General features: G+C 36.7%; 2 protein-coding genes, 1 long non-coding RNA gene and 2 pseudogenes across 10 annotated transcripts; 1 reads left to right on the top strand and 4 right to left on the bottom strand.

The window, feature by feature from the left end:
- Positions 1–153,831: 153,831 nt before the first annotated feature.
- Positions 153,832–160,420, bottom strand: LOC144455647 (uncharacterized). Its single transcript, XR_013484367.1, has 3 exons — positions 160,391–160,420; positions 157,044–157,099; positions 153,832–155,940 (listed from the first exon to the last, which is right to left on the bottom strand). It is a non-coding gene; the product is annotated as an uncharacterized LOC144455647 (long non-coding RNA).
- Positions 160,421–279,233: 118,813 nt separating this feature from the next.
- Positions 279,234–806,846, bottom strand: CCDC91 (coiled-coil domain containing 91). Of its 8 annotated transcripts, none has more exons than XM_078156715.1 (13): positions 806,666–806,844; positions 711,264–711,307; positions 696,647–696,725; positions 601,478–601,620; positions 599,470–599,673; positions 593,714–593,818; positions 502,884–502,961; positions 464,905–465,012; positions 431,008–431,100; positions 430,847–430,915; positions 426,949–427,125; positions 380,181–380,294; positions 279,234–279,325 (listed from the first exon to the last, which is right to left on the bottom strand). In XM_078156715.1, the coding sequence occupies exons 2-13, from the start codon at positions 711,291–711,293 to the stop codon at positions 279,311–279,313; spliced, it is 1,215 nt and encodes a 404-aa protein (XP_078012841.1). In that variant the 5' UTR covers positions 711,294–711,307; positions 806,666–806,844; the 3' UTR covers positions 279,234–279,310. The 8 variants fall into 8 exon arrangements, 7 of the variants coding, with proteins under 7 accessions (XP_078012841.1, XP_020835308.1, XP_020835309.1 ...); XM_020979649.2 differs by lacking the exon at positions 279,234–279,325 and adding an exon at positions 295,933–297,090 and having other exon boundaries at positions 806,666–806,841; XM_020979650.2 differs by lacking the exons at positions 279,234–279,325; positions 806,666–806,844 and adding exons at positions 295,933–297,090; positions 805,987–806,117.
- Positions 499,194–502,480, bottom strand: LOC144455649 (glucosamine 6-phosphate N-acetyltransferase pseudogene; annotated as a pseudogene).
- Positions 806,847–818,874: 12,028 nt separating the features above from the next.
- Positions 818,875–846,768, bottom strand: LOC110203170 (uncharacterized; annotated as a pseudogene).
- A 74,683-nt stretch (positions 846,769–921,451) lies between these two features.
- On the top strand, positions 921,452–963,519 carry LOC110203169 (bone morphogenetic protein receptor type-1B-like). The gene is made up of 9 exons (XM_020979648.1): positions 921,452–921,547; positions 922,674–922,758; positions 931,985–932,081; positions 933,682–933,820; positions 943,433–943,625; positions 946,207–946,504; positions 951,550–951,725; positions 961,414–961,544; positions 963,343–963,519. The coding sequence occupies exons 1-9, from the start codon at positions 921,452–921,454 to the stop codon at positions 963,472–963,474; spliced, it is 1,347 nt and encodes a 448-aa protein (XP_020835307.1). The 3' UTR covers positions 963,475–963,519.
- The last annotated feature ends 5,706 nt before the right edge of the window (positions 963,520–969,225 follow it).

The following is a 969,225-nucleotide window of genomic DNA, read 5'->3' on the forward strand; positions in this document are numbered from 1 at the left end:
ATGCTTATTGTTTCAAAAGTTTTCTTTTGTTTTCAAGTCCAGGAGTTGAGATGTGTGTGTGGGGGGGGGGGGTAGGGCTAGAGTGGAAGATGAAAAGAAAAAGCTTGATAATTTAAAAAATGACAAAGATGCAGGGTATCCTTGTGCTTCCTTCTCATAGGAAAGTTTTCCATTTTTCTCTGTTAAAAATAATTTTAGCTCAATTTTTAGAAATATACTATCAACTGTATTAAAAAGTATTCTTATATAAGCATGCTTCTTAGAGTTTGTTACATAAGTACTGCATTTTATTAAAGATTTTTCTGTTTCTGTTGCTATAATCATATTTGGTTTTTGTTTCTATCATTAATTGGGATAATTATTTCCCTCAATTTGAATTATCCTTACATTTTTGCTATAAATTCAACTTGATCATAGTGTACATTTTTTGATACTTTGCTAAGATTTCATTTTAAATATATAATATCATATTGATCAGTTGTATAGTTTTTTTTTATAACCATCTGGACTGGATATCAGGACCACATATTTTTTTTATGTAAGAAATTTGATAGTATGCCTTTTTTCACTATTTTGAAAGAAATTTCTGTGCAGTAAGTATCAGTGGCTTTAAATGATTGATATACTTGATTATAACTCTATCTGGATAGGCCTCTCCCTTTCCCAACCCCTAACCTTAAGTAAATCTTTCATGGTTTGCTTAATTTTTCTCTCAGATAAGTTTGTTTAAGATATCTATTTCTTGTTTTGTTAATTTGGATATATTATGCTTTTCTAGATGACCAGCCATTTCCTTTAAATTTTGGCATTTATAGTAGTTTCTCATAACTTTCTTTACTTCCTCTCTAATTTATGTATTTCATTTCCATTGATGATTATGAGTTGCTTTCCTTCACTCATGATATTTATTCACTGCATTGTTCTTTTCTAGGTTATTTGCTCATTTCCCCCATTTTTTTTGTTACCAGTCACACACCAAGTGATGACTTCCTTGACACCACACTCTGGCTCAGATAATCCTCCTTCCCTTCTCTGTTTTACTTCTCCTCTCTTTTCAAATTATTTCATTCTTATTATAGTTTTTTTTAATCTCTGACCTAGATAAAGTTGTGGTTAATAATCTTTTTTTTATCTTTTTTATTTTTAGGCAGTTGGGGTTAAGTGACTTGCCCAGGGTCACAAAGCTAGTAAGTGTCAAGTGTTTGGTCTGAGTCTGGATTTGAACTCAGGTCCTTCTGATTGCAGGGCCAGTACTCTATGCACTGTGCCACCTAACTGCCCCTGGTTAATAATCTTCTATCCCCTTTCCATCATGATTTATATTTTTGGTTGCTTGTCATCTGCTATAGCCCAATTTTAAGGACCACTACATCTCTTCCTCCCTTCCTCTCTCCATTTCAATTTTTAGATCACTCAGTGCATACCTCTTTTATTCCTGAGAGATTCTTTGAAAATATGGAAATCCCAAAGGTCAATCTTTAATCTTTTTTAAAATTTCTTTTATTTTCACTTTATAGAACAAAACAAACATTTCCATTACACAGTACAATTGCACATGAAACTGCAAATCTACCATGTAGAACTTGCTATTCTCTCCAAAATATACAACTTATTGTGTAAGTTTATTTTTTCCTCCTTTTTTCTTCCCTCCCCCTCTCCCTAGAGATGGCTACCATTAGACACAAATACATACACACACACACACACACACACATATAATTATTCTACACATACTTTTATTTATCAGTTCTTTCTCTGGATGCAGATAGTGGCTTTCTTCATATGTCCTTTATTTTTACCTTGTGTATTTGTAATAGTCAAAATGACTTAGTCACTCAAAGTTTTTTTTTCTTTATTTACAATTCTCTTCCTTTAAATACAATATTACAAGAATGAAATACTAGAGGGAAGTTTTTCTTAAAACAAGAGTGCAATTACTGTATACAATGTTCTCTTGGTTCTGCTCACTTCACTCTTCATCATTTTGTTCAAGTCTTTCCATGCCTTTCTAATATTGTTGAACTCACCATTTCTCACAGCACAGTTGCATTCCATCACAACCATATACCAAAACTTGTTCAGCCATTTCCCAATTGATGGGCATCTCTGCAATTTCCAGTTCTTTGCCACCACAAAGAGAGCTGCTATAAACATCCCTTTCATATTCAAAATTATAATCACTATTTGTGAATTTCCCTCCATCTTATTTTTAATCACTGTTTTCTTTCTCAGTCTCCCTTTTTACCCTATCCCTGTTACCTTATCTTCTCCCTCCACTCTTCCACCCCTCCCTTCACCTACCCTTGCAAGAATACCTTCATCCCCTCTCCCTACCCCCATCTCAATCTACATACTCCTCCAAAAGTCCCCCTTCTTCTCTCCCACTCTCCCCAAATCCAATACACACACCCCTCTAAAAGTTCTTTCCCCACCATGTCCTCCAGTTTTCTGACCTCTCTACCTGTTCAGAAGACACCTACACCCTCCAGATGCACCTTTCCTCTTCAATCCTTTTTAAAATGAAAATACTGGATCATTATCTAGAATTTTCTAGATATTCAAACTTCTTCACTCAAATTTATTTTGTCCTCTATTTTTATATTTTAAAGATTGCCCAGATTTGTTTTCTTAAAAGTAATGCTTGGATATAAAATATGCTTTGGTAGATTGGCATTCAAATAATTTATTCATTTTGTTGTTACTTTGAGTAGTATTTTCCTTTTTTCATTTGCTCTTGGATTTTGTCATCATATGTATCATAAATGTTGTTGATTCTAATGGGTCTATTTTGTAGTCTATAACTTTGCTGAATCCATTAGTTATTTCATTTAATCTCTTTGCTGATTCCCTAAGTAAACCATGATGTCATCGGTATATAGGAATAGTTCCTTCTCCTTTTTGCCTATGCCTTTAATTTGTTTTTCATGACTGTGGGGTCCTGATTGGTGAAAGCCATAACAAGGCCACAGTGACCAGTATAAGACCTTGTGTGTCTGGACATTTACCCAACAGCATTGGCCTTGATGCCCGGGTTTCTGGGAATGAAGCCCAGTATTAAGCAGTAAATCAAAACATTAGCTAAACCGCAATGACACATGTAATGACGCTCTACAACTCCTCTTCCCTTTGTTTGATTTCTGTAATTACCACAGGGCTTTTTTGGGGTCTTTGTGGGGATCCACTGAATCATCTGGCCACAGCCCCAAACTGAGAATTATTAAGCTCTTGGCAAGGATCCATCACTCATCTGGCTGCCACCCCAGACTGCCCCCATTATGATTAGTAAACTTCTCTTATAGTCATACTGGAGCTCGAAGCCTCTTTCTTCAGTATTGAATTTGCCCCCTGTTTGGGGGTGGTAATGATGAATATTTCCGTGCAGGGGAATTCTGGACCCTACAATGTCTTATTGTTATTGTTGGCATTTTAAAAACAATATAATATTTACTTTATTCATATTTATTCAGAAAGCTTCTAGTTGACCTCCATAGCAAAGGATGCTTATTTTTAGTTTTTTATATAAATTTTTTATGTGATCAAGAAAAGATACCATGATACTTATTCTCTGTAGTGTTTTTAGTGTAAGTGGGTACTGTACTTTGTCAGAGTTTCTCATTTATCTTTTGAAAATTTTTGAAATATCCTGCAATGGTTCCATGATCTCTTGGGAATTCATGAGATTTTGTGTTTTATCAGGTGTCGTTTCAATTTCCCTTTTCTTCTAAGACTTATTTAGAGGCATTTGTGATCTTTTGGATATTTTGTAATTAATTTCCTTTCTAATTTTAGTATCTTCTCTGCTGTTTTACCTGCTTGGACTTAAGTTTTTAATTGAATTTTCTTCCACTTGAAATCTTTGAAATCTTGAAATCCACTCCCTCCGCCCTTCCCCTCTTGCTCACTTGCTGAATTTTTCCTTTCAATGGGTTTGTTTCTAATGGCTGGGCCACAAGACTATGTCAGCCTACTACCATGTCCAGCTTTAGTCTCTGTTCCAACTAGTTTTTTGAACACTGGTCTTATCTGGATTTCTTTTAGGCTCCTCATCCCAGTTCCTTTAGTCTTATTTCTTTGGCTTGGTTGAATTAGTGTTTGCTGCCTTTTTCAGGGTTGAAGGAGTGCAAGGTAAATGCTGAGCAGACTTTCTGCTGCCTTGTTTTCCCCCAACCTAAGGGTTTCCATAGACAATGGGAAACTCAATCCCCCTGCCAGATACCTTCCTCTTTACCTCACATCCCTATATGAGATATTCACTGCTTGTTAAAATAGAATGCTAGAGGATGGCATGTGTGGAGCACATTGGTAGTCTCTACAGCAGGAAGGAAATCCCTCATTGTGTTCCAAAACATATCTCTCTCTCTCTCTTTCTCTCTCTCTCTCTCTCTCTCTCTCTCTCTGTATAGATAGATAGATAGATAGACAGATAGATAGATAGATAGATATAGATAGATAGATAGATAGATACATATGTGTGTGTGTGCATGTGTGTGTGTGTGTGGGTGTGTGACTATTTTACTTAGTATCCTTTGTATTCAGTTGCAAGCATAATGCTTCCAGAGCACAATTCCATTTGGGCTTTTGTCTTTGTTTTAGTTTGTGAGGTTAAGGAGAAAATGTCTAATCTTCCATTTTGTTGATCATGTGATACAAAAATTAAAATGACAAGATTTAACAACAACTTAGATAATTGAGTATTTGAAGTGGGTACAAGTAAAGCATGACACTAAGATTGAAGACCTGAGTGACTAGGAGACTGGTGGTACCCCTGGCAATAATAGGAAAATCTGGAAGTAGAAAGTGTCTTGGGGGAAAGATAATCAGTTCTATTTTGGACATAATGAGTTTGAGATGCCTGAATGGCACCTAGTTACGTAACTATGAAATGCAATTGGTGATTCTAGATTGGAGCTCAGAAGAAAGACTACAAATCTAAAAATCATCTGCATAGACATGATAAGTGAAATCATGATAGTTGGTCAGATCACCAAGAAAAATAATATAGAGGGAAAAAAGGCCCATGACAGAGACATGGTGAGAGTGCATGACATATAAGGTAAGGTATTTAGAGGACAGGTGGAGAGTGCATGTGATGGGAGGCTGGAGAAAGGGATAAACATTTTAAAATAGTTGCTGTGATGATTGTGATAGTTAAAGAGGCATAGAAATATTACCTTATAATGAGAGTCCAGTTAAGATTATTTATCATAAACATGTCGTGGATTCAATCAGTACAGCTTTGTGCTTTTCTCTAATGCTATTCAGTGGTACATGAATAGGAACAAATGAGGCAGGTGGTGAGAGGATTAGGGGGTGGCAAAATGTGGTCAACATGTGGCAAGGGGGCAAGAGGTGGAGGAAATGGAGGTCAATAGTAAGGATGAAGAACAAGGTTAATGGTCATAAGGAATTTGTATGTGTGCATATGAACATATATATATATATATATACATATACACATACATACATATACACATAAATATGTGAATGCACACCTATATGTATGCATCTCTGTATATATTTATTGTATTATATGTGAGATGAATGAAAACTCTGAAGAGACAAAGTTTCTGGGTAATTAATAATCAATTTATTAATTAGGCTAGGCAGCAATCAATAAATGAATGATGAGTGCTTTCTCTTGGTAACCAAAGATGGCAAGGGAGACTTTGAAATGCCTTCTGAAAGATGACTCCCCTGACAAGTGGACATTTAATAAAGAGGTGGACTAAAAGTTTTCAGCTCCTCCTGCTGAGAACATGGCTTGATCATGATACTCAACAACTTTATGGCATCTGGGCAGGGACCTCTCTAGCTAGTTTTCTCCTTCATGAGTTGGATTGCCTTGAATTCTAATGAGAGGGATCAAAAGCAGAGGATTCCTTCTCCAGGCAAAGCCTCACCCAGATTGGGTTCTGTTTATTCTCTAAATAGAAATTTAGTCTCCCAGTTGGGTGGGGTCCTGCCCAAAGTTAATGAGCATGTGCCTTGAGGGCTAGTAATAATCTCATCACCTAACCACTTCCTTCAGAGACCAACTGACCTTTTCAGGAGTTGGGCCTTCACAGAAAATAGAAGGGGAAAGATGAATCATGTATTAATAATTAGTAATTAATATAATAATATAAGGTGAACTTCTCTCATATGTATGTAGATATGCGTATTGTGTAATATGTATATACACAGAGATGTGTATACATACACACATGTGTACACATATCCATACATGTGTATGTGCCTGGGATGAGAAATAAAAGACTAAAGAGGGCATAGATTGTCTTTTTCTCACTGTTTCCCTTTGAAGGCAAGGGACACAAAGATAAAAATATTTTGGGAAAATAGCAGATAGCTTAGAAAATGATCTCTGCAAATGGCCTTTAGACTTTTGAGTAATGTCTTAAAATACTGAGATGTCAAATTCCTGGCCCGAGATGGAGTATAATTAACAAAGAGTGGTAAGCAATATGACTAGTACCATGAAAAAAATTGAATTTTATACTTTTTTGAGACATTCTACTGATGACTTAATAGGATGCTTTCTTGGAAAATATGGAATTTCCAGAAAAATTCTTTAGTAAAAGATTGAATTTAAGTCATGCTGTTTTGTACACACCTAAAAAGAAGCAAATAAAATAAAATTAGAGCAACTAAAAAGAGTAAAGAAGAAATCTTCTCAAGGAAGTTACCACAAAAGATCTGGCAAAAATACTGAAACATCATAGGAAAAATGTACATAGGACTTGAATTATATTTTATAGATTGGCTTCAGCAAAAGATTCATGCTTATTTTCTCCTCCTTACTCTTCTATGATCATCTAAGAATGAATTCTAAGATTCATATCTCTCAGATTCCTGAAAAATTTTCAGATCTTCCTTACTATTGACCTATTTTTTACTATTGTCCTAGATTTAGGTCAATCAATGATTGGTTTGAGGAAAGCCATAGCTCATAAAACTTCCCCATTCATTCATCTCTTACCTCTTTATAATCACTCTTTCTATTGTTCTTACACGACTGAATTTAGACTACTATAAATAGAAGACTTGAGTTTGAATTCCAGCTCTACTATTTACTTTCTGTGTGACTTCATAAAAGTCATTTGGGCCTCACTTTCCTCATATGTAAAATGAAGGATAGTTTCTGAAGTCAATTATAGTTTCAAATCTTAGGGCCTGTGATATTTAACAAAAAATTACAGCATTTGATTTATTCAGAAAATCAATATGCAATTCCCCCCCCCCATTTTACTCCTTATTACTAACATTACTCTTTGTTACTAATATCTTGGAAGGTATGTTTCATCTTAAGAACAATCATATAATAAAAAAGTAGAAAGACATTTTTGATATTATCTATGTCAACATTTTCACTTAAAAGATAAAAACATTAAATAATAAATGAGCAATTATTAAGCACTTAACACATGATTGGCAGTATGATAGGAACTGAGATATAATTAAAAAGAACGTAATGACCTGTTGTTCACAATGAACTGACACAGACTCAGAAGGATAAAGGAGAAGTTAGGTCTTTTTAATTACAGTATAGGTGAGTTAAAATTATAAAATACTTGTTATGATTCCAAGTTATTAAAAATTTTAAAACTTCTCCAGCATATGATGACAAGAATATATTTATTTGAAATTTAAAAATTGAACACTTGAAAGTCATTTCTTTACTTGCCAACTCCATTGGTCACACCCTGGGGCGATGACCAAAACTGAGTTACATAATCTTGGCTGGCTGAAAGAGAAACCATTTTTGCCTTCCCCTCCCAGCTTCCTACTTACCCAGTCAGTGGGCAATGGGAGGGGAGGGAAAGGGAAAGATTCTCACTAAAAAAGGAATAAGTTAAAGCTGCAGCATGGGATTTAAAACCAGAAGAATGAACATTTTGCATTCCCCTCAACCCCAAAGGACCCCAATCAGTTCAAAGATTATTTCAACTATCCCATCTTACTAGGATGATAACCCACTTCTCCCCTCACCTTGCTTGCCAGATAGCTATGACAATGAATATAGAAGAGTAAATGTCAACTACTCTTAAAACTATGAAATATAGAAGGTTAGGTTTTATATTATTTATTCTTTTCTTATTTCTAATCGCTTTTAAAATTCCAGAATACATTTCCTCTTTTTTGGTTTTCTGTATATGAGACCTATTCAAAAACTGTTTCCAGAATGACTTAGGTTTAAACACCTTGATCATGGGGCAAGAACCTCCATAGTCCTCAGAAGTGCCTCTGCATGAGCTCAGCATACTTAAAAAGAACAGATGTCTGATAAAGCAGACAAAACATGGGCTTCCAAAAGATGGAGAAAGAGGCCAGTGCAATGAATCAGGGATGGAGAAAAATGGAATATAATGACAGCCACACAAGGGTAGGTATGAAAGAATGGACTGACAGAGGGGAAAGGTAACTAGAGACTGAGAGAGCAGTGGTGAGAAGCTGTGATTAGTGGATAATAATTACATGGAGTGAAGTTTTGCTAGTCCATTATGACACCTATATTGAGGTGAGATTCTGGAGAAAGAAATGCTGAGATTCCAACAAAATTTTCCCAAGGGATTTCCATAAGACCCTTGGATTATGGAGGTCTCCTTGTCTCAACTTTTTTTAAAAAAATTATTTATTTTTGGTTTTCAACATTTACTTCCACAAGATTTTGAGTTCTAAATTTCCACCCCAACTCCCCCCTCCCCCCACCCCAAGATGGCATGCATTCTGAATATCCTTTCCCCTAGTCTGCCCTCCCTTCTTTTTCTCCCCCTCTTCTCTTATCCCCTTCTCCTTCTATTTTCCTGTAGGGCAGGATATATTTCTGTACCCCATTTCCTGTATTTCTTATTTCCCAGTTGCATGTGAAAAAAATATTTTTTAAACATTTGTTTTTAAAACTTTGGATTCCAAATTTTCTCCCTTCCTCCCTCCCCACCCAGCCTCATTGAAAAGTCAAGCAACTCACTATAGGTTATACATGTGCAGTTATGCAAAACACTTCCATAGTAGTCATGTTGTGAAAAACTAACTCTATTTCCCTTAATCCTATCCTGTCCCTCCCATTTATTCTATTCCTTCTTTTGACCCTGTCCCTCCTCGTAAGTGTTTGCTTTCTTAATCTGCCCTCCTGTCTGTCATTCCCCTGCTCTCTTATTCCCTTCTCCCCCTATTTTCCTGTGGGGTAAGTTAAATTTCCATATCCAGTTGAGTGTGTATGTTATTCCCTCCTTAAGCTTATTCTCCTATGAGAATAAGATTCACTCATTTCCCTTCCACTGTAAGAGCCTTTTCTTTTCTGTTCTTTTTTTATGAGATAAATTTACCCCATTTTACCTCTCCCTTTCTCCTTCTCCCAGTATAATCCTCTCTCACCCCTTAATTTTATTCTCCAGATATGACCAACTCATCCTGTGCCCTCTATCTATCTATCTATCTATCTATCTATCTATCTATCTATCTATCTATCTATATCTATACATACATATAATTTTTTCTCTCTAACTACCCTAATACTGACAAAGGTCTTATGAGTTATAAATGCCATTTTTCTACGCAGGAATGTAAACAGTTCAACCTTAATAAGTCTCTACGATTTCTCATTCCTGTTTACCTCTTTATGTTGCACTTGAGTCTTGTATTTGAAAGTCAAATTTTCTGTTCAGATCTGGTCTTTTCATCAAGAATGCTTGAAAGTTCTCTATTTCACTGAATGACCATTTTTTTTTTCCCCTGAAGGATTATACTGTTTTCCTGGACAGGTGATTCTTGGTTGTAACCCTATCTCCTTTGCCCTCCAGAACATTATATTCCATGTCCTGCAGTCCCTTAATGTAGAAGTTGCTAAATCTTGTGTTATCCTGATCGTGTTTCAACAATGCTTGAATTGTTTTTTTTCTGGCTGCTTGTAATATTTTCTCCTTGACCTGGGAACTCTGGAATTTGGCTACAATATTCCTAGGAGTTTTCCTTTGGGGATCTCTTTCAGGAGGTGATCAGTGGATTCTTTCAATTTCTATTCTGCCCTCTGGTTCTAAAATATCAGGCAGTTTTCCTCGATAATTTCTTGAAAGATGATATCTAGACTTTTTTTTTTTTTGACCATGGCTTTCAGATAGTCAAATAATTTTTAAATTTTCTCTCCTGGACCTATTTTCCAGGTCTGCTGTTTTTCCAATGAGATATTTCACATTGTTTTCTAATTTTTCATTTTTTTGGATTTGTTTTACACTGTCTTGATTTCTCATAAAATCACTTCCAATTGCTCTATTCTAATTTTTAAGGAAGTATTTTCTTTAGTAATCTTTTGGACTTCCTTTTCCATTTGGCCAGTTTTTCTTTTTAGGGCATTCTCCTCATTGGCTTGTTGGACCTCTTTTGCCATTTGGGTTAGGCTATTAAAAAAATTTTTTTAAGGCAATTGGGGTTAAGTGACTTGCCCAGGGTCACACAGCTAATAAGTATCAAGTGTTTGGTGTGAAGCCGGATTTGAACTTTGGTACTCCCGACTTCAGGGCCGGTGCTCTATCCACTGCACCACCTAGCTGCCCCTAGGCTATTTTTAAGGTGTTATTTTCTTCAGCATTTTTGGGGGTCCTTTGGCAAGCTGTTGACTCATTTTTCATGATTTTCTTGCATCACTCTCATTTCTCTTCCCAGTTTTTCCTCTACTTCTCTTACTTGCTTTTCAAAATCCCTTTTGAGCTCCTTCAAGGCCTGGAACTGGTTCATATTTTTTTGGCGGCTTTGGATGTAGGAGCTTTGACTTTGTTGTCTTCTTCTGGTTGTATATTTTGATCTTCTTTGTTACCAAAAAAGACTCTATGGTCTGACATGTCTTGCAACGTTTGCTCATGATCCCAGACAATTATTTGAGTTATAAACTCTTTATTAAGGTAGAGGTCTGCTTCCAATATGGATAATGTACTGTTCCAAGCTTTGGGGGTTTGTACAGCTGTAAATTTTCAGTTCTTCCAAGGTACTATGATAAGGAGCAAGGTGTTTACTCCTTTCCTGGACTATGCTCTGGTCTCTAAGTGACCACAAGCACTCCTTTCTGTCCTGGAATCATGAGGAGGATTTTGTCTTCACAGCCACTACAAGCTCCACCATGCCAGTGCTCCTTCTTGCCCAAGACCACCACCCAGAACTGTGACCCAGATCCAAGCACGGGCAAAGCAACATATTCCTGCCTCAGCACTGGCAAAGAGATCTGTGCAATCCCCCTCTGATCAGCCACTTTATTCCCCCTCAGTCTGTGGGCCGGAAGCTCAGGATGCAGCCACCGCCCTGGGGCTGTATTTGCTTGGGAACTAAGGCTGAGACATAGCTCCTCTCTCACCACAGAAACAGACTTTTCCCACTGACCTTCTAAGTTGTCTTTGGCATTTGTGGGTTGAGAAGTCTGGAAACCACCACAGCTGCCCATGATTCCGTCTGAGGCCTGCTCCAGGTTTGCTGAGGCCTGCCTCGCCTGGGAGCCCATGCAGAACTGTGCTCCTCTACCTACCCAGTGAAATATACCTTTCTGATCAACCATCCAGGTTGTCTTGGGCTGGAAATTTGCTTCACTCTGTCTTTTTGTGGGTTCTGCTGCTTCAGAATTTGTTTCGAGCTATTTTTTTATAAGTATTTGGAGGGGTTTGCTCTCACTCCACCATCTTGGTTCTGCCCCCTCTCTCAACTTTTTAAGATGAGGACTTAGAAAAATTATTTGGGAATTAAGATTAGTGATCTGTTGAGACAGTTGAGGAGGGCTGGGATCCGATGACAGTAGCTAGAAGTGCTTGATACGTGATGCAATTACTTGCTATTTTTCTAACTCAAATACCTGTTCAACAATTAGAATCAGGGTTGGGCCCGGAGGGATTATGACTTTCACCTTCTGTCTCACCAGTAAGGAGTCCTTTTTAGCTCTGGATCCATGTATACAAGCTATTTTCAGTCTAAGGGAAGCCTAGCCGCTTAAAAGAGGAGTCAGAAACCTACATTCTTGAACTCTCTGTCTATCGCCTAGAGCCCTGGAAAAAATCACTTATAGTTACTCTCCCAAAAAGGGAGATGTACATACTCAATATACATATAATATAAAACAGATATAGGATAGCTATTTATTTTCTACACATATGCACACACACACACACACACACACATACACAGACACAGACACACATACCAAACAGGTCTTAAGCAGACAGTAACTTATGACTAATTATACTTTCTCAAGAGAATGAGAAATGTTCAGACATAAAGCATTTTGTGGGACTACTGAATCAGCATTTTACCGTCACTTTAATTTTGTACCATCTAAACAATTTTTCTCAGGTCCATATCTTTTGTCAAGTCAAAACAGGGGTTGGAATCATCTTATTGATGGCAGTCATCCTCTTGATGCAAAAATTCTTCGTACTAGTCAGCTCTGACTGAGGGACTCAAGAGCTGTAACTTCTGGAACCCATGAGACTTCCCCCAAGGCTACTGACTCTATCTGAGAAATATAAAGCAGAAAAGATAGATAGAGGTCCAAAGCCAGACTCAGCTGGCTTAGTGGACATCCTACTTTAGCTACCATTCGCTCAGAGCTGCCACGCTGCCAGGGTGGGGAGAAGTATTGCCCCCAGTGGAAAGTCTACTGGGGAGGATCTAACATTCCTAGCAATCATGCAGGTGGAAAGAGAGAGAAAGAACCGGAATTCAGTGATCCACTGAACCACCACTCCTCCTGGCTTAGTGGCCAACATTATTTGATGTAGCTTGATACAGCCTCTTCCTTTTTTGCCATCGTGGAGAACTACCTCCAGTTTATCATGTCACCCCAAATGGATAAGTCCTTTGGCACTGAATTACATTATTCACAGAACTGTCTGATGAGCAGACTTATGAAGTGTTCTCTAATCAGTAGGAAAGGTGAATACCTATATATATATGCAAATGAATTTTTGATCTCATCAATTTGGAAGTTCCCTCTAATGATGCCTGTCATAATTAATTCATGTTTGCCTGTCTTGTGTGCCTCTTTTCCATATTTTTCCATAAAGTCCTCTACAAAGGAACCCAACATGTTGGAGGTTTTCCTTGCTTTCTCTTGAAAAGGACAGTAGTAGATCACTCTTCTTGTCCATCTGTTATCTGCAACCAATGTGATCTATAACCAACTTTTCTTGCTGTTATTCTTGCTGTCATTTCCTCAATAATATCTTGAGAGGCAGAATGATATAGTGAAAGAATGCTGTGTTTAGAGTCAGGCACCCTGAGTTCAAATTCTGGCTTTGCCACTTAATCCACGTGTGAACTGGAGCAAGTTACTTAAATTTTCTATGTCTCAAATCCTCATGTGTAAAATGAGTAGATAGGAATGAAGGTTTTTGAGGTACCTTCTAGTTTTAGATCTTCTACAATCCTATGATTTTGTTTTTACTCTTTTTCTTCTAAGTTTCTCATTGGTTATATGTTGTAAGTTATAGTATTGATTATATGATCCAACCATACACACACACACACACGCACACACACACACACACACAGGGTTATAGCTTTCTCATAACTAGCATTCTCCTTTCTGTTGCACTCTGTATGATATTCATTTTTAATTCTTTGGAAACTGTTGTATTCTGTCTCTTGCTACTATCCAACAATACTGGTAGAATGTCAGTATTTTTGAAAATGTGTTTTTTATTTTTCCCATTAGAAGCTTCATTTCATTATGGCCACTTTTCTATTTCCTAAAGACAATTTAACCTGCTATCCTTCCATTCAATTCAGGCTCAACTCATTGTTCATTAGCATTGTCTGTTCCAGATATAGATAATGATGAGAAAAATCTACAAAAATCTTGTCTATTTTACTGTATGTTATAATCTGCGAATGAGACATATTTCATCCATTTGGTCTTTACTGTGCAAATGGTTGAATCAAAGTCTTTTTGGTTACAGTAAGTGGTTGCAGATCTCTTAAAGGAAGTTCTGAAATGTTCTAAGGCTTGATGCCATTCTCCAACAGAAGCATCTGGTGAACAAGTAATACCTCATCGGTATGGACTATTGGTTCTCCTCCGTGACTGATGACAGTGGTGAACACTTTTAATTAGCATATATCACCATGTTTTATGCCTCACTAATGTTTAAAAAGGGTTGTTTTTGTTTTTATGTCTTTCAGGGGATTTTGAATGCATCCAAGAAATAATCCAACTTCTTAAATTTCCAAAAGAAATTAAGAGAAGATGAAAATTAGGGCAGGTAATGCAGGATAAATATAAGTGCATGATAGAGTTCTGGAACTATAGAGTCACTAGAAGTAAAGTTCAGGATGAGCTGAGACTGGTGAAGGAAGCTAAAAAAAAACACAAAGGGGTTGGAGGAGCTATACTGAGAGGAAAAAAAGAGGATCAATCATTGTTTGGGGTAGTTAAGATGATGATAACTGAAAACAGAAAGAAGGCAAAGATACTCTTTTCCTTGTTTTGCTTCCATGTTTTCTGCCAAGAATAATACCATTTTCACTGGAAATGACTGGGCAAAAATTAATGAGATATGCAAGATACACAAGAGATACACAAGTAATATGAGTCACCTGACCCATGTGAAGCATTTCTTCTGCTACTGAAAGAATTAGAAAATGTTATTGCTAAGCTCTTGTTAATACTTGAAACACCATGGCAAATAGGAAGGGTATCACAAGAGGAGGGAAAGGTACATGTTGTTCCAATTTTGAAAAAGGGAATGAAAACAGAAGACAGAAAGTATAGGCCAGTGATCTTGATATCAATTCCTAAGAAACTTCTTCTTCCTCTCTTTTTTTTTTTTGTGAGGCAATTGGGGTTAAGTGACTTGCCCAGGGTCACACAGCTAGTAAGTGTTAAGTGTCTGAGATCAGATTTGAACTCAGGTCCTTCATACTCCAAAGCTGGAGCTCTATCCACTGTGCCACCTAGCTGCCTCCTAAGAAACTTCCAAGACATCTAGATAGTTGGTGCACATCTAGAAATGGAACTAGTGATTACTATGAACCAGGATAGTATCATCAAGGAAAGATCATATAAAACTAATCTCATTTCCTTCCTTCTTCTCTGCTCCCCCTCCCCACCCAGGGTTATTAATATGACAGATAAGGACAACAATGTTAATATAGTTTGCCAAGACTTCATCAAAACTTTTAATAAAGTATCTGATGTTTTTGTGAACAGAATGGAGAAATATGGACTAAATGATAATGTAATTAGATGGATTCAGCAGTGCTCGAAGAATGGTTTTTCATGTTTCAAAGTTAATATGGAAGGAGTGGATGAATGCTATAGATAGGTTTAGTGGAGTACCCATAAGATCTGTGGTTGGCCTTGTGTTATTTACCATATTTATCAGTGACTTGAATAAAGGTATTGATGGCATGTTCAATAAAGTTGCAGGTGACAGAAAGCTGGGAGGGTTAGCTAAGCTACTGGATGAGAGACTCAAGATTGTAGCTAAATGTGAAATGAATCTAATAAGATGAAATTCATTAGGGAGAAGACGTAAGTCTTATAACTGGGAAGAAATCTAAATCTTACAATTAGGGACAAAAAAAAATAACCTAACAAGCACAAAATGTAGGAAACCTGATTAAACTGCAGTTTATTTGAAAAGGATCTGGAAGTTTTAGTGAACCACAAGTTCAATATGTTAGTGATATGATATGGCAGTCAAAACAGCAAATGTGATCCTAGGTGGCATGGAGGCATGCCTTTTAGGATTAGGACATACCTCTGACCTCGCCAGACCTTGTCCCAAATACTAGGTTAAAAGTCTTTCCAGAGGAGGGTGATCAAATTGATGAAGCACATTAAGTCTTAGAAGTGTCAGTAGAAGAAGGAGTAGGAGATGTTTAGCATAACACAAAGAAGACTCAAGGTATACATGATAACTGCTTTTAGGTGTTAGAAGTGCTGTTGTGTGAGAGAAGGATTAGACTTGTTGAGTTTCATGTTAGACATCAGAACCAGGAGCAGTGGATGGAAATTGTAAAGAAGCAAACTGAGCTTTGGTTTCAGGGGCAACATTTCCCTGAAAATAACTGTCTGAAAACTGAATGGACTACTAACTTTTCAAGTATATTAAAGCCATGATTGGCATAAATGGCCACAGAGGTGTCTTTCAAATTCTGTAATTCTAAAATTGTGTGATCCTTTACCTAAAGGAGAAAGTTAAGAAGGTGAAGTACCTCAAGACTGTACCATATGAGTATCACCCCCCAAAACTGTGATATTTAACTTAAAGAAGAGAAATGTGGTGGGCATGGTGGAGGAAGGAATAATAGCTATTTTTTTGGGGGGGGGGCAATGAGGTTAAGTGACTTGCCCAGGGTCACACAGCTAGTAAGGGTTATATGCCTGAAGCTGCATTTGAACTCAGGTCCTCCTGAAACCAGGGCCAATGCTCTATCTACTGTGCTACCTAACTGCCCCATAATAGCTATTTTCAAATACTTGAAGGGATGGGAGGAGGAATAAGGCCAGACTTGTTCTCCCTTGTCTCAGAAGGTAGAACTGTTCCCAATAAATGAGAGTTGTAAATATACAAGTTTAAGGTTGATGTAAGGAAAAACTTTATAATTATAAAACCTAGCCAAAAATGAAATGGACTGCCTTGGGAGGTGGTTGGTTTCCGCTCACTTGGTTTCCTCAAGCAAAGGCTGGATAACCACTTCTGTATATTACAGAGGAGATTCTTATTCAAATATGGATTGAAAGAGAGGTCTGAGATACCTTACAACTCTAAAATTTTGTGATTCTATAATTCTAACTGTCACATGAAAGAGAAAAACAGGAAGATTTAGCTAAGAACCAATTATTGTGAACAATAAATACACTAAAGTGGTCACATATATAGAAATTCATACTATGTTAAGTTATACTTAGGTAAAATATGTGATAGGTTCCAGTACAATGGAAATATGCTGCATGAATTCAAATAAGGCAACCATCTCACAGGATTCTTTTTTTTGTACTAATTGGGACCCAGTTATATAGAAGGATGCAATTGTGACAATTAGTGCTATCTGAAAGGAGAATAAGCTGCCTCAGTAGGAATTAAACTCTACACAACTAGAGCTGCTCAATTAAAATCTATATAACCACTTCAGGAGAATAATATAATGGAGATTCCTATTTTAGGTATCAGTTTAAATAACTTCATTAGTCATATGTTAAAATTTGTATGTTCTTTCCAGGAACAACCTGGGAGAATGTATTACTCGTAAAAATGCCACTATGGAAATTATCTTTTGGAGACTTTTTCCCCCAAAAAAACAAAAAAAGAAATATGCCCCCTATCAATACAGAGACAAAAGGTATGATTTTCTTCCATGTCCTACTGTAGATATTAAATATGATGACACACTGACTATATTATATCTGCTATGACTCACAGTAGTACAGTATGTTTGGTATATCTTTTTCTCTCCTGCAGAGAAAGACAAACATATCCCTCATAATTGAATGCATCTGAAATTCAGTGTGTAGCTCATTATTTAAGGTGCAATGGAATCACCCTATAAAGTAGTGCACTGTGCCATAATAAAGTCTACTACTCTTGTAATTCCCAGGACTAGCTGGCAACCATTCCTCTAGACCTGGGCCAGACTTAAGTGAGTAGCATGACTTCAAGCAAAAAGATTTCCCCCTGGATAATGGCATTCAGTGTTCTTAATTAACACAGGAAAGATTGATTAATTCTCCTTTTGGTGGTCTTGCTCTGTGTTGAAGGGAAGAAAAAAAAAGCAGTTCTCACTTCATTTGTTATTTCCACTCAGCTGTGTCTACCAACTGGCAGCCAGACCCTAGTGTGGGTTTGAACAATTAGTGGAGTTCCCTCATCCAGTAGCTGCACTCACCATGGGTGTGGCCCACATGTTACCACAGCTGACACACTAGGAACCCAAATGGTCCACAGACAGAATCTCTCCCACAGGGAGATTCAAATAGGAAGCATATCAGCTGGAAGTAATTATTGGGAATTTCCCCCCTTCTCTGGTATTTAAAGTTGGTAATTGTCCTTGAAAACTTGGAAAATCAATTTGATCTCTTTCTTACTCTACAAGGAGAATCTTTTTCACTCTGTTGATATCCTAAAGTCTATTTGTCAGCTAATCATAACCTATTAAGGAAAGCAACCCCAAATTAGGATGGCTTTGGTGCTATCTACTGAAATTGTCAAATCAGACAAGAGCAAGCAAAATGTAAATTTCAGAAATTTCAAATTGAAACTGGTGAGCTTTGCAAGATAGATGATGAGTGTTGTAGATAAGTTGGGAGAGTTATGACCTTCTGGAACTTTCTGTTATATGGAACAGCATAGTCATACAGTCACATTGTGCCTTTGCCTCACTGTGGCCTGAAGCTGGATATGTCCTGAAATTCTCTGAGGATGTTATTCATAAATGCTCAGTTAATCAAACTCAGACCTCTCTCTAGAATCAGTATGTACAGGCCAAATTTATTGCCAGGAGAAGGAAGGTGCCAGACCATAGAAGGTAAGCTAAAACTTGTGCTCACAGGATCATGAATTTTCAACCTTTTTAGATTTTTAAAATATTTATTAAATGGCTGACTTTATGTCCTGACAAGTAGAACTTTGTACTTCTCAAGAATCTGCAATCTCCACGAGTATAGAAATTCTTTTTACAAAATAGAAAAAAATACCAAAGTTATTTTTCCCCCTCTTTCTTCCTCACTCCTTAAGTAAAAGTCTGAGCCAAAATCACTTTTGGCCAGTGCATGTGATTACCAGACTGACTCAGAAGACACTTTTCTGGGTGAAATGGTCCTATCCCAAATGCCAGATGCCCACTGAAGATGTGCCAGACTCTGTGAACATTTTTGTGCCTTTCTTATATCAAACAAGAATGGTATACCTCTCAACTGAGGATTTGGCTCTTTCTTCACTGATTTTGATCTCCATTTCCAAGCTGAATGCTTTTCTTTTCTTCTTGTACACTGGAAAACCCTACCAAGTTGATATGTGCTATTTACTCATTAACTGCATAGGAAATGGTATCCTATGTTGACTGATGAAAGCCACTAAAGAGTCAATTTTCTTCTCTTAATTTTAAAGAAGAGAACAAATAAGAATTATATTCAAAAGCAGGGAAACAGGAGATATAATGTTGAATTAGAGAAAAGGCTAGCAGGCCAATTTGCCTGCTATGTAGACTGTGTCAAGAGAAACAATAAAAAGTATGGGTAGACAGATGGGAGCCAGATTACAGAATCCTTTAAATACTAAACCAGTAATTTGTATTTTATCCTACAGGCACTGGAGAACCACTAAAGGTGATTAAGCTAAAGAGTATTATGGTCAGAGAGACATCATTGTACAGTAGAAAGAACACTGAATTTACAATCAGAAGACCCAGGTTTGAATGGTAGCAGAACCATTTACTACTTGCATGATCTTGGACAAGTCTTTTATTTGTCATTTAAAGCTCTTTGCAACATTATCACTTTCAACTTTTCCAGTCTTCTTACATGTTACATACTTCCTTGCAATCTATGATCTAGTAACATCAACCTACTTGCTGTTCTTCACATATAACACTTCAGCTACTATCTCTATGCCTTTGTGCTAGTGAAAAGGCATAGCCACCTGACAGGAGATAGAACCAAAAACTGTCTAGTAGAGCTCCAACAGAAGGCAAGTCTGCAGTTGTGTTGCTCAGATCCAAATTGTGCATGAGAGGCTGCAAAGCTCAGACTAAGAAGGCAGCTATCAGATTGTGCTTTAGGGCAAACTTAAAGTTCAAAGCTCTCTGTTCTGAGCCACCCCAGAAATTGTCCAATTGTCCAATTGTCAGAGCAAGAGCAGGACACCAGGGAATCAGGATTAAACAAGGTCCTGATGTTTTCTACAAAAAGTCTGTCCCTAACACCAAGTACAATTAGGAATTTAGACTAAAAGAATGAGTGAACAAAAAAGATACCAATGATAAAAAGTTATTATAAAGACACAAAATCATAAGAGAATAACTCCACAGCATCTATAAACAAAACCTCAAAGAAAAATACAGCTGGACCACAAGGTCAAGAAAAATTAAGAAATGAAGCAAGAGTTTTAAAATAATATAATAAATGACTGTTTTTGAGGAAAGAATTGGAAAGAAATGAGACCTCTAGAGGAAAGAATAAAAATGAAAAACAACAAATTGGTTAAAGAGGTACAAAATCTTACCCAAGTCACATGCTTCCTGAAAATTAAAGTGGACCAAACAGAACATAATGATTCCATGAGACAACAAGGAATATTAAGAAAAAGCCAAAAGACTGAAAAAAAAAGAAAATGTGCGTTATCTCTAATCAAAACCAACTGACCTGGAATAAAGGTCAAGGAGGAACAAAATTTAAGAATCATTGCAGCATGTGAATAAAAGAAAAGAGCCTGGAAAACATATTCAAAGAACTCATGAATAAAACATCCCTAAACTTGTAGAATTAATGAGCAATCAGGACCCCACAAAATATGAAAGCTACAACTAAAAAGGAGGTGAAGGCTAGGGAATACTTTGAAAAGGTGAAAGGTAGCGACTTACAACTAATAACTTACCTAGAAAAATTGAGTATAATGCTACAAGGGAACCAAGCATTCTTGATGAAAAGATCAGAGATGAGTGGAAACTGTGAAATGTAAATAAAGAAGTCAAGAGAAATGTAAAGTTAACTGTGTTTGAGTAATTAGAAGTGGCTATACAAAGATGAAATTTTTACATTCTAATAGAGAAAGCAAGTGTCCCCACAACCCTAATATCAGCAAAGATGATAAAAAGGGGTAAATAAAACATTGGAAGTGATTTTTGTTATGTTTTGCTGATCTTAAAATATACAATATAAGGTGGGAGGGGAAATAAATAGGAGAGTCAGGGAATCCACTACTTCATATAATGAGTTCACAAGTAGAATACTACATAAAGCTATGAGGAGGGAGCAGCTAGGTGGTGCAGTGGATACAGCACCAGCCCTGAAGTCAGGAGGACCTGAGTTCAAATCTGGCCTCAGACCAAACACTTGACACTTACTAGCTGTGTGACCCTGGGCAAGTCACTTAACCCCAATTGCCAAAAAACAAACAAACAAACAAAAACCCAAAACTAGGAGGAAAGGGTTGGGGGAATAGGTATCATTTGAACTTCAGTTGCATGAATCAGTCAAAGTAGAGTAGAACATACAATCGAGTTTGTCATAAAAATACATTAAACTCAACAGGAAAATGGAAGGGTACTGAGAGGGAGAGGGGAGAAGTAAGAAGGAGTGAGGAGGGATTAATCATATGAAAAACAAATTCCAAGCTTGAAGAGTGAAATATGAAATGGAGTTTAAAAATAAAGAAGGAAAGGATATGAGAGTGTAATTAAAGTCAGGGGAAGGTGAGGAGAAGAGAGGAGAGGGAGCAAAAGTACATATATCAAGTATGGATTACAAGGGATAAATACACTTCTTTCTTACCACATTCTTAGTAAAGAGAGCTGGGTAGAAATGAAGGAAAAGTATAATAGAATAATAATAGTATGGGCTTCTGGGTCATATGACCAGCAAGATGAAGAATTAGAAATTTTCTGTAGTCCTCATGACTTCTCAAAACTTTCCAAAATAGGAATTACAACAAAGAGAAAAAGCAATTTCAGTTATCTTCACAGCCTCAGACATCAGAAACTCTAATGAAGTAAAGACTCAATAAACTAACAGAGAGAAGTATAATCTCTATTTCTTTTTTTAGCTTTTATTTAGTATTTTGTTTTTCCCTAGTTACATGTAAAAACAGCTAATATTCATTTTTAGAACTTTGAGTTCAAAATTCTCCCTTTGAGAAGGCGAACAATTTGATAGAGATTATATATGTGTAGTCATGCAAAACATAGCCATAATAGTCATGTTATGAAAGAAAACATAGACAAAAATACCTCAAGAAAAAAAAGAAAGTAAAAAAAAGTGTGCTTCAATTTGTATTCAGACACAATCAATTGTGTCTCTGGGGATGGATAGCATTTTTCATCATAAGGCCTTCAGAATGGTCTTAGATTATTGTATTGCTAAGAATAGCTAAGTTATTCACAGCTGATCATCTTAAAATATTGCTGTTACTTTGTACAGAGTATATTTCACTTTGTATCAACCCTTGCAAGTATTTCCCAGTTTTTCTGAGAGCATCTTGCTCATTATTTCTTATAGTACAATAGTATTCCATCATAATCACATATCACAACTTGTTTAGCCATTCTCTAATTGATAGGCATCCCCTCAATTTCTAATTCTTTATCTCCAGAAAAGAGCTGCTATAAATATTTTTTGTATGTATAGTTTCTTTTCCTTTTTCAAAAATCTCTTTTGGACTACAGGTCTAGTAATGGTATTGCTAGGTCAAAGGTATGCATGGTTTTATAGTCCTTTGTGCATAGTTCTAAAATGCTCTATAGGATGGTTGAATCAGTTCACAATTTCCCCAACAGGGCATTAAAGTCTCATTTTTCTCACCTTCCCTCCAACATTTCTCATTTACCTTTTCTGTCTTATTAACCAGTCTACTAGGTATGAGGTAGTACCTCAGAATTGTTTTAATTTGCATTTTTCCAGTCAATAGTGAGTTAGAGTATTTTTTCTTATGATTATAGATAGCTTTGATTACCTCATCTGAAAACTGATCATATCTTTTGGTCATTTATCAATTGGAGACTATTTTTATAAATTTGACTTAGTTCTCTATATGTTTGAGCAATGAGGCCTGTATGAGAGAAACTTGCTTCAAAATTTTTTTCTCAATTACTATTGCTAACTGTATTTCCCTCCATCCTATCTCCTTCCATTTATTCTACTCTCTCTCTCATTTTACTCTGTCCATTCTCAAAAGTGTTTTGCTACTGACTAACCCCTCCCCTAATCTGTCCTCCTTTCTATCACCACCCTTCTTTTATTCCCATCTTTTCCTACTTTCCTGTAGGGTAAGACAGATTTAATGCTGTGTGTATGTTATTCTCTTTGAACCAATTCTGATTAAAGTAAGGTTCACTAACTTCCCTTCACCTCCCAAAGCAAAAGTTTTTTCATCCCTCTTTTATGTGAGATAATTTACTCCATTCTACCTTTCTCTTTCTCCTAAAACATTCTTCTCTCACCCTTTAATTTTATATTTTAGATATCATGTATTTAAATATCATCACTTCTCACACCTGTGCCCTCTGTTTATATATAGTCCTTCTAATTACGCTAGTAATGAGAAAGGTCTTATGAGTTAGAAATACCATCTTTCCATATAGGATTGTAAAAAGTTTAACTTATTAAGTCCCTTATGATTTCCCTTTCCTTCTTATGATACTCTTGAGTCTTGTATTTGAAAGAAACATTTTCTATTCAGCTCTGGTCTTTTCATCAAGAATGCTTGAAAGACCTCCATTTCATTGAATATCCATCTTTTCCCCTGAAGGATTATACTCAATTTTGCTGGGTAGAGGATTCTTGGATGTAATGCTAGATTTTTTGCCCTCCAGAATACCTAATTCCAAGCCCTCTGAACCTTTAATGTAGAGGCAGTTGATCTTGTGTTATCCTAAGTGTGGCTCCATGACAGTTCAATTGTTTCTTTCCGGCTGCTTGCAATATTCTCTCCTTAACCTGGGAGCTCTGGAATTTGAGTATAATATTCCTGGGAGTTTTAATTTTGGGATCTCTTTCAGGAGGTGATTGTTAGATTCTTTGCATTTTTACTTTACTCTCTGGTTCTAGAACATCAGGGTAGTTACTTTGAATTTCTTAAAAGATGATATCTAGGCTCTTTTTTTTTTAATCTTGGTTTTCAGGTTGTCCAATAATTTTAAAATGATCTCTCCTGGATCTATTTTTCAAGTCAGTTGTTTTTCCAGTGATATATTTCACATTGTCTTCTATTTTTTAATTCTTTTGGTTTTGTTTTATTGTTTCTTGATTTCTCACAGTCATTAGTTTCCATTTGCTCCATTCTAATTTTTAAGGGATTGTTTTCTTTAGTGAGCATTTGGACCTCTTTCTCCCTTTGGCCAATTCTGCTTTTCAAAGCATTCTTCTCCTCATTGGCTTTTTGGACCTTTTTCTTTTTCTTACCATTTGGCTTGGTCTATTTTTTAAGGTATTATTTTCTTCAGCAGTGTGTGTGTGTGTGTGTGTGTGTGTGTGTGTCTTTTTTTTTGAACCAAGCTGTTGACTGGTTTTTAATGATTTTCTTGCATCACTCTCATTTCTCTTCCCAATTTTTTTCTCTACATCTTTTACTTGATTTTCAAAATCCTTTTTGCTCTCTTCCATGACCTGGGACCAATTTTTTTTTGAGGCTTCGAATGTAGGATTTTGACTTTGTGTTGTCTTCTTCTGAGTGTGTGTTTTGATCTTCCTTGTCACCATAGCAACTTTCTATAGTCAGAGGTTTTTTTCTACTGTTTGTTCATTTTCCCAGCTTATTACTTGACTTTTAAGTCTTTGTTAAAGTAGGGCTCTCCTTCCAGGGTGGAGGTCACACTGCCCCAAGCTTCAGTTGTTTCGTACAGCTGTTTTCAAAGATACTTTGAAAAGTAAGTTTTTAGTTCTTCCAAGATGGTATGGTCTAAGGAGAGTGTGAGTGGCTACAAGCACCCTTCTCTGCCCTGAAAGCATGAGGAGGGCCTCTCTGTACTGTGGCAGCATGCTCTGCTATGCTAGTGCTCCTCCTCACCCTGGGACTGCTACCCAGGAGTGTGACTCAAATCTGAGAATGGGCAAAGCAACAGAGTCCTGCCTCAGTGCCAGCAAAAAGACCGCTGTAATCTTCTTCTGACCAGTTGTTCAACTCCTTTACTGTATGTGGACTGAGAGCTCCAGAAGCAGCCACTACCACTGCCAATTCAGTCATCTGCTGGATTGTACTCCATTCTCACACAGGTGTCATAGACCTTTCCTCTTGATCTTCCAAATTGCCTTGCGCTGAAAATTTATTTCACTATGTCTTTTTGTGGGTTTTGCTGCTCTAGAATTTGGTTAGAGTCATTTTTAAAGGTATTTAAAGGGATTTGAGGAGAGCTCAAGCAAGTCCCTGTCTTTATTCTGCTATCTTGGCTCCACCTCCTCATTATCCCTATTTCTTGACACAGTCACTTGTCAGCCTTTCCTCTGCTAGCAACCATGCTCTGATACAGCTGCAGAAGTGAACCCATGGACTTACATCAGAACTCAACTCTGCCACAACTTCTACTGTTTGCCACAGAAAAGAAAGGAATCATGGGACTACCTAGGATTGCAGTGTGGTAATGAATTGTGTTACAATAGAGCTCCACCAGACAAATGAGGAACAGAGAAAACTGAGGGAAGATGGCAACATGTGTGTGGGACTCCTCTAGGCCTGAAGATAAGGGGGTTGGCATATAGCTGAAGCCAGTTCAGTCCTCTCCCCACTAACACCATTCCTCACCAAAAGCCACTTGAAGCAGAGACTGAGGCCAATGAAAATAGAATTACCAAACATGGGAGGAAGCTGAGAGTTTTGAAGTCCAGTTCTGAGGGATCTGCCATCAAAGAAGAAGTCAGAAAGTGAATGATAGGAGAATATAAGAAAATTTTAAAAAGACTGATATTACCTACAAAAGGCCTCAGGAAGAAAAACTCAGTTAAAGACCTTCATCACAGGCAGATAAACAGAGGAGATATTAATAACAAGAGGAAATATAAACCTCTAGATCAGCTAAAGAAGTGCATATCACTGTGAATAAATATTTCAAGAAAAAAGAAAACAAATCAACATCTGATGATTCAGAGGAGCAAATCCAAGGGATTCAGGAGAAAAATCATATATATATATATATATGTCTTTGATGAATCAGAAAGAACTGCACAAGGAAAAAAAGTTACATTCTAATGGGGGAGAAGAAACAAATGTCCCCACAACCCTAATATCAAAGACAACAAAGAGAGCAAAATAAAACAGACATTGGAAGTGATCTTCCTGCTATTAAAATAAGAAAGAAAATGGAGGGGGGAAATCATACACTAGGGAACAAATTCAAAGATGTACACTAGAAATACCTGTGAATTCCTAAAAATACAGGTAACCACAGCAGCAGGTTTCTGAATGGTACAAAAGAGAAAGAAGAATTATGAAAGTATAATTTATGTAGAAATAATCAGTAAAATAGAAAAACTCAAATCCACAGTGGCAAATCTCACCAAAGAAACAAAAGAGAAAACAATTGATTAACAATACAAATAAATAGAAGTGAGGAACAATCTGGAAGAAGAATAGCAAAGACCCATAGCATTAAAAGAAAATATGATCTCTATATAAGAAAAACATACTGAACTTGAAGACAGAATGTATATAGACAACTTAAGGATTTACAAGTCTCCAAGAAAAACATTATAGGTGAAAATATCTCAACACCATAATTCAAGAAATAATACAATAAAATTTAACATTCTGAACACAGAAAAAACCTGCCAATGAAAATGATACACAGATTACCTCTAGAATAAAAAACCAAATTTATATGGAAAACTCTGAGGTACATTAATGCAATTCAAATCAAAATAGCATTGCAGGAAATACATAATTGCAGGAAAGATAAAATTAAAACAAAAATAGACTTGGCTAATGGAGAACATTAACATGAACTCTGTAAACACTATACTATATGTTAGAACTTCCCTTCTTAACAGTGGAATAGGACAATGGAGTTACACAACAAGTAGCCAATCAGAAAAGCCTCTGAAGCCCAAAACTGATGGACATACCAGTTATCCCTAGTGAGTGTACTCTAGCTGAATTTAGAGATGCCTGTAGCTGCCAGAAACCACAGGACCAACTTTGATCAGCTCAAGGACAACCTTGAGCAGAAGCTACAAACTCAGCACCTTGCTCAGGACTTTCTAAACATCCTACTGACTGGCTCATTATGTCTACATATCTCTTTTCTCTTAACCCTTTCTTCCTCCCCAAAAGCCTCTAGAAATTATATCTCACTCTTTTTCCATTCCCCTTTGAAGAGCTGAGAACTCTCTCTCTCTCTCTCTTCTCTCTCTCTCTCTCTCTCTCTCTCTCTCTCTCTCTCTCTTTCTGCTCCTTTGTAGGATCTTCTCTCCCCTGTAAGCCTTTTCTCAGACAATAAATGCTTTAATTGATGTATCAGACTGTTTCATTTCAGGTCTTCTTATGGACCTGGGGGTTATCTGTTAACATGAGAAACAGGGCAGTTATACTCTTCTGGAATGTACCATAGACAATAAATGACTACAAATACTTCACATATATGTACTGAATGGCAGAGGACCTAAATAGACCTAAAAAAAGACCTAAAAAGAGGACCTAAAAAGAAAAGTTAAATGAACTACAGGATGAAATAGATAATAAAAGTATAATAGTTTGAAATTTCAATGTGCCCCCATCAGAACCAGACAAATCTAATTTAAAAATCAATACAAAAGAATTTAAGTACCTGAATAAAATTTTAGAAAACTTAGATGTGATAATTCTGTTGACTACTGAATGGAAAGATAAAGGAGTATACATATTGCTCATCTCTCCATGGTATCTTTACAGAAATTAACCATATTTTAAGACTTAAAAACATCACAAACAAATGTAGCAAACCAGAAATCTATCTATCTTTTATCAACAACACTGTGATAAAATTATATTCAATAAGTTGCCATTGAAGGAGAGATGAAAAATAATTATATGTTAAATAGCTTAATCATAAAGAATAGGTGGATTAAAAAATCATAGAAAGAATAAATTCTTCCAGGATGACAACAATTAGATAATGTATCATATAGTTGAAGTTATAGACAACAAAATCCTCAAGGAGAACATATCTCCAAAAAGTTTATGAACAAAAATTAGAAAGAAAAAATAGATCAATTAATTTGGTATATTACCAAAAAAGGTATAGAAAACACATTTTTTTTAGGCAATTGAGGTTAAGTGACTTGCCCAGGATCACACAGTTAATAGGTATCAAGTATTTGGTCTGAGGTCGGGTTTGAACTTAGGTCCTCCTGACTTCAGGGCCAGTGTTCTCTCCACTGAACCACCGAGCTGCCCCAGAAGACACAATTTAAAAAAAAATAAATGTCAAAATAGAATTTCTGAAAATCAAATACATTGCAAGAATTATAAACTTTAAATAATCTAATATAAAAAAGAAATAGAGTAAGCCAAAAATGAACTTCCCATAGAGGAATCAGGATGAGATGGATTCATAAGCAAATTCTATTGACCATTCAAAGAATGATTAATTCCAGGATAAGTAAGGCATTCATGAATTATAGGGTGGGTGAATTTTGATAAAGAAGAGTGGAAGGATAACCAGTAGCTAGCTATATTTTCATCAAAAATATTGCAGACTGCCTAGACAGAAAAGGAAATAGACAAGTTGGACAGAAAGTATAATATAGTAGTGATGAAAACTGAGCTGCCCAATCTTTGCTATAATTCTCTCCATGCAAGGCAGAGAATCTGATAATTTCTTGATTTGTGTTAATAATAATTGAATCTTTTCAAAGGTGGTAACTATTTTCAAAGGAATAACTATTTTCAATCAAAGTTTTACCAACAAGTAGGACCTGATTCCAGGGGTGGAAATAATTGGAAACTTATGTTGAAGTGGCCCTTCTATCTTAGAATTTGTGACACAATATAAGAAGAAAACTAGGAATCTGGCATGCACTTTAGATTCTGGGAGAGCCTATTTTAAATGATTCAGAGAAAGGTTAGGTGTAATAGAATCCCATGCTTTTAAACTATGTATGGAGAAGGAAACCCAGGAGTAATGTGAACCTCACAAGATGGGAAATAATGAATATACAAATAGAAACAATTCTAATGGGAATAAAAAGGAAATGTTATCAGAAGAAAAATTATATGGATGCACAGAGATCTCACCATTCAGTCTAAGAATTTAAAATACATGTAGAATAAATGTAAGGTAGGACAGGCAACAGGATAATAATAATAATTAAACAAAAAACATGACACCATCCTAAGGTTGACAAGAAAAATTAAGTTCAATAAAAATTATTTTTGTTTTAGTTTTAGCTATATTAGGAAAAGTAGAACTATTTAAGAAGGGATAAGATTTCTGAGGAGTTCTTATAATAAGAGAGCTGAGAGCTGTGGGGGAAAAAAGTACAAGAGGACAAGATGGAGACAAATAACAATAATTACAACTGTGAATGTGAATAGGGTGAATTCATCCATAAAATGGAAAAGAATGGAAGAAGCTTGGGACAGTGCTCCTTCCAGGAGCAGAACTCAAATTTTAAGGAAAAGGTAGGAAAAGATGAAAAAAAAAAGAACATGATCATAAGGAGTTCTCATGGTGTCAGGGAAGATCAAGACACAAACTCAGAAGACAATAATGTCAAACACCTATGGGCAAAGCCCCAAAGAAATATGGGAATTGATTTCAACTCCAGAAAGAACTCATGGAAGGCTCAAAAAGGAGTTTAAAAATCAAATTAGAGAGTTAGAAGAAAAAGTGGGGAAAGAAATGAAAGTGGTGAAAGAGAATTATGAAAAAAGAGTCAACAACTTAGAAGAAGAAAACAACTTAAAAAGTAGAATTGGCCAAGTGAAAAAAGGAGGTACAAAAATCCACTGAAGAAAACAATTTCTTAAAAAGTAAAATTGGCCAAATAGGGAGGAGGTACAGAAGGTAATCAAGGAAAATAACTTCTTAAAAATTAGCATTGGGAAAGTGGAAGCTAATGACTCTATGAGACACCAAGAATCAACCAACAAAAGAAAAAGAGTGAAAAAAAATAGAAGAAAAATACCTCATTGGAAAAATGACTAACCTGCAAAATAGATCCATTAGAGAAAATGTAAGAATCATCAGACTACCTACAAGCCATAAACCAAAGGGGGACCTGGACATCATACTCCATACTTTAAGGGAAAAATATAGTCATTCAATGAAATAGGATTTCAAGCTTTCACAAGAAGAGCAGAGCTGAACAAAAAATTTGATCTCCAACATCGAGACTCAAGAGCAGTATAAAAGGGCAAAAAGGAAAAAGAACATGTAAGGGATTCAATAGGACTGTTTTGATCCTTACATGGGAAGATGGTATTTGCAATTTTTTTTTTTTGCTTAGGTGATCAGAGTTAAGTGACTTGCCCAGGGTCACACAGTTGGTAAGTGTTAAGTGTCTGAGGCTGGATTTGAACTCAGGTCCTTCTGATTTCAAGGCCAGAACTCTACTCACTGTACCACCTAGCTGCCCCTATAGTTGCAATTCTTAAGATCCATACCACTAATAGTGCAGCTGGTAGCAATATATGTAGACAAAGGGTAAATATATAAGGGGTGAGAAAGAGGATTATGTTGGTTTCAGAAGGAAAGGAGAGCTAGAACCAGGTAAATCATTCACATGAAGAGGTGCAAAAGACTTATGACAGTGGAGGGGGAGATGGAAGGGTGGGTGATGGGCATTGCTTGAACATTACTGTCATCAGAATTGGTTCAAAGAAGGAGTAATATACCCAATCAGTTGAATATAAAAATCTATGTTATCTAACAGGGAAAAGGGAGGGGAGGAGATTAGGTAAAGGGAGGTGGTGGGGATTGACAGAAGGGAGGGCAGATCAGGAGAGGTGGCAGACAGAAGCAAAACACTGATGAGGAAGGAAAAGGTAAAAGGAGAGAGAGGACAAGCAAGAAAAAGAATAGGATAGAGGGAACTACACAAGTAGTAATCATAATGGTGAATGTGAATGGGATGAACTCTCCTATAAAACAGAAATATAGGATAGCAGAGTGGATCAAAAACCAGAATCCTACAATATGTGGTTTATAAAAAACAGTGAAACAGAAAGACACATACAGAGTAAAGGTAAGGGGCTGGAATAGAACCTAGTATACTTTAGCCAAAGTTTAAAAAGCAGGGGTAGCAATCCTGATTGCAGAAAAAGCAAAAGCAAAAATAGACCTAATTAAAAGAGATAAGGAGGGAAACTACATCTTGCTAAAAAGTACCATAGACAATGAAGTAATATCAATACTAAACATATGTACCCCAAGTGCTATAGCATCCAAATCCTTAAAGGAGAACTTAAGTGAGTTAGAGGAAGAAATAAGACAGGAAATCTATACTACTGGGGGACCTCAACCGCCTCCTCTCAGAACTTGATAAATCCAACCACAAAATGAACAAGAAAGAAATGAAGAAGGTGAAGAATCTTAGGAACGTTAGATATGACAGACCTGTGGAGAAAACTGAAGGAGAACAGAGAAAAGGATACACTTTTTTATCTCAGGAGTACATGGCACTGACACAAAAATTGTCCATGTATTAGGGCAACCTCAAAATCAAATGCAGAAAGGCAGAAATATTAAATGTATTCTCTTTGCATCATAATGCAACAAAGTTACATTCAACAAAGGACACTTGAAAGATAGATTAAAAATTAATTGAAAACTAAATAATCTGATCTTAAAGAATAAGAGGCTCAAAAATCAAATCACAGAAACAATCAATAATTTCATTAAAGAAAATGACAACAAGACAACATCCCAGAATTTACGGGATGCAGTTGAAGCAGTACTTTGGAGAAATTTTATTTCTCTAAATTCTTACATCAACAAAATAGATAAAGATCCAATCAATGAACTGGGAATACAACTTGAATAAAAAAACTAGAAAAAGAACAAATTAAAAATCCCCAATGGAGCATCAAGCTGGAAACCCTGAAAACCAAAGATGAGAGTAACAAAATTGAAAGTAAGAAAACTAGGTTTTATGAAAAACCCCAAAAGATAGATAAGCCACTGATTAATTTGATTTAAAAAAGAACCCATTATCACCACTGATATTCAATATTATATTAGAAATGTTAGATTTAGCAATAAGAGAAGAAAAAGAAACTGAAGGAATTGGATTAGGCAGTAAAGAAACAAAGCTTTTTGCTTTGAAGAAACAAAACTCTTTGCAGATGACTCATGTCATACTTCATGGCATACTTTGAGAATCCTAAAGAATCAACTAAAAAACTAATTGAAATAATTAACAACTTTAGCAAAGCTGCAAGATATAAAATAAGCCCACATAGTCATCTGTATTTTTGTATATTACTATCAAAGCCCAGAAGTAGGAGATAGAAAGAGAAATTCCATTTAAAGTAACTGTAGAAAATATAAAATATTTGGGAGTCTACCTGCCAAGACAAGACCAGGAACTATATGAACACAATTACAAAACACTTATCACACAAATAAAGTCAAATCTAAATAATTGGAAAAATATCAGTTGCTCATGGGTAGGCTGAGCTAATATAACAAAAATGACAATTCTACCTAAGCTAATTTACTTATTTGGTGCTATACCAAACTACCAAAAATTATTTCATAGAGCTAGAAATGATAATAACAAAATTCATATGGAAGAAAAAAAGGTCCAGAATAAATGAAAAGAAATGCAGGGGAAGGTAGCCTAGCCATACCAGGTCTTAAATTGTATTATAAAGCAGCAATTATCAAAATTACTTGGTACTGGCTAAGAAATAGACTGGAGGATCAGTAGAATAGATTATCTACACAAGATACAGTATTCAATGACCATTGTAACAGTGCTTGATAAACCCAAAGACCACGGCCTCTTGGATAATAACTCACTATTTGACAGAAACTGCTGGGAAAACTGGAAAACAATATGGCACAAACAAGGTATTTACAGACATCTTACATTGCATACCAAGATAAGGTAAAAATGGGCATATGATTCAGACATAAAGGGCGATAGGATGAGCAAATTAGAAGAGCAAGGAAATAGTCTACTTGTCAGATCTATTGAGGAGGGAAGGATTTATGACGAAATGAGAAACAGAGAGCATTACAAAATGTAAAATATGTAATTGTTATTATGTTAACTTTGAAACTTTTTGTGCAAACAAAACCAATGCAACCAAGATTAGAAGGATAACAGAAATCTGGGAAACAATCTTTGCAGCAAGTGTCTCTGATATAGGCTTTATTTCATATATATATATATGTCAAATTTATAAGAATACAAGCCATTCCTGAATTGACAAATAGTCAAAGGTTATGAACAGGCAGTTTTCAGATGAAGAAATCAAAACTAGCTATGAAGTGCTCTAAATCACTTTTGATTAGAGAAATCAAAATTAAAACAATTCTGATGTACCACCTCACATCTGTCAGATTGACTAATATGACAAAAAAAGAAAATTATAAATTTTGGAGGGGATGTAGGAAAATTGGGGCACTAACGCACTTTTGTTGGAGTTGTTAACTGGTCCAACCATTCTGGAGAGCAATTTGGAAATATGCCCACAGGGCAACCAAACTTTCCATATCCTTTGATCAAGCAATAACACTAATAGGTCTGTATCCCAAAGATCTCATAAAAAGTGAAAAGGACCTACATGTGCAAAACAGCTTATAGCAGCCCTTTTGTGGTGGCAAAACATTAAAAACTGAGGGGATGCCCATCAGCTGGGGAATGGCTGAACAAGTTGTGGTATATGAATATAATAGAATACTATTGTATAATAAGAAATGATGAGCAGATTTCAGAAAAACCTGGAGAGACTTGTATGGGCTGATGCAAAGTGAAATGAGCAGAACCAGGCAAACATTGTACACACTAACAGCAACATTGTGTGATGATCAACTATAAATGACTTAGCTCTTCTCAGCAATACAAGATCTAAGACAATTACAAAGGATTCATGATGGAAAATGTTATCCACATCCAGATAAAGAACTGATGGACTGAATTCAGATCAAAGTGTACTATTTTCACTTCATTTTTTTTCATGTTTTTTTTTCTTTTTTTCTGTTACTTTTTTTATTCCTGTGACTATTATGGAAATATGATTTCCATGATTGCACATATATAACCTATATCAAATTGTTTACCAATTTAGGAAGAGAAGAGGGGAGGGAGGGAGAAAAATTTGGAAGTCAAAATCTTATAAAAATGAATGCTGAAAATTGGTTTTACATATAAATGGAAAAATACTATTGAATATACATATGTAATATTGATAAGAATATGTTGTCTGTAAAGTAGAAATAATTGTTTTCTAAAATACTTTGATATTCTTCACAGTATTATACACAGACATGTCCTCTTGAATGTTTGTTTCTGTTAAAAAAAAAAAGGACGGTTTTCTGGGCATGATGATGGGGGAAAATGTGGTGTTTTTTTTCTTTTAACAGAAACATGTTCAAGAGGTCATCGTTTTGTATAATACCAGAAATTACTATGAAATCTATGGTTTGCTTTGTTTGGGTAAGTGTAAGAAAGGCTTTAAGATTCCCTACAGGAAAATAATTTCAACAAATCAAATAATAAGAATTCACAGGTATATGATGCTTTATATTTTACAGAGGACTTTCTCTATATAAGGTGTTTCTGTAGGATTCCACCAGAATCTGACAAGGCTTTGCATTTAGGAAGGGACTGCCTGTCCCGGGAAGCCAGAGGTTGAATGGAAGGGTGAGGACTGGGTTACACTAGCATTTTCTATCTCTAAAAATTTGGTCGAGGAGGTTTGGTGTTTTACTTTGGGTGACAGACACTGAGAATGTTTGCTGTTAATATATTTTCCTGATTTGCCTTGCATTTTAACTTTAAATTGTCCAAGTTAGATAACATACATAAAATGCTTTGCAAAACTTTCAGTGCTATAAAAATTTTAGCCTTTATCATCTTCATTATTGTTTTATCCATTTTCACTACTGCTATGTTATATTGTGTAAGTGACAGTAAAATGGCTTGGCCTTTTGAGAAAGCTTGTCAGGGGGACTTGAGTGTTGTGGACATTAGTTTGAGTAGATTGAACAAATACAAACCAGTATTTAAAATCTTGGCAGTACCTGGGGGCGTTACACCAACAACAACCGCATGAGATCAGTATGTTAAGTATAAAATATGTGAGCAAACACAGTGGACAAGAAAGGGTACTTTTTAATATTTTTTTTCCTATCTTAGATATACAATTGTAGCCTCAGTATCCACAGGCTCAATTTGCTTCACCTGAATAACTACCATAACTTTTCTGAAAAATAAAATAAATGTTATTATAGTGTGTAAAATAGAAGTGCCGCTTACATAGCGCTGGTAGCTATGCTTCTATGAGAGGCCTTCAGACTCAGTATGCACATACAATATAATCAGATCATTATACCCTTGGTGACCCAATTTGTATGGCAAATGAGGCAGAGTTTTATTTTGTTTGCTTTGTTCAGCCTTAATAACATGAGGTACCAAGTACAGTCTGAGTCTTTGTAGTGTTTTGTTTGTAATTCCCTCTCCTCCCTAAAAATAGACTCTGAGGTTCATAAAGCTTATGTTGTACTCTTTGACACATATTGCAAAATGACTTCATACTATAACAGGCCAAGTCAAGGTACCTTTGCTGTCTAGAAATTTTTCTCAATGACCCCTCCATCCCTTTACCCCCAATATAAAAGGTCTAAATCTTATTCAAAGGCCTGTTTTAGTATCAGTTGTAAATCTGGAACAGAAAATCTGGATCTAAATTTACATTTAAAAATTTTAATGGGTAGTAGATAACTGAAGACTTTGGGATGTCTAATACTTTCCTCCATACTTTTTAACAAATTCCTTATATAGCTCTAACAAGCATTTAGAAGATGAGGTAACCACCAGGAATAGCTGCTTTATTTTAAAAGCTCACTGTTAAGGTGCTCTTGCTAATCTGACATCAGGGAAAACTAAAGTTTAAATTTCATGCTTTGGCAAGCAGTACAAAATGCCTCCTAGAAATTCAGAACCATCTAGCAAACTGATATTCAAAGTAGGTGTGGATATAGAGTGAAAAAATGGAATATAACCTTCAGTCCCAAGCAATAACTTCCACAATTAGGTCTTCAATATGTTATCCTGATCACATGTGTTAAGGATGCCCAGTATATTGGAAAAGAAAGGTACAATAGTTGTGTCATGAGTAGAGCCACACAAGCACATTCCAATACACTAAAACAACTGATCAAAGGCATCAAGCAAAACTTAAGGGCTAGGGTATCAACCCACCACTTGTTTCTAAATTCTGAGAATAGCTTGGGTGACATTTCTATAAGTCTTTTTTCATTTTTGTTATCCCTTTCACTTCCTGGTCCTGGGCAGGATCATTAGCAGCAATGCTACAGCACTGCCAGGAAAGCTCTTTGTGGACTTTCCAGCTTTGCTTCAGTAAACTGTAGTGGTTCAGATCTTTTGGGAAACATTTCTGAACTTAATATCAGTTAATATGTGCCCAGCAACACTACTAATAATAGCACTACTGATATTTACATAGCAGTTTAAGGTTCGCAAAGCACTTAGACATTCTTCATTGCATTTCATCTTCACAACTCTGTTAGGAAGGTACTGCAGCCCTATCCTACAGATAATAAAATGGATTTTCTAACAGGTTGTTACTTGGCTATGGCCACACAGCAAATGTTAGAGAAAAGATTTGAACTCAGGTTTCTCAAAACTCCAGTTTTCAGACTTTTGAACTACAAAATGATATCTCCAACACTAATACATTTTCTAATGTACCAGTGTTCCTCTTATGATCTTATCAATGTGACTTTCTCTTCAAAAGATGCAGATTACAACACATCTATGTCTATCTAACAAGAAGCCGAAAAGGACCTTCAAGGCTATCAAATCCAGCTTCTTATTTTGCATATGAGGAAACTAAGGTTCAAAGAGGTAACATAGATAATAAGTGTCAGATCTTTAAATTGGACACTGGTAAGCTGACTTCGAATGTAGAACTGTTTCTTAGTGTAGCAAATAAGAAAAAAATATGGCAGAGAAAATGGACTTTGGAGTCAGGGAAAATTGCATTCAAGTCCTTCCTCTTGCCTATATTGGCCATGTGATCATGAACAAGTCATTTAACCTCTCACTGTCCTAGGCAATTCTCTAAGATTCCAAGTTACATACAAGTTCACAATCTGCATCAATGGAGAGAATTTACATGCCAGAAGTTCCCCACAGCAATGAAGTCACAGGTCTGGATGAATCCAAAATGCAATGGATGTTGTATCAATGAATACAAAATATATATGTGTATTGGTATGGAAATTGTCAGGAAAAGCAGTAAGTTAGATGTGATTTCACTTTATGATAGCAATATTCTGCATATGTGCTTTTATAGACATGAGGCTCACTAAGAATATCTGACACTGACCAGATGAAACCAGTTTTGCCATTTTTTTGGGGGGGTAGTGTTATCTCTCTGTCAATCAAGTGCTAGATTTTATGTCTTACAGATATAGTTTTGCTCTCTCGTTTATGTTTTTAATTCTGTGTTTTTAAAGAATGAATATTATTCTTAGGGAATGTGAAGTTATATTTTTAAAAAGCGCATGTCAATGACTGTTAGAAATATAGCAACATTTATTGTGTGAGGAAGAAAAGTGTTTCAAGGATCATTGAAACCCACAATCAATCAGGATAAGTTTGGCCAAAGTACAAAGGAAAGTATGACTGAAAATGGAATAAAAATTCCGAAAACTGAGACACTAATGTTGCAATAGAGTCTAACAAATTATCAGAAAGCAAGAAAAAGACCTCCACAGGGAGCTCCCAGTAGGAGGAGTTGCTATTGATAACTTTAAAGTGACATTTAGGCTTCTTGATATTAGAAGAACAACTGACATAATGACAGTTGCTGTAATTATGAAAAAACAATTGCCTCAGGCAAGACAATACAAAGACAAGAGGATGAATATTGGAAAGAGGACATTTTTACTAATAGATTTCATATTTTCATTCAAAGCTATACCAAACCATTCTAAGAAGCCAGGTCTGCCTTTATACAATTTCTGGTCATCTTTATTAACCTGTAAAACATCCACTCAAAAATGTTTTGGGAATTTCTTACCTCTAGAATGTGTGGAAGTCTTCTTCCCACTGAGGATATTATCAACTCTCATAAATCTATTGATTTATTGAGAAGTAGAATTGTTCTAGAATTACAGAAATTCACAAATGGAGATAGAATGATCTTACACCATTGCATAAAAGGTCAAGAAATTTATCAAAGCTATGAAGATAAGAATACTTCAATAGACTGGGTATTAAATCTCATTGAAAACGTATAAACTCAAAGTCAGTTTAGATGGAGGAGTAAGCAGTAAGCCACTGCAATTCTTCCATACTCACCACCAAACAACCATAAAATAGAACCCCAAAACAAATCCTGGAACAGCAGAATGAGCAAAAACAGGGAGTGAAACAATCTTTTACCTTTTATCCTAAGAAACTGTAGGATCAGCAAGTAAGGTGCATCTCAGTCAGGTGAAAGAGGAGCCCTACCACCCTGGGGGCAGTTCTGCTTTTGGAGGCCACATGTGGATAAAATATCTCATGGGAAAAACAACAGATATGGAAAATAGATCCAGGAAAGGCAATGTCACAATCATTGGACTACCTGAAAGCCAACATCAAAAGGATGACCTGGACAGCATTGTTCAAGAAATTATCAAGGAAAACTGCCTTGATGTCCAGAAGGCACAACAGGCATTGAAAGAATCCACCAATCACCTCAAGAAAGAGATTCCAAAATAAAAACCCCAAAGAACATTGTAGCCAAATTTCAGAACTGTCAGGTCAAGGGAAAAAATACTACAAGTAGCCAGAAAGAAACAATTCAGATATTAGGAAATCACAATCACACAAGAGCTGGTAGCTGCAACATTAAAATATCAGAGGTCATGGAACATGATATTCCAGAGGGCAAAGGAGCTAGGACTACAATCAAAAATCACTTACCTGGCAAAAAAGCATAATGTATCAAGGGAAAAATGGTCATTTAATGAAAAAGAAGGATTTTCCCCTTTTTCTTCTTTTTTTTAATATATTTTTATTTGTTTTTAGTTTTCAATATTCACTTCCACAAGTTTTTGAGTTCCAAATTTCTCACCCCTTCCCCCACCCCAAGATGGAATGCATTCTGAATACCCCTTCCCCTGGTCTGGCTTCTCTTCTATCTCTCCCCCCTCCCTTCTCTTATCCCCTTCCCCTTCTATTTTCCTGTAGAGCAGGATAGACTTCTGTACCCCATTTCCTGTATTTCTTATTTCCCAGCTGCATGTGAAAACATTTTTTTTAAAACATGTGTTTTTAAAACTTTGAGTTCCAAATTTTCTCCCTTCCTCCCTCTCCACCCACCCTCATTGAAAAGGCAAGCAACTCAATATAGGTTGTACATGTGCAGTTGTGCAAAACACTTCCTTAGTAGACATATTGTGAAAAACTAACTCTATTTCCCTTAATCCTATCCTGCCCTCCCATTTATTCTATTCTTTCTTTTGACCCTGTCCCTCCTCAGAAGTATTTGCTTCTGATTACCCTCTTTCCCAATCTGCCCTCCTCTCTATCACCCCCACTGCTCCCTTGTCCCCTTCTCCCCCTATTTTCCTGTAGGGTAAGACAGACTTCCATACCCAATTGAATGTGTATGTTATTCTCTCCTTAAGCCAAATCCTATGAGAATAAGATTCCCTCATTCCCTCTCACCTTCCCCGTTTCCCCTCCACTGTGAGAGACTTTTCTTTTCTGTTTTTTTTGTGAGATAATTTACCCCATTCTACCTCTCCCTTTCTTCTCCGAGTATCATCCTCTCTCATCCCTTAATTTTATTCTCCACCCTTAATCTTCAACTCACCCTGTGCCCTCTATCTATCTATTCTACATACATACACAATTTTTTTCCTTCAACTACCCTAATACTGACAAAGTCTCATGAGTTACAAATATCATCTTTCCATGCAGGAATGTAAACAGTTCAATCTTAATAAGTCTCTTATGATTTCTCTTTCCTGTTTACCTCTTCATGTTCCACTGGAGTCCTGTATTTGAAAGTCAAATTTTCTGTTTAGCTCTGGTCTTTTCATCAGGAATGCTTGAAAGTCCTCTATTTCACTGAATGACCATTTTTTCCCTGAAGGATTATACTCAGTTTTGCTGGGTAGGTGATTCTTGGTTGTAATCCTATCTCCTTTGCCCCTGGAATATTATATTCCATGCCCTGCGTCCTTTAATGTAGAAGCTGCTAAATCTTGTGTTATCCTGATTGTGTTTCCACAGTACTTGAATTGTTTCCTTCTGGCAGCTTGTAATATTTTCTCCTTGACCTGGGAACTCTGGAATTTGGCTACAATATTCCTAGGAGTTTTCCTTTGGGGATCTCTTTCAGGAGGAGATCTGTGGATTCTTTCAATTTCTATTTTGCCCTCTGGTTCTAATATATCAGGGCAGTTTTCCTTGATAATTTCTTGAAAGATGATGTCTAGGCTCTTTTTTTGATCATGGCTTTCAGATAGTCCAATAATTTTTAAATTCTCTCTCCTGGATCTATTTTCCAGGTCAGTTGTTTTTCCAATGAGATATTTCACATTGTTTTCTAATTTTTCATTCTTTTGGATTTGTTTTACAGTGTCTTGATTTCTCATAAAGTCACTGTCTTCCAATTGCTCTATTCTAATTTTTAAGGAAGTATTTTCTTCAGTAATCTTTTGGACTTCCTTTTCCATTTGGCCAATTTTTCTTTTTAGGGCATTTTTCTCCTCATTGGCTTTTTGGACCTCTTTTGCCATTTGGGTTAGGCTGTTTTTTAAGGTGTTATTTTCTTCAGTATATTTTTGGGTCTCCTTTAGCAAGCTGTTGACTTGTTTTTCATGATTTTCTTGCATCACTCTCATTTCTCTTCCCAGTTTTTCCTCTACTTCCCTTACTTGCTTCTCAAAATCCCTTTTGAGCTCTTCCAAGGCCTGGGACTGATTCATATTTTTCTTGGAGGCTTTGGATGTAGGAGCTTTGATTTTGTTGTCTTCTTCTGGTTGTATATTTTGATCTTCTTTTTCACCAAAGTAAGATAATATAGTCTGACTCTTTTTGCACTGCTTGCTCATGATCCCAGCCAATTACTTGAGTTTTAAACTCTTTTTTAAGGTAAGAGTCTGCTTCCAATGTGGAGAGTGTACTGTCCCAAGCTTCAGGGGTTTGTGTAGCTGTTTTCAGAGATACTTGTAAATTTTCAGTTCTTCCAAGGTGGTATGATAGGGGCGAGGTGTTTACTCCTTTCCTGCCCTGTGACCACAAGTATTCCTTTCTGTCCCATAACTGTGAGGAGGGGTTCCTCTCCCCAGCCACTACAAGCTCCACCATGCCAGTGCTCCTCCTCACCCCAGCACCATTGCCCAGAACTTTGACCCAGATCCACACACGGGCAAAGCAAGAGATTCCTGCCTCAGCACTGGCAAAGAGATCCCTGCAGTCCCTCTCTGATCAGCCACTGGATTGCCCCTCAGTCTGTGGGCCGGCAGCTCAGGAAGCAGCTGCACCCCCCCCAACACCCCACTCCCGGCCAGGCTCTTGAGGAATGGAGCTGAGACCCCGCCTTCCTCTCTGACCACCGACAGAAACAGACTTTTCCCACTGACCTTCTAAGTTGTCTTTGGCTTTGGTGGATTGAGGAGTCTGGAAACCTCCACAGCTGCCCGCAATTCAGTCCTCTGAGGCCTGCTCCAGGTTTGCTGCGGCCAGCACGCCCACGCTGCGCTGCGCAGACCGGCGCGATATACCTTTCTGATCAATCATCCAGGTTTTCTTCGGCTGGAAATCTGTTTCAGTCTGTCTTTTTGTGGGTTCTGCTGCTTCAGAATTTGTTTAGAGCCATTTTTTTATGAGTATTTGGAGGGGTTTGGAGGAGAGCTCAAGCAAGTCACTGCTGTCACTTCCACCATCTTGGCTCCGCCCCCGAAAAAGAAGGATTTTGCACCTTCATTAGGACAAGATCAGAACTAAATAAAAAATTTGATGTCCAATATCAAAACCCAAGAAAAGCATAAATAGGTAAAAAGGGAAAAGAAAATAGCTGTGAAGATAATAGTTGTAGCTTAAAAATTATATCACCAACAGCACAAATAGAAGGAATAGACAGAGGATACAAGTATGTGGTGAATTTGAGGGAATGACAAAAAAAATTAAGGGATGATAAAAAGGAGTACAAGGGTGCAGAAGGAAGGGAGAGGTATAATGGGGTAAATTATCTCACATCAAGAGGTGAAGAAGACCTATTACAGTAGAGAGGAAGATGAGAGGGTGAGAGATGGGCATAGCTTGTATCTTACTCTGATCAACATTGACTCAAACAGGGAATAATATACAAAATAGTTGAATATAGAAATCTCTCTTACCCAACAGGGAAGTTGGAGGGGAGGAGACAAAGTAAAAAGGGTGAGGGGACACTGACATAAAGGAGTGCAGATCAAGGGAAGTGGTAGACAGAAGCAAACACTGGTGAGGTGAGAAAGGGTGAAAGGAGAAGACAAACAGGAAGAAGAATAGAATGGATGGAAATACACAGGTAGTAATCATAACTGTGAATGTGAATGGAATGAACTCTACCATAAAATATAAGCAGATACCAGAGTAGATTAAAAAAAAAAAAGCAAACCAGAATCCTATAACCTTTGTAACTTTTTGATGAGAAGAAACATAAAGCAGAGAGGCACACATAGATTAAAGGCAAGAAGCTGGAGCAGAATCTATTATTCTTCAGCTGAAATAAAAAGAGCAAGGCTAAAAATATTGATCTTGGATAAAGTAAAAGCAGCAATAAAGATAATTAAAAGGGACAAGGAAGGAAACTACATCTTGCTAAAAGGGACTATAGACAATGAAGTAATCAGATAGCAGGGAATAGTCTATTTGTCGATCTATGGGGAGGGGAAGAATTCATGACCAAACAAGAGAGAGCATTATAAAATGTACAATACATAATTTTGACCATATTAAATTGAAAAGCTTTTGTACAAATAAAATCAATGCTAGAAGGATTAGAAGGAAAGCATAAAGCTTGGAAGCATTGTCTCTGGTAAAGGCCTCATTTCTGAAATATATAGAGAACTGAGTCAAATTTATGAGAATATAAGCCATTCCCCAATTAACAAATGGTCAAAGGATATGAACAGGTAGCTTTCAGGTGAAGAAATCAAAGCTATCTATAAGTATATGAAGAAGTGTTCTAAATCACTTTTGTTTAGAGAAATGCAAATTAAAACAACTCTGAGGTGCCACCAGACACCTACCAGATTAGCTCATATGACAAAAAGGGAAAATGATAAATGTTGGAGAGGATGTGGGAAAATTGGAACACTAATGCACTGTTGGTGGAAATGTGAACTGATTCAACCACTCTGGAGAGCAATTTGGAACTATGCCCAAAGGGCTATAAAACTGTGCATACCCTTTAATCCAGGAATACCACTACTAGGTCTGTATCCCAAAGAAATCATTAAAAAAGGGAAAAGGACCTACATGTGCAAAAATATTTAGAGCTGCCCTTTTCATCTTGGCAAAATATTGGAAAGTGAGGGGATGCCCATCAATTGGGGAATGACTGAAAGCAGTACACAGTATCAGCAACATTGTGTGAAGATCAACTGTGAATGACTCAGGTTTTCTCAGCAACACAATGAAAAATGCCATCCATATCTAGGTAAAGAACTTATGGACTCAGAATGCAAATCAAAGCATATCTTTCTTCACTTACCTTATTCTTTCCCATGGTTTTATTTCCTTTTCTTCTGCTTCTTCTTCCCCAACTGTAACAAATATGGAAAAATGTTTAACATGATAGCACATGTGTAAACTATAGCAAACTACCTACCATTTTCAGAAGAGGGGTGGGAGGGAGAAATAATTTGAGACTTAAAAACTTATAAAAATGAATGCTAACAATTTTTCTTAATATATAATTGGGGGAGAATAAAATAGTATTTAAGTAAAAATGTTATAAAAGAAAGAAAAAAGAAAACCTATAGGTTCAAGACTAGCAAAAATAGCAGTGTAGGAGAGAGCACTACAACCCAACTCTCTACCACAGCTGCTACAACAGAGATTGAGTAAGAAAATCAGAACAATTGTGATTGGGAATTTCAAGGAGAAATGATGGTGGGATAGCCTATTATGTTGCTCTGACCTTGGAGCAGAATCTTGGACTTGCCTCAAGGTAGAGACCAGGAAGATGCTTCCCACCAGGGGTAGGCTTACAGTTCTGTCATTCTGACTTCAGAGTGGAATTGCAAGTTGATTCCACTAGCTAGTGTTATAGACCAGGGAAGGAACTATGGGCTGAGAATAGACCTACAGCTATGTTCTGCTAAGCCTTCAGAGCCTTTCAGGTATCTGAAAAAGCCTAAGTAATCCAGTTGTTGTCCCTTGTACCCAAAGAGGACCAAAATGACAGCACTATGTCAGAGTCAATGTACAACATGTCCAACTGCGGCTGATCAGATCAACATGAACTAGCAAGGCTCTACCACAGGTTGGGCACAAATAGTTCATATAAACATTTGGAATGGAGATATCTCTAAACTTACATATCTTATGTTTCTTTTGAGCTACTGCAGTTCTGCTTTGCTCATGGAGCATAGTGAGTTCTTTAATGCAGGCATACCATGCTGGATGGTCAGGTGTCAGTGTCTCCCATGTCTCACAATCAATAGCAAAATTCTTCACAGAGACTTTGAAAGGGTCCTTTTTTTCTTTTCTTTTCTTTTCTTTTCTTTCTTTCTTTCTTTTTTTTTTTTTGCTTCTTCTGATCTCCATGTGAGCATTTGCCTTGCATGAATTGTCTAGAGAAATCCCATCAGTATTGTATGCCAGTTTCACAATGGCATGCTTATATGCATTCTGGATAACTGATGATGATCTTGTGCTTTCCCAGTCACCAATGGAGTGAAGGAGGGCTATGTGCTTGTTCCCATGCTTTTTAGCATGGTATTTTCAGTGATGTTGTCAGATGTCTTCAAGGAAGATGAAAATGGCATGAAGGTCAGCTACCACACTGATGGTAAATTATTTAAATTGAAAAGGTTATAAGCCAAGACTTAAGTGGAGGGAAAATTGGTGCCTGACTTTTTGTTCACAGATGATTGTGCATTTAGTGCAGCCTCTGAGGCTGAGGTGCAACAGAGTATGGATCAATTGTCTACCTCATTATGCTAATTTTGACCTAACAGTTAACACCAAGAAAACAGGGGTTCTCCATCCCCCAGCATTTCACTATCCATATGCAGAACCCTTTACAGCAAATTGAGAGAAAGAAATTACAGCAAATTGAGAAATTTGAATTCTGTGGATAAGTTCACTTACCAGTATAGTTTCCAGGGATGTACATAGATGATGAGGTTGATGCACGTATTGCCAAATCTAGTTCAATTTTTTGGGAAGCCCCAAGGGAAAGTATGGGAGAGAAGGGGTTTTAGGCTGCCTACTAAACTATGTTAACCTAAATTAATCTGTAGCACTGGAGATCCAAACAACTATAGATTGTGGTCCACATCCAGACTGGTGTTTAGAGTGTGCAAAGCTAAAGCTGGGAGGTAATCACACTACTGGATCAGACTACTTAGAGTGTACTGAAAGTTTTCAGCTGCCTAGCCTGAGACACCTCTGAAATTGCTGAAGAAACCAATACCCAGTACTAGGAGAACTCAGTGGCTGGACTACAGATGATACAGATCAGGACCATACAAGGCCCCTGTATTCCCTGCAGCAATAGAATAGGCCCTAACACAAAGTGCCAATTCAGGAAATAAGTTAGGGACAGAGAATAAAAAAGACAACAAAGATAAAGACCCATTATGGTGTCAAAGATGCCCAAGACACAAACCCAGAAGAAAATAATAACTCCATAGTATTTACAAACAAGGCTTCAAAGAAAAACACAGCTTGGCCAGGAGGTCAGTCAGAATTTCTGGAAGAAGTAAAATAGTAGATGGAAAAAGTTTAAAATGATATTATAAATAAAATTTAAATGATAGGAAAATACTGGAAAAGAAATGAAAGTTCTAAAAGAAAGATTAAAGAGAACTGACACAAAACCTTACGCAAACAATAAACTCCCTGAGAATTGGAATGGACCAAAAACAAATACATGAGACAATAAGAAATATATTTTAAAATTAAGAACCAAAAGACTAGAAAAAGTAGAAGAAAACCTAAGGTATTTTTCTAATTTCAAGAACAACTGACATGGAAAACAGGTCAAGAAAATATAATCTAAGAATCATTAGGCAACCATCATATTTCAAAATACTATGGAGCACAATTGGACATATCTATTAGAATAGTGGGAAAAATGGAAATAAACAAAAATTCTCCACATCATATCCTAAAAGAAACTCCAAAATGAAAATTCCTAATAACTTCATAGAAAAAGTCCAGAGCTTCCAGGTTAAAGAAAAAAACACTGCAAGCAGGCAGAAAAAAAAGTTCAAGTACTGAAGAAACATAGTCACTTTCACACAAGATTTGGCAGCTACTACATGAAACAGATGACACCTTGAAATATGATTCAAAAATACTAAAAAAAAATACATACAACTGGGTAAGAATAACTTATTCAGAAAACTAAGTATAATGCTACAGGTGAAATAAAGAACTTCCACATATTCCTGATGAAAAGATAAAAGCTAAATAGTACCATTTAAAAATGAAGATAAAGCCAAAAGAAACATTAAAAATCACATATGAATTGAACCACCAGAAGGAAAATACAAAGATGAAATGTTTACATTCTTACAGTGGGAGATCTTACAAATGTTCTTTCAGAGCTTTGTCATCAGGGGTTATAGAGAAGATAAAGATTGAGAAGGTTATTTTATTATGTTTTGATTATCTTAATGAAATAAAATAAATGAGTAGGAAAAAAGACATAACTTACTATAATTGGGGTGCATAAATACAAAACTATACAAATATGAAATAAGAGGTTGGGGAGAGCTGGTGTCATTTAAATGTTTAATCAGAACTGGTCAAAGGTGAGCAAAAATTAGCTAAACAGGGAAAGAGGAGAAAATGGGGAGAAAAGAGAGAAGAAAATAAGGGGTAGCTTCTTAAATTAAGAATCAAAAGACCAGAAAAAATAGCAAATCTAAGGTATTATAGAGGAATTAGTCATAAGAAAAACAAACTCAAAGTTGAGAAAATAAATCATGAAGAGAAGGTTTAAAAGAAAAGAAGTGGTCAGAAACCATATAAATGAAATTCATGAGAAAAAGGGGCTTTCCCCAAATGATATGTCAAAGGATATTAAAAAAATTCCACTAGCCGTATGAAAAAATGCTGCAAATCACCTTTAATCAGAGCCATTCTAATTAATGTAACTTTGAGATTCCACTTCACACCATAAGATAGGCAGAGATGGCAAAAATGAAAAATAACAAATATTGGAGTGACTGTGAGAAAATAGAAACATTAATGCACAGTTGTTGGAACTGTGTCCCCAAAGTCATTAAATAATGCATAATCTTTAATTCAGCAACACAGTGATTCCACCACAAGGTATATAACATGAAGAAATCAAAGAGGAAAAGGACTAGTATGGACTGGTTATCAAAAGCATGCTTAATATCTAAAGTATTGTGTCCTTTTTTGCTGAAGAAGTAAAGAATATATTTCAAAAACTTGTAAACTCAGTGCCAAATACTGTAATATGAGTGGTGGCAGAAAAAAGAGAACATACTGCTTAGTAAAAGCATTTTTATCATGAATTTATTTATTTTTAGTTTTCAACATTCACTTCCACAAGATTTTGAGTTGCACATTTTCCCCCATCTCTCCCCTCTCCCCACCCCAAGATGGTATGGATTCTGAATACTTCTTCCATCAATCTGTCCTCCCTTCTGTCATCCACCCACTTCTCTTATCCCCTTACCCTTCTATTTTCCAGTAAGGCAGGACAGATTTCTGTACCCCATTGCCTGTATATCTTATTTCCCAGTTGTATGTAAAAACAATTTTAACATTCATTTTTAAACTTTGTGTTCCAAATTCTCTCCCTTCCTCCCTCCCCACACACCCTCATTGAAAGGAGAGCAATTTGATATAGGTTATGCATGTGTAGTCATGCAAAATACTTCCATAATAGTAATGTTGTGAAATACTAACTATAATTCCCTCCATCCTATATTGCTCTCCTGTTTATTCTGTTCTCTCTTTTGACCCTCCTTAAGTGTTTGCTTCTGATTATGCCCTCCCCCAATCTGTCCTCACTTCTATCATGCCCCTCTCTCTTATCCCCTTCCCCCATATTATCCTGTAGGGTAAGATAGATTTCAATACCCAATTGAGTGTGTATGTTATTCCCTCCTTAAGCCAAATCTGATGAGAGTAAGATTCATTCATTCCCTCTCACCAACCTTCTCTTCCCCTCCACTGTAAAAGCTTTTATGTGAGATAACTTACCCCATTCTATCTCTTACTTTCTCCTCCTCCCATTACAATTCTATCTCACATTTTAAATATATATATATATATATATATATATATACATATATATATAATTTGTATGTATATTATATATATGTATATATATATATATAATATGTATGTATATTTCCTTCAACTAGCCTAATACCGACAAATGTCTCATGAATTACAAATATCTTTCCATGTAAGAATGTAAACAGTTCAGCTTTAATAAGTCTCATGATTTCTCTTTTCTGTTTATCTTTTCATGCTTCTCTTGAGTCTTGTATTTGAAAGTCAAATTTTCTATTCAGCTCTGGTCTTTTCATCAAGAATGTGTGAAAGTCCTTTATTTCACTGAATGACCATTTTTTCCCCCTGAAGGATTATACTCAGTTTTGCTGTGTAGGTGATTCTTGGTTTTAATTCTAGCTTCTTTGACCTCTGGTACATCATATTCCAAGCCCTCTGATCCCTCAATGTAGAAGCTACTAAATCTTGTGTTATCCTGATCGTGATTCCACAATAATTGAGTAGTTTCTTTCTGGCTGCTTGCAATATTTTCTCCTTGACCTGGGAACTCTGGAATTTGGCTACAATATTCCTAGGAGTTTTCCTTTGGGGATCTCTTTCAGGAGAAGATCTGTGGATTCTTTCAATTTCTATTTTGCCCTCTGGTTCTAAAATATCAGGGCAGTTTTCCTTGATAATTTCTTGAAAGATGATGTCTAGGCTCTTTTTTTGATCATGGCTTTCAGATAATCCAATAATTTTTAAATTCTCTTTCCTGGATCTATTTTCCAGGTCAGTTGTTTTTCCAATGAGATATTTCACATTGTTTTCTAATTTTTCATTCTTTTGGATTTGTTTTATAATTTCTTGATTTCTCAAAGAGTCATTAGCTTCCATTTGCTCCATTCTAAATTTTAAGGAATTATTTTCTTCAGTGAGCTTTTGGATCTCCTTTTCCATTTGGCCAATTCTGATTTTTAGGCATTCTTCTCCTCATTGGCTTTTTGGACCTCTTTTGCCATTTAAAAATTATTTATTTTAGTTTTCAACATTTACTTCCACAAGACTTTGAGTTCCAAATTTTCTCCCTATCTCATCCCTCCCCCCATTCCAAGATGGCATGCATTCTGTATACACCTTCCCCTAATCTGACCTCCCTTCTATCTCTCCCTCCCTTCTCTTATTCCCTTCATCTTTTATTTTCCTGTAGAGCAGGATAGATTTCTATACTCCATTGCCTGTATATCTTATTTCCCAGTTGCATGTGAAAATAATTTTTTTAACATGTGTTTTAAAAACTTTGAGTTCCAAATTTTCTCCCTTCCTCCTTCCCCACCCACCCTCATTGAAAAGGCAAAGAACTCAATACAGGTTGTATATGTGTAGTCATGCAAAACACTTCCGTAGTAGTCATGTTGTGAAAAACCAAGTATATTTCCCTTAATCCTATCCTGCCCCCATTTATTCTATTCTCTTTTTTGACTCTGCCCCTCCTCAGAAGTGTTTGCTTCTGATTAGCCCCTCCCCCATCTGCCTTCCCCTCTATCATCCTCCTCCTCTCTTGTTCCCTTCCCCCACCATTTTCCTGTAGGGTAAGATGAATTTCTATACCCAATTGAGTGTGTTTGCTATTCCCTCCTTAAGCCAAATGTGATGAAAATAAGATTCACTCATTCCCTCTCACCTTCTTCCCATTTTCCCTCCATTGTAAAAGCATTTTCTTGTCTGTTTCATGTGAGACAATTTATCCCATTCTACCTCTCCCTTTCACCTTCTCCCAGTATAATCCTCTCTCACCCCTTAATTTTATTCTCCAGATATCACCCCTTCATCTTCAAGTCACCCTGTGCCATCTATCTATCTATCTATCTATCTATCTATCTATCTATCTACATGCATACATACATACAATTTTTTCCCTCCAACTACCCTAATACTGACAAAGGTCTCACGAGTTACAAATATCATCTTCCCATGCAGGAATATAAACAGTTCAATCTTAATAAGTCTCTTATGATGTCTCTTTCCTGTTTACTTCTTCATGTTCCACTGGAGTCCTGTATTTGAAAGTCAAATTTCCTATTCAGTTCTGGTCTTTTCATCAAGAATGCTTGAAAGTCCTCTATTTCACTGAATGACCATTTTTTCTCCTGAAGGATTATACTCAGTTTTGCTGGGTAGGTGATTCTTGGTTGTAATCCTATCTCCTTTGCCCTCCGGAATATTATATTCCATGCCCTGCTGTCCTTTAATGTAGAAGCTGCTAAATCTTGTGTTATCCTGATTGTGTTTCCATGGCACTTGAACTGTTTCCTTCTGGCAGCTTGTAATATTTTCTCCTTGACCTGGGAACTCTGGAATTTGGCTATAATATTCCTAGGAGTTTTCCTTTGGGGATCTCTTTCAGGAGGAGATCTGTGGATTCTTTCAATTTCTATTTTGCCCTCTGGTTCTAAAATATCAGGGCAGTTTTCCTTGATAATTTCTTGAAAGATTTTGTCTGGCTCTTTTTTTGATCATGGCTTTCAGATAGTCCAATAATTTTTAAATTCTCTCTCCTGGATCTATTTTCCAGGTCAGTTGTTTTTCCAATGAGATATTTCACATTGTTTTCTAATTTTTCATTCTTTTGGATTTGTTTTACAGTGTCTTGATTTCTCATAAAGTTGCTGTCTTCCAATTGCTCTATTCTAATTTTTAAGGAAGTATTTTCTTCAGTAATCTTTTGGACTTCCTTTTCCATTTGGCCAATTTTTCTTTTTAGGGCATTCTTCTCCTCATTGGCTTTTTGGACCTCTTTTGCCATTTGGGTTAGGCTATTTTTTAAAGTGTTATTTTCTTCAGTATTTTTTTGGGTCTCCTTTAGCAAGCTGTTGACTTGTTTTTCATGATTTTCTTGTGTCACTCTCAGTTTTTCCTCTGCTTCCTTTACTTGCTTCTCAAGATCCCTTTTGAGCTCTTCCAAGGCCTGGGACTTATTCATATTTTTCTTGGAGGCTTTGGATGTAGGAGCTTTAACTTTTTGTCTTCTTCTGGTTGTATATTTTGATCTTCTTTTTCACCAAAGTAAGACATTACAGTCTGACTCTTTTTGCGCTGCTTGCTCATGATCCTGGACAGTTACTTGAGTTTTAAACTCTTTGTTAATGTAAGAGTCTGCTTCCAATGTGGAGAATGTACTGTTCCAAGTTTTGGGGGTTTGTACAGCTGTTTTCAGAGATACTTGTAGGAACCTGTAAATTTTCAGTTCTTCCAAGGTGGTATGACAAGGGGCAAGGTGTTTACTCCTTTCCTGGCCTGTGACTACAAGTACTCCTTTCTGTCCTGTAACTGTGAGGAGTGGTTCCTCTCTAAAGCCACTACAAGCTCCACCATGCCAGTGCTCCTCCTCACCCCAGCACCATTGCCCAGGACTGTGACCCAGATCCAAACACAGGCAAAGCAAGAGATTCCTTCTTCAGCACTGGCAAAGAGATCCCTGCAATCCCTCTCTGATCAGCCACTGGATTCCCCCTCAGTCTGTGGGCTGGAAGCTTGGGAACCAGCTGCCTCCCCCCCCCACATGTCTTGGGAAATGGAACTGAAATCCTGCCTTCCTCTCTTAGCACCGACAGAAACAGACTTTTCCCACTGACCTTCTAAGTTGTCTTTGGCATGTGTGGATTGAGGAGTCTGGAAACTTCCACAGCTGCCTGAGATTCAGTCCTCTGAGACCTGCTCCAGTTTCACTGCAGCCTGCACACCCATGCCACACTGTGCTGCGATCCCAGCCCTGTGCGATACACCTTTCTGATCAATCATCCAGGTTGTCTTGGGCTGGAAATTTGTTTCACTCTGTTTTTTTGTGGGTTCTGCTGCTTCAGAATTTGTTTAGAGCCATTTTTTATGAGTATTTGGAGGGGTTTGGAGGAGAGCTCAAGCAAGTCACTGCTGTCACTCCGCCATCTTGGTTCCACAGGAAGTATTTTCTTCAGTAAGCTTTTGGACTTCCTTTTCCATTTGGCCAATTTTCCTTTTTAGAGCATTCTTCTCCTCATTAGCTTTTTGGACTTCTTTTGCCATTTGGGTTAAGCTATTTTTAAGGTGTTATTTTCTTTACTATTTTTTCGCGTAGGTCTCCTTCAGCATGCTGTTGACTTGTTTTTCATGATTTTCTTGTATCACTCTCATTTCTCTTCCCAGTTTTTCCTCTACTTTTCTTACTTGTTTATCAAACTCCTTTTTGAGCTCTTTCATGGTCTGGGACTGATTCATACTTTTCTTGGAGGCTTTGGATGTAGGAGCTTTGACTTTGTTGTCTTCTGGTTGTATGTTTTGATTTTCTTTGTTAACAAAGAAAGATTCTATGGTCTGACCTTTTTTGGACCTATGTTTACTCATGATCCCAGCCAATTACTTGAGTTTTAAACTCTTTGTTAAGGTAGTTGTCTGCTTCCAGTGTGGAGAATGTAGTGTTCCAAGATTCAGGGGTTTTGTGCAGCTGTTTTCAGAGATACTTCTAGTTGGTATGATCAAGGGCGAGGTGTTTGCTCCTCTCCTGGCCTGTGCTCTGGTCTATGGGTGACCACAAGCACTCTTTTTCTGCCTTGGAATTGTGAGGAGGATTTTCTCTTCACTACTACCATAAGCTCCATCATGCCAGTGCTCCTCCTTGCCCCAGAACAACCACCTACAACTGTGACCCAGATCCAAGCATGGCAAAGCAAGAGAATCCTTCCTCAGCACCAGCCAGGAGATCCCTGCAATCCTCCTCTGATCAGCTGTTTGATCCTCCCACCATCTGTGGGCTAAGAACTCCAGAAGCAACTGCTGTTGCTGTGGCTGTTGCCCCTGGGCTATGCTAGGGCTTGGGCTGGACCATACTCCTCTCACCCAGGTCTGACAGACCTTTCCCACTGACCTTGTGAACTGTCACTGGCTTTTGAGGGTTGAGAAGTCTGGAAAGCACCACAGCTCCCTGAGGATTGCTCCAGACTTGTTGGACCTGGTCTTTGATGGCATGGTCCATGCTGAACTGTGCCCCTCTCCCAGCCCAGGGCAACAGACCTTTCCTGTCGACTTTCTAGGTTGTTTTGGATTGGAAGTTTGTTTCATTCTGTCTTTTTGTGAGTTCTGTTGCTCTAGAATTTGTTTAGAGTCATTTTTTATAGGTATTTGGAGAAGTTTGGGGGAGAGCTGCTTTTGCTACACCATCTTGGTGTAGTATTTTAAAGTATTTTAAAGATATGAAGTCATAAGTTTTATTGTATATCAATAAATTTAATTATTATGTATAACACTAGCTCTGTGGCCCCCACTGCCTGAAGAAAAAGGTAACCTTCCTCTAGCTATTTTCTATACCTTCCCTGGCTGGCTAGTTGCAATGTCCTGTAAGGAATACAAGATCCAAGATCACAGTGGCTTAAACTCTTAGATCTGGTGAAAATTACTACCAGCATCTAAAACTAAGAAAGGGAAACAACACAGAAGAGAAACTAACAGATCTAGGACCATTTCTCAGAGCTGGGATAGAAGAGGAAGACCAGCAGAAGGATGCCCTTTCCTTCTTACTGATTCAGGTTATGGTGCTGGTGCTCTGGGTAAACTATGATATTCACCCTCTGGCTAGAGCAGAAAACAGCTTGCAGGAAAAATCATGATCAGCAAAGAGTATCAAAAATATTGTCAACTTTGATATCAACTCTGAGAGTGAGCCAGAAAGAGTGACCATCTCAGTCTGGCCAGTTATAAAGATGCAGCCTTTCTGGTTATACAGGCAGTCAAAAGAGATGACTACTACCCATGCGGTAGGGGATGCAGAGTGGCATCATGGTAGGAAATCTGAACGTACTCAATACAAGTCAGCTTACATATATATTGTCCAAATTAGTTTTCTCACCATTGTAGAAAACATGTATATACATATATATGGGTATATGAATACACTCATATGCTGAGAATATTATCAAATTAGACATAGTACTTTCCACTTTTGAACTCAAAACAATTTTTTTCAAAAAACAGAGTATAATAAAATAGAGATAATTTGTGATTTCTTCCCTCTCCTTAAGCTTTGTTGATGTAGTAACAGAATGTAGCAATATTTGATAAGGTTTTAATGAATAAATAAGATATATCTATGCTTCAACCCAGTTGATGTAATCAGAGAAAGCCCAACATGTAACTATGAAGTATTAATGAGGTATTAAACTGACTGAAGAGAAGCTTTCATTTATCTTTATGATGTGTCAAGACTTTCTCTGTCAAAATTAAAAGAAGCAATGTAATTGCCTCTGGGGGCTTTAAATAGCTAAATCCTGAGGATCCCAAGGCAGATATAGCTCAAAGAGTAAGAGACAGTTGAGGAGATATCCCTTCATCTATACCAGTTGGGCAGGAAAGGAGGGAGACTTTTCTATCCTCCTATTCACTATGTCATTGAAGATACTTAACCAATAAGAGACTTTGCATCCAAGAAGGAAGTAGAGACACATATCCTCCTATCAGAAATAGATACTGAAAAATAGTCACCTGAGGGAGGAAGAAGCTTCAAGGTGTATGATGCATAGAACTTGAGTCAGGCTGTAAAGAACAGAGCCCAGTGTTAGTACTCTTTGAAGTGAGAATAGATTTCCACATACTTCCATTCCAGAGTGAGTCATCTTTATCTCATGTATTTTATACATGTATCTCATTACCATGGTACTCTAACTTTCAGCCTGCTCTTCCCAGAGATGATATGTATATTTGTGGGAGAGTGGACACCACGGGAGAGGAAATATTTTTATAACTATTATTCTTAATATGTTTTCTTTAACAAAATACTTTTATCAAAAGATAAGGAGAAGTATTGATGGGGTGTCAGGAGTTCAGACACATATGTCCAAGAGAGAAAAACTCAAATCTGCCCTCCAAATGCATTGTCTCTTTTTAGGTGATTGGTAGTATACTTCAACTTCGGTTCTCAAAAGTCAAGTTAGATTAAGTTAAGAAAGATTGATTAAGCACCTACTATGTGCCAGCATTGGGAGACAAAGATATGCAAAAAATGGTCCCTGCTCTCAAGAAGATCACAGTATAATTGGGGAAGACAACATGCAGAAAACTATGTACCAACGAGAAATATACAGTAAACAATGAAGATAATCTTAGAGAGGACACACTAAAGGGGTAGGGGTAGACAAGACCTTGCAGAAGGTGAGATTTTAGTTGGAACTTGAAGGAAGCCAGGGAAACCAGGAGATGGAGAGGAGAGAATTGTAGCCATAGCAGGAAATCAGTGAAAAATGTAGAATCCAGAGATGGAGTGTCAGATATAAGTAACAGCAAAGTGCTAAAAAGGATAGAATAGTCTTTTCACTGATCAGTGTATTGAAGTGTTTTGAGTTGGTATTTTTTTCAACAATGTGTTGTTCAGTCATTTTTGGTCATGTCCAACTATGTGTGACCCCATTTTGGATTATCCTGGAAAAGATACTGGAGTGGCTTGCCATTTCCTTCTTTAGCTCATTTTACAGATGAGAACACTAAGGCAAACAGAATTAAGTGAATTGCCCAAGGTCACACTGCTAGTAAGTGTCTGAAGCCAGATTGGAACTCAGGTCTTCTAGCTGCTCTCCTTACAATGTTGTAGTTAATGTTCACATTGTTTTTTTGGGTTTACTGTTACCTTCATATACTATTACTTATTCAATCATTTTCCAACTGATGGGCACCCATTTTGTTTCTAGTTCTATATTGCAATGAAAAGTATGCTATACATATTTTTGTTAATATGGATGCTTTCTCTCTTATTTTTTAATTTTTTAAATTTTTTAAAATTTATTTCGATTTATCAACAATCACTTCCATATGCTTTTGAGTTTAAAATTTTTCTCCCCCTTCCTTCCCACCTCCCTCCCAAGACGGTGCACAATCTGATATAGGCTATACATTTACATTCCTATTAAATGTATTTTCACATTATTGAAGTTGTAAGTAAAAATTATTCACTAGTGTTTTTCTTTTGACCACCGCCTCCCTCAGTCCCTCCCTCCCTTTCCCTTTTCTCACCCTTTAGCCTTACCACTTCCCTCCCTCCCTTCTATCCCCCCTCCCTTTTCTTTCCCCTTTTCCCTCCTACTGCCTACAGGGCAAGTTAGATTTCTATACCTGATTATGTTATTCCCTTCTTGAACCAAATGTGATGAGATTAAGGTTCAAACAATGCCCACCTGCCTCCCTTCTTTCCCTCTGCTGTAATAGGATTTTGTGTCTTCTCCTATAATATAATTTATTCTTGTCTACCTCCTCCTTTCTCAGTACATTTTCTAAAATTAGACTAATCCACTTACTTGGATCCATTTAACCCACTTGATTAGATTTTTTTTATCATTACATCAAAGTCAACTATTATCCACCCCCTTTATGTATACTCCTTTAACATGGTGTAATAATGATACAGGTTTCAAGAGTTGCAAGTGTCATCTTCCCTTGTAGGGATGTAAGCAGACCACCCTTATTAACAACAAATTATATCTTTCTGTCCCATTTACCTTTTTATGTCTTTTTTGAATCTTGTACTTGAAGATCAAATTTTTTGTTGAGCTCTGGTCTTTTTATCAGGAAGGTTTGGAAGTCCCCTATTTTGTTGAATATCCATCTCCTCCCTTAAAAAATCATGCTCATTTTTGCAGGGTAGTTGATCCTTGGTTGCAATCCAAGCTCCTTTGCCTTACAGAATATCATGTTCCATGCCCTGTGGTCTTTTAATGTAGAAGCTGCGAGGTCCTGCATAATCCTGACTGTGGTTCCATGATATTTAAATTGTTTCTTTCTGGCTGCTTGCAGCACCTTCTCTTTCATCTGGTAATTTTGGAATTTTGCTATTATATTCCTTGATGTTTTCAATTGGGGATCTCTTTGAGGTAGTGAATGGTGTATTCTTTCTATGGTTATTTTACCTTCTGGTTCTAGGACTTCTGGGCAGTTTTCCTTTATAATTCCCTGAAAGATAATGTCTAGAATCTTTTTTTCATCATGATTTTCAGATAGTCCAATAATTTTTAAATTGTCTCTCCTGGATTGATTTTCCAGGTCGGTTGTTTTACTGATGAGATATTTTAAGTTTTCAACTATTTTTTCATTTTTTTTTGTTTCTGTTTGACTGATTCTTGCTCTCTTGTAGAGTCATTAATTTCCATTTGTCCAATTCTAGTTTTTAACAGATTGTTTTCTTCTGTTAGTTTTTGTACTTCCTTCTCCAATGGCTAATTGTATTTTTAAGGGATTTGTTTTCTTCAGTGTACTTTTTTTCCAGTTTGCCAATTGTGTTTTTTAGGGGCTTCTTTTCTTCAGTGTACTTTTTTTCCAATTGGCCAATTTTATTTTTTAAGGACTCTTCTACTCTCTCATTAGACTTCTAAAATCCTTCTTGAGCTCTTCTAAGAAGGCTTTTTGGGCTTCAGACCAGTTCATATTCCCTTTTGATGTTGCAGATGTGGGTTTGTTGACAATGTTTTTCCTCTTCAGAATTTCTGTCTTGATCTTCACTCTTCTCATAATATGAATCTATGGTACATTTATTTTTACTCATGATGTTTCTTTATTCCCTGGCCTTTAAAGAGATTGAGCTCTCCTGCTGGGGAACAGGGGGGGCACTGACCCAAGCTTCTTGTGTTGGGAGCCTAGGTCTTGGACACTAATTTTGTGTGCTGGGGCCTCTTATGTTGGCAATTGGAAGCTGTAGAGTTCTGGTAGCTTACCTTGTGTTGGGATGGAATCAGCAAGGCTGGAACTTTCAGGCAATTCTAGGTTACCTGCTTTTCCTTTCCTTTGGCTTTCTTCAGCTCCTTTTAGATGGGTGCTGCAGGGTCTTTATGTGCCTGGGGCCCCTTGTAATGCTGCCTCCCTCATTTCTGCTAATGCACTGGAAGATTCCTTTGCGGTACAGTGCTGAGGCACCTGGTGATTTTCTGAGCTGGTTTCCACTGGTTCCCCCACCCTCACTGAGGCACTTGTAGGTCCAGGTGTTGGTGTTTGCCTGCTTTGCCACCTGGGCTTCAGGGTCTCTTCCTGGGGTTCTGTCAGCTTACCTGGTGTTGGGTTGGAATCAGCAAGGCTGGGGCTTTATCAAGACATTAGGTTGCTTTCTTCAGCTCCTTTTAGATGAATGATTCAGGGTGGCCATTTCCCTGGGGCCCTTTGTAGTGCCACTTCCCTTATTTTTGCTGAGGCGTTGGGAGACCTGTTTGCTGGGCTGCTGCACTGCTATTCCATGTCTTTCTTCTAGTTCAGCTGTTCCAGGTTTTTTTTTAAATTTCTGGGGTGATATTTTCTGGGTTATCAGAGGTTGATAGGGGAGGGTGAGAGCGACTACCTTTTTACTCCACCATCTTGGCTCCCATCTCTTATTTTTTTAAAACAAATTTTAATTGATAGTCTGTTTTTATTATCACTCAGTTTCTCCCTTTATCTCTTCCCTATGCCTCTCAGAAAGCAAAAACAACAAAAAATTTAAATGGAAACAAAGAAGAAAAAAAAAGTTCAGCAAAATTGATCAATAAGTCCAAAAAACTGACATCGTTTGAAATTTTTCACACGTGTGGACCACCACACCCTGCCACTTTCCTCATAGCTGCTGAGGAGTATGGGAAGAAGAACTTTCTTATATCTCTTATTTGAAGCCAAAGTCATTCTTTATTATTTTACAACATTCAGTTTTCATTGTTTATGTTTTTTTCTTCCCATTTGCACTGTTATAGTCATTATGAAAAGGCTTTGCTTACTTCAGTTTTCATCAGTTAGTGTCTTTCCATACTTCTCTGTATCATTTTTATCATTTCTTAAAGACATTAAATATATAATTAAATGATATTGCATTACATTCACTTACCACAATTTATTGAACCATTCCCCTGTATGAAGCCTTTCTTTTCATAAATAATATGTTTGACATACATACCTACCAGTGGGATTTCTGAGAAATTTTATCTCTGCAATTTGCTGGGTGTGAGGTGAAATCTAAAGGTTGTTTTGATTTGTGATTCCCTTTTTGGTAGGTGAGAATTCATTCATATGGTTGTCAATAGTTTGTAATTCTTCTTATGAAAACTTTCTATTCTTTCACCACTTATCTATTAGGGGATGGAATTTGGTCTTAAATATTTCCATTAATTGTCTACATGTCTTGTATACCATACCCCAATTCCTCTATTTGTCTTCAAACAGTCAATTGTCACATTTTGGGGGGGGATCATCTTTGACAATCTGAGAGAAATTCAGAGCTGCTTTAATTTTAATGGTTTTCTTGGCAAAGATACTGGAGTGGTTTGCCATTTACTTCTCCAACTCATTTTACAGATGAGAAACTGAGTCAAACAGACATAAGTGACTTGGCCAGGGTCATACATCTAGTAGGTATCTGAGGCCAGATTTGGACTCAGGAAGATGAATCTTCTTGACCTGGCATTCTATCCATTGAACCACTAGCTGTCCCTTGCATTTCTCTAATTATTAGCAATTTGAAGTATTTTTTCATATGGCTTTTGACAAGTTGGGATTTTTCCTTCAAGAGTTGCCTGTTTATATTGTTTGATCATTTTTCATTTTCACAGCTGGGACACATAGACACACATACATACATATTCAGTGCTTATTGTGAAATGTGGTGTGAATTGTTGGTTCAAACTTATGTTCTGCCAGCCTGATTTCCTTAAACTTTTGTTGAATGGAGAGTCTTTTCCCAATAGGGTCTTTAAGTTAAAAAGTAAACCTTGTTCCTAATTTATCACAATGATCAATTTATCTATTTTTTAAAAAATGCCAAATAGTTTCAATAATTAGTTCTCTGTAGTATACTACTAATGCCATCTCTTTCCTAATTTTTCAATATTATCCTTTGAATATAATATTACTATATTTATCTTCATTTTTTTTCAGAAAAGCATCATTTAAAAATTGTATGAATTTTTCAATCAGCAAAAATCTACTTTCTCTTCCTTTCACCCCCACCCCCAGTTGAGAATGAAAGAAAAACAAAAGCCCTCTTACAAACGTGTACAGTTAAGCAAAACAAATTTTCACATTGGCCATTTCCAAGATGTGGTTGGTTATTACTGATGAAAATTCCCAATTATTTCAACATTGTTTGTTTTTACCAAATTGTTTTTATTATATGAATTATTCTCCTTGTCCCCTTCACTCATGTTGCATCACTTCACACAGGTGTTCTCAGGTTCCTCCAAAATCATTTCCATCATTTTTTACAGTACAATAATATTCCATTCCATACATATACCATAACTTGTTCAACCAATCATCTATTCATGAGTACCTCAAAAAGACCTATAAATATTTTTATGTATCTTTAGAGTTTGTTTTCCTTAAAACTAATTTATCCCTTAATCTACCTTCCTTTTCATTCTACCTTTCCCCCATCCCTCATATATCTGTGTTGAGCAAAATTTATTTCTATATCCCTCTCTGTGTGTATATATGTTCTTTTCTCCCTTGACCAATAGAGATTCTCATCTCTACTGAGTTTAAGTGTCAGCTCCTTCTCCTTGTTTGTATAGATATTTCCTTGTGCATTCTGATTATATGAGATATGTCCCAAGCCTTTTCCTTTTTCCCAAACCTAGTATATTTCTTTTCCCTTCTTTTCATTCTTTTCTCAGGACCATCAACCCATAAAGCACCACTTGCTGGTCTTGTCTAATTAGGCTCCCTGTATGATCCCTGATGATGATAGGATGCAGAGGAGGCATGTGAATAATTTTCCCATAATTGAATGTAAACAGTTTGTCCCTGTTTACAATTATTTGTTTTTACTTTTAAATATTTCATTTAACTCCTGTGTTTGAACTTTAAAGTTTCTACATAGCTCTGATCTTTTCATCAAAAATTGCTTGGAAGTCCTCTATTTCACTAAAGATCCATTTCCCCCCTGATTATACTGATAACTTATTCTTACCTCTGAGCTTCTCTCTTTTGCCTTCTGTAATATTTTATTCTAAGTTTTCCAATTCTGTATAATGGTGAATGCTAAATCATGTGTGATCCTGACCATGGCTCCTTGGTACTTGAATTCTTTCTTTCTGGTTAGTTGAAGTATTTTTTCCCCTTTTAACTGGAAGCTCTGGAATTTGGGTATAATGTTTCTGGGAATTTCCATTTTGGGTTTGCTTTCAGGAGGAGACCAGTAGGTTCTTTTTATTTCCACGTTGTCTTCTGATTCTAAGGGATCTGGGAATTGTTCTTTTAAGATTTCTTGAACTATGATATCTAGTGTCTTTTTTTTTTCTGGTAATGGCATTCAGATAGCCCAATAATTCTATTTTTTTTTTTGCTCCTCAATCAGGTTAGTTGCTTTGCTATGAGTTGCCTACATTTTCTTCTATTTTTTAAGCTTCTCATTTTATTTAAATATTTCTTGTTGTCCTCTGGAGTCATTATTTTCTCTTTGGTCCATTCTAATTATCAGGGAATTTGTTGCTTGGGCAAAGTTTAGTACTTGTGCCAAATTATTAATTTCTTTTCCAATTCTTTATTCCATAGCTCTCATTTCTTTGCCAATTTTTTCTTTTAGCCCTCCCATTGTATTAATATAAAAGATCTTTAACCCTTTTTAATCTTTGATTCATGTCTTCCAGGAATTTTAGTTGCATTTGTGCCCTAGCTGTGCTTTTCTTTGAGACTTTATTTATAGATGTTTTGGAGTCATTCTCTTCTAACATAGGGTTGGAGTCTGCTTCTGGAGGAAAATTTTGGACTAGTTCTACTACTGCTTTCTTGAGGTATTAAGTGTTGTGTTATCCTAGGATCTCAGGGACAGCTTAATATGAGAGGATCCATAAGTTTTCAGTGCTTCCTAAGCAGTTTGAAGTAGCACAAAGTCTGCTGGCTAACCCTCTGTTCAAATCTGTACCAGTTCCTAACATAGGTTTGGGTTTAAGCAACAATTGACTGCTATTCTTAGACCCTTTTAGCCAACTGGGAAGCTCTGCTGGGTCAAAGTGATAGAACTGCAAGTTTTCCTTAGGTCTTTGATTCCTGCCCTGGTTATTTCTCTATAGGTATCAATTTGGGATAGATGCTAGAATTGAGACTCAGCTCTGTTCATCTGGTGTGAGCCACATAGCATCTTGGTTCTGAACTTGCTTCTCTCAATACAATGCACAGGTCCTTCCACCTCTTGCTACTCCATGTAATCTTATGATTATTAAAATAATCTGTTCCATTAAAGATTCATTCCTCTCTCTCCACCCAACTCTTCAGCAGGATTATACTTGGCTTTGTAGGTTTTGCACTGAAAGGCTTTATCTTTTACCTTTTCTTTTTTTAATTTTTAATTTTTAATTTATTTTTTTAATATAAATTTATTTATTTTTAGTTTTCAGCATTCACTTCCACAAGTTTTTGAATTCCAAATTTTCACCCCATCTCCCCCTCCCCCCACCATTCAGAATGGCATGCATTCTGAATATCCCTTCCCCTAGACTGTCCTCTCTTCTATCTCTCTCCCCTTCTCTTATCCCTTTCCCCTTCTATTTTCCTGTAGGGCAGGATATACTTCTGTACCCCATTTCCTGTATTTCTTATTTCCCAGTTTTATGTGAAAACAATTTTTTTAACATGAGTTTTTAAAACTTTGGGTTCCAAATTTTCTCCCTTCCTCCCTCCTCACCCACCCTCATTGAAAATGCAAGCAACGTGATACAAGTTATACATGTGTAGTCAGGCAAAACACTTCCATAATGGTCATGTTGTGAAAAACTAAGTATATTTCCCTTCATCCTATCCCACTCCCATTTATTCTATTCTCTTTTTTGGCCCTGTCCCTCCTCAGAAGTCTTTGCTTCTGATTACCCCCTCATCCAATCTGCCCTCCCTTCTATTGTCCCTCTGTTTTCTTGTCCCTTTCCCCCCACCCCCCATTTTCCTGTAGAGTAAGATAGATTTCCATACCCAGTTAAGTGTGTATGTTATTCCCTCCTTAAGCCAAATCCTATGAAGATAAGATTCACTCATTCCTTCTCACCTTCCCTCATTTCCTCTCCAATCTAAAAGAATTTTCTTGTCTGTTTCATGTGAGATAATTTACCCCATTCTACCTCTTCTTTTCTCCTTACCCCTTAATTTTATTCTCCAGATATCACTTATTCATCTTCAACCCTGTGCCCTATATCTATCTATCTATCTATCTATCTATCTATCTATCTATCTATCTATCTATCTATCTGTCTGTCTGTCTGTCTGTCTGTCTGTCTGTCTGTCTGTCTGTCTGTCTATCTATCTATCTATCTATCTATCTATCTATCTATCTATCTACATATAATTTTTTCTTTCATCCAACTACCCTAATGCTGACAAAGGACAAATATCATCTTTCCATACAAGAATGTAGACAATTCAAACTTAATAAGTCTCTTATGATTTCTCTTTCATGTTTCACTTGAGTCTTGCATCTGAAAGTCACATTTTCTATTCAGCTCTGGTCTTTTCATCAAGTATGCTTGAAAGTCACCTATTTCATTGAATAGCAATTTTTTCTTCCTGAAGGATTATACTCAGTTTTGCTGGGTAGGCGATTCTTGGTTCTAATCCTATCTCCTTTGCGCTCCAGAGTATTACATTCCATACCCTCTGGTCCCTTAATGTAGAAGATGCTAAATCTTGTGTTATCCTGATTGTGTTTCCACAATACTTGAATTGTTTGTTCTTGGCTGCTTGCAATATTTTCTCCTTGACCTGAGAACTCTGGAATTTGGCTACAATATTCCCAGAAGTTTTCCTTTGGGGATCACTTTCAGGAGGTGATTGGTGGATTCTTTTTATTTCTATTTTGACTTCTGGTTCTAAAATATGAGAACAGTTTTCCTTGATGATTTCTTGAAAGATGATGTCTAGGCTCCTTTTTTGGTAACGGCTTTCAATAGTCCAATAATTTGTAAATTGTCTCTCTTGGATCTATTTTCCAGGTCTGTTGTTGTTCCAATGAGATATTTCACATTGTTTTCTATTTTTTCATTCTTTTGGATTTGTTTTACAGTGTTTTACAGCTTCCATTTCCTCCACTCTAATTTTTAAAGGATTATTTTCTTCAATGAGCTTTTGAATCTCCTTTTCCATTTGACCAATTCTGTTTTTTAGGCATTCTTCTCCTCCTTGGCTTTTTGGACCTCTTTTGCCATTTGGGTCAGACTATTTTTTAAGGTGTTATTTTCTTCAGTATTTTTTTGGGTCTCCTTTAGCAAGCTGTTGACTTGTTTTTCATGATTTTCTTGCATCACTCTCATTTCTCTTCCCAGTTTTTCCTCTACTTCTCTTACTTGCTTTCTCAAAATCCTTTTTGGACTCTTCCATGGCCTGGGACCAATTCACATTTTCTTGGAGACTTTGGATGTAAGAGCTTTCACTTTGTTGTCTTCTTCTGGTTGTATGTTTTGATTTTCTTTGTCACCAAAGAAAGATTCTATGGTGTGACTTTTTTGCTCAGTTTGCTCATGATCCCAGACTTGAGTTATAACCTCTTTATTAAGGTAGGGGTCTGCTCCCAGTGTGGAGAATGTAGTGTCCCAAGCTTTGAGGTTTTATGCTGCTGTTTTCAGAGATACTTCTAGGGACCTGTAAGTTTTCAGTTCTTTCAAGGTAGTGCAATCAAGGGTGAAGTGTTTACTCCTTTTCTGGCCAGGGCTCTTGTCTATCAGTGACCATAAGCACTTTTTTCTGCCTTGGAACTGTGAGGATGATTCCTTCTCCACTGCCACTACAAGCTCCATCATGCCAGCACTTCTCCTTGCCTCAGGACCACCACCCAGAACTGTGACCCAGATCCAAGCAAGGGCAAAGCAAGAGAATCCTGCCTCAGCACCAGCCAAGGATCCCTGAAAATTTTCCCTGAGCAGCCACTTGATTCCTGCCTCTGTCTGTGGGCCAAGAGCTCTGGAAGCAGCCACTGCCCTGGGGGTTTTCTGGAACTGGGGCTGGGGCCAAGCTTCTTTCTCACTATGGTCACAGATTTTTTCCTACTCACCTTCTAAGTTGTCTTTGGCATTTGTGGGTTGAGAAGTCTGGAAACCACCACAGCTGCCCATGATTCAGTCATCTGAGGACTGCTGCAGGTTTGCTGAGGCTCCATCTTTGTGCAGCCACACTAAACTGCACTCCTCTCCCACCCTGGCACAATAGACCTTTCTAATCAACCATCCATGTTACCTTGGGCTGAAAATGTGTTTCCCTCTGTTTTTCTGTGGGTTCTGCTGCTCTTGAATTTATTTAGAGCCATTAAAAAATTAATTTATTTTGATTTATCAAGAATCATTTGCATAAGCTTTTGAATTTTAAATTTTTCTTCCCCTCCCTCCCCACCTGCCTTCCCAAGATGGCACGCAATCTAATATAGGCTATACATATACATTCCTATTAAACATATTTTCACATTAGTGATTTTGTAAGTAAGAATTGGAACCAGTAAGAGGAACCACCAGAAAGTGGAAACAAAACGCAACAGAAATAAAAATAGCAAGTAATATGCTTCAATCTGCATTCAAACTCCATAGTTCTTTCTTTTGACATGGATAGCATTTTCCATCATGAGTCTTTTGGAGATGTCTTAGATCCTTGTATTGCTGAGCAGGGTTAAGTCTATCAATATTAGTCACCACACAACACGGCTATTACTATGTACAATGTTCTGGTTCTGCTCACTTCACTCAGCATTAGTCCATACAAGTCTTTCCAGGTTTTTCTAAAATCTGCAGTGTGATCCTGGGCAAGTCAATCAACTCTTCTTTGCCTGAAAAAGCACCTCCTGGATCACTGCCTTGTCATGGAAGAGGGCTTTGCCATAGCTCAATGAAACTGAACTATGCTATTCAAGGTTACTCAAGATGGACAGGTCAAAGTGGAGAGATCTAACAATCATAAAAAAAGTGATCCACTGAAAAAGGAAATGTCAAATTACTTCAGTATCTCTTTTTCAGTATTTTTCCAATAGAAAAAATAGTCCATGAGGCCACAAAGAGTTGGATACTATCGAACAATTGAACAACAACAATTTCCAGGAAGTCTATTTCTCAGAGGAGGCTTACTTTTTGTCCTAATCTATTTATTCTCTTTCCAATCCTTTCCTCCACAATTCTCATTTAGAATTGTGTTTTCCATTTCTTGCTTCATTTCTTTCAGTTACTCTATCATCTTTGTGGCCAAGCCATTTTGCTTTTCATTTAAAGCTCTGATTGCAGTTGAGGAATTCTTCTGCATTGGACTCTGGGCCTGCTTTAGAACTATACTGTTTCTTGATAGTGGTTGGCATTTCCTTCTGTTTCCCAATATCTCCAGTCTCATTTCCTTACTTGAAACTTTATTCCAAGTCCAGTCTCTGTACCTTGCAATATTCTTGGATGGGATTATTTGGCAATGTTGGATCTAATCTCAATTACCAATGTTCCTGCTGCTAGCTTCTACTTCTCAGATATATCTGCCCCTAAGAGTGCTGGCCAGTGGCAGTATCATAGGGTATTAAAGTGCTGGATCTTTAGAATACTCTGAATATTCTTATGGTGGGGTACCATAGACTTTTGGATTCCCTTCAGCATTTCTTTGGGAATTCCAGCTCCCTATCTATGCTTGAGACCTTATTGACACAGCACAACTCACAACTACTGGTTCCTAAGCTGCATCTGAGACCACACCAACAGGCAATGTCTCCTAATTCTAGTATCTCATGCCTTCATTGCAAGTCAGGTCTCTGATCACCTTGGATCTATCTTATTTGAGACTCCTTAGATCTGTGCTTTCAAAGGGAGTGTTGTAGGCTCAGCATGTCCCTAGAAAATTTTTGGTTCCCACTAACAAACTGTTAAAGTCAGACATTAGAAATGGAACAACTCTAATGGGATTTTTGGTCATCACTACATCAGGATTTAATGATCTCAAATGTGTAAAATTGAGGTGTTGCATTCCAGAACGTCAGTGTGTATCTTACGCTTTTTTTCTTTTAATAAACCACCACAAGTCCAGTTTTAAAATTTTTATATCAGAAGAGTGTAAAAATAACTTTTTAAAAAAAAACCAAAATATACTTTGAGCACTTAATGTAATCAAATCATCTTGGAAAATATATATTTTAATAGCAACTCTTTTTTAAAATTCTATATATGTTAAGAATTTAATACTCTCAGAACTACTTAAAATTTATTTTTTGTTCTTGTGACCATTATGGCTTTTTTAAAATGAAGTTTATATTGCCATACTCTTTAAGTGCTATAATAACTTCTAAAAGAAAACATTCCAGATTTTTTTTCAGTAAAATTATAATTGTCTTGTTTGCTGTCCTTCACAATGGCTTTTCTGGTGTGACCTCTATCCAACATCTTTTTGTCTTTTTGTATAGACTTGGCTGGAGAAATGCACTTGTTATAATTTCTTTTTGGATTACTTGATAATAATGTTCTTTTTAAGTCTTTGCTGGAGTACATTAGTGAGACTTTGTGACCATTCACTCTGTCACCAATTTTACTGGAACAGTATGAGCAATTGCTAATGGGAAGAACACTTGTTGGAGTTCATGAGCCATTTAGTTGTGGAAATCCTCAGAGTACCCCAGAATTTTAAGTAGTAGCTACTCTCTTGGATCCAAACTGTGAATGTAAATGTAGTTAGGAGAATAACTCAGAGCAAGTGCTCCAAAGGGATCATTGCTATAGATCAGGAAAAATTCTTTGAGGTCATCTAGTTCAATTACCTCACATTGCTTTATTTTAGAGACATTAATGATTTTTATTTGTATGTCACAGTCAATTCTATACATGTCATCTCTCTCTGAAATAAACCTTCCCTTGTGACAAAAGAGGAAAAAAAAGCAGTTAGGCCAAGCCAATTGATGCACCAATCACATATGGGAGCATATGCAACATTCCATACTCAGAGTCCCCCACTTTTCCAATGAGGAAAGTACATTTTCTCATCTCTTCTCTATATCCAAGTCATTATCATAGTCATATTTATACAGTGTCCAGCTTCATTTTTGTTGTGGTTTTTTTTTCATTTACATTGTCATAGTTGCACATATTTATTTTCTTGGAGCCACTCATTTCACTCAACCTCCATTCATAAAACTTCCTATATTTCTCTGAATTATGCATAATCATCTCTTTCTGGTGACACTACCTCTTTTCACAGAAGAGGAAACTGAAACCCAAAGAGTTTAAAATCACACTGTATTGATTGTCAGAGCATGGATTTGAACCTAGAGCTTCAGGCTTCATATCGAGTACAACTTACACTTTAATACATTGCTATTATAGACACAAAATCCATGCCAATTTCTGTGGTTCTTTTTTTGCTTCACTTCTGCGCCACTCAAATTGTGACCCTATATGACTTCACAACTGTTCTGCTAGTCCACCCACTCCACAATGCTTATGGTGCCTTGTGTTTAAGATAGACAAAGTGAATGTCTTTAGAGACAAGTTCATGAGCCTTTATGGAGATATGTCTTATTCCTATACTCATCTGGAAGAAATATGTTCACACATATGCAGTATTTTAGGGCCTGATTCTTGTGACTGACATTTGTCACGTGCTTGCACAAAGACAGATAGCACTTGAAGCACCGCAATTGATCACAAGTCTCTCTACTTTTCTCCCTTGACAAGAAAAACTTTTTTAAAAAAATGAATGATGTAAAACAGATAAAGTAAATTTCTTTATCTGACCTGGGAGCTGGCAAAGCAACGTTTTCAGCCCATATACTCATTACAACTCTCTCGAGGGGCAGAGGGTTGATTTTCAGTTGTATGTTTTTAAGTATTAACACACTAAGGGAGTTTTGCAAAGTTACTTATTCAGTTGGTTACTTCTTGGGAGGGCCATTTAGGCCCCCCTTCCTCCCTCCTCTTTCTCCCCAGTCCCATAAGTTGCCATAAACCATCATGGATTTTTTGACAGGTGTTGGCAGGGTCCAACCACCAGGAAACCTGCCCCACTGGAACTCCCACAGCCTCATGAAAAATGTAAAGAAGAGTAGGCATAATGGAAAGTTAAATGATTTTTTTGAGTGTTTATACCCATAGACACATCCACACATCTGCAGACATAAAAATCCAAATAACTTGTTTAGGGGGAGGGCAGCATGAGAAATTCCACCTCTGTTCCCTACCTCCTCCCACTATCATCAATTCCCCTCCTTTTGCTCCCTAAAGAAAACAAACAGAAGGAATTACTTTTTTGTAGCTAGAAGTGAACTCTGTCAAGATAGTTCCATTTTCCTAACATGAGTTGTTACAAGTTTAAGAGGCCACTGGAGGCGTTTAAGTTGGGAACAAGTCTCAAATCATTCTGATGCTACACCTATTTGCTTTTTATGACAGAAATAAATCAAAATCAGACACATGGCACAAAAACTCCCTGCTGCAGCTCCAAGTGCCAGTTTCTTGATGATGCCAATGCCTTTAGCTTCACTGTATGTTTTGGCTGCTGGAGGCTCAATTTTTCAATTAAGGATCAAAAAAAGAAAACAGCCCCAGGTAAATTTGCCAAGCTAGACAATGAGACTCTTGTTCTATGTGAAGAATTTTTGTTTATTTTAATCTTTACGTTTGTGTTCATATTGACTTTTGAAAAGAGTGTTGGAAATGGAGGCCAGCCAGGTTATGTTTACACAAAGATTAAGACGACCTGATTGTAAGTGGAACACAGGTCTTGGGATAATGCTGTGAAGGGCTGTTGACCCAGCAAGACACCATCAAACCCCTCTGTGGCCTTTATTTGATTACTCTGGTGTTGTAAATGTATGCTGCTTTAAAGAAAAATATTCATTGTGCAATTCTAGCAGTTAAAATAACTTATCAAGAGAGAGGTGACATGAGATATATTTTTTAAAATTAGTTTTTCATGATGGGCCAAGTTCCTTTCTATTGGGCTTCTTAATTGAAATGCCATTGGCTTTTCCTGTTGTCCTGGGTGATGAGTGTGAGTATTTTTAGCTCTACACTTCCTCCATGAGGTGAATTTGGTATGAAAGACAAAATTAACAAATTATAATCATAAATCATAGAGGCAGTCTGGCATAGTGCATAGAGCTGGGCTCAAAGTCAGGAAAACCTTGGTTCAAGTTCCTTAAAACATACTAGCCTAAGACTAGCTATGTGACACCACAAAAGTCACATATCCTTTTGGCAGTACCACCCTTAGATCTGGGAAGGCAGAGACCTTCCTTGGGCCCATGAACCTCAAGGGCACTCCAGAAATTTGGAGGACAACAGCAACAGTTTACTAGAACCCAAAAAACTTTAACCTTTTTATAGGTTAAACTATTTTGTAAAGTAAAAAAAATAGTATATCATACACCTTTTCATACCAGCACCATTCTTCAGATTGTCCAGACTCCAAACCCTAATTATCTCTGATTCTTCTGCCTTCTTTATCCCTCTAATCTAGTCAGTCTTTAACTCAGGCAGTCAGAAAATTCTTACTTTATAAAATCTCTTGGATTGATCTTCTTTCTTATTTATATTGCCACTGAATATAGGGAGGTTTGGAAGAGAGATAGGAGCAGGGAATGAGATACACACACACATATGTATGTATGTATATATATATATATATATATATACACACACACATATCTTTTGAAGATCATAAATTATCTTAGATTTAGACATACATGTGACTAGCTAGAATCACCCAGTTATTAGATTTGTAACATCATAAACCCCACAAATAAGCCATATTTAATAACAAGCATTAGCTTTATTTTCAGTGAACAGCAATTGGGTGTAAGAATGGAGTGCGTATGCTTGATTTGGAGTTAGGGGAATTGAGTTTGAGTCCTAACTCAAACACTTACCAGCTATATGGTCTTGGGCTAGTCACTTTACCACTGAGCCTCATGTTCCTCATTTATAAAATGGAGGTATAATAACATATAACTCAGTTACTGTGAGACTTGAATAAGATAAAATACACAAAATATTTCACAAACTGTAGAGTGGTACATGGATATTATTTCTTCTTATTTTCTGACATTACCTCTAAATTTTGGAATTAATTTTCTTTGATCCTGTAGCTATCTATCTATCTATCTATCTATCTATCTGTCTGTCTGTCTGTCTGTCTGTCTGTCTGTCTATATGTATGTATCTAAAGTGTATCTCTGCTTTACCCTTAACTGTATCTCCCATTGTACAACTAATATCAAACCTCTCAGTCTCTTGACTTTCTTCCATATGCTCAATGCTTATTTATACTATTTTGATTTTGAACTCTTTTCCCTCCTTTTCTAGTCACCCAAATCATATCAATGCTTCAAGGTCTAGGTGAATCAAATTCTCTTTGCCATCTGCTAAAATACATCTAACCTATGGCAGCCAATATTGAGCCTATCTTAAGTTCTAAAGCACTTATGTAGCATACATATTTAGCACCAAGCTTATGGTGTAATTTGTGCATTTTGTCTTGTCTCTTACAGCTAGATTTTAAGATGATATAACTCAGAGAGCATATGTTTTTTGTTTCTGTTTTTTCCTTATCACTCCAAGGACTTCTCAAAGTGCTAAAGCACTACACTTTAGGTGATTTAAAAGTGATAACTTATCATGATAATATCACCATTCTGAGAAAGATAGCCTTGGGAACATGGGGAATATGAATACTGTAATAGTAGTGTGTATTTTTTTTAAAGTATAAAATCTGGAAATGCATTTGATAATGGAAAAAAATCTGAGTTCAAGAGAAAGAAAACCTTGTTATTCAAATTCCATTTATAAGCAATGACCAAAATTATGTCTTCTAAATGGAGACGTATTCTATCTAAAAAGAGCAATATGTACCCATATATATGTTCAATAGTAGTAAATAAAGAGTATTTAATGTCATATGCGGAATAGTACTTGGCAAAGGAGATAGGAATACATTTTTTTTCCCTTTCATAGTTTCATCTTAATGAACAATATTACTGTTTAAGGTTTTTTTAATTTTCTGAATTAAATCTGAGAACTCTATGTGTAAGAAAACATACTGAAACTTTTCCCTACTTAATTGAAGTTCAAAGAAAGTTAATTTCTATCTGACTAGATTGCAGTATGAAAAAAATAGTTGTCATCTAAATGAATAGTCTTACTCATTTTCTTGGTTTTTTGCATGCTTTTATTAATAAAGTTGTATCTGGTTTCCAAGGAGTAATCATTTCCAAAGCAATGTTTTATAAGGAGCATTGGATAGTGATAATAACTGACTTTTTTTCTTCCTGAAATAAGCAATGAAGGAGGGTTTCTGGTTTTATATTTTTCAGAAGTGATTTGTGTATTCCTTCTGTTAACACTTTTTTTTTTGGAGTTCAGCATTCAAGGAAATTTTCTTGTATTATTTCTTAAATTATGGTGTTCAGGTTTTTAAATTTTCATGTTCTTCTGGGAGACCAATAATACTTAAAATGTCTATATATATCATATCTTTAAGATTAATGTTTGGTTCATATATTGATCATTTTTAAAAATGTTATTGCTTCTTGCTTCTCTTCTGCATTGTCTTTAACTTCTTGAAATTTCCATTCCTAATCCATTTTTCTCTATTTTGTTTCATTTTTCTTAGTTTCATTTTATTTTTTTTGATTACTCATAATTTTTTAATTTATGTGGTATTTCATTTTCCCCCAGTTACATGCAAAAACAATTTTAACACTCATTCTTACAACTTTGAGCTCCAAATTCTCTCTGTAGCACCCCTCGTTGAGAAGGCAAGCAATTCAATATTGGTTATACACGTGTAGTCATGCAAAACATATTCATAAGTCATATTATGAAAGAAAACATAGACAAAAAACCCAAGAGAAGTAAAGAAAGTAAAAAAGTATGCTTCAATCTGTATTCAGACACCATCAGATCTCTCTGGGTATGGATGGCGTTTTTCATCATAAGTCCTTCAGTGTTGTCTTGAATCATTGTATTGCTGAGAATAGCTAAGTCATTCACAACTGATCGTCTTATGACATTGCTGTTACTTTGTATACAGTAAGTATATTTCACTTTGCATCAGCTCCTCTAATTCTTTTCAGCTTTTTCTGAGAGCATCCTGCTCATCATTTCTCAGAGCACAACAGTATTCCATCACAATCACATACCACAATTTGTTCATCCATTCCCCAGTTGATAGGTATTCCCTCAATTTCCAATTCTTTGTCATCAGAAAAGAGGTGCTATAAATATTTTTGTACATATAAGTCATTTTCCTTTTTGATTTTTATCTCTTATGGGATACATACCTAGTAGTGGTATTGCTAGGTCAAAGGGTACACATGGTATTACAGCCCTTTGGCCATAGTTCCAAATTGCTCTACAGAATGGTTAAATCAGCTCACAACTCCAACAATGCATTAATTTCTCATTTTTCCCACATCTCCTTCAACATTTGTCATTTTCTTTCTCTGTCTTATTAGCCAATCTGATAAGTATAAGTAGTACCTCAGAATTGTTTTAATTTGTATTTCTCTAGTAAATAGTGAATTGGAGCATTTTTTTCATATGACTATAGATAACATTGAATACTTCATCTGAAAACTGATCATATCTTTTAATCATTTGTCAATTGAGCATTGGCTTTTGTCTTTACAAATCTGACTCAGTTCTCTATATGTTTAAGAAATGAGGCCTTTATCAGAGAAATTTGCTTTAAAGTTTCTTTCACAGTTACTGCTGCTAACTGTATTTCCTTCTGTCCTATCCCCCCATTTATTCTATTCTCTCTCTCCTTTCACCCTATCCCTCCTCAAAAGTGTTTTGCTTCTGACTACTCCCTCCCCCAATCTGCCCTCCTGCCTATCACCCCTCTTCTCATTCCCTTCCATTCCTCCTTTCCTGTAGGGTAAGGTAGATTTCTATATCCAATTCAGTGTGTGTTGTTCCCTCTTTCAGCCAATTCTGATGAGAGTAAGGTTCACTAATTTTTCTTCACCTCTCCGCTTTTCCTCTCTAATGTAAAAGCTCTTTGTTGCCTCTTCTTTGTGAAATAGTTTACCCCATTCCACCTCTCCCTTTCTCTTTCTCCAAGTACATTCCTCTCTCCCCCCCTTAATTTTATTTTTTAGATATGATCCTTTTATATTCAACTAACCCCTATGCCCTCTGTTTATATATTCTACTTCTATCTTAATAATGAAAAAGGTTTTATGAGTTACAAATATCTTCCCATGCAGGAATGTAAAGAATTTAACCTTACTAAGTCTGTTATGTTTTCCCTTTCCTGTTTACCTTTTTTATGCTTCTCTTACTATTCAGTTCTAGTTTTTTCATTAAGAATGCTTGAAAGTCCTCTTTCTCATTGAATGTCCATTTCGCCCCTGAAGGATTAGACTCAGTTTTGCTGAGTAGGTGATTCTTGGTTGTAGTCCTAGTTCCTTTGCCCTTCATATTTCAAGCCCTCCAATCTTTTAATGTAGAAGCTACTAAATGTTGTGTTATCCTGACTTTGGCTCCTTGAGACTTGAATTATTTCTTTCTGGCTTGCAATATTCTTTCCTTGACCTGGGAGCTTGGGAATTTGGCTATAATATTCCTGGGAGTTTTCATTTTGGGATCTTTCAGGAGGTGATCACTGCATGCTTTCCATTTCTATTTTACTGTCTGGTTCAGAATATCAGGGTAGTTTTTTTAAAAAATATAATTTCTTGAAAGATGATGTTTAGGCTCTTTTTTTATTTTAGCCTTCAGGTAATCCAATAATTTAAAAATTATCTCTCTTCGATCTATTTTCCAGATCAGTTGTTTTTCCATTGAAATACTTCACATTGTCTTCTATTTTTCATTCTTTTTTTGTTTTATTGTTTCTTGATTTCTCATAAAGTCATTAGCTTCCATTTGTTCCATTCTAATTTTTAAGGGATTATTTTCTTCAGTGAGCTTTTGTACTTTCTTTTCCATTTGGCCAATTCTACTTTCTCAAAAAATTTTTTGTTACTTTATTTTGCTTTATCAGCAATCACTTCCATGAACTTTTGAGCTTTAAATTTTTCTCCCCCTCCCTCCCTTCCTCCCTCCTCAAGATGGTGTGCAATCTGATATGTTCTATACATACACATTCCTATTAAATGTATTTTCACATTAGTGATGTTGTAAGAAAGAGTTAAAACCAATAGGAGGAACCACCAGAAAGAGGAAACAAAACAAAACAGAAAAAAAAAGAGCAAATAGTATGTCTCAATCTGCATTCAAACTCCATAGTTCTTTCTTTAGATGTGGATAGCATTCTCTATTGTGAGACCTTTGGAGATGTCTTAGATCCTTGCATTGCTGAGAAGGGCTAAATATATCAGCGTTGGTCATCGCACAATATGACTGTTACTATGTACAACATTGTCCTGGTTCTTTCTGCTCACTTCACTCAACACCAGTTCATATAAGTCTTTCCAGGTTTTTCTGAAGTTAGCCTTCTCATCATTTCTTATAGCACAATGGTATTCCATTATATTCATATACCACAACTTGTTCAGCCATTTGCAAATGGATGGACATCCCCTCAATTTCCAATTCCTTACCACCACAAAAAGAGCTGCAATAAATATTTTTGTACATATGGGTCCTTTTCCCACTTTTAATTCTACTTCTTAAGTAGTTTTTTTCTTCAGTGAATTTTGTGCCTCCTTTTCCATTTGGCCAGTTCATCTTTTTAAGGAATTCTTCTCCCTTTTGGCTTTTTGTACATCTTTTACCATTTGGCCTCGTCCTTTTCTTTTAAGATATTATTTTCTTCAGTATTTTTTTAGGTCTCCTTTATCAAGTTGTTGAGTCATTTTTCATGATTTTTTTTTTTTGCATCACTCTCATTTCTCTTCTCAATTTTTCCTCTACCTCCTTGGTTTTCAAAATCATTTTTGAACTCTTCCATGGCCTAGAGATCAATTCATATTTTTCTTGGAGGCTTTGGATGTAGGAGCTTTGACTTTGTTCTCTTCTTCTGAGTATGGTTTTGATCTTCCTTATCACCATAGTAACTTTCTGTGGTCAGAATTTTTTTTTTCTGTTCTTCGCTCATATTCCCAGCCTTTTACTTGACTTTTACATCTTTGTTAAAGTAGGGCTCTGCTTTGAAGGTGGAGGGCACACTGTTCCAAGCTTCAGTTATTTTGTGCAGCTGTTTTCAGAAATACTTCTAGGGATTTGTAAGTTTTCAGTTCTTTCAAGGTAGTATGATCTAAGGAGAGGTGTTATTACTCTCCTGGCCTGTGCTCTATTCTGCGAGTGACCACAAACACACTTTCCTGCCCTGGAATTGTAAGGAGAGTCCCTGGTCCTCTGCAGCTACAATCTCTAGTGTGTTAGTGCTCCTTCTTGCCCTGGGAGTTTTTCCCAGGACTACAAACCAGATGCAAGTATGGGCAAAGCAACAGAGTCCTACACCCAGTGCTAGCAAAGATGCCACTGTAATCTCCTTCTGACCAGTTGTTTGACCCCTGGAGGGAGGTCTCACACTGGTAAGATCACAGACCCACAGGAGTACTGTGTCCTGCAATAGTAGGGCAAGAAGTCTGAAGTTCAGAGTGATGCAGGGATTCCTATTCCTATATGCTAAGAACAACAAAAGGGGGGGGGCAGCTTTTTAAAGATGAGAAAGATGAAAGAAGATAGAGTTCTTACTGCTTAGAAAAGGACTTCTCAGTTTTAGGTTAGAGTGATAATAACGTTAAGTGGAGAGAAGGAAGAACTCTAGTTTTGTTTCTTTTCTTCTTGTCAAGACCATATTTTTTTCTTTAGAAGAAATAGGGGGACAGCTAGGTGGCTCAGTGGATAGAGCTCTGGCCTTGGAGTTAGGAGGACCTGAGTTCAAATCTGGCCTCAGACACTTGACACTTACTAGCTGTGTGACCCTGAGCAAGTCACTTAACTCTGCCTCACCACGAAAAAGAAAAAAAAAGAAAAAAGAAAAAATTGGAAAGAATCAAAATGTTCCATAGGGAATTGAAACCTACAATAAGTAAACATATGGTAACACAGTACTATGGGGAGGATGCAAGATTTGGAGTTAGAAGATCAGGGTTCAGTCCTCATTTTAATCCCTTTCTGTGTGACCTTAGGCAAGTTGCTGTATTTCTATGTAAAAGGAGGGGTTTATTAGAGAAGCTTTAAAGTCCTTTAAATCTCTACACGTACAGTCTAATGGCAGGAGAACACTTATTTGCTCCAAATGAATTCAAGCCAGAGCTATGTAGACATTTTTCCTTCTCTCTTTTCTTCTACAACTTATCTACTTTTTTTAAAAAGCATATATCTTCTTGGAATATTTTTTAAGGTTTAATAATATTGTAATGGACACCACACATTCCCCCAAAGGCCTTGGGCCCTAATGGAATGGCCAGGAGACCACACACTACAGTCAGAAAATTCAAGTAAATGCACAGCTCCTAGACATGGTTACATGAGATAGAGACCCTGGTCAAAGAAATACGGAGCACACTAATAGGGAATTATACTGTAAAGATGCTCAACTCACTCAGATTTCAAATTAAATGCTAGAACACTACATGCTTCATTAAATAAGCCAGCTCCAAGAAGAAGATATACCTCTTGAAAGCTGATGGATTTCTCACTACTATTCTGACTGATATTGCTTCTGATCTGGGAGCTTCCCTGTGGGAAACTAGGACCCCTAGAGATCTCTGCTCATCAATGCCTTATGGATATTTATTAAATATTTTCATGTATATTTCCATTGTTATGTTTTCTGGTTCTTTTTTGTCACTTGGCTTTTTGGTTCTATCTCACCACGTCCTAACCTCATACTTGGGACCAATGTACTCCTGGTCTGGATTATTTGGAAAAGTCTGTAGGATTTGATGACAATGGGTTCCTGATTTACTAGAAAATATTACCACAAAGGCAATCTGATTACCAGGCTGTCCCAAACAGGCCTTTGTTATTCAGTAGCCCAGGAACTTTGGGACATTTTGGACAAGTCCCACCAATGGGATAAGTATGAAGCCCCCACAGATCCAAAGCAGCTAGCCCCCCTGGATCCAATGCGAAGAGGAATAGGAGGGCAAAAATTCTATCCCTGTCACTGTTCCCAACCTATTGCTGTCATTGATTATTAGCTGGTCATCAAATTAATTAAGCTATTTATCAATGAGATCACATTAAGGAGCTCATTCAAGAGGAGATGGACCAGTTTGGCTCTTGAGACAACACAGTTGAAGGGAATAGTGGGAATAGCATTGTTGGCTATTTCACTCCTGACACTAATCTAGCCTTGTCACTTCAGGAAATAGGAGCTCTTAGAGATGAAGTCTAGAACAAGTTAGTGACTGGAGTGATGATGATTCTTCATGTACCAGTTAACTCCTACTGTTCATCTCTGCCTCTTAGTATTGAGAGCCAGAGAACATATACCATTACCATGCCAATGCTCTTCACTGTTCACTGTGCCTTGGAATTCCATAATGCCAGTGCCTTCTTGAAGCTTCCCCTTCTTGTAACTGTAGAATCTTGTCTTCCCTGCCACTGACATCAGAGGAGGACTAAGAAAACTCTCATGGTTTCCCATCACATGCAAAAATGCCAAGTCTTTCTAACATGGGGTCACCACATGGTCAGAAGCAGGACTCAAATGTCCAAGTAGTCATCAGAACTAGAAAGGGCAACTCTGACTGAGGTAATTCAGCTTCCACTAACTAAGTAGGGTAAGGCACACTCATGGTATGCTTATATACTATAGAGCCATATACTATATGTGCGAGTGATTATCTGACATAAATTATACCCATTTAGGCTATCATAGGGCAGAGTTAATAAAAAGTACAACTAGAAGATGTCACTCCCTTTGGTACTGACTATCAACATTGAAAAATAAGAGTTAATGCATTCTCTGTTCAGATCTGTCTCTACTGAACATTTGGAGAAATTTGTATTTCCCCTTTAGTTCCACTATCTACCTCTAATCCAAATTATAATTTCCCTCTAAATTATTCTCCTCATTGAGCATACACATATTCATAAGTTTTTTGACCTGGTTAAAGAAGAAATGACTCTCTAAAATGTTGGTACACCATTTCATGAGGGCCACAGCATGGTGTGGTAGGAAGAGACCTAGGCCTTGCTATTGGCAATTACTAGTTGTATGACATTTGTCGTGCCTCTTAAACTCTCTCAGCTTTTGTGTCCTCATCTGTAAGGGAATATTAATAACTCACAAGGCTATTATGAGGATAGTGCTTTATAATACTTAAGGCATCATATAAACATGATATATTAATAATAATTATTTTAAATACTTCCTCACTGCTAATGAGGTACTCTAATACAGAATGAGTTAAATTTTGCAATAATAACAATAACATACATACATTACTTTAAAGTTTATAAACCTAGTTTTCTTAAACACATACAAACACATTCACCACATTTAAATAAACCTCAGTCTGGGAATGCATATTCAAGGAGAAGGGAGTTTTTCCCTGTTAGACACTTGCTTTGGGCTGCATAAGCCAATCAATCCATTTTTTTTAAGAACTAGGTGTCTGTATTGTGCTCAAGTTAGGACAGTGGCCACTCACAGGTCAAATTCAAATAGTGATTGGCACAGAAATTTTAACTGACCAAATTTCCAAATCTGGGCTAGTCCAACCCTCCTTTAGCAGCCTAGTCTCCCCCCTTTCCCAGAGGCTCACTCTATTGTTGCCAGACTTAATTTGGACATCTGATCTGCTCATCAAATAGTCATCAAATATTTGGAGGATTAAGTTGAGCCAAGCCCAGACTCTGCATTTTTCTATTTGACTACCCTACTCTAATTTGACAAGCTATTCTTCAGAGATCTTAACTATACTAAATTCAATTTCAATTGAATATATACATATATATATACATATATACATATATATACAAAATATAATACAATACAATACAATACACATTATATTATAAATATAAGCTGTCCAATAACAACAAAGTAAATTTAAAAAAAATACACTCTCTGTCTATGGGTAAAAAGGCAGGGACTGGAGACATTAAATAAAGAACATGCCCCAGCACAGGAGACTCCAAGAATCTTGATTTCTAGTTCATTCTGTAGTCTAGTCATTTATCAGCAATCTTCTTTCTGAATAGTAGCTTCTATTTTTTAATAAAGGATTTCTTTCTACAGTAAATTTTTGTAGAAAAAAATATATTTTTACTTCCTTTGCCTAATGTCTTCTTTCAATGACCTTTCCTGTTTAATTATCTTGAAAAACAGAATTGTCAGACATTGCTTACATCTTTGCCTAGCAACTAACACAATTAATTTGGCAGCAAGAAATATGCAAATGAAAATCTGATGAAGACAAGTATTGACTTCAAAAATGTTAGTCATATTGCGATCTGTTTTCTATCTGCATATTTGTTTTCTCACCCATAATGCAGATATGGTGTTTCTTTGTTGTTTTCCCCTAATAAAATTAAGAATTTCAGATGACAAGAGTCTTCTAGTATATAGGCCTTCATTTTGGAATAATTCACAAACATGGTACACAGAGCACAGTTTGAAGGTTGGGTTGTGATATAACATAGTCCTCATTTTTTGTAATTAAAAAAACAAATTAAAATTCATGCTATCATTCCTTAGGGTACTAGTCTCTCATGAGGAATGTGCATAAAATGGAGTTTGTTCAAGATAATCCATCAGAATGCAGGAAAAAAATACTAGAATGTTTACGTATGTTCATATTTTATGTGAATGAAAAAGGAAAAAATAAGCTTTATCAATATATAATATGCAGATTAACAGAACTCTCAACAAATCTATATGTCAAATGATCACATGTAACAAAGTATGTTGAGGTATTTTGAGGGAAGAATGGGAATTCTTCAATATTCAGAAGTCAATTGTGTACCCTGACTCATTTGTTCATTTTTATATAATGTAATGCACTGTAGCATAAGTGTGCCTGGTTAAGTAGATTTATAGATTATATTGTCTAGTTTTAACCGAATGAATCCTCACAAAATGGACAAGTGATAAAAGAAAGAAAAAAAAGAAACCCTGGATTAAAAATAATCATATAAGCACAAGTGAACAACAATAGAATGGCAGAGCTGGCTTTTCTCCTGCAGCTAAAAGCTCTTCCTAAGCCATGTTATGAGGTAAAAACAATAATAAACTAATCAGAAGACAATAAATTGACAAAAATTACTGAAATTATTTGAAATATGGATTTATATCTACTATTGTCAATTATGAACCTTGTCCTAAGTGTCCGAATTATTGTGTCTTGAAAAATTAATTAATGATAAAATCACCATTATTCTAATGATATTAAAAACTAAACTTTTGTTGTGGAAAATAATGTTAACTGAGCCACACCTAAAACCTTTTATATCTGCACATGTAAAAAACTTGGAAGCAGGAATTTCTAAACCACTTAAAAATCTCATTTATCCTCTACCTCTTCTCTCTCCATTTGTGTGCCTTCCCTCTTTTCAATTTTGTTCCACAGAATACTTTAATTTATCTATAGGGGAATTGTAGAATTTCATCCATGGTACTTCATTACTGCTCCTCTACTTTCACTTCTATATTTTGGAATTTCACATATCTTTATCTCTTTGTCTACTTCTCTAGCTCTCAATGATCCCTCTTTGCATTTTGTAACTGTGTACATAAAAGTTTATTTGCTCTTTGCATTAAAAGATTTAAATATGAAGTAATTTATTTCATTGCTTACTATTTTCTTTGTAATTCTATTTATTTTACTTTCTTATATTCCTTTTATTTACAAATCAAATATTCTGCTTATATCTGTTAAATCCCTCTTTTGTTTCATGTCTACATTTATTCATTAGTGATCAGGTTCAGGCTTTCAGTGTATGCCACTTTGATTTGCAGATTGAGCTCCTTTGTTCTTAGGAATATACTATTCCATTTCCTTCTGCAGGTTCTTGTAGGTACAGAATAATCTTATGACATTCTTTCATATTTGAAAGTACTTCAGGTCTTTTGCAGGATTTGTTAGTTGCCACTGGACTGCTAAATATAATGTCTTGAATTTTGAAGCATAGTGTTTGTTTATTTTTCCTGTGGAAGTGCTATGAAATTTTTCAACTGGTACTTTTCTTTCTGTATTCAGGAGTTCTGGACAATAATCTTGTATTATTCCCTTCATCATGGTGTCCAAAATTTTTATTTGTAAGGTTCTTCTGGGAGATCCATAATTCTTAAACCACTGCTGGCATGTGAAACAAGCACAATTTTTTTGTAATCTGAACATTAAAAATCAGTATCTTCTCTACCCCCATGAATACCCTTCTTGCCTTTCCCCAACTATGCAAAAAGTGGTAGATATGGATTTAGTCAAGTCACAGAAAGGGAGCATGAGACTCAAGGAAGGAATATGGGTAAGGATCCAATAGGAGTGGATTTATAGGGCCTGAAGTAAAGGGGACTGAAACACAAATGGAAGACAGTCTTATCTCCCCAGAAGTTACTTAGGGAAGATAATCTAATTCTCCCAATGTAAGAAAAGTTTCAGTCAGTCTTTCAGTTGTGCTTTGGGGTTATATCAATAAGCAAAATGGGGAGGAGTCAGAACATGACTGAAAAGGAAATGCAAGGGAAAATGTTAAAACACCAAGGACCTCAAGAAGAAGAAGAAGACTAAAAATATGAAGAGCAAAAGCAGAAAAGACAAAAGAAAGCATCCTAAAATGTGAAGGAAAAATAAGTACTAAAACCTCAAAGACATTACAAAGATCTCTTAACTATTAACAGATTAAAAAAAACAACAACAAAAAACAAAGCTTCTTGGTAAAACACAGAATACTATGGAATCCCAGGAGAACGTAGAACAGTACATTCCAGAATGATTCAAAAAGGAAATAAAATCCATGGGAAAGGAAATTAGGAATGTAAAAATGTCAGACTTTATAGCTCCCAGGGCACATTTAAAAAAATAATTCAATTGTCAGGTTAGAAAAAAAAATTGAATCTGTAGCAGAAAGTTTCTCAAAAGAAATAAATGAGAGAGCAAGATATTTAGAATACAAAAATACTGAAAAATAGGGAAAATTAGCAGCATAAAAGCAAAAGGCAAGAATTTTAAAAGAAAACAAGGTTGCTAATGAAAAAGAAGACACTGACCTTGAAGACACAATGTGCTGAGACAATTTAAGAATTATGGATCTCCCAGAAGAACCTTACCAAAAAAAAAAAACTTACAAAAAATCTACTAAACATCATTTTTCAACAAATTATCAAAGAAGACTGCCCTGATGCTCTAGAATCAGAGGGTAAAATAGAAATGGAAAAAATCCATTGATCACCTCCTAAGAAAGATCCTGAAATGAAAGCTCCCAGGAATGTTATATCCAAATTTCAGAACTCCTAGGTCAAAGAGAAAATATTGCAAACAGTCAGCAGGAAGCAATTCAAGTATCATGAAGCCAGTCAGGATAACACAAGATTTAGCAGCTCTTATAATAAAGGATCGGAGGGCTTGGATATGATATTCTGTAGGAAAAAGGAGCTTGGACTACAATGAAGAATCACCTACCCAGCAAACGTGAATATAATCCTTCAGGAAGAAATTGACATTCAAGGAAACAGTGGACTTTCAAGCATTCCTAATGAAAAGACCAGAGTTCAATAGAAAATTTGACTTTCAAATACAAAACTCAAGAAAAGCACAAAAAGGTAAACAGGAAATGGAAATCCTAAGGGGCTTAATAAGGTTAAACTGTTTACATTCCTATATAGGAAGATGATACTTGTAACTCATAATACCTTTCTCATAATTAGGGCTCAAAGAGGGAATAACATACACATTGAATTGGATGTAGAAATCTATCTTACCTTACAGGAAAGTAGGAAGGGAAGGGAATAAGAGAAGGGGGTGTGTGATAGAAGGGGCAACAGATTAGGGGAGGCATAGTCAGAAGCAAAACACTTTTGAGGAAGGATAGGGTGAATGAAGAGAATAGAACAAATGGAAGAGGTAGGATGGAGGGAAATATAGTTAGCAAAAGTAACTGTAAAAAAAATTTTGAAACAAGTTTCTCTGATAAAGGCCTCATTTCTCAAATATATAGAAAACTGAATCAAATCTGTAAAAAATAAGAGCCATTCCTCAACTGATAAGTGATAAAAAGATATGAACAGTTTTCAGATAAAGTAGTCGAAGCTAACTATAGCCATATGAAAAATGCTCTAAATCACTAACAATTAGAGAAATGAGAAAACAATATCTGAGGTAATTCATACCTACTAGATTGGCTAATAGGACAGAAGAGGAAAATGACAAATGTTGGAGGGGATGTGGGAAAAGTGAGACATTAATGCAATGTTAGGGGAGTTGTGAACTGATCTAACCATTCAGCAGAGCAATTTGGAACTATGCCCAAAGGGTTATAAAACCATGCATACCTTTGACCTAGCAATACCACTACTAGGTCCTTATCCAAAAATATTAAAAAACCAAAACAAAAAGGAAAATGACCTATATGTTCAAACATATGTATAGCACCTCTTTTCTGGTGGCAAAGAATTGGAAAATGAGGGGATTCTCATCAATTGGGGAATGGTTGAACAAATTGTGGAATGTAAATGTGACAGAATACTATTGTTCTCTAAGAAATGATGAGCAAGATGCTCTCAGAAAAATCTGGACTTACAGAAACTGATGCAGAGTGACGTGTATTGTGTACAGAGGGACAGCAATATTGTAAGTTGAGATCAACTGTGAATGACTTAACTATTCTCAGCAATACAGTGGTCCAAGAGAACTCTGAGGGATTTATGATGAAAAGTTCTATCTATCCCTGGCCAAAGAACTGATGGTGTTTGAATATACATTGCAACTTTTTTTTTTACTTTCTTTATTTTTCTTCAATTTTTGGTCTCTGTTTTCTTTCACAACATGACTAATATGGAAATATGTTTTGCATGACTACACATGTATAACCTATATTGAATTGTTTGCCTTCTGAATGAAGGGGGTGGGAAGGGAGGAAAGGAAACAATTTGGAACTCAAAGTTTTAAAAACAAATCTCAATAATTGTATCTACATGCAATTGGAAAAAAAGTAAAATACTAAATAAAAAAAAGAAAAAGAAATTCTGCAAGCTATGGATGCTATAATCAATGGGGTCACAAAGAATATATCATGCAAAATGCCAGGCTGGACTAATTGAACCCAGCATTAAGGTTAATGGGATTTCTCCCATTAGCAACAATCTCAGATATGTGGATGATATGGCAGAAAGTGAAGAAAGAATCAAATGTGACTGAATGACTGAACAACAGCAACAAAAGATGGCACTGCAGACAGGGTTCTTGACTCAATTTGTGCTAATTTTTAGTCCCTTCTGTGAGTACAAAGGCAGTTAGGTGGCACAGTGAATAGAGTACTGGGCCTACACTCAGAAAGGCTCATCTTCCTGAGTTCAAATCCAGCCACAGACATTGACTAACTGTGTGATCCTGGGCAAGTCACTCAGTCTTGTTTGTCTCAATCTCCTCATTTGTAAAGTGACCTGGAGAAAGAAATGGCTAACTACTCCAGTGTCTTTGGCAATAAAACTCCAAAAGCAGTCATGGAGAGTCAGACACAACTGAAAAATGATTAAACAACAACTGGAAGTGTGAAGGCTGGTGGAAGACAGATTAATCCTGTTCGACTAGACTAGCATTCTTCAGTTTTAATTCAAAAGGCTTTACCTATTAAGAATTCTCTATTATTTGTTTCATGAATTCTACCATAATTATGCTATTTCTGATGCATAATTCCTTTAGGTAGATTTTTGAGAAATAGAAGTCACTGAGGAAATCATTTAGTCCACCATCTTATTGGTGTTTCCTTGGGACCTACCAATGATTTCTTTATTGCCAAATTTGATTTTTCTAGTCTTCTGAGTTTGTGTCTTGAACATCTTTAGCTCCATATAATTTCTTTATCATCAATATTTTCTTATGTTCACTCATTTATCTAAACTTATTTGATGAACTGAGACTTTGTATTATGGCTAGTATCTATCCCCTCCTAAAGAAATGGTGAGGCCTTCTGTAGTATGGATCTGTATTATAGGGAATATAATATACAGGAATATAATAATGAAGCACTGTGTTTTAAGAACCTCAGAAGAGGTTCCAGATAATGGAATACTGGAACAAGCCACCTAGGGTGGTTAAGTACCAAGGTGGGTGAAAAGATACAGGGCCAGTTTGGTTTAGTTCACCTATAAAAGGTGGTAAGCCTAGGGTGGCCTCTTGCCAGTATGTGAAGGGGACAGTCTGATAATTCAGATAGCTTCTGATAATTAAAACTTGGCTAGCTTGTTTGGAGTCAGAATGATCCAGCCACAGATGCCAAACAAGTATTTCCATTTCTGTTCTCCTTTCTTGCATCACACAATTGCAGGTTGCAGGTTTCCCTGGTTTAATCTCTGGCTTTAGGGATGAAATATTTCCACACCCTTTGCTTTCAGGTGGAATTTTCTGCCTAGACAATTTTCCCAGTGCTGGCAGGTTTCTGGTTGTCTTATTGTGCAAATTTGGACTGGTAAAATACACTTACTCTACTTTCTCCTTTAATTCTTTAATCATCTATCCTTTTTAAAAAATCCTTGATGGAAAAACAAGTAAGCAAAGAAAACACTAACAATAAAGGAATATAATGCTGCCAAGAATGCTTAAGACACACGTTCAAAAAAAGAGAATGACTGCACATCATACACATGCAATGTCTTTAAAAAAAATCACATATTTGATGCCACACCTGGTGAAATTTCTGGGGGGAAAATGAAACAATAATTTTATAATGATCATAGAAATGAAATAAGAACTATAGAAGAAAGACTAGAAAAAGAAAATAGAACTCTAGCAGAGAAAAGTGGAAGAGTTAACAGCTTAATAGAGGTTTTACAAAACTAAGTTACTCAAGACATAGACTCCTTGAAAAATAAACTAGTTCTGACAGAGATCAGTAACTCCATGAAATGATAACTAATGCTAAAACAAAATCAGAAGCCTGAAAAATATCTGAAAATGTAAGATATCTGTTATTTTTCTGGTTTTTAAGTATTTTTTATTTCACTAAATATTTCCCAGTTACATGTAAAAATTTTAACAGCCATTTTAAAAAATTTTGAGTTCCCAATTCTCTCTCTGCCTCCCACTCCTCCCCTTTTCATTGAAAAGGCAAGCAATATGATATCAATTATATGTGTGAAGTCATGCAAAACATATCTCCATATGTTAACCATATTAAAAAAGAAAACACATCATTAAAACCAAGAAAATTTTTTTAAAAGATTTCTAAATTATGTTTCAATCTGCACTCAGAATTCATCAGTTCTCTCTCTGGCTATGGATAACATTTTACATCATGGGTTCTTTGGAACTGTCTTAGTTCATTGTCTTGATCAGAGTAGCTAAGTCTTTCATAGTAGATCATGATTGGCTTAATAATTACAGTATTGTTGATACTATGCACAATGTTTTCCTGGTTCTTCTCACTTCATTTTGCATCAGTTCATATAAGTCTTCCTATGTTTTACTGAAACTATCTTGCTCATTATTTCTCCTAACACAAAAGTATTCCATCACAATCATATACCACAACTTGTTCATCCAGTGCCCAATTGATGGGCATTCCCTCAATTTCTAATTCTTTGCCATAATTTCAATTATTTGCTATAAATATTTTTGTATGAATAGATCATTTCCCCTAGGAATCTCTTATTTAAAAAATGACCTGGAAAATATATCAAGGAGCCATTATCTAAGAATCATCTATTATAACTGAAAAATCTTAATAATAAGAAGGCTAGGTGTTATATTTCAAGAAATCATGAATTAAAACTTCTCAAACCTAGTAGAATTAGAAGGCAAAGTAAAAAAGCAATAACTCAACAGTTATATTCTGAAATACACCCCAGAATGAAAATTCTAAGAAACATCTTGGGCAAAATGCAAAGCTTCCAGGTGAAAAAAAATTACTACAAACAGCCCAAAATAGAGAGCTTGTTCACCAAGGATGCATGATCAAGATCAGACAAGGATCTAGCACCTACCACCATACATGAGAAGAGAGCATAGTACCCAATATTTCAAAAAGCAAGATAAAGACTTACAGCAAAGGATAACCTACCTAGAAAACATCAGTATAATCTTATGGAGATGGAGGTGATGGTGGGTAAGGAAAGAACCTTTAATAGAATAAAGTGCTTCTGAGTGTTGCTAATAAAAAAAAAGGGCCAGGATAGAGTAATTGCTTTGAAATACAAACATGAGTGTTTGTGATTCAAATAAAAACATAAAAGAATAAATGCATTTGAGTAGCTAGAAGGGAATATATACTAATAAATAATAAAGTATCTATATTCTAACAGAAGGAGAAGAAACAAGGTTCCTCCCCTCAGAACACTATCTCAAGGGTCATAGAGGGATAAAAACATCTCTGTGCCAGATATCTCTGACAAGGGTCTGATAGGCAAGTTCTGTTAGTTAGACAACTAATAGAAATATATGTTCAAAAGTCATTCCTCCAACTGATTAGTGGTCAAAAATTAAGATCATAATGTTCTCTAAATAAAAATTGTGAATTATTAACATCAATATTAAAGAATGCTCCAGATGTCTAATATAATAATAATAATAATAATAATAGAATAGGAATAACACTAGGACTATCAGGGCCACATCACCAATGATAACACTTCTGACATATTCAATAATTTTTCATCACATTTTAACATCATCTATAGTAGAGTGGCAGTTCCATGAAACCTAAACAGAATTTTAGAAAAAAATAGATATGATAGATCTCTGCAGATTATTGAATGGAAATAGCAAGGACTACATATATTTCCAATCTTTGGGACACCTTTACAAAAATGGTCATATCTGAGGACGTAAAATTCTCAAAGCATATTCAGAAAAGCATAAATATTTTATATCCTCTTTATGAATCACAATGCAATAAAATTATGTGAAATAAATGGCTGCTAAAAATTTAAAAATCAACTGGAGACATTTAAGCTTAAAGAATTGGTGGATCAATGTACAAATCACAGATATAATAGATAATTTTATTAAGGAAAATGACAAAAATGAGACAACATTGCAAAATTTTGATAATGTAGCCTAAGCAAACCATAAAGGAAAATTTATGTCTCTAAATCTATGTATTAACCAAAAAAAAAAAAAAGAAACTGCCAATGTGTTGGACATGGAAATAAAATATTAGAAAACCAACAATTAAAAAAAACTTAGACACAAAATTATAAGTACTAAAAATAGAAGTGATTATCAAAATTAAAAACAAGACACTAAATTGATAAAGCTAGGTGTTATATTTTAAAATCAACTAATTTGATTAAAAGAAAAGGAAAACCAAATTGCCAGTATCAAACATAAAAAGAACAATTAACAATAAATGAAAAAGAAGAAAGATTAATAGAAAAAATTTTGCTCAACTGTATGCCAATAAAACCAAAAAACTTAACTGAAATAATTGAATATTTACAAAAATATAAAATACTCAAATCAACAGAACAAGATATAGAGAATTTATAAAATTCAATTCCAGAGAAGAATTTGAATAAGTCACAAACTCTCAAAGAAAAAGATTCTAGGACTAGATGCATTCACAAGTGAAATCTATCAAACATTCAAAGCATAATCAATTCCAATATTACATAAAATATTTGCAAATGTAGCAAAAAAAAAAAAGAAATTCTATCAAATTTCTCCTACAACACAGATACGGTCTTGACATATAAACCTTAGGAAATAAAAAAATAAATAGAAAGAAAACTATGGAACAATATACCTAATGAAAATTGATGCAAAAATTGTAAATAAAACATTAGCAAAGAGGCTGAAACAATATATTATAAAGAATATATACACTACGACCAGATTGGACTTACAACAGGATTCCATGGTTGGTTTAATATTAGGAAAATTATAAACTTCATTAACCACATTAACAACATAGTGAACAAAAATATTTGATTTTGTCAATAGAAGCAGAAAAATTTTTTTTAATATAAACTGCAGCATTTCTGTTTTTAAAAATTAAAAATATAGTGACTAAAATAGCTACACACTTTAACCCAGAGATTTTATTGTTAGACGTACACCATGAAGAGGCCAACATAAAAAAGAAAGACTTCCTATAAGCCAAAATATTCATAACAGTACTTTGTATAATGGGAAAAAAGTGGAAAACAAGTAAATACAGAAATAGTTAAAGTGTGGTGCATGAATACAATGGAATACGATTGTGCTGTAAGGATCAATGAATACATAGAATACAGAAACTTATGAGAAGAATAATATGCACTGACATAAAACAAAGATAAAGAATCAGTAACACAATATACACAATGAATAGACAAATGTAATTGGAAACAACAACAAGAAAACAATCAAATCCTAATGCTATGAAATTATAATAAACAAGAACACACATGAGGGGTCACATTTCCCCCTATCTTTTAAAAAATAGAGTATTATTGATGTAAAACACAACATATAATGCCAAACCCTTTCAGATATTGTTCAGTTGGCTGAATTAGTTTTCTTCTCTCTCTCTCTCTTAGGGATTTCTTGATAGAGAGGATATACTGGGAAATGTAGATCATGTAAAAACAAAAGATATTAAAATATATTAGATTACTCTACCATGTGGATTTTTGTTGAGATTTTTTAGTTCAAGCACCAAGGAAGTCACAAAAAGAAAATGCACGAACCTTAACAAGTCTTCTCCAAATTATCCATATTCAAGAATATGGACAAATGTGTCAAAAGTATCCCAGTGTGACTTGCTGGGATAGCACATATTTAGCTAAAAGAAGAATGTAACAAAAGCGATCAGAAGATCCCCTCCAAGGGAGCTCAATATGTTTTTACTGAGGTGAGTACATTTTAGTAGGATATCATGGCAAATTTTGATTGTTCCTTATGACTCACCATGACTGCTGTATGTGTCAAAGCTAATTTGTTGATAAATACAGAGTAGACTCTTCCAGGAACCTCCCCTGTTACTCCTCATCCCTGGTAGTCTATAATAGTGAGGACTCAGCCTTCTTAGACCTTCTAATTTGGCAATTGTTTCCAGTATTCTCTCTTGTATTTCCAGAAGGATGGGTAGTAGGAGATTTCTCTGTCCTTCTCCTGGCAGTGATAGCCAAGCACAATGAATCTGATATCTCTCTTCTCTGAGTACATTCCAGTTACTAATGACTATCAGAATGGACATTATAGATTAATGGCTATCTTCAGGATCACTAAGTTCCAGTGTTGGAAGCCAGTAGCCCAGTAGGGAATTATTTCCTAAATTGCACAAAGCTTCTCAGAGGAGGAAATTACCAAATCATTTTATAGCTGAAGGATTAAAGAAAGCCAAAGTCATATCTTGGCTGGACAAGAGATCTGGGCCTTGTGTTGTACTCAGACAAGGTAAGATTGAGGTAAAAGTGAAACTAATTTTCTGAAGTCTTGAAAAGTAATCTTCACCTTTCAGGGTGGATAATAATGAGTGAAATGTGCTAATTGTTTGTTTAGACATTTCCTTTCTGTTTTTTGAGATACTGTTTAGTGCTTGACATCAAATTTTCTTCTGGGAAGGTGCAAAATGTTTGTGTGGTCTATGAAATTGTACCATTTTATGTTTCTTGATCTTGAGCCATGTTTTTCACTGACCTCCTTTTTATGCTTACCTTTACCTTAAAGTCACTGAGTTTTAGAGTATATGCTGTTCCATTTTGGAAGATATTCCTGGGTTTTTCACAGACTTTCTCCACCTCTTCATAATCTGCAAGAGATGTTAGCATGTAAGTGACATGGCAATTTTTTTGCTTATGTTCATTATCACCATAATTTGAAATGACAGTATTATTCGTTATCATTGGATGAACAATAAAACCATATCTGCAAAGTCCTTTATTTCTCTTTGCAAGGATAATGTGTGAGTTATTACCCCATAGCTGAAATTTACTTGTATCTTCTATTTTCATTTGTAGTAAAAATGTAATTACTATCATCTATTTCCTCTATTAATATGTTAATTAAGCCTCAAACTTGTAGTATCAACATTAATGTTTGTAGATATAGTCTTTAAAATGGTGTGATTTTTCTCAGCTTCTCTCTCCTTTTTCTGCTACCAACATTGCAGAGGCAAGAGGGTCACGCAGTGTAGAAGATCATTTCATATTTTTGTTTATTTCTTAGGTCACTGTGGACAAATAATTCATTTTCTAGTGGTTAGCCTAAACAAAATTAGCTTCTCTACAGTTAGTTAGGCTTTTTCTTGGGCTATATTAAGAGATGGGCACTGAGCCCATACTCTCAAACTTTTCCGTCACAGAAAAATAAATATCAGGGCTTGTATTCTGTAGGCATAGACTTTAATACTTCAGAATGAGCCCTTCATCTCAAGACAAACCATTGCAGAAAGACTTTTGTGTCTTATTATTAAATATAAGGGGGTTATCAATATACAAGATGTAATATTTTTCAAATTCTTTTAAAATAATATTTAGGAAAAAATGTATTTTTTAAGCTCAGCCAAGAGTAAGATGACAATTGAGTAATCCCACAAAATGTTTCTTGCTTTACTGTTGTCTCAGCCTCGTAATGCAGTATAAAAGCAGTTATAAGTCATGAAATCTTAAGTATTTTATCAATGGTTTTAACATTGTCTTTTGTGTGGAGAAAATAAATAGCTCTTTTATACCTGATTTGCACAGTACATTAAGAATCCTTCCACTCTTCCCCCTCCTGCCTTTTTTGGGGAAATCCCTTAGAATTAAGTCCAATCAGCTTTACTTAAATAAAATTCTAGGAAGTTCCAAGATTTTGACAAAGCTCTTCCAAAGCCCAAGTAACTAATTTCATTCCCAACAGTACCTCTTTAGACATAGCTTTGCTTTAGATAGCTACAAATTCCTCCAAAATTGGGGATGGTGCTGGGCACCATCCCTGTAGTAGGTCTTTGTGGAAGGAAACAGCTGTGACATAGATAGAAAGTCCACTTTTAACCAGAATACCTGATGTAGTCATTCTGGCCTTGAGAACCCAGGAAGAAGGTGGTTTCTCAGACCTCATGGAATCCCAGCTCTCACAAGTACCTCTACTTGCAGATTTCAAGTGCATCTTCACTAAGAACATGAAACATTGTGGGAAGCTGCACTCAACATGTATCATTGATGGTAACCTACCGTATCTTTTAAAACAGGTTTCAAACATGCATGCAGCCCACAACACTCCAGAATGCTGGCCAAACAAGATTAAATTGTAATTGGGAAATATCTAACAAACTACATAAAAATACAATAAATCATAGATAATGTTAATATGTGGTTTTCTAAGTCAATATGTAGTTCACAAGAATTTTAATATAAAGTTTAGTGGCCCCATTTTTATTGAAGTTGGACACCACTGCTTTAAGTAAATTGCATATTAGTCTTCATGTCTGAATGATCATTATGCCATATCTTATAGCCTGCAATGGCTCACAGAGAGTGCTTGACAGATTCTTAGGCAGCAGGTGACTATTCTAAACTTTTCTTCTGGTCTTGAATGCTTTGACATCATTACTTTCATTCAGTTAGCCCTAATAAGTTCTTCATTATATGCAACTTTCAGAACTCTATTTATCTACATATATCTGATAATATATTTTATTCATTTTTTTCCAGTAGATGATACTTTTTTCAATTACATGTAGTCAATATTTAACATTCATTTTTAATATAAAATGTTGTTACAAATTTTCTCCCTCAATTCTTCCCCTCTCCCCTCCCTAAGAAAGTAAGCAATTTGATATGTTTTATACATAATCATATAAGGCATATATCCATATTAGTCATGTTGTGAAAAAAGAAACAGACAAAAGGAAAATATTATGAAAAAAATAAAGAAAATGAAAATAGTATGCTTTAATCTGCATTCAGACTCCATCAATTCTTTCTCTGGATGTGAATAGCATTTTGCATTATAAGTCTTTTGGATTTGTCTTAGATTATGGTACTGCTGAGATTATCACACAATGTTGCTGATACTGTGTACAATGTTCTCTTGATTCTGCTTACTTCACTTTGTATCAGTGCATGTAAGTCTTCCCAGATTTTCTGAAATCTGTCTGCTTGTCATTTCTTATAGCACAATAGTATGCGATTACATTCATTTACCACAACTTGTTTAGCCATCCCCCAAGTGATGGGCATCCCTTCAATTTCCAGTTCTTTGCCACCACAAAAAGAGCTGCTATAAATATTTTTATATATGGAAGTCCTTTTCCCTTTTTATGATTCTTTGGGGTATAGACCTATTAGTAGTATTGCTAGATCAAAGGGTATGGACAGTTTGATTCTCTCTGGGCATATGATGATATGTTATAAATAATTATATTTGGAATAAAATGTATAACTCTAAGGATACTTTGGGATTCTTATATGTATAAATGAATATTTTTTCTGGGAATAAAAAGAGCACAACTGCCTTTGGAATAACAGTTAGCTTATGATTCTATAAGTATACATCAAACAAAGGCAGTGTATGATTTTAAGTAACAAAAAGGGGGTCTAGGCAATAAATGCTAGAGGAATCAGAGAAAGGAAGACCCACATAGTTGGAGACAGCTGCTTAAATAATGATCGCATGAAAGCCAGAGATGATCTGGACATTCAAATATGAATAGGATCTGGAGAGAAGGGAAAAGTCAGGTGTTTGTAGCAGGAGGCAGGATGGATGGGTGAGTGGGACTAATAACAGCATTAACCAAGGCTTACAGTTTTGAGAAATTGTTTATTTGGGGAACAATGTGGAGACTGACATGACTAAAGTGGAGGGATTGTTAGGGACATGATGAAACAGAATTATATTTACTGGGGAGTGGGTGAATGGTGGTGGAAAGCACTGGATTTGGATGAAAAGATTTGGATCAAATACTAACAGTTGTGTGACCTTGGGGAAGTCACTTCAGCACTGTGGGAGTTCGTTTCTCCTCTTTAAAATGAGGAGGTTGGACAAGATGATCTTTCTTTCTCAACTTTCTCAACTCTAAATCTATGATTCTATGACATGGGTTCTCCAGGATCTGTACACTTGTCCATAATAAACAATATGAGAGCACAAATTAATTAGTGCACCAACCATCTTGAGGTCCTCAGAATAAGAGAGTTTGGTCATGCCACAAACCTGGATTCACTTCATATGCCACCCAGAGATGAAGGGCTATGTATCTCATTAGCATCCTTCATTATCCCCCCTTTCCCCTCCACAATTGGTGTTTTTAATATTTGGTGACAGAATGTACAACATATTCCTGTCTTTAAATCAGAAATCAGAAAATTGTTTTTTAAACACCACCAAAAATTCCTTCACAGTGCAAGACACACGTGCCAGCAGTGGATAAGACATGTGCCAAAGTCTACAGGCTCCTGGCACCAAAATGCTGTTTCTTCCAGCTGAGGAGTAATAATTTGACACCTCTGAAGCAGCAGGACCTCATACCCTGACAACTGCAGCCTTGTTCTACAACTCCAAACCATTCAAACACATTACAAAAATCACAGTCAGCAACATCCATACTGGATTTTTCCCCCCATCTTAGCAGTTCTTTCTTGTCTCTGATGTGGGCTTGAAGATATACTCTGTGGTATTACTGTTAAGCTTTTCATTTATTTTTCCATGCTTACCTACACAGAAGAAAACACTCCCTTTTAGATGCCAGTCCAAATGATTTGAGAATACTTTTGACAGTTGCCAAATAATTTAAAATGATACCTTCTTAACACCTCCTCAAAACACATATCTGACAACTCAGAGGAGAAAAGCATCACTTTCATAGAATCATTCCACGAATGCAGATTTTTGACCAAGAATATTCATTTCATTGCAATAACTTTTTTTAACCTAGATTTAAGGAATATCTCATTGCTTTGAGTTATAAGGAACACCTATATTTACAAAGATCTTCAGTCCTTAGATTTCCTCTTATATTACCTTGGCTTATGAATTTCTAATAAAATATTTAATCATGCTGTGTTTTCATGTATGTATCCAGGTGAGTTGGTATTTTCAAGGATATGATTTAGAGGTTTCCCATTGAAAAGAAATTGCAGAAATGGTACAATGGCAAATGGGTTTTGCATAACACACCAAAAACAGTAAAGTAGAGACATTCATCAAAATGAGTCTTAGAAAGAACTGAAAATTTTTAAAAAACTAAGTAATAACTGATAGGTATTTAAACTTATAATTGGGTAAACTGTGGTAATTGGTTTTAACTCAGTAGAAATATTCAGTGCAAGTTTGAATAATGAGGTATTCAGTATTCACACTTATCAGCACCTAGCTATGTGCAGAGTATGCCAAGTAGTTGTGAGGAAAAGGAAGAAAGCCGAAAGCAAAAAAGTATCTTGGGTATATGACTTACAGTTCATAAAATGCCAGTATATAGAATTTAGTTGAAAGAACATTTAGAGCTCTAAATCAGAGTATCTTCCAATACTTCAATGTTTTAAATTATGTAGGATGTCTTTGATGCAAGTACTTTCTGCTATGATATAGATTACAACCCATCTTTGCCATCTCATTCTGTCCAGTTCACATACAGATCTTCTACTAGTTCATTAATATTTTGTGAATGCTGGGGTAAAATTCAGCCTACCCTTTGGTTACCCTTTATTCTGACTCTGTGCCTAATCTACCCCATTTTTGGACAACCTTGTCCTTGCTTATGCTTTTCAAGTCAGTTCTCACTCAGAAATCACTATTGGTAAGTACACTGCCACCTGTTACACTTTCTATGTGGCTTTCTGTCTCTGTTTTAATCATGTAATAATAATAATCATGGGCAGTGAGGGTGCTGGACCTGAAGTCGAAAAGACTCATTTTCCTGAATTAAAATCTGACCTCAGACACTTATTAGACATATGACCCTGGGCAAGTCACTTAACCCTGTTTGCATCAGTTTCCTCTTCTGAAAAATGAGCTGGAGAAGGAAATGGCAAGCCAGTCCAGCATCTTGGCCAAGAAAACCCCAAAAGGGGTCATGAAAACCCCATGAAGGGGTCATGGACACAACTGAAAAATGACCAAACAACAACAAATGATAATAATAACTGATATTAAAATCATACTTTAAGGAATAAAAATAACTTTAGGTACATTATCTCATTTGAATTTGCAATAAGAATCCCTAGTCAGGATCAAGCATCTTTTTCATGTAGATAAGATTTCAAATTCTGTTATAACAGACATAAGTGTAATTTTATTTCCGTTTTCTAAAATAAAGTTGTAAGCAATTAACTGTTAAGGCAAATAAAAAAAGATTAAATACATCAATAGAATTTGGTGTTGTTATTAAATTTTACTTGTAACAAAATTAATCAGAAACATTAATTACACATACTACCTATGTGGCCTTAGATAAATTACTTGCTCTAAGTGCCTCAATTCTCTCAACTGAAAAAAAAATTAGGGATTTGGACTAGTTGTCTATAAGAAACCTTCAAATTTTCAATCTATGCTCCTATATACATACTTTTTAATAAATGCTTTTGATTGATTGATATATTGCAGAGGAAGCTCAGTCAGATCTGAGTTGGACTAAATGGACTAAAAAAAAGCTAAGATTATGTCACAGTTACAATGCCAGTTACAATTGACTGCTCTAGTCTTAGGACAGTATACGTGAGAACATTTCAATGCAATTTTATAGGACAAATTTAGAATATATTAATGTTTATTTTAAACAGATATTATTGATATATTTTGTTTCCTTTTATCATTTACACGTCCTAATGTATCCTTTCTCTTTTCTAGTGAGTCATTCCTTATAACAAAAAAATTAATAGGAAAAAGGAGTAGTTTAACAAACTTAACAAATACATTAACAGAGTCTAATGTTATATGTCATGTTCCACACTTGTATAAGTTTTATTATCTCAGGTGAATACCTCACCTCTGCAAAAAAAAGGGGGACAGATGGAGGTACAGAGCAGTGAAGTGACTTACCCACGGTTATGAAGTTTAGAGTTATGCTAAAAAACTGGCTAAAATGTCCATATATTTTGACCCAGAGATTTCACTGTTATGGATATCTCCCAAGGAGGTAATTAATAGAAGGAAAGGTCCCACATAAAAATATTTTTAGAGTACTTTTTTTTAAGTAGCAAAAAAAAGGCAACAGAAGTCTCCAAGTATAGTGCTTCTTCAATAATACCATGTTAACTTTTTCATCTTCAATGACATCCTATTTACCTAGCTCTTCCTGATGGCAGCAAGGCAGCAAGGATGCCACAAAGCTCAAAGAAATCCTTAAGAAGCACGAAGAATAAAATCTCCAAGAAGCACACTTTAAAAGATGATTTTAATTGTTATTTTTAACTTCACCTACATTTCCTATTGTATCCTTTCCCTCTTCCAGAGAGCTGCTTCTCATACCAAAGAATAAAAAAAGAAGGGGAAAAGCCAGTTATGCAATATTAATAGAGTCCAATATCATGTGCAGTGTCCCACATCTCTAGGCTCCTACTTCTATAAAAGGGTTGCCTTCTTGTAGCTCTTCTTTGGAGCCAAGTTTGTATAATATTCAGTTTTTGTTGCTTTGTTGTTGTTGTTATCCCCATTCCCATTCCTGTAGTCATATTCTATACTATTTTCTTCAGCTTACTTCACTTTACAATGGTTGATATAATTTTTTTCGGGCTTCTTATATTATATTCCTCACGTCATGTCTTAAAGCACAGTGGTGTTCCATGTACTACAATTTGTTTAGCTATTCCCCTATTGGTGGGCATCTATTTTGTCACCAGCTCTTTGCTATTGCAGTAGCAAAAAGTACTACTATATAAATATATTGTATTATGGATGTCCTTGCTAATTTTTTAGTATAATTCCTAAATTGCCTTCCTGAATGATTGGACAAATTTACAACTCAACCAAAAGGGCATAGTGTGCCCATTTTTCCAGAAATCTTCGAAAGTTGACTATTTCTGTATTTTTGTATTTTCTCCAATTTGCTGGAAATCTGACTTGTTTGATTTGCATTTCTCTTATTATTAGTCATTTAGAGGCGTCTTTCTTTTAAAAACATACTTTACCTGGTAATTTCTTTGGTTTTCTTTGGGAAAGGGTAGTCATTTTTTTTTGTTTTTATGTGGTTGAGCTTCAACAGAAGTGTTTAATGGAGGCTTTAAGTGCTCAGTAAGTAGAACCTAAGATTGTCTTCTTTGGAAGATCTTATATGAAAACCAGTTGCCTTTAATACTTACAAAGATATGGTACAGAGCCCACTGTGTAAGTCCTTTCAATTGGGCATATTTTTTTTAGCAAATAGTAAATTATTCAATTTATTTCTTCTCATGTAAGGAAATCAGAAAAAAATTCTTGCTAAAAATACTTATGCAGAGAAAACAAAGGATATTATCTCTATTTATGAAGTCATTGAATACATAGGCCTTTTATTAAAAAGACTATTTCTCAGTACAACTTTCATAGTGAAAAAAAAACTTCTATTAGACAAAGTGCTCCTACATTTTCATAAAAGAAACTATAAAAAATGCTCTGCTGGTAAATTAATAATAGCTTTTCTCTTATCCAACTGAGCCAAAAAAGAATCGAAGGCAAAAGCGGCATGAATGGCTAGATTTAAGTTTTAGATCTGCCCTGGTGCCCAAAATACGAGTTCTCTGCATTTATGTTGAGATCTTTTCTTATTTCTTTTTCTTTTTCTTATTGGCAGTTTTGCTGACTGTTGAATTGTTTAGCTTGCGTAATCTGAATGCCTGAATCAGTTTATGGAATATCATTAAAAATATATATTTCCCTTCAAAGGTTAAAGTATGCATCTGAGTAGGTAAGAAATACAATGGCTTACAAATCTTTTGTTTTAGTAAAAAGTGGAGAAATATTGTCTTGTCGTTTTTCACTTTGTTAGTAGAATAACAAAATGTAAGGGGATCTTCTCATTAAGTGGCTTGATTGTTCTAAAATTACCATCTTTTAAGAAGTGGTTAATGGCAGCTATATACAACAATTCACAGAACATGATATTCTGAAGGGCAAAGTAGATAGGACTACAACCAAGAATAATTTACCTGGCAAAATTAAGCATAACACATCAAAGGAAAAAATGGTCATTCTACAAAATAGAAGGATTTCAAGCCTTCATAAGGAGAAAGCTAGAACTAAACCAAAAATCTGACCTCCAATACTAAGACCAAAGAGAAACATAAACAGGCAAAAAGGAGTGGGGGGAAACAAGAGGAATTCAATAGAGCTAAACTGTTTATATCCTTACATGAGCTAATGATACTTGTAACTCTTAAAAACTGTAGCACTAACAGTAAACATAGACAGAAGGTATGGGTATAAGATGTATTTAAGGGATGAAAAAGGAATGAGAAAGAGTAGTAAAATGACTGCAGAATGAAGAGACAAGTGGAATCGGGTGAATTATCTCCCATGAAGAGGCAAGGAAAACCTATTACAGTGGGAAGGAAGATGGGAGGGTGGGAGGTGGGCATTGCTTGAACCTTACTTTCATTAGTATTGGTTCAAAGACAGAATAATATACACAATCAGTTGAATTTAGAAATCTATCTTAACAAAAGGGGAAGTAAGAGGAGAAGAAATTAAGTAAAGGGCAGGGTAGGGACTGACAGAAATGAGGGAACATTAGGGGAGGTGGTAGACAGAAGCAAAACACTGGTAAGGAGGGAAAGGGTGAAAGGAGAGAGAGGAAAAACAGGATGGAAAGAATACACAGGAAACAATTCTAATTGTGAAGATGAATGGGATGAACTCTTCCATAAAATTGAAATGGATAGCAGAGTAGATCAAAAACTAGAATTCTACAATATGTTGTATATAGGAAACACCTTGAAGCAGAGAGACACAGAATAATGGTAAGGGGCTGGAGAATATATTATGCTTCAGCTGAAGTAAAAAGGCAGAGATAGCAACCCTGACCTCAGACAAAGTAAAAACAAAAATAGACTCAATTAAAAGAGATAAAAAAGGAAACTACATCTTTGCTAAAAGTTACCATAGACAATGAAGCTGTGTTAATACTAAACATATATGCACCAAGTGGTATAGTATCCAAATTCTTTTTTTCTTACTGTTCTTTAGTATTTTATTTTTCCCATTACATGTAAATTTTTAGCAATACTTTTTAACACAATGAATTCAAATTCTCTTGCTTCCTCCCTTTTCACCCCCTCTCATTGAGAAGGCAAGCAATTATATATATGCGTCATGCAAAGCATTTTGATAATAGTCATATTGTGAAAGAAAGCATAGACACAAATACTAAAGAAAAACAAAGAAAGCATGCTTCAATCTGTATTCAGACAGCAGCAGTTCTTTGGCATTTTTCATCACGAGTCCTTAAGAGTTGTCTTGGGACCATTGTATTCCTAATATTAAATAAGTTATTCACAGCTTATCATCTTACAATGTTACTGTTATTTTGTACGTAGTATATTTCACTTTGAATCAGCCCATGCACGTCTTTCCTTGTTTTTCTGAGAGTTTTCTGCTCATCATTTCTTATAGGACAATAGTATTCCATCATATCATACACCACAACTTGTTCAACCAATCCATGATTGATGGGAATCCACTCAATTTTCAATTCTTTACCCCCAGAAAAGAGCTGCTATAAACATTTTTGTACAAATAGGTCCTTTTCCTTTTGTTTTGTTAAGTTTTTATATATATATATATATATCTCTTTTGGGATACAGACCTAGTGGTGATATTGCTAGGTCAAAGGCTATACATGGTTTTATAGCCCTCTGGACAGAGTTCCAAATTGCTCTGTAGAATGGTTGAATCAGGTCACAACTCCACCAACAGGGCATTAATATCTCATTTTTCCCACATTTCCTCCAACATTTGTCATTGTCCTTTTCTGTCTTATTAGCCAATCTAATAGGTATGAGTTAGTACCTCAGAACTGTTTTAACTTGCATTTCTCCAATCAATAGTGAGTTACAGTATTTTTTCATATGGCTGTAGATGGCTTTAATTAATTCATCTAAAAACTTATCATGTCTTTTGATTATTCATCAATTGGGGAATGGCTCTTATTTTTATAAATTTGATTCAGTTTTCTATATATTTGACAAATGAGGCCTTTATTAGAGAAACTAGCTTTAAAAATTTTTTCACAGTTGCTATTGCTAACTGTATTTCCCTCTATCCTATCATCTTCCTCTCTCCATTTATTCTACTCTCTTTTCACCCTGTCCATTCTCAAAAAGGTTTTGCTCTTACTACTCCCTCTCCCAATCTGTCTTCCCTTCTATCAGCTTCCCATCATCACATTCCCCTCCTACTTTCCTGTAGGATAAGATAGAATTCTATACCCAATTCAGTGTATGGTTATTCCCTCTTTGAGCCAATTCCAATGAGATTAAGGAGCCAATTCCAATGAGATTAAGATTCACTCACTCCTGCTCACCTCTCTTTCTTCCCTTCCACTACGAAAACTTTTTCTTGCCTCTTTTATGTGAGATAATTTCCACCATTCTCTCTCCTTTTCTCTTTCTCCCAGTACATTCCTCTCTCATTCCTTAATTTTTTTTAGATATCACCTCTTCATATTCAACTCACACCTGTGCCCTCTGTCTATATATATACCTAATGACCCTAATAATGAGAAAGATCTTGTAAGTTACAATTATCATCTTACCATGTAGGAATGTAAACAGTTCAACCTTAATAAGTCCCTTATGATTTCTCTTTCCTATTTACCTCTTCATGTTTCACTTGAGTCTTGTATTTGAAAATCAAATTTTCTATTCAGTTCTGGTCTTTTCATCAAGAATGCTTGAATGTCCTCTGTCTCATTGAATATCTGTTTTTCTCTGAAGGATTATATTCAGCTTTGCTGAGTAAGTGATTCTTGGTTGTAATCCTAGCCCCTTTGATCTCCATAATATCATTTCCCAAGCCCTCTGATCCTTTTATGCAGAAGCTGCTAAATCTTGTGTTATCCTGACTGTAGCTCCATGATAGTTAAATTGTTTCTTTCTGGCTACTTGAAATATTTCCTCCATGACCTGGGAGCTCTTGAAATTGACTACCATACTTCTGGCAATTTTCATTTTTGGATCTCTTTCAGGAGGTGATTGGTGGATTCTTTCAATTTCTATCTTACCCTCTGGTTCTAGAATATCAGGGCAGTTTTCCTTGATAATTTCTTGAAAGATAATGCCTAAGGTCTACTTTTGATCATGGCTTTCAGGCAATCTAATCTCGTATTTGATAGTTGAATTTTCTATTCAGCTCTGGTCTTATTATCAAGAATGCTTGAAACTCCTCTATTTCACTGAATGTCCACTTTTTCCTTATAGTATTATACTCAGTTTTGTTGGGTAGATGATTCTTGGCTGTAATCCTCTCCACTTTGAGCTCTGGAATATTATATTCCAAGCTCTCTGGTCCCTTAATGTAGAAGCTACTAAATCTCGTGTTGTTCTGATTGTATTTCCACAATATTTGAATTGTTTTTTTCCTGGCTGCTTGTAATCTTTTTCCCCTTTACCTGTGAACTCTGGAATTTGGCTACAATATTCCTAGGAGTATTTCTTTGAAGATCTCTTTCAGGAAGTCATCAGTGGATTCTTTCCATTTCTATTTTTTTCTCTGGTTCTAGAATATTGGCGCAGTTTTCCTGGATAATTTCTTGAAAGATGACGTCTAGGCTCTTTTTTTGATCATGGTTTTCAGATAGTCCAATAATTTAAAACTTATCTCTCCTGAATCTATTTTCCAGGTCAGTTATTTTTCCAATGAGATGTTTCATGTTGTCTTCTATTTTTTCATTCTTTTGGTTTTGTTTTATGATGTCTTGATTTCTCATAAAGTCACTAGCTTCCATTTACTCCATTTTAATTTTTAAGGCAGTATTTTTTTCAGTGAGCTTTTGGACTTCCTTTTCCATTTGACCAATTCTGCTTTTTAAGGCATTCCTCTCCTCACTGGCTTTTTGGACCTCTTTTTCCATTCAGGTTAGACTAATTTTTAGGGTGTTCTTTTCTTCAGTATTTTTTGGGTCTTCTTTAGCAAGCTGTTGACTAGTTTTTCATGATATTCTTGCATCAATCTCATTTCTTTTTACAGTTTTTCCTCTACTTCACTTAGTTGCTTCTCAAAATTCTTTTTGAGATCTTCCATGGGCTGGGACTGATTCATATTTTTCTTGCAGGCTTTGGATATAGGAACTTTGACTTTGTTGTCTTCCTCTGTCTATACGTTTTGATCTTCTTTGTCACCAAAGAAAGAATCTATTGTCTGAATTTTTTGTGTGTAGTTTGCTCATGTTCCCAGCCAATTGCTTAAATTTAAATTCTTTGTTAAGGTAGGGATCTGCTTCCAGTGTGGATAATGTACTATCTCAAGCTTCAGGCATTTTGTGTAGTTGTTTTCAGAGATACTTCTAGGGACCTGTAAATTTTCAGTTACTCCAAGGTGGTATGATCAAGGGTGAGATATTTACTCCTTGCCTGGCCTGGGCTCTTATCTATGAGTGACCATAAACACTCTTTTCTGCCTTGGAATTTTGAGGAGGATTCTCTCTTCACTGCCACTATCATCTCCACCACACCAGCACTCCTCCTTGCCCCAGGACCACCACCCAGAACTGTGACCCAGATCCAAGCAAGGACAAAGCAAGAAAATACTGCCTCAGCACCAGCAAAAAGATCCCTGCAATCCCCCTCTGATCAGCCACTCAATTTCCTGTCAGTCTGTGGGCCCAAAGCTCTGAAAGCAGCCCCTGCCCTGGGGCTGTGCTGGGCCCAAAGTTCTCTCTCACCGTGGTCATAGACTTTTCCTACTGAACTTCTGAGTTGTCTTTGGCATTTGTGGGTTGAGAAGTCTGGAAACCACCACAGCTGCCTGTGATTCAGTCCCCTGAGGCCTGCTCCAGGTTTCCTGTGACCTGATCTTTATCTGTGTGACCATGCTGTACTGTACTCCTCTACCAGCCTGGTGCAGTAGACCCTTCCAATCAACCATCCATATTGTAGTTGGCTGGAAATTTGTTTCACTCTGTCTTTTTGTTGGTTCTGCTGCTCTAGAATTCATTTAGGACCATTTTTACAGGTATTTGGAAGGGTTTGGGGGAGAGCTCAAGCAAGTAGTTGTTTTTACTCCACCATCTTGACTCTATCTCCCCTCCAATACATATTTTTTCTTGGAAGTTTTGGATGTAGGAGTTTTGACTTTGTTGTCTTCTTCTGAGTGTGTTGTTTTGATCTTCCTTGTTACCATAGTAACTTTCTATAGTCAGAGTTTTTTTCCCATTGTTTACTCATTTTCTCAGCTTATTACTTGATTTTAACTGCTTCCAGGGTAGGGACCACACTGCCCCAAGCTTCAGGGATTTTGTGCAGCTGTTTTCAGAGATACTTCTGTATGTTTTCAGTTCTTTCAGGGTGGTATGATCTAAGAAGTGGTGTTTATTACTCTCCTGGCCTGTTCTCTGGTCTGTGAGTGACTGCAAACACATTCTTTTCTGCCTTGAAACTGTGAGGAGAGTCTCCTTTCCACTGTGGCTACAAGCTCTGCTATGCTAGTACTCCTTCTCACCCTGGGACTGCCACCCAGGACTGTGACTCATATCTGAGTATGGGCAAAGCGATGGTGTCCCACCTCAGTAAAAGACCCCTGTAATGTCCTTTTGACCAGTTGTTCAACTCCCTTACTATCTGTGGGCTGAGAGTTCCAGATGTAGCCACTGCCACTTCCACTGCCACTGCCACTTGGTGATTCAGTCACTTCCAAGGCCTGCTCCTTGTTTGTTGTGGTTGTGGCTGTGCTGGTGCAGCCTGTTCCTGATTGTGCTCCACTCTGTCTCAGGTGTAACAGACCTTTACTGATGACTTTCTTTGTTGTCTTTGGTATCTGTGGGCTGAGAGGTCTGTAAACTGCCACTGCTGACACTGATTCAGTCACCCTGAGGCCTATGCCAGGTTTGCTGGGGCATGATCTGCACTGGCACAGTCTGTGCTGGACTGTGCTCCTCTCTCATTTTGGTGCAACAGACCTTTCCTGCTGACCTTCCAAATTGCCTTGGCAGGAAATTTGTTTTACTCCATCTTTTGGGGGATTCTGCTGCTCTAAAATTTGTTTAGATTCATTTTTTAAAGGTATTTGGAGGAGTTTGGGGGAGAGCTCAGGTGAATTCCTGCCTTTACTCCATCATCTTGGCTCCACCTCTAGCATCCAAATTCTTAAAAAAGAAGTTAAGTGAGTTCTAGGAAGAAATAGACAGCAAAACTATGCTAGTGGGGACCTCAACTGTCACCTCTTGGAACTCAATAAACACAGCCAAAAAAGAAACAAGAAAGAAACTAAGGAAATAAGTAGAATGTTAAAAAAGCTAAATATTATAGACCTTTGGAAAAAACTAAATGGAAACAGAAAGGATTATATCTTTTTCTCAGCAGCACATGGAACCTACACAAAACTGACCATATAATAGGGCATTAAACCCTCAAAATCAAATGAAAAGGGAGAAATATTAAATGTGTTCTTTTTGGATCATGTGGCAGTGGAAATCTAGATTAAAATTTCATAGCAAACTAAATAATCTAATCCTAAAGAATGAGTAGGTCAAAGAAGAAATCATAGAAACAATCAATAATTTCATTACAGAGAATGACAATAATGAGGCAGCATACCAAAATTTATGGGATGCCGCCAAAGAGAAGTATTTAAGGGAAACTTTATTTTTCTACATTCTTATGTCAACAAAATGGAAAAAGAACAGATCAATGAATTAGGCATGCAACTAGGAAAACTAGGGGGAAAAAACAAATTAAAAATCCCCAATTGAGCATTGAATTGAAAATCCTGAAAATCAAAGGTGGTATTCATGAGATTTATTATTTTTTTAAAAAACTATTGAATTAATAGATAAATCTAGGAGTTAGTTTGTTAAAAAATAAGATAGATAAGCCATTGATTAATTTTATTAAAAGGAAGAAAGAAAAAAAGCAAATATCCAGTATCAAAAATGAAAAGGGTGAAATCACCACCAATGTGGATGAGATTAGAGCAATCATTAGGAAATATTTTGCCCAATTACATGCCATTGAATCTAACAATCTGAGTGAAATGGATGAATGTTTACAAAAATATAAGTTGTCTAGATGAACAGATCAGGAAATAGAATGCCTAGATAATTCCATCATAGAAAAAAAAATAAGCCATTAATTAATTCCTGAGGAAAAAATCCCTAGGGTCAGATGGGTCCATGAATGAATTCTATCAAACATTTAAAGAACAGTTAATCCCAATACTATATAAACTATTTGGAAATACAGACAAAGAGGAAGTCTTAACTAAACTCCTTTTATGACACAACTATGATGCTGGAAAGAAGAAAAAAATGAAAATAAAACCAAATATGGTGATGATACTTAAACCAGGAAGAGCTAAAACAGAGAAAAAAATTATACACCAATTTCCCTAATGAATATCAATGCAAAATTTTTGAGCAACATACTAGCATGGCAACTACAGCAATATATCACAAGGATTATACACTATAACCAGGTGAGGTTTATAGCAGGAATGCAGGGTTGGTTTTACATGTTTTGAAGTTTGATACTACTGGATCTGCTTCCTTAAATCTTTTTCCCCCTAGTTTCTTTGAAGTTCCTGACCTTTTGTTCTTCTAAATGAACTTTATTATTTTTTTCTAACTCAGTAAGATTTTTTTTTAGTAATTTAATTGGGATGGCATTACATAAATAGACTGGTTACGTAAAATTGCCAAGTTTTTTTTATTACATTGGTTTTACCTACCCATGAACAATAAATACTACTTCAATTATTTGATCTAACTTTATTTCTATAGAAAGTGTTTTATTTTTATATTTGTGTAGTTCTGTGTCTGTTTTGGCAGGTATTTTGCACTGTCTAGTTATTTTAAATAGTCTAAACAACATCAAATAATATGACTGACACATACTATTGTTTCCCTATTTTTATCTTCTGATTAAATCTATTTTAGCTTTAACTTTGTCTGAAATCATGATTACGACTCCTGCTTTTTTATATAATAAATTCTACTCTTGACCTTTATTTTATATTTGGGTGTATCTTTTATTTTATAGCATTTCCTGAAAGCAACATATTGTTGAATTCAAAGTTTTAATCTGCTATCAGTTTCCATTTTATGGGTAAATTCATCCAATTCATATTCTAAGTTATAACTACTTGTTTTATATGTTCCTCCTTCCTATTTTTCTTCACTATTCTTTTAATTTTATTCCTATCCTTCCTCACTTCTCTGCTTTACTTCTACATGTTATCTTACCCACCTATTCCTCAACCTACTCACCCCTCCAAGAATTCCTCCCTTATCCTCTCCCTATCCCCTATCTCCTTGCCCTCTCATTTCTTTATGAATATAGAAGACTTTTATACCCTTTTAGATATATATGTTGCTCCCTCTTTAACCCATTACCTATTAGAGTAAGGTTTCAGCACTACCTGGCCTCCCCTCACTAACTTCTTCTGTATCAATTTTTCCTTTTTTTTTTGCCTCATTTGTATTAATTGCTCCTTTTTCTTCCTCCCTACAGTTTTTTTTAAGAATCACCCCCATCACACTCAGCTCAACCCAAGCCTTTCTTTCAAACTACCCAAATAAAAATGACAGTCATGATAGAACTGATAATATTTTCATATGTAAGAAGTAAACAATTTGACCTTATTGAGTCCCTTATAAATGGTCCTTAATGTTTACCTTGTATTTCTCCTGGATTTCATTCATCAATTTTTCATTTAAGTTCTGCTGTTTTTGTCACAAAATACCTGAAAATCTTTGAGTTCATTAAATATCCACTTTTTTTTTTCCATTCAGGAGTATAATTAACTTTGCTGGTTAAGTTACTCTTGGTCATAGCTCTTTTGCTCTATGAAAGGTTATAGTATTTCAAGACCTATAGTCCTTCAACATAGTAGCTTCTAGGTATAACCCTTATTGTAGCTCCATATTTAAACTTTTTTTTTCTTATTAATTCCAATATTTTCTCTTTAATCTGGGAGCTTTGAAACTTGGTTATGATATTCCTGCACATTTTTCTCCTGGAATTTCTTTTGGGGTCCTAACTTCATGATTATTCTTAGGGCTGGTGTCTTTTACATTAATCAAGAGGCTTTTTTATTCTTCTTCACTTTCTGCCATCACAGTAGTATCATCTGCATATCTGAGATTGTTGGTATTTCTCCCAGAAACCTTAATTCTGGCTTTTTATTTGTCCACCTTGGCATTTCACATAATATGCTCATTGAAAACCATAAATAAATAAACAAATAAAAGAAAAATACCACGGATTATATGTTTACCCTCTCAGATATGTAGATTGAGCGGATTTGATTGATAATATTATAGTTTGTTTAAGTGGGGAAAATCAGGAACATTACTTTTCTTAGTTGAAATAATAGATGAGATAATAAAAAGCTACTTGTCTGAGGGGGAAAAAATGAAGACAAAAATAAAATTCTCATTTCAAGATACAGAAAACACTAAATAAGGACCATTCTGCCAAGATGGCAGAGTAAAAAGTAAGTCACTCTCACTCTCCTGTATCAACCTTTGAAAGCCCAGAAAATGTCACCCCAGGAAAAATCCTGGAAGAGCTAAACCAGAAGAAAGATGGGGTGCAGCAATCCAGTAGCCCAGGTGGCTTGAGGGATTAATGGGGAAGGCCCCTTTTGCCCTGGGGGAAAGGGAGCAGTATGAAAAGGTAAATGTCTCAGCAAGCTAGCGGAAAGCCCCATCTCGGCATAGCAGGAGGAGATCCTGAAACCCAGGTGCTGGAGCAGGCAAACACCAATACCTGGACCCCCAAGTGCCACAGTGAGGGCAGGGGAACTGGTAGAAACCAGATCAGAAAACCACCAGGTGCCTTGCATTCTACAGCAATCTCCCAGTGCTTCAGGAAAAATCTGTGAAGTGCTCCAAGGGGCCCCAGGCAGATAAACATCCTACAACATCCATCCAAAAGAAGCTGAAGAAAGCAAAAGGAAAGGAAAAGCAGGCAACCTGCAGAAGCCACACTACCCCACCCTACCCCTAGAGTTTCAGTGTTGCTGACACCAGCCCAACACTAGGTAAGCTTCTAGAGCCCTACAGCCCCCAACTGCCAGCATCAGAGGCCCCAGCATACAAAGCCAGTGACCAAACCCAAGGCTCCCAAAACAAGAAACTTGGATCAGTGCCCTCTGCTCCCCAGTAGGAGAACTCAATCTATTTAAAGGCCAGGAAATAAGCAAACACCATAAGTAAAAAAAGAAACATGCCATAGATTCATATTATGAGAACAGTGAAGATCAAGGCAGAAATTCTGAAGATGACAACATTGTCAACAAACCCACATCTGGAATCTCAAAAGGGAATATGAACTGGTCTGAAGCCCAAAAAACCTTCTTGGAAGAGCTCAAGAAGGATTTTAAAAGTCAAGTAAGAGAAGTAGAAGAGTCTCTAAAAAATACAATTGGCCACCTGAAAAAAAGTACACTGAAGAAAACAAGTCCCTAAAAAATATAATTGGCCAAATGGGGAAGGAGGTGCAAAATCTAATAGAAGAAAACAATTTGTTAAAAATTGGAAGTGGGCAAATGGAAGCTAATGATTCTTTGAGAGAGCAAGAATCAGCCAAACAGAAACAAAAATATTTAAAAAATATATAAAAATTTAAAATACCTCATTAGTAAAACAACTGACCTGGAAAATCGATCCAGGAGAGACAATTTAAAAATTATTGGTCTACCTGAAAATCATGGTGAAAAAAAGAGCCTGGACAGTGTCTTTCAGGAAATCATAAAGGAAAACTACCCTGAGGTCCTAGAATCAGAGGGTAAAATAGACACTGAAAGAATCTACCGCTCACCTTCTAAAAGAGAACCCAAATTGAAAGCATCAAGAAATATAGTAGCCAAATTCCAAAATTACCAGTCAAAGAGAAAATACTGCAAGCAGCCAGAAAGAAACAATTTAAATATCATGGAACCACAATCAGCATTGCACAGGATCTTGCAGCTTCTCCATTAAAAGACTGTAGGGTGTAGAACATGATATTCCATAAGGCAAAGGAGCTTAGATTACAACCAAGAATCAACTACCCAGCAAAAATGAGCTTGATCTTTCAGAGGAGGAGATGAAATAGGGGACTTCTAAATCTTCCTGATAAAAAGATCTGAACTCAACAGAAAATTTTATCTTTAAATACAAGACTCAAGAGAGTCATAAAAAAGTAAACAGGATGGAAAAATACAACATGTTCTTAATAAGGGCAAAATGTTTATATCCCTACAAGGGAAGATGACACTTGTAACTCTTGAGAACTGTCTTGTTATTACACCATGTTAAAGGGGTATACACAAAGAGGGTGGATATAAGTTGACTTTGATGTAATGACAAAAAAAAATCTAATCAAGTGGGTTGAATGGATCCAAGTGAGTGAATTAATCTGATCTAGAAAAGTACTGAGAAAGGAGGAGGCAGACAAGGGTAAATTACATTACAGGAAAAGACACAAAAACCAATTATAGCAGAGGGAAAGAAGGGAGGGAGATGAGCATTGTTTGAACTTTACTGTCATCAGATTTGGCCATAATCAGTTAGGTATAGAAATCTAACTTGCCCTATAGGCAGTAAGAGGAAAAGGGGAAAGAAAAGAGAGGGGAGATAGAAGGGATGGAAGAAGTAGTAAGGGTAAAGGGGAAGAAAAGAGAGGGAAAGGGAAAGGGTAAGGGAGGAGGGACTGAGGGAGGCGGTAGTCGAAAGCAAAACACTAGTGAGGAGGGAAAAGGAGAAAGGAGAAAGAAAATAATAAACACGGGACAAAAAGGATGAAGAGAAAGACAAAGATAGTAATCATAACTGTGAATGTGATTGGGATGAACTCTCCCATAAAACGGAAGCGGATAACAGAATGGATTAAAAACCATAATCCTACAACACGTTTGAAAAAGTGTGACACACACAGGGTAAAGGTAAAAGGCTGGGGCAGAATATATTATGCTTCAGCTGAAGTAAAAAAAAAGCAGGGGTAGCAATCCTGATCTCAGACAAAGCAAAAGCAAAAAAGATCTAATCAAAAGAGATAAGGAAGGAAACTACATCCTGCTAAAAGGCACCATAGACAATGAAGTAATATCATTACTAAACATATATGCACCAAATGGTATAGCATCCAAATTCTTAGAGGAGAAGTTCAGGGAGTTACAGGAAGAAATAGACAGCAAAACTATACTAGTGGGGGACCTCAACCTCCCCCTCTCTGAACTAGATAAATCTAACCACAAAATAAACAAGAAAGAAGTTAAGGAGGTGAATAGAACATTAGAAAAGTTAGATGATAGACTCTGGAGAAAATGAATGGGGATAGAAAGGAATATACTTTTTCTCAGCATACATGGCACATACACAAAAATTGACCATGTACTAGGGCATAAAAACCTCACAATCCAATGCAGAAAGGCAGAAATATTAAATGCATCCTTTTCAGATCATGATGCAATAAAAATTATATGTAATAAAGGGCCATGGAAAGATAGACTAAAAATAATTGGAAACTAAATAATCTAATCCTAAAAAATGATTGGGTCAAACAACAAATCATAGAAACAATCAATAATTTCATTCAAGAGAATGACAATAATGAGACAACATACCAAAACTTATGGGATGCAGCAAAGCAGTTCTTAGGGGAAGTTTTATATCTCTAAATGCTTATATGAATAAAATAGAAAAAGAGGAGATCAATGAATTGAGCATATAAAAAACCTAGAAAAAGAACAAATTAAAAATCCTCAATAAAGCACCAAATTAGAAACATTGAAAACCAAAGGAAAAATTAATAAAATTGAAATTAAGGAAACTATTGAGCTAATAAATAAAACTAAGAGCTGGTTTTATGGGGAAAAAAACTAATAAAATAGATAAACCTTTGGTTAATTTGATTAAAAAAAGAAAGAAGAACACCAAATTACCTCAAGAATGAAAAGGGTGAATCCATCACCAAGGAAGAGGAAATTAAGACAATATTTAGGAACTATTTTGCTCAACTGTATGACAATAAATTTGACAATTTCAGTGAAATGGATATTTACAAAAATACAAATCACTCAGGTTAACAAAAGAGGAAGTAAAATAACTCTGTCTCAGAAGAAGAAATTGAACAAGCCACTAATCAGTTCCCTAGGAAAAAATCTCCAGGGCCAGATGGATTTACAAGTGAATTCTATCAAACATTTAAAGAACAATTAATTCCAATACTATGTAGACTATTTGGGGAAATAAGTGAAGAAGGAGTCTTACCAAATTCTTTCTATGATACAAATTTGGAGCTGACACCTAAACTGGGAAGAGTCAAAAGAGAGAAAAAAATTATAGACCAATTTACCTAATGAATATAGATGCAAAAATTTTAAATAAAATATTAGCAAATAGATTACAGCAACTTATCACAAGAATAATACACTATGACCAGGTAGGATTTATGTGCCAGGAATGCAGGGCTGGTTCAATATTAGGAAAACTATCAGCATAATTGATCATATCAACACCAAAACTAACAGAAACCACATGATTATCTCAATAGAAGCAGAAAAAGCTTTTGAGAAAATACAACACCCATTTTCTATTAAAAACACTAGAGAGTGGGGCAGCTAGGTGGTGCAGTGGATAGAGCACCGGCCCTGAAGTCAGGAAGTCCTGAGTTCAAATCCGGCCTCAGACCAAACACTTGACACTTACTAGCTGTGTGACCCTGGGCAAGTCACTTAACCCCAATTGCCTAAAAAGCAAAAAACCAAAAACACTAGAGAGCATAGGAATAAATGGAGTCTTCCTTAAAATAAACTTTCAGGAACCATCATATGTAATGGGGATAAGCTACTAGCATTTCCAATAAGATCGGCGGTGAAACAAGGATGCCCATTATCACCACTGTTATTCAATATCGTACTGGAAATGTTAGCTTTAGCAATAAGAGAAGAAAAAGAAATTGAAGGTATTAGAATAGGCAAAGAAGAAACAAAGCTATCATGCTTTGCAGATGATATGATGATATACTTGGAGAATCCCAAAAATCAAGTAAAAAACTACTTGAAATAATAAACAACTTTAGCAAAGTTGCAGGCTATAAAATAAACCCACATACATCATTGGCATTTCTATATATTACCAACAAAGCCCAATAGCAAGAGATAGAAAGAGAAATTCCATTTAAAGTTACTGTAGACAGTATAAAATATTTAGGAGTCTACTTGCCATAACAAACCCAGGAACTGTATGAACAGAATTACAAAACACTTTTCACACAAATAAAGTCAGATCTAAAGAATTGGGAAAACATTAGTTGCTCATAGGTGGGCCTAGCTAATATAATAAAAATTACAATTCTAACTAAGCTAATTTACTTATTCAGTGCCATACCAACCAAACTAACAAAAAATTATTTTATAAAGTTAGGAAAAACAGTAACAACATTCATTTTGAAGATCAAAACATTGAGAATATCAAGGGAGATAATGAAAAGAAATGCAGGGGAAGGTGGCCTAGCAATTCCAGATCTTAAATTGTATTATAAAGCAGCAATCATCAAAACTGCTTGGTACTGCCTAAGAAATAGAGTGGTGAATCAGTGGAATAGGTTAAGTATGCAAGACACAGTTGTCAATGACTATAGTAATCTATTATTTGATAAACCCAAAGACCCCAGCTTCTGGGATAAGAACCCACTCTTTGATAAAAACTGCTGGGAAAACTAGAAAAGAGTATGGCAGAAGCTATATATAGATCAAAATCTCACACTATACACCAAAATAAAGTCAAAATGGGTTCATGATTTAAGCTGATACTGTAAGCAAACTGGAAAAGCAAGGAATAGTTTACCTACCAGATTTATGGAGGAAAGAAGAATTCATGACCAAACAGGAGATAGAGAACATCATGAAATACATGATGGATAATTTTGATTACATTAAATTGAGAAGTTTTTGCACAAACAGTCAATGCAACCAAGATTAGAAGGAAAGTAGAAAATTGGGAAAGAATTTTTACAACCATTGTCTCTGATAGGGGCCTCATTTCTAAAATGTATAGAGAATTAAGTATAATTTCTCATTATTAAAGTCATTCCTCGATTCATAAATTTTCAAAGGATATGAACAGGCAGTTCTCAGATGAAGAAATTAAAACAATCTATAGTCATATGGGAGAATGCTCTAAATCACTATTGATTAGAGAAATGCAAATCAAAACCACTCTGAGGTACCTCATCACAGCTATCAGATTGACCAAGATAACAAAACAAAAAAATGATAAATGTTGAAGAAGAGGTGGGAAAATTGTAACATCAATGCATTGTTGTTGGAGTTGTGAAGTGATCCAACCATTTTGGATAGCCCAAGGGCTATCAAGATGTACATACCCTTTGACTCAGCAACAGCATTTCTAGGGCTATATTCCAGAGAGATCACACAAATGGGAAAAAGACCCACATGTACAAAAATATTTATAGCAAGTCTTTTTGTGGTGGCAAAGAATTGGAAATTGAGAGGATGCCCATTAATTGGGAAATGGCTGAACAAGTTGTGGTATATGAATGTAATGGAATACTATTTTGCTATAAGAAATGGAAAACAGGCTGAGTTCAGAAAAACCTGGAAAGACTTGTATGGGCTGATGCTGAATGAAGTGAGCAGAACTGGGAGAATGTTGTATACAAGAACAGCCACATTGTGCGATGACTAATATTGATAAACTTAGCCCTTCTCAGCAATACAAGGATCTAAGACATCTCCAAAGGCCTCATGATGGAAAATGCTATCCATAAAGATGAAGAAACTATGGCGTTTGAATGCAGATTGAAGCATACTATTTTCTATCATTTTTCTTCTTTTGTGTTTTGTTTCCTCTTTCTGATGGTTCCTCCTATTGGTTCTAATTCTTACTTACAACATCACTAATGTGAAAATATGTTGTAATAGAAATGTATATGTATAGCCTATATCAGATTGTGCACCATCTTGGGGAGGAAGGTGGGGAGGGAGGGGGAGAAAAATTTTAAACTCAAAATTAATTAATTTTTAAAAAAGAAATTATTATGCTTAAAAGTGAAGTGAAGTTATATGTAATATTTATGGATTCATGCATAATCCTCATTTTCTGTTCTCTGTATGCCAGAATGCTCATTATATTTGTTAAATTCCAAATAATAAATAAAAATTATAAATATACATATACATATACACATATAAAAATCTAAGATATGTAGGAAGTTATCAGAAATGTAGAAAACCATGAGATATTCCCCAATAATTAGGTTCTTTAAAAAAACTGCAAACTATTTAAACCATATGAAATACTACTCTAAATCACTAATAATAAAAGAAATGCAAATCAAAACAAAAAACTGAGGTTTCACCTCATATCCTGTGAATTGGCAAAGATCACAAAAGATTTGAATAGTTCAGGATAATTATAACCTCAAATATTATGAATTAAAGCTTATGTCCCCATCCTTTTTGTGCCAAGGATGTACTTTGCTCCTGACCTGAAGCATAGAAATGACTAGATAATAAGAACAGATGATTTGGCAAGTAATGTGGTGATGGGCAAAACTTGCTGATGAATATAGTATGAAGGAATTATTCCAATAGCATACATTTTAAAATGCACAGAGTCTGACCATGAGCTTAATGATTTGCAAACATTTCAAGTAAACATGTTAACTATCTGTAGGTCACAGGGAAGAAGGTATGGCCATACGCTCTGGTGTTTTGATCAATGTCCCGAACAAAAAACTGAAATTGATTAATCCATCAAGATTAAAGTTAGTGACTGCTATGAAGAAAATTCTGTTAACTTAAAAAGAATTCTGTTAACTTAAACAGAGCACCTCTTCTAGACTCTTTAGTGCTTTAAACCTCTATTAAACAATAATGAGATTATACTTGTATTTTACCTTAACAATAGAATTTTTTTTTACCTGGAATTGACTCACACGGTCTTAAAGGTAAATTGTTTTTGTATTTTAGTCTATATGGAGAGTATCTGGTGTACTACAAAAAGCCATGGATTTGGAGTCATAGAACCTGGGTTCACATCCCATCTTTATGTCATGTGCATTTGCTATGTGAATATTGTCAATTCATTAAACCTCTTTGTGCCTCAGTTTCCTTATCATAAAATGAAAGTTTTAGGCTAAGTGGTCTCTAATATCACGTCCAGCTCTAAATCCATGACCAATAGTTTACTGGGTGATAGGAATAAATAGCAATGGAGAATAATAGAAAGTGAGTGAAGTCTAGAACATAGGGACATCATCTTTGACCAAAAAAAACCAAACCCTTCCCTTTTTGCTTTTGGGTGTTATCCAAACCTAGAGGAATAGGATAGTGATGTACCCTGACTATGAATTCAACACTATCATCTGAAGGATACAAAGACAAGTTCCTTGCCCCTGTGTTGCTTTGGCTTTATAATGTTGTTGACATGATGATGGGCTTCAGAGACTGGAACTGCCTTTACTTCTATTTATTACCTTATAGCAGAAAATGTCCTTTGTTGGACATTTTAAAAACTATTTCTACAACTAAAAGATACTATATAACTCAGAAAACTCCTCAAGAGTAGTTGGCTGTTATTTAGAAAGAAATGATCTCTGGAGGTAGCTAGGTGGTACAGTGGGAACATGGCTTAAAGTCAGAAAGATGAGTACAAATCTAGTCTCCAGATACTAGCTGTGTTACCCTGGGCAAGTCACTTAACCTCTATCTGCCCGAGTTTTCTCAATGGCAAAATGGAATTAATAATAGCACCTACTTTCCAGGGTTGTAAGGATCAAATGAAAAAATATTTGTAAAAGACTTAGAACAGGACCCAATTGCACATACAAGGTACTTAATAAATGCTTGTTTCCTTCCATTCTAAGTCTAAAATTAGATAATTGTATCTCATTTAGCTCAGCTTGCTCTGAAGTTCACTTAAATACATTTAAGATAGGAGAAGGAAGATAGTCTATTTTAAACCTCTGCAATGATAACTGTATTCAAGAAAACAGTAGAAAAGTATGAAAATGCAAGACTGAGAAACATTATAATACCACAAAAGGTTATTTCCCATGCACCTCTAATGTTGTTTTTATTCTTTTCTTTTCTTTTTTTTTTTTGGTTAGGCAATGGGGTTAAGTGACTTGCCCAGGGTCACACAGCTAGTAAGTATTATGTGTCTGAGGCCGGATTTGAACTCAGGTCCTCCTGAATCCAGGGCCGGTGCTCTATCCACTGTGCCACTTAGCTGCCCCTCTAATGCCGTTTTTAAAAAAGTTGTTTTAAAGTGGCTTTGAAATCATAATTTAAAATAGTTTAAAGGTAATAATAATATCACCCTAGAGAATAGTTTGTAAAACATCAAAATTCATTTGCAATAAATTTGTCATCTGAGATTCAAATGTTTCTTTGCAATGTTAGGAAACTTTTCAGTTTTTTAATGTCAGTCAAGCAAAAGTATTGGAACAGTTAACATGGATTCTTTAGGTGAACTTGCAGAAATACAACATTTGATGTCATCTTCTTTCCTATTCACTTCATTCGAGCATTTTCAAGGTTTTTCTACAATAACTCTCTTGATTATTCAGTTAGCAGTCGAGGCAAATTTATCCAACATTTATTCAAATATAAGAAACTCAGACTAGAAATTAGAAGGGGATTTTTTTTTTCATGAAATTGGCTGCAACTCTTTGGCTTTGAAGGGCTGGAAATATAAGAATTGCTTTTCTTGTGGTATTTTGGTTTCTGCTCTCAACCAAAGCAGGAAGGGCAGAGATGCTCAAAAATAAGGAGGGAAAAGTTAACTCAACTTTTTGAACCTCAAATAAGATTCAGGTTCAGTTTCAATGTGAGGCAAAGGCTCAACTACATTCTTATTTCAACCAAAACACTTGGCTCATCTATTTGAGTGACTGGTTTATTAGTGCACAGAATTTTATTCTGTCTTAAGAAGGAAGTGAATGGTTGGTATGTAAGGAATCAAATATCAAATTCCAGTGTTGTGCTTTAATCAATTTTACAGAAATAGAAAGGATTTTTAAAAATTATGATTGGTATGAAAATAGAGATGACCAGGGAAGTGGAACAGTGAAGGAAACTGGCTCCTGTAAATGCACTGCTTGTAGGTGTGTTTCAGAGAAAACAGATGCTTGTTAGACTAGATGACCTCTGGGGGCCCTTTAAACTCAGAAATTCCACAATTCCATGAAATTTGTTTTGCTATTTGGAAATAATGCTTCCCACCCACTATACACATACGTATGTAAATATTTATATATACATATACATATGTAATTTAAACAAATTGTATTTCTATATAACTTCATAAATGTATGTGTTCTCTATAACACACACAAATTATATACTATATACATAAATTACATCTGTATTACATATATTTTTATCAATTAGTACACGTTTATTAAGTGTTCACTATGTGTCAGACAAAGTAGCTAGGTGGTATGGAGGATAGAGTGTCAGCTCTGGCGCCAAGAAGATTCATCTTCCTGAGTTCAAATCCAGCTTCAGACATTAACTAGCTATGCAAGCCTGGGCAAGTCACCTAATTCTGTTTGCTTCAGTTTCCACATCTGTAGAATGAGCTGGAGAAGGAAATAGCAAACCACTCCACTATCTTTGCCAAGAAAACCCCAAATGGGGTCATGAAGAGTTGAACACAGCTGAAACAACTGAACAATAACAACAAATATGCCAGGTACTGTGATGAAGTGTTGGAGATACAAAAGAAGAACAAGATAGTACCAACCTTCAGAGACCTATTATCTAATGGGAGAGACAACTTGCAAACAAATATATACAAAGCAAACTAGATATAGGATCAATAGGAAAAAGTGAACAGAAAGGAAGCACTGTAATTAGGAGGGGCTAGGGAAGTCTTTCTGTAGAAGGTGGGGTTTTCTTTGGAACTTAAAGGAAGCCAGGAAGATCAGTAAGTGAAGCAAGGGAGGGAGAATATTCCAGGGACCAAAGAGAATGCCTATAGCTGATAGGAAGGGATATTAAATTCTCCTACAATAATTATGTTACCATTGATGTTGTTTCACAACTCACATACTACTTTTAAAAGTAGCAGGCTAAGCTATTTCATGCATATATGTTTAATGATGTTATGATTTTTTTGTTTACTGTGTCTTTAAGCATAATGTTGTTTCCTTGGTTGTCTCTTTTGATAATATCAATTATTAAAATTGCTAAAATCATGATTGTAAGTCCTACTTTTCAAAAGTTGCTTGAACTACTTGGGTCTATATCTTCATTGTCAGTATGTACGTGTCTCAGATGGGTTTGAGGAGTTAGGCCAGGCCGGGTTTTTCTTGTTGCCTGTCCTTTATCTAAGAGCCACCTAGGTCAGAACATAGGCTCTCCAATCTCTCCCAGGCGCTGTCTTTTCCTTGAGAACAGAAGGACTTTCAACAAACCTTGAAAGATAACCAGGAAGTGAGGAGATGACTCAGGGGGGACTCACCCCAGTTACTGTTACCATAAGAAAAATTATTGTTGATACTTGGCTTTTTCCACTCTGGGTTCTGTTCCTACGAATGGGGTATAATAATCCTAACCCTCAGATCAATAAAGGGAGCTTGTTCTTAACTTGCTACCCCCTGATCCATGTGATCTCTTTTTCTCTCTCATACTTCACAGGCAATTAAACACAGTCACAGATGCAGGCATCCGTGACATCTTTTAAATATATTTTTATATATAGCAAAAATGTTTTTTTTATTTGTTCCATTTCCTTTGGGTTTTTTTTTTGAAGAATTGAATTTATTTACATTTAAATTTGTAACAATTGAGTTTGTGATCTATTCCATTGAATATATAGAACGAATGTACATAGACCCAATTCTCTACTCTTATTAAACTTGTTGATTCCTTACTTTGAGTTCTAATTTTAAAATTGAAGGAAAAAGAAAAGTAAATCAATGAAATTTTAAAATAATGCACTAAAGAGAGGATTAAAAAGTTCAGAGGGGATACAGAGAAACAGGGCAATTTTGTTACTATCATGTTGAATTTAATATACACTTAAAAAGCAAGCTGGACATTTAAAAAAGCATAAAAAGCTGCACACTATTCTATGATTGTTTTGATGCCTTCTGAAAACTCTTACAGTTGCTTCATAGTTGTTTGAGGAGGCCACAATTTCTTGTGGGATTTTGATTAAGTTACCTTTGTGAGGAAGTATTTGCTCATGATGACTCTTTTCACTGAATGTTAGTTCATTTTTCGTTAGTCACTTTTATCTGTCTTCATCAGTCATTTTGTTTTGGAGCACTTGATGTAAAAATATGTTTTTCCATCAATCCTTTCATTTCTATGGGTCCAGAAGTTTTGTATCCCAACCCTTTCCCTTTATTTTTGTTGTTTGTAGTTGCAGACTGCTAGTTTTGAACAGTATCTTTGACCCTGGGCAAGTAAGGGCAACCCATTGGGAAACCACTGATGATAGACTCTGGCAGATCTGTTCTCTACTTTTTTGAGTCTCACTCTGAGTTTCACCTTTATTTCTTTTGTAAAAAGTTATTGTTTATGTATTTTAACATTTTTTTAAAATTCTGAATTTCAAATTCTCTGTCTTCCTCCTGCCCTATCCCCACCCACTGAGAAGGCAAGCAATATATCAACCACACATGTGAAATTGTATAAACCATATTTCTATATTAGTTATGTTGCAAAAAAAAACTAAGAAAAATAAATAAAGTATATAAAATATACTTAAATTTACACTCAGAGTTCATCAATTCTCTCTCTGGAGGTGGATAGCATTTGTTTTAATCATGAGTCCTTTGGAATTATCTTGGATCATTGTATTTATCAGAGTAGCAAAATCTTTCACAATTGATCATCATTGCAATATTCCTGTTACTGTCTATAATGATCTTCTGGTTCTACTTACTTCCCTGTGCATTAATTCACATAAGTCTTTCTAGGCTTTTCTGAAATCATCCTGATCATCATTTCTCATAGCACAACAGCATTTCATCACAATGATATATCACAGTGTATTCAGTCATTCAACAATTAACAAACATCCCCTCAATTTCCAATTCTTTGCCATCACAAAAAGATGCTATAAATATTTTTGTATATATGCATCCTTTTACTTTTTCTTTGATCTCTTTGGGATATGGACCTAGTACTGCTATTGCTGGATCAAAGGGTATGCACAGTTTTATATTCTTTTAGGCACAGTTTCAAATTGTTCTCTAGAATGGAGCTCATAACCATACCAACAGTGCATGAGTTTTCAACTTTCCACATCCCATCCAGCATTTGTCATTTTCCTTTTCTGTTATGTTAGCTAATCTGACACATGAGGTGCCTCAGAGTTGTGTTTTATATTATACATACACACACACATATGTATATATATAAAATCAATAGTGATTTAGAGTATTTTTTCATACAAGTATAGAGAGCTTTGATTACTTCTGAAAACTGCTTCTTCATATCCTTTGACCATTTATCAATTGGGAAATACCTTTCATTTTTTTTTATAAATTTGACTGAATTCCTTATATATTTGAGAAATGATACCTTTATCAAGGAAATTTGTAGAAAATCAATTATCAGTTTCCTGCTTTTCTTCTAATTTTGGCTGCATTGGTTTTGTTTCTGCCAAAACACTTTAATTTATGTAATTGAAATCATCTGTTTTCCTTCTTGTGATCCTCTCTATCTCTTGTTCAGTCATAAACTCTTCCCTTATCCATACATCTGACAGGTAAATTTTTCCATGCTCCTCTGATTTGTTTATGATATTGCCTTTTATATCTAAATCACATACCCATTTTGATCTTATTATGCCCTGAAACGTGGCTAATTTTTGGGAAGGTGCTATATATAGCTGAGAAAAAGTATACTCTTTTCTTTTCCCATTAAATTTCCCCAGAGGTCTATCATATCTAACTTCTCTAAGATTCTCTTCATCTCTTTAACTTCTTTCTCATTTATCTTATGGTTAGATTTATCTAGTTCCTAAAGGGGGCAGTTGAGAACCTTAACTAGAATAGTTTTACTGTCTATTTCCTCCTGTAATTCTTTTAACTTGTCTTTTAAGAATTTGTTACTCTTCCAATTGGTCCATATATGTTTAGTATTGATATTATTTTATTGTCTAAAGTAATTTTTTAAAGAAAAAATGTAGTTTCCCTGACTGGCTCTTTTAATTAGGTCTATTTCTGCTTTTGCTTTGTCTGAGACCATGATTGCTAGCCCTGCAATTTTACTTCAGCTAAAGGATAATAGATCCTGCTATGTCTCCTTATTTTAACTGTGTGTGTGTGTGTCTTTCAGTTTTGAGTTTGTCTCATGTAAATTACATATTTTAGGATTCTGGTTTCTAATCCATTTTGCTATCTACTTCCATTTTATGAATAACTTTTTCACATTCATAATCACAGTTATGATTATTAACTGTGTATTTCCTTCTATCCTATTTCTTCTGTTTATACTCCTCTCTCTCTCTCTCTCTCTCTCTCTCTCTCTCTCTCTCTCTCTCTCTCTCTCTCTCTCTCTCTCTCTCCCTGTCCTTCCTTGAAAATCTATTTTGTTTCTGACCACTGCCTCCCTTAATCCACTCTCCCTTTTGTCACTCCCCTCCTTTCTCTTATCCCCTTGTCCTCCTTTTCCTCTATTGGGTAAGATTGATTTCTTCACTCATATGACTTTGTGTGTGTGTGTGTGTGTGTGTGTGTGTGTGTTTAGTCTTCCCTCTTTGAACCAATTCCTATGAGGATGAGGTTCAAGTATTGTTTGCCAGCCCCAGCTCCAATTTTCCCCTCCATCATAAAAGCTCTTCCTTACTTGCCTCTTTTAGATAATTTTCTCCTGTTTACCTGTCCCTTCCCCCTTTTCCCAGTGCATCCCTCTTTTATACCCTTTCATTTTGTTTGGAGAGAATTCCAATGTAGTCAACTCACGCCCATACCCTCTATCTCTATAAAGCCCTTTTAACTGCCCTAACAATGATAGAATTCTTAAGACTTACAATTATTAGTTTAACCTTATTGATTCCCTTATGATTTCTCTTTCATGGTCACCTTTTCATACTTATCTTGAGTCTTGTGTTTGAATATCAACTTTTCTATTCAACTCTGGTCTTTTCATCAAGAATGCTTGAAAGTCCTTTATTTAATTAAATATGCATTTTTTTCTGAAGAATTATACTCAGTCTTGCTGAGTAGGTTATTCTTGGTTGTAATCCTAGTTTCTTTGCTTTCCAGAATATTGTATTCCAAGCCCTCCTTTAACATGAAAGCTGCTAAATCTTGCTTGATCCTGGTTGTAGCTTGACAATATTTGAATGATTTCTTTCTGGCCAACTGCAATATTTTTTCTTGAACTGGGAGATCTGAAATTTGATTATGATATCCCTGGGAGTTTTTATTTTAGTATCTTTCGGGAGGTTGTAGGTGATTTTTTTATTGCTATTTTACCTTCTGTTTCTAAGATATTAGGTTATTTTTTCTTTATACTTTCTTGAAATATTGTGCCCAGGCTCTCTCTTTGATCATGGCTTTTAGGGAGTCCAATAATTCTTCAGTTATCTCTCCTTGATCTATTTTTCCAGGTCAGTTGTTTTCCCAATGAGATATTTCTCATTTTCTTATTTTTTCTATTCATTCTTTTTACTTTGTTTTATTTTTTTCTTGATGTCTTATGGAATCATTAGGTTCTACTTGTCCAATTCTAATTTTTAAGGAATTATTTTCTTCAATGGCCTTGGTCCCTCTTTTTCCATTTGTCCAATTCTGTTTTTTTAAGGAGTTATTTTCTTCATGAATTTTTTTGCCTCTTTAGTACTGTGACATAGCAGGGAGTGGGGAGTGAGGGGAGAGCTGGACTGGAGCACACACTTCCCATCAGTGGTGGGTCTTGGAGGTGGCAGTAGCAACAGCAGTAGGGTCCAGAGCTCTTAACGCAGAGGTGGTAAGGTAATTTGACTACTGATCAGAAAGAGATTAAAAGGAAACTTTAGCTGGCACTAGGTACAGGACTTGGCACTGTTTGTCACCTTCATTGCCTGCATGCATTTCTGGGTCATTGTTCCAGGGTAGAGAGGAGAGCATGTGGTCACTCCCAGGAGCAGGAGCCCTGGTCACAGTTTCAATGCCAAGAGGAGTGCTAGCACTTGCAGCTACAGGGGAGCGAGGGCCTTTCCTGAGCAAAGGCCAAAGCACAGACAAGGAGAACAGTGATCATACTCCTCTCAGGATCATACAACTTTGGGAGCACTGAAAACTTACAGAACCTCAGAACTAGCTCTGAAAATGGCAGCACAAAAAAAGCCTGAAGCTTGGGAAAATTCCCCATCACCACCACTCAGGTAACCAGAGCTCAACTTAAGCATAAAGTTCAAAGTCAAGAATTAGGCTAGAACATGAACAAAAAACAAAACAAAGCAAACAAACAAAAAACCCTGACTATGAAAAGCTGCTATGGTTACAGGGAAGATCAAAACTAGACTCAGAGAAGATAACAACATGGAAACAGTTATAAGGAAACCCTGAAAAATTCAAGTTGGACACAAGCCCATCAAAAATTCTAAAGAAAGTGATTAGAGTGGTAAAGGAAAATTGGAAAAATAAATGAGTGATGCAAGAAAATTATGAAAAGAGAATTAACAGCTTAGTGAAAGAGGCAAAAAAATAAACCTTTAATACAACAGAGTTCTTTCCAATATTTCTAATGAAAAGACTAGAGTTGAATAGGAACCGAGAAATCCAAACATGGGTGCAGAGAATGTCAGAAAGATATATACATTTGAGCAATTCAATAGAACTGTGCAGCGATGTAATGCTAAAATTCTAATAGAAGGAGAAGAAACAAATGCCTCTTCAGAAACTTAATGTCTTTGAAGGGTACTGGGTCACAAACAGTTATAACATTACTGAAACAACTGAATAACAAAAAAAAAAGTTTGAGGAGGAAGGGTGCAGCACTTGTTATTTCACTTAACTGTGGTTTGTAAGAAAAATACTATACAAATATGAAGTAAGGGATGGGAGAAGCAAACATCAGATGGGTGCCTGTTTTCTTGGAGCTACTCTGAGGCATGTGGTGGTTCTCAAACCTGAAGTCTGTTGGTTCCCCTGGCTATCATTATCCTCAATTTACAGATAAGGAATTTAAGTTACAGAGAGGTTAAATGACTTGCCTAGGATCACAGAGCTAGTAAGTGTCTGAGGACAGAAGTGAACTCATCTTCCTGATTGAAGTCCAGCCTCCTATATACCATACCACACATCTGCCCCATTTGTCCAAAATGTCAGTGTCCATAGTGATAGATCTTAGAACCTATAAAATGTGTTTTTTAGGTTTCCAACATTTCAGACTAAGCTGAAAATAACATTGGTGTTAACTACTGGCATCTAAATATTTAATTTTATTTTTATGTATGTATGCATATACAACTGAGGAGGAGGGAGTGGTCTGGATGTGTGATTTTACTGATGTAGGAAACTCCTGATGAGAAAACTCATCCCTCTGATGCATATCAGCAACTAGTCTTGAAGAATTGCTTGAGCCACTGAGAGTTTAATATCCTCAAAATCACACAGAAAGTATGTGTCAGAGATAGGACTTTCATTCAAATCTTTCTGACTATATGAACAGATATTTTTCCATTTTGAAAAACTGTTTCTCATGTATACACATGTAATGTACACATATACATACAATGCATGCATATGGTACATATATACATATGTACATATTTTGTGTGCAACATAACATATTGCATTATGCTATAATGTTATATACTGTACTATACTATATCTCATATTATATCATAGTATACATATATCATATTTTGTGTGCATAATTATGGACATATAAAAAGTAATCTAAGTGAACAGTCTAGTCCTCCCTTTAATTAATACTGGATTATTTCTTTATTAATTATCTACCAAAGCTTTAAGACAATCAATGGAAGTTTTCTGATATTTCTTCATATGTTAATAAAATTTATAATTACCTTAATTAATTAATTAGCTTTGATATATTTCTTCAATTTATCATTTAACTCGAGAAATGTCTTTTCCAATAAGTTCATCTTATCTTTATCTCATCTCTCTTAAACTCAAACCTCTTAGTCATATACACTTAAATCAATAACAGTGTAACAAAAAATACTAAGGAATATATTTTGATAATTCATCAGCTGTGAAAAAAGCTATAGCCAGAATCACCTCTAATGATGTCTTATTAAATGTTTAACAACTGATTTTCTGAAAAAAAAAAGTACATTTGATAGATTTTTAAGTTTAATCTGCATAATTAACTTTTTGCTGGCATACTCTTACATCTGGACAATCAACAAATAACAAATCAGCTCTCATTTGCAGCATTTTTTGATTTCCAAGGTTTAAATACTTACACTGAAAATTTAACAATTATCTCTACAGAGCTGGTTCAAGTTTATTCCAGCAAACCTCTGCTCCTAACCATCAATTGTATCTGCTGACTCTTCCATAGACACTGCAAATACAGTTCTCTTTAGAATATCTTCACTATTGATATTTTTCACAGGATAAGAATTAAATTCAATTTTTTCTTTTCTTTTCTTTTTTTGGCTAGGCAATGGGGTTAAGTGACTTGCCCAGGGTCACACAGCTAGTAAGTGTTATGTGTCTGAGGCTGGATTTGAACTCAGGTCCTTCTGAATTCAGGGCCTGTGCTCTATCCACTGCACCACTTAGCTGCCCCTAAATTCAATTTTTTCAAAACATGTCTTCAGTCTTTTTAAAATTTGGTCTTAGTTTCTTGGGGAAGAAATTATGTTTTTAGTTAACCTTCCAAATACAGTCTTTCCAGGATTTGGTTCTCTCTCTCTCTGTCTCTCTCTGTCTCTCTCTCTCTGTCTCTCTCTCTCTCTCTCTCTCTCTCTCTCTCTCTCTCTCTCTCCCCTCAAAGATACAGTAACAATATCCAATGTCTGTGTATGAGAAGTTATCTAAACGGTTACAATTACAGAATTTGATCATTACTTCTGAATTGTAGTTCACGCACACACACACACACACACACACACACAAACATTTTAAGTTTGATGGAGTTCAATAATCACTAAAAGTTAATGTCAGTTCTTAAAAAAATTTTCAGAGTAGTTGAAATAAAGTATGTCAAAGCACTTTGGAAACAGTGAAGACCCAAGCTAAGTTGTGTTGTAAATTCTCTTATCTAATTACATGGAATAAATCCCAAAACAGTCTAGGATCAGGAAAGCCTCATACTACTCTCAAGCTAAATAATGTGAAGTTTTCAAAAATGAATGAAGTGAACTTTTTCCCCTTTGTAAATGCTAAGATCGATTTTCTGGCTTAATGTTGACTAGCAGAAACTTTCCAGCTTGTTTGGCTTGGTAGGCAAGTTGCTCAGTATATCATATCAAGATACACATTATTCTTACATTGAATCAACTAATAGTTTATCTTAACCTTTAATATCTCTAACTTAGAATACAAGTTCTAAACTATTAGGAACTTTTAGCCTTTAGTTTAAAAAAATAAATGAAGTAATGAACCTGACCAGATTTGGAGGGAGTACATGACAATATCAATACATTGACAATATACAACAATGGCACATACTTTTGTTCTGATGAACCCAGCTCCCTTCTTACACATAGGACAACTCACTTCACTCCCTTTCAAGCTATTCTGACTCAGTGTGGAAATGGAAAATAGACCTTTTGTAGAACTCTGTTAATGCCAAGTTAAGAAGGTGCCAAAATTTTCAAGGAAAGTGGATTTCCCATGTGCATTTTGGCTTATGAAGCCTGTCTCTTTCATTTTAGGAACAAAATTGTTGCACCTTCAAAACAGCAGATTAAGCCAACTCCAACACTCAATGCCTTGTTTGTCTGGGAATGATCTTGACCAGTCCCCAGAGAAAGAAAAAAATAATTAATTACATATATATGTAAGAAACAAAAAAAACCCCATCCTTTTGCTGCACCATGCATTGCAATTTTCTATCATCTCACCCTATTATAAGGAGATTTGACTCTTTAGAAACTGTTGGCACAATGGTAACTCTTCAAATTTTATTTATTCCCAAAACAGTCTGGACAGGAAACAACAGTGGAAACTTCCCACCCACATAAATCAATTCTATCCAAAAAGAAATCCTCTCAAGGTAAAAAGTATTTTGTTCTCTACAACAATGAGCCTTCTTTTATGGTACTGGCAGCTGAGCATGCACTGGTGGTATGGCTTTAAAATATTAACACTAATCATAGAAGAAACTGTATATCAACTTTATCTACAAAATCCAACAACAAATGAATAAAGCATGGACTTTCAACTCTCATTAAGATATATGAAGGATTTAAAAAGCTCTTCCTACGTGTTAGGTGCTGTGCAAAGTGTTGGCTGGTAATGCAAGTACAAGAGCATGGTCAAGAAAACTAGAGAATAATATTTCACCACACCTGGCTCATGTGCAGAATGACCACTGAGGCAGCTGCCACAGAATCACAGAACATCAGATTTGGAAGGGACCTCAGATGCCATGTAGTTCAATTCATATCACAATCAATCAACAAGTAGTTACCAAGCATTTGTGTCAAGAAATGACACATGGGGCACCTATGTGGGGCACAGGATAGAGCACCGGGCCTGGAGTCAACAGGACTCCTCTTTCTGAGTTCAAATGTGCCCCCAGACATTTACTAGCTGTGACCATGACCAAGTTACTTAATCTCTGTTTGCCTTAGTTTCCTCATCTGTAAAATTCACTGGAGAAGAAAATGATAAACTACTCCAGTATCTTTGCCAGGAAAACCACAAATGAGGTTATGAAAATACAATGAATGAAATAATCCCTACTTGGAATGAGCTTACATTCAAATGGGGGAAGACAACAAATACAAATTATATATATATATATATATATATATATATATATATATATATATATTTATGTGTGTGTGTGTGTGTGTGTATACATATATATACACACACACATATATACATATATATGTATATACACATATATACACACACACTTATATATGTGTGTATGTATATATGTAAATATACACATATACATATATACACACATACACACATATATACATATATATACATATATACACATACACACACACATATAGCATTAATATAAACTTAATGAATACAAATAGAAGATAGTATACAAGGTAGTTGTGAATACATGATAGTTGCAAGGGAGAGTACTAGCAGCTGAAGAGTTGAGGAAAAGCTTCATGCAGAAGATGGGGCCTATACTGCATTTTTAAAGATATGCTTCTGTAGGGGCAGAGCCAAGATGGTGGAGTAAAAGCATTAACTTGCTTGAGCTTTCCCCCAAACTCCTCCAAATACCTGTAAAAATGGCTCTAAACAAATCCTAGAGCAGCAGAACCCATAAAAAAACAGAGCGAAACAAATTTCCAAGACAACCTGGATGGTTGATTAGAAAGATCTATCCTGACAGGTTGGGAGAAAACTGCAGCTCAGTGTGGGTGTGCAGGCAAAATCCAGGCCTCAGTGAACCTGGAACAGCCCTCAGGGGACTGAATCACAGGCAGCTGTGGCACTGTCCAGACTTCTCAACCCACAAGCACCAAAGACAACTTAGAAGGTCAATAGGAAAAGTCTGTGACCACAGTAACAGAGAAGTTTGGTCCCAGCCCCAGTCCAGCCCAGCAGGGGCTGCTTCCAGAGCTTTGGGCTCACAGATAGAGGTAGGAATCTAGTTGCTGATCAGAGGGCGATTGCAGGGATCTCTTTGCTGGTGCTAAGGCAAGATTCTCTTGTTTTGCCTGTGCTTAGATCTGGCTCACAGCATTAGGTGGCGATCCTAGGGCATGGAGCTTGTAGTGGTGGTAGGGAGCGAATCCTCCTCACAGTTCCAAGGAAGAAAAGAGTGCTTGAGGTCACTCATAGACCAGAGCCCAGACCAGGAAAGGAGTAAATATCTCACCCTTGATCATACCACCTTAGAATAACTGAAAACTTACACTTCCCTAGAAGTATCTCTGAAAACAGCTGCACAAAACCCCCAAAGCTTAGGACAGGACATTACAAAGCAGGGCAAAAAGAGTCAGACCATAGAATCTTTCTTTGGTGACAAAGAAGATGAAAACATACAACCAGAGGAAGACAACAAAGTCAAAGCTTCTACATTCAAAGCCTCCAAGAAAAATATGAAAACTCCCAGGCCCTCAAAGAGCTCAAAAAAGATTTTGAGAAGCAAGTAAGAGAAGTAGAGGAAAAACTAGGAAGAGAAATGAGACTAATGCAAGAAAATCATGAAAAATTAGTCAACAGTTTGCTAAAGGAGACCCAAAAAAATTGAAGAAAATAATGCCTTTTAAGGTGTTTTTTTAAAAATAGCCTAGCCCAAATGGCAAAAGAGGTCCAAAAAGCCAATGAGGAGAAGAATGCCCTAAAAAGAAAAATTGGCCAAATGGAAAAGGAAATTCAAAAGCTCACTGAAGAAAATATTTCCTCAAAAATTAGAATGGAGTAATTGGAAGCTAGTGACTTTATGAGAATTCAAGATATTGTAAAACAAAGCCAAAAGAATGAAGAAATAGAAGACATGTGAAATATCTCATTGGAAAAACAACTGACATGGAAAATAGATCCAGGAGATATAATTTTAAAATTATTGGTCTATCTGAAAGCCATGATCAAAAAAAAAAAGAGCCTAGACATCATCTTTCAAGAAATTATCAAGGAAAACTGCACCAACATTCTAGAACTAGAGGGCAAAACAGAAATTGAAAGAATCCACCAATCACCTCCTGAAAGAGATCCCTAAAGGAAAACTCCCAGGAATATTGTAGCCAAATTCCAGAGTTCCTAGGTCAAGGAGAAAATATTGCAAGCTGCCAGAAGGAAACAATTCAAGTACTGTGGAAACACAATCAGGATAACACAAGATTTAGCAGCTTCTACATTAAAGGACAGCAGGGTATGGAATATAATATTCTGGAGGGCAAAGGAGATAGGATTACAGTCGAGAATCACCTACCTAGCAAAACTGAGTATAATCCTTCAGGGGGAAAATGGATATTCAGTGAAATAGAGGACTTTCAAGCATTCTTGATGAAAAGACCAGAGCTAAATAGAAAATTTTACTTTCAAATACAAGACTCAAGTGGGACATAAAAAGATAAACAGGAAAGAGCAATCATAAGGGACTTATTAAGGTTGAATTGTTTACATTCCTACATGAAAAGATGATATTTGTAACTCATAAGACCTTTGTCAGTATTAGGGTTATTCAAGGGAAAAAATTACGTGGATAGATAGATAGATAGATAGATAGATAGATAGATAGATAGATGGCTGGCACTGAGTGAGCTGAAGTTGAAGGGGTGATATCTGGAGAATAAAATTAATGGGTGAGAGAAGATTTTACTGGGAGAAGGAGAAAGGGAGAGGTAGAATGGAGTAAATTATCTCACATAAAACAGACAAGAAAAAGTTTTTGCCACGGAGGGGAAGAGTGGTAAGGTGAGAGGGAATGAGTGAATCTTACTGTCATCAGATTTGGTTTAAGGAGGGAATAACACACACACACTCAGTTGGGTATGGAAAGCTATCTTACCCTACAGGAAAATAGACACAAAGTGGATAAGAAAGCAGGATGATGACAGAGGGGAGGGCTGTTTGGGGGAGGTAGTAATCAGAAGCAAACACTTCTGAGTAGGGACAGGGTCAAAAGAGAGAACAGAATAAATGGGGGGGCAGGATCGGATGAAGGGAAATATACTTAGTTTTTCACAGCATGACTACTATGGAAATGTTTTGCATGATTATACAAGTATAACCTGTATCAAGGTGCTTGCCTTCTCAATGAGGGTGTGGGGGGGAGGAAGGAAGGGAGAAAATTTGGAACCCAAAGTTTAAAAACAAATGTTAAAAAATTGTTTTCACATGCAACTGGGAAATAAGATATTCGGGCAATGGGGTATAGAAATCTATCCTACCCTACAGGAAAATTGAAGGGGAAGGGGATAAGAGAAGGAGGGGGAAAATAGAAGGGAGGGAAGATTAGGGGAAGGGTTATTCAGAATGTATGCTGTCTTAGGGTTGGGGGAGGGAGAAGATGGGGAGAAAATTTGGAACTCAAAATCTTGTGGAAGTGAATATTGAAAACCAAAAATAAATAAATTAATGGACAAAAAAAGAATTAAAAATAAAAGAAAAATAAAAAATGTTAAAATTTTAAAAAAAGATAGGCATCCTATTTTATAAAAGCGGAAGCAAGGTGGTGCGGTGCATAGAGTGTCAGTCCTGAAGTCAGGAAGACTTATCTTCCTGAGTCCAAATCAGGCCTCAGACACTTACTAGCTGTGTGACCCTAGGCAAGTCACTTAATCCTATTTGCCTGTTACCACATCTGTAAAATAAGCTGGAGAAGGAAATGGCAAACTAGTCCAATGTCTTTGCCAAGAAAATCCTAAATGGGGTCACAAAGAGTCAAACACAACTGAACAACTGGAAAAGATTACCACCAACAAACTATACCCCAGTTTGCCAGAAGACTGAACTTTGAGGGAGTTGTTTGGATAATGTACAGCAAAGGTAGTAGTAAAATGACAACTCTGCAATCCCTCTAAATGTCTCATATTTTAGTGTTTTGAGTATTAGCCTCCAAGGAGAATGTAGTAGGACTTATCAGTTATTGATAGATGTTTATGTCTTTGTAAACATGTGGTCATGAGTCTTTTCTGTTGTAAGGATTTCTTTTGTGTGGAATAAATAAATAGCTGTCCTTTGGGCCAAAAAAAAAAGATATATTTCTATGAAGTGGAACAAGAATCCTTCTACAACATATCTGATAGCTGACCATCCAGTCTTTGAAAATTTCAAGTGAAGTGAAAACCAAAGCCTCTTGAGAAAAACCATTTCATTTTTGTATAACTAATACCTACAAAGTTTTTCCATATGTTGAGCCTAAATGTCTTTCTTTTCAACTTCTATGCATTAAATTCTACCTTTTGGGGTCATGTAGAATACCAGTCCTTCTCTATGTGACCATCCTTTAAATACTTAAAGACAACTTTCATGATCCCAAACTAGTCTTTTCTCCAATCTAAATATTCCTAGGTGCTTTAAGTAATCCATATAAAGTGCAAATCTCGTTATCTTCACTAACCACCCTGGTTGCCCACCTTTGGATGCTCTTAAGTTTTGTCAATGCCATTACTAAATATATGATGCTCAGAACCAAACACGTTATACCAGATGGCCAGACCAGAGGACAAAGAGGGGTCACTTGTCCAGGCCTGGACTTTATCCATTTCTTAATACAACTGAAAATGGCATTAGCTTTCTTGGCTGTCATATTTTTTTTTCAGATGAACTGCTGTCCATTCCCCATCTTGTATGTGTGAAGTTGTTTTTAACCAAGAGTTTCTTTCATAATTTTCATCTTATTATATTTGGCCCCATATTATAGTCTGCCAAATTCTTTTTTGAATCCTAACTATCATCCATTGTGTTAGCCATTCCTCCCATCTTTGTGTCATGTGAAAATTTGGTAAGAGCTCCATGTGTTTATATAAGTAACTAATAAAAATGTAAAATAGAAAAGTGACCAAGAGATCCCTGGAGGCACCACTGGATACTTCCTTCCATGTTGACATTGAATCGTTAAGTTACTTTTTGGATCCAACCGTTCAACCTGCCCTGAACTCACCTAATTGTAAGGCTTGTCAAGACTTGATATATAGCATTGTGTAGGAGGTAGTGCCTTAGGCTTGAAGTCAAAAGGACCTGGGATCAAATTGCACTATAGACACTTATTAGCTGTGTGATCATAGGCAAGGTACTTAATCTTTCTGTGCTTATTTGCTTCTCTGCAAAATGAGTGGGTTGGACTCAATGGTTCCTTCTGGCTGTAAATCTGTGATCCTATGACCCTGCTTAGCAATTCTTAACTCACAGACAGATTCTCAAATCTCAGACAAAGCTGAGTCCCCAGAGCATAAATATACTTTTAGTATAAAAAGTACTTTTAGTATAAGTTGAGTGCTCCACATTTGCTACATCTTCCTCTGTGGTGATGAACATATGTAGAATTTTTTTATTTGCAAATTTCAATTCTTATAATATCCCTTGAAGCTAACTCCTGAGCCATGTAAATTGTCTTGAAGATGTAAAAAAATCAAGAATATACTTAACAAATTGAAGGGATACCCTTATCATCAAGGTAAAAGTCTCTATCACAGGAAATGAATTTAAATGTTTATTAGGAGAAGCTAGATGGCATAATATATTGAGCATTTGATTTAAAGTTAGGAAGACCTGAGTCCAAATCCAGCCTCAAACACTTACCAGCTATGTGAATCTGGGCAGTCACTTAATTCCTGTTTGCCTCAGTTTCCTCACCTGTAAAATGGGGATAATAATAGTACCTACCTCACAGGGTTGTTGTAAGGATCAAATGAGATAATAATTGCAAAGTGCTTAGAAAAGTGTTAGCACTTAGTAAGTGCTATTGAAATGTTACCTATTTATTACTATTATTATTATTATTATTAATACATATCAACAAGTGGTACTAACCATTGTAGTTCTACTTAGGCAGAGCACATCAGAGCATTATTCCAATGTTTTATGGTAACAGTGACTTGGGAGGAGGTCCAGAACTTGTGTTTATGTTACTTTCCATGGTTGTAAGGAAGGCAGCATGTAATTATTTGAAAGCTAGCTTCAGGGCCAGGAAATTCAAGTATCACCTCTGATACATATTAGGTATGTGACAAGTCACTTAATATCTTCAGTGCCCTAGGCAACTCTTGAATATAAATTTGAGAGACATCTACTTAGAGGGAGTTTCTTGAAGGGTTCCTGAATGAAACAGGTCTAGTCCATATCCTTATCCCATGGAGATACACTTCCATTCCTTTGGAACCCTTTGTATGAATTGTATGATTCTCTATGTATTCTTTCTAGTGGAAGGGAACCACAAATCAAGAGTTTGTGCATACACTGAGAGTATGACTCTAAGGAATCTCCACCACTGTTGAGAAAACTGAGCTGTTTATGATCAATTAGGGAACCACCTGCCATGAAAGATTAACCACAGTTCAAGATAAATCACATGTTTCTGACTAAGTCCTGAGAGCATTTGAGAAGGATGTGTAAACCTTTTTGTTGTTGTTCAGTCATGTCTGACTCTTCATGATGCCATTTGGGCTTTTCTTGGCAAAGATACTAGAGTGGTTTGCCATATCCTTCTCCATTTTATTTTACAGATGAGGAACTGAGGTAAACAGGCTGACGTGACAGCTGGTAAGTGTCTGAGTCCATATTTGAACTCAGGAAGAGGAGTCTTCCTGACTCCAGGCCTGGCACTCTATCCATTTCAGCACCTAGCTACCCACATAATACTTCTTAGACACATTTTATTAAAAAGAAGAAAATAAGAATTTATTAAGTACCTACTATATGCTAGGCATTATGCTAAGAACTTTATAAATATCATCTCATTGGATCCTCCCAAGAATCCTGTGGAGTAAGTGCTATCGTTATCTCTTTTTCAGATGAGGAAACTAAGGCAGACAACAGTTAAGTAATGTGCCCCTAGTCACACACATGTGAGGCAAAATTTGAACCCATGTCTTCCTGACTCCAGGTCCCAAGTCCTATTGACCTTTCTTGGAATAAGAGATCAATTTTTTTTCCAAGAATTTTGATAAAAAGAAATGTAAATTTACATAAAAACTGAAGGATTCTGAAGTAGTTATCAAAATATTGATTTGATATCTGATTCAAAAAAGTTTTTTTGGATTTATTTTCTCTTCCATTTATTATTAAGTACATTTTGCAAATAATATTCTCCTAGTTATTTTTTTTTAATTCAATTGGGGGAATTTATTGATTTCATTCTTCATCCATTTCCTGAGCAAGTCAATATGGGTGTCCTAGAAGATTTTCTCCAGAATGCTCAGAAAATCTGTTCTCTATAAAGTTTGAATGGGTTCTTACTTTAGCATTGCTAAACCTTTTTCAAATGAGTATTACCAAGAACTTGAAAATTTCAGGCACCAGGATCCTAACACTAACTGAAAATTCGTAGAAAGGGAAAGAATTCACAAAGCACTAGGTCCCAATTCACCTAACACTAAAGATACTGTTTTTCCTTTCTTCATATGAACTGGCCACATTCATTGTTACACCTACAATTTCGGGAGTATTTGAAGATTTATTGTAACTGAGTAGTGGGAAAAAATTGGTTCCACTTATAGAAACAAAATATATGTCACTGTATTCAATCAATGGTTTTATAAAACTAACAGACCTAGAAACAAATAAGTTCATATTGCCTGAATGTCAAACTGTTCCAATGGCCACAACACCATTTGGTAACACTATTTCCTGCAGTATGAATAGCATGAATCCTGTTTAGAAGCTTTATTGAAATAGCCCATATTCTTTTAAGAACTCTAAGTCTTCTTACCATGAAATCTGGAAGAAATATATATAAATACATGGTTATTTAGTGCTGATATGGAAATTACCAGTTCATTATGAAATGAACTCACATGAAGTGAGTGTTTATATACACATATACTGAAGTGAATGTGCTGACTAAAATATATGTTGGTAATGGTTTTTCTACCCTATCAGTTCCTCCATTTTTTTTTACAGTGTGCCTCATGGCTTTTATTTTTCCTGCATCTTTTATACTGTAATATATATCCCCCCCTCAGCACAGGCAGGTTTAGTAGTTTCTTGAAAGACAGTCCTATAATTCTGTGTATCATCTTGATTGTGGGAGAGACCTCTGAGCTCTTGATGTTGCATACCTATGGAAACACCCTAGAATGAGAAATAAAGATCAAGATGTCAGGAATGGGAGAAAAGAGTCAAATGAAGACAGGAATACCTAGGGCAGGTAGGTGATAGAACACTGGACTTGGAATTAGGAAATCCTAAGCAAAAATCTGGCCTCAGACACTTACTGGCTGTGTGACCCTGGGAAAGTCACTTAACTCTGTTTGCCTCAGTTTCCTCATCTATAAAATGAGCTAGAGAAGGAAATTGCAAAGTACTCCAGGGACTTTGCCAAGAAAATCCCAAATGGGTTCATGAAGAGTTGAACAGAACTGAACAACAAAACAGGAGTACCTAAAGCTGCCAGCATGTGGAAAAAGCTGGGCTCCAAACATGTCTTTTAACTTCCTGGACCCATACTCCCAGAGATCATAAAAAGCAAATATCACAGTGATGGGTACTTTTCTTGCATTTTAGTCATCAGAGAGAATGCTGTAATTGAAGAGATGACAGATCCATTGACGTATTAGAGTACACACACACACTGAGCCATTTTACTCCTGATAATGCAATAATAAGAATTGACTTTGACTATGGATCTAGATCCTGAAAAATGCTCTAAAATAGCAAGAAGATATAAGCAGTGGCCTCCTGCTATGTTGTTAGCACTAAGTAAATGTGTGGCAAATCAGTGTTTTTTAGAAACACATTTTAGCAAGATGCCTTAGCCATTTTTGCAATCCTGGCATCAAAATTAGGGTTTTTCCCATTTAATTTTAACAGGGGGGAGGGGAGAGGAACTGGAAAAGCTATGTCTCTCCATAAATAGTGCATGACAAAGTCTGTTGCAATTCTGTGCAATTTTCTATAATCATGCGTACTTAAGTGAAATTTACATTATCATTATAAGCTGCGCAATGAAAATGATTCTTTTAGCCTTCAGCTATTAGAACTGAAGTTGTTGCCAGGACAAGATTGTCAGTACCAAGAGAAGTAATTTCATCAGTTTTCTTTTTACATGACACATGGCTCATGGGCTGTGGCATTTTTGTTTTCTGCTGTTGTTTCTCCTGTGACCCATACAATTGCCTCTTTGGGTAGAAATTAAAATAATTTTTAGAATGAAAACTTTCTTCCTGTTGCTAAAAATAGGTCCAATCAGTAGCCATATGCAACTAAGATAATCTCTGTGTCAGTCTGGCCTGCAGCAGGATGTTTCTGCTCAAGGTATTCTTTTACACTTACTCAAAAATAAGCCAATTATTCTAACTAGACTCCCTTCCTAAATGGAAACAGAGAGCATTCTGTATAAAGAATAAGAGTTCTAATGAAATTAATTGATTAATCTGGATGTGTTCATCATTGATGCTTTTCAAAAAGGTATGCAAATTGTACAGTTTGGGTTGATTCCAACTCAGGTATTTCAGCAGGTCTAGGCTATGTGAAATGGTGGTGATGGGTTTGGAAGGGAGGGCAGAAGTAATGAAGGAAAAATAGCATTTCCATTTATCTAGGAACAATTTCAGAAGCAAGCAGCAGCTGTGTGTCTTGGATCCCAGCTTCTGGGGTCTCCATTCCACATTCCATCCCAATCTGAAACTTACAGCAGAATAAGCAGGGCAAGAATCCCAGACCAAAGGCCAGGAATGTAGGTGTCAAATCATCCTTTGTTCTAGTTCAATCAGCCACTGGGAATTTACTTAGCCTCATTTTACATAAGTTTCTGAGAAATGGAAAGTAATATTCACTTCTTACCTAATGTACTGGTTGAATGTACTAAGAAAGAAATCTTTATTAAGAGACATTGAAAAAGAGAGATTACTACCTGAAATGAACTCTCACTTTTTGATCCTTTGCACTCTACTCTTCTTCCATTATGAAATTAGCATGATGTATGGGATCATTGTGGCCTTCTGGTGGCTCTCAACAAACTCCAGCTTCACAGAAAACCAAATATAGCATATGTTCAATATTTTCAGTGCGGATACTCCATTTAACAATGCAGATTGCAATCCCTTAATTTCATAATGAGCTTGATGGCTGCAAAAATGCATTTACTGTTTGATAAAACCAAAGACTCCAGGGATAAGAACTCAGTATTTGGCAAAAACTGCTAGGAAAATTGAAAAGTAGTGTGGCATAAACTAGGCACAGACCAACATCTTATACGATACACCAAAATAAAGTCAAAATGGGTACACAATTTAGATATAAAGGCTGATAGTGTAAGCAAACTGGGAGAGCAAGGAATAGTTTACCTATCAGATTTATGAAGAATGGAAGAATTTATGACCAAACAAAAGATAGAGAACATTGTGAAATGCAAAATGGATAATTTTCATTACATTAAATTGGAATAAAAATTGCATAAAGCCAATGCAACTAAGATTAGGAAGGAAGCAGAGAACTGGGAAAGAATTTTTGCAATGTAATGGAATACTATTGTGCTATAAGAAATGATGAACAGGCTGACTTCAGAAAAACCTGGAAAGACTTATATGGTTTAATGCTGAGTGAAGTGAGCAGAACCAAGAGGACTTTGTATACAATAACAGCCACGTTATGCAATGACTAAGATTGTTAAACTCAACCCTTCTCAGCATTACAAGGATCTAAGACATCTCCAGAGGCCTCAGGATGGAAAATGCTGTCCACATCCAAAGAAAGAACTATGGAAGTCGAATTGCTATCACTTACTTTTTACCTTCTGTTGAGTTTTGTTTCATCTTTCTGATGGTTCCTCCTATTGGTTTTAATTTTTACTTACAACTTCACTAATGTGAAAATATGTTTAATGGGTATGTAAATGTAAAGCCTATATCAGATTGTGCACCATCTTGGGAGGGTGGTGGGGAGGAAGGGGGAGAAAAATTTTCAACTCAAAAGCATATGGAAGTGATTGTTGATAAATCCAAGTAAATTAATAAAAAAAAATCTACAGGAAAGAAAAAAAAAGAAAAGACCAGAGCTGAATAGAAAATTTAACTTTCATATACAAGACTCAAGTGGAACATGAAGAGGTAAGAAGGAAAGAGAAATCATAAGAGACTTATTAAGGTTGAACTGTTTATATTCCTTCATGGAAAGATGATATTTATAACTCATGAGACCTTTATCAGTATTAGGATAGTTGGAGGGAAAAAAAATATGTAGATACATAGATAGATAGATAGATAGATAGATAGATAGATAGATAGATGGCACAGGGTGAGTTGAAGATTAAGGGGTCATATCTGTAGAATAAAAGTAAGGGATGGGAGAGGATTATACTAGGAGAAGAAGAAAGGGAGAGGTAGAAAGGGGTAAATTATTTCACAAAAAAGAAACAAAAGAAAAGCCTGTTATAGTGGAAAGGGAAACGGGGGAAGGTGAGAAGGAAGGAGTGAATCTTATTCTCATAGGATTTGGCTTAAGGAGGGAATAACATACACATTCAATTGGGTATGGAAATCTGTCTTACCCCACAGGAAAATAGGGTACAAGAGAGCAGGGGGATAGAGAGGAGGGCAGATTGGGAAAGGGGGTAATTAGAAGCAAATACTTCTGAGGAGGGACAGGGTGAAAAGAAAGAATAGAATAAATGGGGGCAGGATAGGATTAAGGGAAATAGAGTTAGTTTTTCACAACATGTCTGCTATGGAAGTGTTTTGCATAACTGCACATGTATAACCTATATAAAGTTGCTTGGCTTTTCAATGAGGGTAGGTGGGGAGGGAGGAAGAGAGAAAATTTGGAACCCAAAGTTTTAAAACACGTTTTAAAGAAAATGTTTTCACATGCAACTGGGAAATAAGAAATACAGGAAATGGGGTACAGAAGTCTATCCTGCCCTACAGGAAAATAGAAGGGGAAGGGAATAAGAGAAGTGGGGGAGAGATAGAAGAAAGGGCAGACTAGGGGAAGGGGTATTCAGAATGCATGCTGTCTTGGGGTAGGGGAGGGGCAAGAAGGGGTGAAAATTTGGAGCTCAAAATCTTGTGGAAGTAAATGTTGAAAACTAAAAATAAATAAATTTATATTAAAAAATAAAAAGGAGTGCTCATTCTCAAAAAAACAAAACAAAACAAAACAAAAACCACTAGGCACTGGACATGATGAGCACTAATAGCCCCCCAAATTAAATTGTGTACATTTTAATACATAGGAATGAATTCACTACTGATTTGATTGACATTCTTGAATGAGATGTCAGATCATCTTTAGAACAAAGAGCAAATTAGAACAAAGCTAGAAGAAAGAATAAAGATGACATGCAAAATAAATTTAAAAAAAAATCTCTGAGATTTGACCTCACATTCAGAAAATTTGCAAAGAATGGAAAAGATGGGAATAGTCAAAGTTGGAGGGGCTGTAGAAATACAAGGATACTAATGCATTTTTGGTGGAGTTGTGAAGTACTCCAAATATTCTGGAATGAAATATGCATATGCTTTTGAACCAGATTTCCTACTGTGAGGCATATGCTCAAAGGAGGTCAATGACAAAGACCTCATATACACCAAAATATTTTATTTATTTTTTGAAGGAATGTGAGCTTTATTTGACATTTTTACTTAAATTATTTTTTTATTTTTAAATGCATTTAATTTTTCCCAATTATATATCAAGCTATTTTTAGCATTCATTTCTGCAAGATTTTGAGTTCCACATTTTTCTTCCTCCTTACCTTCCCATCTTCCAAAAATATTGGGCAATTTGGTATAGGTTATATATGTGCAACTACATAAAACATATTTCCTTATTAGTCACTGTTGTGAAAGAAGAAACAGATCAAAAAGAAAAAAATCACAAAAAATGAACTGAAAAAATTATGCTCTGATCTGCATTCAGAGTCCATCAATTTTTTATCTGTATGAGGATAGCATTTTTCATCACAAGTCTTTTATTCTTGTCTTGAATCATGGTGTTGCTAAGAAGAGCTAAGTCATTTATAGCTGAGCATCACAAACTGTCACTGATATTGTGTACAATGTTTTCATGGTTCTGCTCATTTCACTTTGCATCAGTTCGTACAAATCTTTCCAGATTTTTCTGAAATTTGCCTCTTCATCATTCCTTGTTGCACTATAGTATTCCATTATATTCATATACCAAAACTTGTTCAGCCATTCCCCAGTTTATGGGCATCCTGTCAATTTCCAATATTTTACCACCATGAAAAGGGCTGCTATAAATATTTTTTGCATATGTAGATTCTTTTTTCTTTTGTATGATCTCTCCGGGACACAGACCTGGTAGTGGTATTGCTGGATCAAAGGGTACACACAGTTTGGTTGCTCTTTTGACATATTTCCAAGTTGCTCTCCAGAATATTTGGATCAGTTCACAACTCCATCAAACATTCATTAGTGTCTCAATTTTCCAACATCCTTTCCAACGTGTATCATTTTCTTTGTTGTGTTAGCCAATCTGATAGATGTGAGGTGGCACCTCAAAGTTGTTTTAATTTGTATTTTTCTGATCAAAAGTGACTTAGAACACTTCTCCATATGCCTATAGATAGTTTTGATTTCTTCATCTGAAAATTGCTTGTCCATATCCTTTGACCATTTATCAATTGGGGAATAGCTTGTATTCTCATAAAATTGACTCAGTTCTCTATACATTTGAGAAATGCAAACTTTATCAGAGACACTTGCTATAAAGATCATTTCTCAGATTTTTACCTTCCTTCTTTTTTTGATGCACCTGAGTGGTACCTTGACAGGAGAATGGATTTTATTTATTTTCAATATTTTTCTTTTTAAAATTTAAACAGTATTTTATTTTTTCCCATTGGCATATCAAGAAAATTCTTAGCATTCATTTTTACTAGATTTTGATTTCCTAATTTTTCTCCCTTGCTCCCTCCCCTCTTTTAAAAATAGTAGGCACTTTGACAACAGTTTATACATGTGCTGTCCTGTAACATACATTTCCATATTCATCATAGTTGGAGAAGAAGAAACAGATCAAAAGGAAATAAAAGCATTAGAAATAATAAAATAAGTGAAAAAAATGCTTCATTTTACATTCTGAATCCATCAGTTCTTTATCTGGATAGGGACAACATTCTCCTTTGTGAACCTTTGTACTTGTCTTGGATCATTGTGTTACTGAGAAGAGCTGAATTTTTCATAGTTGATCATCACCTGATGCTGCTGATACTCTGTACAATGTTCTTCTGGTTCTGCGCATTTCATTTACATCAGTTTGTACAAGTATTCCAGGTTTTTCTGAAATCTTCCAGTTCATCATTTCTTATTTTCACAATATTGTTCCATTACAGTCATATGCCAGAGCTTGTCCAGCCATCCCCCAATTGATGGGAATCCCTTCAATTTTCAATATCTTGTCACCATGAAAAGGGCTGCTATAATTTTTTTTTTGCAAATGTAGGTCCTTTTCACTTCCTTATGATGGGATACAGACCTAGTCTCAGAATTTCTGGATCAAAGGTATGCACGGTTTAGTTGCTCTTTGGGTAATAGTTCCAAATTCCTCTCCAGAATTGTTGCATCAGTTCACACCTCCACCGACCATGCATTAGTGTCTCAATTTTCTAACATTTTCTCCAACATTTACCATTTTCTTTTTTTTTGTCATATTACCAATCTGATAAGTTGTGAAGTGTTGTCTTAGAGCTGTTTTAAATTTTTTTCTCTAAAAAGAGTCATTTGGAGCGCTTCTTCATATGCCTATGGACAGTTTTGATTTCTTCATTTGAAAACTGCCTTCTCACATCCTTCTTCCATTTATCAGTTGAAGAATGACTTGTATTCTCACAAATTTGATTCAGTTCTCTATATGTTTTAGAAATGAGGCTTTTACAGAGATACTTGCAGTAAAGATTATTTCCCAGCTTTCTGCTTTCTTTCTAATCTCGGTTGCATTGGTTTTGTTTGTACAAAAGTTTTTCAGTTTAATATCATCAAAATTATTTATTCTACATTTTGTAATGCTCTCTATCTCTTATTTGATCGTGTATTCTTTCCCTTTATCCTATTTTTTAATTCTTGTCCTTTACTCTGCATGTCTCTCTGCTTCAAGTGTGTTTCCTGTAAACAATATATTGTAGGATTCTGGTTTTTTATCCACTCTGCTATCCACTTCTGTTTAGTTCTTGATTTTGGAGGTCAAATTTTTTTATTTAGTTCTGGTCTTCTCCTTATGAAAGTTTCAAATTCTTCCATTTCATTGAATGACTGTTTTTTTCCCCTTGATATATGATGCTTAATTTTTCTAGGTAAGTGATTCTTGGTTGTAGTGCTAGTTCCATTACCTTCCTAAATATTAGGGAACTAAGGCTCAGGCTATTTATGTTTCTTCCTGGTTTCCTGAGCAAAAAATGTCTCAAGGGCATGAGAAGCTCCAACTGCTTGGCTGGTAGGATATTGATAAACTGGAGAAGGTCCAGAGGAGAGCATCCAGAATGGTAAAAAGCCTTATTTTGGCCTAGGCTTCACTCAAACCAATCCAAGTGATATAGTCAATGAAATGGAAATAAATAGGAAGACTGGACCAGTGATCAGGGCTGTCAACAACAAAACAGCAATCACTTTTTCATAACTTCTTGAGCAGGCACCCAACCACGTCAGGTTGCTATGTGGAAAGTATGGTCTAAAACTCTAGCACTCCAGGCAGTATCAACTGGATAGAGAGACCAATGCTGACCTTCCAATTCCAGAAATACATTTGCAGGAAATGGACTCTAAATCATTGCCAAGTCTTTCCAACTTTCATGTGTGGTTCAGTTATTGTGTTAACAATTCTTCCATATGTGACTTGAAGAATATGCTGAAATCTAGCCTCATGGCCTTCACAACATTACTCACATAAAGCATACTTGTGATTCTGAGTATAATCTTCTAGATGGTCAGAGGAACTCACTTCACTGTCGCTGCTAATCAGCAATATAGATGAGAAAAGGGATGTGGCGAAGGAGTTCTAACAAAAAATGAAACTTCTCTGATAGGTGATGACAAGACCATTCAAATTTATTTTTAAAGTATGGCTTTTCAGTGAAATGTAAATGCTCTGATTACGTGTCAATAGAGCACCATGAAATAATGACTTATTTGTAACTTTCATTCCCATCTATATATACACTGAGACAACTTGCTTTGGATCAGGAGAGCAAAGCTTTAGTCTTGATTTTGCCATTTATTGTGCAAACAGGTAAGTAACTTATCCTCTTTGAACCTGTTTTCTCCTCTGCAAAATGGAGATGATAATACTTGCACTACCTATCTTGTCAGGTTGCTACAAGGAAAGTGCTTTGTAAGTTGCAATATGATATATAAATGTGATTAATTCCTGTTATTAAGTCCTCCATTAAAGTTCTAGGGGGCATGAAAGTGATTCTGGGCTGGTGGATGGATAAGCTCTGGTGGAGCTTATTTCCAAGATAGAAAGAATTTCAATGTTAGTCTGACTATATCAACTGAAGATAGCTTAGTTGAATACAAAGAAGTTACTCCATCAGCAGAAGGCTGGTCAGAGTAACTCATTAAGACCAACTATTAAGGCAGATAAAGGCTATGATCTACATTTGTGGAAGAAATATTCATGAAAATGAAATTTTTATAATGTCTTTTAAAGTACTGAGATAGTAGAATTGGGTTTTATGTTTAAAAAGGAGGTGGTTATATAAAAGCTATTTTTGTTGCATTAAACCTGCTTTATTTAATTTTATTTTTAGAGACTGATACATAGAAAGCAGCAACTATCCTACTTTTGTATTACCAGAGCTCAGCATTGTGCTTTGTCCATATTAAGCACTTTCTAAATGCTTTCTTCATTCATGTATTCATCCATTCATTCATTCATAGCAGGCAGATGAAAGAGAAAGAGGTTTCTAGTTGGGTCACAGGGTGGAGCATTTCCTATCTGAAGCTGTGGGGCTTAACCTGACTTCAGAGTTGTACTACTTGGATTCATCTAGGGACAGCAAGAGCAAGAGGGAAGCTACAGTGATACTTCAGATAAGGGAAAAATCTAAGAGTCATTAGCAGGGAATAGGGGTCCAAGAAACAAGAAGATAAATAATAGGTGAACAGAATTGGGGGGGGGGGGAAGCAAGGAACTTTGCAACCACCAGTGTATGATAACTGTTAAGCTACTATCTGCAGATCAGCAGAAGTCCCTCACAATTGTGCAGGGCACAACTTAGCTTGTAACAAAGAATACCTGGTATTCTGCCTAAATCTCTAGGTGGAACAGCCACACTAATAAGACTATGTTAGGAGAGCTGGTCCTGGTAGGGAACAGAGTAAAAAGTCACTTAAAAGCCATTCTAGTGGTCCCTAAGAGCATTTATGAACCTGGGGGTTATCTGTTAACAGGAGAAATAGGGCAGTTATACTCTTCTGTAATGTACCATAGACAATAAATGACTACAAATACTTCACATATATGTACTGAATGGCAAAGGACCAAAATACTTTAAAGAAAAGTTAAATGAATTACAGGGAGAAATAGATAATAAAAGTATAATAGTTTGAAATTTCAGTGTGCTGCATCAGAACCAGACAAATCTAATTTAAAAATCAATACAAAAAAGTTAAATGCCTGAATAAAATTTTAGAAAACTTAGATGTGATAAAGCTATTGACTACTGAGTGGGAATATAAAGGAATATTCATCTTGCTCATCACCCCTTGATACCTTTACAAAAATTAACCATATTTTTAAGACTTAAAAACCTCACAAACAAATGTAGCAAACCAGAAATCAATCTATCCTTTATTGACAACACTAAGATAAAATCACATTCAATAAGCTGCCATTGAAGGTGACATGAAAAATAATTATATGTGAAATAGCTTAATCACAAAGAATAGGTGGATTAAAAAAACATAGAAAGAATAAATTAATCTAAGATGACAACAATTAGATTACATATCACATATTTGTGGTTTTAGACAATAAAATCCTCAAGAAGAAACATATCTCTAAATAATTTATCTACAAATGTGAGAGAAAAGAATAGATCAATTGATTTGGCATTTAACTAAAAAGTTATAGAAGACATAAGCTTTTTTAAAGAAAAATTAAACACCAAAACAGAATTTCTGAAAATCAAAGATATCACAAGAAATATAAACTTTAAATGATCTAATGCAAAAAGAGAAATTGAATAAGCCAAAATTAACTTTCCATAGAGGGATTAGGCTGACATGGATTTATAAGCAAATTCTATTGATCATTCAAAGAATGATTAATTCCAGGACAAGTAAGGCAGTCTGTATTAAGATATTTGATGGAATTCATGAATCAGAGGGTGGGTGAATTTTGATGAAGAAGAGTTGAAGGAGAACCAGTAACTGTATTTTCAACAAATTTTGGATACTACCTAGACAAAAAAGGAAGTAGACAAGTTGGACACAAAGCATGGTATAGTAGTGATGGAGAACTTGAGCTACTCAATATTTGCTATAACTCTCTCTCTGCAAGGCAGAGAACCTGATAATTTCTTGACTTGTCTTAATAATAATTAAATCTTAAATTTAAAATACATGTAGAATAAATGGAAGGTAGGACAAGCAACAGGATAATAATAATAATAACAACAACAAAACATTACACATCCTGTTTATACAACCCAAGAGTACTAAAACTCATTGAGATAAGATTGACAGGAAGAATTAAGTACAGCAAAAAGTTATTTTTTAGCTATATTAGGAAAATTAGGGCTATTTAAGAAGGCATAAAGACTTCTGAGGAGTCTTCCCTATTGCCCCCCTCCTTGTTTATTTTATTTTCTCTCTCCTTTCACCTTCTCCCTCCTCAAAAGTGTTTTGCTCCTCACTACACCCTCCCCCAATCTGCCCTCCCTTCTATCATCCCCTTCTATTTCCTTCTCTTCCTACTTTCCTGTAGAGTAAGACAGATTTCTATATCCAATTCAGTGTGCATGTTATTCCCTCTTTGAGCCAGTTTTGATGAGAGTAAAGTTCACTAACTCCCCCTCAGTTTTCTCCTCTTCTCCTCCACAGCAAAAGCTTTTTCTTGCCTTTTTAATGTGAGATAATTTACCTCGTTCTACCTCTCCCTTTCTGCTTCTCACAGTCCATTCCTCTCTCACTCATTAATTTTTTGATACCATCTCTTCATATTCAAATCACACCTGTGCCCTATATATATACATATATACACATATATATATATACACACACACACACACACATATATACACACATATATATACACATATATGAATGTGTGTGTATACATATACAAATACACACACACACACACACACATATATATGTATATGTATACACATACTCCTTCTAACAGCCCTAATAATGAGAAAGGTCTTATGAGTTACAAATATCATCTTTCGATGCAGGAATTTAAACTTAAGTACCCTATGGTTTCCCTTCCCTATTTATCTTTTCATGCTTCTCTTGAGTCTTATATTTGAAAGTCAGATTTTCTATTCAGCTCTGGTCTTTTCATCTAGAATGCTTGAAAATCCCCTACTTACTCGAATATCCACTTCTTCCCCTGAAGGATTATACTCAGTTTTTCTGGGTAGGTAATTCTTGGTTGTAACTCTAGCTCCTTTGCCCTCCAGAATACCATATTCCAAACACTCTGATCCTTTAATGTAGAAGCTGCTAAATCTTGTGTCATCCTGGCTCCACAATAATTGAATTGTTTCTTTCTGGCTGCTTGCAATATTTTCTCCTTGACCCAGGAGCTCTGGAATTTGGTTATAATATTCCTAAGAATTTTCCTTTTAGGATCTCTTTCAGGAGGTGATTGGTGGAGTCTTTTAATTACTATTTTACCTTCTGGTTCTAGAATATCAGGGCAGTTTTCCTTGATAATTTCTTGAAAGACGATGCATAGGCTCTTTTTTTTTTTATCATGGCTTTCAGGTAATCCAATAATTTTTAAATTATCTCTCCTGGATCTATTTTCAAGGTCAGTTGTTTTTCCAATGAGATATTTCACATTGGTTTTTTGCAATGACCAACTTTGATAGACTTAGCTTTTCTCAGTAATGCTATGATCTAAGACAGTTCTGAAGGACTCATGATTGAAAATGTTATCCACATCTAGAGAAAGAACTGTGGAGTCTGAATGAAGATTGAAGCATACTGTTCTCTCTCTCTCTCTCTCTCTCTCTCTCTCTCTCTCTCTCTCTCTCTCTCGTATATGTATAGCCTATATCATACTGCAAGCTGTCTTTGGGAGGGGAGGAGAGAAGAAGGGGTAGAAAATTTAAAACTCAAAATCTTATAAAAGCTAATATTTTAAACCAAAAATAAATAAATGAATAATTTTTAAAAGAATGGTGGCAGCATCAGAAGAGAAAAAGTGGCATATAGGAGGGATGTTATAAATGTAGAACTAGCTAGATTTGTGAGGAATGATAGTGAAGAGTTGAAAATAACACATAAGTTGTCAGCCTGGAAGAACAGGAGGACGGTGTTGGATTTGGTGGATATCGTGAGTTTAAGATATCTATTGAGCACCCTGTTTGCAGTTTCTCAGACAGTTGGAGACAAAAGATTAAATATTGGCAGAGAGATTAGGGCAGGATAGGTAGAATTGAAAATACCTCACTATCATTGGGAAGTGGGCAGTGATAGAGTGATATTCCTGTGTTCCCTGTGACAAGAATGGAGATGGTAGAGTGAGTGTCTGGCCAGGAGAGAAAAAGGGGGAAGGAGAACATTGATAGGAAGGTTCATAGACAGCCTCTAGTAAGGGAGAAATTCTATTTAGTGCGAGATCTGGGTGGAACCCTAATGGTATTCCAATGTAGTCTTGGGTAGAATGGGGTTTGGACCAGTGGAAGAGCAATTGGTACTGTCAGGGGCCTGGAAATGATGGCATATGAGAATAAGCATAAAGAACTGGAAATTATTGGGTACTTTGCTTTGTTTCAGTGATTTGTTTTTTGTTTTTTGTACCACAATCATTTAGTGACATATTATGTACATTTCTCCATAAACCCCTTTTCTAACAAAGAAAAACAACTAAACAAAATCTAGCATAGCAATTTATGCAACATTCCCCACTAGTCCTTTCCAGAGAAAGGAAGAAAGTATGTCCCTGTATCATCAGTACAGACTGCCAAGAAAGGTAATTTTCCTCAACTGAAAGGGGAAAAGATCTTGAGATGTGAGAGATATGGAGATAGGAGGGGCCTGGGTAGCAGTGTATTAACAATGAGCTCTCTAAAAACTAATGGTACATGAGATAAACTTTTAAGTTTAATCTACACTCATAGGTTCCCAAAGTTGGTGATACTGCCCCTTGGGGGGCACTAAAATGATCCAAGGGGGCAATAGTAGCCTTGGGTACAATTAGTAGGCATTGAATAAAAATAAACGGCATTGGGTAATTTTTTTAAAAGGGGGTGGTACGCTAAGTAAGTTTGAGAACCTCTGAATTGTTAATATTTTCTTCACTTTCTGAAGTATAGACAATTAACAAAATAATCAATACTTGATTTGTAGCATTTGTTGGTTTCTGATATGTAAATGCCCACACTGAAAATTTAATAATCAGCTCTTATGAACTGTATGAATTAACTCCAGCATGCCCTTAAATTCACCCCACCCCAGAAGTGTTTTTTTTTAATTTAGCTCTTTCAATAGATTTTTCAATTCATCAAGTTTAGAGTGTTAGCAAGCTACCATAATACACGCATCCTTCCAATTGCTTACATCAATTTATACTTTTAGGTTTCAGTGGACTTTTACATTTATTTTCCAGAGTTCCTATTCAACTGTGATCTTTTCATCAGAAATACATAAAAGTACTCTAATTAAAGGTCCATTCCTCATCCCAGCCCTATGGAATTATATTTAGCTTTGAAGAATAATTCATTCTTGATTTTAAAGATATTATTTGCCTTTTGGAATATTGTATTCTAAGATCTTTTCTTCAGGGAGCTTTTATACTTCTTTTCCCATTCAACCAATTCTATTTTTAGGGATTTATTTTCCTTGGTAAATTTTTTTGTATATCTTTTCCCATTCTATTGCCTCTTTTTTCATGATTCTCTTCATATTCTCATTTCTTTTCTCAATTTTTCTTCTACTTCTCTAATTTGCATTTTAAAATAGTTTTTAAGCTCTTCCAGGAATTCTTTTTGGGCCTGAGACCAAATTACATGAGGCTTCACATGCAACTATTTTTGACTCTATTGTTCTCATCTAAGCTTATGTCTTGATCCTCCCTATCACCATAGTAACTTTCTATAGTCAAGCTCTTATTTTGTTTTTTGCTCATTTTTTCTGCCTTTTTTTTTTTTAAACTTGATGTTTTCATGTGAGAGTTAGGCTCTGGTCCTACACTGTCCCAAGCTTTTTGTGCTGGGGCTCTGGGTCTTACTGCTTAGTTTTCATTGGGCTTCCGGGCTTAGCTGCTTGCTTTCTCTGGAGGATAGGCTTTCCTTCTGGCTTGTACTAGGGGATGGGCCCTCCCTGTTGCCCTCCCCTGTGTGTGTGGTTTAGCTGCTGGCCTGCTCCAGGGGTGAGGCCTTGCTACTGAGTTACTATGGTAACAGCATCTTTCTGCTGTTAGGCCCCAGGAGCGGGATCTCACTGTTGGCCAGTCCTGGGGCAGGGTTTCACTACCGGTCAGCAATGGGGTCAAGACCTCGCTGGTGGCTTGTGCTGGGGTTGGGATTGCTGGGATGGGGCCTTTCTACATTGCATAGACTGTTCACTTGCCTAGGGGGGTGCTGGCTTGCAGGAGGATGGGGCTTCCCTGGTGGATTGCCCCAGGCTAGCACCCCTGCTGCAGGCCCCCTGCTGTGAATCTGGCTACTTCTGCTGCTGCTCTTAGACCTGGCTCCTTTATCACCACAGTGAAACAGACCTTTCCTGCTGGGCTGGTAAGGTGCTTCCCTGCTCCTAGATCAATTCTGAGGTGGTTTTCTAGTTGTTTGGAGGGGAATTTGGGAGAGTTTCTGAGGGTTCTTTCCTCACTCTGCCATTTTGGCACCAGAAGTCTCTATTTTAATTTAATTTTGTTTATGATTGTGTTTTCCACAATGCCTGCAACAGCAAATAGCATTATAAATGATTATAGAAGAGGACCACAGACATGGGGTGAATGTCTACGGTCAAAATATTTACCAGTCTGTAGCCAGACTGATGCTAAGCCTCTCTAAATTTAGCTTAACTGGTTCTTAACCACATAAAGTGAATCACCAGGCTGAACAGGTATGCTCTTCTGCTGTAGTGTCACATTATGGTTGATATAGAGAGACTATTATAATGCCATCTTCCTTATGTATTCTTTTTTAAATATAATAAGTTCATATTCTGAAATTTTTCTCATTTTATTCATATGATAAGTTAGCATACAGTTGAAAAATGTTCTTAAGTCATTAAGTATTTTTTCATAAGACCTTGAAATATATTTTGGATATTCAAGAAGCTATTTTTTACTAGATCCATAATTCACTTGAATGCTCTATCTAGGCAAAAGGGACAATAAGTTCATTGTCTTGCGTATTCTGCTGAAAGAAAGTAACTGGAATGTAAACACAGAAATGAGACAAAATTGTGGAAAGGAAAAATAAGATGAAAATGCAATGCTGAACCTAGACTGTGTATGTAAATATAAATAGTAGGGTTTTTTTTAATGACATCTCTCTTTTCATCTAATAATTCCATTGTAAGATATAAACATGTCAGAGTAGCTTCAGATTCCATAATTCTGAAAATTAGATTATTTCTTATACAAAGTCTGTGTGTGTTCTGATCTGGAAGTTAGTAATGATAGAATTTCATTGCATATTTTAGCCATATTTTGAATATTTATTCAAACCATTGCACACATTGCATAAAAGACAGGATCAACTGTTGATAAAAGACAGGAATTTAAGCCTTGTGATATTTTCTTTTTTTAAGGAAGAAAATATCTGCAGAATTGAATGCCATTTTGAAATATAAATGATATTCCACCTCTTTATTTTTAGTTCAAATTCAGTTTCAGTTTTGAAAGAGTAAGCATTAAAATATATTTTATGCCATTTAAAATAAATTATTTTACTACATTTCCCAAAGGACACTTTGACTACTTCACATATATTCATAGTATATTTTAGATTTACAAAAAAGAAAAAACTTTCAGTAACTTTTATCAACTAATAATGAACTCAATGGATTGGTATTATTTTATCCATTTTATAAATGAAGTTATAATTACCTAACCATAGTCCCAACAACTCAACCAGTTGAAATCATACATAAAACCCTACAAACCATCATCTCAAATAAATGTCTTTATAAGTCAAAGAAGTTCGATTTATAATGAAGAATAAAAGTGAATTAGTCCAAGCTCTCCATTTTACAGATGAGGAAATAGAGGTACAGATCTGTTATAGTACCTGTCATAGGTTGTGTTACAGAATCATAGAATTTCCAAGATAGAAATGACCTCATAAGTCATACATGATCCTGTCCAACCATTGCCTGAAAAGAATCCCCTTTACACCACAGTACTTTGTTCAAAGATGTCTTACAATCCCCTCTTCCATAATATTGAAAGCTACTCAAGGTCAGGCACTCTTTCTTACTCACATTTGTATTCCTTCAAATCTAGCCTCAGACATCTCTGTTTCTTCAACTATAAAATGGGGATAATAAAAGCACTTACTTATCTGGGTTGCTGTGAGGATCAAATGAGATTATTTGAAAAGTCTTTAGCACATTACCTGTCGCATGCTTATTGAGTGCTTCTTTCCTTCCTTTCTTCCTTCCCCTCAATGCCTCATACAAAGGAAATATTTAATAAATGTTCACTTATTAATTAAATTGCAGTAAACCCTTGGAAAAATAAGTGATTTGTCCAAATTGATAATACCTTGCATTTGAATAATGTTTTGCTATTTTCAAGACACTTTTGTGTATAGCCTTAAAAATATTTCTGGAGGCCAAATTATATTTTCATGTACAATACTGTAATAATATATAATAACATATAACAATATATTATATATACCTATGGATGGGATAGCTTAAAAAAAAATTCCCAAGCCAGCCTTACTTCAGAGATACATCGAGAGTTTCAGTCTGATTTGCTCATGATATATTAAAGCTGGAAGCAGTCTCAAGAGACTATGATTCAATCACCTACCTCCAGGTAGGGAAGTGTTATTCCTCCCTTATAACTGAGGCAACCTGGGTCTAGAGAGGTTAAATAATTTAACCAAAGAGGTTCATTAAGCAGGTAAATAGTAGAGGGAGTGACTTTGGGTGGAAGTAGGGGATGAAGAGAAGTCAGGCCCCAGCAGTGGTAACAAAATAACACTGGGCCCCCCCAACACTGTTCTAACAAAGGACACAAAACTCAGGCCCCAGTAGTGGCAGTTGTTTCTCCTCAGAACACCAATCTTAGCCACCAAGACCGGGAAGGGACTACTTCTCAAAATAGCTTCTGTATCTTCTCAAAATCCTTGTCTTTTAGCAAGAGGCCAGTCATTGCATATGTATACATACTTCATGATGGAGGAAATGGAAGTATTCCTCACCTTAGAACCATGTAATTTGAGATCTTGAAGATTAAAGATAGTGCAATAGGATTTCCAAACCCCATCATCCTCCCCATTTGAGTTCAAGGACGTCCAGGCACAAGGGACAAAGATGAGATTTTCAGTGTGGGTTAGAGAGTTATGATCCTGTTGCCTCAGTTGTGTGAAGAAAGATGCCTTTTCTACTCTGTCTTCTTTTCTTCTAAGTAAGATGTTCCACTCCAAATTCTATTTCATTCCTTCCAAGCAGCTGGAGTGTGGGTGGGGAGGAAAGCCTGTTGGCATTCCTGAACAGCTGCCTCAGGAAGCAGCAAGGAGGAGCTGACACAGGTCCAAAGCAATGATCTAGTGCCTCATGGAGACTTGGAGCAGTACAGACCTAGAGCAGATAGAAAGAGGCAGAACAGAGTAAGAACTAGTGCAGATCTGAATGTGGCTGACAGGTCTGGTCAAGATGTGAATAGCCCTGGACAAGGGAAGACCCACCTTCAGCATTGCCCATCACTCTAAATTTTCTCAGAGACAGCCTTAACAAGCCCCGAACTCTGCAGACTTTTCCTTTCATTCTCCATTTCCCCTTAACACTCTTTCCCTCCCTCCCTACTAGAAAGGCACCTTGGTATAGTGCTGGACTTGCAATCAGGTTTGAATCCTGACTCAGACATTTAACTAGCTGTATCACCTTGGAAGTCACTTAACCTTCCTTAGCCTCAGTTTACTCATCTAATAATACCAGTGATGGGGTTCTTGTGCTTGGGCCCCGGCCCTAAGATCGTGTCTCTAGAGCCTCCACTCTCTCAGTAGGCTCCTGCCCTGTAAGAAATTTTTCCTGTGTTGCAGAATACATGCCCTTATCAGAACAGGCAGAGGGATACTGACCCAAGGATTTTTGTCTTTGGTACCCAATCCCCAAGGTCCATGCCTCTGGCAACTAAACAAAAACTGTCTTTTCTCCCTTAATGTCTGGTATCAACAAAGTCCTCTCTGCAGACTCCCTGTATTTTCCCATTCAGAGGTTATAGGCACCTGCTCCCAAAGACACCTGGACCCCTTGCATTACCTAATTAACATCCTTAACATTCCTTTCCTGCCCCTTTTTTATATAAGCTTTAGATTCACCCCTACTGAGTTGAGTTCCCCAAAGGAACTTCACCCACTATTATAATAAACTTTTGCCACTTGACTAAGAGAAGGCTTGAGTGTGTGAATTTATTCCAGGCAATTCTGCCTTGGCATTCTCAGGGTCCCAGCACTCCAAACCTCTTTAACAACACCTGTCTCACAGAGTTGATGTGAGAATCAAATGAGATTTTATATATACACATATACATACATATCTGCATGTGTATTTGTGTCTGTATGTGTATATGTAGATAGAGATATATAGATATAGATATATGGATAGGCACAGTGGATAGAGTACCAGGCCTGCAGTCAGAAAGATTCATCTTCATGAGTTCAAACCTGGTCTCAGACACTTACTAGCTTTGTGACCCTGGGCAAATCATATAACCTGTTTCCTCATCTGTAAAAATAACCTGGAGAAGGAAATGGAAAACTATTTTAGTATCCTTGCCAAGAAAACCCCAAAATGGGGTCATTAAGAGTTGGACACAACTGAAATGACTGAACATACCAGTATATATACACACACATACATACATTATATATACATACATACATTATATATAATACATTATATATTATACACTATACATGTATATTAATATATATAATAGATATATAGTTCTTTGAAAACCTTTAGTGTTATACAAATGATAGCTATCACTATTATCTACTGATTGAAAAGAAATATGAAGGAGGGGAGTCAATTCTTCATAAACATTTTATATACACTGTCCACAATCCACAATAATGCTTCTCCCAAACACCCCCACTACCAGCTCTAACAAGAAGAATTTCAGATAACCTTTTAAAATAAGGATATTAAGACATTGTCTTAATTTTTGAAGGTCTAATTTAAACTATTAAGATAGGTCAGTGGCAACCAAATGCCTCTAGAATCAAATAAAAAACTCTTACATTCACAATCTGGCTCCTGCTGATATTTCTAGACTGACTTCATACACTGCCTCCTGCTACAATCTGCATTGCAGCCAAATGAGCCAAAGTGACCTATTTTTTATTCTCCATTAAAAGTTTTTGTCCTCTTACTCCCATTCCTTTGCACAAACTGTTCTTGCCTTCATGTCTTGGAATCCCTAGCTCTTTTCAAGATTTAGCTCAAATGTCATCTTTTATACTAAGGCTTCCTGTTCATTCCCAGTTGGTAGGGGATTATTTTCTATTGACTTTGTATATGTAACAAGAATGACTGATGCTAAGGGTAATAGCTGCTGGACTCCTCCATTCCTTGAGGCACTAAGGTGCCTCTGACTACATGCTAGAGGATTAAGGTGAGAGATGAAGGCCCCAACCTCTAGAGAGAGGGTTGAGGCCTTTCCTTTTCAGTATCCTTTGTCTCTTTGTTCTTCTACCCTGGAGTTCTGGGTGTGGGGGGAACATTCACATCTTCAGTCTGACTAATGTCTAGGGTCTCCACAGAATGAAGTAGAAAGCCATACAATGTACCATATGAATCAAGAAAAGAACATCTATTTATTTCCTCCATACAGAAGAACTGTTTACCATAAGAAACTCACAAATACAGATATATAAGCAAAGACTTAAAGAAATAACAATATTAACTTATAACTACCAGTATACTATCCAGAAAGGTGGATGGTTAAAGCATTAAATTGAAAAATATTTTGTGGGCTGAATTGGCACAAATCACTGGAACTCATGAGGCTGCTTTTAAGTCTGGACACATCTGTCTTGGTATCAGTGCTTGGTTTACTATGCTCAGAGAAGGTAGCCAGTATCCCAAGGCCCCCACTCAGATTCTGAATTAGGTGTTGTGAAAGAGCAGTTCCCCATGGGAAAATGCCACTAGTCCTTCCCCTTCCAGGGAGAGGCTTTCTCTTCCAAACTCTCCTATTACTGTTGAGGGTACCACTACCTTCCCAGTGCCTGATTACAACCTAGCTGTTAGCTTGAGCTCCTTACTCTCACCCACATATCCAATCTATTGCTAATGCCTGTTGATTTTACCTTAATAACATCTCTTGAAGGTGCCCCCTTCTCTGCTCTGACACTGCCACCACCCTGGTAAAGGGCCTCAATCTCCTGGCCTCACACCTGAACTATGCCAATAGCTTGTTGATTCATTTCCTTGAATCAAGTCTCTCCTCATTCCAGTTCATCCTATACTCAACTGTCAAAATAATCTTCTTAAAGTATAGATCCGAGCAGGTTACCTCCCCCTCCTTTCCCCACCTCCTCCATTCAATAAATTCCAGCAGCTCTCTAGGAATCAATATAATGTGATATAATATAGTTGATATGATATGATATGATATAATATAATATAATATAATTGATATGATATGATATGATATAATACAACACAATATAATACAATATAATACAGTATAATATAATTAATATAATATAATATAACATAACATAACATAACATAACGTAATATATTATAATCAATATAAAACCATCTCTTTGGTGTTTCATAATCTGCCTCCTTCTCACTTTTCCACACTCCCCCAAAATGTGATCACAAATTGCAGACCAGTGACACTAGCTTCTTTGCTGTTCCTTGAACAAGACAGTCTATTTTCCAACTCTAGGCATTTTCACTCTCTGTCCTATATGCTTCTAGTCTCTCCTTGATTCCTTGGCTTCTTTCAAATCCCAGCTAAAGTATCACTTCTTATAAGGATGCTTTCTTGGTACCTCTTAATTCTATTGCTTTCTCTCTGTTGATTATTTCCAACTTATCCTATAGACAACTTATTTAAATATACTTATTTGAAAGTTGTTGTAAGGAAGAATTTCCCAATTATCATTTCTGTTCAACAGCAAAATTGCCTGTACAACTCCCTGTTAGATTGTGAGGCAGGGACTGTTTGTGTTTTGTTTTGTTTTTTACCTTTCTTTGTATTCCATGCACTTAGCACAGTACGTGGCAAAGGGTAGATGCTTAATAAAAGTCTGATGTGTCTAATCAGCAAATGGGAAGAGATGGGTCACAGGTCAGTGTTATTACATTTAAGGCCCTCTGAATAAGTTTAGTGTCCAATGAATGTTGACACAGCTTTAAAGAAGTCCCTTCCCTTCAGCCATAGCAGATTACTTTAGGTTTATTGTGTTATCCCAAAGCAACAAGCACTTTTAAATTTCACTAGCATTGTCCAGGGTACACACTTAGCATTTCATGGGTTGTGAATTACCCAGAGCAGAGCCTACTGTTTCTCTCTCTCTCTCTCTCTCTCTCTCTCTCTCTCTCTCTCTCTCTCTCTCTCTCTCTCTCTCCCTCTATCTCTCTGTCTCACACATGAACACACACACACACACTCCACTTTACATATACATACATATATATGTGTTTGTATATATACATTATGTGTGTACATTATAATATGTATATACACACACATACATATATTTGCATTTACTTATCTTTGCACATGTTGTTTTCGCCCATTAGAATGTAAGATCCCTAGAATATGACAAACGATAAATATTTGCTGTTATTATTTGTTGTTCCTTAATAATGTGAGAAATACTATTTTAAATTATTTCAAAAACCTAGGAACATGATTTTTGTAAAGATTCCTCACCTTTGTCTTAAAATCTTAGAGTTGGTCAACCAACATCTTATACCATATACCAAGATAAAGTCAAAATAGATACACAATTTAGGCATGAAGGGTGATAACATAAGCAAATTAGGAGAGTAAGACATTGTTTACCTGCCAGATCTATGGAAAGCAGAAGAATCTGTGACCAAACAAAAGACAGAAAACATTATGAAATGCAAAATGAATAATTTTGATTACATTAAATTAAAAAGGTTTTGCACAAGCAAAAGCAATGCAACCATGATTAGAAGGAAAGCAGAAAGCTGGGAAACAATTTTTTACAGCCAGTTTCTCTGATAAAGGCTTAATTTCTAAAATATATAGAGAACTGAATCAAATTTGTAAGAATAAAAGTCATTCTCCAGTTGATAAATGGTTAAAGGATATGAACAGGAAGTTTTCAGATGGAGAAACTAAGGCTATCTTTAGTCATAAGAAAAGAATGGTCTAAATCACTATTGATTAGAGAAATGCAAATTAAAACAACTCTAAGCTACCACCTAATACCTATTAGATTGACTAACATGACAAAACAGGAAAATGATAAATGTTGGAGAAGATGTGGGAAAATTGGAACACTAATGCATTGCTGGTAGAGTCGTGAACTGATCCAATCATTCTGGAAAGCAATTTGGAACTATGCTCAGAGGGCTATACAACTGTCCATACCCTTTGCCCCAGAAATACCACTTCTAGGTCTGTATTCCCAAAGACATCATAAAAAAGGGAAAGGACCCACATGTACAAAAATGTTTATAGCAGCTTTTTTTTTTTGTGGTGGCAAAATATTGGATATTGAGGGGATGCCCATCAATTGGGGAATGGCTGAACAAGTTGTGGTATATGTATGTAATGGAACACCATTGTTCTATAAGAAATGATGAATAGGCAGATTTCAGAAAATTCTGAAAAGATTTACATGATCTGATGCTGAGTAAAGTAAGCAAAATCAGGAGAACATTGTGCATGGTAACAGCAACATTGTATGATGACCAACTTTGATGTACTTATCTCTTCTCAGCAATACAATGATCTAAGACAATTCTTTTAGAATTAGAAGACTGTTTTAGAATTTAGAAGACTCATGATGGAAATTGCTTTCCACATCCAGAGAAAGAACTGTGGATTCTGAATACAGATCAAGGCATAATATTGTCTTTTTTTCCCTTTCTTATGGTGTTTCCCTTTTGTTTGATTCTTTTTTCACGACATAACTAATGTGGCAATATATTTAAAATGATTGCATATGTATAGCCTATATCAGTTTATTTGCCATTTGGGGGAGAGGGAGAAGGAGGGAGAAAAATGTTTGGAACTCAAAATCTTATAAGAGTGAATGTTGAAAACTATCTGTACATATATTTGGAAAAAATAAATTACTATTAAGTGGGGGGGGGATTTTAGAGTTGGAATAAACCTCAGAGGCCTTCTAGTTTTACTCATACATGACTAAGAATACCCTCTGCCATATCATTTAACAAATTGATATACAGGTTTTGAACAAAGGATTGCAAGTCAGGGAGAACATCTTACCTTGTCTCACCTCCAGACAGGCCTGCTGGAAAATACAGGCCATGTCCCTATGGCTTTCCTGTTCAAAATTCAGTCTGTGCCTTCTTTCCCACTCTTTCCTTCCCCCTGTTTTGCCCCTATGTCTCACTCTATCATTTTCTCTCTATCTTTTCCCATCTTTCTCTATCTCAGCTTATTTCTCTACCTCTCTTTCTCTTTCTTTCAGTTTTGTGTCTCTCTGTATCTCTGTCTCTGCTACTGTGTCCCTCTGTCTCCATCTATATCTCTCCCTGTCTCTTACTCTCTTTTTAGGTGTTTTTCTTTGTCTCTTTGTGTCTTTCTGACTGTCACATATATATGAAAGTATTATGTATGTCCATATGTATGTAGCATTAGTCCTTCAGGGTACTGCCCAAACACACCCAGGCAGAGTGCTACATTTATATATGTATGTATTGTTTTCCTAGACAGAAGATAAACTCCCTGAAGACAGGAGGATCTGAGTTCAAATCCGGCCTCAGAGCAAACACTTGACACTTACTAGCTGTGTGACCCTGGGCAAGTCACTTAACCCCAATTGCCTAAAAGCAAAAAAAAAAAAAAAAGCTAATCAAACTACAGGGACAATGAAAAGTAAAATAGTAATTGTTGGGGGCTTTGTTATACCCTTTTAAGATCCAAAAAATCTGGCAGAAAGATTAGAAAGTTAAAGTTTTGAAAAGAATTTTAGAAAAATTACATATAATAGAATTGGCACTAGAGATAACAAAGATGGGGAAAGCAACTAGGTTAGAGAGAGTATGTATTCAAGATATGCATTCTGGAAGTTATACAATTCTGAGGACATAGAAGGACTGATATAAAAAGTATCTAAAGGAAGAGAAAATAACGAAAGCATGGGAAGAATCTTGGACCCTATTGGTACTGAAAAAGAGTGACAAAGAAAGCATCCATAACTACCAGCCGACTCTCATATCTATACAAAATCTTTTTGAGAGTCACCTCAAGTTTTTGAGAGTCATAAATTGATTAAATCATGGTATTACTAGGGAATAAGAAGACTTTCACACTCAATCTCCAACAAGATTAATCTTTATAATTTTACAAATAGCTGAAAGATATAGAGAATATAAGATTGAGTTGTTATCATTATTTAGTTATTTTGAAAAAGCAGTTGATTAATAATGTTCCTTTATGAGCCCTTTCATAAGAAACCATCTCTCATCCATACTGTAAGATCATTCAAAATTCCTTGGAAAGAAAACAAAAAGGTTAAGTGACCCTTTTGTTTAGGGTCACACAGCTAGTAGGTGTCAGACAGGATTTGAAACTAGGTCTTCTGACTCCAGAGCCAGAGCATATTATTTAATTATTAATAATTAAATATTATAATTAATACAATAATTAATAACATTTGCACAAGTGTGTGCACATACCCACACACACCCACATGATATATATATATATATATATATAATATATGCAAACACACACATAAAGATGCATATATATGTATCTATGTAGTTCTATACACACAAATATACATATAATGTACGTACAGGATGTATGTACTCCCTTCTTATACAACTGAAAAGACATCATAATGCAAAAAAACCCTCAGAAGATAATTTTTTAGTTTTAAAGAAAACTTACATGAATTCTGCCCAAGAAGCCTCTGTAGTATAAGAACACCCAGAAAGAAAAGAAGCCTCCCCCTCCTCCCCTGCCTTTTAGCCAGTGATCTGCATAGAAATTAACTAGGGATAATGGAGCTCTTTCTGACATTTTGGCTTAGGAGACCCTGAATTCAAATGCACATTACTGTTTCAAATGAATGATTTTATTCATATCTGAGTATTCACTTTGGAATTCTCTCCTTAAGCTGTTAATACGTTTTTAATAAACTGAGAGTATATTAGGTTGGGCATTTAAATCATATACTTTCTGGTTAAAATAATTATTACAAATCACTCTTCCTAAAATTCCATCTTAAAACTAGTTGTGCTACCACATACTCAATCCTTAAATATTCAAATTGTGTGTATGTGTGTTGGAGAGAGGTCCTACTTTGCCACTGCCACCCACTCTGTCTTTCAGCAGAAGGCACAGGCATTCTGAGGTAGCCCCAGGTTACCTGGAAGTAAATTTACCTTACTTCAGTACCAGTATGTCTCTCTTCAAAATGTGGTTCAGGAATCCCTAAAGGAAAACCACATGCTGTTAAGACTAAACATTCTTGAGTAAGCTTCAGTTATGGGAAGTTCAACAGCAAAGGCTTTTGGGAATGCAGTTACTGAAATTTTCCAAATAAATAGAGCAAACAAGTTACATCAGAAAAAAGCTCACATCTATATGATTTATAATATTTGGAGTTGGTCCACTGAGGCAGGATGAACCCAGTGAACCAGTAGGAAACAGAAGCCACCCATGAACTTTAGCTCTACATCTGAGACTATACTCATTATTAGTCATCTATAGCACCACCATTACAGTTGGCTCCCATGAAAAAGTTTGAGCTTCCTACAATGTCTATCAAGACATAAAGTTTATCACTCAGCTTTAAAATGTCTTAAATTAGTAGGGGTGTAGTGCCAGAATATAGGGATTCTATTTATAGGTTCCTGGCTACAAGCAGGAACAAAGAAAAAAATCCCACTCCAAAATCAATGTTTGCTTTACTGAGGGTCTCCTTAGGTGTACATTGGAAACAATTCCATCTGTCTGCCACAGTTGAGTCACTCTGCAGCCATATATGCCAGCCAGTAGTACTTAACAGTCCAGGATCAACAGGTTGCTGCTGTTGAGTAGTACCAGACCACAAGGCCAGAAAAAAAAAGATGGAAAATGTTATATTTGATCCAGAAAGACCTGATGAATGACGATGATAAAGGACAAAGAGAACCATAAAGGGAAAGGCATCTCTTAACACCTCCCCCAAACCACGACATAGTGACATGACCTCCAAATTGGCCCCAGAATCATCATTTTAGCCAACCGGTATCCAATATTTCTTGTCATTTTTATCCCTTCCCAATTTAAAAATACTTTCTGTGTTGACTGAGAAATAGAAGGATACTCAGGATTTTTGCAATTACACCCATTTTTCTATGTGCCTGGATACATTTATGTAAACACTTGCATGCGTGTAGAATTAAGCAAAAAGGCATGAAAAGGGAGTGAATTCATTTGGATTAAATTACCTCTCATGTATGATTAGGCATAAGGCTGAAGGCTGATCTCTTTCAAAGCATCTGGGAATAAATGATACAACATAATTATTTACTATTAAGTGTCTTATTCAGATTATGAAATATTATGGAATGCTCATTTTCTGGAGAAAATATTTATACATTTTATTCTAAATTCCAAGTCCAGGGAACTGTATACTCTGATAAGCATTAGTACTTGGCATTTATGATCAGTAAACCATATTATTCAACTTCAGGTTTGTTTTCAGTCAACTAATGAGACTCAAAATTTTCCAAGTTCACAGATAATGGTGTTCTGTTACTAGTGAGCTATATTGCTATTATGTTTATACCATAAAAATACCACAGATAGAAACATTTGACAAATAGTAAGTTCTTAAGAATGCACAGGCACCAGAATGTACAATATCTAATTGCAGAAATATCCATTAACATTTCAGATATTGTTCTAAATATTTGTTCCAGTAAAACATTCTTTGAACGAGTCCAAGATTTTATTTTTGCATTGTCACAGAAGGTATGCAAGATGTACTTCCTTATTTGACAATCAAGGCTTAAGAAAGGATTTAAAAGAGAAAAGAAAAAATTAATAACCCTTAAAAATTAGAAGGATTTAGCACTATCAAGATCAAAAGAGACAAGTGATGAAATTGTAATGATTCAAATAATCTTCTTTGGAAAAGAATCTAAGTTGTGAAGAAGTCTAGGAAGGCAAAGTGAAAAGAGTGCAATATTTGTAGTCAGAGGACCAGGCTTCAAACCCTGGCTCTATTTGGGTTATGTTGGGCAAGATACTTCACCTCTTAGTCTTTACCTTTGTTTCCTCATATTCAAAATGAAGAATTTGGAGTAGATGACCTCTAAAGTGCTTTCCAGTTCTAAAAATAGATCTATGATATGATCTTATGATATTAACAAGAGTTCAATATTTAGCAATGAAGAAATATAGCACAGCAATAAACAATAAGCTTCTTATGTGAAGGGAGGGGAGATGAGGTGAACCCCTCATTCTAAAAAAAATTAGAAGATAATTGGCTGTCAATATACAAATCATGATATTGCCATGTGTGGCTAAGCAGGCATTTTTCTCTTTAAAGCCTACCTTCTTCCAAACACACACACACACATACACACACACACACACACACACACACACACACACACACACACGACTAATAGACATTCTCCAATAATAAATGGTCAAAGAATGTGAATAACAAGTTCTCAAAAGAATTGCAAAGTATTTATAATTACAATGGAATGACCTAAATCATTCATTTTTTTCCTGAATGCAGTTTACTTTATTGTGAAAATAAGTGCTTCTTGTTCATGTACTGCTGGATTGGCGTTGGAGATATAAAGACAAAAATGAAACAATTCTTGTCCTCTAGGAGCTTACATTTTCTTGGGGAGACACAACAAGTGCACATTTAAGAATATACAAATTACTCTTCTTGCCAACTCAACTTCACAGATGGACTCACACTTTACTGGACACTTCTATATGATTCTCTTATGAGATATCACTGTTGATAATGGCTGTTATTCATTTTTTGTATTAACATTTCAAAGTCAATTTATTACTCATTCTCTACAAATTTGTATAAAGACAATTGAAGCCATAAGAATTCTTTTAAGTGAAATAATGGAGCCATCGTGATTGGAAAAACAAGATTCCATGCTGTAAATAAATTGGTGTAAAGGGCACTAAATTTGCAGATGTGAGATAATGAAATATGTAAGTGGAGATTACTTAGCTTCAGTATTTAGTTTTTCCTGAAGTGGAGAAGTGCTAGTGGTTAAGAGTTCAATAATGAATTCAAATGGGCAAAGATCAGGAATCATACTAAGAATTTGATTAATGAAGTTGAAACCAGGTACATCTGTAAAGAATAAATTACGTATAATACTTGTTGTTCCACTCCCCAGTTCATCTAATAAGGTCATTTTGGACTAAATACTTTATACCCGTCTGTTGCCATATTCCAACACAGTTTCTTCCCTTGAAGTCTCAGTAAAACCTATGGGGCCATATTACCTTCTGTATTAAGAGCCCAAGTTTACTTTACTTATCCCAATATTAAATCAGAGACAATTCCAAAGAACAAAATGTTTTCCATTTTTATAAGCATTTATTGAGTGGCTAAGCACTTTTTATTATCTCATTTTGTTGTTTCATTTCATTCTTATAACAACCTTGGGAGGAAGGTGCTATTATGAACCCTGTTTTACAGATGAGGAAACCGAGACAGACAGAGGTTAAAGAACTTGAGCAACTTGTCCAAGGTCACACAGCTGAGAAACATCTGAGGCCTGATTTGAAGTCAAGTTTTCCTGATTCCAAGCCCAATACTCTATGTATTGCACCACCTAGCTGCCCTTAGGATGTATGTTGGCAGCCTAATATAAAATAGTGGGGAATGACAGAGTAAAGGAAGGTGTCAGTTTGAATGACATGTCTGATTTTTACTAGCTGTGTGAGCTTGGATAAATTATTTTGTCTTGATAAGCAGCACTTTCCTCATCCAGAAAATGGAAATAATGATACTCATAGCATTTACCTCATAACATTGTTGTCATAATCAAATGAGATTATATTAAAAAAACACTTTTTCAAAATTTTAAATGCATATGTAACTGTCAGTCAATATAATTATAAAACAGCAGATTTCAGTTTATAAAAAAAAACTTGATAACAATCATAGGTAAACAAAGGCAGAACAGAGGAGTGAGCTTTCAGCCAGTGGAGATTATCAAACAGAGGCTGGATGACCATTTGTCAGATGTGAGGTCGAAGGGATTTGTGTACCAGGGAGTAGTTGGCCAGAAGTTCTTCTGAGATCCCTTCTATCCAACATTCTGATTTTCAATAGAAATGACTTTTGGTCCATTTGGCAATGAATGATATAGCTCCTTTATTAATAACTTGAATGCAGAAGTAGCTTTCTCACTACATTTACTGATTTTAATAGGTAAGATGGAATGGTGCTTGCCCTAAAGAACAAGGTTAGGCATCTGAGGCGAGTAGACAAGTTGGAGATGTGAACAGATACACTCAGAAGGAGGAAAGAAGTGAGTAACCCACTTAGACAGGAACTAGCATGGACAAGTGTACCAGAACCAGTTCTGTGGGTCACTGGATTGTAATGAGAAAACAAAATTGATAATGTGATGTCACCTGTATATATCACTCTTCTAGGACACACCTTCATAGACAGGTATCAATCACCACCAAAGACAATCATCTCACTTTTCAGCCCCCCAATCTAGATTCCATCCCTACCACTGCTTCCCTCTTTCTCATGCTTTTGAAATTGCTCTCTCTGTGATCATTGACCACTCAATTACCAAATCCAATGTCTTTTTCTCAGTCCTTTCCCTTGATCCAGATTAAGTATTTGATGCTTTTAGATTCTCTTTTCCCTCTTGATTTATGTGATCCTATGACTCAGATTCTTTTCCTTACTATCTATGTGACTACTCCTTTTACATTTTTTTATTGTTTCATCTTATTCCTTCTTACTCCTCAATTTAGGTAGCTCAAAAGATCTGTTCTCTCTTCTCTCTGCATGCTCTTTCTTGGTGATCCCAATCATTCTCATTTATTCAATTACCTCCTTTATGCAGATGATTCTGGAATATATAATCATATATCATCATTGCCCTGAACTCATCCTACATTTTCAACTTTCCTTATGTACCTTCAACATCATGGTTCTGCCAGCACCTCAACCTCAGCTGCTAGCTTGTCTAAAATTGAAATTGTCTTCTTTCCACAAAAACTTGTTCCCTATTCTGATTTGCTCCTTTTCAAGGCATCAGAATCTTAGACTCTTCTCTCTCTCTTAACCCCTGAATCAATTTGATTCCCAAACCCTATTGTTTCTAATTTTGCAACATCTCTCACATCTATGCCTTCCTATCCATTTACACTACTTCCATCCTAGTTCAAGCCTTCATTATTAAGACCAAAACAATTTGAATTCCTCATCTCCATTCTCTTCCCATTCCAAGTCATCCTCCTCAGGCTTCCAAACTTATCTGCCTAATGCATGGTGACTTTCCATTCTCCAGAGCAGTGGTATGGAAAGTAGGGATCTCAGCTAATTAAGAGGCCTCCGTAGTAAATCATGAGACTTGTCTATAACACAACCATTTTACCCTTCATTCATTACAAACCAAGACTACTACATTCTATCACCTTCCTCTCATTGTGCAACCTCCTAACCTTTCACCTTTTGTTTCTGGCATCATCCTCTCAAAGCAATTATCTAACCTAACCCAGACACAAGCACCTACAGTGGTAGCTGCACAGTTAAAGTTTCTCCCCATCCTTCAGATTACTCATGATTTTGGAAGGTACCCCTAAAAATTCAGGCCCTGAACTCTTCAGAAGAATCCTATCCACATCTTTTAATTTTAGATGGAGTGATGAGGTATAGATAGATTGTGATTCACATCATAGACTTCATAACATTATCTATTTTGAACTTTCCTATTTCAATCAAAGCTACTACTGTCTTCCCTGTCACTGCAGTTTGTAAACTCAGAATTATCCTCAACTCCTCACTTCTACTCACTCCACATATCCAAGCATTTACCAAAGGATGTCATTTCTATCTTTACAACTTCTTCCAAATACAACTCCATTTACCACCCATATGACCACTACTGTAGCTCAGACCCTCATCACCTCATAGACAGGTTATTGCAATGACCTAATTGGACTTTCTACCTCAAATCTCTCCTGATTCTGATACATCTGAAATGCAGTTGGCAAAGTGACTTTCCTAATGTGCAAGTCATACTATGTCACCACTTACTCAATAAACTCCAGGGCCTTCCCATTATCACTAAAATAAAATATAAAGTCCTGTTAGACATTCAAACTTCATAACCTGTCCTCAGGCCTTTCCAGCCTTATCCTACATTATTCCCTTTTCTGTGCTCTATGATTCAGTCAAACTAGACTTCTTGCTTTTTTTTTATGTTTGTATGAAAAACTATTTAGTAGCAACATATAAAGAATGAAAAATTGATTGTTGTTGAAAACTTTGTGCATACTTGAAATTTGAAATAGTTTACTTGGCTTGTTATTTTCATATTGTGTATGGTGTAGAGTAGATACAACATGGCATCTATTTAAAACTTAAGTTCAATGACTATTATGACCTCTCATTTGATTGCTGTGTTGTGTATCATTCAATTAAGTGTATCTCAAAAAAAAGTTCACCTGCCTTGATGGCTACATGAATAGCTAGCTGAATAGCTAAATTATTAACAAATAGTTATCATTTACAAATTTATAACGTACTCCGGGACATAAGCAGAGATTGTTGAAAATAATCACAGATTCACAGAATTTAAGAGTTGGAAGGGACCTCAGTCTAGCCATAGTAACATAACCTTATCTTGTATTTATAAAGTTGATTTTTTCTACCCATTTTAAGACTTCATAATAAATTTCATCTTATTTGAGTTAGCCTAGTGCTATTGCCTGTCAAGGTCACTTTGGATCTTGACTCTGTTAAACAATATGCTTCCTATCCCTTCCAGTTTCACTGTCTGCAAATTTGATAGGCATACTATCTATGCCTTCATCTAAAAAGTATTAGATAGTATGAGACTAAAGCATAAATCCCTGAGTCCAGTCATTGAATCAGTTCTCAATTCATGTAATAGAACTATTGCTTACTCTGTATCTCTACATCTTCTCCATTAGAATCATGAGACCCTTTATTAAAAGCTTGGTTAAAGCTATATTCACAGCATTCCTCTCATTTCTTAATTTAGTAGTGATGTCAAGAAAAGAAATTGAGTTAATCCAGCATGACCTTATCTGGAGGAAACCATGCTTGTTCTTTGCAGTCAGTATTTTCCTTTCTAAAGTTTGCCAAGCATCTTTTTAATAAGCCATCCTAGAATTTTCCCAGGAAACAAAGTGAAGTTGATTGACCTGCCTGTATGTAACATATTCTTTTCTCTTCCCTTTTTGGAAATTTGGAATGCTTGCCCTTCTATAGCCTTTCTCATTTTCCTCCACTTGTGGCACCTTTCTTATTTTCCATGATCTTTCAAATATCTCTGATAGTAACTCTTAATATCTGTCAATTCTTTCAGTATCTGAAGATGTAGCACATCTTGACTTGGATGTAACAAAGGCAACTAGGTTGTGAGGTGCACGCTTACTATCTCTTTGTCTGTCTGGGGTGTTAGCTCCCCATTAGTGATTTTTGTTGTGTCCTGCCAGTGTGGAGCCCCAAAATCAGTTCATTTTGTAGGCAGAGAAAACAGAAGCAAAATAATAATTGAATAGCTCTTCCTTCTCTTTGTTATCTATTATCATCATCATATCCCTTGACGAAAATAGACCTAGACCTTTTTTAATTCTTCTTTTACTCTCAACACAAATCTTTAAAAATTCTTTTTTTTTTGTTACCCTTAACTTCCCTTAAGAGACTCAGCTCATTTACAGCTTTTAAGTAGTTTTGACAGCATTTTTGTAGAAAAATGTCCCACTCATATTCATCCTGCTCTTATTTCCATCTTCTGTACATTAAAAAAAAAATTTATGTTGGTTGAGGAGTTCCCTGTGCATCCACATCAGTCTCTTCAAGCAAATTCCATTTTTCTTCCTCATTGGAATTGTTTCTCTTAAAGAAGCATACTTAATCATTTTCTCTCAAGGTCAAAAAGGTTTTTTGTAACATTAATAAATAAAATTAAAGTACCATTCTAAAATAATTAATCTTAATTTTACCTTTTGAAAATTTCTATTTTGTGCATGTTTTATAATGGACACAATATGTTAGTCCAGTAGTACATGTAAATGATTTATTTACAAATATGCATACAATGTGAGTACATCTTCCATTTTAAAAAACAGATAGGTATGCCCAATCAAAACAGTTTGAAGACTACTGCCCTAGAGAGTATGATGCAAACTTAACTTGGCATTTAAAACCCTCTACAAAATGGTGCCATTCTATTTTCCTAACCTTACTGAAATATCTTGCCCTTCATGGGAAGTAAATCGGGCTACTACTGACTACTCTTCATTCTTTATGTCCTTTCTTCTACCACTGTTGGTCCATGCATTCTGCTCACTCTCAGTCCTGAAACCCATTTTCCCCACATCTCTGGGTACTCAACTCTCTCAAATCTCAATGATTAGGTTCCCCTTCATGAAACCTTCCTTATTTTCCCCAGGTAAAATGTATTTTTCTTTTCTCGCACTTCTTATAACACTTTTCTGGACTTTTTCTTTGCCTGATAAAAGTCTATTTGGTATCATACCTATTTGTATAATTCTCTTATTCCTCCCTCTTAGACTTATACTGTAAGCTCCTTGACAGAAAGAATTGTGCTGGTTTTCAAATGTTTATGTTCCCAGTGCCTAGAATAGTATCTGGCACATTTGGTACTTAAATGTTTGTTGAATTGCATTGAAGGTCTTTTGCAGTGGCATAAGAGGAGTCCTACTTTACAAAAGAACTTGATGGTCTTTTGAACCCCAGGATTATTAGATGGAACAGTTTTAGGAGACAGAAAGACAATAATGCAATGATCTCAAAGAAGTAAACAACTCCAAGTGCTTAGGATAGAGGGAAAAGAAGTACAAATATAGGAATAGATAGGGGACAACAGAAAAATGATTTTTTGAGAAAGGTCCTAAGAGATTAGATCCATCTGGAAAGTGGTGTTGCTTTAAAAAAAAAAATAAGGTATGCATAGCTTTGGTGGTAAAGGTATGCATAGCTTTGAAATTGAGAAGCCCTAAGTCTAAGGCATAATCAGGGAGCCTTGGCACAGATTGTAAAGGGAGCTGAACCAGCAAGGGGGAGAAAGTGTTCAGCAGTTTCAACCTGAAGAGAGGGAGGAAGGGTGGTTTATATAAGTGTCAGTCAATTGTGCAGAATTTCTGCCAGTTACACATTGAGACTTGAGTGAGGATCCATTGATTTATTTTGATTAGCCAACTGGATCTCTATATTTTCAGCTTCCAGTTTATGAGTATTTGACATTCATTCTGCAGGATGTTTCTGAGGGAAGAGTGTGGAGAGTGGAGGAGGATCATACTGTGCTTTCAAAATAAATACAGAGTAAGCTTCAGCAGCATTTACAAGTTGATTTGCTCGATGATTAGTCTCAGATTTCAAGCTTAGAGTGCCTCATGGCTGTGACAAAATGGAATTTTTACCTAAAAATAACCTCTAGATAAATAAGTTTATTAAGTCTCATAAACATGAGAAAGGTACCTACTGTGGCCCCAATGGTTTCACACAAAAACAACTTAACAACCAAATAAAATTTTCTGGTAGCCTCATAGTGGAGGAGGGGGAGAATCAGAATGTGCTGTACCTAGTTTTCAAAGACATGTTAATCCCAACCAGGATGGGTATTTTGAATTTAAAATTCTATTGGCTTTATGATCTCTGTCTCTTTAAGAGCATTATATGAATGTATCCCAAATACATCACTAAAGCAGGCATGAGAGCTGAACCAAACAGTTGTTTTCTTGATGCTCCTCTTTTAAATCATTCTGAAAAAAATTGTCTTCTCTGTTGCAAAGACAGTGCACCTCTACCTCCCTGCCTCTCACCCCCGGTGGCCAGACCTGCCCTTCGACAAACACCATGCACTTAGGGGCTTGATGTCCTCTGGGGCTTGCCAGTTCTTCCAGGACTGACTTACCGCACTTGGCTCTCACTTCAAGGAGCTACACTGGGGCAGGCAAATGAAAAGTGCTTTTGCTCTTAGAAAAATATTAGAGCACTTTGTCGCAAATGGCTAACTGTGGGCCCCCAATCTTGAAAGACACTAACCAACCAAAATGAATTGGTCATTTCTTCTTTTTCTTAATATATTCTTTTCAACAAACAGATCCTTTAGTATTTCCTTTTCTTAAGACAATTTTATTTACAGCTTATTTTTTCATCACCTACTTTTTTCAATGTATCCATCTCTCTATTCCTTCCAGGGAGCCATTCCTTATAACAAAGAGTAAAATGGGTGGGGAGGGAACAGTTCAATTAAATAACCAACACATTTAATAAGTCTGGCATTATCTATGATTGAACTGGTCATTTCTTAGGGAGGTATTAAATTCCTCTAAAGTGCAATGTGGCAATTAAAACTCCCAAATTATATTCTGGCACATAATGTGCCATTTCCCTGTGCTCCTTCAAACCTCCCTGGGCCATGAATAGTTGGTCACCTCTTGTTTATACACCGCCATGGTGTATAACTTTTAATGGACCCAAACAGGGCACAAAGCTAACATTTACTCATTACACCCACATGCAGTGTACAAAGAAAAAAATTCCCTCTTCATCCCTGTGAAAGAAAAAAAAACATACATTTTGACAGGAAGAAAAAATAGTACATGCAAAGTCCAAGTGTTTCTTTAACTCTATCATAATGGCTACATTATTGCTTGCTTCTCGTTCCGCTGCCCAAATATAAACCCTGCCACTTTCATTTATATTTCTTTCCCCCTTTGAGTGCATCTCAAAAGTATGATTAACCAAAAACAAAAGAAGTTCGTTATGAGTGGCCCAGTTGATATAGGGATAGGTATGACAGTTTCTCTCTTTCCCTCTCTTTCTCTCTTTCTCTCTCTCTCAATGTGACCTAAGGAAACAAGTCAGGGAAAATAATTCTAAATAGGAATTATTGGAATAATAAAATCATTGAAGAAGCATCAACACTATTATTATCAATCCAATCCAATAAACATATATTGAATTCACTATGTGCAATACACTAAGCTAGATACTGGGGAAGCTCAATTAATGTAAATGTAAGTAGATTCATGATTTTGTCACTCTTAGGATTTAGGTAGCCTTGAGAAAATGACTTGACCTTCCTGGGTCTCTGCTTCCTTCTCTGTAAAATGAATGTGTTGTACTAGATGGGCTCTGAGTTCCATTTCAGCTCTAGATTGATAATCCAATGATCCTATGCTATCATGTCCCCTCACATCTCAGTTATACCTGCCCTTCTTGTGTGACTTTTGTCCATTCCCTCCCATAAGTTCACCAAAGGAGTCCATCCAACATTCAGGAGCCTTACTCACTTTTTCTTTATTTTTCTAGCCTACCAGAAGACCACACAGAGTATCCACTTGACAGCCCTTATTTTACCTATATCATCAGCTTACCTTCTTTTGTGGATCATACATTTCTTTGATGGCATCCTTTATTCTTGTTCCTTATAATTCCTAGTTTGTAATGTGATGTAGCTTGCTTCAACCCACCATATTCATTTCTCTTTGAATGATACTCAACTTAAAACCTCAGAGACTATAGTTTTCTATGACATATAGCTGTACAACACCACTGTTAGAATGTTAGTATTAAAAAGATAGGCTTGGTTTCAAAGAAGAATTTGAAGTCATTAAAATAATCTTGCAATTTCACAAAAGCAATTCAGCCATATTAAGTCAAAGCCCAAATCATTGTCCATTTGCAATGTCTGACCAATATATATGGGCAAGGTTGTCCATCTATGTATGTCATAATCTGGATAGCAGGCATTAGTAGAGTCATAGGGATATAGATTTAGTAATGGAAGGGAACCAAGGGTTTATCTAGAGAAATGTCTTCATTTTATAGATTGGGAGACTGAGACCCAAAGAAATTATGTGATTTTTCCAAGGTCACTCAAGTAGTAAGTGACAGAAATGGGATTTAAATCCAGTTCCTCATACAAAATTATTCTTTCCCGTATACCATCATCTTGTTTTATCCTGTGTGGATGGTAATACCTGACTTTTTAAAGTGAATATGGATCTTGTCAAAGAGGTAAGGCAATGTGCTGGGGCTTCAGGTAACCAGCAGAGTCTCATACAAAAAACATATACCATCCACATACAAGACATTAATTGTTTTACTTGGATGCTGAGCTTGGTCTTTTCCAACATAGTAATAAATACTTTTGGAAAGCCTGTGTTTCCTTCTTCTTTTATACTTTGGTGTTAATGAGAAGAGGATCATTGATCAAGCCTCCCTGTGTTATATCTTTCAAGGAAGTTTACATAATTTTGATATTTGTATAGTGTTCATTAGTGTTCCCAAGAAGATCAGGATACTGTTAGATGCTCATTTGTCAGGGAAGAAATCATCCAGTATTATCATTCGTAATCCCTGGGGAGCTGCCTTATCTCAGTGGCTGATGAAGACTGGACTTTGATTGATAAGATGGCCCCTATCATTTTAAGAGATCATGGGAAAAGATGTCACTCCGAAGCAGTAGCTTTAGGCTGAGAAGGAAGCACACAGAAGAGAGACTTCCTCAGAAGCCACTTTGACTAAGCGTAGGTAGCAAGAGACAGAGAGCACAATGGCAGCCATGACATCTTTGTTGTTGTTGCTTGTCCTTCATTTTCAAAGAAGACCAGTGACACCATGGAGTGATGTCTTGACTTGTTTGTGAATTGGATTTAAGTCATCAGCCTTACTCTCTCTTTCTGAATCATCAGAGTCCAGTTGCAAGACAAAAGTCAAGATGAGTGTTAATGGTTCAGGATGCAGTGGATGACCTTGGTGTCTTCAATGTCTAACTAAGCTCTAAGCATTCCATAGTGCCTGCCACTGTGCATACCCATGGGAACAAATTGTTCACATCTGCTCCTTCTGCTAGGTGATGTCTTCACATGCTTGGGGTAGACACCCCCCTAACTCACCAAGGGGTTTGCCTTGGGTTAGCCTCTCTGCTGAAATGGTTTACTGGGGTGTGACTACTGGGCACGCTACTGCTTCTTGGAACTAGGTGAGAGTTGGTAGCAGGTGGACACCAATGGTGGAAAGCAGCCCTGAAAAGGGTTCAGCAAACCCTGACACCAGAGGTGCTACTCCTCCCTGAATACCCCATATGCTCCATGACATCCTGACTGACAGACTACAAGAAGAGCAGATCAAAGATTAGGGATGTTAGAATGGACTATGCTATTGAACCATCAGCCACCCCTATCCTCTTTAGACTATATTCTCACAAAAAGTTATATCTCTCCCTCCCTTTATTTCCTCTTTTTTCTGAGAGAGGATGTCTCTATTTCCTGAAAGTTATCTCTATTTTTAAGAGTTTATTTACTTTTTCTATTTACTTGTATTTAAGCCAGTTAGTGTGAGAAGCATGGTTAACCATTTCATAGTTAACTACATATGTCATTGTGCAAATGCAGCAGAAACAATAAGGGAGTGCATGAGAGGAGATAAGAATGGATTGAACAGCTGTGGTATATTTTGCCAATGTATTTTTTCTGTCTGGGGGACTCACTATAAAAAAAAATAAATATTGATTCATTTTGCAACTTCTCAGAACAGACAGTAGATGTATAGTGTCATCTTTCTTCCTAGGCAATGAGTCAGCAGTTTAGTTGGGGGAATCTGTGACTAGCTGACTGATACTGAGATATGGGAGCTGTCCCATACCCTGATTTGAGATGAAAATCACCCTTTTACAGGAAAGGAAGCAAGGGAATCGTTGGAAAATTACACGCTGGGGAGGAAGAAAGGAAATGTCTTAGGAGAAGTAGCCCCAGCCATCAAAAGGTTAGGGCCAGCAAAAGTGACAGCCCTGACAATCTTACTTACCAGAACAGCTAAGCAGTAAAACACCACCATCATCCCTCTGTAGTTCCAGTCTTGCTAAGACCAATTCTGCTACTTGTACCTGTGATCATAACCACATAAAAGCTAATTGATGTTAACTGGTTAATGTATATTGGTGTGTTGGAGAAACCACGGAAGGAGTTCAAGCAATAAAATTAGAACTCACAGTTCCTTAGGGATGGGACTGATCGATTTCTGAGTGAAAAAAAAATTGAGCTCTGGGGATCCAATATGCTAGGGCAAATGACAATTGGGAAAGTAGCACCAAATGCTACATTACAAATTTTAAATGTTGCTCTTGAAATTTTGTGGATCAGTATTACATCTTGGTGATTATATTTAACAATTTAGTCTGTGATAATCATACAAATAAAGTATATTTGTTGAGATCTCTGGGATATTTTAAGATATGTATTTGTATATGTGTTATTTCATCAGGTCATGAATTATAGTGAGCTTGTAGCAATAAGGTCATGTCTTGCTAAGTATTTGGTAGGTTCTAAGTTTTTACAGTTTGCTGTGTTTTACAGTTTCTACTATTTCACTGCATAATCAACACTGATCACTAAGTCCAGACCCCTTAAGAATAATCCTGTAATTTCTGGTGGCAGTGACTTGCCATCTAAATTCCATTTCCACAAACAAATATGAATGACTTAGTCATTTGCTTCTCCATTGACATATAATTGGCAGAATTCATGGGTCACCTGTGAAGGGGCTTTTGATAATCTTGGATCTTAGCTATTTCATAGGTTCCATCCAGAGATAAACTACATTTGTTTTCATTCAATAAACCAAATGATGTGTAGTTGTTATTAATCTTTACTATTTCTCAATGAAGTTATATGTGTTTATTCCAAAATTATTTGTTAAATTTAGTATATGTTTAGTATATGCACTCTAAGAGTAATTATTGATTCTCTTCCTCTTTTTTGACATGTTAATGTAAAGCTTTCTATAGCAGCCTGAGGATGATAGGCCTAGTCTTTTCTTGCATTTTAGAAGTTTTTATTAAAAATACTCGTGAAATCCCTTGTGGTCCATAGTAAACTTCCAAAAACATAGATAATAATTTCTCTGGCAGAATTTCTCAATCATACTATAAGCAAGATGGAGGACTAGACATATTCTCAAAACTTTTTGAAATAAGAATTATGTGAGGTGAATCACTTGCAGTTGTCCCTACAGATTAGGACACCAAGAATCCTGATGAGGTAACAACCCTATGTTTTGACTCTATATATTCCTACATAGGACCTCTGTAGATAGCATGGAACCAGGGCAGGATATTCATAAATGATTCAAGAGAGTAATAAGAACTGTGATAGCAGAATTTTTGACCTTCACAACAGAAATAATTGAATCTATTATGATGAATCTTTCCAAAGACTAAGAGCAGAGAAAGCTAATCCCTAACAAACTCTCTCCGCAACCTCTGCTCCACCACTCCACCTCCCCTCCCCACACTTCACTGGCCCCCACATTCTGGTAGGGCACTGCAGCTGGAAGCACTGATCAAGGATGAAACTAAACCCAATGTTACTGCTGTAGTCTCTCCTGGCACACTTTGCTCCTTCCCCCTGTCTACCATTCTGTGCCAACAAGCAGCAAAACTCAACTCCCCTACTCCTTTGGCCCCCCCATGCAGAGAAGATGGACGTATAGGACAACAGAAACATGCTCTGCTTGAGGTAGCCATCTACGCAATGCAGAACAGCAGTGCTCAGTCAGAGAACTAAAAAAAAAATCAGAGGGAAATGAGGCAGGATATCAATATGTTTTGCTTTCTCCCATTTTATAATAAGCTTCTAGAGTAAAGTAAGTTGGTAGAAACCTATAGCATATGGGATTAAATTGTCTCCCTGAAAAATATCATGTTTTTATCCCAGTTGCTCTTGACATTATTGTTTTGGTGATGTGTTTCAAACAGAAAAATTTCCATGTTAATATAGGCCACCATAGTTTCTCCTTCATTCTCTACATTGAGGTGGACCCTTCATCTATCTTTCCTGCACCAGGATAGGAGCTTTCTATAAAATGAGACACAGCTGTTCTTGGGAACTGATTGTTCTTCACTTCTCTTATGTAACTTCATAGCAATCTAAAGGCATAAAAAGTCCCAGCCACATGGAATACAGGCATCTCAGACTTGGTGACTACTGTGACCACCATATCCCCACAACCTGCTGATGAGATGTATTTTTGTGGGCAGAAAGAGAGGGCAAGTGTACCTGAAGATAAAGTGTCACTGAGTTCCTGCTGCATGTCCTTGCTGTTTTTGTAAAGGAAACATCTTTTTTGTCAACTGTTCATTGAAGCAGCTAAGTGGTACTGTATATAGAGAACTGGGTCTGGAGTCAGGAAGACCTGAGTTCAAATCCAGCCTCAAACCTTAGTAGCTATGTGAATTAGGCAAAATCATTTAGCTTCTATTTGTCTCAGTTTCCTCAACTGTAAAACGGAAACAATAATAATAATTACACATACCTTAGCACTCAGTTGTCCTGAGGATCAACTGACATACTTGTAAGGCACAGGTGCTTTACTTATAGGCACTATACAAGTACCCCAAATCAACCTGAACTAAGAAAATGTTGGAGTTAAGCCCATTCCTTACACATGTGAACATCAAGAACTTTAGCCTTCTTACTATATTTGGGTCTATTTTATTATATTTTTTTCTAGTACTTTCATAAGTCATGGCTACAGAAATGCATCAAAAAACATAATCATAACCAACAAAGACTGTTGCGAACTGTGTGTCCTGTAGGCATCTCAAAGTCAACAAGTCAAAAACAGAACCTATTATCTTTTCCTCCAAACTCACTTCTCTTCCCAACTTTCGTATTACTGTTGAGGGCAATACCATATTTTCAGTTATGAATTTTGGTATGGTCTTTGACTCCTCTCTTGCATTCATTCCACAAAGCAAAACTCATGATTTCTTTCTGTGTAATAACTCTCACATATTTCTCTATCTCTCTACTCACAAAACTACCACCCTAGTTTGGGCCCTTATCATCTCTTGTATGTTATAGAGCTTCAAGGTAAGTTGATTAATAACGATTAGTTGGATTGATAATAAATTACTCTTTGGAGTTTCTGATGCCCACTTCCCATCAAATGCTGGAGGGGAATGTTAACTAATGGTGATTATAACAAATGCAAGCCTTTTTTGAATTACTCTATTTTTGTATAATGGTTTGCTAGTTGGATTAATGCCATCAATTCAGAAAAGAGCTTTTCAGAATTCTAGTCTAAGTCATATTCATCTCCTTTTAAAAATAATTTGAGATATTAGAGTTGTGTTTGCCATCCACTTTGTTATTGTGCATAATTTCTAGAGCTTGCATTAAATGAAAGTTTTTCAATGACCTCACAGTCTCCAACTTTTCCTTTTTCAGATTTGAATAACTTCCCAATTTCTTCTCTTAATCCATCTAATCTAGATTTAGGGATGAAGATATTTTACATCCTTCCCCTGCAGCATTGGCAATACATTATTGCATCTCTTGGGGCTGAGAGTGTCATTAAAAGACAAGCATGAAGCCTTCCTTGCTTGTAACTGGTGAGATCTGTTCCTAATTTTGTTACGATATAGTAGTGGTACATAATGGAAGGATTCATGTCTTCATGCTATTCCATGAGTCTTGTGGTTTGCTCACTTTAGTAGTCAGTATCATCTGCACTGAAGCATTTCAACAAATGAAATATTGGTTTTTCTGATTTGTTCTGTTATGTCTTGCCTTCATGTGGTACCAGAATATAAAGGAGCTCCCTTTGTTCCTCTAACCCCTGTGTCAAATTGACCATCATAATGGTATCAAGTGAGGACAATCTATAACCCCATGCCACTGCATCTATTTCTTAGATTCATAGGAATAGTATCATCACAATGGCCAGGGTGCTAAACCAATCAGGTTTATTACCAGAGCCCAACTGGCCGGTGTTTTAGGTTTCCTTCCAGGCCTTCACAAGAGCCATCAACTTGTCTGCCATTCTCTTACTTTGCTATTGCTGCTTCCCCTATTTGACCTTCCATAAGATGAATTATGTAGGGATATGCTGGAGTCAGCATGAACTAGCTCTGAATGTTAAATTCTCAGTGTAAATGTGTATACTTCAGAAATCATCAAATCCAGGGCTTAACTTATTGTTTTGTTGATTGTCTAGTCTTAAGAAAATGATGGATGAAATATCAATAATGCAGAATAAACTTAAAAGTACGTTTGTGTGTGTGTGTGTGTGTGTGTGTGTGTGTGTGTGTGTGTGTGTTTTGGAGGGCTAGTTGTGAAATGTTTATCAGCATACTCCTAATTATGGCTTAATCTTTGATGGGATTGGCTGGTTGCTGTTGTTGTTACTATCATATAGCCTATTTGTCTCAGGACCAACCTGCAAAGATGTTTGTTTCTATCCTCAGAATAAGCAACACTTCCAAAATTAAAGTAGTCTTCTGTTTTCCTGATATGATTTTTATCTAACTTAGGAATAGGTGCCTTCTTTTTAGGTCCCATTCCCTCTGTTTATGCTCTCTCTTACTTGAGTTTCTGAAGTTTCCTTTAGAAAAGCTTTTTGGCAAAGCTTTTTGGATACCTACTCTTGAGGGGACAGCGTATGTCTGTTCTACCATAAGCACACTGTGAAAAGAACATTGTTCCCCAATCTGAACACCTTTGACTCACAACTGAATCTGCTCTTCCACTAATAATAATGAAGAGGAAAACTTGACATTCATATTTGCTCACTATCATGTGTAGTGAACAGTGATTATGGAACAAATTTCCAGAATGATCAACATCTATTGCTTTGAAATGTTCATTTTCCTTCTTAAATATAAGTAAATAGAATTTTCCACTGCTATTATTCATATTCTAACAATGGCACTATCTCCATGGACAGGTGTGACTGAAAAGGCCTAGGAATAACCAATACGTTGTGACCACATCAACTATGTTAAACTCCATGACTTTGCTCAGAAAGATGCAACCACAAACTTCATCAATAATTTTCTGTCTTGTATCTTCAGTCCTTCATTCTCCATTGTTTCTTTCCCCTCTGTAAAATAAACATCTTTAAGGTATTGTTGATTCCATTCTTTGCTCTGGGAACCTCTCATTACCCTATCTCTTATCTCTTCTTCCTTTCACTACCAAATGTTGAGAAAGTCATATCATTTGCCTGCTTCCAATATGTCAGCTCCCAATATTTAGCTCTAAGCAATATGGATTCCAGTTCCTAACATGAAACTGAAATGGTTTTTGTACATGTTACCAGTAACCTCCTTAATGCCACATATCTTGTCTTTTTTTCCCTTTTAGTCCTCATTAACCTATATGCAACATTGACACTGTTGACCACTTTGTCATTCATAACATTCTCCCTTTACTTGTCTTTTTGTAATCATACTTCTTGAGCTACTTCTCTTTCTTCTTCACTTTCCTCTGCCCCAAAGTATTGGCAATCCTCCAAGTTGTTTTTTCTCCTCTCCCCATTAATGATTTCATCTACTCCCCTGGATTTAAGTAGAGCTTCTATGTGTTTGACTTTCAAATCTATATCTCCAAGCCTGACCTCTCCTACAGAACTTCAAAATCACATGTCAGTTGCCTGCTAGAGCACCATTTGCATATGTTTTGACAGCAACTCAAATTCATGATTGTTTCTTTAAAACCTACTTCTTGTGACTTTCTATTTCTGTTGATGACACTGCCACTTTCAGCCACCTAAGCTGGAAAAATTGAGGCTGTTCTCACTCTTGAGCTCTCACTCTTCCTTGACCATAATGATTAAAGAGCTTCCAATTCTTATAAATTCTATTGCTATGATACCTCTCATATCTATTCCGTCCTTTCAATTACCACTGTCATGACCATAATTCAAGGACTTCTTACAATTCCCCTGCACTGTTTTCACAAAATCCTAGCTCGTCTTCCCACATCTAATATCTCTCTTCTCTTATCTCTTGTCCATACCACTGCAAGATCAATTTTCCTAATGTGTTACATTAATTAAATCAAACACTTCTCTGCTAAAAAACAACACAAAACAAACAAACAACTTTGAATGGTCTCCCATTTTCCTTTTTCTTTGCCTTAATTATTTTTCTGGTTTTGCAATCTTTTCAAAATTTATTATTCATTCATTCATTCATTCATTTATTTTTAACATTAAAATTTTTTTTGAGTTCCAAATTATTTCCCTCTCTTTTGGTCCTTCTCTACCCATTGAGAAGGCAAGCAATATGATATCAGTTACACATATGGAGTCATGCAAAAAAATTTTCCACATTAGCCATTCACCAAAAAAGCAAGAAAAATAGTGAGAAAATTATATTTCACTAAACACTCAGAGTTCATCAGTTCTTTCTCTAGAGGTGAATAGAATTTTTCACCAGGAGTCCTTTGGAATTGTCTTGGATCATTGCATTAATCAGAGTAGCTAAGTCTTTCACAGTTGATCATCATTAAAATATTGCTATTACCATGTACAGGTTCTGCTCAATTCACTTTGTATCAGTTCATATGTTTTCATCATTTCTTATGGCACTATAGTACTCCATGACAGTCGTAAGCTACAACTTGTTTGGCCATTCTCCAATTGAAGGGCATCCCCTCAATTTCCAATTCTTCACCAGCACAAAAAGAGCTGCTATAAATAAATATATATGTACATATACAAATAAGTCCTTTACCTTTTTCTTTGATCTCTTTGGGGCATGGAGTTACTAGTAGTATTGCTGGATAAAAGGGTTTGCACAGTTTTATGGCCCTTTGCCCATAATTCTAAATTATTCTCCAGAATGTTTGGACTAGTTTACTACTTCACAAGTTCCTAGTGTACCTATTTGCTGTCATACCTTCCAGCATTTGTCATTTTTGATAGGTGAGAGGTGGTACCTCCAGGTTGTTCAATTTGCATTTATCTAATTAATAATTATTTAGAGCATTTTTTCATATGACTATAATAGTTTTGGTTTCTTCTTTGAAAAGTTCCTATTCATATCCCTTAACAATTTCTTAATTACGGAATGGCAGTTTTTATAAATTTGACTCAGTTTGTTATATATTTGAAAAAAAGAGACCTTTATCAGAGAAACTCACTGTATTTTTTTATATTACTTCATTGTCTGTGGCACCTTTTAGCAAAATGTAGTTTCCCTTATTATCTCTTTTAATTAGGCCTATTTTTGCTTTTGCTTTGTCTGACATTGCTATCTCTGCTTTTTTTTTTTTACTTTAGTTGGTGGATAATAGATTCTGCTACATCTCCTTATTTTAACTCTGTGTGTCTTTCTGTTTTGAGTATATTTCTTGTAAACAAATTATTGTAAGATTCTAGTTTCTAATCCATTCTGCTATCTACTTCCATTTTATGGGTGAGCCCATAAATATTGGATCACATTTATAATTATGACTATTGTGCATTTCCCTACCTCCAATTTTCTTTTGTTCATCTTTTTCTCCCTCTTTTTCTCTGTCCTTTCTCAAAAGTCTGTTTTGATTCTGACCACTGTCTGCCTTAGTGTGCTTCCCCTTAACATCCCTCTGTCCTTTCTCTTAATCTCTGTACTTCCTACTTTCCTGTTGAGTAAATTAGATTTCTATACCTAACTAAGTGGATATATACATTCTTACCTCTTTGAATCAATTCTAATAAGAGTGAAGTTCAAGCATTGTTCATTCTTCCCTTCCACGTAAAAGCTCTTTGTTATGCACCTCTTTTGTGTGAGATATTTTCCCCCATTCTACCTTTCCCTTTCCCCTTCTCCCAGTGCATTCTTCTTTCTCACTGCTTCATTTTTTTGGAGTTCATCCCAACATAATCACTTTATACCAGTGTCCTCTGTCAATACAAACTCTTTCTAGCTGCTGTAATAATGGTAAAGTTTATAGGAGTTACATGTATCATCTTCCCATATAGGAAAATAAACACTTTAACACCATTGAGTCCCTTACAATTACTCTGTCAGGTTTACTTTTTTATGTTTCTCTTGAATCTTCTGTTTGAATGGCAAATTTTCTATTTAGCTCTGGTCTTTTCATCAGGAATGTTTGAAAGTCCTCTATTTCATGAAATTTCAATTTTTCCCCAGGAAGGATTATATTCAGTTTTTCTGGTTGTAATCCTAACTCCTTTGGAATATGCTAGGAATATCATATCCCTAGCCCTCTGCTTCTTTAACATGGAAGCTGCTAAATCTTATGTGATCTTGACTGTGGCTCCATGGTATTTGAATTGTTTCTTTCTGGCTGCTTGCAATATTTTCTCATTGACATGGGAGCTCTGACATGGACTTTTCATTTTGAAATTTCTTTCAGGAGATGATTGGTGGATTCTTTCAATTTCTATTTAACCCTCTGGATCTAAGATATTGGGGCAATTTTCCCTGAGAATTTCTTGAAACAAGGTGTCTAGGCTGTTTTTTTGACCAAGGATTTCAGGTAACTTAATAATTCTTAAATTCTCTCTCCTCAATCTATTTTCTAAGTCAGTTGTTTTTCCAATGACATGTTTCACATTTTCTTTTTTTCATTCTTTTGACTGTTTTATTGTTTCTTGATGTCTCATGGAGTCATTAGACTCCACTTGCCCCATTCTAAGTTTTAAGAGATTATTTTTCTTCAGTAAGCTTTTGTCTCTCTTTTTCTATTAGGTCAATTCTGCTTTTTAAAGAAGTCTTTTCAGTGAATTTTTGTGCCTCTTTTATCATTAGGCCAATTTTGTTTTTGTAAGGTGTTATTTTCTACATTTTTTCTGCCTCTTTTACTAATTTTTATTTTTATTTTATTTTATTTTCATAACTTTCTTATATCAATCTCATTTGTTCCCAATTTTTCCTTTACCCCTCTTGTCTCTTTCTTTAACTCTTCAAAGACTTTTTGCTGGCATTGGGTCCAATTAACATTTTTTGTTGAGGCTTTGCTTTGAGCCCTTTTCACATTGTTGTCTTTTTCTGAGTTTATGTCTTCATCTTCCCTGCCACTGTAGTAGTTTTTATGGTCAAATTATTTTGCTGCTGTTGTTTGCTCATTTTTTCAGCTTATTTCATGACTTTGAACTTTATGTTGAAGTTGGGTGCTATTCACCACAGGATGGGGAGGCATTGTCTCAAGCTTCAGGTTTTATTGTGTAGCTGTTTTCAGAGGTAGTTTGGTGGGGGGGAGGGCAGTTTGCAAGTTTTCAGCACTTATACAATTGATAGGTGGGGGAGGTATTGGCGCTGCTTGCCTGGCCTTTTACCCCAGAAGGGCCCCCATTCCCCTGCAACCACCAGCACTGGTGCTCCTCTTTGCCTTGAAAGTAGATCAGGGGCTCTACTCATTTGTGACTTTGTGAGGGGGGAGGGATAAAGAAGGGAGAGAAAGAGAGAGAGAGAGGGAGAGAAGCAGAGAAGCAGTTAATAGGAAAATGTTAGATTGACAGAGGAAAAGCACTGTGAGATGGACCTTGAAGAATGTGTAGGATTTCAACAGGCAGAGAAAGGGTAATAGGAGAAGATGATGTTAAAAAGCTCAGGACAGTTTTTATTTAATGATTAGTATTCCAATTGCTACAAATGCAATGGTCATAGTTTGGATCCATATTGTTGTCGACCTTGAATAGGTCATGTGGTTTGGTTTATATTTGTTAGGCAGTGAAGAACCACTGAAGTGCATTTGGAAGATAGGTATATAGGAAGGAGGTATATAAGGTAGATTAGAATGGAAAGAGAATGTAGCCAAGAAGACAGTTAGAAGGTTATTGCAACCATCCAGGCAAGAGATATCACAGGCTTGTGTTCTCTGGAGAAGTCTTGACTGCGACCTCCAACTTTTGGTTGTAGTTGTCAATCTCTCCCCACCTGATGACTTCCTTTTCCTTTTTTGTTATCTAATCTTGGTTTCTGTCTCCAAGTTTCCCAACACCGATCAGCCCACCAAATTTAGGGAGGAATTATGGGCTGCATCTCATTCTGTCTTTACCCCTGACTTCCTGACCTCTACTGACCTTGCCTCCAGCTTACTTGATCAGGTGCCTATCTAGACCCAAACCCAGTATCTCTTCACCTGATCCTTCCTTACCCTTCCGCCATGCTTCTGCATAAAATTTACAACTCCCTATCATCCAGATTAGGTTTATTCCCTCCACCCCACCCTACCAGATAAATCCCAAGAAACCTTGGTTGAAGCCTGAATGGATATGACCTATCTGGGCAAATGGCTTGCATCAACTCATCACTATGGTATACATAACCCCACAATTATCATTCAGTTGCTAAGGGCAGCTTTCCATAGACAGGCCTTCAAAATGGCTAAAAGAATCAGAGCCAGGCACCAAAGCTCTAGGGAACTCTCCTAGCTATAGAAAATCCCTGTCTGACTTGTAGGTAAGTGCTGCCTCCAAAACAAATTTGATGGACTGGTAAATTTTCTGACCTAGAAGGAATATTAATATATGAGACTTCAACACACAGGTTTCCTAATGGAAATAAAAGTAGATCACATATGGGGGTGCCTGTCCAAGAATAGAACCACCATGAGACCTGGTCATAAAAGACTGCCAATTTTTACAATGGACAGTATTACAATTATAATGATCCCCATCACCTCCATCTCTACAACCACTTCCAGCTACTATCCAGTAACTTCTCTCTTACCTCCCTTCCTTCTAAATAAACTTCCACACTCATGACCATAACCCTAACTGTCTTCTATTCTACTATCACTGCCACAAGATGGTTTATAGTCAGTGGAAAGATCTTAGAAACATAATAAAAATAGTAACTAACATTTGAAAAAATATTTTAAATATTTTAAAGTTTACAAAATATATTATATATGCCTTATTTGGGATTTTCTTGGTAAAGATATCAAAATGGTTTGCCATTTCCTTTCTCAGGTCATTTTACAAATGAGGAACTGAGGTTAAGTGACTTGCCTAGGATCATATAGCTAGTAAGTATCTGAGGCCAGATTTGAAATCAGGAAGATGAGCCTTCCTGATTTCAGGATTCCAGGCTCAACACTTTATCCACTGTGCCACCTAGCTATATATGAATATGTGTGAGCATGTATGTGTGCATATATGTATATGTGTATATATACATGTGGTTGGATACCTATACATACATATAGATCATGCCACTTGATACTCAGAGCAATTTTGTGAGGTCGGTGCTATTACTATCCTCATTTTATAGATGAGAAAATTGAGGCTAAGAGAGATTAAATGACTTTACTGAGGTTCACATAGCTAGTATCAGGATTTATATAGCTACTAAATAGGAGAATTCAAACTCAGATCTTCCTTACTTAAAGTCCAACAGCCTTACACCGTATTGACTATACCACTATTCTGAATACGTCCCTCACTCTTTCCAGTTTTTAGTAAATTAGCCTCTTGCTGTCTCTTCTGGGACACTTACTCTTGGAGAATAGTTTAAATTAGAAAATGTTTGCTTGGCCACTTGAGTACCAGGCACACTGAAAATAAAATTTTTGAGTCTTGCCAAGAGCCTCAGCTAAAGATAATGGCTCTCACTTTGTCATGATATGTTCCTCCTTATGGACCCCTGAGGGAGTTAACTAGGAGGTCCGATGTGATTTCATTGTCTTCTCTGTGCACCTGGCAGCATTTGAGTCACCTTTTCCTGGCAAACCCATTCCCTTACCCACCTGTTTTTCATAACTTGGATGAGCTATCGGAGCCCTTACATTCACTGATACAGGGCTCTCCATCTCTTGCTCTGCTATAAACCAACATTTTAATTTATATCTGAGTCATGGGATAAATCTATTTTTTCAATGAGGTAGTTAATCAACTTTCATCAATAAAGCAATGAACAACTTACACAGTACTTTATCTCTTTTGATCCTCAGAGCAACTGTGAGGCAAACTTATTTTCCCAGTTTTACAAATGGGGAAACTGAAGTTCAGAGAATTTATATGACTTACCTAAGGCCATCCAGCTAATAAGTGGTGAAAGTGAGGAGGCAGAACATTCCAGGCATGGAGGCTAGCCAGTGAGAAGGCCCAAGGTCAAGAAATAGAGTGTCTCATCCAAGGAACAACAAGGAAGCCAGTGTTTTTGGATCCTACATTGAAGATAGAAAATAGCCTGTAAATCTTGCAAAGAAGGCTGAATGAATATATGTATGTGTGTATGTGTGTGTGTGTGTGTGTGTATACATATATATGTATATGTGTGTGTGTATGCACACATTTCTTTCTGTGTGCTAAGCACTGTGCTAAACTCTAGGTTTACAAATAGAAAAAGCAGAAATAATCCTAGCTTACAAGGAGTTCAAATTCTAATGCAGGGCAAGGGGGACAAGACATAAAAGAAAGTTCACATGCTGAATAGATGTAAAGATCCAGAACTCCCCAAGTTCCTATCAGAGGGTACTCTGAAACCCCTCCTATTTTTGACTGGGGTGGCCAAGTCCAGATCTTGCCCCAGGTGCAGTCTGAATGCCCCTGATGCTGCCATAATTCTGGAGAGGTGGTGGATTTCTCATCACCCTCCCTGCCCTCTTTCATAACCTTTACCCAGAGCTCTGGGATAAGACCTCACATTCTCCCTCTAACCCTGGTTTCTGCCTCCATCAAATGAGTTGACACATGCAAATCATTTCATAAGCCTTGAAACACTATATAAATGATAGGTATTATTTTTATTGTCTTCCAGGGGCCAATGATGCATGCTTGCCTCTTCCCCATGTTTATTCCCCTGTGCAATCAACTTAGAGTTAGCTGTGTCCTCTGGTGCAGCCCTGAGAGGTTCCAACCAGATACTAAAGAGTGCTCTGGCTTTAGGCCTCCTGGAGGGCCTGCAGTGACAGGTCTTCTAGATACCTCTGCCCCCATCTCTCTCTCCTAGGGCAGTCACTTATTGGGTGTTAAGGCTCTAACAGTTTAGGACTGAGATCCCATTGGCTTCAAGCTCTACATTCCAGAGGTTGGACTGCCTTTAGGCTTCCCTGATGGGCCTCCAGTCAGACAGCCCACAGGATCCAGCCTTTTTTAGTGCATCCCTGGACTTCATGGAGAAGTATTCTAGGGGTTTCTCTTTCAGTTTTACTGGTTCTTTGCTTCATCTAGTTCTCTTTTTCATCTTTGCTGTCATGTTTCTCAGAGGAAGTGGCCTTGACTGGAAACATCTCCATCTTTGCCAGAACTTATTCACAATTCTTTCCTGGGACTTAATAAAGTTCCCTGGGGGAAGCTAGGTGGTGCAGTGGATAGAGCACCAGCCCTGGAGTCAGGAGGACCTGAGTTCAAATCCAGCCTCAGACACATAATACTTCCTAGCTGTGTGACTATGGGCAAGTCACTTAACCCTAATTGCCTCATTAAAAAACAAACAAACACATAAATAAATAAATAGATAAATAAAAATTAAATTCCATGGATTTATTCACTCTCTGAGAATTCTCAAAGACCAGTTCCAAGTGTTATTCCCAAGTAGATACATTCAAGCATTCTTTGTAAATAATCTATCAAACATCATTTCAGCCATATCGATAACAGCAGATGGAACAAACATTTCATCTATCAAATAAGGTTCTTTGCACTTAGCAATTCTGTAAACAATCTTCTATAAAGCAATTAATTCTTTCGGTATCACAAACATGCCTTTTGAAAACATCATTTTGTTAATTAAAAAGCATCTAATTTTCTTTGAGTAAATTTTCTTATCTTGCCAACGTGTACCTTTTCAAGATAAAATTTCAATTTATTAGGTTTCATTTTGAATAGGTGACTATACAAACCTGTGCATTACAATAAAAAGCTGCTTGCTTATGTGGCTTCAAGGCTCGGGTTAGAGCAAAGATCCAGGTTTGAGGATTTACACAAAATTGGTACTTCGCAAACAAATACAAGCATGATTACTATGCAATGGCAGCAAACAAGCAAAAACAAAGCGTGCACACACACACACACACACACACACACACACACACAGAGTATGGTAATATAGAGATTCTGACAGGCATGAGGCTAGGGTCAGTCATGTGAGGGAAACTGTACAGTGGCCAAGTTCTCAGTGGGAGTACATGCTCAGAGTGGGGTCTGAAGAGGGGAGTTTTATGCCTTAAAAATGGGTTTGGTTGAGAACAGGTAATTAATGCCAGGTAGGGGAGAGGGCATTCCTAATCAGACCCAGATGTGAAGGAGGAAATTCCCTGGATAACTTATCAATACCAGACTCAGGTCAAGGAGTTTCCTAATTGGGACCAGAAATTGGATGAAGGTTTGAATTGTTAATAGCAACCCCAGAAACAGGTGTTGGTGCACAGCCACTGCAGTTATCTGGGAGCCTTGTCCAATCAGGTGCTACAATGGTTTACATATTTGACATGGGGTCAGAATGAGTCTGGACAGTGGAAAAAAAACAGACTGTGTCTGTCATTGCTTATGTATTTATGGTCATTAGAACCACTTAGCCTAAATAACTCCATTTTGAATTCCTATCATTTATAATGAAAACATCAAATAATACATTTCAAAACTCAAAATTACCACAAAATCAAACGTAGCAGTCTCCATTAAGCTTCCATTAATGGTAAATATTAATAATGGATTGTATTTTCTGGAATTGGACTTAATTACTTTGTGTTTCTGTATTTCTACTTAAACTGTTTCTGTTGCCTTTGCTTTTACTAGTTTCAGCTGCTCCACTGAATTTTCTCGCTAAATTGGTTATGTAGTTATTACTCTCATGAACTGATATTATCTAACTTAAAAAAATCCTAGAGACAAATAATTAAATTTAAATGTAATTTTGATCATTTCAAAACTTATTTATAACAGCTGCAAAGCAACTTCCCCTTGAGTCAGAGGACTTCTTGTTCCTGCTATGCCCAGCTGAGAAAAGGAGCAGGACCTTTATTTGACAGAGCCTCCTATCTTCTACTTTGCATGTCCCTTGAGGGAAGGTTGCTAGAGGCCTGTGGAACCACTTAGATCTGCACCAGCGTGAGGCACCTTCCACCCCTTACTGCCATCCCTGATCTCCCAACGGAGATATGGAGAACCTCTCCCATCTCCTACTGTGCCTCTCCCTTAAGAGAAGAGAGAGAAAAATCAGTGGAAAGTGGGACTTTCACCTTCCACCATTTAGCCTCTTGCCTATTCTCCTGCCTTTGGAGGGAAGAGGAGTAGTGAAACAGGATCTCCTGTCTGACCTTACCATTGCTTACAAGGGTGCCACGCCCATATTAAAAGATTCCCCAAATCCCTTTTTCTGACTATAATCTATTGCCTTTCCACCTCTCCTTCTGCCCTCCCTTACCAGACTCATTGTCCATACTGTGATCTTCAACCCCTCAACTTCTCAGTCCATTCCCAAGCCAATCATTCCTGCACTAGCCACTCTGTCTTCTTTTCTCCATCTTGAACCCTTGGTCATCTCTACACTGTTTTCTTCTCTTGAGTCCATAGCCTTTTTATTTATTATATTGCCAGTGTTATCCTACCAAACCTCAAATGGGGATCATTCCCATCATTCACTGACTTCATTCCTATACACTTTGCGATCAAATAAAGGTGGAAAAAATAATGCAGCCCTTCTAAATTGAGTTCACTACAAATAGATATTTTACAACCTCAACTGGGTCTTCATTGCTGCTAGGCAATCCAACCATACATTCTTTATCATTTCACTATCCCACTCTTCACAGCAGCTCTTTCAAATCTTTTCATCTCTCCCAACCTTCTATGGCTTCCCCTCTCCCAACCCTCTCAGCTGGGAACCTTGCCTCATATTTTACAGAAGAAATTGAGACTATTCCCTACTAGCTCGCTCTTATTTCCTCTTCCTCATAACATATCACTCATGTGGCTTCTGCTACTATCTCTTCCTTCATCCCTGTCTCACATGAAGAGGTGGCCTTACCTTTACCAAGGTTAACTCAAGTGATCCTATTCTATCCCATTTTCTCCAGTAGATTGCTCCCTTTATCCTCATTCTATTACTTATATTAATCTCTCCCTGTCCATTACTAGCTCCTTCCCTTTCTGCCTACAAACATGTCCATATCTCTCCCATTCTCAAAAAACCTTCACTTGATCCTTCTATCTCTACTAAATATTGTCTTATACCTCTTCTGTTCTTTGTGGTTACTCTCCTTGAGAAGGCCATCTACAATGGCTGTCTTCACATTCTCTCATCTCACTCTCTTCTTAACCCCTTATAATCTGACTTCCAACCCTATCATTCCACCAATGCTACTCTCTTCAAATGCTCATTTTTGTTTCTGACTATTTTGTGACTTTATACTTTTATATTAAAAATTGGGCTTTGTCCTGAGCTTCTGATGCCAGGGGTGAGGGCCTTGCTGCTGGCTTGCACCAGGTGTTGGGGTCTAGCTACTGGTTTGCACTTGAGGGGGGCGTGCTGGCCTGCTCCAGGACTGGAGCCTTGCTGCTGGCCAGCAATTGGGGCAGGGCCTTATTGGCCTTTCTTTTGGTTCACAGTATTGGTGGAGTCTTGCTGGTGATTTTCCCCAGGCCTTGGAGCCTCGCTGCTGGCCCCCTATGGTGTTGCCTGTTGCTTGCTTGTTTACGATCACACTCTCCTTCCTTTTGGTGAGACAGACCTTTCCTGCTGGTCCTTGAAGCTATCCTGGGCTGGTAAGCTGCTTTACCACTGTAACAGTGGTTCTGAGGTGTCATTGTGAGGTATTTATGGAGGGGAATTTGGGAGGGTCAAACAAGTTCCTACCTCACTCTGTCACCTTGTCACTAGAAGTCTATCTCATAGTTTTGATAGCTCAAAATTCCTTTCTTCCTTATTCAATTCACCCTAATTTTTTTTATACTAGAAAATGAAATGGAAAGAATAATGGGTTCATGCAGTACAGTGTTTATCTGGGGGACCTAAAGTCCGGTATCAAAAGTTATCACACTGAAATACAAGTACCTAAGAGTTATTTATTCTCCTAGAATAGGATTTTCTTAGTCCTGGCTTTTATCTAATGTACTAGGCTTCTCATTAACATAATAAGACAGAAAGGATATAGATATGGAAACACATACATATATGAGTATGTGTGTATAGGGTTTATATGTGTATGTATATGTGGAGAGTGTGTATATGTGTGTGTATATATATATATGTAAGCATGTATCTATATACACATACCTATGTGTATAAGAGTATAAGATAATAGATAGAGGGCTGGTTATAGAGTCCATAAGACTTGGATTCAAGTCCTGCCTTTGACACATACTAGCTATGTGATCACAGAAAAATCACTTAACCTCTCAGTGCCTGAGTCAACTCTATCAATGGTGGGAATTTTCATCCTAGACAGTCCCAATAATGGAAAAAAAAACTGACCTAGTCATTATACAGGGTGGTCCAGAAGTCTTAGTGTAAATTTAACTATTAAATCCTTAAAGGCATGTTAGGGCAGTTTTGAGCTATTTGAGCTATAAAAGCTTAAAAGTGCCCTAAGACTTTTGGGCTGCCATGTACCCACACATATACATACATATGCATATACTAGATACACATATGACAATGAATATGCATACATACATATATATTTATTATCTTAGTATAAATACATAAATATATGGAGCTATAAGAAAATAATTAACAATTCTCTTTTCTTTCCTTTTAAATAAACCTGATTCAGAAAACAATGCCAGCAGCCCAGCATTCATGAGCAGCCCTAAAATAACAAACCACTGTGGGCAGATGATGAATAAAAAAGTATTTGCAAGGAAACTAATTCATTCCCAGAGTTTCCAAGAGGTTAGTATAAATAACAGTGACTACATGTTTTGTTAAATCAAGAAAAAATAGCCTTACAGTGTTTGTAAATATTTTCAAAGGGAAACTGCATGGCCTAGTGAGAGCTACATTTTGGATATGGAGTAAGGGAGTTCATATTCTAGTCTGGCTTGGTCACTGTCTTACTGTGTGGCCTCGGGAAAATTACTTACCTTCTCTGTGTTCTCCCCCTTTTTTTAACCTGGTTAATAATGGCATGCAACACAGAATGGATCAATGAATGCAGGACTACAAATAACTACCAATAAAAAATGCTGAGAAGTCCTACTCATTACCTCAAACTTAGTGATTTTTAAGCTCTCTGGGCCTCAATTTCCTCAACTATAAAAGGAAAAGGTTGGACCATATGATTTCTAAATTCCCTTTCTACTCTAATCCTGTGATCTTTAGGATTCTTCAATGCTGACAGTCTATTAATCTATTTATTTATTGTAATCAAATTGATCAAATCAAATGTAATGTTTTGTAAAATACAATACATTCTAAATGTTGGGAATTCAAAGACAAAAATAAGACAATATTTGAATTAAGGATCTTTCATTCAAAGAAATTCCAAAGACCATTTGTTAATAGTGTGAATATATTACTGTGTCCATATTTTGGGGCAGTTCTTAACTGAAATCTATTCTCTTGCAAAAATGTTTCACAGATGAAAATGTGTTGTTTACTCACATAATCCCTCCTGTCTTGCCTATACTTTTCCCTGATAGTCTCAGTGTATCAGGGGCTGATGAGGTAGGGAATTATTTGAGCATCTGTGTCATGGTCCTTTGCCACCATTCACAACTTTCATTCAACTATGATGTTATTATCTTCATTGATTGAAGACCAGTAACACATATAATTGGAATGGAGACCTTCTTGACTATTGTCCTTCCTTAATTTCTACAATTGATGAGAAGTGTTGTTTAGAGGCAAGACTGTGTTGAGTATCATATTTAGGGTTTTCTTTTCTTCCAAATTTCTAGTTTAGGAACCTTTGATCTTAGGGGGGAAATGACCTGGCAGCAGTTACAACCTCTTCTAGAAATGTTCATATATACTTAGAGAGGTTTTTTTAAACAAGGAATTTACAACAAAAATTAAAAAGTTGAAAAAAAAGAAAAAAACCTTGCAAAACCAAGCCAGGAAAGGGAGAGGGAGTGAGGGGATAAGAGTAATCTTGGCAGAGGAAAGGATTGCTAACTAGTTCTCCCCTTTCCCACTTTTTCCAGGTCCAGCAATCAGCTGCTAGGAAAACCATGATCAACATCATCATTTTAAAGTTTATGAAGCTCTTTGTAAACATTTTCTCATGTGAACTTTACCACAACTCTGTGAGGTAGATACTACAGGCATTGTTACCTTCATTTTTACAAATGAGAAAATAAGGCTCAGAGACAGACAGATTACCCAAGATCATACAGACAGTACTTGTAAGAAGAAGGATCTGAATCTGAGCCTTTCCTGTTCCCAAGTCTAACCCGATAATGATTATGCAATAATGCCATTTAATTAAAGCTTCCTTTAATTTAACCCTCCAGCTAGGAGAAAATATGTTTTTCTTAAAGAGGCCTTTATAAACAATGAAGCCACAGTTTCAAATAAGAAAAAGATTTAAGGTTGACTATTAGGGAAAGCATCTTTTCTTGGTTATTTTTCTTGCCTTTTCAGAAGAAGAAGAGAATGTGAATGAGAAAAAACATGAGTAAATACTGTAGAATAGACTTGAGTTCACACACACACACACACACACACACACTCTCTCTCTCTCTCTCTCTCTCTCTCACACACACACACACACACATATGTTAGTTATAGGAAAGCCATCAATGCTCCTTATCTCTTCTGTTTCTCTTTCCACTCACTTTTCACAAAGTTGTTGGGGGAGTCAGCTAGAATACATTGCCATGTAAACTACCTTTAAATTAACCGTATATAGCTGGTGCAGAAAGTGGATGGTACCTGGTGACTTACAATAGATTATCAGGAGCTGAACAAAATTGTTATTCTTATTGATGTATCCTTCTGGAACTGGTCAACATGGTAGGTCAGGTAGCCCAATCCCAGGTGAGTTGTATAAGCTTATTGATTTCATCAAGTTTTGTTTTCTTCACTTTTATCTTGGTGGATGAGACTAGTCAGGAAGTTTGTATTCACTTAGAAGGATTTCAGTATACATTTATGACTCTTCTTCAGGTTTACATGAATTGAATGGGCAGAGACCAGAAAGATGTCCTATTTCCTGAGGGCAATGACATCCATTACTGTAATGATGAAGTAATGTTGACTGGGTAGGATAAGACCACAGTAGCAGAGGCTCATATGAAAGATAAGGTATGAGAGATCAACCCTAAGAAAATTTATGGTATACCCCAATCAATGTAGTTTTGGTGAGAACACTGTATTGGAAGAACTTAAATGATTCAACAAATAGTCTGTGATAAATTACTGAAATTCATTCTCCTAAAGTCTTGTTTATCTTTTGATTATAGTTGTCTAAATCTATGATTTAGCAGAGTCCTTAATAATTATTGTTTTATATAATATTTCTCCCTATAATTCTATTAGCTTTTCCTTTGGTCATTTGGATTTTATTCAGTACTTAGTACTGATATTATTTCATTACAGTGATTTTAACATAACATAAATTACCTGTTAATTTCTTTTTACTATGTCCATTTTCACTATTGCTGTATCTGAGGTCATTAACTTCATAACTATTTTAAAAAAATCAACTAAGCCACAAGAAATTCCACCCCACCCCTTTATCTAAACTCTATGTGAACCTTTGTTTTCAGTATATGTGTGTGGTATTTTTTAAATAAACATTATTGCAATCTGCTTTCATTCTATCCTGCCCTTCCTTTTTTAAGGGTGAACTCACCCCTTAGTTGTTATTATTATGGGGATTTTTCTTCATCATACCCTATTATAATGTTTCTTATCTTTCCTTAAACACCCTCTTTCTTCCCCCCATACAAGGGGGGAAAAAAGGTAGTAAAAGAACACCACTGATATATGATTAAATTATTTTCGTCCTACTCCTTTGACCTTATCTCTTTACTTAGTCAAAATTAATGAGCCTTATCCTTATTTTCTCCTCTGAATCCACCTGTCACAATCTGTCCTCTACAGTTGGTTTGCTTTGCTTGTGACTCTGACACTTTCAACTTTGCCCTCTTTTACATACCTCTCATCACTCTTCCTATCCCTACCAATTTTTTGGATGATTTTAATATTTTCTGTACACACACACACACACACACACACACACACACAGAAGTCTCTGTGTGTGTGTGTGTGTGTGTGTGTGTGTGTGTGTGTGTCTGGGTGTGTTTATGTCTGTGTTTAGTTTTCTTTCTCTTACTTCTGATGAGGGTCAGATTCATTATATGTTTGCTCCTCCCTTTCTAGGTTTATCTTATCTCCTTTGTCTCCATTTCAAAGACTCCACCTTGCTCCAGTTTTCACCATAGGAGTCATTCAAAGTTCTCTATTCAAAGTCCATTTGTATCTATCTTGAGAATTTTCTGCATAGTCCAATACTTGTGCATATATGAGACACTTGACCAAGTCTTTGTGCATGTTCACATCTGTCTATCAGGATACAAGGGCTTGGTGGATTTTAATACAAATTAGCCTGTCTTGCCTTCTTCTTCTGATTATCTTCCAACTGTGGTTTAACATTCAGTGGTTTAACAATAGAAAAATTGTTCTTAAATTTGTGAAAATATCTACTAACTCCTAGATCTAGAGACAAGACTGTGAAGTAGCAGGAAACAGTGCAAGACAGCTCCCACCCACAATTCTTCCAAACATATAAAAAAGTCACCAGGCTGAAACCTGATGGCAAAATTCAGAAAGAAAAAAAAAAGTCACAGTGATACTTTGTCTAGCCCTGGCCAGCATAGGGAGAAATACAGAAATATCTACTGACACTGGGGACTTTGTTGGGGCAGTAGTATATCACAGGTGGAACATTGCAGCAAGCAGGAAAGGGCCATACACCAGGGCAAGAGAGGGTCCTAAACCCCATAAGGATCATGCTCAAACCCATAATAGAGTACTATGATAGGGACAGGTGTCAAGTGGCAGCTTGGTTTCCAACTACCTAACCTGTATTAGAGATCCGGGGAGGATCTAGAAGGGGATCTATTCAGAGATGGGGGAGAGGTGGCATTTTTAGGTAAGGAGGACCTAGTTTGTATAGAAAGAAAGGAAAAAAGTTCAGGAATAAGCAGTAGAATTTTGGTGAGATCTCATAAAAGAATGACCAAGTCAGGAATCAAAGACCAGAGTGGAGCCTGCTATCACTCTGAACTGGCAGAATGTCCTAGCTTGCTGATAGGGGCTGAGTCCAGCAGAATTCCACTGTTGCTTTGACTGAAACTCAAGCTAGACACTTGCAGAGTTCAGAGCAAGGAGGCAGCAATCAGACTTTGCCTTGGACTAAACCACTCAGGGAGCACTAAAAGCTTGCAAGTTTTCAATCTGTCCCTGAGATCCTAGAATAGCACAACATTCAATACCCCCATAAAAAGCAACAGAACCAACCTAGACCTTTCCTCCAAAAGTGTGGCAGAGCTCAATGCTAATATCAATTCTAAAATCAGGAAGTAGGCTAGAAAAAAAAGAATCCTGCCATAATGAGTTGTTATGGTGGCAGTGATGCCAAAGACACAGAAATGAAATGCCCCAGGAAAAAAAAAAAACTCAGTTTGGACACAAACTCGTCTAGAATCCTTAGAAGAGATGAAGCAAGATTTTAAGTGTTTTTGTAAATGAAATAATAATGATTGGGAAAAATGGAAAAGAAATGAGAGCTAAGGAAGAAAGAATTGAAAAGACAATTAACAACTTGATACAAGAGATATAAAAACTTGCTGAAGCAACACACTCCCTGAAAATTAAAATGAAACAAATAGAAGCTAATGTATCCATGAAACAACAAAAAATATAATTAAATCAAGACTGAAAACAGGAAGAAAAATAGGGTATCTCACAGCAAAAACTACTAATTCAGAAAACATATTACAAAAATTTAAGAATATTGGATTATTTGAACACTACAAACAACAACAATAACAATAGCAAAAACAAAATTTAAAGCCTTGTTGTTGTTCAATCATGTTTGACTCTCTATGACCCCATGGACCACGCTGTCCATTAGATTTTCTTGGCAAAGATGCTGCAGTGGTTTGCCATTTCCTTCTCCACTGGATTAAGGCAAACAGAGGTTAAGTGGCTCACCCAGGGTCACACAGCTAGTAGGTGTCTGAGGCTGGATTTTAATTCAGGTCTTCCTGCTCTATCCACTGAACCAAATAGCTGCTTTTAAAAAAAAAAAAGCCTAAACATTATATTTCAAGAAATCTTAAAAGAAAACTCTTCAGATCTCTTAGAACAAGAAGGCAAAGTGAAAAAACAAAGAATTTTCTGGTCACCTCCTGAAGGATAACACCAAAATAAAAAACTCCTAGAAATGTCAAAGCCAAAATCCAGAGCTCTCAGGTCAAAGACAATATAGCACAAGCAGCCAGAAAGAAATAATTAAATACTATGGAACCACAGTGATGATCACACATGATTTAGCAGCCACCACAATAAAAGAGAAGAGAACTTGGAATATGGTATTACAGAAGGCAAGGAAATAGGCTTATAGCCAAGAATAACTTACTTAGCAAAGCTGAGCATAATACTATGGGGGTGGGGGTGGGGGGGGAATGGTCTATAATGACATAAAGGATTTCCACACATTAACAATGAAAGCTGGAGCTGTAAAAAAGCCTCAAAGTTTAAACACAGGAGTTTAGAGAAACATAAAACTACAAATGTAGATGAGCAATGACAGTTGACTAAACAAGGATGCCTTCTTATACTCTAATACAAACTAGAAGCATTTCTATCTTGTCCAGGTCAGCACTCACATCTTGTTGAGATACCATATGCCGCTCACGCTTAACAGAGGCTCTGTAAAGTGTAAATTTAACAACTGAAAGCTTCAGAACATTTTTGTCTAGTTGATATAACCCTTTATAATTTTTTATTCATGTTCTTCCAGGGGTTTTCTGAAAGCAGTGATATCATTAAGGTACACCAACATTTTCAGATAGTACATGTCTCTAACTATTTGCTTGATGAATCTTTGGAAAGTGGGAGATACTGTCAAAATGCCTTGGGGAATACAACCAAATTGATTAAATTCATCTGGGCAGATGAAAGTGAACTTCTCCTTATCTTCCTCTAACATAAGAATCTGGTAGTAGCCAGAGTGTAAGTCCAACATTGAGACTCATTGGCATATGGACAGTCCAGCCAGGTCAGTCAATAAACATTTATTAAGCAACTACTGTGAGCCAGGCACTGTGCTAAATGTTGAGGATGCAAAGAAAAGCAAAAGATAGTCCCTGCCCTCAAGGAACTCAGAGACTAATGAGGGAAATGATATTCAAATAACTGCGTACAAATAAGCTATATGTAGGATCATTTGGAGATAATCACAGTGGGAATACACTAGAATTAAAAGAGATCTAGAAAGGTTTCTTGTTGAAGGTGGGATTTTAACTTGGACTTAAAGGAAGCTGAGGAAGTCAGGAAGTAATTATAAGAAGGGAGATTATTCCAGACATGGAGGACAGCCAGTGAAAATGCCCAGACTTGGGACTTTCTTGTTTGAGGAACAGCAAGGAGGTGAGTGTCACTGGGTCAAAGATTATGCATCAGATTACTTTTCCCTTTCTGACACAAATCTTCTCTGAGCTCCTTGCTATCAGGCCTCTTTGCTCTTCAAGACTTCTATTTACTAGAACAATTCTTCCCCCTTAGAAGATGGGGAGATCAGTTACCAGACGTTCCCTCATTCTGCTGATATATCTGGTATTTTTGAATGATTCAATATATTGGGCAGGTCACAAAGTACAGACTGAGTGATCTCCCCAATACTAACCTTGCTATGAATTCCCTTGCATTTTACTAATTATTTGGTATTTCTTTTCAATGTCCTTAAAATGTCTTTATTTTTAGTCTATATGTCTACTCCTAAAGTCAAGAGACCCATGTGATTTTCCAGGTTAAAAAAATAACAAAAAAATTAAACCAACATATATCCCATCTAAGCAATAAATTGATCAATGATGGCTATGTTCAGTAAAACCACGATAAAAAAAAGTAAACAAGACTTGCAAAATTGTATAATGATGTAATAAAGGATACTTAGCAAATAACAGCAAAGAAATTATGTGAAGTAGTACCAATAACAGTAACAATATCTTATTTGCACAATGACAGTCAACTAAATAATATTTAATAATACAATGAACAGTCCCTGTTCTCTGTTCATCAGCTCCTGTTTTGGAGTTACCCTTTCTTGGGCCTTTTTTCTAACCTTAGTCTTTCTCTTGGGCTTCACTTTTTTGTTCCCTCCCCCCCACATCCACCTTCTATAGCAGACCTGTACAATTCGGTAGTAGGTAGGGGCCAAAATTAAAATAGACTAAATTTCTTTGAGCACAGATAGGTTCGACTAGAGACAGACTGATGATGGTTGGTTTTTGCAAGTCATGTGACAAACAGGAGCTTCATCCTACATTTTTCACTGGCCACCTGAATTCCTTTGGCAGCCCCCAAGCAGCCTATGCTCCTGTATGCTGTGCATGCCTGTTGTTCTATACTACGGGGGCTGAGAGTTTATGCCTTTTGACCATTTATCAGTTGTGAAATGGATTGTTCTTACAAATTTGAGTCAGAGAGAGAGAGAGAGAGAGAGAGAGAGAGAGAGAGAGAGAGAGAGAGAGAGAAAGAGGGAGAGAAAATGTGAACGTGCTCTGTGTAGCCTTGCTAAAACAACTGAGCCCTCTAGAAGCTGGGCTAAATCTCTAATAAGAGTACATTCTGACTTCAGGGAAAAGTGAGTTCAAGATTAAAGGAGAGAGAGGCAACATATCTCCTAGTTGTTGGAAATCATTTTCTTTCATTTATGGAAGCAGTTTGCCTTAGGTATAGTGCAGCTGCTTTGCAGGATCCCTTGTAGAACTATGAGTCTAGCCTGTCCTCATCTCCTAATGCAGACAGTATTTCCAGCTGCTGCTGTCCTGGAGGGATGATGCTAGGACATAAAGGGAAGATGGCAAACCCCAAGTCCCTAGGACTTTTTGAAGCTTGCAAGGGCCTCCTCAGGGTAAAGGAGCAAGGCGTGAAGATGATCTAAATGAGCCCTTTTCTTCCCCCACCTCCTGCTGTTGACACAAAGAGGAGTACTTGAAAGCCATACTTGCTCCAGTTTATAAAAAAAAAATCCATCCCTTCTCAACCTACTTGATAATTTTTAGATGATCCTTAAGGAATGACCAAGTTTCTTCTGTCTATCCAAAAATAGTTCATGCCATTTCAAAGGCAATAACTTTTAGCTCTTAGTTTATGGCCTATGAGTGATTGATTGGGAAATGTCACCTAGCTAAGGTATCAGTCTCTCATCCCTGGGGACAACATTGTGTTCCCAGGGAGATAAAAGATATATCTTCTCTAGTCATGGGAATGAAGGAAGCTGGATTTAACTACAGGTCTTATAAACAGAGTTAACTAGGGCTATGACCATGGTTCAGTCGTGTCAGACTCTTCGTGACCCCGTATGAGGTTTTCTTGGCAAAGATACTGAAGTGGTTTGCAATTTTTCCTTCTTCAGTGGATTAAGGCAAACAGAAGTGACTTTCCCACACATCTAATAAGTGTTGAGGCTAGGTTTATACACAGATCTTTTAGACTCTAGGCACAGCACTCTATCCATTGAGCCACCCAGCTGCCTCTATAATGTACTTAAGGGATATTATCTCTTAAGGAGACACTTTATTCCCAGCCATAAATAACAATAATAATAATAATAGCCAAAATTTTTTGTATATTGACTTGTCCAGGGTTCTGAGGCTGGATTTGAACTTAGGTCTTCCTGACTCCATACCCAAGGCTCTATCCACTATTTACATTGAATGTTTTTCACCCTAATAATCATTTTAGAGGCCCTGTTGATTAAAAATTTTTAAAAATCCTTCATTGCAGCTGTGGCGATGACCCTTTGCAGAATTTGGATGTAGACAAATCTGGTCTTGGTGGTATTCTTCCATTTTGGTACCCTTTGACTCCTCCTTTTCCCTGTCCCTATTGGCTTGCCTTTCCTGAATATAGACCATCCCTTTTTGGGATCCTACTACCCTTACTAATACTTGTCCTACATTTCAAATTCCCATGACCCAAATATTACATTATAACCTGAGAAATAACTCAATCCATTACTATTGTTTTAATTAGAGGAAGTATACTATGCCCAGGTAACATACACATTTCTGCTTTGACTTTTAGAATGTAACGTTGTCTAACTTAGATGATGCAAGAAATTTCAGATGAGTGAGAGAAATATTTGATGGGCCTTTCAGCATCAGTGCAAATCCAACTCCATCAAAGTTGGTTGAAAAGGTTTCCAACATAAGGAACTTCCTTTTCCACTTACATTCAAGGCTAGTCATTAAGGAAACAAATTAGGAATTAGAACCTGTGGTTTAAAGGGGAGCACGTAACAAATTCTAGTGTGCTGGGAGAATTTCAGAAAGTATCCCTGGGGTTCATGATGGGTGATGGTCAGTCCATGGATGTGCTTGTAAAACTATGGACCCTTATGGCCCTTCAGCTCTACCAGAGCCTGAGGTATCCTCCAAAGTCCTGCCTCATTTGGATCATTCAAGAGGTCTATACAGGGCAATCCATGGAGAAAAGAGGTGTTATGAACTCAGCATTTGTGTGTACCTTTTCAGTAATCTCTAGGGATGTTACTCTGGGTAGGGCCAAATGAAAACCCTTAAAGTTACCTGAACAACCCTATGTAGTTAATATCATACAATACTGGGTCTCTAGGGAGGTTAAAGATATATCTTCTCCAGTCATGAAGATGAAGGAAGCTGGAGTACTTCCTTATACCACATCTCCTTACAATCCTGTGTTATCTGTGAGGAAAAGCAAATGGCTCCTGGAAGCTTACAGTGGATTTTAGGGAGCTGAACAATGTCATCAGACCTATTTCTACAGCTGTTTCTTGCCTCATCAATATTATAGACCATGTAGCCAAGGCCTAGAATGAGTAGTATAGGATTATCAGCCTTGCCAATGCTTTTCCTCCTCTATTTCTGTACCTGACACTAGTTAGGAAAGTTTTCTTTCACTTGGGAAAGAGTCCACTATACTTTGACCATCCTTTGACCTACCTTTCACACTTCCACATTATGGTGGGCAGAGAACTGAAAGAGGTTTCTTAAAGGCATTGGTGCATAACATTATGTTGATGATATAATATTGACTGGGACTAGATGAGGCTACAGGGACAGGAGCCCTAGAAGAGATAGTGTTCCATATGAGAGAAAAGATGTGAGAAATCAATCTTAAGAAATTTCAGGGTCCAGCCCACTCAGTAACATATTGAGGAACAGAGTAGGTAAAAAAAAGCCCAGAGGAAGCTACTGACACTAGCTTCCCCACAGTCTAAGAAGGAAGAAGAAATACTTATTGGAATCTTTAGAGTTTGGAAAACCCACATTCCATGCCTGGATAGCCTGATGACCCCATTTACTGAGACACCCACAAGACATTATATTTCAATTGGAACCCAGAATGGGATATGGCCCTAGAGGCCTAGACAATGTGAAATAGGCTGTCCAGCAATCTTTAACCTTGGGTCTTTAAGACCCTGCAAGATCCATGTTTCTGGAGGTCTCTGTTAATAATGACCAAATGAGGTGAAATCTTTGGTAGGCACCAAGGTGTGGCCAGAATAAACCAGTTAGTCATCTGGAGATCCAAGTTCCCGAGAGCAGCCACTCATTACACTGCTTTTGAAAAGCATTTGTTTGCCTCTTATGGGGCCCTAGTTGATACTGAACAAATGACACAGAGTCGTACAATCATACAATCACCTTTTCCCCAGAGTTACCAATTATGGATTGTATGATGCAAAATGGTCCCTCTAACAAGAAGGATAGAGTACAGAAGGCTTCTACTGTTAAATGAAAATTGTACATTGGAGGTCATGCTTGCTTTGGCCCCTTCTGGTGTTAGTACTCCTCACAAACTGGTGGTGACTATGCCAGAGACTGAGGTCTCTAGTCCAGACCCTGGAACCCTGCCTCCACTGAAGGCCTGATGGGCTCCAACCTATAAGGACCTAGTTTCTGATGAACAAGCACCATTTTGCCTAATTATTCAATGGTTCCATATGCTTCAAGAAAGGCATACACAAATGGACTTCAAAAGTGACTAATCTGATAATAGGGTATACACAAAGCTGGACAATCACTTTGGGATCAGAGTGAATAGAGGAATTTTGCTGATACCTCCCATTCTAGGAAGACATATACTAAAAAGGAGACATATCAGAGACATGCTAAAATATCAGATTGGAGCTGTTACAAGAGTAGCAGAGAGGAGTATGTCAAATGTCAATTTGAACATTTGAATGGTAATAACATGCTGTGCTTGGTATAGAACTATATGATTTCCCTCACTAAGGACCAAACAACTATTTATAAGACTTTCAGTCTATCCCCAACTGGCAAAATGGAACTCCCCCACCTGAAGATCCCCTACAGATGACCACTTGCATAATTATGCATCTGACTGCCCAAGTCAAGTGTCTGGCCTCCAAGATGCCATGTCTGTGACAAATTGATGCTTCTACCAAAAGGAGAAAGTTTCCCTTGTCTTGAATCCAGTTTCCATGAAAATTTACCTGATAAGAATGAATTTCTTTTGAACATACTCCTGGCTGATCCTCTCTGGCCCTTCTTTAGCCTCAAGGTCCTTGTCCTCTCAGAGGGCTCCATACATCCTGGAGAAGTAGCTCAGGTCCCCCTCAATTGTCACACTTTCTTTCCTTTTAGATAGTTCAAGGAACTCTTTCCCAAAAAAAGTCTTGGAGGACCGAGGGGTGATATTGTTGGGAGGCATCTTGCTTTCAAAAAGCATGAAAGAGATGAAATTGCTACTATGAAACTGCGGTGGGTATCTAACCTGGAAGAAAGGAGAATCCTTATTTGATTTAGTGGCAAATTTGAGTCACTGGATGAGGGTGAGGGAGACTCTTTATTTAGCCACTGAGGAAGAAGGGGGCAATCCTTCCTTGGAGAGGCCTCTAAGAGGCCAAAGATTTTGTAACATTCCCCTGATATTATATTCCCTTTTCAAGGAGGAATTTGGGCAGGTGGGCTAGGGAATACTGAGTAGGTGGTAATATAGGAAGAACCTCAGTATCAATTTAGACCCTGTAGTTTATGAGCAAGAGGTTTATGACCTCATAGTCACTTTACTGCAGATGATTCTGATGCAAGATGAAGAATTGTTGATTGTGTCTCAAGTACCCCTACAGAGGCTCTGATGTTCCTGGAGCTATTCTTGCTCATCAGCAACACCTCACATCAGAAGAAATCCATAACCACACTGGAGGTGTCATCACTTGTGCTCAGACTCTGGTGTACTTGGTGCTGCTCTGGTTCATCATCATCACTTTCATTTAGAAGACGGGTTATTTACTTCAAAGATGTGGTAAGCATCCTTCCCATGCAACAAACTGTGAGATTTAGTCTTTCTGAAGGAAGAAGGAAAGGCTTAGGATTTTTGCCTTTTGCATTTCTCTCTCTTTCTGTGTGTGTGTGTGTATACATATATGTATGTATGTATATATGTGTATGTCTATATGTCTATATGTATGTATATTTACCCATTTCACCCTTTTCCTCTTTTAGTACTACTAGAGGACTGTCAAGTTATTTAAATGGTAGAAGGCCTTCTAGAAGATCACTGGGTTCTTGACATCAAAGGAGGGTATGTAGTAGGACAGCACTCCTTTTTTCTTGATGCAATTTTCTTTACTCTGAAAGAGCTTTCTTCCCACACACAACCTAATGGTATTCAAAACCTCTTCTTCATTTGGAAGTTCAGCTAGAGAGGGATTGACTTGAATCTGAGATATATGGACAGTGGCTTCAGCATTGATTGATGACAGTTTGTTGAGAACTCTACAAAAGTGTTTAGCCCATCTCTCCAGGATCATGTCCTTAATATTGATCAGTGTGGCTCCATCAGCACTAAATATTTGAGTTTCACCATAGGTCTTTGGCCCACAAATAGCCTTCAGGGCATCATAAAAGCATTTTGGAATACTACTATCAGTGTAAAACTGAATCTCATCTGCCTCCTTATTGAGCCAAGAATCGTGTATCTCTTTAAGCTTCCCTTGAACTTTACTTTTGATAGAGTTAAGTGCTACCTTCTTAGAGACAGATGAACTATCCTGCTGGTAAACCCTGCGGAGTTCTCATTTTTTCATTAGTAGCTCTTGAATTTCCCCATCATTTTTGTCAAACCAATCTTGATGTTTGCTTGTGTTCTGGCCCAGATGAGTAAATGCAGTGTTGTACACCAAATCTCTGAAAGCTTCCCCCTCCTTTTCTGCTCCACTGTTGCCAATCATGTGTTGACTCAGCTTTCTTTCAATCTCTCTTTTTTTGTTTCTTTTTTGGTGAGGTAATCAGGGTTAAGTGACTTGCCCAGGGTCACACAGCTAGTAAGTGTCAAGTTTTTGAGTCCAGATTTGAACTCAGGTCCTCCTGACTCCAAGGCCAGAGCTTTATCCACTGCACCATGTAGCTGCCCTGATAGCTTTCTTTCCAAATTATCAATGAACTGCTCCTCTTCAGAGAAGTTATCTAATCTGTTGACATTAAGTCTGCTGGTACTCTTACCTTGAGGTCGCTGCTTTGGTTGAATGTGAATATTTAGCTTGGGGAGGATAAATCTGTGATAGGGTCTAACACTCTGTGCCACAGATCACCTTTGTCACTCTCACATCCTGTCTGTCTCTTCTCCTTACAAGGACATAGTCTATTAAATGCCAATGTTTGCTGTTAGGGAACATTCACAAAGTTTTATTGCATTTAGGTAAATGAAAGACAGTGTTGATGAGATGGTCATGAGACACACAAGTCTTCAGCAGTAAATAACCATTGCTGTTGTTGTTTCCAATTCCATTCCTCCCAAAGACTCCCTGCCATGTCTGACATTCTGTGCCTTTGACTGTGTGAATCATAACAAAATGTAGCAAGTCCTCAAAGAGACAAGAGTATCAGATCATCTTACTTATCTCCTGAGGAAACTGTATGTGGGTAAAGAAGCAACTGTTAGAACTGAACATTGAACTGATTGGTTTAAGATAGAAAAAGTATGACAAGACTGTATTTTGTCACCTTATTTATTTAATTTATATGCAGAGTACATCAAGTGAAATGCAAGGCTAGATGAATCAAGAGCCAGGATTAAAGTTGCTGGGAGAAATATCAACAATCTCTGATGGCAGAAAGTGAAGAGGAATTAAGAAGCCTCTTAATGAGGGTGGAAGAGGAGAGTGTGAAAACTGGATTGAAGCTTAACATAAAAAAAAAAACTAAGATCTTGGCAACTGATCCCATCACTTCCCGGAAAAGAGAGGGAGAAGAAATGGAAATATTATAATCGTGGGCTCAAAGATCACTGCAGGTGGTGACAGCAGCCATGAAATTTAAAAAGGCTTGTTCCTTGGAAGGAAAAATATAGCAAATCTGGACAGCGTACTGAAAAGCAGAGGCATCGCCTTGTCGACAAAGGTCCCTATAATCCAAGCTATGATCTTTCCGACAATGTATGGCTGTGAGGGTTGGACCATAGGAAAATTGAGTGCCACAGAATCAACACTTTCAAATTGTGGTGCTAGAGAAAACTTTTGGGAGTCCCTTGGACAGCAAGGATATAAAATCAGTCAACACTTAAAGAAATTAATTCAGACTATCCACTGGAATAGTAAAACACTGGAGCTAGAGTTTAAGTATTTTGGCCACATAATGAGGAAGACTCATTGAAAAAGACCCTGAAGCTGGAAAAGATTGAAGGCAAAAGGAAAAGGGGATGGTAGAGGCTGAGATGGATAGATAGAGTCATGGAAACAACAACATAAACTTGGAATGGCTTTTAGAGATAGTGGAGGTTAAAAAGGCCTAGTGTTCTATGGTCCTTGGGGTCATGAAAAGTTGGATCCTACTGGATGACTGAACAGCAACAACAACACCAGTATCTATCTGAAACCATTAACAAGTGTTATCTGTAATAAGGATAAGCTAGATATTTTCCCAGTACAACCAGGGGTGAAGCAAGGATGCCCATCATCACCTCTATTAATTAATATTGTAATAGAAATGTTAGCTATGGCAATAAGAGAAGAAAAGGAAATTAAAGGAATTAGAATAGGCAATGAGGAAACAAAACTATCACTCTTTGTAGATAATGTTATACTTAGAGAATCCTAGAGAATCAACTAAAATACTACTTGAAATTGTTAAGAACTTTAGCAAAGTTGCAGGATACAAAATACTCCCACATAAATTACTAGCATTTCTACATACTGCCAACAAAGTCTAGCAATAAGAGGTAGAAAGAGAAATTACATTTAAAATAACTATAGACAATATAAAATATATGGGAGTCTACCTGCCAAGACAAATCCAAGAACTATAAACACAATTACAAAACACACAAATAAAGTTAGAATAATTGAAAAAATATTAATTGCTCATGGGTAGCAAACCAATGAGAATTCTATCTAAATTTATTTATTCAGTGTCATACCAATCAAACTACCAAAAATTATCTTAAAGAGCTAGAAAATATAATACCAAATTCATCTTGAAAAATAAAAGGTCAAGAATATTAAGGGAATTAATGAAAAAAATGGGAAGGAAGGCGGCCTAACTTTACCAGATCTCAAACTGTATTATAAAGTGGTAAAGACCAAAACAGTCTGGTACTGGCTAAGAAACAGAGTGGAGGATCAATTGAATAGATTAGGTATATAATAATACGTAGTAGTAAATGACCATAGTAATCTAGCATTTTGGGACAAGAACTCACTACTTGACAAAAACTGCTGGTAAAACTGGAAAATGGTTTGGCAAAAACTAGGTATAGACCAATATCTCACATCATATATCAAGTTAAAGTCAAAATGAGTACATAATTTAGACATAAAGGGTGATACCATAAGCAAATTAGGAAAGCATGGAATAGTTTATCTATGGATAAGTGAATCATTTATGACCAAACAAGAGATAGAGAGTATTACAAGATGTAAAATGGATAATTTTAATTATATTAAATTAAAAAGCTTTTGTATAAACAAAAGCAATACAATCAAGATTTGAAGGAAAGCAGGAAGCTAGGGAAATAATTTGCAGCAAATGTCCCTGATAAAGGCTTCATTTCTCAAATACATAAAGAACTGACTGTAATTTATAAGAATATAAGTTGTTCCCTAATTGATAAATAGTGAAAGGATATGAACAAGTAGTTGTCAGATGAAGAAATCAAAAATGCTCTAAATCACTTTCGATTAGAGAAATGCAAATTAACACAACTCTGAGGTACCAACTCACACCTATAACATTGGCTAATAAGACAGAAAAGGAAAATGATAGATGTTGGAGGAGATGTGGGAAAATTAGGTCACTAATTAACCATTGATGGAATTGTGAACTGATCCAACTATTCTGGAAAGCAATTTGGAACTTTGCATAAAGGGCTATGAATCTGTGCATACTCTTTAACCCAGCAATACTAGTACTAGGTCCAAAGATAACAAAGAAAAGGAAATAGGACCCATTTCTACAAAAATGTCCATAGCAGTTCTTTTTTTGGTGGCAAAAACATTGGAAATTGAGGTGGTGCTCATCAATTGGGGAATGGCTAAACAAGTGGTATATGAGTTTAATAAAATACTATTGTGCTATATGAAATGATGAGCAAGCAGATTTCACAAAAACCTGGAAAGACTTACATAAACTGATGCAGAGTGAAGTGAGCAGAACCAGGAGAACATTATATGCAGTAACAGCAATATTGTACAATGATCAACTTTGAATGACATAGTTGTGCTTAGCAATACAATGATTCAAGACTACTCCAAAGAACTGAGGATGAAAAAATGCTATCCACTTTCAGAGAAAGAACTGATGGAATGTGAGCTGAAGCATACCATTTTTTCACTTTTATTTTTTCATTTTTGGGTCTGTTTTCTTTCAGAACATGACTAATATGCATTACAGCTGTTGCAGGAAGGGAGGGAGATAATTTTTGAAATTCAACTTTTTAAAAAATGAAATTTAATATTGTTTTTACATGTAATTGGAAATGTTATTTTTAAAATATTTTAAGGATAATTCTCCTGGAATAGTATATCAGAAGTTATCAATGAGTCTATCATGGTTTATTCTTTTCCCATACTTATCAGTCTTTTAAGTATTGATTGTTTTAGGCTTTTGTTTTCGTTTTGGTATAGGGGAAAATAGCTAGTTGTCCTAGACTTGATCTGTGTATACATGCTTGATCTAGATCTACATATACTTCTTACATAATACCTTTCTTCTCCCTTCTGGAGAGACTCTAGCTAGGAGTCATACTGGAACCTCAGGGAAAATCACTTACAACTTTATGATAGCTCATGTTTAGAATCTTAAAAACCATCTAGTTCAATCAAAATCCTGATTTTACAGGATAACTGAGGTTATTACCTGAAAAAACTAAGGTTATCACATCTAGAAGGGGCTTCTTACTGATCTTTGAGCAGTTCTTGTCCTCTCAGATTCCTGGATAATCAGCTTCCTTTATTAAAAGCTTCACTGCCAGTGGTATGCTTTAGGTTCAAGAGCCTATTGTTATATTTTCAAGGAAAGCATTTGTACCTTGGAAATAACCAAATGCTACAAATCAAGCCTTGTTTTATTGTTTTGTTGATTGTCTAAATTTAAGAAAGTGTTAATTATGAAGATTAAACTTAAAAGCGTGTTCATTTTTTTGAGTACCCAATTGTTAAAGTTACCAACATACCCCTCTTTTACTCTATAAACATTGCTTAAGCTCAGGAGCGCAGTAAAAGACTCAAGAAATGAAGTTATCACCTGACTGGAAGCCTGGTGAATAAAGGTTAATAATGATAATAACCACCATTTATGTAATACCTTAAATCTTACATGCTTAATATCCATTTTCTCATTTGAGCCTCACAACACCCCTGCTCACTGCTACCTTCTCCAGCCCATTTCCTACATGATATAGTTCTTATGATGGAGCAAAAAGACATTTGCAATATTAGCTAGTTCAACCCAAACAGAGGGAACACATACCTCACGCAGCTACTGTTTATACTATAATAACTTTGTAGTTCCATAGAAAACACTGATATTATGTGGTTAAGGGGAAACAGTGCAGTCCTGGAAAATCTACCTACACACGTGTATCTCAGTCTCAGTTTCCTTATCTGATAAGAATATCTTTACTCAGAAATGTGTTGGTAAATGTTTAATACCTGGCTTTCTAAAAATGAAAATATATGCATGACATAATTTTAAGTTTAATCTGCATTATTAACATTTTGTCCATCATCTTCTTAAGTCTGCACAATCAAGCCCTGATTTCAAAATTTTGCCAATTTCCAAGGTGTGAGTGTTCACACTGAAAATTTGATAATCTGCTCTCAGGAGAAGTATTAGCTGCTTCCAGCTTATCCCTTCCTGTACTATTTATTTTACGAAATTGCCCTGAAAGTCTAATGAGACATTGTACAAGAAGAGCTTTGCAAACCTTAGATAACTATAAATGTTAGTAGTTAGTATTATTGGACATATATAGAATTGAAGGTTTTTTTCTGTTCCTAATTCTGTCAAATTATTTCTAAATTAATTATCAGTCCTAGGTCTTCATTTTTTATCTGTTAAATATGAAATATTCCATCTGTTAAATATTCCTCAAATCTCTCCCCATTTAAATCTATCCTCCATTCAGCCACTAAAGTGATTTTCCTAAAGTACAGGCCCAATCACATCAACCCCTCTATACTCCCAACTCAATAAACTCCAGTGGTTTCCTATTGTCTTCAGAATCAAATACAAAATCCTCTGTTAGGCATTTAAAGCCCTTCATAACTTAAGTCTTTCCTACTTTTCCAGTCTTATTACATCTCTTTGATAGAGTGATAGGCCTCTTGGCGCTTCCACAAACAAGATACTTTAACTCCAACAGGGCATTTTCTTTAGCTGTCCCCCATGCCCTTCTCTCTTCTCCACTCTATTCCCTGGCTTCTTTAAAGAACAAACTAAAATCCCATCCTCTGCAAGAAGCCTATCTTAAGCCCTCTTAATTCTGGTGCCTTCCTTCTATTAATTATTTCCTATTTAGCCTAAATATAGCTTGCTTTGTGTATATTTATTTTCATGTTGTCTTTCCCAAGAGTATAAGCTCCTTGAGGGCACAGACTCTTTTTCCTCTTTTTGTACCCCCAGTTCTTAGCACAGTGTGTGGCACATAGTAAAAGCTTAATAAAATGTTGATTGCTTGATCATTTGATGAATAGTAACATCTACCAGTCTTCTGTCTGATAGACATCTTATAAAGAAAGTGATCTGAAGAGCTTTGATAGAACTAACCTTTTGCTTAGTGTCTTTGATAAAGACACCAGATTTTAAGAGAAACAGCAGCTGAATCTATCAGATTGAGAGCTGGGCTATGTTGGAACGATCTAAATTCAAGTAGCTCTTTGGACATATTACAGACTGTGTGAACCTTGGGAAGTTTCACAGTTTCTCAGGACCACAGGCAACTTAGAGACTATACATTTCATAAGTTCACAATTGTCATTGCTAAAGGTAATTTCCTCATCTAGGATCACTCTATTTTTTATTTTTAAATTGTTTTAAAACTTGCATTTTAAAATGTTTATTGTTGTATTTTGTTATTTATATCACCATATTTTCTCCCAGTATCCTTTCTACTTCCTCTCCCCAAGAGCTATCCCATCTAAAACTAATATTTTTAAAGACAATGAAAGAAAAAAAAGAAAAGGAAAAATTAATATGTGCAACCCTTGTGGGTCTCCTACCTTTGCAAAGAGGTAGGGTATGGTAATGTCAGATCAAATCATCTTTTAAAATATATGTGATTTCTCTGGCATACAGAAATCCTAATGTGGACAATTCTTCTGACAATGCAATTAGCTTCTATCCTGCATCTTACAGTCTAAGAGTTGTGTAGGACAGGACACTAAAAGATTAAGGGACTTGCTAAGTTAATATAGCCTGTGTATGCTTGCAGGACTAAGGGACCTTGAACCCAGGTCATCCTGTTGAGAGGCTAACTTTCTATTCACTACATTAATGGTGTCAAACTCAAATAGAAAGAGGGCTCACTAAATTGTATGTTAGAATATCTGCAGCCACATAATAACTTAGAAAACGACATACTAACAGTATATGTGGTTTTTTTTTTAATTTAAAAAAATTTTTTTAGGCAATTGGGGTTAAGTGACTTGCCCAGGGTCACACAGCTAATAAATGTCAACTGTTTGATCTGAGGTCACATTTGAACTCAGGTCCTCCTGACTTCAAGGCTGGTGCTCTATCAACTGTGCCACCTAGCTGCTCCCAGTATCTATGTTTTATTGTGTTGTTATTGATTTTAAGCATTTCCTAATTACATTTTAATCTGGTCTGGGCAGCGTTGTGGGCCATGTATTTGACACGTGGGCACTACACAATGTCAACTCATATTTTTGTCACTATTAATAAACATATACATTCAGAGGGGTCAAAACACAAGATGGGGCCCTCAACATTCCCAAGTGCTGCCCAAACCATATCAAAATGTAATTATTAAATACTTAACAAAATCAATAACAACACAATAAAATATAGATAATGGCAATGTGCAGTTTTCTAAGTCACAGATTAATGGCCCCTGTTTCCACTTGAGCTTTACACCACTGATCTACACGTAGTGTAATTTACCTCCTCTGTTTCTCACAACAATATGGTTTTGAAAACCTTACAAAATCATAGAATTTAGAGCATGGAAGTAAATAACAATCATTTAATCCCACACCCTCATTTAACAGATAAGGAAACTAAGGCTCATGGATACAGTAATTTCCAGAGGAGCAGACATTTAACTCCAACTCCCTATACACTAGATAGAATGTTTTTTTCTGCCTTGTGATGCTACATCCTCACTTTGTTTCCTTTACCTGGACACTATTGAAAAGTATAGCCAAAAAAATATTTTGCAAGATGGTTTTACTTCAGTATAAATTAATATCTTACCACCACCACCCTGCTCCAGGAGGCATTCTGTGCTCAACTAAATAAAGGGTTAAAACTGTGTCATAGATGAATTGAGCTCAAGACCAGGCATGCTTAGAGGAAAGTACCTATTTAAAATGCATTTTTCACCCCAACCCTGGAAAAACAAAGACATTCCAATAACTTTTTTGTTCCTAATTGCTTGGGAATGCCTGATGAGAGAGCCTTCTCTAATACAACAAACTGTCTTGTTCCAATCCTCTGCCCCCAGAGAAAATAAAACAACATCAGAGATTTGGGTTTCAACAGTTCTTAGCAGCCATTGACAGTAAGCTACATTTCAAGAGGCTCTCTCCACCAAAAATAATGACCTAGTGACTAAATGCTTCAGTGTCCTTCTGGGGACATATTTCCAAAAGAAAATCACCTGAAACTTTTTGACTTGCTAGATTATATATTGGATGCTAGGTTTGGTAGATAATATTTTAGCAGAGATAGCTGATGTGTACACACACATGCATAGACATATATACACACATATATGCGTGTGTGTGTATGTGTGTGCATGTGTGTGTTTGAAAAGAGAAAACAAATGATTCTGTAAAATTCCATAAAACATAAAATTCTGTAAAACATAAAGGAATAGTGAGTCAATCAGTCAATTAACCCACCCTACTTAAAAGATGTTCTGCCTTATCTTATTTGTCAGATAAGAACAATCATTCAATCAATCAGAGCGATGAACTAGGTATGGACAAGTCATGGATTTAGGAGAAGTTTGGTTCTTAATCAGTTTGTCAGTTCTTGAAAATCATTATATGAAAAGCAATTTTACTGGATAAGAAGTGTACAGGTGAAGAAACTTGGTCATGCCCTCTATGTCATCTATAAAATAGGAAGAACTCTAGTTAGAATGGTGCTTTTGCTTCCTAAGTCACTTCATTCTACTTTTGAATAGTTCTATTTATTAGGAAGCCTTCCCTTACATTGAGCCAAAATCTTCCTCTTTGCAAATGTTACCCTTTCATCCTAGTTCTGCCTTCTGTGACCAGGCAGAACTAAAATTCTTTTCATGCAGAATTGTCTTTCAAAGACTTGAAAAGGGCTATTGCAGCCTCCCTAGGTATCTTTTTTCTTCTCTTTTTCAATTGGAGTGGGGAGAATAAGAGGGGGGAAAAAAGGGTTAGTAATAGTGATGCCAAAAAAGAGGGCCATTGAAATATTTTTTAAAACTGCATGAAAGGAAATAAAAGGAAATTTGGAAGGAGTCACAGGACGGTTTTGAAAGCAATGTGTAGAATTTATTACATAATTTTTTTTAAAAAATCAAGTGGTATGAAATGGAAACTCACGGTTTCATACATAGTCTTCTTTTTGAATGTTGCTATATATTTGGAAATGTGTGCTTATTATTTTGGTGTTTAAGTTTAAAAAAATAAACAAAATTTAAAATTCATGCAACTCTGGTGTCTCAAATAGGAAGAAGAAAGCCCTGAATCGAGCCTGGATATTTTTGGTTTGGGTTTTGGGGATGCTCTTGCTGCTTCCCTCCTGTGGTCTAAAAATGGGACTCTTAAGGTGGCAGATGGTTACCTGGTTCTTTTTTCTGTGCCTGCTTCAGGGTCACCCTGAAGCCTTAACACAGCTTGAAAAATTAAAAAAAAACAACAACAAGAACAAACAAAAAGCTTGTAGTTAATTTACTTCCCACCCAGCACACAGGGCAGTAGGGACTGGGACCTTCTTCTCTTTTCCTATTTTGTTATGAGTCAAATTTGAATCAGCCTAGTCCAGTAGTTCCGGCTCGGAACAAAAACAACAAACAAAGTTATTTGCTGGCACAAAAATCCTAACAACCCTAGAAAAAAGATGCTTATTTAGGGAGATAGTCTTTAATTTGGTGATGTGGGAAAATAAAGGGAAAAAAGATATTAGAGATCTTTCAACCAGATCCAGCTTAGCTATAATCCTACCTGGAGGCAGGGGGATGGAACAGTTGACTTGAAGTCATTCTTTCAAGTCCCAAAGTATATGAAGTGTTAAGCATTGTTTAACTACTTAATATCAAAATAGCAAGTGCTATTACTAATGGTAATGGTAATTACTCATGGTAAAACTGGACCAAATGCCCCAAATATCTCTCTTGCCAAGGATTATGTTCCTTTCTCCCCTTCTCCCCAAGATGCAAAATCTTTGACACAGACAATACTTGTAGGTATATAAAGAAGCCAGAAAACAACTTTCTGATTTGGACATCTAACTATATGAGGCACTCAATCACATCTGACAGGATTTGGTTATTCACAATTGTACTGCTAGCTTGAAGGCCAAGCAATCAGTGCATATTAAGCTTGTCAGTAGTTTCCTCTCATAGTGTTTAACTAAGGTTCTCCATAATCATTTCTGCACTGTTCATGGATTGTAGTAAGCCTCTGAATTGCTTTCTCCTGGCTGCTGCTTATGCAACACTATGCTGAAGAGATTGAGACTGACAACACAAAACCTCAGGGATTGTGTTTTTTTGTTCTGCTTGAAAATATTGCAATTGCTTGTTCTCCTGCAGTGCTTTTGAGCTTGAGAGATTTATGTGCCTAATGCCTGGTATTGGCTGATGAGCCTAAATTACTTGAAAGGATGACTTTCATCATACTCTTCAATTTAGGGATTTTTTTTTGTTTCAAAGGCAAGGTTAATTACCTTTAGAAAATGTTAAGCAATTATCCCCTAATAATAGCAGAGAAGAAGCTCCAGAAGCACCACTTCAAGGCTGGGTGGGGGGCATTTAGCCTAGAAGCAAAGCTTCTGAATGAAAACTGCTTTAAGCTTTTAAAGGTTTAATGAGGAAGGACAGGGCTATGGCTCAGATCTCTGGTCTTATCAGTCATTTAACATTTCTGAGCACTCAGAAATACATAAATCTAAAAAGGTGCTGATATTGGAAATAAATGTAAATGTGAAATTCATATGCCCTCTTTCCCTGCTCAAGATCATAATTTGGTGTAGAGGTCCAATTTACCAACTCTCTGAAGCCATGATGATGTGAATATAGTTGCTATGACCAGTTTGTAACATTTATCAATTGGTTTTAAGGATTTTCAAAGAGCTTCCAGTTGTTCACCCTATCTTTCCAGCCTTCTGTGTGTACTCTATACCCTAATCAAAGTGAACTATTTGAGACTATATCTCCTACTGGATGGCTTTCTCTTCTATTGGCTTCAGTAACATCACAGACTTCTGGTTCTCCTACTCTGTTTCAGTCACTCCTTTGACTCTCCCACTGACTTTCTTCATCCTGTCCTGATCTTTTAATGTGGTTATTCCCCAAGGATATGTCCTTGATGCTAAATTTTTTTTCTACACCCTAACCTTTGGCAATTTCATTCACTCTGATGATTTCAAACATTACTTCTATTCAGATAATTCCTAAATCTATGTCTCCAACCCTGACCATCATCTAAATCCCAGACTTGTATAACTAGTTCCCTGTGGCAGCATGGATGTTCCCCTGTAACCACTAACTAGACATGTCCAAAATCATGTTTATAATTTTTTTCTGTATTGTTATTTTTATTTTCCTTCTGGCCTCCTTGTTTGGAAATGTAGCAACATCATTCACCCAATTTCTATGTTTAAAACCTTGAAAATATTAATTTTTTTCTGTCCCTTAAATCCTATAACCAATCAGTTATAAAGATCCTGCTTCTTCAACATCTCTGTCATCCAACTCTTCTTCTCTTTTCTTATTTTGTTATGGGACAAGTTTGAATCACACTTGGGACTAAAATAAGGCACTGACAGACTATATAGCCTTTAATAAAAGGAAGTTTGACTCTCCTGGACTTGTTCTACAAAGCCTCAGAAACATCTTCATTTTGGAAGTTGATTCCTCCTTTCCCCTAATCCCCTTCAGCTTCTTTATATGTGTTGTCTTCCCTCATTAGAATATAGGCTCCTTGAGGACAGAGAATGTGTTTCTTTCTGTTTGTATCTGCATTTTCATTTGAATTTTCACTGTGTACAGCATGTGCTTAATAAATGCTTATTGACTTGACGTTTATGCTTAAGGTGATAGAGCACCTATATCAAGGCTATCAACCTTAGTCCCCTCAATCAATTAAGTCCCCAAGATAGTTTCACTGCCTTTGGAGGGTGGAGAGACTAGCATATGTGATGGGGACTTTCCTGTTTTAGTAGAAATTCCTCCTACTGGGGTGGAGCCAAGATGGTGGAGAAGAGGCCAGGACTCAGCTGAATTTTCCCATTACCCTCCAAACAACTTTAAAATAGCACTTCAAATCAAATTTTGGAGGAACAGAGACAACAAAAGGTCAGAGAGGATATTTTTCCAGCCTAATACAAGCAAGGCATTACATAGGAGAGGAACACTGGGGTGGACACAGGTCCAGAACAGGGCAAGAACACCAGTGGTGGACAGAGAGAAGAACACTTGTGATTGATCACAAGGGAGCAGGGGCTCTGATCACAGTTCCAAGGCCAACAGGAGCACTAGCATTTGTGGATGCAGGAGAACAGGATCCCTTCACGGGTAAAGACTAGGGTACAGACCAGGAAAGCAATGACCACATCTCTCCCGGGATAACACCACCTTGGAAACACCAATAACTTGCAGACCCTCCAGAACTAGCTCTGAAAAAAACAGCATGAAAAAACCTGAAGCTTGGGACAGTCTCTCTGCCCACCATCCCCACCAGAGGAGCAGAGCCCAACTTTAATATAAAGCTCAAAGTCAGGAAATAGGCTGGGGAAATAGCAAACAACAACAAAAAAGGAACCTGACCATAAAAACTTCTGTGGTGGCAAGGAAGGCCAAGACATAAATTCAAAAGAAGACAACTATGTGAAAACAACTACAAAAAAAAAGCCTCAAAGAAAAATACTAATATCACCCACACACAATAAGAATTTCTGGAAGAATTAAAGAAAGAGATAAGGGTGGTAGAGGAAAAACTGGGAAAACAAATGAGTGTCATGCAAGAAAATTATGAAAAGACAGTTAATAGCTTGGCAAAAGAGGCATAAAAATACTGGAAAATATCACCCTAAAAGATAAAATTGATCAAATGGAAAAAGAGGTACAAAAACTCACTCAAGAAAATAATTCTTTAAAAATTAGAATTGGGCAAGTGGAAGCTAATAACTCTATGAGACTTGAAGAAACAACAAATCAAAGTCAAAAGGAGAAAATGTGAAATATCTCATTAGAAAAACAACTGAACTGGAAAATAGATCAAGGAGAGATAATTTAAGAATTATTAGACTGCCTGAAAATGATGATAAAAAAAAAGAGCCTGCGTATCATATTTCAAGAAATTATAAAGGAAAACTATCTTGATCTTAGATTCAGAGGGTAAAATTGAAATTGAAAGAGTCTACTAATCACCTGAAAGAGATGCCAAGATGAAAACTCCCAGGAATATTATAGCCAAATTCCAGAACTCCCACGTCAAGAAGAAAATACTTCAAGCAACCAGAAAGAAACAATTCAAATATCATGGAGCCACAGTAAGCATCACTCAAGATTTAGCAGCTTCCATGTTAAAGGAGCAGAGGGCTTGGAATATGATATTCTGGAGGGTGAAGGAGCTAAAATTAAAACAAAGAAAAGACCAGTACTGAATAGAAAATTTGAAATTCAGTGAGAAGACTCAAGGGAAGCATAAAAAGGTAAACATGAAAGACTAATCCTAAAGGACTCAATGGAGTTAAACTGTTTATATTCCTATATGGGAAGATGATACATGTAATTCCTAAGAATTTTATCATTATTAGATCAGTTAGAAAGAGTTGGCATAGACAGAGGGCATGGGTGTGAGTCAATTAGGTTGGGATGATCTCTAAAAAAGAACATAGGGGTGAGAAAGAGAGATGCACTGTGATAATATGGAAAGGGAGAGGTAAATTGGGTCAAATTTTCTCACATAAAGGAGGTATGTTAGAAAAAGCTTTTATAGTAAGGGGAAAATTGGGGGGGGGGATGTAGCAGGCAATGCTTGAACTTTACTCTCATCAGACCATAGAGGTAAGACTATATAGATACACTCAGTTGGGTATAGAAATCCTCCAATAGGGAGATAGGAGAGGAAGGGGATAAGAGATATGGGAGGAGATGATAAAAGGAAGGATAGGTTGGAGGAGGCAGTAGCTGGAAGAAAGACATACTGTTGAAGAGGAATAAGATAAAAAGAGAGAGAAAGAAAGCTAAACAGAGGGAAATGAGATGAAAGGAAATGCACAATTAGTGATCATAATTGTGAATATGAATGGGATGAGCTAACCTATAGAATGCAAGCATGTTCTATTTCTTTTTCTTTTTAAATTTTTAGTTTCAGATTCTCTCCCTCCTTTCTCAATCCTCCCACATACACTGAGAAGGCAATCACATGTGAAATCATGCAAAACACATTCCCATATAAGACATATATAAAAAAAAGAAAGTTGTATATGTTGTATATATGCTTAGGACAAAAAGACATACATAAAATTGAAATGAAGAGTTGGAACAGAATCTGTTATGCTTCAGCTGAAATGAAGAGGTCAGTGGTAGTAATCATGATCACTGACAAAGCAAAACCAAAATTAGACCTAATTAAAAGAGATAAACAGGGAAATTACATTTTGCTGAAAGGTACCTTAGACAATGAAGTAATATTAAAAAAATTACAACAAATTTCTCTGATAAAGTCCTTATTTCTCATATCTATCTATCTATCTATCTATCTATCTATCTATCTATCTATCTATCTATCTATCTATATGTCTGTCTGTCTGTCTATCTATCTATCTATCTCTATATCTGTATATAGGGAACTGAGTCAAATTTAGAAAAATAAGAGCCTTTTCTCAATCAATACATGGTCAAAAGATATGAACAGGCAGTTCTGAGAAGAAGAAATGAAAGCTATTGACAATCATATAAAAATGCTCTAAATCACTATTGATTAGAAAAAAAACAAATTAAAACAACTCTGAGGTACCACCTCACATTTATCGGAAGTGACAAATGCTGGAGGGGATCAGAGAAAATAGGTACATTAATGAACTGTCGGTAGAGTAGTGAACTGGTCCAACCACTCTGGAAAGCAATTTGGAACTATACTATAAAACTGCGTATCCTTTTACACAGTAATATCACTACTAGGTCTCTACCCCAACAGATCAAAAGCAAAATTGAAAGGATTTATATGTACAAAAATATTTATAGCAGCTCTTTGTTGTGGTGGTGAAGAAATGGAAGGTTGGGGGAAGCTTATTAATTGGGGAATGGCTGAACAAGTTGTGGCACATGACTATGACAGAGTACTATTGTGTTATAAGAAACAGTTGGGGGGAGTTCAGAAAAAAAAATGGTGAGACCTATATAAACTGATGTAAAGTGAAGTAAGTAGAACCAGGAGATCATTGTGCATAGTAACAGCATTGTCATAAAGATGATCAATTGTGAAATACTTGGCTACTCGGATTAATACAGTGATCCAAGACAATTCCAAAGGACTCATGATGAAAAAAATGCTGCCCACATCCAGACAGAGAACTTATGAACTATGTGTACAAATTGAAGTATAATTTTCTCTTTTCTTTTTGTTTTTATACGTCTTAGATGGGAATATGTTTTGCATGATTTCAGTTGTGTAATTGACAAATTATTTGCCTTCTCAGTGTGTGTGGGAGGACTGGAGAAGGAGGGAGAGAATCTGGAACTCAAAATTTAAAAAGAAAAAATATTAAAAATAAATAATAAATTAAAACATAAAAAAGAATTGCTTTTACCACACTCTCATTTTAATTTGCTTGTATAATCTGCTAATAAGTCTTCCAGTCTCTCCACTCTCTCCCTGCTCTAATCCATCTTCTGACAATTTCCTGAATAGCTTTTCTTATGCATAGATCTGTTTATATCATTTCTCTGAATAAAACTCATCACTGACTTTATATTATCGGTCAAATACATTGAATCACCTTTCTGTAGGCCTCCAAAATCTGAGGCTATCCTACCTTTTCAGCTTTATTTCATATTAACATACTTAACATACTGTACATTCTAGCTAAACTAGTCTACTATCTTCTTCCTGAAAATGTCTAGTGCTTTCATCAGCCATTTCTTTTTGTTTCTTCTCATCATTCTCAAGCTTAGAATGTCTTGAGAGGCGAAGTGGCATTGTGAATAGGACCTTGGACTTGTAGTCAGGGAGACAAACCTTCAAATTTTACTTCAAATCTTTACCAGCTGTGTGATCCTGGGCAAATCCCATAACCTCTTCATGCCCTCAGTTTCCTTATCAGTAAAATTAGGAGGGTAGATTTGAGGATTTCTAAGGTCTCTTCTAGCTCTATCTATGCTCCTATGATCCTTCCTGTTCCACTTTATCCGTTAAACTTCTACTCATCTTTTAAAACCCAACAGAAGTGCTACCTCCTCCATGAAGTCTCTCCATAAGGATATTTCCCTTTGGACTAAATGGAGCACTTCTTTTATAGTTCTCTAATGTACTAATCATGTAAGTATGTACTACAGTTATTTGTGTTTGTGCTTTATATACTTATTAGATTATAATTTAATTTAAAAGGATAACGTTTTATCTAATTTTATGCCCCCCTCAAAACCTGTGTCAGCTAGTGTTTCACATAAGGTAGATAGTTAATAAATACTTGTCAGATGAATGGATTTTGAACTATTTGCTTTGTTTAACCTGGTCCTAGCTACATATTGCTTCAGACTTCACATAGGTTTGTTTTTTTTTTCCCAACTTATTCTCAGCAGCAAAATAAATTGTCTATGAATTAAATACCACATTTGCTCTTCCTTTATATTTAATTTGGAATAATAATTTCTCACCCAATTCTTTTAAGTTCTCAATTTTTTTTAAACTTCTCTTTCCTGTTTTGTGTCATTTGTTTTCCAGAGAAAACAGCTTTTCTTTGTTTTGGTTGCACTTTCTCCACTTTCCCCCTCTTTTCCAAATTCTTTGCCCTCAATGTTCTTTTATATTTCTTTTTCCTCTCCCCATCCCCCCATTTCCACTAAATCAGGTCTGAGATTCCCTCTCTAGCTGAATAGCACATTTGACAACTTGAAACCTTAAAAGAACTAGACAATTTTACAATAAAATAAAAAAATAAATGGTTAAGCCATTTATTATACCACAAATATGTTGGACAAATAGATTACATTATAATGAGAACATCCTAAGGTTCATACTGGGCATTTAAGCTTAAATAGCTTAAAACTGCACTAAGATTTTTGGGATATACTGTCTGACTAAATTTCAAAGTTTAATTAACATCATACCAGCATAGAGGAATTAAGCAGGGGAGCCATATTAACTTGATGGGAATAAAGAATAGAGCCCATTTGAGAGGACTTTGATTTTCTCTCCTTAAAGAGAATGTGGAACTGAACAATAGCAACTCATTGAAAAAGAATAAGGACAGCTCCTGGGCCTAGGTATTTATAAACTCATTCACACTTTATTGAGCATAAATGGTGGAACTCAAATATCTAAGGATGATTTGACTGGTTTAAGATATATTGGATTAGAGACTCCCCTATAAATTGGGTGATTATAAAAGGGAACAGGAAGTCTTCATTGAAGAAGTGGATGCTTAGAGAAAGAAATAGAACATCACAGAAGAACTAAGAGTGGTCTTGGGATGGAGGAATAAAGCCTGTGCATTTGCATAGCTTCTCTGACAAAAGTCAATAATGACAGCCTGGAAGAGGAAAAGGCAACTTGTAGTTGTGTGTACTTGCATGCACATGGGTCAAAAAGTAGCAATTAAGAGTCAGTGGTGAGGTTGCTCACCCATGTGGCCTCCAAAAAGGGTGGACACTTTTAACAGCATCCTGGACATGACAAATTCCTGGGGAATTCAGGGATCCAGACTTCTAATGAGAGCACAGAGTGTTCATGGAAAGCATCCATCTAATAATCGAAAGAGAATACTAGGACAGAGTTGCCTAGAGAAAGAAGGGGAAGTTTCTGGTTAGTCCTAGCATCTTGGAGGGAAAAAAAAAGATCAAACACATGACTCCAGAGCTAAAAGAGCAGTAAGTTACTGAGAAAAAAAAATCTGGACTTTGTCCTCTGCTAATACTTTGAGTTATTCAGGTAGGGCAGATCTCAGGGAAAAATGGTTACCAGCATAGCAACCCCAAATTTCTTCTCCCTTCTGTGTGAAGTCCAAATTCTTAGGATAGTATTATAAAGCTGAAGGAATGTATATGTCCCATTGGATAAAGATAGAATTCACCAGAGTATTCAAGGGCCTCTCTAGCAACCCCATCTTTTATTTCCTTCCAGAAGTCCAAACCTTTAAGGTAATACTATAAGATTATGTGGTTATACTCAAATTCCCTCAAGGTTCTAAGGTACCCCTGTATTGGGGAAATAAATTCCCCTTACTTAATATTATAGCTCTTGAGTCCTCACCAAATGCTCCTATTTGCTTCCATAAAACTAGTCACTTACCATAACACCATTATAGCTTAAACAAAAATATTTACTTAAGAAAAAGAAAGCAACAGTAATCAATATAACACAAATATTCAATAGTAGGAATAATCAAGAATTTCACAGCTGATGTATAAGCCTGGGTTATACTCTCTCACCAATGTACCCATTATCAATAAAGTGGTTAGGCATACACAGAAACCTAGCATGGAAACATAGTTGAAGAAAACCTATGTGAACAGGATAACATACCAAAAAAAAAAAGCCTTCATGTTATTGATCCATTCAGGAATATCTTCACCACTTGAAGCTGCTTCTTTGCTAATTATTCTTATTCTGGTCCTTCACCACACTCTCATTGGGCAAATCTCTCCTACTGTCAAATTGTTAATGTTCTTATAAATTATAAACAAGTTGTTATAAATTTCAACCACCTTTAAAAGGGGTTTGAAAAAGTGTGATACTAGCATATTGGCTAGCAGTTCCCTTTAAGCCAAAAAAACTAGAAAACTCATCAGACTGGCTCTCTCTGAGCAGTACAGACAAACCCAGCCAGCTCTTCATTCACTCTTTCAATTAGCTATCAAATACCTAACTCAATAGCACATCAGTTGCAAAGACTACAATTCCCCTTTTTACTTTTCTCTCACAAGCAGAAAGGACAGCAGAGAGCAACAGGCACCTTTGAGAGACTTCACCTGTCTCATGCAGTAGTTGGCACTAAAGTCTTTCAATGAGAATAAGCTTTTCTGTAGCTAATCAGGGACTAGCAGCTGAAGCCTTCTTGCCAGCTATTTCCCCTCTAGATGGTTTCTTCACAGAGCTTCATATATCCCACCCCTCCTGCTGAATTTTCTTCAAAGATTCTTGATGTCTTCTGCCAGGTGCTTTATTTCTGTATTTCAGTGGCTCAAATTGATGCCTCAAATCAGCAGTAACTCACCTTTCCCCATTAGATAAAAACCTAAAGAACTTTCTTTTTCTTTTATTTTAATAAAAATTGAAGTTTTTATTTAATTCATCTTTTTTTGTAACATTAGCCTCTTAAAATTAAAAAATCAGGTATGTGCAAATGCCCAATGAACACTTAAAAGTCCTCAAATTGGTTCTTTTAACAAACTGTGCTTCTTTGCATTTGAACTTTAAAAAAATTTAGTTCGCAAAAGTTCTCCTGCTCTTTTTCAACCACTGAGGTTCTCACAAACAAAAAGGCTACCACCTTACATCCTTTACAAAGTAGTTAAAGCCTTTATATTCAGGCAAAAGTTCATAATCTTCCCCCTTTGCCAACCAAATTGCTTGCATTCCACCTGAAAACTACGTGTCTTTATATATATATATATATATATATATATATATATATAATATATATATATATATATATATATATATATATATATAATATATATATATATATATATATATATATATTAGCAATTTTTATTAAACAAAAGCTATTTTTTTGCTCTATTTCAGTCAACAAATTTCTCCTCTAAAAGGGGTATTACTTTACAGTCTTCACAAGTTTATTTCTTATTCTTGATACAAAATTATTTTTTCTCCTTCCTTCAGCAGTCAAACTACCCAAATATTTGGAACAATACTCTATGTAAAGAAGAGAAAAATAGACGAATAGTCAAGGGTGGATACTAACTATGTCAATATTTGTCTTTTCGGTAACTGCCTGTGTGAAAACAATTTTACCTAAGACACTAGAAATATAAAGGACCAACTAAAAGGAGCATAGCTTCTTAGAACAATAAGAACAGAGAATAGAAGACCTTGTTATAATACTCCCTTTAGTGTGGTGGCTTCCTTTCTAACATATGCTTAATTGTATTAAACATTGTATTGTTCTAAGGAATGTTTTTTGCATCAAGAACTGAAAACGAAGAATTCTGATCACTAAAAAAAGACAGCACACCTAATTATCATGTGTTGTAGAGACATTAGTGAACATCTTTGTTTCAAAGAGCAGGGATTAAAAAATTGTGGCATATGATTGTGATGGAGTACTGTTGTACTGTAAGAAATAATGAGCACACTGGTTTCAGAAAAACCTGGGAAGACATATGAATGGATGCAAAGTGAAGTTAGCAGAACCAGGAGAACATTGTACACAGTAACAGCAATGTTGTAATGATGATCACCTCTGAAAGATTTAGTGGGGGGCAGAGCCAAGACAGTGGATAAAAGGTAGAGACTTACCTGAGCTAACCCCCAAACCCCTCTGTATACCTTTAAATAATTCCTTAAAACAAATTCCAAGTAGCAGTAACCACAAAATGATGGGGTGAAACAGTTTTTCAGCCCAAGACAACTTAGAAGGTCTATAATATGAGGGTGAGATTTGTGTATAGTCCAGGCCATGCCAGCATAGACTGGGCCCCAGTAAACCATGAGCAGGCCTTGGCAGTGACTGAATCAGCAGTGGCAGTGGCTGCTTCCAGAGCTTTCAGCCCACAAATGGTAAGGGGGTCGAACTTCTGGTCAGAAGGAGATTACAGGGATCTCTTTGCTAGCATTGAGCCAGGACTCTGTTGCTTTGCCCATACTTAGATCCATGTCACAGTCTTGGGTGGCAGTCCCAGGGTGAGGAGGAGCACTAGCACACCAGAACTTGAAGCCACAGTGGAGCAGGAACCCTCATCACAGTTACAGGACAGAAACGAGTGCTTGTGGTCACTCATAGACCAGAGCACAGACCAAGGAAATGGTAAACACATCTCTCCTTAGATCATTCTACCTTGGAAGAACTGAAAACTTGTAGTATCTCTGAAAATAGCCACACATAATCCCTGAAGCTTGGGACAGAGTTCCCTCCACCCTGGAAACAGAGCCCTACTGTAACAAAGAGTTAAAAGTCAAGTAATAGGCTGGAGAAATGTGCAAACACCAGAAAAAATTCTGACCATAGAAACTTACTATGGTAACAAAAAAGATCAAAACACACACTCGGAAGAAGATAACAAAATTAAAACTCCTACATCCAAAGCCTCCAAGAAAAAAATATGAACTGATCTCAAGGACGGAAGAGCTCAAAAAGGATTTTGAAAAGTAAGAGAAGTAGAAGAAAAATTGGGAAGAGAAATGAGAGTGATGCAAGAAAATCATGAAAAAAGAGTCAATAGCTTGGTAAAGGAGACACAAAAAAGTACTGAAGAAAATAACATATTAAAAAACACAGACTAGGCCAAATGGTAAAAGAGGTCCAAAAAGCCAATGAGGAGAAGAATGCTTTGAAAAGAAAAATTGGCCAAGTAGAAAAAGAGGCACAAACATTCACTGAAGAATGCATTAAAAAAATAGAATTAGTTAAATGGAAAAAGATATACGAAAATTCACTGAAGAAAAGAACTCCTTAAAAAGTAGAATTGGCCAAATGGTAAAGGATGTACAACAGCTCACTGAAGAAAATAAATCCTTAAAAATTAGACTTCAGCAAATGGAAGCTAATGACTTCATGAGAAAGCAAGAAATAAGGGGCAGCTAGGTGGCGTAGAGGACAGAGCACCGGCCCTGAAGTCAGGAGTACCTGAGTTCAAATTCGTCCTCAGACCAAACACTTGACACTTACTCACTGTGTGACCCTAGGCAAGTCACTTAACCCCAACTGCCCAAAAAAAAAGAGAGAGAAAGAAAGCAAGAAATAATAAAACAAAACCAAAAGAATGAAAAAAATAGGAGACAGTGAAGTATCTCATTGGAAAAACAATTGACCTGGAAAATAGATCCTGGAAAGATAATTTTAAAATCATTAGACTACCGGAAGGCCACAATTAAAAAAAAGAGCCTAGACATCTTTCAAGAAATTATCAATGAAAACTGCCTTGATATTCTAGAATCAGAGGGTAAAATAAAAATGGAAAGAATCCACTGATTACCTTTTGAAAGAGATCCAAAAATGAAAACTCCTAAGAATATTATACCCAGATTTCCAGAGCTCCCAGGTCAAGGAGAAAGTGTTGCAAGCAGTCAGAATGAAACAATTCAAGTATCATGAAGCCACAGTCAGAAAAACACAAGATTTAGCAGCTTCTACATTGAAGGGCTTGAAATTTTATAATCGGGAGGGCAAAGGATCTAGGTTAACAACTAAGAATCACTTACCTAGCAAAACTGAGTATAATCCTTCAGGGGGGAAAATGGAAATTCTATGAAATAGAGGACTTTCAAGCACACTTGGTGATAAGACCAGAGCTGAATAGAAAATATGATTTTCAAATACAAAACTCAAGAGAAGCATAAAAAGGTAAACAGGAAAGGGAAATCATAAGGTACTTAATAAGTTAAACTGTTTGCATTCCTACATGGGAAGATGAAGTTTATAACTCATAAGACCTTTTTCATTATTAAGGCAGATAGAGGGAATATCTATAGACAGAGGGCAAAGGTGTGAGTTGAATATGAAGAAATGATATCTAAAAAAATAAAATTAAGGGATGAGAGTGAAATATACTGGCAAAAAGGGAAAGGGAGAGACAGAATGGGGTAAATTATCTCACATAAAAGAGGCAAGAAAAAGCCTTTACAATGGAGGGGAAGATGGAGGAGTTGAGGGTGATTGAGTGAACCTTATTCTCATCAGAAATGGCTCAAAAAGGGAATATTACACACATTCAATTGGGTAGAGGAATCTATCTTACTGGGGGGCAGAGCCAAGATGGTGGAGTGAAAGCAGTGACTTGCTTGACCTCTCCCCCAAACCCCTCCAAATACCTGTAAAAATGTCTCTAAACAAATTCTAAAGCAGCAGAATACACAAAAAGACAGAGTGAAACAAATTCCCAGCCCAAGACAGCCTGGATGGTTGATTGGAAAGGTCTATTGCACTGGGTGAGGACAGAAGCATAGTTTGGCATGGATGCACAGGCAAAACAGGTCTCAGTGAACCTGGAGCAGGCCTCAGGGGACAGAATTACGGGCAGCTGTGGTGGTTTCCAGACCTCTCAACCCACAAATGCCAGAGACAACTTAGAAGGTCAGTGGGGAAAGTCTATGACTGAGGTGAAAGAGAGAAGCCCAGTCCCAGCTCCAGTTTCCAAGTGTGGCCACGGGGTGGCAGCTGCTTCTGGAGCTTCTGGCCCATGGACCAAGGGGACATTGAGTGGCTTATCAGAGTAAGATTGCAAGGATCTCTTTGCTGGGGCAGGATCCTCTTGCTTTGCCCATGCTTGGAGCTGGGTCATCATTCTGAGTGGCAGTCCTGGGGCAAGGAGGAGCCCTGGTGTGGTGGAGCTTATAGTGGCGGTATAGAGAAAATCCTCCTCAGTGTCTCAAGACAGAAAAAAGTGCTTGTAGTGACTCATGGAACAGAGTACAGGCTAGAAAAGGAGTAAACACCTCAACATCTCACCCTTGATCATACCACCTTGGAAGAACTGAAAATTTACAGGCCCCTAGAAGTATCTCTGAAAACAGCTGCACAAAATCCCCAAAGCTTGGGACAGTACATTCTCTATGCTGGAAGCAGACCCCTACTTTAAGAAAGAGTTTAAAATTCAAGTAATTTACTGGGATCATGACCAAGCCTTGCAAAAAAAGTCAGACCATAGTATCTTTCTTTGGTAACAAAGAAGATCAAAACATACAACCAGAAGAAGACAACAAAGTCAAAGCTCCTACATCCAAAGCCACCAAGAAAAATATGAATCAGTTTCAGGACACGGAAGAGCTCAAAAAAGAGTTTGAGAAGCAAGTAAGAGAAGTAGAGGAAAAACTGGGAAGAGAAATGAGAGTGATGCAAGAAAATCATGAAAAACAAGTCAAGAGCTTGCTAAAGGAGACCCACCAAAAACTGAAGAAAATAACACCTTAAAAAAATAGCCTAACCCAAATGGCAAAAGAGGTCCAAAAAGCTAATGTGGAGGAGAATGCCTTAAAAAGCAGAATTGACCAGGATGGAAAAGGAAGTCCAAAAGCTCACTGAAGATAATACTTCCTTAAAAATTAGAATGGAGCAATTGGAAACTAGTGACTTTATGAGAAATCAAGACACTGTAAAACAAAACCAAAAGGATGAATAAATATAAAACAATGTGAAATATCTCACTGGAAAAACAACTGACCTGGAAAATAGATCCAAGAGAGAGAATTTAAAAAATTACTGGACAATATGAAAGCCATGATCAGAAAAAGATCCTGAACAGCATCTTTCAAGAAATTATCAAGGAAAACTGCCCTGATATTTTAGAACCAGAGGGCAAAATACAAATGGAAAGAATCCACTGATCACCTCCTGAAAGAGATCCCCAAAGGAAAACTCCTAGGAATATTGCAGCCAAATTCCAGAGCTCCCAGGTCAAGTAAAAAATATTGCAAGCAGCCAGAAAGAAACAATTCAAGTACTGTGGAAACCCAATCAGGATAGCACAAGATTTAGCAGCTTCTACATCAAGGGACCAGAGGGCATGGAATATAATATTCTGGAGGGCAAAGGAGATAGGATTACAACCAAGAATCACCTACCCAGCAAAACTGAGTATAATCTTTCAGCAGAAAAAAAAATGAATATTCAGTGAAATAGAAGACTTTCAAGCATTCCTGATGAAAAGACCAGAGATGAATAGAAAATTTGACTTTCAGATACAAGACTCAAGAGAAACATGAAGAGGTAAACAAGAAAGAGAAATCATAAGAGACTTATTAAGGTTGAACTGTTTACATTCCTGCATGGAAAGATTATATTTGCAACTCATGAGACTTTTGTCAGTATTAGGGTAGTTGGAGGGAAAAAAATTATATGTATTTATATAACTAGATAGATAGATAGATAGATAAATGGCACAAGGTGACTTGAAGATGAAGGGGTGATATCTGAAGAATAAAATTCAGGGGTGAGAGAGGATTATATTGGGAGAAGGAGAAAGGGAGAGGTAGAATGAGGTAAATTATCTCACATAAAACACAAGAAAAGGCTTTTACAGTGGAGGGAGTGGGAGAAAAGTGAGAGGGAATGAGTAAATCTTATTCTCATCAGATTTGGCTTAAGGAGGGAATAACATACACACTCAATTGGGTATGGAAATCTATCTTACCCTACAGGAAAATAGGGGGGTAAGAAGACAAGAGAGCAGGGAGATGATAGAGGGGAGGGCAGATTGGGGGAGGGGGTAATCAGAAGCAAACACTTTTAATGAGGGACAGGGTCAAAAGAGAAAATAGAATAAATGGGGGTGGGATAGGATTAAGGGAAATATAGTTAGTTTTTCACAACATGACTCTTATGGAAGTGTTTCGCATAACTACACATGTATAACCTGAAAGAAAAAAAAAAAGAAATCTATCTTACCCTACAGGAAAGTAGGAGGGGAAGGGGATAAGAGTAGGTAGGTACTCATAGAAGAGAGGACAGATTGGGGGAGGGGTAGTCAGAAGCAAAACACTTTTTAGGAGGGACAGGGTAATAGGAGAGAGAGAATAGAATATACAAGGGGGGTGGAAATAGGATGAAGGGAAATGCAGTTAGCAAAAGTTACTGTGGGTGAAACTGCTGGGATCCAAGATGGCAAAGTAAGTAGTAAGTCACTCTTAGTCTCCCTTATTGATCTCTAAAAACCCAGAAAATATCACCTCAGGAAAAATCCTGGAACAGCAGAGCCAGCAGAAAGATAGATTGCAGCAGTCTTTTGGCCCAGGAGGCTTGGGGGATTAATAGGAAAGGTCCCTCTTGTTCTGGTAGAAGGGGAGCAGTACAGTACAGATGCGAAACTTCCTGGTATGCCCCACCTCAGCAAAGCAGCAGGAGATCCTGAGCCCCAGGGTGGTGGAGCAGACAAGCACCAACAGCAGGACCACCATGTGCCTTGGCATAGCCAAGGGAACCAGCAGACTCCCTTTCAGAGAACCACCATGTGCACTGGTGGGCAAGTGTCATCCAGCAGCCAAACCTCCTCATGCTTCAGCTCAACTACTGGTGAGCAGATATCATCCAGCAGCTGAACCACCTTGTGCTTCAGCACAACTCCAGGTGTCCTCCAGCAACTGAACCTCTAAGTACTTCAGCACAGCCCCAGTGAGCAGACATCCTTCAGCAGTCAACCCCTCTTTCCTCCCACCACTCTGAGAGCTTCAGCGCAACCCAGGGAAACATAGAAAAACCTCACTTGGCCTCAACACATATCAGCCATTACTACTAGGACCCCAGCTCGGCACCAGGTAAGCCACCAGATCCCTACAGCTTCCAGCTGCCAGCACCTAACACCCTAGCACACAAAGCCAGTGACCAGGCCCCTGGCCCCCAGCACAAGAAGCTTGGGACACTGCCCCCTGTGCCCCAGCAGAGCAATGCTCTTGTGCTTTCTCAGTCACCAATGGAGTGAAGCAGAGCTGTGTGCTTGTTTCCATGCTTTTTAGCATGATGTTTTCAGCAAAATTATCAGATGCCTTCAATATGGACAAAAAGGGCATCAAGGTCAGCTGCTATACTGACAGTGAATTATTTAACTTGAAAAGGCTACAAGACTAAAGTAGAGGGAGAATTGATGCACAACTTTTTGTTCATGGATGATTGTGCACTCAATGCAGCCTCTGAGGCTGGGATACACATCTGCAGCTTGTGCTAATTTTGACCTTACAATCAACACCAACAAACAGAGGTTCTCTACCAGCCAGCACCACACTATCCCTATGTAGAAATATCACTTACAGCAAATGGAGAAATTTTGAAAGCTGTGGATAAGTTCACTCGCCTTGGCAATACACTTTCCAGGGATAAATACATAGATGATGAAGTTGATACATGCATTGCCAGAGCTAAGTCAGCATTTGAGAGGTTCTGAAAGAACATGTGGGAAAAACAAAGGGCAATCAAACTGTGCATACCCTTTGATCCAGAAATACCACTTCTAGGTCTGTATTGCAAAGGGATCATAAAAATGGGAAATGGACACACATGGACAAAAATATTTATAGCAACTCTTTTTGTGGTGGCAAAGAATCAGAAATTGAGGGAATGCCCATCAATTGGGGAATGGCTGAACAACTTGTGTTGTATTAATGCAATGGAATACTATTGTGCTATAAGAAATGATGAGCAGGCAGATTTCAAAAAAACCTGGAAAGACTTACATGAACTGATGCTAAGTGAAGTGAACAGAACCGAGGGAACATTGTACACAGTAACAGCAACATTGTGAGATGATCAACTGTGATTGACTTGGCTCTTTTAGACAATTCCAAAAGATTCATGACAAAAAATGCTATCCACATCCAGAGAAAGAACTATGGAGTCTGAATGGACATCAAAGCCTGCTATTTTTATTTGTTTTTTTTTGGAGGGGGTTGATGGTTTTTTCCTTCTGTTTCTTTTTTCACAAGATGACTAATGTGTAAATATGTTTAACGTTATTGTGCATGTATAACCTATATCAGATTGCTTGCCATCTTGGGGAAAGGGGACTGGGAGGAGAGAGGGAGAAAAATTTGGAACTCAATATTTTATAAAAAATGAACGTTGAAAACTGTCTTTACATGTAATTGGGGGGGGGGAAATGACCATTTCTATCTTGGGGGGAAAAAGCATGTGAAAGAAGATGTTTTAGGCTGCTTACCAAAATAAAGATCTACAGAACCATTGTCCTGATTTCATTGTTGTATGCCTATGAAACCAGGATAGTCGATCTACTACTGCCTTTGCCTGAATTTTGAATTGTTTTCTTTTTAATTGTGTTAGGAAAATTCTGAGGCTCATCTGCAAAGACAAGATACCAGACACTGAGGTACTTTCTTGAGCTGATCTGCTAAGCATTCAGACTTTACTGGAGAGAGAGTATCTCTGATGGGCTGGCCACATTGTTGGAATGTCAAAAGTATATTTGCTTAATAGATTATTTTACATGTCTTTTTTAGGGTTAGTATTAAGGTTAAAGAGCAGAACTCAAACAAAGGTATATGACAATTGTTTATTTCCTCCACTACAAAATAAATGCTTAAAGCACAAGTCTCATAAGTAAGCATTAACTAATATTGAAAGCATGAAACAATACTCCACAACCTGATATACTATTCTGAAAGACAAAGGGACTTTGTGGGACTACTAAATAGATATTTCATTTTCATCTCTGACCTATACTATCTGTGTAACTCACAAGTCTGGCTGCCCTGTCAAACCTGAACAAGGTTTAGGCTTTCTTAATTCTTTCAGTTGAAGCTTCTTCCTGATGTTGATATGTCTTTTCCTGCAAAAAAAGACATAGTTGCAGAAATTATTTCCCTTTGGACAATGAAAACCAACTTGGAAGCTCCTTGGCTTTCAGATTTGTGAGGTTATAACCAGATCTAGAAACTTCTGTTTCTCAGGATCACAGCTCAATACCTGAATGCAGGGAAGTAAATTCTAAACAGAAAAGGCATCTTAGGACTTGAAGTGCTTTGTGAAGGCTAGTCAAGCTCATGGTTTTTTTTTTTTCCCTGCTATGTGCTCATAGCCACCATATTTTAATCCCCTCTCTCAGCTGGAATTTCAAAATCCATAGAATATGCATTCAAAAGAGAGAGGGAAGTGGGGTCTTTCCCCTCTCCTTGTATACCCTTATGAACAGGTACCTCTTCCTGACAAACTGCCAATCAATTTTGATGCTTTTCCCAGTCATGGGGACTGATAGGGAATTATTTCATTATCCCAAAGCACAAGTCCTTCAATTCTGAGCCACAGCTGGTGTCCACCATCTATGGAGTCAGAATGTGCTTACCTAGCTCTATGGAAGAAATCCCAATACAGTAAATCATGAGGGCTCCTTTAATCTTCCCTATTACATATAGAATACCATGCAATTCTATTGAATATAGAATACTATATGATTACATAGAATACCGTAGTATTCTGTAGAATACTAAGGATTACCCAAAGGACAATGGACAGGTATGTGGCAGATGTGAATAGACTGCAAATGAAAAAATTATGCAGAAGTAATATAAAAGATGTCACTGGAAAATGCATCATTGGAAAAATGCTCCATCGGTATTCATGTGACATCCAGAGAATGCAGCTCAGTTGTAATGGTGAAGTATGGACAACAGTCACACGAGGCAAACATAGATAGGATGTAATGTGAAAAGTTGTGCAGAATAGCCATCTTCATGAGACTCATTAGTATATTAGATCATTTTGTATCTTTTCAAGGCTAGAGTCATAACCATACCTCTGAGGCCCCAGCCAGGGGTGGGGAACTTGCACCCAGACATATTAGTAAAAATGAGGCCAGTAGGTATGAGTAAAATTAAAAGGCAATAGGATAGTAATCACTTTTCCCCTGGCTTTAGCTCAATTCCATAAACATTTATTAAGTAGCTATGATGTACAAAGCATTATGGTTAAGTGCCAGTATTAAAAAAAAAAACCCAAAACACAAGTACAGCTTACTTCATGTATTTTACATTCTATTAGCGTTATAATAGTGAAGAGGAGGCAAAGTGCAGGTGAGAAATGTAGTTCACAGATAAATTAGAAAAAAAGATAATGTGGGAAGAAAACATTAATAACTCTGAGAGCTATGTTCTCCACAGAATGCAAGCGCTTTGAGAGCAGGGACTATTACAATCTTTGTTTTCATCTTTGTATTCCCAGGGCCTGGCACATAGTAAGCTAGTTGATTTGACTGACTGATTGGATTGGGGACTTCACAAAGGACATGGGAATTTAATAAGCCTTGAAGGAAAATAAGGATTTTGAGGAAGGAAGATATGAAAGGAGTACATTCTAGGGACCTCTTGGGAGAATGCATGAGGGAGTAAGATGGCATGTGAACTTAAGGGAACAGCTTAATAAATTTTGAAATACAAAATTATGTTAGAGAACTAAATTGAAAAAAAAATTGTGAAAGGCCTTAAATAAGTGGCTGAGGACTTTTTATTTTATTCTAGATACAAATTTTTGATCAAAGGAGTGACCTGTGCTTTAGAAATACTATCTACTACCTATCTTCTGAGTCATGGCAATTCCACTAAGTTTCATGGGTTTAGTATACTCAACACTTTGGGGCCTGAATTTTCTTTTCCTTTTTCTTTTTTTCAATCTAGATATAAAATTTCATTACTCTGAGGAACTTCCAGTGTAAAAACTCCATCTGCTAAGGCCGATCAGCAATTTTGCTGTAACTTATAGTGTTAGAAAATTACTTGAAGACACTGAGAAATTAAATAATTTGTCCATGGTCATTCCCTGAGTATGTGTAAGAGGCACAACATGAACCCAGGTCTTCCTGACTCCTCTAAACAGTATACCTCATTGGCTCTTAAAACACTACTGTATATTTGAAAGGACAGTAAAAAGGTATATTCCTTTCAGATAAATGTTCATGATACTTCCATTCCTAGTAGGAATTGTTCTGCTCTAAGTTTGTTCATTTGAGGTGGTGGCTTAAAAACAGAATTTGACATAATTCTCTCATTGGGATTCATGAACAAGAATCAGATTCCCATTTACAGAGATGGGATGGAATCTCCAAAGTTTATTGTTGGGTGATATCAGTCATAAATAATAGAAATGAACTCTGATGGAGAATGGTACTGGAAAGTGGTATACATATTTTAATTCATCTTGAATATATAAACCTTTCCCCTCCTTTGTTAACATAAGGCTGCCCTTGTTTCAGGATAGGGAATAATGCACATTTATTTGTCTTTATCTGAGGCAGGGAGCTACTGAAGCTTTGCACATTAATATTTGGATTTAAAGAAAAAAGATTATTACAGAGACTTGTGTAAGTTGGCAGATATATATATAGATGTATGTATATATATATATATATACATATATATATATATATACACACATACATATACATAGATGTATGTATATGTATATATAAGTTCCAATAATGGAAAGGAATAGAAAGATAATCATTGAGCTAAAATTTTAAATAAATCCAAATCTACTCTAAGAATCAGAAACCCTGTTCCTGTATGACTACAAGCAGCATATAACATTGCCTGAATGTTTTTTTTTTGCTAAGAAGCATTCATTTTATGCCACTTTTTAACAAGAACTAACTGTCAAATTGTTTAAAATTCCATTGGAAAAATTTAGGTTATCACAAAAGTGTTTACTCTTTTACTTTTCCTATGTATATTGCATTGCTCATGTAGGATAATGGAAAGAATCTGAGAAATGCTGGTTTTAGCAGCAAGTGAGACAGCATTTCATCAGTGTAATAGACTGTGTAAATGCATTCAACTTCTTGATGCATATTAGCATATTTATGATGTTACTGTCGCTATGTAAGCCATAAAAGATTGAATAAATTCCAGAGCTATCAGTGGAGAGGATCCCTCCTGAAAAGGGATAGTATGAGCTTAAAATTCTTCCTGCATAATGCAGAAGAGCAAAGATTAAAAAGATCCATCTTTATCTTGTTTTGTTCAACAAGACCATTCACTTCAGAACCCATGACGCATTTCCAGTACTGTAACAGATGTCCTTTTAAAGCAATTGTAGACACTTTTTGCATTTGCAAAGAATTGAAAACAAAATAGGTATTCATCAACTGAGGAATGGTTAAACAAATTCTGGTACCTGGATCTAATAGAATATTATTGAATTGAACAGTTAGAAAGAAAAAAATGAAAAAAAATCAGCAAACCATGAGAAAGTTAATATAAACTGATTAAGTCAATAAGAATTTATTAATTACTTACTATGTGCCAAAAACACCATACTAAAGGCTGGGGAAGGGCGGGTTAATAAAGAAAAAGATGCAAAGTAAATTAAACAGAACCAGGAAAATGGCACACACAGTGGCTACAACTATGTAAATGGGAGAATTAGAAAACAAACATGAAAACTGCAATTACAATGACTAAGTTTGGCTTTGAAAAAGATTTGGGAAGATGCAACCAAGCTGATGGAGAAAAAGGATGGATTCACCTGAGATGTTCCCAATTCCCTTCCTAACAACTTTAAATAATGCTTCAAAACAAATTCTGGAGAGATAGAACCCACAAAAGGATGGGGTAAAAAAATTTTCCAGACCAAGTCAATTCAGAAGGTCAGCAGGAAAAGTTTATGGCACTTGGGTGATAGTGGAGCATATTGATAGCACAGGCTGTACCAGTACAGGCTACATCATAGGAAACCAGCAGCAGGCCTTGGGGACATCTGAATTAGCTATGGATAGCAGCTGCTTCCAAAGCTCTCAGCCCGCAAATGGCAAGGGAGTCAGACAATTGGTCAGAAGGACATTACAGAGTCCCTTTGCTGGCACTGGGTGCAGGACTCTGTTACACTGCCCATACTTAGATCTGGGCTGCAGTTCCAATCATAGTCCCAGGGATAAGAGCACTAGCAGTGCTTCAGGAATGGGGACTCTGGTCATAGTTCCAGATGGATAAGAGTGCTTGTGACCACTCACAGACCAGAGCCTAGGTCAGGAGAGTAGTAAATGCATCTTTCCTTAGGTCATCCCACCTTGGAAGAACTGAAAGCTTACATACCCACAGAGCCAGCTCTGAAAACAACTGTACAAAAAACCTAAAGCTTGGGAAAGTACTTTTTTCACATCAGAAGTAGAGCCCCACTTTAATACAAAGCTAAAAGTGAAGAAATAGACTGGAGAAAATGAGCAAACAACAAAAAAGTTCCTGAGCATAGAAAGTTACTATGGTGACAGGAAAGATCAAAACACAAATTCAGAAGACAACAAAATCAAAACTGCTACATCCAAAGCCTGAAAGATTTGAATTGATCTTAGATCCTGCAAGAGCTCGAAAAGTACTTTAAAATCAAATAAGAAATGTAGAGGAAAATTTGGGAAAAGAAATGACACTGATGCAAAATTTCATGAAAAAAGTCAACAGCTTGGTAAAAAAGGCACAAAAACAAATACTGAAGAAAATAACACCTGAAAAAAATAGAATAGGCCAAATGTTAAAAGAGGCAAAAAAAATCTAATGAAGAGAAGAACACCTTAAAAAGCACAACTGGCTAAATAGAAAAAAAGATATACAAAAATTCACTGAAGAACTCCTTAAAAAGTAGAATTGGCCAAATGGTAAAGTAGGTACAAAAGATCACTGAAGAAAATAATTCTTTAAAAATTAGAATTGGTCAAGTGGATGCTAATTAGACATCCATGAGACCTCAAGAAACAATGAAACAAAATCAAATGAATACAAAAAATAGAAAACAAAGTAAAATATCTCATTGGAAAAACAACTCACCTGGAAAATAGATCCAGGAGAGATAATTTAAGAATTATTGGATTACCTGAAAGCCATGACCAAAAAAGAGCAAACAGCCTCTGGTAACCATCACTCTGCTGGTATATGAATATTACTGTAGTAGCAAGCTTGTGAGACTGCCTGCTTCAAGTCTCTCCCTATTCCAATTCATCCTCCATTCAATCACTAAAGTGATTTTCCTAAAGCTTAAGTCTGATCATATCACCCTGCTACTCAAAAAATCCAGTGGTTTCTTATTACCTTCAAAATCAAATAAAAAAATTAGAGAAAGTAACTGTGGTTGTAAGTACATATATGAATATACATGTGTATATATTTAGATATACATGTATAGACATACATGCGTATAGATAGGCATATCTACATATATGCATATATACACACGCATACATACTTTCTTTGATCCAAGTCAATAGCAAAAACAGAAATCAAAGACAGTATATATGATAGATTTTTGTTGTTATTAAGTTATTTTCAGTCATGTCCAACTCTTTGTGATGCCTTTTGGGCAAAGACACTGTAGTGGTTTACTATTCCTTCTCTAGCTCATTTTACAGATGAGGAAACTGTGGCAAAAAGGGATTAAATGACTTTCCCAGGGTCACACAGCTAGTTCCTGAGGACAGATTTGAACTCAGGAAGATAAGTCTTTCTGGCTTCAGGCCCAGCTTTCTATCTACTATGCCACCTAGCTGCCCTTCAAAGGATAGAGATACATGTACATATATACATACACACATGCATATATATATATATACATACACACATGCATATATATATATATACATGCATATATGTATAAGAGAATATATGTGTATATATATGCAGGTTCATAGATGATAGATAGATAGATAGATAGATAGATAGATAGATAGAGAGTCAGACACATTTTCTCTGATTTTTGTTTTGCCATCAACTTAGATAAATGGGAAGGGAATCAAGCTTTGGATAAATATATATAATATTGGATATATAAGCTTGAGCCCCACCCACTTTTCAGACCATGCTATGATTTAAAGGGATCCAACTCTGGAAGTCAGACAAGTTATTACCAAAATAATACATGTTAGAATATATGCCACAAGAGAAAAGGAGCTCTTCATCTGGGAGTGTTGTAAAGCAGGAGTAGCATCTCAATACATAAACAGAATCATGAGAGGCAAGTTCAAACCTGGATACCCTGAACTGAAGACATATGAGGTAACCAACTCCTTAAGCTCCTTTCACTTCTAGCATTTGCAATCCTGTATACTAAACTTCCCTTGGTGAAGTTGTTTCCTCTCTCCTTGATTAGGCCTATTCCCAACACCTGGGGAATACAAACTGAGACAGAATGAAGTGAGGAGAAGTAGGAGAATATTTTATACAGGGAAAAATAAAAATAAAAACAAAAACAAAAGACAAAAATCTTGGATTGCAATTAGATCAGCAACAAGTAGTCCTGCCTGATTGACCAAAAATGCTTTAGATTTGATTTAAGAGTGGATCTAAGACATAAATAATACAAGCAGTTGGCTATTTTCCATCAATAATACTGATATTACCACAATCAGTATAATCAACTTTGACTTTCACTTCAACCAAGGGATACTGACACTGTGAGGGCACTGCCTGGTAAGTAAAGGTTAATATATTCCCACAACACAGAAGATCACCAATTGGCTGGGGTGAGCAAAACAAGACCTGCCACTCCTTGAATGACATCTAGATAGCCTAAGTGACTTGTCCAAGGTCATAATGATGATGATGATAAGTAATGGCTGACAATGATGATGATGATGATATAGAAGATAACCAATCAGCTGATGTGACTAAAGCAAGAATGCCACCCCTAGAGTGACTTCTAGACAGCCTATGTGACATGTACAAGGTCACAGATAACAATATCAACTACCATCTACATATAATTAAGGTTTCCAAAGCATTTTTTTCACTGCTCTGTATAGGTCCAATATTATTACCTCCATGTTACAGATAAGGAAGATGAGGGTCAGAAAGAAAAGTGCCTTGCCTATTGTCACATAGAGAACATCAGAGCTACAGATCCAACTCAAGCTTTCTGGTTCCTTGGGAGATTGGAGTTTTTATTAGGAGTTAAACTTTTATATCAATACTAGAAAATGTTAATTCTGAAATTACCTAGTATAGTGGGCCCATGATGAGGTTAGTGTGCTGGGTTAGTGTGTAAAACAGATGCTTCTGACTAGTCACCTGATACCTGAGGTTCAGAATAGGATTCATTAATACACTTGCAATCTATCTTGACACAAATAATCTTACTCAATGAAGTATTTTCTGACTATTCCAACCTTAATTGATCTTCATGTTTTCTGAACTCCTATTGCATTTACAATCTTTTACACTAAGGCATCTTAATATTTTTTGTGCCATTGACCCGTTGGACAGATTGGTGAAGCCTATGGAACCATTTTTAGAATAATGTTTAAAAAAAATAAAGACACCAAATTTCAGTTATAGTTTAGTAAAAATAGAGATAATAAACTTTTCCCATCCAAAATGAACTCCTTATCTATATCAATAATTGGTATTGGATCATATTTTGCTTCATGTACACCAATAGATTGTAAGCAAGGACCATGGCTTCTTCTCTTGGGCCTGCTTCACCACCATTAATGGCTAGTGCAATTCTAGTGGTCCCTTATTCAATATGTGACAGTGGTAAAGGCTGGTTGTATATGGATGGATGCTATCATTCCCTTGTTTCTACAACTTATGGAAAAGCACTGCCATTCAATTGATTAATTAACCAATTGTAGCCAGGCTGTTTGCCTCCAGATGGCACTAATCTTAAGCCATTAGCTAAGTAGTTTCATTGGAATGCAAGTTTCCTATTAGCTGTAGCATCACCATGCCTATCCAATGTACTTGCCTTTAAACTCTTAAAAGATATCTTTCCCATTTCTTATCTCACAGACAAGATTCAAAATTTAGCCTAAGGAAAACCATTTTTAACAGAATAATAATATTTATATAGTGCTTTATGCTTTGCAGGACACTTTACAGATATCATCTCATTTTATCCTCACAACAACCCTAGGAGATAGGCACTATTATTATTTCCATTTCACTGATGAGGAAACTGAGGTAAGCCAAAGTGAAGGGACTTGCCCAGGATCACACAACTAGTAAGTATCTGAGGTCTGATTTAAATTTAGATCTTCCTAACTCAAGGTGGCTGTCTATCCACTGTGCTACAAAGTTAAATACAAGGTAGTTTAGGAGGGAGGTTACTAGCAGTTAGTGGAATCCGAGAAGGTTCAAGTAGAAGCTTATGTTTATGGCAATCAAGTGTGAGGAAGAGAGAAGCCCTGAACGCAGAGAGAGTAAGAGAGGGAGCAATATACAATGAAATTGGAAAGATAGGTTAGGACCTATTGGTAAAGGGCTTTAAAAGCTAAGCAGATAAGTTTATTTTTTTTTCTGGAGGTATTAGGAAGCCAATGGAGTTGAATGAGCAGGGGAATCACATGTCAGAGTGTCACTAATTGAAAATAAATGCAAGATCTTTATCCCATCTAGAATTATGCAGAAACCTAGTCAGGGTTGGGGTTGAACCATAGACTTCTAACCCAAACACTCACTTCAAAGTGACTCAGATGATGACTCCTACTCTTGGAATTTCTGATAGTGGAGTACAATGGGATCACACAGCCCTTTTTAAATACGAAGGCAACAAACTGAATGTTCCCTAACATCTGTTTAGGTTGCTTTTCCTAGGGGCAGGGTGGGGAGGAAGAAGGGTGGGGAGACTGGGAGCTCTGTTCACTTGGCAGACATCTTTGGAAGTTATACCACATCAGAGACTGAGCTGGTTTAGAGATAAAGATGACTCTAAGGTAGGGCTTCAGTAAATCATAACAAGAATTATTTTTTTATTGTAATGACTGACTTTTCTCATTGGGGTGGCATATTTTCCTCCTTCATCTCATAAAATACCAAAGTTGCTTAGATCCAAAGACCAGTATGGATGAAAGTTTATGTTTATTTCAGACCTTGTATATTGCTGGGATTTGAGTATTGAGAAAGTCTTTGGAATCTCAGATCTGTTCCTTTATTTCAGAGAGCACATAGAGAGTGAATCATGGTTATGGTTTTTATAAACATATTTTTTAATGGATTTGCTAAAACAACTCTAAAAGATCAGTATTGTTAGTCCCTGCTAGAGCAGGAGAATGTGGTAGGAATGATTTCTCTAGATTCCAGCCTGTCACATTCTTTCATGCTATCCATGTAAACAAGATCAAAAGATGTGGGCCAGATGATAGCATAGTTCTATACAATTCTAAGGCTTCTTTCTTTATACTTTAGAAATTTGTTGGATGGCTAGACCCAAAGGGATTAATGGCTCAGTGTCAACTTGGAGCAAAGCTTTTCATGGAATGCCTTAGAGATTTGTCTGTGCTTTGTGCTTTTTAACATTTTTTATTAATGGCATGGTCTCAAGGCCCCTCACCTTCTTGCTTATTCTGCTTTGTTCCTTTACCAGTATATTGATATATTTCTTAAAATGTGACACCCTGAATTGATACTATTTCATCTTTCTTTCTATTGCATACCCTCCCATCCCCTTTTTCTCTCTGTTGAAATCCCTCCTTTCCGTTGAGATCAATGTTAACTTCTTTAAGACTAGATCTCAAGTCCCTGGCTACCTCATGTGCTCTGAGTTTCTTTCTTGGAACTCAGATCGCCAAACAAAGATCCTGAGAAATGGATGTTTCCAACCTTGCCACTAACCTCTTTAGCTTTAGATGCTGGCTTGAGGATTGTGGCTGCCCAGCCAAACTTGAGCATGAGATGCTAGCTAGCAAGAGGTGATTCCTGCAACAGCACCAGTTCTTGTAGGAGCATCCAAAAGGATGCTGCAGGTGAATAGACTAAGAAAGGCACATTAAAATTCTTAAAATCCATCACTGATTTTTCTCTCCTGGGAGATAAAGACAATTTTGTAGGACTGTAGATCAAATATTTCACTTTCATCTCAGAAGTGTCCACTTGAGAAACCCACAAGGTCTGTATGTCCTAGCCAGCCAAAGCCTGACTTGGCCTTGATGTATGAAATAGCTATTAGGTTAGGACAGAAGTTGTCGATTCTTTCTCCCTCTTCCCCCTCCTCCACAACAAAGGAAATGTTTAACTCCCTTTCCAGAAGGGTTCTAGTGAATCTCTTTTAGGGGAGGTCTTAGATACAAGCCATACCTCAACTTTGTTTAAGATATTTTCCTCAGATCTCCATTGTGGAAGGCAAAATGGGCCAACAAATACAAGAAAAGCCTGACTTTCCTCATTGGAGTAAATCTCCCACAGATGCTACCTCTTCCATGAAGTCCTCTCTTGTCTGTATCAGCTAAGAATTATCTCCCCTCCCTCAAGCATACAGTGTCTAGAACTCTTGTGCCTTATCTTCATATCATAGTTATATGTATACATTTTTTTATGTTACTTTGTAAGTACCTTGGAAGCAGAGGCTATTATAAAGTCTATAGAAAGTGACTTGAAACATTAATATTAATAACTAATATTTACGTAGTGCTTAAGATGTGCCAGGCACTATGCTAAGCCCTTTATAATTATTATCTCATTTGACCCTCAGAACTCTGAGAGGTAGGTGTTATTATTATTCCCATTTTACAGATAAGGAAACTTAATCCAAAGGAATAGTACTTGACTGAGACAAGATAACAGAAATCCTGAAGATGGGACACATGGATTACCCTTCCATTTGTGTGCCCTGGTCACACAAGATCCATATTTGTGTGACCCTAATGTACCATCTTTATGCATAACCACCCCCACATGTTATAAGTGAAATATAATATGAAAAACTTGATAATATTATCTATCTTAGTGAGAAGATTGGTTGATACATAGCTAATGTAACAGTGGTATGTAAGATGGATTGGAAAGAGGAAATATTGGAGTCCAGGAGTTCAGGTGTGCCTTCCTATAACAAAAGTAGAAAAGGATGAGCAGGATTGCTGACAGCCTCAGAAGGCTGATAACACTGTATCAGAGGGGCAGGAGCCTAGGTTCTAGTTTCTCCTCACTGGTTCTTGGACATTTTTTTTTGTAAAATAAGGATACAAATGGGAATAATGACATTACCATCCTAATACTAGGAAACTGGAGCAGATAATTTCCTAAAGTCCTTTCTAATTCTAAAATCATGGGATTGTAGAGCTGGGTCCTTAAGAGATCATTGATTTCAACCTCCTTATTTTACAAATGAGGAAACTGAGTGTCACAAAAAGTAAATGATTTGCCTAGAATCATTCAGAAAGTCACTGGAAGAGCCATGATTTAAACGCAGGCCTACCCCTGGCTCCCAATCTCTCTTTGTCTCCCAATGTATCTCTGACTCCCAAACCAGCCCTCTTTTCACCATACTCTAACCAGAATGGAGGCAATTCCAATTCTTATTCTGGCTTTGCTATTAGCTTTGTCTCAGCTCTTGTCTTGGCTTTGCTGTACTAATTTGGTCAAATTACTTAATCTCCCTGGACCTGTTGCTTCATTTGTAAAATATGTTATTTGGCCAAATGCATCAATATAAATCTATTGCTACTCCTAGGAAACCTATTCCTAGTACAATGGCAAGTCAGTAACATCATCTTTGTATGTGAAAGATCACATTGTTATTACTCTGTCAAGGCAGAAAATTACTAGTCAACAAATGCTAAATCAGTGAACCCTCTTAACCCTAATATCTTCTCTCTTTTCTGTTACAGCTGTGATGAAGAGTGCCAAGAAGAGTGTGGTGTGTACATGTTAGGAGCCCTGTATTCAAGCCAAACTGGTCTCTGCTCATTCTTTTCTGAAATCTCTATGTCATTTTGGCTTCTGCCTTTGTTCACATAATTTCCCCTCCCTGGAATGTTCTCCCCTCTTCCTTCCAGATGTCTAAGTCCTACCCTTCCTTCAGTTTCAGTGATGACTTACTCATCCACTCCAGCCTTTAATAAGACTCCTCCTATGGATTTGCACAGCATTTGTTTAATTACATTAACATTCATTTGGCATCTAGCACATGCTTCCTTGTATCATATCTTTTTAAGAACACATCTAGGCTCTATTACAAGCCTCTTTAGGGCAAAAGATGTCTTTCAAACTTACGGTGATACCAAATCAAGGTATGTGATCTATTAAAAGACTCTCCTTTTGCAAAGCTTTGTGGAAAGCATGCTTTCTTGAAAAACAGCAAAAAACAACAATAACAAGCCCAACACCAAACACAGCATGATTAACATGACAATGGTTGGCCTTGAAGAAGAAATGAGCAAATATGTCTCCCTCTCTTATTTGCAGAGGTGGGAAACTATGGGTATGGGACATTGCTTATGCTATCAGACTTGGTTGATGCGTTGATTAGTTTTGCTGAATTGTTTTTGTAAATTTAAAAAATATTCTTTGTTACTAGAAAATGGCTTGCTATATAGGGTAAAGGAGAGGAATATACTAGAAAGGAGGTGATATAAAACAAAAGATAATAAAATGCCAAATTTTTAAAATTTCACTTTCTTCTTGAGGACTACGAGAATAGAATGTAGTGTACATGGAGAGACAGATACGATCATTTTGTTAGTTTGCTGGTTTTGCTTAATTTTCTTTTTTGCGAGGGAGAATAAAATGAGGGATAGATCCAGAAATCACAGTAGTATAAAAATAAAAAATCAGCATAAAGTCTTGCTCTAAACCCCAAAATAAACAGCAGGAAATAAATTTTCTTTTAAATAGAAAGTAAAACTAGGATGTATAATTGTCATGCTCTTATCTGTGTGTATCCCCAGAAGGTAGCACAGTATCCAGTAGATCAGTGGTATCAAATAGAAACAGATCCCTGCTGGCTGCATGCAGACTTAGAAAACCACAATTTAACATTATATTAAAACAATACATTATTATTAATATATTAAAAACTTGGCTACAGTCAAGTTTAGAAGGAAAGCAAAAAATTGGGGGAAAATTTTTATAGATACTTTCTTGGATAAAGTTTTCATATCTCAAATATATAGAAAACTTTGTCAAATTTATAAGATTATGAGTCATCACCCAATTGATAAATGGTGAAAGGTTATGAACAGGCAGTTTTTGGAAGAAGAAATCAAAGGTATATATAGTCATATAAAAAATGCTCTTCTTATCAACTTGTTGTTGTTCAAGCATTTCAATCACATCTGACTCTGAGACCCCATTTGGAGTTTTCTTGGCAAAGATACAAGAGTGGTTTGCTATTTTCTTTTCAGTAGATTAAGGCAAACAGCGGTTAAGCGATTTTTCTAGGGTCACACTGCTAATAAGTATCTGAGGCCAGATTTGAGCTCAGGTTTTCTTGACTCCAGGCCCAGCACTCTATCCACTGGGCCACCTAGCAGCCATTACTGATTAGAGAAATTCAAATTAAAACAACTTTGAATACCATCTCACACCAATCAGATTGGCTAATACGACAGTAAAGGAAAATAACACATGTTGGAAGGGATGTGAGAAAAGTAGGATACTAATACACCATTGGTGGAACTGTGAACTGATCCAATCATTTTGGAGAGCAAGCTAGATTATACCCAAAGATTTATAAAATTGTGTATGCCCTTTGACTCAGCAATTAGATCTGTTACACAAGGTGATTAAGGAAAAAGGAAGAGAACCTAAAATATTTATATTTTATGTGTTCTAAATATTCTAAATTATATGTTCTAAATATTTATAGCAGCTCTCTTTGTGATGGCAAAGAACTAGAAATTGAGGGGATGCCCATCAGTTGGGAAATAGCTAAATAAATTGTGTTATATGATTGTGATGGAATACTACTCTGCTGTAAGAAATGATAAGCAGGTTAATTTTAGGAAAACATGGAAAGGCATGAAATAATGATGAGTGAAATGAGCAGAAACAAGAGAATGTCATACAAAGTAACAGCCAAGATTGAAATGTGATTGACAGATGTTCTCAGTTATGAATATTCAAATCAATTACAAAGGACATATGAAGGAAGATGCTATCCACTTCCAGAGAAAGAACTGATATATGGAACTATATATTGTATAGTTTCACATATGTATCTACGTTAAATGTTGGCTTTCTCTAGTGTAGGGTCCAAGTGAGGGAGGGAAACAGATCGGAATGCAAATGTAACAAAGAAAAATATTTTTTAAAATTATGTTGTAGTTTTCTTTATTTTTTAAAACATTTCCCAATTACATTTTAATGATTCCTGCATTAGGAGTTTGCAGACAGAATTTGGCCTATAGACCGCAACTTTGACAACTCTGGCTGTACACAGTACTCATTACCCCAGTATTATTAGTAGTAGTATTATTAATGGTAATATTGAGAAAGGGTTATTCTGCCTTCCAGCTCCTCTGTAGAATTCTATATATGTCTCCTTTATGACTTGCCTAGACTTGTATTATTATCTGAAAATATTGCCATTCCTGAAACACTGGCATACATTGAAGTAGCATAAGTAGGGACATTCAGATTTACTGAAGTTTTTTATAAGCCTATAGCTTCAGCTTTCCCCATGCTTGGCTTCAATTGAATTTATCAGTATTTTGATCTGGTAAAGGCATCCCTGACAAAAAATGACCATGTGTTTTCTCTGTATGTAACAGAATAAAGATTCCACACCACCTATACCTTTTTCATAGCTAGGCATTGATGAAATAATTTGGTCAAATACCAGGATGCTTTGTTACTATGTAATCAAAGCATGCAGCAAAGCTGCTTCCCTCTCCTCATCTGTTTGTCTGGAACATTTATAAAGTTGTGTAACATGCAGATGGTACATGGTAATCAAAATTATGACTTTTACTCAGACCACATTGTTCTGTTTCTGGAAATTAATTCCAAATGTTTTGGATGCTGCTATGCAGTATTTTCATCTAAGACATAGCTGGCAGCATTTTCAGCTAATCCTTAGTTGTACCTATGTCTATGATCATTTATCACGGCATTTTGGTTGGAGCACTTTATTAGCAAGCAGCTATATTTGTAGTAAATGCTAACCTAATACAAGATTAGAGTTTGAGTGCTGAAGGCACAAAGAAAGAAAATACTAAAATTCCTGCCTAGAGCTTCCTAAAAGTCACTGTAATTAAAGTACAGCAGGTTGCAATTATTCCAGGAAAAAAAAAATAACATGCCCCAAAATACTCATGTGGTTGCCCAAAGTATTGTTCATATTAATCCAAATTAACTTGGACAGATATGAAATCTTTCTGAAGACCCAAAACTGGTTTGAAGTCTATAAACACAGAGAAAAAGGAGTAGAATTAACTGGAAAAAGGACAGGATTTGGAGGCACTGGTGCATTCCTGATTCTGCCATTTACTAACTGGGTGACCTTTGGCAATTGGCTTAACTTCTCTATGACTCAAATTTCCAAACTACAAAACAAGATAATGATACTTAACTTCAGTGGTCCAAAAAATTGTATACAAAAAGTTAGTTACTGATGCCAAAATTGGCCCTGTTGCCTAACCTACTTCCCACTCCTGTGGACCCCCCTTCACTTTTTTCCATTTCAGGTCTTTCTATATAGGCATAGATAAGTGCCCATACACAGGTGCCTGTGAGAAGTTGCACTGGGAATTGGAAAGGGTATTTGACTTAGGGTCAAAATATTTTAGTTCAAGTGTGTGGCCTTGGGCAAGTAATTCAACCTCTCTAAGATTTAGCTTCTTCATTTATAAAATGAAAATTTCCCTACCTACTTTATATCATTGCTTAGAAGGGCAGTATCTTGTGAAAAGCTATTTAAACATAATAAGAAGCAATGTAGCATTGTGGTTAGAGATTTGGTCTTAGAGTCAGGAAAACTTAGGTTCACAACTTGCCTCTAACACAATACAGGCTGTATGACCCTGGGCAAGTAACCTCACCACAGGCAAGTATTTAATATTATAAATTATAGAGCACATCTAACTCTGCACTGGCAGAGAGAATTTCATCATAGGCATTTCCCTATGTGAATGTAATCAAAAGTCTAGTCCAAAGTGTGTGTGTGTGTGTGTGTGCGTGCGTGCACGCACATGTTCATGTGGGTGTGGGTGTGGGTGTGTCTGTGTGTGTGTGCATGTGTATAAAATTATTATGCCTTTTCACACTTGGCAAAATTTAATTTTTAAAACTGTGTTTTGACATTCACAGTCTTCCCACAGAACTCTCCATTCTCAAAGTTTATTTTTATGATGTCTTTTCCAAAGTTTGCTTTTGCTCTCATCTTCCAAAAAGTGTCTTAAAAAATAAAATAAAAAGTACCTGGTTATTCAAATATTTGTTTGGAGAACATTTTTTAGTATGGCTTTAAAGAAAGGCAAAAAAGAAAGGAGTTGCTATCATTTCCTTTAAATGGCACTTCAGAGTGCTATATACAGGAAGTATAGAATAACCTGTGTACGTATCAGGCCACTTAGTAGGTTAAACAAACTTCCCAGATCAGAGTGTGAAGGCAGTAGAAGGGTTTGAAATTAAGAATGTGACTGGGCAAAGGTCATCAAGCATAATTCATATTTCTTCAGTCATTTTTCAGTCATGTCTGACTCTGTGATACCATTTGGGGTTATTTTGGGGCAAAGATACTGGGGTTGAGATGAGTCTTTATGACTCCAGGACTGGCACTGTATCCACTGCACCACCTATCTGCCCTAGTGTTTTTGTTCAGTCATGTCCGATTCTTTGTGTTTTCTTAACAAAGATACTGGAATGGTTTGTTATTTCCTTCTCCAGCTCCTTTTACAGATGAGGAAATGGAGGCAAACAGGATTAAGTGACTCACTTAGGGTCATAATGCCAGCATGTTTATTAACAAAAAGAGGTCAGTGGCACTCTGGAAAACCAAAGGCCCCCCATGATGGTGGGCTCACAGTTTTATATGCTCTTGGAAGAGTAGATGTTGTTGAAGGTGGCAATCAACTCTTATTGGTTAACAATTAATGAGAAAAATGAATATTACAATGAAAGGTGGGTTATATTCCAATGAGGGTCTTGGAGTATGTGACTTGGATCACCTAAGTCTTGGTCAAAGAGACTTATAAATTTCTGTATCACTTGTCTGACAAAAGGGAGAACCAACATTTTCCCAGACCTGACTAAGTAAACACAATGAGCAGGAATCTATCCATTAGCCTAAACTTAGAATTTCTTTTACTGTCTGATTAGATCTTAGCCTGGGTAAGTCTTTGCTCAAGATTTCTGGATAAGGAAGTAGAAAAGGGGGAAAACTTTGGTCTTCATTCAATAAGTAGTTATTAATATAAGATATAAATAGTGACTTCTCTTGTTAAGACATTCATACGCTCATTTGACAAATATTTATAAAGGCCTTCTGTGTGCATGGTAGTGCTACATGCATACATGAAGAGTTATTGAAACACAATGTTGTCCTTAAGGAGTTTACAGTCGAAGAGTCAAATTAATAAGCATTTATTAAAATGCTTGCTATGTAGGAAGCACTGTCCCAAGTGCTGAGAATTAAAATGCAAGCACAAAGAAAGATAGCCCCTGCCCTCAAAGAGCTCACATTCTAATGAAGGAAGGCAACACATAAAAGGAAGATGAAAATGGGAGGGGGAGAGATGAAAGTACTCAGTGTTGGGCAATGGTAGAGAAATTTCAGAGTCAAGGTTAATCTAGAGAGAAATGGTATGGTTGGTCTGGCTGTCTTTTTTAAAATAAAGGTTATCAGAGGAACGAGCCAAACAGAGGGAAAGGCAACAGGAGTAGAAAGTGTTTCTCAGGGTGAACGAGTTTCTGGAGCTTTATAGACAAAGTCCAAGAAGAGTCAGGAGTCTAGGAAAGGAATAAAAGTATGAGGATAAGATACAAACATAACTATAATACTCAGTGTTACATGATAAGCACATTAAAGAGTTTAAAGTAATCCAATGGGGAAGATATAATGAAGTCAAAGAGGAGGTCATTACTGAAAAAGGGCATCAAAGAAAACTTTATGAAGCATTTGAGTTGGGCTTTAGGATAGACAGGAATTCAACAGGGAGAAAAGGAGTGGGGAAAGGCATACATATAAATATATCTTATTGGGGGAACATTTCAGGAAATTGCAAAATATTTTTATTGACCCCAAGTTTTTCATGAAACCAAAACCCCATTTTTTCAATAGTAACATTTACTAGTGTTTTTATATAACAATGAAACACAGAACATCACTGTCTCTGAAGAACTAATATGCCATGGAGAGGCACATGGGTATTGGTAGCTGCAAGATATAACCACCAAAATGAAAAAAAAAAAAACCAAGCTCCAAAGAAGAATAGAAGTAAATGACATAATCAAGAAATTATGTAGTAATAAGAAAAAAAAATGAGCTAGTTATATGACAAGAACAAGGCATTATATGTGGACAGTCTGAGTACTTTGAGGAGAAAGAGAGTAAGCCTCCATAATATTGGTTGGACGCATTGTGGCAAACACTGAGAAGAACACAGATAAGAGTCACACGAGACAGAAATGCACAGATATGTTGTGACTGGCATTGGTGGTGAGAAGCCGCAAAATGAAGAGATTAGAGATCTCTGAACTCATTATCTTTCCCCAAAACTCTTTCTTCTTCCTAACTTCCCTAATATTGTCAAAGGTATTACCATCCTCTCAGTTACCCAGGCTTGTAATCTATGTATCACCTTAATTTTTCATTCTCTTTGACCCCCAATATCTAATCAGTTATCAAATTCTGTCAATTTTACTTCTGTAGGGGCAGCTAGGTGGCACAGTGGATAGAGCTTCAGCCTTGGAGTCAGGAGGGCATGAGTTCAAATCCAGCCTCAGACACTTGACACTTACTAGCTGCGTGACCCTGGGCAAGTCACTTAACCCTGATTGCCTCACCAAAAAGCAAAAAAAAAAATTATCTCTATAACATTTTTCATATACGCCCCTGTCTCTCCCAAGACTGTTACAACCTTGGTCCAGGCCCTCATCACCTCATAGCTGTACAACGCAAGAGGCTGCTGGTTGGTGTATCAGCCTCAAGTTTCTCCCCTTTGCAGTCCATCCTCCACTCAGCTATCAAAATGACCTTCCTAAAATTTAGGTTTGTGCATATCACCCTCCTATACAATAAACTCTAATGGTTTCCTATTATCTCCAGGATCAAATATAAAATCCTCTGTTTAGTTTTTAAAGCTCTTCATAACCTTACTTGTTCCTACCTTTCCAGTCTTCTTACTTCCCTCTACATACACTGCAGTCCAGTAACACTGGCCTCCTTGATGCTCCTTAAGCTAGAAACAAACTATGTCCTGACTCCAGGCACTTTCACTGCCTGCCTGGAATTCTCTCCTTTCTCATTCCTGACTTCTGACTTCTCTGGCTTCCTACAACTGAAGTCCCACCTTCTATAAGAAACTTTTCCCAATCCTCCTTAATCTTAGTGGCTCCCCTGAAACTACTCCCAATATCCTCTGTATATCTGTTGCATATTGTCCTCCCCATTAGACTGTGCACGCTTTGAAAGCAGGGACTATGTTTGCCTTTATTTACATTTCTAGTGCTTAGCAGAGTTTCTGGCACATAATAGGTGCTTAATAAATGATTGTTGAATTGTTACAAATTCATAAGGGAACAGTAATATACAGACAAGCAATAAGAGGAAAACATTTGGAAAAATAATTTCAAAAGACAACTAGAGATTAGAAAGTAAAAATTAGATACAAACTGTCAACATGATCTGGAAGTAATTTCTTATCATGTATGGGATTGTGCCACATGTATTGATACTAATTACCAAATTATTCTGTTTAAATTTAGGAATTTTAGAATATGAAGAATGAATGAAAGGCCATATGAAAAATTTAATAACTTGCATACACACACACACACATGAAGATAGAAATGGGGCAAGAGTAATGAATTCTCTTTTGGATATGTTGAGTTCAAGATGTATCAGAGAAGCAGCCTGTAGCAGTAGCTAGAGAACTGGCTGTGGAGTTTGGAAGACTTATGAAAAAATATTAACTGTGTGTGTGTGACCGTGAACAAGTCATTTAAGCTCTTACTGCCTGAGGCAGCTCTCTAATACTATAAATTGCAAAAAGTTGTAGATATAAATTGGTGGGGGGAATTTCCTCACTGGAAGTTCTCTACACTAATTAAATCACAGGTCTGAACATATACATGCATGCAAACATATATATACATATATATATGTTATATGCCACATACAAGTTATATATAGTATTATTAATGTATTATTTTTATACATTTCTATTTTATATAAATATTATGTTATATAGAATGTTATAAATAACATGTTATATAGAATATATTAGACATATTAGATACCTGGCAAAGGGAACTCTCATGCTCAAATAGTGATAAATACCTGTCTTATCATAAATGGAGTACTGGACTTTGAGTCTATAGATTTGGATTCTATCTAACAGTTTTTCAGAGTTTTAGCTTCCTCTTCTGAAAAATGGTATAATAATACTTGCATTGCGCACCTCACAAGACTGTTGTGAAAACATAACTTTGCTAACTGTACAGTGTTATGTAAATGCAAGTTTATTAGATTGTCGAATTCATGTTATATCCTGTAAAGATATCATATTCTCACTTTTTCTTTATATATACATTGAGAACCATTGGTGCTCATTTATGTGATATCTTCATATTAGGACTGGGGGTTAGCAAAACTGGGTATAAGATTATACATATATATTGTGCTCCTAACTCCACAGAAGAACCTTGAGGAAATTCTCTGAAAGCTTTAATTTGGCTCACATTCTGCTCCAAAGGGGAGAGAAACAAATGTTTCTCTAGAATATTAAATTGTTCTATTTAATGTACAAGGAGAAGAGGAAGGGAATAAACATTTCTTAAGCATCTATTATGTGACAGACACTGTATTAAATCCTCTAAAATATTAACTCATTTGTATAAATGAGATCTCAGGTATGGAAAAACCATATGTTTCACCACACAAAAAAAATTTAAAGCACATATTGACATATTAATGGATATTTAAAACACAAAACAGTAATTTAACTCACATTGTACTCATCCAGGATTTGCCAAAAATGGAACTCAGGAATGCAAAGGGCTTGCAGAATCCCCACAAACAAAATTTAAAAACACACTAGACACTCAAAGGTCTCATAGAAGCCCACCAATATGTACAAAAACATATGTTGCCCATCCTCTCTATTATACTCTCTTGGGAGGTAAAGAGACAAATGGGATTGATGAACAGATTTTTCTTTCATCTCAGGCTGAGTTTTCTCACCAGCCAGGTCTTAGCTTGGGCTTTCAGGTTTCAGGCTAATCTAGTCAGAGCCTTTTCCAAAAAGTGATACAGTAGCAGGAAGCACCTCCTACCACTGTTAGCTGGCACCCAAACGCTGAAGGTCTGAACACTCAAGTTCACTAAATAGACGACAATGCTACAAACATCAATTTCAGGATTGTTATTCAGTTGCTGTTGTGTGTGTGGATGTCATAGCTGCTGTTGGGGAGGAAAAGAGAAATTCCATCCCTCTCTGGAAGTTCAAGGAATACCAAGCCACACATTTCAAAAGGGACTGGGAGGAAGGAGAGAAAAAAGGAGAAAGAGAGAGAGACAGACAGACAGAGACAGAGAGAGAAACTAGCTTTGACCTCTTCCTTTCAGCCTAAGTAGGAGACCTCTCAGTCTCTTTGGCAGAGCTCTCCTTGGTTACATGGAGGAACACAGGTCACCGAAAATGGCTCAAGCACATGCCCAGCCCCATCACTTTATTACATAGATAGTTGAAAAGGAGAAGAAAAAGTTCAAGGGCAACATAATGGTTGTTTTCAAGTATTTGAAAAAGGTCAAACATTCTGTTTGAACCCAGATGGCAGAAATGGGCAGAAGTTGCAAAGAAGCAAATTTAGGCTTGATAACAGGAAAAAAACAAAAACAAAAAACCCCCAAACCTAACAATTGGCATTCTTTAAAAAAAATGTACTACTTCAAGAAGGGGTGGATTCCTGTCACTGGAGATTATCAAGATTCCGGCCGAGTACTTGTCAGGTATGTTATGTATAACATGGATTCTTTTTAGGTATGGATTGGGCCTCATGGCTGTTGAGGTCCCTGCCAATTTTTAACTTCTATGATCTTCTGATTCTGTGAAAAGGACCTCTCTCTCTCTGTGTCTCTCTCTCATTCTTGCTCCCATTCGCCCTCCCTCTTTTTGCTTACTCTCTTCCTTCCTGCTTTTCTCCAACCACACAAAAAAGATTTAAGTATGGGATGTAATTTTGAGGTTTAAAAATTTTCAGATGTATAAACACAAGAAGTTACTCTCAGTAAAATTCCAGTAAAAAGCTCCTGTTGTCATGACTGACATGAAAACAAGGGCTGAAGTTCTCAAACTTGAGATATGAGCATGCCTAAATATTAATGATGTGCAGTGGGAAATTAACAAGGAATTATCAAAGAAAAAAGACAAGAATGTGGTTTTGAAAAATACCTAGTTTATTTCTTTTTCAAGCATAGAATCTTAGCAAATTTAATTTTATTCACTTTACAGGTGATTCATTGCAAGACAAAAGAACCAGGAGAAAAGAGAAAAAGTAAATTGTGACAAATCCTGATCAAAGAAGTAATTAGATAAACTTAGCATTTTGAAAATAAATAGGGCCTTGCCTTAAAACACTGTGAAAACTCATTGTTTCTCATAATTCAGTGCCTAATTGCCTTTTCTGAGCCTTCCTGATTCCAATAGCAATTCCAGATAGCAATATGTCAGTTTCAATTGAGAACAGATTGAGCATTAATCCTAGCTAGGGAATTCTACAAGAGTGATGGACATACTTTTTTTTTTTAGGTTATACATGTACAATCATGTTAAACATATTTCCACATTAATCATGCTGTGAAAGAAGAATCAGAACAAAAGGGAAAAACCACAAGAAAGAAAAAAAACAAAAAAAGTGAAAATAGTATGTTTCGATTTCCATTCAGTCTCCATGATTCTTTCTTTGGATATGGATAGCATTTTCAAAAGACGCATGGCTTTTGGAATCGTCTTGGATCATTGTATTGCTGAGAAGAGTCAAGTCTATCATAATTGATCATCACATAAACCTGTTGTTACTGTATACAATGTTTTCCTGGTTCTGCTCATTTCACTCAGCATTGGTTCATGTAAGTCTTTCCAGGATTTCCTGAAATGCACCTGCATTTCTTATAGCACAATAATATTCCATTACATTCATATACCACAACTTGTTCAGCCATTCCTCAATTGATGGGTATCCCCTCAATTTCCAATTCTTTGTCACCACAAAAAGAGCTGCTATAAATAGTTTTGTACATGTGGGTTCTTTCCTCTTTTTTATAATCTCTTTTGGATTCAGACCTAGTAGTGGTATTGCTGGATAAAAGAGTATGACCAGTTTGGTTGCCCTTTGGGCATAGTTCCATATTGTTCTCCAGAATGGTTGTATCAGTTCACAACTCTACCAACAATGCATTAATGTTCCAATTTTCTCACATCCTCTGCAACATTTAGCATTTTCCTTTTTTGTTATGTTAGCCAATCTGATAGGTGTGAGGTGGTACATCAGAACTGTTTTAATTTGAATTGCTCTAATCAAGAGTGATTTAGAGCATTTTCTCATATGACTATAAATAGCTTTAATTTCTTCATCTGAAAGCCACCTGTTACATCCTTTGACTATTTATCAATTGGGGAACAACTTGTATCCTTATAAATGTGACTCAGTTCTCTATATATTTTAGAAATGAGGCCTTTATCAGAAACACTGGCTGTAAAAAAATGTTTCCCAGCTTTCTGCTTTCCTTTTAATCTTAATTGTGCTTTGTTTGTGCAAAAACTTTCAAATGTAATGTAATCAAAATGACCCATTTTGCATTTCATAATTTTATCCGTCTCTTGTTTGATCATAAATTCTTACCTTCTCCATAGAAATAACAGGTAAACTATTCCTTGATCTCCTAATTTGCTTATGGTATCACCTTTTATGTCTAAACCACGTACGCATTTTGACCTTATCTTGGTTTGTGGTATGAGATGTTGGTCTATGCCAAATTTTGGCTATATTGTTTTCCAGTTTTCCCAGCAGTTTTTGTCAAATTGTGAGTTCTTATCCCAGAAGCTGTAGTCTTTGGGTTTATCAAACAGTAGACTTCTATAGTCATTGACCGCTGTGTCTTGTGTACTTAACCTATTCCACTGATCCACAACTCTATTAGCCAGGACCAAATAGTTTTGATTATTGCCACTTTATAATATAGCTTTAGATCTGGTACATCTAGACCACCTTCCTTTGCAGTTTTTCCATTAATTTCCTTGATATTCTTAACCTTTTTTTCCTCCAGATGAATTTTCATGTATTTTCTAGCTCCATAAAATAATTTTTGGTAGTTTGATTGGTATGTTACTGAATAAGTACATTAATTTAGGTAGAATTGTCATTTTTATTATATTATCTCAGCCTACTCATGAGCAATAGAAATTTTTCCAATTGTTTAGATCTGTCTTTATTTGTGTGAAAAAGTGTTTTGTAATTGTGTTCAAATAGCGCCTGGGTTTGTCTTGGCATTTTCAAGTATTTTATATTGTCTACAATTATTTTAAATGGAATTTCTCTTTCTATCTCTTGCTGCTAGCCTTGCAGGTAATATATAGAAATGCTGATGATTTATATGGGTTAATTTTACAGCCTGCAACTTTGCTAAAGTTGTTAGTTATTTCGGAAAGTTTTTAAGTTGATTCTCTAAAATTCCTTAAGCATACCATCATATCATCTGCAAAAAGTGATAGTTTTGTTTTGCTTCATTGTCTATTCTAATTACCTCGATTTCTTTTTTCTTCCCACTAAAGGTAACATTTCTAGTACAATATTGAATAATAATGGTGATAATGGGCATCCTTTTTTCACCCCTGATCTTATTGGGAAAGCTTCTAGCCTAGCTTATCCTCATTTCAGATAATGCTTGCTAATGGTTTTAGATAGATACTACTTATCATTTTAAGGAAAACTGTATTTATTCCTTTGCTTTCTAGTCTTTTTTAATAGGAATTGGGGCTGTATTTTGTCAAAAGCCTTTTCTGCATCTATTGAGATAATCATATGATTTCTGTCCATTTTGTTATTGATTTGATCAATTATGCTAATAGTTTTCCTAATATTGTACCAGCCCTGCATTCCTGTTATAAATCCAACCTGGTCATAGTGTATTGTCCTCATTATTGCTGTAATCTCTTTGCTAATATTTTATTTAAAATTTTTGCATCAATATTCATTAGTCAAATGGGTCTATATTTTTGTTTTTATGTTTTTGCTCTTTTTGGTTTAGGTATCAACACCACATATATGTCATAAAAGGAATTTGGTAGAACTCTTTCTTTACCTATTTTCCCAAATAGTTTACATAGAATTGGAATCAATTGTTCTTTAAATGTTTAGTAGAATTCCTTTATAAATCCATCTGGCCCTGGAGATTTTTTGTTAGGGAGTTCATTCATGGCTTGTTCAATTTCTTTCTTTTTTTTTTTTTAATGAGGTTATTTAAGTATTTTATTCCTTTTCTCTTAGTCTGGGCAATTTACATTTTTGTAAATATTTACCCATTTCACTTAGATTGTCAGGGTTATCAGGGTACAGTTGGACAAAATAGCTCCTAATTATTCCTTTAATTTCCTCTTCATTGATGATGAATTCATCTTTTTATTTTTGATATTGAGAACTTTTTTTATAATCAAAACAACTGATGGTTTATTTTATTGTTTATTTTTTATAAAATCAGCTTAGTTTTGTTTATTAGCTCAATAGCTTTCTTACTTTCAATTTTATTAATCTCTCTTTTGATTTGCAGAATTTCTAATTTGGTATTTAATTGGGGATTTTTAATTTGTTCTTTTTCTACTTTTTTAATTGCATGGCCAATTCATTAATCTGCTCTTTCTCTATTTTACTCATGTAAGCATTTAGAGTTATAAAATTTCCTCTATGTAAAGCTTTGGCTGCATATCATAAATTTTAGTATGTTGTCTCATTATTGTCATTCTCTTGGATGAAATTATTGTTCCTCTGATTTGTTGTTTGACCCACTCATTCTTTAGATTTAGATTATCTAGTTTCCAATAATTTTTTAATCCATGTTTCCATCATCATTTATTAATTTTTATTGCATCATGATCTGAAAAGGAGGCATCAATATCCCTACCTTTCTGCATTTGATTGTGAGGTTTTTATGCTCTAATACATAGTCAATTTTTTTGTTTGTGCCATGTATCACTGAGAAAAAGCTGTATTCCTTTCTATCCCCCTTCACTTTTCTCCAGAGGTCTACCATATTTAACTTTTCTAAAATTATATTCACCTCCTTAACTTCTTTCTTGATAATTTTGTGGTTAGATTTATCTGGTTCTTTTAATCACATGTATTTTTGCTTTGTCTGAGATGAGGATTGCTATGCCTGCTTTTTTTTTTTTTTAACTTCAGCTGAAACATAATATATTCCGCTCCAGCCTTTTACCTTTACTCTATGTGTATCTCTCTGCTTCAAATGTGTTTTTTGTAAACAACATATTGTAGGATTCTAGTTTTTAATCCACTCTGCTAGCCACTTCCATTTCATGGAAGAGTTCATCATATTCACATTCACAGTTATGATTACTGTGTATTTCCCTCCATCCTATTTTCCTCCTGTGTGTGTATATATATGTATATATGTTTTTTCTCCTTTCACCCTGTTACTCTTCACCAGTGTTTTGTTTTGTTTTTGCCCACCACCTCCCTCATTCTTCCCTCCCTTCTATCAGCCCCTTCACTTTTTCTTTCCCCCTTCTCCTACTTATGCCCTCCCTTCTATCTACCTCCCCATCTTTACTTTTCCCTTTCCTCTCCTACTTCCCTACAGGGTAAGATAAATTTCTATATCCACCTGAGTATGTATGTTACTCCCTCTTTGAGTCAAACGCAATGAGAGTAAGGTTCAAGCAATGCTCAGCCTCCTTCCTTCTTTCCCTCTACTGTAATAGGTCTTTTGTACCTCTTCATGTGATGTAATTTACCCTCTTCTGCCTCCCTTTTTCCTCTTCTCTCAGTACAATTCTTTTTTTCACCCCTTATTTTTTATATCATCACATCAAAGTAAACTTATATTCACACCCTCTGTCTATGTATACCCATTCCAAATGCTCTAATAAAGACATAGTTCTCAAGAGTTACAACTACCATCTTCCCATGTAGGGATGTAAACTGTTTAACCTTACTGAATAACATGTTTGTTTTTCCTGTTTACCTTTTTGTATGTCCCTTGAGTCTTATATTTGGAGATCAAATTTTCTATTCAGTTTTGATCTTTTCATTAGGAAAATTTGAAAATCCCCTATTTCATTGAATGTACATCTTTTCCCCTCAAATATTATGCTCATTTTTGCTGGGTGGTTGATTCTTGGTTGTAATCCAAGCTCCTTTGCCTTCTGGAATATGATATTCCAAGTCCTCTGATACTTTAACATAGAAGCTGCTAAGTCCTGTGTAATCCTGACTGTAGCTCCTTGATATTTTAATTGTTTATGGCTGCTTGTGTTATTTTTTTCTTGACTTGATAATTCTGGAATTCAGCTACAATATTCCTAGGAGTTTTCATTTTGGGATCTCTTTCAGTAGGTGATTGGTGGATTCTTTCAATGACTATTTTGCCCTGTGATTCGAGGATATCAAGGCAATTTTCCTTGATAATTTCTAGAAAGATGCTGTCAAGGCTCTTTTTTTGATCATGGCTTTCAGGTAGTCCAATACTTCTTAAATTATTTCTTTTGGATCTATTTTCCAGGTCAGTTGTTTTTTCAGTGAGGTATTTTACATATTCTCTTATTTTTTTCATTGCTTTGATTTTCTTTAAACTAATTTTTGATGTCTTATAAAGTCATTAGCTTCCACTTGCTCAATCCTAATTTTTAAGGAATTATTTTCTTCAGTTAGTTTTTGTACCTCCTTTTCCATTTGGCTGATTCTACTTTTTAAGGAGTTATTTTCTGTAGAGGACTTTCCCCTCATTTGGCCAATTGTATTTTTTAAGGAATTATTGTTTTCAGAAGCTTTTCATTCTCTCTTGCATACTTCTCATTTCTGTTGCCCGTGACCAGATAGTACACTGAATGGAAAGGCGTGAAATAAGACATGAAGAAGTGTACCAGGCGGAGCAGAAAAACTGACTCAGTTTATTTTTTCTGAGGGTACAGGATATATAGAGAAAATCCATCCTAACTTCAAAGAATCCTCCCCGTGAGACACTCCCCAAAACATCAGCTAAGGATGTGATAACATACATTTCCTCCTTATCAGAGTTGCTAGATAGAGTTGTAAATTCCAAGGCTTTTTCCTGGTGCCTGTATAGAGGATTGAATATGTAAATCTAAGGTTCAAAGAGTGAGAAGGAATGTCTCAGGAACCTCCTAACAGGGAGAGATTGGAGAGCCTGTGCTTCTTAATTATTGAGCCCTTTGGGTAAAACTCTGGGCAAAGGTCAAACTCTGTTCTGGATCTTAAACCCATATCAGACTCTTAAGATCAGCCCTCAACAATTTCTTTTCCCAATTTATCTTCTACCTCTCTCATATGACTTGTAATATCCTTTTTGAGTTCTTCCAAGAAAGCTTTTTGGGCTTGAGACCAATTCATTTTTCTCTTTGAGGTTTCACATGTAGGCATTCTGATATAGTTGTCCTCTTCTGAGTTTGTGTTTTGATCTTCCCTGTTCCCATAGTAGCTTTTTATGATCAGGGTTCTTTTGTTTGTTTGTTTCTTGCTCATTTTAAACCTATTTCCTGGCTTTTAAAGTTGAGCTCTGCTCTTGGGGCACAGGGGGCACTGTCTCACGCTTCTTGTGCTGGGGGCCAGGGGCTTTATGGGATGGGGTCTCAGGTGCTGCAAGCTTCCCCCCTGTGCTGGGATGGCCCAGCCTAGTTGCTCCAGTTGTTGCTTGGGTACTGGCGCTGGCAGTTTGCCTGCTGGACTGGGCCTGGAAGCTTCACAGCTGGCCTGCTAAGCCACTGGCCTGCTAAGCCAGGACTGAGAGACCTCAGTTGCTGGTCTGTGCTATGGCTAAGAGCCTCCTGATGGCTTACTAGGACATTGCTGTGCTGGCCCCTTTTACCCAAGTGAGACAGACCTTTCCTGAAGTCCTTCAAAGTTATCTTAAGCTGCAAAATTTTTCACTCTCATTTTGTAGGCTCTATGACTCCAGGACCCATTTAGAGGCTTGATTTAACATTGTTTCTGAGGGAAACGGGAAAGCTCAGGCAATTTCCTGGCTTTTCTCCACCATCTTGGCTCTGCCTCCATAATGGACATACTTTCAATCCCCCTGCCTAAAAAAAAAATAAAAATTTCTCCTACCCTCCTCCAGGGTCAGTCCTCCCTGCTTCTGGAGGAGGCAGAGGAAGAGGGCTGAGTTCTCTGACCTCCAGATTCAGGAGAGGGGGCCATGGCAGCTCGAGGTCCACCTGCTCCTTTCCCCCTCCCCCTGCTTATCACTTTCCTCCACCCCATCCTCTCCTTTACCTCCTGCCCTTGCCTGACTAATGTCTGAGGATTCTGTGTGTGTGCACAGGTCAGTGGGAGTGTGAGGGAAGGAGGAAAAGTCAGCCTAACTGATCAATACATTTAGTAAATGTGTGCAATTTGTCTCACCTGGGGATAGCTCACCTCTAATAAGTAGGAGGGGAAAAAATGTCTATATAACTATATAACACTCAGAAGACAAGACATTTGTGGCAGGAGACACTCTAAGAATATTTTAGTAATTATAGTCTTGTTTTCTGTAGAAATACATCTAGTCTCAGAACACTCAGAAGACAAAATACTTGTGGTAGGAGACACTGTCTGAGAACATTCTTGTTCTCAGAGCCTTTGTCTTGGAAATGTATCTGGTCTCCGAACATTGAGAAGACAAGACAACTTGAGTTTTTTTCTCTTTCTCAGTAAATTTTTTTTGTATTTATTATTTTATTTTTCTCCAATTACATGTAAAAACAAATTTTAACATTTGGTTATAAAAATTTGAATTACAAATTCCCTCCCTCATACCCCCCTCATTGAGAAGGCAAGCAATTTGATATAGGTTATATATGTGTAGTCATGTAAAACATGTTTCCATATCAGTGACAAGGTAAAACAAACAAACAAACAAAAAACAGACCCCCCCAAAAAAAAACACCCAAGAAAAATAAAGTAAAAAAGTATGCTTCAATTTGTATTCATACTCTATAAGTTCTTTCTTTGGGAATGGATAGAATTTTTCATCATAAGTGCTTCAGAGTTGTCTTGGATAGCTGTATTGCTGAGAACAGCTAAATCCTTCATGGTTGATCATCTGACATCATTGCTGTTACTTATCTTTGCCTCATTTCATGTAAATCTTTTAAGGTTTTTCTGAGAGCAATTGGCTCATCACTTTTTTTTTCAGCCAAAGACATGGTTTATTAGAACATCTGTCATATTGGGCAGACTCTTAAGGAATCTGAACATTAGTGACCTATTGGCTACATTATAAGAATCTGAGCACCATAATGGAGACAAGATGGAACTTATATAAAGAAAGACTATGAGAGGGATCTAGGAGTGGCCAAGTAGTCTATGAGGTACAGAACTCCAGGGGACCTGGACTACTTGGCCAAGAGATAATGGAGCCTAGATAGGATTAAGGGTGGGAAGTAGCCTGAGGTCATATGGAGGTAAGACAATGGAGGGCTAGGCTAGGTTAAGAGTAACAGAATTGAGACATGGGTGTTGGCTCATCATTTCTTAAAGCATAATAGTATTCCATCACCATCATATACTACAACTTGTTCAGCCATTCCCCAACTGATCGACATCCCCCCAATTTCCAATTCTTTGCCACCAGAAAAGACCTTTCATAAATATTTTTGTACATATAGGTCCTTTTCCTTTTTGGTTTTTACCTCTTTGGGGATACAGATCTAGCAGTGGTATTGCTAGGTCAAAGGGTATGTGTGGTTTTAGAGTCTTTTGGGCATAGTTCCAAATTGCTCTACACAATGGTTGGATCAGTTCACAAGTCCACCAACAGTGCATTAGTGTCTCAATTTTTCCACATTCCCTCCAACATTAAGACAAGATACTTGTAGCATGTTCCACAGTATTTGATAACATTTCAGTTGCCTCAAGCTTTGTCTTTGTAAAAGCTAATTTGTTTGGGAAAACTTATAACTCTAATCTTGGTCCTGTTCCATGAGAAATAAAAGGTAAACTGAGGCAAAAAATAAGAAATAATTTTTATTTTTTAATGGTAAATATTTGTTTAGTTGGATACTAAAATGGATCAGTGATTTCACCAGTGTGGGTGCTTCTTCCATCTGTTCATGTCTTTTCATCCAAAGGAGTCCTTGTCTGTAGATTTCCACAAATTTCCACAGAGGAGTCACCTGTACATAGGTGATCTGATCTGACAATGTTCACAATGAATGGTAGTAAACAGATATTTGCAATTTACTTAAATTCACTGCAGAAGATGAAGAAATGGGAAAGTTTTATAAGTAACTTTACAGTTATATCTGTTTCCAGATTCCTCAGTTATTTTCTCTTTCTGTTTAGGTGGACTGTAGTACACTTAACTTCTATGCCAAAAGCATGTGTTTTTCCTTCCCCAGCCCCTTTCTAGTTATTCTTCTTCTTTGTAGTTAGCCTCAATAGTATCTAGCTTGAGGTATATACATAGACAATCTCTCTCTCCCACCCTTTTTAGTTAAAAGCCTTTTAGTTAAATTTGCAAGACTTTCTGCAAATACACTTATTAGTCTTTTTTTTAGGTTTTATCTCTGGTCAGGAATCTGTCAGACCTATTTTGTTCAGAAATTTCATTACTTTTAATATTAGTGATTTGGAGCATATTCTCAAATAGTCATTCACCATTGTACCTTTTACAAAACTTATACATCCTCCTTTAATCTCTCATGGCTTCCCTCACCCCATCATCTTAGCTGAGAGTCTTACTCATATTTTACTGTAAAATTTGAGGTTATTTGCTGAGAGCTCCCTCTTTTTTCCTTCTTGTCTTACATCACCTAGATGCCTTCCTGCTCTCTCTTTTTTTGTACTTTTAAGAAAAATGAAGAGGCAGTCCCATTTGCCAAGACAAATACTTCTACATGCACAAATGATCCTATTCTATCCTTTCTTCTCCAACAGGCTGCCTACTCATTTCCCCCACCATTTCATTTACCTTTAGTCTCTTACTTTCTACTACAGGAAACAAATCTATGTTTTCCCCATCTTAAAAAACAAACAAACAAACCAAAAAACCCTCGGTGATCCATCCATCCCTTCTGGATATTGTCTTATATCTCTTTTATAATTAAACTGCTTTAGAAGGCCATTTACAATTGGTGCTTCCACTTTCTCCCTCTCTCTCTTTTTAACTTCTTAACAGACTAGATCTTGCCCTCATTCAATTGAAACTGCTCTCTCCAAAGTAACCATTGATCTCTTAACCACCGAATATGATGGCTATTCCTCAATCCTTCTTGGCTTCTCTCCAGTTTCTGGCATTGTCAACCACCCTCTTCTCTTTGATACTCTCTTCTCTCTAGCTTTGAGTGACACTACTGTCTCTTGCTTCTCTTTATATCTGTTTGAACATTTTTCAGTCTCCTTTACTTGATCTTCATCCAGTATGTTTGAGTGACACTACTGTCTCTTGCTTCTCTTTATATCTGTTTGAACATTTTTCAGTCTCCTTTACTTGATCTTCATCCAGTATGTTATGCCCACTGATGAGTGTGCCCTGGGTTTTCTTCTCTTCTTCTATATTATTTCACTTGGTGATTTTAATAGCTCTCATGTATTCAATTATCATCTCTGATATAAATCCAACTTGAACAAAGTGAATTGTTTTCTGGATATATTTCTGTACTTCCCTTAAAACTAGTTCAAGTTTTCTTATCAATATTCATATAGGAAATTGCTATATATTTCTCTTTCTCTGCTTTGTCTCTCCCTAGGCTCCTAGGTGGCACAATGGTTAGAATTCTGAGCCTGGAGTAAGGAAGACCAGAGTTCAAATCTCTCCTCAGATACTTACTAGCTGTATGACCCTGGACAAGTCGTTTAACATTTGCCTGTGTCCTTATCTGTAAAATGAGAACAATAACAGCGCCTACCTTGGGAGGGTTGTTGTGAGTATTAAATAAGATAATACTTGCAAAGTATTTAGCACAGTGTCTGACACATAGTAGGTACTTAATAAATGACAAATGCTTATTCCCTTCCCTCATTTTGGTTAATAAGGCCATATTAGTTAAATAAAAAGAGTTACATGTAGTGCCTCTGTTTCTACTTTTTAGAATAATTTTTGTATTTTAGGTTCTTAAACAGAGATATCTAATTTATTTGTATTAAATTAACAAAAATCAGATGGGCTGCATTTTACTTCTTTTCCTGAATGGACATCTAGGCAACTGCCTTCTGTGCTGCAGCTGCAGCATCAGAGTAGGTTGGTGGATACTACCCAATGATATACTCAATTAGTTCTTTTACTCTCATTCTACAGTGGCTGCATCTAGAAACTAGCACCTCTGCTTCTGGAGACTTTTCACCATCCTACTCTTGACCAAATAGATCTGTTTTTATCTGAGCTCACAAAAGGTGTCTCTATTGCCTTAATCCTTGATTATTTCATCCTTGTGAAGGCCCTCATGAGCCCTGCCTTGACCAAGAACCACAGAAGGTTTTTTCCTGGGCTGTGAGTCTCTGAAGGCCAGGCTGATTATAGTCTTGAACAAACTGGCTTCTCATGATGTTGACTGAACACAGACATAACGCTTACACAATCTGATCTCATAGATAACCCTGGGAGGATGTTATGATACTGGAACGTGGCTATGGTTGGGTATACTTTATTCAAAAGGATCAGATGAAATAAAAAGATGAGTGGATAGAATAGTACAGCATACCGAGATGATATATCTATGTAAGGAAATTCAGAACCCAGAGTGGGGAAGAACAGTAGAGAATATCTGGGTGAATAGCAATAGAAGCAAAAATAAAAGCAATGTTATCATCAAAATATACAAAGTACCAACTGGACAGAAAAAAGAAATAGATGAGAACGTCAAGCAATAGATTACAAATGTGACATAGAGGCATATTATAATAGTGATGAAGGACTTCAATTATTTGGATGTCTCTTGTACCTTTCACTCTTTGCCCAAAGAACAGCAGCTAATAATTTATTGACTTTCCCTTATATACCAGGTATTGCACCAACCCACTCCTGATGCCATTTTTACCTGTACTGTCTGATATGGCAATCACACCCTTATCCATCCTGCCTGGATCACTCAATCCAACCTATCCTGAACTGGAATAGCTGTGTTTTTTTCCCATGATGTGGACCAGCCATGTCCACAACCACAAGGTTACAATTCAACATCTCTCTCAGAGTCCGAGGGGGTAACTCTGCAGGAAGTAGTTGGGAGAATGCATTCTTACTACTGGCTCCTGAACCCCTAACCATGAACTTCCCAGTTTTGCAAAATCAGTCAGTTACATCATTGACTCAAACATGAAACATGTATTAAACAGTAAGAGAAAAGTGAAAGTAATGATAACATTTGCACAAAAAATGATCAAATTATAACAGTCTATCCATAAAGTTAAGTTGCATTGTGCCACTAACAAATCCAATGTCCTCGGGAAAGAGTATGCACACACAGAAACATAGCAGAGACACACATACATAAGGAAAATCATGTGAATGGGGCAACTCACAATTTTGCATGGCAAGCTTTGATGTTCTTGTATCTTTAGAAAACAGTCTACATCATGTATCACCTGCTGAGAAAAAAAAATGCTTCCCTGCCATCTGTTCTCCTGACAAGTAGGATCACTCTTCTGCTGCTATCAGGATGCTGAAGCAGGGACAAGCTCTTTTAGAACATATCCACCTTTGGCCTCATGCTGAGAAAGTCTTTTTAGTGGCAAGCAGTTCCCTTAAACCTTAATTGCTGAACCCTTTACATGAGCACTTGATCCTATCTCCTCCTATCTTCTCCAGGAGATTGTATCATCAATTATTCCCTGTCTCTCTTGAAACTCCAACTTCTCCCAATCTACAAGTTCTTTCTCTACTCCCTTTAAATCTCCATTATACTCAAAAATCCTTCACTAGACTCTACCACCACCTTAAGCTATTGTTCTATACCTCTCCTCTGTTCTAAAGTCAAACTCCTAGAAAATGTTAATGCCTCCCCTTCCTATCTTTTCATTCATTCCTCAACCCTTTGAAATCTGGCTTCCATCTTACTCAACTGAAACTGCTTTTCATAAAGTTACCAGTGGCTTCTGCATTGCCCAGGGTCACACAGAAAAAAAAAAGACCACTTTGTTGAAGGGGACTAGCTAGCAGTAGTAATCCTGTTTTTCATTTGCTACCTTGCTGCATGCCTCTGGACTCCTCCATCATTCCCTGGAGCTGGGTACCTTCTTCCACTCCTCCTTTTCAGCTTGCTTTGGCATGCTGTCTTCACCCATTAGATTGTAAGCTCCAAGGACAGGGTGTAGAAATTGCAATCCAAGGAAACATCTTTTACTTTTCTCTGTATCTGCAGTGTTGAGCATGTCACCTGGCACATAATGAACACTTACTGACAGACTAAACTCACATTTTGGAAGCACAACTGCCTCTTGGATGTATCAAACCAGATGTAAGCATCTCAAATTCTGTATATCCAAAAGAGAAGTCATTATCATCCTCCACCCCTAGTTTTCCTGTCTTTCTAACTTTTTATTATTAGCAAGAACACTCAAAGTCACTTAGGTTTACAATCTGGGTGTCTTCTTTAACTTCTCATTCTCATTCACCCTGTATATACAACCTATTGCTGAGTCTTGTCATTCCTACCTATCTATATACCTATCTATATTTCCTATCTATCACCTCCCTACTCACACAGCTACATCCTATGTTTAGGTCCTCATTGCTTCTCATCCAGACTATTGCATTAGCCTACCACTCCAAACCACCCTCCACTTAATTACCAAGGTAATTTTCCTGTAAGGTAATTCTGATCATGCCATCCCTATGGTCATTGAGCTCCAGTGGCTTTTTATTATATTTTTCAATCAAATGTAAAGTTTTCTATTAGGCATTTAAAAGTTTTTTGGCCTATATCCTTGAACATAACCCTCTATCTTCCATTTCCCTGCTTTTGCACCAGCTCTCCCCCATGCCCAGAATCTGCTGCCTTTCAGTCACTCTGCCTTCTTTCAAGATTCAGTTTAAATCCTACCTCAACAGAAGCCTTTTTAGTGCCATATCAGTAAATAACTATTTCAGAATATTTTCATCAAATACATGCATACACACATACCTGCATATATGTGTGTATGCATACACAAGCATATGCATGCTTATATTACATATATGTGTGTATATATATAGCAGCTAATAAATTTACATGTCCCTCATTAGAATATATGCTCCTTCAGTGCAGGTACTATATTTTACCTTTCTTTGTACAGCTAGACCTTAATATAATGCCTGGTAAACATCAAGGTCTTAATGAATATTTGTTGATGGACTGATTGGCTGACATCTTTAATAATGAGTTGGTCACAGAACAAATCACAGAAACAATAAATAATTTTTTATGAATATAATAACAGTGAGGATGACCTACTTCAAATAATGGAATACAGCTAAAGCAGTACTCAGAGGAAGGGGGAGTCTTCTCCCACATCCAGATATTACTATGGTTTCAAGGGAAATAACATAAATCAAATGAATTAAAGGAAAAAAAGAGGGGAGGAGGAGGTTTCTAGCATGATGATGCTCCCTCTCTTCCAGGGCAGGATGTAAACAAAAAGTGCCCAGGATAACAAGACATAGGTTAATTTCTGCACTCACATCAATGATATGTGATATATCAAAGGATGAAAGCATTCAATTCCCTGAAATTGAAGTTATCCTAACTCACAGAAGGATAACTGATCATATTAGTATAGCCTTTAGATGGGTTTTAAGATCCTCGAAGAAGGAATTTTGTAGAACTATGGGAAATACAAGCTAGACTGAGTCTTAATCTTTCTATGGAATAGATAAAGTTCCATAGTGGTGCAGAATATCCTTGCCTGGACATGTTTTAGAAATTCAAATACAAACATCTGGCTGGAGGTGCTAGTTTCAATAATCTTTGGAGGGGCCTTCCAGCACTAGCAATCTGTGTATAGATAGAGTTTGCCATTTTGCCATCTGTCGAGCCTAAAGTGGATTTGACATTACATGCAGAGCTGTGCTCAAATTGTCCTCAGAAGTTCACAAAAACAACATTGCCAGTGGAACTCGGCTAAATTAGCTGGCAAAGATAATATGAAAAATCAGGCTCTGTGGTGCAGGGGACTAGAGTGCTGTTTACATGTTTGTAGAGCTTTCATACTGGGTGGCTCTTATTTATAAGAAACTAGTTTCCACTCTTTCTCTCTGCTTTTGGTTTAAATTCAGGCCAAGTCCTTAATCTGATCTCATATGACTGTGGTCTACTTCAGATCTGAATTTGTCACCATTCCTTATAGCAGACAATAAATCAGCAGTTTTTCTCTGAAATTGGAGGGAAAGGAGTAGGATTAAGAGATTGAGGGGCCAAATCTTTTGCAGGTAAAAATACCAGTGAGCAGATGTCTGTGATAATCATAATGAAGTTAGTCATAGGGCAAATGTTTAAGATGTGATGTGATATGGCATTTCTGATAATCGTCTTGAGGTATATTTTGTACTGTTAGTGTTAATGGTTATTGTTTAAAAAAAATAAGCTTAGTCATTCCAGGTCACATGACCAAGAAGATGCAGGAATAAACATTTTCCCCAATCCTCACAAACTCTCAGAATTTCCCAAATTAAAAACTATGCTTAAGTGCTAAAGTAACTGCAGCTGTCTCTGGCAGCCAAGGCACCAAGAAGTCTAATGAAGTGACAACGTGGTAAATTAACAGTGGAGAAGACTAATCCTTAATACTGAATGGACTCACTCAGCACCCCGTTCCCACCAACCCACAGGCTCTGGCAAGGCAGCAGAACCCAACAAGAGATGGAGGCAATAACAAAAAGTATAATAAACAATTTTGATTACATGAAATTGAAAAGTTTCTGCACAAACAAAATTGACGATGGTTGAATGAGAAAAAAAAATCTATGTACCAAATTTCTCACATAAGACAACTATTATCTATCTATCTATCTATCTATCTATCTATCTATCTATATCTATCTATCTATCTACCTATCTATCTATACACACACATACTTTTGTTGTTTAGTCATTTTCATTCATGTCCAACTCTTTGTCATCTCATTTTAGGGGCCTTTCTTGGCAAAGATACTGGAGTGGTTTGCCATTTCCATCTCTAGCTTGTTTTACAGAAGTAACTTAGGCAAATAGGGTTAACTAACTTATCGAGGGTCACATAGCTATTAAATGTCCAAGGCCAAATTTGAATTCAAGTCTTCCTGACTCCAGGCCTGGTGCTCTATACACTGCACCACCTAGCTGCCCTGTACACTGTCACAAACACACACACATACACACCCTAGAAATATACATATGCGTGTGATTATGTATATAATATACATATATATGTAAATGTGTGTAAATGCAAGCATATATATGTGTGTCTATATATATATATGTGTATATGTATATATGTGTGTGTGTGTCTATATATATATATATATATAGACACACATACACATTCCTCAATAAAAACAATTACTCAATAAACAGTTCTCAAAAGGATTTCAAATGACTTATAACACTATGAAAGAATGCTTAAAATAACTAATAATAAGATAAGCTCAATATGGTAAAAACTGACACCTCATACCTGGTTTGTCATAAATACCCTGCTGGTTGGTCTCCTTGCCTCAAGTGTCTTTCCTCTCTAGTACACCCTCCACTCAGATGTCAAGGTGATCTTCCTTAAGTGTAGGACTAAACATGCCACTGATAAACTGTACTGGCTCCCTAATGCCTCCAGCATGAGATATAAAATATTCTCTTTGATTTATAAAGCCTTAGTCCAGGCTGGGAGCTGAATGGAAGACCTCACTTCAGACACAGAGCCATAGAGCTGTTATTCACTTTAGTTTCTGCTCCTTGCCTAGTTAACATACTCAGGCCCACAACCACCTTTCACACAGCCACAGTTCATCTTTCTCTAGGAACATTTCCTCATTTCACACTAGAGCTGCCTCTGAGCTTCAGATTATGAGGAGCAGAGATACCAGTTGGGTCTTGTTCCTGTTCCTTGCATAGAACTGGGAAACCTCTTGCTTTAGTGTACAGCCAAAAGCTAGAGGGTTTTACAAGGTACCTTTTTGATTAGATCCCTTCCTCAGTGCTTATAGATCTTTGTCTGTGTTCTTTTGCTGACTTGAGCTAGAAAAATGACTCACTGGGTTTTCTACTTAGATTTCCCAATAACTACTCTGCCTAGTGCTTTGTCAAGGTCTTTTTTGGAGTAGTTGTTGGGGAGAGTTAAGTTGTATTGCTTCTTCCTATGCCAACTTATTTGCTGGTATCTGGTGAGTGATATTTGGAAGATCGTGGAAAATAGAAGAGGTAGCACAGCTCTGGAGAATGGTAAATACTGCCTTCATTTACAAAATTAAAAAAAAAAGATAGGAGAACCAAATCTGCAAAGTATAGGCCTGTGGCTGTGAAATTTCTAGAATGGATAGTTAAAAATATGGCTGGTGAGAATTGGTGATTACAGAGTCTGCATAGCTTCATCAAAAAACATCATGTAGTCAATCTCATTCCCTTTTTGTATAGGATTATGGGATTGTTGAATTAGTAGTGAAGGAAATTTATTAGATTGCCTAGATTGTGACAAAGATTTGAATAGAGTACCTTACATATTTTCTGGAGAAGACAGGGGGGCTATAGATTAAATGATAATACAACTAGATAATTTCAGTATTGGCTGAATGACTAGATTCAAATTGTTGCTAATGGGTCTCTGTCATTATGACAGGAAGTCTGCAGTGGAGTGGCCCAAAGATCCATGCTTGGTCATGTGCTGTTTAACACTTTGATGATTTCAGTAAGGCAAGATGGCATGCTCATCAAATTTGGAGTACCACAAAGCTGGGAAGAATGGCTAACACCTTAGAAGACAGAATCTCAAAAGACCTTGACAAGCAAAAGCATTAGCCTAAAGCTAATAAGACATAATTCCGTTGGGAGAAATACAAAATTCTAGATGAGCACAAAAATTAACTTTATACATATAAAATGGGGGAAGCCTGGTTAAACAGCAGCTCTTTTATAAAAGATCTGGAGATTTTAATGGACAACAAGCTTTTACTGTATGATGTGGCAGTTGAAAAAGCTAACATGATCTTGGGCTGCATTGAGAAGTCAGGCTTCCAGGAATAGGAAGATGTACCTTTCATTCTTCAGACCTCATCTGGAGGCTTGTACTCAGTTCCAAGCTTTGTTATTTAAGTAAGATATTGCTAAGCTAGAAAGTTTCTAGAAAGGCAACCAGAATGGTGAAAGGTCTCTTCACAACATGAGGATGAGTTAAACAAAGCAGGCATATTTAACCTGAATAAAGGTAGACAGGGTGGGATCATCATAGTGTTCTTCAATATATAATAATAATAATAATAATAATAATAATAATAATAATAATAATAATAATAATAATAATAAAAATAAATAGTTAGCATTTTTATACTGCCTACTCTGTGCCAGGCATTGTGCTAAGTGCTTTACAAATATCTCATTTTATTCTCATAACAATTTTGGGACATAGTTGCCATTTTTAATCCACATTTTACAGTTGAGGAAACTGAGGCAAACAGAGGTCAAGTGACTTGTCTAAGGTCACAGCTAGTAAGAGTCTTAGGTTAGATTTGAATTAAATTCTTGCTGATTCCAGTTCCAGCATGCCATCCATTGGCAGGAAGGGCTTGAAGGAAGGGCTTTCACATGGATAAGAGATTAGAATTATACCATTTAGCCCGAGGGGGCAAAACTAGGTGGAAGCTGCAAAGATACTTTGACAGATCTGTGATCTCATCCATCATTGTGGGCATTACTGCTACATTTGTGTACATCACAACACATCTTGTTTGACTCTATTTTACTTCCTCCTATACATTTTTCACAATCCTTATTATCAAAATACAGACCTGCCTCTAGATCTCTTGATATTGTTTGAATACCAGAAGAGAACAAGGTCAGTTTAGTTGTTGTTCTGTCATCTTTTGCTCTTACTAGATGACTGACTCATCTTCTTTTTCTGGTCATGCATTTCCCTGATGACATTCACTGGGTAACTTCTCTGGAATTCCTCTTTTGCAATGTGATGCAGCCCACCATGAGTCTCTATACTGCCATTTGAATAACCCAATAAATAGCTGTTGGTCCATATTTGGAACTTTGTTCCATACGCATAGTCTTTTAACTTCTCAGTGACAGTCCATTTCAAAGACAAGAATTCTATTTATATGTGGAGCTAGGAGTCTCATTGTCATTCAGCCCTTTCCTGGCAAAGAAACTAGTTTCTTTTGACTATCACTCTCTTCAAACAGGATTGCTCCCAAGTCCTCCAAACTAGGTCTATGTGCATGACAAAAAGTTTATTTGAATCTTTACTGGACAACATTGGTATATATATGAGCCACAGCATACTGGTTCACTTCAATTCCTTTTTTGTTTTTTCTTTCAAAATCTGGTAGTCTACACCCATTCCTATCTTTCCCTTCTTCTGTATCACCACAATGTATGATTCATATAGACTACTAGACTCTAATAACACCATTGACCAGAAGATTTTGACATGGATTTTGAAGTCTCCAATCACACAAGATAATCTTCCTACATCATTCCTAGAACACAGGCTGCAATCATCTGTGAACAAAAAGTCATGCACTTACTTTCCCTCCATGTTAAGTGTTGACTTGTAGTCTTTTCAACTTAGCTTACCGTCAGTATGGTAGCTGACCTTGACACCATTTTCATTCTTGTTGGAAGCATCTCAAAACATCACTGAAAACATCATGCTAAAAAAGCATGGAAGCAGGCACACAGCTCTGCTTCACTCCATTGGTGACTGGGAAAACACAAGAGCATCATCCATTATCTAGAATCTGGGCAAGCATTTTTCACTTAGCAGTTTCTGATTTTTCTCATAATTTTCATCAAACCAATCTTGATGTTTACTAGCATTCAGACTCAAATGAGTTAAAACAATTCTGTACACCAACCATTCCTTTTCTGCTCCACTGTTGTCAACCATATGTTGGCTAAGTTTTCCCTCCAAGTCAGCAATGAACTGTTCATGCTTGAAGAAATGTTCTAGTCCATTGACATTTTCTTCTGGTAGCTGTGGCAAGAAGGCCAGGGTTGGGTGAAGCAGACAATTTTTAGGGCACCTTTTCTAGCCTTTTCCTCATGCCAGGAGGTAAGCAGTGTGGTCTTTACAAAAGGCTGTTCAGAACCCAGAGGGTTGCTGAATATCACTGCCGCAAAGACCACCGATACTATGGCTTGGGGTGCCTGTATGCAGGGTTGTGACTCTGGCTCCTAGTGTATCCACACCTATTGCTTCATTATTTGCCTCTCACTGCAGGATTTTGAGACAGGGAAAAATGTTAAAATGGTATGGGCAATACCTTTTATTTTGAGCATAAATTGGATTTGAGTGAGATAAAGTTGTGCAAAGTCATTGGCCTCTCTCTTCCAGAGTCATCAGAGTCCATTGGCAAAACAAAGTCAAGACCACTGGAGATAGCTCAGGATGCAGTGGATGACCTTGGTGTCTTTGATGTCTAACCAGGCTGTAAGAGCTCTGCAGTGCCTGCTTCAGCTGCCTTCATGGATGTTAGAACAAATTGTTTTAGTCCACTCATTCCACTTTAGGAAACCTTTACATGCTTGGGGTAGACAGCGCCCCTCCCCAACTCACTGACATGTTTGAGACCCCTAAGTTTCCCTCAACCCTGTTTAGCGGGTCTGCCCACATGGTTTACTGGGGTATGGCCACTGTTCAAACCATAGCTTCTTAGAGCCAAACGTGAGACCTGGGTGCATCAGATGTGTCCAAAGGAGGAAAGCATCCCTAAAAAGAGCTCAGCAGCCCTCACACCAGAGTTATTAGTCTTCCCTGAACACCCTACACCCCTCATATTGCTATAGATAGCATTTCTAGCATGATGTAAAATAATAGTGTTGATAAAGAACATTTAAGAACCCTGTTCTTTTTTGGAATGGTATCTACCATTACATAAGATGCTGGCTCTGGGTTTTAGATAAATATTATTTACCATGTTAAGAAAAGCTCATTTTATGCTTACATTTTTAAATGATAATAGTTTTAAAAACCAGAAATGAGTATTGAAGTTTATCCAAAGCTTTGTCTTTGTTGATTGACATAATAATGTGAATTTTAGTTTTTGGTATTAATAAAATCTATATGTTTAGAGTTTTCTTTATATTGAGCTATTATGTTGCTAGCCTCTTTGCTAGTATTTTATTCAATATTTTACATTAATATTTGCTAGAGATATCATCCCGCAGTCTTCTTTTCCTGCTTTGTCTTTCCTTAGTTTAGTTATCAAGACTAAATTTCTATCATACAATGAATTTGTTAGCATTAATTCTTTTCCTGTTTTTGCAAATAGTTTGCACAATGCTGAAATTAGTTGTTCTTTGATTGTTTGATAGAGTTCATATGCAATTCCATGTGATCCTGGGTACTTTTTGTCTTTGGAAATTAATTTATGGCTTATTCAATTTCTTTTTATGAGATTGAGCTATTTAAGTCCTCCATTTCTTATTCTGTTAAAGGGAGAATTTTAGATTTTTGTAAATATTTACCCATTTCATGTATCAGTTCTGTTAGCATATATTTGGGCCCAATATCTAATTATTTCCTTTTCCTTTGTTGTGAATTCTCCTTTTATTTTTATTTTGGAAATTTTGCTTTCCTCTTTTAAAAATCTGGTTAGTCAATGATTTATTTTATTAGTTTTCCTCCTCTCTGCCCACACTTCTAACTTCATTTATTGATTCTGTGATGTTTTTGTTAATTTTTTTTTCTTTGGCATTTAGGATTCCTATGTTTGTATTTAATTAGGGTTCTTTGATTTGGTTTTTTTTACCACTTTTTTTTCTTTTGTTGATGAAGGTGTTGAGAAATAAATATTTTGTCCTGAGTTCTGGTTTTGCTGCATCATAAATATTATGGCATGTTGTCTCATTTTTTTTTTTTTACTTTTTGATGATTTTTTCTACTTTTCCTTTGGCCTATCAATTCTTTAGGATGAAATGATTGAGTTTTCACTTAAGCTTGGACCCCTTTTCCAAAGGCCCTTTGTTGATTGTTATTTTTTTATATATTTAATGTCTTTTTCTGTATTTGCTCATATTTTTATGCCCTGACATAAGGACAATTTTTTAAGCTAAGAAATATGTATATGCCTTACTATTCCTACTCAGAAATCTCCAGGGATCTATCATATCTAACTTTTCTCAAATTCTATTGTTTCTTTCCTTCTTTCTTGTTTCTTTTTCATCACATTTGTTGAAGTCTGAAAAAGGTACAATTATATTCTAAATTATTATAGCTTTCTATTTTTCCCTTCGATTTGATTAACTTTTCCTTTAGGTCGTTAGATGGTATTGTATTTGGTGCATATTTAATAAATATTGCTATTCATTATCTCTGGTGTCTTATTCTATTTTTATTGTGCCTTTTCTGAGATCATGATTGCTATCCTTTTTTAAAAAAATCATCTGAAATTTAATAAATTCTGAGGTAGGCCCTCATTTTAACTTTATGTGAATTTTTAATGTTTCATGTATGTTTCTTATTTAAGTGTTATTCTGTTTCCTAATCCATTCTATGCTCTTCTATTTTATGGATGAATTAACTCTATTTGTGTTCATAATTATGATTTTTAGCTTGGCTTTTACCTGCATCATATCTTCTTATTTTTGTCCCTTTTTTGTATCCTTTTTTAGCAAAGAGATGGTGAAAGAGAAGGAATGTGATAAATGTTAGTGATCTATAATTGAAAGAATCTGCTTTACTCCACTCTATGGCTTCTTTCACTCTCTTCTTTTTTCTGTTGCCAATACCCCCAATCATTCATTGGCTCTGTGTCTTTCTTTTATTTATACTCCCCTTATGATCCACCCTTCAAAGGTGAAGTTTGTTTTGCTTGTGATTATTTTCTCTCCCTGTTAACTCTCTCTCTCTCTCTCTCTCTCTCTCTCTCTCTCTCTCTCTCTCTCTCTCTCTCTCTTTCTCTCTCTCTCTCTCTCTCTCCCTCTGTTCTTACCTGTTTTCCATTGAGTCTTAGATACTTGTACACCAAATACTTTGTGTTTATGTGTATTTATAAATGTGTCCAATCCTTCTTTGTATGATTCAGGTAAGAGTTAGGTTCACATGATGCCTGCTTCAGCCATCCCTGCATCCATTTTTCTATACTACTCACACAACCCATTATGAGAAATAGGTTCCACCCCCTTCCTAATTTCTTTCCATTCGGTTCCTTTTCACCTTCTTTTCCTTTCTTCTATTAAGAACATCAAAATAGAATACAGCCATTCCCAGATCCACTGTATTTCTTATTCAATTCTCTTTTTAACCACTGAAAATATTAGAATTCTCTCAAAACAATAAAAGGAATCTTTGCCTTTTGGAATATAAGTACCCCATCATGATTTAGTCCTTTTAAATTGATCACATTTACTTACCCTTCCAGTTTTCACTTGATTCCCATATTTGTATTTCAAAAGCTTCTCCTCAGTTCTGGTCTTTCAATTGTGAATGTTCAAAAGTTCACTATTTCTGGAGAAGATGTGGGAAAACTGGAACACTAACTAACTAAAAACAATGGTTGGTGGAACTGTGAACTGATCCAACCATTCTGGAGAGCAATTTTTAAACTATGCCCAAAGGGCTATAAAATTGTGCATATCCTTTGAATCAGCAATACCACTTCTAGGTCTGTATTTCAAAGACATCATAAAAATGGGAAAAATTCCCATATGTACAAAAATATTTATAGCAGCTCTATATGTGGTGGCAAAGAATTAGAAATTGAGGGGATGCCCATCAATTGGGGAATAGCTGAACAAGTTGTGGTATATGAACATAATGGAATACTTTTGTGATGTAAGAAATGATGAGCAGGCACATGCCAGAAAAACCTGGAAAGACTTGTACGCACTGATGCTGAGTGAAGTGAGAAGAACCAAGAGAACGCTGTACACAGTAACGGCCATGTTGTGTGATGACTGACTTTGATAGATGTGGCTCTTCTTGGCAATGCAAGGATCTACAACAACTGTAAAAGACTCACAATGGAAAATACTATCCACATCCAGAGAAACAACCATGGAGTCTGAATGTAGACGGAAGCATACTGTTTGCTCTTCTTCTCCTTTGTTGTTTTGTTTTATTGCTTCATTCTTATGGTTCCTTCCATTAGTTTTAAATGTTCTTTACATTATGACTAATGGGAAAATATGCTTAACTTGAATGTATAAGTAGAGCCTATATCAGATTGCACGCTGTCTTGAGTGGGGGGAGGAGAGAGAAGGGGAGAAAATTTAAAACTCAAAATCTCATGGAAGTGAAAGTTGAAAGCTAAAAATAAATAAATTATTCAAAAAAGTTCACTATTTCACTATATGTCTATTCTCTCAGCTGATATTGAACTTATTTATTGAAAGATTATTCTTGGTTATTAAGCCTTTTTTTTATTTTTGTGTTTTTGGGTATACAATTCCAGGATTATCTCTCTATGATAGTACTGGATGCTTATGTGATTCTATGTTCCTTAATACATATATTTTTTTCTTCATAGATGCTTTGACTTGGAAGCTCTGGATTTTGGATGTAACATTACTGGATTTTTCCTTTTGTGGTTTCTTTCTGGAGACAATTGGTAGATTCTTTTTTATGATAATTTTCTGTTGAAATCTTTTTGTTTTTATACCATCTACATTCCCTCCCTTAAGCTCTCTCTGAAAGCAAGCCTATAAAAATAATTTTGATGGTTCTATTTTTTTTACCTTGATATCTGATTCTAATAGTATTGCTAAGTTAAAATATGGTATCCTGGGGTTTGTTTTGGTCATAGTTTTAGGGAGTTTGATCACTTGTAAATTATCTTTCCTTGACCTGTTTTCTATGTCAATTATTCTAACATTCTATTTTTTAAAATAATTCTGTTCTCAATATTTTATTATTGTCTCATGGGGTTACTGAATTGTTAGCTCTATTCTAATTTTAGGGGAATCTGTTGTTTGTGTAAGAATTTCCAACTTTTGTTCTAAGCTATTTGCTTTTCATTTCCTTCTTTGAGAGCTATTTAATTTATAATTCCAATTTTTATTTACTGCTTTATTTCTTCATGGTATTCTTCCATTGCTTTTAGCGAAGCTCACCCCCCCAACCCGCCATAGAATTACACCCTTTTTATGGATTTACTTCTTGGGTATCTCTTGACCCACAATATTTATCATAGTGCTTTGTATCTTACTTAATCATATCTCTAGCTTCAGCTCCTAAGTTGGGACATTGTTTCAAGGCCAGCCTCTGCCCCCATCTTGTGCTTCAATGGAGTATTTGGGCACTCTTTGGATCTCACCTCAATTTCCTAGGCTCCTGCCACTGGCTTCCAGTTGCCCTGGTGTGTCTTTGCTCAGAGCATTGGCAAATTTCACATATCTATGGAGTGTCCTTTGTCAGAACATTGAGGTTATCTTGCCCCGTGCAATGTCTTTTGTAAGACTGCTTTGGACTCCTGTGTTCCCTGCGGCTATCAGGCCTAAGTATTGCCCCTGTTTGTGCATAAGTTTTCAGAGTGCTGCTGGTTTTTGACCCCCTCTCCATCTTTAACTTTCCCATACTGACATTCCAGATTTGTGACTTTGGAAAAAGAGTGCTGCAGACATCTGGTGCCCATTAAATATCTGAGTAAAGTGCTAGTGTGCTTCTTGCTTGTTTATCTATATTTCCATGTTCACTGGTTTCTGCCTTTGTTTTTATGCAGTCCTGGAATAGATGATATAGGTTACTATTTTCTCTTTTTTGTATTGACTAATTATTACTCAGTCTTATACCCTTTTAAAATCATTGCTGGAATATAGAGAGAGCTGAGAGCCTCTACAATCGATCACACTCCTTATCACACAAGAACCTTGATTTCCCAATTATAATGTAAATTTTTGAAAATGGAACACCTATTAATTCTAACCATACTTTTGTCAGAAGCTTATATATTGTTGCCACACACTTACTATAATCCTGATAATGATGACTAACTAGAAGTGGCATGATATTCTTTGGAATCAGAGGCCTCTGAGTTTAAATCTGTTTTGTCCCTTACTACCTGTGTAACCTTGAGCAAGACACAACTTTTCTGAACTTGCTTTCTAGGCTGTAGAATGAGAGGGTTAACTAGAACTCTAAAATCTAAAATCCACTATGTGGATTTAGAAAAGATTAGCTTTCTTCTTCTTGGTAACAGAATCTCTTAGAGATGTAGTGGTAGGGTCCTTCATTTGTAGGCAAACAGAAAAATAGAAGATATATGACTTGTTCCTGGCATTTTCTCTTAGACTTTTATAAATGTTTTATAAGTATTTACATAAGTATTCTTTTTAATTACCTTTTAAAATAAAAATAACAGAGTCTAGGTAATGCAGACTCATTTTTATTTTCAATGAACAGGATGCTCCTTGCTTTTGCCAGCTCTGGAAATGTGTAATGATTTCTGTTTTCATTTTATGAAATTCATAGGATTGAAAAGATAAAAAGGGGATGGGAAGGAATGTTCTAGATCAGGCCTAACTCAATCCAGTGCAGTAGTTGATAAAGCTGGGGAATAGAACAAAATAAGACTCTCACAAAACATATGACATTTAACCAAAAAAAGTAGCTTAACAAAAGAACAGAAAGGAAATTCAGCAAAGATACAACCCGTGGTTCTCCTTGCCTCCACATCTGCCATGGAAGCATTTTTGATTAGAAGGGTAGGTTGACTTTCATGACCTGTGAAATCTGATGAACCCTGCTACTCATGGTCTGGGCTTTTATAACTTTAGTGACTAGGAAGCAGTATCCATGGTTCCAGTCTTAATCTCCTGGACCAATTAAATCTTGAGGAAAATTTCATTGTCTTTTAGGGAAAACTAGCCTATGTAAAACAGAGCTTCTGTTTTTGGTATATGCTGCTCTAACCATAAGAAGTAAAGTACAAATTCACAGGAACCTGAGAGTGTAGTAAATAATTTAGCTGAAGAGACTACTGAATTCTGGTTATTATTTCAAAAATAAACCTTGTAGAAGACCCCTCGGCTTTAAAACAGATCAGTGCTAAGTGAGGCTATATTAAACTTCACTGTCTAGATTCTGAATGATTTATAATATTCCAAAACAGCACAATTTCCTCATATTTCTAGGTATATATGGTTTTACTGTGTTAGACAACTGCAGCTTCTTTTTAGTTTATCAATTAATCAACAAGCTTTTTTTTTTTTGCTTTTTGGTGAGGCAATCAGGGTTAAGGGACTTGCCCAAGGTCACACAGCTAGTAAGTCTGAAGCTGGATTTGAACTCAGGTCCTTCAGACTCCAAGTCTGGAGCTCTATCCACTGAGCCACCTAGCTGCCCCTCAACAAGCATTTTATAAAGTACTTGTGATGTACAAGGCACTGAACTAAGGGCTGGGAATGAATACAAAGCAAAACAGGAAAATAGTCCCTGTCCTTAAAAAGTTTACATTCTAATGGTGAGGGAACATGTACGTATGTACATGAGATTTGACTAACCTAGGGAACTAGCTATTGACAGCATATTCTGTTCCCAAGGGCATCACAGGGGCAGCCTTCCCACCCCCCAGGAGTCAGTGCTCCTTAAGATTTGATGGATGTCTTATAGGCACACCCTAGTGTGCTGATCAAATATTCTTCTGTATAAAGATGAGGGAGGCTAAGTCTATGTGAACCAGTGTAGTATCCATACTATAGTCCGGGGGTCAGCCCACCACCTGATTTTATATGACCCACAAGCTATGAATAGTTTTTAATCCCTGATGTCATGGTCCTCTTTGAAAACGAAGGACAAACCATAACAATAACAACAACTTGTTAGCCATACGAAAAACAGCAGGCTTGATTTGTACCATAGGCTGTTGTTAGCTGACCTCTATGTAGTACATTTAAACTTCTTATTAGTTATTATTATTTTATTATTTATTAATATTTTATTAATTATTAATATTAAATAGACTACAAGAAGCAGCATGTCACAGTGGGATGTAGAGTGTGCTTGAAGTCAGAAACACAGGGATTCAAGGCCTACCTCTCACACATCTTGGCTATATGGTACTAGACAAGTCATTTAACTCCTAATCACTTCTGCAGGCCTATATGTTGCAGAAAAATTTCCAGCTTACACTGGGAGAGGAAGTTTCCTCCCTCAGGAGTTCCTTGTACCAATGAAATCACAGAACCATTAACTACCCCTTTTTCTTAAAATTGAATGTAAGTGTCTCATTTCATTTTAATCTTGAGCCTGAACTGGCTTGAGTCAGGCTTGGGCTACAACAGTACATATTAAGTAGGAACAAGGTGACCTCAGAAGGGAAGTCATTGGCAATTGAGATGGTAGACTGGCACTGTGAAAGGTCTTTTACAGAAAATGGTTTTTGAGCTGACTCATTTGAGAGATTGTAGGCACGGGAGATAATGCAAAGGGATGGAAAAGAGAGATGGTAAGTCATGTGTGAAGACCAGCAAGCAGAAGACTATGGCAGAACTGTAGAGTAGAAGAGGAGTAATGTGTAAGAACACTAGAAAGGTAGGAAGTGGACAGGTTGTAAAGAGCTTGGAATGCCACAAGAAGACTTAATATTTGATCTTAGTGATCATAAGGAACCAAAGGAACTTACTGAGTAGTGGAGTGATATGATCAGGTTGGAACTTTAGGAAAATCACATTGGAAATTGTATAAAGGAAGGATTGGAAAAGAGAGAGAATTGAGATAAGGGGACCAATTAGAATGCAATAGTCCAGGCAAGAGGTGATGAAGGCCAGGTTATGTGAACAGTGATAAGGGAACACATATGAAAATGATATAAAGACAGAAACAAGATTTGGTAACTAATAGGATATATAAGGTGAATTGATATATGATGAGTTGAGGGTGACACTAGACTGCAAAACTGAGTTGCTAGAAGGAACGTGGTATCCTCAACAATAAAAGGGAAGTTTAGAGGAGGGGTAGGTGGATGAGTTTTTTTTTTTTTTTGAGGAGGGGAGGAACAGATAATGAGTTCAGTTTTGAACACATTGAATTTGAGACGTCTATAGGATACCCAGTTTGCAGGGTCCAAATAAGCAGCTGGTGAGGTAATCTGAAGATCAGGAAAGACACTAAGGCATATTATATAGATGTTGGAGTCATCTGCCTAGAGAGTTTAATTGAATCCATAGAAACTGATGATATCACCAAGAGGGAGAATATATATATATATATATAGAGAGAGAGAAGGATGTCTAGAACAGAGACCTGGAGTCATGCACAACTTTTGAGCATGACATGGATGAAGATCCAGGAAAGATAATGAAAAGGAGCGGTGAAAAACAGTGAAAAGGAGAACTAAGAGAGAAAAATATCTCAAAAAGAAAAACCCAACACAAAAGAGAATATTCAGAGGGTGGTCAACAGTATCAAATGGTGCAGAAAAATTGAGGATGACTGAGAAAAGGCATATTAGATTTGGTAATTAAAATATTAAATTTGGTCATTAAAATATCATTGGTAATGTTGAATAAAAGGGCAGCTAGGCGGCACAGTATAGAGAGTACTGGGCCTGAAGTCTGGAAGACTCCTCTTTCTTTGTTCAAATCTGGCCTCAGACATTTACTAGTTATGTGGCCCTGGGCAGGTTGCTTAACTCTGTTTGTCTCAGTTCCTCATCTATACAAAAGAGTTGGAGAAGGAAATAGCACACCACTCTGGTTTTGGGTTATGGAGAGTCCAATGTGACTGAAACAACTGAACAATTACAAATGCTGAATGATGAGATTGAAAGCTATTAGGCAGAACTGAGAAGAGACCAAGAGAAAAGGAATTATAGGAATTGAGCATTGATAGCTTTTCAAGGAATTTAGCTGAGATGGGAAGGAGAAGAGTGTTTGTAGGCCTCATAGGAGGAACCAATACATTGGGAAAGAAAGATTACAGAGTATGGGGATGACAGTAGGAGTCACCTGTTTGAGGAGAGTGGAGGGGAGAGGATCAAGCAGTTGTGTAGAAAGATTGGTTTTAGCAAGATACAAGCATTCTTATTCTTCAGAGATTATAGTAAAGATAGAAAATGAGCAGGGATGTCAAGGGGATGTGGTGATGAAGAAGGGAAGAAAAGAGTTTTCAGTGAAGTATAAGGTGAGGGACTTTTCTTAGAGAGTCCAAAGAAGCGATCCTGTGGTAAGTCTGAGGAAAGAAGAGGTTTAGAAAAGCCATGGAGAGTGGAATAGAGACTTAGTTACAGAGGAAGAAGATTACCTTGCTGCATGAGGGCCCAGATAAGAATAGATAACATAATAATGTTATATCATGGACCAGTTAATATGATTTTGTGACTTTTTTCAACTTTGTTTGTAAGAGGTAAGGATAGTACATCGTGTTGATGTTTGATAATATGTGAATGGCAGTAGAAAATGAGAACAAAAAATTTTAGAGTAGAAGATGGTATAAAGTTTAAGTGTTTCAGCCAGGGGTTGAGATTGGGGAGGGAGGAAAATATAGTCAGATCGTGTATGATTAAAGGAGGATGGAAAGAATTAAGGTTACAGGGAGAATGATAGGTTTAGACATAGTAAACCTTAGGGAAAGGTAGGAGAAATAGTCTGATCAGATAAAGGAGTTTCAGGGCTCTTGAAGAATCAAGAACATGTGTAGGTGATGGTAAGATGAAGTGTAAAACCATCCCTGCATGTATCTGAGATGGAGTAGAGCAGTAGGTTATGGGAACTGAGTAGATTAAGAAACTAAGGAAAATGAACATGTATGTTGAAGTTGGGATAACAACTGGGTAGAGATTAGAAAAATGCCAGGTACTAATCTTATTAACAAAGAAGGGAGAATAGCCTTGGGGTCAGTAGATAATGGACACTATGATTTGGACTGGTTGATAAATTTGGATAGTGTAAACCTCACAGGATGTGAAGTTGCTGAATGACAGTAGTAGGTGGAGAATTAGAGAAGTTTCAATGGGAAGAAGGGAATATTTCTTCTCTCCAACTGGGACCAGTGAGGGAGGGCAGTGGGGACAAGGATATAAGAAGGAGAAGGTGTAATCAGTACTGGAAAGTATAGCCAGGGCTGCATTCTCATTTAGTAGGCGTGGAGTGCAGTACAGTGGAGTGGAATGGTGGAGAACAGGTTTTAATGAATTCCAGAAAATGGAAAAAGCAAGAGAGGAATCAGTCTAAAATGAAAGGAAGTTTATTATAGACAATTTTGAATAGATCAAAATCATAATTTGTAATGGCCTCAGAGAATGGATTTTCTACAGAAGACAAGGAAGTGGGCTTTTCTTCATCTGATGAAGCTACAGCACTATCCTCAGCTCTATCATATAGATACTATTATCTATAGAACTACTTAGCTTTACTACTACTACTTCTCAGTGGTTCTACCAATTCAATTCAACAAACATTAATTAACCATTGATTTTGTGTGTGGCAGTGGAAACAAAAAGTCAAAAACGAATCTCTGTCTTCAAGGAGCTTATATTCTATTTGAGGGAAACAATATATGTAGTGATAATTAAAAACATATACAGAAAATAAACACAAAATCATGGGGTGGGGTTAGGAAAACACTAATAACTGTGAAGAGGGATCAGGAAATATTTCTGTAGGAGCTGGCACCTTGAGCCAAGCATTGAGCAACATTAACATTAGAGGTAGAGGGAGAAGATTTCAGGCACAGAGGAACAGCATGTATCAGACAAAAAGAATAGAGCTTTTTTCAGCTTTGGTCTCCCATAACAATTTCCTATTAGGCCTGGCTTAAGGATGAAGTTGAAATGAGTTATGAAAGAATTCATAGTATAAAGCAAATAATAATAGCAAAATAACGTTTATATTCTATATAAGTATACAGTAGTTACTATGTACCAGACACTGTGCTAACCACTTTATAATTACTATCTCATTGGATCCTCACAACAAGACTGGGAGGTAGATGCTATTATAATTCCTATTTTACAGATGTGGAGACTGAGGCTAACTGAGGTGAAGTGACTTACCGAGAATCATTTAGTTAGTTAAGTGTCTGAGGCCAGATTTGAACTCAGGTTTTTCTGACTCCAGACCTGGCACTCTATCCACTACACAAAAGTCTGGCATAACCAGTTCAAGATTTACAAAGTACTTTTTCACAATAACTCTTTAAGTTGGTACTGGAAGTATAATTATCTCCACTTTAGAGATGAAAAACATGGGGCTAAAAGAAAGTGGAGTAACTTGCTTGTGGTCCCACATGGTTTCAGAACTGAGCTGTGAAGTCAGATCTTCCGATGATTTGACTGATTCTAGCTAATAATTTTTTTTCCAACAAGAAAATTTATACACATGTTTTATTCTTGAAGAGTTAACAATACAAACTGTGCCCCATCCCTGTGTGTACTAATCCTGTTGAATTGAGGCCTCTTTTCTCCTGCATTAGAGATGTCTCAAAATGCAAAGAGGATTCATTGAAAATTAATTCAGGATAAAGCTTCATATAGACTAGAATAGTTCTCTCTCTCTCTCTCTCTCTCTCTCTCTCTCTCTCTCTCTCTCTCTCTCTTTCTTTTTCTACTCTACTTCTTCCTCTCTCTTCCCCTCTACCTCCCTTTTTCCAAAGCCTCCCAGCACCCTCTGCAAAGATGTCTGGTGAGAATGCTGGGAAAATAAAAGGAAAACTAACTATATTTACCTTCATCCTGTCCCACCCCATTTATTCTACTTTCTCTTTTCACTCTGTCCCTTCTCAGGGTGTTTGCTTCTGATTGCCCCTCCCCTAAACTCCCCTCCACTTTATGATTTCCCCCCACCCATTCCTCCCTGCTCTCTTATCCCTGTCCTGCCTATTTTCCTATAGCGTAAGAAAGATTTCCATACCCAATTGAATGTGTATGGTATTCCCTCCTTTTAAAGCCAAATCCGATGAGAATGAGATTCACTCATTCTCACCTTCCCCCACTTCCTATCCACTATAAAAGTCTTTTCTTGTCTGTTGTGCGAGATAATTTACTCCATTCTACCTCTCCCTTTCTCCTTCTTCCAGTGTAATCCTCTCACCTCTTAATTTTATTGTTCAGATATCCTCCCTTCATCTTCAACTCACCCTGTGCCATCTATCTGTCTGTCTGTCTATCTATCTATCTATCTATCTATCTATCTATCTATCTATCTATCTATCCATCCATATAATTTTTTCCCTCCAACTACCGTAAGACTGACAAAAGTCTCATGACTTACAGATATCTTTCCATGTAGGAATGTAAATAGTTCAACTTTAATAAGTCCCTTATTATTTCTCTTTCCTATTTACCTCTTCATGCTTGAGTCTTGTACTCGAAAGTCAACTTTTCTATTCAGCTCTGGTCTTTTCATCAAGAATGCTTGAAAGTCCTCTATTTTACTGAATATCCATTTTTCCCCTGAAGGATTACACTCAGTTTTGCTGGGTAGGTGATTCTTGGCTGTAATCCTATCTCCTTTAATCTTTGGAATATTATATTCCAAGACCTACAGTCCCTTAATATAAAAGCTGCTAAATCTTGTGCTATCCTGATTGAGTTTCCACCATACTTGAATTGTTTCTTTTGGGCTGCTTACAATATTTTCTCCTTGACCTGGAATTTGGCTACAATATTCCTAGGAGTTTTCTTTGGGGATCTCTTTCAGGAGGTGATTGGTGGATTCTTTCCATTTCTATTTTACCCTCTGGTTCTAGAATATCAAGGCTATTTTCTTTGATACTTTCTTGAAAGATGATGTCTAGGCTCTTTTTTTGATCATGGCTTTCAGATAGTCCAATAAGTTTTAAATTCTCTCTCCTGGATTTATTTTCCAGGTCAGTTGTTTTTCCAGTGTGATATTTCACATTGTCTTCTACTTTTTGATTCTTTTGCTTTTGTTTTACAATGTCTTGATTTCTCATAAAGTCACTAGCTTCCAATTGCTCCATTCTAATTTTTAAGGAAATCTTCAGTGAGCTTTTGGACTTCCTTTTCCATCTGGTCAATTCTGCTTTTTAAGGCATTCTTCTCCTCATTGGCTTTTTGGACCTCTTTTGCCATTTGGGTTAGGCTATTTTTTTTGGGGGGGGGCTAGGCAACGGCATTAAGTGACTTGCCCAGCGTTATACAGCTAGTAAGTATTATGTGTCTGAGGCCAGATTTGAACTCAGGTCCTCCTGCCTCCAGAGTCAGTGCTCTATCCACTGCATCACCTAGCCGCCCCTTGGCTATTTTCTTCAGTATTTTTGGGGTATCCTTTAGCAAGTTGTTGACTTGTTTTTCATGATTTTCATGATTTTCTTGCATCAATCTCACTTCTCTTCCCAGTTTTTACTCTACTTCTCTTACTTGCTTCTCAAAATCCTTTTTGAGCTCTTCCATGGCCTGGGACTGATTCATATTTTTCTTGGAGGCTTTGGATGTAGGGCTTTCATTTTATTGTCTTCTTCTGGTTGTGTGTTTTGATCTTGTCACCACAGAAAGATTCCATGGTCTGACTTTTTGTGCAGTTTGCTCATGATCCCAGTCAATTACTTGAGTTTTAAACTATTTGTTAAGGTAGGGGTCTGCTTCCAGTGTGAAGAATGCACTGTCCCAAACTTTGGGGGTTTTGTGCAGCTGTTTTCAGAGATACTTCTAGGGACCTGTAAATCTTGAGTGATCTTCCAAGGTGGTATGATCACGGGTGAGGTGTTTACTCCTTTCCTGGCCTGTACTCTGGTCTGTGAGTGACCATAAGCACTCTTTTCTGCCTTGGAACTGTGAGGAGGATTCTCTCTTCACTGAAACTATAAGCTCCACCATGCCAGTGCTCCTCCTTACCCCAGGACAGCCACCCAGAACTGTGACCCAGATCCAAGCACGGCAAAGCAAGAGAATCCTGCCTCAGCACCAGCAAAGAGATCCCTACACTCCCCCTCTGATCAGCCACTTGATTCCCCCTCTTTCTGTGGGCTGAGCTCCAGAAGTAGTCACTGCCCCAGGGCTGTGCCAGCATTGGGGCTGGGACCAAGCGTCTCTCTCTCACCACAGTCACAGACTTTTTCTACTGACCTTCTAAGTTGTCTTTGGCATTTGTGGGTTGAGAAGTCTGGAAACCACCACAGCTGCCTGTTAACCAGTTCTCTAAGGGCTGCTCCAGGTTCACTGAGGTCTGGTCTTTGCCTGCATGCCCACTCTGAACTGCTTTCCTCTTCCAGCCCAGAACAATGGACCTTTCCAATCAAGCATTCCAGATGATCTTGGACTGGAAATGTGTTTCATTCTGCCTTGTTGTGGGTTCTGCCACTCTAGAATTTGTTTGGAGCCATTTTTACAGGTGTTTGGGGGGGGGTTGGGGGAGAGATCAAGAAAGTCACTGCTTTTACTCTGCCATCTTGGCTCTGCCCTCTAGCTAATAATTTTTACATGCTGAATTTTCAGGATGAAATTGCTGCCTTTTATCTACTGCAGTGCATTAACCATTCCCTTGAGAAGTAAGCAATGGAATTGTTTGCAACTCTCTTAACCCAAACTAACCTACTCAGAATTTAGCCAGTAACTTGAATCTCTCTGAATGTTAGATATGTTGCTGATTCAGATTCAACAGTATTGATGTAAATCAATCCTGAGTAACTCACCTAAGTCCCATTCTACGCCCATCTGATGCTTCTGAACAATATTCAAGGATTGATTTGTGGAAAGCATATTGCCATAATCCAATTTTGATTGCAATTGTATAAGAGACTGAAAAAGTCCACATTTCAGAGAAGTGGCTGGGAGTAAGCCTCTGGGACCTGGGTGTGTGCCCAATAAAAACTCAGTCTGGCAAGCAGCACTTCTCCTAGGGCAGATGGAAAATGCTCCTTAGATCACTCTGGACATTGACTACCATTTTATTAGAATGGAGTCCTCAGTACAATGAACAAGTTCATTTGATCCTCGGAAAGCATCCTCTGCCCCTCCCTTACCAGTTTCCACTATGTGCCAACACACTACTGCTGCCTTGTCCTCAGTAAACTTTTTCCAGTTTACTTCTTTCTAAACTGGTGTAGGGGTAATTTAAAAAAAATACTATAATAGATTAAAAAGAGATGAAGAACTAAGTGATTGCAGGCCCAAATACTTCTCTATTTTACATGAGCACAAAGAATATAGCAGCCCAGAAACCAGGAGACTTTAATGGAGAGTCCCCTATCTTCAAGATCCTTTTTTCTTTTTCCTGGGATATGACAGATGGATGGATGTGAATATGAATCTGTTTGGCCTTCAGGCTCATCAGTTACATTCAGGTCTTTACTTGAACTTGCAAAAGGGAACCTGAGTAGTTTTTTAATCATTTAAAATAAACACTACACAAACATACCCTGAAGGCTCTGGCTAGAAGTATATAAATACATGGAGAAATTAATCATATAACTTCACTTTGGGTAGATATTTTTATTGCTCTAAGAAAGACCAGGAGATAGGAAAGTTGAAGCATTACAGATATAGTAAGATAAAACATTTATGTAAGTTTCAATGGCAGAAAAAAAATCACTCTTTCATGTAAAAATTGAAAAATATGAAAAACACCCATTAACAGAGGCACAAATCTATCATGTTTGAGGTACTTATCATAAATTAAGTACATTCAGAATCATGGGGAAACTATTCCTACTCCCTCTATTAGAACTTGAAATCGTAGAATGTGGATCTCAAGGACTAAAATGAACCTCCTTTCATTAGATCAAGCACAAAGTTCGATTTTCATAAGGAAGTAATTTCAATGCTCATTTTGAAGAACATATATATGCATATATATGTATACACACCACATACACACATACACACACACACACATATGTACACTATGTTCCTTCTTTTTCAGCATGTGTTTCAACAGGACAGTAAAATTAAATATAAAATACTTTAAATTTCTCTTTTCTCCTCTTGTTATTCACTCTCTGTTCACTGGCAAAAAGTATTATAAACAGCTGAAAAAATGGCCAGGAAAACTCAGATCTTTATATCCAAATTCCAAAGAGGTAACTAAATAATATTGAAACTTGGGCCTCCTCCTATGCTAAAAGAAGAAATAAATTATATGATCACATGCTGGCATCTTGTAAAAAGCCATATTGAGGCAGTAAGTTACGATATGCATTACCTTTGCCAAATTTGCCAATAACAGGCCACTGGAGGCTATAAAATTTGCAACATAAGTGTAGGTTTTGATTATGTGGTAATTTTCAATTACTTTCTTAGGTCATATTATGCTTGAAAGGAAAGCAAATGAGAAAACAAAACAAAACAAATTAGATCACTGACATTCTTCTAAATATTGTTTTGTATTATCCTTAAACCAGTACTATAATCCACAATATTTTATAAAGAAAAGCAAAGCATCTTTGTATTTCACAGAATGTAAATCAGGGGCCCAAATGATCTAGCCACTCTCAGTGATGGTCAGCTTGTCATGTTCTCCTCCTTCTGTTGAAGCTGGTTCTTCAGAGATTAAAGAACTCAATTGTTTCTGGGCACAAGACAGAAACAGTTCCAAAGTTGATAGGCTTCTCTGGCGGATCACTTGATCAAGCTATGGATTTTGTTTAGAAAGAGAAAATAATGCCATTTAGAACATTTGAAATAAATATCTTGAGAAGAAATGTATTATGCACATTATTTTGAGGAGAAAAACTAGGAATTTATTTTCTAGTGCTTTAGATAATGCATTAACATTGAATTATAATTATGCTACTATATCTTATTGGCTATTTTAAATGATATAAAAACAAGTAAAGTAAAAGTTTATGACATAAACTTTTAATAAATGATCACTTATTGGACAAATAGAATGTTATCTCCTTCCTCTTATTGGAGAGGCACAGAAGCAGGATGGGGCATGTGTTGTTAAACATACCAATAGATTGCTCTATTTTGCACAGAACCTATCCCTTGATTGCTCGAGAACCTACAAAGATATTTAATAAAGTAATAAATGACTCAAGTAGCAGAAAGAGGGGTGAGTGTTTGGTGTAGTTATCAACTAGGGAACTCCAGGATGAGGAAATTCCCTCTACCAGAAGAGGTTGGTACCTTTTCTGCAACAGTCTTAATGTATTGCCTAGAGCACTAAGAGATGACTTACTCAGGCTAACAAATCAGCAATTTGTCAGAAGTGGAACTTGAACCCACATCTTCATGGGTGTAAGGCTATCCTTCTATGCCTTTCCATGATATTGAAGGGATCTTAAAAGAATCTCTTGCCCAGCCCCCAACAGAATACCTTATTACCATGCTATGTAACAGAGTTCACAATATACACAACATAGGTGTATAAGAATGGGTAGGTTTCTGAATTGCTTAGAGTACTGTTAAGAAAAAAAAAAGTAAGGTTGTAATAACTAGAGAAAGAAAGCATTTATAATATCTGCCACATAAAAGTGTGTGTGTGTGTGTGTGTGTGTGTGCATAATTTTTCTGTTCTTCAGAAGTATGGAGAATTAGAAGGCATTACTAAGGTTACAATGGGAAAGTTTACAGGCATCAGTGTGGTAAGTTCATATGGACATTATAATAGGCTAGGAAAACCACCAAAATGTTTGAAAATTCACTTATGTTGAAATGTTCCTTCCAAATCCAGCATTCTATGAGTTTTTATATTTTTAACTTGGTGCAGACTGTTTTTAAACAACTGTTCCTATAGGTCATAATTAAATTTAAAAAAAAATTGAGCATCTATCGTAAGCAGGGAATTAACTATACTAGGTCCTATAAGGGATACAAAGATGAACAAGTCATGGTGCCTGCCTTTAAAGATCTTAAAATTGAGTAGGAGAAATAAGGTACGAACATAACATGATAATACTGAATGAGAGGTATGAGCAAAAGTACAAGAAGAGTTCAGAGTAGGGAGAGAACATTTTTTTTTTTACATTTTAGATGGACTTTGGGGAATAGGGAGGATTTTTTGGCAAGAAGACACACAGAGGGAATGGTGTGAACATCAGAATAGAGGCCTAAAAGCTTGGACCATGGCCAGGGAAGAATAAATAACATGGCTGAACTTCTGTCTAGGGCATATAAATGTGGTAGTGGGAGTGCAGGAGCCCTTGAATGCCAAGCCAAAAAATGCAAATTAGGTTTTTTTAATGTATTGAAAAGCATAACATTTTCTCAGCACTCTGCCCAGGATAGCTGTGTGCTAATATTTGAAGATTTTGAGCAAGGGAGTTACATGACCAGGATTCTGATTAGGAAGATTAATCTAGTTACAGCACACACTGGCAGACTGGAGAGATAAAGAATAAAAACAGGGAGTCTGTTAAATCAATCAATCAATAATCATTTGTTAAGTGCTTAAGATGTGTCAGGAACTATGCTAAGCACTAGGGATGCAAATTAAAGTAAAAACATGAAAAAAAACCAGTCCCTGACCTCAATGAACTTACATATTAATTGGGGAGACAAAACATAAGTAAAAATACCTACAAGATACATACAGAGTCAAATAGAAGGCTCAAAGGGTCAGGAGGAGATGAAGAAGGCCTCCTGCAGAAGGTGATATTTAAGCTGAGTCTTAACAGAAACCAGAGATGGTAAGAGTGAGGAAGGAGAACATTTCATTGCCACTTAGGAGGCTATGGCTGTAGTTCAAGTGAGAAGTAATGAGGACATAAACTAGAGTGGTAGCAAGAGAAATGTAAAGGGAAGATTGAATGTGAGATACAATAGAGTTAAAACTGGCAGGATGGTGACTGCCTCTATGGATGCACAGGACAAGGGAAAGAAAGGAGTTAAAGATGATGCCAAGGTTTTGAATCTGAGAAAATGTTAGTACCATCAGCAAAAATAAAAAAAATTAGGAGGAGTTGGTTTGGGTGGTAAGATGACAAGATCAGTTGAGAAATAATAGTAACATAGTAGTCTATTTAGATTTGCTCATTATATACTTTAGTGTCAGAGCTAAAAAATGAGACAAGGAGCTAAATTTTCTTGCTTTTAAAAAATTTTTTCAAATGGTATAGCAAGGCATTTAATTAGTTGAAATATAAGTGATTTTAAAAGCTTAAATAATGCCTTAAAGGAATCTCGAGATCACACTTTCATTTGGTTTTGAATGAACCAGTTAGAAATGAAAACTACTGGAATTATCCAATGTCAAATCCTACTTTGCAGAATACTATGTATTTCTGTATCCAGTCATACATGGTAAGCCTGGTAGACAAGGTGACCTCCAAAAGTATACAAAACATCTATGTAGACACCTCTATTGATAGTTGGGAAGCTGACAGTAACCAGTTGGTGGCTTTAATTTCCTAGACTATTTCCTCGAACATTATTGAAATTCAGAAGAATCATTGCGACATTTGCTTTTTTTAAAAAAATGGGTTTTAAGAGAACTTCTGGAATGCTGGTTTTTAGATGCTAGGTAATGAAGTTTGGAAATTTTAGAATAATTTCAACAGTTTGTAAAGAGGCTCCAAGCGTTTGACCAATAATTGCTGCCAGGATATTTATTCAACCTAACAAACCTATGTTGAAGTCTTGAGTCTATAATTCATATGTTGCAGTTTTTGAAATTAAAGGCTAAAAGGACAGGAAAATTTTGATGAATCTTTTTAATAAAACACATCAATTACCTTCCTTGCATATGTTAGGAATCACTCTGGAATTTGAATCCATAAAGATGATGGCCCTAATGGCACTGGGTTTAGGCAGCTGCTAAGGCTCACTTTGTATCTTTCTTCATTTCTCCATAGAATTGTGTGAAAAAAAAATTCTATTAAATAAATGCAAGGTCAAAGCTCTGAGCGTGTCCAACATGGAATGTAAATCTTCCAAGGAGTAAGATATGTATCTGGACATAAAAGAATTGAGTATCTAATTTGGTGGTTCCTTCTATGTACGGCATATAAGATCATGTCTGTGAGGTACATTATTTGGGACCTTTATCTTAAAAAAAGATGTTGGATTTTTCTTCTCATAGCCAGCCCATCAGAATGATGTTCTTGGCATGTACCTGAATTTCAACAGTTTCTATTTTATTATACATGACCTTATTATCCTTTATTGAGGCAATACAGGCTTTGGCAAATTGTTCCACTATTTTTCCCTTGTAATGTGGGGTTTAATTCTGTATTTGTGGCTTTCATTTCAAAGTGCGTCAAAGATGAGTACTTTATGACACAACACTGTCAAATTTTTTACTAAGAGCACTGGTGTCATATTTTCAGATTTGATGTTTATTTTTCTTTAGTAATGGGGTAGCTATAAAATACTGTGTTTTCATCTTCATTTTGTGTTGTTTCAGCTGTCACATAGTTGTTAAAGATTCCTGAAAAAAGTTGAAATTTGGGGGCCTGAGCCTTATAAATTGTTTTGCTTTCATTTTTCTTTGATTTTAATCATCCTTTTATGGTTTCAGTTTGTTGGCTCCAACAGAGGCCTTGCAGAAGTCCACTGATTCTTGCAGACTTTAAATTTCATAACCATTTAGTGAAAAGAAGTGCTTGGCTGGTTTTTATCCACCTGTTACATTAGATTTGTATTTATATTTTAACCAGTAAGTAAAGTAAAAAAGCAAATGCAAAGTATGATCCCTTTCATGTGGATATTTTGTTGCTGAAAAAGGCAGAGAAGGAACATTTATGTAAGAAACATGAATAAAATCAAGAAGAAACAGCTTAGATAAAATGTTGAGGAGAGATGCAGACTTCCCTGACAGAAATTGCCCCTCAGATAAATGTAGTGAAAGGACCTGTTAGAAGGTAGAACAATGAATATGGTAAAGATGGCTGCTGTACATTGTGAGCCAACAATTCGTTTGCATGTGATTGTTCTCAAAGTACTAAAGGTTTTGAGAAACTTTAAATAAGGTAACTGAGGCCTACGAAAAATTATACATTATAGATCTCTGTCACAGATGATGGAAAGGAGGAATTTTTGAATTTCAAATCATAAATTAGAGTTGTAAAGACAGGTCCCTATTTATGAGAAAGCCCTGGTTTAGAGTATTAGAAGCTAAAGATAAGAAGGGGATGGGACAGGAGACAACTTGCTGAAGACAGAAGCAAGAAAGGAAGCTGAGCTCTAGAGGAGTGAGAGACAGGGGAAACAAGGGAATTATCCTTATGTAAGCAGAGTTGCTGCGCTTACATAAGATGCAGTAGAGGGGTTGACAGGAACTGATGAAAGTTGACAGGCAGGCTTTGCAGCTGCTCTGGTGGGAACTGTGCTGACTGGAAGAGAGGCACTGCTTTGCTAGCAGCTACTTGGTTGGAGAAAGGCAGAATTCTAATCTAACTCTAATCTAATTTATAGCCTGAGAAAGGAGAAAATTCTCAGAGGTTTTCTCATGTTGCTATGTTCTCTTATTTGAGCTTCAAGAGAGAGAAACACAAGTGAAAAAACAGGCTTTGCAAATACCTTGCTATAAGAAAAGGCATAGCTTTGCTAAGAACTGACTGGATAAAGCAGACTTCCCACATCAAAAGAGCATAACATTTTCTTAGCATCCTGCCTAGTGAAGCTGTGTGCTAAAATAACTTGTCATTGCTTCAATGGCCTAAGAGTAGCAAAGACATGACTCTGCCCTGCAGGAGAGCTGTATGGACCAGATAGCAGAGAAGTGGTTTTGCCCAGAAGATGACTCATGGTGCACATTATATTCTAAAGAGACCAAGGACATCAAAGCTTGCCACCCAGAGCTGTGATCTGTGTTTCCCTACTTATGTACTCCCCTGCTAGTTTTCTGAAAGCATATGCCAACTCTCCCTATGGATGCTGTGTCCATTGGTGGGAGAATATGACCCAAGTTTATTCATAGACTTTTATATTTTTATTATTTTTGCTCTTGATGTCTATTGAGTAAAGCTTAGGATTATTTCTACTTTTTTCCTTCTACTGAATAAAAGTTATGACTATTCTTGCATTTGCCTTATTTAGTAAATGTTTCATGTTTAAGAGTAAATGGTATCATTGTGACTAATTTTGTGCAAATGGGAAGGAAAAAGGTAGAGGCAGATGAGGCAATAATAGAGAATATTCCCCCTCCCACATACCAGGGTTATCCCTGGGACTCTGAGAGAGTGACTTGTAGCTTCATAGCTATGGTTGTGGTCAGCTGCTCTTCTGGGGATACCAGTTTGACCCGTCAAAGTGAATAAGGTGAAATCAATGAACCAGTTTATAGAGAAAGAGAAAGGGGTGGGGTACAGTTGCCATACTAGGTGCTACAAAAAAGCAACAGAAAAAAAAAGTAAAATGAAGCAGTCTCTCTGTGCTTTAGCATTTCACTTGCTACACCAAAATGAGAAGGCTAATAAAGCAATGTCCACCAAATGAAGAATTTCAAAGTCAATCAAAGAAATTTTTTAAGAATAAAATTATTTCCTTTAATGAAGACCTTGGTTAAGAATCCTTTCTCCATGTCTCCCCCCAAATTCTGCTATGCAAAATATCACATATGTAGAAGAAACTTTCAATGTATGACACTATATATATTAATTGTGCTTTCAATATTTTTGTGCTTTAGCATAATAGTCACAGGTCCAACAATGTCATCCCCCATTCCATGAACTCTAGTGGTTTCCTATTACTTCCAGGATTAACTATCAAATCCATTAGCATTTAAATCCTGTCATAACCTAACTCCCCACTCCCCCACCTTTCCAATGTTCTTATACCTTACTCCCTACCACAATGATTCGACAACAACTGATCTCTTTGCTGTTCCTCAAACAAGACACCCTGTCTCTCACCTTAAGACATTCTGGTTGTCTTCCATGCCTGGAATGTTCTCTCTCTTCATCTCTCCCTATTGGTTTCTCCAGTGTCTTTTAAGTCTCAACTAAAATCCCATCTTCTACAAGAAGAAATTCCCAACCCCCCAATCCCTCTTAATTTTAGTGCTTTCCTTCTTTTAATTATTTCCTATTTTTCTTACATACAGCTTATTTTTACATATTTGCTTACTGATTACAAGCTCCCTGAGGCCAGGGACTATATTATGTCTTTTTTATACCCTCAGCATTTAGCACAGTGCTTGGCACTTGGCACATAGCAAGCACTTAAGAAAAGCTTACTGGTTGACTGATATGCTAGCATAATATACAATAAAACATGAAAGAAATAAGCCTATGACTACTGATGTCATGTTTATAACTTATCTTTGTGCAGATTTTTAACACGTCTTGAAAAATCCTAAGCATAAATGGATATCTGGCAAATACTTACTTTAATCATAAATGTGTGTGGATATATACATATATATATTATATATACACATATATATATATACATACATACACACATATATATGTATGTGTGTATAAATTATGATATGTATATAAATTATAAATAAATAAAATACATATATAAATGCATTATAATTGTATTATATATGACTATATTATACACATTATATAATTATATGTTATGTAAGAATACATTACATATATACATATTTGTTTATATATATACACACACACACACATACACTTGTAAACAGATAGATAATAGGGCTTCAGTATTCAGCAAGATGGCTGGGACTAGAGTCAGCAAGACTCGTCTTCCTGAATTGAAATCTGGCCTCAGACATTAGCTGTGCGATCCTGGATAAGTCACTTAACCCTGTTTGCCTCAATTTTGTCATTTGTAAAATGACTGGAGAAGGAAATGGTGAACCACTCCAGTATCTTTGCCAAGAAAACCCCAAAGGGGTCATGGAGAGTCGGACATGACTGAAAAATGATTAAATAACAACACCCCAAATAGGATTTAAGGATAAAAGAAAGCCCAAATTTGATGATGCAGAGAAACAACTGTACAGGGAAGTTTTCCATATAACAACATTCATAAGAGAAAATATTTGTTTTCAAACTACAAATAAACTTTGCTGTAAGACTATTGTTACTTCTTTACTATACCGCCGCCTATTTCAAGTTAAATGATGAGGGTCATCCCAACTTCTTGACTGAATGAATCAGAAGCATAAGCTAGATGTGAACAAAGCATAGACAATTCCACTGAACCAACTAATTAAAGGCATTTTAAGTAGGTATTACAGGAAGTGTATTGGGATTAGGAGAACCTCAGTTGCACACTGTAGGTTTTATATAAATAACAATCCAGTTTGGAATCTAGAATTTAAACATTTGGCAGCTTAGAGAAGACAGCAGTTCCATTCAAACTCTTGAAAGGAAATCATTTGCTGGGGGAAGAGGAAAGTTTTTGTCTACTCTCTAACTTCTTCCTGCTCCTGTGATCTGGACTTTTCATCGATGTCCTGGAATAGCAGTAGCTGGTAAAAATATCTGCAATAGGAAATCACTAGACATACTGAAGAAAAGTGGGAAGAAGAGTGACACCAGACTTCAAGGACACTTCACGGGTACTTTTATGAAGAGGAGAAAAGTACACAGTGAGCTTTGATTTATGTACTTTTCCATATGTACTTTCTAAGCTTGTGCCCAATTTCTCCCGATGGGACAGTATGTGTCACATACTTTTAAGGGAGAATGTGTTGTACTACCTGTTGTTACTATAATACCTTAATAAATACTTATTTAAAAAAGGCTAATTAAATCTTTCTGGCTAACTGATAACAAATGACCATGTTCTTAAGGAAGCACATTGGTGGTGGTTCATAAATTATAGCATTAGAAAGATGCCCTTTGGACCTTTAAAATTCTTATTCCTAGAAAAATATTCTACAAAAAAATTCCTAGAAAAAGAAAAGAAGTATAAGACATTTCCTCTAGACTCCAGGGATAATTTAGTTTGGAAGATAAATATGAAACATTCAGTCAATCAACAATAATTTAATATCTACACTGAAGTAGACACTATAATATGGATTGGAAGTACAAGGACAAAAATGAAATAATTTGATTTTTACTGCCTTATGATTTTATTAAAGGAAAACACACAAATTTTTATACAAGGTAAAAAGTTATTTCTGGATAATGGGGTATGAAAAGGCTAGGGAATCTGGGAAGTATTGAACTTTGAAAGAAGTGGGTATTTTAAGAGAATTTTAAGAGGTGGTAGTGAGGAGGGAGTACATTTTAGACATGGAATACAGCCTTGCAAAGGCATGGAAATAGTAGGCAAAATGTTGGGTATGAAGAGAAGCAACTGGACTGGAAAACTGAGTGGATAATGAATGAAAAATGCATGTTAATTAAACCCAGAAATTAGGGCTTGAATCAAGTAGTGAAGGGCTTTAAATGCCAGAGGAGCTCATATTTTATCATTCAGATGATAAGGAAACACTGCAGTTTTTTAAGCATGGCAATGAAATGGTCAGACATATACTTTAGAGATTTTACTTTGACAGCTGTATGGAAGATGGACTGGAAAGGGGGAGAGCATTGAAGCAAGAAGACTGGTTGGGAGGCTAATAAGCATTAGCTGAGGCTATGCATAGGGTCTCACCTATGATGGTGGCAATGCAAGTAGGAAACAGGGGATGGAGAAGACAAATTGTATCAAACCTATCATACTGACTATAAGTGCAACTAGAATTCACAGAAGGAATAGAGAGGAAAGACTCCATGTAGAAGATGAGACTTCAGTTGAGTCTTGAAAAGTGGGTGGAATTTAGATAGGTAAAAGGGAAAGAAGGAAAAAATCTAGACAAGAGAATAAGTATGAATAAACAAAAGCTTATAGGTAGGAGAGCATACGGTACAAGGGACAGTGAGGAGATGGGTCTGAGTGTAATGAAGGGTCAGCACTAGAGGAGAGTAGGAGTAAAGGTTAAACTGGATGGGGAGAGGAAAATCTCATCCTTAGGCAGCACCAATATCTAGGGGCTTGAGAATACATACACACAGTACAGAAACACACACATACACTATGTACATGTGAATCTTAGAGCTTAGAGCTTAGAAATAATATAGGCCAACCTTCTCATTTTTCAGGTGAGAAAACTGAGGCTTCAGAGAAGTTAAGCAATTTGCCCAGCATCACAAAGATAACATGGTCTCTCCCACACTTCCAAAAACATATCTAACTCATGATAATAGGCTGATGTCTGCCCAGTTGGTGTGAATGTCTACATTTAAGAATACTATTACAGGTTCATGATTGTATCACAAATTCATTGTTATTGTGATAACTGATAGGTTACAAACTCTTCTCTGGAGTATCATAAACATAACTCTACTTTTCCTTCTTGAGATACTCTGAAAGGTCTCCAAGGCCAAATGACAACTATGAGGCAGAAAAATCTGAGAAAAAAACGCTTCAAATGAATAAGCACTTAGCACATAGTAGGTACTATGTAAATGCTTGTCCTCTCCCCTACATTCACTCACATGTAGATTGAAGGAGTTGGTCCATTTTCTGTTTTTGTCCTAATATACGAACATATTTATAATGGCATGGTTCTGTGGGGCAGCATAGTGGAAAGAGTGACTTGGAGTCAAAGGAGACATTTGACTTGGAGTCAAAAGAGATTAGGGTTCACATCCTGCTTCTAAACTGTACTAACTGTGTGAGTATTGGCAAATTAGCTAACTTCTGAGTGTTTGTTTCCTCACCTGTAAAGTTTATATAAGAATGTCTGAAAGTTATCTCACAGGGTTGCTGTGAGGGTCAAATGAGATAAAGTATGTAAAGCCCTCTTCAAATTCTGAAGTGTTATATGTTAGCTATTAGTTATTCCTTTAGGTTAGCCACCAGAATATCATGGGCAAAGAGGTAAGAATCAATCATAGATTAATGATATTTGTTGGGACACTTAATATCTTAATGTTTAAAAATAAGTGTTTATATCATACAATGTTTTTCTGCTCTATTTACAAATTCTACCTGGCATTGTATGATAATCACATAGTTACATTATAAACATGCATGACACATAGTCTCTTCTACACCAATGGAGGCTTTCATATTTCATCTTTCATGACTTGGTTCTCTACCACTAACAGTTTTTATGGTAGGATATTCTTTTCATATTGTTTTCATATAAGTACATTGGTATTATAAGAGTTTTCCTCTATTGCAGGGGTTCTTAACCTAGGGTCTATTAGGCCCTCGAGGAGTCTGTGGAGAGATTTCAGGTGGCTCATGAATTTACATGGGGAAAAATTGCATCTTTATTTTCACTAACCTTGGTTTCCTATGTAATCTGATGTATTTTATTTTGTGCATTTAATAACATTATTCTGAGAAGGATCCAAAGATTTAACTGAACTGCCAAAGGGTCCATGACATGAAAAAGTTAAAGAACCTTTGCTCAAAAGAGCTAAAATTTAGACATCAAAATCCTCCCTCTCAGAGAATATAACAAAATCAATATTGTAAATCAACCTCAAGGAGCAACTTTGAACCACTTTTTAGGCAGCTATGTTCCATAAAATACATGTCTAGAATAACACTACTCTCAAGGATCCAATATAGTCTCAACAGTGGTTTGAACTAGGGTTGTGCCAGTCACCTCAATCCTGAACTTCAGAGAACTCAGACCTAACCTCTTCACCAGAACATTCACAGGCCATCATTCATTTGCTATGAAGCTTTTCTGTTCAAAGTCCACATTTCCGATTCACCCTATGAATGTACTTTTCAACTTTAAAGTACTTTTCAAGTCTATCTTATTATTTAGATAGTTCTAAAATGTCAACATATAAAGACGCTGTGTAACTTCCCAGTATGCACAAGATGAATTACAGATGCTCTTGGAGAATAAATGAATAATTGGCATAAAGATCTTAGTGGCAGGAACTAAAGAATAGAAGATTGTTTTTTTAAGCAGTCTTAGGGTGAGAAGATTCTCTTCCTGAATCATGTGTGTTTTTTCCTGAATCATTTCCATTGTAAAATAAAAGGCTTACACTAGTTTTAAGGCTCTACAGTAAATCATCTGGGAAGGATGAACCAATATAAATTATAGACTTTCATATGAAGCCATCTTTCAATGAATCTGTGATGTCACTGATGGGGATATTTCTTCCTTTGGTGCAGAGCTACAGTCCAGCCAAGATTTCTAGTAAGAAATGCTATGACATACTTCTTGTAAGAAGATATGCATACAGCTATGCTATCTTAAATCCAATCTGATTTGCTTGCACAAGCAAAAAACTAGCAAATAAACCACAGGGACGTACAATGAAGTGGTAAGTAAAACTGTTTTTGCATTGGCTGTATATTTGAAATTTAGTCAACTAAAAATACCAGGTCATTGGGATTCAAATCCTTTGTATTCATTTATAATTCACTGACAAATTATGTTGGGGTTAAAACTTTCAAAGGTGATTTTTAAAAATTAAAGCAACAAGTTTTTGGTAGAAAGAGGCAGGTGGGATGAGGTGAAGCTTTTAGGTGGGAATTTATATTCATATTCCACTGAGAAGTACAATAATTCTCTCTATAGTAAATTTATGGGCTTATAGTGACAGGGGGAGCTATTCTATTCAATCATGTACCTTTAACAATTGATAATGTATAAGGGAAATACAGAGAAATTATTTGGTTTTCCACAAAAAGAAAAGTGTACTATAGGGCTCTCTTAGACATATAAAGAAAGGAATCCATAATGGAAAGAATGACAGATTTAGATCTGAATGACCTTGGTTTAAATCTTGGCCCTACCATTTACTATATCTGTGGTCTTGGACAAATCACTTAATCTCATTGGATCTTAATTTAACCTCATCTGTAAAATGGAGTCTTTTCAAACTCTAAATATGTGATACTATGCTTCCATTAGTTCTTATAATATTCTCATTAAACACAGTAGTTGCTATGACCACCTGCATTCAAATGTGAAACAACTAAAATATTTAATTATATTACAGGACTTAGATTCTTTTTTCACTGAACTATTGAGGAGTTTAAAAAATCATTAATAAATGAAGGTCTAAAGCCTGGAATGATTCTATGGTTCTTCAGATCATTTTTTGCATGTTCTCTCTTTGACTTTTTTTTTCTAAATTGATTTTTCAAGATTTGAATAGATTTCTTAAGAGTGGATGGACCTGGAGTCAGGAAGACCTGAATTCAAATCTTGCCTCAGATACATAAACACCTCTACTCTGACTCTACTGAGTTTAGCAAAGTTTTTGATGAAGTAGCTCTTATTCTTGTGGAGAAGATTGAAAGATGTGGACTAGATGATAACACAATTATATGGATTTAGGACTGATTGCATGACCAGACTCAAATAGTAGTTGTCAACGTTCCAATGTCAATATGGCAGGAAATTTCCAGAGGAGTGTCTTAGGGGATCTGTGCTTAGCACTATGTTATTAAACATTTTTATCTGCGACTTAGAGGCATAGAAGGCATGCTTATTAAATCTGTGGATGAAATAAAGCTGGGAGGACAGTGTCAGGATCCAAAAGGAATTTGACAGAGAACAGCATGAATCTAAAATGATGAAACTATATAGAGACAGATGTAAAATTAGTTGGGTTTGAAAAATCCATTGCACCAGTATAACATGGTGAAAGCACGGTTAGAGAGAAGTTGTTCTGAAAAAAAAAATCTAGAGATTTTAGTGAAATGCAAGCTCAACATGAGTAAGTATTATGATGTAGTAGCCAAAGAAACTAATGTGAACTTGGGCTGCATTACAAGATTCACAGTTTCTAAGACTAGGGAGGTGATGATCTCATGGTCCTGTCTTCATCAGACCTCATCTGGATACTGTGTTCAGTTCTGAGTGTCATGGTTTAAGAAGAATGCTGAAAAACTGTTGTGTCCAGAAGAAAGTCACTAGGATGAAGGGCTTTGAGTCCACGTCATTTGAGGATTTGTTGAAGGAATTAGATATGTTTAGCCTAAAGAAGACAATATTCATGGAAAGTGTGGCAGCTTTTTTCAAGTGTTTGAAGGTCTCTCATGTGGAGGACAAATTAAACGGGTTCTGTTTGGCATCAGAGGAAAGAACCAGGAGCAACGGATCAGATGATATTAGGAAAAGTGTCCTAATTATCAGAACAATTCTACAATGGAGTTACAGTGCTGACAAGCACTGTAGTTGAAAAGGTCTACCTTACAATTATCTTCTCCTTTATGACAGTGACTTCTAGATATTTTCTAGAAATATTAGCAATCTGACTAATTTAAGAAAATTCAACAGGAGGATTTTAAGATCAATTGACTACTTTAAATATTATTTATTTTATATAAGTCATTCTTCATATAATTATAACAAATTATCACCTGAAAGAACCTTTAAATCTCAGAAGATAAGAAAACAATAGACTAATTCCTTCTTTGTTGATTATGAATTAAGAGAAATTAATGATGTACATGAATATATACATATGGTATATGTGTGCAAATTTGATTTTGTGGTCCCCATAAAGTCTGGACATTTATTTCTGTCCATTCAAACATTTCAATTACTGGTAACACTGAGTGCATAACAGTAAGTTACTTCTTAGCTCAGATGCATACCTAATTCATATTAGGAAACTACTAGTGTACAAAATTGGGACAAAGCAGTACTTAATCAAATGGAACTTGGTGTGAATAGACTTCTACCAAAAATAAATAATACTATCCTTCTTCATCTTTCTGAATTTTATGGCCTGCACTTGACCACTGGAGCCTTAAAATAATAATAACACCATCTGTCTGGCACATCTCTAAAACAGATTCGTTCCACTTAGAGAAGTAAGCAAGAAAACACTATGTCAATCCTTTCAAAATCCTTGTTGCCTCCCAGCTGGACCCAGAAATGTAAGAAAACACTATCTTTCTTCTTATAAACAAGGGAGGGAGGTTTGCTTTCAATTATGGATGCTAAAATTGGGTATGTTATGCAACTAAAAATGGCAACAACACCTGTTGAAATGGTTATGAGTGGGCAGAATGAAATGCTTCCCTCAAAAAGTGGAATATCTAAACACCTGGAACCAACATATTTTCACTGAATACCTAGTGTCTCAAGAGAGACTAACATTTCACTTTTCCAGATAGAAGCATAAAACATCAGAGTTGGAAGGGCTTTTAGACCACTAACTGTAGGTGTCACTCAGAGTTCTGTCCTGGACCTTCTCTCTCTTGCCAGTATTTCACTTGGTGATTTCATCAATTCTCATGAATTTAACTACCACATCTACACTGATGACTCTCAAATCTACCTATTCTGCCCCAAACTCTCTGCTGACCTCCAATTTCACATCTCTAAGTGCCTTTCAGACATCTTAAACTAGATGTCCAGTAGGCATCTAAAACTCAAAATATCTAAAACAGAACTCATTATCTTTCCTCCTGAACCCTCCCCAAATCCTATAGTGCTTGGCACATAATAGTAGCTTAATAAATATTTGTTAATGGAGACAAATTTATTTAATGACTATTGATGCAATTTTTTTTAATTTATAAGAAATTTACAATTTTATTTTCACTTATGGAATAAAACAAGCATTTTTATAACACAGTATAATAAAAAAGATTGAACATGAAACTGCAAATCTATTATATACAACTTGCTATTCCTTTTAGATATATAACAAAGTTATCATGTAAATTTCCTTTTTTTCCCTTTTCTTTCTCCGCCACCCCCCACAGAGATGGCTATCATTAGACACAAATATATATCTATATATGTACAAAATTATGCTATATATACATATTTATCAGCTTATCTCTAGATGCAAATAGCATCTTTATTCACAGGTCCTTCGTAGGGGTATTTATAATAGTCAAAATAACTTATTTGATCAAAGTCATTCTTAAAACAATACTGCTGTCACTGTATATAATGTTCTTTTGGCTCTGCTCATTTCACTCTTCATTATTTCATGCAAGGCTTTCTATGTCCTTCTAAGATCATGAAGCTCATTATTTCTTAAAGCACAGTAGGATTCCATCAAAACATATATAACAACTTTGACAGCCATTCCCCAATTGATGGGTATCACTATAATTTCCAGTTCTTTGAGATCACAAAGAGAGCCACTATAAACATTTTAGAACATATAGTTTTTTTTCCCTTTTCCCTTAATCATCTTTGGAAACAGACCAGTGGTGGTATTACTGGATCAAAGGGCATAGGCAGTTTAATAACTATTTGGGCATAATTCCAGATTGCTTTTTCCTATTTTTATGATCTCCTTGGGATATAGATCAAAGTATTGCTGGGTCAAAGGGTATGTACAGTTTTTATAGCCCTTTGGGCACAGTTCCAAATTGCTCTCCAGATTGATTGGATTAGTTCACAACTCCACCAACAATGCATTAGTGTTCTAATTTTCCCACATCTTCTCCAACATTTATCATTTCCTGTTTTGTCATATTAGCCAATCTGAGAGGTGTGAGGTGGTGCCTCAGAGCTGTTTTGATTTGCATTTCTCTGATCAATCATGATTTAGAGCATTTTTTTATATGACTATAGATGGCTTTAATTTCTTCATCTGAAAACTGTTCATATCCTTTGACCATTTATCAATTGGGGAATGATTTGCAGTCTTGTAAATGTGACTCAGTTCTCTATGTATTTTAGAAATGAGGCCTTTATCAGAGACATTGGCTGAAAAGATTGTTTCCCAGCTTTCTACTTCCCTTCCAATCTTGATTGTATTGGATTTGTTTGTGCAAAAACTTTTCAATTTAATGTAATCAAAATTATCCATCTTGTATTTTATAATGTTCTGTTTGGTCATAAATTCCCCCATTCTCCATGAATCTGACAGGTAATCTATTCCTTGATTTCCTAATTTGCTTATAGTATCAGCCTTTATATCTAAATCATTTGTGAAAAGTGGTTTGTAATTGTGTTAATATAGTTCCTGAGTTTATCTGGGCAGGCAGACTCCCAAATATTTTACGTTGTCTACAATTATTTTAAATGGGATTTCTTTTTCTATCTCTTGCTGGGCCTTGTTAATAATGTACAGAAATGCTGATGATTTATGTGGGTTAATTTTATATTCTGCAACTTTGCCAAAGTTGTTGATTATTTCAAGTAGTTTTTTAGTTGGCTCTCTAGGATTCTCTAAGTAAACCATCATATCATTTGCAAAGAGTGATAGCTTTGTTTCTTCTTTGCCTATTCTAATTCCTTCAATTTCTTTTTCTTCTCTTGTTGCTCAAGCTAACATTGCTAGGTCAATATTGAATAAAAGTGGTGATAGTGGGCATCCTTGTTTCACCTCTGCTCTTATTGGAAATGCTTCTATTATATCCCCATTATATATAATGCTTACTGATGCTACTTATCATTTTAAGAAGAAAACTCCATTTATTTCAAAGTTCTCTAATGTTTTTAGTAGGAATGCATGTTGTAATTTGTCAAAAGATTTTTCTGCATCTATTGAGATAATCATATATTTCTGTTAGTTTTATCATTTATATGGTCAATTATGCTCATAGTTTTCCTAGTATTGAACCTGTATTCCTGGTATAAATCCTACCTTGTCATAGTGTATTATCCTCAAGATAAATTGCTATAATCTCTTTGAAAATATTTTATTTGAAATTTTTACATCTATATTTGTTAGGGAAATTGGTCTATAATTTTCTTTCTCTGTTTTGGCTCTTTCTGGTGTAGGTATCAGCACCATATTTGTATCATAAAAAGAATTTTGGTAGGACTCCTTCTTTACCTATTTTCCCAAATAGTTTATATAGAACTGTAATTCATTGTTCTTTAAATGTTTGGTAGAATTCACTTGCAAATCCATCTGGCCCTGGAGATTTTTTCTTAGGGAGTTCATTGATGGCTTGTTCAATTTCTTTTTCTGAAATGGGATTGTTTAAGTATTTTATTTCCTCTTCTGTTGTTCTGGGAAATTTATATTTTTGTAAATATTTATCTACTTCACTTAGATTGTCAGATTTATTGGCATACATTTGGGCAAAATAGCTCCTAATTATTGCTTTAATTTTCCTGTTTGTTGGTGGTTTATTCACCCTTTTCATTTTTGATAGTGGCAATTTGGCTTTCTTCTTTCTTTTTTTTTTTTTATTGAATTGACCAGAGATTTATATATTGTATTAGTTTTTTCATAAAAGCAGCTCTTACTTTTATTTATTAGTTCAATAGTTTTCTTACTTTCAATTCTACTAATCTCTACTTTGGCTTTCAGAAATTCTAATTTGGTATTTAATTGGGGATTTTTAATTTGTTCTTTTTTCTAGCTTTTTTACTTGCATGCCTAATTCACTGATTTCCTCTTTCTGTATTTTATTAATGTTAGCATTGAGAGATATAATATTTCCCCTAAGAACAGCTTTGGCTGCATCCCATAACTTTTGTTATATTGTCCCATAGTTGTCATTCTCTTAGATGAAGTTATTGATTATTTGTATGATTGACCCACTCATTCCTTAGGATTATATTATTTAGTTTCCAATTAATTTTTAGTCTCTCTTTCCATACCCCCTTATTACATGTAATTTTTATTGCTTCATTGTCTGAAAAGGATGCATTTAATATTTCTGCCTTTCTGCATTGGATTGTGAGATTTTTATATCCTAGTACATGGTCAATTTTTGTGTAGGTGCCATGAAAATAAAGTATATTCATTTTTATCAATTTTCTCCAGAGGTCTACCATATCTAACTTTTCTAAAATTCTATCCACTTACTTAACTTCTTTCCTGTTTATTTTATGTTTAGATTTATCTAGTTCTGAGAGCGGTTGTTGAGGTCCCCCACAAGTATAATCTTGCTGTCTACTTCTTCCTATAACTCACTTAACTTCTCCTATAAGAATTTGGATGCTATACCACTTGGTATACATATGTTTAGTATTGATATTATTTCATTGTCTATGGTATGTATTTGCAGAATGTAGTTTCCTTCCTTATCACTTTTAATTAGATCTATTTTTGCTTTTGCTTTGTCTGAGATTAGGATTGCTACCCCTGCTTCCTTTTTTTCATTTCAGCTGAAGCATAATATAGTCTACTTCAACCTTTACTGTGTGTGTATCTCTCTGCCTCAAACATGTTTCTTGTAAACAATATATTGTAGAATTATGGTTTTTAATCCACTCTGCTATCCACTTTTTTGCGGGAGAGTTCATCCCATTCACATTCATAGTTATGATTAATAACTGTGGCTTTCTGTCCATCCTATTTTTTTCCTTGTTTATATTTTCCCTCTCCTTTCTCGTTTTTCCTCTTGAGTCTTGTATTTGAAGATTAAATTTTCTGTTCAGTTCTGGATTTTCCATCTGGAAAATGTGGAAGTCCCCTATTGCATTGAATATCCAAGTCCTCCCCTAAAAGATTATGCTCAATTTTGTTGGGTAGTTGATCCTCAGTTGTAATCCAAGCTCCTTTGTCTTCTGGAATATCATATTCCAATTACTCTGATACTTTAATGTAGATGCTGCAAGGTCCTGGGTAATCCTGACTGTGGTTCTATGATATTTTAATTGTTTCTTTCTGGCTGCTTGCAATATTTTCTTCTGGTCCTGATAATTCTGGAATTGTGCTATGATATTCCGTGGCATTTTCAATTTGAGATCTCTTTCAGGAGATGATCGGTGGACTCTTACAGTGACTATTTTACCCTCTGGTTCTAGAACCTCAAGGTCCTTGATAATTTCTAGAAAGATGCTGTCAAAGTTCTTTTTTTGATTACTGCTTTCAGGTAGACCAATAATTTTAAATTATCTGTCCTGGATCATTTTTTCAGATCAGTTGTTTTTCCAGTGAGATATTTTAGATTTTCTATTTTTGATTTTGTTTGACTGATTCTTGATTTCTCCTAATGCCCAATTCTAATTTTTAATGACTTGTTTTCTTCAGTGAGTTTTTGTGGCTTCTTTTCCATTTGGCCAATTCTACTTTTTAAGGAGTTGTTTTCTTAAGTGGACTTTTTTTTTTCCATTTGGCAAATTGTATTTTTAAGGAGTTGTTTTCTACAATTTCAGGCTGTTGACTCTCTCTTTCATACCTCTCATTTCTTTCCCCAATTTTTCGTTTACCTCTCTTATTTGACTTCTGAAATCTTTCTTGAGCTCTTCCAAGAAGACTTTTTGGGCTTGACTACTACTTCATATTCCCATTTGAGGTTTTGTATGTAGGTATGTTGACAAGGTTGTCCTCTTCTGATTGTGTGTTTTGATCTTCCATATCCCCACAGAAAAGAATCTATGGTCAGTGTCTGTTTCTGCTTTTTGTTCTTGATTTTTGCCAATTTCCTGGCTTTTAAACTTGAGCTCTCCTGTTAGAGCACAGGGGGAACTTTCCATAGCTTCTTGTGCTGGGATGGGGGTCTGGTTACTTGGCTTTGTGTGCTGGGGCCTTGGATGCAGGCAGCTGGAGTCTGTAAGGATCTGGCAACTTACCTAGTGATGAGATAGTGTCCTTGTTATGGTGGCTGGTGTGTGCTGAAGCCAGGTGGGGTTTTTCTGTGTTTTCTTGGGGCTACATGGAAGCTCATGGGGTGGGGGGTGGGGTTGGGATCTGACCCCTAGAGGACACCTGCTCACCCAGGGCTGGGCTGAAGCACATGGAGGTCTAGCTGATGAGGGACACCTTTTTCTCCCAGAGATGCACTGCCAGCATATGTGGTGGTTCTCCAAGATGGAGTCTGCTGGTTCCCTTGGTTTTGCCAAGGCATGCATAGGGTCCTGGTGCTGGTGATTCTCTGCTCCACCACCCTGGGCCTCAGGATCTCCCACTGGTTTGCTGAGGTGGGGCTTGCCACTAAATTGCCAGGACACCTCCCATCCTGGACTGCACTCCCCTTCCATCAGAGCAAGAGGGAATTTTCCCATTAATCCTCCAAGCCTTCTGGGCTAAAAGACTGCTGCACTTTATTTTTTGGCTGGCTCTGCTATTCCAGGATTTTCCTTGGGTAATATTTTCTGGGTTTTTAGAGGTCAGTAAGGGAGAGTGAGAGTGACTTACTGCTTAACTCAGCCATCTTGGCTCCCAGAATGGGAGTTATTTTAGATTCTTCTTGTCTCTGCATGGTCCATTCATTAATTCAGAATAAATGTTTAAATTAGTACCCAATCATAAAGAAAAAAAAAGACAAGAGAAGAGCACTGGGTCCAATTACAACAGTCCTAGCTTAACTTATTTAAACAAGCTGTTTCCTTTTTTAAAAAAAATGAAAAATTGGTAAAAGCATAGATATTGATTCTATTCCCTAGATATGTTAAACCATTAATAACAACCAAGAAGTCTAAAGAGCCTAGAAAGTGTTTAGTCTTCAAATACATGATCCTCAGTTTTATTTTAATTTGTTCAGTGTTTGTTCTTTGACAAGTTACTTAGCCTCTTTAATCCCTAGTCCTTTCCAATAAAATGGTGGACTGGAAGATTCCTTAAGTTCCTTTCAGTTCTTAGCACAGTGCCTGACATATAATAGGTGTTTAATAAATTATTGTTAGTTCATTAATTCATTCAGTACTTTGTTCCCAAGAGTTCTCGTCTAACAAGATTCTTTCCATGTTATTTTATGTTCTTGGATTTATTAAATATTGAGCTACTCTTTTCATTTGCTTTCTGTTTCTTGCTTATCCAGTCTTTTATTGATTTACTTTCTGTTTTTTTTTTTAATCAGTCCTCCTTATCATCATCCCTGCAACTGCTCTTTCTGTACCACCAGACCTCCTGGGACCATGCCTTGGGTGATTTATTGACCTCTGCTTTGGAATCAATCAATCAACAAGCATTGATTAAGCCAGGCCCTAAGTTTAATGCTACAAAAACAAAAATGAAATATTCTCTGCCTTCAAGAAGCTTATATTCTATAAACACAAACAACACGCACATATTTCAGTATTTACAAAATATATACAAAATAAATAAAAGATAATTTTGAAGGAAAAAGCTTTAATGGTTGGGAGGATCAAGAAAAGTTTCAAGGGGGGAGGCAAGATGGCAGAGTAAAAGCAGGGACTCACTTGAGCTCTCCCCCCAACCCCTCCAAATACCTATTAAAATGACTCTAAACAAATTCTAGAACAGCAAAACCCAAAAAAAGACAGAGTGAAACAAATTTCCAGCCCAAGACAACCTGGATGGTTGATGGGAAAGGTCTCTTGCACTGGGCTGAGAGAGAAGCACAGTCCAGTGTGGACTGCACCAGCACAGATCAGCTCCAGCAGGCCTAGAGCAAACCTTAGGGGACTGAATCACTGGCAGTTGTAGTGGTTTCCAGACTTCTCAAGGCACAAATGCCAAAGACAACTTAGAAGGTCAGGGGGAAAGTTCTGTCAGACCAGGATGAGAGAGAGGTGTAGGGCCACAGTCTGGCCCCATCCCCAGCACAGTCCCGGGGTGGTGGTGATAGCTGCTTCTGGAGCTCTCTGACCACAGACAGTAAGGAGATCAAACAGATGATCAGGAGATTACAGGGATCACTTTGCTGGCACAGAGGCAGAACTCTGTTGCTTTGCCCATACTTAGATCTCAGTCATAGTCCTAAGTAGAGGAAGAGCACTGGCATAGTAGAGCTTGTGGCAGCAGTGAAGAAGGAACCCTCATCATAGTTACAGGGCAGAAAAGAGTGCTTGTGGTAACTCACTGACCAGAGCACAGGCCAGGAGAGGAGTAAACACCTCTCCTTAGATCATACCACCTTGGAAGAACTGAAAACTTACAGATCCCTAGAAGTATATCTGAAAACAGCTGCACAAAACCAACAAAGCTTGGGACAGTACATCCTCCACACTGGAAGCAGAGCACTACCTTAACAGAGTTAAAAAGTCAAGTAATTGGCTGGGAACATGAGCAAACAGTGGGAAAAACTCAGACTATAGAATCTTACTTTGGTGACAACGAAGATCAAAACATGCAATCAGAAGAAGGCAATAAAGTCAAAGTTCCTACATCCATAGACTCCAAGAAAAATATAACTTGGTCTCCGGCCATGGAAGAGCTCAAAAAGGATTTTGAAAATCAAGTAAGAGAGGTAAAGGAAAAATTGGGAATAGAAATGAGAGTAGTGCAAGAAAATCATAAAAATGAGTCAACAGCTTGCTAAAGGAGACACAAAAAAACACAAGAAAATAACACCCTAAAAATAGACTAGATCAAATGAAAAAAGAAGGCCAAAAAGCCAATGAGGAGAATGCCTTAAAAAGCAGAATTGGTCAAATGGAAAAAGAGGGACAAAAGGTCATTGAAGGAAATAATTCCTTAAAAATTAGAATGGAGCAAATGAAAGCTAATGACTCAATGAGAAATCAGGAAAGTATAAAACAAAACCAAAGAATAAAAAATAGAAGACAATGTGAAATACCTCAGTGGAAAAACAACTGACATGGAAAATAGATCCAGGAGAGAGAATTTTAAAATTATTGAACTTCCTGAAAGCCATGATTTAAAAAAGAGCCTAGACCTCATCTTTCAAGAATTGTCAAGGAATACTGCCCTAATATTCTAGAAGCAGAAGGTAAAATAGAAATGGAAAGAATCCTCCAATCACCTCCTGAAATAGATTCCAAAATGAAAACTGCCAAAAATATTATAGGTGAATTCCAGAGTTCCCAGGTCAAGGAGAAAATATTGCAAGCAGCCAGAAAGAAATAATTCAAGTATTGTGGAAACACAGTCAGGATAACACATGATTTAGCACCTTCCACATTAAGAGATTGGAGGGCTTGGATGATATTCCACATGTCAAAGAAGCTAGGATTAGAATCAAGAATCACCTACCCAGCAAAACTGAATGTAATCAATGAGGGAGAAAAATTGGCATTCAATTATGTAGAGGAATTTAGTGCACTCTTGAGAAGCCAGAGCTAAATAGAAAAGTTCACTATCAAATACCAGATTCAAGAGAAACATGAAAAAGTAAAAAGGAAGAGAAATCATTAGGGACTTATTGAAGTTGAACTGTTTGCATTCCTACATGGAAAGATGATATTTGTAACTCATGAGACCTTTCTCAGTATTAGGGTAGTATATACTGGGAGAAGGAAAAAGATGGGGTATATTATCACAAATAAAAGAGGCAAGAAAAAGATTTTACAGTGGAGCAGAAGAGGGGGGAGGTGAGAGGGAATGAGTGAACCTTACTCTTACTGTATTTGGCTTACTGTATTTGTAACATACAGACTCAATTGTGTATGGAAATCTATCTTACCCTGCATGGAAGTAGGGGGAAAGCAGACAAGAGAAGAAGTCATGGAAGGGAGGGCACATTCGGGGTGGGGTAATCAAAAGCAAACACTTTTGAGGATAGCAGGCTGCGATAGAGTGGAGGGAAATATAGTTAGTCTTTCACAACAAAAAAGAAAAAAAATGAAAGTTTCACACAGAATCTGGAATCTGAACTGAGTTTTAAAGGAAAGGTGAAATTTCAGGAGATAGAGATCAATATGGCATGCATATTAGTCTGTACAAAAGCACAAAGATAATATGGTGTTGTATGTTAGGAGCAACAATAGGTATACTATTTACTTATGTAATATAATACAATATAATATAAAACAGTAAGCCTGATTGAACTGCAGAGTACAAGAAGGAGGCTTGTTTATAACAAGGTAGGAAAGCTAAGTTTGTACTGGGATGTGAAAAAAATTTAAAGACAGAGAGTTTATATTTGATCCTAAAGTCAGTAAGAAGCCATTTAAGTTTTACTGAGTAGGGAAGTAACATGATCTGACCTGCAGTTTAAGAAAATTACTTATGACTAGTACCGAAATATGTTTTGCCACATATGTAACATATGCAATTCTTGGTTCTCAACAGTGAGGGAAAGGGAAAGAGAGAATTTGAAACTTAAAAATGAGATTGAATTTTTAAAAATGCAAAATCACTATGGAGGAAGGGTTGGAGTGGTATGAAACATGGAGCAGCTCTGTCAGGAGGCCTTGACTAGGCCTCAAGAAATTTCACCTCAGCTTTCACCTTATTTACTGCCTCAAGAAATTTCACAATTTAGGAATAAACAAGAGATAAATAGAAAAGTTAAGTTTAAAATGAATTATTTTGATTACATTAAATTAGAAAGGTTTTGTACATATAAAACAAATGTAGCCATGATCTGAAGGAAAGCAGAAAATTGAGGAAAAAAAATTTATAGACTATTTCTCAGATAAAGGTCTCATATCTCATAAAGAACTTTGTCAAATATATAAGAACATGAGTCATTCCCCAACTAATAAAAGATCAAAGGATATGAACAGGCCATTTTCCAATTAAGAAATCAAAAATATTTATAGTTATATGAAAAAATGCTCTAAATCATTATTGATTGGACAAATGCAAATTAAGACAACCTTGAGGTATCATTTTACACTTACTATATTGACTAAAATGATTGAAGGGGAAAGTGATAATTGTCAGGATTGTGACAAAAATTGGGATATTAATTCATTGTTGGTGAAATTGTGAACTGATTCAAAGGGCCCACATGTATAAAAATATTTATAGAAACTTTTTTTGTGGTGGCCAAGAAGTTGAAATTGAAGGGATGTCCATCAATTGAGGAATGGCTGAACAAGTTGTGGTATATGAATGTAATGGAATACTATTGTTCCATAAGAAATGATGAGCAAGTGGACTTCAGAAAAACTCGGAAAGAGTTACAGGAATTGATGCTGAGTGAAGTGAGCAGACGGAGTCGAACATTGTACACAGCAACAGTGACATTGTACAAAGAGTAATTTTGATAGACTTAGCTCTTCTCAGCAATGCAAGGATCTAAGACAACTCCAAAAGACTCATGATGGAAAATGCTGTCCACATCCAGAAAAAGAACCTTAGAGTCTGAATGCAGACTGAAGCATACTGTTTGCCCTTTGTCTCTTTTTTGTTTTTTGTTTCTTCTTTCTTGTGGTCTCGCATTAGTCCTAATTCTTCTTTACAACATGAGTAATGTGAAAATATACTTAATATGAATGTATATGTATAGCCTATATCAGATTGTACCCTCTCTTGGTGTAGTTAGGGAGGGGGAGAAAATTTAGAACTCAAAATCTTATAGAAGAGAATGTTGAAAACTAAAAATAAGCAAATTAATTAAAAAATAACTCTCACATTGGCAACTAGCCATTTCCTGGTACAGTAATTTTTTTAAAGTGAAAGTGTTTAGTATTTGCCATGCATATTTGGTGCTTTCATATGTTTTTCTTTAAGAATATGTAGACGAAATACATACGTGAGGCTTCTGAATAATCCTCTAGTATTTAAGCTTTTTAGAATCTTGAACATGAATACCATTTTCTAACAAATTTAACAATGTCTTCTCCAGTGTACATCTTTTCATCTTTCTACCTCCCCTCCTAAAATTCTACCCCTCCTCCACAAAATCTGGACTATTTGGTCCTAATCTACTAGATTACATATTCCTTCAACAATTCAATCTACTTTTACACATTTATTAATTAAATGTCTATTGTGTTTGGAACACTGTGCCTAGGAAATATACAAGGTTTGGCTAAATATAGTTTCTATTTTTATAGAGTTTACAATAATGAGCCTCTTCAGTGGCTTCCTAGTCCCTAAAAGCTTCATTTTCTAAAATAAAAGCTTATTCTAACATTCAAAAGCCCTTTATGGTCTGGGTTCAACTCATCTGTCCTACTTCATATCACTCTTCTTCATGCTCTCTATATTCCTAATAAACTCTACTATTAATTGCTCTGTGACTTCATCTGGCTCTCTCCTGCCACTGTGTTCCATGCATAGAATAGAGTCCTGCCACATATCTGCATACTGAAATTCCCCTTCCTTCAAAGCCCAGCTCAGTTTTTTCCTCTCCTATGGTCTTCCCCTATTCTCCTTCCATATCAACCAAGATAATACTGTTTTCTGTCCTCTGTGACTGTCATTCTCTCATAGCAGAAACCTTAGCCTCATATTTCACAGGAAAAAAATTGAGGCTATTCACTATGAATTCGATCTCCCATCTTCCTTGTTTCCTATTATGTAGAGATGCCTTATACCACTCTCTTCCTCTATCCCTATTTCACATGGTAAAGTGGTCTTACTCCTTACCAAGGCCAACCTATTCAAGTGATCCCCTTCCATTGCATCCCCTCTAACATATTGCCACTGCCATTCCCACTTTTTCATTTATTATGAATCTCTCCCTCTTTATTGGCTCATTTCCTGCTGCCTACAAACATGCTCAAGTCTCCACTATCCTGAAAAGACAAACAAACAAACAAAACAAACCCCACTGGATCCTTCTATCCCTGCTTACTATTGATCTATTTTTCTTCTGTCCTTTTAGTGAAATTCCTTGAAAAAGCAGTATACAATAAGTGCCTCCACTCTCTCCTCTCTCTCTTTTTAACCCCTTACAATCTGATTTCTGAAGTTATCATTTCACCAAAAATGCTCTTTCCAAAGTTACTAATAATCTCTCAACTGCCAAATCCCATGGCCTTTTCTCAATCTTCATTGTCCTTGACCCCTTTGTAGCCTTTAACACCATTGATCACTCTCTCCTCCTTGATGCTCTTTTCTCTTTAGGTTTTCAGGACACCACTCTCTCTTGGTTTACTTCCTACCTATCTGACCACTCCTTTATCTCCTTTGCTAAATCCACTTCCACTTCATGCCTTCTAACCATAGATGTCCCTCAGGGTTCTGTTCTGTGTCCCCTTTTCCTTCTATACTATTTCACTTGATGATCTCATCAGCTCCCATGGATTTAAGTATCATCATTCTGCTACCTATACTGTTACAATTTATCTTCTGACCTCCAATCTAGCATCTCCAATTGCCTTCCAGACATCTCGAAGTGGATGTCCACTAGACATCTTAAACTCAATATGTCTAAAACTGAACTTATTTTCTTTCTCCATAACCCTTCCCCCCTCCTACCTTCTGTGTTACTGTAGAAGGTAATAGTCCCACCCAGTCCATTCCCTCAGGTTCACAGTTCTAGATTCCCCTCTATCTCTCCTCCTTTTCCCAACTTCCAAGCTGTTGCCAAGACCTTTCTATTTCACCTCTGCAGCCTTTCTCAAATATACCCTCTCTTCTCTGACGCTGCCACCGTTCTAATGCAGACTCTAATTACCTCATGCCTGGACTCCTACAATAGCCTGCCAGTGGGTCTGTATGCCTCAAGTTTCTCCCCACTCCAAACCATTCTCCATTCAGCCACTAAAGCGATTTTCCTAAAATGTAGTTCTGATCATAGCACTCCCCTACTCAATTAAACTCAATGACTTCCTATTTCCTCCAGAAGCAAATACACAAGATGTTCTGCTTGGCATTCAAAGCCCTTCATAACTTAGCCCTTTCTTACATCTTTAGTCTTCTTATATATCACTCTTTGACACTTACTCTTCAGTCCAGTGACACTGGCCTCCTGGCTATTCCAAAGACAAGACACCCCCTCACTTGGCTCTGGGTATTCTTTCTGGCTGCCCCCCCATGCCTGGAATGTTCTCCCTCCTTCACTCTGACTACAGACCTCCCTGGCTTCCTTTAAATTCTAATTAAAATCCCACCTTCAACAGGAAGCTTGCCCTAACTCCTCTTAATTCCAGTAGAAAAGCTCTTGTTTTAATTATTTCCTATTTATCCTTGCTTTGCATATATTTGCCTATTTTCTCCCCCATTAGATTGTGAGCTCTTTGATGGCAGGGATTATCTTTTGCTTTTCTTAGCATCCCCAGTGCTTAGCACACTATTTGGCACACTTAATAAATGTTTATTGAATTGAACTGGATTTTTATCATTTGAACTTCTACTATAATTATCTGTAAAACATTCCCCCTCACCATACCACAAATTCCTTGAGTACAAGAATTATATGATTTTTCATAGTTAGGTCTTCAGTATCTGTATCTAACATATACCAGGTCCTAAAGGACATTTAGTCTCAGGAACTGAAGTGAATTAGAGGCAGAGATGGAATTTTAGTTACCTTTTTATCTCCTTCAGGACTTAGCATAGTGTCTCACACATTGTAGACATTGAAGCATTTGTTCAATTTGATTTGTTAAAAGGTTAAAAATAATAGATTTTATACTAGATTGTTATTTGTATCTAAAACTATAGCAACACACTGTGCATGTCATTTATCTTTTATAGTAACTACCACACTTAAATAAACCTGCTTATATTTGTCCTTGATAAATGTAATCCTCTAGAATCAAATGTCATTATAAATTGTAACATCTCATGTTTACAGAAAATTTAGATATTTACCTGCCAGAGGGAAGAATATCGGATAAAATTATTCAGCTCAGTTATTTTCTGATTCTTAGAATCATAAGTACCCAAGCTGACTATATACAACTGAAGTTATCAGAAAATCATTTGAGATAATGTCAAAGGACATTTTCCTGATGGAAAAGAAAGGTGTTCTATAGTGACTGATATTTAAGGCACTTACTGTTTTTTACTGGTATATAACTGTGCTTTAAAATTAGACCTTGATACATGACTCTGAGAAAGTCATTTAACCACTCTCAGCCTCAAATCCTCATCTGTAAAATGGAGGTAGGCATACCTGCAGTACTATCTCACAGTTTTGTTGGGAGGATCAAATAAGATAATAGATATAAAGTACTTTGGAAACTATAAAGTATTTTTATGCATTTCAGCTATTAAATTTTAATTGCTATTGTTGTACTTATTCATAAAAGGTTGGATTGCTGGACTAAGTATTGGGGAGACTAGTTTTCTCATGAGTAAGGTTTTTTTCATTCTGTTCAAGAGGCTTTTATAACATGTTTTAAGAGACACAAGTATGAAATTGGAAAGTAGGCACTGATAAATTAGAATAATTATCCTCTGTATTATAGATGAGGAAAATAAAACGTTGACAAGTTCCCATGCTACCAATCAGTAGAGAAGCTTGATTTAGAATTCTATAGTTTTTGGCTCTCAATTCTAAACCTAGACTGTCATACTCAGTTACTACATACTACTTTGTAACAGAATATGATGATTTAATGAAAATAATACTTGTAGGGAGGTTGTTGTTTAAAAAAATGCAGTCAATTAAATTAAGTAGAAAAATAAATAACCAAGGCTAAATTAGGAGTTTAGATCTTAAACAAGGAGAAAAATAAAAGCATGGGAGAAAAATATAAAAGCCAAGAAAAACTAATACTCATTTCCTAATACACTACGACAGTTGATTAGAAAATGATTACACAATATTTATATGTGATAATAAAGAGACCAAATGCCTCAACTACACAAATAAATTAATTCAATCTTTGGAAAAGCCAATCAGGACACATCTTTCAAAACCAAATCAAAACAAACCAAACCAAACCAAACCTTGAAGGGAAAAAAAGAAATAAAAAGAGAACATTAAAAAATCTGTTTCCCATTATACCTACAATATTTTTAAAAGATATTTCTTATTCAAATACCTGTGAAGTTATGTGATGATAACATATACATCTTTAGCAGTAGAGGCAGGGGTAGAAAGAGACAGTATATTTAATGTTAAACCCAGCACTCCGAAAATCACTCTTGGCAAGAGAAAACAAAAGCACTTGTATCTCTCAATCTGAGGGGTTAACAGATAGCAGAAATACCTTTATACCAGTAATAATAATAATAATAATAATAATAATAATAATAATAATAAAATAATTATTCAATGTGGATCTTTCTGGTAAATCAAATAATCAATGGGAACAAATAAAATTATTTTGGAGGTGACTTTTTGATGTATGGACTCTTGTTTCTGACTTGCAGATAAACCACAGAAGGACAAAGGAATGAACAATTTTAAATTATAATTGAGATCTTTAAAAAACAAGAAAAATCTCATCTTTCATTTATCATCAGATTTCTGAGTGCAAAGAAGATAGGCATAATTCTACTACATGAAAAAAACTGGTTTTACATATGAAACAACCTAAGTTGAGACAATAAAAATATTTTAAAATAATATCATAATTAGAAACAGAAACCATAATAAAATATCATAAAGGAATGTATAGTTTTCATTATTTAAGTGTAAGAATATTACAGAAATATATTGGTGCAAACTACTTTGTCATAGTAGTTTGTAGTACATAACTCTGTCATGTACTACATGCTCATGTGAATCTAATAAACAGTTAAAAACTGCTAAAGTTAATAGTTACAGAAAAAGAATCATGATGGTGGTATTTCTCCGATGGAGAAAATAATTGGAGACATGAATTTCTTGGAAATGTGGATGTACTTTAATGACATAAATTTCTTTGGAAAGATCCTGGAAGGGCATGAGGAGAGATTGAAGATGGTCTTTTGGTTGAAGGAAATCAATCTGAAATTGTTAACTGAAATTTTCAATCTGTAGAGCTTCTTTTAAGTATGTGGTCCAGTCACAACAAAGTGTAAACACTGCTCCAGAGAAGAAAGCATTTCTGAAGTTGTCATATGCACAGAAAAATAGTGGGCACAGATTTTTTAAAAAAATTTTTGTTTATTTTTTTCTCCTCAGAGCTTTGTTTGCAAGGTATGTCCTCATTGCTTTTTTTCCAAAGATGGAGCTATTTTATTTAAGTAGTTGAGGCATGTGGCCTTTTTATTATCACATATAAATATTTTGTAATCTTTTAGGCTAAAGAACCTTTCTGGGATTTAGTGGTTAATATTTACAAAATTGCTATGTTTTATTAATAAATTACTGAATGACTTTAATTACAGACATATGATAGAAGGGACTCAGAATTAGAAAGCACAGAAAGGTAAAATTTAATTAACCAACAAAGCCTTTTGGAGATCAACAGACAGCCATATGTAAAAAAAGAAAGAAAGAAATAGAAAAAGGGGGAAAATGTCTTTAAAGACTCAATCGACTGCCTTATCCAGTCAACAGTATTAGCTTATATAGAGCCAAACAAACCCTTTGTTTTCTACACATATGTCAACTTGGAAGGTTTGGGAAGAGAGCTATGGTCACCAGAGAAAAATTGCATGCACACTAGCAGAGGTTTGACTGACAGTGAGAACCTATCGACAAGCTTGATGATCTTGGCAATGAAGTAGGCTATCACTGAGCAGTTAAAAAATTATGTAGATGAAGCAAAACTCCAAGGATGGACTAATAATAATCAATTAACTTATATTTTGACAAGTGCAGAGTTGACAGCAAGGGGTAATAGCACTGGTCAGCTCTAATTTCAGCTTTACTCATGGATTCTGGGAAGACTAATGTAGATGCAGTTGCCTTATTCAGACATTATAACTATAATGATATCAAGAAGATGAAGTGAGAGCTATCTGTGATGGCCAAGGAACTGGTAAATAACCAAATGGAAGCATAGCTGAGAGTTTCAGACTTCCAGCAGGCAGAATGCCAAATGCATGCGTAAACCTTTTTTCTTTGGACAAGTCTTTATAGCAGTAGTCTGGGGATGACTGGCAGCTTGAACAGATAGTTGAAATAACATAAACCAAAAATAAAGGAGGTGATCCTATATGTTTTAAGTTCTAATCAGCAGAATACTCCTTATGTTCAGACAATGGAAGAAGTTAAAGCTGTGCAGTGGAGTACTATATTAGATAGTTAACTGATTTATGCATGAAACCAGAAGGCAGAGTAGTACACATTGCCATAAAAACTTAAATGATGGCTTTGGACATATGGGTTAATGAAGGGCACTAGAGAAGGCAAACCCCAAATGGCTAGAGATATCACTAAGAAGTGTGTCAAATGTATATAAAGAAAAGCATTACCAACTTGTGATGTAGGGCACCACCAGATCTACAGCAGGGTACTGCTACAGGGACAGGTGCCAACTATCAGCTTTGTCACTAGATACCCAAGCTCTGATTGAAGATACAGGACATAGTGAGAAGGAGACCTTTTGCCTGTGAATAGCAGTGGTATTCCTGGGTGGTGTGGCCTGACATGGTATATGGAGAAAAGAGGAAGTTCAGAAGCCAGCAGCAACAGTGGTGTCACCCAGATCTCAGGTGTAAAGTAGGATCTTAGTCCCCATGTCTGACCCAGCCATCAGAGGAATAACTAGAGTGGGTATCCCAGATCAAGAGAGAGCTTACAATTCTGCCACCCTGAGCCACAAAAGTTTTCTGGTTGGCTGACAGAGATAAAAGTTCAACAGTAATCTCGTCTTGTTCAAACCAAAAATCAAAACCCAAGTCAGGAGGTTGCAGAGCTCAGGCCAGGAAGGTGGGAAGCAGGGTGTAGTAATCAGACTTTGCTCTGCATTTGGGAGCACTGAAAGCTTACAGTTCTCTAGATTGTCCCTGAGATCTTAGAACAGCATAACACTTAATACTCTAAGAAAGTAGCAAAAGGAACAGCCAAAACCTCCCCTCCAGAAGTGTATCAAGGGCTCAGTCCTAATATTGAGTCTGAAGTCAGGAAGTAGGCTTAAAGAATGGGCAAATAAAAAAGAACTCCACCATGATGAGCTATCATGATGATAGGGATGCTTAAAGCACAAATGCAGAAGAGACTGACTCCAAACATCCACAAACACAACTTCAGAGAAAAATGCTGAAAGAGATGAACTAAGAATTTAAAATAGGCAAAATTTTTTTTTATAAATGGAATGAGTGAACTTGAGGAAAAATTTGGAAAAGAAATGAGAGCTATGACTAAAAGAATTGAAAGGAGAATGAACAGATTCACACAGGGAAAAAAAAAAAGCATTATCCAAGCAACAAATTCCCTGAAAACTAAAATGGACCAAATAGAACTCAGTGATGCCATGAGGCAGAAAGAAATACTAAAACAAGGCCAAAAGATAAAAAAAGTAGAAGAAAATGTAAGGTATCTCACAGCAAAAACAACTGACCCAGAAAAGATAATGAAGAGAAAAAAAAATTAAGAGTCATTGGACTATCTGAATATCATGACCCAAAAAGAACCTTAAGAATCTTAAAACCAAAAAAAAAAAGAACTTAGATATCCTATTTCAAGAAATCTTAAAACTTAAAAAAAAATCTTAGAATCAGAGGGCAATAGTAGAAATAGAAACAATCTACTGGTCACCTCTTGAAGGAAACCCCAAAATGAAAAATCCTAGGAACATCATAACCAAAATCCAGAGCTTCCCAGTTAAAGAAAAAAAAAATAATGCAAGCAGCCAGAAAAAAAAGAGTTCAAAGCACTGAGGAACCACAGTTAGGATCACACATGATTTAGCAGCCTCCACTATCCTGGAATACAGAACTTGGAATAAGATATTCCAGAAGGCAAAAGGTAAGGGCTTACAGTCAAGAATAGTTTACCCACAGGGAAAAAATAGAGCTTTAATGAAACATGACTTGCAAGCATTCCTAATTGGGAAAAAACCCAACAACAAACCACACACACACACACACACAGTGCTATGGAGAAACTCTGAAGCACAAACACAAGAGTGAAGAGAAACAAGAAAAGGTTTTTTTAAAGACTAAAAAAGGATAAATTGCTTACAATCAAATATGGGGAGATGACATACTTGTCTTCTCTGAACTTTATCATCACCAGAGTTTACAGAAGCAGCTGGGTAGCACAGTGGATAGAGTGTCATGTGTGGAGTCAGGAAGACCTGAGTTCAAATCCTGTCCTCAGACATTTATTAGTTGTGTGAGTCCTGCCCAAAATGCCAGCAAAGGGATCCCTGTAAACTCTTTCTTACTAGTTGTCTGCCCTCCTTAACATTTGTGGGCTTAGAGGTCTGGAAACTGCAACTGCTGCCACTCACTCAGTTGCCCCCAAAGCCTGCTGCTGGTTTGCTGGGGCAGATCCTATGCTTGACTCCATTCCTATAATCACCCTGATGCAACAGACATTTCCTGCCAACATTCTAAGTTTTCTTGGCCTTGAAAATTGTTTCATATTGTCCTTTTGTGGGTTCTGCCATTCCAGAATTTGTTTTGAGGCACTGTTTAAAGTTATTTGGAGGGATTAGGGGGACAGCTTACATGAGTCCATGCCTTTTCTCTGCCATCTTGGCTCTGCCCCAGTTTTCTTTCCCAGTGGCAGCAAGAGAAAAGGTGAATTTTCATTAATTGAAAGACATTTAATTTAATTTAAAAAAAACTGTCACAGTGGCATGATATGGTAGTAATATAGGACTTCAAATATTTGGACATTGCCAAGCTGTTGATAAATTATTACTTTGCTTTAATGACAATTTCTTTAGAAGCTGAAAGAAGAGATTGAATTAATTGATATTCTAGACCTGATTTTGACCAAAAAGGAAAAATAAGTTTTAATATAAATGATGGAAACTTTGTGGGGTAGAAGGAAGTGATCATGCCATCTTAGAGTCTGTCATATATAAAGCACGAAATACTGGACATAGACTGATCTTGGTATTGGGAGAGTGATTTGAAAGAACTCAAAGCAAAGTTAAGTAGGATCATATGACCTAAAACTCTTTAGGAAAAGTTGATTTAAAAGGGATGGAAAGTTCTCAAAAATTAAATTTTGATGATATGATTACAAACTAATCCCAAGAAGAAGTAAAGTTTAAAATTGATGTGGATATGAATGCATAGGTGACTTATCAACCAACTTTGCTCTCTAAAAAGTCATGTATCTAAGACAGAAATAAAGGCAAGTAATTAAGGATGCATACAAAAAGGTAGCATGTCTCTGTATCAGGAGCTTCAAAGCTCAGATTCAGCTAGAATTGATGATGAATGCTAAGAACAACAAAAAAAAAGCTATAGGTGGCAAGAGGAAGATCAAAGAAGACAAGGACTTTTGGTTGAGGTAGTGATGAGGTGAAGATAAGAGACACAAAAGATAAAGCAGAAATCTTCAGCTCTTATTTTGTTTCTATTTCCCTACCAAAGACAATGATTTGCATTGGGAACACTATAACCAAAAAAAAAAAATCTTCAGCATGGAACTGAAATGTCAGCTAATCAGGAATGGTAAGAGAAGAACTAGTATCCTCAATAATTTCAATTCAACACATTTCTGGGTACTGCAAAACCAAGTATATGTAATTGATGTAGCATCATGATTTTCAAAAATGTTTTGGAGAAACTGAGAGGTGTAATAGGCCTGGATATAGACATTCTAATCCCTCTTCCTACATAACCCCTCCAAAGGGAAAGGATGGCACTTTCAAATAATATAGGTCAATGACTAAAACTATAACTTTTATAAAAACTTTAGAACATGTTCTCAAAAGGATAGTTTGAAGTAGTGCTCCCTGAGAGTCAAAACTGATTATTCAAGAACAGGTCTTGTCAGATTAACAATATAGTTACCACCTCCTAACCCCTATGAGGAGATTAAAAAAAAGTCAACAGCAAAACTATTAATGCATTTAAGAAATTGAAGGGTAGATTGAATAAGAATAGAAAATAAAGTAAATGACTAATGACATAACATCCCTGGATTTGATGACAAGATGGAAAGAAACTGACCAATTAATGATAATAATAATTTAGATGTATGGATCCATAACTATCCCAATGATCATATCTAAAGATGTATGTTAACCCAGAAAGGTCTAATGGAGGAAGTATGGTACAATGAAAAGAGCAATATGATTAGATCGAAAAACCACTTTTGCCATTTACTATCCTGAGACCTTTTGCAAGTCACTTGACCTTTCTTAGCCTCGGTCTCCTTATCTGAAAAATGAGAAGGTTGCACTACATGAACTGTAAGGTCCCTTCCAATCCTATGAACTAACAACACTACAGTTGCTAGAATTGTACCACAGATCTATTATTATTCTTGTGCTATTTAATATTTTCATCATTTAACTAAAGTCTTAATGTTGACTTTATTTAAATGACTTAAGTAAAGATGATATATTTATCATATCTGCAGATGACAGAAAGCTTGAAGGGATAGTTAATATGTTGGACAATCAAGTCTGGATCCAAGAATCTCTCAATATAGTAAATAAACTGATGGGTCAAAGTAAATGTAAATTCCTCTGCTGGCATTTTTAAAAGCAGAGAAACTAAAAATAGGGAAAGTGTGACTAGACCAGTGTTGGTTTGATAGCATTAAAACAAGGGTTTTCTTCATAGATAATCTCTCAGATAGAGTGAGATTGGGTTGCAATATTGCTGTGGTGTAGGAAATGATGAGTCGGTTGATTTAGAAAAACATGGAAAGACTTGGACTTATGAAAGAAGATGCTATCCACCTTCAGAGAAACAGATGATGAGTAGAAATAAGCGTAGTATGGTCTTACATATATGTATGTATGTTTATAGATAAATAGGTATATGTATAATATATCTTATGTATATATATGTATATGTGTATATGTGTGTATATACAATATGTATATATATATACACACACATATGTATGCTTAATTATAGTCTTTTTGGGGGGAGGAAGGGGAAAAATAAAGTAAAAAGTACATAGCAGAGAACAAAAGAAAACCTACAAGGAAGCAAAGAATAGCTGAATAGCTTTGAAAACAATGTGTAAAATTAATTATATAGGTTTTCTTGAAATGGACATTATTACTTTCTATTGAATCCTCTCATGTTCTACTGTGTACATGGCAATGTTTTTTTTTCTTTTCTTATTTTGTACTTAAGTTTAAAATAAGTTTAAAAATCCTAAAGGGAAAAACACACACACACATACACAAAGGTTTTGGAGGCCTTTGAGCTCAATAGCGGTGAAACAGTGTAAAATGCACCCAACGGGTAAACTTTAGATAAGTTAATATTAACAGAGGCATAGTGTTCTGAATATGAAGGGTTAGAAGCTCAGTCTGCTTTATCAAGATCAGGCAATATCTGAAATATTGTCTTCTGTTTTGGGCCCTATATTTTAGGAAGGCCACTGGTGAACTGGAGTACACACAAAAAAGGTGACCAAGATGTTGGAAGGACTAAAGATGCAAAGACTGGTTGAAGACCTGGATATATTTAGTCTGGAAGAGCAAAGACTTGGTAAAACTTTATAGTTATCTTCAAATATGTGAAAGATTATCTTGTGAAAGAGGGACTGGATTTGTTCTGCTTGGCTCTAGAGGAGGCCTACACAATCTGCTGCCCTCAGGCCGCTTGCAGCATGCCAAAGGATTTCAGATGGCCAGCAAAAAATGTAGAGGTAAATATCCTTCGTATGTAGAGGAAATCCTTTGGCATGCCCCAAGTGGCTTGAGGGCCATAAGAAGCCTGTGGACTGCAGGTTGTGCAGAACTGCTATAAAGGGAAGGATTAGAAGTAACAGGTGAATACAAGCTGATTTCGGCTTGATTTAAGAAGAAATAGCTTAAGATAAATATTTTCCAAAGATCAATAGGCTTCCCTAAATAAAGCAGGTGCCATATTTTTGGGGCATTCAGGAAGGGATAACTTTCCACTGGGCATATTGTAGAATGCTATTCAGGTGTAGGTTGGAAAATATGACCACCGAAGTTCCTCTTAAGTTCTGAGTTTGTATGATTCTATGATACTTTAATTTCTTGTAAATTTAATGCTTGTGAATATTCTAATATTAAATTGTTTCTATACCTCTACATTCTATATCTCTACAGTCCTGCCTTAGGTTAAATTATCAGAATGGATAACATCTCTCAGTCAAACACCCTCAAAAACTTGGCTAAAGCTCATTTTTGCTCAAAGGGAACTTTTCTAAAAGATCCTGAAAGTAACAACTCTGTCTGCATAAACAAACGTTTGTTTCCTTAATCCAGTGTTTTCTTCTCTGACTTAATGTGTTCAGCAAAGGTATTGGCTTCATGTGGATAAGAAACATGTCCTTTCTCCTTATCAAAATTCTCTGCACACATGCTAACCTTATACTAACTGCAACATGTACAACAAGGCTGTTAGTAACCAAAAATGATAATTGGACTACTTAATAGAAGTCTTCTGTTTATTATCTATTTAGAATTATATGTATATTCATCAATCTTACCAAGTTATCCAACAAACTATCATTTGCTATTTGTTAATGCTTCATGATTACACACTTATATTAGCTTTGGCCAGTCATTTTTCTAGTTGTTAGCTTTTCAACATATCATTTAGAAAAATGGTCTTGTTTTTCCTCTCAAAAAATAACTAAGAGGTAGGATGATTTCTGTTTATTCAAGGAAGCATCATATCATATCACACTGCAAAATCTATCTTTACCTTTGTGTGTCTTTCTCTATATGTGGTTATGGATATTTTGCTCAGCAGGGAGAAAACAGAGAAAGGTGTATCCACTCATTTTACACTACAACTCTACATAAATCCCATGCTTAATCCTTTGGGTTTATGCTGGTCTTTGAGTGGAGCAAAAGAGCAGTGTGAAAATGTTCCTAAAGCCTCAATATAAATGTTTCTCTAATCATATTAAAGCCACAAAACAGACCCAGCTGAATGAGCAGGAAACTGAGCTAAAGAACTCTCTCTGACCTTGACACTCTTGGGGTCCTGGCACTGGCTTGAGTGCTTATAATTTCATCCTTATCATGACTTCGGTCAAGTGGCCAAACTGATCTCTAGGTTTCTAGTGCCTGGTCAAGCTGAGTCAGAACTGTATGAAGCTCTTCTTGATGTTCTGAAGAGGATGAGTTTTCAATGATAAAACTTAAAGCAAACTAGTTTAAATACTTGACAGAGAAACAGCATTTCCAGCAAGCCAATTTTACACTCAAAAAATACTCTGCGCAAAAATATTTCATGGGGCTTTGTAAAAAAAAAAGTTTTCTTCCTCACACACACACACAAAAAGTTTCCCTCCCTTCAAACATACAGAATAATCCAAGCAAAGTTCATAATGGGACATTATTGTTTAAAAATTTTCCCCAAGTCTGAAGGATGGGGGTGGGGTGGGGTGGAGGGAGTACCTTAAAGAAAAACACATGAGGTGATACTGTGCTTTAAAAACAGAGAAAATCAAATTGTCAAAAAGTGTTGGTGGTAACATTTAGGGCTGGGACTCTCATTAATGTGGCCCCTGGGAAAATATAAACACTCTTTCTGAAATTAAATCTCAAGTTTGCCCACATTCTTTTTTTCGGCCTTAGCCGCTGGCACTTTAATTTGCAATTGAGACCTTGCATCAGATGCCAAGCTAAACACTTGGGAACAAGAATTGTAATGGCACCCTTTTGGGTTCTAAGTCACTTTAAAACACAGAATGTGAAGTAAAACAAGGCAAAACTAGAATGGGAAAAACTGTAAGAAATGTATATTTTATGACCTTTCAAAACTAGTTATTTTGATTTTTAGATCTCATACACAGAAGTAGCCGAAGAGAAAAAGTATGATTTATCTCAGAAATAAACAAGAGAAAAAAAACTTAAAAAAAACCCCACTCCACCCCACCTTGTGCGAAGAATCAGGAGGAAGAGATGAGGAGAGAGAAAATTGCAGGCATGCAGGACAGCTGGTGAAAGTGCTCAGTCTGGAGATGGAGTGTTTTGTTTGAGGAACAGTAAGGGGGACAGTTATCAATCAATCATAGAGCGCAATGGTAGGGTGTAGTGTGAGAAAACTGGAAAAGTGTGTAGAGGAACTGGGAGAGGTTATGAAGGGCTCTGAATGTCAAATAGAATTTTGTATTTGAGCCAGAAGGTAAGGAAGTAATAGGGACCCATTAGAGTATATTGAATAGGTGTGTGGGGTGGTGACATGGCCAGACCCATGCTTTAGGAAAATCTGGAAGATAGGCTGAAGTGGGAAGAGACTAAGGCAGGGACACCAACCAGAAGGCTATTGGAATAATCCAAGTGTGGGGTTCTGAGGATCTGCACCAGGGTGGTAGGGTCAGAGGAGAGAAAGGAGCATATACAAGGATGGTAGAATCAGTAGTACTTGAAAATAGATTTGACATGTGGAGAGTTGAGAATGATACCTAGTATGACAGCCTGTATGTCTGGGAGGATGGTGAAGTCCTCAACAATAATAGGTACATTAGGAAAGGAATTTGGGGGGAAATAATGAGTTCAGTTTGAGATATGCTGAATTTAAGCTATATATGGGATATCTAGTTTGAGAGGTCCAATAGGTAGTTGGAGATATGACTGGAGGTCAAGAAAGAAATATGGGCTGGATAAATAGATCTGAGAATCAACCATCTGGATAGAGATGAAAATTGAATCCATGAGAACTAATGAGATCACCAAGCAAAACAGTATAGAACAAGAAGAGATAAGAGCTCAGGACAGGGCCTTGGAGGAAGCTCTTTCTTGGCCTGCCTTTGCTTTTAATCTAGGATGATGAAGTAATAGAGAATAGTGTGTCCTTTGATCTTTTTTGTGGGTAGCAGCAGGTAGAAGTGCTAGTCTCCTACATTGTTGTTTGTCCTTCATTCTTGAAGAGGACGAATGACATCAGGAGTGTGATATCCTGAGTTGCTCATGAATTGGATTTGAATAAAGCAGAGCCGGGCAAAGTCATCAACCTCACTCTCTCCTCCAGAGTCAACGAGTCCAGTGGCAAGACAAAGATCAAGATGACTGGCAATGGCCCAGGATGCAATGGGTGACTTTTGCCTTTCTAAATTAAAGTCTTTCCCAGGTCTCAGTTTGTTGGAGGCCACACCCATTCAATGACTAAGGGACAAGTAAGAATTGAAATAAAAGGTGGCCCAATTTACCAACCCAGAGATTTCAATGTAGGAAGGACAAACCCGCAGAGTTTCTGGCCAGAACAACAACAATACAGCCTATGCCTCTATACCTCGTTAATTAGGTATTAGGCTTAGTATGAGTATATTCTCTGACATGGCAGGCAAAGGAATGACCAACAATCAATCTCTCTCTTCTCTCTCTCTCTCTCTCTCTCTCTCTCTCTCTCTCTCTCTCTCTCTCTCTCTCTCTCTCTCTCTCTCTCTCTCTCTCTCTCTCTCTCTCTCTCTCTCCCTCTCTCTCTCTCTCTCTCCATTTCTCTGTTAGGAGTTGAGAAGCCCCACAGTCTAATGTCAAGGTGGGCCCACAGTGTGCAGTAATCTACTGCCATATTCCTTTCAGGATTGTTTTTTATCTTTAGTTGGGTTACTTTATGAAAAAAAAAACAAAACTTTCATAAATGCCTTTTATTTTGAGTCTACTCATTTCTGGAAATTAAGCCCTCATTTATAACAAAGAAAAATTAAGATTTATTTTTAAGGATCACACTGTCACTTGACAGATGTCATTTTAGTGGTTTTATATATTTGTGCTGACAGAGAGAGGCATTTCCCTGATTATCTATGTGCTAGATAGCTTTCATCAAATAACTCTCAGGAAAAAAAGCAGAATCATGTATTTATTTAAGGGAGGTTCAATCTGACACATATCAGATTGTCCATTGTTGGAAAGATCCTTAAGATGACTAGAGCACTGAGCAGATCAACACTGGAGACATGGTAAAATATCACTATGTCACTAAGGGAAAATTTCAAGGCACAGTACTGACTATATCACTCCCTTGCTAAAGAAGCACTGCTGGCTCTGTACTGTCTCTAGGATATAATTAGCTTTTCTGTTGGACATGTAAAGACTATCACTATCTGGTCTAAACCACCTTTCCTGGCTTATGCCATATTATTTTCCTTTGTGTATTTTTTTTTACTGCCCTTCTTGTGCTCTTATATAAAACATTCCACTCTCCATGATTTTGTAGAGATTGTCCCTGATGTTGGGAATGTACTTCTTCACATCCATCTCTTAGCATCACAAATTTCCTTCAAAGATCAGTTGAACTATCACCTCAGACATGAGGCCTTTCTTAATCTTTCCCCCCTACCTCAGATTACCTCATATTTATTTTGTATACATTCACAAACTGGTGGTAATTATCTTCTTGCCCCTAGGACAGTCTCCTTGTTTTCTTTGACTTTAGGACCTGTATCAGATTTGCTCTTCACCTCAACTCCTACCCCTATACTAAAATATTTTGGCACATATTCATGTTAATGTTACTTCAAACTCTAAACACCCAGTTCCTCAACCTCCTCAACTTGCATGACCCCTCCACCCCTCTATCTCAGCTCCATCCAGAGTGGTCACACCTTGATGTTACCATCACCTACAAATATTTGATTTTCTTAGCCAAGAACTCTAAAATTGTTTTATCTAATCACAACTTCTTACAATTTCACTCCTTCCTATGCTTTACTCTTCCTTGATAAATTTTTTTCTTCCTCCTCCTGATTTCCAATGTCTCTAAATCTCAATACCTTCCAAGTCCATTACCACTACTCTGGTCTCCACCCTCCCCAATCTAGACTCCTTAGTTAATCAGTTCTATTCTACAATCCCTTGATCCACAAACCCCAATTTCAAGTGGCTTCCATCATCTCCCTCTTCTCCTCCTCTGTTGCAGAATGAAGTGGGAGGAAGGTACATAATCATGCTGAAAGGGTCCACTAAAATTTGTGTCTTCTAATCTCAACTGGGCTCTATTTAGTTTTTATTCCACACACTATATCATTTGCTCTGAATCTTCTTAAATTTCACATAGTACCCCCCCACCCATCATCCACTCTGTAAACTGAATACATATACTAAAAAAAATATACTTCCTATTTGCTGAAAAAAACCAAACAAACCAAAAACAGAGGTCATTTGCCATAAACTCCATTTCTTCCCTCCATATTTCACAACCCCTTGACAACATCCATCATTTTCTCTTCCTTTACTCCAATCTCTGAAGAGGTTACCCATCTCCTTACCAAGGTCAACTCCTCTACTTGTACCCTTGATTGCATCTCCTCCCATCTTCTCCAAAAGACTGCCCCATTTTCATCACCACTCATTCTAATCTTTAATCCCTTCCTGTATGTTAGGTCCTTCCTTGATTCCTTGTTTCCCTCATCTAGAAACACTCTCACTAGATCCTATAAGCCCTGATAGCATTATCTCTCCTCCTATAGCTTTCTTCTCTTTCTTAGCCACACTAATTGAAAAAGCCATCTACATTTGGTGTCTATTTCCTCTAATTCTGGTAAAACCATTTTCTTCAAAGTTACCAATGAACTTTATTGTCAAATTTGTTGATATTTTCTCAATGTCCTCTGAAAGTTACAATGTGTATCACCTTTTCTTCCTGGATATTTTTTCCTCCCTAGGTTTTCAGGACATTGCTCTTTCTTGTTTTCCTCCTACCATTTGGAAAAAATAAAACACTCCTTCTTGGCCTCCTTTTCTGTATCATCAACCATGTGATGCTTTCTGTGAGTGTACCCTAAGACTATGTATGGGCCTTCTTTTTCATTCCCCCCCACTTAACAGTATTTTATTTTTTCCAATTACAAATAAACATAGTTTCCAACATTCACTTTTATAGATTTTGAGTTCCAAATTTTTTCTCCCTCCCTTTTCTCCCCTCTCCCCAAAATGGCATGCAATTTGATATAGGCTATACATGTACAATTTTATTAGACACATTTCCACATTAGTCATGTTGTGAAGGAAGAATCAAAACAAAAGGGAAAGACCATGAGAAAGAAAATAAAATAGTATACTTTGATCTGTATTCAGACTCCATAGTTCTGTCTCTGGATGTGGAGAGCATTTTCTATTGTGAGTCTTTTGGAACTGTTTTAGATAATTGTATTGCTGCAAAGAGATAAGTCTATCAAAGTTGGTTTATTGCACAGTGTTGCTGTTACTTTGTAGTGTTCTCTTAGTTCTGCTCACTTCACTCAGCATCAGTTCCTATGAGTCTTTCCAGGTTTTTCTGAAATCTGCTTGCTCATCATTTCTTATAGCACAATAGTATTCCATTACATTCACATACCACAACTTGTTCAGCCATTCCTCAATTGATGGGCATCCCCTCAATTTCTAATTCTTTGCCACCACATTATTATTAGATTACTAGATTATCACATAGTTCTCAGATGCTCTGTGCCATTATTGACATCTCAAAAAGAGGTGTAAATATTTTTGCACATTCTTGGAGTTTGTTTTGCTTACTACTAATCCCTCCCTTAACTATCCTCCCTCTAATTCCTCCTTCTCTCTTCTCCTATTTCCCAGTTAAGTGATATATTTTTGTATCTAATACTGTGTATTTTCCCTTTCTTTGACCATTTCAGAGAAGAGTAAGGTTCCTCTCCTTCCAATTCTTCTTGTTGAATAGATGTCTATTTGGCACACTGTGGTTATATGGGATACTTTTGCCCAACCTTTCCCTTTTTCCCCTAGTGTTTCTCTCCTTTCCTCTCTTTCTCATTTTTATGATCATCATGATATAAAAGAGACATTCCCAGGCCTTCTTCTATGATCCCCAATGATAGAGTTTAGTGGAGACATATGCATCATTTCCCTATGATATCTTTATTTAGTCCTTTATCATTGCTTGTATTTATCTGCTTATGTTTTTCCTAAATCCCGTGTCTGAACTTCAAAGTTTCTATACAGCTCTGGCCTTTTCATCAAGAATGCTTGGAAGTCCTTTAGTTAAAGACCTATTTTTCCACCTGTAGGATTATACTCAGATATACTGGGTAAATTATTTTTGACCATAAGTCTATATCCTTTGCCTTGAGTATGCAGTATTCCAAGCTTTCTGTTCCTCGATTGTGGTGCCTACAAAATTGTGTGTGATCCTGACTATGGCTCCTCAGCATTTGACTTCTTTCTTTTTGGTTGCTTTAAGTATTTTTTCTTTGCCCTGGAAAACCTGGATTTTGGTTATAATGCCCCTGGAATTTTTCATTTGGAGGCTTAACTGGTAGATTCTATTTCCACTTTTTCCTCTAATTCAAGGACCTCCAGGCAATTTTAAGATTTCTTAAAACATGTTATATTTTTCTATTTTCCAAGTCAGTTTTTTTTTTTTTTGCTATGAGATACCTTACATTTCCTTTTCTTTCTCTTTTATTTAGTTGTGACTTTGCTTTGATATTCCTAATTGTTTCATGGAGTCCTTGCCTTCTATTTGGTCTATTCTTATTTTCAGGGAGTTCGTTGCTTGGGCAAGATTTTGTACATCTTGCGTCAAACTGCTAATTCCCTCTTCAATTCTTTCTTCTACAGTTCTCATTTAATTTCTAATTGTTTACTTCAACTCATCTAATTTCATTGGGGAAAAAAAAATTTTTCAACTCAATTATAATGTTTTGCTTGATCTCTTCTGGGAATTCTAGTTGAATTTGTGCCCATTCTGTTTGTAGATGTTTTGGAGTCATTCTCTTCTTCTGGGTTTGTCTTGAGCACCCCTCTTACCATAACAGCCTTTTATGATAAGATCCCTTTTTGTTTTCCTAATTCAGCCTACTTTCTGCCTTCAAACTTGATTTTAAGAGGGCTAGATTATTTGCATTTCTGGAGGAAAGGTATGGGCTGGCCCTATTACCTTTTCCTGGGGATATTGAGTGTTGTGTTCTTCCAGGATCTCAGGAAAAGCTCAATCTGGGGACCTTTAAGTTTTCCATGTTCCCAAAGTGATCTGATTCAGATAAAATCTGATTGCTACACCAACCCCCTCATATGAATTCTGCACATTCCTGATCTGTCTTAGCAACAGTATATTGATGCTAGACTCAGTTACTGTTAGCCAGCTGGGAGGCTCTGCTGGTTCAGACAAACTTCTTTGGTCTGGAATTTTCCCTGATTATTCCTAGTCAGGCTTCAGAGTCAAATGGTTGGTGTTTGCTTCTGAACTTGTTCCTTTCTCAGTACATAAGCACTTCCCTGCCTGGGAACATCACACCTGAGCATGGGTGCTCTCCTCAGTCTGTTCTTGTTCTGTCACTCTGAAATGGTTAGTGGGAAACAAAGCTGCCAGTTTGTATCAGTCCTCATCAAGGTGTCTCCTTTGGGCTCAGGGATGTCCTGATAAGGATCTGAGAATTGTTTGTCCTGGTGAAGAGCTTCTCCTAGAGCTGGAATGATCTTCTGGTCTTGACTGGAGGAGAGCTTTTGGGAGAGGGAGGGGTCAAGCTATCCCCATACAGGCCACCAAGTGATATTGTTTGGGGTTGTCAGGAACTCCAAAATGTCAGGGAATTAGGTGGAGTTGCTTGAAACGAATTCATGCACTCAAACCATCTTTCAGGCAAGTGTCAATGTTTATCATAATGCCAATAGAAGTGAGCAGGGTTCCCAGTAAACCTTCCCGAATGTATTTCTTATAAACAACATATTGTAGGATTGTTATTTTTAATCCACTCTACCATCCCCTTCCATGTTATGGGAGAGTTCATCCTATTCACATTCACAGTTATGATTACTAACTGTACCTTTATCTCCACCCTATTCTCCCCTCTATTTATACTCTTCTCTCACCTTTCACCCTGTTCCTCCTCTCCAGTGTTTTGTTTCTGACCACCACATCCCTTAATTTCCCCTCCTTTCCATCAGTCCTCTTCCCTTTCTTTCTCTTTTCCCCTACCACTTCTTCCCTCCCTTCTTCCTGCATTCTACCCACTCCTCCCTTTTCCTTCCCCTTTCTCCTCTTACCTTCTATAGAGTAAGATAAGTTTCTATAACCAACTGAATGTGAATATTATTCCTTCTTTGAGCCAAATCCAATGTGAGTAGGGTTCAAACAATGCTCACCCCCCATTTCCCTCTACTGTAATAGGTCTTTGTGCCACTTCATGTGATGTGATTTACTATATTTTGCCTCCCCCTTTCCTCTTCTCCCAGTACAATCCTTTTTTTCATTCTTTAATTATTTTTTATCATTACGGAAAAGTCAACTTATACCCACACTTTCTGTCTATGTATTACTCCTTTCAAATGCTGTAATAAAGATACATTTCTCAAGAGTTACAACTATCATCTTCCCATGTAGGGATGTAAGCAGTTTGACTTTATTGAATAATGTTTTTTTTCCTATTTACCTTTTTATGCTTTTCTTGAGGCTTACATAGATAGAATTTTCTGTTCAGCTCTGTTTTTTTTTCATCAGGAATGACTGAAAGTCCTCTATTTCATTGACTATCCATATTTTTCCCTGAAAGATTATACTCAGTTTTGCTGGGTAGTTGATTCTTGGTTGTAATCCAAGTTCCTTTGCCTTCCAGAATATCATATTCCAAACCTTCTGATCCTTTAACGTAGAAGCTGCTAAGTCGTGTGTAATCTGACTGTGTGGCTCCATGACATTTAAATTGTTTCTTTCTGCCTGCTTGCAATATTTTCTCTTTGGCCTGATAATTCTGGAATTTGGCCACGATTTTCCTCGGAGTTTTCATTTTGGGATCTCTTTCAGGGGGTGATGGGTGGATTCTTTCAATGACAATTTACCCTCTGGTTCTAGCACCTCAGGGCAGTTTTCCTTGATGATTTCTTGAAAGATACTGTCCAGGCTCTTTTTTCAATCATGCTTTTCAGGTAGTCCAATAATTCTTAAATTATCTCTTCTCAATCTATTTTCCAGGTCAGTTATTTTTCCAATGAAGTAGTTTATATTTTCTTCTATTTTTTTCATTCCTTTGATTTTGTTTGACTGATTCTTGATGTCTTATATGGTCATTAGCTTCACTTGCCCAATTCTAATTTTTAAAGAATTATTTTCTTCAGTTAGCTTTTGTACCTCCTTTACCATTTGGCCAATTCTACTTTTTGAGGACTTGTTTTCTACAGTTGATTTTTGTCCTTCCTTTTCCAAGCTGTTGATGTTCTCTTGCATACCTCTCATTTCTTTTCACATTTTTTCTTCTTCCTCTCTTATTTGACATTTAAAATCCTTTTGAGGTCTTCCAAGAAGGCTTTTTGGGCTTGAGACAAATTCATATTCCTCCTTGAGGTTTCAGATGTAGGTATATTGACAACGTTATCCTCTTCTAAGTTTGCATTTTGATCTTCCCTGTCAACATAGAAGCTCTCTATGGTCAAGGTTCATTTTTGCTTTGTGCTTATATTTTTTGCCTATTTCCTGGCTTTTAAAGTTCAGCTCTGCTAGTGGACCACAGGGGGCACTGTCCCAGGCTTCTTGTTCTGTGGAATAGAGGCCAGGGGCCTGGTCATGGCTTTGTGAATGGGGCCTCAGGTCCTGGCAGCTGGAGGCTATAGGGGTCTGGCAGCCTACCTGCTGCTGAGCTAGTGGTGGTGCCTGGCATGTGCTAAGGCTAGGTGAGGCTTTTCTGTATTTCTCTGGGGCTACACTGAAGCACATGGAGGTCTAGCCCCTGGAGAATGCCTGTTTGCCCTGGGCTGCACTGAAGTACCTGGAGGTCCAGCAGTGGGAAGATGCCTAACTGCCTTGGGCTGTACTGAGACAAGTGTAGGTCTGGCTTCTGGAGGATGCTTGCCCACCTGGGGCTACACCAAAACACAGGAGGTCCACCTGCCAGAGGATACCTGCCCACCTGGGGCTGTGCTTGAAGCACATGGTGATTTATAGCAGCTCTTTTTGTGGTGGCAAAGAATTGGAAAAGAGTGGACACCCATTAATTGGGGAATGGCTAACAAACTGTGGTATATAAATGTAATTGAATACTATTGTGCTATAAGAAATGATGAGCAGGTGAATTTCAGAAAAACCTAGAAAGACTTACATAAACTAATGCTGACTGAAGTGAATAGAACAAGGAGAACACTGTACAGTAAAAGCAGCACTTTGTGATGACCAACTATGATGGACTTAGTTCTTCTCAGCAAAACAATGATGCAAGAGAATTCCAAAAGACTCATGATGGAAAATGCTATCCACATCCAGAGAAGGAACTACAGAGTCTGAATGCAGACTGATGCATAATATTTTCCCTTTTTCATTCTTGATTTTTTTCTTTCTCATAGTTTTTCCCTTTTGTTCGGATTCTTCTTTCACAACATGACTGATATGTAAATATGATTAATATGATTGCATATGTATAATCTGTATCAGATTGCTTGCTGTCTTGTGGAGGGGGAAGGGAAGGAGGGGGAGAAGAATTTGGAACTCAAAATCTTATAAAAGAGAGTGTTGAAAATTAAAAAGAAAAAAGAAAAACACCACATAGTAACACTGAAACTCTTCACAAACTGGCCTCATTTATATTTCGTTTCTTATTATACATCACTTTTTTCCACACAATCTAGGTTCCATAAATAATAGTCTTATTGCTAGTCTTTACATAAGACTGGCATCACTCAAGCTATGTCCACTGGCTGTCCCCCATGTCTAGAGTATTCAATCTTACCTCTGATGCTTCATAACATTTTCCACAAAATAAAAGACCAGAGGTTAATTTTATTTAATTATAAACATTCTGAAGAGTCCTAGAGTACCCTAGAACTAAAATCCCTTCATTGCTTTTTTCATCTTTATAAATCATTTCTGTCTGTTCAGGACAAGTTACACCACTGGTTGTGATGGAGGAAGCATTATCCTGGCAATATAGGATGACAATGCCTGATAAAAGGCTGCACTAGGGTATTTCTTTTAAACACCAAATCTGACATATGAGATGTAGAAAAAAATAGTAGCTCCTCTAGAAATCATAATACTCAAAGAAATACTGTGATTTCTCAGAGAGAAGGGGTCAAGAAAAATAGTGCTACATACCAAGCACTAGGGAAGTATTTCCTTCAGGAGAGTCACAGTGAACCACTCTCTAACAGTGCCTCATATTTTAAGACATATGTTCAAGGGAAGAAATTAGATTATAAGCTTGGAATATTCAAGAAGAGTCTGCTAGAGGGCATAATGAATAGAATGCTAAGTCTAAAGTCCTGAGTGCAAATTTAGTCTTAGACACCTGTGTGACCTTGGGCAAGTCACTTAACCTCTGTCTTAAGTTGTTCACCTCTAAAATGGGGATAATAATAACATCTATCTTCCATGTTTGTTGAGATAATAAAACAAGACAATACTTGTAAATTACAATTTGCAAACCTTAATGTGCTATATAAATGCTAGCTATTATTAGAGCCAACATCTGGATCATCATGGCACAGTTGTTAGAGAAAATGAATCTCTCTTTCTCCTCAGTCCCTTTTTCCCAGAATAAGACTTTTTTGTAACCTAAGAGCAAAAGAATGAAGAGAAGACTTATCTCTTATTTGTGGGACACTGTCAAAGAAGGAACTAACTGATGGGGAAAACTTAATTCTCATAGTATTTCCTTCAAGGATCAACTTTTCCATATTTTCATCTCAAGACTACACAAAAGTCAGAATAGACACTGACCAAATTGTACTTTCTGCAGTTGATTTTAAGGGATTTTGCCAATAATCATTCAAAAGAATCTGTCCAAAATATGAATATTTGGACAAGATACTTGAAATTGCAATGACTGAACTGGGAATCTTTCCTCTCATTATTAATAACTTCCAATGTCACTCAATTCCTTGGCTGGCACTGAAGGTCATTTTCTTTTTTTTTTTTTCATTTCACACTGCTCTTTGAAAGGTTTTGTTCTTTCTTTAATAAAAATTAAGGGTTAGATGAAATCTATTTTATCAAAATCTAGGGTTTAAATCAGACTGTTCCTAGCTCTTCTCTCCTCATATATCAAAAGCTCTGAAAAAGAATGGTCATGTCCACCAAGATACCTATGCTCTTATTTGTGGCTGTAAAAGTAGGCAAGAGAGGAAATAAAGATTAAGAGGATAATTTTTTTCTCCTTTAAAAGAATTCAAATAATTAGAACATTGCAAAAGGGGTCAAGCTGGCACAATTTTCCTTCTACTCTCAATTCTTACCTCTTATTCCCACCTCATCTGTAATACCCTGTTTATTAGAAACATGTTTTTGCTTTTTTTTTTATTGAATTGATTACAAGTGACTCCCTCTTTCCACATAGAATCTTCTCTTGTAATAATGTACAGTTATGCAAAAAAAAAAAAGCAAAAAGACCCTAGCCCATTGACCATGCATTCCAAATACGCCACAATTTGCATCTATAGCCCATCATCTCTTTGACGAAAAAAGAGAGGCATGCTTCATTATTAGTCCTCTGAATTCAAGATTGGTCAATGTATTCCTTGACCATGGTTCTCATTTCATTATTTTTTTTTAATTTAATTTTTTATCACTCTATATTTGGCAAACATGAATCATGAATATTTCCATATACACAGAACTATAGAAGAAAGAGAATTATAAATGTAATGGTAGGGGTGAAACAATCTGATTTTGGCTTCATTGCCTTGACTAGGTGAGAATGAATTTTTCAACTGAATTGAATTGAATTGAGTGTGACTAAGGCCTGTACATCTCCTTGAATCAATCAAAAACACTGTGTAAGAGACTGAGTCATGTCCTAAGCAATCTGTATAAAAAGGAGAAACTAATTCAGGAAGGAGGCAGAGTAGAGACTCAGGATATGTATTTGAGTGATTGCAGCAAGCATATCCAGCCCACCTTCAAGGAGCCAAGGGAAGACTAAGCTATAGTAGAGAAGGGAGATAACAAGAGGAACCATTGACTCTGCAGGTACCTTGGAGAGAAGGACTCAGGCTGAAGGAAGTCATAAGAAAAGGTCAACTCTTTCCTCAACTTTCCTGATGCCTATCTATTCACAGATACTATAACACAATCTGCTGTTTTGTAAACTAAATGTTTCTAGTAAATAGAATTTTCTCACAAAAAGCCAACTAAAGATAAATATAAATGTAAGGTTAAAAAGAGAGCCTAACTTCTACTAGGTGTTAGGAATTTCCCTAACTGGGAGCTCAGAGTGATTGTGACTGAATTCAGAACTTGTCCTCTAAAACAAACTTCATAAAGCCAAGGAGGAGGGAAACAAGTGTCATCATATTGCCTTTTCCCACATCTTGGTTTAAAATGATCTAATTACTGTAACAGAATGTTACATACACAAAACTACAAATCTACTAAATACAGTCAGCATTTTTATAAAGAATATTTTAAAAATTTCTTAATGATGACCCTGAGTAATGATAATTTCAATATATGTTAATGATAATGGCACATATGTGTGTGTGTGTGTGTGTGTGTGTGTATAATTTAAAGGTATTTAAGGTACTTTTCTTATAATATCCCAGTGAATCAGGGATTATAAGTATTTTTTGCTCTATTTTATAAAGCCGAAGTTCAAAGAGGTAAGTTCCTTATTCCAGGTCATATAATTACTATGTTTCAGAATTAGAATTTGAATCTAGGTCTCCTGACATCAAGACCAGTGATCTTTACACTATACTAGGTTGCTTTACATTAAAAAAAAAAAAAGGGAGATGGGGGGTAGAATACATTCACTAAGTCAGGGAAGTATTGAATATATTTACCTCAAAAATGTTTTAAATAAATTTAAAAATAGAGTGCTGGACCTGGAGTCAAGATGACCTGAGTTTTAAACTGGTTTTGATGAGGTCTAGAGGTTTGGGGTGCTGGAACCCCAAGATCGAGACATGGGCCCTGCCTGAATGAATTCAAATCTTCTTTAAGCCAGAGGAAAAGTTTATTAGAGATAAACCATACAGGCCAGACTCTTAAGGAATCTGAACATTAGTAACGCATGTGAGGACAAGCGGGCATGAGAAAGTCTCAGCCTTTTGGGTATGAGAGAGTCTCAGCCTTTGAATGGGGGCCAGGGTGGATCTTATATACACTGAAGTAACTTTGGGTGGCCAGAGGAGAGGGCTGAGAAGAGGGTCTAGGTGAGAATTCCAACTGGAAGGTCTGAGAGATTGAATAGACAATGGGAATAGATAATGAAGGGAACTGGAAGGAAGAAGTTTGAAAGGCATCTGCATAAGATCAAAAGGTGGGGCTAGAGCTTTCAAAGGGAGATCAGGGGAGTCAATAAGGAACCTAAAAGTTTAAGGGTTTTCGGGGGCCTGTAGACAAATGGGAACCAGATTCTTTTTAGGTCAAGGAGCGAAGGTGCATCAGAATAAAATCAAAAGGTAGAGCTAGGGCTTTCAAAAGGAGATGAGTAGCTGGGGCCCCCAGAACCAGATTCCCTTTGGGGCAAGGGGCAAAGATCTCAGCTTGGGCCCATACCCCATCAGCCTTAGACACTTACTGTGTGACCCTGGACAACTTAACCCCAGTTTGCTGAGTTTCCTCATCTGTAAGATGGGGATAATAATACCATCTACCTCCCAAGGCTGTTGTGAGGATCAAATGAGATAATAATTGTAACGTACTTAGCACAGTGCCTGGCACAAAGTAAGCACTATATAAATGTTAGCTATTGGCTATTCTCCTATCCTGCACAAGATAAACCAATCTAAAGTTGGCTAGCACTCCAGTGCTCTCCCTCTTTGAATGCTTACTCTATGACCTGACTCTGAAGGATAAGTTTGAAGAATTACAGGACTTGTACCCTAGAAACACATTTCATCAATTTTTCTAGATCCTTATGATGGGGTGTGGGCCTAAGCCAAGATCTTTGTCCCTTGCCCCAAAGGGAATCTGGCTCCCATTTGTCTATAGGCCCCAGCTCCTTATCTCCCTTTGAAAGCCTTAGCCCTACCTTTTGATCTTATTCAGATGCGCCTTCGCCCCTTGTCCTAAAAAGAATCTGGCTCCCATTTGTGTACAGGCCCCAGAAAACCCTTAAACTTTTAGGTTCCTTATTGACTCCCCTGATCTCCCTTTGAAAGCCGTAGCCCCACCTTTTGATCTTATGCAGATGCCTTTCAAACTTCTTCCTTCTAGTTCCCTTCATTGTCTATTCCCATTGTCTATTCAATCTCTCAGACCTTCCAATTGGAATTCTCACCCAGACCCTTTTCTCAGCCCCCTCCTCTGGCCACCCAAAGTTACTTTAGTGTATATAAATAAGATACACCTTGGCCCCCATTCAAAGGCTGAGACTCTCTCATGCCCAAAAGGCTGAGACTTTCTCATGCCTGCTTGTCCCCACAGGCATTACTAATGTTCAGATTCCTTAAAGAGTCTGGCCTGTATGGTTTATCTTTAATAAACTTTTCTCTGGCTGAAAGAAGATTTGAATTCATTCAGGCAGGGCCTGTATCACAGTCCTGGGGTTCCAGCATCCCTAAACCTCTAGACCTCATGACTTAGGGATAACAATGCCAATGAGAACAATAACCATGGCCAAGGGATGTCCATATAACTCATGAATGGAAAAGATACTATCTAATTCTTCTAAGAAAGTGTCTTTGATCAATTCCAATTAATGCTTCTCTATGTAGAGATTTTAATAAATAATATTAACTAGCTCTTGCTAAAACAATTAACTGGTAGTAATCATCTTTTAGGGAAAGTTAAGAAAAAAATGTAAGGAAAAACTGCAAGGTAAAGGGAAAAGTACAGGTAGGGGCATAGCATGGTAGGATGATCAAGAAAGTATGAGGTGTCAATGGAAGCCATAAGTGATGGGGAAAAGAAGTAAAATCAGGGAAAGGATGCAGAATAGGACAGTCATAAGAAATAGCTGAGAAGAGTTTTAGGACTACATGCATGGGGGGGGGATTATGAGGCTTAATTTCAAGGTCAGAAGAACTTGTCCATCCAATCCAATAAACATTTAGTAAGTACCTATTATGTGCTAGACACTGAGCTAAATGCTGGGGACACAATAGATAAAAAGACAGTCCCAGCCTTCAAGGAGTTTACAATTTAAAGGAGGAGATTACAAAAACAAAAGCAGGCAGGAAGGGAGGAGTAATGGGACTTCAGGAGGTACTGGAGAGAAGAAGGCATCTTGTCCAGGAAGCTGAAACCAGGCAGAGCAGCAGGTGCAAAATGGAGTGATGTGAGAGTCCAGTTTCTGCCTCTACAAAACAGAGTTTGGTACTCTGCCCTCCAGCCCTCCAATTAGAGGGGAGAGGAGGCTGAGGGAGGTGGTGTTAATTAAGGTTTGAGCCAGCAGCACGGTGATGAGATTAGAAGTTGTGAGTTCATCCTGAGAAGGAAATTTTGTTTTGTGGAGTTGAAACCAGGCAGAGTAGCAGATGTAAAGTAGGGAATGGAGAAATAATTATTAAGTATCAAATATTCAGATGGATCTGTCAGCTCACTGATGTAGATATTCACTTTTTATCAATTCACAAGTCATCTATTCCCATAGATTGTATCTATATGCTGTTGATTTATATACCTAGTCCCAGTCTCTCTACTGAGTCCCAGTCACATATCAGAAACTGGTCAACATTTTGAATGAGATGTCCCATAGTATCTCAAATCCAACATGTCTGAAATAGAATGCATTATATTTTCATTCAAACTTACTCCTCTTACAATCTTCCTTATTTCTGTTACTTCTGTTCTTCTCTTTAATCAGGTTTACTACTTCAGCATCACTTTTGATTCCTCACTTACCCCAATCGCCTACCAAATCCTGTTTTTATCCCGACAACATTTCTTTCATCTGTTCCCTCCTCTCCCCTCACATGGTCATTACCTCATTACATCATCATTGCTCACCAGGACTATTGCTTATGTATATGTGTGTATATGTGTGTGTGTGTGTGTGTGTGTATAATATATACATATATGTGTGTATGTATATATACATACATGTACACATAATATATACATTATATTACATTATAGTTTATACAATACATATTACATATAGAGATATAGAGATATATACATAATATATAGAGATATTATCTATCTCTATCTCTACCTATCCATCTATGACTATACACTTCTAATTGGTCTCCTTGTCTCAGTTCCTTCCCTTCCCCAAAACCTCCGCCAAATGATTTTTCCAAACTAAACACAGCTACCAAAATGATTTTTTTTAAATGCATGTCTGACCATATCACTCTCCTCAAAAAACTGTTCCCTATTATCTGTGGCAAAAATACAAACTCTTCTGTCATTTAAAGACTTTCACAACTTGGCCACGTTCTATGTTTCTATCCTTGTAAGCATAATGTCCTTTATAGATTTGTTGTTGTTGGCAAAGATACTAGAGTGGTTTGCCATTTCCTTCTCCAGTCATTTTAAAGATGAGGAAACTGAGGCAAACACGGTTAAGTGACTCACCCAGGATCACACAGCTAGTTAAGTGTCTGAGGCTAGATTTGAACTCATGAAGATGAGTTTTCCTGACTCCAGGCCAGGCACTCTATTCACTGCATCACCTAGCTACCTTTTACATATACTCAGGTCCAAACAAATTGTCCTTCTTTGTGACTTTTTACTGGTTGGTTCCTTCTTACTTCTGCTTCTTTTAATTTCTAGTTTCCTTCAAGGCTCTGTTCAAATACCACCTTCTCTACTGTTTCCTTCAGTAGCTAGTGCCTTTTCCCCAAAATTATCTTTAAAATATATATAAAGAGAGATATATACATACACACACACACACACACAAACACATACATACATACATACATATATAAGGTTTATATACATATATGTGCATAAGTATATGCATATATTTAAGTATATATATACATGTTGTCTCTTATCCTGAGACTGTAAATTGGTCACTGGTAAAAACATTTGTCTTTATATCCCCATTACCTACAGTAATATGATGTCTGGCCCATAGCAGGTACTTAATAAAATGCTTGTTGATTGATTCATAGCTACTTCTTCTGTATGATTCCTGTCAATGTCCTCCCATGAGTTCATCATAAGGGATCCACTCAATATGTTGGGTACTCTCTTTGCTCTCTCCTAACATTAAGACCACAAGACTAAGCACTCATGCTGCCCACTTGCTTTCTCAATCTTACCACATGGCCAACTCATCTTTTCAATCATATATTTCCCTGATGATATCCTTTATTCTTTCTTCAAAGTTCATTCTTTGTAATATGTGGCAGCCCAATCACACTGACCATATATCTTGCCTTTGCCCACTGGGTGATACTCATTTTTAATTCTTTGAAGACTGTAATATTTCATGACTTATAGTCAAATAATACTACTTAGTAGTTATAAAAATGATTCGCCTTTGTTTTTTGAATATCAAGGCTCTGAAAATTCATTCACAGGCTAAACCAGATGTTTGATATACCACAAAACAATGGAATATATTAAAAAGTCATATGATGATATATGAAAAATCATCCATCTTCCTAGCTGAAGACAGACTAGCAGCTTGTTTTTCCTTCAAGGAGTAAGCACCCAGCATACTGAGAAGTACAGCAACATAGGTCACTCCAGTGCAAATGATTCAGCAACTAACAGAATGTTGAGAAGTTTTTTTTCCTGTTTTCATATGAAAAGGAAAATATCCTTTCACCAAAAAAAGTTAAGTTGCTGTTTTTAAGAAATAAAACAAAAGAGAAAATTGATGTCTTCAGACTTTAAAAGTGGATATATTACAAAGTAAACTATTCAGTAAATCAAAAACTACATACAAATACAATAAAAGAATGACCAAAAAGGTGTTTTTAAGAGGTCATGGCCTCTACCGTCTACTGAAAACTGGCTATCTTCACACTGAGGGCTATAGTCTAGTAGAGCTTGTATTCTAAGTGGATAAGACCCCCACTTGCAGCAAGGTTAACAGTGTCTGAGGTCTGACAAGCATCACTTGTAAGTCATCTGAACTTAGCCTGCCCCTTGACTCACTGCTATATATTCAACTTTTATTTTCCTGAACTCTATTGCTATCCAGGGTATATGTTGTGATCATTTGTTTCTCATGAACAAAATGGTCATCTCTGCCTCATTACTTAATTAGTCAAAATCTTCATTCCAGCTCATTAAATATTAAGTATTTGATATAACATGGAAAATTCCTTTCCCAAATACTTTTATTTATTTATAATTAAACATAAAAATTACTGAATATATATATATATATATATATATATATATATAATTTATTGATAAATGGAATCAATAACAAACATAAAGAAACACATACTTTGTAATGTTTTAACTATGTCCAATGTCACAATCCAAGTCACTTTACAGTCTTATTGTAAGGTCAATTGTAAGGCTTCTCAAACTCTTTCCCTATTATTATAGAGGACAATACCATCCTCCCAAGGCTCATAGCCTAGGTGTTATTCTTAACTCTTCACTATCACTCATTCCCTAATCTGTTGCCTAGGCCTGTGAATTTTATCTTTGTGACATTTCTCAAATATGCCCCCTTCTCTCCTCTGATACTGACACCATCCTGGTGCAGGCTTTCATCTCTTCACACCTGGACAGTTGCAAAGGCCTACTTCCCCCTCTCAGTTTTACAGTATTTTTTATAACTTATACTTCACTTCACCTCCATATACTTTTTGCTCCACTCTTTGAGTGGTCTCCTTGCTGTTCCTTGAATAAGACTATATGTCTTTTAGCTCTAGGCATTTTCATTGGTTAAAATAAAACCCATAAAACCAAAGAGGAGGATCACAAGTGCCATTGTATTGCTCCCCACAGGTTTAAAATGATGCAATTAATTTAACAGGTTGTTACATAACATAAAACCATAAATCTATTATGTACAGTTAGTATTCTTATAAAGAATAAAAAAAGTCTTCCTAATAATGATTAAGTTAGCAACAATAATGATACTATATGTAAATTACCCCTCCTCAAACTATTTTCCAGGTCAATTGTTTTCCCTATGAAATACTTGACATTTTTTTCTATTTCTTTTTCAGTCATTTGATTTTATTATTTCTTGCTATCTCATGGAATGATTAGCTTCTATTTGACCAGATCTAGAAATATTAAACATTAGGAGTTATTTTCTTAAGTATTTTTTTCATAGGTGTCTTGCATAGCTCTTATTTCTTTCCTCAGTTTTTCCACTACCATTCTGATTTGGTTTTTGAAATTTTTTTCTTGCTCTTTTTAATCTCATTCTTTAGCTATTCTAGGAAATCATGTAGGAATTATGTTGAATTTGCATTTTTCTTTGAGGCTTTGTTTGTAGATGTTTCCAAGTCATTCATTGTCTTCTGTTTGTGTCTTAAGCTTCTCTGCCACCATAGTAGCTTTATATGGTCAGATTTTTTTTTTATTTGCTCATTCTTCCAGTCTACTTCTTGACTTTGGCCTTTACGTTAATATTTGGCTCTACTCACTTCTGGTGTGTGTGTGTGGGGGGGGTGATGTCTGTCTTGAGCCTCTGTTATGTCCTTCTGCTGCTTGTTCAAGACATAGGTTTGGATCTGCTGGCTTGTGTGTGGTTGATTTTCAGTAGACTGCTGCTAGACTCAATCACTGTTAGCCTGCTAGGAGGTTCTGCAAATTCAGAGTGACTGATCTGCTGGCTCCCCTTTGATCTTGGCCTGCTGGCCTGATTATTCCACTGAAGGCTGAAAGGTTAAAACCAAATCCCCATTCTGTTCTTGATTTCAAAGCCACAAAGCTAAGTTTTTGGAACTTGTTCCTTGTTCCATCCACTACTTGGGCCACTCTCACAGCCACTCCTCTCCATCCTGAAACTTTCACGTGCATCTAGATAATAAGGAACAGAGCTTCTGGCTGGTACCTATTTCTGTTCCCAGCACTAGTTCAGGAGTCCCCTGGGATCTCTTTCTAACCTGGTATTTCATGACCTGATGTTCAGTCTCAGACCTCTTATCAACCCTGGATTCTAGAAAACTGCCCACTACTGCCTCCTCTGTGCTGTGCTACTGGACAACCCTTTCCCTCAGGTCTACAGAGCTCCCTATCTACCTTCCTAAGCTGACCAGACCTAGAAAAATGACTCCTGGTGACTTTTTCTTGGCTTTCTTGATCAGAATTCAGCCTGGTGGGTTTTCTAAGTTGAGGTGGAAGAGGTATATTAGGAGACCTGAGCAAAAATGTTGACTCTCACTCCACCATCTTGATGTTGCTCCCTCAATACACTTATATTAAGCACCTACTATACACCACACTGGGTATACCAAAAGAGACCAAAAAAACAAACAACAAACAAACCAGTCCCTACCTTTAGAAGCTTTCATGTAATCAAAGTTATCAGTGTTTGAGGTCTGACAAGCATCACTTTTAGGTCATCCGAACTTAGCCTGCTTCTATCCCTTGCTTGGTTAAGAATATAGCAAACAATCAATCAATAGTCATTTATAAAGCAGATATTATGTGCCAGGCACAGTGCTAAGTGTAGAGGATACAAAAAGAGGCAAAAGACAATCCAATCCCTTTTCTTAAGGAGCTCACAATGTAATGGGGGACAACTTGCAAATGAACACACACACACACACACACACACACACACACACACATATATATACACATTATATATATATATATATATATATGTATATACATAAACAAGCTATATATAGGATAATTAGCAAATGATTAACAGAGGGAAAGCACTAGAATTGAGAGAGATTGGGAAGGACTTCCAGAAAAAGATGACATTTTAGTTGGGATTTAAGAAAATCCAGGGAAGTCAAGAGGCATAGTTTAGGAGGGAGAACATTCCAGGCATGGGAGACAGCCAGAGAAAATGTCCCCAAGGAACAGCAAGGAAGTCAGTTGTCACTGTGTCAAAGAGGGCACGGTGGGAAGTAAGTTATAAGATTGGAAAGGTAGGTGTGTGGGTAAATATGAAGGGCTCTGAATGCCAAACAATATTTTAAATTTGATCTTGGAGGCAAAAGAGAGCCACTGGAGTTCACTGAATGATGGGAGGGAGCATGAGGGGATGACATGATTGGACTTGCACTTTATTTATTTGATGGCTGGAGGATGGATTAGAGTGGGGAAAGACTTGAGGCAAGCAGATCAACCAGTAGGCTACTGAAATAGTCCAAGCATGAAGGGATGAGGGCCTGTACTAGGGTGGTAGCTGTATCAGGAGCAAAGGAGGAATATTTGAGAGATGTTGCAAAGATGAAAATCAATAGGTCTTGGCAATCCTTGAATATGGGGGGGTAGGGGGAAGCAGTGAAAGACAGTAAGCAGTCAAAGATGGCAACTAAACTGCAAATCTGAGGAACTGGGAGGATGGTATTGCCCTCTTTGGTAATCGGAAAGTTAGGAAGGTTTAGGGAGAAAGATAACGAATTCAATTTTAGACATGTTGAATTGAAGATGTCTACTAGACATCAGTTCAAGATGTCTGAAAGACAGTTGGAGGTGTGAGGATGGAAGTCAGCAGAGAGGTTAGGTCAGGATAAGCGTAATTGAGAATTATCAGCATAGATGGTAATTAAATCCACGGGAGCTGATGAGCAAGAAGAAGAGAAGAGGGCTCTGGTCCAAGTGGATGAGACCTGGATGACAATCCAATAAAGGAGACTGGAAAAGAGCAGTCTTGTAGGGAGGAGGAGAACCAAGAAAGAGTGAGACAAAAACCTAGAGAGAAGAGAGTATTGAGAAGAAGAGGGTGATCTACATTGTCAAAGGTTGCAGAGAGGCTTGAGAAATGCCACAGCATTTCATCTTTTTTCTTTGTTGGATTTTGTTTAAATGTTAAGAGAAACAATATAGCACAAGGGATAGTCATAAAGAGTTATACTGAATAAAACACAAGATTAGTAATAGCAATGATGATAAGTAGAACAATAACAAACATCTAGTAGTAAAGAAATATTATAAAGAGTTCAACAATAAATTACATGTAGCTGAAGAAGTGACATTTTTGCATGATCATAATCTAACCTACTTATAGGTTGAATAGGACTAATTCTCATTTGATCTACTGATCTTTCTACATCTCTTTTTAAGTAGGTCGAACTTATAATGTCATTACCAGACTTTTAAAATTCTATAGCTTGGGGGCAGCTAGGTGGTACAGTGGATAGAGCATCAGCCCCGAAGTCAGGAGTATCTGAGTTCAAATCTGGCCTGAGACACTAACACTCACTAGCTGTGTGACTCTGGGCAAGTCACTCAACCCCAATCACTTTACTAAAAAAAAAAAAACAAACTATAGCTTGTTTCTTTACTCCCGAGGACAATGAAGAATTTGGCCAAAAAGCAATTATCTCTGAACGGAGGATTGAGAGTTCCTCCCAGAACATCTATTAAGGTGGGAACCCAGGCAAGTCATCTTTTCATTTCCCACTTGGCTGCACTCCTTTGGACTTCTCCATCATGGCACTACACTGGGTACCTTTCTATTCCCAATCCCTCTGCTTCTAGCTTCCTTTTGTTGTTTTCCTTGGTTAGATTGTAAGCTTCCTGAGAGAAGAGACTGCCTCTCCTTTCATGTTTTATTCACAGTGCTTAACACAGGGTGGCACACAGTTTATTGACTGACTGACTACTTTTGGGTTAAGCCTTCACCCACTATCTAAACTAGGACAATTCACAGTCTTAACAAAGCTATTGGGTCCCTAGATATAAACCCCAAATGGAATGACAGAGAGTCATACATGACTGAAAACTGACCTAACAACAAGAAAGCACCTTTTTCACATTTATTCTTAAGATGTATACTTTATCTTTTCTTCAGATATAAGACAGTCTTATTCAAATACACTAGTCTTATTAGTTCTTCACGTATTCAAGCAATTTATCTCATGAAATTTCTTAATACAGTAAGGTAATTCCAATAGGGAGGAAGTTTCTCCTCACCTCTTTCCTATCTTCTCCACTGATTCTTTATACATCCTTGTGGATCACAGATAAAACATATTTTTTTCCCCTGATTCCAAGGAAGAACCCTTACCATTAGGCCATTTTCTCAATTACTTTTTCAATTATTGTTACAAAGTGCTTAGAAATTCCATCTGCTTTATGTGGCTCTCAAAGTTCAGTAATAATATCTGTGCTTCCTATAAACCATAGAATACTGTGCACTTGACCTGAAAGGCAAAGCATGCCTTTATATTTCTTATTTAAAGACACACTCAACATTGTAGCACAATGGAAAGAGCTATAGATTTGGAGACAGGGCTTAGATTCAGATGTGGATTCTATCACTGACTAGTAACACTGGGCAACTCACTTAAACTCTCTGGGTCTCTGCTCATTTATAAAATGAGGACATTGGACCAGATGACCTTTAAAGTCTCTGACAGCTCTAAATCTATGTTTGTCTTTTGATATCCACAATTTTACCCATCAATTCTCATAGTTGAATTAAGCCGAAGTTTGGGAGCAAAAGATTCATGTACAAGATGGATGATTTGGAGTCTTTATCTGTTATATAAGGAGTCTACAATTTAAGAGGTAGATTAACTGTACTCTCAAATCATATTTATTTGGTACTTTTAAGGTTTAAAGTGTGCATTTCTCAGAACAAACTACTAAGCAATTTCCCCCCTCCAACTCAGGTAATCAAATACCTCTTTAAGAATACATGGAAAGACCAAGCTGCAGCCAATGATGCAGTGCATTTGCATACATTAGAGACAGAAGAAAATTTTTATTTCAAAATAAAATGATAATATCTGCTTGCAATTTATTTTTATTTGAAGTATATTTGTGCAGAGTAGAAATAGCAAAAAAAATTAAATTTGTGTCAATTGAGGCAACTGATGTGTTAATCTAATGTTATGCATTGTTGGTGGAGTTGTGAACTGATCCAAGCATCCTGGGGAGCAATGTGGAATTATGAATAAAGTGCTATATAAATGTGCATACCGTTTGATCCAGCAATACTACTAGGTCTGTATCCCAAAGAGATCACAAAAAAGGGAAAAGGACCCAAGTGTACAAAAATAAATACAGAAGGTCTTTTTGTGGTGGACAAGAATTGGAAGTTGAGGGGATGCTCATCAATTGAGGAATGGCTGAACAAGTTGTGGTATATGAAAGTAATGGAATACTATTGTTCCATAAGAAACAATGAGCAGGCAGATTTCAGAAAAACCTGGAAGACTTATATGAAATGATGCTGAGTGAAATGAGCAAAACCAGGAAAACATTGTATATGGTAATACCTACATTTTGTGATAATCAACTTGGCTCTTCTCAACAATACAATGATCCAAGGCAATTCAAAAGACTAGTGATGGAAATCATATCGACATCCAGAGAAACAGCTATGGATTCTGAATGCAGATCGATGCATACTATTTTCACTTTTTCTTTTGTTTTCTCTTTCTCATGTTTTTTCCTTATGTTCAGATTCTTCTTTCACAACATGACTAATGTGGAAATATGTTTAACATAATTGTAAGTGTATAACCTGTATCAGCTTGCTTGCTGTCTTGGTGAAGGGGAGGTGAAAGGGGAGGGGTGGGGGAGAGGGATAAAAATTTGGAACTCAAAATCTTAAAAAATGAATGTTAAAAACTATCTTTACACATAATGAGAAAAACAAAATATTATTAAGTATAAAAAAAGAAAAAATCTTCTAGAGTTAATTTTTATCACATTCAATTAGATACGGAGCTGAAGTTCTAAGAGGTGAAGTGAGTAGGCATTTCTGACTATTTCTAGTGATTTGGAGGAAATTGAGTTAAACATTTGATCACTCATTAATTCAACAAACACTTGTTGAGTGCCTACTATGTGAAAGATGTAGCCTTACCTTTTAGTCCACAAAATTTCATGCTGCACTGAGAACTTCATATAAATCTCATTGTGTAGTACATTCTACTTTTCTCACAAATAGGATTTTTTTTCTTTTTCTGCAGTACACTTTGATTCTTTAGGCTTTAAGAGCTGTTGAAGACAACTACAAAACTTTAATTTAGTAGACTGCAGCTCCCTTGAGCTTCATTGCCTGACTCCACATCATTAAAGAAGAATTAAAGGTTGGCTAAATTTTTACTTTCTTCAGACAAATATAATTTTATAATTTAATTGAAAGAATGGTTTCCAAACTAAAAATATTAAGATCAGGAGTCAGTTTTGTAAATTTGTCATATAAAAGCTTGTTTTTAATAATGACTTGACCACTTGCAAAAAGGATTTCAAATAATTCTCATGTATAGGTATTTTTTAAATTACCAGTGGAAGTACAATTTGAAGGCAGTTTGGCATTAATCTCTATGCTAGTATCCCTTAATTCCAGGACTGAAGAACCCAAAGAGAACTGAAGAGGACTAAGAGTTTTTATTTATAAACATTGGTTTTAACTGGTTAGATTGCATAAAGATACACATATTCTTACTTCAGAACTGTAGGGTTAGAGGAAAAAAAAACATAACTTGTTCATTGAGTTTTGGTTCTGTAGGTGTAGGTGATATGTAGCTTCTTAAAGTCTGCAATCCAATGCATGTATCAAGTCTATGAAGACCTTAGTTCAAGAATTCATCAACCCCTTACTGTCCCTAATATGGGGCATAACAGTGAAAGAAAAATAGTGTTCCAAAGTAGTCAAGTTAAACTGCTGCAGTAATGCAAGGACATTTCAATTTTTACATACAAATAGCCTTCAGTAGTATATTTCTGAAAGTCAATATCTAACCATATTAAATAGGAGAACCATATGGGTGCTCATATATGACTTGTATAGCCTACATATAGCACATTTCGTTGGGATGTGCACCTAGGGAACTTTTTTAAAAAAATAAGATGAATATTTACTGAATGCTCAATCGTAAGGGATATTATTTTTATCCATGCATGGATACATGAAAAAGTATTTAAGAGTTTACTATGTACCAAACAATGTCCTATTCTTTATACTACAGCAATCAAAACTTACCTAAGCTTATGTTTTTAAATTAATCAAATTTAATTATAAATATAAACTTAATACTTGAGACACAAAATTTCCCATTTTTTTCTCCATTCAAGTATGCCTGGCACATATGTATGCCTATGTCTATAGATAAATATCTTACTGGAATAAGACCTTTAAGAAAATGTTTTGCTCTATTTGATCAAATGCTTTAAAGATCTTATAATCTCTACATCTCTTTAGTCAATAGTAAAATTGTAAGCCTATGGTCCATTGTTAAATAGTACTTGCTAAAGGCAACTTATTCCCTACTAATACTCTTAACAAGGATCCATTTGGCTGATGTAGATGACTTAGGAGAGTAAGTGTATAGGGTAACAGCTGATGTTTTCTCAGTTACCTTTTTAGGATACTAAGAAATTCTAAGACAAACAGACTTTTGACACACTTCTCTTATTTGGACATGGATGTCCTCACTGTTTGCTTCAGTATGGATCTCTTCTACATACACTTGGTCTAATCTAGCTATTTTTGGTTTCGCTATCCTTGATAGTGAGAACAATTTGTTATAGTAATCTTTATTATAAAGTCTCCTTCCCAATAAGGTATCTTCCATTCATTTATCAAAATTGTAACACTATTCAATGAGGCTCTTATAATTCTCAGACAAGGCATAAAAGGGACATGTATGCTTGTGAAAGGTATTTGCCATTGCAATGGAGGACATCCACTGCAGAATACAAGTTGAAGAGGGTTTCTGTATGGAAACAATTGAACAAATATCCTTAATAAAAGGATTTTTAAATACTCTAAATACTCAAAAAGTACTTGTTTGTGAAGTTTGGTTTCAGTCAAAGGGCCACACTTGAGGACCTAAAGGGCCACATGTGACCTTGAGGTCGCAGGTTTTCCACCCCTGCTCTAGTTTATAGGTGACACTGCATTGCCCAAAGCCCTGGACTATTGAAAGACTACCTATGAGACCAAACCACTGAAAAGATTTTGGCAGAATCATCCACAGAAAGAACAAGTGGATAACAATTCTATTCTCCAGATTATTATATGCATTCTTACAGAAAACCAATATGTCTTTTTAATCAGTATATATATCTGAGAAAGACAGTAAAGATGGACAAGTTGGTCCTGGGAATGAACAGAAGGAGAGTAAGCTGGATTGTCTTCTAAAAGTTTCAAAGTTCTTTTAATTACTCCAAACTTTTCATGGAAACAAAGCTAAGTCTTTTAAATTCCAACACTCTATCAATGTTAATGTATGGTGGCTAAATATGTAATACAACAGTCTCTGAAGAATTAATCATGAATAATACACATAGAGCAATGGAGAGGTAAAATGGGTGTGAGTAGGGTGCAACATATAACCAATGAAGAGCTTTAAAGAATAATAGGAATAAATATGTTATCAAGGACATGTTATGATAGGAAGAGATGAATAGTTGGGTCATATGATGAGGACAAAGGATGTCAGGTGGAAAATTACAGTTCTCCACTGTAATACTCCCAGTGTCAAAGAAGACCTCCTAAATTGATGAGATCAAAGATAAATTTAAAAATAGATTAATCCAAAAGCAATCTGGCAGAAATTAGATTTAGAACAGCATCCCATACCACATAATGCAATAAGCAACAAGTCAACATTACATACACACACGTGTGTGTGTTTTTATACATACATATACATATGCACATACACATATATGTTCTGTACATACCCATACACAATTCATACATATTCTAGACATATATACATTTGCATATATATGTATCTGTAGTCATACTATGAACAAATTTAAAAAGGGAGGTCAATGTCTTTTATTTATTTTTTAATATTTTTTAAAAATGAAGATCAGCCATTTTTCCCTCTCTTCTCTTGTTCCCTCCCCCCTGCAGTGAGAAAGCAAGAAAATAAAACAAGATTCCTCATTACAAACATTTATAGTCAATCAAGTTACCAGACTGGCCAAAAATAATATGTCTTGATCTATACTCTGTTTCCATTATCTATCAGAAGCTAGCTAGTCTATATTATTATGACTTTTCTGGAATCATAGGTGGTCATTGTGTTAATCAGAGTCCCTCAGACTTTCAAAGTTGATTGTCTCTGTAATTTTTTTGTCATTGTATAAATTGTTCTCCTGGTTCTGCTCATTACACTCTGCATCAGTTCACACGTTTTCCCAGTTTTCTTTGAAACCAGGAAGGTGATACCCTTTACCAATGTAAGATACGGGAAATTTTTAATGAAATAAGAACTATAAAAGATCACAGGAGAGAAAATAGACACTTTTGATGACTTAAAATTAAATGCTACTGCATAGAAGCACTGTAGTTAGAATTAGAATAAAAATGGTTAATTTGGGAAACGTATTTTTACAGCAAATATAAAAGTAATACAAGTAGCAGAGTCAAAATTCAAATCTAATTTCCATACTCTAGATCAAGCTCTCTCTCTAGTACATAAAAAAAGCAACAGCAAACCTTGAAAATGTGCTGTAACCATGGACAACTGATACAAATATGTAAGATCATGTCATCATATCATTAATTTAGTGTATTACATGAATTACTGAAAAGGTACATGAGTGAATAAATGAACAAACATTTATCAAATACTTAGTATTTGTCAAGTAATGTGTTAGGCATTAAGGCAACTAATAACAATAACACTCAAATTAGCTAGCATTACCTAACACTTCAACATATGCAAAGTGCTTTATAAATGTTATCTCATTTTATCTTATATAAAATATAAAACATATAAAATTATATATAAAATATAATTATCTTACATGTATGAGGCATGAGAAGAAGAACTGACACAAAAGAATTCAATGGGGAAGGAGGGCTGGTAGTTCTGGAACTGTACTTTCATTGGGAATGGTTTTAAGAGGGAACAGTATATTATATATATTTATATCAGATAATTATTCTTTTCCTAAACAGTTTTACTTTTTAGAATCATATCATACTCAAGCCTATATCAATCTTTCTTTCGAAGTACTTAATTACTAATAACAATCTTAGACATACATTTTACATTTCTTCATATAAAAAGTAAACTGTCCTTATGGAGCCCCTTTTAATTAGTCTTTGATATGTACCTTATATTTCTCTTGGATCTTACATGTCAAATCTACTAAGTCCAGGTTTTTCTGTTTGTTTGTTTGTTTTGTTTGTTTTCACAAAATCCTGAAAGTCTGGCAATTCATGAAATATTCATTTTCTTTTCATTCAGGATTATGCTTAACTTTGCTGGGTATGATATTTTTGGCTACAACCCCAATTCTTTTGTTCCAAGACCTGCAGCCTTTCAGTGTCACAGCTGCTAGGTCTTGTGTGATTCTAATTGTGGCACCACTATATTAAAATTTTTTTTCTTGTTGCTTGTACTATTTTCTCCTTAAGCTGAGCATTTTGGAATTTGACTATGATAACCCTATAGATTTTCCTTGTAGGATCTCTTTCAGGTGGTGATCGATGGGTTTAGGGTAATTTTTTTTTCATAGAGAAAGTTGGGGTTATTTTCAATTCAATTCAATAAATTTTTATTAAGTGCCTACTATGTGTCAGGCATTATGCTAAGCACTGAGGATAAGAAAAGAAAAATAAGCAAGACAGTTTTTAGGGGCAGCTAGGTAGTGCAGTGGATAAAGCTCTGGCATTGGAGTCAGGAGGACCTGAGCTCAAATCTGGCTTTAGACACTTGACACTTACTAGCTATGTGACCTTGGGCAATTAACTTAACACCAGTTGCCTCACCAAAAAAAGAAAAAGAGAGAGAGAGAAAGAAAAAAAAGAAAGACAGTTTTTGCCTTCAAAGAGTTTACAATCCAATGAATGAAGACAACATACAAAAAGAAGCTGAAAAACTGGGGTCGACAGGACGAGGGTACCTAGTGTGGGGCCATGATGTTCCATGGAGTCAAAACCAAGCTGAGCTGCTGAGGGAAAATGGAGAGTTACCTGGAAAGTTCTGAAAGTTCAGAGCCCTCTACAAAGTATTATTGGGTCAACTATTGGTTACTGAACAAACTATAAATCTTCCCAAATATAATCTATCCTCCCACCTTCTGTCTATTCAATTCTGGGCTTATTTTACTGACCATTTGTTCAAGATACATGTAATGACGGATTATCCCTACAGGTCATTCATTTAACCATATATCATTGTCTAAACAACAGGAATTTTTCATATACTTGATTTTTACAACAAGGTACTGTGTTTAGATTCCATGATTATTGAAAAAGATAAGAACAGAAAAATTTGTTCAATGACACTCTAGTTGTTAATAAGTGAGGGATGAAACAGGGAGACTAGGCCTATCAAACATTTTTACTGCTGTCATAGAGGACATCCCACATAGAGTCCAAATGTGAGAATTCCCTACAAGTGGTAAATCTTCCCAATCCTTCTATTTTGGATTATATGCTGACCGTGTCAAATTATTTAATACTGTAGTCTTTTAAATTACATACATTTTCACTCAAAATATTAATGACCAAGTAGGAAAAACTAAATCTTTTTAAAAATCAGCCAACAATAAACATAGTGGGATCTTGTATATCCTACACCTTTTTTTTTCAGTTCTGTGACTTTAAAGATGTGGTTTTCTATAGAATATTACTTGCAAAAGCCTGTCTCTTACCTTCTAATTTTTTTTAATGAATGCCTTGATGCATATGGAAAAATTCTAGTGAAGATTTTATAGAGATGAGAAAACCACAATTATTGATATCTTCTAATTTGCTCTTTTTCCAACCAGTAATTATGTCTGTATTTTTTCCAGTCATTAAGTGTCTTTCTGTCTTTCAGATATTTTGAAAATTGTGGAATACAGATACACATACATATTTGTATGTATATATATACATACATGTTTGCATACATACATACACACTTTTATGAGTTTATGAATAAATGAGTGACTTGATGAAGTCCCCACAAGTACTGCGAAAAAATCAAGGATGCCCTTCAAAACTAGTTAATATATCTGTTTAGTTACAGACTCCTGGCATAACAGGTAAGCACTCCTTCAAATCATCCAGCTTGATTATCTTTTAATGAATCCAGTTCCCAGATTTTGTCCAATTTTTTTCAGCAATGCAGAAAATGGTAAAGTTGTAGGGGTCTTTCAACTAGAGATAAATATGAACCCACAAGCTATTTTGAGATTAAGTTTACAGAATTCAGATTTTATCATACCCACCAGTGTTGAGTGTCAGCTTGTAGGAAATGGTCCAGTTTTCTACTATTTATTATAAAAATATATACACATTTAGCCTTGATTAAAACCAAAACTTCCTTGAATAAACAGAAACATAATTAGTATGCATTCAAAGGCAAAAAATTTTAAGTCTTTGAAATCAAATGATCATATTCTATTATAAAATATATTGCTTGATATGGTACATCAGTTTACTGGTTTTCCTATTATATCTTTGGCAGTTATTTCAATCTCTCTGTTCTGTCTTCTGTCTGACAACTAGGAGGTCACTCTAACCTTTACAAATTTTAAGAACATTCACCCTTAATTATTTGAGTTTTAATTGCTTTTTTAACATCAAGAAATTATGTCTTTCACATCACATTTTTAAAGTTTCCTTATCCTCTCACTTTGCATTTTTCAAGTTCTGTGTTTTTACATGCACAAATATTGTCTAATACCATTCATATGGCAAAGACTTTGGACAATTTTGTGACTGAGCTAAGGTATTATTTTGCAAAGTAATCTTATTTTTTATAACTGAAACATCTTATAATCATGTTACTTTGACTTGTGTAGTAAACTTCATAACTAAAATATGAAAAAATGTTACAACTTCTTTATGCCAAGAAAGAATAAGTTATTAAAAGATTCTTGAAGAAAACCATGCTTATTTGAAATGCTTTATTCCAAGTTTTAAAGTTATGAATTAGTCACCTGACCATACAAGCCAGATTAGTACTACAAAAGAAGTGTCAATAAGGAAACCAGATAACTGATTCATAATATAAAGGATTGGGTTCTTTAAAAATTAACAGCATATGATAATTTGATTCCAAAATCTTCAAAATATTTTTCTTTGAAAACAGTATTTTTATATTCTTCTGGAGATGGAAATCTGAATAACCCTATATTATTAAGGATAGAGAAGGACTGTGTTACTTTGCTGTAAGTGAATTGGAAAAATACTAGCCAAAGTTCTCATTCTTAAGAGGAAAAAAACACATCTTTTATTATATTTGGATAAGCTTTTATTTTTTAGCAATTACTACTTAGCTGTGAGTAGTTGTCACTTGCTAGATGTTATTCACACTTCCTCCCTCATAGCTAGCTTAAGTATATTAACTTCAATTTGTGGGATGGGCTGGAATACTTTGTTCTAATCCAAACCATAGGTCATTAAGGACTTCTTTATCTAAAATCAATTAAAGCTCAGAGTAACACCCAACTTATTATTACTGATAACAAATCTGGTGACAAATATGAATATTTATTCAGTATAGCTATTCAGGGATTTTAACTGTTACATTGCAATGATGGTAAACTCCTAGAGAAAAAGTGGTCTTTTATCTATTTACCAGTAGAGTTTCAACTAGTTCTAAATTGATGATCCTAATGTGCCTCAGACATAGTAGGAAATTAATAAATATTTGTTGAATGAAGAATTAGGAAAAACAATTTCAAAAGGTTGAAAGAAAGAAAGTTGAAAATAGAATTGGGCACATAGTGACTCTCAACAAAAACTTGCTGCTACTGAGCAGCTGAGGCATGAGGGGGAGGAATTTCATCTCTGAAAATGTTTTATCTGATGATCTGAAAAAGAGAAAATGACCAAGAATTTGGAGCTTGGGAGGGAAAGAGTTGTCTTTGATGAATGAAAGAATTTAATAGGATTTGAAATTAACAAGGTCTGGCAAAGGTCTGTCTCTTCACTCCCAACTCTCCAGCCCTCTCCTCTTCCTCTTCACCAGTCACTTTCCACTCTGGAGAAACTTTCACCTGGGAACCTTCACTTTCCTGTTGGTTCCTGCTGTTCTTGCAACACTGTCTCAGGAAATTTCAGAGTAGATTCATTTCATCCCTTACTCTTAGGGCTCTTCCTTCTCTCCAACTGCCTTACCCCATTCCTCCTCTTTTTTCTCCTTCCTTCCCACCTGCCCTCACTATTTCCAGAATCAAGAATGTCAAATCAGCTGGGCCACTGTTGCTGAATGGTGTATGCCTATCTACTCTACCAACCCAATCACCAGCTTTGTAACTTTCTGGTCCAAAGCATCCTTTTCTGGACACCACTCCCCTTTATGTATTGTCTCCCTCATGAGAATTTAAGCTCTTTGAGGGCAATGATTGCTTTTTCTTTTTCTTTTGTATGTGCATCCTCAGAAGTTAACAAGTGCTTGGCACAGAGTAAGCACTTAATAAATGCTTTTTCATTCATTCATTCATTCATTCATTCATTCAATATAAAAGTAAAGTTTTTATTTTATTTTTGAGAGTGGGACTCACTATACTGCCCAGGACAAAAGTACGAGGGCCACTCAAGGGCCTGATCTCGCTACTGATTAGCAGAAGCTTTGACCTGCTCCATTTCTGACCTGGGCTGGTTCAGCCCTCCTTAGGAAAATTGGTTCTTCTCCTTCTCCATCCCCATTACCACATGATTCCAGATCTTACAGACACCCAATCAGCTCTTAGTCTAGTGCAAGTCAGAACTCCTGAGCTCAAGAGGTCTGCCTGCTTTAACTTCCCCAATAGTAGGGATTACAAAAGTGTGCCACTATGCCCAGTAAAAGTAACACTTTTATTAAAAAAAAGTTTTATTGTTATTAATTCCTCCTCTGTCTCTGATATGACAAATATTATAGTGGAATAGATTTCCCAAAGAGCAGCTAGGTGGCATAGTGGATAGAGTGTTGGGCCTGGAGTCAGGAAGACTCTCCTTCCTGAGCTTAAACCTGGCCTCAGACACTTACTAGCTGTATGACTCTGGGCTAATCACATAACTCTTTGCCTCAGTTTCTCATTTGTAAAATGAGCTAGAGAAGGAAATGGCAAACCATTCCAGAATCTGCCAAGAAAATCTCAAATGGCTGGACACAATTAAAAAAAAATAACTGAACAACAAAAAGATTTCCCAAACTTTATAAAAGCTAAAGAAATGCTATAAAATTGTATTTTAAAATTACATATACTTCTTGTCTTCCCAATTAGAATATAAGCTCTTTGCTAGACTAATTAAGTAGAGACTATTAAGTAGAGACTTAACAGGCTTTCATCACCTGTCTCTTCGATTATTACAATTACTTTATAATAGGTCTTCCTGCTTCAAATGTCTTAGCACTACAGTCTGTCCTATAACACTGCTACCAAAACTATTTTTCTGAAGTGGAAATCTGATCCCATGTTACTCTCCTATTCTATATGTTACTCCTGTAGCCTACAATTCCCTCTAGGATGCCCTTCACAACCTAGCCCTAACCTATTTAGCCTCATTTTATATTACTCCTCCTCCCCACTCTATAATACAGCAAAAATGGCCTTCTCATAATGATAGGGGAGTCAGAATACTCTTTGATTTCTATTGCTATTTCCAGACCTTACACTATACAAATTTAACACCCAACCCAGAATTTGGTGGCTGTTATCTACAAATCCTTAAGATACTCTCTTTCTTTCTCAAGGAGTTCAGTCACCTTTTCTCTTATCCTTCTCTCATATTTTCAACATTGATATTGATACTCCCACTCATACTCTAACACCCCAGATCCTCAATCTACTCCATCTTAACCCACAACAATTCCACTTCCCTGTTCATGACTTACAAAATTCATTTATCTGATCATAGCATAATATGGTTATATGCTTTTTCATTCCTAACCCTTTTCTTTGTCCTCAACCTGACCTATATACTCTTCAAACCTCAGTTATTTCCCAGACTATCATCCTTACACTGTATACACTCTCTTTCCTTCTCTACCTTACCTCTTCAGTAAACCAATTCAACTCTACACTATCCTTCACCCTTGATACACTTGTTCCTTTGTCTTACTACTGATCAAGATTTGCCAAACCTCAATCTTTGATTACTCCCACCATCTACCTCCATTCTTCCTATTGACTTCCCTGAATTGTGCTGAAGGAAATTACAAAATTTGGACCCACTACAAATTTATGTCACCTATTTTTAACTTGGTCCTAACTAATAACAGGTAAACATTCTAATTATCCCTAATTGATTCACTATCCCACTCTCCACAGTGGCTGTTCCAAAGCCTCTAATCTCCAAAGTCTCTCATGGCATTCTTGCTCCTACTGTACTTCAGCTAACACTTCACCAAAAAAAGCAATGCCATTTTCTGAAAGTTCCCCTTCTCTCATCCTCCTTATCTCACATCATTCAGGCATCTCCCTCCATTCCATTAGCTCATCCTTCACTCCAGTCTCAGATGAAGAGGTAGATTTTCTTTCTGTCAAAGCAAACCTCTCCATGTGAACTGTTAATCCCATCCCTTCCTCCCATTACTTGACCTCTTCAGCAAATTGGACACCATTCTCTTATCTTCAGTCTTTTCCTATAAACTGGCTCCTTTCTCCCTGTGTACAAACATGCTCATGTCTCCCCTCTCCTATCATCACAATCTCAGAAAAACTGTCACTTCACCTATCTCCACTACTATCATCTCATAACTCTCCTACCCTTCTTGGCTGAGAAAGCAGTCTATAATCTTACTTCAAATGAAACTTCTATCTACAATGATTTTTTTTTGGGGGGGCAAGGCAATTGGGGTTAAGTGACTTTCCCAGAGTCAAAAACCTAGGAAGTGTCAAGTGTCTGAGACCAGATTTGAACTCAGGTCCTCCTGACTACAGGGCTGGTGCTTATCCATTGCTCCAACCAATGATTTTTTTGATTGCCAAATTTTCTCAATCCCAATCCTTGACCTCTCTGCAGTTTTTGACACTTCGCAGTGTTTATTTACCTCCTCCTTCTGGATACTCTCCTCTTTAGACTTTCATGACAATGTTCTCTCCTATGTATCCTCCCCATTTGATTGCTTCTTTTCAGTCTCCTTTGCTAGTTCTTCATTTATATCATGATGTCTTTTTAAAAAAAAAATCTATACTAAATCATGTATGTCTACATATCCAGACCTAATTCCTTTGCTGAGTTATAGTTGGCATCTCAAATACTACATGTTAAAAACAGAACTCAAATTCTGTTCTCTTCCAAATTTCCCTATTACCATCAAGTGCACAACTAAAACATCCCAGGCACATAGGTCGGCAACCGAGGTGTCATTTTTAACTTTTCACTCTTTTGACTCAAATAGCCACAAATTGGTTCAGGCCCTCACAACTTGTACGCACCTGGATTATTGCAATAGTATTTTGGTAATAATAATAATATTTTAAAAAATTCAGCAAAAATCAGCCTTTTCACCCCCTCCCCTATACCCAAAACTGATAATAAAAAAACAGATTCTCTGTTAATAATATATGGGAAAACAAAACAAATTTTTGTATTAGCCATGTGTATGCACACACACACATACATATATATATATATGTAAATTTAGATATATATGTAATATATGTGTGTACACACACATATTATATATATCAGTATGTACATAAATGTTAAAACATAACTCATTATTGCTCTCCCTAAATTCACCTCCCTTTCAAAATTTCCTATTACTATAAAGGGCACCACTAACATCTCAGTCACCTAGGCTTGTAACCTAAGTATCATTCTCAACTTTTCATCAAATTTTCAAATGAATTACTGCATTATACAAAGTGTTTCCATTTTGGGGTTTCTTTTGGAGTTTGGAGTTTCTTTTAGGAGGTATTCAGTTAATTCTTTCGATTTCCACTTTGTTTTCTGTTTCTGGGTAGTTTTCTTTTAAGATCTATTGAAATGTTATTTCTGTGGGGTTTTTTTCTCTCTCATTTGTTTTCATGCAATTCAATGATCTTAAATTTTTTTATTCAATCTGTTTTCCAAGCTAGTTGTTTTTGCTATGTGAGATACCTTATATTTTCCTCTATTTTGTCACTCTTTTGACTTTGTTTTAATATTTCTTGTCTCATTGAATCACTGGCTTCATTTTGGTCCAATAGAATTTTCAGGGAGTTTCTTGTTTAGGCAAGACTTGTACCTCTTATGCCAAACTGTTAATTCCCTTTCCAATTCTTTGTTCCAGAGCTCTCAGTCTTTTCCAATTTTTCCTGAAGTTCTCTTAATTTGATTAAAAAATTTTTTAAACTTACTCTTGCTTCATCTCTTCTAGGAATTCTAGTTGAATTTGTGCCTCAGGTGTGTTTTTCTTTGAGTATTTTCTTGTAGACATTTTGGAATCATTCTGTTCGTCTAGGTTTATGTCCTAAGTATCCCTGTCACCACAACAGTTTATTATTATAGGATTTATTTCCTGTTTGGGCATTCTCCCCTCTATTTTTTTCCTTCAGATTTAATGATAGAGCCAGGCTCTACACACTTCTTTTTTAAATAGTATTTTATTTTTTCCCCAGCTACATGTTAAGAAAATTTTTAGGGTTCATTTTTATAAGATTCTGAGTTCTAAATTTTTCTCCTTTGTCCTCACTTCTGAAAATGGTAGGCAGTCTGACAAAGATTGTACATGGGCTATCATATTAAAAAAAATTTCAAATTAGTCATAGTTGTGAAAGAAGAAATAGATTAAACAAAACAAGAAAGAGTAAAGTAAGTGAAAACAAATATGTTTCAATCTGCATTCAGAGTCCAACAGTTCTTTATCTGGATATGGATAGCACTTTCTTTCATGAACCCTTTGTACTTGTCTTAGATCACTGTGTTCCTGAAAAAGCTGAGTCATTCATAGTTGATCATCATACTATGCTGCTGATACTCTGTACAATGTTTTTCTGGTTCTGCTTATTTTACTTTGCATCAGTTCACACAAGTTCTTCCAGGATTTTCTGAAATCTGCCTGTTTATTTCTTATTGCACAATAGTATTCCATTATATTCATAAACCACAGCTTGTTCAGCCATTCCCCAACTGATGCACTCCCTGCACTCTTTAACGCAATTATACTGGCGTACTTGCAGTTGCTTCAAAATGTCCCTGCTTCTCTTCACCTTTTTACTGGATGTATCACCATCCTTGGAGTGCTCTCCTTCCTCACTTTCAAGTCTTAGTTTCTTTTTTTATTAATTTATTTTGATTTATCAACAATCACTTCCATAAGCTTTTGAGTTTTAAATTTTTCTCCCCCTCTATCCCCACCTCACTTGCCAAGATGGCACATAATCTGATATAGACTATACTTACATATTCCTATTAAACATATTTTCACATTAGTGATGCTGCAAGGAAGAATTAGAACTAATAGGAGGAACCACAAGAAAGAGAAAACAAAACAAAACAGAAGAAAAACAATAGCAAATAGTATGTTTCGATCTGCATTCAAACTTCATAGTTTTTTCTTTGGATGTGGCATTTTCCATCATGAGACCTCTGGAGATGTCTTAGATCCTTACACTCCTGAGAAGGGCTACATCAATCAATGTTAGTCATTGCACAGTGTGACTGTTACTGTATACATTGTTCCCCTGGTTCTGCTCACTTCACTCAGCATCAGTCCATACAAGTCTTTCCAGGCTTTTCTGAAGTCAGCCTGCTCATCATTTCTTATAGCAAAATAGCATTCCATTACATTCATATACCACAACTTGTTCAGATATTCGCAATTGATGGGCACCCCCTCAATTTCCACTTCTTTGCCACCATGAAAAGAGTTGCTTTAAATATTTTTGTACATGTGGGTCCTTTCTCCATTTGTATGATCTCTTTGGGATATAGCACTAGAAGTGCTATTGCTGGGTCAAATGGTATGCACATTTTATAGTCATTTGGGCATAGTTCCAAATTGCTCTCCAGAATGGTTGGATCATTTCACAACTCCACCAACAATGCATTACTGTTCCAATTTTTCAACATCTTCAACATTTATCATTTTCCTGTTTTATCATGTTGGCCAATCTGATAGGTGTGATGTGGTACCATAGATTTGTGTTGATTTGCATTTCTCTAGTCAATAGTGATTTAGAGCATTTTTTCATATGACTATAGATGGCTTTAATTTTTTCATCTGAAAAATGCCTACTCATATCCTTTGATCATTTATCAATTGGGCAATGACTTGTATTCTTATAAATTTGACTTAATTCTCTATATATTTTAGAAATGAGGCCTTTATCAGAGACACTGGCTGTAAGAATTCTTTCTCAATTTTCTACTTTCCTTCTAAAATTGGTTGCACTGGCTTTGTTTGTGCAAAATCTTTTCAATTTAATGTAATCAAAATTATCCATTTTGTATTTCATAATGTTCTCTATCTCCTGATTGGTCATGAGGTTCTTCTGTTCTCCATAAATCTGACAGGTAAACTATTCCTTGCTCTCTCAGTTTGCTGATAGTATCAGCCTTTATATTTAAATCATGAACCCATTTTTATTTTATTTTGGTATATGGTGTGAGATTTTAGTTTATGCCCAGTTTCTGCCATAATCTTTTCCATTTTTCCCAGCAGTTTTTGTCAAATAGTGAGTTCTTATCCCAGAAGCTGAGGTCTTTGGGTTTATCAAATAGTAGATTACTATAGTCATTGACTACTGTGTCTTGCATATTTAACCTATTCCACTGATCCACCATTGTATTTCTTAGCCAGTACCAAGCAGTTTTGATGATTGCTGCTTTATAATACAATTTAAGCTCTAGAATGGCTAGGCCACCTTCCCCTGCATTTTTCATTGGTTCCTTTGACATTCTGGACCTTTTGTTCTTCCAAATGAATCTTGTTATTATTTTTTCTAACTCTATAAAATAATTTTGGTAGTTTGATTGGTATGGCACTGAATAAGTAAATTAGCTTGGGCAGAATTGTCATTTTTATTATATTAGCTCAGCTACCCATGACCAAATGATGTTTTTTCCAATTATTTAGATCTGACTTTATTTGTGTGAAAAGTGTTTTATAATTGTGTTCATATAGTTCCTGGGTTTCAAGTCCTAATTTCCCTGGATTCCTTTAAGACTTAGCTGAGATCCTTCTGATATCAATTCTCATCCTTCTTTCTGCATGAAGACCTTCTCAGTCCCCATACCCTCCCTCTTCTCTTTTCAGATTACCTTCATTTACTCTGTTTACACTTTGTATATACCTAGTTATTTATTTATCAACACCCCCTTAGAATGGACACTTCTTGAGGGAAGAGATTTTCTTTTCTTTTTTTCTTTTTCTTTTTTTCCCTTTCTTTGCATCCCCAGAACAACATAGTGTTTGGCAGGTAAAAAGCATTTAAGAAATTCTTGCTGACTGACTGATTATTCTTAACACAACACCTCACTTTCTTTATAGTAGCCATTCCCTATTCTTAGGAATAGGGAATTCTTGTTCCTCACAGAATTGCTTTCTTCTTTTAAGATGACAATCAAGTACTACATTCTAGATGAACCCTTTTACATCTTGTCCCTGACTATTTAATATTTATTTGTTGGTTACTCTTTTATTTTTGTTCTCTGTATATTCATGTACAAGTTGGATTGAAACTATATCATTTATCTCTGGTGCCTTGATGAATTACACTTTTTTTTCCTATTGACTCAATCAGAAATGAATGAGAACAAGGCCTATACACCTCTCTGAATCAAACAAAGCCAATGTATAAGAGACTGGGCCACACGCCAAATGCTTTATGTAACGAAAACTATCTTAGTGTCAGAGAATACAGAACAATTGGATTCATGAGGCTGCAGCAAGCATGGAGCAAAAGAAGTATTGAGCTGTGGTAGGAAACAGAGCTATCTGGGAGAATCCTTGGCTCTATAAGTATTACAGAGAGGTGGATCCAGGCAGAGGGAAGTCCCAAGAAAATACTGATTCTTCCCTGAACTTCCCCTCCTGATGCCTGTCTAACTGCATATACTATAATATATTCTGCTGTGTTATTAGCCAAATGATCCCAGTTAACTGAATTTTGCCTGACACTAAGAGGCCAGGGCTAACTAGAGATGGATATCAATGTAAAGTTAGTCAGAGAACCTAACCCTCATGTAAGTGTTAGGAATTTTTTCTACCTGGTGTTCCAGAGCAAATATGACTGAAATCAGAACTTTTCATCTAATAAACACCCTAAAATAGAAGATACAGAAACAAAGAAGGTATAAAGGGGTATTTTATTACATAATGCAAGAAGTTATGAATTGATTAAAAGCCTTTGTTTCTTCTCTATATTATTTTATGAATGTTAAGATGTTCTATTTATTCTGAATACCTTGCAAGCCCAAGTTTATTCACAAAAAGTAACATGACACTGAAAAAAATTTTGGAAAGAAAAATTATAAAGTATCTAAAATGCAAAAATATTTAAAATAATGGATTCATAATTATTCAGTGTTTTAATTACTTCATCTTTTAAACCAAATAATAGCTTAGTAGGATATTTGGATAGTACTGAAATTCAAACATCAAAATTGCTCTATAATATATTCTAATATAGCAACATTTAAACTCCAAACTGGAAATTTTATATTTCCTCTTGTGATACTGTCTTCTGAATTCTTTTGCAAAGAATAAAATGACTTGATGGTGGTTTCAAAGTTTGTGAATTTTGAGAAATAGTAATTTAGTAAACTCAGAATTTACACTGTCAACTTCAGAGGAAAAATATTTTAAATATACATTTGGAAAACATCTTACCTCTTGTCAAAAAATAATGCTAAAATAATTTTCTAATGTATTTATAAAAGAAAGTCTAAGAATCTTTTCTGGGACTTATGATGCCATTTAAATTATCTAATATATTTAATCTTTATACGACAAAGATCCTCTGTGGGAAAGTCAGGTTCACTTGCCTGAAAGAGTGACTTTTGCAGGTATCAGAATACTATTAGTGCACACTGGTGAACTTAGTTGCAAGTTACCTGTTACATGGAAGATCATATTAACCTGCTTTAAGTGAGCAGCTACCCTCTAAACAAAGGCATTTATCATCCTCTTTGTGGAGGCCATGTTTTTCCTTTGATAAGTAATACAAATGTTATTGCTTTTTATTAATCTGATACATCGATTTAAAATATCCATATTGTCTGCTATTCAGAGTTTGCTACAAAACACACAAATTGTTTTAAAAATATGCATATTTTAAAGATATTCCCCAAAAAAGAATGATTCAATTTATCTCAAGTTTAAATTCTTTCTTTGTAGAGTTTATGTATGCCATTATAAAAAGTATACATAATGTAATTATTGCAGTACTGAGTTTAAACCAGATTACTTAAAATAATCTTTTATCGTTGGAGATATAAATAAGAATTTCTTGAGATCACACAATTTCCTGAGTATACATTTCACTATTTTTGGCCCAGATTTTCCACTTGAGGGGTTAAGTTTTCTATCAAGAAATCAATTTGAGTAGAATTACTTTGAGGTAATGCTCAAATGCTTTGAGGTAAGATGTAAGATGGTTTACTCCCCACAGAATGCTTTGTGGGTGGCTAATTTAGCTAGAGAGGTTACTTAATAATTTTTTCCTTTGTAAACATGTCCTCTGTTGTAGAAACTGAAGTATAGGTATGAATGAACGACATTTCCATTTGCAGCATATCTAATTCTACTCCTAGGTGAACTAAGAAATATTGATGTGGTTACACAAGTTTTCACTAGTTCTCCACTGTACCTGCAGTTCTATCAGTCACTAGTGAGACAAAGGATGATGCCACACATTTTCCACTTATTAATTCTATTTAGCCACCAATTAGATTTGGATGCTGTTTGCCAAATTTTCATATAGGGGCAGTTTCTGACTCAAAGGGCTTGTTTTCCATAGATGGGAATCTAGATTTCAACATGACTTGATAATTAAATTCTTCTGGCATCTACCACTATTATATTTTATTTGGAGAAGAGTATATTTCTTTTAAAAATAAAATGAACTATTGGTTGGTACACAGAAGAGAAAGCTAAGTTTGAGCATTTATTTGCCAATACTAATATAGCCCACTCCATATAAAACTAAGTACCAAATGCTTCATTTTGAAGGCTTTAGAAGTTACATGGATATTCTGCAGGCATGTTTTGAACCATGGGATAGAGGAATATAGCAAGTGAACACCTGAAGAAAGCTGACACGAACAACACAAAAACCAGAGTTATGAAAACAAAGTTAAAAAGAGAAATTATAATAATCTGTTTTAGAAATGCTATATGTTAGAGAATAAGAGACTATAGAAAAAGCTTAACAAACTATCATGTCTGTGGGACTTTAATACTTTGGCCAATAATAAAAATTAATTTTAGGAGTAGGGTATCTAAATCATTCAAGAATTAGTCCTTAGCACAAATGTCTGATATACCATAGGCTCTTAATTTATATTTATTGACTTTGACTGATAGTTATCCTTTTATTAGATTTTAAAAGAATTTATATTTGGTACATAGACTATGTAAGAAAAATAATCCTAGTAGACATTTTCTAGGTTAGAGTAACAAGGAGTTTAAATGTTCTCATTCTCATTTTCTAATCTGTGAGCAAATGTTTGAATTCATTATGAAAGCCTATTTTAAAACTGATTATATTGTGAAAATACAAATCTAAACTTCTAGGAACGATTATTTATCACAGCATATTGCTCACTTACCCTCTTCTGTTCCTTTACATACTCCATCAGTTCTTCTCTTGTTTTTCTCACAGCTTCTTCCACAGCCTTTTCACTTCGCTTCTGCTCCTCTGCCATCACTGCCTTGAGGGTTTCCTGTAGGGAATTCACCCATCCATCCATCAATCAACAAGCATTTATCAAGTTCCTAGTTTACTCAGGTGCTAGGATACAAATTTAAGAGTCCTTGCCCTCAAAACTACTTCCATTCAAATGAGGTAGACATGTGCATAAATAAGTGTGACTAAAATATGCACAAAAATAAGTTAGAGATAATTTTTGGAGGTAGGTACTAGGAGCTGGAGGTAGGGTGGATAACAAAGACTTTATGTAGAAGATTATTTTGAACTGAGTCTTGAGGGGAAATAACTTTTTAAAAGGTGTTGATTAGGAGAGAGTACATCTCAGGCATGACAGATAGTCATGTGTGAGGAATATTAGGAGGGCCAGTTTGAATGGACCATTGAGTGCAGGGAGGGGAGTAATGTATACCAAGGCTGAAAAAGTACATTGGGGCCAGATTTTGAAGGGCTTTATATGTCAAACAGGATGGGAAAAAAAAAAGTGAAGTAGCATGTACTAATGTTTTTATACATAGTGTTCACATAACTTTAAAATCCACTTATGGGTTATGGAACTATTTCCATTTTAATGGCATCTTAGTGACCCTTAAGAAGTGTGCTAGAATTCAGTTTTCTAAATGTAATACAAGAAAGTTTTTGGTAAGGGAAGTCCCTCAAAGATTCAGTTTTTTTTTAACTAGTCTTTCATTTGCTATTAGTAATTGATTGTCTTCTTGTGCTTTGTACTGTCACCATAAGATTCTCAACCTGTATGCATTCTTCAAAGGACAGTTATTATTAAATTTTTATCTGATAATAATCAGGTATAGTTTGGTTGGTAATATTTTAATCATTCTTATTCTGTTGAGTACCGAGGTATACTTTAATGTTATGCTATGTGATTTCAGATGACAAACCAACTTGCAGTTCATTCTGCAAGGGGCTGAAAAATTCCAAATCCTGGAGAGGAATATAGCAGGGCACTAAAGATAAAATCTCTGTTGGCAGAGGATGTTCTCCAGGGACTAGTTGCCCAGGCCCCTGGAATTTATAATTGTGTCTCAAAAAAGCAGTATGCTTAGCCCAGGACGAGATGGACTCTATCATGTCATTTGGACTACATTGGTTAGGGGTTATGCCAATTTTGGAAAATGGATGAGTCTGGACCAAGGACAAAAAGTGAGCCTTTTCAGCAGCAGCAACAAAGGATGCCATGCATGAGGACTGGCCAAAAGTACTGAAAGTCCAGAGTTTATTTGTTTAGTATTTCATTTTTTGCCCAATTACAGGTAAAAATAATTTTAACATTCTTTTTTTTTTCAAAATTTAAGTTCCAAATTCTCTTCCTCCCTCTTCTCCTCTCCCTCATTTAGAAGGCAAGCAATTTGACATAGGTTACAACATGTGTAGTCATGCAAAACACATTTCCATGTAAGTCGTTCTATGAAAGATAACACAGACCAAAAAAACAAAGAAAAATAAAGAAAAGGTATCTTTGATCTGCACTCAGGCTCTACCAGTTCTTCCTCTGGAGATGGACAGCACCTTTCATCTTAAGTCCTAGAGAATTGTCTTAGATCATTGCATTGCTGAGAATAGCTAACTTACAGTAGATCATCATACAATATTGCTGTTACAGTGTACAATGTTCTTCTTGTTCTCCTCATTTCACTTTGCATCAGATCATGTAAATCCAAGTTTTTCTGAAAGCATTTTGCACATCATTTCTTAAAGTACCATAGTGTTCCATCACAATCAGATAAAACAACTTGTTCAGTCTTTGCCCAATTGATGGAAATCTCTCCAATTTCCAATTACTTGCCACCACTAAAAGATTTTTGTACACATAGGTCCTTTTATCTTTTGTTTTTATCTCTTTGGAATACAGTCCCAGTAGTAGTATTGCTTTGTCAAAGGGTATGCATGGTTTTATAGCCCTTTGGTCATAGTTCCAAATTGCTCACCAGAATGGTTAAATCATTGTATAACTTCACCAATAGTACATTAGTGTTTTAATTTTCCCACATCCCTTCCAACATTTGTCATTTTCCTTTTGTCATATTAGCCAATCTGACAGATATGAAGTAGTAGCTCAGAGCTGTTGTAGTTTGCATTTCACTACAGATAGATTTGATTACTTTGTCTGAAAAACTGCCTGATCATATCCTTATCGCTTATCAAGTGAGGAATGGCTCTTATTTCTATAAATTTGACTCACTTGTCTATTGTTTGAGAAATGAAGTCTTCAGAGAAACTCACTGTAAATTTTTTTTACAATAATGATTACACATTATGTATTTCTCTCAATCCTATTTTGCTGTTTATCCTATTCTCTCTCTCCTTTTACCCTGTCCATTTTCAAAAGTATTTTGCTTCTGACTTTTAACTTCCCCAAACTGCTCTCCCTTCTATCAGCTCCCCCCATAACCCAATTGAGTGTGTTCATTATTCTTTCCTTAAGCCAAATCTGATAAGATTCATTCATTCCTTCTCACCTTCCCCCACTTCTCCTCCACTACAAAAGCTTTTTCTTGTCTTTTATGTGAAATAATTTGCCCCATTCTACCTCTCCCTTCCTCCTCCCAGTATAATCCTTTCTCACCCCTTAATTTTATTCTCCAGATATCACCCCTTCATCTTCAACTCACCCTGTGCCATCTATCTATCTATCTATCTATCTATCTATCTATCTATCTATCTATCTATCTATCTATCTATATCTATAAATACATATAATTTTTCCCCTCCAACTACCCTAATATTAACAAAGGTCTCATGAGTTACAAATATCATCTTTCCATGTGGGAAAAAAAATCCCTCTCAAGGATTATACTAAGTTTTGCTGGGTAGATGATTCTTGGCTGTAATCCTATTTCCTTTGCCCTCTGGAATATCATATTCCAAGTCCTCTGCTCCCTTAATGCAGAAGCTGCTAAATCTTGTGTTATCCTGATTGTGTTTCCACAATACTTGAATTGTTTCTTTCTGGCTGCTTGGAATATTTTTTCCTTGACCTGGGAACTCTGAAATATGGCTACAATATTTCTTCCTTGCCCCAGGACCGCCACCCAGAACTGTGACCCAGATCTAAGCAAGGGCAAAACAAGAGAATCCTGCCTCAGCACCAGCAAAGAGATCCCTGCAATCCCCCTTTGACCAGCCACTCAATTTCCTCTTAGTCTGTGGGTTGAGCTCAGGAAACAGTCGCAGCCCCTGGGCTGTGCTGGGACTGGGGCTGGAACCAAACTTCTCTATCACTGTGGTCACAGACTTTTCCTACTGCCCTTCTAAGTTGTCTTTGAATTTGTGGGTTGAGAAGTCTGGAAACCAACACAGTTGCTTGTGATCCAGTCCTATGAGGGCTGCTCCAGGTAAGCTGAGGCCTGGTTCTTTTACTATGTGCCCACTCTGAACTGCACTCCTCTCCTAGCCTGGCCCAACAGACCTTTCCAATCCACCATCCAGGTTGTCTTAGGCTGGAAATGTATTTTAACTCTGTCTTTTTGTGGGTTCTGCTCTAGAATTTTTTTGGAGTCATTTTTTACAGGTATTTGGAGGGCTTTGAGGGAGAGCTCAAGCAAGGTACTTCTTTCACTTTGTCATCTTGGCTCTGTCCCCTAAGGAATTATTTTCTTCAGTTAGCTTTTGTACTTCCTTTTCCATTTGGCCAATTCTGCTTTTGAAGGCATTCTTTGCTTCACTGGATTTTTGTATATCTTTTACCATGTGGCCTATTCTGTTTTTCAAGATGTTATTTTCTTCAGTATTTTTTTTGTGTGTCTCCTTTACCAAACTGTTGACTCTTTTTTCAAGATTTCTTTGCATTACTCTAATTTCTCTTCCCAATTTTTCCCCAACCATGCTCACTTGATTTTTAAAATCCTTTTTGGGCTGTTCCATGGCCTGAGACCAATTCGTATTTTTCTTTGAGGCTTTGGATGTAGGAATTTTGACTTTGTTGTCTTCTTCTGAGTGTGTATTTTGATCTTCCTTGTCACCATAGTAACTATGGTCAGAAATTTTTTTCTGTTGTTCGCTCATTTTCCAGCCTATTTCTTAACTTTTAACTCTATGCTAAAGTAGGTCTCTGCTTCCCAATTGGAGGGGGCACTGTCCCAAACTTGTTTTTTTGTGCAGCTATTTTCAGAGGCAATTCTGGGGACATGTAAATTTCGGGATCTTCCAAAGTGGTATGTTCTAGGAAGAGATGTGGTTACTACTCTCCTGTACTGTGTACTGGTCTGTGATGACCACAAGCACTGTTTTCAACCCTGGAACTGTGGTCAGGGTCCCTGTTCCCCTGTGGTCACAAGCTCTTCTGTATTAGTGCTCCTCCTTGCACTGGAACTATGACCCAGGACTGTGTCCCAGATCCAGGTATAGGCAATGCAACAGAGTCCTGCACTTAGGGCAGCAAAGGGATCCCTGTAAATCTCCCTCTGACTCACTGGCTCATGCCCTTACCATCTATGGACTGAGAGGTCTGGAAACCAACACTATTGTCACTGATTCAGTCGTCTGAAGGTGTGCTCCTGGTTTATTGGGGCCCAGTCTGTGCTTGAAAATTATTTCACTCTGTCTTTTTGTGGGTTCTGTCACTCTAGAATTTGTTTAGAGTCATTATTTAAAGATATTTGGAGGGGTTTTTGGGGGAGAGCTCAGTTAAGTCCCTGCCTTTACTCCATCATCTTGGCTCTGCCTCCTCCTGGAGTTTAATATTCCAGTTACAGAAAGAAATGGTTGGGGAATGACTGAGCTGTTTCATTCATAAGAGATTACTAGAATAGTGGTGTCTTATTACTATTTGACAGATGGCCAGCAATGCTACTCCTAAGTATTTTCTTGTTCCTTTAAATTCGCTTATTTGCTATTAGCATAATACTTTTACATGGTTTTCTTTAGCTAAATATAAAGTGATCTTAGATGTGTACAAATGGGTGAAACAGCAAAGGTCATTTGTATACACAGAATTTACAAGTCAGGGCCTGTTGTCTCTGGCAAAATTGTCAAGGACATCTCTGGGGGCTCGGGAATTAAGTATGTGATTTTGAAAATAATTTTTTTAAAGCTCTCTAACATCAGAGAGAAAATAATCTGTATGAAACTACTAACAGCCAGATGGAATACTTTTCCAAATCACTAATAAGAGAAATACAAATCAAAGCAATTCTGAAGTTTCAAGTCATACCCAGCAAATTAGCAAAGATTAAAAGATGGGAATAGTAAGTACTGGAGAGGTTGTGGGAAAAGAGGCACATTAGTATATTGTTGGTGGAGCTATGAATCAGCAAATCCTTTTGAAAAGTAATTTGAAAATTTGCAAATAAGGTGATGAAAATATAGGCACATATCCCAAGGAGAGAATTAATAAGAAAAAAACCAACAATAACATATATCCCAAAATATTGGAAATAAAGTAGATGGCCTTTCATTGAAAAATGACTACAGAAACTGTGATACATGAATGTGATGAGAGATTAATGTGTTGTAAGAAATGATGAATATAAGACGAAGATGGTATAGTACAGGTCGGAATCCCGCTGAACTCTTCTAATATTCCTCTCCAAACCTAAAAATAGTGCCTCATAATCAAAATTTGGAGTGGCAGAGTCAACCAAAAGTCAGGGGGAGATATTTTTCCAGCCCTACAACAACTTAGGAAGTATGCAGGAGAGGTCTGTAACATTGAGATGTGTGCAGGTTCAGAGCATGGCAGGAGCACTAGTTGTAGGCCTTGAAGGCAGCTGCAATAGTAGCAGCAGTAGCAGCTTTGGGAGCTCTCAGCCCATCAAGGGGGTCAGAGAGCTGATAAGAAAGAGATTACTGGAGACCCTTGCTTTCATAGGGTGCAGCTGGTGGTGACTGGCCACTCTATTGCCCACAAGCAGTTCTGGGTCACACTTCTAGGAATAAGAGGGTTGTAATCCATCAAAAGGGAGGAGGGGCCTTGGTTACAGTTCCAGGCCCTAGAGGAGTACTTGCTACTGCTTACAGATGCAGGAAAGCAGGGACTTAGTTACAGTATCATGACCAAGAGGAGAGCTAGCACTTGTGGCTGCAACAGAGGACCTGGTCACAGCTCAGGACCAAGATGAGCACTAGTACTGGTACTTGTTACTGAAGGGAGCAGGGGCCCTTCCCATAGCACAGACGAGGAGAGTAGTGACCATAACTTTCCCAGGATCACACCACCTTGGGAGGACCAAAAACCTGTAGACCCCAGAACTAGCTCTGAAAACAGCTGCAAGAGAAAGCCTAAAGTTTGGGACAGTGACTGCCTACCCTCAAGTGAACAAGCCCAACTTTAACATAAAGTTCAAAGTAAATAAACAGGCTAGAAAAATAAGCAAATAACAAAAGAAGAACTTGACTATCAAAAGCTATTATAGTGGCAGGGAAGACTAAGACATAAACTCAGAAGAAGACAACAATGTGAAAACAACTATTAGCAATGCCTCAAAGAAAAAAACTGCTAATTGGAACCAAGCCCAATGAGTAATCTTGAAAAGATTAAAGAAAGATAAGCCTGGTAGAAGAAAATTAGGAAAAGAAATGAGTGTGATACAAAAACAAAGTAAGAAAAGAGAATTAATAGTTTGGTAAAAGAGGCACAAAAATACTGAAGAAAACACCTTAAAAAATAGAATTGGGGGCGGAGCCAAGGTGGCGGTGTGAATGCAGTCACTTGCTTGAGCTCTCCCCCAAACCCCTTCAAATACCCTTAAAAAAATGGCTGTAAACAAATTCTAAAGCAGCAGAACCCACAAAAAGACAGAATAAAACAAATTTCCAGCCCAAGACAGCCTGGATGGTTGATCGGAAAGGCATATCACGCCAGGGTGGTAGAGCAGCATAGTTTGGCATGGGCATGCAGGCTGCAGAGAACCTGGAGCAGGCCTCAGAGGAATGAATCACAGGAGCTGTGGCAGTTTCCAGACTCCTCAATCCACGAACGCCGAAGATAACTTAGAAGTATGACCAAGACGTGGCCTGAAGACCATTTGTTCTACCCTTTTCTGGAGAGAAGAAAACCACTTTCACAATTTTCTGAACATGCAGACTATTCTCTACATACCCAACTATTGCTGTGCCCTGAGAGGATGAAAAACACATTTTCATTGCCTTTTGAATTTCTAACTTAATCTCCAGAGTAGTGTGTTTCTACGGGGACAGTCAGAACTTCCCATCTTCAGAAGTGGCTCTAGAAAGATCCTGTGGTGACATCTATTTCCACAGTGGATCACAGTTTATTTGTAAAAACAATGGCTTATTTTCCTATGCCATTCTGAGGGCTCTAAGGACAACGAATCATTAAGGGTTTAGAAGTTTATGAACTCTCTGAACTGTTGTAGAGTGAAGTAAGCAGAACTGGGAGAACAATTTATACAATGAAAATAATTTAATAGAGAAAAATTACATCACAACACTTTAGAGCTCTGAGTAGGGCACAAAGAAACCACAAGTCCCAGAGGACAGATGGATCACAGCACTCACCTCCAGCCAGGGAGGTGACAAACTTAAAATCTAGAATGAGACATATTGTTAGACATGGCCAATGTGGGAAATTATTTTGTTAGACTGTACATGTTTGTTATAAGGGTTTAACTTGTCTTTTTCTTTATTGCACAATGGGAGGGGCAGGGGAAGGGAGAAATAATAAATACATTTTACTTAATCATAAAATTGAATTAATTAAAACATTATAAAAAGAAAAAAAATAGAATTGGCCTAATTGGGGTTGGGGGGGGCTAAGCACAGAAGCTCACTGAAGAAAATAATTCCTTAAAAATTAGAATTGAGCAAATGGAAGCTAATAACTTAGTAAGACTCAAACAATAAAATGAGTCAAAAGAATGAAGAAGTATAAGAAAATGTAAAATATCTCACTGGAAAAACAACTGACCTGCTAGAGGGAATGAAGGAAAATAGGTAGATTAATGAACTGCTGGTGGATATGTGAACTGATCCAATCATTCTGGAGGACAATCTGGAACTATGCCCAAAGGGGTAACAAAACTGCATACCCATTGATCCACCAGCACCACTACCAGGTGTATAGCCAAAAGAGATAAAAGAAAAAGGAAAAAGGACCTACATGCATAAAAATATTTATGGTAGCTGTTTTTGTGGTGGCAAAGAATTGGAAACTGAGGGGATGTTCATCAATTGGGTAACAGTTGAACAAGTAGTGGCATATGCTTGTGACGGAGTACTATAGTGTTTTAAGAAATGAAGAAGGGAGGGAGGTCTTAGAAAAAATTTGTCAAGACCTATATGAACTGATGCAAAATTAAGTGAGAAGAATCTCTGTTCTTCATTATGCACAAAATAGCAATGCTTTAATAATACTACAACAATATGGAATGGTTTTCTGGGAGAGGAAGGGAAAGGATAATGGGTGAAATTTTGGTGATGTGAACAAAATATATCAATAAAAAATGTATTTTAAAAAAGCAAAAAACCCTCAAAAGAACCCCATGCAGTTTGGTTAATGGCTCTTGGGCCAAAAGTGAGAACTAATCTTTTTATTTCCAGGAGGCTAGGTTGCTTTAACCATTTAAACTTTAACTGCAGACTAGGAAATTTCTATCACCAGACTGTCAATAAGCATTTAATGGAGCACTTTCTTACTATATAATAAGTACTGTACTAAGTGCTAGGGATACAAAGAAAGGCACCTGAGGAGTTCACAACCTAATGGGGAGGGAGGGGAACAAAGTACAAAAAACTATGCATAAACAAACTACTCATAAGAATAAACAAGAAACAATCAACAGAAAGAAAACACTGGAATTAAGAGGGATTGTGATAGACTTCCTCTAGAAGCTAGGACTTTAGCCGAGACTAAAACAAAGCCTGGGAAACCTGGAGATGAAGATAAAGTAGAGCATTTCAGGCATGAAGGACAACCAGTAAAAGTCCCTAGAGTGAGAAATGGAGACATAAGGGAAAACTGAGGAAGAAGTCAATGGCCAAAAGGAAGTTTTTTCCCCTTTCCAGAAGGAAAAGGGGAACTCCTCCTCAGTCAAACTATACCTTCCACAGCAACACCTGCTGGTTATATTTCAATAGGCAAAGTAACATAGGATTAAACTTACCAGATTGTCAAGAGCTTAAAGGCCACTGCACTAAGTTTATACTTTACTAGATAGGCGACAGGACACCACTGAAAATTTCTGAGGATGGACTGATATAGTTTGGAATTAGGGAGAGCCTGGACTCTAGACCAATAAGAAACCTAATATTATAGTCAATCCAAAGGTAATGAAAGTTTGAAGAAGTATTTTGGTAGTAAGAATGGAAATGGATGGGGATATGAATGGAAGAGATAAATAGAATTAAATAGTTCATTGGATGTGGCAATGTAGGGAGAGAGGAGAGTCAAAGATAACAGAAAATATATCACTGGTGACTGAGAAAAAGATAGTCACATTAACAGTAAAAGGGGGGAAAGGATGGGTTCAGTTTTGGATACAGAATTTACAAGTTCAGAAATTCATTGCAGGAAGGTTATTTCTTATAATTTGTTATTTAATATATCTATTGATATAAATACAGACAGAAATGACATTTAAGGGTAAGAAGATAGAAATGTACATAGCATTTACTATGTGCCAGGCACTGTGCTAAACACTTTTTAGAACTATCCCATTTGATCCTCAGAACAACCCTGCCAAGTAGCTGCTATTATTACCTCCTTTTTAAAGCTGAGGAATCTTAGGCAAAGAGACAAACCATTGTGGAGAATAATCTGGAACTATGCCCAAAGGGCTATAAAACTGTGCATACCCTTTGACTTAGCAATACCACCAATAAGTCTATCCCAAAGAGATCAAAGAATGTATACAAAAATATTATAGCAGCTCTTTTTGCAGGGGCAAATAATTGGAATTTGAGAGGACTGGGGAATAATTGAACAAATTGTGGTATATGATTGTGATCGAATACTACTGTGCTATCAATATGATAATCCAGGAAAATTTCAAGGGACACGATGAAAACAGCTCTCCATCTCCAGAGAGAATACTGATGAATTCTGAGTATAAATGGAAGCATACTTCTTTCACTTTTTAATATTTTACTTCCTTTTTTATTTTTTGCAACATGGCTAATGTGGAAACATTTTGTAGAACTTCACATGTATAATAGCTATCATTACTTGCCTCCTTAATGAATGGGGGAGGGGTTGAAGGGAGGAAGAAAATTTCATTTCAAAACAAAAAAAAATGTTCAAAATAAATAATTTTTTTAAAGAAAAAAAGCCATTAGATTCAGCAGTTAAGAGATCATTGGTAACTTTGGAGAGAGTAGTTTCAGTTCAATGATAATGTCAGAAACCAGACTGAAGAGGGGTAAGAAGAGAGTGAGAGGAAAGGAAGTGGAGGCAATGACTGTAGCCGACTTTCTCAAGAGGTTTAGCCATGGAAGGGAGAAGAGATATTAAACATTAGCTAATTGGGAGATAGAGATGTATTTGTAGACCTTAGGAGAGTGGTAATGAGTGGGTGGGGAGTATAGAAGGTGAACTCTGCTGTAGAAGATGGGATGGAATGAGATGTATGTAGAGAAGTTTGTCTTAAAAGAAGATGGACCACTCCTTCATGTGAGATAGCATTAAAGAAGGAGATGATGGGGGAAGACATCTGAGTGATATGAGATGAGGAGGGGATAAGAGGGCAAATGGTTTCAATACTTTCAGTGAACTATAAGAAAAGTTTCTTTGGAGGTAGGGAGGAGAAAAAGCCACAGGAAATTTGAAAATGATCAAAAGGTTTGGAAAATCTATTGTGATAAGTGAGATATTAAATCAATTAAGGAAATGTAAAAGGATTGCTTTGCTACAGTGAGGACACAGTTGTGATTATGTAATATAAATTTCTAGTTTTGTAATTTTTCTCCAGAATCATTTAGCAGCAATGAATAGGAGTAAAGACATTGGACTGTGAGAGTAATCCAAGACTGAGGCTTGACAGGGTAAAATTGGCAATAGGGTAAGGGGAAAAGGTCTTGAATTTGAGAGAAAAAGATGGTATCAAGTTGAACTGGCTTACCATGGGATCAATGTGGGTCCAGGAGGAGAGAGTAGCTAGCTAGTGCTAGGTTGCTGCCCTAAGAAACAACTGCATGGTGGAGGAATTAGAGGCTATGAGTGAAGAAGAACAGGGTTTATTGTAAAGGAGTGAGAGATGAAATGACAACAGAATAGACTGGAGAAGGAAATTTAAGAATTCATGAAGATAGAAGTAGAATACTTGTGGATGATAGTAAGATTAAGGGTATAACCATTTCTATAGGTAGCTGAGATAGAGTGGAGAAATAGGTCATGGGAAATGAGTAATGTTCTGGGTTCTAGTCCCAGGGTGAAGATGAGCACTAGTACACCAAAGCTTGTGGCCACAGGGAAGTAAGGACCCAGGTCACAGTTCCAGGGTAGAAAAGAGTGCTTGTGGCTAGCTCTGTAAAGAGCTATACAAAAAACTGAAGCTTGGGACAGTGCCCTCTCCACTCTAGGAGCAGAGTCCAACTTTAATATAAAGTTAGAAGCAAAGAAATAGAAAAAAATGAGCAAACAAAAAAAGATCCTGACCATACAAAGGTATTATGACCTAAATTAATTTACTTATTCAGTATCATACCAAACTACCAAAAATTATTTTATACAGCTAGAAAAAATAATAACAAAATGCATCTGAAAGAACTAAAGGTCAAGAGTTATCAAGGGAATGAAAAAAAAATGCAAAGGAAGGTGGCCTAGCTGTACCAGGTCTAAAACTATGTTATAAAGTGGCAATCATCAAAGCTATTTGGTACTGGTTAAGAAATAGAGTGGTAGGTCAGTGGAACAAGTTAGGTACACAATACACAGTAGTAAATAACTATAGTAATCTATTGTTTGATAAGTCCAAAGATTCCAGCTTCTGGGATAAGATTATTTGACAAAAACTGCCAGGAAAACTGGAAAATACTGTGGCAGAAACTATACACAGAACAATATCTCACACCCTATAGTAAGATAAGATTGAAATGGGTACATGATTTAGACATAAAGGGTGATACTGTAAGCAAATTAGGAGAGCAAGGAAGAGTTCACCTTTCAGATCTTTGGAGAAGGGGAAAATTTATGACCAAACAAGAGATAGATAACATTATGAAATGAAAAATGGATAATTTTGATTACATTAAATTGAAAAATTTTTACACAAAGCCAATGCAACGAAGATTAGAAGGAATGCAGGAAGCTGAGAAAAAAATATACAGTCATTTCTGATAAAGGCTTCATTTCTAAAATACATAGAGAACTGAGTCAAATTTATGAGAATACAAGTCATTCTCCAATGGACAAATGGTCAATAGGCAGTTTTCAGATGAAGAAATTAAAAGAAGAAATTAAAGCTATCAATAGCAATATGAAAAAAATGCTCTAGATCACTACTGATTAGATATATGCAAACTAAAGCAACTCTGAGTTACCACCTCACATCTATCAGAGTGGCTAATATGACAGAAAATGAAAATGATAAATGTTAGAGAAAATGTGGGACAATTGGAACACTAATGCACTATTGATGGAGTTGTGAATTGATCCAACTATCCTGGAGCAATTTGGAACTATGCACAAAAGGCTATACAAACATGCATACCCTTTGATCTGGCAATCCCACTACTAGGTCTGTATCCCTAAGAGATCACAAAAAAGAGAAAAGGACATAGGTCTACAAAAATATTTATAGGAGCTCTTTTTTGTGATGGCAAAAAAAATTGGAAATTGAGGGGATGAGCAAGTTGTGGTATATGAATATAATGGAATACTATTGTGCAATAAGAAATGATGAGCAGGTGGACTTAAGAAAAACCTGGGAAGACTTATATGAACTGATGCTGAGAGAAATGAGCAGAACCAGGTGAACACTGTCCATAGTAACCACAACATAGTGAGATGATTAACTATGACAGATTTAGCTCTTCTCAGCAATGCAATGATATAAGGCATTTCCAAAAGACTCATGATGGCAAATGCTATCCACATCCAGAGAAAGAACTTTGGAGTTTGAATACAGATAGAAACATACTATTTTCACTTTTTGTTTGGTTTTTTTTTCTCAAATTTTTCCTTTTGTTTTGATTCTTCTTTTACAACATGGCTAATGAGGAAATACATTTAACATGATTGTGTATATAGATAGATGGATATAGATATAGATATAGATATAGATATATCTGATTGTTTGCTATCTTGGGGAGTGAGGAGGGAAGGGATGGAAGGAGGGAGAAAAATTTGGAAGCCAAAATCTTACAGAAATGCATGTTGAAAACTATCTTTTCATGTAATCTGAAAAAAATTAAAAATGAAATATTATTAAAAAGAAGAAAAATATAAAAAATGAAATCTTAACAAAAAAATGTTACTATGGTAACAGGGAAGATCAAAACACATACTCAGAGGAAGACAACAAAGTCAAAACTGCTACATCCAAAGGCCCAAAGAAAAATGTGAATTGGTCTCAGTGCCTAAAATGAATTCCTGGAAGAGCTTAAAAAGGATTTTAACAATCAAATAAGAGAATTAGAGGAAAAATTGGGGAAAGAAATTGGAATGATGTCAGAAAATTAAAAAAAAGAATCAGTAGCTTGGTAAAGGAGGCATAAAAAATTCTGAAGAAAATAATACTTTGAAATACCTTAATACTTTATAGTAATACTTTAAAAACAGAATATGGAAAATAGTAAATGAAGCACAAAAATCCAATGACAAGAATAATGCCTTAAAAAGCAGCATGGCCAAACAGAAAAAAGATGTATAAAAAACTCACTGAAGAAAATAACTCCTTAAAAAGCAGAATCTGCATATGGAAAGAGATATACAAAAATTTGGTGAGAAAAGGAACTCCTTAAAGTGTAGAATTGGCTAAATGGAAAAGGAAATACAAAAGTTCAAAAAAGAAAGCAATTCTTTAAAAATTAAAATTGGGCAAGTGGAAGCTAATGATTCTGTGAGACATCAAAAAACAATAAAACAAAATCAAAAGAATGAAAAAAAATAGATGAAAATGTGAAATAGCTCACTGGAAAAACAAGAGACCTGGTAAACATATCCAGGAGAGATAAGTTAAGAATTATTGGACCACCTGAAAGCCATGATCAACAAAAGCGCCTAGACATCCTCTTTCAAGTAACTATCAAGGAAAACTGCCCTAATATTCTAGAACCAGATGATAAAATAGAAATTGAAAGAATCCACTGATGACCTCCTGAAAGAGATTCGAATCTCTTTGGTTTATGCTTTCTTTTACAACATTATTAATATGGAAATATGTTTTCCATGACTGCACATGTGTAATCTATATAAAATTGCTTGCCTTCTCAAAGAGGGGGGAGGGCAGGAAAGGAGGAATAGAATTTGGAACTCAAAATTTAAAAAAAATCTAAAAATGTTTTAGGGAGAAATAAAATATTAAATAATTAAAAAAGAAAAAATATATGCTTTTTAATAAACGAGTTTTTTACTGAATGACTGTAGGTAGTGCCCTAAGACCAGAATAGCCTGGGAAGGAGGGGAGTTTCCTGGTAGGTACTTAATAAATGCTTGTTGACATGTAGGAGGGTGCAGCTTTTATTGGTAAAGGGAGTTTCCTCATCTGTAAAAGGTGTTACCTAAACTAATAAAATCATAGGCCTAGTTTCTATTCTTCTTTCAGTATTACTAACACAATGGGAACAGATGAAGAAAAGAGACCCAGTTTAAGAATACCAAATACCATCTAAATTGAAACACAAACACCTATTGTTAAACAAACAAACAAACAAACAAACCATCCAGGCTCATGGAATGCTCAATGCATAAATTCCTCTCTCTACTTGTCTCTTTAAAGAAATTTATATTCTAGCAACACTTAAGTACTATTTCCACATAGGCACTGGATTTTTTTTCCCGTTTTTCCTGATACCATTTTCTTCACCTTGAAGAGGTGGACAATGCAAAGACAAGGTGAAAAATTCTTAATTAGCAGTCCTATGAAATCTTTCATGTTTAGATGGTTTTAAGTATCAACACCCTGCCCTGACTTAGATAGCTTGTTTTTCTAGCCAAAGATGCTAGAAGAAACTGGGTTTCATAAACTGGCTAACATTTCTTTTCTTAAGTGCCAGAGGGGGGGCAGGTCAGTCACTTTTTTTTTTTTGGTGAGGCAATTAGGGTTAAGTGACTTGCCCAGAGTCACACAGCTAGTAAGTGTCATGTGTCTGAGACCAGTTTTGAACTCAGGTCCTCCTGATTCCAAGGCTGGAGCTTTATCCACTGTGCCACCTAGCTGCCCCATCAGTCACTTTTGAAAGCCATTTTCCCTAACTGTAATGAAGCTATAGGGATCTGCCCACCTAAAAAGTAGTTCTCCCCTCTTCCCCCCAGCAATGGAGGAGGAGCTGTACACTTTTTATTTACCTCCTCATTAAACTGTTCACCAATCAAGATTGCTAGGGGAATTCTCAATGATATACTGTCAGGCCAATCGGAAGAACAACATACCCTAAGGACAAGAACCCTGGCCAGCTCTCATTCCTGGTCTCTTGGCACAAAACGGAGGCAAGTTAAATCTATTACCAGATTGGTTTCTAATTCCTCTGCCTCTTCAAAAACCAGCCAGCTCTTCAGGTAATTCTTGGTTCACATATTACTGAAGCCTAGCTTGCAGAATCTTAACTATAACCCTGCTGGTGTGTGAAATGAGTACAATTGTTCAATAATTTGAACATTTCTTGGCATTGTTCTTCTTTGGGACAGTTTGGAAATGGATCTTTTACAAATTACAAATTTTATCAGCCTGTCCCTGCTGATAAAAGACATCCTGCTTGGATAATTGCCTCTGCTTGCCCTTTGTTAAATTCCAGGCCTCACAAGATTCAATTATTCTACTAATACATCTTCCTGATCAAGGATCTCCCATTCAGAATAACAATAGTTAAGGTCATGTTTATAGGTGGTTTAAAAGCCATCTTTATATCTTCTGTTCTCCTTTTGACCTCTTGTTTACCACTGTCATTGTAGAAGTGGAAAGGAAGAACACAAGACTGAATATCCTTTGGTAATTTTCTTTGTCCCATGGATTGTCAAAGAATTTATTACCAAGTGGCTAGTCAACTGTATCTCTCTATAGTTAGCTAGGCTAATCTTTGGAAAGCAAAGAATGTTTATTATTGGGACTGTACTTGAAGCACTTCCATTGTGGTAGAATCTTCCAGAACTTAAACTACTTTGTCATAGCCTTTGAGAACCTAGTCTGACTTTAACACCACAATGAGGCATCAGAATAGGATTTTGTAGATATATGGCATATAATAAGCATGGAGAAAAACAAGAATATATGATTCCTTTTCCAAATCTATATTCCTTTCATGAATAGGAGGTATTTAATTCATTTGCAATGGAATAAGAAGAAATTCTAAGCAATTTGCTTAGAATTCTATAGTTTAATTTCTAGCTTTTTAAAAGACATTTTTATTTTTTCAAAGTTATGATAAATATAAGAAATCTAGCTGATATGACAGCTAGTTATCCAGCTAGTTATGACAAATATAAGAAATCCCACTCCTAAAAATGTCTAGCTATGTAATGGTCTTATCTGGAAGGCCAAAAAAAGTAAGTAATAGTTGGTTTTAATATCCAGTGGAATGATATAAAAAAAAATTTATAAATCATGAATACACCTTTTGCAATGCATGACACATAAATATTTGTAGCTAAGATACTGTTGTCTAGTTTTTGGTAAAAATAAGATCTAAATTGGTTATTCACACAAATTTAGACCTTAGTCTAAATCTTAATAAGTCAATATAAATTACAAATGTAATCCTTTCACCTAATCTGCATTCATAGTCATAAAGAAGGTGGTACATCCTCATTTATAAAAGTTGGTTCCTACATTTGATTTCTTTTTAAGTGAAAAGGAAAAATGGAAATGACATTTTTCTTTATAAAATACTCATGGCAAGAAAATACAAAGAAGGGATAGAAAGTTACACATAGACAAACGCTGTTCACATAACTAAAAGTGCATGCCAACTAAGTTTGCCAAAAAAGGCCCCCAAAATTGTGCTTAACATTACAATGGAAGAAGCCTGTCCAAGAACCCATAACAGTTTCCTCAAAATGAAATACAGATGTAATAAAGCAGGGTATCTGACAGATGCAGAAAGCAAAACATATATCCCACTGCTTGGGAATGTCAAGGGTGTATGCAATACATTTCTATTCTTAACAAGCTTATTTGCTTAGATTCACGTCCAAGATATTTAAAAACAACAACAGACACGACCATATTATGTGGCAAATGAAGAGGCAAAAACATAAGTGGCAACTAAAGAAAAAGACCAATGAAATTCAGCAGGGTACCAAATGGGAACTCTTTGAGGACAAATGAAGTTAGGTAACAAATTTGAATGTAGGAACATACATAAAACAAAGTTCATAAACTGAGAACTGGATTTTGGAAAAGTAGATTTCAGATAGTCAATACTCAGATACAATAAAATACAAAATACTTTTAAGAATCAGTTTTAAAAACAAACAAGCGAAAATATGTTAAAATAGCTTTATTTTCTCTTACTAATTAATACTGAGTAAACACCTCATGCTTGTCAAGTCAGTTAAGTGCTCTATTCGCCCACAGAATTAATGTGGGGGGGCGGGAAGGGAATATTTTTTAAAAACAAATGACAGTATAGGTTGTTAAAGATTCAGACTGGCATCAGTGAAAATTGAATGACCTTCAACTGCCTTTTATCCTAAGGAAGAAGAGTATAAGATATCTTAACTCTGATAATTATGAAAAATCAAAGTATTATAAATCTCAATATACATGTATTCATTAACCAGTGTTACAAAAAGAAATGTGGAAGAATAGTCTTTAATATCAAAACCTGTGATCATATATGCCAAGAAGTAATTGTCCAGCTTCTACTAGAACACTTCTACCTATTACTGCTCAAAATAACCTATTTCATAGTTGAACAGTTCTAGACTAATCTACAGCCTCAGCTTTGACCCATTGCTCCTCTGGAGCCAAACAAAACAGTCTAAGCACTCTTCTATGAAATAGCTCTAGACAAACTTAAAAATAGCTATTATATTCCCCTTTCCCTCAGCTTTCAACAGACCCTTAGATAGTGTGGTCTCTTGTTCTCTTACCAACATGGCTATCCTCTTCTGGAAACAATTACAATTGTTTAAGCTTTTCCCAGAACCCAGTTATTGTGTCTATAGAATAAATCTAAATGTGGTCTGAGAGGAGCAAAGGAGAGTGGGACAATCTCCTCTTTCATATTGGGCAGTATTTGTCTCTTAATGTAGCCTAAGAATATACTAGGTTTTTTAATCACTATGTCAGACTGTTGACTAATACTGAACTTGCAGTCTACTAAAACGTTATTTTTTACAAAAATTGTTAGCTAGGCACATCTCCACAAGCCTGTGTTTGTACAGTTGATTCCTTAAACCTAGATTTAGGACTTTACATTTGTCGCAGTGAAATTTCATCTCATTAGATTTGGCACAGCATTCTACCTTGTTGATATATTTTTGGATCTTGGCTACTCTTCCAGCTTTTTGTCATCTGAGGATTTAACAAGTTTGACATCTTTATTTTTATGCTGATTTTCATTTGATAATATATAATTGAGAGGCCAACCAATACATATTTTATCTCTGGCTCTTACAGAATAGGATCTGATTTCTAGAAATATATTCATTATAATAAAAACTATTGTATTGAAATGTGAAATAAATTATTATTTTGGGGTTAATGACGGTGAGTTGCCTGCCAAAAGAAACAATTTTACAGTATTTCCTGAAGCTAGTGAAATATTAAATAACTATAAATAAACACCAGAATAATCAAGTTTTTGAATATTAGAACTGGAATGATCCTCACAGATTATGAAGTCTAACTCAATGATTTTAAAAACAGAAAACTCACTCATTAGTATAATAGTTTAAAACAGTATTGAAAAAGTAATAATTAAAAATTAGGCATCCACTTTTAAAAAACATATGTGTGTGTATGTATGTGTATATGCATTATTTATGCACATATATTTTGATAAAAAAAATCAGCCTCTTCATTGTCCTTCAATCTCTCTCCTTCTCTCAACTCAGAACAAAAGAAAAATAAAACCCCTATTAGAAATATGTATAGTCAAGCAGAACAAATTTCTCTATTAGCCGTGTCCAAAAAATATGCATCTCATTTTGCATTCTGAGTTCTTCATTTCTCTGTCAGGAGGTAGAAGTATATTTCATCACTAAACTAATGGAATCATAGTTGGTCATTGCACTGATCAGTTTCTCCTCCTTTAAAAGTTATTGTCTTTAGCATATTGTTATCAGTGTGTTAATTGTTCTCCTGATTCTGTTCACTTCACTCACCATGAGTTTACACAAGTCTTCCCAGGTTTCTGTGAAGCCATCTGCTTCATCATTTTTTATAGCCCAATAGCATCTTATTATACTTATATACAACAACATGTTCAGCCATTCCTCAATTTATGTGCATACTCTCAGATTCCCATTTTTCACTGTCTCAAAAAGTACCATAAATATTTTTGTATATCCTAAATGTTTGTTTTTATTTAGGACTAACCTTCCCTTTATCATTTTCCTATTGAATTATATGTATTTCTGTACCCAACTGTGTGTATACTCTTCCCTCCGTCGACCAGTTTAGATGAAAGTGAAGTTCAAGTCCTTACCCAAACCTTCCCCCTTATTTGTACAGATGTCTACTTGCATATTCTTATTATGTGAAATAACTTTCCCTAATTTTTTTTTCATTTCCTCCTTAACCTGTGGATTCTACTTCCTTTTTCTTTATAATCTTCTCTTACGATCATCAAGACATAACAAAACCACTTTTAGGCTTTCTGTCTTATTAGATTCCCTCTCTCACCCCTGATGATGATAGGGATCAGAAGAGACACATGTATCATCTCCCCATTTTTGAATGTAAGCTTTTTATCCTTAGTCCTTTAGTTCCTATTTATCTTCACTGCTTCTACTAAGTCATGTATTTGAACATCAAAGTCTCTATACAGCTCTGGCCTTTTCATAATTTTTTTTTTAAATTCTCTATTTCCTTAAAGACAGTTTTTTTCTCTTTGTAGCATTATACTCAGTTTTTTTACAGGATGAGTCATTCTTTGCTGCAAGCCTATATCCTTTACTTTCTAGAATACTGTATTCCAAATTCTCTGCTCTTGCATGATGGTGGCTGGTAAATCATGTGTGATCTCAAGTGTGGTTCATTCCTTAGTACTTTAATTCTTTCTTCCTGGCGGCTTTTGAGCATTTTTCTTTGACTTGGAGCTCTGGATTTTGGCTATGATGTCCCTGGGAATTTTCATTTGGGGCTTCTTTCAGGAGGTCATTGGTAGAGTCTTCTTATTTCCACTTTGCTCTCTGGCTCTATAAGATCTTGGCTGATTTTTTAAAATAAGATGTCTAGGGCTCTTTTCAGTCATGGCATACAGATAGTTCAATGATTCTTATCCCCCTCCCCAATATATTTTCCAGGCCAGTTGATTTTGCTTTATAATTTCTTCTAATTTTTTCAGTCTTTTGACTTTGTTTTAATGTTTCTTGTTATCTCTTGAAGTCACTGGCTTCTAAATTTGGTCCATTGTAATTTTCAGGAAGCTTTTGCTTGGACAAGGTATCTCTTGGGTCAATCAGTTAATTCCATTTCCAATTCTTTCCTCCACAAGTCTCATTCTTTTCCATTTTTCCTCTATCACTCTCATTTCATTTGTAAATAAATTTAAATTTCTTAAAAGTTCTTGCTTCATCTCTTTCAGGAATTCTTACTGAATTTGTGCTCAATCTGTGTTTTTCTCTGAAGCTTTACTTATAGATGCTCTGGAGTCATTGTCTTCTTCTGCATTTGTGTCTTGAACATCCCTATCCTCATAATAGGTGCTTTTGGTGGGAATCTTTCGGTTGTTTTTCATTCTTTCAGCCTACTTCCTGACTCTGGACTTGATATTAAGGGTAAGCTCTGTTACATCTCTGGAGGCAAGGTCTAAGCTGGTGCTGATTTTTGGAGTATTGATTGTTGTATTATTCCAGGACCTCAAGGACAGCTCAAACAGAGGACCTGCAAGCTTTCAATGCTCCTAAATGGTCTGATCCAAACTAAAGCACGATCATTGCCCCCTTAGTCTGAGCTTTGCAAATTCCTGTCATGGTTTGGGTCTGAACAACAGTAGGCTGCTGCTCCACTCAATTACTGTCAGCCAGCTGAGAAGCTCTTCTGGTTCCGAGTTACATAACTGCAGAGGCCCCTTTTATCTGAGATTCCTGCCCTGATTATTATTATTATTTCCTTCAGGCTTCAGATTGGGCTAAAAGGTGGAATTGACATCTGTGTTCCTAGGGATTGAGTCACATCTCTGCTGCTTACTTTTGAACTTGTGACTTTCTTCACTTATTGTCTATGGCCTCTCTACCTAGGAATACAACTCACAAGGACAGATCTTCTCAGTCTGTCATACACATGCAACTCAGTCTGAGTAGTGGGTGCCAGGTACCAGTTGGCACCTGTTCCTGCAACCTGTACATGGTACTCAAGTATGGGTCTGACTTCCTCCTGTCTCAATGCAGAGCCTCTCCTTGGGTAGTGGAGTGTTGATGCATGGTATGTTCCTGTTCAGAGCCTATCCCCAGACCTCTCAGTCTATCTCTCTAAGCAAACTTAAGCAGGACAAATGACTCAACTATGACTTTTTCTGTATTTCCCCATCTGAGAAGAAATAAGAATAACCAATGATCTTTTCACATGGTTGAACCAAGGCATAGCTAAATTCACTGTACTCAGGAACAACCTACTTAATAAATTAATGAGGGAGTGGATAGAAGTTATTAGATAAACTCTTATTGATTCAAGAAGGAAATTGGTGCTTATTTCTCCCAGGAGAGGACTATAAGAGTTGTGAATTTATGTGTCTATATATGTATATACCTCCTAGAAGATGTGAAATAAGTTTTTCATTGTTCTCTTTCCCCTTTGTTTATTTATGTTGACTGCTATCTCCAAAATAATTAGAGCCTCCCTTCAGGGAAGTGGTTTCCTAAACTTTCTGGTTGTCTTTGTGTATGTCAAAAGTGATTATTTTTGAAAAATCTGATTTCAAGGAGAATTAGTTCATATGTTCTTTGATTCTAGAAAAGAAATATTTTATCATCACTATAGGGCATGTACTTATTTGTAAACAAGTTAGGAATTAGATTAGGAGATTTGGGATCTAAGTTGTTTTTTTAAAAACATGTTATTAATTGAAATTATTTTCTGACAATTCAGTTTTTATTAACATAGCAAAAAAGCATCTTTAAAATCAGTTTATTCTGCAAAGGAAGGGAAAGATGCAAACAGATTAATAATATTTTATTTATGAATATTAGAAATGTTAATAATATGTCATAGTTAGAAAGTGATTCTCTGAGAGCAATGTTTATGGAAACTTGCACCTGCAGAAATGTCAGAAAAAGTAATTGATTATGAAGTTTTTAAGGAGATCAGAATTTTCCAAAGAAAATGATATTATGTTTTGTTATCAACAAACAAGTAGTCGGCACTGAAATTTATTTTTTGTGTTGGAGGATTCCTGTCCTTGGCATTTCTATAGAATCAACACCATGTTCAGTTATCTCAACTCAGGCTCTGTGGATAACTTTAACAAAGTTATCTTTAGTGTCTGATAGTCCGAAGAAAGCACTTGTATTTTCATGGAAGTTATTTTTTATCCTAAAATACTTTTAATATCATATTTATGTACAGCTTATACGTATTCAAAACAGGCATTTTCTTTCTTTTGACATAGATAACCAATTCAATTTAATAATTAACAACTGATTTTAACAAAAATGAATGAAGGGAAGGTACTGCCAGAAGAAGAAAGGATTTGTGCTCCACAAGTTAAAGAGTAAGGAACCAAAGGCAAGGACAAAGAAAGAGTGGAGCCCTTGTAGAAACAAACAAGGGCTCATTATTAATCAATAAACAAATTTTTATTACTTGGTTACTATGTGTCAGGCACTGTAATAGGTGCTGGTGGTACAAAGAGAAAATTAAATAGACTGGGCCTTCAAGGTTCTTATTCTTATTTTTTTACCAATCAATCAATCAATCAATCAATCAAAAAGCATTTATTATCTAATATATGACAGACATTGTTCTAAGTGCAGGACAGAAAAGCCAAAAAGGGGGGGTTGGTTCTGCATCCAGGAGCTAAGATGGCAGAGTAAGAAGTTGCCTAGCCTAGAAAATATTGTCCCAGGAAAGACTCTAGGACAGCTGAACCATAAGAAAGATGAGGTGCAGCAGTCCAGTAGCCCAGGTAGCTTGAGAGATTAATGGGAAATGCCTCTCTTGCCCTGGGGGAAGGGGAGCAGTATAGAACAGGAGACCTCCTAGCAAGCTAGCCGAAAGCCCTACTTCAGCATACCAGGGGGAGATCCTGAACCCCAGGTGGTGGAGCAGGGAAATATTAACACCAGGATCCCCGAGTGCCTCAGTAAGGGCAGGGGAACCAGTGGAAAACAACTCATAAAATCAGCACGTGCCAGGGCATTCTACAACAGCCAAGTCTCCCAGTGTGCCTCAGCAATACTCTGGGAAGTGCTGCAAGGGGGAAAGCCCTAGTCGGAGAAACATCCTGCAGCAGTGAAACAACCATCTGAAAGGAGCTGAAGACAGTGAAAGTAAGGAAAGGCCCAACTTAGCAGGAAACTTCCAGGGGCCAGACTACCCAATCCTACCCCTAGAGTTCCAGTGCTGGTGATTCCAGCCCAATACCAGGTAAGCTACTAGAACCCTATGGCTTCCAACTGTCAGCAGTTGATGCCCCAGCACATGAAACCAGTGACCAGGCCCCAAACTCCCAACACCAGAAAACTGGGTCAGTGCCCTCTGCTCCCCAGCAAGAGAGCTCAATCTTTTTAAAGGCAAGGAAATAAGCAAACACCATGAGCAAAAAGAAATGTACCATAGATTCTTATTATGGGAACAGTGAACATCGAGGCAGAAATTCTGAAGAGGGCAACATTGTCAACAAATGCACACCTGGAACCTCTAATGGGAATACGAACTGGTCAGAAGCCCAAAAAGCCTTCTTGGAAGAGCTCAAGGACTTTAAAAGTCAAATAAGAGAGGTAGAAGAAAAATTGGGAAAAGAAATGAGAGGTATGAAAGAGAGAGCCAATAGCTTGGAAAAGGAAGGACAAAAATTAACTGAAGAAAACAACTCCTTAAAAAGCAGAATTGTGGTCAAAGGATATGAACAGGCAGTTCTCAGATGAAGAAATTAAAGCCATCTATAGTCTTATGAAAAAATGCTCTAAATCACTATTTATTAGAGAAATGCAAATCAAAACAACTCTGAAGTACCACATCACACCTATCAGATTGGCCAACATGACAAAATAGGAAAGTGATAAATGTTGGAGAAGATGTGGGAAAATTGGAACACTAATGCATTGTTGGTGGAGCTGTGAAATAATCCAACCATTCTGGAGAGCAATTTGGAACTATGCCCAAAGGGCTATAAAATGTGCATACCCTTTGACCCAGCAATAGCACATCTAGGGCTATATCCCAAAGAGTTGATACAAATGGGAAAAGTACAAAAATATTTAAAGCAGCTCTTTTTGTGGTGGCAAAGAATTGGAAATTGAGATGATGTCCATAAATTGAGGAATGGCTGAATAAGATGTGGCATGTGAATATAATGGAAGACTATTGTGCTACTTTTTTTCTTCTGCTTTGTTTTGTTTCTTTGTGGTGGTTCCTCCTATTGGTTCTAATTCTTCTTTACAACATCACTAATGTGAAAATATGTTTGCTAGGAATGTATATGTATAGCCTATATCAGATTGCAAGCTGTCTTGAGGAGAGAGCAAGGAAGGGGGAGAAAAAGTTAAAACTCAAAAGCTTACGGAAGTGATTGTTGATAAATCAAAATAAATTAAAAAACAAATTAAAAAAGAGATAATTAGAATAAAATTAAAAAGAATAAAAGAAGACGGTGAATAAACATTTTAAATTGCCTACTATGTGTGAGACATTGTACACTTTGCAAATATTTCATTTGAACATTTGATTTGAAAAATTTGGAGCAAGGAGGTCAACCAGCACATTAATAGTCCAGGCATGAGGTGATGATCAGTCCAAATGTGATATTGAAAGTATGAAGATTGTTGAAACTTGTCTCATGAGAGAGTTTGCTGGATACCCATATATGAACTTGCTTGAGATAATGTGAAGAGAAATATTGGGAGCATTAATCACATATTGTGATACTGTTTTCTCCTGTTCTATAAAGTTCTATAAGGTTAAAATATTATTGGGGGAAAAAAAAGCAGAATTGGCCAAACAGAAAAGGAGACACAAAAACTCACTGAGGAGAATTCCTTAAAAAACTAAATGGGCCAAATGGAAAAGGAGATACAAAATCTAATAGAAGAAAACAATTTGTTAAAAATTAGAATTGGGCAAATGGAAGCTAATGACTCTATGAGGGAGCAAGAATCAGTCAAACAGAAAGAAAAGAATGAAAAAATAGATGAAAATATAAAATACCTCATTGGTGAAACAATTGACCTGGAAAACAGATCCACAGGAGACAATTTAAAAAGTATTGATCTGAAAATCATGAAGAAAAAAAAAGCCTGGACAGTATCTTTCAGGAAATCATTAAGGAAAACTGTCCTGAGGTCCTAGAACCAGAAGGTGAAATAGCCATAAAAAGAATTCACCAATCAACTCCTGAAAGAGATCCCAAATTGAAAACATCAAGGAATATAGTAGCCAAATTCCAAAATTACCAGGTCAAAGAGAAAATACTATCAGCAGCCAGAAAGAAACAATTTAATTATCATGGAACCACAGTCAGGATTACACTAGTGAGGAGGGAAAGGGAGAAATGAGAAATAAAAGCATAAACAGGGGGGAATAGGATGGAAGAAAGACATAAATAGTAATCATAACTGTGAATGTGAATAGGATGAATTCTCCCATAAGAGAAAAGGATAGCAGAATGAATTAAAAACTGTAATCCTACAATATGCTGTTTACAGGAAACACACCTGAAACACAGGGACACACACAAGGTAAAAGTAAAAGTCTGGAGTAGAATATATTATGCTTCACCTGAAGTTAAAAAAAAAAAAACAAAAATGAGGGGTAGCAATCCTGATCTCAGACAAAGCAAAAACAAAAATAGATCTTATCAAAAGAGATAAGGAAGGAAGCTACATCCCACTAAAAGGCACCATAGACAATGAAGTAATATCATCACTAAACATATATGCACCAAATGGTATAGCATCCAAATTCTTAAAGAAGTTCAAGGAGATACAAGAAGAAATAGACAGCAAAAGTATACTAGCGGGGGACCTCAAGCTTCCTCTCTCTGAAGTAGATAAATGTAACCACAAAATAAACAAGGAAGAAGTTAAGGAAATGAATAGACTATTAGAAAAGTTAGATATGATAAACCTCGGGAGAAAATTGAATGGGGAAAGAAAGGAATATACTTTTTTCTCTGCAGTACATGACATACACAAAAACTGATCATGTACTAGGGCATAGAAACCTCACAATCCAATGCAGACAGGCAGAAATATTAAATACATCTTTTTCAGATCATGATGCAATAAAAATTATATGTAATAAAGGCCCATAGAAAGACTAAAAAATAATTGGAAACTAAATAATCTAATCCTTAAAAATGAATGGTTCAAACAATAAATCATAGAAACAATAACTTCATTCAACAGAACGGCAATAATAAGACAATATACCAAAACTTATGGGATGCAGTGAAAGTGCTTTTTAGGGGAAGTTTTATATCTCTAAACATTTTCAAGAATAAAATAGAGCAAGAGGAGATCAATGAATTGGGTATACAACTAAAAAAAACTAGAAAAAGAACAAATTAAAAAACCTTAACGAAATAGCACTATGAGCTGGTTTTATTAAAAAAAAATAGATAAACCCTTGGTTAATTTAATTTAAAAAAAGAAAAAACCAAAGTAGCAGTAACAAAAAATTTAAAGTGTGAATCTACCACCAAGGAAAAGGAAATTAAAACAATAATTAGAAAGTATTTTGCCCAGCTGTATGTCAATAAATTTGATAATCTTAGTGCAATGAATAAATATTTACAAAAATATAAATTGCCCAGCTTAACAAAAAAAAGAAATAAAATACTTAAATGACCCCATCTCACAAAAAGAAATTGAACAAGCCATCAATAACCTCCTTAGGAAAATATCTCCAGGGCCAGATGGATTTACAAGTGAATTCTATCAAATAGTTAAAGAACAATCAATTCCAACACTATTATAGATTATTTGGGAAAACAGGTGAAGAAGGAGTCTTACCAAATTCTTTTTATGATACAAATATGGTGCTGATACCTAAACAAGGAACAGTAAAAATAGAGAAAGAAAATTATAGACTAATTTCCCTAATGAATATACATGCAAAAATTTTAAATAAAACATTGGCAAATAGATTACAGCAACTTATCACAAGAATAATACACTATGACTAGGTAGGATTTGTACCAGGAATGAAGAGCTGGTTCAATATTAGAAAAAATATCAGCATAACTGATCCAGATCACAGTCCCTGGGTGAGGAAAAATTGGAAGAGAAATAAGAGTGATGCAAGAAAATCATGAGAAAAGAATCAACAGCTTGGTAACGAAGAACAAAATAAATTCTGAAGAAAATAAAAGCTTAATAGATTAGGCCAAATGGTAAAAGAGGTTCAAAAAGCTAATGAGGGAAAAATTCCTTTAAAAGTAGAATTTGCCAAATGGAAAAGGAGGACCAAAAGCTCACTGAAGAAAATACTTCCTCAAAAATTAGATTGGAGGAAATAGAAGTTAATGACTTTATCAGAAATCAAGAAGCAGTAAATCAAAACCAAAAGAATGCAAAGCTTCTGGGATAAGAACCTACTCTTTGAAAAAGCTGCTTAGAAAACTAGAAAAGAGTATGGCAGAAACTAGGCACAGACCAAAATCTCACACCATATGCCAAAATAAAGTCAAAATGGGCTCATGATTTAGATATAAAGGCTGACACTGTAAGCAAACTGGGAGAGCAAGGAATAATTTACCTATCAGATCTATGGAGATCAGAAGAATTCATGACCAAACAAGAGATAGAGAACATTACAAAAAGCAAAATGGATAATTTTGATTGCATTAAATTGATAAGTTTTTCCACAAACAAAACCAATGCAACTAAAAATAGGTAGAAAATTGGGAAAGAATTTTTACAACCAGTCTCTCTGATAAAGGCCTCATTTCTACAATACATAGAGGATTAAGTCAAATTTATAAAAATACAAGCCATTCCCCAATTGAAAAATGGTCAAAGGATATGAACAGACAGTTCTCAGATGAAGAAATTAAAGCCATCTATAGTCATATGAAAAAACGCTCTAAATCATTATTGATTAGAGAAATGCAAGTCAAAACAACTCTGAGGTACCACATCACTCCTATCAGATTGGCCAACATGACAAAACAGGAAAATGATACATGTTGGAGAAGATGTGGGAAAATTGGAACACTAATGCATTGTTGGTGGAGTTGTGAAATGATCCAACCATTTTGGAGAAAAATTTGGAACTATGCCCTAAGGGCTACAAAAACGTGCTTACCCTTTGATCCAGCAACGCAGTTCTAGGGCTATATCCCAAAGAGATCAAACAAATGGGAAAAGGACCCACATGTAAAAAAACATTCACAGCAGCTCTTTTTGTGGTGGCAAAGAATTGGAAATTGAGAGGATGCCCATCAATTGGGGAATGGTTGAGCAAGTTGTGGTATATGAATGTAATGGAATACTATTTTGCTATAAGAAATGATGAAGAGGCTGACTTCAGAAAAACCTGGAAAAGACTTGTATGGTCTGATGCTGAGTGAAATGAGCAGAACCAAGAGAATGTTTTGTACACAATAATAGCCACGTTGTGCAATGACTAATATTGATAAACTTAACCCTTCCCAGCAATACAAGGATCTAAGACATCTCCAGAGGCTTCATGATGGAAAATGCTATCCACATCCAAACAAAGAACTATGGAAGCTGAATTGCTATTTTTATTCTCTTCTGTTGAGTTTTGTTTCCTCTTTCTGATGATTCCTTCTATTGGTTTTAATTTTTACTTACAACACCACTAATGTGAAAATATGTTTAATAGGAATGTAAATGTATAGCATATACCAGATTGTGTGCCGACTTGGAAAGTGTGGTAGGAAGGAAGGGGGAGAAAAATTTTAAATTCAAAAGCATATGGAAGTGATTGTTGATAAATCAAAATAATTAATAAAATTTTTTAAAAACCCAAAAGAATAAAAAAAAAAGACAATGTGAAATATCTCATTGGAAAAACAATTGACCTGGAAAATAGATCCAGGAGAGAGAATTTGAAAATTATTGTACTACCTAAAAGCCATGATCAAAGAAAGAGCCTATAAATAATCTTTCAAGAAATTATCAAGAAAAACTTCCTTGATGTTCTAGAACCAGAGGGTAAAACAGAAATTGAAAGAATCCACCAGTCACCTCCTGAAAAAGATACCAAAAGGAAAACTTCTAGGAATATTATAGCCAAATTCCAGAGTTCCCAGTTCAAAGAGAAAATATTGCAAGCAGTCAGAAAGAAACAATTCAAGTGTTGTGGAGACACAATCAGGACAACACATGAGATTTAACAGCTTCTACATTAAAGAACCAAAGGGCTTGGAATATGACATTGCAGAGGGCAAAGGAACTAATATTACAATCAAGAATCACCTATCTAGCAAAACTGCCTCATTTTTTCCCTCTACTATGCTTCATTCTCTCTGCCCTAGCACTCCTCTGATTGGAAAGCAGATCAAAGAGATCAAGGAGTTTGTCCTTGCTTTTTGAAGACGACCATGACATTGGGAAGGGGATATCATGACTTTCAAGTGAATTGAAGTGAGGCGAGGCTGTGCAAAGTCACCAGCCTCAATCTCTCCTCCAGAGTCATGTGGGTCCAGTGGCAAGATACAGATCAGGAAGACTGGAGACAGCCTGCATGCAATGGGAGACCTTGGCCTTTTTAAGCTAAGGTCTTTCCCAGGTCTCAGTTTGTCTAGCAACTTCCAATTAGTGATTAATGCTAGGTAAGAAATGTAGCAGGGAATGGCCTCTTTTAACTAGTCAAAAAAATCAATCTGGGAGAGGAGAGGACCCTCAGGGTTTCTGGCCAAAACAGAAATAATTTCTATTTATATTTATTCTGAGTCATCAGAGCCCGAACAATGACCAAGGTAAGCTTGGGTTAGGACATATTGGCCAATCAGTGAGAATCAGAGTGATTCAAGTTTAAGGCATGGTCCATAAAAAGCAATCTGGCCCGTAAACCCCAAGACTTTTTTCGAGGTTTCAGCAACAAAATTTATATTCCTTTGGGCAGAGTACCTGCAGGTGAGGGTATAATTCTATATGTACGCTGAGTGAGAGGAAGAAAGGAAGTGGGTGTGATCTTAGAGGTGATAAGGAACTACTGGAATTTATTGAATGGGGTAAAACATGGTCAGATCTGTGCTTTAGTAAAATCATTCTGGTGGCTGAATGGAGGATTGGAGTGGGGACAGATTTGAGGCTGGTAACTGCACCAGCAGGCTATTGCAACAGTACAAATATGAAGTGAGGAGGGCCTCTGCCAGGATAGTGGCAATGTCAGAGGAGAGTAGGGGAGTACATTACAGAAGTCTGAAAAAGTGTTTGTGTGTTGAACTTTTATTGAGGTTTCTTCTTTCGATATCTGCTTTTTGTTTCTTTTGCTATATTCGTAGTCAATCACTAGCTGGCACCTTGATTTTTCTGGGTTATATAGCCCACACAAGGCTGGGATATAGGGTTGCTTATGCCTCCTTGTCTTTGTAATTCCTGGGGTATGGGTCTAATCCCAGCCTTCTTTTTCTGATGCCTGACATAGTTACCCATGGTACATTTTCATCCTGCCTGATTCTTCCCTCTACTCTTTCTTCTAGGCAGAATCATTGTCTACTGTTCCTTGAGGGATAGCATGGGAGGGGGAAGGGCAGTATTATTCACATAGTTACTCAACTCTAGAGTCATAAGGCAGTGCTTTTCAATCTGTAGAAATGCTCATCTGCTTTCTTTCTTTCATTCACAGGGTTTAGCAGAACTTCCTGTGGGGTGGGGCATAGTTAGCGGAATTTCGGTCACAAGACAGTGCCCTGCCCTCAAAGTTCCAGTTATTTTTCCAGTTGCCTTTCCCTCATGCTTATGTCATCCTCCTTTACCCAGACATTTTTTAGCTTGCTCAATTTCTCTGTCCATTATCTTTCTTTTACACAGATGAATCGAGTCAGTATTTGCTGTTTCTTGTGGGGCTGGGAGAACTTTTTAGTGTTGTTTAGGCAGAGTCCCTACCACTGCTCAGGATCTCCTCTACCCTAGGGCTAAGCCCTTGAACAAGCTCACTACTTTGTGTTCACTGCTGTCAGCAAATATAGAGAAGTGGGAGAGGAGGTATTGAGTAATCATTCTACGGATTAAAGATTTCTGATGTTAATTCATAAGATTTCTATCATATTTGGCTCTTCTGTGTTCTTATCTTCTGGATTTAGTTCTAATTGTTCTGTATCTGTTGTGAAATTCTTTTGTTTGGAGGTTGAAGGGTTGAAGAAATTCACTAATCCACCATCTTACTGGTCACATGGGTGTTATGTGCTTTTGGAATAAATGCAAACACCATCATTCTTGGCTGGTCACTGCAAAATTTTCCTATCCTCAATACCTTCTTGAATTAAAATGCTCTGCTTTCTTTCTTGGCTAACCCTGATGGTTCAACTTCTGACTGTTTACCAAATCTATTTGATGTGTTGGAGGTCAATGGGGACTCCTGACAGAAGCTTAATTTACTTATGCCTGAATTCATCTGTGCTGATGTTAAGCAAACTACTTCCATGGCCTAATTCAAATAAGACACAAATATCAAGCAGAAATCCAATTACTTAATTAGCCCTGATTACTTACCTTGTTTCTCCTTGCTCACTGATTTCCAGCTATTTCCCTATAATTTCATTATCACTTGCTCTCTTCATCTTCTTCCTATCAGACCAGATTCTAAATATATATGCATTAAATATTTTTTTCCATAATTAGTATTTTGGTAAGTGTTCTGTGATTTAAAATTTTGCCAAAGGAGTGACAATGAATTGATAAATTTCAATTTCTCTTAAAAAAAAAAGTAACCCTGTTCTACAATGATTGCTCAATGACAATGTTGACATTACTAAAGCATGGTTTCTTATAACATAGGAAGCAGGTATTGAGTCTAACATTTTCAAATTTTCTCCTAGACACATATCACTTAATTTCTTGAGGGCTTAATTTATGCATTGGTAAAATGAGGAAATATTATTAAATGATCTCAAAAGCCATTTTTGGCTTTAAATTACTTATAGGCTATTTAAAAATTTTTGTTGAATTAGTAAATAAGGATAAATACAGAAACACATACACACACTCAAGACCAAATAAAGAACATAACAATTGTTCCCATTTAGGCACTTATTAAGTAGATCAATAGTGTTTTCTGCTTTAGTGTTCTTCCCTTACATCATGCTGCTTTTAAAATTAATGTTTTCAGCAAAGACATAGCATTAGAGATTTGAAACCATTTGGCTTCTTTGGTTAAAATGAAATGTGCATGCTGTTACTTTGCTGGTATACAGGCAGATCTTTCTTTTTTACATGAAGGGTCAAGTGGCAATGCCAAATTTCATATAGAAAATGTAAGCATTGACTGTCATGCCTGTGGGTTTATTTTTAAAAAGTATAAGCCTCAAATTATAGTGTCTGTGGTTATGAACTATTATGAAAAGTTTCCAACATTAGACATGGTTTCAGCATCTGTATAGCTTGGAATCCTTTTACAGGACTTCGACAGCACAGCAAAAATAATGATTGGCATTTCTCTTTCTAGGTTGGTGTCAATAACATGTACAATTTCCTAAATAAGGATGACCAAGGAATACTAGATTAATGGAATATAAAAACCCCAAATCAAAACACCCAAAAGACTCTCTTCTTAATTATAATGGGGGAAATGTTTGCAGATCCACAATTAGCATTATGATTAATCTTAACACATGAACTAAATGCAGACAAAAAAGTCACTTAAGTAAGTTCTGAGAAACATCTCTCACAATCTCCGGACATTTCTTTTTCTTTAACAGTTCAACATTTACCCCATCAAGTGATGACAATATTAATGTAACCAATATCCTAGGATCTCCATAACTATAATAGCTAGGTTGACTTCTTCTCTAGAGTAAAATATCCTTTCCTTTAGTTTACAATGACTATCCATCTATTGACTTCAAACTGAAGAGTATCTTAATTTCTCTTTCTTCCTTTCTTTCTCTTTCTTTCTTTCTTTCTTTCTTTCTTTCTTTCTTTCTTTCTTTCTTTCTTTCTTTCTTTCTTTCTTCTTTCTTTCTTTCTTTCTTTCTTCCTTCCTTTCTTTCCTAAGCAATGGCTTTAGCAGTGAGGAAATAAACAAGATTCTTGGCAAATGAGAGTTCTAGGGTTACTCCCAGATGTATAGTGTTAAGAAGTCCAGTAACTATCCTTCAATTTCTTTCTCAAATTTTTCTTTTCATGTCACACATCAGTTTTCCTTAACTATTTAAAAGTACTAGTAAGTTATTACTTTGAGACATTCCATCTAAAAGATAAATAATGTCAAACCTACCTATGAGTCATTTGAAAGCTCCCCTTTGGCTAGACTTTGCTTAATATTACTTGGAAGATTTTCACTGAATGCAGTTCCAACCAGTAAAGACTGATGTGTAATGCTCATAGTTTTATTTTTTATTGTTATTTTTGAGAATTTATAATTTACTATCAATTTTCCCAATCCTTAATATTCTAGTAATGTTCCTAAAGAGATTTTTCAGAGGTCACTAATTATCAATTATAGTCCTATTAAGATCCAAAGTTCACAAAGCCCTGAAAGGTGAGAACATTAAATATTAAATAAAAGATTTTAGATTCTTATTGACGCATTCCTGGGGGCAAGATCTACTTCTGGCTCTGCCATTTATATAATTTGATATAAATAATACAATCTCATTGAGCCTTACTTGATTGATCAGAAAATTTAAGATAATGTACTGTTTTTTCTAATTTGTTTTCCCACAAAAGTGATAACACATCTATTAAAAGATATAAAATAAATTACTCTAAGATTGTTAGATGAAAATAATTAATTATAGTCTATCAGGCAACATCTTCTGGGAAGTTCTTAATTCTTTCTAAGGGATATTAAGTATATGTGTTCAGTCATTTCAGTCATGTCTGACTCTTTGTGACCACATTTGGGTTTTCTTGGCAGAGATACTGGAGTGGTTTGCCACTTCCTTCTCCAGCTCATTTTATAGATAAGGAAACTAAGGCAAACAGGGTCACACAATTAGTAAGTGTCTGAGGTCATATTTGGACTCAGGTCTTCCTGATTCTAGGCCTCTTACTCTCTCCACTGAGCCACCTGGCTGCTCTATTTAGTATATATTGTCTTCCAAACATATATAGATATGTGACATAAACACACATACAGAGAAAGGTATATAGACACTTTCTGCACGGCATTTTATACCTAACAGTTTTCATTATTATTTCTTCATATAAAGTATGTTTCCTAATTAGAGCCTCTTTCAGTTTGCTTTCATTTTCCTTAGAAATTAAGAAAAACATTAAAATTTTTGTAGATGAGAGCAAGAAAACAGTAGACTAGACATTTTCTCTGATCTACATAATCTTTCAAACATCTCCAAAACAGAAATTATGTCCTAAAGATAAAGCAACTTAACTGCTTCCATATCCTAGGATAGCTGGAATCCAAAAGAAGGTTAAAAACATCCCAGGAAGTGATAATCACTGACCCTGAGCTCACTGAGCATTCCTCCTATCCCCCCCCCGCTCTCCCCCCCACACACACTATTGGGAGTGAGGCTTCACTAGCAGACCCAACACCATGAAATAGGCTTATATCAAAACTCAACACCTACAACTCTGTCTCCCCTTCCCTTTCTCCAGTACTGTAGAGTCCTGACTCCAGGCTATGGAAATTTCCTTGGACTTAGTCAGCCTGGCCACAGTCCTTTAGGAACAAAAGTGTGCTGGGGGCTCAACACTTGAAGCACCAACACCAGTGCTGGGGAAAGCAATTTCTGCTACTGCCAGGAAAAGTGGGTTCTAAAATGTTGGTGCCAACAGTCTATGAACTGCTGGTGCTCAGCAAGAGAACTGAGGAATAGATGTAGTGAGACAGGTCATCAACACAGGACACTACATGTGGGGAGCGGTTGAGCATTCTACCAAGTCTGAAGAAAGAGCACAGCATCCAGTGGGGGCCAATTCTAACCACATGAAAGTCACTTGGAGCAGAGACCTAGGCTAGTGAACAGTATAGGAGGAGGCTGAAATGCTTTTAGATCCCTGCCCCCAAGGAAGCTACAATGAAAGGGGAGAGAGTCAGAAGTTAACAACAAGGAAAAGGGGAGGGGTGGAACTGAAAGTTAAAGATTCCAGGAGGAAAAAAATATCAAAAGACCTTGAACATACAGATAAATCAATAGGAAAAAAAAACAGTAATAACATAAGGAAAGATCTAGTAAATGAGTTCAGGCAACTATGAATAAAACTGCAAAATGAAGGGAAATGATCCAACACTCTGTGAGACAGAAGATCCTATAGGATTTGAGAAAAAACCAAAAACAAAAACATGGATGCACAACACACTGTTCCTGAGTGGCTTAAAAGTGAAATGAGAATTATGACAGCAGAATTTATGTCCAGCAAAACATAAATAATAAACAGAATAGAAAAACGTGAATCAGCAATGGAAAGCCTCACCAAAGAAATGAAAGGGAGAACAATAGATTAAGAATGCAAATACACAGAAGTGAAAGACAATTTATAAAAAGAGAAACAAAAAAAAAGAACATCAAAAGATAATATGCTCACCATGTAAACAAAACATGACGATTTTGAAGACAAGATGGGTAGAAACAACGTAAGGTATCCCAGAAGAACATGACAAGATGAAAATCTTAACTCCATAATGAAGGAAATAGTAAAAGATAACTACCAGGAACTTCTGCACATAGAGAATGAAATTACAATTGAAAGAATTCACACATCCCCTCCAGAAAAAAACTCAAGGCTGCAACCTCCAATACGTAGTGGTTAAATTTAATAATTCAATTCATAAACAACAAGTTCTGCAAGCCATCAAGAGAAAGACTTAAATATAAAGAAAAAGAAATTTGAATAGTACAAAACTATTCCACACCCATTAGAAAAAGGAGGAGTTAATGGAATAATGTTTCCTGAAGAGTACTCAAATTCAGGATGCACATATGCTAACAAAACTGAGAACACAAAAGAAATTGAGGAATACTTTCAAAACTATAAAATACCCAAACTATCAGAAGACCAGATAGAGATATTAAATAACTCAATCTCAGAAAAGGAAATAGAACTAGCTGTTGTTGTTTGTCTTTCATTTTCAAAGAGGACCAATGACATCATGGGGTAAACTGTATTTAAGTAAGACTGAGTTACACAAAGTATCACCCTCACTCTCTCTTCCAGAGTTATTATAATCCAATGGTGAGACGAAAGTCAGAATGAGTGGTGATAACCTGGAATCCAGTGGAACACCTTGGCTTATTTGATGTCTGACCAAGCTCAAAGCATTCCACTGTATCTGCTTTAGCTGCCTTCATGCATTGGAACAGTGTTTTCATCTACTCATTCCACTGGGTGGAAGTCTATCTTAACATGCTTGGATAGACATCCCCCTAACTCATGGATGGGTATGAGGACTGTTGGTTACCTTCAGCTTGATTTAACCTATCTGCTGGGACAGTTTTACTGAGGTATGGCCACTACACATGCTACAGTTTCTTGTAGCTACAGGTTAGAGTTGGGTGAAAGGTGAACACTAAAGGTGGATGAATCGTAGCCCTGAAAAGAGCTCAGCAAGCCCTAACATCAGAGGTGCTAGGGTTATCTGTAAAGGAATTACCAAATGAAAAAAACTCCTGGACCTGACGGATTCACAAGAGAATTCTATCAAACTTTGAAAGAACGATTAGTACCCATCATTCACAAATTATTCTCAAAAATTGAGAAAGAACCCTACCATAACCCTTTGATGAGACAAATTTAATCTTGATAACTAAATCAGGGAAAGATAAAATACAGAAAGAAAACTATAGGCCAATGTCATTAATAAGCATTAACTCAAATATTTTAAACAAAATCCTATCAAATAGATTACATTGATTTATCCAAGAAATCACTCATTAATGATCAAGTGGAATTTACAGTAGGGAGACAAGGATGGTTCAACATTAGGAAAACAATAAAATTAATCATATCAAAACCTAAAACATCCAAAACCACATGAGCATGTAGAAAAAGCACCTCACAAAATACAATACTCTTTTACATTACAAGCCCTACAGAGAAGCCTAGAGCGACCTTTTTGGTTTTTTGTTTTGTTTTGTTTTAATTTTTAGACAATTGGGGTTAAGTGACTTGCCCAGGGTCACACAGCTAGTAAGTGTCAAGTGTTTGGTCTGAGACAAGATTTGAACTCAGGTTCTCATGACTTCAGGGCTGGTGCTCTATGCACTGCACCACCTAGCTGCCTCTTTTTTGGGACTTTTGGGGGGAGAAGGAAAAAAGGAAAAAAATTACATGATAGCTTTATTACATATTTAAAAGGAATAGCAAGTTGTACATATTAGATTTGCAGTTTTACGTGCAATCATTTTTATAATAAATTGTTACAGAAATAATTATTTTATTCGCTGAATTAAAAACTAAATAAAAATTTTTAAAATATCAATAGTATTTCTACATAATAATAACAAAACACAAGAAGCAATAATAGATGGGGCAATCCCATTTCAAATAACTACAAAATACATGAAATATTTGGGATCAGCTTCCCAAAGCATACAAAACACTTTTACAGGTTCATTTACAAAGCGCTTCTTAAAGAATTAGAGAACAACCTAAACAGATGGACTAAACTAAATATTCAGTTCTCATGGCTAGGACATGCCAATATAATAAAAATGACACCACCACCAAAATTATTTTATACTTTTAATGCTATACCAATCAAGTTATTAAGACAATACTTTATATACCTTGATAAAATAATAACATTCTTTAAAAAAATGATCTAGAATATCAAGGGAAATAATGAAAAGAAGTAAAGGCAAAGAAGGAATAGTACCTCCAGACCTGAAACTATATTATAAAGGAGCAGTCATCAAAACCAGCTCATATTGGTTAAAGAACAAAATATAGATAAATGGAACAGACTAGACAAGGGAGATTTAGAAACAACAAAAACTCAATAACCCAGTATTTGACAAAAATAGAAAACAAGTTAGCTAGGGAAAAAACTCCTTATTTGACAAAGACTGCTGAGAAAACTAGAAAGCAGTCTAACAGAAATTATGCTTAGATCAACATTTCATACCACACTACACAATAAAATTCTCAATGGATACATGATCTAAAATTTAAATATGATACAAAAAAATTGGAAGAGAAACATGACATGTACCTCTCACAACTATGGGTAAGATATGGAGTCTTATTCAAATAAGAGATAGAGGCAATTGATAAAACTGATAATTTTGATTACTTAAAACTGAAAAACTTCTGCACAGACAACATTAATGCATAACATAAGAAGGGAAAATGGTTGAATGAGAAAAAAATCTTTATATCAAAATATGACTAATACCCATTCCCCAATGGTAAAAATGGTAAAAAAAAAAAATGGTAAAAGGATATGAACAAATAGTTTTCAAATGAAATCCAAAGTATTCACAAATCTCATATCCTTGAATTTGTAAAAATCACAAAAAATGGCAATAGTCAATATTGGAGAGGGTGTGGGAACATAGGCACATTGTTGGTGGACCTATAAAATAGTACGAACATTTTAGAAAGCAATTTAGATTTATGCAAATAAAGTGACTAAAATATTTATATCCATTACTGGGATTATACCACAAAGAAGCCATTGATAAGAAAAAAATGTCTTCATCTACTCCAAAATGTTTATAGCAGCAATTTTTGGGGTAGCTAAGAACTGGAAACAAAGTAGACACCCATTAATTGGGGAAAGGCTAAACAAATTGTGATAAATGAATATAATGGCATACTACTGTGGTATAAGAAATGATGTATAATGAACAGAGAGAGCATGAAAAGATCTACATGAATTGATGCAAGAGCCAGCAGGATCAAAAAAATAATGCACATGTAAGCCACAACAATTTAGATGAAAAGAACAATGACACACCAAAAAAATTAAAAACAAATATAAGAAAATTATAAAGATCAAGTGTAACTCAAATGAAGAGACATGAAGACACCCTCAACCTAGCCTTCACAGGGGTGGGATGTCCACAAGTGTCACACATTGCACGTGTCTTTGGACTTTCTCAACATATCAATCAGCTGAGCTGGCTTTCTCTTTCACTCTCTAAAAAAGTGCTATTTATCATATGGGATGATTCTCAAGGAGGGGAAGGGGGAAGGATACATAGAGTATTACAATGACATAAGAAATAAAAAACATTAATAAATTTTTTTTTAAAAAAGTCATCATTTCTTAAGTTTAACGAATGAATGACTGTAAAGACTTTCATTAAGTACTTATTATGTACAAAACACTGTGGTTTGCCAGACAGACACTCTTCCTGGGGTTGAACTAGCAAATAGTCCTTTTGTTTCCACCTTCTTTATGACACATCTACTTAACCCAAATTAATTATATATCAATAAAAAAGAGAAAAAATTTTACAGCATTTCAGATTTGGCTGGCTTCTTTTAGTTTCTTCTACTGAAATCAGGCTGGAAGTCAATCAAATTTACAAACATCTATTAAAAACTTACTATGTACTAGGCATTATGCTAACTTCTGGGGATGCAAAGACAAAAGCAGAGGGTCCCTTATTCACAAGGTGCTTATATTCTAATTGTAGGGCCAACTGGTTCATATATATTTATACATACCAGATTGATATAAAGTAGATTTTGTTGTTTTTTAGTTATTTTCAATCGTGTTTGACTCTTCCTGACCTCATCTAGGGTTTTCTTGGCAAAGATACTCAAATGTTTTGTCTTCCTTCTCTAGCTCATTTTACAGATGAGGAAACTGAAGCAAACAGGGTTAAAAGACTTGCCCAGGGTCACACAGCTAGTGTCTGAGGCCAGATTTGAATTCAGGGGAATGAGTCTTCCTGATTCCAGGCCTGGCAGCTATCCACTGTGCCACCCTGCAGCCCAAAAGTATAACAAAGTAGATACAAGATAATTACATAGGGAAAAACACTAGTAGCTAAGGGACTAGAAAAAGTTTCTTATAGAAGGTGATACTTTACCTAAGTCTTGAAGGAAACCAAATTTACATAAGATGGAGATGGGACAGGTAGAACATTCCAGGTATGGAAGACAGTCAGCATAGAAAAGGCATGAAGACTGGAGACCAAGTATCACGTAAGGGACAAGAAAGTATGTCAGTACAGCTGTACTGTTTAATGCTCCGAGGAGAATAGTACCTACACATAAGACTGAAAAGGTAGGGAAATGCTAGGTTGTGAGGAACTTTTAATGTCAAACAGTTTATATTTCACCCTAGAGACAATAGTAAGCACAGAAGTTTATTGTGGTGGGGGACACAGTTAGACCTGAGGTTTTGGGAAAATTATTTTGGCACTATGTGGAAGATGGATTTGAACGAGCAGACTTGAGGCAGGGAGACCAATTAAGAGGCTATTACACAAATAAAAAAAGTTACAGGAGCATGAATTAATAAATTCTTGATTGAGTAGAGAATAGGCACTATGTAGAAATATATTGTGGAGAAAGAAACAACAGGGTCTAAATACTGATTAGATATGTGGAGTGAGGAGGAGTGAGGTTAAACCTTGTGGAACAGAAGGATGATAATGATAATATAACATAATAATGTAATAGGGAATATTATTATATTCATATTATGATATGTAATAAGGAAGTTCAGAAGAAGGATAAGTTTGGAGCAAAAGACAATGAGTTCTGTTTTGGACATTAGTCTTAAAAGCACAACAACAAAGAAAAAAGGAGAAAACAAATATGAGTAAAAGGTAGATAAGCTTTCTGGAGCAGCATATATATTCTTTATTTATCTACCCATTCATCTAAAGGCAATGATTTCTTTGCTTTGTTTCACCAAATGTGAATTAAATTAGGCAGAATATCACAGACTCTAGGATTCTGAGTATGAGGAAAAGAAAATGTATAGATGCCTGGCAAAAAAAACAATTATAGGATTAGAGGTGGAACTTAGTAATTGCCATTTGTTCTTACCCCTTTTCAATATAATTAATACCGAGAGGCACTGTGGAGCAGCAGAAAGAGGGCAAGTTTGGAGGCAAGAAGATTTAGGTTCAAGTCCCACCTCTTACACATACAAATTGTACAATACTAGTAAATCCCTTAACCTCTTAGTATTCTCCCACCATGCCTCCAAAACTTTCTATGACTATAAATTACAAAGAAGTTATTTCTCTGCATTAGTAGAAGAAATTCTTCACTGGAAGTTCTCTAGACAAAAGAAATCACAGGTCAGATTGAAAAATGGACAATGAAAACAGTGAAAACAATGAAATACCTTCCACAGGACTAGACCAGACTTCAAACCTAAGTTTTTATCATCTTGATTCCTGTCTGGTATTCTTTGAGGTCTTTTGGTTGTCTTCAAACAAAAATTTTAAATTTGTGTCTAATTTATATTTTTTAAAAATTACTTTGATTTATCAACAATCACTTCCATATGCTTTTGAGTTTTAAATGTTTCTCCCCATTCTTCCCACCTCCCTCCTCAAGATAGTGCATAATCTGATGTAGTCTATACATATACATACCTTTTAAACATATTTTCACATTAGTCATGTCGTAAGGAAGAATTAGAATCAATAGAAGAAACCACAAGAAAGAGGAAACAAAAAAGAAGAAAATAATAGCAAATAGTATGTTTCAATATGCATTCAAACTGCATAGTTCTTTCTTTGGATGTGCATAGCATTTTCCATCATGAAGCCTTTGGAGATGTCTTAGATCCTTGTATTGCTGAGAAGGGCTAAGTCTATCAATATTAGTCATTGCACAATGTGGCTGTTACTGTGTACAACATTCTCCTGATTCTGATCACTTCACTCAGCATCAGTCCATTTAAGTCTTCCCAGGTTTTTTCTGAAGTCTGCCTGCTCATCATTTCTTACAGCACAATAGTATTCCATTACATTCATATACTACAACTTGTTCAGCCATTCCCCAATTGATGGGCATCCCCTCAATTTCCAAATCTCTGCCACCACAAAAAGAACTGCAAGGTCCTGTGTAATCCTGACTGTAGTTCCATGATATTTAAATGTTTTTTTTTTTTTCTGGCTGCTTGCAGTATTTTCTCTTTGACCTGGTAATTTTGGAATTTGGCTATTATATTCTTTGGCGTTTTCAATTCGGGATCTCTTTCAGAAGGTGAGCAGTGGATTCTTTCCATGGCTATTTTACCTTCTGATTCTAGGACTTCAAGGCAGTTTTCCTTTATGATTTCCTGAAAGATACTATCCAGGCTCTTGTTTTCATTGTGATTTTCAGGTAGACCAATAATTTTTGTTTGTTCGTTTGTTTGTTTTATCAGGCAATTGGGGTTAAGTGACTTGCCCAGGGTCACACAGCTAGTAAGTGTGTCAACTGTTTGGTCTGAGGCTGGATTTGAACTCAGGTCCTCCTGACTTCAGGGCCAGTGCTCTATCCACTGCACCACCTAGCTACCCCTAAACCAATAATTTTTAAATTGTCTCTCCTGGATTGATTTTCCAGGTCAGTTTTACCAATGAGGTATTTTACATTTTCATCTATTTTTTCATTTTTTTGTTTCTGTTTGACTGATTCTCGCTCTCTCACAGAGTCATTAGTTTCCATTTGTCCGATTCTAAGTTTTAACAGATTGTTTTCTTCTATTAGATTTTGTACTTCCTTCCCCAATTGTCCAATTGTATTTTAAGGGATTTGTTTTCTTCAGTATACTTTTTTTCCAGTTGGCCAATTGTGTTTTTTAGGGACTTGTTTTCTTCAGTGTACTTTTTTTCCAATTGGCCAATTGTATTTTTAAGGACTCTTCTATCTCTCTCATTCGACTTTTAAAATCCTTCTTGAGCTCTTCTAAGAAGACCTTTTGGGCTTCAGACCAGTTCATATTCCCTTTTGAGGCTGCAGATGTGAGTTTGTTGACAATGTTGTCCTCTTCAGAAATTTCTGTCTTGATCTTCACTCTTCTCATAATATGAATCTATGGTACGTTTCTTTTTAGTCATGGTATTTCTTTATTCCCTGGCCTTTAAAGAGATTGAGCTCTCCTGTTGGGGAGCAGAGGGTACTGACCTAAGCTTCTTGTGTTGGGAGCCTAGGTGTTGGTCACTGGCTTTGTGTGCTGGGGCCTCTTATGTTGGCAGTTGGAGGCTGTAGGTTTCTGGCAGCTTACCTGGTGTTGGTCTGGAATCAGCAAGGCTGGAACATTCCGGCAACTCTGGGTTGCTTTCTTCAGCTCCTTTCAGATGACTGTTGCAGGGTGTTTATCCACCTGGGGCCCTTGGACTGAACTTTAAAATGAATATGTTAGAAGTAGCATCATCTCAGAAATCCTAAAATTCTGAAAGCATGCTTTAAGTCTGCATAGCAACTTTCAGTTGGAACACAGGTTCCAACCCCATTTTTCAAATTCGAGAAAATCTTTGAAATCACTTAAATCAGTATTCCATTTAAATGTTGCAAAATGGATTGGTTCTGACCTCAAACAGCATTACTACACATATGCAGACAGATAGACAGACAGACACAAACACACACAGACACACACACAATGATTATAAAGGTCTTTTGAATATAAAGCTTTCTTGTATAAATCCCAGTGTCAACCTGGATAGCACATGTCAGAAAATGGAAAACTCTGACATACTCTTCTGAAAAGAAACAAATAGTCATTTGGACCTACTAATAATCTTATATCCTCCTGAGCTTTGCAAAATGCCTTACATTTTCTTGGTGAAGGAATTTACCTGATTCATCTTTGTCAAAGTTAGGAGGCCTCAACCATAATATCTACAATTTATATCAATGTTTATATGAGATGGCCAAGGGCAATAGGAGATTCTTTTACACCATCAAAACAACCACATCTGATACAAAAAACTGATATTTATTGCAACATAACTTCTAGAAAAACCCAAGTAACTATATAAACTGGGAAAAATTATGCCATAAAGGAATTGATTAAGGTCAAGCTTGATAAGATGCTGTCATGAAAGATTAAATTGAGTGAACAAGATTAATGCTACTAAATTTGTATTTACATAACTTCCATATTAAAGTATTCTTAAAACTATATATATACTTTACAACCTTCATGTGGAAATATAAGAAAGTCAATTATAGTAAATATTGAGGGATTTCACTACTCTTTTAAGACTGCCAGACCCATCAACAACCATAATCAGTATTTACTACATATAGTACACTATACTAGGTATTATAGATGATAAAACCTTCTAGGAAGCATTAAACTTGTTTTGTTGGCCATATAAAGCATAACTAGGAATGAGGTCGGGAGGAAGGGAAGATTTAATAGAAGCAAATTTCATTTCAACATTAATAAAAAGTTCCAAATGATTAAAGCTGTCTAAAAGTGGAAAGAATGGGATGCCTTAGGAAATTCTTTATCACTCATGATACAGCCTTCAAAGAGAGACTGGATAACCACTTGTCAGGGATATTCAATTAGTTAAGAAATGGAATAGGACTTTAAGATCATTCATTCCAACCTTCATTATTTAGACTCAGAAATTGACATCTCCTTACCCACATACTCTGCAATCCAGGGACATTGGCCTCCTTGTTATTCCCAGAACTTGACACTCCACCTCCCTATTCTGCATTTTCACTGGCCATTCTTTATGTTTGGAATTGTTTCCCTCCTCATCTCTGTCTCCTGGTTTTCTGGGCTTCCTTGAAGTCCCATCTTCTTAAAAAATCCTCTCCTGATTTCCCTAAATGCTAGTGTCTTCCCTCTGTTGATTATCTCCAATTCATTCTATATTTATGTTGTTTGTATGTAGCTATTTGCATGGTGCCTTCCCCATTAGATTGTGAGCTCCTTGAGAGCAGGAACTGCTTTTTGCCTTTTCTTCTTATCCTTAGGTTTTAAATGCAGTGACTTGTTTGACTTCACTAATGATAATAATGGAAAAAAAAATAAGGAAAGAAAAGATTACCAATGAAATATTTAAAAACAAAAAGAAGAAAGAAAACCTAAGAAGAAAGTTCAGAAGGGGACAAAGGCAAATAGGGAAGTTTTGCTAGTACTATGTTAAATTTCCAACCATACTTAAAGTATAATAGGCCCAACCTGAGAAGCCTGCAGAACATGCCTCCTTTAGCTCCTAACCTAGCTGACTGGTTGCTATGGTTATGTTGGAGGCAGAGAGGAGTAGCATTTCATAGCCTTTTAATTTTGAGTGTGTATTTTTAAATTGTATTAAAGTTATTTTTATTATCTTTTATGGCCTATAAGTAGTTCTGTGCAAATTAGCCATTGAGTCTGAATCACAGGCCTGGTCTAGGTCAGGTCTGCCCTAAAATAGACAGAAGTAATGACCTCCTTAGCAATATATTCTAACAATACAGAAAATGGACCTAATTATTTGTCTTATAGTAAGAGATCAACATATATTTGTTGATGTTCATCACAGTTAAAGTTAGAAACTGATTAGAAACTACAGAGATGCGCAAAAAAGGGCGAAAATGTATTGCCTTAGCTACCATTCTTACAGCATGAAAATTATGTTATCCTTTTACCTTTAAATAATAGAAGTTCAAAAATTGGAAATAAGGGGCATCATGACACAGGGTGCACTCTCATAATTCCATTATCTTTTCTCACCAAAAATCCCAGTCAGGTTTCAGGTTATCTTCCTCTTTCCTTACATGGCAAAGGTCCCAAACTGAAGGTCCCCTGTGGTTAGAAACTACAGGGTTTTCTTCACCTTTTTGCTTCTCTTTTGAAGCAAACTCTTCTGAGTATGTTGTTCTTCAGTCGTTTTTAGTTGTATTTCAGTTATGTGACTCCATTTTGGGGTTTTCTTGGATAAATACTAGATTAGTTTGCCCTTTTCTTCTCAAAGTCATTTTATAGATGAGGAAACTGAGGCAAACAGGGTTAAGTGACTTGCCCAGGGTCACACAGCTAGTAAGTATCTGAGGATGGATTAATTCAGGAAGAGGAGTCTGGCACTCTATCCAGGCCTGGTGCTCTATACAGTCCATGGGGTCACAAAAAGTCAGATATGACTGAATGAATGAATAATAAAATTAACTTTTCAACTGATGTGATTTCAAAATATAGTAAAATAATCCTAATTGAAATAAATAAGAAAAAAAAAGAAGAGAAAGCTGTATTTCCATAAAGTTATCTACTTACCTGACTTATTTTTCTTTGTTCTTGTAAAGCTTCTTGGATTGCCTGAGATACTTTTTCTTGACCTTTATCATGCTCAGCCTTCCACATTTCCTTCTCTTCAGTGTGAACTTTTTCCAAGTTTTTTCTTTCTTCTTCTACTGCTTTTAAAATAGCATCCTTCATTGTCTCTTTCTCAATCTTTGCAACAATGAAAGAAATAGTATTAAAAACAATTATTATTTGAAGAAGACAGTTACTACATGAGAACATTATCACAGATAGACGCTACTCTTTATTCTTATTAGGTTTATATATAGTGTTGTTTTGTGTACATGCTTTGTAAAACTAAAATTATATTTATAATCATCATTGTAATATCATATCTATATTCACTCCAAAAGTATATTCAATAGAATTCCTGAGGTTTCTAAGATATATCTCCATTAATAAAGACCTCTATCAATGGATTAGGACTCACAAATGATTAGTAGCAGCAGAAAGCAAAAAAAAATCAGTTTGCATGTGTGAGGAGGACAAGGAAAGTGACAACATAAGAATTCTACTCACCACATGCTATAGGATCACATCTAAATTAAACATAAGGTTCTGCACATCTTAATTTCTGAACACCTTAGATTAAATTATTTTTAATCTCAGATGAGAGACCAATAGCCCAGCACAAAATAGGTCACAACGGAAAACTTTTATCAATGATAGCAATTTTTTAAAAAAATATAATTTTACTGATATTACATTGTTTTTATATAATAAAAATATATTTTAGTATTCCTCCTCCTCCAACTCCCAGAGAGCCATGTCATATAATAAATATTTTCTAAGAAAAAAAAATGAGAAAAAAATCAGCAAAACCAATCAATACATACAAAAGCCCTGAAAATAAATGCAACGTACCACATCCACAGACCCTCACCTCTTTAAAGGAGTTAAGGTGTCTCCTATACTCTCTTCTTTGGAGTCATGCTCATTCTTTGTAATTTTGCAACATTTGTTTTTTATTGTTTTGTGTTTGTTGTTCTTTTCATTTACATCATTATAGTCACTGTGAATATTGTTTTCATGACCTCTTTTATGTCAGATAATTTGTCCCATTCTACCATTCCCTTTCCCCTTCTCCCAGTGCGTTCTTTCTCACCCCTTAATTTTATTTTTTTTAATCATCCCATCACATTCAACTCATACCTGTGCCCTCTGTCTATGTATACTCCTTCTAGCTACCCTAATAATAAGAAAGTTTTTTCAGAGTTACAAATACTTTTTCTTATGCAGGAATATAAACAGTTTAACCTTACTGAATTCCCAATGATTTCTTTTTCCTGCTTAACTTTTTATGCTTCTTTTGAGCCTTGTGTTTGAAAGTCAATTTTTTGATTCAGCTCTGATTCTTTCATCAGGAATGCTTGAAAGTCTTCTATCTCATCGAATATTTGTTTCTCCCCTAAAGGATTATACCGTTTTGCTGGGTAGGTGATTCTTGGTTGCAATCTTAGTTCTTTTGCCCTCCAGAATATCTTATTCCAAACCCAAGAGCCTTTAATGTACAAACTGCTAAATTTTGTGTTATCCTAAGTGTGGCTCCACAATATTTGATTTTTTTTCTTTTGGCCACTTAACAATATTTTCTCTTTGACGTGGGAGCTCTGTATTCAGCTATAATATTTCTGGGAGTTTTCATTCTGTGATCTCTTTCAGGAGGTGATTGGTGGATACTTTCAATTTCTATTTTACCCCATGGTTCTAGAATATCAGGGCAGCTTTCCTTGATAATTTCTTGAAAGACAATGTCTAGGCTCTTTTTTTTCGATCATGGCTTTCAGGTAGTCCAATAATTCTTAAATTATCTCTCCTATTCTAGGTCAGTTGTTTTTTCCAATGAGATATTTCACATTGCTTTCTATTTTTTCATTCTTCTGATTTTGTTTTGTTGTTTCTTGATGTCTCATATAGTCATTAGCTTCAACTTGCCCAATTCTTTTTTTTTTTTTTTAGCGAGGTAATCAGGGTTAAGTGACTTGCCTAGGGTCACACAGCTAGTCAGTATCATGTGTCTGAGGTCGGATTTGAACTCAGGTCCTCCTGACTCCAGGGAGAGTGCTCTATCCATTACGCCACCTACCTGTCCTCCAATTCTAATTCTTAAAGAGTTATTTTCTTCACTGAGCTTTTGTACCTCCTTTTCCATTTGTCCAGTTCTACTTTTTGAAGAGTACTTTTCTTCAGTGGATTTTTGTGCCTCTTTTACCATGTGGCCTATTTACAATGTGGTTTTTTGGGGTACTGTTTTCTTCAGCATTTTTGTGTGCCTCCTTTACCAAGCTATTGACTCATTTTTCATGATTTTCTTGCATCATTCTCATTTCTCTTCCCAATTTTTCCTCCACCTCTCTTACTTGATTTTTAAAAAAAATTGGGGGGCAGCTAGGTGGTGCAGTGGGGGGGCAGCTAGATGGTGCAGTGCACAGAGCACTGGCCCTGGATTCAGGAGGAACTGAGTTCAAATCTGGCCTCAGACACATAACACTTACTAGCTGTGTGACTCTGGGCAAGTCACATAACCCCATTGCCTAGCCAAAACAAACAAACAAACAAAAATTTAGAGCTCCTCCATGGCCTGAGACCAATTCATATTTTTCTTTGAGGCTTTGGATGTAGGAGTCTTGACTCTGTTATTTTCTTAATTTGTGTTTTGATATTCTCTGTCACCACAGTAATTTTCTATAGTCAAGATCTTTTTCTGCTGTTTGCTCCTTTTCCAGACTATTTCTTGACTTTTAACTCTGTGCTAAAGTGGGGGTCTGCTTCTAGAGTGGAGGTGGCATTGTCCCAAGCTTCAGGGTTTTTTTTGTAGCTGTTTTCAGAGGTAATTCTGGGCACCTGTAAGTTTTCAGTTCTTCCAAGGTAGTATGATGTGGAGCGGTGTGTTTCCTATTCTCTTGTACTGTGCACTGATCTGTGAGTGACCACAAGCACTCTTTCTATCCTGGAACTATGACCAGGGTCCCCTCTCTCTTGCTGTGGCAATCTCTTGTATACTACTGCTCCTCCTTATCCTGGGACTAAGACTCAGGACTATGACCCAGATCCAAGTATGGACAATGCTTGTTTGCAAATGAAAGTCCTGCCTGGAGCCAGCAAAGGGACCCCTGTAATCTTCTTACCAATTATCTGACCCCTTTGCCATCTGTGGTCCAGAAATCACCACTGCTGCCACTGATTCAGTCACTGATTCAGTCACTCATTCTGGTTGGCTGGGGTCTGGTCTACTAGACTGGGTTCCACTCTCATCCAGGTACAATAGACCTTCCCCACAGACCCTCTAAACTGTCTTGAGCTAGAAAATTGTCTCACTCTCTCCTTCTGTGGGCTCCACTACTCCAGAATTTGTTATAAGGCATTATCTAAAGGCATTTGGAGAGGTCTTGGGGAGAGCCTACATGAGTCCCTGCCCCTTCTCTGTCATCTTGGCTCCCAGATCCACAATGAACTATTAATGACTGTCCTTTTCACTTTGGCTATTCAACTGAATCCATCTAATTCTTAGAATTCTTAAGTTTCCCTTCCAGGTTTATTTTAGGTGCCATATTGCATCCAAAGTCTTTCTTTATAGACTAGTTGTTAGGGTGCTCTTCCTCCTCAACTTATCTCATATTTCCTTCTATGTTTACATGTTATATACCCTAGTAGAAAGTCCTTGATGTAAAGGACATTAAAAAAAATGCCTCTAATTTGTAAGGCACAGGGCCTTGCACAAAGATATGAATTAAAATAAACATAAGAAAGAAATAAGGGGGAAATTCTCTAACATAAAGCTATTAAAACAATAGACAGACAAAATTAATCAATTCACCTTTCTTAAATGTCACTCACTTATAAAGAAAACAATTATTATATATAGCAATACCTTTGCTGCAGTTGCTAATGCATCTTTACTTCTTTGCATTTCTTCCGCCAAATACTTTCCCAATATTTCCTGCAAATCATAAAATGGTCAATAGATATTAGATTTATTATCTGAGGAAATGAGGCCTATTTTTTCAAAACACATAGTACTTGGAATCTTACCTTCTGATCTTGAGACTGTTGAGTCAAAGCTTCTTCTAGTTTTTCTGTTAGCTGTTCCTTCTCTGCATCAAGCATATCCAGAAGCCTCTGATGCTTTAAGGAAAGATAATTAAATTATTGTTATGAATATGATGCAAGTAAGAGAGCTGCTAAACTCCAACAGCCAAGAAACAGCACAATTTCTAGCACACAGTAGGTATTTAATGAATGCTTCTAACTTGACATGTAATGAGGTTGCTGGGTGGGTACTGGGTCTGATGTCAGGAAGATACATGAGTTCAAATCTGGCCTCAGATACTTATTAGCTGTGTAACTCTAGTTTTGTTTGCCTCAGTTTCCTCATCTGTAAAATGGTGATAAAAATAGTTCCCACCTCCCAGGGTGTTTGAAGGAGAAAATGAAATAATAAGTAAAGTGCTTAGCACACAGTAAGTACCATATAAATGTTAGGTAGTATTATTAGTGTTGTTATTATTGATTTAAAATATAGGTATTATAAATTTATATGTTGAAGTTTATCTAAATAGAATTTTAACAGCCAACCTCTTCCACAAAAAACACCACAACTACCACATTAAATGCCTTTCTCAAGTACTTTAATGTGTTTTTCTAAGTTCTTCATCAAACTAAAGTATATGATATGAGACCCCCTGAAAGGGAACAACTCAAAATTGAAATGAGATGAATAAAATGGGGACAGAATAGGAATTTGCTTTTCAAATCAAACTGAGAAAGACAGTAACTGGAATAAATAGAGATTTTTAGCTTACAGCAAAAGAAATGATCAAATGCTGTTGACAAATAAAATACATGAAGGGCAAATATCGTCCTTAAATCACGTATTTTTCATAGTAGAAAATATTGTTGAAGTAAACACTCTTTTAATTATAGTTTCTGCAGCACGATTTTTTTTTTTACCATAGACACATTAAGTTAACCCATAAGAGGCCAAGAGAATACTATGTAGTACCCAGTGCCACTCAGTATTAGAGTACACAGAGCTGGATTATTAGCTTTCATTCCAATGTGCTAGGGAACACAAGGCCACATTACTTCTAGGGAACCTCAGCATTATACCCCAGTCATTGCTTGGCACTTGCTTATTTCAAGAGACTAGGGATAAGATGGGGGTGATATGTCAGATGTGCCATGGGACCCAGGGCTGGACCTGCTGAAGGACAGACAACCTTTCTCCCAACATTATTGTCCCTGAATCAGAGCAAATGTTTGCTGCACTCTCTCTAACTGGATTTTCCCCAGGTACCATAACTGTTATTTAAAGCACTATTTATCTCTATTATTCGCTTGATTCTCTTCTCACTAGTACATCATATGGTTACAGATTTAGAGCTAGAAAGGATCTTGGAAGCCAAACTCCTCATTTTAAGGCTATACAGGTAGTGGGCAACCAAACCAGGTTGCTAAATCATGTTCTTTGAGTTCAGACCCAGTCTTTTCCCCTCTGTACCATGCTCAAATTGTTATGCCATACTCATTCCCTCATTCCCTCCTTCATAGCATGACTTTCTAAGTTCTACTCTAAGAATACTCTTTTACTCATGATTTTCTGCATAGCTAAATTCTATCAGTCAAGGTTCAACTCAGTTCCTACATCCCCAAAGCCTTTCCAAACTAGCCAGCAGTGGTTATTTACATTTCCTTAATTCTTTTCATATTTTTTGTCCAAAACACCCAATTTATCATTTGGTTACATTATGTGCTGCATTCTTCTCTTGCTTCCCCAACTAAATTGTGGTGAACTCTTAAGAGTATGGGATGTTTCTTAAGACTTCTTTGATATACCTCAATGTCCAGCACTGTGCTAGGTATACAATAGAAGTGCAACAAAGGTTTCTTGAATAAGCATTAGATTTAAAGCACATATAACTAGTTCCTACTATTTGAGGGAAATAATTACTGAGTGTAGTTAAGAGAATGGATTTTCCTTGTGTATAATAGGGTAAGCACAATTAATTCAGGCTAAACTACCTTTTTGCATATTCTCTCTCCCATATGAACTTTCTGCTCAGGTCAAACCCATTTATTTATTCACTGTGTTGCCCCTGCTCTGATGTCCTTTGTACTTTTCTACTTTTACAATTCTGTTCAGGTAACTGGAGGAGTGTCATTCTCTCTTGCCTTCGTCTTCCAGGAGTTTGCTGAAATTGAATTTCTTTTATCAAGTCTCTTCTGGCTCTAACATGGATCTGATTTCTCTTTTCTCTGAACTTCTGTATTATTTAATGTCTATATCACTCATTGAGCAATAAATATGTACTGTCATGTGACATATTAAAATATTATTTGCATTTTTATTGTTGATATTTCTTTGCCTTGGGGAAAACAGGGCCTGAGAAGAGTACAATACCTCCAGGGGTGGCATAGTACATAAGGAGCTTGGATAGTCACCAGAGGAAAAAAGCATGTCATTCAGATGTTGGTGCTCTGAAACAAAGTCCTTTGGGTAGAAGCAACATCTTATCCATTCAGATTAGGCTAGTTTTTCTATTAAAAAAGGCAATGAAAGTGCCTTAAAAACTTGGTTAGTTCAACATTTGGAGCCCCAGTGTGGTGGAGAAGGAAAATGCCAACACTAGGACACTCCATATGCAGGCAACCTCCTGGGGTCAGACCTCTATATGCTTCAGCATAGCCCAGGGCAAAAAAAAGTAAATGACAACCCTGTGGGTGCCTAATCAAACAGGCAGCTGCCAGGGCTTTGGGACCCTACCAGCATAGCCCTGGGTAAACAGCTGGGAGCCAGACCCCACATGCTTCAGTGTAGCCTGGAGTTAAAAAAGAAACATCCCACCGGCCTCAGCACACACCAGACACCACAAGTAGGACCTTGTCTCAGAACCAGGTTCACTGTCAGACCCTTACAACCTGCAGCAGCAGCAGTCATCTCCAACCCCCAACCCCTCAGCACAGCACAAGACACAAGGGTCTCTCATGGGCCGCAGGACAACATCAGTGCAGCACTAGGTAAACATCCAGGACCTGTAGCCACTTGCACAAGAAGGCTGAGACAGTGCCCCTTCCACCCGAGGAGCAGAGATCAAATTTAAAAGAAAGGAAAAAGAGCCTCCCCAAAAAAGATGAGCAAAAAACAACCAAAAAAAATCTGACCATAGAGTGTTATTATGGTGACAGGGAAGACCAAGACACAAACTCTGAAGAAGACAACAATGGCAAAACACCTATGGGAAAAGCCCCAGAAAAAAAATGGGAAGTAGCCTCAGACCCAGAAAGAACTTATGGAAGAGCTCAAAAAGGAGCTTAAAAATCATATACAAGAAATAGAAGAAAAACTGGGAAAAGAAATAAGAATGACTCAAGAGAATTATGAACAAGAGAGTAAACATCTTGGAAAAAGAAAATAACTGCTTAAAAAGTAGAATTGGCCAAATGAAAAGGAGATACAAAAATCCAATGAAGAAAACAACTCCTGAAAAAGTACAATTTGCCAAATAGAAAAGAAAGTACAAAAGCTAATTAAGGAAAATATCTCCTTAAAAGTTAGAATTGAGCAAGTAGAAGCTAATGACCCTATAATACAATAAGAATCAATCAAAAAAATTCAAAAGACTGAAAAAAATAGAAGAAAATATAAAATACCTCATGGGGAAAAAAAATGACCTGAAAATAGATCCAGAAGGGATAATATCAGAATCATTGGATTACCTGAAAGCCATAATCAATAGGAGGACCTGGACAGCATGTTTCAGGAAATTATCAAAGAAAACTGCCCTGATATCCTGGAAACAGATGGCAAAACAGGCATTCTAAGAATCCATTGATCACCTCCGGAAAAAGATCCCAAATAAAACTCCAACGAATATTAGAGTCAGATTTCAGAATATCAGGTCAAGGAAAAAAATAGAGCAAGTCGCCAGAAAGAAACAATTCAATACTGGGGAGCCACAATCAGGATTACACAGGACTTAGGAGCAGCAACATTAAAAGACTGGAGGTCATGGAACATGATATTCCAGAAGCTAAGTAGCTAGGGCTACAACCAAGAATCACTTCCCCAGTAAAATTAAGCATAATGCTTCAAAGGAAAAAATGATCATTCAATGAAATAATTATTTCAAGCTTTCATAAGGAGAAGTCCAGAATTAAACAAAATATTTGATCTCCAAAATCAAGACCCAAGAAAAGGGAAAAGAAAACATAAGGGACTCAAAAGAATGTTTACATCCCTACATGAGAAGATGATACTGCAATTCTTAAAAATTGTATCACTAACAGTACAGTTAGAAGAATACATAGACAGAGGGTATGGGCATAAGATGAATCTGAGGGAATGACCTAAAAAACATATGAGGTGAGAAAGAGGAACACACTGGGTACAGAAAGAAGGGAGAGGTAGAATGGGGTAAATTATTTCACATGAAGCAGCATTAAAGACCTATTACAGCGGAGGGGAAAATGGGAGGGGTGGGCGATGAGCGTCACTTGAGTCTTACTCTCATCTAGGTTTGGATATACAGATATCTAGATAAATATGTCTAGGTATCTAGATATAGCAATACACACACACACACACACACACACACACACATATATATACACACACATATATGTACATATTCTTTTTTAAAAATTTATTTACCTATTTTTAGTTTTCAATATTCACTTCAGTAATATTTCAAGTTCCAAATTTTCTCCCCCTCTCTCCTCTCCTCCCACCCCAAGACAGAGTGCAATCTGATATAGAATCTACATACACATTCCGATTAAACATATTTTCACATTAGTCATGTTATAAAGAAGAATTAGAACCAATAGTAGGAACCATAAGAAAGAAGAAACAAAAGAGAAGAAAAAAAAGAGTGAATAGTATGCTTTGAACTGCATTCAGACTCCACAGTTCTTTCTCTGGATCGGATAGCATTTTCCATCATGAGACTTTTGGAGATGTCACAGATCCTTGCACTGCTGAGAAGAGCTAAGTCTATCACAGTTAGTCATTGCACAATGTGGCTGTTACTGTGTACAATGTTCTCCTGGTTCTGCTCACTTCACTCAGCATCAGTTCATACAAGTCTCACCAGGTTTTGCTGAAGTCCACCTGCTTTTCATTTCTATTAACACAACAGTATTCCATTACATTCATATACCACAACTTGTTCAGCCATTCCCCAATTGATGGGCATCCCCTCAATTTCCAAGTTTTTGCCACCGCAGAAAGAGCTACTATAAATATTTTTGTACAATGGGGCTTTTTCCATTTTTATGATCTCTTTGGGATACAGATCTAGAAGTGGTATTGCTGGGTCAAAGGGTATGCACAGGTTCATAGCTCTTTAGGTATAGTTCCAAATTGCTGTCATTAGTGTTCCATATTTCCTGTATCTTCTCTAACATTTATCATTTTCCTGTGTTTTCATGTTAGCCAAACTGACAGATGTGATGTGGTACCTAAGAGTAATTTTGATTTGCATTTCTCTAATCAATAGGGATTTAGAGCATTTTTTTCATATGACTATAGATAGCTTTAATTACTTCATTTGAAAACTGCCTCCTGATACCCTTTGACCATTTATCAATTGGGGAATGACTTGTATTCTTATAAATTTGACTCAGCTCTCCATATATTTTAGAAATGATGCCTTTATCAGAGACACTGGTTGTACAAATTCTTTCTAGTTTTCTACTTCCCTCCTAATCTTGGTTGCTTTGGCTTTGTGCAAAAACTTTTCAATTTAATGTAATCAAAATTATCCATTTTGCATTTCATAATGTTTTCTATCTCTTGTTTGGTCAAAACTTCTTCCCTTCTCCATAGATCTGACAAGCAAACTATTCCTCTCTTAGTTTGCTCATAGTATCAGTCTTTATATCTCAATCATGTACCCATTTCAACTTTATCTTGGTATAGTGTGTAATATGTTGGTCTAGCCCAGTTTCTGCCATACTATTCTCCAGTTTTCCCAGCAGTTTTTGTCAAATGGTGTGCTCTTATCCCAGAAGCTTGAGTCTTTGGATTTATCAAATAATAGATTTACTATAGTCATTGACTACTGTGCCTTGCATATTGAACCTATTCCACTGATCCACCACTCTTTCTTAGCCAGTACCAAGCAGTTTTGATGATTGCCGCTTTATAATACAATTTATGATCTGTTTTGGCTAGGCCACCTTCCCTTGCACTTCTTTTCACTAGTTCCCTTGATATTCTGAATCTTTTGTTCCTCCAAATGAATCTTGCTATTATTTTTTCTAACTCTATAAAATAATTTTTTGGTAGTTTGATTGGTATGGCACTGAATAAGTAAATTGGCTTATGTAGAATTGTCATTTTTATTATATTAGCTCAGCCTACCCATGAGCAACTGATATTTTTCCAATTATTTAAAATCTGACTTTATTTGTGTGAAAAGTGTTTGGTAAGTGTGTTCATAGAGTTCCTGGGTTTGTTTCAGGAGGTAGACTCCTAAATATTTTATAATGTCTACAGTAACTTTAAATGGAATTTCTCTTTTTATCTCTTGCTGCTGGGCTTTGTTGGTAATATATAGAAATGCCCGATCATTTATGTGGGTTTATTTTATAGTCTGCAACTTTGCTAAAGTTGTTTATTATTTCAAGTAGCTTTTTACTTGATTCTCTAGGATTCTCTAAGTATATCATCATGTCATCTGCTAAGAGTGATAGCTTTGTTTCTTCTTTACCTATTCTAATACTTTCAATTTCTTTTTCTTCTGTTATTACGAAAGCTAATGCTTCCAGTACAATATTGAACAACAGTGGTGATAATGGACATCCTTGTTTCACCCCTGATCTTATTGGAAATGCTTCTAGCTTGTCCCATTACATATAATGCTTGCTGAAGGTTTTAGTAGATGCTATTTATTATTTTAAGGAAGACTCCATTTATTCCTATGCTTCTAGTGTTTTTAATAGGAATGGGTGTGTTTTGTCAAAAGCTTTTTCTGCATCTATTGAGATGATCATGTGGTTTCTGTTGGTTTTGTTTTGATACTCAATATGCTGATAGTTTTCCTAATATTGAACCAAGCCTGCATTCCTGGTATAAATCCTACCTGGTCATAGTGTATTATTCTTGTGATAAGTTGCTGCAATCTATTTGCTAGTATTTTTTTAAAATTTTTGCATCTATATTCATTAGAGAAATTGGTCTATAATTTTCTTTCTCTGTTTTGACTCTTCCTGGTTTAGGTATCAGCACCATATTTGTATCAAAAAAGAATTTGGTAAGACTCCTTCTTCACCTATTTTCCCAAATAGTCTATATAGTATTGGAATTAATTGTTCTTTAAATGTTTGATAGAATTCGCATGTAAATCCATCTGGCCCTGGAGATTTTTTCCTAGGGAGTTCATCAATGGCTTGTTCAATTTCTTTTTCTGAATGGGGTTATTTAAGTATTTTACTTCCTCTTCCATTAATCTGGGCAATTTATATTTTTGTAAATATGTATTAATTTCACTAAGATTGTCAAATTTGTTGCATAAGTTGGGCAAAATAATTCCTAATTATTGTTTTTAATTTCCTCTTTGGTGGTAGATTGACCCTTTTCATTCTTGATACTGTACTCTGGTTTTCTTCTTTCTTTTTTTTATTAATTAAATTAGCCAAAGGTTTGTCTATTTTATTGTTGGGTTTTCTTTTTCATAAAACCAGCTCTTAGTTTTATTCATTAGGTCAATATTTTTCTTAATTTCAATTTTCTTAATTTTTCCTTTGGTTTTCAATATTTCTAATTTGGTATTTAATTGAGGATTTTTAATTTATTCTTCTTCTAGTTTTTTTAGTTGTATGTCCAAGTCACTGACCTCCTCTTTAGAGATATAAAACTTCCACTAAGAACTGCTTTGGCCGTATCCCATAAATTTTGGTATGTTGTCTCATTATTGTCGTTCTCTTGAATGAAGTTATTGATTGTTTCTATGATTTGTTGTTTGACCCAATCATTTTTTAGGATTAGATTATTAGTTTCCAATTAATTTTTTAGTCTATCTTTCCGTGACCTTTTATTACATACAATTTTTACTGCATCATGCTCTGAAAAAGATGCATTTAATATTTCTGCCTTTCTACACTGCATTGGGAGGTTTTTACGCCCTAGTACATGGACAATTTTTGTGTGTGTGCCATGTACCACTAGGAAAAAAATATATTCCTTTCTATTCCCATTCAGAGGTCTATCATACCTAACTTTTCTAATATTCTATTCACCTTCTTTACGTCTTTCTTATTTATTGTGGTTAGATTTATCTAGTGCAGAGAGGGGGAGGTTGAGGTCCCCCACTAGTACAGTTTTGCTGTCTATTTCTTCCTATAACTCCCTGAACTTCTCCTGTAAGAATCTGGATGCTATACCATTTGGTGTATATATGTTTAGTGATGATATTACTTCATTGTCTATGGTGCCTTTTAGTGGAATGTAGTTTCCTTCCTTATCTCTTTTGATAAGATCTATTTTTGCTTCATTTTGTCTGAGATCAGGATTGCTACCCCTACTTTTTTTACTTCAGCTGACGCATAATATATTCTACTCCAGCCTTTTACCTTTACCTTCTGTGTGTGTCATTCTTTTTCAAATGTGTTTCCTGTAAACAACATATTGTAGGATTATGGTTTTTAATTCATTCTGCTATCTGCTTCTGAATGGTGTTTAGATAAGATGAATTCCTAAGGTAGCTAAGTGACTCAGTGGATAAAGCACAGGGCCTGGAGTCAGAAAGACGTGTTCAAATCTAAACTCAGATATTTAGTAAATGTGTGACCCTGGAAAAGCCACTTACCCTCTGTTTGCCTCTGGTATCTCAACTGTAAAATGGCAATCATTATAGCACCTACCTCATAGAGTTGGTGTGTGGATTAAATCAGAGAGTAATTGTAAAGTGCTTAGCACAATACCTAGATCATATAAGGTACTTAATATATGCTTATTCCATTTCATTTCATTTCAATCCATGCCCTACTGAGCTGCCAAAGTGATCTTCCTAAAGCAAAAGTACGACTATGTCATTATCCTACTCAATAAATTCCAGTGACAATTACTTCCACAACCAAATATGAAATCCTTTGCTTGGCTTTTAAAGCCCTCCTCACCCTGGCTCCTTCCCACTTTTCCAGTATTCTTATACTTTACTCTCCTTCATGTATGCCATCATCCAGCTGAACTGGCCTGGCAGTTCCTTGTACAAGACTTCAAATCAGTGCATCTCCTAATTTAGCGCATTTTTCACCTACTGTTTCCTGTGCCTGGAATGTTCTACTTCCTCATCTCTACCTCCTGGCTGCCTTTAAGTCTTAGCCAGTCTCCCTCAATCTTAACGCTTTCCATTAGACATTATCTCCAATTTACCCTCTATATGTCTTCTATGTATAATCATTTGCCTGCTCTTTCCTTTATTAAAATGAGCTCCTTTGCCTTTTTTTTTTTTATCCCCAGGAGTTAGGGGCAGTTCCTGGCATAGAATAAGTGTTTAATAAATTATTTCTGATTTAACTAATCAAAATTCATCCCTGAATTTCCAGGAGTATTATTGTTACTTTCAAAGGTGTGAAGGAGGCTCAGAAATCCTTACTAACCACAATGGGCTAGGGCTTTCCTTCTACTTAATCTTTTCTGTGAATTTCTTGTTTTGTTTTGTTTTGTTTTCCCTATAAGTCCATGCTACTGAGCCCACACAGGCTACCTTTCCACATGTGCATATGCCTAGAGAGAGGATCAGGGGCATAAAGAACTAAAAGGTTATCTAGTCCAGGACTTCTTAAACTTTTTCCACTCATGACTCCTTCAGCACTTCTAAAACCAACATTTTAAGAAGTACTGATTCATTTTAGAAATTAATAAACTAAAGCCCAAGAAATTATCTGCCCAGGTTCACACAGATAAATATCAAAAAGAACCAGAATTAGAATCTAGGTCCTCTTATCATAAAGTCAGCCTTCTTTCCACTACTATATACTGTCTGTCAGTTGGCCTATGGTCATTTGTGAAGAGAGACAATCTGGGCAACAATCACAGATAAATCACAACATGCACATACAGCAATTCTGAAACTGTACATAGACCTCATTAGTAAGAAAGAATATGCTATACAGCAAGTTTCTGAGGCCCTCCTCATTCCAGGTCAAGATCCATAACCTGAAAAATGAGCAGTCCTTTAAAATGCCCTTTTGATTTTTTCAGTTATTTTTCAGTAGTGCCCAACTCTTCATGACCCCATTTGGGGTTTTCTTGGCAGTTATTTGCATTTCCTTCTCCAGCTCATTTTACAGATGAGGAATTGAGGCATCTAGGTGACTTGTCCACAGTCACAAAGTTAGTAAGTGCCTGAGGCAAGATTTGAACTCAAGAAGAGGAGTCTTCCTGATTCCCAGCCTGGTGTTCTATCCACTACACTGTCTAGATGCTTATACATCATCATTACTCAGTTGTTCCCCTATGCCTCTGCAACCTGGCTGCCATGTCTACCAAAGCATAGAAATTTCTCTCTCCATGGTTACCGTGATTGCTACTTAATGATGAAAACAGCTACATTTTATATCAACATATCAATTATTTCCCAATAAATAATATCCCTTATCAACTTTTAATTAAACAAAAGTTAGCATGAACCACCTATTATAGTGATAGTGATGGACAGTACAAGTAATTTTCTACTTTTATAGTTGTTCTTTCATAACATAAAAGCTGTGTGTGTGCATGTGTATGCGCGTGTGTTTACATACATATCTATCTATCTATCTATCTATCTATAAAGAACATTGGCCATCACAACTGACCTATATTTTTCCTCATTGTTTTCTTTGAAATTCTTCACTGTGGTCCCATATATGAATTTTTAAAAATTATTTTCCTCATTTTATTAAGCATTCCCCTGTTAATGATTTGTATAACTTTAAATACACATCTTCATAGGTATCATTGGCATTTTTATTATATAGATATAGCCTACCCAAGGGCATTGCTATTAGAAAACTGATGAGAAACTGTGAAGTGGGGGAAAAATCTCTGCATCAAGTATTCTTTTAAATATTTGAAGCCAATCCTGGGAAGATAGCCTAAAGAAAGCCTAGAATCAATAAAAAATCATTTATCAAGTATTAAATAAGCACCTGTTATGTGATAGTTACTGGAGATGTAAGTACAAAGAATGAAATGATCCTCAATCTTTGCTCTCTCCCCCTTCAAATATTACCAGCTCTCAAATATACAAATCACAATAATGAAGGGAGAAGAAAATAGAAAGAGCCTGACACCAGGTAATTTTTAGAGAAAAGAAAATAACTGAATACCAACACACATCAATCTATTGGTCCTTTCAATTTTGCTCCAGCCTCATCTACTATCCTATAGCCTAGCTACTCAAGACAAAATGACAGACAATTTTCAGTTTACCATCTCCCTACACATATCGTCAGAAGACCTATGATATTTTACTCAGGGAGGCTGAGATCCTATGACTCCCTGCATACTCACCCTCTCCCTAATACTGCTCCAGCCTGGGTCACCCCTATGTCCCAAGTGGTAACAAAGAGTAAACCAACTACCAAAGTACTAAGGACCTAATTTGGTGAATTCCATTTAACTAGACCAGCAGTAGCACATAAGAAGCAAAGTGGGTCATTGTGCAGGAGGAAAGGCCACAGACAGAAGAAAATGTAAAATGGAAGAACCCAGAAGTAAAGTTTGATTACAGCTATATAGCCTACACGGAAGGAAATACACAGTCAACAAATAAATTGACAAAACATGGAGAGAGAGACTGGTGCGCAAATCTCCCAGTAGTACAAATCTTATAAATGTGCTGGGGACTCTCATTCCATCATGTCTGAACCAGAACCTTGGGCTTGCTTCAAGAAAGAAGAAAGTTTCAAAGAACAAGACTGGTAAAGGTAGAAAGAAGGCCAAGTATTGTGGCCTTTCTGTGTCTCAATCAACTAACCTTACATCTTGAGGACAACTGTGTACTTCAATCAATCTAGCACTTAGCATGGTGGCTGGCACAAAGCAGGCACTTAATAAAAAATTACTGACTGATTGGTGATTGGAAAAAATAGACAATAGACAAGTGCTGGGAAGTGGGCACTGTAATATCGGAACTTCAGAAGGAAAAGAATTTTCCATTAGAAGTATAATTCCACCAAGGAGACTATACAAACATCAGCAGAGTGATGACTAGGGATAGGGGTTGTAAAAGAAAAACAAAAGCTGACTCAAGAAGAAATTAACAAAAAATTTGAAGACATGAACCAACTAAAAGGCCAAATATTTTGTAGTAACAGAAGCAACAAACAACAAAAGTGAATCAAAATTCATCAAGGGAGACGATGTTATTGCAACAAATCCTGCAACGATGTCTGAAAAAACAATGAGATACTAATAAGCCATCAAGGAAAGTTCAAAAAAGTAATCAAAATGAAAGTGAGCCTTCCACAAAATAAGATACTGGACTTGCAAGTAGAATAGAAGGAAAGAAAGATAAAAGAGCTTCCAGAAGAATATCATGAAAAAGAAACCTGAATACCACACTACAAAAAATCATACAGAAAAACTGTTCAGAAAATTGGAGACAGATGCACAGTGGAGATCACAAAAATTCAGAGAACTATAATAGAAAGTTCAACTTTAGCTTTACCAAGACTAATCTTAATTAAAATTTTAGAATGACATCAAAGTACAAACTTTGCAGACATCAAAGAAAATAAAACCTTCAAATTACAAGACCTAATCAGAATCATATAAAATTATTCTGTTTATATGAAAAGAAAAATCAGAATATAATATTCAGAAAATCAAAGGAGATTGGTTGGCAATGAAAAAATAAAAGAGATGCAAAACTAAGCCTAAATATTACAGAAAATAATTGGGCACTCAGTAAAAGTAAAAATTTTTAATCATTCCTCCAAAAGAACCCATCAGCAAGTGGCTAATCAATATGCAAGTTGATCAAAGAGCATAAAGTTAAATACTTTCACATAATAATGAAAGACCAAGAACAAAAAATGTTTGTTTTCATGTGTTGGAAAAACTACAGTAAATGATGTGGGATGAGGTAGGGTTTTTTTTTGTTTGTTGGTTATCAACTTATAATGGAAGTCTGGCCTAAAATGTCACCTCTTCAGATATAGAGGTTGGGAGCTTGTTTCTGGGAGAGTCATAATGATAAACAGGGAAAGTATCTTGGTGAGACTGCATAGATGTTCTGAAATGGGTTCCAGTCAATTAGACATGTATAGAAAAGTCTCCTTTATTGGCTACAGAGACATTAATGATGAAGTCATCTTGACATCAGCCACTTCCTCTCTTTACTTACTTTGGAAACATCTTTGTTCAGAGTGTCCAATAAGAGATAATGCTATAAGCAGAAAGGTCATGGAGTTTTCACCCTCTCTGAGGCCACATGGCTCCATAAAACAACTTCAAGTCCTTGCTCTCTGTATTTGTTTTCTTTTTAGGTAGAGATTGGAACATCCAACCTTGTAAGTCTGATAGATCTGAAGCACAAGTTGGAGTGACCTTCTGGATAAGACTTTACTCCAGGGGCAGCCAGGTGGCATAGTGGATAGAGCACTGGCCATGGAATCAGGAGGACCTGAGTTCAAATCCAGCTTCAGACACATAACACTTACTAGCTGTGTGACCCTGGGCAAGTCACTTAACCCCACTGCCTAGCCAAAAAAAAAAAAAAAGACTTCACTCCAGTTGCATCTGGGATGATGGTATGTAGGCCCTGAGCTAAGTTTTGAGCCTCATCTCTGCCCCCAAAACCTAGGTAGCATGGGGAATTTTTTTCCTATTTATCTTTTGTGATTATAACACACACACACACACACACACACACACACATATATATATATATATATATATATATATATATATATATATATATATATATATATTTTTTTTTTTTAATGCAGGAATAATATTACCATAAAAAACTGCCTTCTTATCTAAACATCCAAGAGTTCATATAGCATTACAAGTATTGCAACAGTTCTCCATACAATCCAAGAAAGCATATTCTATTGTATTTAAGTTAAAGAAATACCTCACAGAATAGTTAATTTCATTTTAATGTTAACCTTAGGCCAAATAGTTTTCTCTTTCAGTGCAAGGTAACTTCCCAGGAATTAGGGGAAAAAACAAACAAATGATTTGAAAAGAAATGTGATTTAAAAAGAGTCAAGGAGAATAAAAGCACACATACACCCACACTAAGTGATGATTTCCATTAGAAAAGGTCCATCTGTAACAAATTCAAGGTATTTGGAAGTCACTGTTGCCCATATTTGTTTGTTTATGTATTTATGTTTTTATTTATTATCAGTAGAAGAAAATTTCAACCATGGGTAAAGAAATATTTATAAGAATAAGAAGAGTTTTATTTATTTGCTTCAGCAGTATGTGAAATGGGTCTTTATTTTTTTTTCCTTTTAAAGTTTTATTATTACCTTTTATTTATTTATTTTTGTAATTAATTTTTTTATTTTTAGTTTTCAACATTCACTTCCATAAGATTTTGAGTTTAAAATTTTCTCCCCACTCTCTTCTCTCCCCTCCCCAAGACAGCATGCAATCTGATATAGGCTCTACTTATACATTCATGTTAAATATATTTTTCACATTAGTCATGATGTAAAGAAGAATTAGAATTAATGGGAGGAACCATGAGAAAGAAGAAACAAAACAAAACAAGTGAAAAGGATCTTTAAAATACACATTTCTTGTCTCTAGGTTTGCTTCCCTTATTATTCCTATTAAATTTCCAATCAGGATTTTATATCCGATCTGGGATACTGAAACTGACATTCCTTGTTATTCCTCCTACTGTCTCCTCCACTCCCATCTACTTCCCAGACCTTTACAGAGTGATCTCTATTTTCTTAGACAGAAAAAACAAACAAAAAACCCAACTCCATCACTTGGGGGTTAGATTTTGGGTGATAAACTTCCTTGAGTTGGTTTTAGCTTTTGGCATACAAATGGTCAAAGCCTTTTCATAGATTTTATCTTAGCTTTCACTTCCCCACAAGTATATATACACATACACATACACGCACATATACATACACACGCACATACATATGTGCATATATAAAAAACTATACATATGCATACATATATACCTGCATATAGACATAGAGAGAGTCTCATTATACTTTGAGCAACTCCATGCCCAAATAAGGGAGCAGAAAATTACTCTAGTAGAATTGAGGTATCAGTAAGCAATAACCATTCTAATGAGATAAATGATAATATTAGACCTAATATTTAAAGTTATGCTCAGGCAACTGGTAGCCTGCCAACAAATTTAGATTATTATGAATTCTTGAAATTGAGCATTTGTGATATTAATTTAATTTACTTTGAAAAATCAGTCACTACTTGTGTTCTAACTCACAAATAGAAAGATGTCAAATGAATCTTGCCCTCTAACTTTGTGTGTGTATATATATAATGTATGTATGTATATATGTGTATGTATATATACCCATATAAATTTATGAAAAGTGTCTTATTTCCTTCTTTGTAAAAATATCCATATACTAACATAGAATATTTTATTAAATTATGGGATATAGGTTTGTTAAGGAAATTCATTTTACCCACTTAAGTAGGCACTTTCTCTGAAATTTATAGTCTTTGAGAATTTGCCTAGAACACTGAGAGTACATTGTCTAGGTTCATATAGCCAACGTGTGTCAGAGATGGGATTGGAATCCAGATCTTCCTGGCTCTAAGACCAGCTTTATATCCATTACATTACACTGCCTTGATAAATTACTTGAAGGATAAAAGTGCAGTTTTTTGAGTTTAGAGCCATTCTTGTAGAATGGCTTAGGAGGAGAGAGAGCTTTTGAAATGTGACTTAAAACAAACAAAAAAAATATGTTATTATATTTTTTTCTCTGCAAGTAATTCTTCCAAATAAAAAACACTTGATGTGGACTCAAATATAAATACAGAGATCCTGTGGTTTTACTTGATTCCTGTAAAATAAAAACAAAAATAAAAAATAAATCTACTTTCCTGGAATGTGAGTCACAAGAGATATTGTAAACAGATCTAATCACAATCGTAACTGGATAGAATTTTTGCATATTATGTTTTTGTCCAAAAATCATGACAGTTTGAATTCAGGTATGTGATCATGAATTTATCTCAATTTCATAAAGTTCAAATTGTTGAAAGTAGCTAAAAAGTAAGCTCAATGTGAACTTTTCCTTTTGGCTACCAGAAAGCTCAACTACTAAACAATTATTGTAGTTGATTATTTGGACATTTTTAAGTACTATATATTTTCAGTGGCAGCATGGTTTAGGGGCTAAAGTGCTGGGCTTGGAGTAAATCAAGCAATAAAAAAAATTTCATAAATACCTATTTATGTGCCATATGTGAAATGGTATGAATACAAAGACCCTGTTCTATCAAGTAGCTTACATGTTATCAATGGAGACAACATTTATATGTGCAAGGATACTCAGAAAAAATACAAAATAAATACAAGGTAGTTAGGAAGGAAGGACATTTGTAGTTAAGAGGATTAAGGAAGGCTTTGTTTAGAAGGTGATAACTTGAGTTGCTTCTTGAAAGAAATGAAAAATTCTTCAAGGTGGAAATGAAGAGGATGTTTATTATAGGTATAGGCAGTGGAAAAAGATGGAGAAATCCCCCAATAGTTTAGGTGATGGGAAAAGGGGAGAAAATCCTCCTGAGCTCACTGCTTAAACATAGGCTTTGGAACCTATGTCCCTGCCCTTTGTATGATGATCCAGTTCTAAGGAGAAGAGTATAAGACATGAGTACTAGGCAGATTCAATTTTGAATCATAATGTGATTTCTTATTGATGAGTTTCCTGAGGGAACCAAAGAAGTTCAAAAGCAGTGAAACTGGTGGGAAATGGAGAGGAATATTTTCTTTTTCTTTCTTTCTTTCTTTAATGCTCAGAAGGCAACAAAAGGAAGGCCAAAAAATCAAATGAGCAGGACAACTTTTAAAGTTGCATGTTCTATTTATTCATTATTTAAAAGAAGCAAGCGGCATACAATAGAGATCTATAATTTCCTATAAAATTCTCTTATTTTTCTCTGTTCTACTATATATATATATAGCTCCTTTACATTCTGTATTATCATATTCCAAGTCATCTGCTAAATCCTGTATTATCCTGACTGTGGCTCCATGATTTCTAAACTGTTTCTTTCCAGCTGCTTGCAATATTTCTTCCTTGAACTGGGAACTCTGAGATCTCTTTTAGGAGGTGATTAATGGATTCTTTCAATGTCTATCTTATCCTCTGATTCTAGGATATCAGGGCAGTTTAATACTTCCTTGAAATATGATATCTAGGCTCTTTTTTTGATCATGGCTTTCAGGTAGTCCAATAATTCTTAAATTATCTCTCCTGGATCTATTTTCCATGTCAATTGTTTTTCCAATGAAATATTTCATATTTTCTTCTATTTTTTTTCATTCTTTTGACTTGTTTCATTGTTGTTTTTTTTAATATCTTATGCAATTATTTAGCTTTCACTTGCCCACAGATGATAAAGGGTTCAACAACTGGTCTGAAGAAGATTACAGTAGCCTCCTTGATGGCAGTGGGTACAGGACTCTATTCTGCTGTGCATACGTGGATCTGGCCCACAATACTTGTTTATGGTCCCAAAGCAAGACAGAATACTAACTAGCACATCAAAGCTTACAGTTCTTCACAGATAAGAGCACAAGCCAGGAGAGTAGTAAGCATACCTTTCCTTAGATTGTACCACCCAGGAAGAACTGAAGACTTTCAGACCCCCAGAACTACCTCTGAAAACAGCCGCACAAAAAAACCTGAAGGTTAGAACTGTGCTCCCTTAATCCCAGAAGTGGAGCCCAATTTTCACATAAAGTTAAACGTCAAAAAATAGGCTGAAAAAAATGAGCAAACAACAAAAAAAGAACCTGACAATAAAAAGTTACTGTAGTGACAGGGAAGATTAAAACAGAAATTCAGGAGAAGAAAAAAGAAATGAAAGCAGCTATATGCAAAGCCTCAAAGCGAAAAATGTGAATTGGTCTCTATCCCTGGAAGAGCTCAAAAATGATTTAAAAATCAGAGAAGAGGAAAAGCAGGGAGAAGAAATCAAAATGATACAAGAAAGAGTCAAGAGCTTGGCAAAAGAAATATAAAAAAAAATAAAGAAAATAATAACTTGAAAAACAGAATAGGCCAAATGTTAAAAGAGGCACAAATCCACTGAAGAGAAGAATTCTTTTAAAAGAAGAATTGGCTAAATGGGGAAAAAAGTTACAAAAATTCACTAAGAAAAGAATTTGTTAAAAAGTAGAATTGGTCAAATGGAAAAGAAGGTACAAAACTCACTAAAAAAAATAATTCCTTAAAAATTAGAATTGGTCAAGTAGAAGCTAATAACTCCATGAGACCTCAAGAAATAGTAAAACAAGTAAAAAAAAATAGAAAAAATGTGAAATGTCTCATTGGAAAAAAAATTGACATGGAAAATAGATCCAGGATAGATAATTTAAGAATTATTGAGCCACCTGAAAGCCATGATTTAAAAAGAGCCTAGATATCATATTACAAGAAATTTTTAAGGAAAACTGTCCTACTATCCTAGAACTAGGGAGTAAAATAGAAATTGAAAAAATCCACTGATCACTTCCTGAGAGTTCCCAAAATGAAAACTCCCAGGATTATTATAGCCAAATTCCAGAGTTCCTGGGATGCAGAGCCACAGTCAGAATCATACACAATTTAGCAGCTTCTACATTAGAGGATCAAAGGGTGCAGAATATGCTATTCCAGAGGGCAAAGGAGCTAGGATTACAACCAATAAGCACCTATCCAGTAAAATTTAGCATAAGTCTTTGGGGGATGGGGGGGGATGGATATTTAATGAAATAGAGCACTTCCAAGCATTTCTGATGCAAAAAACCAGAGCTGAAAAGCTAATTTGACCTTCAGATACAAGTCTCAAGAGAAGCATAAAAAAGTAAACAGGAAAGAGCAATCATAATAAATTCAGTAAGGTTTAACTGTTTACCTTCCAACATGAGAAGATGATACTTAAAACTCCTAAGAACTTTCTCATTACTAGGGCAGTTGGAAGGAGTGTAAATAGACAAAGGGCATGGGTATGAGGTGACTATTTTGACATGATGACTAAAAAAGTGAACATAAGAAGTGAGAAAAAAGAAAATGCTGGGAGAAGGGGAAATGAAGGTTAGAATAGGGTAAATTATCTTACATAAAAGAGGTGCTAAAAAGCTTTCACAGTGGAGGGGAAGATGGGGGAAGTGGGAGGGAGCACTTGAACCTCACTCTTTTTGGAACTGGCTCAAAAAGGAAATGACTCACCATCAATAAGTCATAGAAATCTATTTTACCCTACAGGAAAGTAGGAGGGGAAGGGGATAATCAAAGAGGGGGTCTGATAGAAGGGAGGGTGGATTGCAGGAAGCAGTAGCCAGAAGCAAAACACTTTTGAGGAAGGGCAAGTTAAAAGGAGAAAGAGAGACAGAGACATAGAGAGAGACAGAGAGAGAGAAGAATAAATGGGGGAAATATGGAGCAAAATACATGGTGATCATAAGCGTGAAAAAATTTATAGCAATTTTCTCTGAAAAAGGCCTCATTTCTTAAAAAGTACAGAGAACTAAGTCAAATTTATAAGAATATAAATCATTTCCCAATTGATAAATGGTCAAAGGATATGAATAGGCACTTTTCAGATGAATAAATCAAAGCTATTTATAGTCACATGAAAAACGCTTTAAATCACTATTGATCAGAGAAACATAAATTAAAATGACTTTGAGATACCTCCTCACACATATCAGATTGGCTAATATGACAGAAAAAGAAAATGAGCAATGTTGGAGGTGATGTTGAAAAATTGAGACACTAATGCATTGTTGATGGAGTTGTAAACTGATTCAATCATTCTGGAGAGCAATTTATAACTATGCTCAAAGGGATATAAAACATGCATATGCTTTGACCCAGCAGTACCACTACTAGGTCTGCACCACAAAAAGAAAAAAACAAAATGGAAAAAGGACCTATACGTACAAAAATATTCACAGGAGCTCTTTTTGTAGTGGCAAAGAATTGGAAATTGAGGGGATGCCCCTCAACTGGGGAATAGTTGAACATGAATATAATGGAATATTATTATGCCATAAGAAATAATGAGCAGAATTATTTCAGACAAACCTGGGAGAGATTTGTATGAACTAATGCAGAGTGATGTGAGCAGAACCAGGAGAACATTCTACATAGTAATAGCAATATTGTATGATGAATCACTGCAAGTGACTTAGCTATTTTCAGCCTTACAATGATCCAAGATCATACCAAAGAAGGAGTGATGATGAAAAATACTATCTGCCTCCAGAGAAAGAACTGATGGCATCTGAATACAAATTGAGCCATACTATTTTCCTCTCTTTCTCTCTCTCTGTGAGTTTCCTTTCACAAAATGATTAATATGAAAAAAAAAATTATGTCAAGTTGCTTATCATCTCAGAGAGGGGTGAGGGGAAAAAGGGAGACCTAGAATTTGGAACTCAAAAGTTTAAAAAAATGTTAAATTTTTTTACATGTAATTGGGGAAAATAATATTTCAAAAACAAAACAGTCTTTTTATTCTTCAGTGTGTAATTTATTCTTTGTTTTTGCAATATCCAAATATAATTTTTTAAAATGTGATTTTAAAAGTTACTAAACCCCTAGACCTAGTGATAATGGTACAGGCCTATACCCTAAAGAAATAAAAAAAAGAGATAAAAGTCACTTATGTATATATGTGTATATGTGTGTATATATATGTACATATATATACACACACATATACATATATATGTACATACACATATACACACATATGTATGTGTATATATTATATATATATATATAGGATATACACACACACATATATATATACATATATAGATAGATATATAGATATATTTATCAGCTCCTCTTTAGTGGCAAAGAGCTGGAAATTAAGAGGGTCACCATCATTTGAGGAACAGCTGATCAAGTTTTGGCATAACATGTAACGGAATATTACTATGCTGTTAAAAATTATGAAAGAGACAATTTTAGAGAAGACTTGGAAGACTTAAAAGAACTGAAGTCAACTGATATGAGATGAATCAATTTATATTCTAATAACACTGTAAAACAACATTGTAAAAATAAATCACTTTTTAAGACAAACTGTGAGCCACACAATGGCCATACAATGACCAAAGATGATTCCAAAGGGCAGATAATAATCATGGTACCTATCTCCTGACAGAGGTATAAATACGCAGAATAAGATAAACATTTTTGGACATGGACTTTGCTTTGCTTGAAGGGAGTTTCTATTTGAAGAGATATGAATTTGGGCAGGGGTTGGGGTGAAGGAAGAAGGTATCGATAGTGATGAAGAAAAGAAAAAAAAGAAAGAAAATAGCAATAATGAAGCATTTAAAAATACATAGAAAAGAAGGAAGCTTAGGCACACTGCCTGACACATAGTAGGTACTTATTATATTGAATTAAAAGAAACAGGTAAAAACTGGTCAAGAAACTGAATAATTTGTCTATATTGAGTGAAAAATCAAATCTATTAATTTTCAACTGAGATAATAAATTTTTTTTTTGTCATCTGCATCACAGGAACATAATCATATACTGGGAAACAAAGTCCCTTAAAAAAAACTTCAGCTAATTGTGTGGATACAATTTTAAGAAATTATCTCTATTGAAGAGAGTAACTGCTAGGTCTCAGCCTTCCTTTAGTATACTAGGACCTCACCACATAATGCTCTCTTCCAGTTCCATATCACATTATGGAAGAAAAAGTATTAGTAACCATAAGGTGGCATTGCTATTTCTGGTATTTACAGAACATGGAAGATACCAAGTTTCCTTAATCCTATGGTATGTAGAAAGTATGACAATTTATAAAATATAAGGTCCCATTTGGAAATTTTATCACAGCATACTACTACAAAACTACTGCTACAACTGCTACTCCTCCTCCTACTATTATCTCATATTTAAATAGTGCCTTACTGCTTACAAAGTACTTTTCCTCACAACAGCTTTGGGTAGATAGTAGAAGTATTACTAATTCCATCTTACTTATGAGGAAATTTCTCCATCTCTGAAAAAAAGTGGAGCTTTACAAATATTTAAAGTGATACTTCTAGTAGGTCACAGTATTAATTTCACTTCTCTATTTTATTTGGCTTTAAAGCTATGGGCCATTTGGAAGTTTGCAAACAGGGACAGGAAGACTGAAATCTCTTGCTAATTGTATAATCTCATCACTTATTCTGCAAATCACACATACAGATATTAAGAATGACTGATTAAATAGAATGGTGAATGTTTGCATTATTCGGGTATTGCTATCTTTAGACGAATAAGCTAAATGGCTTCTTCCTTCAATTGTTCTTTCTCTGTGCCTCTGCCCTTTACATCCTCAGTCTACTTTTATTTAGGTTCCCAAGATTTTATAAAAATCAACAAAATGTGTCTGTTCATTTTAGATAAAAGTTTCTTACCATATTAATTCCATTAAATATGGGAACAGTTATTGTAACACTTGATGAAAATGATAAAAGCATTCATACTTGGGACTGTTAGTTATATGTAAATGAATTAACTTAACAAAAGTAAACAGGCACCCTATAAGTAACCTGGGAGATAAAAATATCTGCTGAAATAGACCAGGATAAAATAAAACTATTTCTCTAAGCAAAAATTCTAGTAATATAATCCTTGAGTTTACAAAACATTTACAAAGTATTGATGCTAGTGTTCAACAGAAAACTCTTGCATGAAATTCTATAACCAATAAATTGAATAGCAGATGATACTTATCAACCGAGCTACGAATGAATATTTAACTAATTTTGGGCATTCAGACAAATGGCAAGGAGTTTGTAAATTTTTGAAGTGTGATAAAAAAAATGGCAGTGGTCACCTAAAAACTGTACATGAACACTATTGGGTAACTCATTAGATAACTCTTAAGTGCAACTTGACCACTGATTTAACAAGGTTACAGTTTAAACCACACCAATCATTTGGTTTGTAGGAACTGGACATCAATATCAACCACTCTCTAGAACTAAAACCACATTGGGAAATAGTTGTGGGTAAGACTTATACAAGCTAGCAAGGGACTACCTTACTAGGAGAGCTACTTAACAGGCTAGAAGAGTATTGAATTATGACAGAAATTAGAAGGTGAGTCAAAATAATTACATATTACATTCAGAAAGCCACTCACCAATTTAGTGTGGACTCTGAATTTGCTGAAAGTCCTCAAAAAAAAAACCCATCTCATTTATCTAACAAATTTTGTGATTACAAATGAATCAATGAATTTGAGGATCAACATCTTAAGAAAGACTGGTAAATCTTAAATATTATTTTTTAAATTTAATTTTTTTCACTTAACAAAAAAATTATTTTCTCTCACCTCTACTTCCTGTCTTCTTGAAAAAGAAAAAGAATTGGGGTGGGGCAGAGCCAAGATGGTGGAGTAATAGCAATGACTTGCTTAAGCTCTCCCACAAACCCCTCCAAATACCTCTAAAAAATGGCTCTAAACAAACTGTAGAGCAGCAGAACCCACAAAAAGACAGAGTGAAACACATTTCCAGCCCAAGACAACCTAGATGGTTGATTGGAAAGGTCTATTGAGCCAGGCTAGGAGAGTAATGCAGTTTAGTGAGGGCACCCAGGCAAAGGCCAGCCCTCAGGGGACTGAATCACAGGCAACTATGGTGGTTTCAACCCACAAATGCCAAAGACAACTTAGAAGGTCAGTAGGAAAAGTCTGTGATCATGGTGAGAGAGAAGGTTGGTCTCAGCCCCAGCCCCAGAGCAGCCCCAGGGCAGTGGCTGCTTCTGGAGCTCAGCCCACAGACTGAGGGAAAATTGAGTGGCTGATCAGAGGGGGATTGCAGGGATCTCTTTGCTGGTTGCTGAGGCAGGATTCTCTTGCTTTGCCCTTGCTTGGATCTAAGTCACAGCTCTGGGTGGCTGTCCTGGGGCAAGGAGGAGTGCTGGTGTGGTGGAGTTTGTAATGGCAGTGGAGATAGAATCCTCCTCACAGTTCCAAGGCAGAAAAAATCGCTTGTGGTCACTCATAGACCACAGCATAGGTCAGGAAAGGTTTTAAACACCTTGCCCTTAATTGTGCCACCTTGGAAGAATGGAAAATTTACAAGCCCCTAGAAGTGTCTCTGAAAACAGGTGGACAAAATCCTCCTAAGCTTGGGACAGTACATTCTCCACACTGGAAGCAGACCCCAAACTTAGCAAAGAGTTTATAACTCAAGTGATTGGCTGGGATCATGAGCAAACCTCACAAAAAAGTCAGACTACAGAATCTTTCTTTCGTGACAAAGATTAAAACATACAACCAGAAGAAGACAACAAAGTCAAAGTTCCTACATTCAAAGCCTTCAAGAAAAAGAGGAATTAGTCCCAGGTCATGGAAGAGCTCAAAAATGATTTTGAGAAGCAAGTAAGAGAAGTAGAGGAAAAACTGGGAAGAGAAATGAGAGTGATGCAAGGAAATCATGAAAAACAAGTCAACAGCTTGCTAAAGAAGACCCAAAAAATACTGAAGAAAAGAACACCCTAAAAATTAGCCTAACCCAAATGGCAAAAGACGTCCAAAAAGCCAAAGAGGAGAAGAATAACTTCAAAAGCAGAATTGGCCAAATGGAAAAGGAAGTCCAAAAGCTCACTGAAGAAGATACTTCTTTATAAATTAGAATGGAACAAATGGAAGCTAGTGATTTCATGAGAAATCAAGACGTAAAACAAAACCAAAAGAATGAAAAAATAGAAAACAATGTGAAACATCTCACTGGAAAAACAACTGACCTAGAGAATACATACAGAGAGATAATTTAATAATTATTGGATTATCTGAAAGCCATGATCAAAAAAAGAGCTTCGACATCATCTTTCAAGAAATTTTCAAGGAAAACTGCCCTGATATTCTAGAACCAGAGGGTAAAACAGGAATTGAAAGAATCCACCAATCACCTCCTGAAAGAGATCCCCAACGGAAAACTCCTAGGAATATTGTAGCCAAATTCCAGAGTTCCCAGGTCAAGGCTAAAATATTGCAAGTAGACAGAAAGAAACAATTCAAGTATCATGGAAACATAATCAGGATAACAGCTTCTAGAGTAAGGGACAAGAGGGCTTGGAATATAATATTCCAGAGGGCAAAGGAAATGGGATTACAACCAAGAATCACCTACCCAGAAAAACAATATAATCCTTTAGGGGAGAAAATGTATATTCAATGAAATAAAGGACTTTCAAGCATTCTTGATGAAAAGACCAGAGCTGAATAGAAAATATGACTTTCAAATACAAGACTCAAGAAAATCATGAAGAGGTAAACAGGAAAGAGAAATCATAAGGGACTTATTAAGGTTGAACTGCTTACATTCCTGCATGGAAAGATGATATTTGTAACTCATGAGACCTTTATAAATATTAGATTAGTTGGAGGGAAAAATTATGTGGATGGATAGATAGATAGATAGATAGATAGATAGATAGATAGATAGATAGATGGCACAGGGTGAGTTGAAGATGAAGAGCTGACCTTCTAAGTTGTTTCTGATGTTTGTGGGCTGAGAAATCTGGAAACCACTTCTGCTGCCAGTGAGTCAGTCCCCCAGGCCTGCTCCAGCTCTGCTGGGGCTGGGTCTGTGCTGGTATGGCCTGAGCTAGACTGTGCTCCTCTCTCAGCCCTTTGCAACAGACCCTTCCTGTCCACCTTCCATGTTGTCTTGGGCTGGTAATCTGCCTCATTCTTTCTTTTTGTGGGTTCTGCTGCTCTTGAATTTGTTCAGAGTCACTTTTTTAAAGTATTTGAAAGGGTTTGGGGGAAAGCCCAGGCAAGTCCGTGCTTTCACCATGACATCTTGGCTTTGCCCTATCTGCTTCAGTTTTATGGGAGAGTTCAGCCCACCTCATATTCAGTCATGACTACTAACTGCATATTTGCCTCCTTCCCCCCCCGCCTTGTTTGTCATCTTTCTTTCACCTTTTCCCTCCTCACCTGTGTTTTGGTTCTGTCCCCCATTCTGGCCTCCCTTCTGTCAGGCATCTCCCTACTTAATCTCTTCCCCTCCTACCTCCCTGTTGGGTAAGAGAGATTTCTACATTCAACTGATTATGTATATTATTCCCTCTTTGAGTCAATTCTGATGAAAGTAAGGTTGAAGCAATGGCTAGCCTTCACTTTCCTCCTTTCCACTACACTGTAACAGGTTTCTCTCACCTCTTCATATGAAATAATTTGCCCCGTTCTACCTCTCTCTTCCTTCTGCATTCAGTGTACACTTCTTTCTCTCTCCTTAATTAATTTTATGTCATTCCCTCAAATCCTACTTATACTCTCTGCCTATGAATACTCCTTACAGCTTTATTATTAGTGGTGTAATTCTTTAGAATTACAAGTATCATCTTCCCATATATGGATGTAAATTGCTTAGCACTACTGAATCCTTTATGGTTTTTTTAAATGGAACTTTTTTTGGGGGGGGGGTGAGGCAATGGGTGGGTTAGGTGACTGGCCCAAGGTCACACAGCCGGTAAATGTGAAGTGTCTGAGTGCCTGAGGTCAAATTTGAAATCATGTCCTCCTGACTCCAGAGCCAGTACTCTATCCATTGTGCCATCTAGCTGCCCCTTTATGTTTCTTTTGAGGCTTGATACTGGAAATCAAAATTTTTGTCCAGCTCCATTCTTCTTCTTATGAGAGTTTGAAATCTTTTTATTTCACTGAATGACCTTTTTCCCTTGAAGTATTATGCTTAATTTTTCCAGGGAGGTGATTCTTGGTCATAGTCCTATCTCCTTTGGCTTCTGGAATATCATGTTCTATGACTTCAGATTCTTTGATGTTGCAGATGCCAAGTAATAATCTTTCATTAATTTCAGGATCAGAAACTTTAATCTATAGCTTTGCTAATTTATAGTTCAAAAGGAAAAATTTGCGATTTGCTTTTTGTTAAAAAAAAATCTGATATGTAGGTTTGTAGATAATGTTGTCCTCTTTAGAATTTCTGCCTCGATCTTCCCTGTCCCCCATAATAAGAATCTATAGTCATTGTACGTTTCTTTTTGCTCATGGTGTTTGCTTATTTCCTGACCTTTAAAAAAACTGAACTCTCCTGCTTGGGAGCAGGGAACACTGACCCGAGCTTCTTGTGCTGGGAGCCCCAGGCCTAGTCACTGGCTTTGTGTGCTAGGGGCTTAGGTGCTGGCACCTTAGGTGCTGGCAGTCGAAGGCTGTAGGGTTTTGGCAGCTTACCTGCTATTAGGCTAGAATCAGCAACACCAGAACACTAGGGGTAGGGGTAGGTAGTCTGGCCTCTAGAGGTTGCCTGCTCATCTGGGCCTTTCGTTCTTTTCTTTGGTTCCTTGCAGATGGATGTTTTGCTGCTGCAGGATGTTTCTCCACATGGGACTTTCCCTCTTGGAATTGTGCTTCCTAGAGTTTTGCTGAGGCACCAGGAGACTTGGCTGCCAGAGAATGTCATGGCACGTGGCTATTTTATGAGCCAGCATTCAGGGGTCTTGGTGCTGCTGATTGCCTGCTCCACCATCTGGGGTTCAGCATCTCCCCCTGGTATGCTGAGGTGGGGCTTTTGCTAGCTTGCTGGGACATCTCCCCTTCTGTACTGATTCCCCCTCCCCCACAGCAAGAGAGGCCTTGCCCATTAATCCCCTAAGCTTCCTGGGCTACAGGACTGCTGCACTCCATCTTTCTGCTGGTTCAGCTATTCCATGGTTTTTGCCTGGGGTAATATTTTCTGGGCTTTCAGAGGTTAATAGGGGAGAGTGAGAGATATTTACTTCTTACTCCTCCATCTTTTTTTGCACTTGTTTTCCAGTCTTCTGTCTTACTTCGGCTGCTCCTGGGGTCAAAGGGGGCATTGTCTCAAGCTTTTTGTGCCAGGGACTACAGTCCCTGGTTGTTTACCTCATGTTGCACGGATGTTGCCCTGAGACCCACAGAGGTATCTGGTGCTGCTCTGAAGGCATGGGCTTGCAGGGGCCAGCACTGCAGGAGGTCATAGGGGGTCTGGCAGCTTACCTGGTGCTGAGCCGAGGTCCCAGTGCTGGTGTCTGTCCATGTATTGAGGCCTCTTGTGGGTTCTGGCACTGGTATCTGCCTGTTTGCCCAGGTCTAGGCTGAAGCAAGTGGTGGATCATGGTGCTGGCATCTGCTTATTCACCTGGTTATGCTGAGGCGCTTGGGGAGTTCCAGCATTAGCATTTTCCCATTGCCTGGCTAGTGTAGCATTTGCCTTCTACACCACACTTAGGCTCTACACCTCCTGCTGGCAAGCTGAGGTGGGTCTTGCTGCTTGGCTTGCTGGGATGCTTCCTGTTTTAGACTGTGTTCCCCTTTTACCTGAGTGAGACAGACTTTTCCTGACTGCCTTCCTTGGGCTAAAAGGTTGTTTCACCCTGTCTTTTTCCTGGTTTTGCTGTTCCAGGATTTGCTTTGGGGCACTATTTTATGGTTGTTAGGGAGGTAAATATGAGAGAATTAAGTCCTCCTCAATCTAACATTCTCTCTTTCCCCAATAATTTTGCACATACATTATTGCTCTCTGACAAAAAACATACCTTATAACCCAGAAGTTGAATGTAAGGTTATTGAGAAACAAGGACACTTTATTTTTGTCTCTGAGTTTGCAGTATCTAGCATAGTTACTTGCATATAGTTAGCATTGAATAAATTTTGTTGACTTAAATTGAATAGATATAAGCTTAAGCAAAAGAGTCATGGGGATTTTATTGGATGGAAATTCTAAGTGTTCATTCCCCAGTGAAATTACATATATTATTTTTATTCAGCTATTTGTGTCCATATTACTTCCTCCAATAGAATTTCAGTTCCTTGAGGCCAGAGACTGTTTCTTTTTTATCTTTGTATCATGAGGACCAGAATCAGTGCCTGGCACATAGTAGGCTCTGAACAAATGCTTGTTGAATGAATGCATGAATGAAAGATATCTTTTTGTTTCTTACATCATTTAACCCATTAAAGATATGGGTTCGGTTATAAATTTCTGACTTCTGGAAGAAAACCTTTGCATTACTTAACTGGGCAGTGCACCCAATTGAGATGAAAAATCTGTTTTTGGTTAAAGAAGGTTTTGCAGATTGATTCTTACTCTTCCCTAAAATTAGTTATTTTTTCCTTTTAAATAATTATTTTATAATTTTTCAAATTAACAATAATTTCTTTTCCCTGACACCTACTCCCTGCTCCAACTGACACAAAAATAAAAATAAAGTACTTGTAACAAATATACTGTATATTGGACATCTCAAAATTGGATGTATTACAGACATCTCATACTCAGCATGTATAAAAGTGAGCTTAATTATCTCTTCTTTGGCACTGATAAAACCCTGACAAAACACAGCCCTGATCACCTCACACCCGGACTGCTGCCATAGTTTTCCAGCTGGTTTCAAGTCTCCCTCCACTCAGCTGTCAAACTGATTTTCATAAAGAATGGGTCTGACATGTCACTCCTCCTTCTCCCCTAATTTAGTAAACTCCAGTGGCTTCCTAACATTTCCAGGATCAGATGTAAACTCTTCTGATGACCAGAGCCCTTTGTAACCTGGCCCTGTCCTACCTTTCTAGTCTTCTTATACAGCTGTCCCTTAAAGCCCATGTATTCTGAGATCTAGTCACACTGGCTTGCTTGCTGTTCTTCCCACATGACAATATATATCCTAATTGTACATTTTCACTGGCTGCTTCCCATGCCTGGAATTCTCTTCCTCCTTAATTCTACTTCCTGGCTTTTCTGAGTTTCTTTAGGTCCATGTTAAAATTTCACTTTTCTTCAAGAAGCCTTCCGTGATCCTTCTTAAGGCTGTCAGCCTTTCCTCTGCGATTAAGTGGCACAGTGGATAGAATGCCAGACTTGTAAGAGGAGTCAGGAAGACTGCACTTCCTGAGTTCAAATGTGGCCTCAGACACTGTTTGTCTCAGTTTCCTCATCTGTAAAACGAGCTGGATAAGAAAATGGCAAACCATTCTAATATCTCTGCCAAGAAAATCCCAAATGAGATCCCAAAAAAATCCCCAAAAGTTGGACATGACTAAAAAATGACTGAATCCTATCTTATTTGTACATAGTTGTTTGGATGTGGTCTCCCCAATTAGACTAAGAATTCTTTGAGAGAAGGGACTATTTTTGCCTTTCTTTGTATCCCTAATGCTTTGCAGAGTGCCTGACACAATAAATTACTATTGGTTTGAGTTGATTTGACACAGTTAAGTGAAGCAAATTGGCCATGTCTAAACATAAAGGTCTTATTCTGCATTTTGAGTCTATTTTCTCTTTGGCAGTAGGTGGGTAACAAGGTTTATATTTGGTTCTCTGGAATCACGGTTTGTCATTGAGAACATCAGGGTTCTCAAGCCTTTCAAAGTTGTTCTTTTTAAATGTTTTCATCATACAAATTATCCTCCTGGTTCTGCTCACTTCATTCTGTATCACTTCACAGAGGTCTCCATCTGTCTCATCATTTCTCAATCTCTCATTGCCCAATAATATTCCATTACATTCATGGAAGATACTTTGTTTAGTCATTTTCCAAATGTTGGACACCTCACAAGTTTCTAGGTTTTTGTTGCTATGAAAAGAGCTGCTATAAATATTTTTGTAGACATCAATATTTTTCCTATTTCTTTGATCTCTGGGGATAAATGTATAGTAGTTGTGTCCCTGGGTAAAGGAATAGGAGAAGTTTAGTGCCTTTTTAGGCATACTTCCAAATTGCTTTTAAGAATGGTTGGATCAATTCATAATTACAACAGTGTCTATTTTGGGTTTCTTGCAGCCCCTTCAACATTTGTCTTTTTCCTCTTTTGTCATATTTGCCAACCAGATGAGTGTGAGGTAGAACCTCAGTATTGCTTTAATGTGCCTTTCTCTAAATATTTGTGATTTGAAGTATATTTTTTCATATGATTGTTGATAGCTTATATCCTTCCTTTGAAAACTTCTTATTTATAGCCTTTGTTTAACTATCAGGAAATAGTTTTTGTTCTTAGGAATTTGGATCAGTTTCTTATATATTTTGGAAAGGAGACCTTTATCAGTGAAAAAACAAAAACAAAAACAAAAAAACCTTTTTACAAATATTTTCCGCCAGTTACTTGTTTTCCTTTCTAATTGCAATTTCATTAGTTTTGCTTGTACAAAAACCTCAACATTTTGTACAATAAAAATTATCTATTTTACCTTCTGTGTTTATCTCTATCACTTAGTTGGTCATAAACTATTTGAAAAGTAATTCTTCCTTTTTGTTTTAATTTGCTTATGATTTCACCTTTCATATCTAAGTCAAGGATCCACTTGGAGTTTATCTCAGTTATTATATGGTAGGCAGCTAGGTGGATAGAATGCTGAGGCTGGAGTCAGGTAGACCTGAGTTCAAATACGACCACAGATTCTTAGTAGCTCTGTGACACTTGACAAGTCATAAAACTTTTGTTTGCCTCAGTTTCCTTACCCATAAAATTGGGGTAATCACAGCACCAACCTCTCAGAGTTACTGTGAGTATCAAATGGGATAATATTTGTGAAGCCATATAAATGTTAACTACTACTATTATTATTATTAGTATTACCCAAGAATTTGCTGGTAATTTTTAACTGGCTCTCTAGAGAAAAATATGTATACATAATACACTTCTAAGTTAAATCTGCATTATTAACATGTTCTCTACTTTCTTAAGTCTAGGTAATCAACAAAACAAGAAATTAGGCCCTAGTTTGTAACATTTGCTAATTTTCTAGATGTAAATGCTCACATTGAAAATTTAACAATCAGTGGGAATGAGCTATAGTGCAACCCTGTTTTTACTAATTTTTGCCAGATTTCTAGTTTCCCCAGTATGGTGATTAAAACTGGAAGGTTTTAGCAGTCATTCATTTAAATGCCTACTAGGTACCAGGCACTATGCTAAGCAATAGGAATACAAAAGTCAGTTTTTCATCTCAAGAAGCTTACAGTCTAACTGGTAAACAGAATTAAACAGAATTTATAGAATTCTATTTCAAATAAATGATTAACTTCTCTTACAATTCTATTCTAATTCCAGTAAACAGAAGGCTGCAACAGTTGACAGAACTTCCTCTACAACATTCTTAGTCAGTGGTTATCCAGCTTCTACTTCAAGTGAAAGATAATTCACTAACTCCTGAGGCAAGCAATTTGCAAACAATTTTGAATATTAGTATGTTCTTTCTGTTAGTGAATATTACTACTACTATTACTACTACTACTACTACTACTACTTACTACTACTACTACTACTACTACTACTGCTGCTGCTGCTGCTGCTGCTGCTGCTGCTGGACTGCTATTACTGCTGCTATTACTACCAATAATAACTACTATTCCATTGGTCCTAGTTATATCCTCATCAACTACGCAAAATGCTTGATCTCTTTTTCATATTACCTTACTGCAAATATCAGAAGAGAGAAATATTTCCTCCCTCAGATTTTTCTTTTCAGGCTAAATATTCTTGGTATTTCAGTTGATCCTCATTTGATATTGGCCAGTTGAAATGGATTAACTTATTAGGTATGGGTGAGAAGACATGATTTCTAAGGTTTCTTCTAAACTCAGAATCCAGTAATTCTATTATTCTAATTCTAAGCCATTTATAGGCCATTCCACACTTGTTCCAAACAACCTGTGGAGATGGCCACCCCCAAATTTTTTGCATTATTGGCCCTTAGGGAAATGTACACTCAAAACACGCATTATAATTGTATAATAACTTACATATAGCACAAATTATAATAATAATGTCATATAATCTCTATTTACATTAATAGATATATTAATTACAGTATTACCATATTCTTGTCTAGATGGTAGCTCATCTGTTATTTTTTCTGTCTATTCATATGGCTTGCTAAATATTTGCAGAGTTTATCCCTGTAAGCTTGGCATTTTACCATCTAAGAAGTGAATGTCATCTTCAAAGGAGGAGATTTTGTTGTGTGTTCCCTTTTTCAGATTACTCATGGAAACATTATGACAATATTAATTATGATCAGGTCCAACCAATCCTTGAGAAACTCCATTGTTCTTTAAGATTATACACTAAAAAGAAGTCACTCTATTTCACAGTGATAATTTTCATGTATCAAGTCACTTTTCTCCAAACTGTTGTGAAGGTTCATATTATATTATACACAATGATTATTATATATTCACAAAAGCTGTTTAGCTTATGTAATAAATGTATAGTCAGTTGGAACTTTAAACTTTATAAAATATGAAACCAAGGAAATAGTCTTTCAGATGAAAACTATGCAACTAAATAAACAACAATAATAACAAATAATTCTGATAATTAGAAGCCAAAAAATAAGTTTCTGCCCTTAAAAATTCTAAATAAATTTTAAATATGAGTCTATCTAAAAACAAAAATGCTAAAAATTACTTTAGTTGTCTTAACTTTTTTTCCATGTTCTCTTTATGCAATTTAGCAAATAACAAAGTTAGTAATCAGGATGATCATATATTATTTTGACTCACATATATTATATACAATGCTAATATTACTGTAAGCATATCATGAAAAGTATCCAATTTAACTTAGAACTTATTTTTCCAAAAGAGAAAAATGAAAAACAACCTAAGAAAGTGTCATGAAGACAGATGCCTATAAATTTATACAGGCTAAAGTATGTATGTGTTGGGGTAGAACTAGAAGTGCCAAGGAGAGGACAAGAAGAGAGATCAAGGAGAATAACAATGTGTGCATATGGGGCTGTGAATTTTTGTTACCTGAGCATTAAGCAACTCCTCACACTTGCGAGCTTGTTTTTCAATGGCAGAGATATACTGTTTTTCAATAGATTCTTCTTGCTGCTTAACTGTAGTCTGCAGTAATGCCTGAAAACAAGCAAAAAAGGGAATTTGTACAGAGAAGGCACTTGAAGTCCCCAGCTAGTACAAGAAAATTCTGACACCCTGAAAATTAACTTCAACATTCATGCATATCAGAAATCTTAGATTCAGGGCACCCAAAAGACAGACATTTTAATGTCCTGAAGCACATCACACATAACACTTTTTAAACTTTCTTGGCTATAAATGCTCTTGGAGCCAAGATTATAATTTTTTGGCTCACATGCCCTCTTCACACACCTTCTCTTTAGAAAAGACTAAGTCATAGAGGAAGATAAAGAGGGTAAGCAGTTCAGTAAAATATAAATTCAGGTTTGTGGGGACCACACAGGACGAGAAGCATATGAAAGCTGCTAAAAAAAAAATCCAGACATATTTCACTGGCTGACAAAACTCCACATCCTCTCGGCACACTGCAATATCCCATGGGCCAAGCATGATCTTCAAGACCACAAATCAAGTAAAAGCAGATGGAAACTCTGAGCAATTTTAAACATAAAAAGTACCCCCCAGGAAGTTCACACCCCTGATCTTTAGACATAGAAATCAAACAGCACAAGTCAGAACCTCAAGACACTATTCACAAAATAAATAATAAAATCAGGGACATCAGACAGATGTGAGTGACCAGTGTAAAGGTTAAAGTATCCATCTGCTACATTAAAAATAACAACACTCAACCAAAGGAATCAAATTAGCATTTCAAGATGCTGCATCCACCTACTTCCTCAGTTCAGATAAAATCTTGTCTTCTTGTTCCCCTCTCCCCAATATGTATTATTCAATTGTATTCCCAGTGTTACACTGCATTGCATATATGTGTGTATGTATATGTATATATGCATGTATGTGTATAAATGTATATGAATATATATGTACATGTATACACATACATATATATATTGCCATTCCAAAATATGTGCTGAACATATACAATACAAAATATTCTATTTTAAGACCATATCTGCGTAATAAACTACACATAATCACAAAAATAAGCTGAAACAGATATATGTCTTATAGAAAACAGATCTTTGGCACATTTGAGCAGACATGGAAAATGGGCCAAATCTTAAATAATCTCTGTTTTGAAAATAGATTTGCTCAGTGGGAATCAACACACATTAAGATGCACTTTAAAATGGGGAGAGGGAAGACAATTATCTTCATAATTTTGAAACCAATCTCTCATTTTGCAGGGAATTAACTTTCTTTTGAAAACTTGACTCTTTCTGACATTGCTGACCTGGTAATTTTGTAATAGTCAATCTAAAGTTGCAGGGGGGAAAAGTATAAGAAAAATGAAACTTTGAGTAAAGCATAGGAAGCATTTTAGGGCCATTAGGAAGCATAGTGGATACTGTGTGGAGTCAAGAAGCCCCATCTTCCCAAGTTCAAATCTGTCCTCACACACTTACTAGCAATGTGACCCTGGACAAGTCACTTAACCCTGTTTGTCTCAGGTTACTCATCTATAAAAGAGCTGGAGAAGGAAATGGCAAAGCACTCCAGTATTTTTCCCAAAAATGAAACAAAACAAACAACAACAACAACAACAACAAAATCCCAAGTACAGTCATGAAGATTTGGACATGACTGAAAAATAAAGTATTTTAAATTTTAATCTAAAGGTTGTCTTACTATTCATCATTATCAAGGCCACTGGTCTGAGGGATGTTTAAGTTTTAATTCTAGTTCAGATCCTTAATTAGTTATGTGATTCTGGGCACATTATCTAAGTATCCATTGCCTAATTTCATCATGGGTAAAAAAGAGGTTAGACTCCATAACCTCTAAGGTCCCTTCCAAGTCTAAATTTATGATTCTATACTTTTATAAAGGGATAGGTTGCACGATGAAAAGATGACTGACTGTGGAGTCCTGCCTCTGATTCTTACTACCTATATGACATTGGGAAAGTAACTTAACCTCCTTAGGACTCACTTTCCTCATCTATAAAGGGAGAGGGTTCAGTGAGATAGCCTCTAAGGTCATTTTCCAGCTCTAGATCTAAGACCTTAAGAGTCGCTAAAATCAAACACTCTAACCTTCGAATAACTTTTGTTATGCTATAGCTAGTTCTCATTTAAAAAAAGAAAAAAAATCTACAGGGTTTGTCTTAGAATAGTTTGTCTTTATATTTAATACTCTAATGCTTTAATGTTTACACTGCTCATTCAAGTTTGTCTATTTCCCTGACTTTCATCCAGAGTGTTTGTGTGCATGTGTTTGTGTAAATACAATATTTGGAAATAGATACTCCTTTAGGAATGACATTTATTTGCCAGTCACATAAATATAGCCTCTTGTAAAGAACTAAATATTAAGGAAATATACTCATTTTCCTAAGAACTTTACATGGAATCACTATATTTTGGCTGATAGAAAGAGTTGAATTCAATTACACTACTATGTCACTGAAACTTAGATGCCTCCCTATACTCACATAATTTATTGATATTTATTGAGTGATTATTACGTACAAAACTTTTGTGATATATGCTGAGCAAAACACATGATAAATAAAACATGATGTCTGAACTCAAGGAAAATGTAATATTATATAATATACTGTACAGTATAGTACAATAACATAATATAATATGACACGACATGACATGACATGACATGACATAACACAATATAATATAATATAATATAATGTAATATAATGTGTTTAACCGATTCATAGTCTTTCATCTTGCCTTTATCAAAGTCAATAGACCAAAACTGCAAGATGGTTCACCAGGGTTGGGATTCAATAGCTTTAGAACATTATTTCACTGTGTAAAGAAAAATGGGTTTTAATAAGGCCCAATTTATGAATCTAAGACTTACTAGCATTCCTTCCTGACCAACTGAACTAGTTTCCAAGATTACTATCTAAGGCTAATAATTCATATTAACTGGAATGAATTTACTAATTATAGAAATGCTCAACCACGTGAGAATGTGTTACTTTAATGCCCTGTTCTGTAATAGCCATCTCTTTATTTACTTGTTTGTTTGGGTAAGCATATATTATTCCTTATTTGACTTAATTTTTTAAAATTATAAATTCAAACATTAAAAAGAATACTCTCATAAACACATTTAGAACACAACTGAGAATTTTTCATTTAACAAAGAATGTATTTCACATAACTACCTTTTAAAACTATGTGTGTGTAGATTAAAGGTGGAGCCAAAATGCTAGGGCAGACAGAGAGGTAGCGGTCAAAAGCAAAACTCTAGTGAGGATGAAAAGGGAGAAAGGAGAGAGAAAAGCATAAAAAGGAGGGAAATAGGATGGAAAGAAAGACACAGACACTAATCACAACTGTGAATGTGAATGGGATGAACTCTCCCTTAAAATGGAAGCAGATGGCAGAATGGATTAAAAACCATAATCCTATAATATATTATTTACAGGACACACATTTGAAACAGAGGGATACACACATGGTAAAGGCAAAAGGTTGGAGTAGAATACATTATGCTTCAGCTGAAGTAAAAAAAAAAGCAGGGGTAGCAATCCTGATTTCAAACAAAGCAAAGGCAAAAATAGAGCTAATTAAAATAGATAAAACAGAACTGTTTCGTTTTGTTTTCTCTTTCTTGTGGTTCCTCCTATTGGTTCTAATTCTTCCTTACAACATCACTAATGTGAAAATATGTTTAATAGGAATGTATGTGTAGAGCCTATATCAGATTGTGTGCCATCTGGGGGAGGGAAGCAGGAGGCAGAGGGAGAAAAATTTGAAACTCAAAACCTTATAGAAGTGATTGTTGATAACTCAAAATGAATTAATATTAAAAATAAATAAAAAAGAGATAAGGAAGGAACCTACATCCTACTACAAGGTACCATAGTCACAGAAGTAATATTATTACTAAACACATATAAACTAGCGGCATAGCATACAAATTCTTAGAGGAGAAGTTCAGGGAGTTACAGGAAGAAATACACAACAAAACTATACTAGTGGAGGACCGCAATCTCCCACTCTCTGAAGTAGAAAGTCTAACTACAAATTAAACAAGAAATTAAGGAGGTGAATATAATTTTATAAAAGTTGGATATGAAAGAATCCTGGAGGAAAATGAATGGGGACAGAAAGGAATATATATTTTCCTCAGCAGTACATGGCACCTACACAAAAACTGACAACGTGTTAGGGCATAAAACCTCACAATCCAATTCAGGAAGGGAGAAATATTAAATGCATCCTTTTCAGATAATGGTGCAATAAAAAATTACATGTAATAAAGGAACATGGAAACATACACTAAAAAATAATTGTAAACTAAATAATCTAATCCTAAAGAATGAGTAGGTCAAACAACAAATCACAGAAACAATAACTTTATCCCAGAGAATGACAATAATGAGACAACATACCAAAACTTATGGGATTCAGTGAAAGCAGTTCTTAAGGGAAGCTTTATATCTCTGAATGCTTACAAGAATAAAAGAGAGAAAGATGAGATCAATGAATTGGGTATAAAATTAAACACTAGAAAAAGAACAAATTAAAAATCCTCAATTAAACACCAAATTAGAAATAGAGAAAACCAAAGGAGAAATTAATAAAATTGAAATTAATAAAACTATTGAACTAATGAATAAAACTAAGAGCTGGTTTTATGAATAAAAAAAACAAAAAAGATAAACTTTTGGTAAACTTGATTTAAAAAAATAAAGAAGAAAACCACAATAACAATATCAAAAATTGAAAAGGTGAATTCACCACCAATGAAGAAGAAATTAAAACAATAATTAGGAGTTGTTTACCCAACTGTACGCCAATAATATTGATAATTTTAGTGAAATGGATGAATATTTACAAAAATATAAATTGCCCAGATTAAGAGAAGACGAAATAAAATACTTAAAAATAACATCATGTCAGAACAATAAATTGAACAAGGACTCAATGAACTAAGAAAAAATTTCCAGGGACAGATGGATTTACAAGTGAATTCTATCAAACATTTAAAGCAAAATTAATTCCAATACTATATAATCTCTTTGGGAAAATAGGTGAAGAAGAGTCTTACAAAATTCTCTTTATGATACAAATACAGTGCTGACTCCAAAAGCAGGAAGAGTCAAAACAGAGATAGAAAGTTATAGACTAATTTTCCAAATGAATATAGATGAAAAATTTTAAAATAAAATATCAGCAAAGAGACTATAGCAACTCGTTTCGATGATAATACACTATGACCAGGTAGGATTTATCTGAGGAATGCAGGGCTGGTTCAATATTAGGAAAACTATCAGCATAATTGACCACATAAAAACAAAACTAACAGAAATTATGATAATCTCAATAGATGCAGAAAAAGCATTTGACAAAATACAACACTCATTTCTATTAAAAACATGAGAGAGCTTAGGAATAAATGGAGTCTTCTTTAAAATTGTAGGTAACATTATCAGCAGGTATTATTTGTTTTTTTTTAATTTTTAAAAATTTTTATTAATTTATTTTGATTTATCAACAATCACTTCCATATGCTTTGGAGTTGAAAATTTTTCTCCCCATTCCTCCCCACCACCCTCCCCAAGACGGCGCAAAATCTGATATAGGCTTTACATTTACATATCCATGAAACATATTTTCACATTAGTGAAGTTGTAAGTAAAAATTAAAACCAATATGAGGAACCATCAGAAAGATAAAACTGATAGTGATTCGACTTCCATAGTTCTTTCTTTGGATGTGGACAGCATTTTCCATCCCGAGGCCTCTGGAGATGTCTTAGATCCTCGTAATGCTGAGAAGGGTTGAGTTTAACAATCTTAGTCATTGCATAACGTGGCTGTTATTGTGTACAAAGTCCTCTTGGTTCTGCTCACTACACTCAGCATCAGACCACATAAGTCTTTCCAGGTTTTTCTGAAGTCAGCCTGTTCATCATTTCTTATAGCACAATAGTATTCCATTACATTCATATACCACAACTTGCTCAGCCATTCCCAATTGATGGGCATCCTCTCAATTTCCAATTCTTTGCCACCACAAAAAGAGCTGCTATGAATATTTTTGTACATGTGGGTCCTTTTCCCATTTGTTTGATCTCTTTGGGATATAGCCCTAGAAGTGCTATTGCTGGATCAAAGGGTATGCACATTTTTGTAGCCCTTTGGGCATAGTTCCAAATTGTTCTCCAAAATGGTTGGATCATTTCACAACTCCACCAACAATGTATTAGTGTTCCAATTTTCCCACATCTTCTCCAACATTTATCATTTTCCTGTTTTGTCATGTTGGCCAATCTGATAGGTGTGATGTGGTACCTCAGAGTTGTTTTGATTTGCATTTCTCTAATCAATAACGATTTAGAGCATTTTTTCATATGACTATAGATGGCTTTAATTTCTTCATCTGAGAACTGTCTGTTCATATCCTTTGACCATTTATCAATTGGGGAATGGCTTGTGTTCTTATAAATTTGTCTTAATTCTCTATATATTTTAGAAATGAGGCCTTTATCAGAGAGACTGGTTGTAAAAATTCTTTCCCAATTTTCTACCTTCCTTCTAATCTTAGTTGCATTGGCTTTGTTTGTGCAAAAACTTTTCAATTTAATGTAATCAAAATTATCCATTTTGCTTTTCATAATGTTCTCTATCTCCTGTTTGGTCATGAATTCTTCTGTTCTCCATAGATCTGATAGGTAAACTATTCCTTGTTCTCCCAGTTTACTTATGGTATCAGCCTTTATATCTAAGTCCTGAACCCATTTTGACTTTATTTTGGTATATGGTGTGAGATTTGGGTCTATGCCTAGTTTCTGCCATACTCTTTTCCAGTTTTCCCAGCAGTTTTTTTCAAAGAGTGGGTTCTTATCCCAGAAGCTGGGGTCTTTGGGTTTATCAAATAATAGATTACTATAGTCATTGACTACTGTGTCTTGCATATTTAACCTATTCCACTGATCCACCTCCCTATTTCTTAGCCAGTACCAAGCAGTTTTGATGATTGCTGCTTTATAATACAATTTAAGATCTGGAATTGCTAGGCCACCTTCCCCTGCATTTCTTTTCATTAGTTCCTTTGATATTCTGGACCTTTTGTTTTTCCAAATGAATCTTGTTATTATTTTTTCTAACTCTATAAAATAATTTTGGTAGTTTGATTGGTATGGCACTGAATAAGTAAATTAGCTTAGGTAGGATTGTCATTTTTTATATTAGCTCGGCCTACCCATGAGCAACTGATGTTTTTCCAATTATTTAGATCTGATTTTATTTGTGTGAAAAGTGTTTTGTAATTGTGTTCATAGAGTTCCTGGGTTTGTTTCGGAGGTAGACTCCCAAATATATTATACTATCTACAGTAAGTTTAAATGGAATTTCTCTTATCTCTTGCTGTTGGGCTTTGTTGGTAATATATAGAAATGCTGATGATTTATGTGGGTTTATTTTATAGCCTGCAACTTTGCTAAAGTTGTTTATTATTTCAAGTAGTTTTTTACTTGATTCTCTAGGATTCTCTAAGTATATCATCATGTCATCTGCAAAGAGTGATAGCTTTGTTTCTTCTTTGCCTATTCTAATGCCTTCAATTTCTTTTTCTTCTCTTATTGCTAAAGCTAAGGTTTCCAGTACAATATTGAATAACAGTGGTGATAATGGACATCCTTGTTTCACCCCGATCTTATTGGAAATGCTTCTAGCCTGTCCCCATTACATATAATGCTTGCTGAAGGTTTTAGATAATGCTATTTATTATTTTAAGGAAGACTCCATTTATACCTATGCTTTCTAGTGTTTTTAATAGGAATGGGTGTTGTATTTTATCAAAAGCTTTTTCTGCATCTATTGAGATGATCATGTGGTTTCTGTTGGTTTTGTTGTTGATATGCTCAATGATGCTGATAGTTTTCCTAATATTGAACCAACCCTGCATTCCTGGTATAAATCCTACCTGGTCATAGTGTATTATTCTTGTGATAAGTTGCTGCAATCTACTTGCTAGTATTTTGTTTAAAATTTTTGCATCTATATTCATTAGAGAAATTGGTCTATAATTTTCTTTCTCTATTTTGACTCTTCCTGGTTTAGGTATCAACACCATATTTGTATCATAAAAAGAATTTGGTAAGACTCCTTCTTCACCTATTTTCCCAAATAGTCTATATAGTATTGGAATTAATTGTTCTTTAAATGTTTGATAGAATTCGCATGTAAATCCATCTGGCCCTGGAGATTTTTTCCTAGGGAGTTCATCAATGGCTTGTTCAATTTCTTTTTCTGAGATGGGGTTATTTAAGTATTTTACTTCCTCTTCGTTAATCTGGGCAATTTATATTTTTGTAAATATGTATCCATTTCACTAAGATTGTCAAATTTGTTGGCATATAGTTGGGCAAAATAATTCCTAATTATTGTTTTAATTTCCTCTTCCTTGGTGGTAGCTTCCCCTTTTCATTCTTGATACTAGTAATTTGGTTTTCTTCTTTCTTTTTTTAATTAAATTAACCAAAGGCTTATCTATTTTATTGTTTTTTCATAAAACCAGCTCTTAGTTTTATTTATTAGTTCAATAGTTTTCTTAATTTCAATTTTATTAATTTTTCCTTTGGTTTTCAATATTTCTAATTTGGTGTTTAGTTGAGGATTTTTAATTGTTCTTTTTCTAGTTTTTTTAGTTGTATGCCCAATTCATTAATCTCCTCTTTTTCTATTTTATTTATGTAAGCATTTAGAGATATAAAACTTCCCCTAAGAACTGCTTTCACTGCATCCCATAGGTTTTGGTATGTTGTCTCATTATTGTCATTCTCTTGAATGAAATTATTGTTTCTATGATTTGTTGTTTGACCCAATCATTTTTTAGGATTAGATTATTTAGTTTCCAATTATTTTTTAGTCTATCTTTCCATGGCCCTTTATTACATATAATTTTTATTGCATCATGATCTGAAAAGGATGCATTTAATATTTCTGCCTTTCTGCATTGGATTGTGAGGTTTTTATGCCCTAGTACATGGTCAATTTTTGTGTATGTGCCATGTACTGCGAGAAAAATATATTCCTTTCTATCCCCATTCAGTTTTCTCCAGAGGTCTATCATACCTAACTTTTCTAATGTTCTATTCACCTCCTTAACTTCTTTCTTGTTTATTTTGTGGTTAGACTTATCTAGTGCTGAGAGGGGGAGGTTCAGGTCCCCCACTAGTATAGTTTTGCTGTCTATTTCTTCCTGTAACTCCCTGAACTTCTCCTGTAAGAATTTGGATGCTATACCATTTGGTGCATATATGTTTAGTAATGATATTACTTCATTGTCTATGGTGCCTTTTAGCAGGATGTAGTTTCCTTCCTTATCTCTTTTGATTAGATCTATTTTTGCTTTTGCTTTGTCTGAGATCAGGATTGCTACCCCTGCTTTTTTTACTTCAGCTGACATATTATATATTCTGCTCCAGCCTTTTACCTTTCCCCTGTATGTGTCACTCTTTTTCAAATGTGTTTCCTGTAAACAACATATTTGTAGGATTATGGTTTTTAATCCATTCTGCAATCCATTTTCCATTTTATGGGAGAGTTCATCCCATTCACATTCACAGTTATGATTACTATCTCTGTCTTTTTCTCCATCCCTTCCCCCCATTTATGCTTTTCTTTCTCCTTTTTCCTTTCCCCCTTCACTAGTGTTTTGCTTTTGACCACCGCCTCCTTCAGTCCCTTCCCCCTTTTATTATCCCTTTCCCTTTTCTTCCCCTTTAGTCTTACTGCTTCTTCCCTCCCTTCTTTCCCCCCTCCCTTTTCTTTCCCCTCCTTTTCTTTCCCTTTTCCCTCCTACTGCCTATAGGGCAAGTTAGATTTCTATACCTAACTGATTATTATGCCCTTCTTGAGCCAAATCTGATGAGAGTAAGGTTCAAACAATGCTCCCCCCTCTTCTTTCCCTCTGCTGTAATAGGATTTTGTGTCTTTTCCTGTAATGTAATTTACCCTTGTCTGCCTCCTCCTTTCTCAGTACATTTTCTAAGATCAGATTGATCCACTTATTTGGATCCATTTAACCCACTTGATTAGATTTTTTTTATCATTACATCAAAGTCAACTAATATCCACCCTCTTTATGTATACTCCTTTAACAAGGTGTAATAACAATACAGTTCTCAAGGGTTGCAAGTCTCATATTCCCTTGTAGGGGTTTAAACAGCCCCCCCCATTAACAACATATTGTATCCTTCTGTCCCATTTACCTTTTTAAGTCCTTCTTGAGTCCTGTACTTGAAGATCAAATTTTTTGTTGAGCTCTGGTCTTTTTATCAGGAAAGTTTGGAAGTCTCCTATTTCATTGAATATCCACCTCCTCCCTTGAAAAATGATGCTCATTTTTGCTGGGTAATTGATCCTTGGCTGCATTCCAAGCTCCTTTGCCTTAAATATCATGTTCCATGCCCTGCGGTCTTTTAATGTAGAAGCTGCAAGGTCCTGTGTAATCCTGACTGTGGTTCCATGATATTTAAATTGTTTCTTTCTGGCTGCTTGCAGCACCTTCTCTTTCATCTGGTAATTTTGGAATTTTGCTATTATATTTCTTGGCGTTGTCAATTTGGGATCTCTTTCAGGTGGTCAGTGGATTCTTTCTATGGTTATTTTCCCTTCTGGTTCTAGGACTTCTGGGCAGTTTTCCTTTATGATTTCCTGAAAGATACTGTCCAGGCTCTTTTTTCATCATGATTTTCAGGTAGTCCAATAATTTTTAAATTGTCTCTCCTGAGTCGATTTTCAAGGTCAGTTGTTTTACTGATGAGGTATTTTATGTTTTCATGTATTTTTTCATTCTTTTGTTTCTGTTTGACTGATTCTCGCTCTCTCATACAGACATTAGTTTCCATTTGTCCAATTCTAGTTTTTAACAGATTGTTTTCTTCTGTTAGTTTTTGTACTTCCTTTTTCAACTGGCCATTTGTGTTTTTCAGGGACTTGTTTCCTTCAGTATACTCTTCTGTTAGTTTTTGCACTTCCTTCTTCAATTGGCCAATTGTGTTTTTTAGGGACTTGTTTTCTTCAGTGTATTCTTCTGTTAGTTTTTGTCCCTCCTTCTTCATTTGGCCAATTGTGTTTTTTAGGGACTTGTTTTCTTCGGTGTAATTTTTTTTTTATACTTGAAGTAGCTCAGTAAGAGACACAAATAGGAATTACATTTAAAATAACTGTAGACTATATAAAATATTTGGGAGTCTACCTGCCAAGATAAACCCAAACAAAAAGACCATATCAAAGGAATTAATAAAAAGAAAAGCAAGGGAAGGTGGCCTAGTCATACCACATCTTAAATTGTACTATAAAGCAGTAATCATCAAAACTACTTGGTACTGGCTAAGAAATAGAGTGATGGATCAGTTAGGTACACAAGGCACAGCAGTCAATGACTATAGCAATCTACTGTTTGATAAATCCAAAGACTTGAGTTTCTGAGATAAGAACTCAGTATTTAATAAAAACTTCTGGGAAAACTGCAAACTAGTATGGCAAAAGCTAGACATAGGCCCACACGTCATAACCTATACTAAGAAAAAGTGAAAATGGGTATATGGTTTAGATATAAAGGCTAATGCTACAAGCAAACTAGGATAGCGAGAAATAGTTTACCTGTCAGATGTATGGAAAGGGAAGAATTTATGGCCAAACAAGAGACAGAGAATACTATGAAATACAAAATGGATGATTTTGATTACATTAAATTGAAAAGTTTTTGCACCCAATAAAGCCAAAGCAACCAAGATTAGAAAGGAAGCAGAAAGCTGGGAAACAATTGTTACAACCAATGTCTCTGATAAGGGCCTCATTTCTAAAATATACAGAGGACTAAGTCAAATTTATAAGAATACAAGTTATTCCCCAATTGATAAATGCTCAAAGGATATGAAAAAGCAGTTTTCAGATGAAGAAATTAAAGCTATCTATACTCATATGAAAAAATGCTCTAAATCACTATTGATTAGAGAAATGCAAATCAAAATGACTCTGTGTTACCACATCACACCTATCAGATTGGCCAACAAGAGAAAAGAGGAAAATGATAAATGCTAGAGAAGATGTGCGAAAATTGGAACACTAATACATTGTTGGTGAAGTTGTGAACTGATCCAACCATACTGGAGAGCAATTAGGAACTATACTCAAAGGGCTCTCAAAACATATGTACCATTTGACCTAGAAATACTACTTCTAGGTCTGTATACCAAAGAAATCATACAAATGGGAAAAGGCCTATATGTACAAAAATATTTATAGCAGTTCTTTTTGTGGTGGCAAAGAATTAGAAATTGAGGGGCTGCCAATCAATTGGGGAATATCTGAACAAGCTGTGGTATATGAATGTAATGGAATACTACTGTGCTATAAGAAATGATGAGCAGGAGGACTTCAGAAAAACCTAGAAAGATTTATGTGAACTAATACTGAATGAAGTGAGCAAAACTAAGAGAACACTGTACGTAGCAACAACATTGTTGTGATGACTAACTTTCATAGAGTTGACTCCCCTCAGCAGTGCAAGGATCTAAGACAATTCTAAGAGACACATGATGGAAAATGTTGTTTACATCAAGAGAAAGAACTATGTAGTATGAATGCAGATTGAAGCATACTATTTGATCTCTTTTTTTTCTTTTGTTGTTTTGTTCCTTCTTTTTCGTAGTTCCTTCCATTGGTTCTAATACTTCTTTAAAATATGACTAATGTGAAAAGAAGTATAATGAATATATATGTAGAGCCTATATTTGATTGCATGCTATCTTGGGCAAGGGGAAGACGATGGAGGGGGAGATGATTTAAAACTCAAAAGCTTAAGGAAATGAATGTTGAGAACTAAAAATTAATAAACTTATTAATTTTTTAAAAGAAGAATGAGCAAAAACAAAAAAATGACTTTATCCTAAAAATTATTATGGTGACAGGGAAGATCAAAACACAAACTCAGAAGAGGACAACAGTGTCAAAACTCCTATATGCATAGCCTCAAAGATAAATGTGAATTATTTTCAGGCCCCAAAAGAACTCCTGGAAAAGCTCAAGAAAGATTTTAAAAAATCAAATAAGTGAGGTGGATGAAATTTGGGAAAGAAACTATTCATGAAAGAAAATCGTTTAAAAAAGAGTCAACAGCTTCATAAAGGAAGCACCAAAAACAGAAAAAGAGGTACAAAAAATTCCTGAAGAAAACAATTTCTTAAAAAGTATTGGCCAACATCACACCTATCAGATTTGCCAACATGACAAAACAGGAAAATGATAAATGTTGGAGAAGACATGGGAAAATCGGAACACTAATGCATTGTTGGTGGAGTTGTGAAATGATCCAACCATTTGGGAGAACAATTTGGAACTATGCCTAAAGAGCTTAAAAATATGCACACACAAGATGGCGGAGTGAAAGCAGTGACTTGCTTCAGCTCTCCCCCAAACCCCTCAAAATGCCTATAAAAATGGCTCTAAACAAATTCTAAAGCAGCAGGACTCACAAAAAAGACAGAGTGAAGCAAATTTCCAGCCCAAGACAACCTGGATGATTGATCACAAAGGTATATATATATATATATATATCAAGCCAGGCTGGGAGTGGAGTGCAGTGCAGCGTGGGCACACAGGCCACAGCAAACCTAGAACAGGACTCAGAGGACTGAATCGTGGGCCTCTGTGGTGGTGTCCAGACTTTTCAACCCACGAAAGCCAAAGACAACTTAGAAGATCAGTGGGAAAAGTGTGTTTCTGCAGTGCTGACAGTGGAGCTAGGTCTCAGAGCCAGTTCCAGAGCACAGAGCATAGAGCCCTGGCCCTGGGTGGTGGCTGACTCCTGAGCTTCCTGCCCACAGACTGAGAGGGAATCGAGTGGCTGATCAGAGGGAGATTGCAGGGATCTCTTTGTCAGTGCTGAGGCAGCAATCTCTTGCTTTGCCCATGCTTGGATCTGGGTCACAGTTCTGGATTTTGGTCCTGGGGCAAGGAGGAGCACTGGCATGGTAGAGCTTGTAGTGGCTGTGGAGAAGAAACCTTCCTCACAGTTCCAGGACAGAAAGGAGTACTTGTGGTCACTAACAGACCACAGCACAGGCCAGGAAAGGAATAAACACCTCGCCCCTTATCATACCACCTTGCAAAAATTGAAAATTTACAGGTCCCTACAAGTATCTCTGAAAAAAGCTGTACAAACCCCCAAAGCTTGGGACAGCACATTCTCCACATTGGAAGCAGACTCTTACCTTAACAAAGAGTTTAAAACTCAAGTAATTGGCCAGGATCATGAGCAAGCAGCGCAAAAACAGTCAGACTATATTATCTTACTTTGGTGACAAAGAAGATCAAACCATATAACCAGAAGAAGACAAGAAAGTCAAAGCTCCCACATCCAAAGCCTCCAAGAAAAGTATGTATCAGTCCCAGGCCTTGGAAGAGCTCAAAAGGGATTTTAAGAAGCAAGTAAGAGAAGTAGAGGAAAAACTTGGAACAGAAATGAGAGTGATGCAAGAAAATCATGAAAAACAAGTCAACAGCTTGCTAAAGGAGACCCAAAAAATACTGAAGAAAATAACACCTTAAAAAATAGCCTAACCCACATGGCAAAAGAGGTCCAAAAAGCCAATGAGGAGAAGAATGCCCTAAAAAGAAAAATTGGCCAAATGGAAAAGGAAGTCCAAAAGATTACTGAAGAAAATACTTCCTTAAAAATTAGAATAGAGCAATTGGAAGCTAGTGACTTTATGAGAAATCAAGACACTGTAAAACAAATCCAAAAGAATGAAAAATAGAACAATGTGAAATATCTCATTGGAAAAACAACTGACCTGGAAAATAGATCCAGGAGAGAGAATTTAAAAATTATTGGACTATCTGAAAGCCATGATCAAAAAAAGAGCCTAGACATCATCTTTCAAGAAATTATCAAGGAAAACTGCCCTGATATTTTAGAACCAGAGGGCAAAATAGAAATTGAAAGAATCCACAATCTCCTCCTGAAAGAGATCCCCAAAGGAAAACTCCTAGGAATATTGTAGCCAAATTCCAGAGTTCCCAGGTCAAGGAGAAATATTACAAGCGCCAGAAAGAAACAATTCAAGTACTGTGGAAACACAATCAGGATAACACAAGATCTAGCAGCTTCTACATTAAAGGTCTGCATGGCATGGAATATAATATTCATGAGGGCAAAGGAGATAGGATTACAACCAAGAATCACTTACCCAACAAAACTGAGTATAATCCTTCAGGGGAAAAATGGTCATTCAGTGAAATAGAGGACTTTCAAGCATTCTTGATGAAAAGACCAGAGCTGAATAGAAAATTTGACTTTCAAATACAAGACTCAAGTGGAACATGAAGAGGTAAACAGGAAAGAGAAATCATAAGAGACTTATTAAGGTTGAACTGTTTACATTCCTGCATGGAAAGATGATATTTATAACTCATGAGACCTTTGTCAGTATTAGGGTAGTTGGAGGGAAAAATTATATGTATGAGAGATAGAGAGAGAGAGAGAGAGAGAGAGAGAGAGAGAGAGAGAGAGACAGACAGACAGACAGACAGACAGATAGATAGATAGATAGATAGATAGATAGATAGATAGATAGATAGATGGCACAGGGTGGGTTGAAGATTAAGGGGTCATATCTGGAAAATAAAATTAAGGGATGAGAGAGGATTATACTAGGAGAAGAAGAAAGGGAGAGGTAGAATGGGGCAAATTATCTCACAAAAAAAAACAGAAAAGAAAAAGCTCTTACAGTGAAGGGGAAACAGGGGAAGGTGAGAGGGAATGAGTGAATCTTATTCTCATAGGATTTGGCTTAAGGAGGGAATAACATACACATTCAGTTGGGTATGGAAATCTGTCTTACCCTACAGGAAAATAGGGGGGAAATGGACAAGAGAGCAGGGGGTTGATAGAGAGGAGGGCAGACTGGGAAAGGGGGTAATCAGAAGCAAATAGTTCTGAGAAGGGACAGGGTTAAAAGAAAGAATAGAATAAGTGGGGGGGCAGGACAGTATTAAGGGAAATAGAGGTAGTTTTTCACAACATGTCTACTATGGAAGTGTTTTGCATAACTGCACATGTATAACCTATATTGAGTTCCTTGCCTTTTCAATGAGGGTGGGTGGGAAGGGTGGAAGGGAGAAAATCTGGAACCCAAAGTTTTAAAAACACATGTTTAAAAAACATATTTTCACATGCAACTGGGAAATAAGAAATATAGGAAATGGGGTACAGAAGTCTATGCTGACCTACAGGAAAATAGAAGGGGAAGGTGATAAGAGAAGGGGGGGCAGAGATAGAAGAGAGGGCAGACTAGGGGAAGGGTATTCAGAATGCATGCCGTACTGGGGTGGGGGGAGGGGTGAGATGGGGTGAAAATTTGAAACTCAAAATCGTGTGGAAGTAAATGTTGAAAACTAAAAATAAATAAATGTATATTAAAAAAATAAAATGAAATGTGCACACCCTTTGACCCAGCAATAACACTTCTAGGGCTGTATCCCAAAAAGATCATACAAATGGGAAAAGGACCCACATGTACAAAAATATTATAGCAGCTCTTTTTGTGGTAGCAAAGCATTGGAAATTGAGAGAATGCCCATCAATTGGGGAATGGCTGAGCAAGTTGTGGTATATGAATGTAATGGAATACTATTGTGCTATAAGAAATGATGAACAGGCTGACTTTAGAAAAACCTGGAAAGACTTGTATGGTCTGATGCTAAGTGAAGTGAGCAGAATCAAGAGAACGTTGTACACAATAACAGCCACGTTGTGTGATGACTAATATTGATAAACTTAACCCTTTCCAGCAATACAAGGATCTAAGATATCTCCAAAGGCCTTGTGATGGAAAATGCTACCCACATCCACAGAAAGAACTATGGAAGCAGAATTGCTATTTTTTTTCTCTTCTGTTGAGTTTTGTTTCCTTTTTCTGAAGGTTCCTCCTATTGGTTTTAATTTTTACTTTACAACATCACTAATGTGAAAATAAGTTTAATAGGAATGTAAATGTATAGCCTATATCAGATTGTGTGCCATCTTGGGGGGGGTGGCGGGGAGGAAGGGGGAGAAAAATTTTAAACTCAAAAGCATACGGAAGTGATTACTGATAAATCAAAATAAATAAAAAAAATTTTTTTAAAAATATTGGCCAAATATAAAAGGAGGTAAAAAAGCTAACTGAAGACAATAACATTTTAAAAATTAGAATTAGACTAGAATAAGCTAACAACTCTATGATATATCTAGAATCAATCAAACAAAAGTGAAAGAATAACAAAAATAGAAGAAAATGTGAAATATTTCATTGGAAAAACAATTGACCTGGAAAAGAGATCTAGGAGTGATAACTTAGGAATTATTGGATAACCTAAAAGCCATGATCAAAAGGATCAGCTTACTTCAAGAAATTATCCCAAAAAACTGTTCCAAAATCCTAGAACCAGAGGGTAACATAGATATTCAAAGAATCCATAAATTATCTACTGAAAGAGATCCCAAAATGAAAACTCCCAGGAACATTATAGCCAAATTCCGGAACTCCCAAGTCAAGGAAAAACTACTACATGCAGCCAGAAAGAAACAATCCAAATATCATGGAGTCATGGTTAGGATTATATAGGAATTAGCAGCTTTACATTAAAGCACTGGAGGGAATAAAATATGATATTCCAGAAGGCAAAAGAGCAAGAATTTTGACCAAGAATCACCTACCTAGTGAAACTGAGGAAAAAAGTCATCACTCAATAAAACAAAGGACTTCCAAGCTTTCCTGATGAAAAGGTCCAAACTAATGAAAAATATCTGGTTTCCAAATACAAGTCTCAAAAGAAGCATAAAAAGGTAAAAAGGAAAGAGAAAACATAATGGATTTACTAAAGTTAAACTGTTTGCATCCCTAAATGGGGAAAGGATATTCATCACTCTTAAGAATTCTATCACTATTAGTGCAATTATAAGGAGTACATACAGACAGTGGATTTGGGTACAGAGTGAATTTAAGGGGATGATATAAAAAATTAAGAGGTAAGAAAGAGAATTACACTAGGAACAGAAGGAAGGAAGAGGTAGAACAGGGTAAATTATTTTACATGAAGAGGTGCAAAAGGCCTGTTACACTGGAGGTAAAGATGGGTGGCAGCAGTGGATATCACTTGACCTTAATTACTTTAGAACTGGCTCAATCAGTTGAGTGGAAAAATCTTCCTTATCCTATATGGAAGTAAAAGGGGAAGGGGATACAAAAAGGGGTAGGAGACTGACAGAAGGGTGGATATATTAGGGGAGGCAGTGGTCAGAAGCAAAATATGAGTGAAGAAGAAAAGGAGAGAGAAAAGGATAAAAGGAAGGAAAAGTGGGATGGAAAGAAATACACAGTAATCATAACTGTAAACGTCAGTATGATGATCTCACCCATAAAATGGAAATAAATAGCATAGTGGATTAAAAAAAAATTGAATCCTACAATATGCTGTTTACAAGAAACACATTTGAAGCAGAGAGACACACACAGAATAAAATTAAGGGACTGAAGCAGAATATATTATGCTTCAGCTGAAGTTAAAAAAAAAAGCAGGGATAGCAATCCTTATCTCAAGTTCCACTTCCTGAAGCCAAAATGGCGACTATGAAGTAAATCACTCTCACTGTCCCTTATTAACCTCTGAAAGGCCAGAAAATATTGCCCCAGGAAAAACCCTGGAATAGCTGAACCAGTAGAAAGACAGGGTGCAACAGTCCTATAGCCCTGGAAGTTGAGGGATTAATGGGAAAGACACTTCTTGCCCTGGGGGAAAGAGAGGAATAAAGAACAGGAGGTGTCCCAGCAAGATAGCAGAAAGCCCCATCTCGGCACACCAGGGAGAGATCCTGAAATCCAGGTGGTGGAGCAGGCAAGCACCCACAGCAGGACCCCCGAGTGTCTCAGTACGTGCAGGGGAACAAGTGGAAATCGACTTGGAAAACCACCACATGGCAGTTTCCCGTTGCCTCAGAAAAAGTGTGGAACGCATAGTTCCAAGAAGGAAAGCCTCAGGAGGAGAAAGAGGCAACAGCAGCCAAACATCCTGAAAGGAACCTAAGAAAGTGAAAGGAAAGGCTAATAATCTAATCCTAAAGAATCAGTGGGTCAAACAACAAATCATAGAAACAATAACTTCATCCAAGAGAATGACAATAATGAGACAACATACCAAAACTTATGGGATGCAGTGAAAACAGCTCTTAGGGGAAGTTTTATATCTCTAAATGGTTACATGAATAAAATAGAGAAAGAGGAGATCAATGAACTGGGTATACAATTAAAAAACAGAAAAAGAACAAATTAAAAATCCTCAATTAAACACCAAATTAGAAATACAGAAAACCAAAGGAGAAGTTAATAAAATTGAAATTAAGAAAACTATTGAACTAATAAGATTTGTCAATAAAGAGTTGGGCTTATGAAAAAGCCAATAAAACAGATAAATCTTTGGTTAATTTAACAGAAAAAAAAGAAAAAAGCAATCCTGATCTCAGACAAAGCAAAGCCAAAATAGATCTAATTAAAATAGATAAGATGGGAAAATACATGATGCTAAAAGTTACCATAGACAATGAAGCAATATTAATGCTAAACATATATGAATAAAGTGGTATAAAATGAAATTCTTAAAGATAAGTGAGTTACTAGAGGAAAAAGATAATAAAATTATACTAGTGGAGGACTTCAACTTTCTGCTCTCAGAGCTAGATACATCTAACTACAAAATACACAAGAAAGAAGTTAAGGAGGTGAATAGAATTTTAGAAAAGTTAGAAGATATGACAGACTCTAGAGAAAACTGAATGAGGAAAGAAAAGAATATACCCTTTTCTCAGTAGTACATGACATGTATGCAAAAATTGACTGTGTATTAGGGCACAAAAACTTCACTATCAAATGTAGAAAGACAGAAATATTAAATGTATCCTCTTCATATCATAATAAAATAAAATTATATTCAATGAAGGGCAGTAGAAAAATAGATTAAAAATTAATTGGAAACTTAATAATCTAATCCTAAAGAATGAGTGGATCAAAGAACAAATCATTGAAACAGTCAATAATTTTATTAAAGAGTATGACAACAATGAGACAGCCCACCAAAATTTATGAGATGAAATCAAAGTAGTACTTAGGGGAAAATCTACATCTCTAAATATTTACATCAATAAAACAGAAAGAACAGATCAATGGATTTGGCATGTAACTAAAAAAGACAGAAAAAGAATCAATTAAAAATCTCCAATTAAACAAGATATTGAAAAACTGAAAACCGAAGGTGAGATTAATAAAATTTAAAGTTTAAAAAAACTAGCTAGCTAATAATTAAAAAAGAGGAGCTGGTTTTATGAAAAAACCAATTAGATAAATCATTGGCAAATTTGATTTAAAAAAAGAAAGAAAACCAAATTACCAGTATCAAAAATGAAAAGAGTGAACTCACAACCAATGAAGAGAAATTAAAGCAACTATTAGGAACTATTTTGACTAATTATATCCCAATAAATGTGACAATCTGAGCAAAATTGATTAATATTTACAAAAACATAAATTGCCCAGGTTAACAGAAGAGGAAATAGAATACTTAAATAACCCTATCTTAGAAAAAGAAATTAAACAAGCCATCAGTCAACTCCTTAAGAAAAAATCCCTAGGGCCAGATAGGTTCATAAATACATTCTACCAAATATTTAAAAGGACAATTTATCCCAATACTATATAAATTGTTGGCAAAAATAAGCAAAGAAGGCACCCTAAGAAATTCCTCTAACAACATGAATATTGTACTGATACCTAATCCAGGAAGAGTTAAGAAAAAGAAAGAAAACTATAGATCAATGTCCCTACTGATGCAAAATTTAAATAAAATAATGGCAAAGAAATTATAGCAATATATCACAAAGATTATACACTATGACTAGGTGGAAGTTATACCAGCAATGCAGGGTTGGTTCAACATTAGGAAAATTATCAGTATAACTAACCAATTAAAACCAGTATAACTAATCAATTAGAAAAAAAGAACAAACAAAATCATATGGTTATCTCAACTGATGGAGAAAAAGCTTTTTATAAAACACAGCACCCATTCCTAATTAAAAAAAAACACAACACTAGGGAGCACAGGAATAAACGTAACTTTCCTTAAAATGATAAATATCTATCTACAACTATCAGCAGGCACTATTTGAAATGGAGATAAGATAGAAGCCTTCCCAATAACATCAGGAGTGAAACAAGGATGCCCATCATCAACACTATTATTCAATATTGTACCAGAAATGTTAACTATAGAAATAAGAGAAGAAAAAGAAAATGAAGGAATTATAATAAGTAATGAGGAAAGAAAGCTATCACTGTTTGCAAATGATATGATGGTGTACTTAGAGAATCCTAGAGAATCATGTAAAAACAAAAAGAATTTGAAATAATTAACAACTTTAGCAATGTTACAGGACATAAAATAAAGCCACATAAATCTCATGAAAAATTTTGTAACTATGACCATTTATTTCCTAAGTTTGCTTTAGCAGGTAGATTCCCAAGTACTTCATATTGTCTACAGTTTGTTGGGGTTTTTTTGTTTGTTTTAGTGGAATTTCTCTTTCTCTCTCTTGCTGCTGGACCTGGTCAGTAATATGTAGAAATACTGATGATTTCTGTGTTCATTTTTTGTCTTGCAACTTTGCTAAAGCAGTTAATTATTTGTTCTTCCAGATGAATTTTGTTATCATTTTTTCTTGTTCTATAACAAAATTCATCTGGAAGAACAAAAGTTCAAGAACATCAAGAGAATTAGGGAAAAAATACAAATAGAGGTGGCCTAGCTGTATCAGACTATACTATAAAAGCAGTAATCATAAAAACTGTCTGCTACTTGCTAAGAAATAGGGTGGTATATCAATGGAATAGATAAGGTACATAAGACACAGTAGTATATGCACATTGTAATCTAGTGTTTGATAAACCCAAAGACCTCAGCTCCTGGGACAAGAAGTCACTATTTGAAAAAAAAACTGTTGGGAAAACTGAAAAATGGTATGGCAGAAACTAGGTATAAACCAACATTTTATACTGTATATTAAGATAAGTCAAAATGGGTATCTGATTTAACTATAAAAGATGATACCATCAGCAAATTAGGGGAGCAAGGATTGGTTTACCTGTCAGATCAATAAGGAAGAAAAGAATTTATGGCCAAACAAGAGATAGAGGGCACTACAAGATATAAAATGGATAATTTTAATTATAATAAATTAAAAAGGTTTTGTACTAATAAAACCAATGTAACCAAGATTAAAAGGAAAGCAAAAAAAGGGCAAAAATTTTGTAGCAAATGTCTCTAATAAAGACATCATTTCTCAAATATATAAAGAACTGAGTCAAATTTATAAGAACACAATCCATTCCTGAATTGACAAATAGTCAGAGGAGATGAAGAGGTAGTTTTCATATGAAGAAACAAAGCTACTATAGTCACATGAGAAAATTGTTATAGATAACTACTGATTTGAGAAATGCACATTCCGAGGTACCACCACACATCTGTAAGATCGGCCAATATTAAAGAAAAGGAAAATGATAAATGGTGGAGGAGATGTGGGAAAATTGGGGCATTAGTGCACTGTTGGTAGAGTTGCTAACTGATCCAATCATTCTGGAGAGCAATTTGGAACTCTGTTCAAAGGGCAATCAAACTATACATACCTTTGTTCCAACCATACCACCACTAGGTCTGTATCCCAAAAAAGATCAAAAACAGGGGGAAAGCACCTACTTGTACAGAAATTTTATGGCAGCTCTTTTTGTGGTGGCAAGGAATTAGAAATTTAGGGGATACCCATCAATTAGGGAAATGACTGAAGAAACTGTGGTATATCAATGTAAGGGAATGTTATTGTGCTACAAAGAAATGATGAGCAGGTAGCTTTTGGGAAAACCTTGAAAAACTTAACTTGAGCTGACACAAACTGAAGTGAGCAGAGGCAGTAGAACTTTGTACACAACAACAGCAACATCGTGCAATGATCAACTATGAATGAGTTAGCTATTCTCAGCAATACAATGATCCAAGACAATTCCCAAGGACTCATGATGAAAAATGCTATTCATATCTAGAAAAAGAACTGATGGAGTCTGAATACAGATCAAAGCATGCTATTTTTATTTTATTTTTTTCATGTTTTTTGTTTTGGCCTGTTTCTTCTTTCATAATATGACTTATATGGAAATATGTTTTACATGATTACACATATATAACCTATATCAAGTTGCTTTCTGTCTTAGGAAGGGGTACATGGAAAAGGGAGAAAATTTGGAACTCAAACTCTTAAAAAAATGAATGTAAAACTTGCTTTTTATGTGATTGGAAAAATAAATACTATAAAAAAGAACAACAAAAAAAGAAAAGGGCAGAAAATCAAATCAGCAAAATGAAAAATGAACAAAGTAAAATCACAAACAAAAGTAAAGAAATAAGAAAAATTATCAGATTACTATACCCAGTTATACCACAATATAGCATAGAATCCTAAATAAATGGAGCATTACTTGCAAAAATGTAAAATATCCATACTAATACCAAATAAATGTATTACATTTCAGCTCCTTTTATAAAGCAATTACGCTACCTAAACCAAGTAAAGATACAGCAAACAAAGAGAACTATAAACTAATATCATTAATGAAAATTGGTTTAAAATTAAAAATAAAAATGTTCTCAAGCAGTCAACAATTTGTCTGCTAGAGTCAGGAAGACCTGAGTTGAAATATGGTATCATACACTTAACAATTGTGTGTCTGGAAAAGTCACTTAATCTCTGTTTGCCTCATATTCCTCAACTGTTAAATGGGCATAATAACAACACCTTCCTCCCAGGGTGGTTATGAGGATAAAATGAGATAATATTTGTAAATACCTTGGCACAGAGTAGGCACTTTATAAATGTTTATTCCTATTCCTTCCTGCCTCCTCTTAAAAAAAAAATATTACTTTTATATAACCTGTTTCTCTGGGAGTGGGAAAGGTAGGGATACTGAAGAATATAATTATGATGATGCAAAAAATAGAAGATATCAATAAAAAAAAAACATGTTAAAGAAAGGTAGTAAATCATCCAAAAGCACATTCATTATGATCAAGGTGGGTTTTATATGTGTGTGTGTGTGTGTGTGTGTGTGTGTGTATTATGCGTGTGTACATATATATATATATATATATATATATATATATATATATATACATATATATATATATATATATATACATATATATATATATATATATATATATAGACAGGAATGTTTAGCATTAGGAAACAATAATCAATATAATTCTATTGAAAATAAAACATTCAAAACTACATGATTATTTCAACAGAAGTAGAAAAGGCTTCTGACCAACTACAATATTCCTTTACGCTTAAAAAAATGTACAGTGTATAGGCATAAACAAATTTTTTTTTATCATAAAAAGACATGTAGATCATTTAATGTTCTAGGAGTCTAGAAAACCTGAGTTCAGATACAGCCTCAGCCATGGAGAGAAATGATTATTTTTCTATTATATTAATAACCAATTAATTAAATTAAGATTAAGGTTTTTTTCCCCTTTATTTCCTCAGTCAAGGACCAGCCCCTGTAGGCCACTCAGCCAATCTCTGAAAGATAAGGCTGATAGACGAGATTGCCCAAATATTCCAGGAATATGCTCCTTCATCTTGGAGAATCCTGCCTCAGCACCAACAAAGAGATCTTTGCACTGCCCCTCTGATTAGCTGCTTGATCCTCTACATCTGTGGGCTGAGAGCTCTAGAAGTAATCACTGCAATGTGGCCTCATGCCAAGGCTGCACCAGGGCTGGGACAGGACCATGCTCCTCTCCCACCCAGGTCCAACAGACCTTTCCCACTGCCCTTCTAAGTTGTCTTTGGTGTTTGCTGGTTGAGAAGTCTGGAAACCATCATAGCTGTCCTGTGATTCAGTCCCCTGAGGCCTGCTCCAGTTTTGCTGGGGCCTCAACTTTGCCTGTGCGGCCCACACTGACCTAAGCTCCTCTCCCAACCCAGCACAACAGACCTTTCCTGTCAACTTTCCAGGTTGTCTTGGGTTGGAAATTTGTTTCACTCTGTCTTTTCGTGGGTTCTGCTGCTCCAGAATTTGTTTGGAGTCATTTTTATAGGTATTTGGAAGTTTGGGGGAGAGTTCAAGCAATTCACTGCTTTTATTCCACTGTCTTGGCTCTGTCCCCCCCTCCCCGCCCCCATGGCATTCTTTTATAGGAACAAAAAAAATCTAGGAGTCAATAACAGATATGGAAGAATTCAAAATAATTATAAAATGCACAAGAATTTGGAAGTTGGTCTACCACAGTACATACAAAATTTGTTTAGATTCAATTACAAAATGTTCCTTAAAGAAATAGATCCACTTAAACAGCTAGAGGAATATTCAATGTCAGGGATACACCATGCCAATATAATAATAGAAAACAATGACAATGTTAGCAAAGTTAATTTCCAGATTTAATTCTACAACCAAACTTCTAAAGGCATACATTTTAGAGATAGCTAAAATAATGATAAAATTCATTTGGAAGAACAAAAGATTTTCAAAAGAAATAATAGGGGAAACAAAGGTAAGAACTGGTAGAGAATGGCATTACCAGACATCAAACTACATATTAATATAGAAGTAATAACCAAAACATTTTTGTACCTGTTAAAAAGTATAAAAACAGATAAATGGATCAGAATTCTTGAAGAAGGATCAGAAATAAGTGAACTCAGTAACTCAGTGTTCAATAATCCTTGAAAACATAAATTACTGAAGAATGAATTCCCTATTTGATTAAGGACTACCGGGAAAAACTGGAATGGAATCTAAAGGAAATTATACTCAGGCCATCTTTCACCATATTTCACAATAAATTCAAATGGACACATGACCTGAATTTTACAGATCATACCATAAAAATCAGAAAAGAAGATCATATACATTTCACATCTATGGATTAGAAAAGGATACACAACCGAACAAAGGAAAGAGGCAATTACAGAAGATAAAAACAGATAATTTTGCTTACGTGAAAGTCAAAAACTTTTACAGAAACAAAATCAACACACCTAGGATAAATAAGGAAGAGGATGACTAGCAAAATCTTTTCATCAAATATCTCTGATAAGGATTTGATAATCTAGATTTTTAGAGAACTGACAGAAATACATAAGACCAAAAGCAATTCCCAAGAAGCTAAGTGGCAAAGGATATATAAAGCTCTCAAAGGAAGAACTGCACAATATTAACAATCATATGGCAAGAATGCTCCACATTATTCATAATAAGAGAAATATAAATCAAAACAGTTCTAAGAAGCACCCACAAATTGTCAAAGATGACAAAAGATGAGAACACTCAATGTTAGAGGAATTGTGGAAAGTCGGGCACATATTCCAAGGTGTGAACTAATAAAAACAATTCTTGAAAGCAATTTAGAATGTTGCAAATAAATTTACTAAAATGTCTTTATCCTTTGATCTAGTTTCTACTATTAATAATATGTCCCAAGGAGATCATTGACAAAAAGAAAGGTTTCATGTACACTTAATTTTTTTTTTTTGCGTAAACTTTTTGTGGTAGCAAGAACTGAGGAAAAAATAGATCACCTATCCACTGATTGGGCAATGATTAAACAAATTGTGATATATAAATATAATTCAGTATTACCATTCTATAATAAATGATAAATTTTATGAATACAGAAAATCATGGAAAGACAAAGTGAAGCCAGTAGAGCCAGATATATCTGGCAGGGATTAGAGGGAAGGATACAGGAAAAAAAAAATCTAGATAATACAAAAACAAAACATATGAACAAAAATCTATTTAAAAATAATAAATCATAGATTAACAGCTTTAGAGCTCAAAAGATCCATAGATGTCAGTCTAATTCTTTCCTTTTACAGATGAGGAAATGGAGTCTCAAAGAGGCTATGTGATTTGTCCAAGATCATGAAGTTAGTAACTGACAGAGACAGGATTTGAATCTAGGTTTTCTGATTCTAATTCTTACCCTCACACTCCTGACCCCACCCTTTTCCACTGCACTGTCCTCAGTGTTAGTCAGCATGGTAAACCTGTCATATACAAAATGCTTTTCAAACAAGAAGCACATGAGTCTTATGAATAGAGAAACTTAGTCACCATTATTAACCAATTTGCCCATGATTTTATACAAATGCAGCACTGAAGTCAGAAATATAAGTTAGATTCAACCATATCCTCCTTTCATATCTACCAACTGCTCTAGCCAGGAGCCCATATACTCTTCAATAAGCTAAATTTATTTTATCAATTTAGTACATAACCACTATTAAACAGTTTTCAAGTATTACTTCAGATTATCACATGTAATTAAAATATGATGGAACATTTACCTAGATGAATAGGTTGCTTTGTGTCATATGTAAATAAGTTAGAGAATTATAACATATATACTATGTTTTGGCAATTGGGCCCTACAAACTATAAGAGAGATGATTCATTGAGTGTCTAGCAAAAAGTATTCAGAGGCAGAAGAGTTAATATTAATAAAAACTAGCCACATCCTGAGAAAACATAGCATTACAGTTGCAATCAGCACTCAAATATACCTTTTCCTTTAACATTAAGCTCTTCCACAATATTCACATTCTCTCTTTTATCATGACTGGCAAAACTCAAAGACTGAGAAAATGAAGAATTAGTATTCAAAATCATAGCAGATGACTAAATTTGGCTCTGGAACTTTGTCTTGGCTACCAAGTTGGCTTAATCTTCAATAACATTTTTGGCCATCAAAGATAATCTTTCACTAATTTCAGGATCAGAAACTTTAAGTTATAGCTTCATTAACTAGTTCAAAAGGAAAAATTTGTGATTTTTTTTGTTAAAAAAAGTGTCAGATGTGGGTTTGTTGACAATGTTGTCCTCTTCAGAATCTCTGCCTTGACCTTCACTGTTCCCATAACAAGAATCTATGGTCATTGCATGTTTCTTTTTGCTCATGGTGTTTGCTTATTTCCTGGCTGGGGAGGAGGGGTCACTGACCCAAGCTTCTTGTGCTGGCAGCCCCAGGCCTGGTCACTGGCTTTGTGTGCTAGGGCTTCAACTGCTGGCAGTGGGAGGCTATAGAGTTCTGGCAGATTACCAGGTGTTGGGCCAGAATAAGCAACACTGGAACTCTAGGAGTAGGATTCGGTAGTCTGGCCCCTGTAGGTTGCCTGCTCACTGGGGCCTTTTCTTTCCCTCCTTTCACTTTCTTCAGTTCCTTTCAGATGGATGTTTCTCTGCCTGGGGCTTTCCCCCTTGGAGTACTTCCCAGAGTTTTGCTGAGGCACTGGAAGACTTGTCTGCCTTAGAACACTGAGGCATGTGGTGATTTTCCTAAGCTGATTTCCACTGGTTCCCCTGTCTGTACTGAGGCACTCGGGGGTCCTGGTGTTGGTGTTTGCCTGTTCTACCACCTGGGGTTCAGGGTCTCCCCCTGATATGCTGAGGTGGGGATTTTTGCTAACTTGCTGGGATGCCTCCTGTACTGTACTGCTCCCCTTCCCCAAGAGGAAGAGGGGCCTTTCCCGCTAACCCTTCAAGCTACCTGGGCTACAGGATTGCTGCACCCTGTCTTTCTGCTGGTTCAGCTGTTCCTGAGGCAATATTTTCTGGGCTTTCAGAGGTTAATAAGGGACAGTAAGAGGAATTTACATCAATTGGGGAATGGCTGAACAAGCTGTGGTATATGAATGTAATGGAATACTATTGTGCTATAAGAAATGATGAACAGGTAGACTTCAGAAAAACCCAGAAAGATTTGTATGGACTGATGCTGAGTGAAGTGAGCAGAACCAGAAGACTGCTGTACACAGTAACAGCCACGTTGTGAGATGATTAACTTTGATAGACTTAGCCCTTCTCAGCAATGCAAGGATCTAAGACATCTCCAAAAGTCTCACGATGGAAAATGCTATCCACATCCAAAGAAAGAACTATGGAGTTTGAGTGCAGGTCGAAGCATAGTATTTGCTATTTTTTTTCTTCTGTTGCATTTTGTTTCCTCTTTCTGGTGGTTCCTCCTATTGGTTCTAATTCTTATTTACAACACGACTAATGTGAAAATACATTTAATAGGAATGTATATGTATAGCCTATATCAGATTGCATGCTGACTTGGGGAGGGAGGTGGGGAGTGAGGGGGAGAAAAATTTAAAACTCAAAAGTTAATGGAAGTGATTGTTGATAAGTCAAAATAAATTAATAAAAAAAAAGGTCTCTGAACAATATGCCAATAAGACCACTGAGATACAAATGTGTTTTTTGTGTCTAACTTGGACAACATACACAAAAAAGAGATGATAAAGAACATGGGGAAGGAGATGACTTTCATTGGGCTATCTTAGAAAAGAGATTTCAGAAATTATACAATATTTCCATCAGTATGCAAAAGAGGTAATGTGATTAAAGTCACTGACTGAGGAGTGAATTTTTCTTTTTTTGGCTAGGCAATGGGGTGAAGTGACTTGCCCAGCAGCACACAGCTAGTAAGTATTATGTATCTGAGGCTGGATTTGAACTCAGGTCTTCCTGAATCCAGGGCCAGTGCTCTATCCACTGAGCCACCTAGCTGCCCCTTTGAGGAGTGAATTTTTAAAGCAGTATGGAAAAGGTCATGGAGTACAGACGGTTTTTTCAGACAACGCGCTCTGTCTTTTGTGCTTTTATTAACTCCAGAAGAGGTCTGGGTTTGAGTCCTAGTTCACAGTCTACTGCTGCATAAGTAGGCAGAAGTTAGGAGATCTGCAGATACTATGAGCTCAACTCTTGAGAAGAAAGTTCATAATTCTTAACAGCTAAACTCTCAGATATTTGGGGAGTGGTGCTGATGGATTTGGTCCCAATGCTCTTTAGGCAACAGGAGAGCAATGGTCATATAAAATCTCAGGGACGTTGAATTTAAGATTCAGATATTTGCCCTTTTTTTTCTCAATTAGAAACAAGAAAGGTCATGAATAGGCTAGGGAAAATTTATACTGTTAAAAATCTCAGTAACCTGAGGCTTCATGGACCCTCAGATTTTTCTACGTGTTTGAATTATAACACAAGGACATTTTATAATTGAAAAGGAAAAAAGTCAAATTATGGGTGTATACCTAAACATGGAAAATCAGTGTAGTCTAACCATGATATAAAGTGCATTTGAGTCTGAGAGAGCCAAAAATAATCTTCAGAACAGAAGAAAGAGTTCCTTTTGGCCTTGTTGTTAAGGGATTCTAGTAACATAAGAGTTGCTGCCTCAAACACCACAAACTTTACCCAATGATAATTCCTTTTGTGCCACGGGCAACAAATTAAAATTAAGCCACTTCTAAAATTAAGTGCAGCAATAGGCTCTTCATGCCTCATATCCAATTGCTTCAATGTTCTGAAAAATGCCATATGAATAGGCCATTCCCCTTGGATGCCACAACACTGCTTGTTATGATTGGAAAAAAAAACCCCAAAAACTACATCTTTCTTTTCCCCCTTTAAGGGAAGAAACAGAATGTGAATTAGGAGCATTTGCTCATAATATCCCAAGAAAGTTAAGGTTCCAAATCAATCAATCAATCAATCAATCAGATATACTATCATTTTTTTAATGTTGAAATCAGAGAACATGAAAGAAACTGGTTGAAACAGAAGACTGTATGCTCTTCCAAATGGGTCAATGTACTTTATTGAATAGATTCCTGACGTAGAACTCCAGAGAGCTGAGCTGACTTTTATTCTCAACTCTTCCTTTAGCTGAATGCGTGTGTTTGGGGATGACATGACATTTCTCTATGCCTCACTTTCTTTATCCACTGTATGGGGAGATTATTCCTTATCTTCTACTATAATGGGATAATAAGATCACAGAATCATAGATCGAGAGTTGAAAGGGACCTACAAGGACAGGTAGTCCAACCCCTTCGTTTTATTTATTTATTTTTTGCTTTTTTTTTTTAGGCAATTGGGGTTGCGTGACTTGCCCAGGGTCACACAGCTAGTAAGTGTCAAATGTTTGGTCTGAGGCCGGATTTGAACTCAGGTCCTCCTGACTTCAGGGCCAGTGCTCTATCCACTGTGCCACCTAGCTGCCCCCCCTTTATTTTATTAATAGGGGAACTGAGACCCAGAGAAGTTAAGGAACTTGCCCACAGCCACACAGACAGCATCAGAGGTAGAATTTTAATCCAGAGCCTTTAATCATTAATTCAAGTCTTTTAAATATTTCTAAGTTGCTACTAAATACTACAGCAGCATGGCATAGTGGACAGAAAGCTAATTTCAATTCCAGGAAGACCTTGGCTCAAGTCTTGCCTCTGACACATACTGGCTATATGATATTGGGCAAGATACTTAAGATCTCAGTGCTCTAGGCAACTCTCTAAATTTCAGATAAAGTGTCAAACTTCAGTGGTTAAGAACTTCAAAGAGTTCCCTACTCCAATGAAATTACAGGTTCAGTGTCAGTCTCTATCTCTATTGGTATAGTGGATGTAGTTGTTAAAATCTGAGAGATCTTTTATTTTTATATATTATAGGATAATAGACATAGAACTAGAGAAGATCACGGAGGCCAACAAGAAGTTATGCTATGTATGTTAATTTCATTAAATGCCTAACTTTAATAACATAAAGTCTCCAACATAAAGTCTTTCTTAATCTCTCCAAATTGCTAGCATTTATGCTCCAAATTACCTTTTAAGTACTTTGTATATATTTTTATATTACCAATATCAATTTTTAAGACTTCTGCTTCTTTGCTTATTCTGGGCTTATTTTTTTTATTTTTATTTTTAAAATCACATATTCATATAAATACTTTCCCCCATTTTATTTATGCATATTTTTAGGAATATATTTTTTCCTTGAGAATTGCTTATACTCCAGAAATTTGGTATGCTATCTCATCATTATCATTGCCTTTACCTTACTTGTGAAGCATTTTACAATTTGTTTTTTTTTCTTTTTCGTGAGGCAATTGAAGTTAAGTGACCAGGGTCACACATCTATTAAGTGTCAAGAGCCTGAGGCTAGATTTGAACTCAGGTCCTCTTGACTCCAAGGCCAGAGCTCTATCCACTGTACCACCTAGCTGCCCCTAGAATTTGTTCTTTAATCCACTTGTTATTTAGTAATTTCAATAGCAACTTTACATTTAGTTTTGTGCATTTGTTTTTGCTCTCTGTTACTGATTTGTATTTAATAGCACCATAATCTGTGTTGTAGGAGTAATATTCTAACACCTCCCCCATGTAGATTAGGCTAATTTTACCTTAAAGAGTGTTAAGATATCCCAAGAGACTTGGTTGATGCTACCTACTCATTCTCAGAGTATAGAGCAGTCACAAGGAGCTAAATAGGCACTATGATGCTCAGTTGGTTGAAGGAAACAAACATTTATTAAGGGCCTACTATGTGCCAGGCACTATGCTAACCACTTTAAAAATATCTCTTTTGATGGATAGCTCAGTGTTTAACTCAGACAAAGGAACTTTGCTCAACAGAATCAACTTGAGGTATCCTCAATGTTCTTCCCATTGAATATCTTTCTCTTGCTTGTTGTTAATCAGTTGTTTTAGTTGTATCTGCCTCTTCATGAAAATGTTGAGGTTCAGGGGTGCTAGGATCCTAAAATAGCAAGAGCAAGAGATACAGGTCCTGCAGGAAAGAATTCAACCCAAGTCTTCTTTCAGCCAGAGACAAGGTTTATTTGAACTGGGGGAGGGATCTAGGAGTGGCCAAGTACTTTGAGGTAACTGTGAGGTAACAGAGAAGGACCCTGAAGGGCTGGGTGCCCAAGGCTAATGCTGAAGGGGTCTAGATGTAATTAAGCATGAGAAGTGGCCTCAAGTAATTTGGAGGTAACAGAACAGAATTGGGAGACTGGGAATAGCCACAACGGAAGGCCAGTTGACAGGATTACTGGGACAATACCTCAGGTCACTCCAGAGGCTTGACTACATGGAAAAAGGAAAAAACTCAAGGAAAGTTGGGGGGGGCAGTTCCCAGGGCCTGTACTCCATCAACCCCACTTGGGGTTTTCTTGGCAAACAAACTAGAATGGTTCCCTCTCTAGCTCATTTTACACATGAGGCAAACAGGGTTAACTGACTTGTCCAGGGTCACACAGCTAGTAAATGTCTGGGGCCAGATGTGAACTCAAGAAGATGAGTCTTCCTGACTTCAGGCCCAGTACTCTATCCACTATACCACTTAGCTGTCCCCTTTTCTTGCCACAGCTAATTAAATCTCTATTTGTTAACTACTGAATGACCTGTGACTGTATCATTTTCTTCCAATATTGAGTTTTTAAACTCAAATCACTCTGGCTTTCATTGAATGACCAATAATAGCGCTAAGGCTCTTTAGGTTTTCATAGCTTAGAATAAGTATAAATAGTAATTTTTTTGTTTTGGACAGAAACTCCCAGATTTATGTCATTGTAATGGTAAGTTGGGCCATTTTTTTTTTCTCAGCTCCTACCTAGTCTTCAGTGATTGAAAGGGTCTGGCCTCAGAAAAACTGAGACCTGGGAAAGACCTTTATGTAGAAAGGCCAAGATCACCCACTGCATCCTGGGCCATCACAAGTCATCTTGACCTCTGATTCTGATAATTCTGGAGGACAGAGTGAGGCTGAAGATTCTGCTCAGCTCTGCATCACTTAATTCACGCACAAGTCAAGACATCACCCTCATGATATCATTGGTCCTCTTTGAAAACGAAGGCTGAACAACACTGAGACTAATCTACCATGGAACTAGCCTGAATTAGGCCCAGCCTAGATTAGCCTATAAAGGAAACAATTAGTATTTCTGCTTTTTACACATATTTGCTCTTTTTCTTGGCCCTAATACATTAGTTGTTTTTGGACAAGTGCTGTATGATACTGAGTATATGTTTTTATGGTCCATTTGGAAGGCCCCATGAATCTTTTATCTCTCAATTCAGCAACAGTTAAATTTTCCCTTTTTATCTTGATCTTTCTTTCTTTCTTTTTCTTTCTTTCTTTCTTTCTTTCTTTCTTTCTTTCTTTCTTTCTTTCTTTTCTTTCTTTCTCTTTCTTTCTTTTTTTTTTTTTGGCAATTGGGGTTAAGTGACTTGCCCAGGGACACACAGCTAGTAAGTGTCAAGTGTTTGGTCTGAGGCCAGAAATGAACTCAGGTCCTCCTGACTTCAGAGCCGGTGCTCTATCCATCACTACCTAGCTGCCTCTCTTGATTTTTCTTTAGTCCAGTTCTGAGAATGGAACATTAAAGTCTATTACTTATTTATTTTTACTAACATGTCTTTCCACAATCCAGTTAATTTTTCTTTATAAATTTAAATGCTACATTATTTGACAGACATATTTAATACTGATATTGGTTCATTTTCTGTTTTTATGCATAATATAATTTTATTTTTTATTGTTTGATAGTATGATTGCAATTTCTGCTTTTTTAGGTTCACCTGATACACACTTCTAGTCTCTAATTTTGATTATTTGCTTTTTAGATATTTTCTATAAGCAACAGATTGTAGGTTTTTGTTTTTTAATCTTTCCTGTCATTCTTTCATTTTATTGAATTACTTAATTCACTGAATTTAAAGTTATGAAAGATGGGTTTATGCCTTCCATTTATCTCTAATATTGCTTTTTTTAAAGACACATTTTTGTTTGTCTTTCTCCTTTAAATGATTACCTTGTGTCTACAATTAGTTTTGTTTAAGTTATTTTGATGTAACTCTAATCTTGTCATCTGTTTCCTCCTTACTATCCCTCTCTTATTCATCTTATTTTTATTAGTTATCTATTCCTGCTTCACCTTTCTTTTTCTGCTTATATTTAGGTGGTTAGTTCAAACTTCTGCCTCTTCTCCTCTATTATAACATTTTTTCCCTTAGTTTTTTGCCCAAAGAACTTTTAAGAATATTATCTTTGATTTATTCTCATCATTAATTCAATTTTCTTCCTGAGCATTCTGAATTTTATTCTCTGTTATGTGGCCTATTTATTTCTTATTTAATCTCTTTATGCTTCTCAGAGGGTTAAATCTTCTGAAGTACTACATTTGAGCTCCCTTATGGACAATTTCTATTTTATTGCCTTTTTTTTTTAGTATTTTTTCCAATTATATGTAGAAACAATTTTTAACATTTGTTTCTTTAAAATTTTGAATTGCGCATCCTCTCCCTCCTTTCTTCCCACCTTTTCACCCTCCCTGAGATGACAATAAATTTGATACAGGTTATACATGTATAATCAGGCAAAACATTTTCATATTAGTCGTGCTATAAAAGAAATCACAGGCAAAAAAAATGGAAAAAATAAAGTAAATCAGTTCTTTTTCTGGAGATGGATAGCACTTTTCATCACAAGACCTTTAGGAGTGTCTTGGATCATTGCATTGCTGAGAACAGCTAAGTCATTTACAATTGATCATTGTACAATACTGTTGTTGCTGTGTATAATGTTCTCTTAATTCTGCTCACTTCACACTGCATCAAATCATGTAAATCTTTCTAGGTTTTTGTGAAGGCATCATGCTGGTCATTTCTTATAGTACAATAGTATTCCATCTCAATCACATACCACAGCTTGTTCAACTATTCCCCAAATGATAGGCATCCCCTCAACTACTAATTTTTTACTTCTACAAAAAAGCTGCTATAAATAATTTTGTAGGTCTTTTTTCCTTTTTTTAAGTCTTTTTGGGATATAAACCAGTAGTTGTTCTACTAGGTCAAAGATTTATGGCCCTTTGAACACAGTTCCAAATTGATCTCCAGAATGATTAGATCAGCTTGCAATTCTACCAAAAGCACATTAGTGTCCCAATTTTCCCACACTGTTTCCAAATTTCTTTGTTTTCAATCTAAAAATGATTTTTGTTATCATTGCTTTAGAAACTTGTGATACATGTATTTTTCTTCGGATACAGTATATTCAAACTTTTTATAGAAACCAACATTATGTGGAAGACATACAATGGTAATTTTGTTAACATTTCAGTCTTTTATTTAGCAGAGTAAGAGTTGACAATAACAGTTTTCCCAGTTGTTTTCCTCTGCGTTCATCACTCACAACATATTCTACTCTTCCTCTCTTTGCACATGGATAGATGAATTTATGTTCTCAGTTATGTTGTTATCATATGAAGTTATGTTATCAGAGTAGCCATAGCAACAATCTGCCCTACAGTGACATCTTCTACAACTGTAACGTAATAATCTCCTGATTTCCTCATATGATCAAATGATCTCATAAATTGCTCAGGGCTGACCATTCAAGTTTCTGTCAGCTGACCAAGTACCTTAAAAAATCCTCTGTTTAGATCTGTAGTACAAAGAGGCCTCAAAACCAAACCATCTCCTGGGTATATTGGGAAAATGGTTGGAGAAAATGTTGCAGTATTCTGGCTCCAGTACACCTCTTTCAATAGACTTGGGTTAAACATAGGTGTTTCATCAGGTTTCATGACTGCAATGAGGATCTTCTCACATTTCCTTTTAAAGCCTCTGTATCTCTTGGTTCTCCTTCCTGTCTGAATGCCCCTCAGTCTTTTTTGTTACAGCTTCATCTGTGTCTCATTAATTAAGGAAGTGTAAGAGAGTTGCCTGGTTGGGAGGTGCCAAATCTGCATCCAGCTTCCGCTTCAGCTCTGGCTTCCCCTCCTCACACTTCTCAAGCATATTATGTTTTATAGTATATCTATTAAAACCTCAAATTCATGCATAGCTAAAATATGAGAGCTCAGGCTCAAGAGTACAGATTTTTGGATTCCTCCTTGGTAACTTCTTGAAAGATGCCATCCAGGATCCTTTTCAATAATGGCTTTCAGTTAATTCAATAATTCTTAAATTATCTCTTAGTCTTAATACAATCTCAAAGAATTGCTTGGTATGTTAAGAGACCATGTGATCACTTCCCCAACAGACACACAAACACACATAAACACATTTATATGTATGTGTGTGTGTGGGGTGTGTGTGTGTGTGTATACTTGCAAATGCATTATTCATAAATGCCCTGAGTTAGACATCAATCAATACATTAAAGAGCATTTTACTTGCCCACTCTATGACAGGTATCATACTAGGTTCTAAAGAAAAAAGTACAAAGAATGAAACAATGTATTCCAAAGGAGCATGTAATCTATGGTAGAGACAAGTCCATATATAAGTACACAAAGAATAAATTTAAAGTTAATAAATACAAATAAATACAAGTTAGTGAAGGAATGAGGGCAGTTAGGTGGCACAATGGATAGAGTGTCAGGACTGAGGTCAGGAAAGCCTGAGTTCAAATCCAGCCTTAGACACTAGTTATGTGACCATATACAAGTCATCTAACCTTGTTTGCCTCAGTTTCATCATCTGTAAAACAAGCTGGAGCAGAAAATAGCAAACCACTACAATACCTTTGCCAACAAAACCTCAAACGGGGTTATAAACAATTGGACACAACTAAAATGACTGAACAACATGTATGTGTATATACATACATGATGGTAATGTGTTCAGATTAAAGCAGAACCAAAAGAATATGACTCTTTTTATAAAAAAGAAAAAGTATATACAAATACAGAATAACAAGTTTTATGGCTAAAGTAACAGTAAAATTATTTTCAAATCAAATTAACAAGCATTCATAAAGCACCTACTATGTGCCAGGCATTGTGCTAAGTGCCGTTGTAAATGTAGGATGAATTAATTTTGTTATTTTTAAGTTATGTATATATACATTTTTTTTTCAAATAATCCCTGTCAATTATAAGTCAACAAGCTTATAACTTTTACCTTATATTCCTCTGTAATAATGCTCAGGGTTTCATGCCCAGCTTTCCTCATATCTTCCAATTGTTGCTTATGCTTTTCCTGAAAGAAAAGGATAAGAGTTTAAGTTTTGGCTTCTTTTTCTTTTCTTTTTGGTTTCTTTTGAGATTACTACTATTAAATTAAATTATTAGAATGCCAGGCCTGGAGTCAGGAATACTCGTCTTCCAGAGTTCAAATCCAGCCTCATACCCTTACTAGATATGTGACCCTAGGATATCACTTAAGCCTGTTTGCCTCAGTTTCCTTTTCTGTAAAATGAGCTAGAGAAGGAAAAGGTAAACCACACCAGTGTCTTTGCCAAGAATACTCCTAAAAGGGTCACAAAGAGTTGAATACAACTGAAAACAACTGAACTGCTGTGTATAAACAAATCAGATACATCTGACACTATAGTCTTTAACAAATCATTGAACTGGCTAAATGCATGTTTTTACTTCTAGAACTTAAAAGCCAGAAAATTTTGAAGAAAGGTTATTTAAGAAAATACGAAACAATAGAACATTAAAAGTTCAAATGGGGCCTTCCAACCCATGGTGGTATCTAACTTCCTCTACAGTTAAATGATGTGATTTTTAACCAGTATGTGACTGAAAACAAACAAAAACAAAAACAAAAACAAACAGAAGAACCTCATATCAAGTTTCCTAAGCAATTTAATCAGAATCTATCATGAGGGCTACACTTTGGGAAAGCAGGATCATCAATAACAAGATCCTAGAACACAACAAAGTAGAAGCAATAGTACCTGTCCTATAATTCTCAGGAGAGGCACATGATAAACAGTAAAAAAAAATTGCAAGAAACTATCATTTAGCAGCAGGACCTTGCAACATTTCTCAACCTACAGGAGATTGCTACCCTACCTTCCAGTTACCATGCAGATTTGCTTCCTCTAAAATTATAGCTCCAAATAATCCATCAATATGTTTACCTTTACAGCAAAGACATTTAACAAAAATTTATATATAGCAAAAAATGAAGTATATAGAATGATTTTACATATATTCACATATTTATGTCTAATGGTAGCAATCTCTAGGGTGGGGTTGGGGGAAAAAGGAAAGAAAAAATGAAAAAAGTTACATGATAACTACTATATATCTAATAGCAAGTTGTACATAAGATTTGCAGTTTCATGTGCAATCTTTTTTTTAATCTACTTTTTCATGGTAAAGCTTCTTTTATTTCACAAATTAAAAAAAAATGTAGCAACATTTCCCCCACAAACCTAAGGCACACTCTCTCACAAATATACCAATAGTGCAAAGTATAGGCACACATATGAAACACATGAGAACATGGCAAATATGTAGAAAATATCTATGGTCAATGTAGACATGTGGAAATGATGGGGTATGGGCCTAAGCTGAGCCCTTTGCCCCTCACCAAAAAAAAGAATTTGGGTCCCATTTGTCTACGGCCCCAGAAAATCCTTAAACTTTCTTTGATCTCACTCTGGATCAAACTATTACCTGAGGCTATACTCCACTCAATGGCCTTTCCTTGTTGACTCTCCCTATCTCTCTCTGGAAACCTATGGAAGCCCTAGCATATTTCCCACCTTTGATCTTATCCAGACCCCATTCAAACCTCTTTTTTCTAGTTCCCTTCATTATCTATTCCCATTGTCTATTCAACCTCTCAGACATTCCCATCAGAATTTTCCCTAAACTCACCCCAGCTTCAAGATCTTTCTCCCAGCCCCTCCTCCAAACACCCAAAATTATTTGAGTGTATATAAGATCCACCCTGATCACCATTTAAATGCTGAGATTTCCTCATGCCCGCTTGTTCATCACTAATGTTCAAATTCTTAAGAGTCTGGCCTATATGGCCCATCCCTAATAAAACTCTGTCTCTGGCTAAAAGAAGATTTGGGTTGAATTCTTTTGGACAGGACCCACGTGTTGTGATTTTTGGGGTTCTGTCACCTCTAAACCTCTAGACCTCATCAGAAAGTCTCAAACATAGAGGACACGTGGCCAGCGTACATGTAGGACATTTGCAAGATGACTGATGTACTCTAAATCATGTCATTGAACACATTAGATTACTTAGCCATAGCCTCTTTTGAAACAGCTTCTGAATGTTCAGCTGAAATCTTTCACTATCTCTTGTACAAAGAAAGAGAGAGTCTACCCATACTCTTTCAGCTTAAAACAAGGTCATTTAATTTTTTTTGTCCCATTGGTACCCTTTGGCAGTCTGGTGAATGTAATTTTTCTTAGAATAATGTTTTAAATTGCATAAAGTAAAAAAATAATATCACAAAGAAAATCAAAAATTAGTGAAAATTGAGATGTTATTCTTTTTTTTTCTTATCCAAATTCACAGACCCCTTGAAATCTATCTTCAGACTCCTTAGAGTTCCATGAAGCCCAGCTTAAGAACTCCTGGATTTAGGTGCCTTTATGCTTTTATTCAGCTCTTTTAGAAAAGTTAGAGAATCTTTAGCCAGAAAAAAAAACCAAAAAACTGCCCTAATCTTGTTACTTTGAAGAAGTAGTTTTGGCTCTCATCTTCCTAGTAAGAGATTCTAAGTCCCAGATGCCAAGATCTTTAGAACAAAACTCAGATTCCTACCAGCAAACTAATGACCTTTTCCTTAATCTTTTCGTTGAATTTCCTGAGTCTCTATCAGATGTCTCACTCTAGTTTAAGAACAGCATTCAATATACTTCCGAAATTTCCATCGCTGAAAGCTAAATTATAAGGGCTGTTTGACCCATAACTACCAAGTACTTCTGATGTTCAGGGCTTTCCAATTTTCAAACTCTAAATGTCTTTTAAGTTCTCCCACACAGATAAGTGAACAGTGACAAACATAAAAACACAACCCAGGCAGCTAGGTCATTGCCTCAGCAGACTATACTTCCCTGTACCCTTCATACGCAAATGAGGTTAATCAACATCTAAAAAGGGCCTTTAAACTTCTCTCCAAGGTCATCTGAAGTAGGGGTAACTCTAATTGAGATGAAGGAATTAAAAAAAATTGATCATTAAAGCACAAATTGAAAAAATGTGCTATACCTGTAAAAAGTAGGGGCTGGCCATTTTTTATTGTGATCAGAAATAATATGGGGTATTAAGAAATTATCTTGTAACATCAGGAGTCTCAGAGGTAGATTCAAAAACTGAGATAGGCTCCCAGGCTACACAACAAAGAGCATTTATGCAACAATATGCATTCAACAGAAATTTATTAAGGATCTATTATGCTAAGTACAAGGGAGAGATACAAAGTTTAGCTTAGACATCTGAATCCTTCTGAAGTTTATACACTAATGGGAGGAAATAATACCTATATGTAGCTGTAAAAATATATTACATGAATACACAATGTTATATGTTATACATGGTATTTACGAAAGACTATTTATTAAGTTTTGATCTTTTCAATTTCAAATCCCACCAGATGTAGTATTATCCTCAAAAATGAAAGGAACAAAAACAAAGGGCCTGAGACATATTAGAACAAAAATGTACAGCAAGGAGGGACATCAAACATCATGTAGTCAAAATGCCTTATATATCAAAGGTAGTTTTGGTAATCTAAATAATTCAACCATGAAATCAGGGTTAGATTTATCACCAAGAATTGTGCCACCAATACAAACAGATAATGTAATACACGACTATTACTATAATACATTATGACTACTATAATACGCATATACTAACGTATGGTATATTATGTCACAGCATCACAGAGGGGTGAGGGACCTCAAAGGCCACTTAATGAAACCTATACCTAAACAAGAACCCCTTCTGCAAACCACTCTCAGTGTTTACAGACCTTCCCTTGGTGAAGGAAAATCTTCCAAGGCAGCCCCATCCTTTATCATATCAGCAAGCATTAACAGGTCAAGTGCAGCAATTGGAGTCAGGAAAATTTGGATTTAAATTCTGCCTCAGCCACTTACCACCTGTGTCACTTGGAAAAGTCATTTAACATCTTAAGTCTTCTAAATTGTAAAATGAGTAGGTTAGATCTGATTATCTCTAAAATTCCCTTCTAGTCTTAGATGTATGATTATATGATTGCGTATGTGTGTATGTGTGTGACAGAGAGAGAGAGGCAGAGACAGAGACAGAGAGAATATGAGACAATCCATGTGCTAGCTACTGCTAATATAACAGAAAGAAAGAAAAAAGAAACAGACCTTGCCCTCAAGAAGCAAGTATTTTCTTTCAGTGGAGGAAGATAATATAACACAGATAGGTAAATACAAAAAATGTACAAGATAACATAGTAAGTTGGGGAGAGACACTAACAACTAGAAGGATCAAAAGTACACCTCATGTAGAAGAGGCACGTGAATTGAGGCTTGCATAAAACTAGGGAAGCACTGAAGAGAAGGGAGTACATGCAGGCATATAGAAAGGTTCGGAAAGAATGTCACATGCAGCAAATAGCAAGTGAGATAATCGAGTAGGGATGTTATTTCTATCTATTTCAGGGTTTTTCATTTTTTTTGTCTTTATTATATCTCTTTTCTCAAAGGGGAATCATTGCTTCAACCAGACCTTGGATAATCCTAGAGAAAGTAATGACCCAATTTGGTATTTCCCTTCCCCACTATCTTCTCTAAACTGCAGATGCTCATATTAATACCTAAGACTTGTATTAATATTTGTGGTGTAATATATTCCAAGAGGACAGGAGAATGTGTAAATACTAAAATATTTAATGCAACACTTATGCTCCAATGTTTCAACCACTTCTAGCAATTGATACTAAAGACTTGTAACTGCTTTGCTTTCCTAATGGCATGTCTTGGGTTTTTGGCACACAGATGGTTTTTAAAACTCCATGACAAAGTAGGTCCACATAACTTAATGCACCAATCAGAAAACAAAAATATAGCAAATTTATTTCCTTTTTCCTTTTTTTTTTAAATTTTATTAAATTATTTTGATTTATCAACAATCACTTCCATATGCTTTTGAGTTGAAAATTTTTCTCCACCTTCCTCCCCCCACCCCCCAAGATGGCGCACAATCTGATATAGGCTTTACATTTACATACCTTAAACATATTTTCACATTAGTGAAGTTGTAAGTAAAAATTAAAACCAATAGGAGGAACCATCAGAAAGAGGAAACTAAACTCAACAGAAGGTAAAAATACATGATAGCGATTCAACTTCCATAGTTCTTTTTTTGGATGTGGACAGCATTTTCCATCCCGAGGCCTCTGGAGATGTCTTAGATCCTCATAATGCTGAGAAGGGTTCAGTTTAACAATTAGTCATTGCATAACATGGCTGTTATTGTGTACAAAGTCCTCTTGGTTCTGCTCACTTCACTCAGCATCAGACCATATAAGTCTTTCCAGGTTTTTCTGAAGTCAGCCTGTTCATCATTTCTTATAGCACAATAGTATTCCATTACATTCATATACCACAACTTGCTCAGCCATTCCCCAATTGATGGGCATCCTCTCAATTTCCAATTCTTTGCCACCACAAAAAGAGCTGCTATGAATATTTTTGTACATGTGGGTCCTTTTCCCATTTGTTTGATCTCTTTGGGATATAGCCCTAGAAGTGCTATTGCTGGATCAAAGGGTATGCACATTTTTGTAGCCCTTTGGGCATAGTTCCAAATTGTTCTCCAAAATGGTTGGATCATTTCACAACTCCACCAACAATGTATTAGTGTTCCAATTTTCCCACATCTTCCCAACATTTATCATTTTCCTGTTTTGTCATGTTGGCCAATCTGATAGGTGTGATGTGGTACCTCAGAGTTGTTTTGATTTGCATTTCTCTAATCAATAATGATTTAGAGCATTTTTTCATATGACTATAGATGGCTTTAATTTCTTCATCTGAGAACTGTCTGTTCATATCCTTTGACCATTTATCAATTGGGGAATGGCTTGTGTTCTTATAAATTTGTCTTAATTCTCTATATATTTTAGAAATGAGGCCTTTATCAGAGAGACTGGTTGTAAAAATTCTTTCCCAATTTTCTACCTTCCTTCTAATCTTAGTTGCATTGGCTTTGTTTGTGCAAAAACTTTTCAATTTAATGTAATCAAAATTATCCATTTTGCTTTTTAATGTTCTCTATCTCCTGTTTGGTCATGAATTCTTCTGTTCTCCATAGATCTGATAGGTAAACTATTCCTTGTTCTCCCAGTTTACTTATGGTATCAGCCTTTATATCTAAGTCATGAACCCATTTTGACTTTATTTTGGTATATGGTGTGAGATTTGGGTCTATGCCTAGTTTCTGCCATACTCTTTTCCAGTTTTCCCAGCAGTTTTTTTCAAAGAGTGGGTTCTTATCCCAGAAGCTGGGGTCTTTGGGTTTATCAAATAATAGATTACTATAGTCATTGACTACTGTGTCTTGCATATTTAACCTATTCCACTGATCCACCTCCCTATTTCTTAGCCAGTACCAAGCAGTTTTGATGATTGCTGCTTTATAATACAATTTAAGATCTGGAATTGCTAGGCCACCTTCCCCTGCATTTCTTTTCATTAGTTCCTTTGATATTCTGGACCTTTTGTTTTTCCAAATGAATCTTGTTATTATTTTTTCTAACTCTATAAAATAATTTTTGGTAGTTTGATTGGTATGGCACTGAATAAGTAAATTAGCTTAGGTAGGATTGTCATTTTTTATATTAGCTCGGCCTACCCATGAGCAACTGATGTTTTTCCAATTATTTAGATCTGATTTTATTTGTGTGAAAAGTGTTTTGTAATTGTGTTCATAGAGTTCCTGGGTTTGTTTCGGAGGTAGACTCCTAAATATTTTATAATGTCTACAGTAAGTTTAAATGGGATTTCTCTTTCTATCTCTTGCTGTTGGGCTTTGTTGGTAATGTACAGAAATGCTGATGATTTATGTGGGTTTATTTTATAGCCTGCAACTTTGCTAAAGTTGTTTATTATTTCAAGTAGTTTTTTACTTGATTCTCTAGGATTCTCTAAGTATATCATCATGTCATCTGCAAAGAGTGATAGCTTTGTTTCCTCTTTGGCTATTCTAATGCCTTCAATTTCTTTTTCTTCTCTTATTGCTAAAGCTAAGATTTCAAGTACAATATTGAATAACAGTGGTGATAATGGACATCCTTGTTTCACCCCGATCTTATTGGAAATGCTTCTAGTCCCCATTACATATAATGCTTGCTGAAGGTTTTAGATTATGCTATTTATTATTTTAAGGAAGACTCCATTTATACCTATGCTTTCTAGTGTTTCTAATAAGAATGGATGTTGTATTTTATCAAAAGCTTTTTTCTGCATCTACTGAGATGATCATGTGGTTTCTGTTGGTTTTGTTGTTGATATGCTCAATGATGCTGATAGTTTTCCTAATATTGAACCAACCCTGCATTCCTGGTATAAATCCTATCTTGTGATAAGTTGCTGCAATCTATTTGCTAGTATTTTGTTTAAAATTTTTGTATCTATATTCATTAGAGAAATTGGTCTATAATTTTCTTTCTCTATTTTCACTCTTCCTGGTTTAGGTATCAACACCATATTTGTATCATAAAAAGAATTTGGTAAGATTCCATCTTCACCTGTTTTCCCAAATAGTCTATATAATATTGGAATTAACTGTTCTTTAAATGTTTGATAGAATTTGCAGGTAAATGGATCTGGCCCTGGAGAGTTTTTCCTAGGGAGTTCATCAATGGCTTGTTCAATTTCCATTTCTGAGTTGGGGTTATTTAAGTATTCTACTTCCTCTTTGGTTGATCTGGGTAATTTGTATTTTTGTAAATAGGTATCAATTTCACTAAGATTGTCAAATTTGTTGGCATATAGTTGGGCAAAATAATTCCTAATTACTGTTTTAATTTCCTCTTCCTTCGTGGTAGCTTTGCCCTTTTCATCCTTGATACTAGTAATTTAGTTTTCTTCTTTCTTTTTTTTTAATTAAATTAACCAAAGGTTTATCTATTTTATTGGGTTTTTCATAAAACCAGCTCTTAGTTTTATTTATTAGTTCAATAGCATTCTTAATTTCAATTTTATTAATTTTTCCTTTGGTTTTCAATATTTCTAATTTGGTGTTTAGTTGAGGATTTTTAAGTTTTTTTTCTAGTTTTTTTAGTTGTATGCCCAATTCATTAATCTCTTCTTTTTCTATTGTATTTATGTAAGCATTTAGCGATATAAAACTTCCCCTAAGAACTGCTTTCGCTGCTTCCCACAGGTTTTGGTATGCTGTCTCATTATTGTCATTCTCTTGAATGAAATTATTGTTTCTGTGATTTCTTGTTTGACCCAATCATTTTTTAGGATTAGATTATTTAGTTTCCAATTATTTTTTAGTCTGTTTCCATGGACCTTTATTACATATAATTTTATTGCATCATGATCTGAAAAAGATGCATTTAATATTTCTGCCTTTCTGCATAGGATTGTGAGGTTTTTATGCCCTAGTACATGGTCAATTGTTGTGTATGTACCATGTACTGCAGAGAAAAGTGTATATTCCTTTCTATCCCCATTCATTTTTCTCCACAGGTCTATCATACCTCACTTTTCTAATGTTCTATTCACCTCCTTAACTTCTTTCTTTTTTTTTTTTGTTGTTGGTTAGTTTTGTTTTGTTTTTGGGCAATTGGGGTTAAGTGACTTGCCCAGGGTCACACAGGTAGTAAGTGGCAAGTGTTTGGTCTGAGGCCAGATTTGAACTCAGATACTCCTGATTTCAGGGCCAGTGCTCTATCCACTGCGCCACCTAGCTGCCCCTTAACTTCTTTCTTGTTTATTTTGTGGTTAGACCTATCTAGTGCCGAGAGGGGGAGGTTCAGGTCCCCCACTAGTATAGTTTTGCTGTCTATTTCTTCCTGTAACTCCCTGAACTTCTCCTCTAAGAATTGGATGCTCTACCATTTGGTTCATATATGTTTAGTAATGATATTTCTTCATTGTCTATGGTGCCTTTTAGCAGGATGTAGTTTGCTTCCTTATCTCTTATGATTAGATCTATTTTTGCTTTTGCTTTGTCTGAGTTCAGGATTGCTGCCCCTGCTTTTTTTACTTCAGCTGATGCATAATATATTCTGCTCCAGCCTTTTACCTTTACCCTGTATGTGTCACTGTTTTTCAAATGTGTTTCCTGTAAACAACATATTGTAGGATTATGGTTTTTAATCCATTCTGCAATCCATTTCCATTTTATGGGAGAGTTCATCCCATTCACATTCACAGTTATGATTACTATCTGTGTCTTTTTCTCCATCCTTTTCCCCCATTTATTTTTTCTTTCTTTCTTTTCCTTTCCCCCTTCACTAGTGTTTTGCTTTTGACCACACCTCCTTCAGTCCCTCCCCCTTTTATTATCCCTTTCCCTTTTCTTCCCCTTTACTCTTACTGCTTCTTCCCTCCCTTCTTTCCCCCCTCCCTTTTCTTTCCCCTTTTCCCTCCTACTGCCTATAGGGCAAGTTAGATTTCTATACCTAACTGATTATGTTATGCCCTTCTTGAGCCAAATCTGATGAGAGTAAGGTTCAAACAATGCTCCCCCCCCTTCTTTCCCTCTGCTGTAATAGGATTTTGTGTCTTTTCCTGTAATGTAATTTACCCTTGTCTGCCTCCTCCTTTCTCAGTACATTTTCTAAGATCAGATTGATCCACTTATTTGGATCCATTTAACCCACTTGATTAGATTTTTTTTTATCATTACATCAAAGTCAACTAATATCCACCCTCTTTATGTATACTCCTTTAACATGGTGTAATAACAATACAGTTCTCAAGGGTTGCAAGTCATATTCCCTTGTAGGGTTTAACACACCCCCCCCTTATTAACAACATATTGTATCTTTCTGTCCCATTTACCTTTTTATAGTCCTTCTTGACTGTACTTGAAGATCAAATTTTTTGTTGAGCTCTGGTCTTTTTATCAGGAAAGTTTGGAAGTCTCTTATTTCGTTGAATATCCATCTCCTCCCTTGAAAAATGATGCTCATTTTTGCTGGGTAATTGATCCTTGGCTGCATTCCAAGCTCCTTTGCCTTACGTATATCATGTTCTATGCCCTGCAGTCTTTTAATGTAGAAGCTGCAAGGTCCTGTGTAATCCTGACTGTGGTTCCATGATATTTAAATTGTTTCTTTCTGGCTGCTTGCAGCACCTTCTCTTTCATCTGGTAATTTTGGAATTTTGCTATTATATTCTTGGCGTTGTCAATTTGGGATCTCTTTCAGGTGGTGATGGTGGATTCTTTCTATGGTTATTTTCCCTTCTGGTTCTAGGACTTCAGGCAGTTTTCCTTTATGATTTCCTGAAAGATACTGTCCAGGCTCTTTTTTTCATCATGATTTTCAGGTAGTCCAATAATTTTTAAATTGTCTCTCCTGATCGATTTTCCAGGTCGGTTTTTTACTGATGAGGTATTTTATTTTCATCTATTTTTTCATTTTTTTGTTTCTGTTTGACTGATTCTTGCTCTCTCATAGAGACATTAGTTTCCATTTGTCCAATTCTAGTTTTTAACAGATTGTTTTCTTCTGTTAGTTTTTGTACTTCCTTCTTCAATTGGCCAATTGTGTTTTTAGGGACTTGTTTTCTTCAGTGTATTTTTTTCCAATTGGCCAATTGTTTTTTGAAGGACTCTTCTACCTCTCTCATTTGACTATTAAAATCCTTCTTGAGCTCTTCTAAGAAGGCTTTTTGGGCTTCAGACCAGTTCATATTCCCTTTTGTTGTTGCAGATGTGGGTTTGTTGACAATGTTGTCCTCTTCAGAATTTCTGTCTTGATCTTCACTCTTCTCATAATATGAATCTATGGTACATTCTTTTTACTCATGGTGTTTCTTTATTCCCTGGCCTTTAAAGAGATTGAGCTCTCCTGCTGGGGAAGAGGGCACTGACCCAAGCTTCTTGTGTTGGGAGCCTAGGTCTTGGTCACTGGCTTTGTGTGCTGGGGCCTCTTATGCTGGCAATTGGAGGCTGTAGGTTTCTGGCAGCTTACCTGTGTTGGGCTGGAATCAGCAAGGCTGGAACTTTCAGGCAATTCTAGGTTGCCTGCTTTTCCTTTCCTTTAGCTTTCTTCAGCTCCTTTTAGATGGGTGCTGCAGGGTCTTTATCTGCCTGGGGCCCCCTGCAGTGTTGTCTCCCTCCTTTATGCTAATGTACTGGGAGATTCCTTTGGTAGAGTGCGAGGCACCTGGTGGTTTTCTGAGCTGGTTTCCACCCATTCCCTGCCCTCACTGAGGCACTCAGAGGTCCAGGTGTTGGTGTTTGCCTGTTCTACCACCTGGGCTTCAGGATTTCTTCACAATTGGAGGCTGCAGGGCTCTACAGCTCACCTGGTGTTGGGTTGGAATCAGCAAGGGGCTTTAGGAAGCCTTTAGGTTGTTTTCTTCACCTCCTTTCAGATGAATGCGCAGGTACTTATCCTCCTGGGGCCCCTTGTAGTTCTGCCTCCCTTATTTTTGCTGAGGCACTGGGAAACCCATTTGCTGGACTGCTGCACTGCTGCTCCCCGTCTTTCTTCTAGTTTAACTGTTCCAGGGTTTTTTTTTTTTCTGGGGTGATATTTTCTGGGCTTTCAGAGGTTGATAGGGGAGAGTGAGAGCGACTACCTTTTCACTCCACCATCTTGGCTCCTGGAAGGGGAAGAACTAGCAAATTTATTTTAATTATGCACATGACAATTGAGGGCCCAAAGAAATGAATAACCCTTTGCTGATAGGGAAATGGGATCTAGACCCCTAAAAGGAAAAGACCATGTCTTTGAAAGTAGCCAGCCCCTGGAATTTCCCACTCAGCCCAGTCCCTGGCATTCTGCCTGAGGCATCTGGTCTATCCCAGCCCATGTAGATACTCAATAATCCTTTTAACTGCCCTTTCACTGTGGCTCTCAGAGCACTCAACTCCTTTAATTTTTTTCCCCTGGCCCACCAAGGCTACTTACCACTCCTTAATCCCATCAGGATCTTTTCACTGAACCTTTTCCCCTTTTTTTGTATAAAACTATCAATCCTACTCCCATTTAATTTCAAAGATTCACTTAGAATCTCCACCACTTCTGCAGGTGTTACAATAAACTCGCTATTTTGACTGGAAAGCATTTGGGCGGTTAAATTCTTTCAAGGCAGTACTCTCTGTCTTACATTTTGGGTCTCCCAGTACCACAAACCTCGACACTGCCACATTCTGAAGTAATCATATATAAGAGCTGCCACTTAAGTTTGACATTATAGATTTTGAGGAGGTTCTTTCAAATTACTAAAATAACTTTATTAGAAAAAAAAATTTTTGCATGAAAACAGGAAAAGTAAAAAAAGAAAAGTATGGCTATTCTGGAAAGCAATTTGGAACTATATCCAAAAAGTAACTAAGCTGTATATACCCTTTAACATAGCAACCACACTAATAGGTACACAGCTCAAAGAAATAAAAGAAGGAAAGACCTTATAAGAAACAAAAATATTCAAAAGAGTAATTTTTGAAGTAAAAAAATGGAAATTAAAAATATGTCCACAAATGGGGGAATGGCTGAAAAAATTAAGATATAAGAAAGTAATGTTATTTTAATATTATTATATCATAAGCATTCAGTAAATAAGGATTTATAAAGTACCTACAATGTAACAGGTACTGTGCTATGTTCTGGGGATACAAAGAAAGGCAGAAGATAGTACCTGCCCTCAAAGAGCTCACAATATAATGGGAGAGACAATATGCAAACAAATATTTATAAATAAGATATACATCAGATAAAACAAATAAGCACAAAGGGAAGGCACTAGAATTAAGAGGCATTGGGAAAAGCTTCCTGTAGAAGTACAATTTTAGCTGGGACAATGAAGGAAGCCAAGAAATCTAGGAGGCAGAGACAGAGGTATGTCCCAGAGAAACGGGGAGGAAATATACAGGGAAAATGCCCAGAGCTGAGCAATGGAACACAGAGACAAACAAGGAGGTCAGTGTCACTGAATCAAAGGATGTGGGAGGTGGGGTGGGGAGAGGAGGTAAGGTTAAAGAAATCTGGGAAGGATGGAAGGCTAGGTTATGAAGTGCCTTGAATGTCAAGCAGATAATTTTCCATTTGATCCTCCAGGTGATAGGGAGCCACTGAAGTTTACTGAGTAGAGGGTGACAGTCGAGAATGGTTTATTTAAATCTCTTTGGTGGCTAACTTAAGGATGAACCTGAGGTAAGAGAGACTTGTAAAAGAAAGACCAACCAGTAGATTGTTGCAATAGTCTAGGTGTGAGGTGATGAGGTGGCCATAATATCAGAAGAAGGACTATTCCAGAGATGCTGCAATAATGAAATTGACAAGTTTTGGGAACAGATTGGATATGAAAGGTGAGAGATAGTAAGGAGTCAAGTGTGACATATAGCTTTAGAGTCTGTGGTACTAGGAGGATTGGTGGTGCCCCTGACACTAAAAGGGGACTTTAAAGGGTAGGGTTAAAGGGTGAAAGTTAAAGAGCTCTGTTTTGATCATGCTGAGTTTAAGATGTCTATAGGACATATAGTTCAAGAAGTCTGATAGGCAGGTGGAAATGCAATACTGGAGGTTGATAGAGAGGTTAGGGCTAGATAAATATATTTAAGAATTATCAGCATAGAGATCACAGTTAAATCCATGGGAGCTCATGAGATTACTAAGTGAAGTAGTACAGAGAAGTGGTATCAAACTCAAATAGAAACAGGGCAACTAAACTGCATAAAGATCCTTGAGGGCTGCATATTGACTTACTTTTTTCTATGTTTTATTGAATTTTTATTTATTTTGCTACACATTTTCTAATTAGATTTTAATATGGTTCAGGCCATACTTAAGGGTATTCCCCTCAAGTTGCTTGTTTGACAACTCTGTGATTAAGGGAGAAGAGAAGATAGCCCAAGACTGAGGAAGCTCCCTTGACCTTCTAGAACCTCAGAGTATCATTTACAAAATGGGAAAAATACTTTCCTATTGCCATAGAGGTAGTGTAAGGATAATATGAAATAATAAGGGCAAAAACTGCTATTTTAAAGAATAATTTCACCATACTACACTTGAAGCTTCCTGAAGTGGTAGCTAGGGCAGCTAGGAGGCACAGTAGATAGAGTGCTGGGCCTGGAGTCAGGAAGACTCATCTTCCTGAGTTGACATGTGGCCTCAGACACTTACTAGCTGTGTGACCCTAGACAAATCACTTAACCCTGTTTACCTCAGTTAACAGTTAATAAAATAAGTTAGAGAAGGAAATGGCAAGCCATTCCAGTATCTTTACAAAGAAAACCCCAAAGGGGGTCAAAAAAGTCAGGTACCACTAAAATGATAGAAAAGTCCATTACCAGTTGTAAAATTATGATCTTATCAGTCATGTGTCCTTTGTAATTGCCTTGGATCATTGTGTTGCTTAGAAGATCTAAATCTTTTCATGATTGATCATCACAAAATGTTGCTCTTACTGTGTACAATGTTTTCCTCATTCTGCTCATTTCACTATACATCAGTCCATACAAGTCTTTCCAGGTTTTTCTGAAATCGACTTGCATATCATTGCTTAACGCACAACAGTACTCCATTACATTCATATACCACGACTTGTTCAGCCATTCCCCAACTGAGGGGCATTCCCTCAATTTCTAATTTTTTTCCACCACAAAAATATATTTGTACTATAAATATACTTGTACATGTAGGTCCTTTCTCCTTTTCCACAATTTCTTTGGACCTAATGCTGGTATTGTTGGATCAAAGGGTATGTATAATTTGGTTGCCCTTTGGGCATAGTGCTGAATTGCTCAACAAAATGGTTGGATCAGTTTACAACTTTTTCCCACGATCTCTCCAACATTTACAATTTTCCTTTACTGTCATATTAGTCAATCTAATGGGTGGTATCTTGGAGTTATTTTAATTTGTAATTCTCTAATCAATAATGATTTAGAGCATTTTTTTCATATGACTACAGACAGCTTTAATTTCTTCATCTGAAAACTGCCTATTCATATTCTTTGACCATTTATCAGTTGGGGAATGGCTTGTACTCTTATAAATTTGATTCAGTTCTCTATAATGCTTGAGAAATGAGGCCTTTATCAGAGACACTTGCCATAAAAAAATGTTTCTCAACTTTCTACTTTTCTTCTAATATTGGCTGCAATGGTTTTGTTTGTGATCACATTAGGGGGATTCATTACTGCACTAATTGGTACCTGGCCTTTACTATATATGAGAACCTTAACTTAAACACCATGAGCAAGGTGCTTCTAAAGAAAAACAAACTGGGGCAACTAGGTGGTGCAGTGGATAGAACATCCGCCCTGAAGTCAGAAGGACCTGAGTTCAAATCCAGCCCCAGACCAAACACTTGACACTTACTAGCTGTGTGATCCTGGGCAAGTCACTTAACTCCAATTGCCTAAAACAAACAAAAAAAATTATGTGCTATAATAAATAAGTGGGCAGATTTCAGAAAAACCCGAAAAGACTTATATGAACTGATGCCGACTGAAGTGAGTAGAAACAGGAAAACACTGTACACAGTAACAGCCACACTGTGTGATGACTAACTTTGATAGACTTATCTCTTCTTAGCAATGCAAGGATCTAAGACAACTCCAAAAGATGCATGATGGAAAATGCTGTCCACATTCAGAAAAAAAGAACTATGTAGTCTGAATACAGATTGAAGCATATTATTTACTCTCTCTTTTTTGTTTTTTATTTCTGCTTTCTCATGGTTTTTCCCATTGGTTGTAATTCTTCTTTACAACATGACTAATGTGAAAATATGTTTAATATGAATGTACATGTTGAGCCTACATCAATTTACATGCTGTCTTAGGATGGGAGGAGGGAAGAGATGGGGAGAAAATCTGGAACTTAAAATCTTATGGAAGTGAATGCTGAAAACTAAAAATAAATAAATAAATTTATTATTAAAAGAAAGAAAAAAAATGAAAAATTATACTGGCACTTGGAAGCTAATTTTATGCAGAATGTGTCTTCAGGAAATATCTGCATGGGTCCCTGGGAAATGTCATCCAGTGTCTCAAAGTTTTTGTAGCCTAGGAGTGTTTTTAACTAGCTTGGGATAGAACAGGAGAGGAATACAAGTTCTTGGTACATTGTCTCTTTTTTCTTTTTCCTCCCTTTTCCATGAGAAAGGGGCAAACATTAAATCCCAAAGTTCTTGGTTTCCTTTTAAACATTTCTTTACTATTTTGTATGTATATGAATGATGATCTTAACTGCTTTTTATGTATGTGGGCTTCACTGCCACAGAGAAAAAGCACGTGAGGGAAGAGGGAATATTTAAATGAATAGAATTTAAACAAGCGAGGAATCCTCAACTCTGGCAAAATAAACATCTATTCCCTCAAACTGAATAATTGAGCTTTTTAGAATATTTATTAATAATCTCTCTAAAAATTTAAAATAAAAACCTCTAACTTTGTAAAGAAAAGAAACCACATGGATTTGATACAATTTGCCTCTGAGCTAAAACCATGAGCTAATCTCTTCATTTGTAGATTGCTTGTAGCTACTTTAAATTTAAACATGTCAATCTCTACCTTTAGATGAGAAGAAGTAAGCTGCTAAAATGAGAAAAAAAAGGAATGACCTGAGGGAAGGTAATACCCAAAGTCAAGCCCTGTGCGTAGAAAAAGGCACAGTCTAGAAGAAATCAACTCTCCTCCTTTCCATTAGGGACAAGGGAAAATACTCCTCACCCAAACTCTGCCACGTACAATAATATCTTCTGAGAGCAGAGGTACTACCTTAGCAATTTCCCTCGACCCACCGTCTGAAGGTAAAATTCTAGCAGGACATATAGCAAGTGCCACTCTCTCCAAGAAACTTTCTCTGATCCCTACCACATCAAAATCTTTCATTTCTTGACATTCTAATAGCATTCTATTTATACCTTTTTATGCACTTAACTTATTCTATTTTGTATGAGTGTATATGTGCTCCATTTGAATGTAAGTTCCTTGACGGCAGAAGCTGTATTTTCCTTTTGTATTTATGTCCCCAGGTGTAAGTAGAAGGCCTGTATCATAGTAAAGCACACTGTAAATATTTCTTCATTCATTCTTTCCTGCATTGTAATTTCTCTGTCTACATATTGATCCATTTATGAGGTATAAAAACCTCTCAGATTGAGTCAAGAAGGAATTCATAATATACTGGATGAGTAAATAATTTGTTCATGTCTCTGAGGATTTTAAATACTCAAGTCAAAATGAATATGTAGACCTGGAAATTTTACTGCAAGAAGCAGATTCTTAAAGATACCGGCTGTGAATAGGATAGGGGATGGGTTGTGAGAGGGAATTTCTCTCTCCTATACTCACCATCATCAGATAGATGTACATATATATGTATATAAGTGCATGTGTATATGTGTGTATATATGTGTATACATACACATAAGTGTATGTGTGTGTATATATATACATATATATATATGCATATGTGAGTATAGACGTGTGTGTGTGTGTGTGCGTGTGTGTGTGTATGAACTACAGGGTCCACAGGAAAAACTATATTCAGTAGGGAGCAGAGGCACATTCTTTAGACACTGATAACATATGGATATAGAAAGATAATCAACTAAGGGAAAATAGAGTTTTAAAGAGCATAGCCCTTGAAGAAAATAAGAATCAGACTATAGAGAAGAATATACTTAACTAGCAGAGATGCTGCACCTAAGGAGAATATCTAAGATTCTACAAAGAAGATGCCAATTTGCAGGTATTATATCATCAGGAGTTCTGAGTAGTCTTTGCTACATATGTATCCTACATGTGTACCTCACTACCAATGTACTCTATGTTTGAGCCCACTCTTCTCATGAACTATATGTGTTTGTACAAGAGTAAAACCAAGGTTTATAGAAGGAATCTTTTGTAGCTAGTATTCTTGGTATGCAATTTAAGTAAATCTATTTCCTAAAAGCTAATTTTATCTAGTACTTTTTGCTAAAGAGAAGTATACCATTAGCTCACGAGCCAACATTAGGAGTACAGAACTCTATGTTTGCCCTAAAACCAAAGATAATTGTCCCCTTGGAAACTAAAACTGAAAACCTGAGTGTGGGAGTTGGGGAGTAGTCCACAGGAGGAGCACCACTATAATCAGCTTATTACAAAACAATCATCTAATATGGACACAATTTAACAAGAACAAAAATATGGTCACAAAGGAGATGAGTATTATAATACAAGTTTGATTATGATTTTCTTTGAATCCCCAAGTTTATATCCATCTGACAGCAGCAACTAAAATATATTGGATAAGACAGGATTAAACACCTCCAGATTCCTAAAAAAAAAAAAAATCAAGCTACAGACAAAGGGACAAAGTCCAGCTAACACAATGAATGATTTTGAATCAAATTATCTAAAATTCTCCCTTCCTGCTTCCAACACTGCCACAAAGCTAAGGAATCTGAAATAGGAAACTGGCAATTATAACTGTCAGGACAACAGAGAGGAGATTGTATTGTCCAATAAGTACATAATTTCATCCTTAAAATGCCAACTTAACACCTCTCAAACGACACCATTCCCAAAAACTGTAGTGAGGATGAAAAGGGCTATCAGCAAGTTTGACGTGTAACTGGGTCATTTCCTAAAGAAATCATAAGCTTTGCAGACAACTTATTTCCCTGCCCTGACAGCTTAAAGAGCAATAAACAGAATTCTGTAATGGGGAATTTCTCTTCTGAAGAATGCTTGATTCATACTGCCTCATTGTTCTTCTGCCTTATTAAACTCAGTTCTAGGTCAAAGATCCAAGGACCAGTTGTGAGTGAGCAGAGCCATAGATGAGTACTAAGCACAGAACTAGTTCTGAAAACGTATCAGTGTGACTCTGATCCAAGGATCAGAGCAACAGGAACTCAGTTCTAGCATTTAGCCCAGAACATAAGCCTGTAGTAGAATAACCAGGGCAAGACCATCTATGTCTAAAAGGGAAACATAATTCTGTTCCTGTAGAGTGCCCAGCAGGCTAACAATGTATGAGTCCAACTGCATTTCACTGAAACTCAACCACACACAAACTAACAGACCCAAACCTTGGTCAAGAATTTAGAAATCTCAGACCAACAGGGCAGTGAACAGACTTTCCCTGGATTCCTCACCTGAACTATGAGAGCAGCAGAAGGATGTAAAAAGAAAGAAGCTCAGGCCAGATATCCCACTCAGAAGTGAGAAGAGCCCAACAATAATATAAAACACTAAGTCAGGAAGGAGGCTAGAAGAAGCAAAGAAATAAACAAAAATAAACCAACCATAAAGAACTGTCATGGTGATAAGGAAGTTCAAGACACAAGCACAGAAGAAAAAAATAAGAAACTGAAAAAACCTACAAGCAAATTCTCAAGAGAAAATGCAGTGAATAAAAATCTAAAAAGAATTCTTAGGAGAGGGGCAGCTAGGTGGCACAGTGTATAGAGCTCTGGCCTTGGAGTCAGGAGGACCTGAGTTCAAATCTGGCCTCAGACACTTGACACTTACTAGTTGTGTGACTAGTTGTGTCACTTAACCCCAATCGCCTCACTCAAATAAATAAATAAATAAGTGCTTAAAAAGCAAGCAAACAAATAAATAAATAAAAAGAATTCTTAGGAGAGTTAGAGATGAAAAAGAACAAAAATTATTTTTAAAATTAAACAAGAATATGGTTGCTAAAAATAAAACTGAATAGTGGCAAACAAAATAATAAAAAATGAGAGTGACAGAATGGCGAAAATGGGAAAAAGAAATGACAGCTACACAAGATAAATGTAAAAAGAGAATAAACAACTTGGTAAAAGAGGTACAAAAGTTTACTGATAAAAATCATGTCTCAAATATTAGAAGAGGCCAAATGGAAGCTAATGATTCTATAAGACATCAAGACATAATAAAACAAATTTAAAAGTCTGAAAAATTGAAAATGTGAAATATCTCACTGGAAAAAAACAATTGAGCTAGAATACAGATCAAGGAGAGATAATCAAAGAATTACTGGTCTACCTGAAAGTCATGATTTAAAAAAAAAAGCTTAGACATCATATTTCAAGAAATTATGAAGGCCAATTGCCCCAGTACCTTAGACCCATAGGGTCTAAGAAGAAATGGAGAGATTCTACCGGTCATCTTCTGAAAGAGATCTGAACACAAAAACTCCAAGGAATATTATAGCCAAATTCCAGAGCTCTCAAATTAAAAGGAAAATAAATACTGCGAGTAGCCTGAAAGAAAAAATTCAAGTATCCTTGGATGATATAAGGTTTAGTGTCTTCTTCCACGTAAAAGGAGAGGAGGGCTTGTAATATAATATTCTGGAAGGTAAATGTGCTAGTATTACAACCAAGAATAACCTAATCAAAAATCTGAGGATAATCCTTCAGGAAAGGAGGAAAAAAAGGGATATTCAATGAAAAAGAGGGCTTTTAAGCACTCCTGATTGAAAAAAACAAAACAAAACAAAAAAACCCAAACAGATGAATATAAAATCTGACTTTCAAATAAAAGACTCAAGGACTTCTAGGAGCCAAGATGGTGGAGTAACCAGGAAATTGTCTGAACTCTCACATATTCACCTCCAAACAAAATCAAATAGTGTCCCAAAACAAATTCTAGAATAGAAGAACCCCCCAAAACATGGGATGAAACAAACTTCTAGCCCAAGAAACTTGGAAGGTTGGCAGGAAAGGTCTGTTTCACTCTGATACAGGGAGAGGGCAATACAGGACAGGAAGTGTCTTGGCAAGCCAGCAGCAGGCCCTTCCTCTGCAAGCCAACGAGTGGCCCTGAGCTCCAGTATTGTGCCAGGTGAGTAGATAAATGTCAACACCAGGAACCCTACGTGCCACAGTACAGCACGAGACAAATAAACAAACACAAGTGCAAGAACCCCTCACGTGCCTTAGTATAGTGCTGAGAGAACAAGCAGATGCCAGCACCAGGACCCCCTCTCCCCAATGTGCATCAGTGCAGTGCCAGGTGAATGGGCAGATGCTAGCACCAGAGCCCCTGTATGACTCAGCACAGCCAGGTGAGCTGCCAGACACCTGCAGTACTATGCAGCAAAAATAAACTCACACCACAAACCCATGTCAACATCTGCACAGCAGCAAGATCCCCCTTGGCCCTTGGCCCTCATTGTAGGGCCAGGTGAATGTGTAGATGCCAGCACCAGCCGTGTCACAACACCAGGCCAAGCCCCAGCCAGAGGCTGAAGCCCTCTGCACAAGAAGTTTGAGACAGTGCTCCTTCTACCTTAGAAGGAGAGCTCAAATTTAAAAGCAATGAAAAAGAATGAAAAAGATAAAGCAAAAAATGACAAAAAAGAAGCTGACCACAGAAAACTTATGGTGACAGGGAAGATAAAGACACAAAATCAGAAGAGGACAATGATGTCAAAACACCAACGTGCAAAGCCCCAAAGAAAAATGGGAACTGGACTCAAGCCCCAAAAGAACTTATGGAAGAGCTCAAAAAAGAGTTTAAAAATCGAATAAGAGAAATAGAAGAAAAACTAGAGAAAGAAATAAGAGGGATGCCAGAGAATCATGAAAAAAAGAAAAAAAGGCTATAGCTTGATAAAGGAAGCACAAAAAAATGGAAAAAGAGCTACAAAAATTTCCTGAAGAAAATGACTACCTAAAAAGTAGAATTGGCAAAGAGGGGAAAAAAGGTAACTGAAGAAAATTAGAACTGGAGACGTAGAAGCAAATAATTCTAAGAAATATCAAGAATCAATCAAACAAAAATCAATCAAACAAAATCAAAGAATGAAAAGCTAGAAGAAAATGTAAAATAAATCACTGGAAAAAACAACTGACCTGGAAAATAATTCCATGAGAGACAATATAAGAGTCATTGGACTACCTGAAAGCCATAATCAAAAAGAGGAACAAGACATCATACTCCAGGAAATTATCCAAGAAAACTGCCCTGAAATCCTAGAACCAGAGAGTAAAATAGACATTGAAAGAATCTACTGATTAACCTCTGGAAAGACATCCCAAAATAAAAACTCCAAGGAACATTACAGCCAAATTCCAGAACTCCCAGGTCAAGTTAAATATACTGCAAGTAGTCAGAAAGAAATAATTAAAATATAATCCATCAAGATTACACAGAATTTAGCAGCTCCAACATTAAAGGATCAGAGGTAGATGGTGGAGTAAGCAGTAAATCTTCCATATTCACCTCCAAACAACCATAAAATAGCACCCCAGAACAAATCTGAAACATTGGAGGCAGCATAAAGATGGGGTAGAGTGTCTTTTAGCCCAGGAGACTTGGAGGATCAGCAAGAAAGGTCCATCTCATTTGGGATAAAGGGCAGCACAGTCCAGGACAGGAAGCATCCCAGCAAGACGGCAGCAAGTCCCACCTCAGCAAACCAGCAGGAGATTCTGAGCCCCAAGGTGTTGAAGCAGGCAAAGGCTATCATCAGGATCCCACACATGCTTCAGCAAAGCCAGGGAGAATTAGCAGACTCCAGTTCCAAGAACCACCTTGTGCTTGAGTGTAGCCTCGGGCAAACAAGCATCCTCCAGCTGGCAGGCCTCCCAGTCCTTCAACACAGCTCCAGGCAAACAGGAATCCTACAGTGTGACAAGAAAATAGGCCAGACCTTCACGTGCTTCAGTATAGTCTCTGGCAAACAGGCATCTTCCAGTGTCTAGAGAAAGTAGGCTAGACCTCCATGTGCTTCAGCAAAGCCTGGAGCAAACAGGCATGTTCAGCTGGCCAGAACTCCACAGGATTCAGTGCAGCCTTGGGGAAATGCAGAAGAACCCCACCAGGCTTCAGCACATGTCAGAAACCACCAATGGGACCCCAGCTTAGCACCAGGTAAGCTGGCCTCCAGTAGCATCAACCACCTCCTCAACATGGCCCCAGACAAGAGGGTCCCCAGGGGGCCTCAGGGCAACCTCAGTACAGCATGAGGTAAACAGGCAGGGCCTGCAGCCACTGGCACAAGAAGGCTGAGACAGAGTCCCTTCCACTCTGGAAGTAGAGATCAAATTTATACCTACACAAAACCCCAAAGAAAAATGGGAACTGGTCTCAGGTCCAGAAAGAACTTATGGAAGAACTCAAAAGGAGTTTAAAAATCATATAAGAGGTAGAAGAAAAATTGGGGGGGAAAAAGAGAGTGATGCAAGAGAATTACGGAAAAAAGAGTCAACAGCTTGAAAACTGCTTAAAAACTAGTATTGGCCAAATGGAAAAGGAGACACAAATATCCACTGAAGAAAAAAACTCCTTTTTTTCCCCTTTATTTATCTGGGAGCTCTAGAATTTGGCTATAATGTTCATTGTAGCTTTCATTTTGGGATCTCTTTCAGGAGGGGATAGGTGAATTCTTTCAATTTCTCTTCTAGAACATCAAAGCAGTTTTCCTTGATAATTTTTTGAAAGGTGATGTCTATGCTCTTTTTTTGATCATGGCTTTCAGGAAGTCCAAGAATTTAAAAATGATCCCTCCATCTACTTTCCAGGCCAGTGTTTATCTTATTATTTTCTTTAAAAATACTATTTTTTATATGGAAAGGTCTTCTGTGAAAAGTGAGGAAAGGGACCTAAGAGGAGTGCTAGTGGACTGTCTGGGGAAGATTAATATAAGGACATGAACAGAAATTTAATCAGGATGGGAAGGTTACAGAGCTTCTCAATCTGCACAGGAAGTGGGAATTTCTATACCAATGAGATTCCTGGTCCATCAGATCCTTGCCAGTAGGGTCTGTATCATTCTTCATCTTTGCATCCCTAAGGCATCAGTGATCTGAAAACTCTATAATAAGCCACTGCTGCTACTGATTGAGTCACCTCAGGGCCTGCTTCTAGTTTGATGGGGCCTGGTCTATGCTGGCACAGCTTGTACAGGACTGAGCTCCACTCTCAACAAGGTGCAGCAGAACTTTCCTGCCGACCTTCCAAGTTATCTTTGGCACCTGTGGGCTTAGAGGTCTGGAAACAGCCCCTGCTGGCACTGATTTAGTCACCCCAAGGCCTGCTCTGGCTTTGCTGGGGCCTGGTCTGTGCTGATGGGGCCTGCACTGGACTGTGCTCTTCTCTCACCCTAGTGCAAAAGATCTTTCCTGCTGACCTTCCAAGTTGTCTTGGGGTGAAAAATTCTTTTGCTCCATCTTTCTGCAGGTTCTGCAGCTCTAGATTTTGTATAGAGTAGTTATTTAAAGGTATTTAGAGGAGTTTGGGGGGGAACTCAAGTGAGTCCATGCCTTTATTCCACCACCTTGGCTCCACCTTTCCATGAAAACAAGTCCTTAAAAAGTATAAGAGGCCAAATGGAAAAAGAAAGTACAAAAGCCAATTGAAGAAAACACCTTAAAAGTTAGAATTAGGCAAGTGGAAGCTAATGACTCTATGAAACATCAAGAATCAAACAAATTTAAAAGAATGAAAAAATGGAAGAAAATGTTTTCCTCATGGTAAAAACAAGTGACCTGGAAAAAGTATCCAGGAGAGATAATATCAGAATCATTGGACTATCTGAAAGACATAATCAAAAGGAGTACCTAGACAGCATCTTTCAAGAAATTATCAAAGAAAACTGCCCTAGTACCCTGGTACCAGAAGGCAAAATAGGTATTGAAAGAATCCACTGATCATCTCCGGAAAGAGATTCCCAAATAAACACTCCAAGGAACATTAGAGTGAAATTTTTGAATTATAAGGTCAAGGAAAAAATACAAATGGCCAGAAAGAAACAATTCAAATATTGGGGAGTCACAATTAGAATTTTGCCAGACTTGGAAGCTAAAATATTAAAGGACCAGAGGTCATGGAACATGATATACCAGAAGGCAAAAGAGCTAGGACTACAACTAAGAATCACTTACCTGGCAAAATTAAGCATAATTCTTCAGGGAGAAAAAAAAAAGGTCATTCAATAAAATAGAGGAATTTCAAACTTTCATAAGGAGAAGAAAGAACTAAACCAAAAATTTGACCTCCATTATCAAGACACAAGAAAAGCAAAAACAAAGACAGCATAAAAAATGGAAAAGGTCCAACATGTACAAAAATATTTACAGCAGTTCTTTTTGTGGTGGCAAAGAATTGGTAATTGAGGGGATTCCCCTCAACTGGAGAATGGCTGAACAAATTGTGGTATATGAATATAATGGAATAATATTGTGGCACAAGAAATGATGAGCAGAATCTGGAAGGACTTAAATTAACTGAATCTGAGTTGAAATGAGCAGAACCAGGAGAACATTGTACACAATAAGAACAACATTTTCTGATGATCAACTTTGATAGACTTGGCTCTTCTCAGCAATATTATGATCTAAGACACAGGTTACTTGTAGTAATTAGAAAAACAATTTGGAGGAATAAGTATAAGCAAAGAGGAAACAAAATTTTCACTTTTTGAAGATAATATGATAGTTCATTTGGAAACCTTAGAGAGATATTTTAAAAATAATGAATAAAATTCACCACTAAGTGTAGGAGGACCAAGAGTTATCCCTCTCCCTCCTCCCTTTGAGTGTTCCTTTATAGACTGTTCTATTTCCTTTCTGAGATTGAATTATAAATTATCACTATTTGTTCTTCTGTTTGTTTGACCATGTTAGGGACAGTCCTGATGACAGCCACCTATTAGTTCAGGTTCAATTTTGCGACAAAAATGAGGCACTCATAGGTCATTGAACAGTTAACAAAATGAGGTTTATTCAGACCTAATATAGTAAGGACATACAACAAAAATACAATGACAAGTGTAACACTCACCCTCCCTTTCCTCATAAATAAACATGTCTGATCTGTTGGACAGAGAGAGTATGGTGCCTCCATTAGATAGTCACCAAATTGTAGATGCCCTGACTCTCTATGGGTGGGTCTTTTTATGCCTTTGAATGACTATGAAACTGGGTCAAGATAGACAGGGACCAATCAGGTATCAGGTTCAGCATTGTTGCACTTTAGGGACAATTAACAGCCATTTCTGAGAAATGGCAGAACACAGAGTATTATATACATACATGCATACACACACACACACACACACACACATATATATACATATATATATATATATGTATGTATACACATAGAATTAATTTTACTGTTGTATTTTTATATTGCCTAAGTTCCTTGAGGACAACAACTATCTTGCTTGTTTATATTTATTTCCCTAGCACTTAGCATCCTGTCTCACACATAGTAAACACTTTTTCACTCATTCTTCAGGAGCTTTACAAATAATAAAGCTGGGAACATATTTTGAATGGCATATATGGATGAAAGATACAGAAACGTGTAAATGAGAAGTTTTGCGCAGAAGTTATTGATTTTAGGAAATTTACTATTTTCACAAAAGGATTAAAATAAAATAAGCTCATTTTTATCCATTATAACAGTAACTTGTTAAAACTATATGAAATTCCCCTGTGAGGCAACTCCTTCTACCAACGTTCTACCTTCTACCAAGCAACTGTTCTGAAACTTACAGACACAGTTTAGGGCACTAACAGGTTAAATAACTAGCCTACAGTAACAGAAGGTAAACTTACAATTTGAACCCAGGTCTTCTTGACTCCCTGGCTCCTTCTCCATCTCCGAAGTCATGCTGCCTTTCTTGTAAACATACTGGATTAAAATAATCCTCAAACTTTGGATCAGAAAGAAAGAAATTTTCCCACACAGCATTTTGGCAAAGACAGATAATTTTTTTTCCCCTTCTTTACAGCCTTGAGTGGGGATAATTCATTAGGATCAGGTGGGTGTATCTGGCAATGAATTTCCTGTAGTTGAAGAAGGGCAAGCAATCAGAGATCTCAACCCTTCCCATTCTTTGGCTCATAATCAATTTCCAAAATTTTACTCAAATTTTCCAAAGTACAAAGTGCTTTCTTTTTTTTTTTTTAACAACCTCTTAATAGTCAAAATTTTTCAAGCTCTGTAAAACAGTCACTGCTAGACTGATACCAAGTATGCCAAATGTTAGCCTGCAGCAAAATTTTAAGGCTGAGTTACAAGACCCTTAAACAATTTTCTAATCAAAACACAGACAGACACTTAGCTATGTCAAAACTGGTAAAGCATAGCATTCCATAAGGTTGATTGAGACAAATTTTAGGCCCTAAAGAAACTGGAGATAGAAAAATACCTGCATTGTAACCACTGCTAATCAACTCAATCTGTACAGTGATAATATAGAGTATAAGTCTTTTGTGTCACAATAAGGTCTGAAGGGAAATTTTTGAAGTTTCATGTTTAGCAGATTAGTAATGGATTAGATCCAGCTTTCCAATAACTGATATTCTGATTACTATAACTGTTATCTATTAATCCAATTCTCAGTGCAGGTCTATCTTCCCTGTTTTGCCCTCCCCTCAGTCGCTAGTATCTGTCAAATACTGAGCAGGCAAGACAAAAATAATATATTCCAATCAATCCCACTCTGGGAGGAACCCAGTTAAGTTCAGGCTCTAGTGACTGGGAGTTGACTGTTTATTTTTCTCCTTTTATTACTAGGAAATTAGATAACATTAACTATTGTGTTTTGTTAGGCAGGGCAAGGGGGACAACAGATGGAAAATTAAAGAGCAATATTTTTTTCCAATCATCTCCTTAAGATGTCTCAGATATTTTTGCCTGTTTTATTTGTTTGTTTGTTTGTTCTATATCTCTGATTTCATTAGAGTAGGCAACTCCAAGTAAGAAAAATTCCTCAGCAAAATTCTAATAGGATGGGAAAATAGCATGCAATTTATAGCTTTTGATCATTGCTTGGGCCACAGGTGAAGTGACTTGCCCACTATCACATAGCCATTATATGCCAGAGGTGTGAACTGACCCCATAGCTTCCTTACTTGGAGGTCTCTCTCCCATCACCTCTCTCTTCTCAAAGGAAAATTAGAAAATCTTCATCCAAAATCCAGCCTATTTTCCAAACATACCCCTCAAAAAAATGCTGCAAAGTGTACAAATCATTGTTATAAAAATGTCATTTTTAAACAAGAGCTCACACTGAGACCTTTTTTACTCTTCTTTCATATATAATTTTAATTGAATCAGTTCTCTGATTTCTGAGTCCATGGCATATCAGAGGCTACCAGTTTGAGGAGGGGAGAAAAGAGCACTTGACAGTGACAGCTGCCTACCCCAGAGAAACTACCAAAATATACCAGAGCTCAAAAATCCACTTCTTATAGCCAAAGGCCTAACCCTCCTCCATAGTATAGGACAGCACTGCTGAATTACAACAAAACAATACCAAACAGTGGTACAACTGAGCCATGAAGTAAGGGGAAATCATGTTCAGTGCGGTCTACTTTACACTAAATAATTTTGGAAGAATAGTTCGGTAGGAATTTTTTAAGAAAAATCTTAGTGTAAAATCCCAACAACTCTGGAGTTATATTTTGGTATTTTCAATCAGTTAAAATAAATCCCCTTTCCTCCCTTCTCCCCTCCCCTTTCCTTATTTCACTCTTGAGGGAAATGTTTTTCTATAATCAACTATGCGCATGTGTGTGCATGCAGGTGTGTTTGTGTATTCATCCTTAATTTAATCCATTCAGATGAAACCGAGGTTCACTGTCAGTTGCTCTTCTCACTACCTCCCTGTTTTATAGATTGCATAGAACTGTGTACCCTAATTATAAGATAATTTCCCCTGACCTTCCTTTCACTTTCTTCCCACCCATCCCCTAGTGTATTCCTCTTCCCTTTTCTTTCCAATCTTTTCCAAAACTCATTAAGACGTAATAGAACTATTCCCAGGCCTTGTCTAATTAGACTTTTTCTATGATCCATGATGACGATAGGGTTCAAAGGGGACACAGGCATCATCTCCCCGTATTAGAATATAAGCAGTTAATACTTGTTTAGTCAATTATCATTGATTATTAATTTTTACCTCTTTTAAAAATTTTTTTAAACATAAACACATAAGACAAGAAAAAAAGAAACATAAACCTAAATATTAAAATTTAAATACAAAATAAGGAAAGAAAAAAAAAGCATTGCCATGTGTACAGCAGAACATGAGACGATGCAAAATAAACAGCAATAAATTTCCATTTCAGAAAGCCTATATAATAAATACTATACCTTGTGTTGAGAGCTGTCCATCTTTTCTTTGCTTACTTGTTAGTTTTCATTTGTTCTCTGCTACACATTTTTTAATTTGTTCTTTTTCCCCCCTTCCTCCCTCCCCAGGAAGGCTGCAATTAAGCTAGGATATATTTTTATACATACATACATACACACACACACACACATATATACATACACACATATAAACATACATATATATCTACATACATACCTATATACATATATACATAGATATATGCTTTCCTTAACAAATTCTACTTCTGATACTTGTTTTTGTTTGTGCATATCTCTTATTTCCTATCCCTCCTAACTCCTCTACTTTACTTCTACCTACTATCTTGCTATTACTTAATCTACCCTATGGATTCCAATGATCACTCCCTTATCTTCCCATTCCCATTAATCTAAACACCCTTCTCTACCCACCCTTTAACCTATGCCTTCATCCTCCCCTCTCGAGATCCCTCCCTCATCCTCTCCTTCCTCCCTATCCCCTTAACATTTTAATTCTTGAGTTTAGAAGACTTTTATATCCTTCTAAATATATACGTATTGTTCTCTCTTGAACCCATTCCAAATGAAAGTAGGTTTTCAGAACTAACAGCCCTCCTCCCCCACCTAATTCTTCCATGTCAGTTCTTCCTCTTGAACCCCATTTATATGAAATAATTACTTTTTAGCTGTTCCTAAGAAGTTTTACTTTTAAAAGTCATACCATACTCAGTTCTACCCCAATATTTCTTATGAATTACTCAATTACTAATAACAATCTTAGACACATATTTTACATACATAAAAAGTAAACATTCTATCCCTATTGAGTTCCTTGTAATTAATCTTTGGTATGTACTTTACATTTCTCTTGGCTCTTGTATGTCATATATTTTATTATGTTCAGGGTTTTGTTTTGTTTTTTAATTTTTTTTTCAAGGAGGAACCCTTTATTTGCATGTTCCATTTTCATACAGGATTCACAGTAGATAAGGAGTTGGTGCTATGAAAGCAGCCAAAGGAAAGGAGGCAAGTTTTTTGTACTTGTCGTTAAAGGTCAAGGGTCACATTTTCTTCTTGGACACTGGGGCCCAAACACTGGGGCCACAGTGTTTGAAGGGACAGAGAAGGAGAGTCTGGTCACCATCTCCCAGGTAGCTTATATTAGGGGCCAAGTGAGTAAAGGGACCCAAGTTACAGTTGAATATTGAGAGGTAGGGGGGAACCTTGCCTCTCATCTTTAGGTCAGTCCCAGAGTCTTCTCAAGTGGACCTAATCATTCCCATGCTTAGCCCTCTTAAGGAGAGGAGAAATTCCACAGGTCAGGGTCATCCATTCTGACCAGGCGCTGACAATGCTGGAGGAGTGATAGAGGAACAACACATAATACCAAACAGTACCCAAGGTGAAGCAGGAATCAAAGGCAAGGCAGGGATACAGAATGAGGGCTGCCAAGGGAGAGCCCAAGTCCTCCTCTCTGTGCTGTCCTTATAAAGGGGAAGGATTCAGAAAGTCATTGTCTTTGCAACCTTTTCTGGTTGGGATGGCACGAATCTGAGAGTGACAAACAAGGCTGCAGGTGAGTCCAAGTCTCTTTTTTTTTTTGGGTCTCTGTCCTGTATCAACCATGGGGTAGGGTCCAGGAGGCTGAATTTTCTCTGTACTCACCTGCAAAGATAGGGGTGCTCTGACATTTGGATCAGGTATCTGGCAAGGGTTAATTAGGTAAGAAGGCCCTGGTCAAAGTCTCTAGTCCCAGGTTTCCTTCAGCATTAGCCACGGAAGTCACCCTCGGCTGGGCTACGTACAGATCTCCCAGATGCCTCCAGTTACTTCCATTTTTTTAAATTTTTCCACAAAGACCTGAAAGGCTGACAGTTCATTAAATGTTCATTTTTTTTTCATTCAGGATTATGTTTAGCTTTGTAGGGTATGATATCTTTGGTCAGAACTCCAGTTCTTTTACAGTGTTCCAAGACATATGGTCTTTTAGTGTCACCACTGCTAGGTCTTCTGTGATTCTAATTGTGGCACTGCCATATTTAATTTTTTCTCTCATTGCTCGTAATAGTTTATCCTTGAGCTGGGGGGTTGACTATAATATCCCTATGGGTTTTCCTCATAGGATCTCCATCAGGTAGTGATTGGTGCATTTTTTTCTATTTCTACTTTCGCCTCTTATGCTAATGCTTCAGGATAATTTTCTTTAATTATTTCTTGTATTACTGCATCAAGATTCTTTTTTTGATCATAGCTTTCAGGTAGTCTGATTATTCTTATGTGTTTTCTTCTTGATCTGTTCTCCAGATCAGTCGTTTTTCTTACAAGATCTTTCCAATTCTCTTCTATTTTTCATTCTTTATAGTTTGTTTTATTATTTCTTGGCCTCATAACTTTCCTGGCTTCCCCTTGTCCGATTCTGATTTTCAAGGAGTTACTTTCTTCGTTAAGATTCTGGATCTCTTTTTCTAATTGGTTGACTTTCTCTTCATAATCTTCTTGTTTTTCTTGGATTGTTCTTATATTTTTTTACCTCAATTTATCTCATTTGATTTTTAAAGGCTTTTTCAAATTCTTCTATGAATTCTTTTTGAGCAGGTTGCCATTTCATGTTACTCTTTGGGGTAGAAGAGGGTTTCTTTGCTTCAGTATCTTCCTCTGAAGATGAACCCCAGTCTTCTCTATTCTCTTAGTAACTCTCTATGGTTAGATTCTTTCTCATTTGCATGTGCATTTTTTTTAAAATATGTAGTAACTTAGTTTTTATAATCACCTCTAGTCCTGGGGCATGGGGGATGGCACCTCTGTCCCTCAGATCCTCCTTCAGTTCTCTCCTTTGGCCTAGAACTGGAACCAAGCCAGCTTCCTGTAAGTGTCCCACCCTACTTCTTCTACACAAACAGGGTACATACTAGTTCCTTATCACCCCTGCCACAGCTGGGTCTGGAGTTCCTTGTCAGCAGAGGTTCCTTCAATCTTCCCTGGCTCAGATGCCCAATACCCGTCACTGTCCTGGGGGTGAAAGTTCCTGTAGCAGGGGTCGAGGTAGCTTCCCAATGGAGCTAATTCCAAGGCTTGCTGTTTATTGTTTAAGCAAACTAGGACCTAGTCTGGAGGTGTTTACTCTTCATAGGGACCAAACCTTATTCTGTGACTTTTCTTCAGATCTTCTATGATTGTCCCAAGAGGAATACTTTTCTGCCTCTCCTCATTTATTTTTATTGCTCTATGTTTACCCTGAGGTGCTATTTCTTCTCTTTTATAGGGGAAAATCTTGAGAGCTTACAATTTTCTGACCTACTCTACCATTTTCCCAAAATCTCTCCTGTGTTTGTCTTGAGCCACCATAATAGCTCATTATGGTGTTCTGTTTTTGTTTGTCCATTCCTCTAGGTTACTTCTGGACTTAGGATTTGATGCTGGGCTGAATTCTGCCACAATTCTGGATGGAAAGTTTTAGCTAGTTCTTTTGCTGCTTTCTTGGAGTACTGAATGTGGCATAACCCCCCCGGATCTCAGGGACAGGTATAGGAACTGAAAATTTTCAGTGCTTCCAGAGTGGTCTGAACCAGGGCAAGGTCTGATTATGGCTCTCATGATCTGTACTCTACAAGCTCCCAACCTAGGTTTGAGCATTAGTAAGAGTAGATTGCTGCTGGACTCAGCCTGCTGGAGAACTCTATTGGTTCAGAGTGGCACAACTGTAGGATCTTATTTGCTTTGATAGTCCTCCCCTGTTTATTTCTCTGCAGGCTGGGTTAAGGCTCTGAAGTTCTAAAGAAACACACAGCAGGGCCCACATCTTCTTGTGAGGAAGTGAGAGCACCTCAGCTAAGGACTCCAGTTGAATTACAGAAGTTGTTAGCAGAGATAATTTCCACAACCATGTGGGAGTACTACCTGACGGGGACTAAACATCACGTGTAATTAGAAAGGCACAAATGGTAGCAAATGGTAGCAAAACAAGGACATCACAAGAAGATGTTGACAGCCTTACTGTGTCTTTTTTAACATAATTTTTATTATATTTTTCCAAATTAACAAATATTTTCTCTCCCTATAAAGGAAATCCTTCAAAAATGTTCTGTCCAAATGTGTTACTTATGTGCAAATCTACCTATTTAACTTGGCAATGTGTGTCACCTATATGTGATCCCCTCCAAGAATGTTCCCTTATCAATCATATTCCCTTTAAGTTTGCCCATTCACATCTATTTTCTAGATATGTCCATTCTTTCCATTGACAGTGAATGTATGTGTGTGAATGCAATGCCCCAGGTTTATGGGGGAAAGTTCTTTCAGTACAGTAATACACTTATTCATTAAATGCCTTGGCTTTAAAATAATTGTCTCCCCAAGGTGACAAGTAAAAGTAAAAACATCTATGAAAGCTCATAAGCAATGGGTTTTTTGAGTGGATATGAACTAAAGAGTATCTTAAGGTTAGGGTAACTTGTCTGGGCATTTCACATGTGAGAGAGAAGTTCTGCAGATCTTATACAAACAATACTTTTTGGAGAGTTCCATCCAGAGTAGGTAATTTTTTTAAAGTTCTTACACTTAAAGAGGTAAATAGTCATATAGAAATTATGACTATTCAAAATGACCTGTTACCTAATGACTATGTGTAGAAAAGGCTATCAATTAAAGAATGTCATATGAACAAGGACTATAAAAATGTCCACGACAGCAAAACTTCATTGCCCATATAATATCCATTTAAGCAGATACAAATAGTTGAAAGATCTGAGTTTTCTGTCAGTATTTAAAACTTCTGATTTAGGAACTCTCTCCACATGAGCAGACTGCACACACACAAGTCAGTAAGTGTCAAAGGTGTGATTAGAACTAAGGTCTGACTCCAAGTCCAGCACCCTATCTTGTTTGCTAAACTGTTTCTCTCCAATTAAGCTTAATATTGACAAATATTTTAACTTAAATAAGCTTTCATTAAGTTTGCCAACAATTCTTTGATAGTGTATCAATAAATAAGGACAATCTTATAATCAATTAAATGCCATCACACTCTTAAGCTAAAAGAGTCATAGTAGTCTGTCTAAAGTAGATGTGGGTTTTTGCTTCTAAGCATCAAGGAGAAAAGGAAGAAAGAGAAATAAGAGTGGAAGGACAAACAGCATCAGCGGAATCTTTCCTGATACTCTCAGCAGCTAGTGCATTCCCCTCAAAATTCTGTGTTGTACATTGTGAGAGGTAACATGGCATAGTTCCTAAGCTAAGAAGAACCAGCCAGAACATACTGGCTGTGTGAACATGGGCAAGTCATTTAACCTCTCACGGCTCTGGGAAATTCTCTAGGATCAAAAGTTTGAAAGAAGGTACCACCTTGAATAGGTAGAGGAAGTTTCCTTATCCAGGAGTTCCACTGTTAGAGGATGATGACACCACTCTGTTGGCACACACGCTCCCCACACCAATGAAATCACAAGTCATTATTCCTAATCAGCAGGTGTATAAAGCAAAGTTAAGGTGAAAAGTGAAACTGAAAGTTAGAGGAAAAATTCATTCAAAAAGGAGTGACTACTCTTCTAGACCACACATTTGGGCAACAGGTATTTTGGGTAGCCACTGGATATGATTTTTCCTTAATCCATACTCCTCCTCTCACTGGAACAAAGAGCTTACTTTTTAATCTAAAGCACATTGACCCTGTTTCACTTGGTTATATTTCTGATATTTTTGGAGCTTGTATAATACATAACATAAGGTTTTCTCACAGTAGTAGGTCAGACACCCCAATTTTGGTTTTGTGGTTTAGTCATTCAGTCCTGACATTTTGTGTACCCCACAGACAATAGCACACCATGCTCTTCTATGCTCCATTATCTACCAAAGTCTGTCCAAGGCTATGTTTGTTGCTTCCATGACACTACTTATCCATGCTTTCAACCTTTCCTAACATCAGGGTCTTTTCCAATGATTCCTGTCTTCTCATTATATGGCCAATGCATTTAAGTTTCAGTTTCAGTATTTGAGCTTCCAGTGAAAAGTCTGAATTAATTTATTTAAGTATTGACTGATTTGATCTTGCAGTTCAGGGGACTCTCAAAAGTCTTCTTCAGTACTACAATTTGAAGGTATTAATTCTCTGGCCTCAGCTTTCCTTATAGTCCAACTCTGACAATCACACATTACTATACTAGAAAAATCATAGCTTTGACTATATGGACCTTTGTTGACAAGGTGATGTTTCTGCTTTTTAGTATGCTATCCAGATCTGCCATTACTTTCCTTCCAAGAATCAAATGTCTTTTAATTTCATGGCTATATTTGTTATCTGCAGTGATCTTTCAGTCCAAGAATATAAAATCTGACACTGCTTCCATTTCTTCTCCCTCTATTTGCCAGAAAATGATAGGACCAGTTGCCAAGTTCTTAGTTGTTTTTTTTTTTTGATGTTAAGCTTCAAAGCCAGCTTTAACACTTTTTTTTCCACCTTTATCAAGAAGCTTCTTCACTTTGTGCCCACAGAGTGGCATCAACATATTTGAGATTGTTGATATTTCTCCAAGCAACCTTAATTCCAGTTTTTGATTCATCCAGCCTGGCATTTTGCATGAAGGTTATAAGATACAGCTTTATCATACTTGTTTCCCAATCTTAACCAATAAGTTGTTCCATGTTTGGTTCTAAATGTTACTTCTGGACCCTCTTCCTGAGAAGACAAGATGATCTGATACTCCCATCTCTTTGAGGACTTGCCACATTTTGTTGTGATTCACAGAGTTAAAGGCATTGGTATGGTCAATGAAGCAGAAGTAGTTTTTTTTTTCTTCCTGAAACTTTCTTGCTTTCTCCACAATCCAGGAAATGTTGGCAATTTGGTCTCTAGTTTCTCTGCCTCTTCGAAAATCAGCCTCTTCTTCTGGTAATTCTCAGTAACATATTGCTAACACCTAGCTTACAGAATCTTAAGCATAACCTTACTGGCATGTGAAATGAGAACAATTTGAACCTTCCTTGGCATTGCCCTTCTTTAGGACTGCGATGTAAACTGATCTTTTTCAATCTAGTAGCTACTGTTGAGTTTTGCAAATTTGCTGGCATATGAAGTACAGCACTTTAACAGCATCACTTTTTAGGATTTTAAATAAATCAGCTGGAATTCTGTCACCTCCACTAGCATTATTGATAGCAATGTTTCCTAAGGCCAACTTGACTTCATTCTCCAGGATGTCTGGCACTAGATCAGTAACCATGTGGTTATTTGTGATTTTAAGATTTTCTTGCCATCTCTTCTTTATCTCTTCTACTTCTGTTAAGTCCCTATAAGTTTTATCTTTTATTATGTCCATTTTTGTATGAAACGTTTCCTTGATGTCTCTAATTTTCTTTAAAAGATCTCTTCTTTTTCTAATTTTATTGCTTTCCTCTATTTCTTTACACTGCTCATTTATGAAAACCTTCTTATTGCTTTCCTCTATTTCTTTGCACTGTTCATTTAAGAAAACTTTCTTATCTCTCCTTGCTATTCTCTGAAATTCTGCATTCAGTTGGGCATATCTTTTCCTTTCTTCTGTTCTTCTTTCTTCAGCTATTTGTAAAGACTCATCAGATAGCCATTCTGCTTTCTTACTCTTCATATTTGAGATATTTTTGCTGTTGTTATGGCCTACTACACAATATTGCCAACCTCCATCCATAGTTCTTCAGGCACTTTATCTATCAGATCTCATCCCTTAAATCTATTCATAACTTCTACTTCATGTTTATAAAGGATGTTATTTAGTTCATAACTATATGGTCTGTTGATTTCCTCTTCTATTTTTATTTTAGTCTGAATTTTAGAAGAAGCAGCTCATGATCTGAGCTATAGTCAGCTCCAGGTCATGTTTTAACCGACTGTGTAGAGCATTTCTATCTTTGACTACAAAGTATGTAATCAAGCCGATTTGGATATTGACCATCTAGTGGTATCTATATGTAGAGGCACCTTTTGTGCTGCTGAATAAGAGTGTTTGCTATGACCAGTGAGTTATCTTGACAAAACTCTATTAGTCTCTGCCTTGCTTTATTTTCTATCCCAAGACCAAACTTGTTTGTTATTCCAATTATCTTCTGATTTCCTATTTCAGCATTCTAATCCCTTACGATGTGTTGTATATTCCCTAACTATACTGAAAGCTACATTAGATCACTTTATCCTAGTTAATGTCTGCATATTCCAAGCTAATCACTAGTAATTTCTATTCTTCTGCCTGACTGCAATTAGAACACAGATGAAGCAGTTATGATTAAAGGCATTTTCACATAAAATTAAAAAGGAATCAAATGAAATACGGAAATGCATCATATAGAACTGTTATTGTTCAGTCATTCAGTTGTGTCTGACTGGTCATGACCCCACAGACCACAGCATATTGATAATGCCCATGGAATTTTCTTAGCAAAGATACTGTAGTAGTTTGCCATTTCCTACTCCAGTGGATTATGTCAGAGGTTCAGTGAGACCCAGGGTCTCACAGCTAGTTAGTGTCTGAGGCTGGATTTGAACTCAGGTCTTCCTGACTGCAGGCCCACTACTCTAACCACTCAGCAACCTAGCTACCTCCCACATGGAACTACCTCTTGGCAAACAGGCATGAAGACAGAAAGTTTAGAGGGATTTAAAACTTTTTGCTACTTTAAGCAACTGGCACTGTGTCAATTCTTTGTTCCACAAAGCAGAAGCTTGGCTCTGAAGACTACCTGCTGCATTTAGACCCCAGTCCTAAAAATATCTCACATAAGATCTCTGAGGAATTTGATTGCCAACACTTGCTACTCCACTGCAAGATGTTCCCACTTTGACTCTATCCATTATGGACTGTCTTACACAAACTCCCAGATATGGCCAAAATCCACCTCTAGCTTAGATATCATATTAGTTCTAGTCTCTTTAAGAATGAAAAAGGGAGTGTTCTATTTCTGAAACTGGTAAATCACAGAACTCCACTCAGATTGCAGACCCTTACACCTCCAAAATCTTCCTAAATATGTTGGGCTATTTGTCCCAGGTTTTGAAACTTGAAATTCCTTGCAAAATCAATTTGTGATATAATTGGCAACTGAAATTATACAGGATACCATCAAACTATACTTCAATACTTAATAATATACAGTTGATTAAAACTCAGCATTCCAGGTAATCATCTTAAGATGCCACTCACAGTGAACATACAACAATAATAGACAAAAAAGACATAACACAAAACAAAGCCCCACATTATAGGCTGCTGCAGTGATTACAAGACAAAATATATTCAAGCTATAATATATATATATATATATATATATATATATATATGTAAAGTGGAATATATCCACACTTAAATAATTCAAATAATGTATAACAGCAGGCAACATTAAAACAATAATAAAGCCATTAGGCTTATAAACTAACAAAATATACGAGATATGTAAAACCATATATACACAAATATGTAAAACATACATATATGCAATAACAAAATCACAGAAGGGAGGAAGAAAGGAAGGAAAGGAAAATCTGAGAACACTTAACCCCAATTACCTCAAAAAAGAAGACAGAAAGGAAGGAAGAAAGGAAGGAAAGAAGGAAGGGAATGAAGGGAAAGAAAGAAGGGGAGGAAAGAAGGGAAAGAAGGGAAGATAAGGAAGAAGGGAAGGAGGAGAAGGTAGGAAGGAAGGAAGAAGGAAAGAAATGCCAGCACTAGGAAAAGAGAATTTTGATTTTGAATGGAACCCTAGAATCTATCAATGAGAAGATTTTTTTCCATTACTCTCATCATTGATACTTGCCCTTTAAAGGGACAGAGTTGAAGGTATTCAATATAAGGCTATCTCTAAAATTACCCAAGGACAGTAATTGCTTCATTGCTTAATTTCTACTCCATTATTATCACACCTTGGGAGTTCTTCATCACAAAAATTTCATCAGCTTTGGTACTCACACCTCATTAGGACTCTCAGTTCCCTCTTCTACCCCTTTGCTTAGAGGGCAGAGCAAAAAACTGTTCCCAAAGCTCCATTTAAAGAGGGCTCAGAAGCCCAGCCAATTCTTCATTTCCCAATAGCTGCACTGTTTCACTTCAACTCCACTATTATCATGCCCCTGCACTAGTGCCCTCCTTCCACAAACCCACAATCTCCTGCTTTACAGCTTCCTGGTGTTTTCTATTTTCCCCTTGAGATTGGAAGCTCCTTGAGGGCAAACATTCTTTTTTTTTTCTTATTTGTATCACCAGCATTTAGCACAGTGCCCGGCACATAGTGGGTGCCGAGTAAATGTTTATTATATTGTCTGAGAGAACGTTGCGCCTTCATGAGCAAAAACCTGTTCAGGAGAAGGAGCATCAGATTTCCTGAGAGCAACCAGCAAAGAGAAGATTAAAAGGGCACTGAATGAGAAACTTAATGGTAACTGGAAAAGAAAATTATCAGGCTGTAAAACTAAAGCAAACAATTTGGAAGACAAGGAGATAATGTTTCTATCTTTATTTCTCCCTTGAATTAATAATTCTAAGAGTGAAAAGAAAAAGAAAAGAAAAAATGAGTGAAGGGGAAAGATCTACAAGAAAATAACACAGAAATTGTTTGGAAAAGGGGATTCAGATCTTGTACTTTAAAAATTTTAATTCTATGAGGAACAAAGAGACCAAAGATGGGGGGGATAGGCATAAGGCAATATCCTTACAATACTCATATTTAACGCAACAAAATACCACACTAATTATTAAAATCTGCCAAATCTGACAAGCTATCTTGTCAGAAATAAATATACACAATAGCAACATCATTTATAGGTAAACAAATATGTACAAGTCTATCAAGTAATAATGGTTTTAATAATAAATAGGTGTAGTAATGAGCCATTTCAAAAAAAGTAAAACATTTGCCACAAGCCTCATGAACCTCAAAAGAGTTGAAAAGATTAATCTTTCCAAAGAACAAGTTGATTGCAAAAAGAATTGTGTAGTAGCAACTAAACTGATAGTTGCAAACACTTCCAAGTTACAAACAGCTAACCTGTACTTATCCCCTATATTACAAAGAATTTGGGGGGGGGCCCTTGGAAAGTGAGATGTCTTGCTTCAGATGCCATGTTGCCTTTTCACTAGACAGCCACTGTCTACTGTGGCTGATGCAGGGGAGAGATGTGTTCCCCATGTTTGAAGTTCAAATTTCTGCCTAGAGACAACGTGATAAACGGTTGTTAGGTTTCTTGGCTAGGAAACAAAAGCCTATATATACAGGTTAATTTGAAATTTAAATAAAATGTTATATATTTGCAACAATATTATTTTCTGTTTTTTTTTCACTGATTATATGGAAGCATAAAAGACAGAGATACATATTTCTCAAAAGTATATGTTCCTGTCATGGAGGATGCACGGTACAGAATCAAAACTGAGGAGCAGTTTCTGATAGATAGTGAGGTATTAGAAATTTCTGCTTCTCTACTGACAGCATCAAGTCCTGAAACTCTTCAGGGTTTCCAAAATGAGTGTTCATTCTCTGTAGCCATTCTAGAAAAGGCATATAGATGAAAAATTCCTATTGTCCATAATGTAAACATTCTATTTTCAATAACACTTTTTGCTTCTATTTACAAAAGTTTAGAGATTTAATTATATTTAAATAAATGTTCCAATGGGAGACATTTTCTATGTGAATGATAAATTCCAAAATGATAACTAACAAATTAATAGCTTGCATTTATATAGAACTACATGTAAAATTTACAAAACACTTTACAAATATTATCTTATTTTATCTTCACAACGGCCCTGGAAGGTAGATGTTATCACTATCTTCATTTTACAGATAAGGAAACAGACTTTCCCAGGGTCATACAGTTAATAAGTGGTAAGTTCTTCTTGATTCAAGGTCCAGCACTATCAATTAAGCAACTTAGCTATTTCCATAATGATAAAAAGAACTTATTACTGATTGATTTAATAGAATCTATTGAATGAAGGCTAAATTTCTTAAATTATATTCAAGGTCCTCTATAATCAGGCCACAATCTATTTGTCCCATTCAAAGACCCATCACCAGAGTAGGAGCCCTACCACACTTTCCGTCACCCAAACCTCATCACTGTTCCTAGTGGGAATACTTGACAACAGGGCCCCTTCTCCCTCAACCTTCCTGCCAGTGACCTCTTAACTTCTTTACAGAATCTTTTCTCCATTTGGACCTTCAGGACCACCCTCCACTTCCCAATGATGGTGGGCTAGTCCCCTCTAGGACTTCTTCCCCACAGAATGGTCATGGATACTTATGTTGTTTGAGTGAGTTTGGAGGCATCAACTACAATCCTTCTAAGAAAATGTCCTTATCATCTTCACTGCATCTTAAGGTATTCTAAGGCCTCTGACCTGCTACTATATCTTCCAGATTCTTCAAGTATTGCTGTCTCACCTACAGATGCACCTAAAGGACTCCATGCCTTGACACCTGTCCCACTATGTAAACCTTAGGACTTTCACAACTTTCCATCTGCTCTGCAGCTCTATATGCACAGCTCCTTGAGAGCAGAGACCTTCTAACTTTTTGTTTTAATCTTTACCACTTAGTACAATGCTTGGCAAATAAATTCTTAATAAATGCCTGTTCATTCATTCATTATCCATGGCTAGGGTATTAGAGTGAAGCAGACCTAGATTTAAGTTCTGATTCACAATGGCTGGGTGAACTTGACCAAGTCATTTTTAACCTCTCTACACCAGCTTCCTCATTTGAAATATGGAATAATGCCTTAAATGCCTTTATAGACGGTTGTTATGAGGCTCAAAAGACATGATATATGTAAGACAATATAGTGAATAATGGGGGAAAATTTAATAGGGTCAGATAAATGATGATTCCATCATGAATATTCCTAATTATATTTTTATGTGGTAAAACTGCAAAGACCAGGGGGAAGGGTGTTTCAGAGCCAAAATGGTGAAAACAGGAAGTTGGCTGAGCTCTCCCCAGTTCCCCTTGGAAAAAAAAGAATGTTAAATCAAGCCTCCAAATGGATTCTAGAGAACCAACAAAAAGATGGAGTGAAACAATTTTCCAGCTTCAGATAACTTAGAAGGACTTCAGGAAAGGTAAGAAGCGAACATAGCCCAGCATAGATGGTATCCAAGAAAGCCAGTGGGAGGCTTTTAGCCACAGCAAAGATCAACCACCAAGGCCCTTCGCTATTGAATCAGCTTGCCATCAGTAAAGCCTCCAGCCTCAGTGTAGAAGGCAAGTTGTGAGCCCTAGAACCCTGGAACAACAGATGAGATTAGGCCAGGCCATCCCTAGCACTGGGCAAGCTGCAAACACCTGAGGCCCCAATGTTGAAAACCAGAGACCAGGCCACTAACCCTGAGCATAAGAAGCTTCAGATAGTGCCCTCTGAATCCCAGGAGCAGTGCTCAACTTTAAAAGTCATGAAATAAGCTGAAAAATGAGTTAGAAATAGAAGAGAACTCTGCTCACAGAAAGCTACTATGATGACAGGAAAGATCAAAATGCAAACTCAGAAGAGCAAAAATAGGTCATAATGCCTACAAGAGAAGCCTCAAAAGGCAATATGAATTGGTATCAAACCCAAAAAGTCCTCGGAAGAGCTCAAAAATGATCTCAAAAATCAAATAAGAGAGGTAGAAGAAACACTGGTAAGAGAAATTAAGTGTTATGAAGGAAAATTATGAAAAAAGGGTCAATAGGTTGGTAAAGGAAGCACAAAAATTGACTAAAGAAAATAACTGCTTTAAAAGTAGAATTGGCCACATGGAACAAGAGGTAAAAAACCTGACTGAAGAATATAATTCCTTAAAAAATAGAACTGAGGAGGTGAATGGTAATGATTCTATGAGACATCAAGAATCAGTTAAGCAAAATTAAAAGAATAAAAGAAATAGAAGAAAATGCAGAATACCTCACTGGAAAAACAACTGAACTGGAAAACAGATCTAGGAGAGATAATTTATGAGTTATCGGACTACCTGAAGGCCATGGTTAAAAAAAAAGAGAGAGCCTGGATAGCATCTTTCAAGAAATTATCAAGGAAAACCACCCTGACATTCTAGAACCAGGGGGTAAAATAGTCATTGAAAGAATCCATTGATCACTTCATGAAAGAGATCCCAAAATGGAAAATCCAAGGAATACTGTAGCCAAAATCCAGAATTATCAGGGCAAGGAGAATACACTGCAAGCAGCCAGAAAGAAGCTATTCAAATATTGAGGAGCCACAGTCAGGATTGCACAGGACTTAGCAGCTTCTGCATTAAATGATCAGAGGGCGTAAAATATGATATTCCAGAAGACAAAGGAGCTTGGATTAAAACAAAGAATCAGCTACCCAGTAAAACTGAGCATAAACTTTCAGGGGAAAAGATGGAGATTCAATGAAATAGGGGACTCTCAAACTTTTCTGATGAAAAGACCACAGTTGAACAGAAATTTCAATCTTGAAATAAAAAATTCAAGAGAAGCATAAAAAGGTAAACAGGAAAGAAAAAATAACAATATGTTATTCAATAAAATTTAAACCGATTTCTTTACATGTGAAGACGATACTTTTTAACTCTTGAGAACTTTATCTCTATTAGGGCAGTTAAGGAGTATATGTAGAAAGAGGGTATGAATATAAGTTGACTTTGAAGTGATGATATAAAAATCAGGGGTGAAAATATTGTACAGGGAGAAGAGGAAAGGAGGAGGTAGAATAGGGTAAATTACAGCACATGAAGAAGCACAAAAGACCTATTACAATAGAGGAAGAATAGAAGAAGGGAGAGTATGAGCATTATTTGAACCTTACTCTCATCAGACTTGCCTCAAAGAAGGAATAACAAATGCTTAGCTGGGTATAGAAGTTTATCTTACACTATAGGGAAGTAAGAAGGGAAAAGGGAAAAAAAGAGAAAAGAGGGGCTGACAGAAGGGAGGGCAGAGGCAGGAGAGGAATAAAAGGTAGACAGACAGGAGGGAGGGCAGATTGAGGGAGAAGGTGGTCAGAAGAAAAACTCTAGCGAGGAAGGAAAGGATGAAGTAAAAGAGAAAAGTATAAACAGGGAAAACTAGGAAGGAGGAAAATATACAGTTAGTAATCATAACTGTGAAGATGAATAGGATGAACTCTCCCATAAAACAGAAGAGGATACCAGAGTGAATTAAAATAACAATCCTACAATATGTTGTTCACAAGAAACACATTTTAAGCAGAGGAGGTAAGGGGCTGGAGCAAAATATATTATGCTTCAGCTGGAGTAAAAATAAAAAAAAAAACAAAAACAAAAAAGCAGAGGGGCAGAGCCAAGATGATAGAGTAAAAGCAGTGACCTGCTTGAGCTCTCCCCCAATCCCCTCCAAATACGTGTAAAAAAATGACTCTAAACAATTTCTAGAGCAGCAGAACCCACAAAAAGACACAGTGAAATGAATTTTCAGCCCAAGACAACCTGGATGGTTGATGGGAAACATCTGTTGCTCCAGGCTGGGAGAAAAGCACAGTTCAGCATGACCCATGTAGGAAAAGATGGGATCCCAGCAAACACAGAGCAGGTCTCAGGGGACTGAATCACTGGCAGCTGTGGCAGTTTCCAGACTTCTCAACCCACAAACACTAAGGACAACTTAGAAGGTGAGTAGGAAAGGTCTGTTGGACCTGGGTAAGAGAAAAATGCAGTCTAGTCCCAGCCCTGGTGCAGCCCTGGGCAGTGATGATGATGGCTGCTCCAAGAGCTATCAGCCCACAGAAAGCAGAGGAATTGAACAGCTGATCAGATGGGGATTGCAGGGATCTCTGCTGGCGCTGAAGCAGGATTCACTTGCTTTGCCCATGTTTGGATCCAAGTGGCAGTCCAGGGGCAAGAAAGGGCGCTGGAATGGCAGAGCTTATAGCAACAGTGGAGAGAGAATCCTCCTCACAATTCCAAGGCAGAAAATAATGCTTGTCATCACTCATAGACCAGAGCACAGGTGCTCCTTTGATCATACCACCTTGGAAGAACTGAAAATTTATATGTCCCTATAAGTATCTCTAAAAACGGATGTCCCCTAAAGCTTGGGATAGTACACCTTCCACACTGGAAGCAGAGCCCTACCTTAACAAACACTTAAAAAGTCAAGTGATTGGCTGGGAACATGAGAAAAGAGAGGAAAAATCTCAGACTACAGACTTTTACTTTGGTGACAAAAAAATCAAAATATACAACCAGAAGAAGACAATAAAGTCAAAGCTCCTATATCCAAAGCCTCCAAGAAAAACATGAATTGGTCTCAGGCCATGGAAGAGCTCCAAAAGGATTTCGAGAAGCAAGTAAGAGAAGAAGAGGAAAAACTAGGAAGAGAAATGAGAGTGATGCAAGGAAATCATGAAAAACGAGTCAATAGCTTGCTAAATGAGACCTCAAAAAATACTGAAGAAAATAACACCTTAAAAAATAGCCTAACCCAAATGGCAAAAGAGGTCCAAAAAGCCAATGAGGAGAAGAAAGCCTTAAAAAGCAGGATTGGCCAAATGGAGAAGGAGGTCCAAAAGTTCACTGAAGAAAATAATTCCTTAAAAATTAGAATAGAGCAAATGAAAGCTAATCACTCTATGAGGAATCAAGAAATTATAAAACAAAACCAAAAGAATGAAAAAATAGAAGACAATATGAAATAACTCATTGGAAAAGACAAATGACCTGTATAATAAATCCAGGAGAGATAATTTAAAAATTATTGGACTACCTAAAAGCCATGATCAAAAAAGGAGCCTAGACATCATATAGAAATGTTAGCGTTAGCAATAAGAGAAGAAAAAGAAATTCAGGGAATTAGAATAGGCAATGAGGAAATAAAACTATCGCTCTTTCCAAATGGTACACTTAGACAATCCTAGAGAATCAAATGAAAAACTACTTGAAACAATTAACAACTTTAGCAAAGTTGTGGGATATAAAATTTTGATACAAATAAACCATCAACATTTCTATGAATTACCAACAAAGCCCAACAACAAGAGAGAGAAAGAGAAATTCCATTTAAATTTACCATAGACATTAGAAAATATTTGGGCATCTACCTGCCAAGACAAACCTAGGAACTATATGAACACAATTACAAAATACTTTTCACATAAATAAAGATGTAAACAACCAGAAAAATATCACTTGCTCATGGGTAGACCAAGCTAATACAATAAAAACCAAAATTCTGCCTAAACTAATTTATTTATTCATTACCAGACAAATGAGAATGCCAAAAAAAAATTATTTTATAGAGCTGGAAAAAATAACAAAAAAATTCTTCTGGAAGAACAAAAGGTCAAGAATATCAAGGGAATTAATGGAAAAAGAAAAAAGCAAAGGAAGGTTGCCCAGAGGTACATTATCAAGCAACAATCATCAAAACTATTTGTTACTGGCTAAGAAATAGAGTGGTGGATCAGTGGAATAGACACAATAGTCAATGACTATAGTAACCTACTGTTTGCAAAGACTTCAGCTTCTAGGATAAGAACTCACTATTTGACAAAACCCTCTGGGAAAACTGGCAGAAACTAGGCTTAGACCAGTATCTCACACCCTATACTAAGATAAAGTCGAAATGGGTACATGATTTAGACATGAGGGATGATACCATAAGCAAATTAGGAGAGCAAGGAATAGTTTACCTGTCAGATCAATGGAGAAGGGAAGAATTTATGACCAAGCAAGAGACCGCATTATGAAATGCAATTAGATAATTTTTATAACATTGATTTACAAATATTTTGCACAAACAAAACTAATGAAACCAAGATTCGAAGGAAAGCAGAATGCTGGGAAACAATTTTTAGAACTAGTGTTTCTGATAAAGTCCTCCTTTCTATAATACATAGAGAACTGAATCAAATTTATGAGAATACAAGTCATTCCCTAACTGATAAATGGTCAAAGGATACAAATGCAGTTTTCAGATGAATAAATTAAAGCTTTCTGTACTTATATGCACAAATGCTCTAAATAACTATTGATTAGAGAAATGCGAATTAAAACAACTCTGAGGTACCACATCACACCTAACAGATTGGCTAACATGACAGAAAAGGAAAATGATAAATGTTGGAGAAGATGTGGGAAAATTGGAACACTAATCCATTGTGGATTTGTATACTGATCTGGCCATTCTGAAGAGCAATCTGGAATTATGCCCAAAGGGTTATAAAACTGTACATAACCCTTGATCCAGCAATACCACTTCTAGGTCTGTATCCCAAAGAAATCATAAAAAAGGGAAAAAGACCCACATGTACAAAAATAATTATAGCAGCTCTTTTATGCTGGCAAAGCATTGGAAACTGAGGGGATGTGCATCAATTGAGGAATGGCTAAACATGTTGTGGTATATGAATGTAATGGAATACCGTTGTGCCATAAGAAATGATGAGCAGGCAGACTTCAGAAAAACCTAGAAAGACTTACAGGAACTGATGCTGAGTAAAATGAACAGAACCAGAACAATGTACATAGCAACATCAATATTGTGTGATTATTAACTATGACAGACTTAGCTCTTCTCAGGAATAAAATGATCTAAGAAAATTCCAAAAGACTCATGACAGAAAATGCTAACCACATCCAGAGAAAGAACTGTGGAGTTTGAATACAGATTGAAGCATACTTATTTTTACTTTTTTATTTCATTTTTTCTTTCTTGTGTTTTCTCCTATTTGTTCTGATTCTTCTTTCACAAATGACTAATGTCAAAATATGTTTAACACGATTACATATGTATAACTTAAATCAGATGACTTGCTATCTTGGGGCGTGGGCAGGGAAAGGATGGAGGGGAAAAAAACTTGGATCTCGAAATTTTTCAAAAATGAATGTTGAAAACTATCTATATGTAATTGAAAAAAATACTATTCAAAAAAAATATACTGTAACTACAAGAGATAAAAGAATACCCTGAGGACTTAGGTACCGCTTACAAGGTCTTGAATGAAGAATAAAAGCTATTTATAGTATCCTCAGGTAAGGGACATATCCTTCTCTGGTACTGAAGAGAGTACTCCATGCCAATTATCAACACTGTATCATAAGACAAATAGGTTGTGGAGTAACAGTATGGCAATGAGAAGCTTCTAGAGCTTTCCTTACACAGAGAAAATGTACAGCAACTGACAACTAATGTCATTTCTTCAGTTTTACTCATTTAAGATTTATATCTCAGGGTGCAGAGACAGAGAATGGTTATTGAATCCAACATTGACTTTATTTTACATAAGACTTTTGCCTGATGTTTAATAAGACTCTAATATCTCTATGTGCCCAGAACTAAGGTGCCAATCTCTTCACTCAGATAACCGTTATCTATATAATTATGACTTTCCAGGAGAGAACCTGGGACGAGGCTTCATCACTTGAGAATGTAAAGACAGCAAAAATAAAGAAGGTGTTACTAAATATTCTGTAAACAGTAAATGTACATGATAACCACATGCATACGCAGTATGTGTATATACATATATGTATGTGCATTTATGTGCTAACTGTTGCAGCACCTCTATCATGCTTGAACTTTCTTATAAAGTTAACTTCCTCAAAATAAATGCTGCCATATTAAAATTTAGTAATAAATGCAAAGCATTTTGTTTTCAAAATTAAGTACAGCTCTGTAGAATTTCTTTACCTCTTTTCATTCATAGAAATCTACAACTCCTGGTTTAGTAAGCAAACACAAATAATTAATGCAAACACGGATGATTTATGCATAAAATTCTTCTTCTTTTAGCATTTCCAAGGTTTGGTTCTAGAATTAGTTTTTTAATCTTTTTTTTTCTTTTTTTTCAGTTTTATTTTTTTTAATATAAATTTATTTATTTTTAGTTTTCAACATTCACTTCCACAAGTTTTTGAGTTCCCAATTTCCACCCCTTTTCCCCCCTCCCCCCACCCCAAGATGGCATGCATTCTGAATATCCCTTCCCGTAGTCTGTCCTCTCTTCTATCTCTCTCCCCTTCTCTTATCCCCTTCCCCTTCTATTTTCCTGTAGGGCAGGATAGACTTCTGTACCCCATTTCCCATATTTCTTATTTCCCAGTAGCATGTGAAACATTTTCTTTAAACATATGTTTTTAAAACTGTAGGTTTCAAATTTTCTTTCTTCCTCCCTCCCCACCCACCCTCATGGAAAAGGCAAGCAACTCAATATAGGTTGTACATGTGCAGTTATGCAAAACACGTCCATAGTAGACATGTTGTGAAAAACTAACTCTATTTCCCTTAATCCTATCCTGCCCTCCCATTTATTCTATTCTTTCTTTTGACCCTGTCCCTCCTCAGAAGTATTTACTTCTGATTACCCCCTTTCCCAATCTGCCCTCCTCTCTATCACCCCCTGCTCTCTTGTCCCCTTCTCCCCCTATTTTCCTGTAGGGTAAGACAGATTTCCATACCCAATTGAATGTGTATGTTATTCCCTCCTTAAGCCAAATCCTATGAGAATAAGATTCACTCATTCCCTCTCACCTTCCCCCATTTCCCCTCCACTGTAAGAGACTTTTCTTTTGTTTTTTTTTTGTGAGATAATTTACCCCATTCTACCTCTCCCTTTCTTCTTCTCCGAGTATAATCCTCTCTCATCCCTTAATTTTATTCTCCAGATATGACCCCTTAATCTTCAACTCACCCTGTGCCCTCTCTATCTATCTACATATACATACATATAATTTTTTTCCTCCAACTACCCTAATACTGACAAAGGTCTCATGAGTTATAAATATCATCTTTCCATGCAGGAATGTAAACAGTTCAATCTTAATAAGTCTCTTATGATTTCTCTTTCCTGTTTACCTCTTCATGTTCCACTTGAGTCCTGTATTTGAAAGTCAAATTTTCTATTCAGCTCTGGTCTTTTCATCAGGAATGCTTGAAAGTCCTCTATTTCACTGAATGACCATTTTTTCCCCTGAAGGATTATACTCAGTTTTGCTGGGTAGGTGATTCTTGGTTGTAATCCTATCTCCTTTGCCCTCCGGAATATTATATTCCATGCCCTGCAGTCCTTTAATGTAGAAGCTGCTAAATCTTGTGTTATCCTGATTGTGTTTCCACAGTACTTGAATTGTTTCCTTCTGGCAGCTTGTAATATTTTCTCCTTGACCTGGGAACTCTGGAATTTGGCTAATATTCCTAGGAGTTTTCCTTTGGGGATCTCTTTCAGGAGGAGATCTGTGGATTCTTTCAATTTCTATTTTGCCCTCTGGTTCTAATATATCAGGGCAGTTTTCCTTGATAATTTCTTGAAAGATGATGTCTAGGCTCTTTTTTTGATCATGGCTTTCAGATAGTCCAATAATTTTTAAATTCTCTCTCCTGGATCTATTTTCCAGGTCAGTTTTTTTCCAATGAGATATTTCACATTGTTTTCTAATTTTTCATTCTTTTGGATTTGTTTACAGTGTTGATTTCTCATAAAGTCACTCTTCCAATTGCTCTATTCTAATTTTTAAGGAAGTATTTTCTTCAGTAAGCTTTTGGACTTCCTTTTCCATTTGGCCAATTTTTCTTTTTAGGGCATTTTCTCCTCATTGGCTTTTTGGACCTCTTTTGCCATTTGGGTTAGGCTATTTTTTAAGGTGTTATTTTCTTCAGGATTTTTTTGGGTCTCCTTTAACAAGCTGTTGACTTGTTTTTCATGATTTTCTTGCATCACTTTTCAGTTTTTCCTTTACTTCCCTTACTTGCTTCTCAAGATCCCTTTTGAGCTCTTCCAAGGCCTGGGACTGATTCATATTTTTCTTGGAGGCTTTGGATGTAGGAGCTTTGAGTTTGTTGTCTTCTTCTGGTTATATATTTTGATCTTCTTTTTCACCAAAGTAAGATAACATAGTCTGACTCTTTTTGCGCTGCTTGCTCATGATCCCAGCCAATTAGTTGAGTTTTAAACTCTTTGTTAAGGTACGAAATCTGCTTCCAATGTGGAGAATGTACTGTCCCAAGCTTCAGGGGGTTTGTACGGCTGTTTTCAGAGACACTTGTAGAGACCTGTAAATTTTCAGTTCTTCCAAGGTGGTATGATAAGGGGCAAGACTACAAGTACTCCTTTCTGTTCTGTAACTGTGAGGAGGGGTTCCTCTCTAAAGCCACTACAAGCTCCACCACCCCAGCACTCCTCCTCACCCCAGCACCGCAGCCCAGAACTGTGGCCCAGAACTAAACACGGGAAAAGCAAGAGATTCCTGCCTCAGTACTGGCAAAGAGATCCCTGCAATCCCTGTCTGATCAGCCACTGGATTCCCCCTCAGTCTGTGGGCTGGAAGCTCAGGAAGCAGCTGCCCCCACAGGGCCACACTCTTGGGGAATGGAGCTGAGACCCTGCCTTCCTTTCTTAGCACCGACAGAAACAGACTTTTCCCACTGATCTTCTAAGTTGTCTTTGACATTGGTGGATTGAGGAGTCTGGAAACCTCCACAGCTGCCCAAGATTCAGTTCTCTGAGGCATGCTTCAGGTTCGCTGCAGTCTGTGCACCCACACTGCGGCCTGCACCCTCAGCCCGGTGCGATACACCTTTCTGATCGATCATCCAGGTTGTCTTGGGCTGGAAATTTGTTTCACTCTGTCTTTTTGTGGGTTCTGCTGCTTCAGAATTTGTTTAGAGCCATTTTTTATGAGTATTTGGAGGGGTATGGAGGAGAGCTCAAGCAAGTCACTGCTTTCACTCCACCATCTTGGCTCCACCCCCTAGTTTTTTAATCTTAAAAAAAGAGTATGGGTATATTTTGTAATTATATGATCAGAGCTTACCAATTACTTAAATCATTTGGCTATTGTTTGCTACAAGTCATGCGGAAGAAGACAAAGGGAAATATATGATTCACCCTAATAAATTCAATGGTAAACAATGAAGGGAAAACTACTGTAATCTCTTAAGAAGAGAGACTATAAGAAAATGAAGTGGAAATAAAAGGATTGAAATGAGAGGGTAAAAAAGCAAAATCTTAATTAATTGTTGGAGGGAGTACCACTAAAAAACACTCACAGAAGAGATATCCTGCAATGAGATATTGCAGCTTACAGTGCATGTAAGCTGGAGTGATCTGGTACTCAGGGAGACTTATTTCTGAGAGTACTATGCTTCCACAGACAGTATCTGACCTCAGAAGAAAACAGATCCTGTGGGCAACCATGATCTAAAAGAATGGGAGTCTTGAACCAAAAGAAGAGACTGCATTGCAAAAGGGAAAGAAAATTATCATGAAGGAGGAAGAGGGTAGAAATGGAACTTATAAATGAGGGGAGAAAAAGCAGAAAAGGTAACTAAGCTAAGAAAGAAAAGTGGAAAGGTAGTCTAAGGTATCATAGGTTGACTTGAGTTTAAAGAAAGCACGATGTCTGGAAATGAGTACTTCCTCAAATAGAAGTTTGGAAGGGAACTTACAAATCTAAGGAAGAGAGAATAGACATGGAGTCTGCCAGGATAAGAAGAAAACTACCAGGGCAAAGGTGGAAAGATGGTCTAGTGTGTCATGGGATAGTAAAGATTTGAAACTTTTAAAGAACAATTACTACGAACACTACACAAAAGAAAAATATTGAAGAAGAAAATACTCCACCAGATTCCTTTTTATGAGGTACATCTATTTCTAATGCCTAAAATAGGCACAGATAAAGTAATGAAGAAATTTAGACCAATATCATTAATGAACATCAACCCAAACATTTTAAATAAAATCTTATCAAACAAATTCCAGCAATTCATCTAAGACATCATTCATTATAACCAAGGTGGATTTATACTAGGATGATTAAACATTAGGAAAACAATTAATGATAATATAATCATCCTGAAAATAAAAACATCTGAAACTACATAATCTCTCTATAGATGCAAAAAAAACCCTTTCATACAGAAAATCTTTCACACACATTTATGCTAATACCCTACAAAGTATACATACAGAAAAAAAATTATTAATATTATAAAAATATTTACCTAAAATCAAAAGCAAGCACCATATGAAAATGTAGATACGCTAGAAGCTTCCCCTATAAATATATAAGCAAAGCAACCCTACCATTATTAGATGCAATTCTAGAAATTTCTAGCAATAGCAACAAAACAAGAGAAAAAAAATTAAATTTAACAACAGATAAAGAGGAGATAAAACTATCCTTGTATGCTGATAACATGATACTTTACTTGGAAAATTCTAAGAAATCAAAAAAGACAGTAATTGGGAGAATTAATAACTTCAGGAAATTCATAGGCTACAAAATAAACTCACAAACATGAAAAGCATTTCTATATGATAACAACAACAAAAAATTCCATTGAGGATATCTATATAATATATAAAAGATTTGGAAATCAACCTAATAAACCATACACAATACTCATATAAATTCAATTACAAGGTGTTCCTTAAGGAAATAAAATTCAGTGCTCATAACTGGGCTATGTCAATATAATAAAAGTGACAATACAATAACTAAAATTACAGTTTTAATACTATACATAAAAAACTACCAAAAGGGTACACACAGAACTTGATAAAATAATAACAAAGTTCATAATAAAAGATTCATAACATCAAGGAAAATAATGACAAGAATAGAAACAAGGGGAAAACAGAACTTTCAGACCTCAACCAGTTTTATAATGCAGCTAGAATATATAATGCAGTTAGAAGTAAGTCAAGATAGCAGAGTGAGAGCAAGCATTTTTGCTCAGTTTAGCCAGCACATGTCCTCTACAATAACCCAGAAAATGTGTCAGATCAAATTGTGGTCAGAAAAACTAGTAAACGTCACAGTGAGTCATTTTCCCCAGTCTAGGGTAATTAAAGAAAACAGACAGAGACCTCTGCAGACACTGGGATAAAAGCTTGCCAAGAACACAGTGTAGTACCTGCAGCGGCTGCAGGAGACAGGAAAGGCAGTTGAGAAAGAGCACAAGGGCTCTGGTGAACCAATAAGTAAAACTAAAAATTTTAAAGAAAATAATAAAACCAACAAAATAAATGAACCATTGGCTAACATGATTTTTAAAAAGAAAGAAAAACAGTATCACAAAAAAAAGATGAATTCACCACAAATGAAGATATAAGCTATTTTTCCAATCTATATGCCAATCAAACTGATAGTATAAATTGAATGGATGAACATTTACAAAATAAAAATTGCTCAGATTAACAGAACTGGAAATAGTATATTTAAATAACCCTCTGTTGGAAAAGAAAAACTGAACAAGCCATAAATGAACTCCATAACTAAAAAATCCCAGGATGAGATGGATTTATAAATTAATTCTATCAAATGTTTAAAGAACAGTTAATTCCAAAACTACATAAGCTCTCTGAAAAAATAAAGAAGGAATACTGTTATATCCCTTCCACAACACAAATATGGTCTCAATACCTAAAACAGTGAGAAAGAACAGAGAAAGATGAATTTAATTTAGATGAATTTAATGAATTGTAAACAAAACAAATCAACAAAAAAAACCAGGAAGGAAACTGCAGCAATATATCAGAAAGATGTCAGGCTACAGTCATAAGCAGGAATGAAGGACTGGTTCAATATTAACAAAATTATAAACACTGATTTCCAAATTAACTAAGGAAAAATAACAAAAATCATATGATTATTTCGATACAGGAAAAAAAACCTTAACAAAATACAATACCCATTCCTTTAAAAAAAATCTGTAAAACAAAGGAATAAACAGAAATTTCCATAAAATGTAAAATACTACCTAGAACAAGCACCACCAGCAATGAAGATAAGCTGGAAGTCTTTATGTTGCAATTGACAGGTATTGTTTGATGTACTGTAGTGATAGAACTACAACATGAACAATGAACATTTCTCCAATTATTTTAATCTGATTTTGTGTAAAACTTTTTTTTTTAAGATTTTGTTTATATACTTCCTGGTTTTGTTTCAGCAGGTGTGCTCCCAGGTATTTTATACTACTTAGACTGGAGTTATTTTACATGGGGTATCTTTTACTATATCTTCTTCTTTTTTTTGCTTTTTTTTTTTCAGTTTTCAACATTCACTTCCACAAGATTTTGAGTTCCAAATTTTCTCCCCATCTCACCCCTCCCACACCCCAAGACAGAGTGCATTATGAATAGCCTTTCCCCTAATTTGCCCTGCCTTCTATCACCCCTCCCTTCTCTTATCCTCTTCTCCTTCTATTTTACTGTAGGACAGTATAGATTTCTATACCCCATTGCTTATATATCTTATTTCCAAGTTGCATGTAAAAACAATTTTAACATTTGTTTTTAAAGCTTTAGGTTCCAAATTCTCTTCCTTCCTCCTTCCCCACACACCTTCATTGAGAAAGCAAGCTTACAGGTTATGCAAACACTTCCACAGTACTCATGTTGTGAAAAACTAACTATATTTTCCTTCCTCCTGTCCTGCCCTGTTTATTCTATTCTCCCTTTTGACCCTGTCCCTCCTCAGAAAGGTTTGCTTCTGATTACCCCCTCCCCTAATCTGTCCTCCTTTGTATCATCCACCCCCTCTTATCTCCTTCTTCCCCCATTTTCTTATAGGGTAAGAATAGATTTCCATACCCAATTGAGTGTGTATGCTATTCACTTCTTAAGCCAAATACAATGAGAATAAGATTCACTCATTCCCTCTCACCTCCTCCCACTTCCTGTCCACTTTAAATGCTTTTTCTTGTGTTTTTCACCTGAGATAATTTACCCCATTCTACCTTTCCATTTCTCCTTCTTCTAGTATAATCCTCCCTCATCTCTTAATTTTATTTTTTAGATATTGTCCCTTCATCTTCAACTCACCCTGTGCCCTCTATATATACATTTTTTTTCCTATCCAACTACCCTAATACGACAAACACTGTTTCAAATGTCATCTTTCCATGTAGGAATGTAAACAGTCCAACTTTAATAAGTCCCTTATAATTTCTCTTTCCTGTTTACCTTTTTACGCTTCTCCTGAATATTGTATTTGAAAGTGAAATTTTCTATTCAGCTTTGGTCTTTTTTTTTTTTGCATGATAACATTATTATATGTTTAAAAGGCATAGCAAGTTGTACATAATAGATATGCAGTTTCATGTGCAATTATCTTTATTATACTGTTATAGAAATTTTGTTTTATTCCAAAAATTAAAATAAAATTAAAAAAACATTTTAAAATACATACAAATAAATACAATGTCATTAAATATAGGGTGGCTTAAGAGGGAAAGTACTGGCACTTGGCAGGATTAGGAAAGGCTTCATGTAAAAGATAATACTTGAGCATTTTGAAGGAAGAGGTATTGTGAAGTAAATGTGAAGAAGGAGTGCATTTTATTTTTTATTAACTTCTTTTGATGTATCAACAATCACCTCCATAAGCTTTAGAGTTTTAAAATTTTCTCCTCTTCGCTCCTGTCCCTCCCCAAGATGGGGTGAGATCTGGTATAGGTTATACATATACATTCCTATTAAACATTTTCATATTAGTGATGTTTTAAGGAAAAATTAGAACCAATAGAAGGAACCAAAAGAAAGAGAAAACAAAACAGAAGAAAAAAATAGCAAATAGTATGCTTCAATCTTCATTCAAACTCCATAGTTCTTTCTTTGGATGTGGATAGCATTTTCCATTATGTGACCTTTGGAGATGTCTTAGATCCTTACATTGCTGAGAAGGGCTAAGTCTCTCAAAGTTAGTCATTGCTTTCAGGTAGTCCAATAATTTTTAAATTATCTCTCCTGGATTTATTTTCCAGGTCATTTATTTTTGGGGTTTTGTTTGTTTTTTCCAATGAGATATTTCATATTGTCTTTTATTTTTTCATTCTTTTGGTTTTGTTTTACACTTTCTTGATTTCTCATAAAGTCATTAGCTTCCATCTGCTCCATTCTAATGTTTAAGGAAGTATTTTCTTTGTGAGCTTTTGGACTTCTTCTTCCATTTGGTCAATTCTGCTTTTGAAGGTGTTCTCCTCGTTGGCTTTTTGGACCTCTTTGTCATTTGGGTTAGTCTATTTTTTAAGGTGTTATCTTCTTTAGTTTTTTGGGTCTCCTTTAGCAAGCTGTTGACTTGTTTTTTATGATTTTCTTGCATCACTCTCATTTCTCTTCCTAGTTTTTCCTCTGCTTATCTTGCTTGCTTCTCAAAATCCTTTTGGAGCTCTTCCATGGCCTGGGACTGATTCATATTTTTCTTGGAGGCTTTGAATGTAAGAGCTTTGACTTTGTTGTCTTTGCAAAGGCTGGGGTCTGCTTCTAGTATGGAGAATGTATTGGCCTAAGCTTTGGGGTGTTTGTGCAGCTATTTTCAGACACTTCTAGGGACCTGTAAATTTTCAGTTCTTCCAAGATGGTACCATCAGGGGTGAGGTGTTTACTCCTTTCCTGACCTGTTCTCTGGTCTATGAGTGACCACAAGCACTCTTTTATACCTTGGAACTGTGAGGAGGATTCGCTCCACACCACTGCCACAAGTTCCACCATGCCAGCACTCCTCCTTGCCCCAGAACCGTCATCCAGAACTGTGACCCAGATTCAAGCATGGGCAAAACAAAATAATTCTGCTTCAGTGCCAGCAAAGAGACCCCTGCAATCCTCCTCTGATCAGCCACTATTGCCTCTCTGTCTCTGGGCCAAGAGCTCCTGAAACAGCCACTGCCTCGAGACTGCACCGGGACTAGGACCAGAATGAGCTCTTCTCTCACCATGGCCCAACAGACCTTTCCTTTGTGGGTTCTACTGCTCTAGAATTTGTTAGAGCCATTTTTATAGGTATTTGGAGGGTTTGGGGAGAGCTCAGCAGGTCACTGCTTTTACTCTGCCATCTTGGCTCCACTTTTTACTATATCTTCTTGCTGAGTTTTGTTTGTGATGTATAGGAACGCTGGTGATTCATGCAGGTTTACTTTATATCCTGCTACTCTGCTAAAACTATTATTTATTTCAACTAACATTTTAGTTGAGTCTTTGGGAATTTCCAAGTATATCACCACATTGTCTGCAAAAAGACATAGTTTTATTACCTCATTCTCTATTCTGATTCTTTCTATTTCTTTTTCTTCTCTTATTGCTATTGCTAGGATTTGCAATACAATACTGAATGATATTGGTGACAATGGACATCTTGTTTTACATCTAACTGGGAAAGCTTCTAGCTTAGCCACATTAAAAATAATATTTGCTAATGGTTTTAGATAAATGCTTCTTATCAATTTATAGAAAAATCCATGTATACCAATGATTTTAAGCGTTTTTAATAAAAATGAGTATTGTACTTTTTCTGCATCTATTGATATAATTATGTGATTTTTATTTTTATAATCAATTATTTTAATAGTTTTCCATAGGTTACAACCACCCCTGTATTCCTGATATAAATTCCACTTTATCATAATGTATAATCTTTATAATATGTTGTTCTAATCTTTTAGCTATGATTTTATTTAGGATTTTTGCATCTATATTCATTAATGAAATTGGTATATAATTTTCTTTCTCTGTTTTTACTCTTCTTGGTTTAGGTATCAGTATCATATTTGTTTCATGAAAAGAGTTTGGTAGGATCCCTACTTTGCCTATCATTCCAAATAATTTATGTCATATTAGAATTAGTTGGTCTTTAAATGTTTGATAGAATTCACTTGTAAATCTGTCTGGTCCAGTGCTTTTTTCTTAGGAAGCTCATTTATAGCTTGTTTAATTTCTTTTTCTTTTTTTTATTTATTTAAAAATGTTTATTTTAATTAATAGAATAAAACATTTCTATAACATAATATGATAAAAAGATGATAGCACATGAAAGTATAAATCTATTATGTACAACTTGGTATTCCTTTTAAATATATAATAAAAGTTATCATGTAAATTTCTTTTTTTTCCTTTGTTCCCCTCCCTCTTGCCCTAAAGAAGGCTACTATTAGACACAAATATGTGTTTATATATATATACATATATATACACACACACATATACACACATACATATATACACACATACACACACATATATATGTAAAATTATTCTATACATAATTTTATTTATCAGTTCTTCCTCTAGATGCAGGTAGTGTCTTCCTTCATATGTCCTTTAAAGTTAATTTGGGTATTTATAATAGTCAAAATGACCGACTCATTCAAAGTTGTTCTCAAAACAATATTGCTGCTACTTTATAGAACTTTATCTTGGCTCTGCTCATTTTGTTCTTCATTATTTCACACAAGTCAATATCCATGTTTTTCTAAGATCACTGAGCTCATCATTTCTTATAGCACAGTAGTACTCCATCACAGTCATATACCAAAACCTGTTCAGTCATTCTCCAGTTGATGGGCATCCCAACAATTTCCAGTTCTATTCCACAAAGAGAGCAGCTATAAATATTTTAGAACATATAGGTTCTTTTCCTTTTTCCCTAAGCATCTTTGGATATAGACTCAGTAGTGGCATTGCTGGGTCAAATTATGCTGGGACATAATCCCAGATTGCTCTCAAAAATCAGTTCACAATTCCGCCAACAGTGAATTAGTGTCTCAATTTTTCCACATTGCTTCTAACATTTACTAACGTGAGAAAAACTTATTAAGAGCCTACAGCAAACTATGCACTGACCTAGGCTCAGAGAGAAACTAGGGGAAATAAAGGCTTTTCTGGTTCCCCTAGCTGCTAATGCCTTCCCCTCATAAATTACGTTCATATCCTCTATGCATATCTTGAATATATCTAGATATTTCCTCTCACCATTCCCATTAGACTATACGCACCTTGAGAGGAGAAGCTGTCTTTATTTTTCACCTTTGCTTGTTTCTCCAGCTCTTAGCATAGTACTTGGTGTCCTCTTAAGTACTTAATACATGCTAGCTGATTCACTGACTTTTAAGGCAGGTTTTCCTGAGGACAGGAAACCTATTAGCCAAAAACATTTAAAGCCCAACAACTTATCCATCAACATTTAAAGGAACCTGGCCCTTTTTGCAACATCTGGGCCAAATGTTCTTCTCCTAAGCTATTTTTTTTCCTTTTGAGAAATGGAATTTTATACCATAGGTCAGGCAAACACACTCCATGCTGTGGGAGGAATCTTTTTTTTAATTGGTTTTTACATATCCCTTACCTCCAAGAAAAGCCCTCCTCATCTACTTTAATCCACAGTTAACCACAGGCTTTTAACTTAGTGTTAGTGAGTTGCGGTTTCTTCTAATCATATGTAACCTGATTTCCAAGCAGTCTTGCAGGTTAATGTATCTCTTTCATAGCCTTTCTTGAGGTCAAAGCATTAGAAGACCACTCCTCCAATTCCCAGACTCCTCCCCCATGTCTCAAGAGTACCCTTGCTGAAAAACATGATAGTGGTGGTCCTTTTCTCCCAAGGAACACCAACACCCCCTCCCCAAAGGCAAGGGGCCCTCTGCTATGCATACCGAATGTACATACTCTGGATATTCTTACTATTCACGTCACTCCAGGAAATCTCACACATAGGGGGGTGAGAAATGGAGATACAAATCCCCCTGAAATAAAGAGGGCAGCTGTTGCAAAAAAAGCTGTCACCATTCAGGCTCCTCCAGCAGAACTACTATTGGGGAATGATTTCACTCGAACAGAGGAAGTGCAGGATGACATTTGGGGAGAAACCACCACAGCCACCACTGGCATCTCCAAACATAGCATCTCCCAGAGGATATTACTAGGATCAGCAAGGACATGGAGGATAGCTTTGGACTGGATTGCAAATACTATCAGGGCCTGACGTGGGTACAGCCTTGGATCTTACTTTCCTTGCCTCCATTGCCTTCATTCTCTTACCCTCAGTTCTATGGCAGGATGAGCAGGAACCATGTGGTACAATGTACAAGGGACTCTTCATCTCAGTGGTATTTAAACTCCTCATCCTTCTCATTGGGACCTTTTTCCATCATCAGACAGTGGAAATGCTTTGGATCTTTTTATTCTGGCCCCTCTTACGGATCTTCATTTTTCTGTTTGTGTTTTCCTTATTGGCTTCTCTATGGTGTCCACATCCTATCTCTCCATCATCTCCTTCATATTTCCCCTGTCTTCACCCTGGTCCAGGTCTATTTGGCATTGGTGCTGGGAGAGCCACTCCCTAGGGAAGTCCAGATTCTGGGGCTCCAGAAAACACACAGTAGAGAACATTCAGCATCAGGGCAGAGGCAGCAACTCCTGGTTCACCTGGCACCTTTTTATGTCTTTCTTGAATCTTGTACTTGAAGATCAAATTTTTTGTTGAGCTCTGGTCTATTCATCAGAAAGGTTTGGAAGTCTCCTATTTTGTTGAATATCCACCTCCTCTCTTGAAAAATCATGCTCATTTTTGCTGGGTAGTTGATCCTTGGCTGCAATCCAAGCTCCTTTGCCTTACAGAATATCATGTTCCATGCCCTGCGGTCTTTTAATGTAGAAGCTGCAAGGTCCTGTGTAATCCTGGCTGTGGTTCCATGACATTTAAATTGTTTCCTTCTGGCTGCTTGCAGCACCTTCTCTTTAATCTGATAATTCTTGGAATTTTGCCTTTATATTCCTTGGTGTTTTCAATTTGGGATCTATTTCAAGTGTTGAGCGGTGTATTCTTTCTGTGGTTATTTTGCCTTATGGTTCTAGGACTTCTGGGCAGTTTTCCTTTATGATTTCCTGAAAGATACTGTCCAGGCTCTTTTTTTCATCATGATTATCAGGCAGTCCAATAATTTTTAAATTGTCTCTCCTGAATCGATTTTTCAGGTTGGTTCTTTTACCAATGAGGTATTTTATGTTTTCATCTGTTTTTTCATTTTTTTGTTTCTGTTTGACTGATTCTTGCTCTCCCATAGAGTCATTAGTTTCTATTTGTCCAATTCTAGTTTTTACAGATTGTTTTCTTCTGTTAGTTTTTGTACTTCCTTCCCCAGTTGACCAATTGAATTTTTAAGGGATTTGTTTTCTTCAGTGTACTTTTTTTCCAGTTTGCCAATTGTGTTTTTTAGGGACTTGTTTTCTTCAGTGTACTTTATTTCCAATTGGCCAATTGTATTTTTTAAGGACTCTTCTACCTCTCTCACTTGACTTTTAAAATCCTTCTTGAGCTCTTCTAAGAAGGCTTTTTGGGCTTCAGACCAGTTCATATTCCCTTTTGATGTTGCAGATGTGGGTTTGTTGACAATGTTGTCCTCTTCAGAATTTCTGTCTTGATCTTCACTCTTCTCATAATATGAATCAATGGTATGTTTCTTTTTACTCATGGTGTTTCTTTATTCTCTGGCCTTTAAAGAGATTGAGCTCTCTTGCTGGGGAACAGAGGGCACTGACCCAAGCTTCTTGTGTTGGGAGCCTAGGTCTTGGTCACTGGCTTTGTGTGCTGGGGCCTCTTATGCTGGCAATTGGAGGCTGTAGGTTTCTGGCAGCTTACCTGGTGTTAGGCTGGAATCAGCAAGGCTGGAACTTTCTGGCAATTGTAGGTTGCCTGCTTTTCCTTTCCTTTAGCTTTCTTCAGCTCCTTTTAGATGGGTGCTGCAGGGTGTTTATGTGCCTGGGGCCCCTTGCAGTGCTGCCTCCCTCATTTTTGCTAATGCACTGGGAGATTCCTTTGTGGTAGAGTGCAGAGGCACCTGGTGGTTTTCCGAGCTGGCCTCCACCTGTTCCCCCGCCCCTACTGAGGCACTCAGAGGTCCAGGTGTTGGTGTTTGCCTGCTCTACCACCTGGCTTCAGGATTTCTTCCTGGTTGCCAATTGGAGGCTGCAGGGCTCAGACAGCTCACCTGGAGTTGGGCTGGAACCAGCAAGGCTGGGGCTTTAGGAAGACTTTAAGTTGTGTCCTTCATCTCCTTTCAGATGAATGCTGCAGGAAGCTTATCTGCCTAGGGCCCTTTGTAGTGCTGCTTCCCTTATTTTTGCTGAGGCACTGGGTGACCATTTGCTGGGCTGTTGCACTGCTGTTCCTCATCTTCTAGTTCAGCTGTTCCAGGGTTTTCTTCTGGGGTTATATTTTCTGGGTTTTCAGAGGTTGATAGGGGAGAGTGAGAGCGACTACCTTTTCACTCTACCATCTTGGCTCCCAGAAGCAGAAATCTCAATTTCTTTTTCTAAAATAAGTGTATTTAGATATTCTATTTCTTCATCTGCTAATCTAAACAATTTATATTTTTGTAAATATTCTTCCACTTCACTTACGTTGTTAAATTTACTGGCATATATGGGCAAAATAACTCCTTATAACTGCTTTAATTTTGTCTTTCTGAACGATATATTCACCCCTTTCATTTCTGATACTAGTGATTTGGCTTTCTTCTTTTTTTAAATTAAATTAACCAATTATTTATTTATTTTGTTTTTTTTTATAAAAGAAATGCCTAATTTTATTTATTAATTCAATTTTTTTGACATTTAGTTTTATTAATCTCACCTTTAATTTTTAGGATTTCCAATTTAGTGTGTAATTGAGGAATTCAGTTCATTTTTTCTCTCATCTTTTTTTAATTGCATAACCAACCCATTATTCTGCTCTTTTTCTATTTTGCTAAGGGAAGCATTTAGAGATATAAAATTTCCTCTGATCCTTGCTTTTGTTTTGATAAGTTGTCTCATTATTTTAATTCTTTTTAAAGAAATCATTGATCCTATGATTTGTTCTTTAACTGACTCATTCTTTAAGATTAGGCTGTTTAATCTCCAATTAGTTTTAATCTATGTTTCTGTGGTCTCTTATTATATATAATATTTATTGTATTGTGGTATGAAAAGGATACTTTTAATATGTCTGCATTTCAGCTTTTAACTACAAAATCTTTATGTACTAAATATGGTCAATGAATCTTTGTAAAGGAACCATGAACTGCTGAGAAAAAGGTATATTCTCTATTTCCATTTAATTCTTTCCAGATATCTATCATTTCAAGCTTATCTAAAATTCTATTCACTACCTTGACTTCTTTCTTATTTATTTTTTGGTTAGATTTATCTAGCTTCTGAGAGGGGAAAATTAAAGTCCTCCAGCATTACTGGACAATTATCGATCTCCATCAATAATTCATTTAACTTTTCTTTTAAAAATTTAGATGCTATGTCATGTGGTGCATATAGTTCTGTATTGATATAGTTACCCTGTTAATCTCCTTTAATTAAATCTATTCCAGCTATAACTTTGTCTGAGATCATAATTGCTACCCCTGCCTTTTTTGCATCAGCTAAAGCATAATAAATTTTACTCCAACCTTACATTTTAACTTGGTGTGTGTTCTTAAATATTTATCTCTCTTAAATATTTCTTATAAACAACATATTGTTGGATTCTGATTTTTAATCCATTCTGATACCTGTTTTTGTTACATGAACAAGTTTATTCCATTCATATTCAAAATTACAATTGCAATTAGTGAATTTCCCTTCATCTTTTTACTTATCTTTTCCTTCTTAGCCTCTCTTTTTACCCTATCCCTGTTATCTTATAGTCTCTCTTTACCCTCCTATTCATTATTTTAACTACCTTTCTCCCCCCATTCTCTTAATCTTAATGTATATACCCTTCTAAAAGTTACTCCCCTACACTTACCCCAATTTTCTCATCTTTCCATAAATTCAGAAAACTTCTACGCTACTCCAGATGTATATTTTGTTTCCTCTTCAACCCAGATGAAAGTAAGGTTCCGACATTAAGAGCCCTCTACCCACACCTGCTTCCTCTATACTAGGGTCTTCTTTTAATACTGCATTTTTATAAGATAATTGTTCCTTTTTACCTTTTCCTGCCAAATTTTGTTTTTAGAATCACCTCATCATACACAACTCAACCCACCTTTCTTTCAAACTATCTTATTAATGATGACAATTCTAAGATACTGATAAAATTTTCATATATAATACATAAACAATTTGACCTTAAAAAGTGCCTTATTGTCTTTAATATTTTCCTTATATTTCTTCTGGAAATTTTATATCAAATTTTCCATTGAGTTCTGTACGCTTTGTTACAAATACCTGAAAATCCTTCAGTCTGTCAAATGCCTATTATTTTTTCATTCAGGATTACACTCAACTTTGTTATGTAAATTATTCTTGGATGCAACTGCAGATCTTTTGATGTTCAAAATATAATGTTCCAAAACCTATAGTTTTTTAGTGTGGTAGCTGTTAGATTTTCTGAAATCTTGACTGTATTTCCAAAGTATTAAATATTTTTTTCTTATTGCTTGCAATATTTTCTCCTTAACCTGGGAGTTTTGAAACTTGGCTACACATTCCTGTAAGTTTTCTGAATGGGACCTCTTTCAGCTGATGAATGGTAGATATTTTTCTATTTCTACTGGATCCTCTTGTTCTACATCTTAAAGTTAATTTCCCTTAATAATTGCTTATAATATTGTACCCAGATTTTTTTTTTAATTAAGAATTTCAGGTAGTTCAACAATTTTTATATTGTGTTTCCTCATTCTCTTCTCCAAATCAGTTGCTTTTCTAGTGAGAGGTTTCAAATTCTCTTCTATTTTTCCTAGTTTTATAATTTCTTGGTGTCTTATAAGAACATTTAATTCCATTTGCCCAATTCTAGTTATCAAGGAGTTATTTCCTTCCTTAAGATTTTCCATCTTTCATTCACATTGGTTGACTTTCTTTTCATAATTTTCTTGGATTGCTTTTATTTTTTTTCCTAATTTTCCCTCGATCTCTCTTATTTGATTTTTAAAATTCTTTTTAAATTCTTCCAAAGGCTCTTTGTGGGCTTTTGGTCATTTGAGATTACTCATTTTTATTCGCATTTTGTTTTATTATATTTTTGGCATCTTAATATTATAATAAAGTTTTAATCCTGAATTGTGGATGATGTTGTTCTAAGCCTTAGGTCTTCCTTACTATTACATTCTGAATTGCTCACGGGGAGGTACAGCCAAAATAATAATAAAAAAAAAGTGACAATTTTACCTGAACTAATTTATATGTTCAATGCTATCCCAATTAAACTACCAAAAATTATTTTATTGAATTGGAAATAAATAACAAAATTCATCTGGAAGAATAAGAAGTCAAGAATATAAAAGGAACTAATAAACAAAACGAAAAGGAAGGAGGCTTAGCAGTACCTGGTCCTAAACTATACTATAAGGCACTAATTCTCAAAACTACCTGGAACTAAGAAACACAAAGGCAGATCAGTGGAACTGATTAGACATACAATTTACAGCAGCAAATAAATATAATAACCTTGTATTCGACAAGTGTAAACACTTAAAAGTTTGAGATAAGAATTAATTATTTGACAAAAATTCTTGGCAAAAGTGGATAGCAATATGGCAGAAACTATATCTTACCAGTATCTTACATTATTTACCAAGATAAGGTCAAAATGGACACATGACCTAAATATAAAGAGAGATATAACTGGAAAATTAGAAAAACGTAGGACATATTATTTATTAGACTTATGCATATGTGAATACTCATGAATAAACAAGAGACAGAGAACACAGATGTAAAATAGGTAATGTATATTGTATTTAATTAAAAAGGATTTGCACAAATAAAGCAAATGAAGTGAAGATCAAAAGAAAAGCAGAAAATCCGGAAAAGTTTTATACACAGTTTCTCAGATAGAGATGTCATATCTCAAATATAAAAAGAACTATGTCAAATGTGTAAGAAAACAAATCAACCCCCAACTGATAAAGTTCAAAGGATATGGATAGTTTCCAATGAAGAAATCAAAACAATTTATAGTCATATGAAAAAAAGTTCTAAATACTTATTAAATAGTGAAATGCAAATTAAAACAATCTTGAGATATCAATTTATACCTATCAAATTGACTAAAATGATTGAAAGAGAAAGTGACAAATGCTGGATGCGATATGGAAAAATTGGGACACATTCACTGTTGGTGGAATTGTGTACTGATCCAAACATTTTAGAGAACAATCTGGAATTATGCCCAATGTTATTAAACTTCCTATGCTCTTAACGAAGCAATACCACTACAAGATTTATTTTTCATGACAATTAGGGGAAAAAGTTAAAGACTGTAATGTTCTAAAATGTTTATAGCACCTATCTTTCTAGGCAAACAATTGATAACGAAAAGTTAGGACTAGGTGACTAGGATTTCTACTCTTCTATTACTCCATAAGGGTGAAGTATCAGAGACAGGTAAATTAGAGAACAGAGCCATTCCTGAACACACACCAGAAGAATAATGACCAGACCTCTGCTAGGATCACACAACCTTGAAAACATCAAAAACTTGTAGGAGTCCAAAACTAGAACTGAAAACAGAAGCATGAACAAGCCTAAAGCTTAGAACAATGCTTCCTGAACTCCAGGAGAGCAGAACTCAACTTTAACATAAAGTATAAAACTAAAGTTTTGTACACTAAGTTGAAAACTAAAAAAAAATAATTATCAAAAAAAAAATACAAAGTCAAGAAGAAATAGGCTAGAAAAATGAGCAAATCAGCCAAGAAGGCAGAATAAAAAGGTAGTCACTCTCATTCTCCCCTATCAACCTCTGAAAACCCAGAAAATATAACCCCAGAAGAAAACCCTGGAACAGCTGAACTAGAAGATGAGGAACAGCAGTGCAACAGCCCAGCAAATGGTCACCCAGTGCCTCAGCAAAAATAAGGGAAGCAGCACTACAAAGGGCCCTAGGCAGATAAGCTCCCTGCAGCATTCATCTGAAAGGAGAAGAAAACAAACTAAAGGCTTCCTAAAGCCCCAGCCTTGCTGATTCCAACCCAACACCAGGTGAGCTGTCGAGCCCTGCAGCCTCCAATTGTGAAGAAATCCTGAAGCCCAGGTGGTAGAGCAGGCAAACACCAACACCTGGACCTCTGAGTGCCTCAGTGGGGCGGGGAACAGGTGGAAACCAGCTCAGAAAACCACCAGGTGCCTCGCACTCTACCACAAAGGAATCTCCCAGTGCATTAGCAGAAATGAGGGAGCAGCACTGCAGGGGCCCCAGGCAGATAAACACCTGCAGCACCCATCTAAAAGGAGCTGAAGAAAGCTAAAGGAAAGGAAAAGCAGGCAACCTAGAATTGCCTGAAAGTTCCAGCCTTGCTGATTCCAGCCCAACACAGGTAAGCTGCCAGAAACCTACAGCCTCCAATTGCCAGCATAAGAGGCCCCAGCACACAAAGCCAGTGACCAAGACCTAGGCTCCCAACACAAGAAGCTTGGGTCAGTGCCCTCTGTTCCCCAGCAGGAGAGCTCAATCTCTTTAAAGGCCAGGGAATAAAGAAACACCATGAGTAAAAAGAAACATACCATAGATTCATATTATGAGAAGAGTGAAGATCAAGACAGAAATTCTGAAGAGGACAACATTGTCAACAAACCCACATCTGCAACAACAAAAGGGAATATGAACTGGTCTGAAGCCCAAAAAGCCTTCTTAGAAGAGCTCAAGAAGGATTTTAAAGTCAAATGAGAGAGGTAGAAGAGTCCTTCAAAAAACAATTGGCCAATTGGAAAAAAATACACTGAAGAAAACAAGTCCCTAAAAAACACAATTGGCAAAAGGAAAAAAAAGTACACTGAAGAAAACAAGTCCCTAAAAAACACAATTGGCCAATTGAAGAAGGAAGTACAAAAACTAACAGAAGAAAACAATCTGTTAAAAACTAGAATTGGACAAATGGAAACTAATGTCTCTATGAGAGAGCAAGAATCAGTCAAACAGAAACAAAAAAATGAAAAAAAGATGAAAATAAAATACCTCATGTAAAACAACCACCTGGAAAATCGATCAGGAGAGACAATTTAAAAATTATTGGACTACCTGAAAATCATGATGAAAAAAAGAGCCTGGACAGTATCTTTCAGGAAATCATAAAGGAAAACTGCCCGAAGTCCTAGAACCAGAAGGGAAAATAACCATAGAAAGAATCCACCTCACCACCTGAAAGAGATCCCAAATTGACAACGCCAAGGAATATAATAGCAAAATTCCAAAATTACCAGATGAAAGAGAAGGTGCTGCAAGCAGCCAGAAAGAAACAATTTAAATATCATGGAACCACAGTCAGGATTACACAGGACCTTGCAGCTTCTACATTAAAAGACCACAGGGCATGGAACATGATATTCTGTAAGGCAAAGGAGCTTGGAATGCAGCCAAGGATCAACTACCCAGCAAAAATGAGCATCATTTTTCAAGGGAGGAGATGGATATTAACAAAATAAGACTTCCAAACTTTCCTGATAAAAAGACCAGAGCTCAACAAAAAATTTGATCTTCAAGTACAGACTCAAGAAGACTAAAAAGGTAAATGGGACAGAAAGATACAATATGTTGTTAATAAGGGGGGCTGTTTAATCCCTACAAGGGAATATGACTTGCAACCTTGAGAACTGTATTGTTATTACACCTGTTTAAAGGAGTATACATAAAGAGGGTGGATATTAGTTGACTTTGATGTAATGATAAAAAAAATCTAATCAAGTGGGTTAAATGGATCCAAATAAGTGGATCAATCTGATCTTAGAAAATGTACTGAGAAAGGAGGAGGCAGACAAGGGTAAATTACATTACAGGAAAAGACACAAAATCCTATTACAGCAGAGGGAAAGAAGGGAGGGGGTGAGCATTGTTTGAACCTTACTCTCATCAGATTTGGCTCAAGAAGGGCAATAACATAATCAGTTAGGTATAGAAATCTAACTTGCCCTATAGGCAGTAGGAGGGAAAAGGGGAAAGAAAAGGGAGGGGGGAAGAAGGGAGGGAAGAAGCAGTAAGAAAGGGGAAGAAAAGGGAAAGGGATAATAAAGGGAGGAGGGACTGAAGGAGGTGGTGTCAAAAGCAAAACACTAGTGAAGGGGGAAAGGAGAAAAAAAACATAAATGGGGGAAAATGGAGAAAAAGACACAGATAGTAATCATAACTGTGAATGTGAATGGGATGAACTCTCCCATAAAAGGAAATGGATTGCAGAATGGATTAAAAACCATAATCCTACAATATGTTGTTTACAGGAAACACATTTGAAAAAGAGTGACACATACAGGGTAAAGGTAAAAGGCTGGAGTAGAATATATTATGCTTCAGCTGAAGTAAAAAAAGCAGGGGTAGCAATCCTGATCTCAGACAAAGCAAAAGCAAAAATAGATCTAATCAAAAGAGATAAGGAAGGAAACTACATCCTGCTAAAAGGCACCATAGACAATGAAGTAATATCATTACTAAACATATATGCACCAAATGGTATACCATCCAGATTCTTAGAGGAGAAGTTCAGGGAGTTACAGAAAGAAATAGACAGCAAAACTATACTAGTGGGGACCTGAACCCCCTCTCTGACTAGATAAATCTAACCACAAAATAAACAAGAAAGAAGTTAAGGAGGTGAATAGAACATTAGAAAAGTTAGGTATGATAGACCTCTGGAGAAAACTGAATGGGGATAGAAAGGAATATACTTTTTTCTCAGTGGTACATGGCACATACACAAAAACTGACCATGTAAAAGGGCATAAAAACCTCACAATCCTATGCAGAAAGGCAGAAATATTAAATGCATCCTTTTCAGATCATGATGCAATAAAAATTATGTGTAATAAAGGGCCATGGAAAGATAGACTAAAAAAAATTGGAAACTAAATAATCTAATCCTAAAAAATGATTGGGTCAAACAAGAAATCATAGAAAACAATCAATAATTTCAACCAAGAGAATGACAATAATGAGAGAACATACCAAAACTTATGTGATTCAGCGAAAGCAGTTCTTAGGGGAAGTTTTATATCTCCAAATGCTTATATAAATAAAATAGAAAAAGAGGAGATCAATGAATTGGGAATACAACTAAAAAAACTAGAAAAAGAACGAATTAAAAATCCTCAACTTAACACTAAATTAGAAATATTTGAAAATCAAAATAAAATTAATAAAATTGAAATTAAGAAAACTATTGAACTAATAAATAAAACTAAGAGGTGGTTTTATGAAAAAACCAATAAAACATATAAAACTTTGGTTACTTTAATTAAAAAAACAAAAAAGAAAACCAAATTACTAGTATCAAGAATGAAAAGGGTGAAGGTTCCACTAAGGAAGAGGAAATTAAAACAATAATTAGGAATTATTTTGCCCAACTATATGCCAACAAATTTGACAATCTTAGTTGAAATGGATACATATTTAAAAAAAATATAAATTGCCCAGATTAACAGAAAAGGAAGTAAAATACTTAACCCCATCTCAGAAAAAGAAATTCAACAAGCCATTGAGGAACTCCCAAGGAAAAACTCTCCAGGGCCAGATGGATTTACATGTGAATTCTATCAAACATTTAAAGAACAATTAATTCCAATACTACATAGACTATTTGGGAAAATAGGTGAAGAAGTAGTCTTACAAAATTATTTTTATGATACAAATATGGTGCTGATACCTAAACCAGGAAGAGTCAAAATAGAGAAAGAAAATTATAGACCAACTTCTCTAATGAACATAGATGCAAAATTTTTAAATAAAATATTGGCAAATAGATTACAGCAACATACCACAAGAATGACACACTATGACCAGGTAGGATTTATATCAGGAATGCAGGGTTGGTTCAATATGAGGAAAATTATCAGCATAATTGAGCATATGAACACCAAAACCAACAGAAACTGCATGACAAAATACAACACCCATTCCTATTAAAAACACTAGAAAGCATAGGCATAAATGGAGTCTTCTTTCAAATAATAAATAGCATCTCTCTAAAACCTTCAGCAAGCATTATATGTAATGGGGACAGGCTAGAAGCATTTCCAATAAGATTGGGAGTGAAACAAGGATGTCCATTATCACCACTGTTATTCAATATCTTACTAGAAACATTAGCTTTAGCAATAAGTGAAGAAAAAGAAATTGAAAGTATTAGAATAGGCAAAGAAGAATCAAGTCTATCACTCTTTGCAGATGACATGGTGATATACTTAGAGAATCCTAGAGAATCAAGTAAAAAACTACTTGAAATAATAAACAACTTTAGCAAAGTTGCAGGCTATAAAATAAACCCACATAAATCATCAGCATTTCTACATATTACCAACAAAGCCCAACAGTAAGAGATAGAAAGAAAAATCCCATTTAAACTTATTGTAGACATTATAAAATATTTACGAGTCTACCTCCTGAAACAAACCCAGGAACTCTATGAACAATTACAAAACACTTTTCACACAAATAAAATCAGATCTAAATAACTGGAAAAACATCAGCTGCTCATGGGTAAGCCAAACTAATATAATAAAAATGACGATCCTACCTAAGCTAATTTACTTATTCAGTGCCATACCAAGCAAACTACCAAGAAATTATTTTATAGAGTTAGAAAAAAATAACAAGATTCATTTAGAAGAACAAAAGGTCCAAAATATCAAAGGAACTAATGAAAAGAAATGCAGGGGAAGGTGGCCTAACAATTCCAGATCTTAAATTGTATTATAAAGCAGCAATCATCAAAACTGCTTGGTACTGGCTAAGAAATAGATTGGTAGATCATTGGAATAGGTTAAATATGCAAGACACAGTAGTCAATGACTACAGTAATCTATTATTTGATAAACCCAAAGACCCTAGCTTCCAGGTTAAAAACCCACTGTTTGAAAAAATGCTGGGAAAACTGGAAAAGAGTATGGCAGAAACTAGGCATAGACCCAAATCTCACACCATATACCAAAATAAAGTCAAAATGGTTCATGACTTAGATATAAAGGCTGATACTATAAACTGGGAGAACAAGGAAGTTTACCTATCAGATCTATGGAGAACAGAAGAATTCATGACCAAACAGATAGAGAACATTACAAAAAGCAAAATGCACAAGTTTGATTACATTAAATTGAAAAGTTTTTGCACAAACAAGGCCAATGCAACTAAGATTAGAAGGAAGGTAGAAAATTGGGAAAGAATTTTTACAACCAGTCTCTCTGATAAAGGCCTCTTTTCTAAAATATATAGAGAATTAAGATGAATCTATAAAAATACAAGCCATTCCCCAATTGATAAATAGTTAAAGGACATGAACAGACAGTTCTCAGATGAAGAAATTAAAGCCATCTATAGTCATATGAAAAAAATGTTCTAAATCGTTATTGATCATAGAAATGCAAATCAAAACAACTCTGAGGTACCACATCACACCTCTTAAGTTGGCCAACATGACAAAACAAGAAAATGATAAATGTTGGTGAAGATGTGGGAAAATTGGAACACTAATGCATTGTTGGTGGAGTGGTGAAATGATCCAACCATTTTGGAGAACAATTTGGAACTATGCCCAAAGGGCTATAAAAATGTGCATACCCAGCAATAGCACTTCTATGGCTATATCCCAAAGAGATAATACAAATGAGAAAAGGCCCCACATATACAAAAATATTCATAGCAGCTCTTTTTGTGGTGGTAAAGAATTAAAAATTGAGAGGATGTCCATCAATTGGGAAACGGCTGAGCAAGTTGTGGTATATGAATGTAATGTAATACTACTGTTCTATAAGAAATGAGGAACAGACTGACTTCAGAAAAACCTGGAAAGACTTGTATGGTCTGATGCTGAGTGAAGTGAGCAGAACCAAGAGAACACTGTACACAATAACAGCCATGTTGTACGATGACTAATATTGATAAACAACCCTTCTCAGCAATAAAAGGATCTAAGACATCTCCAGAGGCCTCATGATGGAAAATGCTATCCACATCCAAAGAAAGAACTATGGAAGGTGCATCGCTATCATTTTTTTTTCTTTTCTGTTCAGTTTTGTTTCCTTTTTCTTATGGTTCCTCCTATTGGTTTTAATTTTTTACTTACTACTTCACTAATGTGAAAATACGTTTAATAGGAATGTAAATGTATAGCCTATATCAGATTGTACGCTGTCTTGGGGAGGGTGGTGGGGAGGAAGGGGGAGAAAAATTTTCAACTCAAAAGCATATGGAAGTCATTGTTGATAAATCAAAATAAAGTAATAAAATTAAAAAAAAAAAGAAAAAGAAAAATGAGTAGCAAACAACAAAAAATAAGCTAAGTATAAGAAGCTATTATATTGGCAGGGAAGCCCAAAACACAATGACTCAGAAGAAAACAACAATGTGAAAACAGCTACAAAGATTCAAAGAAAAATGTAAGTTGGACATGAACCAAACCAGAATTCCTGGAAGAGACAGAGAGATGAGTGGTAGAGGAAAATTTCAGGAAACAAGTGGGTGTGATAAAAGAAAATTATAAAAAGAGATTTATTAACTTAGTAAAAGAGGCACAAAAAAACTGAAGAAAACCTTTTATTTTTATTTTAGATGAATACAAAAACTTAAATATAAAACAAAACAAAAAGTGACATATCATAAATTTAAATACTGAAACTTAAATACATAATAAGAAAAGAAAAAAAGCACTGTTATGCACAGCAGAAGGTAAGAGAGGCTTCAAAACACTGCAATAAATTTCCATATCAAGAAAACCTATGTAATAAATGCTATACATTGGACAGAGAGTGGTCCATCTTCGTTTTCTTGAAAGCTTTCTTTTGTTCTCTGCTGTGTACTTTTTACTTTTCTTTTTTCCCCTCCCTCCACCCCACCAAAAGCTACAATTAAATGTAAATATACATATTATATATACACATATACATATATATGAATACATATACATACATACACATACATACATATACACATGTGTATATACACATACATTTACTTAAACATATAGATACTAAGATACCCATAATCATACTCACATATAGACATAAATATCCATGTTGTAGAATGAGAGGGTAAAATGGAAATTGAAAGAATCCACTGATCACCTCTTGAAAGAGATCCCAAAACGAAAACTCTCAGGAATATTATACTCAAATTCAAGAGCTTCCAGGTCAAGGAGAAAAAATTGCAAGCAGCAAGAAAAAACAATTCAAGCATCATAGAACCAGTCAGGTTTAAACACAAGATTTAGCAGCTTCTACATTAAAGGATCAGAGGACTTGGAATATGATATTCCAGCGGGCAAAGGAGCCAGGATTACAATCAAGAATCACCTACCCAGAAATACTGTGTATAATCCTTCAGGGAAAAAAATGGTCATTCGATGAAACAGAGGACTGTCAAATATTCTTGAGGAAAACACCAGTGCTGAATAGAAAATATGACTTTCAAACACAAGACTCAACATTCCCAAATTGATAAATGGTCAAAGGATATGAACAGGCAGTCCTCAGATGAAGAAATTAAAGCCATCTATAGTCATATGAAAAAATGCTGTAAATCACTATTGATTAGAGAAATGCAAATCAAAACAACTCTGAGGTACCACATCACACCTATCACATCAGCCAAGATGACAAAACAAGAAAATGATACGTGTTGGAGAAGATGTGGGAAAATTGGAACACTAAATGCCTTGTTGGTGGAGTTGTGAAATGATCTAACCATTTTGGAGAGCAATTTGGAACTGTGCCCAAAGGGCTATAAAAATGTGCATAGCCTTTGACCCAGCAATAGCACTTCTAGGACTATATCCCAAAGAGATCAAACAAATGGGAAAAGGCCCCACATGTACAAAAATATTCATAGCAGCTCTTTTTGTGGTGGCAAAGAATTGGAAATTGAGAGGATGCCCATCAATTGGGGAATGGCTGAACAAGTTGTGTTATATGAATGTAATGGATTACTATTGTGCTATAAGAAATGATGAACAGGCTGACCTGGAAAGATTTGAATGGTCTGATGCTGAGTTAAGTGAGCAGAACCAAGAGAACATTGTACACAATAACAGCCACACTGTGCAATGATTAATATTGATAAACTTAACCCTCCCCAGTAATACAAGGATCTAAGACATCTCCAAAGGCCTCGTGATGGAAAATGTGATCCACATCCAAAGAAAGAACTATGGAATTTGAATGCAGATTGGAGCATACTGTTCGCTATTTTTTTTCCTCTTCTGTTGAGTTTTGTTTCCTCTTTCTGGTGGTTCCTCCTATTCGTTCTAATTCTTACAACATGACTAATATGAAAATATGTTTAATAGGAATATATATGTATAGCCTATATCAGATTGTGCACTGTCTTGGGGAGGGTGGTGGAGAGGAAGGGGGAGAAAATTTTCAAACTCAAAAGCATATGGAAGTGATTGCTGAAAAATCAAAATAAATTAATAAAAATTAAAAAATAAAGTAAAAAAAAAGAAATGCCAATGATTTGCGTGGGTTTATTTTATATCCTGCAACTTTGCTAAAGTTGTTTATTACTTCAATTAGTTTTTTACTTGATTCTCTAGGATACTCTAACAGTTTTGTTGTTGACATGGTCAATTATACTGATACTTTTCCTAATATTGAACTATCCCTGCATTCCTGGTATAAATCCTACCTGGTCACAGTGTATTATCATTGGGAGAAGTTGTTGTAATCTCTTTGCCAATATTTTATTTAAAATTTGTACATCTATATTCATTAGCAAGATTGGTCTATAATTTTCTTTCTCTGTTTTGGCTCTTCTCAGTTTTGGTATCAGTACCATATTTGTATAATAAAAAGAATTTGTTAGGACTCCTTCTTCACCTATTTTCCCAAATAGTTTATATAGTATTAGAGTCAGGTTTTTTTTAAATGTTTGATAGAATTCACTTGTAAATCCACCTAGCCCTGGTGGGTTTTTGTTAGGGAGTTCATAGATGGCTTGTTCAATTTATTTTTCTGAAATGGCATTAAGTATTTTATTTGCTCTTCTGTTAATCTGTGCAGCTTATATTTCTGTAAATATTCATCCATTTCATTAAGAATGTCAAATTTAGAGGCAGCTAGGTCGTGCATTGGATAAAGCACCAGACCTGGAGTCAGGAGGCCCTGAGTTCAAATGCGACCTCAGATACATAACACTTACTTGTTGTGTGACTCTTGGGCAAGTCACTTAATCCCAATTGAAAGAAAGAAAGAAAGAAAGAAAGAAAGAAAGAAAGAAAGAAAGAAAGAAAGAAAGAAAGAGAGAGAGAGAGAGGGGAAGGAAGGAAGGAAGGAAGGAAGGAAGGAAGGAAGGAAGGAAGGAAGGAAGGAAGGAAGGAAGGAAGGAAGGAAGGAAGAAGGAAAGAAAGAAAGAAGGAAAGAAAGAAAGAAAGAAAGAAAGAAAGAAAGAAAGAAAGAAAGAAAGAAAGAAAGAAAGAAAGAAAGAAGGAAGAAAGAAAGAAAGGAAGGAAGAAAGAAAGAGAGAGAGAGGGGAAGGAAGGAAGGAAGGAAGGAAGGAAGGAAGGAAGGAAGGAAGGAAGGAAGGAAGGAAGGAAGGAAAGGAGGAGGGGAGAGAGAGAGAGAGAGAGAGAAAGGAAGGAAGGAAGAAAGAGAGAAAGAGAGAAAGAGAGAAAGAAATAGAGAAAGAGCAAGAGAAAGAGAGAAAGAGAAAAAAGAAAATAATTAAAGGGGCAGCTAGGTGGTACAGCAGATAGAGGACCAGCCCTAAAGTCAGGAGGACCTGAGTACAAATCTGGCCTCAGATCAAACACTTACTAGCTGTGTAACCCTAGGCAAGTCACTTAACCCTAATTGCCTAAGGGGAAAAAAAAAAAAGAATGTGAAATTTATTGACATACAGTTAGGCAAAATAGCTTGAAGTGTACTTTTTTACTTTATTTTTCTTGAGGGTTTTTTTTCTTTCTTTTCCTTAACAACATGACTATTACAGAAATGGTTTGCATCACTACACATATATAACCTATACTGAATTGCTTGCTTTCTTAATGAGATGGATGGGTATGAGGAGGGAGAGAATTTGGAACTCTTTTTTAAAAGTTTACCACCAAGACTGTGCTGCCTTCCCACCTTGTAATGATCCCCTTCTCCCACTGATGAGTTATGTCCTTCATTCTGGAGACAGGCTTAGTCAGACTAACCATGACTTACTACTCTCCCACCTATACTTCTGACTCCCATGATTTCACCACCTCCCTGCATGGGTGTCTTCTGCCTTCTTCTTTTAAAGCTCTCTTTTATTTTTTTCTTTTCTTCAATTTTTGTTCAGTCATTTCAATCATGTTCGCTTTCATGACACCATTTTGGGGGTTTCTTGGCAAATATACTGGAGTGCTTTGCCATTTCCTTCTCAGTTCATTTTACAAATAAGAAACTGAGACAAACACGGTCAAGTAACTTAACCAGGGTCACACAGCTAGTATACGTCTGAGGCCTGATTTCAACTTATTAAGAAGAGTGTTCCTCACACCAGGCCAGCACTCTATCCACTGTGTCACCTAGCTGCCTCTCTTCCCCAATTAGTTAGTGTTATCATTCAAGTGTGAGCTGCTTGAGGGCAGGCACTCTCTGTTTTTGTTTATATTTGTACCCTCAGTGCTTAACACAATGCCTAGCCCATGGCAAATGATTAATAAATGCTTGCTGCCAGCCTCTTACCTCTAGAGAAAATTTCACTCTTTTTTTCAATTACCAGGCCAAATCTATCTCTTTAGCTAATTATTCATTGATTCTACTCCACCTAACATCCTCCAGCTATAATTAATATGTTTTAAATCTGAATAGCCAAGTTCTACATACTTGTCTTATTTAGGACATACTTAGTCTCTTGTTTTTAGAATTATCTGTGCACTTATAATGAGATCCCTATACTGATATCAATAGAAAATAATTAAAATAATGTGCTTGACTTTGTTATGAAAAAATTCCGCTCAACCCTGCAAATTTTTTTTTTTTTGCTTTTAGGCAATTGGGGTTAAGTGACTTGCCCAGGGTCACACAGCTAGTAAGTGTCAAGTGTTTGGTCTGAGGCCGGATTTGAACTCAGGTCCTCCTGACTTCAGGGCCAGTACTCTATCCACTGCGCCACCTAGCTGCCCCTCAACACTGCAATTTAAGAGTAAAACTAAATTTCTTCACAGCCAATTTGATTTGTTATCATGATCAAAATTAAAGTATTTTATTTATTCCAAAACTGATATGAAAATTTAAAACTGAAAATGAAAACAAAGGTCTTTATATTAAATATCACTAAAAGTGAAACATTTCTCTAAATCAAAACATACCTTACTCATGACTTTTTTGCCACCATCAGAAGACTGTTGACAGAAAGAAGTAAATGAAAATGAAACAAACAAACTACAAAGTCATTTCCTAAATAAAAGCTCACCAAATGAAGTTCACAAAGAAGAATAACCTTTAATTTCACTTGAAAGAAAAGCTCAGCGACCAAAATTGGAGAAGGGAAAAAAAGACATAAAATGTAAGTCTGTGTTTCAAAGGGAAGATCACACCATAGCAATTACATAGTTAGGATAAAAAAGGAAAACTTTCTCTTCTTAAAAAGAGCTATGGAAATGGAAAATCTTTGTAATAGCAATTCTTTAACTAAAATCCTAAAATCAGTTTTTAACAGAGTTATGTGGTAAATTAAAGTAAAAGCAGAGGGGAACAGTTCTCATGCTTAAACTGGATCATCTAATTCTACCATCCCGAGTTAGACAAAACATATAAGAAATTATATCAACTAAACCAGCCAATCAACCCAAAGAACTCCAATTCTGCTTCAGAACTCCAGAGTCCAGTGCCATGGGAATAGAAAATGTAAACCTTATTCCTTTTCTGAAATTAAACAAAGAGCCACATTCCCTCCCTAATAACTCCTTCCCCCACCTCCCAACTACCACCCATTTCTTATTTTAGCAAGAAACAGCTTGGTACAATATCCTTAAATTATAAGTCTTGTTTGAATGTTGTCAGCAGGATCCATACCTTGGGGTCACCTAATAAACACTTAGTAAGTGCCTAATATGTGTCAGTCACAGTGCTAAACACCAGATAGACAAAAAAAAGGTAAAATGCAGTCATTGCTCTCCAGGAGCTCACAATCTAATAAGGGAAATATCATATTAACAACTAGGTACAAACAAACTACATGTAGGAAAAACAGAGGGAAGGATTGAGAAAAGTTTCCTGTGGAAGATATAATTTATGCTGGTACCATGAATGAAGCCAGGAAAGCTAAGAGGCAGAAATTAATAAGGAGAGCATTCAGTGAAAAAGAGACAAGCATGAAAATGATCACAGTCCAGAGATAGGCTGTTGAAGGAATAATAAGGAGGCTAATGTCACTAGATAAAAGAGGGAACATAGGGAAAAGGAGTGACTAGAAAAGTGAGGGGAGGGAGGTCTGAGTTACAAAGAGCTTTGAATATGAAACAGAGCATTTTATATTTAATCCTGCAGGTGAAAAGGTGCCAATGGAATTTACTGGAGTTGGGGGGAAGACTACAGCGAGGCAGTCACATGGTCATACCTGCATTTAAGGAAAATCACTATGGTGGCTGAGTGGAGGACAGACTGCAGAGGGGAGAAACTTGTGGTAGGTAGACCAATCAATGTGCTACTGTAATAATTCAGACATGAGGAGAAGCAGGTTTATATCAGTGTAGTGCCAACATCAGAGGAGAGAAGAGGGAGTATATGAGAGATGTTATAAAGGTAAAATCAACATTTGGCAACAGATTGGATATGAGTGGTAAAGAATGACATCTAGGCTGTAAGCTGGGTGGATGGGGAGAAAAATGGTACCCTGGTCAATAGTTATAAGTTCATTAGACAGCAAAATGTCTTAGGATGAAGTGCTTTTGGTGCTTTCACAACTAATTGTTTCAAATGGGGGCCAAGATAGGGCCAACTAATAAAGTTCATTTTGTAATGAAGTGTATTATAAAGAAAGTCCTATTTGTTTTCCCTAAGGATAAAATGTATTCTAAAATTTTTTTTAAAAGCCTTGTAAAACTGAGCTAATTCATTTGTATGTATTTTATTATAACTTTAGAGAAAATGATTTGATGAAATTATTTTAAAATTTATAATGTTAATTCTTGAAAAACCCCAAATTGACTTTTGGTTAATGATTACTTCATTGCTAACTGTCTAGGAAGACAAAAAAATTGCAAGGCAAAAACAAAAAAATCAGTGATGATGTTGTGATACTGGCTATTTTATTTTTGAAGGAAAATAGATTTTCAAAAATTTTAATTATGTCATAAATTGGAGAAAGTTTTTTTTTTGGTAAACAAAGCATCACAGTGTTAATACATATCAAGGTACACATATGATCTTGAAATTAAGATCATGATTGTTTTTGACACATTTAAGGCACTATAACAAATTAGTCCTAAATATTTTATTGGTCAGTCACAACAGAATACATACTAATTCTTAGCTTACTGTAAAAAAGTTAATTCAGTAATTTTAGCTGGTTCGGACTTTGTAAGAAGCCCAGCTGGCTAGGAACTTACCACTGAGCAAGCATTCACCTATACTGAAATTATAACCAATATACGGCTTTATGTTTCAAAGTAAACCATAAAAGAATGGAACCTGAATTTATTATTGAAGTTACAATCTAGTTTTTAGCAGAAGATTGTTTTGTAAAGTATATAAAAAACCTTTTCTTTATATTCTAGAGTAAAGTTAAAAATCATTTATAAAGCAAAAGAAAAAAAGTTAAAGAGTTCATTCTAGGTTCTTCTGTCTTCTGGGAGCCAAGATGATGAAGCAAACTGTAAATCGCTGTCACTCTCTCTTATTGACCTTTGAAAAAAAACAGAAAATAGGGCCCCAGGAAAAATCCTAAAACAGTGAAGCCAGCAGTGCAGCAGTCTTTCAGTCCAAGAAACTTGGAGGATGAACAAGGAAGGTCCATCTCACTCAGGTAAAAGGGGAGAGTATTCCAGGACAAGAAATGTCCCAGCAAGCCCTACCTCAGCAAACCAACAGGTGATCTGAGCTGCAGGATGGTGGAGCATGCAAATGCCAACACCAGCACCTCCCACATGCTTTAGCATAGTCAGGTAAACCAGCAGACTCCAGCTCAGAGAAGCACCAATGCTATGGTGCAGTAGCTGGCGAGCGGGCATCCTCCAGCACCCACTTAGGTGCTGCACTTGGGCCTGGCCCCAGGTGGCAGGTGCCCTGCAGCATCCAGACCTCCATGTGCTTTAGAAGAGCCCCAGGTGAGCAGGCATCCTCTAGCAGCCAGACATCCCTATGCTCTGGCACAGACTTCTTGCATCAACAAGACCTCAATGTTCTTCAGCACAGCCCAGGGTGAGCAGGCATCCTCCAGGTGTCAGACTCCCCACTCCTACCCCTAGAGCTCCAGTGTTGCTGATTCCAGCCCAAAACCAGGTAAGCTGCCAGAACCCTACAGCCTCCAACTGCCAGCACCTGAGGCCCCAGCACACGAAGCCAGTGACCAGGTCTCAGGCTCCCAGCACAAGAAGCTTAGGTCAGTACCCCCTGATCCCTAGCAACAAAGTTTATTTTTTTTAAGGCCAGGAAATAAACAAATATGATGAGCAAAAAGAAACATACAATGACCATAGATTCTTATTATGGGGACAGGGAAGATCAAGGCAGAAATTCAGAAGAGGACAGTCAATATACCCACATCTGAAATGGCAAAATGGAATATTAGCTTCTCTGAAGCCCAAAAAGCCTTCTTGGAAGAGCTCAAGAAGAGAAGAAGAAAAACTGGGAAAAGATGAGAGGTATGTAAGAAAGTCAATAGCTTGGAAAAGGAAGGACAAAAATTAACTGTAGAAAACAAGTGTTCAGCAAGCATCATATGTCATGAAGACAAGCCAGAAGCATTTCTAATAAGATTGGGGGTGAAACAAAGATGTTTCTTATCACCAGTGTTGTTGAATATGGCACTAGAAATGTTAGGTTTAGCAATAAGAGAAGAAAAAGAAATTGAAGGAATTCGAATATGCAAAGAAGAAACAAAGCTCTCACTCTTTGCAGATAATATGATGATATACTTAGAGAATTCTAGACAATCAAGTAAAAAACTACCTGAAATAATAAACAACTTTAGCAAAGTTGCAGATCTAAAATAAACACACATAAATTATCAGTATTTCTATGTATTACCAACAAAGCATAACAGCAAGAGATAAAATGAGAAATTCCATTTAAAGTTACCATAACCATTATAAAATATTTAGGAGTCTACCTACTGAAACAAACACAGGAACCATATGAACAAAATTACAAAACACTTTTCACACAAATAAAGTCATAGCTAAAGAATTGGAAAAATAAATTGCTCATGGGTAAACCAAACTAATATAATAAAAATGACAATTCTACCTAAGATAATTTACCTATTCAGTGACATACCAATCAAATTACTAAAAAATTATTTTATAGAGGTAGAAAAAATAATAACAAGATTCATTTGGGAGAACAAAAAGTCCAGAATATCAAGGGAACTAATGAAAAGAAATGCTAGGGAAGGTGACCTAGCCGTTCCAGATCTTGAATTGTATTATAAAACAGCAATCATCAAAACTACTTGAGACTGGCTAAGAAATAGAGTGGTGGATTAGTGGAATAGGTTAGGTACACAGTGGTCAATGACTATAGTAATCTACTATTTGATAAAGTCAAAGACTCCAGCTTCTGGGATAACGACTCACTATTTGACAAAAACTGCTGGGATAACTGGAAAAGAGCATGGCAGAAACTAGGCATAGACCAAAATCTTACACCATATTTGATATATGGTTTATTTTGATAATAAAGTCAAAATGGGTTCATGATTTAGATATGAAAGCTGATACCATAAGCAAGCTGGGAAAGCAAAGAATAGTTTACCTGTCAGATTTATGAAGAACAAAAGAATTTATGACCAAACAACAGATAGAGAACATTGTGAAATGCAAAATGGAAAACTGAGAAAGAATTTTAAAACCAATGTCTCTGATAAGGGTCTCATGTCTAAAACATATAAAGGAATAAGTCAAATTTATAAGAATATAAGTCATTCCCCAATTGATAAATGGTCAAAGGATATGAACAGTTTTCAAATGAAGAAATTAAAGTTATCTATAGTCATATGAAAAAAATGCTCTAAAAAACTATTGATTAGAGAAATGCAAATCAAAACAACTCTGAGGTACCACATCACACCTATCAGAATGGCTAACATGACAAAACAGGAAAATGAAAATGCTGGAGGAGATGTGGGAAAACTGGAACACTAATGCATTTTTGGTGGAGTTGTGAAAACCAACCATTCTGGACAGCAATTTGAAACTATGGCCAAAGGGCTATAAAAATGTGCATACTCTTTGACCCAGCAATAGCAATAGCACTTCTAAGGCTGTATCCCAAAGAGATTATACAAATGGGAAAAGGACCCACATCTATGAAAATATTTATATCAGTTCTTTCTGTGGTGGCAAAGAATTGGAAATTGAGAGGATGCCCCATCAACTGGGGAATGGCTGAACAAGTTGTGGTATATGAATTTAATGAAATACTATTGTGCTATAAGAAATGATGAGCAGGCAGACTTCAGAAAAACCTGGAAAGACTTGTATGGACTGATGCTGAGTGAAGTGAACAGAAGCAGGAGAATGTTGTATACAGTAACAGCCACACTGTGGAGTGACTAATATTGATAAACTTAACCCTTCCCAGCAATACAAGGATGTAAGACATCTCCAAAGGTCTCATGATGGAAAATACTATCCACACCCAAAGAAAGAACTATGGAATTTGAATGCAGATCAAAACATACTATTTGCTTTTTTTTCCTTGTCTCTCTTTTTTTTTTATTTCCTCTATCTTGTGGTTCCTTCTATTGGTTCTAATTCTTCCTTGCAACATGAATAATATGAAAATATGTTTAACAGGAATGTATATGTATAGCCTATATCAGATTGTGTGCTGTCTTGGGGAGTGTAAGGGGCATGGAGTGGGAGAAAAATTAAAAACTCAAAAGCTTATGGAAGTGATTGTTGATAAATCAAAATAAATTAATAAAAAATCATTATTTAAATGAAAGGGAAAAGAATTCATACGGACAAAAATATTTATAGCAGTCCTTTTTCGTGGTGGCAAAGAATTGGAACTTGAAGGGATGACCATCAATTGGGGAATGGCTGAACAAGTTGTGGTATATAAATGTAATGGAATACTATTGTGCTATAAGAAATGATGAGCAGGTAGACCTCAGTAAAACCTGGAAAGACTTATATGAACTGATGCTGAGTGAAATGAGCAGAACCAGGAGAACACTGTACACAATACAGCCACACTGTGTGGTGACTGACTTTGATAGACTTGGCTCTTCTCAGCAATGCAAGGATCTAAGACAACTCCAAAAGAAATGCTATCCACATCCAGAGAAAAACTATGGAGCCTGAATGAAGATGGAAGCATACTATTTGCTCTCCTTTTCCTTTGTTGTTTTGTTTTATTGCTTCATTCTCATGGTTCCTTCCATTTGTTCTAATTGTTCTTTATATCACAACTAATGTGAAAAAAGGCTTAATATGAATGCGTAAGTAGAGTCTCTGTCAGATTGCACACCACCTTGTGGTGGGGAGAGAGTGAAGGGAAAAAATTTAAAACTGAAAATCTTATGTAAGTGAATGCTGAAAACAAAAATAAACAAATAAATTATTTTTTAAGGAAAACTCTAGCAGAAGAGGCAGAAGAGATATATGATGACAGGTAAGAGAGATGGAAGAATCAAATGCAGGACTTTTTCAGAATAAGGGAGATATGGACATGTTTGTAGGCAGTAGGAAATGAGACAGGAGAGAAAGAGCTGACAATAAGTGAAAGACAAAAGAGGCAATATGTGGAGAAGATGGAATGGAATGGGGTTGCTTGAACAAGTAAAGGAGTTAAGGAGTAAGGCTACTTCATCATGTGAGAAATAGTGACAGAAGACAGAAGAGTAATAGAAGATGAGGAAGGGGATAAGGGTCCCCTAGTATGAGAGCTAGAGTTGGGGAGGAAAGAAAAATTGTAAACTGGGTATCAAACTCATTGAGGAAGGAAGGGGAATTACCTGGAGGGTCTATATAGACAACAGCTGTGGTATCTATAGTTCTTTTCATCATATTATAGTCTCTTTGCTTATCCCTTTCCTTTTCTTTTTTTTTAATTTGTGCTTTCTAGATAGCATGACTGGAGCTCCAACTTTGTAAAATTCACTTGTTGCAGAGTTTTACATCCCCTTAGTTTTATTTTGTGTATGTCTTTATTTGTTAATTGTGTTCAAAAGCAACAGATTATACGGTTTTGTTTTCTTATCCAGTCTGTTGTTATTTTTCATTTTGTTGGACTGTTTAATCCATTCACATTTAAAGTTCTGAGAGTTAAGTTTATATTTTCCTCCTTTTGTCCTGGGTTTTTTTTATTTTATTTTTTTTACCTTTAGGGTTTTATTTATTAGTTCCTTTTTCTTTCCTGCTTTTTATCCTGCTTTATAAAGGCTTTTATCCTGCATTTACCCTTTTTTCCTCTCAGTTAATCAAGTAGCTTTGCCTTTCCTTTCCTTTCCTTCAATGAGTCATGTTCATTAGTTGTTGGGTTTTTTTTTTAATTTAATGTATTTTGCATCCCTTTCTACAGAGGGTTTCTCCCACTCTATTCATTATCCATCTTCTCTACTCCAGAAACCTCATTCTCTGGTTCATGACCCCCTATAATTACCTAGTCTCTCAGCATTCTCTGTATTCTTCATGCAATCAAAACTTCTGAGCTCTCCACTCCAGGCAGTTTCTGTCACTGTCTTTTAGAGTTTGCTCCACAGATTCATCTGTACCTCACTCTCATAACAATGCTAATTCCTGCAAGTGACAAAGAGGACACTGCCCTATGGTAGGGCACTGTACTGGCACTGTCCCAATATAGTCCTGATTATGCAGACCACCACATATGAATATTCTTTTCATTATAAACCTGGATCCATGTTCTCCTGCTCTCCAACTTGCCAGCTGCCTCCAGGTGTTATAATTCCCCTACTCCCAAAGGAGGAAAAGGTCTTTTCAAGCACCAATTCTCTCAGCAAAAACCCAGCACAAGGTCCCAGTCTCCCACAGAACATTGTTCTTCACCCATCATAACATTCATCATCCCTTTCTACCAAAAAGCAAGGCCTTCCTCTTCTCCTTTTTAATCCTTTCTCCTTCCTCCAAACCCATTCCTCTGCAGCCTTTTCTCTTCCTAAGAGGTGAGAGGGGATACATTCCACTTATTGCTAATGCTTAATTTGACCCAGACAGATCACACACTCTCCTGTTTCCCTGTCTCGCTTTTATTCACTTTCCTTATAATGAATATTACACACACTCAAAAAAAATACTGATTCACCTGTAAGCACGGTGTCACCAGAATCTGTCCATAATACCCCAGGACTGCCTCTTCATTGTTACCTCCACTTATTACTTGTATGCATTTAGAAAAATCTCTCTTACTTGTCTCTCTGCTATCCCTTTCTGTTGCTATTACTGTCCTTAGCTTCTGCATTCTTACTCCCTCCTACATTTCTCTTGTCTGGAGTGTTAAAGAAGTAAATAATCTCTTCAGGGCTGGTTTTATTTCTATGAATGGTCCAAATGCTTTTTTATTATTGAATATTCATCTTTTTTCATTTATGGGAAAGTTCACATATGCAGTGTAGGTCACCCTGGACTGAAGCTTTAGCTCCATTTGGAACACATTATTCCATTCCTCCCACATTTTCTGGTGAGTGCAGAATAGTCTTGTGATATTTGAGTTTTCTTTCACTGTATCGGAAGGTCTTTCTCTTGATTATTTCTAGAACTTGCTATTTCTAAACTAATTAAATTTAAAGAATTTTTTTTTATTTTCAGCTTTGACGTTTTTCTGCTGGCAATCTATTAATTCTTTCAATTGGTATTTCATTTTCTGTTTCAGAAATTCTGAGTAGTTCCCTTGTATTATTTCTCATGTTATTGTGTTGAGGTTTCTTGGCTTACTGGCTTATAATCCTTAGCCTGTCTCTACATATCCTGTCTTTGACATTAGTTTGTTTTGTAATACAAGCATATTTTCTTTTAATTTTTTTAAAATTTCTTTTCTTCCAGATTTTCCTTCTGTTTAAATTCCCAATCCATTGTTCTTTCTTTTGTTTCTTTGGTAAGACTTGCCACCACAGATTCAACTTTTTCTATTCTGGCTATTATTTTTGCTGTATAGCCCATTAATTCTATTCTCATAATTCTCATTTCTCTTCTGAACCACTCAGGAATAGAATATTGTAGTTAATTCCATATTCTCAAATTCCTCTGTCTCATCAATTGTTCGATTGTTTTTCTTTGTTTTCCAATATTTATTCATAGACAACTAAACTCACTAGATTTGAAAGCCAAATTTTATTCTGTTATTAAGATTTTTTCTATTGATTTATCTGCTTATGTATTTGGCAATTCTTCTTCGTGAGACCTTTGGTAATTTCAACCTTTTTTTTTCTTTTTTTTTTCCTCTTTGCTCACTTTCTGATTCCTTCCTCTTTGATGGTGCTTTCTCCAGAGACTGGATCTCAAAGTATCTCAGACAACCCTGATGGTGGGCAATTCACAGTTCACCAACTTAGATTTCTGCCCCAAATTACTTTTAGGGGGTAAAGAACTGGGCTCAGCTGTATGCTGAGCTCTTTCCCTCAGGCTCACTACAGTAACACAGCTTAACCCCCACAAAAAACACACCCATTTTCCTGTCCCATTCCCTCTGTTGCTCAGTATTTTAGCCCAAAAGTAACAGTTCAAAGGGCTGCCACACTGCTGCTATGGGTCACATTTCTGTATTTTTGTTTTTCAAAGCTCAGGGGGGAAGAGGTGCTCTATTTCAAGCTCAGAATTGTGTTCTACCCTTTCCCTCTTTTCTCTGCTCTCCTTGTAGTGAGTCTTTGCAATTTAGAATGCTGATGACACAGCACTGTCTGCTTGTCATAGCCCAGGCAAGCCTACAGCTTGAAACCTGAATCAACATGATAATGGAGAGAAGGAGGGAGGTCAAGCTTAGGGAATGGGCATGGCTGCTGTTGCTCACTCAGTCAACAAGATTTTTTTGCTTTATATGCCAGACAATGTACTAAGAACTGGGGATACAACAAAGACAAAAACTGTCCTTGACCTCAAAGAGTTTACACTTTAATGGTGGAAACAAAAACAAAATGGTGGAAACAATAACTAGGTATGTACAAGATATATACAGAATACATGGAATGTAATATGAAAGAGGAAGGTACTTGCAGCTGGGGAAATAAGATGTCTCCTACCAAAGATAAGATTTGAGCTGAGTCTTGAAGGAAGACAAGGAACAAGACAGAAGTGAGGGGGCAAAATAGTCCAGGTATGTGAAAACAGCCAGGGCAAAGACATAAATACAAGAGATAGAATGTTGTGTTAAAGGAATTGCAAGTAAGCCAGTGTGGTTTTATCATAAAGTGTATATAGTAAGGAGAAAAGTATAAGAACAGAAAGGTTGGTAGGTCGTTATGAAGAGCTATAAATGCCAGAGGAGTTTATCTTTTATCCTGCTGGAAATAGGAAGCTCCTAGAGATCACTGAACAAGAGGGGATGGCATGGTCAGAACTTTGGGAAAAGCATATTTGCAGTTGAATGGAGAATGTTTTGGAGTGAGGAGAGGTGGAGGAAGGAGACCAGTTTGAGATCCTGAATGAGGGTAATGGGTTTATCACTAAAGAGAAGAAGATATACATGAGAGATGCAGTGAAGACAGAAATGACAAGGTTTGGCAACAGACTAAATATGTGCGATAAGAGAGAGTGGGGACTTCCAGATGACACCGAGATTGCAGGCCTGGGTGCCTGGGAGGATAATAGTGCCCTCTATCATAATACGGAAGTTCAGAAAAAGGAAGGATTTAGTGGGAAAGATAACAGGTTGTTTTGTATAGTTCAAAATGTACAAAAGGCAGTTGGTAATGTACGACCCTATAGGTCAGGAGTTTTGAGAAAAAGACCATTAGATGTGGAAATTAAGAGAACATTGGTAACTTTGAGCAGGCAGAAACCAAACGATGGAGGGTTTAGAAGACAGTGAGTGGAAGGATAGAAAGAGGAGACATCTAATATACATAGACCTAGAAATGTTTGTAGGCTGCAGAAAAGAAAATAGGGAAAGAATGAAGATTATGTACCATTTTTGTGCCTTTGCAAAGGCCTGAAATATATTCTTTTCCTTATGTTCACCACATGGAATACCTAGTTTCCTCCAAAGCCCAGCTCAAATGTCAATAATAATAGTTAATATTTACAGAGTACTTTAAGGTTCACAAAGGGCTTTATCTCATTTGAATCTCACAACAATCTTATGAAGTAGGTGGTGTTATCCCTATTTTAACACATGGAAGAAACTGAGTATGAGAGGTTAAGTGACTTGCCCAAGGAAACAAAACCGGTCGATGCTTGGCATTCTACTCACTATGTCACCTAACTACCACCCACCACAAGTATCCTATTCTGATTTACTATTCCCCCTCACCCACAGTTTCTAGTGTTCTTTTACCAATATTGCTTTGTATAAATATTTTATTATTTTATTTATTTTTATATGTATGTGGTATTTCCCTCTGAAAAAAATTTAAATTATTTGAAAACAAAGATTCTTTTTGGTTTTGCATCATCAGGGCTTATAAAAATCAAGATCATATTTAATAAATATTTATTAAATTTAATAAATGCTTATTGAGTGACTACTAAATGGATCAATCAGCTTGAGTATCCTTGTATACCTAAATCAGAATAGGATCTTTTTTAGCAAATTCCTTGAATCTTTGGTTCAACAAAGTCTTAGTCTCTAAGAGTCTAATGGACATCAATAGTTCATGCTACATTCAACTTTTTAAATTGCCATTTTAACAATTTATAGATATGTATCGATGGAAATTCTAGTTAATGTTTAATCCATTTTAATTAAATATTCACTCTCAATATTTACTGAGCACCTTTTAAATTGATACCTCAAATCATTTCATTAACATTATTATATTTTAAATATTAAAAAGTGAGTTTACCTGAAGCATTTTGTATTTATCCTGGAGAAAAACTGCTTCATCTTCTTTTTCTTTTAGGAAATCTTTTTCTAGGACTCTATGCTTTTCCACCAATATTTCTAAATCCTAAAAGAAAAAGCAAAGAGTACCAGATTTTACAGTGGAGACTGTCAAAATTCACTCTAAGTTATTTTTTTTAAGCCAAGAATTGTAGAATCTTATACACAGGTTAACTGAATAAGATTCATTACCCTAGATTTTATACATGTAATCAAAATTTCTATTTACAAAGGTCTTTTATATTCAAAGGCACATGAGGACATTGTAACCTGCCTGGACATGAGGCCCTGGGCAATGGCTACCATTTATTGTAGTACTGATGTATTTATTAATTATTTAATATGTTTTACCAGATAGGTAATAAAATTTTTCCATCTTTAGGATTGTTCTTTTTCTTTTTTATGTTTTTTTAACATTCATTTTTTTAAAATTTTGAGTTACAAATTGTCTCCCTCCTCCCAATTCCTCCCTCACCCTTTGAGAAGTGAAGGAACATGATACCCATTATACTTGTTAAGTTACACAAAACACATTTCCTTAATAGCTATATTAGAAAAAAAATAAAGAATAAAGTGAAAAAATGCTTCAATCTGCACTCATATCCATCAGTTCTCTCTCTAAATGTGGATAGCATTTTTCATCATGAGTCCTTTAGAACTGTCATGGATTACTGTTCAATAAATATTTATAAAATGCCTACTATGTCTCAAGCACTACGCTAAACATGAGGAATGCAAAAAATAATCCCTTTCCTCAAGAAGCCCACAATCTAATCAAAACTGTGCTACCCATTTTTATTAGGTTCCTATCTCTTTTTATGTTTCACTGACATTATTCTCCAAACCCCAATTTCTCCATAAGTTCTGTGGTTTTAATTGCAAGATTTTGTATGTCAAGGTGCTTTATGGGAACACATATAGCTCAAATGATTGTCCTCTTTTATTTTTAAAATATTTCAGAATATTTGCCATTCTGATATTAAAAAATGTACTAACATACTGAAAATTGCTCTGATCAAACTACAGAAGTGCATTTCAGTTAATATCTGATAGCTTCATATATTCTCTCTATGTAGAGAAGACAAAAAATAGGTTTCTACACCCTCGCTATAAATTTATCCAGTTCTTTTTTACTAAACAAATTTGGTGAAGTACAGTCTCTATAACAAAAGAGGCTGATGAACTAAGACACAGGCTCATGCAATTCTAACACTTTCACATTATCCCCAAGATATTTAACAGCCTAGTGCTGCATTTTCCATGAACAAGCAATATCTACATACAATATACAGAATGTCCCAAAAACCTCCAAGCAGTTTTAAGCTTTAATAGTTTATACATATATAGTTGTTGTCCTCTGTTCTCAGAGAGGTCAAAAACAACATCACTATGTTGGGGTTAAGGTACAATATGTCCACCTGTGACTGATTAGGCCAATAAGAACTCAGAAGTTTCTACCACAAGTTGGGCACAAATAGTTCATATGAACACTTGGAGAGGAGATATCTCTAAATTTGTGCATCTCAGGTTTCCTTTGACCTACTGCAATTTTGCCTGGATCATAGAGCACAGCACCTTCTTTGATGTGAGCATGCCATGCAAGGCAGTCCTGTGTCAATGTCTCCCATGTCTCACAATTGACTTCAAAGTTCTTCAAGGAGACCTTGACAGTGTCCTTGTATCACTTCTTCTGACTTCCATGTGAGCACTTGCCTTGTGTGAGCTCTCTGTAGAATATTATTTTAGGCAAACATATGATTGGCATTTGAACAACATGGCCAGCTCATTGGATTTGCACTTTCAGCAGTAGAGTTTGGATACTTAGCAATTCAGCTCCAGAAAGGATCTCAGTGTTGGGTATCTTATCTTGCCAGGTGATAGTCAGAATCTTCTAAAGACAATTCAAATAGAAGCCATTCAATTTCCTGACATGGCACTGGTATACTGTCCAGGTTTCACAGGCATACTACAATGAAGTCAACACAGTGGCTCTGTAGAGCCTAATACCTCCTTTGTCTCACACTTTTCACTGGAGCCTCCCAAACACTGAACAAGCTCTGGCAATGTGTGCATCAGCTACATTATCTATGTATATATCCCTGGAAAGTATATTGACAAGGTAAATTAATTTTATCTACAGCATTCAAAATTTCTCCATTTGCTATAACTGATGGCTCCACGTATGGATACTGTGGTACCGGCCAGCTGAAGAGCCTCTGTTTTCCTGGTATTAACCATTAGAACAAAATTAGCACAAGCAGCAGAGAATCAATCCATATGTTGTATCTCAGCCATAGAGGCTGTATTGAGTATGCAATAATCTGTGAACAAAAAGTCATGCATCAACTCTCCCTCCACTTTAGTCTCGGCATGTAGCCTTTTAAAGTTAAGTAATTTACCATCAGTGCAGTAGACTTTTGATGGCGTTTTCTTCCTCACTGAAGGAGTCCAACGACATCAATGAAAATATCATACTAAATAAAAAGCACAGAAGCAAGCACAAGGCCCTGCTTATGTAAGCTGATCAGTGACTGGGAAAGTACAAAAGTAATGTCCATTATCCAGATCCCATGCCAGCATGCTGGCATGAAACTGACGTAGAACACTTATGAACCTCTATGGGCAACCAAATTTTGCTACAGTTTTCCATAAGTCTTCACGAGTGACAGTATATCAAAGGCCTTGGTCAAATCAGTGAACATTGTGTACAATCTTCTCTTCTGTTTCTGCATTTCTCCTGGAGTTGTCAGGCAACAAACACCATATTGACAGTTCCTTGGCCCTTTCTGAAACCACATTGGCTCTGGGGGAGATGACTATCTTCCAGGTGAAGGATCAGCCAATTGAGGACAATTCTGGCAAGAATCTTGACAGCAATGACTAAGGGAGAACGACTCCACTGTGACCCTCATAGAACAAGCTACTTCCCATTCCTTTACACAGATGGACAACGGAGGCATCTTTGAACTCCTGGGGTATAATGTCCTCTTGCCATATAACTTGGAAGATTTCAGTCAGCTTTTGTATGAGCAATGGACCCCATACATTGTAAATCTCTGCTAGAATGGAAAAAAAAGCATCAGGCACTTTGCCTAATGGCATTCAAAACCTCTTCTTCAGTTGTAAATTTGTCTAGAGAGGGATTGACTTCAACCTGAGGTATATGCTCAATGGCTTCTGTATTGGCTGATGATGGTCTCTGAGAACACTATGGAAATGTTCAGCCCAATTCTCCAGGATCATGTCCTTATCACTAATCAACGTGGCTCCATCAACCCTGAATAACTGAGATGCACCACAGGTCTTTGGCCCATAAATAGCCTTCAGGACATCATAAAAACATTTTGGATTGTTACTATCACTGTAAAACTGACTTTTATCTGCCTTCTTACTGAGCCAAAAATCCTGCATCTCCCTCTAAGCTTTGCTTGCACTTTACTTTTGACAGTACTCTACTTTTTAGAGACAGAAACTATCCTGCTGGTCAACTTTGTGGAGTTCTAATTTTCTTTCTTTAGTAGCTTCTGAATTTCCCCATCATTTTCATCAAACCAATCTTGTTCCAGCTTAAAGAAGTGCTCTAGTCTGTTGATATTAAGTCTTCTACTAGTCATCTTGCCTTGAGCCTGCTGCTTTTGTTGAGTGGAATATTTAGCTTGGGGAAGGTAAGTCTAAGATCAGTCCAGCATTCTGTGCCACACATCATCTTCATCTATTCTCCTTACAATGATATAATCTATTAAATGCCAATGTTTGCAGCAAGGGTGCATCCACAAAGTTTTATTGCATTTAAGTAAACAGAAGATGATGCTGGTGATGAAAAGGTCATGAGATACACAAGTCTTCAGCAGTAAGTGACCATTGCTGTTATTGTTTCCAACTCCATTCCTCCCAAGGACTCTCTGCCATCTATGTCTACTCTGGCATCAAAGTCACCTAGAATCACAAGCTTATTCTCTTTTGGAACACTGATGATGAGAGTCTCTAGGTCTTCATAAAATTTTTCTTTGACCTCATCAGGATTCATCATGGTGGGAGCATATGCACTGATGATGTTGGTGTGTCATTTTCCTGAAAGGGGCAATCACATTGTCATGGCCCTGCCCTTCACTCCCTTTGGGAAGCATGCAAACTTTTTGACTAGATTTTTTTTTGATTGAAAGACCTATGCCAGCTTCACAGTGCTCCTTGTCACTGTGGCCACTGTAGAAAAATGTGTATCCAGCTCTGACTTTCATAAGCTGGCCTTTATTTGCCAGCCTTGTTTCACTCAGGGCTACTATTTGGATGTGATACCTACCAAGTTTTCTCACAAGAGCCGTTTACGTTTCAGGTCTACTAGATTTCTTGTTATCTAAAAGTGTGCACACATTCCATATACTGATGGTGAGAGGAATCATCTTCAAAAAAGTTTTTGTACATTTTGTGTGTTTTGACCACAGGGTGGAATCCCTACCTATTGGGTGAAGCAGAAAATTTTTAGGGTGTCTTTTCTAGCCCCTTCCTCCCATCAAGACCTAAGCAGTTCAGTCCTTAAAACAGGCTGCTCAGACACCCAGGGGGCTGTGGAATGCCACTGCTGCTTCAGTTCACTGAGAAGATGACTCAAGGGCCTAGGCCACCTGTTTAAAGGGTTATGACTACAGCTTCATCACTTGCCTGTCACCTCAGGACTTTGACAGAGGTAAAAATGGCAAAATGGCATGAGTGATGTTTTTCTGACTTGTACATAAACTGGATTTAATTGAGGCAGAATTGTAAAGACAAAAGTCAAGATGACTGGTGATGGCTTGGGACACAGCAGTTGACTTTGACATCTTCAACGTCTAACCAGGCTTTAAGTACTCCATGGCATCTGCTTTGATAACTTTCATGGAGGCTGGAACAAAATGTTCCCCACCACCCATTCCATTGGGGGAAGTCTTTATATGATGGGGGTAGACATGCCCTTAACTCACCAATGAATTTGAGACCTCTCACTTACTCTCAACCTGGTTTAGCCTCTCTGCCAAAACGTTTTGCTGGGGTGTGGCCATTGACCATGCTACAGCTTCTTGGTGCCACAGGTGAGAGTTGGGTGAATCAGGTAGACGCCAAAGGTAGAAAGCAGCCCTGAAAAGGGCTCAGCAACCCTTATACCTATTTTTCCTTAAACATTTCTGCATACCATATATCAATATGTACATGTATACGTTTTTGTATGTGTATGTATATGTATAAACACACACACAGATATGTATATATAAACATGCATATAGATATATAAACACATATAGATGTATATGTATACATATAGTTTATGTGAATAAACTATATGGGTTTATGTGGGTATATGTGAATGTGTACATAATAATATGTAACTACAAATAGTTATATAAATATATGATTATATACATACATGCACACATACATGTATACTTATAAGTATGTGTTTGCACGTACATATATATTAAATTATTAGTTACGAATATTACAAATGAAGTCCTAAGCTAAGAATCCAAGCAAAAACTTAATAAAACTTACTATGTATACTTTCTAAACGAGCTTTTCTCACACTGCAAATTACTTCTCAAAGTTTTTCCTTGGTACTAGATTCATTTCAATGAATGAAAACATGTTCATGGCATGACATTTTTAGTTTCCTCTGATAAGTTTTTAATCATGGTAGGGCTCCTTTAATCAAGTTTCAAAAGCTTCTGCAAGATAATGTCATCATACCTTTTTAATTCTCTGTTTTTCTTCTTCAGAAGCTTTAAGTTTAAGCTTCAAGCTTGCAACTTTTTGTCGAAGTTCCATGTTTAACTCAATAGCTTTGTGACCCTCAGCAGTATCATCCACAAGTGAAATTGTTTCATTAGTTTTTTCATCAGTTAAATCCAATGGAAAAACTGAAGGATCAATAGTATTTGTTGATTGCTGAACCTAATCCACATGGGAAAAAAATCAAAGGAGAAAAGCTTACAATGTACCAATAAATAAAAACATCTCAAGGGCACTAGAAACCACATCTGGAATCTTTTAAGTAAATTGATAAAACCATAAAAGTATTACAACAACTTCATCTTTTAGAATGGGAGAAAATTTCCTCCAAAGCATTTGTTATTTGGTTTACAATGCACCAAAGAAACTTTATAAACACCTTCAAGGCAAGGTAAAATACATTTTATTGGTCACATTTTGGTCCAAGAACAACTGGAGCTCTTAGGAGTTTACACAAAAATCTCTATGTACTACTTTGGAGTTAACTGAAAGTCCACCATGTTTTCAAAATGATTCCCAAATTCTAGGGATAGAAAACAGATGCTTCAAGATCTTCTGTAACACTTTGGAAATCCATACTAGTCTCATATAATTTCCCATTTGGATTCCTTTGGCCATCTATGCAATTTTCACAACAAAATTCAAATGAATGTCCTAAGCATTAAGTATATCCTATGACAATCCTTGAAACAGATAATTTTACATTTTGACTCAATTTCTATGAAGATGAAGATTAAGAATTACTCTTCAAATTATTTTTTAACACTTGAAATTCTTAGCTATTAAGCAAGTGAAATTTTTGACCATTATTCTTAAAAATTCAATGGAAACTAATAAACTCAACAAAAATTCTATGATTTTTTTTTTAACTGGAGAGAGAACTCTCAGCAAATTTCCTATATTAACATCTACATTCTTATAGCTCACTCATCAACTTACAGTCTTAGAAAGTTCTTTGGAAAACTGATAAGTTAAACGATTTGTCCAGGGTATGCGTTAAGAGACAAAAGTTGAACTCTGGTCATATGAAGCCAGGCTCATTAATTGAAATGTCATCTACCTTTCATCTGCAGATTGTGTCCTCTTTCAAAAGACAATTTTCTCCTATAATATAATGTCGCTCTATTACTTAAATAAATAATGTTGATACTATGCAAATATTTTAGCTTACTATAGATTTGTAATTTATCCAACTTTAATGAATGCAATTTAGAAATAGGAAAACTGCCACAAAAAATCTGTTGCTTTTGTTGTTCAGTTGTGTAAAGTTGTGCTCAACTCTTTGTGATCCACATGGGGTTTTTTTGGCAAATAAACTAGAGTGGTTTACCACCTAACTCTTTATGCAGCTTCAAATTCAATATGGCAAAAAGCTAAGAACCAAAAAGCAGATTTTTCCATCATTAATTTATATTATCCTTACAACACCTCTGTGGTAATACTGAAGGTATTTTTCCCCATTTCATAAATGATACACAGAGGCACTAAAAGGTTAAGGAGGAACCTCAGCCCTGGGCTCTCTTCTCTTCCTGACTTCAGGCCCAGCAGTCTATCCACCGCACTACTCAGCTGCCCATTCATTTTACAGATTAGGAAACTGAGGCAAACATAATTAAGTGACTTGGCCAGGATCACACAGCTAGTATCTTAAGCTAAATTTGACCTCAGGTCTTCCTGACTACAGGCCTGATGCTCTATCCACTGTGCCACCTAGTTGCCCACTGCAAAAAGAGTCTATTTCTTAAAAAACAAAGAACAAAAAAAAAAGCAATACTTACTATCTAGCTGAACCAATTACCAGCTGGCTGGTAAAGCTACATTATCTCTAATTTGATAATGCAATCAATACACACATATATACACACACACACACACACACACACACACACAGAGTTTTAAGGCAGTAACATAGATTTCTATTAAAAATCAAGATCCTTAACTGATCTTTATATACTGCTTGACTTACCATATTGTTAGTGGTTTGTGGAATAACCAGTGTACTATCCTGTGATGAAATGATGGGCTTAGAAGAGATAAGATGAGCTGAAGACAAAGACTGCTCCAGAAGACTCTCAGGAGACACAGGTGGGGGAATGTGGACTCCAGATACTAGTAAAAATAAAATTTAAGAATTAGAAAAAATAAGGTACAACTTTAAACCAAGTTAAACAAGGATTACTTTCTGATATATGTAACAAATGGTCTTAACAAAAAAATACTTGAAAGTTCAGAATGAAAAACAGTATGAAACACGTAGTTAAAGGAGACTGAGAACATAAATTCCAACATATATTTTTAATTAATTAATTTATTTATTTAAATTGTTAATTGCAATACTATATAAACTATTTGGAAAAACAGATGAAGATGGAGTCCTACCAAATTCTTTTTCTGATACAAATATGATGCTCATACTAAAAGGAAAGAGTCAAAACAGAGAAAGAAAATTATAGACCAATTGTCCTAATGAATATAAGACGTAAAAAAAAAAATTTTTAAATATCAGCAAAGAGATTACAGTAACTTATCTTGAAGATAATATACTATGACCAGGTAGGATTTATACCTGGAATGCAGGGCTGGTTCAATATTAGGAAAACTATCAGCATAACTAACCATATCTACAAGAAAACTAACAGAAATCATACGATTATCTCAATAAGATGCAGAAATAGCTTTTGACAAAACACAACACCCATTCATATTAAAAACACTAGAGAATGGGGCAGCTAGGTGGCGCAGTGGATAGAGCACCAGCCCTGGATTCAGGAGGTCCTCAGTCCAAATCTGACCTCACACACATAACACTTACTAGCTGTGTGACCCTGGGCAAGTCACTTAACCCCACTGCCTAGCCTAAAAAAAAAAACACTAGAGAGCATAGGAATAAATGGAATCTGCCTTAAAATAATAAGCAGCATTTATCTAAAACCACATAAAGCAATATATGTAATGGGGATAAGCTAGAAGCATTTCTAATAAGGTCAAGGGTGAAACAAGGATGTCCATTAACACCCCTGTTATTCTATATTGTACTAGAAATGGTAGCTTTAGCAATAAGAGAAGAAAAAGAAACTGAAAGGATTAGAATAGGCAATAAAGAAACAAAGCTATTACTCTTTACAGATGATATGATGGTATACTAGGGAATCATAGGGAATCAACTAAAAAATTACTAGAAATAATAAACAACTTTAGCAAAGTTGCAGGATATGAAATAAATCAACATTTCAATATATTACTAACAAAGCCCAACAGCAAGAGATAGAAAGAAAAATTCCATTTAAAGTTACCATATATACTATAAATATTTGAGAGTCTAACAGCCAAAAGAAACCCAGAAACTATATGAACACAATTACAAAACACTTCTCACACAAATAAGGTCAGATCTAAATAACTGGAAAAACATCAGTTACTCATGAGAAGGCCAAGCTAAAATAATAAAAATAACAACTCTACCTAGTTAATTTATTTATTCAGTGCCAAACCAAAATACCAAAATATTATTTTATGGAGCTAGAAAAAAAATAACAAAACTTATCTGGAAGAAACGTCCAGAATACCAAGGGAATTAATGAAAAGGAATGCAAGGGAAGATAGCCTAGCCATATAGATCTTAAATTGTTATTATAAAGGAGCAATCATCAAAACTACTTAGTACTGATTAAGAAATAGAGTGGTGGATAAGTCGAATAGGTTAGGAACACACAACACAATAGTCAATGACTATAGTAATGTAACACTTGATAAACCAAAACACTCCAGCTTCTGAGACAAGAACTCACTATTTCACAAAAACTGCTAAGAAAACTGAAAAATAGCAGGGCAGAACTAGGCATGGACCAATGTCTTATACTGCATACCAAAATAAAGTCAAAATGGCTATACAATTTAGATATAAAGGTTGATACTATAAGCAAACTAGGTGAACAAGGAACAGTTTACCTGTCAGATCCATGGAGAATAGAAGAATTTATGACCAGACAAGAGATAGAGGACATTATGAAATTCAAAATGGAGGATTTTGATTACGTTAAATTGAAAAGTTTTTGCACAAACAAAGGCCAATGCAACCAAGATTAGAAGGGAAGCAGAAGGCTGGGAAATAATCTTTTCAGCAAGTCTCTCTGATAAAGGCCTCATTTTTAAAATATATACAGAACTGAATCAAATTTAAAGAATACAAGTCATTTCCCAACTGATAAATGGTCAAAGAATATAAATAGGCAGTTTTAAGAGGAAGAAATTAAAGCTATTTATGGTCATATGAAAAAAATGCTCTAAATCACTACTGACTAGAGAAATACAAATCAAAACAATTCTGAGGGGGCAGTAGGTGGCCCAGTGGATAGAGCACTGGCCATGAAGTCAGGAGGACCTGACTTCAAATCCGGCCTCAGACCAAACACTTGACACTTACTAGCTGTTTGACCCTGGGCATGTCACTTAAGCCCGATTGCCTAAAAATTAAAAATTAAAAAAAAAACAAACAACCATGAGGTACCACATCATACCTATCCGACTGGCTAACATGAGAAAAAAGAAAAATGATAAATGTTGGAGAAGATGGGGGAAAATTGGAACACTAATGCATTTTTGGTGTAGTTGTGAACTAATTCAATCATTCCAGGAGAGCAATTTTGGACTATGCCCAAAGGGCTACAAAATTGTGCATACCCTTTGACTCAGTAATAGCACTTCTAGGTCTGTATCCCAAATGGCTCATAAAAACAGGAAAAGAAGCCACATGTACAAAAATATTTATAGCAGCCCTTTTTGTTGCGGCAAAGAATTGGAAATTGAGGGGATGCCCATGAACTGGGGAATGGCTGAACAAGTAGTGGTATATGAACGTAATGGAATACTATTGTGCTTTAAGAAATGATGGGTAGGCGGATTTCAAAAAAAAAACTGGAAAGATTATATGAACTCATGCTGAGTGAACTAAGCAGAACCAGGAGGACGCTGTACACAGTAACAGCTACATGAGATGACTGATTTTGCTGGACTCAACTTAACACAAGGTTCTAAGATAATGCCAAAAGATTCATAATGGAAAATGCTATCCACATCTAGAGAAATAACTGTGGAGTCTGAATGTAGATCAGAGCAAACTATTTGCTCTTTTTTTTGTTTGTTTTTGTTTTGTCTTTTTTTCTTTCTCTTGGTTCCTCCCATTGGGGTTCTAGTTCTTTTTTTTTTCAATTTTATTAATTTATTTTGATTTATCAATAATCACTTCCATATGCTTTTGAGTTTAAAATTTTTCTCCCCCTTCCTCCCCACCACCCTCCCCAAGATGGCGCACAATCTGATATAGGCTTTACATTTACGTACCCATTAAACATATTTTCACATTGGTGAAGTTGTAAGTAAAAATTAAAACCAAGAGGAGGAACCATCAGAAAGAGGAAACTAAACTCAACAGAAGGTAAAAATAAGTGATAGCGATTCGACTTCCACAGTTCTTTCTTTGGATGTGGACAGCATTTTCCATCCCGAGGCCTCTGGAGATGTCTTAGATCCTCGTAATGCTGAGAAGGGTTCAGTTTAATAATATTAGTCATCGCATAACATGGCTGTTATTGTGTACAAAGTCCTCTTGGTTCTGCTCACATCATTCAGCATCAGACCATGTAGGTCTTTCCAGGTTTTTCTGAAGTCAGCCTCTTCATCATTTCTTACAGCACAATAGTATTTCATTACATTCATATACCACAACTTGCTCAACCACTCCCCAATGGATGGGCATCCTCTCCATTTCCAATTCTTTGCCACCACAAAAAGAGCTGCTATGAATATTTTTGTACATGTGGGCCCTTTCCCCATTTGTACGATCTCTTGGGGATACAGACCTAGAAGTGCTATTGCTGGGTCAAATGGTATGCACATTTTTATAGCCCTTTGAGCATACTTCCAAATTGTTCTCCAAAATGATTGGATCATTTCACAACTCCACCAACAATGCATTAGTGTTCCAATTTTCCCACATCTTCTCCAATATTTATCATTTTCTATTTTGTCATGTTGGCTAATCTGATAGGTGTGATGTGGTACCTCAGAGTTGTTTTGATCTGTATTTCTCTAATAAATAATGATTTAGAGCATTTTTTCATATGACTATAAATGGCTTTAATTTCTTCAACTGAAAACTGTCTGTTCATATTCTTTGACCATTTATCAATTGGGGAATGGCTTGTAGTCTTATAAATTTGTCTTAATTCTCTATATATTTTAGAAATGAAGCGGGGCAGCTAGGTGGTGCAGAGGATAGAGCACCGGCCCTGAAGTCAGGGGGACCTGAGTTCAAATCTGGTCTCAGACCAAACACTTGACACTTACTAGCTGCATGACCCTGGGCAAGTCACTTAACCCCAATTGCCTAAAAAAAAAAAAGAAAAAAGAAATAAGGCCCTTATCAGAGAGACCAGTTGAAAAAATTCTTTCCCAATTTCTACCTTCCTTCTAATCTTAGTTGCATTTCTAATTCTTCTTTACAACATGACTAATGTGAAAATATGTTTAATATTAATGTACATGTACAGCCTATATCAGACTGCAAGCCATCTTGGGGAGCAGAGAAGGGAGGAAGAGGGAGAAAATTTAAAACTCAAAATTCTTATGGAAGTAAATGTTTAAAACTAAACATTAATTAAGTAATTAATCTTCTAAAAAGAATTCTAATGGTAAAATATACCTCTACCTATAAGTGTATATAAGTCTATATGGTCTATAAGTGCAGAATGAGGCATCTGTTGTCACATGTGGCCAATGTGTTGGGGTATTTTTTGCTTTAACTATATCTCTTTGTTACAAGGAAGGGTTTTATGAGGTTAGGGCATTAGGAAGGGATAGCAATACCAAGGAAACAAAAGCTTCAGCGTTATTTTTTTTTTCAGCCAAAGACAAGGTTTATTGGAACATCTGTCATATTGGGCAGACTCTTAAGGAGTCTAAACATTAGTGAGCTGGTGGCTAGAGTCTAAGAATCTGAGAAGTGGCTAAATTTTAAGAATCTAAGCACCTTAATGGAGACAAGATGGACCTTATATACAGAAAGACTGTGGAAGGGATCTAGGAATGGCCAAGTAGTTTGAGGTGACTGGAGGAGGGGTCTAAGAAGGATCTAGATGGGAGTGGCCAATGAACAGAACTCCTGGGACCTGGACCAAGAGGCCAAGGGAGAATGGAGCCTAGCTAGGATTAAGGGTGGGAAATGACCTGGGGCCATAGGGAGGTAAAACAATGGAGGACTAGGCTGGGTTAAGGGTAACAGAGAATTGGGAGATTAGGTGTAGCCACAAAAGGCCAGTTGATGGGATTATAGCCTTAGGCAAATGTCAGAGATTTGATCATGTGGGAAAGCCCAGGGTTTTTCCTTTCTGGGGCCCAGATCCCAACCCCATCATTCCCCCCTCAAACAAATGGGACCAAAATTCTTTTGGGGTCAAGGGTGAAGGTCTCAGCTTCTGAAACTGCTTCCTGCTGGCAAGGGGCATAGAGCTGTCCCTGCCTCAAGGGGGTCCCAAAGAGGAGGCTGACTGGAACCGAGCACAGACTGTGTCCAGGGTGCCACAGGGGACACTGGCTGGTTTGCTACCAACTGTAGGTGAATGGCCCATAATCTGGAAGACACAAATCTGACAGAAAAGACTGTAGGGCCCAGATATGACAAGATACAACATCCTTAGCTCTGTCTGGATTCAGATAATTCAGTTTTCCAACCATGCAGTATCAAATCTACCTCATATCCAGACTCAGGAATAGCCAGGTGGGTAACATTCCTTTTCAAAGGAACATAATGGGGAAACTGAGCCAGGAGGATCCCATCTTAGACTGAGGCTAAAATTGTCTTCTCAGCTTTTCCCAATGCTGACTTCCCACCAGTATCACATTCTCTGAGTAGCTTGTGGCATTTCTTTCAGATGGTAGATTATTGATTGTTGATGGATTATTATGATCCATCAGACAACTCAAAATAAAATTCTGTGAGCTTTTATCTCAAACAGCAAGTTTCACAATCACAGCTTAGGAAAAACTTTTCCAGGATTTACATCTCAAATTTGAATTTGTCTTCATCTAAAGAACCAATCACTAGAGATTATTTCTATATACTTGAAAATTCTGAGCAAGCCAAAACCCAAACAAGCTTTTTGGCTAGTTTACAAATTAAAACAATAACCAACAATAATCATCAACTTTAAAAAGAGCGTGCTTACCCAAGTTTGGAGGCTAGCTTCTTTACTTTAAGCAGAATGTGCTGAACCTGGGTGATGCTTCCAGGCAAAGGTTATCCCAGGGCCCAAGGCCACTGCCAGTGGGGCCCATGCTGTAGCTGCTGCCCCTCCCCCCTCCTTCCTCTCCCCAGGTGGGGGAGGGTGAAATCAAAGGTGAGGGGGAAAGGGTTAAACTCTCTTCTATGAAAGGAGTTAACAGAGTGACCAGGGTTGTACTGTGCTATTTCAAAACTCCTTAATGACCAATCACAAAACCTTCAGAATCTGCCAAGATATTTTTAGCTGTTCTAATTTTTCCCTGTTACCTCCATGAAGAAGGATTCAGGGGTGTAGAGAGAAGGGAGTAAGCCTCAGGGAACCAAAAAGCAACTGCAGTCTTCCCCAATTCCTTAGTGCTGAGAGAACTGACGGAATTGGGCATACATTTCCAGATAGGCCGTCAGTCCTTGTCCTCTATGCTGTAGAAGGTATACCCAGGTCCAGGGCCTCAAACAGACTCAGTGGACAGAGAGTCTGACAGCATCAGGCCAAGTGAGAGACGGCCTCATATCTGTCTGCCCTAAAAGCACCTCCAAGCCTTGGTACTTGAAGAGCCACACAATTGCACAGCAAGAAAAAGGTTGGGGGGAGGCTTACACACCTTCCAGTCTTGGCTGGAGAAGAAATTGGGGTTAGGCAGCTTCCCCGTATATGCCACCAAAATGTTGAGGTTTAGGGGTTTAGGGGTGCTGGGACCCCAATATTGCAACACATGGATCCTGTCTGCAAGAATTCGACCCAAGCCTTCTTTCAGGCACAGACAAGGTTTATTAGAACATCCATCATATTGGGCAGACTCTTCAGGAGTCTGAACATTAGTGACCCTGTGGCTAGATTATAAGAATCTAAGCAGTAAGTAGATTTTAAGACTCTAAGCCCAGCATTATTTCTAAAAAGAAAAAACAGATTATAAAGGGTATAGAGGAGAAAATTTACAGGAGGGTTTTAAAGGAAGAAATTCATAAGAGGAAGAGATTTTAGAGGCAAAGGATGGATTTTAGGATAAGAAAAGGATATATATATATATATATATATATATATACATATATAGATAGATAGATAGATAGATAGATAGATAGATAGATAGATAGATATGCTAGGATTGGTTGGGTGGGCAAAGAGATATGAAATTAATTCTTTATAATTAAAAGGTTTTGGTTATAGAAAGAAAAATAAAACTCCCAGTAACAATGCAAATCAGTGACTGTTCTTTAACTTATAACCTTTGGGAGTTGACAAGGAGAACAGAGAGATTAATTGATTTAACCAGGATCACATATGAAGGATATGTCAGAGGCAGGTGTTGAACCCAGGTCTTTGTGACTCTGAGCCTGGTTCTCTATACATCACACCATACTATATCTTGCGGTGTCTTCCACTTATTAAATGGAAGTTGAATTGAAAAAAAAAAAATCCTATTTCACCCTGGTTTCAGAAAATGAAGCCCTTCTTCTTTTCAAACATCAGTATATACGTACCCTTGGTCACCCACCTTTTCTAAGAACTTAGCATATCAATCATTATACTAACATCTCTCTCTTTGATCTTTATTTAATGGCTCCTTAGCCACTATCTATCCATTAAAACAGACAGAAAGAGACTCAGATATTTCCTCTAGTTACTATCCTACATCTTTCTCTTCTTTTATATTATTAAAACCCATAGAAAGAGTAGTCTATGTTTTCAGCCTCTACTTTTTTACTACCCATTCTTCTTCAACTGTTTGAAATCTAGTTCCCAACTCTAAATCTACTGAAACAGCTCTCATAGTTCACTAATTTTCTCTTAAATGCTAAATTCAAGGGCCTTTTTTTAGTACTCATCTTCATCAATCTGCAGCTTTTCATACTACTAAGAACATCCTCTTCCAGAATTATTTCTCCTCCTAGCCCTAAGCAGAAGTGTCTCCCAAAGATTTGTCTTCAGTCCCTTCTCTATCCTCGTGCCCTACCAAGGACAAGACTCTGGTTGTTTCATCCACTCATAGAGGCCCAATTATTATTACATCTATGTAAAGCGACTTCCATATTAATATACAGAGCTTACATCACATGAATTAATTTCAGTCCAACATCTGCAGCTATCTGCTAGGCATTTCCACTTGGCTATTTGAATAGCACCTCAAGCTCAAGCTGTGCAAAACTGAAATTTTTCATCTTTCAAATTAAACCTGTCCTTCTTCCAACTTCCTATTTATGTTAATGACATTACTTCACCTAGTCACTTAAGTAGTACAATACAGAATAATTAACATTACCTCCCATCACTGACTCCCTCTCCTATAGGTAAACAGTTGCTAGGCTGTGGGTTTCTTTCCATTTTTATAATACCTTTCTTATTTGTCTCTTCTTCCATTTATATTACCAAAGAACTAATTCTAGTCCCTCTCACCTTATCTTGGGCAATGACCAAAAGCCTGTTAATTTAATTAGTTTCTCTGCCATTAGCTCCTCCCCTCTCAGACAGAGGCCAAAATGAACTTTCTAATGCACTCAATTATCCAGTCACACTCTACTGTTATGCTTACCAAACTGCTCATGAAATATGAGTGGTGGCAGAGCCAAGATGGCTAAATAAAGGCAGGGATGCACCTGAGCTCTAACCCAAACCCCTCCAAATGCTTTTTAAAAAATCACTCTACACAAATTCTATAGCACTAGAAACCACAAAAAAGATGGGAGTGAATTTCCAGCCCAAGAAAACTTGGAAGGTCAGGAGGAAATGTCTTTTGCACCAGGGTGAGAAAGGAGCACAGTACAGCTCAAACTATGACAGCACCGGGGCATTGCAAACCCAGAACAGCGTTCAGAGCAACTGAATCACTGGCAGCAGTGGCAGTTTCTAGACCTCTCACCTCACAGGCAGCAAAAACAACTTAGAAGGTGAGCAGGAAAGGTCTTGTCATGCCAGGGTGAGAGTTAAGCACAGTCGAGCACAGGCCAAGCCAATACGGCCCCAGCCAAGAAAACCAGGAATAGGCCTTTGAAGTGATTGAATCAGAAGCAGCAGCGGCAGCAACAAGCAGCTGCTTCACGGGCTGCTTCAGAAGCTCTCAGCCCACAGATAGTAAGGGGGTCAAACTCGTCAGGAGGAGATTCCAGGGGTCTTTTTGCTAACAATGAGGCAGGCCTATGTTGTTTTGCCCATATTTAGGTCTGGGTGGTGGTCCTGAGTGGCAGTCCCAAAGTGAGGAGGAACATTAACAGAGCAGAGCTTGAGGCAACAGTGGTCCTTAGAGTACCAGGGCAGATGCTCAAAGACCAGGAAAGCAGTAAACACCTCTCCTTAGATCATATCTCTGTGGAAGAACTGAAAACTTACAGGTCCCTAGAAGTATCTCTAAAAACAGCTGGCACAAAACCCCTGAAGCTTGCTACAGTACGCCCTCTACCATGAAAGCAGTCCTACTTTAACAAAGACTTAAGAGTGAAGTAATAGGCTAGGAAGAGGAGCAAACAACAGAAAAAAACTCTATTGAAATTTACTATCATAACAAGGAAGATCAAAACGTATACTCAGAAGAAGACAACAAAGTCAAAGTTCTTACATCCAAAGCCTCCAAGAAAAATAGAAATTACAATCAGGCCAAGGAAGAGCTCAAAAACGATTTTGAACATCAAGTAAAAAATGTAGAGGAAAAACTGGAGAGAAATGACAGTAATGCAAGAAAATCATGAAAAGAGAGTCAATAGCTTGGTAAAGGCACCAAAAAAATACTGAAGAAAATAACACCTTAATAAACAGAAGTAGGCCAAATGGTAAAAGAGGTCCAAAAAGTCAATGAGGAGAAGAATGCCTTAAAAAGCAGAATTGCACAAAATGGAAATGGAGGTCCAAAAGCTCACTGAAGAAAATAATTCTTTAAAAATTAGAATGGAGGAAATGGAAGCTAATGACTTTATGAGAAATCAAGAAACAATAAAACAAAATTAAAAGAATGAAAAAATAAAAGATAATATGAAATACCTCATTGGAAAAACAACTGACTGGAAGAAAGATCCAGAAGAGATAATTTAAGAATTATTGGATTAACTGAAAGTTATGATCAAACAAAGAGCCTAGATAGCATCTTTCAAGAAATTATCAAGGACAACAGAGGTCCTAGACCCAGAGGGTAAAACAGTCATCAATCTTAAATTGTACTATAATATTACATAATATAATAACTGTATTATAATATAATATTAAATTAGATTATAATCTGATTACAAATTAGATAATATAATCTAATCTTAAACTGTTTTATAAAGCAGCAATCATAAAAACTACCTCGTTCTGGCTAAGAAATAAAGTGGTGGATCAGTGGAATAGGTTAGGTATATAAGATACAACAGTTAATGACTATATTAATCTTCTATTTGATAAATCCAAAGATGCCAGCTTCTGGGATAAGAAATTACTATTTCACACAAACTGCTGGGAAAATTGGAAAAGAGGATGGCAGAAACTGGGCATAGACCAACATCTTACACCCTATACCAAGATAAAGTCAAAATGGATACAGGATTTAGATATAAAGACTGATACTATAAGCAAACTAGGAGAGTAAGGAATAGTTTACCTTTCAGATCTATGGAGAAGGGAAGAATTTATGACCAAATATGAGATAGAGAACATTATGAAATGCAAAATGGAAAATTTTGCTTGGTTTTTTTTTTGCTAGGCAATGAGGTTAAGTGACTTGCCCAGGGTCACAGAGCTAGTAAGTGTCAAGTGTCTGAGGCCAGATTTGAGCTCAGGTCCTCCTGACTCCAGGGTTAGTGCTCTATCCACTGCGCCATGTAGCTGCCCCATAAAATGGATAGTTTTGGTTACATTAAATTGAGAAGTTTTTGCACAGAGCCAATACATCCAAGATTAGGAGAGAAGTAGAAAACTGGGAAAGAATTTTTACAACCAGTGCCTCTGATAAAGGCCTCATTTCAAAAATAGATGGAAAACTGAGTCAAATTTATAAGAATACAAATTATTCTCGAACTGACAAATGCTCAAAGGCAGTTTTCTGAAGAAGAAACTAAAGCTATGTATAGTCATATGAAAAAATGTTCTAAATCACTATTGATTAGAGAAATACAAATCAAAACAACTCCGAGGTAGCACATCACACCTATCAGATTGGCCAACATGACAAAACAGGAAAATGATAAATATTGGAGATGATGTGAGAAAACTGGAACACTAATGCATTGTTGGTAGAGTGGTGAACTGATCCAACCATTTTGGAGAGCAATTTGGAACTATGTCCAAAGGGCTACAAAATTGTACATACCCTTAGACCCAGCAACAGCACTTCTAGGTCTGTATCCCAAAGAGATCACAAAAACAGGAAAAGAAGCCACATATACAAAAAATATTTATAGCAGCCCTTTTTGTACTGGCAAAGAATTGGAAATTGAGGGGATACTCATCAATTGGGGAATGGCTGAACAAGTAGTGGTATATGAATGTAATGGAATACTATGATGCTAAAAGAAATGATGAGAAGGCAGACTTCAGAAAAACCAGGAAAAACTTATATGAACCGATGCTGAGTGAACTGAGCAGAACCGGAAGAACACTATACACAATAACAGTCACACTGCGTGATGACTGACTTTGACAGACTTGGCTCTTCTCAGCAATAGAAGGATCTAAGACAACTCCAAAGACTGACAATAACTATTTGATGAAAATGGTGCTTCATATACTCACTACATTAAATCTGAATCTACAGGGTCAGGCCCACCCCTAAAGTTTAGCACATTCAATAACTGGGAGAAGACAGTCTCACATTAAGTTTGAGTGAGGAGAAGGGTGCTACAAACACAGAGGTGGAATGATAAGATAGCCAGACGGTAGGGTGATCAGATGACCAGACACCATAAATTGGTACTGTGGCAAGGGTCCTTCTGATGGTATACTGGTAGACGTCTCAATGACACAGGGAGCAATTACCTTGGCTCATGTAGAGTGGTTACTTCAGTGGCATCAGAAAAGGATGCCAGTAAAGAAAGTGGCAAGTCCAGCACTCCCCAGTTGTTTACCGTCCTGCAGAAGTTAGACTAAGAAAAGCTAAAGTAAACTCACACAAAGCACTAAATAAGTAGAAAAAACTCTTGATATTTAAGAATCTTACAAGGAAGCCTGAGAAGCAGCTAATGGAGCTGGTAGCAGTACAAGTGAAAAACTGTCCTGATGGGGGAGAGGAACAATGGGTTAAAGCCAGGATCCCACAGGCCTGGAGATCAAGAAATATTGATCCTAAGACTTTCACTGCCTCCTATTAAGATCAGAGGCAGGAAATAGAAGAATGAAAATGAAAATGAGGAAGAGACTGAAGAGGCATGAACTTTTACCAATAGTTACAAAAAAAAAAAGCCCTAGATGGGTCTTATTACTGCTCTTAGGAGTAGTGATTTCCTCCATTAGAAGGCAAGAAATGGTCAGCTTGCCTCAGGGACAATCAGATCCGCCCTCTGAGTAGAACCCCATCTAAAAGGCTATGAATCACTCATGCTACACAACTACACAGGTGTGGCCTGACTGACTTCTAAAATAGGTGCAAGAGGTTGGAAAAGCAGTGGCATAGGCAAATACTATGGTCAGTGAGAATAAATGCTCTGGGAATGGGAAAAGAAGTCATAGAACCTGATATTCCACTGCAGAAGACAATGATATCTTCTCCCAGAGGGAGCTGTGAGTCTGGGTCCTAAAACACTGAACTGATAATAAAGTATCTGATGGCCAGATTATGAGTGTTGGTAAAGCTCCACCCTAGCCTACGGCATCTTCTAAAACTCCTGCCCCATTTGAAACATTCAGAGGATGCTAAAGAAGGCAAACCATGAAAGGAAGGAGTAGATATTCATCCAGTCCTTTTTAGTAAGGACTATATGCATGTGATTAGGACCAAATGAAAACCCTTGGCATTGCCTGAAAAATCCCATGTAATTAACATGAAACATCTCAAGGAGGTAAATATTTCTTCTTTAGTGATGGAAATGAAGGAAGTTGTATTACACTTCATCAAAGCAACTCCCTTTACTATATCCTTGTGTTAAACATAAGGAAGGCAGATAACACTAGAATGGTGGCATAGAGGTAAAAGAATGAGGAACAAGAACAAGCATTTATATAGCATCTACTATATGCCAGGCTCTGTGCTAAGCACCTTTACAGATATTATTTGATTTGATGCTCACAACAACCCTGTAGGGTAGGTGCTATTATTATACTCATTTTACTGTTAAAGAAACTGAAGTCATGTAGCTAATTAGCATCTAAGGCCAGATATAAAATTAAGTTTTCTTGAATCTAGGACTAGTGCTCTATCCACTGCACTACCATCTGCCTTTGTGAGGGAGGCAAAGTCTCATACCCATAACCATCACTGTTCCTGACCTCATTAATGTCATGGAATAACCAGTTAGTTCAGTTCCAGTATGAGTGGTATGGAGTTATTGACTTCGCCAAGGCTTTTTCTATTTCTATTGCTGAAATTAGTCAGGAGCATTTTTATCTCACCTGGAAAAGTGTAAGAATCCTAGATTCTTTTTATTGTCCTTCCTCAGGACACCTGAATTCTCCCTCATACTATCACATTATGGTGCATAGAGACCCAAAAGAGACCTCTTTTCCTGGGAACACTGATGTATGACATAATCTTCACCTAGCTAAAACAGTGTCAGATCAGATGGTGTCCCCGATGAAGGATAAATGATGGGAAATGAACCCTAAGAAAATACATGGTCCAGACTACTCAATCAAGTTTTGGGGACTACAGTGGCCCCATGATAAGCCAAGAGATTTATTGGACTCTTCAGGTTTAGTGAACCTGTATTTCCCACCTAGATATCCTGATGGGCTTGATTCACTAAGTTACCTGAAGTCTACTCTTTTCATTTGTAATTTAGGACAAGCTATATAGCCCTAGAAAATCTAAAACAAGCTGCCCAACAATCTCTCTCCTTAGGCCCTTATAATTCGGTAGGGTCCATCTTTTTGGGAGGTCTTTATCCATAAAAAACCTAAATAGACTAAATAGAGCCACTGGCAGGCACCAAGTGGTGACCAGAGTAAGTAACTATCAGGAACTTAGAACTCCAAGTTTCCCAAAGTACCAATTCAATATGACACTTTCGAAAAGCAATTGCTTGCCTGTTGCTGGGCCCTACTTGCTACTGGACAAATAATACAAAATCAGATAAACACTCTTTGTCCAGAATTGCATAATGCAATATGATACCTCCAAAAATTTTAGGTAAGACATAAAAAGCTTATATTGTTAAATGGAAATGGTACATCCAAAATCACACTTGCCTAGGTCCCTCTGGAGTTAATGTCCTTCACAAACAGGTGGCAACTATACCAGAGACTGAAGTCTCCAGTCCAGTCCCTGCAATCCTGTCTCCAACACTAACATAATTGACCCCTATCTATAAAGACCTGACTCCTGCAGATTGTCATTTTGCTTGGTTTACCAGTGGTTCTAGCTGCTACAGGAGAATCATACATAACTGGACTTCAGCAGCCACTAATCTAGTAATAGGAGATATCTTGGGAAATGGGGGTCCTGGCAAGTCTTTCCAGTGTACTGAGCTCCAATCTGCATGACTGACATATGAGAGATCTTTGAGGGATGATTAGGCAAAAAGATCATATAATATACTAAATCCTGTGAAGTAATTATGGGGCTGGCCAAATGGTCTGAGGCTTGGAGAGCACAAGATTTGGACAATCACCCCTTTGGGGTGAGGATCAATGGAGGAATTTTGTCTATGCCTCCCACCGCATATAGTTGTTTGTTGGCATGTCAGCACCCATGAGATATACCATGTGTTAAACAATCAACCAGGTTGCGGTCATTACAAAAAGAGCAAAGATTGGGAAATGGGTCCATTGCCAATGCGGACAACCCATCTTGTGCTGGATATAGTATTACATCATTGCCCTAACTATGGACAAAGTCATTATTCCTATCCAGCTAAGCTCTTAGTTCATTTTCAGGCAGCCACCCAGGCCAAGTGGCTCTCAACCTATCCGAAACTGGCAAAATAGCAATCTCCAAATGTGCATTTCAACAAAATGTCTTGGCAAGTAAGCACTTAGCACAGTGCTTAGCACACAGTAGGTGATTAGTAAATGTTTACTGATTAAATAAAAATCTGGAACACCATCTTTATTATACTTTTAGCACTGTTACAAGAAGTTTCTTTCTTTTTTCTTTGCTTTTTAGTGCCACAATGGGGTTAAGTGACTTGCCCAGGGTCACACAGCTAGTAAGTGTCAAGTGTCTAAGGGTGGATTTGAACTCAGGTCCTCCTGATTTCAAGGCCAAAGCTCTATCCACTGCACCATCTAGCTGCCTCCAAACAAGTTTCATTTGAATGTTACTTTTCATTCTTTCAACATCAAAAGAAAATGGACCACGGAACAGTAAAAAGAAATTGTTTTCACACATTCTGAATCCTTCAAATGAAACCGTTTAAATTCAAATAGTAATTCTTAAATATTTGAGCTATAATTGCTGAAATTACAAAAACCAAATGATTCTTTATAATTTTTAACTGTAAGAAAGTGAGTCAAATCACAGTTTTGTTACTTGCCTTTCCCAAATACTAAGTTGTCACACAACCTGATTTCAACTCTGAAGTTTAAATTTAACTCATTTAAATGACTCATGGTATCTACAATGAAAGTCAAATCCAGAAACCAATTCTTATTATTAAGCTGTTCTGGTAACTCTCATTTCTAAAAATATTTTGATTTCATGACAAAGTTGCCAAAATCATTTCAAAACTTTATGCGAAAGGAAGTCAGTGAACTTCTGTACAATAAGGTAAACCTTTCTACTCCCTTTCAATTTCCAATACAGGAAAACTGTCATTGATTCAATATTCTTTTTTGTTGTTGTTGTTAATTTATTGTGATTTATCAACAATCACTTCCAGAAGCTTCTGAGTTTTAAATTTTACTCCCTCTCCCTTCTCACCTCCCTCCCTAAGACGGTGCTCAAACTGATATAGGCTATACATATACATTCCTATTAAACATATTTTCACATTAGTCATATTGTAGGTAATAATTAGAAACAATAGGAGGAACCATCAGAAAGAGGAAACAAAACACAACAGAAGGAAAAAAATAGCAAATATTATGCTTTGATCTGCATTCAAACTCCACAGTTCTTTCTTTGGATGTGGATAACATTTTCCATCATGAGACCTTTGGAAATGTCTTAGATCCTTGTATTGCTGAGAAGGGTTAAGCCTATCAGCCATCTCACAACATGGCTGTTAACCATGTACAATATTCTCCTGGTTCTACTCACTTCACTCAGCATCAGACCATACAAGTCTTTCCAGGTTTTTCTGAAGTCAGCCTGCTCATCATTTCTCATAGCACAATAGTATTCCCATTACATTCATATACCACAACTTGTTCAGCCATTCCCTAATTGATGGGAATCCTCTCAATTTCCAATTCTTTACCACCACAAAAAGAGCTGCTATAAATATTTGTACGTGTGGGTCCTTTTCCCATTTGTATGGTCTCTTTGGGATATAGCCCTAGAAGTGTTATTGCTGGGTCAAAGGGTATGCACATTTTTGTAGCCCTTTAGGCATAGTTCCAAATTGTTCTCCAAAATGGCTGGATCAGTTCACAACTCCACCAAAAATGCATTAGTGTTCCAATTTCCCCACATCATCTCCAATATTTATCATTTTCCTGTTTTGTCACATTGGCCAATCTGATAGGTGTGATGTGGTACCTCAGAGTTGTTTTGATTTGCATTTCTCTAATCAATAGTGATTTAGAGCATTTTTTCATATGACTATAGATGGCCTTAATTTCTCCATCTGAGAACTGCCTCTTCTTATCCTTTGAACATTTACCAATTCAGAAATGACTTGTATTCTTATAAATTTGACTTAATTCTCTATATATTTTAGAAATGAGGTCCTTATCAGAGACATTGGTAACAATTCTTTCCAATTTTCTACTTTCTTTCTAATCTTGGTTGCATTGCCTTTGTGGAAAAACTTTTCAACTGAATGTAATCAAAGTTATCCATTTTCCATTTCGTAATGTTCTCTGTCTCCTGTTTGGTCATGAATTCTTCTGTTCTCCATAAATCTGATAAACTTTTCCCTGCTCTCCCAGTTTCCTTACAGTATCAGCCTTCATATTTAACATTGATTCAATCTTCAAGAAGATTCCTGTTTTCTTAACAAACTTCAGCACATGTTCCACTTTTCACTACTTTTGAGGAAGACAGTTCCTTGGTGTACAATGTAGTGAAATGATGAAATTTTACTATCAGGAGTAATTCAATTCTGTTTTGTCAATAATTTTGCTACAATTCCACTTTTCTCCCCTATCATTGCTACTGAACTACTCCATCTGCAGCCACAAACACTAGTCTTGATAATGGAAGATTACACTTTTCTAAAAGTCTATTTATTTCCTTAAAAATATCTTCACCTATTGTCATTAACAGAAAGAATATTAAGCAGTTCTTCATTCATATTAAGATTTTCATCACATGCATAAATAAATACAATTATTTGAGCTAGTCCACTAATATCTATACTTTCATTGACCACAATAAAAAAATCAATTTCCCAACTTTAAGCTTTTCACTGATGTCAGCAGCAATTTCATTAATTCTTTCTGAAAAATCATTTTATGATGAAATATTATTTAAAAGTTTTTAACTTTTTCAGAACAAAGAATTTCAGTGGTTTTTACCATACATTCTTCCACAAATTCATCTTTACTAAAACACTTCTAACGTTTAGCTAATGGTTCTTTTTTTTTTCAACTAAATAGGCTATATTTTTTAAAAAAAGGTTAAGTGATTCCATAATCCTTTAAAAAATGGATACAACTGTCTTGTCTATTTTCTTATATTGTAAGCTGTTGTTTCTAGCTATAAATAAATTTATAATTTTCTTATCTTACACAAATTACAGTTAAGATTCGTCTTTCTCTTAACTCTTACCTACAGTAGACTCAAATTTAAAAGCAACAAAATATCATTTCCTGCATTCCATTTAATGCAAAATGAACCTCAGTGGTGCATGGATCAAAACTATAGATCAACTGCACTAATTGTGCTTAAAATAACTTCAAGGGCAAAATTTACTTGTGTAGGCGTAATGCCTTCCTCCCACAGGATGAGAATTTCAAAACACAACAGATACTTCATATGGTACAAGACAGGCAACAATCGGAGAAAAGGAAATGCTGCCCCATGCTTATCACTTTTGGTTTCTTCTACTTTCTCAAAAATAGTAATCTATGCAAAGAAATGGAGGGCATGACTAAGTGCTTAGTGTGACACAAGGCACTTAAGTCAAATGATAATATAAAATTTACAGTACACCATAATGACAGTTACCATGCAAATGAAAACTGACATTTCTACTTTTATCAATACCCCTTCAAATATCAAAATATCTCTTTATAAATATCTAATATATCTATAATTTAAAATAGTATGTATGTATCAAAATATCTAAATTAAAAATATCAAAGTTCTTTGTAATCAGCTATTTTCTGATTTTTTTACCAAAAACAGATTAAGATTTACAAAAACAATAAAATTATATATAATAAAAAATTCAAAGAAAATTTTATGATTTTTAGTTTTAAGTTTTAATATTATCTATGTATTACTGTGTTATTTATTTTGTTAAATATTTCCCTATTACATTAATCTGGTTTTGGCTACAGTAAAAAGTATTCTATGTTGTGAGCCACAGTCACAGGGTCATGTTTGACACCTCTGCTCTAAAGGATTCTTTAGGACCTTGCTGCTTTGGTGGGACTATATGTTAAGACCCTAATCTACCAGGATTATCTCCTCTATTCATCTTCCATATGATTAAGTTAGATTTTCCCTAAAAGGCAACCAAGCCAGGACTTGACTAGAACAGGAAGGAGTTTCCCAGTCACCTAAGGACATAAAAGTCCCACTGACATTGGATTACTAGCCTTCTGATCTGGTATATATCTTGAAACCCTGTGAGTCATCATACCCTGATTTGTGGACCAGATGCATTTACATATGGAGACCATCTACCAAAGCTAAGTGCTACCATATTCTTATTAAATACCCTGGCTGTTACTTGTTATTGTTCAGTTGTTTTCAGTAGTGTCCAACTCTTCATTACCCCATTTGGGATTTTCTTGACAAAGACATTGGAACTCCAGCTCATTTTACAGATGAAGAAACTGAGGCAAATAGGATTAAGTTACTTGCCCAGTGTCACATGGCTAGTAAGTGTCTGAGGCCAAATTTGAACTCAGGTCCTCCTGACTCCAGGAGGAGTGCTCTATCACTGAGCCTCCTAGCTACCCCAGATAGGATTTGATTAGAGTTTAGCCTACTGACTGACTAAGTTGGGTCTATCCATTAATTATCCTTTAAATCACATATAACTTTGGTAGATATAATTATCTCAAAAGTTTTGGGTAATATTTTTGCCATCTTATTTTAGGAGCATTTATTTTATTTTTTATTTTTGACTCCTATATTATAGGAAATACATATTATCAAACTTTGATAGATTGACAATTTCATCAAAGTGAGTACTCTCTACTAACTCAAATTGCCATTCTTTCCTACTCATGTTGTGTGATTATTGCAATTTCTTTCCTCTCCTGGCTTTGTTCTTCATTTTCTGGACTTCAAAACTATGTCTACCTCATCTAGGACCTTTCCTCAGCACTTAGGGCCTCCTCACCCTGAAACATTCTACCAACCCTGTGTCTTTCTCACTATGGAATATTCCTCTGCAAGGCCGGCCACACTTCTCCAATAGTGAGGTCATCTTACAGCTTCTATTTTGTGGAATAGCCCAGAATACTGCTTTCATTCCCCTCCTCTGTCTGTTCTTGACATCCTGGACTTTTAAATCATGCCCCTGTCCTGGTTACCTTCTTCTTTCCCACTACCTCCACATCAAAATTTTAGCTCCTTTGTGTGAGTCATCTTCTCCCCCTAGAATGTAAACTCCCCTAGAGCAGACAGTGCCTGCAAGTTTTGCTTGCATTTGTATAACAACTACTTAATATATGTGTGTATGTGTATATGCTCAGTATGAATCTTAATTTTGGAAGAGTAAAGTCTGATTTTTATTTCTAGTCCCTTTCTTACAATTTCAGAATAAAGACTTGCTTGTTCATGACAAACTGCATGCTATCTTGGGGTGGGGGAAGGGGAGAAATGAGGAGAACATTAAGAACTCAAAATCTTATAGAAGTAAATGTTGAAAACTAAAAATAAATACATTTTTAAAAATATGCTTAAAAAATTATGTGTTTGTTCTAGATGGCCTCCAGGATCTTTTCCAACTAGAAGCCATGATCCAATGGTCCAAAACCTTAATAAATGTTTGTTGAAATAATGAATAAATTAGCACAAAAAAAGAAAAAAAAACCTTGCTTGTTCTTCAGTTAATTCCCTTAGACAACTTATTTTTTCCTTAACCTATATGTTGCATAGATTAAAGAAAAAGTAAGTCATCTAACAGTTTTAGCATATATTTTTGGCATAGGAAAATGGAGGGCAACAGATCTAGGGTTCAAATAAAAAATAAATGTTTATAAAACACAGGGCTCATCACTCTAAGGCAACTACTGAACAATTTATACTTCCTGGTCAAACAGGATTAAGAGGGGAGATTAAAATTAAAAATTTACAGAAATACTTTTGAAACAAACAGACCTCACTTTACATAGGAATAGTAAATGGCTGAGTAATTAGAGTATTTCCAAATAAAGCATATGAAATGGCTTAAATTCCAAGAGACAAACTGAAAGGCATTCCATGGATGACATCCACATTAATTCAAACAACAATCTGTCAACAAAGAAGTATCAAACAAAACACAAAGTTATTAAGATTTCTAGAAATGGAGATCACAATAGTGATTCAGAATCAGATCACTGCCACCAGAAATAATGGAGTTTATCCTTAATGAGCATGGACTTATGGATCAATGCATATCATACAACAAAAAGTAAATGATGCAATATATCAATGTATATTGCAAAAATTAACAACTATGAGATACTGTGATAGATATGATATAACTATGATAATACATCAGAAGCTTGCTATATCTGATGAATTAACACAACAAATTGCCCTACTACAAATATAACCCCCAATATGCCCTCAAGCATAGTTAACAACGACCACCATCACAATAGCAATAATAATAGCTAGCATTTAGAGCTAACACCTAAAGATTTACAAATCACTTTATATATGTTATATTATTTTATCCTTACAACAACCCTGAGAGGCAGGTATTATTATTAACACCATTTTACACATGAAGAAATTAAGGCTGTGAGAGGCTAAGTAAATTGCCAAGGTCAGATAGCCAGGCAAGACAGACAAACAGATGGGCTGAGGAAGGTTTTTAACATAGTTCCTTACAGGCAGAACTGTGCCCACAATTGCCTAGACAGAAGACTTGCTTCATAAAAATTTAAGAAAACATTTTTAATAGGTGCCATTATATAAAATACTCATAATTTGCAAATGTCATACAATGAAAAGTTTTCATGAAGACCAAAAGGACAAAAAAATAAATCAGGTATCTACCTGATGTGGTACCATATCATCTCCATGGTTCTATTACTTGCTGCTGGAGATGACCCAAAGATGCTTTCAGTGAGCCTACAGAAGACAAGCAGGCATCCCAATATTTTTATTCCATTTCCCAAAGCTATTTTATTTCCTATTATTTATTCCCAAAGTTATTTTATCCTTCCATGCAATACTCAATTAAAATAGTAACTTAGTCCAAGACATTTCTATCTGAACAGCATCAAAAGAGATGAGAATCAACATTATCATTACCATCATCATCATTATCATCACCTCTTCATCTTTCTCTGGACCAATGTTTAGTCTCTGGTCTTTTGCCTTACATATAATATAATACTCCCCTCAGGGAGCTTATCTATTGACAAAGCTTCAATTACCATATAATTCATATGACTCTCAGATTTACATGATAAGCTCTGATCTATCATCTGCTCTACAGATACTGAACTAAGCTTCTTCACTTGCATATAGGATATTTCTAGTTGGCTCTTCTGCCACATCTGAAAATTATCATTTTAACATGTAAACAAAATTAACATCTCATTACTTTTCCTTTTTCAATTTTGCTGGTACCATGAATGGTATTACCATAATCATAAACCCACATGCTAGGAGCTATCCCTGACTCTTATTTATCTTTGGCACCTTACTTTAATCTTGATTTTTTTTTTAAATTCAGTGCATTTTCACTAGTTGTCCCCATACCTGGAACTTTCTTCCTCCTCATCCTGGCTTCCCAGCTTCAAGTTTAAACTAAAATCCCACTAAAATCTGTAAGAAGCCTTTCCTCACTTGTATTAAGTGTTTTTCCTCTATGATTCTCCAATTTATCCTTTGTATTTTATTTATGTAGTTGTTTGCATGTTGTATACATTCAACAAATGATCGTTGACTGCTTGGTTGACTACTAGGTCAATCTCTTCTTTTCTCAAGGAGATCCACAAATTCTTTTTGTTCTCAGTTACACTCAACAAGGAACTGAAAAACAAACAAACAAACAAACAAAAAGCTTACACTCTTTCAGGGGCAAGCAGCTCCTTAAGCCAGAGAACTGCCAATTTCTTCAGGTCTGCAAAAATCAAGGGATTCTGCTTTATCCAATCAGTTCCAAAACTCCTCATAGCAAAACAGACACAAAAATCTATCTTTTCCCCTCAGTTTCTCCCTGTCAAAAAGAAAGTAGTAGGGGCAAGGGGCAGCTAGGTGGTGCACTGGATAGAGCTCCTACCTTGGAGTCAGGAGGACCTGAGTTCAAATCCACCCTCAGACACTTGACACTTACTAGCTGTGTAACCTTGGGGCAAGTCACCTAACCCAGATTGCCTCACACACACACACACACACTCCCACCAAAAAAAAAAAAATAGAGGGCTAAATAGCACCTTTGAGAGATTTACCTCTCTCAAGCATTAGGTGGCACCAAAGAGCAAAAAGTTTAAAAGCCCTTCCCTCACAAATCATCGGAATTCACTCTCAGCCAATGAGCTTACAGCAGCTAGTCCAGTCTTTCCACAATCAACCTGCAAAGCAATAACTCTTCCAATCAACAAATCTGCAGCCAGACTGTTTCATCAAGAAACTTTCTATGTCTTCTGCATATTTCAGTCTATGGCTTGTTTTCAAAGCTGCTTCTCTCACTAGGTTCTTAACCCCAACCCTGCTGGCTTTTTAACTACTTCTAAAGCCACAAATCAGAGGCTTTTTTTCTTAGAAAGTAAAATTCACAGAATCACCATTCTGGCAAATACAAACCCAACAATTCTTCTACAATCTTTCCATAGTTTCAAGTTAAACAGATTTATAATGTTGTCAGAAGCACCAGAATTCTTTTAAAAAGTCGCATGTAAATGAACTGATGGACCACAGTCTCCTACAGACATCTTTATAAGTCACTGCTTTTTCCTTCCTCAAAGAAGTCATCTAAGGATATTCAACTGAGATGAAGTTCTCTCTCCAGTCATTATAATAATTTATAACTCTCCTCACATTTTTTTCTGTGAAAATGTTTTCTTCACAAATGCATTTTTTCATTTTTTCTTATGCAAATAAATGTTCTTTTTCTTCCCCTTTCATCAACCAAACGATTCAAATACAAAAGAAGCAGGACTTAAAAATCTATTAAACCACATAAAGAAAAAAAATAGGTTTATATCAAAAACTTTCTGTTTATTTTAAATCAAAAACATTTCACTTTAATGAAAATTTAGCCACAAAGAAACCTAACTTGCTGAAAAGCTATGTTCATTGACAGTTACAATTTATCTAATTGTCTTATTTTGTAATTTTCAATTAAGTATTTTAAAAGAAATGCATATGTTATGATGACTATATTGATGAAATTAACTGAATACTTACTAATAAGCAATTATTATTTACAAATCTTTCTTAATCATATATATTTTCCCCAAAAGTGAGATATATTCAATCGCATTTCCTTTCAAACTGTGAAATCAAAATGATATTGTTCATCAATTAAGTTAATACATAAAAAGAAAAATTAATTATTTCATCTTTATGTCATGTCATTTTTTAAAAAATGTACTATTCTGTGTATTTTAACATATATATAACACATAAATACAACAACAGTATCTGTATATATTTATAAATATATACATATGTGTGTATTCGAGTTCATAAAATTATTTATACTGATAGGGATGCATGACCAAAAAAGTTTAGAGGCCCTAGATTGGAGACAAGCTGAATTAATTATTAATTAAGAAAAGCTTCAGATGAAATCTGAAATTTGAACTATGTTTAACAGATAGATCACGGGGGAATAGAATTCATTTTAAATATCTTTTCCCCTTTGTTTCTCCCTGTCAAAAAGAAAGTAGTAGGGGCAAGGGGCAGCTAGGTGGTGCACTGGATAGAGCTCCTACCTTGGAGTCAGGAGGACTTGAGTTCAAATCCACCCTCAGACACTTGACATTTACCAGCTGTGTAACCTTGGGGCAAGTCACCTAACCCAGATTACTTCACCTCCCCTACCCCACCTCACCCCCCACTAAAAAAATAGAGAGCAAAATAGCACCTTTGAGAGATTTCCCTCTCTCAAGCATTAGGTGGCATACAAGTGATAGCTTGACACAAGAAAAGAGGAAATAAGAAGTCATTTCCCTGAAAGGGGGCTTTTGATGTTCTTTCTATCTGATGAAATCCACAAGTCACATTTATTTTAGTTATCTTCCAGAATCACTTAACATCTGAATTGAAAAGTCTCCCTTTCTCTCCATTCTTTCATACTTATCATTTTGAGAAATGATGAATTTAGATTTTTTTTAAATCAATAAAGCACCTCAAAAAATGTACAGAAGAAAATCAAAAGCATTGAACTAACCTAATGAAGTCAAACCAAGCTCCTTCAAAGCTCTTCTCCTGATTTTCCAATCAATCACAAAAGTAGGGGGGAGAGAGAGAAGATTCTGGGAAGATGGAAGTAAAGGTCAGACACTTCCAAGCTCTCTTTTCTCCCACAAAAGAGATAAAGTAGTGACTCAGGGTAAACACGGAGTATTAAAAATAAATAAGAGCAGAGACAGAACAGGGGTCATCCTGGGACAATCTGTTTGGTCCCTGTGAGGAGTAAACACCTCCAGAATAAGTCCTAAGTCTACTTTAACAACAAGGAGCAAGCCCTGGGATTATCTGGGTTGAGAGGCTAACTGGGCTGAAGCCACAGGGAACTTTACCCCAGGGACATTGAGGGGTTTTGGGTGTCTGAGCCAATGAAGATCAAAAGAACCTCTGCTGACAAGGAACATCATATCCAGCTGTGCTGTGGAGACCCAGAGTGGACAAGAAGGAACCAGCATATGCCCAGAGATTGGAGAAGTGGTGGAACAGGGACACCACTGCCTGTGGGAACTTACAGGAGGATGGAGGTCTTGGTCCTAGTTCCAGGCCAGAGGGGAGAAATGAAGGAGGATCTGAGGCTAGAGGCACCAACCTCCATACTCCAGGAATACAGGTGACTATAAAAACTAAATTACTACAAATTAAAAAAAAAAATTCATAGGCAAATGAGAAAAAATTCAAACATAGAGAGTTACCATGGGAATAGAGAAGGCTGGGGTTCATTTTCAGAGGAGGATACTGAAGCAAGAAATCCTCTTCTATCCCAAAGAGTATTAACAAATGGTCAACGGCTCAGAAAGAATTCATTAGAAAAAAAAAACCTTTAAAAAGACTTTAAAAATCAAATGAGAGAGATTGAGGAAAAACTAAAAAAAAAAAATTCAAGAAACAAGAAGATTATGAAAAGAAAGTCAACCAATTAGAAAATGAGATGCAAAATCATAAGGAAGAAAATGACCTCTTGAAAATCAGAATTAGGGCAAGGGGAAGGCAGTGAAATTATAAGAGATCAAGAAATAATAAAACAAAATATAAAGAACACAAAAGAAGAGAATGTGAAACATCTCATATGAACAACAACTGATTGATCTGGAGAACAGATCAAGAATAGAAAATGTAAGAATAATCAGACTACCTGAAAGCTATAATCAAAACACAGAATCTTGATACAATAATAGAAGAAATAATTAAAGAAAATTGTCCTGAAGCATTACAACAAGAGGGGAAAGTAGAAGTAGAAAAAAATCCACCAATCACTACCTGAAAGAGATCCTATGAGGAAACGCCACAGGAGCATTTTAGTCAAATTCCAAAACCCCTAGGCTCAAGGAAAAAATGTTAGGAGCAACAAGAGAAAACAATTTATTTTACATATATATATATATATATAAATTCATTTATTTTTAGTTTTCAACATTTACTTCCACAACATTTTGAATTCCAAAATTTCACCCCATCTTGCCCTACCCCTACACCAAGAGGGCGTGCATTCTGAATACCCCTTCCCCTAGTCTGCCCTCCCTTCTAACTCTCCCCCTCCTTCTCTTATCCCCTTCCCCTTCTATTTTCCTGTAGGGCAGGATATATTTCTATACCTCATTTCCTGTACTTCTTATTTCCCAGCTGCATGTGGAAATAATTTTTTTTAAACATGTGTTTTTAAAACTTTGGGTTCCAAATTTTCTCCTCCTATCCCACCCACCCGCATGGAAAAGGCAACCAACTCAATACAGGCCACACATGTGCAGTCATGCAACACATTTCCATAGTAGACATGTTGTGGGAAAACTAACTCTACTTTCCTTAATCCTATCCAGCCCCCCCATTTATTCTATTCTTTCTTTTGACCCTGTCCCTCCTCAGAAGTACTTCCTTCTGATTACCCCTTTCCTAATCTGCCCTTCTCTCTATCATCCCCCTGCTCTCTCTCCCCTATTTTCCTGTAGGGTAAGACAGATTTCCATACCCAACTGAGTATGTATGTTATTCCTTCCTTAAGCCAAATCCTGTGAGAATTAGATTCCCTCATTTCCTCTCACCTTCCCCTGTTTCCCCTCCACTGTAAGAACCTTTTCTTGTCTGTTTTGTGTGAGATAATGTACCCCATTCTATCTCTCCCTTTCTCCTTCTCCTAGTAGAATCCTCTCTCACCCCTTAATTTTATTCTCCAGATATCACCCCTTTATCTTCAACTCACCCTGTGCCCTCTATCTATCTATCTATCTATACACATAATTTTTCCCCTCAAACTACCCTAATACTGAAAAAGGTCTCATGAGTTATAGATATTATCTTTCCATGCAGGAATGTAAACAGTTCAACCTTAATAAGTCTCTTATGATTTCTCTTTCCTGTTTCCCTCTTCATGTGCCACTTGAGTCTTGTATTTAAAAGTCAAATTTTCTATTCAGCTCTGGTCTTTTCAGCAAGAATGCTCGAAAGTCCTCTATTTCACTGAAGGACCATTTTTCCCCCTAAAGGATTATACTAAGTTTTGCTGGGTAGGTGATTCTTAGTTGTAATCCTACCTCCTTTACCCTATGGAATATTATATTCCATGCCCTCCAGTCCCTTAATGTAAAAGCTGCTAAATCTTGTGTTATCCTGATTGTGTTTCCACAATACTTGAACTATTTCTTTCTGGCTGCTTGTAATATTTTCTCCTTGACCTGGGAACTCTGAAATTTGGCTACAATATTCCTAAGAGTTTTCCTTTAGGGATCTCTTTCAGGGGGAGATAGGTGGATTCTTTCAATTTCTATCTTGCCCTCTGGTTCTAAAATATCAGGGCAGTTTTCCTTGATAATTTCTTGAAAGATAATGTCTAGGTTCTTTTTTTGATCATGGCTTTCAGATAGTCCAATAATCTTTAAATTCTCTCTCCTGGATCTATTTTCCAGTTCAGTTGTTTTTCCAGTGAGATATTTCACATTGTTTTCTAATTTTTCATTCTTTTGGATTTGTTTCACTATGTCTTGATTTCTCATAAAGTCACTATCTTCCAATTGCTCTATTCTAATTTTTAAGGAAGTATTTTCTTCAGTAATCTTTTGGACTTCCTTTTCCATTTGGCCAATTTTGCTTTTTAGGGCATTCTCCTCATTGGCTTTTTGGACCTCTTTTGCCATTTGGGTTACGCTATTTTTTAAGGTGTTATTTTCTTCAGTATTTTTTTGGGTCTCCTTTAGCAAGCTGTTGACTTGTTTTTCATGATTTACTTGTATCACTCTCATTTCTCTTCCAAGTTTTCCCTCTACTTCTCTTACTCACTTCTCAAAATCGTTTTGAGCTTTTCCAAGGCCTGGAACAGATTCATATTTTTCTTGGAGGCTTTGGATGTGGGAGCTTTGACTTTGTTGTATTCTTCTGGTTGTATGTTTTGATCTTCTTTGTCACTAAAGTAAGATAATATAGTCTAACTCTTTTTGCAAGGTTTGCTCATGATCCCAGCCAATTACTTGAGTTTTAAACTCTTTGTTAAGGTAAGAGTCTGCTTCCAATGTGGAGAATGTACTGTCCCAAGCTTCGGGGGTTTGTATAGCTGTTTTCAGAGATACTTCTAGGAACCTGTAAATTTTCAGTTCTTCCAAGGTGGTATGATAAGGGTCAAGATGCATACTCTTTTCCTGGCCTGTGCTCTGGTCTTTGAGTGACCGACCACAAGCAGTCTTTTCTCTCTTGGAACCATGAGGAGAATTTTCTCTCTACTACCACTACAAGTTGCACTGCGCCAGTGCTCCTCCTCACCCCAGGACCACCACCCAGAACTGTGACCCAGATCCAAGCATGGGTAAAGCAAAAGACTCCTGCCTCAGCACCAGCAAAGAGATCCCTGTAGTCCCCCTCTGATCATCCACTTGATTCCCACTCAGTCTGTGGGCTGGAAGCTCAGAACGTAGCCACCACCCCAGCGCCCATGCTCTGGAGCTAGCTCTGACCTAGCTCCTTTCTCAGCGCACCGCAGAAACAGACTTTTCCCACTGACCTTCTATGTGTCTTAGACGTGGATTGAGGAGTCTGGAAACTGCCACAGCTGCCTATGATTCAATCCTCTGAGGCCTCCTCCAGGTTTGCTGCGGCATGCGCGCCCATGCCGAATTGAGCTCCTCTCCCATCCAGCACAATGTGCCTTTCTGATCAATCATCCAGACTGTCTTGGGCTGGAAATTTGTTTTACTCTGTCTTTTTGCGGGTTCTGCTGCTTTACAATTTGTTTAGAGCCATTTTTTATGGATATTTGGAGGGGTTTGGAGGAGAACTCAAGCAACTTACTGCTTTCACTCTGCCATCTTGGCTCCGCAAGAGAAAACAATTTAAATATGGTGGTGCCACAATCAGAATCACAGAAGACCTAGCAGCAGAGACACTGAAAGACTGTGGGTCTTGGAACACTATATATATAAAAGAACAAAAGAACTGGTGATCTGACCAAAATTATCATACCCAGCAAAGCTAAGCATAATCCTGAATGGGGAAAAAAATGGATGTTTAATAAACTGTAAGATTTTGAGAAAATTGTTAAAAAAAAAAACCTGAACTTAGTAGAAGACTTGACATATAAGAGACAATAGGAATATAAAGTACATAACAAAGACTAATTACAAGGGACTCAATAAGGACAGACTGTCCACTTTTTATATACGTAAAATGTATGCCTAAGATTGTTATATGTAATTTGGTGGTTCACAAGAAAGATTTGTGGTTGACCTGATTATGATATGACTTTAAAAAGTAAAACTGTTTAGGACCAGCTAAAAAGAGTAATTATTTTATACAAATGAGGTATGAGAGGAAGGACCCACAGAGAGGAATTAGATGTTAGTTCTGGAAACCTATTTTTATCAGGAATGGGTTCAAGAGGGAACTATATATATATTTCTAAGAGTATAAATGTCTTCTAAATTCAGAAAGAAACAAAATACTTTGGGGATAGGGAGGGGGGAGGGAATAAGTCAAAGGGAAGTATAGGACGGTGTTTAGATTTATGAGAATGGAAAGATAAGGGGTATCCTGTGGGGAGAGGAGTGGTAGGTTAAGTAATAGGAAGATAAGGTAGCAGGTAGAAGTAAAGTAGAAGAGTTAGGAGGGATAGGAAATAACATAAAAACAAAGACCAGAAGTAGAATTTGCTAGGGAAAGTGTACGTCTATATATGCACGTATGTATGTATTTATATGCATGTATGCATGTCTCTATATCTATAAATAAATATATTCCTGCTTAATTGTAGACTTCCAGGAGGCAAGAGAAGAGGGAGGAAGGGAAGAAAAAAGAACACAGTAAAAAGTACACAACAGAGAATAAAAGAAAACTAACAAGGAAGCAAAGATGGACAGCTCTTAACACAATGTGTAGTATTTATCATATAGGTTTTCCCGAAATGAAAATTTATTCCTATGTATTTTGAATCCTCTCTTATGTTTTGCTATGCACATGACATGCTTTTATTTTTTCTTTTGTTATGTTGTATTTAAGTCCATATTAAAAAAAAAAGTGGCAGGGTGAAAATGTGTTTTCTTGCTCAAACACTGGACAGATAAAATTCTTTTTTTTTAAATTTTATTAATTTATTTTGATTTATAAACAATCACTTCCACATGCTTTTGAATTGAAAATCTTTCTCCCCCTTCATCCCCACAACCCTCCCCAAGACGGCGCACAATCTGATATAGGCTTTACATTTACATGCCCATGAAACATATTTTCACATTGGTGAAGTTGTAAGTAAAAATTAAAACTAACAGGAGGAACCATCAGAAAGATGAAACAAAACTAAACAGAAGGGAAAAATAAGTGATAGTGATTTGAGTTCCATAGTTCTTTCTTTGGATGTGGACAGCATTTTCCATCACGAGGTCTCTGGAGATGTCTTAGATCCTTGTAATGCTGAGAAGGGTTAAGTTTATCAATATTAGTCATCGCACAACGTGGCTGTTATTGTGTACAACGTTCTCTTGGTTCTGCTCACTTCACCCAGCATCAGACCACATAAGTGTTTCCAGGTTTTTCTGAAGTCAGCCTGTTCATCATTTCTTATAGCAAAACAGTATTCCATTACATTCATATACCACAACTTGCTCAGCCATTCCCCAATTGATGGGCATCCTCTCAATTTCCAATTCTTTGCCACCACAAAAAGAGCTGCTATGAATGTTTTTTTACATGTGGGCCCTTTCCCCATTTGTTTGATCTCTTTGGGATACAGCCCTAGAAGTGCTGTTGCTGGATCAAAGGGTGTGCACATTTTTGTAGCCCTTAGGGCATAGTTCCAAATTGTTCTCCAAAATGGTTGGATCATTTCACAACTTCACCAACAATGCATTAGTGTTTCAATTTTCCCACATCTTCTCCAACATTTATCATTTTCCTGTTTTGTCATATTGGCCTATCTGATAGGTGTGATGTGGTACCTCAGAGTTATTTTGATCTGCATTTCTCTAATAAATACTGATTTAGAGCATTTTTTCATATGATTATAGATGGGTTTAATTTCTTCATCTGAGAATTGTCTGTTCATATCCTTTGACCATTCATCAATTGGGGAATGGCTTGTGTTCTTATAAATTTTTCTTAATTCTCTATATATTTTAGAAATGAGGGCCAAATAAAATTCTTTGTCCTTTGTTCTCTGTTTTCCCTCCCTTGAATTTATACAATATAAAGATCATCCATTCTAAGCCATTAACTCTCATGTTTCTTCTCAGTTTTTTCCATGTGATCATCATATGTTAATGTATGCTCTAGTCTTGTGCTTTTTCTTCCTCTATTTATTTACATTAATATTTCACTTCAGGTGCTTTTCCCCACAGAATTAATATTTGTCGTTTGACATCATAACCATTTTTCTAATCTTCATATTGTCATTTTCTTGTTAGTTCATTTGTCTTCTCCTTTCCCTGATGAACTTACAGAAACAGGAATCAATCCTACTTCTGAATGCTTGGGTCGGGGGGCAGAGCCAAGACAGCAGAGTGAAAGCAGTGACTTGCTTGAGTTCTCCTCCAAACCCCTCAAAATACCTGTAAAAAATGACTCTAAACAAATTCTAAACCTGCAGAACGCACAAAAAGACAGAGTGAAGCAAATTTCCAGCACAAGACACCCTGGATGATTGATCAGAAAGGTATATCTCACCAGGGTGGAAGAGGAGAGCAGTGTGGCGTGGGCCTGAGGCATGCCTCAGAGAACTGAATCATGGGCAGCTGTGGAGGTTTCCAGACTTCTTAACCTATGAACATCAAAGACAACTGAAAAGGTCAATGGGAATAGTCTGTTTCTGAGGTGCTGCTAGTGGAGCACAGGATCTTAGCTTCCAGCCCATAGACTGAGGGGAAATCTAGTGGCTGATCAAAAGGTGAATGCAGAGATCTCTTTGCTGGCTCTGAGGCAGGATTCTCTTGCTTTGCCCATGTTGGATCTCGATCACAGTTTTGTGTGGTGCTCCTGGGGCAAGAAGGAGTGCTGGCATGGTGCAGCTTGTAGTGGCTGTGCACAGAAAACCCTCCTCACAGTTCCAGGACAGAAAGGAGTGCTTGTGGTCACTAATACACCAGAGAACAGGCCAAGAAAGGAGTAAAGACCTTGCCCCTTATCATACCACCTTGGAAGACCTGAAAATTTACAGGTCCCTACAAGCATCTCTGAAAACAGCTGTACAAACCCCCAAGGCTTGGGACAGTACATTCTCCACATTGGAAGCAGACTCTTACCTTAACAAAGAGTTTAAAACTCAAGTAACTGGCCAAGACCATGAGCAAGCAGGACAAAAAGACTCAGACGATATTATCTTACGTTGGTGACAAAGAGGATCAAAACATACAACTAGAAGACAACAAAGTCAACGCTCCTACATCCAAAGCCTCCAAGAAAAATATGAATCAGTCCCAGTACTTGGAAGAGCTCAAAAGGGATTTTGAGAAGTAAGAGAAGTAGAGGAAAAACTGGAAAGAGAAATGAAAGCAATGTAAGAAAATCATGAAAAACAAGTCTACGGTTTGCTAAAGGAGACCCAAAAATATACTGAAGAAAATAACACCTTAAAAAATAGCCTAGAACTTCCACTTCTGGGAGTAAAGAAGGATGAGTGAAAAGGTAGTCGCTCTGACTCTCCCCTATCAACCTCTGAAAACCCAGAAAATATCACCCCAGAAAAGAGTCCTGGAACAGTTAAACAAGAAGAAGGACAGGGAGCAACAGTGCAGCAGCCCAGCAAATGGGTTTCCCAGTGCCTCAGCAAAAATAAGGGAGGCAGAACTACAAGGGGCCCCAGGAGGATAAGTACACTGCCGCATTCCTCTGAAAGGAGGTGAAGAAAACAACCTAAAGGCTTCCTAACGCCGAGGCCTTGCTGATTCCAACCCAACACCAGGTGAGCTGTAGGAGCCCTGCAGCCTCCAATTGTGAAGAAATCCTGAAGCCCAGGTGGTAGAACAGGCAAACACCAACACCTGGACCTCTGAGTGCCTCAGTGAGGGCAGGGGAATGGGTTGGAAACCAGCTCAGAAAACCACCAGGTGCCTCAGCACTGTACCGCAAAGGAATTTCCCAGTACATTAGCATAAAGGAGGGAGACAACACTGCAGGGGGCCCCAGGCAGATAAAGACCCTGCAGCACCCATCTAAAAGGAGCTGAAGAAAGCTAAAGGAAAGGAAAAGCAGGCAACCTAGAATTGCCTGAAAGTTCCAGCCTTGCTGATTCCAGCCCAGCACAAGGTAAGCTGCCAGAAACCTACAGCCTCCAATTGCCAGCAGAAGGGGCCCCAGCACACAAAGCCAGTGACCAACACCTAGGCTCCCAACACAAGAAGCTTGGGTCAGTACCCTCTGTTCCCCAGCAGGAGAGCTCAATCTCTTTAAAGGCCAGGGAATAAAGAAACACCATGAGTAAAAAGAAACGTACCATAGATTCATATTATGACAAGAGTGAAGATCAAGACAGAAATTCTGAAGAGGACAACATTGTCAACAAACCCACATCTGCAACAACAAAAGGGAATATGAACTGGTCTGAAGCCCAAAAAGCCTTCTTAGAAGAGCTCAAGAAGGATTTTAAAAGTCTAATGAGAGAGGTAGAAGAGTCCTTAAAAAACACAATTGGCCAACTAGAAAAAAAAATACAAAATCCCTAAAAAACACAATTGGCCAATTGAAGAAGGAAACAAAAACTAACAGAAGAGTACACTGAAGAAACAAGTCCCTAAAAAACACAATTGGCCAGTTGAAGAAGGAAGTACAAAAACTAACAGAAGAAAACAATCTGTTAAAAACTAGAATTGGACAAATGGAAACTAATGTCTCTATGAGAGAGCAAGAATCAGTCAAACAGAAACAAAAAAATGAAAAAATAGATGAAAATAAAATACCTCATCAGTAAAACAACCGACCTGGAAAATCGATCAGGAGAGACAATTTAAAAATTATTGGACTACCTGAAAATCATGATGAAAAAAGAGCCTGGACAGTATCTTTCAGGAAATCATAAAGGAAAACTGCCTGAAGTCCTAGAACCAGAAGGGAAAATAACCATAGAAAGAATCCACCATCACCACCTGAAAGAGATCCCAAATTGACAATGCCAAGGAATATAATAGCAAAATTCCAAAATTACCAGATGAAAGAGAAGGTGCTGCAAGCAGCCAGAAAGAAACAATTTAAATATCATGGAACCACAGTCAGGATTACACAGGACCTTGCAGCTTCTACATTAAAAGACGCAGGGCATGAACATGATATTCTGTAAGGCAAAGGAGCTTGGAATGCAGCCAAGGATCAATTACCCAGCAAAAATGAGCATCATTTTTCAAGGGAGGAGGTGGATATTCAATGAAATAGGAGACTTCCAAACTTTCCTGATAAAAAGACCAGAGCTCAACAAAAAATTTGATCTTCAAGTACAGGACTCAAGAAGGACTTAAAAAGGTAAATGGGACAGAAGGATACAATATGTTGTTAATAAGGGGGGGGTGTTTAAACCCCTACAAGGGAATATGACTTGCAACCCTTGAGAACTGTATTGTTATTACACCTTGTTAAAGGAGTATACATAAAGAGGGTGGATATTAGTTGACTTTGATGTAATGATAAAAAAAAATCTAATCAAGTGGGTTAAATGGATCCAAATAAGTGGATCAATCTGATCTTAGAAAATGTACTGAGAAAGGAGGAGGCAGACAAGGGTAAATTACATTACAGGAAAAGACACAAAATCCTATTACAGCAGAGGGAAAGAAGGGGGGAGCATTGTTTGAACCTTACTCTCATCAGATTTGGCTCAAGAAGGGCATAATAATCAGTTAGGTATAGAAATCTAACTTGCCCTATAGGCAGTAGGAGGGAAAAGGGGAAAGAAAAGGGAGGGGGGAAAGAAGGGAGGGAAGAAGCAGTAAGACTAAAGGGGAAGAAAAGGGAAAGGATAATAAAAGGGGAGGGACTGAAGGAGGTGGTCAAAAGCAAAACACTAGTGAAGGGGAAAGGAAAAAGGAGAAAGAAAAGCATAAATAGGGGGAAAAAGATGGAGAAAAAGACACAGATAGTAATCATAACTGTGAATGTGAATGGGATGAACTCTCCCATAAAATGGAAACAGATTGCAGAATGGATTAAAAACCATAATCCTACAATATGTTGTTTACAGGAAACACATTTGAAAAAGAGTGACACATACAGGGTAAAGGTAAAAGGCTGGAGCAGAATATATTATGCGTCAGCTGAAGTAAAAAAGCAGGGTCAGCAGTCCTGATCTCAGACAAAGCAAAAGCAAAAATAGATCTAATCAAAAGAGATAAGGAAGGAAACTACATCCTGCTAAAAGGCACCATAGACAATGAAGTAATATCATTACTAAACATATATGCACCAAATGGTATAGCATCCAAATTCTTACAGGAGAAGTTCAGGGAGTTACAGGAAGAAATAGACAGCAAAACTATACTAGTGGGGGACCTGAACCTCCCCCTCTTGGCACTAGATAAGTCTAACCACAAAATAAACAAGAAAGAAGTTAAGGAGGTGAATAGAACATTAGAAAAGTTAGATGATAGACCTCTGGAGAAAACTGAATGGGGATAGAAAGGAATATACTTTTTTCTTGGCAGTACATGGCACATACACAAAAATTGACCATGTACTAGGGCATAAAAACCTCACAATCCAATGCAGAAAGGCAGAAATATTAAATGCATCCTTTTCAGATCATGATGCAATAAAAATTATATGTAATAAAGGGCCATGGAAAGATAGACTAAAAAATAATTGGAAACTAAATAATCTAATCCTAAAAAATGATTGGGTCAAACAACAAATCATAGAAAACAATCAATAATTTCATTCAAGAGAATGACAATAATGACAACATACCAAAACTATGGGATGCAGCAAAAGCAGTTCTTAGGGGAAGTTTTATATCTCTAAATGCTTACATAAATAAAATAGAAAAAAGAGATTAATGAATTGGGCATACAACTAAAAAAACTAGAAAAGAACAAATTAAAAATCCTCAACTAAACACCAAATTAGAAATATTGAAAACCAAAGGAAAAATTAATAAAATTGAAATTAAGAAAACTATTGAACTAATAAATAAAACTAAGTGGTTTTAAAAAAAACAATAAAATAGATAAGCCTTTGGTTAATTTAATTTAAAAAAAAGAAGAAAACCAAATTAGTAGTATCAAGAATGAAAAGGGTGAAGGTACCACCAAGGAAGATGAAATTAAAACAATAATTAGGAATAATTTTGCCCAACTATATGCCAATAAATTTGATGATCTTAGTGAAATGGATACATATTTACAAAAATATAAATTGCCCAGATTAACAGAAGAGGAAGTAAAATACTTAAATAACCCCATCTCAGAAAAAGAAATCGATCAAGTCATTGATGAACTCCCTAGGAAAAAATCTCCAGGGCCAGATAGATTTACATGCGAATTCTATCAAACATTTAAAGAATAATTAATTCCAATACTATATAGACTATTTGGGAAAATAAGTGAAGAAGGAGTCTTACCAAATTCTTTTTATGATACAAATATGGTGCTGATACCTAAACCAGCAAGAGTCAAAATAGAGAAAGAAAAGTATAGACCAATTTCTCTAATGAATATAGATGCAAAAATTTTAACCAAACTTCTAGCAAATAGATTGCAGCAACTTATCACAAGAATAATATACAATGACCAGGTAGGATTTATACCAGGAATGCAGGGTTGGTTCAATATTAGGAAAGCTATCAGCATAATTGAGCACATGAACACTAAAACCAACGGAAACTACATGATCATCCCAATAGATGCAGAAAAAGCTTTTGATAAAATACAAGACCCATTCCTATTATAAACACTAGAAAGCATAGGTATAAATGGAATATTCCTTAAAATAATAAATAGAATTTATCTAAAACCTTCAGCAAGCATTATATGTAGTGGAGACAGGGTAGAAACATTTCCAATAAGATTGGGAGTGAAACAAGGTTGTCCATTATCACCACTGTTATTCAATATCTTACTAGAAACCTTAGCTTTAGCAATAAGAGAAAAAAAAGAAATTGAAGGCATTAGAATAGGCAAAGAAGAAACAAAGCTATCACTCTTTGCAGATGACATGATGATATACTTAGAGAATCCTAGAGAATCAAGTAAAAAACTACGTGGAATAACAAACAACTTTAGCAAAGTGGCAGGCTATAAAATGAACCCACATAAATCATCAGCATTTCTATATATCACCAAAAAAATTATTTTATAGAGTTAGAAAAAATATTAACCAAATTCATTTGGAAAAATTATATTATAAAAAATTGTATTATAAGGCAGCAATCATCAAAACTGCTTGGTACTTGCTAAGAAATAGAGTGGTAGATCAGTGGAATAGGTTAAATATGCAAGACACAGTAGTCAATGAATATAGTGATCTATTATTTGATAAACCCAAAGACCCCAGCTTCTGGGATAACAACCCACTCTTTGAAAAAAACTGCTGGGAAAACTGGAAAAGAGTATGGCAAAAACTAGGCATAGACCCAAATCTCACGCCATATACCAAAATAAAGTCAAAATGGGTTCAGGACTTAGATATAAAGGCTGATACCATAAGTAAACTAGGAGAACAAGGAATAGTTTACCTATCAGATCTATGGAGAACAGAAGAATTCATGACCAAACAGGAGATAGACAACATTACAAAAAGCAAAACTGATAATTTTGATTACATTAAACTGAAAAAATTTTTGCACAAACAAAGCCAGTGCAACTAAGATTAGAAGGAAGGTACAAAATTAGGAAAGAATTTTTATAACCAGGCTCTCTGATAAAGGCCTCATTTCTAAATTATATAGAGAATTAAGACAAATTTATAAGAACACAAGCCATTCCCCAATTGATAAATGGTCAAAGAATATGAACAGACAATTCTCAGATGAAGAAATTAAACTCATCTATAGTCATATGAAAAAATGGTCTAAATCGTTATTGATTAGAGAAATGCAACTCAAAACAACTCTGAGGTACCACATCACACCCATTAGATTCGCCAATATGACAAAACAGGAAAATGATAAATGTTGGAGAAGATGCGGAAAAATTGGAATACTAATACATTGTTGGTGGAGTTGTGAAATGATCCAACCATTTTGGAGAACAATTTGGAACTATGCCCTAAGGGCTACAAAAATGTGCACACCCTTTGATCCAGCAACAGCACTTCTAGGGCTATATCCCAAAGAGATCAAACAAACAGGAAAAGGACTCACTTGTACAAAAATATTCATAGCAGCTCTTTTTGTGGTGGCAAAGAATTGGAAATTGAGAGGATGCCCATCAATTGGGGAATGGCTGAGCAAGTTGTGATATATGAATGTAATGGAATACTATTTTGCTATAAGAAATGATGAACAGGCTGCCTTCAGAAAAACATGGAAAGACTAATATGGTCTGATGCTGAGTGAAGTAAGCAGAACCAAGAGGACTTTGTACACAATAACAGCCATGTTATATGATGACTAATACTGTTCAACTGAACCCTTCTCAGCATTACAAGACATCTCCAGAGGCCTCAGGATGGAAAATGCTGTCCACACCCAAAGAAAGAACTATGGAACTCAAATCACTATCACTTATTTTTCCCTTCTGTTTAGTTTTGTTTCATCTTTCTGATGGTTCCTCCTATTAGTTTTAATTTTTACTTACAACTTCACCAATGTGAAAATATGTTTCATGGGCATGTAAATGTAAAGCCTATATCAGATTGTGTACCATTTTTGGGAAGGTGGGGAGGGATGAAGGGGGAGAAAAATTTTTAACTCAAAAGCATATGGAAGTGATTGTTGATAAAAAAAAAAAAAAGGAAAAGAAAAGAAAATCACTTTTAAAAAAATAGCCTAACCCAAATAGCAAAAGTGGTCCAAAAAGCCAATGTGGAGAATAATGCCCTAAAAAGAAATATTGGCCAAATGGAAAAGGAAGTGCAAAAGATTACTGAACTTCTTTAAAAATTATAGTAGAGCAACTGGAAGCTAGTGACTTTATTAGAAATCAAGACAGTATAAAACAAATCCAAAAGAATGATAAAATAGAAAATAATGTGAAATATCTCATTGGAAAAACAACTGACTTGGAAAATAGTTCCATGAGAGCGAATTTAAAATTATCGGACTATCTGAAAACCATGATCAAAAATGGGGCCTAGACATCATCTTTCAAGAAATTATCAAGGAAAACTGCCCTAATATATTAGAACCAGAGGCAAAATAGAAATTGAAAGAATCCACTGATCTCCTCCTGAAAGAGATCCCCAAAGGAAAACTCCTAGCAATATAACAGCCAAATTTCAGAGTTCCCAGGTCAAGGAGAAAATATTACAAGCTGCCAGAAGGAAACAATTCAAGTACCGTGGAAACACAATCAGGATAACAAAAGATTTAGCAGCTTCTACATTAAAGGACTGCAGGGCATGTAATAAATATTCCAGAGGGCAAGGAGATAGGATTGCAACCAAGAATCCCCTACCAGCAAAACTGAGTATAATCCTTCAGGGGAAAAAATGGTCATTCAGTGAAATAGAGGACTTTCAAGCATTCTTGCTGAAAAGACCAGAGCTGAACAGAAAATTTGACTTTCAAATACAAGACTCAAGTGGCACATGAAGACGTAAACAGGAAAGAGAAATCATAAGAGTCTTATTAAAGTTGAACTGTTTACATTCCTGCATGAAAAGATAATATTTATAACTCATGAGACCTTTGTCAGTATTAGGGTAGTTGGAGGGAAAAATATATATATATATATGTATAGATAGATAGATAGATAGATAGAATGGACAGACAGAGAGAGAGAGAGAGAGAGAGGGCACAAGGTGAGTTGAAGTTTAAGGGGTCATATCTGGAGAACTAAAATTAAGGGATGAGAGAGGATTCTACTAGGAGAAGAAGAAAGAGAGAGGTAGAATGGGGTAAATTATCTCAGAAAAATACAGAAAAGGCTCTTAAAGTGGAGGGGAAATGGGGGAAGGTGAGAGGGAAAGAATGAATCTTATTCTCATAGGATTTGACTTAAGGAGGGAATAACATACACATTCAATTGGGTATGGAAATCTGTCTTACCCTACAGGAAAATAGGGGGAGAAGGGGGAAAGTGAGCAGGGGGATGATAGAGAGGAGGGCAGATTGGGAAAGGAGGTAATCAGAAGCAAATACTTCTGAAGAGGGACAGGGTCAAAAAAAGAATAGAATATTTGGGGTGGCAGGATAGGATTAAGGGAAATAGAGTTAGTTTTTCACAACATGTCTACTATGGAAGTGTTTTACATAACTGCACATGTATGGCCTGTATTGAGTTGGTCGCCTTTTCCATGCGGGTGGGTGGGATGGGAGGAGAAAATTTGGAACTCTAAAGTTTTAAAAACACCTGTTTAAAAAAAATGTTTTCACATGGAACTGGGAAATAAGAAATACAGGAAATGAGGTACAGAAGTCTATCCTGCCCTACAGGAAAATAAAAGGGGAAGGGGATAAGAGAAGGGAGGGAGAGATAGAAGAGAGGGCAGACTAGGGGAAGGGATATTCAGAATGCATGCCATCTTGGGGTGGGGGGAGGGACGGGATGGGGAGAAAATTTGGAACTCAAAATCTTGTGGAAGTAAATGTTGAAAACTAAAAATAAATAAATTTATATTGAATGTTTCTCACGAGCTGAAAGAAGAGCACCATACTCTCTTCATGGTACCTCTGTAAAAACTAGTCAAGTTGGAAGCAGTGTAGATTACATGCTTTGGAATTTTCTTTTTTTTCCAGGATAAAGTAAGCTGTGGAGCATGTACACTAGCCAAATACTTTCTGAATATGACATTTTAACTAACCGTGATCATTTTTCATGTATGTGGTATAGATGGTTCAGGTATAATGTGATATGTGCAATATAGGTTCTTCTATCACCACAATTGTTTTTCAATAGTTGCTCTGCTGTTGCTGCTGCTGCCACTGCTGGTTATTTAGTAATTCACTGAAAAAAATGGCTGAGAGATATTATCAGAGCTAATACGTGCAAGGTCATGACACCTTAAGGTCCATAAGGTAAAAGCAGGAATAATTTTGAAAATGACACAGGCCTTAAAATGTGTTTTTCAGGTGCTATTTTCACAGTCTGATAGACTTCCCTCTTTGACAAGAGGCTAGAAGCAACAACAGTGGCAACTAGATAACATACCTGGTTAAGTTTCTACAGAATAAATATAGAAAAGGTTCATCATAACTATACATTAAGGAAGAGAACTATTTATATGTGTGCGTTTGTGTGTGCGTGTGTGTGTGTGTGTGTGTGTGTGTGTGCGCACACATAGCTAAGGGAATAAAAAGTGGTATATGTGACACTTTTTTAAACAAAGGGGAAAAAAAAAGCAGTGCTTCAAACCCAAAACATTCCTAGTCATAATAAATGAAATTCATCCATTAACCTGGACCTATGAATATGACACAATGTTAAAACTATAAAGCTCAGAGATCTAATGAGTTTTAGAACTAAGAAAAACAAAGCCCACAATGATTAAATTACCCAAGAACACTAAAAGGGCAGCTAGGTGGTGCAGTTTCAGGAAGACTCAATTTCTTGAGTCTAAATTTGACTTTAGATACTTACTAGCTGTGTGATCCTGGGCAAGTCTTAACCCTGTTTGACTCAGTTCATCTGCAAAATAAACTGGAGAAGGAAATGGCAAACCACTCCAGTATCTTTGCCAAGAAGATCCAAAATGGAATCACAAAGAGTAGGGCACAACTGAAATGCCTGAACAAGAAGAATACACAGCTATTTAGAGGTAGGAATGAAAACAGAACTCAAATTTCTTATCATTACTCCATGTTGGTCTTACGTGTACACACTTGCAAAAGGATAAATTGTATTCACTATTACAACTTTAGCCAGAAATGATACAATCATGGTAAATAGTGAATTTTCAATTTATAACCTCTACTAAAGTTCTGCTCCGATGCCTCACTGCTTTGTAGACATGATTGCCAGTAGAGCACAAGTTGTGACAGATTCCACTAAGCCACAGCAACTGTCAACCAAGTTAAAGAGGAGTTGTAATCAGCACTGGTGCAAGAAGGAACACCAGCAAAAAAAAATGCAGATTCTTGAAATACTTAATAAATACTATTTCATAAAGTATTCTGGGAAAATATAGGACAAAATATATGTATTTTATTTATACTTTTTTTTAAATAATGTCTTCTGCAGAAACCTTACTAACAGATGAAGTCTATTAAAAAGTAGCTCTGTGGGATCTTTTGATGAGAGTGCCAATACCCATTACAAAATAGAAGAAGAAATAAACATGGCGCCATTTTATTAATGTTTAGCCCACCCAGAGAATTCAAGGGACGATAACCCACTTTTTAAAATATTTCCATCCCAGACAACCAATTGTCTTAAATAAGGCAACTTGAAACAAAGTGATTTTCTGTGCTGTAATAAATAATATACATTTATGAGATGTTGAGCAATTAACTATAAAAGATCAGACTGCATACTTTTGCAGTTCAGCTAATAAAATACCACAATTTTAATTCAACTTGCAAAACAGAGAATGTTCCTCTAAAGCTATTACACCCTATACTTTCGAGGGGGTAGGGAATATAGACCAGGAAGGGAAGAAATAAAGTTACGCAATAGGGTCTAAAAATTTCTAAGTGTTTCCATACAGGTAAGTATCAATTCTGTCTAAAATTCTGAGCATTTATTTCATACTGATAAATTAAATATTACTCTATAACTTTCCTATTCATACAATAAGAAATAAAATCATAATTTTCATTGGCAAATGCTAATATTTTAATGTCAGAAACTGCATACAGTTAAGAAAGAAAAAATTTCTTTTGAGTAGTGCTACCCATTCAGCTCATTAGTTTCCCACAATTACTACTTATGCCTTTAAATAAAGTTTAATTAATATTTCCTTAGTTTTTGCCTTAAGTGAAATCGTTATTCTTATAGTACTTTTTAAATTCCTATAAATAAGTATACCATACAAATACAGCTTTAGCTCAAAGAAAAACCTGTTACACATATTTTAACTCTGTCCCAAAGTGAACATTTGGTTATAACATTAATATTTTAATCCTATGATGAATTTTTGTATTATATTGGGGAGAAGAAGGAGCAACATGGAAGAAAGAGTTAGGTTCAAAAAGTAAAGTTATTTAGAATTACAGAAGACTATATTCACCGAAAAAAGGATAAACAATATGAAATAAAGATTTATGGCCTGAACAGTTAGTGTGTCAGTAGGAAGGAACTAAAGTCAATATGAATACAATTTTTCATGAAAGATTAAAAACTCCTAAGGAGTTAAGTTGCTAACTCAGGAAGTTCTAAAAACAATGTCCCATCTTAACTCTTCAATTTTAAGAGGAGAGAGTTCAAAGCTACAAACCACTAAAAGTGATAGCTGTAAGAGACATTAGAAATCATCTAGTCTAATCTCACTTTACTGATAAAGAAATTAAGGTCCAAAGAAGCTGCAATTTGTCTAAGGTCAAAAAATTAATTAGTGGAAGTTCAGACAAGAATTCATGTTGTCCAGTGCTCTGGTCATTCTACTACCTCCACAAAAACCTCATCATGATTCTTTCATGACTTCACTCTGGAGTTTGATCCAAACAGTGTTTGTTTCAGTGATAAAAGGTCTCTATTTTGCAATGCAACTTTCAAAGCCATTAGTAGTAACTCACCTAACTTCTGGCAAATATTTAAAAAAAAAATCACAGGAATTTAGAGTTCCAAGGGAATTCAACAATTATCTAAGTCTATCTCTTAAGTGAGAAAATGAATCCTCACTATAACACACCTGACAAGTAGTCATTTAGCTTCTGCTTGAGGACTTATAAAGAGGGGGACCTCTTACTTCTCAAGGCAGCCCATTCTACTTTTCAATAATTCTAGTTTTCCCTAATATTATGCCTACATTTATTTCCTTGCAACTTCTAGGAAAGTAATTTAATGTCTCCAGGCCTCAGTTTCCTCATCTGTAAAGTAGGGATAACAATAGCACATATATCATGGAGTTATTGTGAAGATCAAATGAGATGACATCTAAAGCACTTTAATATGTTAAAACAATAAGTAAATGTTAGTTATTATTATTGGCTATTATTCCACCCAATGTTCCTGGTTCACCCTCTAGAGCCAAACAAGTTTAATTCCCTCTTCCACATGGCAGCCCATCAAATACTGTAATACAGCCATCAATCTCTCCACATCCCCCAAGTTTTCTCTTCTTCAAGCTTACCGTCCTTTACAACCTATGCTCATATGACATGAACTTCAGAGTCTTCACCATCCTGGTGACTCTCTTTTGAATTCTCTCTACCATTACCAGTGTTCTTTTTAAATTGTGACCCAGAATCAAACACAAAACTCCATATGAGGGCAGGGAGGGATACTTACTCCAGATACTTTGAACAAAGGGAAAAGAAGAAAAGGAGAAGGGAAGGGAGGGAAATTCTCATGAAATATAATAAATTTTGATTCAACCCCTTCTTTTAATTCCATGTAAACCATTATCTTTAATATGTTTCTGATACACAACATCATCGGTTCTGCTTCCTAATGCATTTTGTAATTCTTTTCCATTATGTGGGGGAGTTCATCCATTGATGTTTATGACTGTGATGCTAATTGTGTTTCCTCTATCCTAATGATAATATCCTAATATCCTTCTCACTTGGCCCCCTTATACTGTTTTACAAAACACAGGTGACAAAAAAGAAACTGCTTAACCTTACCAATATGTTTCTGCTCCCTTATTCTTTTTCACTTCCCTTGTCCTGCTCTAATCATGGGTTTTTACTCTTTCTTTTCTTTTAATCACCTTTCACACTTCACTTTCTGACAGTGGAGTTTGCTTATGACTACTCCACCTTTGGGAAAGCTAAATGGCACGGTAGATGAAGTGCTGGACTAGGAGTCAGGAAGACCTGAGTTCAAATCCAGCCACAAACACTAGCCAAGTGATCTAGGACAACCTCCCTTAACCTATTTGCCTTGATCCAATGGGGAAGGAAATGGAAGATCATTCTTGTATCTTTGCAAAGAAACCCCATGGGGAGATAAGATGGCAGAGAGAAGCCAGGAAGTTGCCTGAGCTCTCCTCAGTTTCCCTTGGAAACAACATTAAATCAAGCCTCTAAAAGAATTCTGGAGTGACAGAATCCACAAAAAGATAACTTAGAAGGACTTCAGGAAAGGTCTGTTTCACTTCATTAAAGGGGAGTGCAGCCAGTGCAGTTGGTGTCCAAGCAAGCCAGCAGTAGGCTCTAAGCAACAGCACACTGGGCTCAGCAAGCCAGTGGCACAGCAGGCCAGAGGTGAGGCATCCAGCCCCAGTGCAGCAGTCGAACTACCAGTCCTGTAAGCCAGGACAAAACAGGTGCAACTAGGCCAGGCCAACCTAGTACAGTGGGCAAGCTTGGGCTAATGCCCCTTGTGCCTCAGGAATAGAGCTCAACTTTTAAAAATGAGCAAAAAAAAAAAAAAAAGCCCTGACCATAGAAAGCTACTATGGTGACAGGAAAGATCAAAACACAAACTCAGAAGAGGATAACAATGTCAAAATGCCTACATGCAAAGCCTCAAAGAGGAATATGAATTGGTCACAATCCCAAAAAGTCCTCCTGGAAGAACTCAAAAGGATTTTAAAAATCAACTAAGAGAGGTAAAAGAAAAATTGGGAAAAGAAATTAGAGTTATGCAAGAGAATTCTGAAAAAAGTGTCCATATCCAGAGAAAGAACTTTGGAGTCTGAATGCAGATGGAAGCACACTATTTGCTCTCCTTTTCTCTTGTTGTTTTATTTCTACTTTCTCATGGTTCCTCCCATTAGTTCTAATCCTTCTATATATCATGAATACTGTGAAAATATGCTTAATATAAATAGTAAATAAATAAAGTAGAGCTTATATCAGATTACATGTCATCTTGGGGAGGGGGTAGGAGAAGAAGGGAGTGAAAATTTAAAACTCAAAGTCTTATGGACGTGAATGTTAAAAACTAAAAATAAAGAAATTATTTTTTGAAAAAGAGATCCCAAAATGAAAACTGCAAGGAATATTTTAGCCAAATACCAAAATTATCTTGTCAAATAGAAAATACTGCAAGCAGCCAGAAACAAAATAATTCAAATATCAAGAAGTCACAGTGAAGATTATGCAGGACTTAGCAGCTACTACCTTAAATAAACAGAGGGCTTTGGAATACGATATTCTGGAAGACAAAGGAGCTTGGAATACAACCAAGAATAAACTACCCAGCAAAACTGAGCATAATAAGAGGCAGAGCCAAGATGGTGGAGTAAAGGCAGGGACTTGAGTGACCTCTCCCCAAAACCCTTCCAAATACCTTTAAAAAATGACCAAACAAATTCCCAGCCCAAGACAACTTTGAAGGTTGGCAACAAAGGTCTGTTGCACCAGGGTAAGAGAGAAACACAGTCCAGCACAGCACAGGCAAGTAAAGTCAGGAAACTAGTAGCAAACTAGGAGCAGGCTTCAGGGTCACTGAAATACTGGCAGTAGTGGTAGTTTCCCGTCCTCTCAGCCCACAGACACCAAAGACAACTTAGAAAGTTAGCAAGAAAGGTCTGTCACATCTGGGTGAGAGTGGAGTACAGTCCAGGACAGGCTGCTGACAGCACAGCCCTGGCCCCAGCAAACCAGGACGAGGTCTTGGTAATTATTCAATCAGCAGGAGCAGAAGCAGTGGCTGCTTCTGGAGTTTGCAACCAACAGATGGTAAGGGATTCAAACAACTGGTCAGTAGGAGATTATAGGGGCCTTTTTGCCAGCACTCAGGCAGGACTCTGTTGATCTGCCAATACTCGGATCTGGATCCCAGGCCTGGGAGGAAGACGCAGGGTGAGGAGGAGCACTACCATAGCAGAGCTTGGGACGATAGTGGAGAGGTGAACCCTATTCACAGTTCCAGGGCAGAAAAGAGTGCTTGTAGTTGCTCACTGACAACAGCACAAACCAGAAAGAAGTAAACACTGCTCCTTAGATCACACCACCTTGAAAGAATTAAAATTTACAGGTACCTAGAAGTATCTCTGAAAACAGCTGTACAAAACCCCTGAATCTTGTGACAATGCACCCTCCACCCTGGAAGCAGAGCCCTACTTTAACAAAGACTTAAAAGTTAAGTAATAGGCTGGGAAAAGTACCAAACAATAGAAAAAAAAAACTCTGACTATTGAAATTTACTATAGTGACAAAGAAGATCAAAATGCACACTCAGAAGAAGACCACAAAGTCAAAGCTCCTACATGCAAAGGCTCAAAGAAAAATAGGAATTGGTCTCAGACCATGGAAGAGCTCAAAAGAATTTTGAAAATCAAATAAGAGAGGTACAGGAAAAATTGGGAAGAGAAATGAAAATAATGCAAGAAAATCATGAAAAACAAGTTAACAGCTTCTTAAAGAAGACAGAAAATACTGAAGAAAATAACACCTTAAAAAACAGACTAAGGCCAAATGATAAAAGAGGTCCAAAAAGCCAATGAGGACAAGAATATCTTAAAAAGCAGAATTGGCCAAATGGAAAAAGAAGTCCAAAAGCTCACTAAAAAGAAAAATTTCCTTAAAAATTAGAATAGAAAAAATGGAAGTTAATGACTTCATGAGAAATCAAGAAACAATAAAATAAAACCAAGAGAATGAAAAAATAGATGACAATGTGAAATACCTCATTGGAAAAACAACTTACTTACAAAATGGATCCAAGAGAGATAATATAAAAATACTCTACTTCTTGACACCATGGTCAAAAAAAGAGAGGGGACACGATCTTTCAAAAAATTATCAAGGAAAACTGTCCAAGCTAGGTTGCAGGCCCTGCCCCATGTACTGATCTGGCTCTGTTTCCCATAGCATCTAGGGCACAGGATATCTATGCTTTGTACTGAGAGCACTGGCCTGATCCTATCTCCTGGAGAAGTTTATTGCTGCTGTTTACTTATCTTTGTTTTGAGGGAAAGGGGTGGCAATGATGCTGGATGCTGGTCTGGCCCTGACCCTGTAAAGGATGGGGCATGGGTACTGATCTAGTCCTGTTGTCTGCTGTGAGACACAGCTATGTGTGTGCTTTGTATTCTACCTACCCTGGCTTGTCTCCGCTGAGAGCTTTTACAGGTTTCTGGCAATCTTTATGTAATCCTGGACAAGTTGAAGGAGTTTTGACTTCTACTTCCGGGAGCCATGATGGCAGAGTGAAAAGATAGTCACTCTCACTCTCCCCTATCAACTTCTGAAAACTGAGAAAATATCACCCCAGAAAAAAACCATGGAACACCTGAACTAGAAGAAAGACCGGGAGAAGCAGTGCAGCAGCCCAGCAAACAGGTCTCCCAATGCCTCAGCAAAAATAAGGGAAACAGCACTACAAAAGGCCCCAGGCAGATAAGTACCCTGTAGCATTCATATGAAAAGAGCTAAAGAAAGCAACCTAAAGTCTTTCTAAAGTCTGAGCATTGCTGATTCCAGTCCAACACCAGGTAAGCTGCCAGAAACCTACAGCCCCCAATTGCCAACATAAGAGGCCCCAGCACACAAAGCCAGTGACCAACACCTAGGCTCCCAACACAAAAAGCTTGGGTCAGTACCCTCTGTTCCCCAGCAGGAGAGCTCAATCTCTTTAAAGGCCAGAGAATAAAGAAACACCATGAGTAAAAAGAAACATACCATTGATTCATATTATGAGAAGAGTGAAGATCAAGACAGAAATTCTGAAGAGGACAACATTATCAACAAACCCACATCTGCAACATCAAAAGGGAATATGAACATGTCAGAAGCCCAAAAAGCCTTCTTAGAACAGCTCAAGAAGGATTTTAAAAGTCAAATGAGAGAGGTAGAAGAATCCTTCAAAAATACAATTGGCCAGCTGGAAAAAAAGTACACTGAAGAAAACAAGTCCCTAAAAAACACAATTCGCAAACTGGAAAAAAAGTACACTGAAGAAAACAAATCCCCTAAAAATACAATTGGCCAATTAAAGAAGGAAGTACAAAAACTAACAGAAGAAAACAATCTGTTAAAAATTAGAATTGGAAAAATGGAAACTAATGACTCTATGAGACAGCAAGAATCAGTCAAACAGAAACAAAAAAATGGAAAAAATGGATGAAAACATAAAATACCTCATCAGTATAACAACCGACCAGGAAAATCGACTCAGGAGAGACAATTTAAAAATCATTGGACTACTTGAAAATCATGATGAAAAAAAGAGCCTGGACAGTATCTTTCAGGAAATCATAAAGGAAAACTGCCTGGAAGTCCTAGAACCAGAAGGGCAAATAACTATAGAAAGAATCTACTGATCACCACCTGAAAAAGAAATTGACCATGTCAAGGAATATAATAGCAAAATTCCAAAATTACCAGATGAAAGAGAAGGTGCTGCAAGTAGCCAGAAAGAAACAATTTAAATATCATGGAACCACAGTCAGGATTACACAGGACCTTGCAGCTTCTACATTAAAAGACCCCAAGGAATGGAACATGATATTCTGTAAGGCAAAGGAGCTTGGATTGCAGCCAATGATTAACTACCCTGCAAAAATGAGCATGATTCTTCAAGAGAGGAGATGGATATTCAAGGAAATAGGAGACTTCCAAACCTTCCTCATAAAAAGACCAGAGTTCAACAAAAAATTTGATCTTCAAGTACAAGATTCAAGAAAGACATAAAAAAGGTAAATGGGACAGAAAGATACAAAATGTTGTTAATAAGGGCAGACTGTTTACATCCATACAAGGGAAGATGACACTGCAACTCTTGAGAACTGTATTGTTATTACACCAAGTTAAAGGGGTATACATAAAGGGGGTGGATATTAGTTGACTTTGATGTAATGATTAAAAAAAAATCTAATCAAGTATGTTAAATAAATCCAAATAAGTGAATTACTCTGATCTTAGAAAATGTACTGAGAAAGGAGGAGGCAGACAAAGGTAAATTACATTACAGGAAAAGACAGAAAATCCTATTACAGCAGAGAGAAAGAAGGGAGGGGAGTGAGCATTTTTTGAACCTTGCTCTCATTAGATTTGGCTCAAGAAGGGAATAACATAATCAGTTAGGTACAGAAAATCTAACTTGCCCTATGGGCAGTAGGAGGGAAAAGGGAAAAGAAAGGGGAGGGGGGATGGAAGGGAGGGAAAAAGTGGTAGGGGGTGAAGGGAAAGAGGGGGGAAGGGGATAATAGAAGGGAGGAGAGACTGAAGGAGGCGGTGGTCAAAGCAAAGTACTGGTGACAAGGGGAAGGAGAGAGGAGAAAGAAAAGCATAAACAGGGGGAAAAGGATGGAGAAAAAGACACAGACAGTAATCATAACTGTGAAAGTTGAATCACCACCTTTTTTTTTTCTCTTCTGTTGAGTTTTGTTTCCTCTCTCTGATGGTTCCTCCTACTGGTTTTAATTTTTATTTACAACTTCACTAATGTGAAAATATGTTTAATAGGAATGTAAGTGTATAGCTTATATCACATTGTGCACAGTCTGGGGGAGGGTGGTGGGGAGAAAGGGAGAGAAAAATTTTAAACTCAAAAGCATATGGAAGTGATTGTTGATAAATCAAAATAAATTAATAAAATATGCAAAAAAAAAAAGATGGAGGAGTTTTTAGCTATTTCTCTTTGGTTTTATTTAACTTTGTTTCTTCCAGTACATTTTTAGGTCATCAGTGAGCCATCTGTAGCAGATTTGGGCTTCCCTAAGTCTTGATGCACTGCTATTACACATGACACCAAAACAATACTAGGTAGCATACCACATCCATTTTTCTAGTGATAGCTTCCATATTTTTTAATGGCATAGTACATAAGTAAGCATTCAAAACTTATAAAAGCTATCTCAAAGAAACTGGTCTGACTTACAAAGGAAATGCACCAGAAAAGTGATTACACCTAACCATAATGTGAAAACAAAACAAACAACAACAACAACAAGCTAATCTGTCTTCAGTAGATCCAAGCAATACTAGGGTATCCAATAACAATTCTAGATAAAGAAAATGTCCAGTGGATCCCTACAAATGCACAGAGCACCCGACCATTATCCCAGATTAAGACTCCACAATGTAGCACTATCTCTGGGCTCTTCCAGCCCTACCCCTCCCTGCAACAAAACAGGAATTCACAGGTTACACATCAGGTGCCCCAATGGGTGGCTACTATCTTAGACTAAAGGAAAATCAACTAATCATTGATATAATTGCTATTACCACTAACACCACCACATTTTACACACACCTCCTGTTTCAGTATACAGTAATATTATGTAACTCAAGAGCCATTCAGGCACTCAGTCTAGATCCTCTTTCCCAGAGCAGCAAGAACATTTCCTGGTGAAAATTATCTATCTGTATCTATCTGTCAGAGCCCTGATATGCTCTTCCCAGAACCAGAGAATCTCAGAGTAGGCCCACCTATATACCTAAATAAGAATCCCCACTAAAACATGCAATATAATATGCAATATAATAATGCAATATAAGTGGTCATCCAAACTTTGTCTATAGATCTGAAGTGAGGGAGAACCTACTATATTCCTAGACAAGCCATTCAATATCCTCCTCCCAGTGGTGTGAAGATGCCCAGAAAGCCTTTCATTCATTCCCCTCCCTGCTATCTTACACTTCCTGGACTTCAAAATCATGTTTCTGCCACTGTTTCATCCTGGGGCCTTCTCACCCAGGCAGAGCCTATCTCCCCAGCTGCCTGTTCACCCTGGAATATTCTTACACAAGGCTAGTCCCCTTTCTCCAATTGATGAGTTCTTCCAGAAGCCCTGGGTGCAGATTCTTGGCTCAATTACCTACTTTCCGAACTTCACAAATCATGCTCCCAAGTGAAATAACTCCCTCAGCTCCCATTTCCCCCCAGGCTTTTTAGCTTCCTTTTGAGTATAGTCTTCTCCCATTAAAATGTAAACTCCTTAAAGGCAGGGATTCACTTTCTTTTTGCTGGTATTGGTATCACTAGGACTTAGCCCTTAGCACATAGTTGAGGGCAATAATAAGTACTTAATAAATGCTTGTTTGTTTCCTTCCTTCCACATTTAAATAGCTCTAAATTTTCTTTACAACAATCTTAAATTTGACTCATTGTTAACATCTACCAAGGGTTCCTAGTTATATGCTCTGGGTCTAAACAGAAGTCTAATCTCTTTATGTGAGTATCTTCAAATATTTGATAGCTATCATGACCTTTTTAAGGGTAAAAATTGTTAGGTACTTCAACCTATCCTCATGAAGCATGATCTTTGCCTTTCTAGTCTTTCAAGTAACTATCCTCATCTTAATAGTCTCCACCTTACCAACATCCTTCCTAAAATGTGGTATCCTGAACCAAACATGATAGTCCACATGTGATCTGACCAGGGCAGACTATAACAGCACATCATTTCTTCCCAAAACCTCCCTTTTAGGAAAAGTGCCCAAGCCCAGCCATGTTTATGTCTTTCTTCTCAGGGATCCACTCTTGTCTCTGTGGACCTTCTTTCTCCACCATGCCCCCTATATAGAAACTTCTCATTTCTTGTACCACTCCTCCCCACTCACTTTTCAAAATGGTTCCTTTGGAGTGCAGTCTTCCCCTATTAGAATGTAAGCTTCTTGACTGTCAAAGCTTAGCACTGTGCCTGGCCCTTAGTAAACTCTAAATAAAAGACTGTTGATGTGACTGGTTGACTTGAATACTATACTTCTATTAATATAGTGTCAGATTACATTAATTTTTTTCCACCCCTATATCACCATTAACTCAGATTGAATCCATAATTTGCTCAAATCCCCAGATCTTTTTCAGACAAACTATCCAGCAATTCCTCTTATCTTGCAATTCCAAAGTTGCTATTTTGAACCCAAACATAAGATTTTAGATTTATGCCTACTAAACTTTATCTTAGATTTAACCCAACATTCTAGCTTAAGATTGTTTTTAATCCTTACTTTGTCATTTAATATGCTACCTATACTTCTATTCTTTATGTCATCTGGTAATTTGATAAGCATGACATATATCTAGATCATTGATAAAAATTATAAACAACAGAGAGCAAAGCTAGAACACATCACTAGACAGAACTTTCCTAGTTGAAACTGGATGATTCATTCAATTGGGTATGGCCATTTAATCATTAATTACACTCTTCATGGTCAGAGATCAGATGTCTGTGGATGAAGTACATCTTTATTTCAATATCACTGATTTCCTTTGTAATCTTACGTATTTTACACATTTAAAAATATTATTCTTAAGTCCACAGAAAACACCAGACAGCCAAAGTCTGTTTGATTAAGGTTAAGAACCCATGGTGTAGGTGAAAGTTAGAAAGTGTGATAAACTAATCCATACTAATATGTTTAATGAAATATTAGTAATTGAATTACCCTTACTAAAGTAACAATTGATCTTAAAATATTTTTATTATGAGCTAAAACAGTAACAAACATTTATCTATAAAAGATTATATAAAATAAAATTCCTGTAAGGTACAGTTTTTTTAAAGGATATATTAAAATTAATGTGAGAGTAAGGAAAACTTCCCTACTTGTCTACATATCCCCTTCTAAACTGTTTTCTGCTAGAATATTTCATTGATGAATTGGTGGTCTTTTTTTCCCCATCATTATCATTACCTGCCAATTCCCTCCTCACCCTTATAACAAATGACTAAAGTCAAGCAAAATAAATCAACATATTGGTCTTGTCTCAACTGTATTTCTATTACATCATTTCTCTGCCAAGAGGGACAAATGTTTTATCATCAGTCTTCTGGTGTCATGATTGCCCACTATACTGATCATTAAGTGGTCCAATGTTGTTTTCATTTATATTCCTGTGGTCATTGTATAGCTAGAGATCCTGGTTCTGCTTACTTCTCACTCCATCAGCTAATAGAAGACTTCCCAGGTGTTTCTGAATTTGTCCTATTTGTAATTTCTTACAGCTCAGTAATGTTTGATTGCATTAATTCATAGACTAATATGTTCAGCCATTCCTCAATTGTTAGGTAGCCACTCTGCTTATATTTGAAGAATATCTCTGATGTCAAGAAGGTCTAATATCATTGAAGGCATGTAAGAGAAAGAAATTTTGTGCCCTTAAAACATACCATATAGAGAGGGCTACTCTGTCAGTTCATAAGGTCAACCTTATCCAAAGGGCTTCCTGTATACCAAAACATCCTATCTACCAATTTCTACTTCTGCTTTACCCTTCCTAATCTTATTCTGTGTTCTCACCATGACCTCTAATCTCCCTCCCTTCAATGTTTACCTCTGCTCTAGTTATCTTTCCTTATCTTCACAACCCTGATCCTATGGTTAACCATTTCAACAGTACATATCAGTTACCCTTGAATCCCTTGCCCATGCCATTAGGTTATTTCCACAATACGCCTTCTCCATTCCTATTCATTTGCTCCTGAATACACTCCTACAGAAAGTAGGACTGTGATGAATGGGTTCACTGATCATTCCTTCTCCTCCTCCTAGATACTGTCACTTCTCTGGATTTTCATGACATTGGTTCATCCTGTCTGGAAGTCAGTGATAACAGTATCACATTAAAGATTTAGAGCAAGAAGTAACCTAATCATCTAACACAGACATCTTATCTTAAAAGAAAAATGAGACTCAGACAGATTAAGATACTTCCCCAAAGTCACATTGGTAATAAGTAGCAGAGTTGGGATTCAAACTCCTAGTTTCTGACTCCATATCCAGACAGTCTCTTTTACTCCACCTGCATGTCTCATAGTCATCTCAAACTCAAAATGTCTAAAACTTAATTCATTAACTGCTTGCTCATTAACCTTTTTTTCAAGGGTACCACTACTATCCTTTCAACAACCCAAATTCACAACTTTAAAAGTTAACTTCATCTTTTCACTCTTCCTCATTCCTATATCTAATAATTTGCTATGCTCTGCCAATTCTACCTCCAAAACATTGTACATATCCAAATAAACATAAATATGTAGGTACAATTTAATAATTTTCTGAATAATTTAATCACTAATTAATCTTTGACTGAGACCTGAACAGTGTGTCTTTGAATATTTAAAGCAGTCTAGACAAGTCTTTCCAGGATATATTAATGTGTGAGGAAATCATCGTTAGACTGTAACCAAAACTTCTGTAATATTCAAAATTCATTTTAAAATAAAGATTCATAAAGAAAAGGCCTTGATTCTTTTAAGAAAGTGTCAACTGGAGGTTGGTTTTTTGTTTGTTTGTTTTCTTTCTTTATAAAGCATAGTGGAGAATTGGAAATGGGATATCTTTGGAAATACATAAGACACTAAAATGCAAAAAGAGGGAATTAAGAGTTGCAATCACTCAACTAATAAAGGTAATATAAAAATATGCTGCCAGCAATGCGATGCACCACTACTCTATATGAAACTCTACTACTGTCTTTTCTCCAATAATAAGGAGGTAAGTTTTCCTTTGGTCTACCTGAGTAACTTTTTCCAAACTCTCTTCACAACATTTTCCTTAAACACTAATCAGTACAGGTCTGAGGCAATTTCACAGCCTGATTTCTTCCAAAGGAATCCAATCTTTTTCTTGCTACAATTTCACGTTACATCAGAACATGACTTTTTAAAATGTATGTAAACAGAGATACAAAATTGGGCTATCCACAACTCTAACAGCATGTTAGAATGAGGCTCTACTGTATCTCTTCATTATGTGGAAATATTTGGTGAAGGTACAAAAGTTGAAGCAATACTGTTTACTGCTTCCATTACCATGGAGGATAATGACAGTGACAGCACCAACTATCAGTCTAATGCAAGTTCAGAGGAAGCTGAGTGATAGAGCACAGACAGGCAAATAATTATGAACATACTCACATAATGTTAAGGAAAATACATTAAGGGAACTGTTTTTTTAATTTATTCTAGTTTACCTCACTATGAAGCCCCAGAAACATAACCCAGGATTTCACCTCTTGATATCCTCCTCACTTTGTTTTTAACCCTGCCTTACTTTCTGACTCTGGCCCTTTAGCCTCATGACTCATATCCTGGTTACTGACACTGGTTTATGGAAACATGCTTCTGGCCCAAACTGGCAAAGGAACTTTCCAGCTGTGGCATTATCCTATTCTCCAAAATGGGGAATTTGGCTTCAACTAGCACTATGGGATCTGTTCAGCCAGAAACCATGGTGGATCAGGACCCCAGTACTATCCCTAACCAGAAGAAGGGAATGGTGGTACAGATGATTAGCACAGATTATGGATTTCATTTCACAATTCCTATTTACCTAATAGAAAGTCAGATAAATGGACAACTCTACCACATAAATGCATGTACCCAAAATAACATCAATGTCAGTCTTGGAAAAGTTTCTCTGAAATGAAGTTACTATCACATTTTCATGAAGGCAGTTCATTTCTTACATAACATATGAGTTTCAGAAACTTAGATTCTATTCATTATGTGAAGTTGGCTTTTAAATTATTCTTTCAATCTACTATAAATCATTTCTCTAGGGCACAAAATGGCACCATGAAAACAAAATACTTAAATCTAAGTGTCAATTGGACCTGGAACTGGCCTCTAAACTGAGTGGCTGGAGCCACACAAAGCAGGCCAGGAGAGTCAGGACACAAACAAAAGTTTAATTTCAAAGTGAGGAAATGCTTGTAAGCACCACACACACACACACACACACACACACACACACACAGAAGAAGAAGGGCTTAACATATTTGGGCAAGGCTGTGCTTTACATAAGAGTACCAGACCATGAAATAATCATTAGTAGCTGCTCCCACAGCAGGCTCATGTGAAAACAATGCAGGTGTTCCTGAGTCCCTGTGGGAATAGTCTCCAAATTGATTGTCTCACAGACATAAACAGAACTAGAATTAGAGTGGAAGGAACAGGAGTACAGTACCTGTTTCAGTTCTTAGCTGTTACACAAGCACAGGGATTGTGAACTTGTCAAGAGACATGATGAATGGCTTCAGGCTGCAGCACACTGATTCTCAACTCCCTGGGAAATACGGGGCATAAATCCCTCAGTGAACACCTGGTAGTAGTCAAAGCACTACAGTGCCAGAGGGTGAGATCATCCAGAGTGCAAAGGATTATTGTTATGCCAAGCTCAGGGCACAGCCTGCTTGCTGGGCCTTAACTGTAGGAAACAGGGTGTGTCCAAAACATTTTGACAGAAGCTATTGAAATATTCTAGGTGAGAGGTGATGAGAGGCCTGAAATAGAACAGCAACCATGTGATAGAAATAAGTACGTGAGAGAAATGATTATTTCTCTCTTATACGAATAACCAATTATTGACATTAAAGAGTTTCCCTTTTCTATTTCCTCATTCAGAAATCAGCCCCTTGTAAGTTACTGAGATAGCATCTAAAGGACCTTGCTGACGGATGAGAATGCTCAAATCTTCAGGGTACAAACTTTTAGATCTTGGGTAGGACTCCACCCAATTAGAACACCTTACAAGGAGAATCTAATCCAGGTGAAATTCTTAACCAACCATCTTTGATTGTTCACTGATTAGCTGGAGGACAGATCCTTTTGTACAGATTGCCCAGGTGGGAGTAGACTAGTTTTAGATGAGTTTCTCTTTGTCCATGAGTGATATGATCAGAGTCACTTACCCAGCCCCTCATTAGAAGAGGCCCACATCTCATTATAATATTCCTTCTCTCATTAATTGTTAAACCACAGTTGATTCTGTTCTGTCAGGAACACAAACTCTTCCAAGCATCAAGAGGCCTCCATCAGGGGACTTTGGTTTATGAAAGTCAAATTATCATCCTTTTATTAATTGTTCACTAGCCATAATTAACAAAATGATTACTTACCCAGCAATTATGTCTCTCAGACTTGTCATACATCACACATGTCAACAGAGAAAAGGAAATGGATGCAAGAGACGTTGTGAAGGCATAAACATAACATGCCAACAGATTGACTATGTGGAGTGAGAAACAACAAAGTATAAAGGATAATGCCAAGGTTGCAAATATAGTTAATGTTTCATAGTAAAATACTAACAAACATTATCGGTATTTTTTCTTGAAAAGGTTAGAGAAATGGTGGCTTATGGGAAATATTGCAGGTCTGCTTCCAGGAGCCAAGATGGCAGAGTAAGAAGTCGCTGTCATCCTCCCTTATCAACCCCTGTCAGAACTGAAAATATCGCCCCAGGAAAAACCCTGGAACAGTTGAACCAGAAAAGACACGGTGCAGCAGTCCAGTAGCCCAGGTGGCTTGAGGGATTAACAAGAAAGGCTCCATATGCCCTAAGGGAAGTGGAACAGTACAAGAACTGGAGTCATCCTAGCTGAAAGCCCCACCTCAGCATACCAGGTGGAGATCCTGAAACCCAGGTAGTGCAGCAGGCAAACACCAACACCTGGACTCCTGAGTGCCTCAGTGAGGGCAGGGGAACCACTGGAAACCAGCTCAGAAAACCTCCAGGTGCCTTGGCATTCTACAGCTGTCTTCCAGTGCCTCAGCAAAACTCTGTGAGGCACTCCAAGGTGCCCCAGGGGGACAAACATCCTGCAACATCCATCAGAGAGGAGCTGAAGAAAGTGAAAGGAAAGGAAAATCAGGCAACATCCAGGGGCCAGACTATCCAATCATACCCCTAGAGTTCCAACGTTGCTGATTCCAGCCCAATACCAGGTAACCTGCCATAACCCCACAGCCTCCAACTGACAACATCGAAGGCCCGAGCACAAAAAGCCAATGACCAAGGCTCCCCACACAAAAAGCTTGGGTCAGTGCACTCTGCTCCCCAGCAGGACAGCTCATTCTCTTCAAAGGCCAGGAAATAAGCAAACACCATGAGCAAAAAGAAACGTACCACAGGTTCATATTATGAGAACAGTGAAGATCAAGGCAGAAATTCTGAAGAGGACAATATTATCAACAAACCCACATCTGGAACCTCAAAAAGGAATATGAACTGGTCTGAAGCCCAAAATGCCTTCTCAGAAGAGCTCAAGAAGGATTTTAAAAGTCAAATGAGAGAGGCAGAAGAGTGTTTTAAAACCACAATTGGCCAACTACAAAGAAATACACTGAAGAAAACAAGTCCCTAAAAAATACAATTGGCCAACTGGGAAAAAAGTACACTGAAGAAAACAAGTCCCTAAAAAATACAACTGGCCAAATGCGGAAGGAGATACAAAATATAACAAAAGAAAACAATTTGTTAAAAATTTGAATAAGGCAAATGGAAGCTAATGACTCTATGAGAGTAGGAATCAGCCAAAGAGAAACAAAAGAAGGAAAACATAGATGACAACGTAAACTACCTGCCTTACTAGTAAAACAACAGACCTGGAAAATCGATCCAGAACAGAAAATTTAAAAATTATTGGTCTATCTGAAAATCACGATGAATAAAAGAGCCTGGACACTATCTTTCAGGAAATCATAAAGGAAAACTGCCCTGAGGCCCTAAAATAGCCATAGAAAGAATCCACCAATCATCTCCTGAAAGAGATCACAAATTGAAAATGCCAAGGAATACAGTAGCCAAATTCCAAGATTAACAGGTCAAAGAGAAAATACTGCAAGCAGCGAGAAAGAAACAATCTAAATCTCATGGAACCACATTCAGGATTACACAGGACCTTGCAGCTTCTACATTAAAAGACCATAGGGTATAGAACATGATATTCCATAAGACAAAGGAGACTGGATTACAACCAAGTATCAACTACCCAGCAAAAATGGGCATGATCTTTCATGGATATTCAACAAAATAGGGGACTTCCAAACCTTCCTAATAAAAAGACCAGAGCTCAACAGAAAATTTGATCTTCAAATACAAGACTCAAGAGAGACATAAAAGGGTAAACGGTACAGAAAGAAACATGTTATTAATAGGGGCAAATTCTTCACATCCCTACAAGAGAAGATGACACTTGTAACCCTTGAGAACTGCATTGTTATTGCACCACATTAAAGGGGTATTTATACAGTGCCTGGATATAAGTTGACCTTGTTGTAATGATAAAAAAAAAAACCTAATCAAGTGGGTTTAATGGATCCAAGTAGGTAGATTAATTTGATCTAAGAAAATGTCCTGAGAAAGGAGGAGACTGACAAGGGTAAATCACATTACACGAAAAGACAGAAAAACCTATTACAGCAGAGAGAAAGAAGGGAGGGAGATAAGCATTGTTTGAACCTTACTCTCATCAGATTTGGATCAAGAAGGGAATGAGATAATCAGTTAGGTATAGAAATTTAACTGTACCTATAGGCAGCAGGAGGGAAAAGGGGAAAGAAAAGGGAGAGAGGATAGAAGGTAGGGAAGAAGTACTAAGGGCAAAAGTGAAGAAAAAAGAAGGGGATAATAAAAGGGAGGAGGGACTGAGGGAGGCAGTGGTCAAAAGCAAAACACTAGTGAGGAGGGAAAAGAAGGAAGGAGAAAGAAAAGCATAAACGGGGGGGAAAGAGAGAAAGACACAGAAATCATAACTGTGACTGTGAAAGGGATGAAATGTCCCATGAAACAGAAGGGGATAGCAGAATGGATTAAAAACCATAATCCTGGACTTCAGCTTCTGGGAGCCAAGATGGTGGAGTGAAAAGATAGTCTCTCTCACTCTCCCCTATCAACCTCTGAAAACCCAGAAAATATCACCCTAGAAAAAAAAAAACCCTGGAACACCTGAACTAGAAGAAAGATGGGGAGCAGCAGTGCACCAGACCAGTGCCTCAGCAAAAATAAGAGAGGCAGAACTACAAGGGGCCCCAGGCAGATAAGTATCCTGCAGCATTCATCTGAAAGGAGGTGAAGAAAACAACCTAAAGGCTTCCTAAAGCCCCTTGCTGATTCCAACCCAACACCAGGTGAGCTGTAGGAGCCCTGAGCCTCCAATTGTGAAGAAATCCTGAAGCCCAGGTGGTAGAGCAGGCAAACACCAACACCTGGACCTCCAGTGCCTCAGTGAGGGTGGGGGAACCGTGGAAACCAGCTCAGAAAACCACCAGGTGCCTCGCACTCCACCAAAGGAATCTCCCAGTGCATTAGCAGAAAGAGGGAGACAACACTGCAGGGGGCCCCAGGCAGATAAACACCTGCAGCACCATCTAAAAGGAGCTGAAGAAAGCTAAAGGAAAGGAAAAGCAGGCAACCTAGAATTGCCTGAAAGTTCCAGCCTTGCTGATTCCAGCCCAACACAAGGTAAGCTGCCAGAAACCTACAGCCTCCAATTGCCAATAAGAGGCCCCAGCAACAAAGCCAGTGACCAAGACCTAGGCTCCCAACACAAGAAGCTTGGGTCAGTACCCTCTGTTCCCCAGCAGGAGAGCTCAATCTCTTTAAAGGCCAGGGAATAAAGAAACACCATGAGTAAAAAGAAACGTACCATAGATTCATATAATGAGAAGAGTGAAGATCAAGACAGAAATTCTGAAGAGGACAACATTGTCAACAAACCCACATCTGCAACAACAAAAGGGAATATGAACTGGTCTGAAGCCCAAAAAGCCTTCTTAGAAGAGCTCAAGAAGGATTTTAATAGTCAAATGAGAGAGGTAGAAGAGCCCTTAAAAAATACAATTGGCCAATTGGAAAAAAAATACACTGAAGAAAACAAGTCTCTAAAAAACACAATTGGCCAATTGAAGAAGGAAGGACCAAAACTAACAGAAGAGTACACTGAAGAAAACAAGTCCCTAAAAAACACAATTGGCCAGTTGAAGAAGGAAGTACAAAACTAACAGAAGAGTATACTGAAGGAAACAAGTCCCTAAAAAACACAATTGGCCAGTTGAAGAAGGAAGTACAAAAACTAACAGAAGAAAACAATCTGTTAAAAACTAGAATTGGACAAATGGAAACTAATGTCTCTATGAGAGAGCAAGAATCAGTCAAACAGAAACAAAAAAATGAAAAAATAGATGAAAATGTAAAATACCTCATCAGTAAAACAACCGACCTGGAAAATCAACTCAGGAGAGACAATTTAAAAATTATTGGACTACCTGAAAATCATGATGAAAAAAAGAGCCTGGACAGTATCTTTCAGGAAATCATAAAGGAAAACTGCCCGAAGTCCTAGAACCAGAAGGGAAAATAACCATAGAAAGAATCCACCGATCACCACCTGAAAGAGATCCCAAATTGACAACGCCAAGAATATAATAGCAAAATTCCAAAATTACCAGATGAAAGAGAAGGTGCTGCAAGCAGCCAGAAAGAAACAATTTAAATATCATGGAACCACAGTCAGGATTACACAGGACCTTGCAGCTTCTACATTAAAAGACCACAGGGCATGGAACATGATATTCCATAAGGCAAAGGAGCTGGAATGCAGCCAAAAATGAGCATCATTTTTCAAGGGAGGAGGTGGATATTCAAAAATAGGAGACTTCCAAACTTTCCTGATAAAAAGACCAGAGCTCAACAAAAAATTTGATCTTCAAGTACAGGACTCAAGAAGGACTTAAAAAGGTAAATGGGACAGAAGGATACAATATGTTGTTAATAAGGTGGGGGGGGCTGTTTAAACCTCTACAAGGAATATGAGACTTGCAACCCTTGAGAACTGTATTGTTATTACACTTGTTAAAGGAGTATACATAAAGAGGTGGATATTAGTTGACTTTGATGTAATGATAAAAAAAATCTAATCAAGTGGGTTAAATGGATCCAAATAAGTGGATCAATCTGATCTTAGAAAATGTACTGAGAAAGGAGGAGGCAGACAAGGGTAAATTACATTACAGGAAAAGACACAAAATCCTATTACAGCAGAGGGAAAGAAGGGGGGGGAGCATTGTTTGAACCTTACTCTCATCAGATTTGGCTCAAGAAGGGCATATATAATCAGGTATAGAAATCTAACTTGCCCTATAAGTAGGAGGGAAAAGGGGAAAGAAAAGGGAGGGGGGAAAGAAGGGAGGGAAGAAGCAGTAAGACTAAAGGGGAAGAAAAGGGAAAGGGATAATAAAAGGGGAGGGACTGAAGGAGGGGTGGTCAAAAGCAAAACACTAGTGAAGGGGGAAAGGAAAAAGGAGAAAGAAAAGCATAAATGGGGGAAAAGGATGGAGAAAAAGACACAGATAGTAATCATAACTGTGAATGTGAATGGGATGAACTCTCCCATAAAACCAGAAACAGATTGCAGAATGGATTAAAAACCATAATCCTACAATATGTTGTTTACAGGAAACACATTTGAAAAAGAGTGACACATACAGGGTAAAGGTAAAAGGCTGGAGCAGAATATATTATGCTTCAGCTGAAGAAAAAAAGCAGAGATAGCAATCCTGATCTCAGACAAAGCAAAAGCAAAATTAGATCTAATCAAAAGAGATAAGGAAGGAAACTACATCCTGCTAAAAGGCACCATAGACAATGAAGTAATATCATTACTAAACATATATGCACCAAATGTATAGCATCCAAATTCTTACAGGAGAAGTTCAGGGAGTTACAGGAAGAAATAGACAGCAAAACTATACTAGTGGGGGACCTGAACCTCCACCTCTGAGTCCTAGATAAGTCTAACCACAAAATAAATAAGACAGAAGTTAAGGAGGTGAATAGAACATTAGAAAAGTTAGGTATGATAGACCTCTGGAGAAAACTGAATGGGGATAGAAAGGAATATACTTTTTTCTGCAGTACATGGCACATACACAAAAATTGACCATGTACTAGGGCATAAAAACCTCACAATCCAATGCAGAAAGGCAGAAATATTAAATGCATCCTTTTCAGATCATGATGCAATAAAAATTATATGTAATAAAGGGCCATGGAAAGATAGACTAAAAAATAATTGGAAACTAAATAATCTAATCCTAAAAAATGATTGGGTCAAACAACAAATCATAGAAAAATCAATAATTTCATTCAAGAGAATGACAATAATGAGACAACATACCAAAACCTATGGGATGCAGCGAAAGCAGTTCTTAGGGGAAGTTTTATATCTCTAAATGCTTACATAAATAAAATAGAAAAAGAGGAGATTAATGAATTGGGCATACAACAAAAAAACTAGAAAAAGAACAAATTAAAAATCCTCAACTAAACACCAAATTAGAAATATTGAAAACCAAAGGAAAAATTAATAAAATTGAAATTAAGAAAACTATTGAACTAATAAATAAAACTAAGAGCTGGTTTTATGAAAAAAACAATAAAATAGATAACCTTTGGTTAATTTAATTAAAAAAAGAAAGAAGAAAACCAAATTACTAGTATCAAGAATGAAAAGGGGAAGCTACCACCAAGGAAGAGGAAATTAAAACAATAATTAGGAATTATTTTGCCCAACTATATGCCAACAAATTTGACAATCTTAGTGAAATGGATACATATTTACAAAAATATAAATTGCCCAGATTAACGAAGAGGAAGTAAAATACTTAAATAACCCCATCTCAGAAAAAGAAATTGAACAAGCCATTGATGAACTCCCTAGGAAAAAATCTCCAGGGCCAGATGGATTTACATGCGAATTCTATCAAACATTTAAAGAACAATTAATTCCAATACTATATAGACTATTTGGGAAAATAGGTGAAGAAGGAGTCTTACCAAATTCTTTTTATGATACAAATATGGTGTTGATACCTAAACCAGGAAGAGTCAAAATAGAGAAAGAAAATTATAGACCAATTTCTCTAATGAATATAGATGCAAAAATTTTAAACAAAATACTAGCAATAGATTGCAGCAACTTATCACAAGAATAATACACTATGACCAGGTAGGATTTATACCAGGAATGCAGGGTTGGTTCAATATTAGGAAAACTATCAGCCAACAAAACCAACAGAAACCACATGATCATCTCAATAGATGCAGAAAAAGCTTTTGATAAAATACAACACCCATTCCTATTAAAAACACTAGAAAGCATAGGTATAAATGGAGTCTTCCTTAAAATAATAAATAGCATTATCTAAAACCTTCAGCAAGCATTATATGTAATGGGGACAGGCTAGAAGCATTTCCAATAAGATGGGGTGAAACAAGGATGTCCATTATCACCACTGTTATTCAATATTGTACTGGAAACCTTAGCTTTAGCAATAAGAGAAGAAAAAGAAATTGAAGGCATTACAGTAGGCAAAGAAGAAACAAAGCTCTCACTCTTTGCAGATGACATGATGATATACTTAGAGAATCCTAGAGAATCAAGTAAAAAACTACTTGAAATAATAAACAACTTTAGCAAAGTTGCAGGCTATAAAATAAACCCACATAAATCATCAGCATTTCTACATATTACCAACAAAGCACAACAGTAAGAGATAGAAAGAGAAACCCCATTTAAACTTACTGTAGACATTATAAAATATTTAGGAGTCTACCTTCTGAAACAAGCCCAGGAACTCTATGAACACAATTACAAACACTTTTCACACAAATAAAATCAGATCTAAATAATTGGAAAAACATCAGTTGCTCATGGGTAGGCCGAGCTAATATAATAAAAATGACAATCCTACCTAAGCTAATTTACTTATTCAGTGCCATATCAATCAAACTACCAAAAAATTATTTTATAGAGTTAGAAAAAATATTAACAAGATTCATTTGGGAAAATTATATTATAAAAAAATTGTATTATACAGCAGCAATCATCAAAACTGCCTGGTACTGGCTAAGAAATAGGGAGGTGGATCAGTGGAATAGGTTAAATATGCAAGACACAGGAGTCAGTGACTATAGTAATCTATTATTTGATAAACCCAAAGACCCCAGCTTCCATGTTAAAAACCCACTGTTTGAAAAAATTGCTGGGAAAACTGGAAAAGAGCATGGCAGAAACTGGGCATAGACCCAAATCTCACACCATATACCAAAATAAGTCAAAATGGGTTCATGATTTAGATATAAAGGCTGATACTATAAGCAAACCGGGAGAGCAAGGAATAATTTACCTATCAGATTTATGGAGAACAAAAGAATTCATGACCAAACAGGAGATACAGAACATTATGAAGTGCAAAATGGATAATTTTGATTACATTAAATTGAAAAGTTTTTGCACAAAGTCAATGCAACCAAGATTAGAAGGAAAGTAGAAAATTGGGAAAGAATTTTTACAACCAGTCTCTCTGATAAGGGCCTCATTTCTAAAATATATAGAGAATTAAGTCAAATTTATAAGAATACAAGTCATTCCCCAATTGATAAATGGGCAAAGCATATGAACAGACAGTTTTCAGATGAAGAAATTAAAGCTATCTATAGTCATATGAAAAAATGCTCTAAATCACTATTTATTAGAGAAATGCAAATCAAAACAACACACCTATCAGATTGGCTAAGATAAGAAAACAAGAAAATAATAAATGTTGGAGAAGAGGTGGGAAAATTGGAACACTAATGCGTTGTTGGTGGAGTTGTGAAATGATCCAACCATTTTGGAGAGCAATTTGGAACTATGCCCAAAGGGCTATAAAAATGTGCATAACCCTTTGACCCAGAAATAGCACTTCTAGTGCTAAATCCCAGAGAGATCATAAAAATAGGAAAAAGCACCCACATATACAAAAATATTTATAGCAGCTCTTTTTGTGGTGGCAAAGAATTGGAAATTGAGAAGATGCCCATCAATTGTGGAATGGCTGAACAAGTTGTGGTATATGAGTGTAATGGAATACTACTGTGCTATAAGAAATGATGAACAAGCTGACTTTAGAAAAACCTGGAAAGACTTGTATGGTCTGATGCTGAGTGAAGGGAGCAGAACCAGGAGAATGCTATATACAGTTCACAGCCATGTTGTGTGATGACTAATATTGATAAGCTTATCCCCTCTCAGCAATACAAGGATCGAAGACATCTCCAAAGCCCTCATGATGGAAAATGTTATCCACAGTCAAAGAAAGGACTATGGAGTTTGAATGCAAATAAAAGCATATTATTTGCTATTTTTTTTCTTCTGTTGTGTTTTGTTTCCTTTTTCTGGTGGTTCCTCCTATTGGTTCTAATTCTTACTTAAAACATGACTAATGTGAAAACACGTTTAATAGGAATGTATATGTTTAGCCTATATCAGATTGCACACAGTCTTGGGGAGGGAGGTGGAGAAAGAGAGGGAAAAAAATTTGAAACTCAAAAGCTTATGGAAGTTACTGTTGATAATTAAAAATAAATTAATAGAAAGGAAGGAAGGAAGGAAGGAAGGAAGGAAGGAAGGAAGGAAGGAAGGAAGGAAGGAAGGAAGGAAGGAAGGAAGGAAGGAAGGAAGGAAGGGAGGGAAGGAAAGAGAGAAAAAAAGGAAGAAAGAAAGAAATGCCAAAGAAGTGCCTCAGAAGTCCTCCTCTCTTCACATATCTCTTATCCTTCTCTATTTGATCTCTCCTATGTACTTGTAAAATTCGATGTTTCAGGTACATATATATTTTATCCCCTCACTATAGTTTAAATACAGTAAGTATCGAATACATTAATGCTGAGTTAAAGTGACCAAGATTAACCAAAAAAACATGATAACTCTCACAATCAAGCTACTATAACTAAAGAATGCTAAAGGAAAGAACTATTTTTCTATAAAAATATGCAAAAAAATAAGAAAAGGGGTGGCTTACAGACATACACATAAACACACATCACACAAATATCCCTTGCTATGCCATATACATTCCCACTGCTACAACAAATTATTTTTATTTGTGTAATATTTTAGGACTTACATGTATAAGTACTTTAGAAGAGCAATGTTTATGACTTAAATGTGTAATGCTATATTTTGGCATAATTTTTTTTAAAATTTTACTTCTATAATGTTCATTAATCATAAATGCCTACTTTTACATTACCATTTATGCTCAAAAAGAAATGTTTATTTTGCTTAGAAAAACCATAAATATGTTCAATGAGGTATATATTTGTGGCATATGGCATCAATTAGACTTTGGAAAATCGATACCATATCTCTAAAATTTAATTTCCTATAAACCTTAACAGGTAAGTAAAACATAATCATAAAATTTTAAATATAAAACAAAAAGCTGAAATTCCTATAAATTACATGTGGAATTATTATAAAGAAAACTTTTAAAATATACACATAAATTACAGCAAACTCAGTTTAACTAAGTTTAAATCTTGGATATTATTACACCAATTTAAATCCATATAGATATAGATATAGATATAGATATAGATATAGATATAGATATAGATATAGATATAGATATAGATATAGATATAGATATAGATATAGATATAGATATAGATATAGATATGTATACATACATACATACACACACACAAATGGTAAAATAAGGAAGAGCCTGCCTAGACAAAAATTGATCATTCACTCTTAGTTACCACTAGAACTTTTGTAAAATCTTTCATTCAAATAGCACTCCCCCACCCCACCCCCAAAACCGACAAACTGAAAACAGTGAAAAGAAATAAATCACTCTATTTCTAGAGATACATAGCTAAGCAGATTTCCACTTAGCATGCAAGGAGACAAAAATATGTTAAAGTATAACAGTCAACTTACACCCCCTATGGAGACAGAAGAGACCCATTATTTGTTCAATACTACATTGCTGAATATTTGAAAATACTAGTCTTTTCAATTATCTTCTTGAAAGTGATACCAAATCTATATATCCATCCCTAATCTCTCTCCTGATTATCAGTCTTAGATTATAAACTACCTACTAGACATTTCAAACTAGTTGTTCCACTGATATCTCAAACTCACCACTTTCAAAACAGAACTCATATACATTTTTTCTCTTGCCCCAACCCCACCCAGTCCCTATAGCAACTCCTCCTGCAAACCTCCCTACTATTGTCAAGCATACCATTGTCCTCCTAGTCAACTCAGATTCACAACCTCAATTTAATCCCCTACTCCTCATTATCTCCACATATTTAATCAGTTAACAAATATTTTCATTTCTATCTACCCAGCATATCTGGTATATATTATCTTCCCTGCACTCAGTGGTTGAGATCACCATCACCTCTTACCTGGGCCATTGTGACAGTCTTCTATTTGGTCTCTTATTTCAATCTCCTTCCACTCCAATCCATCTTTCTCATATCTGCTAAAGTGATTTTCCTAATGCAGTCACCATGTCATCCTCTCCCCAGACTCAATAAATTCCACTGGTTCTCTATTACTTCTGGTATCAAATATAAATTACCCTTTTTGGCATTTCAAACTCTTTACAACCTGGCCACTCCTACCTTTCTAATATTTTTTCACATTACTCCCTCCCACTCACTCTATGGTTAGCCATGTTGAATTAGTTCTCATCCCTCTAATACAACAAACCTGGGCTTTTGAAATAGCTGTCCTCTAGGACTATAACGTTCTTTTTCTTCACTTTAAATCTCTTGGTACTCCTGGATTCTTTTCAGACTCAGATCAAAGGGGCAGCTAGATGGCGCAGTGAATAGAGCACCAACCCTGAAGTCAGGAGAACCTGAGCTCAAATTTGACCTCAGACCAAACACTTGGTACTTACTAGCTGTGTGACCCTGGGCAAGTCACTTAACCTCAACTGACTTAAAAAAGACTCAGATCAAGTACTGCCTACTACAGGATGCCTGTCTTGGTCCTTATACTCCCCATTTTCTCCCTTCCAAGGTTATTTTGTATTGATTGTACATGACTTACACATACCTAAATAAGTACAAGTTGCTTGCCTATTTGGAATGTAAGCTCCTCAAGAACAAGGACAATTTTTTTTGTTTGGCTTTTTGTTTTGGTTTTGGGTTTTTGGGGGGGTTTTTTGTCTTTGTATCCCCAGGACTTTGCACAGTGGGGACATGGTGGGTGCTTAATAAAGGCTAAGTGACTGACTATTTGAAGAGAGAAACTGGGATACAACGAAGTTAAAAGACTCAACATAAGTCCTAGGAAAGGGAATACTAAATAATGTCAGGCATTGATTTTAGTGTCAGATCTAGTGTATGTCATTGCCTTTTCCTCCTAAAGATACAGCATGCCAAAATGTTAAATTTGAAAGTTACATGACTAAATTTTTCAAGGAGATATGAACTATGCTTATAGTTTATTAATTATGCTTACAGTATATTAAATGCTGAGAATTTATGGTTTATGTATTTCATGGATCTAAGTAAAAGAAATAATTTTGTTTCATAGCCTAATGTCATCAGGTAAATTAAGTTCATCATTCACAATGAGAATACTGATGCCACACTAACCAAAACTAAGGCAAATTTAAGTTTTATAAATAACACAAAACTATATCTACCAGTTAAAAGAATCATTCAGTTAAGAATTTTGGATGCTTCATTATAGTATCAACTGTTGTCATTTGTAATATCAGCTAATAAAATGAAACACAAACTATTAAGATAAACGGGAAATAGACTGAAAATTTAATTATAAATATTTAAAAAGTTGATATTAAAAATAGACTTTAATAGCTAAAATAAATCTTGAAATGTCACTAATTTCAGTTGTCTTCCCTTCCTTGCCACATACACATGCCTTAAATAGGAATCATATGGAAATAATCTTTTTAAATTATTTATTTAGAATTTAATTTTTCCCCATTTACATGCAAAAATAATTTTAACATTCTTTTTTTTTAAATTTTGAATTCCAAATTCACTCCCTCTTTATACTCCATCCTCATAGAGAAGGAAAGCAATTTCATATAGGTTATATATGTGTAGTCATGTAAAACATATTTCCATATTAGTCATATTATGGGGGAAAAAACACAGACCCCCCCCCAAAAAAAACAAGAAAAATAATAAAGTTTAAAAAATATTCTTCAATCTACATTCAGACTCTACCATTATTTTCTCTGGGGAGGGATAGCATTTTTCATCATAGGTCCTTCATAATTGTCTTGGAACACTGCATTGCTGAAAATAGCTAGGTCATTCACAGTTGATCATTGTACAATATTAATGCTATGTACAATGTTCTCCTGATTCTGCTCATTTCAATTTGCATCAATTCATATACGTTTTTCCAGGTTTTCTGAGAGTATTCTGCTTGTCATTTCTTATAACACAATAGTATGCCATTACAAACATATACCACAACTTGTTTAGCCATTTTCCAATGGATGGGCATCCCCTCATTTTCCAATTTTTTGCCACCAGAAAAGACCTGCTATAAATATTTTTGTACATAGTAAGTCCTTTTTGTTTTTTTTTTCTTTTTTAGCTTGTGTTACTGACCTAGTAATGACAGAATGGTTGAATCAGTTCACATCTTCACCAACATGGCATTAGTGTCTAAATTTTCCTCACATCCTCTCCAATATTTGTCATTTTCCTTTTCTGTCATGTTAATCAATCTGATATGTCTGAGGTGGTACCTCAGAATTGTTTTGATTTGATCTCTAATCAATAGTGATTTGGAGCATTTTTCATATGTCTTTAGATAGCTTTGATTAATTTGTCTGAAAACTGCCTGTTCATATTATTTTACCATTTATTAATTGGGAAATGGCTTTTATTTTATGAATTTAACTCCATTTTCTATATATCTAAGAAATGACATCTTTATTAGCACACTTGCCATGAAAAATTTTTACAATTATGATTACTAATTGTATTTTCCTCCATCCTCCAGTTTATTGTATTGTTCCTTCTCTCTCTCTCTATCTCTCTCTCTTTTCTCCCTCTCTTTTTCTCTCCCTCTACTTCCACCCTGTCTGTCTTAAAAAATGTTTTCTTTTGTTTTGTTTTACAATGTCTTGATTTCTCATAAAGTCACTAGTTTCCATTTGCTCCATTCTATATATTTTTAGTGAGCTTTTGGACTTCCTTTTCCATCTGGCCAATTCTGCTTTTGAAGGCATTCTTTTCCTCATTGGCTTTTTGGACCTCTTTTGCCATTTGGGTTATATACATATACATATACATATACATATACATATACATATACATATACATATACATATACATATACATATACATATACATATACATATACATATACATATACATGTGCATGTGCATGTGCATGTGCATGTGCATGTGCATGTGCATGTGCATATACACATACACATACACATACACATACACATACACATACATATACATACATATATATATATATTTGTTTCTGTTTTTGTTTTTTAGGCAGTTGGGGTTAAGTGACACACAGGGTCACACAGCTAGTAAGTATCAAGTGTTTGGTCTGAGGTCGGATTTGAACTCAGGCCCTCCTGACTTCAGGGTTGGCACTCTATCCACTGTGCAGTTTATATTTTTTTAAGGTATTATTTTCGTCAGTATTTTTTTGGGTCTCCTTTAGCAAACTATTGACTTGTTTTTCATGATTTTCTTGTATCATTCTCATTTCTCCTCCCAGTTTTTCTTCTACTTCATTTACTTGCTTCTCAAAATCCTTTTTTGAGCTCAGATCCCAAGCAAGGGCAAAAGAAGAGAATCCTGTGCCTTAACACCAGCAAAGAGATCCTGCAATCCTCCTGTGATCAGCCACTCTGATCATTCCCCCTCAGTCTTTAGGCTGAGCTCAGGAACCACTACCAGGGACTGCACTGGGACTGGGGCTGGGATCAAGCTTTTCTCTCACTGTGGTCACAGACCTTTTCTACTGACCTTCTAAGTTGTCTTTAGCGATTGTGGGTTAAGAAGTCTGGAAACCGCCACAGCTGCCTGTGATTCAGTCCCCTGAGGCCTGCTCCAGGTTTGCTGAGGCCTAGTCTTTGCCTGCATGCCCCATGCTGAATTGTGTTCCTCTCCCAGCCTGGCATAACAGACCTTTCTAATCAACCACCCTGGTTGTCTTGGCCTGGAAATTTGTTTCATTCTGTCTTTTCGTGGGTTCTGCTTCCCTAGAATTTGTTTAGAGCCATTTTTACAGGTATTTGGAGTGGTCTGGGGGAGAGCTCAAGCAAGCCATTCCTTTTACTCTGCCCAAAAGCAAGTTGTTGTTTTAAGTGAGGCAATTGGGGTTAAGTGACTTGCCCAGAGCCACACAGCTAATACGTGTCAAGTGTTTGGTCTGAGGCCACATTTGAACTCAGGTCCTCCTGACTTCAGGGCGGTGCTCTATCCACTGTGCCACCTAGCTGCCCCCAGGCAAGTAAATTTTCAAAAAACTCAAGAAATTACTCAAGGAGAAAAGGAAAACCCTGCCCTTTCCCAAGACAGGCTAGTAGGAGCTATTAAAAAGTATACAAATTTAGATCCTGACTCTATAGAAGGGACAACAATCCTTAGCATGTATTTCATTAATCAGTCTGCCCCAGATATTAGGAGGAAACTGCAGAAATTAGCAATGGGACCCCAAACACCTCAGGCCCAATTACTGGGGAAAGCTTTTGGAGTTTTTAACAACAGAGACTTAGTAGCAGCACAGGAAAGAACAAGAAGGGAAAGGGCTAGAGAAAGAGAACATGTTCAATTCTTGGCTGCTGCCATGGACAGGAAAAGACCCAAGGGTGATCATGGTAACTCTGGCAACAGGAAGACCTGCTTTCAATGCTACCAGGATGGTCACTCGTCCAAGGAGTGCCCCTCCAGGGCACCCCCTCAGAAGAAGCCCATCCGTAGTGAGTGCCACAAGGAGGCCCACTGGTCCAAGGAATGCCCCTTCCCAAAGGGAGCCCCTGGTACCAACGCCTCTGGGACTGTGCCTAAGATGTGACCAGGAGGAACACTGGAGGCAGGATTGTTTCTGAAGTTGGAAAAGTGGTGGAGTCGCCCCCCAGTACCTTGTCCTCCAGTCTTCTCAAGACTGGGAATGACAGGGGAGCCTGGGGCTCAGTAGCGCTCCAACTTCTCCATCTTCCTCACCAAACCCTGAGCAAAAATCAAGGCCGAAGGTAAGGTTACCCACTTTATCATAGCTACGTTCTCTGTCTTAACCAATTACTCTGGCCCTACCCACCCCTAAACCTGTCTGGTCATGGGCATTGAAGGGCTAAAGGATGTCTCCAGACATATTCCTTTCTCTGTCTATTTGAGGATCTGTTGTTTGAATACTCCTTTATGCTCTCCTCTTGCCCTGCCTCTTTGTTGGGAAGGAACCTGATAGTGAAGTTAGGGAGCCAATCTTCACTAGTTAAGCCTCCCATCTGCCTTTTCCCTCTGTGCACCAGATCTCCCCATGTTACCCTAGAAGCATAGGAGACAGCTGAACTGACTGTTTAGGATTAGGGAATTCCCAGGCAAGCTACTTATGCCACTCTAACCATTGTTAACCTCCTTACAAGGTTTGTCTCCTCCAGGGTCCTAGCCATCAACTTCCACATGATTGCTCAGGCTACCAACTTCTTACTGACTCCAAGGTTTTCTAGCCCACTGGACCTGAAGTCTGACCCCTTGAATGGGACCCAGAGAGGCAAGGACAGCTCTATGCCCCTTGCCAGGAGGAAGCAATTTAAGAAGCTGAGACCTTCACCTCTTACCCGAAAAGAATTTGGGTCCCAATTGTTTCAGGGGGGAATGATGGGGTATGGAGCCAAGCTGAGACCTTTGCCACTCACCCCAAAAAGAATTTGGCTCCCATTTGTCTAAGAGATTCTCCTTGAATAATCCCACTTGATCAAGGAGGTCTCTGGTGTTCCCCTGATGATATGGTACTATCAATTGGCCTTTCATTATTGCCTAAGCCCAATCTCCCAATTCTGTTACCCTTAACCTACCTTAACCCTCCATTCATTGTCTTACCTCCCTATGGTCCCTAGCTCCTTTTCACCCTTCACCCTATCTAGACCCCATTCTCAACCTCCCAGTCACTCCCATCAAGATCCTTTCTAGATTCCTCCTATAGTCTTTCTGTATATAAGGTCTATTTTGTCTCCACTGAGGGGCTGATTCCTTAAGAACCCAGTCAACAGCTCACAAAAGTTCAGATTCCTTAAGGGTCTGGCCAATATGGCAGATCCTTCATAAACCTTGTCTCTCGTTGAAAGAAGGCTTCAGTTGAATTCTTTCGGGCAGGACCAACATATTGTGATTTTGGGGTCTGAGCACCCCTAAACCTCTAGACCTCACCAGCTTAGATTAACAGAATGACGAATAAAATACTTAAATTACCCCATTCCAGAAAAAGAAATTGAGCAAGCCATCAATGAACTCCCTAAGAAAAAATCTTCAGAGCCAGATGGATATACAAGTGAATTCAACCAAACATTTAAAGAATAATAAATTCCAACAATATATAAACTTTTTGGGAAAATAGGTGAAGGCATCCTACCAAATTCTTTTTATGGAACAAATATGGTGCTAATACCTAAACCAAGATAAGCCAAAAGAAAGAAAGAAAATTACAGACCAATTTCCCTAATGAATATAGATATAAAAAATTCAAATAAAATATTAGCAAAGAGATTACAGCAACTTGTCATGAGGTTAAACATTATGACCAGTTGGGATTTATACCAGGAATGCAGGGCTGGTTCAATATTAGGAAAGCTATCAGCATAACTGACTATATCAATAACAAAATTAACAGAAATCTTATGATTATTCAATAGATGCAGAAAAAGCATCTGACAAAATTCAACACCCATTCCTATTAAAAACCTAAGAAGCACAAGAATACATGGAGTCTTCCTTAAAGTGATAAATATCTATCTACAACTACCAGCAGGCATTATTTGAGATAGAGATATGATAGAAGCATTTCCAACAAGATAAGGGGTGAAACAAGGATGTCCATTATCACCACTGTTATTCAACACTGAACTAGAGATGTTAGCTTTACTTATATAAGAGATGATAAAGAAACTTAAGGAATTGGAATAGACAACAAAGAAACAAAACTATCACTCTTCACAAATGATATGATGGTATACTTAAGAGAATCCTAGAGAATCAACTAAAAAACTACTTGAAATAATTAAAAACTTTAGCAAAGTTACAGTATATAAAACAAACCCAAATGAATCATTGGCATTTCTATATATTACTAAAAAACCCAGTAGCAAGAGATAAAAAGAAGAATTCCATTTAAAGTAACTGTAGAGGAGCAGTTAGGTGGTGCAGTAGATAAAGCACCGACCCTGAAGTCAAAAGGACCTGAGTTCAAATCCGGCCTCACACCAAACACTTGACACTTACTAGCTGTGTGACCCTGGAAAAGTCACATAACCCTAATTGCCTTAAAAAAATATAAATAAAAATAAAGTAACTGTAGACAACACAAATTATTTTGAAGTGAAAATACCAAGGCTAACTCAGGAACTATATGAACACAATTACAAAATACTCTTCCCACAAATAAAGTTAGATCTAAATAACTATGAAAATATTAGTTGCTCATGGGTAGGCCAAGTTGAGATAATAAAAATGACAATTCTACTTAAATTAATTTACTTCTTTAGTGCCATACCAATTAAACTACAAAAATTTATTTTATAGAGCTAGAAAAAATAATAATAAAAATCATCTGGAAGAACAAAAGGTCAAGAATATCAAGGGAATTAATGAAAAGAAATGCAAAGGAAGGTGGCCTAGCCAAAACAGATGTAAAACTGTATTACAAAGCAGAAATCATCAAAATTATTTGGTATTGGCTAAGAAATAGTGATGGATCAGTGGAGTAGGTTAGGTCCATAAGACACAGTAGTCAAGGACTATAGTAATCTATTGTTCGATAAACCCAAAGACTCCAACTTCTAGGATAAGAACTCACTATTTGACAAAAACTGCTAGGAAGACTGGATAACAGTATAGCAGAATCTAAACACAGATTAATAACTTACACTGTATACCAAGATAAGGTCAAAATAGGTATATGACTTAGTCATAAAGAGTGAAACTATAAGTGAATTAAGAGAGCAAGGAATAGTTTACCTATCAGATTTATGGACAAGGGAAGAATTTATGACCATACAAGAGATAGAGAACATTTTGTAATGTGAAATGGATTAATTTTGATTACATTAAATTAAAAAGGTTTTGCACAAACAAAGCCAATGCAACCAAGATTAAAAGGTAAGTAGAAAGCTGGGAAATAATATTTACAAGTATATCTGATAAAGACTTCATTTCTAAAATATAAAGAGAATTTAGTCAAATTTATAAGAATACAAGTCATTCCTCAATTGATAAATGTTCAAAGGATATGAACAGGCAGTTTTCAGATAAAGAAATTAAAGTTATCTATAGTTATATGAAAAAACTATTTAAATGACTATTGAATAGAGAAATATAAAGTTATACAGCTCTGAAGTACCACTTCACATTTATCAGATTGGTGGGGAAAAGAACGCAGTTCAACTTGGACGCATAGGCAAACCAAGTCACAGCAAACCTGGAGCAGGCCTCAGAGGACTGAATCCCAGGTACCTATGGCTCTCTCCAGACTTTTCAACCCACAAATGCCAAAGACAACTTAGAAAGTCAGTGGGAAAAATCTTTGACCATGGCAGAGATCTTGGTCCCAGCCCCAGTCCTTGCATAGCCCTAGGGCAGTGGTAGCTTCCTGAACTTTAGTTTCAGCTCACAGACTGAGGGGGAATCAAGTGGCTGATCAGAGGGGGATTGCAGGGATCTCTTTCCTGGTACTGAGGCAGGATGCTCTTGCTTTGCCTGAATCTGGATCTGGGTCACAGTTCTGGGTGGTGGTCCTGGAGCAAGGAGGAGTGCCGGCGTGGTAGAGCTGGTAGTAGCGGTGAGAGGAATCCTCTTCACAATTCCAAGGCATAAAAGACTGCTTGTGGTCACTCATAGACCAGAGTACAGGCCAGGAAAGGAGTAAACACCCTGCCATTGATCATATCACCTTGGAAGGACTAAAAATTTACAGGTCCCTAGAGGTATCTCTGAAAACAGCTATACAAAATCCCCAAGCTAAGCAGAATTGGCCAGATGGAAAAGGAAGTCCAAAAGCTCACTGAAGAAAATACTTCCTTAAAAATTAGAATAGAGCAACTGGAAGATAGTGACTTTATGAGAAATCACAACACAGTAGAACAAATCCAAAAGAATGAAAAATTAGAAAACAATGTAAAATATCTCACTGGAAAAACAACTGACCTGGAAAATAGATCCAGGAGAAAGAATTTTAAAATTATTGGGCTATCTGAAAACCATGATCAAAAAAAGAGCCTAGATATCATCTTTCAAGAAATTATCAAGGAAAACTGCCCTGATATTTTAGAACCAGAAGGCAAAATAGAAATTGAAAGAATCCACCAATCACCTTCTGAAAGAGATCCCTAAAGGAAAACTCCCAGGAATATTGTAGCCAAATTCCAGAGTTCCCAGGTCATGGATAAAATATTGCAAGCAGCCCAGAAAGAAACAATTCAAGTATTGTGGAAACACAATCAAAATAACACAAGATTTAGCAGCTTCTATATTAAGGGATTGGAGGGCTTGAAATATAATATTCCAGAAGTCAAAGAAGATAGGATTGCAGCCAAGAATCACCTACCCAGCAAAACTGAGTAGAATCCTTCAGGGGAAAAAAAATGGATATTTAGTGAAATAGAGAACTTTCAAGTATTCTTGCTGAAATGACCACAGCTGAATAGAAAATTTGATTTTCAAACACAAGACTCAAGAGAAACATGAAGAGGTAAACAGGAAAGAGAAATCATAAGGGACTTATTAAGGTTGAACTGTTTATAGTCCTGCATGGGCAGACGATATTTGTAAGTCATGAGACCTTTGTCAGCATTAGGGCAGTTAGAGGGAAAAAAAATATGGATATATGGATAGATAGATAGATAGATAGATAGATAGATAGATAGATAGAGGGCACAGGGTGAGTCGAAGATGAAGGGATGATATCTGGACAATAAAATATTTCTGGAGATATCTGAACAATAAAATTAAGGGGTGAGAGAGGATTATACTGAGAGAAGGAGAAAGAGAGAGTAGAATGGGGTAAATTATCTCACATGAAACAGACAAGAAAAGGCTTTTACAGTGGAGAGGAAACAGGGGGAGGTGAGAGGGAATAAGTGATATTTCCATCGGATTTGGCTTAAAGAGGGAATAAAATACACACTCAACTGGGTATGGAAATCTCTCTTACCCTACAGGGGGGAAGGAGACAATAGAAGAGGGGGATGATAGAGAGGGGGTAATCAGAAGCAAACATTTCTAAGGAGGGACAGAGTCAAAAGAGAGAATAGAATAAATGGAGGGTAGGATAGAATTAAGGGACATGTACATAGTTTTTCAAAACATGACCATTATGGAAGTGTTTTGCATGACTACACATGTATAACCAGCATCTAGCTGCTTGCCTTCTCAATGAAGGTGCGTGGGGAGGGAGAAAGGGAGAAAATTTGGAACACAAAGTTTTAAAAACAAATGTTAAAAAACTGTTTTCACATGCAACTGGGAAATAAGGTATACAGGCAATGGGGCATAGAAATCTATCCTGCCCTACAAGAAAATTGAAGCAGAAGGGGATGGGGGGGGGGATTGAAAGGAGGGCAGATTAGGAGAAGGGGTATTCAGAAGGCATGCCATCTTAGTGTGAGGGGAGAGATGAGATGGGGAGAAAATTTGGAACTCAAAATCTTGTGGAAGTTAATGTTGAAAACTAAAAATAAATTAATAAAAGAAAAACTGTTTTGGCTTCTTAGTTATGCTTTTATTGATCACAAGGAATTTTTAGTTACTTAAAAATAAGGAAAACTACAATAAAGAAATTCTTCCATCAATATCTGACAAGTATAAAAAGGAAGAGTCACTCAGCATTTGGGGGTGAAAGGTTCTGGACATTCTGAAATAGTCTATGTAATCTGGTTTGCAGCTTTGTGAAATTATTCCCAGCTTTGTGAGTAAAATAATTAGTGGTAAATATCATTTGGAATGCTTTTGGTGATATACGTAAATAATTCTTATTATTAGCCCTTTAGGAAAAACTGACATTTTATAGTCTGTCTCCCTTAAACCTACAAGAGATAAATTAGAGAATAGATTACCCCAAAAAAAACAACTTTCTAGTAGATTTCCTTTAAATAAAAGCATATTAAAACTGTAAGACACCCCAAAGTTGCACCACTTTACCTACAGATAAGAAAAATGACACGAATGAGACTAAAAAAGGGGAAGTGATCTGCCCAAACTCATATAGATGATAAGAATAAAGTATCATGCTTTTGATCCAAGACAACAGTGTCAGAATTCTTACATGGTTCTTACTTTAAGGTAGTGAGCACAAAATATGGGCTCAATAAATGCATTTTGACTAGAAAAATGAATGATTTTCACTGTCAGTAACATTTTTTTCTTCAGCATATGTTCACATGATGCAAAGAAAATGATGGAAGAAAAAAAGATCAGTTGATCTAGCTGCCTTAAGGGCATCTTAAAAACCAATCTTTATGTAATATTTGGTTTCAGTCTATTGTCAACATAATGTTGGTCAGCTAAAATGAAACATATTTTTCACACACATGTCAACTGACTCAGCTTAGACCCATTTTCTCTTCTCCTGATCTCAGATTAAGGAAAGACCAAATTTATATAAAATCCTTTATGTACAAAGAATGACAGCTAGCTCATGACCATTCTATAAACAGGAAGCAAGCTTAAATGATAGTTTCAAAATCTATCTGAAGTACAAAAAATTTTCGCCTTATCTTATTTACCTCACCAACTTTCCTCCCAAATCCACAAAGCCAAGTTGTTTTTTTCCAAGTCTGAATTTTAAAACAATGCTTTGTAACTCAAATGCTTTATCTATTTGTAATAATGCTTTGTGACTAAAAATAACTGTTTTGTCACCTAAGTGATACTTGACAACAAAAGTATACAATGTATACTGGTTATAGGCCAATAGAATCACACAAGCCAATACAGAATCAGAACGTGTTTAAGGAAGGCATGTGTAGGCATAACAGTTATGACAAATTTACATCTGGTTTTATAGCTATAATTAGTTTATGTAGCTTATTCAGTAGAATACCTTAATAATAGGTATAAACTTTTAGTTCCTGATTTAGAGATTCACTCACCAAATGTGAAACTAAATAATACACTACTTGGGAATCTAATTTTTTTTTAAAGCCTTCTGAACTATAAAAAAAATGTTATGACTCAAAAGCATTTTTACCTAAAGTGCTACTGCTAATCTGCTCACACTCTTGTTATGAGTTTTCAGTGTGTATAAATTCTCACGTACTCACATAAGGTATTGTAAGCTTTCTTATTCTACTTTTCATGCATAAAAATATATTACATACTGACCTATGAACATAGAATTAGTAGTGTAGCCTCCTATGCATGTTAGTCAAGAAAATGGTTAACTTTCTGACTAATTTTAAATAATCTTTCTCTGCTGTCACAGGAAAAAAAAAAAGATTAACCGTCCCAAATGTAAATATCACCACTGATAGTGCAGCAGGACTGAAAAAACTGTAATGAAGAAAATAAAGATAATCAAGTGGACTTTCCACAAGATGAAGCAGCGTTGCAAAATGGGAATGAATATTAACCCCAGCAAGAGCTCTGAGAAATATGATTAAATGAGTGTCTTTCTGTTTGTATTTACCTGTGTTATGTGTATCCCTAGGAAATGTTTCCTGCCGCACGCAGCATGCTGAGGGTCTTAAGGCATAACATACACAAAGGGTTGATTCAGTAATGATGAAATTGAATTCCTGACAACATCTAAGTCCCACACTCTTCTTTGGAGTATGCTGGTGCCTAAGGTCATCGCCCCCACACATGCCATGTATGATAACGTGGAAATGATCCTAGCCTAGAAGTCAGGAAGATTTGGGTTTTACAGCAAGCTACTTAACCTCTAAAAGTCACTTCACTAATTTATAAATGGAGGAAAGGCTACTTACGTCACAGGATTGTATTGAAGGAGGTACCTAAGGCATTAAATACAGAAGCTATTACTAGTATTAGTATTATCTCGGGTGCTAAAGGATTACAGAATCATAGGATGTAGAATGAGGAGACCTTATGAAATGCTATAAATACAATTTTTTTAAAAAGTCTAAACTTTAAAAATTAGGGAGAAACAGTCTAGTGTAAAGAATCACAGAAATGAAGATGTGCACAAACACAGATCTAATCTTTGTTCCCAGCTGAAAGGAAGTTAAATAGAGCTGTGTGCCACGTGGAATAAAAAAAATAAATGATTGGATTGTAAGATAAGGAAGACTTAGGAATGGCAGAAAAAAAGCTTTAAGGAAAAACTAGGGCATCTATATCTAGAAAGAAAAGAAATCTGGCAAGTAGAACTAACAGTAAACAAAGCAGGAACAATATTCAAGCTTAGAGAACTGTGACACCTTAAGATAAAAGATGGAAGTAATCCAATTTAATTCAAAATACATTTGCAAAGAACTTATATATATGTATATGGGTGAGAACTAGGATGGTAAGCACTGGGTTACAAAATCAAAATACAACAGCCTTTAACCTAGACTGTTGATATGAATTTATACAGCTTGTTTAAATTTACATAAATGTAAGCTGATGAAAAGTAGTGTCAATATTGAAGCATACTATTTGCCATTTTTTTTCCTTCTGTTGTATTTTGTTTCCTCTTTCTGGTGTTTCCCCTTATTGGTTCTAATACTTTCTTACAACATCATGAATGTGAAAATATGTTTAATAGGAATGTATATGTATAGCCAAAAATACATATATCAGATTGTGCACCATCTTGGGGAGGGAGGTAGGGAGGGAAGGGGAGAAAAATTTAAAATTCAAAAGTTTATAGAACTGATTGTTGATAAATAAAAATAAATTAATTTTTTAAAAAAAGTAATGCCAAAAGGGAAAGATCCCTGACTGGAGGAGATTAAAAAAGGACTTACATCAGAGAGGGTCCTTGAGCTGGGCTTTGAAGGAAGATAGGGACTCTCAAACAGCTTCTTAAATTTTTTCCATTCACGACCCCTTTTCACCCAAGAAATTTTTATATGACCCCAGGTATATAGGCATATAAAATAGGTATACAAATCAAACATTTACTGATAATAAATCACAAAGAAATTTATTTCAAAACAATTATTTAGTATACCTATAAATTTACCATTTATTAAAGTTAAAGCAAATTTGCATAACAATGAGATGGATGTGCTTATTTATTTTTACATAAAGAATTACATCTTGGCAATTTGATACCACAAGATGCAGACCATCTTCAAAGTTCTTCAGAGTTGATCAATATTTTGATTTTATAATCATCAATGTGGAGAACATTGCTTTGCATAAATATGTAGTACAAAATGACAGAAGTATGTTTAGGGCCATTTCAGAAGTTGTTGGAAATTCTGTCCTAATTCTAAGCCAAAATTCATTTAATGATTTTGTATGTACAGTAAAAACACTGCAATTAATAATATACAACAGTCTCAAAACTGACCTGAGGTGTTTCTGGCAGTGTTTGCTGGCATTATGTGGCATGACACCACAAGCACTACAAAATGTACATGCTGTACGTTCAGAACCAAGACTGTAGTGAAGTTGCATGATGCAACATGGGCAAGTTCTGCCAGAAAATACCTGAGAATCCTTACACGTTCGATTTTTAATTAATTTTTGGTCACTGAGCATTCAGAAACCTTTTACTATTGCCAAATTTTTCGCGATCCCCACATTCAGTTATGTGACCCATATGGAGTCACAAACCACAGCTTAAGAAATGCTGCTCTAAGAAACAGAGAAAAGAGTGCATTTCAGACAAGAGGAACAATTTGTACAAAGGCAGAGGTAGGAAATGAAGTGGTGTACAAAGAACTAAAAGGCCAACTTAACTGAAACAGAGAACATGTGTAGTGGAATAATGAAATAAGCCTGAAAAGGTAACTAGGGACTTAGTTGTGGAAATCTTTAAATGTCAGGCTAAGGATTCTGTATTTAATCCTAAAGGCAACTGGGAGCCAGTGAAAACTGATTAGCAGATAGAAGAGTGCAACATGGTCCAATCTATGTTTTAGTAATATTAATCTAGCAGCTTTGTGGAAGACAGACTAGAGAGGAGAGCCTATAAGCAAAGAGGTGAATTAGAAGATTGTTGTAAGACAAGGGACAGGAAATGAGGGACTGAAATAGTGCAGAAGCTGTGTGAAGGAGAGAAAAGGGAGACTAGATGTAGAAAAGACAAAAGTTGGCAACTGATAGAATTAGGCATCATTTAATCTTACACTAAAATCATAATTTAGAGCTGAAATAATACACAATCTAAGCCCTCTTTTTACATATGAGAAAAATAGGGCCCAGATAGATTAAGTGACTTGTCCATAGTCATATAACTAGTTAACAGAATAGTCAGGACTCAAACACGGGTTTCTTGATTTCCAGGCCAGCACTCTTTCCAACACATCACATTTTGAAATAAGATATACTTCAGATAAGGACAGGTCTACTATACACATAAACTATTGAAAAGAAAATCATTTAAACGGAATCCAAATTTTATAAATAAGAAAATGGAGCATTTCTTTTTAATGTTCTCATTCTCTAATAGAATTCATATAATAAAAGTGTACATTATCATCATGTTTCATCTAAACTACAGGCCATTAAAATATATTTGATTAATTGAATTTTCTAATTTGACTAATAAAACCTGGCTGGAATATATAAAGACCAATTATTATGAGAACTATAATTCTAATAGCAGTAATTTCTTCCTAATAATCTCATGTGTGTTGAGATAAAATCTAAGTTATCTCTAAGATGCAACAGATTTTAATAGAAAATCATTGTTAGCATGGATAATCACGGTATATTAATAGGATGACCAACTGCTGTCCTGGGGTTTCCTGGCCAAGAGAAAGGAGGATGGAAAAATTGAACCATCAAATCAAAAAGCCATCTGTCTTTCAGGCTTGTTTCTGCCAATGTCTTAAGAAAAATGTTTGAACTTTCCCATTGGCTTTGTATGCAAATAACTCCAGATGCAAAGGAACCACATCTAAGTTATTTAGTTCAACATCTGTTGGTCCAATTCCCATTACCCTTTCTGATGTCTCTGCTTTCTGTGCCAATCTGACAGACACTTTAGTTTGCCCTCTTTGTACATGGTTTTGATGAATATAACTTAGACCAAAGTTTCTATCTAGACCATTTGTTTTTCCCTTTGTTAGCCAATATATTGTATTATGGTCTATAATATATACTATTACAATGAACTAAGAAATATACTGGAAAAGGACATTCAAAGCTCTTCCTTCCACCTTGAATTTCAGGCAGTAAAAAATAATAAATAGACATTTAGTTCAAAAATTGTACTATATACATAGTGCAATCTAGAAACTATATTACCTGTAAAAATATTTCTATCAACTGCTCTCAAAGATTGCTAGAAACAGTTCATTGATATAAATGTTCCCCTCTATTTAATGTAGATTTTATGAAATGAAACTGTCATAATCTTGCTGAGGAGAGGGGTTCCTTGAGAAATAACGAGGTCTAGGACCTCAAGTATTTGAAAATGTGACAGACACTGCTGGCACAATGACATTGCTAAATTCTTTTAACCCCAAGAAAGTGAATGTTAAGAAGGGCAAGTAAGGTACTAAATTCCCCAGAATTCAAAATACAATCACAGATTTTTATAAATGAATAAATACGATTAGATATTCCTAGATGAAAAGGTAAGCAGCAGAAATAAAATGCCTGAATGATCTATAAATGATGAAGATGTGTTAATGACTAGATTTCAAAGAGAGTCAAGAAATTCCCCAACAAAGTGTGGTTTTCATTTTTTGGTAATTTTTTTTAATTCATTCATTCAGTTTTTAAAAAAAAGAGTATGATGGCTAGTCAATCCTAAAGTTGCTTTGATACTACAAATTTGCAAAATCTGGAATTTTTTCTTTAACTATGTTTAAGACTGTGAGGAAGGAGAAAAGGAAGAGAGAAATGGACATTACTAGTACTACTTCTAAAGATACAATATTCTGAACTAAAGCTTAGCTTGACTTCTTTTCTGACTGATGCCCAGTAAGAATGAATGAATATATGAGGTGAAAAAAGGGTTGTGTTCTTCCATGGTAATGTAGTTTTATTTTTAAATTTCATTTCCATAGTGTCTGAAATGGGCATGATGCAAGACGGGGAAAAAAGTTTTAAACTGCTATTAGGGGAATCTATTTACAAGTGAGCTCTAAATCTGTCATTTAATATGTTTTGTTAAGAGAGGGTTTAAGTCAGTTTCCCTCTAATTTGTGATTTGGAGAGAAATATTTATCAACTCTAAAAGAATCAAAGGGATCAAAATAGTTGGTGGGAATGGTCTCTTTATCAACACCATCAGCAATAAACATTTAGCATCTACTGTGCATAAAATACAGGGCTGGACAACTGGGGAAAGAGGAAACAAGTATTTGTTAAATTCCTACCGTGTGCTAGCACTATACCAAGTACTTTACAAATATTATCTCCTTTTTTGGAAAACTTTAAAATGCATAAAATATTATTGCTCCCACACTCAAGATGCCTCCAAAACACATGAGGAGAGAAAATGCATGCTTTTAAAATACTAATTATAGGGTCAGCTAGGTGGCGCAGTGGATACAGCACCAGCCCTGAAATCAGGAGGACCTGAGTTCAACTCTGACCTCAGACCAAACATTTGACACTTACTAGCTGTGTGACCCTGGGCAAGTCACTTAACCCCAATTGCAAAAAAAAAAAAAGAGATAAAATACTAATTATAATGAATTAATATTAATGATACAACATGTGGAACAGAATAATGAAAAGATAGCCTTGGAGTCAGAAAAAACTTGAGTTTGAATCCTACCTAAGAGAGTAAGTATTACTCCGGACAAGCCTCTTAACCTTACTTTTTTTTTTTAAATTTATTTTAAACTTAAATAGAAAATGAGACAGAGGAGGACTTCTGAGAGTCAAAATGGCAGAGTAAGCAGTAGATTGCTGTCTCTCTCCCATTCTCATCCCAAAACAACCATTTTTGGGGGTTTTTTTACTTTTTCTTTTTGCTTTCTCATGTTTTTTCCCTTTTGCTCTGATTCTTCTTTCACAACATGACTAATTTACAAATATGTTTAATATGATTGTACATGTATAGCCTATCTAAGATTGCATGCCATCTTGGGGAGGGGAACAGGAAAGGGGGGAATTTAAGACTCAAAATCTTATAAAAATGAATGCTGAAAAAATGGACAACAACCAACCAATTCCACCACATTCATTATTTATCATAACACATACAAAAAAAGAAAAGGGAAAAAAAATTGCCATGTACATAGCAGAATATGAGAGAGGATTCAATATAAAACATTAAATTTCCATTTCAAGAAAGCCTATATAGTAAATACTACATTGTTTTCAAAGTTGCCCCAATTTTTTTGCTTCTTTGTAGGCTTTCTGTTGTTCTCTGCTAAGCATTTTTTATTTATTTTTCCTCTTTCTCCCCTCACCCCACCCTAAAGAAGGCTACAATTAAGTGTGGATATACATACATATATACATAGATATCTATGAACATACACATACATATGGATATTCATACACACGTATGCAAGATCATAATATGTTTATTTCTACTTGTCATCTGTTTCTCTAAAAGTGGACAGCATTTTCCTTCATATGTCTAAGTCCTTTCACGTTTTTCTAAATCAATCAGCTTATCATTTCCTACAGCACAGCAATATTCCAACAAAATCAAATCCTATCTGCGAGATTATCTATGATAGTATTTCCCAATTTTCTAAATTCTTTCTATTCTTGGCTGAATAGGGTGTAGTTATACAACAAAATTTTAATTTAAGGTAATCAAAATTATCCACTTTGCATTTCATAATGTTTTCTATCTCTTGTTTGATGATAAATTCTTCCATTTTCCATTCATCTGACAAACTATTCCTTGCTCTCTAAATCTGCTTATGGTATCTATCACTCTTTATGCATAATTGCATAACAATTTTGACCTTACCTTGGTATATACAGTCTAAGATTTTGGTCTGTGCCTAGTTTCTGCCATTCTATTTTCCTGTTTTCCCAGCAGTTTTAGTCAAACAGTCAGTTCCTATCCCAGAGGCTGGTGGTTTCGGGTTCATCAAACAGTAGATTACTATAGTCATTAACTACTACTGTATTGTGTACCTAACTACTCCACTGATATTTACTCCACTTTATTTATATTTTATATATATTTTTATATATATATATTTATATATATTTATATATATTTATATATATTTATATTTATATTTATATTTATATATTTATTTATACTCCACTTTATTTCTTAGCCAGTACCAAATAGTTTTGATGATTTCTGGTATGGTTAGGTCACCTTCCTTTGCATTTCTTTTCATTAATTCCCTTAATATTTTTGATCTTTTGGTTTTTCTAGATGAAAATTATAATTTTTTTCTAGCTATATAAAATGATTTTTGGTAGTTTGATTGGTGTGGCATTGAATAAGGTAATTAATTTAGGGAGAAATGTCACTTTTTATTATATGAGCTTGGCCTACCCATGAGCAACTGATATTTTTCTAATTATTTAGATCTGACTTTATTGGTGTCAAAAGTGTTTTGTAATTGTGTTCATATAGCTCCTGGGTTTGTTTTGGCAGGTAAACTCCAAAATATTTTATATCGTCTATAGTTATTTTAAATGTAATTTCTCTTTTTATCTCTTGTTACTGGGCTTTGTCAGTAATATAAAGAAATGCAGATGAATTATGTGCGTTTATTTTATATCCTGTGACTTTGCTAAAGTTGTTAATTATCCGAATTAATTTTTTTAATTGATTCTCTAAGTATTATATCATCTCCAAAGAATGATTCCTTTGTTTCCTTACTGCCTATTCTAATTCCTTCAATTTATTTCTCTTCTCTTATTGCTAAAGCTAACATTTCTACAATACTGAGTAACAGTGGTGATAACAGACTTCCTTGTTTACCCCTGATTCTGTTGGGAATGCTTCTAGCTTATCCTCATTATATATAATGCTTGCTGATGGTTTTAGATAGATGCCACTTATCATTTTAAGGAAGATTCCATTGATTCCTATATTCTCTAGTGTTTTTAACAGGAATGAGTGCTGTATTTTGTCAAAAGCTTTTTCTGCATCTACTAAGAGAACAATATAATTTCTGTTAATTTTGTTATTGATATGGTCAATTATGCTGATGGTTTTCATAATGTTCAACCAGCCCTAGATTCCTAGTATAAATCTCACATGGTCATTGTGTATCATCCTCATGATAAACTGCTGTAATCTCTTTGCTAATATTTTATTTAAAATTAGGGAAACTGGGCTATAATTTTCTTTCTCTATTTTGGCTTTTCCTACTTTTTATGGAATCAGCACCATATTTGTATCATAAAAAGAATTTGGTAGGACTCCTTTACCTGTATTAGAATTAATTGGTCTTCAAAATGTTTGGTAGAATTCACTTGCAAATTCATCTGACCATGGAGAATTTTCCTTAGGGAGTTCATTGATGGCTTGTTCAATTTCTTTTTCTGGAATGGGGCAATTTAAGTTTTTTTTCCTTCTGTTAATCTGGGCAATTGATATTTTTGTAAACATTCATTTCACTTAAATTGTCAGATTTATTGGAATATAGTTGGGCAAAATAGATCCTAATTATTGTTTTAATTTCCTCTTCATTGGTGGTGAATTCACCCTTTTCATTTTTCACATTGGTACTTTGGTTTTCTTTTTTTTTAATCAAATTAACCAAAGGTTTATCTATTTTATTGTTTTTTCACAAAATCAGCTTAGCTTTTAGTAGTTCAATAGTTTTCTTAATTATAATTTTATTATAATATTTTAATCTATCTTTTCATTGCCTATTGTTGAATGTAATTTTTATTGCATGATGATCTAAAAAGGATGCATTTACCATTTCTGCATTTGGCTGTGAGGCTTTTATGTCCATTTTTGTGTAGGTGTCATGATAACTTTCAGCAAGATATAGTTTCCTCCCTTACCTGTTTTTTTCATTTTTTTGCTTTGCTTTAAAAGACAAGAAAACTCTCACAGTCTTCCTATAAGAATGAGGGCTTTTCTTTTCAGAAATGGGAAGGAAAGAATGTTACTTGCGAGGGAAGGTAGTCTTTGGTTGGCTGGGGGTTTTTTTAGACTTCTTCCTAGGCTTTAGACCTGTAAGAAAATTTTTGAATATGAGGAGAACATTTTCCTAAATTATTGTCCTGGGTGGGAATAAGCAGAAGAACAGATAACATAACAGGGAAAAACTATTTTATTTTCTCTTTTATTTGTATTAAAAGGATCAGCTTTATATTCCCAGCATTTCTATCTTGTCTGTGTTTTAGTGTAGAGGTAATTAGACCATCATGCTAATCAGACTGTTCACATCATTCTTATCGAAACATTTTCCAGACTCTAGAGCAAGAAACTGACTTCTCCAGCAGACAAATCCTCTCTGTCAAATACTGAAAACTTTTTGGCTATATATAAACCTACTGTACCTTACTTTTCATGGAGACCTTTAATAATTTTCTTCTCCTTCTATTTTTAGAATTCTTTGCCAAAACCCAGAGAAAAGAAGGCCTCCTATAAAACTAACCTGATTTTTGAGACTAGTGAACTACAATTGCTGGAAGACCTGGAGTTAGATGTTTTAATTTCAACCTTATATTTGCTCAATTTTAAAGACTACATATACATAGGCATACATATACATATCATACATATGTATACATATATACATATATATATGGAGAGAGACAGAGACAGAGAGACAGACAAATAGGTAACAGTGAAGTTAGGACTTTATATTTTAAGCTCCATGAGGAAGGATCAATGACTTGTCCATTCTGGTCTATTTCTTTTGTGTCCAGTACAATGCTATGGATGGTATAGGTTAAGGGAAACAAAAACAAAAACAAAAACAAGTTACTCCAAGAGGTAGAGAATTCTCCCTCACTGGAGATCTTCAAGCAAAGGATGGGTTACAACTTGCTAAATGCTTTGTAGAGGGGACTCTTACTCAGGTCTGGATTTGACTATATGAAGTTGGATGAAGTTCCATCCAACTAGGAGAATCTGTGATACTGAGAATAAAAAACACTAAAGAAGAAGAAGAAAGAAAGGAATCTAAGGCAACACTGATAGGCATATCATCCAGAATGTGGAAATTAATATTCCTGCTCTCCTCCACTGTAGACAGATCACAGCTGAAGGATTATGCCTAGTTCCAGGCACCACTTTTTATCTAGCATGTATGATAACAAGCTTGAGTCTAGCAGAAGGTCTAGAAGAAGGTTAACAAGATGATAAGTAGACTACAGACTATGCCACCTGTAGGATGTTAAAGATAGCCAACTTACAATTAGATTATTGTGATTATACAGATTATAATTAGAATATCATGGAAACGATATTCACTCCAATGATTCAATCATACCAGGGACTATTTGTTCTATCTACCTTCAAGTGTTATTTTGAGAAATGAGATTTTTAAAATATAAAGTGTTACATAAATCTGAAGTTATCATTATTAATAGCATGCTCACTAATGTCATTAACGCCCTATGCCAATATCCCACTGCTGAAGAGAGGTGAACCAAAATCTTTGCCAAGGTCAAACACCAAACATTGAATAAAAGATGAACAACAGAAAACTAAACATATTTCTCATCCAACTAGTAGCCTACTCAAGTTAAAAGAGAGTCATCACCAGAATATTGGCTACCAGATGATAATCTGTTTTTGTCCATTATGAAATTTATAAAACTGTCTATTAAAGCACAGAGAGATTCTGATTTGTCTTAGTAGAGGGAGTACATACATTATTGAAATCATAGACATAGGGTATACCAAGACGGCAGAATAAAGTGATCATTTTTTGCCAAGTTCTCCCAACACATTCCTCTAAACACTTTTAAAAGTTTGTCACACTGAAGTATGAGCAGGATAACCAATAAAAAGCCACAGTGAATCAGTTTTCCAACCCAGGAAAGCTTAGGAGGACAGAAAGACAGGCCTGCCAATACTGGAATGGAGGCTGGCTGGGAATGTGGCACAGCGGAAGTGGTACCAGGCGTGGGCCTTGAAGGCTGCAATAGCGGCAACAGTGGCAATAGTGGCAGAAGCAGCAATGGCAGCAGGGACAATAAGGGGACTGAAAAGTCAGAAAGAGATTCCAGGGGGACTCCTGTGCTACCACTAGGGACAGGTCATAGTTCCAAGGCAGAGAAGATTGGTTGTAGTCAAAAGAGAACAAAAACCTTACCTCAGTAAGAACCTGAGGATATACCAGGAGGGCAGTGACCAGATCACTCCCTATCAGATCTATGGATAGGGAAAGAGCTCACTGACCAAACAAGACAGATTTATGGCAGGTAGAATGGATAATTTTGACTCCATAAAATTTTTTTTAAAATTTGCATAAGCAAAACTGTTACAGTCAAAATTAGGAGAAAGCAGGAAACTGGGGGGAGGGGAGAACTAGAGCATGTTTGATAAAAATCTCACTTTTTCAAATACATAAAGAACTGAGACAAATTTGTAAAAATAGGAGCTACTCCGCAATTGATAAATGTTCAAAGGATATAAACAGGCAGATTTCAAAGGAAGAAATCAAAATTCAAATCTTTAATCATTGTGGCATAGTAAACAATTCTAGAGACTTAAAATCAGGAAGATTTTGGTTCAAATCTCACTTCTGATACTTGTTATTTCTGTGATTGCCATCAAGTCACTTAGCCTCTTTCATTATTCTCCTCATCACAAAAAAGGCAATAACAATATTATCTACCATAACTGGTTGTTGTCAGCATTAAATGAGAAATCATATGTAAAATGCTTCACACATCTTAAAGTCCTCTATAAATGTAAGCTTCTTTATTCTTTCTCTTCCTTACATCTCAATCAGTTATCAAATCCAAGTGATTCTTTCGTCAAAATTTTCTCTTACTGTTCCCATTCTTTTTTATTTTCAAAGTTGCATCGCTATTTTAGATACTCATGACTTCATATCAAGATTACTGAAATAGCCTTCCTCCAGTCTTTCTTCTTCAATCAATCCTGTATACTGGCGTCCAATTAATCTGCCTAACATACAGCTTTACATGTTTCATTCCCTAATTTAAAAACCTTTAATGGCTCCCTCTTGTCTTCCAAATAATGTAGAAACTAGTAAGCTTGGCATTCAAAACGCTATATAAAACAGCTTCAATATGGTTTTTCCATCTTTCTTCCCCAATTCTTCTGCTGTCAACCTCTTTTGTTGTGTTGTTGCTGAGTTGTTCAGTCAAGTTCGACTCTCCATGACCCCATTTGGGGTTGTCTTGGCAAAGATAGTGGAGTGGTTTGCCACTTCCTTCTCCTATTAATTTTACAGATAAGAAAGTGAGGCAAACAGGGTTAAGTAACTTGCCCAGGATCACAGTACTCCTGAATCCAGGGCCAGCATTCTATCCACTCTGCTACCTAGCTGCCCACTCTACATTATGAGCAAATTAAATACAACATGATTTTTCCAAACTCTGCAGACCTTCATTTTTGCTATTACCTCTTCCTGGATTGTTCTCCTTCTTTGACATCTGCCTATCAAAGTGCATCATAATTCAGCGTCCACTTCAAAAGCTATTTCCTTCAGGAAACCCCTGATTGACTGATCTCTCCAGTTACAAGTGATCTCTCCCTCCACACTGGTCATATTATTCTTATGGTACTAACCACATGATGCTTTATATTATACTTAGCTGCATGTTATCCTCTTGTTTTGAGGGTACAAATCATATCTGATACATCCCCATATCAATGACAGTACCATGAACACAGGTATTCAATAAATACTTGTTGAATGAAAGGAAAGTTTCTATATTCATTTTCTTCCTTTTTGCTGACTTGACTGGCTGAGCAAAAATGCCTTAAAATACTATATACATATCATCATTAAACCAATAATAATTCCTTAATATCAATAATAGTACCTATTATTCACCTACTATGTACAAAGTATGTATATGAAAACTGGCTGCCATTCTTTAGATCTTTCAATTAGTCCATCTTAATGGAACTAATTTTTATATTTGATTTTTTTAAAAGTACATTTCCATTTTCATTATCAATTCCAATTTTAATAGTCTTTCTCCAAATTCATAATAAATATACTTCATGTTTATAATGTTGACAATGGAGAATCTCTTTTATTCTGAGGAATACAGAGATTCTCTTACCATTAAATTGAATAAACTATGAAAAGTTATTTGGCATATTTACTTTCTAAAACTCAGGCCAGTCATAGAATGTGAATAACTCAATTCATTTAATGTTCATTTTACCATTTTTAGAATCAAATCTGGAAGCAACACTGCACATCTGTTACACAAGAAATAAGTTAAAGAATGGATTCAATGTCCTCTTTTCCAACCCAGAGAAGGATAAGTGCCTCAATAACGTGCAGAGAAAACTAAATTAATAATAATAATATATGCTGAAATGTAAGATAGTTGCCAGTTATTAAAAACCAGTACCTGTTGGAAATGCTGCCCATGGAATAGCTGGAGAAGTAGTATGGGTTTCACCACTTCCACCCTCAAAGGTCTCTGCTGCCTAAAACAGAAAACTAGGATTATTATGGAAGTTTTTAAGAGAAATTTCCATTTAAGTCATAACAAAGAAACAAGAGATCTCAGTTCAGCATGCAAATTTTACTCTCATTCTCCATCACTCTTTCAAATTCTTAGGTATATTTTTAAGACACTTGACTGACAGATTCTATCTTGAACCTCACATCTCCATCCTTAGCCCTCCTTGCCAGTGAATTTTGTACCTTTAAAACCCTGAATTGGCTTTTCATCTAGATAGAGTTGATATTTAAACCAAAATGCCACTACAACTATATATAACTATAACTACAACTATAACTATAAACTCTACTTTAACTATATATATACCATATACTATAACTATCCATGTAACTATAGCTACAAACAATTCATGAAAGTAAAGAATATATTATTTTCTCCAATATCTAAAAAATACAAAAATTATGTAGCAGAATTTTTTTAAATTGGTTCCAGACTAAATGTAGACCAATTTAAAGAGATGGGTCTCATTCATTCATTTCAATGACATGATATCTGAGCTGATATCTTATATCCTGAGAATTCCAATAACCAACAACATTCAATAAAGCCCTTTTTCTCAAGAGTTTAAAACTATGAGACAGCTCACTTCTAGACAAGAAACAACAAAAGGAACCAAGATATCAATCAATCATTAACCATTTATTGGACACCCACTATCTGCCAAGCATTGAGCTAAGCTCTAGAGATAGAAAAAGAGGCAAAAAAGCCCCTACCCTCAAGGGACCACAATCTAATAAAGTAGATAATATGCAAACAAATATATACAAACAAGTTATATACAAGATAAATAGGAAACAATTAACAGAAGGAAGACACTAAAATTAAGAGGAGTTGGGAAGGCTTCCTGTACAAAGTGGGATTTTTGTTGGGCCTTAAAGAAACCCAGCGAAGTCAGTAGGCAGACTTGAGAAAGGACAGAATTTCAGGCAGGGGAGCAGCCAGAGAAAAAGCCCAGAGCTAAGAGATGGAGTGTCTTGTTCATGGAAAAGAAAGGAGGCCAATGATATTGATTAAAGAATATGTGGTAGGGAGTAAAGCATAACCAGACTGGACAGGCAGGAGCGGACTAGGTTATGAAGAGTTTTGAATACCAAACAGAGGATTTTGTATTTGATTTGGGAAGCAATCAGAGTTTACTGAGTAGAGGATGACCTGGTCAGACACGAGCTTTAGGAAAATCAATTTGTGGATGAATGGGGGATAGACAGGAGTGAAGAGAGACCTCAGGCACCCACCAGAAGACTACTGCAATAGTCTAGGCATGAGATGATGAAGGTTTACACCAAAGTGGTGGCAGAGTCAGGGGAGGAAAAAAAAGATATAACTAAGAGATGTTGCAATACTGAAATCAATAGGCCTTGGCAAAAGATTGGATTTGGGGTTGGGATGGGGGGGAGCAATGAACAATAGTCAGGAGTTGAGGATGACACCTAGTTTTTGAGCCTGAGGAACTGGAAAGATGTTAGTGCCCTTAACAATAATAGTAAATGTGGAGATTGGGGCTAGGAAAATCACACATTTTAAGATGTGTGAAAGGCAGCTGGAGGTGTGAGACTGGAGGTCAGCAAAAAGGTTAGGGCAGCATACCTAGATACAAGAATTGTTATTAGAGAGATTAATTAAACCCATAAGAGCTCATGAGATCTCCAAGTGAAGTAATAGTATACACAGAAAACAAAATAGGGTCCACAACAGAGGACCTACAGTGAGATACCTACAGTTAGAGAACATGACCTAGATAAAAATCCAGCAAAGGATACTGAGGAGCAGTCAGATAGGCAGGGAAACTGGGAAAGATTGGTGCCTCTGAAAACCAAGAGAGAAGAGAGTACCAAGGAGGAGAGAGTGATCAACAGTATCAAAAACTGCAGAGAAGTCAAGAAGAATGAGGATTGAGAATGGCCACTGGACTTGGTAACTAAGATTACTGGTAACTTTGGAGAGAGCAGTCTCGGTGGAATGATAAGGTCAAAGGCCAAACTCAAAGGATTAAGAAGAGAGTGAGAGGAAAGAAAATAGAGTCATCTATTGAAGACAGATTTTTTTCAAAGTATTTTACTATAAGGGGTAAAAGACATATAGGACCATAGTTAGCTGGGATAAAAAGATCAAGTGAGGGTTTTCACATAAATATTCCAGAAAAAGTTCAAAATGGTACTAGAAGGGACAACAATGAAGAAATCTAAAGAGATATGGCTATAAGTTAGCTCATCCATAGAATCAAACTTAAAAGCAGAAAGTGACCTTAGAGGTCATCCACTGCAACCCCTTCATTTTGCTGATGAAGAAACTGAGATTTAAAGAGACAAAAGTAGAGACTTTGGAGAGCCAAGACAGAGAAGTAAGCAGTAAATTGCCATAATTCTCCCATATTCACCTCCAAACAACCATAAAAAAGAGCCCGAAGCAAATTCTGGAATAGAACCAGCAAAACGACAGGGTAAAACAATCTTTTAGCCCAAGAAAGTTAGAAAACCAGGCAAGAAAAGTCTGTCTCACTCAAGCAAAAGGGGAATGCAGTTCAGGACAGGAAGCTTCCCAGCAAACCAGCAGCAAGCCCCACCTGAGTAAACAAGCAGGAGATCCTGAGCCAAGTGTGGTTCAGCAGACAAACACCAACACCAGGACCTGCCACATGACTTAGCATACTCAGGGAAACCTATACACTCCAGCTCCTGAGAACCAAAACATTCTTCAGCATAGGTCAGGGCAAAAAGGCAGCATCCAGAGGGCAGATCTTCCACTCCAGGAGCGGAGATCTAATTTAAAAGAAAGGAAAAAGGTCAAAATAGACAGGCAAAAAATAAAGGAAGAAAGAATCTGACCACAGAAAGCTATTATGGTGACAGGGAAGATCAAGACACTAAAGAGGAAAACAATGTCAAAAGACCTATGGGCAAAACCCCAAAGAAAAATGGTAAGTGAGGAGCTGGAGCAAGATGACAGAATATAAGCAGTGACTTGATTGAGCTCTCCCCCAAACCTCTCCAACAATCTGCAAAAAAAGGCTCTAAACGAATTCTAGAGTAGCAGAACCCACAAAAAGACAGAGTGAAACATTTCTAGGCCAAGAAAACCTGGATGGTTGATTGGAAAGGTCTATGGCACCAGGCTGGGAAAGGAATGCAGTTCAGAGTGGGCATGCAGGCAAAGACCAGGTCACAGCAAACCTGAAGCAGGCCTCAGAGGACTGGATCATAGGCAACTGTGGTGGTTTCCAGACTTCTCAACCCACAAATGCCAAAGACAACTTAGACAGTCAGTAGGAAAAGTGTGTGACCATGGTGAGAGAGAAGCTTGGTCCCGGCCCTAGTTCCTACGCAGCCCCAGCGCAGTGCCTGCTTCTGGATCTCAGCCCACAGACAGAGAGGGAATCAAGTGACAGATGAGAGGGGGATTACAGGGATCTCTGCTGGTGGTGAGGCACAATTCCCTTGCTTTGCCCATGCCTGGATCTGGGTCACAGTTCTGGGTGGCAGTCCTGAAGCAAGGAGGAGTGTTGGCATGGTGGAGATGGTGGTGGCAATGGAGAGAGAATCCTCCTCACAGATAAAAGGCAGAAAAGAGTCCTTGTGGTCACTCATAGACCAGACCACAGGTCAGAAAGGAGTAAACACCTTGCCCTTGATCATACCACCTTGGAAGAACTGAAAATTTATAGGTCTCTACGAATATCTCTGAAAACAGCTACACAAAACCCCCGAAGCTTGGGACAGTACATTCTCCACACTGGAAGCAGACCCCTACCTTAACAAAGAGTTTATAACTCAAGTAATTGGCTGGGATCATGAGCAAACAGCATGAAACAAAAAAGTCAGACTACAGAATCTTTCTTTGGTGACAAAGAAGATCAAAACATACAACCAGAAGAAGACAACAAAGTCAAAGCTCCTACATCCAAAGACTCAAAGAAAAATAGGAATTGGTAACAGGCCATGGAAGAGCTCAAAAAGGATTTTGAGAAGCAAGTAAGAAATGGAGGAAAAACTGGGAAGAGAAATATGAGTGATGCAAGAAAATCATGAAAAACAAGTCAACAGCTTACTAAAGGAGACCCAAAAAAATAATGAAGAAAATAAAACCTTAAAAAAAATAGTCTAACCCAAATGGCAAAAGAGATCCAAAAAGCCAATGAGGAGAAGAATGCCTTAAAAAGCAGAATTGGCCAGATGGAAAAGGAAGTCCAAAAGCTCACTGAAGAAAATACTTCCTTAAAAATTAGAACAGAGCCAGTGACTTTACGAGAAATCAAGACATTGTAAAACAAAAGCAAAAGAATGAAAGAATAGTAGACAATGTGAAATATCTCACTAGAAAAACAACTGACCTGGAAAACAGATCCAGAAGAGAGAATTTAAAATTAAAATTAAAATTATTTAAAATTAAAATATATTAAAATTAAAAATATTTAAAATTATTATGTTAAAATATAAAATATTTAAAATTAATTTAAAATTAAAATTATTATCTGAACACCATGATCAAAAAAAGAGCCTAGATATCATCTTTCAAGAAATTATCAAGGAAAACTGACCTGATATTTTAGAACCAGAGTGCAAAACAGAAACTGAAAGAATCCACCAATCACCTCCTGAAAGAAATCTCTAAAGGAAAACTCCTAGGAATATTTTAGCCAGATTCCAGAGTTCCCAGGTCAAGAGGAAAATATTGCAAGCAGCCCAGAAAGAAACAATTCAAGTATGGTGGAAACACAATCAGGACAACACGTGATTTAGCAGCTTCTACATTAAGGGACTGGAGGTCTTGGAATATAATATTCCAGAGGTCAAAGAAGATAGGATGTAGAACCACCTACCCAGTAAAAATGAGTATAACCCTTCAGGGGTAAAAATGGACAGTGAAATAGAAGACTTTCAAGTACTCTCATTGAAAAGACCAGAGCTGAATAGAAAATATGACTTTCAAATACAAGACTCAAGAGAAGCATGAAAAGGTAAACAGGAAAGAGAAATTATAAGGGACTTATTAAAGTTGAGCTGTTTATATTCCTATATGGAAAGATATTTGCAACTCACAAGACCTTTCTCAGTATTAGCATAGTTTAAAGGGAAAAAAATATATGGATAGAAAGATAGAAGGCACAGGGTGAGTTGAAGATGAAGGGGTGATATCTGGAGAACAAAATTAAGGGGTGAGAAAGCATTATATTGGGAGAAGGAGGAAGGGAGAGGCAGAATAGGGTAAATTATCTCACATAAAACAGACAAGAAAAACCTTTTACAGTGAGGGGAAGTGGGGCAGGGTGAGAAGGAATGAGTGAATCTTGTTCTCATCAGATTTGGCTTAAAGAGGGAATAACACACACACTCAATTGCGTATAGAAATCTGTCCCACCCTACAGAAAAATAAGGGGGAAGGGGATAAGAGAGGGGGACGATGATAGAAGGGAGGGCATATTGAAGGAGAGGGTAATCAGAAGTAAATACTTCTGAGGAGGGCCAGAGAGGGTCATAAGAGATAATAGAATAAACAGGAGGTAGGATAGGATGAAGGGAAATATAGTTAGCTTTTGAAAATATGACTGCTATGAAACTTGCCCTATAGGTAGTAGGAGGGGAAAGGAGAAAGAAAAGGGAAGGAAGAGGTAATAAGGGTAAAGGGGAAGAAAAGGGAGGGGGTAATAGAAGGGAGGCGGACTGAGGGAGGCAGTGGTCAAAAGCAAAACACTAATGAGAAGGGAAAAGGAGAAAGAAAAGCATAAACAGGGGGGAAAGACTGGAGAGAAATATACAGATAGTAATCATAATTGTGAATATGAATGTGATGAAATCTCTCATAAAACCGAAGCTGACAGCAGAATGGATTAAAAACCATAATCCTACAATATTTTGTTTACAGCAAACACATTTGAAACACAGGGACACACACAGGGTAAAGGTAAAAGGCTGGAGCAGAATATATTACGCTTCAGCTGAAATTAAAAAAACAGGGGTAGCCATTCTGATCTCAGACAAAGCAAAAGCAAAAATAGATCTTATCAAAAGATATAAAGAAGGAAACGACATCCTGCTAAAAGACACCATAGACAATGAAGTAATATCATTACTAAACATATATATACCAAATAGTATAATATCCAAATTCTTAGAGGAGAAGTTCAGAGAGTTATGGGAAGAAATTGACAGTAAAACTATACTAGTGGAGGACCTCAACCTCCCCCTCTCTGAACTAGATAAATCTAACTGCAAAATAAACAAGAAAGAAGTTAAGGAAGTGAATAGGATATTAGAAAAGGCATGAAGACCTCTGGAGAAAACTGAATGGGGATAGAAAGGAATATACTTTTCTCTTGGCAGTACATGGCACATACACAAAAACTGACCACGTATGAAGGCATAAAAACCTCACAATTCAATACAAAAAGGCAGAAATATCAAATGTATCCTTTTCAGATCATGATGCAATAAAAATTATATGTAATAAAGGGCCATGGAAAGATACACTAAAAAATAATTGGAAACTAAGTAATCTAATCCTAAAAAATGATGGGGTCAAACAACAAATCATAGAAACTACCAATTACTTCACTGAAGAGAATGACAATAATGAGACAACATACCAAATCTTATGGGATGCAATGAAAGCAATTCTTAGGGGAAGTTCTATATCTCTAAATGCTTACATGAATGAAACAGAAAAAGAGGAGATCAATGAATTAGGCATACAACTAAAAAAACTGGAAAAAGAACAAATTAAAAATTCTCAATTAAACACCAAATTTGAAATACTGAGAACTAAAGAAGAAATTAAGAAAACTATTGAACTAATAAATTTAACAAAGAGCTGGTTTTATGAAAAAAAATAAAAATTAAAAAACAGAAGCACTAAAAAAAAAAAAGAAATGAGAGTGATGGAAGAGAATTGTGAAAAAAGAATCAATAGCTTAGAAAAAGAAAACAACTGCTTAAAAAGTAGAATTGGCCAAATGAAAAAAGAGATACAAATATTAGCTGAAGAAAACACTTCCTTAAAAAGTACAATTGGCCAAATGGAAAAGGAAGAACAAAAGTTAACTGAGGAAAACAACTCCTTAAAAGTTAGAATTGGGCAACTAGAAACTAATGAGTATATGACATATTATGACATATTAAAAATCAATCAAACAAATTCAAAAGAATGAAAAAACTTGAAGAAAATATAAAATGTCTCATGAGAAAACAACTGACATGGAAAACAGACCCAAGAGAGACAATGTCAGACTCAGTGGACTACCTGAAAGCCATAATCCAAAGGGAGACCTAGATAGCATCATTCAAGAAATTATCAAGGAAAAGTGCCTTGATATCCTGGAACCAGAGAGCAAAACAGACATTGAAGAATCAACCGATCACTTCAGGAAAGAGATGCCAAAATAAAAACTCCAAGGAACACTATAGCCAAATTACAGAACTATCAGGTCAAGGAAAATATACTGGAAGTAGCCAGAAAGCAACAATTCAAGTATCAGGGAGCCACAATCAGGATTACACAGGACTTGGCATCTGCAACAGTAAAGGATCAGAGGTCATGGGAAATGATACTCCAGAAACAAAGGAACTAGGACTACAATCAAGAATCACCTACCCAGTAAAATTAAGCATAATACTTCAAGGGTGAAAAAATGATCATTCGATGAATTAGAAGGATTTAAAGCTTTCACATGGAGAAGACCAGAAATTAACAAAACTTTTGATTCCAATGTCAAGAACCAGGAGAAGGCTAAAAAGTGAAAAAGGGAAAAGAAAACCTAAGAGATTCAATGGAGTTGAACTGTTTCCAACCCTCCATGGGAAGATAATACTTGTAATTCTTAAAAATTGTTATCACTAATAGTACAGCTAAAAGGAACATACATAGACAAAGGGTACAGTTATAACTGGAATTTGAAGGAATGACATTTTAAAAATAAATAAGGGATGAGAAAGAGGAGTACACTGGGTATAGAAGGAAGAGAGAGGTAGAATGGACTAATATTTCACATGAAGAGGCATGAAAGACCTATTATAGTAGAGAAGAAAATGGGAGGATGGTCAATGGGCACTGCTTGAACCTTACTCTCATCAGTATTGGCTCAAAGATGGAATAACATACACAATCAGCTGAATATAGAAATCTGTCTTACCCAACAGGTAAGGAAGGGAAGATTAAGTAAAGAGGGAGGTGTGACAGAAGGGAGGGCAGATCAGGGGATGTGATAGATAGAAGAAAAACACTGGTAAGGAGGGGAAAGGGTGAAAGGAGAGAGAGGACAAACCAGAGTAAAATGCAATGGACAGAAATACACAGTTAGTAATCATAACTGTGAATGTGAATGGGATGAAGTCTCCCATAAGATGGAAGCAGATAGCAGAGTGAATCAAAAACTAGAATCTTACTATATGTTGTTTATAAGAAATGCACTTGAAGCAGAGGGACACACAGAATAAAGGTAAAAGGTTGAAGCAGAATGTATTCTGCTTCAGCTGAAGTAAAAGAAGCAGTTAGCAATCCTGATCTCAGACAAAGCAAAAGCAAAAATAGACCTAAATAAAAGAGATATGGAAGGAAACTATATCTTGCTGAATGGTACCACAGACAATGAAGTAATATCAATACTAAACATATATGCACCAAGTGGCATAGCATCCAAATTCTCTGGGGTACCACCTCATACTTAACAGTTTGGCTAATATGACAAAAAAAGTAAAATGATAAATGTTGGAGAGGATGTGGGAAAACTGGGACACTTATGCACTGCTGGCGAAGTTGTGAACTCATCCAATCATTCTGGAGAGCAATTTGGAACTATGCACAGGAGCAACCAAACTATGCAACCCTATGATGTAGCAATACCACTACTAGATCTGTATCCCAGATTATAAAAAAGGGAAAAGGACCCGCATGTGCAAAAATATTTATAGCAACCCTTTTTGTGGTGGCAAAGAATTGGAAATTGAGATGTCCATCAATTGGGGAATGGCTGAACAAGCTGCAGTATATGAATGTAATGGAATATCATTGTGCAATAAGAAATATGAATAGGCAGATTTCAGAAAAATCTGGAAAGACTTATATGAACTGATGCAAATTGAAACGAGCAGAACCAGGAAAATATTGTATACCATATCAGCAACATTGTATGATGATCAACTACGAATGACTCAGCTCTTCTCAGCAACACGATGATCCAAAGGACTCATGAAGGAAAACGCTATCTATCCACGTCCAGTTAAAGAACTGATGGACTCTGAATGCAGATTGAACCATACTTTTTTCACTTCATTCTTTTTCGTGTTTTTTTTCTTTTGATCTGTTTCTTCTTTGACAACTGTAACTAATATGGAAATATGTTCTACATGATAGCACATGTATAACCTATATCAAACTGCCTACCATTTTAGGAAGAGGGGAGGTGATGGAAGGAGGGACATGTAATTGGGGAAAAAAAATAAAATACTATAAAAAATAAAGAGGTAAAAGTAATTTGACCAATGTTACACAGATAGTAAGAGTCAGGGACAAAATTTGAACCTCAATTTGAACTTGAGTTCACATTCAACAGGGGTGGGGAAACTGTGGCCTTTAATTAAGGAGATCTGTGCTGTGAAGTTTGGATTCAGTCAGAGGAACCCACTTAAGGACCTAAAGGGTGCCACTTCTAGCCTCAAGGCCAAAAGTTCCCCATCCCTGCTATATCAACTAAACTATGTTACATCTACATTTCAAAACTACATAAGAAGACTGCCAGGAACTTTCTTGGCCAATATTTTTAGTAAATCTGGAAGAGATAGCAGTCACTTCACATCACCAACCACTCTACTTCATCCTCCACACAGCTGTCAAAGTGATCTTCCTAAAGCACACATCTTACCATGTTCCTCTCCATTCAATAAACTCTAACAGTTTTCTATTGCCAACTTTTAAAAATCTTCATAGCTTGGCTCATTATTACATTTCCAATCTTCTTTCGTCTTATTCCCCTCCACATAATTCAATGACACTAGCCTCTGCTGTTTCTCATACAAGGATACTCTATCTCCAGACTCAAGGTATTTCATTCGCTGTCTCCCCATGCCTGAAATTGTCCTCCTCATTTCAGTCTCCCTGACTTCCTTAACTAACTCCAGGTCTCAATTAAAATCTTACTTTCTACAAGAAGCTTTTCCCAATCCACCTTAATGCTAGTGCCTTCTCTCTGAAATTAACTTCAATGTATCATGTTCATATCTTGTTTGTAAATAGTTCTTTGCATGTTCTCTTCCCCATTTAACTGTGAGCTCTTTAAGATCAGGAATTGTTTTTCGCCTTTCTTTGCATTCTTAGCTGAGTGCCTGTACATAGTAGGTACTTAACAAAGGTTTATTAAGTCAAGTTCGATTTGACTGACTTGGCCAAGAAGCAAAAACACAAGGTTGGTTTATAATAGCAAGGTTCTAAGGAGATGTGTCTCATTTGGAAAAAGAAAAACAAAGTTCTGGATATGAGATGGAGTGTGAAGTCCTTGGGTTTTTTTTTTCCTGGTATTGCCCTTCTCTTTATCATTAAAGCTCCTCTTTTCCCCACTCCCATCTCCTTCTTCCATTCTACTTTCCCTAATGACCTTTATTTGCTTAGAAAATTGGGCCCAGTAGTTTTTTGTAATAGGGAAGGAATCCTAGAACAGACATAAAATTAAATTTTCTATTTCCAGTGGCAACTAATGGGTATTAGGAGGTGAAAATGATAATGGTATTGTTTCTAACATTGGTGAGATGAAAGTTGTAAAACTGAGAAAATGGAAATTATATCGTAAGAATTCAGATAAAGATATTTTTGCTCATTTGACCCTGCTGGGGTCTATCACTGTTATAAATTAGATAGAAACTGATTATTCCTTGGTATTCACAACCAGTTTTTTTTCCCCCATATGTGAATACATGAATGCATGTAAGGAATGTGCATAATAGAGAAGAGGATAAAAAAATAATGAATCAACTCTTCTAGGACTGCCTCCTAAATTGTAGGTTGGTTTACCTAAGAGATGTCTGCCAGGATTAAGGTACACTGCAGATATGTATTTCTAAAACTAAAATTTGTAATGCCCCACAATTGGTTTGCCTCCAATCATCATCAAGTTAACACAACTAAATTAAAGCAAAGGTATTTCCTGAAATAGCATAACATGAACCATAGTAAAAAAGCAATCTATGCATAAACCTGCAGCATACTCTCCCAAAAATACAGTGCCAATGGGAATTACAGGTATATACTCACTGAGAGGCACACTCTTAGGGAACACCTGTGGCCAAGTCAACTCACAACCCTGGTGTTGCAGGAACCTGAGGTACTTTCTCTTCTCCTTACATGTACACACTACTGCTCAGAATCTCTGCTTACCTCTCTAGACCTCTCCCAAAGTCACCTCCTGTCTGCCAGGGCTAATTCCCTCTCTTTCAACTCCTCTTGATAACTTTTTCCAGTGACAACTAGACCCTGATCCACTGGATGCTGCCATGGGGATTGGAAGATAAGAAGCCCTTCCCCCAATGTGATACATTCTGCTAGAATCACTCCTAAGGGCTAGCTATCTTAACTGACTCCCTAGAAAGTGTTTTACTTTTTAAAGGTCACTAGGAATGTAGATTATCTTTAAGCAAGTAGTGGCCATTAAGTCTGATTGAAGAATTTCTTCATATCTTTTAAAAGAGTTGTTTAGTGGGAAACTTCTTTAAACTAAATAGGTGGTGATACAGAACAATCTCAGTACTGATCTGGGCACTAAGACAGGCTACATTCAAAAGGGTAATTCACCCTTTGACTATCTTAATGAAGATGACTCAGCTTCATGATGCAGACTGGAGGCTATGCATGAAGTATCATTTGTACTGTGATCCCAATGCTCATAGTGCTATTTCCATTCATTACCACTTTGCATCAGGACAATCATTGGAAACTGAAAAGGTATGGCATCACTAGATCATGAAGATCTGAGACTCAGTCCTGAAGAGAAGAGACAAAGCCTGGGATTTCAGGTGTTTGGTCTCTTCCTACATTATGTCACTTCTTCAGAAGGCTGTTACGTTACTTGTTTTGTTTTGTAAAGGGGGGAGGGATGCTAGGTATGATCTTTCTGTTTTAGTCTTTCTTTTCCTTCTCCAGTGCTGCCTATGCCAGGGATATCACAACCCCAACGTCAGAGTTATGTAATAACAGTACTGAAGCCTTTTAAGTAGTAGGAAGCTATCTAGAAGAAATCTGACCATCATGGGATAGGTTTAGCAAGAGCACAATCAAAGGCCCTACAGACACCGTGAAAGCTAGGCTGATTTTTCTTTAAATGAACATGAAACTAACCTCATGACTTAAATGGTTCATGAAACTACACTTCAAGCAATTATTGATAACTTCCAGATAGTCTGAGTACAAAAAAGCCAGGTCACAAGAAGTTAGCAGTTCTTCTCTTAGGCTTCTGATTATTAGAGCAGCACTTGCAACACAGAAGCAGGGAAGCTGTCTATGCTCAACTGAACCAATGCTGTATTTTTGTTGAATATTCTACCTTGTAATGACTGAATAAACTTCCTTTTATTAACTATTAGATGTTTCATAAATATCTCATTTCATTACAATCTCAAACATGAACTATTGGACTGAATACCATGGTTATTAAAACCAAGAATTAAAATAAACTAAACTTAGAATCAGACTTTTAATGGATGATTAATCAATGACTTATCAATTATAAAGTATTAAATCAAGATTTTCAAAAGACATATTAAATCATTTGCTCTTTGGAGAAATCATAATTCATGATAACATTTTAGTAAAAGCAAAAAGATTTTCATACCACTAAAATAAAATCAAAATCACTTTCAAAATATTTATTTTATTTTTAAAAATTTATTTAATGTATGTTTCATAATATACATAATGTTAATACAGTAGCATATATATAACTTACAACTAAATAAATATATATACACTGGAGGTGTATACTCAAACATTTTTCTATCAATGGAACTCATAAGAGAAAAAGTTTGGAAACCACTGGAAAATACAGAATTGAAACTGTTACTCTCAGGAAAGGAACTAACAACCCTTTGTTTTCCTGTTGATATAATATGGTTTCAACAAAAGAAGACTATTCTGGAATGCAACCTTCAAATAAATGACAACTTCCAAACAATAAATCACATCAGATGACATTTTAAACATAATTTATTTCCTCAAAGTGGAAAGAATTGATCATTTGAAATGTTACATTTCACTTGAATAAACAAAAATCACCCAAAGAAACACAACATGGAGGATTTGTCGTTATTTTCTTGTTTCAGATTAGCTTTACTATATTCAGTAACATTCTGAATTTGTAGAAAAACAAAATCTTTTGATGAATAAGTCAAGTTTCCAGATGTATTAACAATATTTTTAAATGAATCAAGAACAGCACACTAGACAGTTCAAAGCTTTTCATATCTACAACTTGATAGTTGCTATAGGAACATTTTTTATCATTAGCATAATACCTTACATCTTCCTTTCAAAGTATTTAGAGCACTTCATGGATACTATCTTATTTTACAAATCAGTCTTGGAAATTATACTCCATATTTTACAAATCTCCTTTTTAATCAAAATCCCTAAGTTACTGAGTTTGCACAAAAATCACATAGTTCATTCATTGATGGGGCCAGAACTAGAATTCAGGTGTCCTAATTCCTAATCAAGAAATTTTCTCCAAAACTACACTGGCATCATAAAAATAACTGAGTTATAAAGTATTTCAATATACCAAAAACACACTGAAAAGAATTTAGGGAAGAAGTGCCTCCTCAGGTCACACTTTCCATTTAAAGAACATCAAACCAAAACCTGAAAATAACCTAACAAAAGCACACTAATTAGCTCTTAAAACCACAAAAAGACCCTGTACATAATATACCAGAATATCTTGTTGCAGGTATAAACCATGCAAACATGTGGTAGGGTCTTCAACACCCATCTGTCATCTCACAAGTATTTGCTAATGTAGATGTAGCCCAATAAAATCATTTGCTCACAATTTCTCAGAAAGCTATTTTATAATTGATCCTCTGACAGCACTTAATTATCTCTGCCTAAACCTTTCCTACGTGAAAATGTTCAATGATAATTAATTGGTTAAGTGTTGCAGAGAACTGCTGTTTGGTTTTTTTAAGAATGAATCTTCAGGGCAGCTATGCAGCACGGTGGATAGAGCACCAGCCCTGGAGTCAGAAGGACCTGAGTTCAAATACAGCCTCAGACCAAACATTTGACACTTACTAGCTGTGTGACCCTGGGCAAGTCACTTAACCCCAACTGCCTAAAAAAATATAAAATAAAAAAATAATGAATTTTCTTTAATTTTGGCCTCATATTCCAAAACTAAACACAAATAATAAAAAAATGAACTAACTTAAAATGCTAAATAATACACTTATAAAATAAATCTACCTAGTTAAAAGCTATATTGGCTTAAAAATATATATATCAGAATAATAAAGTCAAGAACATTACATACCTCAAAACCACCAAAATCATCATCATCCATTTTTCAAGTGGTACCTAGAAAACAACAGAATACAGTAAAACAAAATATTTATAATTTGTTTACAAGAGTATACACACATTTTGATTTACAACTTGTAACTACTTATCTGTGATGATAGTAAGCAATCTCTTCTTCACCAGGACTGATGCAAAATTTTTAAATTTTAAAAGAAAAAGATAATAGGCTTTAACTTCCTGACAGGATTGGGCTTTTCTGTACCTTCTTCAGCAGTCATGTATTTTGAAGTTTTATGTTGAGAAGTCAAGAGTGGAAAAAATATTATTTTACATTTTAATTTGCTTTTCCCAAATTGGCGTTGGAATTCAATTCAATAATGCTTCCTGCTTTTTGCATCTATTCCTCAGTTGTCTGGCAACATCAGCACAAATCCCAGCTAGGAACAGGGCTGTGGTAAAATTTTTGGAAATATTTCCCTACCACAAAAGTTTCTTCCCTATGTTTCATGGCCGGAATTGATTTAGATTTTCAAAATTAATCAGCATTTTTGAGCTGAGGCCACAACTTTTGGAAGATTTTGATATGTGTATTTTTAGCTGAAACTGCTTTGCATCTTTGGAAAAATGTGGAGCAAGTTACTAGGCTGATCAAGATAAATCAAGACATGAAGAACCACTCATGGGAAAGTAAGGATGAAAGAAACACACAAAAAATGCCCCAAATTCTTCTCTTCATGGATGTCCCTATTAAATATGTGCCAGGAGATAGGCAGTCAGATAGGAGATGCTCTTGCTTATCCTAAGTGTATCATTAAGTGGGGCAAAAAAAAAACACAACTAACTGGTACTAACACACGCAAGTTAAATATCTGACAGAAGAGACTTTCACCTAAGGAATTAATGAAAGACTTGAAATATTAAGAAAGGTACCTGTTTACATGTGACCAAGAAAATGGGAAAATGCACAAGGCAGTAGATATTTGCTGCTGACTCATAAACTTGGACCAATCTATAGTCGATACCTAGTACCCAATTATAAAGTAGTCAATTTCAGCCAACTTGTCCCTCCAGCTACTAAAATTGGGCAACATCTTAAACAGTAATCTCAGAGTCTGCCTCAATCAATTGTAAAATGCCTAATACCACCTTGAATAAATTCAATTTAAGTTATTCTTCCCAACTTCCCTGTAAGGTCCAAAAAAACAAACACAAATCAGAAAAGCACTGATCCCAAATGTTATTTCTATAGAATCCTCCTATAATTAATCAGAGAATAGATACTAATCTTTCTATGTTTTGGTTGTGTTTTTAAATATTAGTAACAAGAGGTAGTGGCACAGTGGATAAAAAGCTGTCCTTGAAATAAAGAAGACCTAGGTTCAAGTCTCATCTTTGACAGCCACTGACTGGCTTTCTGACTCTGGGCAAGTCACTAAACTCTCAGTGCTCTATAAAATTCTCTAAGATGAAATAGTGCCTACATGCATTAATCGAGGAAATTTCTCAGCAGGTGCCCTTTATACCAATGAAATCACAGTTCTACTCCCTATTTCTAATTGTAACTGAGAAGTCCCAAAATGTGAAAAGGCACACAATTAAAAGTGGTGAGAAACACATTTTCCCATGGGAGTTATTTTTTATTTATTAAACTAGATGAATTTCAAGGTCTTTTTCTTTTCACAGAAATATGACACTAAATGATGCAAAAACAAAATATGCAGACAGCTACCCATTACTGAAGGGAACAGCATCAAAGTGAGACATGATATGATACCATCATTGTCACTATTACCCTAAACTTAACAATTTGATGAGTGAAAAAAGTCTCCAAAAACTTAAAGTCAAGCAAACCATCCTCATACAGCACTTTAAAAAATATATAAACCAGACTTTCAGAAACTTTTTATAGAGGTTAGTATGAAATGGAATTCACATTAATTTTGAGTTGCAAGCAAACAGAAATCTGTATGTGATTAAATTTTATGAATAAATTATAGCAGAAAATTGATATGAATAGTGACATATAACCAAGCCAAAATATTGTCTTTTCCACATGCATCCCATGAATCTCTAGAGACAATTAAAAAACTATTTTTAGTTTCTATGAATGCTGTACTCAAACTAATGCAGTTTCAACAGAATGGAATTTTAGTTGTAATGTTTCTATGTGTTTTCTTAATTCACACTTCAATAAGGGATTTATAAAATACCCACAAGAAAAAAAATTGTGATAATTGTTCCAGCTCCCTTGGCTGTGAAATAAAAAATATAATGCCATCATCTGAGCAGGACTAATTTAACCCTACTAAAAGAATATATTAGTAATCACTGATATTTTCCATACCATAACAACATTTATATATTAAAATTCAAATATTTATGTCTTCTTTCTCAGTTACTCCTTCAAAGGTATCTTCAGAGCAGAGAATCTTAACATTTTTTGTTATGGATCTCCTCTGGCAGTCAGGAGGCTATGTGCCCCTTCTCAGAATAATGTCTTTGAATACGTACTTTTATAAAAGAAACTAATTATATTGAAAGATATTTACCAAAATAAAATGTATAAAGTTTTCAGACATCAAGCTAAGAACCCCTGCTTTGGGCACTTAAATACATATTCAGATGCTTGAAAAACATTATGTTTTGATTATTACAAAAAAAGTAAAAGAATACTCTCTGTATGTTTTAGATCTGAAATATAGTACACATTTTCAATTGTCATCAGTGTTATTTTCATCATAAGATAACAGATTTAGAGTGAGAAAGAACTGTAAGATAAGGTCACCCTCCCCTCCACCCTTATCTTAAAAGTGGTGACTCTCTGGGAAGAGGAGAAGGAATATATTTGGAAATGGGTCTTCATTTGAAGATGGAAAGGAGCTAGGTTCTCTTTGAAATGAAGGTAGTCTGTATCAGAAAGCAAATGGATTTGAAATGGTTACTATGGAAAAAAATTTCACTTAAATTACATTTTTCATATCACTCAGTTAAACTATTGATCAGGAAGGGAGGTAGACCCAAGAACTTCTAGAAGAAAACAAAATATGCAATAAAGACACAGCTTCAAGAAGAAAACAGGAAAAAACCCTTAAAAGTCCTTTACTCTGAAGTTTAATTATAGTCACATTTCCCATTACATAATTATTCCACCTCACATATCAATGAGTAAAAGACAAACAGAGTGACCCACATTATTTAAATAGCCATTTTTATTTTTATTGAGCATGTATAGTTGAATGGATGTATGCACTGGAACCTCATTGTACTTTTAAAATATAATTTAACTTTTTAAAATATTTACATTCAACTTTGGGGATATATTTCTACTTAATAAATCAAGATGTAGCAAAAAACTATAAATACAGCAACCTTACATGTTTAATATGTTTAAGTTTAAAAATTATTAGATTACTAGGTAACTCTGAAAGATCAGACGGCAGAACGTCTGGGTCACAGGACCAACAAGATTTGAAGACCAGGCTTTTCTCTGAGCCTCACAAACTCTGAAACTTCTCCAAAACAGAAATTATGCATCAAAGATAAGCAACTTCAGTTGTCTCCATCATCTAGGAGACCCAGAATCCAAAGGAAAGTTTTAAAAAAAATGAATTCACACCTCTCTAAACTCAATACCCCTCCCCCAATCCAATATAAGGGCTTGCAACAAAACTCCCACACCCCAGTCCCCACTCCAGCTTTCCACTTCTATGAAAACCCTAGGTCTAGGCTACAGAAGTTTTCTGGGACTTGACAGTCAGCACTTCAGGAGCAGAAGGGTAGGGGGTGGGAGAACAGACAGGCAGCACCATGGCAGACAACCCTGTGGCATCAGCATTGTAAGGTTATGAACAGAAGTTATGAGCCAGAGAACTATGAAACAGGAGAGGGATGGAACAATGAGGGAGGGGGCAGGAGAGGGTGGTGCAGGGTACCTGTTCTGTCACCTAAAAGTCCTTTGGTGCAGAGATCTAGGCTGGTGAGCCATACTGTGGAAAGAAGCTAAGACATTTTGAGATCCAATCCCAAGAAAACCACCATGTGAGGGGAAACAGAAAGTGTGGGAAAAGTGCAGAAACAGCATGGAAAATTAACAGAGGCAAATCAGGGTGGGGAGGGAGAGACTGAAATTACTAAAGGTTGCAGGAAAAAGAAAACTCAAAGACCTTTAAACATAGAGAGACAGAGAGAGAGAGAGAGAGAGAGAGAGAGAGAGAGAGAGAGAGAGAGAGGGAGAGAGGGAGAAACACATATCAGGAATACAAATAAATAGAACAGAAAGACAATCTAGAAGAAAAGAAGCAAAAACAGTACTATTAAAAGAAAATATACTCACTATGCAAGCAAAACACTGGTCTCAAAGACAGAATGCCCAGACACAACCTAAGGATCATTAGGTCTTCCAGAAAAAAAGTCATATAGGCTCCCTCACTTCCCTTTGTAGCCCTCAATATTATCCAGGCAGAAACTAACACAGATATGTATGTATGTTGTATATCTGTATTGTGTATGTACAGGTGTGTGCATATGCATATGAATATACATGGAAATACATCTGGAAAATAATATTCCATTTCGTGACTTAGAAATTCATCCTAGAGTTGAAAGGTCTCAAGGATCCTTGTCCCTTTTTCCGGATTTTATGTGAAATGTCCTTTTCAGGCTCCAATACAAACAAAACACAGACATCCACTTATCTGTATTATTACACTTTTTCAGAAGATAAGTAGAAGAGCACTAGGTAATCTCTAAGGTCTCCTCATTCTTCAGGTTGTGAATGTTCCCTTGCTTTGACCCTGTCATTCCATCATCAAAATCAAAAGATGGAGACAAAACTATAAAATACCATCATCATAGCATTCATATAGTATTTTAAGTTATGCAAAGCATTTACAAATACTATTTCATTTTATCCTCACAACTCTGAGATAGGTGCTACTATTATTCTCACTTTACAGATAAGGAAAATGAGGCAGACATAGCTTAAGTGACCTATCTAGCATCACACAGGTAATAAATGTCTGAGGCTAGACTTGAACTCCTGTTTTCCTGAGTCCAGGAACAAGGATCAACAGAGGTGAAATAAGAACATAGAATGATTCGTGAATACTTAAAAAAGTAATTAGAGATGATCATGGGTGGGCTCCTCAAAAACAATTTATGTTTAATCATTTACTTTTTCTTGATACATTTTACAGAACAAGAGAATGTCACAAACATAAATTGGACTTTGCCTCAAGATATCCTTGCAGAAAAGATGAGCAAAAACAGTTCTGATGATATTTCAGAGATTCATAAATAATGAACCTCTCATTCCATCACCACAATCTTCATTATCAAAAAATAGTGATGATTAGAAATACGTCAACTTAGGGAAAGTTCTCTAGTGGAGGTCTACAGGGCTTGTCATATCCCTTATCAGTGACAATAAAGACAAACTGGTGAAAGGATATACTGAATAACAGAATCAGAATTCAGAAAGATCTAAATGAATTAGATCAACAGATCTAAACTTCTGATAGTGAAATAAGACAAAACATAAGACAACATCAAAATTAGGTTTAAAAATCATGGGCTCATAGGATGAAAGATTTAGGGCTAGAAGAGACCTGGATGATGATTTAGTTCAAACTGTCATTGTACAGACCAGGAAACTATAGAGTCAAGACATGAACCCATTTACTCTAATTCCAAATCTTAAATTCTTTCCATTACCTACAGGTACATGTCAATGTAATTTGAGGCCGTATTAATAGGATCAAAGTGATCTGAATAATGACTGAAGAGATATTTCCACCCTGGACAAACTATACCTGAAGAATCGTGCTCAATGCTGGGTGCCACATTTTATAAAGAATATTAACAATTTATAGCCCATCTTGAACAGAGCAAATAAAATGGGAAGAACATTAGAAATGAAATCATAAGAGGATTGATCCTAGGGAATAAAAAACTTAATGGGGATATGATAACTGTCATCATATATCTGAAGGACTGATGTGCAAGAAGAATTAAACTTATTTAGAAATTCAATTTAAATGTCTTAACGTTTTGTTGTCTCTAATTTTTTCCCAAAATATTTTTTATTTTAAACTTAAAAACTAAAACTTAAATACACAATAAGAAAAGAAAAAGAAACAAATTTAAATATTAAAACTTATATACAAAATAAGAAAAAAAAGCATTTCTGTAAAACAGGATTCAAGATATACAATAAATTTCCATTTCAAGAAAGCCTATATAATAACTACTATGCATTGTGTTGAGCTGTCCATCTTTTCTTTCCTTCCCTGTAAGTTTTCTTTTGTTCTCCACTGTGTATTTTTTAATTTATTCTTTTTCCCCCTTTCTCTCCCCTCCCCCAAGAAGGCTACAATTAAGTTTGAGTATTTATATATGTATGTATGTATGTACATATATATGTATATACATATATACACACATATACATATATACATGCAAATATATACATACATATACGTGTACGCATACATATATACTTAAATATCTATAATCATACTCATATATAGACATATACATTCATATGCATCTATGTAAGACTGTACTATACTTATTTGTCCTCTGTCTCTCTGAGAGTGGGTAACATCTTCCTTCATAAGCTCAAGTCTTTCCATATTTTTCTAAGTCCACCAACCGGTCATTTCGTACACCACAGCAATGGTCCAACCTTATACTGTCTAGTTATTTTAAATAGTCTAAAACAATACTGATTAATATGGCTGACATATAGTGTGGTTACCCAATTTTTCTCTTAGCTTTAATTTTGTCTAAGATCATGATTACTACTCGTTTTTTTCCCCAATAAATTCTACTCCTAATCTTTATTTTATGTTTCTGTGTATCTCTTATTTCTATCTCTCCTGACTCCTCTACTTTACTTCTAACAGCTACTTTGCCCTCTTATTACTCAACCTATCTCCCCTCCAAAGATCCCTCCTTTATACTTCTATTCCTGTTAATCTAAACACCCTTCAGTACCCCCCTTTATCTTATTTCCTCATCCTCCCCTCTAAAAATCACTCCCTTATCCTTTCCCCACTCCCAATCCCCTTATCCTTTTATTTCTTTCTGAATTTAGAAGACTTTTATACCCTTCTAAATACATATGTATTGTCTTTAAGAAGGACGATGGTTTTTAAGAAAATCATTCCTGATGACAGTAGGGTCCTAGAACTACCAGCCTCCTCTCCCATCTAATTCCTCTGTGTCAGTTCTTCCTCTCATACCTCATTTGCATAAAATTACTCTTTTTACTTTTCCTAAATGATTTTACTTTTTAGAATCCTATCATACTCAGGTCAATCTTTCTTTTGAACTATCCAATTACTAATATCAATCTTAGACTCATTTTTTTTTACATTTCCTCATATAAAAAGTAAAAAGTCTGTCCTTACTGATGCCCTTATAATTACTCTTTGATACATACCTTATATTTCTCTTGGATCTTATATGTCAAATCTTCTGTTAAGTTTTGTTTTGTTTTTTATTTTTAACAAAATTCTGAAAGTGTGGCAATTCATTAAATATCCATTTCTTTTCATTCAGAATTATGCTTAACTTTTCTGGGTTAAACCCACAACCCCAATTCTTTTGCTCTTCAGTATACAGAGTTCCAAGACATACAGTCTTTTAATGCTGCCATTGCTAGGGCTTATATGATTCTAATTGTGGAACTGCCATATTTAATTTTTTTTCTTGTTGCTTGCAATATTTCCTCCTTAAGCTGGGGATTTGGGAATTTGACTATGATATTTCTATGACTATGATAGTTCTTGTATTACTGTACCAAGATTCTCTTTCTGATCATAGCTTTCAGGTATTCTGATTACTCTTACGTTTCTCTTCTTGATCTGTTCTCTAGATTAGTTTTTTGGGGTTTTTTATGAGATATTTCACATTCTCTTCTGTTTTTTCATTCTTTATATTTTGTTTTATTATTTCTTGGTCTCTTATAACTTTGCTGCCTTCCCCTTGCTCAATTTTCATTTTCAAGGAGTCATTTTCTTCTTTAAGATTCTGAATCTCCTTTTCTAACTGTTTGGCTGTCTTTCTTTTCATAGTCTTCTTGTTTTTCATGGATTTTTAAAAATTTTTTTCCTCAATCTCTCTCATTTGATTTTTAAAGTCTTTTTTAAGTTGTATGAATTCTTTTTGGGAAGTTGACCATTTGACATTATGGTTTGGGGTAGGACAGCCTTTTGTTTCCTTCAGTATCCTTCTATTCCCATAGTAATTTCCCATGGTTGGATTCTTTCTCCTTTGCCTGCTCTTTTTTTTTTTAATTTCTAGCAACTCATTATTATAATCATTTCTAATCCTGGTGCCTCTAGCCTCAGATCCTCCTTCACTTTTTTCCTCTGGCCTAGAATTGCAACAAAAGTTCACTTACCCTCCTGTAAGTGCCCACAGCCAGCAGTGTTTCCACCCCACAGCTTCTGTACTCAGTGGACTTGTACTAGTTCCTTTTTGCCTAGGGGAGTCTTGGCAGTGCAGCTAGGACTGGTGCTCCTTATCAGGTTTCCTTAATCTTCCCTGAAAATACTCCCAACAAGGTCTAGGAAGTGAAAGTTCCTGTGGTTAGAGCCAAGATTACTTCCCTACACAGCTAGCCCCAGGGCTGCTGCTTGCTGTTTCAGTGGAGTTGGCCTACAGGTGTTTACTCTTCACAGGAACCAAATATCCTTAATGGGATTTTTTTTTTCCTGATGTTCTCCCAGTTATTCCAGGAGAACCACAGTTCTGCCCTAAGTCTTGTTTATTTTTAGTGCTCTACATTTGCCCTGGCTATTTTGTCTTTTTTATGGGGGAAATCTCGAGACCTTAGAATTTTCTGACCTACTCTGACATCTTCCCACAATCCTCTTATCTCTAAATTTTTAAACTGAAATAATAGTTCCCCACAAGGAATAATTCTCTGCTTACTTAAAAAAGAGTTCTATTAGTCCTAGCCGTGTGTGTGTGTGTGTGTGTGTGTGTGTGTGTGTGTGTGTGTGTGTGTGTGTGAATGTATGCAGAGGCCAGAAGAAGCCGTGGCTATAGAATTCAGGGTAATTTGACATTAATCACTTTCCAGTCTTCATATAATTTACCAATCACTCAATAAATATTCACTGGGCAGTTATTATGTGCAAGTACTGCTAATCTTCAATGAAATGTAAACCTCATCAATAAATGTTAACTAAAAGTCCTTATTCCTTTAAACAAAAGTTATGAAGGAAAAATTTCATGTTCTCATATTTGATTCCCATGTAGAAAACTGTGGTCAGTTAAGTACTTTCAAGAAATATTCAGTATTATGTAAGTGCATATGTTCTTTAGAGACCTAAATTTTGTGACCTAAAGAGGGAATTAAAATCCAAAGTTGATCAAACTTTTTAAAAAAAGCAAGAAGAAAAAGGAAAAAAATGGGGGAGAGGTTAATTTTATTTGTCTCAAAATAAATGAAATTCAACCATAAGTATTCCAGATGGTCCCATAAAAATGTCAACAGGGTAACAGAATTCCAGCTTCTATATTTCCTATGGCAACCAAGTAACTGCCTAAGGAGGCAAGATCAAGAAGGCCACAACATCCTCAGAACTCCTCAACACAAGACTTTTTCTACTAGTGCCCCTGTAAATCCAAATCTAAATACAGCCTTCTATTAGGGCTTATCTAATAAATGTTGCTGACTTTCTACTATTTTGTTAGAGAAAGTATATAACATTTTTATTCTATTAAACATTTACAAAAAGAAACTAGCTCCCCTTGCTCCTGTATAATTTTCCATACCAAGTTAAACCAAACAACATGATCAGTCATCACTGTTTAAAGGAAGGGCAGGAAGAACTTGTGTATAACTATATACATTGGTATGTAACAAATGATGCAATACCACAAGAGTAATTATATAGTAAGTCTTTTGCTTAAAACAAGGCAAATTGTAGTTGAGACCCCCTCCTAACTTAGAAGCATGAGACATTCCCCCTCAGAATTTAATATAAGCCAACAATCGAAACTATTTAATAGTTTTTATTATAACTGACATAAAATACAGCAACTTTTTAATGAAAATAAAGTTTGTCAACAAAAGTGATATTAACACAGTATGATGAATTCACTCCAATTGATAGTTAATGATGTACAGCAATTACTTAATATGAAATAAGCAAATAAGATCAAATTTGAGTTGGTATGTGTTGAATTTCATGATCTATGGAAGAGAAAGGTGAAGGTGGAAGAGTAGCAGGAAGCAGTTCAGTGAACTTGACTCTAAAATTCCTCCAAACAGATCTAGAAAATGCCAGATCAAATTGTGATAGGGGAATCCAAGAAAAAGTCACAGCATCATATTTGTGACCCACATCATCGAAGGGAGACAAAGAGAAAAGTATATAGACAGTAGAGAAGGAGTCAGGTCAGGAGCCTGCAGCTTGGAACACTATCACAAGGAAGAAGCTTTATACAAGGGCAAGAGGAGGTCCCAGACCTATAACAGGGCACCACAAAAATAACAAATGCCAGCTTGTCAGACAGTACTCAGTTCAAAGTAACAGATCCAGGGTGTAATGAAGAGAAAACCTACATTTTAGGGTAGCATTCCCTTCCATTCCAGTGTATGGAACAACTGAGAGTCCTAAGCACTGTACACTGATAGGGAAGCAAGATAGGAAATAAGCATCTAAGCCAGAGATGGTGAACCTGAGGCCTTGAGGCAACATGTGGCCTCTAGGTCCTCAAGTGCAGCCTTTTGACTGAATCCAAACTTACCAGAACAGATTTGTTCTGATCTAAGCAGTGATAGCAGACCAGTGGAATAGAGTGGTCTCAGCTACAGTTATAAACCCAGTCTGAAACCTGTAGATGAATAACAAAAGCAGGATCCCAGACAGAAGGGAAGTTTGCAGTTCTGTAACTGAACCAGTAGAGTCTTCTAGCTGTCTGATAGTGGTTGAGTCCAACAGTAACCTACTGTTACTCAGACTCAAACCTGAGAAGTTGCGAAGTTAATGCCAGGGTTGAGAAGGTAGAAGGAGGCACAATTAGCTTTTGGACCATTTTAGGAACACTGAAAGCTTGCAGGTCCCCAGTTCGAGATGTTCCTGAGACGATAAAAAAACAAACAAACAAACAAGAAACTCACAATGCTCAACACCCCCTCCCCCCAAAAAAGAAAAGACAAGCTGTATCAGGATAAGAAGGCCACATGTGGCCTAGAGGCCTCAGGCTCCCCACCCTTCGCTAGACATTCCCACCACAAGTACTCAGAGCCCTGTCATAAGATAAAGTGCAAAAACAGGAAGTAAGCTGGAAGAATGCACAAACAAGAAAAGAAACCTATCATAAAAGCTATTACAGTAACAGGGATGCTCAAGACACAAACCCAAAGGAAGAGAATGACTTCAAAACATCTACAAAAATCAAAAGCCTCTAAGAAAAACACTTCTAGGTCACAAATTTAACTATAATTCCTCAAAAGATGAAGCCAGACCTTTAAAAAAGGATTTAAAAAATGGTTTTACAGATGAAATGAGAGCACTAGAGATAAAAAATTAGAAAAGAAATGAGAGCTAAGTAAGAATGAATTGGAAAAGGAATTAACAACTTGGAAGAAGTACATAACTTTGCCCAAACAACGAACTGCCTGAAAATTGGAAAGAACCAAATGGCTACCAATGACTCTATGAGATAACAAGAAATATTAAAAATAAGTTAAAAGTCGGAAAAATGAAGAAAATGTAAAATATCTCATAGCAAAAACAACTGACCTGGAAAACAGGAGATCAAGAAGAAAAAATGTAAGAATCACTGGACTATGTGAACACTATGACAAAAAGAAAGAGCCTAAATATTATGTTAAGAAATATTGGGCAGCTAGGTAGTGCAGTGGACAGAGCATCCACCCTGAAGTCAGGAGGACCTGAGTTCAAATCCGGACTCAGACACATAATACTTCCTAGCTGGCGACTCTGGGCAAGTCACTTAACCCCAATTGCCTCACTAAAAAAAAAAGAAAAGAAAAGAAAAGGAAGAAATATTAAAATAAAAAATGCCTAGATCTCAAGGAACCAAAGTAGAAAGAGAAAGGTACCAGTAATGTCCTAAAAGAAACCCCAAAATGAAAACTCCTAGGAACATCATATCAGAAATCCAGAGATTGAAAAGAAAAAATGTTGCAAGTAACCAGAAGGAAAATATTCAAGTATAGAGAAGTCACAGTCAATAATACAAATGACTTAGCATGGACCAGTATAAAAGAGTGGTGAGGTTAAAATACAGTGTTCCAGAAGGCAAAGTATATAAGCTTACAGTCAAGAATGACTTGTCCTCAGCAAAACTGTGTATAATGCTACAGGGGGAAAAAATTAGATTTTTAATGAAATGGAGAACTTCCAAGCATTGCCTACTAAAAGACAAGAGCTATGATGAAATGTTGAAGTTCAAACATGAGTTAAAAAAAAAACATAAAAAGGCTACCCCCCAACACACACACACACACACACACACACACACACACACACACACACACTACTATAAATGAATAATCATAAGGGACCAGCAAGTATAAACTGCTTATATTCAAGTATAAGAAGAAAATACATGTTTCCCCCCTGAACTACATCATCATCAGGAGTTATACAGAATCTAAATAGACAAGGTCTGTCAAGGATTATGATATTAAGAATGGAAAGAGAAGCTAAGAGAAATACACAGGTGCAAGGTGAGAGAAAGGGTAAGGAAAATGTATCTTACATAACCAGGGTACACAATTAGTACAAACACACAATCCATACAAACAAGGAAGAGGAGGTAAGGAAACAGCTGACACTTGAACATCACCTTCATCTGAAATAACAATAATGCCTTTCACTCAACAGGGAAGCAGGAGGGAAAAGAGGAGGAAGAAGGTTAAATTGTAGAGAGGTCATATTGAAGGAAAAATTAACCCTAAGGAAAATAAATTCTAACTTAGGATGCAATATATACATACATATATATGCGCGTGTGTGTGTGTGTATGTATATGTATATATGTGTGTGTATATGTATGTATGTGTGTGTGTGTGTGTGTGTGTGTGTGTATATATATATATATACACACACACACACACACACATACACACACACACACACACACACACATATATAGTTCTTTTTTAAAGTGGCAAAGAATGGGACTCTTAGGGGTTATTCATAAGGTGTGAAATAGTTGAAAAAGCTATGGTATATAATATGACCAAATACTACTGTTTTGTAAAAAACAATGAAGTGGATGGTTTCAGAGAAACTTGGGAAGACTTATATGAGCTGATGCAGAGTGAAGTGACCAGAATCAAGAGAACAATTTATACAATGTTAAAAGTATGGTAAAGACAAACAACTATGAAAGATTTAGGAACTCTGATCAGAATAATAACCAAGCACAATTTCAAAGGTCTAATAATGAAATATTCCACCCACCTCCTGATAGACAGGGGAAATACTCAGAGTGCAGAAGAAGACATATATTTTTGGATATGGCCAAGAAGAAATTTGTTTTGCTAGACTATTCATGTTTGTAAGAGGGGTTATGTCTTTATTTTGTTCTTGGTTAGGAGAAGGTTGGTGTAGAAGGGAAAGAAAGGATATTTTTGCTGATTAAAAAAATACATCTTATTTTTAAAAAGAGATGAGCCATGCCATTCTCCTGCTTGCTAAATTTGAATATAGGAAGTGAATATGAAATAAACAGAAACTTAAAAGTTTCAGTATGAAAGAAAAATATAGTATCAATCATATCTTTCAATGTCATCAATTCACAAATATAACATAATAAGCTGACTTTTAAAGTTATACGTTTTAAAAAATTGTACAAAAACAGTTACAGATAATCATTGGAAATGTTTGACAATTTAAATTTAAACTTATGTTCAGTTTCTTTTATTGTTTCTAACTTTATATAGTGAAATAATGTCACATAAGATGGATAAATTCATAACCAGTCTGAAAAGAAATTCCACTGGAACAGCCAAAACAAATACAAGCAAATCCAGCAGAGAAAGCTTAAGTATTGGAAATACAGCAATACTAACTAAAAAGCTGATATCTAAGGATATGATCTACTATATTTATCCCTGGGATTCATAAGTACTACTGATGATGAAGAGAAAAAGATGACTGTGTACAATTATGAATGAAAGTTTAGGCTGAAGATTATATGAATCCTCATAAATTGAAACAATATCTTGAAAGAATATATGCAAAACAGCTCAATTACAGATGCAGATAATATGGTGAGAAGAATTGACCATATGCCTAAAGACCTTTGTGATCAACTAATTGAAAAATTAAAATATTATTTTGCATTGCAAGTAGATAAAGCAAGATATGCAGTTAACATAGTTCATTTGATTACATACATAAGACATGTTGTTGAAACTGATGTTAAGGATTTATGTATTATCTTGCAAGTCTAATCAAAGCAATATCAATTTTTTAAAAATTCAATACCATTAACGAATTCCTTAATGAAAATGACAATATAGGAAGACTACAATGGACTCTTCACATTAACAGAGTTCAATTGATGACAGGATGAAATTAATGTAGACATACAATAATGAATTTTTAAAATGTACCTTTCTGCAAGTTGGACACACTAATCTCTCACAATAACTTATACTGAAAAAGGTGAGTGAGGACCTACATGAAGCTGTCTAAACTGTTACAAGAGTAACCAACTATTAAAATAGTCCATTAAAAGGAAGACTCTGAAAAATCCCATGATAATATGGAGCCAAAACATAGGGCACTTATGTGTTGTTTTAAATTTTGATGGTTTTCTTATGTCAAAGTACTTAAGAAATGTTTGAGCAAAAAGAAGAAATTGGCATTTTGCTTAGTGATAATAATAAAAATTAAGTAAATAAATTTTACATAAAATTCCTCCTGAACCTTGCATATTTGAGAGATGATGTTGAAAAATAGTGGTACAAATCAATTAAACTGCAAATGCATACTCCAAGAAAGATAAAGTAACTGCATTTATGAGAAAACAGAACTATGGATAATAATTTTTTAAAACATTTTACACAGTTCTCACTTTTAAAAATGCCTGCCTAGAAAAAGATACAGAAATAAATATATCTATAGAAGGAATTCCCATTTTATTTTACAGACTTGACATTTCTAAAAATGTATGGATAAAGAATTAATCATGAATTTAATCTGAACAAAAACGTTTAGATCTGTCTTGTGATAGAACCCTGAATCATGCTTTTAAACCTAAAACTCTATTTTTGGACTAAATATGAGTAAGAAGAACATTACGTTAATTTAACTATATAATAACATCTTCTTTGTGTGAAACAGAATTTTTTATTCTAGCTGTTATATGAATATATCAATCCCCATTGGCACTGTTCCAATTACATGTAAAGATAGTTTTCAACATTTATTTTTATACAATTTTGAGTTCAGGAATCCGTGAATACATACTTACAAAACAAAAGGAAATGATCACACACTTGATCAAACAAAGGATTCTCTGGAATATGAGGAGAATATGGAGCCACAATGGTTTTAAAGAGAAATGAGAATTATGAAGGCAAAAAATTTGGCCTGCGTAGGAGAAATAATGGGTAGAATAGAAAAATTTGAATCTGTGATAAGTTTCATACCAAAGAAACAAAAGGGAGAACCACAGATTGGAAATACAAATACAGAGAAGTAAAGGATAATCTAGCAGGAAAGAAGGAATAAATAGTAACAATAAAAGATAATATATTCTCTATCTAAGCAAAACATACTTATTTTGAACACAGAATGCATAGAGGCAACCTAAGGATTATAGGTCTACCAGAAGAATATGAGAGGTTAAAAAAAAATCTGATCACTATAATTCAAAAGACAATAAAAGAAAACTGCCCAAAAAATCTAAATATGAACAATCAACTTAAAGAATTCATAAATCACCACACACACACACACACACACACACACACACAAATGTAAACATCAAGACACATAGTGTTTAAATGTTAAAAATTAAATCCAGAAACAATGTCTACAAGTGACCAGGAGATCATTCTGCACTCCCCAGAAAATAGAAGAGGGAACAGATTGCTTTCCAGAGAGTAATGGAATTCAATATATACCCCAGGGAGACCTACCCGGTAAATCTGAACTTAGCCAGAAAAGAAAAAAGATAGATGCTAAATAATGAGGAGACATTTAAAACATTTTTAGAAAGCAAACCAGACCAGAAGAGATATTTTTGCTAAAAGATGAAGTTATATATGACCGTGATGCAAAGTGAAATGAACAGAATGAAAACATTTTACACAGAAGCAGAAATACTGTAACAATGATCAACTGTTACTTAGCTACTCTGATCAAGACAGTGATCTAAGATAATTCCAAAGGACCCATGATGAAAAATGTTAGACACCTCCAGCGAGAGAACTGATCAACTCTGAGTACAGATTGCAGCATTATTTTTTTCATTTCCTTTATTGTTTCTTGCTTTTTATTGTTTTATTTTTGGTTTTTTACAACATGACTAATATGGAAGTATGTTTTGTATGACTTCATATGTATAATTGATATTACATTGCTGGTCTTCTCAAAGGGTGGGAAAGACATGAGAAATGGAGAGAAATTGGAATCCAACATTTTTAAAAATGAATGTTAAAAATTAATTAAATGTAAAAGACTACATTAAAATAATTAAAGAGGCATAATATGATTTTTACAAAAAAGGACAAAATAAACTTGAAAAAAATCAATTAGTGAAAAACAGAAGAAAATATAAACCTAAATCTCGTAATGTTAAATTTGAATGGATTCAACTTTCCAATAAATCTAAATGGGGTGACCGGTTGGATGAGAAAACAAAACTGCTTAGTAGAAATACATTTAAAAATAAAAGATAATCACAAAATAAAACTGAGGAAGGGAAAAAAAATGTACTACTCCTCAAGTAAATCCAAAAAAGCAAGAGCTACAATCATGCTATCTAACAAAGCAAAAACATTCAAAAAAATAATAAAGGATAAACGATGAAATTATATTATGACAAAATTCCAAATGCCTTATCAAGTAAATTCATAAAGGAAACACTAACTGAACTACAAGTAGACATAAGACAGTAATATAACAGTGAATGGAGATGTCAATTTTCATCTCTTAGTTTTAGGTAAGTCTAACAGAAAGATAAGTAAAAGGGAAAATATGGTACTGAACAAATTGCTAAAGAAAGTAGCATTAAAAGACTTAAGATATCTTTTAAATGGAACTGCAAAAAATACAGTCATTAGTTCAGGGGCTATGAACAAAAGATACAGACTCTAACAGGACAACAATGAATCCTAAACAACGAATAGAATAAGGAACAAAAAATAAAAACAATATACAAAAGAAAATGTTTAAAAATATTTCTGGGATGCTACTAAAATATTCATTAGGGAAAAATCATATCTCTATAAACGTACATGAATAAAATTGAAAAAGAGAAGACTAATTAACTAAATATCCATTTTAATAAATTATAAAGCCAACAAATATACCTAAAACATGCAAAAGAGAGGAGATGCTATAAATTAGATGATAAAGAGATGGAAACTTACAATCAACAAAACCTTAGAATGATACATAAAACTAAAACCCGACTTTTAAAAGCCTAGTAAAACTGAAAAACTTTGAGCTAATATGATTATAAAGGGCAGAAAATCAAATCAACAAGAGTAAATAAGCAAGAAAAAATCACAACAAAACCAGAGAAAACAAAAGGAAAATCAGAACATATGCATAATTGCATGCTAACAAAACCTAGAACAAAAAAGAAACACAAGAATATCATTAAAAATATAAAATATTCAAATCATCTGAAGACAAGATAGAGACCTAAAAGTACCCTTTCTCAGAAAGGAAAAAGCACTAGCTCTAAAGGAAATACCAAAGAAAAAAGTCTTTGTCCTGATGGATTCGTGGGAGAATTCTTTGAAACTTTTAAAGAACAATTAATACCTATATTTCAAAACTTATTCTCAAAAACTGAGAAAGAATCCTGCCAGAATCCTTTTATGATACAAATATAGTCCTAATATCAAAAGGCAGGGAAAGAAAAAACACATAAGAAGTATAGGCAATATCATTAATGAATATTGACTAAAAATTTTTGACAAAATCCTGTCAAAGACTAAAGCAATTTATCCAAGAAGTCAGTCATTATTACAAAGCTGGATGTATATCGGGGATAGATGGATGGTTTAACATTAAGAAAATAATCAACATAATCATATTAAAATGTAAACATCCAAAACCACATGATTATCACAAGAGATGAAGGAACAAGCACTAGACAAAGTAAGGCAATTATTTATGCTATAAACCTTACAAACGGCATATAGAACCTTTTTTTTATATACAAAAAGCATCTATCTAAGTCAAAAGCAAGCACATATGCAATGGGAATACATTAGAATCCCTTTCAATAAATGAAATAAAGCAAGACTGTCCATTCTCCCCACTATTATTTGATATAGTTCTAGAAATGCTAGCAATAGCAGTAAAACAAAATAAATAAATAAAAGATATAAATATAAAGTGGAACTAAAAATATCCCTATTTTATTATATGATATTATTCTTGAAAAATCCTAGGAAATCAGAAATGATACTGAGGCAATTAACAGTTTCAGGAAATTTGTAGGCTACAAAATAAGCTCTAAAAATCAACTGGATTTGTATGTAACAATAGCAAAAACCAAGAAGCAATTTTAAAAGAAGGAAAAATCCATTCCAAATAACTAAGAAAAGCATAAAATATCTGGGGAATATCCATACCAAAACCTACAAAAAACTGGTATAGATCTGATTGCAAACTATATTTAAAGAAATAAAGAACAACTTATATAGCTGGAGTAATAGTCAGTGACCATTGCAAGGCCATGCCAATATGAAAAAGTGATAATATTGTTAAAGTCAATTTATGCTTTTAATGCTATCACAATAACATGGCCAAAGGGATATTTTACAGAACTTGATAAAATACTAAGAAAATTAATTTGAGGGGAAAAAAGAATCTAGAATGTCTAGGGAAATGAAAAGAAGTAGAGATTAAGGTGAATACACTTCCAGACTTTGAACTATTTTACAAAACAGCACCTACCAAAACTATTTGGCATTAGCTGAAAAATTAGAAAGATAGATCAATCAAATGAATAAGACAAGAGAGAAACAGAAACAATGGAATTCAATGGAATGGTTCAATGGAACCCAATGTTTGATAAAGTAATAAATTACCTAGAAAAAAATTCTTAGTCGGCAAAAACTACTGGGAAAACTTAAAAGTAATCTAGTAGAAATTGGACTTAGATGAACACCTTACTTCATATTACACAATACATTCCAAAAGGATATGTGACCTCAGTATTCAAGATTATATTATTTTTAAAAAAAAACTAGAAGAGAAGCACATTATATATCAGTCACAGGTAATGGTACATGTATTATTCTTAGCCAAAACAGAGAAAGAGGCAATTAGGAAAAAAAAAACGCAACTTTGATTATATAAATCTGAAAAGCTCACGCATCTTGGTTATATAAAAGGTTGAATGAGGAAAAATTTTTCTAACAAATTTCTCTGGTAAGGGTTTGATATCCAAGTGGTATCAATGATTTATACATATATGAATATATTCTCATATATATATAGTTGACATACATATGCATAAATATAAATAATATTCATTCCCAAATAGATAACTAGTGAAAGCATATGAATAAACAGTTCTCAAAAGAATTTCAAAGTATTCATAATCACATTAAAGAACATTCCAAATAACTAACAATAAGAAAATGGTGATTAAAACAACCTTTATATTTCCACTCACATCCTAAAAGTTGGCAACAATTACCAAAAAAGGTAATAGTCAATGATGAAAGACATACAGAAAGATAGGCATATATTGTTGGTTAAGATAGGCAATACACTGCTGATGGAACTGTGAAATGGTGGAACTATATCAAAAAGCAATTTGAAATTGTGTAAGTAAAATGACTAAAATGTCCATACTCTGAGTCAGTGATTCCATTTCTGGGTTTATACCCCAATGAAGCTATCAATAAGAAAAAAATTCCCATATACTCCAAAATATTTATAGCAGTATTTTTCAAGAAAGTAAAGAATTAGAAACAAAGTAGATGGTCATCTACCCAGGAATGACTAAACAAATTATGGCATGTAAATGAAATGAAACATGATTGTGCTGTAAGAAATTATATATTTTACTTTCAGGAGCCAGGTTGGAGGAGTAAGCAGTAGACAGATGTGGCTCTCCCATATTCACTTCCAGCAGCCATAAAATGAATCCTGGAACAGAGGACCCAGAAGAAAGACTAGGTGGAGAAGTCCTTTGGCCAAGGAGACTTGAAGTATCAGAAAAGGTCAGTGTCACTTAGGTAAAACAGAAGTGCATTCCAAGACAGGAAGCATCCTAGCAAGCCAGCAGCAAGTCCCACATCAGCAATCCAGTGGGAGACCCTGAGCCCAAGTGTGGTAGAGCAGGCAAATGCTAACACCAGGACTCCCCATATGCCTTAGCTTATGAGCAAAACCCCAAAGAAAAAACAGGAAATGGTCTCAAGCCCAGAAAGAACTTATGGAAGAGCTTAAGGAGCTAAAAATTATGTAAGAGAGGTAAAATAAAAATTAGGAAAAGAAATGAGAATGATCCAAGAAAATTATGAAAAAATAGTCAACAGTTTGGGAAATTGCTTAAAACAATAGAACTGGCCAAATGGAAAAAGAGATATAAAAATCCACTGAAGAAAACAACTCCTTAAAAAGTATACAATTAGCCAAATGGGGAAAAAAAAGTACAAAAGCTAACTGAGGAAAACAACTCCTTAAAAGTTAGAGTTGGGCAACTGGAAGCTAATTACTCTTTGAGCCACCATGAATGAATCAAACAAATTCATACGAATGAAAAAATGGAAGAAAATGTAAAATACTTCATGTGAAAAAAAATGACCTGGAAAACAGATCTAGGAGAGACAATATCAGAATCACTGGACAACCTGAAAATTATAATGAAAAGGAAGACATAAGACAACATCTTTTTTTGTTTTCTACTCTTTTTGGGGGGGGGGCAAGGCAATAGGGTAAAGTGACTTGTCCAGGGTCACACAGCCAGTAAGTGTCAAGTGTCTGAGGCCAGATTTGAACTCAGGAATTCCTGAATCCATGGCCAGTGTTCTATCCACTGTGCCATCTAGCTGCCCAACTACTCTGTTTGGCATTCAAAGCACTTTATTAATTTATTTAGGTGAGGCATTCAGGGTTAAGTGACTTGCCCAGGGTCACACAGCCAGTAAGCGTCAAGTGTCTGAGGCCGGATTTGAATTTGGGTCTTCCTGACTCCAAGGCCAACTGTGCCACCTAGCTACTCCGTAAAAGTTTAGCTTTTTTTTTTTTGCAAGGCAATTGGGGTTGTGACTTGCCCAGGGTCACACAGCTAGTAAGTGTCAAGTTCCTAGTCTGAAACCGGATGTGAACTCAGGTTCTCCTAACTCCAGGGCCGGGGCTTATCTACTGTGCCACCTACGTAGCCCTCATAGACAACATCTTTAAAGAAATCATCAAGGAAAACTGCCCTGATGTCCTGGAATCAAAGGACAAAAGAGGCACTGAAAGAATTCACTTGATCATCTCCAAGGAACACTATAGCCAAATTTCAGAACTATCAGGTCAAGGAAAAAATTCTACAAGGGCCCAGATGGAAATAATTCAAATATCAAGGAGTCACAATCAGGATTACACAGAACTTGGCAGTTGCAACATAAAGGAGTGGAGGTAATGTAACAATATTCTGGAGGGTAAAGGAGCTAGGACTATAACCAAGAATTGTTGTGTACAACTAGTTCACTTGGCTATAGAGCCTACCTAGGGCCTAGGATTTCCCAATCACCTGATGAATCAAGACCAGCTTGATTTTCTATCTCAAATGCACATTGATGAGGCGGGAAACAAGACGGAAGCAACTCCGTTTATTTTTAGCAAAGCACTTATATAGTAAAATAACAGGAACTCTTTCTCAAGTTACAACGACATATAGCCCATGCTGTGCTCAAGGACAGTGCATGCACGTGCTGTGCACTTATCTGACTCCAATCCCAGAAAAGACTGTTAAAGATCCATACAATGGAGCACCGAAGCAGGCAACCTTTGCTCAAAGATCAGCACCCGAGAGGGGCCTTCACCCATCAGTGAGACCTCTTGAACAGCCTGTGGCCCTTTACATCTTTATAGATCCCTAACAAAGAATCATTTCCCTGCAAAATTAAGCATAATATAACAAGGGGGGAAATGGTCATTCAGCAATGTAGAAGGATTTAAAGCTTTCACAGGAAGACCAGAACTAAACCAAAAATTTGACCTCCAAAATCGAAACACAAGAGAAGCATAAACAGGTAAAAAGGGAAAATAAAACATAATGGATTCAATGGAGCTAAACTATTTATATCCCTATACAATTCTTAAAAATTGTATCACTAATAGTACAGTTAGAAGGAATATGGACAAGACAGAGGACATGGGTATAATGCGAATTTGAGGAAATGACATAAAAAAAATTTAAGGGATGAGAAAGAGGAGTGCAATGGGTGCAGAAGGAAGGGAGAGGTAAAATGGGGTAAATTATTTCACATGAAAAGGCAAGAAAGGACTATTACAGTAGAGGGGAAGATGGGAGTGTCAGTGATGAGCATCATTTGAACCTTAGTTTCATCAGTATTGGCTCAAAGAGGGAATAATATACACAGTCAGCTGAATATAGAAATCCATCTAACCCAATAGGAAGTAGGAGGGAAGGATATCAAGTAAGGGAGCTGTGACAGGGGTGGGGGCGGAACTGATAGAAGGGAGGACAGACCAGGGGAGGTGGTAGACAGTAGCAAAACACCATTAAGGAGGGAAAGGGTGAAAGAAGAGAGAGGACAAAGAGAAGGAAAAATAGGATGGAGCGAAATAGGTAGTATCATAACTGCGAATGGAATGATGTCTCCCATAAAACTGAAGCAGATAGCAAAGTGGATAAATCCTACAATACGTTGTTTACAAGAAACACACTTGAAGCAGAGAGACATACACACACACAGTAAAGATAAGGGGCTGGGGCAGAATCTATTATGCTTCAGCTAAAGTGAAAAAAGCAGGGATAGCAATCCTGATTTCAGACAAAGTAAAAGCAAAAACAGACCTAATTAAAAGTGATAAGAAAGCAAACAATATCTTGCTAAAAAAGCAGACTAAACTATGAAGCAATATCTATACTAAACATATATGCATCAAGTGGTATAGTATCCAAATTCTTAAAGAAGAAGTTAAGTGAGTTACAGGAAAGACAGCAAAACCATATTAGTGGGGGACCTTAACTGTCTCCTCTCAGAACTCGATAAATCCAACCAAAAAATAAACAAGAAAGAAACTAAGAAGGTAAATTGAAAATCAGAAAAGTTAGATATGACAGACCTTTGGCTTAATATTAGTAAAACTATCTAACTGATCATATCAATAATAAAACCATGAGAAATCATATGATTATGCTGAAAAAGCTTTTAACAAAACACACCACTATTAAAAACACTGGAATAAAGTGAGCTTTCATTAAAATGATAAGCAGGATCTATCTAAAACCAACAGCAAGCATTATATGTAATGGGGATAAGCTAGAAGCCTTCCCAGTAAGATCAGGGGTGAAGCAAGGACGTCCATTATCACCACTATTATTCAATGTTAGCTATGTTAGCTATACCAAAAAGAAAGGGAAAAGAAATTGAAGGTATTAGAATAGGCAACAAGGAAACAAAACTATCATTTTCTGCAGATGAGATGATGGTATACTTAGTGAACCCTATAAAATCAACTAAAAACTACTTAAAAATTAATAACTTTAGCAAAGTTGCAAGATATAAGATAAACCCACATAAATCATCAGCATTTTTTTATATGACCAACAAAGTCCAGCTGCAAGAGATAGAGAAATTCCATTTAAAATACCTGTAAACACTTGGAAGTCTACCTGTCAAGACAAATCCAGGAACCATATGGACATAATTACAAAATACTTTTCACACAAATAAAGTAAGATCTAAGCAAAAAGAAAAATATCAGTTGCTCATGGGCAGGCTGAGCCAATGCAATAAAAATGACAATTCTACCTGAATTAATTTACTCATTCAGTACCATCCCAATCAAAGAATCAAAAAATTATTTTATAGAGCTAGAAAAATTTATCTGGAAGAACAAAAGGTCAAGACTATCAAGGAATTAATGGGAAAAAAAATACAAAGGATGGTGGCTCAGCAATATCAGATCTCAAACTATATTATAAAGCAGTAATCATCAAAACTGTTTGGTACCGGGCTAATAAACAGAGTGGTGGGTAAGTGGAATAGATCAGGCATACAATGACCATAATAACCTAGTGTTTCATAAACCCAAAGACCCCAGCCTTTGGGGTAAGAACTCACTATTTGATAAAAACTACTGGGAAAACTAGAAAACAGTAGGACACAAACTAGGTATAGACTAACATCTCACACCATATACCAAGATCAGGTCAAAATGGGGCCATGATTTAGACATAAGGGGTGACACCATAAGCAAATTAGAATAGCAAGGAACAGTTTACCTGTCAGATCTATGAGTAGGGGAAGAATTTATCACCAAATAAGACATAGAGAGCATTACAAAATGCAAAATAGATAATTTTGAATATATTAAATTAAAAAGCTTTTCTACAAAGAAAACCAATGCAACCAAGAGTAGAAGGAAAGCAGAATGCTGGAAAACAATCTTTATAGCAAGTCTCTCTGATAAAGACCTCATTTCTCAAATACACAGAGAAGTGAATCAAATTTATAAGAATAGAAGCCTTTTTCTAATTGATAAATGGTCAAAGGATAGGAACAGGCAGTTTTCAGATGAAGAAATCAAAGCTGTCTATAGGCATATGAAGAAGTGCTCTAAATCACTTTTGATTAGAGAAATAAATGCAAATTAAAACAATTCTGCTGTTGTTTTACAACTCACACCTACCAGATTGGCTAATAGGTCTTTTTGGCATATTAGAAAAAATGTGGGAAAACTAGGACTGTTAAAATGCACTGCTGGTGGAATTGTGAACTTATCCGACCATTCTGGAGAGCAATTTGGAACTATGCCCAAAGGAAAACAAATTGTACATACCCTTTGATCCGGCAATACCACTACTAGGTCTATATCACAAAGAGATTATAAAAAAGGGAAATGAACCTACATAATCAAAAATATTTAGAGTAGCCTTTTTCATGGTGGCAAAATATTGGAAATTGAAGGAAGAATGCCTGCGTAAACTTATATATGCATGTAATAGAATACTGTTGTGTAATAAGAAATGATGAACAGACAGATTTCAGAAAAACCTGGAAATATTTGTACGAACCGATGCAAGGTGACATAAGCAGAACCAGGAAAATGCTGTACACAGTATCAGCAACATTGTGAGATGATCAGCTATGAATGACTTTGCTCTTCTCAGCAACGCAACTATCCAAGATAAGTACAAAGGATTCAGGAAGGAAATTGATATCCTTATCTAGATAAAGAACTGATGGACTCTGAATGCAGATCAAAGCATATTTTTTTCACTTATTCTTTCTCATGTTTTTTTTTCTTTTGACTTTTTTCTTCTTTCACAATCATAACTCATATGGAAATATTTTTTACATGATAACACATGTATAACCTATATCAAACTTCCTGTCATTTTCAGAAAAAGGGAGGGGGAGGTAAGAGGAAAAAATTGGAATTCAAAATCTTGTAAAAATGAATGCTAAAAATATACTTGACATGTAACTGGGGGAAAAAATAAAATACTGTTAATTTTTTTAAAAAAGAAATCATGTATGTGATGTATACAGAGAAGAATGGAAAGATCTACATGAACTGATACTAAATAAAGTAACCAGGGTCAAGAAAACAATATATACAATAACTAAAACGTAAATGGAAAAACACCCCCAAATCACCGCTTTGTGTTGGTCAGAGATCCATAGATATCACATATTACATGTTTTCATTTTAAAGTACTGATGAGTTGTATTGATTTTTCCTCATTTGCTTTTTTCCTTTTGTTTTGCCTTTAAAAATATTATTTATTATATAGGATGGCTCTCTGGGAGGGGAATGAGACGGATATTGGGGAAAACTATGATGATATAAAAAAAAAGAAAACATTAATAAAATGTTTTAATAAGTTTTTTAAAAAATTTTTATAGAGGAAACAAAGAAGAGAGACTAAGGATAAAGCCTTGGGGAATACCCACAGTTAATGGGCATAACCAAGCAAAGGAGCCCTAAAAGGGGTCATCATAAAGGTAGTAAGAGAAGCAGAAAAAGGAAATGTCATACAACCTAGAGAGGAAGGACAATCCAAGAGGAGACAGTAGTAGTATGAAGTAAGAGTATGAATACTATGAGGATTGAGAAAAGATCATTGTTTCTGTTGTTTAGTCATTTCAATTATGTACAACTCTTCATGACCCCCATTTGGGGTTTTCTTGGCAAAGATACTGGAGTGGTTTGCCATTTTCTTCTCCAGCTCATTTTATAGATGAGGAAATTGAAGCAAACAGGGTCAGTGACTGCCCAGGGTCACAAAGGTAAGCGTCTGAGGCCGCAATTGAACTCAGGTCATCCTAACTCCAGGCTTGGCACTCTATCCACTGCACCATCTAGCTGCCTGAGAAAAGGCCTTTAGATTTAGCAACTGAGAGGTCACTTGTAACTTTGGAGAGAGAGCAGTTTCAGTAAAATGAGGAGGCCAGGAAGCAAGACTGAAGATGGTTTAGAAGCAAGTAATAGGGGAAGAAGTGGAAGCATCTAGCATAGATAGCTTTCTCAAATAGTTTAGCTAAGGGGAAAAGAGTAATATGATTACAGTAGAGCAGTTGGTAGAATCAAGTACAGGTTTTTAAAGGACAGCAGAAACAACATGTTTAAAGATAAGAGAATTATTTGTATAACTGTTTTATGAAAATGGGAAGCAGGCCAATTTTTTGTAAGAAAAAAAAGAATACAACTAAAGAAAGTTAGAAAATTATTGTTAGAGTTAGAAAACCACAAAAGAAAACTGGTAGATTCAATGGAGCAGCAATTCTATAGCAGAAACTTCATGAGATGTATCTTCTCATTTTGTATATCTAAGAAACCAACAATGGGAAAAATTTTACTTTATTCATTTTTGAAACACTCTTGAAACATCAATACTCAATACCAATAACCTGATAACTGCCAGTGGGAATATTTTAGAACTCTCACTACTATTATAAATCTCATTATCAAACTAGAGGATGAAATGAAAACAAGACCATGAAGATCAATCTGAAGAATAAGCAAACATGGATAGCTCATGCCTTTAGTGCGTGAAAGCAAATAATCACTACCTGTAAACCACGACTAGCATTTACTGATCACAAAAATGTTTTTTTTGTTAGTCAAAGATGTTTTCCCCACAAATGTTAGGTTAACCATGTTGAAAAGAGGAAGGAGAAGAAGAGAAGGTAATAACTGCTCTCTTTACAACAACAGTAAATTTTTTAAACAGATTGTGCTTTTCAAATTTTAATAACTGGACAGAGCAGGTACATCTCAGTATAACATAAAAGAAACAGAATTTTCACCTAAAAAGACTATCCACAAGATCAGTCTGTAATACTGTCATATCTGTTCTCCTGGTAAACAGAGTTGGTGATTAACTCACAACTACACTGAAACCATTTATGGGTTTCTTCATAAGTAGAATTTACTATCATGTGCTTCAACCCAGCTGTCCAATCCAGAATAGCCTTCTTAGTCATTTCTCAACTAAACATAGCAAACTAGAATAGCAAATTACATAAGCTTCAGAAAAAAATAATATTTGGCTGTAGCTGTAAGCTCCAAATAGCTTAGCCAATATATCTATGAGCAGAATATAAAATACACACACATAATACTTATTAAGACACGAGCTGAGAAGATGTAGTCCTAGAATGCTTAATTTTAAATAAAAGATCAACTTTAACATGCTACTAATAACAAGGAGTATACAATGGAATACAACTAGTTCTTTTGCACTACTCCTCTTCTGCTGACCAAGATCCTCTTATGACCTTGTACATATTCAGAAGAAAGATATCTCTGCCAGTTAACTACATGGAACCTAAGCTGTTTCTGTTAACTGTAGCACTTAGTTGTACAATGACATAATCCACATCCACACTATTAACCTGTTATCAGAAAAAGAGAACTCATAACAGAGTCACTTCCAAATTAATCAGTGCTAATGGTTATTTTGTTGCTTCCTCTAAAATGACTTTAAAAACTGGATTCCCACCAAATTTCAGTGTAATACTTGTCTATGGTAATTGAAATTTTATACATGTTAATTTTTTTAAAATACATTATTCTTTACAATGATTCCATAAGATTGCCCGGTATTAGTGTTCCCCATTTCATAAATGAAGAAAAGTGAAAATCACTGTAGACCTATAGCATAGAGTAAAACTGAACCTGGCCATAATACACAGGCCTCAATATACATTTTTGGTAGTCATGCTTTTTAATTGCTCTTGCTCTGGAAAGCACGTGTCCTTTCAATTGGCTTCCATTTTTCTGACTTCCTGTCTAAAAAACTGAGTACAAACTGGTCTTCAGGGCCAGCAGTATAGGGCTGACATGAGTTCTTTCATAAACATAAGTGACTTTTTTGCATAAAACATTAGAAATAAAAACTTTATTTATGAACAAATGATGACAAATGATACTAGCTACTGATTTTCACAAATCGTTTTACTATTTTCATAGGCAAATTATTCAGTATGGGCTAGATCATGAAATTTTCCATTAATATCTAAGTGTAGGTAGAAGACCACCTACTTTATCATTCAGGGTGAATCCAATACTGTTCTGACAGAAGGTGATACTATCATTCTGGATTCTCCTAGAAAACTTGGAGAATGGAATCTTGACTTCCTGCCAATATGCCTCACCATTAGTGAACGTGAAGTAACTATGTAATTCACGAATTGCATGACTGTTGTTCATTTATTCAGTCATATCTGATTCTTTATGATGCCGTGGACACCAGGCGCTTCTCCACTATTCCTAAAAGTCTGCCCAAGCCCATGTTTGCTGCTTTTATGATATTATCTATCATCTCATCCTCTGCCATCTCCTTCTCCTTTTCCTTTCCCAACCTCAGGGTTTTTGTCAATGAGTCCCATCCTCTTCTTATACGGCCAAAGTATTTAACTTTAACTCCAGCATTTGTCCTTCCAATGAGTAGTTTGAACTAATTTCTTTAAATATCGACTGATTTGATGTCCTTGCTGTTCAAGGGACTCCCAAAAGTCTTCTCCAGAACTGAGTCGAATTTATAAGAATATAATTCATTCCCCAGTTGATAAATGGTCACAGGATATGAAAAGGCAGTTTTCAGAGGAATAAATTAAAGCTATCTATAGTCATATGAAAAAATGCTCTAAATCACCACTGATTAGAGACATGCAAATCAAAACAACTCTGAGGTACCACATCACACCTATCAGTTTAGCTAATATGACAAGACAGGACAATGATAAATGCTGGAGAAGATGTGGGAAAATTGGAACACTAATGCATTGTTGGTGGAGCTGTGAACTAATGCAACCATTCTGGAGAGCAATGTGGAACTATACCCAAAAGGCTATAAAAATGCACATACCCTTTGACTCAGCAATAATACTTCTAGGTCTGTATCCCAAAGAGATCATAAAAAAGGGAAAAGGACCCCCACGTACAAAAATATTTGTAGCAGCTCTTTTTGTGGTGGCCAAGAATTGGAAATTGAGGGGATGCACATCAATTGAGGAATGGCTGAACAAGCTATGGTATATAAATATAATGGAATACTATTGTGCTGTAAGAAATGATGAGCAGGCAGAGTTCAGAAAAACCTGGAAAGATTTATATGAACTGATGCTGAGTGAAATAAGCAGAACCAGGAGAACAACACTGTACAATGACTGACTTTGATATACTTAGCTCTTCTCAGCATTGCAAGGATCTAAGACAACTCCAAAAAACTCACAATGGAAAAAAGCTATCCACATTCAGAGAAAGAACTATGGAATCTGAATGCAGATGGAAGCATACTATTTGTTCTCCTTTTATTGTTTTTTTTATTCTTCTTTCTTGTGGTTCCTCCCATTGGTTCTAATTCTTCTTTGCATCATGACTAATGCGAAAATATGCTTAATATGAATGTATAAGTAGAGTCTATATCAGATTGCACACCGTCTTGTGGAGGGGGAGGACAGGGAAGGAGAGAAAATTTGAAAATCAAAATCTTATGGAAGTTAATGTTGAAAACTAAAAATTAACAAATAAATTGCTTAATTAAAAAAAAAAGTCTTCTCCAGCTCCACAATTTGAAAGCATCAATTTTGTGGCACTAAGCTTTTCTCATAGTCCAACTCTCAAAGATATACATTACTACTAGAAAAAAAAACATAGTTTTGACTATACAGATCTTTGTTGGCAAGGTGATGTCTCTGCTTTTTAGCACACTGCCCAGATTTACCAAAACTTTCTTTCCAAGGATCACGTATCTTTTAATTTCATGGCTTCAGTCACCACCTGCAGTGATCTTTGAGCCCAAGAATATAAAATCTGACACTGCTTCCATTTCTTCTCCCTCTACTTGCCAGGAAATGACGGGACCAGTTGCCATGATCTTAGTTTTTATAATGTTAAGCTTCAATCAAGCCTGTACATTGTCCTCTTTCACCCTTATCAAGAGGGTAATTCAGAGCTACATATCTGAGATTGTTGAAATTTCTCCTGACAACCTCAATTCCAGCTTTTGATTCATCCAGCCTGGTATTTCACATAATGAACTTTGCATATAAGTAAAATAAATACAGTGACAATACACAACTTTGTCATACTCCTTTTCTATTCTTAAAGCAATCAATTTTTCCATGTTTGGTTCTAAACTGTTGCTTCTTGGCCCACATATTGGTTCCTTGGGAAACAAGTAAGGTGATCTGTTATTCCCATCTCTTTGAGGACTTGCCAGATTTTTGTGTGATCCACATAATCAAAGGCTTCAGTATAGTCAATAAAGCAGAAGCAGATTTTTTCTGGAACTCCCTTGCTTTCTACATAATCCAGTGAATACTGGCAATCTGGTCTCTAGTTCCTCTGCCCCTTTGAAAACCAGCCTGTTCTTCTACTAATTCTTTTAATTCACATTCTGTAGAAGCCTACCCTGCAAAATATTAAGTACAACCTTGCTGGCATGTGAAATAAGTGCAATTTTTTACAACTGTTTGAATTACGACCTTGCTGTGGTAAAGGGCTTGTATAGCTCAATGAAACTATGAACTAGGCTATGAAGGATTATCCAAGACAGACAAGTCATTGTGAACAGTTCAGACAAAAGATGATCCACTGGAGAAGGAAACAGAAAACCACCCTGGTCTTTTTGCCAAGAAAACCCCATGGATGGTATTAAAATGATAAAAGATATGATACCAGAAGATGAGCTCCTCAGGTTGGAAAGAGTCCAACATGTTACTGGGGAAGAGCAGAGGGCAACTACAAGTAGGTCCAGAAAGAATGAAGCATCTGGGCTAAAGCCAAAAGGAAGCTCAGTTTTGGATGTGTCTAGTGATTAAAGGAAAGTACAAGACTGCCAAGATCAGTATTTCACAGGAACCCATAATCTAAGATTTATGAGATAAGGTCAGCTGATATGATCAAAGAGAATATGGAAAGTTTGACATCTTTGATGTCAATGAATTTAAATGGATGGGAATTGGGTAGATTTAATTCAGGTGATCATTACATATACTATTGTGGTCAAGAATCCCTTATAAGAAATAGAGTAGTTTTTGCACAAACAAAGCCAATGCAACCAAAATTAGAAGAGAAGCAGAAAGCTGGGACACAATTTTTACAGCCAGTGTCTCTGATAAAAACCTCATTTCTAAAATATATAAAGAACTGAGTCAAATTTATAAGACTACAAGACATTCTCCAATTGATAAATGGTGAAAGGATATGAACAGGCAGTTTTCAGATAAAGAAATTAAGGCTATCTATAATCATAAGAAAAAATGCTCCTAAATCACCAATGATTATAGAAATTCAAATTAAAACAACTCTGAGGTACCACTTCACACTTATCAGATTGGCTAATACAATAGAAAAGGAAAATGATAAATGTTGGAGAAGATGTGGGGAAACTGGGACACAAATGCACTGTTGGTGGGGTTGTAAACTGATTCAAACATTCTGGAAAGCAATATGAAGCTATAAAACTGTGCATACCCTTTGATCCAGCAATACCACTACTAGGTCTGTATTCCAAATGATCTAATACATTTTATTATAAAACAATTTCAGATTTTGGAGGTTTCTTCTCACATACAACAGTAGCACAGACTGATGATTATAATCAAAAATGTATTCCTATTGGAAGAGCAGTCATTCAGACAAAAACTTCACGTTTATTTAAAGTAGTAAAACAAAACAGAAATGCAGTGGAGAGTAAAGAAACTTTTACTTGCAAGCATTACTTGGTTTGATTACTTTAAAATTCTAGTTTAATTACATAATATAAAAACTGCTAGAGAGACAGCCAGTGCAGATGAACACGCATCAGCTAAATTGGTTGGGGTTTTTTTTGCTTTTTGGTGAGGCAATCAGGGTGAAGTGACTTGCCCAGGGTCACAAAGCTAGTAATTGTCAAGTGTCTGAGGCTGGATTTGAACTCAGGTCCTCCTGACTCCAAGGCCTGAGCTCTAGCTACTGTGCCACCTAGCTGCCCCTCAGCTACATATTTTTGAAGAAAATGAAAAAAGAAAGTAGATACTGATCAATAATTTTTTAATGTGAAAAAAACAGACTTATTGTGGAAAAGCATGTCTCACCCCAGAACTTATATTTCTACCAAACAAAAAACTCAACCTAGATTTAACGTTTCTAAGAATCACTTAATACTTTTACTAGCCTATTACACTTCTACTGGTAAGTAGAATTACATTAAAATCAATGCTTGTTATTGGTTTTGAAATCTTCACACTGAGATGCCACAACAATCAATTGCTTCTAATTTTTTGGTGGTCAAATAGGAAAACATAGGTTAACTAAAGCTGTTTTCAAAGACTGGTTTTCAAATTATTTTAGCCTAGCTGTTAAAAAATATTGCAAGGATAATAATACCACACTTAAAGCAGTACTGATTTTAGATAATGCCCTAGGTCATCCAACTACAATTAGTTAATTGTGTGAGAATATGTGTTTTGGGTTTTTTTTATTTTTTTTTTTTGCTACCAAACATCTTTATTGCAGCCCATGGATTTTCTTTAAGAAAATATTACAGCACTTAAAGCCTATTATCTAAGAAAAACCCTTTGAAGAAGCAATTGCTAACACTATGGTTGACAATGCAATTTCCTCAACTAATGTCTGAAAAGTATACTGAAAGCAACAATCAAAAATATTAACCATGCCTGGCAACAAATAATTGTAAGCAACATCCATCTAAAGCACATTTTGCCACACTGTGCAAAGAGTAATTGTGAAGATCATCCCTTTCTTACCAGCATATGGATGAAAATTTAAAGAAAGAGAAGAAAGTTCAGATGACACAGCTAACAATAACAACATTTTCAGAAGGCTGTGGGCTTCCCACTGGAATGCAAACACTACTAAAGAGTTCCATGTCCAGAACTACCTCACTGTCTGCTGCCTTCAAATAAAGGACAGTGGAGATCATATACTGGGATTGTTCTTCAATAACATCTACTCCTCGCCTACTGAAGAGTAATAAAGTCTTGGAAACTGCTATCCCTGTTAAGCGATGCTATTCTTCATCCAAACTCTTGGTACTTCAGCAGTTTTTTGAAGTGGCAAAGAACTGGAAATTAAGGGGGTGCCAATCATTTGGGGAATAGCTGAAAATTATACTATATGAATGAAATACTATGGTGCTGTAAGAAATAATGAAAGGGAGAGTTTTAAAAGTTGTTAAAGTAGTTTAAAGATTTTTAAAATTCCAAGAGAAGATTCAAATGAACTGAGGAAGAGTAAAATGAAAAAACAGAATCAGGAAAAGGAAATTACTCCTGGAAAAACCAGGAAAATAAAATAAAATAAAGATAAAAAATAACTTTGAAATACTTAAAAATTTTGATCATTGCAATAACCAACCACAATTCTAACACACCATCCACCTCATGACAAGTACATTCAGGGTATGGAATAGGACATATATTTTAGGACCCAGACAATTCAGAAATTTGATTTTCTTTACTATGTATATTTGTCACAAGAGTTTTTTCTTTTTTTTCCCAATGGGAGAGGAGTAGTGAAGAGAAAATAGATATTTGTTAATTGAAAGAAATTAAAGATAAAAAAAGAGATCAAAGAAAGAAGGAAAGGATTATTTTGTACAAAAATATGTGCTCTTTTGGGGGATAAAGGAACTAGAAACCATGGGGGGTGCCCATCAATTGGAGAATAACTGAATAAATTATGATAAATGAACTAATGGAATGTTAGTAAGCCATCAGAAATTACAAAAGGGATGACTTGATGGATTCAGAGAAACCTGGGAGGATCAAAAGCAGTGAAGTAAATAGAATCAGGAGAACAATTTACATAATGCCAACATTGTAAAGACAAACAAATCTGAAATACTTAATAAATCTTGTGTGCTACAGTTACCCAAAAATAACAGTCAGAGATTTTCTAGGTATAAAGTGAAAGATTTATTATGTTCTCGGGAGAAGCAGGCATCTGCTTCCTCCGGCAGTCCGAGCAAAGCAAGGCAAGGCACAAAGGCCAGGACAAAGTTTATATAGCCCTAACACAGAGATACCCACCCACCACTGGCTTTGAATTCTCATTGGACAGGAATTTCAGCCTTACAATCTAAAATGTTAACATCTACCCCAGAAACAAGGAATCTCATTATAATACTACCAATCCTAGCTATTTTATCCTTTTTAGTAATTAGCCATTACCTAATGCTGACGTAACAGAACAAATCATGTGTTTTCTAGGAACCTGAAACTTAGGCCTATTGAGGCTAGTGTAATCAACCTTGAGCTAGTAACAGTCTAAGAAACTGCTACACTCAGTCCATCGGAGAGATCTCACATTGTTTACATTGTTTCACTCAGTTAAAAAAAACCAGAGTCTTGACAAGTTTGCAAAAGGAGAGGTTTCTTCATTGACTTTCTTGAGAAAGTACACCCCCATGCTGCCTCAGCTGCCCGAGAGTTCCGAGTGCTCTTTGTTCAAGGCAAGACTACATAGAACCCAATGTAGCAGCCCACCCTAACCCTCTTCCTGTCGTCTCATTGACTGAGCCTCAGGTATACAATCTATTCGTGTAAAAGCTACCCCAGCAATAGAGAGAACAAAGAGGTATAGAAATTATGTTAGCACATTCACCTTTTCAGGGCCTCACACTTTCAGCAGTCTTTTACCCAAGGTCATACAACCAGCCACAGGACGAGACAGACAGGATGCTCCCATGTCTCAGGTATTTTTGCTAACACTATACAAGAGTAGAAGAGGGAGAAGGCTAGGGGAGGGGGTCTTGCATTCTGAGGGGTCTTCACTTAGTGTTGGTACACATGTACCACTCAAAAGCAACAATACCAGAACCATTAACAAGAACTAATGACCCTTTGAGGAGGCTTTACTTCTGAGAGATCATCTCTCACAATCTGATCGATGTAATACCCAGCTACGATTCCAGAAAACCAATTGTGATACCTATCTTCTGACAGAGAACTGATGGATTCAAGACACAGACTAAGACACATATTTTTGAACACATGAATTGTGGGGATTTGTTTTGCTTGGTTAAGCATATTTGTTACATGGGTTTCATTTTTCCTTTTTGTCAGCTATGAATTGGGGGCAGGAAGAGGACAAATAGGGATAGGACTCCAAAAATAAAATACTAAAAGCCATTAAAGCATTTTTTGCAAAGTCATAGAAAAGAACAAAAAGAAAACAATCCACAAGAAATCACAGAAAGCAGAACTTAGAAAGTTACAGTTAAATTTACACTTAAAGTGAAAAGCAAGTTGCATAAAATATAGATTTATAATTTCATATACAATCTTTTTCTGCTCTATAGCATATATGAAGCGCTCATTTTATTCAAGATTTGTTAAGTTTAATTTTTAAAAACTACCCTTATAAAGTATGCTGAGGACACATGCAAAATTGCAGGGCTTGAAAAATGATAAGAAGACATTGGACATTAAATATGAATTATAGGGTTTTTTGTTTTATTCTGGTACAAAAGGAGGGATGAGAGGGCAAAGGCTCAGATAAGTTTTTGTGTTTGTTTTGTTTTGTTTTACAAAGGATAGGCAATATCTGAGTTTGTTTGTAGACATGCAAATGCAGCCTGTTGAGAAAAAAAAGTTGAAGATAGATGAAAGAGATGGAATTTATAGAGTAGGATCCCAGAAAAAGTGGAAGTACATGGAATTAAGTATACAAGGACAAGTATCAAGGACAGTTAACAAGCACTTATTAAGCACATACTATGGTGAAAAAGGAGATGATAGGCAAAATATACAGAAGATGGTAGAGAGGACAGAAGTTGAGGGAGCTTATGTTTAATGTCCTCAATATTTGGAAAAAAAATGACCATCTTCCAGGTGAAGGATCAGCCAATTAAGGACAAATCTGGAAAGAATTTTGCCAGCAATAACTAAGGGAGAGAAACTCCCCTGTTACTCTCACAGAAGAAGCTAGTTCCCTTTCCTTTACAGAGAAGTTCATCAGTATTGTATGTCAATTTCATGATGGCATTCTTGCCCAGAGTCTGGATAATGGACAATGCTTGTGCTCTTTCCCAGTCACCAATGGAGTGAAGCAAAGCTATGTGCTTGCTCCCATGCTTTTTGGCATATTGTTTTCAGTAATGTTATTAGATGCTCTCAATGAGGACAAACATGGTATCAAGGTCAGCTACCACACTGATGACAAATTATTTAACTTGAAAAGGCTACAAGCTAAGACTAAAGTAGAGGTGCATGAGAATGTAAGTTCTTTGAGAGCGGGACTGCCTTTCTTTTTGCTTATATTTGCATAACCCCAGCACTTAGCACAGTGCCTGGAGCATAGTTAATAAATACTTGCTGACTATCTGACAAAAGTCCAGAGAAGACCAACTCTAGGCCTTGCAGGCCTCTGCCAGTTTCATGCCATGAAAGTGTCCCTGCTCTTCACCTTGCCCCTGACTACCACCCCCAGGCATTAGCCTTACCCCTTCTACCTTGCTCTACTTCTTACTCTTCTTACTCTCCCTTTCTACTTCCACTCAGGTTTTGGAGAACACAGACTCTGTGAGGGAAACAAGCTGCCTGCTCTCCTGGTCCAACTTTGCTTGATCAGTGACAGCACACAGAAACATAAACAATGATGGTGGGTCCCCATGCCTTTCCATATCTATAGCAGGCTTTGCTTGTATTTGCTCTACTTTGTTTCCTGTCCTGAATAATGTCCTAGCATCAATGCCCATGGTTTCCTTTTATAAAGATGTCCTGGAGCCTCTATCTCTACCCCCAAGGGACCTTGTACTTCAAGTTTTATAACTTTTTTTCAGTTTGTCCCAATCCCACCTGACTCCTCCATCTCCCCAATCGTTAAGGTGTTTACACCTAGTTATGGTTCTGAGGTCCATTATACTCTGGCCTAATCAGACATCTAGAATATTATATTCTATTCTGGCTGCCACATTATAGAAAGGCTAGAGAAAGTACTAAAACAGTAGAGGACCTAGGAACCAGGCATAATGAAGGACCTGAGGGTGTTTAACCTGAAGAAGATATAATTTAGGGAAGACAAAATAGATGCCTTCATGTGGAAGGTAGCCTTTCAAGGTCACTATGTGGAAGAGGGACTGGAACTGGTTTTCTTGTTCCAGAGGACAGAATTAGGAAGAGTAAGGAGACATTTCAACAAGGTAAATATAATAATAAACAATATAATTCTAAAGTCAGTGGTGTCCATCTACACATAAGATTAATTTCCAAATACAATTATTTTTTCTTTAAAATATCAAACAACACTAGAATTTTCAAGATGTAATCTAGTAGTTTTGGTTAGCATCAAGGTAGAGCTCATATGATAAAGGAGGAAACTAAATATAAAGATCATATGATTAAATGACAGTAGAATGTTAGCTCCTTGAGTGCAGGGACTATTACATCCCCAGTACCTAGCATGGTGTCTCTAATACTAACTTTCTAGATAAGAAAACTAAGGCTCTTGAAGTGTCTTCCCAATGGTCCCAAATATAGTATGAGACATGATTTAAACCTAGGTCTTACCTAACTCCAAGTCCAGCAATATCAACTATGCTATGCTTCTCCCAAATAAAGATATGAAATGAAATAATAAAAACAAATTACAACTGTGATACTTAAGTACACAATGCATAATTTTCATGTTAATATTCAAAAAATTATCTGTGAAATACTCAGATATGTAAAATATTCAAATAATCAAGAATAAATACTATTCACCACATAAGGCACTAACAGAAAATTATGTGTCATTCTCATAGTTTCTAATAAATATTTTTATACACATAAAGGAAGCAAAATGACTAAAAAGAATCATGATTCTATTGCCCAAAGTTATGCAACAGAATAAAAGTTCACAAGCAAATTAATGAGTCATTCCCAATAACCAGGCTTTACCAATTTGGAAAGAGCTAGATTTGCTTAAAGAGAAGAACCACTGAAGATATATAATAAAGTTAACATCTGAAAGGAATCTCTCTTGGGGACATGGGAAAAGCTGTTACCAATACTCAAAAAGAAACTATAAGGAGAGAGAAATAATTGCTATGCTTACTTTGTTCAAGGAGTAATTTAATTTGACTGTTTTGGAGGAGAGGCGGGGAATTCAGACCTGTGATTTCATAGATGTAGGACACTCCCTATGTATATCCTCCTGCTGCAAAGGTTAAGTTACTTGCCAATGACCACATGTATGTCAGAGACAAAATCTGAACTACAGTCTTCCTGATTCTACAGCTGGCCCTCTATCCATACTACTACTCTAACCATACTCTAGCCACACTGCCTCCCCCTTTTCTCAAATTCATTTTCATTTACTTCTAACAACAAAGTATGACAAAAATCATTACAATACCACAAGATACTCTGAAATGTTCATTTCTAAAAATTCCGGTATTTAATATGTTTCTCCTCAGAGATATGTATTTAAAGGTTCTCTACAGTAATAATTAGAATGACTCCTCCCTACTCTTTTTCTACCAGATAGACATACCACTAAGTTCTTTTACTAAAGAAAACTACCTACCCTTCTTCAATAAATGTCACAAGTAACAGAATGACTCATTACTGCCAATAAACAACTATTTTACATTGATGTATATTGCCACTTGAACACACATCAAAAAAGAGCATATCTGACTTAAGCACCAAAGTGAAATGAAAAAAAGGTTTTGGTTTTGTACTGTTGTTGTTTTTCACTTTAAAAAAAATGTCAACTTCAGTTTTAAATGCTGCTTTTAGAAGGACAAAATTCAAACTTGGTCCACTTAACAAAACCTGCTCACACTGCCTGCTGAATGTCTATCACTGGGATTCTGAATAGAAGCAGAAGTTTGTCAAACAAGTAAAACCAATTTCAACTATGCACATTGCTAAGCATTTCTTTCTCTTTCTTTCTATCCATGTCTCTCTTTTTCATTATGCAGTTCTGTAACTCAAACCTAATGGGGAAACAAGAAGTGGATTAATAAGAAAGAACTACACAGTAAGTTCTACTGTAATAAAATTACCATCAGCATTCTATCTTTCATCAGTTTTACACACTCCAGATGTTTCATACTCACTTATGGTATAACCTGGTTAAATATAGACTTGTGTGTTCTTCCATAGGATCCAATGTTGCCATACATCAAAAGAGTGCTTTTTTTTAAAATAAATACTGCCATTAATTACTTAAGACACTTAAACATTTGTTTCACTTTGTGCATGAACAAGATTACTACTTATGACATATTATTAGAAAGCAGGCTACCAGATTATGGCTGTATGATATAGCCTTTGGAAAAAGTATTTTTAAAACTTTCTTACTAGTTTCTCTATGGTTAGCAAATATTTTTAAAAGAGAGAAAAATAGTTCCAAAAGTCAAGCTATGATGTGGCATATTTTTTTTACAATTTTAATATAACAATAATGATCTGTTAAGTACAATTCAGTAGTCTTTGTTAATTAAATGGGCAGAGGCTACCCATTTGATATTCTAAAGTCTGAACAATTTGAGTTAGGAAATAACAAAACAAAACTAAAGATAGATGGAAAGAATCTCCACCTGTATCCTAAAAAATAGGCTTTTCAAGCTTTTTCAAAGAAGGAAAAGATAAAAAAGAAATACAATGGAAAGAGCATTATACTCTATGAGCCTCATTTTTTCCTCACCTATAAAATGAAAATGTTTATACATTCAAGCAATCAGAAAACATTTATTAAGCACCTAATACGTGTAAAGCACTGTGCTAAGCATTGGAGATATAAAAAGAGATAAAACAGTCTCTGCCTTCAAGGAGCTTAAATCTAATAGGGGTAGAAAGCAAGCTAACAAATATTTTAAAGCAAGTTTTATACAGGATAAATAAGAAATAGCTAAGTGAAGGCACTGGAATTTAAGAGGGGTTGGAGAAGACTTCCTATAAAAGATGAGATTTTAGCTGGACTTTAAAGGAAGCCAGGGAGGTCAGCAATCAGATAAAGGGAGAGCCTTCCAAGCATGGGGGATAGTTACGGAGAATGCAGGGGGCACAGAGATGGAGTGTCTTGCTTGTGGAACAGCCAGGAGACAAGTGTCACTGTATCAAAGAGTAGGTGTCAAGAAGGTATATGACTGGAAAGATAGGAGGTGGCTAGGTTATGAAGTGCTTTTAATGCCGAACATAATATTCTGGACTAAAATTAATTGAGGAGGGGGTGACATAATTAGAGCTGGTCTTTAGGAAAATCACTGAAGTGGCTAAAAGAAAGATAGAGTGGGATAGGAAGAGACTTCAGACAAGCAGAACCACCTGCAGGCTACTGCAATAATTTCAGGGTTAGGTGATAAATACCTGCACCACAGCGTTAGCAATGTCAGAGAAGAGAAGAGGATGTATTTGAAGGATACTGCCAAAGTGAAATCAACAGGCTTTGCCAAGAGTTTGGATGTGAGGTTTGAGAGACAGCCGGAAATCTCATGAGTGACAAGAGATGAAGAAGAAGGAAGAAGAGGGAGTTCATAACAAATGACCTCAATTTTTTTTTGTAAAATATGAGGTAAGGTTCTCAGCTGAGAGAGTAGAGAAAGGGAGAGCCATGGGAGATTTTAGGAGGTATTAAAAGTTCTGGATGAGCCATCATAGTGAGTGAGTTGCTAAGAGAGGTGTAGTAGGATTGCCTAATAGCAATGAGGATCCAGCAAAAGTTATGTAACATAAATTTATACTAGACCCAGAAAGAATGGTTGAGTGATTTTCTCTACCTTCATTCAGTAGCAGTGAAAGAGTGAAGACAAGTGGTGGGGATGATCCAAAGTTGAGGTTTGGATTTCGCATAATTGACAATATAATAGTGGGCTATGGATTCAAGAAAGGAAAACAGTGGAGCATTGAACTGGTTTATCAAGGAGTCAAGATAGGGAGAACAGGAGACAGTGGCTAATGCAAGAGAGAAGGCCTGAAACAGAATTGAGGAGTTAGGGGATTAATGGTCACAGTACAGATGAAAAGTAGGGTTATGTAGGGAAGGCAGAAGGAGAGAGAGACAGAGAGAGGAACAGAAAGAGAGACAGAGAGAGAGACAGGGAGAGAGAAAGAGAGAGAGAGGTGAAAAGTCAATAGATTATGAGCTCTGGTCTTTTTATCAGGAAGGTTTGGAAGTTCCCTATTTCATTGAATATCCATCTCCTCCCTTGAAAAATGATGCTCATCGTTGGCTGCATTCCACGCTCCTTTGCCTTATGGAATATCATGTTCCACACCCTGTGGTCTTTTAATGTAGAAGCTGCAAGGTCCTGTGTAATCCTGACTGTGGTTCCATGATATTTAAATTGTTTCTTTCTGGCTGCTTGCAGCACCTTCTCTTTCATCTGGTAATTTTGGAATTTTGCTATTATATTCCTTGGCATTGTCAATTTGGGATCTCTTTCAGGTGGCAAGTAGTGAATTCTTTCTACGGTTATTTTACCTTTTGTTTCTAGGACTTCAGGGCAGTTTTCCTTTATGATTTCCTGAAAGATACTGTCCAGGCTCTTTTTTTCATCATGATTTTCAGGTAGTCCAATAATTTTTAAATTGTCTCTCCTGAATCGATTTTCCAGGTCAGTTGTTTTACCAATGAGGTATTTTATTTTCATCTATTTTTTCATTTTTTTGTTTCTGTTTGACTGATTCTTGCTCTCTCATAGAGACATTAGTTTCCATTTGTCCAATTCTAGTTTTTAACAGATTGTTTTCTTCTGTTAGTTTTTGTACTTCCTTCTTCAATTGGCCAATTGTGTTTTTTAGGGACTTGTTTTCTTCAGTGTACTTTTTTTCCAATTGGCCAATTGTATTTTTGAAGGACTCTTCTACCTCTCTCATTTGACTATTAAAATCCTTCTTGAGCTCTTCTAAGAAGGCTTTTTGGGCTTCAGACCAGTTCATATTCCCTTTTGATGTTGCAGATGTGGGTTTGTTGACAATGTTGTCCTCTTCAGAATTTCTGTCTTGATCTTCACTCTTCTCATAATATGAATCTATGGTATGTTTCTTTTTACTCATGGTGTTTCTTTATTCCTGGCCTTTAAAGAGATTGAGCTCTCCTGCTGGGGAACAGAGGGCACTGACCCAAGCTTCTTGTGTTGGGAGCCTAGGTCTTGGTCACTGGCTTTGTGTGCTGGGGCCTCTTATGTTGGCAATTGGAGGCTGTAAGGTTCTGGCAGCTTTCCACATGTTGGGCTGGAATCAGCAAGGCTGGAACTTTCAGGCAATTCTAGGTTGCCTGCTTTTCCTTTCCTTTAGCTTTCTTCAGCTCCTTTTAGTTGGGTGCTGCAGGGTGTTTATCTACCTGGAGCCCCCTACAGTGTTGTCACCCTCGTTTGTGCTAATGCACTGGGAGATTCCTTTGTGGTAGAGTGCCAAGGCAGCTGGTGGTTTTCTGAGCTGGTTTCCACCAGTTCCCCCTACCCTCACTGAGGCACTCGGAGGTCCAGGTGTTGGTGTTTGCCTGTTCTACCACCTGGGCTTCAGGATTTCTTCACAGTTTGAGGCTGCAGGGCTCCGACAGCTCACCTGGTATTGGGCTGGAACCAGCAAGGCCAGGGCTTTAGGAAGACTTTAGGTTGCTTTCTTCACCTTCTTTCAGATGAATGCCGCGGGGTACTTATCTGCCTGGCGCCCCTTGTAGTTCTGCCTCCCTTATTTTTGCTGAGGCACTGCGAGACCCGTTTACCACACTGCTACATTGCTGCTCCCCATCTTTCTTCTAGTTCAGCTGTTCCAGGGTTTTTTTCTGGGGTGATATTTTCTGGGTTTTCAGATAGGGGAGAGTGAGGGCAACTACCTTTTCACTCTGACATCTTGGCTCCCGGATGCGGAAGGTCAAAATTCAATAGGTTATGGTCAACTAAGGGGTTTTCAGAATTCTTGAACACTGAAGTGGTATTACCTATTTGTGGATAATGCCAAGATCAACGGTATGAACAGCTCTGTGTATGGATGAGGTTGGGTCAGAGGAGTAGATCATGGGAAATGAGCAGGTTAAAATACTGGGTGGTTAAGGTATTTGAGGGAGAATCAATATGTATGTTGAAGTCCCCTAGTAAGAGGGCAAAAGTTGGGGAGGAGATAAAAACTGTAATGAAGGCAATGAACTCATTGAGGAAGTAAGGGGAATGACATGGGGGTCTGTTGACAATAGCTACCAGGATTTTGATTGGGTAGTAGATATGAATAGTATTAACATAATTAATCACATTAAAAAGCAAAATATCCAAAACCATATTATTATGTCAAAAGATAGTAAAAAAGTCTCTGACATAGTACAACATTCATTTATGCTAAAAATTCTACAAAGTGTGGGCAGAGAGGGACCTTTTTAAAATATTATCAACAGTACCTATCTCAAACCAAAAGTAAGCATTATATACAATGGGGATATACACCAGAACCATTTCTAGTAAATAACTAAATGAATCAAGAATGCCCACTTTCCCCACAATTATCTGCTATAGTTCTGAAAATCTTAGCAACAGCAATAAGAGAAGAAAAAGAAATTAAAAGCAGTCTATTTCTTTCTTTAACTTCCTGAACTTCTCTAAGAATTTGGATGCTATACCACATGGTGCATATATGTTTAGTAATATTACTTCATTGTCTATGGTGCCATTTAGGAGGATATAGCTTCTTTTCTTATCTCTTTTAATAAGATCTATTTTTGCTTTTGCTTTGTTTGAGATCAGGATTGCAACTCCTGCTTTTTTTACTTCAGCTGAAGCATAATATATTCTACTCCAGGCTTTTACTTCTACCCTGTGTGTATTCCTCTGTTTCAAATATGTTTCTTATAAACAATACATTGTAGAATTATGGTTTTTAATCCACTGTGTTATCTGCTTCTGTTTTATAGGAAAATATATGCACTAATGGTCTAGCATCCAAATACAGGAGAAGTTCAGGGAGTCACAGGAAGAAATAGACAGCAAAACTATACTAGTGGTGAACCTCAACTTCTCCATCTCTGAACTAGATAAATCTAACCACAAAATAAACAAGAAAGAAGTTAAGGAGGTGAATAGAATTTTAGAAAAGTTAGAAATGGTAAGCCTCTGGAGAAAATTAAACAGGGATAGAAAGGAATATACTTTTTTCTCAGTGGTACATGGCACTTACACAAAAATTGACCATGTACTAGGGCATAAAAACCTCACGATCCAATGCTGAAAGGCAGAAATGCATCCTTTTCAGAACATGACACAATAAAAATTATATGCAATAAAAATTATATGGTAAGATACATTAAAAAATAATTGTAAACTAAATAATCTAGTCCTAAACAATGGGTCAAACAATAAATCACAGAAATAATCAATAACTTCATTCAAGAGAATGACAACGAGACAACATACCAAAACTTATGGAATGCAGTAAAAGCAGTTCTTAAGGGAAGTCTTGTAACTCTAAATGTTTACATAAATAAAATACAGAAAGAGGATATCAATGAATTAGGTATACAACAAAAAAAAACTAGAAAACAAACAAATTAAAAATCCTCAATTAAATACCAAATTAGAAATACTGATAATCAAAGGGGAGAGTAATAAAATTGAAATTAATAAAACTACTAAACTAATAAATAAAACTAAGAGCTGGTTTTATGAAAAAGCCAATAAAATAGATAAACCTGAGGTTAATTTCATTTAAACAAAACAGAAGAAAACCAAATTACCATTATCAAAAATGAAAAGGGTGTGGGCAGCTAGATGGCGCAGTGGATAGAGCACCGGCCCTGGATTCAGGAGGACCTGAGTTCAAATCCTGCCTCAGACACATAACACTTACTAGCTAGTGTGACCCTGGGCAAGTCACTTAACCCCATTGCCTAGCCAAAAAAAAGAAAAAAGAAAAAAAATGAAAAGGGTGAATTCACCACCAATGAAGAAGAAATTAAAACAATAATTAGGAACTATTTTGCCCAACTGTATGCCAATAAATTTGACGATCTTAGTGAAATGGATAAAAATATAAATGGCCCAGATTAACAGAAGAAAGAGTAAAATACTTAAATAACCCCACCTCAGAAAAAGAAATTGAACATGCCATCAACGAACTCCCTAGTAAAAATCTCCAGGGCCAGATGGATTTACAAGTGGATTCTATCAAACATTTAAAGAAAAAATTAATTCTAATACTATACAGACTATTTGGGAAAATAGAAGGAGTCTTACCAAATTATTTTTATAACACAAAGACGGTGCTGATACCTAAACAAAGTAAAGTGAAAACAGAAAAAGAAAATTATAGACCAATTTCTCTAATGAATATAGATGCAAAAATTTTAAATAAAATATTAGCAAACTGATTACAGCAACTTATCACGAGAATAATACATTATGATCAGGGAGGATTTATACTAGGAATGCAGGGCTGATTCAGTATTAGGAAAATTATGAGCATAATTGATCATACCAACAAAATTAACAGAAACCACATGTTCATCTCAATCGATGCAGAAAAAGCTTTTGACAAAATACAACACCCATTCCTATTAAAAACACTACAGAACATAGGAATAAATGGAGTAGCAAGCACCTAAAACCTTCAGCAAGCATCATATATAATGGGGATAAGCTCCCATTATTACCACTTTTATTCAATATTGACCTAAAAATGTCAGCTTCAGCAATAAGAGAAGAAAAAGAAATTGAAGGAATTAGAGTAGGACAAGAAGAAACAAAGCTATCACTCTTTGCAGATAATATGACGATATACATAAGAGAATCCTAGAGAATCACGTAAAAAGCTACTTGAAATAAACAACTTTAGCAAAGTTTCAGGTTATAAAATAAACCCACATAAATCATAAGCATTTCTATATATTACCAACAAAGCCCAACAGCAAGAGATAGAAAGAGAAATTCCATTTAAAGTTACTGTAGATATTATAAAATATTTAGGAGTCTACTTACTGAAACAAACACAGGAACTATATGAACACATTGACAAAACACTTTTCACACAAATAAAGTCAGATCTAAAGAATTGGAAAAACATTAATTGCTGGTGCATAGGCCTATAATGAAAATGACAATGCTACCTAAGCTAATTTACTTATTCAGTGTTATACAAATCAAACTACCAAAAATATTTATAGCGCTAGAAAAAATAGCAACAAGATTCATTTGGAAGAACAAAAGGTCCAGAATATCAAGGGAACTAAAGAAAAGAAATATAGGGGGAGGTGACCTAGGATAGCAGATCTTAAATTGTATTATAAAGCAGCAATCAGATACTGGATAAGAAATAGAGTGGTGGATCAGAGGAATAGGTTAGGGATGCAAGACAGTAGTCAATGACTACAGTAATCTACTATTTGATGAACCCAAAGACCCCAGCTTCTGGGATAAGATCTTACACTTTCACAAAAACTGCTGAGAAAACTGGAAAAGAATATGGTAGAAACTAGGCATACACCAATACCTTACACCATATAGCATAATAAAATCAAAATGGGTCCACAATTTAGATATAAAAGCTGATACTATAACCGAACTGGGAGAGCAAGGAATAGTTTACCTGTCAGATTTATGGAGAACAGAAGAATTTATGACCAAACAACAGATTAAATGCAAAATGGATAATTTTGATTACATTAAATTGAAAAGGTTTTGCACAAACAATGCCAATGCAACCAAGATCAGGAGAAAAACAGAAAACTGGGAAAGAACTTTTACAGCCAATGTCTCTGATAAAGGCCTCATTTCTAAAATATGTAGGGAACTAAGTCAAATTTATAAGAACACAAGTCATTCCTCAATTGATAAATGGTCAAAGGATATCAACGGCAGTTCTCAAATGAAGTTAAAGCTACGTATAGTCATATGAAAAAATGCTCTAAATCACTATTGATTAGAGAAATGCAAATCAAAACAATCTGAGGTACCACATCACACATGACAAAACAGGAAAATAACAAATGCTGGAGAAGATGTGGGAAAATTGGAACAGTAATACATTGTTGTGAAATGATCCAACCATTTTGGAGAGCAATTTGGAACTATGCCCAAAGGGCTATAAAAATGTGTGTACCCTTTGACCCAGAAACAGCACTTCTAGGGCTGTATCCCAAAGAGATCATAAAAATGGGAAAAGGACCCAGATGTACAAAAATATTTATAGCACCCCTTTTTGTGCTGGCAAAGAATTGGAAATTAAGGGAATACTCATCAATTGGGGAATGGCTGAACAAATAGTAGTATATGAATGTAATGGAATACTATTGTGCTATAAGAAATGATGAGCAGGCAGACTTCACAAAAACCTGGAAAGACTTGTATGGACTGATGCTGAGTGAAGTGAGCAGAACCATAGTACATAGTAACAGCCACATTGTGCAATGATTAACTTTGATAGACTTAGCTCTTCTCAGCAGTGCAAGGATCTAAGACTTCCCTGAAAGTCCCAGGACAGAAAATGCTATCCACATTTAGAGAAAGAACTATGGAGTTTGAATGCAGACTGAAGTATATACTACTTGCTCTTTTTTTTCCCTTTCTTTCTTCTTTCTTGTGGTTCCTCCTATTGGTTCTAATTCTTCTTTACAACATGACTAATGTGAAAATATGTTTAATATGATTGTATATGTAGAGCCTGTTATCAGATTGTACACCATTTTGGGGAGGGAAGAAGGCAGGGAGGGGGAGAAAAACTAAAACTTAAAAGCTTATGGGAGTGAATGTTGAAAACTAAAATTAAATTAATAAAAATAAAAATTTTAAAACATTAAAAGCATAAAAATAGGTAAAGAGGAGATAAAACTATCCATACTTTCTGATATGTTTGTATGCTTAAAAAAAATCTCAAGGAATCAGCAAAAACACTGAGAAAATTAAAAGCTTAAACAAGGTTCCACACTACAAAATAAACCCTCAGAAGAACAACTATATTTCTACAAAATAACAAAATCCAAAAGACAATAATAGAAAGGGAAAGCTCATTCGAAATAACTATAAAAGTCCTAAAATATCTGAGTTAAAGAATACAGAGCTTAAATAGCTAGAGAAATATTTAATCCTCATGAAAAGGCTATGCCAATACAATAAAATGACAATACTACCAAAGACAATTTACAATCTTAGTGTTATGAAGGAGACACTTTATAGAACTTATTAAAATAATATTAATTTGGAAGAAAAAATGTCTAAAATATCAAGGTAAATGATGAAAAAGGTAGGGATAAAGGGGTAACAGCACTCCTAGACTCAAATTACATTAATATTGTTTGGAATGTAATGGAATATTATTAAGCTACAAGAAACGAGATTCGATAACATAAATCTGTAGTAGATCTTATTACATGGTCCAGTAACTTCATCTAGTTCCATTCAGCACTTCAACAATAGAAGAAGAGATAGACAGGGGACGTAATCCAGAAGTCGTATTTGGCAAGATTTGGACAAAACTAGTAACTAGTAACAGCGGGTAGAAGCTGCAAAGGCATATATTTAGGCTTGATGTAAGGAAAACACTTTCTAAAGATTACAACTCTCCAAAACCGTTAACAGACTATCTAGTTTCCTTATCAGTAGGAATAGGCTGCTAGGTGATACAGTAGACAGAATGAAGTCAAGAAGACTCATCTTCCTGAATTCAAATTTAGCCTCAAACACTAATTGTGTGACCCTAGGGAAATTACTTAACCTTGTTTGCCTCAGTTCTTCATCTGTAAAAATGATCTGGAGAGGGAAATGGCAAACCACAAGAAAACCCTAAATAAGGTCACAAAGAATTAGAGAACGGTTGTATGATCACTTCTCAGGCACAATGTCAATAAAATTTTTGCCCAGGTGCAGGTTGAATTAGACTCCAAGTCTCTTCTAACTGAAATTCAGTAATTAGCAATAGTGATGCTTTATGACCAATACCTCATTTCTTAAGGCATGTTTTCATAAATTGAATAGATTCATATTCTCTAATTCTCCTAAACAACTGAGCATCAAGTATAGTAATTTTAATGCCAACAATTGTTTAGTTCACAGTTTTATTAACTATGAAAAAGAAATCTTGCAGTGTAATTTAGTAATGTAATGTAACGTAATGTAGTGTAATATAGAACGCTAGACTTTATTGCTTTATTGCTTGATTGATTGATTTTAGTATACATGAATCCAGTACATTTCTAGATGTTAAAAATACAGTATGTCCCAAAAGTTTTAGTGCATTTTTAAGTTTTAATAGCTTAAAACTATTTTAATAGCTGAATCATGGAGATTTAGAGAAAAAGGGGAAAAAAAGAAATAGAGAATAGACTTCCATAGACTTTTGCTCTAGACTTAATATTGTGGCAAATTTTTTAAACAACAGTTTTTATGCTGTAAATTTGGGTTTTGTACACATGGGTAGTGATAAATAAACTGGAAATGCTATCTGTGAATTGGAATTTATGGGTCTTTTGAAGGCAAACAAAATATTTTAGGATGCACTTGCCAGTTCAACTTTTAACTGGACTTTCCATAGGGCACAAACTTAAGAAACCAATAAATTGTGAACTTCCTCAAGTGATTTCTCTGGTCACATAAAATTTATATTTAGTTTTTTGGGTTTTTTTTAGTTAATGATTGTAAATCAGTTGCAAACAATGGAAGAATATGGATGGTATATTTGTCACAAGTTGTTTGAAGAAGGGTATTGGGATAAAGTGCTGAGACTTGATATTCTGAAAATATTGGTACAGATGTGCATGTGTATGCATGCATGCACATATATATGTGTGTTTAATGACAGCTGTATTCCACATCTTTTTTATTTAGACTACCTTAATTTTTTCAAGACTACTTAAAAAAAGATTGATTTATTTGTAAATTTTGCTGACATAACTAAAAGGAAGACAAAAATTTGTATCCTTCATTCTACCCATTAGAAATAGAAGGAGTGTACCAAGAGAGGAATATAGAGGAATATATTACGGTCACTTTAAATTTAGAAAGAAATAGGTATATTTGACGTCTTTCAACATACAGTAATCTTATTCTGATATAAAGTTTAGAGATGTCACATATGGTCACATATGGTTTGAGATGTGCATCTAGTTTTATGTTAAATGACTGTACCAGGTCTATTATCAATCGTGATTTTACCAGCTGTAAAACAGGAACTTGGATTAAAAACAGAACACTGCTGTGAGGAGAAATCAGATTATGATGTTTGCTATTGTTTCACATTTTAAAATCTCCAGTTCCTTCAACCAATCAATCAACAGGCAACTACATGCAAGGCACTGTCCTAAGTGCTAAGGATAAAAATTAAACAGCCTCTTAAGGACCTGACATTCTATCACGGGAGACAAAACACATGTATATAAAATAATATGACATGATCTTGGTTCATTCTTCATTCTCTTGGTTGCTCAAGGGCATATTTTTCTCTTCAATTACAAATGTCACTATGGAACAAGATCACATAAATTCACTGCTTATTTACAGTGTTAAAATTACTAAAAGCCTCTCAACATGTACCAAAGGAGCCTGTCTTTAAATAATGCAATAGCATTAGCTATTAGCAATAACTAAAATTAAAATGCACAATCTCAATTACCAAAAATATTTGGAGCTCAGGAAATGTTGCTTAATTATATTTTCTCATTTAGAGGTAACCAGAAATCCTTCTCCCCCCTAACACTACTTGTAAAAAATAATTTAAAATGATATCACTACACTTATACACAGGATCATATAATAAGAACTAAAGAGGACTTTAAAGGCCCTCTTATCCAAACCCTTCATTTATAAATGAAAAAAAAAAACAACAACAACCAGATAGAAAGAGGTAAAGTGAATTGCACACAGCCAAATAATTACTAAATAATAAATCAGGAACTGCAACCTAGTGCCTCTACCTGCTAGTGCAGTGCTCTTGTGCTAGTATAGTGCACTATACTACATTACTTTTCATAAGAACAGTTTATCCAAAAATAGCCGCCCCAGTCAGGCAGACAGCTGACCACTATATCTTCCTTTTCTTCTAGTTAACAACAGTTTTGCAATCTCTTCCTCTTCCTTACCCTTACCCCTATAAACTATAAACTTTATGGTTGCCTGTAACATTTCCCCTAAACCTGCTTATCATCTTACAGCAGTATCAATAAGATTCAACAGAACCGGTACTGATGAAGTGAAAAGGGAGAATAATCCTCCCTCTACCAATTTACACCTTCTACTGTCCCTAGCCCCAGAACTGGTCTAATCTTTAGGGTCTTCAAAACTTTTCCCCAACTCCTTAAACCCACATATTTGCTTATTATGACTGAATGTCAAGAACACATAACATTGAGGGTATATACTTCAAAAATCCATGATTTCCTCATTATGGATATTCCCTCTATCAATAAATACAGATCATAGTCCTACAGTGTCATAAAGAACAGCTTAAGTTAATGTGGCCAAAATTTTTTCTTTGCTAATGGTTGAGAAACCATTCTCAAGTCAACACCAACTAAGGTCCATACCCAGTCCATAACAGAAGCCTTTCCAGACTGACAGAACTTGTCATCATTTGCATTCTATAAACAGGAATCAGGATGACGTCCACATCATGATGTAGATTGTATATATACAATCCATATGCTACCATTTTCTCTAAAACACTGCTCCCCACCCTCTTCTCTAATCTTCAATGTCTTGCTGCTTTACTGGCTCCTTCTTGCTGCCTACAAACATGTCCAAGTTTTCCCAGCCTTAAAAAAAGGTCTAGATCCTACCAAACTTATTAGCTAGATATTATTCTTTAGCTCTTTTCCTCTTTTCAGCAAAACTTGAAAAAACTTTATACCATCACTTCCTCTCCACTCATTCTCTTTTAAATTGTTTTCTAACTGGCTTCCAACTTCTTTAACCAATTCAAACAGTTCTGTACAAAGACACTAATGACCACTTCATTGTCAAATCCAGTGGCTTTTCTCTATATTCATCCTTCTTGAAATCTCTGCACAATTTGACACTTTATAGTACTTTATACAATTCTTTTTTTCTGGACATTCTTTCCTGAATGAGTTTCCATGACTCTGATCTCTCTCTCTCCTACCTGTCTTAATATTCTTTCTCAGTCTCGTTTGCTAGATCTTCATTCAGAACACACCCATTAACTGTGGGTAAACATTAAAGCTCTGTCTTCTCTGTACTCTCTCACTTGGTGATCTCATCAGCTCTCAGTTCAATTATCATCTCTATGCAGAGATTCCCAGATATTTATATGAAGCCCCAATCTTGCTCTTCAGTCTCAGTCCTACATCACCAATTGTCTATTAGCTATCTTGAACTGAACGTCCCCTTGGAATCTCAAACTCAACATGTCCAAAAGAGAAATAATTGTATTTCCCTCAAATTCAACCGTCTCCTAAAATTCTCTATTATTTGTTTATTATTTAGAGCACCACCATCCTTCCAATCACCTGGGTTCATAACCTTTGTATCATCCTCAACTCCTGACTCTCATTCATCACAGTTAGCTATTTCTCCTCAACATCTCTAAGATAAGCTTTTCCAGCTCTAAATCTATAATGCCATGATCTGCAAAACATAAGCATTCAACTTACAGTGCCAGAATGCTGAGGGGATCCCTCATTCCCAATACCCAGTAGTTAAGGGAGAGAGAACAAGAGAATCCCCATTTATACTTCTAAGACAACACTGAGGCAAAAGGCATTGCTGGGATTCCTAGCTGGAACTCTTAAATGGATTCTCTCATAAAAATATCTTCCTAGATTGTGGTTCATTCTGCAGTGCTATTGATTCAGTCCTATAATATAGGTACATTATGATTTAAATAAATAGGACTTTGTGGGCTGGCCCAAAAATCTAACTATGTCTAAAATTGTTTCTGTGGAAAAATGCATGCTGAGCTTCAAACAAAAGCTTACAAACAAACTTTTGGAATATAACCCATTTATAGTTTAGTGACTTCCTGAACTGAGTTTTTCTTTGATGATTCAGGATACTATAATTCCTCAAACTTATAATTATGAACTTAAATTATAGTACAATACTGTTTACATTGTGATGTATACAGTATAAGAGATTGGGCTTAACATGTACTAACCCCTAAAACCTTGCTTTAAATGAAAACTAGCTTTCCCCAGAAAACACTACTTCCTCCATTTCAACAGAAAAGCATCCTCAATCCTGCACAACAAAAACCTATTATCTGAATAGCTCTGAACTAGGCACTAGAGGAGATAAAAGATTAGCTGGGGCATGATCCCTGCTGCCCCAATAAAGCCCACATTCAGTCTAGTAAGGAATAATGAGACATACATACTAACACAAAATGTGTTAAAACATAAAAGACAAGCAAATAAAGCGTTATGTGAGGTTAAAACAGGAAAAACAATACCAACTATGGGCTTCAGGGAAGGCTATGCTATGGGGAAAATATCTCCTCTCTATGTTAATGTGGTGGGTTAACTGCTGCCAAATATATATTTACTACAATGCAGAAATTATGGAGGTAAAAACAGGTTTTCTTATTATGCTCAAGCATAGGTTCAAGCCTCAGAGAAAACCTGAACAATATTAGGATTCTGACAAGGCTTTTAATAGGCAAAATTACAGAGTGACAGAGAAATAACTCATTTACATATTGTAATTAGTACATTCCTCTTAGGCCATTAAAGTGAAAGAGGAGAAAGATCCATAATCTTGTGCTTACTTCAGTCATAAAAGGTGAACAAACATGTTAAACAGAGTCACAATCTCATATATCCTCCCCTAAGGAAACACACTTCTTAAAACAACAGGTAAACTAAATCAGGTTACAAATTAAACTGCATTTAGAGTATTCAAAATAGGCTGACTGATGAGGAGGATGTAAATGTCAACACAGAGTTGGGACAGTAGAGAGTCAAGTCTTCCCCTAGCTTCTTATTTGAGGATTTGCATTTAGGTAAAGAGAAAAAAGTGTTGGTGATAAGAAGATTATGAAAAACACAAGAATTCAGTAGTAAGTGACTGTTGCTGTTTCCAACTCCATTCCTCCCAAGAATTCCCTGCTGGAAGAGAAAGCAAGCCTGGTGACTTTGCACAGTCCTCCCTCACTTAAATCTAATTCACTTGCATGTCATGGCATCACCTCCCTAATGTCATGATCCTCTTTGAGAAAGGACAAAACAACAAAACATATCTGGTAGTCTGTGCCTACTCTGGCATTAAAATCACTCAGAAATACAAGTTTGCCCTCTTGGAGGCGGAACCCAGATGGTAGAGTAAAGGCAAGGACTCACCTGAGCTCTCCCCCTAAACCCTTCCAAATACCTTTAAATGATGAGTCTAATCAAAGTCTAGAGTGGCAGAACCCACAAGAAGATGGAATGAAACAATTTTCCAGTCCAATACAACTTAGAAGGTTAACAGGAAAGGTCTGTTGCAATACCAGGGTGACAGAGGAGTGCAGCTCAGCACAGGTAATGCCAAAGCAGACTCAACCCCAGCAAACCAGATTCAGGCCTTCGGGCAACTGAATAAGTGGCAGCAGTAATGGTTTCCAAACCTCTCAGCCCACAATCGTAAGGGGATCAGACTACAGGGCAAAAGGATATTTACAGGGGTTCCTTTGTTGGGACAAGGGACAGGACTCTGTTGCACTGACTACACTTGATCTGGGTTGAAGTCCTGGGTCTTAGTCCCAGTGTGAGGAGGAACACTAGCAAAGCAGAGCTTGTGGCAACAGGGGAGTGGGGCAGGGAGCAGGGACCCTGGTCATAGTTCCAGGGTTGAAAACAGTACTTGTGGTCACTCACAAACTAGTGCACAGTATAGGAGAGCAGTAAATACATCTCTCCCTAGATCATAACACCTTGGAAGAGTCAAAAATTTACAGGTCCCCAGAATTATCTCTGAACACAGCTGTACAAAAAACTTGAAGCTTGGGATAGTGTCCCCTCTTACTCGGCAAGCAGAGCCTCACTTTAGTATAGAATTAAAAGTCAAGAAATAGGATGGAAAAAGAGGTAACAACAGAAAAAATATTCTAACCAAAGAAACTTAGTATGGTGACAGGGAAGATCAAAACACATATTCAGAAAAAGATAACAAAGTCAAAATTCCTGCATCCAAAGCACTAAAGAAAAATACGAATTGGTCTCAGGGCATGGAAGATCTCAAAAAGGATTTTAAAAATCAAGTAAAAGAGATAGAGGAAAAATTGGGAATAGAAATGAGAGTGATGCAAGAAAATCATGAAAAAAGAGTAAACAGCTTAGTAAAGCAGGTACACACACACATACATACATACATACATACACACATACACACACACACACACACACACACACACACACACACACACACACATACAAATACTGAGGAAAATAATGCCTTAAAAAAAAATAGGCCAAGGGCAGCTAGGTTGCGCAGTGAATACAGCACTGGCCCCGGAGTCAGGAGGACCTGAGTTCAAATCCGACCTCAGACACTTAACACTTACTAGCTGTGTGACCCTGGGCAAGTCACTTAACCCCAACTGCTTCACCAAAAAAGAAAAAACAAGGCCAAATAGTAAAAGACATTTAAAAAAGGATCCAATAAGGAGAAGAATGCCTTGAAAAGCAGAACTGTCAAATGGAAAAAGATACACAAAAATTCATGGAAGAGAAGAACTACTTAAAAAGCAGAATTGGCCCAAATGGAAAAGGAGCTACAAAGGCTCAATGAAGAAAATATTTCCTTAAAAGTTACAATTGGGCAACTAGAATCTAATGACTTTATGAGACTCCAAGAAACAATCAAACAAAATCAAAAGAATGAAAAAACAGAAGAAAATGTGAAATATCTCATTGGAAAAACAACTGACCTGGAAAATAGATAAAGGAAAGATAATTCAAGAATTATTGGACTTTGGTTTAGATTCTTAAAACCTAGTCACTGCTCAGATTCTTATAATCTAGCCAATAGCTTATTAATGTTCAGACACTCCTTAACAGTCTGCCCAATATGATAGATGTTCTAATAAACCTTGTCTTTGGCTGAAAGAAGGCTTGGATCAAATTCTTTCAGGGAGGATCTGTGTGTTGTGATATTGGGATCCCAGCACTCCTAAACTCCTAAAACTCAACATTTTGGTGGCCTGTACAGGGAAACTGCCTAACCCCAAGTTCTTCTCCAGCCAAGACTAGAAGGTATTTAATCCTCCCCCCACTTTCTTGCTCCACAGTTGGGGTCACTCTCCAAGCACCAATGCTTGGAGGAGCTTTTTGGGCAGACAGTTACAAGGCTGTCTTGTACTCAGCCTGATGCTCTCATGCTCTTGGTCCACAGGGTTGTTTCAAGGCCATGGACCTGGGTACACCTTCCACAGCATAGAGGACGAGGACAGATGCCATGTCTGGAAGTGTATGCCTAATCCTGTCAATTCTCTTGGCACTAAGGAATTGGGGAAAACTGCAGTTGCTTTTTGGTTCCCTGAGGCTTACTTACTCCCTTCCCTCTACACCCCTGAATCCTTCTTCGTGGAGGTTACAGGGAAAAGTTAGAATAGCTAAAAACATCTTGGCAGATTCTGGAGGTTCTGTGATTGATCATTAAGGAGTTTTGAAACAACTCCTTACAACCCTGGTCACTCCCTTCCCTTGAGTCAAGAGGGTATCCTTAACACCTGTCATAGGACAAAAGAGTTTCACTCTTTCCCCCTCACCTTTAATTCTGCCCTCCCCAACCTGGGGGAGAAGGAGGAGGTAGGGGAAGCAGCTATAGCATGGGTCCCACTGGCAATGGCCTTGGGCCCTAGGGCAACCTTTGCCTGGAAGCACCACCCAGGTTAGCACATCCTGCTCAAGGTAATGAAGCTAGCCTCTGAACTTGGGTAAACACACTCTTTTAAATTTGTAGTTTGAACTGTTAATGACGAGATGTTGATTCTCTGTGTAAAGTAATTTGGAAATGAATTTAACAAAATTGAAGCCACTTGATTGGTAATGGTTTTGTTTCAAGTTTCAAATTATTGAACTTTTTGTATCAGTTATGTCAAGCACCTTTTCGTAATTTGGTTACCGTTAAAATAGTTTGGCTATTGTTGGTTCTTGTTTTAATATGTAAACTTGCCATTTGGGTTTTGTCTTGCTGAGAATTTGCAAGTATATAGAAATAATCTCTAATGATTGCCTTTCTATACCAGAACAAATTTAAATTTGAGCTGTAAGTCCTGGAAAAGTTTTTTCCTAAGCTGTGATTAGTGAAACTTGCTGTTTGAGGTAAAAAAGCTGGTGATTTTATTTTGAGTTGTCTAATGGGTCATAATAAACCATCGAAAAATCAATTATCCACCATCTGAGACATGCCACAAGCTACTCAGAGAGAATGTGCTGGCTATGAGGTAGATTTGATACTGAATGGTTGGAAAACTGAATTATCTGAATCCAAACAGAGCTAAGGATGTTTTATCCTCTCATATTTGGGCCCTAAATCTAATCCCTGCTTTATATCTGGGCCCTGCAGTCTTTTCTGTCAGATTTGTCTTTCAGACCACAGGCCATTCACCTATAGTTGGTAGCAAACAGCGGGTATCAGGCAATGTCCCCCCCATCATTGCCTAGATGCAGCCTGTGCTAAGTTCCAGTCAACCTCCTCTTTGGGACCCCCTTAAGGCAGGGACAGCTCTATACCCCTTGACAGTAGGAAGCAGTTTCAGAAGCCAAGACCTTTGCCCCTTAACCCAAAAGAATCTGGGTCTCATTTGTTTGAGGGGGGGAACGATGAAGATGGGATCTGGACCCCAGAAAGGAAAAACCCTGGACTTTCCCACATGGCCAAATCTCTGGCATTCACCTAAGGCTATAATCCCATCAATGGACTTTGATTGTGGCTACACCCAATCTCCCAATTTTCTGTTACCTTTAATCTAGCCTAGCCCTCCCTATGGCCCCAGGCCATTTCCTACTCTTAATCCTAGGCTAGGCTCCATTCTCCCTTGGCCACATGGTCCAGGTCCCAGGAGTTCTGTTCACCCCAGCTTACTGGCCACTCCCATCGAGATCCTCCTTCAACCCCTCCTCCAGCCACCTCAAACTACCTACTCCTAGATCCTTCCTATTCTCCTTCTGTATATAAGGTCCATCTTGCCTCCATTAAGGTTCTTAGATTCTTATAATCTAGCCAATAGCTTACTAAATGTTCATACTCCTTGAGAGTCTGCCCAATAAGAGAGATGTTTTAATAAACCTTGTCTTTGGCTGAAAGAAGACTTGTGTCAATTTCTTTTAAGCAGGATCCAAGTATTGTGATATTGGGGTCCCAGCACCCTTAAACCTCCAAACTTCAATACATACAATCTAGACTGTCATTGAACCTGGTGAGAGAATTTACAAGGTAATGAGCCAGTAAACAGATGAGTGATGAGAGTCAGGTGAGTTTCTCCTTCAGAGCACCTGAGACGTATTCATATCTGTAACACATACCCACACATCAAAAGGATTTCTACCTATGGGATCTTATTAATAGCTTTTTTTAATATGAGTAAGCAAAAACTCTGCTACATATACAAAGAAAAAATTTCATAGTGGTATTATTTGGGGATTAAAAAAAGGTGGGGAAAAAAGGTGGAAACTAAATATGAACCCAAAGATTAATGGCTGAACAAATTCTGTCACAAAAATGTAATGGAATATACATTTATATGTATTACAAATATATTTATATATAATAGAAATGGAATCATAAAGAAGGACATATGTGAAAAATTTAGAGAAACATGAAAAGATTCCTATGAAGTGTTGCAGAGCAAGAAAGGCAGAGCCAAAAGAGCAATCTACCTAATGACTACAGCAATGTAAGTAAAATCAACATGAAGAGGCAAAAAAATTCTTGGCAATGTTAGTTCTATAAAGTCAGAGTTAAAGAATACATCTCTTTTTTCTGCCTTTCATCACTTCTTTTTGCAGACAGCTAGATGAAGCAGTGGATGGAGCACTGGGCCTATAGTCAGGAAGACCTTAGTTCAAATCCTACCCCAGACACCAGCTATGTGCCTCTGAGATTTCTAACTCAGTTTCCTTAACTGTAAAATGGAGAAAATAATATCTATTTCTCAAGGTCACTGTGAGGATCAAATGAGATATCTGAAAAGAACTAAGAACAGAGCCTGGCACACAGTAGGTGCTTAATAAAATGTTTCTTTCATTCTTTCTTTTCTTCCTTCTTTCTGTTAATAGATAACCAAACTTTTCCAAGAAATATATTTTGTAAAGAGAATTGTTTCTGTTGACGTGTGGGAAATATTTATTTTGTCAAAATAAAAATGTAACAATAAATATAGTTTCTAAAGAAAAAAAAAAAGGAATTACTGGACTACCTGAAAGTCATGATCAAAAAAAGGGGCTAGAAATCATTTTTCAAGAAATTATCAAGGAAAACTTCCCTGATATCCTAGAACTAGTGGGTAAAATAGAAATAAAATGTGTAAAAACCCACCAATAACCTCCTGATACAGATACCACAATGAAAACTCCCAGGAATATTATAGTCAAATTCCAGATCAAGGAACTCCCAGATCAAGGAGAAAATACTGCAAGTAGCCAGAAAGAAAAAATTTAAATATCATGGAACTACACTCAGAATGACACAAGATTTAGCAGCTTCTACATTAAAGGATCATAGGCCTTGGAATATGTAATTCCAGAATCAAGAATCACCTACCCAAAAAAACTGAGTATAAACCTGCAGTGGAAAAAAATGGCAATTCAATGAAATAGAGGACTTTTAAGCATTCCTGATTTAAAGACCAGAGTTAAAGAGAAAATCTGACTTTCAAATACAAAATTCCAGAGAAGCATAAAAAGGTAAAGAAAAATCATAAGGGATTCAATAAGTTTAAACTGTTCATATTCCTACATGGGAAAATGATATTTATAACCCCTAAAATCTTCTGCTTTATTAGTGCAGTTTGAGTATACATAGAAAGCAGAGGTGTGAGCTGAATGTGATGGTATGGTTATCTAAAAAATTAAAATTAAGGGATGAGAAAGAAGAATGCACTAAGAGAAGGGGAAAGGGAGAGGTAGAATGGGATAAATTATCTGACCTAAAAGAGATTTTACAGTGGAAGGGGAAATGGGGGAAGCAGAAAGAGGCGCACATGAACCTTATCTCATCAGAACTGGCTCTAAGAGGGAATAATATACATGCTCAGTTGGGTGTAGAAATCTCTTACCATACAAGAAAGGAGGAAGGAAAGGGGAGAATAGTGATGGTGGGGGAGGCTAATAGAAGGGAGGACAGTTTGAGGGAGGTAAAAGTCAGAAGCAAAACATTTTTGAGAATGGACAGAGTAAAATGAGAGACAGAGCAGGATAAAGAGGGGAAAGATAGGAGGGAGGGAAATACACAGTTGGTAATCATTACTGTGAAAAATCATTTTTACAGTGAATTTCTTTGATAAAGACTTCATTTGTCAAACATATAGAAAACTGAATCAAATTTATAGAAATAAGAGCCACTCCTCAATTGATAAATGGTCAAAAGATATGAACAGGCAGTTGTCAAAGAAAATAATCAAAGCTATCTATAGTCATAAAAAAAAAGATGCTCTAAATCACTAGAGAAATGCAAATTAAAAGAACTCTGAACTATCTCATACCTGTTAGATTGGGTAATATGAGAGAAAAGAAAAATTATAAATGTTGGAGGGGATGTGGAAAAAGTAAAACACACTAATGTTCTACTGGTAAAGTTGAATGCTGATTCAACCATTCTGGAGAGCAATTTGGAACTATGCCCAAAGGGCTATAAAACTATGCATACCCTTTGACCAAGACATACCACTACTAGATCTGTATCCCAAAGAGATAAAAAAAAAAACCAGTAAGGAAAAGGACCTATGAGTACAAAAATATTTATAGCAGCTCTTTTAGTGGTGACAAAGAACTGGAAATTGAGAGGATATCGATCAATTAAGGAATGGCTGAATAAGTTGTATATGATTGTGATGGAATGCTATTGTGCTTTAAGAAATGATGAGCAGGATGCTCTCAGAAAAACCTGGAATGACTTACATGAACTGATACAAAGTGAAATAGAACACTGTACACATTAAAAGCAATACTGCATGATGATCTATTATGAATAACTTAGCTATTCTCAGCAATACAATACTCCAAGACAATTCTGTAGGATTTATGATGAAAGATGCTGTCCATCTCTAGAGAAAGTCAGATAGGGCCTGACTACGGATCAAAGATACTTTTTCTTTATTTTTCTTAGAGTTTTTTTGCCTGTGTTTTCTTTCACAGGATGACTTGCATGGAAATGTGGTTTGTATGACTATATATGTATGACCTATCTCAAATTGCTGAGCTTCTCAATTAAGGGAGAAGGAAGAGAGGGAAAGAATTGGGAACTCAAAAATTGAAAAAAAAAGTATTGTTTTTACATGTAATTGTGAAAAAAATATTAAATTTGGGGGAAAAAAAGAAAAAAAAGGTTTGTCCCCTTTTGGAACATTGATAATGACAATCTCCAGGTCTTCATAAAATTTTTCTTCGATCTCATCAGAGTTTGTCATGGTGGGAGCATACACATTGATGATAGTGGCATGGCACTTCCTGCAAGTGGCAATCTTACTGTCATGAGAAAGTCGTTCACTCCTTTTGGGAGGCATATTTGTTGACTACATTAGACTGATTCCTCATGGTGCCCTTACATAATTTTTTATATTCTATGAGAAAATCTTTGTCCAGGTGAGGTTAATATCAAAAACAGACTTTTAGTTAACCAGAAAATGCAGAAGGAATGACTCATGAAAGGGAAAATAAAAAATTCCCCTGACAGCTACCTAAAGGAAGTGGCACTACAGCAAGCATAAAAAATAGCTAGTATTTCAACAAGTAGACAAGGCAAGTACAAAGGACTCACAAAGGAAAATGCTATTCACATCCAGATAAAAAACTGATGGACGCTGAATGTAGATTGAAGCATACTTGTTTCACTTACTTTATTCCTTTTCATTTTTTTTTCCTTTTGATGTTTCTTCTGTCACAATTGTGACTAATATGGAAATATGTTTTATATGTTAGCACATGTATAACCTTTAGCAAGGTTAAAACATTCTGAAAACAGCTGTACATAAATACATTTTCAGTAAAGGTTACATATTCCATATTGCCTACCATATTAGGAAGAGGAAGAGGAACGGAAGGAGGGAGAAAAATTTGGAACTCAAAATCTTATAAAAATGAATGCTAAATATTGTAAGATGATCATCTGTGAATGACTTACCTATTCTCAGCAACACAATGTTCCAAGGCAACTCTGAAGGACTTATGATTAAAACTACTATCCATTCCCAGAGAAAGAACTCATGGTATCTGAATATAGATTGAAACATACCACTTTTTTTTTTGCTTTATTTTTCTTGAAGTGTTTTTTTTTGGGGGGGGAGGGTCTATGTTTTCTTTCACAATATGACTGTTATAGAAATGTTTTGCATGACTACACATGTATGAATTGCTACACATATATCGAATTGCTTGCCTTCTCAATGAGGGGGACTAAGGGGTTGGGAGAGGAGGAAGGGAGAGAATTTGGAACTCAAAATTTTAAAAATGAATGTTAAAAATTGTTTTTATATATAACTGGGGGAAAATAAAATACCAAACAAAGATGGTGGAAAAAAAGAAAAACTAAAAAAATAATGCTAAAAAGTATCTTGACATGTAATTGGGAAAAAGTAAAATACTATTAAAAAAAAGAAAGTCTATTACCTAAGGTATGCATATCCTAGGGAGCACAGCTGAAGAGGTCAGTGGCTTAAGAGTTATGACACTAGAGAAGAGAGGGTCTGAAGAAGATGAGAATAAGGAGTAGGTGGTATGGGATGTAGAACAGGTTCACATAAAGATAGCGTGGGGTTCAGAATCACTGGAATGAGGAGGATATAAATAGACAAGACTCTGTTAGTCCTTGACAAATGAGTTCAGGAAGGTTCGATTTCAGGTCTATGTTCTCTCAGGGTGTTAGGCAACTCAATCAAAGAGACCAGCAAATGAAGGAATAGCCTATGATTCCCCTCAGAAATGAAGAATTTCCCATAAGCAAGAAGAGACTAGATGGCTGGACCACTGAGTAGCTCTCTGCTCTTGTTGTTAGGAAGAGCGTCCTGTAAATTGGAAGAGGTCAGCCCAGGGGAGTGGAATGAAATAGAATGGAGACGATGACTGTCTACAAGCAGAGGGTCCTCTGCAAGTGGGAAGAGCCCTGCCTAGAGGAACAAGACCAAATGGAATTTCACCTAACCCTCACTCAATAAACTCTACTGGCTCCCTATTACCTCTAGTATCATATATAGCATCGTGTGTGTGTGTGTGTGTGTGTGTGTGTGTGTGTGTGTGTGTGTGTACATTCTCTATGCAGCAATCAAAGCCCACCACAATCTGGCCCTTCCTACCTTTTCAATTTTCTAACACTTTACTCCATGTATTCTATGATCCAAGTTTACTGACCTATTTGCTGGTCTTCACGCAGGACACTCTATCTCCTAACTCTGTACCATTGCACAGGTTGTTCTCCATGCCTGGAATATTCTCCTTCCTCATCTGTCCTTTGCTTCCAGGCAAAAATTCAGTTCAAATTCCTACTTCTACAGGAGGCCCCCTGCTGGTGCCTTCTATCAGAGATCACCTTCCATCTACTAATTATCTTGCATGTACAGTTATTTACACCTCTTCTCCTGGTTAGATAGTGTGCTCCTTTTGGAAGGGGCACTGTTTTTGCCTTTCTTTGCAACACCAGTACTTAACACAATGCTTGGGACCCAGTAAGCTTAAAAATAATTGTCGACTATCAAAACTAACCTAGCCTACAATGGCTGGACTAGATAATCTGCTAAATCCATTCATTAATTTATATGTCAACGGCTTATAATGACTTATAATCCCCTCTAAGGGATATTTATATTTTAATAGAGGATTCCTAAATATCTAACCTTTTTTCTATCCTGGGGAATCTTTTTTTCCCCATTGGAAAACCAAAATTCACTTCAAGGAAACATCAGCCTGTCACCTGGATGGTGGAACTTATATGTATAATGTGACTGCATTTTTCTCATAATGCAGATATGAAGAAGTGAACAAAAACTTTTTTTTTCATTTTGGAACATCTGTCAAAATAACTCATTTTAAAACTTAAGCAGCATATACAATGTAATAAGGAAAATGCTATACTCCTTCAAATCTAACTACCTTATAAAATATATCAAATATAAACATAATACTGAACTCTGGCTCTCTAATACTGTAAATGATGTAATGAGGTAGAAAATAAAAACTCTTAAAATGATTTTTCAATATATTTTCTTAGTGACTCATAAAATAACATAAACATAACAAACAATTCTAGTTTCTGGGTTGGAAAATTATTGAAATAGCATTATCTTTTCCCTTCTTTCTACTACCTTATTTTAAATGTGGATAAGAACAAGAGACACTATAAAAAATGAAAACTACAGTTTTCCCTAACTCAGGCATCTCTGGGGTTGGCCAATCAGCAGCATTTCCATTGGTAATTATTGTTGCAAGGATGTAGTTGCCTCCCTCTTATGAAGCCAACAGACTATCAATTACACACAGGTTCCCAAAAAGATGGCAAAGACTTTAGAGTCAGAATAAATTGGGCTAGATTTTATGTTGTGACTTTTCAAGGGAGATACTTTAATAAACTACCAAGGCCTGTCAGAGTTACTAAACTGCAAAGTAGATGAACATTCACTGTGCTTAGAGAGTGGTTATGCATTTCCAAGATGGAGAACTAACCCAGACTTTGCTGGCCACTTTCTCCAACAACAGAGGCAGAGAAAAGACATTCTACTGGGAGCCCAATGAAAGAGAACTCTAAAATGATTTTGATGCTTCCAGACCTCAGCACAGCTATACAATCACAATGGAAAGAATCTGTGGTAATTAACAAGCTTTAGATGCTGAAAGCATCCAAACATCTATTCTTTTCCATGAAAACTGTTTCTGCAAAAGAGGAAATCCTATGGTTTTTTACAACTACCCATGAGCAAGTTTCTCTTTAAAAAAAAAATCAAATATAAACATGTGTGTAAACATACACATATATGCATACATATAGATATACATATACACATATTCAATATATATTTAATCAATCAACAAGAGCATTTATTAAGTATTTACTATGCCAAATACTATGCGAAGAGCTGGGGATACAAAGAAAGGCAATTTTTGCCCTCAAAAAAGCATACATTCTAATAGAAGGGACAATATGCAAACAACTATCTACATACAACATATGCATCTGAATGTATATGAAGGAAATCTCACAGAGAAAGCATGAGGAGCTTGGGGGGAGGAGAGAGGGGATGGAGACAAGAAAAAAAGAAGCAAAGAAATAGAGACTGTGACCAGGAAACACCTTCTGCAAAAGGTGAGATTTGAGCTAAATCTTGAATGTCAGGGAAGCCAGGAACCAAAGGAGAGGAAGAAAATAAGCATAGAGGAAAGCCAGTGAAAAGGCACAGTGTCAAGTTCAAAGGCCATAAGAAGGGCAGTATCACTGAATCATAAATTATATGGAGGGAAATCAAGTGTAAGAAGCCTTAAAAGGTAGGAAGGTATGAGGTTACGAAAGGCTTTAAATTCCAAACAGCACATTTTATATTGATCCTGGAGGTAACAAGAAACCATTGCAGTTTATTGGAATGGGGAGGGAAAAATATGTGTTGTGGTCAGGCTGCTTTAGGAAAATCACTTGGTAGTTGAGTGAATTATTAGAGTGAATAGTAAAAAATTTGGGGTAGGGAGACCAACTGGAAAGCTAGGTGATACCGACTAGATGAGTGGACGAAAAGGGACATACATACAAAAGATGTTATGAAGACAGAAGAACTGACAACAGATTAGATATGTGGAATGAGTGAGACGGAGGAGGAGAGAATAAAACTGAAGCTTCTAGCCTAGGTGAATGGTGGCACTCTCAAAATTATGGGGGAAAAGAGGTTTGTGGGGGGAAAATAATGAGTTTTACTTCGAAAATAATGTTTCAGATACCTATAGGACATATAGATTGAAATGCAATTGGTGATGGAAAAATTCAGAAGAGAGATTAGGATTAGAGAAAGAGATCCAGGAATAATCTGCTTAGATTGGAAGCAAATAAAATTACCAAATGAGATAGTATTGAAGAAGAGAAAAGGGTTCAGGACAGACCCTTGGGGAATACCTATATTGAGTAAAGGTGACCTTGATGAATATCCAGAAAAAGAGATTAAGAAAGTGTTTAGATAGGTGGCAGCAGATGAAGATGCATCAAGAGAAATGGGAGGGCAGGGGAGAGAAATTTACATGATAACTTCATTGTATATTTGGAGGGAATGGTAAGTTGTACATAGCAGATTTGCAGTTTAATGTGCAATCATCTTTTTTATTGTACTGTGTCATGAAAATGTTTGTTTTGTTCTGTGAATTTCATGTTATTCAATATTTTAGGCTCCTTTTGTCAAAAAAAAAAGAGAGAGAGAAATGGAGAATAGCAAAACAGGTAGGAATAGAAACAGTAGAGAAAAGAGAGCATCCAGAAGGACAGAGTGATCAACAGTGTCACATACTGGCAAGAGTTCAAGGATGGACTTCCACTTCTGGAAGCCAAGATAGCAGAGTAAGAAGTAAGTCACTGTCATTCTCCCTTAATGAACTCTGAAAGTCTAGAAAATATTGCCCCAGGAAAAACCCAGGAACAGCTGAGCTAGCAGAAAGACAGGGTGCAGCAGTCTTGTAGCTCAGAAAGCTTGGGGATTAATGGGAAAGGCTGTTCTCACTCTGGGGGAGGGAAAGTAGTACAGGATGGAAGGCATCACAGCAAGCCACTGGCAAGCCCCACCTTAGCAAACCAGGGGGAGATCCTGAGCCCCAGGGTGGTGGAGTAGGCAAGCACCAACACCAAGATCCCCCAAGTACCTCAGCAAAGGCAGGGCAACTGGTAGACACCAACTCAGAAAAACACCATGTGCACCAGCATTCTCGGGCAGCCAAATCTCCCTGTGCTTCAGCACAACTGCAAGAAGGACAACTCCAGAAGGCACAGCTACAGCCTGGCAGATGTCTTTCAGCAGCTAAATATTTCAATGCAAGGCCCAGGTGAGCAGGTGTCCTCCAGGCACTCCCCACCCTCACCCTGAGAGGCTCCAATGTTGCTGGAGTACCAGGTAAGCTGCCAGACCCCTAAAGCCTCCTGTTGCCAGCACCTGAGGCCCCAGCACACAAAGCCAGTGATCAGGCTCCTAACACAACAAGAAGCTTTGGTCAGTATCCCCTGTACTCCAGCAGAAGAGCTCAACTCTAAAAGCCAGGAATTAGGTAAACACCATGAGCAAAAAGCAGAAATGGACAATGACCACAGATTCTTATTATAGGGACAGGGAAGATCAAGGCACAAATTCAGAAGAAAACAACCGACAATATACGCACATCCAAAATCTCAAAGGGGAATATGAACTGGTCTCAAGCCTAAAAAGTATTCTTAAAGGAGTTCAAGAATGACTTTAAAAGCCAAATAAGAGAAGTAGGGGAAACACTGGGAAAAGAAATGAGAGGTATGCAAGAGAGAGTCAGTAGACTGAAAAAGAAAGGACAAAAATTGACTGTAGAAAACAAGTCATTAAAAAGTAGAATCGGCCAAATGGAAAGGAAAGCACAAAAACTCACTGAGAAGAACTTAAAAAATAAAATGGGAAAGGAGGTACAGAATTTAATAGATGAAAACAATTAGTTAAAAATTAGAATTAGGCAACTGGAAATTAATGACTTAATGAGATATCAAGAATCAGTCAAACAGAAACAAAAGAATTGAAAAATAGAAGAAAATGTAAAATATCTCATTGGTAAAACAAATGACCTGAAAAACAGATCCAGGAGAGACAAATTAAAAATTCTTGGTCTACCTGAAAACCATGATGAAAAAAAAAGAGCCTGGACAGCATCTTTCAAGAAATCATCAAGGAAAACTGCCCTGAGGTCCTAGAACCAGAAAATAAAAAAGTCATTGAAAGAATCCACCAATCACCTCCTGAAAGAGATCCCAAATTGAAAATGCCAAGGAATATTGCAGCCAAATTCAAAACTACCAGGTCAAAGCAGCCAGAAAGAAACAATCTAAATATCATGGAACCATAGCCAGGATTACACAGGACCTTGCAGCTTCTACATTAAAAAATCAGACAGCATGGAATACAATATTCCGTAAGGCAAAGGAACTTGGATTATAACCAAGGATCAACTACTCAGCAAAGCTGAGCATAAACTTTCAAGAGAGGAGAAAGACATTCAATGAAATAGGGAACTCTTGAAACCTTCCTAATGAAAAGACCAGAAATGAACAGAAAATTTTATCTTCAACTTCAAGACTAAAGAACATAAAAAGGTAAACAAGAAAAAGAAAAGAAACAACAATTTGTTATTAATAAAGGCAAACCGTTTACATCCCTACAAGGGAAGATGACACTTGTGACTCTTGAGAACTGTATTGTTATTATGCCATTTAAAAAGGGTATACATAGATAGAGGGCATGTGTATAAGCTGACTTTGATGTGATGATAAAAAATCTAATCAAGTGGTGAAAAGGATTGTAGTAGGAGAAGAGGAAAGGAAGAGGCAGACAAGGGTACATGGAAATCACATAGAAAGACACAAAAACCTATTACAGTAGAGGGAAGGATGAGAGGGAGATGAGCATTATTTGAACCTTACTGTCATCAGATTTGGCTCTAAGAGGAAATAAATAGGTAAAGAAATCTAACTCACCCTATGGGAAACAGTAGGGGAAAGGGGAAAGAAAAGGGAGGGGGCTGATAGAAGGAAGGGCAGACTGAGGGAGGCTATGGTCAAAAGCAAAACTCTAATTAGGAGGGAAAAGGAGAAAGGAAAGAGAAAAGTAAACTGGGGGGGGGAAATAGGATGGAGAGAAAGACACAGATAGTAATATTTTAATTACATTAAATTGAAAAGTTTTTGCACAAAGCCAATACAACCAAGATTAGAAGGAAAGCAGAGAGCTGGGAAACAATTTTTATACCATGTCTCTGCTAAAGGCCTCATTTCTAAAATGTATAGAAAACTGAGTCAAATTTATAAGAATACAAGTCATTCCCCAATTGATAAAGGATCAAAGGATATGAATAGGCAGTTTTCAGAGGAAGAAGCTAAAGCTATCTATAGAGATATGAAATAATACTCTAAATCACTACCGATTACAGAAATGCAAATCAAAACAACTCTGAGGTACCACATCACACCTATCAAATTTGCTAACATGACAAAACAGTAAAATGATAAATGTTGGAGAAGATGTGGGAAAATCATAACACTAATGACTTGTTGGTAGAGTTGTGAACTGATCCAACCATTCTGGAGAGCAACTGAAACTATGTCCAAAGGGCAATAAAATTGTGCATACCCTTAGACCCAGCAATACCACTTCTAGGTCTGTATCTCAACAAGATCATAAAAATGGGATAAGGACCCACATCTACAAAAATATTTATAGCAACCTTTTTTGTGGTGGTAAAGAATTGGAAATTGAGGGGATATCCATTAATTTGGGAATGGCTGCACAAGTTGTGGTATGTGAATGTAATAGAAAAATGATGAGCAAGCAGCAGAAAAACCTGGAAAGACTTATATGAACTGATGCTGAGTGAAATGAGCCAAACCAGGAGAACATTGTACACAGTAACAGCCACACTGTGAGATGACTGACTTTGACAGACTTAGCTCTTCTCAGCAATGCAAGGATCTAAGACAACTCCAACAGACTCAGGATGGGAAATGCTATCCACATCCAGAGAAAGAACTTTGGAATATGAATGCAGATGAAAGCATACTATTTGCTCTCCTTTCCTTTTGTTGTTTTGTTTTGTTTCTTCTTTCTCATGGCTCCTCCCATTAGTTCTAACTCTTCTTTACATCATGACTAATGTGAAAATATATTTACTATGAATGTATAAGTAAAGCCCATATCAGATTGCACGTCATCTTGGGGAGGGGGTAGGAGAAGTTGGGGGAGAAAATTCAAAACTTAAAATATTGTGGAGAGATGAAGCCAAGATGCCGGAGTAAAACCAGTGACTTGCTTAAGCTCTCCTCCAAATACCTGTAAAAAATGGCTCTAAACAAATTCTAGAGGAGCAGAACCCAGAAAAAGACAGAATGAAACACATTTCCAGCCCAAGACAACCTGTATGGTTGATTGGAAAGGTCTATTGTGCCAGGCTGAGAGAGGAGTGCAGTTCAACGTGGCCCCCATAGGCAAAGATCAGGCTTCAGCAAACCTGAAGCAGGCCTCAGGGGACTGAATCATGAGCAGCTGTGGTGGTTTCCAGACTTCTCAACCCACAAATGCCAAAGACAACTTAGAAGGTCAGTAGGAAAGGTCTGCTGGACCATGGTGAAAGAGGAGCTCAGTCCCAGCCCTAGCCCCAGAGCAGCCCTGGGGTGGTGGCTGCTTCCAGAGCTCTCAGCCCACAGACAGAGGGAGAATCAAGTGGCTGAGTAGAGGAGGATTGCAGGGAACTCTTTGCTGGTGCTGAGGCAGGAATCTCTCACTTTGCCCTTGCTTGGATCTGGGTCATAGTTCTGGGTGGCGGCGAGGAGGAGCACTGGAGTGATAGAGCTTGTAGCTGCAGTGCAGAGAAAATCCTCCTCACAGTTCCAAGGCAGAAAAAGAGTACTTGTGGTCACTCACAGACCAGAGCACAGGCCAGAAATGGAGTAAACACCCCGCCCTTGACCATACCAGCTTAGAAAAACTTAAAATTTACAGGTCTCTAGAAGTATCTCTGAAAACAGCCGTACAAAACCCCTGAAGCATGGGATGTACATTCTCCACACTGGAAGCAGACACCTACCTTAACAAAGAGTTTAAAACTCAAGTAATTGGCTGAGATCAGGAGAAAACTGTGCAAAAAAAGTCAGACCACAGAATCTTTCTTTGGTGACAAAGAAGATCAAAATATACAACCAGAAGAAGACAACAAAGTCAAAGCTCCCACATCCAAAGCCTCCAAGAAAAATATGAATCAGTCCCAGGCCATAGAAGATTCAAAAAGGATTTTGAGAAGCAAGTAAGAGAAGTAGAGGAAAAACTGGGAAGAGAAATGAGAGTGATGCAAGAAAATCATTAAAAACAAGTCAACAGCTTGCTAAAGGAGACTCAAAAAAATACTGAAGAAAATAACACCTTAATAATTAGACAAATTGGGGCAGCTAGGTAGAACAGTGGATAAAGCTTGGGCTTTGGAGGCAGGAGGACCTGACTTCAAATGCAGCCTCAGACACATGACACTTACTAGCTGTGTGACCCTCAGCAGGTCACTTAACCCTGACTACCTCATCAAAAAAAAAAAATTAGACTAATCCAAATGGCAAAAGAGGTCCAAAAAGCCAATGAGAAGGATGCCTTCAAAAGCAAAACTGGCCAAATGGAAATGGAAGTCCAAAAGCTTCCTTAAAAATTAGAATGGAGCAAATGGAAGCTAGCGACTTTATGAGAAATTAAGATGTAAAATAAAATCAAAAGAATGAAAAAACAAAAGACAATGTAAAATATCTCATTGGAAAAACAACTGACCTGGAAAATAGATCCAGGAGAGAGAATTTAAAAACTATTGGGCTATCTGAAAACCATGATCAAAAAAAGAGCCTAGATATCATCTTTCAAGAAATTATCAAGAACTGCCCTGATATTTTAGAACCAGAGGGCAAAATAGAAATTGAAAGAATCCACCAATTACCTCCTGAAAGAAATCCCTAAAGGAAAATTCCTAGGAATATTTTAGCCAAATTGCAGAGTTCCCAGGTCAAGCAGATAATATCACAGCAGCCAGAAAAAACAACTCAAGTATTATGGAAACTCAATCAGGATAACACACAATTTAGCAGCTTCTACATTAAGGGATTGCAGGGCTTGGAATATAATATTCCAGAGGTCAAAGGATATAGGATTATAGCCAAGAATCACCTACCCAGCAAAACTGAGTATAATCCTTCATGGGAAAAATGGACATTCATTGAAATAGAAGCCTTTCAAGCATTCCTGATGAAAAGACCAGAGCTGAATAGAAAATTTGACTTTCATATACAAGACTCAAGAGACGCATGAAAAGGTAAATAAGAAAGAGAAATCATTAGGCACTTATTAAGGTTGAACTGTTTACATTCCTGCATGGAAAAATATTTGTAACTTATGAGACCTTTCTCAGTATTAGGGTATTTGGAGGGAAAAAAAATTACATGGGTAGACAGAGAGAGAGAGAAGAGAGAGAGAGAGAGAAGAGAGAGAGAGAGAGAGATGACACAGGGTGAATTGAAGAAGATGGGGTAATATCTGGAGAACAAAATTAAGGGGTGAGAGAGGATTATACTGAGGAAGGAGAAAGGGAGAGGTAGAATGGGATAAACTATCTCACATAAAACAAACAAGAAAAGGCTTTTACAGTGAAGGGGAAGTGGGAGAAGGTGAGAGGGAATGAGTAAGTCTTATTCTCATTAGATTTGGCTTAAGGAGGGAACAACATACACATTCAATTGGGTATGGAAATCTGTCTTACCCTACAGGAAAATAGGGGGAGAAGGGGACAAGAGAAGGGGGTGGAGATAGAAGGGAGGGCAGATTAGGGGAAGGGGTATTCAGAATGCATGCCATCTTGGGGTAGGGGTAGGGACAAGATGGAAAGAAAATTTGGAGCTCAAAATCTTGTGGAAGTGAATGTTGAATACTAAAACTAGCTAACTAAATATATACACATATAAATCTTATGGAACTGAATGTTGAAAACTAAAAATAAACTAATTATTTTTTAAAAAGAGTTCAAGGATGAAAGTTAAGAAAAGACCATTAGATTTTACAATTATAGATCATTTGTAATTTTTGAGGGAGCAGTGTCAGTAGAATGACAAAGTCAGAAGCAAGTCAGAGGAGAAAAAGTGGAAGCATCTACTACAGATGGTTTTTTTCACTGAGTTTAGCCAAAACGATAAGGAACGATTTGGATGACAACAGTGGAAATGTTCCCTTAAAATACTACCATTCATTTCTACATTTTTTAATCTTAATGGACACATATTTGAGCAATTACTGTTTCCATAGTTCCATACCCATTCATGCTATGAACATGGAAAAAAAATCATCACCTTCACATTATAGAGGTAAAGAGAAAAGAGCTTTGTGTGTCCACTTCAATGATATGAATGACTATTTCCTATAAAGTAATATCATATACAATGTTCTTTTGTTGCCATACACCCTGTTCCAAGCTCGCTAATGCCACATACAGATTTTTTTTTTAAATGCCTCTGTCTTTGTTCCCTCATCAGGCCAATATCTGTCTGGTCTTTATTCCCTTACAAAGGTGAATGAACAAAAGAAAGACGTTGCCCTACTACATGCTTGAAAAGCCAAATGCAAAAATCTTCAAAAATAAGTTATTTTCCTAAGGATTAATAAGCCCTGCTATATATAGATCAGTAGAAGGGAATTCAATCTTTTGACTTCTCCCATGGCTATATATTTTGGAATATACTTATTCTGACCTCTGCCCTAAACAGTGAGCTATGTTTTGTTTTTTTCCTATGGATGCTTTGATGCATTTGCCACAAATCCAGGACAAAAACTTCACAGGAGGATCAGATTGCCATTTCTCTTTAAAGCCAGGGGCCCACCAAAGGTCACAGAGTTAGTGCTGGAAGGATTCTTAGAGATCAAGTCCAACCTCTTCATTTTAGAGATGAGGAAAATTTGACACACAAAGAGGTTTTAAAAAAAAAAATCTTTAAAAACTACCACTTAAAGCTATGAAGGGGAGCTTGCTCATGGGATCCACACATGCCCAAAGCATTTAGATCCGTGCACACCATGCACACATGTGTGGGTGTGTGTCCTTAAGAAGTTCTAAAGGGTTTAGAAGTCACTGCATGCTCTAGTTCTAGTTAATCTATGAATCAACAGACTCTTTCTGCAAAAGAAAAGCAGACAATCCTTAAAGATTCAGGTGGCATGCTTTTTCGAAGACCAGAATGATTATGTTTGTCTCTCTGCATCTCTGGTTTTATGGGCAAATTGTCAAGACTTTAAATTTCACCTCAGCAAAGTCTTACCTGAACAAGGCCTGAGAAGGAGGTTTTAAGCCAAGAAGACAAGATCCCGAATAAACCTCTCCTAGTCATTCCCACGTATTTGCAATAGGGACAGCTAAGTAAGCTCCATTTCCCCCAGGAGAATTCCAGTACATGCAATTTCATTATTTTCCTAAGACTCATAAGTTTCTGGACAAATGATAGTAGGGACAAGCCCACTAAATTTCCTGAGGAAATATAATGAAAATGAAAAGTAATTAATTAAAAAGGAAAGGAAAAGACTTGAAATCTATAGTACACTAAAATAAAAGAGGAGATTCTCTCTTTAATAAGTACATGGAGGCTTCCAAAGAATACAAAGAATTTTATTTCAGAGTCTTGACTTTTTTATGTGAGAGTGTATGAATGCCAGTAAAGGTATTCGTTTTGTTTTTTCAGTGTTTGTATGGCAAAATCTAACTTGTGAGAAGAATGAATAGCTTTTAAGGGAAGGGGGAAGCTTGAAAGTTAGCTCAGTATCAGTTTTAAAAAGAGTTATTGCTTATCAGTAAGAAGTTTCTAAGTTTCCAAAAATATATGGATTTTGAGCAGTTATTTAGTCTACTCTTTTCATTCTTACCTTGCCAATTAGAGTGAAAAGGAGATAAGAAATAAACAAAGAAAAGGCTCTTTTGTTCTTGAGATTTACTGCACTGAAAATAAAACACTAAATTCATGATTCCACAAATAAATAGGCATTAAGTTTTTGAATATAGCTTTGCAAATTATAATGGGAAAAAATTTAAATACTGATGTTTCCCTTGAAGTTATTCACTCAGAATTATGTTGGAAATCATTCAGCCAACTAGCATTTATAAGTATCTGGATAAGCAAAAACTGTCCCTAATCTCAAAGAGTTAATATTCTAATTAGGGAGACAATCTCAAGTAATTATGTACATACTACATATATACACACACACACACATATACACACACACACACACACACACACACACATACATATATATACACACATATGTATGTAAATAAATATATATACATAAATATATATACACAGAGACTACAATTAGAGGGCAATCTTAGAGGAAATGCATTATTAGCAAAAAGGACCAGGAAAAGTGTCTTGTCAAAGGGGAGGCTGAGCTAAATCTTGAAGGAAGACAGGTATTCTATGAGACAGAGATAAGGACAAAGGGCATTCTAATAACAAGGGTCAGTCAATGCAAAAGCATGAAGATGAGAGATGAAGCACCCACCACGTCTGAGGGGTAGCAAGGACAATATGGCTGGACTTCAGAATGTACAGAAAGGAGTAATGTGGTAGAAAGGTATAAGTAGACTAGAAAGATAGAAAAGGGTCAAGCTGTGGCCCCTTAAAAGTCAGAGTTTATATTTGATCTAGAGGTACCAGATAGCCACTGGAGTTTAATGAGTAAGGGGGTGGGTTAAATACTTTAGCAAAATCACTTTGGCAGCTGTGTGAAGGGAGATTGGAAAGGAGAAGTGACTTTTTAAAAATTTTCCCTTTTATTTTTTATAATATAAATACATATTTATGGGGAAAAAACAAGCATGTCCATAAAACAGTACAATAAAAAAGATGACTGCAAATCTACTATGTATAACTTGCTTTTCGCTTCAAATATACAACAAAATTATCATGCAAATTGTTTTTATTTTTTGCCTACCCTCCCCTCACCTCACCTTAGAGATGGTTACCATTAGACACAAATAGGGGCGTGTGTGTGTCTGTGTCTGTGTGTGTGTGTGTATGTGTATATGTGTGTGTGTGTGTGTGTGTGTAAAATTATTCTATATATCCTTCTATTTATCAGTTCTTTCTCTGGAGGCAAATAGAATCTTTCTTCATGTGTCCTTTATAGTTAATTTGGATATTTATAATAGTCAAAATAACTTATTCATTCAAAGTTTTTCTTAAAAAAATATTGCTGTTACTTCATACAACATTATTTTGGTTCTGCTCATTTTGCTATTCATTATTTATGCAAGTCTTTCCATGTTTTTTTAAATTCAATGAGCTCTCCATTTCTTATAGCACAGCAGCATTCCATCAAATCATATACCACAACTTGTTCAGCCATTCCCCAATTAATGGGTATCTCTGCAAATCAGTTCTTTGCCACCACAAAGAGAGCTACCATAAACATTTTAGAACATATAGGTTCTTTTCCTTTTTCCCTAATCATCTTTGGAAATACACCTAGTAGTAGCAATGCTGGGTCAACGGGTAGAGGTAGTCACTTTGAATGCATTAAAGTTTATCAGTTTGGCACAGACAACTGAACATATGAGAATAAGTTTAAAAAATCTGGAGTTGTTTACAGTGCCTATATAGTAGTAAGGAGAGATAGTAGCTATCTTCAAGTATCTAAAAATTTATCATGTGGAAGAGGGATTTGACTTATTATTCTTGGTCTCCAGAGGCAGAATTAGAAGTAATGGGGGGTAGGGAAGAATTGCAGAGGGGCATATTTAATGCACCTACTTAAATTTATATTCAAATTCAGTATTAAAAGGATATGCCATTTGTAAAGTAAGTATTTTAAGCCACTGGGAAAGACCTTAATTTAGAAAGGCCAAGGACACCCAGTTGTCTTAACTTTTGTCTTACCACTGTACACCAGAGACTCTGGAGGAGAGAGACTAACAACTTTGTGCAGCTCTGCCTCACTCAAATCCAATTCACGTACAAGTCAAGACATCACCCTTGTGATGTCATTGGTCCTCTTTGAGACAGAAAGACAAACAACAACATCCATGATAAGGAGGAGAGAAACGGGAAAATAGCTAGATGGACTTATCAAGCAAGATTTTTTGAGGATATAAGAAACACACACACATTTTGTAAGTAGTAGGGAAGCAGCCAAGAAACAGGTAGGAAATGAAAATTAGTGAGAAAGTAGGGATAACAGACGGGACAGTCTGCTGAAGAAGACAGGATGGGATGGGATGGCATAGAATGACTTGAGATGAGATCACTTATACCCATAAAAGGTACGTTGGCATAGAAAAGGGCAACCTCTTTGTGTGAAACAAAGGTGAAAGAAGAGACAGAAGCAATTGTATAATAGGATGTGAGTTAGAGGGAAAGAAAAGGGAGTGTTCTTCAAATGTTCTCAAAAGTTTAGTGAAATTCAGAGTGAAACTAAAAATTTCCTGTTAACAAAGCAAATATTACTGAAACACACAGGGATAAATCGTCATTTTATTTTGAAGTTTTATCCGCTAAACAACCCTAACACAGGTTCACTCTGCATTCAATATTTTGTTTTGAGGTTTGTTTGTTTTTGAGACAAATGGTTAGGAAAGTGTAAACTATATAAGGTCATAATTGTTAAAAATAAACTGAACATTGCAATAATATATGGAATGTAGCACCTACATCTCTGACCAATCTGCAAGTATCCATAACTTGACAAAATGTATTGAGAAAAATTAAAATGTAACCTAAATTCATAAGTATACTGAATGAGATCTGAGCAATGATTTTGGGACCATTGGTTTCTTATTGTAAATGGAATAACTATACACTTGTTTTACTCCCTGGAATTTATATATTAGTTACAATCATATGGTATTGCTGAGTTCATACTATGAATAAAATATCAAAGTGTTTTTACCAACAACAAAATAAAGAAATGTATGACATCCATAGGGCAAATGATAAAGAACACTAAATGAAAATAAGAGTCACATTAAAGATTGAAACAAAATATCATCTTCCCCTAAACCCTTAATACTCATAATATCAAATATTCATCTAGAGACCTTTTTAAACTAACTACTCACCCCAAAACTCATGCCTTATTTGTTCCAGTATGACTATGTGACCACAGAAGGGGAAGGTATGATTGTTGATTTTTGTTATGTAGTTATATTGTCATATGATTAATTATTTGCCTTATGTTAATACATAAATCATAAGCTTTCCAATAGCCTTCTCTAAATCAATTAATACTGTTAATATTGCCATACCTGCCCTATGAGTCATATATTATGAGGAAAATGGTTAAAATAATAAATCACTCCTGGTATATAAGTTTTCCAATCACTGTGAGACATTAATGTTACACGTTAAAGAACTCAATTGTCAGAGCCTAGAATCTCTACCTCCGTCCTATCAAGGAGTGAAATCACTGAAATGCCTGCTGAAAAAGACTTCATCAGGTTACCCGCCCCCACCTCCACTAGCACTACTGTTTAACATCAAGGCCTTCAATTTTATATCAACAGACCCCACTTTCAAAGAATTTCACTCCCTCTAAATGAAAATGAAACATATTGTGACGGTAAATACAGTGCGTTGGTAACCTCTCCTTTGCCCAAGAAGAGACTAAAAACACAGTGCAGACCCTACAACCTCAAAGACATTAAATCACACTGGCTAACCTTAGCAAGTACCAAACAAGTCATGGGTAAATCCATATGATTTCTTTGTAAATTCTCATAATATCACTTTACCTTGAATTATTGATATTTATTTTGAAATGTATTATGAATGAAAATGTGATATAGGAATTAAAATGGAGCTAGTAGAATGGAAGAAAAGGAATTAAAATGTTTTACAAATAAGATAGGTGCTCTATGAGCACAAATGATGAATGGTTTTGATTTTATCATATAGTGTACTATACAGCTATGAACAAATAGTGGTGTCCTATTATTAATATTAACACTATATCAACTATATACCTTGCCCTCTGTGGAACATAATATGTAAAATGGAATATCCCTTAAAACTATTTAGACCTGACTTGCACTATTTGTAGTCTCATTTTCATTCTGGTAAAGGCATTAATGGAAATACTATCAAAATAACTGACCAAAGAGATAATTCCAATAAGCTCCTACAAGGAGCACTGTCTAGTACCTCCAAATGCTCACTGAATTGTAGGTAGATATAGATTGCTGCAAAGTTTAGGGTAATTATTATGAAGGCAGTGGTGGGAACCCCCAAATCCATTTTTCTGACTGTTCTGCTTCTTGCTTTCAACAAAAGTTTTCCACCCATCAGACCATGGACCTAGCTATTGTATCCCCAAATAATGTGAAATACATACATACATACATACATACATACATACATACATACATACATACATAAAGTATCACTATCCTGGAAAGACTTTTTTACTTATATCCAGGATTAAACAGAGTTGAAGAAAGACAGGTCGAAACATGCCTATAGAAGATCACTTTGTGACTTTCAGACTCAAATCTTACAAAATGGTTTAATTCTTTTGATTATATGCTGTTTTTTTCTTTTAAAAGAAACTTTTTTAATAGGCATTTACTGTCTCTCCCTCATACTATCCCCCAATAAATAAATTATATTATAAAATAAGTTTAAAAATTTAAACAAATTTTAAAATAAATTAAAAATTAAGTAAACAATTAAAAACTAAAAAATAAACTTATAACAACTATACAAAGTGCAGCAAAATAAATTCTTGTGTTAGTGATATCCAAAAACATATATCTCATTCTGCATTTTTAAGTCTATCACCTCTTTGGCTAGAGGTGAATGAGGTATTTCATACTGAGTACTCTGGACTCAAAGTTTATCATTGCATTGATCAAAGTTCTAAAGTCTTTCAAAGTTGCTTTTCCCTATAATGTTGTTGTCATCATATAAATTGTTCTCCTAGTTCTACTCACTTCACTCTGCATCAGTTCAGAGGTCTTCCCAGTTTCCTCCAAAAGTATCCATTTTGACACTTCTTACGGCCCAATAATATTCCATTATATTCATATATACCACTATGAGTTTAACCATTCCCCAACATGTAGGTAACCCCTTAGTTTCTGAGTTTTGGCTACAAAATAAGCTGATATAAACATTTTTGTATATATGGATCTTTTCTTCTTTCTCTGATCTCTCTGGGGTATAGGTCTAGTAAAAGTATAGCTGGGTCAAAGAGTATATTCTTTTGAATATATACTCATAATTATTTGCTTCAGGATGGAATGGAGCTTTTCCCCATAAGAAAGCAGATACTGTTATAATTACCAGAACTTTTAAAGGAATTTATTCCCAAATCTGATATCCCTCTATCATTAGTGACAGCTCCCATTTTATGGGTCTTACTGTAAAAGAAAGCTTCAAGGTTTTGCAGCCTCAACAGCATTTCTGCTGCCTATCATATCCTGACTGTCCAGGGGCAACAAAATTGATAATGTCGGTTAGTCTTCCAGTTGCCCCATACTAAACATATCTTTGGGCAACTACTTGTCCAGCCTGGAGTCAGGAATACTCATCTTCATGAGTTTAAATCTAGCCTCAGACACTTACTAGCTATGTGGCCTTTGGCAAGTCACTTAACCCTGTTTGTCTCAGTTTCCTCATCTGTAAAACAAGTAAGAAACAGAAATGGCAAACCACTCCAATGTCTTTTCCAAGAAAATCCTAGATGGGGTCAGGAAGAGTCAGACACAACTAAAACTGAAAATATGCTGAACAACATATCTTTATGTAATAAATGAGTCTATTCTGGATTTCTATGAAACATTAATGTAATGGTGTCTGTTCACCAACAGGTTCTGCCCCAAATGACTCATACCCCTACATGATCTCCAACTAAAATACTGGATCTTCATAAAATGGAGGGAAGATGTCCTTTAGTTCCTTGGAAGGTGCTATTATCACAAAAAACATAGTCCACTGCTAAGGCCATGAGTAATGAACTTCAAATGGAAGAAAAAAAATTCATCCATTCCTAGAATTGTACTCTCTATCTTGGAAGGAAGGGAAAGAAGGGAGGATAGAAAGAAGGGAAGAAGAAAGGAAAAGAGGGAGTGAGGGAAAGAGGAAGGAAGAATGAGGAAAGCAGGGAGGAAAGAAGGATGGAAAAAAGGGAGGGAGAGAGAATGAGAGGGAGGGAAGGAGAGAGAAGGAATAATACTCTAGACCAAGATGCTATCATTCCAGTGGTTCTTTTCTCCTCCATTCTCAGGGCAGTCTTCCTGATTCTAAAACTGTAACTTCACTATGTCCCACCCCCTCATTAATAACATTCATGAAAAAATTAAAATATCCAACTATCCTATGAAAAGTAATATAGACTTTAATTCCATTTTCTTCTCACACAACAATAAATGTAAAACAAGACAGGAAACAATAATTCCTTTCAGAGGTCCTTTTGAATCAGGGTGGTCTATTTAATGTGACAGGGCTTTCAACAGGTTTTCTTTTACTGTTTCTCATGAATAATTTGAGCAAACTGTACATGAAAGGTATAATCACATTATAAGTAATATTTATTAAATTCACAATTAAAATAATGAATATGAATCTCACCTTTACTCAGTGTCACCTCTCATTATCTTTTATGAATGTGTACATATGCAGTTTTATGATGCTGTTCATGTAAGGCCATGTCTAGGCTAGTCAAAAAGATTCAACAATCTTGTACAATATCACAGTACCATCAGTCCATGCAATTACTGCACAAGGTGTTATGGAATCTTATAATAATATACCAGCTATTACTGCAAGGTTAAAATTACAGTAATGTGAAATGATTATATAGAGTCCACCCTGTTACCACAGGGCTAAACACAACAAGCAATTAGTACCTTCACTACCTCGACCTGCTTTTAACAAAAAATACATATGACCTTTCGGTGGCACAGCTGGCTGAAGGAAAGAAAAAGGTTAATCTCCTCTCAAGAGAACCCACTGAGAAAAAAAGAGATTTGACATTCTCAAGGTAAGATGAATGTCAATTTCATAAAAATTAAACTGCCTGTTGGAATAAACTATGTAAAAATTTAAATCCCATATCCCCTAGGAAGGTAAACAAGTTATTCGGTAGGCACTAAAACTGTGCTACAATTTTGTTTTTGTTTCTGTTTTTGTTTTTTTCACCCAGTTTTGAAGCCACCGCTTCCCGCGGATAGCCAGGGTCTCAGGAAGCTGTGCTACAATTTTAAAACAGTAAAGCTTACTTTTGTTCTTCACATCATATACCTATAATTCAAATTGGGCTTTCTTGTCTTTTCAAAAGTAAAACTGTTATAGGAAGGGCAGAGTAGAATGAGCACTAGACTTAGAGTCTAGTCTAGTGAGTCTGGGTGTAAATTCTACCTCTGACATTTAGCTGTGTTATCACAGACAAATAGTGTAATGCAATACAATTTTTTTAAAATGTTAAGAATCTACTATGTGCAAAGCACTCTTACATTCTAATAGGGGAAGACAACATATAAATGGAGAGAGAATTGGGGAAAGGAGAGAGGAAGAGCTGAGATGGAGCAGTCAGGAAAGAGAGTAGCGTAGCAGATAACTCACATGAAATACCAATTTGGGCCAGAGACTCACCAATCAGGAACGCAGGCACCAGGGGAGAAGCAACACAAGACTACTAGTGAGAAGAAGGAGCAGTCCAGAGAGTGAAGTCAGTTGGGAACTTTAAGGCCACTGGATCCTACCTATTCTTTCTTTGTATCTTTTGAAATCTGCTTTCACAAAATCTAGGGAACATAGCACAATGTGTCTAGCATTCTTCTTCATCATGATTCCTAAGATGAAACAGTGATTTGTCTCCAAAATTTCCACTTCTACTTCAGCAACCAGTTTCTGCTTGTCGGTCAAAGAATTTTTTCTTCAATAGTACATATACAAATGAATTTATATATGTACCAACGTATAACAAATGGCAAATGAAGAGTTTTCTATTCAACATAGCAGAGTGCTCCTCAGCTACATGGTACAAGCGTCCCTGACGGGGCTTCCTGATGTTAAGGACTGTTAAGGGATCCCCTGAACTTGTGTCTTTGAGTTGCCATATTTTCCCAGAACATGCAGGAGGCCCTGAATGTGTCAAAGATGACACCCACCCACCCACCCACTCGCCAGATGACATAATTTGTTGTTTGCATCCCAAGCTGGACTCCCTGTGTGTCCTTGGGAGTCAAGACAGGAGCCAGACAGTCTGAACTAGGATTGTGCAACTGAGACCCTTATAGATAAGTAGACAATCATATCATCACAGTCTAGCAGTTACCAAGGCAAAAGAATGTGGCTTTTGCCATCACCTTGCTCCTTTCCTGTAGGACGGGTTTTGTCTATACTGCACCCTTCCCCTCCCATGCCATGCCACTTTAGGTAGAGATTTCTGGTATCTCCTCCTTCCATTGTCCTGTTACAAAAATGAAAACTTCTGTACGGATTGTTAACTCTTTGGGCTCCACATGCATGTTCGTTTCTTTCATAATAAAGCCTAGTTTTCACATAAGTTTCATGAAGTTGTAATGGACTACTGACATTGGCACCTGGGAATACTTAATTTCTCTGAGACTCATCTGTAAAATGGGAAAAATAATACCTGTATTATCTACTTCACAGAGCTATTATAAAGATCAAAGGAGGTAAAGCATATAAAGTGCTTTCCAAACTTTAAAGGTCTATATAAACGACAGTTCTTATGAGCATTACTCATGTAGAATGTGAGTTTATCAATACATTTCTAAATGGAATTACATAAAGTAAAAAAATAATTGCTGAAACTCAAGGACCATAATCTTTCTCTCTCTATTATTTGATACCCTTTATAGATTTTGAAACTTTGTTTTCATTTGTTTCTCACTACCACCAGAAATTGTACTCCGACTTGCTCAAAGAGCTGAGTTAAACATTAAGGAAATCATTAAGCCAATAAATACTGTAAACGAGATTAAAGTGGCAATGCTTGCCTATTTAAAAAAATCAAAATATATGTAAGTATTTTATAAATACCCATTTATGTAAATACAGTAAAAACTTTGGCTAGAACTGGTAATTGAATATGCTAATGTCATCTTAAAAGAATACTTGACAACTTAAGTTTGGGCTACTTTTTGTTTCGGTCCAATTCTGTAAGTTCATCCATATGGTGACCTACCAATATGGAAACTCCTCCCACTTATCTTAGAAGGCAATTTAACAGTAATTTAGAGAGGTACCTGGAACACCGAGAAATAAAGTTACTCAATGGTGGTCACATAGCCAAGTAAAAGGCAAGACTTGAAATCAGGTCTTTCAGATAAGGCCAGCTGCCTCTATAGAGGCATGCTACTTGTCTCTCATCTACCACATATACTGAAAAGCCATAACAATGAATTTTCATATCAGGAGTCTATAATTTGGATGGAACTTTATCCTAGGAAGTCAAGATTAGTAAGTTTATATTCTATCTCTTTCACATTACCTTTTCTTCATTCTAAATGAATTAAACTGTTTGTTGGAATGAACTACATAAAAACTTAAATCCACATTTTCCTAGTGGGTAAACAATTTATTTGGTCAATGCCAAACATTGTGCTACTGCTTTAAAATAGCAAAGTTTATTTTTGTTCTTCACCTCATATATCTAATGGTTTTCTTGTTTTTCCAAAGTAAGATAACAGAGTAGAAAGAATGCTAGGTTGGAAGTCTATTCTAGAAGTCTGGGTTTGAATCATACCTCCAACAATGAGCTGTTGCTGTTTCCAACTCCATCCTTCCCTAGAACTCCCTGCCAGTAGTAGTCTTAACCTACTCTAGCATTAAAGTCTCCCCAAATTATAAGCTTGTCCTCTTTTGACACACTGCTGATAAGTGTCTCCAGGCCTTCATAAAATTTTTCTTTGACCTCATCAGGGTTTGTCATGGTTGGAGTATAGGCACTGATGATGTTGGCGTGACATTTTCCTGCAAGTAGCAATTGCATTGTCATGAGTCTATCATTCACTCCTTTTGGTAGGCATATAAGCTTGTTGACTAGATTAGTTCTGATTGCAAAACCTGCTGTGTGGTTTGTACTTTGTTCTCAAAAAGGACCATGACATCAGGGAGATGATGGCATGACTTGCAATTGACTTTGAGTTGAGTGAGGGAGGGCTGTACAAAGTTACCAACCTCACTTTCTCCTCCAGAGTCATCTGGGTCCAGTGGCCAGATAATGATCAGGATGACTGGAGATGGCCCAGGATGCAGTGGGAGACTTTGGCTCTTTTAAGCTAAGATCTTTTCAAATTTTCACATTGAGTAAGGCAATGCTCATTTACTGAATAGGCCTCTTTAAGAAGTGAATCATGGCAATGCATCTTGAGCCATCACCAGTTGTCTTGACTCTGTCCTGCCACTGGACTGTAATCACTCTGGAGGAAAGAGTAGGGCCGACAACTTAGAGCATTTCTGCCTCACTTAAATCCAATTTACACACGAATCAAAAGACCTTTTTCTCAGTAGTACATTATCAGGGAATAAAAATCTCACAATCAAATGAAGAAGGGCAAAAACAGTAAATGCATCCTTTCTGATCATAATATAATGAAAATTATATGTAATAAAGGATCATGGAAACAAGCTAAAACCTAACTGAAAACCAAATAATCTAATCCTAAAGAATGAGTCAAGCAACAAATCATAGAAACAATCAATAACTTCATTGAAGATAATGACAATAACAAGACAACATACCAAACTTATGGGATGCAGCCAAAGCAGTTCTTAGGAGAAATTTTATATCTCTAAATACTTATATCAATAAAACAGAGAAAGAGGAAATCAATGAATTGGGCATCCAACTAAAAAAGCTAGAAAAAGAACAAATTAAAAATCTCCATTTAAACACCAAATTAGAAATTCTGAAAATCAAAGTAGAGACTAATAGAACTGAAAGTAAAAAAAACTACTGAACTAACAAATAAAACTAAGAGCCAGTTTTATGGGGGAAAAAACTAATAAAATAGATAAACCTTTGGTTAATTCGATTTTAAAAAAAGAAAGGAGAAAACAAATTACCAGCATAAAAAATAAAAAGGGTGAATTCACCATCAATGAAGAGGAAATTAAAGCAATAATTAGTAGTTATTTTGCCCAAATGTATGCCAATAAATCTGACAATCTAAGTGAAATGGATGAATACTTACAGAAATGTGAATTGCCCAGGTTAACAGAAGAGGAAATACAAATACTTAACCCCATTTTAGAAAAAGAAATTGAACAAGCCATTAATGAACTCTCTAAGAAAAAATTTCTAGAACAGATGGATTTACAATTGCATTCTACCAAACATTTAAAGAATAATTAATTCTAATATTATATGAACTATTTGGAAAAATAAGCAAAGAAGTCCTATGAAATTCTTTTTATAACACAAATATGGTGCTGATACCTAAGCCAGGAAGAATCAAAACAGTGAAGAAAATTTTAGACCAATTTCCTTTTTTTTTTTAAGTGAGGCAATAGGGGTTAAGTGACTTGCCCAAGGTCACACAGCTAGTACATGTCAAATGTTTGGTCTGAAGCTGTATTTGAACTCAGGTCCTCCTGAGTTCAGGGCCAGTGCTCTATCCACTGCACCACCTAGCTGCCCCTAGACCAATTTCCTTAATGAATATGGATATAAAAATTTTAAATAAAATACTAGCAAAGAGATTACATCAATTTATCACCAGGATAATTCACTATGATCAGGTGGGATTTATACCAGAAATGTAGAGCTGGTTCAATATTAGGAAAACTATCAGCAAAATCAATCACACCTATAACAAAACTAACAGAAATCATACAATTATCTCAATAGATGCAGAAAAGGCTTTCAAGAAAATACAGCACTCATTCCTATTAAAAAACGCTAGAGAACATATGAATAAATGGAGTTTACTTTAAAATGATAAATAATATCTATCTAAAACCATCAGCAAGCATTATACGTAAAGGGAATAAGCTACAAGCTTCTTCCCCAATAAGATGAGGGGTGAAATAGGGATGTCCATTATCACCACTATCATTCAACATTTACTAGAAATGTGGGAATTAGAACTGGCAATGAGGAAACAAAACTATCATTCTTTGGAGATGATATGATGGTATACTTAAAGAATCAACTAAAAATAATTAACAACTTTAGCACTGTTGCAGAATATAAAATAAATCATCAGCATTTCTACACATTACTAACAAAGTTTGGTAGCAAGAGACAGAAAGAGAAATTCCACTTAAAATAACTGTAAACAATATAAAATATTTGGGAATCTGCCTGCCAAGACAAACCCAGGAAATGTATGAACGCATTTATAAAACACTTTTCATACAAAGTCAGATCTAAATAATTGGAAAATATCAATTGCTCATGGATAGGCCAAGCTAATATAATAAAAAAATGGCAATCCTAACTGAATTAATTTACTTATTCTGTGCCATGACAATCTAACTACCAAAAAAGTATGTTATACAGACAGAAAAAAAAAATAACAAAATTCATCTGGAAGAACAAAAGGTCCACAATATCAAGGGAAGTAATGAAAAAAAATGCAAAGGAAGGCTTTCTAGCAGTACCAGATATAAAACTATATTATAAAGTGGCAGTCATCAAAATTATTTGGTACTGGCTAAGAAACAGAGTGGTGGATCTGTGAAATAGGTTAGGTACACAAGACACAGCAGTCAATGACTATAGTAATCTACTGTTTGATAAACCCAAAGCCTCCAGCTTCTCGGATAAGAACTCAATGTTTCACAAAAACTGCTGGGAATCTGGGAGCCAAGATGGCAGAGTAAAAAGGCAGTCACTCTCACCGTCCCCTATCAACTTCTGAAAGTCCAGAAAATACCGCCCCAGGAAAAACCCTGGAACAACTGAACCAGAAGAAAGAGGGGGAGCAGCAGCGCAGTAGCCTAGGTAGCTTGAGGGATTAACAGGAAAGGCCCCTCTTTCCCTGGGGGAAGGGAAGTAGCACAGAACGGGAGCACCCCAGCCAGCTACCAGAAAGCCCCACTTTAGCACACCGGGAGGAGATCCTGGTGCCTCAGCATTCTACAGCAAAAATAAGGGAAGCGGGTGGATAAACACGCTGCAACATTCATCTGAAAGGAGCTGAAGAAAGCTAAAGGAAAGGAAAAGCAGGCAACCTAGACTTGCCCAACAGTCCCAGCCTTACTGATTCCAGCCCAACACCAGGCAAGCTGTCAGAAACCTACAGCCTCCAACTGCCAACCAAGAGGAGATCCTGAAACCTAGGTGGTGGAGCATAGGCAAACACCAACACCTGGATGTCCTGAGAGTACCTCAATGGGGGCGGGGCAACGATGGAAAGCAGCTCAGAAAACCACCAGGTGCCTCAGTATTCTACGGCAAAGGAGTCTCCCAGTGCCTCAGCAAAACTAAGGGAAGTAGTACCACAAAGGGCCCCAAACAGATAAACACCTTGCAACACCCATCTAAAAGGAACTAAAGAAAGCTAAAGGAAAGGAAAAGCAGGCAACCTAGAGCTGCTCAAAAGTTACAGCCTTGCTGATTCTGGCGCAGCACAAGGTACGCTGCCAGAAACATACAGCCTCCAATTGCCAGCATAAGAGGCCCCAGCACACAAAGCCAGTGACCAACACCTAGGCTTCCAAAACAAGAAGCTTGGGTCAATGCCCTCTGCTTTCCAACAGGAGAGCTCAATCTCTTTAAAGGCCAGGGAATAAAGAAACACCATGAGTAAAAAGAAATGTACCATAGATTCATATTATGAGAAGAGTGGAGATCAAGACAGAAATTCTGAAGAAGACAACATTGTCAACAAACTCACATCTGCAACCTCAAAAGGGAACATGAACTAGTCTGAAGCCCAAAAAGCCTTCTTAGAAGAGCTCAAGAAGGATTTTAAAAGTCAAATGAGAGAGGTAGAAGAGTCCTTAAAAAATACAATTGGCCAATTGGAAAAAAAGTACATTGAAGAAAAGAAATCCCTAAAAAACACAACTGACCAACTGGGGAAGGAAGTACAAAATCTAATACAAGAAAATAATTTGTTAAAAATTAGAATTGAGCAAATGGAAACTAATGAGTCTATGAGAGAGCAAGAATCAAACAGAAACAAAAAAATGAAAAAGTAGATGAAAACGTAATATACCTCAATGGTAAAACAACTGACCTGGAAAATCGATCTAGGAGACACAATTTAAAAGTTATTGGTCTACTTGAAAATCATGATAAAAAAAGAGCCTGGATAGTATCTTTCAGGAAATCATAAAGGAAAACTGCCCTAAAGTCCTAGAACAAGAAGGCAAAAGAGCCATATAAAGAATCCACTGCTCACCTCCTGAAAGACATCTCAAATTGAAAACTCCAAGGAATATAATAGCCAAAATCCAAAATTACCAGGTCAAAGAGAAAATACTACAAGAAGCCAGAAAGAAACAACTTAAATATCATGGAACCACAGTCAGGATTACACAGGACCTTACAGCTTCTACATTAAAAGACCAAAGGGCATGGAACATGATATTCCATAAAGCAAAAGAGCTTGTATTGCAGCCAAGGATCAATTACCCAGTGAAAGTGAGCATGATCTTTCAGGAGAGGAGATGGATGTTCAACGAAATTGGGGACTTCCAAACCTTTCAGATAAAAAGACCAGAGATCAACAAAAAATTTGATTTTCAAGTACAAGATTCAAGAGAGACATAAAAAGGTAAATGGGATAGAAAGATACATTATGTTGTCAATAAGGGCAAATTGTTTACTTCCCTACAAGGGAAGAAGACACTTGCAACTCTTCAGAACTGTATTATTATTACACTACGTTAAAGGAGTATACATAAAGGGGATTGATATAAGTTGACTTTGATGTAATGATAAAAAAAAAATCTAATCAAATGGGTTTAATGGATCCAAGTAAGTAGATTAGTCTGATCTAAGAAAATGTACTAAGAAAGGAGGAAGCAGATAAGGGTAAATTATATTACAGGAAAAGACACAAAAACCTATTACAGCAGAAGGGAAAGAAGGGAGGGGGATGAGCATTGTTTCAACCTTACTCTCAGATTTGTCTCAAGAAGGCAATAACATACTCAATTAGGTATAGAAATCTATGGAGAACAGAAGAATTCATGACCAAACAGGAGATAGAGAACATTACAAAAAGCAAAATGGATAACTTTGATTACATTAAATTGAAAAGATTTTGCACAAAGCCAATACAACTAAGACTAGAAGGAAGGTAGAAAACTGGGAAAGAATTTTCATAACCAGTCTCTCTGATAACAGTCTCATTTCTAAAATATATAGAGAATTAAGTCAAATCTATAAGAATACAAGTCATTCCCCAATTGATAAATGGTCAAAGGATATGAACAGGCAGTTCTCAGATGAAATTAAAGCTATCTATAGTCATATGAAAAAAGTGCTCTAAATCACTATTGATTAGAGAAATGCAAATCAAAACAACTCTGAGGTACCACATCACACCTATCAGATTGGCCAACATGACAAAACAGGAAAACAATAAATGGTGGAGAAGATGTGGGAAAATTGGAACACTAATGCATTGTTGGTGGAGTTGTGAAATGATCCAACCATTTTGGAGAGCAATTTGGAACTATGGCCAAAGGTGCATAGCCTTTGACCCAGCAATAGCACTTCTAGGGCTACACCCCAAAGAGATCATACAAATGGGATACAAAAATATTCATAGCAGCTCTTTTTGTGGTGGCAAAGAATTAGAAAATGAGGGGATGCCCATCAATCAGGGAATGGCTCTACAAGTTGGAGTATAGGAATGTAATGGAATACTCTTGTGCTATAAGAAATGATTAGCAGGCGGAGTTCAGAAAAACCCAGGAAGACTTACATGAACTGATGCTAAGTAATGTGAGCAGAACTGGGAAAATATTGTACAAAATAACAATCTTTGTTACAATCAAAGTAACATCACTGTGTGATGATCAGCTTTGATAGACTTAACTCTTCCCAGGAATACAATGATCTAAGACAGTTCCAAAAGACTTATGATGGAAAATGCTATCCAGAGAAAGAACTATGGAGTCTGAATGCAGATCAAAGCATTCTATTTTCACTTTTTTTGCTTTTTGCTTTTTTCTTTTTTGTGGTTTTTCCTTTTTGTTCTGATTCTTCTTTCACATATGTGAAATATTTTTAATATGATTGTACACGTATAACATATCAGATTGCTTGCCCTCTTGAGGAGGGAGTGAAGTGAGGGAGATAAAAAAAATCTGGAACTCAAAATCTTTATTATAAAAGTGAATGTTGAAAACTATCTTTACATGTAATTGGAAAAAATAAAATACTATTAATTGGGTGAAAAGTTTTAAAAGAGATTTAAAAAAAAACCTTAACATTATATTATTATGACCAAGCTCAGTCCTAAAGAAGTGATGAGAAAATATGTATTTATACCCCTTCTAACTGGCCTAATAAAGATACAGTTCCCAAGAGTTACATTCATTCATTCATTCATTCATTCATTTACTTAAGGCAACTGGGGTTAAGTAACTTGCCCAGGGTCACACGGCTAGCAAGTGTCAAGTGTTTGGTCTGAGGCCGGATTTGACCTCAGGTCCTCCTGACTTCAGGGCCAGTGCTCTATCCACTGTGCAACTTAGCTGCCCCAAGAGTTACATTTATATGGTGCTTTAAGGATTACAAAGTACTTTACATATGTTATCTCAACAGGATATAAGGACATGGACATACATGGATATAAAGATACAAGTAACCAATTTAAATTTTTAAGAACAAGATCCATTCACAAAAAGATAAATGGCCAAAGACTATGGACAGGCAATTTTCAAAGAAGAAATTAGTAATAATTAGAGAAATTACAATTAAATAATTCTAAGATTCCATGAGACACTCAACAATTCCAAAGTTCCCTGGTGCCAGTTCCTGGCACACAGCAGGTACTATATAAATGTTATATAAATGCTCATTCCCTTCCCCCTTTCTCCAAATATGTATATCACAATCCATCCATACCCACCCATCCTGGGTGACTCTTGTCCAAGTCCTCCCCTACATTCATTCATCCTAGTGGATTCATCAATGTGCTGGAGCTTTCCTTGATTTATCTTGACATCAAGAGGATGCCAGTGGAGCACTAACCACTCATCCCTTGTTCTTACCATGTGACCAGCCCATCTTCTCTTCCATCCATAACATTCCTATTCTTCTTCAGTATTTCTCAAAGGTTATATACTTCAGTCTGCACACACCAATCATTTGCCTGTCTGCTGCCTTCTGTGTGATACTTATTTTTTATTCTTCAAAGTGTACCAAAGGTGACAAAATGTCAGTGCTGGTATTAAAAAGACAGGCCCTTTGCTTTCATGGGAAACTTGAAATCATTACAGGAGCTTTGAAATTTCCCAAAGACAGGGGCAGCTAGGTGGCACAGTAGATAGAGCACCTGCCCTGAATTCAGGAGGACCTGAGCTCAAATCCAACCTCAGACACATGATATTGACTAGCTGTGTGACCCTGGGCAAGTCACTTAACCCCACTGCCTAACCAAAAGAAAAAAAAAAGAAATTTCTCAAAGGCAATTCAATCTATTCTCTTTCTCCTGTTCAACTTTACACAAAATCCTAATTCTATTACATCACTACATCAGGGTGATATCAGCTACTTCATGGTGATGCCAACAAAGCATGAGCTCTGGCAGGTTTTACCATACTAGAAAGACTTCAAGTGTAACCCTGGCAACAGACAAATTCTGTTTTACAAGGACCAACCTAGCTAAGCATTGAAAGGCACATCACTAGTACAATGGCCATCCAGCAAGAATTGCTTTTTTTTTTTTGGAAATGGCAATCCATGAAAAACTAAAAATGACCTTCAGTGCTTTAATCATAGTAATGCCATCATCCTACACATTTTCAAAATCTTACATGTACCACCACACAGGTATTTTAGTATATTGAGAAAAGCACTGGTTCTACTGTTAGAAGGCCTAGATTTGGATCTCGACTCACATTAAACTCTCTAAAATTCATCTGTAAAATTAGGAAAATGGACTAATCTCTAATAATATCTCCAGCTCTAAATCCTGAGATCCAGAGTCAAGTGTTTATGTTGGGCAAATTCTAATTTATCTAAGCTAGTTACTTTTTCTAAATTACATAAAATGAGGGGGAAAAAACAATATGAGAGGACAATATAGGATAACAGATTTAGACTTAGAAGGGACCTTAAAAGTCACTGAACTCAGCCTCCTCATTTTACAGATGGGATAACTGAAGCCAGAGGGATAAGTTATTGTTCAGGGTCACACAGATAGTATCTTAAGTGGTATTCAAACCCAAGTCTAGCACTGTAGCCATAGACACCATGATTCATTTCCCATTTTCCTTTGTCTAACATGATAAATACACATATACAAAAAAAGGTTTATTAGTTTTGAATTGACTTCTCAAAGCTCTTCTTTTTTTCTTTTAAAAAAGGAAAAAATAAGTTAGAACTTTTCATCACTTTGTACTGCTGTTATGTTTATTCCACTTGGCTTATGTTGTTGCCAGGAAACAAGTTCATCATAGAATTTCTCAGCCTACAACTCCAAACTCCTGGCTTGAATCAAAGACATCAAACTTTGTAACTAGTGAAATTCTTTGCTACAGGTGGCACCATATGGGGGCTATCCCTATCTGTAGAACTGGCTCTATTTTCAAAACAAGTGCAAGATAAAGACTTTGCACAAAACAGAAGTTACATCTAGCAAATGGAATAAATTGGTGTCTGGCTCACAAACGGCATGGAATACTCAATGAAGTTAGCTGTCAAGACCTATCAGCTTACTCAATTAAACATTCTGCCTTTTGCCCTAAGCCTTTCGTATGAAATGTCAGCCCACCCCAAAGCCTTCAAACTTGTTTCCAAAGGCCACCATCCAACTGCAGCCTGAATAAATATTTGGAAAGGAAGGTAGGATCTTTATCTGCATAGCAGAGAGGGGGAAGGGGGAAAAAAAGGAAAAGGAGGAAACTCGTCCCTCAGTATGAGGCCGCTGACTCACCTACAGTGGTGGCCAAGACTTTACCCTCCAGGAAATCAGGCTCTGCCCTAATTCTCATAAGAGAAACAAGGGCAGCTACACCATACTACCCAAAGATATTAAGTGCTGCTTTTAACTGTTACCATTCTTTAAATCGAAACCAAAAACTGGATTAATTTCCAAAACCTCCAGGGCTTCTGACCAATAGAGAAGCGTCTTTATTGTGGGGTGGGGAACTTCGATGTGACACTTTATGAGCTACATGAAGGCGGGATAGATACAGGCTCCTGCATCACCCCTGACATGCACCGTGCTCCACAACCGTCGGTCCAGAGTTAGCGTCAATGAGATCGGGCAAAGCCCGGGAACCGCAGGACAGCCCGGCCCGTCCGGGGAGGACGCCGGGGTGCGACGGTCCCGCGCTTCGGGGCATGCACAGCTCGGTCACCCCGCCGGGTGCAGCCCGAGGCAGACCGCCACGATCCCCGGGGCTCGGGCGAACGGGGGAGGGAGACGCGGGCACGCCCCCTTCACCCTCCCCGGGTCAGGGGCAGGAGCTTGAGGGAGGGGCCAGGGAGACGCCAGCCCGGCCACGCACCGTGTCCTCTCCCACCCGCCCCTTCGGCGAGCCTGGGCCCCGCCTCGCCCCTCACTTCCGAGCCCCGTGGAACGCGAAGGGCTGGGCATGGTGGCCCTTTACCTGCTCCCGGCTGCCGCTAGCGCTGCCGCCGCAGTCACAGGCGTCTGGGCCGCTTACCCCCCAGCCCGACCCCTCCCCCAGCCTCCACACGCCCCCAATCTGGGCCCCTCCAGGCGGAGCTGTCTCCCACTTGCTCCCAGGTAGGGGGTGGGGGGCGGGGGTGAGAAGGTCCTCGAGCCAACCTCTGCCTCCCGGAAGTTGATTTCCCTTCAAGGCCCGCCCTCCGCAGTACCCGTCATTTACCGCACAAATGCTTGTCACGTGGTTTTCAGGGTTGAAACTCCACCCTTCACTCGCACAGACTTTTAGATGCTCTCTTGCCTCCCACTCTCCCCTTATACGTATTCGCGTTTCCCCCACCCCTCTCTTCTCTCTCCTATTCCCTCTTCTCTCTCCTCCTGTCCCTCTTCTCTCTCTTCTCCCTCCTCACTCTCCATCTTATTATGTTGGTCCACAGGCCTTGATCCTCCTCTTTCTTGGCCTAGATGCCCACTTCTCCCAGGATCCCTTTGAAATGTGCAATCTGATCATCTTTATTAGTCTAGACCGTTCCTGTCTGTAGGGAATCCCAGCCAGAGAAACTTCACCCACATTTTAAAAAAATATCCACAGTGTTGGAGTGTCATATAATGCCAATAAGTCCAGGGCTGTAGCAGTTCCTTCCCTGCTCTCCAACCGCAACTTTGGCGCTGGGGGGGGGGATTGGTGTTCCACAAGGTATCTTTGAATAATCACCTCCCTTATTGACTATTATATTACCCCTTGGATCTTTTCCTTCACTGTCTCCCTTCTTTTCAAACTAAGCAACTCTGTTTTTGACTCTCTTTATTCCTTTCCTTTATTCATAAGATTCTCCAGTACCACCCAGTGAGTGGCGGTGTGGTCTAAGAAGCTAGGATACTTGACTTGAAATCATTCCCAAGACCTGAGTTTGAGCTTGACTACCTACTACCTATAAGATCACTATGACTCAGTTTTCTCATCTGTAAAATGAAGTTGTTGCATCGTTTTCTGACCTACCCCTGAGGCAGCTTAGATCTAATCTCAGATATTTACTTGCTGTGAAACTCTGGGCAAGTCATTTAACCTCTGTTTTCCTCAGTGTCTTCATCTGTAAAATCGGGATAATGCTAATACACATCTTTCAGGTTTATTGTGAGACTCAAGATATTTGTAAAAGTGCATAGCACTATATAAATACTTATTCCTTTCCCCTTCGCTCTAACACCTTCACTCAATAACCTCTCCTCAACCTTCAAGGTTCACACCATCCAAATATATTATCCTATTCAAATTAAAGTGGCTCTTCTTACTGGTTCCCAGGTCACTGTCATTTCTTTCTCAAGGAGTTCAATACCTGATCTTACATTTGGGGACTTCAATTTCTATGTGGATGCCTCCACAAACAGTCTTGCTTCACAGTTTATCAGTCTCAACTCCTAAGGTCCAAACTTTTATCCACCTCAGGAACACAAAGTTATTGTCGTACCTTTGATCTCTATGTCACCCTCAAGTATTCCACCTCTCCAAAACTCTGAAATGTCTTTACAATGCAAGAAAATATGTCCTTCCAGCTTTCCATTTATCCTCTGAAACCCAATATTTACCCTCACTACTACTTCTAAGCACTCTACCCTTCTCTTCCCTCTGTTCTGGCCTCAGTTTCCTCCCTTCATGAGCTCAACTCTTATTAATAAGTTCATCTTCATATTTTCCTTGACTCTTCAATCTCTTGTCCCCTTTTCCTGCCAACACTCTTTCCTAGATTACTCCAGCCATCACCTTGTCCGGGTATTTGTTAATGTCTTTGGAAGATGTCACACAATTTTTCTACCTGGATGCATGGCAGATTTATGTTATCCAGTCTTAAGTGAATCCTCATTACTACACACATACCAGAAAAAAGTTCCAACTATGTGCCAAGCACTGTGCTAGGGTAGGTATACTTATAAAGAATGAAATAATCGCTCCTCACCAGAAACTTGCGTAATGGGGGAGACAAGGGCATGTGTGTGTATGTGTATTTATCTAAGCATAGTTCATGGATGGCATGTATACATACGTATGATCTGAGATCTGCCCAATCTATAGAGAGAGGAGCACATATATGTGGTGCCACCATGCTAGCTGGGAGGAAAGAGCAGATAGGCCCAAGAAAGGCAGCCATAGCTGAGTGTTCTTTCAAGTCTATGAGAAGGGTATAGACATAGAATTATATCTATTTGACCACTCACCCCACTTTGAATATTGCTAGTCTAAGAGATGATAGGTTGAGAACAAAAACTGCTTCCCTATTCTCTCTTACAAAGGAGAGCAGCCTTTAGCTTTCATTTACCAACTTAGCTCCATCCCACCAAACATGGTTATATAAGAGACCATCAAAAATAGTGAAAATGAAATAAGTCCGTTTTCCCAAGCAAAACAGCAAACAAAAAGATGTGATATATATTAGGATATATGAAATAATATACAAAATTAATTAGCTCTTCAGCTGGGAGCAAGAACTCAAACCAGGAGAAAAAGAATAAAGACAAAATCCAAAGAAGTGATTAATAGCATCAAATAGTGCAGAGATTGGGAAGAAAGCAATAAATTATGAGATAATGAAGATCAGAGAAAAGGGGGTGATTACGGGAGTATTATAGACCAGGCCTGACTTGGGCTGGCCTGGTGGTGCTTCAGGGTCAAAACTGAAATGAAGTGAAACACAGATCATCTAACAATTAATAAAAGGAGATTTAGTTAGCCATATAAAGGAAAAGATATTCAGTAAAGATATAGCATTGATTGAGTTGAATCACTACCTCTGTTTTGGTAATGATGGTTCAATGATCATTGAAAAAAACATTTATGGGTTTTGTTTGGATGCTTTCCAAATGCTTTGTAGTCCGTTTTATAATTCTTAAGCTATATACTAAGATTAGTACTGCACAAATGTTAATTGCTTCAAGTATGTTCCTCTCATTAAGCTCTGATTTTAGATTACCTGTAAATCTTTAAAGATATTTAGCCACAGCCTTCTCCTTGAATACGGAGGTATCGCTTTCATCCATTTGTCCATTGTGCCTTCTATATTCACTCTCATGAGTCCATTAGTCTGTCTTTCTTTGGTATACATTAATAATATTATACCTATAGATTATATCCATTAATTAATTGATGATGTTACACCTATAGATTCCACATGACATTTTGATATCATAAGAAAAAGATTCCATAAGTTTAAATTGTCCAATGTTTGTCATTGGGGACGAATAGCTTCATGTCATCATATACTTCAAGTAATTAATTATGTTCTGGTTAGGCTGTTTAACTTGGAAACCGTATTTAATTCTACTTAGGAAAAGTGTGGATTTAAAACTGAACCAATCTCCCTGAGAAGTGCCACATTGTATAAAATAATTATTCTTCACTTCTATTATGTAGGTAGTATGTTGTAAATAGAGAACAGATTTCCATGTAGATTTCAAATACTCCAGTGTTCTCACTATATTTCTTTATTTTATATATTTGCCATACTTAAATAAGACATGAATACATGACTACTCCAAAGGCTTTACAATCATCAAATATGGAAATTTAGATATTGTGGCAATTTAGGCACATATTCAATAATAATAATAATTTAAAAATAAGTTGTTCTTTATGCTTCAGGAACTTTTTGGAATGCCTTTATGCTCTTCTGCCAATATATTAGGTTGTCGTTTTTTGGTTTGTTTGGTTTTTTTAAAATACATAGTTACAGTTATTTTTAAGTAATACAAGCTATGGCTACTTTGTATTAAATGCACATATAGCTTTATGCAAATTAGGACAAGGACTAATAATTAAATTTACTGAATAACACAATAAACCTGAAAAACTTTTTTATGTAGAAGAATATTTAATGTACAATTCTCCTCCCTTTTTGTAGCCTCTTGTTTTACACAATTTGGCTTTGAGTTCACAATATTTTAATACAAAGATATCAGATACATAACTTGCAAGCACATAACACTGTCAAGTGTAGGCTGAACCAGCTTAAAATGTAATTGAGAAATATTTTTTCAAATAAATAAAAATAGAGTAAAACAGATAATAGTACATTTTAAAACTAAGTCAATATGTGGCCCACCGAGACCTACATGTATGCATTAGTGGCCCTTGTTTCTATTTGAATTTGACACCACTTTTTTTTTTAACACATATTCTTTAATTCTTCACATGAAATGATACATCACATTGGATATTTAGTTTGCCTTTACAAAACAGTGTATTTCCCCAAGTCTAGCCTTGATTAAGTCAAAGATTTTCAATAGGGTTTAAAACAGGCAAGTTCACAGACCACTGAAATATGTTTCTTTCCATCTTGTTGACCCAATCTTCATGTTTGTACCCCAGAAGCTCATAGAACTTAACCAGGAAGGCTTCCTAACTCTGATTTAAGAAGTCCCTCTGCAGTGATACATACTGTTTTGCTTAGCTCATAGGCATTGCATCCCTATTTAATTCAAGGGATATAGCTCTTGAGTCACCCACATTTTAGCTCTCCCTCCTTCTACAAGGGACTTGGTTCTGGTTCTTCTCATAAAAATGTGTCTTTGTAGTTTAAGAATGCCATCCAGTCTCCTTTCAGTCAATCCCGCCTTTCTCATAAAGGCTTTTACTCTTCTGACTAATGTCTCCTCAGAAGAAAGTATATAAACTATTCTTCGAGTGCCATCTCCCAACTCATTGTATCTAATAGTTCAGAATACTGAGCTTACTATGAGCTCCCTTATAATCTCTCAATTCTTTGACCTTTCTTTTCAATATCTTTAAATATCCTTATTTTTGTTCTCTGGGTTAACTCTTAAAATCAGGACCCCCCCCATGATTTTGTAGTTCTAAAATGGCAAAACACTTATTAAATATGATAAATTTAGTTTATCAAGAAGTGGTACTGTAAAATTATATTTAACAAATAAATAATTCTAAGTAAATCAAGAAACACAACAAATACAGTAATGAACAATGAAATAATGGATCATGTATAGTGTGTGTTCTTATCTGTTTAATATGTGATAAATCCTCTGTCCAAGGACAATATATTAAATAGATTTTGGGAACAGGGATTTTTTTTTTTTGCAAGGCAGCTAGGTGGCACAGTGAATAGAGTCAGAAAGTCTGGAGTCAGAAAGACTCATCTTCCTGATTTCAAATCCAGCCTCAGACAGTTACTAGCCACGTGACACTGGGCAAGCCACTTAACCCTGTTTGCCTCAGTTTCTTCACCTATAAAATGAGCTGGAGAAGGAAATGGTAGACCACTCAAGTATCTTTGTCAAAAAAAAAAATGCCCCAAATGCAATCACAGAGTCAGCCATGACTGAACAACAAAGCAATTCATATGTATTAATAAAATATTTAAACAAGCAAACAAATATCATTATTCATCAATAATACTATCAAAGACTTTGCATTTATCATATCAGTGGAGCTTTAATAAGAGAGAAAAAAATGTAAAAATCCTATATATAAATCCCCTTACAAGTAGGCCACTCCACACTTATAACTAAGTTGGGGTAGTAATCCCTTCACACTATTCCATTTTCCTTATTCATTCTCTTCCCATAGTTCAAGGTAATCAAAAAGTATGTTCTGATATTTGCACATTGCTAAAATTTCAACATCTTGCATATTAATTTAATGATTAACTCTTAGTTCCACCATGTTTATAAAATATTATTCATTTAATAAATTGAATAAACTTCTTTTCCCATAAGTTCATTTGTCTTTATCAAACCCCCTAACCTACTAGGCTTAAATAAACATCAAGGTCACTGGTTATACTCTTTATTAGCAATGTAGCAAACAGTAAAACAAACTCGTAGTAATTATTTACAATATATCAGCTGTGAGAAAGATCACAGTTAAGTCACTTTTAATCATCACTACAGAAGCCTACTTCTCAATTCTGGAAACATAGTCCTACTATTCATTTCTCCTCAAACACCAATTGAGTCTTTTCTCAATAATTCTCTCCGCATACCTTCAAAAGAAAAGGTGAAAATCCAATTCTCTCAGGATATACATTCTCATAGTCATTTGTTTCTACCCTCTCACAGTCTCTTTTTTGCCATCATAGTTAAAGTCTCTCAGAATGACAGTTAACCTTCCACACTATCTCATCCCCTTCTAGTGGCTCCCTGTTACCTCCAGGATCAAAAATAAAGTCTTCTGTTGGCATTTAAAGCCTGACACATGTAAAGCTAATTTAATAAATGCTTGTTGACTGAAAGTTCCTTAGGATTCCATTGCTTCTTAAGGGGCAGTAAGGGGCGGCTAGGTGGTATAGTGGATAGAGCACCAGCTCTGAAGTCAGGAGCACCTGAATTGAAATCCGGCCTCAGACCAAACACTTGACACTTACTAGTTGTGTGACCCTGGGCAAGTCACTTAATGCCAATTGCCTAAAAAGAAGAAAAAAAAAAGAAATAGTAACATTCAAAATTTATTTTCTACGTTAAATTATCCATCTTTCGTTTCTGTTGCCTTTAATTTGGATAATATGACATTCAAATTTTCTCTACTACCTAATAGCTAGATATTGATATAATCTTCCAATATCTTTCCACAGATCTACAATAGTTCTCTTAGGTCATTTCTGCCATGGTAGTGTTTGATAGTTGTCCTTAGGGTTACTTCTTGATAGTTCCAGCTTTTGTTTTATAGTTTTTACTATGGCAGCAGCGGCTACATATACAGTTGTACAGGTACTGAAATGTATCTAAGCTTTCTGTCACATGTGGGAGAATGCATTCATTCATCATTGTCATAATAAATAGTATCTTTTAAAAATTACTCTGCTTTGATATAATTCATTTGCTATCTGGACTCAGAAGATTAAACTCAAAAGGCACTATTCAAAATGTCAATCTAAGTATATGCGTCTCCTTTTCAAAATAATTTGATAGAGTGGTGGTGTTTTGTCATCTCTTTTGTCATTTAATAATGATTGTGATTTTTAGAGTTTTTATTAACAACTCTTAATGATTTAAAAAACTTCAATATTTCCATCTTCATATTTAGTGCCTTATCACTTTCACATCATATTTCATCTAATCTAAGTTTTAGATGAAAATATTCCTTATAATTGCCATGTTCTAGTCAGCAATAAATTATATGATGTGGAGCTGAGGATAGCTGACAAAAAGTACTATGAAGCCCTTGTCTAGAAAAGGTAGAAAATCTGTTCCAAATTTTGTTATAACATAGTTTTTGCACAAAATGAAGGTATCCATTTCTTCAGTCCATTTCATACACCATTGTGATTTGCCCAGTCTAGTGGCTATCACCATCTGTACTGAAACAATTCTATTAGCTTGGACATTGGGATTTCTTATTTCTCCTGGTATACTTTGCCTTCTTGTGGTGACAGAACATGAAAGAGCATCACTAACCCTGTGGTCCTCCTTGTCAAGTAGATCATAACAATAATTTTTAGTAGGACCTTCCTGCAGCCCTATGTCTTTCTATTTCTTTAAATCTTAGGAGCAGTCAGATCACATGGACTGAGGTACTAACCCAATCATTTGAATCATCACAGCCCAATCTGCCAGCATTTCAGGGTTCCTGAAAGGCCTTCACAGTGACCACTGTGGTCTTAAATTCCCATTGTACATCATCTTGGCTAGAATTCCCCTACTTTGCCATATACTTGGGTACTCTTTGGTATACTTTGGCATCTCTTTGACATGGTAGGGAAGACAGGTTAGACCTTGAAAAGACATTATTGCTTTTGCTACTATTACTATGAGCTCACATTGATATAGCACTTTAAGGTTTCGTTGTATCCTCTCAACAATGTTGTGTTGTAGGGGCTCTTATTATCCTCATTTTACAGTCAAAGAAACATGGAGAGGTTAAATAACTGGTTCAGGGTCATGGAGATCATAAATATCTTAGGTCTTCCTGATTCCAAGTCCAACAGTCCAATATAGTACAATGTGTCTCTTTATATTATTGATAAGATTCTATCACTTGCTGTGTAATCTTGAATGAATGAGCTAATCATACTGGGTCTTAGTTTCTCCATCTACACAATAGTTATGAGAGTGCTTTTACCACTGTGCCATTTGGTGAAGGGTAGTTGTACTATTGGCAGAGCTGTAAAAGTAGTATCAGCCCATCTAAGCTTAAAACACTTTCATTCCCACCACTGTGAGGTCACAATGCTTATGCTATACACATAGCTACAGGTCCCAACTCAATACTGATCCATGAGTATAGAAAAAGAAAATAGAAAATCATTTACAACTTTTAAAATTATGAAAATATCAATAAATTTCCCCACTCTGATTTTGGGGAAACTTCCCATGGATAACTAGTTTTTTAACGGTCACACACATTTTATTGTACAGAACAAAAATATCCAGAAAACTGTCTGTGAGCATTGTCCAATGTGTGTGTGGGGGGGAGGGGGGGAGTGGGAGTGCCTTCCACTGCTTTACCCAGATAGTGAAAGGATTGTGGGGCTGGAGTTTTGTGTCTGAGATCCCTTTCTATAAGTCAGGGGCCTATATCAACTGTGTCAAGACAACACTGTGAGAGAAGAAAGTTTTGCCTCCTTTCTCCATCTATATGATATGACTCTCAAAAGCTACAGTTCCTGGTTCCCTGGAATCTTCTTGGCTCCAGACCAGACTTCCTGTGGAAATGGCAGTTTCCCGTGGTACCAATAGGCAGCTTGAATCTGGATCTTAGATCTTATTATGTCCTTGTTCCCGAAATAGTGGTTTGAACCACTGCTCCACTGGTAGGTGACTACCAAAATGTGTATAGCTATTCATTGGTCTTTGTGACTAATTTAGCTAAAAATGTACATGGTGCTGCTTCATTCCTTCTTTCTCTTGCATCCTGAAACTCATGCCAGCTGGTAGTGTTTTTAAATATAATGCCCAGTTTTTCAAATGTAATGCCCAGTTAAGGTGTCTGAGGTTCAGGGAGGACTAGCACCTATGGTGTGAGGCCTTGCTGAGCCCTTTCCCTACCTGCCACCCGTGTCTCCAAGAAGCTGTAACATGCACAGTGGCCACACCCCAGTAAACCATCTCAACAGATCGGCTAATCCAGGCTGAGGGTAACCCATTTCTGAGTTAAGGGAGTATCTATCCCATGCGTGTGAAGACTTCCGCTGGTGGAAGAGGCAGATGTGAACAGTTTGTTCCAGTAGGCCATAAAGGTAGTAGAAGCAGGTATTATAGAGTGCTTAGAGCTTGATCAGACATCAAAGATACCAAGGTCATCTACTATATCCTGAGCCATTGTCAATCATCTTGACTTTTGTCTTGCCACTGGACTCCAATGACTCTGGAATAGAAAGTGAGGCTGACACTTAGCTCTCAACTCTGCCTCACTTAAATCAATTTTACATGCAAGTCAAAAGACATCACCTATATCATTTTACATTTTATTCTTTTACTATTTTCTTATGTTACTATTTTATCTGCTTTGAAGTACCAATGAGGTAGTGATGAAGCAGCAGGTAAAAATACATTAGGAACTGTAGACACAACCCTGCATACAGTCAGCCCAAGGTATAGAGTCATCCTCTCAGTGGACTGAAGCAGCAGTGGGATTTGGCAGTCCCATGGGTATCTGAGCAGCTTTTTTAAGTACCACACTACTCACCTCTTGGGGCAAGGAAGGACCTAAAAACACTGCTCTAAAAATTGTAACCTCACTGTGGCAGCCAGGGGTCATACCCATCAAACACAAAACACACAAAAAAATGTACAAAAACCTTTGCAAAGATGATTCTACTTAATATGTAATATGTACTCACTTGAACACAAAATTCAGTAGACCTGAAACATGAACACTTCATCTTGTGAGAGAACGTGGTAGGTATCACATACAAAGAGCAGCCCTGAGTGAAACAAGGCTGGCAAATGAAGGCCAGCTTACTGAAATCAGAACTGGATGAACATTCTTCTGGAGTGGCCACCATGATGAGGAGCAACATGACGCTGGTATAGGTTTCACAATCAATCTAATCTAGTCAACAAGTTTGTATATCTCCCAAAAGGAGTAAACAGTGAGCTCATATCAGTGAGATTGCCACTTACAGGAAAGTGCCATGCCACTATCGTCAGCCAACCCACCGTGACAAACCCTGATGAGATCAAAGAAAAATTTTATGACATCCTGGAGATCCTTATCATCAATGTGCCAAAAGAGGACAAGTTTGTAATTCTGGCTGACTTTGATGCCAGAGTAGGCACACACTATCAGAAATGGCAGAGAGTCCTTTGGGAGGAATGGAATAGTGAATAGCAACAGCAGTGGTCACTTACAACTAAAGACCTGTGTGTCTCATGGCCTTTTCATCACCAATACTGTATTCCATTTACCTAAATTTAATAAAATTCGGTGGATGCACCCTTGCAGCAAACATTGGCATTTAATAGGCTATGTCATTGGAAGGAGAAGAGATAGAAAAGATGTGAGAGTGACAAAGGCAATGTGTGGTGCAAAGTGCTGGAGTGATCATAGACTTATCCTCTCTAAGCTAAACATTCATATTCAATGAAAGCAGTGGCCCCAAGGCAAGATAACTATCAGAACACTCAGTGTCAACAGATTGGAGAGTTTCTCCATGCAGGAACAATTTTACTGACTTGGAGGGAAAGCTAAGCCAACACATGGTTGGCAACAGTGGAGCAGAAAAGAAATGGGCAACCTTTAGAGATCTGGTTTATAGCTCTGCATTTATTCATCTGAGCCAGAACACTCACAAACATCAGGATTGGTTTGATGAAAATAATGGGGAAATTCAGAAGCTACTAAATGAAAAATGAGAAATCCACAGGGTTTACTAGAAGGATAATTTGTCTGTCTCTAAGAAGGTAACACTTAATTCCATCAAACATAAAGTACAAGTGAAGCTTAGATGCAGGCTTCTTGCCTCAGTAAGAAGGCAAATGAGATTCAGTTTTATGCTGATAGTAATAATTCAAAGTGCTTTTATAATGCCTTGAAAGTTATTAATGGGCCAAAGATCTATGGTGCATCTCAACTATTCAGTGCTGATGGGGCCATACTGATTAATGATAAAAATATGGTCTGGAAAGATGGGCTAAACACTTCCATAGTGTTCTCAACATACCAAAATTGCCCAATACTGAAGCCATTGAGGATATACCTCAGGTTGAAGTTAATCCATTTCTAGACAAACTTAAAACCAAAGAAGAAGTTTTGAAGACAATTAGACTCCTCCTGTATGGCAAAGCACCTGGTGCTTATTCCATTCTTGCAGAGATTTACAAGGCATGGGATCCACTGCTCGTACAAAAGCTGACTGAAATCTTCCAACTTATATGGCAAGAAGAGGTTATGCCCCAGGAATTTAAGGATGCCTCCATTGTTCATCTCTGTAAAGGAAAAGGAAATAAGTTGTTCTGTAACAATCATAGGGAGGTCTTTTTCTTAGTCATTGCTGGCAAGATTCCTGCCAGAATCATCCTTAATCGGCTGATCCTTTACCTGGAAGATAGTCACCTATCCATTAGCCAGTGTGGCTTTATAAAGGGCTGAGGGATAGTAAACATGATTTTTGTTGCCCAACAACTCTAGGAGAAATGCCAGAAGCAGACCAGAGGTCAGTTACATAATGTTTATCAATCTGACCAAGGCCTTTGATACTATCAGTCATGAAGGCTTGTGGAAGATCACGGCAAAATTTGATGCCAAAAGTTTATCTATATTGTATACCAGTTTTATGTTGTCATGCTTACATGGTTTCTGGACAGTGATGGATAATTATCTCACACTTTCCCAGTTACCAATGGAGTGAAGCAGGGTTGTGTGGTTGTTCTCATGCTTTTTAGCATGATGTTTTCAGTAATGTTGTCAGATGCCTTCAGTGGGGATGAAAGCAGCATTAAGGTCAGCTACCACACTGATGATAAATTACTTAACTTGAAAAAGTCAAGACTAATTTGAAGGGAGAGTTGGTGTATCATATTTTTTTGTTCATAGATGATTGTGCACTCAATGCAGGCTCTGAAGCTGAGATGCAACAGAGTATGGCTAGATTCTCTTCTACGTATGCTAATTTTGGCCTGACAATGAACACCAAGAAAACAGAAGTTCTTTATCAACCAGCACCATACTACCCATACACAAAGTCATCAGTTACAGAAAATGGAGAAATTTTAAGTATTATGGTTAAGATCATTTACCTTGGCAGTACACTTTCCAGGGAAGTAGACATAGATGATGAGGTTGACCCACACATTTCCAAAATTTGGTCACTGTTTTGGAGGCTCAGAAAGAAAGTTTCGGAAAGATGAGGTATTCTTGCATCTCTTCACATTTTTGTTAGTTTCTGTGGCAGCAGAAGTTACTGTGGCTCCTTGTGAAGTCATCTGAGGAATTCCAGACAATATAGTGAAGACTATTCCTAATGCAAGTGTGGTACCACCCAGGACAATTTAAGGATGTACTACAACTGTAGCGTTGTAGTTGGCTGTACCATTGTCTGTGCCTGAGACATTTGTTTAATTGTGGTTGTTGGTGTCACTTGCTAGGCAATTATTGGTGTTCTGGGAGCCTGTACTAATATCTGAATAGCAGGAACACTTATGAGAGTTGAAGGGAATGGTTTCATGGTATTCCGAGGCTGGGAATAAATGTGGGCCTGTCAAGATCTGTTGAAAAAGCATTCACAACTGTCCATTCTCATTTTGTATGAGAACCATACCTGGGAGTAGCTACAAATTTTGAATTTTTTTTAGGATTCTGAGTTGGTTGAGCCAGACAGGGTGCTAAAACTGTAGGAGACAGTGTTGCCCAGACACCAAGTATAGTAGCTGTCCTTGAGTCCTTGAAAGACTTTGTGCCACTGTATTGACAATGCCTTTAGCCATCCATATAGGGGTCCCAGGAACTGGAGAAAGATGTAGTATCCCATGAGGATTGGGGATGCCATCTTGCATAATTTGTCCAATGATCATGTTACCCACTATGGTGGTCTGGCCACTGGTTGTCAGTGTTCACTGTTGAGGCACTGCCTGTACTATAGTTGTAGAGGGCTCTAATTTGATGACTTGGGTGTTTGCTGTGGCTGACATACTGGAGCCAGATATTTGTTCGCAAGGGATGCCTGAAGGGAAACTCCGGAACCACAGCAGCTATAGAAGCAGCAGCAGTAGCAGGCAACCCACCCAGACTGATAGTTGAATTGATCACAATATTGCTCCCATTGTGGGTAGCAGTAGCAGAAGCTACCATAGGTCCTGCTGTGTGAATTGGTGGCCTCACTAGTACCATAGTATGTCCCACACTTCCAATGCTGGAGGAGAAAATAACAGTGGGTGAGGAAGAGGAGGACATAACAGTGCTGAAGAAAGAAGTCTGGATAGCAGCATTAGAAGATGAAGGCAAAATAGCATTAATAGTATTCCCCTTGACCAGAGGCAACACCATTGATCCTGGACCATAGTTAACTAGGGTGACAGCAGGTGTAACAGCAGCAGCAACAGTTGAAATCTTAATAAAAGTAACAGCACTTATGAATGGTGAAAGTTTATCATGAGTTTATGCCTATTCAAAGTTTGCACCTTGGTGGTGCTGCTGATTTTGCCATTTCTGGAGGATGATATGGTTGCCATGGTGTTATTGCTGACCATAGATTTGCCTTGACTGATGGTAGCAGCCCCAGCAGCAGTAGCTTCAGATCCTGCTGTGACGATTAGGATTTAGATATTTCAATGAAAAAATCAAAAACCTCAATTGACACATTAGAAAAAAAGTGAATTGACAGTAGTTTCTTTATAAAAGCAAAAGAGAGATGACTCGACTTCCAGGAGCTAAGATGGCAGAGTAAGAAGTAAGAAGTAAGTCACTCTCACTCTCCCTTATTAACCTCTGAAAGCCCAGAAAATATTGCCCCAGGAAAAACTCTGGAACAGTTGAACCAGCAGGAAGATGGGGTGCAGCAATCCAGTAGCCCAGGAAGCTTTAGAAAATAATGGGGAAAGACCCTTCTTGCCCTGGGGGAAAGGCAGCAGTACAGATTGGGAGGCATACCAGCAAGCTAGCGGAAAACCTCACCTCAGCATAGCAGGTGAACCCCAAGTGGTGGAGCAGGCAAACACCAACCACAGGACCCCAAGTGCCTCAGTAAGCACAGGAAAACCAGTGGAAACTGGCTCAAAAAACCACCATGTGCATTGGCATTCTACAGCAACCAAGTCTCCCAGTACCTCAGCAAAACTCTGGAAAGTGCTCCAAGGGTTCCCCCCAGGCAGAGAAACATCCTACAGCAGCGAAACATCCATCTGGAAGGAGCTGAAGAAAGCAGAAGGCCCAGGTAAGTAGGCAACCTCCAGGGGCCAGACTACTCACCCCACCCCTAAAGCTGCAGTGTTGCTGATTCCAACCCAACACCAGGTAAGCTGCCAGAAGCCTAAAGCCTGCAACTGCCACCATCTGAGGCCCCAACGTAGAAAGCCAATGACCAGGCCCTGGGCTCCCAGCACAAGAAGCTTGGGTCAGTGCTCCCTGCTCCCAAGCAGGAGAGCTAAATTTTTTTTAAAGGCCATGAAATAAGCGAACACTATGAGCAAAAAGAAAAGTACTATAGATTCTTCTTATTATGGGAGTAGTGAAGATCAAGGCAGAAATTCTGAAGAGGACAACATTGTCAACAAACCCACATCTGGAACCTCAAAAGGGAATATGAACTGGTCTGAAGCCCAAAAAGTCTCCTTGGAAGACCTCAAGAAAGATTGTAAAAGTCAAATAAGAGAGGTAAAAGAAAAATTGGGGGAAGAAATGAGAGGTATGCAAGAGAGAGTCAATAGCTTGTAAAAGGAAGGACAAATATTAACTGTAGAAAATAAGTCTTTAAAAAATACGCTTGGCCAACTGGAAAAAAAAAGTACACTGATGAAAACAACTCCTTAAAAAGTCAAATGGAGAAAGAGGTACAAAATCTAATAGAAGAAAACAATTTGTTAAAAATTAGAATTAGGCAAGTGGAAGGTAATGACTCTGTGAGACAGCAAGAATCAGTCAAACAGAAACAAAAGAATGAAAAATTAGATGAAAATGTAAAATACCTTATCGGTAAAACAACTAACTTCGAAAATAGATCCAGGAGAAACAACTGGAAAATTATTGGTCTACCTGAAAATCATGATGAAAAAAAAAGAGCCTGGACAGTATTTTTCAGGAAATCATCAAGGAAAACTGCCCTGAGGTTCTAGAACTGGAGGATAAAATACCCATAGAAAGAATCCGCTGATCACCTCCTGAAAAATATCCCAAATTGAAAACACCAAGGAACATAGTAGCCAAATTCCAAAACTACCAGGTCAAAGAGAAAATATTCTAAGCAGCTAGAAAGAAACAATTTAAATATCATGGAACTACAATCAGGATTATGCAGGACCTTGCACTTTCTATATTAAAAGATCATAGGGCATTGAATATAATATTCTGTAAGGCAAAGAAATGTGGATTAAAACCAAGAATCAATTACTCAGCTAAAATGAGCATAATCTTTGAGGGGAGGAGATGAACATTCAACAAAATAAGGGACTTCCAAACTTTCCTGATAAGAAGACCAGAGCTCAACAGAAAATTTGATCTTCAACTACAAGACTCAAGAGAGACATAAAAAGGTAAACAGGACAGAAAAAAAAACCAAACATATTATTAATAAGGGCAAACTGTTTACATCCCTACAAGAGAAGATGACACTTGTAACTCTTGAGAACTATGTTGTTATTACACCCATGTTAAAGGACTATACATAGAGGGGTGGGTCTAAGTTGACTTTGATGTAATGATAAAAAAAAAATCTAATCAAGTGGATTAAATGGATCTAAGTAAGTGGATTAATCTGATCTAACTAAGGGAATGTACTGAGAGAAAAGGAAAGGAGGAGGCAGACAAGGGTAAATTATGCTGCAGGAAAAGGCACACAAACTCATTACAGTGGAGGGAAAGAAGGGAGATAAGTATTGTTTGAACCTTACTCTCATCAGATTTAGCTCAAGGAGGAAATAACATAATCAGTTAGGTATAAAAATCTAATTTGCCCTATAGGCAGTAGTAAGGGTAAAGGGGAAGAAAAGGGAGGGGGCTAATAGAAGGGAGGCAGGACTGAGGGATGCAATGGTCAGAAGCAAAACACCAGTGAGGAGGGAAAGGGAGAAAGGAGAAAGAAAAACATAAGTGAGGAAATAGGATGGAGAGAAAGACACAGATAGTAATCAAAACTGTGAATGTGAATGGGATGAATTCTCCCATAAAAGGAAGCGAATAGCAGAATGTATTAAAAACCATAATCCTACAATATGTTGTTTACAGGAAACACATTTTTTTCCTTTTAACCTTGTTAATTTCACTTCTGATTTTCAGGATTTACAATTTGGTGCTCAAATGGGGATTTTTAATTTTTTCTTTTTCTAGTTTTTTTTTTAGCTGCATGCTCAATTAATTGATCTCTTCTTTCTCTATTATGTTGATATAAGAATTTAGAGAAATAAATTTTCCCAGAAGTACTGCTTTGGCTGTATCCCATAAATTTTGGTATGGAGCCCAGAGACAGGAAAAGGGTTGGACAACTGATCAGAAAGACATTACAAGGGACCATTTTCTGTCATTGGATATATATGACACTGATTGGAAACTTTATTGCCCATACACAGTTCTGGTTTGCTATTGCAGGGGGGAGAGGGGTGCTTGTGATTGGTCACAAAGGAACTGGCCACAGTTCCAATGAAAAAAGGAGTGCTAGTACTGGTGGTTGCAGGGGAGCAGGAACACTTCCTAGGTAAAGACAAGAGCACATACCAGAACAGACTGTTCAGTGACCATACATCTTTCAGGATCATATCACCTTGAAAGCACCAAAAACTTGCAGACTCACAGAAGTAGCTCTGAAAACAGCAGCACAATAAAGCCTGAAATTTGGGACAATGCCTCCTTGTCCCCAAGTGAGCAGAACCTAACTTTAACCTAAAATTCAAAGTCAAGAAATAGGCTGAAAAATGAACAAATAACAAGAAAAAGAATTGGACTGTAAGAAGCAAGTGAAGACCAAGACATAAACTCTGAAGACAAGAATGATAAAACAGCTACAAGCAAAGCCTCAAAGGAATATGCTAATTGGACCCAATTCCAAGAAGGATTCCTGGAAGAATTAAAGAAACAGATAAGAGTGCTAGAAGAAAAATTGGGAAAAGCAATGAGTGTGATGCAAGAAAATTATTAAAAGTGAATTAACAGCTTGGTAAAAGAGGCACAAAAATAATGCTGAAGGAAATAACACCTTAAAAACCAAAATTGGCCTAATGATAAAAGAGGCACAAAAATTCACTGAAGAAAAATAACTCCTTAAAAAATAGAATTGGCCAAATGGAAAAAAGAAGTACAAAATCTCACTGAAGAAAATAATTCCTCAAAAATTGGAATTGGGGGGAGTTCCGCTTCCGGGAGCCAAGATGGCAGAGTGAAAAGGTAGTCGCTCTCACTGTCCCCTATCAACCTCTGAAAACCCAGAAAATATCAGCCCAGAAAAAGAAAAAACCCTGGAACACCTGAACTAGAAGAAAGACAGGAGCAGCAGTGCAGCAGCCCAGGGTCTCCCAGTGCCTCAGCAAAAATAAGGGAGGCAGAACTACAAGGGGCCCCAGGCGATAAGTACCCTGCGGCATTCATCTGAAAGGAGGTGAAGAAAACAACCTAAAGGCTTCCTAAAGCCCGGCCTTGCTGATTCCAACCCAACACCAGGTGAGCTGTAGGAGCCCTGAAGCCTCCAATTGTGAAGAAATCCTGAAGCCCAGGTGGTAGAGCAGGCAAACACCAACACCTGGACCTCTGAGTGCCTCAGTGAGGGGGGAACCGTGGAAACCAGCTCAGAAAACCACCAGGAGCCTCGGCACTCCACCAAAGGAATCTCCCAGTGCATTAGCAGAAACAGGGAGACAACACTGCAGGGGCCCCAGGCAGATAAACACCTGCAGCAGCCATCTAAAAGGAGCTGAAGAAAGCTAAAGGAAAGGAAAAGCAGGCAACCTAGAATTGCCTGAAAGTTCCAGCCTTGCTGATTCCAGCCCAACACAAGGTAAGCTGCCAGAAACCTACAGCCTCCAATTCCAGCATAAGAGGCCCCAGAAAAGCCAGTGACCAAGACCTAGGCTCCCAACACAAGAAGCTTGGGTCAGTACCCTCTGTTCCCCAGCAGGAGAGCTCAATCTCTTTAAAGGCCAGGGAATAAAGAAACACCATGAGTAAAAAGAAACGTACCATAGATTCATATTATGAGAAGAGTGAAGATCAAGACAGAAATTCTGAAGAGGACAACATTGTCAACAAACCCACATCTGCAACAACAAAAGGGAATATGAACTGGTCTGAAGCCCAAAAAGCCTTCTTAGAAGAGCTCAAGAAGGATTTTAATAGTCAAATGAGAGAGGTAAAGAGTCCTTCAAAAATACAATTGGCCAATTGGAAAAAAAATACACTGAAGAAAACAAGTCCCTAAAAAACACAATTGGCCAATTGAAGAAGGAAGGACAAAAACTAACAGAAGAGTACTGAAGAAACAAGTCCCTAAAAAACACAATTGGCCAGTTGAAGAAGGAAGTACAAAAACTAACAGAAGAAAACAATCTGTTAAAAACTAGAATTGGACAAATGGAAACTAATGTCTCTATGAGAGAGCAAGAATCAGTCAAACAGAAACAAAAAAATGAAAAAATAGATGAAAATGTAAAATACCTCATCAGTAAAACAACCGACCTGGAAAATCGACTCAGGAGAGACAATTTAAAAATTATTGGACTACCTGAAAATCATGATGAAAAAAAGAGCCTGGACAGTATCTTTCAGGAAATCATAAAGGAAAACTGCCCAGAAGTCCTAGAACCAGAAGGGAAAATAACCATAGAAAGAATCCACCGATCACCACCTGAAAGAGATCCCAAATTGACAATGCCAAGAAATATAATAGCAAAATTCCAAAATTACCAGATGAAAGAGAAGGTGCTGCAAGCAGCCAGAAAGAAAGAATTTAAATATCATGGAACCACAGTCAGGATTACACAGGACCTTGCAGCTTCTACATTAAAAGACGCAGGGCATGGAACATGATATTCCATAAGGCAAAGGAGCTTGGAATGCAGCCAAGGATCAATTACCCAGCAAAAATGAGCATCATTTTTCAAGGGAGGAGGTGGATATTCAATGAAATAGGAGACTTCCAAACTTTCCTGATAAAAAGACCAGAGCTCAACAAAAAATTTGATCTTCAAGTACAGGACTCAAGAAGGACTTAAAAAGGTAAATGGGACAGAAGGATACAATATGTTGTTAATAAGGGGGGGCTGTTTAAACCCCTACAAGGGAATATGAGACTTGCAACCCTTGAGAACTGTATTGTTATTACACCTTGTTAAAGGAGTATACATAAAGAGGGTGGATATTAGTTGACTTTGATGTAATGATAAAAAAAAATCTAATCAAGTGGGTTAAATGGATCCAAATAAGTGGATCAATCTGATCTTAGAAAAGTACTGAGAAAGGAGGAGGCAGACAAGGGTAAATTACATTACAGGAAAAGACACAAAATCCTATTTACAGCAGAGGGAAAGAAGGGGGGGAGCATTGTTTGAACCTTACTCTCATCAGATTTGGCTCAAGAAGGGCATAATATAATCAGTTAGGTATAGAAATCTAACTTGCCCTATAGGCAGTAGGAGGGAAAAGGGGAAAGAAAAGGGAGGGGGGAAAGAAAAGGGAGGGGGAAGAAGGGAGGGAAAGCAGTAAGACTAAAGGGGAAGAAAAGGGAAAGGGATAATAAAAGGGGAAGGGACTGAAGGAGGCGTGGTCAAAAGCAAAACACTAGTGAAGGGGAGAAAGGAAAAAGGAGAAAGAAAAGCATAAATAGGAAAAAAAGGATGGAGAAAAAGACACAGATAGTAATCATAACTGTGAATGTGAATGGGATGAACTCTCCCAAAACAGAAATGGATTGCAGAATGGATTAAAAACCATAATCCTACAATATGTTGTTTACAGGACACACATACAGGGTAAAGGTAAAAGGCTGGAGCAGAATATATTATGCTCAGCTGAAGTAAAAAAAGCAGGGGTAGCAATCCTGATCTCAGAAAAGCAAAAGCAAAAATAGATCTAATCAAAAGAGATAAGGAAGGAAACTACATCCTGCTAAAAGGCACCATAGACAATGAAGTAATATCATTACTAAACATATATGCACCAAATGGTATAGCATCCAAATTCTTACAGGAGTAGTTCAGGGAGTTACAGGAAAAAATAGACAGCAAAACTATACTAGTGGGGGACCTGAACCTCCCCCTCTCGCACTAGATAAGTCTAACCACAAAATAAACAAGAAAGAAGTTAAGGAGGTGAATAGAACATTAGAAAAGTTAGGTATGATAGACCTCTGGAGAAAACTGAATGGGGATAGAAAGGAATATACTTTTTTCTCGGCAGTACATGGCACATACACAAAAATTGACCATGTACTAGGGCATAAAAACCTCACAATCCAATGCAGAAAGGCAGAAATATTAAATGCATCCTTTTCAGATCATGATGCAATAAAAATTATATGTAATAAAGGGCCATGGAAAGATAGACTAAAAAATAATTGGAAACTAAATAATCTAATCCTAAAAAATGATTGGGTCAAACAACAAATCATAGAAACAATCAATAATTTCATTCAAGAGAATGACAATAATGAGACAACATACCAAAACCTATGGGATGCAGGAAAGCAGTTCTTAGGGGAAGTTTTATATCTCTAAATGCTTACATAAATAAAATAGAAAAAGAGGAGATTAATGAATTGGGCATACAACTAAAAAAACTAGAAAAAGAACAAATTAAAAATCCTCAACTAAACACCAAATTAGAAATATTGAAAACCAAAGGAAAAATTAAAAAATTGAAATTAAGAAAACTATTGAACTAATAAATAAAACTAAGAGCTGGTTTTATGAAAAAACCAATAAAATAGATAAGCCTTTGGTTAATTTAATTAAAAAAAGAAAGAAGAAAACCAAATTACTAGTATCAAGAATGAAAAGGGTGAAGCTACCACCAAGGAAGAGGAAATTAAAACAATAATTAGGAATTATTTTGCCCAACTATATGCCAACAAATTTGACAATCTTAGTGAAATGGATACATATTTACAAAAATATAAATTGCCCAGATTAACCGAAGAGGAAGTAAAATACTTAAATAACCCCATCTCAGAAAAAGAAATTGAACAAGCCATTGATGAACTCCCTAGGAAAAAATCTCCAGGGCCAGATGGATTTACATGCGAATTCTATCAAACATTTAAAGAACAATTAATTCCAATACTATATAGACTATTTGGGAAAATAGGTGAAGAAGGAGTCTTACCAAATTCTTTTTATGATACAAATATGGTGTTGATACCTAAACCAGGAAGAGTCAAAATAGAGAAAGAAAATTATAGACCAATTTCTCTAATGAATATAGATGCAAAAATTTTAAACAAAATACTAGCAAGTAGATTTCAGCAACTTATCACAAGAATAATACACTATGACCAGGTAGGATTTATACCAGGAATGCAGGGTTGGTTCAATATTAGGAAAACTATCAGCATCATTGAGCATATCAACACAAAACCAACAGAAACCACATGATCATCTCAATAGATGCAGAAAAAGCTTTTGATAAAATACAACACCCATTCCTATTAAAAACACTAGAAAGCATAGGTATAAATGGAGTCTTCCTTAAAATAATAAATAGCATATATCTAAAACCTTCAGCAAGCATTATATGTAATGGGGACAGGCTAGAAGCATTTCCAATAAGATCGGGGGTGAAACAAGGATGTCCATTATCACCACTGTTATTCAATATTGTACTGGAAACCTTAGCTTTAGCAAAAGAGAAGAAAAAGAAATTGAAGGCATTAGAATAGGCAAAGAAGAAACAAAGCTATCACTCTTTGCAGATGACATGATGATATACTTAGAGAATCCTAGAGAATCAAGTAAAAAACTACTTGAAATAATAAACAACTTTAGCAAAGTTGCAGGCTATAAAATAAACCCACATAAATCATCAGCATTTCTATATATTACCAACAAAGCCCAACAGCAAGAGATAGAAAGAGAAATCCCATTTAAACTTACTGTAGACATTATAAAATATTTAGGAGTCTACCTCCTGAAACAAACCCAGGAACTCTATGAACACAATTACAAAACACTTTTCACACAAATAAAATCAGATCTAAATAATTGGAAAAACATCAGTTGCTCATGGGTAGGCCGAGCTAATATAATAAAAATGACAATCCTACCTAAGCTAATTTACTTATTCAGTGCCATACCAATCAAACTACCAAAAAATTATTTTATAGAGTTAGAAAAAATAATAACAAGATTCATTTGGAAAAACAAAAGGTCCAGAATATCAAAGGAACTAATGAAAAGAAATGCAGGGGAAGGTGGCCTAGCAATTCCAGATCTTAAATTGTATTATAAAGCAGCAATCATCAAAACTGCTTGGTACTGGCTAAGAAATAGGGAGGTGGATCAGTGGAATAGGTTAAATATGCAAGACACAGTAGTCAATGACTATAGTAATCTATTATTTGATAAACCCAAAGACCCCAGCTTCTGGGATAAGAACCCACTCTTTGAAAAAAACTGCTGGGAAAACTGGAAAAGAGTATGGCAGAAACTAGGCATAGACCCAAATCTCACACCATATACCAAAATAAAGTCAAAATGGGTTCAACTTAGATATAAAGGCTGATACCATAAGTAAACTGGGAGAACAAGGAATAGTTTACCTATCAGATCTATGGAGAACAGAAGAATTCATGACCAAACAGGAGATAGAGAACATTATGAAAAGCAAAATGGATAATTTTGATAACATTAAATTGAAAAGTTTTTGCACAAACAAAGCCAATTCAACTAAGATTAGAAGAAAGGTAGAAAAATGGGAAAGAATTTTTACAACCAGTCTTTCTGATAAAGGCCTCATTTCTAAAATATATAGAGAATTAAGACAAATTTATAAGAACACAAGCCATTCCCCAATTGATAAATGGTCAAAGGATATGAACAGACAGTTCTCAGATGAAGAAATTAAAGCCATCTATAGTCATATGAAAAAATGCTCTAAATTGTTATTGATTAGAGAAATGCAAATCAAAAGAACTCTGAGGTACCACACTACACCTATCAGATTGGCCAAAATTACAAAACAGGAAAATGACAAACTTTGGAGAGGATGTGGGAAAATTGGAACCCTAATACATTGTTGGTGGAGTTGTGAAATGATCCAGGCATTTTGGAGAACAATTTGGAACTATGCCCAAAGGGCTACAAAAATGTGTATACCCTTTGATCCAGCAATAGCACTTCTAGAGCTATATCCCAAAGAGATCAAACAAATGGGAAAAGGACCCACATGTACAAAAATATACATAGCTCATTTTCAAGAATATACCATTCCCTTTCTAATTCTACTGTCCAGCCAACTGGTCTTCTTGCTTTTCTTTAAAAATGACACTTCATTTTTCATCTGCATACCTTTGCAAAGGCTGTGTGCCATGACTCACCAGTCACACATGCTCAGTAAATGCTTATTTTTCGTTGAGGAAAATACCACAGACTTTTGGTGACATCTTGCAGCTAAAAATGATATTTCAGCTTACTGAAAGGTTAAGAGTAGACAAGGAGGAAGGGGAGAACCAGAGAGGAGGGAAGCAACATTTTATGGTCAACACTTTGCATGCTGGTTCTAGTCCATCTCCTAGTATAACATTATAAACATTGTAAGCCCTGCTTTTATTTGATATGACCCAATGTCACAGTTCAGTACTAGTTAAGGGGGGCAAAAGAGCCAAATCAGGTTTAATTTTTGTAGTTAGAAATTGATTCCTTCAGTGTAAATATAGCCATTCAGACAAAAATCATCACCCTTAAAAATGCCTACCAAACACTCAATCATAACAAATGTCATCCATTACAACATAAAAGTAAAAATCAGTGGCGACCACAATTAGTTGGTTTTACCCTAAATTTTGCAGTTTAATTAGTAAGGGTTAATATTACCCACTGATAAGAACAAACCTTGGAGTTTTTCAACGTATCCCTCACCTTACCTATGAAGTTTTAACATCAGAAATTATTTAGCATGGACGTCTCCTCCTCTTTTTTCTGCCTTCCCAAACACTCCCATTATGATAGGTGTTATGGTTCACTCATGTAGTAAGGGTAGGTACTAGTAGATAGAAAGAAGTAGAACTAATTTGGCAAGGTAATGCCACATTTGTTGGTTTAGAGTTAATTCATAGATGAAGAAAATTCTTGCAGGGTGAAAGAGATCCTAAAGAGGAAATGGAGATTGCAGTAATAGAGAGCACTGAAAGGGCAGGAGGTAAGGATCCAACTAGAGGGCAATGTTCAGCTCTCCAGGGGTTTGTGAATTCAGCAGCAATGAAGTAGCACCTCTTTGGTAGGGCAAAAAGAAGTTAGGATCCCTGGCTATTCCCAGCTTTTTAGACATATACCAGCAACAGTTGAGGTAGAGAGTACAAAGTGTAACTTGAAATAATAGTTGAAAATGGAGGTTTTTGCAGCTAAGTCTTGGAGGTATACAATTGTGTCCAGGACAGTGGCACTGTAGGTGCAGGGGACTTTGCCTTTCTATAGAGCTGTTCCTAAACCTATTAAAAGTCAAGCTTGTTCATGAAGAGTAGAGCAGGTTGGTCTCCAGTTTCTGCTTCTCAATCCTGAGAGTTCCCCATGGAATGATTCTAGAGGGATTCCTGATACCTTGTGGTAAGGGGGAGAATGGGGAATGGACAACAAGGACTCATGGTGACAGCCAAATGATGGAGGATTTGCTTTAGTTTGCATTCTAATCTGAAAAGCTATGAATGGGATCATGTAACTTTCTGTGAAATTCCCTTTCAAACTGTATGATTAAAAACTGAGCTATCCAAGCTCATGATTCTGTTGCAGGTGAATGTTTTGACACTTGTGAAAAAAATGAACAGAGAGAGAGAGAGAGAGAGAGAGAGAGAGGAGGAGGAGAAGGAGGAGGAGGAGGAGGAGGAGGAGGAGAAGGAGAAGGAGAAGAAGAAGAAGAAGAAGAAGAAGAAGAAGAAGAAGAAGAAGAAGAAGAAAGAGCAGCAAGTGAGAAGAAAGGAAGTAGGCACACCAAATGTAGATGGCCTTCTTAAGGACTTTGGCCACAAAAAGGAGAGATATGGGACAATAGCTAGCTTGGGAAGGAAGGAAGGAAGGAAGGAAGGAAGGAAGGAAGGAAGGAAGGAAGGAAGGAAGGAAAAGAAAGGAAAGGGAAGAAAAGAAGTACAATAAAGTGGATAGTCTTAGCTATGAAATAAATTTCTTAAATATCAGATGTTTGGTGAAGACTTTACCACTTTACCACTTAGCAGTGGTATGCATGGTGTGCATGGAAATAATTACTTAGGTGCTTGGTGCTAGTGAGGAAAAATTAAGCCTGAAGTACACCAAATCTGAAAATAAGTCAAAAGGAATAGCTTTGGTCTTTGTAGTAATTGCTACCACTGGGATTCATACCTGCTCTTTCTAAGTCCAAATGCAGTGTTCTTGCCAATGTACCACATTCTCCCATTCTGAACAAAGCCTCTCTCCTCTAAGTCACTGCCCACTTTCTCAAATGTGTGCTTTCTATCTGAAGCCTCAGTTTACTCTTCATGCCACCCACCATTCTTTTAAGCAACACAAGTGGGGCCACAGGATTGCAATCATAGATTTAGTGCTCAGAGGAACCTCAGAGGCCTTGTATTCTAACTCTCTCATTTTATAGAAGAAAAAAACTGACATCCAAAGAGTAAAGGTGAGTTGTCTGAGATCACACAGCTACTAAGTATTTGAGGCAGGATTCAAACCCAGGTCTCAAAATTCAGTACCATATTCACTCTCCTATATTCTCACCTGACTAGGCTATTCTCATCTCTCTAGAGATGTAAGGGACTTGAAAATGTTAAAGGAAATATAGTTCCTTCCAAATTAAAGTTTCATCTAGTGAGCTTTCAGTAGATACATATTAGCCTCAGTTGAAGACTTTGGTTTCCTGTGTACATAATACTACACCTTGAATGTGTGAGTATGTTCACCCAGTTTTGCCTTTTATTGAAATGAGAGTTTTTAAAGGATTTACATAACTGTTCTGTTTATGAGAGACATCACTGGATAGAAAAATCATCAGGTCAGCACCAAAGACAACAGAAAGCTCCTGTCTGTGGTCTCTTAGGTGAGTAACTTAATCTAATACTACTCTCACAGGTATCGGGGGAGGCTATGGTAATATGGTGACAGCACCATTTTATGCTTTATGGGAAAATGCAGTTGTGTGAGCTCCTTCTCACCCAGTGCTACACATCTATTAACTGCCAAAGAGCACAGTGTGTCCGGTACATTTGGCATTAGTAAAAGCTTTCTGAACCACAGACTAAAAATCAATTAAAAAAAAACTTGAAATAAACCAGAAGTGATTCTGAAAGCACTTGGGTCGGTTGCATCAGGCAATTTCACTGCAGTCTTAATTCTTTTCTTCAGCAAGTGACATTCCACCATTTTCTTTCCCTGGAGGAAGGATGGCAATTGCAGTAACAACATTCTTAAACACAACAGAAACTAATACATGGCCTAAGAAAGGTAAGAAATCACAAATCAAACACTGAAATGAATCACTGCAGTCACAGATGAATGTGCTCTCTAACACCACAAGCAAGTGATAGCTTCTCTGAGCCTTGGTTTCTTGGTCTACAAAATGAGAAAGTTGGTGTAGATAAGGTTTCTAAACATGGCATCCATGGACCCCCAAAGGGGTAGTATAGATTTCAAGATGTCTGTGAACTTGGATGGGAAAAAAATTACATCTTCATTTCAATAAAATTATTTTCTTTTCTGATCCAATATATTTTATGTGAGGTATTTAAAAATGTTCTTCTGAGGAAAGGTCTACAGGCTTAACCAGGTTCCAAAGGGATCCATCCCAGAAAAGATAAAAACTCCTTGGTGTAAGTGATAGCTCTCATATTTTATAATTCTTTACTCAGTCCCTATGGCTTTAAAACCAAGAAGTGATGCTGTTCTATGGATAGAAGATCAAGTGTCATGAGGCATCTTGGGCTTCTGGCCTCCTCAGCAAATCCAAGGATTCTCAGGAAGAAAGCAGGAACTGGTTAGGGGAGAGCAGACTAAGTGTGACAAAGAAGGCCTGGGGCCAGGATGCTTACCAATGTACTCTCCTTGTCCTGGAACAAGGAGGGATGATAGCTCAACTCGACAGAGACCTAATCCATCTACAGCCAACATAGCAGGTCCCTGTCTCTATCTCAGTCCCTAGATCCCACCTTGCTATGTATTCATATCACTGAAGCTTTACCCGGGCAGGAAACCCATCAGGGGAAATGAACTCAGTGAATCATTATATCCAATAGGAAAACAAAGGGATTGGAAGAAACATATAACCTCCTTACCCAGGCCAATTAAATTTATGCTCTCAGGTCCCTGTGTGTGTGTGTCCGTGCATGTGAGTGTCCGTAGTTTGCATGTGTGTGTGTGTGTGTGTGTGTGTGTGTGTGTGTGTGTGTGTATGACAGAGAGAGATAGAGAAACACAGAGAGAGAGAGAGAAAGTGGGGGAGAGACAGAGACAAAGAACAAGAGAGAGGTGAGATGAGGGGAAACAAGAATAAATATACACTCCTAAATATTTTATAACGTCTACAGGAACTTTAAATGGAATTTCTCTTTCTATCTCTTGCTGTTGGGCTTTGGTGGTAATATATAAAAATGTCAATGATTTATGTGGGTTTATTTTATAGCCTGCAATTTTGCTAAAGTTGTTTATTATTTCGAGTAGTTCTTTATTTGATTCTCTAGGATTCTCTAAGTTTATCATCATGTCATCTGCAAAGAGTGATAGCTTTGTTTCTTCTTTGCCTATTCTAATACTTTCGATTTCTTTTTCTTCTCTTATTGCTAAAGCTAATGTTTCTGGTACAATATTGAACAACAGTGGTGATAATGGATATCATTGTTTCACCCCTGATCTTATTGGAAGTGCTTTTAGCTTGTCCCCATTATGTATGATGCTTGCTGAAGGTTTTAGGGAGATGCTGTTTATTATTTTAAGGAAGACTCCATTTATACCTATGCTTTCTAGTGTTTTTAATACGAATGGGTGTTGTATTTTGTCAAACGCTTTTTCTGCATCTATGGAGATGATGTGGTTTCTGTTAGTTTTGTTGTTGATACAATCCATTAAGCTGATAGCTTTCCTAATACTGAACCAGCCCTGTATTCCTGATATAAATCCTTCCTGCTCATAGTGCATTATTCTTGTGATAAGTTGCTGTACTCTGCTAACATTTTATTTAAAACTTTTGCATCTACATTTATTAGAGAAACTGGTCTATAATTTTCTTTCTTTGTTTTCACTCTTCCTAGTTTGGGTATCAGCAACATAGTTGTATCATAAAAAGAATTTTGTACAACTCTTTCCTCACCTATTTCCCAAATAGTCTATATATATGGAAATTAATTGTTCTTTAAATGTTTGATAGAATTCACTTGTAAATCCATCTGGCCCTGGAGATTTTTTTCTTAGGGAGTTCATCAATGGCTTGCTCAATTTCTCTTTCTGAGATGGAGTTATTTAAGTATTTTACTTCCTCTTCTGTTAATCTGGGCAATTTATAATTTTTGTAAATATTTATCTATTTCACTAAGATTGACAAATTTATTGGAATACAGTGGGCAAATATTCCTAATTATTGTTTTAATTTCCTCTTCCTTGGGGTGGATTCACCCTTTTCATTTTTGATACTGGTAATTTGGTTTTCTTCTTTATTTTTTTTTAAATTAAATTAACCAAAGGTTTATCAATTTACTGTTTCCTTTTTCCAAAAAATCAGCTCTTTGTTTCATTTACTAGTTCAATAGTTTTCTTAATTTCAATTTTCTTAATTTTTCCTTTGGTTTTCAATATTTCTAATTTGGTGTTTAATTGAGGATTATTTATTCATTCTTTTTCTAGTTTTTGTAGTTGCATGCCCAATTCATTGATCTCCTCTTTTTCTATTTTATTCATGTAGGCATTTAGAGATATAAAACTTCCCCTAAGAACTACTTTCACTGCATCTCATAAATTTTGGTATGTTGTCTCATTGTTGTCACTCTCTTGAATGAAGTTACTGATTGTTTCTATGACTTGTTGTTTGACCCAATCATTTTTTAGGATGAGATTATTTAATTTTCAATTATTTTTTGGTCTATCTTTCCATGGACCTTCATTACATATAGTTTTTATTGCATCATGATCTGAAAAGGATGCATTTAATATTTCTGCCTTTCTGCAGTGGATGATGAGGTTTATTGCCCTAGTACATGATCAGTTTTTGTATATGTGCCATGTACCATCAGAGAAAAAAGTATATTCCTTTCTATCTCCATTCAATTTTCTCCAGAGGTCTATCATACCTAACTTTTCTCATATTCTCTTCACCTCCTTAACTTCTTTCTTGTTTATTTTGTGGTTAAATTTATCTAGTTCAGATAGGGAGAAGTTGAGGTCCCCCAAGAGTATAGTTTTGTTGCCTATTTCTTCCTATAACTCCTTGAACATCTCCTCTAAGAATTTGGATGCTATACCGTTTGGTGCATACATATTTAGCAATGATATTGCTTCATAGTCTATGGTGCCTTTTAGCAGGATGTAGTTTCCTTCCTTATCTCTTTTGATAAGATCTATTTTTGCTTTAGCTTTGTCTGACATCAGGATTGCTACTCCTGCTTTTTTTTTTTACTTCAGCTGAAGCATAATATATTTTGCTATAGCATTTTACCTTTACCCTATATGTGTTGCCCTTTTTCAAATATGTTTCCTGTAAAGAACATATTGTAGGATTATGGTTTTTAATCCATTCTGCTATCCATTTCTGTTTTTTGGGAGAGTTCATCCCATTCACATTCACAGTTATGATTACCCATCTTTGTTTTTCTCTTCATTCTTTTTCCACTCTCTTTATGCTTTTCTTTTTCCTTTCTCCTTTTCCCTCCTTCCTAGTGTTTTGCTTTTGACCACCACCTCCTTCAGTCCCTCCTCCCTTGTATTAGCCCTTTCCCTTTTCTTCCCCTTTACCCTTACGGCTTCTTCCCTCCTTTCTATATACCCTTCCTTTTCTTTCCACTTTTGCTTCCTACTGCTTATAGGGAAAGTTAGATTTCTATACCTAAATGGTTATGTTATTCCCTTCTTGAGCCAAATCTCATAAGAGTAAAGTTCAAACAATGCTCATCCCCCTCCCTTCTTTCCCTCTGCTGTAATAATTTTTTGTGTCTTTTCCTGTAATGTAATTTACCCTTGTCTCCCTCCTCCTTTCTCAGTATATTTTCTTAGATGAGACTAATCCACTTACGTGGATCCATTTAACCCACTTCATTTTTTTTATCATTATGTCAAAGTCAACTTATATCCACCCCCTTTATGTATACTCCTTTAACATGGTGTAATAACAATACAATTCTCAAGAGTTGCAAGTATCATCTTCCCTTGTAGGGAAGTTTACCCTTAGTAACAACATATTATATCTTTCTGACCCATTTACCTTTTTATGTCTCTCTTGAGTCTTGTACTTGAAGGTCAAATTTTCTGTTGAGCTCTGGTCTTTTTATCAAGAAGGTTTGGAAGTCCCCTATGTGGTTGAATATCCATCTCCTCCCCTGAAAGATCATGCTCATTTTCACTAGGTAGTTGATCCTTGGTTGTAATCCAAGCTCCTTTGCCTTACTGAATTATCACGTTCCATTCCCTACAGTCTTTTAATGTAGAAGCTGCAAGGTCCTGTGTAATCCTGACTGTGGTTCTGTGATATTTAAATTGTTTCTTTCTGGCTGCTTGCAGTATTTTCTCTTCGACCTGGTAATTTTGGAATTTGGCTACTATATTCCTTGGTGTTTTCAATTTGGGTCTCCTTCAGGAGGTGATCAGTGGATTCTTTCTATGGCTATTTTACCTTCTGATTCTAGGACTTCAGGGCTGTTTTCCTTTATGATTTCCTGAAAGATACTATTCAGGCTTTTTTTTTTTCATCATGATTTTCAGGTAGACAAATCATTTTTAAATTGTCTCTCCTGGATCGATTTTCCAGGTCAGTTGTTTTATCACTGAGGTATTTTATGTTTTCATCTATTTTTTCTTTTCTTTTTTCTGTTTCTGTTTGACTGATTCTTGCTCTCTCATAGAGTCATTAGCTTCCACTTGGCCAATTCTAATTTTTAACAATTTGTTTTCTTCTATTAGATTTTGTATCCCCTCCCCCAATTGGCCAATTGTATTTTTAAGGGATTTTTTTTATTTTGGTGTACTTTTTTTTACAGTTGGCCAATTGTATTTTTTAAGGACTCTTCTACTTCTCTCATTTGAGTTTTAAAATCCTTCTTGAGCTCTTCTAAGAAGGATTTTTGGGCTTCAGACAAGTTCATATTCCCTTTTAAGGTTGTAAATGTGGATTTGTTGACAATGTTGTCCTCTTCAGAATTTCTGCCTTGATCTTCACTCTTCTCATAATATGAATCTGTGGTATGTTTCTTTTTACTCCTGGTGTTTCTTTATTCCCTGGCCTTTAAAGAGATTGAGCTCTCCTGTCGGGGAGCAGAAGGCTTTGACCCAAGCTTCTTGTGTTGGAAGTCTAGGTCTTGGTCACTGGCTTTATATGCTGGAGCCTCTTATGTTGGCAATTGGAGGCTGTAGGATTCTGGCAGCTTACCTGGTATTGGGCTGGAATCAGCAAGGCTGGAACTTTCAGGCAACTATAGGTTGCCTGCTTTTCCTTTCGTTTAGCTTTCTTCACCTCCTTTCAGATGGATGTTGCAGGGTGTTTATCTGTCTGGGGCCCTTTGTAGTGCTACTTCCCTTATTTTTGCTAAGGCACTGGGAGACCCCTTTGCTGTAGAATGCTGAGGCACCAGGATCTCCTTCTGGTGTGCTAAAGTGGGACTTTTTGATAGCTTGCTTGGATGCCTCCTATTCTGTACCTCTTCCCTTCCCCCAGGGCAAGAGGGGCCTTTCATGTTAATCCCTCAAGCTACCTGGGCTGCTGCACTGCTGCTCCCTGACTTACTTTTAGTTCAGCTGTTCCAGGGCTTTTCCTGGGGTGATATTTTCTGGGCTTTCAGAGGTTGGTAGGGAAGGGTGAGAGTGACTACCTTTTTACTCCACCATCTTGGCTTCCGAAAGTGGAAGTCCTCTCTTGTTTATTTTTAACAAGGTAGGTAAGGTGGAGTGGCAATGAGGGAGAGATTTAAAAAGTGATTCAAAAAGAGTGGTTGGGAGTGCTATGGATGTGGAATGTTCCATGCACTTTCAGATAAAACCATCTTACTAGTAGTTTTACATAATTGCTTTACTTTGTTAAAGGAATGCTTTTACAAAGTAGCGGTTATCTGTAACTGTAATATGAAAAAAGACACCAATAAAACTTTAAAACATGAATGTGTGAGTGTGAAATTCAGTGGGAGATTTAAGAAGGAAGGGTGAGCAATGTGGATTATTATTTCTCATTTATTGAAATTGTTTAAAGCTCAATTGATGTAACTAGAAATTGCTTGAACCCAGAATGTCACCCCAACCTCAGAAACTCCAGGAAATCCAGAGATGGCTACAAAGTATTTGGGGATTCTCCAGGCCCTGGATCCACCCAAAACACTTTTTATTTGATGGTCTTTTCACCCTGGTCTTGCTTGGGGTCCATCCAAGCTTTTGTTTTGGTTTTGCCCAAATCATACTGAATGTTCCTATTTAATGATATCTATCTAATTCTACTTTGCCCTCTCAGCAAAATTGCTTAACTGTATATGTGGTTCATGTGTGGGTGCTCTTGTTTAAATCCAAATCCCTTACAATTATTTATTGCCTTATCAGGGATATCTTTGGACAGATATTGAGCTTCTGATGGATAATTCCAGCCACCAGTTCATGTCTTGCTAAGCATTCGTTAAGTACCAATGTTTTTCAACCTGCAGTGAAGCGCTGCTCAGTTTCTACCATTTCCTTACATAGTCTGTGCTGATAACTAAATCTGGGCTCCTTAAGCACAATCTTTCCGTAAATTTTTGGTGACAATGACATGAGGTGAAATTGCCATCAGAGAAATCCTCTTCATTTCTATAAACAAACTCACATGACTGGTCTTTATTCAGTGATCCTCTCTATTCACACTGTTGGTTGGATTCACATGGAATGTCCCCCATGGATTGTATTTTGACTCCAATCTTGGATCTTCTCTATTGTGCCCAATGCTTTAACCTATCAAGATGTTTTTGCATCCTGACTCTTTCATCCAGTTTTGGGCCATCTGCAAATTTGGTAAGGATGTCATCTATGCTGTTTATCCAAGGCATTAATAAAAATGTCAAGGAATGAAGGGCCAAGGACTGATCTCTGGGGCACTCCAGTAGAGACCACCTTCCCTGTTGACATGGAACCCTTTTATTCTAATCGTTCAGCCAATTCCAAGTCTAATTTTACTATCATCTGGCCCACAACACCACCCTACTTCCACAAAATGAGAACTGAACAATTTATCAAATATTTTGCTAAAATTGAGGTAAATTATAGCTACTGGATTCCCCTGATTAACCACATTAGTAACCCTGTCAAAAATGGAAGTAAAGTTAGTCTGACTTGACCTACTCTTGATCAAGTCATGCTAACTTTTTCTGATTCCTATTTCTTTTCTAGATGTTCACTAGCCATCTCTTTAATACCACATAGCATCTGTGGTCACTCTTCTCATACTTAGCATCTCCATAATAGCCACCCCTCATTTAAGACACTCTGCATGTCCATAGACACACAAAATGAGAGCTCAGGAACCATTATTTTTCTCTAATCAACCAAAGGACACAAATTGTTCTAAGTAAAGACAATTAATGAAATAGGAAAGTAAGAGTTGCAATAGAACATTCCACCATAAGGATTGAGCACACTTCCCTACAAATATACCCTAATCAGTGGGGGTAAGGGTGGGGAATGAGTATTCATAGTAATCACACAAGAAATATAGGAAACAATGTTGTGGAGGGGCAATTCATATCTCCAATGATGCTTTTGGTGATTTCATCAAAGTGCCTTTACGAGGCCTGATAGTTGGCACAGAATGTCAAAGGACTAACCACAAAGCTTCTTCTGTGAGTGGTTCTATTGCTCTTTGCTCTGTATTAATGTCTTCATAGTCAGCTAAGCCATCTGAACTATAGCCTACTAGGGTATGGTGGCTAGTTTGAAGGAAGGGGAGCTTAAACCTCACTCTCATCTAAATTGGTTCAAAGAAGGGGAGATTTTATATGTGTGTATGTGTGTGTGTGTGTGTATATATATACATAAATATATACATATATACATATATGTATATATATACATATATATACATATATGTATGTATGTATGTATGTATGGTACAGAAGTCTCTCTTACTCAACACAAAAGTAGGAGGTGGGAGCGATAAAAGAAAGGGGGTTACACATAGGGGGAGAGATAAAGGCAGTAGTCAGAAGCAAAAGAGACTTTAGAAGAGAGACAAGATAAAAAGAGATAGAGAATAGAGAAGGATAAAGATTAGAAAATAGCATAGAAGGAAATACACAATTATAATCATAACTGCAAATTTGAATGGGATAAATTCACACATAAAACAGAAGCACAACACATAATGGAATAGAAAAGTCAGCAATATGCTGTTTATAAGAAAGACATTTGAAACAGAGTGAAACACACAGTTAAAATAAGGGACTGGAGCAGAATTATTATACTTCAATTAAAGTATGAAAGGGAGGGGTATCAATCATGATCTCAGGAAAATCAAAAGTAAGAACAGACCTAATTAAAAGAGATAGGTAGGGAAACTACATCTTACTAAAAGGTACCATAGACAGTGAAGCAATATCAATACTGGAGAAATATGTAGCAAATAGCATAACATTCAATTTTTAAAGCAATAGTTCAATGTGTTGCAGGAGGAAAGAGACAGTAAAACTGTATTAGTATGGGACTTCATCTTTCTCTTTCCAAACCTAGATAAATCTATGCATAAAATAAATTAGAAAGAAGTTAAGGAGATAAATAGTATCTTTAAAAATTTCAATATGATACATCTCTGGAGAAAATTTAATGGAAATATAAAGGAGCATCCTTTTTATCAGTTATACAAGGCACCTTTCTAAAAATCGACTGTGGGGGGCAGAGCCAAGATGGCAGCATGAAAGCAGTGACTTGCTTGAGCTCTCCCCCAAACCCCTCCAAATATCTATAAAAAAATGGCTCTAAACAAATTCTAAAGCAGCAGAACCCCACAAAAATACACAGTAAAACAAATTTCCAGCCCAAGACCACTTGGATTGTTGATTGTAAAAGCATATCACGCTGGGTGGGTAGAGGAGCACAGTGCGGCATGGGCACGCAGGCCACAGCAAACCCAAAGCAGGCCTCAGAGGACCGAATCACAGGCAGCTGTGGTGCTTTCCAGACTTCCCAACACACGAACTCCAAAGATAACTTAGAAGGTCGGTGGGAAAAGCCTGTTTCTGCGGTGCTGAGAGAGAAGTAAAGTGGTCTCAGCTCCATTCCCTGAGTGGCCTGGGGCAGCGGCTGCCTCCTGAGCTTCCAGCCCACACACTGAGGGGGAATCAGACTGGCTGATCAGAGGGGAGCTGCAGGGATCTCTTTGTCAGTGCTGAGGCAGGAACCTCTTGCTTTGCCCGTGCTTGGATCTGGGTCACAGTTCTGGGTGGCGGTCCTGGGGCGAGGAGGAACACTGGCATGGTGGAGCTTGCAGTGGCCATGCAGATGAAACCCTCCTCACAGTTCCAGGACAGAAAGGAGTGCTTGTGGTCTCTAATAGACCAGAGCACAGGCCAGGAAAGGAGTAAACACCTCACCCCTTATCATACCACCTTGGAAGAAATGAAAATTTACAGGTCCTTACAAGTATCTCTGAAAACAGCTGTACAAACCCCAAAAGCTTGAGACAGTACATTCTCCACATTGGAAACAGACTCTTACCTTAACAAAGAGTTTAAAACTCACATAATTGGCTGGGATCATGAGCAAGCAGCACAAAAAGAGTCAGACTATAGTATCTTACTTTGGTGAAAAAGAAGATCAAAACATACAACTGGAAGAAGACAACCAAGTCAAAGCTCCTACATCCAAAGCCTCCAAGAAAAAATATGAATCAGTCCCAGGCCTTGGAAGAGCTCAAAAGGGATTTTGAAAAGCAAGTAAGGGAAGTAGAGGAAAAACTGGGAAGAGAAATGAGAGTGATGCAAGAAAATCATGAAAAACAACAAGTCAACAGCTTGCTAAAGGAGACTCAGAAAAAATACTGAAGAAAATAATACCTTAAAAAATAGCCTAACTCAAATGGCAAAAGGGGTCCAAAAAGCCAATGAGGAGAAGAATGCCCTAAAAAGCAAAATTGGCCAAATGGAAAAGGAAGTCCAAAAGATTACTGAAGAAAATACTTCCTTAAAAATCAGAAAAGAGCAATTGGAAGCTAGTGACTTTATGAGAAATCAAGGCACCATAAAACAAATTCTAAAGAATGAAACATTCGAAAACAACGTGAAATATATCATTGGAAAAACAACTGACCTAGAAAACAGATCCAGGAGAGACAATTTTAAAATTATTGGACTATCTGAAAGCCATGATCAAAAAAAGAGCCTAGACATCATCTTTTAAGAAATCCTCAAGGAAAACTGCCGTGATATTTTAGAACCAGAGGGCAAAATAGAAATGGAAAGAATCTACCGATCTCCTCCTGAAAGAGATCTCCAAAGGAAAACTCCTAGGAATATTGTAGCCAAATTCCAGAGTTCCCAGGTCCAAAAGAAAATATTACAAGGTGCTAGAAAGAAACAATTCAAGTATTGTGGAAACACAATCAGGATAACACAAGATTTAGCGGATTCTACATTAAGGGACCAGAGGGCATGGAATATAATATTCTGGAGGGCAAAGGAGATAGGATTACAACCAAGAATCACCTCCCCAGCAAAACTGAATGTAATCCTTCAGGGGAAAAAATGGTTATTCAGTGAAATAGAGGGCTTTCAAGCATTCTTGATGAAAAGACCAGATGTGAATAGAAAATTTGACTTTCAAATACAAGACTCAAGTACAACATGAAAAGGTAAACAGGAAATGGAAATCATAAGAGACGTATTAAGGTTGAACTGTTTACAGTCCTGCATGGAAAGATGATATTTGTAATTCATGAGACCTTTGTCAGTATTAGGGTACTTGGAGGGAAAAAATTATATGTATTTATATATAGATAGATAGATAGATAGATAGATAGATAGATAGAGAACACAGGGTGAGTTGAAGATGAAGGGGTGATATCTGGAGAATAAAATTAAGGCATGGGAGAGGATTTTACTGGGGGAAGGAGAAAAGGAGAGGTACAACGGGGTAAATTATCTCACAAAAGAAAACAGAAAAGAAAAGGCTCTTACAGTGGAAGGGAAACAGGAGAAGATGACAGGGAATGAGTGAATCTTATTCTCATAGGATTTGGCTTAAGGAGGGAATAACATACACACTCAATTGGGTATGGAAATCTGTCTTACTCTACAGGAAAATAGAGGGAGAAGGGGACAAGAGAGCAGGGGAATGATAGAGAGGAGGGCAGATTGGGAAAGTGGTTAATCAGAAGCAAACACTTCTGAGAAGGGACAGGGTCAAAAGAAAGAATAAAATAAATGGGGGGGATAGGATTAAAGGAAATAGAGTTAGTTTTCCACATGACTGCTGTGGAAGTGTTTTGCATAACTGCACATGTATGATCTATATTGAGGTGCTTGCCTTTTTAATGAGGGTGGGTGGGGAGGTAGGAAGCAAGAAAATTTTGAAACCAAAGTTTTAAAAATACATGTTTAAAAAAAAATGTTTTCACCTGCAGCTGGGAAATAAGAAATACAGGAAATGTGGTATAGAAGTCTATCCTGCCCTACAGGAAAATAGAAGGGGAAGGGTATAAGACAAGGGGGGGAGATAGAAGGGAGGGCAGACTAGGGGAAGGGATATTCAGAATGCATGTCATCTTGGGGTGGGGGAGGGGCAAGATGGGGTGAAAATTTGGAACTGAAAATCTTGTGGAAGTAAATGTTGAAAAGTAAAAATAAATAAATTTTAAAATAAAATTAAAAAGTAGACAAGATGGGTTTAGCCATAGTTTAATAATACATCAACAATGAGAGAAATGATTATTAATAACCAATGATTTATGGATATCCAGAATTCTACCCCCCATTTTCTTGTTTTTAAATGTTTAGTCTCTTGAAGGACATTGATGATAAGAACATTGGACTAACTTTCTTGTTCAAACCCCACCCAGGTAGGGTTGTGATTATGTTCTGCTCAAGCTTGTCTGGGGCACAAATTCTTTGAATGGATTGCCCATGGCTGGGGCAGGATGGGGTGGGGGGTGGAACTTAAGAACTAAAGAATGTAATCAAAGTTCAGTTCCTGCCCCTCCTTATAATATTCATTCTCTCACTAATTGTTTTTATTTTGAGCCAAAGACAAGGTTTATTAAAGATATTAGCCAGACTCTTAAGAAATCTGGTCATCTGTGAGCTATTGGCTAGATTGTAAAAATCATGTGACCAGTAGCTAGATTATAAGAATCTGAGCACTTTAAAGGAGACAAGATGACCCTTATATACAGAAAGACTGTGGGAAGAATCTAGGAGTGGCCAAGCATTGTGCAGGGACTGTGAGGTAATAGAATGCCAGGGACCTGGACCACTTGGCCAAGGGAGAATGGAGCCTAGATGGGATTAATGGTGGGAAGCAGCCAAGGCCCAGAGGGAGCTAAGACAATGGAAGGCTGGGGCAGGTTAAGGGTAACAGAGAATTGGGAGGTTGGGTGTAGCCGTAATGAAAGGCCAGTTGATGGGATTGTAGCCTCAGGGAAAAAACAGAGATTTGGCAATGTGGGAAAGTCCAGAGTTTTTCCTATTTGGGGTCCAGATCCCATCCTCATCATTCCCGCCTCAAACAAATGGGACCCAAATTCTTTTGGGTTAAGGGGCAAAGGTCTTGACTTCTGAAACTACTTCCTGCTGGCAAGGAGCATAGAGCTGTCCCTGCCTCGTGGGGAGTCCCAAAGAGAAGGTGTAGACTGGAGCCAAGCACCGGCTGCATCCAGGGAATTTCACATAATTCAGTTTTCCAACCATGCAGTAACAATCCACCTCATAGGAAGACTCAGGAATAGCCAGGTGGGGAACATTCCTTTTCAAAGGAACATAATGGGGAAACTGAGCCAGAAAGATCTCATCTTAGACTGAGAATAAAATTGTCATCTCAGCTTTTCCCGATGCTGACTTCCCACCAGTATCACATTCTCTGGGTAGCTTCTGGCATTTCTCTGAGATGGTAGATTATTGATTATTGATTATTATGATCCATCAGATAACTCAAAATAAAATCCCATGAGTTTTTTTTACCTCAAACAGCAAATTTCACTAATCACAGCTTAAGAAAAACTTTTCCACAATTTATATCTCAAACTTAAATTTGTCCTGGTATAAAAAGCCAATCATTAGAGATTATTTCTATATACTTGCAAATTCTCAGCAAGACAAAACCCAACCAAGCTTTTTGGAAAGTTTACACATTAAAACAACAACCAACGATAGCCAAATTATTTTAGCAGTAACCAAATTATGAAAAGTTGCTTCACATAACTGATACAAATAGTTTACCAATTTGAAACTTGAAACAAACCCATTACCAATTAGATGACTTCAGTTTTGATAAATGCATTTCTAAATTACTTTACACAGAAAATCAATATCTCATTAACAGTTAAAACTACAGCTTTAAAAGAGCATGCTTACCTAAGTTTGGAAGGTTACCTTCTTTACCTTGAGTAGGATGTGCTGAACTTGGGTGATGCTTACAGGCAAAGATTGTCCCACAACCCAAGGCCATTGCCAGTGGGGCCCATGCTGTAGCCATTGCCACTTCCCTAGAAGGGAGAATTCGAAGGTTGTGGGGGTGGGGGGTGAAACTCTCTTCTCCTATGAGAAGGGTTAACAGATACCCACTCAATTCAAGGGAAGGGAGTGGGAGAAAGGAGTGACCAGGGTTGTAAGGAGAAGTTTCAAAACTCCTTAATGATTGATCACAAAATCTCTAGAATCTGCTAAGATGTTTTTAGCTGTTGTAACTTTTCCCTATAACCTCCATGAAGGAGGATTCATGGGTATAGAGGTAAGGGAGTGAGTAAGCCCCAGGGAACCAAAAAGCATCTGCAGTTTTCCCAATTGCCTAGCACCGAGAGAATTGAAAGAATTGGGCATATGCTTCCGGATAAGGCGTCTGTCCTTGTTCTCTACACTGCAGAAGGTGTACCCAAGTCCATGGCCTCGAACTGAACCAGTGGACTGAGATCCTGAGAGTACCAGGCTGAGTGGGAGACAGCCTCATAACTGTCTGCCAGAAAATCATCTCAAAGCCTTCTCAGGTGCTTGGAGAACCACCCCAACTGCAGGGCAAGAAAGAAGACGGGCAGGCTTACATACCTTCCAGTCGTGGCTGGAAAAGAACTTAGAGTTAGGCAGTTTTCCCTATACAGGCCATAAAGATATTGAAGTTTAGAGGTTTAAGGCTGCTGGCACCCCAAAATCACAACATCCAGGTCCTGCCCAAAAGAATTTGACCCAAGCCTTCTTTCAGCTAAAGACAAGGTTTATTAGAACACCGTCCATATTGGCCAGCCTCTTAAGGAGTATGAACATTAGTGAGCAGTGCCTAGATTTTAAGAATCTGAGCCCTCCAATTATTGTTAATCAGGGTTGATTCTTGATGGGAAACATCTCCTCTGGTATTTGATATTGTTGTTATTAATTATATGGGTAATTTGAGGATAAGCTAATTATTTTTCCTGGTCTGTCTAGCCCTCTTGTAGTATTAGTTTATGGGAGATATTTTTAATTCAATAAGATGACAGTAACCTCTTTCAAACCACCTTGTCCTTGAGAAATTCAAGATATTTAAGAATAAATTTGATATTGATACACTAGGAGTAACCAAACTCCCTTGCTCTATCCATAGACTCTTTCTTGACCTCTTCAACATTAGACACATCAGCTCAGGGCAATGTGACATAGTGGAATGGACATTGCACTTGGAGTCAGAAAAACCTTCATTTGAATCCCAACTCTACCATTTGTAAGCTGTGTGATGCTGGGCAAGTCACTTAATCTCTCTGTGCCTCCAATTCCTTACCTATATGAGGAGGTGGTTGAAATTGATGACCTCGAAGGTCCTTTTCATCTCTAAGTGTATGATCCTATGATCTACTCTACTCCTTCCTTCTTGATACTCTCTCTTCCTTTAGCTTCTATGGCACATCTCCCTCTTGTCTGCCTTTTCAATTCTCTGGATCCTTTGCTGATTCCTTGTCCAGCCTCAGTTCTCTCATGTGTAAAACGGGGATGATAATAGTGTCTACCTTCAGGGGCAGATAGGTGGTGCAGCAGATAGAGCACTGGCCCTGAAATCAGGAGTACCTGAGTTCAAATCTGGCCTCAGACACATAACACTTACTAGCTGTGTAACTCTGGGCAAGTCACTTAACCCCAATTGCCTCACTACAAAAAAAAAATAGTGTCTACCTTCCATTGTTGTAAAGAAGATCAAACGAAGTAGTAGTTGTAAAGAATTTAGCACAGTGCTTGGCACTGGAAGTGCTATTTAAATGTCAGCTATGATTATTTATTTTTATTTTTTTATTATTATTATTACATCAGTTACTTCCCACTACACATATACAAAATTAAACTTACCCTCTTAGAATCTGTCCTTCCTGCAAGCTTCCTCATTCTGTTCATGGCACTATCATCCTCCCACTCACCCAGCCTTCCAACCACTTCCCTTTCCCTTGTGGGAAATTTATCAGATCAATTTCCTTTGGCTTTTTCACTTTCTTCATGAAAAATGTAGCTTCCATTACCTCTTGCATTGACTACAATTCACCCTTCACAAGCTTGTCGGGAAAAAAAAAATCCTCCTAATTCGCATGTCTGATCACATTACTCCCTTGATAAAAACTCTTCAATGATCTCACACTGACTCCATAATGAAGTATAAACTATTTAGCCTGGCATTCAAAGCTCTCCATATTTCATAATGTGACTCCAGGACTCTCAAGTCTCATTTCAGATAACTTCCCTTTCCACACTCTATTTTGCAGCCAAGCTATTTCTTATTTTCTCCCCACACTCTTTCTCTCTTTTCCTCTGCATTTGTGCATAAAGTTCCCTAAACCTGGAATGTACCCCTCCCATCCCATTCCTTCCTTCAAGGCCAAGATTAGGTATTCCCTGCTTCATGAAGTCTGACATGATTCTTTTAGAGAGTAATACTCACACCTTCCCTCCTCAAATTCTTCAGGTGTGACTTCTCTTAAGTCCCTATTATTTTTCCATCTTTTAATACAATTATTCTCAGATACTCTTTATCTCCTTACTATATTATACATTCCTTGATGCCTAGGACTATGCATTTTTTAATCTTTTTATCTCTAGCACTTATAACTTTTACATGAATAAATGTTTGTTAAATTGTTAAAGTGAATTGACTTTCTAAAACAACATTTGCGCTATGTCACTCCCTTTCTGAAAAAAACTCATAAGACCATCAGATCACAGATTTAGACATAGAAGGGACCTCTGGCAATTCTACATTCCCTAACAGGGCAAAATCCAACTTTAGCAGCCTGACATTGAAGATCTGTTATGGGTTGACCCAATCTAACTTCCACAGCCTTCCAATATTATTCGTTCATTCCAGAAAGATTGATTTATTTGTCATTCAGTAAACATATCATACCAGTCTACCATCTACCCAATTCCATTCACTTTACTTTAGTTCAATTAACTTGAACAAGCATTTAATCTGACACAATATCCCAGAGGTGGGAAGGACCTCAGATGTCATCTAGTCAAACCTGCACCTGGGTGAGAAGCCTGGAATTCAGCCACTTTTTGTTCCTAGGTTGTAGGTTTAAGAAATCCCAGTTGTTTTTGTCTTATAGATCTTGTGTTCACGAGGATAGAGTTAGGAAGGAACACTGGGCATGGAGTGAATCCAGAAACAAAGTGCAAAAAGGCCACATGCATGTCTAGAGGTAGGTATCTCTGTAATATACATGCCTGTGTCCATCTATGTTTGATGGCAAAATGGAAAGAGCACTGGAGCTGGAGTCCAGAAGACCTAAGCTCAAATCCAGCCTCAGATACTTGCTAGCTATGTGACCCTGGGCAGGTCATTTCACCTCTGTTTGCCTCAGTTTCTTCATCTGTAAAATAGGGGTAATAATAGCATCTACCTCACAAGGCTCTTGTGAGGATCAAATAAGAGAATATTTGTAAAGTGTGCATTTAGGGTTTAGGAGTATTAAAATGGTCTTGTCATTTTCATCCCGGTACCTTTGGCTAAAAGCCCTCAAATATGGACCAGTTCTGGGGCAAACACACCAGCAAATCTGAGCCACTGATACTTGGGGAGTATGTTCTGGTCCAGAGATGATCCCAAGTAGAGGGTGAATTCCTCCACTCATGGTTTCTAATCCCCTGTACTAAGGAAAATTTATCTTGGAAGTCCAAAAGGGCCTGGACTAGGTCATATGTCAAGCTCTGCCTCACCTTGGGGTTCTATGCCATGTGTTGGAAAAGGCATATATGAAGGTATGCTAGCACTACAGAACTGGGAATTACCAATGCTGCTACTATAAATCTTGATCACCTTTCTTGGACCTTGCCAGGCCTTCATATTATCAGTTGTAAAGAGGAGAAATACTATCCTTTCAATACATAATGTAGTATTGAAGTATATAGGAGTGGGGACTGGACCTATTTCATTGTTATAGTGAAGTCCTAGGTGAGGAGAGTCTAACAATGCAGATTGCACCTTCTCTTTCATTTATAGCTTTAGAGAGTTGCTTTGAGCACTGGAGCTGTGACTTGTCCAGTATCACACAAGGATAGGTCAGAGTTAAGATTTGAACCTCCAACTTCCTGGATTTGAAGCTAGTTACTACTCCACAATGTTGGGGAATAGAGGAACAAGGTGTGTAGCCCTGGGCAAGTCATTTCCCTTAGTGGGAGGAACTTGTAGATCTGAACACAAATATTCCTGGCTCTGAGACCAGTTCTCTATCCATTAAACCACACTTCATCTCATGAGAAACATCTAAGTTAAAAAAATTAATGCAAAGCTAAAGTGAGGTTAGCATAAATGCATTTAATAAAATGACAACAAAGAAGAATGAATAATTCAGCTACATTTTCAAGCTATAAAGTTTGATTAATTTTCAGCATTTGAGAAGATAGCAGTAAGAAATAACAAGAGAAATGTAGTCTCAGGGTTATGAATCTGGCAGAAGTGAATATTTGTACCACTTTCACATTCCAGTGGCCTTTATCATTAGATTTTTCAGTGATGGAAAAATAACATTAGAACATCTAAACCCTTATCTCTCTCTTCATCCAGCAATTGATTAATGTCAAAATGTCACATCCTTTTCACTGTCAATAAACAACTCAAAGCTTCTTATTTCTGGGAAATGTTCTAATGGTCCAAAGAGAAGATACTGAATTAATAGAACCTTTACAATTTTGCATTTTCAAGTATTTCACTGTGAAAAAGGCTAAAATAATCTTAGATATAAAAAAATTAAAGAATGATGCCAATGTAAAAATTAGTTAATATCATTGCAAATCTATGTCATCACAAAGAAAAGGGAAGGTTGTTTGGCTCTTTTTGGTCAATAACATTTCAGATCTCCTTCTTTGGGTACTTGAATAAATGGAGCTTTACTGCTTAGAGATTTACAGTATCATCTTATCAAATTACCCAACCCAGAATTATTTTACCTGACTAGGCAGGGCAGCTTAGAAATACAGTTAGAAATTCCATGCTAATCCTTAGCTGTTTGTTATAATTTTATTTTATTTTTAAGTAGCACTTACATTAAAGCAAAATGCCCCGGTGTCTGCTAGAATCCTATATAAATCAAATGGAAATTATACACACAAGCATGCCCATTCCATTCAATCACTTGAAATCTTCATTCTTGGGTAAATTAAAATGATCCTCTGTGCAAATGCAAAAGAACACAACCAAGTAAAAGCATTTACATATAATTTACAGTATGTTTTCTCCCTTGGAAGCAATTGTTTCTTCCAGAATCATAAAAACCTACACTTTAAATTTTGAGTAAAGCTCAAAGATACTGAACCAAGATAATAAACTAGGGGGAAGGGGGACTGAAAGACATCCAAATGGGAAAATGCAAGATATCTGTATAATAATGATCTATTTGGGAAATGTTTATCTGATCATGATTTTGGGCACTGAATTAAGTTAATTACTCATGCAATAATGACTCATGCAGGAAACCACTGTCCTGGCAGTCTGGCAAAACACACAGTCTAACATGTCTTTCTTGTAGTGTGGGTGTTCTGTTTCTATGGGAAACATAATGTTTTGTCGATAGTGGCCCCAAAAATAATCTATCATCCTAAAAAACTGAAGTTGTCCCTCCCATGTTTCCCTGATATATTTTTGTTGTTGTATAGTCATGTCTGACTCTTTGTGACCCCATTTGGGGTTTTCTTGGCAAAGATAATGAAGTGGCTTGTCATTTATTTTTTCTAGCTCATTTTACAGATGAGAAATGTGAGACAAGCAAGGTTAAGTGACTTACTCTTAGTCACACAGCTAGTAAGTGTCTAAAGTCAGATTTGAACTCAGGTCCTCACGCATCCAGGACCACAGCAATATCCATTGCACCACAGTGGTCACTGGTGGGTACACAGGACCATATTACATGGGTGGATAAAGTATTTATTAAATGTTTACTTTGTACCAGGCCCTGTGCAAAGCTGGGAATAGAAATATCAGCAAAATGAAAGTCAGTGCTTGCCCTCAAGGAGCTTAAATTCTAGTTGAAGAAGACAACACATAAAAGGGAGCTGAGAGGAGGAGGTGCCTGCTAAGAGGCTAGGTGGAGAGATTTTCTGGGGCTTCATAGATTGGTCAAGATTTGCAAAGAGCATGATGGCTAATACAGGTGTTTCCTCAAGTGGAGTTTCAGTGAAATTAGTGGATTTTTTATATTTAAACCATTCTTGCTTTCCACAGTCTGATTTCATTCTAGGGTCATTAACCTGAGGTCCGTGAACTTTTTTTCTTTAAATCTCGATATATGTCATCAATTTATCTATATATCATTGTTTTCCTTTGTAATTCAATGCATTTTATTTCATTCATTAATTTATTTATTTGTTTGTTTGTTTGTTTGTTTGTTTTGGTGAGGCAATAGGGATTAAGTGACTTGTCCATGGTCACACAGCTAGTAAGTGTCAAGTGTCTAAGGCCAGATTTGAACTCAGTAGCTCCTGACTCCAAGGCCAGAGCTCTATGCATTGTGCCACCTTATTTCATGCATTTAAAAACCTTATTAAGAAAGGAGTCCACAGGCTTCACCAAAGTGCCAAAGGGCTCCATGGCACCAAAAATATCAAGGCTCCTGATTTAGACCCACAGCCTCTGAGAGAAGATGTGCCTGGACCATAAGCTGCTTTGTACACTGGAAGGAAGGTGGAACAATGCAGAGGACTACAGAGTCTTTGTTCCTGATAATTTGGGTCACAGCAAAGCTTTATTAATAAGTTAGACTTGTATTGAAAGAGCCTGGCTAACAGTTGAATCCCCTCTGAAAACAGGAGCCAAATACTAAGAATGAATCCCAAAATACATTTCTATTTGAATGTTGGAAACCTTTGAAGGTTCTAAGGAAAGCAAGAACAAGGAGTCTAGGCTAGGAAAGAATTTCTCCAACTAGATGTTCATGGACTTTTTTAAAGGGAAGAGTCATGTGGAGGATATCACACACGAGGAAATGCCCAATTTTGTTGTCTGTTTCAGTCATGTACACTGCGTATCTTCAAAGAATACAGAAGAGTCAGAAGAAATTGAAGAAGGCCTCCAGCATTTTGGAGGTGATGGTGCATGAGGTGGTGGGCCATCTTATGGCAAATTTATGGGAACACATGGATAAGAGTTGCACAGGATCAGCAGCAAAGGATGGTTCGTGATGTGCTTGAATGAAGGGACATTCCAAATTAGTGAGATCACAGATCCACTGGAGTACTAGAGTATGCTTTGTACTAATGCCCATAATGGGAGAGGGTTGGGGAAGGGAATGAGCATTTATATAGCACCTGCTATTTGCCAGGAGCTATGTTAAGTACTTTACAAATATTAGCTCATTTGATCCTCATAACAACCCTGGGAGGTAGATGCTATTGTTATCCCCATCTTGCAGTTGAGGAGACTGAGGTAGACAGAGGTTAAGTGTCTTGTCCAGGGTCACACAGCTAGTAAGTATCTGAGGTCGGATTTGAACTGAAGTCTTCCTGATTCTAGACCCAGCACTCTATCCACTGTGCCACTAGTTGCCTCAGGAAAATGAATAATGAATAATTTGATAAAATTTAGAAGCTACTGGAAAGCAAAATGTTAATGATAATAAGACTGATGATTAAAGTTATCCATCAACCTAGTTTAAGAGCGACAAATCCTGGCTCTGATTCCTAAAATCTAGCCAATAGCTCATAGATGTTCAGATTCCTTAAGAGTTTGCCCAATATGACGGATGTTCTAATAAACTTTGTCTTTGGCTGAAAGAAGGCTTGGGTTGAATTCTTTCAGACAGAACCAACGTGTTGTGATTTTGGGGTCCCAGCACCCCTAAACCTCAACACTATTGATCTGTTTATTAGTTTTGCTGAAGTTTTTTTTTTCTTTTCCTTTTTTCTCCCCCTCTTATTCTTTATATCAAAGGATGGCTCTCTGTTTAGGTGAGATTGAAATAATATTTTTGGAAATGATAGTAGTATAAAAACAGGAAATATCAGGGTTTTTTAAATTTTAAATGAATTAAAGTAGAAATTAGGGCAGTGTACCCTTAAAGAGGAAAAAAAGATGCTTTACAAAGATAAGAAATGTCTGGCTATTCAAAAGTCTAGCAGGAAAAAATGCAGGTTTATAACTGACTACAAGATGTGAGTCAGCTCATAGCTAACAGGTGCTCAAGACACCCACTTATAAACAACCAACAAGAATTTATTAATTACCTTCTAAGTGCCAGGCACTGTACTTAGAGCTGTATAAACAGGAGTATAGAATTAGGAAGAACAAGATGGTCATTGGTTCAGAAACTCAAAGCTGAAAGGTACCTTAGAAATCAACCAGCCCCCACTCTTCCCCTTTTACAGATGAGAAAACTAAGTTCCAGGGAGATCATTTCATTTGCCTAAGGTTACAAAACAGTAAGTGGCAGAAGAAAAATTTGAACCTGGGTCCTTTGGTTTCCAGTCAAGTGCTGCTGTCTACTGCTCTATAATGATTCTCCCCGTAAAGTTTAAAAAAATAATAATAGTTTTATCATTGATTGAAAGAGAAGTTGGCAATGTTTAGGGCTATTGCTTTTTGGTGGAATCACCATTTTCTGGTCTCTCAATTGAAAGAATCTTTCAAAACCCAAAGGTTAACTTATCTAGACATAATCAAGCTCAAAGAAAATTAACTCACACAAACTCATAAGAGATTAATTTTCACTGGGAGACCAACTTATTAATTTATAATGGGGATTAATGGAAGATGCAGAGTTGAGAAGTGGATGTTGAGCTGGCCTTAGAGACAGGAAGGCCTGAGTTTCAGTCCCTTTCATCCTGACTATGTGATTCTGGGCAAATCCCTTGACCTCTCAGTGTCCTAGGTGACTCTCTGAGGTTATAAATTGCAGAGAACATAGAGATTTACATTAGTAGAAGTAATTCTTCACAAGTCCAGTTTAAAAAAAAATAATGGACTATAATAGGAGATTTTTTTAAAAAAAAGAGTGACAAATCTCAAATTCAGAATGGATACAAATATGACAGCTATTTCAAATATTGGTTTACTTCTAATAATCCTGATGTGCAGGGTATGTCACCAACCAATGATTCAGATAGTTTCAAGGTTCTGTCCAAATTATCAAAACATTGAATGACAAACTTGGGCAAAATAAAAACAACCAACCCTGAGATGCTTATGGAAACCAGGATGATGAACAGATTTAATACCATAACACTGAGGATCTATAGAAGAATCTAAGGATATTTAGGCTGGAGAAGGGAAAGTTGACTAATGGCATATTGGAAAGACCTTCATGGGAAAGGGCCATTAGATTTTTCTTGCTTTGTTTTTTAAATTGACATTCCTTTTAAAACTCTTTATCTCATTTAATGTAGTTATCTGCTTTGATCCTCACAACAATGCTGTCTAGTAGGGACTATCATTATCCCCACTTTACAGATGAAGAAACTAACTCAACCAGCTCCATTGGCTTCCTACACAACCTGACCTCAATCTACCTTTTAACCTCACTGAACTTTATTCCCCTTCTGCAATGTGTGATACAGCCCAGCTAACCTTCTTTCTGTTTCCCCCTCCAGATACTTCATTCCATTACTCATGTGGGATTTTTCTGGAATATACTCTCTCCAATTTTCTGGGGTCCCTCTCTTCCTTTAAGATGAAGCATAGATGCCTTCCTAATTCTCTCAATAGCTAGCATTGCCCCTTTCTCCCGTACTACTCATTTAACTGCTTTGTGTATACATAGATGTATTTACAGTTTTCCCTTCCACATTTTGACTTTCCCCATTGTGGTTTCCATATATAGTGGGTCAGCAGAACAAATTAAATAAGAATTTTGGGGGATTTTGCAGAAGCCACAGACAACACACAAAGGCTAGCAGATGATGCAGAAAAAGTTTGGAAACTCAGAAATGCATAAAACATATATATATATATATATATATAGTATTGTATAAAATCAATGTATTTTAACTTATTTAAACTTCTTTAGTATGAAAGGAGGGCCAAAAAAATTGCAGTTGGATTTTCCAGAGCAAGGGGGGCTACATGTCCCTAAACCCTACAATGTGGAGGGGTGACTGTTTAAACCTCATATTTTTGCTGTAAATATTCTCTCTGTACTTGTTGTCAGTCCCATTAATATAAAAGCTCATTATGGTAGGGATCATTTTGTTCTTTGTGCTTGTATCCATAGTAACTAGCAAAATGTCTGGCACATAGTAGGCGCTTAAGACATACTTATGGGGAAGCTAGGTGAATAGAGAGCTGGGCCTGAAGTCAGGAAGAGTCATCTTCATGAGGTTAAATCTGGCCTCATGGCACTTAGTAGCTATGTGACCCTGGGCAAGTCACTTAACCTTGTTTGCCTCAGTTCATTCATCTGTAAAATGAGCTGGAGAAGGAAATGGCAAACCACTCTAGTATCTCTGCCAAGAAAACCTCAAATGGAGTTACAGAGAGCTGGACATGACTGAAAACAACAAAACAAATGCTTACAGATTGAAGTTTCAGAGAGGTTAAATGACTCACCTTGGGCACTCAGCTAGTGTTGAGTTGGAATGTGAACTCAGGTCTTCCTGACTCCATGTTGTTTTGATTCCAAATCAGAAAAACCTGAGTTGAAAACCTACCTCTAGCTGTTGGGCCCACAGCAAGTCAATTAACTGCCCCACCCTCACCCCCTTAGCTGAAGTTCTTTCAGCTGTAAAATAGAGATAAATTGTTAATGGTGTTAAACTATCATGCCTTCCTGACAGGTTAGTTGTGAGGTGCCAATGAGAATGTGTAAAGCACCTTGACAACTTTAAATTTTATTTAAATATCTATAGTCATTACTATTACTTTGTCAATCCTGGATGGAAGTCAGATTAAATGGAATTTATAGAGATGAAGATTTTGGTTTTTCATAAGGAAAAAGCTTCCTAATAATTAGAGTTGTTTAAAAGTAAAAGGGGCTGCCTCAGGATAGAGTGAGTTCCCAATTACTGTCAGTCTCCAAAGAAGAACTGGGTGAACACTTGTTGGGGACATTGTAGGGAGGACTCTGACTTTATTGGTAGAGGACATTAGATTTTGTGAGGTCCCTTACAACTGATCCTGTTCGGAATACTATCTTCTACCTCATCAAAAATTCCCAGAGTACATTGTCAGGATATCCCTTTTGTCTCACTTTCAGTCTACCTTGAATCATATTTATTTTGTACAGTCTTTAAAGCTGCTTGAGGGCAGGGACTACTTTTCATCTTTGTATTCCCAGGGCCTACAACAGTGGTAATTTAATAAAAATTTATTAAAATGTTATTTGAAATATTATAGATCTGAAAAAGTACATATAAATTTATAAAATCAACCTTTTATCATCTAGCAGCATAAGTAATAGCCACTAAAATGCTTACAAAGATTTTATTGTAAGGATTTTAATTATTAAATATTACAATCTATTGTAAGGATTGTAATTGTAATTATTTTAAGGATTCTGCAAAAGTTTTATTTAAAATGAAAGGTTCTATAACTAGCTGCTTAAAGGACAGTTTGAGAATTACAGGGAAATAATGAAGCAAGTTAGAAAAGATACGTTATAGCAAGAGAGCAAGGATCAGGCCCCTTCCATGGGACTGTCTGAGAGGTTTCCCAAGTATCTCTATTGAATCCTGAAATTCAATTTGTATTCCAACCTTTCTCTTTTTAAAAATGCAAATACTCTTGGGAAAGATCATAGTTTCAGAGATAGAGGGCACTTAGAAGGCATCTAGTTCAATCCTTTCTTTTTACCCAAAAGAAAAGGATGCCCAGAGACTTGCTTAAAGTCATTCAGTTATCATGTGGCAAAGCTGGGATTTGAACCCACTTTCTCTGCACTATAGGATTTTTACACTAAGTTCCTAAAATTGTACTAGAAATGGACTTATTAAGTCAATTTCCCTGGGGTGGTGAATAGGGGGAAAGATACAGAAGAAACAGTTCTTAAAATTAAAGATGAGAGGAGGGGTAAATGAGGCCAATAACACTTCAGATTCAGGCCTGGAGTGGGAGGTGGGGAAGAGTAGCATTAAAAGAGATGAGAAAAACATATAAGAAAGAAATAAATTGGGGAGTAGACAGGGCTGGAATTGCAAAATGATGTGTAAGGAAATTGGTCAAACAGGAAAGTAGTATTGCCTTCATCAATGACTGGGGTATGGGAGATGTGAAAGGAACCTCAGAATTCCATCCTAGGACTTGAAAGAAACTCATTTATATTTATACACAATGCACACAATCATAATGACAAAGTATATTGGGTACAAGAACAAGTGCTTATTTGCCCTCAATATTCTTTAAATCCTCAGTATGAAGTAACAGGTAAACACTCTTTTTAGGGTATGCAGCAGGGGATAAGCTTCCGTAAGTGCTTTCCTTGCCTGGGTTTTCCATTGTTCACAACCATCCTACTGAGATCTCTTTGTGGAAGCCAACCTTCCATCAAAACTCTAAGAGCAGCCCAAAGCATTCTCTTTGCCTCTCTTTCCCCCTCCTACTTAGCCTCCCACGAATGTAATCTCTCAAGGTGAGACATAAATTCCCTCCAATTATCGTCTCTGAAACAACCACTTTTCTTTGACAGTCTCTGCAGTTGTTGTGGGCAGTCATGGGCCTAGAAAGCCTTGGATTCTTCATTAGGAATAGCAGATGACTAGGGTGAGAAAAATTCAAGTACCTATCCATCACACTCATTTTTGGTTTCACTGTGCTCCACAGGACCTAACCTTAGGTCACATCAAGTGGTTCAGATAAAGAATTACTTCAGCTGATCCAGTTCATAGAAAGGAAAAATTCTTGTGAAGTGCTACTTAACCCACAGTAATGTCTGAATGTAATCAGAGGCATGTCACATAGGCAATAAAGGACAATGGGTAGAGCCCCTAATGTTTCACACCAGTAATAATGCCCAGGTATATAGTTGCCTGATGAGAAACTTCCCTATTTCTTACACCAGGAAAACAGTAGCTTCATCAAGGCTTGTAGGAGATTGTAATAGCTCTTCAGAAAAGTTCCATTCTCAAAAGGATCTATTTTCTGAGCCAAATGGCAAAAGGACATTTGCTGCTCAGTGATAAGGTAGGTGAATAAGTAATTAACACTAAATTATACTTGTCAAAATAAATGAGCCAAATTCATTTTGATACATAATTACATATATGTGTCTATATATACATATGTATGTATCTCCACTTGTACCTAGACACTCATTAATTTGAGATTTATTTCCCTATTGTTAGGTTAAATTAATGAGATTCCAGTGCTGAAAAGTAAAATTCTTTGTTTGGGCATTTACCCTGATTAAGGAGGCAAAATTCTGAACAAAAATAATTAAAATTATTTTATTATGAGTACTTCAAGGTAGCAATGCATTGATGGTTCATTACTGAAGCAGTGGCTTTAAGGCTGGGACAGCATTTTTAAAAAAAAATATTAATTTATTTTGATTTATCAATAATCCCTTCCATATGCTTTTGAGTTTAAAATTTTTTTCCCCTTTCCTCCCCATCACCCTCCCCATGACAGCGCACAATCTGATATAGGCTATATACATTTGCATTCCTATTAAACATATTTTCACATTAGTGATGTTGTAGGTAAAAATTAAAACCAATAGGAGGAACCATCAGAAAGAGAAAACAAAACTCAACAGAAGAGAAAAAAAATAGCGATTCAACTTCCATACTTCTTTCTTTGGATGTAGATAGCATTTTCCATCACGAGGCCTCTGGACATGTCTTATATCCTTGGACTGCTGGGAAGGGTTAAGTTTATCAATGTTAGTCATCGCACAACATGGCTGTTACTGTGTACAATGTTCTCTTGGTTCTGCTCACTTCACTCAGCATCAGACCATATAAGTCTTTCCAGGTTTTTCTGAAGTCAGCCTGTTCATCATTTCTTATAGCACAATAGCATTCCATTGCATTCATATACCACAACTTGCTCAGCCATTCCCCAATTGATGGGCATCCTCTCAATTTCCAATTCTTTGCCACCATAAAAAGAGCTGCTATGAATATTTTTGTACCTATGGGTCCTTTTCCCATTTGTATGATCTCTTTGGGATATAGCCCTGGAAGTGCTATTGCTGGGTCAAAGGGTATGCACATTTTTATAGCCCTTTGGGCATAGTTCCAAATTGTTCTTCAAAATAGTCGAATCATTTCACAGCTCCACCAATGATACATTAGTGTTCCAATTTTCCCACATCTTCTCCAACATTTATTATTTTCCTGTTTTGTCATGTTGGCCAATCTGATAGGTGTGATGTGGTACCTCAGAGTTCTTTTGATTTGCACTTCTCTATTCAGTAATGATTTAGAGCGTTTTTTCGTATGACTATAGATGGCTTTAATTTCTTCATCTGAGAACTGTCTGTTCATATCCTTTGACCATTTATCAATTGGGGAATGGCTTGTATTCTTATAAATTTGACTTAATTCTCTATATATTTTAGAAATGAGACCCTTATCAGAGAGACTAGTTGTAAAAATTCTTTCCCAATTTTCTACCTTTCTTCTAATCTTAGTTGCATTGGCTTCTTTTGTGCAAAAGCTTTTCAATTTAATGTAATCAAAATTATCCATTTTGCTTTTTGTAATGTTCTCTATCTCTTGTTTGGTCATGAATTCTTCTGTTCTCCATAGATCTGATAGGTAAACTATTCCTTGTTCTCCCAGTTTGCTTACAATATCAGCCTTTATATCTAAATCATGAACCCATTTTGACTTTATTTTGGTATATGGTGTGAGATTTGTGTCTATGCGTAGTTTCTGCCATACTCTTTTCCAGTTTTCCCAGCAGTTTTTTTTTCAAAGAATGGGTTCTTTTCTGGGACAGCATTTTTAGGTAACTTTAAGACAATCCAGATAGGTCCACATCAACAGAAGAGGTTGGGCCCTTGTATCTCAGTTCCTCCCAAAGGTAGAAAGAATATGACAATTTGCAGGTAGGAGTACCTGACAAAGAACAGGTAATAGAAAAAGCTGAGGTTTGTGTCTCCTTCCCTAGCAGGGCCTCCGCCAACATTGACTGATAAGCAGGGCTGGGCATAATGGGTCACCGGGTCACCATAACTTTCAACACTGGTAAACACTGTTTTGCCTCAATAGAAACCACAATTCTTCATGATGCCAAGAATTGTACTTTCTTTGACTGTGATGATTTCAATCTGGCCTTATTTCCCAAACTTTAGTGGGAGTTGGTTTCACAATAGGCAGTAAGAAGCCACAGTGGTAGATAGAGTACTAGACTGGGAATCAGGAAGACCTGAGTTCAAATATAGTCTTAGACACTTAGTACCTGGGAAAGACACTGAGCCTTAGTCACTTAACCTCAGCCAGTCTGTTCCCTCATCTGTAAAATGAGGATAATAATACCATTGGATTGAAGTAATAGATTGGAGAGTTGAGAAAGAAATAATAGTACAAGTGAAAGATGAGTCATGAGAAGTTACACTGAATTAAGGCTGCGTATGCATTTTTTAACTAGGCATGTTTAGACAATGTGTTAAAAAATGAAAACCATTTATGATCTAATGAGCATAGAGTCTATGGACACACAGATAATTGAAAGACCAAATAAATAACTAAATAACACACAAGTACCAATAGGGTGTGTGCGGTTGTGTGTGTGTGGGAGGTGGAGGTGTTTAAACTAGAGATAATGGGGAGCCAGTGAAGTTTCTTAAGGTGGGAAGTGACACGGTCACATCTATATTTTAGGGGTATCAATTTAGCAATTAAAAAAAATGTTCTCCAACTCTCCTGGGCATTTAGATATTAGATATTAAACGTCCATAAGGTCTTACTTTGACACTGTTTCGTGGCATGGAGGTGACCTTGGCTTTTTGAAGACTGATCTAGTGAGGAATGAAGGTTAGTAGAATATGAAAAGACTCCAAGTATGGCCATAACCACAGTCCTAGATATAGAAAGGACGTCAATACTTATCTAGTCAAATCCATTCATTCTATAGATGAGGAAACTCATCTTAAGTAATTTGTGCAAAGCTGCACAAGTGCCATCAGAGGCAGGATTTGAACCTACATCTTCTGGTCACAGCCTGAGTCTGCTATCTGAGGACTAACTTAGCTAAGCATGGATAGTGTCATCATCAGTAAGCTGGCCACTAAGTGTACATTTGAAAAAGAAAAGCTATGCCAACTTATAAAACAAAGAAAAACAAAGAATGATCCTTGTTGCAGTCCATTGCCACTTTCACAGGAATGATGGTGGAAGTGTTGGAAAAGGAGTAGAGGATAATAAGTGAGAAGGGAATTATGATTTTCACGTTAATTGATATGGCATGTATAATGAATGTACTAATAATTAAGACTTCTCAGAGCTGTGTTTTCTGGCTGGGAAGGCGGAAACTCACAATGCAGCTTGAAATGATCAAACACTTGACAACACTCTCACAATCACTACATTCCTGTGCCTGCGTGTCTGAAGTGAAGCAAGTCAAAAATTGTAGAACCTGTTCCTGTGCTCCATCAAGTGATCACAATCCCCAAGACTTGAAACAAGTAACTTGAGATCTGTTCCCATAGGATTCCAGAACACCTGTATTGTCTTGCACTCATGGGCTTGTTGTGGGAAACTGCTCAGGCCCTGGAAATGATGGTGTTGTAATCCACCTTTCCCCCCTTTTCCACTTGTGATATGTAAATAAGCTTTGCCTTGATTCCAGCATGGAGAGCTGTCCTCAGGAAAACTTTAGAAGGTCTGCAGACCAATTCCCCACTCTGAAACTAATTAAACTTCTGCTTGTTTCCTGGCACTCCTTTTTCTGACGTGCTTTGTAAGGCTCTGGCTATTCACAGGTTAGAGATCAGTCCTGTCTGTACTACATTTCAAATTCTGTTGCCATAGGAATGAAGTGACCCAAATGGCAAGAGAGAGTGTGTGCGTGAAATGGAGGATGGGAAAAAGAGGTTGGCAAATTAGCAAGCAATCAAAACGCATTCCTTAAGTATCTACCATGTACCAGATTGGAGGCAGAGGCAGCTCACTGTTTTAGTGGATGGAGTGCTGGACCTGGAGTCAGGAAGTTGTTGTTGAGCCATTTCAGTAGTGTCTCACTCTTACTGACTCCCATTTTGGATGTTCTTGGCAAAGATGCTAGAGTGGTTTGCCATTTCTTTTTCCAGATTATTTTACATATGAGGAACTGAGGCAAACAGGTTGAAGTGACTTGTCAGAGGTTGGATTTGAACACAGGAAGATGAGGTCTTCCTGGTCCCAAGCCCAGTGCTCTATCCACCTAGCTTCTCAATGGAAGACTTGATTTCAAATCCATCCTCAGACATTTACTAGCTGTGTGACCCTAGGCAAGTCACTTAGCTGTGAGAAATAATTTATTTAGATTGCTACTCTATTCCAATAAGTATTAATCAGTTTGATATTCCACATAAATTATATAGGGACAGACAGGTTCTTATAGTGGGATTCAAACTTTAATATAATGTTCACTACTTGTTTACCAAGTTATGAGGCTCACTTGTGAAACAATGAGAATACTGACAAAGATATCTCCATCCTGTTTTACTCAAGTTCCATGTCTGAACCTGATGGGGTGCTTGGGTGCTTGTGTTTGGATGCTTGTGCTTGTACTTGGACCCCACTTTTTCCATAGTCTCAGAAACACCATCTCTGACAACTTCTCCCCAGCCTAAAGACACTGTGCCTAGCAATTACTCATGAATGGGCCCCAGCAAGACCCTTATCTCTCTTCCTGGTGCAGCTACACAAAAACTCGGTGAGAGAGTGCTGGGTTCCTTAGACCCCAGCCCTAAGATCATGTTTCTGGGAGCCTCCCAATTCCTTAGTAAGCTCCTGTCTTGTGAGAAAACTTTCTCTTGTTGCAGAGCATTCTCTCATCAGGACACAGAGAGAGAGGGGTGTCTTGTCTGGCCCAGGGAGTTCTGTCCCTGGCTGGCCCAAGGACTCTTCCTCCTGCCAGATTCCCAAGATCCTCTGACATCTCCCTCCCTGTCTGGTATACTCCCTACACTTTCACATCCATAGTTCCCAAAGACACCTGGACGTTTAACTTACCTAATCAGAACCCCTGGAATTCCTTTCCCATTCCCTTTTCCATATAAACCCTAGCTCCATCCTCAGTCTCTCACAGGTTCCTTAAGAATCCGTGCCTACTAAAAAAAGCATAACAATAAACTTTTTTCCAGCTTGACTTAAAGAGCGTTTCAGTCTGTGAATTCATTCCAGACGACCCCGTCCTGTACTCCAGTCTTTGAGGGGCCTCAACCTCTCAGACCGCAACATTTATGGTGCCCAACGTGAGGCTTTTCTGAGAAGTGTCGGGTGTTCTCTAAGTCAAGGTAAGCCTCCCCTCCCTTCACCCTGTAGTTGGGTCACCATTCAAGCACCTAGGAAGGCTTGCTGGGGCTTTGCAAAGGTTGAGCCTGCAACAGGCTCTAGTGGATTTCCCTCTTGACAAGGGACACCTTGTTTGGGAACTTCTGTGGGTTTTTTTCTCCTTCTCCAGGACACTGGTCAAGGCAAATAGACTACAGGTGAGTAGACTATAGGCTTATAGGCAAAGAGGATGGGCCAATCTCCTTCTATACCTCGAGATTCACCCCTAGGTTATTTTTTACAGAACTGGAGAAAGCTCAGTCTCCAAGACCTTGAAAAAAAATTTTGCCTGGTCTCCATATGATCTGGAGAACCACGAAAAAATTGTCTGATTTTTGCAGGGGATTTGTGACATGTCTCTCTGAGCTTTCAGATTCTCCATGTCATTACCATGTATCTGTTCTGTGTTTGTATCTATATGGTGTGAGTGAGTGTCCATGTATAATCTGACACCCTTTGCAGCCAGGTAGCAAGAGTAGTATCCCAAGGCTGCAGGTGGGCTCTGGAATACCACTTTCTTTTTCTCACCCTCTCCCTCCCTGATTACAGCAGCCTCAGAGGAGTGGATGGATGAGAGAGAGAAAGGAAGAAAAATACTTTATTATTTAAGTTATATGATTGGTAAAAGGCAAAATGAGGAGGATCCTCGAAGTATCAGATCAGAATTAGAAAGAAGATATGTGCAGTTTTAAAGGGACTTTAATCAAAGTCCATCAGAGGGATAAGTAGGTAGAAGGAAAGGCAAGAAAGTTTAAGCATGTAGTAGTGAGAGAAGCATGGGTAGAAAGAAAAGAATAATCTATTTGCATGAACAATGTGAACAGAGGGTTTGAGAGTAAAAAGTTTAGAAACTTTTGGAGAATTGTTGGGAAAAAAATTCTCTCTCTCTTTCTCTACATTCTAACTCTGGCCAAATTTTGAATATGGAGGGAAAGACAAGAAAGAAAAGGGGAACCTTTTCGTCGAAGATCAGAAAGAGAGGCAGAGTGAGTAGCACTTACTCTTTTCTGCCTCACATAAAAGAGAAAAGTTTTTGTGTACTAGAACACAAGCAAAAGGTAATTTAATTCATTCTGGTAATATTTTAAATGAAATGTGATGCTCTTAATTTAATGCTTCAGTCAGAATTTATTATACTGTTTGGCACTAACGTAAATTGAGAAAATGTATGGATCTGAAATACTGGGTGACATTAAGCAACTTACCTCAGTTTATCTCACATGATTGGAAGGTTCCTAACACAATGCCTGGCAGAGGGTAGAGACACTATAAATGTTAATTACTATTACTATTAGTTCCTTAATTAGATGTGACCAATATACAATGCCAATGGCAATGACATGCTGGATTTTTCTATTTTAAGGAAATCTGGAAATGCATTCAACAGAGTTGGAGTCACCTGATTGGTAATGTGTTTGTTTGAAGTTTTAAATACCTAGTGTGTTTCAAATTTGTAAACTTTTGTATCATTACATCAATTGGCTTTTCATAATTTGGATGTTATTGAAGTGTGAACTGAAAGAAACTAAAGGATGATGGGAAAATTGTGTAAGACCAGTTATATAACTTGGTCAGCCCTGCTCTCTTATAAAGTTTCATAACTGCCATTTAGAAAATCATGGATTTCCACCTTTACTTGTAGTTAAAGAAGAGGTTATAGCTGAAACAATTTAACTATCACTTATGAAAGGGTATAAGATTGTTAACTAAGTTATTTGAAGTTACTGTTTTAATGTTAAGACCTAGAATTGTCAATTGATTACCACATGTGAAAAGGAGTGGATTAGATAAAAGCCTTATCCAGATTGGTTCTGCCTATTCAAAATAGTCCTCCTTGGGATATGGGGGTCAGCAGTCAGGGACACTAGGATCAGCCCCTCCCTGGGGTACAGGACAATTCTCCCTATTTAGTAAACTTGCCAAAGTTCCTGGAAACCACCTGTGTGGGTAAGGTCATCTACTCTGAGGAAAAAACTTGTTTGAGTTATGGAGCTCCTAAACAATGAACTTAGCTTGCTGAGAATTTGCAGATGTATGTAAGTGATTTCTAATGATTGGTTTTTACACCAAGACAAGTTTATATTTGAGAAGGAAAGATGTTAAGTGAAATCTCTTATATGTGTGAGTTCTGGTAAATCTTTATTGCTTATTGCAACTCCATGAGAGTAAAATTAACTGTATCTCACTTTAAGCTGTGATTGGTTAAACTTGCTGTTTGAGGTAAAAGGCTCTTGGGACTATAACTAATTTTGTTTTGAGTTTGAATTTGGGTATAGTTGTCTGTGTTAAATCAGTATCTTAGAGAAATGCCACAAGCTACTCAGAGGGAATGTGATCCTGTACTGTTAACAGGTGGAGGTCTGCATTTGGGAAAAATCCACATGAGGACAATCTTAGCCTCAATCTAGGATGGGATCCTCCTGGCTCAGTTTCCCCATTATGTTCCTTTGAGAAGGAATGTTTCCCACTTGACTATTCCTAAGTTTGGCTATGATGTGGAATTGATACTGCATGATTGAAGAACTGTGACTCTTATCTGAATTCAAGCAGAGCTAAGGAGGTTCTATCTTGTCATATTTGGCATGTCACATGTCCCTGCCTTTTCCTTTTATAGCAGATTTCTATGATCAGAGCAAGTGGTCAGTAAAAGACGCAAGAACTAGGTAAGCATGTGAGATTTTGCTGTTTTAATCTGAATTTGTAGTCATCCTACAGCCTAAGTAAGAGCAAAATCAGTGTTTGAATTTATCACATGTAAAAGATTCAATTTATGAAGTATAATAAGAGAAAGATAAACAAGTTTGTGGAACAAGATTGTGTATCTATTCAATTGTGAGGTTAAAGTTAGAAACCTCTTTTGTTTAAGGCAGTTTTTGCAAGAAATCCCCTCCCTAATGTAACCACTTCAGAGGTCTTTGCCAACCTTTTTGTACTGACCACTCCTTTATGGGAAAATTTTTCTATCTCAACACTCTATTTCTCAATGGGGGAATTATTCCCTTGCTTGGGACACAAGCTTTATGGCTGCTGTACAGGTAAAGACCCTTACCCATGTAGGGATTGTAAATATCTCTGATGGTCTCTTGACTTGTACCACCTGTAAGGATGCCTGCAGTGATAGGTGTCCTCAGAACTTTACCTCTGCCAGCTGTACCACCTGTTCTGAGGGGACACTTCCTACTTGCACCTGTGACCGAATTCCTCCTGCCACTCTCCTAGTAGGTACTCCTTATTTAACTTCCTCTTCTCAACTGGTACACAATGCTACAGCCCCCTCTAACTATAACACTCTTGTTGATCTTTTGAAAGTTTCTGTCTTACCTGGAATATTGGCATGTAATCATACTGATCCATGGGGCATCCATGCTCAGTACCTTTTACAAACAGGCCCCATCTCTACCCCTAAGGGACATTCCTTCCTTTGTGGGATGGCTGCCATTCTCAAAATAATACATCAGAAATAATTTTCCTAATTTTTAGCATCCTACCCACTGGATAAAATGGTGGCTCTAAAGGCAGTACCACCCCTAAGTAGAAATGAAGCTTAATGAAGCAGGAAGGTAAAGGACAAAAGTACAGTACTATATATCAAAAGGAATTGAATCCTAATCCTGTTTCTAATTTCTAGCTGTGTGATCTGGATCAAGTCATTTGATCATTTTGTGCCTCAGTTTTTCTCATCTTTAAAATAAGCAGAATACTATTGGCTTCTACAATCCTGTATCTTACGCTAGCATGGTCCCCAAAGGCCTTTTAGTCCAATTCCATTATTTTACAGATTAGGAAAGAGAAGTCTAAAGAAATTAAGTGGGGAGGCAGAGCCAAGGTGGACAAGTAAAGGCAGGAACTCACCTGAGATCTCCCCCAAACTCTTCCAAATACCTTTAAACAATGACTCTAGACAAATTCTGGAGCAGCATAACCCACAAAAAGATGGAGTGAAACAAACTTCAAGCCCAAGACAACTTGGAAGGTTGGTAGGAAAGGTCTGTTGCACCAGGGTGAGAAAGGAACGCAGTCTAATGAAGGCCACACTGGCACAGACCAGGCCCCAGGAAGCCTGGAGCATGCCTTGGGAGTGATTGAATCAGCAGTGGCAGTGGTACTGGCAGTGGCTGCTTCTGGAGCTCTAAGTCCACAGATGGTAAGGGAGTTGAAAAACTGGTCAGAAGGATATTACAGGGTCTTTTTGCTAGCACTGAGGCAGGACTCTGTTGCTTTGCCCATACTCAGATACAGGTCCTGGATGGCAGTCCCAGGGTGAGAAGGAGCACCAACATAGCACAGCTTGTGGCCACAGTGAAGGGGGTACCCCCCTCACAGTTTCAGGGTAGAAAATAGTGCTTGTGTTCACTCATAGACCAGAGCATGGGCCAGGAGAGAAGTAAACACCTCTCCTTAGATCATATCACCTTGGAAGAACTGAAAACTTATAGGTGCCTATAAGTTTCTCCGCAAGCAGCTGCACAAAACTCCCGAACCTTGGGACAATGCTCCCTCCACCATGGAAGCAGCGTCTTACTTTAATAAGAGTTTAAAGTTAAATAATAGTCTGGGAAAATGAGCAAATAATGGGAAAAAACCTCTGACTATTGAAAGTTACTATGGTGACAAGGAATATCAAAACACACACTCAGAAGAAGAAAAAAAAGTGAAAGCTCCTATATCCAAAGGCTCCAGGAAAATATTAATTAGTCCCAGGCTATGGAAGAACTCCAAAAGGATTTTGAAAATCAAATAAGAGAGGTAGAGGAAAAATTGGGAAGATAAATGAGAGTGATGCAAGAAAATCATGAGAAAAGAGTTAACAGCTTGGTCAAGGAGACACAAAAAATTCCAAAGAAGAAAACACCTTAAAAAACAGACTAGGCCAATGGCAAAAGAGGTCCAAAAACCCAATGAGGAGAAGAATGCCTTGAAAATCAAAATTGGCCAAATGGAAAAGGAGGTCCAAAAGCACACTGAAGAAAATAATTCCTAAAAAATTAGAATGGAGAAAATGGAAACTAATGACCTTATGAGACACCAAGAAACAATAAAACAAAGCCAAAAAAATGAAAAAAATAGAAGACAATGTGAAATATCTCACTGGAAAAACAACTGACCTGGAAAATAGATACAGGGGAGATTATTTTAAAATTATTGGACTTCCTAAAAGCCATGATCAAAAAAAGAGCCTAGACATCATCTTTCAAGAAATGATCAGGGAAAACTGCCCTGATATTCTAGAACCAGAGGGTAAAATAGAAATTGAAAAAATCCACCAATCACTTCCTGAAAGAGACCCCAAAAAGAAAACTCCCAGGAATATTATAGCCAAATTCCAGAGTTCCCAGGTCAAGGAGAAAATATTAACAGCAGCCAGAAAGAAACAATTTAAGTATGGTTGGAGCCACAGTCAGAATAACACAAGATTTAGCATCTTCTATGTTAAAGGATGGGAGGGCTTGGAATAGATATTCTGGAGGGCAAAAGAGCTAGGATTACAACCAAGAATAACCTACCCAGCAAAAGTGAGTATAATCCTTCAGAGGAAAAATTGGATATTCAATGAGATAGAGGACTTTCAATTATTCTTGACAAAAAGACCATAGCTGAATAAAAAAGTTGACTTTCTCTCAAGAGAACCTTAAAAAGATAAACAGAAAAGGGAAATAATAATGGACTTAATAATTTTAAACTGTTTACCTTCCTAAATGGGAAGATGATATTTGAAATTCAAAAGACCTTCCTCATTATTAGGATAGTTAGAAGGAGTATATATAGACAGAGGGTACAGGTGTGAGTTGAATATGAAGGGATGATATCTAAAAATAAAATTAAGGGGCTAGAGAGGAATATACTGGGAGAAAGAGAAAGGGAGAGGTAGAATGCGATAGATTATCTTAGGGGGAGTGAGTGAACCTTACTCTCATCAGAATTTGATCAAAGAAGGAATGACATGCACACTCAATTGGGTATAGAAATTTATCTTACTCTACAGGAAAGGAGGGGAAGGGGATAAGGAAAGGGGCAGTGATAGAAGGGAGAGCAGATTGGGGGAGGAATCAGAAGTAACACACTTTTGAAGAGGGACAGGGTGAAAGGAGAGAGAGAATAAAATAAATGGAGGATAGGATAGAGGGAAATACAGTTAGGAATAGTAACTGTGAAGAAATTTTTCTAGCAAGTTTCTCTGATAGTGGCCTCATTTCTCAAGCAGGTAAAGAATTAAGTCAAATTTATAAAAATAAGAGCCATCCCCCAATTGATAAATGATCAAAAGATGCGCTCAGTTTTCAGATGAAGTAATCAAAGCTATCTATAGTCTTATGAAAAAATACTCTAACACATTATTGATTGGAGAAATACAAATTACAACGACTCTGAGATACCAATTCATACCTATTAGATTGGCTAATAGGACAGAAAAGGCAAATGACAAATGGAGGGGATGTAGAAAAAATGAGACTTAAATGCACTGTTGGTAGAGTTGTGAACTGATTCAACCATTCTGTAGAGCAATTTGGAACTATGCTTAGCAATACCACTACTATTTCTCTATCCCAAAAGAGATTTTAAAAAAAGAAAAAAAGGAAAGAAGACCTATATGTGCAAAAATATATAAAGCAGCTCTTTTCTGGGGGTAAAGAATTAGAAGTTCGGGGCAGCTAGGTGGTGCAGTGGATAGAGCACCGGCCCTGAAGTCAGGAGGACCTGAGTTCAAATCCAGCCTCAGACCAAACACTTGACACTTGCTAGATGTGTGACCTTGGTCAAGTCACTTAACCTCAATTGCCAGAAGAAGAAGAAGAAGAAGAAGAAGAAGAAGAAGAAGAAGAAGAAGAAGAAGAAGAAGAAGAAGAAGAAGAAGAAGAAGAAGAAGAAGAAGAAGAAGAAGAAGAAGAAGAAGTTCAGGAGAAGCCCATCTATTGGGGAATGGCTGAGCAAGTTGTGATATATAATTATGATAGAATGATATTGTACTATAAGAAATGATGAACCTGATGCATTCAGAGAAACCTGGAAAGACTTGCATGGGTTGATGCAAAGTGAAATGTGCTGCGGACAAAGTAACAGCAATATTGTGCAATAATCAGCTGTACATGACTTAGCAATTATCAGTGATACAACAATCCAAGACAACTCTGAAGGACTTATGATGAAAAATGCTATCCATCACCAGAGAAAGAACTAATGGTGTCTGAATACAGATTGGAGCATATTTTAAAAATTTTCTTAATTTTCCTTGAGGTTTTTTGTCTGTGTTTTCTTTCACAACATAACTATTGTGGATACGTTTTGTATGACTACACATGTATAACTTATATCGAATTGCTTGCCTTCTCAATGGGGGGGGGGAAGCTAGGTGATGCAGTACAGACAGATCTGGCTTTGGAGTCAGGAGGACCTGAGTTCAAGTCTGGCCTCAGACACTTAAAACTTAACTAGCTCTGTGACCCTGGGCAAGTCACTTAACCCTGATTGCCTCACAAAAAAAAAATAATGTTAAAAATTGTTTTTATATGTAACTGGAGAAAATAAAGTATTAAATTAAGAAAAAAAGAACTTTAATGACTTACTCAAGATAGTGCACATGTCTGGGAGATTTGACTTCATAGTTAGGGCTTCATCTATTACATACCTGCCATATCTATACCTTAAGGCTACTGTGAATATCAAAGGGATCTCTCTAATGTAGTGATCAAAGTTATCATAAAACATTTGGTAAACTGGCTGGCCCAAAGGCCTGTCACAGAACATAAAGGAATCGGTAACAGAGATTACAAATGGGTTAAGTTCTTATATGAATAATACAGTAGCTCTTCAGTCTTGCTTGATGGAAGTAGAGAGCAGTTAGCTTTTGTTGTTGTTCAGTCGTTTCATACTCTCTGTGATCCCAAATGGCATTTTTCTTGGCAAGAATGTCAAAGTAGTTTTCCATGTCCTTCTCCAGCTCATTTTACAGATGAGGAAACTGAGATCAACAGAGTTACATGGCTTACCCAGGGTCACACAGCTAGTAAGTATCTGAAACCAGATTTGAACTCATGAAGATGAGTCTTTCTGACTCCAGGCCTGCTTCTGTACCCACTGTGCAATCTAACTACTGGTTCCAAAGGATTAGCCGTGCCTCTCTTGGTATTCTAAAACACTGATAGTCTTTAAGTAGTATGGTGAGACAGAAAAGAGTTCTGAGGAAAGTGACCCTAGGTGGCAGAGAAAAGAGTCAGCTATGGAGGAAGAATCCAGCTCCTCAGAGGGTCTCCCATTTGTCTTCTTCCTTGTGCCTCTACCAAAAGGCAGTAGGAGAAGAGGAAAATTTGTCTCTTCTCCACACACCTCCATCATCATGGTGTCCTTAAGTGGAGCTACCTGCTCAAAAGGAAAAACTGTACCTATCAGGGAGAAAATCAATCAAAAGTGAAGGTAGGAGATAACATTTGTGGAGTATGACCCCTGATATCAGAGAAAAGAAGCAGATAGGGTTTCAAAAGAGAATTAACTCTGACAGTAAGAATTAGACTTCAAAAAGGAGCAATCCCAGGCAATCTAGTTGAGAGACTTGTGCAGCAGAAATGCAACACCCAGTAGGGAGCTGCAGGGGGTTGTCACAAGAATTGAAAAGACAGGGGGCAGCTAGGTGGTGCAGTGGATAGAGCACTGGCCCTGAAGTCAGGAGGACCTGAGTTCAAATCTGGCCTCAGACTAAACACTTGACACTTACTAGCTGTGTGACCCTGGGCAAGTCATTTAACCTCAATTGCCTTAAAAAAAAAGAATTGAAAAGACATCAAGGCTCTGCACTATAGTGCTGGAGGCTTGACTTGCCTTAGCCATGTGTTCCCTATGCATGAACCTTGCTACTAGTGTACTATATACACTGATGTTATGTATGTTTGGGGACAATACACCTCAGGTTTAAAGGGGAAATGTTTTGTTACTATTCTCCTTATGCTGCCATCTCAGTAAATATCTGCTTTGGGCAAATTATGTCTCCTAGCTGAATATTAAAGATAACTGTACCCATGGAGGTTTGCAAGCTATACTTTTAAGAGTGTGAGATCACAGAGTACTTCAAATCTGGGTATAGTTGTGCACCTAGGCACTTAGTCTGCAAATGCCAAGTTGGTGGGATATCCCTGGAGAGAATATTATATTAATGATAAATTCAAGAAAATAAATGAATGCCATTTCCACAACATCTCAAGAAATAGTCTCTTTCCAGTTACATGGCTATCACTCTCTGTATGGGCCTTCTCACTCCTTACACTGATGAGTATAATAGCATCCTACTGATCTCCCAGCCTCCAACCTCTTCCCTCTTTAATTTGCTCTCCACACAGCTCCACTGGATTGTGAGTTCCGTGAGGGCAGGGACTGTCTTTTGCTTTTCTTTGTGTCCCCAGAGCTCAGCGCAGTGCCTGGAATATAGTTAAACCTTCAATAAATATCTATTGATTGACTGACACAGCTGCTAAAGTGGTATTTCTAGCACAGATCTGACCTTGTCACTATCCTGTTTAAGTATCTTCTAGAATCAAATACGAACTCCTTAATTTGTCACTGAGCTTTACAACCTGGCTGCAATCTCCCTTTTCAGCCGTATTCCTCCTTTTGATGAAGAATACAGTTCAGTCAAACCAGCCTCATTATTCCTCACACATGACATTTCCATACTCTTGTATTGACTATGTTACATGCCTGGAATGGACTCCCTCCTCATCTCTCTCTCAAAATCTAGTTTCCTTTAGAGTTAAGCTGCCTTCTACATGAGGCCTTTTCTGGTGCCCCCCAGTTACTAATGCTTCCCCCACCCCAAAGGCAATCATTATCAGTCCTCTGAAGTCATGAGGAGTTTCCACTAGGCAGAGTTTGAAGCCTTTCAAAGTTGCTTTTCTTAATGATTCTGGGGTTATTGTGTGAATGTCTCTAATTTCTGCCTACTTTACAATGCATCTGTTTCATACACGTTTTCTCAGTTTGCTCCAGATCCATTAATCCACCATTTCTTGTAATATAATTTATATAATTACATGTAATTATAAAATTCACCTATTATATTTCATTATATTCATATACCACATCAGAGTAACAGCCCAGCAGAAACTACAGCATGGCTAAATCTTCATACCTCAAAAAACGAAACCAGAAAAAACAGAATAACTTGTAGAAATTGAATATTTTCTTCAAAGACTCTTCTTATTGGAAACGGAAATTTCCAGCATGCCCCTCTGCAGTGATAGTTTGATTTATATCTGTATGATATGGCATCTTTGAGTCTCAGCCTTTGAACTAGGCAACCATATCAATTTAAGAGATTGCTCCTTGGGGCAGTGTAACTCATATCACTCATGACACATTGGAAAGGTGACTTCTGTGCTGGAGGATGGCAGATATGTACACAATAGCCCTTCCAAGGGGAAATCAAAGTTGAGCAATGAGAATGGCTAAAGAGGAGGCTACCTTTCCACTGTACAAATAAAGTGCTTTCAAGACAGATAAAAGACCAAAACTGCCAGGGACTGGCCCGAGTTACTAAGAGATTTCATTGACAGTTTGATAGTGGAAGAGAAGACCTTGAATTGCATTGGAATGATGACACAGATATCAACTATAAATGTTTGAAAGGAAGAGAGCCTTTAAAATGGAAAAGCAATGACACCAAACTGAATTCTTCTCTCCATTTTATAACTTTCAGATCCACACAATTTATACATGACTTTTCCCTTTAGCACCTGTTCCATGAGGTAACTCAAACTTTGACTTTTCTATCACAGATTAGTGTGGTAAAGCATATTCTTTAAATAGATGTTCAAATGTTGTTTTATGTTCTGTTTTGGGTTTTGGTTGCTGGAACAGGGTCAGTTAACGAGCTGGTAAATCAGGACACAACGTAAACTAGTTAGTGCTTGAGGTGCTATTCATTTTGCCTTTATTTTCAGGGGCAATGTTTATGGTAGTGTTTCAATCTATGTTTTGATTGTTGCTATGTTCTAATTTTGTCTTACCAATGGGAAGGAATACTGGAAAAAGTCCTCATTGCAGTGCAAACCTGCTCATTAAAGATGATATAGCAGAAGGTATTTAGAATTTCAAGATGTTCAGTCTTTGAATTTACTTTTTCAAGAAATATCACTTCAAAAGTAAGTAATGACTCCTTCAACTATTACACTGATCCAGCTAAACTAAGAGATTACTTTCCTAAAGGCCTAAGAGCAATTTGTAAATAAGATCAAATTTAATAAATTTTAAAAATACTCTTTTTTAAGATTGTTAGATCTGTCTCTCCTCTCTCTGCTGTCTAGTTATCACCTATAATTGTCAGGATGTTAATGCTGGATTTATTTTTTTTTCTTTGCATCTTAATGGAAGTAATTTGTAAAGCTTAGAACTTTCACAGATATTCATAATATTAGTAGCTTTTTCTCTAGGATCATAAGATCACAGATATTAAGCTTGGAAAGAACTTAAACATCATTTCTCCAATCCTCCCTTTCTATAGATGATGACATTCAGACGTATGGAGTGAAAGTCACTTGTACAAGATTACAAACAAATAGTAATTAAGAAAAGTGAGATTTGAACCCAAGACCTCTGACTCCAAATGTATGCTAAATTCCATGATACTACCCTTCCTTCCCCATCTCTAGCAATATATAATTCCTGCTATATGTTCTCGTTATTCATCTTTCGTTTTCACTCTATCCACTGTGCCACTTAGCTGCCACATACATATACACACATATATATGTATGCATGCCTCTACATATATACAAATATACATGTGTATATATGTAGGCATACATATACAAATACATTGACTCATTTCTAGAATATATCTATAGAGAGAGACATATTCCATATGTCTATATGGATATATAAATAACATAAAAAAGTTAATTAGTAGGAAAATATATTCTTATCAAGCAACTTGTGGTAAGAATGAAAGTTCCTGAAAGCCTGAATGGGGAGGTGAAGAGAACCCTGGACTGGTCATTGGAAGGCTCAGGCTTTGAGTCCAGTCTTGGCCACTCCTGGGGTGTGTTATTTTGGGCAAGTTACTTATTCTCTGTTCTTCAGTTTTCTTATCTGTCCAGCTGGAGTGTAGTGCCTTAGGGAAAAAAAAAACATACTTGGATTCAGAAGACTTGGGTTAGAGACCTGAGTGTATTGTTTCCTAACCATGTGACCTTGGGCAAATCACTTCTCCTCTGAACCTTGGTTTTCTCCTCTGTAAAATGGGGATAGGTACTTGCACTACCTATCACCTCATAGGGTGTCTTGAGGATCCAATAAGATGATGACTGAAAGTGTTTTGTAACTATAAAGCACATAAATACATTAGCTCTTAGTTGTAGCTTTTTCCTCAAATTTTTAAATGAGAGCATATTATATAATATGCAAGGTTTAGCTTCACATTTTATTTGATTTTTTTTTTAGAGAGGTCCAAGGTGAGATGGTGTTTACTGTCGATGCTTTTATTTTTCCTCAGTCTAACACCAAAATTTGTTTTTTGATGTTTTCAGTTATCCAGCATGATAAAATGAACAATTTTAGTGCTTAGAATTAGCACACTATTTATATACTGTGGCTGTTTGTTACAGTTTGTTTTACTTTCTTTTTTCTTTTTTAAAAATTATTTATTTATTTATTTTTAGTTTGCAACATCCACTTCCATAAGGTTTTGAGTTTTAAATTTCCTTCCCCTCTTTCTCCTCCCCACTCCCCAAGATGATGTGCAATCTGATATAGGTTCTACTTATACATTCATATTATAACTTTACATTTTTTAGCCAGAATTTTTTTTAGCCTGAATTATTTTTTGGGTGAGGCAGTTGGGGTTAAGTGATTTGCCCAGAGTCCCACAGCAAATGAGTGTTATGTGTCAGAGGCCAGATTTGAACTCAGGTCCTCCTGACTCCAGACTGGTGCTGTATCCAATAAGCCACCTCACTGCCCCAACTTTACATTTTAAAGTAGGTCTAGCACCTCTGATGTGAAGAGTGCTGAACCCTTCTCAGGCTCATCCACCTTTGGTATCCACCTGTCACCCAACTCTCACCTGTGGCTCCAAGAATCTATAGCATGTACAATTGCCACACCCAGGTAAATCATCTTGGCAGATGGGCTAAATCAGGTTGATGGCAACTGACAGGCCTCAAACCTATTGATGAGTTAGGGGAGTGTCTACCACAAGGATATGAAGACATTACCCAGTGGAATGGGTGAGTATATATGCGTCCAGAGTACCACCATTTTCATAGTCAATGAGGCTCAAAATCTAAGTGGTACCCTTGACTCACTCTCACCCCTTATGTCAAATCAATTGTCAGTTTCTATTATTTCTACTTTTATAACAATTGGTATATATCCTGTTCTCTCTTCTGACTCTGCAACTATCCTGATGCAGTCTCTTATCACCTCATACCTAGACCCTTGCAACAGCCTTGCCTCAAATATCTTCCCACTCTAGTCTATCCAATAGGCTGATAAATTAATGTTCCTAAAATCCAAGTCTGGCCACATCACTGCTATAGCCAATAAACTCCAGTGTTTCCCTATTACCTCCAGGATCAAATATAAAATCCTCTGTTTGCCTTTTAAAGCTACTGATAACCTGGCCCTTTCTTACCTCTCTAATATTCCTATATCTTATATTCTTCCATGTAGTCTGTGATCTGATGCCTCATAAAGAGAGACAGATAGCCAGACAGACAGAAACAGAGAGAGAAAAAAAAAAACAGAGAGAGAATATGTGCCTCTTTTACCATTTTGCCTATTCTGTTTTTAAGGCATTATTTTCTTCAGTATTTTTTGTGCCTCCTTTACCAAGCTGTTGATTCTTTTTTCATAGCTTCTTGTAGCACACCAATTAAGAGACTCTTAATTGTATATTCTGCTTCAAGTCACTTCCCACACCAAACCATTCTCCATACAGTCACTGAAGTGAACTACACACACACACACACACACACACACACACACACACACACACACACACACACACACATACACACACACATGCATACACAGAAATCACATCACATCACATTGCATCACATCATATCATATATGGGCAGCTAGGTAGCACAGTGGATAGAGTGCCAGATTAAGAATCAGGAAGACCTGAGTTCAAATCTGGCCATAGACATAAACTAGCTGTATGACCCTGGGCAAGTCATGTAACCCTGTTTGCCTCAGTTTTCTCATCTGTAAAATGAGCTGGAGAAGGACACAACAAACCACTGTAGTATTTTTGACAAGAAAACCTCCGATGTAGTCACAAAGAGTTGGACACAACTCAAATGATTGAACAAAAACATTTGTAAATATATTGTCTCTCCTTGTAAATATAAAGGCCACCTAGACAGAAACTTTCATTTTTGTCTTTGTATTCCCATCCCCAATGGCAAAATACACACATATGCACATATAAAAGATACAAGATCATTTTAGAAGTGATGTCCTATCAGTGACAGGGCTCAGGGAAGTCCTCTTAGAGGAAGTGACTGGGCTAAGATTTGAAAAACAATGGGAATTCTAAAAGAAGGAGGTAAATAGATGGTTCTTTCTAGGTGTAGGATGGGGGAAGCTATGAAAGGTTACAGAGAAAGAAGATGAAATGTCCTACATGAAGAAGTTGAAGGAGGCCAGTTTGACTGGACTATCAAGTAAGTGCAGAGAAGTAACAACAAAAGAATAACCTTTTGGCAAGGTAGATAAATAGATGTTGAAGAGAGAGCTGGTCAAACCATGAAAATTGATAGACAGGAAGTTTACAAGTGAGTTGGAATGAGACTCACAGGCCAAATAGAAGTCTAAAGATTCTTGGCTCAGTCAGTTAAATTCCCCTTTTCCCATCTGAAGGGCATTAGCAACATTCCTTCTTGGAAATCAAAGGGTAAAGAGACTCCTTCAATCACCACCACTCCTTACCCCAAGATTCTACAGAACATCTGGCATTCTACCAGGGGGAAAATAGATGAGCTTTACTTCCATTGTGTCTTGTGGCCAGAAAAATGGACATCTTTGTACCTACTTGGAGGCCAAAGAGCACACTTCAGAAGAAGCTTGGGGGTTGGGGAGCATTTTTTCTCACCAAATCTCTCCACTCCCTTTGTGGATTGTCAATTCCATTCAAAATCATGGGAAAGTATCTATTTATAATTGTCTATTTGTATGGTTGTTCTGTGCAGAGATTTATGTTACTAAATTACTTCTGGTTGGCATAAATCCAGGGAGGGATGCCCTCCCCAGCTTCAATAAAGGGATATCTCTTTGTAAGATAGCTTTCCCTAGATTTATTTTAGGACCCAACCTTCTGCCTTTAAGTGAGGGAGGGAAGGAAAAGTTGAACACATGTAGGAAAGTAGAGCTAGAAAAAGAGATTTAGGCAGAAGTAGGGATAAGAGGTACATTTCACAGTGTTTCCACATAACTCTACAGTAATATATTTTCTACTGAAAGCATTGAACATCAGATTTTAAATCAAAGGACATGGATATGGGTTTGATACATAATACCAAGAGGATTAGTGGAGGTATGGACAGGATAAATAATTTTCCAAAGGCCTCATAATTTTCGGCAGAATCAGAATCAAGGACTTGCAACATCTGGTGTGGTGTTCCTTCAAATATGAAGAGAATACTATTCCATTAAATTCAAACTAAGAAATGTATTCAACACCTATGTGCAAGACACTGTGTTGTATACTAAACAAAATGAAGATGAATAAATCAGGAATTTATTTATTCTGACCTTTGGGAGTTTATAATCTAATTAGGAGAAATGGTAGGTTATCACATAAGCATAATTCAAAATAGATAAGGATAAGTACATAAGAGAAATACTCACAAAGTACTATGAGGCACTCAAGGAGGGAGATGTTACAATGATGATAAAAGGAAAAGAAATTAGAGATAGAGTAAATATTGTAACCTCAATGCTGAATATCATTAATGACAACTAAGAAGGTGAAAATGATCAACACTGTCTATATACTGCAATTGCTTGTGATGGTATAAAAATAAAAACCTAGAAACTTCAGGGGTTTTTGATAATTATACCAGTTTTTCTTCTCCTATGTGAACAATTGGTAGGCACTGAGAGATGCAATTAATGAATTCATGTACATGGTTCATTGTCTTTTAAATTTGAAATTACGAGACTCTTCTTTGCTCCTCCTCCATACAAAGGAATAAGAAATGCTGAATATTATTTTTAAATATATTACAAAGGCAAGGCTTTTTATAAATGTATTGACTACTCAACGATGTAAGTGATTCCCTCATTTCCTTTCCACCCAAACAAACAGTTAAGTGCTGGGTGTTGGGGGTGGAAGTGAATCAGGTATAGTGAATGGTCTGCATTTCTATCCAAAGAGGATGTGGGCTCAAACTGACCCCTGATATCAGCCTCTTTTCTTGACACTCAAAGTGAGCAGTAGCCTACTAACAACTCTTTGGGCTAAGCATCAGGATGTGTTACAATTCCATCTAGAGGTCATATACACTTTGGCTGGCAATTAGTGAAATTCTTATAGTGTGAAGACACATGGACAATGCTTATTCCAAGTATATAAAGGTATTCTCTCCATAGATGAACATAACGTGTATCAAACTAACTTAAAAAAAACCCTGTCAATTAATAATTGGAAAGTGTTAAAGTAAGGTCACTAGTTAGGAGATGATTTCCAATTTTTTTTTATATATAAGCTGCTAATCTTCACTCTAAGAAATTTAGTTTATTAGTGGCTAATTTCAAAAACATCTAGTAATATTTAGGAATGGGCAGCCATAAGCTATTTTCTGACCTTCACTTACATAATTATCTCTAACTCAAATGAATGGATGGGATCCTTGCCAGACACACATTTCAGCACTTCAGAGAAAGAGAAATCTGAACTACTTAACATGTGGCAACCAACACTGACAACTTACACTGGGACTTAAGCCCAGCCCTAATGAAGAAAATGTTCATGAGGATGATGTATTATTGATTAACAGTCAGCATTTTCTTATAAAAGAGTTACTAGTGAAAGCGCAATGTAAATGAATATTTAAGTAGTTTATTTCAGAGTGGGATAACAATTTTACCTTTTAGCCATCGGCTTGTTACTTAATACTGTGCCATCATCTGAAGGCATACCTAAGGTGATTAAGTCAACCACATGCTCTCTTACCACCCACCTTTTTACAGTTCAGTTGATCACGTATCACAATAGATTTGAGTGATAGGTACCTTAATTTATCATCCCTCCCTAAGAAATGTGGAGTCACTGTAAAAGAGTCAGTGTTCTTGCCTTCTTTTTCTGATTTTCCTGGATTTTCAAAATAGGAAGGCAACATTATGTTAAATTTAAAGTTTAGCTTTTGAGAGGATTCTGGGATGATGGAAGAGTAGGTCAGAAAACTTTCAGCTCTCCAAATTTCCTTCACAAAAAAAGAATATCACTGTAGAGTGAATCTAGAGCAGCAGAGATAAACAGAAGTTGGAGCAAAGCAGTTGCCCTCCTAAGACAACTTGAGAAGACCCCAGGAAAGACTCGACCTCCAGGGGTGGAGGTTCAACTTGATGAAAGGCAAGCACCTCCAGGCTAACTCCATGGAATCAAAAAACAACCAGCTCTGGGGACAGCTGGGTTGGGAGGCAGCCTCAGCCTCAGGAACTTTCACCTCATGGACAGTTTGTGGGGCAGAAGGTTGAGTAGGACAAGATCGAAGGCCCTTCCACTGTCGAGAGACTCTGAGCACAGGCTGCAGCTGCAAAGGAGATGGAGCTACTACATGCCTGGTAGTACCAAAGCAGAGGTTTTTAAACTCTTTTACAATGCCTGCACATTTCTTAGAGAGGGATGATAAATTAAGGTACCTATCACTCAAACCTTGCTGGCTGTGGGCCCTTGCAGGAAAGCAAAGTCTCTGGTTTCAGTTCCAGGTTAGAGAGGACAGCTGTAGCTTGCAGCCACCTGAGGGACACAGGGAGCAAGAGAATTTGCAGGACACCATGGCTGGGGGCCCTAGCCATGGCTAAGGAGTGGAGAGGAGTAACCAAGGTTGGGCTCTGGGGCAAAGATGGGAACTTGATTATAATAATAGATGCTAAAATTTTCTCATTTTGTATTTAAGTTTAAAATAAAGAAAAAAGTTATTTAAAAAAAAACAATAAATGCCAATGAATTAGGGAAAAATAAAATTTGGCTTTGCACTTTAACATCTCAGTGTCATCTCATTTCAGGGAGGGGGCACAAGTTCTCTTGTATTAACTAGTATGAAACAAGAGAAGCCAGAGAACACACACACACACACACACACACACACACACTAGCATGTTTTTCAGAAGCCATGAGGGTTCATAGGTTTTATGGAATCAATCAATAAATAAAAATTTATTAAGCACCTACTGTGTGTCAGGCATTGTGCTAATCACCAGGGATATAAAAAGAGACAAAAGACAATCAGTCCCTGCCCTCAAGGAGTTAACATTTCTAATGGGGGGGAGGCTTGCATTTTTTTATTCTTATAAATATAGTGTTGGGAGAATAATGGAATTAAAAAATTATTTTATTTTTCATTTATGAAATAAAACAAACTTTTTCATAACAGTAGAATAAAAATGACGCCTCACATGAAACTGCTAATATATTCTGTACAACTTGCTATTCCTTTTAAATGTAAAATAAGAGTATCATGTAGATTTCTTTTTCCTTTTATTTCTTCCCTCCCCCCCACTCTAAAGATGACTATTATTAGACGCAAAAATGTTTGTATGTATGTATGCATAAAATCATTCTATACATGCTTCTATGTATCAGTTCTTCCTCTGGATGCAGAAAGTATCTTCCTTTATAAGTCTTTTGTAGTCAATTTGGTAATTTATAATAATCAAAATGACTGAATTTAATTGTTTTAAAGCCATTTCCAATCCACAATGTTTAAGGGTTTCATATATCATCCATAGGAGGGTATTGTGTCTTCAGTGACCTAAAAGAACACATAGTAAATTGCTCAAATAAGATAGAATAATAAAACATAAATTAAGCAAAGCAATCCTTACTAACTGCTTCAAGCCTAGCAACCCAAGAAGATGCATAGCAACAGAAATAAATGTCTGACTCAAAGTCTGAAAGCTTTGTCATGCTTAGAATCCACATCAGCACTTCAAGGAGTGAGCTGCAAATGCTAACCTTTTACCTGAAAGAGCTTGATTAACTAACATTATGAAGGAGGGTCACTGTCACTGGCTAAACTGTATGATTACCTGGGAAGCAGGAACCAGTTTTCCTCCATAATACAGAATACTCTTTAAATTAAAAAATATGCACATACATACCTACACACACCTGTGTATGTTTTGAAATTGCACTCTATATTATTGCCTGTTTTGTAATGTTTTTATTATTAGTCCTAAAAGTGGTTAATATAATGATGCTTTGTTATTATTGTCATTCTAATGAGCCAAAGCAGTAGAAAACATTTAATCCATAGATCATTGCACTTTATCAGTATGATTATTTTTTAAAAGGTGGGGGGGGAGGTAAATTCTGGTGTGATAGAGGGTTCTCCATCCTGGAGGTCAGGAGACTTGAATTCTAGCCCTGGTTCTGTAATTAATTAGCTTTATAACCTTGGGTGAATAACAATAGTTTCCTGGGTAACAGTTTCCTCACCTGAAAAATTAGGGAACTGGGCAAGATGATCTTTAAGGTACATAACTAATCCTAATTCCTTCATCTCTAAAATTGAGTCTATTTTTTCCATCTCATTACATCAGTTATAGAAAATCCCCTGGGTTATAGTGTCTACAGCTACTATCTACACAGCATAATAGGTGTTAATTCCTGGGCTTCAATTTCCCTCAAAGCAGTTCAGCTGTCATATTGGTTAATTTTGGTGGAAAGGTTACTTATCTATTAATCAAATATTTTTGTTTTATATGAGTCAATTATAGACATTTTCCTTTTATCCAGATCCTCATTTTCTCTTTCTCTTTGACACCTCCATCCATCCTTACAATTTCAACTACTCTCTTTGATGATGATGACTTCTGAATTCTCCATCTCCAGTTCAAAGCTTTCCACTGTGTGTCATTTCCATAGAAAAATCTACTGGCCATGTCCACTGGGACATCTTGTTAGCACACTGACTGCCCTACCTGCACTCCTGGAATCAAGTACTTTCCTACTTTCAAATCCTTACCTTCCGTCCAAGTCACTGGAAATATTGGAGTTATTTTTGACTAATCACTTTTCTGCATGCCTCTAAATCAGTCACTTACCAGATCCTATAAATATTTTCCAAAATGTCTTCCATATCTGAATCATTCTTACACAATCATTTTTTCATCAAATTTATCCATAACTCATGTTCAAATAACTGCAAATAGCCTCCTGACATTCCTGACTCTAGGCACTGCTTTTTGCCAAACCATTCTATATTACACTACCCAACTTGTCTTTCCTAAACAACACATATTTAGTTCAGATGTGACTTCTCACACTGATGCACAAACACTGGGACATAGTCATCCTTCATCTAGAATGTCCTCTCTCTTTTCTTCCAGCAGGAATGGAGTAAGGAAGACCTAAGTTTAAATCCTGCTTCAGACACTTACAGACCCTAGGCGAGTCATTTAACCTGTTTGCCTCAGTTTCCTCATGAGGATAATAATAGCATCTACCTCCCAGGGTTGTTGCGAAGGTCAAATGAGAAAATAATTGTGAAGTGCCTACCATAATGCCTGGCACATAGTAAGCATTATACAAATGTTATTATTATTATCTAAAACCAGCTCATTCTTTATGGGCCACATCAAGCCCTACTTCTGCCATTCAGTCTTCTTTTACTAATCCAGTTTTTGATGACCTCTCTCTCCACTGAATTCATGAAATGCTTAGAGTTTATACTACACAATTTAGCAAGTCAATATATAATGTCTTGAATTAGATGCTTTTTGAGATACAATGTGGTGTACTTGAAAGAGTACTGAACTTCGAGTCAGTAGAGATCTGTGAGTTTAAATCCTGTCTCCAATGTTTCCTAGATATGTAACCATGAGCAAGTCACTTAACATCTCTAAGTGTCAGTTTCCCCATACATAAAATGGGGATAATAATACATTAAGTACTTACACCACGAGATTTACCACATAGAGTTCTTATGAGAATCCAATGAGGTAATATGCAAACAGCTTTGCAAAACCGAAAGTACTAAACAAAAATAAAATAATAGCTAGTATTTATTTTTATTATATTTATTTCATTAAGGATTTTCCAATTACAATTAAAAATTTTTTAACGTTCATCTTTTAAAATTTTGAGCTCCAAATTCCCACCTGCCTCTCCCCCACCCATTAGAAGGTAAGGAATATGATATCAATAATGCATGTGAAATCATGCAAAACAGTTCCACATTAGCCCTGTTCCAAAACAAATAATACGCACAGACATACACACACATGCACAGACACACAAACGCAAAAATAAATAAATAAATAAATAAAGGAAGTGAAAAGGTGAATCTGCACTCAGAGTTCTTCATCAATTCTCTCTCTTTTCATCATGGGTCTTTTGGAATTTTCTTGGATCATTGTCTTGTTCAGAGTGACTAAGTCTTTCATTGTTGATCATTGTCACAATATTGCTATTACTATGAACAGTATTCTCCTGATTCTGATCACTCAATTTTATATCAGTTCATATAAATCTCAGGTTTTTCTGAAACCATCCTGCTCATCATTTCTTTTTTTTTTCTTTTTTGTGAGGCAGTTGGGGTTAAGTGACTTGCCCAGGGTCACACAGCTAGTAAGTGTCAAGTGTCTGGTCTGAGACCAGATTTGAACTTAGGTCCTCCTGACTTCAGGGCTGGTGCTCTATCCACTGTGCCACCTAGCTGCCCCTCATGTACCTATTTGGAGCTTATCATGGTTTGCAATGTTTTCTTTACCTAGAAATAATTTTATAATGTATGCCCTGTGGTACAAACATTTTATTGTGAACAACTTGATATGCACTGTTTTGGAATTAATGAAGTATTCTCATATATCAGGGTCTCAATTAGAAATTAGAAAAAAAAGGTTTTTTTTCAACCCAGGTCTTCTTTAGGCTAAAGACTGGATTTGTTGGGGTATGGGCCCTATGGGCCAGGCTTTTAAGCAGGGACTAGCTTGCATGGGTAAATTTAGGCTGTCATCTGCCAAGTATCTTGATTGGGAGTGTCAGTGAGGTTAAATACTAACTGGATGAAATCTGGAATCAAGAATCTGGATGTGGCCCAAGGCTATCAGACCAGTAAAAGACAATAATGGGTTACCATAGAAAATAGGGGGGGAAAGGCAGTCTATTGGGGTAGGAATGGCCCCAGGAGACTATTGGACCTGGTGGAGGGGTGCAGAAAAAAAGAAAGGTTTTTTTTTTAATAATAATTAATTGGTCCTGTTTCAAGTTTTTAATATACTGCTTGCATATTTCTGAATTTTCTTATATGATCTAATCTGGTAAGTAATTGTATTAGTTATGTTGTTGGAAGGGCAATTTATTTTATAATGTGGAATACTGTTAGATTAAGAATTGTGCCATCAGAGAAAGAGAAAAAGGAATGGGTCAGGGCTGCTGGGACATTCTATATTATCCCATTTTGTAATATTTCCCTTTAAGTACTGTAATTTAAGAAATGAGAACTTCCAAGTTTTGTTTATGCTTAAAGGAAAGTTTTAGCTAGGATTATTTGGCTCTTACTTATGAAGTTTAAAATTGTTAACTAAGCTATTTGGAGTTATTGTTTAAGTCAAGCACTGGTAAAAGTGTGTGTGTGTGTGTGTGTGTGTGTGTGTGTGTGTGTGTGTGTGAAAAGAAACTTGGCAATTATGCAAAAAGAGATTTGGTAAAATCTCATAAATCTTGTCAACCTTGTGCAGGAGTTTTGTGTTATGGAACTCTTATTGAATAAGTGGCTCATTACAGACACCTTTTTGATTAGAGAATTTAGGTAACTAGGAATTTTGTGGTAATTAGGAAATTGTAAGCAGTTTTTAAGAAAGGGAGATACTTTTATGAAGAAAATGTTTTGATGAAATCTTTGATATTCCTTTAGAGGGCCTACTAAATTTCTATTTGTAAGAAAATTATGTCCAAACCTACTATGAACTTGGTTTCATTCCTGGGTTTGTTGTGTCCTTGGATTGGACTTAACTGGGTGCTTTTAGAGAAATAGTCTCAATGGAAGCAGTATCAGAGATCCAAGGCAAGTGATTAATGCTAAAGCATCTAAATTTCTGTAATAAGCTGTAAGTAGGAAAGATCTTATTGTTTTGATCTGAATTGATTCCATGGCCTAGCAAGAGTTAAAATTACTGTTTAAACTTATCATAAGCATAAGATTAGAGTCCTGAAACTGTCTTATTCGTTCAGAGTAAGAATGGTTAGCCAGGGATAAATAAGCTTGAGAAACAGAGAGGCAAATCTATTTAGAGTAGCAACTTATGATCTTAATGGAAATTTTATTTTACTCAGAATGTTATTAGGAACTAGAACATGTATAGGAAGTTATGCAAACTACTTAGAGCTCACTTTGGAGATGTTCCCTAATTAAAGTGAAACTATAGTCACACTTGAAACCTTGATGAGGGGAATTTGCTATCCAAGACCTTGGGGACTGTTAATGAACTATCATTCTGAGTCTAACTCCAGGTATGGTTAACAAGGAACTGATTGAGCTACTGACCCATGACGTTAGCAACCTGTAAGGGGTTTATGAGCTGCATCTATGAGCTGCAAGAGGGTGTTCTCATGGGAAGGTCAAGAGAACGACTTTTCTGCATGGCTGAGGTAGGATTCTCCTGACTCAATTTCCCCACTATGACACCTGGCAGACTTTAAGCCTGGCTCAATGCAGTTGGTCATTATATAACTTCTGCCTGGAATTGACATGAATCTAGGGAAGCACTGTTCCCTTAATTTAGTTATGTCACTGTTCTTTCATGGCAAATTTCTATAATCATAAGTTTTCTAAGCATAAATATCAAACCTATTAGACAATAGATTGATGCAGGAACATCTGAGGCTATTATAGTAAGATGCAAGTATAAGATTAAGTTATTTGACCTAGAATTTCAGAATTAAGTATTCAGTCTTGACATCTGTTACTAGTGTATTCCTGTATAAGTCAGGGTCCTTTAATTTCTAATAATGGTTATGAGGAGGTCTGGAGGTTTGGGGATGCTGGGACCCTAAGGTCCTGACATGAGGTCCCTGCCTGAAGGAGTTCAGCCCAGGTCTTCTTTCAGCCAAGAGAGAAGTTTGTTGGAGATAAACCATATAGGACAATTGAGTGAAGTACAAGGGTTTTCTGGGTCCCATAGACAAATGGGAGCCAGACTCTTTCTGGGGCAAAGAGCAAAGGTCTCAGCTTGGGCCCATACACCATCATTATGAGGATAATTAGCTCAGGAGATTGTGGAACTAAGATATTATTCTATTACTTAGGTAATACTTAGTTAATGTTAAAGTTGTCTCAGTTTGTTTATGTTTGTCAAAATTAATTAATGTTAAAAGAAGAATAGCTTGTGACTTATCTTGTAAATGCCTTGAAAGAAGCATCCATTTTATTAAGGATTATTTATGTGTACATGACTAGAAGTTGGGATTGTTTTATTATTTGATATTCACTGGTTTTAAATTAACTGCTATGTACTGGATTCTGTTGTTAATTTCTTAGTGGAATCTCATCCTTCTGATTGGGGAATATGAATAGGAATGAATACTGAATTAATGTAAAGTATAAAACTAGAAGTAATGCAGAGTGTAAGGCTAGGTCCTAATTTTTCTAATTTGAGTTTCTTAAAATATGACAATTAGCCAAGGTTATAATTTTGATCTTGTAATGGTGGAGACATGGGGGTTGAGTTAACTTTCATTATTTGCCCTGGTTATTGGCAAGGTAATTTAAAATTCTGTCGAGATCAATCTTGTAAGAGAGTAGACAGAAGAAGGAGGCTCTCTACAAGAAGAGAGTCTGCTGGACACTGTTTGAACATCATTTAGACCAGAAGACTTCACCAGATGATGTCCAGAGTGTCAGACAGCTGTATGAGAAGAGACTTCTGAAGCTTTAAAAGGACAATTTATTGTTACTTTTGGGTCTCTGTATCTGTACTTAATAAAGGGACTGCCCCCTTTTTAATTTCTCAATGCATAGAACAATTTCTCCCTTCCTTCTCCCATATTGTTTTAAGTCCCCAAAATCCCTTGATGAAATGTTGCCCAGCACCACAGCCCCGGATAGAACCATCACTAAGGCGTTGCAAGGTTTAACCATTTTAGCTGAGGAGCTGGCAGAGAACTCTGGGATAGATAATGAGTAAAAGGGATGGTTAGAATCCTGGTTTACAAATGGAAAAGTAATGGATGTATCCATTATCGCTAACCTAATTGTGGCTGAAATGCTCTAGGATGTTGTATAGTTCCATGCATTAGAGGACTGGTACAACAATTGATAGAGATGTCCCTCTCTACGATTATCCCAGTAGAACCCATGGTGGGAGTTCATATGGCAGGCTCTGGTAATATAAGAATGATGATTGAAAGTACCAATGAGACTTCCCTCAGTGATGGAGAATGCGAAAATCATGTTAAACAGATTAGAGGATAAGGAAATTGGGAATGTGTGGAAGCTAAGTCTTTACTGGAAACGAAAAGGGGGGAATTGCAAGAGGATTTAGGGGGTTGGGCTTCCACAGCAGGATAAGATATTCCAAAATCTTGTGGATAATCCCTCAACCAATCAGAAGGTGTACCAAACATTCTGTATAGAACTAGTTCCTTAAGAAAGAGCCCTGTAGGCTAAACTATTTGCAACCAGTAGGGTTCAAGGACGAGGCCTCGACAGGGCAAAGGCTTTTCTCCACTGCATTTGCTTAATAAGCTTATTAAACTTATTAAATATTAACTGACACACTCCAAGGACAGAGATAACCACCATTTTTTTTTTATCATGGGGCACACGAAGTGGGCAGAGTTAATAGAACATGGAAGAACATGCAATGGGCTGTCCAGGAAGAGTAACTCAGATGAATTAGACCACTTAGTAGCCCTGGTGGATGGAGTATGGATCTTAAAAACTGCTTAAAAAGTTGATTGTACTACTGAACCAGAACCCATGTGCTCCTAGAGTGCATTGTGCCTGCTTGTCTTGTGAGAAGTGTAATATAGGCTTTCCCTCACTCACTCCCTGTAGTAGGTTTTTGTTTCAGATTTTTCTAACAGTAGCAAGTAGAAGTAAAGTAGAGTAGTTAGGAGCATAGGAAGGATAAAGAAATATGCACATAAAAACACAGCAGGTCTACTGACTTCCAAGTCACTGTTTTTTTTTTTTTACCATGTTTATTTCCAATTGCACTCATTGTTATCCAGACTAATGGAAAGAATATCTTTGCCTTGGGAAGTCAAATCCTGATAGTGACCTGAACTAAGATTTTGAAAAATTTCTAAATTGTTTCCTAATCTCTAATACATTTAACATATTGTTGACTGGTCATCATCAGGATCCTATCCCAGGCAGTATTGTTTTCGTTATTTATGTACCAAACAGGAAAGTACACTCATCTTCCATTATATGGCTACCCTGTTTTGAAAGCATTTTGGTTAAGTTTCATGAGTAATTATTCAAATAAATCATCAATAGGTGCTGGCAATATTGATCTTGTGTCACTGTCCAAATAAACTATAGCCTACCCTGGCTCCTGTTTCATAGCCACTGTATCTTCTACTTCAGTTTTCAAAAGCTGTCCCAAAAAGTGTTTGCCTTCCACACCAAATTTACTAGAGAGGTGTGTTTCCCAGGAAAACTCACTCCCCAGACCAATTCTCATTCATGATTCTCTCATTCTCTTTGGACAATTTCACTGTTGTTAAAAATTATTTCCCTTGGTAATCTGTGTCTTGGAGACTCAGGGGTCCACCCCCAGTCTTCTGCTTCAATGTTCTTCAGAAGGACAACACTGATAATGAGATTGCATTGAATCTTCTTATCCTGGTCAAACCAGATACAAACCTGAATTGATTTTATCCTGGTCCATCTTGGATGGAGGCAGATACTACTGCCCAGATAGACTGGGAGGCTGGGAGTGGCCTGGTGAAATGATGGTAGGTTGATATGAGGCCCCTCTCCCCCCCCCATCGAAAGGGTATATAATGCTGTACCCCCAAAATCCCTTTTGAGACAGTTCTGAAGTGGCCCCCTTGGGGGGCCCAGTTTTGGACTGAACTCCCATGCAGTGCATGTTAAGCTAACTTAAAAGAAATTAAACTGGACACATACACTCAATTTCGTTTGTCTCTTTCTTAGAATAAATAAATTGAGTTTCACATGAATGATTCTGTGACTCAGATTTGGACTTGGATTTTTGGAGTACACACTTTTTTCACCCTCCCCCCAACAGTGTTTGGCCTGGGCACTCACAGGACTTTTTTCCTAAAGTCCCAGCCCTGAAGGGCTTCTTATCTATCAGACCTCCCATTTTTAGGTTGCAGTCCATTTTCTTTTTTCTCCAAGTGGCTCTAGGGTCAGGGACCTAAAAAAACCAAAACAACTCTCCTTTGACGGATATCCTCTATCTGATATCATGGTAATATGTTTAAAGCTGCAAAATTGTCTTTTAAGCATTGACATTATAAAACCTGTTTGTGAAGGGCGGGGGGGGGCAAGGAATACAGCTCTCTTGATTTGTAAATTGTTAGGCATTAACTCCCTTCAAATTCTCACTGGTGAAGAGAAGCAGGACTGAAAGTAGGGTGAGTATAATTTTTTTTTAATTTGTAATGCAAAGGAAAATGGAGGTAGTCTGATGGGTTTAAAAGATTAGGAAAGAGGAATAAAGGTTTGAGTGAAAATACCACAGGTGGGGGCAGCTAGGTGGTGCAGTAGATACAGCACCGGCCCTGAAGTCAGGAGAGCCTGAGTTCAAGTCTGGCCTCAAATCAAACACTTGACACTTACTAGCTGTGTGACCCTGGGCAAGTAACTTAACCCCAAATGCCTAAAAATTAAAAAAAAGAAAAAGAAAAGAAAATACCACAGATAGAAAAAAAATTGTCTTGGGAATAGATGGGAGTGGGGTGGTCCGCACCAAGCCCATGTACTCTAAGCCCCCCCCAATACTTGGATAGTTGTTCTGGGTGCCTTTGTGCCAGTTTCAGATGGTTTAAACACATTGAGAAGGTGTGAGGAAGTTTGATTTTGTTTTAAGTAGAAAGATTGAAAATGAAAATTTTGTAGCTTGATTTGAAAACCAATGAACTTATAGAGGAATTATGTCCACCTGCCTTTCAGGATAAGCCTGTAGGAAGGCTTTATTAAATCTAATCTTACATAATTATTGGATATGATAAAGATATTGGTTATTGTGATTTGCAATTTTTTCATAAAATCTTGAGATGTTTCCTTGTACTGTTTAATTAATTATTGAAACTCTGGAAGTTTATGCCTGGGGAAACTGATCATGCCCTGTCAGCACTGATTCAAATTCCTCAGGTCTCTTCACCTGGGCTAAACTCTTAGCTAACCTGAATGACTACAAGTGATTTTAAACTGAAACTCCCAGGAGGATAAAATGCTTAGGGTAGTGTTTTTTTTTTTTTAATCAGATAAGCTTCAAAAAGGGAGATGGGACTAGAGCTCTCTTAAGGAACTAAAGAGAAAAAAAAAGAGTGATTATTCAGAGCTAGGAATATACAGCCATTTGTCTTTTTTTAAGGGAAAGTATATGAATTTGTGGATAATATTTCCTTTAAAAGCCAACAATCCTGGACTTCTGAAAAAATTTTAAATGCTTATCATTAGCAATTATAAATCCAGATTTGATTTGATTTGAGTCAGTTTACCTCAGTTTACTGTCCTATAAAGGAATAATAGTGCAACCAGCTTCCCAGGGATGTCATGAGGATCACATGATTGTAAAATACTTAACACAATGACTGGCATATGCTAGACACGACATTATTATTGTCTCTCTAATGTAATTGTTTCATACCTGATAACTTTGAAGTAGTTTTAAAATACCAAAAGTAATAACATCAATAATTTCTCTATGTGATAATATGAAATTGCAATTGATATCTGAAGATTGAAATCTGAAGTTTACTATTTGTGTTATTACTGTACTTCTCAATTTTTATTTTTTAATTTTTTTATATAAATTTATTTATTTTTAGTTTTCAACATTTACTTCCACAAGATTTTTAGTTCCAAATTTTATCCCCATCTCTCCCTTCCCCCACCCCAAGATGGCATGCATTCTGAATACCCCTTCCCCTAGTCTGCTCTCTCTTCTATGTCTCCCCCCCCACTTCTCTTATCCCCTTTCCCTTCTATTTTCCTGTAGCAGGATAGATTTCTGTACCCCATTTCCTATATCTCTTATTTCCCAGTTGCATGTGAAAACTTTTTTTTAAACATGTGTTTTTAAAACTTTGGGTTCCAAATTTTCTCCCTTCCTCCCTCCCCACCCACCCTTATTGAAAAGGCAAGCAACTCAATATAGGTTGTACATGCGCAGTTATGCAAAACACTTCCATAGTAGACATGTTCTGAAAAACTAACTCTATTTCCTTTAATCCTATCCTGTTCCCCCATTTATTCTATTTCTTTTGACCCTGTCCCTCCTCAGAAGTATTTGCTTCTGATTACCCCCTTTCCTAATCTGCCGTGCTCTCCATCATCTCTCTGCTCTCTTGTCCCCTTCCCCCCCTATTTTCCTGTAGGGTAAGACATATTTCCATACCCAAATGAATGTGTATGTTATTCCCTCCTTAAGCCAAATCCTATGAGAATAAGATTCATTCATTCCCTCTCACCTTCCCCCTTTCCCCTCCACTGTAAGAGCCTTTTCTTTCTGTTTTTTTTGAGATAATTTACCCTGTTCTACTTCCCTTTCTTCTTCTCCTAGTATAATCTTCTCATCCCTTTATTTTATTCTCCATATATGACCCCTTAATCTTCAACTCACCCTGTGCCCTCCATCTATCTATCTACATACATATAATTTTCCCCCTCCAACTACTGTAATACTGACAAAAGTCTCGTGAGTTATAAATATCATCTTTATGCAGGAATGTAAACAGTTCAGCCTTAATAAGTCTCTTATGATTTCTCTTTTCTGTTTACCTCTTCATGTTCCACTTGAGTCTTGTGTTTGAAAGTCAAATTTTCTATTCACATCTGGTCTTTTCATCAAGAATGCTTGAAAGTCCTCTATTTCACTGAATGACCATTTTTTCCCCTGAAGGATTATATTAAGCTTTGCTGGGGAGGTGATTCTTGGTTGTAATCCTATCTCCTTTGCCCTCCAGAGTATTATATTCCATGCCTTTTGGTCCCTTAATGTAGAAGCTGCTGAATCTTGTGTTATCCTGATTGTGTTTCCACAATACTTAAATTGTTTCTTTCTGGCAGCTTGTAATATTTTCTACTTGACCTGGGAACTCTGGAATTTGGCTACAATATTCCTAGGAGTTTTACTTTGGGGATCTCTTTCAGGAGGAGACCGGTGGATTCTTTCTATTTCTATTTTGCCCTCTGATTCTACTATATCAGGGCAGTTTTCCTTGAAGATTTCTTGAAAGACGATGTCTAGGCTCTTTTTTTGATCATGGCTTTCAGATAGTCCAATAATTTTAAAATTCTCTCTCCTGGATGTATTTTCCAGGTCAGTTGTTTTTCCAAGGAGATATTTCACATTATTTTCTAATTTTTCATTCTTTTGGATTTGTTGTACAGTGTCTTGATTTCTCATAAAGTCACTAGCTTCCAATGGCTGTATTCTAATTTTTAAGGAAGTATTTTCTTCAGTGAGCTTTTGGACTTCCTTTTCCATCTGGCCAATTTTTCTTTTTAGGGCATTCTTCTCCTCATTGGCTTTTTGAACCTCTTTTGCCATTTGGGTTAGGCTATTTTTTAAGGTATTATTTTCTTCAGTATTGTTTTGGGTCTTCTTTAGCAAGCTGTTGACTTGTTTTTCATGATTTTCTTGCATCACTCTCATTTCTCTTCCCAGTTTTTCCTCTGCTTCTCTTACTTGCTTCTCAAAATCCCTCTTCAGGTCTTCCAAGGCTTGGGATTGATTCATATTTTTCTTGGAGGCTTTGGATGTGGGAGCTTTGACTTTGTTGTCTTCTCCTGGTTGTATGTTTTGATCTTCTTTTTCACCAAAGTAAGATAATATAGTCTGACTCTTTTTGTGCTGCTTGCTCATGATCCTAGCCAATTACTTGAGTTTTAAACTCTTTGTTAAGGTAAGAGTCTGTTTCCAATGTGGAGAATGTACTGTCCCAAGCTTTGGGAGTTTATACAGCTGTTTTCAGAGATACTTGTATAAATTTTCAGTTCTTGCAAGGTGATATGACAAAGGGTGAGGTGTTTACTCCTTTCCTGGCCTGTGCTCTGGTCTATTAGTGACCACAAGCACTCCTTTCCATCCTGGCACTGTGAAGAAGGTTTTCTGTCCACTGCCACTACAAGTTCCACCATATCAGCACTCCTCCTTGCCCCAGGACCTCTGCCCAGAACTATGACCCAGATTCAAGCACGGGCAAAGCAAGAGATTCCTGCCTCAGCACTGGCAAAGAGATCCCTGCAATCTCCCTCTGATCAGACACTTGATTCCCTCTCAGTCTGTGGGCCGGAAGCTCAGGACGCAGCCACCACCCCAGCGCCTGCGCCCTGCACTCTGGAGCTGGCTCTGACCTAGCTCCTCTCTCAGTACCACGGAAACAGACTTTTCCCACTGACCTTCTAAGTTGTCTTTGGTGTTTGTGGGTTGAGAGGTCTGGAAGCCACCATGGCTGCCCAAGATTCAGTCCTCTGAGGCCTGCTCCAGGTTCACTGCAGCCTGCACGCCCATGCCACACTGTGTTCCTTTCCCTGCCCAGCACAATATACCTTTCTGATCAACCATCCAGGTTGTCTTGGACTGGAAATTTGCTTCACTCTGTCTTTTTGTGTGTTCTGTTGCTTTAGAGCCATTTTTTATGGTATTTGGAGTGGTTTGGGGGGAGAACTCAAGCAAGTCACTGCTTTCACTCCGTCATCTTGGATCTGTCCCCCCCCTTCTCAATTTTTCACCTGGATTTTGTTGCATATGAATTGGGCCTTTAAAAAGGATGGGAAAATTTTTTTTGGAAAACTGTTAACATTTAATGAAATTATAAACAAGTAGTAATAATAATACTGATATGAGAGCAGATTTTTCATTTGAAATCTTGGCTATTATGAAAATATATGAGGTAGCTTCAGGTTGTAGTTTTCACATATTAATGATGAGATAAATGATTCTCTGTGCAAGGTGATTTAGAAATGCATTTACCTAAATTGATAATGGGTTTTTTCAAGTTTTAAATACATTATAATGTGTATGGTATTGTTACATTTCTAAATTGTGCAATTTGGTAAACAATTTTATTACCTATATTGTTAGAAAAGCTATTTCTCTTATAATCTAGCTGTTACTAGATTAAGAACTGTACTGTCAGAAAAGAAAAAAAAATGAATGGGTTAGGAAGCTGTTAGGTCATTCTATCTGATGATGTGTTGTAATATTTTTTGTAATTCAAGCAATCATAAACTTCCAAGTTTTTTCTATATTTAAAAGGAAATTTCAACTACAATTAATTGGTTCTCACTTATGAAAATTAAGATTGTTAACTAAGCTATTTGGAGTTATTGCTTAAATCAAGTATTTACAAATATATTTTTGTGAAAGGAAAGTTGGTAATTATGCAAAGAAAGGACCTTGTGAAAATTCTTGTAATTCATTTAGTTTATTATAGTAACAGGATGAATTGTAAACTGTTTTTAAGAAAAGGAAATACTTTTATGAAGAAATCTTTTTGCAAAATCTTTTGTGTGATTTTTAGAAGGCCTACTAAAATTCCATTTGCAAGCTAATTTGTTGATCTTAATGGAAATTTGATTTTACTCATGTTGATATTTAATCAGGAACTAGTACATGTGTGGGAATGTATACACACTGCTTAAGGCTCACTTTAAAGACGTTCTTTAATTAATATGAGATTGTAGTCACATATCTGAAACTCTGATAATTTGAAACTTGCTATTCAAGACCTTATGAAACTGTTAATGGACTATTATCCTGAGTCTAACTCCAGGGATGGTTATCAAGGAACTGATTGAGCCAGTGACCCATGAGGCCAGCAACTCTGTGTGGGGTAATTGCAGAGGGTGTTCTCATGGGACGGTCAGGAGAATGACTATTCTACATGAGTTGAGGTGGGATTCTGCTGACTCAATTTCCCCACTATGACACCTGGCAGCCTTTAAGCCTGGCTCAATGCAGTTGGCTGACTAAATACCATCTGCCTGGAGTTGACATGAGGTTAGGGAAATATTGTTCCCTTATTTTGGTTATGTCTCTATTTGTTTATGGCAAATTTCTATAATCAAAAGTTTTATAAACACAATATCAAATGTATTAAATAATAGATTGATGCTCGAACATCTGAGGTTATTATACTAAGATGCAAGTATAAGATTGAGCTCTTTGGCCAAGAATTTTAGAATTAAGTATTAGCCTTGATATCTGTTACTAGTACGTTGCTATGTAAGTTACGGTTCTTTAGTTCCTCGTAATGGTATAGGAATAATTAGGCCTAGGGCTTGTGAAACTAGGATTTTATTTTGTTACTTAGTTAATATCTTACCTGTCTCAGTTTATTATAGTTACCTAATGTCAAAAGAAGAATGGTTTGTGGTCTAACTTGTAAATGCCTTAAAGAAGCATTCACTTATATTAAGGGTTTTTTATCTGTATGTTTTATTACTTAATATGTACTGTTTTTAAATTGATTACTCAATATATTCATGTATGTATTAGAGTCTATTATTAATTCCTTAGTGGAATCTCATCCTCCTGATGGGAGAAAGAATAAGAATGAATAATGAATTAATGCAAAATGTAAATGCAAAATATAAAAACTGGAATTAATGCAAAGTACAAAAACTGAGTTCTAATTTTTCTGTTACTTCTTTTCTAATTTGAGTTTCTTAAACATGACAATTGGTGAAGGTTCAAATGTTGGTCTTATAATAATAGAGACATAAGGGTTGAGTTAACTTTCATTATTTGACCTGGTTTTTGGCAAGGTAATTTACAGTTGTGTTAAGATCAATCTTGTAGTAGAGTGGAGGGAGAAAGAGGATCTCTGCAAGAAGACAGTCTGTTGGACACTGCTTGAACAACACTCAGACCAGAAAACTTCATCAGATGATGCCCCCTGCCCCAGACAGCTATATGAGATGAGACTTCTGAGCCCCTTAAATGGACAATTTATTGTTACTTCTTCCTTTTGGGTCTCTATATCTGTACTTATTAAGGGGATTGCCCCCTTTGATTTGTCCATGTGTCAATCAATTTCTCCCTCCCCTCTCCCATATTGTTATAAGTCCCCAAAACACCCTGGTGAAGTGTTGACCATATCAGTTAGTGATTCATTGAGAAGGCAACAGCTCTCATTAGTACCAGATGGAGGAATGTTAAAAATTATTTCTCTTGGTAATCTTTGTCTTAGTGACTCAGAGCTCTAACTCCTAGCCTTCTGCATCAGCGTTCTTCAGAAGAACATCATCGATAATGAGATTGCATTGAATCTTCTTATCCTGATCAAACCAGATACAAACCTGAATTGATTTTATCCTACTCAGGCTTAGGTGGGGACAAATACTACTACCCAGATAGACTGGGAGGCTGGGAGTGATGGCAAGTTGATATGATCTTCTGTTAAAAGGGTATATAACACTGTACCCCAAAATCCTTTTTGAGCTAGTTCTGAACTGGCCCCCTTGGGGGGCCCAGTTTTGGACTGAACTCCCATGCAATACATGTCAAGTCAGCTTGAGAGAAATTAATCTATGGACACATGCACCCAATTTTGTTTGTCTCTTTCTTAGAATACATACATTGGGGTTCACATTGTGCTTCCCTAACTATAGATGACTGTGATTTCCCCACAAAGCTAAAGGGAAATGTAATTATTGTCACAGGGTTTCACATTAGCATTTTCCACTGTTAATGTGAAAGAGGTAGGTCTACAGGAAAACTTTGGGGCTTTAAGAATTATCTTGTTTTTTAAGAACTATCCCCTAGGTCCACACCAAAGTGAATACAAGAAAAAAATGGAAACACAAGATCTCAAACTGTTAAATATAAATTCTAAATCTAAGATGAACTAAATCCTGTATTGACCATCTTTTTCCTAGGAAGTCATCTAATATAGCATATTTGCTCCTCTTTTTTTCAGCTCTCAGCTGCCTTAAGCAAAAAGGATTTGGGTAGGAGGTGTGCAGAGGGAAGAAAAATCTGAGTTTGTTGAAGATGAAGTGGGCAACATTGAGTCTTGAGTGAACCAAGTAAGAGTAGACTCTAATTAAATGAGGCCATATTCAATTTTTAAAAATTTTAATTCTAGAGACTTACTCCCATTATCCCTACCCTGTGAAAGTAAAATATAACTAAAAGAGTGGAATAGATAACCCCCAAATAGAGGCAGCATTATACAGTGGATAGAGGAACATCCTTAGAGTCAGACAGATCTGAGTTCAAGTTCTATTTCTGACACATATACCATGCCACTGTTGTGACCCTGGGCAAATCATTAAACTACTCAGTGGCACTGGAACTTGGACTCTGCCCTTGAGATTCTGTGCTTTGGTGGGTGGTTTGTTTGTTTGTTTGTTTGTTTGTTTTGCTTTCTTTTGTCTGGAATCCAGTCTATCTCACATTTCTACATGGGAACCTCACCCCACCAATTTTTTTTTCTCCATGCTATATTTTCTCTCCTTGAATTTCCATCCCCCCACAATTTCTACTTTACCTCTCATAACTGGAGTTTAGAGTTGGAGGGCTAGGATTATTAGTCTAGCTCTGATTCTAATTTACCACAAACAAAGCCAATGCAACCAAGATTAGAAAGGAAGCAGAAAGCTGGGGGTGAAAATTTCAGCCAGTGTCCTGATAAATGATCCAAGGATATGAACAGGCAATTTCAGATGAAGAAATTAAAGCCATCTATAGTCATATGAAAAAAAAAATGCTCCAAATCACTATTGATTAGAGAAATGCAAATTAAAACAACTCTGAGGTACCACATCACACCTATCAGATTGGCTAATATGACAGAAAATGAAAGTGATAAATGTTGGAGAAGATGTGGGATAATTGGAATGCAAATGCATTGTTGGTGGAGTTGTGACAGTTCTAACCATTCTGGAGAGCAATTTGGAACTATGTCCAAAGGGCTATAACACTGTGCATACCAATACTAGGTCTGTGTCTGAAGAGATCATACAAAGAGGAAAAGGACCCACATGTAAAAAAATATTTATAGCAGCTTTTCATGGTGGCAAAAAACTGGAAATTGGGAGGATGCCCATCAGTTGGGGAATGGTTGAACAGGTTATGGTATATGAATGTAATGGAATACTATTCTTCCAGGTGAGCTGGTGGATTTCAGAAAATCTTGGAAATATTTGCATGAACTGATGCTGAGTGAAGTGATCTAGGATTACAACCAAGAATCACCTACCCAGAAAATCTGAGCATAATCCTTCAGGGGAAAAAAATAGACATCCAATGAAATAGAAGAGCTTTCCTAATGAAAAGACCTGAGCTGAATAAAAATTTGACTTTCAAATATAAGACTCAAGAGAAGCATAAAAAAGTAAACAGGAAATGGAAATTGTTTACATTCCTATATGGGAAGATCATATTTGTAACTCCTAAAATGTTTTCTCCAAAAAAAAAAATTCTCATTAGGGCAGTTAGTACACACAGACAGAGGGCACAGGCATGAGTTGAATACTATGGAATAAGTATCTAAAAATAAAATTAAGGGGTGACAAAGAAGAACGCACTGGGAGAAGGGGAAAGGGAGAAGTAGAATGGGGTAAATTATCTGAAATAAAAGAGGTGCAAAAGAGCTTTTAAAGTGGAGGGGGAGATGGGGGACATAGGAGGGAGGTGTGAACCTTATTCTCTTCAGAATTGGCTCCAAGAAGGAAAAACATACACACTCAGTTGGGTATAAAAATTTATCTTATATAGGAAGGGGATAAAAGAAGGGAGGCTGATAGAAGGGAGGGCAGATTGATGGAGGTAAAAGTCAGAAGCAAAACACTTTTTTTAAAGGCAATTGGGGTGAAGTGACTTGCCCATAAGTCACACAGCTAGTGAGTGTCAAGTGCTTGGTCTGAGATCAGATTTGAACTCAGGTCCTCCTGATTTCAAGGCCAGTGCGCTATCCACTGTGCCACCTAGCTGCCTCTGCAAAACACTTTTGATAATGGATAGGGCAAAAGGAGTGAAAGAGTAGGATAAATGGAGAAAATAGTATGGAGTAAAATAGGATACATGGTTAGTAATTACAACTGAAAAAAATTTACAGCAAGTTTCTCTGATGAAGACCTCATTTCTCAAATATATAGAAAATGGAGTCAAATTTATAAAAAAAAATAAGAGCCATTCCTCAACTGATAAATGGCCAAAGCATATGAACAGGTAGTTTTCAGACAAAGTAAGTAAAGCTATCAATAGTCACATAAAAAAGAATGCTCTAAATCACTATTGATGAGAGAAATGCAAATTAAAACACTTATGAGACAGTACCTCACATCTGTCAGATTGGCTAATATGACAGAAAAGGAAAATGACAAATGTCGGAAAAGATGTAGGAAAATTGGAACACTAATGCGTCGTTGGTGGAGTTGTGAACTGATCCAATCATTCTGGAAAGCAATTTGAAACTATTCCCAAAGGGCTACAAAACCATGCATACACTTTGGCCAAGCAATACCACTACTAGGTCTGTATCTTAAAGAGATTTTTTAAAAAGCAAAAAGGACTTATATGTACAAAAATAATTTTAGTAGCTCTTATAGTAGTGGCGTAGAATTGAAAATTGAGAGGATGTTCATCAACTGGGGAATGATTGAATAAGTTGCTGTATATGATTGTGATAAAATACTATTGTACTATAAGAAATGATGATCAGGATGCTCTCAGAAAAATCTGGAAGGACTTACATGAAGTGATGCAAAGTGAAGTGAGCAGAACCTGGAGAACATTGTTCATATTAACAGCAATAGTGTACGATCAACTGTAAATGACTTAGCTATTCTCAGCAATACAATGATACAAGATCATTTTGAAGGACTTATGATGAAAAATGTTATCCATCTCCAGAGAAAGAACTGATGAAATATGAATACAGAAAGAAACATGATTTTTCTTTACTTTCTTTATTTTTCTTGGCGGGTGGGCTTGGCTCTGTTTTCTTTACAACATGATTAACATGGAAATATGTTTTGCATGACTACACATATATAACCCACATCAAATTGCTTGTCTTCTCAATGGGGGGGGGAAGTAAGGAGGAAGAGAATTTGAAACAAAAAAAAATTTAAAATGAAGTTAAAAATCATTTTTACATGTAATTGTGATTACATGTAATTCAATATTAAATTGAATAAAAAAGAAAACCTGGGCAAATCCCTTTAATTTTTTGAGTCTCTCTAAAATAAGGGATTTAGACTCAACTATCTCTGGGTTGCCTTCCAATTCTATATCTCAGATCCTAAAAATGGAACACCACTGTAGTAAATGCTTTATATGTTCATTCAGCATCATGGATATGGGAAGATGTTGACTGGGCTGATTGGAGGAAAGCCAAGGTCCACCTGTAATACATAGTGGCTGGATAACCCTGAAAAAACACCTCAACCTCTTAGTGCTTTCAGGCAACTTTATAAGAGTATAATTTCTAGAAGAGGTTCTGATCTGCTTTGGCAGAGTGCATCCCTACAACAATGAATTCACAAATCCTGACACATCCTCCCCTCAAAATGTTCTAGATGTGGATGCTGTGAGGTTAAGTCAGCAATCTCTGCCTTGATACCAAAATAATTATGCCCTTTGATGGGATCCCTAGGATGACTGGTCAGTACAGGAAGCATATAAACATAGACATTTATCTAATAAAACATTTCATTGGAAAAAAAAAAGATAAAGATTCCAGTCCCTAGGATCCCTAAGCCCTGGTGACTTTTTTGTGTACAAAAAATAGGCCACATTCTTTATGCAGTGGAGGTATGGGGGGCAAAAAAGATGGATGATAATACAGTTTTAAAATATTTTTTTAAATCAAGTTTTATCATATCTAACGGCTTCCTTAATTCCTACTTCTGTAGCCAGTTCTCCAGAAACCCTGATGGAGGCCCAAACTCTATGACTCTCAATTAGATCTTATCTAACTGCTTTTGACAATTGAAAGATGCCTCTGAAAACTATACAGATAAAGAAGTTTAAAGATTAGACTTAGAGCTACCCTGGTCTGCTCTACCATTATGTACCTCTGTGGACTCAGCTTCTCTTTTCAAACATATATTCAAATTTATCCTTGGATAAGTATGCGTGTATGTATGTATGTATATGTATCTATGTACATATAAATACATGTGCATATATATATATGTGTGTGTGTGTGTGTGTGTGTGTGTGTGTATAGATATATAGTATAAACAAATATTTCTTAGAAATATACTCTGGCTTGATTCTGCTTTGACTGGGTCACCTACTTGGGAAACTGGATTCCATGCTTGAAAGGCTTTCCTTTTTCATTCTTCCCAACTCTCCTCCCAGATTCTACCATGCCCCCTGGAAAGCTCACTCCAGCCCTGGACCTCCCACATTGGGAGTTCCCTCTACCTCTGTGGCCTCTCCCTCTGACTGGATGGCTCCTCACAGAACAACCCTACAATTACCCCTTGAACAGAGACCTTCATCTTTTCTTCCCTTTCCAGTTTCCTTTCTTGTATTCTTTTCCCCCATTAGAACTTAAGCTCCTTATGAGTAGAGACAGTCTTTCTACTTTTATTTTTATTCTCAGGACTTAGTACAATGCTTAGTAAGTGCTCAATAAATGTTCATTGACTTGACTTGACTTGATATAAGTGCTGAGGATACATAGACAAAATAAATTTGTTTTCAAAGAGTTTATATTCTAATGAGGGAGATATCAGGTACATAAATTGGCATCTACAAGATACATACAGAGTAACAGCTACAGCCCTCTTACATTTTTTTATCTAATCCTGATTTCAATGGTATAGGGATTTTCTGCTGAGGAAACTCCCAATACCAATACATACTGGTGCCTATTCTTCAAAATATAGTCTTAGTGGGGTATTTGGCAACACTGAGAGGCTAAGGGACTTGTTATGGGCTACACAATAAGTATGTGTCAGAGGCAGTACTTGACACTGAGGCCAGCTTTCAGGTGACTTTGCACAGCCCTCCCTCACTTAAATCCAATTCATGTGCATGTAATGGCATCACCTCCCCGATGTTGTGGTCCTTTGAGAATGAAGGACAAACAGCTAGGCTACATCTCCCATAGCACATTCATAATAAATGCTTGTTAAAATGAATTGCAAACATAGAAAATATCATATCTCTAGAGGAGAATTAGATCCAACCTTTAAAAAGCTGAAAAGATACATTATCAGCAAAGGAGATAGGGTAAGCTGCTCTGAATGAAGGAGTCAGTTTCTCTAAAAGCGTAGAAACAAGAGGAGAAGTCTAGCTTTGCCTGGCCATTTCTGAGGAGAAGAACAGAATTAAGGTGAGAAGTGTCCTTGAAACACACTCACAGGGGGCTCATATTGATCATTTGCATAGTTGTGAGCCACTAGAGGAATATGATGAATTTATGATATGGCCAAATCATTGGATTGGTGAATTAATTGGACTGAAGCATGTAGAATGGGGATAGTTGCAAAGCAATTGCAAAATAATATTGAGAAATCTGGACGTGGACAGAAACTCCATTAAAACTGAAACCAAGACAGTGACTGGACTCTCTAGAAGGATTTGTGCAATTAGAGCCAAGTACAAAACCCTAGAGGATTCCACAAGGGATCATTAAGTAAAATAATTTTATTCCTTGCCTATTCTATATTATGTACTCGAAGGTTTTCACATGGAAAAATCTGTTTCACCATCAAAACACACACACATATCTATCTCTATATCAATATCTATCTATCTAGCCATCTATCTATTCCGCTTCCTACTCTGCCTCCACCTCTAACCCTAAATGCACGCACCTCCTACTCTCTCTCTCTCTCTCTCTCTCTCTCTCTCTCTCTCTCTCTCTCTCTCTGTATATATGTGTGTGTGTCTGTGTGTGTATAATATACACACACAGACACACACACATAGATAGATAGATAGATAGATAGATAGATAGACAGACAGACAGACAGACAGACAGATAGATAGATAGATAGATAGATAGATAGATAGATATCCTTAATTAAATGTTACAGGAGTCCAGGGTAGGTGTGTCTTGCATAATAGAATTTCTTACTGAATCAACCCAATGGCTACTTTCCTCATTTAAAAAAAATTGTGATCTCTAAAAAAAATTATTCTGTACTACAAAAATAGCACCTATTAAAAAAATTCAGCACAATCCAAAAGGCCAAAATGTAAAGTCTAATGCTGGTTGATCACATTTCACAAAAAATGGATGCTATAAATATAGTGGTTAGACTAGAATAGGGCAAGAGCAGATGATGCAATGACTATAAAATAACCTGGAAGAATACAAATGAGCTCACTTGTCATCATCTTAACCCCAACAATCTAATAGCTGTGTGCCTCCTCATCCCTATCCTCACCCAACAACTGTCTGGTTCCTTCTTATTCCCCATTTCTCTGGTGACTTTGAGCCACATGCCGATAATCAGTTACTTCTAACAGACTCTTCAGACTCCCATGCTTTGCCTTTACATCCTCTGTGCAGATTAATGCTTCTCCAGAACAATAATGCTGGTTTGGGGGATGATTTTAGTCTGCTAATAATAGATCAGGCACACAACTCCACCCCCAAGCTATTCTTTTACATCAGTAAAACAAGGAGATGGAAAAGGAGATTTTTTTTAAAGTAGAAAGTTCATATATTAGAAATTAAATGAATACCATCTTCAGTCATTGCTCTCAGAAAGATGACACCTTTGTAGCTCGTAAATTGTTTCAGAATCTTACAATCTTGGTTAAAATAAATGTAAATGGACATGCTCTTGTCATAAATGAGGGGCTGTTGTGAGGTGATGTGCAAGGAATTTAACCAGCTTATAAATGTTAAAATACAAAAGGAAAGAGAGTCCTGTTATTCATCTTCCCTGCAATATTCAGACATTTATGAAATTAAAAGTTAATGTACCAGGGACTTTCATTATCTGACCCATTCCATCCTATCTGTTACATTCTCATAGCACTGGAGACAGAGGACCAATATGTCACCAAAACAAGCCTGGAAGGGTCAGAAAAACCAAGCATCAATAAAGCACCACTCTTGTATTAAATTCCTTATGAACCAAGAATATTTATAAATGCAACACAGAGAACTAAGAAGCATGGAGGTGGTAAGATTTAATTATGTATGGGAAAGCTAAACATTTATTAATAGTTCAATTAATTTTTTTTATTAACTATAATCCCTCTTCTAAACCCTTAATCCTGAAAAAGAACATTGGATTTTAACCACAGAGAAGTTGATTTTAGTAAAATTCGTTAGTTCTTTATGCATGACAACATAATCAAGTTAAAATTATACTCACTCCTTTCCTTAGGTGTTCAGTGGGACATTGTGTATGCTTCCTTTATTCATATTTTTATTTAATATTTTATTTTCCCCCAATACTTGTAAAATCAATTTTTAACACTCATTTAAAAAAATTTGAGTTCCAAATTCTCCCTCCCCTGCCCTGCCTCATTGAGAAGGCAAGCAATTTGATATAAGTTATATATGTGCAGTCATGCAAAACATATTTCCATGTTAGTCATGTTGTGACAGAAAACACAGACAAAAAAAACCCAAGAAAAATAAAGAAAAAGTATGCTTTGATCTGCATTCAGACTCTATCAGCTCTTTCTCTGGAGACGGATAGCATTTTTCATCCAAAATCCTTCAGAATTGTCTTGGATCATTGTATTGCTGAGAATAGCTAAGTCATTCACAGTTGATCATCGTACAATATAGTTGTTTCTATGAATGATGTTCTCCTGCTTCTGCTCATTTCACTTTGCATAAATTGAGAAATTATTGATCTTAAGGAGTATTAAAAATGTTTTTAATGTGCCTACAATGAATGTGTATCAATTGGAGATTGGCTGGCTAAACAGATTATGCAGCATATGAATGTAATAGAATGTTGTTGCACCATTAGAAACATGCCCTCATATCCAAGAGTTGGGTCTCCAAAAAGTAGTTGGCCCTAGGTTCTAGGTTATGCAGTGGACCTACAGTCCTAAAATTATAACTTTTAAGTCTCTGCCAGTAAGCTTATCTTTAACAGTCAGCTGGTAGACATAATTAGCTTGAAAAAAACATTTACTAAAATGCACATGTAAGAATAGTAGCTATACAATGTGGCTATGTTCACCTACAAATCATTGTATATGTTTTCATGTTAGGGTGTTTTACATTTTTATATATTTTAAATTTTTTTTCAAACATCTATGACTTTATTCATGTCTGTATCCTATCCATTGATGCAATGAAATCCCCTCCCCACCTTAGTACTATCATCAGGTGGCTTGTCTAGGGTCACAGACAGAAAATTTCTGGTTTGATTTGAACCCTGGTCTTCCTTACTTCAGGTTCACCACTCTATATGTTATACTATACTACCACAAAGTTTCTTGTTTTGGTAGGAGAAAATTGGGGCATAGAGAGGATAAATGACTTGTCTTTCCAAGGTCATAGAATTAAAGATTTAGAACTATCTAATTCAGCTCCTTCATTTTACAGATGAGGAAAGTAGTGAGGTCTAAGGAAGTTAAGTGACTTGCCTAAGGTCACAAAGAGAGGAAGCATCAGAAGTAGGATTTGGACCTTGGTCCTTGGATATCAGTGTCAATGATTTTTCTATAACAAGTCATTTAATTGTGTCTTAGTTTCCTTTTCTAGAAAACAGGTATTTTTTAAAAAATTGGTATCTCATACATATAGTTAACATCCTGAGATGGTGATATGCTGTTTTCTCTGCTTTTATTCTCCTTAACATTTCCAGTTTTAATCTGCTGTCACTCAGTTATATCATCCAACAAGCTCCTGGCTTCAGTAACATCAGGTACCTATAGTGAGCAATGTGGCTTGATGATTTGCTACCTAACCTAACCCCAACCCAACTCTATTCTCCAGAGAGCATCTCTACTAGTCTGGTATAACGTACTCTGCCTTATCTCTCTTTTCTTGCATTTCTGCTACATAAAATTTTTTGTCAAAATTTTCCCATTTGATTTTTTTTCAGAGTGTGTTGCAACTAATAATCCTCCTACCCAAAACTTAAATTGAATTTATGTTACTCTAAAAACTTTGGATCTTTTAATTTCTGAAAATACATATATGTATATATATGTACATATGTGTCTCGGCCAACTGGAAGTTGATAATTGTTATCATTTATTATTATAATTATTATTATTATTATTTTAATCTGCCTTGAATATTTTAGTAATATCAACATTCCTTTATCTTTTAATATTAATAATTTATATTAATATATTCACTAATGAAGCTATGACTACTTCTACATTTGATTGTTTTTAAGTATACTACACACACACACATAATTAGATATGGGATAAGGTTATAATTAACTAATAGAAGGAGAAATAGGACTAGAGAACTAGGGATAGATTTAGGGTGAGAACACAGACAGTGACGTGGACATCATGCGTTTTTTGTTTTGTTTTAGAGATTTGTTGAGGGCTAGTGCCACAGACAATTTAAGGAAAAGTAATAGGGTTAATGAATAGGAAGGAACCAGTTAGGATTAAGCAAATAAATAAGTTTAGGTAAATATTGGTAAGAGAAATATAAGTTACTGTTAGAATTAGAAAAATAATTACTTCAAAATTTAAGGACTAGATTTTTTAACCTGAAATCAGTTTCTACATGATGGTGTCAGATGAGGAAGAAACTGGTCTGCAAAGCTATATTTCCACTGGCAAAAGGGGACTTCAAATTTCAGACAATGTGATTCCCTCTCAAAGTTTTATGAGACATAGAGAAAGCAAAACATAGGAGAAAATATCATAGATCAAAGTTCTCTTTCATATGTACAGGGTACTGTATATATATATATATATATATATATATATATATATATATATATATATATATATATATATATATATATATATATATATATATATATATATATATATATATATATATAATATATATCCAATTCTACTACAGAGTATAAGAGGACCAGCAAAGATCGGTACCATTTTCCAATTTACAGCCATCAATGAAGGTGGTAATCTCAACAAAACTGGAACCTGTTGAGGGGCTCTGCCTCCCGTCATACCAATAACACATGTTCCATTTTCTTGCAGGCCTATTTGGAAGGATCTCTAAATAACCACAATGAATCAGCAATCAGGAATCTTTGGTTTAGTAGGACCCACTGAAGATATAGATAATAATTTAAATAAGCTACTTCTTAGTGGTGTATTAGTTGAAGAAAGAACTGAAAATGAGAATAGAACAGAAGCCAACACAGGACGGGTTCCTAAGGAAGTAGCTGGACTCAACAAAAATCATGACAAAATCATTATTTTGGATGCCCCTCAGATATTTTCAACTGAAGTAGCAGAAACACCAAAAAGGAAAGCTGATAATAACATTTCATATGATACCACCACCAATTCTATCAATCCATGGTTATCTAATTTTCAAAGAGAATGTAGTTGAAATTTAAAAAAAATTGTAAAAATGGACCAGACTTTGAAAAGAATTTATTAGATTTTTATCAAGTTCAGGGGATATGTTTAAATGCAATAGTACTAGGATATAGTTTAAACCTAAACATTAAATCCTGCAGAAGAAGCTACCTGGTTACAGATATTATATAGGGCTGAAAATAACTCATCAGACCTCAGCAGCATATCAGAACTCAACAATCTTTAAAAATTCATTTTTATTTTTTATTTTTTTAACATGTGTTTTTAAAACTTTGGGTTACAAATTTTCTCCCTTCTTCCCTCCCCACCCACCCTCATTGAAAAGGCAAGCATCTCAATACAGGTTATAGGTGTGTAGTCATGCAAAACACTTCCATAGTAATCATGTTGTGGAAAACTAAGTATATTTCCCTTCATCCTATACTACCTCCCATTTATTCTATTCTCTCTTTTGACCCTGTCCCTCCTCAGAAGTGTTTTCTTCTGATTATCCCCTCCCCAATCTGCCCTCCCCTCTATCAACCCCCTGCTCTCTTGTCCCTTTCCCCCCTTATTTTCCTGTAGGGTAAGATAGATTTCCATACCCCATTGTGTATGTTATTCCTTCCTTAAGCCAAATGCTGTGAGAATAAGATTCACTCATTCCCTCTCACCTTCCCCCATTTCCCCTCCACTGTAAAAGCCTTTTCTTGTGTATTTCATGTGACAAATCTTACCCTATTCTACTTCTCCCTTTCTCCTTCTCCCAGTATAATCCTCTCTCACCCCTTAATTTTATTTTCCAGATATTACCCCTTCATCTTCAACTCACCCTGTGCCCTCTATCTATCTATCTATCTATCTATCTATCTATCTATCTATCTATCTGTCTGTCTATACATACATGTAATTTATTTCCGTCCCACTACCCTAATAACTGACAAAGGACTCATGAGTTACAAATATCATCTTTCCATGCAGGAATGTAAACAGTTCAACCTTAATGAATCTCTTATGATTTCTTTTTCCTGTTTACCTCTTCTATGTTTCACTTGAGTCTTGTATTTGAAAGTCAAATTTTATATTCAGCTCTGGACTTTTCCTCAGGAAAGCTTGAAAGTCCCCTATTTCTCTGAATGACCTTTTTTTTACCCTGAAGGATTATACTCAGACCCCTACACTCTCTAGCTGCCAATATCTGAGACCACAGCACATAAAGTCAGTGACCAAGCCTCTGGACCACAGAACAAAAGCTTGGGACAGTGCCCTTTGTGCTCTAGCAGGAGAGCTCAACTTTAAAAGCCAGGAAATAGGCAAGCATCATGAAAAATAAGCAAAAACAAGCATTGACCGTAAAGAATTATTATGGTGACAAGGAAGATCAAAACATAAACTCAAAGAGAACAACATTGTCAATATGCCTGCATCTGAAACCTCAAAGTGGAATATAAACTGGTCTCAAGCTCAAAAAGCCTTCTTAGAAGAGCTCGAGAAGGATTTTAAAAGTCAATTAAGAGAGGTAGAAGAAAAAGGGAAAAGAAATGAGAGTTACGCAAGAGAGAGTCAATAGCTTGGAAAAGGAAGAACAAAAATTGACTGTGGAAAACAATTCTTTAAAAAAATACGATGGGCCACATGGAAAAAAAAATTCCACTGAAGAAAACAACTCCTTAAAAAGTAGAATTGGCCAAAAGGAAAAGGAGGCACAAAGACTCACTGAAAAGAAGAACTCCTTAAAAAGTAGAATTGGCCGAATGGTAAAGGAGGTACAAAAGCTAACTGAAGAAAACAATTCATTAAAAATTAGAATTGTGCAAGTGGAAGGTAATGATGCTATGACACACCTGGAAAGACTTATATTAAGTGATGCTGAGTGAAGTGAGCAGGAAAACATTGTACACAGTAACAGCCATGTTGTGGAATGACTGACTTTGATAGACTTAGCCCTTCCCAGCAATACAAGGATCTAAGACACCTCCAAAAGACTCATGATGGAAAATGCTATCCACATCCAGAAAAAGAACTATGAAGTCTGAATGCAGATAGAAGCATAGTATTTGTTCTCCTTTTTTGTTGTTGTTGTTTTGTTTCTTCTTTCTCATGGTTTTTCCCATTGGTTCCAATTCTTCTTTACAACATGACTAATGTGAAAATATGTTTAATAAGAATATATATGTAGAGCCTATACCAGATTGCATGCCATCTGGAGGAGGAAGGAGGGAAGGGAGGCAGAGAAAATTTAAAATTCAAAAGCTTGTGGAAGGGGCAGCTAGGTGTCACAGTGGATAGAGCACTGGCCCTGGAGTCAGGAGGACCTGAGTTCAAATCCGGCCTTAGACACATAATACTTTACTAGCTGTGTGACTCTGGGCAAGTCACTTAACCCCAAGTGCCTCACAAAAATAAAAAAAATGCTTATGAAAGTGAATGTTGAAAACTAAAAATAAATAAATCTAAAAATGAAAAGAATGAAAAAATAAAATATAAAATACCTTTTTGGAAAAACAACAGACCTGGAAAATAAATCCAGGAGAGATAATTTAAGAATTGTTGGTCTACCTGAAAGCCATGATCAAAAAAGAGCCTGGACAGCATCTTTCAAGACATTATGAAGGAACACTGCCCTCATATCCAAGAACCACAGGGCAAAATCATCATTGAAACAATCCACTAATCACCTCCTGAAAGAGAAACCAAAATGGAAACTCCAAGGAATATCATTGCCAAATTCTAGAATTGTCAGATCAAGACTGCAAACAGCCAGAAAACAAACAAACAAAAAAACAATTTAAATATAGTGGAACCACTGTCAGGATTACACAGGACCTTGCAGCTTCTACATTAAAGGGTCATGGGCTTGGAATATTATGTTCTGGAAGGCACAGGAGTTTCAATTGCAACCAATAATCAACTACCCAGCAAAAATGAGTGTAGTCTTTCAGGGGATAAAATGGACCTTTATGAAATAAGGTATTTCCAAACTTTCCTAATCCTTAAATACAAGACTCAAAAGAAACATAAAAAGGTAAACAGGAAAGAAATAAAAACATGTTATTTAGTAAGGTTAAACTGTTTACATCCTTACATAAGAATATGATACTGGTAACTCTTGAGAACTGTATCTTTATTATGACATTTAGAAGGTATATACATAAATAGAGAGTGTGGATGTAAGTGGACTTTGATGTGATGATAAAATTAATTGAGAAGTGAAGTACTGGAAGAAGAGGAAAGGAGGAGGTAGAAAAGGATAAATTGCATCACAGGAAGAGGCACAAAGACCTATTACAGAAGAGGAAAAGAAAGGAAGGAGGCAAGCATTGTTTGAACCTCACATCACATTTGGCTCAAAGAGAGAATAACATACACACTCAATTGGGTATAGAAATGTATCTCACCCTATAGAAAGTAAGAGGAGAAAGGGGAAACAAAAGGAGGGGAGCTGATAGAATGGAGGGCAGACTGAGGGAGGCAGTGCTCAGAAGCAAAATACTGGTGAGGACTACTATTGAACTACTAAATAAAACTAAGATGGTTTTATTAAAAAAAACAATAAAATAGATAAGCCTTTGGTTAATTTAATTTAAAAAAAAAGAAGAAAACCAATTACCAGTATCAAAAATGAAGTGTGAATTCACCACCAGTGAAGAGGAAATTAAAAAAAAAAACAATTAGGACCTATTTTGCCCAACTGCATGGCAATCTAAGTGAAATGGATGGATATTTACAAAAATCTAATTTGCCCAGATTAGCAGAAGAAGAAATAAAATACTTAAATAACCCCACTTCAGAAAAAGAAATTGAACAAGCACTCAATGAACTTCATAAGAATAAATCTCCAGGGCCAGATTGATTTTCAAGTGAATTCTACCAAACACTTTATAAAATATTTGAAAAAAATAGGCGGAGGATTCTTAGTGAATTCTCTTAAGACACAAATATAGTGCTGATACCTAAAATCAGGAAGAGCCAAAACAAAGAGAGAAAATTATAGACCAATTTCTCTAATGAATGTTGATGCAAATTTTTAAAATAAAATATTAGCAAAGAGATTACAGCAATTTACCACCAGGATAATTCACTGTGACAAGGTGGGATTTATACCAGGAAAGCAGCGCTGGTTCAATATTAGTAAAACTATCAGCATAACTGACAATATCAATAACACCAAAATTAACACAAATCTTAGGATTATCTCAATAAATGTAGGAAAAGCTTCTGACAAAATACAACACTCATTCCTATTAAAAACACTACAGCATAGGAATACATGGAGTTTTCCTTAAAATGATAAGTAGCATCTATCAGAAACCATCAGCAAGCATTACATGTAATGGGGATAAGCTAGAAGCTTTCCCAATAAGATCAGGCATGAAGCAAGGATGCCCACTATCACCTATATTATTTAATATTGTACTAGAAACATGATCTTTAGCAATAAGAGAAGAAAAAGAAATTGAAGTAATTAGAATAGGCAATGAGGAAACAAAAGTGTCACTGTTTACAGATGATATGATGGTATACTCACAGAATCCTAGAGAATCAACTAAAAAACTACACGAAACAATTAACAACTTCAGCAAAGGTACAGGATATAAAATAATAATTGGCATTTCTATATGTTACTAACAAAGCCCAGAAGCAAGAGATAAGAAAGAGAAAATCCATTTAAAATAAATGCAGACAATATAAAATATTTGGGAGTCTGTCTGCCAAGAGAAACTCAGGAACTATATGAAAACAGCTACAAAACACTTTTCACATAAATAAAGATCTAAATAAGTTGGAAAATATCATTTCTCATGGGTAGGCTGAGCTAATATAATAAAAATTACAATTCTACCTAAATTAATTACTAACTCAGTGCCATATCAATCAAACTACCAGAAATTATTTCATAGAAGTAGAAAAAATAACAAAATTCATCTCAAAAACAAAAGGTCCAGAATATCAAAAGAATTAATGAAAAATGCAAAGGAAGGGGACCTAGCTGTACCAGATCTAAAACTGTATTATAAAGCAGCAATTATCAAAACTACCTGGTACTGGCTAAGAAATAGAGTGTTGGATCAGTGGAAAAGGCTCGGTCCACAGCACATAGTAGTCAATGACTATAGTAATCTACTGTTTGATAAATCCAAATACTCCAGCTTCTGGAATAAGAATTCACCATTTGACAAAAATTATTGGGAAAACTGGAAAATAGTATGGCAGAAGCTAGGCATAGACCAACATCTTATACCATATATGAAGATAAGGTCAAATTGGGTACATGATTTAGACATAAAGGGTGATACTATAAGCAAATTAGGAGAGCAAGGAATAGTTTACCTGTTAGATCTATGGAGAAGGGAAGACTTCATGACCAAACAAGAGATAGGAAACATTATCAAAGGCAAAATGGATAATTTTGATTGCCTTAAATTAAAAGGGTTTTGCATAAAGCCAATACAACCAAGATCAGAAGGGAAACAGAAAGCTGAAAAACAATTTTTACAGCCAGTGTTTCTGACAAAGGCCTCATTTCTAAAATATATAGAGAACTGAGTCAAGTTTATAAGAATACAAGCCATTCCCCAATTGATAAATGGTCAAAGGATACAAACAGGTAGTTTTCAGATGAAGAAATTAAAGCTATCTCTAGTCATAAGAAAAAAAAATGCTCTCAATCACTATTGATTAGAGAAATTCAAAGTTAAACAATTCTGAGGTACCATATTACACCTATCAGATTGTCTAACATGACAAAACAGGAAAATGATAAATATCGAAGAAGATGTGGAAAAATTGGAACACTAAATGTATTATTGGTAGAGTTGTGAACTGATGCAACCATTCTGGAGAGTAATTTGGAATATGACCAAAGGGCTATAAAATGTGCACACCCTTTGATCCTGCAATACTATTACTAGGTCTGTGTCCCAAAGAGATCATAAAAATGGGGGAAAGACTCACATGTACAAAAATATTTATAGCAGCTCTTTTGTGGTGGCCAAGAATTGGAAACTGAGGGATTGCCCATCAATTGGGGAACGGCTAAACAAGTTGTGGTATATGAATGCAATGGAATACTATTGTGCTATAAGAAATTATGAACAGGCATACTTCAGAAAAACCTGGAAATACTTGCATAAACTGATGGTGAGTAAAGTGAGCAGAACCAGGAGAATATTGTACACAGTAACAGCAATATTATGTGATGACCGACTTTGTTATACTTAGCTCTTCTCAGCAATTAAATGATCTTTCTATGATCATTACAAAAGACTCACAATGGAAAATGCTATCCACATCCAGAGAAAGAACTATGGAGTGTAAACGCAGATTGAAGCATACTGTTTTCTCTTTTTTGTTTTTTTCCCTTTTGTGCTGATTCTTCTTTCACAACATTACTAATGTGGAAATATGTTCAATGTGATTGTACATGTATAACTTATGTCAGATTGCATGCCATCTTGGGGAGGGAGGAAGGGCAAGAGGGGAAAATCTAGAACTCAAAATCTTACAAAAGCGAATGTTGAAAACTAAAAAATATATAAATATTTTCAAATGAAAAAAATGGGGAGCCATTGAAAGTTTGTGAGCAGGGAAGTAACTTAAAATTATTTTCTTAGTACTATTAATCTTGTTATAGTTTGCAGTACAGATGTGAGAAAGAAAGAAATTTGAGAAAGTGAAGTGAATTATTAGGCAATTGCAAAAGTGGAGGTGTGATATGATTAGAGCTTACTTTCATATAGTACCAGTGGGTATGGACATGATCAGGAAGAAAATCAGATCTTTGTATGCTAAACATTTGGACTTTAAGTAAGTCTCTTGTGGTTTATTTAAAGGCAAGAACTCCCAATTGTACAACAGATATTTTACTTCACCTTAAGAATAACCCAGTAAAGGAACATATGTGTGTTTTTGCCAGTTCTCCGTAAATCTTTTATTCCTAACACATGAGCCAGAGAGCAAAGTACTATGTTTATAAAATGTACATAACATTGCACTTAGATAACTCTCTAGTAGTTGATTTATGCTTCTCTGAATAATGTACCTTCTGAAGATTAGAAGAGACAAAATAAAGGGGAAAATCAAGAAAAGGATTTGCCTTGGTGAGGTAGCTGTTCAACATGTTTCCTGTTACTATTTTCAGGTACTATTTTTATGGTTTAATTATATCTTCCTGCCAAAATTCATTACAGAAAAACCTGGCATGGTGGAAAAGAAAATAATAAACTCAGTTCATTCATAATTTATTGATTATTTTACTCTTAAGCAACTGGAATGCAATTTCCTTCTTTTTCTGGGGAAGGTGAGGGGGAAAATAAGATAAAACCAGTAAAAGGTGGAAGGGTAGCCACTTTCAATAATTTTTTTTTCAAGTAGAGAGGGTATAAATAAATTAGTTCATTTAAAAAGTAGAGAATACAACATATCTAACCTGACTTCCAAAATGTCGACTACTCAGCCTCATTTTAAGTCCTGTTAAGCATTCATATGTTTAGAAAGGATGACAGCTAAAACAGAAATAGGTTTGAACATCATTATTGCCATTTTTCAGATGAAGAACTTGAGTGACTTTTCAGGCTCAAAGAGCTATTAAGTGTCATACATATTCAGAGCTAGCTTCCTTTCACTACACTACTCAACTTCTCAATATCATTTATATGTTTTTTTTTTCATTTTTAAAGCTGTACAATAGCTTTTTTTTTTTCAGAGGGAGTGGTGAAGCAATTGGGGTTAAGTGACTTGCCCAGGGTCACACACCTAGTAAGTATCATGTGTCTGAGGCCACATTTGAACTCAGGTCTTCGTGACTCCAGGGCTGGTGCTCTATCCACTGTGCCACCTAGCTGTCCCTGTACAGCAGTTTCTTAAAGGGCGGTAAAGAGGCTAGAACTTGTACATCAAGAAAAATGCCTCCTAGGAACAATCTGTGGATCTTCTGGCTCTCCCACAAGGACTCTCTATGGAAAGAGACATGGCCTTTCTTCCCCAAATCGGAAATTACAGAATTTCTGAGTTGGAAGACATCTCAGAGGCCATCTAGACAAACTTTTGCCACAGCAAGAATCTTCTTACGATAAGGCTGATGAGCTCACAAGAAAGGGAACCCACTTCTCCTTGAGGCAGCTCACTCCACTTTTGGAGAGCTGTCATTGTTAAGATGGGTTTCCTTAATCAAATCTCTATATGGCTCTCTACTCTTTTTTGGTCAATAAACAAGCATTTATTGAGTGCCTACTATGTGCCACTGTGGTAAGCAGTAGAAATTTTGATCCATTGCTCCTAGTTCTGCCTTTTCATGTCAGGCAGAACTCTTGATCCCAGAGATGTCACAAGTGATAGGGCACTGGGCCAGTAGTCAGGCAGCCTCAAGTTCAAATTTGGCCTCAGACACTCACAGAGCTGTATGACCCTGGGCAAGTCACTTAACTTCTCTCCATTTCAGCTTCCCCATTTATAAAACAAGGATAATGAGAATACCTACCTCACAGGGTTGTTGTGAGGATCAAATGAAATAACATATGTGGTTCTTCATAGACCTTGAAGTGATATATAAATGTTATCATTATTATTATCATTATTTGATAGACCGTCAAATACATGAAGACAGCTATCTATCATGGTCATTCTGAATCTTCTGTAAACATCTCTATTTCCTTCACTTGATCTATGAGATGAACTTGAGGTCATTAACCATCCTAAATGTCATCCTCTAGTATCCTCCAAATACTGCCCTTTCCATCGCCCCTTCTCTTTCTTTCATCTTCCTCTTTAGTGAGGTACATGTAGAGCATATATCTTAACATGTTCCCACAGAGTTTGAGTTTATAAATTTCTTTCATAAAATGTGATGCCCAGAACTGAAGACAATACTCTCTGTGTGATCGTTCCAAGACTGAGTACAGACAGACTGTCACTTCATTTCAATACCAACCAATATTAGATTAGCTTTTGGGGTCTGTCCTATCTTAATAATGGTTTGTATGAAGCTTGCAGTCCACTAAAATGCCTATATCTTCTTCAGAAAAAAAAATTATATCTAAGCCTGCCTCTCTTATCTTGTATTTTTGAACCTTAATAAGATTTTATATGTATTCATATTAAATTTCATCAAATTAGATTCTGCCTAACATTCTAGCCTATTTAAATCTTAATTTTGAATGCTGACTCCATCATCCATGGTTAGCTATCCCTCCTAACTTTGTGGCATGTCCTCAACACCCTTATCCAAGGCATTCATTAAAAAATGTTAAAAAGAACAGGACAAAGTTAAGATTCTGGGGGGCCTCCAGCAGAGAGCTCTACCAAAGACTTTCTCCCAAGGTTACATTACCTTCCCTTATGCAGGGCCATTTGACCAGTTCCATATCTACCCCACTGTCAAGTAGCCCATATCTATCCATCTGGTCACAAGAAGAGCATGAGGGACTTGCTTAAGTGCTTCCCTAAAATGTAGGTAAAACTCGATCAATTGTATTCTCTTGATCTACCAGCCTAGTAATTCTACCAGAAAAGGACATGAAGTCATCCGTCCTAACCTGTCCTTAATAAAACCATGCTGGCTCTTTGTGATCAATGCTGCTTTTTCTGGATGGCCATTAACTGTTCTCTAATGATACATCCTAGAATTTTACCTAAAATTGAATTCAAATAAATTGGCAAATAGTTTGCAGACTTCATTCTTCCCTTTTTTGGAAAATTAAGACATCTGTCCTTTTTTAGTACTGTGGAACCTCTACTGTTCTCCAAGGTCCTTTAAAGAATCCTGACTGTAGCTCAGCACTCTCCTTCAGCAATTGTCTCAGGACCTGGGATTTGGCTTACTGAGGCCTGGTGACGTGAACATGAGTGTTCAGTCTTTTCAGTCATGTCTGACTCTCTGTGACCTCATTTAGGGTTTTCTTGGTAAAGATACTGGAGTAGTTTGCCATTTCCTTCTCCAGCTCATTTTACAGGTGAGGAAACTGAGGCAAACAAAGTTAAGTGACTTGCCCAGAGTCCCCCAACTGGTAAGTGTTTGAGGTCACATTTGACCTCAAGAAGGTGATTCTCCCTGACTTCCGGCCTGTCACCCTATCTACTGTGCCACCTAGCTGCCAGAGCACTCATATATGGTGTAGTAAAAACAACAAATGCTTATTGACTGACTGAAATAGGTAGCTCTATATATGTATGATCCTGTGTGTGTGTACATATGTGTGTGTTGGGTGTGGAGGATGGAATTTGTAGCCTGTGATTCACAAACTTTTACTTCTTATAATTTCCAAAATAAATGTGTAAAGGAAGAAGTCAATCAGCATGCACCATTTCTACCTAGTGCTAGGGACCATCGCAGGTACAGGGAATACAAAGCCAATAAATATTTCCATCTTAAATAGGGAGACAATACATACAAACAGGTATAAACAGAATAGATACAAGGTAATCGGCAAGGGTGGGGAGAAGGGTTATCAGGGAGGTCAGGGAAGTAGAAGTTTCATCCATAAGGTGTATTTAAGTGGAACTTTGAAATAAACTAGGCCTTCTAAGAGATGGATATAAGAAGGGACTACATTCCAGACATGGAAGACAGTCAATGCAAAGGCATGGGCATTGGAAATAGCATCACATCGGCTGGCTGCATAATGGTAAGGGTACTTTGGACAGACTGCAGTGGGTGTGTGTGAAAGTGAGTAACATGGAATGAAAGTAGAAAGGTGGGTTGGAACTAGGTTGTGAAGAGCTTTCCATGCCAGAGGAGTATATGTTTGATGCTTGAAGTAACAAAATGGAGTTTATTTAGTGTCAGAGTAACACGGAAAGGTCTGTGCAAAGCAGGGAAAGAAAATCATTTTGCCAACTGTATAGAGGATAAATTAATGTGGAGAGAAACTAGAGGCATGGAGACCAATTCACAGACTGTTGCAATAGTCCGGGCAAGAGGTGATAGGAGCCTGAATCAAAGCAACAGTTATGTGAATGGAAAGAAAAATACAGATTTAAGAGATGCAGAGGTAGAAACAACACTTTTTTGGTAACTCATAGGACATGCAAGGTGTCATATTTTTATTTTAAATCTGTAACCCAGGGAACAGGATTCCTTGTCCCTGAGGCTCTTAGCTCCCAAAGACCAGGTCCAATCCTAGGGATTGACTGAAGATTTGGCTTGATGCTGCCACTGAGGTTGCTTCAGGAAGTATGGATTAATGGCATAGCTCCTGTCTAGGTTTCCCAAAGGTGGGTAGCAGGATTCACAGCTCCAGTATAAGCATTTAAGGAAACGATATGGGTATCAGATCTGGGACAATCTGTTTCATAGAAAATGCAAGTGACCATAAACAGACAGAGAACACAGAAATCACTGAAAATAGCTAATCAACACTCCTTATACGTATGTTCCAGAAGGGAACTGAACTTGGAGGTTCCTTTTGACATTCTTGTGGATCTCTAATCCTCCAATAGGGTCCAACAAAGTCTTTTCTAGAGTTTTAGTGTCACCTTATATTTTAGAATCTTCCCAGAAGGCCAAGAACAAATAGCCTCCTACCATTTGGAACTATAGTGTCTCAACAAAAACTCATTGGCTTTGCTTTCCAAGTAGATACTACTAAGGAAATACGCAGGCTTTCACCCATGTCTTCTTTCTCTGAAGAGCAAACTGCATGAACAATTCTTTTTTTATCTTTAGAAGTTTTGCTGCCCATAATCTCAAACTTTGGAATTCCCAAACTTGGAAATTCTCAAACATAATGAACTTCTCCCTCTCATCCCCAGCCCCCAGATCCAGTCTGCTTTGCTTCACAACTTGGTCTGTCTTCTGCACAGATGGAGGCAAAAAGAAAATTCAAGGAACAAGTTGGTCAGTCAGTTTGGTTTTACAGCTCACAGAGAGTGGTAACCCCTTTGACAAAAGTTCATCGCTCTGAGTCCCAGTCAGCTAATCACTACAATTTTCCCTGGGTCCCTTCAGCAAGACTTCATTGGGCATTGCCACACTCATATAGGCAGGTGGCCTATACTCCCAAAGGTTAATGCCCTACAATCTCATCAAGCTGATTGAGCAACTGATAAAATTGATCAGGGAATTCATCCAATTGATCTTCTGTATTTGTATTCGATTTAAGCTGTCATCGTTTTAGCCAAACCCAATCTTACACATCTGAACTGATTTTACTTGACTGGACAAATAAATCACCATCTGCACTCTAATCTATCACAAATGCATTCAGAATGTATTTACTAGTTCTACTTCCTTTAATCCATCTCATTTTCCCTTAACTTCCTTCATCTTGGTCAAGGAAGGTGATCTAATTATATCTCTTATTAAATGTTGTACTGTGTTGGCTTCTGGCTCTTTCAGTGCCCTTGCCAATTGAAAATGATTGACATTAGTAATAACTCTTAGTGGCTACTCCCTAGACTGTCACAGCATGTGGAGATGACCCAGAGATAACCATCCAATGTTTTCAGACCTGTAAAGAAGCACAAATATACCCATATTCCTAGCAGCAATAAGAACATGTTCTCTGTTGATTTGAAATAAATGTAAAAGCTGATAACACTGTAATAAAATAATAATGACAGCCTCAAATCATTTATCATTGAGCAATCACACCCTTGTCACCTGTATGATCTATGCTATAAAGCTTAAACCAATGAATGGCTTGAGGAGAAAGATTCTGGGTAATTTTAATCTGGGAGCTGTGATCTCATTTTTTTTTTGTTAGGGTTAAAGTTATTATAAGAGATGAAGATGTTAGAGAGTGTATCAAAAGAAAAACAAAGCTAATTTTTGAACTCTGCCCACCATGCTCTTGTATACTGGAACCCATGACTTCTTTCAAACAAAGTACATGTGAAGAAATGAAAAAAACTATTAGCAGACTCCTGTGTGACATTACAGACTCTAAGATGAATGCCCCCTTTGCAAAAAAAAAAAAAAAGCATAACAGAGCTTGGAATCAATGGCGACACACCTTTTGCTTATAATATAGCACTATCTTGCTGCCATTGAGGATGATTATATCTGTAGACTTGGGGTTGGGGGAGGGTCAGAAAGGAAGGGGCCACGCAGAGAAAATAGACTAGAAACTGCTAGAATTTCAGTGAATTGTGACTGTTGCACTCTGGAGGGGTCCACGCCCAGAGGATGCTGCCCACTAAGGAACTGCACGCATTTTTAACACATGCATTGAGCATACTTGTATTACTGCCGTCAGCACACATGTTTCAAGAGCCTCATGGCACATTCTGTTCAAATTCTATGTCCTCAGAATAAAATCATTGCCATGGAAATCTGTACCATATGCAGATGTACTTGTGCAAAGGACTGTGGAGGTACATGTTCCCATGGCAACGTTTTATTCAAAGGCTGAAGAGCCTCCACTAAATGTGTCAGGACATATTATTACCCAGCAGGAGATACAGGTGGGATTGATGAAGTTCAATATTTGCTGAACTAACAATTATAAACATAGCTCTAAAAAATGAGTTGAAAAATCATTTCTATGGATAGTTTGTATAAACAGGGTTCAGAGTTCTCCCTCCCCCAGCTTTGCCTTTTTCACCAGCATTCCATTCTCTTCCACTGTGCGTCTCTCCCCCTCAAACCGCTAAGCACAGAAACCATTTCTCCAAGTGCTCTCCAATTTTCAAAATGTCTGACAGTTTTATATACAAGATGTTTTTAAGAAAACCTAAGCATTCTCCTCTTTTTCTATTTAGGATCTTATTGAAATAGTGTTGGATTCTGATGAGTGTGTATGTATACACATACAGATATAAACACACACACACACACACACACATATATATAGATATACATAATTTTTGTACAATCATTTTAAAAATAAAATAAAGATGTTTCTTAATAAAATATCAAAGCTTAATTGTCAATAAAAAATATCAACAGAAGTGAAAATATCAAGGGGGCACTATGTGCAAATGGTTTTCTTTTACAAAACAGAATTATATAAATATATTACTAAACAAACATATAAAGAGAGCAGGAATAATTGGGAAGTAATCTAATCATCTATGCTTGATGAAATTGATGAAATTAAGAACTCAGACTTCCAGAATAAAATGATAAGCATCCTACAAAAGAATGAACAGAGCTAATTATTCACTTCAGCAAGCAGCAAAAAAAAAAAAATCAAAATCACATGAATCTCCTTGAACAAAATGTACCAGATAGGGTATCTATGATCACTGTCAAATCTAAGGACCTGAAACATCTGCACATATTTATAGATAAAAACATTCAAATTAAGAAATACTATTTCACATAAAAATATTTGAAAAGCTAAAAATCATTCTTTCAAGTAATGTGGCCAGCTAGAACAATAAAAAGAAGGTACAATGGTGAAGATGAAAATCACAATAGTTTTTCTGAGCACTACTTTTAAAGATTTGTAATCTATAATTATTTCATGTCATCTCTAACATTCTAAAGTTTTATATAAGGCTGAATTTGGTCATTAACAAATATAGATATTACTTGCTTTCTGAAATTTTTTAGAGAGAAAGTATGCATAAATAAAATTTCAGGAAATCAAATCATATCTGTTCACTAAATGACATTTTTTTGGTGAGACATTTAGTTTCCTCATTTTAAATTATGTTTAATGAATATTGGCACCTAATATGTTAGTTTTGAAATTATCCTCTGGGAGGATCTCAGCTACTCTCAAATAGAGTTACCAACTGACCAGAATTTTCTTTCCTTGACCTATATTTTTTTTTCACAGAAGCTCATTGCCAGTAAGGATCTATGACTGATTGGAAGCAAAATAATATTATGACATAGTAGTAGTACTTAAGTAATATACCAACCATGATGGAGATTAAGGTGGGGAGAGGGGCGGTGATGCAGGGAGCTCTTACTAATGTTCTCTGTTGCAGCCTGTTTTGGTTTTGGTTTGTTTTAGTCACGATTTGTTAATCCTATTGTCATAGGGGAGCTTGCCATATAAAGGAAAATCAAAGAATCCACTTTAGGATGGTTATTATAATTCATTATGATGAGTGGTTCTTCACTGGTGTAGTCTGTAAGCATGTTTTCCTTAAAGGAAGGGGGCACACTTTCATCCTCTATATTTTCAACTCTAGCTTGATTTTGCCATCTGCATTTCATTGCAAATCTCATGGTTTCTCAAAGGTACTATTTTCTAGAAATTCAAAAGTCACTAGTATGGTCTAGGTCCTCAGATTCAGCTTCTAAATGTCCATTCTAATAAATGACTTTTCTCTATCGAAAGCACAAGGCAGAACCACTGCTCCTGATTTCTTAATGAATGTGTTCACTGTAATTGTTTTGGAGAGATAGTACAATGTTATTTTCCAAAAAGAGAGATTCTTTCCACTTGTTGAACACAATTCTCTCAAGGAACATGCTTGAATGTTGATTAGAAGACTGTCTTGGACATTGAGAAGATTGGGTGCAAATAAGCTGAATTTAGAGAAATTTTGAGGAAACGTGTACCTGTCTAAAAATGCAGAGGCAATGTATAGTTATCAAGGAAAATTTGACTGGGAGAAGACATGAGTTCTATTCCCTCTGCCACTAATCAGTTGCGAACTTGGGAAAGGAGGAAGAGGGGTCAGCATGATGAGATCCACTTTCCTTACCTAATGAAAGGTTTGACAAGCTAGATTATTTCTATTTCTATTATTCCTAGCTTTAATACATTATTATGTGAGGGTAACCCCAATTCCATAACAAATCATGTCCCTGAGACTTACAGCTATGTGATTATGTGTATTTAACTTCTGAGTCTCAGTTACCTTATATGGAAATTAATGGCTTCCAACCAGATAGCTTTTAAGGTCCCTTCTAGTTCTAAATCTATGTTTTGTGATTCTTTGTGGTTCTGCTTCATATTTTCACATAAATTTTCTTATAGATCTGACACACTTAAGGTTTTCCTCTTGTTCTCTTAATTTCTCAGGGGTGCCAAATATGCCACTACTTGGGCTATCTATATGTTGTCTTTCATTCTTGTTACTGACAATGAAATATTGTATGATTTTGTTTAATTTTCAGTCTGCAATCTCTTGACCTCAGCAGTTCCCAAAGTTCATTTAAGTGAAGTTGCTCTAAACCCAGCAAACTTACTCTTTTTTTTATCAAGGTGGAACTCCACAAATTTAAATGCAAAAATGCAACTAAGGTGTATCAGAAAAGAAAAATACAAATGGACCATTGTTTCATTTTTTAAAATTTAATTTTCTTAAAATAATAAAGATCTACTTTTTTCTCTTCTATCCCTACTCTATTGGGGGAAAAAAATGACAATAAAACCAAAACTCTTGTAACACATATGTGGTAGTGCAGCAAAAACAAATTCCCTCATTGGGCATATCCAAATACACACACATATGTCTCATTCTGTCAAGAGGTGGATACTATGCATCATCATTATAGAACATTTTAATGCTTCCAACAAACAGAAGAATATTTTGAAAGGCTGAGATAGTACTTTCTAAAGCTTGCTGAATTTAAATGGATAAGCTATAATACAGACTTGGCTTTGTTTGGCTTTTTTTCATGCCTACACAGTATGTTTCTGATCATCATCTATCTGTCTTTATTGAAGAACAAAGTGAAAACTATGACTTACCAGAGCGTGATCTCAAACTGATTACAGACTTGTAAAATCACATCAGCATCAACTGCCAAGGCCAAACCCTGAGGCACATCAGGGAAGGTTGGCTTTTGAAATACAGCACACAGGCACTTCCATTTAAGCCCAATGCAACTCCACTTAGACTTATTTCATTATTATCAGGGCATGTAAAGAGATGAGAGAAGCCTTATTCAAAACAGATTACTGTTTGATCCTTCAGAGGTTTCTGAGGAAATATGGATTGGAAGGAATGTAACCCTTAATGAATCAAACTACTAGCAGCAACAATGATATTTTTTAAAGCACCAAGTTGTTCATTGCATGCATTGAGTATATTGGAAAACTCTCTTTACGGTGTTAAACACAAAGGAAAAGCATTTACAAATGGAAATGGTCTTATTTTCTCAGAGGTATCACTATGCCACCACTAGGGATGCCTAGTCGTGGCCTTTCATTCTTATCATGCGATCATACAACAAGATTATGGTTTAATTTTGCATCATACAAACATTACAGGAAAAAGAGGCATTTTCTATCCAACTCACATCTCTTCCACAAGAGGCAGCTGCATGCTACTTGTAATGCAATTTTCTGTCTGTCTTTTAAAAAAGCCTCAAATTACCTGAATGAAGTCACATGTGAAGTCTGGTAACTTTGTTAAAAACCTGCACACACTCATGCTAAATAATTTCAATGACCAATTGAGTTCTGAGCTAAGAGATGAGAAAATGTAGTGAAAGTGGGAAGATGACAGCCAGCTGTGGGTGCAGAATGCCACATTCACTGCTTGTATGTGCAGTCCCTCTGTTGTTTGGTTTGGCTTACCTGTTTTGCTTCAACAAGTAAAAGGTTTGGTTTTTTTTCTTTGCAGGGGAAAGGGATATTCTCAGATATGACTCATATAAAAAGGCATCAACTCAAACTATGATTTAAATAAAGAAACAGGTGAACAAGAAAGAAGTTAAGGAGGTGAATATAATTTTAGGAAAGTTAGATTATGGTAGACTTCTGGAGAAAATTGAATGGGGACAGAAAGGCTTATACTATTTTTCTCAGCAGTAAATAGCACACACACAAAAATTGATCATGTACTACAGCATAAAACCTTCACAATCCAATGCAGAAACATTAAATGCATCCTTTTCAGATCTTGATGCAATAAAAATTATATGTAATAAAGGGCCATGGAAAGATAGACTAAAAATTAATTGGAAACGAAATAATCTAATCCTAAAGAATGAATCATAGAAACAATATCATTCAAGAGAATGACAATAATGAGACAACATACCAAAACTTATGGGATGCAGCGAAAGCAGCTCTTAGGGGAAGTTTTATATCTCTAAATGCTTACATGAGAGGGCCAGCTAGGTGGCTGGCTGGCAGGACGACCTTCCTGCTTGGCAGTTGCCTGGAGGGAAAGCATTGGACTAGTACTTTGCTTTTTGCTTTTTGCTTTCTGCTTTTCTGCTGGAATGGGTGATTGAGGGGGAGGTGGGCATGGAGGAGTAGCTCTGAATGGACTTGGAGGGTTTTGTGAGATGGAGGGCTAAAGGAGACCTTAGGGGTCATCTGGTCCAACCTGTTCATTTTGGAGAAAGTGAAAATGAGGACAAGAAGAGGGGAGGATCTCGACCAAGGGTACAGAGCCAGTAAGTACCTGAAGCAGGACGTGGGCCCAGGTTTGTCTTGCTTGACACCCTAGGTGGCTTCTATGTTGACATCTCTCCCCTTTGACATCCAAGTTTCATGGGCGGAAGATCCCTCAGAAAACACTCCCAAGAAACAGCTTCCTGCCTAAAGTGGGATTTGTGTAGGTCACCCAGAGAGTTACCAGGGCAAGGCAGAGCAAATATCACCCCTTTCCTGAATGGGTTTCTTCCCTTTCTGAAATGGGAGGGAAGGGAGGGGATGATCTTCAGTGGCTTCACTGCTAGCCCTGCTTGAATGTGTTCCTGGAAGTTGGCTATGATAAAAGCCTAGGCGAGGTCCCTCTTTCCTGCCCTCAGAAAACACCCAGTCTAGTGTGGGGGGAGAGGAGTCTCTGGGACATGGTGAACTTGATACAGGTTGGGCAAAGGAGGAAGGGCTAGGTGACAGGGGGATCCGGAACAGCGTGCTGCAGTTGGCCTTTCCAAGATGGGAAAGAGGGTGGAAAGTGATCACATAGCAAAGGTATCAATTGTAGGCTGAACAAAGGGACTTCTCTGGGCTAAATGAGGGTCCTGGAGGAGTCAGGGTGAAGACAGGAACCTGAATAACACCTTGAGCAAAGCTCATGTGCCCTTTCCTTTACCCACCTTAGCAGGTGTGTCAGGGTCTTCCCAGGAAGAGGGGTTCTTCCCCAGCTTGTTGAGATCATTCTCAAGGACAGCTCAGAGCTCATCTGCCTGATGCCAGAGGTGTGAAGGGGAAGAAGATGGGGCAAGCAACCAAATCAAATTGCCGGTGAAAATGATGCCACCAATACAAGGGTTCAGGAGTCCTGGAAGGCCTTTATCAAAAGCCTCAGGGGCTGGTCCCAGGCCACTGACAATCAGAGAAAAGAAAGCAGGGCCAAAAGAAATGTGGCTTACAGTAACAACTCCTCCAAGCTGAAGTATTCCTCTCTTTTAGTCATGATTGAAAGGGGGATGTGTATTGAAGAACGGGCCAGGGATCGATCTCTCTCTCTCTCTCTCTCTCTCTCTCTCTCTCTCTCTCTCTCTGTCTGTCTGTCTCACACCCACACACACACACAGATAGAGAGAGAGAGAGAGGGACAGGGACACACTCCACCCCAGTGCAATCATTTCAGGTGGAGTTTTAAGTGAGAGAAATCATTTGTAATTGGGTGGTGAAGAAACGGTGCTGTATAGTGTTGTGCCCAACAGTTGAATTACTTTCTAAGGAGAGAGATGGGATAGCCATGGGCAAAACAGATTGGGAACATAAACTCATTTGGGAAATCTCATGGCAAAAGTGGGTGAAAAATAGAGACTTTTCTTATGGATGAGTATTCATATTCTCTCAATGTTGAAACATATGAGTACTCACCTATTGTCTATAGTCGTATATATTTGTACTGATATTCTCTCTCTAGATTCCTGTATATGAATAGCCAGTCTCATCTATGTCTCTTTCTACAGCCATGCTCATATATCCTTTCTTTAGATCCACACACACACATATGTACTCCTTTGTTCTCTATTCATATATGGGAGCAATCATAAATGGAGAAGATATTCCTATTTATGTCCCTGTCTAACTCTCGTATTATGTATGATCGTACATACTTCTTTCTCCATTTATTGACACGCAAGCATGCATACATTCTCCATTTTCACAGAAAAAAGTACTCACATATTCCTTATCTTGACACACGGCACCATTGCCTTTGTCCTGGTTCTCCCCCGTACCTAGAAGGCTGTCCATTGTCACGTTGTCGTCTTAGAATCATTTGTCTTTCTCAAAACTTAATTCAAACATCACTTCCTACCTACACCCTATTCTTATGTCCTCAGATGGTTGTGCGCTCCCCACTTAAAGTTACCTAGTACTTATTTTATACGTTTTTTGCATGCATGTTTGTGTGGGAGGAGGTATCTCCTCCAATCAAATATTAGCTCCTCAAAGGCAGTGATTGTTTCATTTTTATGTTTGTATCTCACTATGTAGCACCATGTCTGCCACATTATGAGCCTTAGTAGATGCCTGTTGATAGTTAATGACTAATGTTGACCGTACTGTGGTCCTTTCTTGGTGTGGTGCCTTGGACTATGGTAGTGTATTACAGCCTTTATTCTTGGATTGTGTTTTCTGTGAATTTCTGGTACCTTCACTGCTGTTCTTTTATGTAGTTTGTAAGTACTCTCTACAGTCTAGAGTTTAGTGGATATCGTAGGCAATCTCCCCTGCCCCCCACCTCTGCCCAGTCCCTTTTCAGTTTGAAGCTTTTTCGGTTATGTTCTTGGTGATTAGAGACAGAAGCACCGACATTGCCAGAAGAAGCTGGATGTGAATGGCGTGGGGCTGGCTAGATAGAGTGGGTATGTATTCACTTGCATTCACTCACTCATTCACCCCAGTTAGGACATTTCACCCCCATGTCAGAGATACAAAACTGAAGGGATTAACTCCCCCAGGGACGAGGGGCAAAGGATTGGTTTTGCTACTTTTGAAATCAAACATTGAAAGACTTTTTAAAACTTGCAAAAAACCCATCTATTGTTTTCTTAATTTTTTGGCGAGGCAGTTGGGGTTAAGTGACTTGCCTAGGGCCACACAGCTAGTGAGTGTTATGTGTCTGAAGCTGGATTTGAACTCAGATCCTCTTGACCGCAAGGCCGGTGCTCTATCCACTGCGCCACCTAGTTGCCCCCAAACCCAAGTCTAGTAAGCAGTCTTTAGAGAGTGCTTGGCTTTGAACTTGAAGTTAAAGGTATCTCCATGCTATGACTCCATTTTCTTTTATTTTAGAATTTGCTGATGAATCCATACAGCATAAGGCCATACTGATATCTGTGACAGTCTGTAGCTTCCTTCTGATCCTTCTGATTCTGTTCTGGTTTTTCAGGTAAGTCTCCAACACGTAAGTAGAGCCCTTTTGTGTAGCAGGTGTCTTCTGAATGCCTATACTCTAGGTGTTTGGGTAAGGTCAGGTTTCATTTGCACATTTACTACCTGGGGCAAAATCCAGCTATTATACTTCATTTCTAGTTATAGCGAAGCTATTTTAAGTATATATTTTCTTTAAAAAACCTATTGCCATTTATTAATATCTGCCCCAATGGTAACATCAATGGAAGCTATAAGAACGTGTACAGTGGAAGATGTTGAAATTGCTTTGTTATCTTGTAAGTATTATTTCATGCAGGAAGGTTGAAATACCAGGCTTTTTGGGTAGAATAGCTTAGTCAATGAACTCAGCTTTTCTCATTGTAAGAAAAAGGTGAGATTTGTTCTCCCATGCCCCATGTATTTGAAGAATATTTTCGGAAAGTTTTGCTGATTATTAAAACATACATTTATAAGATAACAAAGTGATTTTTATTAGATGAGGCAGTAGATAACTTGTCAAGGCATTCTGTTGCTCCTACTACTTGCCTTCAACCTAACCCTCTTATTACGAACACCAGCCACTCTTGCTTTCTAAAAAATAAGAAATTACAATTCAAGTCATTTAATTCATGTCTTTATTAGGAATCAGAGAAAATTAAACTATAAGTAAAACATGTTTTTAAAGCTTAATTGCAGGTTTAATTGTCTTTTGTCCTTCTTCCCATTTTAAAATTTTCTGCCTTTGTATGTGTGGGGGACTAAGTGATGATTTAACAGTCTTCAGGTGCTTAACTGACAATTGAGGAAAAGAGATCAGACTTTCTTCACTAGGTCCCGGAGGTTAGAACTGGGAGCTATGAGCAGAAGATACAGTGAGGCCAATTTAGATTTCATAGAAGGAAAAGCTTTCTACTACTTATTTCCCCAACTGTCCCCAAATGGAATGGGTTTCCTTTGGAGATAGTGGTTGTACTTTAGAGGTTTTCAGGTGAAAGCTGCATCAGCGCTCATCCTGAGTATTAGAAAAGGGAATTCTTGTTTAGGCACCTATTGGACCAGATGGCGTTTCAGAAGGAAGGCATTTTGGAACATCAAAAACAGCACCAGCTGTGAAGTCACACGGCTTAAAATCAGTGCCTGTGACCCTGAGTCACATTTCGTTTCCCGGGGCCTCAGTTTGCTCATTTCTGAAAGGAATCTCTAGATCTCTATATGATCTCTTCTGTTACCCTCAGTATGAAAGTAAGGTATAAAACAAATGGATTGTTATAATACTGAATAGAGTACAAGCTTCCATAGAAGTCAGTGGTGTGCAGGAAGTGAGTTGCAAAGTTAGCAAAACATCTATTCTCTTTAGGAACGATTCTTTAGGTCACTGAGTAGAGACACTTTGAAGTCTGATCCTGAACTCTAGGAAAAGAGAAAAATGTGAATGATGGTGATTGGTTAAGAAATATAAAATTATTTCCTTTGGAATAATTATGACTCGTTGTATTGACTACTGTGAGTCAGTGATTTAAGCGCCAAAGTGAATGTGGTGAATCATCTTCTGTGCCATGTTTTCACCTGTTCCTGTACCTGGGTAACTAAGTAACGTTTCCTCTTTACACCTTTAGGTATACGAGACGAAAAGCAAGACATCATCACAGCATCAGACTGCACCAGGATGAGATTTACATTCCTCCAGAGGAACGCTTGAAAGATTTCATTGAACAGTCTCAGAACTCAGGAAGTAGATTAGGGCTTTCTCCACTGGTAGGAAGAGAATACTGTTAGAGTTGAAACCATAACCTCTGTAAAATGGCAAGAACCACCCGGTGTCTGTTTAGTAGGGAAGGCAGGAGGGCATTGGTCAGGGAAAGAATCCTCTTTGGTTAGAGAGACGGGAGCTCGGTTAGAGTCCTAACTGATAACCTCTTGAGTTAGAGGGTAATGTGATTGTTTGGTTTTTATTGCAAGGGTAGAATTACAATCCAGACTTTAGCCTCTTCTGATCATGAGCAGATTAGGAAGTATTACATGTGGAACCATATTCACCCTGGATTCACTAAGGCTTCCGTTACTTGCTTCTTGGCTATGTTTCCTACGTCCAAAGGATCACATGTAATTCTTCTCCAAGCATCACATTGGGATTGTTTCAGCCTCAAGACTCATATTTCAGAGTGAATTCCATATCTTTTCCCTTTAGGAGAGGGCTGATTTTCTGATGGTCATTGGTGCCAACCTTGGAGACTATATGTGGGGAATCCAAAGTACTTGCTTTAATGAGAGAAACACAGGAGAGATTCTTAGGGCTCACAGGGCAGGGAATGGGACAGGTTTAAAAGTAAAAAGTCTGCATCCTCCATGAAGCATGGAAGCTAGTGTTTTCCTGCCTTTTGCAGCAATGTGTAATTATTGGGGTCAGGCTTTTCTATCCTTAACTGGATTTCTCTCTTACCTTGTTGGGGTAGAGTAGCACACTACCAGGTCTTCACTTTATTCTGTTTAAATTGGATCTGTGATTTCATAGGTGCAGGTCAACATTTGCTGTGCAGCTAATAGTTTTTAAGAGCTACTTGAAGCACTGGGAGGTAAAGGGATGTGAGCAGGGTCACTCAGCCAGTGTGTGTCAAAGGCAGGGCTTGAACTCAGATTTTCATGCCCCAAGGCCAGCTATCTATGTGTTATACGATACCTCCTCTAGGTCTACTGCCTTATTAAATTTTAAAGTGTGTTAACCATTATTTAATTTTTTTACAATTCACTTTCATGTTTAAACATTGGGCCATTTGTCCTTTTGCCAGATGGCTCTAGAGAACACTTATTGGTTCCATCGGCTCATTTCTAGCCTGTAGCACCTATCGTTAGTCACGGTCCCCTCTGAGCTGCTCTAATCTTCTTTTCAAAATCTCTCACGTTCTCATTTGTCGTCTGCTGTAACTTAATAAGGATTGAAGCCTGTTCGCAGATGTTCTTGTGCCTGGAATGTAGCAACCTCATTTCCGTTTTTGATGGGATTACTTAACTAGTAATTGAGGAGAATGCTATGGATATACTTTAGTTAGGCTTTACCAGATTTTTTTTTTTTGTATTAGTTTCTCCTACTCTTGTTGTGAAGATCCGGGAATAAGGATTAGACATTACTTTCAGAACTATTAGGTACCAGGCACCATGCTGAAGATACAAATACGTAAAAAGAAAGATAGCCCTTTCCCTCAAGAAGCTTCTAATCTAATGAGGGAAAGACCTGACACAAAAGGAAGCTGAAAAGCAGGAGTGGAAAGATGTCCCATGCCCTTGGCAGTGTAGAGAAGTCCTAAAGTAGTGCAGCCAAGTGGGAAATGAAGAGATGTCTGTGCTGAGCCCTCTCCCTCCATGGAGGTTTTGGAGATCTAGGCTCCCTCCGCCTTCCAGTCAGAGGGGTAGAGGGTAGTGGTAGTGAGAATAGCCAGTTCTGAAAAAGTATTGGTGGACTGCAAGCTCAGTACTGATCAGCAGAGTCAGATGGGCCCCAAAAAAGGGCATTCGATCTCGTGCTGCATTAAGAAGTGCAGAGCTTCCAGGAAGAGGGTATTTGCAGTGCATCCCGACCTTGTCAAGGGGTCCTCTGTGTTTGGTTCCCCGTGCTTTATTCAGTGAGATATTTCACATTGTTTTCTAATTTTTCATTCTTTTGGATTTGTTCTACTGTGTCATGATTTCTCATAAAATCACTATCTTCCAATTGCTGTATTCTAATTTTCAAGGAAGTATTTTCTTCAGTGAGCTTTTGGACTTCCTTTTCCATTTGGCCAAATTTGCTTTTTAGGGCATTCTTCTCCTCATTGGCTTTTTGGACCTCTTTTGCCATTTGGGTTAGGCTATTGTTTTTTTAAAATTTTATTAATTTATTTTGATTTATCAACAATCACTTCCATATGCTTTTGAGTTGAAAATTTTTCTCCCCTTCTTCCCCCACCCTCCCCAAGATGGCACACAATCTGATATAGGCTTTACATTTACATACCCATTAAACATATTTTCACATTAGTGAAGTTGTAAGTAAAAATTAAAACCAATAGGAGGAACCATCAGAAAGATGAAACAAAACTCAACAGAAGGTAAAAATAAGTGATAGCGATTCGACTTCCATAGTTCTTTCTTTGGATGTGGACAGCATTTTCCATCCTGAGGCCTCTGGAGATGTCTTAGATCCTTGTAATGCTGAGAAGGGTTCAGTTTAACAATCTTAGTCATTGCATAACGTGGCTGTTATTGTGTACAAAGTCCTCTTGGTTCTGCTCACTTCACTCAGCATCAGACCATATAAGTCTTTCCAGGTTTTTCTGAAGTCAGCCTGTTCATCATTTCTTATAGCACAATAGTATTCCATTACATTCATATACCACAACTTGCTCAGCCATTCCCCAATTGATGGGCATCCTCTCAATTTCCAATTCTTTGCCACCACAAAAAGAGCTGCTATGAATATTTTTGTACATGTGGGTCCTTTTCCCATTTGTTTGATCTCTTTGGGATATAGCCCTAGAAGTGCTATTGCTGGATCAAAGGGTATGCACATTTTTGTAGCCCTTTGGGCATAGTTCCAAATTGTTCTCCAAAATGGTTGGATCATTTCACAACTCCACCAACAATGTATTAGTGTTCCAATTTTCCCACATCTTCTCCAACATTTATCATTTTCCTGTTTTGTCATGTTGGCCAATCTGATAGGTGTGATGTGGTACCTCAGAGTTGTTTTGATTTGCATTTCTCTAATCAATAACGATTTAGAGCATTTTTTCATATGACTATAGATGGCTTTAATTTCTTCATCTGAGAACTGTCTGTTCATATCCTTTGACCATTTATCAATTGGGGAATGGCTTGTGTTCTTATAAATTTGTCTTAATTCTCTATATATTTTAGAAATGAGGCCTTTATCAGAGAGACTGGTTGTAAAAATTCTTTCCCAATTTTCTACCTTCCTTCTAATCTTAGTTGCATTGGCTTTGTTTGTGCAAAAACTTTTCAATTTAATGTAATCAAAATTATCCATTTTGCTTTTCATAATGTTCTCTATCTCCTGTTTGGTCATGAATTCTTCTGTTCTCCATAGATCTGATAGGTAAACTATTCCTTGTTCTCCCAGTTTACTTATGGTATCAGCCTTTATATCTAAGTCATGAACCCATTTTGACTTTATTTTGGTATATGGTGTGAGATTTGGGTCTACGCCTAGTTTCTGCCATACTCTTTTCCAGTTTTCCCAGCAGTTTTTTTTCAAAGAGTGGGTTCTTATCCCAGAAGCTGGGGTCTTTGGGTTTATCAAATAATAGATTACTATAGTCATTGACTACTGTGTCTTGCATATTTAACCTATTCCACTGATCCACCTCCCTATTTCTTAGCCAGTACCAAGCAGTTTTGATGATTGCTGCTTTATAATACAATTTAAGATCTGGAATTGCTAGGCCACCTTCCCCTGCATTTCTTTTCATTAGTTCCTTTGATATTCTGGACCTTTTGTTTTTCCAAATGAATCTTGTTATTATTTTTTCTAACTCTATAAAATAAATTTTTGGTAGTTTGATTGGTATGGCACTGAATAAGTAAATTAGCTTAGGTAGGATTGTCATTTTTATTATATTAGCTCGGCCTACCCATGAGCAACTGATGTTTTTCCAATTATTTAGATCTGATTTTATTTGTGTGAAAAGTGTTTTGTAATTGTGTTCATAGAGTTCCTGGGTTTGTTTCAGGAGGTAGACTCCTAAATATTTTATAATGTCTACAGTAAGTTTAAATGGGATTTCTCTTTCTATCTCTTGCTGTTGGGCTTTGTTGGTAATATATAGAAATGCTGATGATTTATGTGGGTTTATTTTATAGCCTGCAACTTTGCTAAAGTTGTTTATTATTTCAAGTAGTTTTTTACTTGATTCTCTAGGATTCTCTAAGTATATCATCATGTCATCTGCAAAGAGTGATAGCTTTGTTTCTTCTTTGCCTATTCTAATGCCTTCAATTTCTTTTTTTCTCTTATTGCTAAAGCTAAGGTTTCCAGTACAATATTGAATAACAGTGGTGATAATGGACATCCTTGTTTCACCCCCGATCTTATTGGAAATGCTTCTAGCCTGTCCCCATTACATATAATGCTTGCTGAAGGTTTTAGATTGATGCTATTTATTATTTTAAGGAAGACTCCATTTATACCTATGCTTTCTAGTGTTTTTAATAGGAATGGGTGTTGTATTTTATCAAAAACTTTTTCTGCATCTATTGAGATGATCAGGTGGTTTCTGTTGGTTTTGTTGTTGATATGCTCAATGATGCTGATAGTTTTCCTAATATTGAACCAACCCTGCATTCCTGGTATAAATCCTACCTGGTCATAGTGTATTATTCTTGTGATAAGTTGCTGCAATCTATTTGCTAGTATTTTGTTTAAAATTTTTGCATCTATATTCATTAGAGAAATTGGTCTATAATTTTCTTTCTCTATTTTGACTGTTCCTGGTTTAGGTATCAACACCATATTTGTATCATAAAAAGAATTTGGTAAGACTTCTTCTTCACCTATTTCCCCAAATAGTCTATATAGTATTGGAAATAATTGTTCTTTAAATGTTTGATAGAATTTGCATGTAAATCCATCTGGCCCTGGAGATTCTTTCCTAAGGAGTTCATCAATGTCTTGTTCAATTTCTTTTTCTGAGATGGGGTTCTGTAAGTATTTTACTTCCTCTTCGGTTAATCTGGGCAATTTATGTTTTCGTAAATATGTATCCATTTCAGTAAGATTGTCAAATTTGTTGGCATATAGTTGGGCAAAATAATTCCTAATTATTGTTTTAATTTCCTCTTCCTTGGTGGTAGCTTCACCCTTTTCATTCTTGATACTAGTAATTTGGTTTTCTTCTTTCTTTTTTTAAATTAAATTAACCAAAGGCTTATCTATTTTATTGGTTTTTTCATAAAACCAGCTCTTAGTTTTATGTATTAGTTCAATAGTTTTCTTAATTTTTCCTTTGGTTTTCAACATTTCTAATTTGGTGTTTAGTTGAGGATTTTTAATTTGTTCTTTTTCTAGTTTTTTTTAGTTGTATGCCCAGTTCATTAATCTCCTCTTTTTCTATTTTATTTATGTAAGCATTTAGAGATATAAAACTTCCCCTAAGAACTGCTTTTGCTGCATCCCATAGGTTTTGGCATGTTGTCTCATTATTGTCATTTTCTTGAATGAAATTATTGATTGTTTCTATGATTTGTTGTTTGACCTAGTCATTTTTTAGGATTAGATTATTTAGTTTCCAATTATTTTTTAGTCTATCTTTCCATGGCCCTTTATTACATATAATTTTTATTGCGTCATGATCTGAAAAGGATGCATTTAATATTTCTGCCTTTCTGCATGAGATTGTGAGGTTTTTATGCCCCAGTACGTGGTCAGTTTTTGTGTACGTGCCGTGTACTGCCGAGAAAAAGGTATATTCCTTTCTATCCCCATTCCGTTTTCTCCAGAGGTCTATCATACCTAAGTTTTCTAATGTTCTCTTCACCTCCTTAACTTCTTTCTTGTTTATTTTGTGGTTAGACTTATCTAGTGCCGAAAGGGGGAAGTTCAGGTCCCCCACTAGTATAGTTTTGCTGTCTGTTTTTTCCTGTAACTCCCTGAGCTTCTCCTGTAAGAATTTGGATGCTATACCGTTTGGTGCATATATATTTAGTAATGATATTACTTCATTGTCTATGGTGCCTTTTAGCAGGATGTAGTTTCCTTCCTTATCTCTTTTGATTAGATCTATTTTTGCTTTTGCTTTGTCTGAGATCAGGATTGCTACCCCTGCTTTTTTCACTTCAGCTGACGCATAATATATTCTGCTCCAGCCTTTTACCTTTACCCTGTATGTGTCACTCTTTTTCAAATGTGTTTCCTGTAAACACCATATTGTAGGATTATGGTTTTTAATCCATTCTGCAATCCGTTTCCGTTTTATGGGAGAGTTCATCCCATTCACATTCATGGTTATGATTACTATCTGTGTCTTTTTCTCCATCCTTTTCCCCCCATATTTATGCTTTTCTTTCTCCTTTTTCCTTTCTCCCCTTCACTAGTGTTTTGCTTTTGACCACCGTCTCCTTCAGTCCCTTCCCCCTTTCATTATCCCTTTCCCTCTTCTTCCCCTTTAGTCTTACTGCTGCTTCCCTCCCTTCTTTCCCCCCCTCCCTTTTCTTTCCCCTTTTCCCTCCTACTGCCTATAGGGCAAGTTAGATTTCTGTACCTAACTGATTATATTATGCCCTTCTTGAGCCAAATCTGATGAGAGTAAGGTTCAAACAATGCTCCCCCCCTCCCTTCTTTCCCTCTGCTGTAATAGGATTTTGTGTCTTTTCCTGTAATGTAATTTACCCTTGTCTGCCTCCTCCTTTCTCAGCACATTTTCTAAGATCAGATTGATCCACTTACTTGGATCCATTTAAGCCACTTGATTAGATTTTTTTTTTAACATTGCATGAAAGTCAACTAATATCCACTCTCTTTATGTATACTCCTTTAACAAGGTGTAATAACAATACGGTTCTCAAGGGTTGCAAGTCTCATATTCCCTTGTAGGAGTTTAAACATCCCCCGCCCCTTATTAACAACATATTGTATCCTTCTGTCCCATTTACCTTTTTAAGTCCTTCTTGAGTCCTGTACTTGAAGATCAAACTTTTTGTTGAGCTCTGGTCTTTTTATCAGGAAAGTTTGGAAATCTCCTATTTCCTTGAATATCCACCTCCTCCCTTGAAAAATGATGCTCATTTTTGCTGGGTAATTGATCCTTGGCTGCATTCCAAGCTCCTTTGCCTTATGGAATATCATGTTCCATGCCCTGCAGTCTTTTAATGTAGAAGCTGCAAGGTCCTGTGTAATCCTGACTGTGGTTCCATGCTATTTAAATTCTTTCTTTCTGGCTGCTTGCAGCACCTTCTCTTTCATCTGGTAATTTTGGAATGTTGCTATGATATTTCTTGGTGTTGTCAATTTGGGATCTCTTTCAGGTGGTGATGGGTGGGATTGTTTCTGTGGTTATTTTCCCTTCTGTTTCTAGGACTTCCGGGCAGTTTTCCTTTATGATTTCCTGAAAGATACTGTCCAGGCTTTTTTTCATCATGATTTTCAGGTAGTCCAGTAATTTTTAAATTGTCTCTCCTGAGTCGATTTTCCAGGTCGATTGTTTTACTGATGAGGTATTTTACATTTTCATGTAATTTTTCATTGTTTTGTTTCTGTTTGACTGATTCTTGCTCTCTCATAGAGACATTAGTTTCCATTTGTCCAATTCTAGTTTTTAACAGATTGATTTCTTCTGTTAGATTTTGTACTTCCTTCTTCAACTGGCCAATTGTGTTTTTTAGGGACTTGTTTCCTTCAGTATACTCTTCTGTTACTTTTTGTCCTTCCTTCTTCAGTTGGCCAGTTGTGTTTTTTAAGGACTTGTTTTCTTCAGTGTATTTTTTTTCCAATTGGCCAATTGTATTTTTGAAGGAGTCTTCTACCAACTCTCTCATTTGAGTATTAAACTCCTTCTTGACCTCTTCTAAGAAGACTTTTTGGGCTTCAGACCAGTTCATATTCCCTTTTGAGGTTGCAGATGTGGGTTTGTTGACAATGTTGTCCTCTTCAGAATTTCTGTCTTGATCTTCACTCTTCTCATAGTATGAATCTATGGTACGTTTCTTTTTACTCATGGTGTTTCTTTATTTTCTGGCCTTTAAAGAGATTGAGCTCTCCTGCTGTGGAACAGAGGGTACTGACCCAAGCTTCTTGTGTTGGGAGCCTAGGTCTTGGTCACTGTCTTTGCCTGCTGGGGCCTCTTATGCTGGGAATTGGAGGCTATAGGTTTCTGGCAGCTTACCTTGTGTTGGGCTGGAATCAGCAAGACTGGAACTTTCAGGCAATTCTAAGTTGCCTGCTTTTCCTTTCCTTTAGCTTTCTTCAGCTCCTTTTAGATGGGTGCTGCAGGGTGTTTATCTGCCTGGGGCCCCTTGCGGTGTTGTCTCCGTAGTTTCTGCTAATGCAGCGGGAGATTCCTTTAAGGTGGAGTGCCGAGACTCCTGGTGGTTTTCTGAGCTGGTTTCCACCGGGTTCCCCCCGCCCTCACTGAGGCACTCAGAGGTGCAGGTGTTGGTGTTTGCCTGCTCTACCACCTGGGCTTTAGGATTTCTTCACAATTGGAGGCTTCAGGGCTCCTAGAGCTTACCTGGTGTTGGGTTGGAATCAGCAAGGCTGGGACTTTAGGAAGACTCTAGGTTGCCTTCTTCACGTCATTTCTGATGAATGCTGCAAGGTGCTTATCGGCCTGAGGCCCTTTGTAGTGCTGCTTCCGTTATTTGTGCTGAGGCACTGGGAGACCCGTTTGCTGGGCTGCTGCACTGCTGTTCCCCACCTTTCTTCTAGTTCAGCTGCTCCAGGGTTTTTTTTTTCTCGGGTGATAATTTCTGGTTTTTCAGATGTTGATAGGGGAGGGTGAGAGTGACTACCTTTTTACTCCACCATCTTGGCTCCCAGCCTATTTGTAACACATCCGTTTTTGTAGTGTGTATATGTCCTATGTGTCCCTCAAAGAAATATAAGCCCCTTGAAGTCAGGGACTGCTTTATCTTTGTATTCCTAGTGCCTGGGACAGAGTGGGCACTTGTGATAAATACTGATTGATTAATTGATTTACAATGAAGGTGTTAGATCCTCTCTGGTCCCTTCCAGCTCTAAATCCAGTGGTCCTTTGAGACTTCATAAAGAATCTGAGATTCTAAGCCCAGTCTAAATTAGGGTGATGAAGGGGGTAGGGTTGGGACAGGCAGCCATCTCGAGTGATAGAGGGGGTATTTCAAATATAAAGCATGTATTTAAAAAAGAAGCTATGGTTTAGGAGATGAGGAGAAGGTGTTTGTGGGGTCCTCACGTGAGATGCTGTGATTTAGTAGTTATTGTCTAATAGGGCTGATGGCAGAACTGCCATAGCCTAGCCCTGTACTTAGTAGGCATTTAATAAATGCGTGATGATTGCTTTTTCAGCTAATTTGAAAACCATTTCCATTTATGACTTCCATGCCTGAAGACAAGGCTCAGTCTTAATAGGAGCCGTCTTTGATAAGAAGCCTTTTTCCATTTTCTTGATCAATGTAAAACTTTCAGTTCCAAGGTTTTTCCCCTCCAATAAAATGTCAGTAAATAAAAACACTATCTCACAATAGAGAAATAATTTAAAGTTATTTGGAAATGCATTGTCTATATAAAGAAAAGCTACAGGCCAAGCATATGTTGCCATACGTAGTCATTGCTTTTATTCAAGAGAGATTAAACAAATATGTTGCGCTGTGAATATACTAACAATGTGTTTTGGGATTGCATAGGTCCAAAGGACTATAGCTAGGCAGGTTGAGATGGTCCAACAGATTGGAAAAGGTCGCTATGGGGAAGTTTGGATGGCAAAGTGGCGTGGTGAAAAGGTAGCTGTGAAACTGTTCTCCTCCACTGAGGAAGCCAGCTGGTCCAGAGAGAAAGAAATATATCTGACGGTCTTGGTGAGGCATGAAAATATTTTGGGTGAGTAAAAATCAGTATAAAAATGTTCTGCATTTGTTTTCTAGCTCTAAGCCTTTTCTTCGTAGTGTTTGTGTATCAACTTAAATGAACTAACTAGAAACGTTGTCCTTATCTTCTTGGCCTTGGCCCGGCCACTAGCCCTGCAGTGCAAGGGGGCCTCAGAATACATGGCCAGAGTATTTCCAGAGACGAGGCTGAGAGGATGGGGGTCTTTTAAGAGAAATAACTGCTTGGGAGACTGGAAATTAGAACTCATCACTAGTGCTTAAGTTATCTAGGAATCATCTCATGTTCAGATTGTTCTAAGAGAAGAGAATTTTTTCAGAGTTAGGCAAGATTATACAAAATGTCTTTTTCTTTATTTTGGGGATCTGTGATCTCATCAGGTTTTAACCCATTCATGCCTTACCTTCTTATCACAGTGCACATCTATCCACAGAAGGTGTCCTAGAAGTATAAAGAGCTTCCTTTTCATATTTCAGGGGTCCTATTGTAGCACTTGAGATATATCTGTTACCCTTTGCCCTCAGTATATGACCAAGTCACTTCCTTTCCCTGTGAAGTAAATATCTTTGTGTTTTACATACCACTTCTCTGGCACACACGAAAGTTGGCATTTCCCAGTGTGTCCTATGCGGTTTTGATTGTTGCATTTGTGGTATTTTGTGATTCACATCCATATGACAGCACGAGGAGAATATTGGTGTTAAAAAGGTAAGTTCTGAAGAAGGGAGTAACATAGAACCAGTGAAATTGCAGGGCCGTTTACCAAATGAAATCCAGCTAGCTGTCTTCATATTGAATACTGGGCCCAGCTACAGAGTGCACTGCCATTCCTCCTGTCTGTAATGACTAGGTTAACAGCTCAGGAATTCTATCGGTACAGTTTATTTCTGTCAAGAATTCATTTTCTTCTTATCATCTTGGGTTAAAATGATCTGGCTCAAATTTTTCACGGAAAAAGTGTGTCTAAATGGATTAGTTTGGTTAGATGGATTAATTCTTCCTAGTCCTTATTTAGTGACTTTTTCTTCTGTTCACAGTGTCACCAAATTTCTGAGTTGAAAAGAACATATCCCTGAAAAAAGAACCCTATCAGTCTACTAAACTTTCTTTGTTTTGTTTTTACTAGGCAATGGGTTAAATGACTTGCCCAGGGTCACACAGCTTATAAGTAAGTGTCCAGTGTCTGGTGTGAGGCCGGATTTGAGCTCAGGTCCTCCTGACTTCAGGGCTGGCGCTCTATCCACTGCACCACCTAGCTGCTCCTACTAAGCCTTTCTTAAAGGAACTCCAGTAAGGAGGAGTCTCATTCCGTTTTGGGGAAACTAATTCTTAGGAAGTTTCTCTTCCAAGTGAAATTTATATCTTAGTAACTTCTACCCGTTGCTCCTAGTTCTGTGTTTTGTGGCCAAGAAGAACAAGTTTAATCTCTCTTTCACATGAATGTCCTTTTAAGACGTAAAAACAGATATCCTGCCCACCCTACCCCAAAATTCCCTCCCAAGTCCTCAATGGGCGAATATCCCTGGTTTCAAATTACATATTTAATGATCGCCAAAGCCATTCAGCATCCCAGTTGGACCACTCTGACTGGGCTCCAGTATTTTTACTGAATTTCAAAAATGATGCCCGTTTTGAACACATCACTTCCATTGTGGTATAACCAGGGTGCAGTACAATGTGACTATACCAAATGCCGCGTCTCTTACAGTAGTCTAAGATCAAATTATTTCTTTGCTGTCATGCCACACTGCCAATTGTAACTGAGCGTGCGATCCACTAAGAGCCCTACGTGATTTTCCACTTTGTTGTTGAGCCATGAACTAAAGATAATGTCTGACAAAGATGATTAAAGTTCATAATATTAGATTTGATTCAGTCTTCCAATCTGTCAAAATACTTGTGAATCCTGACTCCGTCAACCAGCGTTATCTGTGTGGACCAGCATTGTGTGTTCTGCTACTGTGCTAAGAATGTCATCTACACTTTTTATCTCTTGTCACTGATAAACTGTTAAATAGAAGAGAACCAAGAGTAGGTGCTTGAGGCACTCTACTGAAAACCTTACAAGGTGACAATAAACCACTATACATTATAACCATTATAACTAAGTAGTCTGTGGATCCAGTCATGCAGCCAATTTCTTAATCTTGCTAATTATACTATCATTTAGCAACCATCCCTCCATGTTTTCCACAAGAATAATAGTTGCTCAAATGGAACCAAATTATATCTATAGCTTACCCTTATCTTATAAGATTAGATTGGTATGACCTGTTCTTGATGAAACCCTGTTGGCTTTTCTGCATGAATTATAGCAATTATGGTAACCTAAACAAATTGACACACCCTAGAAAGAATTTGCCAATTAATTGCGCGTGGCATATTTTATTGATTCTTTTCCTTATTTTAATTGGTTTTGTTTGATATTAATAACTTAATAGCTTTATAGATGTGAAAGAAAAGTAACCCATGACTCCTGCTGATCTCAAACAATATGCATTGTGTTGTTGGAAGTATTGGGAAAGTACTCTTCTCCAAACTTTTTGTTCCTTTTTTCTTTTTGCTTCCTTTTTAGGATTTATTGCTGGAGACATCAAAGGCACAGGGTCCTTGACCCAACTCTGCCTAATCACAGACTACCATGAGAATGGGTCCTTATATGATTATCTGCAGTCTACTACCCTAGATACCAAAGCAATGTTAAAGTTGGCCTACTCTTCAGTCAGTGGCCTGTGCCACTTACATACAGAGATCTTAAGCACTGAAACAAAACCGGCAATTGCACATCGTGATCTGAAAAGTAAGAACATCCTGGTGAAGGAAAATGGAGCATGCTGTATCGCTGATCTGGGATTGGCCGTTAAGTTTGTCAGGTTCGTATCCAAGCAACCGGGCGAGAGTCTTCGAATGTTACCCTTGGAAGGTAGGGACCTTGGAGAGAGATAGTGTGCCCCAGCCCTTTACATAGGGCTACTCAGAGGAGTGAGCGGTGGAGTCTTTCGATGTCTGTTGAACCCTCTGGTTCTAGGAACGCAGGACAGTTTTACTTGATAATTTCTTGAAAGTTGAAGTCTACACTCTTTTTTGATCATAGCTTTCAAGTCCAGTACTTCTTGAGGTATCTCTGCTTGATCTATTTTCCAAGTCTGTTGTTTTTCCAATGAGATATTTCTAATTTTCTTCTATTTTCTTTTGATTTCATTTCATTGTTTCTTGATGTCTCATGGAGTCATTAGTTTCCACTCACCAAATTCTGATATTTTAGAAATTATTTTCTTCAGTGAGATTTTTATACTTCCTTTTCCATTTGGCAAATTCTACTTTTTTAAGGAGTTGTTTTCTTCAGTAAATCTTTGTACGTCTTTTTCCATTTCCTGTGCTTCCTTCACCAAGCTTTTGGCTCTTTTTTCTTGATTATCTTGCCTAACTCTTAATTTGTTTCCCCCAGTTTTTTTTTCTGCTTCTCTATTTTGCTTTTTAAAATCCCTTTTGAGCTTTTCTAGGAGTTCTTTTTGGGCCTGAGATCAATTTATATTTCTCTTTGAAGCTTCTCGTGGGCCTTTTGACATTGTTGTCCTCTTCTGAGTTTGTGGTTTCATCTTCCCTGTTGCCATAATAGCTTTCTGTGGTCTGGGGTTTTTTGTTGTTGTTGATGATGACACTTTTTTCATTTATGGCCTAGTTTGTGACTTTCAAAGTTGAGTTCTGGTTTCAGGGTACAGAGGGCACTGTCCCAAGCTTCTTGCTCTGGGTCCCCCGGGCCAGGCTGGTCACCTGCTGCACCACAGCTGCCTACCGTGTAGCTGGCCTTCTGTTCTGGGGCCACAGGGCCTTGGCTGCTGACCCTGGCTGGGGTGAGAGATCTCCCGGAGGCTGGCTCACCCAGAGATTGCCTGCACTGGCCTGTGTTCTGTCTTTACTTGAGGGAGACATATGTTTCCTGCAGTCCTTCTGGGTTGTCTTGGGCTAGAACATCATTTCACCTTGTCCTTGTGTGGGTTCTGCCCCTCTAGAATCCATTTTGAGGCTCTGTTTAGAGCTGTTTGGAGGGATTATGGAAGATCACAGGCAAGGTACAGCCTTTCCTCGGCCATTTTGGCTCTGCCTTGCCCAGTTGTTGTTGTTTTTTTAAGAGGCAGGTCCCTCCATTGAGAGAAAACAAATTGCTTGCTGTTAGAGAACGTAAATAAGTAGGGCTGCCTGCCCTTGCCACCATCTTCTTTATGAGTCTTTTTAACTGGTTAAGTTGGCTGTTGAGTCCCCTGTGCGTGCACTTCAGTGCCTCTGGACGAGTCTTCCTTTTCCTTTTCTCAGAATTGTCTTCAGGATTTCGTTTCTGAGAGCTCTCCATTCTGCTTGCACTGACTTATCTGTATAATGGTCTATGAGTTCCAACCCATCTTTCTTTGAACTCTTTGAAATATGTTTTGACAAAATCTCTGATGCATTTCCCATTATGCCCGCTTTTATCCCAAGCTCTAAGAGGAATGGTCGCTTCCCTCCAACATTCCTGGCATTTCCACTAAACAATCAGTTCTCTCAGATGAGGAGACTCATGTCCTGGGTAGAACTTAAGGATCTGCCATCTTTTGAAAGATGAAATGATCATTAAAGCAGTTTTTTCCTCGAGTTTCACAGCTGGGAAGCAGCAGAGTTCCTGGGATTCAGAGCCCACTACTGAAGAGACGGAGGGTGGTAGAGGAGAGGCAGGTTTGCTGATATCTCTAATTAATTATCAGTCCAATGAATAATTAACTGCATCTGCCCAGCCTCTGTCAGTGTTTGAATACTAATCACATTTCTTCCTTCCTGGTATGTATTGACTTTCCAGTGCCCCGTCCCATAGCCAGAAGAGGACCAGAGTTCTGTGACCCATCTGTATTTGAACAAGCTCTTTTACTTGACTCTCCTCCATTTGTAATTTAGTTTCTGTAAAGATAAAGACATATTCCTTAATTTCTGAAAGTTTTCTGTTTTCTTAAAGTGATGAATATTCCAAAAACTGATGGTATATCATTTGAAATAACATTGTACATTGGGGATTTAGGAAAGTTGAAACTTTTGGTGGAAAATAGATTTTGAAGATGGTTTAGGAATAAAGCTATTAGATTTTAAAATTATGAATAGATGTCAACAGTTCAGACTTAAATAGACATTTTTGGTAGACATAGAAATTCAGAGTTAAAACGTGTTGCCTTTAAAAACTGCAAACAGATTCATGTTTGTATTTTCGAAAGCTCAGAGACCAAATGAATGAGCTCAAGTCAGTAGTACACATTTTCAAAAAATCTGTATGTTTATGATTTAGCCCTGTCTGGTTTTTGTCACCTCCACTCTCCAGTCCACGGTTCCCAAAGCCACCAAATGAGTATGCCTTTGCAGAGATGTCCTTTCACTCCTCAGTTTAAAATCCTCCAGGGGCTTCCTCATGCCTACTGAGTGAAGTTGGAACGTTTGGGTGTGGTATTGGACTCTCCAGCTTTCCAGGCACATGTCATGCTTTCCCCACTTCAGTCAGGAGGAGTGTCCACCCTCCCTTGCTCTCTTCTTTCCTCCCTCTGGTCTTTGCTCCAACCATTACTCCTGGAAGGTGGGTCCCCCTTTGTCAGCTCTCCCTTCTGTGAGTTCCAGCCCGTCCTGTAAAGAAAGTGACTCCATGAAAAGCCTTCCCAGGTCCTAGGGAAGGCTGGCGAAGCACTTTTCATCTTTTTCGTGCACTTACGTAGTATCACTTTTAAATTGCCTACGTTCATTTATGAGCCGTCATTGATCGGTAGGGGTGATCCTGAACCCACGTCTATGGAGTTTGAGCTTTGGCAGCTCTAAGGACCTTAGAAGGCCAAGTTGAACCAGCTTCCAGTGCAAGGTACTCAGTGATGGACTCAGTCAGTTATTTGAGGACCAGCCTCGTGAAGTTTGGAAAGGATCAAAAGAGGCTTGACCAGTAGGTGACGGATTTGGACGCCAAGCACCTACTAAACCAGCTAAAGGGAGGGAAGGTTGTGGCCTGTGTCAGTGGAGGGAGAATTTACACTGACATGATCATGACTCTTGGAAGTGAGCATGTGTTGCTCACCTTTGTAAGATAATCATCTCCGTGCTGGGCCATCTCCTGTTGTCCTGATCTATGTCTGGCTGCTTGGGCCCAGATGGCTCTGGAGGAGAAAGTGAGGCTGGTGACTTGGCACAGCCCTGCCTCACTTCAATCCCATCCACTTGTAAGTCATGGCATCACCTCCCTGATGTCATGGTCCTCTTGGAGAAGGAAGGACAAACCACCATCACAACAATGAACTCTTTAAGAGCGTGACCACCTTGTATCAACTCCATCCCTAAGCGCAGTGATCTTCAGTCGGAATTATTGTTACAAATACTTGTTTATCGAATGTGAATTATTCAGAGATTTCTTCCTTAAGGTTTTCCAAATGATTTGCTTACAGACATCAGGTAAGACACTCGTTTGTCCCATTTTACAAAGGAGGAAACTTGGGTACAGGAGCCCCCAGCCTGTGACCACCCAACTAGTGTTGCCTAACGAGATTCACACCCAAGCGTCCGGCCTCAGGTGCAGCTCTCCTTCCTAGCGGATCAAGGTCAGATGGAATTGAAGTGGAGTCCTCCACTGTGACAGATTTGGTACTGGGCGGTTGGTTGGTCTTCTAGGAGGGAGCTAGGATCAGTCAGGTAGACTTTCCTTCTTCATGCTGTGTGACCTTGGGCAAGTGGTTGTATTTCCCAGTCCTCCCAGGCAGCCAGTACTCAATTGTAGACTTATTTCTGAGCTGTGATCGTAGACGGTTTCGCCCCTAGCATTTCCCCACACTGATAAAAGCAGAGGTCCAAGATTAAAAGAACAGTAATAAACCATGTAACTGTGTTTATCTATCTGTGAGGGATACTTAGAACTCTTAGGGAAAATATATAACACAGACTGAATTATGTTGTGGAAATTGAATGCAGTCAGGAAACCTAGATTCTAGGCTCAGTTCTGCCTAACCCAGAGATGGGGAACCTGCAGCCTCAAGGCCACATGTGGCCTTCTAGGTCCTCAAGTGAGGCCCTTTGGCTGAATCCAAGGCCACAGGTTTTGCCCACCTCTGGACTGAGTGTATGTTTGAAGAAGCCACTTATTTTTTCTTTCACCACTTGCTTTTTCTGTAAAAATGAAAGGATTGGACCAGATGAAAACCAGAGAACCTCCCGCCATAGAATTCTGGGGCTGGCATGAGGTGGGGGCCCTCTTCTTCTCAGTCCTGCTTTTGAGTATTTGGAAGAACTAGAAGATTTTTTGGGGGGGGGCTTCCTAAATCCTCTTTAATAGCAAAGCTGCTAGATCGCACATCTGAGAAGGGCTGTGTTTTAAAATGTTTAGTGAATATTTGATGGTAACCTCCTCCCTCCGTTTAGTGCTAATGAAGTTCCCAACGGTGCCCGGTGCGTCTCCTTTTCCCTCTGCTGGTCAGCACTTCCTCCAGCCTCAGCTAGATGAGCCTTTCCCAGCAGAGTCCTCGTTCCCACCCCACAGTTTCCCTCTCCCCTGTGGCTTCCGGCAGTCCTTGTGGCCTTGCTGCACACTGATTTTGCTCGTTGATTTGCCCTTACACAAAGAGGGGAGGTCTTCCTGCCTCCAAATCTGGCCCACAGTCCCCTGCATCACACTGCTTCTTCTCCTTGGGCTGTTGCTAAACATGGCATGTGCATGAGAGAATCACAGAAGGGACCCAACAATTTAAATCTGCTCATTTTAGATATAAAAAACCTAAAGTCCAGAAAACTTGAAAGTGCCTCTCAAAGCCTGAAGTAGAAGCCAAGTCTCTGTGTCCAGTATTTTCTCCACTACAGTCTGAGCCTCAGTTTCTTCGTCTGTAAGACGGGTTTTCCCTCTGTGTTGACGTCAGTGCTGTGCTTTTTCCCACAGCGTCACCAGTAAAATAGATGTCCCGGCCAACACTCGAGTGGGCACCAAGCGTTACATGGCGCCCGAGGTGCTGGATGAGACTTTGGATCACAACCACTTCTATTCCTACATCGCAGCAGATATGTACAGTTTTGGCCTCATTCTGTGGGAAATTGCCCGGAGATGTGTGTCAGGTGGTAAGTAACTCCAGTGTTGTTGGGAAGTTGCAGCCTGAGTTCCCACAAAAAGGAACCTTAGAGTTCCAAACTGAATTTTATCTCCACCTCCACTCCTTCCCCTGCTGGATTTAAGCTTCAGCTCTGAGCGCATTTAGGGACTAGATATGTCCTACTGGGCCGGGGGGGGCGGGGTGGAAGGGCGCAATACCTGCAGCCCCCAGGCCACATGTGGCCCTCTAGATCCTCGTGTGCCGCCCTTTGACTGAGTCCATTAATGAAGGGGACTTGTTCTGTGAAGTTTGGATTCTGTGAGTGCTCCCCAAAACTTTGTCCTGGGCTCTCTTCCCCTTTCTCTCTCTGCTGTTCTACTTGGTCCCCTCATCAATTCCCCTGGGTTCAGCGATCATTTCTGGGTAGATGACTCCCAGCTCTATTACTCAAGCCTAATCTCTCCTTCCCCCTAGCATCACATCACCAACAACTTGGACATTTCAGAGTGGATGTCCCAAAAGCCTCTTTCACTCGTTCTTGTGAAGCAGAGCTCATGATCTTTCCCCCAAATTCTCCCATCTCCCAGACCTCCCTTTTCCTGGTGAAGGCCCTGTCCACCTTCTGCCACCCAGGTTCACAACTGTGTTGTTATTCTCCACCTAGTTGCCAAAATCTTGTAGTTTTCTTCACTACAGAATCTCTCACATATATCCATTCTCTCCATTTACACAGCCACCACCTTACTCTGGGCCTTCTCCTCTCTGTCCTTGGCTATTGCTATAGGTTTCTATGCTAGTGAGCTTGCTAGATAGATAGATAGACTGGCTGACAGACAGGTAATCTCTTTGGAATCTCACCACAACCGATAGGGTAGGTACTACCGATATTATTTCCCACATTTTAAAGAAAAAGAAACCGAGTCTTAGAGAGGAAAAGGGATTTGTCTGAGGTCACAAAAGTAGAAGGAGGTAGAGACACGAATGAAACTCTGACTCCAGACCATTTTTCCCTGCACCAGGCTGGCCCATACACAAAGGGGGGAGGTCTTCCTGCCTCCAATCTGGCCCACGATCCCCTGCGTCACACTGCTTCTTCTCCTTAGGCTGTTGCTAAACATGGAATGTGCATGAGAGAATGACGGAAGGGACCTGGCAGTTTTAACTTGTTCACTTTGGGTATAAAAAACCCTGAAGTCTAGCAAGTTTAAAAGTGCCTCTCAAAGCCTGAAGTAGGAGCCAAGTCTCTGAGTCTAGTCCTTTCTCCACTATAGTCTGAGCCTCAGTTTCTTCATCTGTAATATGAGGGACGGGAGGAAGGCATTTTGCAGAGCTCGTATTACATAAGTGTACGTTTTTATTAAGCTCCAGCACGATGCCCCCTCTCTCTGCCTTTCCCTGCCCACGGCGCCTTGGTTCCTTCACCTTACATAAGTGCCACTCTTTCTTCAAGACTTTGCTGAAACGTCATCTCTTCTGTTGTGTGCGACTTGTCTTTCTTCGAGTTTGGCAACAGAAACTGCCTCTCCGCTCCTGTACAACACCGTCTATCCCACTCACTTGGCATCAGCCTATGCCCGTTCTATTGTTAGTTATCCTTTTGTTTCTGTTTTTTTGGGGGCGCATTTTTTGGTTAGGCAGTGGGATTAAGTGACTTGCCCAGGGTCACATAGCTAGTAAGTGTCAAGTATCTGAGGCTGGATTTGAACTCAAGTCCTTCTGACTGTAAGGCCAGAGCCCTATCCACTGTGCCACCTAGCTGCCCCTGGTTACCCTTTTGTAAGCACTTAGATGTTCTGGATGCCAGGTTCCTTTCAAGGCAACGAGCGTTTATTAAGCACCTAAGACGTGCAAGGTTCTGTGCTCGGTCCTGGGGAGAGAAAGACAAAATGAAATGGCTCTTGTCCTGAAAGAACTTCTATTTCTCTGGAGGTAAAGACAGAACCGCAGAGTAAACCACAAGCCCGTGGCGTACATGTGATATTAGATGAGAAGGGTCGCCCCAGGCCTGGAGGAGACGGTGGCACGTGCTGGAAGTGAGCCTTGACAGGTTCAGGTTTGGGATTCCAAGAGCCAGAGAGGTGGGGAAAGAATGCATGCTAGACCTGGGGGCCAGTCTGCAAAGGCAGGTCTCCTGACTGCGAATGTGGCACACTTCTCTTGGTACTCCTGTAGCTATGGGACAGTGGACAAGTGATTCTTGGAGTCTGTATTTCTTAATCAATCAATAAGCATTTATTATATGTTTACTGTGTTCCAGGCACTGTGCTAGAGGTATAAGGAAAAGCAAAAGCATCCCTTCAAAGGGTTAGTAATATTTGTCCTGATGGATTGAGGATAAGTTAAGAATGTATGAAGAGTTCAGTAGAAACTATAAACTATTTTGTATAATTGTTACCATGATTATAACTATAACTATCATCATCCTACTATAATTAACATCATCCTGGCCAGCAAGGTGGCACAGTGCCTAGAGCACTGCCCTGGAGTCAGTAGGACCTAAGTTCAAATCTGGCCTCAGCCACTTACTTACTAGCTGTGTGACCCTGGGCAAGTCACTTAACCCTGTTAACCCTGTTTACCTCAGTTCTTTATTTGTAAAATGAGCTGGAGAAGGAAATGGCGAACCGCTCCAGTATCTTTGACAAAAAGCCCCAGTCAGTGTCCTGGAGAGTTGGACATGACTGCAAGTTAAACGGCATACTCATAGATGTACAGTTTTAAAAAATCATATTCATTCTCTAATTTTAAAGTTAGTGATGTTTCTACCGCACAGTGATGCCTCAAAAATCCACAGACTTAAATTACTGATGTTTTGATTTAAAATGGTATTTGAAATGTACGTGTGGGAGAAACAATATATTGGAAGAGTCTGACAATTAATGAAGAAGCTGGACTATAATTACAATGCAGTTAGTTATAGCTTTTAAATGCATTATTTCTTTTTACACCACTTCATTTCCATTTGCAGTAGAGAAGTACCCCTAAACAAAACAAAGTGATATGTTTACCATATTATATATACCTCATTCTGCCCCCCAATGTCTACCAAATCTCTCCTTCTTAGTCTTTTGGAGTCAAGATTTCCCATTTGAATCAGAGTTCTGAAATACTTTAGTGGTGTTTGCTTTAATGGTTCCTGGTTCTGCTTTTTTCACTCTGCTTAAATCTTACACTCTCTGAATTCTTCAAATCCATCATTTATTGAGTACAATAATGTTTCAATGTTCCATTTCACAAATTCTTTCACCACTGCCCAATCGATATGTACTGAATTAATTTCCATTTTTTTTTGCTACCGCAAATAATGCTACACATATTTTTTTTTACATATTTATAACCTGATCTCTCGAAGGTGGTACTGCTACGTCCAAAGATATGAACAACACGTTGACTTTTGTTGCGTGGTTCCAAATTACTTTACAGAGTGATTAGATCAACTCACAGATCTTCTAGACCTATCTTTCCACAGCCTCTCCAGCATTAGTTCCATTTTTATCTTTGCTAGTTTTCAAGATGTGAGGGGAAACATGGGTTTTAATTTGCATTTCTTCGATCATTAGTTATTGAAGCATTTTTAAAACTATGGCTGATGATCCATTTGCATTCCTTTTTCTGAAAACTGCTTGTCCATAGATCATCTTTGGGGGGACTGGCTTTTTTCTCAGAAATACCAATGCATGATATTTCAGCATTTGTTTGATACTTTCATTTTGGTTGGTTATGTCCTATCCTCTTTTGGGGTTAATACAAGAGTTTAGCAGTACTACAAAGATTTGCACTACCTCGGAGTTGTGCATTTAAAGTCTTGGTGCCTCATCATTGCACTGGGAAGTTAATTTTTATGAACTTTTGGAGAGTAGAAGATGTTTCTCTTGAAGTAGATGCAGTATAATGTATAAGCAGAAAGTTAATGCAGGCATTATTCCCCGACCAGATACTGAACAGGCATTCAGTCTTCAAGAAAGAGCTCAAGTATAAAACTCACTGATGACTTTTCCTTTCCTTTTGTGTTTTGTTTTTCAATTAATTTTCTCTCTTTCCCATCCCCATTCAAAAGAAAAAGAAAGCAAAACAAAACCCCTGTGACAGATGTACATAGATCCAGCAAAACAAGTTCCCACTTGGCCATGTTGAAAAAAATATGTCTGAATCTGCATAGTGAGTCTGTCATCTCTTGGTCAAGAAATAGGTAGCATGTTTCATTGCGAGTTTTTTGGACTCCAGGTTGGTCATTGCATTGGTAAGTGTTCCTAAGTCTTTCAGAATTGTTTGTCTTTACAATGTTGTCATATGATTTTTTTCTCCTTTTTCTTCTCACTTTGCTTTGTATCAGTTGGTGCAAGTTTTCTCAGGTGTTTTTAAAAACCATCCCTTTCATCATTTCTTACAGCACAATAGCATTCCATCACATTCCTTTACCACAATTTGTTCAGTAATTCCCTAATCAGTGGGCACTCTCTTAGTTTAAAATTCTTTGCTACCCACCAAAAGAGCGCCTGTAAATAATAACAGGTTCTTTTTTGATCTGTTTGAGATACAGAGCTAGGAATGATATTGATGGATCAAAGGGACTCAATTTAGCTTGGTGGCATAGTGGATAGAGTATTGGACATGGAGTCAGAAAGACCAGAATTCCAATCCTGCCCTTGATGCTAGCTGCGTGACCTAGGACAAGTTACCTAACTTCTCTCAGCCTCTGTTTTCTCCTCTGTAAAACAGGGGTAATAATAGCATCCATTTCACAGGATTGTTGTAAGGATCAAGTGAGATTGTGTACATACACAGACCTAGATTTTGATGAGTGTGAATAATGAATCCCATGTAGTGGTCAATTTATTGAATTTGACCTCTTCAGAGTTAACAATGATAAATAAAATATTGTAATTACTTCTAGCCCAATGGAAATGTGCAATGCGAATTCAAAGAAATGAACTATTTCCCAGGCTGCATTATTTGCACTAATCAGGATCGAGCTGTAACTGGCAGAATAGTTGCAAACGGTTTTCCAGAATGGCTGCACCAGTCCACAGCTCTAACAGTGCATTAACGTACCTATTTTCCCACAGCACCTCCAGCATTTTTCATTTTCCTTTTCTTTCCCCCTTTTTTTCTAATCTGATGGGTCTGAGGCAGAGTCTCAGAGTTGCTTTAATTTTCATTTCCCTCATTTTTAGTGATTCAGAGCATTTTAAAAATACAACTATTGACCGCTTGGATTTCTTCCTAGGAAACTACCTACTCATATGCTTTGACTATTGGGGGATGATCGTTATTCTGACAAATCTGAATCCATTTGAAAATGAAGTCAGTTACCTAAACCTCTTAGGACTGCTGTCTAGAATCCCTACTTAGTGTTTTGGTATTGAAAATGAAGAACTGTTATTCTGGTTGTAAGCTAATGTGGGAAATACAATCCCTTTTCCTCCGCGGGCTCTTTTGCAGTGCATTCCCTACAGTGTCTTCTGATGATCTTATTCTGAATAAATCTAAAGAAAGAACTTGGGCAGCAGGTGACAAACCAGTATTGATGCTTTCTAAAGACATGCTGGGTGGGTGAGAGGTGCTGCTTGTGAATTCAGCTGTCATCAGTAGCCATACAAATAGGATGGGATATACACCTGGGAGGATGTCTACAAGAGAGCGTCACTTGTCACCAAGTCCCTGGTGGAGGGAGGGAAGTGTTCTCATCTCGCCAGAAGTGGCAGCCAGTCATCTTCTCTCAAATGAGCCCAGAGCAGTTCCTGTCTGTTACGCTGCTGTGAGAAGCTCTTGTGTATTAGGTCAGCAGGTTTGCATCCTGCTTTTTGCCATTGAATAAATCCACAAAAATGTCTGTGAGAACCATGTGACCTTGAGCAAGTCTTTTCCCCTCTTAGGCTTCAGTTTTCTCTTCTGTAAGATGAGGTCACACTTGAGGACCACCTAGATCCATTCTAGTCCGACTTCTTTTATCCTTCTGGTCCCTGGGGAGTTCTGTAGAAGTCAAAAAGCACTATAGCTGGTGGGAAATGGGGAGCTCCTTTTGTGTATTTCAGAAGTCTGTATAATCCCACCATTCCTCTGGGCTGTCTACCTGTTTCATCCTCCAAGTTTGGTAATAGTCAGGGCTATCAGAAGAATGTAATGTCTAGGGGCCCACGTCTGGTTACTGTGCCACATTTGCAACACAAAAGGCTGCTTTGCAATCAGCCACCACCATGGAAAGGCCAAGATGGTGGGTGAGAGGTCGAAGAGGGACCATTCACTGACTGCAGTTTTGCCAAAGCCCAGCCCTGCCTAGCTTCTCATTCCTTCATTCCTTCATTCCTTCCTTCATTCATTCATTCACCAGGCAGTCACTTCATCAAGTGGCCGCTCCTTGCCAGACACTGTGTTACTCCCAGACAAAATGAGAGGGACTCCAAGTCCTCATCTTCAGGTACTTTTTTAATCTAATTGGGGTGATGAGACACACCTGCAGACCATGACAGGGATGTATTCTGAAAGCATGAAAGGCGTTCAGAAGAGATGAAGACCAAAGTGGCTTGGCCCAGTCAGGGAAGGCTTCCTGGAAGAGGCAGGCACGAGCTGGTTCATAAGGTATCCTGTGGTTAGGCAGAGAGGAGAGAGGAGCATATAGCTAGGGTTTTTGTTAAAGTAAGGTTGTATTTTGGTAAAGTAAGGATTCTGGACCTAGTCAGTTCAGTACCATAGCCCCTTCTGAGTATGGTAGTAATATCACAAGATGTGGTTCAGAAGACGTGGCTCCAATTTTGTCTCGGCTGTTTCTTAGCTCTGTGGCCTGGGAACGGTTGCTGCATCCTTCTTGAGTATGTTTCCCTGTCATTAAAATGAAGACGTGGGATGGGGGTAAGCAGGCTACCACCCACAGCACAAAGGATGTCTGACAAATGTGGGACTGGGGGTGGGGGTTGGGAGCAACTAATGGATGGCTCACGTGCATGTGCACAACGTCCAAGGTAGGGGAAGACAACTCCAGTTTGTGGCAGGCCTGTGGGGGAATGCAGATAAAATTCACGTATGGTAAGTCAGCACAGATAGGCAGCAGTCCGCTGGGAGGAACACTGCACTGATGCAGTCAGAGTTGCAGCAAAGCCTTGGTACTTGCATTATCTGCTTCCCAAGGCTAATGCAGGGAGGCTTTGTAAAATTTAAAGGGCTGTATACTTTGAGTTGGAGTTAAAGTGCCCCTTGAGACCTGTCATTTACTTGATAGAAGAAGCTCCTTATTGAGGGCACTCCCCCTCCCTTTGCATATAAGGAACAAGTTCACAATCCTCGAGTGTCTGGGGACACTTTGAGGTGAAGTGTCTTACCTGGGGTCCCGTAGTATGTGTGGGAGAGGTACCTTGAACCCAGGTCTTTCTCTGTCCACAATTTAGTGATGCTTTATGAGTTATTGTATATTGTAATTTATATCAGGAGTGTTGAAAAAGGCACACACCAAGTAACATCACACCGAAAAGGATTTGCTGTACCTTAAAAGGAAATGACTTGTTACCGACGTAGGCGTAATTTTTAAATCGGTTTTCTGTGTGCCATCAGATGATTGTGTTAGTAGAACAAATATCAAAGTGGTATTAAATTAGGTAAGTAGAAATAGGCCACTAAAACAGTTCTAACGTGACCAGGCCAGAAATTGACCAATGAGAAATAGAACAGGCGACTCTCACAGTTTCCTAGCGAGCGAGTGCATGCACCTACACAGTGTTTACAAGCTCAGAGAACCCTCCTTCCAGCTCCCACTCTTATGCACGAGTCTGACCCTGAGTCAGTGAGACTAGGTCTCCATCCACCTCCTTCCCACCCTGAGGTACTGGACCTTCAGGGTTTGGAGAAGATTTTGTAAAGCTATTGGCTCAAGTCCTGGTCTGTTGTGTTCCCACTTTAATCACTGTGATCATCAGCCTTTCACTGAGCCACCTAATGTCAGTTAGCTTTTACAAAGGGATACTTACTTCAAAGATACAACAATAGGGCACAAAGACTCTTCAAGATTTTCTGTATAAGATAATTATTAATAGAAAATGTTGTTACAAGAACAGAATTTACTGTGCTGGTAACAGGGAACTACCCCGAGAATGTCACTGAGCAGAGAGTAAGCCGCCTGCCTTTTCTAAGCTGGAGTTAGAAAACAAATGAGAGAGAGAGAGAGAGAGAGAGAGCGCGCGCGAGTGGTCCCTGGGAGGTCCCTGTAGCGTCCACCCTGACCACATGGAGATGGGAGGTCTCTCCAAACCCCAGGTTTTTGTTTTTCTTTTCTTTTCTTTTTTTTCTTTTTTTTTTTTTGGCTAGGTTAAGTGACTTGCCCGGGGTCAGACAGCTAGTAAGTGTTATGTGTCTGAGGTCAGATTTGAACTCAGGTCCTCCTGAATCCAGGGTGGGTGCTCTATCCACTGCACCACCTAGCTACCCCTCCAACCCCACGTTCTTACAAGGAGGAGAATCTGATCTTCCCCAAGTTGACTACTTTCTGAAGTGGCGTGAAATCCTTGTAACAGAGATAGCGTACCACTTTTCACAATTTTGGAGTTTATTGAATCAGATTTTGGTCATTGTGAATATGGCTTCATTAAGCTCCCATCGTGCAGATAGATATTCATTCAGTCATGCTAGAGCAGGGGTGGGGAACCTGCAGCCTCGAGGCCACATGGGGCCCTCTAGGTCCTTAAGTGCAGTCGTTCCTGAGGGCCACATATGGCCTCCAGGCCAGGGTCCCCACCCCTGCCCTCGAGGCTTAATAGACTTCCAGCAAAACTCTGCTTACTGGTTGCCTTTTTTGGGGACAACATTGCCGTGCCTGCAACAGTCTCCTTCCCAAACCCACTTTTTGGGTCGTGTGGAAGTCCCTTTCTTCTTTCAAGGCTTGGCACAGGTGGCATTTACTCCATGAAACCTTTCCTGCCTTCTCACACAGCCCTAGCATGAAGTGATCATTTTTGTCCTGAGATTTCTCAAAATCCTCTTCTTTGGCTTAGCCCTCATCTCACTTAACCTTTGTATCTCAAGTCTTGTGTACACGATTTTCCCCTCCATGAGATTAATAATAGAGGGTCTTAATAGCAGGGTCTCTGTGCTACCTGGGAATGCCCAAACCTAATGTCTAACAAATATTGGATAAATATGAAAGCGGTTTTGAACTTTATGGCTACTGCAGTGCAACCAGTTTTATAAAATAATAATTGAAAAGTCATTTCCTAATGAAAGTGAAGCATTAATTAGAAATGGGTCTTTAAAGAATACTTTCTTTGTTTTTAAGTAGGAAAGAATGCCAGTCTGCATCACGTGAATTTGTGTCTGTTGGACTCATTTTGCTTCAGCAGATTAGTACTAGACAGCTCAGCACAGTGAACAGCAGCAGGCTGGTCTTCAGTCACAAAGACATGGGTTTCAGGACGGCCTCTGACTCAGGATGGCTTTCCGCTCCCGGGCAGGTCTTTTAAACTCTCAGTGAGCCAGGCAACTTTTTAAGTTTATAAATTGTAGAGCAGCTGTATGACTGATTTGGTAGAGGGGATTTCCTCACCCTGAGTTCCCCGCATCAGTAAAATAAAAACTAAAGATCTGCCCCACCCCAAGAAAAAAACATGTTCTGATGTGTGCAGTTCATATTGATAGTTACCATTTTGATGAGACTTTATCTCTTCCCTCCCCTGCCCCCCCCCCGCATTTCAGAGTTTTGTAGCTGAACAAAAGTCAATGGGTTTTTTTTCTAGGAATAGTGGAAGAATACCAGCTTCCCTACTATGACCTGGTACCCAGTGATCCCTCCTTTGAAGCTATGAGGGAGATCGTGTGCATCCAAAAACTCCGTCCCTCCGTTCCCGACAGGTGGAATAGTGATGAGGTAGGAAGGAAGGCCCGCTCTTTGGGTGAGACCACAGTGACATCTGGTCAATTTTGTGCAGAAAGTCTGTTGTTGAACTGCTAGTTCTCACTGCAGGGCTTCTTTTTAAGAGATACTGGCAGTGGAGCAGAGCACAGGTACGTGGGGAGAGCCAAAGCCCAGAGTGTTAGCTGTCTGTTTAATTTTCTGAAGTTAATGTTGCTCTTTCTCAGAGATATTGACCCGTTACATCACTGCTAAATAAACCTGATGTTTTATTTCTTATATCTTCTCAGCTACATCAAGGTTATTTCCATGAGTGATTTTTTTTAATATATTGGTTTTACCAATGATTCTCTCCCCACCCACACACACAGAAGTGATTTCACCATTTCTGTGATCCAAGATATCAGCATGCCAGCAGGTGAAGCTTTCTACTTATTATCCCATCGATATGCAAAAATTCAGAAGCGCTGTGGTAGACATGACAAGCAAAAGTACAAGAAGCGGACCGGATTAGCCTTTGCTAACAGCATGAAATGGGAAAGGGTTGTCCGAAAGGTGTTTCGGTAGAGGGGGGTGGTCGTTTGTCAGGTAGGACAAGGTGTGAATTCCTTTCTGGTATTGATGGGATCGGATGGTCACTGCCTCCCTTCTGTCTCTCAGACCCTATGATCCTTTGAGTGGTCAGTTCAGTAAGATCTGAAAACTGGCAGGGAAAAGGAAGGTGAGAGAGACAAGTCAAGTGGAGCTTTGGGATTAGCATGAATTGTCCCGGAGAAGCTGTTTGTGTGACTTTGGTGTTGCCATCCCTGTTTGGAGGCTGTGCTTTCCCGGTTGAGCAGCATCCTTTCCCCGTTCCGGGATTCACTTTTCTTGGCTCTGCACAATGCATCCTTTCCTAGTTTGGCCATCTTGGTGGTGGTGGCGGCTGGATACTTAACACACACCAACACGAACCCTCATGCATTTTCTGTGTCTGCGTGTGTCTCGATGATAGACTAGATAGAAGAACTTGCTGTTAATCAACAATTCTTCAGGGAAAAGCATGGGTTTTTCTTTTTTATTATTATTATGAAAGGACCTCTATGTATTCCCTTATCCCATCTTGGCATGTCACTTCTGTACAGTTTCTGAAATGCATAGTGATATGCATACTTTGCAAACAGGAGGTCTGAGATGAAGTCTAGGAAAAGTGTTGAATTCAAAATCACAGACTTTGGAAGTTAAAAGAGATTTCAGCAGCCATCTGGTCTGACCCACACCCCTCACAGAATGCCCCACTCTGGCATGTCCAACAGATGACCATCCAGGCGCTCTGCACTCTTCCACCAAGGATTTCTATTTAAGTGAGAAGACTCGTAATTGATATAGCACATGTGAGCATGGGAGACCAAGCCTGTGATTCTAGGAAGGGGTCCTTAATCTTGTTAAATAGTACAGTTTAACATGGTGTTTGTAGCAGGCAGCTGTACTTTGGGAAGTTGATTCTCTCTTTGTGTGATAGGCAATTAGGCAAAAAGAGTTAAACTTAGAAAGTGTCATAAAGAACCTGGGAGTGTGCCGTTGGACCAAACAAATCCCCGGGATATTTTTTATTTGTTTTACGCTGTGTTGCAAAACCACCTCTGTGACATGAGAGCTCTGCGTTAATCCATTAATCTTGAATCACAGTGGAGCTGAGGATCTTTGTGCCTGTACAGTTTAAAGGAGAAATATCTTTTTTGTACCCAAACTTCCAAGAGTCTCAGAAGCAACCCTGTGGATCATAGCACATTCTCCTAATTGTGTTCTAATATTCCCATTTCTTTCCCCACAGTGTCTACGGCGGATGGGGAGGCTCATGATAGAATGCTGGGCCCACAAACCTTCTTGCCGTCTCACAGCCCTTCGGGTTAAAAAAACCCTTGCCAAAATGTCAGAGTCGCAGGACACACCAAACTCTAATTGAAGGGAGAAAGGAAACCTCTGGAGATGGCCAGCACAGGTTTTTCCTGTTGTTGGCCAAGCAGATGAGGTTGAAGATGCTTCCTTCTGTAGGACAGATGCTGAATTGCATCTCTCCCGTGAGCAGGATCAGGCCACTTGCTCTTAGGGAGAAAGAACTCTGGACAAAGAGCGGCTCAGCCAATCCCAGGCTCGAAGGGCCTGTTAGCAGGAGGGAGACCTCTTGGGTAACTGATAACAAAAATTATACATGTTCCTTTCTGGGAAAGCCTTGCATTGAGGGATTTTAAAGAAAAAAATACTTTAATCTATTTTCAAAATAAAACACACTGTGGGCAGCCAGGTGGCACTTGACACTTACTAGCTGTGTGACCCTGGGCAAGTCACTTAACACCGTTGCCTAGAAAAAAAAATAATAATAAAAATCTAAAACTAAAACACACTGTAAACACACATACTGCTGCAGTCCAAACAAAACACAAATGACAGCTACCCAGAAATGGTGCTTGAAGGGAAAACCAGAATCACTTTCTTTTCTGTTTGTGAGAACGTGGCATTCCAGGCAAACCCCAAGGATCTGTGATGTTTGAGAAGTTTTGATATATCTGAGAAGCCCCCTGTCTCCCGCCTCCAAAGTCCACTTTGCCTAGCGCCAGATGTGGCAGTTGCCCTCGACGAGGTCAGTGTCCTCTTGAGCATTACTAGCCAATGGCTGATGACTGACCGTGCTTTCCCATAATCTGCAGGTGGTCTTTGGCGATTTCACAGAAGATGAAACCATAGCACCAATGCAGTTTGTAAGAATTGAATCAGAGTAAGTAAGCAGCATTGTTATTGTTCAGAAACTCCTCAGGTTTCTGATTCTGTTAGGCAATTACGAACAAAAGATCGCCCTTTTCATTAAACTCAAACATTTTTTGCTTTTTTCTTAAATCTTCATTGTGTAAGTGACTGAAGACTTGAGCACAAATTGAGTTCTCCGTGCAGGAAAGATCAGTAGTAAGTGAGAAAGACTGTCACCCAGTTGGGATGAAGAGAAGGTGCATTGGAAGGGAGATTTTGCTCTTTGTGGTTGAGTAGGTAAAGCAAGGATGCTGTTTGTGTATATGTGTATAAGAGCTGAACCTAGAAGCACAAGAGGGATCGTCTTGCATGGTGCATTTCTTAGCAATAATGGGAGCGGGTGGCTAGGGAGGGATTGGTGGGGTTAAATTCATGGTATTCTAACTAGAAATATGGAAATACAGGCTTCCAAAGGGACAGCAGAGAGCTTAGGACTGTCCCCACGTAGGATGGCTGCTGGGATTTGTTTCTTTGGTGCATGTGTACTGTTTCTACATCCCCGGGGATATTAGAGTTTTTCACTTCACATTCAAAATATTGACCTGGTTTGTTTTGTTTTAATTGTTTCAATCTGTTGAGGTGTGGTTCACTTTTTAATTTCTTCCTAAAGCATTTTTCTATTTACAAATCATCTCTTCAGCTTTTGGGTTTTTAGCTTTTGAGTTCCATGGATAATGTCATTATCAGAGCCAGTACTCCTCAGGAAAAAAACAAAACAACAACAATAGAGCTTTTTAAAATGTAGTTTTAGCCATCCTGCTCAAGTCCTCGGAATTCTGTATTTCCATGATTTTCTTAGAAAGAATATTTGGGAGAAATGGTCAGTTTCTGGGGTTTTAGCCATCTTTTAAGGCAGCCATCCCAAGAAGCTCTGGGGAACAGTGTGAAATCATGCATTTCTGCTCTTGAGCTCTTCACTGGGGTTTTCACAGAGAAAGATGTGTAAAAACTTGACAACTGCTTAAAAGAATCAAAGGAATTTTTTTTTCTGCAGCTGGTGATTTATTTCCAAGAAATAAAGCCTCCAGAAGTAGCTGTGAGGTCTTCTTCGATGCTGGTGGCATTGTGCTGTGTCCAGTATTTTGTAATTCATTGTTCTGGGCTTTCCGTCCAGCTCACAGCTGGACAGAAGTACTTTTCACTGCTGATGCTTTTCTTCCTTTTTTGTTTTTGAATAAAATCTGAGATCTTAATGCTGCTTTAGTCATAACTAAAATACATTCAGTAGAAACTATAGTGCCCGATGTTAGCGGAAAATAAAGTTCCTTTTCCTTTTTTTTTTTGTAAAAGTATTATGATATTAATTAGGTGCTAAAGACCAATGAGAGCTTACCTTATGGAAAAGTTTATAAGAGCCATTTATCAATAATTCTTTCCCTTTGTTACAACAACTATATTTACAGGAATTGTTTTTAAAAATCAATCTACTTACAAAACCCTATAGTTTAGAATATTTTTATTTTTATGAAAGATCTAGTAGCTGGGAAAATGTTATACAGAGGAAGAGGGAATACCCTGGAAAATGTTTCTATCAGTTGATTGTTTACGTTCAGAATTATTCTTAATTACAAGCAATTTAAACTTTCTCTTCCTCCCTCAAAAGAAGAGATTCTAGGATATCAATTGGTACATAATGTAAAGTTTGTTTGTATGTTAAGATGTTCGGGTTTATGTCTGTATATGGATGTGTACATATATGTATGCATGTGTATGTGTGTATATATGTTATATATATATACATACACTTACACACGCACACACACACATGCATATATATATGTATATGAAATGTTTAATTTGGAGTCTGGAATAACTCCAGTATGTAGATTAGGGAGTAAGATATTATGTATGATGAAGCACTAATTGAATCATAATATTTCTTTATGATAATACATCGATTGTTAAACTTTTAGTTGCAATTCTCCAGAAAGTTTATGAAGAGACAGACCTTTGGCCTTTCAGGAAGAACTAAACAAAACCGTAACACCAGAAGCCTTGACCGTCCCTTCTGCAGTGCCTGAGGGAGGCAGCCTCGTATAGTACAGTGCTCACCCATTCTGTTTACAATGCCCAGGTCAACTTTGTTGCATCACAATTGCAACTAGTCAGGGATGATAACTGCATTTCAGTAACTGAAGGCCCTTTTCCTGTATGTTCAATTACAAACAGAAATGTTTTATGTGCTGAGTATTTTCCGTACGCTTTTTGATCGAAGGGTATGTGCAAAGGTACTAAGGGAAGGGTGATTTTGAAAACTTGATGATTTCATCAAAGTTACAGGTGTATAGGGAATTCAGCGGTGTAGAAGTTGCAATCTGCGAAAGGACGTCGGCAGAGGTGACATTTAGCACCTGTGATTTCTCCTGTAATAGACAATGCCATTTCTTTTGGAGAAAACTTGGTGGCTTTGTAATGGTGGTTTTTTTTTTTAATTTGTTTTGAAAGAAGACTCATTTGTATTCTTTTGGAGAACCAGTGCCTTAATGAATCTGTATAATATACTGTAATTATTCAGAAATAGGGAAGAAACAGTTATACCGTATTTGGTACAAATGGTATATGGTTTTGTTTTAACGTTCCCCCTAAATAAAATGGCCTCATTCTCTCCATGGAAAGAATCTTCTGTTATCTTTGGTTCTGACTTCTCTTATTGTATCATATTTTTATGTGACATATTTTTTACACACTCAATGGTTGATTGAAAGGATTGATTGAAGGGAGAGGGTAACCGATGCAAAGTTTCATTTTCCTTACAAAGAGGTATTGAAAATTTGTGCCTGGTGTAATTAAGAGGCCAGTGGGCTATTGATGATTGAAATGGGGATGGGTTTTCAGGTTGTACATGAAAATGAACAGCATTTGTGGGAGAAAATATTGGAATTTAGTATGACATTTGTGTTCATCAGTATCAGAAATTTTAGTTCTTGAAATTCTGAGCAAAAAAAAATCCCTTAAAAGGAGGCAGTGTTGTACAGAAGAAAGAATACTTCCTTTGGAGAGAGAGGGCTTGGATCCAGATCCTAGCTCTGGAGGTTGCGGGTAAGTGAAGGTTGACATGGAGGGTAGAAGGAAGGGCCAAGCCCATGGTATCTTCAGGACCTGAGCAATAGGAAGGCAGAGGAGAGGCTTAGCGCAGTAGCCTTGCCTTGGTGTCCCCTTCCCTTTCCATACCCTGGTCCTGGGATGTATGCCTCTGACTGGGTCGTTTCCCTCCTTTGTCTCCAGGGCAATGACAGTGCACAGGGGTCAGACGGTTGCCTCTTTCACAGCCAAAGGTGAGACTCTGGGGCCTGGAAGGAGAGAGGGGCTGGGGTAAAGGGGCCAAGCAAAAAGGAGGGTATATGACTCTGGGCTGAGGATTGGATGGGTGGTGAGGCAGGCCCTTCAGAATGTTGAGAGGCTGGGGGGCGGAGCCAAGATGGCAGAGTGACAGCAGTGACTTGCTTGAGCTCTCCTCCAAACCCCTCCAAATACTCATAAAAAATGGCTCTAAACAAATTCTGAAGCCGCAGAACCCACAAAAAGACAGAGTGAAACAAATTTCCAGCCCAAGACAACCTGAATGATTCATCAGAAAGGTGCCGGGCTGGGCGCCCAGCGCGGCGTGGGTGCACAAGGCCGGGGTGGGCGCGCCGGCGGCAGCACACCTGGAGCAGGCCTCAGAGGACTGAATCTCGGGCAGCTGTGGAGGTTTCCAGGCTCCTCAGTCCACCAATGCCAAAGACAAATTAGAAGGTCAGTGGGAAAAGTCTGTTTCTGTCGGTGCCTGAGAAAGGAAGGCGGGGTTTCAGCTCCATTCCCCAAGAGCGTGGCCCTGTGGGGGGGCAGCTGCTTCCCGAGCTTCCGGCCCACAGACTGAGGGGGAATCCAGTGGCTGATCAGAGAGGGATTGCAGGGATCTCTTTGCCAGTGCTGAGGCAGGAATGTCTTCCTTTGCCCGTGTTTGGATCTGGGCCACAGTTCTGGGCAGCGGTGCTGGGGTGAGGAGGAGCGCTGGCGTGGTGGAGCTTGTAGTGATTGTGGAGAGGAGCCCCTCCTCACGGTTACAGGACAGAAAGGAGTACTTGTAGTGGCAGGCCAGGAAAGGAGTAAACACCTTGCCCCTTATCATACCACCTTGGAAGAAGTGAAAATTTACAGGTCCCTACAAGTATCTCTGAAAACAGCTGTACAAACCCCCCGAAGCTTGGGACAGTACATTCTCCACATTGGAAGCAGATTCGTACCTTAACAAAGAGTTTAAAACTCAGGTAATTGGCCGGGATCATGAGCAAGCAGGGCAAAAAGAGTCAGACTATATTATCTTACTTTGGTGAAAAAGAAAGACCAAAATATACAACCAGAAGAAGACAGCAAAGTCAAAGCCCCTACATCCAAAGCCTCCAATAAAAATATGAAGTGGTCCCAGGCCATGGAAGAGCTCAAAAACGATTTTGAGAAGCAAGTTAGAGAAGTAGAGGAAAAACTGAGAGTGATGCTAAAGGAGACCCCCAAAAATACTGAAGAAAATTAACACCTTAAAAAATAGCCTAACCCAAATGGCAAAAGAGGTCCAAAAAGCCAATGAGGAGAAAAATGCCCTAAAAAGCAAAATTGGCCAGATGGAAAAGGAAGTCCAAAAGCTTACTGAAGAAAATGCTTCCTTAAAAATTAGAATAGAGCAATTGGAAGATAGTGACTTTCTGAGAAATCACGACACAGTAGAACAAATCCAAAAGAATGAAAAATTAGAAAACAGTGTGAAATATCTCATTGGAAAAACAACTGACCTGGAAAATAGATCCAGGAGAGAGAATTTAAAAATTATTGGACTATCTGAAAGCCGTGATCAAAAAAAGAGCCTAGACATCATCTTTCAAGAAATTGTCAAGGAAAACTGCCCTGATATATTAGAACCAGAGGGCAAAATAGA

This window comes from Phascolarctos cinereus, unplaced genomic scaffold (assembly GCF_003287225.1).
Source record: "Phascolarctos cinereus isolate Bilbo 61053 unplaced genomic scaffold, phaCin_HiC Scaffold_1;HRSCAF=81, whole genome shotgun sequence".
Lineage (NCBI taxonomy): Eukaryota > Metazoa > Chordata > Mammalia > Diprotodontia > Phascolarctidae > Phascolarctos > Phascolarctos cinereus.

Excerpts from the sequence above, each read along its gene's own strand:
- CCDC91 (XM_020979649.2), bottom strand. The coding sequence starts at position 711,293 with ATGGATGATGATGATTTTGGTGGTTTTGAG. Across the intron at positions 431,101-464,904 it reads AGGAGTTGCTTAATGCTCAG|CATCAGAGGCTTCTGGATAT; the intron begins GTAACAAAAATT and ends CTTTCCTTAAAG. Across the intron at positions 430,916-431,007 it reads AACAGTCTCAAGATCAGAAG|GAAATATTGGGAAAGTATTT; the intron begins GTAAGATTCCAA and ends TATGATTTGCAG.
- LOC110203169 (XM_020979648.1), top strand. The coding sequence starts at position 921,452 with ATGGATATAAGAAGGGACTACATTCCAGACATGGAAGACAGTCAATGC. Across the intron at positions 922,759-931,984 it reads AAAATTCAAGGAACAAGTTG|AATTTGCTGATGAATCCATA; the intron begins GTCAGTCAGTTT and ends CTTTTATTTTAG. Across the intron at positions 932,082-933,681 it reads ATTCTGTTCTGGTTTTTCAG|GTATACGAGACGAAAAGCAA; the intron begins GTAAGTCTCCAA and ends TTACACCTTTAG.